The sequence below is a fragment of the Manis javanica genome, chromosome 8 (genome assembly GCF_040802235.1).
Source record: "Manis javanica isolate MJ-LG chromosome 8, MJ_LKY, whole genome shotgun sequence".
Classification (NCBI taxonomy): Eukaryota; Metazoa; Chordata; class Mammalia; order Pholidota; family Manidae; genus Manis; species Manis javanica.
In genome coordinates this window covers 83699627-84588620 of record NC_133163.1, presented here as the reverse complement: position 1 = coordinate 84588620, position 888994 = coordinate 83699627, and the positions used below count along the sequence as shown (strand labels likewise).

Genomic DNA, 888994 nt, shown 5'->3' with positions numbered 1-888994 from the left:
TTTTTTAATTGGGTTATTTGCTTTTTGGGTGTTGAGGTGTGTGAGTTCTTTATATATTTTGGATGTTAACTCCTTGTTGGATATGTCATTTACAAATATATTTTCCCATACTGTAGGATGCCTTTTTGTTTTGTTGATGATGTCCTTTGCCATACAAAAACTTTTTAGTTTGATGTAGTCTCATGAGTTCATTTTTGCTTTTGTTTCCCTTTCTTGAGGAGATGGGTCAGGAAGAAGTTGCTCATGCTTATATTCAGGAGATGTTTGCCTATGTTGTCTTCTAAGAGTTTTATGGTTTCATGACTTACATTCAAGTCTTTAATCCATTTCAAATTTACTTTTGTGTATGGGGTTAAACAATAATCCAGTTTCATTCTCTTGCATATAGCTGTCCAGTTTTGCCAACACCAGCTGTTGAAGAGGCTGTCATTTCCCCATTGTATGTCCACGGCTCCTCCCCATCCATTATTCAACTCTCTTTTTCATTACCTCTTTGAGTTAGTGATGTTCACTTCCAGGATTGACCTCACCTGGAAGCCTGTTGGAACTGGAGACTCTCAGGTACCCCCCAGACCTACTGAATCAGAATTTGCATTTTAATAAAATATCCCAGGTGATTCCTATGCACTAACGTTTAAGAAAAACTGTTTAGTTTGTGTGAAATGCATTTAGTAGCTTCAGCAACTTGCTGCCCAAAAAGGCTTGTCTGCAATGTATACATTCACTTACACTTCTACCATTACCTCCAACAGCAAGAAGCAATCACAACAGCAAATCACTCACTAACTCTCAACTTCTCTCAAAAGATTAACCATCCCTTTCCTGTAAGAAAGGGAGAAAGAGTAACTTAAGCCAGGCTCTAGACTCAGATGAATTCTATCACATACCTGGACCATTCCAGTGCTACTGTTGCAACCTTCTACAGTCAATGAAAACCACAAATGTCATGGTTCAACCACTGAGGGCTTCCTTTCAAAGAATGAAATAAGCAGGTCCTGCTACCCTTTAGCTTCAGCTGAAATGCCACTTCCTCCCTGAAACCTTCCCTCATTTCCTGTCAGAGTTAATTTCCAGCTCTGTGCTTCTGCACCATATTATTTGTTCTTTTCTTATTCCCCTGTCCTTATAAAGGTAAAGGGCTGCACACATATTTGCTTCCTCCTCTGGATTCAAAACAACTTGAGGGAGGGGACTGACTGTGGTTTACCTCTTCACCCGTGTAATGCACTGCATATAAGTAATCTGTTTGTCTCATTGAATCTGCCCTTCCCTGAGTAGGTGACTGAATTCAGAATGTTACCCAGAAAATCAGAATAGGTACTTAAAACTGAAGCAGAGAAACCAGATGCAGAGAAAAGAACATAAACGTTTTGGCAGTTCCATTGGGAAGGACTTCGATCCAGGAAAAAAGAAACGGGATGTGGCAGGTGACATCATCTGTGGCCTCAGAGTCCCACCTTCCCATTATGTAACCAATCAGGAGCAAGGAGTTTCTTAGATACAAGAGCTGATGTCAGCGAACGGGGCCCTGTAGAGTCTGCGTGTGGTGTCAAGGAGAGACCAGGTGGAGTGAAAATGAGGACTAAACACTGAAGTGAATTCTGGGAGGTATGAAGGGAACACAGAAAGAACACCCCAGTAGGCACTCCCAGGGGAGTGGGCTTTGCTCTCACAGAGAATTGTGCTCTGACAGGTGATGACAGCCTAACAATTCTAGAAAGGTCCCAACATTCCATCATACTAGCTAGTTGCGTCCCCAAGCCCAAATCATCCTGACCAATGTGCACCTTGGTGTCCTCACCTGTCACAGATGGAGGATGACACAGCTATTCCAGGGCACCTGCCACAGAACCACAACTTAATGCTCTTTGTCCCACTGAGCTAAACCTATACGTGCAACATTTGCCAGAAAAGACTTTGTATTTATTTCAACTCTAAGACAATCTATGGTAGAGAAAAGCTGTCCACAGGAAACATTAAACATGAAATCAATGATCACATCCCTCTGAAATGTAGGACACTGGGAGCAAACCTAATCTCCTAGACATTTCCACCTCATTTGCCCTTGGCTGTGTAATCAATCAGCTTTTCGTCTCAGGCTAGATAAATCCAACTTGTCTGCTGCCACATTTGTCCTAATATAGATGCTATTCTGTGAATCAATAGCTACTCATAAACTCCAAATTTCCTGGAAATAGTTAATGGTGTCAAAATGCCAATCTCTGCAGCATATCCAGGGATCTAAGACACAGAAAAACAAGGCTTTGAGCTGCAACTTTGTCACTTATGTGGATTCATAGCCTGAGAAAAGATAAATCAGGCAATGGACAAGCCAGGATTTAAATAATAATTGAAAATATTTATTCAAACCCACCAGAATGATATCTTCTTCAGTTTAAGGGGGCTCAGTCTCTTCTGATGCATCATCCGTATTTATTTATTCCTCAACTCATTCCAAAAAGGATCAGAAATGACAAATTATCCTTGTAACATCCTTACAGTGTGTAGGTGAACATTGCAGAGGCTGGTAAAATGTTTGCAGACTGACAGGATTTTTTTTAACTTGCCTACAAGAAGTATTAAAAATATCTTAAATGTCCCCTGAAGCACCATATGGAGAAAATCACTCTCACGTAGCTACAACCACACTTGCATTTATGTTGTCAGTTCGTAGGAAGAAAGCAAGAACTTGAGTCTCAAGCTGAAATCATTCAATCACTTGTATTAATTCCGTGAAAAAGCTTAGGTATGACTCAACAGGAAAAATCATAATGACTACAGTTCTCTTGAATTCAGTGGCGTAGAGCGGAGTGATGCGTGAGGATTTCATGCCAAGAGATATGTCCTCAGACACCAGAGCAGGACTTGCACTTGGTAAGATGCCACTGTCTCGTCATTAGCTGGCGAGGTCACTGGCTTGGTATGCAGTTTTGTCCAAAGGTCAATTGCTGAGTCATGAAAGCCACCGTGATGGTAGGAGAGAGAGAACAGCAGGAGTCAATCAACTGCTTTGTGGCAATTAACCCAAAGGCAACAGGCAGGGAAGAATTACCCCAGCTGAGGCGGAATTTCAAACAATGCAGCATAATCATGTTCCACGGCAGAAGCTAGCCGAGAACAGTAGCAGTTGGAGGAATCAGTGCCAAAGGCAGCAGGCTCTGCAGAGAATAGCTGCAGCCTCAAGGGGAAGGAGAAGCTTTTTATGATTTTCCTTTTATTACAAAAATATCACATGATCTTTGTAATTTGAAAAATACAAGAAAGCACAAAGGAGAAAATAAAAATGTATTATAATATCACCATTCATTTATTTAATCAGCACGTATTTCTTGAGCCTCTTCCAAATACAAAGCACCTTTCTAGACACGGGTTGGAAAGGTGAACACAAACTTTGCTCTCTTTGAGCTTATAGGGCACAAAGGGAGGCACATAAATAATATATCACACAAAGAAGAGTATCATTACTTCCTAGGCTATATGCCATACAGACAGGAATGCAGTCCCTAAAAACAAAATTCAGGCAGCCTGTCCAGACTTAGGGGTTTGCGGAAGAGGGATGGTAGTCTGAGTAGGCTTCCTGAGGAGGGAACTCATACTGAGATCTGATGTTTGAGCTAGAATTAATCAATCAAAAGAGGGATAAAGAATCACCACAAAAATAAAACAGACCGTCCTTCTGTTGATCTTCACGTAAGTCTTACAAATATTTTACTTATGGATATGTGTATGTGTGTGTGTGTGTGTGTACATATAAAATGTGTAAGTATATATATATATGTGTCTGTGTCTGTGTGTGTATGCATGTGTATAGCTTTTTTTTGTTTTTTTTCTGTTTTTGTTTTGTTTTGTTTTTATTTTATTTTATTTTATTTTTTGGTATCATTAATCTACAATTACATGAAGGACATTATGTTTACTAGGCTCCCCCCTTCACCAAGTCCCCCCCACATACCCCTTCATAGTCACTGTTCATCAGCGTAGCAAGATGCTGTAAAATTACTACTTGTCTTCTCTTTGCTGCACAGCACCCCCCGCCCATTCCCCCAATACACTATACATGCTAATTGTAATGTGCCCTTTCTTTTTCCCTGCCCTTATCCCTCCCTTCCCCCCCATCCTCCCCAGTCCCTTTCCCTTTGGTAACTGTTAAGTCCATTCTTGGGTTCTGTGATTCTGCTGCTGTTTTGTTCCTTCAGTTTTCCTTTGTTCTTACACTCTACATATGAGTGAAATCACTTGGTACTTGTCTTTCTCCAACTGGATTATTTTACTGAGCATAATACCCTCTAGCTCCATCCATGTTGTTGCAAATGGTAGGATCTTTTTTTTTTCTTATGGCTGAGTAATATTCCATTGTGTACATGTACCACATCTTCTTTATCCATTCATCTACTGATGGACATTTAGGTTGCTTCCTCATCTTGGCTATTGTAAATAGTGCAGCGATAAACATAGGGGTGCATCTCTCTTTTTCAAACTGGAGTGCTGCATTCTTAGGGTAAATTCCTAGAAGTGGAATTCCTGGGTCAAATGGTATTTCTATTTTGAGCATTTTGAGGAACCTCCATACTGCTTTCCACAATGGTTGAACTAATTTACATTCCCACCAGCAGTGTAGGAGGGTTCTCCTTTCTCCACAACCTCGTCAACATTTGTTGTTGTTTGTCTTTTGGATGGTAGCCATCCTTACTGGTGTGAGGTGATATCTCATTGTAGTTTTAATTTGCATTTCTCTAATGACAAGCAATGTGGAGCATCTTTTCATGTGTCTGTTGGCCACCTGAATTTCTTCTTTAGAAAACTGTCTATTCAGCTCCTCTGCCCATTTTTTAATTGGATTATTTGCTTTTTGTTTGCTGAGGTGTGTGAGCTCTTTATATATTTTGGATGTCAACCCTTTATCGGATCTGTCATTTATGAATATATTCTCCCATACTGTAGGATACCTTTTTGTTCTATTGATGGTGTCCTTTGCTGTACAGAAGCTTTTCAGCTTGATATAGTCCCACTTGTTCATTTTTGCTTTTGTTTCCCTTGCCCAGGGAGATACGTTCATGAAGAAGTCACTCATGTTTACGTCGAAGAGATTTTTGCCTATGTTTTTTCCTAAGAGTTTTATAGTTTCATGACTTACATTCAGGTCTTTGATCCATTTTGAATTTACTTTTGTGTATGGGGTTAGACAATGGTCCAGTTTCATTCTCCTACATGTAGCTGTCCAGTTTTGCCAGCACCATCTGTTGAAGAGACTGTCATTTCCCCATTGTATGTCCATGGCTCCTTTATCGAATATTAATTGACCGTATATGTTTGGGTTAATGTCTGGAGTCTCTAATCTGTTCCACTGGTCTGTGGCTCTGTTCTTGGGCCAATACTAAATGGCTATAGATATCTACAGATGTCTATTAGGTCCATCTGTTCTAGTGTGTTGTTCAGTGCCTCTGTGTCCTTACTTATTTTCTGTCTGGTGGATCTGTCCTTTGGAGTGAGTGGTGTGTTAAAGTCTCCCAAAATGAATGCATTGCATTGTATTTCCTCCTTTAATTCTGTTAGCATTTGTTTCACATATATTGGTCCTCCTGTATTGGGTGCATGTATGTTTATAATGGTTATATCCTCTTGTTGGACTGAGCCCTTTATCATTATGTAATGTCCTTCTTTATCTCTTGTTACTTTCTTTGTTTTGAAGTCGATTTTGTCTGATACTAGTACTGCAACACCTGCTTTTTTCTCCCTGTTGTTTGCATGAAATATCTTTTTCCATCCCTTGACTTTTAATCTGTGCATGTCTTTGGGTTTGAGGTGAGTCTCTTGTAAGCAGCATATAGATGTGTCTTGCTTTTTTATCCATTCTATTACTCTGTGTCTTTTGATTGGTGCATTCAGTCCATTTACATTTAGGGTGATTATGGAAAGATATGTACTTATTGCCATTGCAGGCTTTAGATTCGTGGTTACCAAAGGTTCAAGGCTAGCTTCTTTACTACCTTACTGTCTAACTTAACTCGCTTATTGAGCTATTATAAACACAGTCTGGTGATTATTTCTCTCCCTTCTTATTCCTCCTCCATTCTTCATATGTTGGGTGTTTTGTTCTGTGCTCTTTTTAGGAGTGCTCCCATCTAGAGCAGTCCCTCTAAAATACCCTGTAGAGGTGGTTTGTGGGAGGCAAATTCCCTCAACTTTTGCTTGTCTGGGAATTGTTTATCCCTCCTTCTTATTTAAAGGATAATCATGCTGGATACAGTATCCTTGGTTCAAGGCCCTTCTGTTTCATTGCATTAAATATATCATGCCATTCTCTTCTGGCCTGTCAGGTTTCTGTTGAGAAGTCTGATGATAGCCTGATGGGTTTTCCTTTGTAGGGGATCTTTTTTCTCTCTCTGGCTGCCTTTAATACTCTGTCCTTGTCCTTGATCTTTGCCATTTTAATTATTATGTGTCTTGATGTTGTCCTCTTTGGGTCCCTTCTGTTGGGAGTTCTGTGTGCCTCCATAGTCTTAGCAACTATTTCCTCCCCCAGTTTGGGGAAGTTCTTAGCAATTATTTCTTCAAAGACACTTTCTATCCCTTTTTCTCTCTTCTTCTTCTTCTGGTACCCCTATAATGCAGATATTGTTCCTTTTGGATTGGTCACACAGTTCTCTTAATATTGTTTAATTCCTGGAGATCCTTTTATCTCTCTCTCCATCAGCTTCTATGCATTCCTGTTCTCTGGGTTCTATTCCATCAATGGCCTCTTGCATCTTATCCGTTCTGCTTATAAATCCTTCCAGAGATTGTTTCATTTCTGTAATCTCCCTCCGGACATCATCCCTTAGCTCTTGTATATCTCTCTGCAGCTCTGTCAGCATGTTTATGAGTTTTATTTTGAATTCTTTTTCAGGGAGACTGGTTAGGTCTGTCTCTGCAGATCCTCTCTCACGGGTCGTCTGAACTATTTTGAACAGGACTAAATTTTCTTGCCTTTTCATGGTGATAGTGGTGGCTGTAGGCAGGTTGCGGGTGTTTCAGCTGGAAAAGAAAGTCTTTTCCTGTTTGCTGGATGCCTTGACCTTCTCCGCTGCCTGTGTCAGTTATCTGCACTGCTGGAGCAGCCACTGGCTTAATCCCCTAAACTGTGTGGGCGGGGTCTCCGTCAGAGCAGCATGGAGCCCTGCGGGGAGTGGCAGGCATGCCAGGTGTGCTCCTCCATGATAGCGGCACCCCTGCTGGGCAGCTGTGTGCCTGAAGTGGCCTCTGGGTCTGGCCCGGGCGGCTGTGTGTCGGGCTGGGATTCCGGTCGGCTGCTGGGAGCACGGCTGCTCCTTCTGGCACCGCTGCAGGTGCATGTGGGCCTCTCCCATTCCCCTCTGGTGCTGGCACCACTGGCACGCACCAGCTGCTCCCGGGCTGCTCGGTTGCTGCCATTGTGGGCTCACACAGACCTCTCCTGGGCTCCTCTGGCACCACTGCTGCTGGCGCACGTAGGCCGCTCCCAGGCTGCTCGGTCGCTGCTGCAGTGGGCTCGCATGAGCCGCTCCCAGTCCCCTCCAGCACCCCTGCCCCAGGCGTGCGCTGCCACTCTCCCACTACTGGGTCAGTGTGTCGGGGTCCGCGCCAGTTGGGGGAATGACTGTCAGGCTGCTTAGTGCCGTGAAGGGCTTCAGAGCTGTGCTGGCACCCAAGGGGTTAGGGCACCTAAAGTTCCCCAGGATCCCAGCTGCTGGCTAAGTGTGCCGGGACAACTTCATCCAGCTATGGGGTCCCTGTCTCTTTAAGACTTGCAAAAAGCACTCACTTTTCTTTTGTCTCAGGGGTGCCGGTTGTGGTGACCTGCCTGCAGGTTTTGCTTTTCCATTTACCTAATGTTCCGCACCCCATGCACCTTGTGTCTGCGCTCCGGGTGCAGATTTCTAGAGCTATTTGTTTAGCAGCCCTGGGCTTTCGCTCTCTCCGCGTTCCGACTCCTTTCTTCCTGCCGGATTCTGGGGTGGGGGTAGCGCTCAGGTCCCTCCTGGCCGTGGCTTGTATCTTACCCCCTTTGTGTGATGCTGAATTCTCACAGATGTAGATGTATCCTGCCTGTTGTACTGTATCCTCTGGTGTCTCTTTTAGGAATAGTTGTATTTATTGTAATTTCATAAATATATATGTTTTTGGGAGGAGATTTCCACTGAACTACTCATGCCACCATCTTCCTGTGATCCAAACCATGTGTATAGTTTAATAATTATCATCAAACTGCCAAACTTCCCTCCAGAAAGCATGGACCAGTTTATACTCTTGTAGTTTTATAAGTGTCAATTTCACTTGTCTTCAACAACATTCATTATCTTTTTTTAAACTTCAACATTTGATAAACAAAAAGTGTATCATTTAAGTTTTCATTGGTGGACAAATATTTGTTGTCCATTTTGTTTTCATTTGCTTCACAGAAAGCAAGACTTTCCTCTCGGTGAAATGCAGGACTTTTCTCTTAGCGATAAATAAATACAATATTGTTAATGTCAGTCAGAGGCAGCTGGAGTAGCCCCTCGGTTGGAGATATTTCTTGCAAAGACTCAGCCTTGGTACCTCATGTTACCTCATTACTCATCCTTGAGCTACAGCATTACAATGTGAGAACAACCCATCAAATTCCTGTTAGCTATTAGTCTTAGCTTAAATTAATGCATGAGATCAATTTCTTCCTGGCCAAACATATAGGGCATCCCTGAGGGAAAGAGAGAAGTTAGATAAGTCTTGTTGAGAAGAGGAGTCAGGTTTGGCATGATGAGAAGTGGACTGATCTGAAGGAATAATGGGACCAGAACCAAGGACCACCCCCTCCCCCCACAAGAAAGCTTGATGCCAAGGAGAAAGGGATGACCAGTGGGAGAGTGGGACAGCAGAGAGAAATGATATGAACACAAGTGTGACAGCTTCACCATTGTACAAGGGAGAGCTGTGTTCATTTACATGCCTCATGTGGAAAGACTCACTAGCCTCCCTTCTATATTCAAGTCCCTTCTGCACAAACAGATCTTGATCTCAGAAGATCAAGACTGTGATTGAAGATGTGTGAAAGCTGCAAGTCATATGTGCATATATGACATCTCCTAGCGTGAAATCATGCAATAAGACTGACAAAAGCTGCATTCATGGGGAGGTTTGAGGAGGTATGGGAATGGGGTAGGGAGGCTTACCTGTTTTCACCCCCTGGGACACTAGAATCTTGACAGCAATAGTCAAGAGAGTCTCAGTCCAAAGGGCTCACTGCAACAACACTGGAGGAGTTGTTTAACTTGGTAACTATGAACCAATAAGTCTCAGAAGATTGAAAGCACACTGCATTCAGTTCTACATACATTTTGCTATATGATTTATATTTCATAAACTACAAATACAATAAAGTGTTTTTCCTAGATAAACTTATATTTCCACCGAACTAAAGAGCCTGGGGAGCTAATACATGTTCTCTCTTCTGGTCAGTGCTGTATTCCTCTTGCTTTATCTGGCTCATGTTTTGTAAATGACCTTCTGTGAGACTCAGTTCCATATTCTAGTGGCATATCCAAGTCCAGCTTCATAGCTGTGTAACCTGTGTAGTCACACAGGGCCCTGAGTGTAGAAGGGCCCTACACTTTAATGTTCTGCTATCACTTGTCTTCAAGTTCTTAATTTGAACAAGGGACTTTGCATTTCACTTTGCCCTGGGTCCCACAAATGTTGTAACTGATCCTAGTCATATCCTGTTCTTGGGACTCTCATTCCTATGTCAAAATGTTTTAGAGGATTCACAGCATAACTTTGTGGTTAGGAGAATACATTTAGAACAAGATGTTAGATAGCTAGGCAGACATGAGTGGTCCAGCCCTGTCCTGGACAAGGTCCTCCCCTCTCCACCTACCACCTTGTCACCAGGTGGCAGAACATGCCCATAACCCCTTCTGTTTATGGTTCAGTCTTCTGCCTTATCAGGGACAAACAAGATGTTAAAAGCCAAATGGAGCTTCCAGACCACCAACACAGGTTGGCTGCAGGTGCACTAATACCCAGGAAGTAAGCCAGAGTTACCTTGGGGTTCATTACACCATAATTCTGATACATTTACATTGCAGTTTTGGCCCACCCCCACCCACCACGGGCTTCACTTCAGTACTTATAGGTAAGCACCCGCACACTAGGAGAAGGTTATATAACCTGAAACTGTCAATCAACATGCCAATTAAAGGACATAAGATACAGGGAAGGACTTTCCACCATTTCAGAGGAAATAAAAACCAACCCTAACCCTAAGAGCAGGGCTGCTTCTGGTTTCCACACAGCCTGCTCTCCACCCTTGGTGAGAGTGTACTTTCACTTTGCCTAATACACTCCTGTCTTAAAACTGTTCTAAATCTGTCTCTTGATTGTATGATTTCCTTTGAGTAAGACAGAGAACTGGGGTCTACCAACTGGTAACAAAGACAGACCAGAGTTCATGTCTTAGTTGTGCCATGTCTTGACAATGTGATCTTTGAGATGCAAAATCTCTCTAACCCTCAGTGTCCTCATCTGTGCCTACCTCAAAATTTGATTTTTCTGTTTTTGTTTTAAATTTAAATGTGGCAAAGCACTTAGCACTCTGCTTAGCACAATGCATGAAGGTACCATCAGTATGTGACTATATACATTTTATTTTTATTGTATGTATTTTTCTATTTAGTGAAGACTGCTTCTCTCCAATATAATCTACAAAATATTTGCTATTAATTGCCAACTAAGTAACACCTTGTCTGACTGTGTGGTCCGTGAGATGGCCATCTGTCTCTTCTCATATTATGCATACTTTGTTATCTGGTCAGTGGTTGGTTGCTGAGTTCTTCTGTATTATCTTCCTCCCATAAAGCATTTTGAATTCTCTTTTTTGTCCATGGGAGGGTTGCTTTCATTCTACAACTTCAGGCAGAAAGAATAACTGCCAGATTTGGATCTGGGCAAAAAAATGAATTCTGAACTCCCAATTCATTCCCCACTGTAGGGAAAATGGAAATTTCAAGAACAGTATTCTTACCTGATTCTAATCTTTCCCATTGTATACCTGTGATGAGGTAATACTTAGCCTGCTGCATACCTGTTGGCAGTGAGCTGTTTACAGCCAATACTGCTTTAAGAAGAGTTCTGCCTGGAATGAACGGGAAGTATCAGCCTGTGGGAGGGGTGGGGAGGAAACAAACAAGAGCCTGAACATAACTGGTAGAGGCACCTGCCAGTCACCACAGGGATCTACCCACAGAGTTCTGCCTGGTGCTAGGAACAGGAGGAAGCCCCAGAGCCCTGTACTAGGAAGGAGAAGGGAGTCTGGAGGAGAGACAAGTGGCATGGAACAGAGATGAGCCACAAGCAGGGGCAGAGACTGGAGCTGAGGTCAGAGGCAGAGATGGGCTTGCCGCTTGTAGACAGCCAGGTGACTGCTATGAGAATAAAGCTTAGTATGAGCCCTTCTTTACCCCCAATGTTCATTTGTCATTATTCATTCTCACCGAATTTATAGACATGTTGCCTGGAGCAGGGAACCCCCTCCATCTGGAGCTACACCCACCCTCAACGACTTAACCCAATTCCATAACAATTTTTATATAATCCCACTAAGTATTGGTCCAACCTGCAGCACTGTAGCAGCATTGCTAGTTAACTGCTGCATACCCCAGAAGCATCATTCATAACACACATACACATACACACACATACAGGTAAATGAATAAAAACAGATCAAACTAAAGACCAAAAATGGGCAGCCAGCAGTGTTTCAGAGGAAGTGCACTGGTGTCTGCAACTCACATTGAAATGCTCAATAATTAAAATGGACTGAGAGATGGGTGAGGGATGGATAGATGGGTAGATAGGTGGTAAAGTAAATAAGCCAAATATTTAGTGTGGAAACCATGTGGTGGGTCTATGAGCATTTGCTGTATAAGTCTTTCTTCTTTTCTGTTCATTTAAATTTTTTAAAAATGTTATCAAGGGAAGTCTAGTAATGTTTTGTTTGCTTGCATAGTCTACTAAAAATCAAGAAATATAATCCAGATCCTTATCTTCCTGTAAAAATCTAAATCCTGGCAATACTGAAACTATATACCAACAAATGGTTGGGACCTTTTCAAGGGATCTAAGCCCACTGTGCCTCCACATCCCTACCATAGCCTGTTCTGTTTCCTAGGTCCTCCCTGAGTCATTCATTTAGGTTCCTGCCTGACCCTCACAGAAATTTGAGTTGCAACCTCCTTCATAAATATAGACATGTCAGTGGAATGATTACTCACTTCATAAAAGTATTCTTCTCCCGCAAAAAAGAGTTCGGTTTTGTTTTTAACATGAAAAACATGTTTTTTAAGGTTCTTCTTCAGTAGTATCTACAAATTTCTTGAAATTATGTGTACATGAAAAATGTACCTTTGTCCATGTGTTCAGTTTTCCAGAAAGATAACCCATAGTTTTTTATTAGGTTCTCAGAGATCAAAGACTCAAAAATAATTAAGAGCTAACATAAGTTAAGGAGCTATACTTGTGTATGTTAGATTATTCAAATTTTTAAAACGTCATATACACATAACCAATCAGGTGCATTGTTACCTTGGGACCCACATTATCCTGTAATAAATGCTTGTGTATCCCTTAACCAGAATGGATCAGGGGTCTGTGTGTATATATGTGGGTGAGTTACTGAGTGAATGAGTGTCTAGAAGTTAAGGTGAGATTTACTGAAGATGAAGGACTGTACAGAGTCCCCAAATACTCTGTGACCTCAACATTAGAAGTCTACTTCATGTAGATATATAAGGGCTTGTAATCTCCAGGAAGTTCTGCATCTTATGTGTACACAACTCCAATAGAGCAAAGTATTTTGGTGAATTATATCTTGGATGTTAATGGTTTCAAAACTGTCTCCCTCTATACTCCTCTAAGAATGCCAATGGTACCTTGCTTCCCCTCCAAAACTTGACACCAGGGTTTCCTGAATGTGTATAAATAGTGATAGTTTATTATTCTAAAACACTGCTTGCTCACTCATCTTTCCTCTCTTCAAGAATGTGAAAAGAGCTGTTAAACAGTGTTTTTACACTCAGTGATTCTTCCGTCAGTATGCCTGATCTTTACATAATTCTGAGTGAACACAAATACAAGTTAGAAATGGATTTCATTCAACAAACATGTATTGTGAGCCTACCATGTTTCATACAATGTGCTAGTCTCTGGGGCAGAGAGCAAATATGACTCAGTCCCTACATTCAAAGAACATTTGCTATGAATACTGCTGACTTGTTTGGATAAGCTACCAAAAGATTCTTAAGATTCTATAATCTTAGAAATACAGGATTTTACTCAGAGTTCTTATATAGATTAGTAAAACTTAATTTACTGGTCCTGAGGCTTTGTCTTTCAGAACTCTTCCTAATCCCTTTTCTCCAGGGTTGGTCACTCAGAACTTGATCTCATGAACATCCCTCCAAGTCATTGGAGTGTTCAGGTAGCTTTAACCATTACAGTCTCTCAGATCCTGGGCTTGGTGAGTGTGGGTATGTGGTAGAGACAAGGCACAGAATGAGGGGTATTTCCAGGGTAAAGCAAATAGCAGAGCCAAATAGAGGTCTAGTAGGGGCATCAGTCGAAGTCCTGGCTGGTGAAGTAGAAAGTTAGGAATCAACAACAAGATGTAAAGTAGAGGTACCTGGATGGCGGGCATACATGGAAATCGAGAGATTCTTTTATGTACCTCACAAGCTTCTCATAGGGAAAAGGGAATTGCTGGTATCTGTGGCCCATTTACATGTAGATCTCTTACATAAACAATTCTCTAGTCCTTCAGGTACCCCTCAATCAATCATTAATATTTGCCATCTCTCCATTTCTGGGGCATGAGTACTTGAACATTAATTATATAATTTAATCTTGTACCAACTCTTTAAACATCAGGGAGAAAATTTGAGATAAGGCCATAAAACTGAGACTGGAGCAAAGGGCTTTCACTTCCCAGATCAGAATTCTATCCACCACACCACAGCTACCCCCAAACCAGTGCTAAATACTATTGGGCCAAGGTTCTTTGGATTTTTTCCCTTCATTGCTAATCTTGCTTTTTAGGTACCAGAATGCACACTAACATCCTCCCAGATTGCTCTCTTCTTGATTGTGCTTAACTTCTTTAGTAATTCAGCTTCTCCTCAGATAACCAAATTCATTCACTCACAGATATCACTCCTATTTAATGGATTTTTGGATGGATATCCCTCCTTAGGACAAGCAGCTCAGCTTAGTTTTCTCATTTAACACAGAAGCAGCTAATGATTGGATGCTGGAGTCATGTGACATGTGAGGATGCTACTAGCCAGGAAGAAGACAATGCTGACTACTGAACTGGAACCTGTGATTCCCTGTAGAAAAGGGAAAAACAGGAGCAAGAGCAAGGCACACCTAATGGGGATCTGATCTTTCCTTCCATGCACACCTGTTAAAGGGCACTGCCACCTCTAAGCCAGCAGGTAGCTTAGCTTTCTGTTGCAGTAAAAGAATGTTTGTTCCTGCAGTATTGCCAGGCCAGCTGTTCTACTAAATGTGATCATTAACAAAAATACAATTCTTTTTGTGGCATCAGCTTTCAACTATTATGCTCAGAGGATTTTTTGTAAATGTAGGAAGCAGTTTACACCTGGAGTGGAGTTAAGACTAAGGTGACCAGATGTCTTGGCTAGTCACTGAATTTATTATCTTCCCTAGTCTGTTCATCTGGCTCCTTGCCAGAGGGCACATGAATGACTACCTGTATCTTAAATCCTTCTGAAGTATGAGAAAGAGATTAACTGATAGGAAAATAGCCTTCATCCTTAGAATTTCCTGTCCTTTATTTAAGAGATTTTCATATCATTGGTTTAGGGCAACATTCTGCAATTAGTTCATCCTGATAATATTAAACTATAAGACAAAGACAGAGACTTAAGATACTTTATCACGACTGTATGGGAAATATTTATATTCAAGAAAACAGGAGTGATGAGAAGCTCCTTGTTTTGTTTTTCAATATTTCCTTCAATAATTAATTGGTTTATTTTAGCAAATTAAAGATATTAAATTAATATAATAGTCCTTGCAATGAGTTCTTGGGAAAAATGGCGGGGGAGGTTTATGAGTTTTTTAAAGCCCTGCATAAACAAATGACACTTACATAAAGTTATTAGCAGGCTGAAACTTCCAAAAAGGAAACCTCTTTTGTAATATGTATGTTGTCTTGCCAATGGGTTTCAGCCCCGGGCAAGTTCGCTATGTATTCAATTTGACCAGATAAATTGACAGCAAAACGTTCTTTGGGGTGAAAGTGTTTATTACCCGGCTTTTTCTCCAGGGAGTAGATCAAGCACTAGCGTCACTACCTCCGCCCAGAGCACTGGGCGGAGCTCTCTATATAGCACAGTAATAGCTTATTGCCTACAGGTGTGGAAGCGGTAGCCTAGCAATAGGCCAGTTACACCATCAGGTGGTGTAAGTTCAGTGAGGATCCTGGCCATAGGAACCCCAACTTCCCCACAGATGTGAAAGATTGAAAAGTCCCACCATTGAACTTTTGCAACTACGCAAAAGGTTTTATTTAGATATAGTTGGGATCACTCCCTCTCCCTTTCCCTTCATCTTCGTCATAATGTATAAAGGAAGATGCTGCATTTGATTTTTGAGTTCTCAGAAGCCTGGGATCTGCCTAGAGATAAATCTGGTAAAACTGCACCCTTGGCTCTAAGGCTTAGGGTATTTAACCTCACCAACAAAGCAGTTGAAATTTGAGTCAGGTGTCCTAAATCCTTCACAAACTAGATTCTAAAGGTGCCCCCAAGTGGCTAATCTAAAATAAAGTCACTTGGGCAAAAACATATTAGCCAGAATGATCAACTTAAAGAGGACAGTTGTGCCACAATTTGGCTCATTTGAGTAGAGAAGGCTCAATTCAGTGTCATTTTTATGTTTAGTTCAGTTTAGGTTTTTTTTTTTAGTAGTGTTTCAATTATGGTTAGAAAAACCCTGAATAACTTTAGATTATTATTTTTAATAGATTATTAGTAATCTCGATTGTACTAAGACATAGATACTGAGTGTTTGTTTGGGATGGATATAGGGGAGGGACAATCTTCTGATGTTAACAAAACCATTTCCCAGTACTATCCAGAACAAGTGTTCTTATCCAGAGACCCTGAGAAAATAGCCCCTCAATTAAGATTAATGTCAGAGCACATAAAGGAGAATGGTTTCGTTGAATATTCAATTGTAAGAAAACTCCTTCTCTCTGATTGATAATGCTTTCTCAATCTCAAAAAGACTTTAAGAGTAAGAGATAAGAAAAAGTTCTGACTAGACCAGTTTATAAGAGCAGAGTGGAGATGATCCCTGTCTTGTGAAGTTGGAGAGGAAATCCAAGGAAATGGAGCTGGTGGTTGGGTTTAAAAGTGTTGTGTATGTTTTTATGTAAACTTTAAATTAGATCAAAGATCATAAAAGATCTTCTTTTAGTTGTCAAGGGACAACATTTAGTCCCTTGGAACTTTTTCCCAGTTTTGTATATTGAGTTGTCTCTGAATTTTTAGGTAAGTGGTATATGATGATGTGAAGCTTATTAGCCACATTTGTAGTTCATTCTCTGCACCTCACACTATCTATTATGTTTCCAGAAATGTGATTACATTACGGTTTTGCTGAGCCATTTCATCATGTGTCCTATTTTCATATTTCATACTTACACAGTCTTAAAAAGAACAATTTTCTATAACAAATTTACCCAAAGACTTCTAGTTCTTCTTTTCATTTCATCTACAGACCCCTGACTGTGGATCTTTGAGACCTCCATTGATCTCCTTTGAATTTTAACTAAGATTCAACTTAATCATCAATAACAACATGATCATCAATTCTAACTAATATTTGTTGAGAAACTACTATCTGCCAGACACTATACTTACTGCAAAAGGCAATCTGCTGTGGGCTCCAAGCATCCCTGCATATTCTTGCTGGGTATGTCAAGAATGCAAGGCTCTAACCACTCTTGAACCAGGCCATTTCTCACAATGATGTTTGCAGCAAGCAGCCTTGAATTATGAAGTAGTGTTTCCCTCTAGAAAAAGATCAAGCCTGCTTCTGCTTACTAGAAAGTGGTAAATCCCCAAACTTAGTATTCCTCTCCTGTAACTCAACCCACTGTGTGTACAATTGTCTGTCACAGGCATATGTTGGCTCCATGGGACTTGGGGTACATAAAGAACCATGCAGGTGATCATGAGCTCTGTCTACTGCTTTTGCTGTGAGTAATAAAGTTCTTTGTTTCTGACCCAGGGATCTCATGTCTTCTCTCAGCATCTTGTGGCAGGCTAATATGTTAGCTTGTAAATAGGGTAAAATCACAGACTGTGCTTGCACAATTTCTAACAGTTTTGTATGTTGATTATCACATTTAATCCTCATAAGCCCCCTATGAGACTCCTATCCCCCACTTCTCCGAAGTTATCAACACTCAACTGATCACACACTTTCCTTCATTACTAAGTCTGGGGCCCACAGTCAATTCTCTTGTCCATACCCCCAGCTCCGTATGTTTTCCCTGTAACCATCAGGTAAGACCCACAAAGTAGGACCATCCCAATTAAACTTCTCTACACCTGTCCTGTTGAGAGCAGCCCATTCATCAGTGAGATTCAGAACATCCAGCCTCAGCTGAGTTGTTGATGACTTTTCTTTGTCCTTGGGTAGATCCTTTTCCCATTCTCCTCAGATGCTAAAACTTCACTCTTTCCTAGAAGCTCCTCCTCTAACTCCTTGACTCCAGTGTCCGATTTCACAGAAAGCATAGAATTTCCCAGGAAACAACTCCATCAAATCTGCTACACAGCTTTAAGACCCTTAAAGGTGTGTTTATGAACACAGCCTGCATAACCTTTTGTAGGGAAAATGGAAGTTCCAACGGCCAGGATACTCACCTGACCATAATCTACTTGCTCACTGAGCATGTGCAGTGATGTAATTAGCCTACTATGCAGATCCACACTTGCACACGTGTTGACAATGAGCCATTATTGTCTGTGTTGCCATACAAAGAGCTCTTCCCAGTGCTCTGCTTGGGGGCCGAGGTGGAGGTCAATTGCAGATTGCAGACTTGCCAGGTGCAGACATTATTCTAGCACTCTACCTGCCACTGTGACAATAAAGTTTGGCATAAGACTTTTTACCCCAATGTTCTGTTGTCATTCTTTGGTTTCACCGAATCCAGAGTGGACTTGCTTAGAGCTGAAACCCTCTGGTGCCATACCTTCTTCCTTAAAACCCAAGCTGTCCCAATTAAATGCTTCCCCCAAGCCCATGCCTTTGATCTAGTCTCACCCATCTATCACCAGTCTAATTATTCTTGAATTCCCCCCAGCCTATCCACATTCTCAGGTCTCTACCCTGAAAACAAAAATCATTCCTTAGCACTGCTTCCCTAGTATCTATTCTTCTATCCTTTCCACAGCCAAGATTACTCCTCCTGTTTCCACTCCTCCTCCAGGATTCCCATCCATTGCACCACAGAAGTGCTCTGGCAAAGTTCAACTAAGATCTTCTACCTAGTCCACACATTTAAGGCACAGGACAAAGGTTAGCAGAACCAGGGAGGAGCAGGGCTGGGTTGTTCTGTCCTAGCTGAGGGACACAGCCAGCCAGAGGTAACCTTGCCGGGACTAGCCATGAGAATTAATATCCTGATCTCATTTTCTCTTCCCCTCTTATCTGTTGCAGGTGTTCCATATTGGCCATACCCAATTGAAAGCAGGAGCCCCACTCATGCAGGCCATACAAATCAACCTCCAGGGCCAGAGAGATCAGGTAGAAAAGGGTGAGAGTTGACTGGGAGGCATATGGCACACTGGGTGAGAAAGGTGTAGCAGTATTTTGTCAAATGTTTATTGAATGACCTAAATTCTTATCTTGGGGGCAAGAAAAGAGAAGGCAGCATGTGTGCTAATCAACACGACATAAAACCTAAAGTTACAGAAGAAATAAATGGCTTTAGATTTTCTCCATTAATACAGGCAAAAGCACCACTTAAATTTCTAAGGTGATTTCAAGCCATGCAACTGCAATGTTTTTCTTAAATGATCGTAAGATGCCAAGCAATAACCATGGTGGGGGTTGACATTTGATGAAGCTAGAGAACTAATAGATTATTCATAATAAGTGACTTTCAAACAGGATTTGTTGGGTAATTTGTTATGTAGGGAAGAGAAGAGCAAAATATTCTTTTCAGTTTGAAGTTAACTTACTTGGGACATTTTGGGAAACTCTTTTCACTGTGTTCTGTGTATCCTGGGGTGTAAGCAGCACAGTCATCTAATACCTCAAGGATTAAGGGAAAATGAACTGGCTTTGAAGTAATTGTGACTATTTTCCTATTTGAAACATTTAAAGAAAAAATGGTAGAACTGTGTCCAAGCCCTCCATGAAGCAGACACTAAGATGTGATTGAACATGAAAAGATTTTAGTAAGTAACATGCCTATGAGAGAAAGTGGGAGGGAGCCAGAAAAGGCTGGGAGACAATCAGACTATTGTTAGGGGGTGGTTGTTTAATTTCCTCAGTTCTTGTTCCCACCACAACTGAGAATTGAAGGGCAGAGACACGGTAGTTAAGCAGAGTATAAGTTTTATTTGAAGTCATGCACTTAACGAGAGAGAAAGTGCAGGCATCCTTAGAAGGTGCCTTGAAAGGTTGAAAAGTTTTATTCAAACTTAGGCACTTAAAGAGAGAGATTTAAAGTTACGACGTAAAGAGAGAGAAGATGCGGAGTCCTCAAAGAGAAGGCCCCTTAAAAGATTGGGGGTTCCCCCTTGTAAGGATTCTTCAGGAATGTGACAAAGGGCTAGGGGGCATAGACTTGTTAAGTGGTCTCAAAATGTTGATCTTTGGTGAGAGATACTAAGTCTCTTCTATTATCAGTTCTCTAGGTAATTCTGTAAAATTAACACAAGAAATTTACTGATCTGGTTCCTCCCCAGATAGCCGCTTCCCTCTGGAAACATATCAATCAGGACCACCTGCCCTGCCCCCAAGGTGGGCTGAGTTATTGTCTGTGTGCTAAAGGATATGTTAGGATTCTTACTGCCTAACACCCTGGATTTTAGAATGGAATCTTAGCTTTAAGATGGAATCTTTCCTGTTCTTACTATACTGCTTATATGGGGGATTGTTTGTAAAATTACTCATGATGTTTGTCTCTTGCCAAGGTTGCAGATTACTTGGTTAGGGGCTGGAGGAGGAAAAAATAGCATGTAAGTTAAGTTAAAGAATAAGTCTTTTAGCAGGCTAAAGTAAATCTTACAATGGCATGATCTAATTGACACGATGAAGACATGGACTATGCTGGGATACTTTATCTGGGGAATATCTGGACATTCCAAGTTACTCCTGGCTTTTGGAGCTTCAACTGATTAACTTATTAACGCTGTGAGTCTTTCTGGCTCTCTAGTTTTATCTGGTTAACTCTTTGAGTTCCTTTTAGTGAGCTTTACTGGCCTTATTCTCTCTCCACCCCGCTTATATCTATTTTTCTGCCTAACACTGTGATACAAATTTAACCACAGCTAAAGAAATGAGGGAAGGAAAGCTGAGTGGAAACGTCCTAGACTTCCAGGGAATCCAAGGAAAGTTCTGCAAGGCCATCAGGAGTCCTTGGACCAAAGTTGGCCATCATGAGTGCTGTATCTCCAACAGGCTTGCCCTAATATCCCTCTTATGTTTAGGAAAGGGGCATAGAGTATGGAAATCCATTCAGAGCTTGGGGACCTTGATTTATTAAGTTCCCTTAATTAATTGAGGTGGCTGAGGATTAGCTATCCTCAGAGGCTGGAAAAGAACCAATCTGGAATCAAGCCTTGGGTTCCATACCTAAGCTATAGGCTATATACCTCACTGGATTCTTATATTCTCTATTCACATGTGAATTCATTAAAAATGCTTGGCCAGTCCACAAAATTGCGTACCTTCAATTTTATGAATAAGAGCCAATTTTCTAACATTCAGATATTAACTAGCTATTAACTTTATAGATAAAATTCATTTTTGAAGTTCATTTCATTACCCAAGCTTCTGGTGTTTATTGGGTGATATGTAAGAAAAGTGCATGTGGCTGTTGCCTTGAGAGTGTAGGCAACCGATTAAATGCTAGCTGACCCTCAAGGCCGGCTGCATTCATGACTGGAGTAACAGTGGAAGTGGAACTGTACTTACCCTAATCTGATACAGATATAATATTACGCCGTCTATGCTGATGTTACTCAGACACATTTACAAACACTGAAATCAAATATTTCTCTTTCTCTTTATGGGACCCCAGGGCTCTTCTTTCTATCAGCACTTCTGCCTGATGTGGGGATGTGAGTTAGCCTTAATGTACTTTGGCTGTTGACAAGAAATGCCTCCCTTCCCTTCCCACCTCCCTCCCCACATCTCTCCTTTCTTTCCAGCCCCATTCTGAGGAAAGCCAGTTGTTTCCAACTCTAAAGCCTTTGCCTTTGCTCCTCTCTCATCTTGGCTTGCTTTTCCCTTGGCTCCTCACTTGCCTCTTTCTCATCCTTTAGTTCTCAGTTTGAAGGTCACCTCAGCAGAGCAACCTCTCCAGAGTACCGCACCTAATTCAGCTCAGCCTTCTCCTCAGTTACTTTTTATAATATCACCCAGAGTTTCCTGCATATAACCTTTCATTCTTGTTTTGGTTTGTGTTTCTTATTCATTGTCATGTTTTATTCTAAGAGCCAAGAGGTCAGCTATGTGTATTCTTGTTTACTACTGTCTCCTTGGTGACAATAGCCATTCTTGCACCTAGTAGGTGTTCATCAAATAGTTGCTGAAAGAACATATATGGTCTCACCCACTGGGCAGGAGAGATGGACCATATGATCCTTCTTATGTACCACTATTAAATATTTTGGCTTATAGCAGCCAGACTTTTCCTATTTGTTCTTTTCCAGTCACAAAGGCATCTTTGGGGTCTTCAAAGATCAAATATTCCTCTACATATCACTAGGTATTTCATCCTTCACTCCCAACAAACTCCCTGTCTGTGAGAGTAGGACCGCTCAGTCTATCACTCTGTGTTTTGTACAGGTCTTTCCTCACCATTCATCAAAGTTTTTGTGCCAGTTATAAATAATTGACTCTGAGCTTCAAATTTACCCTTTTCTGCCATCTTTGTGAAATCTTATTTGACCCATCAAATATTTTTCCTTTGCCAGCTGGCCAGGTGGTAAGCTTTGTCAATAGAAGACCCTGTAGAGACATTGCAGGAGGAAAGGGTTTTGCTTCCTAGTTCCTGGTCTGCTATACACAGATTCACTAGAGCCAAGTATAATCTTGTAGAATTTGTATTTATCCCAAGGCCTTAGACAGAAGGCACTGGATAAACATCACAATGAATAATGCTGGGTTCCTAGTCTTAAATTCTGAGATAAAAATTCAGCATCTCAACAAGATTGTCACATCTGCATGAACTGGTACCAAAAGATTTGCTAACAAAGTTTCTTTTAGCTTGTCAAAATCTATTGGCATTATGGCAGAGAATGTGTATTCTTGGTTCTACAAACTGCTCAATCTGTAAATACCTCTGGGAAGCACAATTTATTGAGAGTCCCTGTGCATAAGTCTCAATAGACACTACAAAAGAATATGAGATAAATCAAAGCTAAAGCTCTTCATCAGAAGTAGAACAATTACAAGCAACATAGCAAGTGCAAAGTGACATATTGTATCCATAAACAGGTGAATGGATAAACAAAATGTGGTATAGGCATATAAAGAAGTATTATACATCCTTAAAAAGGTATGAATGAACCTTGAGGGCATTATGCTAAGTAAAATAAACCAGACACAAAAGAACATATATTCTATGATTACACCTATACAAGCATCTAGAGGAGTGAAATTCATAGAGACAAAAAGTAGAATGGTAGCCAGAGCCTGGGAGGAGACACTGGAGAGTTACTGTTTAACTGCATACACAGTTTCAGTTTAGGAAGATGAAAAAGTTCTGGAGATGGATAGTTTTCATGGTTGCACAACACTGCGAGTATACTTAATGCCACTGAATTGTATATTTAAAAATGGTTAAGTTAGCACATTTTATGTTAAGTACCTTTTACTGCAATAAAAAAAATTAAAATACTATAAAATGTTTAGTAGCTTCTAGAGGCTGCCTGTGTTTCTTGGCTCCTGGCCGCCTTCCGTCTCCAAAGCCACAGCTCTGACCTCTGCTTCTGTCATCTTGTCTCCTCCAACTCGGACTCTACTTTTCTCTTTCACTTGTAACAACCCTTGTGATTACCTTGAGCCCCCTCAGAAAATACAGGGTAGTCTCCTCATCTTATGGTCCTTGATCATATCTGCAAAGTCTCATTGAGGTATATATTCACAGGTTCCAGAGATTAGGGTATGGATACATTGTCAGGGGCATTACTCCACCTCCCACATCAGGCAAAGGGTAAGTCATTGCTTTACTCTGATTTCTATACTCTCTCCACAGAATAGAAATGACCCAATATGCTAAAGAGGCCTTATCATTATGAGGTAGCTAGGAGCAAATGTAGTCCCAGTTGGAAGATGCCAAAGCAGATGTAAATATGAAGAAAGAATAGGATGAGTGGCTTGTAAAGAGATGAACTCTGCCTTCCTACACAGAGATATGGCCCTGCCTTTTCTTACTTATTTTCCCAATTTGGAAATAGCTTGCCCCACCTCTCTCTTATCCTTGCGTGAAAGGTCTGCAGGTTCCTCTAAATTCTTTTAGAGTAGTAGTTTGCAACCCTGGTTGTAAATTAGAATCACCTGGGATAGGGAGTTGGGGGTGCTTTTCAAAAATATTAATACCTCTAAATGAAATCAAGATATCTGGGGTTGGTTCCCAGGCACCAATGTTTTAAAATATCCCTGGGAGTTTTTAATGTATTACTAAATTTGAGACTCTTTGGTGTAAAGGAAGTGACTGGATTCCTCCTCCATAGACCCACACAGTGTTCTTTCCCTTTTTCTCTTTTTAACAAAGTAATTTTTCACTTTGATCTTAGTATCTCTGGGAATCAGTGGCCTTGAAGTGTAAGAATTTAGAAAGTTAACCTAGGGGGTTGTAGAGGAGGTCATCCAGAGAGCATGATCACTGGTTGACCCTAGCAAATGGAGGCTCCATGTCCCCTCCCCTGTCCTTAGAACATGGGTTCCACCTGCCTTTCCCACAGCAGAAGCTGCCTCAATGGTGTGGCTTTAGAGAGTAAAGTGTTGTTGAGACCACCTGGATGGTACACATGACTGAACCTAGTTAAGGCCTCTGTATGAATTCAAGATCCTGGCATGTGGGTGCAGAGTTCTACCATCTTGGCTGCCCAAGACAAGCCTCATTATAAGTTCCCTTGTTTATTAAACCTGCCACCTACCAATCTGGAGTGGGCTCTTTCTTCAGTCTCTCTTTGCCCTCTGTGTATAGGAGCCAGTTTGCTAACCAACTAACCAATCTTTAGATATACCTTTAATTTCCAGACTGCAGTATTAACTGGGAACAGGACTCTCAGGATTCTCTGGTGCATTCTCCTCCCTCCAATCCTATCGATATTTAATCCATTGGAGGCAAAAGTTTCTTGAATCCATTTGAACTCTTTCTTGTGTACCAAATATACGTGAATAATTAATAATGTCTCTTGAACCATTAGTGATCAAGTAAGCTGCTGTTAAGATTTTTCTCTCCTAGGAGAATTTACTTTCAATATTCAAAGGATTAGTGTAACTCTACCCTTTCCTTGGGCAGTTTAGTTTATTTAAGAGCCTGTGGGAATATCTGAATCATCATTCCTCACCTGCGCTCAACTAGAAAGCCCTTCTTCCTCCATCTCCATGGGCTGAAATCCTCTCTGTCAGTGCTTCTATCAAATGACACCTCCCCCATTAGCTCCTTCCTGTTCTAGATATAATCTTTTTCCTTTGAGCCTCCTGAGCACTCTGATTCCTCTTAAGGGCACTTCCCTCACTCCTCTGCATTACAGTTACTGAGACCTTTATTTTTTCCTTGCTAATAGATGATAAACTCTTTCAAGGCAAGAGTTTGTATAATAGCATACACAATCCTGTTGTGCCTATTAGCACAGTAGTGCAGGTAGGAGGGACAAGAAAATTTGGTGAATTGATCATTTCTCTTGTAAGATTGTCAGTGGTGATCTCCCCAGTAGGGCAAAACCTTGGGGAGAGGATAGGTTTCCTGTAACAGAGCAATTCACTGACACACTAGTGGACTCATCAATTTCCTAGACCAGAGATACTCAGATCACACCCCTAGACAGGTGAATCTTTCAGCACATAATCTTTAGCTTTACCTTCCAGACTGTAGAATTAACTGGGAACTGTAAATGGTTTAAATTGTCATTTAGTTTTTTTTAAGTTGACTGTAAATATAGTTCTAGATTAAACTGACCTGGAAGGTAGGGAATCTCCTAGCCATCTACATTTGCAGCCAGATAATTGTAGCAAAAGGGGGCACCCAAAGCCAGCAAACCCATTCCCTTTCCCCCCAGGCCTTCTTGGACTTTTCCTTTCTACCATGCTGCCCTGTCCTTCACCCCAACCCCATTTTACCACCCTCTGGATCATAATTCTAATAACTGCTGAAAGTCTTTGTTCCTTTCAGTGTGACTTCTGTGACTTAGCTCAGTGGGGCTTAGAAATTCAAGATCTGAAAAGCCTCAGGTTAGATCCAGGTTTCACCAACCTGCGATCAAACCTTCCAGAAGGAAATTAAATCCCAACTCCAAGCAGGGGGGTCAGGCCCCTACAGACTGCTGGCAAAGGGTCGAAAGGTCCACACAAGGGCAGCTGTGCCAGCTGAGAGCCATCAGACACAGCAGGGAAGGCTTCTACCTGCCCAAGCAAGTGGGGGGAGCAGCACCTGCCCATTCACGATCCCTGCCACAGAGCTGATGGTTCTTGAGCTTGGGGACCACAGAGCCTTTCAAGATTCAAACTAACTGAATTCCAAGATGGAGCAACTGATGCTGGTCTTTCAATCTGGCACGCACACACAGAGGGGATGCATGGCATAATTTCAAAAAAAAGGCAAGGATTTCAAAAAAGAGCTGAAGAACTCCTAACTGGTATCCATACAGCATGGGAGAAATACCCACCATGAGCATTTCAACTAGGCTTTGCAAGAAAGCAACCTACAGGGGACAACAGCACCCCTGGAACCGACTGGCTCCCTCCAAGTCCCATTCTGTTTATGACAATCTGTAGCAGGAGAGTGGCATGGCTATGTATGAAAACTAAAACTTTTACATGGGCTCCCCAAGGGCCATTTCAGGCTAAACTGTTCTCAGTAGAGTCATTCCAGTGATTACTTCAGCTTCTTTGTTACTCCCTCAATTCAACCCCCTCATCCACCTTCAGGTACCAATGGCTTTATTATTTATTTCAGCACCCCCCAAATAAAACTCAGTTCTCCCACCTTGTATTTATTCCAAAGTATGAATGGCCCATATGCCTTATTGAAGAACTTATCCAAGGCATTTAAAATTTTAACAGAAATCACTGAATTAAGCTCCAAAATAAAATTTTAGACAATGAATGGAATACTATTGGATCTCTACAATAACTTTAAACGAATTATAGAGAGAGGAAAATAAGTAATAGAAAAGTAACTGATTTTAGTTACTGATTCAGTAATATTATGCTAATCTTGGATTTGAAGATGACTTCAAGCATCTTTATTATATCTGAATCTTGAAAGGCAGCTATCCTGGAGGAGTTCAGAGGTGGCCCAAGAGCCCTGCCTCTGCCATTTACTAGCTGGATAACCCCAGGAAGTTCACCAAACTATGAAACAGAAACTATATGAAATATCTAACACAGTGCCTGCAGTATTGGCCAAAAGGTGGTCAATAAATATTGTGGCTATTGATAGTTTTGAGTCCCAATCAAGTTTGAGTCATCGGTTATATACTTTAGAGAAGCCTCGGCATTACCTCTAACCTTGATGTAGAGTCCTAGAATCTGTCACAAAATTCCCAGAGCATGATTTATTATTTCTTGAACTGTTCTCCCTCCCTTCTCCACATCTCAGTGAATTCAAATACTAAGTGTTTGGCACGTAGTAGGAACTCAGTGAATGTTGAACTAAGTCTCTAAACCACACTCAACTCATTCTTAAACTTTTTTTCTTAAGAAGATGAGCATTATAGGAGCATTGCCTACTGAGACTCCTGGCAAGGAAAGGTAGTGGAAGCACTTCCGTTCTTCCAGGGGGATCCCCTGGGAAACAGGAGAGACCAAGGAAGGGCTGCAATCTCTGCATCTCTGGGAGGGCTGAAACCTGACAGACTTGGGGACTGTCAGAAAAGGACTATTTCTCACCCATATAAGGACCTGACTAAATAAAAAAATCAGAGAATGTCAGTCTGAATGATTTTAAAAAGCACCCAGAAGAATCAACCTCAGACCTAGAGAGGGTATGTCACTTATATAAAATCAGATAAATAGCAGAAAGGCTGGGACCAGTGTACCAAGGCTTGACCCTTTATTCTCAGTGCTTTTTCTCAGGTAACACTGGGGTTTGCAAAAAGATGTGATAAAGCACTTTTTTAAAAAGGTATTTGCAATGCTATGTGGAACAGGAGAGATGAAAGGGGTAGGCCACTTCTTAGGGCATGGGGTATAATGTTAGTAGATAAGAGCCTATTTCACATCAGGCTTCCCTATCAAAGAAACTGATCTTTAGCATGATAGAAAGGATAATCCAAAATAGTTAGCAGATAATTAAATTTTAAGATAGTTGAGAAGATAAAGGAAAGTGCCTGATCCATTTAACTGAATTCAAGCCCCTAGATGCAAAGTTCAGAATACTGAAAGAACTTGGAGTTCCTGGAGAAGAGTATTTTAGCCCCTTTAAAGGAAGGCTTAATTAGCTACCTGGGGTGAACAATTACCCCAAGCCAAAGGAGATTTCACACCCAAGCCTCTCTGTATCCAAAGTTCAGAAATTTCTATTCTACCAGGTGCCTCTGGTTATAAATGGGCTATTTAATTCCTTTGTTAACCTTAAAAGTAAAAGCCAGTTATTTTACCAGTAAAAACGGGCTTGTTCAGGAATAGAGGACTTGCAATTTGATACATGCAAGCTACAGCAAAACCAGTCATTTAGGAGAACAAAAGAGAGGATCCCTCTTTTATAAAGGAAGAGGCCAAATTGGGAGGGCTGTTCTAAGCAAAAAGCCCATTGGAGGAAAGTGGACATTCCATGTATTGTGGCTTCCCATTTGCTGAGTTGTGATAGTCTCCTGTTGGCTGGGCTGTTGTGGGGAGCAGAAGGTGGAAACCTTCCTTCCTCCGCTGGTGAGTAAAGTAGCTAAAACCATCTTTTCTCCTGGGGGGTCCGAGATTTATGAGGGTCATAGAATCAAGGTTTTGAATGACTGCAACAGATTAACTGGAAGCATCCAAACCAACAACATGAAATTGGATTGAGCAAGTGGCAAGTCCTGCATTCAGTTTTGTATTTTTATCTGTACAAATACAAAACAGAGGAGATACAGAGTAAAGATTATTCAATTTCAAAAGATCTTGGTTGACTCCAAGTTGTTATCTTTGGGTGATACAGTTGCCAACATGGCTAATGAAATCTTTGGGAGCAGTAATAAAGACATAGTATTCGGAATAAGAGGAGAACAGGGCTATAGTACTGTGCAATCAGACCTCATCTGTCATAGTCTGTTCACGTGGTAGGCATCCAGGGAAGGGTCAATAAGATAAGACAAAATCTAGAAGCCATGTCATGTGACAGTTTGGTGAACTTGGGAGTGTTCATTTGGAGCACTGAAGGCTGTTAAATATTAATGACTAAAATATAAAAGTGGCAGTTATTTTGCTGCATCACTTTATAAAATGGAACTAAGATTAACTACCAGATGAAGCCCCTGATAAACTTTTCTCATATAAGGGAAAGGAAACTCATGTTGGTTGAATACCACCATGTGTCCTTTGTTGTGCTAAGAGTTTTATATTGTTAAAATATTTCAGAAACTGATGGGTAGGCTCCCAATAGCTGGAGTCAGATGTCCAGCTCAGCACTGCTCATTTAAAGTAGCAGTTAACCCCTCTTTCACTTCCCAAACTTAAGGCTACCTCTCCAGGCCCTTCTGGAGCCAATTTCCTACTTGGAAGGAGGCTCTCTAGGAGGTAGAAAAGGTCACTGTGCTTCTGCAATGAGATTTCCAATACAGCTTCAAAGTTCCAAATCCCCACTGGGTTGCTGACTGAGTGACAGACTACTTGGTTTGTTTTTTCCCAAGCCGCTATTTCCTAGTCAGTCTTTTCTTTTAGATGTGATTTAATTGAGGAACTTACAAGGATGCATAAAATGCACAAATCTTAGTTCCAGTTTGAAAGGAAAGGAGCGACACACAGCAGCAATTCACCGGAGAAATCCGCTTTATTAGGGAAAGGTGCTGCGTTATATAGGAAGGGGCATGGGGGTGATTGTGGTGTTACTTCTACAGGGCTGGTGGCTGTTGGCTAGGTGCTGGGATTGGGAGAGGGGGCGAGAGGTGATTGGGCTTCAGGTGGCGCCGGCGGGAACCGAGGACCCCAAAGAGAAGCCGGAAGTTCGCCATCTTACTGGTGGGGGCCCTTCATTCCCCCCTTTCTCCTCTATGGGGTTGTGGACGTTGCTTTCTCTCTGACTGCTTCCTGCTGAACGGGGGCAGAGAAGGGAGTGAGGGCTTGAGGACTGGGAGGAAAAGGATTGATAGGGCTCCCCACAGTAAGGACGAGTAGATGTGGACTTCTTCAGGTTGGAAATCAATGAAGGTTCCCTGTAACTATAGGTCGAGGACTTGTTGATTCTAATGGTGGTGCCAGGAGGATACAGGTGCCAGAAGCCAGGCTTCTGTGGCCATTGTTTCCAAGAACAATTTCCAGCAGAGAGAGGGGTCCATCTCAGCGTGTGGTGAGGAGGTTACGTGAGGGTGAGGGATCTTCTGTGGCCAGAAGCTGATAGTTTCTGAGTAAAAGCTGGTTGAAAGTTTGATTAGAGATTTTTCCGACTTGGGATTTGATGAACTTTATTATACAGGGTAAGAAGAGACAGGCAAGAAGAATGATTATTATGGGGCCTGCAATGGGCCAGAGCCAGGTAGGGAGGGGATTTGTTAGTATTGAAGAGAATGGGTTGGAATTGGAAGCAGAGTGGAGGCTGGAGGCAAGGTCGGTGAGCTTGGTAATGTCAGTTTCTACAATGCCAGATTCGTTGATGTAATAGCAGCACTCTTCCCGGAGGAAGACCCAGGTGCCGCCCTTCTCGGCTGTAAGCAGATCTAAGGCCCGCCGGTTTTGAAGGGTGACCTTAGCTAGCGAAGTGACCTGTCTTTGGAGAGAGGCCAGGGAATCGGCAGTGGATGTCAGGGCCCCCTCAAGTTTGGCGTTGAGATCTCTAATTGCCCATAAAGAGTGACCCAAGGCTTCTCCCGAAAACCCTGCCCCAATGGCTGAGGTGGTCAAGGAGATACGGACCATGATGGGAAGGAAAGCAGCCCTTTTTGTGCGTGAGGGCAAGGGAGGTTGGAGCTCAAGAAATTTTGCCATGCTGTAAAGTGTAAACTGTGGGATTAGGGTGATGAGAATGCAGGGTATATCGGAGTTGGGAGGCAGTGAGTTGAAAAGACTGCCATTACACTAAAAGAAGTGTCCCGGTTGCATAAAAGTCTTAGACCGGAGGTGGGGGTGTAGATAGAGAGACAGTGAAGTGCGCTGGAGGGGGGAGGGGTTGGGCCTACACAGTGGTGGATGGTGAGATTATCTGCTATTCTGGTTCCCATAGGGGTATGTCTGCCAGGGGGCGGAGGGGTGTCCTTCTGTGTGGAAGGAGTAGTTGGAAATATTAAGGGGCACGGCAGCCAGCAGTGGGCACTGTAGTGATGCACACAAGAAACAATTGGCGGTGTTGAGGGTGTGGTTGAGAAAGATGGTGTCTTGAATGAGCTGTAACCAAGAGTAGGAGGAATAAGAAGATGAAGAGGCGCCGTCAAGAGTTTGGATAATTACTTTTTTGGAATGTCCGATATCTGATGCAACTTGAGAGATCTGGGAGTGAGAGGGAACATACTCTTGAGAGATATGAAGGGTACCATGGCGGGTCAAGGACCCCCCATAGTAAACTGAGGCTGTGACTCTGGCAGCCCATCGAGAGTCCCAGGGATCTGGGATTGATAAGGAGAATGAAACGTTGGGATATTTCATGAAACGGTTGGAGGAGTAATACTGTGGGTACCGGGAGTTACTCATGTAGTGAATGGCGCAAGACCAATAGGGACATTCCCCATAGGTCTCTGGCCATCGCCTGCAATAGGCTTTTTTTTTGGTCATAGAGGAAGCAGAGGTAGGGAGAATAAGGGTAGCTGCTAGTGAACACTTCGGTGGAGGGAGGAAAGTGGAGATATAAAGGCTCAGAGCAGCCTTTCAGAGGGCAGTCTGATGGGCAATGAGGGCAGTGACTTTTGTTTGATGCTGTGTGTAAGTCTGTCTGACTTTGAATCGCCATACAAAGGAGGCTGGGGTGGTGGGGAAGACAATAGGAATGAGAAAAAAAAGCGAGAGATCAGTAAAGGAGGAAAAAGTCATGATTCGGGTATGGATGGCAAAGGGGGTGAATGGGAGATGCGGAGTTTCAAGGGGTGATTTGGTTAAGTAGGGTTTTGTCTTCAGGAGAGAGAAAAAAAAGGATTGTAAAAAATGGATCAAGGATTGGGGGCTGGGATGGAACAGATTGTGTAAGAAGGGGAAGAGAGACTCTTTGTCCTGGGAACAGAGGGTGTCTTGTGATAAGGCTAAAACCGCAAGGGCAGACGGATTGTTGTCTGGTGTGTCTTCTGATAGGGCAACTGACCAGGCTACTCTGTCAGCTTTGTTGTTACCTCTTGCAATGGGGGAGTCATCCTTTTGATGTGATTTGCAGTGGACTATGCCTAGTCGTTGTGGGAGTTGTGAAGCCTCTAGAAGTTTAGTAATTAAGGCTGAATTAGTTATGGAATTTCCTTTTGTGGTGAGGAGGCCTCGTTCTTTCCATATTGCCGCATGAGACAAGAGAATGTGGAATACGTATTTGGAGTCAGTGTACAGTGTGAGAGACATGTCCTGGGGCAGAGTGCAAGCTCTGGTGGCTGCAATGAGTTCAGCCTGCTGATTGGTTGTACTGGAGTGTAGGGCTCGTGCCTCAATGATGTCTTCAAGGGAGACTACTGCGTATCCTGAGTAGTGGGTGCCCTCATGTTTAAAGGAGGACCCATCAGTAAACCAGATGAGGTCGGAGTGTGAGAGGACTCTTTCAGAGATTGTGGAGTGGCACGGAAGGAAGTTGTGAAGGGCTTCCAGGCAATCATGCGAGGGAGTATGAGGAGAGTAGGGTAGAGGAAGAAGAGTGGCCAGATTCAGGGGCTGGCAGGAGAGGAAAGAAATGTCTGGATTTTGGAGGAAAGAGGACAGTAAGGTCAGGAGTCTGGAAGGAGGGAGTCTAAACTTTTGTAGGGTAAGAGATTTTTTAGGTGATGTGGGGACAGAATGGTAAGGGGCGCCCCGAATGTTAGTTTATGAGCTTGTTTCTGCAAGAGCTGTCCAGCGGCTAATGCCCGTAGGCAGGGGGCCCATCCCCAAACTGTGGGGTCTAATTGCTTGGAGAGATAAGCTACTGGGGCAAAGAATGGGCCATAATATTGGCCTAGGACCCCTAGAGCTTGACTGGACCTCTCATGAATGTATAATGAGAAGGGCTTCAACAAATCAGGAAGATGGAGAGCCGGGGCTTCCACAAGGGCTTGACGGAGCTTAATGAAGGAGTGTTGGGGTGAGGATGATAATGGTTCTTCAGGGGGGCTCTAGCTGAGGTCATATAGGGGTCTTGCTAACAGGGAGAAGTTAGGGATCTATGCTCTAAAATACCCAGCCAGGCCTAGAAAGGAAAGGATTTCTGTCTTGGTTTTGGGAATGGGCAGGTCAGAGAGGAGCAGTTTTCTGTCTAAGGTAATGGACTTTCTTTGTTGAGATAGAAGGAATCGGAGGTAAGTGACAGAAGGGGAAGAGATTTGAGCTTTGACAGGGGATACCCAGTAACCTCTGGAAGCTAGAAGGTTAAGTAGGGAGGCAGTATCAAGTTGAGACTGTTCCCACGAGGGACTGCAGAGTAGAAGATCGTCCATGTATTGTAATAAGGTGGACTCGGAGTGATCATGATGAAACTGTTAGAGGTCCTGAGCTAGGACCTGTCTAAAAATTTGGGGACTATCTCGGAAGCCTTGTGGCAAAACTGTCCAAGTGAGTTGTTCAAAATGTCTTGTGTATGGGTCCGTCCAGGTGAAGGCGAAAAAATCTTGGGAGGAGGGGTCCAGAGGGATAGAAAAAATGCGTCCTTGAGATCTAGGACTGAGAAGTGGGATGCTGAGGCAGGGATCTGTGATAAAAGGGTGTATGGTTTTGGAACTAAGGGATGGATAGGGACAATGGCCATGTTGATGAGGTGAAGGTCTTGGACGAGGCGGAAAGATCCGTTGGTTTTTTTAACAGCTAATATGGGGGTATTAAACGGGGAGTGAGTGGGTCTGAGGTAATTTTTGTTTAAGAGATCTTGGATGATGGGTTGGAGGCCTATGAGGGCTGAAGTGGTTAGTGGGTATTGGGCCTGACAGATATACTGAGAGGGGTCACGTAATTTGATAGAGGCAGGAGGACATAGAGCCACGGAGGGGCTTGTAATGTCCCAAACTTTGGGATTTACAGGGTGTATGAGGGCGGAACCGGAGCTTTCATTGGGTAGAGGGGGGTCATCGGCTATGAGGGCCATCAGAAAGGGAGTACTGGGGGCTGTGGGAATGGATATAGTTATGGAAACGTGGAGGAGGGAAAGGATGTCCCGTCCTAGTAAAGGGATGGGACACTGGGGCATAACCAGGAAGGAGTGGGAGAAAGGTATGGGATTGTCTTGGATTGTGCATAAAAGGGAGGTGGGTTAATGGGAAAATCTGTTTACTTCCTACCCTGACTATAGGAGTAATGGCAGGCGTGGTAGGGCCCTGGTATTCTCGCAAGACTGAGAAGGTGGCTCCTGTATCTAGGAGGAAGGAGATGGGGCGACCGTCTACTATTAAAGTAACACTGGGCTCCTGTTTGGTGATGGAAATGGTCAGGCGAGAAGCTGCAGGGCCCCGTCAATCTTCTTCTGCCAGCCCCACTATGGCAGGCTTAGGATGGGGGTTGTTCGTCCAGCCTCCCCTTCGGGTGCTTGGGCAATCAGACTCCCAGTGGCCCATTTTGTGGCATCTGGGGCATGGGGTGGTAGGAATCTGGGGGAGGGACACGCCCTTGACCAATGTCCCTCTTTTCCACACTTGAAACAAGCTCCTGGGGAGGGCTTGTTTGTAGAGGGGCTCCCAGGTTGTGGTTTTATCAGTTGGGCCAACATTTGGAAATTGGCCTGATCAGCCTTTTGTTTACGGCGTTCTTTCTCCTCCTCCTGGTTATGGAAGTCTTTAAAGGCCACTGTTAGGATCTCAGTCTGTGGGGTAGCGGGGCCCTGTTCTAACTTTTTGAGTTTAGCTTTAATGTCGGGGTAGCTTTGAGCTAGGAAGTATGTCATAAGGACATGTCTTCCTTCAGGTGTTTCTGAGTCCAGGCTGGTATACTGTAATAGGGCTTGAGTGAGTCTAAGAACTCGGAGGGGGTTTCATCTCTCTTTTGAATTATGTCTTGGAGCTTTTGAAAATCAACTACTTTACGAGCTGCCTTTTTCAGACCTGCTTTTAAGCAGGAGGCAAAAATATCTCGAGAGCGGAGACCCACGGCGGTGTTATAATCCCAGTGTGGGTCTTGTTCAGGGACAGCAGTGGGGCCAGGGGGATAGGTGGGGTCAGTCCTGTGGGTTTCAGTAGCATGCATTTGGGCAAAGTCCCAAACTTGTCTACACTCTTCAGGGAGGAGAGTATTGGCCAGGAGCATGAAAATGTCATGATGTGTGAGGCTGTAAGACTGGAGGGTCTATTGAAACTCCCTGATGTATGTCGTGGGATCAGTGGAAAAGGAACCTAGGTGTTTCTCTAGTTGGGCTAAATCTCCTAAGGAGAAAGGGACGTGAACACGCACAATACCTTTGGATCCTGCTACCTCCCGGAGGTGGGTGATAATTTTGGGAGGCCCTCGGGACTAAGTCTGAGGGGGACTGAAGGGTTCTGGCTCAGTCTGTGGGGGGGAAACAGGTGATGGGGGCAAAGACGTGATAATTTTGGGAGGCCCTCGGGACCAAGTCTGAGGGGGCAAAGACGGAGGAGGCTCCTGGAACTTAGTTAGAGGGGGGCTGAAAGGCTCAGGCTCCATCTGTGGGAGGGGGAGAGGTGAGGGGGACGGAGGAGGAGGGGGTGAGGTAGGGGAGGAGATGGTGGTGGAGGGAGGAGAGGAGGGGGAAGGGAGAGGAGGAGAGGCTTCTGCGGGGGTGGAGGCAGCAGCGGGGGTGGTGGTAGAGGAAGGGGGAGGGGCTGTTGTAGGAGTAGAGGGGGAAGGGAGAGAACGGGAGGCTTCTGTGGGGGCTGGGAGGCTTCTGCGGCGGTGGAGGGTGGAGGGGTTGTAGGAGGGGGAGGGGCCAAAGGGGGAAGCCTGTATGGTGGAGGCTTGTCAGCTGGGTCAAAGGTAATTGAAGAGGGACTGGGAGTGTGGGGTGGGGAGGGAGACAGCTTGCAGGCTAGGAGAACTTGGGGCCGGGAGCAGGTGGTGCAGAGGCTGGGATTTTGAGCTAGGAGGCGAAAAGCTTGGATATAGGGAATCTTCTTCCACTTTTTCAGGTGCTGGCAGTAGTTAAAAAGATCGCGAGTGATGTTAGGATCAAGAGTTCCCCCTGTGGGCCATTGGTTGTTATTGTCTAGGGGGTATGTCGGCCAATCTTGGGAGCAGTATTTACGGAGAAGTTTTGGTTTTATATCAGGTGTCAGGGAGAGGGTAGCCAGATGCTTAAGCAGGCATTCAAGAGGTGAACTTTCAGGGAGGGATGAGGAGGCTCCCATGGCTGAAGGACAGAGAAGGAGACAAACAGGGGAAGATGAACAGAGATCCTCGGACTGGAGGCAGACCGCAAGGAGACAAAGGGTGTCCCCGATGATCCTTGGTGGTCCGCGGAAACTCATATATGTGTCGGAATTTCTTAGGAAGTGTGGGTCATCACCCAGACTTTTCTAAGAAGGCAGAGTGCCAGAGTCACGAGGTACCTAGTACTAGGAATTTTTGGTGGACAGAACGGATTTCAGCAGACAGAACGGAAGGAGGAGGGGGGAAAAAGGGAGCGTTCTCATCCCCAAAGGAGTCACCTTGTTTATGGCTGTTGGAGGAGGGGCCTGAGGGTCCGCTGCAGCCGTGAAGGCCTGAGGCTGGGAGAGTTCCCTCCTTGTCTCCGAGCGTCAGGGTGTTGCCAGACGATCACGGTCAATGGCACTGCGATAGCTCGGGGAAGAGTGGCCCACTCTGGGGGGAAAACTTACCTAAAGGCCAGAGAGGAGTGGTGAGTGTGATGAGCCAGCGCCGGAAAAAGAGGACGAGGGCAAGTTGCTGCTGGTGTTGGGGGGAAGACGGGGCCCAGTTGAGGTGTCCCGTCTCCCGGGTTTCGGCACCAATGAAAGGAAAGGAGCGACACACAGCTGCAATTCACTGGAGAAATCTGCTTTATTAGGGAAAGGTGCTGGGTTATATAGGAAGGGGCATGGGGTGATTGAGGTGTCACTTCTGCGGGGCTGGTGGCTATTGGCTAGGTGCTGGAATTGGGAGGGGGCGAGAGGTGATGGGCTTCAGGTGGCGCTGGCAGGAACCGAGGACCCCAAAGAGAAACCGGAAGTTCACCATCTTACTGGTGGGGGCCCTTCACAGTTCAGCGAATTTTAACATGTGGATACACTTATGTAACCATCACCCAGATCAAGATATCACACATTCTCACTAATTATTTTCCTCCTTCACTTATTTTACCCATTCCCCCAGCCCTTCCCTTATGGCAACCACCAGTCTGTTCTCTGTCTGTGAGTCTATTTTTGTTTTGTATATTCATTTGTTTTGTTTTTTAGATTCCACATGTAAGTGAAATCATATGATATTTATTTCACTTAGCGTGATACCCTTTTGGTTCACCCTTGTTGTTGCAAATGGCAAGATTTCATTCATTTTTATGGTTGAGTAATTCTACCATTGTATGTATGTGTAGAATCTTTTTTATCCATCCATGTGCTGATGGACAATTAGGTTGCTTTCAATTTTGGCTAGTGTAAATAATGCTGCAATAATCATAGGAATGCATATATCTTCTTGAATTAGGGGTTGTGTTTTCCTCATGTAAAGTCCCAGAAGTGGAAATGCTGAGTCATATGGTATTTCTATATTCAGTTTTTTGAGAAACCTCCATACTGCTTTCCTCAGAGGCTGTAGCAGTTTGCAATCCCGCCAGCAGTGTAAAAGAGTTCCCTTTTTTCCATATCCTTGTTGACAATTGTTACTGATATTTGCCACTTTGACTCATTGTGGTTTTGATTTGTATTTCCCTGATGATTAGTGATGTTGAGCATCTTTTCATGTGCCTGTTGGCCGTCTGTATGTCTATTCAGGTCCTCTGCCCATTTTTTAATTGTATTATATGGGCTTTTTTTTTTCTGGTGTTGAGTTAAGTTCTTTGGTTTTTTATATATTTTGGATATAAGCTCCTTATCAGATATATCTTTTGCAAATATATTCTCCCATACAGAAGGTTACCTTTTTGACTTGTTGATGGTTTCCTTTGCTGTGCAACTTTTTGTTTGATGGAGTCTCACCTGCTTATTTTTGCTGTTGTTTCCCTTGCCTGGGAAAATATATCCAGAAAAAAAATTACTAATGCTAATGTTCAAGAGTTTACTGCCTGTGATTTCTTCTAGAAGTGTAAGTCCAGGGAAAGGAAATCCCGGTGCAAAATACCTCTAAAAACCAAAATCAGTCAAAGGGAGAAATAAAGTTTAAAATCAGTTTATTGCTCACAAACTGCAGTCTGGGGCCTTTTCTCTCTTCCCTGCTCCAGCAGAAGCCAAAAACCAGCCCTCCCTCTCACCTCTCAGATACAGTTAAGACCTCTGTTGCCTAGGTAATTATCCATTGATATGCAGATTAACTTATCCATTGATATGCAGATGAACTTCTCTCCACTCCTGAGGAATGATACAAATGCACTAAAGCCAGACTTCTTTCCACCACTGAATGCCTATTGATATGCCAATGTACTAAAGTCAGGCGATATATTCTGGAAATGTTACAATTTTACGCACAGGCCACCCCTCCATAAATCTCGCCTTACAATTTACTCGTTCTCCCTCTTCCGACCTATCTAATAACATGCAATAGCAACAGCAATAAAATCTTAATAATTCTCAAGCCAGAGGATTCAGCCTATGCAGATTGAGTAAGTGTGCTTTACAGCACAGTCTTTCACTAGCACAAAATGTTTCTACACTGGTGTACCCATTCCTAACAACTATGCTAGATTGCTCACAAAACTTTTACCAAACATTAGACAAACTCAAGTCTCTCTTTAAGCATTTTTTTCTTGACAACAGCAACACAATCATGATAATTCTCAAGCCAGAAGATTCAGCTAGGTTTAAAGTCCCATGCAGATTAAGTCCAAAGCTCGTCCATTCCAGCCATCACACTGCAGCTGCAGCCAGGAGGCACATCCAGTACATGAGGACTGTAGAAGCAAATAACCATGAAAGTGGGGTGCCACTTTTCTATTATTCCAGGAATACACAAGAGGCCAGCATCCAGGCCTTTTCCCCAAGGTGCCAGAAGAGCCAGCCATTGCCGATCTTTGTGTTGAAATGTCCAAGGCTGTGGCCATTTTATTCCTAATTGCTGCACCCATCCTTGCAATACATGTCTAATCCAGTGGGTGCCTTGATCACTCTCAATCACCGGCGACGGGCCATAGGCTGCAAAGAGACGCTCTAGGCCCCTCTTGGTGGTTTGCTGATCTGCACAACATGCACGACACTCCTTCCGGGCTCAGCTGACTTCTTCAAAGGTCAATGGCAAGCCCCACCAATGAGCCCACATTGCCTTTTGGCCCACATGCCACAAACACTGGTGTAACCATTGGGCCACATCAGAGGCAGGCTTTCCTTCTAGCCAGCACACCTGGGACAATGTGTCTCCTTCATCATTCCCTGGGGATGCCAAAGGCAAATGTGTATTTATTTCTGGGCTATTTATATTGCTGAGATAAGGTTCAAAGGATCTGATAAGGCAGAAATGAGACCACATACAATAATACATTAAAGAGTTTGCAATAATATATTTATTGCAAAGTGTTATGGCACATAAGCAGATTAATAGAAGATCTAAGTGAGAATAGAAACTTCACCACGGAGAATGTAGCATATGACAGTAGGTTCCTGTGCCACACCACTCCATGGCCTTTGGGTCCAGTCTCTCACCCACCCCGCGATGGGATAGGTGGTTATGACCTTGGTTTGAGCTGTTTCAGTGATAGGCTCTGTAGCCAGTAAGGCTTGGTTACACAGCAGCCAGTTGCTTCTCTATCAAGGTGACCTGGACCTCTGCTCCTTTCCATATTTGGGACCAGGCTCCAGCTGGCAGCAGGAACAGCAGCAGTGGCAGAAGCAATAGCCTTAGGCTCAGGCCACAGGCTGGGGTCAGCATGGCCGTCAGCATTGGTGGTGCCTCCACGATCACAGGAGTATAAACACATGTCACTTGGCTCGAGCGCCACTTCTCCCCATCATTTCTAGAGGTAGCCCTCCCACAGGTCGCACCCATTTTGACAGATTTCGGGTTCAGAGAAATCCGGTCAACTACCACCAGATGTAAGTCTGGGGAAAGGAAATTCTGGTGCAAAATACCTCTAAAAACCAAAATCAATCAAAGGGAGAAATGAAGTTTAAAATCTGTTAATTGCTCACAAACTGCAATCTGGGGCCTTTTCTCTCTTTCCTGCTCCAGCAGAAGCCAAAAACCAGCCCTCCCTCTCATCTCTCAGATACAGATAAGACCTCTGTTGCCCAGGTAATTATCCACTGATATGGAGATGAACTTCTCTCCACCCCTGAGGAAAGATGCAAATGCACTAAAACCATACTTCTTTCCACCACTGAATGCCTATTGATATGCCAATGTACTAAAGCCAGGCAAGATATTCTGGATATGTTACAATTTTACCCAGAGAGAGTTTTATGGTTTCAGGTCTTATATTTAGGCCTTTAATTCATTTTGAGTTTTTTTTGTGTGTGTGTACAGTATAGGACAGTGATCTACTTTCATTCTTTTGAACAGAGCTGTCCAGTTTTCCCAACACCATTTATTGAAGAGATTGTCTTTTCCTCATTGTAAGTCCCTGTCTCCTTTGTCATATATTAGTTGACCATATAAATGTGGGTTTATTTCTGGGCTATTTGTATTGCTGAGATAAGGTTCAAAGGATCTGATAAGGCAGAAATGAGACCACACACAATAATACATGAAAGAGTTTGCAATAATATATTTATTGCAAAGTGTTATGGCATATAAGCAGATTAATAGAAGATCTAAGTAAGAATAGAAACTTCACCACTGAGAATGTAGCATCTGAATTGCCCTTGGAGCCTTGGTGGGACAATGATCAGATAGATGGAAAATGAAAGTAAGAATAAAACTTCACCAGGCCAATTGAAAGCATGCAAGTCATGACACCTGGGAAGCCCCTGATAACAGCTGCCTCAGAGCCTTGGGACAATGATCCAGGGCAATGTGTCTACTCCATGGGTGAGGCTTTGGGGTGTTGCCCCAGAGTTCCTCCTTTTTACTCTTGTAAAACTATGTATCTATTGTTACACAAGCCTTGTTTATTATGATTGCTCACGACCTCACGAGATAATTGGCTGTTCCTATGTGCCCAGAACTGGCCAGGATCCAAGTTACCCTATGAAGAGCTAAACTCTCTAAACAGTCTGTTCAAGGTCTGTTTATCAGCAGAGTTTGCCTCAGTGCAGACCTAAGCAGTCTTCCTTTTCTCTACACTATTCTGTTCCAGTTACCTATGTATCTGTTTTAGTGTGAGTACTGTTTTGATTACTGAGCTTTGTATTATAGTTTGAAATCAGGGTGTGTGATACTCCCAGCTTTGTTCTTTTTTAGATTGCTTTTGCTATTTGGAGTCTTTTGTGGTTCCATACAAATTTTAGGTTTCTTTCCCTAGTTCTGTGAAAAATGCCATTGGTATTTTGATAGGGGTTACATTGAATCTGTAGGTTATTTTCATTAGTATTAGCCAGTTGAATGTTGGGATGGGCTCATATTTGTCTAGGGTGTGTCTGTGGGAAGGGCTAGGAGTTCCACAAGCTTATGAGGGATTGTGTGACTAGAGATGGGAAAGATTCAGGAAATAATACTTGGTGATACATTTATTGGCCAGTTGCAGCCATTATCTTCACATACACCTAGTCATAGAATCACCCAAAAGCTGAAATCCTTCAGTCTAAGGAATGTTTCTGACCAGTAAAGAATATATCAGCCAGGGTCCTGGCAGGAACCAGAATTCAACTTGAAGGATCCCAATGAGAAGAGTTTAATGAAGGGAACATTACAGAGGTATGAGCATGTAATCAGCACAGGAACTTCAGATGCACCAGACACACTGCAGCCTCAAGGCTGTGTACCTGCTGTTTCCCTATGGGCCACATTATCCCCCTTGGTATCCACATGACTCCTTCATCTCATTCAGTGTTTCTCATCACTCCCTTCCTCCTCTCCCACCTAACATTTTTATATCATCTAGTATAATCTAACATTTCTATATTTTAATTATTTATTATCTGCCTCTATCCACTAAAATGTGGGCAGAGATTTTTGTGTTTTGTTATTGCTATAATCCCAGCACATAGAGCACTGCCTTGAGCTATGGCTCAAGGAAGAGGCTCAATAAGTATTTGTTGAATGAATGAATGAGTACGAATTGAAGTGACTAGAGTTCACAGAGAGAATTGTCCAGGAGTGACATCGGATTCATCTTTCTGCTTCAACTTGCTGATCTCACTCCTGCTTTTTTGGGAGAAGCCCACTGAAATGCAAAGAGCTTTTATTTGGCCACAAGAGGGTGGTGGTGATCGGTTTTTCATTTTTAAGAGCCTTGTTCTGGGACCATTCACCCTCTCCTCCCCACACCCCAAAAAGAAAATGTGGGACAGGGTCCTATCTGCAGCAAAAACAAACATACAGTATGTTTCTTTCACCCAACACTGCTGTGCAAGTGAAATTCATTTGAAACCTGTTTCAAGAATGGTCTTGAAAGGAGTAAAGGTCACCAGAAAGCAAGAGCCTGAGGAATGTGTGGAAGAAAGTTGCTGCCAAAGAAAGGCGCCTTCACCACTGGCTTCGGACACCACCACCTGGCCACATGGCCTCGTGTTTTGTGCCATATCCCTCTGCCTCCCTTCCTTTTCCACTGCCAATGTCCAGTTGGCTGTACTGGCAAAAGAGTGAGATCTCCAATACAAGGGCTATGCTCATGGTTTCAATAGTCACCCTCCAAATACCCTCCAAAAGAAATACAGACTCTCTAGGGAATCATTCCCCCTTTTACTAATTATTCCCATCTTTGTAAAGACACTATGATAGGGGGATGTGGAATGATACAGAATAAAGGGTCAAGTCCCATGGCCAAGGCATGCAGTAATACAAGAAAGACCAGAGAGGCTGCAAGAAGCATTTGGAAGAAGGCAAGTGAGGCTTCCTTAGGTAGGGAGGGATCCGAGGAGGTGTTATGGGAGAGATGGCATTTGAATTAGGATTTGAATGATAGGTAAGTACAAAGTTGTATTGGGCTACATCTAAAGCACTTTCTGATTTTATACACTGCCTTTTATAGGGCAAATGAATTTTAGGATAATTTTCTTCTCAATTGAGAATGAGTAACCATCTGTGTACATGAAAAATGTCAGCTTTTCAGGACATTCCACTCCTATAAGACATAGCATAATATAAAATAAAATAGCTTTAGGGAGAATAATGTGTTCTTAAAATATTAGATAGAAGCAAGCTTTATAGCCACCTAGTGGTTCCTTAACTGAATGCCCTTTGTTCCCACCCTAGAGTGTGTAGAGAATCTAACAAATGAAGATATATTTTTCTCTACTTTTTTTTTAAAATTATGGAGTGGAGAATGGAAATCTCGAGTATGTGTGTGTGTGTGTGTGTGTGGAGGGGTGGGGGGGGTTAAATCTCCTTTTAAGAGCAGCTTTTCTCAACAGCACAAGGTGGAAACCAAATGCCTAGTGAAGCCCCAGGACTCACAGACCAAATTTACAGATCAACACAACGAACTCTGGTCAAGCATAGTATTTATTTGAAAGAGAGACACTTGAGAAGGAAAGCAAGGAAAGAGAATGAAATGAAGAAGTCAAATGTCAGAGTAGCAGCTCTGAGTCAAAGCTCCCACTTCCTTCCTGGCCCTTTCCTGACATAGGGCCACATGCCCTCTCCACTCAGGTGTGGTATGAAGCTCCCCAGGTCACTCCAGACTGGTGTGGTAGAAGTTCTTCCACCTCTAGAGTTAGGAAGGGAAATAAGATGTCCTTCAGCCAGTTCAAGGTGCCCCTGCTCATTACCATGGGCAAGGTATCCACAAAAGATCTGGGTTTATGTACTGCAGGTGGAAAAGCACATAACAAAGCAGCCTAATGAAGATCATCATCATGAAGACAAGACACCTGAAATGCCCACAAAGACACACTCATCATTAGCATGGAGAAGGGACAGCCCAGGATCCAGCAGCAAGAGGAGAACTCCATACCGATAAATGAAAGCAAAACTGATGAGGAAACGCGGAATGGAGACGACAGGGTGAGGGTAGAGGTTAGGTGACAACAGAAGATTGGTGTAGTGGTTAGGAACTGAATACAGCTCTCCTGCCTTTAAGTCCTCCAACAGAATTGATGCCTGTAAAAGTTGGAAGTGCAAATGGAGAAGACTTTCTACTTACTATATATGTGGCAGGCCTTTTGGGGATTTTCAGAAAATGTCCAGGAACATGACACTCATGAATCCCATGACGAGTGGCCCTCTTCAGGTCTGCTATAGCAAGCAGTTCTAGAATATGAAATAAGGCTTGGCCACCTCTGACATTAATATCCAGGTGAACTGATTAGGATTGTTTTTTTTCTAAATATCAAGTACACAGAAACCAACTCAAGCAATGAAAGATGTGTATGTGTGTGTGTGTGTGTGTGTGTGTGTGTGTGTGTGTGTGTGTGTGTGTGTGTGTGTTTGTGTGTGTGTGTCTGTGTTTTCTTGTATGCACCCAAGAAAACTCCACCCTGGAAACTGGTCTGAGGTCTTCAGTCTTCAACTGTATTAAAATGCCGTAAATTAAAGGTTTCATTAAAGTGCCACATGGAGCATTTCAGAGTTAGCCTCCTTGTTTCAAAAATTAAAAAAGAAAAGGCATAGAGAGTTCAAGTGATATCTTCTCTAAAATTTTACAGTGTGATAAAAGAAGTAGGAAAATGACTGCACCCTGAACTGTCTTCCTAGCAAAGAGTATAACAAAGACTATCAGGTTCATGGAGTGAAACATAGAAAAGGGCCACACCAAGGATCATGAGAATGGAAATTGAAAGTGAAATGCAGCCTATGACTAGGGCCTTCATCTTGAACTTCTCAGAAATAGCCAATTTTTTTCCAACTGCCAAGTCCTGTGTCACAGTGGTGTTGAGAAAAGGAGGAAGGAAGGGTTGAGAGAGATCTGGAACTGTCTGATACTTTCTGGTTGGTGAATGTGTATGCCCTTATTCCTTTTGCCTATATCAAGTCCCTAGCTTCTGTAGAGTGAATATGGCCTAGACTAGGGGAAAAAACGTGATTCTACTACTTACCTGTACCAAAACATTCTCTTCTGTTTCTCAATGATGGTCTGTTCCTGTGGGAAGCAATAACAGTCCCACCTGTGTCTGTCCATGGGCTCACAAAGAGGCAGTATAGCAGAGGGCTAAAAGCTTAGACCTGAGAGTCAGGCTACCTGGGCTTGAATCCTGCCTCTGCCACTTCCCAGCTGCCATGGTGTGGAGCATACTGAATCTCATTATTTCCTAACTCTAGGGTTATTAAAATGGAGAGGTGGAAAAGGGGCAGGGAGAGGGAAACCAGGAAAGGAGAAGGGATAGAGGAAAACTTCAGCTTAGGACAGGGATGACTTACCATGTTGCTTTGGGTGGTCTCCACCAGAACCGACCTGGGTTTCACTAGTTGGGAAGAATTGTTTTGGGCTTTGAATCTGGATGAAAAGATCAGATCCAACAGTTAAGTAACCTAATCTGAGGGGCTGATAAAAGCTGCCTTTTCTGAATCATGTAATATCTGTGATTCATTTCTTAGATTCTTGATAACATTCACAATGCTCAACATTCAAAATTTATAATTGCTCAAAATACAAAGAACTAGGAAAATGTGATCCAGTCTCAAGAGAAAAGACAATCAATGAAGAGTAACCCTAACATAGCCCTGATATTGGATTCAAGCTCCAATTTGGTAGCAGTTCAAATCTCAGTTGGGTCTGATACCCTCAGCTAGGCTGCTCACAGAATGCTCTGAGCATTCATGATTTGGAGGTCAGCCTATGACTAGGGCAGAGTTTAGACACAAAATTTGAGACTGTCCATTTCTGGTTCTCTGCTTTTTATCCAGCAGCTTTGACGCCCTAAATTCTGTCCTCTGTTTTCTTTAGCTCAGAAAGCCTGCAAGTTTTCTCCCCATATTTTAGTTGGCCCTCACACACCAAGTTTAGCCTGTCCTCAGGACAAAAGTGATAAAAACAAGATCACCACCTGCCATTCCCTTCCTCCAAGTGTCTACTCCCCTCCAGAATCTGCCTGCTTTTATTCATTCTCCAGTGCCTTCTGATTGTTCATTCATCTGTTTTGTTTTGTTGTCCAGAGTTTAGAGCTGTTTTCTACCAGAAGGCCAATTCCACTAAAAGCTTACCCATCCTTTTCATGGGAACATCTTTTTGTAATCATCAAACAGAGAAAATGGAAAAGTGTCACAAACTGCAGTTTCCAGCCATGATGGAATAGCTTGTATCAGACTAGCCCGACTCTAAAAGCCACTATAAAAACTGGACAAAACACTTAAAACAGCTATTTAAAAGTGTTGAGGAGTGCAGTCATACACTAGGGAGTACAAACCCTGATTAAAGTAAAGCATACTGTAGTGCGCTCCTCATTCACCCATACTTTGTGAATGAAAAGGGTGTATGTGAATTTGTAGTATGGGGAATCAAGTCCAAGGAGCAAGTGGCAGTATCAATTGCCTGAGAAGGTGGAGTTCAAGACAGGGTCACTATGACTTGAGGGAGAATGTCTAAGGGAGAAGGGAACCATAGAGGATGAGTTCCAATATCTGCATGGACTTACCTTTCAAGGTGATGTCCTTGAAATCATGTATGCTCAGGGCATTCTGTGAGATCCTAAGATGTATATATATATATATATATAGCTCAAGATTCCAAGAAAGCCCAGAATGTAGGAGATACCTCAAGAGCTAACCAAAGATTGGAGTAGTCATGCAGTGCTGTGGAGTAAAATATGGGGTTTGTGGCCTTTTAATAAGAAAGAGCACTGGTACATTTCCAAGGAAAAAACATGGCCCTTTCAATACAAATGGAAAAGTATTTAATGAAATTAGTACCTTCTCATGATAAAAATGACTCAGCAAACTCAAAAGACAAGTTTCTTAATCTGATAAAGGATGTCTACAAGAAACCCACACACTGTATTTAATGGTGAAATATTAATACTTTTCTCCTAAGTTAAGTAAAAATTCAGGGATGCCCACTGTCACCCCCTTTAGCCAATATTGTACTAAAAGTCTTAGCTAATTGAATAAGACAAGAAAAATAAAAACTGTAAAGATGTAAAAGAAGAAATGAACTGTCATTATTCTTAGATGGAAATCTTGAAGAATCTATGAACAAATTATTGGAATAAATGAATTTAGAATAATTGTTGGATACAAATTCTATATATATAAACCAGTTGTATTTCTGTATATTAGCAGTAATCATTAGAAAATCAAATTGACATCTCATTTATAAGAGCATATATATATATGAGCATTATAAGAGCATAAAAAGTATCAAATACCTAGGAATAAATCTGATGAAAGATGTACAAGGGTATTACAAAGAAAACTATAAAACATTTTTATGAGAAATAAAAGAAGATCTAAATAGATGGCAGGATAGTGATGTTCATGGTTTGGAATACTCAATGTTGTTTAAATACTAATTAGTCTACAAACTTACATGTAGATTCCATGTCACTCCACTGAAAATCTCAGCAAGATTTTTTTTATAAATTGAAAAACTACTTCTACAATGTACATGGAAATTCAAAGGGCCAAGAATAACCAAGATAGTCTTGAAGAAGAACAAAAGGTTGTAGAACTTAAGACCAATTATAAAACTACAGTAATTAAAACAGTGCAGCACTGGAACAAGGAGAAAGACATAGACAATGGTACAGAATTAAATATGCAAAAATAGATATGCCCACCTGACTTATCAAACAAGTCACCAGTGAAAATATATTGTCTCTTAAATAAATGATGCTGGGCCAAATTGACTATCTATCTACACAGACCAAAAATGGATCTTGATCTCTATCTCACACTGCAGAAAAAAAAATTCCAGATGAATGTAAACTTAAGTGTGAAAGGTAAAACAATAAAAAATTGTAAGGGAAAGCATAGGAGAATAGTTTTATGACCTAATGAAAGCACTTAGAGAAAAAAAAGAGACAAAAAGAAAAAAAATTGATAAATTTCATGGATTATATTTCCTTAGAATTAAGAAATTGTTTATCAAAAGATTCCATTCAGAGAGTAAGAAAGGAAAGCCATAGAATTGACTATAATACTTGTATCTGACCAAAGACCTAATGAAAAAATATAAAAAGTTCCTACAAATAAACAAGAAAAAGACTGACAATCTCCCAAATACAGGCAAAAACATGACCTAAAATAGAATATCCAAATTTCCAATAAGCATTTGAAAAGATACACAAATCATTGATAATCAGTAATGAATGCATTATTGAAATCAAAATTAGCTATCACTATACTCCTGCCAGAGTGGTTAAAGTTAAAGAGATTGTAAATACCAAGTAAAAAGAGGAGGTAGAGTGGCTAGAACTCAAATACATTTCCTTTGGAAGGAGGTATTGGTACAGCCATTTTGGAAAGTAGTTTGAATTTATCTAGTAAAGTTAAAGATATGTGTGTTCTATGACCCAACAATTCCACTCCTTGGTATATAGCTGAGAGAAATTAGTGCAGCTACAAATATCCACCAATATACATGCACAAGATATTCATCAACAGTAGAATAGGTAAATTGTGTCATATTTCTACAATTGAATACTATGTAGCTACAAAAAAGACAAATTACAGCTACATGCAGATACACTGATGAATCTCAGTGAAGCCACAGACAGTTGAGAATATTTTATATTTATAAAAAGTTCAAGAACAGATAAAACCAATACAAAGTTATAGAAGTCAGAATAATGTTTACCTTCGAGGAGTATTGACTGAGAAGAGGGCACAAAAAAGCTTTCTGGCTTTACTCAAAATATTCTCTGGCTTAATCTGAGTATTGTTAGCATGTGTATAAAAATTTGCCACATTATATGGTTAAGATTTGTGCATACTATGTATATTTCAGGCTACAATACAATTAAAAAGTAAAAGCAAATAAGGCAAGTGTTTCAAGTCCTGAGCCATACAAGTCTGTGGGTACAGAGTGTATATAAAGGGACATCACTGGGGGCCCCCATTCAGTGTGTTGGGTGCACCATGTCCTGGGAAAGTAGATAGTTCACACATATGGAGAAGCATTTCTGGGCCTCTGGGCGTCTTTTTACTAGAATTCTTCCTCTCTGAACCTAGCCTGAGTCAGTTTTCAAGAACAACACTTAACTGAAGTGAAGAGTCAAGTCTCTTCCCCCTTGAATTTGGCTGAATTTGTCCCCATGAATAGAATGCAGGGGAAGCCACACCATGGCTTCTGAAGCTGGTTTAGAAAAGGCCACAGGTCTTCTTGATTCCCTCAGAATTCTGCCACCATGCTTTGAGGAAGCCCAAGCAGCCCTCAAAGGGAATCAAAGGGAGGGAATCAAAACATCAGGAATGTCAGCCTGGGCAGCAGCCAGTGCCACCTTTCCAATTGTGTGAGCAAGAAATCTTGAAGGTGGTCCTGCAGGCCAAATGAAACACAGTGGAGCAGAGAGTAACTTGTTTCCATGTTGTAGACTTGTGAGGAAAAGAAACACTGTTAACTATTTTAAGTATCTAAGTTCTGGGTGTGGTTTGTTGTTACATAGGTGTAGGTAACCAGAATTCTGCCTAGCCTTCAGGTGTCACATGAGGAAGAGGCAAGAGACCAGGAATGAGAGGTCAGAATCCTTTCTGATATAAAAATAGTGTTCCAGTTCAAGGGAACTGCAACTAAAGGGACCTGATCAGAAGAGGGTAAGCGGAGGGCTCTATAGCTCTTCTGGGTGGGCCTCATAAGGAAGAAACAAGTCACACCTGAAAGACTCCTTCTTAAAAAGCCTGTTACTGCCAGCTCCAAGCATGGCTCCAAGGAGCTTTGCTGAATTAGCCCTCCATCTCCTGCACTCCACTCTAGACCACGCCTCATCTCTGTCCCACTTCTCTGGTATAGTGACAGTGTTCCAGCCACTCTGCCTCATCCTGAGTGTTTAACTCTAGGTAATTCAAACTGGAACACATGAAAATATGAAACTCTCAGCAGGAGGCTCTGCAGTATAGACACAAAGTCAACAAAGGCCATCCCAGTCACCATGCGTAAGACCAACCCAACTCCCAAGTCACTGCACAAAGATGCCAAGTCCTGAGATGGTCTCAGGAAAATTAGAGCTGCTCTGTGATCAACGCTTCTCAAATGCAGTTTAGGATTTTCTCCCACAGAGCTATAGCAACCCCTTGATAGCCATAGAAAGAACCTTCAATCTTTTCTAAAATTCATTAGCAACTCTTTTTCCTTCTCTCAAGTACATGTAGTATGTAGTTGGGAGACTTAACTGCAATTGATAAACTGTAATTAGGGATTGATGGTTTCCCTAGAGTTTAGGGCCAATAGCTATAGAATCTTGTTAGAAAATTTAATTAATGTATTTCCATTACATGTTCATTACTGGGGGGAAACAAGAGCAGTGATGAAAGGCTCTTCATAGAAATGAAAAAGTTAGGTAAATTACCATTTTTTAAAGCCTCATTACAAAAGAAAAAAATCTTTTAACACTCTCTTGTTTAGCTGCATGAGTAAAATGCTTCTCTCCATTTTTTAAAAAATGCACTTCCTCTTCCTCATTTTAAAACAAATTAAGACTCAAAAAGATGTTCCAACTTCCAATGAAATCATTTCATCATGAACTGGGAAAAATATAATGTTGATCATAAAGGGCAAATGGAACAAAGGTTACCATAGCTAAAAGACAACATTACTCAAAGAAGGGATAATATTTTACATAGTTCTCTCCAAGCTGTTATAATAGGCATTACTATATTAAAATATATCCCCACACATCTTCCAAAATGACTAAAATTCCACAAATAAGGGTTCATTAATTCGGATTTAGGATCAACCTGTTAAAATATTATTATTCCTGGAAAGAGTACTCTATCAGTTACAATCAGTCTTTAAGATTTTATCTTGAACTTTTTGAAATAAAGAATTGCTGCCTTGCAAAGCTAGAGCAAATGCCTTGAAAAGCTAGAGCAGAAAAAGTGAAGAAGGATGCAAGACAGGTACATTTTGATGTGAAAGGAGTTAATAGATTTTCGGGAGCTATTTGTGGGATGAAGTAGATACATAAATTTGTAGATGAAGAGCAGGCTTCTCATTTTCCAGGGTTGTTCCCACTCATCTTTGGTAGTAGATCCAGGGTCAGTTAGATTATAACTTCTTAAAAAGAATTACTGAATTGAATGTAATGAAAATTTACCCCTTCCTTGTCTTTCCTCTTTATCTGGAAGTCCTTCTGCACTTCTTTCCCTGACAAATACCTAGTCTTGGCTCTCAAGGACCTCTGTGAAGTCTTCTGTGAACCTCCAACCCCTAGAGCAATTCATTACTCCACGTTTAATCTCACAGCATTTTGGATTTAACTCCATTATAAATGTATAACCCCTGTTAGTATATATTCTCCTAGAATTTTGATGAGGCCTAAACAGAAGGGTTTAAAAGTTAAGAGATGAAATAATTGTGGCGCCTGTAATTTCTGTGCAATGGCAGAATTCTTTTCCAATACATGTTATGTTTCCTTCAGAAACACTCAGAATCGAGACAAAAAGCATTAGCAATCTGCCATTCAAGAAACTATTCCCAGTTTATGAGTCTTTCCTGGCAAGCATTTTGCCAAGTTTACTTAACAAAGCAAATTCCCTAAGAAGTAAAACTGATGGGGACCCTGTCACATAACATCTGAACCTATACATTTGCAAATCAAAAAACTGAGTTCTCTGAAATTGGCAACAAGTACCTTGATACAGAGAAGCAGCCACTTAAGGCCAGACCAGTATAGAACAGGAATAACTGTCAACAGAATCTGAGTGAGGAGAAAAAGAGTCTAGAGCAGAAGAGAAAACACTAATTTGTAGTGAGGATGCATTGGAAGTTAATTTCCAAATGCCATGAAATAGAATTTATATGTATTCTCTTTACTGATCTATTATTTAGCCATACTTAAGTGAATGGTAAACTATTATTCTTGTTCATCAGTTGTGAGTTCAGGCAATCTTATTAATTTTACAAAAATTAGAAATAATCTCTCAAGCATTATCATAGATAGCTATCTGAATCAATTCAACCTACCTAAAAATTACAATGGTAATCAATATTGTGATGCTCAGAATGAATCCACCGATAAGCCCCCTTCCTTAAAGAATTTTCCCTTAAAATGGCATATATTTCTGAGTGTGCTCCTTAGCCTGCGAGCATGCATTCTCTCTCACTCTATATTCTTAGTTACTAGTGTAATGACTGATGCATAGTAGGCATTCAATAAATACTTATTATATGAATAATTTTAAAAAGTGTAGCTGTAGCTTCTTTCAGTGAGTGTTTTAATGGTGGGTACAAAATATATCTTGCTATTGATGATGAATATCATATAACTATAGGTTAAGTGGCTTGTGTTAAAAAAACTTTTTGTTTCGCTTGTGTCTTCACATCTATGTGTCGAACAATTGATGTGTGCTATCTTTTCTTTTTTTAAAAACTGTGAATGGAGTTTCTATAAATTTTTTTAAAGTGTGTTTTTGCGGGAAGATGGAGCTAAATGAGGTCAGCTACTACCCTGAGATATTATTTCTTTACTTCCAATTTAGCTTGCAATCCAGAATTAAATGGTAATGAAGAGAAAGAATGGGGCTTTTCAGTTCATGCAAAATCTTCTCCAAAGGTACATCAGGCAAGTTTGCCCACCTTATTTATAAAACTTTGATTCTGAATACCTAGAGCAAAGTGAATCAGAAGAAGCTTTCTAAACCAAATTCAGATAGATTTAGGTTGACGTCTCAAAACAAGAATCTGAATGAGAGCTCTTGGTATCAAATTTTAGTTAGGCTGCTTTAAGCCGTAAAGTACTATCTTTTCTTAAGTATCCCTCCAAAGACAGAAAAGTAGACATTTCCTTTTCTGATAAAGACGTATGCCAAAGTCATAATTGCTCACTGTGTTCCCATGCTCAGTTTTATATCTTCAAATATTCAAGCAGTGATTGAAATAGAATAAATGGTCCATAAATATCAGCAGTCATTATCTCCTCGCTCTCAGCTGACCAGTTCTGTTTCCCTGCGCAAGGTGCAGTTCCATGGGAAAAGTTCAGTTATAAGAAAACATGGGGTAAACATGGCGTAAGCAAATTCCAGACTGTTTGCCGCTGTGTTCTTGCGGAGGGAGCACACCACTGGCTGCTCAAACTGTTGCCATGGTGTCAGCACATCTGAACTGTGCCCGTGAGAGGGTGATGAAGTGTGTGCTCTGCCTATCCTCTCTGTCCAGTCTCCAAAATGCCCAGGACAGAAAGCAGCCCACTCCAGGAGGGGCACCTACTGACCTGGGGGCAACTGAGTCCCTAGAAAGGGGCTGAAATGAATCCATCAACATCCGTGGGCATTAAGTTCACCTTACTAGTTCCACTTGCTGTAATGCCATGATCACTAAGCAATACTCTGATAATAATTTAGTGTCCCAGGAAACTGGCTTACAGGAAGAGGGTATGCTCACTGAATAGGAGCATTCATCTTCCTGATAGTTACATTTCTTCATTAAAAATTAATTTATTAGCTTTCTGGATTTGCTTTTCAAGATGATGGCATTTTTTTCAGATCCTAGCTGAGAACAACCTCTTTTCAGAGCCCCCCCATTCAAAATCCTATTTCAGTCTGACTAACATGTTTGCTTTTGTACGTCCTTGGGTGGATGCTGGCTCTGCCTCTTACCTGGCAGCGAGAGGTGGGTCTGAATTTTGGTTATCAACTGTGATTATTGAGGTCTTGGACAAAATCAAATGTTTTGTTGAAACTGGCAGGGAATAGAAGGAAGTACCCACTGAAAGAGGCAGAGGTGCTTTATAATGATGGTGAAGTAACTAAACCTCACTTTGGTGGACGGCTGCATGTTAAACATGAATTTCATGCCTACAGCTGCAAATTTTAATTTCCTTGGAGAGTGAATGACATGATTTATGCCTGATATGCTCTACAACTTTATTTGCATAGAAATCTCCTGGGGAGCTTATTTTAATTGGAACCCAGACTCCACTCTCACCTCTGATTTTAGCCAGCACCCAGACTGGCCCTAAGTGATTTCGTTTGGCTCTCTGCTCTGCACTTGCAAGTCCAGCAAGGGTCAGCCCCTCCTCCTCTTCTGCTTTCCTCAGTAGTTTCTGCTTTTTTTGCCTAAGGATCCCTGGCCTATTTGTCCAGCAGCTTTCTCCTTACCTCCTCCACCATATCCCTTACCTCCACCCCAAGGGCTGATGCTTCATAGCCTCCTTCAGCCCTGAGCTCAGGTTACCTTCTTTAGTCCATCCTTTCTCCTGGGAACCCATGGTTTGTGATCATCCCAGCCCTGATCCTCCGTTGTGCCCGAATGAGAATAAAGGTTAGGAATTATTGCCATAGGCAAATGTATTCAATTTCAGAGTCCAGGAAAGAAATAAAAGCCTCTGGATCTGCATTTTAAAATAAGAACCCCCAGGTGTTAGGATATATGTGGGGGTGGGGGGTCAGAGGTCTTTGGCTCATATTTTGAGAAATAGTTTTAAAGGCAGTATGCATTTTTCAAACTACAAATCCCAATCCATTAGTAGGCCAAGACATCAGTTTAATGGGTCCCTACCAGCATTTAAAAAACAATAAGCTAGGACAAAACAGAATAGATCAGAGTACATACCAGAAAATAAAAGGCATTTCTTATTATGAGTTGCAATTTATTAGAAAAGGAAAGATGCTTGTTTAAGGGGCAAGCTTAGGAATCAGCATAAGCATTCATCACCAAGGGCTGATTTTGCTGTCCATACTGGAAAGGTAAGTGATTTTTCTTATCTTTCTTATGACCATACAGTCTCCTGGCTACAGTATCTTAAGTTCAGTCTGCGCTATGCCATTGCTCTGCTGACATTGATACTGTGTCTATCCCATCACAATTCCCTAACAAACACAGCCTTCCTTATTTTCTTGGCTTAATTTAAGACTTAATTAGGCAAGTTTACAGACCCCTCTTCATTTAAATAGTATTTATTCAAAGATGATCTTGAATTTGTAGCATTTTCAATTTAATTTTTTAGTGTAACAGACAAGAGAAATAGAACCTGCAAGATTAATTGTAACTGGTCACCAAACCAAAAAGGGATTTATAGGTAGTCAAAAAGCCCATTTAACCTGCATTTATCTTGGCAATGAGGCTGCAGAGGAGGGGATAAAATGGGCAGAGAATGCCATCTTGCTGGGTAGCAGGTGGGATAGCATGTCCAAGTGTCTCCATTCATTCCCCATCATGGAGTTTGGCTAATTAAATATATATCTAAGTTATATAGTATATCACAACATATTATCTAGGCAGATATAATTTATTTGCTGTTGTTTTCTCTTTAAATCCATTAATCTGTGGCCTCTTATCCCTAAGCAACCCTGAGGCTCATTATACCACATGAGGAAAGATTAATGCTACATAGAAAAAAGAATCCATTGGACTTTCACATCTGAGGGCCTTTTGCTTAAGCAATTTAGTAAATTCAAAAATTTTAAAGTAAAGTGAAGACACCATAAAGGTGATAGAGAAATGATTTCCAAGTGAGGAAGCTCCCTTCTTTAATAGATCAATATCTAGTGGTCCTAGAGTCTTAGTTGAGGGATTGCCTGTAAGATAAGATGGAGAAGCTATAAGCCTGAACTAATCAATACTTTCAGGCTTATGAAAAGAAGACATCAAAGTAAGTCCAGAGCATTTTCTCCTCTTCTGGAGCGCAAGGCTTGAGTGAGTTGGGAGCGCAGGAACACTGAGGCAGGTATTAAGGCACCCACAATCCTGGGGCTCAGGGCTCCTTTCCCAGAAAAAGCCTAGAGGAAGCTGCAGGTTTCGTGGGGAGCCCTGGCTAGCTGCATGGCTCTGTATCTAACCTGGTCTCAAAGCTATGGAGCACAGCAAGTGCTCCTGGCTCCCTGCTCGCTTCATCCTGCCTACAGAGTGTTCGTGTGCTCTGCCGAAGGGATGAGAGGTGCTAGGGGTGCCAAGGCACCCGCAGGGTGAAGATGCTCTTGATAGGGGTCTTCATGAAGGGGCAGCTAGCTGGCTGGGACCACAAACTGCAGGGATGGGAGCAGGACAAGACCCGAGAGGGCCATGTAGGACTGGCCACACCAAGTGATTACCAGGTAAGGGTGCAGACCAGGCAAGACATGCTATAGGAGAAAACAGCCACCCCCAGAGGCACCCACCACAGGAACCCTGTCAGAAGCCTCCACACTTCTTAGGAAGGAGAAGTGTAAAGCAGCACCCTGGAAGGCTGAGAATTTACCAGAGGGGCTGAGATGCTCAAAATGTATGATTTAACCAGCCATGCTAAGAAACTAAACTTTGAATACTCTGATTGCTTAACTAAAAGGAGATTGTTTAAACCCTAAGAGACAGAAACTTTAATTAACAAGTTAATTAGCAAGTTTTGTTGGAACTTAGGGTGGAGGCTTAAAGAAAATTAACTACATCTTCTTTGTACATGTGGGTATAAAGTCTGTTATGCATAACTCCACTACACTGGCTAAGTAAACACACATGAAATCCCACAGAAACTTCTCTCCTTCAGTTTTGCTTTGCTTGCAAACTATGCTTAGGCAGGGAGGCAAAAGGTTAGGTGGACCCCGTCTACTAAGTTACTCCCAAAATGAGCTCAGTGTTGCTGTCTTCCTACTGAGCCCTGTGGATGTCCCCCAGACCTCTCAGTGAATCACTCCCCTAGACCTCTTACTCCTACCTAACTCCTGGTGACTAGAAGATGAGGAATCATTACCTTCCACAACTGTGTTATGGGTTGAGTTTGTTCTCGGTTCCTGTGCCCCACTGCAACAAAGAATTGAAAGGCAGAGACACAGTAGCAAAACAGAATGAAAGTTTTATTTGAATACACTCCAAGGGAGGAGTGAGCCAGTCAAGGTAGACACAAGCAGGCTGCTTACTGTGAGGCTTCTTTTTACGGGGGCTCTTTGGCAGGACAGATAAGTCCTCTATTGACAACCTTTGGCCTCAGAGGCCTGATCTAATTGATGAAAAGAAGATATTGGCTGCACTCTGGCGATTTCTGTGCTTGTCTTCTGATATTTTCTTTATCTGGGGAGTGCCTGTGCTTAGAAGCTTCTCATCTGGGAAGTTGTTTTTCATCTGGCGAGTATCTGGACATTCCAAATAAATCCTGGCCTTTGTAACTTCAACTAATTAGCTCTGTGCATCCTTTATGGCACTCTGGTTTTATCTGGTTAACTCTTTGAGTCCCGCTTGGTGGGCTTTACTGGCTTTATTCTCCCTGCACCCACTCATATCTGTTTTTCTGCCTAACAGCAAAGTCTGGTTACTTCAGGCATGTTTGTTTCAATGGCTCAACAATGCTCTCTGGTCTGTTACCATTAGTGTTGTATTAACTCTCATACTGGTAGACCACTGAGGCAGCTCCAAGAGTCATATGCAGACATTGACAATGGCCTGTGAAAGTGAGACTATTTCTTCCTGTGTGTCCCAAAAGACCTCAGTGGACTTTTCCCAAGTCTCATTGGCAGAATTTTGTCACCAGCCTATTCCTAGCAAAATGCTGGCAAGGGTGATGGAATTATAAAGATGAAATTAAACAATTTTCAGTAAAATTGGTATTGTGGTTTCAACAACAGATATTCACTACCCCTTCTCCACTTTCTGGGCTCAAGCAATGGATGGTTAATTTCTTCCTAGCCTTTGAGGTTTTGGATATATTTTTGGGAGAGGCGTTCCCCAGCCTCTTCTGAAACTTTCAAGCTGCCATTCACTGTGTTGAAGCTTCTATTGTTGAGCAGAGGTGGGAGGAGCTTTAGGTCTTGACGTAGAGCAGGGTAGTAACTCTACTGAAATCAGACTCCGGACAGCAGCTTGCTGTATTTTTCTTTTTCTCTTGATATCATAATCTTTTAAAAAGAAATTAAATGACATCTCTTAGTGTGGGAGCTAATCTTCCACCTAGCTTTAGATGCTTATTGTGTCAAAAGAGAGCCTGCTGCCTTTTTTGGCTTCACATCACAAAGCTGTCTCCTCTAACCTTCCATTGCCCTTGCCCAATTTAGCTTTAGGTTTTGATTTTTCCTTAATAGCTTGACTGAAGCTGGTTAGTGATTGGATCAAACTGTCACACTTTCCACCAGGGTAGAAAATGTGAAGTCTCAAACAATGGGAATGGTAAGAAGTAGGAGCCCTGTGCTTATGAGGACCCCAGAGATCAGCTGACAAGGAGGTGAAGCACAGTGCCCTGTCTGCAGTCTGTGCAGGTCCTAAGCTCCAGACTGGGTGGGGGTTGCTTCGGTTCTCACTGCTAGTTGAACTCTGATAACTAGGAATAGAATGGAACTTTTGTTTCAATAAACTATATAGTTCACTTTATAGCCAGAAAGCTCCAATTAGCCATTAATGGTTCACTATCATTTTAATTTCAACTACATAGATATAAAATATTAGCCCTATATAAAAATCTCCCCTTGACTTAAATTAAAGATGGTGGCATGAGAGGTGAAACAAAAACCTCCTCCCAAAACCACATATAATATGAAAGTATAGTTAATACAACTAATCCTGAAAGAGCAACAGGAAAGAAGGCTATGCCAGACTGCATGCACCTGGAGAAAAGAACAGAGTTCATGGAACAGGATAAAGTACCAAAACCATGATCCAGGAGGACCCAAGCCCTTTTCCCACACCAGCTCACTGGTGGAAGGAAGAGAAACAGAGCAGGGAGCAGGTGGAGGCCTAGGACTGCTGAACACCTAGTCCTGGAGATCTGCTCTGGGAGCATGAACCTACATTACATTGTGCTCTAGAGATTAGTGGGGTTGAAAAGCTAAGACAGGCAAAATACTTGGAGAGACTGAGATTCCAGCCGTTTGTGGAAAACAGGAATTCACAGCTGGCCGCTCTGGGACAAAAGAAAGGTGGGCAGCTAGAGAGACTTCCTAACAGTGAGAGGACTGCTAAAGGAATGAGGATTACACAGAGCTTGCTGCTCAGAAGAAAAGACTGTTGGACAAAATTGTCCAGGTGCACTCTGCCAAGCAGGTTGGGAACTTTCAGGAGCTTCAGGCGTTCCATTCCCCTGGCTGGCTACACAGCTCCAAGGCCTCCCACCATAAGAAAGCCTCCTGTGCCTTTCCCCTGGCTGCCATGAGCTAAAAAACTGCAATACTTGTATGAGACAAAATAGCCTTCAAAACAAAATAATCTTCATAACAAGAGGCAAAGAAGGACATTACATAATGACAAAAGGGTCAGTCAAACAAGAGGATATAACTATTATAAATATCTATGCACCCAACATAAGAGAACCTACATATGTGATACAAATATTAACAGAATTAAACAAGGAAATAGACTGCAATGCTTTCATTTTAGGAGACTTCAACACACCACTCACTCCAAAGGATAGATCAACCAGAAAGAAAATAAGTAAGAAGACAAAAGCACTAAACAACACATTAGAACAGTTGGATCTAACATACATCTACAGAACACTCCACCCAAATGTAGCAGGATACTCATTCTTCTCAAGTGCACAGGGAACATTTTCAAGAATAGATCATATACTAATAGATCATACACAAAAAGAGCCTCAGGTAAATTCAAAAAGATTGAAATTCTACCAACCAGCTTCACAGACCACAAAGATATGAAACTGGAAATCAATTATGCAAAGAAAACAAAAAAGTCCACTAACACATGGAAGCTTAACAACATTCTTATAAATAATCAATGGATTAAAAACAGAGATCAAGCGATATACAGAGACAAATGACAACAATAATTCAACACCACAAAATCTGTCAGACATAGTGAAAGCCTTGCTAAGAGGGAAGTATATTGCAACACAGGCCTACCTCAGGAAAGAAGAACAATCCCATATGAACAGTCTGAACTCACAATTAACAAAACTAGAAAAAGAAGAATATATGAGGCCCAAAGTCAGTAGAATGAGGGACATAATAAAGATTAGAGCAGAAATAAATAAAATCAGGAAGAATAAAACAAAGAAAGAATCAAAAAAAGCAGGAGCTAATTCTTTGAGAAAATAAACAAAATAGATAAATCCCTAGCCAGACTTATCAAGAAAAAAAAAGAGAATCTGCACACATAAATAGAATCAGAAATGGGGAAGGAAAAATCACTATGGACACTACAGAAATACAAAGAATTATTAGAGAATACTATGAAAAATTATATACTAAAAACTGGATAACCTAGAAGAAATGGACAACTTTCTAGAAAAATACAACCTACCAAGGCTGACCCAGAAAGAAACAGAAAATCTGAACAGACCAATTACCAGCAACGAAATTGAATTGGTAATCAAAAAACTACCTAAGAACAAAACCCTGGACCTGATGGCTTTACAGCTGAATTTTATCAAACATTTAGTGAAGACCTAATACCCATCCTCCTTAAAGTTTTCCAAAAAGTAGAAGAGTGGGGAATTCTTCCAAACTCATTCTATGAGGCCAGCATCACTCTAATACCCAAACCAGGCAGACATCACAAAAAAAGAAAATTACAGACCAATATCCCTGATGAACTTAGATACAAAAATACTCAGCAAAATATTAGCAAACTGAATTAAAAAATACATCAAAATATCATCCATCATGATCAAGTAGGATTTATTCTAGGGATGCAAGGATGGTACAATATAAAAAACCCATCAACATCATTCTCCATGTCAGCAAAAAGAAGGACAAAAACCACATTATCATCTCCATAGATCCCAAAAAAGCATTTGACAAAATTCAATATCCATTCATGATAAAAACTCCCAACAAAATGGGTATGGAGGGCAAATACCTCAACATAATAAAGGTCATATATGACAAACCCACAGACAACATCATATTTAACAACATGAAGCTGAAAGCTTTTCCTTTAAGATTGGGAACAAGACAAGGATGCCCACTCACCCCACTTTTATTCAACATAGTACTGGAGGTCCTAGCCATGGCAATCAGACAACACAAAGAAATAAAAGGCATCCAGATTTGTTAAGGAAGAAGTTAAACTGTCCCTATTTGTAGATAACATGATATTATACACAAAAAACCCTAAAGAATCCACTCCAAAACTACTAAATCTAGTATCTGAATTCAGAAAAGTTGTGGGATACAAAATTAATACACAGAAATCTGTTGCTCTCCTGTACACTAATGATGAACGAGCAGAGAGAGAAATCAGGAAAATAATTCCATTCATAATTGCATCCAAAAGAATAAAATACCTAGGAATAAACCTAACCAAGGAAGTGAAAGACCTATACCCTGAAAACTACAAGACACTCATGAGAGAAATTAAAGAAGAAACCAATAAATGGAAATTCATCCCATGCTCATGGATAGGAAGAATTAATATTATCAAAATGGCCATCCTGCCTAAAACAATCTACAGATTCAATGCAATCCCTATCAAAATATGGGCAGCATTCTTCAAAGAACTAGAGCGAATAGTTCTAAAATTCATATGGAACCACAAAAGACCCTGAATAGCCAAAGCAATCCTGAGAAGGAAGAATAAAGCTGGGGGGATTAGCTCCCCCAACTTCAAGCTCTACTACAAAGCCATAGTAATCAAGACAATTTGGTCCTGGCACAAGAACAGACTCATAGATCAATGGAACAGAATAGAGAGCCCAGATACAAAACCAAGCATATATGGTCAGGTAATATACAATAAAGGAGTCATGACCATTGAATAGGGAAATGACAGCCTCTTCAACAACTGGTGCTAGCAAACTGGACAGCTACATATAAGAGAATGAAACTGGATTATTGTCTAACTCCATACACAAAAGTAAACTCAAAATGGATCAAAGACCTGAATGTAAGTCATGAAACAATAAAACTGTTAGAAGAAAACAGGCAAAAATCTATTGAATATAAACATGAGCAACTTTTTCCTGAACACATCTCCTAAGGCAAGGGAAACAAAATAAAAAATGAACAAATGGGACTACATCAAGCTAAAATGCTTCTGTCTAGCAAAGGACACCATCAGCAGAACTAAAAGGCATCCTACAGTATGGGAGAATATATTTGTAAATGACATATCTGACAGCGGGTTAACATCCAAAATATATAAAGAACTCACATGCCTTAACACCCAAAAAGCAAATAACCTGTTTAAAAAATGCGTGGAGGATATGAACAGACAATTCCCCAATGAAGAAATTCAGATGGCCAACAGACACATGAAAAGATGCTCCACATCACTAATTATCAGGGAAATGCAAATTAAAACCTCAATGAGATATCAGTCACCCTAGTTAGGATGGCCAACATTGAAAAGAGCAGGAACAACAAATGCTGGTGAGGATGCAGAGAAAGAGGGACCCTCTTACACAGCTGGTGGAAATGTAAATTAGTTCTACCATTGTGGAAAGCAATATGGAGGTCCTCAAAAAACTAAAAATAGAAATACCATTTGACCCAGAAATTCCATTCCTAGGAATTTATCCAAAGAAAACAAGTTCTCAGATTCAAAAAGACATATGCACCCCAATGTTTATTGCAGCACTATTTACAATAGCCAAGATATGGAAGCAACCTCAGTATCCATTAGTAGATGAATGGATAAAGATGAGGTGGTACATATACACAATGGAATACTATCCAGCCATAAGAAAGAAACAAATCCTACCATTTGCAACAACATGAATGGAGCTAGAGAGTATTACCCTCAGTGAAATAAGCCAGGAAGTGAAAGACAAGTACCAAATTATTTCTCTAATTTGTGGAACAAAACTGAAGCAAAACTGAAGGAACAAAACAGCAGCAGACTCAGAGACTCCAAGAAGGGACTAGAGTTTACCAAAGGTGACAGGTGGGGAAGGGTGGCTGGGGATGGAGGGAGGGAAAAGGGGATTCAGGGGTATTATGATTAATACATATGGCATGTGGGGTGTCACAGGGAAGACAATGTTGCTCAGAGAGGACAAGGAGTGACTCTGTGGCATCTTACTACACTGATGGACAGTGACTTCAATGGGGTATGGGTGGAACTTGATAACATGGGTGAATGTAGTAACCACATTGGTTTTCATATGAAACCTTCCTAAGAGTGTATATCAATGATACCTTAATAAAAATAAAATAAAAATAAGAAAATAAAAAAATATTAACAGTATTAGAAGTTACATATATTAATGTAATGATCAGAAGGAAATATTCACAAAAAGTTACTTTTTCCAGTTAATGCAAAACCCATACTTTACTGAAAAATTGTAAAATACAAAAACACACTAAGAATAAAGCAGTAGTCATTCCAATGACACCACTGCTAATAATCCACTTTGTCTCAGTCCAATAATTTTTCTGTAAATGTGAAAATTTTTCTGAATGCATACCCACATGGGCATACACACAAACACGTATATGTGTGTGTGTTTACATGCACTGTGAATACACTACATACCTTTTGGTAAATTGCTTTTTTCACTTGGAAATATATCATGAACCTATATGCACCCATTTCATTAAGTATTTCTCTAAAATAAGTACTTTGTTTTATTTCTTAATAACCCTTACTCATCCTAATGGACATACCATGCTGGGGGAACTTCAAGCTAGAGGGCACTATATAGACGGTCTTGCTCACCTTCCTTATTTACAGGACACTATGACCCAAGCCGACTTGTGTTAAGTACACACAGAAATAAGTGAAAAAAATAGACTACAGCTCAGATCTGTAGGCTTCTAATTTCCATTCTAACAGATTGTTACACCTGACACTTCTCATCTTCTCAGCAGAAAAGGTTGTAAGCCACTTTGATTGCCCAGTACAACGACCTTTGATCATGGTCTAAAAGAGGATTCTTTTTCATAAGATTTTCTTTAGGGAAGCATTTTGGCTGATTTGGTTTCATAATCCTGTTGGGCCATCACAAATTCTGGGTGCATATAGGTCCCTTTCTGCTAGACTGCATCCTTTAATCCCCCCTTCTTCCTCCAGGCCTGTCCTGCTGCCCCAGCACTAGATGGGAAGCACTACCATATATATAGGTAGTCCTTCTGTGACCAGGGACACCAGTCAGAAAGATACCTTTAGAGAGCCCGAGGTGAGGTCTGTGCTGTGCATACCAGATTTGGACTAAAATTTTATCTCACCAGCAGGAGTTGCCAATCATCTGGCCTAAGTAGCTGAGTGTTCTTACTGCCAGAATAATGCACAATGAGCGTTTTCATTTTGTTAATGTGATAGTAAGGCAGACACCCCAATGTGCATAGCTACCTGGTGAGAGCATTATTCATTTAACAAATACATACTGGGAGGTTGCTGGTTGCCAGGCACAAAGGAACCATTGGTCACTGGTGAACCAGACAGACATGGTGCCACCTTCAAGGAGTTAGAGCCTAGTGAGGGTGCCCACATGCCAACAGGTGAGAACAGCACAGCACTGTAAAGGCCATGCACAACAGAGGGGGGTGAGCACTGTGACAGCAAGGGGGAGGCAGGAAGGGCACTAAAACCAAACTGGGGAGTGGGAGCCAGTCCAGTATGTCACCATACATAGTTGCACATTTTTTTCTTGTGAGAATTTTAAGATCTCTTCTTTTATCAACCTTAAAATATGCAACATAATATTATTAACTATAGTCACCACAATGTACAGTTTATCCCCAAGACTTATTTATTATATAGCTGAAAGTTGTCCTTTTTGATCCCCTTCATCCATTTCCCCCAACCTGGCAACTGCCAATCTGTGCTTTGTATCTATGAGTTTTGTTACTTGTTTTTTAGATTCCACATATAAGTGAAATCATATGGTATTTGTTTTTGTCTGATTTATTCCGCTTAGTATAGTACCCTCAAGTTCCATCCATGTTGTCACAGAGACAAGATTTCATTCTGTCTTGCAGCTGAATAGTATTTTCCATTGTACCACATCCTCTTAATCCATTCACAGATGGACACTTAGGTTGTTTCCATATCTTGGCTATTGTAAATAATGCTGCAGTGAACATAGGACACATATATCTTTCCAAATTAGTGTTTTTGGTTTTTTTAAATGTATACCCAGAAGTGTAATTGCTGAATCATTTGGTAGTTCTATTTTTATTTTTTTGAGGAACCTCCATACTGTTTTCCACAGTGGCTGCACCAGTGCACAATCCCTCTCATAGTGTACAAAGCTTCCCTTTTCTCTACATCCTCACCAAAACTTAGTTCTAGTCCTTTTGATAGTGGCTATTCTGGCAAGTGTGAGGTGCTATCTCCCTGTGGTCTTGACTTGCATTTCCCTGGTGATTGGTGATGTTGAACATCTTTTCATGTATCTTTTAAAGCTTTTTTTCATAAAACAATTATATTCAGATAGCTAAATGCTGATTAAAAAGAAAATCCCAGCAATTACTTTGCTCTACTGTACTACAAAGATGTCCCATGTTGTACAGGGATACTTGCCACTGGGCTTTTTGGGTTTTCTTGTATCTCCTTTTAATAGATTTTTGTCTTCTCACTTCCCATCAGTATGTCACTGCTCCTTGCCACTGATGTTGGTGTCCCTGTCTACCGCACTCCTCTTCTCTAATCAGATGTGAGTTTGAAAGCTGTATAGCCATGTTTGTTCAAAGTGCACACACTATAAAGCATATCATTTTTGAGTGAGGAACTCTCCCCTGAGTAATACATTTCTGCTCTTAGGCATGATTTCAGGGAGCATTTATGATTCTTACTGTTTCCAATTATTTTTCACTTCTTTTTGGCTGTTTTCTGAAGAGGACACCTTTCTAAATAACTGAACTTCACAAAGGTGTGGACCTTTCTGTTCTGAATACTGTCCCCCTGGTGTCATTTGCTGCTCTGCAGGCCTGTAAACACCCCGTGGGGATACAAATACTGAGGCATAGCCATGAAGGATCAGAGTGGTAGGTGAAGTGACCAGAAACCATATGGCCCACAGGGAAGGGCTGTTCACAGGGGGAGGCCAGAAGGCAAGAAGAGCCAGATTTCAGTTTTGAAGGTGTCATGACCATCAGACATGAGGGGTGTTTGAAAAGCTGCAAACAAAATAAGACAAGAGATGGGTAGTTACACATCACTTTTTTTGTTGTGATTATGCTGTATAACAAACAACCCCCCACATGCCATAGTTAAAACAATAAACTTTTATTTCTCTATCATATGCCTGTTAGGCCAGCTGTGGTTGTGCTCAGTTTGGCTGGTCTTGTCTAGACTTGGGTCCAGGATTTGGGTCCACATGGAACAGGCTGGGAGAGTCGCCCTTGGCTAAGGCCTGTGGTTCTGGCAGAGGACAGGAAGACAAGAGAGGAAGCACACAGGTGATGCCTCTGCTCAGGACTTGCACATATCATTCCCCCACGTGGCCCAGTCCTGAGTCGATGGGTGAACAAGCCCACCTGGGGAACAAGCATGGAGAGGAGGAATTATAAACAAATAATACATCCTGCCACAATATATGATAAGAGAAGAAACTTGTTGGGAAAAGTAAAGAGGGTGGAGGCTTAACATTTCAGGACATGCATGTGCAGCGGAGAGGGCGCCGGCAAGCTGTGGTAGGCAGTGAGGGAGTGGCCCGTGCTGGGCTACAGGAGCGGCCTGGTGGACACAGGGAGGAGCCCCAGGCCATAACTGTGGGAGCGACGACCAGCCCAGCCCAGTGTCTGCACTCTGCCGAAGGCTCGTCCCACCGCTGCGCAACTTGCTTTGCACCCTTCAGCCTGCGGCGCTCTTTTCCTCTCCACTGGGGACTGAGGCAGTTGTTCTCTGGCTGGCTGCACAAATAAAAACTTACCAGCTGGACCACAATTAAATTTAATTAGATACTTAAACAACAACAGAAAGTGTCCAATTTCCTGTTAAGTGTTAAGTCGTGCTAGTCTCAGTCCCTTTTACTCTGTTCATGCATCTTCCCTGACGTTAGACTTTTTAAACTCCCATCAGGAACTCTGTACCATGATTATTAGGTAAATGTTTCCAGCTGTGAACGTGAGGCCTTCTCTCTGACACCTTGGTTTGAAAACTCCCAATCGTCTGAGCTCCTTTATCATATCTATTGAATCGCCAAATACAGGCACCTTTGCCTGTCCAATGCTCCTCTCTTCCGTCTCCTGTCTGTCCTGCCACCACCTGGCACTTCCCTCCTCTCACCTGGACAATTGCATTAGCCTCTCGGGGGCCTCCTCATCAGTTACTACACTGCACTCCATCACTACATTATGCGTTTTAACTTTTATCTTAACATCTTAACATAATTTTAGATCTGTGGAAAACATTTTAAGAAAAGTACAAAGAATTCCAAAATATCTTTCACCTGGATTCCCCAAATAGTAACACTTTATTGCATCTGCTGTTTCATTCTCTATGGATAAGTAGATACACAAAGACACATCCATATGTGTGTAGTTGGTATACACAGTATATTTACATACATACATATGTGTGCATAGATCTGTATTTCTGAACCATTTGACAGTTGCAGAAATCCTCTTACCCCTAAATGCTGCAGTGTACATTTTCCAGAAAACATTCTCATACATACCACAATATAATTATCACAATCTGGAATTACATTGACACAACACTATTTTATAATGTACAGACCTTACTCAAATTTTGCCAACTATCCCAATAATGTCCTTATTTAAAAAGATCCCAAATTGTCTGTTGCATTCAGTTGTCATGTTTATTTAGTTTATTTTTGAATAGTTTCTCAGTCTTTGTTTATCTTTCATGGCATTAATACTTTAAAATGTACAGGCCACTTATGTTATAGATTACACCTCCTTAGGAGTTTTCTGATGCTTTACCACTTTTAACATCACTCTTTTTTTTTTTTTTTGTTTTTGTTTTTTTGAGAGGGCATCTCTCATATTTATTGATCAAATGGTTGTTAACAACAATAAAATTCAGTATAGGGGGGTCAATGCTCAATGTACAATCATTAATCCATCTCAAGCCTAATTCTCATCAGTCTCCAATCTTCTGAAGCATAACGAACAAGTTCTTACATGGTGAACGAATTCTTACAGAGTGAATAAATTCTTACATGGTGAACAGTACAAGGGCATTCATCACAGAAACTTTCGGTTTTGATCATGCAATATGACCTATAAACCATCAGGTCAAATATGAATATTCATTTGATTTTTGTACTTGATTTATATGTTGATCCCACATTTCTCCTATTATTATTATTATTTTTATTTTTAATAAAATGCTGAAGTGGTAGGTAGATGCAAGATAAAGGTAGAAAACATAGTTTAGTGCTGTAAGAAGGCAAATGTAGATGATCAGATGATCAGGTGTGTGCCTATGGCTAAGTATTAATCCAGGCTAGACAAGGGCAGCAAGACATCCACGGATGCAGAAGATTTCTCTCAAAGCAGGGGGGGTGAGGTTCTGAGCCTCACCTCTGTTGATCCCCAAATTCTCACCTGATGGCCCCCCTGCGACTGTGCCTGTCTTAGGTTGTTCCTCCCTTGAGGAATCTTACCCGTCTCTGGCTAACCAGTCATCTTCCGGGGCCATACAGGGAAATGTAAAGTTGGTAAGTGAGAGAGAAGCCATATTGTTTGCAAAGGTTAGCTTTTTACTTCTTTGCAGATTTATGCCCTGTGGCTTCTATGCCCAGCACTTGTCTCGAGGTATCTTTACCACCTGGAGGAATTATGATACTCGGTAAATTCGATATGAGGCACGAATTCTATTTAAGGTTTGTAATTAGGAAGGAAGAAGAAAAGCTATAGATGTAGCATATGAAGGAAACTTGGGAGGATTGATTATTTCTTTGACATATCTTCTTGTATAGTACCTTAAGTATGTATAGGTTTTAAACTACTAACTAATTTGCACACACATATTAACATAATAGGAATACGGTGACATAAACAAAGCAAATCTATAATTACCAGCCATCTCCAGTGAAGCCAAGAAAACCATTTAGGCACCCTAGGCATTTGTGAAAATTTATCTATGATATGATGGATATTGTCCAACTGTACTTGAACCATCAGACAAATTAAAGCAGCCCATTTCTGGGATCTGTTCACATTCCATATGTTCTTTTAACCATAGATAGTCTATAGTCATGAGATTTTGGGGTGCTACAACTTGCACCCCTCTCAACTCCTGGTTGAGTTCCAACAGTACAGATCCAGTCAAATTCGTTGTCTCACTGTATGCACATGCCAGCCTAGACATCTCCCTCCTCCTTCTTATGGCAAGTCCAGGAGACGGTGGGCTGGATGCAGCCACAACCGCAGCATCGTCCGGATCCCTGTGGAGGCTTTTTGATGATCATCCCCTGGCACGAGTCCTCCAGAGAGTGCTGATGCCGGAAGCTCCTCCTCATATCGTATCTTAGTTCATTTTCTGGGTATCCAAGCTAGGCCTTGATCTTCTGCGTAGAAACAAACAGACCCTTTGCCCACACTTTGACATGCCCTCTATACCACTGTGCAGAACTCATTGGAGGTCAGCACACAGTAACTGCTTTTTTTTTTTTTTTTTAATTAAGAGAAAGGAATATTATCAGAAAAGAGTACCTCCATAGCTGATCATCTGACACCCTTTAAGTGATCAACATTAAGGATATTTAAAGCATGCGTTGATCTTTGATTTACCAATAGTTTTATCCTGTTAAGGAGTAATCCCCCTTTTCTTTCTTTCTTTCTTTCTTTTTTTTTTTAAATTTTTAATCTACACTTACCTGAAGAATACTATGTTTACTATGCTCTCCCCTATATCAGGTCCCCCCTAACAACCACATTACGGTTACTGTCCATCAGCTTAGCAAAATGTGGTAGAGTCACTACTTGTCCTCTCTGTGTTGTGCAGCCCACCCTCCCCTTTCTCCCTCCCCCCCATGCATGCTAATCTTAATACCCCCCTTCTTCTTCCCCCCCCTTATCCCTCCCTGCCCACCCATCCTCCCCAGTTCCTTTCCCTTTGGTACCTGTTAGTCCATTTTTGGGTTCTGTAATTCTGCTGCTGTTTTGTTCCTTCAGTTTTTCCTTTGTTCCTATACTCCTCAGATGAGTGAAATCATTTGGTATTTCTCTTTCTCCGCTTGGCTTATTTCACTGAGCATAATACTCTCCAGCTCCATCCATGTTGCTGCAAATGGTTGGATTTTTCCACTTCTTATGGCTGAGTAGTATTCCATTGTGTATATGTACCACATCTTCTTTATCCATTCATCTACAGATGGACATTTAGGTTGCTTCCAATTCTTGGCTATTGTAAATAGTGCTGCGATAAACATAGGAGTGCATCTGTCTTTCTCAAACTTGATTGCTGCGTTCTTAGGGTAAATTTCTAGGAGTGGAATTCCTGGGTCAAATGGTAGGTCTGTTTTGAGCATTTTGATGCACCTCCATACTGCTTTCCACAATGGTTGAACTAATTTACATTCCCACCAGCAGTGTAGGAGGGTTCCCCTTTCTCCACAGCCTCGCCAACATTTGTTGTTGTTTGTCTTTTGGATGGCAGCTATCCTTACTGGTGTGAGGTGATACCTCATTGTAGTTTTAATTTGCATTTCTCTGATAATTAGCGATGTGGAGCATCTTTTCATGTGTCTCTTGGCCATCTGTATTTCTTTTTTGGAGAACTGTCTGTTCAGTTCCTCTGCCCATTTTTTAATTGGGTTATTTGTTTTTTGTTTGTTGAGGCGTGTGAGCTCTTTATATATTCTGGACGTCAAGCCTTTATCAGATCTGTCATTTTCAAATATATTCTCCCATACTGTAGGGTTCCTTTTTGTTCTATTGATGGTGTCTTTCGCTGTACAGAAGCTTTTCAGCTTAATGTAGTCCCACTTGCTCATTTTTGCTGTTGTTTTCCTTGCCCGGGGAGATATGTTCAAGAAGAGATCACTCATGTTTATGTCTAAGAGGTTTTTGCCTATGTTTTTTTCCAAGAGTTTAATGGTTTCGTGACTTACATTCAGGTCTTTGATCCATTTTGAGTTTACCTTTGTATATGGGGTTAGACAATGGTCCAGTTTCATTCTCCTACATGTAGCTGTCCAGTTTTGCCAGCACCATCTGTTGAAGAGACTGTCATTTTGCCATTGTATGTCCATGGCTCCTTTATCAAATATTAATTGACCATATATGTTTGGGTTAATTTCTGGGGTCTCTAATCTGTTCCACTGGTCTGTGGCTCTGTTCTTGTGCCAGTACCAAATTGTCTTGATTACTATGGCTTTGTAGTAGAGCTTGAAGTTGGGGAGTGAGATCCCCCCTACTTTATTCTTCTTTTTCAGGATTGCTTTGGCTATTCGGGGTCTTTGGTGTTTCCATATGAATTTTTGAATTATTTGTTCCAATTCATTGAAGAATGTTGCTGGTAATTTGAGAGGGATTGCATCAAATTTGTATATTGCTTTCGGCAGGATGGCCATTTTGACGATATTAATTCTTCCTAGCCATGAGCATGGGATGAGTTTCCATTTATTAGTGTCCCCTTTAATTTCTCTTAAGAGTGACTTGTAGTTTTCAGAGTATAAGTCTTTCACTTCCTTGGTTAGGTTTATTCCTAGGTATTTTATTCTTTTTGATGCAATTGTGAATGGAATTGTTTTCCTGATTTCTCTTTCTAGTGATTCGTTGTTAGTGTATAGGAAAGCTACAGATTTCTGTGTGTTGATTTTGTATCCTGCAACTTTGCTGTATTCTGATATCAGTTCTAGTAGTTTTGGAGTGGAGTCTTTAGGGTTTTTTATGTACAGTATCATATCATCTGCAAATAGTGACAGTTTAACTTCTTCTTTACCAATCTGGATTCCTTGTATTTCTTTGTTTTGTCTGATTGCCGTGGCTAGGACCTCCAGTACTATGTTAAATAACAGTGGGGAGAGTGGGCATCCCTGTCTGGTTCCCGATCTCAGTGGAAATGCTTTCAGCTTCTCGCTGTTCAGTATAATGCTGGCTGTGGGTTTATCATATATGGCCTTTATTATGTTGAGGTACTTGCCCTCTATTCCCATTTTGCTGAGAGTTTTTATCATGAATGGATGTTGAATTTTATCAAATGCTTTTTCAGCATCTATGGAGATGATCATGTGGTTTTTGTCTTTCTTTTTGTTGATGTGGTGGATGATGTTGATGGATTTTCGAATGTTGTACCATCCTTGCATCCCTGGGATGAACCCCACTTGGTCATGGTGTATGATCCTTTTGATATACTGTTGAATTCTGTTTGCTAATATTTTATTGAGTATTTTTGCATCTACATTCATCAGGGATATTGGTCTGTAATTTTCTTTTTTGGTGGGGTCTTTTCCTGGTTTTGGTATTAGGGTGATGTTGGCTTCATAGAATGAGTTTGGGAGTATTCCCTCTTCTTCTATTTTGTGGAACACTTTAAGGAGAATGGGTATTATGTCTTCTCTGTGTGTCTGATAAAATTCCGAGGTAAATCCGTCCGGCCCCGGGGTTTTGTTCTTGGGTAGTTTTTTGATTACTGTTTCAATTTCTTTGCTTGTAATTGGTTTGTTTAACTTTTGTGTTTCTTCCTTGGTCAGTCTTGGGAGGTTGTATTTTTCTAGGAAGTTGTCCATTTCTTCTAGGTTTTCCAGCTTGTTGGCATATAGGTTTTCATAATAGTCTTTAATAATTCTTTGTATTTCTGTGGAGTCTGTCGTGATTTTTCCATTCTCATTTCTGATTATGTTGATTTGTGTTGACTCTCTTTTTCTCTTAATAAGTTGGGCTAGAGGCTTATCTATTTTGTTTATTTTCTGAAAGAACCAGCTCTTGGTTTCGTTGATTTTTGCTATTGTTTTATTCTTCTCAATTTTGTTTATTTCTTCTCTGATCTTTATTATGTCCCTCCTTCTGCTGACTTTAGGCCTCATTTGTTCTTCTTTTTCCAGTTTTAATAATTGTGATGTTAGACTATTCATTTGGGATTGTTCTTCCTTCTTCAAGTGTGCCTGGATTGCTATATACTTTCCTCTTAAGACTGCTTTCGCTGCATCCCACAGAAGTTGGGGCTTAGTGTTGTTGTTGTCATTTGTTTCTATATATTCCTTGATCTCTATTTTGATTTGTTCATTGATCCATTGATTATTTAGTAGCATGTTGTTAAGCCTCCATGTGTTTGTGAGCCTTTTTGTTTTCTTTGTAGAATTTATTTCTACTTTCATACCTTTGTGGTCTGAAAAATTGGTTGGTAGAATTTCAATATTGTGGAATTTACTGAGGCTCTTTTTGTGAGCTAGTATGTGGTCTATTCTGGAGAATGTTCCATGTGCACTTGAGAAGAATGTATATCGTGTTGCTTTTGGATGTAAAGTTCTATAGATGTCTATTAGGTCCATCTGTTCTAGTGTGTTGTTCAGTGCCTGTGTGTCTTTACTTATTTTCTGCCCGGTGGATCTATCCTTTGGGGTGAGTGGTGTGTTGAAGTCTCCTACAATGAATGCATTGCAGTCTATTTCCCTCTTTAGTTCTGTTAGTATTTGCTTCACATATGCTGGTGCTCCTGTATTGGGTGCATATATATTTAGAATGGTTATATCCTCTTGTTGGACTAAGCCCTTTATCATTATGTAGTGGCCTTCTTTATCTCTTGTTACTTTCTTTGTTTTGAAGTCTATTTTGTCTGATATTAGTACTGCAACCCCTGCTTTCTTCTCACTGTTGTTTGCCTGAAATATGTTTTTCCATCCCTTGACTTTTAGTCTATGCTTATCTTTGGGTTTAAGGTGAGTTTCTTGTAAGCAGCATATAGATGGGTCTTGCTTTTTTATCCATTCTATTACTCTATATCTTTTGATTGGTGCATTAAGTCCATTTACATTTAGGGTGACTATTGAAAGATATGTACTTATTGCCATTGCAGGCTTTAGATTCGTGGTTACCAAAGGTTCAAGGTTAGCTTCTTTAGTATCTTACTGCCTAACTTAGCTCGTTTATTGAGCTGTTATATACACTGTCTGGAGAGTCTTTTCTTCTCTCCCTTCTTATTCCTCCTCCTCCATTCTTCATATGTTGTGTGTTTTGTTCTGTGCTCTTTTTAGGGGTGCTCCCATCTAGAGCAGTCCCTGTAGGATGCCCTGTAGAGGTGGTTTGTGGGAAGCAAATTCCCTCAGCTTTTGCTTGTCTGGGAATTGTTTGATCCCACCATCATATTTAAATGATAGTCGTGCTGGATACAGTATCCTTGGTTTAAGGCCCTTCTGTTTCATTGCATTAAGTATATCATGCCATTCTCTTCTGGCCTGTAGGGTTTCTGTTGAGAAGTCTGATGTTAGCCTGATTGGTTTTCCTTTATAGGTGACCTTTTTCTCTCTAGCTGCCTTTAAAACTCTTTCCTTGTCCTTGATCCTTGCCATTTTAATTATTATGTGTCTTGGTGTTGTCCTCCTTGGATCCTTTCTGTTGGGGGTTCTGTATAATTCCATGGTCTGTTCGATTATTTCCTCCCCCAGTTTGGGGAAGTTTTCAGCAATTATTTCTTCAAAGACACTTTCTATCCCTTTTCCTCTTTCTTCCTCTTCTGGTATCCCTATAATACGAATGTTTTTCCTTTTGTATTGGTCACATATTTCTCTTAGTGTTGTTTCATTCCTGGAGATCCTTTTAGCTCTCTCTATGTCAGCTTCTATACGTTCCTGTTCTCTGGCTTCTATTCCTTCAATGGCCTCTTGCATCTTATCCATTCTGCTTATAAATCCTTCCAGGGATTGTTTCACTTCTGTGATCTCTTTCCTGACATCTGTGATCTCCTTCCGGACTTCATCCCACTGCTCTTGCATTTTTCTCTGCATCTCATCCCATTGCTCTTGCATTTTTTTCTGCATCTCTGTCAGCATGTTCATGATTTTTATTTTGAATTCTTTTTCAGGAGGACTAGTTAGGTCTGTCTCCTTCTCAGGTGTTGTCTCTGTGATCTTTGTCTGCCTGTAGTTTTGCCTTTTCATGGTGATAGAGATAGTTTGCAGAGCTGGTACAAGTGACCGCTGGAAGAGCTTCCCTTCTTGTTGGTTTGTAGCCTTTTCCTGGGAGAATAGCGACCTCTAGTGGCTTGTGCTGGGCAGCTGTGCGCAGACAGGGCTTCTGCTTCCTGCCCAGTTGCTTTGGGGTTTATCTCTGCTGTTGCTGTGGGCTTGGCCTGGCTGGGGCTGTTCCTCCAAAATGGTGGAGCCCCGTTGGAGGGGGAGCAGCCAGGAGACTATTTATCTCCGTAAGGGGCCTCTGTGCTCCCTGCTGCCCAGGGGGTTAGAGTGCCCAGAGATCCCCAGATTCCCTGCCTCTGGTCTAAGTGACCTGTCCTGCCCCTTTAAGATTTCCAAAAAGCACTCTCCAAACCAAAACAACAGCAGCAACAATGAGAGAGGGAACAGAAAGAAAGAGAAAAAAAAAAGGAAAAAAAAGGAAAAAACAAGCGATTTTTTTTTTTTTTTTTTGTCCTCAGGTGCCGGTCCCAGGCACCCGCTCACTGGTCCTGCTGCCCTGTCTCCCTAGCACCAGGGTCCCTGTCCTTTCAAGGCTTCCAAAAAGCACCCACCCACCGGTCCCGCAGGGAAGGAACGCTCAATATTCTTTGTCCTCAGGCACTGGTCCCACGCATCCGCTCACCAGTCCCGCCGCCCTGCCTCCCTAGCACCGGGGTCCCTGTCCCTTCAAGGCTTCCAAAAAGCACTCGGCAAAAAGAGAGAAAAAAAAGGGGAAAAACGCGCGATTTCTTCCGTCCTCAGGTGCTGGTCTCAGGCACCCACCCACTGGTCCCACAGGGAAAAATGCGGGATATTCTTTGTCCTCAGGTGCCGGTCCCAGGCATCCGCTCACCAGTCCCGCCGCCCTGCCTCCCTAGCACCGGGGTCCCTGTCCCTTTTAGGCTTCCAAAAAGCACTCGCAGAAAAGAGAAAAAAAAAAAGGGGAAAAACGCGCGATTTCCTCTGTCCTCAAGTGCCGGCCTCAGGCACCCGCCCACCGGTCCCGCAGGGAAAAATGGGGGATATTCTTTGTCCTCAGGCGCCAGTCCCAGCCACCCGCTCACCAGTCCCACCACCGTGCCTCCCTAGCACTGGGGTCCCCGTCCCTTCAAGGCTTCCAAAAAGCGCTCGCCAAAAAGAGAAAAAAAAAAAAGGGGAAAAACGCGCGACCTCCTCCGTCCTCAGGCACCGGTCTCAGGCACCCGCCCCCAGGTCTCGCAGGGAGAAACGCGGGATATTCTTTGTCCTCCGGCGCCGTTCCCAGGCACCTCCTCACCGGTCCCGCCACCCTGCCTCCCCAGCAACGGGGGCCCGTCCCTCTAAGGCTTCCAAAAAGCGCTCGCCAAAAAAAAAAAAAAAAAAAACCGCTCCGGTTTCTCTCCACCCGCCGGGAGCCTGGGGGAGGGGCGCTCGGGTCCCGCCGGGCTGGGGCTTGTATCTTACCCCCTTCACAAGGCGCTGGGTTCTTGCAGGTGTGGATGTGGTCTGGATGTTGTCCTGTGTCCTGTGGTCTCTATTTTAGGAAGATTTTTCTTTGTTATATTTTCATAGCTCTATGTGTTTTTGGGAGGAGATTTCCACTCCTCTACTCACGCCGCCATCTTGGCTCCGCCCCCAACATCACTCTTTTTAAAACTCTACTCTGGCTAGGAAAATACCTTCAGTTACTGCCCATTATGTCCTAGCAAAGTTCATATTCTCTGGCCTCCAGGATCTGACTCATTCTCTCTGTCTAACTGTTTATGCCCAGCCAGACTAGACTACAGAGTCTAAAATCATCTCTGACTGTTCTTAAGATGTTCCTTCATAGATCATTCTCTCCACTTCCATTCCACTGATTGACACGTACTGCTCGTCTTTCAAGGATGATTGCAAATATCACATGAAACTACCCAAATTTTTTCTCCAGTTGTGGAAACATCCTCTCCCTTACTGACCTGCTCTTGGCCTTGTTTAGAGTTTTAGGTTGATCCGCAGCAAAATTAGGGTGTATTATGAAATACAAGTCAATAAGGAGTTAAAAAAAGGAAGTAGTATCACTGGAAGCCAGCTTCCCACAGTGAGGGCAGGCTACATCAGCAGGACCTCATTCCCTCTTGTGATAAGAGTGAAAGAATGAAGGTTCAGAGAAATAGAAGTATCTCCAACTCAGCAAGATACTGCAAGTCTTGCAGTGTGAACCAGGTATAGAAATATGAGCTGATTATTACTATTGACTTACAGACTCCTCGCCTCTGGAGCTCTCCTCTCCCTATACCTGGGGCTATGGATCCCCTACCTGCAGATTCAGCCTTACTCTACCTCCAAGCAAGAGGCTCTCAGGTTGTCTGCCTAGGTCATGCTTGTAGCCTGTCCAGCTTGTTATCTGTGTTGCATTTTTAGTCTGCTCTCTTACTTCTGAAACTAAGTCTCCACTTGTCCAAGTTCTAGTGACTAGAGCCAGTTCTTACTGGCTTTCTCTGCCCTAGTACTCATGTTTGTTATATTCTTGGTCCTCTTTTAACTTCAGGACCATGAATCTTATTGTATCTTCCTCTGGGAACCAGAGTCTTGCCCATGAGCTTGATTAGTGGCTGGGGTTCTACCAGATCATAGGCTATTTTCCTGAGGCTTTCCAAGTATCTGCTCTATTACCCTGTCCCACTCTCCTTTTGGAATAAGTCCATTACGCATTGTGTAGTCCTCATTCTCTGCCTTCCCCAATGGACTACTTGCATGTCATCTGTTACCATAATTTCCAGAAACTGGCTGCTGACTGTTGGACTGGGTTCCCTCCAGGACTGACATGTGGATCTATCTTCTGATGCCTGGCCTTCCCTTTGGCAGGTGTGCTTTTATATCTGTGTCCTTTCCAAGCCATTTTAACTTGCCATTCGTGGCTGTTGGTAGCCATACTATCTCTCATTACTGCAGTGCTAGCTAACTAAACAGCCATATGTGTGGGCTGTTGCTTGCTGGGTCAATGTCAGCAATGTTTCTTCAAGAGAGTATTGAAGGGCTATGGACTTGGCACTGCACTATTCAACTTTTTTTTTTAATCAAGGACTATAAGGAAACTAGAAAAAGAATGTTTATCAAGTTTTCAAATTATCTGTAGCCCAGGGAAATAGTTAATATAGACGTTTGATACCTTGAGAATATTCAAGACTACATGAAGGGCAAAACAACACTAAATTAATAAATGTAAAGACTCTCACTTAGATTCCAAAAATAACCTGTCAAGTACAGGTAAGGAAAAATCCTAGTTATAGTGATTTACACTTGATAACCAAGCAACACAGAGCTATGAATAGCTCCTTTCTACACCAAGCGGCTTCTCACTCTCTGGACCTTCACTTGACTTTTCTCTTGCATCTTAGAAAGTCCTTCCCCATTCTTTTCATCTGCCCAGCTCCTCTGCATCCTGTAAGACTCTGACAGTCACCTCCCTCAGAGGTCTTGGTCCTCTCTGGTCCCCGTGTGTTTTTCCATTATTATGGAAGCAGGTAGACAGCCCATGTCTATCTCCCAGAGAAGATGTGAGAACTCTGAGACCTGGGCATAGGTCTTCTTTATCTTCTGTACCAAGTTCTTAGCCCAAAGCATGGCACATGATTAGGTGAAGGTGCTGGAATGGGCCGGTTCCTCTTAAGAGCTTCCTCTTCCTCTCTGGGCTCAGCCTTGGAAGACCTAATACTGCTTCAAGTTACCTTTCTGGATTCCACCTCTGAAACCTGCTTTCTATCCTTGCCTGTTCCTTATTGAAGCCATTTCAGCATGTTCTTTGATTTTTCTCTACTTGTTCCTTAGATATTAAATCTCTAACTTTCCCTTGCTTTCTGACCTGCCCTCATCCAGCACTCCCTTTTTTATTTTCTCCTTAGCCTGGGCTGCCAAACCCAGAGCAAGGGCCGGCCTTTTCATTCCTCTGTCGACATGCCCAAGTTCTGTTCTGTAGACCCAGCAAGCACAAGGCGTTTCCTTGACCAGCCCTTCCTTCCTCCCCTCTCCCCTCTCACCTCATACCATATGTCCCCGGCCAGTATGGTGGCCAGAACAGCAAGATCTGGTGCTTAGTTGACTTCAAATATAATACAAGCTGTCAGTGTGTCATAGATGCTACAGAAGCCTATACTTGTGTATACTGTATATCAAATATCATGAGACAAAGTGGCCTCATTACACTCCTGAGTAGATCAGATCCAATTTGGGCATCACATTTAAAGACAATACAAATTTAGATCTTCCAGAGGAGGTCAACCAGAATGCAGAAAGATTTTTAGTCCCTCTCTAGGAAAACTGACAACTTAGAGGGGGATGCATTTAACATTAGAATATCTATCATGGAATAAAAGTTATTAGAAAATAGCATAGCTTTCTAAATAAAGATTAAATTCAAGTTTTTTTTCTTAATTTTAGGAGGAATTTCTTCTCCAGGGTCTTTTCTTAGCATTCTTTGTGTATATATGTGTGTGTGTGTGTGCACATATACTTATATGCACACACACACACATATTCTATGTATTTTAAAATTGTTAATATGACCCTGGATACTAAATATTCTGTAGAATATTTGTGTACTCTGAGAGAAATTGGATTGCATAATTTCTAAGGTCTCTTTAGCTTCTGAAATTCTAATCCTATGAACTTCTAAAGCACCCATTTCTGTCTATTTTCTGTATTTATACATGTAGTTCTCTGGTCCTACTATATTGCAAGCACCTGGAATACAAGGCTGTTTTATCTTATTCCCCTTTGCTGCTCTTATAAGGGTACATACATAATAAACAGACTTGTTCAATAGGTATCTGGTAATAAATGAATGGATGGAGGGTTGGATCAGTCAAAAACTTAGTAGGCTTTTCCTGTGTTTTTCTGTGATCCTGAAAAAATCCCTTGATTTTTTTCCCTCTAATTAATAAAATGGACATTAACTAACAATTTACTGCTGCAGTGTTAGAGGAAATAGCCAATGTATGACTTTAAAGACACTGAAAACATAAAAATGTTAAGCAAAAACATAGTAAAGGAGCATTTCATTTGTGATCTTTGCTCCTGTCTCAAATTCTTCTATTAAAATTTGACTTATTTTTCCAAATGATGGAGTTTTATAGCAGACATTTAAGGCTCAGATGCATTTTTATCTAAGAGATTAATTTTTTTTAACTATGCCATATATCTTGTAAGAAACCTTTACAGAGCCATAAAGCCTTTTGTGGCATGGGTTAGAATACATTAACTAAGTAATACAGCTTTAGTTATACCACCTACACTGAGTAAGATAATAAAAAATCTACTTCTTTACTAATTATCAACAACAGCAGTGGCACATAAACACACACATATCAGTAGTTAAAGCAAGAGGTTCAGCACTTTTTCACACTGATGTGTTTGGTCTCGCAGTAGGCTTTACTGGGCTATCTGCCCCAGCCCCAGTCACATCTTATTCGCTCTCTTCACAGTACAGTCGAATAGGCCTTGGTGGACCCCTGTAGCCTCTTCCTCCAAAATTTGAAATTAAGTGTAAGGCTGTCTGTATCTGTGCCCATCACGCGTCAACTTTGACACTCACTTCTACCATATTTGTCAATGTCTTCCAAATAATTAGGGGGAGACTTTCTCATGCATTCGTTAGTTTTATAATTATCTTTGTAAGTCTATATTATTGAGTCTATGCTGATTACAGTCTTCTGGAAAGTATTAATATTGGGTTAATATTAATTTGGTTAATATCTGTGTTGCAAGTAATATTAGAGGTAATTTAAGAAAAAAATTACAAATTTAGGAATGTCAGAGTAATGAAATCCAAGAACACAGAACTAGAAAGTGACAGTATTGGGACTAGAATCCTGTCTGTTGATTAAGCCTGTTGTTTCGACAATTATTGAAATTCAGTTATTCAGTTTTTTTTTCTTTTTCTCCTGGATATTTCAATGATTGTTGGTGGGTTTCTTTTTCTTTTTAGGTTCATTTCAAATAGGTTTATGAGGGTTGTTTTGACTGAGAACATTTCTTTATAAACCAGAATGTTTTATTTGCCATCAACAGTGAAAGCTTACTTATCAGTCATTCTATCAATCTTGGTAACACAGAATCCCTATTGATGACACCTCTTGATGTAATGGTCCAGTGTTCTTCAAGATCCCAATTTGCTTTCTGAATTTTACAAGAAATTAAACAGAAACTATAATTATGTGTTTGCTGTTTCTTCATTTTGTAAAAATTTGAATTTGTATTTGCTACAGATGAATGCCTTGTTTGCCAGAATATTTAATTTAGATCCAAGGATAGCAGAGGATACACGTGCTTCATCTGGAGCTACATTAGCTTCATGCCACCAGAGGGCGCCCTAACCTAATTATGTAAAGTTGTGAATCTCAGAAAAGGTGACTTAGAATTTGGAGTGTGCCCCAAATTTTTGAGGGGGCAATATCACAAACAAAAGTATATACTTAGAAATTTAAAATGAGCATGCCTACTCTCTTCCACTTTTTCCTGTTCATACTTCCTTGCTTCTAAAAAACCTGTTTCATTCATTAAGTACATACAGACTGTTCACCACTTGATATTTTTCTTTCTTGACTTGATTATTTTTAAGCCTGCTATTGCCTCATTCCTGTCTGAGGTAAAGAAAAAAAAAAGGTGTATCTTTAGGTCAAAAGATTATGTAGAAAATAATGCACTACAATATTTGCAATTCACTACCTAAAATTGAAAGGTGGCCCTCCCTGAGCCACTCCTAACACATAGGGAGGGACTCTAACCCAAATTCCTAAAAGCCGAGTAGAAACCCACTTCCTCCTCCTTTGTCCAGGTGTAATGGAAATGGCTTGTTAAACATACAGAAAGTGCCTTGCATCCTTTCCTTGGCCTTTTACTCTTCTAGTGAAATATTACGCATTCCTTTAGCTTCTTTTCAAACATTACACGGCTTTGCCCCTTCCCAGCTTTTCCATTTTTTTAGTATCTTCTTCTAAAACAAGCCTCTTGGCCAATTCTGTTTTCGGCACTCTCTCCCTCCAGCCCCCTGCATTAGTTTGCCTCTTGTGGTGCCAAGTAAGGGTCCATCTGTACATCATTGGTGAAGTGGTGGGTGTTTTCTTGTTTACTTTGGTTTTAATTCAAAGACACACCGGAGCCAGCCCTTCAGCCTGAATTCATGCTGCTTTCTGTTCCTTCAGCAGATCTGTTCCTTCAGCAGAGCCCATCTCCAGATAAGCAGCATATCATTGCCTGAACCCAGCCCTTTGATTCTCAGAAGCATTAGCCATGCCAGTCACAGTCCCCACCCTGCTGAAAGATCTCTTTTGGGCAGGCCTCTGACAGGGCCTAGGGTTTAGGAGCCTGTAAGAGGAGGAGCCTTTGAAGTTAGGTGGCTGCTGTCTTCGATGCGCATCACTCACAGCACTCAACCCTAATAATATCTCGTGAAGACAGTCTTTCCTGGGAAACAGATCAGGCAGCCGCTGCAATCTATGTGATGGACTTCCAAGATGTGTGTCACACTGCAAACATGAGGGCATTAAGGGGTATGTTTTCCTGGCTCCAGACCTGAAAACCAACTCTGCCCTGAGACTTAATTAGCAGCTCCAGGACCCATTGCAAACAAATATGCTGTCCGGTCAACCCCGTGTCCTTTCTGCACCAGCAAAAGAAGCTCTTAATTAAACACAAGCAGGATTTTGTTAGATTGAAAGGGATTGTTGCAAACTCACACATAGTAGTTCAAGGTGGAAGCACATTTTCTTTAGTAAATGAGTAGCTGTCCTCCTCCTCCTCCTCCTCCTTTTCTTAAATCTTTAGGCTTTTGTGAGAATGAAAAAGAAGCTAGACAAGATTTGTTTCTCCTTCCCTACTCTTAGCACGGACTGCAGGAAACAATTGGTTTCTCTAGTGCTCAGCATATTAAATATTAATTACCAAATAAGAACAAAAAGTACATTTTCCAGCCCCTCTACTCTGCCTAATACAAAGAATTGTAGCAGTGGCTAACCTTTTTTCTAGGTCTTTCATTGTTTCAGACACCTTGTTAAACACTTGGCATACATTATATTATTTAATTTTCATCACAACCTTTTCAGGTTGTATTACTATTATTCCTATTTTACAGGTAGGAATATTGAGGCTGGTAGCCTGTAAGAAAGTTGCTCAAGGTCTCACAGCCAGTAACATGAGTTTTGATTTACACTTGTAACCAAATTCTAGTCTGGACTTAAAAACTGTGCTAGGACAGACCATCTGTACAAGTAGTAAGTTGGATTCTGTATCATCAGTTACTAATCTATAGCTCATCTAAGATCTTATGCTGTAAAAATTGCTGTCATGTCCTGCTGGTTTCTCTAATCTAAAGGAAAGGCATCAGAATCTCCTGTACTTAGTGACTCTATAGACTAGGAAAGGCTCCGGGCTCCGACCTCCAGGCTGAGGGAGGGTGTGTCTCCTGAATTGTTTCAATTTTTGGCCTTGAGGTTGTTGAATTAAGCTTCTTGACCTCAGCAGATACTCCTTATTCTAAATTAATATACTTTGCAGAATTGAAGATCAACAAAAATCCATCAATTTTATAGAGTATACATTGTGTGTTCATGGCCCTGATGGGCTCTGTAGAAGATAAGAAGGAATATGAAACATAGCTTCTGATGTGGACTTTGCCATCAGGAGAAGGGACAGATTCAAGGCTCCACGTCATTCTAAATTTTTCCAATTCCTTGAGCCAGCCGGTCATCCCTAGAGGTAAACTGTGCTTCCTGGCCTGGCAGAAACAAAATCAATGATCTCTACGAGCAATATCTTAAGCTTTTTAGCTTTAGGAGTCCTTACATTCTTGAAAATTATTGAGAACACAGAGTTTTTGTTTATGTGGGTTATGTCTAATGATATTTATCATATTAGAAATTAAAACAAAAACTTTAAAATTTTTATTAATTTATTTTTAAGTAATAATAATAAATTCATTGCACATAATGTATTTTATGAAAAGATAACTGCATTTTCCCACCAAATTAGTGAGAAACAGCATTGTTTTACATTTCTTCAACTCTCCTTAATGGATGACAATAAAAGAGAGCATGATTCTCGATCTGCTCTCAATTCTCAATTCTTCATTTATTATCCATTGTGATATGTTGTTCTGATTGAAGTGTATGAAGAGAATTCAGCCTTGTACAGATTACAGCTGGAAAAGGAGGATGTAGCAGACATGTTTGGGGGACCCCCAGGGTCCTCACACCACTGTAGATGTTATGTAAAGTTTGGGCTCAGGCAGCTTGTGTAGCTTAATGTCAATCTATGCCCACATATTTGTACAGATGTAGAAATGTAGTATAACTATGACTGGACAATTAGGCAGCTATCCACATAATAGGATTTGAGAAACATGAAGAGGTGCTCCTACCCCAAAGTATTTCCCTTTCACTGACCCCCCCATGGCGCATGAACCAGATCACTAGTCTTTTCTTTGGGTTAAGATATTGAAAGGTCCTATTTAAATGTCAATTATCAATCATCTTTGAAATAAACCTATGTTAAGTGATGTAACTGTGCAAGACTCAGAGCTAAGAACATAAATTTGAATAAAACAGAACAATAGCACAATTTATTAGCGATTAGTTCCTGAGAGAATGGAAAATATGACAAGTAAGTTTTTTATGGGACAGAGAAGAGTGGCTGGAGAAGTCTGAAGGGGATATTTTCGGGGGCTAATTCAGGGCAAAGTTGTGGCCAGTGTGACGTAACTCGAGAGACATCCATAATTCTCATGGGAAAAAAAAAGTACTGCAAATTAATTTCTTTGAGTTATTCAGTTCTTCTAAAATGAAAATATGCCTCTCTTTCCCAACCACTATAAAGACCACTATATTGGACATCCCCATCTATGTCATTCAGGATTCCACCAGAGAAACAGAATCAGTAGGTTCTGTATTTATTTATGTATCTAGATATAGATATATATCCACATACACACACACGCATATATGTATATACACATCATTTCTATATAGAGAGATCTATATATCTATCTGAATATATATATATATATATATATATATATATATATATATATATATAGACATTTATTGAAAGAAATTGACATATGTCTTGTGGGGCTAGGTAAGTCCTAAATCTAGATGGCACACTGCTGTCAGGACAAGAAAGCTGGAAACTCAGGTAGGAGCTAAGTCACAGTCCACAGGCAAACTTTCTTCTGCAGGGAAATCTGTTTCAACCAATTGCATCAGGCCTGCTCAGATTATCCAGGATAATCTCCTTTACATAAAGTCAACTGACTGTAGATCTCAAGCACATCTATGAACTACTTCCACAACAACACCTGGATTAGTATTTGATTAACTAACTGGGTACTATCCCCTAGCCAGATTGGCACCACCTTATTGTGAATTTGTTTGATGGATTTCTTCCTTCCTAAAACCATTTTATAAATTAAAATTTAAAAACAACCTGGGACTGAGAAGGATAAAGGATAAAGAAAAATACAGAGCAAGAAGAAGATAAGAAGAGAAAGCTGATCAGGAGAGAGGGGAATGGATGGGAAACAGAATGAAAGCAGATAAATCGTCACTGAGAGATGTACAAAATTATAGAGAGAAAGACATAGTCCAGGAAAAGCAAAGAAGAGGGAACGGTGTCAGCTGTTCCTGAGTTAAACTGCTTTCATCACTCACTCTAAAGGAGGAGCTAAGGAAATAATCATTATTCACAATCTACTCTTCATTATCATTGCACTTGTAGTAAGTGTGCACAGCTATTGGTTTTCCAGGTAGGGAAACAAAACTCTAGAGGCTCAAGTGACCTGAAACTTACTAACTGTAGTTATTTGCTGGAGGCAGCCTTTGGGCCAAAACATGCCTGCCCCTATTCTCTTTGTTGAGATAGGTTTGGTTCTTCTGAATTTAGCCATATGGAAAATGTGTGACCCCTCTCCTCTCTTGGTCAAGCCTTTTGGGTCTACAGTCAGACTGTGTGGGGGCACCTTGAAGGTGGCCCCCAGTGAGCCTGCCCTCTGGTATTCACGCCTTGTGCTATCCACAGTCTGAGTGTTGGTTGGACCTACTGAATCACTTTTAACAAATGGAATACGGCAGAGTGATAGGATGTCACTTCTGAGATTAGGCTACAAAAGACTAGGACTTCCACTTGGTAGCACTCTCTCTCTCTCTGTGGATCTCCTTGCTTACTTGGTCTAATGAAACAAGCTGGCGTGTTGTAAGCTTCCCTATGAAGAGACTCATGTGACAAAAAACTGAGGGTAGCCTTTGGCCCACAGTCAAAAAGTTGCTGAGACCCTGAGTCCAACAATCCACAAAGAACTGAATCCTGTCCATAAACACAGGAGAGATTTCCGAAGTAGATTCTTCCCTAATCAAGTCTTCATATGACCAGACTTTGCTGACACCTTGAATGCTCCCTTGAATGCCTAAGGCAGAAGACCCAGCTAAGTACAGACTGTTGACTCACAGAAACTGTGAAATAATACATGTGGTTTTACGTCACTAAGTTTTGGGGTCATTTGTTATACAGAGATAGAGAACTAATACAAACTGCCTGAATTTAAATCCCACCACATTTTAGCTACCTTCGGCAAATAAGTTAAATTCTACATCTCAGCTAACTCATTCATAAAATGTGGACAAGAATAACAATACTGACCTATTAGGGCTATTGTGGGACTAAATGACTTAATATAAAATCTGAATAGCACCTGGCACACAGAAAATGCACAGTATATGTTGGCCTACTACTGCTAACAGCACAACTAACAGTGACTACTGCTACTCTTACCAGCATCAACATTAGCTCACCATCTTTAAAGTGTAGGGAAGGATAGCTATATATATACATATATATATCTTTCTAGAGAAATGCCCAATGTCACCACCATACAAGACTAATTGCTGCCCCTTACAGAGTTAGCCTTAATTTTTCAGTATTAATTTCCCAAGCTCCTGATAGCTTCATGCAGTTCTAAACTTGGAATGGCATGTCCACATGCACAGGTGGTCCCAGAGAGAGCCCAGTGCCTTGCTGAGCCCAGAATATCATACTTTTCTGAAGTACATGGCAAGTGTCCTCTATAACCATCTTTTCATATTTGATCCCTTTTATCATGGTGTGATTTTACCCAAGGACTTTCAGCATATTGTCATGAAGCTATCTGCTGAAAAAACAGTGAGGACCTCTGGCCTTAGGGATTGACAAGCCATCACTTAAGTGGAACACTGAGCAGAGCCTACATCTGCCCTGTCTGTGATCTACTCCAGAATCTTGCAGTCTTTTCCTCTGTGGGAATGCTGACTGGGGTAAGAGAAGGGGGAAGGGGTATCTGCAAAAAAAAAAGGAGGGGAACCAAATTATGGGATCATTATTGGTCATCTCCCTTTCCTTACATGTAAATGAATTATAGTATTTTACCCTCTTCACTTCCTAAGATGTCTTATTAGGAATGAATGAATATCTTAATGATGGTGTCTTTAGCACATCTGTTATAATGAAAGGAAGCTTCAGGTTATAAATGCCTTTAATTAAAAAAAAAACTGCCAAAAGGTAACAGACAGAATATTAAGTATTAGTTGAATAAGTCTTGGAGGTTTGGAAAAGTGGGGCTGAACTCAGATCTCAAGGAATTCTTCTACCCCTAGAGATCCAGGAATGCCACAAATGTACCAGCTGTTGACCAAGGCAAGAATGTTGTTGCTCAAATGTATTTCAATCTATGCTCTTTTGTCCCTTCCCAGTTTGTTTTCCATAAGCTTGTAGCAGCTGCTAGGATAGACACAGTCTTAGAAGAAGTCCCTATAGCTGTGTTGATACTAAAGGAGACTAAACAGCATATAAATGACAAGTGCTTTGGATCAATCTGCAAGATATAATTTGACCCAAATTTAAAGTAATTAAGAGATTTTTTTTTCTTTTTGCTTGAACTGCTGATGTCAAAGCATAGTTGGTTTGGCCAACTATGGGTCAGCCATCAGACTGGCTTTGAAATAGGGTACCTTAGAGTGCAAATCTAAGTTTAGCTGGGAACTTTAGGGAGATCCTTAACCCCTACTCTCAATCTCCTCATCTACAAAGTGTTGATAAAAATGCCTACCTCACAAGGTTGTTAATAGTTATCATTATATTAGAAATATTTAAGATGGAAGGTCAGTGCAAGGATAGAGAGAGAGAGAGAGAGAGAGAGAGAGAGAGAGAGAGAGAGAGAGAGAGAGAGATTGATTGAAACCTGATCAGCTTCTGGGACTGTTATAGTGGTATGATGCCTTTTGGGAGAATGGCATCACCACTACCATAAAGCCCTTTACTTCTGCAGGATAATTGAGGTATTGTGTAAAGCAGTAGTGACAGCCCCAAGGCCTTTAGCATTGACAGCCAGTGCCTGAATCAGGGAACTCTTGGGCCAAATCAGTGTTTTGCTACCTCCTAGAAATTCTACCCTGGCTCTGTTCTTCTAACTGAAAACTAGTCATCCTATAGGGCTGAGCTTGATCTTGTTTACTCAATGGGGCCCATTCTGACTGCCCCAGCCGATGGCAATCTCAGCCCTCCAAACTTCTCCACTCACTGGAAACTTAGCAAGGCCTAACTTCTATTGCTGCTTACCTTACTGTCCTAAGTTTACAGTTTGCCTCTGAAACTAAGTTGCAGTTCTTCAAGGATAGGAGTACACTTTTACCTTTCAATCACCCCTCCAGGTAGTTAGCACCATGAACTATGATCCACACACTGCTCTGTGGATCCCTAATATTCTGTAGAAATGACATAGGTATGTCACCTGGGATGAGAGGACTGGGCTTCCAGTGCCAAATCATGGGCTTATCACCCCACTCTGTCCCCCCAGATAAAGTCAGGAAAGCCTTGGATTTATGTGGTGATGATCATGATGATAGCATAGTTATTGAGCATGGACAATATCCTCATTTATCTTCCAGGGCCCTGCTACAAGGGTACTTGCCAGCCCAGTTTCAACAGCCTGAAGGCTTTCTCTGGCAGCCAGAGCAGGTAGAAGTGCTATAAAATTCACACCCCTTATTCATCATGCAGTAGAAAAAGTGAATTTGGAACTTGTTAGAGCTGGTGATAAAGATCCGGCCCTAGAGGAAGTGGTGGTGGCTGGGGGAGAAGATAAGACTTGAGTTTACAGACAATGAAGGAGGCTCAAGAATGGCATCTTGGTGAATGCATCAGAAATATGATGTCAGAGTGAGGAAGAGCAGTCACCAAAGGAGGCAGGTCAGTAGGAGAACCAGGGTGCTGCCCAAGGATGGACCCCAAGGAAGGGACATAGTTCCAAGAAATAGTAACTCACAAACAGTGCCAAATACACCAAGGTTTAAGTTGGAGAACATGGACCAAAATTAAAATATAGTGCTTAGATGTGTCTCCTAAACTCTGAGGCAGAGACTAGAATGTTGATAATAAACTAAGGGGAAGGGTATGGAAAATGTGAAAAGTGCTATGTAAGTCATGCAGTTTAGTATTATCAGTCCCTTGCTTTTGTGAACAGTATTCTAGAATCACCCAAAATACGGGCTCCACTAATTCTAAAACCTTCTCAACACACTGTTTTAATGTATCATAGGCACTTAAGTGAGGAATCTTTAAGGTTGACCGTAGTCTTAACTTTGTCATTTTTGATTTGAAAGCCTAGTAAATAATCAGTTAACAAACAAGTACTCTAGTTACTCACTAGAGAATTCCTCTATGTGTATTACTGGTTTTTAAAGAATTAGACAATAGCAAATTCACTCAACATCACAACTTTATAGAAGACAAAATGATTGTATTTGGATTTTTGCTCCAGGATTTTGCTATACCTCTGAACCATTCATTACCTTGAATTGCGTTAGAAAGTAGGCAGGGAAAATAAATATTAGACAAGGAGCCAGGAGATCTGGGCTCTAGTCCTAGCTTTTGTCAAATCAGTTCACCTCAGTTTCTTCATCTTAGAAGGAGATTGATTTTATTGGTGTTTCCCAAACCAATGCTTGTCTCTGATGATGTATTTGCCTCCTTTACAGCAATGGAGGGAAGAGAGAGAGAGAGAGGAAAGAGAAATTATGTAGTGAGTTATTTAAAAAGCCACATTTATTTATTTTTAACTCAAAGATGTGTCCTCTCTACTGTTATGTTAAAATGTGCTTTATTTTATAAAACAATGGTTACAGTATTAGCAGCTGGATTTTTAATGTGCTTAAATAGCCCCATAAAAAGCTTGCAACTTCATGGCACTCTCAGAAAATTATCTCTGTATTTTTACTGGTCTGTGGACCCACTGGACTAGAATGCAGATTTCCACTTCAATTTAGGCTGAACACAGTGGTGAGAGTTTAAAATCTCTGACTTCAATTTGGATAGCAAATGAAGGTAACCAGAGTCACCCAGCAACACTACCAGTCTTCTCAGCTCTTACTAGTGTCTGGGTGTATTCTGCCAAACTGGCCTGCCACAGTCACACATTGAGAGGGAATTTGAACAGCAGAGCTTGCATCCCAGGACACTGGAACTCTGAATGCCAACAGAAAATTGAGCATCCTTGCAGTGTAGAAAAAACGATTTGCTTTCTTAAATTCCTTGACTAATTTTAAAGGAAGTTTCACCAGCTCAAAGATACTGAAAATCAGAACAGGCTGTAGAGACAAATTGAACCCAGGGGGTGGTCATAGAAACATTATCCTAGAACTGGAATTAAATTTATTTACCTACATTTTTACTACTGAAATGTGGATCATACCCTGACACCTGAAGCAAATGCTATAAGATTCCTTTGGTCTCCTTCCCACTGTGTACCTGCCTATTTTGGACAAGCTGTTAAAACTTAGCAGTTCAGAGCAAATTGTGGCCAGCAGAGGCTTCAATAAATCTGTGCCACTGAACTGCAGGAAGAATTAAAATGCAGAAATTAGAAATCAAAGGCATTAAATTTAGTGTGAGACTTATCTGATTAAGTGTAGTTTCATAAACTGCTAGATCTCGATCTCATAAAGCCCTAGAGTAAACCTGAGGGGTGTGGGTGCTGACAATTCCACCTTCCTGAGGAAGCCATGAATTTCAATATGCCATAGCAACAGAATACATTTCTCATTAAAGATGCAGACATAATACAGCTCAGAACAAAACTCCCTAGGAAACAAACCCTGAAAGTGGTATTGGTGTTCACCATTTACTTGCAATGCATGACATCCGCCCGGAATGTTTTGCTTATTGGGGCAAGAAATTGTTTCCTGAAATCAGAGACATTGTCTTTTCTTTGTGACTAAAGGCTTCATGAAAAGTCAAATGAATGGAACTTTAAGAGAGGCAGGAACAAAAACAGACCTGAAGGGCACGCACTGGAAACAAAGAAGGAAGAGGGGGAAGCGATGCAAGAGGTATCTCAGGATTTTGTACTGACCACTTCTAAAAGATAACGTGCCAAGCATTTTCTAACCACTAAGTCATTATTTAACCCTTAAAATAACCTTGAGAAGTACGAAATTTCATCCCCATTTTGCAGAAGGTGAAATAAACTCTGAGAGTTTAATAAATCACTTGCTCAAGTTCATACAATCCTTAAATGATAGTTTTACTCAGGACTCACATCCTCATCTGTCTAATGCCAAAGTTTGTGCTATACAGTAACCAGAATACAGGTTCAAAGTAAAACAGAGGTTGATCTGGAGGTAAATGCAAATGAGTTATGATAGTGTTGATGGCTTAGGTTATTGCTTTAACAAACTGTTCCAGCTGGAGATGCCCTGAAGATGAATCAGCTCAGGGGCTGGCACATAGTGAGAGGATCTGCCTCCTAGGCTTCTGCAGGTGTGCCCAGCTTAGCTTCCATCTCCACTAAGACTCTGAGGCTGAAAAAATAACCCTGAAATAGAGCCCCCTCTGAGTGGTTTAATTTCAGGTGCCTTTCATCACAGTTGCATATTAACTTTGACCTTATAATGTAATCTTCCAATCTGAAGGTGTCAGAACAAAAGAAATAAAGCCATCTCCATGCCAGCAGCAGGAGGTATCCTTAACTGTGGATCCTTGCCTAAATCAAATATGTGTGAAGTCTGTGGCTTTTATGAAAGCTACAGCAGATATCATCATCAGAAGAAAAGCATTTTCCTGCACCTGTCCCCTCCCTAATGAAGAAAGGAATTCAAGTCAAGGCTTTTTGATATAGCTTCCAATTCTTTCAACGAAAGGAATACATTAACTTAGTAGGTTACTGCAACAATCTTAGAAACCAATGATAATCATTTCCTCACATCAAAAAAAATGACTTGTGTAAGTTAGTATGCCATCATTTTATCAGTACCAAATTGAAGGCAGGTGTCCTTTTAGGAAATATTTCTGTACATAGGCTTAATTGGTGACAATATTTTCTTGAGCCTGCACTAGTAAAAGAGCCTCTCACTTTAAACACTGGAAGAAAAAGCCAGAATGGTGTTTTATTTCTTCTTTGATAATGGAAAAATAAATAAGTCTTCAGCCAATACGTGGACAGTACTTATGTATATGGTGGGTCATAAAAAAAATGGCAACTGGCAGAGGTTAGCTGCCTCAACCCTATGGCTATTCCATCCTTGCCTTTTATACTTTACTGAGGTAGGACCTAAGTCAACACAGACCAAATGTAGGAGCATTTATAAGACTCTGAGCCAGAGTGAAGGAACCAGGGTCTTTGGCCAGCAGAGGAAAGCTAACCAGCCCTTCTGGAATTGAACCCACAGCTTTGGTCTCTTTAATACCACTTGAATAATAAAGTATAGCCACCATGAATAATAAAGTATAGCCAATGAGATACTTGATAATATGACTATGGTCATTTTATATTTGTATTTTAAAACAACATCAGTCATGCTGGTAAAACATATACAAAAGACCCTGTTATGTGAGAAAATCTTCAGGACCAATACTTCATTTGAGAATCTGTCAGAGGGGAAAATAAATACATGAATTTTATTTCAATAATCAGCCTTCAGATTTTGTCAGGCCTTTAAAAATTATATGTGTAAAAGGTACAAAAGTGCTGAAAAGATAAAAATAAAAAATTTCTAGTTTGGCCCCATAGACCTAGGGTTATTATTGTGCACTGTCCAGCTGCTGTTGATATTGCCTGCACATTCAAATGCTGCTGGTTTTCAGGGCTGGCTTTGAACAACTTAAGCATCCCAAAGGTATTTTATTGCTCTATGGGCACTTCACTGAGAAGGACCTAATAATGGTTGGTAGCTTTCTCCAGGGGTTTAGAAACCTGGGAGACTTGGTTTTAGTTGCTGCTTTATTATCTAAGACCTAACTAAGGTCCATGTCCTCACAGAAAGGAGCTTTCTGTGAAGAGTAAGTGGTTTTGGGAGTGACTCTGTTTAAAAATACAGGTGTGTGGAGGCACAAACCTGGTATGGTGAGGGGCAAAGGGTGGTAGGGAAGGAGTATATGAATCTATTTCTCACCTTGCTATCCTAGAAGCAAGGTGGTATAGTGTAAAAAGTGCTGGAAAGTATTTGGTTCAGACTCAGACAATCCAAGTCTGAATGCCGGTTCTGCCACTTATCAGATATATAAATGTAGGCAAGTAACTTAATCTTAGTTTATTCACTCCCAGATTTGATGGGAGGACTAATAATGAGACATTTCTCAAAGCCTGGTGTCTGATGTTGATTTATCTTACCTATCCTCCATTCCTTTCTTCCCACTCTTTGTTTCACCTTTCCCTAAGAACAAGGACTTTGGCTAGCATATCCAACATTACGTCTGCAGACCTGCATGAATGAAATCCTAAGGTGGTGAAATAATTTGATCACCTGACTATAGCATCATTATTGGTGAACTTTTGGGAAATCTTTGAGAATGTAAGAGGATTTCACACTGAGATAAATGTACTTTCTCCAACCTATAGGCTATGCCCCAGAATAAAGCCTAGACTAGACAATTAAAGAGCTCGCTTTTGAGCACACTACAGGAATGTGAGAACTCATTAACGCTGTTACAGCACTCCTTTCACTTCCTTTGCAGGGCAGGGTGTTGTTATTTGATTGATAAAGTAGGTTGTGTCCTGTCTCATGTGTCTTGATTTCCGTAAAGTACCTGAAAAGGCATTTATAGTTTCCTCATGAACAAGAAGAAATTTGGGCTGCAAAATAATATATTTAGATAAGTTCTTTACCTCTTAAATAATCATAAACAGAAGTATAAAAGTTAACCTGAGAAGACATTTGGAAGTATGCCAAAAATATGTAATATCATAGTGATGATTAGCATTTAGGATGGCATAATAAAGATTTTAGAATATCTTAAAAGGATCATATGTAGACAGAAGCCAATAGAATGAATTGTAATAGGAGGAAATATTAAAGTTGGTGCTTAAGTACTTGGGTATGACCAAATGGGGAAGACTTGACTCCAGTGGTTCAGGTAGGAGAGAAAAGAACAACCTTAGACATTCTAGTTAAGTGAGATATAGTAGGTGTCATCGGTGCTCCTCCAAAGCCAACCTAGTATTCAGCTGCATGTACAGACTGTCCAGAACAATGGAGGACAGTGCCACAAGTTAGGAGGAAGATAAACAGAATGTTTAGGCCCAGGTCATTAAGGATGATGTTGCTACAGAGAATGGTGAGGGGAAGAGGAATCTTGAGCCAGAAGAAGAGAACAGTGGACGGTGTGTCACAGGTGAATGAGCATGACAGGTGCTCTCCAATATGTGAAGGGCCACACTGTGCAGAGGGTCTGACTTACTGCGGGCAGGCTTCACAAGAGGCACTAGAGCCAAGGAGCAGCCTCTAGAAGGGGAGCAGTCTGGGGACTAGATAAGAAAAAATATTATTTTTCTTAGTGTTTCTGAAGTCCAGTAGAAAATGTGGGACTGGAGCTCAGGAAAGAAGCCTAAGGCAGAACAAGAGAGAAGTCATCCACAGGAAGCTGTGAAACTGGTTAGGGTTTCCAGTGACCTGGGCCGCCATCAGCTCAGAATTGTCACCCACACATCTTCTGGGTTGCTCTTCATCCTAGGTCTACATCTCTTCCTAGTGCCTCTTCTCTTGAATGTTTCTCTGGCCCTGGAGCTTCCTGGCTATCAGAAGGTGGCACCCTGTGCTCTCAGCCTTGGTAAGGGCCAAAGCAACAACTCCCAACCCTGGAAAACCATCTAAAGCTGGGCAGGATGCCAGCAGCTCAGGGACCTAGAAGGGGTCCCACTGTATATACTCCCTTCTGTCCCTTTTACATTCCACAGGGCTGCACTGGGAAGTTTAGGAGATGAAGAGTAAGCAGATAAGTAGAGTTCTGATGCTGCCCGACCTCCCAACTGCCGATGGAATGAGGAGCTCCTGAAACTTTCGGAGGTACAGAGAGAAGTTACTCTGTCCAGCCGCAATGGACAAACGAAGGGTTAGTGAAGAGTACTGATTGGATTCTGAAGAGGCTCCTTTAAGGTGCAGAAAGGGCTGTCTAGGGAGTTGGAAACTTTGTCACGAATGGGCAGTCACCCTCACTGCACTGTCTTCTTTCTGCCTCTCCAAAGAACACAGGCACACTTATCTCAGCCTTCCTTGGCTGGGGGTCCGAACAAGACACTTGGGTCGGAGCGAGGCATTCGAACCCAACGCACGCGCGCGCGCGCGCACACACACACACACACACACACACACACACACACACACACACACACACATACACACGCACTCACGCAGAGTGGGCAAAGCGAGGAGGTTGGTGCCTATCCTTGGTACGCTGGAGCTAAGCAACTGGCCTTTGTGAATCGGAGCGTGGTGGCGGCACCCTCTCGGCGCGGCGGGGCGCGCGCCTCCTCTGAGCGGCAGCGCGGCGCGGCGCGGGGCGGGGGAGGCCCCACGACAGCCGCCAGGGTCTCCGAGCCGCCCCCGCCCGCCCTGCGCGCCCAGCGCTGCGCTCTCCGCCGGGCCCGCGGCCGCCGCGCACTTGGCTGGCGCGCGAGGCGAGCGGAGTAGGCGGACTGCTTGGCTGGCATTGGCGCTCTGCAGTGCGGTGGGGTGTTAGCCCAGCTCCCTGTGCGGTCGGGGATTAGCTCGGCGCTGCTGAGGCTGAGCCAGGAGCCCGAGGAGGAGGAGGAGGAGGAGGAGGAGGAGGAGGAAGAGAAGGAGGGGAGAGCGCAGCAGCAGGCAGCAGAGGCTTCGGAGGCTGGGGCACCGCCGACGCCTCGGAAGCCATGGCCGAAGGGGGAGAAGGAGGCGAGGACGAGATCCAGTTCCTGCGGACTGTGAGTGTCCGCGGCGGGGCGAGGCGACGGGCAGGCGGGGAGGAGCGCGGAGCGGGCCGCGGGCTGCAGGCAGATCAGACACCCGACCGCGGGACCCTGAGAGGCTGCGTGGGAAGGGGCGCCTTCTCCTGCTGTCCCTTCTTGCCCTTCCGCCACCCTCTCCCCAGACCTCCACCTCCACCTCTGCAGCTCTCCGGGCAACTTGCTACTTGATCTGAAACCTTTGATGCCCAAACTTCCAGCCAGGGTTTCCCCTGACCGGGAGGATGAGAAGTGGAAGGTCTCGCCCCATAGCCGGCAGGCTCTTTCACCCCCAAAACTCCACTCCAGCCCCCAGTCTCCTCGGAGGCGCCCCGACGTCCTGGGGCACCGCCTGAAGGACCCAGAGGGGCAGGGCGAGGGTGGGGAGCCAAGTACAGGAAGCAGGCACAGGCGCGGTCCCAGCGCCGCGGTCGCTCGGAAAGGAATTCACCGGCGCTGCCCTTCGCACGTTGAGCCCCGAGTCGGCAACTCCTGGGGGAGCGTTACTTGACTGCCCCGAGTGGCTTTTGCTGCCGGCTCTCCGGAGCCCGCAGGAGAGGGAAACCCCGGTCCGTGCCTCCGCGTCACTCAGGTCCCCTCCTTGGCACCGGAGGGCGCTGCTCCGCTCCAGATTCTGGGGATACTGGTGGGGTGGGGTGGAGGGGAGTCTTGCACCTCATCAATCTTGAGCTTCAGGAATTAACACAAAGCCTTTCAAGGCGGACAACAACCAGGAGTGGCAGTGGACATTGTGGTGCGTCCCATCTCTGATTTCAGCCAGGTGACCTTGAGCGAGTCACAGAATCAGCCCTTCCTAGCCTTAGTTCCCTCCTGTGTAAAATGGCATTTCAGGGTGTTAAGGATTAAATGAGATAGTGGATGCCGTAATGTTTTGTACACTGTTGATTGCTCTGTGTCAGATCGTTTTGTATATATCTTGTGTAGCTCAGGAATTGGAATGAAAATCTTTTTGTCCCTCTCCCTTTCTCCTTTGCTTTAAATGCTCCCTTCTGAACTGGTCTCCGAGGATAATAACTTAGCTCTGGTCCGTCTTTGGGATCATTCCCTTTCCTTGAAGTGCTTCCTCACAATTCCCTTTAGTTTCTCTTCCAGACGTGTTTCCTCTGTCAGGGCTGGGCTTGCACCTTCTTTGGGAGGTGTGGAAAGACCTGTCACCCGATGATACTTCCTCCTGACTCTCGAGGCTTATCCACCTCTTCATCCCGACCTGATCTGCAGACCCAGACACCCTCCTCAGACCTCACCCAGCAAACAGGAGGGCCCCGCAGTTGCCACTCCTTACAGCTCCTTTGTTGTAAAGCTTCCTGTTCCTCAGAAAGCCCTGTGCAATCCCTAGGTTTTCCTCCCAACAGGTGTCGTTGGTATTGGATGGGTGGCAGCTCAGGTACTCTCCGCCTTGTGCCCTTCTCAATCAGTTGTGGTTTTTCGCCTATTATTAATGATCTAGGCATTTTGATGAAGAAATCCCACCCTAACAGGTAGAGTCAGCGTTGAATAAATGACCCAGGGGTCAAGGTGAAATCCTGGTGTTTTTTTTGAGATCCTTATCCTGCAGGTTTCTCTTGGCTTCCGTGGCTGCCTTCTGTGGCTTACTCTCTCCATCGGGCAGGATAGCTGTTCTTTGGTTCACCTGTAACCAAGGCTTACTATAGAACACTGTTTCTTAAACCGTTCACATCGCGGGTGTCCTGCCCCAAAGATCAGAGCAGGTGGGCTCCTTTCAAAGCCCATCCGTGGCCCCCTGTCAGGTTCAAGGACCCAGGTTAAAAACTTCTGCTGTGGTTTTAGCTTTGGGAGAGAGCTGAAAGTAACCATGGGGACAAGTGACTCCAAATGTGGCATTATTGGTTCTTTTCCATCTCCCTGTATTTCATAGATGTGTTCCTCAGCAACCCTGTGAAGCAGCTTAACCCGCTCACCTTGGGCTTGTTGGGGAGAAAATGGTAATGAAACTGAGGCACAGGAAAACAAAGGGACTCGGCCATGGTTGTCCAGCAAATTACTGGTTAATTATCATTACATAATGTTAAATTAAAATTCCCACTAGAGCCTGGCATTGAGCATCACTCCAGAGGGTGTAGTCCTAAGAACATACTGAGATGACAAATGCTGCTTTTTGAACCCTGACCCTCTTCCTCTTTATCCATGCATTAGGCAAAATTCTTCCTTCAAACCTAGTTACTAGGAGTTTTCAATTTGCACAAAATTTTGGCCTCATCTTGCTGCTTTTAGGGGAGTCAGGAATAACAGGGTTCTGCTGGCAGTGGGATTTCCTTTGAATATTGCCTGGGTTCAAGAAGCTATTTCAGTTTGAACTCCCCTACCTGCTTTTATCTTAGGGTTACTTTCTTTTCCCAAAACAATATCTTTCAAAAGATTTTGGCCATCCATTAGTCACATTCACATGATGCTTTGTCATCTTAACATGGTCCTGGACCACAAGGAGGTTGATAATTTGATGATGGAATAGAATCTATCTTTGCAGCCATGAATTTAGAGGATTGCCATTTCAGGGAACAGAGGCCTTTAAACCTACTTTTTAAAAATAGGCCACAGAATAGCATTGTGTTGAAGATACTTGTCAAATTGTTGATGGTTATGGTGTCCTGTTTATTATGATAATGTTAAAAATGAAAGCAGCTAGAACTATTGATGATGTGAAATGGGCCAGAATTACTGCAGTCATCGCTAAAGGTGTGTATGCTGGGGCTTTATGCACTTGCTAGGTGGTGGTGTTTATCTTGCCTGTGTCTTCTGATACATTTGAAGCCCACCTCTTCCAAGGAGGGTGCAGATCCTATACAAGGGGTTTGGAAGTTATAAGCACATAGTGTTAAGTAAATGCTTTCATACCCCAGACCTTAAAATGGCTATGTAAAACATCCTCTTCTGTCCTTCAGAAAACCCAGCAGTCATTTAAGGCAGTGAGGGTCAGGCAGACAGATAGCCTAAGAATTTTCTTTAAGACTAACATTTTCTCTTCCACTGGTGCTGGCAGTGGTATCATCCTCCCTTCTGACTGCTCTTGCTGACGTAGCCAGTGTCACTGACGTGGCTTTGAAGCTGCTTGGAGTGGGTAAACCTGCCTGGAGTGGGTAAACCTGCCAGCCACTGATCTGAAAGCAAGAAGTTATGGTGAGAAGAGTGACAGTTAGTCTCTCTCCAGACATTTGGTGGAGCTGCTGGCACCACATGCTTTGAGAGTGCCAGGACGAGATGTTTTCTCCCCATGATTTTTTTCCCCTTAGACTACAGTATCCATTAAAAAAGGAAGAAAGAAAAAACCCTCCAAGCCTCAATTTATTGTTTTTAAAATACCACAGCTGTCTTCTGTCAACCCCCTCTCCACAACAAAGTTAATTGAAACAGGACTCAAAGTAGGATAGACATTCATTACTGTTAGTTTCAATTAAAGGTTGGCCATAGATGCCTAATTTAGCCCTCTTCGTAGAAAGTTGTCCTCCTTTGTCTAAATTTGCAGCTCCCACAGGACAAGAGACAGCACTTACGCTGAGAGTCAAGACTGCTCCGATGCTCTTGGGTTCCTCCCTGCAGGGTGACTGGGGCAAATCCCTGAATTTGAGCTATAGCACTAATGTGAGCTCATGTCCCTCCAGAGCATGTTGTCCCAGGTTGGGATGACAGTGAATTTTCACTTGGGGTTTATAGATTCTTGCTTGCTTCTTCCCTGGGCAGAGTCTATTTACATAACAGCTGCATGATGCCTTTGGCATGCTTTTGCTAGCTTTTCCAGGAAGAGGGAGGGGAGGGGAGTGACTTCCTTCCAGCACAGCAGCTCAGGGCCACAGTGAGTAGTGACGTAGGGAATACAGGATGCAGACCCAGATACCAAGCATATATCATGGTGGGCTGGGCTGCGCTGTCCTGCTAATTGGGTTTGATAGTTCAGAAGTATTCTCTGGACTTGCAGCATCACTTCCCACCTTTTTAGTCTCTCTTCCCTTGGCTTTGGAGAGCTGATCTTATTAAGGAGCTGTGTCAGAATAGCTGGGCACCAGCATCCGCCTTTTCCAGGGGAATGCCTAGGTGTCTGTGAGAAGGAGGCTGGGTCCTTCTCAGAAAAATTATTCCTGCCTTGCATCACAAAGGCCACACTAGCACTAAGGGGTAGTGGCTCATACTGCTATGGCACTGATTGCCTATGACCAGGGTTGTCCTGAGGGATTTTAAGCTTCTGAGCTCCAGAGAAATGAGGTGATGGTGACTGTGAATGTGGAAATATTTGGAATGTGTTGTAGCCCAGTGTAAGAGGAGTGAGACCAAGAGCAGTTGCAGAAGGTGTATCTGATGTCTGTGCATATTTTTTCTTATCCTAATATGATTGTTAAACTGGATGAGGGCACTTCAAAAAATTCAATTTTTCAACAATTCTTTATTCCTTTTCCAATATTGACTTAGAAGAAATACATCTCTCTGGTTCCTTAAGGTTGATTCGAGGGAAAAAAATGTTGAAAAAGAAAGAATGGGAGAGGAATTTATCTGGAGAGTGAAACACTGGTGATTATTTTTGAATTTATGCTGAAATAAGTCTTCTTTTAGAATTTATGCTGAAATAAGTCTTGTTATGTCTGTGTTTCTCTGCCTTTTTTGCTTGTTTTGTGATTATTTGTTTTCATTTCTTCCTGGGGAGGATTTTTTATTTCATAGTTCAATTTTTTCATTTACCTTGTTACTTAAAGGGTGTTCAGTTTAGAAGCCACTGGGTCCACCCTTTTCTACTTGCCTCTGCATCCTCTTGAATGATTCTTAACAGTCTCTTGTGTAGGCCAAGAAGGTTCTGTGTCTTCAGAGACAAATACTTTGGCTCATTTCCCACAATCCCACATCCATATAAACCCTTCTATATTAGCTCTGTCTTTAAGCTACCCTTAATAGAAGATTTATCCAGTAGGAGTGGAATTATTTAATTAAAAAAGTGAACTTGGTGGCAGGAATTCTTATTTCTAGCCCAGCTCACTGTGACCTTGAATGAGTCACTTAAGAAAATTGAAGTTTTATTTCTCCAGCTGGGTGGGGATGGAACCTGCCCTAATTGCTTCACAGAAGTGTCCTGAGGGGCAGCAGTAATCCCCACAGTGCCCTAGAGGAGAGCAGGGGGTGTTTTCCTCGGGAGTCATCATTGTGTTTCTCTTGCACTAGGAAACCAACTCTACTTGTGACTGCACCTTGCAAAAGCAACATATTTTCCCTTTCTCTAGTATGCTCTCTGCCGCAGGTCCTCGCCTTCATCCCAGAGGTGTTAGACCATCTCTAGTGTTGGTCCAGCCCCAGGATATCTGGGAAATTACTTGAGCAAAGCAAATGCCAGTGTCTCTCCAGCTATTTGACCAAAGGACTTGATTGAGGAGGCAAGTCAGTTGGTGCAAGAGCCATCAGAAGGCCAGCTGGGCCCCCAGGATTCCAGGCACCAAACATTGAGGGTTATTTTCTGTCTTCTCAGAAAATGACCAAAGCTGCTATTTTATATAGGGCCACCTTTCCTTATTGAATCCCTTATCTCTTCCTTTCAAAGTGTCTCTCCCCTTTTCTCCCTCCCCCCACCCCCCCATTCCTTTTCTAAGCCCAGCCTTCCTTTGCCCCAGAGCCCTGGGCCCAGCTTTCCTGAAAAGCCAGCCCTGCTTTTCCTCCCAGGGATTTTGCTGCTTCAGTTGTGTCTGCTGGGGAGTGGGGGCCTTTGAAGAGTCCCCTTTGGCTGCACCTGGATAAAGCAGATGCCTTTGTGGTGGGAGCCCAGCCAGTGCTGAGGCTGCAGAGCACCACTTCTCCCCAGGGAGACAAGTCGGGTCTTCTGGGCTTCAGGCTGCTCTCCTCTCAGTCATTCTGTTTGGAAGCTGGTGGGGTATTTTAGGGACAAAGACATTTCCAGTCACTGCAGTTCCCTTGCTTCAGTGAGTTTTGCCATCATAGCGCCTCTTCCTTTCAGAGAAGGAAGAAAAAGTGCTGGCACCTTAGTGCTGATCCTGCTTCCCGGGCAGGCGTTGTCAGCTGCCGAGTTTATCTTTTTTCCCTCCTTGTGTCATTTCTGATTCCTGGCTGTTAGAAAACAAAGTTCAGATCAGCCCCGAGACTGATGATGCAGTATTGCAAAATAAAAGCCGTGCCTCCTTCCCTCATGTGCACGCTTTCCCTTTTCTAGCTCCCTGCACATCGATGACTCTACAGGAATACCCTGCGCTGTTGTCCTTTGAGGTGCGACACAGCCTTACAAATAGGAGACACTGAGGCACCAGGTCCTGTTGTTCTGTTTTGTCTTTCTTTTTCTTTTCCTTTCACCTTCCACCTCCTTAGACAGTGGACTCCCCATTGATTTCAGCCTGCCCAGCATCCACATAGGCTTGTCTACTTGAGGAGGTCTTATTTTTATTGGCCTTGGTGCCCAAAAAGAAGGAAAGTACATGTTATATCCAAAATCAGATTACAAAGAGATTTAGAAGTTTCACTCAACATGAGCCCTCCCCTCTGGGGTGAACAGATGCATGCTTTAAGAATGCAAAGGAGGTGGGAGAGGGCTCATCAACAGTTTTTCTACTGAGTTCAGTTTATGTGGGGTTTTTCTACAGGAACCACAGTGTGATAAGTAAGGCAGCAGAGCTTTCAGAAAAAGGTAAGAATGAAAATCTGGGTTGGCATCAGTGTCCATGTCACCTGTGTTCTGAAGGTTCTCTTTCTCCTTGGTCTGTCTTTGGAATAAGGCATGGACTCAAGAAATTCCATCAGAATACTGAAATGCAAAATTGTTAGCTCTGCAGGTACCATTAATGGTTAGCATCATTAACAGTTGAGCAGAGCCAGTTCCTAAAGAATAGGAATTGGATTGCTGAAAGCTGAGAGCCTTGCTTCGAGGGGCAAGCCTGAGTGAGCCCTGTTCTGGGGCATCGTGAGGAGGCAGACAAAGCATCAGGGCACAGAATTCTGGGTTCTGGGGTGGGTGGCACAGGGACTCCCATCTTTATCTACATATGACCTTTTATCAGAGGAGAGGAAGAGTGAGCTGCGTGGAAGAAAGCGGCCAGACTCACTGCAGTCATCGGAGGAGCCCTAGTTGCAGCCTGGACTGGTGCTAATAAATACATTGTTCGAGATATTTCAGAATCAGAGACAACAATTTGAAAAAGAAAGTCACAACTTTTAATAAGATGAGGAGACTCTACATCAAGTAAGAACTAATGTGCTGCCTTCCTGAAGTAGAAAAGTGTTTAGGTAACAAAACACCATTGTCAGTTATTGCATCTGTTGATGTGTTACTCGATGTAATCCCAAGCACATGCTCCAGAGTCCCTACAGCCAACGTAGAGTAATTCCTAAAGCAAAAAAAGCGGAATGCCAAGGAGAGCTGCCTCTCTCTCAACAGAGCAAATAGGAAAGGCTCTTAGGGAAGGTACATGCTTGTCAACAGGCCAGTGACAGGGCCTGGCATTTACTCGGTGATAATTTCACAGTTGAGTTCTCTAATGGGCCTGAGCAGAGAGAGCTAGTCAGTAGGACTACAGGAAAAAATGGAAAGTTCTCTGTCAATAGCACATAAATGTCCACAGTGTAAGAAGTATTGATTGGAACTGCTGCATTCCATGCCATACCAGATCCAGACTGTAAATAATACCAAGCCAGGAAGAGGGACCAATTTAGCCATAACTCCACATTGAACCCAAAGCTGAATCCAAAAAGTCAAATCAAAATTGGGAAGCTACTCCTGGAGGAGTATGAGCCCCTCACAAACCCCTTCATCTTCATCCTCCTGGACATAATAGCTACTGTTCTAAACTTCAGGAGTGGCTGCCCTCCATGTCGTTCTCCCTTCGGTTCATGCTGTCTAGAAAGAGAAGTCCAAGAATAAACCATAGTGATGTCTTGAACAAATCTCCTTTCTTTGCAAGAGGGATTATGGTATGAAAAACATACAGAAAATATACCAGTCAAATGGGTAAGCCCAGAGCTAAAGCATTTGCCCTATTCAGTGGCATTTATATTGCCAGATACCTGTAGAATTGTCTGCCCTTCCATGGACCTTAGGTCATTCATTTATAATCATTATGGTAATAATGATGTATCCCAGGGATGCCTTGAAAATAGAAATGAAAAGACTCAGAGTCTCCTCTAGGCAAATCAGTATGTGTATATAGAGTAAGAAGCTGGGAATAAAAGTTGTTTAGTTGTCCATTGCCTGCAAATGTTCCTATCAACCCAAAGCATAAGCCATAGATTATAAACTTCCGGAACACAGAGGTCTGAAATTTAGTCTTCTCCAGATCATTGGTACCTACCTGTAGCACACAAACTTAAACACTCTGGGGGCCAGGCAGGTAACTAAAATGTGCAAATTGGATTTTACTTGCAGAGTGAGGTGAGCCTAATCTACACATTCAAACAAAAAATTTGGAAACACTGCTAGCAAAGCAAAACACATGTGCAGCAGGATTCTAAGCTGTCTGCCAGTTTGCAGCCATAGACAAACCCTCAGTTCTGAGTGAACGCACTTTCTAGAACGCATGAATATTTTTATGAGTGGGATCAGGCTTATAATACGTATCAAGGTCCTTGGATGAAAATGTCAGTACAAAAGACGATGTATCATTTATCACAATGTGTAAAAGAAAGATTGGCAAGCAGACAGATTAATAGGCTTGAGAAATGTTAGACTCATCAAAGTAAATTCAGATTGTGCTAGCCTTTAATGCCCTTTGAAATTGTCCTATGGATATAGGTGCCATGAAATTTAAAGTAAGCAGGGTACCCATTCAACATTTATTGACCAGCTCCTCTACTGGCCTTGACAACTTGCTGGGAGTTACACAGATGAATATGATATCTTACTGTTAGATGCCTCCAGCAGCCAAAGGTCAAGAGAGAGCTTGGTCTTGTTTTAAGGTAGCAAGGGTATAAGTCACTTTCGATGAATTTATGACAATCAATTTAACTTCTCCATACTTCTCTAGTACAAAAGTTTTCTCACTAAAATGTGCAAACTTGAGGAAGTTTCTTAACTTCTGGGCCTGTTTCCTCATGTGTTAAATGAAAGCAATAATAGTGCTTATTTCAAAGGGTGGTTGTGAGGATTAAATGAGTTAATCCATGTAAGGTGCTTGAAAGAGTGCCCAGCATATATAGTAAGTCCTCCATAAATATTAGCTATTAAGATTGTCTCAACAAACAGCGCCAGCATTTACATTAGTTACACTAGCTATACCAAATGTCATTGCACACTCATTTTATAGTTGAAAAGTACAAAGGGACAATGCCCCGTGATTATTCCATAGTCTCGATTTCTGACATTCTGCTTGACTATGGTATGACCCAGTCTTGTGAGTGGAAATGAGCCTGGAATGGACATGTCTTAGGAGACTGATGGGCCTGTTCTCAGAGTGTCTACTTTGCAAAGGCTTTTGATGCAAATGCTCATTGACTTTTCCTCTGGCAGTTTTCACTACCCATGCAATGGATGGGCAACATAATGTGGAGAATTCTGAACACAAACAACTCTTCCCTGGTTTGGGGAGATTTTTTTCAACCAATGTTTTGAATATGGAAATTTGCCTTCTGGGAATTCACTATAGTTCCGCACCACAAGGTCATCCTATGTAAGGATCTGGCTGTGCACCTAGTCTGATCCCTTTTCATGTGTAAGGATGTGAAGCTTGAACCTAAAGAAAGCTTAATTATTGATACATACTTTAGTGCCCTTTTCTCTGAGGGTCCTGCTGTGGGCAGGGTTCCAATCCTCTAATTCTTACCTCTTCCTCTCTATCAAATATTATTCTCATCCTTTCCCTTTCTGTTTTCATGGAACTAAGTTGGGTAATGTTAGTTATGTAATCCCTGTTAAGAATTTTCCTGTCCCTAGATGAGAGTAGGTATTTACTTAGTAAAAATACTCTGCTTCTTGAGAAGTGACAGGTGTACAGGAAATCTAGGCACATGGACTGGTTATTGGTGCCTTGTTATTGGTTAGATTGTATTACCCTAATTAGTTCTTCATTTTCACTTCTAAAGCAGGTCCCAACAACTAAAAGTTTAATTGGGCTAAGTAGATGGGAAATTTAATTTAAAAAATTAAAATGATCTTTCCATAAATAACAGAGGATGGGTGGGCTTTTGATTTCCTTAAAGGAAGGAGGTGATTTCTCTTGGTGCTTCATCTGGGTGATTCACGAACTAGCAACAAACTTCACTTTTTCAGTTGTGAATAGAAAGCTAAACTGTATAGATGATCTATTTCATATATTCTAACCTCAGTTTCCTTTTTTATAGAATGGTGAAAATCATAACTAATTTTCAGGGAAGGGTCAGAATACAATGACCAGACTCCTAAGATCTCTACAGCAAGGCCCTATCTTATTACTATTAGCTACCTCATTCCCCCAACAGCTGATAATGTCTGGCACAAGAGGATGTCCTTAGAAAGCATACTTTATAAAGTATAAAATGCTATGAAGATGTCACATGCATATGAGAACCTGGGCAACAGTGAAGTCTGATTACACATGTATAGAGTTCACTATTATAATCAAACAAATTTAGATCAGAATTACTCTCACAAACTTATTTTTGTGCGTAAATATTATTGTACTGACTCATAATTTGGCATAATTGTACACAACTCACATAAATGACTATAATTAGTCTAAATTTTGCCTAGCCAAACCAATCTTTTTTTTTATGGACTGTCCCAGTTCTTTCCTATTATCAACCTTAAACTTGGTGGTTTCTCTGCTGCCAATGGTGATACCATTTTTCAGATCATCATTATCATCACTCCCGTCAGTGTTAACACCAGTGCCACAGGTAGTCACTAATGAGGAAGTAGCTAAGAGCTCAGAGTAAGACAGAGCTGGGTGTAAGTCTGTCTAATTCTGGATTTGTCATTTGCAAACTATGAGACCCTGACAGTTCCCTCATCTCTAGAATGGGGATATTAACTTTTCATGTGGCTATTGAGATAATTAAATGTTTTGTTCATAGAACTATAATGAGCACAGTACCTGCCTCACCTTATGCTTATTTTCTCTTCTGTGCTAGAATATGTGATATGACATATATATTTTAATGATAGGTCTTACACCCCAGTGACTAGGGATTCTCTTTGCTAGAGCCCCAGCACCCATGCTCAGTCCATGCTTCTGTGAGCCACCTGGGATCCTGAAGCAGCTGCTCCTCTATGATACAGGAGCTGTTTGGGGGGTAGAAGATGTACTTAAAATTGTTTATTTACTACAATTCTAACTCAATTAATTGGGCAAAAAAAATCTAAATAGCTCTCCCACCTGCTCCCTGGAAGCCTCAGCCAAATGAAAACCTGTGGGTGTGCATGTGTTTGTGCTTGATTTTCTGAACACAGGAAGGTTGCAGTTCCAAATCATGCTTTTAACAAACAACAGGAACTTGTGCCTGACTCCCAGCTGTTTAGTAGGTGATGACAAATATGTGGACTGATTCCCAGGCTTTACTCTGGTCTCTGTCTGTTCTAAGTGAACGTCATTCATGTTCGCATCCTGGTGGGGACTCCAGACTGTACATGAGAAGGCAAGTATGTCACAAAGCTAGAAGTGGCTCCCAGATCTGGTTTAAACTCCCCAAACTAAAGGAAAATTAGAAAGCAGCTTTCTTGGGGTTTTAAAAGAGACTTAGGGTTGCCCTGTCCCAGACTTCTCTCTCACGGTATGGCAGGGTGCTTGGAATTCCTGACATTCAAGGTACTCCTGTAGATTAAGGCATTGTCTCCAAGGCAAAAGTATTCTCTGGGAGAAGGGGAGTGGATTTAGGTGTTGCTATACCTCCTGTTGGATTACCTGATCAGGAATAAAACCCCAATCTGATAGTGTAACATTTGGGGTTGAAAGAAAAGACATGGTCACAAGGGCACTGGTAGGTTCAATTCTACAGTGGGTTACACTGGCTCTGTTAGAGAAATAGGGGAAAGAGATAGTAAATTAAAAAATAAAAATAAAAATAAGGCTCCTAAAGGATAAGGGTAAGGAACAAAATAGCCAAACTGCACTATATAATTTTTACCCCAACCTTATCTTGTAGATGCCAATATCTTAGAGGGAACTCAGTGTTTTCCATGAATAGGAGATTCTAATGTTAACAGTCTCTTTCTGCATGGCTGACCTTCATCTTTGGTATTTATCACCATCTAACATACTATATATTTTACTTACCCTGTTTGTATCTCTCCTACACTTGAGGGTCAGAATTTTGTCTTTTTGCTTTGCTATATTCTCAGTGCTAAAGATGGTGCTTGGCACATTGCAGGTCTCTGGAAATGGTTGTTGAAGGAATAAATAGATCCTCCCATGCTGGGCTTCCAGCCCACATCCCTACCTGAGTTCCCTCTGCCTGAGTTCCCCTTTCTGTGCACTTATGGTTGGTGACACTGATGGAAGTGAAATGTGTATTACCACAAAGATAAAGACCTAACCATATCACGGAGCCACCAAGCTTGGGGTTGGGGGGCTTACATCTCGATTTCCGAACTGCATGACTTAAATGGAGTCAGCTTGGGAAAAGTGAGAAATGCAGATGGTTCTGACATCACATATATGTTTGCCTGACTCTCAGGACTAAACACATGCATGACATTCCGGATCCTTCTGGAAATAGAAAATGGATATGGGACAATTCCTATGTGTGAAACATATGTCTGCTGTATATAACATTGATACTAGTTTGACGACTCTTGATATTTTTATAGTTTTTGTGTTTCTAGGTATTTGCAAACTGATGTTTATTTGAGAAACTGAAGGTTATTTTGATGTCAGTCTATCTTGGAAAAATTTCTGTGTGCTTTTAAAATATCTTATCTGTAGCAGATACAAACCAGTAATCAACCTTCCTGGCCCCCTTATTTCCCTGAGATCCTTGAGCACTACCAATAGCAGATATCAGCAGTTCTCCACTCTGAAATATGCAGATTTGGAGCAAAACTTAGATATTAAGATCTACAGATGAAAGAAGTCATTTTATTAACAGTTGGATAATTTAAGCTTGATTTTTGTTTGGCTTGGAAATGTACTCTACTACTTTGATGTTGCTCAGCTTGTTTCTACTTTTACATCACCCCTATTTCTTCTTAGCCCCAGTCTTCCTTTAGAACCTACAGGTTGTTCTGAGCTTTTTTCTGAGATTTCCTCCTGTAGCATCCTGAGTAGGACAATGATGAATTTCCTCTTTCTTATATGAGTCTATTGAGGTTTTTTTTTTTTAATGTCCACCAAGCTAAATCAAAGCTAATCCCTTTCTAAAAGATCATAAGACTTTTATAGCTAGATAAAGAACCTTGGAAATCATCTGTTAATTTTTGTGTTAGGAAACAGATGCTATGTGTTATCCTTCCACCCACCTATCCAACAAGCATTTGTTGAGTACTTACATGTGAAAGACACAGGCTAGGGCCTGGAGAGTATCCAAAGGTAAGCAAAATACAGAATCTGACTCTCAGGAATCTTAGCGTGGTAGGAGAGTTTACATCTACTAAAAATTAACAATACAGCAGGACAAAGAAAGTGTTATATAAAGGTGAAAGTTATATACCCTAGAGAAATAGTTAATTTTGACTAAGGAGTCAGGGAAAATTTGCACAAAGAGGGAGTATTTAAACTGGGTGGATTCTATAAAGTGTTGGTAGATGGAAAATGGGATTAAAATGATATTTTAGACATAAGGATCACCATAAGGAAACCCAGAGATGTGGGTTTTAAAACACAGAGAGTGGTGTTTGGGCAACTATTCCTGTGACACTATTTCAGAAAGGGGGATACAAGGACAGAGGAAACAAAAACAGGGAACAAGGGCTTCTCTGGCCTTTCATTAGAGCCCTGCTGGCCTAAATTATTAACTGGGCTATGGTGTAGAGGTCCGTGGAAGATGAGTGGGAGATGAGACTGGAAAACTATTTTGGGAGCAAATCAAGACGACCTGGCCTTTATTCTTTAGGCAGTGGAGAACTAGCTAACATAAAGATTTCAAAAGCAGTGCTTATGTTAGTTCAGCACTGCATGGTTTTGGTAAAGTAGAATATATAGACATTGATTATGTAAGGCTTTTTATATAGGCTTCTGCAGTTCACAGCTGTTTGTGTGATGCTTTGAGAATTTTGTTGGCCCCTTAAGGATAAATATAGATCATTTGAGCAACTGCATCTGTGAAGACTGGACATGAGAAGTCTGAGGCTATTAGCAGGAGCGAATCTCCACTGACAGAGAGCTGGCCTTGCTCCTCGAATGGAAATGAAAGAAGAATCTCAGATTGCACCTAGGCTTTCCTTCCTTGAGTAAGAGCTACTCTGTAGCTGTAGAGGATGATTCACTTGGCTCAGGCCAAGGGGTGTAAGGTGACAGAAAAAGAAGTAAGTACTTTAAGAATATCCAGAAAATAGATACTGACTAGCACTGAAGAGCTGTAGCTCTTCTAAGGCCTATTGAGGACTCTGGCTGTTAACAGTTAAGTATCAGTGGTGTTCCTCATACTTCAGACTGTTAACCTTCGGCTCTCGCCCTCTTGCCGCAGACCATCCCTAGTCCATGGGGCACATGAGCCCTCTAAAGCCATAGTGGCAGTGCAGTGCAGCCCTTTCTAGAATAGACTTCATAGACCTTACTACAGTGGTTCTTGCCCTTCGGTGACCTACCATTTGGCCACATCTAATAGTGATGAAAAATAAGAAATCAAACTGAATTCAACACATTCAGATTGTTTGATTAGAATTTTGCTAACAGTTTAGTGAGAATATGACTGGGAAGTAATTGTTAATTACTGCCTGAACTAATAATCTGGTACTTGGTCATATTGTGCAAGTTTCATTTCATGGTACATAAATCTCCTTTCTCCTCAAGTCTGAAGGGCTCCCTGGGGGCAAAGTCTTCTTTATTTAGTTAGTATGATTTCTTATAGTAGTTCCTATCAGTGCTCATATTCCCATACACAGTGGCACAGTGATTTCTTGAATGATTTTTTTATTCAACATGTCTGCAACACCTCATTACTTAGATTAGGCATTCACTACCCAAATGGCATGCTCTTAACTAGCTACTTATAAAAAGGTACTCCATATTCAGAAATTGTGGGTTCTGTTCTGAATTAGACAACGTGAACTTCAAATAAGACCGGCTCTTTTTCCATTTAAGTTTAAATGGAAAGATGTGTGTGTTGTGTGTCTGCAGTTAAGTCAGGGATTTTGGATTTCTGTTGTTTCTGATGTATCCCTATGGCCAGCAGAACATATAGATAGCCTCCTGCAGCATGGGCTGCATAAATACATATTGAACAATTTAATAGAACAAAATGGAGAAAACAGGAGGAAACAGAAGTTGAATGGAAATCTCATCCTTCATGTTCCAACTAAACTCTACCTGTAGCATCCAACTCTGCAGTACCATTGATTCCCGTGTGGGCTGTTATCAAGCACCCTCATCTTTCTGGAGTGCTTTGTGAATCCCTTTCCAGATTCACTATTGTTCCCTTGTGGATGGAGGCCCCTCCATCAGTACTACTTTCTTTTACCGAGTCTTCAGTTATCCCTTCTCAGATTCCTTTCTTCAGGTCCAAGGTCCTGTGCTACACTTTCAGATGAGTCCCTTCTCCACTAGTATATGCGGGTTATTAGAGGGAATGCTCCGGACAGTACTCTCTTTGCTTTCATCAAGACCTTCATTATAGTTTGGGAGAGATTATGCACTTACGAGGGCACGTATTTCCAGTGATTTAGCTGAGACTTATCTGTAGCATTCTCTTTCAGATGTTACAGAGGTGTGATTCTTGTCCTGGATCTTTGCAGCTTTTTCAATCAACTGTTTAGACCTGCATATATTCAAATATGTCCTACACCTGTGAGACTGCTTTCTTTCTCCTACTTCGGTGTTGTCTCTTCCTTCCTCCCTTGTTCACTTACTTCACATTTTGATTTTTTTCCCCTCCCTCTTCCTTGTTTTCAGCTGCTTCTCTTTCCTCATTTCTCGCTCTCTTTTCCCAGTTTTCCTCTGGAAATACTTGTAAGTACAAGAAAAGTTTAGCCCAGTTAATAATTTAGGCCAGCAGGGCTCTAATGAAAGGCCAGAGAAGCCCTTGTTCCCTGTTTTTGTTTCCTCTGTCTTTGTATCCCCCTTTCTGAAATAGTGTCACAGGAATAGTTGCCCAAACACCACTGTTTGCTCCCCAGCTTTCCTCGCATGAACTTGACTGTACCTTCCTATAACATGCTGTTCGTAGGAAGGAGGTGTAGTTCATAGAATTGCTCATCTAGGAGGCTGTCTGTTCTGTGCTCTAACTTTTCCTACTCTCCCATGCCTCCTAAGTCTATCTGTCCCGTGTTCCTTTAAGTCATGATCTATTTGGCATCTTGTTAGTTCCTATGAATTAATTTGAACTAGAGTGTTAAAGAATGACCAATACCATACCTAGGTAGTTTTAATGTAAAATCGGTCTTCAATGCTTTGATTCATTTAAGTGAATAATAGCTGGAATTCTAGAATTGTGAGTAGAAGGATGGCATAGATTGTAGCTGCAGTAGCAATAGCTGCTCAGGGCCATCCTGGTTCCACAGCTATCAATCCCCTTCATCAATCTTATGTATATAGTTGCTGAGAATTAAACTTTGAACTAAAAAGTAGTGAAATACTGGTTTTCACAGGATTATCTCTTAAAAAACATCCAATTATTTAGCATTTGAGTTGTAGTCTTAGTTCGGCCACGAATTCTGCAAATTTGGACTATTGGGCATTATCTCTAGAATGAATGGGGCTAGATCATTTTTAAGTTCAGTTCCAGGTCCTAATATTCTCTCACAATGACAATAACTGACATTTTATTTATGAAGAATTATATGCACTAGTAAGCATTTAATTTATTCTAGTACTCAGCAAATATTTCTGGAGTGCCTACTATGTATCAGGCACTGCAGTGGCACTAGGAATATGACAATAAACACAACATATAGCATTCCCGCTCTCATGAAGTGTATGTTCCAGTGAGGGAGACAGACAACATGAACACCGAGTGGTAAAATTTCATATAGTGCTGAAAGCTATGAATAAAAGTAATACATGATCGGGGGTTTGAGAGTGACTCTTGGTTATTTAAGGCAAAATGATTAGAAGGTTACAGTGGAGTTGAGCTCTGAACAGTATGAGAGAGAAGCCACAGAGAACACATGAGAAAAAAGAGAGACCAGGTCAGAGGCCCTGAGACTGGCGAGGCTAGTGTGGAATGAGCAAGCGGAAGTCTACAGGACATGAAGACATGAAGTTAGAGGTGGGCAGGGATCAGATCTGACAGGGTGCATAAGCCATGTTACTATTCTAACCTTCACATCAACCCTCTAATGTATTTAAGCATTATTATTATCTCCATTTTACTCATAAGAATATTAAGGCTCAGAGGTGTGATTGTCCTGGACTTTGCAACTTTTTAATCAACTAAGACCTGCATATATTCAAATATGTCTCGAAAAGCAACTTCTCCAGGTTCACACTGACTCCAAAACCATGCCAGAGCCAGGTGGTCTAGCTCCAGGAATAAAAATGATCCCAAGAAGAAGGTGTAAGAGGAAAGAGGAAATGGGAAGAAAAGCAGAATAAAACTGAAATAAAGATGATACACAGCTCTATATGAAACAGTAACAATAAGTTTTGGGATTAAAACCAATATATATCCAAAATTCTGAGCAATGATAATACACCTCAGGAAGGAGGTGATTGATGATCAAGAATTCATCCTTTTATTGCTGTAGGAGAGTAAATACTTAATTTTAGACTTCAAGTTAAATATGCAAGTTAAAATTTCTAAATTAGTATGTAAAAAAGGAAAGAAAAGTTGTACAACTTTAAAGTAAGTAAAGAGGAAAAATATGTAGTGGGGGAAATGTCAATCTGAAGGAAGACAAGATGAGAAATACAAAATCAGATGCTCGAAATAATCCAGACACAGCAATAAGTACAATCAACTAAATGGACTCAACATTCCAATTGAAGTCAAAGAATCTCAGAGTGATTATATAAACAAATTCAACTATATACTATTTATAAGAGACACAATAAAGATGTAGAAAATATTTAAACAAAAATATTAGTAGAAATAGGTACGTTGCTTATACTTCAGAGGAGAATCAGCTTACCTGGAGGTTATAGAAAGTTTAATTGGTATGTATCTGAAAACATAAAGCAAAAATGGTCAGTGCTGCAAGTGATACTGATAAATCCACCCTTTAGAGGAGAATGTAACTCTTTTCCCAGTAATTCATTGATTGAGCAATCAGTAAGGATATAAAAGCTTAGAAAGATAGAGTTAATAAGATGCTACATCCAGCAATTACAGAGTTCATTTTATTTTCAGAAGCATTAAACAGTTATGAAAAGTGATCATGTACTAGGCCAGGAATGGAATTTCTAAAAATTGTAGAAAATCAGTACCACACAAATCTACTCTTATTCACTGAACAGTTTAGGTTAGGAATCAATTACAAAAGATAACCTTAAAGAAAACCTGTTATGTTCAGAAATTTAGATACACTTTCTCAATGACCCGTGTCAAAGATGAGACAACACCAATTCAGAAGAGTTATGAAAATACTGCGTAGCAAAATTTGTGTGATATATCTCGAAGAATACTTAGAGAAAATTCTATACCCTTGAAGCAAAGGTTAGCAAACTTTCTCTGTAAAGAAATAGATAGTAAAATGTCACTGTTTACAGTTACAACCCCTTTGCAACTACTCACCATTGTGGCACCAAAGCAGCCACAGACAACATGAAAATGAATGGGTGTGGTTGTGCTCCAACAAAACTTTATTTACGAAAACTGTCAGTGGGCCCACAACTCATGATTTCTGGCCTCTGCCTTAAAGACTGATATTAGAAAAAGAAAATGGTTGGAATCAATGACTAACCACCTAACAACTTAACAAAACAAAAGAACAGAATAAACCTAGAGAAAGGAAGAGGAAGGAAATGATAAAGACAAACACAGAAATAAATAAAAAGAAAGGCTCCATAAAACAAGCCAAAATCTGGTTATTTTACAAGACTGCTTTAGCCTGGGTGCTCCAGAAAGCAGAACCTGGTAAAGACCAAGATTTCTAAAGCTTTCTGTTTGGGAGGTCTGAAAGGGTATCTTGCCGCGACCCTCCTTACCCAGAAGGACTCAGGAGACACAGGCCCAAGCAAGAGACTTCATTATCTGAAGGAGAGAGTGGCTGCCCCAGAGGGGGGGGTGGGAGAGAGAGAAAGGGAGAGGGAGCAGGGAGAGCAGAGGGACAGAGAGAGACAGCAGAGAGAGAGAGAGAGAGAGAGAGAGAGACAGAGACAGAGAGACAGAGAGAGAGAGAGAGAGAGAGAGAGAGAGAGCACGACAGAGAGACAGACAGAGAGACAGAGACAGAGACAGAGACAGAGACAGAGACAGAGAGGGCAGCAGAGAGACAGGCAGAAAGAGAGAGGGCAGCAGCATGGTGCCTTTTATTGTGGCGGATCCACTCGGCCTGTTGCCTTGGGGGAGGGGTCGGGATGTTTAGGGATAAGGCAGGGTAAGCCCAAGTCAAGCCCCAGGCAAGCCCAGGCATAATTCTCACCGGCTTATGTGCTTGCGACCATGGGGCAAAAGGAGGATAAATTATATATTCTTACAAGGTCCAAGTCCAGGGCCATAAGAGTGAGGTAAAAAGAGTAGCAGAAAGCACTGAACTATCAGGGGGGCACAGCATGTTGCCCTCAGCAGTGGGATCTGCCTTCCAAGTTTGATGGTGGAGGTGATCCAGCATAGGTGAGCTCTGAGCAAGAGGGAAAGAGGAACGTGGTCAAGGAAATCTAAAGAAGACCAATGACACCTCTCAAAGTGTAAAAAGACATGTAAAAAAGGAGAGAAGACATGAGCAAACTTTAGGAATAATATTATTACATCTCTGATGCAGCAGAGATTTTAAAGATAAGAGATTATGAACTGCTTTATGCCAACAATTTTGAAAACTTAGGTCAAATTCTTAAGGGTATAAGTGATCAAAACTGACTCAAAAAATAAAAGAAATGTAATGCTCCTATAAACTATTAAACAAAATTAGTCACTATATCAAAACTTTTTCTCCAAAAATGTAAGGCTTAGGTATTTTATAGGCAAATTCTATAACAACAAAAAAAATCAAGCAACTGATAATTCTAATATTGCCAAGCCTTTTAAAATAGTGTAAAAAGAAGAAACACTCTCAAATTAATGTTTGAGGCCAGTATCTTACACTAAAATCAAAGATTATTTAGGAAATGAATGTTACCAAGTTCACTTTTGAACATAGATGCAATATTCTAAACAAAATATCATCAGACTAGATTTACCAATAGGTGAAAAAGTTAACACATCATGACTGTCAGTTGGTACAGCCACTTTGGAAAACAGCCTGGCATTGCCTGGTAACATGGCAAAGTTGAACATACGTGTACCTTGTGGCCCAGCAGTTCCTCCAGATATAACCTCTAAGGTCATGCACATGTGTATAGATATGTGTTCAATAATGTTCATAGTTGTGAACAGCTGGAAACATCCCACACATCCATCAACAATAGAAAGGAAAAAGTGTGTTTACTGCACATATATATTCATATGTTTATTTATAGAGAACAGTGAAATGAATTAACTACGATTACCTACAACAGTGTGGGTAAATGTAATGGCATAATGGTGAAAAAGCAAGTCCTTGAAAACTAAGCATTTGGTTTGTCTTAAAAACAAGCAAAACTAAACAATATATTATTTATAGTTGCAGACATGTAGAAAACTATTCAGGACAGCAAGGGGTGCCGAGAAACCTGCCAATGAAGGATAGCCACTACCTCTGGCAGATGGAGAGGGAAGAGGGCTTCCTAAGATTGTGTCTTATGTTGATTGTGGATAACGAGAGTTATTATATCATATATGACATTACACACACACACACTCACACAGAGAAAAATAGATATTTTCCAGAAGGAGTTAGGACTACTACCGACTTGGACCTAGAGGGGTGAAGGAGCACGCTGGGTGGTTCCAGGATGAGAGCAGTGCTCCGCCGCTCAGCCGAGGAAGTGATGGGGTATGGCCACAGGCCAGACTGGAAGGGCAGACAGGATCCTGAAGATTTGTATCTGATGTTTGCATTTGGAGGAAAGACTTCTAACTATATTTTGGAGAACATTCTGAAAATAAAGCCAGTGACCAGGGGACTGGTTACAAACCTTCACATTTAGTTCAGGCAACAGATGACAAAAGTGTCATCAAGGCAGTCAGGATAGAGAAGAGAGGAAGGATTTGAAAGATATCTCAGAGGCATAATGGACAGAAGACGGTGCTGCCTGATGGATATGGGAGATAAGGGAATCCAAAAAGGACCAAGGTGACTCCAGGCAGCATAATCAGAGGAGTAAAAGTTCCATTGCCTGAACCATGGAACACCAGAGGAGGTTTTTGTGGCCCAGCAGAGAACAGGAAAGGAAGAGGAGAGACTGGGCTTGAGGTGTATACAAGGCCCTTTTTGCCAGGGCTGGCCTGTCCAAAGGGCATTTGGTCCCTGCTCTTCTTACCAAACTGTCCCAGTACTGCCTGTTTCTTCTGAAAGGACCTACAGCACTTACCCTGTTACTCAGCCTTCCTTAGCTTCTCCTGATTAGTGGTCCTTCTGAGTCCTTTTATGAAGGCCACAGCTCTCACACACCACTGTGACAAAACCATTATACAAGTTACAGGTTCAGAGGACTTTCCTACTGAGCAATGTCTGACCTGTGCACATAGTCAGGGGCTCCAGGAGGCCCTCTTCTTACCATCTGAAAAGCTGACAGAATAGCCATCCTAGAGATTCATTTATTTTCTTAGATGTAGGAGGCTTGCTCCAGAATTCCAAAATCACTTTCTTAAAACAATCTTGTCCAGAGAATCAGAACCTGGTCTATTAGTTTTTAGGCTGTCATAATAAAACACCGCAGACTGGGTGGCTTAAACAACAGAAATTTATTTCTCAGTTCTGGAGGCTGGAGTCCCAGATCAAGGTGTGAGCAGGTTTGGTTTCTCCTGAGGCATCTCCCTGGCCTACAGGTGGTTGCCCGCTCTCTGTGTCCCCTCACGGCTTTTACTTTGTATGCACACATTCCTGGGGTCTCTTGCTCTTATAAGGACACTAGCCCTACTGGATTGGGGCCCCACCCTTGTGACCTCACTTAACCTTAATTACCACTTTAACCCTGCCTCCAACTATGGTCTCCTTGGGGGTTAGGGCTTCAACATGAATTTGGAGGGAGGACACAATTCAGTCTGTAACACCTGAGTTCTAATCAAAGCACTAGCTGTGTGATCTTGGCAAGTGACTTCTCCTGCACGTCTGTACCACTCCTCATCCGAAAATGAAGGTATACGGACTGAGCTGTGGTTCTCAAACACCAGCATGCATGAGAAACACCTGTATGGCTTGTTCCACCATTGCTGAGCCTCACCCCAGAGCTTCTGATTCAGTGGCTGGCGTGAGTGAGACTTTGCCTTTGAACAGGTTTCCAGGGGCTGCTGCTCCGGTCTGGGGACCACACTCTGTGAACCATTGAAACAGAATGATCTATACGGTCCTGTTAGCCCTAACATTCTGTGAGGATTCTGCAGGAAGGTCATATACTGTAGCTTTTATCATCTGGAGACTCATCTAAATCATACAAGCTGGGAAGTGCTCTGAGTGGCTGTTATCTCAATTCTCCTAAGGATGGTATGTAATTAGTATCAAGTAGGTGCATAGGAGGGAATTCGTTCATCACAGAGAAGGGGCATCCTAGGATATTAAAGCTTAATTCTTTTGTGGGACCTTTGCTGGGAAAGGCTGATATTTGAGCCCAAGCATGCCAAGAAGATTCCAGTGATAAACCTCAAGTTGGCATCCACAGGAAAGCAGAAACCTATCTTACCTGTCACTGCCTTCTGTCCAAAAAAGATTCTTAAAAAGTCAAAAGATATTAGAGCTCAAAAAGATTGTAAATCATTTTTAGACCAGAACTATACTTTTTCAGAGATGGAAACTGAGGTTCCAGGATGACCTATTCAAAGCCACACAGCAAATTAGTGGTGGGGCTGTTACCAGAATTTAGGTCTAATGATTCACCAGGCCAGTCCAGGTGCTACTCTGTGCCTACTAGCATGATAAACAAATGATTCAGCAGGGGAGGTAAGAGGATCAACATGGGAATGGCTGGGCAGGATTCCTGTGATCCAGTGGAGCAGCAGGTCCTGCCCCGCAGCTGTGTGGGGCAGCTGACTTCAGCATTTAGGAAGGGCGGCATATGTTACATAAGCACTCCTTCTGGGAACCTTCGCTGACTTCTGACCCCTGCCATCTGCAGATTTCCATAGTGTGGTGTTTAGAAAACTGACAATTTGTTGCATGGAATCAAAACTCAATTTCTATGAATTAGGAATAAAATAAAGATGAAAGTTGAGCTTGTAAAAGAAATTTTTTGCCCATTTGAAGTTGAGCCATATTCATTCTTCCCAGCTGAATTGGGATTTAGTATTAATTTATTATACCAGGATCTCAGCCCTGAATGCCTGTTTTCCTTTACATATCTGCATGATGAATTGATATTCACTAAGGATTTGAATATATATTAATAGCTGGAATTTCCATAACCTGCAATAGTTGGAAAAATCATTTTCGAGGAAAGCAGTTCTCTAGTTTCATGTACACGATATCACCAATGACCTTGGTTACTGTAGTTTAAAGCCAATTTGTGTCAGTAGTTTCCTCTTTCAGAATTTCTCTTTCCTTCCCCAGCATTCAAAATAAAAAACACAATGCTTCTCTTCAGAATTGCATGATTTTTGTTTTTTAAAGGAGTTTGTCCCAGGCACCATACTCTGAGGCCTAACCTCAAAACAATTTCCAAAGGAAAAAGACATTTCTTAATTGATAATAGCTCACAGCTCAGAGTTTCTGTTCAAACTATCCCCTAGGTCCCTCCTCACAGGTAATATTGGAGGACAGATTGCAATCCGTGACAAGGTGTGCAGACATGATCCCTCATCTCGTGGGATTTCCGAGGGGCAGAAAAGTACAGGCTATGAAAAAAACGGTTGTTTTTAGTGTTTCATCTTGTTCCAGTTAATTAAGACAGAAATGAATGTCCGTAGTGAAGTTCTTTTTGAAAATTCAACTGAGAAATTGGAAAAGAGAACAGTTTTCTTCCCCTCTCACCTGCCCACCATTAACTAAAAACACACACCTGACTTTACTAGGAGTACAGTATTTTATAACATTGTCGTGGTGTAAGTGAAGAGAAGCTGTTACCACAGGTTCTCTCAAAGTTCTGAGTTCCTTAAAATCATGGTGTGGCTCTTTGCTGCCCACAAGCTCCCAGTTTCCTTAACTTGTCCTTTGCTGTCAAATGCGAAAAAATAAAAAAACCATCGTCTTTTATCCACTTTCTCTTCTGCAGTCTAACAAACACCTCCCTTTGTGTTTCTCTTTGTACTGTCTTTGTGGTACCTCCTGCTGAATTGCACAAGAGAATTTATTTTGGGTTATTTAGTCTCTATTTTGTACTTCTCCCCAAGCCCTATTTGACTTCCCAGATGCTCTCACTTCACTGTCTTTTGGATTTTCCAGCCCTTCCCATCTTCAGAGTGATTTGTGATCATCTTTGTCTATTTTTCACTGTCTCAGGAAGAGAGATTGTTCCTATCAGTGGAAAAACATTTCTTTTCCTTTAGTATTATTTCCTGTCTACACATCTTAATATTTTAAAAATAGTTTGCCATTTATTATACTCAGTCCCCACTGTTTTGATTCCATTTTTCAGATGAAGTAGGTTAAGAACAAAGCACAGGATGTTCCTTCCTAGGAGTGGAAGCAGCTTTTGCTTTGGTTCCTGGTCATCTAGCCCAGTTGCAGACAGCTTGACTATTTGGTGATTCAGAAAGATGTCTTAGGCATTTGCATATTTCTTTTACAGTAGTAATGTTTGATATCTTTTGCTTTGGAGCATTAATTAGTAGAGAGAGCTTAAAAAGATTTACAAAGACGGCAACTTTTAGCAATTTTTTTTTTTGATTCAGAAAATTCTCTGCCAGAGGGAAAGTCCTAAAAGGCTGTCAAAAGCTTAAGTTAAAAAATGTACATTTACTTGCTAAAATTTTTGTTGTTGCATTTTACAAAGCAGTATTCCTGCAAGCAGTGAAAGTCTGCCTGTTCTATATCAGTCAAAGATGGAAATCTCTTTGCCCACATGGAGAGTGAGGTTTCACTCCATTCATGTAACTGGCACTGAAAAGGGAACTTCGTGTTGACTTCATTAAACAGCTTGTACCTGGTACCAAAATCTGACAAATAGTTGAACGAATGTGCTTTGGTAACATTGACTTGAGGAATGAAAACTCATTTCCCCTAGAAAACATTTCCTAGTACTGACCACTTCCCACTGAAGGCTAAAATTAGGGAAATTAGACCCTACCATGGCTGTGTCTACACTGGCAATGTTTCCTAATGAAGTATTCAGTTCTCCCTTGGCTTGTTTTTATATATTAATTCTTAGTAGACAAAATACTTCTTTTCCTCAAAAGAAATTTTGGAATCCACTAGGTCATATAGAAAAAATGATGTGTTATTTCTCAGGCAGTGTTTTTTTCTGGGTAGCTCACAAGACCACCAACTTCAAAATGTTTCTCAAATGTTTCCACTTGAGTCCAACTTCAAAGATTGTTTCTGGATGAAAGACTCTTGAGGAGCTTAATAATATAAACATTTTGAAGATGGATTTTTTAGACAAGATCTACTTTCAGTTCATTATACTTTCAATAGTGTTATTACATCTCCAGCCACTAGAAAGCTGAAGTGTTGTGGGATAGGAGATGTGACTTAATATACAAAGTAAAAGACCAAAATGTCAAAGTCCTAATTAATAAGTATAATTGGAAAAGGTCTAGGCTTAGGCATGGATACCCATACAGGATGACAGAAGTCCTGATGCTGTGGCTTATTTTTAGAATTGTACTGGGGAAATCAACCTTCCCAATCCTCCCCACATTTTACTGGTCTGAAAGAGGAGTTCAAAGAGGTGAAATGACTTCCTCAGATTTGCACAGATGATAAATAGCACAACCAGAAACAGAACTCATGTTTCTTGGGGTCAAATCCATTGCTCTTTTGCAAGTTCAATATAAAGTAACTGGAGGATGTAGTGGCCAAAGTATATGCTGCAAGTTCAGGTAAAAGAACAGAGCAGAAAGTAAGCCTACCTATTCTCAACAATCAATGCATGCACTCAATAAATATTAATTGAGTAGTTGCTATATCCTGTGTGGTGTGCTAGGCACAGCAGTAAAATGGCTAGTTGGTATGTCATTTGAACAGCTATTCTATAATTTGAGTCAGCTCTTTAGAAATATTTTGGAAATATCAAAAACTCCTAAGACTGTAACAGTTGTCATGAGGTAGTATGGCCCCTGTGTCTAGCCTGCCACTAGATAACCACCCGGTAGGGATTCAATAGAGCATTCTACAATGAATGGACAGTGGGGGGAGTTGGCCTCTAAGGTGTTTTACAGCTCAAAAGGCACATGGTTCCTGGAAAAGCTTCTGTAAATATTTTCATGGCATCGTATTAGCTAGACAGAGCACAGGAGAAGGTAATGTGTAGCCTAGATCAACCACAGGACTAAGGAGAGGGTCTCAAAATTCATTTTCGGTCATGCATGGTTTATTCAAATTTCCTTAGTTTTTAACTAATGTCCTTTTTCTGTTCCAGAATACCACGCATTTAGTTGTTGTGTCTCCTTAAGCTCCTCTAGACTGTGACAGTTTCTCGGGCTTTCCTTGCTTTTGATCACCTTGACAATTTTGCGGAATACTGATCAGGTGTACTGTAGGCTGCTACTCTATTGGAATTTGACGTTTTTCTGATGATTAGGCTGGGGTTCCAGGTTTGGAGGAGGAAATGTACAGAGGCAAAGTGCCATTTTCATCACATTATATTAAGGGTACCTGCTATCAGCAAGATTTATGCCTTGGTGCTGACCCTGATTACCTGGCTGATGTAGTGTTTGTCACGGTTCTCCACAGTACAGTTGCTTTTTACCCCTTTTCCACACTGTCATCTTTGAAGGGAAGTCCCAGGAGAGTGGAATATCTAAATAAATTATTTGAAAGTCTTCTGCATGGGAGATTTGCCTCGTCTCTGCCTTTATTAATTTATCCAGTTATTTATTTATATTGATACGGAATCTTGGATTTTTATTTTATACTTTGACTTATCATCTAATACCACTTTGTCCTGTTATGCATATTGTTCCAGCTTTGGCTGCTGGGAGCTCTTTCAGTTGGCTCCTATATCCCTTTGACATACCTCTTATATTTTCTTTGCACTTCTTACTTTCTGATACTAACAGATGCTCCAGGTTCGTCTTGTATATTCCCTGCCCCAGTCCTAGAATCAGCCATTCCTTTTTTTATTAAAGAATGGTAATCGAAGCTTATGGTTAAAGTTCTGGTTTTAAATGGACCCTGGCGTTTTGCTTATTTTAGGCCATTTTCACTGACAGTAAAGATATATACCTGTGGATTCTAACCCCTGTATATACATACATAATATTCTGTATGTATGACCTGTATGTATTATGTAACATGAGTGCTTACTGATGTCTCTGAACTTGATATATTACCATATGGAACAGTTAGGCTTCTTCTCTTGCGTATCTATAAATTTCACCCCCACAGTTAGAGGTCTGCCTCCCACTACCCACCACCCATTTACTTAATGGTTCAGTTCCCATCTGCACATATAGCAGTATCAGAACTGTAACTCATACCCCTTTGGAAAAAATGTAATCAACTGGCATACAGTGCTGTGTGCCATTCGTTTTGCCTTTAGTCTTACAGACTTCATTCATTTCCAAAGTTACACAGGTTGACATCTTTTCCCCATTCTCTTCAGTGAGGTGGTTTCATACATTTGTAATACAATTAGATTCTCTTGTCATTGGCTTTGTACTTTCCTACAGTTTTCTGATCTCCTAAATGATTTAATGTGTGTGTGTTAGGGTTCATTTTGTGCTATAAAGTTCAATGGGTTTTGACATATGCATAGTGCCAGATCTCCACCATAATAGTATCATAGAGAATGGTTTCATCATCCAAAAATGCCTGTGCTGCTTCCCTCTTCCCCTCCCCGAGCCCCTGGCAATCACTGATATTTTCACTGTGTCTGTGGTTTTGCCTTTTCCTGGTGGTCATGTGGTTAGGGCAGGTGGCATTTTCACATTGGTTTCTCTTACATAGCAATACACTCTTAGGATTTCTCCATGTCTTTTTGTGGCTTGATAGCTTTTTTTCGCCACAGAATAATATTCCATTCAATGGGTGTATCACAATTTGTTTATCCATTCACCTAGTGAAGGACATCATGGCTGCCTCCAGGTTTTGCAATTATGACTCAAGCTGTTATAAGTAATATTCATGTGCAGTTTTTTGTATAGACATCAGTTTCAACTCAACTGGGTAAATACTGAGGAGCATACATGCTGGATTGTGTGGTAAAACTATGTTCACTTTGTAAGGAGCTTCCAAACTGTCTTCTAAAGTGGCTGGACCATTTTTCATTCCCAGCAGAAATGAATGAGACTTCCTGTTGCTTGGCATCATTGCCCGCATTTGATATGTCAGTTTTCTGGATTTAGCTATTCTAACAGGTATGTAGTGACATCTCATTGTTGTTTTAATTTGCAATTCTTAATGACAAATGATGTTGAACATCTTTTTATATGCTTTTTGCCATCTGTGTATATTCTTTAGGTGAAATTTTCCATCCATTTTTAAGTTGAGTAGTTTGTTTTCTTACTGTTGAGTTTTAAGAGTGCTTTTTATATGTGGGATAAAAGCTCATTACCAGATATGTGTTTTGCAAATATTTTCTGCCATTTTGCAGCTTTTCCTCTTAACCCTCTTAACAGTGTCTTTTATGTGTTGTTAATTTTATTACCATGTTCTTTGCTCTCAAAGAGTGGCTTTAGGGTTGAAGGCTTCTGTTGGTAGATGATATCAGATGTTCTTATATAGCCAGGGCTTTCTTTTTCCCCTTCCTATCTTGATAACTACTGGTCTGGATTCTCACTGCTGGGCCAAAGCCCATCACACTTTGAAGCCTCCCTTTGTTGACGTAACTAGATTGAAACAGTGGGAAGGGGTGTGGTGTTCCTTCTGGCTCTGCTCATTACAAGCTGTGTAGCTTTAAAAAGATAGTGGTATTTCTCTGCACCTTAGTTACTCTGGATCTGATACCATTTAAGCTAATAGTGTATGAAATAGTCACAGACAAAAGTTTTCCTGTCAAAGTATTTGATTATTTTCACTGAGGTTCAAAGTTGGTTACTACAGTTAGCTCTTAAAGCAGAAGACCAGTCCCACTGTTCATTCATGGTCATGGTTTAGAGAGTTGGTGTTAAAACTGTCAGTGGACCATTTCTAGCCATTCTAAGGATGTTACTTAGTATACCAGAACTTTGTGGATCTATTTGTATTCTCTTAGCATGTTATATTTACTATAGGCTTTGAAATCTTCCCTAGACCTAACATGAGCTCTCCTTTTGAAAATGGAGAACCTACTCTACCAGGTCTTCTCCTGATATTTATTTACCAAGAAGAAAGGTTTAGAGCAGGAAACCCAGTGTTGTTTCATCTTCTTCACTCCTTTAAGGTGTATGAACTTATATTTTATTTAGTTTCAGTTCCAAAGAGAACAACCTAAGTTGGCTGTGGGAAATATAGAAATGTACAGCCAAGTCTGACTTTTGCCTCGGTAAGATGTTTTTGTGTTATTCTATTTGCCAAGGGAAGCAACTGAAAGATTTTTAAGGAGGATATTGATGTGATTTGATCCCTTTTATGAAGAGATTACTCTTGACGGTATATACAGAAGGGACTTTAGGTGGACAAGAGTGGAAACAGGAAACCTCATTAGGGAATGATTGTGCTAGGCAAAGCTAGAAAACAGGTGGTGGCAGTGGAGTAGGAGAGAAGGCATCAGATTTGAAGTACAGCACCTGTACTTTGGAGGCAGCGGTAAGTAGAATTGCTTATAGATTGAACCTGACTGGGGGACGAGACAACTAAACACAATGGTTTGCCCAAGACCTACTCTACCAGGTCTTCTCTTGCCAAGACCTACTTCTACCAGTCTTAGCACAGGTCGTACCAGTAGGGATTACCCACTTCTAAAAATCAGAGATGGGATTTACATATCATGAAGGTTCTTAGCTCTAGGGTTCTCTGTTGATGTTCTGTGAAACACCCCAGCAGAGCAAATCCCCCTCACATCCCCAAATAACAGAAGGTCTCAAGGTGATGTCAGTATTTTTTCTGCCAGGGCCAGGATAGACACTTCAGAAAAAGGCATCCTCTGTAAGAATAACACATATCCTGTCTGTGAGGAAAATGAAAGTTCCTATGGCCAGGATCCTCACCTGACCCTAAACTATTTGATGATCTAACTGGCCTACTGCTAGGCTACTGCTTCCACACCTGTAGGCAATAAGCTATTATATTGACTGAGTCACTACATAAAGAGCTCTGCCCAGTACTCTGGGTGGAGGCAGAGCTGGAGGTGGATTATAGACCTGCAGGCTGTTGGATGCAGATGTGATTTTAGTGTTCGACCTACCGCTATGAAAATAAAGCTAGGTACAAACCCTTTTACCCCAAGAATATTACATTGTCACTTCTCAGTCTAACTAAATCCAAAGGAACTTGTCTGGGGCTGAAACCCTCCTTATAAGGCAAGACACCATCCTTATAACATCTGTGTGAAAGAGTTCTTTTCCAGGAGGGGAGATTTAGCTTCTATAAAAGAAATCATTTTCTGTGTGGTTCTGGGAAATGAAAAGTGGTGACTCCTCCCTTTTGAAAGACCTTTAAAGAGCAGGTAGTACATCCATTCATCTGAAGGCTGCCCAGAATCAACAAAAAGGTTGATAGGACCTCCTGAGGTCACTTTTGTGACTCTGGCAAATGGTTTAAGTTCTATAGCAAAAGAAATTGGCAGATAAAAAATTTAATGAGTATTTATTGTCATTACCCAAGATAAATGTTTAACATCCTGTTTTGTCAGTACAGGTGGCATCAATGAGAATCCCTTAGACGTACGTTCAACCTTGCAGCTGTTAAATTCAGCCTTGCTGCAGCACCTGCCAAGAAACCACTTGTAAAGGAACCGTGTAATAATAGGCCCATTTGTGAGTGTTTGCATCTGCTCAGTTCTAATTCTCTCCTTGGAATCTGGTCTGCCACTCCCCCCTTCTATCATAGCGCTGCCACCCATTTGCTTTTCTTCCTGCAAACTGCACACATTAAGTGCAAACATTTTGACTAATGCCACATATGAAGCCTTGAACTTACCCATGGGGAAATACCAAGTCCTTTCAAATCCTGTAAATGAGAGCATCTTTACAAAAAAGAAAAAACTGCTACGTGTCAAGAATCATTTCATAGTGCAGCTCATGATTTATTACTCAAGAATTCCAGGCCTTTCATCTACTTTGCAAACCTGCTTTGGAAACAATCTAATCAGTTTTCTGAGCATGGTGAAAAGTTGTGGTATAAGCAGGGATAGGGAGTAGTTTCTCCTTAATCACATGTACTCCATAAAATGAGGAGATCTTTCTATCAGTTTTTCAAAGCTGATCTGAAGCGGACCCTTTTCTGTGATCCTCCCTTTCCTTAACAATTCACATGTCAAGTAGCTGAACTTCCTTGGCCAGTCTGTGACAGAACTACCTCTCAGCAGCAAGATCGTGTCATTAACTGGCCCCGACAGCCAAGATCATGTCATTAGCTGCTTTGGGCAGACTTGTCAGCCTTACATCTTCCAGATGAAGCCTGGAATTATGAGAGATTGTGTTTTCAATATTCAATTGTGAAGGTTCCTCACTTGCAGTCATTAATGGCAAGGAGAATAAGACTCATGCACGTAATAATAGCTAATATTTATTTAGCATCACACAATTCCTCATTTAGCAGTCACATACCAAACCTATGAGGTATGTGTAATTATCCCCATTGAATAGATGAGGAAACTGAACCTTGAAAACTTTTAAGATGTTTGCAGAGTCACATTGTTGATAAGCTTTAGAGAAGGGTCTGCTACTACTGTGGGTACTGTAAGACAATCAAAGCCATGATATTGATCTTCAGAACTTTTTCCCCCTTATTTCCTCATGGAGTCATAAAGAACCAACTTTTAATCAGGTCATGAGACATCCAGAATGTCTAGGCCTCCAGGCTGATGTTGCTTCCATGGAAGCCCTTTGTCACTTGAGCTGCCAGAAGGCCATGGGTGGCACTGGGGCCCCAAATGTCATCTGGGGTGCTGAGGAACAGAGCTTGGTATCTCCCAGATCCTGCCCTGGTCAGATCCTTGCACCACCCCTTAGCTCAGCTATTGGACTTTCTCTCCTTGCTTCTTTAAAATCCTTCATTTATTTATTCAAATATTGTTACCATTAAGTAGTCACTCATTCAGGACCCTCTTGTAGATGCTGTGAAGAAAACAAAAGGATAAGACCTTCAGCCAGGATATTCAGATGGAGATGCCGGGAGACAGAGCAGAGTGTTACTCATCAGTTATTCTGGAATTTGGGAGATAGATAAGGACTATGAGTATATATTTGTGAGTCTTGTACATAATGACATTCAGTGAACTTAAGAGAAGCAGCATGGTTTATTGGAAAGACCCTGGAATTTAAAGGGATAAGGTACTGTGTTAGAGTCTTATTTCTGCTTCTTACTAGATTCTTGAAACTTCTGGCAATGTCTGTAACCTCAATAAACCCAAGATCTTTTATCTCTTAAAGCAGAGTAATGATCATTCCTACTTCACAGCATTGTCACAAGGATTGCAATAAAGTATTCTGACGTGTGGTCAAAATTTTAGCTGTTATTGTTATTACTGTTTTAAACAAGTGAGAAAAACAAATTAGGTGTGGGGGGGATCCACATGGAACTAACCCCCTGGTTATTGGCTGCTACTTTGGAGGTAGACTTAGAAGGCTGACTTTGAATTTGTGGACTTTTCCACAGATGGGAGAAACAATGATAGGTAAGAACATATCAAAATAAACAAATCATGTATAGAAAAAGGTTAAGTCACTTAATCTCTCTAAATCTTGGTTTCTTCCTCAGTAAAATGGAAATGTTACATATACATCATATTGTCATTTTGAAAATTAAATGATATTTTAAAAATACACAGAAAGCTCATTAGGATAGTTTCTAGTACAGAATAACCATGCAAGATGTTGACCCAGTCACTACTGAGAAGCAGCCTCATATTCTGAGAGTTGGTGAGCCCTGCCACTTGCTGTGACCACTCAGTTTTCCTGTCTGCTTTGTCCTCATCTGTATGTAGATGGTTATTACAGTGGTTGGCACATAGCAAGCATCCAATAAATGGTAAGGATTATTAACAGTAAGTTTATATAATGAATTAGTAGTTGAGGTGAAAACCATGGAAGCTAAATTTTTAGACAGATGGAACCAAATGGGAATTTCCCATCTGTTTCTATCATATCTAGACTGGAAGGCTATTAGGCTTTGCTTCTCACCATTCTGATACAGAGCTAGAGATAGAGGACCTGAAAAAAACAGGTGGAACTTTTGCCACAGGTGAGTTATTTATAGGTAAAGGTGAGAGGTGGAAATAGATCAGAAGCAAAAATCACCTGAATTCATTGCCCAAAATTGTGTAGGGGAAAGGAGACAGCAGTTCATTACTTATTGGAAAGAATACAGGCCCACCTTGAACTTAGTGCAGGTTGGTTCCAGACCACCTCAATAAAGCAAGTCTTTGGCTTCCCAGTGCATCTAAGTCATGTCTATAATATACTGTAGTCCATTAAGTGTACAATAGCACCGTGTCTAAAAAAAACATACAATATTCCATCTCAATGGCTGAGCAATGCCTTATCCATTCAAGTGTTATCATGAGATTTCAGCAATTCAGTCACATCTTTAGGCTTCACCTCTAATTCTAGTTGTCTTGCTATTTCCACCACATCTATAGTTACCTCCTCCACTGAGTCTTACACCCCTCAGAGTCATCCATGAGGCCTGGAATAAACTTCTTCTAAATTCCTGTTAATGTTGTTATTTTGACTTCTTCCCATGAATCATGAGTGTTCTTGATGGCATCTGGAATGGTGAATCCTTTCCAGAAGGTTTTCAATTTACTTTGCCTAGGTCTATCACAGGAATCACTATTTCTGGCAACCATGGCCTTGCAAAATGTATTTCTTTTTTAAAATTTAATCTTATTTTTTTATTTAGGTATCATTAATATACCGTTACATGAGCAACATTGTGGTTACTAGATTCCCTCCATTATCAAGTCCGCACCACATACCCCATTACAGTCACTGTTCATCAGCATAGCAAGATGCTATAGAATCACTACTTGTCTTCTCTGTGCTATACTGCCTTCCCCATGCCCCTACCCCCATATTATGTGTGCTAATTGTAATGTCCCTTATTCCCCTTCTCCCTCCCTTCCCAACCAGCCACCCCTAGTCTCTTTCCCTTTGGTAACTGTTAGTCCATTCTTGGGTTCTGTGAGTCTGCTGCTGTTTTGTTCCTTTAGTTTTTGCTTTGTTCTTATGCTCCACAAATGAGTGAAATCATTTGGTACTTGTCTTTCTCTACCTGGCTTATTTCACTGAGCGTAATACCCTCTAGCTCCATCCATGTTGTAGGATTTGTTTTCTTCTTATGGCTGAATAATACTCCATTGTGTATATGTACCACATATTCTTTATCCATTCATCTACTGATGGACACTTAGGTTGCTTCCATTTCTTGGCTATTGTAAATAGTGCTGTGATAAACATAGGGGTGCATATGTCTTTGTCAAACTGGGATGCTGCATTCTTAGGGTAAATTCCTAGGAGTGGAATTCCTGGGTCAGATGGTATTTCTATTTTTAGTTTTTTGAGGAACCTCCATACTGCTTTCCACAATGGTTGAACTGGTTTACATTCCTACCAGCAGTGTAGGAGGGTTCCCCTGTCTCCACATCCTCGCCAACATTTGTTGTTCCTATTCTTTTCTATGTTGGCCATCCTAACTGGTGTGAGTGATATCTCATTGTGGTTTTAATTTGCATTTCCCTCATAATTAGTGATGTGGAGCATCTTTTCATGTGCCTGTTGGCCATCTGAATTTCTTCTTTGGTGAATTGTCTGTTCATATCCTGTGCCCATTTTTTAATAGGGTTGTTTGCTTTTTGGGTGTTGAGGTGTATGAGTTCTTTATATATTTTGGATGTTAACCCCTTGCCAGATATGTCATTTATAAATATATTCTCCCAGAAAAATGTATTTCTTAAATAGTAAGATGTGGAGTTGAAACTGCATGGACTGCAGAATGGATATTGTGTTAGCAGGCATGCAAACAACATTCATCTCATATGTCTCCATCAGAACTCTTGTGTGACCAGGTCATTGTCAGTGAGCAGTAATATTTTGAAAGAAATCTTTTCTTCTGAACAGTAGGTCTCACCAGTGGGCTTGAAATATTCAGTAAACCATGTTGTAAATAGATGTGGTGTCATCCAGACTTTGTTGTTCCATTTATGAGCATAGGCAGTATAGATTTATCATAATTCTTAAGGGCCCTAAGATTTTTGGAGTCATAAATGAGCACTAGCTTCAACTTAAAATCACCAGCTGTGTTAGCCCCAACCAAAAGAGTACCAGCCTGTTCTTTGAATCTTCGCAGCTGGGCATTGATTCCTCTTCCGTAGCTATAAGAGTCCTAAATGGCATTTTATTCCCATATAAGGCTGTTTGATCTACATTGAAAATCTATTGCTTAGTGTAGCCACTTTCATTAATGACCTTAGCCAGATCTTCTGGATACCTTGCTACAACTTCTCTGTCAGCACCTGCTGCTTCACCTGCACTTTGGTGTTATGGAGACAGCTTCTCTCCTTAAACCTCATGAGCCTACCTCTGCGAGCTTCCAACTTTTCTCCTGCAACTGGCTCACCTTTCTCAGCCTTCAAAGAACTGAAGAGAGTTAGGGCCTTGCTGTGGATTAGATTTTGGTTTAAGGGAGTGTTGTGGCTGGTTGGATCTTCTATCCAGACCACTAAAACTTTCTCCATATCATCAGTAAAGCTGTTTTCCTTTTTTACCATACATGTGTTCCCTGGAGTAGTACTTTTTAAAAAAAATTTTATTAAGGTATTATTGATATACACTCTTATGAAGGTTTCCTGAAGTAGTACTTTTAATTTCCTTGAAGAACTTTGCCTTTGAATCCACAACTTGGCTATCTGGTGCAAGAGGCCTGGATTTTGGGTTATCTCACTTTTGACATGCCTTCCTCACTAAGCTTAGTCATTTCTAGCATTTGATTTAAAGTGACAGAGGTGCAACTCTTTCTGTCACTCAAACACTTAGAGGCCATAGTAGGGTTATTAATTTGCCTAATTTCAGTATTGCTCTGTCTCAGGGAATAGGAAGGCCTGAGGAGACAGAGAGACAGGGGAACGGCTGGCCGGCGGAGCAGTCAGAACACACACATTTATCCATTCAATCATCTGATATGGGCATGGTCATGGTGTATCAAAACAGTTACAATTAGTAACATCAGAGATCACAGATTATCAATCACCATAACAAATATAATAATAATGAAAGAGTGAAATACTGCTAGAATTACCAAAATGTGACACAGTGACACAAAGTGAGCAAATGCTTTTGGAAAAATGGTGCCAATAGACTTGCTCAATGCAGGGGTGCCACCAACCTTCAATTTGTAAAAAAAAACCCAGTATCTGTGAAGCACAATAAAGCAGAGTGCAATAAAGCAAGGTATGCCTGTATAACCAAACAAAATATTAAATTTATGGGTTTATGAATTCATTAACTTCAGTAAGCATAATTAGGCTGTCAAACAACAAAAGCTGTTAACTCCAAAACAATAATTAGAATCATGGATTATTATGGTAAGTCACAGTTCATCAAAAATAATTTATAAAAGCTATTGTGATAAGTTTATGTAAGGAGTTTATCTTTGTATTCATTATATAAGAAAGAGTAGGATCTCTCTGGGGGAGCTTACTAATAGCAAATTTGAGAATATTTTTGTTAAAAATCTCGTGGTTTGGTGATTTCTGAAATTTAAATATATGCAATAGGCCACTGGACCTGAGCTAAATAGATGATAAAAATCTCAACACTCTGTAGCAAATCTGTTTTGAGAGGTATCATCTTGGACTCAATTATCAGCTCTTGCTCAACCTTGATTGAAGTTAGATTCATTTTAGAAATGAATTTAGTAATAGCAAATACTTCCTTTGAAATGCAAGACACTGACATCTGTGACTCTGTTCCTCGACACTGGCAGAACTCTCCTAGACAAGCAGGATAAGGGGCTGTGGGCCCAGCCTTAGCTCCTGAAGGTTCTGGGCCAAGGGTGGAGTCAGGCAGGGCTGACCACAATACATAGGATCAAGGTGATCTAGGAGGATCCTGAGAGTGAGGTGGAAATCAAAAGGTAGGCAGCTCATCTGAAGAGGCTCCCAAGAGAGGACCAAGAGATAGGATGGAGGCCAGGATCATGGGTTCAGATCAAGAGAGTATGCAAAGAGGGGAGAGGTCCTCTGAGTCACTGGGTTGCAGTCTCAGGTACATTGTAGGTGATACTTGCAAGTCTTCACTCCAGCTCTAATATCTGGAAAGCAAAACTTTTCTTCTAAATCTTAAGGAAGCTCTTCAGTAGGATGAGACTGAGGTTTGCTATCCAGGGATCAATGCAGCATTGATCCTAATTTGGCATATTGTAAGCATCAAATAAATGGTAGATAGATAGTCATAACAAAAGGACATAACAAAAGTCATAACAGATGGACAAAAAGGACTTTGGGGGCCAAAGTTCAGCAAAGTCATTGATTGTTGGATAATCTGGATCAGCCTACATGCTTCTTTGAAAAGGAGTGATTCCTTATAGCTTGAGACTCATTTTCTGACTCTCTTGGATGGGTCTTCAGGAAGTAGAGGGGGTGATGTGCCATTCTTTCCTTCTCTATCTGCCTGCCTTTGTCTGTCTGTCTGCTGCCTCTGTCTTTCCTTTCTCAGCATGCAGACATGTGGTGTTCACAGCAAATGATAGTCAAAATTTTGAAAGGAAGCCTAGCTCTTCTTTTCTGTCATTTATTAGACTTAGATTATTTAGATACTAACCGAACATCTTTAACTTGAACTCTGTTCTTGAATGAGCTGAGAAACAATTCTTTAAACAACAACAAACAAACAAACAAAACCTCTGCCTTTTTAGGGATTTACTGGTTTAGGAAAACTTAAAACTTAATTCCTGCAAGAGGAAAACGTAAAACTGTGTAAACCGGAGCATGACCTGTGTGTCACTATCATCCCCTAGAGACGGACAGATCACTGCATGTTGCCCTAATCTGTCAAGAGCTCAAGGCCCTCCTATATTTTAGAACTTCTGTGATACTCAAACACCTTCATGTTTTAAAGTCAGAATCAAGTTCTCTAGGCTAATCCATCCAGATTTCTGAACTTGCTATATTTTTGTCTTATTTGGTAATGCCCATTTAAAATGAGCAATAATCTACAAATATGAGAGCTTAATTATGAATATTTCAATAAATAACCTCTCCTTTCACTAACTTTTAATTCCATTTTAAAACAAACAAAAAATCCTCCCTGGCTCCCTGTCATCACCATTGAACCAGATCATGTTTTGGGTCTTTTAGATGAGAGTATTTTACTTGAATGGCAAATTCACATGAATGGCAAACTTGTGTCAGACTATATGGGGAACTTCACTAGTATGAGGGCTGTGTTCAGGATATTTTTACACCAGTATAGCCAATAAGCAGTATTTGGAACTGATAGGGGCAAAAGACTGCATTATCCCTGCTATTTACTATAGAAATGGCATCAGAGTGACTCTTCACCCCTAATTCCATCTTTCTATTCTGGCATTTAGAGTAATGGAAAGAGTGTGGAGTCAGGTTGGGTCTAGATCTTGACTGAGTGGCCATTGGCAACTTACAAATCTGCTCTGAGCCCTGCTTTCCTTCTCAGTGGAACAAGAACAATAACGCTGACCTCATGGACTTGTCCAGATTAATCACAGTGGATCAAACTACCAGGTCCCTGGAAAGTGCTGGGTGGGGCACAGGTATGGCCTTTGTGCTGGGCAAACCACTGGGGGGTTGGGGAGGGAGCACTCCTGCCTACCTGGGATCTCAGTCCCCAACAGCAGTAAGAAAAATATGCTCAGGGTTCTCCACTGATATATTCTCTCCACCTCTATTTTTTACTTGGAATCTGATGGGATCTTTAGCTGATCCATAAAGAGAGGGATAGACGAGGTTGGAATGCATCAAATTGAGTCTTGTCTCCACAAATTAGATTCTCTGTTGCACTTATACGCAAAGGCTGCAGAAACATGGTGGCTTGACAGGATTCAGCCCGGGAACAAGATGAGCCAAAGCTCTAATATTCCTCCCCCAGAGGCTGCTGTTCTTGAGAATTTTGACTTAGTTTCCTTATTATGACTGTTAAAAGAGGGTAATGGTATTATGCAAAAACAGGAATTATTTTTACTTAATTTTAACCCTTTATTAAGTTTTGCTCTGTTACAGTCCCTAGCACTTAGCAGTCATTAAAGGTGTAAAGGTGAGGCCCACTCACAACCATGTGGTCGAAATAATAAAGAGATGTCTTCTCCAAGGCCTCCTCCCAATGCCTGTTCTTTTAAAACAGGAGTGATAATCCTGGCTCACATGGCTGAAGTGTTTAACTATGTGTCAGGGGCTATTCTAGCCACTTTTCAGGGGCTCAGCATATGCTAAGCACAGTTCTACTCTCTCCTTCCTTAGAATAGTCTAAGCACTGTTCTAAATTTCTCTTCAGAGCTGCCCTATAAGGTAGGTAGGTAGACTCTTTACTCCCCAAATTTACCCTTATCACCTCCTCCTGCCACCACCTCCAGGTCACCACCACCTCTTGCTTGGATACTGCAGTAGTCTCATACCTGTCACTTCTACCTTTTTCCACGTCCACCTCTTTACACAGAGCAACCAGCATGATGTTTTTAAAACGTAAATCAGATCATATCCTTCTCACTAAAAAATGGCACAGTAACAGCCTCCACAGTCATGATCCCCCATACTTCATTCTGAATTCCTTACACCATCTTCAAAGCGCAGGCAGGACAGGTCTTTCATCTCCCCTCAGCTTTGCTCAGTTGGCTTCAGCCATAGTCATTCCTTAAGGCAGGCACAGTTCTGCCTCAGGGCCTTCGTGCTTCCTGTTCCAGTACTCGGCATGCTTTTCCCTCAGATCTCTCTCCTCCTGGTCCCTGTCCTGTTTCTCTCTCTCTCTTCCTCCTTATCTTTCTCTCTTCATTGAGAAGTGCTTCTGCTCAAGGTAGTCTCTTTAGAAAGGCCCTCTCTGACCCTCTGTCTAAAACAGCATCTGTGTCCCTCTCTATCCCCTCACCCTGCCTTATTCTGGTTATCTCATCACAATGAATTGAATCTATTTTTATGCATTGACTCTCTGTCTTCCCTCTCTAGAATGTAAGCTTCAGAACACAGGGGCATTGCTTTGTTCATTATTGTATCCCCATACCTAGAACAACACCTGGTACATGGTAATACTATATATAATTTTTATTGATGTGTTATTGATATATTATTTAAATACAACAAAATGTACCATTTAAATGAACAGTATATACCTAGGAGTAGTGTCATGTATATTTGAATGAATTTTACAAATGGGTAACTGGAGCCTTAGAGAGAATAAAGGACCTTCCCAAGAACACACACCAGTAAGTGGTAGAGCTGGGGTTTGTACCTGATTGGTTTATCTCCAAAGTGCCTGAGTTTTGAATCATTTCCTTAAAGGTTTCCATAGCTCAAGGCAGCTAAGGAGACACACACCTGCCTCATGGGGGCCTGTCCTTAGCTCTTGGAGACAGAACAGTAGGCTGGGGTTGAGCAGAGGTTGATACCCACTTTCCTCCTTGATTCCCTTTCTGCTCTACTCCCCTTCCTGCTTCTCTTCCCCAGATTTCTCCTCTGAGCACAAAGCAGTAGGAGCTGCATTGAGGGAAAACCAACTATAATTGGAGCATGTTCCCTGCTAGCTGGAGGCCTTGCAGCCAGCACACAGCTGGGACCCGAGTTGCTCCTGGGCCTAGATGCAGGCCATTAGCTGGGCTGCTGTAGCTTTGCTGCATCACCTTCTGTGTACATGGTGAGAGACAGACAGTATACCTGATTTCTCCTATTTGCAAAAGAAGCTTTTTACCTCCACACCTGGGACTCTTCACTGGGTACTTGCTAAACATGTGACCCAATAATTGCAAAGGATAGACTCCCTTGGCAATCTACAGCCTAACTGGAAGGATGGTGAGCAAATACATACTAATGCAGTTTTTGCAAGAAGCATTACAGGAATACAACTGCCTGCCCTTGCATGTCTGTCTGCATTCTAGCTGTGTGGGCATTACATAGCAGTTATCAATAGGGTAGACTTCACAGAAAAGGATGAGGGAGAATGAATTTCAGGGATGTTCAGCATTACACCTTTTGAAGAGTAGCCAGAGTAGAAAAAGGTAAAAGAAATTGCAAGGATTCCAGGTACCCATGCCTCAGGCAGCATCATAAATGTAATATGGCCTAAATAAGCAACTCTCCAATTAGAGGAGACCCTTTATTTTACATTTTTCCCTTCTGGATTAGGAGTGGCTTGGCCAATAAATGAGTCAGTGGTTGCTAAAAATCCATACTTAAGCAATTCCCAATTTGGATGCTTGTTGGCAGAGAACCATACTTAGAGAAAGAGAGATCTAAGTCCAGCATCATCCTCTGGGCAGGATTCAGTGGGAGGCCCATGAATTTAACTCACTGGAGGCCACCTGGGCGCTGAGTCACCTGACCATCAGCCATCTAGCCATCACCAGGCCTGACCCTCTTAGGACCATCTTTACCACGTCCCACATGAGGTGAATCCAACAGGTTAATGTTTTATTGTTTGTAATATAACACACCTACATCCTGCAGTGTGTTGCCTCTTATTTTTTGTACTGAATGCTCTAGAACTCTTGTAAATAACTCCCTTTGGCTTCTCTATTGATTTATTGCTTGGTATTTTTGTTTTCTGTTCTCTTTTGCCTTGCTGTGTTCCAAAATGAACAGCCTGATATGTCCCCATCTTCTACATTGTAGAGTTTTGGGGGAATTAAATGAGATAATGCATGTAAAACATTGAGATCAGGGCTGGGCACCCACAATCACCCAACTAGGGTTAGTTGTCATCATTGTCATCATCTCATCATTGTCATGTCATGACATTGAACCTGCACATATGTATAAATCTGTACATATGTTTAAACCTCGCTTCAAATGCCTTTTATGGCTCCCAGTGCTCTATTTAATAGAGTCTAGCCTGGCAGCCAATGCTGAGGTCAGCTTTCCCTGTCAATCTTACTTCTCTTTCACCTATATGGTGTTTTAATTGAGTTGAATTGCCCAGTGTTCCCTCCCATGATTTTCCATATGACCTCTCACACTAGGCTTTGTGCTTGGAAAGCCCTTCCCCGAGACATCATACACCATGACCATCCTTCAATGCCTAAGACAAGACACTACAGTCATCCCCTGCCCAAGAGCTTCCCCAGCCTCCTTGGATAGTATGAAGATTGTACTTCTGTAAAATCTCAGAGGATTACCTGGGTAATTTATCTCACCTCCCTATGCCACCTACACTTTCTATCTTGTGATAGAATCAGTTGAGCGTGGGTCTTCTCCCTGCTATTAGAGGACAGTGGCTTTAGACAAGGTTATAAATTATGCCCTTTGTATCCTCCCCATGTCCTAACTGTTCCTTCCCCAACACAGCAATTGCATATGGTGGCATCTCCATGCACGCTGGCTGAATGAATAAATAACAACATAGTGAACATCACAAGGGTGCCATGTGTTTTGGTTAGCCTAAAGAACAGAAAAAGCAAGCAGCTCATGTAGTTCCTGCCCTCCTTTTCACCTCTTCATCTTTTGCAGAAGCGCCTACTTAGGCAGTATGACCTCTGCTCCAAATTTTCCCTCTTATCCCCCCTCCCTTATTCTAGTTAAAATGTCTTGGGTCTGTGTTAGATTGTTGTCTTGCTAACAGTTGATAATTGACTTTTGTGAATATGCTAACAGTTGATAATAGCTCAAGAGCTTTCTCTTGCATTTTATCCAGTACAGATTTTTAATGCTCAGTTTTGGGTTGCTAGGGATCCTTTGGCCAGTGGTTTCTAGCTGGTGGCCTGAGGTCTCCTTGGATATGGCAGTGGCTACTAGAAAACATGCATTACTTACATGGCTCACATTCTATTTCTGTTGGACAGTGCAGCACTAAACCATGTCTCTCAGTGTTAATTCATTCTTCCCAGCACAAATTTGTTCCTTCCTTTTCTCTGTGCTTCATGTGGCACAAAGGAGTTATATGATTATTTTCAAACAAATGATTAAGTAAAATTGCTGCCTTTCATGCATACCTCATGAGCACCCCTTACAGGATCCTTCTGTTCCCCATCTGTACCTTTCCTCTATATCCTCATTTCAACCAGATTATGATTTTTGTTAGCACCTTGTAAAGTAATGGGCACAACACTAGAAGAAATGCAAGATAAAGTAACGATGGGAAAGTTCAAATATTTGGGCATGTATAGGTAGACTCATTTAGCTGGAAAGCAGAGTGCCAGACAATGCAGCAATGTGCTTTCCATAAAAGTCATCTCCTCAGATGTGGAAGTGACAAGGTGGATGAAATTCTGTCCAACAAGGAAGACCCAGATTGATGAGCTAGAGAAGAATGCATTCTAGAAGAAAGCAATCTACCCTCAGAGTTCATCAGAATAAAATTAAAGAACACTAGGCAGAGAGAACTAGACTTGAGCAAGGCAGACTTCAGAAATGTCAGAAAAAAGCAGTGGCTGTGATTCCATGGCATTAATTCTAACAGGAAAGAGTGCTCAGTGATGTTATGGAGGCCTCAAAAAGTAGTTCAAAAGAACAAAGCTGGAGGTGTCATGCTCCCTGGTTTCACACTAAACTACAAAGCTGTTATAATCAAAACAGTATGGTATTGGCATAAAACAGACACTTAGATCAATGGAACAGAATAGAGAGCCCAAAATAAATCCACCCATCCATAGTCAGTTAATTTACAACAAAGAAGCCAAGAATATACAATGGGGAAAGGGAAGTCCCTTCAATAAATGGTATCAGGGAAAATAGACAGCCACATGCAAAATAATAAAACTGGACCACTATCTTATAACATATAAAAATATTAACTAAAACTGGTTTAAAGAATTGAATGTAAGACCTGAAACCATAAAACTCCTAGAAGAAAATCTAGGCAGTAAGCTTCTTGAGATTGGCCTTCGTGATTTTTTTGGGTGGGGGGGGAGATTTAATTCCAAATGCAAGCACAAAAAAAGAAAAATAAATAAATGGAACTTCATAAAACTGAAAAATTTGTGCACAGTGAAGGAAGTGATCAAGAAAATGAAAACAAACCTACTGCATGGGAGAAGATACTTGCAAATCATATATCCAATAAGGGGTTAATATCCAAAATATATAAAAACTCACAGAGCTCAATAACAACAAGAAAATCCCATTAAAAAATGATCAGAGGATCTGAATAGGCATTTTTCCAAAGAAGACACATAGATGACCAACAGATACATGAAATAACGTGAACATCACTGATCATCAGGAAAATGCAAATCAAAACCACAATGAGATATCACCTCATACCTGTCAGAATGGCCATTATCCAAAAGACAAGAAATAGAAAGTGTTGGTGAGGATGTGGAGAAAAGGGAATCCTCATGCACTGTTGGTGGGAATGTAAACGGGGGCACCATGGAAAACAGTATGGAGGTTCCTCAAAAAAATAAAAACAGAACTACCATACAATCTAGCAATTCTACTCCTAGGTATGTATCTGAGGGAAACAAAAACACTGATTTGAAAGGATATATGCACCTCTATATTCACTGAAGCATTATTTACAGTATCCCAGATATGGAAACAACCTAATAGGTGAATGGATAAAGAAGATGTGGTACATATACACAATGGAATACTACTCAGCCACGAAAAGACTCAAGTCTTGCCATTTGCAATAACATAGACAGATCTTGAGGGTATTATGCTAAGAGAAATAAACCAGGCAGGAAAGACAAATACTATATGATTTTACTTATAAGTGAAATCTAAAAAAATTAGACAAACAAACAAAACAAAACCTGGCCTCATAGATACTGAAAACAAAGCGGTGGTTGCCAGAAGGAAAGGAGGATGGAGGGAGGGTGAAATGGGTGAAGAGGCTCAAAAAGTACAAACTTCCAGTTTTAAATTAACAAGTCATGGGGATGTAAGTACAACATGGTGAATATAGTCAATAATATTTATATTAACTTTGTGTGGGGGCAGATGGTAACTAGACTTATCTTGGCGATTAGTTCACAATATATATAAATGCTGAATCACTGTTGTACATGTGAAACTAATATAATATTACATGTCAGTTATACTTCAATTTAAAAAAGTAACTCAACTACTTGCAAATGAACTCATCAAAGAAGAAAAGAAGGTACTTAAGAATATATATTTTAAAATTATCATCTTGGCTTCATTCCTGAGATCATTTGCAATTGCACTGTGAATGCTCAGGGAGCTTTCTCAAGGGCTAAGAAGCAAAGAGGACACATAGCATGGACAGAAGGACACGTAGCTGAGAGGAGGATGACAGAGCAGCAGCAACAAGTAAGAACACCACCCAGGAGGCTTAGGATTCTGATCAACTGATGCTGCCGAAAAATAACAGCAACACTAAGAGTCATTTTGGTTAAGTTGGTGCAGAAAGTGTAACAAAAAGAACAGTCTGGAGACATCTACTCCTTGGAGCCACAGTGCTTATCTTTAAGACTGGGAGAAAGAACACTAATTAACAACAGAGAATTGAGAGCTTATGGCTTCTAGCCTGGATGAATTACATCCCGTGGGACCAAAAGCAGTTATTAAGATCACTGAATTTTCTAGAAATTGAAAGAACAAAGATGCTTAGGACTGGGGAAAGAAGTGTAGAGAGTTTTCAGATTTAAAAAGGAAGAAAGTATATTGAAACCAACATAAGATTATATATCAATGATACTTCAATTAAAAAAAGTAGATTGTAAAGGCTCTAGGGTAATGAGTTCAAATCAATTTCATGCAATACTTTAGATTATGAACAGGGTGGTTTGTGAAAATAAGAAAAAGCTTTCAATGATGAGTAAGAGCCAGTTTAGGTTTGCCAAAAATAAATTATGTCAGAGAAGTTGATTTTCCTTATTTTGTTAAGATTGAGATAGCATTTAACACACATATCTCCAGTTCATAAGGCACTTAATAAGGTCTTGTGTGAAAATGTGAACCCAAACTGGGAAATGTAAACTGAATGATGCTAGAATTGTGCTTGGTCACCAATGCCCATAATTGAAGGACACTGATCATTTATTACCTACTGGAATGCAAACAATGTTATCAATGAATTAGGTAAAGTTCAATTTGTAGGTGTCATGAAGCTTTCAGGACTTGCTAATACATTGATGGCAGAATTAAAAAACAATCTTGATAGGAATGATGGGCCTCATCCAAAAAGATAAATTTGAACAGGATTTAATGTGGGACCCTGCACTTGGTTTTAAAAAACTAAGAGAACCAGCAGCAGTGGTACATGTGAACAAGACTTAGGGGTTTTAAACTGATAGTAAACTTAATATGAGTCAACAGGGTGGTGTGTCTGATGAAGGGCTAATGTAAACTTGGCACAGACAAAGACAAATTGAAAGAGGGGTTTGCTAGGAATGACTGGATGTTGAAGAGTTTGAGCGAGCACTGCAATCTAGGAGGAGCCATTGGACCCATGGGAGCATGGAGCCTGGAGACACACAGTAAATGGCTTTAACTATTCAAAATGTGGGAGAATTTTGCTATATATGAGATACTTGCTACTATACATGGCCCAAATGGCAAACAATAGGACAAATCAGTAGTATGTAAGGGAGATAGACTTGAGTCCAACAAAAGGAATCCTCTTCTAACATCTAAGATGGAAGTGGAATGTCACAAGAGGAAGCAAGCCACCCCATCTCTAGAGGAATGCAAGGGTTCTGGATGTCACTGGCTATATCTGACATCACAGAGATCATTCTAACATGGGGAATATAACATTTTGTTAATCCATTCATTTAATTTGTTACTAAGACATTGGAGATGATTTAAGAACTGTGAAAAATAAATAAACATTATTTTAATTTTTGTAAGTAAATTATTTTCAGCAGCCAGAGGCTGTTATACCTCCTGGTGGTTATGTCATCAAATCAGAAAAACATGCAGTTTATTAACAGATGTTAAATTCTGTCACATTGCATTTCTGAAAAAAGTTCAGAAAGTATAAAGAAAATAAACAGAAAAAACTACAAAGACCCCCTTTTTATCTCCTCTGAATCCCATTTCTCACTCTCTTCCTTTTTGCCTCTTGACCTCCCTGTTCCTGCCCTTTTCCCCACTGGGTAATCTTTTCCTGACTATTGTCATCTTCAGAGCTTTTAGATACAGTTGATTTGTTTTTAGAAATTTATTTGTTTTGACCTCAAAAATTAAGTATTTTTTACATTTAAGATGTATAACATGATGATTTAATACATCCTTATATTACAAAATGGTCATCACAACAAGGTTAACACCTCTATTTCCTCACATAAGTAACATGTGTGTGTGTGTGTGTATGTGTGTGTGTGGTGACATTTAAGATCTACTTCTTAGCTTTCAAGCTTTCAAACAATACAGTATTGTTAACTATAGTCATCATGCTATACATTATATCCCTAGAACTTATTGATCTTATAGCTGGAAAGTTATATCCTTTGACCAACATCTCCTCATTATCCCCACCCCCTCCCCCCAGAAACCACCATTCTACTGTCTATTTCTATAATTTTGGCTTTTGTAGAGCCCACATATAAGTGAATTTCATATATATACTACATTTTTTAAACCCATCCATTGATGGACACTTAGATTGTTTCCATATCCTGGTTATTGTAAATAATGCTGCAAAGAACATAGGGGTGCAGATATCTCTTTGCGATGGTGATTTCATTTCCTTTGGATATATACCTGGAAGTGAGATTGCTTGGTTATATGGTAGTTCTATTTTAATTTTTTTGACGAACCTCCATATTGTTTTTCATAGTGACTATACCAACTGACATTCCCACCAATAGTGTGCAAGGGTTCCCCTGTCCCAACATTTTTGCCAACACTTTTTATCTCATCCTTTTGAAAATAGCCATCCTAACAGGTATTAGCTCATTGTGGTTTTGATTTGCATGTTTTTGATGATCATTGATGTCAAGCATCTTATTATGTACCTGTTGGTCATTTGTATATCTTTGGAAAAATGTATATTCAGATCCTCTGGCCATTTTTTAATTGGATTGTTTGGATATTTTTGCTATTGAGTTGTATGAATTACTTTAAATATTTTGGATATTAACCCCTTATCAAATGGATGGTTTGCAAAATTATCTCCCATTTGGTGGGTTGTCTTTTCATTTTAATCGTTGTTTTTGTTGTTATGCAGAAGCTTTTTAGTTTGACCTAGTCCCATTTGTGATATATGGCCTTTATTTTGTTGAAGTAAATTCCTTTTTTAACCAATTTGTTGAGATTTTTTATCATGAAAGGATGGAGAATTATGTCAAATGTTTTTTCTGCATCTATTGAAGTGATTATATCATTTCTATCTTTTCTTCCAATAATGTGGTGTATCACATTTATTTATTTGTGTATGTTGAACCATCCTTGCACCTCAGGGATAATTCCACCTGACTATGGGGTACGATTCTTTTAATGTGCTATTAAATTTGGTTTGATAGTATTTTGTTGAGAATTTTTGCATTTATTCATCACGGATATTGGCCTGTAGTTTTATTTCCTCACAGTGTCCTTATCTGACTTTAGTATCAGGGTAATGCTAAACTTGTAGAATGAATTTGGGGGTGTTCCTTTCTCCTCAGTTTTTTAAAGAGTTTTGTGAAGTTGTTGTGTCTAAACCAGTAGGAGGGAAAGCCTGATGCTTGGGTTCATGGGTCAGGCTTGGAGCCTGTGGTCCCTGGGGCAGGCCTGTTGTTTTAGTCTGCAGTAATGGGTTGGGTCTGGGTTTACAATGATCCACAGAGGTCAGATGGGTGCCAGGGACCAAAGGGATGGGTTCCCAGGGGCCAGTCTGGTACAGGGACAGGCCAGAAGCCCAGTTTCCTGGGAGCTGGACTGGAGGTTGGGTCTGTGGGTCCAGTCTTATGCTGGAGTAGATGGGGAGCCTGGGTCTGTGAGATGTGGTTGAAGCCTAGCTCTGTAGGGGTTGGCATGGCAGGGGCCTGGGGCTACAGTGGTCAGCCCAGCTCTGTGCCCATCCAGGAGCCTAGGTTCATGGGAGCTGATTGGGATCCTGGGGCCACAGGAACTGCCCGGGCCGTGAGATCTGGCCAGTGTTAGGGTGCACTGGGGGTCTGGGAATGCATGGGGAGCCACTTTGGGCCCAAGGGGTCATCCTAGTGCTTGGTGGGCCAATGCTGGGATCTGCAGTGAAATCAGGCACCCTCTTCACTCTCTCCCTCTACAGGGAGGGCGTCTGTCTGAGCTGAGCCACTCAGGGGAAAGGGGCTGATGGGTGTAATACGAATCTGTTTTCCTACCCTCCTTAGTGTGTTTCTCTCTTATTTCTGTACTTATCCGAGTACTAAAATGTCCTCACCTGGAGCCCTAAATTCTTTTGCAGTTATTTTTGTGCATATAGTTTTTCAGATTGATGTTTCTAGGAGAGGACAGGTTTTAGAAATTCCTGTACCACCATTTTGCCAATGTTAATTTAGATGGTGGGGAGTTCTAATTGGATTAATGAAAATATCTGAACAATAGACAGTCTAAATAAACACAGATTTTCCAGTTGTAAGAACACATGCGCAGAATAACCCTGTGGCAAGAAGGAGGAGAAAAGGAGGCCTCGAATCCTACCGAGGCTTTGCCTGGAAAAGGACCATTTTCAATGAGCACAGCTATTGGTTTGATACTAAGGTTGCCAGTTAAGGGATTTGTTCTTAGAAAGTAAACAATGTCTCTGTGTATGCTAAGATTTACAAACAAATAAAACTAAGTTCTTTTTTCCTACAAAAATGCAGTATTATAAATTTCTGGACTGCTTTCCTATCCCTAAAACTACCCCTAGTCGCAGTGCCAGTGTTGGTAGATCCGAAGACCACACGTTCCCCTAAGTTCTCGGGCTCTGTGTGTTAGATGGAACCTAGGAGACCTCCCAGTGAAGCCTCACCATTTTGTAGATGTGAAAATGGAGGCCCACAGAGATAACTGACTTATATGAAGTTGCGTGACTTCTCTGCAGCAAATGGTCTTTTACATCAGAAGTTTTCCCTTGCCTTATTTATGTGACACGTACTTTCCATAACAAATGTATACAGGTATTGTTACCAGCATAGGTGGGAATGGAAAATAAAGACTTAAACTGAACTCCAGCTGTATTCATTTTTCGTTATTCTGCCACTAAACAGAAAACTGTTTAACTTTGCTCAGGCTGCCCAATCACCCCCCTTTGGAAAATCCAGCCCAGCTACCAATTTACAAAGGCAAATGATGAAAAAATGTAAGAGCTCATCCTGAGGAACCAGCTAACCCCTACTGAGTTTGAATTACCTGAGCTCATCCAAATGTATAAGTCAGACAGGCTTCTGGGTCATAGCTTGGCTTTGTAGTTGAGAATGGAACTCTTCGTTCCATGTTGTAAAATGTCCTTTCTCTCTGTCTTTTTACCTTACTGCTTCTTTAGCATGAGGCCCAGCTTATTACTTTGCAGGTCTCCTGTTAGCATCAGTAGGACTTGCCATTTAGAGGGGCAGCAGGGTTCAGCTTGATTAGCAGTCCACACCCTGGTCTGTGTGGCTCACATCTATGGCTGGCTTTACCCTTGGGGCCTTTCTGAGGCTGTTGAAGCCGTGACTGTAGGAAATGGTGAGTTGGATAGATGTGCCATCTGGTCCCATGTGAGGGGGTTCCATCCAGTGATCATGTTCAATATAAAATGGTTGCAGCTCCCCAGTTGGGGACATAACTCCCCCCCAGAGGAATGCAGGGGCTCGCTGCCTTCTGTTCCACCAAATCAGAAGGCAGCCTCTTCACCTGCCGTCTCCACAGCCCTCCACCCTCAGCAGAGAGCCGGCTCCTTCAGCAGGGAGCACCAGCAGAGAGCCTCTGTCTGGTGGGTGGTCCCGTGCCTTGAGATCTGCACAGCAAGCCATAATGCCCAGACTTCCAGTGAGGTCTAGAGGAAAAGCCTTAAATTTGACAGAAGGCAGTGTCTTGAGAGCCTTACTTTTCTCGATCCCCCTGAGCATTGGGGCCTTTTGTCATCATTAAGGACATCGCCCAAGGTTTGTCAGAGGGCCCGAGTGCACTCTTCTTTTGCACCAGCATTGTCAGGAGGGCTTTACCTGGAGCAGCCACTCTGCTCAGTCATAACATGCAATGCTATGTGCCAGATACTACTTTACATGTTTGAATTATACAAAATAATTTCATCCTTAAAACAACTCTATAATCCCCCAGTTTGCAGAGAAGGAAACTGAATCACCAAAAAGTTAAGTCTTTAGCTGAAGGAGGCGGCCAAGCCACGCAGGCTGGCTCCAGAAGCGGGTCCTGACCACGGTGTTCTGCTCCCCTGGCACAGGCTTAGTCAGCTTCCTCCTTTCAGCACTCTGTACGCTCTGGCCAGACCCACCGTTTCACTGTCTGCAGGGACCACTGGCACTCTTCCAACTGTGTGCCTTTGTGCATTTTCTTGTTTGTGGTCCTCTCTCTGTTCGTTAAAGCCTACTCATCACCCATGGCTGGGCTCGCATGCTGCCTCCTCCATGAAGCCTATCCGTCTCCTTCTGGCTATCACTTCTCCACCTCTGTGCTCAAGGCACACTTTTATTATAAGACCCTGACTGTTACCTTCCTGGCAAACATCACTTTGTATTCCCTTCACTATCTGCCTATCTGTCTATCATCCATCCATCCATCTATCTATCAGTCACCTATGGGCCATCTGTCTATCATCTATCCATATCTTCATCACCATTTATCTCTAACCTGTCATCTGTTGCTAAGGTCTCTCCTGCTCTAGTCTATGAATAAAGGCATCCTGCTTATTTCTTTTGTCACTGGATACCCAACACCTATAAGAGAGCTTGGGCTGAAGTATTTTTTGAATGGATGAGTAAATAAATGAATAGATGTTTGTATCTATCCTTTAGTAGCTGTCACTCTCTGCCTTGTGTTTTCATGCTCTTTGTGAAGTGTTCCTCTGCCAAACTTGATTATAAACCCATTGGGCTCTAAAGCTTAGAGCATAGACAATATCTCAACCCAGTGTCCTTCCCACACCAAATGCAGTGTGCCCAGCACATGGGACACACTTGTCAGAATGTTTGCTCTCTTGAATTGAAGGGGCCTCATGACACTTTCAGCCATCACACTGCCATTTATTTCAGTATTTCAAAGACATGTTTAAGAATGCATCTTTTCTCCACTGTGTAGGAGCCTTGGTACTATGGCAACCACACTCGTTTGATTTGGAAGCATGTCTTAGGAGCTGAAGGCTTTTCGTTCTACCTGCTGCTATAAAAACCATGTGCTAAGACACTTTGCAAAAAACCTATTGTTTCCATCTGAGCAGATTTGAGTAGGTAGAACCCTTCTCTCTGTGCCTCCTGACACAGCTTCCACCTGGTCTCCCCTCCTCCACCTCTCGCCCTGTTGCTGATGAGTTATTTTGAGGCCTATAATCATATCAGAAAGTCAACAGCTCTCATTCCCTTGGCACTCTCATTGGCTCAGAACCCCAAAGTCCAGAACTAACGCCAGATGTGCTGAGAAAAGCAGCTGGTGAGCTGTGCTGCTTACAGGCTGGACACAGCTGGCCATAAAGAGTTCTGACTCCCAGGTCTTGACTGTGGTTCTCATCTTTCATGTAGGTAATCACAACTGTGGCCTACATGAAAAGCAAACTTACTGGCATTGTTCTGTGCCCAGTTTCTAGAGGAATCATCGTGCCAGGATGTTGGCAGCTTTGATGCAAGACAAGCAAGGCTGTGAGCCAGAATGGAGGGCAGCAAGGAAAGTGAGGCAAGGAGAGTGGCAGGAGGAATCCGAGAGGAGCTGGACCCAAGGCAGAGGCGGGCTTAAGGCGACTCAGACAGGCAAGGAAGACCCTGGAGATGTGGGTGACTCATAACCAGAGCAGTAGCTCTCCCAGACGGCCGCGCTGCTGCACTGTCTGCCATCTACACTCAGGAGAGGCACAGGCTCTAGAATATAAGCACTGTGAGGGAGGGATTTTGTTCTGTTTGTCTCCTACATGATCCCCAGCTCCAAGAACAGTTCCTGACACATGGAGGGTGCTCAGTAAATTTTTGTTAAGTGAATAAATGAACCCAGGGTAGAAAGTTATATTTGATTTCGTATCTATTTTGCAACCTATTTCAGCAAAAGCATCCACACACATTATCCCATGTGATCCTGTAGCAGCTCCCTGAGGGAGGTTATTATCCTGTTTCATGAACAAGGGAATAGGCAAGGAGTTAAAGAGGTGGAGGGACTGAGGGTTGTGTAACTGGAAGGTGGCCTCGCAGGGCCTTGTCCTCAAGTCCAGAACTCCTTTGCTGCTAGGAATTCCCTGCTTCTCAGCAGACGAGGCATCGGGGACAAGAAGAGTTGTGAGTTTAGGGACAGGCTGACATCTAGCAGCAAGACTCTTCTCTCTTTTCTGGGAACCAGGAGCTGACTCCCCAGCTGGGGCAGCACAAGGCTGGAAAGGTCGTGACTCCTGATGCCTTGCTGGCTGACTAGCATGGCTGGGGCTTGGCCTGCTGCCGAGGAGTGCGGGACCTGCTGTGAGGTGGGGAGTTGGCAGATGGCCTGCGAGCTGGACCAGAAGTGATGGCGAGCATTGGCCAGTTTGTTTACTGGGCATTTCTACCAAGGCCTGGAGGGCTTCGTTGGAAGCTTGATCACCTTAAACAACTAGGCATCTGCCTTCTAAAACCTGCTCTGCCAATGAGGGCTGACACTTGGCGAAGCTGTGTGCCAGGCACTGTGCTGCCCCTCCACAGGAGCTACCCCATTCAGTCCTCCCAGGCCTGCTGTGACAGAAATGCCATTGCTACTCACAGTCTGCAGACTAGGAGACTCAGGATTGACAGCATCTCTGCCTCGCTTACAAGCTTCGTCAACTCTTCACTGTGTGGTTTAAACAGTGTGAAGATCCTCTCCTCATCAGAGGAACGAAGCTCCTCCAGCATGCCTCCTGCCACTCCCCACTTGCCCCCACACCTGGCAGCCCCTCAAGGGCACCCTTTGCCTCTCCTTTTCCTCATCACTGTGCCTTTGCTGGGCTTCTACCAGCAAGGCCCTCACCCTTTGGTCTTCTTGCATGTGTTAAGGCTCTGCTCAAGTATCAACTCCTCAACAATCTTCCTGACCACTCCAATCTGTGTTCAACTTGGCCTTCTCCAAAATCACAAGAATTTTAATTTAGCATAACAGTAGATGTTACTACTGTCTCTGTGTTACTCATTGTCTCTGAGCTTATGTTGGCACTTGATCTAGATTACACATCCTTGCAGGCAGGGACTCCTGGGTTGCTGTGACAAATCCCATAAACTGGGTAGCTTTAAAAAACAATGATTTTTTTCCCTCAGTCCTGGAGGCTGGAAGTCTGAGATCCTGTTGCTAGCATGGTTGGTTTCTGGTGAGACCTCTCATCCTGACTTGTAGACAGACAGGGGACAGGGGCAATGAGGGAGAGAGAGAGAGAGAGAGAGAGAAGAGAGAAGAGAATAGAAGAGAAGAGAAGAGAAGAGGGGGAGAGAGAGAAAGAAAGAGGAGAAGGGGAGAGAAAGAGAGAGAGAGGTGGAAGAGAGGGACCAGAAGAGTGACACAGTATGCCAGCTCTCTGGTATCTCTTATAAGAGCACTACCCCGTCATGAGATTCCCCACCCTCATGACCTGTCTGAACCTACTTACCCCACCTCCTATCACCATAACACTGGGGGTTAGGACTTCAGCATGAATTTTGGGGAACACCATTGTCAAGAGTGGACACGCACATACTTTCAGGGGTCTCTCTGCCATTGCTCCCATCAAAGAGTTTACAGAGTGACCCTTTCACCTTGAGTGAGTGGATTCATGCTGTCCACTTATGGATTTGTGCTCATCAGTCTTCTTCCTATTCCCTTGAATTCCCCAGTAAGCACCTGCAAATGGCTGAGCAGGAGAGTTCCAGTTCATCTACTCATTTTCAGGAATACACCTCTGTAAGGTGTTCTTAGAGTCCCTACTTGTTTTCACTTTCTTTTTCTACCATATAAATGCCACAGAAGATCCAGATGGTGTGATATATTCATTTCTAGTTCACTTATCAGATAACAGACTTTCAACAAGTTATTTAGCTTCTTCGAACCTTAGTTTTGTGTCTGTAAGATAGACTAATACCTATTTCGTAAGGTTGCTGCAAAGTCTAACTGAAACAATGCATGCAAAGGCCTGATAGGGCAAATGATCTACCTATTTTTAAGAAAAGTACCAGTGTTGGTGATATGCCATTGAGTGGAATCTCAGTATCTGTTTCTAGGCATGTGTCAGATATTGATGCAACAGCTGCTCTGTTTCTTCTGTTTTGATCTTTCTCTAGGATGAGTTTCCAGGAGGTGACTTGCTTTTTTACATTCTGATGTATTTTAAACTGCGTGTCGTCTTAATAAAAGGCACCATAATGCTTAGTTCTGCTGCAGACCCACAACAATTAAATTGGACGAATGGGGCCAAAATGTGAAACTAAGAGCTGTGGGAAGTAGTGAACATGGACGAGGAAAAGGCAGTTATACTCTGATTTGCCTCATAGTTGTCATGGCTCCAGGAAGAGGCAGCTGGTCCCTGGGGTTGGCCCAGAGGTGAGCGAGGGAGCTATGTTCAGGACAGCCAGCCCATCTCTGGGCTCTCCACCTGCAGCCCCGGGCTCCCCTCCCAGAGCATGGATGTCTTGGAAGGCCTTAGCAGCAGCTTACTTTATAAGCTGCTTAAAGGGTGTATGGGGCTGAAAACGCAATGTTTCCTTTAGGACGAGCTAAGAGCTGTGACATTACAGCCTCTAAAATATAATATACATCTTGGGGATTGAACAAGCAGCTTTCTCTTGGCAGGGGATTTGATCCTCCATGGTGTCAGCATCTGACTCCCAATGCAGAAGGTTTAGGACTTGACTCATGCCTTTCCCCCAACAGCTGCCAATATTTATGATATCCTGTAAAAGTATGAGACAGATAAAGTGGAACTTAAAACCATTTTTTAATTTGTTATGGTAAAAGTAGAGAGTAAGAAACCGGAAACTATAATAGAGTAATTGAAATTTACAGATAATGAGAGAAAAGAAATCTTATTCTACCTGAGAGTTTAAACCACCTTTCTCTTAGTGCCTTGAATTAGGGATTCTGTCAGAAAACAAAATCGGCGGGCTTAACTTGGTATCTTTTTATTTTTTCTGTCAAAATCTCCCATGGAGTATCTAATCAGTAGCAAAATTTTGTAAAGACAGTAACTAGATGGTGAAAAATAAGTAACAACAACAAAAAAAGAAATTTAAAAAAACCAAAAAGTTGATTTCAGGTGTTGGGTCCTTAGCATTGGAATAGTTATTAACTGTGGCTGCCTGCCCAGCTGACTGACGGCCTCCATAACACTCCCCCCTTCTCTCTCCATTTACACACACACACACACACACACACACTAATCCCACCCTTTCTTAGTCATGGTCAACACTGTATCTTCTTTGCTCTGAATAACCTCTAAGAAAGGGGAGGGGAAAGTATCCACACAATGACATCAAGAAAAATTTCTCAATACACCAGCAACATGCCCCTTTGGGACAGTTTGAAGTTATATCTGCTGGCCTGAATTGAATCTCACTGGTTTTTAAAAAAATCAACAGCAAATTTGTGTTCCGAATGTTAATGAATGCTAATTTTATAATTGAGAGCAGGTGAAGTATTATACTTAACATTCAATGAAGAGAAATGTAATTGTAATTGCATGTTTTGGGGGCATTTTGGAAGCGTCCTGAGCCCTCCAAGCAGTTTGCAATTTACTGCTCTAAGCCTATGGCCCGAGGTGGGTTTTACCCAGCCTAAATCAGAGCTTGCAGATTGATGGCCCATGTTTCTAAAGCAAAAACTGCTGTTTTTTTTTAACTACCTCAAGTATTTATTATAATCATTACATTATTAAAAGCATAGCTATCCTTTTTAAATTCACATAAAGATATTTTATTAAATATATGTGTCTTGCCAATGGGTTTCAGCCCTGGGCAAGTTCGCTATGTATTCAGTGTGACCAAAGAAATTGACAGCAAAACATTCTTTGGGGTGAAAGGGTTTATTACCCAGCTTGTTCTCCCAGCAGGAGGTCGAGCACTAACATCTCTACCTCTGCCCAGAGCACTGAGCCAAGCTCTCTATATAGCTCAATAATAGCTTATTGCCTAAAGGTGTGGAAGTGGTATCTTAGCAACGGGCCAGTTACATCATCAGGTGGTTTAAGTTCAGTGATTATCCTGGCCATAGGAACCCCAACTTCCCCACAATATGTCAAAAGCAAGCAGTGTCTAGTGAAGAGAATCCAGCCTTTGGAGTAGGAGAGAGTTGGATTTGAGTCCTGGGTGTTTTACCTGTTGACTCTATGAGTGTGGATAAATTGCAAAATTTCTCTAAGTCTCTGTTTTCTCATCTGTAAAATGGAGATGATAATACCGACTTTAAGGGGTTGTCCTGTTTTTAAACAAGATAATGTGTATGCTATAAACTGAATGTTCGTGTTCTCCTTATAGTCACAGGAAACCTAACTCAGTAATGGCATTAGGAGGTGGGGCCTGTGGGAGGTGATTGGGTCATGAGGGAGGAGCCAGGATAAATAGGATTAGTCTCCTTATAAAATAGACCCCAGAGAGCTTCCTTCTCCCTCCCACCACGTGAGGTTATGGTGAGAAGTGGGTTCTCGCCAGACACCAAATCTACCAACGCATTCATCTTGGACTTCCCAATCTCCAGAACTGTAAGATAAATTTCTGATGCTTGTAAGCCACCCAGGTGATAGTATTCTGTTACAGTAGCCCAAATGGGCTAAGATAGTAAACAAAGCATTTAGAACCTGCTTGACCTATGGCGAGCAATCCAGAAAGGGCATTGTTATTGGTGGTATTACTGCTATTAAGTCCTTTGTGCTCAGGGGATGAAAGAGAAGTGGACTCTTTAGCTGTCAAGACAGTTTAGCTATCTGGATTCAGAAGATAGAGAATATATTAGAAAGGAAGTTGTCAACATCCTCAATGAATCTTAAAACTCTTTTAAAAAGGTAGGCAATTCAGCCAGATAAAAGGCAGGAGAGAATAAAGGGAGAGGGACAGAGTTCTGGGGGAAGCCAGATCAGGAGGTTTCAAGGCTTTGGAATTGAACATGGGAGTCGTGTGATGAACCGTTCTTTATATCCACTGCAGTGGGATAAACAATAATTAAGAACCTTACCCTCGTGTGGGGGTAAAAGAGCAAGCCCAGATGCCAGGCAAACATTTTTTATTGAAATATAATCTTCAGATAGTTAAACACACAGAACTTGAGTATACAGTTTGATGAGTTCTGAAAATTACATAAATCTGTGTAACCAAAATCCTGATTAGGATATAGAACATTTCTGTTAACCCAGGAAGTTTGTTTTTGCCACATTTCAGGCAATTTTTCCCTCCCCAGAGACAATCACTTTCTAATTACTAGTGCTGTAGTTTTACCTGATATGGTGTTTCATAAAGTGGAATCAGACCATAGGTACTTTTTTGTGTCTGGCTCCTTTGATTCAACTTGATGGTTTTAAGATCGTCCTTGACATTGGGTATGTCAGCAGTTTGTTGCTTTTAATTGCTGAGTATGACGTACAATTCTTTGTATGACTAATCCATTGTTCATTCTCCTCTGATGGATTGGGCTTCCGTTCTAGGGCTGTCCTGAATAAGGCTAATGCAGACATTCGTGAATAAGTCTTTTTGTGACCATATGTTTCATTTCTGGAAGGATAACCCTTCAACGTTGTCCCAGATTGAGGCAAAGGGACAAGTCTTTGTCTCCCCTGCCATGGATAAGGGCTGCCCTTGGGGACAGAATGCAACTGTAGGTGAGGCAGACCCCTTTTGCCAAGGAAAATATCCAGGGAGAGGTTCAGTTGGAGCCACAACAGGCACTGCCTGCGGCTGGTCTGGTGGGGGCACCTGGGTAGTATATCACCACTTCCCTGAAGACGTTTTTTCCTATTTAATGTCATGTTTTTTCCTGTTTTCTTCTAGAAGTTTTATGATGCTTTTACATTTATGTCTAAGGTCCATGTCTAAATTTATTTTTGTGTATGGAGTGAGTTTGGAAGTTCATTTTTTACATAGAGTATCCAGTTCACTGTTTGCTGAAAAGACTTATTGAATCTCTTGATGCCTTTGTTGAAAATCAATTGACCACATGTGTGTGGTTCTATTTTTGGACTCTTTATTCTGTTTCATTGATTTGTCTACCTTCACATGAGGCTGTGTTTTGAAAGAAATCATGAGAAAACAGTGTAACCCTTCTTGATCAGGAAGGTAATTTAGTACCTAGGGAAGCAAGGAAAGCAGCATGGATTCTGCAGGTTCACTTAGGCAGATGTAATGGGCCCTAATAATTAAAACCTGAAGTAAACTCCAGGGTTATGTGTTTATAACTGGTGGGTACACCAGAGTTGCAAACCAGCCTTGAAATCTTAGTGGCTTAACCTCACAGATGTTTCTTTCTTCCTTGTATCACCACCTGCTATGAGTTGAGTGGTTCTTCTGGGCAGCTCTTCTCCAAGCAGTAACTGGAACATTCTGGCTGCTTCCATCTCATAACAATGCCATCTGGAACCTATGCCTTCCAGGGCTCTATGGATGGGAAGAGGGAGCTGAGGGACTGCACAGGACATTCTTAAGTATCCTAGATGTGCTCACATCATTTCTGCTAATACCTAACTGCTAGGAAGGCTGGGAAATGTAGTCTTTGGTGAACATGAGCATTATCTTGGCCACAAAAGAGCCTGGGCAGGGAGGAAGTGGAACTGGGGTGAGGTAGAGTTTGATAACTTGCATTGTGGAAGGCTTTATAGCAGAGCCCTTAAGTCTGTGAGCTCTAGGGCCAGATTCCTCCAGGTTCAAGCACATCTCTGCTGCTTACCACAGGGTGAACTTGAGTATGTCACGTGTATTTCCTGATGCCTCAATCTTTATCTGTAAAATGTGATGGATAATAATACTTAAGGGTTACTGGGAGAATTTAAAAAATATGTGTACATATAGCCCTTAGCATAGTTCTTGGCATAGAATAAGCATGCAATAAATTGTAGATATTATGGACCTGTATAGAGACCTGTTAGCATGAGTGAAAGGGTTGAGATCCCAGGAGCCAGTCCAGCCCAGCTTCTTCCCTCTCAGTTCAGCACTTTGTTTCACAGATCCTGGGACTCCTTGGAGGGACAAGAACATCAGAACTAGAATAGCCCTGTGCCCCCTCTGCCAGGCTCTGAGCCTCAAACAGCAGTGAACTTAGGGGTGTTGCTTCCTGGGAGAAATGTCAAGTTGTCAGAGGCCATAGGTAACAGAGTATTAGAAGAATTTCCTGTCCTAAGCATTTTGGATTATAGGTGTTTTGAGGCTTTCTCATTATCTTTGACAAAGGCGCAATTGGTCAGTGATAAGCTGGTTTGCAATGGCAGCCAAAAAAAGCCAACTTGTTTAAATGAAAAGCATGAGAGGGAGAGGACCTTGTGTTTCTCTATGGAATAAACTGGAAAGGTGTTTGTACCCTGAGTATTTGGCCTATCAGAAATTAGTATCAAGACAAGAAGTAGATAGAAAATATGTTTTAATATTACATTTAATCTACGTGGAAGTCTTGTCTGGGTTGCTACAAGGGTTCCCTTTTCTTCTAAGTGACTGAATAAATGACTTCACCTCATTAAGTGTCAGTCTCTTCATACCCATGTGAAGTGGAGATGGTAAAAGACAGCAAATTCTGAGTCTCCTGGTCAGGAGAGAAATGACTACAGGCAGTACTGGCTGCTGCTAGGTAATCACATAAAGGTGGACAGATGCTTGCCCGTGACATTGTAAAACACTGTGGTTGTTTAAGAATTTGCAAGGTGGTTGATGTAATATTCTGAAGGAAGGAAGTGACACTCAGTTATTGATGACTATTCAGGTGGCTCTTCTTATTTCAGTCCAGAAGGACTGGAATCGAAGGGCCGTACTGGAGGATGGAGACAGAATAGACACTAAGGTCTGACTTGATATCTGCTTAAAAAAAAAAGGCTTTTATCATTATTCTGTTAGCAAAGTCCACTTGACTTTGACTTGAACTGTTCTGCCATCCTAGATTTCATCACTCTTCAGTTTGTTTTTCCCCCAGTTGGAGGGAAACAATGGAATTAAAAGTCAGGAAGAGTGAAACTGAGGTGAAGTCATTGAATTCTGATCCAATTTCTAAATTGGCAACTTCCATTCCTGAAGATCCTGTAGAAAGGGGCTCCCTCTGCCCCAGGTTAGCAAAGGGACCGACCAGAGGGTTGGCTCTTGGAGGCAAAACTCAGGACGTAGGTATTCAACTAAGTGCCTATTTTTCGCTCCAAGGAAATCCTTACAACATTCTGTTTTAAGGCATTATCTGGCAGGGAACATTTATCTTTGAGTGACTTCTAAAGTTGTTTTAGCCATGGGAAGGCTAAACTAGAAATGGCTGAGTGATTAACTGCTAGGGTAATAAGCACTGCAGAATTTTCTAGGGAGAGGACTAAAGATAGCATATTCCACATGCTGTACTTATCAGAATGCTGGGGAGACGGCTCATGTTGCCTGGACTTCATCTCACACAACATGACTGATCACATTTATATGCATTGTCAAACCATACCCTTCAGAGTTCAGCTGGTGTGGGCTGCATGTGTTCCTCTCCATGCGGGACATCCCTTTGGAGCCCATGAAGAAACACGTGTACACCCAAACCCAGTCTTGCAGACATCCAAAATTGTTCTTAGCCTGGAAAGCTGTCTCCAGTTCTCCTAATCTTAGCAGCATGGCAACAAAGCCTTTATAGCCAGCTATTTAATAGAGCCAGTATTTTTAGGAAGAGGTAGCTTATTCATGTTTTATTAAATCTGTGCCGTTTACCCATGATTTTAAATGTTAGGGTATCCATCTGAGTCTTCATCACCTTGTAAGGATCAAATTATTTCCAGCCTCCAATTTTCTCTCTTCCACCTTCAGTTTATCGGTCTTCCTAAACTGTGGAAGTGTTCCCTATACACAGATGAACAAGGCTCCTACTGTCCAGATGGAGTCCAGCTTTCTGAGGTCACTGTCATTTGGCTCCACAACATTTCCAAACTCTTCCTATTAATCTGTGGGTATTGGAGAGAAAAGATCTTAGAAATGCCCAAGGCCCCTATGTTTAGATAAGAAGGCAGCTGTAGGAGTAAAGTGATTTGTTCAAGGTTACACAGGGCATTAGCTGCAGAACCCATGGAATGAATGGAAGCTCCATGAGGTCAGGGAGTTTTATTTTATTTACTGCTGTGTCACCAGTGTCCAGAGCTACCAGGGATTCAGTAGCCATTTATTGAATTAATTGGAGAAGGAGCCAGACCTAGACTACCAGTCATCAAAATCTCAGCTGAACCCTCTTCCCACCTCCCTGCTCACCTCAGCAAACCTCAGCTGCCCAGCCTAATTGTCCTCCCAGCATTTAGGCATAGCATTCTTCCTACCCTGATGGTTCCTCTTAGTTTAATTCTTCTTTCAAGGATCAATGCAGTCCTGCCACTCCTCAAAATAATTTTTGACAGCCCCTGATCTTGGCTTCTCTTGCTCAATGGCCTCTTCTGGAATCTGCAGTATTCATGGCTCCCTTAACCCTGGCTGCCTTGTGTGATGCTTGTCTCCACTGAGCACATTTTACTGCTGGCCCGCTTCAGCACCCTCTGTCCTGCAGGGGCTTTGCACACCTGTGGTGAGTGTGGCAGTGCCTCAGGTTTTCACCATCCTCACAGGGACCTGTGCACTCAGCTCTTGTAGTTCTCTTCCCTTATAGTCCTCATTCCATCTTCTTTCCACGTCCTCATTATTTCACTTAGTTGTGCGTCTGCTTTCATCCACCTTAGGTCCTAAGTGTTGGGCAGTGGTAGGTAGATCAAATATTCCCAGAATGCATGGTGTATAATGTAGCACAGGAGTCAAAGAAGTTCTGGAGGGGAAGGAGGGACATTTAAATGAGAATAAAATTTGAGTACCCTAAGGAGGATTAGTGAGAGTTGGCCAGACAAAAAAATGGCAGAGAGGACATCGCAGGTAGATGAAACCTAGCAGGACAGTATTTTGGGGAAGTGCAAGTAGCTTGGTGGGACCAGAAGGAAGACTGCATATGGGGACAGGGAGGAGTTGAAGCAAAGTGTGTGGGCAACAGCCAGATCCTAAAAAAGTTGCCTGCTGAAGTATTGGAACTTGATTCTGCACCCATTGGAATAGATTTTGTTTGAGAGTAAAGGACCATAACCCCACAAATCTCCATAGAAATGTGTTACTTAAATATATTATAGCTTTACTTTCAACTGAATACTGTTCAAAAGAATGAAGTAGGTCAATATATGTTCATATACAACCTTCAACATAAATTAGGTAAAAATTTATGTAAAATTGTATGTGTCTTTATTTATATACATACACAGAAGAGTTTGTGATACATAAACTATTAGTAGGAGCTCTCAGGGTCTAGGATGAGTGGAAAAACTGACATTTCATTGTATGTCATTTGGTAATATTTAAAATTTAAACTTGCATTATTAACTTGACTAAAAAAAAACCTTGGGTTAAAACATGATCAGATCTTTACACCTAAAGCCTGTATCTTCACAGTTGGCACCCCTGGAAGATTTTAAATAAAGAAGTTACATGATCACATTTCAAAAAGGTCATAGGACAATAGTGGGGAGAGTATATGGAACAAGTATCTGATGGAGGCAGAGGCCCAGGTGGCAGTTGGAGACGATTTGCAGGAGTCCCAGGGAGAGGTGGTGGTACCGCAGTGGAGGCTGAGAACAAGTGGGCTGGAAAAGTGCAGTGTGAGCAGGTCAGAGCTCCAGGGCCTGCATATGAGGAGCAGGGGGGAGGATTGTGGCATGGATGCCTGGTTTTTATTGTAGCACCTGGCTGTCTGATGTTGCTGTCACTGGAGGGGGAACATAGTTAGAAGACCCCCCACCCCAAAAAATGGACACAGTTTTTAGATGAATCACAGTTTGGGGATAGGTCATATTTGTGCCACCTCTGTTAGACAATTACTATTCTTTGACTAAGAAGACTGGTGATCCTTGTTAGAGTTTCCAAGAGGTGCCATCTGGATTTCATATCCAATAACGTGGGTGAACAGCCCATCCATGGAGTCCACATTGCCTAAGACTTGCCTTTCAAGCTCTAGGGATCTACTGAAGTCTCCGGTGTAACCATGGAGGCAGAAAACCCAAAGCAACTTTTGCCCTGCACATGCCGCCTCTGATAGGGAGGTAAGTTCTGACTCTTAGGTCTTCAATCTAGGTCTCCCTTTGGGAATTTTGCCATTGTAAATATGTTAGATACAGTTTTTGGATGTAGGCTGAAGAAAGATGCTTGACTGCCTATATTCTTTTTTAAATCCGGCAGCCTAGATCATCTGCCTCTCTCTAGGTACTTGAAAGGGCAAAATGAAGGAACATGCAGTTAGTTCACTAAACAATGCGGGCCTTGTGCATCAGGATGGGTTTTCCCTGAATCATCTGGATCATTTCTTTGATTCTGTGATTGTAATTTGGTTTTGTGGACACAAACCAAGTTCTTTGCAATTTGTTGTTTTGACTAATGATTTTCTAAAGGTTGATTTGGGGGTATTACATAATTTCCAAGACTACATCATAAGCGTCTAGGGGGAAAGTGTAACGACAGGAGGAAGAGTAAAATATGACTAATATATTTGCCTTGATTTTCCCTCCACATGGAAATGGTCCCCTCAGGTATAGAAAGAAGAAAGCTAAACTGCTTCCTGGGAAATCTGTTGTAAAACTAGCCACTCAGCTATTTCCTCATTCCCCTGCTTTTTCATCTATATTAAGAGTTGTTTATATTCTGGATTTGTACAGCACTTGTCATTTTACTCACGGAAACAAGATGCTGCATGATTAGCTAATAAGTGTTTATTGATTACTTCTGGGCCTCTTGGCGGAATTGAATTAGAGCCAGGTGCTATCCCTTTGTGCGCCATGGTGATGTTTTTTTGTTTCCTTGTAGAAGATGGAGAAATATGTTCTCTCTGCTAACAACGTTAACAAAGGGAATTTTCTTTTTTATTCCCGTAAATGCCAGGATACTTAAGCTCAACTATTTTTAGCTGAATGATGAGCAATGTGATTCAAGTCATTTTGTTCTGTAGCTGCCTCCACTCTTGCTTTGATATGTACAGTGGAGACACCCTGAAGTTTTAAAAAGTACCTACCTAACATTCAAAAACAAAAACTCAGGGTGAGTTTAAAAATCTGAACGGCAAAGCCAAATACTTCTATATTATTACTGATGTGGGGCAGGAATGACTTGCCTCTGTATCAGGAATTTTCAAGAAATATGACACCAGTGTCTTCTTTTCTTTTCAAATATCTACTTTTGTCAAACAGAAAAAATATTTCTTCAGGAAGAGAGAATTCATGAAATCTTTAGAAAAATCTTAACTTTAGTGTCAATTTTTCTTAGGTTAGTAGCATTTCATTTTATACATCCTGAAACTCTATTCCAACACCCCCACCACCACCACCACCTTTGCTTGCCTTTTATCTTCTTAGACATCAGCACCTAGGAATCTGAACTCTTGGGTTTTGAGCAGTTTCAACTCACTGACTTTTCATTCCTAGATGTGTCAATTTTATCATACCTTATAACTTGTTCTATATTTGGTACTTATCAAGAATCCCATTCTCTTGGAGAGAAAGTGTATATGAATGTACAATATTAATATTGATTATTATCACATCCCCAACTGCCCTGAACTGAGACTCTCAAATCCAACTGACATCAGGCCAGCATGGACTGAAAAGGTAACTGTTGAGGAGGTAGTCGGCAGGATCCCAATAACTCTGCTATAGCTCCCTGTCAGTTTTTTTAAACCATCTTAACCATTTAAAAATGTACATTCCGTATTATGTATATCCACGGTGTTATACAGCTATCTCCAGTAACTTTCATCTTGGAAAACTGGAACCTTATACCCATTAAATAACAATCCTCATTTCCCCCTCCCCTTATTCTCTGGCAACTACCATTCTACTTTCTGTCTCCATAAATTTGATCACCCTGTATACCTTATACAAGTAGAATCATATACTATTTGTCTGCAGCTAGCTTATTTCACTTAGCATAATGCCTCCAGATTCATTCATATTGTAACATGTGTCAGAATCTCCTGTTTTTTTTTTTTCCCTCAGTTTTTTTTTTTTTTGAGAGGGCATCTCTCATATTTATTGATCAAATGGTTGTCAACAACAATAAAATTCTGTATAGGGGAGTCAATGCTCAATGCACAATCATTAATCCACCCCAAGCCCAATTCTCATCAGTCTCCAATCTTCTGAAGCACAACGAACAAGTTCTTACATGGCGAACAAATTCTTACATAGTGAATAAGTTCTTACATGGTGAACAGTACAAGGGCAGTCATCACAGAAACTTTCGGTTTTGATCACGCATTATGAACTATAAACAATGAGGTCAAATATGAATATTCGTTTGATTTTTATACTTGATTTATATGTGGATCCCACATTTCTCCCTTTATTATTATTATTTTTACTTATAATGCTGAAGTGGTAGGTAGATGCAAGATAAAGGTAGAAAACATAGTTTAGTGTTGTAAGAGAGCAAATGTAGATGATCAGGTGTGTGCCTGTAGACTATGTGTTAATCCAAGCTAGACAAGGGCATTAAAACATCCACGGATGCAGAAGATTTCTCTCAAAATAGGAGGGGGTGAGGTTCTAAGCCTCACCACTGTTGATCCCCAATTTCTCACCTGATGGCCCCCTTGGGACTGTGCCTGTCTTAGGTTGTTCCTCCCTTGAGGAATCTTACCCGTCTCTGGCTAACCAGTCATCTTCCGGGGCCATACAGGGAGATGTAAAGTTGGTAAGTGAGAGAGAAGCAATATTGTTTGAAAAGGTTAGCTTTTTACTTCTTTGCAGATTTATGCCCTGTGGCTTCTATGCCCAGCATTTGTCTTGAGGTATCTTTACCACTTGGAGGAATTATGATACTCGGTAAATTTTATATGAGGCACGAATTCTATTTAAGAGTTGTAATTAGGAAGGAAGAAGAAAAGCTATAGAGGTAGCATATGGAAGAAAACATGGGAGGATTGATTATTTCTTTGACATATCTTCTTGTAGAGTAACTTAAGCATGTATAGGTTTTAAACTACTAATTAAATTGCACACACATATTAACATAATAGGAATACAGTTATATAACCAAAGCAGATCTATAATTACTGGCCATCTCCAGTGAAGCCAAGAAAACCAGTTAGGCACCCTAGGCATTTGTGAAAATTTGTCTATGATATGATGGATATTGTCCAACTGTACTTGAACAGTCTGAGAGAAATCAGACAAATTAAAACAACCCATTCCTGGAAACTGTTCACATCCCATTTGTTCTTTTAGCAGTAGATAGTCTGTAGTTGTAAGATTTTGGAGCGCTACAACTTGCACTTCTCCTAATTCTTGGGTGAGTTCCAACAGTATAGATCCAGTCAAATTTGTTGTTTTACTGAAAGTACAGGCCAGCTTAGATCTATCTCCTTCTTCATTCCAATGGCAAGTCCAGGAATTAGTGGGATGGATGCAGCTACAACTGCAGCATCACCTGGATCGTTGTTGAGGTTTTTTGATGATCATCTTCTGGTATGACTCTACCAGAGAGTGCTGATATTGGAAGTTCTTCTTCATATCATATCTTAGTTCATTTTCTGGGTAGCCAAATTAGGCTTTGATCCTCTGTATAAGCACAAACAGACTCTTTGCCCACACTTTGATATGCCCTTTATACCATTGTGTAGAACTCATTGGAGGTCACCACACAGGAACTGCTATTTTTTTTTTTAAGAGAAAGGAATATTATCAGAAAAGTGTACCTCCATAGTTGATCATCTGACACCCTTTAAGTGATCAAAATTAAGGATATTTAAAGCATGCATTAATCATTGATTTACAGTTAGTTTTATCCTATCAAGGAGTAATCCCCCCTTTCTTTTTCTTTTTTTTCTTTATCTTTAATCTACATTTACATGAAGAATATTATGTTTACTAGGCTCTCCCCTATACCAGGTCCCCCTATAAACCACTTTACATTCACTGTCCATCAGCATAGCAAAATGTTGTAGAATCACTATTTGTCTTCTCTGTGTTGTACAACCCTCCCCTTTCTCCCTCCCCCACTATGCATGCTAATCTTAATACCCCCTTTCTTCTCCCCCCCCCCCTTATCCCTCCCTACCCACCCATCCTCCCCAGTCCCTTTCCCTTTGGTACCTGTTAGTCCATTTTTTGGGTTCTGTAATTCTGCTGCTGTTTTGTTCCTTCAGTTTTTCCTTTGTTCTTATACTCCTCAGATGAGTGAAATCATTTGGTATTTCTCTTTCTCCGCTTGGCTTATTTCACTGAGCATAATACCCTCCAGCTCCACCCATGTTGCTGCAAATGGTAGGATTTGCCCTCTTCTTATGGCTGAGTAGTATTCCTTTGTGCATATGTACCACATCTTCTTTATCCATTCATCTACTGATGGACATTTAAGTTGCTTCCAATTCTTGGCTATTGTAAATAGTACTGCAGTAAACATAGGGGTGCATCTGTCTTTCTAAAACTTGATTGCTGCGTTCTTAGGGTAAATTCCTAGGAGTGGAATTCCTGGGTCAAATGGTAGGTCTGTTTTGAGCATTTTGATGCACCTCCATACTGCTTTCCACAATGGTTGAACTAATTTACAGTCCCACCAGCAGTGTAGGAGGGTTCCCCTTTCTCCACAGCCTCGCCAACATTTGTTGTTTGTCTTTTGGATGGCAGCCATCCTTACTGGTGTGAGGTGATATCTCATTTTAGTTTTAATTTGCACTTCTGTGATAATTAGCGATGTGGAGCATCTTTTCATGTGTCTCTTGGCCATCTGTATTTCTTTTTTGGAGAATGTTCAGTTCCTCTGCCCATTTTTTAATTGGATTATTTGTTTTTTGTTTGTTGAGGTGTGTGAGCTCTTTATATATTTTGTATGTCAAGCCTTTATCGGATTTGTCATTTACAAATATATTCTCCCATACTGTAGGGTTCCTTTTTGTTCTACTGATGGTGTCTTTTGCTGTACAGAAGCTTTTCAGCTTAATATAGTCCCACTTGTTCATTTTTGTTGTTGTTTTCCTTGCCCAGGGAGATATGTTCAAGAAGAGGTCACTCATGTTTATGTCTAAGAGGTTTTTGCCTATGTTTTTTTTCCACGAGTTTAATGGTTTCATGACTTACATTCAGGTCTTTGATCCATTTCAAGTTTACTTTTGTGTATAGGGTTAGACAATGGTCCAGTTTCATTCTCCTACATGTAGCTGTCGTTTTGCCAGCACCATCTGTTGAAGAGACTGTCATTTCGCCATTGTATGTCCATGGCTCCTTTATCAAATATTAATTGACCATATATGTTTGGATTAATGTCTGGAGTCTCTAATCTGTTCCACTGGTCTGTGGCTCTGTTCTTGTGCCAGTACCAAATTGTCTTGATTACTATGGCTTTGTAGTAGAGCTTGAAGTTGGGGAGTGAGATCCCCCTACTTTATTCTTCTTCCTCAGGATTGCTTTGGCTATTCAGGGTCTTTGGTGTTTCCATATGAATTTTTGAATTATTTGTTCCAGTTCATTGAAGAATGTTGCTGGTAATTTGAGAGGGATTGCATCAAATCTGTATATTGCTTTGGGTAGGATGGCCATTTTGACGATATTAATTCTTCTAGCCATGAGCATGGGATGAGTTTCCATTTGTTAGTGTCCCCTTTAATTTCTCTTAAGAGTGACTTATAGTTTTCAGGGTATAGGTCTTCCACTTCTTTGGTTAGGTTTATTCCTAGGTATTTTATTCTTTTTGATGCAGTGTTGAATGGAATTGTTTTCCTGATTTCTCTTTCTATTGGTTTATTGTTAGTGTATAGGAAAGCCACAGATTCCTGTGTGTTAATTTTGTATCCTTCAACTTTGCTGTATTCCAATATGTTCTAGTAGTTTTGGAGTGGAGTCTTTAGGGTTTTTTATGTACAATATCATATCATCTGCAAATAGTGAGAGTTTAACTTCTTCTTTACCAATCTGGATTCCTTTTATTTCTTTGTTTTGTCTGATTGCTGTGGCTAAGACCTCTAGTACTATGTTAAATAACAGTGGAGATAGTGGGCATCCCTGTCTTGTTCCCGATCTCAGAGGAAAAGCTTTCAGCTTCTCGCTGTTCAGTATAATGTTGGCTGTGGGTTTATCATATATGGCCTTTATTATGTTGAGGTACTTGCCCTCTATTCCCATTTTGCTGAGAGTTTTTATCATGAATGGATGTTGAATTTTGTCAAATGCTTTTTCAGCATGTATGGAGATGATCATAGATGGTTTTTGTCTTTCTTTTTGTTGATGTGGTGGATGATGTTGATGGATTTTCGAATGTTGTACCATCCTTGCATCCCTGGGATGTATCCCACTTGGTCAAGGTGTATGATCCTTTTGATATACTGTTGAATTCTGTTTGCTAATACTTTATTGAGTATTTTTGCATCTACATTCATCAGGGATATTGGTCTGCAATTTTCTTTTTTGGTCCGGTCTTTGACTGGTTTTGGTATTAGGGTGATGTTGGCTTCATAGAATGAGTTTGGGAGTATTCCCTCCTCTTCTATTTTGTGGAACACTTTAAGGAGAATGGGTATTATGTCTTCTCTGTGTGTCTGATAAAATTCCGAGGTCCGTCTGACCCTGGGGTTGTGTTCTTGGGTAGGTTTTTGATTACCATTTCAATTTCTTTGCTCGTAATTGGTTTGTTTAACTTTTGTGTTTCTTCCTTGGTCAGTCTTGGGAGGTTGTATTTTTCTAGGAAGTTGTCCATTTCTTCTTGGTTTTCCAGCTTGTTGGCATACAGGTTTTCATAGTAGTCTTTAATAATTCTTTGTATTTCTGTGGAGTCTGTCGCGATTTTTCCATTCTCATTTCTGATTCTGTTGATGTGTGTTGATTCTCTTTTTCTCTTAATAAGTTTGTCTAGAGGCTTGTCTATTTTGTTTATTGTCTCAAAGAACCAGCTCTTGGTTTTGTTGATTTTTTCTATTGTTTTATTCTTCTTAATTTTGTTTATTTCTTCTCTGATCTTTATTATGTCCCTCCTTCTGCTGACTTTAGGCCTCATTTGTTCTTCTTTTTCCAGTTTCGATAATTGTGATGTTAGACTATTCATTTGGGATTGTTCTTCCTTCTTCAAGTGTGCCAGGATCGCTATATACTTTCCTCTTAAGACTGATTTCGCTGCGTCCCACGAAAGTTGGGGCTTTGTGTTGTTGTTGTCATTTGTTTCTATATATTCCTTGATCTTTATTTTGATTTGTTCGTTGATCCATTCATTATTTAGAAGCATGTTGTTAAGCCTCCATGTGTTTGTGAGCCTTTTTGTTTTCTTTGTAGAATTTATTTCTAGTTTTATACCTTTGTGGTCTGAAAAATTGGTTGGTAGAATTTCAGTATTTTGGAATTTACTGAGGCTCTTTTTGTGAGCTACTATGTGGTCTATTCTGGAGAATATTCCATGTGCACTTGAGAAGAATGTATATCCTGTTGCTTTTGGATGTAGAGTTCTATAGATGTCTATTAGGTCCATCTGTTCTAGTGTGTTGTTCAGTGCCTGTGTGTCCTTACTTATTTTCTGCCCGGTGGATCTATCCTTTGGGGTGAGTGGTGTATTGAAGTCTCCTAAAATGAATGCATTGCAGTCTATTTCCCTCTTCAGTTCTCTTAGTATTTATTTCACATATGCTGGTGCTCCTGTATTGGGTGCATATATATTTAGAATGGTTATATATTCTTGTTGGACTGAGCCCTTTATCATTATGTAGTGTCCTTCTTTATCTCTTGTTACTTTCTTTGTTTTGAAGTTTATTTTGTCTGATATTAGTACTGCAACCCCTGCTTTCTTCTCACTGTTGTTTGCCTGAAATATTTTTTTCCATCCCTTGACTTTTAGTCTGTGCATGTCTTTGGGTTTGAGGTGAGTTTCTTGTAAGCAGCATATAGATGGGTCTTGCTTTTTTATCCATTCTATTACTCTGTGTCTTTTGATTGGTGCATTAAGTCCATTTACATTTAGGGTGACTATTGAGAGATATGTACTTATTGCCATTGCAGGCTTTAAATTTGGGTTACCAAAGGTTCGAGGTTAGCCTCTTTAGTATCTTACCGCCTAACTTAGCTCGCTTATTGAGCTCTTATATACACTGTCTGGAGATTCTTTTCTTCTCTCCCTTCTTATTCCTCCTCCTCCATTCTTCATATGTTGTGTGTTTTGTTCTGTGCTCTTTTTAGGGGTGCTCCCATCTAGAGCAGTCCCTGTAGGATGCCCTGTAGAGGTGGTTTGTGGGAAGCAAATTCCCTCAGCTTTTGCTTGTCTGGGAATTGTTTAATCCCACCATCATATTTAAATGATAGTCGTGCTGGATACAGTATCCTTGGTTCAAGGCCCTTCTGTTTCATTGTATTAAATATATCATGCCATTCTCTTCTGGCTTGTAGGGTTTCTGTGGAGAAGTCTGATGATAGTCTGATGGGTTTTCCTTTATAGGTGACCTTTTTCTCTCTAGCTGCCTTTAAAACTCTTTCCTTGTCCTTGATCCTTGCCATTTTAATTACTATGTGTCTTGGTGTTGTCCTCCTTGGATCCTTTCTGTTGGGGGTTCTGTGTATTTCCGTTGTCTGTTCGATTATTTCCTCCCCCAGTTTGGGGTAGTTCTCAGCAATTATTTCTTCAAAGACACTTTCTATCCCTTTTCTCTCTCTTCTTCTTCTGGTACCCCTATAATGCGGATATTGTTCCTTTTGAATTGGTCACATAGTTCTCTTAGTATTGTTTCGTTCCTGGAGATCCTTTTATCTCTATGTCAGCTTCTTTATGTTCCTGTTCTCTGGTTTCTATTCCTTCATTGGCCTCTTGCATCTTATCCATTCTGCTTTTAAATCCTTCCAGGGTTTATTTCAGTTGTGTGATCTCCTTCCTGACATCTGTGATCTCCCTCCGGAATTCATCCCGTTGCTCTTGCATTTTTCTCTGCATCTCTGCCAGCATGTTCATGATATTTATTTTGAAATCTTTTTCAGGAAGACTAGTTAGGTCTGTCTCCTTCTCAGGTGTTGACTCTGTGGTCTTTGTTTGCCTGTAGTTTTGCCTTTTCATGGTGATCGAGATAGTTTGCAGAGCTGGCACGAGTGATGGCTGGAAGAGCTTTCCTTCTTGTTGGTTTGTGGCCCTCCTTTCCTGGGAGAATAGCGACCTCTAGTGGCTTGTTCTGGGTAGCTGCGCGCAAACAGGGCTTCTGCTTCCTGCCCAGCTGCTATGGAGCTTATCTCCACTGTAGCGGTGAGCGTGGCCTGGCCCGTGCTGCTGCTCCAAAAGGGTGGAGCTCCATTGGAGGGCAAGCAGCTGGGAGGCTATTTATCTCCGTAAGGGGCCTCTGTGCTCCCTGCTGCCCAGGGGGTTAGAGTGCCCAGAGATCCCCAGATTCCCTGCCTCTGGACTAAGTGTCGTGCCCTGCCCCTTTAAGACTTCCAAAAAGCACTCTCTAAACCGAAACAACAACAGCAACCAAAAAAGAAAAATTAAATAAATAAAGAAAAAAAAAAAAGAAAAACGCATGATTTTCTTTGTCCTCAGGCGCTGGTCTCAAGCAGCTGCTCACCGGTCTTGCTGCCCTGTTTCCCTAGTATTGGGGGTCCCTGTCCCTTTAAGACTTCCAAAAAGCACTTGCCAAAAAAAAAAAATGGCTGCTCCCATTTCTTTGTTCTCTGGCGGCAGCCTCAGGCACCCGCTCACTGGTCCTGCTGCCCTGTTTCCCTAGTATCCAGGACCCAGTGCATGCACTGTGTCTGCACTCTGGTCTGAATGGCTGGGGCTGGTTGTTCAGCAGTCCTGGGCTCCTTCTCCCTCCCTGCTGACTCCTCTCCTCCTGCCGGGAGCTGGGGGGAGGGGCACTCAGCTCCTGCCAGGCCAGGGCTTGTATCTTACCCCCTTCACGAGGTGATGGGTTCTCGCAGGTGTGGATGTCATCTGGATATTGTCCTGTGTCCTCTGGTCTCTATTCTAGGAAGAGTTGTCTTTGTTATATTTTCATAGATATATGTGGTTTTGGGAGGAGATTTCCGCTGGTCTACTCATGCCGCCATCCTTGCTCCTTTCAGAATTTCCTGTTTTAAGGTTGAATAATAATCCATTGTATGCATTTACCACATTTTGTTTACCCATTTGCCACTGATGGTCACCTGAGTTGCTTCTACGTTTTTGCTGTTGTGAATAATGCATCTATGAATGTGAATGTACAGAAAATTCTTTGAGACCTTGCTTTTAATTCTTTTGAGTATATATCCAGAAGTGGAAAAGTTGGATTATATGATAATTTTATTTTTAATGTTTAAGGAACCACATACCATTTTCCAAGGCAGCATTTCACATACCCACCAACAGTGCAGAAGAGTTCCAGATTCTCCATATCCTAGCCAACACTTATTATTTTCTCTGTGTGGTTTTTTAAATTTTTTGATAGCAGCTATCCTGTTGTATATGAAGTAGCTGTAAGCTTTTTATTGCTTGATTCTTAAGTATGAGTAACCCAGGCTCACCAGATATTTGAAGAAAGCCTGAAAAAAAGAAAAAAAGATGAATAGACAGGAAAAGTGACTTTACAGAAAACAGAAATAGGCCAAAGAATAAGTGGGTTTTTTAAAAAGTGTCTCTCAGAGCAATATGATTAAGTACTACATGCATAAAACAAGATGCCCCCCACAAAAAAAGGGAAAATAAGGACATTAAAAATAAGACTGTTGAAAAATTTTTAAGTACTCTAAATATGGAAGACAATGTTGAGAGTTACAAATAAAGAATAAAGAGATAGTTACAGAAAAAATTAGAAGTAAGTCATAAAGGATAAACTTGGGAAGACATGACAGAGAACAGAGAGAAAATTATAAAGAGGTATTTTAAGATAGTTTCCTAAAATTGAGGGACCACAAGAATGGATTCTTTGAATGTCCAGCACAAATGAATAAAACATGATTTACAAAGAAAGCAGTCTTTCTGAAAGTTCTAAATACTTAAGATTGAAGCTTTTATAAGCATATTAAGGAAGAAAACAACAAACATAAACAGCAGGCCACCCACAAAGAACACTAATCATAGCAACAAGGGATGCAGTATTTTAAGAGAGTAAAACCTCCCAAGTTTTTTATAGAGGATTATTTTCAATTTAGATTTCTCTTTCCAGCAAAACTATCAGGCAGATATAAGGGCAGAACACAGATATTTTCAGCAATGTTCTAAGAGGAAGACAAAAGAAAAATAGGAAGTTGGAATCTTGGAAATAATTCCAATCCAGGAATGTAATGAGCCAGAGTCCAGGATGACAGCTGGGTTATACTAACTGAGTAATCGGAGCAGGAGAAAAGATGGCTTTAAGAGGAGAGATATCAGATTAGGGATATGTCAGCGGGGTGGGGAGGGGAAGAGATTCCACAGATACATTACTCCTTTGATTCTTTAGGTAATGTAAAAATGGGATACAGAAAAACATCATGAGAGAGAAAACAATCAATCAGGAACTTCAGGAACAATAAAAGGCTGTACAGACTGAAATATGATTGCACTGTACCATTTAGTGCTAAGAGTAAATACTGTGGAGTCATCATTATACACATACTGTTTATTGGTTTCAGCTGTTACAGTTAAACTATAGACGAAACATGGAAGACAGTCATGGCTACAGATCCCATGTAAAAGGCATCAATCTTACATACGAAAGTATAAATATGAGGTTTAGTATTGGGAGTTAGGGAGGAGAAATGAAGGGGAGGGTAAAGGTACTCTTCTCACAGAGTGGGAAATTAAGTAATATCTGTAGTAAGTGTGGTACCTAATTACAAAGAAAATATAAAACTAAAAGTAAAATTTAATAATATCTAAAATCAATATGTTGACTAATATTTGGTGAAATAGAGTTAATAAAACATTTTAGATATGAACATTTAAGTAAAATGGTTGCCCTTGGGAAATGAGATTTAGTAAGGTAGGGGACTATAACATTTCGTTATAACTCATTTCTTAACTATTTGGTTTTAAAGAAGTGTATAACTTATGTCGATTAAAAATTAAGAATTTTTAATATACCTACATTAAAAGTGAAACTAACCTAGGACAGCAAATAATGGAAGAATAATAATATGACATCTATTGTGAAACATAATGTGTGTTAAAAAATCTGAAAAAATAGATATACAATATGATCATATCTTCATAAAATATATATGCATATGGACAGAGGCTACAAGGTAATATGCAGATAAAATAATATTCTGTGTATTGTGTATGATTCTCTAAAATTTTATTTAATGTTTTTTTCATTGCTTTTTCAAGGATAGAATTTAGAATTTGTAGGTTATTATATGCAGCTGTTTTACCTTTCAGGAATATTTATGAAAATGAAATATGACAGTGAATTACATGAGAAAATAGCATCCTATAAATGTGCTATCTTGGCACTAAGAAAGGTCACTTTGGCCATAAAAGTTACACTGAAGAGGGCCATTTATTTAGGGTATACTGATCAGTTTCCAATTTCTCATTACAGATATGTAAATTATTACTTAAAACATGGTTTATGTTTGTGGTAAATGGATTTTATGTCACCGGATGAGTTGGCTTCATTGCTGGAATCTGCATTTTTATTCAAAGAGTTTGCTGTTAGGAGGCAGGAGAAGAGATGGTCTCAGTTTTTAATGTGCTTTCCAAACTAAAGCAATCATTAAATATAGCCTATTTGTATTGTCTGAGTTTTACAAAATAGGAGTTTTTTGGTTGGTCTGTTCTGGGAGAGCCAAGATTGGCTTCAATACCTATATACCTGGGGGTGCCTCAACTTTACCTGACGTACTTAAAACTGACTCTTCCAAACCACTCAGGACCAAGCCGTTGCAGAACAGAGTTCCTATAAAACTTCCTGCTAAGTTGCTTATCTTTATCTAGATCTCATGATACTGAAAGTAGGGGAAAATTTGGTCCATGTATCTTTACAACTTCTCATTCACAGGAGGTGAAAGATGGACAGAAAAGGTGACATAGCAGTCCTGAGGCCTTCTTTAGAAGGGTCTGCTTGCAAGACTGGCCTTTGGCTGGCATTTGGAAATTCTGTGCTTGACTCATTTTCTGAGATAAGGGGGATCCACTGTGCCTAGACTATTTACACAATGTGATTTTGCCAAATGCCCTGTTATGTCTGGGAACCTAAAACAGTGATATGTGCTAGAGCAGAGGGTGCCTAGGTGACGTGACATTGCCCCATGGTAAAAACCATGGATGGGTGCAGAATCTCTAATGGGACTCCCTATGTGGAGGCATTACACAAGTTATTGTGCTTTGAGTTGCTGGAGAAAGGTGTGCATTCAAATGTATCCCTCCGAGGAGCGAGAAGACACTAGGAAGCCTAACACTGATTTCTCTGTCTGTGTCTTTTCGGTTATGCTCCAGCTGTGTGTGGTATACTCTGTACGTGGCTGTAGTTAATCCTAGCCAAGTGCTGAGTCCCATGAATCCTTCTAGTGAAGCTCTGAAAATGAGGGGTGAAGGAAAGGGGTAAGGATGATCTTGGACCCCAAAACAATACAAAATACACTAATGCCCCTTCTCTCATTCCTCCCAATTTACCTTCCTCACAAGGTCAAAGATTTAAGAATTGTTCTCAAACACAGACATCTTTTTCTAAGAAAGGACTAGCAGTTCAGCCATTTGGAACTGGTATGTTTCCCTTGAGGTTTTACTTTCCATGCAACCAATTAATTTGACTGTTGAATAATTTCAAGATTTCATGTTTTTAGGTGCAGTTTAAAAGGAACCAAATTTTTGATGGCTGGACCAAACAAGTAGAAATGATAAATCATTAGATGAGTGAAATTATAGCATAGTGAGTTTTTCTTTTAACACCCAAATGAAATTAAATTGCCCTTTCAGTTTCTTTAGGGTCTTTTGCCCAATTTGATAATTTACAAGGGATTAGAAAGGAGTGTTAGACTCTTCCACAGGGCTGCTCTTTGCACTGCTGTCTCCTTAAGCCCCAGGGCTTTTATTCATGCTGTTTCCTCTGCCTGGGACACTTTTTCACGCACTCTTTACCTTGCTCACTCCTACATAACATTTAGCCTTTGGCTAGAAGCTGCTTCCTAAGGGAATTTATCTCCCCAGACAGAGATAGGTCTCACTTCACACTCTGGTTGTGGTCTGCCCTTTGTCTTCATAGCATCCATCAATTAAATCCTCACTTGTTTGGTATCTGTCTCTTCTGGAAGACTATAAACTTCATGAGAAAAGGATGGTGTCTGTCTTGTTAACTGTTGTAGTCCTAGAATGTAACACAGGACCAGGCAAATGGTGGCCTCTCAAAAAATCTCTGTTGAATAAAGGAATGAAGAAATTGTGTCTTGTCACAGCGGTAAACCATTCTGGTCTCTCTGCATGCATCAGTGTCTTACTCTGGACTCACCCACAAGCATATCTTGAGAAGGTTGGCGTACAAGAAGTTTCTTCGTTACGTGATCTCAGGAAGCATTGGCAGGGGAGTGGGGAAATGAAGCAGAGAAGGGAAGGCAACCAACCCAGGGTCAGTAAATAGCAGGTCACTTCTGTGGGCAATTGAAACTCAGTCATCCTCAAGGCCTCAGACATTCTGAGAACATGTTTCAGAGTTCTGAGTGATAAGGAATTGTATATTTATTCATTGTTCTTTCTTGTTTGAAGGCTACTCCCTGGATCATTAACTCACTGATACTCCCAACCTATTGCACTTAAGAGACTAGCAGGCTCCTGTAGTTAGAGAAGCCCTTAGTCAAAGAGTAGAAAGTGTAATAGCAAGTCCTCACCCTCTACAGGGATGGTGTTGAAGGACTATGAGTGGGCCACCAACAGCATTTCGTAGTCTGAAACCCAACTGGATGAATTGAAGCATTTTCTATGTTGCAGCTGTGAAAGGGCACACATCTAACACTGTGCAGTAGTGTCTCCTTCCCAGAGCAAACCAACCCTTGGTGTTCACGTGGTGGCAGCCCCACAGTGGGCTGAGGCAGTGGCCGAAGAGGCACAGACTTCGTAGCAGAGTTCAACATTGTTTAAAATACTTTCTGCAGAGCCCAAGAGAAAGATAGGAAAATCAGAATATCGAGCCTGTAGTAATCTGGGTCAGGTGGTCAGAGAGAGAAAAATGACTTACATTTTATGTTCCAACTTTCCATGCAGTTTACCTTGGCCCAGATTATAGATCTTTGGTTTCTTAGGTCTGGGGGCAAGGAGGGACATGAGACACCCTGTTTATATCTATCATGTTAAGTCACAGGTTGTCACTTGGGCTGCTGAGCTGATTTTCCCCTCAGTATCTCTTTAGGGTGTTATCCTATGAAGAGAACTGTAATTTCAGTGGAAGAATTCTTTACTTCACCGCATGTAAGTCTTGGCTCTAGCCACAAACTAATTTGATTTTCAAAAGAAGCTGTATAGAAAAGCTCATCTTTGAATCTCTGGGGCTTTCACCACCAAGATGTGCTGATCCTGTTTTTCACAAGTCAAGCCAATATCCAAATAATGTGAGAGCACTGACAAGATGGAGGGAAATTGATTCTGAAAGCCTGTTCTGAGAGATGAATGGAAATAAATTTGGAATTGGAAGGGAGGGAGAGCCAGACTGCGCTGTAGTACACTGCTAGTCAGGAGGAATTTAAAACATTTTAAGCTGATGCCCAGTTCTCAGAGGTTCCATTTAATTGTGATGATACAGGGTGCAGCTTGGACATCAGGACTTCACAAGCTCCCTAAAAAAAACACTGGACTAGAAAAACACATGGAGTTTCCAAGGATTGTGATATCAGGGTAATTTTTAGAGGAAAAACAAATTTTGCTCTAATGTGCAAACAAGGCAGCTTTAAGGTCCAGTTGTGAGAAGAATGTGTAGCACTCAGCTGTGTGCACCTCAATGTGTGACTTTTCAAATATAGGTCCCAAACTTGCAGCTCCAGCTGGAGCCGGTACCTCAAGCAGTGGACTGATTATGAGAAGGCACTTTGGATGCAGAGATTATTTGTACATTGTACTGTCTCACTGGGGGCTCCTGGAGCACTGCTGTCATAATAGTTTCTTTACCATCCAGGGCCCTTTCATGCCCAACAACTGCTCCATAATGCAGGGCACGGAAACAGTTTGGTACCGGGCATTTCTGAATGCCAAGCCAGCTCTCAGATAACTGACAGGCAAACCAAAGAGACCAGCAGAGCATAAAATTTGAGCTGGTGATAGAATCCAGGCCAGTTGCAGTGATTGACAGGCTGCCGGTGACACGGGCTGGAGCTCTGCTAAGTCCTTCCTCTGGAGCTGCAGCCCCACATTTGTCCTACATCCTATAAATCGTATGTGGTGCTCCATGCAGTGACAAACGTGGTCATGGTTCACTCTGAGGTTCTGCCTGTTAAGTCTTCTCTCGTTAGCTGAGTGATTTATCTTGGGGACCGCTTGCCTTGGGTTCTGAGTTCTTACCTGTCCTCCTGTGCCTGACTCCTGTGCGTGTCTGAACCGAGAGGGTGGGTGAGAGACTCTGTCCACCTGTGTTGTCATTCAGGGACACAGACATTTTGAATTGATGACTTTCCTGTAGCTCTGAAGAGATGTAGGTACAGTCTGAAGTGATCCCATGTTCAGTTGTTGGACCGCTTGAGTCATTCGCAGCTGGGCCCCTTCTGGCCCAGAATGGGACACCTGGCTAAAGGAGCTCCACACAGGCCCTTTTGGGGCTGCTCTAGTTTAGAGCAAAAGTTGGAAAATACATCCAGCCTGTGGGGGTGCAGAGTGGAGCCCCTTTCAGCCTCTCCCGTGCCCTGTGGCTGCCACCTTCCGGGGCATGTGTGAACCATGCCTGATGGAAACAGTTGTGGTTTTCATTTCAAGGGCCTCCTTCCGGCCCCTGCCCACCCACAGCCACTACCCTGCTCTCTGGTAAAGTAGTGGGACTTGGTCACCACCTCTCCAGCTCCTCACCTCCCACCCCTCTCTCTAGATCAGAGATCTCAAGCCCTACGATCACGGGGCCAGACAGCTGACACAGGTGAGATGGGCTGGTGGAGGAGGCATAGGGAGTGCTGGGGACATGGCAGGTGGGGCACTGATGACCTATCTGTAGGGCCCCTGCTCCTCTGCCCCAGACACTTGTTGCTGAGAAGGAACTGGAGACCCAAAGAGTTTCAACACCAGCTGTAAAATATAGAATAACATAGGAAATCTCCTGACTTTATATGTTAATGACAAATTAATATTTTCAAATCTTTCTCCAAAGCAAAGTTTCTATGCCTTTGGCTCTCGCTATCCCCAGCCCCAACTCCCACCACTCCCTGCCGCACAAAACCCCACATGAGCATGCCTGAGGGGCGGAGCCCTGACACTGGGCTAAGCTAACACATGGCCTGGGTCTAGAGTCAGGGGGAGATGTGTGCCTTTCACCCACAGATATCTTATCCCACAGGGAAGAACACTTGGACAACTTCAATCCCCTTGATAGACTTTAAAACCCAGAAGAGTCATGCTCACATGGCCAAATATCACAGACCAACCTCTTTATTTCTTTGGTCATGAAACTAAGCCAGATATTTTTTATTACACTATTATAATGCAAGGAATAGTACCTGAAGAAAAACTGGAGCTTATATATCCCAGAGAAGGGAACATAATGTCTTTGATTTTGGTGGTCTATTGAAAATATATAGTATCTATTTCAACTGTTTCTCTAGTGTCTCATCAAGGTAAAATATTCAGCTGGGGGCTTCTTAAAGAACAGTCTTTTATAAATTTAAAATAGCTTTAAATAAAATTTATGACACAAACACAAAATTTATAGAAACTACTGAGGGAACTACCTTTTTTGAAAAGATTCTCCAGAGTTCTGTAGATCATGTAATGTTAGTGGTCAAAGCGAAGTTGATAGGTGTTGCTATACACTGTCATTCATCAACAGCATTTGTGGGTATCAGAAATATTACACCTTGCTGCAACAGCAGTGAAGGAATTTGAGTTTTTTAATATGTTTATTCTCAGTAACATAAGTCATGATCTGTGAATAGTGTTTGGCAACCTGACAGAAAACTGGGGACCACAGTCAAAGGGGTTAACCATTAGGTCACTGAAAATTTGGTAGTACTACAGTGCGCCATGCTGGTAGCATGGCTTCACATGTAAAGGGATCTGTACTAGTTTCGCTTTGTGCAAAACAAGGGATTTCTCAGTGCATGTGATTCTGGGGAAGGGACTTGTTCTACGCTGTTCTCCCCTAGGCAGGTGAGGCTAGTTGCCTCGTGTGGGAGTGAGGTGGTGGCATTAGGGGCACTGTGCAGCCACAGAAATCATGGAGCCAGGTGGGCAGGGCAGGGCAGGGACTGAGAGCTGAGCAGGCAATGCGTGGTGCAGACCCACCTGGGCAGACGTGACCCATGTACCTGGTTACAAGGAGAGTGAGACCCTGTCTGCAGAGTGCATGCTCACACAGAGGGTCTGAGTGTCTCTGATGGTCAGAGTACCTGGGTGCCCCAGGGGACTGTCACCTGCCCAGAGCATGCTAAGAATGGACCTCCCAGATTGTGCTGACATTCCTTGATTCTCTAGGTTCGGTAAATCCAGAGTCATGAGACACCATGGTAAAGAGCACAGGCTTGAGAACCCCCATCACCTGGGACCAAATCACATCACCTTTGACAAGTGACCTCCTTTTCCTAAGTCTCCATTTCTTCACCTGAGAAATAGAGCTACACTGTGGTGAGACTTATGTGACATATTTGTATTGGCTTTTATTTAAGGACAATGTTTACAGTATTATTAAGGCCTGTTTTGTAAATCTTAATAAATTAGTTGATCCAGAACCAAGCTCTTTCCCTATATTCGAAGAGGTACCTTTATCCATGATTGGAGGCCACAGCTGCTTTACCTGTACCTTCCCGACCCCACAGGCAAGGGGAAGGGTGACAGCAGCTGATGCTAAACTAAACCTGAAAGATACATCTATGTCTATCACTGTATGCATAGCTGTAGCTATAGAGATATGTGTATAAACACATATATACATATATATATATGTATGTATAATCAAACCCTAAGCCTTTTTAATAAACTTCTAACAGTGAAATACGACAAACCAAAAAGTACATATATCATAATAGTGCAGATCAATGAATTACCAGAGTCCATACCCAACCCAGGTCAAGAAATTGAATATTATCAGCATCCCAAAATCCCTTCCCATGCCCCATCCCTCCCCTTCTCACACACACCCCCAGGGAAAATTCCAACCTGTCTAGTAACCTTATGAATAAGTTTTGCATGTTTTTTTTTAAACTTTATTAAAATGGAATTTTGTATGCTTTTGTGTCTGAACTCTTCCACTCAGTTATATTTGGGAGACTCAAAAACACATTAGTGCATGTCCTAAAGCTGAGGTAACCATGTGTAAACTGGGACTGTCCTACTCTGATATTCCCTTATAATGATTGATAGCATACTGTTTTCACTCTTGAAAGTGTCTTATTTTGGATAATAAATTGACCAACCATACCTACTTTCAAGACAGATGAAATCCTTCCTCCCACACACCTACAGTCTGACCTTTGGTAACTTCTTTACCCCTGAAGTTCACGCCCCGTGATGAAGCTAACCGCCCTGACACTGTGTATTGACGAAGCAGGTGAGGCCTTTAGTGATTTCCCTGCCTAGAGGTCTTGGAAAGCTGCAGAGGGCTGAGTTCTGTCACTAATTTGAATTTCCTTCATGAGACTGGCTTCCTTCATGGGGCACTGTGTGGAACAAGGTGAGTGGAAGGGGCAATTTTGTAAGGGTGTAAGGGTGTAAGTGTGCTTGATTTTTTTAGTCTTAAGAAAATGGTTTCCATAGCAATTGATGCTGGTTTCTGCTGGGAAAGTGGTATTGCTAAAGTTATCATTGCTCTTTCTCTTCCTCCCTGCCCCTCTGACTCTTAATTCAATCCATTAAGGTTATCCTGGAGGTGAAAAAATATTGCGGATCTTCTTTTATAAACTCTCAGTATCCTTTCCTTATCTCTGATCTCTGAGCTACTATTGGAGTCAGCCAGCTTAACTCAAGCCAAGGCAGCCTGAGCAGGTCCGTTTTAAATAAACAACTTGCAAGAACAGAAGCCTGCCTTTGCTGTCCACTGTGATCTGGCCTCTCTGAAACAACTGCTGTCTGTAAGAGAGAGATTTTGGTTACCAGGACATGTTAAAAACATTAGCAGTACTAGGCCAAATACAAACTCAGTGCTCTTATCTGCACCTTGTGAGAGATGCGACTCTCGAGAATATCATTTAACAATGTCTGCTCAGCTATTATGAGGTCTTAAAAATAATACTACCTTATTAGGAATAGAGTTAAGAAACTCCTGGATGCCTTCCTTCAGATGATGGAAGCACTACACTGCATTTATAGAGCACCTTAAAACAATTGTTCAATTTATTAAAAAATTCACGTGTTCCCCCCCACCTGTCTCCACCCCCAGTTCTGGTCACCACCAATCTGTTCTCTCTATTTTTTCTCATATTCTATGTATAAGAGAGATCATGTGATATTTGTCTTTGTCTGACTTATTTAGCATAATACTCAGTGTCCATCCATGTTGTTACAAATGGCAAGATTTCATTTTCTTTCATGGTTGAATAATATTCCTGTGTTTGTGTATGTATATGCCACCATTTCTTTATCCATTCCCATTCATCCATTGATAGACACTTAAGAAAATGCTCTGTACATCGTATTTATAGAGCACATTTTTTTTTTTTTAGAGGGCATCTCTCATATTTATTGATCAAATGATTGTTAACAACAATAAAACTCAGTATAGGGGGGTCAACGCTCAATGTACAATCATTACATCTCAAGCCTAATTCTCGTCAGTCTCCAGTCTTCTGAAGCATAACAAACAAGTTCTTACATGGTGAACGAATCCTTACTTAGTGAATAAATTCTTACAGGGTGAACAGTACAAGGGCATTCATCACAGAAACTTTCGGTTTTGATCACACATTATGACCTATAAACAATCAGGTCAAATATGAATATTTGTTTGATTTTTGTACTTGATTTATATGTTGATCCCACATTTCTCCTATTATTATTATTATTATTTTTATTTTTAATAAAATGCTGAAGTGGTAGGTAGATGCAAGATAAAGGTAGAAAACATAGATTAGTGCTGTAAGAAGGCAAATGTAGATGATCAGATGATCAGGTGTGTGCCTATGGACTAAGTATTAATCCAGGCTAGACAAGGGCAGCAAGACATCCACGGATGCAGAAGATTTCTCTCAAAGCAGGGGGGGTGAGGTTCTGAGCCTCACCTCTGTTGATCCCCAAATTCTCACCTGATGGCCCCCCTGCGACTGTGCCTGTCTTAGGTTGTTCCTCTCTTGAGGAATCTTACCCGTCTCTGGCTAACCAGTCATCTTCCGAGGCCATACAGGGAAATGTAAAGTTGGTAAGTGAGAGAGAAGCCATATTGTTTGCAAAGGTTAGCTTTTTACTTCTTTGCAGATTTATGCCCTGTGGCTTCTATGCCCAGCACTTGTCTCGAGGTATCTTTACCACCTGGAGGAATTATGATACTCGGTAAATTTGATATGAGGCACGAATTCTATTTAAGGGTTGTAATTAGGAAGGAAGAAGAAAAGCTATAGATGTAGCATATGAAGGAAACATGGGAGGATTGATTATTTCTTTGACATATCTTCTTGTATAGTACCTTAAGTATGTATAGGTTTTAAACTACTAACTAATTTGCACACACATATTAACATAATAGGAATGTGGTGACATAAACAAAGCAAATCTATAATTACCATCCATCTGCAGTGAAGCCAAGAAAACCATTTAGGCACCCTAGGCATTTGTGAAAATTTATCTATGATATGATGGATATTGTCCAACTGTACTTGAACCATCAGACAAATTAAAGCAGCCCATTTCTGGGATCTGTTCACATCCCATATGTTCTTTTAACCATAGATAGTCTATAGTCATGAGATTTTGGAGTGCTACAACTTGCACCCCTCCCAAATCCTGGTTGAGTTCCAACAGTACAGATCCGGTCAAATTCGTTGTCTCACTGTATGCACATGCCAGCCTAGACATCTCCCTCCTCATTCCTATGGCAAGTCCAGGAGACGGTGGGCTGGATGCAGCCCCAACCGCAGCATCGTCCGGATCCCTGTGGAGGCTTTTTGATGACCATCCCCCGGCACAAGTCCTCCAGAGAGTGCTGATGCCGGAAGCTCCTCCTCATTTCGTATCTGAGTTCATTTTCTGGGTATCCAAGCTAGGCCTTGATCTTCTGCATAGAAACAAACAGACCCTTTGCCCACACTTTGACATGCCCTCTATACCACTGTGCAGAACTCATTGGAGGTCAGCACACAGTAACTGCTTTTTTTTTTTTTTTTTTTAATTAAGAGAAAGGAATATTATCAGAAAAGAGTACCTCCATAGCTGATCATCTGACACCCTTTAAGTGATCAACATTAAGGATATTTAAAGCATGCATTGATCTTTGATTTACCAATAGTTTTATCCTGTTAAGGAGTAATCTCCCTGTTCTTTCTTTCTTTCTTTCTTTCTTTTTTTTTTTTTTAAATTTTTAATCTACACTTACATGAAGAATACTATGTTTACTATGCTATCGCTTATATCAGGTCCCCCCTAACAACCACATTACGGTTACTGTCCATCAGCTTAGCAAAATGTTGTAGAGTCACTACTTGTCCTCTCTGTGTTGTGCAGCCCACCCTCCCCTTTCTCCCTCCCCCCCATGCATGCTAATCTTAATACCCCCCTTCTTCTTCCCCCCCCCTATCCCTCCCTGCCCACCCATCCTCCCCAGTTCCTTTCCCTTTGGTACCTGTTAGTCCATTTTTGGGTTCTGTAATTCCACTGCTGTTTTGTTCCTTCAGTTTTTCCTTTGTTCCTATACTCCTCAGATGAGTGAAACCATTTGGTATTTCTCTTTCTCCGCTTGGCTTATTTCACTGAGCATAATACTCTCCAGCTCCATCCATGTTGCTGCAAATGGTTGGATTTTTCCACTTCTTATGGCTGAGTAGTATTCCATTGTGTATATGTACCACATCTTCTTTATCCATTCATCTACTGATGGACATTTAGGTTGCTTCCAATTCTTGGCTATTGTAAATAGTGCTGCGATAAACATAGGAGTGCATCTGTCTTTCTCAAACTTGATTACTGCGTTCTTAGGGTAAATTCCTAGGAGTGGAATTCCTGGGTCAAATGGTAGGTCTGTTTTGAGCATTTTGATGCACCTCCATACTGCTTTCCACAATGGTTGAACTAATTTACATTCCCACCAGCAGTGTAGGAGGGTTCCCCTTTCTCCACAGCCTCGCCAACATTTGTTGTTGTTTGTCTTTTGGATGGCAGCTATCCTTACTGGTGTGAGGTGATACCTCATTGTAGTTTTAATTTGCATTTCTCTGATAATTAGCGATGTGGAGCATCTTTTCATGTGTCTCTTGGCCATCTGTATTTCTTTTCTAGAGAACTGTGTTCAGTTCCTCTGCCCATTTTTTAATTGGGTTATTTGTTTTTTGTTTGTTGAGGCGTGTGAGCTCTTTATATATTCTGGACGTCAAGCCTTTATCAGATCTGTCATTTTCAAATATATTCTCCCATACTGTAGGGTTCCTTTTTGTTCTATTGATGGTATCTTTCGCTGTACAGAAACTTTTCAGCTTAAGTAGTCCCACTTGCTCATTTTTGCTGTTGTTTTCCTTGCCCGGGGAGATATGTTCAAGAAGAGATCACGCATGTTTATGTCTAAGAGGTTTTTGCCTATGTTTTTTTCCAAGAGTTTAATGGTTTCATGACTTACATTCAGGTCTTTGATCCATTTTGAGTTGACCTTTGTATATGGGGTTAGACAATGGTCCAGTTTCATTCTCCTACATGTAGCTGTCCAGTTTTGCCAGCACCATCTGTTGAAGAGACTGTCATTTTGCCATTGTATGTCCATGGCTCCTTTATCAAATATTAATTGACCATATATGTTTGGGTTAATTTCTGGGGTCTCTAATCTGTTCCACTGGTCTGTGGCTCTGTTCTTGTGCCAGTACCAAATTGTCTTGATTACTATGGCTTTGTAGTAGAGCTTGAAGTTGGGGAGTGAGATCCCCCCTACTTTATTCTTCTTTTTCAGGATTGCTTTGGCTATTCGGGGTCTTTGGTGTTTCCATATAAATTTTTGAATTATTTGTTCCAATTCATTGAAGAATGTTGCTGGTAATTTGAGAGGGATTGCATCAAATCTGTATATTGCTTTGGGTAGGATGGCCATTTTGACGATATTAATTCTTCCTAGCCATGAGCATGGGATGAGTTTCCATTTATTAGTGTCCCCTTTAATTTCTCTTAAGAGTGACTTATAGTTTTCAGGGTATAGGTCTTTCACTTCTTTGGTTAGGTTTATTCCTAGGTATTTTATTCTTTTTGATGCAGTGGTGAATGGAATTGTTTTCCTGATTTCTCTTTCTATTGATTCGTTGTTAGTGTATAGGAAAGCTACAGATTTCTGTGCGTTAATTTTGTATCCTGCAACTTTGCTGTATTCCGATATCAGTTCTAGTAGTTTTGGAGTGGAATCTTTAGGGTTTTTTATGTACAGTATCATATCATCTGCAAATAGTGACAGTTTAACAACTTCTTTACCAATCTGGATTCCTTGTATTTCTTTGTTTTGTCTGATTGCCGTGGCTAGGACCTCCAGTACTATGTTAAATAACAGTGGGGAGAGTGGGCATCCCTGTCTGGTTCCCAATCTCCGTGGAAATGCTTTCAGCTTCTCGCTGTTCAGTATAATGCTGGCTGTGGGTTTATCATATATGGCCTTTATTATGTTGAGGTACTTGCCCTCTATTCCCATTTTGCTGAGAGTTTTTATCATGAATGGATGTTGAATTTTATCAACTGCTTTTTCAGCATCTATGGAGATGATCATGTGGTTTTTGTCTTTCTTTTTGATGATGTGGTGGATGATGTTGATGGATTTTCGAATGTTGTACCATCCTTGCTTCCCTGGGATGAACCCCACTTGGTCATGGTGTATGATCCTTTTGATATACTGTTGAATTCTGTTTGCTAATATTTTATTGAGTATTTTTGCATCTACATTCATCAGGGATATTGGTCTGTAATTTTCTTTTTTGGTGGGGTCTTTGCCTGGTTTTGGTATTAGGGTGATGTTGGCCTCATAGAATGAGTTTGGCAGTATTCCCTCTTCTTCTATTTTGTGGAACACTTTAAGGAGAATGGGTATTATGTCTTCTCTGTGTGCCTGATAAAATTCCGAGGTAAATCCGTCCGGCCCCGGGGTTTTGTTCTTGGGTAGTTTTTTGATTACTGTTTCAATTTCATTGCTTGTAATTGGTTTGTTTAACTTTTGTGTTTCTTCCTTGGTCAGTCTTGGGAGGTTGTATTTTTCTGGGAAGTTGTCCATTTCTTCTAGGTTTTCCAGCTTGTTGGCATATAGGTTTTCATAGTAGTCTTTAATAATTCTTTGTATTTCTGTGGAGTCTGTCGTGATTTTTCCATTCTCATTTCTGATTATGTTGATTTGTGTTGACTCTCTTTTTCTCTTAATAAGTTTGGCTAGAGGCTTATCTATTTTGTTTATTTTCTCAAAGAACCAGCTCTTGGTTGCGTTGATTTTTGCAATTGTTTTATTCTTCTCAATTTTGTTCATTTCTTCTCTGATCTTTATTATGTCCCTCCTTCTGCTGACTTTAGGCCTCCTTTGTTCTTCTTTTTCCAGTTTTAATAATTGTGATGTTAGACTATTCATTTGGGATTGTTCTTCCTTCTTCAAGTGTGCCTGGATTGCTGTATACTTTCCTCTTAAGACTGCTTTCGCTGCATCCCACAGAAGTTGGGGCTTAGTGTTGTTGTTGTCATTTGTTTCTATATATTCCTTGATCTCTATTTTGATTTGTTCATTGATCCATTGATTATTTAGTAGCATGTTGTTAAGCCTCCATGTGTTTGTGAGCCTTTTTGTTTTCTTTGTAGAATTTATTTCTACTTTCATACCTTTGTGGTCTGAAAAATTGGTTGGTAGAATTTCAATATTTTGGAATTTACTGAGGCTCTTTTTGTGAGCTAGTATGTGGTCTACTCTGGAGAATGTTCCATGTGCACTTGAGAAGAATGTATATCCTGTTGCTTTTGGATGTAGAGTTCTATAGATGTCTATTAGGTCCATCTGTTCTAGTGTGTTGTTCAGTGCCTGTGTGTCTTTGCTTATTTTCTGCCCGGTGGATCTATCCTTTGGGGTGAGTGGTGTGTTGAAGTCTCCTACAATGAATGCATTGCAGTCTATTTCCCTCTTTAGTTCTCTTAGTATTTGCTTCACATATGCTGGTGCTCCTGTGTTGGGTGCATATATATTTAGAATGGTTATATCCTCTTGTTGGATTGAGCCCTTTATCATTATGTAGTGTCCTTCTTTATCTCTTGTTACTTTCTTTGTTTTGAAGTCTATTTTGTCTGATATTAGTACTGCAACCCCTGCTTTCTTCTCACTGTTGTTTGCCTGAAATGTGTTTTTCCATCCCTTGACTTTTAGTCTATGCTTATCTTTGGGTTTAAGGTGAGTTTCTTGTAAGCAGCATATAGATGGGTCTTGCTTTTTTATCCATTCTATTACTCTATGTCTTTTGATTGGTGCATTAAGTCCATTTACATTTAGGGTGACTATTGAGAGATATGTACTTATTGCCATTGCAGGCTTTAGATTCATGGTTACCAAAGGTTCAAGGTTAGCTTCTTTAGTATCTTACTGCCTAACTTAGCTTGCTTATTGAGCTGTTATATACACTGTCTGGAGATTCTTTTCTTCTCTCCCTTCTTATTCCTCCTCCTCCATTCTTCATATGTTGTGTGTGTTGTTCTGTGCTCTTTTTAGGGGTGCTCCCATCTAGAGCAGTCCCTGTAGGATGCCCTGTAGAGGTGGTTTGTGGGAAGCAAATTCCCTCAGCTTTTGCTTGTCTGGGAATTGTTTAATCCCGCCATCATATTTAAATGATAGTCGTGCTGGATACAGTATCCTTGGTTCAAGGCCCTTCTGTTTCATTGCATTAAGTATATCATGCCATTCTCTTCTGGCCTGTAGGGTTTCTGTTGAGAAGTCTGATGTTAGCCTGATGGGTTTTCCTTTATAGGTGACCTTTTTCTCTCTAGCTGCCTTTAAAACTCTTTCCTTGTCCTTGATCCTTGCCATTTTAATTACTATGTGTCTTGGTGTTGTCCTCCTTGGATCCTTTCTGTTGGGAGTTCTGTGTAATTCCATGGGCTGTTCGATTATTTCCTCCCCCAGTTTGGGGAAGTTTTCAGCAATTATTTCTTCAAAGACACTTTCTATCCCTTTTCCTCTTTCTTCCTCTTCTGGTATCCCTATAATACGAATATTATTCCTTTTGTATTGGTCACATATTTCTCTTAGTGTTGTTTCATTCCTGGAGATCCTTTTATCTCTCTCTATGTCAGCTTCTATACGTTCCTTTTCTCTGGCTTCTGTTCCTTCAATGGCCTCTTGCATCTTATTCATTCTGCTTATAAATCCTTCCAGGGATTGTTTCACTTCTGTGATCTCCTTCCTGACATCTGTGATCTCCTTCCGGACTTCATCCCACTGCTCTTGCATTTTTCTCTGCATCTCATCCCACTGCTCTTGCATTTTTCTCTGCATCTCATCCCATTGCTCTTGCATTTTTCTCTGCATCTCTGTCAGCATGTTCATGATTTTTATTTTCAATTCTTTTTCAGGAGGACTAGTTAGGTCTGTCTCCCTCTCAGGTGTTGTCTCTGTGATCTTTGTCTGCCTGTAGTTTTGCCTTTTCATGGTGATAGAGATAGTTTGCAGAGCTGGTATAAGTGACCGCTGGAAGAGCTTCCCTTCTTGTTGGTTTGTGGCCTTTTTCTGGGAGAATAGCGACCTCTAGTTGCTTGTGCTGGGCAGCTGTGCGCAGACAGGGCTTCTGCTTCCTGCCCAGTTGCTTTGGGGTTTATCTCTGCTGTTGCTGTGGGCTTGGCCTGGCTGTGGCTGTTCCTCCAAAATGGTGGAGCACCGTTGGAGGGGGAGCGGCCGGGAGGCTATTTATCTCCGTAAGGGGCCTCTGTGCTCCCTGCTGCCCAGGGGGTTAGAGTGCCCAGAGATCCCCAGATTCCCTGCCTCTGGTCTAAGTGACCTGTCCTGCCCCTTTAAGACTTCCAAAAAGCACTCTCCAAACCAAAACAACAACAGCAACAATGAGAGAGGGAACAGAAAGGAAAAAAAAGAAGGAAAAAACAGGCGATTTTGTTGTTTTTTTTTTTTTGTCCTCAGGTGCCGGTCCCAGGCACCCCGGTCACTGGTTCTGCTCCCCTGTCTCCCTAGCACCAGGGTCCCTGTCCTTTCAAGGCTTCCAAAAGCACCCACCCACTGGTCCCGCAGGGAAGGAATGCTCAATATTCTTTGTCCTCAGGCACTGGTCCCAGGCACCCGCTCACCAGTCCTGCCGCCCTGCCTCCCTAGCACCGGGTTCCCTGTCCCTTTTAGGCTTCCAAAAAGCACTCGCCGAAAAGGGAGAAAAAAAGGGGAAAAACGCACGATTTACTCCGTCCTCAGGCGCCGGTCTCAGGCATCCGCCCGCCGGTCCCGCAGGGAGAAACGCGAGATATTCTTTGTCCTCAGGCGCCGTTCCCAGGCACCTGCTCACCGGTCCCGCCACCCTGCCTCCCTAGCAACGGGGGCCCGTGCCTTTAAGGCTTCCAAAAAGCACTCGCCAAAAAAAAACCGCACCAGTTTTTTTCCACCCGCCGGGAGCCAGGGAGAGGGGCGCTTGGGTCCCGCCGGGCCAGGGCTTGTATCTCACCCCCTTCGCAAGGCGCTGGGTGCTTGCAGGTGTGGATGTGGTCTGGATGTTGTCCTGTGTCCTGTGGTCTCTATTTTAGGAAGATTTTTCTTTGGTATATTTTCATAGCTCTATGTGTTTTTGGGAGGAGATTTCCACTGCTCTACTCACACTGCCATCCTGGCTCTACCCCCTCTATAGAGCACTTTTAACTTCTCAAAGCTCATTCAAAAATTATCCTTGCAATAACAGCCTTGGTTAGGATGAGTGTAACTTCCTTGTTGTCTCAGGTGTCTGATTTCACAAGTACTTTTTCTGTATGTATGATGAATATAAGAACCTGGTAAAATCCTGCAACCAGCTTTCCAAGGATTATATTCAGCTGTCCACCTCCCCAGCTGAATACTATATAGCCATTGAAGTGATGCTGTTGAAATTCTAGAATTTCTGAAAATGTTCGTAATATTTTACTTGAGGAAATAGGTTACAAAACTGTATGTTCAGTTTGGGGGGAAGATTGTCATATTTAAGACTAAGACAAATTCTTTCCCTTTAACATTTTTGAGATAGGTATACATCTTATAATGTGTGTCCCACCCTGACAAGGTTCTTATTATAGGGATGCTAAATCTTATAGTTGACAGCATCTTGGAATTATTATAATCTCTTTCAAATCTGTATCTGAATAATTTGAAGGCTATCCACCAAAATGTTAGCAGTGATCTCTGGGTGGAAACTATGGTGATTTAATTTCTTTCTTTTTTAATCATTTGAGCTTTCCAAATTTTCTAAATGAATGCATATCAATTTCAACAATGACTTTTTTAAAAGGTAATATACAAGATCCAGGGACCCCTTAATCAGGACAGTGTACTGTAACAGAGAAGATGAGGTTTTCTTAGCCACAATTATTATAAAGTAGTGGTTGGAGAAATGGGGCATCTACAAATATCTTCAGCAGAAATAGCTAAAGGTCTTTAGGGATGGGTTGGTTTCAGGGAAAGGACATAGAAATCCATTTAAATGTATTTCAGGAACATTTTCTTGGCTGTAGATAGTATTGTCCAATTCAAGAACATCAGAGGAAAGAAATTATAAGACACTAATAAATTCATACATGAGTCTGAGGTTGATTCATTCACAAGTACCATCCTAATAGAACAGGGAAACTAAAACAGTTTCCATTTTATGGATGAGGAAGGGCAATGAATAGCATCACTGAAGTGGTGTGATTAGTAAATGAAAATGGAATTTGGGTTACTTAATTTTATTTCCACTCCTAAAATATTGAAGGCACAAAGGCAGCTTTCACAAACCAGCTGCATCATATATGTGAAAATTGTTAACAAGCTGCTTAGTGCTTCTGTCATAATTGTCATGAGGAGTCATAATCTGTCTTGGATAAGTATTCTTTATTCATCAGCTTAACTCAAACCTCTACTCTAGAGACTGATTTAGGGTGGAAATATAGATAGGCTGTTATTTTTGTTAATACTAACCTGAACTTTACATATTAAATGACTTTGCTAGACTTAAGCCACCAGCTCTGAAGGTGATCTGTTCAGTATAAATCCTCACGGACTGAGACCATGTCATTTAGAACTGCCATTAGACCGGGGGGCCCAGGGACTACTACTGAAGGACTTGAGAAATGCGCTGCTGAGATATCAGGTTTGTGTAGGACTTGGTACTATTTGTTGTTGTGAAATCGCATGCCCTAGGGCTGTGACTAACTAGGTTGACCCTGGTGTCAGCTGCAGAGAGGTGGACGGTCAGTGAGCGAACCACAGATGGTTCAGGTGGGCAGTGCTGGCCTTAGTCACAACCCTGCCCTGAGTCACCCAATCCACCATCCAATGACTCGAGACAGAATGATTTAATAGCATTTTACTTTGGTATTTGTTTTAGTTTGTATCTTTGTTATGAAGAGGTTTAGAAATGAGCGAGTGGCTGGGACAGCCGATTTGGACATGAGGAATCTTAGAGACTTCATTTCTGAACCAGGACTCTGTAAGGTTTGAAGTTCAGTCAACTGGTGAAAGATCTCTTTAGCATGTCTTAACTGTTCATGTTCGTATTTACTTTCTAACCATGTATAGGTAGCAAATTAAATCCATTTGTGATAATGCTTTTATCTTTGTAAAACTTGAGCCAATATCTTTAGTTTAATAAAATATTTAGGTTTGTGAAGATAAGCCAATCTAAACTCTAAAAAGATATATGTTTAAAAACATGAAGCTAACTCTGAAGACTATACTGAAAAATGCTGAAATTTGTGTTTTTTTCTATTAGTGGGTGTCACATGTTTGTAGTAATCAGATTAATTTAAATACTTTATAAGTGTCAACAGTATATTTTATCCAGTAATGTATATGCCTGATAAGTATTAAATTTAAATACCCTTAGTCTGTAAATACAGATATACACACTCACCAAATTAAGATATGAGTCTTTGAATATTAATAGATTTAATGAAGTCTCTGAAGAATCTTCTAAGTCAAATTGTAAATTTCACTACAGATTAATAGTTCCAACATGTATGATGAATTGATCTAAATTAATGTAATTTTAGAAAACAAAGTGAATCATTTCTTAAGTGAAGTCATAATTTTCTCAGCTTCATAGCTACTAATTAAAGTATTTGTGTGTATCTGTGACAGAAAATGCTGAACTTCAATGGTTAATAAGTAGAAACTGCATAATCAAGTCCATTATTTTCTCTGATTTCTTCAGAATATCTTTATTCTTATTTGGATTTGGCTTCGTCCTTTAAATAAATCTTGGATGCTTCCCAAATTAAAGCCAGAAGAGAGTCCTTTAGCCAGCCGTAATTTTAGAGGAGTTGTAAAAAATAAATGCAGTTGCCAAGAAAACATATGGAATATCTGGTTGATTCAGAGATAAACAGTTGTTTGCTATATAGATATTTCTCCCTTATAATAGCAGGCCACATGTTCCTATTTGTTCAGAAGTGTTTTGCCTCGCCCTTTCAGGACTGATGTGGAAGTAAATAATGGTTAGTATGCATCTGGAGTGGTGTCTTTTATTAGTAGAGATGATGACAGGGTGTAAAATCAAAATATTGCTTGAGCTGTTGTTTTTAACTTCTACTGTTGACTATAAATGATGAAACATATTAGCAATCTTTAAAGGCAAGGAAATCACTTTTGTTAAACACTTATGTGTTCATGTGCTCATTTAATCTTCACAATAATTATTAATGGTAAATACTGATCCCTTCTTAACCAATGAAAAAAATAGGTCTCAGAGCTGCTAAGTAACTTGGTCAAGGTTACATAGATGGGGGTGGCTATGATCTGAAACTAAGTATCTGATCTCAAAGCTCAGGTTCCTCGGACTAGACCATTCTCTTTAGCTAGCTGGTTGTTCATGGCACAAATACTGTCATTGAAATAGCTAATTCAGTTAGTACAATAACCATAGGGACTAATAAAATAGGGACCTTTTGTGATTTTAACTGAAGAATGAGTATTTGCTACCATTTGTTAACTGTCAATAGTAGGCTTGAGTCACTGTTAAGAATGCACAAGTCAAGCAAATTATCAGAAAACCAAAAGTCTTTGCTATTCTGTGTTAATGCAAATGGTTTTTTATAATACATTCATAATAAAAGTATAAACAAAACTGACACTAATTTGATTTTTTGAAAGCTGTAGCTAATTCTTGTTTTTTTTAGATAGAATGTATATCTTTATACTTATAATCCCTATGTTTAAAATCTGTTTTTTATACCTTTATACTTACAATCCCTATGTTTAAAATCTGTTTTTTCAGTATTAGATGTCAAGCATCTTAGGGGCTGTCTCTTTGAGAAACTTGGAGGCAGAATTAAAAGAGTATGAATTCTTAAATCAGCTTGCTGTTATAAACCCTTAGGCAGACAACCTGAGTTTAAGTCCTGGTCCTCCCTCTAACTAACTGTGTGTTCTTAGGCAAATTGCAGTTTTGGAAAGCTTTGGTTGTCTTATTTGGAAGATCAGAATGAAGATGCTTCTAGATGCTGTGAAAGCCCCAGTGAGATGATTTTTATGGAAATACTGTGTATACATGAAGTGTTCTCTGAATCAAAGGTGATTATTTATTTATTTATATTTTGTCAAACAGAACTTTGGTCTTCTTGGTGGAGTATTTTTAGTGTGAGAGGTGGCTTAGCAATTTGAGCAAGTAGCCATGGCTGTTTTTCATTCTTTAAGGCCATGGTCCTGGCATCAGAGACAGGCTCTAAACCACTCTACCGACATCCTGCCTTAAGTGTGTGGCTTGGTTTAACTGGGTAAGATGTGACCTTATAAACTGTCTCATTGCCACTCTCCAGGGAGGTTCCATAGGCCTTTTCACCAAGTCATTTGGCTAAGAGTCTAAGCTCAAGTGAACATTCTGGGACCATGGGAGGTTTATCTTGCTTTTCATGGTAGAAATAGGGTTGAGCAAGTCTGGAGAACCATGAAATCTCTCTGGTGTGCTGATATATTCCTTTAGCCTGTTTATGTTATGTGTTCAGTAAATAGTTTCTCCAGTAGAAAGCATAGTGGTGCACTCATGTCCTAAACTGACGCGTCTCTGAAACAAGTAAAGCCTGTAGGTAGTAATGATGTATAATGGAGCTCATTTAGTTGCAAGTGTCAGAAATTGACCTCAAGTGAGCTTGCAAAGGGGAGAAACTTATTTGCTAATGTAATGGATAGTCCAAGCAGTGGTGTGGCTTCAAACCAATTGCTCTGAGGACTAAGATGATGTCATCGTGTCTCTGCTCTGCTTCCCTTGGTGGCTCTGCTGTTCTCTGCTCCATCTTCAGGCAGGTTCTCTCTCTGGGGACAGAGAGGCCCACAGTGGCTCCAGGCCCATACCATTCTCACTGCTGTCAGTCCTGGAGAGAAGGCTGTGTCCCTGTCTTTGCCTTTCTGAAAAGGACCCTTACTGGTCTTGCTTAGGTCACATGCTTACACTTTGAACTGCAAAGTGTACTTAGAAGCATAAGTTATTCTGGCAGACTGGACTGAGTTACTTGCTCAGCCCTGTGGCTGGAAATAGTGTCCAGTGGTAGCAGAGGGTTGGGATGGAAAGTATCACAGTGGTTCATTACAGCCCTTTGTGCACTTTGTCACGGATGCATGTAAATAGTAGTCATACGGTAGGTGCCAAAGAAATGCTTTCTTCTCATTACCACATCCTCTGATTAGATAGATGATTAGGAGGAAGGGGTGTCAAGAAGTGGATCAACTGATGACAGGCTAGCTCCCTTCAGTAGGCAGGTGGACCTTTGGGGGTTTTGGCTCCCCTCATAGGAGTCCAACTGTTTTTCCTCCACCTCTGGCCTCACCCTGTTTCCATAAAGCCTCTATATGTGATCTGTTCACATTAGCCTGTCAGAGAAAGTGTTGACCAAATGAACTTAACTTGTCTTCCAAAAAACTTTTACACTCAAGATTTTTTTCAAAGATAAGCTTTTAAGAGCCAGGGAATAAGAATTATAATAAAACCATGGACAGAGGGTCTCTATTTGAGGGTCAGGCAGCTCTGCCCTGCAAATTCTCAAATAATTTAGTGTAGGCAGCCACCTAGTCTGTGTCAGGCACAGCCTTAGGCCCTGTGTTCAGAAGGATCAGTTTGGACATAACTAGATGTTACCCATCAGATGGAAGCATACCAGTGCAAGAGTGGAGAATGACCTCAGGCCACACCATTGGCTTCTTCAACAAATGTTTATGGAGTTCCAAGGATATGCCAGTTTGAGCCTAGGTTCTGAGAGTACATCAGTGAATAGTCAACGTGTTTATATTTTATTATTTAGGAGAGAGAGTGATAGTAAGTAAACAAGTGAATATATATGTCAAAATAGAGTAACTGGGGTAGGCTGTGTAGGCAGGGGGAGGGGCAGGGCCTCAGTGGACAAAGACCTGATGGAGGAGAGAGGGAGAGTGTTAGAGGTGCCTGCTGGGAGAGTTCCAGGCAGAAGGAGCAAGCGAGTGGTCCTCAGGTGGGCCCTGTGGGCTGGGACAGAGAACAGTGTATGAGGAGGTGAGAGTCAGCTCCCTGGGGCCTTAGAGGCCACCGAGGTCATTGGCTTGGACTGTGAGGGAGAGGTGACATGACATTTCACCCTGGTACCAGGACCTGAGTTGGGTCTAATTTTCTGTCACTAGATGGAATTGGTTGGGATTCACATGGCTTCATATTAGCTAAGTAGAAACTTTGACCCATGGTAGTAGAAGAGAGCGAGTAAGGAAAAAATGGTGGAGTCCATAGCGAAGAGGAGTGTAAGAGCTGGAGAAAGGCATGTGCTCCTGGTGTGGCCAATGGATTCTACATCAGCCATGCTTTGTTACATAGAGCTATGGTCTGAGTAGTTCCTGAGTATGTGTTCTTTCCTTCCTTTTTCCTCACCCAAAAGACTGAAATCTAGTAGTATTCTGGACACTGTTGTTTGGAAGTAGGGTTGTCAGATTTAGAAAAGAAAACAAAAGGATACCCAGTTAAACTTGAATTTTAGGTAGACAACAAATCCTCACTATATCCCAAGTGTTGCATACCACCCTATATTTTATCTGGCAACCACACTGGGCAGAACATAACCTTGTAATATTTCTGGTCTGAACCTCAGTTGCTGTTCCTACAGAATAGAGAAATGGATCTTTAAGATTTATTGTCAGCTACTTAGAGTTATCGATGTGTAGAAAAGTATTCCTCACAAATTCGACAGAAATCCACTTATCCAGATGGGGTAAAATGCAACCTGAACATCACTTTTCCTAATGCAGCAGGTGTTCACGTTTTGAACACTCAAAGGCAGAGAATTTCAAATTGTCCAGTTAACTTGGCCAGTGACCTAGGTAACTGCATTCTACTTAGCAGTCCAGGACAGGCCTTCTTGTTCCAGGATATTCACCATGCGGCTCTGTCCTCTCTGCCCTCTGTCCTGTGAACTAGGCCTCTGTCTCTCCCATCCTCAGCTCTGTCTCCCTCACTCGGCCCCCCTGGGTCTCCCCTCACCACGCCACAGCCCAGACCGCCCACAGGCAGAATGCTCAGGCAGTTGTAAGACTCACCTTCCTTCATTGTTGTCTGATGTCCAGTATCTTGAAAATCATTATTTCCCATAGTATCCTGTCCCTCCCCCTCTGCCCACCCTCCCCCAGCCCCACCTTTGAGGCAGGAGGGTAAATCTGGTCCTTTGATTCCATCTTGGCCAGAGATGGGTGTGCAGGAGACAATATTTTGTGAGTTCTTCCTTCTAGAGTTCTAGCTATGCCTGAAAAATAGCTGAATTAAGACCTACCTCTTGGAGGGAATTAAGGATTTATTTTGTAGACTAAAAAGAGCCTGACTAGGAGAAGGATTGTAACCTGAGAGATTCCTAAAAGAACCCAGGGTCCAGTGATCCTAGGATTCAAATACCGTCCCTAGCATATAGTAGTCCAAAGCAAGTATGACCCCCCAAAAATATAGAAGTCATATTAAAAGAGATTCTCTTTCCTTTATTTCATTGTTTGATTTTGAACATGGAAAAGTTGTGCATACACTGCATGATCACGATCTGGGCCTCTGTGTACAGTGATAAAGGGTGGCAGAGGGACGGTACCACTGGCTCACATCATGCAGTAGCCTGGGGAGTGTGCATCACAGCACTGCTTAAGCAGATATCTGGGCCCGATCTGCTAGCTCATCAGACTTGGCGGCATTATTCTTCATGTATTTTTAAGTAACTGAACATGATGCTTTTATTTTTTTATTTTAGAACACTTGAATTAACAAGCTCAAGGCTTTCTGATTTAGAATTGTCTGAGATGAACTGAAATGAACAGGCAGGTAGCCTCTATAGTGGAAATTAATTATTCATTACATGTCAAGATATTGGAAATGATTTGTTACAAGTTTAGACAAACACTTGATTACTAAAGTTCATCTTCATTATTCAAACACACGACCAGCCATCCATAATGGATTCTAGAAGAAAAGTTTCTCAGGCTAAGAAAGCTGACTGCTTGGAAGGTGATGAGTGGTCTCTGGGCTTGGCCGACTCATTTTCATCCAATTGCTGGAGGGTTGGAGTGGAGAGGTCAACATCTCAGACATTTGTTCTCCACTGTAAATGCTTTCAGCTGCAGAGGGATAAAGCCGGGTACGCCCTGTGCAGCCTGGTGGTGGTGGAAGGCCCAGTTGCCAGATACAGTTACCGTCTCCATCCTGGCTTAGAAGCTGGCTTCCTGCTGGAGCCTCTCTTTCCAGTCTCTTGTGCCTGGGTTTTTCTTGCTCTGGCTTCCCAAGTGCTGAAGTCTTGCTGAGCGTCTGAGATAAGTTATGAGATAACCGGGCTAAATAATATATTGTTCTTGTCTCTACACAATACTCTGCCCTCACCTTGCATTCTGGGGTATTAAGAGATACTGGTGAATGTGCTTCCTGCCTTTCAGAATTACAGTTATGAAGGCAGGTATTTGTAATTGCAGGTATCCAAGCAAACAAATCTGTACCTTCTGTTCAGTGTACACAGTGAGGGGGGTTTGTGTGGCCAAAGGGGCAGTGAGAAGGAATGAGATACAAGGTTGGTACAGATGGGATCCTTGCAGGGGGACTAAGCCCTACCACCTGTCCCCTGGGCATGCTTGGTCTTCACAATTGCTACTTTTTAGTTATTTGCTAAGAGGGCAAAGCTGCCAAAAGCTGAATCACAACCTACCACAACATCAACTTTACCTTAAGAATTCATTTCCTTTCATGCTCACACACACCGATCATGAGTCCATCAGGGGTTTCGTGCTGTCTGAGATGCTGTATCTTCATTAGAAAATCGTGTTTCCACGTGGGTCTCTTTCCTTTGGTTGTACAGTGGTAACTCTCGTAAAGCCTACTCATGGGCAATATCTTGGCAAAAAAACAGAGAAACAGGGAGAAAACTGTCAGATACTTTGTGACTATCTGGTCTGTCTTTCCTCTCTTTTGTATGTTTTTTGTAATCAGCTCCATGAAGATATGTTGGGGCCAAATTAACCCCCAAGAAAGAATTTGTCACAGTTGTCTGTCAAGAAATCTCATATTACTGTGAATGTAATATCAAATTTATGTTTCTTGTGTATCAGCTACACCTGTTGTTGTCATTCCATCAGCTCCTTAGTGAATAGATTCTAAGTCACTTAGAATAGTTACTTAGGCAAATAGATTATAAATATGATCATTGACATGAAATGGGTTCCTTTTCCTTTGAGGCACAGTTATGGGCCCCTAGAGTCAATAAGTTCCAGTGAAGGAATGCAGCTTTTCAATTTAATAAGCCCTCTGGCCTGAGGCTGGGAAGGCCATGGGTTGTTCTGTGCACTGACTTGCTGGTGACCTCTTCCATGTGCCAGGAGTATGTTCCCGAGCTGGGTCTGGGCTTTGATGCCATTTCCCCCAGGGAAGCAAGCTGACAGCAGAAACCTGAGCCCTCTTTAAGGCATTGGGAGAGGCAGTAGGGGATGGTATGCTGGTTTGCATCAAATAACTTGGTTGTCACCAGTTGGATAACTTTGAGGCTGCCCCAGCCAACTGGCAGAGACCCTCCCTCCAGGAAAAGGGGAGGAAAACCCCAGAGTTTGTCAGGGGCCCAGCAACTGGCTCTGGAGCCTTTTCTGGCACCTCTGGGGATGCGCGGGTGGGGCTGCAGCTCCAAAGCTGAGCAGCCCAGCTAAATTCGGCTCGTGTTCGCAGTTGCCTTTTCAGAGCTGTCCTCCGGTTTGCCTGTTTCACACCCTCCCACTTCGGCAGCTCCCTGTTTGCAAACAGATATGCTTGTTAAATGGAGAAAACCAAGTTTGTATGCATTTGTGTCAGGGAAAGGAGGAGGGAAGCCAGTCTTCCTGGAAGAAAGCAGCTGGGGTTGAGTCTTGATCAAGAGAAAAGGATTCTGTTTGAGAAAAGATTCCATAGGCTGGTTTCTCCACCTTTTCATTGGTGCACTCTTTGAGGATGGGAATGGACTGCCCACATCTGGGCCTGAAGAACACAGGGATAATGATGGTTTTTTAACATCAAGGGTGTTCTTTCATATACAAAAAGACTCTTCCTCTTTTGAAGAAAAAAATGAGGTGTTCTTGCAACCTCTTGAATTTTGGCAAATGTGCTTCTAGGAAGGCCCTGTGATCCTTTGGGGCAAGAAAGGTAACTTGCATTTCTCAGAACTTGGTAAAGAATTAGGTAAAGAATTAAATACATTTAAATTGTCCAAAAATTCTTCTCGCTGATTTAGAGATGGTTGTCAAAAGATTTATGTTTTAAACAAGGGTTCACCATGTTTCAGCAGCCTTCTCAAAGGATGAATGTAGAGATGCTGCAGTAAGTGTGATTTCCAGGACATGAAAGAACTTTGAAACCAAAGAGAATTGAACTGTTAATCCCTAGTGGAAGAGCCATGCTGTTTGATAGATGAGATCATCTGCTTTTAAAAATAATAACTTCAATGCAGTATGTTAAGCCTTGCCCTAGAGAAGTGTATTATGCTTTAGGAGCACAGAGGCTACTGAGAGTAGGAATGACTGACCACTGCAGGCCCAGGAGCGAGGACAGCTTCTGAGAGGGTCTGACCCTTGAATTAGACTTTAAAGAAAAATAAAAATAGAACAGGTGGAGATAGTGGGAAGTGCATATTCCAGATAGTGAGAAAAGCATAAAGTGAGACAGCAAGATGTGAAAGAGCTGGCAAAGTGGATTCTAGCTAGAGTTCAATGTGGCCAGAGGTGGGGACCAGTAGAGGAAGATGATCCTGAGAAGAAACTGGACTTTATCCTATTGAACATGTCTTATAGAATAAGCTAGCCTAAAGGGATATGTCATTGAACAGGTGGCGACATCAGATTTGCATTTTAAGACAACTAGTTCTGGTAGCAGTATGACTGAGGACCCAGGAAAGGAAAAGACAGAAGCCCCAGGAAAATCAGGCATAAGGCTCTTGTCAAGAGACATGAGGACTGTAACTTTGGACACTGCGAATAGGGATGAAGACAAGGTGACACATTCCCAAAATATTTAGATGGTGCAGAAAACAGGGTTTGGAAGTTAAGTTGCTTTGTGGAATCAAGACAATCTGCTAGCACTGTGAGGGCAGAAGCCACAGTGCAGTGAGTTAGGGAGTGAATGGAAGAAGAGAGATGACTATTTCTGGAAGCTTGCAGGTCCGGGGAAGGGGAGAAAGGTGGTGGGAAGACATGGGGATGGTGCACATCCATCCTGCTCTGTGTGTCGCATGGTGAGGGAAGCTTAAGCTTTTGGCGGGCTGGTGGGTAGGACCAGGTAGAAACAGCAAGGAGAATGTAAGAGCAAGAGATCATTTGTGGGGAAAGTTTCCTGGAGACATGGGCAGGGGCCAGCAATCAAGAATTAGGTAAATGAGAGAAGTCACATTTGAAAAAGCCAGTGTGAAAAATTGAGGTTGTCGAAACCTTAAGTCCTATGTCTTCTGGTAATAGGGGCATGGCAGACTTCAAATTTTTCCATGTGCAGCGAGCATCTTGAGGTGTCAGTCCTGCTCCTGCTTGGTGTGCTGCTTTTTTTTGTAAGGGCCAGGAGTCAATTTCAAGTAGAAAAGTTGGTCTTAGCTATTGGAGGTGGGCTGTGTACCTTGAAGCAGTCAGTCAGATACTGGACTCACTGTCTTACATCATAAATATTGAGCTCCTGTTCCCTTCCTAGTTTTTAAATCTAGGTGCTTTCTTTGGACTTGAGTTTGAAAAGACATAAGAAAGTATCTTTCTGGTGAAGAACTCTAGCAAACTTAATGAAACAGTACCTTTATATGACAGTATGACCATGTAAAATACTCAAATGTTCTGGCTTCATTTTTTTTTTATCTCTAACAGTTTAGGTGTTAGAACTGATTATTGCTAATTTTAGTTATAAAATTCTGTAGTGGTCTGACTTTAAGTTGAATTGGTGCCCATTTCCAAGACACACAACAGAAGGAAAAAGTGATACAGTGTGTGCTCATCAATGAGGGAGGTGGTGTCAATAGGCTGCATGTGTAAAGTCTCCATGTCACTCTACTGGGCATCTGTAGTACAAGGACATTTTGGCTGCATAAGCAACATATGCTTCAGCTCAGAATATATGCCAAGCACACTTGAGAACTTTCGTGTTTTACAGCTGAAGTACAACACAGCTGGCCTCAAGTGATTTAAAGTCCTCCTCTCCACCAGCAAAATTAAAACTAAGAGACTGTTATGGTGTCTGTAGGAGAACAGAGATACAACCTATAATTAAGAATTTATCAGACAATAGGTGACTTTCCACAGCAGTCCTTAGTGTGTTACCCTAATCATACTTTCTCCTTTGGAGAATCAGCCTTATTTTTAAGAATATGAGTAGCATGGAAGACGGAATAGGGGAAATGGATGTATTGCTCATCCATCAAGGCTGTAAAAGAAAATTTAATGGGGTTCCTCCTTGTAGCTGAGCAATCAAGAGACAGATGAGTCAGAGTGTCAGAAGGATGGTTTTCAGCCAGTGACCTTTGGTGGGGGGTGAGGGGTCTCAAATCCAGAGCCCTGTGTATGTGCCCTCATGAAGCTGATTTCATTCCTGCGTATAATGTTACTTGCATTGGCATTTAAGTCTGGCCAGTGTTTCTAATGACTCAGAAGAGCAAGGTAGATCTGATGGGTTTCTTGTAGGCCATTCTTTCAGAGTTGAGGTACCTTCACATCCCTTCTTCTTCCAACATCCTGCTAAGGTAGGGATCGTGGTCCTTATTTTGCCCTTGAGGAAGTTAAAGCACAAGGAAGTCAGTGTCAGCAAAGCAGGTCAGGGACTGGTGGAGCATTGGAGTTAGGTCTCTGGATGCACAGCATGTTCTTTTCCTTCCCTTCAGAAGGAAAAATTAAGTTTAAAAAATTGAACATATGTTTGAGTTGTTTACTTAGTTCTTTGCCTACCTTATAGGAAAGAATTTTGGGTTGCTTCTGATAAGCCTCCATGATAAAATATGTCCAGACAGAAGGAAGAAAAAGCAAAGACATTCTGCATCAGTATTCACCACTGGTAAAATGGAATCCTGCTGTGCCTATCGCCTGTGGGTTGCAAATAGTAAGCCATAGTTCTGGGAGCATTTTAAAGTACCTGCACTGTACCAAGCATTGGACCAGAGATTGAGGATGTATGGTGAACAATAGGGCCCTGCCCTCACAGAGCTCCCAGTCTAGTGGGAGGCAGAAGTTAGTAAACAGATGATTTAAATTATGTGAAAGAGGCTATGATCATAGCTGTACCGGGTGTCATGAGAACAAAAGGGGGGGTCTCTAGTCTTCTCTTGGGAGTGGTGCATAGTTCAGCAGCACTACCTGGAAAAGATGACCAAGTAAGACCCAAATAGGTTAACCAAGTCAAAAAGGACAAATTTTGGGGGAGATCAAGAGAAAAGATTCACTTGACATTCATTCTGTCTGGGACACAGGCCTGGTGGTAGGGAAGATCCTAGGGAGCTACAGGAGAAATGTGCTGAAAGCTGAATGTTAGAGTTCAGGGCAGTGCATGATGAGACTGCAGAAAGGCTGAGGCCAATATGACAGCACCTGCTGGCCGTGTCAGGTACCTAGAAGGGCCTGATGCAAGGGAGTTTTATGTAATCAGACCTGTTGTTACTCAGTCACTCTGGGTGTAATGATAGATTGGAAGGAGACAAGACTAAAGGCAGAGACCAATTTGGAGTTAGTTCACAGTCCAGATTAAAAATCTGAACTAGGAGAATGACATATAGGAAGGAAGTAATCTGGGCAGTTTGTAAAGATGTAGCAGGGCTTAGTGCAGGTCAGATATAGTGAAAAAGGCAAAGGAGGAAAGCTTGAAGGATGGTGTGTGGATTTCTGGTTCTGAGAGAAGGAGCACTGGAGGAGGCAGCTCTGAGGGGTGGGGGGAGACAGCAAGCTCACTTTTAGTCATCTTTAACATTAATTTATCAGAGAGAGATGCCCAGGAGGCAGTGGGTATAGGGACCAGGAGTCCAGCTGAGCTCTGGGCTGGAGATGAAGATCTGAACCTTCAGCAGAGGAACCAAAGCCTTTGGGAGGGATGAGGTGACCTAGACACGAAGAGGAGGGTGGAAGGAGACCTAAGGCACTGGCGTTCGAAAAGAAGGAGTGAGGGGGAAGGGTGCACAGAAGAGGCTGAAAAGGCTCTACAAGAGCATCACAGAAGGACAGATACTGGAAGATTCCACCGAGATGAAATGGCCAGAATAGGCAGTTATGTGGACACCGAAAATAGGCTAGTGGCTGCCCAGGGCAGGGGGAAGGTAGAATAGGGAGAGACTGATAACATGTATGGCATTTTTGAGGTGATGAAAATATTTTAAAAGTACGTGGTAGTGAAAGATGCACAATTTTTGTGAACATACTTAAAACCACTACATTGTATGCTTTGAAAGGGAGACTTCTGTGGTATGTGAATTTACATCAAAGCTTCCTATAAAAAAAGCCTCAATACATCAAACCTTTATTATGAAAGGGGTATTGTTAATGGGGGAGCATAGGGATATTGCAAATTAACGGTAACTTTCACCTGTTTTTCTTTTGAGTCCCTCAGTAATCAAGCTGAACCCCTCCACCTCACAGAATTGCTGGTGCCTAGAAGTTTATGCTTACAGTTCAGTAAATCAAATTAAAAACAACAGACCAACATGAGAAGGACATCTCATTTCAACACCAAAAGACTGTGAAAAGTGTTTTCCTTGCTATAGTAAGCACAGAGCAGCCATAGTGTAAAAGGACTTGGAGGCTTCCAAAGCTTTGAATTACCATCATTTTTCACATCACTCCTGAGTGAACAGTATTATCTTTTTCATTTTTTGTTAACCACAGTATAAACAGAACCTATTCTTGCAAAAATAGCAATTTAAAATCTTTTGACTTGAGTTGTTTTTTCCCGCATTATTGTTTCTGTGGGCTTGGCCTCAGCCTTCAGTCTCTCTGGGACCCTGCTTAGCTGTTGTCTCCTAGTTGCTTTAATTCTCCAGAGCTCCACAGAGAGTGAAAATGGGTATGTTAAAATGGAAGGAGTTTGAGGAGAATCCAGCCCAGCCAGTAGTGGAAGCAGGTACGTGGGCAGATTTGAGAGGGCCAGACTCATGATTCAGTCTCAGTAATTAGTAAAGTACAAGTTTCTGGCCTGAAGTTTATAATAATCAGTTCTTAGTAGTGCAGGTTTTTTGGCCAACTTGTCAAATCTAAAGGAGTTATATGTATGCAGTGAAACGGGGCACACAGAGGCTCAGAGGCTCACACATAGCATCAAGTCAGTAAGCCAAAGTGGAAAGCTCAGGCTTCAGGCCCGCCTTGGGCTTCACCATCTTTTCTCGCTAAGGCATCGCTGGAGCTGTGGGTCCAGCCTTCGGGTGTGAGAGATGGGGAGCATCTGTGTGAGGACCTAGGATTGGACTTGCTAAAGGGCGTACGTGAGCCTTAGACCTAGGCCAAGCCACATGCTTCTGAAATGTGCCATTAAAGGCTTCTTTGAGGTTCTGCTGAAATGTGGCATGACCTAGAGCCCAACTTGTGTCCTTTCGGAATGCGTCCTGTGGTGGCGTCAGGAGATGCCTCCACAGAGAAGACCTAGAGCACCCGCCCTTTCCAAGGGCTGGGAGCAGGAGGCGGGGAGGGCAGGCTGCCGAATGGAGCAAGGACTCAGGGGTCCCCTTGTCTTGTGGATCAGAAGAAGCTCTAAAGAATCAGAAGGTGGAGATTGTGATATTTGTGTCTAATTCCCTGCTCTGTGGTGGACCAAGCATGCTGGTAAGAATAGGGTCTTGGTAGCAGGACCAGAGTAACACAGGGAAGGTAGGAATTTAGTAAACACATCTTTAGTAGTGATATGTCTATTCAGTCCAGGGGTACTAAGTAGACTCTAACTTTGTCAAAAGTTTACTTTAAAGCTGGCTGTTAGGATTGGGGAATGAGTTTTTTATAAAAGAAATAACAGCATAATTGAGAGTTACAGATAATAAACAGAAATAGAGCAGAACAGGAATTAGCTAAATGATGAAAGGGGACATCTAGGGAGCACCACAACCAGGCAGTCTCTTGGAGGGAAGGAAGAAAGGAGGTGACTGGGAAGAGACCTTGCTTCATATAACCTCTGTTCCAGCCGTATCGAAGTGCTGTTAGCCAGGACTGCGCCATTCCTAATGTTGGAATTCTCAAACCTAAAGAATTCAGAGATTATTTTTAACTGTGCTCATGTAGGGCTGATTAGGCCCTAATCATATTGACCACACTCATGGAAATTTATCAATCAGAGTATCAGTTTATTAACTTTATTTAGAAACATATCTTTCTGATGACTGGAAACCCCCTTGTATATGTATTTATAGGGAGTTCTATCTGTTAGATAGAGCTTCAGAGTAACCCAATTACTGGATGTATTTAGAAGCAGGACAAAGAAAATGTGTGGATTCTAAAAGAGGTTTAATTTAGTCCATCAAATATGGAAGGTCTTCTGCTTAGAAACAGACATATATAGTGACATAGAGAATCAAATAACCGATTTGAGGTAGTATTAAATGATTACTAACATTTTTATTCTTCACCTTCAGATTTTGTTTCCCTTTTTTGCAATGCAACTTCATAATTGAACAATTGCATCTTTATAATTGAACAATTATATTTCACATGGAACACATTTATTTTTTTGAGAGGGCATCTCTCTTATTTATTGATCAAATGGTTGTTAACAACAATAAAATTCAGTATAGGGGGGTCAATGCTCAATGTACAATCATTAATCGATTTCAAGCCTAATTCTCGTCAGTCTCCAATCTTCTGAAGCATAACGAACAAGTTCTTACATGGTGAACGAATTCTTACATAGTGAATAAATTCTTACATGGTGAACAGTACAAGGGCATTCATCACAGAAACTTTCGGTTTTGATCACGCATTAAGACCTATAAACAATCAGGTCAAATATGAATATTCGTTTGATTTTTGTACTTGATTTATATGTTGATCCCACATTTCTCCCTTTATTATTCTTATTATTTTTATTTTTAATAAAATGCTGAAGTGGTAGGTAGATGCAAGATAAAGGTAGAAAACATAGTTTAGTGCTGTAAGAGGGCAAATGTAGATGATCAGATGATCAGGTGTGTGCCTATGGCTAAGTATTAATCCAGGCTAGACAAGGGCAGCAAGACATCCACGGATGCAGAAGATTTCTCTCAAAGCAGGGGGGGTGAGGTTCTGAGCCTCACCTCTGTTGATCCACAAATTCTCACCTGATGGCCCCCCTGCAACTGTGCCTGTCTTAGGTTGTTCCTCCCTTGAGGAATCTTACCCGTCTCTGGCTAACCAGTCATCTTCCGGGGCCATACAGGGAAATGTAAAGTTGGTAAGTGAGAGAGAAGCCATATTGTTTGCAAAGGTTAGCTTTTTACTTCTTTGCAGATTTATGCCTTGTGGCTTCTATGCCCAGCACTTGTCTCGAGGTATCTTTACCACCTGGAGGAATTATGATACTCGGTAAATTCGATATGAGGCACGAATTCTATTTAAGGGTTGTAATTAGGAAGGAAGAAGAAAAGCTATAGATGTAGCATATGAAGGAAACATGGGAGGATTGATTATTTCTTTGACATATCTTCTTGTATAGTACCTTAAGTATGTATAGGTTTTAAACTACTAACTAATTTGCACACACATATTAACATAATAGGAATACGGTGACATAAACAAAGCAAATCTATAATTACCATCCATCTGCAGTGAAGCCAAGAAAACCATTTAGGCACCCTAGGCATTTGTGAAAATTTATCTATGATATGATGGATATTGTCCAACTGTACTTGAACCATCAGACAAATTAAAGCAGCCCATTTCTGGGATCTGTTCACATCCCATATGTTCTTTTAACCATACATAGTCTATAGTCATGAGATTTTGGAGTGCTACAACTTGCACCCCTCCCAAATCCTGGTTGAGTTCCAACAGTACAGATCCAGTCAAATTCGTTGTCTCACTGTATGCACATGCCAGCCTAGACATCTCCCTCCTCATTCCTATGGCAAGTCCAGGAGACGGTGGGCTGGATGCAGCCCCAACCGCAGCATCGTCTGGATCCCTGTGGAGGCTTTTTGATGACCATCCCCCGGCACAAGTCCTCCAGAGAGTGCTGATGCCGGAAGCTCCTCCTCATATCGTATCTTAGTTCATTTTCTGGGTATCCAAGCTAGGCCTTGATCTTCTGCATAGAAACAAACAGACCCTTTGCCCACACTTTGACATGCCCTCTATACCACTGTGCAGAACTCATTGGAGGTCAGCACACAGTAACTGCTTTTTTTTTTTTTTTTTTAATTAAGAGAAAGGAATATTATCAGAAAAGAGTACCTCCATAGCTGATCATCTGACACCCTTTAAGTGATCAACATTAAGGATATTTAAAGCATGCGTTGATCTTTGATTTACCAATAGTTTTATCCTGTTAAGGAGTAATCCCCCTTTTCTTTCTTTCTTTCTTTTTTTTTTTTTTTTAATTTTTAATCTACACTTACATGCAGAATACTATGTTTATTATGCTCTCCCCTATATCAGGTCCCCCCTAACAACCACATTACGGTTACTGTCCATCAGCTTAGCAAAATGTTGTAGAGTCACTACTTGTCCTCTCTGTGTTGTGCAGCCCACCCTCCCCTTTCTCCCTCCCCCCCCATGCATGCTAATCTTAATACCCCCCTTCTTCTTCCCCCCCCTTATCCCTCCCTGCCCACCCATCCTCCCCAGTTCCTTTCCCTTTGGTACCTGTTAGTCCATTTTTGGGTTCTGTAATTCTGCTGCTGTTTTGTTCCTTCAGTTTTTCCTTTGTTCCTACACTCCTCAGATGAGTGAAATCATTTGGTATTTCTCTTTCTCCGCTTGGCTTATTTCACTGAGCATAATACTCTCCAGCTCCATCCATGTTGCTGCAAATGGTTGGATTTTTCCACTTCTTATGGCTGAGTAGTATTCCATTGTGTATATGTACCACATCTTCTTTATCCATTCATCTACCGATGGACATTTAGGTTGCTTCCAATTCTTGGCTATTGTAAATAGTGCTGCGATAAACATAGGAGTGCATCTGTCTTTCTCAAACTTGATTGCTGCGTTCTTAGGGTAAATTCCTAGGAGTGAGATTCCTGGGTCAAAAGGTAGGTCTGTTTTGAGCATTTTGATGAACCTCCATACTGCTTTCCACAATGGTTGAACTAATTTACATTCCCACCAGCAGTGTAGGAGGGTTCCCCTTTCTCCACAGCCTCGCCAACATTTGTTGTTGTTTGTCTTTTGGATGGCAGCTATCCTTACTGGTGTGAGGTGATACCTCATTGTAGTTTTAATTTGCATTTCTCTGATAATTAGCGATGTGGAGCATCTTTTCATGTGTCTCTTGGCCATCTGTATTTCTTTTCTAGAGAACTGTGTTCAGTTCCTCTGCCCATTTTTTAATTGGGTTATTTGTTTTTTGTTTGTTGAGGCGTGTGAGCTCTTTATATATTCTGGACGTCAAGCCTTTATCAGATCTGTCATTTTCAAATATATTCTCCCATACTGTAGGGTTCCTTTTTGTTCTATTGATGGTGTCTTTCGCTGTACAGAAGCTTTTCAGCTTAATGTAGTCCCACTTGCTCATTTTTGCTGTTGTTTTCCTTGCCCGGGGAGATATGTTCAAGAAGAGATCACTCATGTTTATGTCTAAGAGGTTTTTGCCTATGTTTTTTTCCAAGAGTTTAATGGTTTCATGACTTACATTCAGGTCTTTGATCCATTTTGAGTTTACCTTTGTATATGGGGTTAGACAATGGTCCAGTTTCATTCTCCTACATGTAGCTGTCCAGTTTTGCCAGCACCATCTGTTGAAGAGACTGTCATTTTGCCATTGTATGTCCATGGCTCCTTTATCAAATATTAATTGACCATATATGTTTGGGTTAATTTCTGGGGTCTCTAATCTGTTCCACTGGTCTGTGGCTCTGTTCTTGTGCCAGTACCAAATTGTCTTGATTACTATGGCTTTGTAGTAGAGCTTGAAGTTGGGGAGTGAGATTCCCCCCTACTTTATTCTTCTTTTTCAGGATTGCTTTGGCTATTCGGGGTCTTTGGTGTTTCCATATGAATTTTTGAATTATTTGTTCCAATTCATTGAAGAATGTTGCTGGTAATTTGAGAGGGATTGCATCAAATCTGTATATTGCTTTGGGCAGGATGGCCATTTTGACGATATTAATTCTTCCTAGCCATGAGCATGGGATGAGTTTCCATTTGTTAGTGTCCCCTTTAATTTCTCTTAAGAGTGACTTGTAGTTTTCAGAGTATAAGTCTTTCACTTCTTTGGTTAGGTTTATTCCTAGGTATTTTATTCTTTTTGATGCAATGGTGAATGGAATTGTTTTCCTGATTTGTCTTTCTATTGATTCGTTGTTAGTGTATAGGAAAGCTACAGATTTCTGTGTGTTAATTTTGTATCCTGCAACTTTGCTGTATTCCGATATCAGTTCTAGTAGTTTTGGAGTGGAGTCTTTAGGGTTTTTTATGTACAGTATAATATCATCTGCAAATAGTGACAGTTTAACTTCTTCTTTACCAATCTGGATTCCTTGTATTTCTTTGTTTTGTCTGATTGCCGTGGCTAGGACCTCCAGTACTATGTTAAATAACAGTGGGGAGAGTGGGCATCCCTGTCTGGTTCCCGATCTCAGTGGAAATGCTTTCAGCTTCTCGCTGTTCAGTATAATGCTGGCTGTGGGTTTATCATATATGGCCTTTATTATGTTGAGGTACTTGCCCTCTATTCCCATTTTGCTGAGAGTTTTTATCATGAATGGATGTTGAATTTTGTCAAATGCTTTTTCAGCATCTATAGAGATGATCATGTGATTTTTGTCTTTCCTTTTGTTGATGTGGTGGATGATGTTGATGGATTTTCGAATGTTGTACCATCCTTGCATCCCTGGGATGAATCCCACTTGGTCATGGTGTATGATCCTTTTGATATACTGTTGAATTCTGTTTGCTAATATTTTATTGAGTATTTTTGCATCTACATTCATCAGGGATATTGGTCTGTAATTTTCTTTTTTGGTGGGGTCTTTGCCTGGTTTTGCTATTAGGGTGATGTTGGCCTCATAGAATGAGTTTGGGAGTATTCCCTCTTCTTCTATTTCGTGGAACACTTTAAGGAGAATGGGTATTATGTCTTCTCTGTGTGTCTGATAAAATTCCGAGGTAAATCCATCCGGCCCCGGGGTTTTGTTCTTGGGTAGTTTTTTGATTACTGTTTCAATTTCTTTGCTTGTAATTGGTCTGTTTAACTTTTGTGTTTCTTCCTTGGTCAGTCTTGGGAGGTTGTATTTTTCTAGGAAGTTGTCCATTTCTTCTAGGTTTTCCAGCTTGTTGGCATATAGGTTTTCATAGTAGTCTTTAATAATTCTTTGTATTTCTGTGGAGTCTGTCGTGATTTTTCCATTCTCATTTCTGATTATGTTGATTTGTGTTGACTCTCTTTTTCTCTTAATAAGTTGGGTTAGAGGCTTATCTATTTTGTTTATTTTCTCAAAGAACCAGCTCTTGGTTTCGTTGATTTTTGCAATTGTTTTATTCTTCTCAATTTTGTTCATTTCTTCTCTGATCTTTATTATGTCCCTCCTTCTGCTGACTTTAGGCCTCATTTGTTCTTCTTTTTCCAGTTTTAATAATTGTGATGTTAGACTATTCATTTGGGATTGTTCTTCCTTCTTCAAGTGTGCCTGGATTGCTATATACTTTCCTCTTAAGACTGCTTTCGCTGCATCCCACAGAAGTTGGGGCTTAGTGTTGTTGTTGTCATTTGTTTCTATATATTCCTTGATCTCTATTTTGATTTGTTCATTGATCCATTGATTATTTAGTAGCATGTTGTTAAGCCTCCATGTGTTTGTGAGCCTTTTGTTTTCTTTGTAGAATTTATTTCTACTTTCATACCTTTGTGGTCTGAAAAATTGGTTGGTAGAATTTCAATATTGTGGAATTTACTGAGGCTCTTTTTGTGAGCTAGTATGTGGTCTATTCTGGAGAATGTTCCATGTGCACTTGAGAAGAATGTATATCCTGTTGCTTTTGGATGTAAAGTTCTATAGATGTCTATTGGGTCCATCTGTTCTAGTGTGTTGTTCAGTGCCTGTGTGTCTTTACTTATTTTCTGCCCGGTGGATCTATCCTTTGGGGTGAGTGGTGTGTTGAAGTCTCCTACAATGAATGCATTGCAGTCTATTTCCCTCTTTAGTTCTGTTAGTATTTGCTTCACATATGCTGGTGCTCCTGTATTGGGTGCATATATATTTAGAATGGTTATATCCTCTTGTTGGACTGAGCCCTTTATCATTATGTAGTGGCCTTCTTTATCTCTTGTTACTTTCTTTGTTTTGAAGTCTATTTTGTCTGATATTAGTACTGCAACCCCTGCTTTCTTCTCACTGTTGTTTGCCTGAAATATGTTTTTCCATCCCTTGACTTTTAGTCTATGCTTATCTTTGGGTTTAAGGTGAGTTTCTTGTAAGCAGCATATAGATGGGTCTTGCTTTTTTATCCATTCTATTACTCTATGTCTTTTGATTGGTGCATTAAGTCCATTTACATTTAGGGTGACTATTGAGAGATATGTAATTATTGCCATTGCAGGCTTTAGATTCGTGGTTACCAAAGGTTCAAGGTTAGCTTCTTTAGTATCTTACTGCCTAACTTAGCTTGCTTATTGAGCTGTTATATACACTGTCTGGAGATTCTTTTCTTCTCTCCCTTCTTATTCCTCCTCGTCCATTCTTCATATGTTGTGTGTTTTGTTCAGTGCTCTTTTTAGGGGTGCTCCCATCTAGAGCAGTCCCTGTAGGATGCCCTGTAGAGGTGGTTTGTGGGAAGCAAATTCCCTCAGCTTTTGCTTGTCTGGGAATTGTTTAATCCCACCATCATATTTAAATGATAGTCGTGCTAGATACAGTATCCTTGGTTCAAGGCCCTTCTGTTTCATTGCATTAAGTATATCATGCCATTCTCTTCTGGCCTGTAGGGTTTCTGTTGAGAAGTCTGATGTTAGCCTGATTGGTTTTCCTTTATAGGTGACCTTTTTCTCTCTAGCTGCCTTTAAAACTCTTTCCTTGTCCTTGATCCTTGCCATTTTAATTACTATGTGTCTTGGTGTTGTCCTCCTTGGATCCTTTCTGTTGGGGGTTCTGTGTAATTCCATGGTCTGTTCGATTATTTCCTCCCCCAGTTTGGGGAAGTTTTCAGCAATTATTTCTTCAAAGACACTTTCTATCCCTTTTCCTCTTTCTTCCTCTTCTGGTATCCCTATAATACAAATGTTTTTCCTTTTGTATTGGTCACATATTTCTCTTAGTGTTGTTTCATTCCTGGAGATCCTTTTATCTCTCTCTATGTCAGCTTCTATACGTTCCTGTTCTCTGGCTTCTATTCCTTCAATGGCCTCTTGCATCTTATCCATTCTGCTTATAAATCCTTCCAGGGATTGTTTCACTTCTGTGATCTCTTTCCTGACATCTGTGATCTCCTTCCGGACTTCATCGCACTGCTCTTGCATTTTTCTCTGCATCTCATCCCACTGCTCTTGCATTTTTCTCTGCATCTCATCCCATTGCTCTTGCATTTTTCTCTGCATCTCTGTCAGCATGTTCATGATTTTCATTTTGAATTCTTTTTCAGGAGGACTAGTTAGGTCTGTCTCCTTCTCAAGTGTTGTCTCTGTGATCTTTGTCTGCCTGTAGTTTTGCCTTTTCATGGTGATAGAGATAGTTTGCAGAGCTGGTACAAGTGACCGCTGGAAGAGCTTCCCTTCTTGTTGGTTTGTAGCCTTTTCCTGGGAGAATAGCGACCTCTAGTTGCTTGTGCTGGGCAGCTGTGCACAGACAAGGCTTCTGCTTCCTGCCCAGTTGCTTTGGGGTTTATCTCCGCTGTTGCTGTGGGCTTGGCCTGGCTGGGGCTGTTCCTCCAAAATGGTGGAGCCCCGTTGGAGGGGGAGCGGCCAGGAGGCTATTTATCTCCGTAAGGGGTCTCTGTGCTCCCTGCTGCCCAGGGGGTTAGAGTGCCCAGAGATCCCCAGATTCCTTGCCTCTGGTCTAAGTGACCTGTCCTGCCCCTTTAAGACTTCCAAAAAGCACTCTCCAAACCAAAACAACAACAGCAACCATGAGAGAGGGAACAGAAAGAAAGAAAAAGAAAAAAAAAAAAGGAAAAAAGAAGCGATTTTTTTTTTCTTTTTTTTGTCCTCAGGTGCCGGTCCCAGGCACCCGCTCACTGGTCCTGCTGCCCTGTCTCCCTAGCACCAGGGTCCCTGTCCTTTCAAGGCTTCCAAAAAGCACCCACCCACCGGTCCTGCAGGGAAGGAACGCTCGATATTCTTTGTCCTCAGGTGCTGGTCCCAGGCACCCGCTCACCAGTCCCGCCGCCCTGCCTCCCTAGCACCGGGGTCCCTGTCCCTTTTAGGCTTCCAAAAAGCACTCGCAGAAAAGAGAAAAAAAAAGGGGGAAAAACGCGCGATTTCCTCTGTCCTCAAGTGCCGGTCTCAGGCACCCGCCCACCGGTTCCGCAGGGAAAAACGTAGGATATTCTTTGTCCTCAGGCGCCGGTCCCAGGCACCCACTCACCAGTCCCGCCACCCTGCCTCCCTAGCACTGGGGTCCCTGTCCCTTTAAGGCTTCCAAAAAGCGCTCGCCAAAAAGAGAAAAAAAAAACGGGGAAAAACGCATGATTTCCTCTGTCCTCAGGCACCGGTCTCAGGCACCCGCCTGCCGGTCTCGCAGGGAGAAACGCGGGATATTCTTTGTCCTCAGGCGCCGGTCCCAAGCACCTGCTCACTGGTCCCGCCACCCTGCCTCCCTAGCAACGGGGGCCTGTTCCTTTAAGGCTTCCAAAAAGTGCTCGCCAAAAAAAAAAAACCGCTCCGGTTTCTTTCCACCCGCCGGGAGCCGGGGGGAGGGGCGCTCAGGTCCCGCCGGGCCGGGGCTTGTATCTTACCCCCTTCGCAAGGCGCTGGGTTCTTGCAGGTGTGGATGTGGTCTGGATGTTGTCCTGTGTCCTGTGGTCTCTATTTTAGGAAGATTTTTCTTTATTATATTTTCATAGCTCTATGTGTTTTTGGGAGGAGATTTCCACTGCTCTACTCATGCCGCCATCCTGGCTCCGCCCGCCTCGGAACACATTTTTAATAAACTTCTCAATTGTCTTCTCAGACAACTGTTTCTTGTGTGGATTTCTAGAGTCCCACAGGTGTGGATGATTATTTCCCAGCTTCTCGGACTTTGTATTATGTTTTACTGAATACCCAGTATTCATATTGAAGTTCTGTGTCCACTGAAGGACACTGAGGGAGCACCAATGAGTGGTAGTGCTTAGAATTTGGAGGACCAGAGTCTTTATTACCCCATTGAGTGCTGGGCTTACTGTCTTGCCCATTTATTAAAATACCACTTATGGGCACTAGTTTGTGCAGAGAGAAATGCAATGACTTATTTCTGTTTTCAACAAAATAGGTCCAGTAGAATATAGACATACAGATAAGCAACTGGAATATTATAACTGCTATTACAGAGGGAGTAATATCTAAATTAGTGGGAAAAGGAGCTGTGGAAGTCCAGGTAAGGCTTAGTGGAACTGAAATTTGATGATAGAATAGGCATTTGCTGAATGATAAATTTGGTGGAGGACAGAGGAGTGAGCCCTTTCTCAGAGCTCATAGAACAGCATGGGAAAACAGGGGTATGACAGAACTTGGAATGTCCTGGACTCTTCAGCACTGCTGAAGAGTAAAGTTATAGAAAGCAGAGACAGGGTGGGAGATAAGCTTGGAATTAGCAGGAACCAGATCAGGAAAGGCCTTGTATCCCCTGTACAATAGTTTGAATATTAGTCTATAGGTGGTAGGAAGCCACTAAATTATTTTGAACAGCATATTTTGAAGGCACGTAGTTCTAGGCTCATTTGCATACATTGTCATTCCTACCTAGTACAGGGGTCAAGTTCGACATAGATCTATAGACAGAAAAGTTGCATTTATTTCCTCTGGCAGTAATTGAGGCATCCCAGCCTATTGGTTGTTTTTTTCTTTTTCTTTGTTTGGGGAGTAAATTTTTTTCATCATGGTTTTATACACATACACACACACAGAGAAATATCATTTTAACCATTTAAAAATGTACAGTTCACTAGCAATAAGTACTTTCCCAATATTGTGTAACCATTGCAACTATTTCCAAAACTTTTCCATTACCCAGATAAACTCTGTAACTATTAAACAATAACTCCTCACCCTACCCACATCCCCTGGTAACCTCTAATCTACTTTCCATGTCTATGAATTTGCCTATTCTAAATGTTTCATGTGAGTGGATCATATAACATTTGCCCTTTTGTGTATGGCTTATTTCACTTAGAATTTTTCCAGGATTCCTCGGTGTTGTAACATGCATCACAACTTTATTCCTTCTTATAACTGAACAAATTCCATTGTATGCCTATACCACATTGTTTATCTACTCATCTGTTGATAGATGCTTGAGCTGTTTCTACTTTTTCACTTTTATGAATAATGCTGAAATGAATATTGGCCTTCAAGCATCTGTTGGGATCTCTGCTCTTAGTTCATTAGGGTATATACATAGAAGTGGAATTGTTGGGCCATACGATAATGCTATGTTCAACTTTTTGAGGAACTACCAGAATGTTTTCCATAGTGGCTACACCATTTTACAATCCCACTGGCAATTGGAGAGTTCAAATTTCTTTACTTTATTTGTCAACACTTGCAATTTTCCCTTTTTGTTCTTGTTTTTATTATTATAGTCATCCTAGTGGGTGTGAGGTAGAATTTCATTGTGATTTTATGCACACTAGTTTTGGAATATGCAAAAGATATTTTCTAGTGTGTAATACCAAACTTTGAAGGCTCTTGTTCATGAGGCTTCTTAAGATAAGTGTTCCTATTTTTGCCCTAGAAAATCTTTTATTGTAGACTTGTGTTCCCAAGTAAAGACTTGTAGTTGGAGCATTCTTTCAAGTTAAAGTAGGAGAATCCTTTGCTCTGGAATATCATTTAATGCATTCAGGATCAGTTTGCTGAAACTACAGTCCCTGGCTATCCCAGTATGCCTCACCATACAAGTCCCACTTTCCCTGTCCTGTTTCAGACCCTACTAGTCTTTGGGCTGGTCTGAGGCAGCAGCCTGCCTGCCTGTCATCTCCTCTCCTGTTTCTAAGAGCACAGGTATGGACCCTGGTCTGAGTCTCCAGCTCTGCCACTACTAGCCATGACATCTTGGACAAGTCATTTAATCTCACTAAACCCCTGTGCCCTTACCTATAAAATGAGAAAATTATAGTGTCTACTTGACTGGCCTGTTGTGAGAACAGTGCATGCCAAACCCTGAGTACATTCCCTGGCATGTAGAATGTGCTCAGTAATTGTTAGTTGGGAGTCCTGTACTTGAGCTACAGACTTGCTTTTCTAAAAAACTGATAATGGAACTCAAAGTTCAGACTGTTTGGCAGTCTGTAGAAGACCCTTCACAGACTAGGTTGCTCACCTCATCTGCTGCCTCACCCCTTCTCCTTTACAACCCCACCCCCTCCCCCCCACCAAGCCACTGAGCCACCAGCTGGTGTAGACCAGACACACTTATGTGACTAGCTTGGTGCCTGCTCTTCCCTCTGCCTGGTTGAGCCTCATATTAGGAACTTGTCCTTGACTCTGATGCCAATAGAAAGACCCCTGTTCTGTGAAGCCCTGCCTGGCACGCTGCACCGGGTCGTGGCTTACTTATCATCTCTACTACAGTGCTCATTTGTGGTCACAAGGGTGTTTTTGCATGAGATTTCCTCTGTAGTCTTTATCTCATTTATCATATCCTGTTTATATTACAGGCACTGTGGGGGCTTAGCCAACATGTGAAAAGGGAATTACTTTGCTGCTACAAGTCATTTACAGAAACCAGCCCTCCTCCCTGTTCTCTAGGTTGATGTGGTTGGTCAGGATTGTGGGAGGCTTTCCACATCTTAACACTTACCTGTCTTTTCATGTGGCCATCTAGTCATCAGAACAGACTTCTTAAAAGTGACCATGGATGAATCCTATTTGCCACTGTTGTTCTCGACAATGTTGTGTTTATTCAACAATTCTACTGAACACACAGTTTGCATAAGTCACTCAGTAGTCTCCCTGAGGGAGATACAGAATGGCCTAAGATGTTTCTGTTAATGAGGCTCCTCAAGATAAATGTTCTTGCTTATCCTTTGGCTTTGAAGAATGTAAAATCTAGTGGGATGAATTGTTGTCTCTGTCCATTTTCTGGAGAGACCTTGGGAAATTCTGACTCCTCTGTTATCATTTTACCTCCAAAATAGTTCGTCCTTCTTGATTGGCAGATGGGGCCACTTGTAGTCCTGCTCCTGAATTTCTGGTGAAATATGAAATTACAGTGACAAGGGGAATCCTGCTGTTTGCAGAGAAGTCAAGAGGGAGGTCACAGTAGGCAGCAATTCAGAAGGAAAACCAAAGACACCCTGTGTTGTCTACAGTCTACCAAGAGTTTTCTGATACTGACTGTGTCTGGTCTGAAGTTTTACTAAGTTGAGATTCACAACTCAGTCATTTTTTGTTTTTCTCTTAAGAAATATGCCTTGATATGTTCCTTCATTGTTTAGAACCCACCTCCCTGACTTTGATTTTATAATAAAAACTATAAATTCAGTAGCATTCTTTTGAATGAACATTAATGAAAGGTAGAGGAAGTATGAGTCAGGAGAAAAGTTCTAGCAAAGAGCATCAGCTAAGCCTTCTTTTTAAAATTAGACATAAAACTTAGTTCAGAGCTTCTTGACAGGGCAAGAAGAGAACAATAAAGTGAGTAACAGGAACTGAATACTTTGAAGTACTATGATTTTAAGACTTTGAAATCATTTAGTTGGAAGTTTTTGTTTTAATGAAAATGTGGCAATTGTAGCCATCCACTGTGGACCTTCATGTACTGCAGCCATGCTTCCAGATGTGAGATGCTAGATCCAGCCTTGGAAGAAAGGATGGCCTGGGTTTGAAATAGCAGGCTACAGGCAATGTTCCATGTCTTTTAGCTAGTTATTAAAAATATTGCACTTTGCCACTCTTTTAGGGGTAGGAGTATAATTTTTTGATACTAAAGGTAGCTTAGTAAGTGCAAAACTACACAAGAGTTACATGGTTTATTAAGTGCTTTTATATGCATCTGATTGTATTCAACCCTCCCAATAACCTTCTAATGTTTTATTATCATCGAAATTTAAGTAAATCCAGCTGATTGGTGGCAGAACCAGGATTTGAAACTAGGTCCTGTGATTCTCTGGCCTTATTTTTTCAATTTCATTTTGCTCAACATTTATTTGCTGGGTTCCATGGTTACTGACTGATTAGTGCCTCAGAGGGATGCAACAATCCAGAGGAAACTATGTAACAAAACGCTAAACTGAGGTATAAGGATATACAGATAGAAGCATCAGAGGGTGTTCATTATAAAAGTACAATAGTACCAAAATTTAATATTCTACTCTTTCTTGAATTTAGCTCCAATCTCATTTTATAGAACTCTTGTCATAAGATATTTCTGATTAAGGATCAAAAATGGTTCAAACTGTGATGATTGATAGTAACAGAGAACTCTGCTCATAGCTACAGTTTTGTGTGTTTATGAGTGTTCTCTTCAGGACATATTTATGACAAGTATTCTTCCTTGAAAAATACATTTTGGGATGATGTCTTAAAAAATCCTTGATTTAATTTTCTGAAATTGGATATTGTATGGTAACATGTCACCAAAACTTTATTCATGGCTTTTTTTTTTTAAATCAAATGTACATCACAGTGGTTCAACAGTCCCCTACTCTGCCCTTACCCACTCCCCTCTCCCTTGGTAACCACTTGTCACTTCTCAGTGTCCGTGAGTCTAATGCATTTTTGTGCCTTTGGTTTTGCTTTGTTTTCATACTCCACAAATAAGTGAAATCACATGGTAATTGTCTTTCTCCACGTGGTTTATTTCACTGAGAATAATACCCTCTAGGTCCATCCATCTTTTGCAAATGACAGGATTTCTTTTCATTATATGACTGAATAATATTCCATTGTGTATGTGTACCACATCTCCTTTATTCATTCATCTATTGATGGAGACTTAGGTTGCTTCCATATCTTGGCAATTGCAAAAAGTGCAACGATAAACATAGGGGAGCATATATTTTTTCGAATCAGGGATTTTGTTTGGGTAAATTCCTAGGAGTGGAATTACTGGGAGAACCTCCATGCTGCTTTCCACAGTGGCTACACCAATTTGCAGTCCCACCAACAGTGTAGGAGGGTCCTATTTCTCCCTATCCTCACCAGCATTTGTTATTTCTTGTCTTTTGGATAGTGGCCATCCTAACTGGTGTGGGGTAATATCTCACTGTGGTTTTAATTTGCATTTTCCTGATGATTAGTGATGTGTAGCATCTTTTCAGGTACCTGTTGCCATTTGTATTTCTTCTTTGGAGAAGTGTCTGTTCAGGTCCCCCACCCATTTTTTAATTGGGTTATTTGTTGTTTTTGTGTGTTGAGGCATATGAGTTCTTTATATATTTGGGTGTTAACCCCTAATCAGAAGAGTTATTTATGAATGTATTCTCCCATACTGTAGGATGTCTTTTTGTTCTACTGATGGTATCCTTTGCTGTACAGAAAATTTTAGTTTGATGTAGTCCTACTTACTAATTTTTTAATATTGTTTCCCTTGCCTGAGGAGATGTGTTCCGAAAAAAGTTACTCATGTTTTTATGCAACAGATTTCTGCCTGTTTTCTTCTAAGAATTTTATAGTTTCATGGCTTAGATTCAGGACTTTGATCCATTTCAAGTTTACTTTTGTATAAGGAGTTAGACAATAATCCAGTTTCATTCTTACATGTAGCTGTCTAGTTTTGCCAACACCAGTTGCTGAAGAGGCTGTCATTTCCCCATTGTATATTCATGGCTCCTTTATCACATTAGTTAACCATATATGCATGGGTTTTTATCTGGGCTCTGTATTCTGTTCCATTGATCTCTGGGTCTGTTCTTGTGCCAGTACCAAATTGTTTTGATTACTGTAGCTTTGTAGTAGAGCTTAAAGTTAGGGAGCATAATCCTCCAAGCTTTGTTGTTCTTTCTCAGGATTGCTTTGACTCTTCAGGGTCTTTTGTGGGTCCATATGAATTTTAGAACTATTTCTTCTAGTTCATTGGAGATTGCTGTTGGTATTTTGATAGGGATTGCATTGAATCTGTAAATTACTTTGGGCAGGATGGCCATTTTGACAATATTAATTCTTCCTATCCATGAGCACAGGATAGATTTCCATTTATTGGTGTCTTCTTTAATTTCTCTCATGAGTGTCTTGTAGTTTTCAGGATATAGGTCTTTCACCTCCTCAGTTATGTTTATTCCTAGGTATTTTATTCTTTTTGATGCAGTTGCAAGTGGAGTTTGTTTTCCTGATTTCTCTTTATGCTAGTTCATTGTTAGTATATAGGAATGCAACAGATTTCTGTGCATTGATTTTGTATCCTGCAACTTTGCTGAATTCAGTTATTCTAGTACTTTTTTTGGTGGATTCTTTAGGGTTTTCTATGTATAATATCATGCCATCTGCAAGTAGAGTTTAACTTCTTCCTTACCAGTTTGGATGCTTTTTATCTCTTTGTGTTGTCTGCTTGCTGTTGCCAGCACCTCCAGTACTATGCTGAATAAAAGTGGTGAGAGTAGGCATCCTTGCCTTGTTTCTGATCTTAGAGGAAAAGCTTTCAGCTTTTCACCATAAAGTATGACATTGACTGCGGGTTTGCCATAATTGGGCTTTATTATGTTGAAGCACATACCCTCTAAACCCATTTGTTGAGAGTTTTTGTAATGAATGTGTGTTGAATTTTATCAATTGCTTTTTCAGCATCTATTGAGATGATCATATGATTTTTATCCTTTTTGTTAATATGGTGTGTGATATTGATTGATTTAAAAATATTGTACTGTCCTTGCATCCCTGGAATAAATCCCACTTGGTGATGATGAGTGATCTTTTTGTCATATTTTTAAATTTGGTTTGCTAATATTTTGTTGAGGATTTTTGCACCTATGTTCCTCAGGGATATTGGACTATAATTTTCTTTTTTTGTAGTGTATGTCTGGTTTTGGTATTAGAGTGATGCTCACCTCATAGAATGAGTTTGGAAGTATTCCCTTCTCTTTGGCTTTTGGAATATTTTTAAGAAGAATGAATATTAGCTCTTCTTAAATTTTGGTAGAATTCAGCAGTGAAGCCATCTGGACCTGATATTTTGTTTGGGGGAGGTTTTTTATTTCCAGTTCAGTTTCATTGCTGGTAATTGGTCTGTTCAGATTTTCTTCTTTCTGCGTCAGTCTTGGAAGGTTTTATTTGTCTGGAAAGTTCTCCATTTCTTCTAGGTTGTCCAATTTATTGGCATACCAATTTTCATAGTATTCTCTAATAATTCTTTGTATTTCTGCAGCATCCATTGTGATTATCCCTGCTTTGTTTCTGATTTGTTTGTGTGCACTCTCTTTTTTTCTTGATAAGTCTGGCTAGTGGTTTGTCTATTTTGTTTATTTTCTCAAAGAACCAGCTCTTGGTTTCATTGACTTTCTATTGTTTTATTCTTCTCTATTTTATTTATTTCTGCTCTGATTTTTATTATGTCCCTCCTTCTACTGACTTTGGGCCTCATTTGTTCTTCTTTTTCTAGTTTCATTAATTGCGAGTTTAGACTGTTTATTTGGGATTGTTCTTGCTTCTTGAGGTAAGCTCATATTGCTGTGTACTTTCCTCTTAGGACTGCCTTTACCGCATCCCACAGATTTTGGGTTGTTGTGGTTTTGTTTTCATTTGTATCCATATATTGCTTGATTTCTGTTTTAATTTGGTTCTTAATCCATTGATTGTTTAAAAGCATGTTGTTTAGCCTCCATGTGTTTGTAAGTCTTTTTTTCTTTGTGTAATTTATTTTTAGTTTCACATCATTATGGTCTGAGAAGCTGGTTGGCACAATTTCAACCTTTCGAATTTATTGAGGCTCCTCTTGTGGCCTAGTATATGATCTATTCTAGAGAATGTTTCATGGACACTTCAGAACAATGTGTATTCTGCTGCTTTTGGATGGAGTGTTCTGTAGATATCTGTTCAGTTCATCTTATGTAGTGTGTTGTTCAGTGCCTCTGTTTCCTTATTTTCTGTCTGGTTGATATGAGTGGTGTGTTAAAGTCTCCTAAAATAAATGTATTATAATCTATTTTCTCCTTAATTCCCTTAGTATTTGTTTTACATACTTAGGTGCTCCTATGTTGGGTGCATTGATACTTATAATAGTTATATCCTCTTGTTGGACTGATTCCTTTATCATTATGTAATGTCCTTCTTTGTCTCTTGTTACTTTGTTTTGAAATTGATTTTGTCTGATAGAAGTACTGCTACTACTGCTTTTTTCTCCCTATTATTTGCATGTATTAACTTATTCCATCCTTTCACTTTTAGTCCGTGTATGTCTTTGGGTCTGAAATAAGTCTTTTGTAGACAGCCTATAGGTGGGTCTTGTTCCCTTATCCATTCTGCCACTCTGTCTTTTGTTTGGTGCATTCAGTCCATTTACATTTAAGGTGATTATTGATAGATATGTACTTACTGCCATTTTATTTTCTGCTGTTTTTCATATCTCCTCTCTGTTCCTTTCTTCCTCTTTTATGCTCTTCTTTTTTTATTGGTGGTTTTCTTTAGTGTTATAATTGGATTTCTCTCTCTTTTTAAAATTTATTTATTTTTGTATATTTATCGTAGGCTTTAGTTTTGCAGTTAACATAGCTTCTTTACTATATAGTAGTCTATCTTAATTTGCTGATTACTCTTTTTCAAACACAATCTAAAGGTACATTTTTTTTCCTTCTTCCTCTTCCTCCTCTACATTTTTTGTATTAGATGTCATAATCTGCACTTTTTGTGTATCTCTTGACTGATTTTGTGTATAGTTTTACTACCTTTGTTTTGTTTTAATTTCATACTTGCTTAGTAATTAGGTGCTATACTACATTTACTATGGATTTGTTTTCACTGGTGACAGCTATTTAGCCTTAGGGTCATTTCCATCTACTGCAGTCCCTTTAACATATCATCTAAGTCTGGCTTAGTTGTGGCAAACTAATTCAACTTCTGTTTATCTGGAATAGTTTAATCCCTGCTTCAACTTTAAATGATAATCTTGCTGGGTAGAGGATTCTTGGTTGGAGGGCCTTCAGTTTCAGTACATTAAGTACATCATGCCACTCCCTTCTGGCCTGAAGAGTTTCTGTTGAGAAGTCTGCTGATAACCTGATGGGATTTCCTTTATAAGTAATCTCTCTCTCTCTGACTGCTTTCAACACTCTCTTTATCCTTGATCTTTACAATCTTAATTATTATATGTCTCGGTATTGTCTTGCTGGGGTTCCTTTCATTAGGGGATCTCTGAACTTCCATGATCTGAGTGTCTATTTCCTTCCCCAGATTGGGGACGTTTTCAGCAATTCTTGCCTTAAAGATATTTTCTATTCCTTTGTCTTTCTCTTCTCCTTCTGGTACCCCTAATATGCGAATATTGTTTCATTTGGATTGGTCACATAGCTCTCTTATCATTCTTTAGAGATCCTTTTTTCTCTCTGTGCCTCAGCTTCTTTGTTTTCCTGTTCTCTAATTTCTGTTTCATTTACTGTCTCCTCTACATGATCTAATCTACTTTTAAATCTCTCCATTGTATGTTTCATTTCAGATACTGTATTCTTCAGCTCTGAGTGGCTTTTTCAGGTTTTCTCTTTGTTCAAATCCTTCCTGAGATCTTGAATACTTCTCTGTAAATTCATGAGCATGTTTATGAATTTTATTTTGAAGTCTTTATCAAGATTGATGATTTCTGTTTCATTTAGCCCTCTTTCTTGGATTCTGTCTTGTAGTTTTGTTTGGATTAAATTCCTCTGCCTGCTCATTTTATCAGGGATTCTGTGTTTCTTCCTTTGTGTTAGATGTCTCTGCCTGCTTTCTCGCCTATAGAGTAATAGCTTTATGAAGAAGGTGTGCCATGGTGCCCAGAAGCTCAAGATTCTTTACTCTCTAGTGTGTGGTTCTATTCTGTGGGGGCCCCAGTTTTTGGCATTCCATGCATGGTGTGTCTTTCTGTCTGGCTTCTGTAGTGGTCTAAGTCTGGGTAGGCAGTTTGCTTGAGCTGCTGCCTTTGTGATCAGCTGAGGAATCTCTGTTGAGCTCATTGTGAGCGGGGCTGCCCTCTACCTGCCTGCAGCAATAGAGGGGCTGCAGGGTTAATGGGGTAGGTGGACCAATGTGCCCCGGCTGGATGTACAGCACTGCGCTTGGTCACCCACAGGGAGGAAGGAGCTCTCAGGGTTGGCTCCTCCAGGCACCTCTCTGGTTGGGCTGAAATTGAGCCAAGCAAGGTAGGAGAGTCTTCCTCACCTGCCAGGCAGCAAAGTCTGATGCTGATGCTGGGCGAGCATGCACAAAGTGGAACCTTGGGGCTTTGTCACCAGTGAAGGGGATGGAGAGTCAGGAGCTCCCTAGAGTTCCCAATCTGTTGGACCAAGGAAGGGCTGGGAGGTATCCTCCATCTGCTCTTCTCCTGAGGAGAGAGTTCCATCCAACCCTTATCCCCTCTGGTACCCCTCCCACTGCTGGCAAGTGTTTCAAACTGCCACCTCTGCTTTGGGTCTCAGGACTGGTGGAGCATGCCTGCCCTTCACACTGGCTGGAGTGTCAGCCTCCCAGAGTGTTCTGCTTGCCCCTGATATCCAGTCCCACCAATCACCAGAACCAATGTAATGTGGACTCATGCTCCCAGAGCACATCTCCAGGGCCAGGTGTGCAGTAGTCCTGGGCTCCGACCCCTTCCCCACTCTGTTCCTCTTCCCGCCCCACTGTAGGCTGGTGTTGGGGAAGGGCTTGGGTCCCGCTTGGCCTCGGCTTTGCTACCTCACCCTTTTCTCTGTGGTCACCTCTCCTTCCTCAGTTATAGGGGGGTCTGTTCTGCAGTCTTCAGGTCATTTCCAGGTCTAGTTATATTTGCTGTATTTTCCTCTTACGTGTTTTTGGGAGGAGGTTTCCATCTTGCCTTCCTATTCTACCATCTTTAATCTGATAATCTCATGGCTCTCTCTTAAATGACTTTATGCATTGTGCAGAGTTACCCTAATACCTCCCAGAAGGACCAGTCACCAAGCAACAGCAACATAAAGAACACCAGCAGTGGAAAGGGAGTAGGTCCAGATTCATTAACATATGACATGGAAGTAGAGTCTGACATTGAAGAAGTATCACGGCTATGTCTCCCTTCCCCTATTCCTGCTGGGTAGGAATTCTGATCCAAACAATGTAGCAGAGGGCAAATCTCCAGTAGACTAGAAATGCTCATGCAGGAAATGCTATCTTGGTGAAGCCTTTTAGAAATCCCTCTCTTTTCAGCTAGAGATCTCTCTGACCTCACCTCTTCCCTCTTGTCTATCCCAACCATCAGGTATAATAAGCTGCCATGTATTATCCATTATTTGTGCATAGTAAGCTCTTTGAAGTGAAAGTTCATGTCTTTGTCTTTGACTTGTATTAGTAGAAGGCCATCCTGATACTCCTGAACAATGGAGAACTTCTAGTTAAGCCTATTGTTCATCATACAGATAGAATTATACAGGTAGGGTGTATTTCCTTCTTTCCCTGTATCTCCATCTGTTGTGTTCCATTAGAGTGAATAAGCTGATTGCATATCAAATGACACAGTGACACTAAACATGGCAGCATTTGGTAGTTCTCAACAATGGGCACTATCTCAGGTTTAACAAGCTCTGCTCTGAGAAGGGTTTTACTTTCTCTTCATTTCCTTTATGAAAACTGCCTTTGTGCGTGTAGACATTGAGGTTTGTACTCTAAGATTTTAATAATCCTTACCCAAATATCTTGGATAAACAAAATCTGACATATTATTGAACAAACCACAAAAATAAATTATCTCAGATCCATGTTTCTGGTTTTCCTACATCCACTTAAGGCAGAATGCCCATGTGGAAATGCATTCAGGTTATTTTTCACTCCTCTTTTTGGGAAGATGATGAGCAGGAAAACTTCTAAGATCTGTTCCAATTCTAAGATGACTTGATTCCTTATTCTTTTCTAGCATTCACATAGATCAAATTAAGTCAATTTTTTCTGTAACTTGAATTTTGAAAGGGAATAATAAAAATGAACTTTAGAGGAAATAATGAAAAGTCAAAGTTATTACCATGACTTTATAGGACAGTGCTATGTGTTATTTTATATACAACAACAACAATAATAGTACTATACACACTGGTCATAGTAGTATAACTCTGTTCAGATTCCTGGACCCAATTTCAATGTGTGTAAATATGTGGGAGGGGGTTTTCCCACACAAAACACCAAGCAATTCTCAAACATCAGCAGGGTGTCCAAGAACTCAACCCTGATGCTACCTGCCTGGAGACAGCACCAGATTCCCCAGGTTAAGGGCTCTGTCCTACAGACTGCCCTCCACCCCCAACTCCAGATGCCGGTCACAAGCACCAGGCAGTTAACCCGTTCTTCTGGCCTGCCAGCTACACACTGGAGGTTCTGACAACCTCCCTCTTAGGTTTGATTAATTTGCAAGAGCAGCTCACAGAACTCAGGAAAACACTTATGTTTACAAGTTTAATAAAGGATACCATAAAGGGTACAGATTAATGGCCAGATGAAGAGAGACACAGAGCAAGGTCCCAAATAAAGGAGCTTCTGTCCTCGTGGACCTTGGGGCCTGGCTCAGGGGCACATGGAGGCCTTCTGGTTCCCCAAAGCATGGAAGTTCTCCATGACAGAGAAGCAGGATCCATCCAAGAGTGCAGAGAGCAGTAAGCTCTTCTCAGGGGGTTTGTGAGGGCTTCATTGCATAGTCATGATTGACTAAATTACTGGCCATTGGCTGATTCAGTCTCCAATCCCTGCCCTTGGAGGGGTCCAAAAGTCTCTTATTAATATAACAAAACACCCACTTCACCTTTAAAACTCTGCAGTGTTTTCAGGAACTGTGGATGAAGATCAAATATATCTGGGAAATATGTATTAGGTCATGTGAATGACCAAATATGTATTTCTTATGACTCATTATATCACAGGTACCATGTTAGGTTTTTCACTAAACTTTTTTTTTATAATGGACATACAACATTATACTTTCATGTGTGCAACACAATGATTCAATATATGTATATATTGTGAAACACTCACCTCAGTAAGTCAGCATCCCTCACCATACAGTTACACATTTTTTCCCTCGTGTGATGAGAAGTTTTAAGATCTACTTTCTTAGCAGCTTTCAAATATACAACACAGTATTTTTTTACTTGAGGTATCATTGATATATAATCTTATGAAGGTTTCACATGAGCAACATTGTGGTTTCAACATTTCCCATATTATCAAGTCCCACCCCACCCCATTGCCGTCACTGTCCGTCAGCATAGTAAGATGCTCTAGAATGATTACTTGTCTTCTCTGTGCTGTACTGCCTTCCCTGTGACTTACCTATATTGTGAGTGCTCATTATAGTGACCCTTAATCCCCTTCTCCCTCCCTTCTCACCCACCCTCCCCAGCCCCTTCCCTTTGGTAACTGCTAGTCCCTTCTTGGAGTCTGTGAGTATGCTGCTGTTTTGTTCCTGCAGTTTTGCTTTGTACAACACAGTATTTTTAACTGTAGCCACCATGTTGTACATTACATCCCCATGACTTACTCATTTTATAACTGAAGTTTGTACCCTTTGATCACCTTTACCTGCTTTGCCCACCCTGTGGCAACTACCATTCTGTTCTCAGTATCTATGAGTTCATTTTTTTGAAGATGCCACATATAAATGAGATCATATGGTATTTGTCTTTTTCTATCTAACTTATTTCACTTAGCATGATACCCTCAACACCCAACCACGTTGTCACAAATGGCAAGATTTCCTTCTTTGTACAGCTGAATTGTATTCCATTGTATGTGTGTATGTGTTTTCTTTATCCATTCATCCATCAATGGAAATTAAGTTGCTTCTTTGTAAATAACACTGCAGTAAACCTAGGGGGTGCGTATATTTTTGAGTTAGTGTATTTGTTTCCTTCAGATAAATATCCACAAATGGAATTTCTGGATCATATTATAGTTCTAGTTTTAATTTTTGAGGAACCTATGTACTGTTTTCCATAGTGGCTACAAGATTTACCTTCTCACCAACAATGTGTAAGAGTTCCCATTTCTTCACATCTTTGCCAGGACTTATTTCTTGTCTTTTTTGATAACAACCATTCTAACAAGTGTGATGTGAAAGCTTATTGTGGTTTTGATTTGCATTTACCTAATGGTTAGTGATGTTGGCCATTTTTTCATGTACCTGTTAGCCATTTGTGTCTTCTTTGGAAAAATGTCTGTTCAGATCCTCTGCCCATTTTTTAATTGGATTGTTTGGGTTTTTGTATATTTGGGTTTTTTTACTATTGAGTTGTATGGGTTCCTTATGTATTTTGGATGTTAATCCCTTATCATATATATGAAATATTTTTTCCTATTTAGTAGGTTGCCTTTTCATTTTGTGGATGATTTCCTTTGCTATGCAGAAGGCTTTTACTTCAATATAGTACCACTTATTTGTTTTTGCTGCAAATGCAAAAAAGCATTGCCAAGACTGATGTCAAGGAGCTTACTGCCTATGTATTCTTCTAGGGGTTTTATGACTTCAGGTCTCACATGCAGTCTTCAATCCATTTTGAGTTAGTTTTGGTGTGAGTTAGGGGTCCAGTTTTGTGCATTTGCATGTGGCTGCTTGGTTTTCACAGCATGGTTTATTAAAGAAACTGTCCTTTTTGCTTGTATTTTCTTGGCTCCTTCATCATAAAGTTAATCAACCATATATATGTATGGGTTTATTCTGGGCTCTCTAGTCTGTTCCACTGATTTCTTTTTTTGTCAATACTATGCTGTTTTGATTAGTATAACTTTGTAATATAATTTGAAACCAGGGTGCAAGATGCCTCCAGCTTTGTTCTTCTTTCTCAAGATTGCTTTGGCTACTCAGAGTCTTTTGTGGTTCCATATAACTTTTAGGATTGTTCTAGTTCTGAGAAGAACTCCACTGGAATTTTGATAGACGTTGCATTAAATATGCAGATTGCTTTGTGCAGTGTCAGCATTTTAACAACTTTAATTCTTTCAATCCATCAAGCATAGAGTATATTTCCATTTGTTTAGCCTTCAGTTTCTTTCATCAGTGTCTTACAGTTTTCAGTGTACAGGTCTCTCACCTCCTTAAATTTATTCCAAGGTATTTTATTGCTTTTGATGCAATTGTACATGAGACTGCTTTCTTAATTTCTCTTTCTGGCAATTCATTATTAGTGTATGGAAATACACATTTTTGTGTTGTGATACTGTATCCTGCAACTTTACTAAGTTCGTTTATTCTAACAGTTTTTTAGTGGAGTCTTCATGGTTTTCTATATATAATATGTCATTTGCAAACAGAGTTTTACTTCCTTTCCAATTTGGATATTTAGTTGCCTTTCATTTCTTTTTCTTGCTTAATTGCTCTGGCTTGACTTCTAACACTATGTCAAATAAAAGTAGCAAAAGTGAGCATCCTTGTTCCTTATCTTAGAGGAATAGCTTTCAGCTTTTCATTGTTGAGTGTGATGTTTGGCGAGCTTGTCATATATGGATTTTATTATGTTGAAGTTCTTCCCTCTATACCCACTTTATTGAGAGTTTTTATCATAAATGGTACGATGAGTTTTGTCAGTGTATTTTCTGCATTTATTGAAATGATCACTTGATTTTTATCCTTCATGTTGTTAATGTGGTGGCTTTGCAGATGTTGAATCATCCTTGCATCCCTGGAATAAATCCCACATGATCATAGTGTATGATCTTTTTAATGAATTGTTGAATTCAGTTTGCTAGTATTTTGTTGAGGATTTTTGTATCTATGTTCAGGGATATTAGCCTGTAATTTTCTTTTCTTGTAGTGTAGTGTCCTTGTTTGGTTTTGGCATTAGGGTAATGCTGGCCTTAAAAAATGAGTTTGGAAATGTTCCCTCCTCTTGTGTTTTTTTGAAGAGTTTGAGAAGGGTTGGCATTAATTCTCCTTTAAATGTTCAGTAGACTTCACCAGTGAAGCCATCTGGTCTTGATGTAAAGTTTTACAAATAAGTGATACAATGGAACCCTGTGCTTGAGTCTGGTTTGAATATCTAGTGACTTCCATTCCCCTAAGCTGTTGAAATTCTTTATTGTCAAATCCTGAGAATTTCAAGCATGGCACAAGAACCTTCTCCTCCAGCTCACAAAATGGCCAGTGGCTCTGACATCTCGGAAAGGAAGAATATGTTTAGGAATGAGACAGTGCTGGAGTCTGTTTCTCCTTTTCTCACACTCTGATCCTTTGTTTTCAGATGATGCATATGATGCAGGAGGCCTAGAAGGCTAATCTTTCAATGTGTCCTAAGTGTTTTTAAGAGTTATGCCACCAGAGACCCCACAGAAGTTACAATTTTATTTATACTCAGTTATTATGGGTAGATTTGGAAATTTGCAGGGAAACAAGGAAACATTTTTTCAGCCCAATGAGTACCCTGCACTAGCAAAGTGTAGTAGTCACTAATCGTTGACATGTACCTCAAAGAGGTTACATTTTTTTCTTAGAAACCACCTTCCTGCAACAATAAAGTTATCCTCTTCTGAGAATGGTTTAAAAATCTGAGATAATTGCAGGTATATGATGCTTCAGGATTCCTCATTCTTCCTCTTAGCTTCTTAGAGGCAGACCCTGATGATCACATTGAGTTTTTAATGGTGCTCTAATTTATTATTAGTAATGTGCCGTTGATGTTGCTGATGTTTTCTTTGTGCTTTCATAAGCTCTTTGAAGAGAAGAAACACTCCTCAGAACTCTGAATGCTTCTCCACCACTTCTCTGCATCCTCTCTCAAAACACTATTTAAAGGTACTTCTTCCTTTGTATATTTTACTTTAACAGATTTATTTAGAACTTTTTTGAACATGTAAAATCACAAATCCAATGAATAATTTAGGAAGCTACTTAAAGTGATAGGGTATCTCTGACAGTTGGCTTTGGAAAGGCAGAGCTCTGTTGAATATTGTATGACATAAATAAGATTCCTTTTCAAAAGATGGTTCATTATTAGTGTTCCGTTCAGGAAATAGAAATACCAGCAATGGGGTAAAAACGTGTCTGTGGTTCTCTGCTATACTTCAGCCAGAGGTTCTCCAGAACACAAAGGGCCTTCTGGCTGGGCATGCCTGGAAATTTTCTAAGATGAGAGGGGCATGTGAGCAGATGAATAAGGGAGATTTCCTGCCAACAGCAGGAAAAACTAGCAAAGAAGAGGTGTAAATCTGTTTTGAGAGCTGTGACTGCTAGTAAGCTCAGCAATTGCTGGCAGTCTCAGATTTGTTTTCTTAACTCTATTTTTTTTTAGATGCACTTTCTCTATGCCTGCCTAGAAAAATGACTAACTTCAGAGGTCCAAAAAAGAATGGGTCAAAGTGAACTGCCCTAAGTAGTAGTGTGGACAATATCAAGAGTAGGTGAGAATGTGGGGTACCTGGGCCTCTCGCACATTGCTGATGGGACTATAAATTGCTATCACTGTGTTGAAAAGTGAGTTGGAAGTTTCTATCTGACCTTGCATGTCTACTTCAACATATCTAGCAGGGGGTAAGTGTAAGAATGTCCATTACCAAATAACAAAGGCCCTTCCATACCATGGGAAATGAGTAAGGAAAGGAGCCAGATCTTTTCCAGCTCTAGAGGAAATCTCCAAGATGCTTTGAGTTGGGGGAGGAGGGAAATGGACACATATATGCCTTTTATGAGATACCATGTAGTTTCTGTTGCTATATTTAGATACAATCACACATAGTTATGAGTGCGTGTATATGTGTGTAGGTATGTCTGAAGGGAAACAATCCTAATTTTTAACTCTGACAAGAAATAGAGAAAACAAATGGAGGATGATCATAGAGGATTTAGCCTTTTCTAAAAGCCAAAAGACTTAAATAACTATGTGTTCATGTACTACTGATCTAATTTAAAGCTTAAAACAAAAAGAACATTGCCCCTTTTGTGGTGGGACTGTAAAGTCTGTGGGGTAGGGGAGGTTTTTGTATCAAGTAATCTGTCAACATATTTTAGGTAACATATGACTTATTGGAAATAGGAATGATTTCTACTGTTAAGTCACTGGGTTACCCTCACTCACATTGTTTTCCCTTCCCTTCGAATTTGGTTACTTATAAAATGCTAATGAAATAGCTGACTCTTGTCTGACTCATAGACACCCACAATATCAATTATGCAGTTTCAGATGAGAGTAAGTTCATGTTCTCTTCATGGCTGAATGACTTTTTAGAGAAAGCCAACAAGAGTGTCACAAATAGGAGCTTGTGAGGATCATAAAAATTATAGGTGCCAATGTAAAAAGATGTCTAGTACAGCAGGAAAACAGCCAAGTGTCAGCTTTTAGTTAAAAGGAGGAACAGCTTGGTATCTTGGAAGTACAAAAGATACTACTGAACTACATAAATGTAGTTTTCAAAACAGTAAACCTTCATTTCATCTGCCAGCCCTCATCCTCTAGCTGTGTCAGCTGTTTGAGGAAGTTGCTGTTCTCAGACTTTTCCTTGCCTCTGGGCTATGAAAACCTCCAGTCACTTAAAATTCCCACTCCTGAGCTTTGCAACAATGCAGCATTTAAACGAGATTCTCAGGTTCGTATGAAACTAGTCTTACGATGGACTCAACCATCTTATCCAGCAATTTGTGACCATGGGAACCACTTATATCCCCTTAGATGCCTAGTCCTGATGATTCCATATTGAATTTATTCGTTTTTCAGTATCTGGTTTATATGAAGTGAGGATAGAAAAAATCAATAGAATCCAACTCTTGGACCTAAATTAATTTTGTCTTGGAACCCTGAAAATAATGCCCATCATGTGGGCTGCATCAAATTAGTTTATTGATCAATCCTTTTAACTTGGTTCGTCCATTGCCTGAAATCTGTATTAACTTTTTCCTTCATCAGTCTTGGACTCATGCAAACATTCTGGAAGAAGAAGAAATGGGACCTTCCAAATCATTGATATCTCCTGTATCAATATGTATTTTATCTTGTATATACTCTGGGTGAGTGTTTTCTGTTCGTGTGTACAGAGCCTGAAATGTCACCTGGGGTTGGACCCAGTCCTGCCCTGCACAGCTTGCTGTTTGCCACAAGAAATCCATTGTCACAGAAGAGTATCCTTGTGTGAAATTTTTTTATAGACCTTAGTATGAAACCCAGGCATGTCCTCCCAAACCTTTTATTCCATTGTTGATGCTAGTGCATGTTTGGATTTATCTAAAGCTATTTTGGCCATTCATCATTTCACCTAATATGTACATATTCAGTACTTAAGAGTTGTCAAGTATTGTGTCCTGGCTATAAAAGATGAAAAAGAAGCAATGAAACACTTAAAGAGTTTAAAGGATTGGTTAAAGAAATAAGTGCAATGGTAGAAATATGAGCAAGGATAAGAAAAGTTCCAAATGGGACACCCATTTATGTATTGATTCTGTAGCATCTTTTGGATTAATGAATTTCACATGATTGCTCTGTATAAAAATTACTTACAGTATTTTCAAAATAAAATGAGTAAGCATGAGAAGGCACCTAATTTAGTAGCGAGTATATTTCAGGCTTTCCATATATGTTGGTTTCATCTTCCTTCTTTCACACTTCCAGGTGTTTCATCCATGCCTTTAAATAAGCTGATTTACTTAACATTCCTTTTCCAATCTCATCTTCCAGGTTGGTGAGTTCTTGTGTTTATAGCTTGACCTCATTGGATACAACCTTATCCTCTTGATCTTTTTGAAACTTCTCCAGATCCATTACATTTTTCTTCAAATGCAACAATTTGAACTGCACACAATGTACCAAACACAGAAGCACCCTTTTACTCCAGAATCATAGGATAGTATTTTGTACCTTTTCTGATTGTAGTTGACACTTTATTGGCCATTCTTCTCGGTGATAGAAGTTTGGGTCAGTGTCCTTAAAATTAGTTTTTGTTGTCACCAAGGTCTCTTTTCTAAATTGTGCTAACTGGAAGAATATGGATTTTTTTTTAGTAAAATACTGTCTTGTCCATTGTGCATAGTGAAACTCGCCAGTGGTTTGATCAGTGTTTGTTGGTTGTGTGCCAATCAGAGCTTTGGAAGTTCAGTCTGCAAAACACCTCCAGTGTCTTAGTGGTTGTGATTCTTGTAGCTCACGTTAGCTGCAGGAGCTTTGGGTCACCTGCACATTTAAAGATGTCAAAGTATACTTGCTCCAGGTGTTAGAACTCAGTTGAATCCGTTTATTCCTGCCCATATTTCTAACTTCCTAAAATTATTTCCTTTCTATAATACAGAACAGCATTGACCAAATTTCATGGCAACTTTTTTGAAAATAGTTTGGTGTGGAGCCTTGGCAATTATATGAAATATTTTGTATCTATAAAAACATAGTACCAATATGTAAGTTACAAAGAATAAAGATAAAATGAACAAATGTACTTACTATTCAACTAAAGCAACAGATATTATCAGTAACTGTGTCCCTCCTTAATTCTGTTTCTCTTTCCTTCTCAGAGGTAACCTCTGATCAAAAGTTTGTATTTGCCATTCATTCTCTTGCTTTTCTGAGGTTTGCTACATTTAGATATTTCTCTAAACACTAATAAACACATTTTTTTTCTTGTTAAAAAATGTTTCTATAAATGGTATTATACTCTGTGTTCTCCTGGAACTTGTTATATTGGGAGTTTCATTTATGTTATGTTTGTTATATAGTTATGTGTGTTTTGGATAGCCCATCAGTTTTAACTGTTCTGTGGTAACCCACTGCATATGTTTATAACAGCATTTTCTGTCAGTGGAGAGTTTGTGATTTTTCATTTGTTTATGTGTGCTATTTCAGGCTGTGCTATTATGAACATTATGGTCCTTGTGTGAGAATTTCTTCAGGGTTTATATTTAAAGTGAAATTGACGGGTCAGATGACCTACGTGCCTCTTCATGGATATTGTATAATGCCAGACTGTATTCCAGATAGTGAGTATACCAGTTTATGTTCCCACTATCAGGGCTGAATCCTTGTACTATGCCCTTTGTCTATCTTCTCTGTCTTTGTTCGGTTTTCATTAGATTTGTATGTTCTTTGCAATTCTGATAGAATGAAAGGGTGTCACATTGTGTCCTTAATTTTTACTGCTGTTAAGGATGGGCATCTTTTTCATGTGTTTATGAGATCTGTGTTGTTTTCTTTTTCTTTGAAATGCCTGCTCCTGGCTTTTCCCCATTTTTAAATTGGGTTACTTTCTTTTCTAAATAATTTGTAAGAGTTCTTACAGATCACTTTATAACTATTAATCTGTTTGGTTGTATGTTACAAAGATTTCCCAGTTTTTTGCTTGTATTTTTACTTCATCTTTTCATGAAACTATATTTTTAATTTGAATGCAATGTGATGTATTAGCCTTCCAAGATGTGTGGGGTGTTTTGTTCACAATGCCAAAAGTATTTTCTTTATTCTTAAAATTTGAACGTTTTCTTTTTTTTCTTTGTGAGAGGGCGTCTCTCATATTTATTGATCAAATGGTTGTTAACAACAATAAAATTCAGTATAGGGGGGTCAGTGCTTAATGTACAATCATTAATCCATCTCAAGCCTAATTCTCGTCAGTCTCCAATCTTCTGAAGCATAACGAACAAGTTCTTACATGGTGAACGAATTCTTACATAGTGAATAAATTCTTACATGGTGAATAGTACAAGGGCATTCATCACAGAAACTTTCGGTTTTGATCACGCATTATGAACTATAAACAATCAGGTCAAATATGAATATTCGTTTGATTTTTGTACTTGATTTATATGTTGATCCCACATTTCTCCCTTTATTATTCTTATTATTTTTATTTTTAATAAAATGCTGAAGTGGTAGGTAGATGCAAGATAAAGGTAGAAAACATAGTTTAGTGCTGTAAGAGGGCAAATGTAGATGATCAGGTGTGTGCCTATGGACTAAGTATTAATCCAAGCTAGACATGGGCAGCAAAGCATCCACGGATGCAGAAGATTTCTCTCAAAGCAGGGGGGATGAGGTTCTGAGCCTCACCTCTGTTGATCCCCAATTTCTCACCTGATGGCCCCCCTGCGACTGTGCCTGTCTTAGGTTGTTCCTCCCTTGAGGAATCTTACCCGTCTCTGGCTAACCAGTCATCTTCCGGGGCCATACAGGGAAATGTAAAGTTGGTAAGTGAGAGAGAAGGCATATTGTTTGCAAAGGTTAGCTTTTTACTTCTTTGCAGATTTATGCCCTGTGGCTTCTATGCCCAGCACTTGTCTCGAGGTATCTTTACCACCTGGAGGAATTATGATACTCGGTAAATTCGATCTGAGGCACGAATTCTATTTAAGGGTTGTAATTAGGAAGAAAGAAGAAAAGCTATAGAGGTAGCATATGGAAGAAAACATGGAAGGATTGATTATTTCTTTGACATATCTTCTTGTAGAGTACCTTAAGTATGTATAGGTTTTAAACTACTAACTAATTTGCACACATATTAACATAATAGGAATACGGTGACATAAACAAAGCAAATCTATAATTACCATCCATCTGCAGTGAAGCCAAGAAAACCATTTAGGCACCCTAGGCATTTGTGAAAATTTGTCTATGATATGATGGATATTGTCCAACTGTACTTGAACAGTCTGAGAAAAATAAGACAAATTAGAGAAGCCCATTTCTGGGATCTGTTCACATCCCATATGTTCTTTTAACCGTAGATAGTCTATAGTCATAAGATTTTGGAGTGCTACAACTTGCACCCCTCCCAACTCCTGGTTGAGTTCCAACAGTACAGATCTGGTCAAATTCGTTGTCTCACTGTATGCACATGCCAGCCTAGACATCTCGCTCCTCATTCCAATGGCAAGTCCAGGAAACAGTGGGATGGATGCAGCCACAACCGCAGCATCGCCTGGATCCCTGTGGAGGCTTTTTGATGATCATCCCCCGGCACGAGTCCTCCAGAGAGTGCTGATGCTGGAAGCTCCTCCTCATATGGTATCTTAGTTCATTTTCTGGGTATCCAAACTAGGCCTTGATCTTCTGCATAGAAACAAACAGACCCTTTGCCCACACTTTAACATGCCCTCTATACCACTGTGCAGAACTCATTGGAGGTCAGCACACAGGAACTGCTTTTTTTTTTTTTAAGAGAAAGGAATATTATCAGAAAAGAGTACCTCCATAGCTGATCATCTGACACCCTTTAAGTGATCAACATTAAGGATATTTAAAGCATGCGTTGATCTTTGATTTACCAATAATTTTATCCTATCAAGGAGTAATCCCCCTTTTCTTCCTTCCTTTCTTTTTTTTTTTAATCTTTAATCTACACTTAGATGAAGAATACTATGTTTACTATGCTCACCCCTATATCAGGTCCCCCCTAACAACCACATTACGGTTACTGTCCATCAGCTTAGCAAAATGTTGTAGTATCCCTACTTGTCCTCTCTGTGTTGTGCAGCCCACCCTCCCCTTTCTCCCTCCCTCCCATGCATGCTAGTCTTAATACCCCCTTTCTTCTTCCCTCCCCTTATCCCTCCCTACCCACCCATCCTCCCCAGTCCCTTACCCTTTGGTACCTGTTAGTCCATTTTTTGGGTTCTGTAATTACACTGCTGTTTTATTCCTTCAGTTTTTCCTTTGTTCTTATACTCCTCAGATGAGTGAAATCATTTGGTATTTCTCTTTCTCCGCTTGGATTATTTCACTGAGCATAATACTCTCCAGCTCCATCCATGTTGCTGCAAATGGTTGGATTTTTCCACTTCTTATGGCTGAGTAATATTCCATTGTGTATATGTACCACATCTTCTTTATCCATTCATCTACCAATGGACATTTAAGTTGCTTCCAATTCTTGGCTATTGTAAATAGTGCTGCGATAAACATAGGGGTGCATCTGTCTTTCTCAAACTTGATTGCTGCGTTCTTAGGATAAATTCCTAGGAGTGGAATTCCTGGGTCAAATGGTAGGTCTGTTTTGAGCATTTTGATGAACCTCCATAATGCTTTCCACAATGGGTGAACTAATTTACATTCCCACCAGCAGTGTAGGAAGGTTCCCCTTTCTCCACAGCCTCGCCAACATTTGTTGTTGTTTGTCTTTTGGATGGCAGCTATCCTTACTGGTGTGAGGTGATACCTCATTGTAGTTTTAATTTGCATTTCTCTGATAATTAGCAATGTGGAGCATCTTTTCATGTGTCTCTTGGCCATCTGTATTTCTTTTTTGGAGAACTGTCTGTTCAGTTCCTCTGCCCATTTTTTAATTGGATTATTTGTTTTTTGTTTGTTGAGGTGGGTGAGCTCTTTATATATTTTGGATGTCAAGCCTTTATCAGATCTGTCATTTATGAATATATTCTCCCATACTGTAGGGTACCTTTTTGTTTTATTGATGGTGTCTTTTGCTGTACAGAAGCTTTTCAGCTTAATATAGTCCCACTTGTTCATTTTTGCTATTGTTTTCCTTGCCCGGGGAGATATGTTCAAGAAGAGGTCACTCCTGTTTATGTCTAAAAGGTTTTTGCCTATGTTTTTTTCTAAGAGTTTTATGGTTTCATGACTTACATTCACGTCTTTGATCCATTTTGAATTTACTTTTGTGTATGGGGTTAGACAATGGTCCAGTTTCATTCTCCTACATGTAGCTGTCCAGTTTTGCCAGCACCATCTGTTGAAGAGACTGTCATTTCCCCATTGTATGTCCATGGCTCCTTTATCAAATATTAATTGACCATATATGTTTGGGTTAATGTCTGGAGTCTCTAATCTTTTCCACTGGTCTGTGGCTCTGTTCTTGTGCCAGTACCAAATTGTCTTGATTACTATGGCTTTGTAGTAGAGCTTGAAGTTGGAGAGTGAGATCCCCCCTACTTTGTTCTTCTTTTTCAGGATTGCTTTGGCTATTCGGGGTCTTTGGTGTTTCCATACGAATTTTTGAATTATTTGTTCCAATTCATTGAAGAATGTTGCTGGTAATTTGAGAGGGATTGCATCAAATCTGTATATTGCTTTGGGCAGGATGGCCATTTTGACGATATTAATTCTTCCTCGCCATGAGCATGGGATGAGTTTCCATTTACTAGTGTCCCCTTTAATTTCTCTTAAGAGTGACTTGTAGTTTTCAGAGTATAAGTCTTTCACTTCTTTGGTTAGGTTTATTCCTAGGTATTTTATTCTTTTTGATGCAATGTTGAATGGAATTGTTTTCCTGATTTCTCTTTCTATTGGTTCATTGTTAGTGTATAGGAAAGCCACAGATTTCTGTGTGTTAATTTTGTATCCTCCAACTTTGCTGTATTCCGATATCAGTTCTAGTAGTTTTGGAGTGGAATCTTTAGGGTTTTTTATGTACAGTATCATATCATCTGCAAATAGTGACAGTTTAACTTCTTCTTTACCAATCTGGATTCCTTGTATTTCTTTGTTTTGTCTGATTGCTGTGGCTAGGACCTCCAGTACTATGTTAAATAACAGTGGGGAGAGTGGGCATCCCTGTCTTGTTCCCGATCTCAGAGGAAATGCTTTCAGCTTCTCGCTGTTCAGTATAATGCTGGCTGTGGGTTTATCATATATGGCCTTTATTATGTTGAGGTACTTGCCCTCTATTCCCATTTTGCTGAGAGTTTTTATCATGAATGGATGTTGAATATTGTCAAATGCTTTTTCAGCATCTATGGAGATGATCATGTGGTTTTTGTCTTTCTTTTTGATGATGTGGTGGATGATGTTGATGGATTTTCGAATGTTGTACCATCCTTGCATCCCTGGGATGAATCCCACTTGGTTATGGTGTATGATCCTTTTGATATACTGTTGAATTCTGTTTGCTAATATTTTATTGAGTATGTTTGCATCTACATTCATCAGGGATATTGGTCTGTAATTTTCTTTTTTGGTGGGGTCTTTGCCTGGTTTTGGTATTAGGGTGATGTTGGCTTCGTAGAATGAGTTTGGGAGTATTCCCTCTTGTATTTTTTGGAACACTTTAAGGAGAATGGGTATTATGTCTTCTCTGTGTGTCTGATAAAATTCTGAGGTAAATCCATCCGGCCCTTGGGTTTTGTTCTTGGGTAGTTTTTTGATTACCGTTTCAATTTCTTTGCTTGTTATTGGTTTGTTTAACTTTTGTGTTTCTTTCTTGGTCAGTCTTGGGAGGTTGTATTTTTCTAGGAATTTGTCCATTTCTTCTAGGTTTTCCAGCTTGTTGGCATATAGGTTTTCATAGTAGTCTTTAATAATTCTTTGTATTTCTGTGGAGTCTGTCATGATTTTTCCATTCTCATTTCTGATTATGTTGATTTGTGTTGATTGTCTTTTTCTCTTAATAAGTTTGGCTAGAGGCTTATCTATTTTGTTTATTTTCTCAAAGAACCAGTTCTTGGTTTCATTGATTTTTGCTATTGTTTTATTCTTCTCAATTTTGCTTATTTCTTCTCTGATCTTTATTATGTCCCTCCTTATGCTTACTTTAGGCCTCGTTTGTTCGTCTTTTTCCAGTTTTAATAATTGTGATGTTAGACTGTTCATTTGGGATTGTTCTTCCTTCCTCAAGTGTGCCTGGATTGCTATATACTTTCCTCTTAAGACTGCTTTCACTGCGTCCCACAGAAGTTGGGGCTTTCTGTTGTTGTTGTCATTTGTTTCCATATATTCCTTGATCTCTATTTTGATTTGTTCATTGATCCATTGATTATTTAGTAGCATGTTGTTAAGCCTCCATGTGTTTGTGAGCCTTTTTGTTTTCTTTGTAGAATTTATTTCTAGTTTTATACCTTTGTGGTCTGAAAAATTGGTTGGTAGAATTTCAGTATTTTGGAATTTACTGAGGCTCTTTTTGTGAGCTAGTATGTGGTCTATTCTGGAGAATATTCCATGTGCACTTGAGAAGAATGCATATGCTGTTGCTTTTGGATGTAGAGTTCTATAGATGTCTATTAGGTCCATCTGTTCTAGTGTGTTGTTCAGGGCCTGTGTGTCCTTACTTATTTTCTGCCCGGTGGATCTATCCTTTGCGGTGAGTGGTGTGTTGAAGTCTCCTACAATGAATGCATTGCAGTCTATTTCCCTCTTTAGTTCTGTTAGTATTTCCTTCCCATATGCTGGTGCTCCTGTATTGGGTGCATATATATTTAGAATGGTTATATCTTCTTGTTGGACTGAGCCCTTTATCATTATGTAGTGTCCTTCTTTATCTCTTGTTACTTTCTTTGTTTTGAAGTCTATTTTGTCTGATATTAGTACTGCAACCCCTGCTTTCTTCTCGCTGTTGTTTGCCTGAAATATGTTTTTCCATCCCTTGACTTTTAGTCTGTGCATGTCTTTGGGTTTGAGGTGAGTTTCTTGTAAGCAGCATGTAGATGGGTCTTGCTTTTTTATCCATTCTATTACTCTGTGTCTTTTGATTGGTGCATTAAGTCCATTTACATTTAGGGTGACTATTAAGAGATATGTACTTATTGCCATTGCAGGCTTTAGATTCGAGATTACCAAAGGTTCAAGGTTGGCTTCTTTAGTATCTTACTGCCTAACTTAGCTCACTTATTGAGCTGTTACATACACTGTCTGGAGATTCTTTTCTTCTCTCCCTTCTTATTCCTCCCCCTCCATTCTTCATATGTTGTGTGTTTTGTTCAGTGCTCTTTTTAGGAGTGCTCCCATCTAGAGCAGCCCCTGTAGGATGCCCTGTAGAGGTGGTTTGTAGGAAGCAAAATCCGTCAGCTTTTGCTTGTCTGGGAATTGTTTAATCCCACCATCATATTTAAATGATAGTCGTGCTGGATACTGTATCCTTGGTTCAAGGCCCTTCTGTTTCATTGCATTAAGTATATCATGCCATTCTCTTCTGGCCTGTAGGGTTTCTGTTGTGAAGTCTGATGTTAGCCTGATTGGTTTTCCTTTATAGGTGACCTTTTTCTCTCTAGCTGCCTTTAAAACTCTTTCCTTGTCCTTGATCCTTGCCATTTTAATTACTATGTGTCTTGGTGTTGTCCTCCTTGGATCCTTTCTGTTGGGGGTTCTGTGTAATTCCATGGTCTGTTCGATTATTTCCTCCCCCATTTTGGGGAAGTTTTCAACAATTATTTCTTCAAAGATACTTTCTATCCCCTTTTCCTCTTTCTTCTTCTTCTGTTACCCCTATAATACGAATATTATTCCTTTTGGATTGGTCACATAGTTCTCTTAGTGTTGTTTCATCCCTGGAGATCCTTTTATCTCTCTCTCTATGTCAGCTTCTATATGTTCCTATTCTCTGGCTTCTATTCCTTCAATGGCCTCTTGCATCTTATCTATTCTGCTTATAAATCCTTTCAGGGATTGTTTCACTTCTGTGATCTCCTTACTGACATCTGTGATCTCCCTCCGGACTTCATCCCATTGCTCTTGCATTTTTCTCTGCATCTCTGTCAGCATGTTCATGATTTTTATTTTGATTCTTTTTCAGGAGGACTGGTTAGGTCTGTCTCCTTCTCAGGTGTTGTCTCTGTCATCTTTGTCTGCCTGTAGTTTTCCTTTTCATGGTGATAGAGATAGTTTGCAGACCTGGTACAAGTGACCGCTGGAAGAGCTTCCCTTCTTGTTGGTTTGTGGCCTTCCCCTCCTGGGAGAATAGCGACCTCTAGTGGCTTATGCTTGTCAGCTGTGCGCAGACAGGGCTTCTGCTACCTGCCGGTTTGCTATGGAGTTTATATCCGCTGTTGCTGTGGGCGTGGTCTGGCTGGGGCTGCTCCTCCAAAGTGGTGGAGCCCCGTTGGAGGGGGAGCGGCCAGGAGGCTATTTATCTCCATAAGGTGCCTCTGTGCTACCTGTTGCCCAGGGGGTTAGAGTGCCCAGAGATCCTCAGATTCCCTGCCTCTGGTCTAAGTGACCTGTCCTGCCCCTTTAAGACTTCCGAAGAGCACTCTCTAAACCAAAACAACAACAGCAAAAATGAGAGAGGGAACAGAAAAAAAAAAAAAAAAAGGAAAATACACGCGATTTTTTTTTTTCCCTCAGGCGGCGTTCCCAGGCACCCGCTCACTGGTCCTGCTGCCCTGCCTCCCTAGCACTGGGGTCCCTGGCCTTTCAAGGCTTCCAAAAAGCACCCGCACACTGTTCCCACAGGGAAAATCGCGCGATATTCTTTGTCTTCAGGCGTTGGTCCCAGACACCCACTCACCGGTCCTGCTACTCTGCCTCCCTAGCACCGGGGTCCCTGTCCCTTTAAGGCTTACAAAAAGCACTCACCAAAAGGAGAAAAAAAAGGGGGGAAAACGCCCAATTTCCTCCGTCCTCAGGCGCCGGTCTCAGGTACCCGCTTTTCGGTCCCGCAGGGAAAAACACGGTATATTCTTTGTCCTCAGGCGCCGGTCCCAGGCACCTGCTCACTGATCCCGCCGCCCTTCCTCCCTAGCACCGGGGTCCCTGTCCCTTTAAGGCTTCCAAAAAGCACTCACCAAAAAGAGAAAAAAGAAGGGGAAAAACGCGCGATTTTCTCCGTCCTCAGGCGCTGGTCTGAGGCACCCACACACCGGTCCCGTAGGGAAAAACGCGCGATAATCTTTGTCCTCAGGGCCGGTCCCAGGCACCCGCTCACCAGTCCCGCTGCCCTGCCTCCCTAGCAATGGGGTCCCTGTCCCTTTAAGGCTTCCAAAAAGCACTCGCCAAAAAAAAAACCGCTCCAGTTTCTTTCCACCCTCCGGGAGCCGGGGGGAGGGGCGCTCAGGTCCCGCCGGGCCGGGGCTTGTATCTTACCCCCTTCGCAAGGCGCTGGGTTCTTGCAGGTGTGGATGTGGTCTGGATGTTGTCCTGTGTCCTGTCGTCTCTATTTTAGGAAGAGTTTTCTTTGTTATATTTTCATAGCTCTACATGTTTTTGGGAGGAGATTTCCACTGCTCTACTCATGCCGCCATCCTGGCTCTGCCTCTGAATGTTTTCTTTTTATACTTAAACATCTGATCCACTGGAATTGGTGTTGTTGAGTTGTTAAGTGGAGACCTGGTTTCATTGTTTGGGTGGCTAACCAGTTGTCTTAGCATCACTTACTATAATGATTTATACTTACACCTCTGTCAGTATCAAGATTGTGTGTGTTAAAATTCTATTTGATTATAAGGAATAGAAAATACTACTGCAGTGGCCTGTTAAAGAAACATGGGGTTTAATAAATAAATAAATAAATAAACCTGCGGGTTATTTATATCATGCAGTAAGTAGTCTGGGAAAAATAGACTGGCACAGCAGTTTAAAAGCATACTCAAAGGGCTGGGCTGCTTTTTACATTACAACTCTGCTGTCCTTAACATTGTCCTTGTCGTTACAAGATGGTTGCTGCAAGTCCAGGCTTTATGTCTATGTTCAAGTCAGGAAGAAGAGGGGGGATGATGTAAAAGCCAAAGACCTGATTTTTGTGATGCTTTCTTTCTCTTTTAATTTTTCAGAAAGAGAAATTTTCCCTGAGGATTTATGCCCAAAAATTAACATTTGCCACCCTTAGCTAACAGGAAACTAGGAATTAAAATAGAGTGTTTGATTGGGTAGCCTCCACTGCAGAGGAAAGCAAGAGGGAATGGGTTTGAAATAAATATTGAATGAGCCACCTTTACAGTATCTGCCATAGTAGCCTGCTTCTGAGCCTGTTACCATTGGTCTAGATGCTTATCTTGACCCCAACACCACATTATCCGACTTACTAAGGCTTTTTAAGAGTATTATATGGTAGGGCAAGTCCTTCCTTATTTCCCTATTAGTATTTTTCTTTAAAGTGGCTTAGCTATTCTTGTTCATTTTATCATTCATATAATTTTTAGAATTAACTTATCAAGTTAAATACACATAACACTAGTTATTTTTATGTGCATGTTGTACTGAATTTAAAGATTGATTTGGATAATTGACATCTTCACAGTCTTTTGTATTTGGTCATTGTCCATTTATCCAGGTCTTCTTTAACATATTTCAGTAAAAGTTATGATTTTCTCCTAAAATTGATAAATTTAAAATCATGATCACTGAAAGAAAATGGAATCAATCGCATATTACCATTTATGTAATAAATATACATGCATGAACATAAAACAGTGATCTCAACTTAACAAGGACTCATGCAAACTAAAGGATACAAATCGAGCACATTAGGATGTTTTTCTGTGCATCTGGGAAATTGAAATAGGGCAGAAAGTGAATGGGCCTGGGTTGATTTGTGGGCCAACAGGTGAGGAATATTATTAGCTCAACATTCAAAATAGGAAAAAGTTAAATAAAAAAATCCTATAATCTTTTGTGAATATATTTTCCTGCTTTATTTATTTAAGTCTTTTTAAACTTTGTTTTGTAAGCTCTTACAGCTGGGATAAAGAAATGCTTTTGCTTTTTTAGATGTTCTTAGAACCAGCCACCTTATTAATTTCTTAATATTTCTATTGGATTTTGGATTCACTTTCGATGTTATGAAAGAAGTGATATAGACTGAAAACAATAACAAGTTTATTTTCTTTTGCCATATTGTACAGTACAACTTTGAATAGTACCAATGATAGTGGATATACTTGTTTTAATTTTTATAGGGACTGCTTCCAATGTTTTTTTATTGAATGTGACTTCAGCAAGTTCCTTCATTTCCTAGTTTGCTAGGAGATGTGTTTGTTCGTTTGTGTAAGTCCGGGGAGAGGAAATCCCAGGGCAAAATACCTCTAAAAACCGAAGTCAGTCAAATGGAGAAATAAACTTTAAAACCCGTTTACTGCTTACAGAAACTGCAGTCCAGAGCCATCTCTCTCCCCTTCCCTGGAAGAAGCAAGCCCCTCCCTTTAACCTCTCAAGTTCAGATGAGCCCTCAGTTGCCCAGGTAATTACCCATTGACATGGAGATGAACTTCTCTCCTCCCCTGAGGATATGCAAATGCACTAAAGCCAGGCGAGATATTCTGGAAATGTTACAATTTTACCCACAGTTTGTTTTCAGTGAATGGATATCCCAAGGCTTTTTCTGAATCTATTAAGATCATCATATGATTTTTCTACTTTAGTCCATTAATATACCTTGAGTAAATATACTTTCTGATGTTGCACCAATCTTAAAATCCCTGGAATGTGCTTGATTAGATTGATAAAATGTATCTTTTTACTCTATCAAATTCAATTTGCCATGATATTGTTGTTTCTTAAATTCTCATGAATGAAAGTAGTCTTTATCTTTTCCCACATTCTCCATATGTAGTTTTAATCTCACATAGTGAATTAAGGAATATTCTCTATTTCTAATCTCTATTCAAAATGATTTAAGACTGAACTGACTATAACTGTAAGATGGCTGTGTGATCATGGGCACATTACTCATTCTCATTAAGCCTTCACTTGCCTTATAAATAAAAAGGAGATGGTAATAGTACTCAAACTATGGAGTTATTGAGGACTAACTGAAATAATCTATATGAAGCATTTAGCTTATTGGCTGATATACAGGAAGCAATCATACAAAAAATAATATATTGTTGTATTATCATTAGTCCCTTTTCATCTATAAACATATGGGCTTGCTCTTGTGGAAGTCAGATTGCTTTTTGTGTGTTATAATTACACAAGCATGGATATTTGAAACCACTAAATGCACTAGGATTAATTCCCTTACAGCACATTTAGAATAACCAAGCATCAAAGAGAGGGCAGGTCTGGGTCTGTTAGAACAGGGGTTTGCTCTTTGGCTTAAAACTCTCTTGTTCTGGTTTGATGTCAGAGCAACTAGCAACAGATAACTCAAAATAAATTCCCTTTAATTTCTCGAATTACAACTCTTCTTTTAACAAACTGAGTCCAACCTCATGCAAGGTGTTACGGGAGATGCATAATTAGGAGACATGGCATATGGAATACTGCCTTGACCCTATTTAAACAAGGAAGCGTCTAGTTAATCTCATAAGACTTACAGCTTCACTCTGGGCAGGCATCAGAGCCTAGGTCCTGCATGCTTTTAAGGATGGGCAAGCTCGGCGGTTGCCGACCAGGGGTGATTTGCACCCCAGAGCACATCTGTCAATGTCTAGAGATAATTTTGGTTGTTACAACTGGGGTGTCAGTGGTGCCACTGGCCTCTGGAGGGTTGCAGTGAGGTCTGCTGACCATCATACAGTGGAAAGGGGCAGCCCTGACAAGTTATTTGGTCCAAAATACCAATAGTGCTGACTGCCATATGTCAAAGGGATTCTCTAACATAGCATCTCTAGGTGTCTTTTGGGTCTCCTGTCCAAAATTCTAAAATTTCAGGTTTCAGACTTATAGATTGTTTCAACTTGGCAGAGCCCTGAACCATGGATCTTTAAACATGCACGTGAGTCTAATGTAGGTGGTCCAGGAAGCTCACCTGAAGGAATACAGAAATAGACACAGCAAAGGTATTTTAATAAATGCATTTACCAAGTGTACAGAGGGAAAAACGGAAAGAATAGTAGAGCAGTGAGAAGAGTATTAGTGCTGAGAGCTCTGGATTCAGAAGCAGCCAGACTTTCATTGGCTTGTTCTTGTCCTGGTAACAGTGATTTCTCAAGTCACTTGCCCTTGAGTGGCAGCAGTTTCTTACCTAGTTACGTGGATGGCACAGCTGAATGGTGTCTGCCAGTAGCAAGCACTCTGTGCTCAGCCAGCCACCTCTTCAGAGTCACTTCAGTGGTGAGGATCTGCCATCGTTCTGTAAGGCTGTAAACAAGGCTGGGTGCTTTGCATTAAATTTATATACTCTTTCACAGAAATTTACTGCAACCCTGGTTATCACTGGGGTTAAGAATACCTAGAGAAACTTGCATGTCATTTTATTCTGTTTGCCAAATTGTTCCCTCTAGCTTTCTGACCATTTTAGCAACAGCATTAACTAATGTCACTTTGACGAAAAACCCATTGGTAGGGATCATCTTTGTATAAAAGTTACTTTTCAGCCAATACTTACATAGCACTTAGAATTTTCCAGGAATTGTTCTAAATACTTTAAATATAGTTGATGATTACATTTTCACAGCAACTCCATGAGTAGGTGCTAGCACTATCCACATTTTTTCAGTGAGAAAACTGAGACACAGGGAGATGAGTAATTTTCCTGCAGTCCCACAGCTACTACAAGGGAGACTGGAACCCAGACATTGTAGTTCCTGTGCCCACACTCTCAGCCACTTGACCAAACCAGCTGTCACAACTTTCTGCTCAAACTCTGTAATCATAGAATTAAATGTATAAAATGCTCATGTCCTAGAAGTTCATCATTCAGAGATTTCTGCTTTTAATTGAATGCTCTGCTCTGAACATTTGGATTTATGATTTTATTTCTGCAAATGTCCTGAGGACTTCTATAAAATATCTAAATCCTTACCTGGTCTCCACATTAGATTTCACAGAAAACCTCTTGTCAGAGACTGAATTAGTATTGAGAGTAGGAGAGAGAAGAGAAGAGAGATTAGTTGTACAGAAAGGAAATAATTCTTGGACGTATCATTGGAATACTGTTCAGCACATTCTTTCTCAGTTATTACTTCTTGGATTATACATAAGAATCTCAAAGTCTTATTTTCTCAACCACTCAGCTGGGTCATAGGCTATTGACTGTAGCATGAAAGCAGAGAGAGGTCAAAGCCAGAAATGGGTTAGTCAGTGAGTACCTTCTGGATGTATCCCAACCGAATAGAACACTTTTTATTTCTCAACTTTTTTTGACCCTTACATTTGTATTTGAAAGTTGATTGTAATGATAAAGTAATCAATATATTACCTTAAGATTTTTTTCCATCAAACAGAGGGAGTATAGCCTTAAGATGGTCGTGAAAGCAATATTCAGTCAAGCAGTTGGCATTTCTACCATGAATTGATTGCAGTGTCTCATGCACTTCCATTTTTATAGTTTCTGGGAATCAAGTTAGCAGTTTTCAAACAACTTACCTGAGAGCATGTGGGTTCAATTTTTGAGGTTTATTTTGCTTAATATTAGGTAGTTAATATTTCATTCTTTGTTTGCTTCTAAATTTTAAGTTTCAAAGAATTCGATTTGAGGATGTCAGTGTAAAATTGCTTTCTGTGATGCATCTGGCAGCACTAAGCCGGGAAGTGAGTTTGCAAAGAAGTGATATTCATTAATGGTGATATTGATAACAAAGACAATTAGTGCCACAGGTTATAACCACCTAACCTGTATCAGCAGATTGCACATGTCTTAGCAATGTCATATTTTGTTTATTTCCTTTCCTCAAGTCAAACAGGTTTTAGGTAGAAATTTCAACCATAGCAGTACTTCGTTTATCTGGAAGTTACTGATCCACTCTCTGGGAACATTTAAAATACGATTGATAATCTAATAATGAGCTGGCCTCTGAACAGCCACAATAGTTGTCACAAAGCCAAAATGCTAAGTGCATGTACTTATCCACAGAAAAGGGCCATAATAAAAATGTTTGTTCTTGAGTTAGAGCAGTTCTAATTGTTTTGGTAATTAGGATTTCCAGACCACAACACATTAGAACACAGGGGAAAGGAGGGAATTAAATACTGCCTAAACAAAAACAAAACATTTCTAGTTGACAGCCAGAGAATAAACCAAACCCTAGAAGTCAGAAAATTCAAAGAGCAATGCCTTGGGGCTTTTAAAATAGCCCACCAGAAACATTAAGGGTGCCATGAAATGATTTAAATTGATTATGATTGAGGCCAAGTTAATGACAGACTAAGTTATGTTTAATGTAGGCTGTTTTAATAAAGCAATATAATCCATTTAAAAAGAGATTAAACCATTTTTCCCCCAAATTAGAGACTAGTCCCTAATAACGTGACAATATCATATCAAAGTGTTGCATACCTAAGATGGTAAAGAAGGTTCTGACATTGTTCAGAGTACTAATTGTCAGTCTGTCAAGTCCTTTGTTGTTTTACAAGACACAGGGGTGGAGGGGGGAGCTCAGAGTCTGGAAATTATGGAGCAGACAGAAAATGCGCCCACCTTGTTCATTGATGTAGGAAATCCACTGGGAATGCTCAGCCACATGTACACGGCAGCGGAATGCTTTTTATTACATTTTTCCCTATAATTCTCTCTTGTTGTCTGCCTTCATTTAGCTCCTGCTATCTATTATCTTTGGTGAGTTCAACCTCTGTTGGCAGTTCATCTGGGGCTCCATGTAAGACAGCTTGAAAATCGGTTCTATTCCAATGTGCTGGTTACCAGAGGAAGGAGGCAGCTGTGGCATGAAACCGAGTTATCTCCAATGCTGTTAGTTATATTGGACTGATAACTGCAAGGTGCCCAATGTGCCTGAAATGAATTTGAGGACTTTTGTGATTAGCAACTTTTGAAATTAAATTTTGAATCAGGAAAACCAAGTTGAGACTCACAATAATAAACTTTTGTTGGGATTTTTACTCTGTTTTGGTAGCTGCTAATGGGGGGGGTCTGTGCTCAAAGCTGATACCAGGAGGCTATCATAAACTTGACATAGGTAAGTAACGCTAATTATCTGGCTCTAGGAGTGGGAAGCTTGTTAAATCAGGAAGTTTTCTTAGCAGCAGCTCCTCAAATTAAGGTGATTTGCACTTTAACTTGCTTTGTGGAAAATAAAAGATTTAAAAATATTTGTTGTGATGATTTCAATTTCAGAGCAATAGGAATCAAGTGCTTCATTATGCTGGGTTCAGTGTGAAATAGCCATGGTCCCTACTTCAAGGTCATGTTTGTTTAGTGGCTGTTTACTGAACACCAGCCAAGCACATAGCGCAGTGGTGGGGATGGAGGGACAGAGAAGGCAGAACTTCCCTGCCCTTGTGGAGCTTACGTTCTCGTGGGGAAAAGACGAACGAGAAGTATGTGGATAGAGACTGTGGCAGGTGCTCTGATAGGCATTCATGGTACTGGGAGAGGGTCAGGGCAAAGGACTGTCCCAGCAATTGGTCCAGGGCTTAGACCTGAGCTGTGAGTGAGCCAGCCACACGCAAAAGCCAGCCCAGAGCATTGCAGGCAGAGGGACCGGTAAGCCAGAGCCCCAGATGGGAGAGGGCCTGTCCCATCCAAGGAGCTGCAATGTGGCTGCATGAGTGGGTCCCAGGGACCTGGAGGAGGAGGAGGGCAGTTGAAGTGGACATAAAGGGAGTAGGCGGCTTGCATCGGGCCTTGTAGGGCATGGTAAGGTATTTGGATTTATCCTGAGAAAAACTGGGCACTGTTGAAGGGTTTTTAGCAGAAGAGTGGGATGATCTGTTATTGTGTTTTGAAAAGATTCCATCTGACAGGAGGTGACTGACCAGCTGGTGAGAAGGAAGCAGGAGGGTGAGTTGAGAAGCCAGGGCAGTGTGGGAGCAGAGGCGATGAGAGCAGGGGCTGGAGTCAGCAGGGAGGTGGCGGAAAGTGGGAAGATGGGAGTTGCTGAGGGACTGCACAATGGAGGTGGGTCAGCTACAGCGTGGAGTCCAGAATGAATCTTAGGTTTGAGGTTTGAACTACTGGGTTGAAAGGTTTTATTTGCAGCATTGAGGAAGACAGGAGAGGAAATGAAAAGATCTGTTTTTGGCATATTCACAATACAGTGTCTGTTAGCCATCTGAGTAGAGAAATACATCCTATTTTCCTGATTGAGGGCCCCTCTGGGGAATGGGGCAGGCACATGGTAGGCCTTAGGTTTAGTGAACATGATTAAATTGCTGTGAACCTGCCCTCCGTGTTTTTGTCTTGGATAGTGATTGTCATTTCCTGTCTCCTCATCTCATTTTGACACAAGAATGAATACACACACACACACACACACACACACACTTGTGCATGAAAGCCCTTCGAGATACAGAAAACCCAAGGGAAGAATTCAGTGAGTATTTGTTTTGTGAATGTTACAAGCCAACTCAATTGATTTTTGTTTTGTACAGGGCTACTGGATTTGTAGATTTTATGGCCAAAGAGAAACACTGATGTGGTTTTTTTCCCCCTTTTACTGTCATAAATAATAGAAAGTGTTTTAAGTTAGATAATGAAGTGAGCCTTAAGATTCTGAAATTCTGGGACCCTGAGGCACCTTAGCAGAAGTTATGAAGTTGGCTTCCTTAAGCCTCTCCCTGCACTCTCAGCAGAGCCTTCAGTGTCATCCTGGGTAGAGTCTTGAGTTAATGAGGCAATTTTTAAAGAATATTCCGGCCCCTAATATTTATTTTCTGCAGCAGAGAGTTCTAGAGTAGAAACTAAGAAACTGTCTTTTTCTGTGACAGAAATTACAGGAGAAAATTCTTTTCATTACTTGTGGTCTCAGTGACTTCCATTTTCGGATTCTCTTGCTCATATTTTCATAAGGATCAGGCAAAAGAGACTGGGGAAAAATACATTCTTTTTAAGTTGAAGACATAGGAAGACTGAGTTTTCCTTCCCAGATATGGAAGCTTTACAATAGCCACTAATATCTCTTTATATAGGTGAAAATTTGTATAAAAATGGACTTAATATATTTGTACTAGTTTGCTGGACCAGCTGGACCAGAGTACCACATACCATGTGGTTTAACACAGAAATGAATTTCCTCATGATTCTGGAGGCTAGAAATCAAGTTGTGTGCATGGTTGGCTCCTTCTGAAGCTTCTCTCCTTGGTATCTGGATGGCTGTCTTACCCAATGTCTTCCTGCGGCCTTTCCTCAGGGCCTTTCTGTTGCCTGATCTCCTCTTCTGACAAGGAGACCAGTCATATTGGACTGGGAACCAGCCTGATGACCACACTTGATCTTATTCACCCCTTGAAAAGCCCTATCTCCAACTACAGTCACATTCTGAGGTATTGGGGGTTAGAATTCCAACATATGAATTTGGGGAACACAATTGAGGCCCAAGCAGTATTTCAATCTTATTAAAACCCCTCCCCCATGTAACACTCACTCTAGTGTAGTGATTTCCAGCCCTTCTTTTCATGCCCTAGTATTGGTAACCATTGTTGATTCCGTCTGTTCCTTCCCCTCCACCGACACCCTCACCTCTCTCCGCACTAGTGCAGACATTTTTCAATTGATCCTATCCCTCCAGTCTTGCTCTCCCTCCGTCTCCCACCCAGTGTTCAGTGATATAACACACAAATCTCAATGTTACCATCCTATTTGATATCCTTCAGTGGTTTCCTACTTTCTAAGAGATAAAAGGCCATCCAGGGAGTTTAGATTTTATGTTCCAGCTCTCACTTACTTTCCCATATTCCTCCCATATTTGCTTTCTAAGTGCCAGTCATGAACTGTTGATGTTTCTCAAAGATGTTGGATTCTGTATAGACCTCTCTTCTCTGCCAGGGGCACCCTTCCTTCCTTTACTCCATTTGGAGATGGCAATTTCTACAAGGCCTTCACAGGTTTGCTCAGCTGCTTCCTGCTCTGAGAAAGCTTTTCTACTCTGTCTCCAACAAATGCAGTTGATTACAGAATCTTCTAGCCCACACTATTGTACTTCTTAGTCTATACCACAATTTTTTACTTGCATCTCTGTCTTTGACCAGAATGAGAGAAATGAAGTCAAAAACTGTGTTTACCTTTGTATTCTGGTGTTTAACCTGGTATTTAATAAATAAGGTGAAATATACATAGTTGTTAATGTCAGCTTTGAGATAGCTTACATTTCATGTAGTTGCCTTTACTGGTATTACTTGCTTTAAATTCCTGTACTCACTAGTTTCACCCAGAGAACCCCCTGGCTTCAGCCAGCCAGGAGCCATTAGGGTGACTGGATGATGGATGGTAACTATGTACAAATGACCAGTATACTTCAGAACAGCTGGACCTGAGTAGCCTATCAATGTGGTGGGTCAGATGCACTCTCTTTGACTAAAAGGACTTCCCTCTTCATCCCACGTCCATTTACTAAGTGCTTTCCTTTGAGCAACACTGGGCTCTTGGCCTTAAGAGGTCGGTGTTACCAGTGCTCCAGTCAGTGCAGGCAATCTGTGTGTGCTCTCAGTGGGAGGGATGTGAGAATGACAGGCTGCTTCCTGGATAAGGATTTTCTTCTAAAGCTTCATTGTCCAATATGGTAGCCTTTGACCATATGTAGCTATTTAAATTTAACTAAAATAAAATAAACTTAATGCCTCAGTCAAACCAACCACAGTTGAAGTACTCAGTAGTCACATGTGGTTACCATACTGAACAGCACAGATTTTAGAAAGTTCTATTTAGCATGGCTCTAAAGCTTAAATGACAACTTTCTTTTGGTCATTTACTTCAGTAGATGATAATAAGTATCATTTAATGTGTACTCACCATTGGTTAGACTCTATAAAATCTCAATTTGAGCATGTGGAAATGAAGACTCAGTGAATTAAGTGATTTTCCCAAAATACCCTGAATTAGAAAGTATCAGAGCTAGGATAACAATAAAAACAATATCTAATTTAATAGATATAGTCCTACACTCTAGTTACAATTGCACGTCTTTGACAGTGACATAGTGTCAAGCTAGTCCTAGAGGTTAAACTGGTCTCAGGTTCCTGCTGCCCATCTTGGCCTGGTTCCTGGTGCCTAGAGATGGCTGATGCCCATCGAGGGGTCCTCTGACCGGGCAGACTCTCTCGGGGAAGCAGGAGTATTCCCAGCTGCTAGCCACAAAAGAATGTGGAGGCGGTTTCCCATCCTCGCACCTCACACCTCACACCTCACACCTCACACCTCACACCTCATTTACAAGGAAAGCTTTGAGTTTTGTTTGCTTTTTGGCTCCTCCTCTTCTAGATCTGAACCATGTTTAATTGGAGCTAAAAGTAGAATGTAAGAATAAACAGACAACTCTTTTACTCTAAGGCAACGAGCTTACCACTGAAAAGATTCACCAGTTGAACAGGAAAACAACCTTGAAAGACTTAAGGAGGCCGATCTTTTCTTCGTGTTTTGTATGAGTTATAAAACACCCTGGCTAGGGAAGACTATTCATGACTTCCTAGAGAAATATTTCTGAAGAGGAACAAAGAAGAAACCTTGAAAGTGAGATTTGAAGGTGGCTGCACACTAATGAAATGTATATAAAATGCCCATCATGGATAGGATTTTCTATGGAGGGTGATAAAGTAATGAGGGATCTTTTGCTGCTAGAGCAAAGGTGATACTTACCCAGAAATCAGTTCTTCTTGGCTTTGTACTGTTTCATTGTATTTGGGCCCCTGAAGGAAATCAAAGAAGAGAGCAAGCGAGCTGAGGTCACATGGAGCTGCATTTGCGTCTCACTGGGTGACACAGTGACAGGAGAGAGCATGTTCTCATATAGTCAGCTTTTGATGGCACATGGCTTTGTCTTTGCGGCCCATTCCAGTTCATTGCAAGTGGCTACCTGGAATGTGGGGAGAAAATGTGGTGATGGACTATCCACACCTGCCACGGGTTCAGAAAGGGAAATGGTGGTACAGGTGTCTGTGACCCAAGGGCCTGTGAAGAAGTCCTGAGGAGAGTTTCAGTGCTCAGAACATCTGATACAGAGTAGGGAGTTGGTCTATAATAAATTGCCCCCAAAATTAGTGGTTTCAAACAGCACACATTTATGGTCTCCCAGTTTCTGTCAGGAGTCTGGATGCAGCTGAGCTGTATCCTGTGGCTGGGATCTCCCATGGGCTGGGTTAGGCGGTCAGCTGGGCTGTCGTCATGTGGGGGCCAGACTGGGTGGGGAGGGCCTCCTCGAAGTGGACTCACCTGGCCATTAGCAGCCTCTGATCCTTGCTGCCACTGGCCAGAGAGAGCAGTTCCTGGCCACATGGATCCTCCAGGGGGCAGCTGGCATCCACCAAGGAGAGCGCGAGAGGACACACAGCATGGAAGCCACAGTCTCTTTGTAACCTGATCTTGCAAGTGACGTCCCACCATTTTTGCTGTTTTCATCAGAAGGAAGTCACTGGGTCTCACCACACCCAAGAGGCAGGCAGGGCTTTCACAAGGGCGTGAGCCCCAGGAGGTGGGACTCACTGGAGGCCCAAGGAGAGCTGTGTATGGTATACTGTAGCAGGGGTGGGGGCAGGACATTGAACACATTACAGAACTACGTTTGTTTTCTCAGTAATGTATTTTAAAATGCAACATTGTTGTGCACAGTCTCATATTGAATATAAAATAATACAAATGCCAAAATGAGCCCTGGAAGAATCCTGACAGTTCCCTGAAGTTTAATCAAATTGCTTTTTGTGATGATATCAAGAGCATGAAAATTTAGATGAGGTATGTAGGAGTAGGTCATGGATCTCTGCTACAAGGCCCACACAGGAGCGAAAGGAAGGTACTGAGCCAGAGGGAAGCATAGAAACAATGAAATTCTGCAGGAAGAGGGACAAAGGGCAGTAGGGAAATGAAATTGGGCTGGGATGAGGAGGGAAGATACCCAAAAGAAAGTTTAAACCTATTTCAGGTTTTTCTTAGGCACAGTCCTACCCTTCTCTACTACAGAGCAAATTATCTGTAAGCTCTCTCTCTCTCTTATCTCAACCCACTTCTCCCTGCCCTTGCTTGACTGAAGCTGTGAGACCTAGAGAGAAGATGAGGCAGCTGCAGTGAGCTAGTTCTGTGGACACCTTAGCAGGGACATTCCTTAAATGGAAGAGTGGCAACGGCATCACTCATACCAGTTGGACTCAGCCAAGCAGAGGTCAGTGGGCTCAGGCATCAGAGTAAGAACCTAAGATTTGGTGATGCCCCTTGACACAAAGAAAACATCCTGCTAAATAATTAGTTTTTGAGTCTGTTATCTGTACTTGATTTGGGAAGCAAGAACCTGATGGTAGGTTTATAACACCTAATTGATTCCTAAGGCTGGGCAGCCTTAGAAGGGAGGGACTCCATGCCACTAAGCCTCAAGCCAGGTGCTCTGTAGCTTTGTGCTTGTCTCCAGCCCGCATGTCAGGCTGCCCCAAGTCAAATGTTCCTGTACAGCAGTTTACGGGACCTGAGTGTGTGCTGAGGTGAAATTATTCGAAGCTGAGTGGCAGCATCTGTTACTGGACAGAGCTCTAGAACTCCCTGGTCTTTTGTTAATTTGTTTGAATATAGTGTCAGCTGACGAACTACATATGTAGCCTTTATTCAGACTGCAAAACCTGCCAGATCTTTATCTTTGCGGCTTGAAGCCCTCAGTCCTGGCTCCCTGATTTTCCCATCAGGTAAAGAGATTTTGATCATGCCTAGTTCACATGTACACGTAGATGCTGGAAAGAAAAGGCTTCAGAACACGTGCTCTGCACCGCAGGAAACAGCATACTCTGTGTCTCCTCTCATTGCTTCTGGCTGCTCTGAAGCAGGGGGCGTTCTTACTGACTTTACAGCTTATAAATTCCAATGCCTGTTTTCATCCCCTCTGAGGTTTGCAATGATCTTTGAAAGAAGCAAAAATAAGATGCCCTGTAGCTCTCACTGGAAGCTCACTGAGGTGGCTGAAGCTACCCCCTGCTGGCAGAGTTGAAGTAAAGATGAGGTTTTCCTTGATCCATCCCAGCACATCTGGGTTCTCACTTCCTCTCGACCTGTGCGGCTTTGGGCAAATGACAGGCACTGTGAGCCTTAGTTTTGTCATCTTTAAAATGTATGTGAGGTTATGGTCATATTCAGTGAAGTACTGTTTATAAAGTGCTCACCACAGAACTGGTGCGTAAGAGACACACAGTCTAGCATTCCCCACCTGCCTAGTAAAAGCTCTAGTATATAAACTTAAGAGTGCCCACTGGTTGCATAGCTCTGTTAGAAGTTGTCAGATTTATCAGGAAAGAGGAGCCCAAATTAAAAAAAAAACAGAAACAAAACTGGAAAATGTACTAGACATTAAATGAATGAGGCAGGCGATCAGGTTAGGTTAACTCCAGGATTAATGCATCTGCAGCAGCCTGCCAGAATTTGGCTGGGTGGAAAAGAGCCTGAAAGAGCTACAGGCCAAAGGTCAAGTCCAGAGAGGAGCTAGGGTTACACAGCAAGGATGTTAGTGCCCCAGGCCAATTGGGACATGAAAGATTAAGTTAAAGGCTCAGAATTCAGGTCCTTAATATTTGTTATGATCTCACTGTTTGAGTTTGTAGAATGCATCTGCATGTGCAGTTATGTTACTTCTCATCAGAGTTTGATGGGTATTATTAACTTCATTTTGTAAATAAGGCTCATAAAAGTGAGGACTTTACCCAAAGCCATGCAGCCAGCAAATAATCTACTCAGCACCCAAACCAGGGATTTTGGAATTTCATTTTCATGCTGCTGCTATTAAATTGCCCTTATAGCCTTAATCAAACTCTCTTGAGCACTGGAAGCCCAGCTGAAGGACAGGAAAGGGCCTCTGGACTCCAGCAGCAGGCTGGAACTTAGAGCCGGGCAGAACTCTGTGGGTCAGTGCATGTTAATTGGTCTCTTTCTCAGAATTAGAACTCATTTCAAAGAAAGGGAAAGAGCCGACCTTTATTTGGGGAGCAGGCAAGCGTGTTTATGGGTTACCAGTGGGGACTGGCAGGAAGGGGAGCAAGTTGTTTCTCACTGTTCGGGTCAGTCCTGATGGTCAGCCAGGGTGCTGATGGTTCAGTGCAGGACGTAAATGAGACATTTCCCCTTAAGTTATAATTTCCAAAAACAGGACTGATAATGTGGGTTTGGCTCAATACTTCGTTAGGGGAGGATTTTATATTGTTTAGGTTTAAAAGTAGCATATCAATGGTCAGAAAAGCAACCAAAAAACCAAGAATCAGCCTAATTTCTTCTTCTAAGTCATGGTTGTAACTTTGGAGGTATCAGTGACCTGTATATGGTTACCAGGCTATTCTGTTGTTATGAGACACAGGCCACTGAGTGTTGGTAATTCTCAAAGGGCTCTTTAAGTAAAACAATAGTCACAATATTAATGAAATACCATTGTTGTGTGCTTGTTAAGTGCAAGTACTGTTTTAGGGGTTTTGTATTTACTAATACATTTAATCATAAACAATACGTGAAGAAATTACTATTCCCATTTCACAATCAAAAAAATTGAGGCAAGACATTAAGAAAATTGCCAAAGGCCACATGGCTAGCTTTTGAGCTAGAATGCTAACCCAGCCAGTCTGATTTCAGAGCCTGGTACTCTTCACCAGTCTGCTGTAATGGCTTTTATATAAAATACTGAAGTAGCAAAATCAATCAGAGCACCAGACAGACTTAAAAAGCATCTTAATGCTTTAACCATAATTACATAAAAACCTACAGCAATTTGTTAGTGCCAGTGGAGTTTCTCTCTCTCTGAATATGTAACTTGCCAGAGAATACCTCTGCAGCGGCCAGGCCCACAGCACTGGCCTCTTCCCTGTCTTGGAAGATTCCAGTGACATTTGTTGCTGTTGAAACTAGGATTTTCTTCTTAGGGGCAGTGGTTTAAACTGCAGGTTACAGCTTCAAAGCAACAGTTCTATCTCAGCTCTAAATAAACTAAGACTTTTATTAAGACATCCAATTGTCAACTTAAATTGAAGAAACTTGAAAAGGCTAAGTGCCCTCTTAAAGCAAGATTTATAGAAAAACGAGCCTTAACTACTTTTTACATGCCTCTTAGGTATTCTGTGTCCATTCATCTCTGATCTGGGCCCAGATGCAGCTGATTCCACAGGTTTTTACATCTTCTCTAGTGGTTACCTTTAGCTGTTTGAGTTTTTAAAAAATATTCCTCCTCTGGAGTGATCTGTCCATGAAAAGTCTGCCATTGCATGTATAAAAAGAGACAGTGTTCTGCTTCTGTGATTTCCTGGATGAGAGTGTCCTATATAGTGTTTGCTTATCTATAGAAAAAAGCAGAAATGTAAAGGGGGATGTCTGACCATACTGAAGGCTTAATGCAGGAAGGACTGACTGGAGAGTGAAAAGAGTGACAGTCCAGCTCCCCTGAAAGTATAAACCTGTGTGTAATGTCTATGATGCCATTACTCCACAAACCCCTTGGAAAATGGACCGGGCTTGGGGGATTGCATTGTCTTTGTGTTTCTGCAACAGTCCACACACAGGTTTTCATGACTTCTTATCAGAAGAAAAAGATATGCAGATGTTATTCCTGAAGGTAAGTATTGGCTTCAGAGGGGCAAACATATGGTTAACTTGCCCACACGGAGCCCAGACTGTGCGATGAATGATGGACCCTTGGGTTGAAAGAGGAGCTGTGACCCAGACCCAGCCTTTCCTTTTCACTGGGCCCTTTCTAAGGATCCACAGGTAGATGATGGGCTCATTTTTGAATTAGGAGGTGCTGGGTTCTTGTCATGCTGAGTGAGGCTTGGGGAATGGAATAGCTCAGAGTTTTGACACCAGGAATAGTGGGAATTTGACTCAAGGCTGGAGGCCATCCCCTGGTCTGTTCCTTCGGTTCTTTCTGAGGTGGGGGGTTCGCTTGCCAAAGTCCTGTCACTGTACTAGAGTACTGGAAACATGGCTCCTGACATCCAGGAGCTTCCCCTGGAGAGAAGGCTAAAAGATCAAGAAGTGCTATAAAATTCATTCTGTTGCAGAGTAACTCACAAGCCCAAGTAACTGGCCAGAGAAGGCAGCTGAGGCACTCTCCTGAAACCTTGTTTAAACCAGCCTATTACTCTGTTTCATGTAACATTGGCCTTCTCTGTCTCCTTTCCCCATCCAGTGGCCTGGAACGGGAAATAAAAACTAGCTGTTAAGCTTTGACTACGTTGGTGTACCATTTACCGGGCACCTCCTCATGCAAGGCCTTGTTCTGGGCACATGGGTGAATCAGACATAGTCCCCATCTTCAAGGATCTTAAAGGCTGGGAGGCAGTTAGCATGCAAGGTAGAGAACATGGTGCCAGAGGTGTGCGGGGAGTACACTGCAATCATGGCAGCCCTTCCCGGATCACATGCCATGTGGTGGAGACAGCCAGTGTAGGCCAAGAGAACAGCCTTTTCTCACTCAGAGGACGAGAGAAAAGCATGGCACTTCAGCAAGTGTTTCCTGCGGGCAGAAGCTGAGTATTTGGGTGAGGTTAGGAACTGGGAGGAGAGGGTAGGAACCAGGTGAGAAGGATGAACCCGAACTCCCTCCACAGAATCTGAAAGCTGTGGGGAAACCACTGAAGAGTTTTAAACAGTGGCATGAGCTGCTGAGATTTGTCACCCTGTCGGGAGCACGGAGGCTTGGTGGAGAGGGGTGAACCGAAGTCCAAACTCGGTAAGGAAGCTATTGTAGCAGTAGTAGGGGCCTAAACTAAGGCAGGAGCAGTGGGAATGGAGAGGATGGGAGAAGTAAGGGAATTCTCAAAGGGAATGTAAGACAAGAGCTGGACGCCCTCCAGGCCTCTGCCAGGGTACATGGGTGAACGATGGCACCTGCTACCTGTATGGGGCATGCAGGAAGAACGGGTCTGGGAAAGGAAAGATAATGAGATGAGTTTGGGATGCATTGCCTCTCAGTGTGTCACACTCTGAAATGGAGATAATCTGCCGCCTTTGTTCTGACATAGGCGTCTGGGCTCAGACCTAAGAAGGATCAAGGAGTCATCAGGGAAGGAGAAGTGAGGTGAAAGCAGTGACTTGGATGGAGTCACTTGGTAAATCATCTGAGCAGAGCAGAGACCTGGGGACAGAGCCTAATGAGCTCCTCACTCTCAAGGCTGAGAGAGGTTGAATGAGGGGAGAAGATGGGGCAACAGCGGGAAGAACAGTGTATTGCCTTACATGCCATAAGAGAAGACTGTTCCCAGAGAAATGGAGATGTTTGCAGCATCCTTTACCACATAGGTCAGGGAAGACAAGGCTGGAAAACGTCTCTCAGATATGACAAATTGGACGTTGCTGGCCACCTAAAGTGAGAGCAATTGGCTGCAGGAACAGAGATAATATCGCACACCATTGGACTAATGGATGTGGCTTTGTCACTTTGTCACAAGGGACAGACCCCAGGAATCCTGGTCTCTAGATATTTGTTCTAGAAAAAAATATTAGGCAAGACTGTTTACCTTGTTAAAGAGCAGCAAAAACACTTTATTGCCTATTTGCCCACAATACTGTGCCAAGCAGAGTTATGCATTCACCGTGCTCAGGCCTAAATGCACAAGTATCAAGACTGTAACACTGGGTAAATTGACCAAAACTAATCTTTTTCTAAAAGCTATCTCCACAGAATTCCAAACACAAGATATTTAAATATCCCAGAGAAGATAGTTCTGTATTCAGTTTGTAAATAACTGTAATCCAATCTTGAGAATTTATGGCGGTGTTCAACCCTTACTTTCAGTAAATCCTTTCTCATATCTCATTTCAATCTCTTCTGCCATATTTTTCGGGCTAGCCTGTCTCATTCTGACCTCAGTGAATAACAGATGCTTAGCAACTTCATATATCAATCCTTCCCATACTTGGAGAGGAATAATAAATTTCCTTTCTGCATGGAATTCCCCAGGCTAAGTAACTCCAATAAAGCCTAAGAAATTGATCTCAAAGAATGCCAGAAGGATCAACTAGTTAATGGACACTGACTGTTGTTAGGCAGAGCAGGCAAGCACATGACAGAGGATGTGTGCAAAATAGTGTTGCATCTCCAGTTGGTTTTTGTCATCTTTCAGTGCTTTGCATGTGAATGTCTTCCCTTGTAAGGAAAGGGGTTTGAACTTCTTTCTTGACATTTGTGTGGTTGAACTTCTCCCAAGAGGTTTGGATTCAATGACTCTTGAGGTGCTTCTCCTCTGAACATTCTGTGATTGTGTGTGGACCATTTCTCCTTCTTCCCTTATCTTGGTTTGGAGGTATATTTACAAAGGAAGACCTGCTATGGGCAACTCAGGAGGAGTGAGTTCATGAGCACTTTCTTAGGATTTCCCAGACGGAGAAGGCTGCTGCTTCTGCCTGTTGCTAGTATGTTCTGCTCTGTTCTGTAGTCAAGGCCAAATCAGAAATCATCAGAGCTACAATTAGTTGCAACTGTAGGATGGATGAGGGGCCTTTCTGTACCAGTGGTCTGCTTTATATAAAAGGAATGGATATTGATGCCTAATTCTAAGTTGACTCATGGGTTTACAACCTAAAATTGTAGAAGAAAGAGCTTTGAATCCCTGTGACCATGAATTTGCACAGTGACTCAAGGCTTGCTTGTGTTCAACACATGGATAGCTGCCTATAGATAAGCTATGATTTCAAAAGTTTGTTTGGAATATATTTACCTGTGACAGAAATTATTTAACATTGTGTGATACCAACCATATATATTCCCTACATTTTGGAAAGAAGCCTAAAATTGTTTTCTCTTATTTTCAGGTAAAAAAGAAATAAGTGCCAAAGAAAAAGTAAGATGGACACATATTAGCTTTGTAACATTTTTAGAAATTCTAATTCCTGCCACTGAGAAGGAAATGTGTCATTGTAGGGAGACTGAGAGATCTTGATTCTCTACCAAGATCTGTGCAGTTATGAACAGTTCCCTCATACATTTTGAGGTTTCAGCTATTCCTAGCTATGAAGCATTTCAGTTTCTTTAGGAAATATAAAGAATGTTATTCATTCAAAATAGTTTTGCTTGCTCTCCTTTGAAGTGAGCGGAAGTCATTCACGCTTGTCATGAAGGGGCCTGGGAGTGGGCTGGGGACGGAGGGGAGGGCCTACAAGCATCATAGCACAGGTAGTGCTGGTATGCTGGGAACATTACGTAAGTGCTTGCTGGTTGGTTGGGTAGTTTTGTTTTAAACTTTCATCTGTTGTTAGTTTGATTCCCTGGTTTTGGAAAAGTCCGTGAGATACTGGTTTCTCCTGGTGACTCGCTTACAGCTGACGACTGTCCTCCTAGTCCCTGTACTCAGAGGACAAAGTCCCATGAGGCAACAGCATGAAGGCCTAGAGGAATAGGGAATCAGGCCCTCCTCGGATGTCCCCAGCTGTCGCCCCTGACTTGAGGCTGTGAGTGCTTCACCCTCACTGTGCATCAGTCACCTGGGGAGGCCTGACACACCTGTGCCCGGCGCCCTTGCCTGGAAGCTCTTGTCCCCTGGCCTGGGGTAGGCCTCAGGTCAGTAGGTTTCACAAGTGCTCCAGGTGATTCTCACATTCACGTGTGGGTGAGTCCCACTGTTTTACAACTGAGCCAGATTTGTTTTCCTGTAGACTCATTAAAATGAGAAAAATCTCAGGAAAAAAATATAGAATAAAAAAGAATTATTTCTTCCTTTTTTTCTCACCAAGACAAGCAGAGTTTTGTGTCCTGAAGATCTAGGGCTTCCTTTTGTCCTGAGGTAAACTGAGACTTTCCCGACATCCCTTGGAGGTGAAATTTGGGTGGTTCTAGTCGGGGATGGGGTCCTGAGGGTTGGACAGGGTCAGGCTGAGTGGCAAACCTAGGAAAGCCTTGCTTCAGAAGTTGAAGGGAAGGACATGGTAGGGAGCTTCGTAGGGAGCAGAGACCTGTAACCCCGCCCACATGCTCTCCCCAGGAGACGGTTGGGCGATGAGGGCCAAGAGGCGGGACCGGAAGCATCAAGTCCTTGGGGACCACACTCTATGTGGCTAGGAAGAGTAAAGAAGTGGGGGATACCTACCATCAAAGAGACCACACAGGCTTGGACAGTGGGCATTTGGCAGCAGGCATCTTGATGGACTGAAGACTGGCTGCTTTACTCCAAATTTTATGGACTATATAAATCTCCTGGGATCATTGTACAATCCTGGAGCAGGGAAAGCTTCCCTTAAACATGACTGAGACTGAAATTATTGCAAGGAGGGATTCAGAGCCAGACATTACTATATTTGGAAAAAAGGCAATATGACTCTTTTTCATCTGAGGGATATAGAATAAATTCTCTGTATAGTCCCTGTAACAAAAGGAATGAAGCAATGGGGTTATTCAGTTTATTTAAACCTTATCTCCTCTGCTTTTAATTTATTGGGTTTTCATTAGATTTTGGTTTGGCGAGGAGGTCTGAGGACACTTGCTGCAGGAGGACATTGCATCTTCTAAGCTTCCTCGTAGGATGTAGTGGACTCTTTACAGCTTTTCATGGTGGGTCTCCCGGCAGCAGGGTTGCGGGGAATGAGGGGAGGGGTGGACAGAGATAATGGCCGTGGGGCTTGAGGTTTTGTATTTACTTGTCATAAGATTGAGAAACAACTGGTTTATATTTTAAGAAAGAGGAAGCTGCCCCTTCAATTAAAGCCTTCCTGCTATAACCCCCCACCCACTCCCCACCTCCACAGCCCCAGGTACTTGAGAAATTGAAAAAGCATCACTAAGTGGGAGTGATGGCAATTACTAAGCTACTAAAGTGCTTTCAGGGAGCCTTGGTGTAGGGACAGAGACTTGGGTTTGGGAGTCACACAGGACTGGATTTAAATCCCCACTTACTAGCTTTGATGGATTTTTATATTCTCAAGACCTAGCAGTTCATTGCATATATAATAGGCACTTAATGAATACTTAATAAATGAATAATGGATGAACAAAAGGAACACAACTGACTCTGGGCAGTCACTTAGCATAGCTGAGCCTAAGCCTCAGTGCCTTTACTTGTGGAATGGGTACTGATAACAAATGTGAGATTTTTGAGAATTTTATGAAATAAAGCGCCAGTCTGTGGTGGATCTCTTTATATTTAAGCTGCCTGCTAGCATATGCCTTCCTTTAATACTGTGTATCCAGATTTGTGATAGGAAGAACATTGCTGAATTGACACCCTCACGTGTGGTACTCTTGCACACAGTAGCCAACTCTAACCCTCAGTTAGCCTCAGAGCCCCACCACAGGAGGGTGCATGGAGAATTCCCATTAACAGAAGCAGGCTTTGCTTGGTTTTCACACATCTCTTCATGAGGTGTCATGATCCCTGACGATGTCTGGTTTTGATTCCTGATTTCTGGTATACTTGGTCTATAGCTTTTTACCCAGATTTGACCCATCGTTTTGACCCACTATTTCTCCTAACCTTATTTCCATTCAACAAACATTCCTGACATGTTTGCCATATAGGAGGTATTAGGAATATAGTTCAAACTAGATGGAAATGAGCAGTATGAAATCCTTCTAAGCAGAAAATCTCTGGTAAGAGGGTTTAGATGAGAAATCCAAGAGTACAAAATAAAGAGGAAGTTCTGTGATAGAAATGTAGACACACAGGAGCTCAGCCTGAGACAGGGTGGCTGGGAGGACACAGAAGTAGCTCAACATACATAGTTACTCATGTAGATGGGAGCTTCAGAAGAGCAGGTCTGTTCACTGCTGTACCCCCAGGCCACCAAACAGAATCTGGCACATCATTTGGGCACACAAATATTTCTTGAATGAATGTGTAACTTAATTCTGAATGGAGCTGGAAGAAATAACTTTTTAAAGAAACTAGTCCTGAACACTTTATAGGGCTTTATGAAAGCGTTTATGAAAACGCTTATTTTGCTTTTAAGTGACCTGTATTCAAAGACTTCATCGAAATGTCAGCCCATTAATTTCATTACAATCTACTAACCTCACCAGGCGTCCTTTCTGAAAAAAGGCACAGTGTTCCTGAGCTATTAGATTGTGTATGGAAATTGCTGGGTGCTTTGCTGTTGCTTTCAAGCTTTATAATATCTGTCAGTAAATCGGAGGGACTGTGCACACACAGAATATTCAAATGTGTCCTACATGTTGGATATTTTAGTTTTGTTTACTTTTTTTTTTTTTTAAACAAATTGTAAAGGAGAAAATTCCAGAAAGTACCCTGTCTGAAGCACACTGCCTTTTGCTGGTAGAAGTAATCTCAATTCTTCATTTATTTCCCACATGTTACTGTGGCCCACTCCCCTGAGCAGAGGTATTGCTAGAAAATCTGGCTGAAAGTGGCTGGGCTGTCATGAGTGAATTACAAAGCCCAGGAAAGGCTTTATGCCCCAACTCAGAAGCCCAAGATTCCAGAACTAATGATAAAAGCAAAAGAAATTTCCTTGAAAATAAAGAATAGCTCTAAAGACATAAAAATGCAGGTATCACCATATAGTTCATCAAGGTCTCTCAGGAGTGCCGTGGTAGAGTTAGAATTACTGGAAGCTCTTTGTATTATCCTGAGTTTGTGGTGATCAGAGTGTATCAATGTGGAAACAGTGCAGACTCATCAGCATGTCCAATATGAGTGTGTGAAGTTGAAGTGTCCTGGTCAAATCCCTCTTTTTAAATTAGGTTCAGAGCAATGTTAGATCCAGAGACTTAAATTTTCCTGCTATAACTTTATTGCCCCTTGCTACCTTTTAGGTTAGACATTGAACATTGTGATTTGCTCTAGTATTCTAGCTTTTGCCCGTTCGTTTCTTCACCCTGGCGGATCTGCTCAAAGCAGAAAGACGCCAGACGGGTTTGTGCCTGTACCTGGATATGGTAATGAGTCAGGTGGTGCAGGTGAAGAGGATGCTGGGTGGTCCAACTAGATGTAGTTTGACGATAGAAAGAGTAGGATTTGTTGGTGGTGTTGATGTGAGGTGACAGAAAAAAGGGAATCCATATGACTTTAAGATCCTAAAAAATGGAGTTTTCATTGGTACCAACTAGATCATTATTTTTCCTATGAGAATAGGGATTTCAATAAACTGACCATTATTTCTAGAAGAATATGTCATAGGTCATTGCAACCCTCCATATCAGATAGCATGTTCTCTCTGAAAGGAAATTAATTCCATATGTAAACCCTAGTGCCCGCCTACACCTCTAATGAATTTAGGGAAAGACTTTCCCCTTTGCCTTCTTCCATGCAAGTTCCAAAGGCCAAGCCATTTTAAAGCAGCTTTTATAATCAAGCTCTAATCCACACCTGCTCAGCAACAGGAAAAGTTACAATGAAGAAAAGAACACGCCTTCTGGTGGCCAGAGAGCAGAGGCTTTCCAGGCTGCAGGTGCCTCTTTTGTCAGTCCCCAGCAGAAGCAAGCAACTCCAGCTGAGATGGAGGACTGACTGATCATTTCCCATAAGGGAATAAAGTGGTGTGATGAATTCATCAGTTTTTGTGGACACTGTACTTAACAGGAAATAAAATGACTGGTCTGTCATTTAGAGACTGTTTGAGTCACTGCCATGTACCAGACACTGTTTTAGGCACGGGTGATAGAGGATCCATGAGGGTTGCATTCTAGTAAAGTAGGAGAAAGAGAGAAGTATATGTATTCCTAGGTGGTAAGTGCTGATTGGGAAAGAAGGCAGGTTAAGCAGGATGGGAAGTGCAGAGTGGGAACAGGGTTGTGGTTTTATATGTGGTGATTGGGCCTCTCTGATCAGGTGGCCCTGAGAAGACCCCTAAAGGAAAGTGAGGGCAGCAGCCCTGCAGGCCTCTGGGAAAAGAGCTTTCTAGACCGAGGGAGCAGCAAGCACAAAGGGTATGAGGGAGTGTCAGACTTCAAAAAATGTGCTCCTAGACGGAGACCAGCACAGCTGAAACTAAGCAAAATAGGGATAGAGGAGAGATTGTAAGGAGGTGGGCATGTTTCTAGGGCCTCAGAGGCCACAGTAAGAATCCTGCCTCTTTCCTGAGTACGACAGAAAGCCATAGAGTTTTGAGAGGCAGAATGACGTGCTCTCAGGTGTTTAAGGTCTCCCTCTGGCTTCTGCAGAGAGGAGAGACCAGCGGGAACAAGTTCAGAGGCAGCTAGAATCACTGCGAGGAGGTGGATGGCATCAGCTGCATGGTGGTGAACAGGGTGCAGGGGAGTCCGACTCGTGTGTTCTGAAGGTAAAAGGGGTAGGATTTGTTGCTGTGATGGATGTAATGTGAGAGGAAAAAGGGATCCAGTGTGACTCCAAGCTTTTACTTTATTTTTGCCTGAGATCCTAAAGAACAGAGTTGCCATGTCCTGAGGTAGAGAAGACAACAGGAGGAACGTACGTGGGGGACGTGATCATAAGTCGGATTTGGGGCATATTAAGCAACTAGAGATATGTCTGGAGTTCAGAGGAGAAATTTAAGCTGATGATGCAAATTTGGGAGTCATTAATATGCACATGGTCTTTAAAACCGTGGAGCCAAATGAGACATCATGAAGGAGGTAGAGATGAGAACTCTGAGGAATCGCCTGGGAGCACTCTCCGGCGTCAGAGGGGAATGTGGGGACAAGCTAGCAAGGGACTGGGACGGAGCTGCCAGGGGCTGTGAGGAAAGGCACAGGAAAATCTACCGTACGGGCCAGATGATGAAATCATCCCAGAAGCCCACTTTTTCTTCACTTTGGGGTAAAGCCTTAGAATGAGCTCTCACCCATGTCTGCATATATTTAGCAGGTAGCTCTAACTGTATTGTCCCTAAAATAGGGCCTGATGTTCAAGATTAGTGGCTAAGACACAAATACCTTCTTTTTTAAACAATAAATGGTTATGGGTTTTCCTCTGCAGTAATATCTGCACTTGGAGGGGGACCATAAAATCTGCTGGACTCTACCACCCTGGGCCTTAGAGCATGAATTCAGACCTATTGCTAAGGTCAGTCTCTTGGGGTAAGAGACTGTGTTCCCTGCTCATGAGCTTCTTGGTAGCGGTCATGTGCAGATCTAACTATAGGGCTGTCATCAGCTGCCTAATTAGCTACCTTAAATAGGGCTGTCAGCCATTTTGTTTTGTCCCAAAGAGTTCTTTGCAAATGACCCAGAGAGAAGAGGGGGAGCTAAGGAGCCCCCAGCCGTCAACTCAGAGATGGCAAACATGGTCATTGTGTCTGAGAGGCAGCCTGTAAGAAAGGAGCCATAGGGATGCTATAGGCATGTTCCATTCATTTTCAGGTTCAAAGTTCTTTATCTGAAGGGGTATAGAAAGAACTCCCCTTTGTCAGAGGTGAGCTGTGGTAACATGAAATCTAAGCAAAGAGAGCCAAAGGCTGTATATCCTTGTTCAGGGACAATCACTCAGCACTCCCACAAGCTGAATCCATGACAGGAATAGCCGGTACTTGTGAAACACGTAGCTTGGAGGGATGCTGATATATGATATACCTAGATTTTTGTCATTTTTCTCCTTTGTTACAAGTTTTGGGATGATGTTCACTCCTTCCAGTGTTATAGTCATTGGGCACAGAAAACTTTGCTTTCTTTGACTCTTAGCTTTCTGGCACTGTACTCTGTTATTTGGACTGACATACCAATGTTGTATGGCCATGTGAGAGGCCTGGAAACTATCTATTTTTATCAACTCCACCACCCTGGGCCTTAGAGTCAGGAAGACATGAATTCAGACCTATTGCTAAGGTCAGTCTCTTGGGGTAAAAGCCAGTTTGGCACCATGGTAAAGAGGACAGGCTCCTGATTCAGACAGTTGTAGGCTGAAGGTCAGAATTTATTACATGCTGTGTGATGCTAAGCAAGTTAACTAACCTCCCTGTGACCCAATCTCTTCATCTGTAAAGAGAGAGTATGAGTACCTGTCTTTAGGATGGTTGTAAGGATTAAACTGACATGCTGTAACAGGATGGCACATAATGACTGTTTATTAAATATTCACTCATTAAATTGCCTAATTTCTCTGAGTTTTGTTTCCTCCTCCTTAAAATAGTATGTTGTAAATGTTAAATAATCTAGGGGGGAATCTCAGCAGGGGGTCTGGCATTGAATGCATAGTTGATAAAATGATCAATAAAAATTATTAAGCAACAGAAAAGAAAAACTTCTGAAATGGACTCCCAAAGCCTCATTATTGCTTATTCCCCATTGAGTTTTTATGTCTACATCTGTTCTTTTCTTATGAGATTAATCAGTTCTGACTGATTCATGAAACAGTGACCCTTTCTACAATAACTGTTAGTATATGGATAAGAGTAAAGAAATCTCTTCTTTTAATCTGATGTCACATACTAATCAGTTAACATGTTTTTACAAAACACATTATGTTCCCAGCCTGGATGGGGTAGCTGTTTTCTGCTCTGCTAGAGTTTCTAATTAGCTGGGGTTACAAGGTAAAAATATGTGCTTTCAATAAATGATAATTGGGTGTATAATGTGCATAAGGCTCCAGGCTAGTGAGAATCCTGACAGGGATAAATGTGAACCAGATGTGGATCCTGCTTTCAAGAGGTACAGAGCCAATTGACAGAGGTGTGAGGGCACCGATAGACAGCCTGGATTTCAGACCAGACTCTACCCCCTGCCACCATAAGATGTTAGCAAGTTACTTCACTGCTCTGTACAGGGGGCCTCTCATTTGTCAGATGGAGGGAACAATAGTATTTACATCATAGTGTTGATGTGAAACTTAAATGGCTTATTGCACATAAAGCACACACCTGTCATTGAGTTGGAGATCAGTTAATGTTAGCCATTTAAAAATATATAATATAGCTGGGGATAAGGTATGCATATAATAACCATGTTGCGAGAGTATGGTGGTATTGCTATGGAAATTTTGAGAGAAGAGTGATTACCCAGGGCTTCACACAAGAATGTGGTATTTACGCTAAGCTGGGCAGGATAGATAATATACCCACATGGGAAAATAGGGCAGCTTTAGAAGTAGAGACAGCATGAGTAATAAGGGCATGGAGACAGAGAAAGCAAAGGAACTGTGCAGGAAGGAAGTTGGGAAAATGGGTTGGAAAGTGAAGGTCCTCTTATGCTAGCTCAAGTAATTTGTATTTGTTATGTAGACAGTGGAGGGAGAACCATTAGGATTGTCAGCAGGGGCATGATGAGGTCAGAGCTGTGCCTCTGGTAACAGCCCTGGGAAAGAGTACTCTGGGTCAAGTGATCTTGTCTTGGTCTCTAGTGTTCCAGTCTCCTTCCTCTGGTGCATTTGCTGTCCTATAGGAAGGAGGAAAGACTCAGAGACGGGAGGGGATGTTCTAGCCTGGATGGCTGAGCATTTGGATCTATCATTAACAAACATGGGGAATCCAGAAGGACTGAAGAGGAAGCCTTTCGGTGCATTGGGACATACTGGTCCAAGGTGCTAGTAAGTCCAGAGAGTAACGTCCAAGGAATAAGTAAGTCAAGAAGAGGTAGAGGTTTGCAATCTTCAGGTGTCACCAGGTTGAAGGTACAGATGGTACAATTCCTCAAGATGAAACTAGAAGCCTAAAGAATGGATGAGATTGCTGAGGGAATATGACACAGAACTATCCATGAGCAATCCCTGTATTTAGACATGGCAGGAGAAAGAGAACATAGGAAGGATTCCTCTGAAAGGTAGAAGAACTAGAATCCAGAGCTGGATAAAGGAACTGAAGGGTTTCGAGAGGGAGTATTTTATGGATGCTGGGCAAGACTTTCTTAGGAGACAAGCAGCAGGAAAGAAGGAAAGAGAATGCTCGAGGCGGGGGCAGGGGGCACTTTACAAGCCAGGCGGAGACCTTTTGACTTATTTGGTAGAAAGCAGGAAACCTTTATGTGATCTTACAGATATTATTTCCTTAAGACTTCAAGAATTCTTGTCCCTCACCTATAAAAACAAGTTAGGTCTGAAATGTCTTGCCATTACTGGTTACTGTGCTCTCTGACCTAGCAATTTTTTTTTCTTTATCTTTTTCTCTTATAGATGGGACACATGGTTATTTGATATTGACTGAGTAGAATCTGCTGTGGGTCCTACAGAAAGGGAAAATTTAATGATCTTTTCCAGTGAAATCAGAGTTCAAACAAACTGAAAATGAATTACAAAAAACACCATACATTCATAGCAGAACAAAACCTCAGAGTTATATTATTTTCTCTGTCAAAAAACTCAGTCTTTCTCCTCCTTGGGGTAGAGGGAACACTGGAGGTGGCAGCATCCTCTAGGGACTAGAGGTCCTGATGAAGGAGGGCAAGGATAGTGCAAGTCAGAGAATGAGGAAGGAAAGACTGGGTTCAGAGGGTAACATAGTCGAGTTTTTTATTTTAGAATTGGAATTTTTCTAGGTTATGATAGGAAATGCTTATGTTAAGGGTGCCACTAAAACAGAGTGGGAGTAGTTAGGTCAAGGTATGTGTTTTGAATAGATTGTCCACATAAACCTTGGGGTTACTCAGATGATGGCTGGAGTGGAACAGAACAGGGCCTTGAGCTGGCCTTTCAGCTGTCAGCTCCATTATCACAGTATTAACAGATCTTGTCTTATAAAACCTAGTATGTGCCACAGTGTCCTGGCACAATGCTTTGTCATTCGATGGTAATCAATAAATGTGTGCAGAATTCACTCAAAAATGTTTATCAGATTTTCAGAATGTCTTTAAGAGTCAGGTAAATGGTGGGAGAATTAACTAGGTTGGTAATGGATTGCCAAAGAAGATGTGGAGATTGACTATTACTTACTTCAAATTTGAAGTTTTTGCACCAGAGGACAAGAGTAATAGTCTGAATTCAGCATTGGGGGATGTGAGGAGAAGTCAAGCTTCTGGGGAGAGATACAGATGCAGAAGAATTTGCAGCTTCCAATTAAAGGGGCTTCCTTGGAGATGGCCTCCTCTGGAAATACCCAGATTTGATCAGAGGGAAAGGGAGAGGGGAAGAGAGACAAGAGGAGAAGAGAAAGTGTACATCAGTACAGTGTGAGCAGACTAGGTAGGGCTGGCAACTGGAGGGCCTTGTGTTCTGTGTTTCATTATGGAGGGAGCAGAGTACTGAGATGGGTTGAATTATCTCATGATTCCAAATGGAACTGTGGTGCAAAGATTTCAGTGTCAAGTACTGGAAGCCTCCAGATGCCTGTCTGTCGAAGGTTAGTGGAGATGATGGCTGCTGTCTGGAGCAGAAGCAGGTTCAGGCTGCCACTCCAGGTGGTGTCTGCAGCCAGGTCAGCACTGAGCATATGGTTCCAGACAGCATGTAGAGAACAGTGAGTGAGTGGAGAAGAGTAAATTTGGCTCAGAGTCCCACACCCATCTGTGTGTCACCCAGAGGGCCGACCTAGGAAAGTGCTTGTGCCTGGCTGTTCTCCAGCAAATGGCTATTGAGCCATGGCTGCTTCCTTTATTGCATAAGGTGACCAGCAGCCTGGGTTATGAGGATGTGAATTATAAGACAGGTAAATTTCAGAAGATAGAAATGCACCTATGCAAAATCAAACCCAGGTGGTCTGGGTACCTTGAGGTGCAAAGGGCATGGAAAATGAGACCCTGGGAAGAGATTCTCTGAGGTGAGCACTGAAGAGAAAACTTTCTTGACTTTCACTGGTTCATGAAAAGTCTGGTCCATAAATGCACCCCTGTGGTTTCCAAATGCCTGTTTTTCACTCACGAATTGTGTGTAGGTGGGAGATACTTACAATTTTTCAGTAGGGGGTCATCTTGACCTTTCAGGCAGAAAAATTATATCTTTTGAGGACTGCCTCTTGTAAGAGATCATTTAACTCCCACACGCTGGTTTCACAGTGCACAGAGTGCCCCGAAGTGCCCCAAGGTCCTTGTGACAACGGAGTACTCCCCTGTGGCCTGAGCCCTTAGGAGGATAGTGTCGCTCCTGGTCACTGTAGGATCTGGGGAGACCTGGGGAAAAACTCCATTCTCTTCAGATTTCCCTGAGTCCTCTTCTTGAGAGCAGTGATATTCTGGAGTTTTCTTCTGTCTCAGTTCACATGAAGCCATGAATTCTGGCTTCACTATAAGCAGAGGTTCTTGAATTTATTACTGACTCAACTGAAGTGACATTTCAGTACTAGTGAAACTGAGGAGCTATTTTCTCCTTGATCTCCTTCTGATACCTCTGTGATCTGTGGCCTTTCACATTTCTACAGCTCCTGCCCCATCTCTGGCACCACCAGGTATCTTTGTTGGGATCTGCTAGTATTGGATCTCTTCACTTTCCCACTGGGTAGAAAGATTATATTCTTCTGTATGACTAGGCACATTGCAGATACCTTTTAAGAAAACCTGTTTCTGTTTACGCTGCCTCTGATATATTGTGGAACAGATGCTAACATGAGGAAACATGGGGATGAGACGGGAACAGGAGAGTAGTGGCTAAGGAGAAAGTGCCAACTGGCTGTCTTCTGGTTATTCCTTTAACTTACTGCACTGCCAATCTTTTTGATGTTTGAAACCCAAAGCCAAGTGGTGGTGGAGAGAGCGTGTAGGCTGACAGGTTGGAGGGGCCATAGTGGAATCGGTTAAGGAAAAGGCTTTCCTCCCAGCCTCAGGCACAGTTGTGCAAGAGGTGAACATATTAGTATAAACAGAGGCCAGCCTCATTTCTGGACCATCAACAAAAGGAATGCCATTCAAATGAGTTCTCTGAACTTCAGGAGGGCTACATGGGAGGAGTCTCCTCCCCAGGAACCCGGAGTAGCTCCTCTGCCCGCCCTTCAGGTCCTCTGTCCAATCTGTGCCCTCAAGGCTGCTTTCAGTTCTTCCCTTCCTCTAAGTCTAGAACTCATCTGCTGTTACCCTCCACAGCTACCTCCTGTTGTCTCTGGCAAATGTGTTGCCCTCCACATACACCTGCTTCCCAACAAAACATGTCTCTGGACTCCTCTGCAGCCTGACCCAAAATGACTTTCCCTCTACGATTCCTACTTCCCTCTGATATCTGCTGTCATCTCTGTTTCCTTCAATCACATCTTGTTTTATTCTTACTGTTTACTTGGAGACATTGCTTACATTTACTTTCTGTTCACCAAGGTGTTGAATTATCTGCTCACCTGGATCCCATGCATTTTGTACATCTCAGAAGCAGGGTGCATGCAGTGTATGTATGTAGTGCCTCTGCTCCACCCACTTGCTCCTGCCGACTCCACCCCAGAATTGCCTAGAGCTGACTCAGGAGGTGCTCAGTTATGCATTGTCAACAACAAACTCTCCTTTATTTATATAATACTCAGAAGCTTGTGCTTCTCAGCACCAGTAAGTGACTTGGGGGCCTGGTTCCACAAGGGGAGGCAGTCCCTGGACCCTCACATTTGTGTCTCTCTTCTGGCAGGAAGATGAAGTCGTTCTCCAGTGCATCGCGAACATTCACAAGGAGCAAAGGAAGTTCTGCCTGGCCGCTGAGGGACTTGGGAATCGCCTGTGCTTCTTGGAAGCCACATCAGAAGCTAAGGTAAGACTCCTTGCCTGCCTGCCTGTGCCTTTACCCTTGGCCTCCCAAGCAGTCATTTAGAGTAAGGGGCTGTCGGGATATAGTGATGAGGGCAATGAGGAAAAAATTTGAAAGGACACATTTATTTTTAAAATGGGAAGCCAATCAGATTTCAAACAAAACTCTCTGCAGCCCAGGAAATGGTGCACCAGACCCAAGAGCAGTGTGCAGAGTTTGAGGTACCTTGTCTGTCACCGTTCAGCAGGACATGGCGGCCTTGAGCTCTCTGTCAGCCCTCACAGCACATTCTTTTAGTCTTCCTAGAACACTTTTCCTTGTTGTTAATTCCTAGAAATCTGAGTGCATGTTCTTTATTCCCAGCTGTCATTTTAGTGTTACAGGGACTCCTGAGTGCTTGGGTCTGCATTTTGCAGCAAGCACCCCACTTGGAGTGCTGGCTGCACTGAGACTGTTAGAACCGCCTGCCCATGGTCACCTGGGGGCAAAGAGGAATGTTTGCTTCGGTCCATGACTGCATGGTGGCATGTAACATCATGTTTTCTTCAACCAAACTTTTCTTCCTCCATTTTCAGACTGTTTCTGTTTCTCTTCATGATCCATATGTCGGGTGGAGTTATGGTGGGGGAGTGGATGGATGAAGGGATGAAGGGATGGATGGATGGATGGATGGACGGACGGACAGACAGGTGGACATGGATTTATTTTAAGGAATTGCCTCATGTGATTATTGGAGCTGGCAAATCTAAAATTTGGAGGTCAAACAGCAGGTTGGAAACTCAGCCTAGAGTTAAAGTTGTCTTAAGGCAAATTAATTTTTCTCCAAGAAACCTCAGGTTTTATTTTCAAGGCCTCTAACTGGTGGGTGAGGCCCATCCACATTATCAAGAGTAATTGCCTTAAAGTCAACTGATTGTAAATGTTAACAACATCCATAAAATAACTTTACATCAAAACATAGATTGGTGTTTCATTAAACAACTGAGCACTATCATTTTGCCAAGTTGACACACAGCTAATGATCACATCCCACAAGCTCACCTTTTTCTTGCAGAACCATCTTTTTTAATCAAAATGGTTATTGTATTTTTCAATAAGCACACCTGACTGGCCTGTCATTTCTCCACACGAACACACATAACCCAGACACACCCAAACAGTTTGCCTGAGTCCTAGAATGCCAGGTGTGTGCTGTGATGGCCAGAGCTCTCCAGAGCCCCTCTTATCCTCGCCAGGCCTTCTCCCTCTTGTGTAGGGCAGTGGTCCACGAATACAGACATGTCAGTGGCACGGGTGACCAGTACTGGTAGGACAGAGTCACAGTTAAATAAATAGCAGAGCAAAGAGACAAGGAAGACTTTCTATCTTTTAAAGGTCTTAGACTTGATTTCCCTGAAGTCTTTTCTCATTTGCTTTTGTTCCTAGCTAAGTATTTTCTTTTCATTCCCAGCAGTCTGGGTTAATAAGATCATTAGATTGGAAGTCAAGAAGTTAATTCTAAACTGTTAGGTAGTCATGAGGCCATGGGCAAGTCACTCAGCCGTGCTTTCACTTCTCATCTGCCAGATGAGGTGTGCTCTGGTGCAGTGGAAGGAGTGTTGGTCTGAATTTGAAGCCAGTGGTACCATTTTCTTGTCATCCCCTGGGGCAGGAGGCACTGGGACAGTGGTTCAGGGCACAGACTGTATAGCCAGACTGGCAGAGTTTGAATCCTGTCTCTACCACTCCCAGCTAAGCCAGTACCTGGACCAAGGTACCTTACCTTTCTGAGTTTAGTTTCTGCATCTGCATAATGGGAATTTAATTGTAATTATCTAGTAAGGTTTTATGAGGATTAAATGAGCTGTTACATGTGAAGTGCCTAGCAAATATAACTTGCCTACCATATAGTAAACTATATATAACCATTGGCTATTAGAATCTAATCTTACCTAAACCAGATTAAAAACAACTACATATTCTGACCTAACTCTACAATGCTTTGTATCCCCAAGGTATAAAAAGTTAACAACCAGTATCACTTATAAAAGCACTAGGGATGAGAAAATATCCTTCATAACACCCATTTGGCTAAGTTATTGCTCTTATTTTTTCATTTTAATTTAAAATAAGCTTACAAGGCTGAAGGATTTTAAAGATATATAACAATCTTCATAATTTTATCACATTGCTATAACTCTTCATTTTTTATTTTCATTTTGGTCTTTTCCTACATGCACCTGTATGTTTTCAAAGTTGTACTCACAGTCCATATTCAGACATTCTGCTACTATGTGGGCTTCATGGTTATTTTTTAAAAATCATTCATGTGGTTTTGTGGGTTTACTTTTGCTTCCTGGAATAAATGTCCAGGAGAAGAATTAATGGTGTCAGGAGTGTGAACTGTGCACAGAAAGATACAGCAGTCATTACTGCTGTGTGTGCACTATCACTGAATGAGTGTGTATCTCATATATAGTCCAAGGAACCTTCACCCTGAGGAATTCTCACAGAAAACCAGGATCAAGCTCATGGAGAGGATAGAGAAGGTACTCAGAAATTCCTGTCACCATTCCAGGGAGCAGCCTGCTAGATGAACTCCTTTTCTGTGGCTTCAGTCTCTCCTGTAGGCAGCTACAACTATGTGCACATCTCTTCTGGCCTGTCCCCTCCCTTTTCGCTTCATTCTCTACTATCATTCAATTTATTTCCCCTAATTCTCTACCTTCAAATGTCACAACCTTGGGAGCTAACATCAGTCACACAATGAAGTGAGAAGGTATATTCCCAAGCCTGGCACTGGGCATGAGGCACAGACATCAAATACCATTTTTAACAGCCTGCTGCAGAATCAACCAATGAACCTGGGCATTCCTAATCAAGGGTATTTCAAGCTGGTTGAGACTCAGAGAGGGAAAACTGAGATGAACTCTAGGGAGAAGAAGGGCCTCTGAGAAAGAAGAGATACGATGTCAAAAGATATTCTTACACTAAGGTGTATGACCTCTGAGGAAAGGAGATCATACTGAAGCAAGGGGTGAGAGGGTAGAAAAGTAAGAAGCAGAAGCCTATCAACACTTCTGTAGACACGAGACTTATTTAGCACTTTGGAGAGTGCCTGTGACTTTGATTCCTGTTTGCCATGGCCCACTCTTCTTTGAAGGTGTCCTGAAACTTGCAGGTATTAATAGGTGGAAGCACTGTTATTCAGCTTCCCTTTCAAATTCCGGGAGCTGTGCTCCAGGAATTAAAAGGTCTTTGGTTTTATAGGAAAGATACAGAATTATAAATAGAGACCAGGAAACATGGAAATGGTGCTGCTTTATTTAATCAAGAGTAGAAGATGTTTATTAACCTGTCATTTTTTTTTTTTGAGAGGGCATCTCTCATATTTATTGATCAAATGGTTGTTAACAACAATAAAATGCAGTATAGGGGGGTCAATGCTCAATGTACAATCATTAATCCATCTCAAGCCTAATTCTCGTCAGTCTCCAATCTTCTGAAGCATAACGAACAAGTTCTTACATGGTGAACGAATTCTTACATAGTGAATAAATTCTTACATGGTGAACAGTACAAGGGCATTCATCACAGAAACTTTCGGTTTTGATCATGCATTATGAACTATAAACAATCAGGTCAAATATGAATATTCGTTTGATTTTTATACTTGATTTATATGTTGATCCCACATTTCTCCATTTATTATTATTATTATTTTTATTTTTAATAAAATGCTGAAGTGGTAGGTAGATGCAAGATAAAGGTAGAAAACATAGTTTAGTGCTGTAAGAGGGCAAATGTAGATGATCAGGTGTGTGCCTATGGACTAAATATTAATCCAAGCTAGACAAGGGCAGCAAAACATCCATGGATGCAGATTTCTCTCAAAGCAGGGGGAATGAGGTTCTGAGCCTCACCTCTGTTGATCCCCAATTTCTCACCTGATGGCCCCCCCTGCAACTGTGCCTGTCTTAGGTTGTTCCTCCCTGGAGGAATCTTACCCGTCTCTGGCTAACCAGTCATCTTCCGAGGCCATACAGGGAAATGTAAAGTTGGTAAGTGAGAGAGAAGCCATATTGTTTGAAAAGGTTAGCTTTTTACTTCTTTGCAGATTTATGCCCTGTGGCTTCTATGCCCAGCACTTGTCTCGAGGTATCTTTACCACCTGGAGGAATTATGATACTTGGTAAATTCGATATGAGGCACGAATTCTATTTAAGGGTTGTAATTAGGAAGGAAGAAGAAAAGCTATAGAGGTAGCATATGGAAGAAAACATGGGAGGATTGATTATTTCTTTGACATATCTTCTTGTATAGTACCTTAAGTATATATAGGTTTTAAACTACTAACTAATTTGCACACACATATTAACATAATAGGAATACGGTGACATAAACAAAGCAAATCTATAATTACCATCCATCTCCAGTGAAGCCAAGAAAACCATTTATAACCTGTCATTTTTAGGTGGAAAATTTTCTTCCAGGAACCAGGAATACTACTTTTCCTTTGGTCCTTACCATTATCTCATCTATTTTGTATCTGCTTGCCAGCTGGGTAGAGGAGGTGGTCTTGTTTGGTTCAACTGAACATCCAGACTCCTAAGACTCATAGGCCACTGGGCCCCTGTCTGCTCAGTAGGACAGGAACCACAGCTTGCTTGCTGGGGAGTGTTCTGTATTTCATTATGGAGGAATCCTTGCAGCAGTCAGGGTTGGCTTCTGAATCCTCCACCCCAGAGGACAGCTCAGGGACGAAGAGACCAGGTCCACATCAGGCAGTTATGAATGCCACCATGTCCTGATGTACCATAGGAGCTAATGTATCTTGTCACAACTCCACAGACTTAGCTTCTGGGGTCCCTTAGAGGGCTACCCCCAACTATGAGCTTTCATACTTGGGGAATCACAAAGATATGGCTTCCTGCAAGGTATTGGTAGTCTTCCCAGTCCAGACATAGGCTATCAATCAGGGATCATTTTCCCCATGAACCATGCTCTCTAGTCACATAGTTAACAGATCAGTTTTATCAGGTCCCAGCAAAACTGGACAGTTAAGTGAAGGTCCAATCCTCATGCAGAAGGACAAAATAACTTCCTAAGCCATATGACACAGTAATCGTCATTGATAATGACAATTATTTAGCTACTGTAGCCTTGTCAGATGTGTCTGGAACCCTAACACTTTCCAAGTTGTAACTTTCACTTTCCTTAGTTATATATAGGTCATAAAAAAGTAGGACAGATATGGGAACTTTAAAATCAGTTATTTAAAATCAGTTTCAACAGACCAAAGTTTGTCTTACTGATGTCAATCATGATGAAACTGAAATTGGTGAAGTGAAACAATTTACCCTAGTGCCCTTTAAAAGCCAGTGGCTTGTCTAGTCTTTGGACTCTAATTGTCTCAAAATGAAGTTCCACCTCTCTGTTGGAGAACACTTTGTCTAACTGATCATGATTTATTCAAATGAAAAAAATCCAGTTTCAAATCCAAAAATTTTCAGGGGAAATTTTATTCCTATTGTTTTCACCTCCTGTTTTGAAAATGAAAAATAGCCTGCTGTGGTTCCTGAGAAGTTGTGTAGGCTCATAAGAGCCAAGATTAAACATCTGTGTTTGGCAAACATCATTATGTAGATGTCATAAATTCAGATAGAATTCTAGAGTAAAAATAACTTATTTTCTATTATTTTTATCTTTTTTGGCTCAGAAATAGATTGACTGTTTACTCCTAAAAAACTAAGCCTGTGTAAATTTGCAGAGACAGAGGCTTACCCTGAGGTTGTACACTCTCTTTTGAACTTTTGGTTGGTATTTTTTTAGTGTATGGTTCTCTCTATGCACTTGAGATCTTACGAAAGGCTGAACTATTATAAAACTTACTTCAAAAAACTCCCCTGTCATAGAATATAAAGAGAATTATAAGTTGAAATTTTGAACTTTTTTTCTTTTTTAACATTTGTCAGGCATCATGTGCTCTATGCCATGTACTGCAGTGGCTGCTTACATGTTCTCATTTAATCTTTACAACCCTACCGAGCAAATATTGACCTGATTTGCCGAGAATAAAAGTACAAGAATTTAGACAAAGTTAGGTGACTTCCTGAAGATGTTCATTCCAAACTTGAGTCAGTCTGTAATTTTATAGTATTCAGCACTAAAGAGTACATGGATCCAACTCAATCAAGGATAAAACAGCCATATTTCTCCATGTGGTAGACAGATTTTAAGAATACCTGGGCAGATCGCCATACCCCCTCCCACAAACTTCCTGCATCTGTCCTGTGAATATCTGACATTCCAAAGTTAGAAATATGTATTTCGCTTAAATCAAGTAGAAATTATTAAAATGCAAATTTTCTGAGAGAGAATATGAAGCAAAGTTAAAATTTTTATGGCTAACTTTTTACTGTATAAATGAGATTGTCAGGTATTCTTGGACATAAGTTTATAAAATAGCATAAGGCAGGTTTCTACGTGCCTCTGTGTTGGGCTATAAGGCATATAAACACTGTAAATGGGGGGTAGGGGAGTAAACATCTCCTGCATTGAGTTATAGTAGTTTACTTATCCTTACTCCCCTTTCCCACCAGAAGAGTTGAAGACTATATATCACAACAGTGAAGAAACATGGCTGTGGAGCTACCCTGCCTGGGCTTCAGTTCAGGCTTCACTGCTTACTGGCTGTCTGACCACGGTTCAATTGACTTCACCTCTCTGCCTCAGTTTCCTTATCTTTAAAACTGTACCTATCTCATAGGATTATTCTGAAAATTCAGTTGCATGGCTTCATAACTGCAGAGTGCTTACAGCAATGCCTGTCACACCCAAAGTGCTATTTAAGTGATAGTCTGTTATCCCTAGCACATTTCATAGGATTATTATGAAGCATCCATTACATGGGTTCATAATTATAGAGGGCTTACAGCAGTGCCTCATAAACCCGAATGCTATTTAAATGATAGTCTTTGTTATCCCTAGCACAGGGTCAGACCCACCTTAGGTCCTCAGGAATTGTTGCTTGACTCAGTTAGGTTACCCATGTATTTATTGAAATATTTTTGAAGACCTGGATTTGAGGATCAGCAGGACATATGTAACTTCTTAAAGTGAAATATTAAGGAGAGAGTAAGTTAGATGAAAAGTGTTAAGCAATGAGTGGATGGTTCTAAAAAATAAAATGAATCACTGGCATGTAGATTTTTGTTACTGATTTCTCATTTAATTCTGATATGGTCAGAGAACATATATTGTAGGTATATATAATAGATTTTAATCCTTGGCAATATATTGGGACTATTTTATAAGTGAGCATATGGTCTATTTTGGTTACTGTTCCATGTGTACTTGAAACAACTGTGTATTCTCCAGTTGTTGGATGTAGTATTTTAGGAATGTTGACCTGATTGATAATGGTGTTCAAATCTTCTACATCATTACTTGATTGTATTTATACATTCTTTCAATTACTGAAAGAGGTATTAAAAACTGTGATTGAGGATTTGTTTCTACTTTCCTTTAGTTCTGTTAGTTTTGTTTCATGTATTTTAAAGCTCTCTTATCAGGTGTATATTCTTAAGTATATGCATGTTTAGGATTTTTGCTTATTTTCTTGATGAACTGATCCTTTTGTCATTATCAAATGTCCCTATTTATCCTTGGTCTTAAAGTACACTTTGATATTAACTCATATAAATGTTCTTGTGCTTACTGTTTGTATGGTATGCATGTTTCCATTGTTTTGTTTTCAACTTGTTTTTGCCCTTCTATTAAAGGATGTCCTTTATAAACAGTATATAGTTAGGTGTTACTCCCTCACCATTTTATAGTCTCTGCTCGTTTATTGGAGTGTTCAGTCCACTTACATTTATTGTAATAATTGATACTGTTGGGTTTTAGTCTACCATCTTGCTATTTGATTTCTTTTGTCCCATCTAGTTTTTCTTCCTGTCTCTCCTTTTCTGCCTTTTTAGGATAAATCAAAAAATTTCTTAGTATTCCATTTTTTCTCCTCTATTGGCTTTTCTTTAGCTCAATCCCTTTGTATTATTTTTTAGTAGTTCTTTTAGACATTATAAGGTAAATCCTTATCACAGTCTTCCTTGAATTAGTATTATACCATTTTCCTTTCATCCTTTGTGCTATTATTGTCCTGTGCTTTATTTCTACAATTTATATAAAGTACAATACTTCATTTCAAAGAATGAATTGTTGCTTAAGGAAATTATGAAAAGGAAAAAATAGTCTTTTACAATATCCACATAATAACTATTTTCAGTGCTTTTCATTGCATCCTCTAGATTCTGATTTCCATCTGGTAGCCTTTTCCTTCAGCCTGAAGAGTTTCCTTTAGCATTTCTTGTAGTGCAGGTCTGCTAGAAACAAACTCTCCTAGCTTTTGTTTCAATGAGAATGTCTTTATTTCTTCCTGTTTTTGAAGGATGTTTTCTCTGAATATAAAATCCTGGTTTAATTTTTCTTCTTTTAACACTTTGAAGATGGTATTTTATTGTCTTTTGGTCTCCTCCCCCAACTTTTTTTTAAGCTAGAAAAAAAGTTGGCTATCATTCTCATCACTGTTCCTCTGTATGTAAGAAGTCTTTTTTCTCTGGCAGTTTTAAGACTTTTTTCTTTATCTTTGATTTTCAGCATGTTGAATTCAAAAGCCCTGTAAGACATCCAAAAGAAAATGTTGATAGGCATCTTAATATATGAAACAGAAGTTCACAAAGAAGTTGGGATGAATCTTTTCAAAGATTCAGAAAATCTTTGATTTTCAGTCTGAATAATATGTTTGAGTGTAGTTTTCTAATTTATCCTGCCTGGGTTTTGTTTAGTTTCATTGATCTTCTGGTTTTTGTTTTTGTTTTTTTTTAAATTGAGTTTTGAAATTTAGGGGCTATTTTTATTATCCTCTTCCAGTGAATTTTTTATTTCAGATATTTTAAATTTTTAAATTTCTGTTAGTTGTTTTCTAAAGTTTTATATATCATTCTCAAATTCTCTTTCTCTTCTTCATTATTCCCATTCTTTCCTGAAAATTCATTAACATTTATTATACTTATTTTAAATACTTGACTGCTAATACCAATATTTGGATTGCCTGTCTAGTCCTACTAATTTTTCTCTTGATTATGAGTCACAACTCTCTATATTCTGAATATTTATAATTTTTTATTGTATATGAACACTGTAGGTGGTATTTTGTAGTTATTCTGGTTTCTGTTACCTTCTCCTAGAGAGTATTGTATTTTGTTCAAGCAAACAAATAAGTTATTGGTGTTTCTCCTTGATCTTGTGAAGGCTTGGTCTATGTTAATTCTGTCTTTAGTTTTAGTATATAGAGCTTGGTCTTGGGATGTAGACCTTCCTGGTTTTGATGAAAATCCTGCAAGTGTTTCCTAACCCCTTCTAAATACTTACGTAGCGACACGGCAGCCAATGGCAATCTTAGCGAGAACTCTTTCAATGGAGTGGTGAGGGCAGAAGCCAACTGAGAGGGAGTGAAGAGTAAGATGAACGTAAAACAAACACAACCAGTGCAGATACGTCTGAAAGAGAGAGTGATAACTGGAGAGGGTCTGAGGATGGAGGGATTTTTGTTAAAGGAAAGACATAAGCATGTAAATGCTCGTGGGAGAATGCAGCTGGAGAAGGAGGAGATAAAGGAGAGGGAAGGGGTGGTTCAGTAGGAAAATTGCTCATATAGCAGAAAGGGCTGGTGTTAAGAATGGAGATGAGGAATTAACCTTCAAGTTAAGGAAGAACTCATTCCATTGAATAGGACAGAAGAAAGGTTAGGATGGGAGTAGCTCTGTAGGTTTTATGCAGGAAGTTTGGGGAAAGCTGCCTAAAGAAGAATAGTAGGATTGCTGAGCATTGTGAGGCCCAGCACTGGGGGTCAGTTGAGGGTGATGACTATGAATTTGTAGTGCTACCAATTTTCTGGATGGGGTCCTCTTCAGCAGCATGTGATAAATGACAGACATGAGAGTTTAGGAGAGTAGACCATGAAATCTTGGGATTTAAGCTGACTGTGGAGAGGACTAAAGATAGGAGGGGATCTACTACTAACTAACCTACTAACCATATCTTCTAACCCTACCTACTAACCCTGAGTCACTGGAGGTATGAGAAAATGAGCATCCTATAACTGAGAGATCCCCAAGGGAAGAGGGGTCCATGGGAGACTCTGAGTTTCAGTCTGTTCAGGCAGTGTGCAGGGAGAAGGCAGGGTGGATCATGGGCATGTTGATCGTGGAGTAGGTGTTTCAGTACATTTAGAAGGGGAAAGGGGGTGGGGCAGGAGCCTGGAAGGCGAAGGCATTAAGGAAATGAGAATACAGAAGAGAAAAATGTTACAGCAGAGAACTTACATGGTGGCAGCTGTCTAAAGAAACAAAGGTACCAGTCTTCGGAGGTGTAGTCCTGCAGTTTTCTGGACATGCAGTGGCATGCAAAAAATGGAAGTTGGACAGTCATTCTATTAGACCAGATGTTCTTTTTCTCTTAGCTGCCAGAGTACAAGTTCAAGTTTGCAAGCTTGCAAGTTCAAGTCTTGCTGTTCAACATGTGGGGTGAATAGAGAAGGCTGGGACATTCTCTATGGTCCTGTAGGACTAGGGTAGGCTCTTTGCATTGAGCAGCTACTCTACATTGGGTTATTGTTCAGACTGGGCCAGGGACTATTATTGTTTTGTGTTGGAAGGGCAAAAAGGGATCTTCACAGTAGTCCATATGTGAATTCACCAAGTTGAAGGGTTGGAATACAACTCTTAAAAATCCTCAGATTCTTGAAAACATGGCTCCACATTCCAGTTCTTACCAATGAGCAGTTAAGTTGTTTTCTTCCAGGCAGTTTCTAAATCCACATTGAGCCTCATGCTCTGCTATTCTTCACAGAGATGAGAAGGGAAACATATCTGCAGAAACAGCATAAAGTCAAGTGTAGCACATGTCAAATTTACTAACGCATTTGTCATTTGCTGGATCCAAGGACCTAGTTAAAAATAAAAGTCCACCCTTTCAACTCTGAGATCTCGCCTCATTTACATTGTCCTCCTTCCTACCTGAATTATTAATACTGTCGTGATAACTTAATCTGCCTGAGGCAATACCAGTCCTCTCTTTATTTAAAGACAGTCTGTACACTTAGTGTGGAAATCTTCACAAAGAATTTATTCAGGGTGTAAAGAGGCACGATAGCTCTGCTGTTCATTTGTCATTTACTTGTTCACAGCAGGCAAATGGCCCCAGGTGAATTATGAGCAGGTATTATACCAAGCCTCCTATGCAGTACTTAGTACTTTGCTCTTCAGACCTAATAGCTGCTATTTTGGTCTCGATTAGCAGTATTTTTATTTCCTCCACCAACTCCTGAACTTACTAATTAGATCACAAAGACCTGCCCTTTTTTCTCTTTTCCTGTGATTAGGAGACCATCTTTTTTCTAGTTGTTGCTTTCACATGAGAGAAAAATGATGCCTCGCATTTGTGTTCTAACTTGAGTTTTAAGAACTCAAGCCATGCTACACCTACCATTTTTATTCCTCATGGGTGTTTTAAAAACTGGGGTAAAACCTGAGTCATGATTATGACCTTTCATGTGATCTTTTGAAGTTTTGTGCATATTCGTAATTCACAGATCAAACTATTGTTTACAAAGAATGCTGGATAGTGACTCAAGAGATCTGGTTTTGCTCTGCCTGCAGCTTACTGTAAAAACGTTGTGCAGATAACGTCTCTGGTCTGCTTGGCCTGTCTGCCACATGAAGAATGTCTTGTAAAGGAAAGGCTTAAAGTTGCTTTAGATGTTAAGATTTCCAGACATCTAAGTTAACAACTTTATTTCTGCTTTTCAGTAGTTCATTCAGTAGTTTCATTAAAGTTTCATTCTTTTCAGTGACCTGAACAAATGACATGAACTGAATCATTGGCAAACAATTTCTTGTTTGTTCTTAATGTCCTGACATACAGGAAACAGGTGGTTTTTAAATAATTCACGACAGTGTAGATAAGTAATTTGTTATTCTTCATCCAAATTATTATTTCAGGGAATGACTACAAAGTGTTCCTAACACAGTCATTCCAGGATTTTGCTGCCTTCTCTATTGGTTTTCAGATAGTTTTTCTTCCATTCCATTTAAACTCGGCTTTATCCAAAGCCTTTAGAAGATGAGAAACGATCCAAAAAAGCTTTTTGTAAAACTGTCTCAAACAACTGTGTTTTTAACTATGGAGTGGTTAACAAAATTTGAAAAACCCTTGGCCTAATGATCCATTTCTTATTGGAGCTCTTTCATCAAGACTTTCTGCCTCAAGACCTACTTAGCACTTCACTATATATCCCAATATGTTTCTACTTGAAAATAGAACAAATTATCATCTCTTTTTTTTTTTGGTGGTAGTCAGGGGGGTGGAGGGTGTTTCAGATGCACTATTGCCTCAGAGCACAAGGGTGGAATAATTGCGCTCTCCTCACCTTCATTCCAAGAGCAGCCACTTGAGACTTGAAATTTGAATTATTATCCTAAGAATCTGTGGAACCTAGGTTCAAATAATTTTATTTCTTTTATCTGAAGATGAGACTTTTTTAGAAATTAATGTGATCTCTGAGACTGAATGAAATGAGAAGGCTTAATATTATTCATCAAAACCTCTAGTAAGTAGCTAAAGAGTAGTTTTTGTGAAACATACAGCCAAGAAAGATAAGGACTTTTTGATGTTCATGAGAAAGTTTCTACAACTGCCTCTGATTACCTTTCAAGTTCAAGAATGAGTGCTATTATTTTGCATACTGCCTGATTTCCCAGGTTAATTATGTCAAGATTGCTTTATCCTCAAGTATGATAAGCCTGGCCAGCGGCCAAGGGGGTTGGCACCGAGCTCACCCAGAAGGGCAGTAGTTTTCAAATTTGACCAAGCATTTCCCTCATTCACCATCCTTGTCTTGGGTGGAGCAAGAAATCTGCTTTTATTATTTTTTTTTAATTACCGTTTTACAAACTACATGATTCTCATATAGGTGGTCCTCAGACCATACTTCCAAAATTGTGGGAGGGCCAAATTTGCAGCCATTGGTCTTACACACTTGTTTCTTTGTTTGACTAACAACAAAGTTGCTAGTCAGCTTACATATGTAAATGTCACCAGCAAAGGAAGCAAAGCTACAGCCTTGACTTCATTAGCATGAAGTCGAAATTTACCTACAGCCTCCCAGGGAAAGTTTCCAATTACTATAGTAATGAATAAACTTGTTTCTTTCCCAAAATGTACAAGTTAAATAGGAATTCAAGCATGGCTTTCCTCTCCAACTTGTTCACTGAGAACAGGACAAATGTCACTGGAAAGCAACTAGCTCATTTGAAACATGTATTGTTATAGAATTTGATTAGGTCACCATGAGCAAGAACTTTGCTTTTTGAGGGGTGGCATTGCTCTGTCAGTTTCTATCAATGTGTTCATTCTCTCTCAAGGTGCCAGGTTAACTCAACAGTTATGTATGGGAAGTAACTCCTGGCTCTCCAGGATGGGAGGGGAAGGAAGGGAAAAGCCATAATCTGTCCAGCAACACCTACTCCTCATTTCCTTGATGGGGAATCTCGGTAACCAGGGCGAGGTACCTAGCAGAGCTGAGGAAGGGACTCAGGGCAAGGCTCAGTCATGTGAAACTGGGTGGTTGGGCATAGGCAGTTTTGGACGTGGTATTTCCTGGCCAGGCTCATTAGATGCTGAATGGTGGGCTGGGTTCCAGTAGGAAGAAATGGAATCTCTTTCCTAGTGGTTTCCTTGTAATGATCAGAGCTGGCTCGTGCCCTGAGTGAAAGGCATCAGTGACTTTGGGGGAAGGTTTGGAATCTAACAGATCTCCTCAGCTCAATGAGCACTTTGATGACTATCCATCCTCAGTACTTAGAATGCTTCCTGATAAGAAGGTAGATGACAAATCTCCTCTATTACCATTCCACTGAAGCAGTGCTTTTCTTAAGTGAACTCATGAAGCTGACTGGCAGTACTAAATCTCTGCCCTGTGTACATGTTTTAAAATATCTGCGATGAGTACTGTATCCTCCTTTGCAAATGGAAGCATGTAACACTAATCCTTGCCTAGAGCTCTAATCCTTGCAAACGTAAACATCTAGTGGTTAGTAGTTTAGCTCAGACACTGAGAGGCAGTTGGAAGGGATGGGGTCTATTTGTCTATGAGGGCATGGGAGGACTTTTTCCATATTGGAGAAAAATACTTATAACTTTATTTCCACAGTCTTTTTTTATTGCAAATTTTATTCATATACTCCTGCCAAAAAAAATTGTACTTATTTCTATCAAAGCAAAAACTCCATGAGGGGGAAAAAATAAAAACTGCATTTCCACATTGGGGTTTGGATTCAGTTTGAGAGTGGGAAGGAGGCACTGGGGAAAAAAACCAAACCATTTGGAAGCCAAGCTGTTGTGTTTGCCCTTCAGTGTCTTGAGCTCTGTGCCCACTTTAGATCTGTGTCCATGAGCCTCATGGATTGGGAGCTGTAGTCAAGGCAGGACCCAGTATGCTAGTTGTTTTCCCAGAGAAGTGAGGCACATGACAGTTGCACCCGAGGGAACAGCTCCACCTCTGGGCACCTGCTGTCTCTGCTCTGTCAGCCTTCAGCTCCAGCCTGACATTTTCTCAGCTCTCATGGGTGCCTCATAATTCTTTCTTCAGCTTCCCCTTCCTGTTATGCACTGAAAAAGCCAAGAGACAAATTCCCTGTCCTGCAGCTACTGAGCACCATTGCCTTGATAATGGAGAAGAGCTTCACATGGTTTCTACATTCTCTTGACAACTACATTATCACACACACAAGGGCAGAGGGAGTAAGTGAAGAAGAAAGGAGTATGTGGGAGGTGTTGTGCTGGTCACTGTTTCTCCCATGGAAAGTAAAGTAAACCAAGCTCAAGACTAACACATAAACATTAGGTTGAGACTAGACTTTCCCACCAGCCCACCTACCTTGCTATTTCTGCCCACCACACCTCATTCTGACCACAGCATGCTGTCCCCTTGCTGCTCCTCTAGTTGAGACTTGTACCCCTGACTTACCCCGGCGCGTGGAGCATGCGCACTGTTTTCATCTCCTTTCTGACGCGTCGCCTTTCCTCCTTCCTGGTCTCTGCTTTTCGCTGGTACACAGGCTCTTCAGAATAACAATTTCATAGCATCGCACGATAGCCCCCATTGAAAACTAGGGATTTTAGGGTCCCATTACTGATCCACAGAGCTCATGTGTTACTTGTGCTATGCATTCAGCTAGAGTTTTGTTGATGGCTACCTATTTTTAGGACCATATAAAGAGCCATTTTTTCAGTCATCTCTGCCCATGAACAGTAGGTATTATTTGCTGCTGCTTCACATGGCTTTTTTTTTTCCAGGTGCAAGTGTTCCAATTTTCTACCTCTTTGGCACCTTTGTTATTTTTCATGCAGACTGTGCCAGACAGCGAGAAAAAGTTGGCTCAGTCAAGAACCAAATCAACCATCCAGCCTGTCAGTTACATCTTTTCCCAGCAGGCAGTTTTATAAGCCAGCTGCCTAGCATTTGTCTCTGATTCTTTGGCTGCCCCTTCTTCCTTATTTTAAAGCTTTGCAGCACTTATTTTTGCCAGGTTCTTGGTAACATTTTCCCCAACTGTGCCAGAAACAACTGATGCTTGCCGGGTACCAGCATCCAGGGTGCCTTGGTGTTACTTTTGGTTGGGGCTTTATCAGGCAAGATCATAAAAATAATAATCATGTGGATTTCAAATTATTGGGTTATTCACCTGAAAGAAATTCTTATATCTTAATGAATTTACATGCCTTAACAAAGGATGTGGATTAAGAATCAATTACTCTCCAGCAGCAGACTCAAACTGCAAGAAGGGACTAGTGGTTACCAAAGGGGAGGGGTGGAGGGCGGAGAAGGGGATTGTGGAGTATCATGATTAGTGCACATGGTGTGTGTGGGGTCACAGGGAAGACAATGTAGCACAGAGAAGACAAGTAGGGACTCTGTGGCATCTTACTACACTGATGGACATTAACTGCACTGGGGTATGCAGGGGGGACTCAACAACAAGGGTGAATGTAGTGACCACATTGTTTTTCTTGTGAAACCTTTATAAGAGTGTATATCAATAATACCTTAATAAAAAATTAATTAATTAAAAAAAAAAGAATCTGAATTCAGAATCTGAATTCACTTGTTTGGTCCAATTGCTCTGCAATGTCTCTCAAATTGGGATCCGAGACCTTCTGCTTCAAAAATCACCTGGGATAGTCTTTCAAAGTACCCACTTGGGGAAGGGTCCCAGGTATCTGAAATGTTAGCGGTCTTACCCAGGAGAGTCTTGGGGACACCGTGTTCCTGTATTAATGCTTCCAAAACAAGTGTATTTGTATTAGCTCTTGTGAGAAATCACTGAATATCATCAAAAAGATAACTGATGTTGCAACTGTTGCTTTCATTGACTTAATGAACATTCTTCCCTAGTGAGACAGGGACCATGGGCTTAGAGTAGGGTGAGGGCCTCAGGGGTGGGGGTGGGGAAACAAAGCAAGATAATCCATTGCGGGATTTGCTTTGGCAGGCTGGGGTGCCAGCTTATTTTTCTGACTTGATGCAGGCTCTGCTTTTCTTCCTCCAGCCCTTGTCAAGTGAGTTGCCACCTGGGCAATTTAACAAGCAAGCCCAAAACAAACAGGAAGGATTTCATCTTTGAAAATAAAATTGCCATTTTAAAGCCCAATTTGTTAAAAAGTAACTTTCTTAATATACTCTTTAACAAACAGATAATAACTCAGCCCACCTTGGGAACAAAGCAGGCAGTCTTGAGTGATATGCTCTCAGACCAGGAAGCTGCTATCCTGGGAGGAAATCAGAGCAGTAAATTTCTTGTAAATAACCTGGAAGACTAATAAGAAACTTAATGTCTCTTCACAGATAAACATTTTGGGACCACTTAGCAGATGTACATTCCTAGCCCTTTGTCTCTCCACCTATAAAACCCCTAGACAACACACCACCCCAGAGGCTCTCTTGTCCACCAGGAGTTCTGTCCTCTCACTTTCTCTCTAAATAAAAGCTGCTGCCTTGCTCTCCTACTTTTGAGTGTTTGCGAAGTTCATTCTTTGACTCCGTGAAAGAGAAGAACCCTGGCATCACTAGGAGAGGTTAGACTGCAGTGGATCTGTTGATCAGTGTCAATTAACCAGCCAGTATCTGGGATTTGAGGCATGGGGCAAATAAACTGACTGTGGGCATTTTTAGTTCTTTCTCTGTTTGGGTTGGCATTTCTCAGTAAGACTTCTGCCAAAGAATATTTGTCCTGCAATTTGGATTTCCTGCTTCTAGGTGGCAGTGGAGCCTCCGTTACGTAGGAAACATTTCCACAGTGTTCTTCCTAAGTAAATAGTTAACTCCCTAATAGAAGCTTTTTATATTTTTAAATATCAACTCCTTTCTATAACTTGATAACCTTCTCCCTTTTTCTTGTATGTGATCAACTTATTAATCTTTCCTTGTGAATACTCAGTCTTGTCTTGGAGTAAACCTCAGGCCAGCAAGGCATCAGACTGTAGTCACTCTGCTTATGACTGGAGCGCTTCTGCTTAGTAAGTTTCTTTGCTCTGTGGTAGAGATTGTCCACAGCTGCCAATTCTCCCAGGGCAGCTCTTCACCCCTAGAATGAAGAAGCACCTAGAGATTGGGGAATGCTAGAAGAGCGCATCCCTTAGGTTGATTCGTCAGGCATCAGAAGAGGCCTTCTTCACTTAATTCTTTTAAAGATAAGGACATCTGTGCCTTCTACTCCAAAAAAAAGTTTTCCAATTCTAAGTTTAAATTTTGACCACCTCACAGTGTATGTATAACAGATTTTGTTAGAAAAGTCCAACTAAAAATTGAAACTCAACTATTTTGTATAGTTTCTGTATGTATTTTCAGAAAGACCCTCTATTCTTTACTAGAACAAGCTATTTAAAAATTTTTTAAATTCAGGTTTTACATATTGTAACCTTGTTTCATGATAGTAGCTCTTAACATAGGTAGGCAAACTGTCTTCCCTCAAAATATTTAAGATCTAGACATATACACATTTAAAATCTATACATGTGTGTCCTTGGTAGAAACTTGCCCCATCATGCCCAGAGTTGAATGGCCTTTGGGAAGAGAGAGCTTACATGGTAAGTTGGTCTCAGATTTTAGAACTGCATAGAGATGGAAATGATCTCACCTGCCAGGAATCTCAATTTCATAAAGCTCTTGAGCCCTGTTAGTCTCACTAACTATAATGCATTCCCAGTGGTCATTCCAAAATAGAAAGAATTCTCTAACATGAAGTTCTTAACTTCACATTGAAGTATAAGAGTTGGAAGGAGGTATCTAAGTAGGATTAGAATTCTGTAATCTTGGCATGGGGATGGGAATGTCCTCTTCAGGGATATGGATACTGTATCGTCAAAACAAGCTGGGTTTGAAATACAGGATCTAAATGCTATTCCAAGCATGTGACTGTGGGAAGTGTTTCAGCCTTAATGAGTCTGTTTTCTGATCAGTAAAATGACTATAATCTCTAAGACTAAAAGGGTTAAGGCAAGAGTTAAAGGATATAATATTTATTAAAGAATTTAGCACAATACCTAATACAATAATATAGGTATGTAAATAAATACAATTCAAATGCATATATGGATTCTATTCTGTCTCCACTTGCCCATACAAGTTTTACCTAATTCCTTTGTATCTCAGCTCACCTACCTCTAAAACAGTTATAAAGCTGCCATCTATTTTTTTCAGAAATCCAGAGACTGGGCAACAGCTTTAGATGTAAACATGCACTACATAACTTTCTTCATTATAATTTACCAAAAACTTAGCAGAGGTGACAAAAGTAGGCTTAAAAAGCACTTACTGAAAAAACACTTAAACCTCAGTGGTGGTTGTGGGTGTTTGTTCAGATGCGGGTGTTAGTTTTGTTAATGACTCGCTCTGCCTTGAAGTATAAAGACAATACAAATAATTATGTATTACCAATAATACAGAGGAAATCTGCAAATGAGCTCATGTCTGCTGTAGTTGGATAAGATAATGTCTGTGAAGTGTTTATTAAAGCTCCTGAAATACAAGCTACATGTGCCATCTCTAGCTATCCTGATGCTTTCCCGTGGGAAGTCATTCTTATCCAGTGCCACACTGTACCCCAGGTTCCTGATTGACCTGGAATGTTTTTTGGCAGCAAGAATAATTTTCTGTTCCAGAGCTTGGGAAGTTTTCTCAACCATGTTCTTTGATTAGGACTTCATTGAGCCGTCATAGGGAGATGAGTATCAGTCCTGTTTGAGGTCATGGGTGAGATGCTAAGGCAGCATGAATAGAGCATGAAGGGGACAATTGAGATACTGTCCCTCTTAATTAAATTCAGAAGTTTCAAGGCTTCTCCCTGAAGAGAGATGTCTACCCCCAGCTTTGCTTTCTGAGTTTCGCTGCTGTCTTGTGGACCCTCCTGTTTGATTACCCGATTACCGTCCTGTTGGCCACATGGAGGCACCTTGCTTTCTTTAATGTTTTGGCTCACTTGTAGACCAAAATTCTTTTCTTGCTTTATGTAATCCAGCCAAAACAGGCTAGAACTTAAAGAAAGAAAGAAATCTGTTAAATACTAAGGAATCACACAAGAAAAATAAAGATGGGAGGTCCAATGCATTCTAACATTCTTGCTTAAAGTTTCTAATGCTTACGAACAAACATGCTCACTATTCCTGCCTCTGTTTACAAGGAATCCCAGAGAAAAGAATGCCCCACCCAAGTCCCTTACTTTCTACCTTCAGACCTGTCATTGGCTGTAACATCTACTGCCCAAGAACACCCCACTGGCTAAGTTTACTCTCCATGATGTGGATCCAAGAATGTGACGTTCACTTCTCCCAGATTTTTAGCTCTGCTTACTTAGTGCTGGCTCCTGTTCTCACAGTCACTCCTCTCCTGGTGACTGACATTAGAAATTACTTCACCTGATAGGTCAGACTCTGCAGCCTACCTGTAATTCCTGGGTGGGGGACAGGGGAGAGAATCCTTCTCAGCCCAGGGCAAATTACCTTTGAAACTGAAATCGTCAAAGGGAGAAATAAAGTGAGAGAAACCCATTTATTGCTTACAAGCAGATGTCCACTTCTGCTTGCCTGTGCCTCTCACCACCTGGCTGCAAAAAAGGGGCCCCACCAAACCTCTCCTTTCCAGCTATGCCCTTGCTCCTCCCACCCTTGTAATCACGTATTGATAAGGAAATGGAGTACTTCTCTCCACCCCTTGGAAACACCTATTGATACAGAGATGCACTAAGGCAAGGTGAGAGATTCTGAAAATATTGCAGTTTTACCCACACTACCCATGGCAGTAGTTCTGAGTCCATGTAAACCCATCAGCACCTAAGTACAAATAGGCATCAATGGCATGCACCTAATTGCTCAGTCCAGGACTGGAGTGGGATGTGACACATAGAAAGAAAGTAGGCAGGAGTTAGCCGCTATTTTCTCCTTCCTTGGCTCACACCCTTTACTAACTCCTGACACCCAAGTACTTAACCTTCTCTTTGGGAAGGTGTATGAAAAGCAAAGGGGCAAGTAAGGACAGAGGTTCTATAAAGCTCACAACTTAAAAATGCTATTTCACCTAATAAAATTTTAAACAGAAGGGAAGAATACATACAAGAGAATGGGAAGAAGAACTCTTCTCCCATTAAACAAAAATTCAAACTCTTGTTAGGTGCCAGGAACTTCTTGCGTACATAAATCCTCTTCAGGCCATGCTGTGGCCTGGCCTGGCCCAGCCTAACCTTCCCTAATTGCAGCATCACAGAGAGAGGGCTCTGGATCCTGCAGGATGTATAACTCATACCCCTCAATTTGGCACTGAATGTGTTCTTTTGTATTGTCTCATAAAGTCTCATGCAAATAGGTTAAGAATTCATTAAAGGACAGAAACCATGTCTGTCTTTTCTCCTTTGTTCCTCACAGCAGCTGGAACAGTACTGAATGCATATTATTATCCTCTCTGAATATTGGCTAACTGCTTGATGGACATGGGAAAGGAGAGTGAGGTTAATGGGGCTGACTTTGTTTGCTAGGTCTCCAGGAATTCTCCTTTTACGGGGAACATGTGTCATTCAGATTCCTCCTCTTCTCCCAGATGAGCCTCCCTCTGCTGACATTGCAGGGTTACCAACACACATTCACAGAGATTTCTCCACTTTCCCATCCTCATTCTGTTGGCCTGAATGGGAGATTCCAGTGGGCACTTTGCCAAGTGTAATTACTGTCTCTGTGGTCCTTCCACCACTTTGGTCTGTTCTTGCTGAATCCTGTCGTCCTATCCTTTCTGACTCTCTAATCCAGTAGAAACATCAGTCATCTACCACTCCTTCTTCATCATCTCCTACCTCAATCACCAGGTTGTATTTCTCTGAATTTTCAAGATTTTTCAAATTTATTCCTTTATCTCCATCTCTATTGGCATTACTTTAATTCATGCAGTTGTACCCTTGTAACCAGTTCATTGTAACAGTCCTCTAAGTTGTTTCTCTGCTTTGGTCTAGTCTAATCTCCTGCAAGGATCTTTCAAAGATGCAAATTTGATTATACCACTTCCTGCACAATATCCTTTAATGGTGCCCTATGGCTCTGAAGATAAAGTCCAAACTCCTTGACAAGGGGACTCATTCTCAGTCTAATGCATACTTACTCCTCAGCCTTACTTCTGAATGTATATGCTTGCTTATCTCCTGTCCTCCCCCATCTCTACCCCAGCCATGTCCAGCTCCTGTGCTGCTTCACATGCTTTTTCACTCACCTCCAGTTCTTTTAAATCATATTTTGGGTTGTCCATATGCTCCCCTGACATTCCACTAGAACACACAACCTTGAAAGATAGGCATTCTGCCTTCTTCTTTCACAAAATAAGGACTTCAAAATACTGAATGTGTAAATGAACATTTAAGTGAGTTACTGATGTTTTGATTTCAGTGCTCTGACATTTTTTGAGTGTTTACTCTGTACCAGACCCTATTTTAAGCTCTTCAAACATAAAAACTTACTTTATACTGCAGAGTAGTAGTATTATATCTCTGTTTTACAGATAAGGAAACTGAGTCACAGGGAGACTAAGTTATCTGCCTAACATCATTCAGCTGATCAGTAGTTGAATGGAAATAGGACCTCAAGCGGTCCTATGCTGGAGTGTTCGCTCTTAACCAACATACCCTGTGTTGCTTTTAATGCAACACCATGGAGGCACTTACAGGGCATATCACTGAGACATGGCTGGGTGAGAAGCAGTTGGATTAAGTGAGATGTAAGAGGAGACCTGTGGCACTGACAGAAGAAGGGCATCTTGAATCAGTAGCAGCCTCGGGGATGGGGCTCAGCCAGGCATGTGAATGTTCAATGCAGTTTGTCTACATCCACAGCCATCATCAGCCACATCCTTTCAGACAGTCTTCTGGGACACACTGTTGAGCACACGTCAAGAACACTTGAGTTGAGCACTTGGACTTCTGTGTACTGAGGATACCAAAAGTAGAAGAAGACATAGATTTTTCAAGATACCCACCATCTAGGGAGACAGACTGCACCACACAAAGAACTATATGAACCAAAACAGACTGGTTAACAGTGTAAAAGAGAGATGACAATTTCCCTTCTTGTAGCTAAATCCCCTCTTCATTTCTCGAAGGTTCAGCTAGTATAAGCTAGCACAGTACTCAACTTAGGGTATATTGTGGGGTGCAAGATAAAAAAATGCTAAATGAATCCAATAATGGGGTCAGATTCCCACCACCTTGGATTTAGTAAGCTCCAGTAAAATACTTTCAGTGCAATGAGGAAGATGTTACATAGATTTAGGAAAGTGGAGATGCCACAGGCCTTCCCTTCCATTACTTTCTACATAGTGGGGCCAAATGAACACCTAGTTCCTAGCTTACTGAGGGCCATGGCATCTCAATGTTTTCTGTAGGACATTTGGAAACATGGTGCTTCTTTAGGCTAAGGAAAGGGCTGGGAAGAGTGATGAGGAGCTATTTCAGAACAGATGTTAACAGAGCCCTTCTCTCTGCCATAAATCATCGAACATGTGCCCCATGCCTGCCAGGCAGAGTGACTGAGGCACACCGTTTGGAGCGCAGAGACAATGAGCAGGCCTCATGGGGGACTCATGCTGCAAACAAATTAGCTTTGATGGACGAGTGGCCTTTGCTCATTCTTGGGCAATGTGGAGGTGGAAGCTCAGGCAGTGTGGGGTTTAATTAAGGATGGCAGCTGGCATGGCAGATCAGATGGCTCTGTGCTCTGTGCTCCATTCATGTCATAAGTTGCTAGTTGCATTTTGTTTTTCTCCAGCTATTCCTGTTGCCCTGTTCCCTCCCATGCCATTGCCCACATTCTGTTTTGCATGCTATTGGAGTGGGGCAAACTTATCCCCAAGCACAGAGGATCCAGGCAGGGACCACACCTTGGAGGTAGGGAAAAAAAAAACTGTAGGGAAGCTGTGTGAACCAGTGGTAAATACAGTGCTCCAAAATGAGAGGCTTTCTCCCCATGCTCACTGTCCTCCTGCTTAGATGTACCCATTCATTCCCGTAGTTAAGTCATCACCACCATGGGACTTCTAGTATCTGGTGGGAGAAGAAGGATGTACCTGGAGCAGGCCTGGTATCTGTGCTCTCATCAGTGGTCCTCCACGAGGGTAGATGAAGGCAGTGTCGGGGTAGAGCTCCTGTTTGCTGTCTAAGCAAACAGCCATAAGGAGGAAAGACAGCTGATGCAGAAATATGCAGTCTCACATAAAAGCAAGATATCTAGCACTTGAAGCTGTGAAAGTTTCTGTCTTAAAGAGAATGGACTAAATGGGGTTCTTGTAAGTGAGCATCAATGTTGACATCATCCAGGATTAGCCTAAAAGCATCCTTTAAAGTACTGGCCATACTGCATGTAACTGCTGGTTATGTGAGTTTACACACATGTAGGGGAAAAAAGTGCCAACCTTACCTGAAGACATTCCTGAACAGAAAAATTTGCCACAGTCACATGTTCTAGTGAAGTAGAGGAGGAAGAAGAAAACACTCAAAGCCTGGATCTTTTTGCTTCCTATTCTGGGGACATGAGATCCAGGTAGAATAAAGAAGTGGTAGGAAAAAAAACACCTGCAAAGTCTTCTGAGATGGACATATTTTGAGAGACTGAGTTGGGTGATAGATGCTTATGGCATAAGGTCTTCAGGAAAATGCTTTGTCATATTATTGTATGCTACCTGTAATGATGCCCTGTGTGCTCTAAAAATGCTTCCTAGGCATGGAGCTCTGCCCTGCATCACCAGCTGTCTGCTCACTCAAGTTCCATACAAATGAGTTAATTACCTACAGCAAGAGCAAACTTTGAAAACAAAGCAAGAAACATGTAAAATAAAGGCTTTTGTCTCTCTGTATTACAGTTTCTCCTTGGTTACATCATTTTCATAAAGAGAACTGAACAATTTTATGTAAAACAAGAATTCTGGGAAGACTAGGTTTTTAGGATTTCTGACTGTAGAGCCCCTCTGTAAAAAAGTATTTAAGTAGAAAGTGCCTAGTGAAAAATTCCTCAAAATATTAAGTCACCCTTAGGCCAAGTAGCCTTTGGGATAGGATTACCCATTCTTGACTTTAATAAGGGGGAAAAGTAGGCAGTTCTAGCACTTGGGACATCATTTTATTTTTGAGGGCATTGAGGTTGGGGATGGGAATGAAGAAAATGCAAACGTTTGGGAATTAAAGGGAACTTAAAGATCACCAATTCCATTATTCTTATTTTAAAAATGAAAATGTTGAAGTCAGAGAGGTTATCTGTGCCTTAGTAGCAAGCTGACTAGTTTTAAATTGGAGCTCCATGGAAACAGCAGTACTTGTCTGAGTGCTCAACACAGCTGTTGGTGACTGCTGGCCCTCAGTCTTCGTTCCTGTTATTCTCATGTGGTCAGTGTTCTGCCAGTATCACATAGGAAACACAGGTTTACTATGCAAGGTAATTATAAACCATATTTCCAAGAAAAGTGAAAGTGGTATGTCTTGAAAGTGGATTTAATCTCCTGAAGAACAATGATTTTGTGTTATGTGTCTTTGTATCTTTCTCATTACCAAGCACTACATTTTATGTAATTGTAATACTTAAATATTTGCTGATAGAAAATATTCTAGTTGTGAAAAACTCTTTAATATTTTCAGCAGCATCAGGAACAATGTCGTGTATAGACTTTGGAGAAAGACTGCCTGGATTTGAATCCAGCTTAGCCCAGGATAAGCCATGACGTTGGGCAGGTGATCTAACTTCTCCGTGCCTTCATTCCTTGGCTGTAAACTGGAATATTAATAACCCCAATCTTATAGGTGGTTGTGAGGATTAATTGAGTTCATATATACAAAGCACTCAGAACAGCACCTGGCAGAGAGAAAGTACTCTGCATTGGCTATTACTTGTCAGTATGCAGAGAAGGCTATCTTTAACTGGTGCTGAGAAACGTTCCAGAGCAGCCTAAATATTATATTACCTGAGCACATAATAAATGAAAATGATTGTTGTAGGGGTCATCAGTTCTTACAGTTCTGGACATTTCTTTGTTCAGAACCATTTATATAGCTCTTAATCCCCTCTATTGCCTCTTTTTACCCTGCAGTATTCAGGTTTTCTTAATGAGTAAATGGAGTCCCCATTCTGGTTGCTATTGTCTAGAGCTACCTTCTAGCCTGTCCCTTACAGATTATTGTGGGTGAGACCCCACTGGCTTTGGTCCCACCCAGACATTGGTGTGGAGCAATGCTGATCAGTAGTGGTGAGCCTTCCTTGCCCTTCTTTGGAAAGGCTGTAGGTGTTCTTCTCCCACATATGTCACCAGCCCCACTCAGTTAATCCTGACATCTTGGTCACTGTTCCTTTGAGCCTTAACAATTTTCTTTTCATCCTTTAAAGCCTAGAGTGAAATCCATCTTAACTTAAGTAAGAGAACTCCGCCTTTCATATTCTTGTTCACCCATCCATCCAACTGCCACTTTGATACACAGGTTCTTTGCCCTTGTGATGTTACTACGTGACTGGTCCCCCACTGATATGAGTAGGTATCCTCACTCTTGTTTTATTTCCACAGTATGTTCCTCCAGATCTCTGCGTCTGCAATTTTGTGCTGGAACAGTCCCTCTCTGTCAGAGCCCTGCAGGAAATGCTTGCCAACACAGGTGAAAGTGGTGGTGAAGGGGTGAGTACCTGAAATTATGTCCTTGACGGGGACTGGGGTGCACCACAGCTGAAGAGTACTTACTTCATTTCATTTCTCCAGTTTTGAACCAGAAAATCTTAGGATCCTTGGGATGATCCATACACAGATAGTAAATCTTTCTCCCTGAGTTTAATTCCTCTTATTCAGCAAGCCTACCCCTACTTCCTTTGGATTAACTGACTTCGACCAGAAAAATAGAAGAGATCACCATGAATGCTGCCTGAGCAGGGCATAGGATATCAAACCTACTCCCCTTCCCTAGCCCACAGTCCACCAGGAAATGTGGAGTGACCAAGAGGGCCTTGAGATGGAGCTTGCCTGTTAGGCAGGCTCTTTTTTTCTTGGGAAAGTGTCATCAGAGATTTATGGCTTCCCCAGTGTAACCAGTTTACAACAGTTTGGAAAGGGTTTCCTATAAATTCAGTCTTTGATATGTGCCCAGAACTCCACAGTTTCACTCTTGCAGAGCAAATGAAGACCTGTCTTGATTTTATATTGTCAGTAAAATGGTCCCTAAGTATTTAACTGAGGGATTATGTTCCATTATTACCCATGTCAGAAGGTCTTTGGCCAGAGACTTCGCAATAATATTTTCACTTTCTTTCCCTAATGACCTCATCCATTTATATCCACTTATCATCAAAAATTTAATTCTGTGGCCTGAACATCTCAAATCCAAACTCCTCTCTCCATCTCCCTTAGCTACTGCATCCGATGACTACCCAGGATCTTCCTCATTACTACAACAGCCTACTGCTTTGATTCCTTTTGGACTTACTCCAACACACTGCATTTTTCACTCAGCTGTCAATGTTCTTTCTGAAATGTAGATCCAATCATCATACTTCCCTGTGGTATAATCCTTTGTCTTCCCATTACCTTAAGAAAAATTCCAAATTCCTCAACTAGACATAAAGCCCTTCAGGATTCAGGGAGCACTCCTCACCTTTCCTGCCCCACCTCTCACCCCATCCCCCAGGCACCCAGTGTTCAGACCATATTGAACTCCTTTCACTTCCTCAAATGTGACAGTTCTCTTTTGCTTCTGATCGTAGGCGTCAGCTGTGCCTTCCAATTAGTTTCCTCCTCTCTCTCTTCCCTTATGTGACCTCTACTTCTTCAAAGAACCAGTTTAGATATTAGATCTACTGAGAAGCCTTTGATGACCCCACGAGTCTGGGATGGGTGCCCTTATTTGAGCAATAGTCAGTGAATAGTTCTTATCAATCACTGCTATCCTTACAAGTCTAATTTGCTCTGTTGTGTACTGGAGAGCAAACTGCATGTAGGTAGAAGCTATTTGCTGTGCTTAGCACAGTTTATTTCTACTTGACTCAAATGAACTCATACATAATAAAGACATGTCTCATTTATGGTAGAAGAGACAATGACCATAGATTCAAGAGAACCAATATTTACAGTTAGGTTATCTTCTAGCTCTAAATGTGATCTTACACTAGTTTTCTAATCTCCTGGGGCCATTATGTTCTCTTCTATAAAATTAGGATGTTTAAAGTTTTTTAGGATCCTTAACACCACTGTTGTGATTTTCATTCTTTTGGTTTAGAATAATATGCTTTCATTAGCCACCTGAGAATAGCTTTGCTTTGTTCCTTAGAGCATTAACATAGGTGAGTTTTTGTTCTTTTTTGATGTTCACCGATGTCTGTGTTCTCTTCACTCCTGCACTGATCTCATTACCCCATGCTTTGTGCCATAAGCACATACCCTCAGGTGTTTCCAGTTCAGTGGAACAAATTTATTTTTAATTGCTGACTCTATTTCCCAGACTAATAACTCATCATTTATAGACATTTTTGGTGAGGGAGATGTGGTCGATTTGGAATATCACCACTTTCAGTATCAACCAATTTCAGCTAGACCCTGCCTGCTTATGGCCCCAGGGTAGAAATTGGAAAGAGAGAGAGAAGCTCTGTTAACTGAAGAATTATCCTGGCCATTCTCTTATCCTGTTTTATTCAAAAAGTGCCTTTCAAAGGACTTACTTTTCTTTATCATTCAGCATGAGTGGTTTGATGACAAAGTGAGTTAAAAAGTTCTGGCTATAATCTCTGCTCTACTCAGCTGCCAGGAACTTAAATAATGGTCTTAACTTGGTTTGTCTTAAAGAAGAGTAAAAAATAGTTCATTTTCCAAATAGAATGTGAAGACCAACTTAGTAAGAGTGAAGAAGACGGAGTTTTGTGACATAGGAATAAGACTTACCTTAATTACTAGCCATGTTATAGCAGAAGTTTATTCAATACATTTGTATGTTTCAGGGGCTGTCTTTGATTTACAATGTTTAAAAGCAAGTATGTTAAATCTTTCTGGGAACTCCATTCTCTTGGAAAACTCAAGTTCAGAGTAAATGACCCGTGACATTTTTATTACTTACTGTTCACTGGATAGCAATAATCACCATGTTGGGGTCAGACTCTGAAATTTCCCATGTGTCATACTACCTTTTTTGGAGTATTTTACCAAACTGAAGAGGGGGGCAATAGTTATTTCCTTAATAATAATCTTGACACATTATCATAATTATTACTACTGTTGGCTAGAGAGAGTTAGAAAGAAGGGACTTGAAAAGAGAGCTGGAGTACAGAGGAAGGAGGGGATGCTTTTTAAATTATTAAGATTTTATTATTCACTGATGGCTCCACTGATTAGTTACCTGGACAGCAGCTTCAGTTATTACAACCCTCTTGAAACTCTCTCCCAGTTTCATCCAGGCTCTCAATCTTTATTATGAGAAATAATATTTTTATCTAACCTCTTGAGTCTGATTGTTTTGCTTTGCTGAAGTGATTGCTGTGCACCTTTACTATTAGCACTTAATTTGATTTTAGATGGTAATATTCGGCAGGGAAGAGAAAGAAAGAGGAAAATAAAGTAGGAAATGAGTTAACATGACAGAACATAATGAGTCTCTGGGGAGCCTGCGGGTGTTTGAGTGGGATGACACCTCCTCTGCGTGCCAGTCCATTCTGTTTGGAAATAGGGATTTACTTCTTTTAAATAGATACTACTTTCACTAATGATCATGACTGCCACCAAATGGGATGATTTGGAGAGTGTAAATTTTTCCTTCTAGCCATAAAATGGTCCTTGTGTAGTGCATCTTTTCACTGATGTGCAGCATCTGAACATTTTTTGAAAATGACTTGTTTATTCACATGATGAGTGTACAGAAGTCTTTTTGTAAGGATTTACAGTTCTGCAGCAATTCCTCTTGCTAACAAGGAAAAACTAAGGTGCCCAGCTTGATTTAACAAGAGAGGGTTTATGATTGCAATGTCCTTAGCGACAGCCAATAGCATGAGGGACCCAGCATTATGCTGAAAAGAGGAAATGCTGAGGAGGACATAGAGGCAGAGGGTTTGGTGCCCAGCAGAGTACACCAAGCTGAACTCATCCTTGGGGCACTTTACCTCTCATTAAATCCTATCCGGTTTCATTCCGGGGAAAATTACCAAGAGATAGCTCCTTGGCACTGTGGCTAGTTTAAATGGCTGGAGTTTTAAGCAAAATCCCTGCCTGCAGACATTAAAGTATTTTCACAGGTTTGATTGATTGGATCTACAGTATGTGAAACACCCACCTTCAGCAGGAAATGGGGCTAAAAGAGATGTCACCATCTCCCTCTGAGCCCTCAGTCCCCATCATCCTATAGAAATGACTTTGAATGCAGATCAAGCAACATTTGTAGTGAGAAAACTCAGTGTCTGGACTCTGGCAGATGTGTTTTCAGTCCAGGCTATACTGGACCAGGTGACCTCAGGAGCAAATTATTTCTCTTGCATCCCTTACTTTCCACATCTTTAAAATGCAGCCTGCCTCATGGGGTAGGTGAGAATTAAATGAGGTGAGTGCCTGCCAGTGCCTGTGCATGTGGAAATGAATATTGGTTCCTCTTTTCATCTTTGGTCCATTCCCCGCTGTCACAGATCCTTCAGACATATTCTGATGCCTCAAAGGAGTGGGAACTCCGTGCTGTCTGTTGGAGATTTAGGTTTAGTCCAATGGGAAGTTTCACTGTGGGCAGCTCTCTTACCTCCTCCAGGCTGTGGTTTCGCCACCTCATACACAAATGAAGTGGTCACCTACATACACAAGTGCTTTCCCCATTTGTGAAGGTTGCAGGGTACCAAGTTAAAATGGGGATGTGTTGCCACCTCACTTCCCCTGGTGTGGCCCATTGACCCTAGCTCCACTGATGAGCTGTGGGATGTCAGTCTGTTGTATTAGCCACTACGCTTGAGACCCTGGCTCCTGTGATTTTAGGTAGAATAAGTGAATGTGTTTTTTCTCTTTCTGCCTTGGTGTAGAAAAAAAGAACTGTCCAAACTTATCGAGGACAGCAACCCTAAAGCACTAAGTGATAACTATCTAATTTTATTATTTGTTTTTGAGACATTTTCTTGTGGAAATATGGGATGTGTTCTATAGTTTTGACAGAATTCCTTTCTTCAAAGAGTCAGGCATTTTCAAAATTAAATAACAATGAGAGGCCTCCAAACTAAGGTTTTCAAAGTGTTTCTACAGACCAAATTGTCAGTGAACATATGTCCCTTCTCTTCCCCTCTTCTTTCCCCCACCTTAGGGTTCTTACTCATGTTACAGTATGATTTCAGGGTTTTATGTTGATACAATGGATTTTAACATTTCTCTGATATTTATGAAAATATATGAAAGCAACTCATAATTCACTTTTGAATTGGCCTTTTGATAACATATCTAATTAAAATAGGCCATCTGGAAGACCTTACTTCATGGTAAGAAAGCACCTCTTTGGTATAAGGGAAGTCTGATTGATTGATTGCAGTATTTCTAAGAAAAAATTCCAGATATCTGATTGAGGTACTGCCATTTTCCTTGAATGGATTTTCTTATATAAATGTAATTACAAAAAGTGCTGTACTCAGATTTAGGCTACAGCATGTTACTTGCCAGCTTTTTGATGACATCAGCACTGTACTGGAAAAAAAAGTAAAAACAAATTTTCGCATCTAATGCCACTGCTAACTTCTAGCTAAAATAACAAAGCACTCACCAGGCAGAAATCCACCCCCTTTATTCTCATTGAGTTTTTTTCTCTACAGTAAGCATCAGTAGATTCCTCAACTTACTTGAAAGCTTTCAGCAAATCTGTGAACACTAAAATATCCATTTACTGTTTTGTTTTTGATTTTGCTAGCTCAGTGACCTCTCGGAATGGGTATGTTATTCACTCCTTTAATATACATGTACTTTGCATGGACCAGTGGCTCCAGTTGTATTTGTAATGAAGCGAGCCTTTCACTTGTGTGTGTTTGGGGCAATTTCCATTCTTTGTGCCTCTGCAATTAAAAAAAAACCACTGTTCCATACACTTCAGTCTTGTGGAATTTGAGGTGGCTGCACACTTATAAATTCCTTGCCAAGCAGCTTGTTAAACCACTGCTCTGTAGTTAGAACAGCTTACTTGTGTGGTTTTTTTGTTTTTTTTTTGCCTTCAAGACTTTGAAAATTGTTTTTAAAGCCTCTCCATTTTTTCAAAATGTGGTCTAGATGGCCTGTGGCCATTAAGTTTCAACTTGATGAAATGACAGAAGTGTGCAGCTTTGCCTCCGTCCAGGCTGCTTAGAGCTTCCCACCTCTTCCAGTGTTATTATGCAACTCCAGCTCCATACTCTAGTAAGACTGGAATTCATAATACAAATGGAAAAAGCTAGTTAGATATTCTCCCTTTCTCATGCAACATCCCCAAAATGAACCAGCAGAAGAAACCAGACGTTAATATCAACAGTTAAGAATAATCACAAAGAGTAACTAGCTTTTTACATTTCTTCATATTCTGAGTGGAAGCATCTTCAAGTGAAGACCCGTTAGAATTAATTTTTAAGCTCCAGGCTATCAGCCCCCACCTCCTCTTCTGAACACGGTGTTTCCAGCTTTAATGGAATTGCCTTTTTCTTTGGTTAAATTTTTTTCCTTCTGAGTCAGTGCCTCATATTTAAAATCAGTCTGCCTGTGTGATCTTGGTGTTTTGCAAATGTGATAACATTTAGCCTGGCTAATGTTACACAAGCCTGAGAATTGCTTTCACTCTTGCTGTTGACACTGGATGCTCATGTTAGTCTGGTCTGGTCATAATGACTTCAGTCGTCTTAGAAAGTTTGAGCTTCTTCCCCATGGCTGGACTAAAGGTAGCTTCTTTTGTTTTTTTTTACATTTTAATTGTGCAAAAAAAGTTAAACATTTTTATTAAAGTTTCTTAGAAAAGGGAGGAGGGATTAGGGCATCTAAGTTTTCTCCAGCACATACCGTGTAGGTAAATAGTTATATTCTGACAAGGATGTTTTGATGAGAGATTATGTTGAAAATTTTTAGAAAAATCACTATTTAATTGGGGGACAGGAGCACAGATGAGTTGTAAAATTGAATTTCAGCTGCATTTTTAGCAATATGTTTTCATGCTAAATTATGAGATATTTAAATTTAGAAGACATCTTTTAAAACATTTGCTTACCTTTTAAAAATAAAGCACCATTTGGAATTCAAGAAATCCTGGGAGAATAGAAACCTTTCAGTTTATTTATTAGACTTTTCCTTTGATCATGTAATTGATTATTAATAGCTACCAGAGTTTAAGTTATATATTTGTAGGGAGAATTGAATGAATTGGAAAAAACTCCAACTTACGAAAGTTTAATAAAAACACCTATTTGGATATTCTGGTAAAGAAAAATTAAGGTGGTACCAGAGAAACCCTGATCTCAGCTGGCATTTTAATCCTCAGTGGAGTAAAAACTCTGTGGCCAGTGTCCCCACCTTATGATGATGACTCTGTCTGGTTTTAGAATGGAAGGATCTGGAATGACAACTGGGAATCAATGCAAAGTAAGTGTCTTGCCAATGGGTTTCAGCCCCGGGCAAGTTCACTATGGATTAAATGAGACCAAAGAAATGACAGTAGAACGTTCTTGGGGTGAAAGGCTTATACCCAACTTTATTTCCACAATGGCAGGTCAATCACTAGAATCCAATCCAGAGCGAGTCTGCAGGCAGCGAGCCGGTCTCTGCCTCTGGGCCTCTCTGCCCACACAGCCGTCCTAGTCTCTGTCCTTGGTGCTGCACCACTCCAGCCTCTGTTCTCCTGCAGCCTTGTAGCCATGCCACCATGTCACCCAGAGCACTGGGCAGAGCTCTTTATATAGAGTCAATAATGACATATTGCCCACATGTGTAGTGAGCTAGCCAGCTGGGGCCAGGTGAGAATTTTGGCCACAGGAATCTTCACTTTATCCACAGTAAGCAAAAATAAGATGATTTAGGAGGGCTGCTGGGTAAAAAAGCCTTCTGCTCAGGAGCTGGGTGTTCTGGCCTGGGCACTGCCACTCTGAGCCTTGTTCTGCCCTCTGCAAAATGTGGGCTCTGTACTACACTAATGGCTCCTAAACATCTTAGGACAGTATCCTGTGACCAATGTGTGCCTAGCAGGAAGGATTTGGAAGTCAGGAAAAGGAGAAAAATAAAGACAATGTAGAAATTGTTTCATTAAGCCAACTTCATACATGGGAGGGTCTGCCTTTTTTGTTTTTTGTGATTATGTCCTTTTTAGGATTTTTATAGTATAGTGGTTATAAATTTGGTTTATTTTCTTTTTGGAAATTAAAGTGATAATGTAGGTGACAACTTTCTTTTCTTTGTTTTTAAATGCCCTTTGTCGGAAAAATGTAAAATAGGCATCTATGTTGATTATCAGTTGAAATTATCCTGTTGTTGACAGCACCAGTTTTTGAATGTCTTCACCTGTAATGCATATTCTTTTGCACAGCTTGTGGATGCTGTGTTCTAAGTAGTTTGGTTCAGACACGTGTTTTGGCTTAAAGGCTGTTGCTTTACAAAAAAATGTTTTGATGGAAACCAGGTAGCCATTGCCCTTGTTGGTTGTAGTTATTCATGTCTTTCTTGGTGGATAACTCCAGGTCTTGTGTCTGTGATGAAGGGAGAGGCTGTAGGAGCTGAGGCACCAATTGTGCCTTCTTTGTTTTTGTTATCCAGGGAGAAGTGAAGCTAGCTGCCATCTCAATGATATGCAGCCCAAGGCTGGGTTCCCCACCCCCAACTCTCTGCTGCCCATCTGCTTTTATAAAGTGGAGGGCAGTGTGGTCAGGAGGATCCACTGGCTGTTCTAAAAGGAGAATTAAGAGCTGTTCCCTTGTCACTGGGGCCAGCACAATTCAAGTTTCTGCTGAAGAATAGCCTTCGGGAATTTGTTTGAGGAGGTGCCTCCTCCTCCTGACTTCCCCAAGTCCTGCTGTCTGGGGTGGGGTTGGGGCTGGGGCTGGTGATGGAAATCATGACAGGACCACTCCTGAAACTATGAAACTACTTGTTTTCATGTCTTTGGGGAGTAATTAGGAAGGTAAGTTGAAGGCATTACTTCTTGTTGTTTATATTTAAATAATTGTATATATTTAAATAGTTGCTTATTTTCTAAAGTTCATGAGTTGGTAGTAGGAACTTTCAGAATTACTGCTGGGGTCCAAAAATCTCCAGATTTTATCTTATCAGAGGGTGCAAGTAATTGAACTGTAATTGTAATTACTGAGGCCCCTTTAGTCAGTCAAGCAGGTAGAGCTCTGGTCCTGATGCTGACAGTTAATGTGACGCTCTGCATGTCCTGTTCAGGCCCCGGCTGCAGAGGAGAGCGAGCCAGGCGCTTTACCCCAGAGGGATACAGGACTGTCTGTCTATGATGCAACACTGACAACTTCTCCTTGTGTCCTACCTTCATGGGGATTTACCCATGCCAGCTTGGTAAAGGGACTGTTTACAAACCTTGATCCGGTTTTAGGATTTACACAAATTTTGTAAATAATATTTCTCCTCTCAGCCTTGAAATGGACCAGCAACACATTTGGAGAGATTTCCAATAACAGAGAGGGTGGATATTGAACAAGATGCCTTTCAGAACTTCTTGGCTCTGCTCAGGGTTGTAAATTTGGTGGTGGTACTGATTCCCGCTCTATTCCCACACTCCACCCAAACAGGGCTCACCCCCAGGATAATGCAAAGGGCCTGGGAAGCAGCAGGAAGGACTATTCTCTGACCCCAGGCAATTGGTCCAGGTCACCAGGGGAATGAGCAACCGCTGTCTCCCTGTTCTTGTTCCTTCCGGGCAGCTACTGGGATGCGTGAAGGGTGAAGCAACAGGGCTATACAGATCCATTGTTTATTAGCTACACTGCTTTCCGTCAACGTCAGTGAGAGAAGCAGTAGGATGGCAGCATTCCCAGGCCCTCTCCGGAATGCAGTCTCCCAGGCCCTCTCCAGAATGCAGTCTCACATTAACCTGTTTATATGCAACTTGACATTACCTGGTCTCAGAACCTGTTTGTTCCTGTGGCACAAATCCCTTGCACACTCCTTATTGATCTCTCTCCAGGTGGAGCTGCCTAGGCCACGGTCACTTTACTTCTAACACTATTTACTTCATTTGCAATTTTTTATTAGCTTTTATTAGATCGAGCTGTTCCCTTGGCAACCAGGAATAGTAAGTTCACTGTGCTGAATCCTGGTCCTGACAGGTTCAATTCCAGCTGGTTTCTTGTTTCACCTAATTTTTGTGCTTATAGGAAAGCAAAAAGACCCTCAGATCTGCCAGTACCTTTCCCTCACTTGTCTGTCTGTCCCTCAGAACTCATTGACCTGTATACTGTTTAAAAATTTACTTCATTTTAATCCTGTTAATAAACCTTGGTATTTTCCTTTCTTGCTAAAGACAGGTGTCACTCAACATTTCCCCATATTTGAACCTATCTTTCTAAACTTACTGCCTATGTAAAAGCAATCTATTTGGGTCTGTCCTATATATTTCACTGATTTTTTTTCTCCGCTACTAAAATATAACTCTAACAGAAGACAGACTTTAATTTTTTGTATTAAACTATGTTTAAAAAATCAGTTGCTTCAATCCCTTCAACCAAAGTGATGTTCCAATTACTGTGTCTTGAGAAACATGCCAAGATATTCGAGAGATTTCCATATTTGACATTCACCCATGTTTCATCCAGTAAGGACTATTTTAACTTATCCTCAGGTTCTAGCACAAAACACAGGCATACCCAGCCCCAAATGATCCTGTTTTTAACATACATACATAGGTATATTCTTCCAAATCAAAAGACTTCTATGTCTACATAATATGCTTTAAATGTACTGACTGGATCTGGGATGAATCCAGCTTTTCTTTGTAAATCGCAGTGTGTTCTGGAGCAGAAGAAGGCTGAGACAACACCCAGGCCCTCCTGTCCCAACCTCCCTGACTAGGGTCTCCTGCCTTTCGACAGTCCAGTTTGTAGCCCATGGAACCGTGAACAGCATTCTGTTCCTGACAGAGCTTCTACAGTTTTTCAGTGGAGTTTCTTAAAAAAATGATCCCCGTGGTGATTCACCAACAAGGGACAACAAGGGTCACCATATTAAAAGAATTGGTGGGAAGGGCCAAACATAGTACCCGATGTCTCCCCCCTCCAAACAGCTTTTCTGATTTGTATCCCTGTTTCATATAGTGACTGAAAAATAACATCAATATAGGAGTATTATAATTTAAGAATCCTGCCTTAAGGCTGTTAGGAACTCACATGTACATTTCAGTGACCTTTTCACTCAAACCGTCATCCCATTCCTTTAGGTATCATCATCTTAGACTCACACCTCCCTTCAGATACCCCACATGTTCCAAAGGCACTGTTACCCTTTTCCCTGTGGTGTCCATCCCCCCTGAATGGTCAGAGGGGGCCCGTTAGCCTTTTTGTGTTCCTGCTGATGTCTTTGAGAGCAGCCTTGCTCCCTCACAGCAAGGTGGCCCCACCTATCTTAACTTTTTGGTCACAGACATGAAACTGAGCAACTCTTTAATTATCTGGATTCCATTTCATGGAGAATATTGTTAGAGACCAAACTCTAGTGTTAGGGATGTATATTACTTTTTATACATAGATTCTCCCATAGTCTCCACCATGACTAGTGGGAGGAATTATTAGTATGATACCAAAAGGGAGATTATTTAAAGCACCTTTAAAGATAGGGACTTTATTTTTATGAAGAACATGAATTTAAATTTCACAATGATACCTCCAATATAATTCCAGCCTCACATAATTTTTCCTCCCTTACTTAAATATGAGCACTTACTAAACTTTTTTTCTTTCTCTTTGAGGTAACAGATTTCCTGTGGGCTATAACTATATTGTACTGTGTTGTCCTTTCTCTATTTATTTAAAAAACATGGAGTGCTTACTGTATGCCATTTCAATGCTCTGGTTTCATGGCACAGTTTTCTAGTGTATTAAGGAAGGTCTTTTTCCTTGATTGTTCAAGTTGCATAAACTGTTACAGATGCATATTGATTACTAGACAGTGAGAGGTTACCAGGAATTTTTGCAGAAAGCTTGGCTCAAGTCAGTCTGTCTGACCCTCTGATTCTCCCACTCACATTGGACTTAAATCACCTATTTGCTTCTTCAGGTTCCTGAAGATCATTCACAACCAGCAGGGATCTCTCCCAGTTTAAAGAACAGAAACCAGCTGCAATGTTCTTTTTTCTTTCTTTCTTTCTTTATTAGTTTTATTGGGATAAAATTGGCCTATAACACTGTTTAAGCTGCACAGTATGACTTGACATAAGTTTAGTTAATATCCATCATCTCATATAGCTATAAAAATTTTTTTCCCTTGTGATCAGAACTTTCAGGACTTATTCTCCTACCAACTTCCAGGTATAGAGCAGTGTGACACCTATAGCCATTATGCTGTGGATTACATCTCCAGGGCTTATTTATCTTATAACTGGAAGTTTGTATCTTTTGACCACCTTCACCCAGTTTCCCCACTCTCCAGCCCTCACCTATGGTAACCATGAAGCTGATCTCTTTTTCTAAGAGTTTGACTTTTTTTTCAATTCCACCTATGAGTGAGATCATACAGTATTCATCTTTCTCTGTCTGACTTATTTCACTTAGCATAACTCCCTCAACATCCATCCACATTGAAAAAGGCAGGATTCCTTCTCTTTCATGGCTGAATGGTGGTATTCCATTGTGTGTATACAGGTGTGTGTGTGTGTATACACCACAGCATCATCCATTCACTCATCGATGGGCACATCGGTTGTCTCCATGCCTTAGCTGTTATAAGTAGTAAACATGGGAGTGCACCTAGGGCTCCAACAGGGTGATGCCACTTCCTCCTAGTCCATACCCAGAAGTGACATTGCTGGGTCATGTGGTGGTTCCATTTTTAATTTTGTGAGGAGCCTCTGTACTGTTTTCCATCGTGGTTGTACCAATTTACATTCTCATCAACAGTGCATAAGGGTTCCATTTTCTCCCTCCTCACCAGCACTTGTTGTTTCTTGTCTTTTGTCAGTAGCCGCTCTGACTGTTGTGAGATGGCATCTCTTTGAGGTTTTGTTTTGCATGTCCTTGGTGATTAGTGACATTGAGCATCTTTTCATGTATCTGTTTGCCATTTGTGTGTCTTTTCTGGAAACATGTCTATTCAGGTCCATTGTTCATTCTTAAATTGCATTATTTGGAGTTATTGCTATTTAGTTGTCTTGAGCTCTTTATATATATTGGATGTTAATTGCTTACCAGATATATGATATGTAAATATTTTTTCCCATTATGTAGGTTTCCTTTCATCTGTTGATTATTTTCTTACACAGAAGCTTTTTAGTTTGATAGAGTCCCACTTGTTTATTTTTCATTTTACTTATACTTTAGGTGTTATATCCCAAAAATCATTGCCAAGACTGATGCCAAGGAGTTTTTTCCCTATGTTTTCTGTTAGGAGTTTTGTGGTTTCAGGTCTCACATTTATGTCTTTAATCTGTTTTAAGTTAATTTTTGTGAGTGGTTTAAGATAGAGGTCTGTTTTCATTCTTTTACATGTGACCATCCAGTTTTCCCAGAACCTTTTATTGAAAAGACTCCTTTCTCCATTAAATATTCTTGGCTCCCTTGTCAAATATTAGTTGATTGTATATGCTTGAGTTTATTTCTGAGCTCACAATTCTGTTCTCTTGGTTTGCATATCTATTTTTATGACAGTACCACATTGCTTTAATTATTGTAGATTTACAATATAGCTTGAACTCATGAAGTGTGAGAACTCCCTCCCACTTTGTTCTTTTTCAGAACTGCTTTGGCTATTTGGGATCTTTTGTGGTTCCATATAAAATTAGGGGTTGTTTTTTCTTTTTGGTAATAAAAAATTCCCTTGGAATCTTGACAGGAATTGCATTAAATCTATAGATGGCTGTGGGTAGTATAGGCATTTTAACTATAATAATTCTTCTAATCCATGAACAAAGGATACATTTACATTTATTGTGTCTTCTTTGATTTCTGTCATCAGTGTCTTATAGTTTTCCATGTACAGGCCTTTTACCTTCTTGGTTAAATTTATTCCTAAGTATTTTATTATTTTTGATGCTGTTGTACATTAGATCATTTTATTTATCACTTTTTGAGATAATTCATTATAATGTCATTTTCAGTACCAAGTCTCTACATTACATTAATGATAACTGCCAGTGCCACTGGAATATGATTGATGTATTGATTTTTCTACAGTCATTGAAAGAGGCAGACATCAACACAACTGAGGTTTAATTTTGTTTCTTTTTTGGTTATGTTTTTCAAACTGAACTATAGTTGGTGTTTCTGAGCCACTTTCTCCCCCTCATAGAGAGCTGGTGCTGATTTTAATATGCCTTCTTTCTCTTGCACACAAAGTTTACCTTGCAGCTCAAGGGAAGTTGGGTTTTGCAGTCAGACCTGCAGATTATCCTTCCAGTGTCAGTGTGATGAATTTACTCTCTGCACAGTGGGAAGAAAAATAGATCACATTATGCTTACTCTATCCAAGTCCTGGCTTCCATTCACAGATTAGTAGAGACTTTTTCTTTTTAAAAAAAAACTTTTATTTTTCTCTTTGACAGAAAGAGCTAGCTGGTGACAGGAACACACAGACCTAAACTAGGCTTCTAAAAGGTGAGCTTTTGAAAGCAACCATGTGAATAGCACTGCCCAAGTGCTAGAGGATTCAAAACAACTCTAAAAGACAGTAACCCTGCAGACACAGAAAAGTCAACACTACGTAAGAATGCAGAATGTTGAAGTGCACTGAAAGGGCTGGGGACCTGGAAAGCATAGAAACCAGAATGAGAACAGATCTGGGGAACTGATTGGAGCAGGAGAAGGCCAACTCAGCAGTAAGAGAAGAAGAGTAGAAGTCCCTTCCCCCTAACCTGCTCTGTTCGTTGCCATCAACTCCATCTCTTCCTAGGCCCAGGGAGGGAGGTCAAAATGCGGGTGAGGCGGAGCAGCCCAGGAAGAGTCTAGCTGACCTTCAGCATCATGAGGACGAGTCTAGGGACCATGGTGGGCCTCACCACACAGGTTTTATAGTAGAGATTTTTGTCCTTCCACATGTCACACATACAGCAACAGAAGTAAGAGAGAGGCAGAGAGTGTCAAACTTGAGTCGTAGAGCTATCAAGGACAAGGAGAAACAATCATGTTTGTTCTTTGCATGAGTGGGGTTCTGGAGAAATGCTGAAAGGAACATCAGTCGCTGACCAGGGATGGTTCTGAGAGCAGAGAAGCACTTGCTGACTGTAAGCACTATGCGGATTACTTGGATGAAGTGTTCAGTATGGCTGTGGAAGTCCCCAAAGGGTGGCTCTCATGTCTGGCTGCACATCAGAATTACCTGGGAGCCCAGGCGCCACCACTGACCTATTACATGAGAGTCCTAGGGAAACTGCCCTGCTGTTTGTGCTGTAGATTTTACTTGCTTTGTTTTCATTTTCAGAGCTTTACTACTGATTCTGGTGGATAGCTGGGATTGAGAATCACTGCTCTAGATACAATCCATGACAGGTTCAGAAAAATCATGCCATTGCTCTCAGAGGAGAATATGGTCATAGATGGTAGGCAGCATTAGGGGCACCTGTTCTGTCCATCCACAAGCTCATACATACCCCGAACTCTTGAGAATCAAGTTCTCCACCCAAGGCCACTCCATATACTTCAAGGAAACATCAGTCCATTTGTTCGTCTGTTTTAAAATAGAAACTTTTCCCTGGGATTATTATGTGGATATAGAGAAACAGGATGAGTTGGTTTCTCTCAGCAAGATCATAATTGGGACCAGTGCAAGGGAGTTAGGGGAATGAAGGAAATAGAGGTTGTGTTGATAAAGCATGTCCAGGAGAGAAAAGAGAGAGGTTGAGGCATGTAGGAGGGAGGAAGGGAGGAAGATCAAGCAACACAATGTAATTGATTTCATCTTCTGCCTCGTAGCCCACATGAGTACAGGTATTTGCACACAGTAGGATTCAATAGGGGTGTTATGATAAAAGTTTACTCCTATTTTGTTATCCCCAGGATGAATAGAGGTTTTATTTTTCCCTTAGAGAAATAATAGATTAGACACAGTGTTCAATTTTTCATGTCAAGACAATCTGCTCTTTCAGATGTTAAACTCCTTGTAGGAAATAGTCTTTGTGTGTTACCTTGGGTAAAAGGCAATGATTGGGCCAAATGCTTAGTTTTAACCCTGTAAAGCAGCTGGTCTGCAGTTTCATCAGATGAATGATGAGTTTGGGTGGTTCAAATGAAACCAAGAGCAGTGAGTGGGAAGCAAATCCATCTGACAAGGTCCTTTAATGTAAAGAATGAGCTCGGTGATGTCAGATTCTTAAAACTCTGTCAGTTGGCTCTGGGAAAAGGGGGGAAACATAAATGCAGAGAATAAAAATTGCCTAACCTCTTTCCAAAGTATACTTGTCATCAGTCTAAATATCATTAATACCCTGACAAATATTTCCTGTCACTTTGCTCTTTGAGAAAATGCCATAATAAGAACGATGTGTTAGAGCCACTGTCCTGATTTCCCTGTGGCATCTCTGTTCAAAAGGAAGCATAGCTAAATCTAGAATGGCCCCATGCTCTGTTTGGAGGCATCCCAATGTCCGCCTGTCCCCCTCAATGGAGAGTGCTGATCCTCCTATGTCAGGACCGTATTTGTAGAATCCCAGGCCTAGTGGGAACCTCACAAAGTCACTCAGCTTATTCCCCACACTCTGTGGATTGGGAGACAGTGGAGCAGAAATGGATGTACAGATATACATAGATTCTTGTAGGTCAAAACCTCTTATTTTTTAAAGACTTGCAAGGCAGGCAGTTCCTCAGTTGTCCTCAGACCTGCCTTCAGGGTGTGAGTCTGCTCCTCCCAGACTCTTCCTTCTCATGGCAAGTAAGTGCTCCCCTGAAACAGTTCGTGGCCACCACAGGGGTACCTCTGCAATCCCTACCTCATCTGGGCTGCTCTCAGACTCTATTCATATCATAGACCAAATCTGTAAAAGAGAAGCCCTGCCGGCCTTTTCCTGGAAGAATTACCCCCCTGGCTTTGTGGGTTCTTGGTGCAAAATGAGGTTCATGTCCCCAAACTTAGAGCTTCTCAAATCAGGCTCTGAGGCCTTTTATCTTTTTGTCCTGAAATACATCCAAGTGGCCATGAAATTAATGACATAAACAAAAGTGAGATTTCCAGAACCATCTTAGTGAGGGAAAATAACTCTAGGTGCTTCCAAGACAGCAGGTTGCCTGAATGTGATGAATTATAAACCTTGACAATGGTAAACTGGGCAAAGCATGGTGAGTGGTTGGGATGGACTGTCTGTTTTTGCCTGTGCTTTCCCAGCTTAAAAAATGAAAGAAAGAAGAAAGCCATCTTTGTGCACAGCTTTGGGAGGATTCCATTTTTCAGTCTTGTGATACGTAGTGGTGGGGAGCAGGCAGCACTGAAGGGGTGGGTGGGAGGGGGTGCCCCCTGGAGTTGCTGGCACTGTCTCCCTGCTGACCTTGCACCAAGAGCAGGACAGCAGAGGGAGCAGTGGCTGCCAGAAGCTTTCAGCTAGCCAAGTGCCGCCTTTTCTCTCTGGGTCCTCTTGTGCCTCACGGCCTCTGACATCTGGGCCTCTTTTTGGTAAGGCAATGGGGGAGATGGCCATGGGGCCCTGAACTTGGAGAAGTGGGGCTGTCAGATGCTGGGTCTTCCTCTTTTCTGAATTTCATTAAAATTCGATTTCATGATTTCAGTTTTTAAGCCTATCCCAGCAAGCCTATGAAGGATGCTGGGAAGTAGCCCACTTCCAAGGCCATTTCTCTTAAAGGCAGGCACAGTCCTGACTGACTTGCCCTAGGCTCGCTTGAAGGATTTCTTCTGGAAGAAAACCCAGAGGTGTAGCTTTGTGGAGCCAATGGCTCAGAGTCTTAGATCCATGTTAACCATCCTATTACTACAAGAAAAGTCAAGTTAAAAGAAGGACACCTTATACTTCTTTAATGTTTTTTTTATCCCAAGGTGAAAATATTAGGAAAAGCTGACCTTGGCAATTAATTACCTGGCTGAAGAGCAGAGTATCTGATCCAGAAAAAGTGGTGAAGGAAAGTGTTTAGTGTCCCCATATTTGTCTCTTCAGGGTTTCATACATAGTAAAGGCATTAGGATGACTAGCATGTGCTCATTGAGTTTCTGTAGTCATAGCCCCTGGTTGTGACTTCAAATCACAAGTCAAATCTGTGAATGTGCCTGCCCACCTCTTTAAGGACTGCATTTTCTGAATTCCAGTGGACTACCTTATCATCTAACAAGGAAGAACTGTCGCTGTTACCAGGAGTTTACAATCCAAGACCTGTTTGGAAGATGCCCATCAGTTCATTTGGTGTCATTTGAGCTGGGAAGGTATTGTCCAGTTCTATCCATCCACCCCTCCTACAAAAGTGGGGTGCCTGAGTAGGGCTTACGTGATAATGGGCTGGCTTGTCACAATAGGATAGGGTGCCCTGGAATCTGATGCCTGGGCAGGCAGCCTTGGGCAGCATGGAATAGTGTAGAAACCAATTCTCCAGGAACACGGGTGGGACCCAAGGTGAAGGGTCCTCAGAGGGCAGTCAGAAGAACCAGTGTGTCTGGATCCAAGGAGGAGGGACTCCCTGGAGCAAGTGATTTTTTCTATGGCATCTGGAACCAGGCCTGAGGGAACTAGGAGGGGATCAGAGGAGTGTTGGACAAAGGCTTTCTTACTGGGATTTCCAGCTACTACCAGGCGAGCACTTAGACTCTGCAGCCAGGGCCTGAAAGCGAACCTGCGAGCTGTGCATCATCATCTGCCTTTCAGCCAGTCCAACTCATTGACTGAGGATTCCTGCAAATTAGTCACACCTTGAGCAACTCAAGTTTTAGAGTATAGGCAAAACACTTGTAAAGCTCCCCATTTCTTTAAACACAGTTGTTGCCCGCCCCCACTCCCCCGCCCCAACACACACATTTTTTAGGGAAATGATGTGGTTGTAATGTAAAAAAAAATGTGGACAAGTCCAGTGGTTCTGCAACCAACCAAATGGCGATTCCCACTTACAGGTTTCCTTACCATTCTTGCACATACATGATAGCTGAAGGCATCCTGTGTTTGGCCTTTTTCGCAGTGGTACATCATGAACAATCGCCTCTGTGGTCATCTTCTTTAATGGTTGCAGTATAGAATATCCCAAAGAAGCCCCATGGTTTACTAGACAATATTTTCTTTAGGATATTTAGGTTCTTTCCAAATTTTCTGTTTGCCCCCATTACAGTGCTCTTATCACAACAGTGTGTGTACATTTTGCTTGTCTTGAATTATTCCCAGAAGCAGAATCACTATCGCAAAGTTATGGACTTCTTTATGGCTCTTTTACATATGACCATATTGCCTTGTGAAAGAGTTGCTCTCCAGGCCGCCTTGCGCAAGGTCACACCAGCTAAATTGCAACTCTGCCAGCATTGGTTTTATTCCCTACCCCCTTTTTTTTTTTACAAGTTTCATTGATGTATAATAACACATCAAAGTTGCTTTAATTGTCATTCCTTTTATTACTGAGAGAGAAAATCTCTTCCATATGTTTTTTTCAATTCCTGATATGAATCATTTATTCATATCCTTTGCCGATATATTTCTTTGAGGCTTGGTGTTTTTCCTACATTTCAATGAGATGTTAACCCTTTTGTCATAGTGATATGAAGAGTTTCTATAGTTTATTAAATGCTGATGTTGCCATTGTTCTGAAGTTCAGAATCTTAGTACAATCATATCTTTTGTTCCCTTTGAGTGCATCTGTTGCTTCAAAGCATGGATAAGTATTAGGTCTGTAAAGAAATGTGGATTATTTATTGTATTACATGCTAGTTCTAGAATTAAATTTTAAGATGAAATATTTAAATCTGCTATCTATCTAGAATCTATTTTTTATATTTCCTGTGGATCTAACTGAATGGTTTCCTGATTTGCTGTCCACATACCACAGATAATTGCTTAATAATCATGCCTTCCCCTCCATTATACCAAAAATCTGCTTTACCTTATTTGCTGTACTTCATATTTGTTATTGGACTGCCTATATTTGTGCTATATTCTTCTTTTTGAACCAGTACCAGCATGAATTTTGCTTCATAACATTTGCTAAAACTTGGTTACTTTTCAGAATAAAAATTTCATAGTGTAAATGTCCAGATTGATTTTACAGTAACTTTGTTGAATTCCAAAATGCTCTACTGGAATTCTCATTACAACTGCATTAAATCTCTTAAGTTAAATTTTGGAGAATAAGCATATACAAACATTAGTATTTTCATTTTGTAACAAAGTACACCTTTCCATTTCACCAAATCAAATTTTGTTGTGTAGCATTAAAGGTTTGTGGTTTTACTTTGAAGAATTAACTCATCTAAGTAAATTCCTATAAATGTAATACTTTAATTGCAAATAGAAGTTTTCATTATATTTCTTGACTAAAAATACTGAGTTACTTGCTTTTGTTTGTACTGTTAGGTGTTGTTTTGTTTTGTTTTTATTTATACGACACCATTATTATTTAGTTGTCACTTGTGCCAAAGGAAATGTAAACCTCTGGGCAATGTAAAGGGTTTCCAGCACGTTCAGGAAATATTGCTCTATCATCTTCTAGAAAGACTTCTTTCTTTGGTAGCCTGACAGAGTGGAACAGCAGTAGGGTAAGGAAAGAAAGGAAAATGAAAGCACCTGTCCGTATGTGTGGAGCTTGGGGTTCCAGACAATAAAAGAAGGTGGCTTAGAGATCTAACAAGTCTTGAAACACTTATATGGCTGAGAGAAGTAGCAATCCCCCTCTCCTTTGTTGCGATATCAGGTTTATTTTGCTGGGAGGCAATGTCCTCTGGGAACCACCAAAGAAATTTCAGTGATGGAATTAATTTTGGAATTACAGGCAAGTTGATTGAGTTAGTGCTCTAGTGGAACATTTTTCCTCTGGACATGGAATCTGGGTGCTTTTGTCAGCTTTGCCCTGTGAGGTGGGACCAAAGACTCTTCTGCCATTGACCACAGCCAGGTCACTCATGAAAGGGCCAGGGCTGCTGTCCCAATGAAGTCTCAGTCTTGAGGTCTTGTGAGCAGATCCATGCAGTCTTCTGTGTAGTAAATCACACCTTTCCTGGAGTGTTATTCCAGAATTACCGTCAAACAGTGAAAAGAGTTTGATTTTTAGTTAGAGCCAAGTTCAAATCCATGCTCACTGCTGACAAGTTGACTGAGAAAGTTTCTCTTTTCTCATCTGATGAAGGACCACTTCATCCAGTTACTATTTATTCATTCATGAAATAGGAATATGAAATATGAAAATGAAAGCCTCCTCCTTGCCAGGTGCTGCCAGGAGTGAAGCTGCTCTGGCAAATAACACAAGGAAGACTCACAGAGCTTATGTTCTAGGGGGAGGGGAGGGAGGCATGTTTGAGAAAAATGAATAAGAGCAGCTAATAATAAATGCCATGAGAAATAATAACGCTGACTAAATGTGATAGAGCAAGGGAGATTGTTCTCGTAGAAGGGATGATCCACGAAGACTTCTCTAATGAGATATCTGAGCACAGAATTGAATAAAGGGTGGGAATGAGCCTTGAGAACATTTAAGGACCAGCATTCTGGGGAGAAGGAAGCATGTGCAGAGGCCCTGCGGTAGAAGCATGCTGCCTGGAGAACGGAGAAAGGCTTGTGTGGCTGCAGCAGAGACAGCCTTGGGAGCATGCTCGTGGTAGTGGTGAATAATTGGGTCTTTCTGTCACCTGTTTGCAGATAAGAAAAACTTTCCCATGGTAGAGAGGTGGAAGGGAACTAGATCAGGTAGGGCAGGGATGGGCAACCACAGCCAGTAGGCCAAGTCCTGCCTATGGCTTGTTTATGTACAGCCCTCTAGGTAAGAATGGTTTTTAAATTTTGAAAATATTGTTTGAAAAAAAAAAAAGACCATATAACAGAGGCTATGTATGTCCCACAAAGCCTTAAGGACTCAACTACCTGGTCTTCTACAGAGAAAGTTTGCCGACTTCTGATGCAGAGCCTTAGAGGCCACCGTGAGGATGTACCCCTAAGGGTGACAGGAGGCCGCCTGGCTGCGGGGGAGGTGCTGAGCCAGAAAGTAACCTGATGTGATTGACAGCCTGAAAAGGATGGCTCTGGCCTCCGAGTTAGCTCAGATGACAAAAGCGAAGAGCAGAGCAGGAGGCACAATGAGGAAGTGGTGGTATCGTCCAGGTGACACCAGGCAGGAGGCTACGCGAGACTGGTGGCAGTGGGATGCTGAGAACTTGGATCCAGAATATATTTTGAAGGTGACAGCAGAGGTGCTTTGGCTTGACTGTGCAGAATGCGAGAAAGGAAGGAAAGATGACATCAAGGTTTTTGATCTACACCCTCTCCTTACGTGGTCATGGAAACTGAGAGAATGCTCTTTTCTGCCCCTGGGGTTTGACACCTCCAGTTCTTCACCATTTTGTGGTCAGGGCTCTGAAGGTGCAGCTCTGATGGTAACACCGTCCTTTCAAAAGACTACACCAGTGTCCCATTAGCTGTGGAACATTCACAGCACTCCATAATCAGACAGGCCTGCACCTGTGTCCGGACTCGTTTCCAGCTCTTCCCCCTCACCAGCCCAGCCCTCAGCACACTGTCCATTAGTGCCTATGTGCAGGCCCTCCTGCCCACCTCCAGGCCTGTGTCCACGTAGGGTCCTATTTCTCATCTTTGTTACATGCCAGCAGTCCTCCCAGAAGATTGTAGTCCACCTTTTCAATAGAGCTATTCCTTAATATCCTCTCTGTCCTCCTGGTCTATTCCGGTGTTGTCTTCAGAGTTCTTTGTCACCTCTTTTTAACAGGCATATTTTTCCTATGTGTAACAGGATTGTTTGTACACAGTTCCTTCTCCACTACCAAGCTACAAAGAGGGAGGCAAGATAGCAAATGGTTATATCCCATATACCTTTGTTAAATCCCAGCTCTGCAGTTGGAACCTGTATGACTCTGTGGAAGCTATTTAACCTCTTTAAGCCTCAGTTTGCATTGTGAAATGGACATAATTGCCATAGTTACTTCACAGTGCTGATTAATTATCAACACTTAGCATAGTTCTGTGCCTACCATATGATTAGGGCTTATGAAATCCCAGCTCTTATCAATTCGCCTTCATTAAGGAGCTGAGGAAGTATCTATCTTATTCTTCCTAGTTCTTTATATGCAGTAGGCAAATGGATGTATTATGAAAAGTAGAGTGCAGTGAACTCAAGTTCTGCTGTTAGCTCTGAGTTCAATTCCCGCCCCCACCACATCCAGCTGTATGACATACAGCAACATGCTTACTCTCTTTGGGCCTCAAATCCTTCACACTTGAACTGGGGAAATCATTCCTGCCTTGAAAAATTATGAGAATGAACTCTGATGGTATATAAAGCACCCACGTTGTGTGTGCCCAAGGGCAGCTCTTATCAGGGTGATAATTAGCAAAGCTTCTGCAAAAAATTCCTGTATCTCTAGCACTCAAGCTTGATGGTTCCTTAAAGCAGTGCTTCTCAAAACATGGTCACTGGACCAGCAGCATCAGTGTGATGTTCCTTGGAATTTGTTAGAAGTGCAAGTTCTCAGGCTCCACCTCAGACCTAGTGAAGCAAACACAGTCGGTTTTCAGCAGCTGCTCTATACCAGCATCTAAGAACTGCCTGAGCAGCAGGAGGAGCTGGGATGTGACGCCTCCTGGGTTCTGCACCATCATGTGCTGTTCAATTCCAGGGTGGGGTGCTTAAGTCTCTGCTTTTCTGTTGGCTCCATAATAAAGGACGTGAGGACTAGGAGTTGTTTCCAGCAGTGCCAGAGAAGGGCGGGAGCACAAACTCTTCAGTGACACTTTCTGGAGTCAGCAATTCTTGACTCTTTACTTACGATTAGTCACAGAGTTGATATGAACAAAGACGAACTGGAGGAGGTATGACCTGTGGTTAACACCAGGAAATACAATTAATTCTGTAGTTTGATTTGAGGCATAGGACTAGTTTAGGAGCATACACCTACAACATAAGCCATCATGAGCAATCACTTGTAATATTACAAGTATACAGGGAAAATATCAGTTAGACTGATAAGATCTGAAAATTATTTAGTATGATTAATTTTAACATAAACCGTTGACACATTAAGAAATATAGCAACTAAAGTTAGTTCAAATGATTTTAAGAAATTCACAAATATAGTAAAGAACATTTAATTCCTCCATAGTATTAAAGTCTGGAGAGCACTTAAATATGTCCTTAGCTGTGGGAGAAGCAGAGCCACGTTTATATATAGTTATCAGCTTTTTTAAAACACGATACCACGTTTATCTTTTTCTTTAGGTCTGTTGTATGACATGAAAAATTATCTCTTTGAGAGAGTGATTCTGTTAATCCCAATAGAGTTGAAATAAAATCACTCCAGGCCTTCTTACTCAGACCTCCGGCTTCTCTCCACACCACCGGCTCACTGCTCACTGCTCTGATGGAGGGTGGACACAGGATGGGAGCAGAACCTCAAACCAGCCCCCGGGCCTGCCAGTCTGTAGCTCTGATTATATGCAGTGTATAAGAGGTGCCTTTGGCATTTAGAAAGAACACGTTAGCATTTCTCTTCTGATTTATCTTAATCTCAGGCTTTGGGTTCTCTTTTTATGCGTATTTGGGGACAAGAGCCTATGGTTCAGTTGTTTTTCTTAGAAGGTGTATGTGATCTTGACATCTCTGAGGCAGGTTAACATGAGAGGGAAAAATTTAGGTTAAAGGTTGAAAATATTAATGCCAAAAAATTCCAAAACTTTCTGTAGATTTCAGTTTTTCTATGTTTCCTACTTAGCTGTAACTAGAATAAACAATAGTTTTGTCTCATATCAGGTGCTGTTCTGTTCAGCTAGTGCTGTATGAATCAGAAGGGAAGAGTAGGCAGCAAATGTGGCGTCCACTGGCCGACCCCCATGTGCCTCTCCTCTGGGTGGGCTGCCCCTGCATGAGCAGTGGAAGTGCAACTGCCTGGGGAGGCAGGAGGGGGGTGCCTAGGTGGTTCCTCGGCTGAAGGATCTATTGCAGCCTAGCCGGTTGCTCTTTTAAAGTCCTGGATTTCAGAGCCATCTCTAGCTGGGGAGATCTGGGTGAACAGGACCCACTGAAGTGAGTGGGCAGAAGGCACAGTGTCTTGAAGGCAAGGCCGCGAGGCACAGAATGTGACCGTATGCCTGCTCCCCATCCGCCTTTCTGTCACCAGGCTACGGTTACATCACATTTGTTCCTCTCTCTCACTCTGAACGCTTCTGAGAAGTTTCAAAGGAAGGTAAGCAATATCTCTCTCATATACATGCTTCTCTGGTAGAACAGCTCTGGGTCTTGCTGGTCCTGGGCAAGGGCCGTTTTGGAGAAGAGGTCTGGCTCTACATACCCTCTCCCAAGGATGTTGCATGGCTGTGGCCACAGATCTCCTGCCCCCCCACAGGCCCGCAGACTGGCCACTCGCTTCTAGAATGAATCCCTTGGGAGCTTCGCGACGGGTATTTTCTTTGTAGTCTGTCTTCCAGAATTCCTGTGCTGCTCTGCTCTTAGAGGGGCCGTAGCTGGCCCATGCTGACCCTTGTGCTCCCTCCCCACAGGCAGCACAAGGGGGCGGCCACAGGACCCTGCTGTACGGCCACGCGATCCTCCTGCGGCACTCTTTCAGTGGAATGGTAAGCACATCGGGACATCTGCCTTCACTGTTCAGGGAGGAAGGGAAAGATGAAGAGGGGAGGAAGTACCAGAAACCAGCAAGTGGTCTAAATCAAGTTAACAGCAGGAGCAATTTGGAATGTAAATAATTATAGCGCATTATTGTGCCAGCATTTCCTTTACATACAGCATACCTCAATTTGCAATTCTCTGTGTTTGCTTAATGTCTGACCACCATCCTCCCCACCCCATGAAGAAAAGGACCGTGTCCTTTTTTAGGTAAATTAATCCCACTAATGCAGTGCCTTGACATACTAGATATTCAACTACTTGTTGAATTGATCAAATATATACCATTGAATAACTAATTTCTTGAGTATACAGGGATAGCCAGAATAGAAGAAAATCAATCAAATGGTATTTTGAAATTTCTCCTCTTTTATTAGCTAAGAGATATGGAATGATATCAGTTGCCTTCAGTCCTGGAAGAATTTGAAGGAATTAGGTTAATCCAAAGGCAGAGGTGAGATAAGGAGAAAGCCCTCATACAACCTAATCAGGCTATAACTAGTTAGGGATGTAGAACCAGAATTAACAAAAATGGTGATAACTCACTGAAACTTGAAAAAAAAATTTTTCAAGTTTTAAATAAATATCATTTATAAAATACAGATATTACAGATTTTTGCTGGGAGTATTAGAATATTGTGGCCTCAATCAAGTATAACAGTCCTAGTACCATTTACTCCTAGTTCCTACATCTTTCATCGCCACTTGCAGTCAGTCTAAGGAAGGTTTGTCTTCTTCCTCCAGCCCTAGTGGAAAACTCTTATATCCATTCAAGCCTTTCTTCTCAGACATTCACACTTGCAGCATGCTGCAAAGTTCATCTCAAAGCCTGAGCTGTCAGATTGGTGTCAGGAACAGCAGCTGCCTCTTAAATAATTTATTTATTGCAGCATTTTTTTCCTGAGCACTGGTAAAAAGTTGACCTTTTCAGCCTGAACACTCATCTGTTGTAGTCCTTCATGGCAAAGGACAGAGAACACAATGACCAATGACAGGTTATCTGAGCAGGAGATGGGGACACTTTCAGAGTGGGGAACTCTGCAGCCGGACAATCTTGAGAGTTGAGAGGCAATCATTTCTCTTTCAGAATCTGGTATTTATTCTTAGGATAAATAAAAACCCTGATACCTGTCTTTTTTCTACCTAAATAGAATAAACAACACCTCCACAGGACACTTCTTCTGACTTTGAAAACTCAGGCTAGCATGATGGTAGAGGTATGGAGGACTACATTATTTATCACTAGGCTTACTGCCCCCGCCGCAGCATAAAAAGATTCCATTCTCAATTAACATAAACTGTGAACTGGCTAGCTCCTTTAAGGAGCAGCTCTGAGAATAAAGCCTGTGAGATATGACTTTGTACAATGCAGTGAGTCTCCATCTTCCTATTACAGAACATTAGAATTATAGCTCAGAAGACACATTCCAAATACATATCTGCCTCCCCATTTAATTCTAAGACAAGCCACAGTGCCTCTCAATAAAGGAGACAGTGAACAGCCATGAGCTTTCTCCCTTTGTTAACTTATTTTTAAAATCACCGTAATTTTTATAATTGAAAAAACAAACATTATTTGAGAAAATTTAAAGCTCATAGAAAATCTGAAAAACAAAATAAATAAAAGAGGGGAATCATCATGATCCTTCCCACTAACCAAAGATAATTTATCAGTTTAGTGTAATTCCTTTTAGCCTGCTTGCTAGGCATTTAAATTTTGCATACATGTGAACTATATAAATCCACTATTTTGTATATATTCCATGTTATTTCACATTCTTGGTAAATAACTCTTAATGGTAACATAATATTCCATAAAATGAAATACCAAAGTTTATCAACCTTTCCATTATTATTGTTGGTTGTTTATGTTCTATTTATATTGTTCCCAATTTAAAAGTTGCTCAGAAACTTTTCAAAAACTAAAGCTTTCTCAAAAACTAAAACATATTTCAAACTTATTTCTAGAACACATGCTTTATAAGTTAAATCTCTAAGTCAGCAGATAAGAACATCTTTGAGGTTTTTAATATATTATAAAAGTATATTCCAAAAGCATTACACCAATGAACTAGATAAAAAGGCCTTTCCAGGTAGCTCAGTGTGGAAATTGACAACTGGAGGCCAACTAGTGGTAAGGTGCCAAGAACTGACAGAAGAATAGGACTTCACTAGCATCTGCTTTTGTTTCACAGTATCTAACATGTTTGACTACATCAAGATCCCAGACAGATAAACTCTCCTTTGATGTAGGTCTACGGGAACATGCCACAGGTAAGTCGGCATTCCAGATCTCCTGCTCAGTGGGGTGTTAGGCTAAGGGCTTTTGGGAAGGATACTGACAGCGTTATTCATTTGGGATTCCAAACCAACCAACCGGCAGGGGCAGAGGGTGTCAAGAAATAGGTTTGATAAAACGCTGGAGAATAATAATAAAGAGTATATGATGGAAACATAGGAACTAAGAATGAAGGTGAGCATAATGTTTTAACCCCCGTCTGCTACAGTCCAAAGAAAAACAATTTTTAAGGCTAAATACTGAAAATAAGTAGAGAGGTTACTCCTGATAAGAATCAATGGTTATGTGTTACTGCTAAGAGCACAAAGAGCTTACATAGTGAAGTACAGTGTCTCAGTCAGAGGATCTACCCCATTTTACTCCACAGTAAACCAGCCATTTCTAAAGCAGTGCTCCCCAAGTGTTAGTGACACCCACCGCCACGGTTTTTGCCATTCCAATGCCTCCCCTTTATTATCATTTACTTTATATTTTTCTTCAAATTTATTTTTATACTTAAATTTTTATAGATAAAAGTTGTATCATTGCTGTAAGTAGAAAACTGGTATTTCTTGCCATAAAAGTAAAGATAATGAAAAGAAAACCATGCCACTAAATAATTGAGATGTTTTCAAATATTTGAAAAGTGTTAATGATACACAATCTCCAAACTTAAGACTTTCCCTAATAAAATCAAAAGGCTTAAAAGAGTAATAAAAGGAAAATAAATTTCTTGCAGTATGATCAATGTCATTTAACTGTCCTCTACCCACCTGTGCTATACACCATATGCTTTGAGAAACAGTCACCTTTTTTTCTTCAGTCAAAAATACAGTCAGGAGGTGAATCCTAAGAAAGGTGGTGGCTAGGATGATGCAGGTTCTCCCTGGAAACCACAAATTGAGCACAGAGGACCAAGAAAACTATCTACAAATATTTATAGACATAGTATCAAAGCAGGAACTGACTTACTGTGGGTTATCCCAAGGACCAGTGGAGCAGTGGGTAGAAGTTGAAAGGAGGCACATTTCACCTCAGTGAAGGAAACTACTTGGCAATATCTGCAGTTAATCCAGCAGAGAGACACCGGCCTTGGGATGTGGAGTGCTCCCTGTGGCTGGAAATATTCCTGGGCAATCTGTCAAGGGAATTATACATGGAATTTCTGTGCCATTTAGAGAGTGGACTATGTACCAGTCAGTTTCTTGGTTGCAAACAGCAGAAACTGATTCAGGTTCACACAAGCAGAATGAGGATTTACTGGAAGAATGTTGGATAGAATCTGCTCTAAAGCTGAAGCCCTGATATTGGAAAATGGGCAGGACAAAGAGAGGGCAGAGAAGAGAAAGCAGCCTAGGGCATACTGCAGGGAGACATTTTCCCCAAACAGAAGGGCAGTGCCAGTGTTGGGTAGCCAAAGGAAAACATCCATACTGTGTTTTCAATCTGTGTCAGTTCGAAAGGGAGTAACCCAGACTGTCTGATTTTATAGCTGATCTAGAAAAAAAGTCTGGAGCTTCAACCATTACCTGCTGTCTCTGCATCCTGCATGGGGGTATCTGGGAGTGTTGCAGCCAGTCCTCTTTTCCTCCTCTTGTTTTTGCACAAAGCAGAAAAGTAGGCCTGCCTCTGCCCATTATGGTTTTTCCCCTAAAATAAGATTATATTTGAATTTGATTTGAGGTGGTTTTGTTTTCAGCCAGTGTTATCTCTTAAAATATAATTTCCTCCAAGATGTTGCCCACCTTTGCTGAAAATTACAAAATTAGTGAAGTGCCACACTCTTTGAATGGAAATTGGCCTCTAAATATAAATCACCTGTCTTGGAGCAAATGCTCTGAGGAGTCCTATGTGGTTTCTCTATTGACATCAGTAAAATGGCTTTAGACTTTGAGAGTTGGAAAGAAATTGAGAAATACTACTTTCTTGTAATGAGTTCAGGAAATCTGTTTTGTTTAATTATTAGAGCCTCTAAGAAAAATAGGGGGGAAGTAGCAGCAGAGAATATTTTCCAGTACTTTTTTCTAAATTCCTAAATTGAGACTTGGTGTGAATTCTGTTAATAGACCAGGGAAACACATGAGCCAACCCAAGCTCATATGCTTTGGCTGATAGAAAGCCGACTTTGACAGAAGACAGGTAGAAAAGGGTGGGCTAGGTGTTCATGAAAACCTAAAGCCTAAAATAATGCAGTGAACCTCAGCTCCAGCCTGTTTCATATCCTCCTTTGAAGAAGGCTGACTTGGAACTGTGGGGAAGGGGAATGCATGGGCATCTCAGATAAGGTTCGGGGCTGCCTGGGGTGAGTCTGCTCACATTAGGAGGAGGTTCACACAGACAGAACCCAACAGAACAGCATTCTGGTTCTGACCCAGGCATTCTGTGAATGAACCTATGACTTGAAAGCCTCTTGTAAACTGAAAACACATCAAATGCTCTAGAGTTGAATCTTTAAAGAATGTGAGAAGTTTGGAAGACATTTCCTGAACAAGTCTGAATTGCTTTCTCTGCCCAGCAGACTTACTTAGCAGAACTGGTGATCATTTTGCCCTTGAGTTTGGTTACTGAGTTATTTTCTTTGAAAGCTTTCTTGTTGTTTTTTTTTAGCATTCATACATATCTTGAGAATTTGATGGAGGAGGACAGAAAATATGCAAAAAAAAAAAAAGAAAAACAGTTAAAGTACTGTTGCATGTATTAGGGCAGGCATTCAGCTGGCCCATATCCTGTTGAATATGGGAACAACCCCACCTGCAGGCTCCAGGCCACTGACCTGCCCCTCTTCTTCCAGGCTTCCCTTTAGGGCCCACTTCATCCCAGGTGGCCTTGGTGGTTCAGAGTACATAGTGGTTGTACATATCTTTTGCCACTTCAGATGTAGCGGTCTATATGTTTTTGTCATGGAATTTTTAATTTAAGCAAAATAATCATTCATTTAATGGAAGTAATAACTTACATAGTTTAAAGGGATAAATAGTGCACCTGAGCTTATTGAAAACCTCAGTCTTTTGCCCAACCCATCCCTGTTCTGTATTCCTGCCTCTCTGGGGCATCTACTTTCAGCTCCTTTAGTATTATCACTTGTTTATAAGTAATATAGTATATTGATATGTAGTTATTCCTTCCAGATTAGGAATTGTCTATTGATGTCCTAAATTTTAGCTCTTCGTCTCCATTCTGGCCTGTCTTTCTAACCACCCCATGTATTTACATCTATTTTTTATGTAACTACTAGATTGATATTAACTATTTCCATTGATGTAACTGTGCATCATAATATACTATGATCAGGTTCATTTTATTGTATTACTTTTGAGTTTTCCCATAATTAATAATTGTCATTTGCTTAATTTTCTATGACCCAGTCATTCATTCCTTTCAAACTGTCCTATAGAACTGAAAATCTCCCCTGGTCAGATTCAATCACATTAGCTGTTCTGTCAGTTTCATCTTATGTATCTGTATGTACTAAAAATGCTCAAAGTCTTTTCTAGCTTCCAGCCTCCCATACTCTTGCCCAAGCACTGTCTTTCTGTCTGTAGAGAAAATGACAGACATAGTCAAGAGCAGGGGCCAACTGGAAGGCCTGTAAGTTTATAGAAGTTGAGGTCTGGCGTATGCGGATCATCATCAGGAGAAAGAAGAATGAGGGACAGAATTAGGGACACTGGCTTCCATGAAGCAATGACTAACCCAGGGAGTCTTTATGTAGGAGAAGCCTGTTGGTGGACCATACATCCTGCTTCCAAACAGAGGTCCGAGGGAGAGAAAGTTCGAATCGGCGATGACCTCATCCTCGTCAGCGTGTCCTCTGAAAGATACCTTGTAAGTACTTCCTAACAGTTTTTCATTTTTAGAATATTTTCCTTTAGGAATGGATGGCCAGGGAGACCTGAGCCACAGCAGGTTAGGTAGGATAAGATGGCGTTGCCTAGTGTACTCGAGAGGGGGTCACATTCTCTGCCCTGCCAAGTCCACAGGGCCTGGGACTGAAACTTGGCTATCCTTTCAGATCCAAGGTACTGCGCCCAGCAAACTTGGCTAAAATGCCCCAGGCACATTCTGAGAAAGCCAACTATTTAGAAATGAGCATTGTTTCCTCTTGGTTACCTCTTGTCCAGTAAAGAACAAGCCAGAAAGAATGGGATATAGGAAAATAAGCTTATGTTGGAGAAAGAAATGTTTCAAATGCTTCAGCACATGAGATGTCATGCTGGTTCAATGATGCAGGTGGGATTTTGCACCTGGGAATGGGTAATAGACCAGCATCATGGACATCAAGCTCTTGGAGAGAGGAAATTGGGGGATGCCTGAAGATCAGAGAAATGCCAGGGATAAGTTTTTAAGCTTCTTGGCACCATCCTGTCAGCAGATTTTACCTTGCCTAGACCGAGTGCTGGAGTACTTTTTCCCATTTGTGAGTTCTCTTCTCCTATCAAGAATAGACATTTTATGACTTCCTGTTGAATCAGGAATCCAGCTGAGGGGATGAAGTCAACACTTGTCTGCTCCCTCTGTAGCTGCAAACTTCCTTTTACTTGAATAAAGTGTCCCACTCTGAGGCTGCTTCTAGGTTGGTTACAGCACTATCCAAAGGCTATGTAGAAAGCCAGATGACAGTGAGTCTGTTTAATTCAGTCCTCCGAATTCTCGGTGAGCTGCCTCTATCAGGACTGGCCTGGTGATTTAAAGCCTGTCTCATTTCTGTTTCTGCTGCAGCATCTCTCCATATCAAATGGTAACATACAAGTGGATGCCTCCTTTATGCAAACACTCTGGAATGTACATCCTACCTGCTCAGGAAGTAGCATCGAAGAAGGTGTGCTTTTCTTCATATGCATCAGCCCTCTGCCCGCCAGTCTGTCTTGTGCTTTATATAGTGACATATTCTGGTGCTTCCCAGTTCCCACCTCAATGTCTAGCACACAGCATGATTTTAGTTTGCCTCAGTTTTTTTCCCTGGTGTCCATGTGGATTATTTTCTGTCCTGATTTCTGATTACATGAGCATTCCTGACATTTTTTAATCCTTTGCATTCCATTATTTTATACTGTATGTATTCATGACTTGGATATATACCTTCTCTACCACTGACTCTTCATTTTTATTTATGGTTACTAGTTATAAGTATAGAGACCTCAGCAACTTCCATTTTAGATGAGACTATTTGCCAAGATGATGATATTGAGATTGTTAATATTTCTCCCCAATGAATCTCTCTGTGCAGGTGAAAGGACATTCTCTACAATAAATATGTGTTTGGCTATTTGTTTTTACTTGTATTTATGGAAGGCCATTTAAAAACAATAAATGAAATTTTCTCAGTGTTTTTCCCTTGGAAGTAATACCATCAAAGTTTATTCAACATAACTCATTTCTTGGAGCCAGACAGGCAGTGCCCCTTTCAAGTTATGTAATAAGTATACTGGCCTTACCTTACCCATAGGTAACATCACAGCTGAGCAGAATAGCCAAATGTCAATGACCTATGTGTTATCACATTCCATTCTAGCACTTTATAGCAAGATTAGAATTTTTTTAAATACCTATATCACAAGCTTTAACCTTATTTTCACTCCTGAGCCTAGTAGTTTCAAACTGAGAAGACATTCTGTGATGTGATGTTTGAAAATAGAAAACTAAGAATGTCAAGGTGATATTCCAGTTTCAGATGGCACCATAGCTAAACTGAATTGTCAGGAGACCATGGTTGGTTAACGTTTTAGGCAGCTCGTCGGAAGTTTAAAAAGGCAGGATATGTCAGCCCTCTTCTTTAATGCCAAAAGTAACCCACAGCCTTAAGTCTAGTATCAGTCATTGCCTTTCGGCAGGAATCAAGAAGCTCTGGCTTTAAATCTTCCCCAAGGAAGTTTTTGACAATCTTCTCCATGTTAAATTTTTCATTTTCGCCATAGGAATAAAATTATTTCCAGTCCCAGCAGAGGGCTTGTGGAGATTAATTAAGGATGTTTGCAAATTATGTCAAAAAGGGCCTTCTAGAAGTGTTGAGTGCCCTTGTAATTCTGCCTGGATGGCTCCTCACTTGAATCGTCTGGCCCTGCAGATATGGCCTCTTGGCATCCACTGGTGAGGAACCCACTTCAACCCTGAGAGCATAAATGATCCTCATCATGACCCTTCTTTCCTGACTATTGCCCTGGTATATTCTAATTAAGAGAAGTTGTGGTGCACCAGCACTTGGCAGTTTTCTCTAATGTGAGCAGAATATTGATTGGAGGATCCTGAGGACTGTAAGTGATGGACTCTGAATGGGGCATGGCCTCCCCGCCATGAGATGATGGAGAGTTTAATCAAGACCATGACCATGGAAGGTTTTAATTTTCTAAATAAATTAGCTGTTAAAAATTTCCCCCCAGTCTATCATGAATTATTTTAATGCAAAAAAAGCATACAACTAGAAGTAGTAATACAGTAAGATAGTGGAAAATTGGGGAAAAGACTTCTGAATATTTGAGGGAAACTTATGAAGAACTTGCCTTGCATGGATGAAAAAAAATGAACTAGGGAATATCATACTGTCCCTGGCTAAGAGGTGCTGATAACACCCTTTTCTCCTCTGGCATGACTTCTCATCCTTGCTGTTTTAATCCAACAACCAAAAGTTTGACAGCCCTTAAAGTGATCTAATTACATGTTTTTTTAAAAAAATCCTGATACAGACATTAAGCATATTAAGTCCATATATCTTCTGAGAACAGTCTGGCCTGGAGAATTTTTTAATTCATAGGAATAACAGATTCTATTTCTTTGTGCAAGGTAAATCTCAAGACTGTGGTCCCTCTCCTGCTACTATGTTCATTGGATTTGTTGAGACTTATTGGTCATCCTTGAAGCTCATTGTTTCCTATACATCTCTGAGCTCCATGGCCAGATTTTTTTCCTATTGAAAGCTAAGTGCTTGTTGATAGTGGCATCTATGCTTGTCACCTCAGGCGTACTAGAACATCATTCTGCCTTCCCCTTGGTACTGTAGGATTAGCATCCAGGTTTGATCTGTGTTTGTTAAATGAATTCAAAAGCTAGCATCCCTTAAGTCAGTTCTGAATACAGTTTGCTAGCCCCTTTCCAGAACCTACTTTCTTCCCCATGACTATAGTTTAATTTGGATTTTGCCACAAAGTATACACCTCGAGATTGTAAGAATTTATCCAGGAGTTAGGTGTTGGATGTGTTTACATCCTGAGCAATTGGAAAAACCTTATCTTCCTAACAGTAGCAACTTCATTTTCCTTCATTTTTAATGATATGGATTGATGCTATTTTCATGTTACATTTGATGTTAGACTTGCTCATCTCTGAAACCCTATTTAACTTTCAGTGTCATAATTGTTTAGACTTTCTTGTCTTTTCTGCCTGGGGCCTAAATTCATGGAATCTGTCATTTTCCAAATGGTTCTCTCTTGGTGCTTTCCATAACAGACTCAGGCCTGCATGAATTTACCCTTTTTAAACATGGTTTCCTCTTTATTATAATTTGCATCAGTTTATGGTAGAATATGATTCTCTTATAGGATACCTACTTGGTGGGCATGTAGTACGTCTTTTCCATGGTCATGATGAGTGTTTGACAATACCATCTACAGACCAGAATGATCCTCAGCACAGGTAAGCCAGTTGCTTTGTTTTTTTTTTTTTTTTGCAGTCCCAGGTGACTGAGACTAAAAAGTTTGGATGTGGCCACAGATGAATTCTGGGTGTTGGTCAATGGACAGACCTCCCTCCAACCATGGATTGCAGTTTACAAAACAAGAGTGAAAGCACACTACAGCCTGCTCGCAGGAATTATGCACATGCTGCTACATATTCTATGCTGCAGTTCTATGGCAAGCAGTTCTATGATGCTTCCCAATCCCTTCATTTTCTTTTGGTTGCTCTGGTGTCTACAGAGTTTCTGGTGGTTAACCACAGATGGAAGCACCTGTTCTGGTGATGGAAATCAGGTAATCATTCTAGTGAGCCTATGCACTTAACAGATTATTCGCCAGGCTCTTCAACAGCAGGATCACCACTATTTTTCCCCCTTTATGTGCTAAGGAATTAAGGTGGAGTTCGGTGATTGCATTTTGCTTATTACCAAATAAGATTGGAGAAGCCAAATATCAGTATCCAATGGGAGCTGGATTTGCAGGGGTGGGGGCCGTGGGCAGCCTTGGAGGGAGCTGCTGAGCTTGAAGTGTTCCTTAGTCCTCTAGTTGACCCCTCAGTGAATGCTTTTCAAAAACTCGAAATCAGGAGATGGAAGATATTAATCCAGGTCCAAAATTCATATTGAAGGGTCTTTTGGTATTCTGTTCATCATCAAAGGAACAGCATAAAAAGCTTGGCCCCTGTAATTTTAGAAATCTGATAAATACTAAAAAAAATAAATCCAAATCTGAGATCCAAGTTAGGCTGAATCTTGTGAGAGCAGTGAGTCTGATCTCCTGATGGTAATACATTCTTTGTTTTTGCACGATACCTGCAGGAATTTCCCTTCCCTGGAAACATGGGAACATGTCCTCACAGCTGAGAGATTATCTAAGGCAGGCTCCTACCAAAGGTCATGTACTGGCCGATTGCAGGAGCCTAGAAGCCAGAGCTGCTGCTGACTCTCCAGCCAGGGTTTATTTCTTAACTGATGTACTAAGGGACCCCCAGTAGCAATGTGCTCACACGTGCTACTGAGCATCTTAGAAACTATCCATTAGCAATACGTATCCCTTGTGTTCTGAGTGTCTTCCTACTTGCTCTGTTCTCTGAATATCCCCTCACAGGAACCAGATGTGACAGAGAACAGTGTCTAGGACACATCAACACAGACCTACAGCAAGTACTTGATTAATTCACTCACTGCTTCCTTGGCACTGGTCCAGTATTCAGTTTTCTCTGAGTAGGGAAGTTAGGCTGACCTGATTTCCCTTAGAATTCAGGGTTCCCTACCCTAAATAATGCCATGTGATCCTATTCGGTGCAATTTTCCTTTCCTTTTTTTTAAACAGTGAAATTATGCAATAGCCCATATACTTTCTCTTTAATGTCCTGTTCTGCTAAGGGGAAAGTTTGCAGGTGGTTAAAGAACTGAATGAGTTTTACAGTTATCTATATCTGAAATGGAACACATCTAAACTCTCTAGTTCTCTCTTCCCATTACTGTTCTTCTTTAAAAGATGGGAATTTGGAAAATGTGAGATAACTTTGCACATGGCCTTTTACCCCTCAACCCCTCCCCACAGCGATCATTAAATTTAGAACCTATTAGTAGCAGCCCAGCAGAAACTCTGCAGCTTGGAGAAGCTTGTCATTTGGTGGGCATTCCTGTCAAGTGCCTCAACAAAATCCTGACTGAAAGGAAAGACTGGGCAAATATCTGAAAGAAGGTGCTGGGGAGGGTGAAACAGATGGAGAGGAATTCCCAAAATGGGCGCCCTGAAGCAGGCACACGCACCACCAGGAACGGAAGAGGAAAGGCAGCCTCCCCTTGGCTGAGGATTCTGTGGGATCTAATTTGTATTTTGAAAAAAAAAGTTCACAAATAAAAATGCAAAGGCTTATTCCTTTCCTTTGTAAGGAAGCACGAAGGTGTTAAAATGGGGTCAGCAAGCAGCTGCTCTTTATCCTGGAACCTGAATATTTATATCAAACCGGGCCCTCATTTAAAACAGGATGCTTTGGTTGTTATTTGAGGTCTGGGTGAAGTTGTCAGGCAGATCCTCAGGATGGCCAGAAATACTCAAATCTGAGAGAGGACGAAGGAATAAGAAATTTGAGAACATACTAACAGGTCCCCACAGTCATTAAGGGATGCAAGTGATACTACGTGATGGGGCTGACTTCCAGAGGAAATCATTCCTATTCCTTCTAAAGCTGCAAGCAGCTAGGCTGGGTAGAGAGGTCCCAGGGCACAAACCCAAAAGCAAACATCTAACATTTGGGGCTCTGATTCTTGGTTCTGCCTCTGGCTTGTCAGGCACCCTGGGGCAACTCACTTAACCTATTGAAGCCAAGACTAAGCTGTCAGCCAGGCTTTTAAAGCACTTCAGCTCACCACCCACAGGACTCCTTTCCTTGGGTAATTGTTTTAGAGAACGGGAACAGGTTGTTTCAACCTCTGTAACCTCATGAGATTAAATGGAGCAAGATGCCTGCATTTCCCATATGGAAAGGACTAACCTTCAAGAATTCTGCAGGTGTCAGAGGGAGAGGGTTCTCTACTCCCGCGACCTAGGGTGAGCTGCCCACTCTGTCCACCTGAGAGCCCCTTCTAGCCCTCACTGAGGGGGAAAAGATGCATCAGTGAAGATCTCAGCAACAAGCCCTGTGTGACTAGGAGGCCAGGGAAGTGTCATTACCATTCTAGGCTCAGAGTATTGGAGCTCTGAAGTAACATAGGAATGATTCCTTTAACACTTCCTACATATTTCCTAATAATATGTACATTTGAAAAAGCTTTAGAATGTCTTCTATAATCCTCCCCAGAGGCAACCACTGTTAATATAGTGTTTCATTGTATTTCTGTGCCTGTAATGTGTTTTTCTTTGCATGATTATAAACATCTGTATTAAAACAAAATTTGGAATCTTTTGCACATTCATTACTTTAAAAAGCACATTAAGTTCCTAAAAATCATTCTGTGACTTAAGTGTCCTTAATGGGCTCATGTTACAGTTAATGCAGCTGGGGCACAGAATAAATGACATGGGGTCACATAGTTTACAGACTCAAACTCAGGACTGCCTGATGCCCAAGCTATTCTCAATCAACTCATAACTCTTACTACTTGAGAGTAAAAATAAATATAATTTCCTTTTCATCTCTATTGATTACCTATTGTCTCCAAATCTAGGTCAAGATTCTTCTGGGACTTGAGTGATTTGATTGTGGTATATATAAATCCTCTATGGATTAGTGAAATTAAATGCAGTTAAATAAGCAGTCTTGATTTAAGGTCACAAGATTCTCAAAAAACAAACAAATAAAAAAGGGGTCTGTATTCAATATGCCAGGTAACCCAGGGACGACTGTTGATGTGATGTACTCTTAAATGAGGATCGTTGATTTAATTCCTCATAATCCAGCTATAGGTAGGTTGGTCTCTGTTGTATGGATTAAAAAACAGACTTTGCTAATCATCAGGCAAACCCAGACTGGGGGAGATTTTACAGAATGTCTGGCGAATACGCTTCAAAACTGTCCAAGTCAAAACAAGGAAGACTAAGATACTGTAACATACCAGAGGAAGCAGGGGAGGCGTGACAGCCAAGAGCACTGTGGTTTCCTGGACTGGATTCTGGTGCATGAAAAACAATTAATGGAAAAACTGCTGAAATCCAATAAAGTCTTGAATGTAGCTGGTAATGACATACCGACATTGGTGTCTCAGTTTTCACAAACACACCATAGTAGTGTAAGATAATGACAGCAGGGGAAACTGAGTGAATGTACAGGAGTTCTCTGTACTAATTTGCAACTTTTCTTTAAATCTAAAATTATTCCCAAAAAATTTTTATTTAAAACTACATTAAAAGATTGTCGTAATGCAGGAAGAAGGCAAAACAGTACAGTAATAAAATTATGAACATTACAGCAGCTGAGCATAAAGCTTTGTTCCATCCTTCCTGGAACAATGGAAGTATATATGTATATACTCTGTATTGTATATATGTTTTAAAAGTACACTTACATTTTTTTCAAGCTGTGAAATTACATCAAAGAACTTAGCCTGAAAGGATTAGAGCATTCAGTATACCATCTGATGGTAGGTGACTGGTCTGCTTTGACTCCTGATGTGGAAATGGAGACGATCCTTGTCATTCCACACCTGATGGTCCGTGAGTGTCCACGATATGTATGTGACAAGCTGTTCTCTCCCCTTTGGCACTTTTTCCCTCATAAAAGTGTGAGCCTGGAAATTGTGCCCCTCTTTGACTCTTGCCTTGCGTTTTGCTGATTCTGTGAGGGCTTGGAAGACAGCAGGGTTTGAGCCGCCTCCGCAGGGAGCTGTTCCTTTTCTGGTGCTGATCAGTTTAATGCACTGAGGAGCTAATCTCCAGCTCTCCCTGCAGGAGAATATTCTATGAAGGTGGGGGAGCTGGGACACGAGCCAGATCTCTGTGGCGAGTGGAACCCCTTCGGATAAGGTAATGGAGGGTCAGGGTGGTGCTCTTCTCAAGATTATTTCTTTTCATATAAGGTCCATTCTCAAATATTTCATTTGTTTTGCATCATCTGGCAAACTCCCCAAAGTTCCTTGATCCAGAGCTAAATTCTGAAATTTCAGTGTTTTTGAAGAACAACGTACAGGTGCGCATGCGCACGCGCGCACACACGCATACACACGATTTCTAAGACTTCTGTTTTGACTCTGAAGCCAGACACTTTGCTGCCCTAAACTTCTGCCCTTGAGGTAGTTAGGTTATAAAAGGCAAGCTCATATACGTCCACTAAAAGACATCAAAGTTCTTCTCCCATTTGTTTTCTTCAACAGATTATCTGGAACCCAGTTAATCATCCTCATCTCAGTGGTTTTTCTGGCCCCAGTGGAAAGTTAGCCCAAACTAGCAGTTTTGATGGCGTGAGATATGGAAGACTAAAACAGCACTAGACGTGGGGTTGTGAAAGAAACAGTGTTCCGCCTGGATGGAAGGAACAAGAGGCTGAAATTTTTGAGTCATGTGCCTGAGTAAAAAAAAAAAACAAGTGGTCTCTAAACACCAATCTACAGAGGGGGCATCCAGCAAGCTCTAGACCTTTATTTTGCTGAGAAGGATTGCAAGTTAGACTAGAGCTCAAGTGCTTGGGATAAGAGAGGAATGTCAAGTTTTGCCATCTTTGGCTTTCCTCTCTCCTCTCCCTGAACACATGTTCGAAGTAAATGTCTCTCTCGTGAGGAGTGTATGGCCCCAAGGGAGTCCCGAGATAATCTGTAAGAAATCAGAAGATAATATTAGAACTTCTCTTACATGCATAGACTCATGCACATGTACACACACACTCACACTGTGGTACATTCAAATTTTTTACTGAAAAACTCTGAAGATTACTGGTTTAAAGAATACTAATTTTAAGGAGCACCCACGTGCTAGCTGGCCTGGAGCTTTATATTGTCCTTCCAGCCCTGTTAAAGTTTTGGCAGTGATATACTCTTGTTCTCAGGATATTAAGCCTTGGTTCTGGCTTAACGGACTTAAAAAAAAAGTCAAAATAGGTATTATGTATTGTTTTAGATATGGCTGCCTTTTCCCCTGAGACCTAAACATGAAGAATTTAAGCCTTTTATCAACATAATTTGGATTTGTTGGTGCTCTGAAGAGTTGGATAAAATGGAGAGTCATTTTAAAATTTGATAGGTGTGTCTTATAAACATTTTATTCTAATTTAAAAAATGAATGCATTTCAAGTTATTTGATGGATAATTTCTCCCCTGAAACTTAACCATAACTTTTGTTGACTGCCAACCTTTTGATATAGGACTGTGAAAAAGTTGGCATTCCACATGGGATCTCCTTTATCTCAATCAGCTTAGACTGCTTTACTTCTTTTCCATAGGATTTATCACCTACTAACATACCACAATATTTATTTATTTATGCTTGTTTATTATCTGCCTCTCCCTGACAAATGTAAGATGCACAAATATTTTTACTGTATTTCTTAAAGATAGGATTCTTTGTGGTAGTAAAATGTTTGAGTTGAGATGGCACATTTGGAAAGGCTTTGCTTCCTCAAAAGCAAGTTTCCCTTAAAAGGTAAGCTTCTCATTCCTTTTTGGCTTTTTGCCTCAAGATACTTCAGTGGAGTGACAGAAAAGCTGCAAGCTTGGGACCTGCAGTTATAGTAAATCACTGACCTGCCCCCAGGGTTGTGTTCTTTTTTAGTGTTCTTAAGAGAGGTGACAAGAGAACCATGCTAAATCTCATAGACAGACATGAAATCCTAGAGCAGACCAGGAGATTGTGCCTTATCCCTTAGACAATAAACCCCAGAAGCATTGTTAAGTCTGTTTGCTATGTAAAAAAGCCCAGGATAAATATTGAAAAAGACTTATTTTTGTGTAAATGCAGTTTCTTGTCTGTTTCCTCTGCCCAGCTGGAGTGGCAGTAACATCAGGTGGGGCCAGGCTTTCCGACTCCGGCATCTCACCACAGGCCACTACCTGGCCTTGACAGAGGACCAAGGCCTTCTACTGCAGGACCGGGCAAAGTCAGACACCAAGTCCACAGCCTTCTCTTTCCGGGCATCAAAGGTAAGGTGTGACAAAGTGAGCATTGACCTTGTTCTAAAAGTGGAAGCCCTGAAACTTTCAGGTAGAAAAGAAAGTAGGTTGGAACAAAGCAAAATTGGAATTTAGACCTAGGATAAACACTTTCTTCTTCTATCTTTTGAACTGTATTCACAGAGGAATGTGTACCTTGGGTGAATGTCAACATCTTAAGAGAGGAGAGACTTGAAAGTGGAAAGCCCTAGAAAACAAGGACCACAAGAATGAACATTGTTGCTCGGAGGCTAATGGAAAATATTGTTGTTAATATGCTCTAAGTTGTTTTAATACTTTTAAAGTCACATGCTTCACTCCTATCAAGCAATGGTAACATGGAGGCATAAGTTTTAATGGCCCTTTTGTTTTATCCAAGGAAGTTGTTTCTTTCAGAAAGAAGCAAAAAGGGCATAATTCCAGATATAACATCATCTTGCAGTTATTTGTGTTCTACAAAGTTACTGGTACCTTCCTCATCCTTTTTCTAGGTTGACTCTTCTCTTCAGATCTCTTAGCTCTCACCTGTCTGTTCCCAACCTGCATTTTATATGGATCCTGTGGTAGTTAGGTTAACCTCAAATGTATGGCTTTGCCATTTGATGTGTATGTGGACAACTATTTTTTTTAGACCTCTATTTTCATGTTCTGCCAGGCTTTGATGCTGCATAACTCCAAGCTGGATCTAGTTGGATGGTCAGAATTGCATGCTGAGCTAACTTCTGATGGGCAGTTAGATGCTCTGTCACTTTCTCATTGTTCTGGAAAGATCATCCAAGCATAAGAAAGGCTGTGCAGAGACATGTACATAGTCATCAGGGAGTCTGCACGTCCTAATAACTTCAGGAGCTTCATCTCTAGTTTCATTCTTTTTTGGTCTTTTTCAGAAATAGGTCTTGATTTGTGTTCTCAACATGATTTCAGGAAAGGGTTATTTATGATTCTGTTCATGTAGAACTCAGTGTGAAGTTGACAACAGAATTTTCCAGGGGCATGTCTGCTGCTTAATCAGAAGAGGGCAGTCTCCCAGCACCACCTTTCTTTGAAGCAGGGAGGTCTGGACTCCCTTTTTACCTCTATTTATGGTCCTATAGTCTTTTTAGGCAGAGAAACTCTTTGGCATGTATGTTTTTCTCCATCAAATTGTCCTGTATCAGAGTTAGGCTTTTCCTACATCTATATTTCAAACATTAAAAAATGTGAGCTTCCTGCCCTAAATTCGAACCTCAAGCATCACCTTTCATCTGCTTCTCTTCCAATGTTGTGTTGGCTCCTTGACTTCATGTTGGTTTTCTGAGCCCACCTCCTCCATGTCATCCTCACAAGTATCGTCATTCCCAGCACAAGAAGGATTGTAAATTCCCATGTGTATCTATGTAGTAAAACACTCCTGGAAGCAGCTGAGGGCCACACAGCCTGCTGGAAGAACCAGTGAAACAACACCACAGACAGGTCCTAAGAACAGAGACGAGCAAGATCAGATTCTTCCCTAAGAGAGCCTTAAACTTGGGTGCAGGGTTGAGAGCAGGTGTGGGCGTGAGTGGGGGAACACAGAGAGCAGGAAGTGGTTCAACGTGGCTGATGGCCAAGCGAAGGCCTTCCTAGGATTGTCAGCTGGGCTTCATCCTCACCTGAGCATTCTCCCCTGGTCTCCTCAGCCCAGCCTAGATGTGCCCCACTGGGGCAGAACTGTGACACTGAGGTCTTCACCATTTTGGAAAAGTGTTTCTCTTATGACAACAAACAAACAGGTAGCCTTCCAGGCAGCTGGCAGGAGCCTGTTCCAAGGGACTCTTTCATTTCATCCCTTTCTTGGCTTAGCCTTATGTGGAACATGGCTCAGCGCTGTGCCGTGGTCTCTGGGGAAAGCCACACAAACTCAGAGCACCACAGAGCATCCTCATGACACTCCTTCCACTTGGCACCACTTCTGGCCTGTGAGCACATCTTACCCTGAAAGGCTCATTGCTTATCTCCTGAGCCCCTCCATTTCCATGCACTTGGAGGCAAGCATTTGATGGCTGAAAGTCACCAAGATACTATGGGGGTGGCCAGCTCCCACAGAGCTGGATGTAAAAGTCACCCATGAGTCACATTGTCCTGTGCACTTGGCAGTGTGGTTACATTTCATCACAATTAACATGTTAGAGGTTTTAAATACTTCTCAGTGCAGCTGTATGCAGCCCCATACCTTCATTTTAATTTGAAAGGAACTGACATAAAAGTGACCTCGACACCATGGGGTGCCAAGCTGAGTTCCCACGGGAGATGGGACTTCCTTGGGGCCTTGTGTGGGTAGGGCACTCAGCGGCTTAGCCTGTGCAGCTGCACAAAAAGGAACACTGTGTGGAGGACATGCTGTTGTGCCGTACACAATCCAAACAGCTCCTGGGAGAAGAACACTAAAATTGCCTGTTTCCCTGGGGCTCCCAATTCCTCCTTAGAAAATGTATTCTTACCTCGCCGGGCGCAGGCTCTCCTCCTCATAGGCACTCCCGTGTGCTTCCCCTCCTGGAGGAGAGTGAGGTTCCCTTGCAGAAAGAGATTGGTGGCTGTGTTTTTGAACAGTGCCAGGGCACTGAGTCACCTCGCAGCCTCTGCCTGGCACAGGTGTTCCGTGACAGTGAGCACAGCAGACAGTGGTCTGTGACAGTGCTTCAGGACATGGGTGGTGACGCTGGGGCTAGGGGCCTCCATGGGAAGGCTAAGAAGTGGAGATAGTGTGTCTTCTGTGACTTTGTGAATGGAGTTGAGTGGAGATATTCATCCAATCTGTCCAAGAATCTAGAAAACAGAAGAGACTCCCAGGCTCCCGGTTCAGGGAAGACACTGGCTTAGCTGGGCTGTGAGTCATTTGGCAATGATGGACTTCCCACGCCATGTTTTCTTTCAGGTTGCATTAGCCTATGACAGCAGTAAACTGCTAAATCAGGGGCATGGAACAGCTGCAGATGTGTGTTAACATCCTCAGCAAGCTGCCCTTATGAGGAAGTGGCAGGTGCCCCCATGAGTCTTGTGCACATGGTTGGGATGGGGGTGTGCCTGAGCCTTATGGAAGAGGGTTAGGGCCAGGCATCCACTGCAGTCACTGGCCTGCCTTGCTCTGATCGAATTAGACTGTCTTTGAGTGAGCTAAGTGAAACATACAGAGTAATGAGCACAATGTGAGCTGGGTCCAGGTTTTCTCCCCTCTCCTTCAGCATTACGATCCAAATCAAACTGGAGGTCTGGGATGTATTCTTGCATCTACGCTGCAGGATCCCACCTTATCCCTTCAATCTCGAAGTGGTGTGGCATGAGATAGAGCATGGCTGCCTGTCACCTAGATCCACCTTGACTCCCAACCACTCTCTGCAGAGCCTGAACCCCGTTCTTAGTCTAGTTGTACCTCATCTGAGGCCTGTCATAAAGGTTATGCTCTGGCCCCTGACCACTTTCCCTGCCTGCTTCTTGTCATTTGCTCATGGGTCCCTTGGACTCTAACATCCTGAATATTCATCAGCCTTTGAACATGTTCTTTTTTCCCCCTCACAGCTAAACCTCCATGAACAATGCCTTTTACTCCTCTGCACAGTTCCCTGGTTCTCATCCTTCTAGACAGGTGTCATGTGCCCCTTATGGGAGGAGGGCTCTCCCACTGTCCTCCAGCAGGCTACTGTTCGTGCTGCCACTCACTTGACAGGGAACCCTGGATGTGAGCATATGTGCCCCACTTTTTCTGCACCCTGGCCCCTAACACTGTGTGCAGCATGTACTAAGTGAAAATAGCTTGCTGAGGGGACCCATAAATGGGTCATGCACTAAAATACAGAGTGAAATCCATTTCATTTTAACCCCCATCATCTTCCTAGAAGTATTCTGTCATCACTGTGTAGCCATTTTGGATGATAACACTCTGCCTGTAAACATTGAAGGAGAGAGATTCATTATTTTGAACACCTAAGTTAAATTCCTGTGAACTTAATTTCACATCATTTTCCCGTAGTCTTGACATTGCAAGGCCATTCCCCAAGGTATGTCAGGTAATGTGATTGAATATTTACTCTGAAATGGTAATACTATTTAGATGTCATGTCTCAGTGTCAGTTTACAACACTGAATTCCTTTCAGGGGAGGCTGAATTAATAAAGTTAAAGCAAGCCTTATCACATGGAACCCATTTATTTCACAGGTATTTTTAGTGACTCTACCATAAGTGTTAAATGGCTGAGATAGAATCTCAAATTTTGCCTATTTTTTGCCTATGGTCATAGAGCAATCACTGTTCTCAATCAGAGGAAATTTTTCCTTGATGTATAAAGCATTAAATTCACTTTAGTCAACATTTATCAAATATCTACAACATGCTAAGCACTGTGTTCTTGGCCAAATGCTACTTCCCTACCTGTCTTTTAAAAACTGCCCGCTTTTCTCTTTGCTGTGTGTAGAAAGCCTCCCTTAGACTGAATGCTCATGTGCCCCTAACCTCAGTGGTGCCCAGCGGCCCCAAACAAGGTGGCAGCTGGGCTCCCGGGGCATCTCTTGTGAAAGTGTCGGTGTGCAATCGTGCTGTCGGTGCCAGTTCCCTTGCTCGCTCTAGTTCCTCACCAAGTGCTCAGTTGGGGAAAGAGGCTTGGGAGGAAGAGAGAGAGAATCACGCATCATAAGATTCAAACATCTAGAGACAGCACTTCCTGCCCTTCCATTGAAAACGAAATCTGGGCAGCTTTCAGAACATTTAAATTGATGGTTTTCCAAGTCTTTATTGTTCAAACTGGGCCAAGAGAGAAGCAGTCGAGGAAAACTACAGGCTTTGAAGTGGAAGAAACCTGGGCTTTTGAATCCTGACTCTGTCATTTGCTCGTCAGCCCTCAGGTCCCTTTATGTAAAAATAAACCGGGTTGAAGCAGTTGTGTCCTGAAGGATTGCTGTGAGGATTAAATGAGACCAGGAGGATGACCTGGGGTGCTCCCTTCCCAGGGCGTGGCAGTAGTTCTGGCTGCCTGAAGGTGACGGTGTGGGGATTCAATGACAGAGATGGAGGGAAGAGGCCAGCACAGTGACTTCTGCTCAAGAAATGTGCCTGCCCTAGTGAGGCAGGGGCGTCTGCCCCCCCCACCCCCACCCACGCTGCAGGTGCCGCAGAGCCTCTGTGTCCCCCCGCCCAGCAGAGCTTCTCTGGGCAGCCACTGGGCCGGCCAGGCTCCTAACTATGTCCTGAAGTATGCAGTTTTGTTAAAGGTCTCAAATTCTAGGTCCAACATCCAGAAGACAGCTACACTGGTGGAGAAGCAAACCTGAAGGTTGTTTCTCAAGGTTTCTCTACAGATGCTCAGGAAGGAGTGCTTTCTTGCTGGCATAGCCCAGCATCCATGAATGGGCTCATCTTCCCAGATCCGCTTTTCCTCTGAATGTTTCTAGGCACTTACAATCTGTTGGAAAGCTACTTTTCTGTCCTCTGTGGACATAGGAGACTTAATTATGTCAGTTAACAAATTTTACTCCAATGTGTAAACAAGAATTTGGCCCTCCTCTGTTCCAAATATCATGCTGGCTACTAAAGCCATACTTACCCCTCTCTAACTTTGTTTCTTTTCATCCATCATTCACCTTGCTACTGTAATGATTACTGTAAGATGCAACCCTTGTGCTATTACCCTACCTAAAATTCCCAGTGGCTTTCCATTCTCTACAGTAGCTTTTTGCAAGAATTGTTCCAAACAATAATTCTATGAATTTTTTTTAAGTCCATTACCTAGAGTTCAATAGGTGTTTTGGTTTCCTTCTGTTGTTTGCTTTTTACTGGAGGACTCTTGAGAGCCCATATTATGAAGCCTAATGTTCCTTTGACTCATAGAAGAAGATACAGAACTTATTCAAAGTCCCCTTTTCTACAGAAAGTCTGTTAACATTGTGAATTTGAGAAACATGAACCTATAGGATAAAGTTGTGAGTCTTCATTGTTCAAGAACCTTCCTGGACCTTCATGACTTTCCTTGCCACACTATGCCAATCTTATTAGAATTCTGTCTCCCTTCATATTGCCTTTCTCTCCTTTATCTCCTGTCAAGCTCATATCAAGTGTCAATCTTGTTTAAAATCATCCCTAACTCCCAGGCAAAATGAGTTGTTCTCTCTTCCAAACTACAGTTGTACCTTGAATATAGACCATATCACCTTGCTGTCATTGTTGGCTTGTAGGTATGACTCCTGAAGCTTATATAACCCAGAGCCATTTTTTTCATAAAATAAAAGCATATATTTTCAACCTCTTCTTTATAATAGTCATTAAACAACTAAAACAGTAATACAAGTAATACTTAACCTTACTAATGGTAACCATTCAAAAAATTATGTTCAAATGGCAAATGGACTTTGGAATTACATTTGATTTTGGATTTTGCTCCATTAGTTACTAGCTACAGGGCTTTGAGCAAGCCTTCATTTTATAATCTTCAAAGTAGGAGAAATTAAAACCACAGGGTCTTTGAAAAGTTTAGAGAAAATGTTTTTAACATGGCATGTATAATAATACATACCACTTTTCTTAAAGTTGTCTTTGCCATTTTTTCTTTTTTTAACTGAAACATAGTTGATATACAGTATTATATATTGGTTTCAGGTGTACAATATAGTGATCAAACAATTGTATACATTATGAAATGCTCACTATGATAAGTTTAGTTACCATCTGTCAACATAAAGATATTACACTGTTGTTGACTGTATTCTCTGTATTGTACTTTAATCCCTGTGATGAATTTGTTTTATAATTGGAAATTTGTACCTCTTCATCCCCTTCACCTATTTCTCCAAGCACCCTTCTGCTGTCCCCAATGGCAACCACCAGTCTGTTCTCTGTGTTTATGAGCTTATTTCTGTTTTTATTTGTTCATTTGTTTTGTTTTCTAGATTCTATGTATAATATGGTATTTGTCTTCCTCTGTCTTATTTCACTTAGAATAATACCCTCTAGGTCCATGTTGTCACAAATGGCAAGATTTCATTCTTTTTTATGGCTGAGTAATATTCCATTGTGCTACATTTTCTTTATCCATTTATCTCTCAGTGGACATTTAGGTTGCTTCCATATCTTGGCAATTGTGAATAATGCTACAGTAATACATATTACTTTGTAAGTCCTTGGTAAATCACATCATGGTGTTGTCATTTGGAGTATGTAGCAAAATACTTCACTCTAAGCAGGTGCTAGAAAAACACTCCTTCCAGTTCTCCTTGTCCTTCTAGAAATCTTTGATCTGAAGAGCAGTAACTTAATCATCTAAACCAGCTGTCTATGTCATAATTATGAAGTGGTCATGAGCATTTCCTAGTAAGCTCTCAGCAGAGACAGGAATACTGATTATTATTATCCTTCAAGACATATTAGACTAAGTAACCTGTTTGTTTCTTCTTGGAATCAGCTCAGCATCTATCATAGGAAAGGTTGATACAGATAAACAGATAGATTGATTCCCACAGACCAATAAACAAAAACAAATTATTTGCAACCTATTTTAAGTGAGCATAGTGTAGAATACAAAAATCCAAGTCTTGCCCTTGGAGAGTTTTGAACCTGTCAGGGAACAGGAAGTGTGCTAGCAAAGGATTCATATCATGGAAGATGGTAGAGCCTTGAGAAAGGTGAAGGAAAGTGCCAGGAGATGAGAGAAGATGCAAAGGTGAATCTGGAAAAGGCATGGTGGATGAGATGTAAAGATGCAGAGATGAGGTAGGGGATTTCCAAGCAGAAAGAGTAGTGTCAGTAAAGACCCTGAGGAAGGAAATCTTAATATATCATGGGAACATAGTCCAGTTTGGTTAAAGCATATGGTATATAAGAACTTCAGAAATGAGAGTTGTATTCTGTATGAACCGGGGAGCTATTGAAGAGGAGTGACTGGATTAGCTCTATCATGTAGGAAGGTTCCATATGGAGCAATAGAGTAAGTGCATCTGGGGCCATAGTCAAGTGAAACTAAGAGGAAAAGACTATTTGTTCAGGCTTAAATGAGAAGGAGATCATAGCCCATGTCAGCCAAATCAGTCTTCTCTATCATGGAATACTCTCTTTCCTTAACCATGTATCATTGTTGCTATTATTATTCGGATTTGGGTTGAATTGGCTTCAGTGTTGGTTTTTCTCTATGCTTTAGCTTTTGTCATTGTTCCTGTTCTTTTAAATTAGAAGTGGCCACTGCAGTGACAGCCATGGAACTTTGGGAGATGATGCCGTTTTGTAAAAGCAAAGACACAAAGAGAAGCCCATTGTAAAAATAATAATGATCCATTTATTTATGAGACTCCACAAAAGCAGATCCTAGTATTTATTTTCTTTTGACAAAGTCATATTTAAATAAATGAGAAGTGGGAAAATAAATGAAGTGATCATAGCCTTTGATAGTTTGGAAACATGCACTACTTAAACTGAGTTCTTGGCTGCAGTGTAATTACTCATATTTAACAGTTGTAGTGTGTATTAATTTCATTTTGCTACACTGCCTGTGGCCAGAGAACAGGCTAGATGAAAATTGACATAAGTCCTCTTACTGGCCTGAGTTCCTACAGAACTTTGGATATTTCTGAAATGAAAATCCAAGCATCTATTGTTTTGTAAAATAAATGCATTCTTGACCACTTGCCTATAAAGAAATCCTAATATATCAAATTCTGTTTTCCCGTTGGCTTTTGTTATAAAATCAGAAGTATGTTCCTTTGGAAGCATTGGAAATGTTCAAAGAAATAAGGCATATTTAAAAATCCAGCCAATGTTTCAACATACATTCAGAGGAAGAATTCCTTGTAAAATATTAGCATTGCTGAAAATGATCCTGTAAATGTGTGCAAAATAACTAAATTTGCTTTTATGAGGTTTGAAGGGAAAAAGAGCCAAAATGGAAAAAAAATAGATTTCAAAGAAATGAATTACTCAGCTGTATTTATTTATTCCTTCAATGTACATTTATTAAGTAGTTGATAGGTGCTGGATTCTCTGTGTTAGAAATCTGCAGTTAACTGAAATCTGGCACATATCCTTAATTCTTTTATAGCCTAGAAAAAAGAAAGTGTCCTATAAACAAGGACATTTACATTACGATGCGCTAAGCGTTCAGGACAGAAATGAGAGCTGCTGAGGAAATACAACACGAGAGACAAATTCTGCCTTCACAGAGAAGGTGGCATCTGAGCAGGGTGTTGAAGGGTGAGTAGGTGAGAGTAGTGAGAAAGAACACAGTGGTCTCTCGAGCTGGACGTCCTGGTTTAAATCTGGGCTCTTTCACTACTTAAGTGACCTTGGGCAAATTATTTTTTTTCCTCTGTATCTTCATTTTCTCTTTTGTAAAACTGGGATAACATCTGTAGCTACCTTAGAGACTGTTAATGAAGAATTAATACATGTAAAGGACTTAGAAATACCACTTGCACATGCTAAGAGCTCATTACATATCCTGCTGCTGTTCCGTCATTAAGAATGAGAGTAAAGTCGTCACAACAGAGGAAACAGCATGCCACATTTTTATTCTGTAAAAATTTCAAAATGCTGCCTAGCTAATGGCTTTTACAAATGAACAATTTAATGCAAGATGTAGAGAAGAAATGGAAATAGAGTAGAACCGTTCAAAGGCCCTGATTGATGAGGAAGGGACAGTTGCCATGCACCACGGGTCTCCTTCCTGGCTCACTCTGTGACAGGCACCTCAGGTGGTCACCAAGTGGACACCTGATGCCCAGTGAGCCCCTTTTCTGTGAAGCCATGGCAGTTGAAGAATGAAACCCACTGACTACAACATACAACTGAGGAAGCTGTGAGAGACTGACGTTACTGCATTAGACATAAGGCACAGCAGCCCCCTGCCTGCTCATTTCTGTAAAAGGTATTTTATGACATTAACAGATATCTTTAAAGCCCCTGAGTCAGGGCATTTATATAAGATAACCATTAAAATTATAGAAGACACAACTTGCTGAAATTAAGTTTATTGGCCAGTAAAGTGTTCATTATTAAGGTGTCTTAAGTTACAATGAGGAAAGAGAAAGTATAATGGAGGGTCATATAAAATTAGACCCACAGAGGAACCCTATCAGCTGCCTCCCTTTCCCACGGATTTAACTAATCACTAACGCAGATGAAACTTGAAATCCTGTGATTTTACAGTTAACAACAGATAAAGGGAAGCAAGCTTCTCGGAGATCCTGTGCTGGACAGGTGTATCTTGATTATTTTGGCAATGGCTTCCCTGGCTTACAAATTCTTCATAGGTGATTTATTTTATATATTGCATTTCTGTTTAATCAGACATGCCTCTGTTGTTTTCATTTTCTGTGAAATAGGAAATCAAGGAGAAATTGGATTCTAGCCATAAGCGAGATATAGAAGGCATGGGAGTTCCAGAAATCAAGTATGGAGATTCCATCTGCTTTGTTCAGCATATAGCCAGTGGTCTGTGGGTAACCTACAAAGCACAAGATGCCAAGACATCCCGCCTTGGACCTCTGAAAAGAAAGGTGAGAGGTCAGCAAGGTTGTCCACAACTGATGGACGCTAAGCTGGCAACAACTCCCAGGAGACATGGTTATGAGAATCAGGTGGACACAATGTATGTTTATTTCTTACTACTACTCTTCTAAAGAGTTATTCTGTGACATGTTGTGCAGCCTCGTTTGGTTACTTTGACCCCAAATTCAGTGCAAAAAAAGTTAGATATATGGCAAATCTGTAAGGAGGGGATAAAATTTATTTAATGCACCCTAACACTTGAATTAATTAAATGAATCAGTGATATGCTGTTTTGGGATGCCCACATCATGGTCTCTTCATTTAAGTGTATAATTTAATTACTGTGCAATTTTCATTATATAGAGACTAAATAGAATTGCTACAGAGAATATTCAGATTATATGATAACAAGCCCACAGAAACCAACATGCAGAAAGGTGAGCTATTGTGGAATGATGCTGTATCTGCACAGAAAGTGCCTAGATTTGAATAGTCAGTCACAGCCTGCTGCAGTGGGAAACTGTCTTGGATACACACAGCATCTTTTTGCCAGGAAGTCAGTTGCCATGATAGCATTTCTTTTGACAGGAACCAGAAAATAGATGCCAAAAGTGTGATTCTTTTTTTCTTGGAAAATTTACATAACACAGGTTTGGGTAATCAAAGAGTCTCAGAACAAGGTCAGGAGGCATTGCATACTGTAATTTGAGCATAAAGTTTCCCAGAATGCTGTTAATTGTAAGAAAGCAGGGTGGAAACAAACCATAAGATAATAGCTAAGTTTTGTGTTAAGTAGAACATACCAGGAAAATATCCAGAAAAGGGAAAATAAAATTAGGAAGAGGAAAGCAAGAAGAGAATATATAAACAGGTCATACAGACTAGCTTATATGAGCCCAGGCTCATATATCAATTATGATATATGATTTGCTGGATTATCAAGGCTGGATAAAATACAAAAAACAAACTCTTTGAAGGTTTCAACAGCCAAGGCACCCAGGACATGAGAGCTAAAGATTTCAAGTACAATGTAAGTGCACTAAGGTGAGCTCTGCCTTGTCACCACTGGCCCTCAGAGTATTTGCTGATTTGCAGTGCCAAGGAATGGGGTCTTGTGGTAGCTTCAGTGGGCTGGAGAGACAAGTTAGAAATAAGGTCAGCTGAGGTTTCTGGGATTTGAAAGGCCAAGATTTCAGAGTGGAGGAAACTATAGAAATGTGAACTTGAAATACTATATGCAATTTCTCCTAGGATCTGGAGCCGACCGTGGATCGGTGGGAAGCCTAGGTAATAAACAGAAGGCTGTAGTTATGATAGAGAAGAGCAAAGCAGAGATGTTGGATGTATGACAACACGAGGGAGACAAAAGTTGGGCTTTAGGGTTCCTCTTGAGTAGCCCTTGAAAATATAGTAGGTTTTCAATTAAATCTCAAAGGGCCCCGCCCCAGGAGTGTGAACTACACCTTGGAAATGATGCCAGAACCCATCATCTAACCAACTCTGGATAATATCCAGAGTCTCCACAGTTTTTCATACCTACGAAGATAATGACATTCAAAGGAGTGGAATTTGTGAATCTGGGCTATGATGCTTGGTGGGAGGACAAAGACCTGAAGGACCCTGTGAGTGAGGAGCAATCCCAGTTGGTGGTGTTGATTCATTGTGTCTGTCCATGCCTTTCTCTTCCAGGACCACAATCTGTAGCCCATTTAGCTGCCAGATGTGCACATGCCTTTGGGTGTGCTTTCAGAAGCTCTCTCTAAATGAGGTCATACTGCTTAGCCGTGGACAGGGCTGCCCCGCTCCATTTCATGAGGAGCAGGTTGAGGTCTCCTCTAAAATTACAAATGATGTCCATATTGGTGTTAAGCATTTTATGAAACAAAACAGGAACCTAGAAAAACCAATGCGGAACAGACACCTTGAAAAACCTGATGAGTGATAACCACCTTGTGGGAAGCCTGCTCTTCCCCATTCTTGCAGGGAATGGCGCAGTAGAACTAGAACTCAGGTCAGCAGGTACCAGAGCCTGTGCTTACAAACGCCCTCTCTAACCTCCATGAGAAGCAAATGACCCTCTTATGCTGTTTCTCTAGTCCTGCAGGTCAATGACCCTGCTGTCCTTCAGGAGAGAAATCCAAGCCTGAGCCAGGTAGTGGGTTTTCCTTTAACTTAGCTTTCTTCTTGATCACCAGAGGGAAAGGCTCTGAACAAAGTGACTTTTCCTATCATCAAGGGGAAGGTTTTGTGTTCATTTTAAGAGAAAAATCTATAAAGTATGTTTCATACTTACCCACTGGGTATTGAGACCCAAGGAATTTATTGTAACTTTTGCCTAGGTGGCACATAAAATTTCATTTTTTCCAAAGCACCATGTCTCAGGAATGATTCACCTGTTAGTAATAGTGTGTATAGGAAATACAACTTGTTAATGTTCTGTTTTCAAATGGACCCAGGGGGCTTGGTTGGGGAGAAGGAGTGTAAGGGATGAGGAAATACTGCAAGAAATGTTGAGTGCCTGAGTGTGGAGTAAAGTATGACCTGGACGTGGTGTCCTTTGCTCTGTGGGTAGGTCATCCTCCATCAGGAAGGCCACATGGATGACGGATTAACACTGCAGAGATGCCAGCGGGAGGAGTCCCAAGCTGCTCGGATCATCCGGAACACGACAGCCTTATTCAGCCAGTTTGTAAGGTACTCCTTCTGTTTCTCTACCTGTCAGACAGACAGGTATGACAGCACTAGGGAAACCAAAGTTGGGGTTCAGGGTCCCTCTTGAGTGGCATTTGAAAATATAGTAGGTTTTCAATTAAATCTCAAAGGGCCTTACCCCAGGAATGTGAACTACACCTTGAAAATGATGCCAGAATCCATCATCTATCTGAACAGCCTATCAAAAAAATATTAGATCTTCTATAGGATGATAATATCTAGAGTCTCTGCAGGTTTTCATACCTACTAAGATAATGACATTCAGAGGAGCCCTCCAATCCCACCCACTCACCCTCTTTTAATGCCGTGAGTTTTCAGGTAAAGAGTTAAGTTCTTGCGAAGAGTTTTACCAGAGAGAGCTTGGGAACTGGAACTAATTTCCCAGTAGGTGACTTCCTAACAACTTCACTCTTTGCCCAAAAAATGTCCAAGCTCCACTGGTTATTCGCATTGGTGTCCTGAATATCCAAAGTCTTCTCACAAAAACTAAGAGAGCTGGAATGCTGTAAGTCCCTCTTTTGTTAATGTGTGAAGAGGGGAGGAGAGAAGAGAAATGAACCCATACCCTCTGCTAGTTAGAAAGGCTTTCTACATTATTCAGAAGCATTGCAGTGATTTGGATCTGAGTAGATTTGCATTAAAAGCTTTGAGTTACCTACCTGTGGCCAGACCTTACATGGGTAAAGTAATTCCACTGGCTGCTTGGATCATAATCCCTCATCCTGAACAGTGTTGCCAAAACAGAACTCATGAATTATGTTCACCAATTACAGTGAGAAAGGGATTCTGTTGCAAACAGTACAGTGTTCAAGCCATCCTTCTCTCATAGGAAAATATTTCTGAAGCCAAGAGGACTTAAATTGCATGTGTAAATTTGTATGAAATGAGAGCATTTCTTTATGCCTTTACTTCTATTGAAATATCATGACCCAAGGGATGCACATTAGTTAGGATATAGGCTAAGCTGCTTTTTGCAGTTCAAGATACACTTTTGTTTCTCTAGTAAGTGATAGCATAGGGTAGGCAAATGGTTTAGAGGAAATAGTCTGGCTAATGGAGCTCAGACTCCTATCTTACTGCTCTGAGGTCCCCTACAGGTTCTCAAAGTGTGTCCCTGGACTGCACAGCAGCATCACAGGGGAGCTTGTTAAAAATACAGATTCTTGGGTTTCACCCCAGACTTACTGAGTCAGACACCTGGGAGTGGTATCCCAGAACACTGTTTTAAGAGGCTCTTCATTGATGGTGATGCATACAGTGTACAAACCACTGGCCTGTCTTAACTTTGATCACAGGTTAGATTCATCTGGGGGAGCTTTTAACACCCTAATGCTCAGGTGCCATCTCAAACCAATTGCATCAGAATCTCGGGGGTGGGATCCAAACACCAACTCAGGTCCCGCTGATTCTTATATTCAGCCACAAGTGGAGACCAATTGTCCTGGTATGTTTCCTTCATCTGTATGATCCAAAATAGCTGAGTAGCTATGTTTGTAGACCATGTCTGAAGTCTGTCCTACAAAAAAAGAGGAAGAAAAAGGAAATGGAAGGCAAGGAATTTCTTTTTTAAAATGTATGACTCTCCAGCTAGTCACATGGCTACACCTAGCTGCAGGAAGGCTGAGAACTAAAACCCCTGGTTGATTGGCTGTGTAGCCAGTACAGTTCAGGGGATGCTCTTACTAGATTGGATGAAGGAAAGTAGACAATAGAGGTATTCCTGCCACAGGATGAAACTGAGGCCTGCAAACCAACCATGCTTTGTCTGCTTTGGGCTCTGCCACTGGCTTCCTCTGATCCTGAAAAAACATCTCCTCCTTTCTATGCTGGAGAAAGACCTGCTTCCCTTCTTCAAAGAAAGAGTATAAGAATGAGTAGCTTGCTACAGGCAGAAAAAGCCAGCTCTGTGCAAGCATAAGTTTTTCATGTAGTCTGAACCACCCCTAGAACCATCATCCTAGAGGTAGGTGGTTTTATTTAACTGGTCCCCAATTCTCTCAACCTCTGTCCTCATCTCTTAAAAGTCAGTGGCCTGGACTATAGACTATCTACTGTTAAAAGAACACATGGGATGTGAACAGTTCCCAGGAATGTGTTGTTTTAATCTGTCTGATTTTTTCTCAGACTATTCAAATTCAGTTAGATAATATCCATCATATCATTGATAAGTTTTCACAAATGCCTAGGGTACCTAACTGGTTTTCTTGGTTTCACTGGATATGGCTGGTAATTGTAGGTCTGCTTTTGTTATGTAGCTGTATTCCTATTATGTTAATGTATGTGCGCAATTTAATTAGTAGTTTAAAACCTATACATGCTTATGTTACTCTACAAGAAGATATGTCAAAGAAATAATCAATCTTCCCATGTTTTCTTCTGTCTGCTACTTCTATAACTTTTCTTCTTCCTTCCTAATTACAACCCTTTAGTAGAATTAGTGCCTCATATCAAAAATTACCTAGTATCATAATTCTTCCAAGTGGTAAAGATACCTCAAGACAAACGCTGGGCATAGAAGCCACAGGGTATAAATCTGCAAAGAAGTAAAAAGCTAACCTTTTCAAAGAATATTGCTTCTCTCTCACTTACCAACTTTACATTTCCCTGTATGGCCCTGGAAGATGACTGGTTAGCCAGAGACGGGTAAGATTCCTCAAGGGAGGAACAACCTAAGACAGGCACAGTCGCAGGGGGGCCATCAGGAGAGAAATTGGGGACCAACAGAGGGGAGGCTTAGAACCTCACCCCCCCAGTTTTGAGAGAAATCTTCTGCATCCATGGATGTTTTGTTGCCCTTGTCTAGCTTGGATTAATACTTAGTCTGTAGGCACAGACCTGATCGTCTACATTTGCCCTCTTACAGCACTAAATTATGTTTTCTACCTTTATCTTGCATCTACCTACCACTTCAGCATTTTATTTAAAAAAATAATAATAATAATAAGGGAGAAATGTGGGATTCACATATAAAACAAGTATAAAAACCAAACAAATAATCATATCTGACTTGATTGTTTATAGTTCATGATACGTGATCAAAACCAAAAGTTTCTGTGATATGACTGCCCTTGCACTCTTCACCATGTAAGAACTTAATCACTATGTAAGAACTTGTTCACCATGTAAGAACTTGTTTGTTATGCTTCAGAAGATTGGAGACTGTTGAGATATAGGCTTGGGGTTGATTAATGACTGTGCATTGAGTCCCCTATACAGAATTTTATTGTTGTTAACAACCATTTGATCAATAAATATGAGAGATGCCCTCTCAAAAAAAAAAAGTCAGTGGCCTGTACCTCACACAATAATACAGAGATTAATAAAAAATGGATCAAAGACCTAATTGGAAAACTATAAAGAAACCTAAAACTATAAAACTGGGAGAAGAAAACAGAGACTTAAATTTTTATGACATTGGATTAGGCAGTGGTTTCTCCAGTATGATTCCAAAAACAAAAAAGTAAATAAATTGGACTTGATAAAAATGTTAAAATAATTTACTGCAAAGTACACCATCAAGAAAGTGATAAAACAGCATACATAATGGGAGAGATTATTTGTAAAATCATAATCTGCTAAGGGACTTGTATCTAGAATAAAGAACTCTCACGACTAAACCTTAAAAAAAACAAATGGACCAATTTAAAAATGGGCAAAGGATCTGAAAAGACATTTCCCCAAAGATGTACAAATGGCCAATAAGCATATGAAAAGATGTTCAACACCATTAACCGTCAGGAAAATGCAAATCAAAACCATAGTGAGATAATGTTTTACTCCTACTTGGACAGCTATAATCAAAAAGACTGTTAAAAAGAAGAATGGGACATGTGGAGAAATCGAAACCTTCATATACTGCTGGTAGGAATGTAAAATATTGCAGCTCATCTGGAATATAGTCTGGAAATTCCTCAAAAGCTTAAACATAGAGTAACCATATGGCCAAGCAATTTCACTCCTAGGTATATGTCCAAGAGATATGAAACATATGTCCACACAAAAACATGTACACAAATATTCAAAGCCGTGTTATACATAATAGCCAAAAAGTGGGAACAATCCAGATGTCCATCAACTGATGAATAGATAAATAAAATGTCCTACATCCGTGCAATGGAATAATATTATTTGTCCATAAAAATGAGTGAAGTACTGAGAGATGCTACAGCAGGGATGAACCTTGAAATCATTCTAAGTGAAAAAAGCCAGTCACAAAAGCTGCAAATTCCATTTATATGAAATGTCCAGAAAGGTAAATCTAGAGAGACAGAAAGTAGATTAGTGGTTGCCTAGGGCTGGGGTGGTCGTAGGGGAGGAGGGGAGTAACCACTAATGGGCGTGAGATTGAGGGGAAGCTGATGAAAAACTTCCACAATTGATTAAGGTGGTGGTTGCACAACTTTGTACATATACTAAAAACCATTAAACCATCAAACTGTACCCTTTAAACAGATGGTTGTATGATACGTGAATTACATTTCAATAAAGCTTTCATTTTTTTTAAAGTTAGTAGGAGTTACATACCTGACAATGAAAAAATTATTTTTAAACAGCTTTATTGGGTTATAATTTACATATCATAAAATTCATCCTTTTAAGGGTACAACTCAGTGAATTTTAGTAAATTTACAAAGCTGTGCAACATCACCACAATTCAGTGTTAGACATTTCCATTACCCAACAAGATTCCTTATGCCCGTTGCTGTTTATACAATTCCCACTCCCAGGCTTAGGCAGCCAATTATTTGACTTTCTGTCTCAATTTAATACATTTAATTAATACATTTAATTTAATAAATTAAATCACACACTATATGGTATTTTGAACCTGGTCTTTTCACTTAGCATTACATTTTTGAGATTCATCCCTGTTACAGCATATAATGGTGCACTGTTCCTTTTCATTGCTGAAGAATATTCCTATGTATGTGTATCTCATATATATATGTATGTGTGTGTATATATTAATGTGTATATATGTAACCATAGGTGGGTATATATGTGTGTGTACATGTACATATATGTATACACATGCAAGTACATATGCATGTGTGTATATGTATGTATGCATAGAGAAAGATCTTTCTGTATATAGATGTCTCTATAGACTGACAGATACACACAGACACACCTCACATTCTGTTTGTCAGTTGGGGAACAATTGTGGTTTTTTCTGTCTTCGGTAATTATCAGTAATACCTCTATGGATATTAGTACAAAAGTCTTTGGGTATATGTTTTCATTTCTTTTGGGTAAATATCTGTGAGTGAAATTGCTGAGCCATATATAAATTTATTTTTAACTTTTTAATATTTTTTATGATAAAATACACATAACATAGAATTTACCATTTTAACCATTTTTAAGTGTACAGTTCAGTGACAAGTACATTCAAATTGTTGTACAACCAGGACTTTTGTATCATCCCAAACAGAAATTCCATACTCATTAAACAATAACTCTCTAGTCTTCCCTCCTCCAGCCCCTGCTAACCACTATTCTACTTTCTATTTCTCTGAATTTAACTATTTTAGGTATCTCATGTAAGTGGAATCATACAATATTTGTCTTTTTGCACCTGGCTTATTTCACATAACAAAATGTCTTCAAGGTCTGTTCATACTGTAGTATGTGTCAGAATTTCATTCCTTTTAAAGGTTGAATAATAATGTCTTCTATGTAAATACTACATTTTGTTTATCCATTCACCCATCATTGGACATTGGGTATGTTTAACTTTTCAATTAGATTTTTAAAAAACATTAAAAAAATGTGTTTTCCAAAATATATACACTATTTTACATTCTACTCAGAAATGTAAGAAGTTCCATTTTCTCCACATCCTTGCCGGTAGTTGTTACTGTCTGACTTGATTGTAGCCATTCTAGTAGATACAAAGTGGTATGCCATTGTGGTTTTAATTTCCATTTCCAGTATGACTAATGATTTTGAACATCTTTTCAGGTGCTCATTAGCCTAGATAATCACTTTTTAAAAAAATAAATAATCAAGTCCTTTCCCTATTTTTCATTTGGGTTGTTTGTCTTCAAATTGAGGTTTTAGAGTCCTTGGTATCTTTTGGTTACAAGTTTTTAATAGATTTGTGATATGCAAATATTTTCTCCTAGTTTATGTTTTTTCTTATTTTCTTAATGGTGTGTTTTTAATTTTTATTTTAATTTTGTTGAAGTCCAATTTAACATTGCTTTTGCTTATGGATTATTCTTTGGTGTCAGATTTAAGAACTCTTGCCTAACTCAAAGTCACCAAGACTTTCTCCTATGGTTTCTTCCAAAAGTTTTATAATATTATTTCTTATATTTAGGTCTGTGACTCATTTTGAATCAATTTTCATGTAGGGTATATGGTAAAGATTTAGATTCATCTCTATAAATCTGGATAATGTGGCTATGTAATTTTCCTGGACAACTTGCTTTCTCCATCAAATTGCCTTGGCACCTTTGTGAAAAATAAAATGACCATAAATGTAAGGGGTAATTTCTGGACCCTCAGTTCTGTTCCACTGATCTGTATACCTGTCATTATACCAAAACAACATTGTCTTGATGAACAGAGCTTTGTAGTAAGTACTGAAAACAGAAAATGAGTGCTCAAATTTTGTACTTTCTTAAAATATTCTGTGGATCTTTTGGATTCTCATGTAAATTTTAGAGTAAACTTGTCAATTTCTGTAAAAAAACAAAAAAAAACCTGCTGGATTTTGATCCATATTACATATAATCTGTAGGTCACTTTTGAGAGAACTTTTATCTTACTAATGAATCTTCCAATCCATAAAAACAGGATGTCTCTCTCTTTATTTATTCTTAAATTCCTTTCACCAAGATACTTTCATTTTCAGTATTTAAGTTTTATGATGTTTTTGTAAAATTGATTCCTAAGTATTTATTTTTGATGACCCTGCAAATGGAATTGTTTTCTTAATATCTTATTCATTGCTGACATAAAAAATACTGGTATATAGACATTAAATTTTTTAAGTATCAATCATGTACCTTGTGACTTAATTAGAATATTTTTAGGGAGTTTTTTGTACATATTCTTTAGAACTCTGACATGCAGGATCATGTCATCTGTGAATAAAGAGAGTTTTATTTTTTTTCCTTCCCAGTATGGATGCTGTCTGTCTCTTCTGTCTTTGTCTTTTCCTTCCTTCCTTCCCCCTCCCTTCCCTTCTTTTTTCCCCTTCCCTACTTGCCCTTCTTTCTTTCCTCCCTCCCTCCCTCCCTCTCTTCCTTCCTTCTTTCCCTCTTTGCTTTTTCTTTCTTTTCCCTCTTTCTTTTGCATGACCACACTGGCTAGAACATCCAAGACAATGTGCAATGAAAGTGGGGAAAAAGGCATCCTTGTCTTCTTCTTCATCTTAGTGGGAAAACATTCAGTCTTGGACCATTAAGTACGATCCTATTTGTAGGGTTTTTGTAGACGCCCTTCATAAGGTTGAGGAAGTTCTCTTCTATTCCTAGTTTATTGGGAGTTCTTTTAAAATCTTGAATGAGTGTTAGATTTTGTCAAATTCTTTTTGTCTGTTGAGATAATAACTTGGTTTTGTCCTTTATTAGTGTAATTATGTTAGAGAACATTGCATGAGCTGATTGAGAGTGGGGTATTGAAATCTCTAATTATGATGTTGAATTGCTGATTTCTCCCTCATTTCTATCAGTTTTTGCTTCACCTATTTTGGTCTCTGTTGTTGGGTGCTCATATGATCCTCAAAGGTATGCCTCCATTTTTCTCTGTGGACATTTCCTGTAGAGCCACTCCAGAGTCTTCTGTGCAGGGTAGGATTATTGTTTGCCTGGTATAGCTTCAATAGTCCTTTCACTTTCAACTTATCTACAAAGTGTGTCTCATAGAAAACATACTTGGGATCTTTTTTTAAAAAAGTAGTCCTTTTATTGGTGTGTGTAATCCATTTATAGATAATGTAATCATTCAAATTATTGGATTCCCGTCTGCCATCTTGCTCTTTGATTTGTGTATGTCTCAAATTTTTTGTTCCTCTTCCTCTTTTACTGTCTTCTTTTGTATTAAATAGATACTTTCTAGTGTGCCATTTTAATTCTTTTATTGAGTTGAAGGTTTTTTTTACTACTTTTCTGAGTTATATTCTTAGTGGTTGCTCTAAGGAATTAAGTATGTATTTAACTGGAAACACTCTACCTCAAATTAATACTAACTTAGCAAGTAAAACAAATTTGCTCCAATATTGTTATATTCTCTCCCTCCTCGTTTGTGATAATACTACCATGTATACATCTTCACATGTTATAAGCCCCGCAATAGTTTTATAATTCTTGTCTTATGTATTTTAATCAGTTTTAAGAACAAAAGAGAAGTATATACATTTATACTGTCTTTTCTATTTACCTATATAGTTACCTTCACCAGTGCTCTTTTATTTCTTCATGTGGCTTCCGGTTCTGTCTGGTGTCATTTTCTTTCAGCCTGAAGGACTTCCCTTAGTGTTTCTTACAAGGCAAGTCATTACACTTTGCTGATAGACCTCTATGGGGGTAGGATAAAATGTTCAAAGTTCAGGCAGTTTTAAGTCTGTCCTGGATTTTACTTTCTGCATGTGCAAAGCCTCACATTGAGCCAGAGAGGAACAGAGAGCTAGGTTCCCCTATGGCCCTTCCTAAGCACATGTGTGGCCTTATGTTCCCTGCCCCTCCAGGTTAGAGCATTTTTGCCTCAAAGCTGGGGAAAGACATGCCAACAGCCTCAGGCTGAACACCAGAGACTCCCACTGTTCGTACCAAGGTTTATTATTTTTTCTTAAGTAAATCAAATTGTTTTATGACTTTGGTCAATTTCCAGTGTCCTAAACCAGTTGTTTTGGATGATTTTGTTCAATTTTGTCATTATTTTGCATGAGAGAGGATGTACTGAGCTTCTCACTCAGCTACCTGGAAGGTCTGCCCTCAGTGGGTGAAATTCTTGATTCTCCCAGGACAGATGTTTGAGGATATTTAGAAGAAAAGAGGAATAATGGGAAAAAAAAACCTAATGCAGCAGGGTGGGGGCGGCAACAGCCTTAGTATGTGAATTTTGCAAAAGCTGGGAAGTGAAGGATAAAAAATAATTTGGAAATAGTCTACTCTCCCATCCCTTTTGAGAAACCCACAGAACTGCTGTGCACAAATGGAAACCAGAAGGAAGGGGTGGCCTTCTGGGAGAGCGGGAACAGGAGAGAACAAAGTAGAAGAAAAGGTTACAGTTTGCTGGTGCTGTCTCATCGTAGTTCGTGCATTGCTGGGAGCTGTCCAGTAGGACCAGTGAGCAGTGTGAGAGGTGAGGGAGGCTCAGATTCTGCTGAAGAGAAGATATTATCCATCTGTCCTCTGAGTTTAACCTCAAGCAGTAGGTAAATAATTGTGAAGGGAAACAACATATACGTAATTGTGTTATGGTAATGTATGGTAAACAGTCAGAATCACTTGAAATGTTACTTGAATTTAATAAAAGAAATCCTTGGCAAAGTTCTGAGAATGTAGTGGGTGTGATTGTAAGGAGTGGAAGCAGGCCAGGCTGAGATAGGTGCCAATTGTAGTTGGTTGTGAATTGAGATGTCCTCATGTCCCTCTACACCTGGGTCCTTCTGGATCTCCTCCCCAAGACTGGAGTGTGAGCATCACAAAGCCATTCAGAAGTCATGTCCATTTTCCCCACTGTTCCCAGTGCCAAGCATGTAGGGTGTGTTCTGTTTTGAAGGGAGGGCTCTGCCCCAGCCTAGTGGAGGGCTGTTATATTGATGTGTCTCCCAGGGGCAGGATGAAATGAGCCAGCAGTGAGAACCCACAGAACAAAAACTTAGGCCCAGGAGGACCCTGGCAATGGTAGAGTATATCTTTGTTTCCTGGGTGTAAAATTAAAGCACAAGAGGCTTAGAGACACTCCAAATATCACTTGGTGAATGGCAGGGACTATAACCTGGGCCTCTTCTTTCATTCTTATCACATGAAGACTCTTTACTTAACTGGTATCAATATCTCAAATAAACTCAGAATGTTTTCTGTTTTTTTTAAAAAAACAGGGTGGGTGGGAGGACTCTGAACTGGACCAGAAATACTGAAGAAAATGTATTTATCCCTCCACTGAGTCTAGAACTGGGAAGTCATTTCTGATTGGGCTTTCCAGACCTTCGCCTCATGTGCTCACAGCCATCTCTTTCCCACTGTGTTTGTGTCCACTGATATCTCAGCTAGTCATTAGTGAACACGGGCCAGAGTACACACTGGTGGGCAGTGCCCCCTGCCTGTGATCCAACAGGCTCTGCCCTCATCACATGCACTTGGCATTTTTATACAAAACTGGAATCATTATCGTCTCATAACCTGAGTATTTTCAGGGCTTGTTAAGCCTTTCCATTAGTCCCAGATAACAACCTTTTCTTAGCATGTGTCCAGATTAACATAGAGGCAGATAGACTATAAATGCATAGGAGAACTCGTTAGAAATTGACCCAAGAAAAAGCCCTGAGGTTATTTACACATTCAGCCAACTCCCAGTCCTCTAGTGCCAGTTCCCCTTCCTCTTCTTAGCATTTGCTCCCTGAAAGACTCATGAGTGTACCCCTCAAGGGGATGGGAAAATGAGGGCTCATTTTGTCATCTGTGGAGGTTTGTAGTCTTTTTGTGTTGGCAGGGTTTAATTATAAGACTTTTTAGAAAATGAGAGTCTGAGAAACAGACACACACATTTAGGATTGGAGGAACACAGCAGAGAGCAAGAGATGGTGGGTAGGTAACATGAATGAAAGGGACACTGAAGCAGGGAGAAAAGGTGTTGAGGTGGGAGAGGGGGACGCTGACAAAGAGGAGCAGAGAGACAGAGGAGGGCAGAAGGAGGAGGAGCGAGGGGAAGCGAAGGAGTCATTAACAGACGGGGTGGGGAAACAGGTGTGTGCATGCCCACACAGCAACTTAGGGATAGATGCAGAGAGACCCAGAGAGAAATGTACGTGGAGAGATACAGAGAGAAGACAGGTAGATGGAGGGAGAGACCCAGTGATAGAACCCTTACAGCCTGTGTTTAACCTATTCCAAGAAGAATATGTGATAGTGTAAAATAACTATGGGTTAATAAGTTTATTTTTTTAAGTGTTTTTATTTAAAAAGAAAAAAGTGTGGTGGACAGTCAGGAGTCATTTCCCTTTGTTTATGAAATGGCTTTAAAACAGAACATTTTCTTCTGTCACTCTGCTGGTTGGCGAACGTCAATTTGTAGTCATACGTGCAGAGACCATCCCGGGGAAGCAGTGCCTTGTGCCCAACGTGGGGCAGGTGCCTGTCAGGATCTGGCAGGTGCCTTTCAGGGCCCCGCTGGAGGCCTGGTGTGCAAGCCGTGTGTCCATCTTGTGATTTTAGTGGAAACAATCGCACAGCCGCCCCTGTCACCCTGCCCATAGAAGAGGTCCTGCAGACCTTACAGGACTTGATTGCCTACTTCCAGCCCCCCGAGGAGGACATGCAGCATGAAGACAAGCAGAACAAGCTCCGCTCACTCAAAAACAGACAGAATCTTTTCAAGGAAGAGGTAAGCCCCAAAAGTAAAAATCAAGGTTCTCTTTGTGTCCAGAGCTAAAATATGACTGCAGTTTAGGTTTGTCTCTGTGCCTGTATGTGTTTATGGGAGAGAACATGAAAGAGAGAAAGCTGGGAAAGAAAGGCTTAATTGGAAGCTGACCTTTCCTGGCAGCTGCCCCTGGTACACTGGCAGTGTACCTGGTGCACTGTACAATAGCACATTCAAAGCAGATTATATTTTAAAACTTCAGTGCCATATGTTTATCCAGAATCCAGTTTGAATAAATCTCAGCTATTAGAGCATGGCATTGGCTATGACTCCCAAATTTTGGAAGATGTCAGAATGACCTAGGAAACCTGTTTGAAAAACACAAATGCTCAGGTTCCACCACATCAGAAATGACTGAGGAGCTGGTTTGAAAGCAACGGATGATGCTAGGTCTTCATACAGGAGTATCCGAGTCACTAGGGATGGGGGCTGGATAAAGGGGAAACACTAACCTGGGATTCAGGGGGCTCTGGCCCTAGTTCGGGCTCCATCCCTGGCTGTGTGTGACCAAAGACAAGTCACATGCCTTCTCTAAACTTGGAACTGATGATTTGGCACTAATAGGCCCTGGTTGTACTCCTGCAGCCCCCGTTCCTGGGGACAGGGCTTATCCCTTGGGCATTTCCAAAATTAGTTGCGTGGGATATAGTCCCATTTCTGCCCAGTCTTCTGATCTAAGCAGACTAGCTCTGGGGACCTTAGGCTTTACAGGCTATTGAAACTACATCTCTTTAAAAACTGCTCCTCACAAATGTTTTTTCTGGGTGACATAGTATTTAGATAGAAAAGTAGTTAAAAATCCTCTTTGGGTTTTATTGTCTCTAAACCCCACCTTTCTGCAAAGAGGAAGCAAGCATGGTTGTCTCGTACAGCTGAATGGAATTTCATGAACTTGAGATCTAAGAGAAAAGTAGGCACTATATCCAGGGCTGTTTCTGGATGAGTCACAATCATTTCACACCAGACACAGAGCAGGCTTTTGTGTGACTCATTCATGCTCCCTCTTCCGCAGTATGACCTTGGATTGAGTTAAACACACAGGGGCAAACCAGCAGAGGCTACTGCTGACTCACTCCCAGAATGGATGCCAGTTAGGTCTCTGAGGCATAAAAATGCATGTTTTGTTTTTAGGAGAGAAAAAAACAAAACCTAAATTGGCAGCATGAAGGTCTATTTGCATATTACCATTCTCTTTAAAAGGTGAATGATTCAGGAACCAACAGAACAAAAGGGATCCTGTTTTCTTTATTGGGAATGTTAACTTCTCCAATTCTCCTTCCCAGGGAATGTTGGCCCTTGTGTTAAATTGCATTGATCGCTTAAATATCTACAACAGCGTAGCACACTTTGCAGGGATTGCAAGGGAAGAGAGCGGCATGGCCTGGAAAGAAATCTTGAAGCTCCTGTACAAATTGCTGGGTAAGCACATGCAGAGCCCTCTCCCTGACAAGATTTCCAGGGATTTCTGCTGGACAAGCCAAGCTTATCATCTAGCCTCGTTTCTTGGAAGCCTTTTGTTCAGCCATTTGATTCTAACCCAGTCATCCATTCTGCTAATTAGTAGCTTATTATACTTTCCATACTTAGAGCAAGTAGTCGGCCCCAAGGGGAAACAAATGCTGGTCGATTTTGCCAAGAGTACCTGGGAACCCTTGACAGTCACCTACACTCTCAGCACCTCGGTTCCTTATCTTTCAAGTAAGGGAACAAGACTAGAATGTTCACAGTGCCCTCCAGTTCTAGATCTCTGACCCCTGCACTTTGAGGATGGTTACTTTCTTATGTACTGTGTCCCTTGGCTGCCCACTCGTAGGCCAATCAGTTGGTGATTCCTGTTTTTTTGGCCTGTGCCTTATGTCATTTTGGTGGAGGAAAAATGGTGGGGAGTGAGGATGTTCCAGCATTTCTTCTTGTAACACCCAAGTCTGTGCTGACATTCTGGGGCCCACTGTAACCAGTGCCACCACTTGGGCCCAGGCCACTGGGCTGTGGAGGACAGTGTCAGCCTGTGCAAGAAGGTGGCCACCAGAAGTTGCTCAGACATGGTGACAAGGCAGCATTTTAGGGCTTTGTTCTGAAATGTATGGTCCATCAGGAAGAGAAAGAGGATGTTCATAGATAGTTGAACTGGCCATTCGGGACCCTACAGAAATCAGGTTGAACCTATCCTCAGTGTCAAGGGTCGGGCTGATTGGACCACCACTGTACTCTGTGACCTGTAAAGTCTTTTCCAACTCTACTTATTTTCTAATGATATGGCTCAAGCTTGGGAGTAGCAATTGCAACAGTACTAGCTAAGTTACAGAACTCTTTGTGCCAAGCAGTAGAATATTTCTTTTTGATCCACAGAGCAACACTTTAAGTGTAGGTGCTATTACCATTTTATTAAAGAAGAAACTGATCAGAAATGCTCATAACTTACCTAAGGATACTCATATAGTAAGTGGTAGAATTTTGGCATAAGCCCAAGCCAACTGACTCCAGAACCCCACGATTAACTCCTTTATGACAGCCATCCTGAAAAGCAGTTTAGGCAATCAGACTGAATTCTGTCTTCGTCTGACTGTAGAGGTACAGAGCAGAGGTCCTGAGGAAGGCGTTCCATTATCCAAATACCTTACAAGCATCCATAAAACCCCAGTCTTTGAACACCAGCAACATGAAGGACAAGCTAGTTAGGGCCAATCAGTTTCCATGGACTTGTTCTGGACTTGCGTGTATGATTTTGGCCTATGGAGGGAAAGTTACTGGTCAGATTGGTGAGACTCTAATGCCAGCATATTTCCTCCCTTCCTTAACAATATCATCTGCCAGTGGTTCTCAAACTTGAGCAGGCATCAGAATCAGCTGGAGGGCTAGTTAATACATAGATGTGGGCCCCATCCCCAGGGTTTCTGATTCAGATAAGGAATAAGGCTGAAGAATTTGCATTTCTAACAAGTTCTCAGCTGACACTGACATTCTAGTCCAGGAAACTACACTTTGGGAACCATTGTTTTACGCTGATGTGTTTTATTTAGATATTTTAGAGTTTCATATTTCATTATTACTTTCCTGTTATTTCAGCCAGTTTTTCTAGCTGTGTTCATTTGGATTGCCTTTTTTTAGCATGGAAAAATAGCAAATCTCTAGGTTTAGGAAAACATGACAAGGAATTGAGTTCTTAAGCCAGTGAGTGACCAAGCAGATTATTATTTTGTTGCTTATCACTATCTGAAGTAATTTTATTAGTTTGTGTATTTATTATCTCCTCCTCCTACTTCATGAAGGCAAGGAATCTGCTGTTGTGTTCCTACTACTCTATTCCCAGCAAGTAGACAGATGCCTGGTAATAGTGGATTCTCTGGAAATAGTTTAGTAAATGGTAGATGTTTACTTTTCTGAATATAGAAACAGAACATCAACAGACTGGGAAGGGAAGATTGTTATTCAGTTCCTTTTAGATGCTAAGCAGGAAAAGTATTTAATGTCTTCCCAAGGCCTTACACCCATCACTGTGCCCTTTACCCTATGTGATCAAACATGTCCTTGTTCGCAGCTGCTCTCATTCGTGGAAACAGAAACAATTGCGCTCAATTCTCCAATAACCTTGACTGGCTAATCAGCAAATTGGACAGACTAGAATCTTCCTCAGGTAAGAACTGACAGGAAACATAACTGGAGAAAGTGGGCTTTTTTATTTGTATAAAAAAAAGAAAAGAAATTTGAATTTCTGAACATTTCTTTTTTCCAATTCATTGCAAATAATCCTCAAGTAATTCAACAAAAAGAAATAAAGTTCTAAATCTTCCAGGTACCTCTGTAATTTTGTTAAACAACTCTAACCCACACTCCAGCAATCTCACCTTCTCTGTCTCAGGTTTCACTTTGTGTCTTCCTCCCCTGGGTCCTTTAATCCCTAGGGTCCTGGCCTCCTTCTCACAGCTCCTTGGACTCTTTTTCTCTGGGTTCTGGTCCTCTCAGGACATGGCCCTCCTAACTGTTTTGGTAAGAAGCAGACTCTAGGTTAACCATGGACAAGGAGGAAATGATGGTCCTTCTGTGCCCCTGAGTCACCCTTGACATCATATCTGTGGCCCCTCTGGAGGGCTCACAGAGAATGTGAGCTGATCATTAGTGCGTGGCCATGCTGTGAGGCTCAGCATTTAGCTTCCTCAGAGATGAGTGAACTTGACAGGTGTGAGCCCCACCTCTGGAAAGCTGATAGGTTTTAATGCTTTTTTTCATTGTCTAGAGGTAGCAGGAACTCGGACAGGCAGGCCAAGGGAAGGCCGCCCTCGAGGACCATCCACATACTCATATGTCTTCCTAAGCCTCCATTTTCTTCAGTGCCTCCTCCCATGGGACAGATTACATTTCAGGGTTATTTATGAAAACCTTGAGAAAAACAAAATTAAGAGGAAATTTCTCCATAAAACCAGTGAAGATATTGGTCAGCTACCTCCCTTGTAGTTTCATCACATTACTCTTGTAGGTGCTAAGCTGCACAGGCACCAGTTAGTTTTCCTTAAGCCTTCATTTAGTGCAGAAAACCATCCAATATGCCAAGAAAACGTGACAGAGATAAATAGTCTTTATTTAGTGAAATCAGAGTTTGTTTGATATACCAAGGCATCTAAAATAAAAATAATTTCTGGGGTAATTCCTAGAAAAAATTCTTATTTGAGAAACACCAGAGCATTTTCTAAATTACTAGGATGATTTTTTAGAATTTATAGTGAATTGGACATCTGCTTTCTATCTACTTTTGAATTAAGGATTGGTTGGCTTGATCAAATAAAGAATTTCACTTTATAGCTTCTTCTCTATGTTTTGACACTGAAGGATTGTGTCTTTGGGAAGAGGGAGATGGGTTTACTGCTAATTAAAACTCACCTCTACATTTTGGACTGGTTCAGCCACAGAGGCTTCTAAAGTCTACCAGAGATGACTGCCATCTTTCTTCTGGATGGAAATATTTACTAGATTCAAAGGACTGATAATATTCTGCACCTTTAGGATAATTTTTCACTCACAGGTGTCTAAATTATGGTCAAGTCTGCAAGTTATATAATGTCCAAGTGATTTTTGTGGCATTCGTCTAGGTATCTTGGAAGTCTTGCACTGCATCTTGATTGAAAGCCCAGAAGCCTTAAACCTGATAGCAGAGGGCCACATCAAGTCCATCATCTCCCTGCTGGATAAGCATGGGCGGAACCATAAGGTGGGTATGGAAAGAGGAACCCAGTGATTTATTTCACCTGGCTTTCCCCCACCCCCTGCCACTTAATAACCATGGTGTGTTATTGAGACGTTGATTAGTCTCTTTCTCAGCTTTGATTTAAAAAGACATTGGAAAACTGGGGCTGTGAAAGCCCCTTCCTTGGTAGTCTGACTGGACCTTGGTCTCCCTCCCCAAGCTCCCCAAGCCCAGCTCAGCATCATTGGCCTTTAACATACAGCTGACTGTGTGAGGACCTTGGCCAGAGTCTATACAAGGCCAGCAGCAGGACTAGCTCCCCACTAGGGTCTAGGAGCTGAGTGGTAGAAGAGCTAATATCAAGCTGTATAAAAAAGTTATACAAAGCCAAATAAAAATAGTGTAGAAGGTTGTGACAACATGGCTTGTTGTTAAATGAAATCAGATTTATTACCATGAGTCAAACCAAATGAAGTAAGTGGTCTGCCCGAGCGAGCAAGAGGACTGAGACTACCAGCCCTTCTCTTTGATACAAAACAGCTGTATAACTTTGGGCTTCAGGTATTTATTTCATCTGTAAAATGGAGAAAATGCCACCTCAGTAGAGTGAAGTGCTATATCAATTTTTTGAGGTCTCTTAAAGTTCTGACATCTCTATGGGATTCTATCTCTAAGACCCAATGATCTATAGAGAAAGCCCATTAAAATACGTTTTCTCCTGGCCCTTTGACATCTGCCCCATACACAGGGAGTTACTGCACTAATTACTGAGTCAGCAGGTACTCTGAGGCTGAGACGGTGTATTTCAAGAGCAGATGGCATGACTGGACCTGAGGGACAGCACCTGGACCCCTGCAGAGTGCAGAGAACTCAGCTTGGTCACTAGCTCTCTCTGTTTGCCGTGTCTTGTTAATGGGTTTCAGCCCCAGGCAAGTTCACTGTGGATTCAGTGTGACCAAAGAAAATGACAGTAAAACATTCTTGGGGTGAAAGGGTTTATTAACTGGCTTGTTCTCCTGGCGGTAGGTTGAGCACTAGCGTCTCTGCCTCCGCACAGAGCACTGGGCCAAGCTCTCTTTATAGTGCATTAATAGCTTATTGCCTAAAGGTGTGGAAGCAGTAGCCTAGCAATAGGCCAGTAACATCATCAAGTGGTTTAAGTTCAGTGAGGATCCTGGCCATAGGAACCCCAGCTTCCCCACACCATCATTTGGAGGCACTGCACATTTGAGACATGTCTCAGAGGGTCCAGAAGAATGAGCCTCTGCATTATTGCTTAGATGACATGTGTTTTCCTTAAGAAGCAAAAAAGCCATGGTCCTTAGCATCTGTGAAATTGCTTAGCAAAGAATACAAAGAAATATGTGGGGTCTGTAATTGCTTTCCCAAGTGTGGTAAATCAAAAGGCATGAGGCTCCAGCTTCAGTCCAGTTTCTCTATGTTCCAATGTTTCTTCCTGCAAAGTGTTATAAGAACAATGATAAGCACCCAACTAACACATGGTCTGAGCCATGAGCTGTGTACCAATGGCAGCAGGAACCCTTTGACAGGAAAGCTGCTCTCATTTCATGGGTCCCAGATCTTCTTTATGATCACACTACTTAAAACATTTAATGGACATTGCTTGGTGGTATGTTGATTACCATTCTGCCCATTCCACGGCTGAGAAAACTGAGGCCCAGTAAACTGAAGTACTTTGCTATGAATCAATGCCTGGACTGATATTTACCCAAGTGTACTAGCAGGATAGTCTAGAGCCAAGGGGCTGTTTGAGAAATTCTGGCAATGTTATAAAAGTTCAGGCACTGTGATCTCAGTATCTAAGTGTCTCCTCGAGGATCTCCCATTTTGCCTTTTGATAGATTTCTGGATGAAGGTTGGCTTGCCATGAATTCAGGCCCTCCTTTGGAGATTCTTCAATTGGATAACTTTTATTTTCAAAGAGCAACCTGGTCTCAAATCATCACCAGGGGTATTTGTGGTAGCTTTGCAAAGAATGTGCTGAGTGCAGGCCAGGCTTCCACTGTGACACTGTGTCTCTGCTTGGAAAATGCCAAGTAAAGTTTTCCTATATAGGCTGCTCTGTGTTCTGCAGTCCTAGGTTTTCAGGTGTCTCTGACCCATTTGCTGAGTTCTCCATGAAGACAGTAACTGAAAATAAGCAGAATTTAGAGCCACACAACTCTACCAACAGTAGTGACCATCATAATGATAATGATGATAGCTAACATTTATATATTTTTGCATTTGACAAATGTCAGGTACTGTCTTCCATGTTCGCATGCATTTCCTTCAGTCCTCCTTATGAGCCCATTAAGTAGTATAGTATTTCCACTTGGCAGAGGCAGAAACAAGCCCAGAACATGGGTGAGATGTTAAACAGCTTGCCAGAGGGCACACAGGTAATTAGTGACAGACTAGGACCAGAATTTAGGTCTCCCAGCTCCACGTCTAATATTCTTTCCAGTGTTTCTCAAGCTGCAGTCTGTGAACATGTTCTTCAGGGTCCACAGGTTCTGTGAGAACACATTTAATTTTACGTTCTTATTTTTATAGTTATCTAAATATAAAACTCTGTGCAATGAAGAATTCAGTTAGAAAGCATTTCCATACAACCAGTGAATGAGTGTTTCTCAGCCTGGCATTTGGGGGCTCCTGTGGGTCCAGGAAGGTGGGCTCCAGAGTCATGACATTTTTCTTTTAAAAAGGGTTTGTACATCTTGTGGGTTTGAGGAGCCCCTTTCTGTACTGTGTCACCTCCAAGCACGTGCTTGGACGAGGGGATATATGCAGTAGTGGCAGTTGTTGCACCTCCCCTTCCTCCCGAGATTTCTCGGTCATTCGCTCTACCCTGCCTCGGAAAGCACGCCACTTGTCTAGAGCACCACCAGCTGTGTGATCAGAAAGGGAGAGGCAAAGACGACTCTTTGGAGTGAACAGGACAGAAGTGGGTGCACTGTCCACTCCCCATTTCTCAGTGCACTCTGCCCCCTGACCTCTCAGTGACTGGGCTCTTGCCAGTCCCTCAGCATCTCCTCACTTCCTGCTTCTCCAGGACTCACCAAATTCTACCTGCCCTGCAACACTTAGTTCAAAGGCCACTCCTTCTACGAAGCGCTTTCTGGATTCCAGTTGGACATGGTCTCCTCTCCTCCATCCTTTTATGACTCACACTCTGATATGTGGTGGTTCCACTCTACCTTTCATTGTAGATATGTTTATGTATCTATTTCTCACCCTTTAGTTCCTTCTTAGCAGAGACTGTACTTGCAGTCCCCACAGTGCCAAGCTCATGTTACACATGGCAAGCATTTAATCTGTGTTTGTTGGAAGGGTAATAAATGAATAAGGAATGCATGAATAGAGCCAGAACCCACTCCCATCTCACCTTGAATGGGTGGAAGCTCACATATGTGTACAGGCCTGTTCTGATCAAACAGGTGGCTTACTGTTCGTAAGAAACACAGCTACTGTTAATAGCATTGATTTTTTTGTTTGATTAAAAGAATAATTGCTAAAAATTAATTTAACAGTCATCCTCTAATTTTCCCATGGACTAAGCATCTAATAGTAAAATTAAAATAGGCCCTTTTTACCTGCTCCTCACCAACCTACCTTATTCCAAACATGCTCAGTATTGTCAGAGATAAATACTTTATATTATCTCTGTTTCACAAGTATTTGGATTGACCCATGAGAAAAATATGTGGTAAAATAGTAAAGCCATTGGTCTGAAGAAAGTATAAATCAGAATTGAAGGTTTGGCCTGGGTTGGGGAGGAGGTGGAGCACAGGTAAGCAAACCGTTAATTCCCATAGAGTCACTGCAATAGCTTTCTACAATAGGCTCTAAGCTCCCAGGCAGCCAAGGCAATAAAGAAACATTCCAGCCACCCAGTTCTCATCCATAGGGAGAACAAACTGTTCCTCAGGGGCTTCAAGTACTTGTGTAAATATAGGGCTTGATTACAAATCACTGAATAAATATATGTGACTTTTTTTAATAGTTATTTTTATAGATAAAAGAAGATGACAAAATACAAGAACAAAATGAAGTTTCCATGGATATACAATAGATATTCCTTAGTTTTAAAGGAGAATTCCCACATATGCCAGTGTTTAAGGTAGAGACACGCAGAAATAAAAGCAAACTGAGAGGGTTTTGAATTAAATGTGTCAGTGATGAAACTGATGACAATTGGGAGCTAATGAATTACACAAAATGGGCCAGGGAAAGTCCCGATTTGGCCAGTGCATAGATTAGAGAAGCCCATCTCCTATAACAGACAACCCCAAATTCTCACAATGCAGATTAATGTTCACACATGTTACAGCCCAAGGCCAGTCAGTGGGGTGACTCCCTTCTGTGTGGTCATTTAGAAACACAGGTTCCTTCCATCTAGTGGCTCTACCATCCCCTAGGACAGGGCTTCACCGACTAATGTGCTCACAAGTCTCCTGAAGATAGTGTTAAACTGAAGGCTCTCATCTGATAAGTCTGGGAGAGTTTTCTGAGCACCATTTCTGGCAAGCTCCTAGGCAATGCCAGTGCTAGAGGGAGGACCCCCTTGGGCTTTCCATCCTTCCTGGGGTCTCAACATCCAGCTGGAAAGAGAGCATGCACAGAGGCTGTGTAGGAGGATTTGGGGGCCAGGCCTGAAAATGATGTATGTCATGTCCACCCACTTTCCATTGGCCAGAGCTCAGTCCCGTGATCCCACATGACTGCTCAGGAAGCTGGGAAATGTAGCCTCTTACATGCCTAAGACTTGAAGGAAATGGAGTTTGGTGACCCCCAGTAGCACCTGGCACAGCCAGCCACATGTCCCAGAGGGCTCTGAGATGCTTCTCTCCATCAGAAACTAGGCACCATGCCTGTGTGTGCCCCATGACGGCCTGGTCCTGTGTGAACTCCCTTCACTTTGAAGACTTTCAGAGAGGGAGTTTGTTGCCATCCCCCTTTCTACCCAAGAAAGTGCCTTCTAAAACAGCCCGAGCAGTGTCATCTGTGATTCCTTGGCATCGTCTGTAAGCGAGGCCCCACTCGGTTAGGCTGTGCGCTGCTTGAGGCTTTTCCCCCTTGCTGCTCCTGTTGTATGTGGATCAAGCTCTGCTCTCCTCCTGGCTCTGACAGCAGGGCTCCTGCAGGCATCACTCCAGGGCAGAGCCGATGAAAATGTGTGATACACCAGATGATACGTATTTAATTTCCTGGCCATCTATGGCTCTTAGAGTGAGAAATTATCCTCTGGGTTTCCAGGTCCATGGTCAATATTTTCTCAGAGTGGTAATGGTAAGAGTCCTTCTTAAAACCGCCTTTGGGGTTCTTTTCTGCCTGTCCCATAAATGTGCTTTGTGGTTTATCTGGAATGAAGTTGACATCTAGGGAGTCAGGTAGAAAATTGGTTTTTGAGAATTATGGATACAAATGCCATCAACCTGAAGCCATGCACCCCACCAGGCAATGAGTCCTCACAGCCACTTTGAAAGCCTGAAATGTGGCTGTCCCTTCTCTGTCACCACAGCCTGCCACCACCGTGGCTGTTATTTATCGACTGCTGATTGCACATTCCTCCCTATTGGGGAGCGAGGGAGGGGCAGTGCCTGGCCCAGCGCAGTTTTCTGTGCACTGCTAGGAACACAAAATCTGAGGAAAGGAAGCAGCACAAGGAGACAGGGTAGATGAGAAGCCAGCCTGCCGTGGAGGGAGCCAGGGGAGGTTCCCACCTACCTGGCAGCTGGAAAATGAAGAGAAGCAACAGCAGCTTGGTGGCTGATTGAGGGGCCACCATGGCTCTTGCAGTTTTGCTCCCACTTCAGAAGGAAGGAGAGCAGGTGAAATGTGGAATACTAATTCCTAGGATTGTAAGGGTATCTTAATGAGCTTTGGTGATAGCCCAGCAAGAGACCCAAGAGTGGGAACCTACCCCACAGTCCTCTCTCCCTCACCCACATGAGTTGCCAAGCCTGCTGCAAGCAGGGGACCCCAGCCGCATGGGAGTCTGCCTGCCTTTCACAAACTGCTGCATGAGTGCCTACTGATTCTGCTGCAAGGGCCGCCCAGGCCGTGGGCAGCACGAGCTTCAGCTTGAGGCCCTGGAAGGCTTCTACTCCTTGTGCCTGCTCGTGCACTACTCCAGAGGGAGTGGGGCTTGGATCTTCTGTCCTACACACCTCTTCTCACTGTAGTCCTGGCCATTGCTAGGCTATTAACCTAGAAAGTCTTCCAGACTCAGACTCTTACCCACTTTAACAGAGCAATGACCACAGGTGACATGCATAGTTTGGAGGGACAGGGCCCAAGACTAGGTAGAGCCGAGTGGCTAAAGGGAAGCCCAGTCTCATTACCAAGGGGCAGCAGGCTCCCGAGCACTGCTCACTCCTGCCTGGTGAGGGAAGTGAAATTTCTTGACTGAGTAGGACAACCACCCCCCATCCACTGTCACCTAGCCCCCACCCTTGACGAGGCCGGTTTCCTTCATGGGTTGTGTCAATCGGGTCCTGCCCACTTGCCCTCCAGGGGGGCCTAAGGCTTGTGGGGTATGTCCTGCTGCAGGTTCTGGATGTGCTGTGCTCCCTATGTCTCTGCAACGGGGTTGCAGTGAGAGCCAATCAGAATCTGATCTGTGACAACTTGCTGCCCCGGAGAAACCTGCTCCTGCAGACACGGCTGATTAATGACGTCACAAGGTAAGGCCACCAGGTCATTCCAAATGCCCACCTTGTCTCTGGAGAGCATAGGAAGAGTACTGGCCTGAACTCCAGAGCCACCCTCCCACCCTTCCTGGGGTAAACTGGGCACATGAGATGTGACCAAGCAAACATGTACTTTCTTAGGGCTTTTTACTCACTTTGGCAGTTTCTCAAACTTTTCCCCTGAAGTGGCCACAGGAGGAGCATATGTCCACCCAAGGACTGAGGAATTTGGCCTAAAGTGGCCTAACATAGGTTTTGTTAAACTTTAATGCAGATCATATACCACCTTCATAGCATATTCATTTTTGTTTTGATGTATTAACCTTTTTTCCTAAAAATCTTTATAATAGAATAGATGTCCCATGTTAATACCATGGTTTTTTTGATTCTCTGGCACATGGCCATTTACCCCAGGGCTAGCTGTAAAGGCCAGGATGAAGAGCAGGGCATCTGCAGAACTCTAGCTTGCTGGTCCATACATGTGGCCACATGTAAGTTGCATGAACTCACTGGACCCAAATCAGGCAGGCCTATGGTTCTTCAGCAGCTCTCTACCTAGGCTCATTCCCTCATCTACAGTGTGAGGGTAGAACCTCCCTTCTGAAGTACAGAGCAGCCCACACACCTGAGCCATCCACCCAGACCTTCTTCTTGGCACCTGTCTGGTTTTCCCTTGCCCACCCAATGAGACTTCACCCCAACCTTGAACAGGGGACCTCTCAGAATAGGATCCCAGCCTGAAAAACTCCCAGTGGTTTGTACCCAGTTAATAATTGTGCTGGATGCAGTAAAACCTCCAGCCCTTAACCAGGCTGCCTCATAGTGACTTCCACCCCCTTTTCTGTCATCAATTTAGATGATTAATTTTTTTTTCAGTTTTACTGAGGTATAATTAACCAACAAATGGCAAGAAATCTAGTCACAATGTGATGATTTGATACAAACATATACTGTGAAAATATTCACCCTATGAAGTGAATTAACACATCCATCACTTCATATATTCACCTTTTTTTCTTTATGGTGAGAATGTTTAATTTTTACCTTAGCAAATTTCAGTTATGCAATACAGTGTCATCAACGATAGTCACCATGTTTCACTTTAGATCCTCAGACCTTCTTGATGTTATAGCTGAAAGTCTGTACCCTTTTACCAGCCTCTCACTATTTCTCCCCTCCCCAGCCCCTGCCAACCGTTTTTCTACTGTTTATATGAGATCAACTTCCTTTATTTTTAAGCTCCCACCTCTCAGTGATACCCTGCAGTGTTTGTCTGCCTTTGCATGGCCTCTTTCTAATGGTGACATCTCAACGCTTTCAAGGGGCCATTGTTGTCAGCAATGCTTAGAACAAGCTGCTGTTGAAGGGGGTGCTTGATCCTATTTACCAGAAGATGGAACTCGAGGAGGTCACTTCTTTCACTTACAGAAACAGGTGCTTGTAAGCCTGTGACTCTGTATGACATTTTCAGCAACTTTCCTGATAGTTGGCCCTCGGTAAATATTGGTTGCCTTGAATGGAATATTTAGAGACATTCTTTATGTTTCATAGTGGAATTAATGTTGTCTTGACACCTCCCACTAAGAACTTGGTCATATGTGGAAGGCTGTAAATTTTTTATATTTTCAAAGAATATGAAAAACACAAGATTGCTTTTGGCCTTAGTTCATTTGGGCCTGTACCTCCTGTGGTCTGGTTCACCTTGCTTTCTCAGTTCTTAAGAGTTTGTAGATGCCACCTGCCCCCTGTTTAATTTCAGTATTCGGCCAAACATCTTCCTGGGAGTTGCTGAGGGCTCAGCACAGTACAAGAAGTGGTACTTCGAACTCATCATCGACCAGATGGACCCCTTCCTAACAGCAGAGCCCACGCACCTGCGGGTGGGCTGGGCCTCTTCCTCAGGCTATGCTCCATACCCCGGAGGCGGAGAAGGATGGGGAGGCAATGGTGTCGGCGATGACCTGTACTCCTATGGCTTTGATGGTCTTCACCTTTGGTCAGGTGAGTTCCTTGGCAATTCTTCAGCCCCATATCTCCTACTGGGGATGATTGAGCTCAAATTGTTTAAGCTGAAATGGTCATTTTCCATTGAAATGATAACTCAAGAATCTCAACAAATTAATTGGTTAGATCTAAAATGAAGGTGTCCTCCTTTTTTAAAACATGACTGGCAATTCCAACTGCATCCTCTAGTACAGATCACTAAATTTTCCTCAAGGTTAGTGTCTGTATGTGTACACTCCTTATTGCATTGAACTGTCAGGATTATATGGTCAAACAGAGAAGGACAAAGAGGCTCAGGGTTCATTTACTGGACGTTGAGTTACATATGCTTTTTTCTCTAGTTTTATCCTTTTAGTGAATCGTTAAGATAAATACTATTGAACTCATGGTATAGATGTGAAAACTGAGCACAGAGATATTTATGTAATTTATTCATAGTCCCACTGGGAAGGATCCAGATCTGACTACGAGTCCATCTGTCAGTGCAACATACTGCTTCACGACACACTTTATGAAATGTCTGGATCTGTGTCAGGCATCTGTGCTGGACACATAGTAGATGCTAATCACTTAAAGAGAGTTCAGAACTTCCCTTTTTGTAAATAAACATTGATACTTCTCCCAGGCGTGTCCATGGCCTATGCCTGTGGAGCAGTGGGTTGCCACCTGACTAGATAAAAACTCAGCATTCATCCCAGGCTTTCACCCAGGGCAAGAGCTCTGGCCTCTCCTGTCTGTTGTCCACAGCATGTCTTCTCTGTATCTTTTGCAAAACTGCACTTGGAGACATTGTGTACCTTCTAGAAATCCCCTAGGTAAGCATTGTGCTGCATGCCTCTTCATAAGGAACCATGATACTATTTCTCCTCAAATACAGTGTAAGGGAAAAGTTTGCCTCTATAAACAGACCCATGTATTTCCTTTTGTAACTGGGAACTACGTAACTTTCTTGCCTGAGCTCTCAGGCTAAAACTGTCACCTTGGGTCCTGATGACATGTTTCTTATGGTTGGTCTTTATTTTCAGTTGGTCAATCTGATTTTTCTGTTCTGTTTTTCATTCAGTATAAGCATTTGTATGCTTTTAGGAATGGTGTAAACTTATTTATATACTTATTTATCCTAAAGCATTTGTGGGAAGAAAATTCTCTGTCCATGTTTTGTGTGTCCCAGGGACGGTGCAGATGTAAAATGGCAGGATGATAGACTAGACTGAAGTGAAAGTCTTGTCCTGTTCTCTTTTCCTCCCCGCTTCACCTTCCATCTTCTTGGGACCAGGAGGTGGACCTTCCCTCTTGGTTCTCAGACCCCATTGTGGAGCCACCATGTCTGTGGCTGTACAGTTGTAGACTTTAGTCTAGTTTATCTCAGATGTCAGGAGGTTCTCAGAAAGTTGTCTTTGGGGAAATGATTTTAAAAGAAAGACACTATGCTCACACATATCTTCAGCTCCTGGGTTTGGTAGGATTGATTGTGTGATGGAATGAGAGGGACTGACTTCAGAAAATCATTACCCCACTGCCGGCTGATAGCTGCTTATCTCCTGACATCTCATCACCATAACCAAGCTACACCTGGATCCCAGACTACATCTGAAGAGAACTCTGCGTGGGGATTGGTTAAGGAAACACAAAGTACACCTAGGCCCTTGGATGAAGCAGATTGGACCCTTGTTACCCTTGTTTCAAACAGAAAGTAACCATTCTCAAAAGAAAAAAATTTACACAGTCTTTTCCAGTTTTTGGAGCACTGCATAGAAGACTTGGTAAATCCCTTTGCAAAATTTGCAGAATGACTACATCAGTGAGTCAGCAGGCAGAGGAGCCATTCATTGTGTGCCCTGGAAAGCCTGCTGTCTGTGCATTTCAGGACCTGAACATCCATCTAATTGTGTACCGTTCCTGGAGTGTACAGTGCTCCCCTCATCCCCCTCGATGGAAGCTGGCTGTGACAGGCCCACTCCAGTCATCACTAGCACTGGCTCTTCTGACTGGAGGCAGAGGAAGAGGGCTTGGGAGTCAGCTTTTCAAAAGCTAAATGTGGCTCTTTGAACACTACCCACACTTAGTAATATAATGCCATATAGGGGCATTCAGGGAACTTCTCAGTCTTACTTTGGATGAGATGTGAAGAAACTAGCGTCTACAAGATCTATGTGTTTCATGCTCATCAAAACACCAAGCTCCCCTGGGTCTGGGCATCATTCTGAATTTCCCAGCCAGCATACAGGGAACACATATCTTGCGGAAGGCACTTCAGGTAAATATATCAGCACGTGCTCCAGCTGAAGAAATAAGGTTTCTGTTGATGACTCCCACCAGGGCAGCAGTGAATTTCAGACTATCTAATGAAAGAAGAATAACTGATGAAGAAAGGAAATGGAAATGACATTTCAGCTTAACTTACTTACTACAAGAGGGAATGGAGGGGTGTCTAGGGAGAGATCTTGGAAATGGGTCATGAAAATTTTTCTCCTGTTCCTCAAGATGTAAATGCCCAGGTCCATTAACTTTAAACTTATCTGTATGCATAAATTAAGTGGCTGCCTTGAACTGATCTTTAATCTACTTACTAAAGCACAGTAGATGTTGCCATTGGAGAGACGGCAGTGCCCCCGATGCTTTGTCAAGGGAAAGAGTTAAGAAAGAGCAGAGCGCTGAATTTACACCTGGGCTTTAATACCTGCTCTTCCACCTGTGTGGTTTTGACAGTGGGCAAATTACTAAGCCTCTCAGAGACTTGGTTTCCTCAGATAAGATGAAGTTGATATAAGGCTCTTAGGAAATTTGAGATACGAGGCATGAAGTTCTGGACACACATTAGAGACCCAGTAACTATGGTCTCCTTCCCTCGTTGTCTCTGAAGTCCTCAATAGTCATCAAGTCCAAGTCCACAGAGTTCCAGGTACCTCACTGGACACCAAGAAAGTAGCCCCATCCTACGGGGATTCCCAAGTCCCATGCTGAATGAGAAAAGAAGTTTCAAAGTGACACCCTGGGAGTGTGTAGGAGCTTTTCCTCTGTGTAGGCAGAGGGCAGCCTTAATAAGTTTTTCTAGCCACCAAAGCCTACAAAGTCACTTTGAGGCATCAACTCCTAAAACATCCCTCATCTCAACCCCACCAGCCCACCCTCGAGGATCCTGAGTCAGCTCAGCTGCTGGAATTTCCCTTTTGTAGGAATAGCTCTTTTCTTGGGGCATCACCTTCCCTCTCTGGACACGGCCTTCAGGGAGCCTTTTAGGACTGCAAGCGGGGTGAATGCAGATCAGAGAGTCTACAGTATGCTACTGGCTGGGGGGCAGTTTCACAGGAGGAAATCACCCCTACCCTGCTGTCCCTTTTCATAGCTTTTTCCCTTGCAAAATTGGAATAAGCAGAGGAATTCACCTTCCCAAGAGATAAGTGATACAGGAAGTGAATGAATGGAGTAAAATTGTGTTTTCTGATTTATTATGACTTCTTTATATTCAAATGTTTAGATACTTTAGCTCTACAGTCAAATTTGTATAAGAGGGTCTTTACCTGTCTCCGTACTAAGATGAGTGCCAGGGTATTAGGTTCATCTTTCAAAATCCACCCCTCTGTGACTCAGCCCTTTCCGATCCAGGCTCTGTGGAGAGGATCCAAGGCATAGCTGGAGATCAACAGCATATTTACATATTTGAACCCTCTGTCTTTCCAAAGGCCTAAGTGTTCGTGTTTATGTTGTTGTGCCAAACTCTGCAGTGCCTGAGGCAATGGAAAGGCTGAGTATCAGTGTCCCCAGTTGTGCCTACATTACTCATCAGAACAGACTGAATCCTGCAGTAATATATCCTTGGTTAATTGAAAGATGTGCAACATATGGTGAAGTGGCTTTTTCCTTTCATCTTCAACTGCCAAGTTTGAAATGGCCTCTCTGAGCTTCCTGGGACCTCCAGTTGGGCCTCTAAGTCCAGAGAGATTTCTTAGCCGAGGCCATGAGATTTCCCAGCCTGTCCCAATAGATGGTCTACAGGGTTACCCAGAGTCCCTAATATCTTCAAAAGCAATTGAGGAGACTCAGTGGAAAAAAACTAACAACTTTGCTTTTCCTTTCTACAGCATCACTTTTCAGTTGGTTGTTCTAAAGGGGTTAGATACATTAAACATATTTCAAAGTGACTATTTCTGAGCCCTCTATTTCAGTAAAAGGGTTTATTGATTTCAATAACTCAATACAGTGATTTTTCAGATCACTTTCTGGACATATTCATCAATGCTATAATTCTCCATATTGTTATTTTTTCATAATATTACAAGAAACATAATATTCCTACCATATTCTGGTAAACTTACCTGTTGTTAGCCTGGTAACTAAGAACAAAAACAACAGCATTTATTGTGGGTCACAATGTATCAGTTACTCTCCCAATCATTCTACATGGAATAATTCATTCACAACTCACAACAGCCCAATGACATTATTATTTTCATTTGACAGATGAAGAAACTTGAGTCCACAAAAGTGACTTTCCCAAGGTAATGCAGTTAGTAAGAGACAGAGCCAGGACTGAAGCCCAGGTAGTCTGGTTCTATGAACACCCCTTTACTGCTATACACTACTCTCTCTTGAGTGGTATATAGGACATCAGTCATTTATTTCATCCATCAGAATCATAGGAATAATGTACAAACAAAACTTGACATCATCAGTGTGGGCTTTACTGTACCCATTTGAGAAATGTAGAAGCTAATTTTCCAATAGAATCACAGGTTATGACTTTACCCATTTGAAAAAGGTAGAAGCTTATTTTCCAATAAAATCACAGGTAACAGGTAAAGACTTGGTATTTGAACTCAGCCCTCTGTGACTCCAAGACCACTCTCCACCCCCCAATCCTAGGTTACCTCACTGCAGAGCAATTGGAAGATCAATTATCTTATTTAAATGTGAGGTGCAGAACCCAGCTGAATCATCTGGAGCCTTGGAAGCCCTCACAGAGGCAGAGGTTGCCTCCTCAAAATGAGCACCAGTTTATAAAACAGAGTGTGCAAAAACAATTTAACAATTCCACCATTTTCTAGTTTCAGAATCTTTACAATATTCACATTTTAAAATTAAATATACTTTATTGTATGAAATGGACTCTTTTATTCAAATAGACTCCCCATTTCAATGCTGTAAGTACTTGCTTAGTATATGCTCCCTACCCAGTTATCATCAACAGTTTCCTTTAGTTTTTAGATATATTGATCCCAATTCTGTATTTTGCATATGCTTTAAAAATAGGCTCAAACTATGATTTCACTTTGTGTATAGATGATCTTAGCAAGTGTTCAACAGCAACTTCTACTTGGGACCAGTCACTTAAAATAAGGGTGGTAGAAGGCAGTGGCTTTTGCCCCAAGGACATAATTGCTCATCCTGGTGGTGGTTTCCAAGAGAGAGAGTAATACAGACAAGAGAAACTCTCCTTGCCATCATTCCTTAGGAAGGCGTTTGGTTTAACACACCATAGTTATGGTGTATTAAAGGCTAAATAAAGTTAGGGACTCAGCTTCTGATGGCATCAAAGCACTGCTGTAGACAAATAGCATCCCCTGGGCATGCACACTGCTCTTTATCTTTGCTGGCTGAGGTTCAGCCAGCAGAGAAGCCAATAGCAACTCTGAGAGATGCAGAGAGAGGGCCCTGGTGTCACAATTCAAAGCCACTTTTGACCTAGTATATATGAATTTCAGAAGGGTAAAGGGCTTCTAATTTGAATTTTTATCCAGCAAGGATCTGGATACTTTTTAACTGAATTATCATTAATATACAATCTTATATTGGTTTCAAGTATACAACACAGTTCGTTACCCACATTACTAAATCCTTCATCCCACTACTGCAGTTACTATCTGTCAACATAGAAAGATGTTAGAGTGATTGCCTATGTTCTCCATGCTGTACTACTATCCCCATGACCAATTCATATTATGATTGAGAATGTTTGTGCCTCTTTACCTCACTCTACCCATCCCCACCCCTGCCCATGGTAACCACCAGTCACTTCTCTATGTCTAAAAGTATATTGTTCATTTTGTTTTGTTTATATTTAGATTCCACAAATAGGTGATATCATATGGTATTTGTGTTTCTCCACCTGATTTATTTCACTTAGCACAATACCCTCTGTCAAAATGACCAGGCTGCCTAAAGCAATTTACAGATTCAATCCTAGAAGTAATATGGAACCACAAAAGTCTCTGAATAGTCAAAGAAATCCTGAGAAAGAAGAACAAAGCTGGGGGGGGAGTATTACACTCCCTGACTTAAGGCTATACTACAAAGCTACAGTAATCAAAACAGTACTGGCACAAGAGCAGACCCATAAATCAATGAAACAGAATAGAAAGCTCAGATATAAACCCACACATACATGGTCAATTAATGTATCATAAAGAAGCCATGGACATACAATGGGGAAAAGACAGTGTCTTCAATAACTGGTGTTGGGAAAACTGGAGACTACATATATAAGAATGAAACTGGATTATTGTCTAACTCCATACACAAAAGTAAACTCAAAATAGATTAAAGACTTAAGTATAAGACGTGAAACCATAAAACTCTGAGAAGAAAACATAAGCAAAAATTTCTTGAATACAAGTATGAACAATTTTCTCCTGGACACATCTCCTCAGGCAAGGGAAACAAAAAATGAACAAGTGGGACTACATCAAACTAGAAATCTGTACAGCAAAGAACACCATCAGCAGAACAAAAAGCTAATGTACAGTATGGGAGAATATACTCATAAATGATTCATGTGGTAAGGGTAAAATATATAAAGAACTCATATGCCTCAACATCAAGAAAACAAATAACCCAACCAAAAAAGAAATACATATGTCCAACAAGTGCATGAAAAAATGTTCCACATCACTAATCATCAGGGAAATGCAAATCAAAATAATAAAGAGATATCATCTCATACAAGTCAAAATGGTCACTATCCAAAAGACAAGAAATAATAAGTGCTAGTGAAGATGTGGAGAAATGGAAACTCTCCACCTTTGATGGGAATGTCAGTTGATGCAGCCATGGTGGAAAACCGTATGGAGGTTCCTCAAAACACTGAAAATATAAATAGCATACAACCCAGTAATTCCACTTCTAAGAATTTACCCAAAGAAAAAGTCCCTGATTCAAAAAAGTATAAGCACCCGTATGTTTATTGCAGCATTATTTACAATAGCCAAGATATGAAAGCAACCTAAGTGTCCATCAGTAGATGAATGGATAAAGAAAAGGCGGTACATATATAATGGAATATTATTCAGCCATAAAAAAAGAAATCCTGCCATTTGCAACAACATGGATGGACCTAGAGGGTATTATGCTAAGTGAAATAAGCCAGGCAGAGAAACACAAATACCATATGATTTCACTTGTGGAATCTAAAAATAAAACAATGAGCATTTCAGTTACTGTATTGTTTAGATCTAAGTGGCTCTTTTTCAACTCTTCCCTTTGTTGAAGTCCTCCCTGAGATTGTTGGTACTTTTCTGCAGATCAGTGAGAATATTTATGGCTGTTACCTTGAAATCTTTATCAGAAAGATTGGTGATCTCCATTTCATTTAGCCCTCTTTCTGGTGTCTTATCCTGTAGGTTTATTTGGAATGTGTTCCTCTGCCTCCTCATTTTGTCAAGGCATCTGTGTTTCTTCCTTTATATTAGATGTATCTATTATATGTCTAGTCTAGAGAGTGTGGTTTTATGAAGAAGGCATCCTGTGGTGCCCAGAAGCTCAGGCCTCTTTCCTCACCAGTGCCTGTTCTCCTTTGTGTGGAGACCCGGTTGCTCTTGGTGGGCTGTGGGCAGGGCCGCCTTTCCGTCTGTCTGCTGGCAGTGGTCTGTCTCAGTCTGCATGGTCAGCAGTTTGCCTCAGCTGACTCTCTGTGATCAGAACAACAAAGCTTCTGCTGGGATAGCTGTGGGCAGGGCTGCCCTCTACCTGCCCTGTAGCACTGCTGGGCTAATGGGGTGGGCAGGGTGGGGCACACAGGGCCAGGCTGAGCTGTGGGCAAGAGGAAGGAATGCTTGGAGCTGGCTCCCTCAGGTGCCTGCCCAGCTGGGCTGAGAGAAGGCCGAGAAAGCTGGAAGGCCTCCCTCTGACCCTGCTGGGCTGAGTGGGCCAGGTGGATGGGCGGGTGCACAGGGGCGCTTCAGGGCTGAGCTGTCAGTGGGGAGGATGGAGGGTTTGGGCTCCCATGAGCTCCCAATAAGTTGGGCCGAGGAATGGCTGGGAAGTGTCATCTACCTGTCCTTTCTCCTGTGGAGAGAGCTCTGTATAACCCTCACCCCTCTGGTACCCTTCGTGCTGCTGGTAAACCTTTCAAACTGCTGCCTCTGTTTTGGGTCTCAGTGGGACAGACGGAATACACCTGTCCTCCCCAAGCAGCTCTAGACTCAGCCTCCCAGAGTGCTTCAGCTCTCCCTGGTGTCCAGCCTCATTAATCACCAAAGCCCAGTGCAGTGTGGTGTGGACTCGTTCCCAGAGCAGTCTCCAGGGCCAGGTGTGCAGAGGTCCTGAGCCCTTATTCCCTCCTCCATTCCTCATCCTCCCGCTTGTGGGCTGGGATGGGGGAGGGCTGCAGTCCCTATTGATCCTGGTTCTGCCACTTTACCCTTCTGTGTGTGATTTTCTCTTCTTCACTGTGTGCAGGTGGTCTGTTCTGCAGTCTTCAGGTTGTTTTCCAGGTTAATTGTATTTGCTGTAGTTGCTTCCTTGGTGTGTGTGGCAGCGGGGAAGAGGGGAAGAAGGTGTCCATCTTGCCTTTCTACTCTGCTCTCTTTATTTCCTCTTCTCAAGGCATCAAAATGGGAAAATAAGTTTTTAAAATAGACAATTATAGCAAGGTTTAATGAATTTTAGTATCATAATGCCTTTCATAACAGACTTGAATATGACACAGAAGAAAAGATTCTGGTACCTGGGATATCTGAACTCCATGAAAGGAGTGAGAGTACTCAGTGGGCTCAAATGGGGAAATTGGAAAGGTGTCAAATCTGTACACTCTTCAGTTTACACTTCTAAGTGTAGCTTAGAGTTGTTTTAAATGATATCAGCTGTAGGTCCTACAATGAGGTTCTTGCTCCTCAGTCTCAGTAAATGAAACAAAGTATGAAGTTACAAAACCAGGGTTGTGAGGCCATCCCAGGCTAATTTGCCAACAGGCATTGAATGTATCATGTCCTGTTGCACTATTGTGGTGCAGGTTGCCCAGGCTCTATGCTCTGTCCAGCTTTATTCCCCTGCCACATCCTCATCAAGCCCCTGTCAATCCCCACCTTCCTGCCTTACCAACTTCTAGCCATTCTGCAAGTATGTCCTACATTCCTTTTGCATAAGCTAGTCCTTCTGTCTGGGATATCCTTTTCTTTCTCATTTATCTAGTGAACATTTCATTCTTCAAGTCTTAACTTGTCCAACACTCCCACACTAACTGGGCACTTTCCTGTACTTCTAGAAGGTATCTCATCATATATACTTTCATTCCAACAATTATTCTGAGTTGTAATTCTTCATTTGAATGTTTATTTCCCACCAGACTATGGGTTTCTTAAGGATAGGAACTGGGCCTTCTGTCTTTGGTCCTCAGCCCCAAACTCTCTCTCTAGATATCTGGCATAATATAGAGCCTCCTTACTGTGTGGGGACAGATGGAAGGGAAAGCAGCATGGTTTTGTCAGTCACCCAAAAAAAAAACAGGAGGGAATGCCTCATATTTCTTTTTTCATTCAAGAGAGTTCAGAGTTTCACTATTTTAAAATCTACCACTTAGTTTAGAACCTGTTACTAGAATAGTTAGTAACCACCGAAAACATTAATAATTCTAAGCTGATATTAGAAATGTTACATAGCATCAGCATATGTACAAAATTCATAAACAACTTACACATCATAAGGAGATTTTTTAAAATTACCTTTTCATGGCATATTATGAAGCCAAATAAAATCTAGTTTTAATGAATATTTAATTATACAATCAAATATTTGTGATAGAACTAGAAAAAACAAATTACAAAACCTACAATATCCCAGTCTGGATGAAAAGTGTGTGTGTGTGTGTGTATGAAAAAGTAGAAGCATTTTTTATTGAGTTGCATTTTTTTTCTTGTTTATACTTTTTTATCTATATGGTGAATATTTATAATGAATATATATTACTTCTATAGTCAAGAAATAAGATACATTTTCAGAATTTTTTTTTTGCCTGAAATCCCATTTTAATACCTATATGTTCTGACCCTTCATTGCTCTCTTTCCAAAAGAACTGTCAACTTGGTAGGATCATGGGTGGAGGGTGATGATAATTTACTTTTAGGACTTCTAGAATGGTATGATGTGACACAGAAAACTTGAGATTTTCTTGCTACTTCAAGTTAGATCGTGAAATGACCAATCATCTTATGAACAAGATACACAACAACAGTAAACGAAATCACCAGTACAGAGGATAACTGCCAGCATGCTTCCCTGCTTCTGTAAAGTAGTAAAATTCTTTAACACAGACAAGCAGTCTATGCTGCACAGTTTAATGGCCGGATTGCCGTGCCATCATTCACTTTGATGGCTCCTGCATCCAGTGCTAAAGTGGCCTTATCTTTCAGAGGAAACAGAAGAGAGCAAGGTCTTCGGGCACCTATGAATAAATACACACACCCCACCCCAGCCCAACCCACTTTAGGACCCACACTCAGCAAAGCCAGAATCTGAGCACACACTGAGCAGGGGGAATTCTTATTTGTTCTCTTTCCTAGTAGCTTGACAGATTCCTCTAGGACTCGACTCATCTCAGGCTGCCCACTCACAAGCTTAGGAAACCATGTCTCATTGCTCACCATGCACAGGGAAAGCAAAGTTGCACTGCAAATGCAATAGCATGTCTGGAGCTCCTGGTGTTATCATACCTCCCCAGTTCTCACAAGTAGCCGGTGAGCGTCTCCTTCAGAGTCCCATGCAGTCTCTTTTTCTTTGCTCGCCAGGCCGCATACCTCGAGCCGTGGCCTCCATCAACCAGCACCTCTTGAAGTCTGACGATGTGGTGAGCTGTTGCCTTGACCTCGGCGTGCCCAGCATCTCTTTCCGAATCAATGGGCAGCCTGTGCAAGGAATGTTTGAGAACTTCAATACTGACGGCCTCTTCTTCCCTGTGGTGAGCTTTTCAGCAGGTGTCAAGTAAGTTATGGCTGTGATTTTATGGAGAGTAGCTGTTAGCCCAGTTCCCCACCACTCCGTGAGCTAGAGAGCATGGTAATCTCCTTCAGGGCTTCGGCACCATGAGCCAAACACCCCCAAAAAAGCAGTGATAAAAGCAGGAAAGCAACCCTTGGCCATTCACTCTGTATGTGCTTGAGGATCATACCTCCTGCCAAGGGCATATAAGACCCTCAGATAACTAGTAAGATGAATAAGATAAATCTTTTGTGGAAAACTACTTTAATAATTATAAAAAGGATACATGCCTATTGTGAAATAATTTGAAAGATATAAATAAGACAGCAAATATTTCCCATGATCCCAGCATTTAGCTTTATTTTCTATTATTGTTTTGGTTTATTCAAGTCTTTTATTCTACATATACATATATTTTGTTAATCGACATCACACTGAATATGAAGTTTCATGTCCTGGTTATTTTTCATTCAGCAATAAGTAATGAGTCTTTTCTTGAGTCATTAAGTATCCTCTTCAAAACTTATCCTTTTATTTGGCTGTCCCATTGTATAGGCATTACTGTGTTAGATTTTCATTCTGGCTCCATTTTTATTGTTATAAATAAACTCATTATGAACATCTTTGAGCATAATTCTTTACATTTCTGTTTAGTTCCCCCCAGAAGTAGGTCAAAAGGTGGGAACTTTTTAAAATCTAAATTTATAATCACGTGGCCAAATAGATTTTCAGATAGTGTATGAACAGTTCAGAATTCATTATCAACAACTTGAGATCTAAAAAGCTCTGAAAAATAAATTTACTCATAACTCATTTCACTGCGGAATTTGACCTAAACTCATTTTGTGGCAAAAACTGTTATCAACAGAAACAAAGCTATTTTTTGCCTTTCATTTATTCTACTTCAGGTTAATATTTGCATTTTTAAATGCAGAAATATTCATGTGTTTGATTATGGAGCATAGCCCCTCATCTGGCTGGAGGTTCTATTTAATATATACTCTTGTGCTTTCTTTCTGTTTCAAAAAATTAAAGAATTCTAAAGTCTGAAACACAACTTCAGATATTTCAAATAAAGGATTTGGACCTTTAGTATCATTTAAAGCAACAGGTGGGGACACCCAACTGATTGGATCCTCGTTTGCCTTTACTACTATTGGCTATTTTTAGTCTCTGCCAATTTGAGAAAATTGTATCTTAAAGTTTTAGTTTTCTATTTATGTGATTTGAGAAAATTGTATTTTAAAGTTTTAGTTTTCTATTTATGTGATTACCAATGTAGTTAACCATTTTTTAGTTTACTATTCTTACATACTATTTTGGCCAAATATTTTCATTAATTTTGTGTTCTCCACCTTTCTGGTATTAACTTTGGGAGCAATTTTTAATATATTAAGGCTTGTTAAACTATTGTCTTACTGGTTGCAAATATTTTCCTAGTTTGTGACTTACCTTTTTACACTTAGGTTATTTTTGATTATTTTTTTATTGTTTTTAAAGTTTTTCCTTTTTACAAAAGTAATGCAAGTCAAAGAAAATACCAAGAACCCATAATCATACCACCCAGAGATAATCATTTTAATTATACCTCTCAATATTTTTACATTAAATTGGGCTTATAATCTGCTTGCTGTTTTTCTGTATACTATGGCTAGCTATTATGTTCATTGCTCTGCCCCTTTCCTTTTACCAGTTAGATGCTGTATGAATTATTTTACTCTGACAATACATTTTAACATCTGGAAGGCAAGACCCCATTATAACTCTGCTTTCTCAGAATTTCTTAGTCCTTCTTGATCCCTACTTGTTAAAGATCACAGTCAATTTAGTGTGAAGCTAGAGTCAGTATAGTTAGAATCACACCGGTTTCCATGGAAGCCATTGGAAAGGGCCAGGAAAAGAGGAGAGTTGTGGAGAGCTGGGACCACAAAGAAACCATCTCAGAGCCCCAAGCATCCAAGTAATGGGATTTCCAGACTAACACCAACCACTGTGACAGGCCTCAGCACCTCATGTAAATGAATAAACCAAGACCTGTTCATATATTTGTTAATAAAGGATTAAAAAATTATTTGTTTAAATCAAACTATTTAGAATAAAGAATTATCCTTTGAAAATTATATTCAACCTTTGGAATTTGACCACAGGTATACACAAACATACATAGAGTACAGTAATATATGTTTGTAAGCATACTGACAACAGTATACACATACATATTTATAAATATACTCATGGAAATGGTTATAATATATTGACATTAAACATTATCATTGTTCAAGATCCTTGTAACAGAGAATGACTATAGTAAATTTTACTAAGGTTGCAAATTTACTCATTACAGATTCAAGCCAGAGAACCTTACATCAGCCTCTGGGATGTTCTTTAGTGTTGAGGATATTTCCATGGGAATTCCACCCCAGTTCTCCCTTTCTAGGTGTGGCATAACATGACCGTTCCTCATTGACATCCTTAAGGAGCATGTAGAAAACAAGGAGCATTATTGAAAGACAGGCACTGTAAGGGCAAAAAACAGTTGGGTCAAAGACCGTCTGGCTGTCAGGGGAAAACCAGAGTAAGCCCCATTGTACATCTTCCTCACTCCATTCCCTGGGAATAAAGAGAATGAGTGGTAATCTAAATACACCATCACATTTGGGCCGCCACCTATTGACTGAGTGGCTTCTCTGGAGAAATGCCACTTTGAGCAGTCATTTCTCAGGACCGCACTTGTCTGGATAGGTAATAGGCTGGGCACCCAGCATCAGTGTCCTTTCCTTCTCTGTTTATTTTGAGCATCTCCTACTCACTGGGTATTACTTATTTCCAGAGCAAGTACACCTTGTTTACAATCAATCTCATCTGTAAGAAGTACTTAACTAGAAGGCAAATCTCTGGAGAAGGGGGTCTTTTCCAGTTTGCCAGCTAATGGGCTTTTCCAAGTGTTCTGCATTCAGGGAACAGTACATCTGATCTCGCATGTTGCGTGATTTTTTAATTGAAATACAGTTGATATATAATAATATGTAGGTTTCAGGTATATAACACAGTGATTTGACAATTATATATACATTACCAAATGCTCACTATAATAAGTGTAGTTACCCTCTGCCAACATACAAAGAGAGTATAATATTATTGACTATATTCCCTATCCTGTACTTTCACGCATGATTAACTTATTTTTTACCATTAACTCATCTGTCCAATCTACCTCAGAGAAATGAGACAGGACTTTTTAGTGTGTGTGAGGGTATTTAGAATTCTTCTCTGGGCAAAGAACTCCAGCTAGCAGGTGAAGAAACAGGTGGCTGAAAGATATCCTCATGTAGAAGACATTTCTAGCACCTTGTGTGTATGTCCGCAGCTCGTGCAGCCTTCCCAGTGTACAGGAGAAAGAGAAGCAAAGTTCCAAGATTGGAAAAATGAGATGCCTAACCCATTTATAAGGCACAATTGCTGAAATAATTTAAGGAACTAAAGGGTCCAGATGTGTTCACTTAAAAAGTTAACTCCTTAGATATGAGAGCTTCTTGCTTATAGCAACTGAACAAACAGTGAGTCCAAAGTAGTGCCGGGGGTGAGGGTTCTATCAGGCAAATATCATGTCTGATATACTCCCGTCTTCAGTTCTTACAACATGATACGATCTGAGGAGAGATGGAATCACAGTTGCCTGCATACTTAGGAAATACGTTCTACTGAAGTCCATTCAGTCTACCCCATGGTATCTTTGTCAAGGTCATTGCTGGTCCTGTGTTGGGGAGCAGTGTTGCTCATTTGTGAGCAAATGGGATCAAGGTACTAATGCTTACTCTTACATCAGCTGATAAAACAGCTCCTCTCTCTACTGTTTTAGTTCAACTGTACAAAAAGCTAGAAAGAGAAACCAGGATATTAATGCCAAGTTAATTAAAGGAACTTACTGAAAATAAATGTGTTTAATAATAAAATTGAAAATAAATTACTGTGCTCACCCAGTATAGTAGAATACTTGCCTGATATCTCCCATCAGAGAAGCATTCAGAAGTGTTTCTCATACTTATTTTCAACTTTTGTGTGGCTTCTAAATTAGATTTCTCTTTTACAGCCCCACTTCCCCATAATGAATGGTCTTTACTGAGGTCATAGTAGTCTTGAATTTGTGACCCTACAATTATTTTTATAATTACAAGCCACATTGTTAATAACACCTGATTAGGATGGCTCTGCCAGTCATCATTGAAGAGCAAAAATCTTTTTCAATTAAACTTACCCACAGTGAAGTCAAAGGAAGCATGAGTCACTACTAACAAAATCCACAAATCAGTATGCACTCTACACGAATGTGCCACCTCAGTCTTCTTCCCAGGAGGGTTTGTTTGTGGACGGTATTATTCGTGCAGTAGGGTCTCAGTGTGACAGCTCTGTTCTTTAGAGGACAGAATTTGGGATGAGGCATGTGTACTTTGGAGCCCACCCAAAAAGGCTGAGTTACTTAAGTGCATTGAAGCTATTCGTATAAGGGAATCTCACCCTGCAAAATGGCATCATGGCACGAACCATGTGGAAAATATCACAGAGAAGCCACACTACGTAGTGAAATTTGGGTGCTACTCTTTATTTTGCAGAAATTTGAGTTAATCACTGTCAAAGAATATATTTTATAACTGCAAACTCCCCATAGATCTATTTAATTGTCTTATATAACTCTTTTAGCAGCGCTTTCTAATTTATAAAAGCAACAATATCCAAAGGTGGCTTGTATTTGTGGATGTTGTTTGTTTCTGTTGGTATCCACCAGACTTGGCTCAAGTTCGGTAACCAACAGCTTAGCTATTGCTGGCTTGCTGCAGTCAGTGCTGTGGAAATTATTGCTGAGATAAATATACCTCTGTGGAGAATATGATGAGCACTCACTGGATTGCCCCAGGCTTTCACCAAATACTGGTCAGAAAGAAATATGATTGTGGGGACGAACATAACTCACATTGTTCTCACATCTCAGTGGTATGAACTAAAGATGCAATTATGAATCATGACTTACAAGTAGAATCCAGGTCAGCATAGGCTTGCTAATTCTTTCTCCTCATAATCACAGCCTGTACCCTTTTCTTCTTTGGAACACTGTCCCAGCTCTCTGGAAGGGATTCAGTAGCAGATAAGAGAAGTGAGACATCTAGCCCAGAGACTGAAGTGACCTCACATGTTTGCTACTAAGCTATGAGTAAGGAAACCTTGTCATCCTTATCAAGCATAACAAAGTTTTGTCTTGATTTTTACTGTATTTTTTATTCATGAGTCAGTCTTTCAAATCTGGAAATTTGCTATCGGTATTCTTATCTCTTCTGCAAATTGGCAAGCAGAAATGCACAGATCTCAAAAGGTGAAATTGAAAATGCTAGTGGGGATTTTTTAAATACAATTTGCTTTTCAAAATCAGTCAAGTAATTAATTCCTCTACATATCCCAAAACTTCACTCTTTCTGGGTGGCTATTACTGAAACTATTGCTCATCTCTGAAGTGAAGGAATCTAAGGACACAGTTGTTTACTGTAATCAATTAAGGCAGAAAAAACCCTTTGAGAGCTGATGGACTGAGTTATATAGGAAGAACCCCAGCAGATGATACAACTACTTTAGTGGAAGAGATTAAATTGATTAATGAAATTGATTTTTAGAATCCATTAATGTAGAGAAAGAAAAATCTGAGGCTAAAGAAGAACTCATTTTAATGAACTCAATTTTTAAATTATCTTTTTATTTAAATTTAATATTTCCTGTGATGCGAGGAGATTCATTAGAACCCAAGGAGCAGGGAAGAATACACCTAGAGAAGAGAGATTACATTCTCATTTGAAATTTCTCGTTTATAAATGAGGCAAAGGATTTAAAAGAGGAGTAGTAAGTGTCAGGTAATAGATTTAAGAAGTAGACTAGATAGGTATGACTTTGCTATTTCTTTTTCTACCCGTCCAAACCCAGGTGCTGGAATTCTGGCCCTGGACAAGTTCCTGGGCAGGTCTACAGCCCTTATTACTCCTTTAAAGAACAAGAACAACCTTGACAGTAATTTAGAAGTCCCATCTACTTGAATTTATAAACTCCATATTTGTATCCAGCCAGTTTGAGCCCTCCCCAACGAGGGCCTGCAGTTTGACCTCTGGTCTCATGGGCCAGGCTCCTTGAGGCTGCACTCCTGTCTCAGACCCCTCTGGAGCCCAGCCGGAGGTGAGATGACTGGGGCAAGGGCGCATCCTGTGGATTTGGTGCCTCTGTCTGGCTGCGTCAGCCCTTAGCATAGCAGTCACGCAACTGTTGCTGCCTTCTCGTCTGGGGCCCTTCTGTAGTTTTCTTGGAGACCTGCAGTCTTGGAGCTTTCAACTATAGTTCCTTTGACACAAGATTTACCACCTTGGCTGGCTGCTCCCTTTTGGCTGGCCCCAAACATTCCCTGACATTCCACCTCCCCCTGCAGGGGCCTCCCACCTCCTTCAGCCCCTGGGTTTCTGATCTCTGCTCAGTCATTTGCCTTTCTGGACATAATCCCTTTTGAGATGACTGACAGCTGGTTCATTTGTGTGGTCCCTGGCCCTCCAGGAGCAAAGCCCTTGTCCCCCGCTGACCAGAGGGTCTGCTCTTTCCCATGAGGCTCTCTGTCTTGATCTCTCAATCTCTCTCTGCTGTCGCCAGACAAGCACATCTTTCACTGAATTCCAGGGAACACTTGCCAGTTCCTGAGTAGTTCCTTAAAGCCCTCAACATTTGACTTCAGATGGGAGAGAACTTCTATCCGTTTGTCTAGGACAGGTTTCTCCAAATGAGTTCTTTACCTTTCTTATCAGTGTGGAGGTATATGGCGGGCTTAAAGCTATACTGGTTTCATAATTTTTTAATGGATCCTTGTAAATGATCCAGTATCTCACTTCAGGATGTGAAAATACAGGTATCCTCTTAATTACCTCTGTTAAAACTGTGAGGCAGAGGAGATCCTGGTTTCATATCCTCAAAGTCTTAAAATGGGTTTCATGTATTTTCTTTCTTTCTTTTGGTGGTTTGCTTCAAACCTATATTTTATCCCTAGTTATTTCCCTTAACCTGGTCCACCTGGATCTCCCAGAGGGAGCTCTGATGGGCACCACCGGTACCAGGGGTGGTTTGTCGGAGCCCTTCCCACAGACTCTGGGTAGCAAGGGAAGGGACCACAGACGGCGGTTATGCTGGGCGCCAGCTCCTGTCAGTCCCACCTCCCGGGAGCAGGGCTCCTGTCTGGCAGGGCTTTGGAAGCACCCCAGGTCTGTTCCTTCCACCGCTGAAGCACAGCATAATGACTTTTGGAGACCAAGACTTCAGTAAGCAGTAAACACTCATTTCTGGCTATGTTAATTTTTCATTTTACAGTTTCCGTGGCCATTAGAATAAGGTTAAAATTTATGATGAAATTATCATTCTTCTTTTAATAACAATGTAGAAACAGAAAGCACTGTTCTCCTTAAGTGCTGCAGGGAACTCCACACTTCTTGATTTGTTATCCATTCAGAAGATGAAAACAGATTTTAAAACATAAGAGAAAATTTTAAACTAAGCAAAACTGACAAGACAGCTCATGAGTAATAAAGTCCCACACTAGAAGTACTCGCAGGAGATCATTTACTTGTTCTTGGAATCTGAACACCAGTGAGTAACAAAGAATACACTTACTATACAAGCTCCTGGGTTTTCAGCTTCTCACAGGAAGGATGTCCAATGAGAAGAGGGAGGCAGAAAACTTCCCACACTCATTCTTTGCCCAAAAAGATTTGGTTTTAACCCACAGTTTCAACATGTCAGCCCACACAACCTGCTATATTGCAGTTGAATTGGGAAGCCCTCAATAAATAATTTTAGGACCTAGTTATTATGTCTGAAGGTTCACCAGATTAGTAACACTGCAGGCTGACTCAATTTTGTTTTAATGTCATTGTTCATATTTTTAATACACATAGATTGTGCCCTGTTATGTAACTTTTAATGTAGGAATGTTCACAAGGGACAATTGTGGTTCTAAATCTATATCATTGGTTAGTACTTTCAAATGGGAATGTGGGAGGTTTCATGTGATTTTTATAATTAATTTTAAGACAGCATTCTAAAATGCTGTTTGGAGAAAGAATTTGTATTGAGAAGAAAAATAACTTAGTGTCTCTCACTTAGATGTTTATTTTTGTTTCATAATTAGGCTATTTCCACAATCATAATTACTCAGCCGACACTGAGACTCCGCTGCAAGGGTGCCAACCAGGATATTGTAGTTAAAGGAAGTGAGGCCAGGGGAGTGGTGCTGTGAGACCTCTGCGGTCGTGACCTTTCCTCTTTATGCCATGTCCCCTTCCACAGACATACTACCCGCTCCATCCCACTCCATCAGCAATTCCGAACAATCCTAATTCTAGAACAAAACTGGGATCTGGCTTCTGCTTTCCATCTTGGCTGTCATCACGTTGGCCCAACCTACCCTCGTCTCCCACTCTGCCTAGGCTGGTGTCCAGTGCCTCCTCATGCTGCAGACCTGACTACATAGGGCAGCTAGAAGAATCTTGTGTTTCTTCTCTTCAAAATCTGTCAGAACCTTCCCACCTAGAATAAAATTCTGTTTCCTTGCCATGGCTCAGAGATCCTGCCTGATCTAGCCCCATTCCCTCCTGCCCCTTGGGCTCTCCACCTGAGCCTTTCCCTTCCTCAGGGCCTTTGTAAGTGCTGTTCCTCTGCCTAGAATGTTCTTCCTCCTGATTTGAACTCATTTGCTCTTCCTTAGTCCACAGGGTTAACTCACATGTCTCCCCCTCGGAGGCCTTCCTTGACTCCAGTCTAGGATCCCGTCCCTTACCTAAGTTATTTCATATCTCCCCCTTTACTCCCTCATCAGTGAATCCCAAGCAGTAGTTAAGCCTACTTGTTTAGTTGAATGCTTGCTCTGTGACACCAGGAACCTGGAACCTATACTCTTTGTTCATTGCTGGATCCCCAGTGCAGAGAACCATGCAAGTCCTATGGGTTCAGTAACTAGTTGATAGAGAGAGGGAGGGGTGAGTGTTGTGGGCAGATGCCGTGTGTATGTATTGATTTTTCCCATGTGAAATTATTGTTAATCCTGCAGGGCTACATATCTTTGCCAAGTTCTAGTTACTTAAACTGTGGTCATATTTCCTCATCAATTTAATGTGGTTGCAGTTGATTTGCTATATTTCTAGTTATAAACCTAAAAGCATATGAAGTGCCATTGTGAAATTGTACACTTTTACCTTCTCCTTCCTGGAGGAGCTCTGGGGTCTAACCCTAACCTATATGTATGATGCTGAATTAAAATATTGAGAGACTTTAATGTATTGATATTTAGAGCCTGTTACTATGGTGAGCCCCCAAGTGTCCTTCCCCCTTGGGGGACGCCTGTGCTCACTGCTGGAGTGAACCAGTGTCAGGCCTGGATGCCAGCAGGGTGGGAGTCCCCCTGAGAGGGGCATCAGTGCCCCAGTGAGCAGACACTGGGTGCCCATTTGTTCCTCTGTGGCTGTGGCCACCTGCTCAAGCTTCTTCAGAGTCACCTTCATATGGCTGCTTTGCGGGAACAGCAGCCTATGCCATGTATCACTTCTATTAAAATCACCTGGCATATATACCATTTGCATGTGGTACTCTGGTGTTACTTAGTATTTTGCCTGCATCTTAAAATAAGAATGTCCCATTTTCCCCAGGTAGTTTTCTTTAATCGACATGTGAGTGATCTCAAGTAAAAAGGCTTGAAATTCTCATGCTGTAACTTCAATATGATCTTTTCAGAAAATATCATTATCACTGTTACTCTTGTCAATACAATAGTCAAATAATATTTGTAGTGATGATTTACCTACAAGAGTAAACCATAAGGGTAAATATGATTTTTTAAATCTAGTGATATTTATGTATAAATTAAGTTTTAAGAACTCAGCTGACTTGGGTCACCTGAGGGTCATATGTTTACACTGTTGTCTCTCTCCACCACTTTGTCGCGCACTTCAGTATATGTGCTGTGCTGAATATGAATTCAGCCACTTCCCAAAAGAATCATTTGGGGGCATGGAAACTGATCTTTAATTTTCACTTATTTGGGCTGGGGTATATTTTTAAACTCTCTCTTCCTGGTCTCCCCAAATGACAGAGTACGCTTCCTACTGGGTGGACGTCATGGAGAATTTAAGTTCCTGCCTCCCTCTGGCTATGCCCCTTGCTATGAAGCCTTACTTCCAAAAGAAAATATGAGATTGGAGCCTGTCAAAGAATATAAACGCGATGCTGAAGGCGTTAGAGATCTGCTGGGTACCACCCAGTTCCTCTCCCAAGCCTCTTTCATCCCATGCCCCATTGACACCAGTCAGGTACGTTCGAGTTGTCAACAGGCAGCAATCCATGTGGATAAAGTGATACAGCTAAGGCTTTCTTCTTTGCTGTCTTTGAACCATTCTTACCATAAGTTTTATAGAACTGTCATGTAATGTGAACAGCTGTTACTCTTCATGTTTTTACCATATGTGTAGATTGAGCTCTTTAAGGATTTATCAGTCAGTGAACAAGGTGAGCCCTTGAAGCATGCAAACATCACAGGCTGTGTGAAGCATAGGCAAAAATGTTTTAATATTCTCTGGGAATTCACAACTGAGTTGAGGAAGGAAGCAGGTACAGTTTTTTTTAAGTCTGAATGCAATAAATGCAAAATGAGCATTATGCACAAGTAAATGCTAGAGACACCCTTTAGGTGAGAATGTTTCTACAAGTCTGTGTAGACAGGGAGGAATTCACACCCGAAGAACACACAGCACAGATACCTGCAGAGAATACAGAGGGGGATGGGCAAAGAGGAAGCCAGGAGAGGACGGGATATCTGGAAACATGTGGATCAAGCAGGTGTGGAAGGATCAGTGCAGCCCCTCCTGGGAGGAAGGACTCCCTGGGAGCAGCCCCTCTCGGGCACCGGATCCCTACGGAGCACATGGTAGACTTCAGCACAGCTGATACCGGTCCTTCTGACTCCTTGCTTGTTCCTTTTCCTTCTAGGTTGTTTTGCCACCCCACCTAGAGAAGATCCGAGACAGACTGGCTGAAAACATCCACGAGCTTTGGGGAATGAATAAAATAGAGCTGGGCTGGACTTTTGGCAAGGTAGATGTGTTCCAGTGGCCAAGCTGGGTCGAAGGGTGGACTGCCTTGTTACCTAGAAGGGTTCTTGAAAGATTCACATGAGGAAGGGCACTTCATGAGCCCAAACTCGCTCCTGCTTACTGCCACCTGTCTAACTTCTGCTGCGTTTAGCATCAGCCTTGCTGGGTAGCTTGTCTGGTATGGGCCGGAGAGCTGGGGGAACCTGCTCTGCCCAGACAGAATGGGCACCACATCCCCCTTCTTCCTCACCAATGCTGGAGTTTTCTTTGGGGCATAGCGTGCAGTCGTTTCTCAGCACTCCTGCAGAAAGTTTGCATCTCCCTTTCCTTCAGAAAAAGCTGTCCTCTCTGAATGGGTGGTGGAAAGAGGCTGATACATTGTTTTTCATTAGAATTTGTTTAGCATGGTTTTCAGATGTATCGCTAAGATTAATGGCTACTCAGAGGAGGTTAAGGAATCTCTTTCACTAGAAAGCATTTTTCAAAGAGGATGTAAATTGACTTCATTCTGTGATTTGTATAAGGTCATATCTGAAGGCAGGATAGGTGAGCTCTGAAGCTTTCTATGATGCCAACACTCTCAAATTATGTACGTTCCATCTTAGTTACTGAAAAGGTCCCTGCACCCTAACCTTACATACTGATAGAGCTCCCATAAAATAGTCTCCTTATAAATGACCACCTTTGTGCTGTATGTTCTTATAACACCACAATCTTCTCTTTTAGAAGTAACCACGGTTATAATTTCACATTTATTTCTATGATTATTTTATTACTGCTCCCTACCCAACTAGACTGTGTCCATGGGACCAGAGCTATCCTGGCTCACATTGAACTGCCAACATCTAGCGTAGCACCTACCACATAGTAGATACTCAACAGATGTTTGTCGAATGAATGAGTTAACATCTGGATCTGCATTGTCCATGACAACATCCATCAGTCACATGTGGCTACTGAGCACTTGAAATGTGACTGGTCTGAATTGAGAAGCTCTGTAAGTATAAAACACACACCAGATTTTGAAGACATGCTGTGAAAAACTAAAATGTCTCAGAAAAAACTTCTGATTTTAATTACTTGTTAAAATAGTAATATTTTGGATATATTGGGTCAAATAAAATACATTATTAAAGTTAGATTCACCTGTGTCTTTTTGCTTTTCTCAGGTGTGTACTTGAAAATTTTTAATTACAAATGTGGTTCACATTTGTGACTGACTTTATACTACTGTTGGACTGTGTTGGTCCAGATTCTGTAGTTCTTTATCTTCTGAAGAATCTACCCTGCAGTAGCATATAGTCCATGAATTTGGGACAGGCAGGAACATGGCTACCATCTGTGAAACTGCTTCTCTGGGAAAGTATGTTCTGAATGCAGACACCTGACTAGAAACAAAACTACAGAGCACACACTCCTGGCAACTTGGAAACTGTGTGTATCATTTACTAGAGAGAAGATAATCCATTTGCCTATCAACAAATAGCTGTCTTTGTCTTGCCTGATATGGATTGTCTGGGCCATGTTTCAAAGTGTGTCCTTTTCTGTTTTCTGAGGCAGTGCCCGTTGTCAAAACTTAAATTAGATTCTTTTTTATGTTGTCACCTAGATACGGGATGACAATAAAAGACAACACCCCTGCCTTGTGGAGTTTTCAAAGCTGCCTGAAACTGAGAAGAATTATAACCTGCAAATGTCAACTGAAACCTTAAAGTGAGTGTCTAAATTGAATCAAAGTTGGACTAGACGGTGGATGACTTAATGCCTTGTAACTAAACTACAGTTATGTCTCTTGCCTTGAAAACATGATGCATTCCAATAAATGACCAAAGATGGTGATCATGCATGCTGTACAAGGATTGAGCACAGTGAACACACCCACCAAATATATTTCATGTAGAAACCACATGGTTTAGAAACCATTTGCTGTTTGCCAGGGACAGGGAAAAGGTGGGCAGACAGAAAGAAGAGAAACTTAGTATCAAAGGACCAAGTGGCCCTTGTAGTTCATCTTAAATCAAGAAAAAAACATAAGACAAATAGTGGGTTTTAGGTCACATTGAAACTGAACCATTGAACCTCTCAAGTCTCCATTTCCTTGCCTACAAATTGGGGAAAATAATAGTACTTATTGCTAGATGATTGTTGTAATGATTAAAAGAGATGAATATTATTTAAAAAAATAAAAAGGAAAAGGCATTTTAAAAACCAATGGGAAAACATGGTTTGGTTCACCAAAACTCAATTTAAAATTAATTTTTAGCTTTTCTGTGATCCACCCATGGTTAAAAGCCTAATTTGGACCTTAACTTTTTTAGCCCAAGTTTATATGTCCCACCTTGAATTCCTTTTGTGCTTGTTACCTTTTCTCTCTGCATTGTATTTCTCTGTTGTCTAGTAGTTAGTGTAGGACATCTCCACACCGTGGTTTTATTGCCACAGCTGTACTCTGTCATGGTGCCTTGTCCCATGGGCTCACATAGGTGATGTCTTCAGTCACCAATGCCTCCTGAGGGTGCAGTCTCAGACCTCATCATGTGGGGCTCAGCTCAGTACTGCAGGGAGCAACAATAAATACTGGCTGATCTGTGGATTTGCTGTTAGGATCCTGTCTATTCCCCAGAATCAGAGAAGCAGGATTACAATCCTAATGCAAATACCTAAACTAGAAAGTAAGGGTCTGCTAACGAACTTCTTTTCTGTGTTCTTATGCTTGCTATTATCCAATAAATCAGGATTGGCAAACTATGGCTCAAAGCTTAATCTGACCTCTTTTTGCAAATAAAGTTTTATTGTAACAAGGCCAAGCTCATCGGTTCACACCATGTCTGTGGCTGTTCTCACTTAATAGTGGCAGAGTTGAATAGTTTTAACAGGGACATATAAACTATAAAGCCTGAAATGTTTATTATCTAGCCCTTTACAGAAAAAAGTTGGTGACCTCTGGTCTAAATGACTATTGTTGCTTTTATCAAGTCAGATGCAGGTTCGGGTTCTTGCTGTCCTTTATGTTGCAGTTAACCCTTGCTTTGTCCCTCTGTCATGTCACAGAACTCTCCTGGCCCTAGGGTGCCATATTGCTCATGTTAATCTGGATGCTGAGGAGGATCTCAAGAAAGTTAAATTGCCCAAAAAGTAGGTGATTCTTTTTTTAATAGTTGAAGATTTTAATGCTTCAGTCTGAATTTTTAAACTGGGAAGGTGGGAGGCTCATGGACAGAGGCAGGGACAGCCCTGGATACTTGCTAGCGGTGGCCTAGGATGGCTTCTCTCGTTATGTATGTGCTGAAACCTCCGGACTGAAGTCTGTTTCAGGCTTCTCCTCTTGGTACTGCCCGGACTGCCCTACTGTGATTAGTTTTAGGCCAGGAGGTACAGCACTCATATGGACACACTATCTTTTGTCTGTAAGAAGAGCAGTTGGCACAGGAGCTTGAAAATTATTGGTAGCCACAGCAGATTCCCTCCCCTGGCATCAGGCCAGCTTTATAAATCCTTTGTGGAAATGTGCATCTCTGTCAAGATTTAACTTGACCCCTGAACCTGCCCGTGTCCTTCTCTCCCCACCCTGTTTCTTCACAGAGAGCCACGTGTTCCACACACTCGGATGTGTGTTCCCTGGCCCATCTGCTGGTGCACTCGCTTGCCTGCCCTCCTCACGTGCATGCATTCCCACCAGATGTCATCATTACTTATGAGCCAAGGCAGTGCCAACTTGAATCAAATGCTTATCTTTCCCTTCTTTCCTGTTAAACTCCAAATCTGCCAAGCACCACCCTCAGAGGCAATTCCCAGTGCTGAGAGCCACATATCCAAGGGGCAGCCTGCTGGCCAAGCCTACCAGGTCAATGCCCAGCAGTCAACACTTGTTGACTCTGCCCAAGATCAGGCATCTCAAGAAGGTGGACAAGAGGCACTATCTTTCGCTACAGTAAATACTGCCTCTCACGCTGCTCAGAGGCTCCTGGGTAGAGTGAGCCTTGGTCTACCAGTCATCACACTTAGGTTCTGACCCTGATCTGGGCAGCCAGTGTCCCTGGTGCCATGGCACCTCCAGACTCACATTCCCACATGGCTATGATCAGCAGCTCTCCTGAGAGTCTCCACGGCTCCTGGTCCTCTGCACTCACATGGTGCATCTGCCTGGACTCGTACTGAGCTTTTTCCCATCTTCATGTTATCTATCAAACTGTCTGTCAAGTTCACACATCTGAGCCTGTGATCCTGAACTGGACAGCTCACCATGAAGGTCACTTCAACCTCACAAATTCTCTGCTGTCATGATTATATTTTTTTAATTCCCAAAGCAAAGGTGTAGCTACCTAACACAGAGTGATCATCCTTCACTGATTTATAAGAAATTGTTTGGCTCAAGGTCCTGTCCTTGCCAATTTGGTTTGTAACCTTTTGTGTCTCTAAAGTGAGAGGAAATAGTGTCAGGTGATGGTACAGTACATGAAGGAACCCATCATTTCTTGGCAGTTCAACAATTTTCTTTGAAATAAAGATGGGTTTACACTGACCATCCACTTTCTCCAACAGTCTCCTTTGAACCTGTGACACACGTTGGCAAAAAAGGACGGTAGGTTAGGGGCTTCCTCTAAGTACTTGAAATAGAGCTGAGCTACCCATTTTGCCAAAGGGTAGAACCTGTGACTATAGCCGTATTTTCATTGTGTTCTTCCCTTGTGCTGCTGTTGGTCTAAAATCTGGAACTGGGGAGTCATGTGCAGATCTCTTCAAAATACATTTTCTCCATTTACTCATAGCTACATGATGTCCAATGGCTATAAGCCAGCCCCTTTGGATTTATCTGATGTGAAGCTGTTACCCCCTCAAGAAATTTTAGTAGATAAGCTCGCAGAAAATGCACATAATGTTTGGGCAAAAGACAGAATAAAACAAGGATGGACCTATGGCATTCAACAGGTGAGCAGTACTGGATCAGGCATGCTGGAAAAGCTAGGAGATGTGATCATCCATCAAAGTGCCATTTTGCATTGGTGGGTATTAGATTGGAAGACGGAAGTTGCCCTTGTACTTTATCCCTCATGCCTCCATGCATTCATTATTTACAGAATCATGGGACTGGATAGAATTTCTAATGGTCACACTGACAGTAACTCCAGGCACAATTTCAGTTTTGCAGAAATGGATAGGCTTACCTTGGTTAGTCTGGCCTGCTTATGGTCTGTCACCCTGTGTATGTGCCCTCTGGCTGCATCTTCCCTGATACCCTTGGATAGTGGAGAGTTGAGCTTTCATGCCACACTCCACAGCCAAGTTAAGGCCCATGCAAATCAACATCGTAGCTCATCAGTATTCCTGGGATGGGCCCACGTGTCTACCACTGAGAGTGAAAAGGAGGGGAAGTTAGCCCAGGGCAGGGCGATCCAGCTTGCCAGGAAGTCTGTACCCCCTTACTTCAGTCCATCAGCCAAGATCCCTGGGTAGAGTTCTTGGCTTATGCAGGAAGCAACCTGAGAGCCAGGGCCCAGCTTAGGTGGAGTTTAGATCCAGGCTTGGACCCCCAACCATTTGGCCCACCTCTCTTGAAATGCTTCTCTCATCTCAGTAAGCACTAGGGTTAGTATCAGGGAAGCTCGGAGGTAGCTGTGTGCACATGTGTTGGTTCATACCTGAGCCTCAGAGCCTGCACATGTCTAGAAGCCAAAAAGACCACACCATGGGCACCATGGTGGGCAGGGGGAGCTGGGGGTTTGAAGCGGCATGTAAGACATATTCGTGGATGATGATGACTTATTTCTGCAGTTGTCACCATTGTCTTCAACCTCCCTAGGGAACTGAGGAGGACTTGGGCACAAATGTGTGCCTGCTACAGTGAAATGGACTCACCAGGGCTCTGTCACCTTTTCTGATGTTTCTCTGTTTTGAGGCTGTTGTGAGGAGTCTGTAACAGTTCAAATCACATCAGGATCTTTCATAGGGGAATAGTTAATGTAAATCTCCATCTGCTTTGCCTTGGGAATGAAGGTTTCTTACCAATTCCATGACACTTCATTTTATTCACAGGCTGGCATTATTAAAACGTGTTTTTTAATGCTGGCTTTGAACATTAGTAAAAATTTTTTACTTATACATTTAATCCTGTAGGAGAAGTGTAGTACATTTGCATGTTGCTAAATATCAGGGCACTGGGGGAAAAACTGGTAGACAGATGTGAAGTAGCCAGAACTCTGGATGGGAATATGTGAGTGGGCAAGCCATTTGTAAAGATGAAATGTATTTTCTCAGAGCTTCTTATCTCTGGCTTCACATAGGATTTGAAGAACAAAAGAAACCCCCGTCTCGTGCCATATGTATTACTGGATGAGCGTACCAAGAAGTCCAACAGGGACAGCCTTCGTGAAGCTGTTCGGACCTTTGTTGGTTATGGCTATAACATTGAGCCATCAGACCAAGAATTAGGTAAGGAGTTGAGATTGCTCATTCTGACCCCAACTCAGATCCTGTTCTGGAGAAGTGCTAACTTTGAACAGGTCTAACTTGTACTATTAGAAATGATACTGGTACCAAAGAACACTAAACTAAAAGGTGTATACTTTAAGAAGTAGGGGTGGGGAGGGGGTGTGGAGAACCATGCTTGATAATACAACATTGTCCATTGGCAGATGTTTCTGTGATGCATACTTCTATGATCCAGTCCCACAGGGAAAAAGTTATTCTCCAGCACAGTTGAACTTCTTGGGACATTTGGTCACAAAACCAAGTTACCTTTATTTCTCTTATTTTTCAAACATGAATATCAGCCTATTCTGGGATAAGATAATTTCATCTCTAAATTGAATTCTAGCACTGATTAAAGTCACCAGCTTGTAATTGATGAACTGGTCATTGTCATCCCATACCCCAGGAGGTTCTGTCAGTCCATAAGGGTAGTATTATGAGTAGTTAAGGGGATTGATTTGGAGTAGAAAGACCTGGGTTCAAATTCCGGCTCTCCTGGGTTTATTGGCTCTGTGACCTTGAACAAATGAATCTCTCTGAGTCTCAATTTCTTCATCTACAAAACAAAGACGGTATTACTGACCTGATAGGATTGTTGCAAGGAAAAACTGAGATACAGTTTCTAACAGATCAACTATAAAGTTATCACTTAGTGTATTCTTATTATGATACAGTGATGATTATGTTATGAACAGAAATGCTGTATCAGATAACAGGAGGTTTATCATCAGTCTTTGTTGTTATAAAATTCTTTTAAGAAATGCTCCCTAATTATTAAAGGCCTATGTTCTCTCTTTCTCTCCTGTACTTTCTACTCCCTTTCCTTCTCTTGATAGCTGACCCTGCTGTGGAGAAAGTCAGCATAGACAAGATCCGATTTTTCCGTGTAGAACGGTCTTATGCAGTGAGATCTGGAAAGTGGTATTTTGAGTTTGAGGTGGTGACTGGAGGAGACATGCGTGTTGGCTGGGCCAGGCCAGGCTGTCGGCCTGACATTGAGCTGGGGACAGATGACCAAGCCTTTGTGTTTGAGGGCAGCAGGGTGAGTCTGCATAGTGTCCACACATCCTCAGTCCAAGTTTTTCTTCTCTAAACATTTTTCCAGAGGTTGGAAGTACTGAGTGTCTGGATTAATAGCTACAAAATGAGAGGCCACCACCAACGGCTAATTTAGATCATGGAATGATCATTGCCCAGTGACTGTCCCTATTCTCTGCTCTTATTAAGGGGAGAACTGTTTGCCCAAGTCCTTTCTGTATCTCCTCCATGTCTGCCCTTGCACCAAGGCCATTGCCTCCACTCCAGAGGAGGTTCACAGAAGACATGCAGCCAGTATGCGGGGAAGTCTTACCACCTTGCCCTATGGGGAGTTCTGCTTGTTGGCATAGCTGAGTAGGTATTGGGAGACTTGGACTGCCTTTTCTGATGAGTCTTAGGCATCTCGGTTTCATTCATCTGCAAGGTAGACTCCTCCCTGTGAATTGTCCTTGGTAGAGAGGTGAGTGCCTTGTAGAAACCAGATACCACCACTGGTTAGGAGAAAATCTTCATGTGATCACTTCTGCAGCTGAATGAGGGCTTCTTGGACCTCCATTTCTCTAAGCCCTGGAGTCTTATTTCCTAGGGCCAGCGTTGGCATCAAGGGAGTGGGTATTTTGGACGCACCTGGCAGCCAGGAGATGTGGTTGGATGTATGATTAACCTGGACGACGCGTCAATGATCTTCACACTGAATGGGGAGCTGCTGATCACCAGCAAAGGCTCTGAACTTGCCTTCGCAGACTACGAGATTGAAAATGGTAAATCTACCACAATTCCCCCAATTCCAGCTCCATGAGTTGAAGGAAAATACAGGGACAGGGAGACCTGATTTGGGGTACAGTGTCCTTTGCACATTTGCAACACTGGTGGTGAAGACTAGCCCATATACTATCATCTTAGAAGAATCAAGACAAATAATAGTGATAGTTGGTATGTACAGCATATGTACAAGTTCTGAACTTCCAAACAGATGGTTAAAATGCTTTCTAATTCCCTGCCCTGTATCTGGGCAGGGAATTGAGTTTCCCCATGTTTCCCAGTATTACAAAGGAAATACAAATTACCTATGGACTAATGTTGCTGGCAGGCTCGAAAAGTCAGTGAATTAAGAATTGTCCTTTTATTCTAATATGAATTGTCAGTCTACATGTTTGTACAATTGAACTTATTGCTTTGATGAGAACCGCTGAAAACAAAAGTTAAACTTAGATATTCCCTTGAATAAAATATAATTTATTTTGAAACTTCAACATGGTGAGAGGCCCAAGCAGAGTTACACTTATTAATGGCCTGAATAGACCAGAGCCAGGACAGTGCTGCCAGCTACACAGAGGAACGGTTGGCACTTCTTATTTCCCATCTTCATGACTACATTGTGCCTGGAGTCTGTTGGCATTTTGAAGGAGCACTGGGCTCCTAGTCAGTTGACTTGCCCCTAACAAGCCGTGTGGCTCCCAAAGAGTCTTGGCTTGACTTCTCTGGGCTTCACTTCCTTCATCTGGACCAGAAAATAAGACGATAGCCTACGTAAGTTTCAACATCCTTCACAGATACAAAATTCTGTGGTGGAGACTTAACACGCACTGTCAGCACACCCCCGGGTGGGCGCTGTGCCCTGCTCTGCTTCTTCATTACAGGCCAGTGGTTGAGAGGTAAAGAGGCCGCTCTGGGTCAGGAGACCAGGCTCTCCTCCTGCCTCTGCCCCTTCCCACCTGTGACATCTTGGGTCCACTTTATTGAACTTCTTTGCACCTCATTTTTCCCTTTGTAAATGATTAGGACTCCTGTTAGCTCTCAATTTCTGAGACTTTACAAAAAGAAACAGCCCCCACCTAGAAAGCTCAAAAAGTGAAAACTGCATGGGTAAGAGCAGTGAAGATATGTGCAGCTGTATATATAATAGTATGAACATTCTTTATTTACAGGGTGTTTTTAGGTTTATAAATCACTTTCACACTTCTTTCAGATACCTATTATCTGCAACATGCATATCCAACTGTATCCTAAAACAGCTTTAAAGATTTTTCTAAGAGTCACGTGTTTGGGGAAGTAGAAAGGTTGCAGTCTATTTTCCTAGAAAAACTGGATGACTAAAGCCCAATTGGGTCATATTTTAATGTTGTCTGAAAAGGTTTAAAATCAAAGTTTTTTTTTTTTGAGAGGGCATCTCTCATATTTATTGATCAAATGGTTGTTAACAACAATAAAATTCAGTATAGGGGGGTCAATGCTCAATGTACAATCATTAATCCATCTCAAGTCTAATTCTCGTCAGTCTCCAATCTTCTGAAGCATAACGAACAAGTTCTTACATGGTGAACGAATTCTTACATGGTGAATAAATTCTTACATGGTGAACAGTACAAGGGCAGTCATCACAGAAACTTTCGGTTTTGATCACGCATTATGACCTATAAACAATCAGGTCAAATATGAATATTCGTTTGATTTTTGTACTTGATTTGTATGTGGATCCCACATTTCTCCCTTTATTATTATTATTATTTTTATTTTTAATAAAATGCTGAAGTGGTACGTAGATGCAAGATAAAGGTAGAAAACATAGTTTAGTGCTGTAAGAGGGCAAATGTAGATGATCAGATGATCAGGTGTGTGCCTATGGACTAAGTATTAATCCAGGCTAGACAAGGGCAGCAAAACATCCACGGACGCAGAAGATTTCTCTCAAAGCAGGGGGGGTGAGGTTCTGAGCCTCACCTCTGTTGATCCCCAAATTCTCACCTGATGGCCCCCCTGTAACTGTGCCTGTCTTAGGTTGTACCTCCCTTGAGGAATCTTACCCGTCTCTGGCTAACCAGTCATCTTCCAGGGCCATACAGGGAAATGTAAAGTTGGTAAGTGAGAGAGAAGCCATATTGTTTGAAAAGGTTAGCTTTTTACTTCTTTGCAGATTTATGCCCTGTGGCTTCTATGCCCAGCACTTGTCTCGAGGTATCTTTACCACCTGGAGGAATTATGATACTTGGTAAATTCGATATGAGGCACGAATTCTATTTAAGTGTTGTAATTAGGAAGAAAGAAGAAAAGCTACAGATGTAGCATATGGAAGGAAACATGGGAGGATTGATTATTTCTTTGACATATCTTCTTGTAGAGTACCTTAAGTATGTATAGGTTTTAAACTACTAACTAATTTGCACACACATATTAACATAATAGGAATACGGTGACATAAACAAAGCAAATCTATAATTACCATCCATCTCCAGTGAAGCCAAGAAAACCATTTAGGCACCCTAGGCATTTGTGAAAATTTGTCTATGATATGATGGATATTGTCCAACTGTACTTGAACAGTCTGAGAGAAATCAGACAAATTAAAGCAACCCATTTCTGGGATCTGTTCACATCCCATATGTTCTTTTAACCGTAGATAGTCTATAGTCATAAGATTTTGGAGTGCTACACCTTGCACCCCTCCCACCTCCTGGTTGAGTTCCAACAGTACAGATCCGGTCAAATTCGTTGTCTCACTATATGCACATGCCAGCCTAGACATCTCCCTCCTCATTCCTATGGCAAGTCCAGGAGACGGTGGGCTGGATGCAGCCACAACCGCAGCATCGTCCAGATCCCTGTGGAGGCTTTTTGATGATCATCCCCCGGCACAAGTCCTCCAGAGAGTGCTGATGCCGGAAGCTCCTCCTAAAATCAAAGTTTTAAAGAAAGATTCTATTTTGTGATATGTGGGAAATATGTTGCCAGCATCAAGAACAGCTCACGTGCTGGTTCAGAGGCAAAGGAGAGGAAATGTGTGGGTGACAGAGGAGCAGTGTGAAAGAATCATCTCTTGCACTGCTTTTAGGAAGCGTGTATTTACCAATAACCCCCCACACGCAGTGTTCTCCTCTTGAGACTAGGAGAAAAAGGGAAGATCTAGAAGAATCAGGCTCATCCCCAAGCAAAGTAGCTCCCTAAGGTAAAAAAAAGTCCATAGAGCTGGGACGGGACCTTGGCTGGGCTGGGTTGTGTTTGAATCGGGAGAGGTCACTTACCTGCGAGGCTTTGGTTCAACATAAGGAAGAGATAAGAAGAATTTTGTGGTCCAGAGTTACAGGAACTTTGTAAAGTACAAAGCCTTGCTACTCAAAGTGTAGTCCACTTGTTAGAAATGCAGAATCTCAGGTCCCATGCCAGACCATCTCCTGACAAGATACTCCAGTGGTTGTATGCACATTAAAGTAAGAGAAGCAGTGGTCTGGAGTGTATGCATATGAATGTAGTAAGTGTTAAGAAGCTCATTTTCTAGTTGCAAAAATAAGTAAGATGAAAATATGAAAAGATAACTAATAATGCATAACAGTAAGTTAGAAATGGCAAATGAGTGATACTGAGTGGGAATTCTATAAGAATGGGATTAGGACTGAATGCTAAATAAAAAACATGAGATGTCCTGCTAAGGAAAAGGGTATTCCCGCAGGGGATGTTACTAGAGGAATAGTAACAGTGTATTAATAGTGTGAGTAATAGAGCGGAACCAGGAAACTGCAGGAAAGGATGAAACAGTCTGGAAGATGAAGCTGGAAAGATAGATAAGGTGCAGATTACAGTCCCAGATACAGGACTCAGTCTTTTCATTCAAGAAACTTTTACTGTCTAATTTGGATCAAGCCACTTGGACTTCACTTTCTGGGATGTGGGGGCTGTTGTAGAGTTTGAGCAAAAGAATGGTATAAAGAAGAGGGATGTTTTAGGCTAACTCGGCTGTTAGAGATCATCTGTGTTGTAATGAAAGAGATGCCCATAGACCTTTTGTGTACAGGGACAAGATTTAACCTTCAGAATGACAAAGTCTATTATTAAGAAGCTGTTTTTAGAATAGAATTGCACAATGTTAACATATTATACTGTAGTTTTGTATCACTTTAATAATGCAGAGACAAGATAATTGGAAGGCTCTTCCAGTTCTGTGCTGGCTCAGGGGGCAGAGGGCAGTTGAAAGGATGTCAGCATGCCATTCTTTGGTAACAAAAGGCCGGAGGCCCAGAACAACCATCTAGCATCTCTCTGTTCTTTGCATAAAGTAAAAAGAGGCAGCAGTTCTTGCCTTGAGCTGTTAGGAAATACATCTGTTGAAAATAAGTTTGTGCAGAGTAGCCATTCTCCTCCCCATAAAGCAGAATGCTCTGTATGCTTGTGTTCTGGTCACCAGCATCCCAGCTTTGACCCAGGCCCTTACTCCAATGGGAGTTGTGTGTTAAGAAGTTTTTAGTCGTTTGTGGGAAGGATTGGAAGCAGATATTACAATTCATGGCTGTTTTTTTTCTGGGCTATTTTTAAATTGTTATCTCTATCCTCTTCTAAATCATAGATGATATATTCTTATCTGCTTCATTAGAATTTATCTAATCATTATTCCCTACTCTGGTCCCTGGCCTGGACCATGACAGCTCTCAGTGTTGTCACCTGAAGGCATCTGGAGGCTCAGAAGCTTCCACGGTGAACCCTTTGCTATTAGTCTTCTCTTTCTTTCATTTAGAACAAAGGAAGTTAAAATCCTGACATGCTGCTAGACCTCAGAATGTCACACCTGCAAGAGGCTTTAGGCTTTAGTGCCTGTGTGCTGTGCTACCTCTCTGCCAGGCACTGCCCTGAGGGATGTCCTGCTCTGCCACGGCCTCTTGAGCTGCTCCTTCCACTAACCTGCCAGGTGGAGCAGATCCCCCAGCAATGCTGGCAACTCTTAGGGAGGTGGCAGATGAAACTAACGTGCGGGAAGTGTCACTGCCATCTTCATGCAGACGCACTGGTACCAAGGGGCTCCCTGTCATTCCCTCTCGATAGGGGTGCTGCGGTTTAGAAAGTGGCTGTGATGGGAACATGGCTTCTTGTTTCCTGTATTTTCGGCAAGGCCTGTGGCTTTCTCAAGTCCTGAACGCCATTTTCATAAAGTTTAGCAGGAAATGAAATTTAATGGGTAGAATGGGTGAAATGAGCCCCTCGGGAACACCCCAGGAATGGTGTGAGCAGTCTTCTACAGTCACCCACCCGTCTCTCTCCAGGATCTCAGCTTTCCATCACTGGTGGTGATGTGCTCTCATGTCTTCCTGCTGTTTGAAATGGATTAAAAATGGATATGTGGTTTAGGTTTTCTAGAGAACCGATTTCTTTCCAAGCTCTAGAATTATAAAAAGATGACTTCCTGATGACTGGTTAGCCAGAGACGGGTAAGATTCCTCAAGGGAGGAACAACCTAAGACAGGCACAGTCGCAGGGGGGCCATCAGGAGAGAAATTGGGGACCAACAGAGGGGAGGCTTAGAACCTCACCCCCCAGTTTTGAGAGAAATCTTACGCATCCGTGGATGTTTTGTTGCCCTTGTCTAGCTTGGATTAATACTTAGTCCATAGGCACACACCTGATCATCTACATTTGCCCTCTTACAGCACTAAATTATGTTTTCTACCTTTATCTTGCATCTACCTACCACTTCAGCATTTTATTAAAAAAATAATAATAATAATAAGGGAGAAATGTGGGATTCACATATAAATCATGTATAAAAATCAAACGAATAATCATATCTGACTTGATTGTTTATAGTTCATGATGCGTGATCAAAACCAAAAGTTTCTGTGATGACTGCCCTTGCACTGTTCACCATGTAAGAACTTATTCACTGTGTAAGACCTTGTTCACCATGTAAGAACTTGTTATGCTTCAGAAGATTGGAGACTGTTGAGATATAGGCTTGGGGTTGATTAATGACTGTGCATTGAGTCCCCTATACAGAATTTTATTGTTGTTAACAACCATTTGATCAATAAATATGAGAGATGCCCTCTCAAAAAAAAAAAAGATGACTTCCTGGCTATCCCCTTTCCCAGTCACAAAACTAGTACAAGGCCTCGTGATATAGTTTATCAGAACCTGGGGTCCTCTACAGGACTGAAATGGGTGTGTTCCTACCACTCCTTCCCTGAAACAAGTCCGCACATCTTGGTTCAAGATAATGCCATTTGCAAGTTCTGTCCTCAAATCTCTTCAAAGATGTCAGCATAATTGTAACTATGAGGGAGGGGGAATTGCTTTTTCCCTTTATTTTTCCATCTTTTTACCTCTCTAGTCTTATTCAAAAGTATTGATCCGTTGAGCTGTGTGCCACATGCAAATCCTTGTTCATGAGAGTGAGTGCTCACAGGAATACCACATGGTCTTACCAAACGGAGCCTTTTATCTAGGTTAAGTCAAAGGGGCCATGTGGCTGCTTGTGACAGGTAACCCTTTATGTCGAAGGGGCCTGGAGTGGGTGTCCAGCTGCCTGATCTAGAGGCAAACTGATCAACTACGTGACATCTAGTAGAAGTGAAGAAAGAGTCATAACTCAAGCAGCTGTAAATAAGTATTAAAAAACTGGCATCCTGGCCTCTGTCCCTGTCGCTTGCCTGGGACTGCTCTCCAGGCAACCTTGTTCATGCTCACCAGGTGCCAGACCTTGAGCAAGGTATTCAGCTTGCCAAGCCTCAGTTTCCTCATCTGTAAAACAGTCATAACAATAAGATAAAATCTGTAGAGCACTACGCTGGGTGCCTGACACTTAGAAAGTTTGATAAATATTAGCTGTTGCTGTTTATCGTCATTGTTCCCCCTTATCTGTCTATCATGCAGTGTTATAAAGTTACATGAAGTTTTGATGCCTCAGGGAAAGAAGTTTTAGAAATGGAAGGGTGATTAGCTAGAGTCTCTCAGCCAGATGGGAGAAACTGATTAAATGGATCCAGTCATCCTGTATTCTAAAATTGGGAAGACCTAGCACCTTAGCAAGATTTATCTTTGCTCTCTACTCTTTGAGTTTTTTTTTTTTTTTTCTGACTTTAGCCTTGGATTTGGTGCCCCTTCAGCTGCTTTACAAAGTTGTCCCAGCTGTGCTCACTTAGCCCCAGGAGGTCCCGGAGTGATTTGCCTCCTGTTGCTTTCCCACCCAGGCCTTCGGCAGCCACACCATTTCTTCTGCTCTTCTCAGCTCTCCCCCCTGGAGAGGGCTTCTGCCCTGTAGGGACCAGTTTTAGTCCATGATGAATGCAGTCCTCTGCCCTGGGACATAACTGCTGCTTAAATCGGGCATTTATCCCCGCTTCTTGCACACTGACTGGCAGCTGGGTTATGAGTCAGAGGGTGTCAGATCTTGTCCCATTTTGTCACTTCCCCTTCTCATGACCTTGGTGAGTTCCATTAACTCGTTTTAGCTTTGTCCTCAGTAAAATGCCCCCTCTGCTGATAGCTGAGGGATAATGAAGAGCCCATATTCCTTAGAAAAAAGGCTTCATTCAAATACTGCCTTTTTTCCTTCTGCACCCATCTTAACATTGTCAGTGGATCTGTACCTAGGGACTTAGTCATATGACCTGAGTTTTTCAAAAAGTCCTCATCCTTGCTTCTTCCTAATCGGGCATTTGTACCTGCTGCTCACTTATTCCACCTCTCAAGTTAATAGGGACAAAGGAGAAGAGAGATTTTCTCAAGACACTTTCTCTCTGCTCATCTCAGAGCTAGGACATTTCATGATCAAAGTGACTCCAAGTCAACACTCCTATAGTGGTAGTTTTCTAGGCTGGGGTTTCCCCATAGCAGACTGTCTTGGGAGTAGGAGTGTTTTACAGCACAACATTGCCTCTTTGTATTCTATTTTGTCCCCATTTCTTTAACCTCCCTGGGGTCAGGGCAGTGCCCTCTCTTTGCTTCACACCTTCTCATTGCACATAGAAGAGCCCTCTGTCCCAATGGGGACCTAGAAATTTTGCCAACAAGCTATCCTTATTCCACAGTGGAGTCTGATTTTCAAAGGTTTCTTATTCACAAAAAACTCTGTCTATAGAAAGGAGATGGTTTCATCTCCCACAGTCCCTAGCAATAAAGAAAAATGGCCACCAGTCTGCTCTCAGTCCTCAGTAGCCCTGAGCAGAGGCTCTCTGTACAGACATTACCCTCATTCCCCTAGGACTGCATTAAAACTTCCTTATTTAGAAATGATGTTAAACAGTGTTAGTGTCCTAAATGAGTCAATAGTTTCTGAAAACAACCAACTTAGCTTGTGAGGAAATTGCTTCTTACTTATGAGATGTATTTACAGAGAAACTGTGGCTTAGATAACAGTATGTAAGGACTGGGGGTAGGAAGACGGCATTTTGGCCTTGGTCTCTGAATGAAAGCTTTTGCTATTGAATATAAATTCTCCCCAAACCAACCTTTAGATTTCCCCTTAAATAAACACTACTGTCCTAGGAGTGACACCCGCTTTTTTTCTGGGGGCTCCAGCCCCTGCTTTAGCTGCTGCCCTGGGAGCCCTTCCCTTCTAAGCATTTGTGAGCTGCCTGCCTCCACATCCTCCCAAATCTGGGATAATTAGTGCTTTCCCAGCTCTGATGATGATTTGTTGGTCCACAATTATGATTTATAAATAGGCCACAAATAAGAACACCAAGTAAGCTGAACTTCTGCTTTGGTCCATTCTGCATGGCAGTTCCTTTAATATGAGGCTACAGAAGGGAGTCTGGAGAGAGAGAAATGGGGGAGGGGAGTGGGGAGTTTCCTACAGCTCCTACTTGAAAATCTCACCCTCCTCCTTCCAGGGACCATCACAGTCAGCAAGGGGACCATCACAGTCAGCAAGGCGGGTAAGAGTTTGTAAACTGTAAATAGTGTTAGCATTTAAAATTCCTTAGAATCATACTGTCAAAACAGGAAGAACCATTAGCATTTCACTGGGCAGGAAGCTGAGACCTAAAAAAGTTAGGCAGCTCATACCAGGTCATTCTTAAGGCCTCCTGGGTTGCTTTGTTTGGGGCTGTGTTTAAAATTTCCCAGGACCTAATATCAATTTTAATTAAGGCATAGATAAAGAATTTCACTTTTTCTCATACTGATTTTACTTTTCCAACTGATATTTATTTACATCTTAAAAATCTTGGCTGGATGACTATTTTTCCCCAGATCATTTTGAACCAAACTCACCTTTTTTTTCCTGTACACCAAGAGCAGCCAGAGACACCATGAGGCCTGCTCTTGTTGAGTATTGTGCCAGGAAGAAAGACAAAGGATGGTGTTCCATCTTCCCTCCCAGGACACAGAGTCATTAAGGAAGCACAGGCCTGGCTTCCTGGGATGGTCCTGTGGACTGAAGCGGGCTCTCTTTCACAATTCTGCAGGCTTTGTGCCCATCTGCTGTCTGGGGCTGTCTCAGATCGGTCGCATGAATCTCGGGATGGACGCCAGTACTTTTAAGTTTTATACCATGTGTGGCCTCCAAGAGGGCTTTGAGCCTTTTGCTGTCAACATGAACCGAGATGTTGCAATGTGGTTCAGCAAGCGCCTTCCAACCTTTGTCAACGTGCCAAAGGATCATCCACATATAGAGGTACTGTTACACATTGTGGGTGGCCCTGGCAGGGCAGGAGGGCCAAGGCACTAAGCTCCCGCTAATGCTCCTGTCATCGGATAGCTGCTTACCTCAGTGCATGCCCTGGCTGCTTCCCAGCCACCCCCCTTGCTGGCCCTCAGGGCTATAGTTGCAAGCACCTTATTGGGGCGGCTCTGTGGTGGCCTATTATTGGCACCCACCTTGCAGATACAACCTTGCAGATCGAGCCCCAAGACTTTGAGCCCCTATGTCTTCTCCAGATGTTCCTATCCTGGTATTGACATAGCAGTACAGTGTCCAGAGACCTAAGATGTTGTTTTCCTGAAAAAGTTCGGTACCTATACTCAAGATGGTATGTCCTAAACACGATTCTGTTTTGCTCATAGATGTCCTTTATGCCCTGATTAATTTCTGCAGAATCATTTCTAACATTTAAAGCTGAGGTATAGTTGATTGTGCTGCTCCCATCTTACAGTGGGGAACTGAGAGGAGCCAGAGATTGTAAGAACTGTCTTAGGTTCTGGTTCTACATTTACTTGCCTCTGTTTTGCCCATGCCCACCATGTTTTTTAGGGGGAAAGCTGATGGAAAATCAGATCAGCTTCACTGAAGCATTAGATCCCTTGGCTTGCATCTACCAAACTATAAATTCTCTAACTTATCTTCCAATCTAAATTCAGAAAGCATCAATTCTTAGTCCCCCATTTTTCCCCACAGTCTTAAACAGTAGAGACATTTATTTCTCTGGTTCTTATCTGTCCATTGCTCTAGAAAGCTGGCTCATAAACTTTTGGAGATCATGAACCCCTTTGACAAACTGACAGAATCTAGAGACCCTCCACTTAGAAAAATATACAAACTGCATAAAAATATTTTATCACACAGACACCAGTTTAGGAAGCATTCTATGGAATGCAGGGAGAAATGCTTAAATCATAAGAAAATTATTATACATCTCAGTTTACTTCCTCTGCACCCCCTCCCCTGCCCCTGACAACACATAACATTTTAAAAATCCAGTTTTGATCTTTCCTACTCTAACTCTGCCCTTTGCAATGCTTGTGCCCTGGTGCTGGGAGTGTCCCCCATACTTAGGGAGCCCCAGAGAGCCTGGTGCTCAGGCCGACTGTGGCAGAGAATGGGAAACATGCTGAGTGGGAGACAAAACTCTGCAAGGGAACTGTGACATCACTTTCCGTGCTGTGGGCTTTCTGGTTTCCTCTCCCTTAGATGTTCTCATGTCTGCTGACATGGGAAACCTTTGGAAAGATCCTCTTCTTTAGCCCACTGAAAGGTCAGCCATGGTGGACACCACATTGCATCATCCGCATACTGCCTCCTGTCTTATACCTGTTCTCCACCCTTGACCCAGCAGAGAATCCAATGGGCATGTTTCTAAATCTCTAATTTTTCTAGCCAGAGGCAGATCTGTCATTTTCAATAGGGCAGAGCCCACATAATGATGAGAGTAGTGATTACATTATCTCGGGTAACAACTTTTATAGTTTGCAGAAAGCCATGCCATATGCAATGTCAATGAGGGAAGGAAGGACAAGGTCAAGGTCGGGTCCTCAGATGTGTCAGGTAAGGACCCATGATGATTCCAGGTTGTGAGGATCGATGGCACCATGGACAGCCCTCCATGCCTCAAGGTGACCCACAAGACATTTGGCACACAGAATAGCAATGCCAACATGATCTACTGCCGTCTGAGCATGCCCGTCGAGTGCCACTCCTCCTTCAGCCACAGCCCCTGTCTGGACAGTGATGCTTTCCAGAAAAGGTGAGGGCAAGGCCACCAGCACTCAGAGGTGCTCATTATGTCTGCTGTAAAGCTGGCTTTCCATCTGTTTGTTTCTTACTCCACCTCAGCACAGCTACAACTCTCTGGCTAGGGTTGTCTCTGCCTTCAGCCAGGTAAAGCAATGAGGATGTGTTTGTACACTTGTGTGCACGCACATGCACATGTGTGCACCCACAATGCATAACTGAGGCCCAATCATGCTAAACAGGGTCCTATCTAATGGAAAAGTTTCTGCTCTTCTTTAGCCCTCGGTCCCTAGCCTCCATGCAATGTACAATTCATATGTTTTTAGAGTAAAAGAAATATAAGTACCTGAGAGAATGCAATCATTGTTGCTTTTGCGTGAAATGAGAAGCTTCTGAAAGCAAATACTGCCTTCTTTGCATTAACTATGGCTGCTGTCCATCCCAGCAGCTGTGTGACTCATAAGTAATGTGATATCTTCCTCCCTGCTAAGGAGTTTATTTCTTGCTGTTTGCCTTTTCTTTAATGTCTACTTTAAATCATCGATACATGTCTGCCTGTCTGGAGCCATCTTATCCAGGTTTTTTCTAGAGTTTTACCATCTACCAAGCTTTAAATAAGCAGAGCTTCTTGAGAGCATAGGATAATGCATTTAGAGGAATTTCTGTCTATATTATTATGAGCTCCCCAACGTCCCCCTAGCTTTGACTTACCATCTGGGCTGAGGGACAAGAGTTGAAAGTCACAAGCTGGCTTGTGGTAGCAGGTTATAAATGAACAAGTCCCAAGATCAGTTGGGGTCACTCATGTAGAGGAAATAATTTTCTAAACTTACCTTCATCATCAAAGGTAGATCGATTCCCTGTCAGAACTGTGGAATTCTCTGTTCAGCTGAATAATTAAAACGTGGATTATCCCCCTACCCCCACAGGAAACAGATGCAAGAAATACTCTCTCATACAACAACAGTAAGTAAATGTGTTCAATTACAGTTTTAATTATTTGATTCTTCACATGCCTGCTAATACGCCCCTTATAGCCAAGATCTGTCTAGAGATCCTCTTTAATTGCCAATTACTCTTTTAATATCCATCTTGATGCTTCCAGAACATATCTCTGGCATTTCTCAAGTGGGATAAAAAAAGTTAATTATTCAGTACAAAACAGAGGCTCTGCCTGGAGCTCCTAATTGGGCACCATTGTGTACCTGTTGCCCACTTGCCACCACCGACCCAGCATGGCCTGTCTGATTGAAAGAAACACCACCAGAGAAGAGGGGCTTAATGTAATCCATTTGTTTGCTCTTTTATGTAAACGTCTGCGAATAAACTCTCCCATCTCTCTGAGCGGTGCCAGGAGTCATGTTGAAAGCAATCGAATGAGAAGCAGCTGCAGGGAAGCAGCCCAGAAGGTGGAATCTACATGTGGCCCCTTTCTTATAGTTAAACGGTGCAGAAAACAACACTTTCTGATTTTTCCTCCTCTTAACTATTTTTAGCACCTGACAAAATACATTTCTTTGGAAGAAATGCATGTCACCCTACAAACCTGAATTCAAACCTACAAACAAAGTTATCCTACAAACCTGAATTCATAGGTTAACTGTCATCAGGAGTAGGATTGTTGCTGCAGTGTGTCACACACTTACGATGTGCAGGACACTGCGCTGGGCACCTTCCCTCTTAATTCCCACAGCAGCCCTGGGAGACGGAAAATGCTGTACATTCTGAGGCACAGAGGACACAAATGGCAGTAGTTACCAGGGGCAAGATTCAAGTTTATCTTGTTGACATTCTTGTCTTCTGATCAAAAAATATGATGGATTATAAACAAAAGTAACTTGATTAAGAATAAAGGTGCTCAATTTCATAAAGAAAATAATGAAGCAGTAACTTACCCCCATGCTTCAGTTATTCATATAAATAGTGTCACACTTCAGAAATTGCCAAGATGCCCAGAGAGAATGGCTGCAGCTCTCAGCGCTGCCTGTCATTGGGCCTGATGACCACCCAAAGCACATTGGGCTACAGTGTGGAGTTTTTGTGGGGTTTTTTTCAGCATCTTTTTCAGGAATTTCTAAAAAAGTACCTTGGACTTCCCTGTAGAAGTGGGAAGTATAGCAGGAGCTCTCTGTCCCTCAGCTGTTGTGTCTCTGAGGGCAAGGATGGTGCACAGCTCTCCCCTCCCAGCCCTGGCACCCAGGAGAGCATTTGGGTCCTGGGCTGACCATTCTGAATGGCTTCCCCTGATTTCATCAGAAGCATCTTCTGGGCAAAGGGTGGTAGATTAAGAGCGTTATTCTCCAAGTGCTAAAGTACAATAGGAAAAGGAAAAATAAGCAAGTCAGCCCTTCCTCTGAGTCTAGAGTACAGGTCCATACACCTTTAAAACAGTGTGTGCTTTTTAAGAAAAGAGAGCCAAATGGGCTGCTGGGTTACTTCTGCCTGTCAAGCCTGTTCCCCCAGCTGGGGGGCCACTCACCACCCCTTGTGGTTTCTCCCCAGCAGTGCTACTACGCAGTCCGCGTCTTTGCTGGCCAGGACCCCTCCTGCATCTGGGTCGGATGGGTCACTCCGGACTATCACTTGTACAGTGACAAGTTTGACCGGAGTAAAAACTGTGCAGTGACTGTTACTCTAGGGGATGAAAGAGGCCGGGTCCACGAAAGGTAAGGGGGCTCCTCACAGCCCCCAGCAGTCTTTTGTCCCTTTACCCCCACCCCACAAAAGAAGCTAACATTCCAGCATCTATAAAAAAGAGAAAATGAAGCAAACTTAAAAACCCTAAGTAAATTAAATAGGGGGTACTATAGTAGGGGAAATGTCATTAGTGAAAATGGGGGAATTTCATCATGTATCTGAAAGATGACCCAGGGATGGGAGATCCAGATGGACAGCTGGAGGGCGGGGGGTCCGGGCTCCCTCCCAGACTCTTCTCCATGATGTCTGGATGATCCCCAATTTCTACATCTGAACAAGAGAGAGAGAAATCCCTGGGTGCTTGAGAGAAGTCAGTTCATAAGCAAAAACATGCACCACGTCACACAGCAGCTGATCAGCTCAGCTCTCCTTAAGAGTTGCTAACAGCTGAGTTTATAATGAACATAAAAGAGACATAATAGGCTTATCAGTTATAACCACCAGATAGAAATTAGAGCTCACAGGAAAACGTGTTTTAGGCACACCCACGCCCGTGCATGGTCCACTGGCACTGTAGCGGCCAGAGAATGAATCCTTGGCCAGCTCTGCCCCAGAGGTGAGCCAGGAGACCATGCTTCTTTCTGCCTACGTAGGATCTTAAAGTCTCCCCCATACAGAGGTGTATAGAGATGTAGGAAGTTCATCATGCTGACCTTTATCCCTACAAAGTCCCGAGTGCTTTGCAATCGGTGCTGTTTGGATGCCGTTGGCTCATCAGAGACTCTTGGTCAGAGGTCAGTTACATTTGCTTTGTCATGGGGAACCATTGTGGGCAGGGGGTTAAGAGCAGAGACTCTGGAAGCAAATTGCCTAGGTTTTAAACTGGGTTCCTGTACTTACCAGAGGCATGACTTTGGACCAGTCACTTAAGCTCCCTGGGCCTCAATTTCCTTACTTTTTAGTTCCAATCTCTTTGAATGTTGTGAGGATTAAGAACAGCATCTTGACCCAAGCATTCAATAAACATTACTGTTGTTACTATTACTGAGTGTCTCTGCTGTGACAGGGCCCAGAATAGATGCTATTAACTACATCTGGTTAGGTCAGAAAGGGAAGTGTGCAAAGGCAACTGGCCAGTCCAGCTTTTGCTCCTTAGCCAGAAAACCAAAAGGCATACGTGCCCAGGCCAGTTGGGTTTATTGCTCTGGTTTGCTGACTCTGCCACACCAGACAGATTACTTGATTTATCTGAGCCTCGGTGATCACATTTATTTTTAAAATTAACTGACACACTGGCTCCTCAAATAAAACAGGAGTAGTAGGTGTCCAGTAGGCAGTAGGTGTTTGGTAATTCTTAGTTCTTTGTCTTAGGTAATAAGAAATAAACACAGAATCCATTTTCAGATGTTTTTCAGGCATCTAAATTTGGGCTCTAAAATAAGAACAAAGCATGACATTTAACATTCCCACAGCTCCAGTACATTATTAATTGAATTCTGTAGTTGTCAATGTACTTAGTACTCTAATCACTGAAAAGCAGTAGTAACACGGCTGCAGTTTAACCTTTATGAACATGTATGGCTACAATTCTTTGGAAGGGGCAGCTCACACTGGCCCTGCCTCAGGGGCATTCCTGCTGAGAACCTGTCCTAATTGGTGCCCCAGGAGAATGGGGAAGAGAGGACGTGGGCATACACTTACAAAGGGGATTTCCAATCGGGGGCGAAGGCGATACACTTCTAGAGCTGGATAGAAACCTGGAAAATTCTATTCAAACCATTGGCTTTCCAGGTCAAATCGGATTGACTTTAGGATGTTTCAAGGGGCTGTTCCAGCATCAGTATAGCATCTCTTTCTTGTTTAGCCTGAGAAAAATCACTTTGTGTTACTTTAAACAACAGAGTCCCTCGGACGACGTGCATCAGGCCGTGGTTAGGAGGTCAAACGAGATGCCTCTTGCCTGTAGCCATTGTGAAGTGCTTGAGAATCACCTCTGCCACTGGGCCATTTCTCCAGAAGCCACCCAGGATTTTAAATCTGACAGTTAAGGAATCAGGCTTTGGAGACCTAAAGGCTTTTTGGATGCTCTAGTTGGCTTTTAAATATAAAATTGGGGATTGGTAGATAGCTATCTGAGAAAGGCACCCAAGTTGGTAATTAGTGAAGAGTTCAGGGGGCAAAAACCTCCAGGGAGCTGGGGGAGCAGAGTTGTACAGGTCAGGGGGCAGGAGGGCATCAGAGACCAACTTGGCCCACTTTGCATGCCTCCCCAGGCCCAGGCCTGCCATCCTAAGGAATGTGGGCCTGGGTTTTCAAGTGTCTGAGGCTTTTGTCCTGATACCAGCCTGGGTCTCTGAACCCAGATTTGTATTCCTGCCTCTTACACCAAATCCCTACTTAAGTCTGCTTATGGTAACCATCCCCTTTGTGCCTCCATTCGCCATCTCTAAGGTGGGAATACCACCATCCTCATTATCTGTTCCAGAAAGGGGAATTGACATTGAGCTGGGTAACAGTCACCTGAACCACAGTGCTCTTTAGACTGAAGTAGCCTGAGAGATTTCCATATCTAAACTGGGTGGTTTGAGTCTGAGGAAAACTGGGTTGAAGCTGAATTAATTTATTTGAGGGAAAAATTATGAGGGCTGCCTGGAAAGCTTCATTGGAAGTTTCTGGGGCATTTCACTCCTGAGTTGTGATTGCAAACTGCCCCGGCGCAGATTCTGTGTCTTCTTTTTGGCTCCTAGTGTGAAGCGCAGCAACTGCTACATGGTCTGGGGTGGGGATGCTGTGGCCACTTCCCAAAGATCAAGCCGGAGCAATGTGGACCTGGAGATTGGCTGCCTCATGGACCTGGCGATGGGCATGCTGTCTTTCTCAGCTAATGGGAGAGAACTCGGCACCTGCTACCAGGTAGGGGCAGCTTCTGGGGCTGAGACAGCAGTGCCCATACCCCCCACCCCTGATGCTAATGTTTCTGCTCCTTGTTCTCCATATTCAGCATCCCCAGCACAGCGTGTGGGGTTGATAAACCCACATGGTGCACAAGTCACTAGGAAAACAGACAAGAACAAAGTGACTTCATTTTGTTCAGATGGGAAAATTGGGGGGAATATGTTTATTGATTGATCAGATATGCTGGTCATCTTTCTAGAAGATAAGAAGGGTTTTCTTTGGTGATGGGCTCTAAAAGGTTGTTGATTTGTCCCATAAATATTTCTTGTGCAACTTTTATGTTACCCAAGGTGTATACAGTGCAAAGTTTAGAAAGCTAACAGAGATACTTCTTACTTTTAAAAATTTATATGCTCAAAATATAGACCCCTAAAAACTGATTAATTTACCAGGGAGTATTCCTTTCACAAAAAGGCTATTCTCATACTCTATGGATTCCTGTAGGACCTTTAAAAATGCATTCATATAAATAATGTGTCTCTCTATTTCATTGACTGTGAAATATGATATAACTACTTGAGAAAACCACCAGTTGTACACATGTAGGTTTACTTGTCATTAAACACAAGAAGCCTGATCACCTTTAAGCAGGATTCTCATCTCTGATAGCCAGGTAAGTTTTGGGAAATGCCACATACTGTATCCTCCTTTTGAAGTTTGCAGTGACCAATACCACAGAACAACTTTGAGAAATACTGTGTGAAAAAAACTTGTCTAACCACACATGTATCATGATTTAACCAGGAAAAGTATTTTTTTTTTTAAGAAATTAGTAGTATTATAAGTCTAGGGTTCTACAAAGCATACTTGGGAAAGGCTAAATTAAGTAGGGAAATTGCTGTATTAAACCTTGTGGACACTCCAAGGGTAGAATGGAGAGTCTCAGATAGGTGTGGCCAGAAGGAAGAGCTCACTTCCATTGAGAGTGGTCAGGAAAGTGTTCATTACAGAGAAATGTTGACTTTGAAGCAAAAAAAGAATTCTTCCATGTGAAGAGAAAACATACTAGGTTGAAAGAATGGCACAAGGAACATTTTGGAGACAGGGAAGCATAAGGTATGTTTGAGGGACAACAGACAGAATAGTAAGGGCCTTTATGGTTAGTGGTGAGAAATTCATGTGGGAAGATGGGGTGGTATTGGTAGGAAATGAGCTACTAAAGGTTTCCAACCAGAACAATGATGTGCAGTGTTTAAGGGAGCTTAGCTAACTACAGCAGATAAAAAGCATCCCACTTCTGTGTCAGTAAAAAAAAACCCGGATTCCAGAATCAGCCCCATGTTAAAGCCTCCAGGCCAAAAAGCCTCTTGGCAGCCATTTGTCTAGCCTATGGTTGGAGAGATGACACCTGGAGGGAAGAGAGAGAGTAACCACCCCAAATCTGAAATGTTCGGTGACCGAGAACAAATGGACCAAAGCCGTACGGGGGTCTGCGGCAGTGTGCTGGCATGGAGGCAGCCACCTCCTCCACACACCTCCTGCAGAGCGTGACAGTCTGGGGGCCTTCCTCCTCTTCCTGGGGAAAATGGAATCATCACCCCCACACAGTAGGCTCGGTCCCACAGCCACTGCTCCCAGAAAGAGGCCTTTGCGAAACCAGGCTTTGAGGCAAAAAATAAAGTATTCTTCTTCTAGTACTTTCTCATGATTCCACCTTCTCCCCAGGCCCCTGAGAAGATGCTTATATACATTACCACTGCCCTTCAAAATCCATTAGCTTTTTCCCATTAACTTTAGAAATGAGTGTGACTGAAGGGTCCTCCCTAAGCTGCAGAGAGCTTTAAAGCATCTAATAGCTTTTAAGGCTAGCTGGGCTTCGGAGATCCCTAAATAAATAAATAAATAACCCATGGCCTTCCCGGCACCGGTGACTTCCCTGCCTCCACAAAGCACAGGATGCTTTGGCGATTCAATCCCACCTTTCACGGCAGTTCCTGGATGCACTGGGTTGGTCAGTTGTCATCTCTAAGCTGCATGCAGGCACCTACCTCCCCAGACACCATCCTCTACTCCGTGCTTGTAAATCCTGATTACTGTGCCCCACGGAACCTGAGGAACATGGTGGTTAATGGGGAGCATGCCAGGCTCTGTGCAGGGGGCCCTCTGGAGGCTCGTTCTCAGGCAGCCAGCCCCCTCCTTATCCAGGCAAGGCACTGACGTGTCCAGCCCTGCATCTGGCCTCCCAGCAGTGGGATAATTGGTATTCTGCAGCTGTAGCCATTTTCATTCTTCAATTATCTTGAGAGGAGCAGGGCAGCAATATTTACACACTGGCTTTCTGTTCAGAAAGGACCAGTAACCAAATAATGAGAGAAGGATTTCTTCAATGTTTCTAGACCTCCCTATTAAATATTGCTATGCAATTTGAAAACCTTTTTCTGTCCCATTAATGTAATCATGGGAGAAATGAGAAATGAAATGTGTGTTTGAGAGATACTCCTCAGTTATTGCCATCCCAGCCATACTGCTCTCAGAACAGGCAGCTCCAAGATTCGGATTTACAAGAGGGGCTAGCTTTCAATTTAGACTGGTTCCTATGCCCTGACCTTCACACGTGATCTGAAATAGAATGTCTGTTATTGCAAAGACAAGGTAGATTAACTACTGATAAAAGGTACCTTAAATACAAAAGGAAAAAGGTCCATGGTGTTTCATGGCAGCCTCAGATCTGGGCTCACTACTCATTCCATTAGGATGTAAGCTTCCCATCCAGAACAGAAGCTCCCTGAGGGCAAAGGCTATCTCTCATGTCCTCTGCTGTGTTGCCTATGCACAAAACAGTAACTGGCACTTAGCAATTGCTCACTAAGTATTGTCAAACAGACTGCCTTGGCCTGGAAGCCACTGTATGAGTTTTTAATTGCTAACTAAAAAGTTACCACAAAATTAGCAGCTTAAAACAACATACACTGATCATTTCACAGTTCTGTAGGTTTGACTGGCTACTCTGCTCAGGGTCTCACAATGCCCAAATCTAGGTGTCAGCTGAGCTGGGCTGACTGTCTGGTGGTTCTGGGAGAAATCCACTAAGCTTATTATTATCATGTGGTCAGGATCCAATATGGTTGTAGGCTGGAGTTCTGAGGTCCCTGTTTCCTTGCCAGCCATCAGTCAGGGTCATTCTCAGCTCCCACAGGTGCCCATGTTCCTTCTCACTCGGCCCCTTGCATCTTCAAAGCCCACAAAGGCACATCCTGTTTTTCTCATGCTTCTAGTCTGACTCTCCCTTTCCCCCAGCAAGAGAAAACACCTGCTTTTTAAGGACTCATGTGATTAGGCCCACAAGGATAATCTGTCTTAAGGTCAACTGGTTAGTAGCCTTACATCTGCAGAATCCCTTTTGCCACATAATATACATGCTCACTGGAGTCACATGACTGAAGGGTCATGAAGGTCATCTTATTACATCTCCAGTTGCCTTTTTTACCCTCTTGTACACCCATCATGAACCCACACTTATGTTTTCATCTCATTTTAGTGGTTGAAGAGAAATTTCCATTGTTCACCCTGGTGGGAGTGTGCACTGCATGGAAGAAATAAACCTCCCTCAGGGCATCCTGAAGGCTTTCAGGGGACCTCCTCTCTGTAGAAAGATTTGAGGGTGGGGGGCCTGGCATTTGGTTAGGTGGTTGATGAAGTTTGCAGAGACCAGTCCTAAAGGGCCTGAAAATGAGCCCCCTTTTCAGCCTGTCTGCACTCTTTCCTGGTGGGACTTAGTGCAGCACATGCTGAATGCACTTCTCTCCCCTTGAGCACAGGCTCATGGGCTTCCTGCTGGTGCAGGGGAAGTTTTCCCAGCCACCAGGACTCTACTTCCTAAAGGTTGCAATGATTTGAGGGTTGAAAGTTGTTCTGGATGTCACATATTAGATATTTGAGAAAGATGGGGACCAGCCCAGGGATGGCCAAAGTCAAAACAACCTCAAACTGAATTTCCTATTTGTGTCTCTCCCTGCTGTAAACTCAGAGCCTGGCACAAAGCATATAATAGGCACTGAATAGTTATTTGTTGAATGTCCTTTACAAAGCCTATTTCAGACATAGCCATGCAGTTCTAGCAGTCCCATCCCCACATTTTGGCTTTTCAGGCCTTTATCCCCTCATATCATCCATGGGTACCTGAATCCAAATGTTTGTACTTGACACACGAGCCCACTGCCATGTGCTGAAATGACCACATGCTCAGTGCAAACCCGGGTGCAGCCAATCTGGCCTGTTTCACCATGTGCAAATCATAGCACTGACCAGGCAATCTTTTAAGTCACTTACAGCCATAAAGATATGTGTTTTTATCAATCTTATGTCTAAACTGCATTGATGAAGTTAATTAAAAGAAGCTTGTAAAAAAGACTCTGACAGAAGGAAAACTCACTGTATTCATTTTCTGTTGCTGTATAACACATCACCAGAAACTTAGTGACTCAAAACAGTATACGTTTATTGTCTAACAGGTTCCATGGGTCAGGAGTCAGGGCACAGCTTAGCTGGTCCTCTGTGCAGTCTCACCAGGCTGCAATCAAGATGGAACCAGAATGCATTCTTTTCTGGGGCTCAGGGTCCTTTTCCAAGTACATGGGCTGTTGGCAGGATTCAGTCACTTGCATTTGTAGATCTGAGGCTCCATTTCTCCCTGGCTCCAGCCAGGGACCGCTCCCAGTCCCATGATAACCCCTGGAATTTTTTTCCCCCAAATACCCCTCACAACCCAGCTGCTTACTTTTCCAAGGCCAACTGGAGAATCTTCTCTTCATTATGCTGAGATAGAGTCTTTTATAATGTAGCCTATTCAAGGGAGTAACAGTTACTTCACCTTTGCCATATTCTTTATGCTGGGAACAAGGCTTGGGTCCTAGGGAAGGGAATTATCCAAGTGGGTGACTCAATGGCAACCTGTAGGGAATGCCCACAACACCCACCATGCCCTAATTATAAGAGAATTGCCAGAATTTCCTAAAGCCTGAATTTACTTTAAGGCAAAGGACATTGGTTGGTAGAATTAAAGTCCCATTTCTTCTTCCATGGTCTTCCAAGTCTGATCACAAGCCCTGCGTCAGAGTGAGCACTTGATAAGTAGAGCCCCTAACGTCATTGAATCAACAAACCCACACACCTCACCTAAGGTGGCACCTAGGAGAGAGTCAGTGAGTCCCGCACCATTTAATGTAAGAACTAGAATAATAAAGAGTGAGAAAGTGAGGGGGAGAAGTCCAGAGAACCAAGGGCAAAGGAAGGGTTTTGAGAACAGGAGGCAGCCTCTATGTGATTCTGGGGAAGCTCCTCCCGGTGTCTGCCTATACAGCAGTCCATTGCAGGCGGTCTCGCCTCTGTGGGACGGACATTTGGCAATCTCTGAAGACATTTTTTGGCTGTCAGGACTGTGGTGGGGGTGGGTAGAGGCAAGAGATGCCACTAAATATCCTGCAGTGCTCATGACATCCCCATGACAGAGTGTTGTTACCCAGCCCAAAATGTCAGCAGAGCAGAGGCAGAGAAGTCCTGCTGGGAGAGCCCCCTGGGCTTGCCGGTGCAATGGTCCTTTGCCTTCAGAAATAATCCCATGCCAGGCATCCCCGCACTCCAGGGAGAGCTGGCACGTCCCACTGTTTGGTGACCGATGGCTCGCATCGGTGGCCCACCTGTGGCCGTCCTCCTGAGCAGTGGAGAGTGACCAGCCAGCTAGCTGTCCTCTCTCTGCTGGCGTTAGGATGGAGGTGTTGACTAAAACACCCGGTGCCGGTGCCTTAGCCATCTACGAGTCAGTGATACTGGCTGTGCCTCTCCCTTTGTTTTGGTTTCCAGGTGGAACCCAATACCAAAGTGTTTCCAGCCGTTTTCCTGCAGCCGACAAGCACTTCTTTGTTTCAGTTTGAACTTGGGAAGCTGAAGGTATTGTCTGTCCCTCAACCGATGGCTCTGACCAGGGAAGGCAGTATTGACCATTGGGGGGGAAATCCTAGGCCTCAGAAAATGGGATTCTGTCACCACTTGCTTCTCATACACCCCCCAGGCCCCTACACCTGCCTGAGAAAGTCATATGATGTAACATAGGTTCTTACTTTTCCCTTCTTCCACCTGTATTGGGAGCTGAAAGAATTAATTAATGCTCATATAATCCATTATGCAAAGTCTTAATTAAGGCTGGTAAGAGATACATTGGTCTCTCTTTAATTTATACTAACTATGTTGGTCATCGTGGGCCAGGTGCCTTATCCAGCAGCTGAGAATCTCTGTATGGCCCATGTGTTTTCCTCTCTCACGCCTTCCCTCCATGTCCCAGAATGCGATGCCCCTGTCAGCTGCCATATTTAAGAGTGAAGAGAAGAACCCAGTCCCACAGTGTCCCCCTCGGCTGGATGTCCAGACCATCCAGCCTGTGCTGTGGAGCCGCATGCCCAACAGCTTCCTGAAGGTGGAGATGGAGCGGGTGAGCGAGCGCCATGGCTGGGCGGTGCAGTGCCTGGAGCCCCTACAGATGATGGCGCTCCACATCCCTGAGGAGAACAGGTAGTGGAGGAGCCCGTAGAGGAAGGGCAGGCTGGGAGGCTGGTGAGGCAGGACCCAGCAAGCCCAGGAGGGAGGGAGGGAGGAGCATTCTCATTGGCTAAGGACCCTGCTCTGTCCCATCATGACTACCCATTTCCCTAAAGCCTCAGTGTCCCTTCATTTCTTTCTCCACTTTCATTTTTCACTCAATAAACAGCAGGATAGTCACTACTTATGCCTGCAAAAGGGCCTTCACTATAGCTACTAGTGCCTGTAGTCAGGAATTTCCATGCTTTAATTAAAGACTGTAGGGAGCCCCTGAAATATATGTCACTGGTGGCAAGAACGGGGAGAATGAGTCAGGCCTTGCTTGCTTAGAGAGCCAAGAATCAGGCTCCTGGTCTCCTCTTGTTAAGAGCTACTCTTGGGTTATGGAACTACATTCAGTCCCAGTGCTATCACTTTCTGCTGTGTGGCCTTGGAAAAGTTACTCATGTACTCTGGGCCTTAGTTTCCTCATTGCTACAGTAAAATAAATGCTCACCCAAAGGTTTTCTAGGAGAAAAAAGTGAGATCGCGTAGGAAGAGTCAAGTGTGTTTTCTGTATGTAGTAAGAAATTTTTATTATTATGGGTACTATCACCCCCTGATCTCATGGACTAAAAATGTAAAGTAATGAGGAGTGGATGGAGATATTGACACCTACATAGCTCCCATTTAGGTATTCCCTGGGTCAGGGGCAGCAGCAAGACAGGCAAGTGTAGGGAAGGAGCAGAAATGGCCAGGAGTCCAGTAAACCAGGTGAATCAATGGCAAAGGGTCCTCAGAATCCCCAGTGGGGAGCAAGGCAATGGAACATCTAGGCAAGGATGAGAGCCCATGCCCTGTGCCTCCCACAGGTGAGGGAACAGCACAGAAGCCAATAGACCCTAAAGGCGGGTAGGAGGAAGTAAACTGATGATGTCACTGACCTCAGTTTGGACAGTATTTCTTCTCTGGACAAGAGTGCAGGTGCATTTGGGGAAAGCCTCATGGATGCTGGGAGAGTGGAGATGATACAGGTGCTGCAGGTGGTAGATTAGAGGACTTCACCTACATATCCTGAGGGGCTCTTACCTCCAGAAACAGAATATCCCCTTGAACCAAATAAGAGAACCAGCTCATCTCTGTCGTATACCTGAATACTTTTTGGTTTTCCAGTTTAGGGTTTTTCTCTAATCAGGAGGACTTTCATAAAAGGCATAAGCCATGTCTTTTAAGTCTCACAGACTCTTGAGACCCTTGTAGTTAGAAAAGGAGAATAATTAGGACCTGGGGTATGTACCAGAACTGGGATTGGAATCACCTGTAAAAGAAAGCGTGGGAGAGACTCCTCCATCCTTCTACCCCCTGGGAATTCAGAGAGCAAGAACCCTGATGAATTCTGGCACTTTCTTCCTCAATGGAGTGGCTGATTACTTGTCCCATTCTCAGGTGTGTGGATATCCTGGAGCTCTGTGAGAGGGAGGACCTGATGTGGTTCCATTACCACACGCTGAGACTCTATAGTGCCGTGTGTGCCCTGGGAAACAGCCGAGTGGCTTATGCGCTGTGCAGCCATGTGGACCTCTCCCAGCTCTTCTACACCATTGACAACAAGTACCTCCCCGGCCTCCTTCGGTCTGGTTTCTATGACCTGCTCATCAGCATCCACCTGGCCAGTGCTAAGGAAAGGAAGCTAATGATGAAGAATGAGTACATCATCCCCATCACCAGCACCACCAGGAGAATCTGCCTGTATCCAGATGAGTCCAAGAGGCATGGGCTGCCCGGGGTGGGCCTGAGAACATGCCTCAAACCAGGGTTCAGGTTCTCCACCCCTTGCTATGTCATGACCAGTGAGGAGCACCAGAAGCAGAGCCCAGAGATTCCCTTGGAGATTCTCAAGACCAAGGCGCTAAGCATGCTGACGGAGGCAGTGCAGTGCAGTGGGGCTCACATCCGGGACCCTGTCGGGGGGTCAGTGGAGTTCCAGTTTGTGCCTGTGCTGAAACTCATTGGAACCCTGCTAGTCATGGGGGTGTTTGATGATGACGACGTCCGGCAGATCCTCCTCCTGATTGATCCCTCTGTGTTTGGCGAGCACTGTGGGGAGACAGAGGAGGGAGCAGAGAAGGAGGAGGTGACCCAGGTGGAGGAGAAGGCAGTGGAGGCTGGAGAAAAGGCCAGCAAGGAGGCTCCAGTCAAAGGCTTGTTGCAGACCCGATTGCCAGAGTCTGTCAAGCTACAGGTAACTCAGGCCAGCAAAGATCCTGGCCTTGAAAAGAGCTGGAGAGGGCAACAGGGCAGCCTGGTGGTAGGGCTGGGACAGTGGGTACTGGCCTAAACCTGAAGTGTAGCAGATAGAGATCAATTGATTGATCATTGGTCATGCTTTTTTCTACTATGGTGTATATGCCTAAGTCAGAATGAAAATATTAACCTTCATCAGTAAGGAATGTGCTTTAGAATTGTTTTCCTGGTACCAGTGATGAATTTGGACCTCAAGGGTTCCTTTGGGAGACCCCATCTGGAGAAGGGAGGGGCCTCTGGTGGTGGAGTAGGCCAAAAGGCAGCCACACACCCACTGCCTGCTCTCACTCAGTGCCTCTGGTCATGGGGCTGATGCTCACCTGTAGCACTGGCTCTCAAAGCTGCCATCTGAGCTAAGGAAAAAAATCTTGCTCACTTACAGCTGCCCCCTTGGCACCACCTGGGAAACCTCAATGTTTCCTAAAACATAGTCTTACTAGATGTAAGTGAGCATCAGTGGTGCACTGAAGATGGTAACTTTTTCTGGGCACTGAGAAAAGAGACATGAAAATTAATAGAGCAGAATAGTCAATCCTACTCAGTGAGCCTGGCTCAGGCATCCTTCAGCCACTTACAAGCTAATCCTGCCAAGTCAGCAGCCCATCAAAGCCTTAGCCTTAAGATTTGTAAATGTGGGTGATAATATAATAAAATATAATATTGAAGGGTATTTTATAATATACAGCATGATGTACAATTTAGCATAAATGTATTATAATAATCTGCAGTTGAAGCTGTTTTATCAAGTGTGATGATAGGATTGGTAGGTGGTCAGTTTATCAAAATGTTGAATATAGAGAAGCATAAAAATGTTTACAAATATGCCAAAGATGTCTTATTAAAACATATGAATGTGCTATCCTGATGTGGAGCGAAGACCTTTAACATGAGTACCTGACTGGCTTGCAGGGTCCTCTATTTTGCATAGATGGCACCTGTCACACACCATATATGATGATCAGCTGGGGGTTCTTTAAGATATTTTGCAGATTTAAAGGTAATTGGAAAGCAACTTGAGTGCTGAATGTTTCTAGATTTATATGAGTTCCCCAAATTTTTTGTAGTTGTCTAACTCACACTCAATTTTTAGCATTGAAAAAAAAAAACTTGGCCTTTCACAAATGGTCCCTAGTCACCCAGCTTAGTTTTCCTAATGCATTGGCTCACGTGATTTTAAATTAAATGTGCTTATAATCCCATGTGCGACAGGCATATGCTGTGGGTCCTAGTTCCTCTGATGGGAGCAGAGGTGTATGGATATGCCAGAGGCCATTCCTGTAGGTTAAGAATACGGACCACCAGAGGCATGTTGTCTGTGCCCAGATGGACTGGACAGTGTCTTTTAGTCACATGAGGGATTAAGCAGAGGAGGGTTAAGAGAACTTCTGCTTTAATAAAAAATAATCAGGAATGCACTAAGGACTAAAGGAGATGGTATGTGCTTGGCAAAGTGTCTGACAAATAAGAGTTCAATAAGTTATGGCCATTGTTTTTCTTATTAGTACGTGTTCCAATAGTGATAAGATTAGTAATAATAACAACACCAAAGAACTATCACAGAAAAACAGTGCCAATGAACAAAAACAATGAAAGACTGGGGGGTGGGGGAACAGAAGTATTGATTTCCCATGGTCCAGAGCTCCCCAGTACAATTCAGTGGTGCTTTCTGTACTGAGTTTAGAGCTGTGGGAGAACACTGTTTTAGAAATGTTCTACTCCCCCTCTGCAGGCAGATTTACTGTGTCTTCATAGAGTTCATCACCTGGTGTTCTGCTGGCCTTTGTGATGAAGAGCTGGCCTCTGGATTTAGGCTGACTTGGATACAAGTAATAGCTCTGTGGTTACTATGTTACCCTGGACAAGTTACTTAAATTGCCTGAGTCCCATTGTTACCCTCTGTAAAATGGGGATGGTCACTGCTTCACCAGTCTATGAAGTATTATTATATTAGCATGTATATACACTTATGTTGCAGATGTGTGAACTCCTCAGCTATCTCTGTGACTGTGAGCTGCAGCACCGAGTGGAGGCCATTGTGGCATTTGGTGACATTTATGTCTCCAAGCTCCAGGCAAATCAGAAGTTCCGCTACAATGAGCTCATGCAGGCCCTGAACATGTCGGCAGCCCTGACTGCCCGGAAGACCAGAGAGTTCCGTTCACCCCCACAGGAGCAGGTGAGAACCCCCTCTGGAGCCTGCATCCCATTCCTGGGGAAGAACTTGAACCCTACAAAGCAAAGCACATGAAACCTTTGTGTGCCCGGAGCAGCCATGCTCGCTGATGGACATCAAATGAGCTGGCACCAGGAGTCAGGCCTGGTCCTGTGCTCGGGACACTGAGGAGCATCTGCTGATTATCTCGGGTGGGAAAATAACTCATCTGCAACTACACATAGGGTAGTATGTCCTCTCCTCCCACACTCCTTCCTGCCTATGTCCCCATCACTGAACCAAAGACCAGATCACTCTCAGGATCCACCCTTTGCCCAGCAAGGACCCCCTGCTTAGAGGAATTTCTGCCCTGTCTTCCCAGAAGTCACTCTTCTCTATCAGAGATCAGGGGAATATGGTCAATGTTTTCCTACTTATGAAAGTGGGTACCCAGGCCTCCTTACCTAAGTGCCCAAACCCCTTTCCCAGTGACTGAGACCCTCACAAAGCCTCCCAGCCAGGAAGGCTGGGGAACAGGATAAGTGAGTGAGGCTCCCCTTCTGTGCGGGGTTGTGTTAATCTCTGCAGTGCCCCATCTTGTCATCAGCTTGCGCAGATGGGAAGGCAGCTTTGAAAAGACTAGAAATCCTTCTGAGAGACTTCCAAATAAGGGAGGGACATCTTGCAAAATAATAGTTTCCATTTGTCCTGCTGCTCAGCTGCCTACGTAAATCCTACAGGCTGCTTGGCCACAGCTTTCTGAGCGCTCAAAGGAGAAGATAGATCTCTCAGTGAAGAAATTAGTTTTCTTTCTCTGAACAAGATCTTTGGATCTTATCTATATTTAATAAGCAGCCTACCTATAAATTGTTAGTATAATTACTACCATCCTAGATTAATGGCACAACTTGGTCCAAGTACTTTCCTAACCTATTTTATAGAAAATAGATATTTATATTGGCTTAAAAAATGAACTGTATATCTTGGCTTTCAAAAGATGCATTTGAATGATACTGGCCTTAAAAAGAGCAGGCAAAGCTTATCATCTCTTTACCGGGGGCAAAATGAGAACAGTGGGCAGAGTTAACTTGTGCCTTGCTGAGAAAAAAGGGAGAGCCCGAGTTATTCTTGAAGGCTTTATAAATGTTGTCAGGCTTCTGTTAGACTTGTAATAGGGATGGACTTTCCCCGCTGGGCAAATGCCAACTCACTGTGAATAATGGGAAGGGAGAATGATGTGGTAATTAGAACACTGGTGTTGGCTTCAGACCATGGCCCCTGTTCTGGCTTTACCATCACTCACTGTGTGGTCTGGTCTCAGGCACGTTACCTCTCCATGTCTCAGTTTCTTCAGCCACAAAATGTACATAATGCCTGTGGGTTCTTGTGAGGATCCCATGAGATAATTCGCTTAGGTTGTCTAGCAGCATACCTGTCATGTAATAAACATGCTATAAATTCTACAAGCAATCAAAAGTTTTAGTGTTAGACATATTTGCATTTGCCTCCTGCCATGTTTTATGACCTCCTGTCAGTGACCCAGTAAGGAGAGTTTCTGTAGGTTTTCTCGCATCTCCTTAACTCAGCGAGGACTGCACTGTCCACCTAACTGTCCTCATGAATGTAGTTCATGATCCTGGCTCCTGGAAGGGCCATGTTAGCCCCCACCCTTCCTTTCCCCATTCTGCCTTCTGGCCTCCACTTCTGCCATCCCCAGGGCCTTCCATCACTTCCTCCTTAATTTCTGAACAGTCCTTTGAACAATCATTTGAGACTCATTTCAGAAGTCATAACTCAAGAAATTCTTCCCTGATGTGTTAGATCAGTGATTCCTGAGAAGGAAGACCTCAGACTCCTGGGAAGAGCTTAATGAAACACAGATTGCTGGTCCCACTCTAGGGCTTCTAAGCCAGGTGGTTTAGGGTGAGACCTAAGAATTTATATTTTCAGCAAGTTTCCAGAAGAGAAGGGATACTAACCTCTGTCAAACTCAGCTATCCCTCGGTCACCCCTCCAGAGAATTCATTTCAAGAAGGAATCTATCCATAGACCTCTCTAAATAATTAGGAATTTAACTCCAACAAAGGAGGATTTAGATTAATTGCAAGGTATAGCAATGCAAAATCAGTTGGAAAACAAGATGCATAAGAATAAGAATTTTACAACAGTGATATGATTACCTCATTCTTCTATTACCTTTGAGAAGAAAAATGGAGGTTTTTCAGCCCAATATCCATAGTACCTAGATGAAAAAAGCATACATGGGGGTTGTGACTAAGAACAAAAGTAGGCAAAGCTGCAATTAGTCCAGTAGTTATTGGCAAATTAGCCAAGCCTAGTTAGCAAGCCTTTCACTTTGAAAAGGACTTCACTAAAGGGTGCGCCTGGCAGCAGACAGCTCACTCCCCTTTTCGTTTTATGTCTTGCAAGCTGGTGGGCCACTGCTTCCGAAGTGTTCCACTGAGGGAAAGATCTTTCAGTAAATAAATCAGTTTTCTGACTCTGAAATCAGATCTTCAGATCTTATTTTTATTTAATAAACAAGCTATCTGTATATATTGATACACAAGTTAACACTGTGGAACAGCCACAAAAATTATTTTTCCAACCTGTTTTATGGATGTTATTTTGTTGCAAACAATACCTCTACCTACTTCCAAAAAATTGTTTGCAGTAGAAACTTTAAATAAGGATATCCTTAATATATTAAACATGTTTATGGCTTAATATAAGAGATTGCAAATTTTTTACCATACAAATCCTAAACAGAAAGAAAAAATACCCTTCTTCCTAGTGTTTGGGTTACCCTGAGTGAGGCAGCAAAGATTACCTCTGGTTATTGGTTCAGTCCCTCCAGATATTCATTAACCTGGGGTCATGGGTCTGTGGGTAGAATTCCTACCTCTAGGAATCTGCATGGGAAATGAATGACCGCTTTTTTTAAATCAACTTTTATCAGCTCTTTTTTTCTTTATCTACTCTGATAGCATTTCTTTTAATCATAGGTATAGGCAGCAAAGCCAGTACCTATTTTGTCAGCAACAGAAATTGCACATTTTTTCATGTCATAGTGGTTATCATAGCTTGAAATATCATTTCCATTCCTCACTACTTCAATAACACTTTGGAGATAAGACCTGCCACTAGATCTTTCTATTTATTTGTTATCCGAGCTAATAAACAAGTACTTATGTTACTGTATCACAAATTTTTTATTACCATCTTGGTAACTAGGTATTAATATAATTGTTTCTCTCTGTATTTTATGTATTTAAAATACTAACTTGAGAAAGAACCTATGGATCTCACCAGACTGTCAGAGTCCTTCATGGCATAAAAACAGTTAAAAATCCCTGAGAAAAAAAATATAAAAGAAAAGATGATAATTGACTGCAAAACAGAGAACTTATATGCCCCAAAAAATCCTGTAAACAAAATTAAGAGCTCACTAAAAACTGGGAAATATATTTGGAGCATATGTTATGAAAGCTAATGGCCTAGAGATGTGCAAAATACTCACTAATGAATTTTTAAAAGAAAATTACCTATAAGAAAAATGGAGGAAGAATGTGACGAAAAATTTATAAAATACAAAATAAAAATGGTCCTTATGTGCTGAAAAAGTTCAACCTCACCAATTAAATGCAAATTAAAGTACCAGGGTACAGCATTTTTCACCCATTAAATTGAAAACTATTTGAAAATGTGTTAACTCTCATTACTGTAATGGAGATGGTAAAGTAATACACACTCTTGTATAAATTTGTTAATAACACAAATTTTTCTGAGCTTTCTGGAGAGCAATTTGGCAGTTTATATCAAAAGCCATTAAAATGTGCAAACCTTTTGATCCAGTCATTTCAATTTAAGGAGTTTATACTAAGAAAATGATCAGAGATGTGAACAAAAATTATGTGAAAGGAAATTCAAATCAACTTTAAAGGACAAAAAATTGAAACAACTTAAGTATAACATCATTAATTTTACATAAATTTCTTTTTATCCATATGACAAAATGCAGAGTACCTATTAAAAATCAGGTTAAGAAAGTAAGAAAGTGCTCAAGATAAACAGTTAAGTGGAAAAATTAAGTTTCAAATAAGTTTATCTAGTGTATGATCTCAACCTGCATGCCTTAAGCCTGGAAGATATTAACTAAAATATTAACAGTGGTTATCTGTGGGGGATGGAATCTCAGTACATTTTCTTCTTGAGGTATTTCCAAATTTTGTGCAACTAGTAAATTACCATTTTACTAAGAAAAAAAAGTGAAAGCTACATGTAAATGTTGGCCATCTGTACCAAGAAAAAATTGAGCTAAATAAAATTTGAGAAGAATGTTAGGTGTCTGTTTAAGGCAGGATCTGAATTCTTCGGCCTGACATTAAGAACCAACTAACCGTTCTTTTTTGTCTCTCAAAGATCAACATGCTTCTTAACTTTCAACTGGGAGAGAATTGCCCCTGCCCAGGTGAGATCCGGGAGGAGCTGTATGACTTCCATGAGGACCTCCTTATCCACTGTGGTGAGCTTCTGCCTGCAAGCTTTGGCCAAGACGAGTCTGTTTCTCTTTCTTGCATTAGAAGCTGGTGGTGGGTGGGAAATTAGTTTTCTATTTAAAATTAAAATGCTGATTGTTCAGGAAATGGTTCTTTCCAAGCTACTTGGGTCAGAGAAGTTAGAGGAAGGAATCCTGGCATATGTGACTGAAACTCCTACCTAGAAGAAACTCTGCTGAGAACGAAGAGAGGAAACTCTCTGGAGAAGAAAAGAAAAGAGCTGATCTTTGCATATACCTCACCCACTTTACTTAGATAGTTGGGACCCTGCTCTCAGTTGAGTCACGCACGATTCTTGATCCTCGTGGCTTTTTAGCTTTTGCAGTCAGACAAGTACGGTAAACTTCTGCCCTGAAGGATTTTTAGCCAGCAGTCCCTGCTTTGATACATATCTGCAGGTTTTAAGGGGCCTCTCAGTATTTGTGCCACTTGTACAGGAGTGGATTGAGTAATATGTGGATAATAGACAGTCTTTTCATTTGAAATGACTCAGTGATAACTCTTTCTTTCTAGAGACTCTAGAGCCCTCTTATGGTATAGGTTAGAAAAATTTAGGTCTTGGGATTGAAATTACTTGTTCTTGTATACAAAAAATCATTTTTTTAAAAGACTTGCCAAAAGACATTATGTAGGCAAATATTCATGGGAGGTTGCCTATAGTACCTTCAGAAAGTGCCAGAATAGTGAGAAGCAGAGTATTTATGTTCTTTCAATCATATAGTGGTTTCATGCACTGTTTGAGATTTTCACACTGATGTGTGACTTGTTAGGGGTTCCCCTGGAGGAGGAGGAAGAGGAGGAGGAAGACACCTCCTGGACTGGAAAGCTCCGTGCCCTGGTGTATAAAATCAGAGGCCCTCCCATGCCTGAGAAGGAGCAGCCGGCAGAGGAAGAAGAGAGAAGCCCTAGTAAGTGACAGTGCCTCTCAAGCACAGTGCTGCCCAACAGTGCTCTTCTAAGACTTAATTAAAGGTAACTGGCTTTCTAATACCGTGAGGTAGAGATGGGCTGCTTAGCTTCAAAGGAAGCATCTGGGCATTCTGCTGCAACTAGTGGTGGGTTCTTGTGTATTTGGGACTATGCTTTTCCTCTGATTTAAGAAACTTACCTTCAGGGTCTTCTGAAATCTAGGGGATCTATTACTTGCTGAGTCTACTCTTGTTTGATTAGTTAAAAATGCCTATAAACAGATTTCTGTGCTTTGTTTCCATTGTCTTCCTCTCCTAACCATTGTTGTTTCTGTCACCTCTGCTTGTGGTTCCTTAGCATTGAAAACTTCCTCACTGAGGAAATCGCGTAACATAATAAATGGGGAGAAAAGAAAATAGATGTAGGGGCTGTTTTTGTTTTCAGCTATCCTTTTCATAATGTCACCTCTGAGGAAACTCTGGCCTTCTATTTTTCAAGGCCGAACCTTGTCCTCCTTTCTCTAATCCTTACAGTGTAGATGACTCCTACCATTTTGATTCATGTTGAAACCAGCTCATAATTTGTTCCGCAGGGCATTTTACTGTCTGTAAACCATTACATTTCAAGAAGAAGATTGTCTGTGTATTATATATAATTAGTTTGCTCTTTAGTACAAAATTCTGCAAGCATTCCATGTGTCTAAAGAAGAAGGAACTTACCAGGTTTACTGTAGTTGCCTTTTATCAATTTTAGAACATGCTTTCAAATCATTGACTGGAGCAATAGACCATCAAGAGATGATTGGTTTGTTGGAAAACACTACTTTGGGGTTCATACATTTTATTGCCCTTTACATTGACCTTCCATCTTTGTCAGAGTGTCTCTGAAGGGAAAGAATCCTCACCATTCAACAGCACAAGTGTTGAAGCTTCTGGAAAAATGTAGGGGGTACTTGGCAGCAGGTGTGCTGGCAACCTTGATCAGTCCTATCCATCACCATAGAAGGGGTGGGCTTTTGGTGGGGACGTACTAGTAAGATTCTCAAGGCACAAAAGTGAGTTTAGACTCCCTTTGTGGTTACTGCCAAAGTAGAACTAAAAATAGACGGAACTGACCCATATTAGCTGCTGAGAGTCTCTTTTGAAAGTGGACGCATCTTCATAACAATACATCACAACTAGGGGTCCCATGAGGCGACCATTTCATGTTAGGAAAATAAAGTCAGGTGAAATCAATCACCTGGCTCTGTGAAGTCTCCCAAACTCTAAGAATGGTGCCCAGTCTCCAGAGATTGTGGTGTTTAGCACTGCTGCCTTAGGCCTCAGGCAGAAGACCACACTCTGTTCTGGTAGGACCTCCAAACCAGGCCACCCCAGTAGGAGACTTCTGTCTTCCCTCCATGCTGCTTCCCTTCCATAAGCATGTTTAGAACTGAGTGAAGCTGTGACTTGATTCAGGTCTTCTAACTCAGATCCCACTCTCTTTCCATAGTTGCATGAAGCTTACCAAGAATTTAAATATCAGCATAAATATCATGAGCCCCCAACATCACTATTACATACAGAATGGCTTTTTAAAACCATCATCTTTTTAAAAATCTTGCTTACTACATCTGCAAGGTAACTCACTACTGTGAGTCTGTTATGTGTAGGAAATTTGAGTCCAACACAAGTCAAAATTTTAATGTCAAAAAGTCAACAAGCCAAAAATCTGGACTCAGTTTTCAGGGCAAGTGGTGCAACTTCTCCTCTATGAGCAGTTGGTATTGGCCTGACCTGCAGGGAAACCTCAACTTTTGTAGGAAAGAGGAAGCAACAGTGTCCTGAAATTGAAGAGAATCCTACTAGCCAGCTCAGTGTTACAGAGATGTGCCTAAACTAACTCCAAGCCATACTGTCCATGAAGGCTGTTACAATCTTATCAAAAGATCATATAATAATGAAGAGGTAAAAAAAAAAAATCTAATAGTAGCATCCCACTATACTAGGCTGCATTTTCCTTCCATATCCCAATGCAGCAAATTCCCTAGAAAATGTTTTGTCTGTTAGTTTTAGGTGGGTGCTTCTCATACACTACAGTTTAAGCAGGGTTTCCTTGAATATAAATGTGTAGCCAGAGTTATTTCTCCAAAAGAGGCTAACCAGCTATTTCTGCTAAAGTTCTAAAATTAACGAAATGAAAATCACCTGTCACTTTACAGCTCCAAGTCGGTGCATTCCTGATCTCTGTGATTCACTAAACACTTTCCCCATGGGAGGCTTTTTCATCATCTCACTACGATGAAAGCTGCTACTTGTGTCAGCTCTTGTCTAGCTCGTGCCCACTGAACGTCATAAAAGCCCTGGACCAAAATTCTCTTGCACCTAAATGCTGCAGCTTGTTTAGTGCTGCAGAGGGAAAAAAGTCTATTGTTCACCAAAATAAGTCCTGGGCCCCAACACAAATACACGCAAAGTACGGCAACCTAGTGGTAGGTGCTTCCATGGCATTCACATAGTGTTTCTCAGCCTCTCTGAGTTCTCTCCAAATAGCCTCTCCCCACAAGACACACACACACACACACACACACACACACACACACCCCTCCCCCCTCTTCCATGAAGTCTTTCGACCTTATCCTCCTTCTCCCTGCCCCAGCCATCTCATGGAATTTCTAATTGGGTGTGTACACCTGTCCACCTTATGGGAGGTAGCTGTGTCTTTTTTGTCCTTATTGGATCTTACTGCTTGAACCACATCACACAAGGCCCACAAAAATGAAGAAATGAGGACCTTAGAGGACAAAGGAGGAAATGGGTGTGAACAGGCAGTTTGGCAGTTCAGCACAATCATCAGTTTGGATATGCTGTAATAAAAGTTTGGATAAAATACAGTAGGTGGCCACAGGAGAGGACTGGGAAAGTATACATAAAGAATGTAGATGGGTAGATGAAATAAGAAGGGAAAGGCGTTTTTGATGAAAAGTGCTGCTTCAATAAGGGGCCAGAGACACAAAAGTTTAGGTCATCTTCCAAGAGTGGCAGTGAGTTGGGGTTGGCTGAATCATGAAAGGAATAGAATGGGATACATTGGAAAGGGAGGAGGTGCTTGCGAACTTGTCTTGAAAAAAATCCAGTGGTTAAACTGTATTCAACCTTAGAGTGTGACATGCTAGTTGTGCCCACATATTTTATATTTCTTGGCTTTGCAGTTGCAGAGAGGGAGGGGTTAACATTTACACAGGACCCACTGTGTCCTCAACATTGTCTTAAGCACTTCCATAAGTATGACCTCATTTACTCCTTAGAACAATATGCAGTGAATGATTTTATTCCTGTTTTACAATTGAAAAGAAACTGAAGTAAGGACAGATTAAGTAGCTTTACAAAGTCACACAGTGTTGGCATTAAAATTCAAACTTTTGTCCACCTGAGTCCAATTCCCACCTGTGTTATATAGTAATATCCTGTTCCCATATGCAGTGGCTGTGAAGAGTTCTTGAAGATTTATTTATTCAACAATAGTGAGATAGTTATAGCACAGGGCTCTAGCATTAGTCCACCTGGTCTTGAATTCTTGCTCTGCCACATAATATCTGTGGGAGTGAGCTGGTGATGGCTTCTCTGTGCCTCAGTTTTCTTATCTGTAAAATGGACATGGCATTAATACTTACCTTGTTTGGTTAATGTGAGAATTAAATTAGTTACATTAGCAAAGTGCTTAAAAGTGTGCTTAGCACAGAGTAAGCACCTAATTTTAACCATTTTTGGCTGTTAAAGTAATTGTTCGCCATCTCCTATATCTCAGGCACTGTGTGAGGAACAAGTCAATCCTGTTTTAACAAGATACCAATCCAAAGGACTGCAGTGGAAAGATGTTGGAGGTATCCAGTCCCATTGGGATGTCACAGCAATGCTCTAATTGATAAGTTCTGAGGACTTGATTAAGGGAGTGTAGTAGGCATGATAGCAGTCCCCAAAGAGGTCTGTATCCTAGCCCCAGGAACCTATAAATACGTTAGGTTAAATGGCAAAGGGAAATACAGGTTGCAGATGGAATTAAGGTTGCTAATCAACTGGCCTGAAAATAGGGAACTCCTAGATTACTGGAATAGACCTAAAATAATCACAAGGTAGAAAATGAAAAAGGAAAGAAGGTGGCAGAAGGGAGCCAGAGTGATGGGGACATGAGAAGAGCACAGCTCCGATTTCCTGCAGGAAGGGGACCAGGAGCAGCCAAGGAATGTGGGAAGCCTCCAGAGGCTAGAAAAGGAAGGAAATGGATTCTGCCCTAGTCTCCGAATGTACCCTGCGACACTGATTTTAGCCAATCTTGGCTTAGCCCAAATCAGGGTCAGACTTGCAGTCTACAGAACTGTAAGATAGTGAATTTGTGTGGTTTTAAGCCATCATGTCTGTGGTGTTTTATCACAGCAGCAATAGAAAACTAGTATAGATGGTAACAGCAAAAAATGAACGTGGTGTCAAACATGATACAGGGAGGTTTGGCATATCTTAGCAGCCAATTAGGGATGTGAGGAAGAAGGCATTATAGGTGGTCTTAACAAATTCCTGAGAGATGGGTGGTTGAGTAATGGACACAGAGGGGAGAGGCAGACCTTACTGACATTTAGTTCCATAGAAGTCGCAAGAAGATTTTCCATACCTGGTCTCATTTACCTGGATAGCGGTGCATGGCAGACAAAACAGGCACCCTTGGCCCAGCTTAGAGGTGAGAAAAGGAGGACCCAAGGCATTAAGGGACTTGCCCACCTCACAGATGGCCAAGCGGAGATCGGAACTCATGCTGATTCTGTGCTGGCTCCCAGTCCAGTACATCTCCACAGATGCACACCTGGTATTGCACATCCACTTAATCGGTCGGTGTCAGGCCCACCCATTTGGTGGCCTTTGTGTTAGTGATGGAGAACAAAGTGTGGTGGTCAGGAGAGAGAAAAATCTCATGTTTACCGGGCACCCACTCTGTGCCAGGTACTGTGCTAGGTGCTTCGTATCACCTCATCTGATTTTATCATCACAGCACATCACCAGGTAGAGTGACAGCCACCTTCCCGTTTTGCATATCAGGCAATGAAGCCTGAGATAAGCCAAATAATTTGGACAAGGTTCTTGCAATAATAAGAGGCCAAGATTGGAATCCCATTCCATAGGCAGCAGCACCCTTGTGCTTTCAGAGCACTGCGCAGGGACGTCCAGAAGGGGCCACAGGGATGGAGGGCCAGAACCAGGAAGCATAGATATGAGGGGGCATGGCTGGTGGCATGCCTCATAATCAGTTTATTCTCTATACTGAGTGGACAGAGAAACTAAAAAGTAATTTAATTAATTTCCCAGCAGAGTAAAGACAGAAACCTCACATCCCTAAGTCCTTTGCTGTCCCCTCTCTGCTCCACCTTCATTTCTGGGATTTCCCTCCCTAACAAGTCATCAACATCATCCATTTTCTCTGTCTTCTTTTCCCCATTGTCATCATTGGTCATTTATTCGCCTAAATGTTTTCGAGAAAGTGATTATGAGGCTGGTTGACTGGTTTCGGAAACAACAGGCTAATTATCTCCATATGATGGATGAGCCCCCAGGGGGCCAGAGATGGACTGGCAGAGTTGCCACTTTGCACAAGCGCAGTTTTACCAGTGGCTTGCAGGGCTGCCTCAGACCGGGGGTGTCCAACCAGCTGGGAAATGACAGTCCTGGGGGTGAAGCAGTTTGCCTCTGTGCCTGTCTCTACCCTCATAGGAAGGGGGACTCTGCCCAAAGAAGAAAACCTCTGAGAAAGGAAGTTTAGAAATGGGTTTAGCAGAAATGTACAACTGCCAGGTGCCTGCCCACACACAGCCTGTCCTGAGAGCCAGGCTCAGGGGCAGACAGGCAGCGCTGACGGGGGTGGTTGGTGGGGTCCACACAGTTGCGTGTAGAGGCAGGAGGAGGCTCTCTCTCCGGTGCCCCTGCTCCTGAACAGCACTCACTCCTGCGGCTGCCTCAGCAGACCACCTGTTTCAGAGAGCTTGGTTTGTTTCTTAAATTGAAAATTTATTTGCCTAAATAAAAGGTAAAGTGAGGATTAGGCTAGTAACAGCCATCTTGTTGGGGAAACTCTGTCTCCTCCACATCTGTCTTTCTATTACATGATGATTATGAGGATTAAAGGATAATTCAGGTACAGCCATTAGCACAGGATGACACACAGGAAACTCTTACTGTTTATCAAATATTGGCTACTATTGTAGTGAGCAGTAGAATGTTTTAGCAAGCAACCTGAACTTCTACCCTTATTCTCCAGACAATAAAGCCAATAGAGAAGGAAACAAGTATACACGTCCAAAAATTAAATATAGAGCTGGGATGAATGAGAGCTGGTGCTTAGGTGGATGTTCAGCTGCTTGCTGCAGAGCCTAGGTGAGCCCTGCACCGCGGCATGCCTCTGGGAGCCTGAAAGGGGTGCCTTTTCACCAGGCTCTGTGACAAGTAGTAAACAGAAGCTCTCTCTTGTCACACAAGATCAATGCTCCAGGTTATCTTCACAGGCTTTTCGTTTCAAGTTTTCAGAGAGCCTTGTAACCTCGTTCTCCATGATCCCAATGACATTGTTGTTTTAGTGGAGTGAGTCAAAAGTGGTACCCACAGCGGGCGCCAGAGAGGTACCTGGTCAGCACAGAGAGATTAAAATTTGCATGATGAATTTTCAAGTCTCCTCAGAGTCAATGTATTTAATTTTCTCCCTGACCTTCTCTGTTAATAAGTAATATCTTTTTGGCCACTGGGCCTCTGGGCACAGAGCACAGAGAGCATGAGACCTTCCTGGGTAAATCTTCCCAAATAAGCCGAGAGGGTATTATCATGCCACCTCACCGTACAGGGTCCTTTCTCAGCCGGCAATCAGGATAGTCGTCAAAAAGACCATCAAGCTGCCACAGCTTATCCCCGGGACATGGTTAGTGGTGTGCAGTGGTCCTTTGATAATGGCCACTTACATCAGTAAACACTAGAATCTTAAGGTTTTGTTTTATTCTTTAATCTCAGGTTTTGCTAAGAGCAAGCTGGGTAATATCACGATAGGGCTATTTGGTACTAAAATATGATGCTAAAACTCTTGGTGCTCATTACTTTACTCTGATGAAGCCATAGGCATTCATTTGCCATTTTAATGAATTAGTACAACCCTTTCAAGAGCTCAGTGGGTTGGACAGACAAAGAATCCTAGGAGACTAACCCACAAGGGACCTCACTTCGTAGAAGTGGACAGAGACACAGAGAAGTAAAGCGACTTGACCAAGGTCACTCAGCAAGAGCTGGTGCAGAGCACCTAGCATTCCCATCACCACCCCACCCTTGCATTCATTTTCTCCAACATGAGTTTCATATTGTTGGCTTCACTCACTGGTGAAGAAATCAAGGCTCTGGGAATGCAAATAATCTATGCATCTTGAAGTTAATTAGAAAAGGAGCCAAAGCTTTATGATTTTCAAGATTTAATTCTGAATCCATTTCATAGTTTGTTGAGAGCATCTAGACAGTATAATACAAATTTAAAGCATTAATAAAGACAACTTTTTTCTAAATTGCATGAAACTGTTGAAAGTAAGCAGCTCAAAGATGGTCAAGTAGGTGAGTTTAGATTCTAGCCATCAGTGTTTGGATCCTTGCTCTGTCATTTCCTTGCTGCAGTGTTAGACAAGAGTCTTGACCTCTGTATGTTTCAGCTCCTCTGTCTGTAAAATGAGTAATAATTCCTACCTCATGGGGGGAGTGGGGAGGCAGGATTCAATCAAATAGAGCTCGGTTTAATGCTCTAGTTCTTAGAAGTCTGTATACCTCTCAGCTTCTGAAGTGAATATGCAAAGGAAAAGTCATCAGAACTTTAGCTCCACATTTATCATTTCAAATGCCTTCAGCCAAAAAGAACAGAAAACCCAGTTCAGGTAGAGCAGCCAGTACCAAGCCCCTGACCGGGACTCCTGGAAGTGTAGAGACAGAGCGAACCACTGGGGGGAGCTAATCCCCCGGCTCGGCGCACTCCCCACACTTGTCTGGACCTTACTCCAGCTTTGCCCTCAGGCTGGCAGCAGGATGCTGGGGTTCTGGGCCTCACATCCATGTGCTACAGTGTCCAAGGGCAAAGTGGGAAAGTTTCTCCTGCCCTGGAGTTCAAAGCAAGGATCCTGAGATCACGCTTCATTGGAGAACTTGGCCACAGGCTAATTCACAAGCCATCGAGTGTGACCTAACAAATGAAATGTGCTGGTTGAGAAGTCAGCCGAGGCCACCTGTGGAATGGAGTTGGGTCAACTGTCACTGAGGAACAGGGGCCATAAGGTAGAGAGGCAGGTATCTGTACATCAGGGTTCTGTTAAGAAGGAAGGAGAGACGGACGGCTTCTGGATGTGTGATCAGGAATATTCACTATGTCATGATGGTTGTCATCTTCAGCATCTTTCATTTACTCAGCGGCTAGTGTTGAAATGTAGGCAGTCCTAGCCCTCGATGGCCAGCAGGAGAATGGAGGCCCAAAACCTGTGTTATGGGAACCAGGGAACGTGCTGTCTGTGCTCTGTGAGCCTTGTCTCATGGGCAGGAGCAGTTCTGCAGTGGGGCTTTCTGCATTTAATGCTGCTCTGGTTTGGCGCAAGCCCTGAGCTAGAGCCAGGCAGCTCTCTGGTGTGTCAGCACCCTGTCGCTTACTCTGGTTGCCTCAGCCAAAACTGAGAACTGGATCTCTCTTAGGTCCCAGCTTTTGTGGGCACATCCATAGCCTGAGCTGCTCCAGTCTGATTTGTAGCTTCAGGAGAGGAGTCAAATATCCTCAACCCAGGACTTCTATCAGTGGGTGTGTATTTGTTTCCTATTCCTGCTGTAAGAAATTACTGCAAAGTTAGTGGCTTAAAATGGCACAAATTTATTACCACCCAGTTTTGAAGGTCTCAAGTCTAAAATGGGTTAGTAGCATTGCATTTCTTCTAGGCTCTACGGGAGAAGCCATTTCTTGCCTTTCCCAGCATCTAAAGGCCTCCTGCATCCTTTGAGTAGGGTTCCCTTCCAGCATTGGTACCAGCCTTACCTCTGCTTCTGTCATCTCATGGCCGCCTCTGACCCTGGCCTTCCTGCCATGGTCTTGTAAGGACCCATCTACCCTTCTAATTGTATTGAGCCCATTTAGATAATCCAAGAAATTTCCTCTCTCAAGATCCTCAACTTGATCACATATGCAAAATCACCTTTTGCTATGTAAGGTAATACATTCACAGGGTCCAAGAATTTGGAGGTAAACATCTTTGGGGGACCATTATTCAGCCTACCACACAAGGGAAGAAAGCAGAGGTCAAAACACACTTGTTCTTTGTTCTTGGAAATGATCTACCACCTGTGAATGCCTCCAGAGCCTTTACAGCATATCACAAGCTGACTTTTTAATCACCTAAAATTTAAAAAGTGTACATAATTTAGATGCACATAATTATTTTTCTTTTCCCATTGTAGGTATGAGCATTATAAATTGCCTTCTAAGTTTAAACTAAGTACAGTGCAACTTTGTGTGCTCCCTCTCCTCAATGTAAGTAGAAGACTTACATTTCTTCCAAACAAACCCAGATTTAAGACAATACTCTCAGAAATGCAGCACCAGCATAAGTTTGGAACCTGTGAGCTTCAGGGATATGCTTTGCCAGTGGCCAGCATCTGCTCTTTGATACTAAGCATGCACTTCATTGCATGATGGCTACTTGGGCTGTGATCTAAATTTGGAAATGAAAAGATTCTTTCCAAACCACTGCAGCCTAAAAACTTAAACCTGCACCATGAGAATAATGACCTTCTCCTACTGTAGTTGACATTGCAAAGCTGGTGATTTGACCATTTAGAAAAGGGTTATACCAAGTATGGTAGGTGACTCTAGTCTTGTAAGGGACACAGTATAGTGACTTGGGGTTCTGAGGTCCAATAGCAAGCTAAAAAAGGAGAAGTGGGGGACAGTAAATTACTTAGCAATAAATAATACCCAGCCTCCCAAACTGGTGTACCAAGGCTAGCTCTAACTTAAAGATGCTTTAATCCTTTCATCTTAAGTGGAATGTCTGACTATTCCAGAAATCAAGCAGTTATCTTTCTTTAAAAGTTTCTTTCAGGCATCAAGTCTTCCTAAAAATACAGTGCCTTAGAAATATTTCCATTCTGATTGACTGAGCAATTACTTAAAATGCACTTTCTACATCATATATTTGATATATTGCCTAAATGTGACTATCCCTAATTAGACTAATTGCAACAGTGGAGCAAATTAGAATATTAATAATAATTTCATAAATGGAGTCATTTATAATTATCAAGGAAACGACATGCATACGACTGGCTTCCCTAAGGCATTCCGTTTCATAGGATTTGTTTTATTTCTATCAGAAAAGAAGTGCTTGGTTACATAACTTTGTCTTTCTTTTTTTTGCAAAGAACATGACAGCCTTTTAAAAATCATCTGAGCTAAACCACATAGTGCATGTGCCAAGGCTTTCATGAAGCAGGTCAATCGGTAGGTGGAGACCCTAGAGTTATAACACAGAGAGCCGAAGCAACTTCATTTCGCGTGGTGGAGGCTCTGAGGAGAGTACTTAGGTGCCGTGTGTGGGGTGTGGGAGCATGAGAGAAAGACTAGAACAGGGCTGGATACTACAACAAACAGGACATTTAACCCCTCCACCCCACCTTCTCCTTTCTCTCTCCCTTCAGGAGTCATGTTTCCTATGTTTTCAGTGTTTTATTAGTCATTAAAGGGCAGCATTTCAAAAGATGAACTTAGAAAAGCAACAGAAATGAAATTAGTATTTAGTTGTAACTGTTCTTAATGTATCTGTCTGTCTTTGGTTATGAAAGAGATTCAGATATCTCAAGAGTGGACTTCCTTTACTGTTTGAAAATCCTACCAAAATTGTCATCATTCTCCACAGATAGTAGAATATAATGAAAGTATGTACTATAGGGACTGCTTGTGTGAATCATCTTGTGGTGGAAAATGGCATTCCAAAATGTTCACAGCAAAGCATCAGCTTTTCCATCAGATCACTTCATACAGGCCCTGAAAGGTCCCCGCCTCACTTCACGATAGAAAATATTCTTCCCAGCTTCTTTAGTCTCCATGTAATGTAGAAATAAGAACTTTAGATAAAGGACCCATTAGAGCAAAAAGCAAGAGGGGAAGGTCTGATCGTTTCTCTATTTTGAGTATTACTATAGAATCTGTAGCTTCTTATCAATTGTCATATTTCCTAAATATCTTGGACCTAACCCAGTTTTACCCATTATTTTATACTTGATTTCTCATTAAATGCTTCACATGCCTGTATTGAGTTTATCCAACTAAGCGGCTATGAGTGGTCATTGTATCTTGAAATAGGCGCATGTAGAGGACAGAACTCAGCATTGGTCACTCAACAGAGAACATCTGACTAGGAAGCTCATTCAGGAGGGACGCAACTGGAGGTGACTCAGCTACGAAGATGAGAACAGGCGAAGCTTGTGAATGAGATGTGTCCTGAGGCCTGGATGCACGCAGACTCCAGAGCAAAGCTTTCCATAGGTGCCTTGGTTTCCTGTACCAGCAAAAGTAGAGGCCCCCCTGGGGGCCAGCTGATGTTGGGCAAGGAATTAAGTGCCTCCTTCTCCATCCTGCAGCCCACTTTTCCGTGTTCCATTTTCCTGGCTGTAGAGCAGGTTAAATAAGGCCACGCAGCCTCAGAGTAAATGATGTCCACCTCCCTCCTTGCTCTGAAGATGACTGATCTTAAACCCAAATTGAAAAGGGAAGCTGTTAGGGCCCTTCAGGCTGGCAGGGAGCCCTTTGGTGATGAAGGAGTGATGCCCGGGGGCCTTGCTGACTGCCAGGATTCAATTTCCAAAATAATGATTCTTTAATCCTCACTTTATTTCTCAATGTGAGTTATTTTACTTTTCTTATACTCACATTTAATTCTCCTCCCATTCAGAAACAAGCAGAGAGAGTTTTCTAAGCTGTAGCTTTCACAGTTCATGTCTCAACTGATTGATTAGACTCATAGGAGTGGAATAGGGTTTTGTCTTAGCTGGAGGGAGAGCTTTCCTTTCCCATCGCAGCTGTCACTTCCAGACAGACCCTTGTACATAGGTAAGTGGTTCTCAAACTTTTTGGTCTTCAGACCACAGCTTTTATACTTTATACTTTAAAAATTATCAATTATACTTCATACTCTTAAAGTTGTTGAGTACCCCAAAAAACTTTGTGTTTATATGTGTCAATATTACTGAATGAGAATTAAAACTGAGAAACTCTTTAAATTTAATTCTCTTAAAAATAATAAAAACCCTAATACATGTTACATAAATAACATCCTTCTATGAAAAAGACTAAATATTTCAAAACAAAAGATATGGTGAGAAGAGTGACATTACATTGTTTTACATTTTTATAAATCACTTTTGTTTGACGTAATTGAAGATAGCTGGGTTCTTATACCTGGTTAAAGAAGAAGAAAATTGGCTTCAAACAGACACATAGTTGGGAACAGGAGGACTATTTTAATAGTCTTTTCAGATAATTGTGTATATTTTTTGATACTATATCAAGACTCAAGTGGTAGTTTCTCAAAAGTTAATTGCCTTGTGGAATCTGAAACTATATTAAAGAAATTTTTATACTTGGTTATATAAAAAATCCATTGACCCCTCTTGCATTTTGAATGGATCTTTCGTTCATGAATATTTTTGTAAAATCATGGTTTAGTTATTGGGAAGTTATTATCTCACCGAGTTATGCAGAATTTCTAAATGGTAACACATTTCATTGTAAAACATTTTTAAGTCACATTTGTTAATATCAACAATTTAATCAGAAAAGTCTTTATTAGTAAACTGTCAAACTTACAGTCACATATAAACATTTTCCAAAATTCCAGTTTTCACTTGAAGGTTCAAATTATATTATTAGCAAACAGATACTATCAATTGTTTTCCTTGAAATGACAGGCTTGCTTCTTTCTTTTTTAAGAAAATACCTGTGATTCATTCAAGTCTGATTAACAGTAGTTTGTCTGTTTTTCTTTCAAATAAAAATAGCATTCCATGAAATAAGTGACTAGTTTAGCTCAAAACTCAGTCATACAAGTACTTTTCCTCACAGAACCCTGACCTTTGATTTTGCAGAAGGACCTTAGGTATACTTCCTATTTGGTCACAGAGGATATTAAAAATATGTTTACTACTAATATAATTAATTTTTATATTTCATTAGGACATTCTCAGGTGAAACTAATGTTCAGTAAAGAATAGAGTTTGGTGCATACTAAGGCCCCAGTTTTACACCACCATTGCTTCTGCACCATCAGTGCAGCTATCACACAATGAAAAAGGCAAATAACATCCTAGAATTATTATGCAAACAACATTTAGCCTTGCAAACTGCCTAAATGGTCTTTGTGTCCCCAGTGCACTGTGGACCATACTTTTTCTAACTTTTATAACTAGTAAAATAGTTAACCTTTAGTATGCCCACAACATGTGCCTGATTTGGTTGTATACATTAATTACTTTAATACCTAGCTGTACAGATATATGGTAAGTCTACCACATTCTAGAAAATATATTCTTTTTAACCTCTTGACCCTGGTACATTTATACTTCTCTACTGCTGGTTCATAGGCACTAATTAATAACTGAGGAATTTTCAATAGCATTGCTGCCAGAGGTTTAATGCTCCCTTTTCTCAGTCCCAGAAGTGTTTAGACCACTAAAATGTCATCGATTCAGGTTTGCTGGTGGATAGGTCTCAAACATATACCAGACCACAGAATATGTGGTACTTTTGGGGGATCTTGAGAATGTTGCCTCCCCTTCTGCCCAGCTTTTTTCTCAAAATTGTTCTTTCATTTTCTGGACTTTGGTCTCACAGTTTGAAACCCTGTCCAACAAGAATGGTTTTAAATGTCATGCCTTCCACGGAATTACATCTGTCCATCCATAACACAATGATGAATTCTGTTTTCTCTCAGATCTTGGAGGCATATATATTTTTAGCTGAGTTTTAGCTTGATCATGCACATGCAATTGTCCTAATTTCTCACACTTACCTTGAAGGCTGGCCTGGGCAAAGAACCCACAGAGTCTTTCCTGCACCATCCTTTCAGCTTAAGGAGTGTTTCCTTTCCCTTTTGCCTTCTAGTGAGGTGTTTTGCTGTAACTGTTCCATTCTCTAGACTATAAATGTTGATGTGGGTTTTTAAATTAGGATGTGACTAAGAGCTCACCTAAATCCTGAATTAGTCTGCAAGCCAGGTTACAGGAACACTAATACTTAGCTTGGTTTCATTATGACTCAGTGAAATTCCCTGTTGAAAAGAAGATGGTTCCTGAACGACTATTTCTTTTCATGTATGGAAGAGACTGTGATGCTGTGTATTATGTTTGCAGAAAATTTGGTTGTTAGTAGAGAGAACTATAATTCTTTCAGGCTAAGATACAGTCTTCAGAGGGAATTGTATATACAGGACTAGAAAGACTTAGGCTAGGTCAAGAGTGTCTATGGTTATATCATGCATTCATTCCTTACTGTGACTGTAAACAAGGAAAAACTGGAAATTTTGCATGTGGCTAGTGAGGAAACAAGTTCATGAGGGGGGCTCAGCCTAGCCCATAGATAACTTTTCTCTCCCCAAAGGGCATAGACATTGTCTGACAGATGTCAGCCAGCAGTCCCTGCCTAGTGTGCCTCTCTCTGCCTTGGGTGTCCTGGCTTACGTTTTTTAGCCTATGTCTCCCATCTGAACCTAAAACCCCCAGAGGATTGATAGACACAGCAGTAAGTTAAATTAATCCATTACATCTAAGTCTCTAGAGCTGTTGTGATTATGACCAAGTTCTATTTTTACATTCTTGTGATGAACCAAGATTGTATGTGGAGCAGACATCTGCCATATGTAGTGGCATGGAGGTAGAAACTAGACTATTAGAGATAACACAGGCTACTAAAAGCTCTGATATGAGTCTAGTCCCAGTCTTTTCCCCAATGGATTGCATGACTTTCACTATCCCCTACGCTTTGCCTTTACCATCAGGTCTGAATTAAGTATCTTGGTGCCAACCATGCCTTGCTGAAATGGGACAGGCAGAACCAGGCTTGGAGGGAATCATGATTTAAGGGCAGCTGTTCTTGACTCTGTCATGGCATCTTCTGGAAGTGTGTGTCACAAGAGGGGGAGTGAGCAGTGCCTTCCCAGCCACTCCACAGTGTCCCCTGCCACTCTGTCCTCCACTTCCCTTTGGCCTCTCCCTTCTGATCATCCTCCAACACCAATGTCAGAGCTTTTCAGGGGCCATTTACTCCGACCTCTGGAGGACCCACAGCCGGTTCAAGTCCCACTTCAGGGGTCTTTCCATTATTTGTGCAGTCAGTGGTAGTTCTGTGCAACCAGTATGGGCCCTGATAAGTTCTGGCTCCTGAGGCACACTGGTTTCTCTCCTGATGCCCATGAAAGCAGTCTACGATGCACGGTAGCTGGCTGCTGCCAGAGATCCAGGGTGACGCAGTCAGTTCAGTGCGTGTGATGTCAGTCAGGTCAGATGTCCAACTGCAAAGCCTTCAGACCTAATAGAGTGTTATCCACTTCTCGCCATCTCCTAATGTATTTTTATGTTTATGCCATCTAAAATGTCTTTTAAGTTCTTGAATCCAATGGCATAAGTTACTCAGTTCATGGCAATGGCATATGGTATCTTTAAAATACTGGGGAAGTCATACCTTACAGTAGAGAAATTCTAGTGATTAATATCACTTTACTCCAAAGAGTCAGGGACCAATAGCTTCTCCTGCCTTCACCTGCCCAGATCACTTACACCCTACCTTATCCATGGTACTTGCACATAATCCCATTTTAGTACTTATTACATTGTATTGTAAAATGAAGATAAATTTGGCTTTTATAAAATCAACAAAACCAAAATGTAAAGAACTGGCCAATGAGCACCGTGAAGACAAGACAGTGTCTTACCTAGTTGTCTCTTTCCAGCATCCATTCAAACATCATTTAATCAAAATAGAATATTTAGCACCCTCAATTCAAAACTGACATATTCTTTTCTTGTAGTATTGCTCACATAAGTATCTTTTGAGGATATATTCTACTTCTGTGCATGCCATCTTCCACCTTTAAAAAAAGAATTTTTTAACCTTGACCAACTGACGATGTGTCTTATCACTGAAGGGATTGGCTGAGACTCTCCCAGAGCCATGACAGCCTCAGGACTGGTCCTTCCTCCTGTCCTTCCAGCAACACTGAAGGAGCTCATCTCACAGACTATGATCCACTGGGCACAGGAGGACCAGATCCAGGACTCTGAGCTGGTCCGGATGATGTTCAACCTCCTGCGGAGGCAGTACGACAGCATCGGGGAGCTGCTGCAGGCGCTGCGGAAGACCTACACCATCAGCCAGGCCTCTGTGGGCGATACCATCAACCTGCTGGCCGCCCTGGGCCAGATTCGCTGCCTCCTCAGTGTCAGGATGGGCAAGGAGGAGGAGCTGCTCATGATTAATGGGCTGGGGTAGGTCATCCCCAGTCACGGACAAGGATCTCGGAGGAACTCCAGTGGGAGGACTGCCTTACCCTGCTGTGATATTATAATGAGTTCCTGCTGTATATGGATGTTCTGGAATCAAGTCATATAAAATCACTGTGCACCCCCATCTTGATGTCTCCCTGATTGGATTATGTCTGTGCTCAGTGGGACCCCTTTGATAAACCAGACTACCTGTAACTCAGGGTGAAGGGACATTGCCAGATAAGTAGGGAAGAGTATTGGAGAAAAGCAGTTGTTCAGTTTGATGAAAATAGCCCCAGGGGAGGCCCTGAAAAATTCAGAGGAAGGAATAGTGGGTTTGAGCCCAACAAGAGAGAATCTTCCAAGCAGCTGAGCTTCTGCCTAGAAATCTTCCAAGACTTCCCTTGGAAAAATTGCCACCTGATCCCTCCATTTCCTTGGGACTGTCCTAGGGAGTCCTGCCTGTCAGTTCTGAGACCCCTTTCCCCATAACAGTAGCCTGTGGCTCCTCTTCAGAAGCTGTGTCGTCAGGAAGACAGCACACTGGGCATCAGAACCATTTCCTCCGAGTGGGTGGTGTACTTCCCTTATGCAGTGAGAAGACCGAAGTCCAGAGAGAAGTAGAGACCAGCCCACAGTCTGACTTGATTAAAATCAAGAATTAGGACTGCGCCCTTCCTGCTGCTTGAAGTTCCATCCCAGCAGCCTTGAGCCAGCAAACCAGGCCCAGAAAAGGGACTTGGAGAGGAGATGCAGGCATTCCTCAAACTCATTTCCAAAGAGGAACCTTATAATAAAAAAGGAGAGACTTTTCTGGAGGAAAAAGCCTCTCCCCAGCCTTTGCAGTAGCCATAGCAGCAATAGAAATGGATGGTATCTCCTCTTAACAGCTAAACTGTGGGGAGGGGTTGGGCGGAGAGTAACCGCCCTGCTCAGGGCCACCCAGCCAACTCGCAGGCTGCTTCTGTGTTTGATTTGCTGGCAGCTTTATTATGTAACTTTGTATTGAATGACTTAGAAACATAATTCTTCTTACATTTCATTGTTGATAATTTCATTGATTTTAGGACTGCTGTCCAAAAACATCATTGGTACCTAATACACAATTGCCTTAAAAGGGTACAGCTCAATCATTAAGAAAACAAGGACAAGAAAAGCAAAAAATGGAAACTCCTGAGTACATGGAGGAAGAGAAACCCAGGGACTTGGGCTGTCTTATAACCGTTATAAGCAGGAAGACCAAGGGACAGCTGTCTGATACAGTGTTAGAAGGACACATTTCAAAGAAAGAAAGAACATAGTAAAAATAAGAGCACAAAATATTCCTGTCAGCTAAAAAAGGCACTCCATGTACATCCCAATGACCTAGTGCCTCATTATCTTCTCAGACTGTCACATTTATGTCACCTTGCCCCTAGTGTGTGTGCATTTGTGTGTTCTCATTCCCTGGGTATTCATAGCGCTGAATTAAGCAAGCACTGAAGTCTCTTTCCGATTCTTACCCTAGAGACATAATGAACAACAAGGTGTTTTACCAGCACCCCAACCTCATGCGTGTCCTCGGCATGCACGAGACGGTGATGGAGGTGATGGTGAACGTGTTGGGTGCTGAGAAATCTCAGGTAAGTTTACAAGGAGGACGTAGCCAGAGTTTGACCCCTAAGCAGGGGCACGTGTGGTGACTTGTTCACAACCACGTGGTGTCCTTTGCCTCAGTTAATCTTCCCAGGGAGAGGGACGGACGTGCACACAGCCTGGAAGGAGCCAGGAGATGGGATGGTGCTGCTTAAGGAAGTTCTGCCAGTGTAAGGGTTCTGGATCCTGAAGTTTGGGCTTTTCTCATTCATGCCACTGGGCTGCTCGCTGCTCAGTTTACTTCCTGTTTTCTGCAGCCCTGCTCCTTCTAAGACAGAATTCCTCTGGGTCCCACTTAGGAGCCTGCTGTGTTTGTGCTGTGTCTGTAGAATGCTGTTCTAAAGGAGACCGAGATCTTAATTATGATCCTGGCAGTGCTCCCTCAAGAGTATGTGTGTTTCCTCTGTGCGCCAAGCTCCTGATGATGGTGGCTGTCCTCACCAGCACCCCCACCGGGAGCCTGCTGTCAGGGGCTACTCCTGCCGGCAAGGGGAAGGTGTGCGGATAGGGCCTAACTAGAGCCTCATTCCAACTCGCCGGGGGTCCTTCTCAGAGTTAGATAGCTTCTAATGGCCGTAGATGGCGCATGTTGTCAAATGTTGAAAATTCCACAATGTCAGGGTCCTAGGAATAAATGGTTTCCAGAACAGCTTACCAGTACTGACAGTGTGTGTGTGTGAAGGAAAACAGAAGCCAAGATGACATTCCTTCTCACCGGCTTCCTTCTGGTGTCTGGGGAAAGTAGATGCTCTTAAAGATCCCTGAGCAAATGTCTGCATGCCTCGGCAAGCAGGCAGACGGTAGATTTTAGAACTCATTTCCTAAAACACCCTCAGTGATTCTAAAGGGAAAACAAGAACTTTCTAGGATCCTGAGCAAAGTTAACACTGACACCATTTATTGAGCATTATTGGATCAAAACGACAAGTAACCCAGGCCCTGGAGATGCTAATTACTTTGTTCAGCAGAGAAGCCAAGAACAATCAGCAGTAATATAGGATGGCATCTCAGTGCTAAATTGTATGAATCAGATCACAAGTGCTACAGGAGTCCATCTGAGAGTGATAATGAAGGACAGGAGTTGGGGAAGGCTCACAGTCTGAGAGGGTGCAGCTCTTCAGGCCTCCACACCCCACAGGCAGGCCCTCCCCAGAGGAGTTAGGTGTGATACACTACCGGCCTTATTTGTCTATGATCACACATCTCCCTCTCTGATGTTTCTCCTCAGAGTTCTGTCCACTCTCTTCCTAGCTGGCAACAACAGTCTGCTAGAGGGTTGTACAATTTCATGTGACATCTGAGGACAACAGGGATTCACATTTGACATCTGAAAGAAAGATATTTCAGGAACTATAATTAGCTCTCAATATTTTTGGAAGCCTCTTTGTAGATTTCCATTGTCTGTCCCTCCTGTGAGTAAGTCTTGGGACAAACTGGATATAAGGAGAAAATTCATTTTCCAAATTTTTCATAGCAAGACATCAACCTAAGATTTTGAAGCTAGACTTCCAGAAAGGCCTCACGGTAGATTATTTCCCTTGACTACTTCTTCCCACAGGCGGCTCTCCCCCAAGGCCACCTTCTCCTCCCCGCAGTCAGCTCCCCCCTGCCCCACTCCACCAGCTAGCTCCCTCTAATGCTGACACTGCCCACTTCTCCCCACAGATTGCTTTTCCAAAGATGGTTGCCAGTTGTTGCCGCTTCCTTTGCTACTTTTGTCGAATTAGCCGGCAAAACCAGAAGGCCATGTTTGAACATCTGAGTTACCTGCTGGAGAACAGCAGTGTTGGCCTAGGTATGTCACATTGTAACTTCCACACATGGCCTCAGAGGTTACACTGCCCCTGCCGACCACTTAGGGGGGAAAGGGAAAGAAGCCACATGCATGCTACAGTGTTTTTCAATATACGAGGGAACGCTGCCTGATATAAAAACAAATTAAATAATGATACCATGTTTTTGCTCCCCACCCTAACGAGAGATGTTGCTCCCACCCTAAGGAGAGGTGTTGCTCCCAGCCAGCACCAGTGACAGATTTGTGCTGGCCTAGTCACACAGTTCCACCTCATCTCTCTTGGAACCAGTGGCTTGTGGCTTATGAAATGCTTCCTAACACTGTGGATATAGCCTGGGGACACTGCTGCCCCTGACCCATTCACCTGACCAGGGGGCAGTGCTAATGATACCAAGGTATAGTTCCAATCCCTCCTTGGCAGGCCTGCTGCAGGTGACATGCCTGTCCCCTCAGCCAAACAGCCAGTGCTTCCCATAGCTGCAAGGCATACGGGCTAAGAACAGCTGTGGAAAAACAGGGTAAATCCATCAGCACCACTAGAAAAGCAGCACAGTGTATACACCTTACTGTTCTGGGTATCAGCCAAGTGAACTTGTGGAAGATGCAGATACACACGTGCAAGCACATGAAAAGTGAGATCTCAAGTTTTCAGTTTATCCAAGGCAACCTCAGGCTCCCAATCTTTCTGTGAAATGCCCCCAACAGTTTTTCCTAATTCTAGCCTGAGAAACAAACAAAGGAAAATCAAAGACAGTGTTGGTGACCTGATGTGACTGTATGAGCTAAAGCTGTTTGAGGCCATTTTTAAACTCGAGGTGAAAGCCCCAGAAATGGCCAAGTTGTTTGAGCTGAGTTGCTCAAATGACAGCTGAATCTTTTGAATCATCACCAGATGGGGACCCTAAGAAAATTCATGTTAGAAAAGCTCTTGAAAAATCCATGGTCCTGGCTGATTCTGTGAACTGACTTTCTGACTTAATGCTATTCACCATCAGTGATGAGTGTGGTCAGGAAGGGTAGCAAACTGTTCTAGATTGGGCTGGCAGGCCCCCCAGAACTACGTTGTGACCCAGGCTAGTGCATTTGCTGCCCTCTCCTGGCCTAATGGCACTGTAACCTCCACTCACTGCTGGGTGGCCTCCTTGTCCCTTTCTCTCTTCTCTCCTCCATCCTCAGCCTCCCCATCAATGAGGGGATCCACTCCACTGGATGTGGCAGCTGCCTCCGTGATGGACAATAATGAGTTGGCGCTGGGCTTACAGGAACCAGACCTCGAGAAGGTAACTGACCCTGGGGAGGCAATGTGCTGGCACCCGCCTGCCTCTAGTGTAGCCAAGCCAAGGAAAAGCAGAGCACAGGCTGGGTTTCCATCAGAAGCTCTTCAGCATTTGGTGAAAATGTGGTAGAAAGTGAGTGGCAGCAGTATGATAATCAGGAACAGCATCTCCTGTGGGCAGGGATAGCCAACTTCAGACACAGACAGGTGGACCATCCATGGTCACATATGCAGTGACCCAATCTCACTGATCTACATGGAACTCACCAGAGACCTGTGTTTCCTAATAAAGTGCAGTGTTATCAAATATTTAAGTTTACATACTAAAGAAAGAGGTTAAAGAAAGAAAACTGTATCATCAGTATAAGGTTACAGAATGCCCGCACATGTCCTGTCCATGTAAAATGAGGCAAATGGAATGGCTCATGTTGGGACTGTGAGCTGCACTCGTGCTGGTGGTGGTGACTGGGGGAGATCCACCTGCATCTTTCCCCATCCCATCTTGGGGCTATTTCCCTGACTGGCTGGCTGACAAGATGAAGGATGCACTTCCTGAGGGTGAAGAGGAGTGATCCACTAGGGGGGACAGGGGACGAGGAGAAGGTCATCACTGTGTGTTGGGCTTGGGAGTGCTTGGGGTGGAGCACCCCGCCCTGACAAAGCGGACCAGGAAGGCCGCATAGAAAGTGAGGAGCCAAGGGTGAGTAGAAACTGAGCAGCCACATTACTGGGAAGAGAGTGTCAGGAATGCTTGAAGTTCAGAGAGGAGAGTGTGGTGTGCTCTCGGGAATCAGGACCGTGAGTGTGACTGGTCAGAGGGCCTGGGGGCAGCGGTGAGCAACAAGGAACTAGACTGATGCTACTGTCAGTGTTGCAGCAGAAGTTCATGCTTATGCAGAACCACTGTGTGCCAGGCCCCACTCTGCGCTAACTCACAGGGCCCTCAGAACACGCCTTTTCATTAGTGTCTCCAGTTATAGGAAAGGAAACTGAGGCTTAGAGACACTAGGCATCATGCTCAGTACCATGGGGTTTGCAAGGGTCAGAGCCAGGATCCAAAAAAGTTTGGCTCCAGAGGCCCTGCTCCTACCTGTTAGAGCATCTCTCCATGGAGCCAAGGATGATGGAAACCATTGGAGAGCTTTAAACAAAGGAGAAATACAACATAATCTGAATTTTAGAAAACACACCTGGTTTCAGGAAGAATACATCGGAACAGAAACAAGACAACCCGTCCTCCACACGCACAGACTCAAAGGTTTTGCCACCCATGATGGCTGTTTCACAAATGCCATGTATGTTCATAGTCTCTTCTTCTAGTGGGACAGACTTCAGTTAAACTCTATTCTTCATACATTTAAATAGCAATAAATAGCTCAGTGTTGTTTTTGGTGCTGAAATGATAACTATATAAAAAAAAGTAGCGAATGGTTCTCTTAAAAGAAGATAACTACTGGGTTTAGTACTCAGAACCCCAGCCTCAGTCACCTTTTGACATGATACTCCTCAGCCAAGATCCAAACCTCCCTTGGAAAACACATGGTAAGTGGAGGCTAGGAAAGAGAGAGATGGGGATTTGGGAAGATCTGTAAAGGGGGACAGTGGGGTTTGCTGCCCCCTTTTCAATAGGTTCTGGTGGCTCAGCATGTGTCAGGAAATCTCCAACTCTGGTTCCTTGGAAAGAAGGGAGAAGACTTGTCAATGCTGTGGTTTCTCCCTCCCATTGATCACACCAGAAATTAGGACCCTTAAGATTGAGCGACACCCCCCCCCATGTGCACACATGCACACGCACACATTCACAGCTATGTATTTTAGTGGCCAGTGAAATGCCCTGAACCTGTAACCTTAAAACTGCCCCAATTTTGCCTTTATTGATGTTTTTCCTGACATTTTTAAGGCCAAATCAAACCTTAGCTCAAAACAGAATAGTATCCTTAGTGATTTAAGATGGGAAGAGTATGATGACAGTTTCTATGATGAGCTTTGACTAAGATTTGTTATTATTCTTGCAAAGTGACTTAAAGTATTTGACTTCAGCAAATGCATGATTCAGTTGAAGAGTATTTATTGAGCATCTGCTAGTGCCAGGTCCTGGGTATTAAAAAAATGGAAAAGACACTATTCCTGACTGTGAGGATTTTGCAGTACAGTGTGTTCTCTTCTCCCTGTATATATCTCAAAGGTTAAATTAGAATGATAGTTGCATTTCAAGCAAAGGTCTATTTGCCAGGCTTTTTGCCTGACATCTAAAATGCAGGCAGATTCTAAAACATTTTACAAGATCGCAGAGCTGAGACCCCCGGATAAGTGTCTAAACTTGGAAGCAAAGAGAATACTATGCTTCCTGTCTGTGACTGGCCATAGCCTCTTCCCTGGCTACCCCAGCCCTAACGTCTTGGCTTTAGACTTGAGACCACTATTGTTGATGAAGTACTGAAGTAGGGACCCCCAAATAGTCACGGGTCCACTGAGAGTCAACCAGTGGACTGTATATTTTGGTCTTAATATACCATGGCCAAATGAACATGGCCCACCTAGATCCACTGTTATCTTCCCAGATGCCTCCTCATTAGGCCTGTTTTTAAGTGGCAACTCCCTCTTGCCAGAAATGGGCAAACAGAGAACTGACAGCTCATGATGTATCCCTCCATGACAGTGATAGTCTTACCAATTGCTTGGAAACAAAAATGAACTGGAAATTCTGTTTTCAAACCTCCTGAATTACTAACTTTTAGTCTTGGATTCTAGCTCTAGGGAAATGAAAACCCTTCAGTTCCCAGAACTGTGCAGGCCTTGCAGCTATCCCATGAAGACCTGGGCACTCACTGTACACTGTCCTCGGCAGGTGGTGACCTACTTAGCAGGCTGCGGCCTCCAGAGCTGCCCCGCACTGCTGGCCAAAGGCTACCCTGACGTCGGCTGGAACCCCATCGAGGGGGAGCGTTACCTGTCCTTCCTGAGGTTTGCCGTCTTCGTGAACAGTGAGTCCCAGGTTTCCTCAGCCCTTGGAGGGCATACTGGGCACATTCGAGGAAACAGAGACCTCTTTCATTCCTTCCTCCTCGTAAGTAGGACAGGCTGTACATATAGGTGGCAGCTGGCAGAAGAACTCACAGCAGCAGGCCACACAAGGATCAAGGGTGGGGTCTCATGGGTGGGGTACCAAGAGCTAGGGCCCCACCCAGCAGGAGACTCTCTCAGAGGGCTTGGGCTAGAAGCTGCTATGTGCCTCCTCTCCTGTCAGTAAAAGACGGGTTTATAAATATCTTCATCTCACGTATTTCACGAAGTTTAATGCAGGTGTGCCTCCAGATCCTTCAGCTGTTGGGTGCATGGATGGATGAGTGAATGACTAAAAATCAAGAAGAGCTGATTAGCTATAAAAGGTAACTGAAATCCCAGGAGAGAAATACTGGTGTGGCAACCGTAAACGCTATTCTTACAAGAGGTCACCTCCTACTGACAGTGAATTCCAAGTCTATAAAAATTCCTTGGTTGCCCTAGTATACTGAATATTGTGCAAAATAAGCGGACTGCTTTCCTGAAAATGCACCTTGACTCCCAAGATTGTTATAATACTAACTCATTTGTGTTCACATTATAGTTAAGATCCTTCTCCCTTCTCCAAGTTTGAAATTCCAGGCTACCAAACCCAGCTGGGCTGGTTAAGTGATCACACAGAGGGATTGCAGCTAATAAGCAATCATGCCAATTGTTCTAAGTATGAGGATTATATGAAAATATATTAACAAGATATAATCATTAGAGTCCCATATGCTTTTCTTGTTGCCTACCTTCAGCCCCACCCCACCTGCTTACTTTCCTAATCTGTAATACACTCTATTCTTAATATATGAATGGTTCTAGTTTTTCATGAATGGGTCTGCTTTTACCACTTCTCTGCCTGGGTCACTGACCTTGAGGCGTCTGTGTTTTGTCCCATGAGTCTCACCCAGCCTGTCTTCGGCTTCCCGTTGTATATTTGGTCCTACCCCTATCTGTTCATCACCAGCGTTGCTAAACCCCATTGTCTTTGAAGTCAGTTCAGAGTATCTTGTAATAATTTGTTCTACCTCCTACCCAAGTGATATCATGCCCAGAATAATGCAGAGTTACTGTGATTATAAAGAGGAATTTTTTTGTAGTGGGTTTTAAGTATTCATAAAGCTCACCAAATAATGTAAATAGACTGTATAATACAAGCCGGATCAAGGCAGGACCAATGTATTTACCTTGGCCACCTTCACAGTCAGGATAAAGGGCTTTATGAGTCATGCAGTGAACTGTCTACATGAGTTATGAAGGTAAAGCAGTCCACCAGCAGTGGTACTCTGTACACGACAGTTCCAACATTTGCTTATGCTCGTTACGTTATAACCATTTTGAATTAAACTCCAGACAGAAGTGTTTCACCTGCCCCCTTTGCTTTCAGGCTGGTTTATACCTCTCTAACATTCTCTACAGTGCAATTTCACAATGTGATTAACTTTAGCAAATTGACCCATCTGAAGGAAGATATATGCATTTTAATGTAATGTTTATTGTATCTCTGTAATACAAAGACCGTGTTTGTTTTTGGCTAAGGATGCTAGCTTCTGCTTCAGATAATTTACAGTCTAATAAGGGATAAGAAATGTAGACAGAAGCAACTATAAAAGCAGAGTAAAGCAGGGGCAGAGAGCTGGAAGGCTTCACATGGCGAACCCACATCCTGTTGTGAAGACCAGAAAAGACATCATGTAGGAGGTGATGTTAGAATGAACTTTAAAGGGTCAGATTTCCAGAAACAGGAATGCAGGGAGGGAATCCAGTTGGGGAGCAGCATGAGCAGCAGCCTGAAGGCTAACACAGGCTGTGCTCAGGAAACACAGTTGTTTCAGAGAATAGATACATGGCTGGCAGTGGAAAGAGACGAGGTTTAAAAGGTAGATACCAGCTACAGTGGGGAATACATGACTGCCCAGATCAGAAGTTTAGCCTTGATTCTGTGTGCAGAGAACTGGGAACCCTTTCTGACAGAAGAGACACTGATGGGAACCACAGAGAGCTTCAATACCCAGGTTAGGATAACAAGTCTCTGAATTATAATGGCAGTGGTGGAAATGGAATGGAGGAGATACATTTGAAGAAATTAGACAGAATTTATAGAATTAAGTGGTGGTGATGGTTATGGTGGCTGGGCCTGGCTATATTGAGAAAAAGAAACAAGTCACATGAAGCTTAGAGATTTAAGGGTAGGGAAAAAAGAAGTAAGGATATGAGAAGGAGAAGATGTTTTGAAATAGGAGATACTGAGCTTGGTTTGGTTCAGGCCATGTTGATCTTAGAATGTATGACCTCCAAGTAAAGATGCCCCTAGTTGGGTTTATAGGATAGAAATCAACCACTCAACAGATTGGGACTGAATAGGCTTGCAGATCATCTCTAGTTGAAGTGGTGGGAGTAGGCTGTCACAGGAGAAAGCATGAAAGGAGATGTATGAGGAGGAAAAGGTTAGAATCGTGTTGAACGCCTAAAGGGGGAGAAAGAGTGGTTTAAGCACAAGAGTGGTATGGAAGAGTTTGGGCCACAGAATGTGTGGTATCTGAGGTTCAGCTCTCGCTGTATCACCTACTTGCTAGCTTCATGAATTTAGCAAGTAACCAAAACTTTCCTAGCCTCAGTTTTATCTTGTTTTTTGATACATATAAAATAGAGATAATAATAGTATGTACCTCAGAGTTGTTCTGAGGCTTAAATGAACTGATCCATGGAAAACTTCAATTAGCACAGTGCTGGAAGCATAATAAGCCTGCATTCAGTTACATGTCACTGTGGTTCATGATCCTTACAAGAATATTAGGGCATTTGAAATGGGAAGACTCTAATAGAGTCCTTGGGATCTCAAAGCTCTTAAGACTTTAGGTCTAAAAGGTCTTATAAAGGATTTCCTGGCCACTCTTGTGGCCTCTGCTCAGCCCTGAAAGATGAATGTGTAAATGTGTTCTGTGTGGTCATGGGGACTGCTGGTGAGTGACAATGGCGAGGGGGGCTGGGGGTGATGGTTGGTGGTGGTGGGTAATGGTGTGTGGTGGTGCATGGTGATGGTGATGGTGATGGTGGGTGGTGATAGTGGGTGCTGGTGGGTGGTGGTGATGGTGACTGTGGGTGGTGATGGTGCTGATGGTGGGATATGCTGGTTGAGTAGTGGTTATAGCAGGTTTTGGGGTGATTGAGGTGTGTGGTGGTTAGGGTAGGTGTGGTGGCAGTGGGTGGTGGGTAGTAATGAGTGACGGGGAAGGTGGGATGTGTTTGGTGGTAGATGGCCAGAATGGGTTCTCAGGGTGACTGTGGTGGGTGGCAGTAAGTGATGATGGAGTTGGCGAGGATGGTGGTGGGGGCAGCTACCACTGAGCATTTCCCACATGTGAGACACCATTCAAAGCACTTTTAGATGCATTAACTTCATAATGCAAAATCCAATAAGATAGGTAAAGTTATCTTCCTTGTTTTATACAGAAAGACTCATACGTAGAGGGATTAAGTAACATGACCAGCATCACACCACTAGTCAGTGTACAGCCAGAATCCGAACCAGAGTGGTTTGGCTCCAAAGTCCAAACACTACTCAAGTCGTCGCGTATTGTCTTTGCAGCACTGTCTCCCTCAGGAACAAGGAGGAACAGCATTTTCTCCTTCGAGCCTGACAAAAATTATGGCATTATTTTTCATGCTAATGTTAAAAATATTTTTAGAAACCAAATCAAAAGTTCTTGCTGTGTCAGAATAATAGAACTGGAAACTTTTTCTAACATTATTTTACCAGTCTCTCTTAATGTTTACATTGAATCTTCTTAAACAAGACTGATCTTTAAAAGAACTTCTTAAAACATATAATTTTCTCCATTTTTTTTTATTAGCTTACTGGGAGGTCTTGGGTTGTGTGTAACTCTGGCAGTAATGATGTTGAGAAGCTTCTGTTTACCCAGCACTTGCAAACTCCATAACCAGTCCCAACACCCATGTATCTGGGTGTCTGATTTATCTCTTCGTAATGCAGTTTCCAACAAGGAAAAGATTTCTTACCAATCCACAGAAGGGAAAAGTTGTTCTGTGCTTCCTTTGAGTCCTTTGAGTGTTTCAGTGATATCTTCCTCAGGCTACAAACTTACTTGTGAGTAACACAGTGACTCCCAGCTTTGCTGAATCAGTTTCGCTAGGCAGATGTATCATCAGTGGCCAGAACTTGGGTATCCATCCTGTGATATGTAACGTATATATGCAGAGCCATGAGAAGTGACAGGAGACATGCTCTAGATGTTCTGCCCTGAAGTCACTTACAAGTCAAAGCAGGAAACAGCAAACCTAAGTAGAATGGCCAGAAACATAACTTTGTAATCAGCCACATCTACCTACATAGTGACACATGTGACAGCTGGCATGCCAAAAATGACACTGGAATCTGGTAGAGGGAACCTAGAAATGTCTGGGGAAGAAAGCAAGTGTTGAATAACATTTTGAAGAAGGAGATGGACATAGTTTAATACAGTGATGTTGGAAGAGCATATTGATGAGCCCTTGAGCTGAGGGACATAAATCTTTAAGAGTATGTCAATTATTCTTCAATAAAGCTGGAAAAAACTTTAGAGTCAAGCACAAAGTAGCATGTTACCTTTGAAGGGTACAGTAAATATAGATGCTTAAAAGCATCAGTTCATTTCTGTCCAACATATTCTTGTTTTTAGAGTCAGAAAGGATGTAATAACAGTGCTTCAGTGTGATTGGTACTGAACACTGGGGATGGTTAGAATTAAAATGTGTAAAACTTGTCCTTTTTCTCACATTTGCAATACAGTTGTAAAGATCCAGCAGTTTTGAAAACTTGCCAACAATAAAAGATTTAAGTAACAGTTTAAAACAATTATGAACACCACAATGTTGTGCTCAGGAGACATTTCAGGCTAGGGTGGTAAGAGGAGAACATAGAATGTAAGGTACGTTGATACATGGCTAGTGGGGGTGGTACGTATTTAAGGTCTGTATTACAGCTTCCCACCAGTTATAAGGTATGGGCAATCTTTCCTACTCCATGTTACTCATTCTCCCACTGGACCTTCTTGACTCTGCCTGAGAAGGAGAAAAAAATCTGTCACTGCAGTCAGCCAAAGGGTTTATAGAAATATAGGTGGGGAAATGGGACTCCACCTGTAGAAACTTAGTGAAACAGCTTCAAAGGCCAGAAAAAAAATAGATAATCTAAACAACACAAGTAATAGAAAATAAATTACTCAAATAAGCCAATGGCAAACAAATGCCTAGAGCACAAAAACGAGGAACTCTGGCTGGAGTGAAAGGATGTCTGGCCCTGCTCTTCTCATTCAGCCATCCTCTCCCACAGTACCCTGTGGGGTCCCAGTGATAGCTCTGGCTGAGGGTCTTGTCAGTGGCCCAAATGTCCACATGGATGCTCTATGAACCATTTTATTGGTAAAAATAGTGAATAAACTCTGATACCTAAGTAATGGTGGATTTTAGCTGAAATAGTAAAGCAGAGCAAAAAACTGCCTCATCCACATCATTCAGTATTATGAGCCTGGTGCCTATCACAAATTGGTTTTCATCAACTCCATGAGAAGGGCTGTGTTTAACAGGTTGGCTCTCCTCTGGCAGAGTGCACCTCAGTTATAACTCCAGGTTTTGATCTCAAGTCTTACTTCACATATTTCATGTAAAAAGCCATATGAATCCAAACTCAAGACACATGGGCAACATTTTAGCATGATCCTGAGATTAAATACTGGTCTCCAAAATTCCTGAGCTACTATGCCAGTTCATGCTGCAAGATTTTCATTCAGACCCTTGGCTTTAAATTGCACGTTTGCTGATGATCCCCCAAATGTGCATTTCCATCCATATTCTCTTCCCTGAGCCCCAGATAATGTAACCTGCCGCCTTCTTGATATATCTCCTTGGAGGTTGAATGTGCATCTCAAGTGTTGTACATTTAAGGCTGAATTTGTAATTATCTACCATAAACCTGGTCTCTTAGATTTCCCATCTGTCTAACTAGCACTACCAACATTACAGATACTTAAAATCATAGATGACATACTGATTCAAACATTTTCCATTGAAAATTTTGTTGATTCAATGTCTAAATGATACCTGAAATCCATTTACTTTTCTCCATCTCCCTTGGCCAAATTATACTCCAAGCTATCATTATCTTCCACCTGGACAATTACAGCTTATTAGGTACTGATTTCCCTGCTTCTACTCTCACTCCCCTATCAGTCAGCCTCTGCTGCATAACAGATAACTTCAGAATCTCAGTGTCATAGGATAATAAGCAATTATTCCTTCCTCACATTTGTGCAAAGTATCTGGGAAGCTCTGCTGCAGGTATGTGGACCTGCTGAAGCTGCTCTGTTCCACTTATTTTGGGGTCCAGTCTTGACTGTCTTCTTCACTATTGTCCACTGGTCCTAGATCAGTGACTAAAACAGGTAATGGGAGCTCAAAGAATGGTTAAATTAATGGTCAAATGGGCAAACTGCCCCTGGTTTTCTCTGTGCTGTCACAGTCATTTATCAGCACATCCCCAGTTCCTCCTGTGCCACATTAGAAGTCCCTATCATATGTCCTAACCACTTACAGTGACTAGGTTCATACAGGTTCCCTACCACCATATGAAAGTTGCACTTAACCACAAAAAGATATGCCCTCACCCATGCCATGTGACTTTATAAATGAACTGAATAAGAATATCTCTAGATTCATTCATGCTGGGCCTCCAGTGTGCTTTCTTACTTGATTGGGACTTGATTGGGCAATATTCTAATTGTGATCTGAGGAAATGGAGAGCATAGGCTCTTATAAACAAAGGCTGATACTGATCTGGTAATGCAGTGCTGGAGAGTCACCCCTAGCTTTTCACCCACTCATTTCAAACTTCTACCTTGAATCTTGATAGAGTCTATTCATTTAATCAAAAAGTATTTTTTAATGCCTGCTACATGCCAGATGTTTGAGCATGCAGGATAACACAATGCAGGCATAAGGCCCTGTTCTTATTAAATAGATGAGTCTAGTGAGAAAAAAAAAATAGACACAAACAGATACAATTTATCAATTGTACTTGCCTTGAGTGCTTCAAGGAAGAGTATGGGGTATTGAGAGGACCTGTCCACTGGGAGTTCCAAGTTTAAGCTGGTTCTTAAGGCTGAAGGAGAGCTACGAAGGCCAAGGAATTAAGTCAAGGGAATAGGAAACAAGACAGCGTTCCAGACAAAGGAGCTTAAAACAGGGACTGTAGCTGGGATACAGAGAGATAGAAAGGCAGGGAGCTGAAGGGAAAGCCCGGTATCCCACTCACCTTCCCCGCAGTGAGGGTGACTGCTTCAGTGAAAAGCAGGGAGAATCATTCCCACTCCCACCCACCTTCTCAGGAATGTCAGAAAGAAAGTAATAATGTGAAGACAGTATTGAGAACCTTTGAAAAAAGGCTCTGTAAACATTCACACTGTTATTAATATCAGTACTTATTTTGAAACCCAAGCAGAAATACTGCCACAAGGCCTTGGGTGGCACTGGTTCACCTCCGAGGTCTCCCTCCCTTGAAACATACCCTCAAGCTCAGTGTTCAGCTTCCCCCGGTGGCTGTGGTTGGCAGTCCAGCCTGCCAAGCTACAGGTGATCAGGAAGAGAACATTGTCTCTCTCTCCATCATGCTGTCCTCTCTACCTTGTGAAGCCTTTGAAAATTTCTTTCCTCGGTTCCCTCTCCAATTAATAGCAATGGCGGCACTTCAGTTCCATCCTCTTGCAAGCTGCCCTCTGCGTCCCTGACCACATCAACGACTCGGTAGACAAGGGATGGTTTCCTGGGTCAGTTGTCATAGCCGACCTAGTTAGCTTAGATCTGGAGACTTGAGATTTGGATAAAATAAGGCTACTGTGGCAAGTGAACTTTAATAGCAGACTCAACATAGAACTCAGTCTAGTTTTTCACATTTTTTTGTGCATCGTGGTCCATGTCCCTTCAGACTCCGTGCTGCTGCTCCCTGTGGGAGGGGCGAAGTTGCATTCAGCTGGCAGGCTGTGGCTGCCTCCCAGTGTTTCCCTCCTGAGAAGTTTAAGAATCAGAGTACAGTATTTAAATAAGCTTGATTAATAGGGTTTGCTTTTTCTCCATTTTGACACTTAAAATTTCTAAGTTTTAGCTTCACTATTCTTGTAGCGTGGACATATGTGCTACCTGGTAAGTTTTGGGGGCCAAAACCATTTGAAAGTAGTGACCTCTGAGTTATATCTGTAATTAAGATTATTTCTACCTTCAGATATATTGATTCTCCTTTTCTTTAAATATCCCTCCTGTGATTCAACTCTACCAGGTACACATGCTAGGTTCAACTAATGAGAAAGCATCGCCTTGGGACTTAGAATCATGGCACCATATCTGAGTTCTTCTCCTTGGTTTCTCTTTCATCAACTCTTTCCACCATGCAAGACTGTGATTATTCTACCCTGTTAGCATCTCCTGAGGATTTTCTGCATGTGGATTCTGGCTTAATAAAAACAAATTCTTTTTTGATGTTACACATTAGAGGAAACTTGAAGAAAACTTTTTTATACATATTCCCGTCTCTTCTTGAAGGATTGAACTATAAAACAGTGAGTGCATATGGATGGGCTGTTTAAATGCAGTTTAATGAAAATTTTTCTGAATCTAATTATGCAGTTCCAAAACTTAGAGTGGTACATATTTACAGTCTTGAATGTTACATGAAATGCAGAAGATTGACTGATAAAAGAGGATGTCAGCAGGCTGAGCTCTAGGCCAGGACTCTGCTGTGATGTAGGATAGACTCTCCAGTGCTGAGAGACAGGCCAAGTGTGTTCCAGTGTGTTTGTGTGAGAGATGGGCACAAGTTAACATCAGGCATTAGGACAGCAAGCTTATCCCCTCTGATCATCCAGACCTGATGAGAGAAATCTCTACGTATGCATTAAATGAGTGGACTCTCAAACTTTAAGAGGTTTACGTAGCTTAGGAGGGCAAAAGAGACCCAGTAAGGTTGTGAGGTATGCATGCTTACACAGTGATTTGCTAAAAAGCTGGAATGAGAAGCCAGGTTTTCTAGGTTCCCATTGTGTAATGCTCTACTTACAACACTTCTAAGTTGATTCATAAAAAGTTTCATTAAACAGAAGTTAAACCCTGTGATAGTTTTAAAATATGTCTATACCTTCTTCCGTGCTCCTGCCTCCAAAGGATGGAGCCTAATGCTTCTCCTTTTGAGGGTGAGCAAGACTCAGGGAATCACTTCTAAGGAACAGGATATGGCAGAAGTGGCAATATGTGACAAGGTTATAAAAGGCTTTGTGGCTTTTACTTCGCTCCCTCTCTTGGATCTCCTCTGTGGTAAGCCAGCTGTGAAAGCACTGGAGCAGCCCTATGGAGAGGCCACAGGGTGAAGAACTGAGGCCTCTTGCCAACAGCCATGAAAATGAGCCTGGAAGCTGGTACTCAGGTCCAGCCAGCCTCCAGAAGACTGCAGTGTGGGCCAACATTTTGACTACAGCCTCTTGGGAGATCCCAACCTAGCACCGCCTAGCTTAACCACTTCCAAATTCCTGACCTACAGAAACAGTGAGATAATAAATAGCTATTGATTTAGCCTGCTTAAATTTGAGGTAATTTTTTCCCCATGAATAAATAATTAATAAAAAGCATTTCAAGATGCAACCTCTATTATAGAGCACAGTCCTCCAAGAATATCTGATGGTCTTGTAGAAAAGTTTTTCTTCAGCCTTCATCAATACACAAAATCAAAATCATATTTTCTTTGAGTCTTGTCCCAGGGATAAATTCTCAGACACAGAGTAGGATGTCATCTGAGGCAGAAGGTATGTTTTCTGAAGTGGTTTGAACAAGCTGTCAGACTGCTTTTGACTGTAAGTCTGGGCTCTGAGAGGCATTGGTGATCTTTCCCTCCATGTTCCACTGCTGAATTTCATCTTGAAGGAATGAGACCCTGTCTTAGTCATCTACAGTTCTTCCACAGAGAGACACGAACAGAATACAGTTCTCCAGTGTTCTGCTTCTGCACAGTTACTTCAGGAATGACCAAGACAACTTTACCACATAGATTCTTACCTGGATAAATTATTTCAGAGATGCCCTGAGATCCATCCACCCAGACCTGGTTGTTCTGTGGCATTAGACTCTGTGACAGAATAGCTCAGGAGTGAACATGTCACTTCTTCAGTGTTAATTGAGGCAAGTCAGCTTGAGTTACCATTTTCCCTCTCTCAGGAAGGAGGGAAATACGTTTCAGCAGCCCTTCATGGAGTTAATAAAAATGTGAAGTTATTCTCTGAGTCACTTGTGAATGAATCAGTAATCTGTGGTAGACTCCGGAGTGTAATTCTTGCCAACCCCAGCACAAAATTCTGAACTGAAAAGTGAGATTCTGTTCTATAATGGTTAATCTTAATGTTTCCGATAAACAGGTGTTGACCTAGTTTCTCAAAGCTCACCCTTCTCTCCATCACCATTACCTCCTAATCTTGAGAGTCAGTGACAAGCTCAATCAAATACTGTCCCCCCAGTCCTATCAGTTAGAAAGAAATTCTAGGCTTGTCATTTCCAATAAGAAGGAAATAATGCCCCTTTCCCTTAGGCGAGAGTGTGGAGGAAAATGCTAGTGTCGCAGTCAAGCTGCTCATCAGACGCCCCGAGTGCTTCGGCCCAGCCCTGCGTGGTGAGGGAGGAAACGGTCTGCTGGCAGCCATGCAAGGTGCCATTAAGATCTCCGAGAACCCGGCCCTCGACCTGCCTTCTCAGGGATACAAGAGAGAAGTGTAAGTGAATGGAATTGCCTTCTAGCCCCCGTGTGGTTGGTGAGCTCCCAGAAACTATAAGTACATGGGTTTTTAAGGAATGTCAGTGACTTTCCCCTGGTAGAGAAAGCATAGTTGTTGACAGTTGTTAAAACATTTTAAATCACTTTGTCAAGCACATTGCTCTCTTGACTCTCCCGGCGAGCCTAGGGATCAGAGTCACCTTCACACTGTCCATTTCCCCTACGGCTCAGACCGGGGGTAAATCGAGAAGTCGGCGAGCTCTAGCAGCCAACCCTGCGCCTCCCTGCAGCGACACCGGGGGCGGAAGCTGTGCAGAGGTTCAAAGGCCTGCACCGGCAAAGCTTGGGGCCGTTGTCTAACTCCAGCCGGTTCCCGTCCGTGTTTCAAATCTCAGTGTCTTATCTCATTGCTCACTTTTAAAAGAGGGCATACCCTCCACTTCCTCTTCTGCAAGGGTTCTGATTTGATTCTTTAGATAAAAGAACTGCATAATAAAAAACCGTGGTATATGTAATCTTGGTATGTAAAGATTAAAGATGTAATTGCTAGTTTAGCCAACTGCCTTGTGACTTTCCTTTCATCATGTCTTGTGACCATACTCCTTTCTTCTATCGCAGCCTCTAGATTAGACCCCAAAATCTAGAGAATGGGTACAACCCAGCAGAAGTTATTCTCCAGCGAGTTGGCTTTTTATCATTCATCCTGGTAGAACTAGAAAGAACCCAAAATAGAAGCTGTCTGAACTCCCTGTATAACACGAGAAAAAACTGAGGCCCAGATCAGAGGCCTGGTCACGAGAGAGCTGGGGCATGGACTCGGGCCGCCTGCCTCCTTGTCCCGGGTGCTTTCCGTGTAGATTCAGGGAGAAGGGCATGCATGGTTGGTTTGGGGAATACACTGCTGTTCCGTATATGTACGGTCTGCATGATCAGTTCATGCCTACAGTCCATGGGACCCGAGGCATGCCATGGACAGATGTCTGGGTCCCCTGAGCTCCCTGAGGGAAACCACCGCATTGGGAGGAAGGGTGTGGAAGGGAAAGGTCATGTGATGCCCAGGGTGAGCAGTACGTTTCCATGTCAAGAGGCTTGTGTCTAATCACATGGCCAATCCTGCCAGGCTTCCTCACACCTCCCCTGTGTTGCTTCTTTCTCAGCACGGAGGACAGTGAAGATGAAGAAGAAATGGTGCACATGGGCAACGCAATTATGTCATTTTATTCGGCTCTTATAGATCTGCTGGGCCGCTGTGCTCCTGAAATGCACGTGAGTGAGACTCCCCAGGGGCAACTTAGAGGGGCTTGAGCCACCAGTGCTGTAGATTCCCTGAATGTAACTTCTCCCTATATCTCTGGCATTTGCTAACATGTCTCTCCCTCGGTTCCTTTAACCTGACATCGGAGGTGTTTCCCACCATTCATACGTGATTCTGCAGCTTTCTTAGGATGAGTCCTGGGCAAATCCCTTTGCTGAGTGATTTCTCTTGGGCTCTAATTGGGTTTATCCTCTACACATTCTGTTTCAGATCAACTTGTGATCAACTTGTTTCTTGATCACGGCCGTTGGGACAACTCCACATGGCAAATTCTCTTTCCTCAATGGCCACGGTGTTAGGCACCAGGAAGGCAGTCTCTTCCTGTGCTCCATGTTTGCTTATTGCCCAGAAGTACGCTTTGCAGGCATACTGAAAATGATGGTTCTATTTTTACAGGATGTCTTCTCAGACTTCCACTTTTGACCTAAAAAGTTGTGTTCTTTCTCCTACCTTTTTCACGTCTGCTGGGGGCTGAGAAAGAGTGTTACCTTATTTCACATAAGGCCTCATATCGTCAGAGAGGAAATAATTGCTTTCTATATGAAAATAGAAAAAGAAAAATAGCCTTTTAAATTTAAAAAACACTTGGTAATTCTTTAAAAAGAACTATTTGATCTGCTCATTCAGGGCTCTGGTGCCTGCCTGCTTCTCCCTACAGTGCTCACTGCCTTTGTGTTATTTCAGAGCATCTCCCAAAAGTACTCACAATATAGGTTGAGTTGATATAAACTGGTCTGGTATCGATGAGATTGTTTATGCAATCACAGCCAAGTTCACAGTGAACCTGTTGTACTTTTTTATGATAATGAAAGACAGACCCATTAAAGTAGTGGCTTTCAAATTTTTTGACTAAAAAAGTTTTGCCATAGTAAGAAATAATTTACATTGCAACCTAGTATATGTATATTTCAGAAACAAAATTTACTCTTACTACAGATGTTGCACTCTAGTATTTTCTATTCTGTACTAATCCATTTCATGCTTTTCCATGCTGGTCACAACCCACTAACTTGATTTTACAACCCATAATTTGTCATGACCTATATAGTTTAGGGCGCCACTTTAAGCATCCACTCTTACCGTTCACCCAGTACATCATGATCTTGCCTAATACAGAATCTAACCTGTTTGCATATCCATCTGCAGGTGTTTAGGGAAACTTGCAGTATGGAAGAACCTAGGTTAAAACTCCTGTGTATAGAAGAAAATCTAAATCTTAACGAGGGAGGCCAGTCAGAATTCTTCACCCAAGATTCTAGTTCCTAACTAGATAAACCAGCCTTACCCCCATGAGTGCATCTTTCCATTTCTGTGCCTTTAAACAAATAAAGGAGCCTTGAAAAGAAGCCAGGGAAATACTATTCTAAAGACTTGGGGATGGGGTGTCATTTCTCCTGATCACCTGTCATCACTTCAGAAAGAAAATTACACAGTTTTCTTATTCTCAGGAAGACGAGGGAGACCTAAACCATCACTGCCCCTGTGGAAAAGAGCTCTTTCTTGCGAACTGCCGCCCTGGCCCAACACTTCACATGCCCACATACCCCCTTTCTCAGAACTCCTCCCCGGGGCCCCTGCTCTGTGAGTGGTGGTAGGAGGGGAGATGCCATCATCAGTGACAGCCTCCCCTCTACCCCCAGGAATGAGAGGTGTGGCAGCAAGGGTGTGCACACAGCCATCCTTCCCCTGGGGCCCCCAAGTGTGCCATCCAGCTGATCCTGAGCTCAGAGCAGTCAAGTTCTCTGCTGAGAAACTGTGCCCAGGAGCGCAGTGGCTGTCCCCTCCTGCAGGAGGAGGTGTGCCTGCATGCAGTGGGTGGCCCTTCTGTGGCCGCACGGGTCAGGTTACCCGTTCCAATCCTCTGTGACATTCTCTACACCCCTCTTTCCTACCCCCAGCCCCCATATTAATCTAACTTTTAAGACACTGAAATTCGTAAGTCATTTCTACATTTAGCTGTATTCCAGAGTCTGGACTCATGGCCACATTGTCAATACTTCTGCCCTGCCGGTTGACAGCTCCGTGTATTGCAGTCTCCCTGAGAATCACCAGCAGGCCCCACATTCACTGCTGAGACTTTTACCAGAACTGTGTGACCTTTGTAACCACAGCAGGTTATTTCCTTAATAGCACCTCTTGTAGAAAAGCAAGATTTTCGTGACCATAAGAGTCTATGCAATTAGGGAAATACAATCACACACCTGCCCTGAAAAGAAACCCATTGCACTGCAGGAGATTTGGGGGTGGAGCCGGGCTGTGAGGGCTTCAGTTATCTGACTCTTCAACCGTGCCTTGCAGCTTATCCAAACAGGAAAGGGGGAATCCCTGCGGATCAGGTCGATCCTGCGTTCCCTGGTCCCCACCGAGGACCTGGTTGGCATCATCAGCATTCCCCTGAAACTGCCATCCCTGAATAAAGGTAAGAGAAGCAGCTGAAGGCTGAGTCCCGCCAGTCTCCCAGAGGGCTGCTGGGTCCAGCGGGACAGTGCCCATGGGTACAGCGCTCCCCCCAGGCTCCCACTGAGGGGCATGCAGCCCAGGGGCACATCTTGCTGTGAGGAGTTGTTCTCTGCTCCTGGTTCCAGCCAGCTACTCTGTCCTCTGCATCCCTGTGTCAGAAACTCCCATACCTACGTCCCATCGATATGGACAGTCCAGACCTCACTGTCCTCCAAACCCTGTCAGAAAGGAGGCTGATGGGATAGGATAGTGAAAGCTCTCAGCACAGCCTTCCTCCTCCTCTGCCCTGACGTCCTCCAGATTGTGTAGCTACCTGGGGCGACAGACGGATAGGGTCTGACACAGGCTCCCTTCTTCTGCAGTCCTGTACCTCAATGCCAAATGTCCCTAGGGCTCCTTGGGACATTTGGCATCAATCACAGGTACCTTTGCAAGACTTACAATCCCGCAAACCATTCAATTTCTCCACGTCATTTTTCTTGCCATCTAGGCGGCTTCCTCCTGGCAGATTGGGGAAGTGAAAAGAGACCATGATTCTGACTGTTAGAGTGTTTCCCAAACGGGTATTCTGCAGAACATTTTTTGTAGAAGATGTTAGTTAGTGTACATGTTAACAAGGATTTGGGAGTCAAATAAGTTGAGAAATGGTTTGGAACACCCCTTTTTTTCCAGCTTCATTGAGATATAATTGCTATCTAATTGCTTACATTATGTAAGTATAAGGTGTATGATGTGATTTGATACACATATATATTGCAAAACATTTACCCCAAGGTTAGTTAGCACATCCTTCACTTCACATAATTACCATTTTTTATTGTTGTTATGGTGAGAACATCTAAGTTCTACCCTTAGAGCAACTTTCAGGTATACAGACAGTACTGTTAACTGCAGCCACCATGCTGTATATTAGGTCCCCAAAACTCACTCATCTTATAGCTGAGATTTTGTACCCTTAGACCAATATCTCCCCATTTTCCCCTTCTCCCCAGCTCCTGGTAATCATCAATCTGCTCTGTTTCTGTAAGTTCAGTGTCCTTAGATTCTACGTGTAAGTGAGGTCATACACCTTTGTCCTTCTCTGTCTTACTGCATTTAGCATAATGCCCTCAAGGTCCATCCACATTATTGCAACTGGCAAGATTTCCTTCTTTCTTATGTGTGTGTCCATCACATATTCTTTGTCTGTTTGTCTGTTGATGGACACTTAGATTCTTTGCACACCTTGGCTGTTGTGGATAATGTCACAGTGAACATAGGGCACAGCTATCTCTTTAAGACAGTGATTTCATTTCCTTTGGACATATACCCAGAAGTAGGATTTCTGGATTATATGGTAGTTCTACTTACAATTTTTTGAGGAACCTCCATACTGTTTTCCATAGTGGCTGCACCAATTTATGTATGTCCTCACCAGCCGTGCACAGGATGCTCTTTTCTGTCTACATCCTCACCAGTATTTGTTATCCCTTGTCTTTCTGGTGATAGCCATTCAAATAGGTATGAGATGTTATCTTGGTGAAGTTTTGGTTTGCATTTCCGTGATAATTAGTAATGTTGAGCAGCTTTTCATGTACCACCTATTGGTCATTTGTGAGTCGTCTTTGAGAAACTGTCTATTCTGGTCCTTGGCCTTTTTGAATTGGATTATTTGTTTTTTTGCTGTTAAGTTGTATGAGTCCCTTATATATTTTGGGGTCCTCAGCAGGTCTAGTGACTAGGGACCAGGGCAGGCAGTAGTGGTGGCTAGAGCTGGTGGTGTGCACATGCTCAACTGTAGGGACAAGCTTTGGGTGCCTGGGCAGTGGCATAGGCCAGCGACAGACACATACGCAGTGACAAGAGCAGAGCCAGCAGCAAGGCCCAGGGCCAGCTATGGGTGCTGTGCACCTGCCTTCCTGCAGCTGACAGTAATGGGTAGTGCAGGCAGTAGCAGCCAGTGGTGGGTGTCTGCTCCCGAGTGCACACACAGTGAGGGGTATAGCCATTGCAAGGGTCTAGCCGGTGCCTTGAACTCCCTCAGCTGTAGAGGCCGGGGCTGGCTGCCAGTGCAGATCCTGGGCTCTGGCAGTGAGAAGAATGGGAGCAGGAAGAGACTCAGGCCACTGGGCATCTGCAAATGAAAACCTGTGACACGTTCCAGGGTTTCATGGCCCTGCTGGCTGTTGGTTTCTTGAGCGGCAAAGCTGACGGGTCCTTTGCAGAGAAGGCAGCCGGGAACCTCGGTGGCTGCCGCTGTGTGGCTGATACAGGTAGCCCCGGCCCTCCTTTCTTGTTCCTGGCTATCGCTAGCCCTCTCAGCTCTGCCAGCCTCTGGGTGGGGTCAGACTGAAGGGGGTCCTTCATGTAGTGCTGAAGAAGGTTGGGGAGCTGATGGCTCTCCCCGCTGCCCTCTTCCCAGCTAGGCCACTCCCTCCCATGCTGGCCCAAGATGCAGGCAAGATGCAGGCTCTCCTTCTCTTTTCTGTGCAGTTATTCTCAGGGTTTTGTTTCCCTGTGTTGAAGCCTATGTAGATCCATGAGCTCCCGTAGTGCTGTTTCTGTTCATGGATAGCAGACTAATTGTTGATCTTTGAGGTGGATGGAGACTTAAGGTCTCTTTGTCCTCAACCTTGGTGATGTCACTGTTGAAAATATCACAGAACTTCATGAAGCACATTAACATTATAGAACCTCTGGGGAAAAATAGGATAAAGAGAATAAATGTTGAACTCAATGTTTCCCCAACATTTTGAACACAGAACATTAATACCCCATAAAAATACCATTCCTCAAAACACCAGGTGTGTCTGAGAGATTAATTCAGCCTCAGCTGCCCAGACCCTACCCCTCCCAGGGCCCTGGAAAGGAAAAGCAGGCGGCATCCAGACGACAAGGTTCCTTTCCACGTGCCTCCCTGTCCTGCCCCGACCGCTGCACGGAGCGCAGTCTGGGCTTGAGGGCACTCAGTCTTTGCGGCTCAGTGTGCCTGATGAAGCGCAGTATTTAATTATGCTCTGTCTACAGCTTGATCATTAGGGGCTCTTCCTCCTCGTTTTTTGGTGTTCCAAAAAGGAAGAAGACTGCTTTTCTTTTTTATCCTCTTTCAAAATCCTGTCTTTACTCTCCAAGTCAAGCGATTTTTATCTTCGTCACAGTACTCCACACCTCACTTAGAACCTCTTTATTAAAATAAGATTAGAGTTACTGTATGCAGTTTCAAGCTACCAATGTGCTGTCTCTGAGCCTGAAGAGCGTGCACGTAGCACATCATTGTACTGTACCCCCAACATACAAATAAAATAGACGTAAATAATCTCAAGAGTATAGTTTATGATAAAAGACTTAGGAAGTGATGAGTTTTGAGTGTTAACTTTGTAACAATTTGCTTAGTTGTGAATTTTAGTTTTTAATGACGGGCATGTCTAACAACTGGTTTACAAAATTCCTGCAACTTTAATAATCAGCTCTTCCAAGCCACTTTAAAGCTGTCTCCAACACAATTATTGTATTATTTCCAAAATTCCTGTTGGCTTGTTAGGAGAATAAGCCACAGACAGACAAGCTCTGCACTGCCTGTGAGGCTGTGAGATGGGAGAGGGGAATGACCTTGTCCATGTGTCTTTCAGACGGATCGGTCAGCGAGCCCAACGTGGTGGCCAGTTTCTGCCCTGACCACAAGGCACCCATGGTACTGTTCTTGGACCGTGTTTACGGCATTAAGGATCAAGCTTTTCTGCTCCACTTGCTCGAGGTTGGATTTTTACCTGACTTAAGAGCCTCTGCCTCTCTGGACACAGTAAGTGGCTGAAATAAGAAAGAGTTTTTTCCATCATTGTAAATCAGTAACATTGTACCTCAAAGTGAACTTTTTCTCTGTACTCAGCAATCACATTAGTAGCCTGTGCTAAAAGGTGAGGAAACACAGGCACCAAGAAATGGAAGACCTTGATTTATTGGACCAGAGACTTAGATGTCGGTAAAGCTAACCTCAAATATTCAGTCCAGCTTCCTCTGTTGTGAATTTCTTGACCTCGGCACTATTTGTTATGGGGGTTGGGGGGGCATCCTGTACATTGTAGGATCTTTCACAGCATCTCTGGGCTCTACCTGCTAGGCACCAGCAGCACCACCCATAAAACAGTTCTAGAACTCACCACATGTCCCCTGGGAGACAAAATCACCCCCAGTTGAGAACCATGGCTCTACTGCTTATGAAAAAGGCAAGCTAGCAGCACCACGGGCTGGGAATGCTCTTCCCATGCTCCTGATTCATGCACTGACCATCAAGGACAGTCTGAGGCCCAGGGCATGACACGGTCAGGACCAGAGGCCAAGAGCAGATCCCAGTTTGGAAGTCACGGGTGAGGTGGAGTCATCCAACAGCAGTGGGCACTGAGACTGGAGGCCGCAGGAGCAGAGATGCCTGATGCCCCATGCCAGGACTAAGCAGAGAGACAGTGCACTGGGAGTCCTGGGTCCAAGAAGAAAAGCCACTTTGATCAGCTCAATTCTAAAAACATCTTTGCAGCTTAGGGCTGTTTTTAAAGAGCCACAGGCATTTCTTGTTCAGTCATAAAGTTTCTTAAAGGCTCCACCTGGTGTCCCACAGAGATAGAAGTCTGAGCTCTGTGCTGGATGGTCATCTAGCCTATACCTTAACCTTTCACTTGAATGTGTTACTCAGAAATGGATGGGGTTGCCCAGAAATGGAAAGCACTGTGAGCCTCAATCTGAATGGGAGCATCATCCCTATCTGTGGCACAGGGATAAGAAATGGTATGTCCGTGTAGATATTAGGGGCATATGATCTTTTTCAATAATTAAAACTGCTTCCACCACTAGTTTTGTTTTGAGCTTTTCCATAAATTCCTTTATTTAAAAAATAATACTTCTAACTTGTGGTACATTCCCAAGGTTCCAGATCAAGGCATTTAATTTTGTTTATAGACCAAATAAACAGCAAATGCTATTCTAGCATATGGTGTTCAAATCACATGCTTGTCTAAGCACCTTCACAGCAAGAGAAGTTTTATATTCAGCTCCTCAGCACGTGCTCTTTAAAGCATTCTCTTTTGAAAACCTTTAAGCCACTGGAATCAATGCTCTGTTCTTCCTCATTTTAGCAACTCTACTAAAGTGAGGTGTGAAAGATTAGCCATTTCTTTCATTATGATTACTGAAGCCTCTAGAAGACAAACTTTGGGCAGTTAATAGGAACACCCAGAAATGTGTATAGTTCAAAGAAAACAGTTTATCAAATCATAAGTTATAGAAAACACGTATAGATATAATGGTTGGGTGATCACAGAAAAGAATGATAATATTTCATTTCTGTGGATCTCAGGGTTCCTTTTGAAGTTCTGTAGTTTTCAAAAATGGTAGTTAAATATGCTTTGGCTATATATTTAGTGTAAGTAGTGGGCCTTTGTTGCATCCAGCCTGTCTAAGAGAACAGGAGAAGACACTGTGAACAAGAGTTACATCAGCGTTTTAGTGAAGGCCCCAGGTTTCTATGCCATGTGCACTTTTTCAGATGCACAGCTGGGTCCCTGCGGTGGGACCTACCCTCAGGTCATTTATCGGATTATGAATTGCTCACGAACTAAGTGATGGGGTTCAGATCTCCACTTGCTCTCTGTAAAATTGTCACAAAACCCAGTAAGCTGGAGAGCTTGCTTGGCCTTTAACCATTTACTGATCTCAAAATCACAAGAGGGGCCATTTGTGAGTCTCCATAAAGTGAGAAAGAAGAGTTAAACCAAAATAATAATTAGTAGCTTAGCAGCTGGACTTTGCAAACATCAATGATGTTGGGTTAGACCAGTCACCAGCTGATTTCAATAAGGGTTTGGACTTCTTTGAGAGAAACAGATGTTTGTGGATCATTTGGAATGAGTTAGGGCCAGCCAGCCTTTGCTTTTCTTCTGTTTAGTTTTTCTGTTAACCTGAATTTTCATTTAATGTGCAAAAGAGAAATAGATCTGCTGACAAGGAAGAAAGTTGTGCACTCTATCGTTATGAAACATTTTTCTGTGTAAGCTGCTTCCTCCTGCTAGATTGGGGCTCAGTACATGGGGTAAGCTTTACTCTCTTTCCTGGAGAGATTAACCAGTGTCCCGTTCACCTTTCCTAGGTTTTCCTGAGCACCACAGAGGCTGCACTTGCACTGAATAGGTATATATGCTCGGCTGTGCTCCCACTGCTCACAAGATGCGCCCCTCTCTTTGCTGGAACAGAGCACTACACCTCTTTGATCGACTCTACACTACAGACAGTATACAGGCTTTCCAAGGGGCGTTCCCTCACCAAAGCTCAGAGGGACACCATAGAGGAATGCCTGCTTGCCATTTGCAAGTAAGTAGCCCCTCCCCTGTTTTCACCTCTGTGTATGCATCCCAGTCAGCTGCATTTAATTGTACCATCTAAAACCTGATGAGTCCAGGAAGCTTCCAGGCCTTTGCCATATATCAACACACCCCCAGATCTCTCCTCTTAGTATGTGCTGGGTCCCCCATTTGCCACAGGCTCTTTCTGATCATCTCTTCCTGGAGGATCATCTCTCACCATGGTGAAGTGGGGGCACCGCTCAGGCTCTGTGGGGTTGGTGGACCAAGAAATGAGACTGTCTTTTAGGCCTGATGTGATCAGATTAAGAACTAATGTTTTGGATCCTAAAATAGAGCCAGAAGCAGATTTTTCCCACTCTACGCAGTGACCAGTCTCTTGGAGTATGAATCAAAGCAGCCCACCTCACAGACCTGAAGCAAAGAAAAAAGGCATCTCCAGTCCCAGCGGGAAATTAGTTTTCACCACTGCAGATGGCATCAGAGACTATCAAGGACAAAGGGTGGAGTCACCCCTGAGAGCCTTAGGTCCTCAGGAAACCACATCAAGGCAGGTCGGGTCAAAGGCAGAAGGGCCCTTCCAATAGCAGATCTAAGCGGCCTGGTCCAAGACCTTCCCTGCTGTTTTAAGCCAGTGCTTTTCCATCTCAGCTGTATATTAGAATCACATGGGGAGCCATGAAATAAATCCCCCAGTGTCTGGGCCACACCTCAGCCCACAAAATCAAACCTTAAGGGATGGGCCGCCAGCCTTTGAAGCTCTCCAAGTGCTTCCACAAGGCAGCCAGGACTGAAAGCGCTACATAGGGTTGTTCTGAAGACAGGATCAGCACACATCCCCTTCAGCAGCCAGCTGCAGGTGGTCCTGAGTCTGGGTGAAGGAGTTGTTTCTGAATAACCCAGAGAGAACTGTGTACCAGGGAGCTAGGGCTGCCTAGAAAACAGGACTTGATGGGTCTTTTTAGAACAGCAAGCTAAAAGGCAATCTCACACTTATATGTCAAGCATAACAATGTGTTTTACATCTTTAATGTGTTATTACAATTAAACTATCTGCTGTCATTTTTCTAAGGCTTACAGGCTTCAACTACTTTTGGGGTCAAGCTGTGTCAGACAGTACTCTTCACCTGGGGTGTGGAGTAGAGGCAGAGGATGGAGGGTGTGGGAACCCCAATCAAAGGGTTTCTCTCTGAACTTCCCTACCAAAAGCAGGCCCTATACTCTGATGCCACTTCATTCATTCCAAGATTATAATAACTGCATTAAGCTCATTAGAATGCTTTTGGTCTTGGAGGAGGCAAAGCTTAGTAAACGTGCATTCAGGCCTCTAAGAATCCACAGAACAGCCAGGGTTTCTTCTCAGTGGTGGCAAGGGAATTAATAATGAGTTCACACAAAAGGAGCCCCTCCCCGTCAGCACCGGTTCTGTGGTTGGCTGCTAACTGCGTCGGCAGTGGGCGCACACTGCTCTGCCTGCACTCATGTGAGCTTACCAGGGGCCTTAGGAGCCAGACCAGCCCAGGAGCCCCATCTTGCAACATTAGCTATCTCCTGGTAATCAAGTCAGGTTAGTAACACTGATCTTAGCTGCAAAGGTCTCTAAGTGATCAGACCTTGGGGAAAGTAGAATTTTATATCAAACCAAGCACTGAGCTCACAGCCCGACCACGGTAGTCTGAGGGGATTCTGTACGCATTCTCCTCTCAGTTCCTTTGGGCTCTAGATACAGCACACTGATACTTAACTAGATTTGCCATTATTTATCCTTAGTAAGTTAGGGATTAATAACATCAGAGATTTATTTCACTCCTTGATTTATTCAAAAAAGTCTTAAAATTAGTGATTTTACTTAATTGTAAGCAATGTGAAAAACTGAGGAATTTTACATTATAAGCACTAGCTTCAGCAACAGGGCCATTCACTCGCTGTGTGGTCTGACTGCCCCTGTTTGCCACAAGGCTAGCTCCTGGGGAAGCTGTGAACCAAGAGATTTGCTCACCTCTGTTCACACCTGTCCTCTGGCTCTGGGGCCTCTGAGGCTTCCGTTCCTCACATTCTGGCATTTAACATCAGCGTTACTGACTTGGCCTCCACGGTTCCCCCAGGCATCTCTGGGAAGGAAGGCAGAGGTTCAGGAACTGAACCCACATGCCCCGCTGGGTGGATGTCTGTGTGCCCTCTCTGTGGAGAGAATCCAAAGGTTCCACTAGGCTTTTAAACAGTTTGCCAGTCTAAAAACAAAAGCCAAGTCAATGGTACTTATCTCTCCTCTCTCCTTCTCAGAATTTACTGGCACCAAATACCAAAGTCATGAACTTCTTGATTATTTGATGAATTGTTCTCTGATTAGTCACTGCAGTGGCCTGTTAAAGGAGTTTTTGAGGACAGATCTTAATCCAAAGAAATGATTCCAATAGGGAGAATTTCACACATGGCTAGTAGTAACTCAGAGGGTCTTTAAGTTCCCTTCGGATCACACCAGTAGGTGGCCTCAGATTCCACCTGTGCAGCAGGTCAGCTGGCTTCTCCCTTGGCAGAGTGCAAGGTCTGCCCTTAAAGGAGGCTATAAAATCAACTGCACCTTCTTTCTGTTAAATTTTTGTGCATAACCAGTGGCTGTATTTTGAGTGTGCACAGACCCTAGAACATCTTTTCCTGTATGACTGGAATTTAACCTTAGGTATCTTGATGCATTAACCACACATCCCTCTTTCTATATTTTAGTGATACTCAGTTTTCGAGGTGTTTTATCATTGACTGTGGTTTCCACAAGATCTTGTGTTTCAGGAGCTAATTATGTTGAGGCTTAGCTCTGCTATATGTTCATTGCGGATGTATCTTTCATTCTTCCTTCATGTCCTTCCATATTTCTTTCATCCTGCCCTCCCGTTGTTTTTATTCCATGCTGCAGTCACCTGAAGCCTTCCATGCTGCAGCAGCTCCTACGCCGTCTTGTTTTTGATGTGCCGCAACTGAACGAATACTGCATGATGCCCCTGAAGGTAAACCTCTCTCGGCACAGAAACACAGTCCATGGCCCAGCAAACTTGCCTTGTAAAACACAAGGTCTTCACAATGGGGGGAGCAAAAGACACACTCAATGTGCTTTACTCCTCTGAGGGCTAACAAGATACCACCCCCAAAGTCAAACCCCTTCCTGAATGTCCAGGTCGAAGAGCAGGATCTGCCAGATTAATGAAGTGCTCCAGTTTTCTTTAGTTGCCACCACTGACTACTGGTTATTAGGCAGAGGTTATGGGGGTGGGGGTAGGGGCATGGATTTTGTGCTTTCCTGCTCCAATTGGGTGTTTAGAATGTTTTCAGCTGCAAAGATCTTTGAAGACCCTGTGATTATTCACCCAAGTACAGAAACTAAAATGTCCCTTTTCTGGTCCACACTCTTTTGTGCCATTTTTTGCCTTTGTAATGTCCTTCTAGTTTGTTTTCTTACTATTTTCTCTTGTTTTCCTCATTAATGAAAAGTAAATCCACCAATCTGCTCTATCTCATTCCTGACTTTCTCATAAATTACGGATATTTTTATCACTAGCCCTGGGAGCACCTGGGCCTGGGTAGGAGGGCACCAGAATCAGCTGACACAAGAAGGCACTATTTATCTTGGACCTCTGAGGCACTGGCCATAGTGCATATTCCTTGTGTCAGCAGTGGCCAGCCATGCCTGAAAATCATGCCTGATAATCATGCCTGATGATTTTAACAGAACTTTTCAGAAATAGCCCAAGCAAGGATTTTACTAGGGTAAACAGAATTCCCAGAAGCCTTTAGTTCAGTCTCTGTTTCCATGCCAGGCAGAAAGCAGCTTGTATGTTTCAGAGATCCTACCACCCTCCAGGGGCTCATTCTGTCTAATCTTAATCCCAAGAAGTACTTGAGCCGAAAACCACAACTTTCACATTTCAGCTTGGCATTGCTTCCTTGGCAGGCCTGTACTGTCTTCTGGATTCTGTCTCCCAAGAAGACAACACTGACTGCACATAGTAAACTCAAGTTTTACCTCTAGTACCAGTGGGATTTTTCTGAAGAGGATGTGGATCCCACCTGCTGGGATGGGACCATTGATAGTGCACTTCTGCCCTCTACTGGCCGAATGTGGAACTGTTGTAACGTAGCCAGGCCACCAGAAGGCTTGAGTGAAAAGCAAAGAAGCCCTGGGCAGAGGGCAGTGTAGATATACCTTTAGACCCACAGTATGCTCCCCATGTCAGCAGCACTTAGGATCTTCCAGACTTAGAAGCAAATGTATCAGGAGAAATTCTTGCCACACCTGAGTGGCTGGAACAGCAGCACATGGGACCACTTTCATAGGGAAGTGTTTTCTCATTTGAGTAGAAACATGTCCTCTCCATTTCCCAGTAACTTCCAGGAGCACATTAGGGAGCACAAGATAACCAGGCAGATTGCTCAGGCTCGTGCTCATTAAGCAGGAAAGCAGCCAGTTCCCCGTGGTGGTGGGGAGCCTGTCTGCAGATCACCCATATGTCTCAGCTGTGGGTCCCACGCTCATGATGGCTGCTTGCTGTTTTGTTCTCCCCCATATGTGGTGGATGCCTGTGGGCCTTCTCTATGTTAACCCGCTGGTGCGATCCTGTTCTGAACCTCCCAGCTTCTGACGAATCACTATGAGCAGTGCTGGAAGTATTACTGCCTGCCGTCGGGTTGGGGGAGCTACGGACTGGCCGTGGAGGAGGAGCTGCACCTGACGGAGAAGCTCTTCTGGGGGGTCTTTGACTCCCTGTCCCATAAGGTGATGGTAGCACTTCCTGAACAAAAGGGAGGCCCTCATGGCCCACACACCTGTGAACAATAATAACTAAGTTCTCTGCAGCCTTTATCTCATGCTGGGAACTGTGCATATCCTTCAAAGCAGATTACATTCATCCTTACCTCAACTCCCTGAATTAGGAACTACCTGAATCTCACTCTGCAGGAAAAGTAGCGGTTGAATAGTTTGCCAGACTCACAAAGCTAATCCATGGGAGAAGGACTTCCAGAGCAAATTACAAAACTGTTTCCTAGCTTCAGTCTTAAGGACTCACCCAGCCCCTGTCCCTTTTGCCCACCGTTGTGCAGCCCTATCAGCCAGCCTTGACCAGGATCAAGCATAGGGAAGCCTAACATCTGCTCTGATGCTGGGATTTATAGAAGACCTCGGGCATTCAGGGGGAGATTCTTCACAGCCTCTTGTTTGAATAAGAGACTGAGTGAGAACTGAGGGCTTCTGAATCCCAAGCCTTACTGTGCAGTCCAATTAAAATACAGTTCCAACTCTCAGCCTTACTTCCCACTTTCCTTAACCCAGTTTATTTAGCTCTTTGAGATTATCAGCTTTAAAAGCACAAAATGAGTCCATCTGACGGTCCTACAGACATCTGGAGCATAGAGGAGCTGCAGTCCTTTGGCTGTCTGCACTTACTGTTTCTTTCCTCCTGTATTCCTTAGGTCTTTTGTGAGCAGATAAAAGCTTTCCAACCCCATGCTATCTGTCTGAAATGTCTTCCTGTCCTAGTTAAAAGAGAAGGGGAGTGATACTGCGCCCTCTGCTGGTGGTGTCAGCTACTGAGGAGGCTGGCAGTGCTCTCCAGTCACGGCCTACAGCAGACAAGTTTATGGACTTTCCTGGCCTAGTGAGAACCATGTTAACCCTTAGCTAGTCTTGGAATTAATTGTTTGGGAGGTAATAACGTGAAGGCTTTGTGGATCGTCACTTCAACTTCCAAGGATCCCTCAGCCTCCACCAGAAAGTATTAAAGGGCTTACTTGTTCCCCATTTTGGTTAACCTGGACAAATGCAAGCTTTTGATTTCTTTCGGGTCACAGTGAACGGCTCTGCCTGGCTGGCCATGGCTCCAGTGTCTACTGACATGGTCTTTGTTTTTCCTCACAGAAGTACAACCCAGATCTTTTCCGAATGGCCCTGCCTTGTCTCAGTGCCATAGCTGGGGCCTTGCCACCAGATTACGTAGATGCCAGGATCTCCACCACGTTGGAGAAGCAGATCTCAGTGGATGCAGATGGCAACTTTGACCCCAAACCTATTAACACCATGAAGTGAGTCCAGAACCTTCTCTAAGCTGATCCCAGTGGCCAGTGTTTCTCTTTCAGAAGAAGCAAGAAGCTTAAGCTTCCCCTCCTTCCCTCCTGCCAATGCTGTCCATCACTTCCCTTGGCACTATAAGTCACTTCAGGCCCTGGAGTGTGTCCTCAATTCCTGAAGCTTTAATCCATTCAAATGTGATTATGTACTGCACTATTATGTTCTGAGCTTTCTTTTTTAAAGGGTGGGGTTGGTTTATTTTTTGTAAGAAATGGATGTTATCCACAAATAAATGTCATCTGAGGCACTGCAGGAACCACCCTGACAAATTATGCAATTAACTTATTAATGAGTTCTTTGACAAAATCTTTGCTCTTTGTGAATTAGGCCTGTGCAGTTCTCATAGCATCATACATCAAAACAGCTGCATAAATAACAATCAGCGGAGCTCCGGCAAGGCTTCGGGGTGAAGGCAAGATAGCATGGGGTCCTTATTTGAGAGCCTGGACCTATTCCTTACCATGCCAAGGGACAATGGAACTTTGAAACAACCCTAAAGTAGCACCTTTTAATTTCTCCCTCTGATTCTCTAGTACTCACAGGTGATGGTTAGGGCATGGACAAAATATTGGACAACACATGCTCAATATTGGCTTGTGGCAGTTCTGCTCCAGATAGGATTGTGTGTCTTGGGACATACAGTCTTCATCTCCAGGTGCATTTTAAATGCAGTTCAAAAATTGCTTTTGAGCAGAGAAAGTAAAATGTCCTATATGAGCCCCTTGGACTTGTGTTTTGTGGCAGTACATCTCATAAGAGACGCATAGCCTGGAACCCTTCCCAGGGGCTATCAGCTTTGATAATGTATAAAATTCATTTTTGGGAAAATTAAGTACACATTCCATCAGATGGAGCCTGAGCTGAGTGGATAGTGGGAAACAGGATCAAACCAGCTGTAAGGAAGAGGTAAGGGGCATGGTAAACCAAGCTGGGATCAAAGAGAAGGCACGTGTTGACTTTGTAGAACTTGGCCCTGTGAAAACTTTAGTATGCTGCAAGCTGACAGATGGTGTACCACTTGGATGCCTTTATCCACATGCTGAGACAGCACTAAGCTCTAGAAATTATTTGCTAATGACAAGTGGTTCCATGTTATGTTGTGAGTTCTAATTTCTTCACATAGGCCTCTGACATCAGTATGGGTCTTCAAGTAATAGGAGTAACAAGAACTAACTCTGAACTATGCAGAGTTAAGCCAGATGTGCTGAAAAGATGGCATCAAGCAGAAAAGCCCCTAATGGCACAGATATAGGGTCATTGTCTAAAGCTAGTAAAAGACTGATTAGCCAGGCTTCAGCAACCAAGGCCAAGTGACCAAATGGACCATCTTCAGGTATCCCCGTGGGATGAATCGCCTTGAAAGTTTGCTGCCCTGGTCTCACCTGACTCAAGGTGCATGTTCCGAGAGAGCGAGTCTGATTGGCCTCACCGGGCGCCTGCTTCTGTGACAGTTTGCATAAGAACTCACAGCTGATAAAAGGATATATTTCAATCCTGTAAAGGTCCGATTGCTTCTATTAAAAATAACCATGCTTTTTCACTAGTCATCAGGGAAATGCAAATCAAAGTCACAATGAGATATTACTTCATACTTGTTAGAATGACCACTATCCAAAAGACAAAAAATAACAAGTGTTGGAGAGGTTGTAGAGAAATGGGAATGCTCTTACACTGTTAGTGGGAATGTAAATTGGTACAATCACTGTGGAAAGCAGTATGGATGTTCCTCAAGAAAAAAAACTAAAAAGAGAAATACCATTCGATCCAGTAATTCCACTTCTAGGAATTTAAGACTGCATGCTGTGCAAGAAGACTTGAGCCTTAAAGGAAAATGGAGGGTGTTTAACCAACAGAAGGGACAAAAGCAGCCACCAAATGAAAACTACTATACTTCTAAAGTTCTAGTAGTTAAACATGAGCCACTCAACCCAAAAAGGTAGAGAACCACTACTTTGTACTTTTTGGGCCTCCGGGTACCCATTTCTCCCATCCCCAGACTGGAGCTGTGAGATGACAGACCAGTGTCTTTGGGTGAAGGGGGTCTCACAGGCTAACCTGAGAGGTCTGGCCCAGGAGCCAGAGTGGTGCTTCAGCAGCCAAGGGAACCCAGGGCAGCTGAAGGGCAGTTAGGCGCTCCTGCAGGGACTGCCTCTGATTAGACCCAGCGAGCGTCTGTGACCGGCGGCCGTGCCATGCCTTTGGCTCGGGAAGTTCACTGTCTGAATCCAGCTTCAGTCTGGCGTTAGCTGGTGGAGCAAATCCAACTTCTGACAGCTGAAGGCTGGTTCTGGCCACCTTTTTAGCACATCTGGCTGAGATGCTTTGGGAGGTTGTAATTTCTTTCTTCTCATTTCACAGTTTCTCCTTGCCTGAGAAATTGGAATACATCGTCGCCAAGTATGCTGAGCACTCACATGATAAATGGGCCTGTGACAAGGTAGGGATTATCATCCAGCTGACAATTGTCAGGGGAAAAAAGCAGCTCAAGAACATGAAAGGGTCCAATCCTGGAAATCGGCCTGATTTGTCTAAGTGACAGACTCGCTGTGCCAAGAGCATTCATTACTTCTGAGCAGCCACTTCCCAGGGTGAGTGGAGGTCAGAGAAATCGGTGGTGGCAGCCGGTGTGGTTTTTTGTATTTATCAAGACAATGATTGACTCTGGGAGTGTCAACTTCTTCCTTAACGTTGCATTTCTTGGAGTTTGCACCCAATCACGTGCTTGTGTGTGTTTGGCATAAATGCTGAATGCAGGGTAGGAGAATTTCATTAGATTTTTTTCTCTGAGCGTAGTAGCATTGAAAAAGGGAGCATGAAATTGAAGGCCTTACCCTTGCCAGGAAGCTGAATTGTATCCTATGGAGCACCATGTCTTCCCATGGCAGGCAGCAGAACTTGCAGACGCTCCCTTATTAATAAGCTAGTGCATCTGGTGTTTAAAATTCCTCTCCACATGAGGTCAGGCTGCTTAATAAGTTTAATTGCTCTGTCAGCCCTTTAATGCTGGCAGGCAAAGTGGGAGGAATGTGCCAGAGACACCCAGGATTCCTGTGGGCAGCTAGTTCAGGATCAGGGCCATTGCTCGGCTACAGCTCCTAGCCTGCAACAGTGGGTCCATCTCCACAGCAAGGTCACAGAAAGCCACCTCCTTGCAATGTGCCCTGGAAGGGGGACACCTTGAACCACTGGCTCAGCCTCTGTATTGTTTTGGCCTCAGTCCTTATTTTTTCATGAGTCCTATTTGGGGCTACTAATAAGTAACATTCATTGTAACTGTAGAATGGGCCACTACCTCGTTCTAGAGCAGGGGTTGGCAAACTTTCTGTAAAGGGCCAGATAGTAAACATTTCAGGCTTTGTGGGCCAGATGGTCTCCTTTGTACTTACTCATCTCTGTCCTTGAAGTACAAATGCAGCCACAGACAACACTAAATGAGAGAATGTGCCTGTGTTCCAGTAAAACTTTTTATAAAACAGGGGCTCCACTGGGTTTGGTGCAAGGGCTGCAGCTTGCTCTAGAGCTCCTGTGTTTTCTCAGCACTCTTCAGATATACCCATTCAGCCAGCCTACAAATTCAGGAAAAGGGCCACCTCCACTCGTCCATGGCAATATCCAGTCCTTCACTGAGCCATGTGGACCTGACCTCCTTCCACTCTCGAGTTCATGTAGTGTTCTCCGTCCCCATGCCATGGCTGTTGGCCAAGCTGCAGTCATCTTCCGCCCGGATGATTGTGACAACCTCTGGACTAGTTTCCCTAGTCTGTTCTTACCCTGCTGGCATGTGAAAGTTCCAGCAGGCAAATTTGCTCACGTTCTGCCACTGTTTTCCAGCCTAGCCCCATCTCCTTGTTAAAGCCTCTCGAGAGAGTCTAATTATTCTTCATCTAAAGGCCTAAATATGGCCTGATACTACCTACCATCTGTAGCCTCATCTCTCCCTTCACCTTCTGCCCTCCAGCCTCATCCCCGTCTTGCCATGTCTCTCTCATGTGCACACGTGTACACGCCTCCTCTTCCTCAGCCAGGTACCGACCTGCACTCACACACTTGCAGGCATCATCCACCAGCTCGTCCTTCAGATACCTGTCCCAGTGCGAATTCCTAGGATGCCTCTTTTCCAGATTTCTCAGATTTTGGCCCTCACAGCACTTGCTCTTTGCCTTCCTAATATTTTTATAGCAGTTTCATATATTTAGATTCCCAACAGTTACACATTTATAGCAGTTGTGAACTAAATATTGACTGGTATGGTATTAGATGAATCTCTCTCTCTTCCACTGGACTGTAAGCTCCATGTTTGTAAAGAAATGTGTTTGCTCACCATTGCCAGGTGGGCATTGATTATCTAACAGGAAAAGACTACTTCCCCCAGCTCTCAAGAACTTTATAGTCTTCTGGGATAAGCAAAACAAACCAACTGTTATACAGGTTGTTCATTACTGTGATGGGCATGAGCACAGGGTTAGAGCACAAAGGAGGGGTCTCTAATCCAGCTGTGGGGGTCCCAGAATGCCTCCTCCAGCTGGTGACACCTACCGCATGTGATCGAGGAGGATGGGTGGTTGCTTAGGCACCGGGAAGCGAGCACAGAGCAGGCATACGCCCAGGGAAACCATAGTTCATTATGATGGGATCACGTAGCGGGGCAGGGGAAGAAGGGTGTGAGAGAGAAGTCTAAAAAGTCAACAAGATAATTGCTTTAGCTTTAAAGGCCAGAAAGAGTTTAGATTTTACCATGACAGAATCTGAGAGTCAGAAAATTTTAAAGCAGTTGAGTAACCCAACTGGGGTGATTTTATAAGTATCACCTGACAGCAGTTTAGAAAACAGAGACCATGGAGAGGTGGCAAGACCAGAGGCAGAGAGACCACGGAGCAAGCTATTGCAGTAACCCAGGTGAGAGCTCCTGTGGCTGGACTAAAATGCTGGCAGGGAAGCTAGGGAGAGGCACACAAATGAATAGGTCTAGGGGGCTAAACCCATGTGAGCAGGTGCAGAGGAAGTGGGTGTCAGGAAAGATACCCACATTTATGCCTTGGAAAGTGAGTATAAGCTGGCACTGTTCACTGAGAAACTAGGAACCCAGAAAGGGAGCCATTTAGAGAAGTAAAATGCCAGGTTCTGTTTCTGACATGTTGGGAAGTACCTGTGGACAGCTAAGCACAGTTTAAATAGATTTGGAAATTACATCTGGGCTGAAACTACTGATTTGAGATTAGTCCACTTGCAGACCGTGGGCCTAGATTACATCCCCCAGGGAGAATGCCCTTGAGAAGGGACAGAAACTTGAGGAACATATATATGAACAAGTGAGTGCCGGCAGAAATTGAGAAAAAGCAGGAGTTTGGGCACTGTGAGGTTATGGAGATCAAGTACTCGTACTCAGTCTCTGCATTCAGAAATCTGTAGCTCTGTATCCTATGCCTCAGACCAACCTGGCGTGCTGTAGTGGGCATCCAACCAGTATTTGTCGAGTGGCTTTGGAAGTTGTTAGACCTCTGGGGCACTGGGAAACTTGCATTGCTACAGTTTTGCTCTGGGGTTAGTGGACAAGGGGTGCAAACCAAATCAGACCCTCCACGTAGTGGTCCAGTCCTCATGTACCTTTAGCCTTGACCTCTGCCCTTGCCTGGGAACGTGACACATTGGCCTGAGAAGCATTGTTCCTCTGGCTCTTCTGAAACATCCTCCTGTCTGTAGTGGTCTGAAACACAAGTGAGTGAAGTGGAGAGGACAGCTTCTAAAACAAGAAAAAATAAAAGAGCAGAGTTCAAACTTCAGGGGGCAGAGAGCCTGACAGCCTTAGTGGATCAATTAGATATTTTGGAGGCTAATTTCCAAGCTCTGTCACATTCCATTATTCCACTTGTTCAGTGAAAAGAGAAGCTAGGGTCTGGGTCACATAGCAGGGCTCTTTGGGTGCCTACGATATTTGAACTGAGAACATTTCTACAGAGTCAGAATGGATGGAAATATGGAATTTCCCTGGACGAAAACGTGAAGACTCATCCGCTGATAAGGCCTTTCAGGACTTTAACAGAGAAGGTAAGGAACTGGCCTGTGCTCACGCCGAGTGGCTGTGCGGAGTTTCCTTCCTTGGAAGTTGTATCACAGGGTCAGAGGAGTTCAGGGCACTTTCACCCTCAAGTTGCTGGGAAACCTTAAACCCCTCAGGAGCTTCTAGGTGGACAAGAGCCCCAGGACCAGTTCCCAAGGGCCTCTTTCTGTTCTTTGGTTCTGAGAGCCTGTTGGCAGAAGAAGTAACAGCCAGCACTTGGAGGCTGGGCCAAAAAGCACCTGTAGTTCACTTGCAAATTATACAGAAGGTCTTTTGTTGGATTATTGAGGCAGGATAGTTGGGGAAGAGGGGGACACTTGAATTGCTGGTGAAAATTCAGATAGAAATTTCTCCCATATGTGACAAAGGAAGTAGAGAAGAGAATCCCAGGGAAATAGGGCTGGCTTTCTCAGTGGTAGTTGTTGGGTTTTTAATTTAAAAATTTTGTTCAACTCAACTCTGAATTCCTATCTTGGTGTCAGTAAGAGTTCCTTATAAGCTTTAGGCCTCATGTCACATGTAAAGAATGGTATGCTTCTCTTTGTGTGCATATTGACCGTCTATAAAATCGTGAAGCACCAGTGAAATAAGCCAGGCAGAGAAAGACGAGTACCAAATGATTTCCCTCATTTGTGGAGTATAACAATGAAGCAAAATTGAAGGAACAAAACAGCAGCAGACTCACAAACTCCAGGAAGGGACTAGTGGTTACCAAAGGGGAGGGGTGGGAGAGAGTAGGTGGGGAGGGAGGGAGAAGGGGATTGTGGGGCATCATGATTGGTGCATATGGTGTTGGGGGGGTCACGGGGAAAACAGTGTAGCTCAGAGAAGATAAATAGGGACTCTGTGGCATCTAAGTACACTGATGGACAGTGACTGCAGTGGGGTCTGGGGAGGGACTCGATAATAAGAGTGAATGTAATAATCAGATTGTTTTTCTTGTGAAACCTTTATAAGGTACCAATGATACCTTAAAAAAAATCGTGAAGCACTCAAAAGACAATTCTAAATATAAGAATTTTAATTCCCAAGCTCGAAGGAGAGCTTTGTGCAGATGCATTTTGACAAATCCTGCTAAATAGCTTCTAGAACATGAGGAGTAACTCTCTTATTCTTGTTCCTTTTCTACAAACTGTGGATGATGCCTGGTACATTCCCTTTGAACACAGGAGACTGTACTTGTACAGAACGACTGGTTATGTCATTCAGACAAGATGCTGTAGAGGTTATTTTGACCTAGTAAAAGGAGGCTGGAGCCAGGTAGCACCCCTGTCCACTGTGGGATCCCACCTGCAAAGGGAGACAGGCCAATCGGTTCTGGGACATGCTCTGCAATGCTCTTCTGCTTGGTTTTCTTCCAGGAGAAGGAAATTTATCGCTGGCCTGCCAGAGAGTCCCTGAAAACTATGCTGGCTGTGGGCTGGACTGTAGAGAGGGCCAAGGAAGGAGAAGCCCTAGTCCAACAGCGGGAAAGTGAGAAGCTTCGAAGTGTGCCCCAGGCCAGCCAGGTATGGCAGCTGTGCCCAGAGGCCAATGCTGGGCCAGTACAACCCACGGGGGTCTGGGAAAGCTCTTGCTGCGGTATCAGAGGCTAGGACTAGCAAGGACAAGCCCTGGGGATACATCTCTGGCAGCTGAAGTCAGAGATGCTGATAAGAAGAAGGAGAATAATGGCAAACGTAGTGATTCTGCCTTTGCTTTCCTAGGGCAACAGCTACACACCTGCCCCCCTGGACCTCTCCAACGTTGTGCTCTCGAGAGAGCTTCAGGTCAGTGTCGACTCTTTCAGAATAGCGTGACTTGCTCTCTGAAACCCCTCAAATGCAGGATGTACTACCCTCCAAGGAGTTTTAAAAAAAAAAGAAAGAATGCCTGGAACATGTCAGCACTAAAATATAAAAACTCAGGAGAAGCCACATTGGGCAGAGGCCACAGGGAAAGCCTCAGCAGAATTAACCAATCATCTAGTAAGGTGAGGCTTTACCTTGCTTCCAGGGATAGTATAACAGGCAATGACTCAATAAACGGGAAATAAACAGCAAATTACTGTATCAAAACACAAAATAGGATGAATAAAAGCAAGGAGAAATGAGCAGTAAATAGACTAAGAGCTGGGAGCAAATCTGTGAAACAGCCCCAGGCTGGGGTGCTTCCCTGGTCCTAGTTGGTCTCCCCGGCCATGAGGACACTTGGATATCCCATAGTGGGTTCTATCGAGTCCCCCATCATGGTGCAGACAAGCAGTCGTTGCAGGATTTCGGGGCACCTACAGGCAAGAGGATCAAAGCACAGCCCTAAGGCTCCTCCCGTTCCTGCTCTCTTGAACACGTTGGTGGCCGTGAGCAGCGCAGCCGCGGCTTGATGCAGTTACTCTTCAGAGAGCTGATCAGGGCAACCCTCTGGGCCTGAGAAAAAGTTTCTTTTCAGAGTTCACCCTTCACTCCAGGTCACTGTTCTATGAACCTTACACAAATGAATTCTATTTGAGAAATCTTATTTGCAGCCATTTTCTCCAAGATGTGATTATTTATAGAGGGTCAAGCTGGGTTTCAGGAATTTTAGGTATTTGCTGGACACCCCCTCCCAGCTCCCTGTCTCAGGTCAAGGGTAAGATACAGAACTCTTTTGACAAATGAAGTGCCACCAGAATTCAGTTTCAAGTGAAAATGTGTGTTTCCTCATAAATGTGTCCACCTGCCAGGATAACAAGTTACAAGGGAAGGACAGAATTAGAAATTGTTTTCTCTGTGTATGGGAAGATATAAAACTAATGAGGGGCAGAAGCATGGACTAATTAGTGATGGGAGACACTTAGCAATGAGCCGTTAGCATCTGGTGGCGCTCTGCTCCTGAGGCTGCCTAAAATAGCCTGGCAGGTAGGAACCCATTTTTCATGCTTGCCTTCACTCTGTTGTCTCCTGATGGGACACAGGGAATGGTGGAGGTTGTGGCTGAGAATTATCACAACATCTGGGCCAAGAAGAAGAAGCTGGAGCTGGAGAGCAAAGGTGAGCTGGGTTCACAGCACCCTCTGCAGAAGGTGAGCTGGGGGGGGGCAGGTCATTTCTCCCAGAAATGCAAAGAGCCAAATATTTTGTCATTTCTCCCTATCCTGACCCCAGGTAGTGGCAGTCACCCCCTTTTGGTGCCATATGACACCTTGACTGCCAAGGAAAAGTTCAGGGACCGAGAGAAGGCACAGGACTTGTTTAAATTCCTCCAAGTGAACGGCATTATGGTTTCTAGGTAAGTCATCTTCCAGGCGATGCTAGTGGGATGGGCTGGCCGCTGGGTTTGCTCTCTCCCTCTCCACCTGCTTGCAAAACTGGTTCAGTCTTTTGAAATGAAAAAATTTTTATTTTAGAGCGTGAAACCCTCTTTTCTGATATAACAGGACTGGCTGACATCAATTTTTAAAAATCAGTTACAGCAAAGAACTATGATAAATTATGTATATGTACCTTGAACATTTAATTGTAACTTAAAACATATAAATATGCATTCATTCACAGATATTGTGCTCTAGGCCCCACAATCTTTTTTATTTTTTTGTATGTTTTATCTATCGGAGTTCTAAGCCATATCCATAATGCATCCTCACAGCTTTAGAATTGGGGCTTCTTTCAAAAGCAGTGAGAATTAAGGCACAGAGAAAACAATGTAAGTACAGTATTTTTCTAGATTTTTTTTCCCAGTTTCCTCCCCTGCCTTTTACAGTTGTCTCACTCAGACGTAATTCAGGAACTCTGTACTTGGAAACTTGAACTTCAGGTTCTTGCAAAATATGCAGCTTAGTTCTCATAGAATCAACAGTTTTCTTCACACTTTTATTTTGTCATTCTATATGATATTTAATTAAGTTTCAAATTTGCAGCAGTAAGCATAACTGCCATAAACAGTCTTGGAACATAGGGAACAGATACTTATGAAGATCCAGCTCCCCTGGGGAGATGGAACAAATCATGATTTCCTGAGACCTTTTATCTCAACACATGTTTGTCAGAATTATCTAGAGGAATGTTTTATATGAAGATGGTCTTGGCTGCTTAAGTCATAAAGGTAGAACCTGATTCTTGCTGGTCAGATGTCAGTGGTGGTATGTGATGCAGGATCCTGCTTGCTGAGTCCTTTGTGGAATTGAAAAGCAAGCCTCCAGAAGGAAACATTTGCGGAGGCTGATGCTTCATCTTTTAGTTGCCTACAGAATCTCTGCCACTGTATGGCAAACACCCAAATAAAAATCCATACGAATGTTTCTGTTGTAGCTCATTTGCAGAAATAACAAAACTTATTTGCCCTATTGTCGAGCAGGAAAGGTCAGACAGTGGGAGACAGCCTCCAGGGAAGCATTTGAGAAAGACTCCCATCGTCATTTTAATCCTGTTCTCAACACCAAGATAAATTCCTACTGTGATTTGCTGATAAAGAACTTGCTCAGAGAAATGAAAAATCCCTCCTTACTATAACTGAAAAGGAAATAGGGAGATAAAACAAGGATAATCGAATTCAGCTGACATATCCTAATAGGTGTTTGCCATGTGCCAGCCCCTGTGGAGGTCATTTGGATGTGCAGATGAGGACAAAGACTGCTGACACCAGATCTCCTGCTTTCCTGCTGTGCATGCTCAGACCTGCTATATCCTCAGCCTCTCCTGCTCTCCCCATGCTCAAGCCAAAAACCTCGACTCTTCTCTTTTTCTCCCAATGCACATCTAATCCTTCAGGAAATCCTGATGGTTCTACCATTAAAAGGCACCCAGAATCTGACCACTTCTCACCCATGCCATGCCATCACCATCATTCCTGCATGAGCCTCCTCCCTGGGCAGCCTGCTGTGCAACCCTTGACCCCCATGGTCAGTTTTAAACCTAGCAACTAAAGTAATTCTTTTAGAATGTCATTTCTCTACTCAAAACTTTCAGTGGCTTTCCATCTCAAAGCAAAAGCAAAATTTTAAGGATGGCCCACAAGGCCCTAATGATTTACTGCACTGCCCACCCACACTCTGCCTTCTCACTTCCATTCCATCCACACAAGCCTCTGCCATATTCCTTCAACTCAGCACGTGTGCTTCTCCCTCCAGACCTTTGCACCACCACTCCTTCTGCCTGGAAAGCTCCCTCCCCATGTGTCCATGTGACTCACTTCCTTCCAGCATTTACTCTGATGTCCTCCTCCCAATGAGACCTGCACTGATTGCCCTGTGTAACACTATCATATGCTGGCCCCACTTCAGGCTCTCATAGGCCCTCTCAGCCTGCTTTAATTTTTGTTTTTCACAAAACTTAGTAACTTCTAGCATTCCATATAGTTTATATTTTCTTTTACATATTGTTTATGTCTGTTTACAGCTAGCCACGAAAGTTCCATGAGAGTAAAGTTTCTTGTTTGCTTCTCTGGTGTGTCCCCAGTTCAGTATTTGTTGAATGAATGGTAAGATCTTACTGAAAAATCCTTTCAGAAATTATTGCAGTACAGGTGTTGTATGCACACAGAGGCAGGTTCCAGATGCCAGGGTAAGTCAGTCAAATGATGAATCAGGTCACTAAACCAGAATAACCATTAACATTTGGAAAATGAAGTCAGTGTAGCTTGGATTGCTGATACTGCAAAGTCACATGGTGCTGTTACTTCCTGGGTTCACCCATTTCTAACCTAGGTGTAGCTTGGATTGCTGATACTGCAAAGTCACATGGTGCTGTTACTTCCTGGGTTCACCCATTTCTAACCTAGGGGTATGAAGGATCTGGAGCTGGACGCCTCCTCCATGGAAAAGAGGTTTGCCTATAAGTTTTTGAAGAAGATCCTGAAATATGTTGATTCTGCTCAAGAGTTTATTGCTCATTTGGGTAAGTATCATTGTGAGATATCACAAAATCTGTGTGCTTCTCATAATGTACAAAAGAATTTGATATTCCTTTATTAAAGGATGATGCTTCAGTAGCTGTTCATGATTTATTTAGACATATGGTTTTGGGGTGGGGGATGGAAAATAGTGGCTGAGATTCCCCCTTCCCACACCCCACCCCCATTACACTTAAATAAATCTGTTTCGTCCTTTGTTTCTCTACTGGGTTTGAGTTCAATTGAACCATTTGTCATTTTACATGTAATGCATCCTATTTTAACTTTTCCATTGTTTTGTCTATGACTGTGGGCATATGACTCGGCCTTTCTGAAACTGTTCTCAATAATGTGGAGAAAAGGGTAGGGAAACAGCTTCAAGAATTGACACAAATAACTAACCAGCTCAATTGAAAAGTACTTTGTAAAATAGAAGATAAACTGTAAAATCAAAAGACCTTTAGAAAAGCTACTCTATTTCTAAAATGCTATGACTGTTTTGTTTTTGCTTGAACTCTGGCCAACTTTGTGTTACTTTTGTCTCTGTAGAAGCCATTGTTGGTAGTGGGAAAACAGAAAAGTCTCCCCATGACCAGGAGATCAAATTCTTTGCCAAAGTAAGTGACCCTCTGCATTTAACCAAATTACTTTCTTCCTAGGATCTGTGCAATTTAGGGTACAAGTTAAACTGATTCAGCAAAGATATCTAAAATTCCAATGGCTTTAATGAGCTGGACATGTATTTCTCTGCTGTGGAACAGTCCCAAGGCAGGTGGGTGGTCCAAGGAGGTAGCCAGACTGCTCTGCTCCACACCATCACCCAAGGACCCAGGTTCTTCCCTCTTGATGTTCCACCATCTCCTGAGGTGTGGTCTGCTTCATGGTGGGCCAGACAGAACACCTGTCCTGCATCTGTAGAAATGGGGAAAAGGAGAGGGGAGGATAAGCTGCTGCTTTTTTTAAATTCTACCCCTGAGGCTGTAACTCAGTTATTTTAGCCTAGCTGCAAGGGAGTCTGAGTAATGCATTCTCAAGCTGGATGACCCTGTGCCCAGCTAAAACACAAGCGTTTCTGTTGCTAAGAGAAAGAAGGGGAGAATGATTGTGGGTGCCAGTGGGCAGTCTCTGCCATACAACACTACTCAGAGGACTAAATGCATGTGAGGCCTTGGGTAGCCATGCCTGAGAAGCAGAGACAGATGTTCAAAGCTAGTAGTGCTAGGCCATGCCCCAAGTGTGCCTGTTGGATGCCATCTCCAGGAAGCAATGTCTAAGTGCAGGTGTACCACAGGATTCCACTGAAAATGCTGACTCAGGGCCATATGCATATTTCTTTTGGCCCTTAGTCAGTAGCCCTATCATTTTACCTATCCCCAAGACCTCTGATGTGAAGCATACAAGAGGAAAATATGTAGCAAACTGGGATTTACTAGGTAGAGCTTCATGTAAATCCCAATGTTCAGAGGCTTTTGGCTCACTGAGAAGAAACTTTTTCTAAAAAATGAACAGAAGGGCTTGGCTAGCTTCCTAGAAGTTAATTTATGGTGGATTTCCCAGGTTCTCCTCCCGCTGGTGGACCAGTACTTCACCAATCACCACCTCTACTTCCTGTCATCCCCTCTGAAGCCCCTTAGCAGCAGCGGGTATGCCTCCCACAAGGAGAAAGAAATGGTGGCCAGGTGAGTCTACAAAAGAAAGAGAAGGTAATAGTGCTAACACGAGTCATATAAAACCCCAGATTTCATGGGACTGAACAGTGAATCTTTGGGAGAAGTAAACTGTAGCCTGGTGATTGGTAGATCAGAGGTTTGGGTTATCATTTCGGTTTTGAAAATAATTATGTTCATATTTCTCTGTGTATTATCTTGGCAACCAAGATAATCAGTAGGGCTTGGGAAAAATTTACATAGTCAGGTCAACTTCTATCCTGAAATAACGTTTAGAAAGAGGTGATGGTAATTCTGAAGCTTAGGAATAGCAAACACAAAACATCAAGAAGAAACTTTTTTATCCCATTCTTATCAGGCTCTTAAATTCAAAGTTTTTTTTGGAAAGAATCCGATAATACAAGTCCTAGTGTAGATGATCTCATATTTTAAACCCAAAGCAACATAATTCAACTTACATTCCTAATAGGCAAAAAAATTTCATCAAAGGCACCAATCTGCCTTCTCATTTCATGAGGTAAAAACATGTGGACACCTCAGCAGAGGTAAGAATAAAGAGGATATTTCATGATCGGGCTAAGGGATGGATTCTACCATGCCTCCAGTTCTCTTCCTATTTGATTTATGAATGACAAGGAATAGATTAGCTTCTAAATGGCAAGAAGTTAAAGACTGTAATGGAAGCAATCTGTCAAGTCTTCCCTAGCATCCATTGATAACAAATAGTGTGCATTTTCTTTATAAGGGCAAAGCCATTAAATACCACTATCTTTGGGAGGATATTCAACTTTAGGTTTTAGCCAACATTTATTAAACACATCGTAGCTAAGCAGTGAGCTCAGTTTTTCATATGCAAGAGTTATTGGCCACTTGTGTGTCATTATGAAGCATCACAGTGTTGTAAATTCTAAGAACTGCCTGTGTATGATGTCCATTTTGTAGAGGAGGAAACTGAGGCTTGGGCAGGTCCACTCTAGTGCCTGTGGTGACCCAAGAAGTAAATTATGGCAAGAATGAAACTCAGTCCTCTCTATCTACTTAACCTACTTTATGAAGCAGAAGGATCCCATCCTATCAAAATGGGACACAGTTTGAATCAGTTACCAACCAGAGATTCCCTAAATATTTTCAGGATACACCAGTATATTTTGTAAGAAGTTAAGGAAATGAGGAGCAAAATGAAATATTCAGATAATCCAACAGAGGGCAGGTGTGTCTATTTTCTTTATCTATTTTTCTTAGATTATTAATTCATGGAAATGTAACATTTGTTCAGCCAGGCACCATTTGTCACAGCTGAAATACAACCAGGAGCTGATCAGCCTTGCAAATAGCTTCCAGATCCATCAGTGTGCTGACTGCCTTCCCACGGAAACAGTTGTGTCTGCCCTGAATGTGTCCATATTTCCAGACCCTCCTGTTTGCTTCCTTTGCCCTTATCCCATCTCTTCTGCATCTGATGCCATTCACCAATGCTTCCCAGACTCTCTCCCCTGGGATCCCTTTAATCCCTTTAATTCTTCACCTTCAAATTCTGAGAGAAGGGGAGGCATATGGGGACCATAACTCTGGGCTGAGCACAAATTATGGGCCCTCCAGGGGAAAAGAAGGAGCCTCTGGAAATTTCAGGCCCTGGCCTTAGAATGCTTGAGACATGCTTCTGACAGCAGGGCGGAGAGCCATGTTAGCATTAGGATCAAACCAACCAAGCACCTGCTTTAGTTACAAAAATATTATTCTGTATTTATTCAAAGCATACATTCACTTTGAAGCATTTCACCAGAAATATCTGAGTTTATTAGCTTCTAATTCTAAAATGCATGAGGGCCATGTGGTTACTCTGTACCTACAGATGAGCGCTAACGCCCAGAGCAGTGCGCTGGCTTCCCCAGGCAGCCCAGCTGCTCATGGCAGAGCCTCGGGCCTCAGGTTCCTGCAGGCTCTCGCCTTCCTGCAACTCCATGATTTTTCATCAAATACCTGTTTCTGAAAAAAATTAACACAATGGGAAGAGAAAAAAAACTGTGTATATTTAATTTCACACTGGCTGGCTGTCAAATTTCTGTTAACTTACTCTGAGTTCTCTTAAGCTCTAGGCCAGAGTTTCCAACTTATTTCTACTGCAGAAACAAATGACTAACCATGAGGGACTCAGTCTGTGATTTCCCAGTATGTGGGTAAAATTGTAATATTTCCAGAATGTCTCACATGGCTTTAGTACATCTGCGTATCAACAGACACTCAAGAGTGGAGAGAAGTATGGCTTTAGGGCATTTGCATCATTCCTCAGGGGTGGAGAGAAGTTCATCTCCATATCAATCCGAGGGCGTGTCTAAACTTGAGAGGGTGAGGGGGGGGGCTGGCTTGCTTGCTCTGGAGCAAAGGAGAGAGATGGCCCCAGACTGCAATTTGTGAGTGGGAGAGCCGGTTTTGCTTCTGCTGGAGAAGCAAAGAGAGAAGGCCCAGGACTGCAGTTTGTAAGCAATAAATGGATTTTAAACTGTATTTGTCCCTTTGACCAATTTCAGTTTTTAGAGATATTTTGCCCCGGGATTTCCTCTCCCCGGACATACACAGTAGATAGCCCAAAAAGATCATAGCATTAATTGAAAACCACGTTGTAACTCCAGGGAGAAAATCCCAGGGCAAAATACCTCTAAAACCGAAAACAGTCAAAGGGAGAAATAAAGTTTAAGAAACCCATTCATTTCTTGTAAGTAGTCATCAAGTCTCTCACTTGACCAGACTGTGGCAGCACAGAGCTCCACCCAGCCTTTCTGATCTAGATAAGCCCTCACATGCCCTTGTAATTACCTATTGAGATGTAGATGGACCACTTTTCTCCACCCCTTGAAATACTTATTGATGCAGAGTTGGACTACTGCTCTCCACCCCTTGGGAACACCTATTGATATTCAGATGCACTAAAGCCAGGCGAGAGATTCTGGAAATACTGCAGTTTTGCCCACAACTAGGAAGGACTGATTCCTGAAGGGATTACAAAAGGGTTGTCTAGGTGATGCCGGGGGTTCTTGTTTGCGGAGTTGAAGAATGAACTTAGTAAACAGTCAAGGTAGGAGAGCCAGGGAGACTTTTATTCAGAAATAAAGTGAGAGGAAAGAGCTCCTGGCTCACACCAGGAGGGGACAAGGGAGCCCAGAGTGGTGTGTTGTCTAGGGGATTTATAGGCAGTAGAAGATTTTTGGGAACTGAGGGCTTAGGGTGTGGACTTGTGCCACCTGCCCCACTCTCAAGGTGGGCTGGGTTGTTATCTGTTTGCTAGGGCTGTTTACAGGGAAGTCACAGGTTATGCTGAGATACCCTTGCAGAACACTCAAACATTCCAGGCCAAGTTGCTCCTGGCCTTTTGACCTTTAACTGATCTCACTGAAGATGTCTATATTCCTAGTTTAGTATCTTTACCCTAGAGAATTAGTGTGACCTTGACTTTGCATAATGCTGAACAGAGTTTCAATAGGGACTTTACACTGTTACATTGGTTTGACTGTGAATATCTTGCCTTGCTTTTTCCAGAGGCCCTCACCCTATTTTGTCTAAGCCCATGGTCCCCATCTCATAGGTGTGCCACTGTCTGATAATATCAGAGTTCTGAGGAAGCTCCTCCCAAGAACAACAACAACCAGGTTCAATTGATGGCCCAGGGCCTCTAGATAGGGTCCGTCAGTAGCATGTTCAGAAACACTTATACAGCTCTTTTCTAACTGTGCAAGGCTTTCTGTTAGATACTGTGGAAAGGAAAACAATTAGACACAGCTGGACCTCCAAGGGGTTCCATGGTAGAAAATATGGGTGCAAGTATGGAGTAGGGGCAAAAAGCACAAATGCACAGCAATGGGCTTTCCTAGCTGCCAAGGACAGTGAGGACCACAACCTGGTCAGATCCATAGACTAATGGGAGATGACAGAGGAAAGCAGTGTCTTAAAATGTCTTTGTTCAATATAATATCCCCCATACCTGAACCATTAACAGTCTTCCAGTCCTGTCTTCTTACCCACCTCCCATCTAAAGGCTCACATCCACAGCGAAGGCTACAAAACGATTTGCAAACCATTGCAACAATGAAAAGAGCATGATTCTGTTCAGAATCCTCATTTGTTCCTGTATGTCATACAAATGAACCTTTCAGCACACTGTACTCTGTAGCAAGGGATCATTCATTCACAACACCCAGATCACTGCAAAATACATTGTTGCACAGGGGTTTTTTTCTGTAAGGTTGGAGTTACTGGGGAGGTCCCTTCTCCTTCAGGACAACAGGATCTACACATGTTCCTAGTATGGTCTAGAGGAGGCTTAGAGAGGAACACAGGGATCTTCCCAGAGTGCCATTACACACTCTTTATTTTATAATGTGGGGATCCCGGGGAGATACAAATTAGCCCTTGAATCTCTGTGTCTTTTCAGCTTACATTCTTTTCTTGTTTCAGCCTATTCTGCAAACTCGCTGCTCTTGTTCGGCATCGGATTTCCCTCTTCGGTAAGTGAAGAGAATCATCACTAAGGGCTTCCCTCTTCCAAGTAATTATCCTGAATTTCATTTTGCCTTTATGTGTGGCTCCCACAGACAATGTGAGCCTTAGCACTAAGGTGTCACCTAAATTTGCCACAGAAAATTGGTCTGAAGTATGACAAAGGACCTCTGTCCCCCTTTACAGCTCAGATTTTCCACACCAATGAATGTTTGAAGCTCTGCCTCTAACATCCATCATAAAGCAGGCATGTCAGGCCAGAGATAAATGTACCATCCCTAAACACAGGCCCGGCACTTTGTGCATTGGTGGTTAATCACACCGAGCTGTGGTTGGTGCCTATAGAGAAGAGTGCAGTTACAAGACAGACTGAATGGTTTGGGGAGTCACAGGATCTATGTTTTGATTCTAGGGAGCGATTCTACTACAATGGTGAGCTGTCTTCACATCTTAGCTCAGACACTTGACACCAGGTAAGTTTGCCCAGTTTTTTCCAGTCGTTTCTCAAGACTCCCCCTCTGACCCTCTCTTTTGCTTGAATGTACTGAAGAGAAGGCATGTCATGGCTCTGCAGGGCCTGGGGAGAGAGGGGAGATGGGAAAGATGAATCTTACCATGGCATTACACTCTGTTACTCGGTTCACAAGATGGAGGGCCACTGTCATGGCACATACTGAACACTAAAAGCTGAGCACTGATCAATTCTTGCTTCTCTCACTGAGTTCTTCATCTTTCAGACGATGAAATGTATAATGTGGCAGAGTGCCACCTTGCACCTAATTCTCCACAAAAAATCAAAGAGCTTCCTGATGGTGGTGAGGCCAGATGCATCCTGGGAGCAGGGAGCCATAGCACTTGGAACTTGGAGTGGCCAAGGAAGGAAATGCAGGGAGATGGGATAGATAGGTTTGAGCCCAAGGCCTGAGGATCTGGCAGGAAGGATGGCTAAAGGGGAAAGGAAGTCCTAAAATATATTTGTGTAAATTCTAGTAATAGAAACACAAATGATTTGATGAGATCTTTTACAAGAGAGAAGGAGTGAAAAAGATTGACAGGGAACTTCCTTTAACTTACTCATTATGTAGCAGGGCCCTTGTCAAAGTTGGGAGGACTCACACCACAAAACCCAATGCAGAAGAGAGGCACCAACCTAAAACAGCAGCCAGAAGATGAAAATCCACTACAAACTAAGAATGGTTACCAAAAAAAGTTAAGTGTAACTGAAGGGGGTTTTGAGAGAAACGAGCTTACCAGGTAGATAGTAGGATAGCACAAAGTTTGCGGATCAGACCAAGACACTGAATCCTAGGGTGCGGCATCCTAGAGCACTGAATCCCTTGTAACAGGGGTGAGGACTTCCAGAAGCTTCAGAGTGCCTCGGAAGAGGGTCCATTTCTTAAAAAAGGCAGGTCAGTGCATTTGATAATCATTCCTGGTAAAACCAACCAGAAAGTTAAGACAGCTCAGGCCAGGAGCAAGCCTCACTGACTTTATTTCCTTGTTTGTATTTTTCTGGTTAGTTGGATGATTATCATGAAAATTCTGTAGATAAAAAGCATCTGCCCTTTTACCAAGCCCGTCACACTTGTGAATAAGATTTAGAATGTGGAAAATAATAAATGACTTGTAGGCTTTGTTCCAATTCTAAGTGTTACTGAGATAGTTTTGAGGGAAGGTCTAGATACCCACAGAGAATCTCCATTCTCACAGGGCACACTGCTGTGGTTTTTTCAGTGGGCTAACTAAACTGTCTATTTTAAAAGGGGCTGGGTGTCCTTCCCTCCCTTTCTCCAAGTTAGGACATTCCTGGCAAGCTAGTAGAAATCTAAGCTTCAGTTGATTTATTTCTTTTCTATCTCTCTCTCAGAGGTCCTGCTTCATAGGAGAGCTTATATGTCTAGCTAGTCCTTGTAGAAGTTGCTTATCCCATGGTGAGCTACAAGAAACACTAACCTCTCCCTCCTTTCAATTAGGTCTTTATAGAAGCTTGTTGCTAGCTGCAACATTACACAGATAATGGGTGGCCAATACTGATCTCATTCTAAATCATCTTCTCTATTTTCTGAGCACTAATTCCCTCAAACTGGGTATACCATCCAGTTGCCAACCCCACTTTGGGATTTATGATCCAGGTTTCTACCTGGATGCTAACCTGTCTCTCCATTTCTCCTGACACAGTGTCGTCAGGTGACTGGTGTGTCAAACATCTGCCCAGGTTGCACTGCAAGTCACCAGTTTCAAGATGGCAGTTGGCCAGAAGTTTAGATTATGCTTCTGGTTTTGAACCTTGTTTGTTTACAGGACTGTCATGAAGTCAGGCTCAGAGCTGGTGAAGGCTGGGTTACGAGCGTTCTTTGAAAATGCTGCAGAGGACTTAGAGAAGACTTCAGAAAACCTGAAGCTTGGGAAGTTTACCCATTCCAGAACCCAGATTAAAGGTGTTTCTCAGAATATTAACTATACAACAGTGGCTCTGCTCCCCATCTTGACGTCCATCTTTGAGCACGTGGCTCAGCAACAATTTGGAATGGATTTACTCTGTGAGTCATACTACTGTTTGTCCTGGATTTATATGCACATGGCCACAGATAGGAAATATGGGGCTCATTCACTTAAACTGAATTTGAAAGTGGAATAGAGAGAGATTTATTCCACACTTTATTTTTCTTAGGTTTAAAAATGAAGTCATAGACACTTGGAAGAAAGAAACCTCCAAATTTGAGTATATGCTGTTTCATCTTTTCCCACTATTATTCAGAACCAGAATTTTCCTCCCACTAGTTCAGCTCTCAGCCATTGTGTTCCCACTTAATTTGAAAAGGTTATCTGAGTAATCCAGCAAGAGATAAAGGTTTGTTCCAAGGGTTTTTCAGACACCAATTTTTCTGTTAAGAGCCCTAATTTATTCACTGGATATGAGGAACACAGGAAAGCTGCTAACATTTTATTATTTGAGGCTTCAGAAGACTATAGTTGGTTGATTGTATTTTAGCTTGCATTTATTACCACGTACAGCCTCCTAGTGCAGATATTCTGCCACCAGGCTTCAGTTTCACACACTTTAAATGTTGGTGCATAATTTAATTTAACCAGTTGTCAATAGCTAAGACTGTGTCTTCCTTATCCTTGAACAACTGAAAATCAATTATTTCCATGGAGAAGAGGAAAGAGCGGAGGATATCGAAACTCATTATTTCATGTCATGGAAACAGCTCACTTCCTTGTTGAAAAATAAAAAAATTAATTAGTTCTCATTGTGTTAAATCAGTCCCAGCCTTATTATGAGTTCCAGACATTGATAGAGGCACAAAACCTGTAGATTAAACTGTGAATTCCTTAATGGAGCATGCCCTTCCCTTGGGAAACATGACAAAATGATGATATGATTGAATTGCCTTTTGAGAGCCCTCTGTGAGAGAGCTTGGGGCAGCAGACGTCAAGAATTTACCTGAAGAGGTAGGGACATTCCAAATATCTTCCTAGGAAGTGAACAAAAGGCTCATTCGAACTTTAGATTTCTCACATTCTTCCTTTCAAAGGAAGAAAATACTTCTCTGGATAAAATGTGACTACAGTGTCACTGTCTTTGGGAGAAAAAAAAAATCCCATATGGAAAGACATATTGGTCACATATTCCTTTCCCTGAGAAGCAATGTGGTTCGCATTGTGAGCTCTGCAAAGGAACTGGGTTGGCTCAGTCGGGGGTATTGTGCTGTCAGTGCACTCTCTCCCAGTTCAGTAATGGGCATCTGGGTAAAAAGGTGCTGTATTTGTGAGCGGGGGGGAGAGGAGAGGGAGGGGTATCTTTGTCTCTTGGGTGATGCAAATACATTCTTCCTGTTGGTGGACCGTTTCTGTGTGCAGGAGGTGGAGAGCTGGGACGGGAGCAGGGAAATGACAGCTCTTCTTTGTTCTTTTCAGTGGGTGATGTACAGATTTCATGCTACCACATACTGTGCAGCCTCTACTCCCTTGGGACAGGAAAGAACATCTATGTTGAAAGGTAATTTGTGAACAAAAGAAGCTAACACATGCAGGCTCAGAAAAATGTTACCTACAGTGTTTAAGCACTTAATAACATCTTTTCACTCCAGCAAATCAAAATGCTCACTGAAATGGGATGGTGATATTGAGCCAAGGTTATGAAATGTTTACAGCAATATTAACTATGTAATGAGGCAGTTGAAATTTATGACTTCAGTGGAGACAGCTGATGAAATGTATGTGGCTGGTGGAGCAATATAGCCAAACTATATCATGTGCTAGTGACCAAAACATATTGAAGAAATGTCTATTTCTTCATAATCACAGCTTCCAAATAGCTTCCAGAGTTCCTGTGGTTAAAGCTTGCAGAGAAGCTCAAGAGACACGAGGCAGTTACTTTAGTGTCTAATGGGTTTTTGTGTGATACAACCCTGGACCTTGACTGTTCTCAGATGTCAGATTAGCTATAGTTTTAAACAAGTGCACATTTGGTAGCGGTAATGCTGTTCTTGAATCTGAACCACTTGATCTGCAGAGGTGTCTGATTCCAGCTTTGCCTCTCTAATCAGCCAGGAGCAGTAGAGGCCTTTGGTGACCCCCTGCCTCTCAGCACCAAATGCCATGTGTTGTGTTGTTCTTTTTAAATCCATGGGGAAGATCAGAAGGATAAACACAGTATTAACCAAACTCTGGACTTAGTCTTATTCTTGGAAGATTTTTTTTTTTCAAATAAGGAAAGTGAAAGGAATTTGTGCTTAAAATTTCTTTATCTAACCAGCCCCTTGGTATCTGTTTTCCATGTGACTCCTCAGCTTATGATGCCTTTATCAAAGAAACCAACAATAAATCCTGTTCACATGAAAACTTATAAAAATTCTAATTACAATTTCTCAATAAAACAAAAAAAAGATGTCAGCTACTTGAAGAACTAATGAACTAATGACTTGAAATCATGTGTTAGTGACCAAAAATATTGAAGAAATGACTGTCTTCATAATCATAGCTTCCAAATAGCTTCCATAATTCAAGAAACTAGTTAAAGAAATAATAGCTGATTTATTCTGATTACAATTTTAATGCTCTCTGGTTACATAGCTTTCCTTATTGCTCCACATAAAATATGGATAAATGGTTTTGTCATTTAGGAATAGGAACTGAGCAGACAAATGTTCTAACCATGTTTTATACCAAATCACAAGAGAATTAATACATTTTTTTCCATTTCATACTGAAATGGAAAGTTGTCTTTATGATATTTCATTTCACTGACCATTTGTGAATATTTTATCAATGCCTCTCCTAGTCAGTCAGTTATAGGTGTGTAAGTACATACAGCCATATGTGTTTGTGTTATTCTCTAAAAGAAAAAAAGAAAGGTCAACACTGAAATGTCAGACCAGAAAAAGACTGCTCTTCATGGCTTTTTATATCTTATTCATTCCAGTTGTATTGTCTATCTGCTCTCTGCAGCACTGTGAATACCAGAGCCTGTGTCTTATACTCCATATTGGCATAAATCAAACCTTGAAGAAGCCCCCATAGGTCAAGGCTGCCCCTAATGCCTCTCTGTTAGTTACTGAAGCAGCTGAGGAAGTAAGGATTTAAAATCCTATAGTTGGGATGCTACCACAGTTCATGACTTTTATGTGTCTATTTTCTTTTAATATTGTGAAAGTAAAACATACTTGTTCCAAAAAAATCAAATGTTGAGAAATATGTAAAGTTAAGTCTGCTGTTCTCCTCACCCCAGAACACACACACACACACACACACACGCACGCACAACCTGGCTCCAGTTTGCGAAGGAAACCACCAGTAATAGTTTGGTGTGTACCATTACAGATGTTTCTACGTGAGTACATGTTTACACATATGGGGTCATAATATCCATATTGCTTTGCAACTTTGTCTTATTGAGCTAAAATTTGAACTTGTTTATCATACAACCCATTTTTGTATTTATTATTTAGTTAAAATAATCATTAACTCTCTTCTTTAAAAAGATAAGCAACGTTAGTTCCCTAATATTCCTAGCTACTTCCTCTCCTTTCTCCCTTTCTTTTTCTGCTGTAAAATTCCCTATAATGTTTACATTCTATTCTAGAATCAGTATTTCCTGAGTTGTTTACCTTAGTTTTGTATTTAAATAACTCAGTGCATAGCCAATCGTTTTTTTCTTTTTTTTTTTTCTTACATAGTGAATAAGTTCTTACACAGTGAACAGAACTTTTGGTTTGATCACACATTATGAACTATAAACAATCAGGTCAAATATGAATATTCGTTTGATTTTTATACTTGACTTATATGTGGATTCCACATTTCTCCCTTTATTATTATTATTATTTTTATTTTTAATAAAATGCTGAAGTGGTAGGTAGATGCAAGATAAAGATAGAAAACATAGTTTAGTGTTGTAAGAGAGCAATTGTATATGATCATCATGTGTGTGCCTGTAGACTATGTGCTAATCTGAGCTAGACAAGGGCAATAAAACATCCACAGATGCAGAAGCTTTCTCTCAAAACAGTGGGGGGTGAGGTTCTAAGCTTCACCACTGTTGTTCCCTGATTTCTGACCTGATGGCCCCCCTGCAACTGTGCCTGTCTTAGGTTGTTCCTCCCTTGAGGAATCTTACCGTCTCTGCCTAACCAGTCATCTTCCGGGGCCATACAGGGAAATATAAAGTTGGTAAGTGAGAGAGAAGCCATATTGTTTGAAAAGGTTAGCTTTTTACTTCTTTGCAGATTTATGCCCTGTGGCTTTTTTGCCCAGCACTTGTCTCGAGGTATCTTTACCATCTGGAGGAATTATGATACTTGGTAAATTCGATATGAGGCACGAATTCTATTTAAGCATTGTAATTAGGAAGGAAGAAGAAAAGCTATAGAGGTAGCATATGGAAGAAAACATGGGAGGATTGATTATTTCGTTGACATATCTTCTTGTAGAGTACCTTAAGCATGTATAGGTTTTAAACTACTAACTAACTTGCGCACACATATTAACATTATAGGAATACGTTGACATAAACAAAGCAAATCTATAATTACCAGCCATCTACAGTGAAGCCAAGAAAACCAGTTAGGCACCCTAGGCATTTGTGAAAATTTGTCTATGATATGATGGATATTGTCCAACTGTACTTGAACAGTCTGAGAGAAATTAGACAAATTAAAACAACCCATTTCTGGGATCTGTTCACATCCCATTTGTTCTTTTAACCGTAGATAGTCTATAGTCGTAAGATTTTGGAGTGCTACAACTTGCACCCCTCCCAACTCCTGGTTGAGTTCCAACAGTACAGATCCAGTCAAATTCGTTGTCTCACTGTATGCACATGCCAGCCTAGACATCTCTCTCCTCATTCCAATGGCAAGTCCAGGAAACGGTGGGATGGATGCAGCCACAACCGCAGCATCACCTGGATCCCTGTGGAGGCGTTTTGATGATCATCCCCCGGCACGAGTCCTCCAGAGAGTGCTGATGCCGGAAGCTCCTCCTCATATTGTATCTTAGTTCATTTTCTGGGTAGCCAAGCTAGGCTTTGATCTTCTGCATAGAAACAAACAGACCCTTTGCCCACACTTTGACATGCCCTCTATACCACTGTGTAGAACTCATTGGAGGTCAGCACACAGGAACTGCTTTTTTTTTTTATTAAGAGAAAGGAATATTATCAGAAAAGAGAGAAAAGAGTACCTCCATAGCCAATCATCTGACACCCTTTAAGTGATCAAAATTAAGGATATTTAAAGCATGTGTTAATCTTTGATTTACCAATAGTTTTATCCTATCAAGGAGTAATCCCCCTTTTCTTTCTTTCTTTCTTTTTTTTTTCTTTTAATCTTTAATCTACACTTACCTGAAGAATACTATGTTTACTATGCTCTCCCCTATACCAGGTCCCCCCTAAAAACCACATTACAGTCACTGTCCATCAGCATAGCAAAATGTTGTAGAATCGCTACTTGTCCTCTCTGTGTCGTACAGCCCTCCCTCCCCTTTCTCCCTCCCCCCCATGCATGCTAATCTTAATACCCCCTTTCTTCTTCCCCCCCTTGTCCCTCCCTGCCCACCCATCCTCCCCGGTTCCTTTCCCTTTGGTACTTGTTAGTCCATTTTTGGGTTCTGTAATTCCATGGCTGTTTTGTTCCTTCAGTTTTTCCTTTGTTCTTATACTCCACAAATGAGTGAAATCATTTGACACTTGTCTTTCTCCACCTGGCTTATTTCACTGAGCATAATACCCTCTAGCTCCATTCATTTGGTTGCAAATGGTAGGATTTGTTTTCTTCCTATGGCTGAATAATATTCCATTGTATATATGTACCACATCTTCTTTATCCATTCATCTCCTGATGGACACTTAGGTTGCTTCCATTTCTTGGCTATTGTAAAAAGTGCTACGATAAACATAGGGGTGCATCTGTCTTTTTCAAACTGGGCTGCTGCATTCTTAGGGTAAATTCCTAGAAGTGGAATTCCTGGGTCAAATGATATTTCTATTTTGAGCTTCTTGAGGAACCTCCATACTGCTTTCCACAATGGTTGAACTAATTTACATTCCCACCAGCAGTGTAGGAGGGTTCCCCTTTCTCCACAGCCTCGCCAACATTTGTTGTTGTTTGTCTTTTGGATGGCAGCTATCCTTACTGGTGTGAGGTGATACCTCATTGTAGTTTTAATTTGCATTTCTCTGATGTGGAGCATCTTTTCATGTGTCTGTTGGCCATCTGTATTTCTTTTTTAGAGAACTGTGTGTTCAGTTCCTCTGCCCATTTTTTAATTGGGTTATTTGTTTTTTGTTTGTTGAGGCGTGTGAGCTCTTTATATCTTCTGGATGTCAAGCCTTTATCGGATCTGTCATTTTCAAATATATTCTCCCATACTGTAGGGTTCTTTTTTGTTCTATTGATGGTGTCTTTCGCTGTACAGAAGCTTTTCAGCTTAATGTAGTCCCACTTGCTCATTTTTGCTGTTGTTTTCCTTGCCCGGGGAGATATGTTCAAGAAGAGGTCACTCATGTTTATGTCTAAGAGGTTTTTGCCTATGTTTTTTTCCAAGAGTTTAATGGTTTCATGACTTACATTCAGGTCTTTGATCCATTTTGAGTTGACCTTTGTATATGGGGTTAGACAATGGTCCAGGTTCATTCTCCTACACGTAGCTGTCCAGTTTTGCCAGCACCATCTGTTGAAGAGACTGTCATTTTGCCATTGTATGTCCATGGCACCTTTATCAAATATTAATTGACCATAAATGTTTGGGTTAATTTCTGGAGTCTCTAATCTGTTCCACTGGTCTGTGGCTCTGTTCTTGTGCCAGTACCAAATTGTCTTGATTACTATGGCTTTGTAAGTAGAGCTTAAAGTTGGAGATTGAGATCCCCCCTACTTTATTCTTCTTTTTCAGGATTGCTTTGGCTATTCGGGGTCTTTGGTGTTTCCATATGAATTTTTGAATTATTTGTTCCAGTTCATTGAAGAATGTTGCTAGTAATTTGATAGGGATTGCATGAAATCTGTATATAATTGCTTTGGGCAGGATGGCCATTTTGACAATATTAATTCTTCCTAGCCATGAGCATGGGATGAGTTTCCATTTATTAGTGTCCCCTTTAATTTCTCTTAAGAGTGACTTGTAGTTTTCAGGGTATAGGTCTTTCACTTCTTTGGTTAGGTTTATTCCTAGGTATTTTATTCTTTTTGATGCAATTGTGAATGGAATTGTTTTCCTGATTTCTCTTTCTATTGGTTCATTGTTAGTGTATAGGAAAGCTACAGATTTCTGTGTGTTAATTTTGTATCCTGCAACTTTGCTGTATTCCGATATCAGTTCTAGTAGTTTTGGAGTGGAGTCTTTAGGGTTTTTTATGTACAGTATCATATCATCTGCAAATAGTGACAGTTTAACTTCTTCTTTACAAATCTGGATTCCTTGTATTTCTTTGTTTTGTCTGATTGCCATAGCTAGGACCTCCAGTACTATGTTAAATAACAGTGGGGAGAGTGGGCATCCCTGTCTTGTTCCCGATCTCAGAGGAAATGCTTTCAGCTTCTTGCTGTTCAGTATAATGCTGGCTGTGGGTTTATCATATATGGCCTTTATTATGTTGAGGTACTGGCCCTCTATTCCCATTTTGCTGAGAGTTTTTATCATGAATGGATGTTGAATTTTGTCAAATGCTTTTTCAGCATCTATGGAGATGATCATGTGGTTTTTGTCTTTCTTTTTGTTGATGTGGTGGATGATGTTGATGGATTTTCGAATGTTGTACCATCCTTGCATCCCTGGTCATGAATCACACTTGGTATATGATCCTTTTGATATACTGTTGAATTCTGTTTGGTAATATTTTATTGAGTATTTTTGCATCTACATTCATCAGGGATATTGGTCTGTAATTTTCTTTTTTGGTGGCGTCTTTCCCTGGTTTTGGTATTAGGGTGATGTTGGCTTCATAGAATAAGTTTGGGAGTATTCCCTCCTCTTCTATTTTTTGGAACACTTTAAGGAGAATGGGTATTATGTCTTCTCTGTGTGTCTGATAAAATTCTGAGGTAAATCCATCTGGCCCCGGGGTTTTGTTCTTGGGTAGTTTTTTGATTATCGTTTCAATTTCTTTGCTCGTAATTGGTTTGTTTAACTTTTGTGTTTCTTCCTTGGTCAGTCTTGGGAGGTTGTATTTTTCTAGGAAGTTGTCCATTTCTTCTAGGTTTTCCAGCTTGTTGGCATATAGGTTTTCATAGTAGTCTTTAATAATTCTTTGTATTTCTGTGGAGTCCCTCATGATTTTTCCATTCTCATTTCTGATTATGTTGATTTGTGTTGATTCTCTTTTTCTCTTAATAAGTTGGGCTAGAGGCTTATCTATTTTGTTTATTTTCTCAAAGAATCAGCTCTTGGTTTTGTTGATTTTTGCTATTGTTTTATTCTTCTCAATTTTGTTTATTTCTTCTCTGATCTTTATTATGTCCCTCCTTCTGCTGACTTTAGGCCTCATTTGTTCTTCTTTTTCCAGTTTCGATAATTGTGATGTTAGACTATTCATTTGGGATTGTTCTTCCTTCTTCAAGTGTGCCTGGATTGCTATATACTTTCCTCTTAAGACTGCTTTTGCTGCATCCCACAGAAGTTGGGGCTTTGTGTTGTTGTTGTCATTTGTTTCTATATATTCCTTGATCTCTATTTTGATTTGTTCGTTGGTCCATTGATTATTTAGAAGCATGTTGTTAAGCCTCCATGTGTTTGTGAGCTTTTTTGTTTTCTTTGTAGAATTTATTTCTAGTTTTATACCTTTGTGGTCTGAAAAATTGGTTGGTAGAATTTCAGTATTTTGGAATTTACTGAGGCTCTTTTTGTGAGCTAGTATGTGGTCTATTCTGGAGAATGTTCCATGTGCACTTGAGAAGAATGCATATCCTGTTGCTTTTGGATGTAGAGTTCTATAGATGTCTATTAGGTTCATCTGTTCTAGTGTGTTGTTCAGGGCCTGTGTGTCCTTACTTATTTTCTGCCCGGTGGATCTATCCTTTGGGGTGAGTGGTGTGTTGAAGTCTCCTAAAATGAATGCATTGCAGTCTATTTCCCTCTTTAGTTCTGTTAGTATTTGTTTCACAAATGCTGGTGCTCCTGTGTTGGGTGCATATATATTTATAATGGTTATATCTTCTTGTTGGATTGAGCCCTTTATCATTATGTAGTGTCCTTCTTTATTGCTTGTTACTTTCTTTGTTTTGAAGTCTATTTTGTCTGATATTAGTACTGCAACCCCTGCTTTCTTCTCACTGTTGTTTGCCTGAAATATGTTTTTCCATCCCTTGACTTTTAGTCTGTGCATGTCTTTGGGTTTGAGGTGAGTTTCTTGTAAGCAGCATATAGATGGGTCTTGCTTTTTTATCCATTCTATTACTCTGTGTCTTTTGATTGGTGCATTAAGTCCATTTACATTTAGGGTGACTATTGAGAGATATGTACTTATTGCCATTGCAGGCTTTAGATTCGTGGTTACCAAAGGTTCAAGGTTGGCTTCTTTAGTATCTTACTGCCTAACTTAGCTCACTTATTGAGCTGTTATATACACTGTCTGGCGATTCTTTTCTTCTCTCCCTTCTTATTCCTCCTCCTCCATTCTTCATATGTTGTGTGTTTTGTTCTGTGCTCTTTTTAGGAGTGCTCCCATCTACAGCAGTCCCTCTAAGATGCCCTGTAGACGTGGTTTGTGGGAAGCAAATTCCCTCAGCTTTTGCTTGTCTGGGAATTGTTTAATCCCGCCATCATATTTAAATGATAGTCATGCTGGATACAGTATTCTTGGTTCAAGGCCCTTCTGTTTCATTGCATTAAATATATCATGCCATTCTCTTCTGGCCTGTAGGGTTTCTGTCGAGAAGTCTGACGTTAGCCTGATGGGTTTTCCTTTATAGGTGACCTTTTTTCTCTCTGGCTGCCTTTAAAACTCTTTCCTTGTCCTTGATCCTTGCCATTTTAATTATTATGTGTCTTGGTGTTGTCCTCCTTATATCCTTTCTGTTGGGGGTTCTGTGTATTCCCATGGTCTGTTCGATTATTTCCTCCCCCAGTTTGGGGAAGTTTTCAGCAATTATTTCTTCAAAGAGACTTTCTATCCCTTTTCCTCTTACTTATTCTTCTGGTACCCCTTTAATACGAATATTATTCCTTTGGGATTGGTCACATAGTTCTCTTAGTGTTGTTTCGTTCTTGGAGATCCTTTTATCTCTCTCTATGTCAGCTTCTAAATGTTCCTGTTCTCTGGTTTCTATTCCTTCAATGGCCTCTTGCATCTTATCCATTCTGCTTATAAATCCTTCCATGGTTTGTTTCACTTCCCTGATCTCCTTCCTGACATCTGTGATCTCCTTCCGGACTTCATCCCACTGCTCTTGCATTTTTCTCTGCATCTCATCCCATTGCTCTTGCATTGTTCTCTACATCTCTGTCAGCATGTTCATGATATTTATTTTGAAATCTTTTTCAGGAAGACTGGTTAGGTCTGTCTTCTTCTCAGGTGTTGTCTCTGTGATCTTTGTCTGCCTGTAGTTTTGCCTTTTCATGGTGATAGAGATAGTTTGCAGAGCTGGTACGAGTGACAGCTGGAAGAGCTTTCCTTCTTGTTGGTTTGTGGCCTTCCTCTCCTGGGAGAATAGTGACCTCTAGTGGCTTATGCTTGGCAGCTGTGCGCAGACAGGGCTTCTGCTACCTGCCCCGTTGCTATGAAGTTTATCTCTGCTGTTTCTGTGGGCATAGCCTGGCTGAGGCTGCTCCTCCAAAATGGTGGAGCCCAGTTGGAGGGGGAGGGGCCAGGAGGCTATTTATCTCCATAAGGGGCCTCTGTGCTCCCTGTTGCCCAGGGGGTTAGAGTGCCTCTGGTCTAAGTGTCCTATCCTGCCCCTTTAAGACTTTCAAAAAGCACTCTCCAAACCAAAACAGCAACAGCAACAACGAAAGAGGAAAAAAAGAAATAAAAATTAAATACATAATTTAAAAAAAAGAAAAAAAAGGGAAAAACGCATGATTTTCTTTGTCCTCAGGCACCGGTCTCAGGCACCCGCTCACCGGTCTTGCTGCCCTGTTTCCCTAGTATTGGGGTCCCTGTTCCTTTAAGGCTTCCAAAAAGCACTCTCTAGAAAAAGAAAAAAAAAACCGCTCCCGTTTCTTTGTTCTCTGGCGTCGGCCTCAGACACCGGCTCACTGGTCCTGCCACCGGGAGCTGGGGGGAGGGGCGCTCAGGTCCCGCCGGGCTGGGGCTTGTATCTTACCCCCTTCGCGAGGCACTGGGTTCTCACAGGTGTGGATGTGGTCTGGATGTTGTCCTGTGTCCTCTGGTCTCTATTTTAGGAAGAGTTGTCTTTGTTATATTTTCATAGATACATGTGGTTTTGGGAGGAGAATTCTGCTGCTCTACTCACGCCGCCATCCTGGCTCCGCCTGCATAGCCAATCTTTTTGAACCATGACTTTCCCATTCCTAAATTTTTATTTTGATTCATGTCATGATTAGCTAGATTCATCATTAAGTAGCTGTTTCTGTAATAGCCCTTAAGATACTCTTGAGCCCTTGCATATTTTAGAATGTCATGCCTTGCTTTTATATGTGAAGGATTTCTGCAGTATCAACCCTTGGATCACAGTTTTCCTCCCTCAGCAGCATATAGACTTTGTGTCTTTGTGTTCCAACAATATGTATTTCCTGGATCAAGTGATTTATTCTACATACACATGACTTTGCAGTGGGAGGAGAAGCTGACTGTTCATTGGATTCTTTTTTTAGTCTTGAAGCTCATTAATTTCACTAGACTATGTTCCAGGGTTTGTTTATTCTCTATCAAGTTCCCTCTACTTCCTCTCAGAACTTAATATGATCCCTCAGTCTTCAGAACTGAGTCATCCTTTACTTACATGTTTTGTTTTATTATGCAGTTGTTGGAGTTTTTTCATATCTGTTGTTCAGAGAGAGAAATTGTGTGTATTTATTGGCTTTTCTTTAATCTTCTCCATCCCTCATTTCCTCCCAAATAACTAGTTCTTTCCTGGTTTGTGTTTCTTTGATGTTTCTCATACTTTTTCTGTGTTACTCTTTTTGTTTTTATTTTCTGTGAGTGTATAGAGAAGAATTTTTCTCTATTTTTCTGCATAATTCTTCCTCTGAACTGTGTTTCTCATCTGTTTCTTGGTCATTAGGTACACTGCCAGTTCTCAAGAATGGAAAGGGGTGTACATGTATACATGTGAGTGTGTGTGTACATACGTGCCTTTGGGTGTGTTGAAATGGAGGAGAGTATATGGGGAAGAAACAGCAGCAGCTTCAAATCTGAGAAGCTGGCTCAGGATTAACTCTTTCTTACTATATCAGTGGTGCTGTTAGCCCTAAAGGGCATCCACCCTTAGCGTTTGGTGTCCTTCCCCAATAAAACCAAGCAGCTAACTCAGGTGAAGGGTTGGTGCGATTCCTGGTGCATCCTGTAGACACAGGACTTTTGCTTAGTGCTTAAGGTATGTTTATTCTCTACTTTAGAAGACTTGGGTCAGCAGCTAACACAACAGGTTACTTGTGTTGCACTCCCCCTCCCTTCCAAGGACTTCTCCAGACTGCATGTCCAGGTCATAGGAATAGCGGATGGCACATACACTTCCCTGCTCTGGTCCTGTCTGCCACTCTGCAAAATGGAACTTTGCCTCCTACACATGCATGTTGTCCAACAGGCCTTCTCATACCCTTAATCCTCATTGCTTCAGTCAAAAGGTCAGAATCTGGGCTCCTCAAAATCCTCATATTTACTTCCAAATTTCTGTCCTCTGCTCCATGGTTGGACAGTATGTTTTGGTTTCAGCATCATCACTTGATTTAGCCCATACTTTGTGGCTTGATGTTATCCCACATTTTCTTCATTTCAGCATAGATCCAAATTTCTTCCCAGTAATTTCACGTACTTCTTGTGGGTTTAGAGGAAGAAAATTTCTCTAATACCTTTTACTGAAGTTTTTTGGCTAATTAATGTCTGTAGGGTCACAAGGAAACCACTAAATATTTGGTTTCCAGCAACAGCTTGAATGTGCATTGTATAGAGAAATGATTCCAGATACCTCAGGGATAGGGTTAACTGTGAGGAGGAAAAAGTCACTGAAACAGAGTAGAGACTTTCCTTTTAAATGTTTTCTAACTGATATAATGTTGAGAAGGTCCCTGACAAGGGGAGTTTTCAGATACAAAATTTCAGCAAATGGTAAAGACTGTTAGGCATTTAATTCTGGAGAACACTTCTGTTCTTTAACGTGAAGGTCCTGTGGTGAATTGGTAGAGCAGTTGACTGGGTTGGTCAATAAAATAAAGCTTGGATATTGATTATATTAACCATTGAATCTCCATTTTATTTCAAATGAAAACTTTTTCATTTCACACTTTTGATTTATTTCTTCCTTCCTGCCTTGTGCCATTTGATGAATTGTTTCTGATCAAACACTGCCTGCTTTCCCTAAATCTCTGAGATTATTAGCCTTGCTATCTAAAACAGTGCGCTGCCCCCACTTTCTGCCTGTTTCTCCTCTTTAGCATCCGCTGCAGTATATGTGAAGGAACTTTCAAACTTGCAAAGCACCAGATGCATGTAAGGCATAACTATTATTACTTTGATGACTTGGTCTCTGCCTGTGTCACTGACAATAAACTTTGAGAAGTAAGATCCTGACTGATGGAAATAAATCAAGGTGGATAAGGAAAACCTACAATTTGTCATGTTAGAAAGTAACGAAAACTTAAACACAAAGTGAATTCTCTTCAATCTGTCACCATAGGCCAAGTACTATTATATAAACTGAAGGAGAAAAAAAGAGAGCCCTTCCATATCCATGAACTCTTCAAGTAGGTCCTTCCGTTGCTATGGAGATGCTTCAGTAGCCCTGGCTCTGCTGGCCCACTCCCACACTGCCCTACGGGGGAGTGATGACGGGTCAAGCGTCAGGACAGAGAACCTTGGCCTCGCTCTGTCCCTCTCGGGCCTGGAGGCCAAGGTCTTTCACTCTGGCATTTCATAGCTGGAGCATTAATTGGCAAACTTCTGGGACTTTCTTTTAGAGAGCTTTTAACAAGTAGGCCAGGAAAACTGTTTATCCCTCTTGGCCCAGCTGCTAATTAGCATCGTTGTTTGCTTGGACTAGAAAATGCCCTGTTGTGAGTTTGTCAAGACTCAGGTTTGTCAGTAATTAATATCAAAGAGGAGAAGGACCCATGTGTCCCCAAGTCAGCACAACACTGGAAAATTGTCTTTCGCCTCCAGGATCACCTTTATATCAGACTAACTTTCTAGAAACCCACATTTACAAGATCATGACTTTAATTTTAGTGAGAGAAAGAGAAAAGAGAGGAAACATGGGTCCATTTATCACTGAGGCAATCAGGACCGGCTGTTTACTAGGCTCATCAACCTGAACCAACTCAGATTTACCCTCAGATATGACTTTACCCCTTGTCATTCCTGATTTCCACCCAAATTTTCTTACAACAGTGCTCTCCCTGTGGCATTTCTTCCCCTTCACGATTTATCTCCTTCTTTCCTCCTCCTCAAAAGGCAAGACTGAGGAGAGGAAACACAGTATGCCTTCTCCATGGCCACTATGGTTGGTAAAAACAGAGACACTTGTTGACTGGGAAAAAGCAGCCACGGCATGTGGCCCCTCATACTTGATGTAACAGACCCTCACTCTCTTTGGTGTCACTGAGGGTATTGGTCATTCAATTCTGAAGTTAAAATGATGCCCCTCTTCTTAAATCTTTCCATGACCTTGAACTTAGCAGAGAAGAAAAATAATTGGGGAAGAAGTGGGGACATGGAATGCAAACTGGGGAAGCGGGACTGATCAGGGCCTGGTCAGAAGCAAAGCAGTGTTGCGGAAGCTTCCCAAAGAGTAGTTTGGCCTCGCTCCCTCACCTCCCACCAGGGATGCAGCCTTCAAAGGGAGGCTGGGCAGCAGGAGTCCATGGGACCCAGGAGGACCTGTTTTGTGCCAGGGCTGCTGTTCTGCCTGGGGGTGGATTTAACAGTCAAGCCTTTAGTAAAGGGCAAGGCTGTGCCATAGCTAAGAAGTGATGGCCTGACAGGAGACATTTTTTCTTGCTGGAGGCTGATTTTGAAGTTATCTGCTCAAATACTTCTTAGCTAAATAAGCTGTCAGCTAGTCCCCTAAAAGCCAAACCAAAGAAGAAGATAGAAGATAGAGATTAAAACCACATATATTAATTGTCCTTTGAAATAATTAAAAGATCACTTTTTTCATAAGTTTGGTAACTTGCCTGAAGATTGAGTGAGGGTTCCAAGGAGTACACAGCTTTCTACCTGTCAGTCACCCACTCTCCCCACTTCCTCTCTCCAGTCTGGCAGATTCCACTTATATCTCAAGATGAACAGTTGTGTGTGCCCTCAGGCTAGTCCCCTGCCAATCTGATTCTACCCTAGATAGTCTTGTCATTTTTCCAGGACCTATTAAGGTCACATTTTTAATCCAACTCAAGTGACTATCTTTCTCTGCTAAAATGAAGTTGCAGGCTGGTCCTAATTTTTATAATTAGACAATGAAGATATGTTATTCTACCACATCACTTCAGCGTTCTAGTGAGGAAAGACTTTGACCACCTGGAAAACAGAGGCTAAGTCACGTTAAGATTGTCTGGCTTACTTAATAGAGAATGCACACCTAGCCACCTCCAGCCAATAGTAAATGCTTGTCATCCACTTCCAGAGACCCCACATTTCTGATATTCTGGCTTCTTGGTACTGTTGAAATTGTTGCCTGTTGTCACAGTGAAGGCCAGTTTACACAGTCTTGGGTTCCGGTTTGGGTGGGGAGCTGTAGGGAACTCTGAGGGCTGAGTGCCTTTCTGTGTCTGCACAGTTGCAGTGGTGGGGTAAGCATTTGCTCCCGGCCTCATGTGCCCTCTCTAGCTGGCGGTTTTCTCCATGATGGCTCTATGACATCCCCGAAGACGCAGCCTGATGCCCTCAGCTCCTGGAGATTCAGCTGGTGGGCTTCTTATACCCAGCACCAGCGCTCAGTCTGAGCTGATCAATCACAGAGGAAGGCAAACAAGAGGGTCAGAGCACTGTAAGCCCCATCCAGTTTTTCATCATAGACCAATCATCAGCATTTTCCACTCGCTATCTTTGTGTCATGGTCTAACAAAGGACTCACATTATTAGTTTATTTGAAGATTTCTCCCTTATTTGGGAACTAACACCACATGTGTGACTCACAGGATAGGTGTGTAGTCTGTCTTTGACTGAATACCAGTAAGTGGCAGAGAGAGATATTCATGAGTGGAAAACAAGTGGCTCTGGTCTCTCGTTCTTCAGAAAGCAACAATGTCAGACCTCATACACAGCCCTTCAAGCCAGCACTGTGTTGTCCCAGCAGCACAGGATCTGCTGGGTTAGACAATACACTCCAAGGCTATGGGCAGGTCCAGGCAGGGGAGGCACTATTTCAATACTTGCTCTGCTTTCCCACCAGAGGCTCATTCCCATCACAGAGGCTTGTGGGCGTGGTTATCCTGCTAGTCCAAGTCCTTTCAGTTGGAGAACTAGAGCTCTGACCCAGGACTCTCAGCATTTTGCTTTTGTTTGATTTCTTTTTGCACAGGAAGACTTAAAACCTGGAGCTCAGTACATGGTGGACAATCAAATATTTGTGAAAGGGAGGGAAAGAGGCAACAGACGTCAGACTCCTTTCCTCTAAGGCCCTGTGCATTTGGGCCTCTTGTTTCTACTGTGTGGCAGGCCTTTCCTTCTAGTCTTACGGTGCCTTTGGCCCATTATCTACTGTTCCCACTGCGGGACACAGGCTCCATCAATAGCAGGAAATACGCACAAAGAAATTACACAGAAGATTTCAAAACATTTTGAGAAAAGAGGATCATACCCAATTTGGACACCTGAGAAACATACCCTCAGACATACTGGGAGAGAAGAACAAAGCTAAATAGTATATTGTATCGCCTTAGCCAGTTAAGAACTAGGTCCCAGGGAATGAGACCATTGCAAACCACTGGTCGGTATCCAGAGAAATATGGGAGGAGGAGAAGTGCAGGCATCCTTGCTGAAAGCAAGGGCCCAGCTATGTCCAGCCTGGTGATCTGCAGGGAAGTAGCCGAAGACATTCTGGGAAAGGGCCGGCCCACCAATGCATGTGACCAGCATAGGGATGGCACCACTTCTAAATGGACTTTGTTTCCAGACAGCGTCCTGCCCTTGGAGAATGTCTGGCCTCACTGGCAGCTGCCATACCAGTGGCATTCCTGGAGCCCACCCTTAACCGCTACAATCCACTCTCCATCTTCAACACCAAAACTCTCCGGGAGAGGTCCAGTAAGTATCTTCCCACGGAAGTCATCAACCCATGTGCTGAGAGGAGAGCAGCCAGGTAGGAAGGCCGTGCAGGCGGGCAACAGGGGCCCTACAGCACGTTTGTTTTATGTGGTCCTCTGGCTGGGAGGTCAGAGCCAGAGACCATGTGGCATGTCTCCACCTTGCTAGAAAAGCGGCCATGGGCAAGTACTTTGTTATCACTAGACTTTGGATTCCTTATCTGTGAAAGGAGCAGACCATGTGTAGTTGATTTCTAAACATTTTCCATCCTAAAATCTCAGGTTCGCTAGTCTGCTCGGGGTCTCAGTTTCCCTTCTGCCCCTTTTTTTTATAGTTTCTCTCCAGAGTGCCACCAGAGGGGGTACATCTTCATTCCTCCCCTAATTACACTTTCCAAGTCCAGGGAGAGGTTGTGTTTCCAAACAATGACTACATGCTCTCTATCTTCATGAAAAATAAAGCAGAGGAAAGTACCAAAAGGAATCAAAATCATGCAAGAAAGAGAATTTAACAGCACTCCAGGTAGCGGCAGGCACACTATGGCCATCGGCTTATTCCAGCGAGCTGCCTGTTCTTGTAGGTAACTCACTGTTGAACCACAGTCACGCCCACTCATATATGTGGTTGTCTGTGGCTGCTTTATTACTACATAGGGGAGGAAAAATAATTTTCCCTCTACTCCTCATTGTTGCTGAAACTTTCTCCCCCTTGTGAAAGAGACAGGTTAACAGGAGAAAAAAATTTTAATTACATGCATACTTGTATATATTGGGCATCCCACAAAGATAGTAGACTCAAAAGGCAGCCAGTGATTGAGGTTTAGATACCATCCAGAGCTCAGGAATGGGGCGGGGTCTGGGGCTTCAAAGCAGAGAAGGCATTTTGTGGGAAGAAGAGGGGAAATGTTTGGCAACAGTTTGCCCTGCCACACAGATAAATCTCTGAGATGAAAAGTCTGTCTCTGGGAATAGCTCTCTTCCTGGTATAGGCCCCATGTCTAATGTAAATTTCCTCTGTAAATGTATATTGCCCTTATAAAAGGGTAACTTCTACTCTGTTTTGACAGCTGCTTCTGTGTCTAGAGCTTCTTAAAAGTAATAAGCCCAAATAGTCCTTATGCCAAAGAGGCATATTTTGGGTTAGCACATGCTGCTGCCCTTCAGCTATAGTGACAGAGTTACGTAGTGGCAGGAGTGTCTAAATATTTACTATCCAGCCCTTTACAGAAAAAGTTTTCCACCCCCTATTCCACAATATCCTAGAACTGGAATCCAAGGCAGGTTATAAAACTGCTTCTGGGGGTGTAGGGAGATTCCTCTTGTACAGATGAATTGTGATTCTGCTGAAGGACGTGGAGCTTCAAGCAGCAACCTTAAATGAAGTTTGGACTCCAACTAGAAAGAACTACAATTATTTGATGTAACATGAAGTAAAATTATCACACTGAGGGCCTAATCAATACTCTCTCTAAGAAAAAAACATAGCCATTTCAAACCAGGACCTATCCTGTTCAGAACCAACATTTTTTTTTAAATACTGCTGTCTAGCACCAGGAGATGACTAAGTGGCAGTTCCATTCAGTTCAGGCCTCCTTTTCAAACTGCCATGAGATCCCAAGGAGAGAATTCCAGGAGGGGGAGGCTCACGCGCACTTTCCTTCACCACCGCTCCTCTTTCCACCTAGAACACAGGGTGCTGACCATGGTGGCTTTATTTCCACTTGCTTCTCATTACTTCTGATGAAAAAAGTACATAATCCCCCCAGAAATTATGACCAGGACAACTTGCACAACGCTACTTAATAAAATCCTTTTCCTGAGCCTAGAATACAGTGGAGACCAGGGTTCTCAGAGCTAGTTGAGAGAGAAACACTGCCAAGATGCCTCAACTTCCCAAGGTCCCACGTGAAATCTCTAATTCCCAACCCTGTGACCTCATCTCTCCCTTTCTCTCCTTTCTCAGACTAGCAGAAATGCATTTCCATCCTTTTCTCTGCCCTCTCATGATTCCAAAGGAGACACATCCTGCAGCTATGGTGGGGGGTGAGCATCTGAGCAGCTTCAGTAATGCTGAGAAAAGGCTGTCAATCTGTAGGCAAACGCCAGCCAAAGCTTCCCCCACCCAACTCCAAAGGAACATGGCCCTAGTCATGACAGTAATGGATATTTATACATTTATTCTGCTCCAGATGTGATTCAAGAAGTCATGAATCTCTGTTTCCGTATCACCAGTGTGTGTACAGCTGCACCTCCTCTGTTTCTGAGCTCATGGAAGAGAGGTAGAGGCCGGCAAAATGAGAACTTGACAAATGTGGAGGGAACCCTGGATTGGCCTTGGGAGGGAGGGGGTGACTCTGTGCCTTGGTTCTCCTTCTCTTTGAAATATCTTCACATGGATTTAATAAGGCATAGTCATCAATAAAAAATCATCAATAACTGCATACTCCACAAAGAAGAGACAAGGCTTATTCCAGCGAGCTGCCTGTTCTATGCGCAGATGCGCATAGAGATGACACAATGAGACTCAGTGCCCAAGTCCCCTGAGCCCATGTTTTTCATCATTCAGTTAATTATCAGAGAGTGAATGCCGGCCATGTGTATGCTCTTGAGCAGCAGAGTGTACATGAATATGTATTTGGGATAACTAGGTTTACCTGGAGCCAGGGAATGACTGATGGTTTAAAGGACTCTAAGAAGGTGGACCTCATTCATTATACAAAGAGATCAAGGAGAGGGGACAGATGTATATAGGGTGACAGATGATGTGAGCCTTTGGTTTAGGAATACAACATGAACTGATTTTTCAGCCGTTCAGGTGGTTGGACATCTCTGTTAATCGACAGTTGGTGATTTGCCAGCAGTCACTCACATTAGTATCTCAGAGCATTTTCTGACTCATCCAAAAATTATTAAGGTATGCCTGGAAAAGGTTTAAAAGTTATTACCTGCCAGTTACCCAAAACTAGATAAACCTTTGGCTATGTGTGGTGCTGATTTGTTAATCAGAATACTAGGGTGACCACAACATTCTAGTCACTAGCCGGTCGACTTCATGCCCTTTTGGAATAACAAGCCAGAGAGTCGGGAGGGCCAGTTGCCTTGCAAGCTCCCTGCCCGTATTGCCAGGAGGTGGCGCTCTCCGCTGCCATCTTCCTGAGGGAAGAGCTGCCTGGTGAAGAAAATAAAGCTGGGGAATCTAACTTGGTGGCTCTCAAACTTTAGCATCCATCAGAATCATGGAGACTTGTTAACACAAAGATTGCTGAGCACTACCCTTTGAGCTTCTCATTCACTAGGTCAGAATTCAGTAGCCCAACAAGTTCCCAGGTGATGCGGCCACTGCCAGGTGGCAGGACCCCACTTTGAGATCCACTGATCTAGAGGATGAAAGGACAGTGTGTTCAAATGATTCCCCCTAACAGTCTCTCATGTCTGATTCTTAAGGGGACCCAGCTGAGGCTGTTTTTCAGGTAGATAACTCAGCAGCATTCATTCTGTGGGTTTATTATGTGGCATTTGAAGCATAAAACACCATTTGAATCACAAATGTTTCTTCTACTCAAGGACCAATGACCTACAAGTAACTTTTAAAGATCATTGTAATGAGCCCAGTGCAGCACCCTCTAGGAAACTCTGTGTTTTCCTTAAGTAGGAAATGAAAAGGTGCCCACAACACTGTGTTGTCTCTGTGACATTGAATTTCAAAGGACACACATCTGAGCCTTCTCATTTATAAATTTACAGCAAACAGTTGTGAGCTTTGGTTGTGTCTGTGGCTTTTAACATTGTTCTGCGTGTAGAGCTTCAAGGTAGAATGCTTGACTTCTGTCTTTACCTGTTTATTCTGACATTGTATGTGTAAAATTATTGTGAGGGTCTCTCCAGACCCCCAGGTTAATGTTGCCCCTAATTGCTCTGCTGCAAGGTACAGCCTAGACTCGTTCTCTGCAAATGACCAGCACTGGCAGTGTCTGACCTGTATATTCCCTTCCTTCTGCTGTAAACCACTGAAGTTAGGCATATGTTGGTTTTCATGCTCCTGGTCCTTTTGAACTGTCTGGATTTCAGAGTACAGGGGTCCTCTCATGACTTCTAAGGAAGAGAGATCTTTCAGCCTTCTACTGGCCAAAAGGCCGTAGGGAAAGCCTGGGAAATCATCAGTGGGGACAGGGCGTTAGGCCCCAGGGGGCCTGCCCTACAGCAGGGGGCTCCTCCATGTTCATTGCTTTGCAACCGCATGTGCCATCCAGTAGGATGCTTGTCTCAGCTGCAGACTCGTTGTCTCCAGGATAGCTGGAATTATTCTGTATCTCTGCTCCAGGCAGCACGACCATGGGAGAAACCAAAACAGGTCTTCTCAACTGGCCAGCATTCCTAAAGGCCACAGAATTTGCTCTGGCCTCTTATTCATTAACCCTTCAATTCCTATGGTCCTAAAATCTAGAGAAGAGAGACCTCAAACCAGCAGTAACCCCAAAGGCAAGGCCTGCAGTCCAAACCCAATCCACTGAACATGAAACATTTTTTTTCAATCTTCCGCTTTGTCCTTTGAAATTCATGAGAACTTTGCATTTTACTTCTAATTTCAAGAATGATTTCCTCAAAGCATCTAGTGGAACTGATGTTGCAGGAGAACACTGCACATTTCCCTGTGGCTCCTCAGACTTCCCAGCCTCTGTGCTGCGAGCTGCTTTGGCCCCCGTGTGAGAAGTTTATCCTGTGGGTAGAGGCTGCATATGATCTGCGTCAGGAGCCCAGGCTGACCTGGAGGAGGGCGGAGGAGCTGTACGAGAAATAGACGCACAGGCATCGCTTCGAGCTCACGCTTCTCAAACCTTCCTGTGTCCCTAACTCAGACCCCTTGACATCTTCTCACCTGTCAGGTACCTCTGGATGCTTCTGGGCTCCCTTCCTGTTTTGTCCTGGACTTTTAACTTCAGGAGAACAGGACAGGTATCCCCAGGTTGCTACTGTTTGCATTCTTGTATCTGACAACAGTCGCTGGTTTAATGTTGAACCCTTGTGGCCACTTCATCCTGTCTGTCCTTGTTCAGTGATTTGACCTCAGTCATCTTCAGTATGAGGGAAAAATAGAGCTAACTCACTATTCCTGTAGATAACCTTCAGACACAAAAAGACTTGCATGACGGGCAGGAAGTCTTGGCACGGGTCACCTCAGGTCATCAGCAGCTCCCATTGTAAATATAGAAACCAATTCAAGTGCAATGTTTTTGTCCCAAAATCTCAACCAAATGGACAGCGGTCCAGCTGAAGGAATATTCGATGGACAGCTTTCTTTTTCCTTTTCTAAACAGTACAGATATGATTCAGTAATTGAACCATGAGTTTGCAGCTAACACCAGTGAGTTGCTTTTCTCTTTCCTTCACTGCCTCTTCTGCAGCACCCACTGAGGCCAGGAGATGGGCCTCATCACAGAGAAGCCTTATGAAATGTCTCTCAACTCTGTGTCTGTTAGCCCCCGTAACCTTATGTTTAAGGGTTTGAACCTGAATGTGACTTCCAGAGGAGGAGAACCCAGCCTCTGGAAGCTGTAGTCCTTACACACACAGCGGAGCACAGAAGCTCCTCCATACCAGTGCTGACTCACGAGGCTCCAGGGTGGAAACTTGACATGTGATGACCAGAGGAAGGAAGAGCAGAGAGAGAGAAGGTTGCACGATTTGTGCTTTTGAATTACTGTCCTTTATTCTTCCTGTACCCTCTCGGTCAGTTCTGGGAATGCCAGACCTGGTGGAAGAGATGTGTCCTGACATCCCCCAGCTGGAAGGCCTGATGAAGGAAATCCACGACCTGGCCGAGTCGGGGGCCCGGTACACGGAGATGCCCCATGTCATCGAGGTGACCTTGCCCATGCTCTGCAACTACCTGTCCTACTGGTGGGAGCGGGGGCCTGAGCACCTGCCCCCCAGCACAGGGCCCTGGTGCACCAAGGTCACCTCTGAGCACCTCAGTGTCATCCTGGGAAACATTCTGAAAATCATCAACAACAACCTGGGCATAGATGAGGCCTCCTGGATGAAGCGCATTGCAGGTACCACAAACCTTTTCTCCCCAGCCCCCCACCCAGGGAACAAGATGCCCAGATTCTCTTTTATCTCTTAGTCTGTCTTTAAACTATTCAGCCTCACCTCCGTTAGTTACTTAACAGTAAAAAAGAACCAATTTATTCCCTTGTAGGGCTTCCTGGAACTAGTGTTCCTGCCCTACTCCCCAACTATCCAGACCCCTCAGATCTCCAGGAAGCCCTTCTTGATAAATTCTACCTGACTCAGATGATTATTGCTTTATTTGCATTTGGTACTTAAGAGCCCCATTTGCTCTTACAGTAATAATTGTCCATATTTTCTTGCTAAGTGATCCCGTGTGTTTTGCACATGTGTCTAACTCATTCCCGCCTGGGCTATAGTGTAAGTTCCTAGCATTTGTTACTCTTTCTAAGGCACTCTCTCATTTAGGTTCCCAGCAGCATCCCTTTGCATTTTAGTTCTCTTTTTTTTTTTGGTGTTCTTCTAGAACTTACAGGCAGTAGGTTCTTAATAAATGTTGTTAGCTGATTTTCTGTTCCTGAAACAACCTCAAAGAAGGAAGGTGTTAGAAAATGAATAACCATGCTGTCAATAGTCAGGAAACCATACTGTTTAGTGTCCTGTGTGTCAAAGCAGTGTCAGAGGAGAGAGTAAGGCAAAGTGATCATCTTTGATGGGCTCACAGTTCAGACAGACCACCCCACCATAGTTTCCCGTATAATCTCCTGGACCATGAAATAGTGGCTTTAGGTCAACAGGAGCTTTGGCCCAACTGTAGGTATTTACCATTCAGGACATATGAGTAGATATTCCTCAGCAGGACCAAAGGAGAAAAGCTCCTGTCTGCTTCCTGTCTCTGCAATGAATTGGTGCTTAATGTGGCACTTACTTCCTGGGGCTGAAATAAAGTAAAAAATTTTAAGTGGTAACCCACAATCACCCACATCTGAAATAGCCATTCTGATTCCAGTTCCGAAGCAGCAGTGTACTCAGCAAGGCAGGGGGTGGAGAGGGGGCGGGCAGTGAAATGCGAGCCGTCATAGTGCCCAGTTTCTACTTATTGCTTAATGCATCTCAGCACAGTGCTGCCTTCACCCTTCTTTCTAAAATGGCCTTTTTTATAAAAGTAAAAAATAAGGCATTGTGAGATTTAAAAGGAAAAATGCTGATCTCTAGGCTGCTTCCAATTCAAGTGCCCCCCTCCCCGAAGTAAAGAAACTTTGAAATACACAAAATACTCAATGTACACAGGACTCTTACTAATTTCATTTTACTTTTTTTTTATCATTCTCTGATTCTGATCTTCATTATTAATTGGACCAATGCAATAAAATTCTGCTTAAGAAATAGGATAAGACATGTAGGTTTTCTCTTTCTCTTTAAGAGGGCCAGAATCCTAGCCCTAGGTCTCCCTGATTGCTTGTTTCTGCTCTTTGACTCCTAGTGGCCACCCCAGCCATTCTCTCAGTTCATTACAGCAGATAATTGTTTGTGTGCCTTCCTCAGGTCCCAGAGGAGCCGCCAGGCAGCAGGGTGGCAGTTCTCTGTGCTTGAGTTAATTTAACAACAGATTTTCCTGTAGATCCAGAAAGCATAGTACTGAGTTCCTTACTCTTGGCTCAGCACCGAGCTGGTTATTATGAACAAAAGGCTTCCTTCAAGGAGTTTATAATCTTGTTAGTGAGCCAAAACCAACATGAACGTGCTATAAAACAGTTCAGGATAGTATGTCAGATGCCATGCATGCATGAGGAGCCCAGGGGCAGCCTAGAGGAGCAGCAAAGGAGTGGGGGCCTTGTTTCGCAGCTCCGTCCCCCCTGACTGTGGCTGCACAAGAGGGAAGCTCCCAGTGGAAGATTAAGGAAAGGAGCATGGGATGGGGCTGTGCTGAGCTGATGGATGATCACAGCCTCACCTCTGTGTCACCTCTTTCCTTTTATCAATTGTCATAATGTGTGAAATGAGAGGAGACCCTTTGTTTGCAAACACAGTGTACGCCCAGCCTATCATCAGCAAAGCCAGGCCTGACCTGCTGAGAAGCCACTTCATCCCAACCCTGGAAAAGCTGAAAAAAAAGGCCGTCAAAACCGTGCAGGAGGAGGAGCAGCTGAAAGCCGACACCAAAGGGGACACTCAGGAGGCCGAGCTCCTCATCTTGGATGAGTTCGCAGTCCTCTGCAGAGACCTCTACGCCTTCTACCCCATGCTGATCCGCTACGTGGACAACAACAGGTATGCAGGAGCCCCGGGCAGCCTGTCCGCAGGATGGGAAGACAGGGCTGGGTTGTATTGCTTGTGAGAGAGGGGTCACAGTCGCCACGACCAGCCCAACACCCGTCCTCGGCATGGGACCTCTGGGCAGCTCAGCCCTTGGCCAGTGATCTGTGGTCAGTGGCATAGCCATCCCTTCTGTCCTCACAGGCTGCCGCAGGCGAGGGGTGGTCATCAGGGACAGCAGTGACCCACTTTGGCCCCTGGCTGTTCTGTCACACACCCATTCAACAGATATTACTGACAGTGTGTCAGACTCTGTTCTAGGCATTGGGGGACAGAAGTGAACAAGAGAAAGATGGCTTGCCTAGGGACCTTTCTTTCTGGCAGCAGAACAGGGTGCACTGACAATAGACAGAGTGAGTACTTAGGTACTTACATATACTTAAATGGAATGTTACTGAGAAGATAGCATTTGAGCCAAAAATCTGAGGATTTGAGGTCAGGAACCACACAGCCTGGGGAAACTGTTCCAGGAAGAGGGAACATCTGGTGCCAGCCCTGAGAATGGGTGTGTTTGTGAAGTGCCAGGGAGCCCAAGGAGGGGCCGGTGCAGCCGGTGACCCCCACAGATCATTACCTCTAAACCCAGGCTTCATCCCCACCTATAGCCTTGCTTTTCCCAACTGTCTTTTGGCCATGCAGATGATAAAAAAAACCCACAGATTGGTCAAGTACCTCCCAAAGGATGTCTGAATATTGAGAGAGATATGAATTCTGTGAGAGACTGGGAGCAAGGATATTAGCCTGATTGCATCATTTTGGGGTAGAAAGAATATGGGCAAACAGGAAAGACGGACTGGGGATCTTCTGTTGTCCTACAAATACCATCTTAATCTGGTTTGAGAGAGGTACAGAGAGTTTGTGTGCCTGGGGAAAACAGTGAATGAGACATTCTTTTTTCACACCCACCACTCTGAACCCAAAGAACAGACCTTACTAGAGATAAAGAATACAGATTCACGTCCTAGAAGAAGGGTATTGAAAACAAAACTCTGGCTGAAACTGCATTCCCCTATGAAGGCAAAGGTGTCAGAACCATGTTCTTTCTCTGAGGACATGTTTACTCAAGATTTTGTTCTCAGTGTGTCCACTGCTCATGCTCCCTGTGGCTCTATTTTCCTTGGCAGGGTAGGATGTGACTCGTCACCTCTTCCCACTCACGGTGTAGTGGGAATCTGCAGAGCTCATTTAAACCACAATACTGAAGAATGAACAGCTGGCAGTTCTGATAAAACTTGACACTTGACCCTGAAAAAAAGCACTCCTGACAAATCAATATGAAAGAAATCAAAAAGCATTACCAGTCTCAAATCTCAGTTTGGATTGCATTTGGCTGCTTAGTAATGGATACCCGATTTTAGTGGTGTAAAGACGTTAGAACTTAAACCTCACCCATAAAACAAGTTCAGAGATATCCAGTCCAGGGCCAGTATGAGGATCCTCACTAATGACCCTCATTCCTTTGTCTTTCCATCCTTAACACTGGCTTCCATCTTGGAAGTTATTTTATGAAGCAATATGCCAATTAGAGTTCGGCTGTTATATTTTTGTTCCAGGTGAGACATGAAGGCAATGCGGAAGACCAAAAGGCACCTTCAGCTATCTGATCTCTTTTTTTTTAGTCAGCTTTTCCAGAAGGCACATCCTACAACTTCCACTTGCATCTCATTGATCAGAGCTTTGTTAATGACTATACCTCTAGGAGGCTGAGCAATGTGATCTTTAGCAGGACACGATGCCACCCTGAGTAAAACAGGGCTTTGTTCCTAAGGAGGAAGAGGAGAATAAATATTGGGTAAGACAACCTATAGTTTCAACCATTTAAAGGAGAGGCTAGTTGAGGTAGAAAACAAGAAAGATGAGACAACAATGTCCATGAGACAGGAACTCAGGGCAGTAAGGAATTGAGGGGTGAAGGAGGGACTCAAAGGCAGTCCTGGTCTCATGAGTCTCACCTTCTTCCTTTGCCAGGTGCTCTCCATGACTGGGCAGGAGGCACAGGCTGCCCAAGCAGTTATGTCTGATGTCCCAGGGCTTAGGGACCTGGCTTTTGATAGGTTTACCCTACATGCATCAGGGGACATTGGGTTTTTCAGACCATTTGTGAGAGCCAAAGTTTTCTTTAACATTAAGAAAGATGATAGACAGTTTAACTTGTACTGTGTCACTCCATGCAGGTATTTGAAAATGACAACTCACCTTAGCCCTTTCAAAATAGAATGTAATTCAAATGTGTAAGATACTCAGGGACAAGGCAACTTGTAAGAAATGACTGAATTCTACTCCAATTTAACCTCCTTGCTGCCACCGTGAAATATCTTAACCTGACCTTGTTTTGAAAATAAAACAGAGTAAGCCATTTATAGGGAATTTCCAGACCCCTTCCTAAGGCATAGGAGATGTTCACTCTCTACCCACACACTTCAAATAGCAGGAAAAACATATTGTCTTACAAATTTCATTCATAAAACTGGCTTTGAAAGGAAAAGCAATGAGGCCTGAACTGTTTACAGAGTGCTTCACATTTCAGAGGCTTGATGGTGACAAGTCTATGACAATATTAGGTACAGTGGCCAAGACTCTCCCGGTCTTGCTAGGCTTACAGACTTAAGAAGGCCTGTCTCAGAGCTTAGAGCGCATCCTGATCGCCTCCTCAGACCTACCTTTGACAATTTAAAAATGTTAATTTCTGACACCTGTTTGCTAAGATCATCTTTGAATCCTTTGGTAAAATAAAAATGGTTACTTTAGATCCTTGAAAAACATCTACGGTTAACACTGTAAGCATGTAAGGCGTGTGTTAATAATTAGGGTCTCAGAAGATTGCCTTCATGTGGGAAAGCAGTTTTATCAGGCTAAATATGTGTATCCAGTGTCACTCTAATTTTTAGAGTATGACTATTTTACTCATTACTGAGTTTCAAATGCATCTTCATTTACTTCTCAACACAGATCTAACTGGCTCAAAAGCCCTGACGCTGATTCTGACCAGCTCTTCCGCATGGTGGCAGAGGTCTTCATCTTGTGGTGTAAATCTCATGTAAGAACACATGGGGGCCTTCGATTTAGACACAGCTGTTGAAAGGTACAGACCTCACAAAGTTTTCTTACAATATGTGCTTTTTTATTTCCCCCCATTTAGAACTTCAAGAGGGAAGAGCAAAATTTTGTGATTCAGAATGAAATTAATAATCTGGCATTTTTAACTGGAGACAGCAAAAGCAAGATGTCAAAAGTAAGTCCTTAGAAATCAGTTCCTAAGACTCTTCAGCCTTGACGTAAATTAAGTATTTAGGATGTATGAAGGGATCACCTCTGACTGTGTTTCAGTCAGGCCACAAAAACCAACAGTCACTACTGTTGTTTCTTTGAGAATGAGCCGGAAGAAACTGCTCTTGAATTAGCATGGTCATCACATTTTATGGATAAATAGTTGCTTGTAGGTCAAAAAGTGTAAGTTTCAAGAATTGGCTAAGGCATTCCAGAGGTCTCCTAAAAACAAAAGCTGCCATTAGTTATTTTAAAATAGAAGTACTTCCAGTGTAGTAAAGCTACAAAATACACTTGCCTAGAGCCACCTTTTGATTAGCTATGGGGAAATTACCTTGCTCTGAAGATGTCATTAGCACATATTCTTATGGTATACCTGTTTTCCTCCTATCTGAAACATCTGATAGCTGTTTTATTTCAGTTGTGCTAACCTCTTAATGCCTCTGTTTATTTTCCATGGGAGTTGCATTCAGAAATACAAACATTTGTTCATTTCCCTGCAGGTGATGTTTGAAAGAGGGCATACTGGACATCTGTCTGAAAAAAAGAGTAACGTATAGGGAGGAGTGTAATAGGAGTGCAGGAGGGGGAATTGGCCTCCCAGGTCCTTCTGAGTCAACTCTGCACAGTGAGGCTTTGCTATTTTGATAGGAGAGAATTCTCAGACACACTCATTCAGGTGTACATACAAAAGCAAGGTTTACTTAAATGTGATGTTTGTTACCAGCTGTTATGGCTTACCCTTGACTCTGTTCCCTTGAGAAGTGTGCCTCAATGAGGGTTGACTGTATATGTCAAGTATAAGTGACATGTGATACCTGAGATGTGCATCTCTTTCATTGGTGCCTTTGAGGAACATGAAGGTGGAGTCTGCATGGGGACCCCTTAGAAGTGAGACTCAGTTCTGGAAAGATGACAATCATGGGTTTATAGCAAAGCCTTGTGGCATCTTTCCAAGCAGCACTAGGGATGGAAGAGCTGTGTATGTGTAGAGCTGCAAACAGGGCTGGTATAACAACAAATGCGAGAACCTCAGCTCCCGAAGCATCACCAGGCATGGCCAGCTCTGGTCAGCTGCGGTCACTCTGAACTTGCCAACCCCTCCATCTTATAGCTCTGTTGATATCAACACTTCTCCCAGCATCCAAAAATTGGCTCTTAGAGTTTAGAATCTGGTACACTCTGCTTAATAAGGTTTGATAAGTAGTCTGCCCACAAAGTAGATCAGAAATATATGTTCACATTCAAGAGGAATCTTTGCTGCAAAGGAACCTTACTTAGGATGGATCTTTTTGTGCTTTAGGTAATTTTTATATGATTTTCCAAAATTCATTTTTCATTCAACTTTTGGCAAACACATCTGCTCGTGTGAGGTACCCAAGACAGGATTTTTCAGAGTCCTGATCCCTGGAAATTTATCTTGAGTTCCCTCTTCTTACAAGCCATCTTACAGCTATCAGGAGGCTCTCCTTTGACCTCATCCACCTATAGAAAGTCAGGCAGATCCCACGCTGCCCTCAGTTTGGGGCAGATACATATTGGCTCAGGCCTGAGCTGGTCACCAGCCATTGCTGTTGCCAGCAGACAGCAGCAAAGCAATGGGATGATTCTGCTCTAAGGATTTGGATCCCAAGTAAGCAGAAATGGCAGATACCTCAACGCCTGCTAATGAGTGGATGCTCAGGGTCCTTGGGTTTACACTTGGGAAGAGGCAAGGTGACAGAGAATGACATTTCAAAACTAACCTACTAACAAACTAACCTGAAGTTTTGTTCATTCATATCACTGAATGAGGAAGAGGTTATGTGTGTCTTGTCAAAGGATGGTCATATTCAGAATCTGTGCATATTCCCTGTTGGTAAGATTAGTCTGCACGAGCAAATGCTTTCCATTGAGATTGTATGCCAATTTTTTCTGAGCTACATGAGAAGGGGTCCAAGTTACAGTGTAAGGGACATGAGAGGACTTGACCTACATGTTAAACAGCGTTTGCCATGCTCCTCAGGGTAACAAACAGATTGTTCGTGTTGCCTCAGTTGAGACACAAAGTATAGTAGTAAACAGGACTCAAGACTGGAGGGAAGCTAAGTCCCACCCTTAGCCCAATATTTGACTAGAAGCATGGCCTTGCATCATTCACTTAACTCTTCTGGGCCCCAGTTTACCAATCTGTAAAATGGGCTGGAGCTTACTACCTGACTCCTCCCGGCTCTACTGGGATGCTTTGTTTAAAAGTCAGTTTTCAACTGCATCTCTAGGATAAAGATAAATGTAGTGCATTATTTCAGACAGAGAGATACCATGCCTCCAATAAACAGTAACTCACAGCCATTTCTGGCACTGTTTGGATGTAGAACTACATACAGAGAGGAAGAGAGGTGGAGTTCTTTCCTGTTATCAGTTAAATCCGCATTGCCTTTGCCTCCCTGAAATTAGATGGTCTCTCTACTACCTGATCTGAATGGTCACCTGCCACCTGTGCTTGCTTTTATCTCCACTCTTAATTGAATCCTGGTGATGTATAAAGGAAATTGGCCTCAGTGCATGTGATGGCCATTGCAGAGATAAGTGTACTGGAATGATACATGCCCACACACTACACATGCCATTACGAATGGAAAGGAAGCAGGGGGGTGAATATACAGTGGGCCACACAAAAAAGTATACAATGCGTACTTCATTAATTGAAGGCTGGTTCAACTGTGTGTTGTTCCTCCAGCCACTGAAGCAGACTCTTTGGAGAGCTCATTGTGTGTTTTGTTTATATTACACCAGTCTGCAAATATATGTTAGGCTAAATGTGACTAAGCTGAGCAAGTGTTTTTGTTCTGTTTTGAAATTTGTTTTGATTTCTGGAAAAATGGCAGCAGCTACCTCAGAGGGGAATGGTAAGTTAGAACATGTATAGCCCAAGAAATGCCAGTTCCTTGACCAAGATTATAAATAATAAAAGAGTTGCAATGCAAGAAATATTAGAGTGCCTCCTTGTTGAAAGCTACGCACCCCATCAGTGTGACATCAATGTAATGAGAAAGGACAGGGCAGTTAGAGGAGACCTTTAAGTTTGCTGAGGGCATTCAGAACTACATGCACGGGTTTGCCTTTTCCCAGGCTCCCCTGGTGCTCCCTCTCTCTCCTTCCTGCCCTCCCCACCCCCACCCCCCAGCCTTTATTCACTTTTATTTCTATCCCCTTTGCTCTGGCACTGGTGCAGCTCCAGTGCCCTCTCCCTCTGCCTCTCCCTCCCCTTTCTCCCCAACTTTCCCCCTCTGCCTTTCTCCATCTCTCTATCTCCCCCTCTCTCCCTCCCTCTTCCACCTTCCCTCCCTTCTCCCCCTGCCCTCCTTCCTTCTTTCATGCTCTCTCTCTCATTTTCTCATCCTCAGACTGGTTTCCACAAATCCCCCTTCCTCTCTCATGTTTACTTTGGGTTGGCTTGGCTTTACTTCCCTCACCCTGTCAGTGGGGGTAAGAACCTCACGTGGGGCGGGATCACCCTCATACAGAAGCCTGTCCCTGGGCTGTCTCAGTGGGACGCCCCACCCACCATGTCGAGTGTCCTTCTCTGAGGGTTTTTCCTTAAGTTCACACACAAAACCACACAAAAAATCACTTTAAGCATAAGTACTTGTGAAAAATGTGGGGAAATGAAATTATTCTGAAGGTGTAAGAATTCAGAAATTTCTTTTTGGAAAATAAAGTTTTGGGCAACTCAAAAAAAAAGGCATTTCCAGCATTAGGGAAATGCATTGAGTTACCTGATCTTAGGAATATGTGAAGAAAACAATGAAATTAGAACCTGTAGTGTGTAGGAGCCTCTGACCCGAGGTATATTTAAAGGTCACAGCACAAGAAGGGAGGTGCTCCATCCTCCAGGCTACAGGATAATCTTGAATCACCTTGGATATTCCTAGAGTTCTTTTTTTTTTTTTTAGCAAACTTTTGTTTAGTGGAAGTACACATATTGCCACTTAGCTCTGCTCTCCCTCCCTTCTCTTTCTGTAACCACAGACCTTCTGGAGATGATAATGTGGTGGGTGAAAGGAAAGAAGGAAATTGGGGTCTTTGGTTACATGACAGACTGTCTGCAGCCCACCCAGGGGAAAGGAGAGAAGTGGGAGGGGAAGCCTTAGATCTAAAGAGTCGTGTGGGTGGTCAGATCTGAAGATTTCCAGGGTCTGAAGGTCACACTCTGGAAGGTTGGTCTCTGAGATGGCCTCCCCCATGGGGTGCACTGGGTGTAAGTCTTTCTGACCAAATTAACCTTCATTAACCTCCTAAACCCCTACTTGCTCTTCCTGCCATGCTCAACTGGCTTCCAGTAGTTTCTGTTGTGTTTGCTGAGAAGCAGGAGCTAACAACCTATGACTAACATGTGATACCTTATGCTGTGGACCCCTGCTTTTACTGACTGACTCTTCTCCTTGTTTCTTTTCTTTTGTCTTTCCACACAGGCCATGCAAGTAAAGGTACAGGTCAAATGCATGATGTGTCTTTTGTGCCCTAGTATTAGAGTTGCCAGGCTCTGGCCACCCTCTGCACTATGATCACCACGGGGGTGGTACAGAATGGATTTTCCCACCTGGAGGTCCCCCAGGCCTGCTCCAGGGAAGACAACTGCCTGTCAAAGAGTGAATATAGGCCTACCCACCCTTGGAATGGGGAAGCTGGGGAAGCCAGCCAAGCCTCGCCCTACCCAAGGTCTCCTTGCTATCTCTGCCACCTCCCCCAGCTGCCCACTCTGCAGCCAGCACAGTGAACAGAGATAGGGACGCTGACGTGGCCTGAGAGCCAGCGAGAGTCACGCTCTTCTCTGCCACATGGGTTCAGAATCTTATTAGCTGGCAGTGGTTCCGGCCCTTTCACTCTTTAGTTTCTGCCTCCTGAGCAAGGCTTCCGTGTGTCAGAGAGCTTCCCAAGGACTTAACTATAGGATTTGAAATTGGCAAATAACCATAAGTTTTTGCATAAAATGTGCATATGGTGGAATAAACCCTGGAACAGTTTGTAGCTGTTAATACAGGTTATTACTTGGAAATATTTCTCTCTGTTCATTAATGTGTGTCTACTGCCACGTGTCTCTCTGCCCTAAAGCATGTGGCTGAGACAGGGCATGTGCAGCTTGTAGTGAGACAGGGAAAAGGGAGCCATGGCCAGGCAGACATGGGTCTGGATGTTGGTTCAGACACTTGGCTGTTGTGTGCTTTGGAAAAATCACTTCCCTGAGCATTGTGTTCTCATTTGTAGAACTGACTTGTTTGTATCTCAGTTGTTGGGCGGATGAGAAATGTCTTATGTAAGTGGTAGGCATATTGGAGTCACCTCATATATGCAGCATTTGTAGTTAGAACAGCATGAGATTGGCCAATACAATAGTGAGGAAGAAATTCTTTAATTTGTATATCAAATCTACTGTTACATTCTGCATGTTTACTTGATTGTATACTGCATGTTACTAATGACCTTTTACACCTATATGTTCAAGATACCTTGTAGTTTATATACACAAAACCAGATCCTATCCTTTATGGATCATTCAAGGCATTTTCAAGGACAGTTTAGACTATAAATGAGTTTTCCTTTGGCACAACCTTTAGCATTCTGTACAAGATGGTAGAACATGAGAGGAACCTCACAAGCGGTCAGTAAACAGGAGTCAAAGCACTCGCGGTCTCTCTGTGGGCCAGCCTTCACTTCCCACTGTGTTCTGGAACACAGGAAACTGCCTCCCCATGGCCTGTCACTTCCCCGGACACATTTCTCACTGCCATCACTGGGCCTGACCTGCTGTTTTGGAGCACGGGGCACAAGGCGTCTGCAGCCAGGGGCGCTTAGAACAGCGTTTGGCCAAACTGGGGTTTCTGTGCCGTAACCACCCTAAGGCGCCACCTCCTGGGTGAAGGACATCAGATCCGTTTTAAGAGTGTCCATTAATGATAATGAACCTCTTTCACACTTTGGGAAGTAATTCAAAGAGATCAGTTCCAAGGCAGTGTTAATTCAGGCACTCCTTCCTCTCTCAGAAAGCCAGTCCCTCATAAAATGAGCTCTGCTCCCGCCCAGGGTGTCAGGTCCTACATGCCGGTTCCGGGAAAGGCATCTGGCCCCCCCACCCCCACCCCAGAGCCCCGTGTGTGTCACCGTAAGCCCCAGCACGGCCACTGTTTCTGCAGGTACTCTGCCGGCACCTCATAAAGCAAAGCTGTGGTGAGCACCACTTCTCCCTCAGTCCCAGGCGGTGACTTCACTCTCCGCAGCAGGCTGCCGCCCGCCCGCCCATTCCAGCTGGTGCTCTCACAGCTGCGGCAGAAGCCCGCGAGTGAGGCGTCATGTGCGCAGCTTTGCTCTTGCAGATTTGCATGAAAGTCGGATCACTGCAGTGCCTTGCCTCCTTGAGGCCACCCCCACCCACCACGTGCAGGGACAGTGAGGGTCCTCTATTGGTTGCCCCGGCCCGTGCACTGGACTCTTCTCTGAAACCTTCTGCCTCACTGGATGAGCGCCCCCAAAGGGATGAGGAGGTGTGAGCAAAAGTGGAGGTGGGGGCGGGGGGACTCACGTGGACTCAGGAGTTCTGTTCTCTTCAGCATTCCACCCAGCTCTCCCCCTAACCAGATCGCAAAGCACCCTACTCCGGGCTGTCCCCTTTCCAATGAGACTTTGCACCGCATGGCGGCAGAGGTTGCGTGGAATGCCAGTGCTCCAAAACACTAGCTTCAGCCCTGGCGGCAAAGCGGCCTTTCTGTGGCAGACGTTTCTCCACATGTTCACCGGCACCCCGGCATCGGGATTCTCGGTGCTTCTCTGGAGTCGTTTTGTCCATTATCAAATCATTCTTCTGGAGAAACACCAGTGTATTTGTTCATTTGGCCCAGAAATGAGTGAGCAAAGACCATAGGCATCTGTGGTGTGTGTCCGGTTCCGTGGTTCTATGAGCATGTGCACTAGGAGAGGGCGCAGGGTCAAGGCCGGTCTGTTATGGCCCCCTGGTGGTCTTTAACACACTCCTTTGACCATCCTTTGAAGTGTAGTAAAGCCCACCTGTACTGACAGGGCCACAGGAGGCAGGTTGCCTCAAGGTGAGGCAGTTCCTTTCAGAATCACTATGAGTCCTTCTGTTTATTTCAACCTCCTTTCCTAGTCTGGAGGACAGGACCAGGAACGGAAGAAGACAAAGCGGAGGGGAGACTTGTATTCCATCCAGACCTCCCTCATCGTGGCTGCACTCAAGAAAATGCTGCCCATTGGATTGAATATGTGCACCCCCGGCGATCAGGAGCTGATCTCCCTCGCAAAATCGCGATACAGCTATGTGAGTCACCCAGCAGCTCTGGCTGAGCAGGTCACACAGGTCATGGCCATAGGTGCCAGCCCCTGAGGGGTAGCTCCTCCTTCCCCGGGTGGGGGACAGATGAGCAGAAACCACTGTGCACAGAGGCAACACACCCTTGTCTTTAAAGCAGGCTTGAGAGCATGTGCCCTTTTGGGATGTCTCTGTAATTTCTCTTTTTTTGTTCTTGTAACAAAGATCCTAACAAAACTGCCATTGGCTGACCATACCTCCCTTCCCCTACTTTACATTTGAATAGTAATCTCCAGAAACAAAATTCCCCATCTTTCTCCACAGAGGGATACAGATGAAGAGGTGAAGGTGCATCTGAGGAATAACTTGCACTTGCAAGGAAAGGTGAGGCGGCAGGAAGACTGAGTGCTCGCACAGGCCGCCATCCTCCCTCTTAGTTTACTCTTGTTTTTTTAAATATGTTCTAAAAACAATCTCAGAATACTTGTGTTTAATTGGTATGACTAGCTTTCTGCCCTTAAGTTTTGTTTTCTTGCCCTTAATTTGTTCTTTCCTTTGCTATTACAAGGAGGATATAAAGAGGTGTTTAAAAAAGAATGTCTTCCCACCTACCACTGTGTCAACATCTAGCCTTAGCAGAGGATTTAGATTAGGTCTCAGAATTTACTGACTGTGAGGCTTGTTAAACAGTGAAGTGGACACCTAGGTGAAATTTTAGCACCCCATGAATTAGAGATTTGAAAACAAAGTAACTGTATTTGAGTCGGTATAATTCTCCCCACCCCCCAAAAAATAGAGACAAATTTTGAATTAAAGACTATTTGAGATTTTTGCAGGCCTGTGAATCTGAATAATTCTTTCCTCATATACATTTGGCCTTAAATTGGGGATTAGGTTAACACAAATAGCCTCTCCTTTCTATCCCAAATATATAGGAATGGTGGAAAAAATATACTACATATAAAACAGTAACAAGAAATACCAAGTGCCAGAAAAAAGAAGACACTCTAATTCATAGCAATGAGAAGTTGATGTAATTGTGAAACTTGTAGAGCTATCTAGCCCATATGTACCTTGGGGCCTGGGGTTTTTAATAACCCTAAAAGGAGTGTGGTAGCCTAATTACACTGTTCTGCACAAATGCAAAGCATGAAATACATAAAATTAGCCTTGAACTAGTAAAACCCATGAATCTCCTGCAGAGACAACCATGAAACCATGTGGAAAGTTACTATCCTCTAGAATACTGAGATGCCAGTAAATAAAACTGAAGACAAGCTCACATAGGAGGAAGGAAAGAAGGAGGGAAGGTAGGGAGGGAATCCACCACCATTAGAAAGTCAGTAAAGAAACTGCAACAAAAGGAAGAATTCAAGCCTGAGCAACTACAGAAAGAGATTTAAAAATAAGTATAGTTGAAATATTTAAAAAGATAAAGGTAGCAATAGAATCCATAGATAGAGTCCAAACAATGCTCGGATTTTGTTTTAAAGGATAGGAGAGATGGGATTGATAAAGGCCTCATAGTGATTACAAAAAAATTAAAAATAGTTGTTGAAATAAAAAATCCATGTTATAGGTTAAAAAATAGGTTAGACACAGCTAAAAAAAAGAATTTATGAATTGGAAGATTGCTTTAAGTCAGTACAGGGAGTAAAAGGGATGGCAAATATGGCAAAAATTAAGAGACATACAGGCTAGAATGAGAAGTTCCTATATAGCATCAAAAGTGTTTGAATGATAAAATGAGTGTTATAATTGATAAATGAGAGAGGGGGAGTAACAGAAGAGTCTTGATGACTGTGAAACCATGCTAGGAGTAAAAGGTTTTTTTGGTATAAGAGGTACAGGAGATTACTCATCAAGTGTGTGTGTTTCAATATTCAGTCTGATGACCCAGCTGTAAAGTGGCAACTGAATCTCTACAAAGATGTTTTGAAGAGTGAAGAACCTTCCAATCCAGAAAAGACAGTAGAACGTGTGCAGAGAATTTCAGCAGCTGTCTTCCACCTGGAGCAGGTAAGGGGCATCTACCTTGAGGATTGAGAAAGCAACACTACTCTAGACAATAAAAAGCTCCTCTCCACTCTCAGCTCTTAGTTACAGTACCCTCATAAGAGAGAAAACAAGGAGCAAGGATCATCCCAGCTCATCCCCAAGTGTCATTATGGTGCCTCATAGTAATAGACTCCTCAAGTTTTCCCTGCCCAGTTTTTTTACAAATTTTTGCCATTAAGTCAAAATGACCTATTCAAGTCCACAGCCATTTGTAAAGCTGCTATTAAGAAATAAATGGCCAAAAGCATCTGGGAGAAAGAATTAGACCTAAGACCTCTACAATCTCATCTTATTGCTGTGTACCATTTGCTGACTACATTTGAGAAATCAAAATTCTTCTGGGGTTGAGAAGTCTGGGCTGCAAGTAATACCTTCTGCCACCAAATCAGCCTGGTGTATACCTACCCTTGTGATTTCTTCTCAGGTGGAACAGCCTTTGAGGTCCAAGAAGGCAGTCTGGCATAAACTGCTGTCAAAACAGCGGAAACGGGCAGTGGTAGCCTGTTTCAGGATGGCGCCTCTCTACAACCTGCCCAGGCAAGTATTCTGTCATTTTCTCCTGACATGTGAGCCAGTGATGAGAATTAAGGTATCCCCCCACAGCCATGCTATTCTGGCCCTGACACTCATGGTCCAAGGGGTTGAAACTGGAGTTCTTCAACCAAGGAGCCATTACTGTCTGCATATAGTGTGATGGCCTGCTAAGGCAATCCAGGTAAGCATAAAACTGAAAACCTAGTATTCCATGCCCACCATTTATCTCACCATTTTACACCTTAAGGTCAGCCCAGTAAACTTAAAGAAGCTCTTATTTTTACTGAGGATATAAAGGCACCCTAGAAAGAGGGTACTGTTTTCTAAAACACTTTATCCCAAATTCCATCAGCAGATAAAACAATATTTCTATACTCAGGCACTTGGGTACCATTAGAATCACTGTGTTTCCCCAGCAGGTATAGAAATGTAGCTTGAGAGTCCTTTAGCACAGTAAAGTTATTTGCCTGTAAGGTGAAGAAAGGGCACTAGGTAGAGATGTCCTCAGAGGCCTGCCATGGGCATGCTGCCCTTGTCTGTGTAGCTAGTCTACATTCTGAAGACAGAAATATGTGAAGGTTTTCCTGGTATGTATGTGAACACATGTGCGGTGTCAACATGAGGCAGAGTTATAGTGCACCTGGGCTGGTGCTAGCCTCTGAGACCGACTCAGTGTCACTGGTGCTCTGACGGCATTCCCATCCTCAGACTGATTGCAGGATCTGTAAACTCAGGTGTGTGATCAATATGATCAATAAACAAAGCCGACTATTGAATTTCAGCCTCTGCTTCATCAATTTTCAAGTCAATAGGAATATCCTCAGTTGGTCAGGAAAATAAACTGGACAAGTAAATTCTGAATCCCATGTAATTAAGTGTGTTTTTTGGGAATATGGATAAAAGACTATACTTATGCTTGACATTTTCCTTGCCTGAAATTGTGCATCTTGGCTGTTGTTTGTCCAATGTGTCCTGTAACCCTGTCCCAAGCCAACTGGCTAACTGAGCTTTCCTGGTTAGGCTATTTGAACATGGGGAGGAATCATGGCTGCTGACAACCACACCTGCTCCTACAGGTCTCTCAAGAAAACAGACTAGTGTCTTTGGAACAGGATGAGGTGCCGCAAAAATCAAGTAGAATTCATGAGTAAAAAGTTGAGAAATAAAGTCAGATAGTCATGGGCATGAACGCTGCAGAAAAGTTAAATTTATAGCCCACTAGAAAAAGCAAAAATGCATAGGATTTTTGTCTGTGTTCTAGATGTGGTAAACATCAGAAAGCATCCACTTTTCCCCCTGGTAGAGATTCATGCCTGATGTTGTGCTAATAGGGCCTTCAGAAGGGCTCAGCTCCGAGCACATGCCTCTAGAGCAAGCTAAGCAGAAATTACATCTCCAAAAACAAGCATTTATTTTTTTCTAAATCCACCAAAAATGTTAGGGCCTTCCTTTCATATTTTGGCTGCTCCTTCAGCAGCTCTACCCCTGCTTGGGTAATAGTAAGTCCAGGGATTCACTATGTCCGTTATGCAGTTTGGCCACCAGCCCCCAAACCTAGCTATTTAGAGGGGTTACCCTGGGCTCCTCCCCAACATCAAGGAATATAAGTAGATTTCAAACAGCAATAAAAACTAAGAAACTGATAGGGGAAACCATTCCTTTTCTCCATCTTGTGATCTAAACTGCATGAAGTCTTCCAAACTAATGGGCTAAAGGGATTTGTTTTATTATGGGGAAACCGTTTCTGTGTTGTTGGTTTTTAAAAGAAAACCTGTATGCTTTTCTCCAGACACAAAATTAACAATTTCTTCCTGAGCACCTTTCAACTGATTTGGCTGGAAAAGTTTAATGAAAAAACTCAGTGTGACAGGCTTATATCCATTTTAATGGTAATGTAACCTGTGGAGAGACTGCTCATTCTCTGCACACTCCTCCTTTCCTGACCATGATTTAACATTACCATAAAAACATGAATTTGTACAATTTTTAAAGGAACTCTGATTGGTCAGAATTGGAACAGTGACCACAACGACTATGTTCTACCAGAAACATGACCATGTCTCGATGACTCTGGTCTTGACCTTCCCTTCCCTTCTCTCTCCTTCCCTCCTCACCACTGTCCTCGCATTTGGGAACCCCTTAACTACTCTTCAGTAGCCAACGTTCTCTATCCTGGCTTACAGGGAGTGAGTGACTCATGCCTATCATTCAGCGCTCCCAGGTACCAGGGCCACTGCTAGACTCCACGAGGCCCACAGAATGTGTGTCAAGGAGCGGCAGTCTTCCTAAGTAGCCCTAGCTTCCTGAGTAAAAGCTGGAGCACCTCACCGCTGTGATTCCTTGGAGGCGCTGACAAGCACCCATGCTTTGCTCTTTTTGGTGTGTCTCATACCACACTCACCATCAGCATGGTTTGATTGGATTTGATGGGCCGTAAGAATAACCAAATCGCTGTAGTATGCAAACACTTCAGGATTGTTCCTTGGCCCAATGAATTATTTCTCATGAGAGGGGAAATATGATAAAGACCCCATGAGACTTGAACAGGACTGTAGGTTACTGCCAGGTCTTCTGCTAACCAATTAGTTAGTTCATTCAGCAGGTGTTTCAGACATTCAGGAACTGCCACGTTGGAGGGTTCTGGTTTCTTTGAGTTTAACACTTACGGTGTGCCCGTGGCTACCCTGACCAATCAGAAGATAAGAATTGTACAAAAGTCTGTCCTGCTTACTAACCGTTAACCACCCCAACTAAAACATGGTGTCCCCATGGATCCCTCTTGACTTCACTCTCACCCCTTCCACTCAGGCACCGCTCTATTAACCTCTTCCTCCATGGCTATCAGAGATTTTGGATAGAAACAGAGGAGTATTCCTTTGAAGAGAAACTAGTACAGGATTTGGCTGTAAGTACTGAATCATCTGGGAGTAGATATGGATGTGAATGAATTTCTTTGTGTATTCATATGTGTGCGTTATAACAGTTAAAGATTCACAAAGACTGGAGCATATAAATTTGAAAGGAACTAACTGTATAAATTACCAGGGGAGGCCCTGCTAATGGCCATAAGAGCCAGAGGATAAATTTCTCTTGGGGGTGCTAATAGTGTGATCATTCTCATTATCGACAACTAATATTGCTTGGGATGCACAGCCATGCCACGGCAAGGTCATGCTAAGTTAACTTGTGAGCACCAGCGGCTGCAGGAGGTCCCCCGCCCTTACCAAGGCCCTGCATTTCTGGTCCATAGCTTTGCTTTGGGGAAGGCACATATAAACCCCCTGCCTGCATCTCTCATCTCTGTATCTGGCCCTTCTGAAAATTGGTCATGCCCTGTCTCTAACAGACTTCATGCTCTAAAACTACTGAAAAAACATACCCAGGGGAAAAGCTTATTGCAGAGGCACCACAGAACCTCATCCTGATTCAGAAAGAAAATAAGCCAACCTTATGGTTCTTTTACCCTTTGGCCAGCCTGTGGTTCTTTTTGCTGTTTCTCCTTATTTCTCTCATTTTTCTTTTTTCTTACCCCTTACTCTCTCCATTAGTTTTGCCCTGGTTTCTCACATGCACTCTTGCCACGTTTCTTTCTCTCTATTTCCCTAGCTCCCTATTTCTTTTTCTTCTCCCCTCTTTTTTTTTCCTCTTAATCTTTTTCCCCCATTTTCCTCCCATTTGTCTTCATGCCGTTCATTCTTTTCCTATATTCCTGTCAGTGAGAAAAGCTGTTCCTTGGTTTTTGTTCCCTGATTAGTATGAAGTTGACAGCAGCATTTCACCCTCCACCTCTGAAGCCCTCACGCAGCTTATGTAGTTCTCACCAGTTTACTGAAAATGGGTCACCCTGCTGGCTTGGCCACTGCCACAAAATGCACTTTTACCTCTGGCATCAACTGCTATTCCCTTTTCTGCAAAAGGAAATAAAGAAAAGACTTGATAAAAGGAAGAACTGTAAGGCTTGCAGTTCCAAAATGGCATTTTGCAGGAAAAGATTTTTAGAATCAGCAGGAAAGAGGTGTTCGGCTGGGTTGAGTCTAGACTAGTATTAGACCCCCAGCGGCCCCAGTGCTTTGTAACTCTTGCCCCATCCCAATTCCCAGCCCAGCTCTCCAACAGAAATATCAGGTATTGGGCGAGAAGTCCAGCCTCTTGGCGGCTGTCCAGGGCCCCCCTCCTGACCTTGGGTGCCCAGAGCTTGCATGAGAGTTCTGCTGGTTGGGGTCTGTAGCTCCTCCCCTGGGGTCAGGCTTTTGCTCTTTCCTTCATTTCATTTTAACCTAAAATTGGAATGTTTCTTTGATCGGCTAAAAAAAAATGTACACTTATATGTTCAACCTCGCATCCTCAGGGCTTCTGTCCTGAAATAAATATATGACATAGTGGTTTCCCTTGGTGCTTTTAGCCCAGTGCGCTCCCTGCCTTGCGCTTTACCTTCTCTTTGTTCGCATGCAGTTGGGCGGCACGTGCTGAAACCCATGCCTAAAAGCTGTCTATGTTGGTTTGTGTAGAAATCCCCCAAGGTGGAAGAGGAGGAGGAGGAGGAGACGGAAAGGCAGCCAGACCCACTTCATCAAATCATTCTCTATTTTAGCCGCAATGCTCTCACGGAGAGGAGGTCAGCACCCCCTGTGCACCCTGCTTCTCCCAAGCACCAGGCGTGGTATCCACCCCAAACCTTCCCCTCACAGATGGGAGTGCCTGGAAGGGGGATACCAGGTTTGAGCAGCCCTCCTTGCTGCCCTATTTATTGATGGCCATCAAACGTCTCGGGAAACCCATAAGCCACAGCCCTCTCATCATAATGCCGTACACTGGGTCTGAAGGTTAAGCAGCCTGATACTGTCACCTTCATCCCTAAATTCCACATCAAGCCAATGCCGATTCAGATTTTCACAGTGGTTTCAAAGGATCAGGGGGGAGCGGGGAGAGGGAGGTTCAAATTAACTCACTAGTTAATTTAAGATTTCTATGGCTCTTAATCTTTTCTTCTGGGTCCCAAAAGTAGCCTGCTAAATATTTCCTCCATTCTTTCCAGCAAATTAGAAGATGACCCTTTGTACACCTCCTATTCCAGCATGATGGCTAAGGTACACCTGGGCTTTCTGCCCATTTTTTCAGTTTTTCTATTGTCCCTTAAGCCTCTTCAGGCACACAGAAACTGATGTGCTTGAGCCACAGGCCTAGGACTCAGTCATGGCCTGGGCTCCAGACATTGCACAGTTCACATGCGTGACATTAGTAAACCACTCCACCATCCCTAAGGAAACCTTAAAGCTCTGCAGAAATGCTGGGTGCTAGTGTCTGGGTTCACATGGCAGTTCTAAGCCAACTAAATGGGGCTCGGGCCTACCCACTATCCTCGTGTTTTCAGTCAACGTTCAGAACGTGTCCAACAGTTTGAACGTATCTGTAGGCAAAAGAAGTTCAGTACATTTGGAAACAGGCCTAGAAATGAGGTGGAGATCCTAGTGTTCTGAAGAGGCAGAGTGATGTTTTCATGACAGCTAGAAGGATGGTGGCCTCTGGAATGCTGGCTGGTTAAGGGAACTTCTCTTTGTCAAATGGAAAACCTTTCCATTAGGCAGAAAGGGGCCATGTTGATAGCACCCATTCCCTACCAGCTGTACTGTCACGATGGGAAGGGGCACTTTAGGATTCACATCCTAGGTGTCTCTGATCTCATTGCCAAGCACCTGGTTCTTGTTTAGAAAGGGACAGCTCCCTGAACTCCTGTCTCTGCATTTATACCAGTACTTTACTAGGTAGAAGAATTCAGGTGTACGGTTAAGCCAGATAGGGCCCCCCTGACTGCATGATCTCAAGCGTTCCCATTCTCATGTCTAAACCCCTTGGTGGCTGCAGGGATGGCATGCAGAGTAGAATGTTGCCCCTGCAGCAGTCAAATGTTCTTGGTTTTACAAAGCACTGAGGTCCTGAGAATTATGTCCTGTCCCCTGCCCCTCACAGTAGAACAGTCTTGTTTATCAGGGTTTCCTTTAATTTGTCTCCTCCCTTCCCTGCTCCATGGAATCCAGAGTTGTCAGAGTGGGGAGGATGAAGAAGAGGAAGACAAGGAGAAAACATTTGAAGTAAGTTTTCACCAATATTGAATACAGTGCTGCCCTCCAAAGCCAACAGAGGCCTTCAGAGGGGGGGCGTCAGCATCAGCTGTGTGGCTCGCCCACCATGTGTATCAGGTAGTGAACACACAAGTCAGCCTGGATACCACAGCTAAATGGGCATGACAAGGCACCCCGTTGGCTGTGGTTCTGTTTTCTGTCTTTCAGCCTAATGAAAGGTAGGCAGGCAGGCGGGCAGGCAGCAAACTGCCCCGCAGGTTTGTTCTTGAGGAATTTTCTACTTATACCCAAGTACGGTAGTAACAGGGCCATAGACAGACAGATTCAAGCATCCGCACTTAAAAACGCAAAGCACAATGCAGACCCTGGGATAGTTTTTATACTATTCTGCAAGTGCAATTGATTGACATTTTGATTTTGAGGCAGTAGAGGACCCTGAATCTCCCAAGATAAAACTACATTAGGTTTATAGATTTGTACTCTTTTACAGGCAAAATATACAACAGTAAAAGTAAATGAATATAATTACAGTCCTGGAAAGCCTTGATGCAAAATTCTGATATCCCATATCTGGTACAGCTCTGTTAATTGTGGTCTGAGCATTCTAGGTAAATGGGGTTTCCTACATTCAGACAGATGTACTCCAGCTCACTACTCCATAGGTGTCCCCCCTGTATGACAGAGCATGGAAAACAAAACATTTAAATCTGGGATCACTTCCTATAATTACAGTATCACAGGGGAATGGACTGTGTACCAGTGCAAAAAGTAAAAGTCCATTGTCAAAATATGAGTGGATTATGCATAGACAGTTTTGGAAAGCTGAGCAGCATCTGGAAATAAACATTAGAAGTCTGCTTTATCAGAAATTATGTGTGTTGACTTCCTTTAGCAAGTAAAGATTATCTCTCTCAACTCACCTTAACACTGAATTCCCTGGGGGTAAACAAATCCTTCCCTGTTTTTTTCTCCCCAGGAGAAAGAAATGGAAAAGCAGAAAACCCTGTACCAGCAAGCGCGTTTGCATGAGCGCGGAGCCGCAGAGATGGTCCTCCAGATGATAAGTGCCAGCAAAGGTGATTTCTGTGACTGCGGGACGGTCCTCTGTAACTGCCCCAGAGATATCACACTGTGACATGAAGCCATTATTAAAGAGTCCTGATAAAGCCCCACAGGCATGATTTGCCTCTGTTTCCTTGGTGATTCAATCGAATCTTCACCATGGCAGGTGAGATGAGCCCCATGGTGGTTGAGACTCTGAAGCTGGGGATCGCCATTCTGAATGGGGGCAATGCTGGTGTGCAACAGGTAATGGGGCCCCGAGGGAGGTAGCACAGACTTCCTGGGGTGTTCCCGTGTGACAGCTGTCATGCTTCAGGGAAGAGGCTGCAGAGGGAGCCACCCAGAATCACCTTCACTGGTGTTTGTCCTTAGTGGCCAATCATATCAGAATAGATGAACACAGATGAAACCAGGGCTGGGAGTCTACAGACAATGTGTACTTAGTAAAAAGGGTTTATCCAGGGTGCAAAGAGAAAAACATTTTGTTTTTCCATCATTAGATGATTCTTTGCACAAATATGCTCTAGAGGAGGTTCTCTAAGCCTTAAGTTTTTATTTCAACCAGTTCACTTGTTTGTCTTACTGTGAGCAAGAAGGCTGATGAGTTAAGTAAAGTTTGTAACCCTACACACCTGGTGTTCATTATTCCTTCATGAATTCAACAACTGTTTAGTGATTGCTGGTTACACATTAAGGCAAGGCTCTATTCTAGGGGCAGAGGGTATAGCAGTGTATAATTCCAGTAAAAGTTCATGCATTAAAGGACAGCACACAGGTGCTCCAGGGTCTGGCTAAAAAATTCTGTGCACAGGAAAGTGTTATTTCAAAGAGCTTGGCATTCTTAAGAGTTATATCCCAGGGCCTTTGAGAATCTCCAAATACGTAATCCATTATTGCATATAATTTTTCCTAGCCTTTAATTCAACTCAGACAAATTTCTTAAGAACTACTATCTTCAGAGACACCACTCACTTTCTGTTGTCTTCCAGTACCACCCCATCAATTGACTTTCTTGCAGGCTATTTTATTTAACAAACAAACATTTGTATTATGTCAAGTTTCTACCTTCCCAGTTACAGACAACAGGGAAAACAAAGTCACACTGAGCTGTCAGCTAGGTGTATTACTGGCTAAGCTCCTGTTCCAGGCACCAAGTTCATTGCACAAGCTGCTGAGATTGTACCACAGCTACAGGGAACATTCTTCCATCATGATCCTGGCACTTGTTCCCAAATAGGAGAGACTTCAAACAGTAAATCTATGATTGGCAACAATTTACTAGACTGCCCTGTCAGAAATACCAGTGGCCCTTTATGAAATGTCTGCCCTGATGGATTCTGGTTCCATAGAAGATGGTGGGGCTCAGGCATATGGAGGGTTTAACTCCACGGGGTACTGAAGCTTACTGGAGTTACGAACCACCACCCTGGACCTGACTCAGTGGGCCTGTGTGGCTGGGACTTGCCATTTCTCCATTACAATTAGGATCAGTACTTGTGGCATAGTTTACATTGTTTTCCTTTTAAAATGTGCATCTCTTGCAGAAAATGCTAGACTACCTAAAGGAGAAAAAGGATGCTGGATTCTTTCAGAGCCTTTCTGGTCTTATGCAGTCTTGCAGGTAAATATGGGAAAACCATCCATACAACATTTTTAAAAGCTCTTCACTATTCAATTTCTCCTAAACACATATGCTCAGAAAAGAATGGAAAAGAGGATGAATACCCTACTGTGACTCAGGCTGTGTTTTCAGTAGACCCATTAAGCACTTCATTTGTTTTGATCCTTAACATTTCTTTGAGTCTGAATAGTTATTTGATTAGTCAATATTTTGACACATCCATTCTGACATGAGAAAATTTTGCCATAGCCTAAAAAACAAAGCATTAAGCCTTTGTTGATATTATTACCATATTGTGTGAGCCTCCCCTCATTGCTGAATGTGAACAGTATGTAACCAGAAGTCATAAGGTTACCATAGTTGGCTCATTTCAGAAACAAGCCAGCAATTTTTCTAAGTGAAGTGTCAGCTTATTGTCTAAGATTCTTAGGTATTGTGAATAGTCTGCAAGAAATCAAAGTTACAGTTATCTAGCTCATTTGCTTCCAATTCATATTCTTAAAAATGGAACATTAGGTTTTCCATTTGAGAATTTGGAAGGTGGACATTTTCTTTGGTGGACTTCATAATGTTGCTAACCTTATTTGACTGGGTAGATGTTGTGCCATGGGGTTGTAGAAAGCATATTTGAGCAGCAGTACAATCCCTTATTCTCAGCTCCATTTTTTTCCCCACCAGTAGCCAACTCATTTATTACTTACCTCTCTCAGGAAAAGAAAACGCAATATTTCCAGACCTGACTCACTGAGAGTAAAATAGGACATGTGGACTCCGAGATGACAAAAATCAAGGCAGTTCAGTTCCATGTTGCTCGTGAAATTCTCAGTTAAATTTCTAAGAGTTCTATTGGTAGTCAGTAATACTTCACATTGCTAAACACATCTATAATGATGGCTTGGAGGGACAGGTGACATACCCTTAGAGGCCAGTTGAGTTCTAACAGAAGTTTTAAGATTCTTTCATGTTTTTGCTGGTTATAAAATTAGTACATATTTGTAAAATACTTAAGCACTAGAGAAATTAAAACATTTGAAATGGCTGTTTCAGGATGGAGTGTCAGAAATGTCTGTTGCACAGATTGTCACCTGAATCAGAACTGCTACTTCAGAGCAGCTTTCCCCCAATGTCTTGTTTCCGTGTTGTCCTCCTTTGACAGCAAAACCCAACTATGAGGGTAGTTTTGTGTTATTGAGCAGACCCTTTTGGTAACAAGATCTGGGAAAAACCAAGAAAGATGGCAATAGAAATTTTCATTTTTCTCTTTAAAATATATCTAAATTACAGAATGTATGTGACTGCCTCAAAGAGGGAAAGCTGGATTTTTCCCTAATGTCTTTTCAACCCAGCAGATGTTTCCTTTGCCCAGTGGAAAAGGGTGGGCAAGACTTTTACAGAGCCTAATGGATTCGGCCACAAGCTTCCCTAAGAGCTATGTTCTTATGAGAACTTATGTTCTTATGTTCTATGAAACCATTCAGACTGGGGAAGGAGTTAGTCTGTTAGAGAAATAGGATGAGCCCCAATTGGAAATAACATGATCCTGAACCGTCCTATAAAGCTTTGTGGTTGTCCTGGGGGTTCCTGGCTAAGTAGGAGTTGGTAGTGACCATGAGTGAGAAGTTTGGAGAGAGTAGGGACAAAAGATGAAGGCCAACTTTTTACAGGTTCAGGAACACCTAGTAGGGACATCATTGCCTCTAGAAAGCTTCATCTTGGCTACTATTGACTTCTGAATAATGCAAGACTCCTAAAAGGTGTGGCCCTTTAAAATTTGGAATGTGTCACTCTCTCCATTGGTATTCATCCTAAGTGCTAAAACCCACAATTCCCTGTGATTCTAAGAGAAAGTAGGTAATACTGGGAAGTGAACATTAATTAGCGCAGTTTAAAATTTCCCTTGAGAAATCTTAGAAACAGATTATTCTTTCTTTTCATGGGAAAGCTTTCTAAATCTCCATCCACAAGGAAGGACTCAAACTGGACAAACAATGACAGTCACCATAAGTTTTTCTGACCCCTCCCATGTATGTGACAATGTCTGTGAACCACTGGCATCTTTGGACAATACCACTTGGCACAAACACAGGAAACCATTAGACTCAACCACATTGTCATATGTTAGTCCCTTTATACTAATACAAGGACAAGATATTCTTAGTCAACAAGTACAATGACATTAGAAATCCATTTTCCCAGTGTGTGTAGCCCTGAACTTTGTTTTTTTCTTTCATCTATTACAAGTGTCCTTGATTTGAATGCATTTGAGAGGCAGAATAAAGCTGAAGGCCTGGGGATGGTTACTGAGGAAGGAACACGTAAGTAACTGATGAATGTGAAGGCCTCTCTCTTCTGATTAAAAGCTTAATTAACTATTTCTGGTTAGAACCCCTGATCACTGTTTCTAAAACTGCAAGGATTTGCTCCACTTCAGCAAAAGATTTCCATCAGTAGCTTTGGTACAACCAGCATCTAGGCTGGATGTGTCCATAGAGCCAGTCAACTAAACGCAGTTTATCATGGTGTTTATGGTTTTCTTACCTTGCATTCTGTTTTTCTCTCATCACCAGTCATTGTTCGTGAGCGTGGTAAGTATAAGTTTCTGGCCTGAGTTGTCTACCATGTGTGTGAGTCCTGAGAGATCTTATTTAACTGCCCCAGTTCAGACACATCTAAGGCTTGGTGGTTGCATGCAGAGTTTGATACAGCAGTTTGATGCTTAATTAAAGAAGTGTCTTCCATCTGTAAAGCATGAGGTATGGACTGTGAGTCATTGCTGCCATTAGCCTAGCTGTTTTCCTTACAAATGCATCTTGGGGCTCCATATTTTAGCACCGTTGATCATTGTGTTCTGTAGCCTCAGTTCCAGGTTAATTGGATTTATCACCATTCAGCCAGTCCCCTTTCCTAATTGTTGTAACAGATGCAAGTCCTCTATCGTTCTGCAGTAATTTGCATAGGAAGGCATTCTGTGTTGGGGAACCAAACACCATTATTCTGTGTTTTCAAGGTGAAAAAGTACTCCAGAATGACGAGTTTACACGAGATCTCTTTAGATTCCTACAGTTACTTTGTGAAGGACATAACAGTGGTAAGTGGAACAGACTGATTTGTCCAAGGAAAACAACAGGTGCAAATTATGATTTAGTTCAGGATGGCACATTTAATACAACCAGTTACTAACTCCAGCACAGTAGTTAATCCATTCCCCTACAGAAACTCTATGTGAAACAACCTTTAACTTCACCACTAATGTTATTCAGGGCCACCCAACCTAAGCTGCTTCCAGAATCTTCACATGGTTAATCTAAACACCCAGCCCTTTCTGTCTAGTCCCTGGGCTCATTAAGTCCAGTTTCCAGTGTCCCTGGGATTAGGGTGCTCAGGGAAGAGCTTTGTCCAGCAGGCCCTGGTGTTCTCTGACCCAGCCCTGGTGTTCTCAGACTTTCAGAACTTCCTGAGAACTCAGATGGGCAACACCACCACCGTGAATGTCATCATCGCCACTGTGGACTACCTTCTGCGTCTGCAGGTGAGGGGGCCTTGGGCGGTGGCACACTTCACATCTCTAAAAGCTTAAGACAGTTTTACACAGGGCCAGCGAGGCCCAGGATATAGCCACGCCCCAGGAAGAAAGGTATTTATGATCTATGTCTGCACATTTATGGGAGGCCAAATACCTAAAAAGTATGTTTGAAGACTGAAGTGGGGGAGTGGTTAAATACCAAATCATCTGTTATAAAATGCAGGTTAGCTTTAATTTTGCCAGTGAAAACCTAGCCACAGTACATCAGAGCTATAACACAATCTGTGAATGAGAACAGATTTTTCACTGGAAAGAAGTACAGAAAGTGGAGGGAATGAGTTTACAAATTTTTAGTGTTTGAGCAGTTGCTTGCTAATTGTTTGCAGGCAAATTCAAACAATATCAAGAAAGTCTACATAAACATGAAGAAGGATGCTCTTTGCTCTTTGCTAATTCCCCATCCTGGTTCTGCCACTTACCAGTTTGTGACCTGGAGCTATCTACTTAACCTCCCTGTGTTCCAATTTTCTCATCTATAAAATGGACAGTCCCTGTTTCATAGGGAGGTAGTAAAGGTGGAGAGGATGAACATATGTGCTGATTCAGAACAATGCCTGGCGCTTACAGCATTAGCTACCATGGTGCTGCTGCTGGTAGGATTATTTGGATGGGAATCAGTATTATCTTTAGTGTACATTTTCATTGTGAGTATGTTTTCCTATATCACAGTCACCCAGGTCCAGCTGAACACAGTCCATGTCCCTCTCTTTCCTGCGGAGGGATACCTGCGTGTAAAAGATGCTAGGGGTCCATTATCTCTGTGCTTCTTCAGAGTCCCAGGCTCTTGTCAAACCAAAGAGATCGTAGCAATGTTGGATTCTCTTGTATTCTCCCAAACATTGGGTCTAGCTTCACTGAAGAAGCCTGAGAAATACTAAACTTTACCTGTTTGTTCTTAGGAATCAATCAGTGATTTCTACTGGTATTATTCAGGAAAGGACATCATTGATGAATCTGGACAGCACAATTTTTCCAAAGCTCTGGCAGTCACAAAGCAGATTTTCAATTCTCTTACAGAATACATCCAGGTATGTGCTATAGAGTGCATGCTTGGAAACAAAGAGAACATTTTCAACATTCCATTATTCCATATTCCCTATGGAATATTTGGATACACATTTGAGCAGTGCATCCTGCCCTAGCACTGACAATATTTATCTACCAATAGTACCTGTGCTCAGAGAAGCTCTGCTTTGTGGTCCCCCACTGTGACCTGTTCATAGCCTTGTCACACGTTATTTGCATTTATCTAGTTGCAGTTTGCTTTCCTTCCTAGACTGATAAGTTACTGCAGACAGAAAATTTCATAATCAATTTAAAATTCTTCATATCTAGCATGGGTGGTACATCATAAGTGTTCAGTAAGCATGGAGCGTGAAGTGGAGAAATGATTAATAGAATGAAGGAATTAAGGGATAATTGATGTTATCTTGAGTCTTAAGGTTAAAAACAAAATTAATGAAATCCTACTAATTTGTCAGAAATTAACTCTATGGAAAGGGTAACTTCAGGAGGAGCACATACACTATGCGCAATGGCAGTCAGATCTACAAGTGAATTTCAGCCTGGATATTCAGATCTTGCAGCATCCTTTCTCTGCTCACAACAATCTCTGTTCTTTGTCTACAGTGGTCTGTCATGAAAAAGAATAAAGGATGTACTTGGGCATAATTGGCTATTAAGTCAGTAGCCATATAAGATAGCAGCAATATAAGATTTGTCAAAATCCGTATGGTGAGCAACTTGCACACTCAAATCCTATTTGCTTATTAAAATAAACACAAAGGCTAAGACTATCAACTTGAAAATGAGGGTTCGAAGGCAGAGACTGATCCTTGTCTTACTCAAGGATTGTTAAGTACTTGGAATGATAAACCTAGGAAGAGGTGACATCTGAAGTGTCACAGAATGTGAAACACGGAACAGATCTGGCGAGCACTGGATTCACTCTCTGCAGAGCCCATCCTGATCTTCAAAATTTCCCCTGAGGTACTTAACCCAAAAGCAAAGGAGAAGCTTACTTTTTGGCGAATTTGAGTTTCTTTCAACAACCGGTTTTGTTCCAAAAAGAATCTAGAGGCCTCTAGGGATCAGACACCAAATGTACATGAAGAGTGATTTTTTAAACAAGCTTATGTGACTTTGGGATGCAGACAGTATTTCTCCTGCTTTCCTCTTCCTGGGAATTCTGTCAGGCCTTTTCTAGAACTTGAGATAGTATCAGTGTTCTTTTTGGAAATTTCTTATTGAAGAGTGATTTAGAGATTGATTAGAGGGTAGGAAAAGAAACTATAAGGGAGAGTTAAGGATAAGAAGTATAGGCAGAATGTGAAAGAAGAATCCAAATCTATAAAAATATATAAAATAAATATTACTGAAGGGATGGGGTATAAGGGGCTGACCTAAGAAACTCTGGAAATGAGTACAGTCGGTAAGACCAAAGGCAAAAGGAACTAAACAGAGGCACTTCAGTTGACAAAGCTTTTCCCATGGGGATATGTATTAATAATTCTGAAACCACTATACATGTATAATGGAAATGAGCTGTTAATAGAGGGCAGGAGCCAGGTTCATTCACTGTTGGAGTAGGAAGTTACAGACAAGCAAGGAGAGGAAGCTAGATAATCCATGTGGGAATGGATTAAAGTTGGAGACATCAGTGCGCTAAACTCATGGTCAGCCTAATATAAATAGGCACTTCCATAGAGAAATATTTATAGGTATGTGTAAACACAGTAATTAGTATGACATACATATCTGCCTCTCTGTCAGCTGAGAGGACCTGAAAGAAAAAATGACACCCAGTTAGCACCCAGATCTTGGTTTCCAATATCATTCTCCAGTGAAAGGAACCAGGGCTGCCTGGGAAAACGACTGAGTCTAGGACTGGGGCAGGAATCTACAAGAGCAACCTGGAGAATCCTGTAGTGCAAGGAAGTGTGAGAAAAAAATTGATGGAGGTATGTCAAAGGGGTACAGGAGCCAACTGAAAGAGCCCTCAGTGGCCAATACTGGAAGTTTTGATGAAATGAAGTAGTATTAGATTATAACCCCAAGCCTGAAATGGACATGTGGAGTCCATACTGATAGAAATAAATGACTAAGAAAGAATAGGCAAATTTCCCATGCAGAATTCCAAATAATTTATTTTTTTAATATTGATTTAGTAATGATTTTCAAAAATAGAGAAGGTTATTAACATGGAAAATGCAAACTGGTAACCAAGTCTGTTTGGCTTGCAGAAAAGATACTAGAGATAGAATACCTCCAGTTTGGGTTAATGATAAACTAATCCTTAAAGTAGCTGGACATTAGGAATATTATACAGATTTTTTTACTTGAGTAGATAGCCATGTGGTCATAGCATTTATGTGTAGCTTTGCCTGAAAGCAGTGAGTGCACAGGGGCCTGGTTCTCCAGCTATGCTCTGCGGAACCCTGGAGTCCCTCAGAGCTGCTCTCAGGCCAAGGCGTGGGTGAGAGTGGGCAGGAGTGCCCTTCTGTCCTCTTCCAACCAGGGCATTTAACTCTCACATAATGTTCTTCAGTGTAAGATTTTGTTTGAAAAAGGCATTCTGAAGCCACAAGAAAATCTCTGAAAATCGCCAGACTGAAATTCCTAGTGTTTTTTCAGACACATAGAATCCTATGATGGGGGGAGGGTGGTGGTAATATCCTGAGAAATTACTGGGCACAAAATGCAAGACTTTTGGAAGGAGTGATCTGCTCATATAAGCAGGTGTCAGATACGCTCACTAGGCCAAAGCTCAGAGTAGCTCACGATGTTTAAGTGAAGTGCGGCTGTCCTCCTGTCCGTAGGGCCCATGCATTGGGAACCAGCAGAGCCTGGCTCACAGTAGGCTGTGGGACGCGGTGGTCGGCTTCCTCCATGTGTTCGCTAACATGCAGATGAAACTCTCTCAGGTACTGTGCCCTGTTCCCCGATGTGTCATTGGTGTGAAATGCTAAGTCAGTCCTCACCCATTGGTGTTCCCGTTGTAATGTGGCTGCTTGATCAAACAGCTGGAAAAACCATGCAGGTTAGGTCTCATTTTTTAAATTGAGGGCCTGGATGGGAGACAGGAATGAATGCCTCCAGGGGGTTCCCAGACAGGCTTTTGCATGGATGCGGCTTCTTTCCTGTGTCCCACCAACCTCCCCTTTTCATAGTTGCCTCAACACTTGCTTTTCCTGGTGCTAACCCTTTTTGCTTCCTTGTCACTGTTCCAGTCAGTTGATAATGATCTACCCGCCCTGTCTGATTTGTCAGATGTCTGCATGTCCCTGTAATTCGCATATCCCTTCTCTCTCACCTCTGCCTGCTCCTCCCTCCCCGTCTCTGCCTTTCCTTCTCACTCCCCATCTCTCTGGCAAGATGAATCAGAATCACTCAGAGCATTTATTATGAACAAATCAATGTTAGTGTATGTATCGTCAACCACTTCTCTCCATGGCAACACATGAGGGAGAACTTCAGGATGTGTTTCAGGCTGATTAGTGTAACATTTGCAGCATTAATTTAGATAATGTGTATCTAAAATGTTCAAGGCTGTCACATCTGCTGCCTCTCGTCTGGAATGTGCTATTTAACCCTTTCATTTTTCCCCTTTTGACTCTGGCCTTATGGGAGGAAGAGCTGCTCATTCAGCAGTGATAAGTCCATTCCTATGTCAGCCAGCCAGCTGGGCAGCCCGTGTAGAGGCTCTGGAGACAAGAGCCTCACCCTCCACCTCCTCACTGGTGACTTTCAGGAAGTCATTTCCCCTTTCTGGTTTTTGGTTTCGTCATCTGTATAATAGTAGCAATTAGAATAGATGACCTCTGAGGTCTCTTATAGCCCTAATATTCTACACTTCTGTGATATTTTGTGTACAACAAGAGACCCATCAAACGTAGAGGAAAGTCCCTCTGCAATTTGAAGGGCTGGATGAAGAACTGTCTCTGTGTGAGAGAGAACCTGTCAAAGAAGTGTGGGCCGAGAATGCTTTTTTCAATCCCATCCTCAGATCGCCCACCTCAGACTCCAGGGGCCCCTTGTTCTGGGACATAGGGTATAAAGCACAGAGCTGACTCTGCAAGGCCCTGTCTGCAACGCTGAAATTAAAACCAAACAGACTGGTATCAAAACCATCTAGAGGAAGAGCCTCAATTATAAGACATTTTAAGGGATCAGTGGCACCCAGATCACCACCAACTAGAATCAGTAGGACCTAAATGGACCCAGAAAGAAAGGAGAACCTACTTGGTGATTATAACCTTGGCATTTTAATAAGATTGCAATGCTATTCCCAAAAAGCTCACCTGATAATTATCCAGTATAAAAAAGAACATAAACTTGTAGAGACACCTAAGGGCTCTTAGTGGATTGGTTGTTCAGTAGTTTCAGACAAAAACTGGTGTATCTGCCACATTGTGCTCATAAAAGGGAACCCATAAAGGAGCTCTGTTGGATGAGTCCTGCCCGAGTGAGCCTCTGACGCTCCGAGCGGTGGGTGTGTAGATACGCACTCACGATGCAAAGGCAGCTCATTCGAGAGACTAAGGCAGCCTTCACCTGAGCTTTCCAGAGCAGTTTTTTTTGCTCACTGCCCTGTACTTTGCTGAGGGATCAGATAGCTCAGGGGTATCTCCTGTTTCTGTTCTAGGATTCCAGTCAGATCGAGCTGCTGAAGGAACTCTTGGATCTCCTTCAGGACATGGTGGTGATGCTTCTGTCCCTCCTGGAAGGTTGGGCTGTTTGGTATAACTAGGCATTGACACAACTGTATTTGGTCTGAGCACTAACAATACTAACCATGCAGATTAGCCTTCTGGCAGATCATCAATGCCATACGATATTGGTTAGAAAACCAAATTTTCAGAAGCAAAAAATGAGTGAGGGGCACATGGTCTGATGGACAAAGCCTGAAACTGACTCATTTTATATCAATAGGAAAGCCAGAATGAACTGGGGAAAACCTCCAAGCTTTGCTCCTCCCTATCCTCTCCCTCTCCCCATTGCTTCTCAATACATCTGGCTGCCAGTGTGTATGCCAGCCATCTACTTGGGCACCCTCCTAGGTATAAGGGGATGAAGGGGCACCACTTATTCCTATGTGTCCCCAGTAATTTGATAATAAAACCACCTCCCAGGCCAGATAAAAGGCCCTGGTGCAGCCCTCTCCTCCTTCCCTTTGTTTCTTTCTCCCGTGGCCCCAGTGGTGTAGTCTTTATGGCTTGCTGCTCCCTCCTACCCACTTCCAAATCATCACAGTCAGAAAAGAGCTGACTGATTTGGCATAGAAGTCTTCTAAAAATAGCTATCTGACCAGTTACATGATGACTGGGATTATTTATATATTTGTATGTCTTTTTGAACCTGCCTCACAGGGAATGTGGTAAATGGAACTATTGGCAAGCAGATGGTTGACACACTGGTAGAGTCATCTACCAATGTGGAAATGATCTTGAAATTCTTTGACATGTTCTTGAAACTTAAAGACTTAACCAGCTCAGACACCTTCAAAGAATATGATTCAGATGGTAAAGGGATCATCTCCAAAAAAGAATTCCAGAAGGCCATGGAAGGGCAGAAACAGTACACACAGTCAGAGATTGACTTTCTCCTTTCGTGTGCAAAAGCTGATGAGAATGACATGTTTAATTACATTGATTTTGTAGACCGGTTCCATGAGCCGGCCAAGGACATAGGATTTAATGTGGCCGTGTTATTGACAAATCTCTCCGAACATATGCCCAATGATTCTCGCCTTAAATGTCTGTTGGACCCAGCAGAAAGTGTGCTAAGCTACTTCGAACCCTACCTGGGACGGATTGAGATCATGGGTGGGGCCAAGAAAATCGAGCGCGTTTATTTTGAGATCAGTGAATCCAGTCGAACTCAATGGGAGAAGCCCCAGGTGAAGGAATCTAAGCGGCAGTTCATTTTTGATGTGGTCAATGAAGGTGGAGAGCAAGAAAAGATGGAACTGTTTGTGAACTTCTGTGAGGATACCATCTTTGAGATGCAGTTAGCGTCACAGATCTCTGAATCTGACTCAGTCGACAGGCCAGAAGAGGAGGAGGAAGAAGATGACAATTCTTCTTACCCGGTAGACATCGAGGGTGACGAGGAAGATGACAAGGCTCTTGAGTCTGCCTCTGCGTTTGCTGTGGCCTGCGCCTCGGTGCAGAGAAGCGTTGCCGGCTTTCTGAAGAGGGCCACCCTGAAGAACCTCCAGAAGCAGTACCGGAAGGTGAAGAGGATGCCTGTGAAGGAGCTGGTGAAGGTGTCCTTCTCATTCTTCTGGATGTTGTTTGTGGGGCTCTTGCACCTGTTCTTCACCATCTTGGGTGGGGTCTTTCAGATCCTCTGGAACACGGTGTTTGGAGGGGGCCTCATAGAAGGGGCGAAGAACATCAGAGTGACCAAGATCCTGGGGGACATGCCCGACCCAACCCAGTTCGGCATCCATGATGATGCTGCAGAGGCCGAGCGGGCAGAAGGGCCTGAGCCGGGTGTCACGGCGGGCCTAGTGCGCTTCACCAAGGGCGAGAAGGGCGACGCAGACATCATGTCAGATCTCTTGGGATTCCATCCAAAGAAAGAAGGGAGCTTAAAGCATGGGCCAGAAGTGGGTTTGGGTGACCTCTCTGAGATCATTGGCAAGGATGAGCCCCCAACTCTAGAGAGTACTGTACAGAAGAAAAGGAGAGCACAGGTAGGCGTGATTTATTTCTGTCATCTTTCTTTATGCCCCAGAAAAGACTTGCCACACTATGTTACAACTGTACTGACACTACTTCCCTAGGAGCCACATTGTTTTAGATAGCAGCTCTTGCATAGGTGCCCTGATCTTAGAATTCCAGCTCTGCTGTGTCTGGAAAGAGGGAGACTTAAATGATTATTTCAGTGTCTAACTGCTGAGTGGCCTTCAATGTAGAGTCCAAACATGATGATGTGATGGTCTGTCACCCTTACCTTGGTTCCACCCTTTATTAGAAGGTTAGTTCTCATGGTGCACGGGAAGCAAAAGCATAGAAAACCAGGTCCAGGTTTCCCACACTGTCTGTAACTAGAATGTTCCTATAAACCCCTTCATTAACCAAAATGGCATAAAGCAAATAAGCTTTTACCATTTTGTAAAAGTGAAAATCCTCTTTGGATTTCTTTCAGTTAGCAAAACAGGCACTAATGTGCTTTCATAAAAGCAAAATGACATAAACTGAGATGGGAGAAGAAACCTGTATAGCATAAGAGGAGACCTTTCTTGTGAGACAACACCTGTGCAGTACCCCCAGAAGGGCCACATGATATCACATGATTTAGCACACCATCCCAGTGAGTTTTATCATGCTTGGGACATTTTCATTCTTGCGATGCATCCACTATGAAATTTGAACTTTGAGTCCGTCGAATAGATGACTGAAGTAAGATAAAGTAATTCAGAGCCCCTTGGTCATGGAAAGTCCTGGTTTTTCCCTTCTGTTGCAGCATCTAACACACAGAATCACCCTAGCATTAACGAGAATGTGAAGAGATCAGAGCCCAAAGACAACTTTTGTTCATTCATTCCAGGTAGAGGATATGGCTCATGTAAATATCCTAGTGCAGGAAAGGATTTGGAATATCCCAGGAAAGAAAATGGGGTCTGGGTGTTTGGCTATAGGGAATAACAAGCAAAGTGGTACAAGTCAAGGATGGAGAGAAAGGCCTTGTGGGCCTTGGTAGTAAACCTGAATTTTAAGTGCACTGGCCATCAGTCAGAGGAACTGGGGTGGTGGTAACAGGATTGGTGACAAGGAAGGAATTCTGTGTGCCAGAAGCAGGTTCTGGCTCAGACCTGGTGTGATCTGGGTCCTGTGTCTCCCTGACTCCCATGGGGCAGTAGGACCACTGCCCTAGGGCTCCAACAATGTCCTGGCACAAGTATAAGCTTTGATTTAAATAATAGCAGGGCATGAGTTTTCAAATTGGAAATCTTTGTCTTGGCATCCCTCCAGAACAGCCTGATAAATAGCAGGACATGTGTGTTCCATGGTCCTAAGAAAAGCAAAGCAGGAGTAAGACATGGCACTGTGGCCAGGGAGATGGAAATGGCCAGCAGTATGGTTTGTCTCCATGAGCTCTTTAATCTGAGAAAAACTTGTCTGGCTGTTATTTTGTCTAGGCAGCAGAGATGAAGGTGGCACATGAAGCAGAAGGAAAAGTTGGACCTGAGAAGGCAGAGTAAGTTCTCAGGAGCTACTCGATGGCTAAATGTGTCAGGCCCGAGTAAGTACTTGGTGACTACTCGAAATGCTATGGTAGACGGCTCCTGGGGGCATCTACTGCTGCAGTCAATAGAATACTTGATTTCTATTCATACAAGAAATAGATACTGTGCCAGCACTGAATACATTTATTTTTACCTGGGGTACACAATAAACACATTCTACTCATCTTGTTAACTTGATAATCTCAACGAGTAGAACAAAATTTCCTCACATAGCCAAACAAATTATCAAGCACCCACACTTCACAACTTCAAATAATGTTGTTGCTGATGATGGCATCTAACATACGAGCACATGCCAGGTACATGAGTACCTAGTACATGCCAGGCCCTGTGCTAAGTCTTTTATACAATATCTCACTTAACTCCTACCACAAGCTTAGTAGAATAGGTACTATTGCTAATTCCAGAGAGGTCCTAAAAAATAAAGGGCAACTTTTCTGAAAGGAAAGAAAGTTGTTAAGCTGAATTTCAGAAGACTACAAACTTATGTCTAACTGATGTACACCTATGACTGTGGCTCACCAAAATGGGCGCCACTCATTGCATACACAGGTGACATCCAGGTTCTGTGGGGGGATAAAGACCAAGGTTCCCACTCTCAAGGAATAATAACAAGATTTCTCTTTAATTCAGTCCCCCTGTCTGGGCCAGGCCTCCCTCTGGCCTTCCCCGCTGAGTGGGTTTCTCATCCCTGCAGCATGGAAGATGGGGAGAAGGAGGATAGAGACAAAGAAGAGCAGGTCGAGGCACTGTGGGCAGAGGTGACAAAAAAGAAGAAGCGATGGCATGGATCCAGAGTTGAGAAGCCTGAAGCCTTCATGGCCAATTTCTTTAAAGGGCTGGAAATCTATCAGACCAAGTTACTGGTGAGTGACGCAGCCCTGCGGCACTCCGGGTGCTGGTGCTGGCCCGGGCAGACCTCAGAGAAGTGTGTGGCCATTTGGATAGCTATGCTTCCTCGTCCTGCTCACTCCTCTGCTTTTTCTCTTCTTGTTTCTCTGCCCAGTCTTTTTGTGTTGGAGGAAAATAAAAAGAAAACAAAAAAGCGAAGAGCTTCAGCTCCCATCCCTGACAACAGCATCCTCTCTGACCTGTGCTCTCTCCAGGAGGGGAGAGACCCCACATTTTCACTGGTCCTTTATGTATGTTATGGGGAGTTAGCCAATCATAGAGCAAAGTTCAGAGTGGCTGGATCATTTGGGATGCACCAAGAATATTCCTCTGATAGGGTTAGGCTCTCATGCTAGTCCTCAAGAGCTCTATATTCCACAGGCTGTGAGCCTGCAGCACAGCTTGTGATATTCTTTCCGTGACAAACTGCCCACTGAGGTACAGTTGCCAATGGCCAGGCCACACCATCCCAGCACCATTGGTGACAGCCCCCTCCACAGAGAGATTGAGAGCTTTCCCCAAGTAGCTACCCTTCCAGTCTTCAGGGCCAGTTTTCCTGGGAAAGATGGCAGTGAGAACGGGAAGGTGCCCCTAACAGGGCAGAGGCAGAGGTTCTGAGGCTGTGACTTACAAAGGGACAAAGATTCTAGGCCACAGTCTGGCCACAGCCAGGGTGGGAGCTGCAGGGAGCTATGGGCTTAGATCACCCATAATTTCCAAATAAGCCACTTCCTGTATGGAGTACACACACACACACAGCCCCCACACCCCACACCTCCCTTTATAGCAACATTTGAGTTCTCTGCTGGTGGCATGTTTAAGCCCTTGGTTCCCTGAAGGATAAGCTGGAGCTTATCCTTCAGGGAGCAGTGTTCCTTTGAGTGTCATTCTAAGCCACTGTTTTTTAAATGATTCCTCCCCAGTAAGTCATAAGAAGGATAGGATGGTCCTCTTAGAGTGGTTACCAAAGAGCGGGGCCAGTCCCTTGTAAACGTCTAACCAGAAAAGATCATTGTGAAAGGACATTCTCTTTCCTTCCAAAGCTCTTCTACTTCTGCCTGTCCTTTTCTTTTCAGCATTACCTGGCCAGGAATTTCTACAACCTGAGGTTCCTTGCTCTGTTTGTAGCCTTCGCTATCAACTTCATCCTGCTCTTTTACAAGGTGATACTTCATCAGGGGTTATTTGCTAAATATACTATATGCTTGAGAAATATATATAATAGAAGTTACACCCTTACTTAGAGCACAAATTCTAATATCTAAGGAAATTTCTAAGACATTGGCTTCTGAAAAGGAGACTGTCTTAAGCAATGGTAGGAATGGAGAGACTGCTGGCAAGGGAAGCCAGCAGGGCACTATTTCAGTAGTTCAGACTTGTTTTAGTCATTACTTAATCCTTTGAACATTTGTGGGGCATCTACTATGTGCTAGACCCTATATTAGCAACTATGGGGTATTTCAAAGTGACTAATAAGTACAGTTATTTCTTTGAGGAATAAGGTAACAGCACCATTACAGTTGGCCCATATGTGAGAACCATTATCAAGGAAGAATTAACAGGAGTTGGTTTCTAGATATGGGAAAAGAGGGACTAGTCAAGACAAATGAAGATTTCGAACATTGGTAAGTGGATCTTGTACCCTGTAGGCACATAATAAATGTTAGTAGAATGAATTGAAAAATGATAGGTCCCGGATTCTTGACCTAGTCTTTACCTGGCTCTGCTCTCTTGCTATTTGAAACCACCAATCTCATTTTTATAAAATGTGCTTTTATCCACATTAACCTTCCACTCAATGAGCTAATGGCTTTCTATTGCCAGTAGAAGAAAAATGGGAGTCTATAGACGGGTGTGGCAAAGCGTGCTTTAAACACTGAGGTTGAGGTGGCTGCAGACAGCCATCCAGGCTGGACACAGTTGAAGCTACAGGAGGAAAGCCTCAAAGGTATCGATTTGGGAGTCATGTATGAAAGAATAGCAGTTGAAGCCATGAATGTTAATACATCTAAGGAAGAATGGACAATGCTGAGTGTGAGCATGAGTGTGTGCACTTTGCACATGCATATTTGTGTCATAGCCTCCTCCCAGGCTGCAGCATTTCAGAGATCACCTCCCACAGCATAGGGATTATAGCATATGTAGTGAAACTTCCCCAGTTTTTTAATTACTTTTTTTCAAGAGAGAGGTTTTGTCCCTTAAAACTTGTTTGCAATTATTGGAGATCTGGGGCGTCCCTGGAATAAGATACCTAAAAACATCATCTACTCAGCAAGTAATGCTGTGTCCCTCCTGTTGCTACAGCACATGCCAGCAAGAGGAAACACGTGGGGAGAGCCCAGTGGCAGAGGCTTTTTCTGGTGTTTATGAGAGGCTGTGTGTCTTGGGCCAGGTCACTGAAGAACCTTCAGAGGAAGAGACAGAGGACATCGCGAACCTGTGGAATTCCTTTAATGACGAGGAAGAGGAAGAAGCAATGGTGTTCTTTGTCCTGCAGGAGAGCACTGGGTATATGGCCCCTATGCTGCGGGCGCTGGCCGTTATCCACACTGTCATCTCCTTAGTCTGTGTGGTGGGTTATTACTGCCTGAAGGTGAGCTGCTGCCAGTCTAAATCTAACCCAGCCAGCCGTTTTTTTCTCAAGGACTTTTCTAATAGGCTGAGGCTTGCAGACATTGGCATCACAAGGAGCTGGTTAAAACTGCAGACTGTTGGGCCCCACCACAGGCCTTCTAAATCAAAATCTACAATTTAACATTACCCCAAGGTGATCTAGCTGAGAAGCTTTGCTCTATGAGTCCCTTTTCAGACACTTACTGAATTTCTTGAATTAGAATTATCAGGCTAAGTGTGGAGCTAGTAATGAGAGGTTCTTCTCATCCTTGAACTTTACGTTGGAATTTTTCAAAAACTGCTTTCCATCTTTCAAAATTAGCAATCACCTGGGAGCTCAGCTGGGCTAGACTGTCCAAGATGGCACATCTCATGCCTGGCACCTTGGCAAGGGAGCAGCTAGAAGGCTCGGCTCAGCCAGGGTTGCTGGACCTTTCTCTCCACATAGACTCAGAGCCTCTCCCTTCGCATGTGGCCTCTCCGCATTCTCTTTCCAGAAGGGGAGCTGGACTTCTTGCATATGATGGCTTGGGGTTTCCAAAAAGAGCACAAAAGCAGAAGCTGCCGGCCCCTTAAGGCTTAGGCCACAAACTGGCACAGTATCATTTTTACTACATTCTGTCTCAAAGCAAATCACAGGGTCCATCCACAGTCATTACTTCACAGGAGGTGAGGGAGGCTGTGCACACAGGGCATGAACACCAGGAAGCACGGGTCACTGGGGCCACCTTCAGACACCCCTACAGTTACACCAGTCTTCAGTTACTCTATTTTTGGTGTTCTCTAAGTCCAGTTCTGCTTCCACTATATCACATCTTTCTTTATCAGTACATTTTTTTTCTGCTGTTAATTAGGAAGTCTGCTTGGCTGTACACCAAGCCATCTTCCCCCCAGGAAGAGACCAGAAAATATATTCCCATCCCTGTGGCCCTCCCACAGTGACCTATAATATGATGTAGGAAGTTCAGCTACCTTCTGGAGAAACTGTGCCCTAAACCCATGCACTAAGGACTCCTTAACAGTGAGAGAGCAGGGGCGGGAGCCAGGATGCCTGGGCTGGGCTCACCATTCTGCCACTTAAGCTCACCACTCCTCTGTTTCCTCATCTGTGAAAATGATTTTACAGATGTGGAAAAATTATTATAATAATTATTATAATAGTATAATAATAATAACACCAGCCCCTGAAAGTTTCTGGGGGAGAGTAAATGAATTAATATGTGTACAAGTACCCAGAGCACCAGACCTGCATAGTAAGCACCAGAGTGTGTTAGCTACTCTTCTTTAGTTCACCATCCCAGGGCTCAGCTTGTTGGATGAGGTGCACATATACTGGTGGCCTAGAGAAAACTAAAGAGAAACTATCTAGAGAGTAAAATTGTGGAAGTGCTACTTACAAACTCTTAGAAGACTGAAGGGGAATGTTTCAAATCCCAGAGATCGGTACTACTCTAAAATTTGTTATTATTCTGGCATTTCAAAATACGGCAGACATTAGGCAGAAGAGCTTTCTCTCAGCTTCCCCCCGACCCCATCCATTCACCAACAGCATCACTGACTCCTCCCAGTGTGTGACACCTATTACTAGTCTGTGCCACCTTCCTATCATTAGTCTCCTATTTCCTCAGTGTTGTTTTGTTGTTTAAGGAGGAAAAAGGGGCAAGAGGTAACTCTTTACAAATCATTATCTCAATTTTGTCTCTTTGTCTTGAAAACAAAAGAGCAGTGTGGAGCATATGGATACCATGAGCTTGATAGTTATTGGGAGAAACAGTTTGGAGACCAGGTTCTCAGGGATGTTGCCAAGTAACCAGTGGCTTTTCTGGCTAGAGTAGCTCTGGCTATTCTGACTTCTCACTTCCTGGGATTTCAGTAATATCCTTTGACCTCACTAATGCTGTACTGCCTCTGAAGTATGTGTGCATCTGGTGCATCGAGTGAGCGGATTACTTCCTCATCCTTTTTGGTGTACCTCTTAGTAGTAGGTCTTTGTAGCCATGCCACCATATGTATGCTAAAATCAGTTACAGCTATAAAAGATGGGGAGTGATAGCAGGGAATGAGTAAGTGTGACACTGCCTGACAGGGCCTCTTCTCAGGAGTCTCAGGAGGAAAACATCAATAGAAAGACTATATATGGAGCCTAGAGTATCTTCTAACTATCAAACCATGTTTCAGCAACCAAATTTCACAGCCATGAGATGACAATGACCCTAGCCATTGAAGGGGATTGCAGCATTTCATAGTGTTCCTGTGGCTGACCTATCTACTAGAGGATCAGTTATTGTTCTTTCTGAGTCTTGGTTCAGCTCCAGCCTAGGAGTCGTCAGAAATCTAAGACTCATCTGAGGGACTCGTCTGAACACGGCCTTCTCACCAGGATGGCTCAGGAGTCTAGTTTGTGGTATTATGGACTGTTGAACCCAAGCCTTAAAGGGTGGCCCAAATCAGATCAGCTTTTGCAGAAGGAAGTATATTAGTGCAACAAGTGAGAAGAGATTTATTTGGCTTTGCTGCCCTGAAGTTGGAACACTAATTTGTGAGAAATGCTTGAAAGGGAGTGTTTGAATCAGAAAGCTTTCTCTGAGTAACCAGTGTCTTCCCCTGCTAGGTTCCTTTGGTGGTATTCAAAAGGGAAAAAGAAATTGCCAGGAAGCTGGAGTTTGATGGGCTGTATATCACTGAACAACCCTCTGAAGATGACATCAAGGGGCAATGGGACCGTTTGGTCATCAACACACCGTAAGTGCCCCCACTCCTACCCCAAAGAGATAAAACGGTGTCCACTATCAGTAGAACAACACATTCTTCACCAGGCTTGGAGCCTGATTCATAGAAACTTTCCTTTGATTTCTAGGGCTTGTTTTCTCTCCTGCCTTTCTTAGTAGACTGTTGTGTGTATCTCTGTGCATTTAATGGAGGGCATTACCAGGAATACTACCAGGAAGTGCTAAGCATATTTAATTAAGACTAGATAGTCCAGGTACAATATTACTTAATCTATCTTTCCATGTTTGAGTCATACTGGGTGTTTCCCTGGCCCAGGGGTTCAGTGATAAGTTAAGCACCTTCTCCAGAGTCCCCATATGGCACAGCAGTCTTGTGACAGCACCATTTCTGAAGGCTTTTCCTTAAACAAATAGCTAGTTGGCAATAGAATGCCTCCCAATATAATTCAACAGGCAGTTCCATGGGCAGTTAAAATAGGACCATCTGGGTGGGAATGCTAAGGCCTGTGGAGTCTTAGTAGGCAGGTGTATAATTACTGCTGTGATGTGGAGAGCATTGATTCTAAAAGTAGAACTAGGTACCAAGTCAGCTCTGTAACCGAGTTGTTTGTGAACTGGGGCAAAGTAATCAAGCCTTCTGAGCCTCGGTTTCCTCCTAATTAATAGAAGGATAGGAATACCACCTTCAGTCTAGGAAGATCAAAGCATGTTTGTCACATGCTTGTCACAAGGTAGACATCAAGCTAGTCATCATTCCCTTTCTCTACCTGTTCAAAAAATGGCCATCACCATTGGCAAAGGTAATGCCAGGGTATTCACCACTGCGAAAATGAGAGTTGCAAGATAAATTTAATATGCTGAAAGAAAAGTAAAGAAATAGGGCTAGTTTGTAAATGAAGCTGACTGTGTCAACTCAGCTGAAACTCTTAGCTGTACCAATTAAAATATGCAACCCTCACCCTGGGGAAGAAAACTGCTCCTTATCCAAAGGTATCAGACAAACTGAGAGGCAGCTAGTTCTACAAAGGCACAACTGAGCTTTTTAAAATAGTCCCTCTTAGGGGGGGAAAAAAAGTGGGCATGCAAATCAAAAGCTTGTCCCTGCTTATAGTTCCCTGCCAATCTCCTCAAAGAAGGAAAGAAAGGAACACTGAGCCATCTGACCATGTGTCATTATTGCATTACAGAAATTTTAGATACTATTAAAGAATGTAATTCTTTGGTAAGATTTCTGCAGTTATCAGTAATGCTAATGTCTGAGGCCTAAGAGTCCAGTAAAAAAGCAGTTCAGTTTCTAGAAATTTCTCCTAAGGAGATAATGAGAAGAGTACACTAAAATGTCCCAACAATATTTGCTAAATTTTTAAATTTGAAATGGCTTAACTGTCCATGGGTAGAGAAATGCATAAATAAATAGAATAGCTTTTCTAAAATTTTTAATTGTTTCAAATGGCATCATAGTACAGCTAATTCTATATCATGAAGAGCTTTCCTGTTTAATTTTATTTTTATATTGTTAAATACATATGTAGAAAAAAATACAAACTGTATATGTATATTTTAAAGTACAATAATAAAATAATCTACAAAGGTTAAAGAATGGATCACTGCAAGCTTCCAAGTGTAGATGTAATCCTCCCCAGCTACATCCCCCCTAGCCTCCAGCCAGCCATGCTCCTGACTATTCATTCTTATGTTTTAGTTTATATTTTTACCACTTAGGTATGTGGTAAATACGTCTCTAGACATATTGTTTAGTTTTGACTATTTCTGAACTTTATATAAATGGAATTATACTATATGTATTGTACTGACCTTTGACTCATTTAGCACTACAAATGGGAGCTCACCTGTATTGTGTGTAGCCACAGTTTGGTAGTTTTCAAAACAAACATTTTTCATGATATTAATATATTACATATTTGTCCAGTTTCCAAACAGTGGCTATTTCGACTCTTTCCATTTTCTGGGTATTACAAACAGTGCTACAGTGAACACTTCCTTTACATCTTCTCCAGCGGAGAGGCTGGGAGAGGAACTTGCTGAATAGTAGGCTATGCAGATAGTTTCCCTGATTTACATACTGACCAGCACTATATGAGTTCCTAGTTCGCTGCCTCTTTGTTGGCTTGTTATCATCAGATAACTGCTAATTTGATAGGTGTGCAATAGAGCTCATTGTGCATTTCCTTGATTTCTCAAGGGGTTGAGCATCTTGGTTTTTAGGGGGGTTTTGACCATGTATATATATGTATCACTTATTTATGCATTTCCCTTGTGAAGGTCCTGTTGTCTGCCCCACACTTGTAGAAATATTACCAAGTAAAATTATGTTTTCTACCTTCAAGGGGCTTCATACCTAGTCAGGGGACAAAAATACCCACACCAGCATGGGATCACACCTGTGAAAGGGCTTAGACCAGAGCCTCCAGTCAGTGGCCCTTCAGCATGACTTGTGGAATTTCCCGCATACAACAAAATGTGACTGAGACTGAAATTATATGTTACAATTTATATAAAAGATTTAAGAGAAAGGGGATCCCTGTGTGGACAGAGGAAGCCTGGCTTGGTTTTTTGTTTTGTTTTAGGTTCTAAATGCCATACATGAAAAAAATCAAGTAGCAGAAAAATGTACCAAGAAAGTCAATTACTTCTATTCCCCCAGAGATAAAAATCTGTTACTGGTGAAGTCTCTAACCCCAGCATTTGTTTTTTGCTTTTAAGTGCCATTTGGATGCTTAAGACTAAGAAACTGCCTTAACTATCCAAAAAAAAAAATTTTTTTTAAGATTGCCACCTTGTTAGAGAGAGGTGGCATTTGCTCAGTTATTCTTCTGGGAGGTCCATGAATAGAACGTCCCCATCACCAACGTGGACAGTCTTTATAGGATAGGGGACTATTATTGTGTTACAGAGCCAAGAAGAATGACTCAAATAAGGGAAAAGAGAAGTGAGAATGTTCCTTGGCTTCAGTCTAGCCTCACCAGGAACCCGCCCAGGAAGGCTGTCATTCTGGAGAGGAGAGCAATACTTTCACTGGTTTTTGCCAGCACACCTGAAACATGCAGGGGGGTTAGAGATGGTGTGGTCTAAGGAACCACCTCCAAAGGACAGAGGGATCTCATTCCCTGACAAGACCAGGCCCCGCAGGAGGTATATGACAATAGAAAATAGTGGAAGAGCACTCTGGTTAAGTAAACCTGACATAAATGAGCTAAAGGTGATTCCCAGCCTGCAAACTTGATAAAGTTGGCAACTTTGTCTACAGTTCCACCACTTTACCCCCAACACCTACCTCTGTTGCCAACAGAAAGTAGGTATGCAGTGAATGAAGGCTGAACGTATGAATTTCCTGCAGGGTTTTGTTTCTAGTCATACTGAGATCAAGGAAAGGATCAAGAAACACCTGCTTCCATCTAGTCTGTCATCACAATCCCTGGCTCCTAACCATAATTTTGAGGTAGAAAATGCAGAGTGGCTTTTCCCGGTGTTTCAGAAGTCTACACAAAGTAGTGAAAGCCTGAATCAGACCTGTGGCGACGGTCTACAATCCAGTCTAGCATTCTTCAGTGAACATGACAAAAACCGAAGAGATCACACACACAGACACAAACTGCTAAGTTTCTTGATGTGCTTGCCTTGATGTTAAGAACCTCGCTTTTTCATTTTCCTTTTCAGATCTTTTCCTAATAACTACTGGGACAAGTTTGTAAAGAGAAAGGTATGCCTTGCCGGTGGGGGTGAGCTCCATGACCACCAAAGGAATGGGATTTTTTTTTTTAAGTTCTCTGCATGCAAACGTGAATAGATTTAATATTTACTTTACAGTGGTATCTTGAGATGAGTAAGTCATAGAAGGAGTTTTATATGAAAGTATGTAGGGTTTTGGCTTCATTCTTAGACTCATGTCTTAAACAGATGAAAACAATCATTGTTTTCTGTATGCTAGCTTTTTTCCTCCCCTACAGGAAGATACCAGCTTGGAAAACAGCTTTCACTCATCTTTATTTGCCTAATTTGAATCATGTCCTTTTTGAATCATGCCCTTATTCACCCCTTGGAAGAGCCCAGAGTGTAGCAAAGCTCCCAGACATCAGGACTAGAGAAAACACTGATGGTGACACGTGGCCCGCGCTTACCCTGTCCTCCTCTCTGCTTTAGGTGATCAACAAGTATGGGGATCTCTACGGAGCGGAACGCATTGCTGAACTCCTGGGTTTGGACAAAAATGCCCTTGATTTTAGCCCAGTAGAAGACACCAAAGCAGAGGCGGCCTCTCTGGTGTCATGGTACAGAGCCTAGAGTTAAAATCCAAAGTCGGGCCACTGTGGATCCTGTTTCCCAGCCCCTCTCCGTGTGCTAGAGGGAAAGACCACAACATGTCTTTGCTCTTCCCTGAAACTGGTTTGGCTGAGGTGTTCTGCTGGTTTCTCACATATTGGGAGAGCACTGCCTTGGCAAATTTAAAGACCTATCAACTTTTACGCCTAGCAGAGCTGAAAAAGAAAGACTAATTAAAAATTCTGGGTGTGTGATTCAGACATTCTCAGCCTCATGGGGAACCCATACAACTTGATAAGGTTCATAACCATATTTAGATTATTAAACCTGAGAGAGAAAACTTAATTTTTCCCCTTATTAAACACTTAACTAAATCCTGACATTATAAGTTTTGAAATCATTTTTTCCCCTTTAGGCTGAGTTCCACTGACATGAAGTACCATATCTGGAAACTGGGAGTTGTTTTTACTGACAACGTAAGTTTGGCATCTGGGAAAACAAGATTCTGCACCCCGGGATGAGGAATGTTATTAAATGACACAGGAGAACAAGCTGGGCAGAGTTCCAGGAAAGGTTCAGAGATTGCTTGTCAAAGGTGGAGGACCTTACTGTGCAGGGGGACACCGCTCTCCTGTGCCAGTGGAAGGCAGATGGGGTTTCACTGGGCAATTCTTAGGCCAGTCACAGTACTTCAGCACCTAAATGCCCTCTATTCTCACTTTATCCCCAGAGATGAGCAAAAATGGCTTAATGAGTGCATCATGAGGTGTGAATGCCTGGAAAAGTTGCTAAGTCTCTTCTGTTTCCTCAGTCTTTTCTCTACCTTGCCTGGTATACAACCATGTCGATCTTGGGCCACTACAACAACTTCTTCTTTGCGGCTCATCTGCTGGATATTGCAATGGGCTTCAAGACACTGAGGACAATTCTGTCATCTGTAACTCACAATGGCAAACAGGTATTGGATTTATACTGGTGCAGAACAGTGTGGACTTATGTGTATCCAAGGACAGGAAAAGAAAAAAAAATAGCCAGTAACAGTACCAAACCTTGAACTACTACTTGAACTAATAGTGATTGTTTTTTGCAAAATTGCAGCCATCACTTAAGAAGCCTAAGACCTTGATTCAGAAACTTAATGTTTAGACCAACCAGAGAAGAGGGGGAGGGAGGAAGGTAATGGACATATCAGAATCACTTTGCAGACCTTTTTAAGGTTTACCCCTTCTCCCATGGACCTGATACATTTCCTGGGGCTTAGCAAAGAGGCATATGTGGTTGGAAAACTACCCAGGGACTTTTGATGCATGCTTCCAACTGAGAACCAATGACTGAAACATATGTGCATATGCAAAGGCACACACATTTATGCAGTATACAGACATGTTTAACTATGCCTATATATACATATGTGTATTTGTGTATGTCTGTATCTATAAACCATTGCTATATGCAGTCTCATTAGTATTCAGCCTGTCTTCTACAGTACTGTCAGGGTCAATCCCTTGATTAAAATCCCCTAGTGGCTCCTTCTGTTAACAAATTAAAACTCCTTCATGTTTCATTCCTCATTAAGTGCAGCTCCATAAATGAAACCTGTCCCCTCACATCTTTCAACTTTTGTATAGGAGAGGGAGAAAGGAAGTTAAAATGTGCCCAGTTTGGAATAGCCATTCTGGAAAACAGTATGGAGATTCCTCAGAAATTAAATATAGAACTGCTATATGATCCAGCTATTCCACTTCTGGGTATATATCCAAAGGAAATGAAATCAGTATAGCTGCACCCCTATGTTTACTGCAGCAGCATTCACAAAAGCTGAGATGTGAAAACAACCTAAATGTCTATCAATGGATGAAAGGATAAAGAAAATACAATAAATACATAAAATGGATTATTATTCAGCCATAAAAAAAGAGGTAAATCCTGCCATTTAAAACAACATGGATGGACCTTGAGGGCATTACTAAGCAAAATAAGCCAGACACAGAAATTGAAAATACTATATGATCTCACTTATATGTAGAATCTAAAAAAGTTGAGATCATAAAACTTAAGAGTAGACTGGTGGTTGCCAAGGGCTTGGGGGTGGAGGAAATGGGGGGTATTGGTCAAAGAGTACAAATTTTCCATTGTAAAATGAACAGATTCTGGGGACTAATGTAAAGTATGGTGATGAACTGTATCATATACCTGAAATTTGCTGGGAGAGTAGATCTTGAGTGTTTCCACCACATGCACATACAGAGAAATGGTAACTGTGTGAGGCGATGGATACTTTAATTAACTTGATCTCGGTGATCATTTTGCAATGCAATACATTGAATAACTCATCATGTACACCTTAAAAAAAATAAAGATTCCAACCAGGAAAAAAAATGTCCAGTTGACCTTTAATTGCTGTAAAATAAAAGGTGCTGGATTATCAGGTATTGGTGGTCTCCTTCTTCTAGGGTCTGGTAGTAGTAACACTAACTGTTTCTTATTTTGGTTGATGGTAAAAAGAATGCAGTAGAGCTAGAGACAGAAATTTACTGCCACATATAAGAAGCTAAAGTTTGTGGGGGGAGTAACAGAACTTGTGATATATATATATGCTTGCTTTAAGAGTGTTAAAATGCTTTCTCATCTGTTCCTGCAAGAAAGGACATTGCGTATTTTTACAGGTAGGCCTTGGTCTCTAAAGGCGGTGTTTCCCAAAGTGTGATCTGTGGAACACCAGTTCTACAATATGTCCTTTTAGAATTATTTTCTTCTCCTTTACTCAGATACTGACACTTCAATTTTTATTGATTTGGCTTAATAGCATTACACAAACCTGTACCTTAAATGGAAAGTTCAACAGTGAAGTTCTTATGGGCTTGATGAATAAACTGGCAAGATTGTACGAAATGTGCCCAGCTGGTGCCATGTGCAGGTGCTATGACGAGCTCACAACTACCCCATAAGGTGATGTTATGCTTACTGGGCAGATAACAGAAATAAGCCTCAGAGTCTCACAGCTGCTAAGTGGCAGAACTAGCCCATTTCTTCCCTTGGTGCAAAGCCCAGGTTTTTTTCTAAACACAACTGCCTTCTGTGAGGTCTGCTGTCCGAGGTCGGGTAGGTTATTGTGCATCGTTCAAGAAGCCAGTGCAAATGTCTTTTCTGGTACTTCTCTGAGCACTCACGCCCGCCCCGTATGCATAGAAACTTGAGGGCAAAGATTTTATCTTGTTGGTCTTCAGAGTTCCAGCTCAACACCCCGGCCCTCAAAAAGGCCAGAGATCCTGTATAGTCCTCATTTCTGGTACCTCCAAAAGCCAGGAAACAGACATGCCATCGGACCCCTGCAAAGGCCCTCAGCAGATTTCTTGGTGATAAAAAAAATCTCATTTTGCTCAACCATCATAAATAATTCTTAGAGTAACTTCAAAGCTGTGAGAATCACTCAGTTCATGATTACTTTAAGTGTAATGTAGGGACCCCCACCAGTCAAAAGAACCCTTAGTTTCTTGGGAAGCATCCTTAGAGTGGAAGGGGCATTGTGAAGCCTCAGATAACTGCTATCTCTATAAAAACAAAAACCAAGGGACCTCCTCAGCACCTTCACTACTCAACCCTTAAATTCCTTTGTAGTTGACATAGGTTTCGGCTTGCCTGGGCTGCCATTACAAAACACCACAGACTGGGCAGCTTACACAACACAAGCTTACTTCCTCTCAATTCTAGAGGACTGAAGACCAAGGTGTGGGTCAGCTGGGTCTCTCTGAGGCCTCTCTCCTTGGCCTGCACTCAGCTACCCCCCTGCTTTTCCACTAGATCACCCCTCTGGGCAGGCAGCTGTCTCATGTCTTCTTGTGTTCTAATCACCTCTTCCTGAAAGAACTCCAGTTAGACTGGAGTAGAGCCCACCCTAAAGGCCTCATTTTAGTCTAATTACCTCTGTAAATGCGCTGTCTCCAAATGCAGCCACACTCTATGAGGTACTGGAGGGTACAGCTTCAACATAGGAATTGGTGGGGGGGGCGGGTGGATAATTTAGTCCTAATAACCCCATGTGACTTTTTTCCCCACAGCCTGTTTCTATCTATACTCCTTTTCTTCTCATCTGCAGTATGACAGTCTTCATTGCAACCCCCTTCATTTTCCCCTTTCCTTGGCATCTCCCTCAAACCTAAACGTGAAGACCCACCCTCTTTCCCTTGTCTCTCCTCTCACTCCCAGCTGGTTCTGACTGTCGGTCTCCTGGCTGTTGTGGTTTATCTCTACACGGTGGTGGCTTTCAACTTCTTCCGCAAGTTCTACAACAAAAGTGAGGACGACGACGAGCCTGATATGAAGTGTGATGACATGATGACGGTGAGTGCCCGCAGCAGGGCCACCTGGTCCCCAGCCTCATAGGAAGGGACAGGTGGCGGTGATTTGGAGAACTGGGTGAGGTGGTGAAGTTCCGGAGCCCAGCAGAGATGAGGATAGAATACAGATGTCCCAAAGGGACAGTGTCCTAGAAGGACAAAAGCCCTGCAGCACAGGTCACCATTCATCTACATTTGTTAAAGATGTGAGCAACCTGTAGCTAAAGGTGAATAACCTGAATCTCAGTTGCATGAAGTCAAGCTTTGATTCTTTGTCTCAGAGCTAGGAGTAAAGTTTCATGCATCTGATGCTTAATTTAGTTCAGCGAGCTGGTGGGGTTCTTTAAGGTATAGCCACTGTAGTTTGAAAACATTTAACAGGAGCAGATCAGTTTTGGTGGGAAGGAGGTCCCCTCAGACCAGCCAGAAGGGCACAGGTCAGGGGAGCCAGCACACCTGCAGTACCATTTCTACAGGCTCACAGCAACCGGATTTTAGGGAAAGAAGGTGTGTGCCTGGGACTAGTAGCAGCTGCCCCCAGCCTGTAGTCATTTCTGCAGAAAATGAGTAACACCTTCTGGCTAAAAACTGTCCTTGTGCTTTTTGGGGGCTGGCACTAGTGTGACCAGCTCCTGTCTCCATACCTCCCTGGCTTTTGATTTTCCAGTCATGAGACTTCCTTTCCCTCTGGACCTAACCCATCCAGGCAGGAGAGGGAGGCACACTGCTGAGCCAGGGCCCGGATGCCCACCTCGGCTCACATACAGCGTGGGAGGAGGAAAGGTCATTATCTGAGGAGCTGCAGAGCTCCCTGCCCTCCCAGGTGTACAGAGAGTGAGAGGTAGAGGTGGCCTTTTCCTGGAGTCAGAAGCCCAGGCTGGCACTTTGAGATGGAATAAGGGAAAACTAGTATCTTCCCTGTGCTCTGCTGATCAGGACCTAAGTTCTTTTAGCTCGTACACACCTTAAATGAATTCTCTCATATGGGTCAGAAAACGTCTATCTTTTAAAGGCTACATGTAACAACCATCTTTCCGTCTTTATAGACACCAGATTCACCAGAGGTTATAGAGGACAGCAGTTAGCAGCACAAGACTTGGTATCAGTGAAGAGCGCTCTTCTCCTGCCTCCACACTTTAGTTATTTGACTGAGTCAACCACCTTGCTAAAAGCAAAACTGGGACTTTTTACCTGAACTGCTGTTATTTTTCTTCTCTAGTGTTACCTCTTCCACATGTATGTGGGAGTGAGAGCTGGAGGGGGCATCGGCGATGAAATTGAAGACCCCGCCGGTGACCCCTATGAAATGTACCGCATTGTCTTCGACATCACCTTTTTCTTCTTTGTTATTGTCATCCTACTGGCCATCATTCAAGGTATGGCTCCCTGTTCTGTTGTGTGTGTGTCAGTGGGCTTAATAAACATGATTCTTATTACCTTTCTGCATCTGTGACAATGTTTTACAGTAAGAGGTTTGTGCATTCATGTATCTGTTGATTCAGCAAACATTTATTGAGCACCTACTACATGAGGCATTGGCTACAAGATGGACCCAGGCACTGATTCAAGAAGCTTGAGGGTTCTTACAGAGGGCCCCCTCGTTTCAGTCCCCACTCTGACCTGATCACTTCCTGTTGCATCCTAGGTGTCTCCTGCCGCCTCATGATTCCTGCCCTTGTCCTTTTCCTCCCAGGCAGTGGGGTGGGGAAGGAGCATAAAGGACAGCTGTGAGAATGCAATACATGTTTTCTTCTTTGGTCCTGATATTTTCAGTCAGTAGCTTATCAGGAATTAGAGAAAGATGGCGATGAGTTTAGTTTGTATATGCCAAGCTGCGACACTGTAAGACGTGCATGTGTTGAAGGCTAATAAGCAGTCAACTGTGATAGGTCTTTCAAAAGACATGTCAGGAGTAGGATAGGATAGAAAAATAGAAGTACACATAAAATAAATACAAAAATAAAATGGAACAATAGAAATGGGATCCATCGGTGGTGGTGGTCCAAGATGTGGGTGTTGAGGAAATTTCCCAGAAAGAAAGCAAAAGAATTGGAAGAAGAAATCTGACGTGTATCAACCCCTGATGGGCAAGGAGGAGGGGACGAGCCTCTGGGAAGACGGAGAACAGGATGGCCAAGCCAAACAGTAGAACAGGCAGGGACTCGAGGAGAGGAAAGAACCTCAAGGGTGCTGGCATAGAATACTGCAGAGGGCAGAGTAAGGGGAGCACTGGGAAATGGTTGGCCAGATGCAGCATTGAAAACACAAGTATTTTTCTGATTTTGCTTTGACTAGGTTAGCTTGATAATTTATTTTTTTCCAAAACAAACCAGCCTCGACCACTCCTCTCCCTTGAACCACTAACAAGATAACTTACATTTTATCTGCCTTTGTATTTGAAATTCCAGGTCTTATTATTGATGCTTTTGGAGAATTAAGAGACCAGCAGGAACAAGTACGAGAAGATATGGAGGTAAATGTTCTAATTACAGCTGTTTCTGTATCTCACAGCAAATGGATTTTTTAAAAATAGGTCCTATTACTTAAGGCCATCCTGAGGCAGAATTACCAGCAGAGTTTGTTTTCCACACCTGTCCTCTTCTCTGAACCTATCTACCAGCTCTGGCCATTTCTTCTGCTTCACCCTCTGTGCTCTACACCCTCCTTTCCCCTCCCTGCCGCCTACATCATGTCCTGAGCCTGGGCAGAAGCAAGTATCCTCAGCTAGCTAGGACCTCAGTACGTGACTCTGTGGAATAGAAGACTAATAGCCAAAGACATTAAAGAGAAATATTTTTCATCATCTCTGTGAACTCAGATTATCTTCCTTATTCCCCTGCCGATAATGTCACACCTACTAATACTAATGCCTTTGCTGCATCTGTTATTTTTCTTAGACTAAATGTTTCATCTGTGGGATTGGCAATGACTACTTTGACACGACCCCTCATGGTTTTGAAACACATACCTTACAAGAGCACAACTTAGCCAACTATTTGTGAGTATTCTTAGTCATGGGGTGGGGGGAAGGAGTGGCAGAGTAAAATAAACAGTTATGTCATAAGTTGCCTCTATAACTTCTGAGAACTAGAGAGGATCATCAGGAAGACAGGAGTGCCCAGGAGCCTTATCTTTGTCCCTATGGTTTGACAGATATGTTGTGTACAATTCCTAATCCTCGCAAAGGTCAGCCCCTAGACCTGGGATTAGCTCCCATCCCTTCTGAAGGTCACATAACTCCAGCAATTTCTCTTTCTCTACTGGATATTTTCTACCACTACACAAATGTTATTTTTTAAATCCTAAATGAAGAAGAAAGTCTGTGGCCCCACTTTTCTATTCCCTCCCTCCTGTGAGCACATCCCAGGCAGGCCTTCCTCCCGACCATGCCAGATTTGCTCTTGTCAAGGCGGCCAATGACCTGCATGTTGCTGGATTCCATGGTCAATTTTCAGGCCTCACCATGTCTGTCCTCTCCTTGGAGTACAAAAGTTCCATGAGAGTGTGGTATTTGGATTGGGGTAGGGGTGGGGAGTCCACACTGCTCTAACCCAGCACCTAAGGCCTGGCAAATAATAAAAATTTCATTTTGTCTAAGGTAAAGCATTCACTCCAGAACACGTGACTCAGATCCTCTTAGGTGCCCTGGACTGCCTATGAACTTACAGAATTTAGAAAGAATTCAGATTACCTGACAATTCAGATAAAATAAGTGTTCTTTTTCAAGAAAAGAAAAACCTACTGAGCCTAGCCCTTCCCTCTCTATCTGCACTTTAGGAAATCCTGATCTTTCTTTAGAACGGAACAGTCCTAGCCTGGGGAAAGGTGTTATATCTTTGCTATTTCTCTTTGGCAAATTCATATTCTATCAAAAAGATATTAAGACAAAAGCACATGTTTCTGAGCAGTAACTTTAACATATCCTTCCTCAGGTCATGACTTAAAAGGAGTTTGCATCAGGATGGATGTAAAGTGAGCTTGTAGCCATGTGTCAGCAAAGGAACAGAGAAGAGTGGAAGGGTGTTGGCTGGGACCCCTTCTCCATCTTCAATATAAATGCCCCCCCCTAAAAATGGTGCTTTGTCAAATAAATGTACTAGGAAAGGAATAATGTGCCACATGCCTGAGTCTCAAACTAAAAATACTGGTGATGCCTTCTTTATCAGATTAAGAAAGAAAAAGAGAGGAAGAAAAAAATATGAATTTAGCCTCTACTATGGGCCACAATCTGAAGCTATAAACCCAACAATATTGTCAGAAGATTCAAGATCTGGGAGTCAGGCTCTCCCCACCCTCAGAAGGATGTTATTTCTACTTTCTATTCCTTACCATCCGCCTCACACTCCTTTTCCTGAAGGGCATGAGCCTGGTTCTTTTGGAAGCTGTCTCTGAGGGGCTCATGTAACTCGAGCTCAGAGATCAGTCCCAGAGCCCTGGGACACCTGTACATGCCAGACAAACAGACTTAAACCTTAGACTTATTGGTTAGGTATGTCTACACCAGCATTTCTCAGTTGACTACAATAAGAACAAAACTATATTTCTGGAAGAATCAATACAACATAATAAGATTAAATACTTTCCACCTTTCTGACATATCCCTGAGACATACATATCATTTCAATTCTGCATTCTTACAAGATGATAAATTGGCCTACTAAAAATTGTATGGTAAGAGTTGTAGTTGCCATTTTATTATTTAGGATTTTTTTTAAATGGTAGCCAAACTGCTTCTGCACATATACTCTTAGCTCAAGGTTTAGAGATGTTAAAAAGGATCTCTTTTCACAAAAAGGCTAATTTTGAGATTATTATTAGAAAATGATGGTTAGTGTCATTATGCCACATCTCCTCAACTCTAAAAGGTATGACACACAGCATAACCCTCTCTCCAGTTTACTTGAGTAAATGAACTTAGGTTTCCTAACTTGTCTTTTTCTCATTTGTTACACCTTCTTTCCTGTTCCAGGTTCTTCCTGATGTATTTAATTAATAAAGATGAAACAGAGCACACAGGTCAGGTAAGAAAATGTCTTTAGTTATGAATCATCTGTATTAGTTTCCTAAGTCTCAAGTCTCAGTAGCACCTAGGACGCCTGAAATAGATAAATGACCCCATTAGTCTCCTACATGCATTTTCCCACCACCCTTTTAGGACATAAGCCAAAATTCTTATGTCTGAAACAAATATTATATGGTAACAATCCTTCAATTAAAAAGGTTATGCAACCAAAAAAAAGGAAGCAAAATTCTAAGGCAACTCCAAACTATGCCCAAAGACCTCCTGGTTATCCTTCCCAACAAACACTGACATCTTCTAAACCCTTACAGTTACTGCTGCAGAGTAGAATAGGTGGAGGTGGGGAGAACGTTATAGAAAAAAAAGACAACGAGGAGCTGAGTGGGTGGCTATAACAAAGAGCAGGAGCAGCGGAGCAGAACCAGGCAGCCGGAGAAAGGTGCTGACCCGTGTGGGGGTGGGGGGAGTGACAGGAATGCGAGGTGTGGGCGTGAGAGTGAGTGAGAGCAAGAAATACAAAGACGGAACAAGGGAAGGAAGGTAGTTTAGCAAACATTCAAACGTCAAGGAGGAAAGCAGCTGGATCCAGATCTGGCTTTAGCGTGCCAGGCATCTGCCGGAGCTAGCAGTCACCTTCCTCCTCACGCATGCCTCTGCCATCTACCAGTTACAGATGCCACGGAACCAGCCAACTGCTAAACCTTTAAGTATTTTTAGAGACAACCAACCGAGTTTGTTGCATTTTTGGAGGAAGGGGGCAGGTGGTGGACAGTTCAGAAGGAGGAAAAATGACTTCTTGCTCCTAAAACAGCCTGCACTGGAGTTTAGAAAGAAGGTACTGGTTGGGCCTCGTATAAATCCCCATCCATATTCCTAACGGGAGAGAGAGCGAGCAAAAACTTAGCTTACTATGGTTTAAAAAGAAGTATGCTTTGTTCCCATTATTGCAGGAATCTTACGTCTGGAAGATGTACCAAGAAAGGTGTTGGGATTTCTTCCCGGCTGGTGACTGCTTTCGCAAACAATATGAAGATCAGCTTGGATAAATCTGAATGAAAAAAAACTCCACTATTCTGGATGGTAGCTTCTAGTGCGATAAAACCCTTCTTTTACAGTTCTGCAACATATTTGAAATGTGACATTTTCTACCTGCCTCCCTTACAAGAAAGTGTGTGTGATACTTTGGAATTGATTTGGTTTTCTGTGCCTAATGAATGTACCCTGTGGGAGAGAACCTGTCAAAATGTTAAAAAACAGGCAGAGTCAAGGCATCTGTAGTTGAATGCCTTCAGGTATTCAGTTCTAAGGTAATGGATGATATGGAGGAAAAGACTAGAAGTATTTAATCTTGAATACATAATACCTGAAATTTTAAACACTTAAACGCCACATGACAGTTCCCACCAGTGACTCATGGTCTGCACTGTAAGAACCCATTTTAACTGCAGTCTGATTTTTTCCATGGTACTTGATAGTGAATGTATCCAGAATCAGCTTGAAAAGCTTTAAGCAGTTAAAAAAATAGAGGAAAAAAAAATACACACATACACTTTGTCGACACTGAAATATCGATTAAGTGCCTTAAAACCTCTTTAGATATAGCTATGCAAATTTTTTATGTTCCAGACAGTCCCATTAATTAGTTGTATTGATCTCTGTCTTACTTTACAAAACTGCACTTAAAGGTTATTCATATAATTTTTTTCAGTAACAGCTTGTCAACTGCTGTTATTAGAAGAAAAGTACTGTACTGAAAATTCAGAAAAATTCGATCTTATGCCAAATTGAGTAATGCTTTATGGTCCCTGTAAGTAGTAGAGCTGCTCTGTTTGGGTGACTCTCCTTAAATATAATGAAGTGCCCACTGCAATAAAGTCATACACACCAATCTGTGCTTTGGCCTCTTGTAATGCACTACTCCTGGATGATTCTGCAACCACACTGACTGCTGGGAAAAGGGACATGAGACAAATGGCCTAAAACCTTCAAACAAGAAAGAAAAAAATCCATAGACCAGCGTTTGTTTATTTTGGCCAAATGCATGCCTTGTGTCTATTCTCAGCAATACCTGCTATGCTGTAAACACAGAGGAAGGAGGCTGGAAACAAGGAGACAACATCACCTGCCCTTAAGGAATCAGATTACCAAACCCAAGAATAAATGCAAGGAGCCTCTTACAGGTATTGTTTCAGAAGCTGCTAAATATAGAGGCAGGCACTGATTGCAGAGGCCGCCAGGGCGCCCTGGCTTGGGGTGCGCTCGTAAACCGCCTTGCTCCTGAAGGACAGCCATGGGCCCACCCTTACTTACAAGGCAACCAAAATTTGCTTCAGGTACTTTTTTCATTTTCTCTCTCATTGCGTCTCTTTTTTGTTAGGAAATCATGCTGTCCAGCCAGTCTTCAAGCTCTTCCTCAGTAATGTTTTTAGATGTACTTAGTTGCTCAGCTTCTACAATTTTTTCTTCTGTCACAGATGGGTTTGCAGGAACTGAGAAAATAAAAGTAATATTAACAACTTCAAGTTAGTCCCCAAATTGAGGGTTAAAGCTCCCCAGCAGGTTGTTCCATTATATAATTCAGCCTTAATTATTACTTTCCTTATAGCAAGGGAAAACATTCTATTATTGCTCTCACTCCCTAAAAAGATACAATAATATCTAAACTAATTAATAAATGGGGTAGAGATTTGCTCTCCTACTTATTCTGAAGTTGCATTTCACAGCTCACTTTTCATTATTGTAGCAATCCTGCAAAGTCATTAACAGTTCTCAAATGTGGTATGTGGATGGGGCAGTTGCCCTAGACCTCTCCTGTCAGGTGTGTCCCTGTCTCACAGAACATGCACAGCTGAGGAAGCATTCTTTTTGTTAAAAAGGAGATAAAAATAGCAAGCAAGAAGAATGAGAGTCAGTTATTGGCCTGTTCAGATAGTCAATTAAAAGGTCTGCTGCTGCACAGCTCAGGGCTGAGGGCATCTTAATGCCTTTTACAGCACGAGTTCAATTTGCAGCTCCAGGTTTAATATTGCAATCGAGCAGGTAGCAGTGTTGGAAGCTTGACAGATCGACTGAGAGGAACACTATCAGAAAGGTCAGCTCAGGTATAAATGGAGATTGAGCACAGAAATAGATGTCAGTGGACAATGCCAGATCGATGTCAGACACTGATGGAGACATGTATCGATATGATGGGACTGCTAGCCCAAAAACACCCAAATCAAGAAAATGAATTAGGAACATGACGAAAGCCATACCTGTTTCTTCTTGAGCCACACTGCCATCTTTCTCAGATTCCAGGCTCTGAGATGTCTGGTCTGGCGAGACGTTACCTCCCTCTTTTATAGGTGCATCTAAACTAAGCAGCAGATCTAGTTCTTCTTCCAGGTGGTCTGCTGCCGGCTGCAGTGGGGAAGCGGGTTTCTGAGACCCCTGTGAAGGACCCGGTCTTGGGCTGTCCTGATGGAGGTACACAGGGCTGCTGGCAGACTTCAGCTCAGAAACGGACCCCTTTCCTCGGGGCCCTTTTAACTGCATCCCTCGTCCCTTGCCTTCATCATTTCTCGTTGGTTTCACCTGAGGAAGCTCTAAAGGCAGAGTAGTCTAAAAGAGAAACAAAATAATGGAGTTAAAACTGTGAGTCCTGCCCTATTTGCTTAGGCAGAAACAAAAGCGAAGGAAGCCATCGAACTGTGTGGAATAGGAAGACAGGAAGTTCACAGTGTCCCCGGTTCAGGCCCCACCCCTGCACTCTTCCTTACTGAGGGGGATGGTAAATGTGGGGGATCTCACTGAAACATAACAAGGCTGCAGCTCCCAGTCTCCCTAGCACAGCTCTGTGCTAACTAAGCAGAGCTGAAATCCAAAGGGCCCTGTCTTCCTGTGACTGGCCAGAGAACTGACCGTACCATATACTCTCTGAATGTCTGTTTGAATCCTTGATGAGACAAGCAGCTATAAAAGGAACTGAGAATTAGCAAGACAGAGCTCTTCTCTGAGGGCAGAAATTCACCAAGCAAAGCAGTCTTAGCAACACTGAATAAAAAATGCCAGACATGAAAGAAAACATAATATTGATTACATTTGTTAAGTCCAGATGGTGGCTTTAGGGAAGTAGTGACTTGGAGACAGGGAGAGGTAGCCTCTGGGGTGCTGACTACATTCTAATTCTCAATCTGGATGCTGATTCCAGGGTTATAAATACTTGTACTTTAATGTATGTTATAATTTAATAAAAGTTAAGTTCCCCAGATGACTGTCACATAGTGCTAAGGCCGAGAACCACTGTTTTGGAAGAAGGCCTGGGACCTGAGTGGGTAGGTTCAGAATGAGGTTCAAGTCCTAATAGAGGCTTTTGCCCCTTTATTTGCAGATGATTGAAGCATTCCGAGCAGCTCCAGTGTGCAGGCGAAGCTAGGATGCCATCCTCTAGTCTAATTCTGGGATCACTGGGTCTGGAATTGCTTAGCTCCCCAGGTGATTCTAATGGGCAGAGTTGGGAATATCTGCTTTACATCATGGGAAGAGAAGAGATTTTAAATGACTTAACTCAGGTTTCCAGAGTTACTGCCATTATTTTATACCTTTATTGTAAGGCCTGCCCCGGACACACCTTCCTTCACTTCAAATGCTCACAGCACTCCTGGTGTCCTGGGGCCCTGTCACCTCATCTCCGTGTTCCCCTCATATATTAGGGTAGCCATTCCTCACTGTGTGGAACCAAACCAAGCCTGTCAGAACCTGGAACATCTCTGGACACCCAGAAGGAAAAGCAGTACTCTCTCAGTCACCAAGAGAGCCCCACACACCCCCAGACATTCCTGAAGAAGCCTCGGGGTGATTCCCCATCAGACGCAAAGGCGACCCCCAACTCCCCATCCCCTCTCTGTCCCCCAGCCCAGAGTTCCACTTGCTGCCCTACATGTGACCAGTAAGTGCAGCCAAAGCATGGGTAGGTAACCAAGTCGTGGCTGTGCTCCCCTCAGCAGCATGCTGAGAGGCAGATGCAGCTGATCATCTGAGTTGCTGGGATTCTATTCACAGTCAGCACTGTCCAGGGTTTCACTTTTTTCAATTGGACCATCATTAAATTTGAAGTTCCTTATAGTGTACAGTCTGTGGGCCCTCTTTCCCAGTCAATTCATCAATTGCCACCTTCCAAATTTTGAACTACAAATCTCTATATCCATTTGACTAATATCTCCACTTTGATGTCTCAGAGGCACAAAGCCATGATGTCCAAACCTTGCCCTGAGTTGCACAAGCTGGAAAACCTGGAATAATTCCTTATCTGCTCTCTCTCCATTTCCAGTATTTCCCCAAGTCCTGTCAATCTTACTTTTGAAGTGCCTCCCAATAAAGTCCACTTCTCAGCCATCTCAGCCATCATTGCCTAGTCCAAGCTACAGTCTTACTCACCTGCCCTTCTCTCCTCTCACATCTATTCCCTTCTGCATGTGCAGATTTACCCATAAACACATGCACCCCAATCCCACATCCACTCTCCATTTTACAGCCAGGATATTCTTTGTTAGTATTAATCAGACCTAACTGGGTGTTCTTATACTTTGGACCATAGCTTATCTGTCACTTCTTCGGGAAAGCCATTCCTAATCATACCAAAGTAGATCAGGTTCATTATTATATTTTCTTAGAGCACACCGCTGAAATTTTCCAGCAATGGCTAGCTCTTAGGTAAAAAATACTGGCAGCACCAGATGTGGCCCCTTGCCCTGGAAAAAAGGAACTTACACTTAAAAATACATACAGTGTATTTAGGGAAGATGATGGAAGGCAACAAGAAAGTGGGAAACTCAGTATGTGTCCAGGCCTTTCCCTAGTCATGTACTCAGCACCTGAATTCTGTGGTCAAAACCAGGACTTACCATATTTTGATATTTGATCAGCATCCGCATCTCCCAGTAGATTAAGCTCCATAAGAGCAGGAATCAAGCCTGTCTACTCACCACTGTGTCCTTAGTGCCTAACACAGAGCCTGGCACATAAATATTTTGAGTAAAATACCAGCCAGACTTTGTATTTTTATATTTCATTCAGTTCTATTACATTTGAATACTTTAAAAATTATTTCATTCTCCCTTAAAACTTTACAAAATGCTACCTGATACAAAATGCTCAACTTTATAAAAGGAAAAATCTGAGTCTGAGACATCCTGCAGAGGGACATTTTTCATGTTTTTCTTTTTCTGCCCTAATCCACACCAGCTTGAAGATTGCTGTCAGGGTTTTTACCTGGACCAATTCAGCAGCAACATTGAGTCGGAGTGAAAGAGGCAGTTCTTGAAGGGCTCGAACCAGTGATTCACAGTCCACATAAAATGCTGAATTCTGTTAAAAAAATATATATATTTTTTTAATGTATGGCCTTTTAGAAATAAAAGAAGATGATAGAAGAAGTAACTGTAAATAACTATGCAGTGGAGTTCCGTTTAGCTGGGATTAAGTCAGATCGTGAGTCATGCTTGATCTGGTTATCATCTCCGTCATCTCTGCTTTAAGAGGAACAAAACCAAACCCAGGCCCTTAAGCCGCAGCTCACGCTGTCAGAGCGCAGCAGGACAGGGGCCACCCCCACGTCAGAGCTGCACGGTAACGTGGAGACTGTGCACGCTCTTGGAATTACTGGCAAATTGAAAGAAAAATAAGCATTTAATGAACTGTAAGTGGACACCTCCCTCAATTCAGATGGTTGGCCTTTCGACGGGGGAGAGTGTTGCTGTCTAGGCAGTGAGATGGGGCTGACAGACACTGCCAGTGGAGCCCGGGTCACACACACCTCTCTTCCAGCCAGAAAGCAGACAATAGAAACTTACCCTCTGGCTGGCAGCACTCTGTGGGGTCAGTACTGAAAGCTTCCTTTGACTCCCTTCCCCTCAGAGAACTCAAGTCATACCCATGAAATGACCTCACAAATTGACAGTATTTGAGAAAACATTCCAGATTATCACATGGCTTAGTAACAGTATAATAGCTACTTCTAGGTGCCCTGGCCACCAAAGAGAAGGAAAAAAAATTAAAGGTCATCACAATGATCCCACATTAGGCACATTTCCCACTGACCAAGGACGGTCACTGGCCCAGCTAGAACCACATCTCATTCTAAAATCACTGGATTCAACTTAGAAGAAAACCCAAGGGGTGTCTAGTCTAATTTCCATCCCACTGCAGGCCTGTCTCAGGAAGATGAATTTATAATAATGACTGGACATGGGGAATCATTCCTGGTGCAAACGAAGAGAGCCAGGACACCAAATCCAGAATCACTCCAACCGGTCACCCCCCCAATAGCAGTACACGGCCACTGAGAGAAATGCGTGTGGCTTTTTAATTGCCCTTCTGAAATTTTCTGGCGATGGCTAGCTCTTAGGTAAAAAATACTGGCAGCACCAAATATGGCCCCTTGCCCTGGAAAAAAGGAACTTACACTTAAAAATACATACAGTGTACTTAGGGCAAAAAGAAAGTGGGAAACTCAGTATGTGTCCAGGCCTTTCCCTAGTCATGTACTCAGCACCTGAATTCTGTGGTCAAAAGCAGCATGGCCAAGTCTTTGTTTCCAAGTTTAGAGAAACTCTCTCAACCCACTAGAAAGGTGTGATTCTGGATGCTTAACGCATGGATAAATCACCACATTGCAAACTGGAAATCTCAGCCTTCCCCCAGCCAACATGTCTTCAGAGACACACATGCAGACCCCCTTCTTTCAGCCTATAAAGGTGCAAAAACTTCACCTCTGCAAGGCCTGCCAATGACTTCTGTTGCTTTCTTAGTTCTCCAGAGACGGACCACTGAGATAGGTAGGGTCTGGATAAATGCACCCAAACTTCCTCAGCCCTCTTTCGCATCGTGTACAACATGATACAAGTTGTACCATAAACAATGTAAAGTTTGGGAGACTGCACAAAGATGCAGGGGATGGCCAGCCTGTGCTCAGGAGCCATGCTCTGAATGAGGAACATACGGCTGGGTCTGCTACTGGAATGTCTCCTTCCCCCACATTCGTAATTCCCACCGGTCATACAAGGCCCACATGACATCGCATGGCCTCCATGGTGCCATCGAGACACTTCAGACCACCACAGTGATTTCTCGTCTCCTTGCAGGAGTCCTGGAGGCTACTACCTGTCATCAAACACCACCTTGTAAGAGACCTTCCTTTCTTCATAACCAATTTATCCCCTAAAGGTCTAAAGCTAAAGCTGAAGGCCTTAGATACAAAGTGAGCTGAAGTGAATGGCTGTATTAGTAAAGTGTTGAATTTTAAAATAGATTTAATTGGAATAATAACCATGAATTAGCCTTTTGCTACATATTTTAATATAATTGCCTGGAGAATTCAGTCCCCATATCCACGTGGCCAACTGATGATCACTGGAGTATGCAGCCTGGCAGGCAACACCCTGATGTCTTCTTTCCTGTATACACTGAGGCCGGCAGAGGGAAGCGAGCCTTGACTCTTAGAATAAAGTCCCTCCACCCCACTTCTCTGCTGTTAGTGTGCACAGAACTCAGTATGGGTCATCAGAATCTAATCCTGAAGGTTCCCCTTTGTCCAAGAATTTTATCAGACTCTCAGCCTCATGATCTGTGTAAAGGTACACTATTTGGTGAGAAAAGAGCCCACTTGGTAGCTAAAGAAAAAAATAGCCTTTAACCAGACCACCACATCTCTCTCAGGAGCTACAGCACACACTGTCTATATGCATTTGGGACTCAGGGACCACATGTACACTTCACAGAAGTGCCTGAGTCAGCCAGTACTTGGGAAAAAGCTGGAGAGCTTTTCAAGATACAGACTCTCAAGCCTTCCTCAGAACTGGACTCTCGGGGTGGGGAGGAGAGGGCAGGAGTCTATACCTTTAGAATCCAGGCATTCAGGAACCACTGCATATCACCCAACACTGGCAGTTGCTCAAGGAAGCTCTACTGAGTAGTCACAATATGTCAACAAAAATGAAAAATGGAGTGGGGGAAAAAAAAGCTTCAGGTGGTTCTAAAAATTAATAGATCTGTTTTTCACCCCAACACCTCCCACCCCTTCCCTCCTCACATGTCCCACACTGTCTAAAGGATAGATTTGAAAAGCCCACTCGTGGGTCTAAGGGACCAACTCCCTTGTGGTGATGGAGGCTGACACAGACACAGTGGGGACCCTGGCTGCCAGGCCGCAGCCCCTGCACCCCCAATGGGAGCCACAGGAAACAGAGGCAAGTCAGAGCCCCAGCGCTGGGCCCCTCTCCTGTCAGGACGCAGGAGGGCCTCTGCTGGGTCCCACCACCACACTCCTTGCCCTGCTTTCTCCTCTGTATCGTCTTGTGTCCCTGGGGAGGACGAGAACAAAATTACATATATGTACAAATTCTTGTCATTCTTTCTCTGACAAGTAGCAAAAAGGGAACCTAGTAGAGAGCTAAGTGGAACACAAAGACCATTTTGATGGGGAAATGAATTCATATTTGGATGTATCCTAACAATACTTCAACTCAAAATATTCAAAATCAAATTTGCCTTCTCTCACCCTGTTAACACCCTTGCCACTCACCTAGTCATCCAATCAGACCACTTAGCACCCCTGCAAATCCTTCTGTCCCCGCGCTTCAAGCCTCATCAGCGACCACCCCTGGTCCTCTGCTGAAGTCCCATCCATCAGTGACCATCTTCCAGCCCTGCCTTGTGCCGTCCAACCCTCAGCCCATCCCATTTGCCCAACATGACAGCCTTCTGTGGTTTCCCTGCTCCCAGCCTTGCATCTCTTCAACCCTTCCTTCCCAACAGCGCCAAGGTCAAATCTGACCACATCCCTTTTCTTGCTAAACAAACTATTGTTGACTAATAATGGTAATAATAAGAGTTAGTTTTGAGTGTTCTGTGCGTGTCAGGAACTGCATTAGAGGGCTCTGACTTACAGCTAATTTAATCCTGTTACAACTCCAAGTTATATTATTAGATCCATTTTATGTATTAGAAAACAAGAGAAGGTAAGAAGTTTGCCCAAGTCGTGGAGCAGGATTCACACTGGTTGTCTCTCTGAAGCCTGTGCACTCACCCACATGCTAAATTGCCCCCAGGGGAAATGAAGACCAGACTGCCAGTACTAACAGAGCCCACCCTCTCGGCACAGACTCCCCCTCTGGGGCGCCACACTCCAGTACACTGCTGACTTAGCACAGCCTGGTTTCCCAGATCTCCTCGTCGCTCTCCTGTTGTGGACCTAGAAGGGCCTTCCAGAGTCGTACTCATACCCAAGGCCCACTGAAGCGACCTTTTTCCCACGCAGTGCTCTCGATCACTTCCAACCCAGAGGAGCACTCTCTCACAATATGATGTTACGTCATTTATTATACAACTTATTTTATGTTGCCTTCTTTTTCATTTATTGCATGAACATTTACTGATCACCTACTCTATGTCAGCCACTGTGTAAGGTAAGGGGCCGAGGGCGATGAACAAGCATGGTCTTACTCATCTCTGAATATTCTACATCTAATAAAATACCTAGTAAACAAGTGCGCAGTGTTGTGATGAATGAAGAACTTTAGAATCATTTGAAACTCTCAGCATGACTGAAATACTGTCTGAGAGCCACCATGGTCTAGAAGGACCCGCACTGCAGGCTGCCTGGCGTTGGCTGGGTTTCCTTGATGATCTCGGTTGGTCTGTTTTCACCTTGTCCTAGAATTCTCAACTGTACCTCAGGTATATGCCTGAACAAACTCAAAGGAAGACATATATTTTTAATTCCCACTTTCTCTGTACTCTAATACATTCTTTGTATTACCAGTCATTTTACAAGTGACTTTTCTCCCCTCAGTCTGTAGGATAAGTCAGTGTCCATCCCAAACAACTCAACCTAACACCAGCCCAGAGGTAAAACGAATCCCCCACAGCACATGTACCAAGCTGGCAGCAGAACAGCAGGGTGGCACCTGGCTTCTGGCTGTCAGGTCTGCCACTCCGCCACCCCTCTGAAGCTGTGGGCAGATCTGCAATCACTGTACCAGACAATATGCCACAGCCCCTGAGTCAGGGAGGCATATGACAAGCCACCAGCCACCACTGATTCTCCATGCATTTTAAAAGGGTGAGAATACCTGACACTCCTCATATGGAGAGAATCAGTGAAATCCTGCTCAGAAAATAGTCAGAACTCCTTGGGAAGAAAATGTGGCTTGAGCACAAAGCAAATGAAGTGTTTGGGCTTTATGGATTCACTGAAAGACTTCTGGTATTTGTTCTCATTTGATGGCTTTATTCTCCTCATTATAAAAGAGTTATTTAAAGCCATAAAAGTTAAGGATTTTCTCACCTAACACCAAAAACAATGTGGGAGGAAAGAAATTAATGTTCAACACTAAGGAGAATTTTTACACATATAGAAAAAGAAGAAAGCCCAAATGGCAAAGTAGTCCACTCAAAATCATGACTATAAACTTTCTGTCTTGCAACCTAGACCATATGAGTAATTCACACAGATGGCCAGGTATAAAGGTGCACTCTGGCTTCAAGGACCTGTCTAAGTTAAGCTCCCTGAAAGTTTTCTGAACAATTTAGGTAACTGAGACTAAACATAAATTACTACACTCTTTAAAAATCTCCACAATAATGAAAAAGGTGTTAGTGTGCAGCCTTGAGAAGAGCTAATCCACATTCAAGACAATCCTTCACCTTACCTGTTTTGGACATGAAGTTTCACCATCCCACTCTTTCTCCTCAGCAAACCGGAATTGTGAGAAGGAGTCCCCTAGGAATAGAAAAACAGAATTTTATGCAAAAGCCAAAGGAAAATTTCCCTTTTGGAGTAAGAGGCCATTTCTGAAGAGGTTACCGTCCCAAATTCATTGATATCATTCAGTAGAAGGTCCTGGCTTCCACATCCTCGCACAGCGATCTCTGCACAGTGGGGGACTGAGAATACTGTTGGCAACCTCATCCACTGTTTTATTCAACTCACAGCAAGCCACCATCCCACATGCTTCTTGAGACACAACTACATAGTTCAGGCCTACAGACATGGCCACCTACCCATATTTTCCATATTATCATCTCATCTGCTTAATGTATGCTGGAAACCTATATTTATGATTTGAGGTGTGAGCCCAGTGGAAAACGAAGGAGAACAGAACTGGAGAGCAATTCTAGACTGATCCACTCTGTGACAAGTGTAAAATATCTCTGAAGCAAGGATCCTGACCTAAGCCTCACTCCAAAAACCACCTGATTAGAATGTCCAATGCAAAATAAAACTCAGGAGAGTGTGCATTAGATTAATGGGAATCATGGTGCACTGCCCTAAGCTCTTGGAATGAAGGAAAACGAACATGTTAGATCAACATAAGCAAGCATGAGAGGTGAGCCTGTACAGCTTAGACCCAAGGCTTATTTGAAAATGTGTATTTACCTGAGTATTTGCATTAAAAATGGCTAACTTATAAATGAAGAATTATTTCTCTGCCTAGCTTTCAGGATCCTCCAAACTGTGGTCCTGCCTCATTCACCCACATTTACTTCCTATTTCTTTAGACTTTCTGTTCCAGAGTCAGCCTCTTTTCATATTACAAGCAGAATTCATATTCCATCCTATTCTCATTTGTTTTTTAATCCTCCCCTCTTCTCTGGAAGATTCACACACTTCTACCAATTCATATCCTATTTATACTTCAAGACTCAGCTACAAGCCCACTTCCTCTTCCCGTGATACCTCTCAGGTGATTTAACCATAGAATCCATTCTTTACTCCTAAATTAAAAGAGTGGGGTGGGAGGGGGGTAGGAAGAGGCGGGGGGAAAGCAAAGGATTTAAAACTAAAGAGATAGACAAAGATAAAATTAGAACCTACACCACCCCCACCATTTCCAAAACACATTGATCAAACATTAACATTTGATAAGATCAAACTGAAGGAAAAAGGACCAAGAATAATACTCATGAGAAAGGGGGAAATTGCTACTCTTAATCATTTGGCAAACCAACCTGATCTCTCAAAAATCATGATATAAAAGACCTGAATAATATGATTAATAAGGTGTTGTAAATGTACGTGGATATATAAGGATGTGTGCATATATGTGTTGTGATTATATGTACATTTTTTGCAGGCATCTGTGCAACATTGCTTTTTAAAAAGGACTATGAAAAGTCCACAAGAAACCTTAATAAATCCTAAAATGTAGCAGTCATACAACCTATACTCACTGGTGGTGAACATTTGTAGTATATATAAGCAAAGATTTCCTATCTCTTGCAGACAAAGACCTTTTGCAGATCAACCAGAATAAAACCACCTAATATAAAAGCAGGGAAAGGGGCAAGAATAAGAAATATACATGGGAATATATATATGAAATAAATAATAGATGAATAAATTAAAAGTCAATCTGGTAAATTTTTAAGACTTGTCCAAACAGCTGAATGTCTTGTTCAGTATTATTTTTGGCATTCCCAAACTTCTACTGTTTACTATTATAAATGATCCTACGATTGCACAGGTTATAATAATATATAATCAGCACCCTATAACAGTAGTGCAAACAAGGCATGCTATATGTATTTATTTTTAATATCTGAATATTCACTTTCAAAAACAGGTAAGATTCAAGATTCCAACAATGGCTAAATAGCTTGTTGCAAACCAGTCCTCTTGCTGAGAACAACTAGGAACACTAGGCCAAAACAAAATCTATTTGCAGACATTGGAGAGCTATGCAGACAATGAGGACGTGAGGGACAAAGGTCTTAGAGAGAAGAGAAGCTCAAGGAGCTAAGTCTAACATTTAGAACTGCTTTTCCCTTTGAGGTATTTGTTAATCTCCAAAATGCAAAGAGACTGACAAGCTGAGCATAAAGTAACAAACAGAGATGCTGTGAAGCGGCAGAGAGCTTCGGCTGGTCTCATGGCACTCAGGGGTTCCGGTGGGACCCCTGATGACTACATCTGAGAAGCTGGGACAAAGTAAGACTAGCCCAGCTCTCACAAAGTCTGAGGCAAAGCTGTGCATCAGCTCTATCTCTGGTTCTGCCTACAAGAACCAAAAGTAGGTACTTTTTGGAGGAAAATGATATCAATAGCCTACAAATATCTCTACTATTTTTTATGCACAGTGTCCAAAATTCATTAAACCACAAGACATATCAGGAGATGAGATCAAGATAACAGAAAGCTGAGAGAGAGAGGGAAAAAAAGAGAGAGAAATTAGGAAAAGACCCACAGAGGTTCTTGATATTGGAGTTAACAGACATGAATTTGGTTATTTTGCACTGTAAAAATTTCAAGAATAGGAAAAACTGTAAAATTAATGACATCCATGAAGTCATCTTTGATTCATACAAAATATACACATAAAAATACAAAGAAAAAAAAGTGAGAAAAGTGAAATACCTAAACATACCTTTTGTTTACAGTACTCAGACCTCAAATCAATACAACTTAAAAATCCTAATCAACAAAGCATATGGAGGCTAATTTTGAAATCTTGTTAAAGTGACCACTAAAGAATGCTATCCTCTCTAATCCTCTCATCAAATATGAAAGCATACCCAGACTTGTCAAAATTATGAACCCTAGAGTCAGGGGTGCTTCTGGAACATGTTACCAACATTCCTCCTGAATTATGATGACATGCACAAACATAGCAGTGGTACCTCCAAATGTACCGTTCCTACGTGTTACACGTCAGACTTTGGGCCACACAGAAGCCATCAAGATCATCTTCAAATAAAACAGCACAGTTCCTTGACAATGCATTCAGTTCTCCTGCTCTATACACTTGTTGAGAGTTCCTGGGCCCTTATGCTAACATGGTGAATCTGACTGAAAAGTATAAAATGGAAACCAGTAAAAAGCAGTGATAGCCAACTGTTGATGACAACTGAACAAATGTGAAGTATGAATGTCTTAGGACTCGTAAGCATTCAAGTTTTTGTTTCCACTCAGAAAATAATTACAGTACAGTATAACGAGCAGACCTAGAAAGCATAAAAGGAGGACAGCACTTTCTTCCCTCTGTTCGGGCCAAACACTGATTTCATGACTTAGAAGAGGTTGAGGAACTGCCTTGTTTGTACTTACACAACATCCACAAACAAGAGGGAGGCCCAGCTACTGCCTATTACACAGGCTACTTGAACAACAGCAACACAAATCCCATAATAGTCTGCCTTACAGAGAAGAATACCAAAATTGCAGGCCTGCTACATCCAATAACTGCATAGTAGAAAGGTAATTTATTCACTGAATCTAAGAAAAAGGAGAGGAGAAGGTTTAAACAAAAAGTATGTATTTTAAGAGTTCATATTTTTCTTAAATAATAAAATGTCTTATGTTGTCTTATTCCAGCAACAATGAAGTTGGGGCAAGCAATAAAAGCTGAGACATAAGTGATAATGAAATAACTTTGTTATATTTTGAAAATCAATTACATTACTGCCATGTTTCTAGCGGCAAAATTAATGACAGATTTTTGTCTTTATTTATTTAATTAATTAAAGTATCATTGATGTACCATCTTATGTTGGTGTCAAATATACAACACAGTGGTTCAACAGTTATACATATTATTAAATCCTCACTCCCTCTAGCGCAGTTACTACCAACTTTGTAAACGTTACAGAGTCACTGACTATATTCTCCATGCTGCACTACTGTCCCTGTGACCAATTTATGTTGTGATTGTGAACTATTGTGCCCCTTTATTCCCTTCACCCTATGACAGCTTTTTTCAATCAACATAGTATGAAGCAACACAAATGTGAGCAGGTGGACATGCATGGTGGCAGCGTCTTACATCCTGAAAATGTTCAGGAGCAATGGTTCAAGCAGTGCACAATACTTCAGACTTCTGGGACTCCTTCAGTGAAGCTAGTGACCATCAAACAAACCCCCAAGTCTAGAGTTCTAATGAGGAGATAAGAGGCAACCTAGCCTATCACCTAGTCTTTACCTGGTTGCTATAGAGGACAAGTCCGCTGGGGAGTGGCACTGCTGTCAGCAGGACACTCCTGCAGAGCCTCCCAGTGGCAGCTTCTCAGCTGAAAGCTACCTGCTATTCAGTATCACAAACGTGGAGCATGATACAATGACGGCAGGAACAATCTAACAGCAGGTGAGGAATAAAAATGTATATTGTCAAAAGTAAAGCTGGCTACTAAACTCTTTTAAAATAAAATTGTAATAGTTGTGTTGAAACTTCAGATTTTTTCCTTGGATTCCAGATGCCCATTTAATGACAGTTATATTTAGCGTCAGCTTCAGCTAAATGTGATTTAACACTTGACCATTTGGCCAAAATGTGTATCTGATGTGCCTCCTATATTCAATTAGTGATATTCTGAGGCTGTTTAAAACTAAAGTAGCTTTTGTAATGTACAGCATGGTGGGTGACTAAAGTTAATAATACTGTACTGCATAATTGAAAGTTGCTAAGAGAAATCTTAAACGTTCTCATCAAAAGCAAAAAAAAATTTTGTAACTATGTGGTGATGGATGTTAACTAGACTTATTGTGGTGATCATTTTGCAGTATATACAAATACTGAACCATTATGTTGTAGACCTGAAATTAATATGTCAATTATACCTCAATGAAGGAAAAATAAGGTGGTTGTATATGTACTGACACAGAAACATAACCCGTTATCTCAACTGTTACATGAAAAAATCAGGTTTTAGTACAGTAGATCTATACTCACACACATATATGCATACTATATATACATATAAGGATATATATATAATCACAAAAATACCAATAATGCACAGAAATATATCAAAACAATTATAGACCTATTTTAAGAATGATTCTCTCTCAGAGGGTGGGATTGAAGGAGACTTTTCCTTTCTGCATACTGCATTTTCCAGTTGAAATTTCCTTCGTAAGCAACAAGCATGTTACTTTTGGAACTGAGCCAAACAGACGTAAGGAAATCTAGAAAAAAGCTGAAATTTCTTGAGGGCAAAGACCTTCTCAGAATAACTTAAGACAAAACATCCACAGATTTCAGAAGTTGGAATTACAGATGTCATTCACACTAACCGTCATTTTATAGAATAGAACCTTTGGTCTACAAAGGCTCAATGGCCTGACAGAAGCCACATAGCCAGTTAACAGCTAGACACTAACAGCTCTTAGCTCCTAACATTTATTATTATACCTAAAACTAATAAAGCTCTTTCCTCTGTTTCCACTAGACTTCTCAACTGTATGAGTTCTCTAGGACAAAAGCACATAATAAATATTTTATAACATTTGATATACTAATATTTGGTGTGTTGACACTGTTTGAAGACATGAAAGTCCAAACTCACAGAATTCCTCATTTCAGGAAAAGAATCACTTCAGGGGTTCCTTTAAATAACTACTATAGTCCTCTAAAAAACAAGAGCATTTTTATAGAACTCTAAATATTCTAATAATGATAGTGTCAGAGAAGAGTGATATACCAACTCTGTCACTGTACATATGGTACCAAGATTCTTACTCTGCCTAACTTCTCAAACTGATCTAATGCATGTCTTATGATCAGTGACAAAGTGGACACTAAACTTGTTAGAATTCTACAGCACCTTTATGCTTACAAAAAGCTTACCATCGAGTCATTGATAACAGTTTTGAATTTTAAGCTTACCCTTTTAGCCCCACCAGCAAAGAAGAGCTTTTAGCCCCACCAGCAAAGAAGCACAAGCACCTAACAGAACCATACAGTTCTCCTGGGGAAGCTCAGGTGAGATCACATGCAACAATTTTCATCTGGGCAAAGAAAAACTTGCACAGATTCAGATTTGAGAACACAAATCAGGTGCATATGAAGAGTGAGTGTGAAAGGAAGAAAATGTGCCCCAACCTATAACACCCAGTTCCAATAATATGGTAGTAGCAATTCCCATAGCTGATGTGTGTCCTGGGTATTTAGATCATTTTCTAATACCCAATAGTCCTCACAATGGCCACTTTAGAAAATGAAATGTACCCTCTCTTCTCTTTGAACTTCTCTATTTTCATCTGTGAGATGGCATATTTGGAAAGTCAAGGTAGATCCTTGGTCCACAGGCTGACACAGATCAATCCAGAGTTGATCCACAGTTCAATCTATAGGACATAAAAAATCTTTGCTACCCCGATTTCTAGCTTCCATGGATGAGCCTTTCTAGGTGCAGATGTCAAGCCCTTCAAGATTTACCCTAAAAGAAAGCAACAGCTAACATTTTATCTTTGTGAGGAAGATTATGCAAGCCCTACAGTGATTAATAAAGATATTTGGTTGAGCCAAAAGAACAAGGGAGTAAGAAAAATCTCTCCTCCTGCTCAACAGTGACTTATAATTAGCTTCCTCACCAGGTATGGGGCCCCAAAAGCCGCTGAGCATCAAATATCCACATTAAGCACTACATAATAGGATGTGACTATCTTTCTAATGCCCCTAAAAAGTTGCTACCCCATCTCCATGGATTATGTTGGAGGAAAAGCCAAATACACTCAGGGACCATGGAAGGGTTCTAGGCTTTATGACAGCAGGATGATGCTGACATTCTGGAATTTAGAATCTAGCTGTTGTCCCCAAAATTGCTGGCAAATATTCTGTGTTAATTCTGTACCACAGTAGACAATCTAGTGAAATTTCTCATATCAATTATTTTCAGAAACAAGACCAACATCAAGCCCTGGCCCAGAACTCCAAGGAGAGAATAAATGATTAGACAAGGCTGAATAAGTAAGAGGATAGATACAAAGATCAGTCCTCAGATGGACAATGAAGTCAGAAGACCTTCAAACTGATCTGTAGTAAAACAGTGTGTCAGTCAGGACTAGGTCTGCCTGCATGTAGCGAAGACCTGAAAAATTACGGCATAAACAAGATGAAAGGTTGTATTTCTGTCAACAAAATGAAGTGAAGATTCAGGCAGCCAAAGGCTGGTGTGGAGGCGAGGCCCCTTCAGTGCACTGCCCTGCCATTCCCATGGAAGCCCTTCTCACCGTGATTCAGGATGATGAGAGCCTGCTATGCCCCTGAAATTCCAGAGAGCAAGACAGTAGAAGAGTTGGAGGAAAAGGGGCAAAAGACGTGAACCATCATCTGTCAAGTTTTCCCAGAAACCATCACAGAACATTTCTGCATATTTCTCTTTGGGCTAGAACTGAATCATATCATTTTATCAAGCCAAAAGGAATGCAGGACAATTAATTTCTTCCCAGGTGGCCATGTGCCCAGATAAGAATCAAGGGTTTGAGTAGAAAAAGGGAAACTGGATATGGGGTGGGGAAGCAACTGCTCTCTCTGACAACCTACTAGAAGGCCCTACTCAAGAGGGAGGCCATGCTAGTGGGGCAACTGCACTCACTGAAGTATGAGTTGTCTCCAGTTATTTCAGTGAACTACTTGTAACATCCAAACGTCTTAAACTGTAATAAAAATGTTTTAGAGGATACACGCCTTTTGATTTTTTTACCAAATTCTATATGAGGTTAAGTGTGGGATATAATTTTAGTTTCCAGCATGATGCAAGACCAATTTACCAAAATACTGTTTATTACCTTTCTCAGGGAAAAATGGGTGTAATGTGAAGGCAAGCAATAATGACTTTAGGGGTAACTATTTATTTTTCATTCTTTCACACATTTTTTCCAGCACACCTATGTGCCAGACACTTTCGGGTGGTAATAACATAGAGAAGACATCCCTGCTCTCCTTGCTCTCAGATCCTGAGTTGAGCAAGAGGAGACTATAAAAAATATAAAAATATAAAATATAAAAAAAATTTTAATTCATTCTCCAAAGCTTAGAAGGGTTTACACTCTCTCCCTTTCTTGTTTTACACATACATACACACATAATGATACACTCAGGGTGTTAAATTATTTTAGAGAGGTTTAGTCCACCTAACAGCTTGTTTGTATTTTATTTATAAACTATCTTACACCCAAAATGTTGACTTTGTTGGTTATTGCAGTTGGTGAAAACTGTCATACAAATAATCAAGGTTCCAGGCCTAATACCTGAAGCAGACTACCCTCAAGTCCCATCAGCAATCTTGCAGTGACCTGCAATTCACTTTCAGAGGGAGCCAATGAGAAACAAGAGCCAGATCGATGCTGAACTGTCACTACCTGGAAAATAGCCTGCCACCTGTAGGACAGTGCTCAAATGCACACACACAAACACACAGCACATCAGTGCGGCAGTACAGAAAAAGCACAGCCTCACAAGTACCCTGACACGCCTCTCCAAAGGTCACTGCAAAACTCAGCACCTGGGTGTCGGGAAGCCCCCCAACCCCACTTCCCCTACTGTTCTATGAGGACAGCTGCCTGCTGCTTCACCCCTGATATGTCTGGCCTTGAGAACCTGTTGTACCTAGGGAAAGGAGCTAGATAAGGGCCTTGAAGGCCAGATGCCTGACCATGAAGGCCACATGCATGCGCACCTTAAAATACTTATGTAACCATGAATTAGCAGTACAGCAGTATAAGAAGTACAGCCTTGTGCAGAATAAAGTGGCTTCTTTTGAGCACCCTCCATGACAACTTCCACTGCCTTCTTTGCTCTTCGTGTTGCCCCAAAACCTTAAAGGCAACCCCAAGACCCCAACACTGGGTCCCACAGTACAGCCTAACCTTATCTCAATCACCTGGCCTGTCATCCATCCCTCCTTTTCCACAGTGAGTACTATTTTGAAAGTCAATCTATCCCTAATTACTACTTACGAATCTCAAACATGGTAACTCCTACCTTAATCTGTGTTAAGTTTTCTTCTTGCATTAAAAGTTCTCCATCAAAGTTAGTATTAAATAATTAAAATCCACAAACCTTGTAATCTCATGATGAAACAGACTGCTCAAAACATGCCCTCAGAGAATACTGTGGGGATTGCGAGGGAAATGTCTGAACCCTTCTCTATCGGAAATATCAGTTTGCTTTCAATTTGTTGTTTACTGGCTAAATGTATGACAGAGTCTCATAAAGTAAAAAATTAAGAAATCTTACCTACTGTCTTATCTTTGATCTGAATATTTTTGACTGCACCTCAGCTCAGCTCACTGAAATCATCTCTCTGATACTAATGCACATCTTCTTAATATAAAATCCAAATTTATATCCACGCTTTCAGCTGACAGCTCTTCTTTCTTTTACTTTCATTTGTAAGTCTATAAAGCCTCTTTTTAAAATCACAATCTATTTTCCTAATAGAATTCACTGCTCATAAGCACAATATCCTTCACAAAATTTCCAGTTGACCAGTTCTACCAAGCACTAGTAATACACAAGGTGAAGAGAGGAAACCAGGAAACCATTAGTCAATATACTTTTACTGAGGTCAGCTCATGCAGGCAACATAAAGCCTGTGGAAGTAGTTTTGATTAACTTCATCACATCCCAGATCCTTGATTTTCTTTTTGAAACTCTCTTAATTCTAGCTTTTGAGTACCCCTGGAATGAGCATGCTAGGGTGGCACGTCCCAGAGAGACAGCATGAACAGAGAGGCCTCAAGATAGAAAGGAGTTTGACCACCAAGGAGAAGCCAAGCCAGTATGGCTCAGGCACTGTGAGGGATGCAGAGGCAAGCGGTGACCAAAGAGAAGCCTGGGTCAAATTCATGGGACTCAGTATTCTTCAACCAGTTACCAAGTTTCACTGCTTAACACAGAGTTACACAATAATAACCAGGCTTAGTGAAACCACTTAGTCTGAGTTCTTATCTCTTAAATACATTTTACACGCATACCCAAACACATGTTAATTCTCAAATGACAGTCATCCTTAAACCATTTACAGATTAAATGAGACAACAAAATGTTAAAAAATAAAAAGATAAGTAGCAGGGCCTGTCAAATTATCCCTGTTAAACTGTTACCTTCAAAACAAAGAGAGTAGAAGCAGTTTTTTTGTGTTTGCTTTTTTCTGTTTCTTATAATCTCCTCTCGTTCAAGTCAGGATCTGAAAGCAAGGAGAGCAAGGAGTGTCTTCTCTATTTATGTTATTAGTATCCAAGAGTGTTTGGCGAATAGTTATGCAGAAAAATACCCTATGTGCCTGCATAGCATCACAGATGGCTCCAATTAATGTTACTGTAGCTGTATGCCAACTCCCCGAGCCATTCTTGAGAACCTGGAATCCAAATATGAAGCTAAGGAATTTGGGGGGGCTATCCAAATGGAAGTTTACTCAGTGAAAAATTTTGTGGGACCTCTACAAAAAGTTTGGGCACATGTCTAAGAATGTGCCACTTTCCTAATTTACATGCGGAGTCACTACATCTGGAAAGCTACAGACTTTCAACTAGTCAGGGATAGAAGGGGGAGACACAGAATAAAGCCAGGGAGAAGTATACACATCACTGACCATAACAGGATAAACCCATCACTTGCTTCAGATAGGCAGAGAGGTACGTTCAGCTTCCTGGTTCTCTACCTACTCAGAGTTGGCCACATATTCGAACCCTGGTGTCTGGCACTGGCTACTGAATGCCATCTCCTAGACCTCAGCTACTGAAGAACATAGTTATTTTGAGCAGCATCTTTGTTGATCCAGTCTCTAAATGTAAACCTTGGCATATGCTTTGACCACACTGAACTTCCAGCCTTCCTAGGTCTGCCATTTTATTTTGGTATCCATTTCATGTCTATTTTTTTCTTCACATAGATATATGTCATGATGACAGTTTATAGGTATTTGATGCATAAGTCCAGCACTATGAAGCAGAAATGCAAATAGCCTGTTCAGAGGCCTTAGTATTTGTTATTATTGAACACATTTTGATGGCACTTTTTGGGTCCTTGCATTATTCATATTCATGCTATTTATTGCCTTTACTGAAAAGTCACAAGTTGCCTGTACTTGGTAGGTCTGTTTGAGAATGTCAGCAGTAGGGATGTCGATTCTCATTATTTACAGCTGTCTTAGTGTGTGCTTGGCTTTCTTCTAACTAAAGTTTCCATTCCACATCTAATATACAGAGTGCTGAGTTTTAAGAAAATGTGATACAGAGAACAAAAAATTCTAAGACAATAACTTGGTAAGTTGAACAATAAATCACTGATTTTACCAAAGGATTCATGAACAGACTCACATTGATATCCTCTGACAGTTTTTAAATATGAATGTATTTCAAAAAACTTCACTTAAAACTTTTCAGAATACATTTACAGTTCAATGGTAGAAACATCAATGGATTATAAAGAAATACCTATTGTTTGGATGCTAATTCTCAAGTGTTTCTAGTTTGTGTTTTACTGTAAAAATTCCAAATAAATATTTTCTTTTCATGGGTTGCCAGAAGAAGCAACATTTTTTCAAGGTTTCAAAACACAAAGTGCTCAAGGGAACTATCAGAGTAGTATCTGCAAATCATTGGTATCTCTCTCATGTTTGAGGAGTAGGATGAGGATAATAAATGTTTGGTTTGCGTTCTTGCTATTTTAAAGGAAGAATTATCTTCTACAGTTTTGTAACCCCCACTACATGAGAAACTTTGGTGAGGCAAGGTGCCAGTGGAATATGTTTCCCAAATACCACTTCACAGGTTTTTGCAATCATTTTTTACATAATTAACCAGCCTTGCACCATTTCATGTTTATTGTGCATCCAAGAGATGCCACTGGGCAGAATTCAGCAAGTTAAGGGCCTAGTTTGTTTTAAACACTTGGATCAGAAAATTTAGCCCCACTGGGAGCTTTCACAGTGAGTATTAACCAAATAGCATGCTTTTTTTAAGACAAAAAAACTTTGGTCTATGCCTCTAAGGTATAAGGTTTCTTTTTAATAATGTAACAATAATATATGCAAAATGGCAGTAAAACATATTAAATAAATATTATCAAATATGCAGATAATATTTAAATAGTCCCATAAAATATTTTGGGTTTCTCTTGGTGGGGGGCTGTTTTCTTGTAGTTGGTGTATTCAAATCAAGATCCAGATAAATTCCCTACTAAGCATTTAGTTGACATTTAGTCTCTTAACTCTCTTTAGTACTCATAGTTTATTTGTTGAGGAAACCAGATCATTTGACATGTTCATTTTTCCACTTTCTGGATTTTGCTTATTTGTACTCTCATATTGTTGTTTAACCTGTTCCTTTATTCCTTGTATTTCCTATGGCTAGTTAGAAATACAGGCTTGATCAGATTGAAATTCAATTTTTGGATGGATGCTTTTAAGTCAGAGAAAAGTAGTTGAAATTTATTAGGATAGAATCCAATTTAGATAAAGGTATAATACTGGTTTTTAGAGTTATCTAGACAGAAGTACCCCAGACCTACTATTTGCCTGAAATTTTTAGGAAATGAGTAGATTCTAAGTTGCTATATCACTTAGTAGTGAAATTAGAATAAGCTTAAATTATAATAAAGGAAATCTTTTTAAAATATGAAGTGATTGGTATAATGCACAACCAGTATGGTCATCAATAATGACACCATGTAAAATCCAGTATGTTCATTGACAATAAACTTTTACTCAGATGAGAACAGATTAGACCATGACCACCCAGGGAAATGGCTGTATATTTGTACCCAGTTTTTTTTTTGGGGGGTGTCACCATCCCAGCTTTATTCTCACACACCTTTGTATGGCCTTATCAGGACCCTTTTATCGTCCCTCCTGAGGACATCGGAAGAATAAATAGAGAATTCACAGTGTGGCTTTGGTAAACTGTCTTTTTCATTCTCAGAGATGATTTTTCTTTCACTTCCTTTCTTCCTCCTTTTGTTCAACTTTCTGATCTTTGAAACATGCTCAGCTCACAGGCCATCATAGTCCCTGGGAATTTCCCATGGCTCCTCGCCCCCTGCATCAGCCCCTGGCTTCCCCCATGTAAGTGAAAGGGCAGCCTGTATTTTCACAGGTGGACCATGGCTTCATAGACACAAACCCCAGGGGCCCTGGCTGGGCTCTGAATAAACGTGAACATTTTAATGCATGTGGACAAATTATTTTAGATAATGCTACAGTGTGTTCTGACAGGTAAAAGAGAAGTATGGAAATGGCATTATAGATTTTGTTTAAAGTGTTAAAATCTGAAGTTTCTAATAACTTCCTTATTTTGGTTTCTTTTACTTTTTTTTTTTTTTTGGTATCATTAATCTGCAATTACATGAAGACCATTATGTTAACTAGGCTCGCCCTTCACCAAGTCCCCCACACACAACCCATTACAGTCACTGTCCATCAGCGTAGTATGATGCTGTAAAATCACTACTTGTCTTCTCTGTGTTGCACAGCCCTCCCCGAGACCCCTCCACACTATACATGCTAATTGTAATGCCCCCTTTCTTTTTCCCCACCCTTATCCCTCCCTTCCCAACCATCCTCCCCAGTCCCTTTCCCTTTGGTAACTATTAGTTTGTTCTTGGGTTCTGTGATTCTGCTGCTGTTTTGTTCCTTCAGTTTCCCTTTGTTCTTACACTCCACATATGAGTGAAATCATTTGGTACTTGTCTTTCCCACCTGGCTTATTTCACTGAACATAATACCCTCTAGCTCCATCCATGTTCTTGCAAATGGTAGGATCTGCTTTTTTCTTATGGCTGAGTAATATTCCATTGTGTATACATACCACATCATCTTTATCCATTCATCTACTGATGGACATTTAGGTTGCTTCTATATCTGGGCTATTGTAAATAGTGCTGCGATAAACATAGGGGTGCATCTGTCTTTTTCAAACTGGAGAGCTACATTCCTAGAAGTGGAATTCCTGGGTCAAATGGTATTTCTATTTTGAGCTTTTTGAAGAACCTCCATACTGCTTTCCACAATGGTTGATCTAATTTACATTCCCACCAGCAGTGTAGGAGGGTTCCCCTTTCTCCACAACCTCGCCAACATTTGTTGTTGTTTGTCTTGTCGATGATGGCGATCCTTACTGGTGTTAGGTGATATCTCATTGTGGTTTTAATTTGCATTTCTCTGATGACTAGTGATGTGGACCATCTTTTCATGTGTCTGTTGGCCATCTGAATTTCTTCTTTAGAGAACTGTCTATTCAGCTCCTCTGCCCATTTTTTAATTGGATTATTTGCTTTTTGTTGAGGCATGTGAGCTCTTTATATATTTTGGATGTCAAGCCTTTATCAGATCTGTCATTTATGAATATGTTCTCCTATACTATAGGATACCTTTTTGTTCTATTGATGGTGTCCTTTGCTGTACAGAAGCTTTTTAGCTTGATATAGTCCCACTTGTTCATTTTTGCCTTTGTTTCCCTTGCTCGGGGAGATATGTTCATGAAGAAGTCACTCATGTTTATGTCCATGAAATTTTTGCCTGTGTTTTTTTCTAAGAGTTTTATGGTTTCATGACTTACATGCAGGTCTTTGATCCATTTCGAATTTACTTTTGTGTATGGGGATAGACAGTGATCCAGTTTCATTCTCTTACATGTAGCTGTCCAGTTTTGTCAGCACCATCTGTTGAAGAGACTGTCATTTCCCCATTGTATGTCCATGGTTCCTTTATCGTATATTAATTGGCCATATATGTTTGGGTTAATGTTTGGAGTCTCTATTCTGTTCCACTGGTCTGTGGCTCTGTTCTTGTGCCAGTACCAAATTGTCTTGATTACTGTGGCTTTATAGTAGAGCTTGAAGTTGGGGAGCGAGATGCCCCCCACTTTGTTCTTCCTTATCAGGATTGCTTTGGCTATTCAGGGTCTTTGGTGGTTCCATGTAAATTTTTGAACTATTTGTTCCAGTTCATTGAAGAATGCTGTTGGTAATTTAATAGAGATTGCATCAAATCTGTATATTGCTTTGGGCAGGATGGCCATTTTGATGATATTAATTCTTCCTAGCCAGGAGCATGGGATGAGTTTCCATTTGTTAGTGTCCTCTTTAATTTCTCTTAAGAGTGTCTTGTAGTTTTCAGGGTATAGGTCTTTCACTTCCTTGGTTAGGTTTATTCCTATATATTTTATTCTTTTTGATGCAATCGTGAATGGAATTGTTTTCCTGATTTCTCTTTCTATTAATTCATTGTTAGTGTATAGGAAAGCCACAGATTTCTGTCTGTTAATGTTGTATCCTGCAACTTTCCTGAATTCTGATATTAGTTCTAGTAGTTTTTGGAGTGGGTTCTTTAGGGTTTTTTCTGTACAATATCATGTCATGTGCAAATAGTGACAGTTTGACTTCTTTACCAATCTGGATTCCTTGTATTTCTTTGTTTTGTCTAATTGCCATGGCTAGGACCTCCAGTAGTATGTTGAGTAACAGTGGGGAGAGTGGGCATCCTTGTCTTGTTCCCAATCTCAGAGGAAAAGCTTTCAGCCTCTTAATGTTCAGTATGATGTTAGCCGTGGGCCTATCATATATGGTCTTTATTATGTTGAGGTACTTGCCCTCTATGCCCATTTTGTTGAGAGTTTTTATCATGAATGGATGTTGAATTTTGTCAAGTGCTTTTTCAGCATCTATGGAGATGATCCTGTGGTTTTTGTCTTTCTTTTTGTTGATGTGGTGGATGATGTTGATGGATTTTCTAATGTTGTACCATCCTTGCATCCCTGGGATGAATCCCACTTGGTCATGGTGTATGATCCTCTTGATGTATTTTTGAATTCAGTTTGCTAATATTTTGTTGATTATTTTTGCATCTACATTCATCAGGGATATTGGTCTGTAGTTTTCTTTTTTGGTGGTCTTTGCCTGGTTTTGGTATTAGGGTGATGTTGATGTTGGCTTCATGGAATGAGTTTGGGAGTATTCCCTCCTCTTCTTTTTTTTTGGAAAACTTTAAGGACAATGGGTATTATGTCTTCTCTGTATGTCTGATAAAATTCCAAGGTAAATCCATCTGGCCCGGGGGCTTTGTTTTTGTGTAGATTTTTGATTACCACTTCAATTTCGTTGCCGGTAATTGGTCTGTTTAGATTTTTTTTTTCTTCCTTGGTCAGTCTTGGAAGGTTGTATTTTTCTAGGAAGTTGTCCATTTCTCCTAGATTTTCAAGCTTCTTAGCATATAGGTTTTCATAGTATTCTCTAATAATTCTTTGTATTTCTGTGGGGTCCATCGTGATTTTTCCTTTCTTGTTTCTGATTCTGTTAATGTGTGTTGACTCTCTTTTTCTCTTAATAAGTCTGGTTAGAGGCTTATCTATTTTTGTTTATTTTCTCAAAGAACCAGCTCTTGGTTTCATTGATTTTTTCTATTGTTTTATTCTTCTCAATTTTATTTATTTCTTCTGTGATCTTTATTATGTCCCTCCATCTGTTGACCTTAGGCCTCATTTGTTCTTCTTTTCCAATTTTGATAATTGTGACATTAGACTATTCATTTGGGATTGTTCTTCCTTCTTTAAATATGCCTGGATTGCTATAAACTTTCCTCTTAGGACTGCTTTTGCTGTGTCCCACAGAAGTTGGGGCTTTGTGTTGTTGTTGTCATTTGTTTCCATATATTGTTTGATCTCTATTTTAATTTGTTCATTGATCCATTGATTATTTAGGAGCATGTTGTTAAGCCTCCATGTGTTTGTGAGCCTTTTTGCTTTCTTTGTACAATTTATTTCTAGTTTTATACCTTTGTGGTCTGAAAGGTTGGTTGGTAGGATTTCAATCTTTTGGAATTTATTGAGGCTCTTTTTGTGGCCTAGTATGTGGTCTATTCTGGAGAATGTTCCATGTGCACTTGAGAAGAATGTGTATCCTGTTGCTTTGGGATGTAGAGTTCTATAGATGTCTATTAGGTCCATCTGTTCTAGTGTGTTGTTCAGTGCCTCTCTGTCCTTACTTATTTTCTGCCTGGTGGATCTATCCATTGGGGTGAGTGGTGTGTTGAAGTCTCCTAAAATGAATGCATTGCATTCTATTTCCTCCTTTAGTTCTGTTAGTATTTGTTTCACATATGCTGGTGCTCCTGTGTTGGGTGCATATATATTTAGAATGGTTACATATTCTTGTTGGACTGAGCCCTTTATCATTATGTAGTGTCCTTCTTTATCTCTTGTTAGTTTCTTTGTTTTGAAGTCTATTTTGTCTGATATTAGTACTGTAACCCCTGCTTTTTTCTCCCTGTTGTTTGCATGAAATATGTTTTTCCATCCCTTGACTTTTAATCTGTGCATGTCTTTGGGTTTGAGGTGAGTCTCTTGTAAGCAGCATATAGATGGGTGTTGCTTTTTTATCCATTCTAATACTCTGTGTCTTTTGATTGGTGCATTTGGTCCATTTACATTTAGGGTGATCATTGAAAGATATGTACTTATTGTCATTGTAGGCTTTAGATTCGTGGTTACCAAAGGTTCAAAGTTAGCTTCTTTACTACCTTACTGTCTAACTTAACTCACTATTGAGCTATTATAAATACAGTCTGATGATTATTTCTCTCCCTTCTTATTCCTCCTCCTCCATTCTTCATATGTTAGGTTTTTGTTCTGTGCTCTTTTTAGGAGTGCTCCCATCTAGAGCAGTCCCTCTAAAATACCCTGTAGAGGTGGTTTGTGGGAGGCAAATTCCCTCAACTTTTGCTTGTCTGCGAATTGTTTAATCCCTCTTTCATATTTAAATGATAATCATGCTGGATACAGTATCCTTGGTTCAAGGCCCTTCTCTTTCATTGCATTAAATATATCATGCCATTCTCTTCTGGCCTGTAAGGTTTCTGTTGAGAAGTCTGATGATAGCCTGACAGGTTTTCCTTTGTAGGTGTCCTTTTTTCTCTCTCTGGCTGCCTTTAATAGTCTGTCCTTGTCCTTGATCTCTGCCATTTTAATTTTTATGTGTCTTGGTGTTGTCCTCTTTGTGTCCCTTCTGTTGGATGTTCTGTGTGCTTCTATAGTCTGAGTAACTATTTCCTTCGCCATTTGGGGGAGGTCTCAACAATTATTTCTTCAAAGACATTTTTTCTCTCTTCTTCTCTCTCTTCTTCTTCTGGTATACCTATAATGCAGATATTGTTCCTTTTGGAATGGTCACACAGTTCTCTTAATATTGTTTCATTCCTGGAGATCCTTTTATCTCTCTCTGCATCAGCTTCTATGCGTTCCTGTTCTCTGGTTTCTATTCCGTCAATGGCCTCTTGCATATTATCCATTCTGCTTATAAATCCTTTCAGAGATTGTTTCATTTCTGTAATCTCCCTCCAGACGCCATCCCTTAGCTCTTGTATATTTCTCTGCAGCTCTATCAGCATGGTTATGACCTTCATTTTGAATTCTTTTTCAGGAAGACTGGTTAGGTCTATCTCCTTCTCAGGGGTTGTGATTTTGGTCTGTATCAAATTCTTCTGCCTTTTCATGGCAATAGAGATAGTTTGCAGAGCTGGAGCAAGTGACAGCTGGGAGAACGTCCCTTCTTGCTGATTTGTGCCCTTCCTCTCCTGGGAGAACAGCGACCTCTAGTGGCTTGTGCTGGGCAGGTGTACACAGACGGAGCTTCTGATTCTTGCCTGGCCGCTATGGAGTTTAGCTCTGGGGTTGCTGTGGGTGTGGCCTGCCTCGGGCTGCTGCTCTGATATGGCAGAGCTGCGTCAGAGGGGAAACGGCTGGGAGGCTGTTTATCTCTGTGACGGGCCTCCGAGGTGTGCTGCTGCCCAGCGGGTTAGAGTGCCCAGAGTTCTCCAGGATTCCCAGATGCTGGGCTAAGTGTCCCGGGATGCTTCTGTCCAGCTCTGGGGTTCCTGTCCCTTTAAGACTTTCAAAAAGCACTCACTTTCCTTTGTCCCAGGGGTGCTGGCTGCGGGGACCCACTCACCAGTCTTACTGTCCTGTTTCCCTAGTTTTCAGCACCCCACACATGCACTGTGTATCTGCACTCTGGTGCAGATGGCTAGGGCTGGCTATTTAGCAGTCCTGGGCTCCCTCTCCCTCCCCACTCTGACTCCTCTCCTCCCGCCGGGAGCTGGGGTGAGGGGTGCTTGGGTCCCTCCAGGCCGTGGCTTATATCTTACCCACTTCACAAGGCGTTGGGTTCTCGCAGGTGTGGATGTAGTCTGGCTGTTGTCCTGTGTCTTCTGGTCTCTCTTTTAGGAAGAGTTGTATTTGTTGTATTTTCAAAAATATATGTGGTTTTGGGAGGAGATTTCCGCTGCTCTACTCACACCGCCATCTTGGCTCTGCCCTACTTGTACCCAGTTTTGGGCCCATTTAATTTTCCAAGGGAAAGCATAGCAAGTGCAAGAAATGAGAGTCACTTTCTATGCCACTTTCCAGTCTCAGTAGTTTAGAGTTGAAATACAAAGAGAAGTAGATTCATGCCCTGGGTAAATCCAGAATTCTTTTCTAGGAAATTTCAAAAACTGGTACATCTTTAAATTGAGATTTCCAAAGGTAGAATTATAACACACCTGAGGTCCTTGAGCCCATGCTCCAGGCTGGCTGCTCTGTGGGGCTCATGGAATGGCATGACCCTTGCTCTACAAAGTGCACACACACTGAAGGAAAAGAAAGGGTGTGCACACCAGCCACACATGGGTCCCCCACCCAATACACACTCAATCCTGGTGTCTGTAAATGTGGTTCTTTCCTTTCCTCCACTGAACGTGGTGAATGCGCCATCTTTTTTCCCACCAGTCCACAGCTTCCATCACAAGGAAGGGAGCCTACACTCTTTCCTGCTACCCCATGTGCCTGTTTCCAGTGAAGTGCCCTCAGCATTCTTTGATGTTCTTGAGCTAAACTTTGGTGAATGATACATATTAAGCTCACTTATTTATAACTGTCATTGTGAACACATAATATTATTAAAATGGCCTTTACATCAGAATTATTATTGAGTTGTGTGGTATTTTGTTACAAAATAAAATTTCAATTTTTATACACCTCTTCAGGAGAATATGTTAAGGTTTTCTCTTTTCTGGTGGAGAATGGGGAAAAAATAGCTATTTCAAATGTCATGTCTCTAAAACCTAATATACATTTAAAACTATTGAAATGCAATGAACTCTGGCACTACTTTCCTTTGGTTTCTTTTCTAGAGAGGTTCACCCTCCTGCCAACTGGGAAATAAGTTGTATGTGACATTCAGAAGCTGATAATTCTATTTATAGATGTAAAGTCCTTCAAGTTAGCTTACTGTCTGTAGAGAAAGATTGGGTTATATATTTTACATCTAGCATTTTTAGCTTTAAAATTTTTTGATAACTTGTATAATTAACATAGTTAACTTTTCCCTTTTCTTAGGGTGGCTGCTGGGCCTGTGGACACCTGATGGCATGAAGACCAGAGTAGATTGGTTTCATAGTGTTGCACATAGCAATGAATACCCATAAACTACATCAAAATATATGTTAAGCCCATCTATGTGGAGAAAAAAAACAACCATAAAATGGATACCAAAAATCAAACAGCAGAGATCAGCATTATGCAGAGGGCATAATGTAAAGGGAGAGTTCACATATTTAGACTTTCTAAAGTTTTCAAAGCAGCTCTACTCAGCAAGGACTATGAATCATGACATATGTGTGGCTTGAAAGCGCGCACTATCTTAGACAAGCAAATCCAAGACAACATGTCTGCTCTGACCTAAGATCATGAACCAAAGCCCAGAGCTCACACTCCAAGTAAACTTTCAGCCTTAGAGAGAGATTTTTTTCATCAGCATTGCTGGAACCTGGTAACTCGTTACCTGTGATCATCTTACCTGACTAAAGAGTGTCAGATCCAATGATTATATAATACAAAGGGATATGGTCACTAGAAATCATGGATATAAAAATAGAATCACCAAATATATATTTAAGACTTTAAGATCCATTTTTTATTTTGTAATGTTTTAAAGAAACAAAAAGGTTTACCTGACAGATTCAACAATACTATTCACTATGTCACTGAATATTCAATGACACTTTTGAAGTGAAGAACTAAGATTTCTCAAGGATAATTAGGGATGCCAAGGGGGAAAATGAGATTAGCCTTGAGGATACCAAATCAGATCCTCAGGCCCAATTTTCAAAGAAAGAGGAAAATGAGATAAGAGAGAAAAGTGAGCCACTGGAGCAAAAAATGGGGATTTTAACTGAGAGATATTTATTTTGTTAAATCAAAACATGAGCAACCCATCTGTGCTTTTATGGTGGTTAAATGATCAGGCTCTGAAGTCAGGTTACCTGAATCTGAATCCCGACCCCACTCTTTAGTGGCTCTGTGTCTTTAAGCAAGTGACTTGAACACTCTGTGCCTCCACTTCCTTTCTGTGCTCCCCTTCTGTCAAATTCAGATAATAGTTCCTAGCTTCTCAGGATTATGAGGATTAAATGAGCTATACATATAAAATGCTTTAACCCAGTCCCTGGTAAGTAGAAAACACTTAGTAATATTTAGTTATGTTAACATCATCACCAAGCAAACAGTAAGTAGAAACTATGATTCTGCTCCATCCTAACATATTTTGTGTCTCCAAAAGTCAAATAATACCAAGGCGCTCCCAAAAATGCCACTTAATTCATCTAGGACTGTGTTCCCTGTACAAATTTTGGAAAGATCCTAGCAAAGAAAAGACCCTTTTGTCATGGGATCCCAGGAGTTAAGTGAAACTGAAAGAGAGACGGCCAAGTATTGTGATTGTTTGAAAGCTCATATTTGCTGTCATCTGTAATAAATTTCTACCATAATCCTCAAAGAGAGTGACTACAAAGAGGAAGGCTAGAAAGTCTACCTAAGTAATTAATTGCCTTCAGAGACCAGTGATCGATTACCAGTCATTCGGTGGTGAGCCTAAATCATGAAGACTGGCGAGAACCACCATTGCTCTAAGGCATCCAAGGTATTTCCTGGAGTATGATGTTTAAAAAAAAAATCCCACTCTAAACTGTTCCTTTATAATGATAAAAAGACTTAAATACTAAATACTAAATTTCTTTTCTTTCTCTAGAAATAATTCTGCACCAAAAAGCAGCACATAATTTATCATCATCACCAAAATGTATTCTGGAGTAAGAGGAAAAAGACGATCTCAGAATTCACCTATCAATATATCAGAATGTTTCAATGACCCAATCAACTTCCTGTTCACCTAGTTCATGTGTAAAATTCATTAATATTAATATAACCAACTTTGCCTCACAACTACACTGTTTTTTAAAGGTACTTAATAATTTGGCTCAGATTTGCTAGGGGGTAAAAACCCCACATAGTATACAAGGTAACCAAACATGAATTTAGTTTACTTCCTACTTAGATAATAGCTAATTGATGTAATACACAGGAACACTGTCTTCTGAGCTAATATATCTAATCTTTAATAGGAAAGCATTTGTTTTAAGTGGAGAATAATTTTTTTTAACTTATCTCTTGTCCCTTCCAACTACCTCTTCCCAAGCTATCATATCAAGAATTCAACACGTGCTAAGGAAAAGTACCTGAAAAACTAGAAAAATTCTGTAGAAGGCTGATTATAAGGTAAATGAAAGAAAAATAGGTAAATAACTTTTTCACACACTACCAATTAACAACAGATAATGGTGGTGCAAAAGGAGAACCCCTCCATTACAATGGCACTCAGGAAATGTCAACACTTACAAGAAGAAAATTTAAAAACTACCAAGAAGGATTCTAGTTTATCCATTTAACAAAAATTTACTAAGAACCAGACAGCATTAAGTGCTGAAAGTATACAATCATATAGGATAGTGCTGCCATTGATAAGTTCATGGTTACATAAATGAGCAATTATAGAACATATAATAATATACATAACATCTCATGGGAGCATTGCGTGCATGTGTGGGGAGGGTGGGGGTAACTAATTTAGGCTGAGGCACTATCAGGAGAAGGTTCCCAGAAGAGGTGATGCCTGACAGAAAGGATCACCATGAGCCTGCCAGGCAAAAAGCCAGGAGAGTATAATTAAGGGTAGAGCCAAAATCAGAAAGTGAAAAAATGCAGGTATTGTCGGTAGATACATGCAGCTTGGTGTTACTAGAGCATAAAATTTGAGGAAGAAATCATATAAGATAAGAAAAATATATAAAAGGAAAAATATAACATTCCTGGATGAAATCTTGAACTGTAAAGATGTTGGTTCTCCCCAAATAAATATTTATATTCTATGCAATTCCAATCAAAACTCCAATTTTGGGTAGGAGTTTGAATTTTTTGCCTACTCTATTTTATCTGCAGGAATACATGCATGAGAACAAACAAGATTTTTATGAAATTTTTTAAATAACAAGGAAGAATGAGTTCTACCTACCAAATAAAAATAGCAGCCTATAAAATTACAGTAATTAAATAGTATAGTCCCAGCAGAGGAATAGGAAAATACAGTACACACTTCAGAAAGAAACCCAACTTTGTATGTGATGTAGATGATATTTCAAAACAGTGGGAGAAGAACATAATAGCCAGTGGATAGGGCAATTTGGTATTCATATGGAAGAAAATTTACATTAAATTTCCACATTTTTTCCCTCAGGCATATATACACAAAATTTCAGATAAATTTAAAATGTAAATGTAAAATCGGGGGCGGAACCAGGATGGCGGCATGAGTAGAGCAGTGGAAATCTGTCCCAAAAACACATAGAGCTCTGAAAATATAACAAAGAAAAATCTTCCTAAAATAGAGACCACAGGACACAGGACAACATCCAGACCACATCCACACATGCAAGAACCCAGCGCCTCGCGAAGGGGGTAAGATACAAGCCCCAGCCCAGCGGGACCCGAGCACCCCTCCCCCCAGCTGCCAGCGGGTGGAAAGAAACCGGAGTGGTTTTTTTTTTTTGGCGAGTGATTTTTGGAAGCCTTAAAGGGACAGGACCCCCGTTGCTAGGGAGTCAGGGTGGCGGGACCAGTGAGCGGGTGCCTGGGACCGGCGCCTGAGGACAAAGAAGGTCCTGCATTTTTCCCTGCGGGACAGGTGGGTGGGTGCCTGAGACCAGCGCCTGAGGACGGAGGAAATCGTGCGTTTTTCCCCTTTTTTTCCCTCTTTTTGGCAAGTGCTTTTTGGAAGCCTTAAAGGGACAGGGACCCCCGGTGCTAGGGAGGCAGGGCGGCGGGACTGGTGAGGGGGTGCCTGGGACCGGCGCATGAGGACAAAGAATATCCCACGTTTTTCCGGCGGGACCGGTGGGCGGGTGCCTGAGACTGGCACCTGAGGACAGAGGAAATCGCGCGTATTTCCCCTCTTTTTTTCTCTTTTAGGCGAGCGCTTTTTGGAAGCCGTAAAGGGACAGGGACCCCGGTGCTAGGGAGGCAGGGTGGCGGGACTGGTAGGCGGGTGCCTGGGACCGGCGCCTGAGGACAAAGAATACCCCGCGTTTTTCCCTGCAGGACCGGTGGGCAGGTGCCTGAGACTGGCACCTGAGAACGGAGGAAATCGCGTGTTTTTCCCCCTTTCTTTTTTTTTTTCTCTTTTTGGCGAGTGCTTTTTGGAAGCCTTAAAGGGACAGGGACGCTGGTGCTAGGGAGGCAGAGCAGCAGGACCGGTGGGTGGGTGCCTGAGACGGGCACCTGAGGACGGAGGAAATCGCGCGTTTTTCCCCTTTTTTTTCTCTCTTTTTGGCGAGTGCTTTTTGGGAGCCTTAAAGGGACAGGGACCCCGGTGCTAGGGAGGAAGAGCGGCGGGACTGGTGAGTGGGTGCCTGGGACCGGCGCCTGAGGATAAAGAATATCGCGGGTTTTTCCCTGTGGGACCGGTGGGCGGTTTCTTTTTGGAAGCCTTGAAGGAACAGGGACACTGGTGCTAGGGAGACAGGGCAGCAGGACCAGTGAGTGATGCCTGGGACCGGTGCCTGAGAACAAAAAAAAATTGCGTTATTTCCTTATTTTTTTTCTTTTCTCTGTTCCCTCTCTCATTGTTGCTGTTGCTGTTTTGGTTTGGAGAGTGCTTTTTGAAAGTCTTAAAGGGGCAGGTCACGTAGACAAGAGGCAGGGAATCTGGGGATCTCTGGGCACTCTAACCCCCTGAGCAGAAGGGAGCACAGAGGCCCCTTATGGAGATAAATAGCCTCCCAGCAGCTCCTCCTCCAACAGGGCTCCACAATTCTGGAGGAGCAGCCCCAAACAGGCCACGCCGACAGCAACAGCGGAGATAAACCCCATAGCAACCAGGCAGGAAGCAGAAGCCCTGTCTGCACACAGATGCCGAGCACAAGCCACTAGAGGTCGCTATTCCCCCAGGGGAGGAAGGCCACAAACCAACAAGAAGGGAAGCTCTTCCAGCGGTCACTTGCACCAGCTCTGCAAACTATCACCATGAAAAGGCAAAACTACAGGCAGACAAATATCACAGAGACAACACCTGAGAAGGAGACAGACCTAACCAGTCCTCCTGAAAAAGAATTCAAAATAAAAATCATGAACATGCTGACAGAGATGCAGAGAAAAATGCAAGAGCAATGGGATGAGATGCAGTGAAAAATGCAAGACCAGTGGGATGCAGTCCGGAAGGAGATCACAGATGTCAGGAAGGAGATCACAGAAGTGAAACAATCCCGGGAAGGATTTATAAGCAGAATGGATAAGATGCAAGAGGCCATTGAACGAACAGAAGCCAGAGAACAGGAACATATAGAAGCTGACATAAAGAGAGATAAAAGGATATCCAGGAATGAAACAACACTAAGAGAACTCCGTGACCAATCCAAAATGAATAATATTCGTATTATAGGGATACCAGAAGACGAAGAAAGAGGAAAAGGGATAGAAAGTCTCTTTGAAGAAATAATTGCTGAAAATTCCCCAAACTGGGGGAGGAAATAATCGAACAGACCATGGAATTACACAGAACCCCCAACAGAAAGGATCCAAGGAGGACAACACCAAGACACATAGTAATTAAAATGGCAAGGATCAAGGACAAGGAAAGAGTTTTAAAGGCAGTTAGAGAGAAAAAGGTCACGTATAAAGGAAAACCCATCAGGCTAACATCAGACTTCTCAACAAAAACCCTACACACCACAAGAGAATGGCATGATATACTTAATGCAATGAAACAGAAGGGCCTTGAACCAAGGATACTGTATCCAGCACGACTATCATTTAAATATGATGGCGGGATTAAATAATTTCAAGAAAAGCAAAAGCTGAGGGAATTTGCTTCCCACAAACCACCTCTACAGGGCATCCTGCAGGGACTGCTCTAGATGGGAGCACCCCTAAAAAGAGCACAGAACAAAACACACAATATATGAAGAATGGAGGAGGAGGAATAAGAAGGGAGAGAAGAAAAGAATCTCCAGACAGTGTACATAACAGCTCAATAGGCGAGCTAACATAGGCAGTAAGATACTAAAGAAGCTAACCTTGAACCTTTGGTAACCACGAATCTAACGCCTGCAATGGCAATAAGAACATATCTCCCAATAGTCACCCAACATGTAAAAGGACTTAATGCACCAATCAAAAGACATAGAGTAATAGAATGGATAAAAAAGCAAGAACCATCTATATGCTGCTTACAAGAAACTCACCTTAAACCCAAAGAAAAGCATAGACTAAAAGTCAAGGGATGGAAAAACATATATCAGGCAAACAACAGTGAGAAGAAAGCAGGGCTTGCAGTACTAATATCAGACAAAATAGACTTCAAAACAAAGAAAGTAACAACAGATAAAGAAGGATACTACATAATGATAAAGGGCTCAGTCCAACAAGAATATGTAACCATTCTAAATATATATGCACCCAATACAGGAGCACCAGCATATGTGAAGCAAATACTAACAGAACTAAAGAGGGAAATAGACTGCAATGCATTCATTTTAGGAGACTTCAACACACCACTCACCCCAAGGGATAGATCCACCGGGCAGAAAGTAAGTAAGGACAGAGAGGCACTGAACAACACACTAGAACAGATGGACCTAATAGACATATACAGAACTCTACATCTAAAAGCAACAGGATATACATTCTTCTCAAGTGCACATGGAACATTCTCCAGAATAGACCACATACTAGCTCACAAAAAGAGCCTCAGTAAATTCCAAAATATTGAAATTCCACCAACCAATTTTTCAGACGACAAAGGTAAAAAGGTAGAAATAAATTCTACAAAGAAAACAAAAAGGCTCACAAACACATGGAGGCTTAACAACATGCTACTAAATAATCAATGGATCAATGAACAAATCAAAATAGAGATCAAGGAATATATACAAACAAATGACAAAAACAACACTAAGCCCCAACTTCTGTGGGACGCAGCGAAAGCAGTCTTAAGAGGAAAGTATATAGCAATCCAGGAACACTTGAAGAAGGAAGAACAATCATAAATGAATAGTCAAACATCACAATTATAAAAAACTGGAAAAAGAAGAACAAATGAGGCCTAAAGTCAGCAGAAGGAGGGATATAAGACAGATCAGAGAAGAAATAAACAAAATTGAGAAGAATAAAACAATAGCAAAAATCAACGAAACCAAGAGCTGGTTCTTTGAGAAAATAAACAAAATAGATAAGCCTCTAGCCCAACTTATTAAGAGAAAAAGAGAATCAACACAAATCAACATAATCAGAAATTAGATTGCAAAAATCACAACAGACTCCACAGAAATACAAAGAATTATTAAAGACTACTATGAAAACCTATATGCCAACAAGCTGGAAAACCTAGAAGAAATGGACAACTTCCTAGAAAAATACAACCTCACAAGACTGACCAAGGAAGAAAAACAAAAGTTAAACAAACCAATTATGACCAAAGAAATTGAAACAGTAATCAAAAAACTACCCAAGAACAAAACCCCGGGGCCGGATGGATTTACCTCGGAATTTCATCAGACACACAGAGAAGACATAATACCCATTCTCCTTAAAGTGTTCCACAAAATAGAATAGGAGGGAATACTCCCAAACTCGTTCTATGAAGCCAACATCACCCTAATACCAAAACCAGACAAAGACCCCACCAAAAAAGAAAATTACAGACCAATATCCCTGATGAATGTAGACGCAAAAATACTCAATAAAATATTAGCAAACAGAATTCAACAGTATATAAAAAGGATCATACACCATGACCAAGTGGGGTTCATCCCAGGGATGCAAGGATGGTACAACATTCGAAAATCCATCAACATCATCCACCACATCAACAAAAAGAAAGACAAAAACCGCATGATCATCTCCATAGATGCTGAAAAAGCATTTGACAAAATTCAACATCCATTCATGATAAAAACTCTCAGGAAAATGGGAATAGAGGGCAAGTACCTCAACATAATAAAGGCCATATATGATAAACCCATAGCCAGCATTATACTGAACAGCGAGAAGTTGAAAGCATTTCCTCTGAGATCGGGAACAAGACAGGGATGCCCACTCTCCCCACTGTTATTTAACATAGTACTAGAGGTTCTAGGCCATGGCAATCAGACAAAACAAAGAAATACAAGGAATCCAGATTTGTAAAGAAGAAGTTAAACTGTCACTATTTGCAGATGATATGATACTGTACATAAAAAACCCTAAAGACTCCACTCCAAAACTACTAGAACTGATATCGGAATACAGCAAAGTTGCAGGATACAAAATTAACACACAGAAATCTGTAGCTTTCCTATACACTAACAATGAACCAATAGACAGAGAAATCAGGAAAACAATTCCATTCACAATTGCATCAAAAAGAATAAAATACCTAGGAATAAACCTAACCAAAGAAGTGAAAGGCTTATACTCTGAAAACTACAAGTCACTCTTAAGAGAAATTAAAGGGGACACTAATAAATGGAAACTCATCCCATGTCTAGGAAGAATTAGAATCGTCAAAATGGCCATCCTGCACAAAGCAATATACAGATTTGATGCAATCCCTCTCAAATTACCAGCAACATTCTACAATGAATTGGAACAAATAATTCAAAAATTCATATAGAAACACCAAAGACCCCGAAGAGCCAAAGCAATCCTGAAAAAGAAGAAAAAAGTAGGGGGGATCTCACTCCCCAACTTCGAGCTCTACTACAAAGCCATACTAATCAAGACAATTTGGTACTGGCACAAGAACAGAGCCACAGACTAGTGGAACAGATTAGAGACTGCAGAAATTAACCCAAACATATATGGTCAATTAATATTTGATAAAGGAGCCATGGACATACAATGGCAAAATGACAGTCTCTTCAACAGATGGTGCTGGCAAAACTGGACAGCTACATGTAGGAGAATGAAACTGGACCATTGTCTAACCCCATATACAAAGGTAAACTCAAAATGGATCAAAGACCTGAATATAAGTCATGAAACCATTAAACTCTTGGAAAAATACATAGGCAAAAACCTCTTAGACATAAACATGAGTGACCTCTTCTTGAACATATCTCCCCGGGCAAGGAAAACAACAGCAAAAATGAGCAAGTGGGACTACATTAAGCTGAAAAGCTTCTGTACAGCGAAAGACACCATCAATAGAACAAAAAGGAACCCTACAGTATGGGAGAATATATTTGAAAATGACAGATCCGATAAAGGCTTGACATCCAGAATATATAAAGAGCTCACACGTATAAAAAACAAAAAACAAATAACCCAATTAAAAAATGGGCAGAGGAACTAAACAGACAGTTCTCTAAAAAAGAAATACAGATGGCCAACAGACACATGAAAAGATGCTCCACATCGCTAATTATCAGAGAAATGCAAATTAAAAACTGCAATGAGGTATCACCTCACGCCAGTAAGGATAGCTGCCATCCAAAAGACAAACAACAACAAATGTTGGCGAGGCTGTGGAGAAAGGGGAACCCTCCTACACTGCTGGGGAGAATGTAAATTAGTTCAACCACTGTGGAAAGCAGTATGGAGGTTCATCAAAATGCTCAAAACAGACCTACCATTTGACCCAGGAATTCCACTCCTAGGAATTTACCCTAAGAACGCAGCAATCAAGTTTTAGAAAGACAGATGCACCCCTATGTTTACTGCAGTACTATTTACAATAGCCAAGAATTGGAAGCAACCTAAATGTCCATCGGTAGATGAATGGATAAAGAAGATGTGGTACATATACACAATGGAATACTACTCAGCCATAAGAAGTGGAAAAATCCAACCATTTGCAGCAACATGGATGGAGCTGGAGAGTATTATGCTCAGTGAAATAAGCCAAGCGGAGAAAGAGAAATACCAAATGATTTCACTCATCTGAGGAGTATAGGAACAAAGGAAAAACTGAAGGAACAAAACAGCAGCGAAATTACAGAACTCAAAAATGGACTAACAGGTACCAAAGGGAAAGGAACTGGGGAGGATGGGTGGGCAGGGAGGGATAAGGAGGGGGAAGAAGAAGGGGGTTATTAAGATTAGCATGCATGGGGGGCAGGGAGAAAGGGCAGGGTGGGCTGCACAACACAGAGAGGACAAGTAGTGACTCTACAACATTTTGCTAAGCTGATGGACAGTAACTGTAATGTGGTTGTTAGGGGGGACCTGATATAGGGGAGAGCATAGTAAACATAGTATTCTTCATGTAAGTGTAGATTAAAAATTGAAAAAAAAAGAAAAGAAGAAAGAAAAAAAGAAAGAAAGAAAGAAAGAAAGAAAGAAAGAAAGAAAGAAAGAAAGAAAGAAAGAAAGAAAGAAAGAAAGAAAGAAAGAAAGAAAGAAAGAAAGAAAGAAAGAAAGAAAAGAAAGGGGGATTACTCCTTGATAGGATAAAACTATTGGTAAATCAAAGATCAACGCATGCTTTAAATATCCTTAATGTTGATCACTTAAAGGGTGTCAGATGATCAGCTATGGAGGTACTCTTTTCTGATAATATTCCTTTCTCTTAATTAAAAAAAAAAAAAAGCAGTTACTGTGTGCTGACCTCCAGTGAGTTCTGCACAGTGGTATAGAGGGCATGTCAAAGTGTGGGCAAAGGGTCTGTTTGTTTCTATGCAGAAGATCAAGGCCTAGCTTGGATACCCAGAAAATGAACTAAGATACGATATGAGGAGGAGCTTCCGGCATCAGCACTCTCTGGAGGACTTGTGCCGGGGGATGAACATCAAAATGCCTCCACAGGGATCCAGATGATGCTGCGGTTGTGGCTGCATCCAGCCCACCGTCTCCTGGACTTGCCATAGAAATGAGGAGGGAGATGTCTAGGCTGGCATGTGCATACAGTGAGACAACGAATTTGACCGGATCTGTACTGTTGGAACTCAACCAGGAGTTGGGAGGGGTGCAAGTTGTAGCACTCCAAAATCTCATGACTATAGACTATCTATGGTTAAAAGAACATATGGGATGTGAACAGATCCCAGAAATGGGCTGCTTTAATTTGTCTGATTGTTCAAGTACAGTTGGACAATATCCATCATATCATAGATAAATTTTGACAAATGCCTAGGGTGCCTAAATGGTTTTCTTGGCTTCACTGGAGATGGATGGTAATTATAGATTTGCTTTGTTTATGTCACCGTATTCCTATTATGTTAATATGTGTGTGCAAATTAGTTAGTAGTTTAAAACCTATACATACTTAAGGTACTCTACAAGAAGATATGTCAAAGAAATAATCAATCCTCCCATGTTTCCTTCATATGCTACATCTATAGCTTTTCTTCTTCCTTCCTAATTACAACCCTTAAATAGAATTCGTGCCTCATATCGAATTTACCGAGTATCATAATTCCTCCAGGTGGTAAAGATACCTCGAGACAAGTGCTGGGAATAGAAGCCACAGGGCATAAATCTGCAAAGAAGTAAAAAGCTAACCTTTGCAAACAATATGGCTTCTCTCTCACTTACCAACTTTACATTTCCCTGTATGGCCCCGGAAGATGACTGGTTAGCCAGAGACGGGTAAGATTCCTCAAGGGAGGAACAACCTAAGACAGGCACAGTCGCAGGGGGGCCATCAGGTGAGAATTTGGGGATCAACAGAGGTGAGGCTCAGAACCTCACCCCCACTGCTTTGAGAGAAATCTTCTGCATCCGTGGATGTCTTGCTGCCCTTGTCTAGCCTGGATTAATACTTAGTCCATAGGCACACACCTGATCATCTACATTTGCCCTCTTATAGCACTAAACTATGTTTTCTACCTTTATCTTGCATCTACCTACCACTTCAGCATTTTATTAAAAATAATAATAATAATAATAATAGAGGGAGAATTGTGGGATCAACATATAAATCAAGTACAAAAATCAAATGAATATTCATATTTGACCTGATTGTTTATAGGTCATATTGCATGATCAAAACTGAAAGTTTCTGTGATGAATGCCCTTGTACTGTTCAACATGTAAGAATTTATTCACTATGTAAGAATTCGTTCACCACGTAAGAACTTGCTCGTTATGCTTCAGAAGATTGGAGACTGATGAGAATTAGGCTTGAGATGGATTAATGATTGTACATTGAGCATTGACCCACCTATACTGAATTCTATTGTTGTTAACAACCATTTGATAAATAAATATGAGAGATGCCCTCTCAAAAAAAAAATGTAAAAGTAAAAAATGAAACTGTAAAAATACTGAGACAAACCAGAAAGGAAACATTTTATCTTAGAATGGGGTAGGATTTTTTAAAGCAAGACTTGACATTCAGAAAATCCATAAAGAAAAAGAGTAACAGATTTTACTAGTTAAAATTGGAAATTTTGAAGGGGCGGAGCCAAGATGGTGGCGTGAGTAGAGCAGCAAAAATCTCCTGCCAAAACCACATATGTCAATGAAAATATTACAAAGACAACTATTTCTAAAATAGAGACCAGAGGACACAGGACAACATCCAGACCACATCCACACCTGTGAGAACCCAGCGCATCATGAAGGGGGTAAGATACAAACCCCAGCCCAGTGGGTCCCGAGCACCCTTCCCCTCAGCCCTCAGCGGGAAGAGAGAGAACTGAGCAGGAGGGAGAAGGAGCCCAGGGCTGCTGAACACCCAGCCCCAGCCATCCGGACCAGAGCGCAGACACAGTGCATGCGCAGGGCCCTGGATACTAGGGAAACAGGGCAGCATGACCACTGAGCAGGTGCCTGAGGCCGACGCCGGAGAACAAAGAAACGGGAGCAGCCATTTTTTTTTTCTTCTTTTTTTTTTTTTTTTTTTTGCAAGTTCTTTTTGGAAGTCTTAAGAGGATAGGGACCCCAATACTAGGTAAACAGTGCAGCAAGACTGGTGAGCGGGTGCCTGAGACTGGTGCCTGAGGACAAAGAAAATCGTGCGTTTTTCTTTTCTTTTTTTTTTTTTAATTATTTAACTTTTTTTTTTTCTTTTGCTGTTGATTTGTTTGGAGAGTGCTTTTTGGAAGTCTTAAGCGGGCAGGACAGGACACTTAGTTCAGCAGCAGGGAATCTGGGGATCTCTGGGCACTCCAATCCCCTGGGCAGCAGGGAGCACGGAGGCCCCTTATGGAGATAAATAGCCTCCCAGCCGATCCCCCTCGAATGGGACTGCACCATTTTGGAGCAGCAGCCTGAGCCATGCCACGCTCACAGCAACAGTGGAGATAAACTCCATAGCAGCCGGGCAGGAAGCAAAAGCCCTGTCTGCGCACAGCTGCCAAGCACAAGCCACTAGACGTCGCTATTCTCCCAGGAGAGGAAGGCCACAAACCAACAAGAAGGAAAGCTCTTCCAGCCGTCACTCGTACCAGCTCTGCAAACTATCTCTATCACCATAAAAAGGCAAAACAACAGGCAGACAAAGATCACAGAGACAACACCTGAGGAGACAGACCTAACCAGTCTTCCTGAAAAAGAACTCAAAATAAAAATCATGAACATGCTGACAGAGATGCAGAGAAAAATGCAAGAGCAATGGGATGAAGTCCAGAAGGAGATCACAAATGTCAGGAAGGAGATCACAGAAGTGAAACAAACCCTGGAAGGATTTATAAGCAGAATGGATAAGATGCAAGAGGCCATTGAAGAAATAGAAACCAGACAACAGGAACATATAGAGGCTGACATAAAGAGAGATAAAAGGATCTCCAGGAACAAAACTAAGAGAACTATGTGACCAATCCAAAAGAAACAATATCCGTATTATAGGGGTACCAGAAGAAGAAGAGTAAGGAAAAGGGATAGAAAGTGTCTTTGAAGAAATAATTGCTGAATACTTCCCCAAACCAGGAGAGGAAATAATCGATCAGACCACGGAAATACAAAGAACCCTCAAAAGAAAGGAACCAAGGAGTACAACACCAAGACACATAATAATTAAAATGGCAAACATCAAGGACAAGGAAAGAGTTTTAAAGGCATCTAGAGAGAAAAAGGTCACCTATAAAGGAAAACCCGTCAGGCTTTCATCAGACTTCTCAACAGAAACCCTACAGGCCAGAAGAGAATGGCATGATATATTTAATACAATGAAACAGAAGGGCCTTGAACCAAGGATACTGTATCCAGCACGACTATCATTTAAATATGATGGCGGGATTAAACAATTCCCAGACAAGCAAAAGCTGAGGGAATTTGCTTCCCAAAAACCACCCCTACAGGGCATATTAGAGGGACTGCTCTAGATGGGAGCACTCCTAAAAAGAGCACAGAACAAAACACACAACATATGAAGAATGGAGGAGGAGGAATAAGAAGGGAGAGAAGAAAAGAATCTCCAGACAGTGTATATAACAGCTCAATAAGCGAGCTAAGTTAGGCAGTAAGATACTAAAGAGGCTAACCTTGAACCTTTGGTAACCACGAATCTAAAGCCTGCAATGGCAATAAGTACATATCTCTCAATAGTCACCCTAATTGTAAATGGACTTAATGCACCAATCAAAAGACACAGAGTATTAGAATGGATAAGAAAGTAAGACCCATCTATATGCTGCTTACAAGAAACTCACCTCAAACACAAAGACATGCACAGACTAAAAGTGAAGGGATGGAAAAACATATTTCAGGCAAACAACAGTGAGAAGAAAGCAGGGGTTACAGTACTAATATCAGACAAAATAGACTTCAAAACAAAGAAAGTAACAAGCGATAAAGAAGGACACTACATAATGATAAAGGGCTCAGTTCAACAAGAGGATATAACCATTCTAAATATATATGCACCCAACACAGGACCACCAGCATATGTGAAACAAATACTAACAGAACTAAAGAGGGAAATAGACTGCAATGCATTCATTTAAGGAGACTTCAACACAACACTCACCCCAAAGGATAGATCGACTGGACAGACAATAAGTAAGGACAGAGAGGCACTGAAGAACACACTAGAACAGATGGACCGACCTAATAGACATCTATAGAACTCTACATCCAAAAGCAACACGATATATATTCTTCTCAAGTGCACATGGAACATTCTCCAGAATAGACCACATACTAGGCCACAAAAAGAGCCTCAGTACATTCCAAAAGATTGAAATTCTACCAACCAACTTTTCAGACCGCAAAGGAATAAAACTAGAACTAAATTGTAGAAAGAAAGCAAAAAGGCCCACAAACACATGGAGGCTTAACAACATGCTACTAAATAATCAATGGATCAATGAACAAATTAAAATAGAGATCAAACAATATATGGAAACAAATGACAACAACAACACAAAGCTCCAACTTCTGTGGGACTCAGCAAAAGCAGCCTTAAGAGGAAAGTATATAGCAATCCAGGCATATTTAAAGAGGGAAGAAAAATCCCAAATGAATTGTCTAATGTCACAATTATCAATATTGGAAAAAGAAGAACAAATGAGGCCTAAAGTCAGCAAAAGGAGGGACTTGATAAAGATCAGAGAAGAAATAAACAAAATTGAGAAAAATAAAACAATAGCAAAAATCAATGAAACCAAGAGCTGGTTCTTTGAGAAAATAAACAAAATAGATAAGCTTCTAGCCCAACTTATTAAGAGAAAAAGAGAATCAACACAAATCAACAGAATCAGAAATGAGAATGCAAAAATCACAACAGACTCCACAGAAATACAAAGAATTATTAAAGACTACTATGAAAACCTATATGCCAACAAGCTGGAAAACCTAGAAGAAATGGACAACTTCCTAGAAAAATACAACCTCCCACGACTGACCAAGGAAGAAACACAAAAGTTAAACAAACCAATAACGAGCAAAGAAATTGAAACAGTAATCAAAAAACTATCCAAGAACAAAATCCCGGGGCTGGGCGGATTTACCTCGGAATTTTATCAGACACACAGAGAAGACATAATACCCATTCTCCTTAAAGTTTTCCAAAAAATAGAAGAGGAGGGAATACTCCCAAACTCGTTCTATGAAGCCAACATCACCCAAATACCGAAACCAGGCAAAGACCCCACCAATAACGAAAATTAGAGACCAATATCCCTGATGAATGTAGATACAAAAATACTCAATAAAATATTAGCAAACAGAATTCAACAGTATATCAAAAGGATCATACACCATGACCAAGTGGGATTCATCCCAGGGATACATGGATGGTTACAACATTCGAAAATCCATCAACATCATGTACCACATAAACAAAAAGAAAGGCAAAAACCACATGATCATCTCCATAGATGCTGAAAAAGCATTTGACAAAATTCAACATCCATTCATGATAAAAACTCTCAGCAAAATGGGAATAGAGGGCAAGTACCTCAACATAATAAAGGCCATATATGATAAACACACAGCCAACATTATACTGAACAGCGAGAAGCTGAAAGCTTTTCCTCTGAGATCGGGAACTAGACAGGGATGCCCACTCTCCCCACTTTTATTTAACATAGTACTAGAGGTTCTAGGCCATGGCAATCAGACAAAACAAAGAAATACAAGGAATCCAGATTGGTAAAGAAGAAGTTAAACTGTCACTATTTGCAGATGATATGATATTGTACATAAAACACCCTAAAGACTCCACTCCAAAACTACTAGAACTGATATCAGAATACAGCAAAGTTGCAGGATACAAAATTAACACACAGAAATCTGTAGCTTTCCTATACACTAACGATGAACCAATAGAAAGAGAAATCAGGAAAACAATTCCATTCACAATTGCATCAAAAAGAATAAAATATCTAGGAATAAACCTAACCAAGGAAGTGAAAGACCTGTACCCCAAAAACTACAAGACACTCTTAAGAGAAATTAAAGAGGACACTAACAAATGGAAACTCATCCCATGCTCCTGGCTAGGAAGAATTAATATAATTAAAATGGCCATCCTGCCCAAAGCAATATACAGATTTGATGCAATCCCTATCAAATTACCAGCAACATTCTTCAATGAACTGGAACAAATAATTCAAAAATTCATTTGGAAACATCAAAGACCCTGAATAGGCAAAGCAATCCTGAGAAAGAAGAATAAAGTAGGGGGGATCTCACTCCCCAACTTGAAGCTCTACTACAAAGCTATAGTAATCAAGACAATTTTGTACTGGCACAAGAACAGAGCCACAGACCAGTGGAACAGATTAGAGACTCCAGAAATTAACCCAAACATTTATGGTCAATTAATATTTGATAAAGGAGCCATGGACATACAGTGGCGAAATGACAGTCTCTTCAACAGATGGTGCTGGCAAAACTGGACAGCTACATGTAGGAGAATGAAACTGGACCATTGTCTAACCCCATACACAAAAGTAAATTCAAAATGGATCAAAGACATGAATATAAGTCATGAAACCATAAAACTCTTAGAAATAAACATAGGGAAAAACCTTTTAGACATAAACATGAGTGACCTCTTCTTGAACATATCTCCCCGGGCAAGGAAAACAACAGCAAAAATGAACAAGTGGGACTATATTAAGCTGAAACGCTTCTGTACAGCAAAAGAAACCATCAATAGAACAAAAAGGAACCCTACAGTATGGGAGAATATATTTGTAAATGACAGATCCAATAAAGGCTTGACGTCCAAAATATATAAAGAGCCCACATGCCTCAACAAACAAAAAACAAATAACCCAATTAAAAAATGGGCAGAGGAACTGAACAGACAGTTCTCCAAAAAAGAAATACAGATGGCCAACAGACACATGAAAAGATGCTCCACATCGCTAATTATCAGAGAAATGCAAATTAAAACTACAATGAGGTATCACCTCACACCAGTAAGGATGGCTGCCATCCAAAAGACAAACAACAACAAATGTTGGTGAGGCTGTGGAGAAAGAGGAACCCTCCTACACTGCTGGTGGGAATGTAAATTAGTTCAACCATTGTGGAAAGCAGTATGGACGTTCATCAAAATGCTCAAAACAGACCTACCATTTGACCCAGGAATTCCACTACTAGGAATTTACCCTAAGAACGCAGCAATAATGTTTGAGAAAGACAGATGCACCCCTATGTTTATCACAGCACTATTTACAATAGCCAAGAATTGGAAGCAACCTAAATGTCCATCGGTAGATGAATGGATAAAGAAGATGTGGTACATATACACAATAGAATACTACTCAGCCATAATAAGAGGGCAAATCCTACCATTTGCAGCAACATAGATGGAGCTGGAGGGTATTATGCTCAGTGAAATAAGCCAAGCAGAGAAAGAGAAATACCAAATGATTTCACTCATCTGTGAAGTTTAAGAACAAAGGAAAAACTGAAGGAACAAAACAGCAGCGGAATTACAGAACCCAAAAATGGACTAACAGGTACCAAAGGGAAAGGCACTGGGGAGGATGGTGGGTAGGGAGGGATAAGGGTGGTGAAGAAGAAAGGGGCATTAAGATTATCATGCATGGGGGGGAGGGAAAAGGGGAGGGCTGTACAAAACAGAGAAGACAAGTAGTGATTCTACAACATTTTGCTATGCTAATGGACAGTGACTGTAAAGTGGTTTATAGAGGGGACCTGGTATAGAGGAGAGCCTAGTAAACATAATATTCTTCATGTAAGTGTAGATTAAAGATAAAAAAAAAAGAAAGAAAGAAAAGGGGGATTACTCCTTGATAGGATAAAACTAACTGTAAATCAACCATTAATGCATGCTTTAAATATCCTTAATCTTGATCACTTAAAGGGTGTCAGATGATCGGCTATGGAGGTACACTTTTCTGATAATATTCCTTTCTCTTAAAAAAGAAAAAAAAAAGCAGTTCCTCTTTGGTGACCTCCAATGAGTTCTACACAATGGTATAAAGGGCATATCAACGTGTAGGCAAAGGGTCTGTTTTTGTTTATATAGAGGATCAAAGCCTAATTTAGCTACCCAGAAAATGAACTAAGATACGATATGAAGAAGAACTTCCAACATCAGCACTCTCTGGAAGAGTCATACCAGAAGATGATCATCAAAAAACCTCAACAAAGATCCAGGCAATGCTGCATTTGTAGCTGCATCCATCCCACTGGTTCCTGGACTTGCCATTGGAATGAAGAAGGAGATATCTAAGCTGGCCTGTGCTTTCAGTAAAACAACAAATTTGACTGGATCTATACTGTTGGAACTCAACCAAGAATTAGGAGAAGTGCAAGTTGTAGCGCTCCAAAATCTTACAACTACAGACTATCTACTGTTAAAAGAACATATGGGATGTGAACAGTTCCCAGGAATGGGTTGTTTTCATTTGTCTGATTTCTCTCAGACTGTTCAAGTACAGTTGGACAATATCCATCATATCATAGACGAATTTTCACAAATGCCTAGGGTGCCTAAATGGTTTTCTTAGCTTCACTGGAGATGGCTGGTAATTACAGATCTGCTTTGGTTATGTAACTGTATTCCTATTATGTTAATGTGTGTGCGCAATTTAATTAGTAGTTTAAAACCTATACGTGCTTAAGTTACTCTACAAGAAGATATGTCAAAGAAATAATCAATCCTCCCATGTTTTCTTCTGTCTGCTACCTCTATAGCTTTTCTTCTTCCTTTCTAATTACAACCCTTAAATAGAATTCGTGCCTCATATCGAATTTACTGAGTATCATAACTCCTCCAAGTGGTAAAGATACCTCAAGACAAATGCTGGGCATAGAAGCCACAGGGCATAAATCTGCAAAGAAGTAAAAAGCTAACCTTTGCAAACAATATGGCTTCTCTCTCACTTACCAACTTTACATTTCCCTGTATGGCCCCGGAAGATGACTGGTTAGCCAGAGACGGGTAAGATTCCTCAAGGGAGGAACAACCTAAGACAGGCACAGTCGCAGGGGGGCCATCAGCTGAGAAATTGGGGATCATCAGTGGTGAGGCTTAGAACCTCCCCCCCCGTTTTGAGAGACATCTTATGCATCCGTGGGTATTTTGTTGCCCTTGTCTAGCTTGGATTAACACATAGTCTACAGGCACACACCTGATCATCTAAATTTACTCTCTTACAACACTAAACTATGTTTTCTACCTTTATCTTGCATCTACCTACCACTTCAGCATTTTATTAAAAATAAAAATAATAATAATAATAATAATAATAAAGGAAGAAATGAGGGATCCACATATAAATCAAGTATAAAAATCAAACAAATATTCATATTTGACCTGATTGTTTATAGTTCATAATGCTTGATCAAAACCAAAAGTTTCTGTGATAACTGCCCTTGTACTGTTCACCATGTAAGAACTTATTCACTATGTAAGAATTTGTTCACCATGTAAGAACTTGTTCGTTATGCTTCTGAAGATTGGAGACTGACGAGAATTAGGCTTGGGGTGGATTAATGATTGTGCATTGAGTCCCCTATACAGAATTTTATTGTTGTTAACAACCATTTGATCAATAAATATGAGAGATGCCCTCTCAAAAAAAAAATTGGAAATTTTGTTAAGCAAAAGACACTACAAAGATTAGAATAAGAAAGACTGACTTAGAAGATGTGGTACACATACACAGTGGAATATTATTTAGCCATAAGAAGAAAACAAATCCTACCATTTGCAACAACATGGATGGAGCTAGAGGGTATTATGCTTAGTGAAATAAGCCAGGCAGAAAAAGACAAGTATCAAATGATTTCACTCATCTGTGGAGTATAAGAACAATGCAAAAACTGAAGGAACAAAACAGCAGCAGACTCACAGAACCCAAGAATGGATGAACAGTTAGTTACCAAAGGGAAAGGGACTGGGGAGGATGGGTGGGAAGGAAGGGATAAGGGGAATAAGGAACATTACTATTAGCACACATAATGTAGGGTGGGAGGACATAGGGAAAGCAGTATAACACAGAGAAGACAAGTAGTGATTCTATAGCATCTTACTACGCTGATGGTCAGTGACTGTAATGGGGTATGTGGTGGGGACTTAGTAATAGGGGGAGTCTAGTAACCATGATGTTGCTCATGTAATTGTACATTAATGATACCAAAATAAAAAAAAAGAAAGACTGACTTAAATTTTAAAATTAGCAACATGAAAAAGACAAAGGGCTAATATCCTTAATATACCAAAAGCACCTACAAATCAGCCCAGAAAAGACACCGAGCGGAATGGAATTGAGAACAAAAGATAAAAATAGGCAAAGGAAGTTAACATATAAAAAGATGCTCAAGCTTGCTAATTGTCAGATAATTCAAATTTAAACAAACATTGTAATTTTAAACAAGCGTTAGTAATTTTTTTCTGGATCTTTTCCCCCAGGCAAGGTAAACAAAAGCAAAAATAAACAAGTGAGACTATACCAAGCTAAAAAGCTTTTACACAGTAAAGGAAACCATGAATAAAACAAAGAGGCAATCTACTGCATGGGAGAATATTTTTGCAAATGATATATATGATGAGGGGGTAACAGCTAAAATATACAAACAACTCATAAAAGAACACCAAAAAACTGAATAATCCATTTAAAGAATGGGTAGAGGACCTGAACAGACATTTTTCCAAAGACGACAGACAGATGGCTAACAGACATGAAAAGATGCTCCACATCACTAATCATCAGGGAAAGGAAATAGCAAAACCACAATTTGTCATCTCACACCAGTCAGAGTGGCCACTATCCAAAAACCATGAAATAACAAGTGCTGGCAAGGACGTGGAGAAAAGGGAACTTTATGCACCGTTGGTGCGAATGTAAATTGGTACAGCCAATATGGAAGACAGTATGGAGATTTCTCAAAAAATTAAAATGGAAATATATAACTCAGTAATTCCATTTCTGGGAACTTACCCAAAGAAAACAAAGTCACTAATTCGAAAAGATACATGCACTTCTATGTTTGTTGCAGCATTTTTTACAATAGCCAATATATGGAAGCAACCTAAGTGCCCGTCAATAGGTGAATAAAGAATATACATAATGAAATATTACACTACTATAAAAAAGAATAAAATCTTGCCATTTGTGACAACATGGATGGACCTAGAGGGTATTTGCTAAGTGCAATAAGTCAGAGAGAGACAAACTCCATGTGATTTCACTTATATGTAGAATCTAAAACCCAACAAACAAAAAAAGCAGAAATTGACTCAGACACAGGAATGGACTGTGGTTAAAATAAGGGAGCAGGGTGGACAAATGGGTAACACAGGTAAAGGGGGTAAAATAATTAGTGGGAATTTCTGATATCTTGATCTGGGTGATGGTTACATGAGTGTGTATACATACCAAATTAATCAAGCTGTACACAAAGGTTTGTGCATTTTGTTGTATATACTTCAATATAAAATTACTGATAAAAATAGATTTAGAATTTTTTTCAGTCCACATAAGAAAAAATAAAATAAACATGAGACCACTTTGCTTTTCAACCATGAAACATGAAAATTTTATTATAAATCCAGGGTCAGTAATAATGTGAAAAGATGGGGCATTAATATATTGTCACTGGAAATATACATTGAAATAGCCTTTTTTTGAAAGATAATTGGGCATATCAAAATTGACCAAAGCAAATCTACTTTTAGAACTCTATGTATATGCACAACCATTGTTTATATAAATGAAAAACTAGAACTATCCTAAATATTCATTATCAGAAGAGCTAAATAACTCACAGCATATTCCTAAAACAGAATACTACACAGCAATTAGAATGATAGGTCCGTATAACCATCCCAAAAGATGTCCATGATGCACTGATGAGTCAAAAGAGCACACTAAGGAACACCACTGTGTCACAAGTCCCCAGTATCACCCCCAGGTTCAATGATTTGCTAGGAGGACTCAGCAAAGAGTTGCCCTCGTGGCTACAAGTTATTATAGCAGAAGAACAGAAAGCAAGATCTGACGACACAGAAGGTATGTGGGGTGAAACCCAGAGATACCGACTGAGCCTAAGAGTCCTCTCCCAGTGTAGTCACACTGGGTGTGCTTGATTCCTCCAGCAACAAGATATGATTATACATGTAAAATACTGTCTACCAAGGAGGCTTATTAGAGATTTGGTACCCAGGGTTCTTCCTGGAGGCTGATCACATAGGCACTCTCTGCCTAGACTGTTCCAAAATTCCAGATGCCCAGAAGGAAAGCGGGTGTCTAGCATAAACCATATCCTTTGTACAAACACTTTAGATACAGTGAGACGCTCCAATCAGTCTGGCAATGCTGAAAACGTTCCCAAATTCCAATTCCCCAGACACCAGCCAAATGCCAACCTGCAAGCAGGCCCTTCCTTCCATGGATAAGAGGTCTCAGGCCTCTATACTACCTCACTTCAGTACAATCACAAGGAGTAAAAATTAGCCATATAATCAAAAGAAGACGTTTTCAGAATTGGGGCAATTCGATTCTAGTTCCAAACTAGATAACTCCATTTCCTTGTCTGTAAAATTCATTCATTCTTTCATACATTGGTTCAACATTTACTGAGCAACTATTACGCCCTGTCTTAGATGCAGGTGATACCCGGGTAAATAAAACTAAGTCCCTGCCCCCCCTTAGAGGTTATGTTCCACCTACACACGATAAAGTTGTAATGTGCCAAGTGGTGTTAAGTGCCATGCAGAAAAGCAAACCTGGATTGAGGACAGCTGGCATTGGGGACGAGACGGAAGGAGATCTGCTGTTTTATCATGGAGTGGTCAGGGAAGGACACTCTGAGGGTAACATTCTGCAGAGATCTGAAAGAAGCAACAAAGGGAGCACGCAGATATCAGGCTGGGGGAAGAGCATCCCAAGAGGAGGGAAAGCATGCAAAGTCCTTGAGCTGATGCTTAGCACAGCTGAGGCCCAGAGGAGTCTGGAGTAGCTAAAGCTATGGGTCATTACCTTTCTTCACAGCATTGAATGAGGACCTAAAAACAATGTGTAAATGTATTTTATAAGCTACGTTGGTATTTTTATTGAATATCTTTAATCTTGGGGACTTTAGGATATTATCTATGGAAAATACTTTTGGAATTCTACTCTTCCTATTTTGGTAACTCGAGTAGGGTACTCTTACAGATATTCAAAGAAGATTATTCTTTAATTTCTGTACACTTAAAAATATACCTTTCAGAAAACATTTAATTACTATGTTTTATATTTTGAATACTTCCCAGATTTCTAAATAAAAACATCAAGAATCTATCCTATTAAGTAAGTCATGAAACCATAAATTCTTAGAAGAAAACAGGCAAAAATCTCTTGAATATAAACATGAGCAACTTTTCCCTGAATGCATCTCCTAGGGCAAGGGAAACAAAAGCAAAAATGAACAAATGGGACTACATCAAGCTAAAAAGCTTCTGTACAGCAAAGGACACCATCAGCAGAACAAAAAGGCATCCTACAGTATGGGAGAATATATTCATAAATGACATATCTGACAAGACAAGGGGTTAACACCCAAAATATATAAAGAACTCACATGCCTCAACACCCAAAAGGCAAATAACCCTATTAAAAAATGGGCAGAGGATATGAACAGACACTTCTCCAAAGAAGAAATTCAGATGGCCAACAGGCACATGAAAGGATGCTCCACATCGCTAATTATCAGGGAAATGCAAATTAAAACCACAATGAAATATCACCTCACACCAGTTAGGATGGCCAACATCGAAAAGACTAGGAACAGCAAATGCTGGTGAGGATGCAGATAAAGGGGAACCCTCCTACACTGCTGGTAGAAATGTAAATTAGTTCAACCATTGTGGAAAGCAGTATGGAGGTTCCCCAAAAAACTCAAAATAGAAATACCATTTGACCCAGGAATCCCACTCCTAGGAATTTACCCGAAGAAAACAAGATTACTGATTCAAAAAGATATATGCACCCCTATCTCTATTGCAGCACTATTTGCAATAGCCAAGATATGGAAGCAACCTTAGTGTCATTCAGTAGATGAATGGATAAAGAAGATGTGGTACATATACACAATGGAATACTATTCAGCCATAAGAAAGAAACAAATTCTACCATTTGCTACAACATGGATGGGGCTAGAGGGTATTATACTCAGTGAAATGAGTCAGGTGGAGAAAGACAAATACCAAATGATTTCCCTCATTTGTGGAATATAACAACAAAGCAAAACTGAAGGAACAAAATAGCAGCAGACTCACAAGATTCCAAGAAGGGATTGGTGCTTGCCAAAGGGAAGGGGTGAGGGAGGGTGGGTGGGGAGGGAGGGAGAAGGGGATTGTGGGATATCATGATTAGTGCTCATGATGTGTGTGGACTCATGGGGAAGACAGTGTAGCAGAGAGAAGACAAGTAGGGACTCTGTAGCATCTTACTATACTGATGGACAGTGACTGCAATGGGGCATGGGGGAGGGGGGACTTGATAATAAGGGTGAATGTAGTAACCACATTGTTTTTCTTGTGAAACCGTCATAAGAGTGTATATCAATGATACCTGAATAAAAAAAATCTATCCTATTAAAAAACTATAAAAATGGGCATCAATGTTACACTACAAAGACTTCAAATGACACATACATTAAATTCAAAAACTTTTTAAGATCCTGTTATCCAAGCAATGATGGTCTTTTAATTTAAGTCAGTATAATTAAATCTTTTCCAACCAACACCAAGACATTTCTACTTATATTGAGCAGATTTCTGGCTTTTAATGCCCTCTCCATCACTGGCTTGTAAAGTCTGTTTTTTTGTTGTTTGTTTTTGCACACACTACGGCTCAGCCGAGAAGTCTCAAATAATATTAGGCTCATTAAGGAGTTCATGCTGTACCTCAGATTCACCCTCTCGCATATCAACATAAATCTCAAATGATCTGTTTCTCTGTTTTTTTTCCTATACTACCCAGTGGGTGTGAAATATGTTTGTATATGGGAAAAATAAATCAGAATCCAGCTTGACTTTTCATCCCATTAGATTTTCTCTTTTATTTTGAAAAACACTGAAGAATTATTCTACTGTGCTATGATTTAAATGGCAAATGATATGCAGAGTAATTTGAATTTTGAAACTTTTTGTTTTGCCTTCCTGCCAAAAATAAAGTAAATCATGTGTGCAAACTGTGTGTTTAATCTTCCTCGGGTCATGTCCTTTGAGACCCATAAGGCAGCTATGGTTCACTTTCCCACATGCACATACAGGAAATCTAGCACACAATTTGGGGGCAGAGGCAGGGCTGGTGGTGCTGAAAGGAAAGCATGGCTGTAAAGATGGGTGCAAATGTGCTCTCCACCAATGGGCTGGGGACATGCCAGGTGGCTGCAGACCCAGTGTTCTGTAATACCAAACTTCACACAAAACCAACCTGACACAAATCCCTTCCTGGTGTGTCACACCGATCTTACTCTGGTGGTGTTGATGCGTCACTGATATGGCTGGGTTTTGTTCCTTGATACTGTGTGGTTTTTCTTCCTACATCCTTGAGGGAAAAGGGGTGATGCAAATTATTTGCTCAGTGGTTTGACTGAAGTAAACAGAGATCTCATCTCTGTGGGGCATCTACACCACCTTGCTCCACACCGAGCCAAGATCATTTCTGCATTTTACATACACCTGCACTAAAGCAATCGTCTCAAGGATTTCAACTGCAGAGCCCATTCTTTTCATTCTCACATACTCCTGGGACTATCGCAGTTTCTGGAACACAGTAGGCAATTAGTAAATGTGTGTTCACTGCATGAAACATGTGTAAATCTATGCATGTAAGAATGAATAAGCAAATGAGTGAATGCACAAACCAAATAAGGGAGCAAACATATGTGGTCAACAGGACATAAGGAGATAAATAAGGAAAAATATTAAACTGCTATTTTCATAAAGCTTGACAAAAATATAGGATAGAAATATGAAACAGAATTATGTTTGCAATCCAAAATTTCTCATAAATCAAAGACCTCAGTTAAGAAAAAGTGGGAAGGAGAAAACACAGAGATCTTCAGTTGGAATTTCTCTTACACTGCCCTCAAAATGAGATAAAGATAAAAAAACTAAGAATGGATCTTAAAATGGAATTATTCTAACAATAGCAACTATCCGAGGCAAGTGAATGGTGCAAATTTATGAACTGATGAGCTATGAACATGATCACTGAGAAGGAAATAAGTCCTACAACAAAAAAATTTTGACAAGGATGCCAAGAATACACAATGGGGAGAGAATAGTCTGTTCAATGAATAGTACTGGGAAAACTGGATATCCACAGGCAAAAAAAAAAAAAAAATGAAACTGGACCCCTATTTAATACCACTCACAAAAATTAACTCAAAAATGGACTAAAGACTTAAATGTAATAGAAATCATAAAGCTCCTAGAAAGAAACATAGGGAAAAAGCTCACTGACACTGGTCTTGGCACACATTCTTTGGATAAGACACCAAAAGCACACACAACAAAAGCATGTGGAACTACATCAAACTAAAACACTTCTGCAAAGCAAAGGGAACAATCAATATACTGAATAGACAACCTACAGAATGGTGCAAGAAAATACTTGCACAAGCCATATATCTGATAAGGGATTAATATCCAAAATATATAAATAATCCATACAAATCAATAGCAAACAAGAAAATAATCCAATTAAATACATGCAAAGAACCTGAGTGGACATTTTCCAAAGACATATAAATGGCCAACAGGTACATGAAATAGTTCTCAATATCACTAATCATCAGGGAAATGCAAATCAAAACCACAATGAGATCACCTCCTACCTGTTAGGATGGCTGTTATCAAAAAGACAAGAGATAAAAAAATGTTGGTGCAGATGTGGAGAAAAGAGAACCTTTATACACTGGTGGGAATATAAATTGGTAAAGCCACTATGGAAAACAGTATGGTGGTTCTTCAAGTTAAAAGTAGAGTACTGTATAACACAGCAATTCCATTCCTGGGGATAAAGCCAAAGGAAATGAAATCAGATCTTGAATGGACACCTGCACACCCATGTTCAGTGCATCTTTATTCACACCAGCCAAGATAGAGAAACAATCTAACATCCTGAGATGTATGTATGGATAAAGAAAATGTAATGTATCTATACAAGGAACATTCAGCATTAGAAAGAAGGAAATCCTGCCATTTGCAACAACATGGATGAACCTTGAGGGCATTATGCTCAGTGAAATATGCCAGGCAGAGAAATACAAACACTGCATGGTCTCACGTGTATGTGTAACCAAAAACAGTAAATTCATAGAAGAAGAGAGTAGAATGGTAGTTGCCAGACACTGGGGGGAGGAAGGGAATGAGGAGATGTAGGTCAAAGGATATAAAGTTTCAATTACATGAAAAATAGGTTCTAAGGAATTAATGTACAGCATAGTTAACAAAAGTTAATAATACTATATTGTATACTTGAAAGTTACTGAGAGTAGATCTTAAGCATTCTCATCACGTACACTACACACACAAAAAACAGTCAACTATGTGAAGTGATGGATGTGTTAATTACCTTGATCTTGGTAATCATTCTACAATGTATATGTATATTAATATTGATACTTTAAATATATACAATTATATTTGTCTAGTATTTCTCAATAAAGTTTGAAAAAAATTTAAAAAGGAAAAAGTCCTAAAATAGTTACTAAAAAATATGGATTTAAAATATTCCCCTTATTATTAATAAGCAAGTTTTAGAAACTCCTCCCCAGGGAAACTTCAATACATAGGAAAAGATTCATATAAAAACCAGCCTTGCTTGTATTAGAAAGCAGTATTAAACTGCTTTTAAACTATTAAAAAGCATTCTCTGCTTTTAAACTATTTTTACAACACACAATGACATAAATTCTTTTCAAACTTACCATTGTTCTTTTTGCACTGTATCTTTCCTGAATAAAAATTGTGGCCTCTACTACTGGGAAAATGAAAATGCCCTGAACTGTCTCAGAGCTGACGATGGGCAGAGCAAAAGGGGTACGCACTCCATGGGTTTCTTTGCCTCTGATCAGCTACTCTGGCTCTTGCCAAATGTGTAATAAGACAAAGCGGCAGTTGGAAGAGAGTGTTACACCAGCGATACCAAATTCCTTCACAGAGTTTCTTAAGCAGAAGAGTGGGAGAAGGAACCCTGTTGCCAAGAATTGCAAATAGCTCTTCACCAGCTCCTAAAACTGAAGGACTGGGAAGAAGCTGCTGAATCTGTTGGATCTCCAGCAGGAGCCCACTCCAGATAGAGTGGTTACAGACCTTGAAGACACTTTCTCAGGACCTCACTTCTCTACTCTGGTAAGAGTTTCCACTCAGGAAAGATGCAGGTACACAGATGATACAACTTTCTTCCACTGGCAGCTAATACCAAAAATCTATCTGAAAGTGAAAAAAACACATATAGTTGGAGTGACGAGGGTTTCCCCCTTTAAAAAAAAGTCTGTCAAATGCATACTCCTTCCCCATAGCTGCTAAGGGTTTTGGCATGTTTAATTGACATATGCTTTGGAAACCAGAATTATTGGGCCCAAAGATAAAATATACCCTGATACTATTTTTGTATGTTACTCTATTTATCTACTCAATCCGATTTGCAAGTCCACTTGCATTGTGTTCATACACATTTACACAAATATTTATTGTGCCTACTAAGTGCTAGACTAGAAGCTAGAAATATAAAAGGTTAAACAAAGTCCCTGCTCTCTTGGAATTTATATTCCACTACTTACATGTCTACTAAAGGGAAAAAACATCTATTTCCAGCCAAGATGGAGTGCCAGGAACCCAACTGATCCTCCCCCCTGAAACAACTGGAAAAGCAGGGGGAAACTAGGCAGAGTACAGCAGTCTCCCTGAGATGACAAGATGGAACCAGGACTCAAGGCAAACAGAGTCCTCAGGACGAGAATTAGGGTTGAGATGGATTAATGATTGTACATTGAGCATTGACCCCCCTATACTGAATTTTATTGTTGTTAACAACCATTTGATCAATAAATATGAGAGATGCCCTCTCAAAAAAAAAAAAAAAAAAAAAGTGGAGATCCCTAATGAATTACAGACTTCAGGGTTGGACCACTCAACCTGTATTTTTAACATGCTCCTCAAAAGGTGTTATGACACACCAAAATTTGATAAGCAGTAAGAGAACTGAAAAAACAATTTAAAAAGATGTTCTATGTTATATTAATTTTTTCCCATCATTAAGGAAAATTATGATAAAAATAAAAGAGAAAAGGAGAAAAAATTGTTTTAAAGATGGTACATTTTCAAGATATAGTCAATTCTGCTATAATACAACATATGTGCAAGACAGAACAAGAAAAATCACAGGGATTATGGGAAAAATGGGGTGAGGCACACAACATTCAAAAAACCCCAGCAATGATACATTTAAAAAATAGGAATCTTGCCAAGACCTAGTGTCCTGCTTCCCTGTTGTCCTTCAGGCTGATGGATGGTTCTTCTTGTTGGGGTGTTGAAATTCTCTAACTGCTGCTCCTGTATCTACATTTGCCTTTGATTTTGCAGGTTCTGGGCATGTCTATGATGAACAAGGTATGCAGCACAGTTGGTATATTTGAATACAAATCATGCTCCCTGGAAATGCAGTAAGCATAGATGTCCTCTTGATTTGATTCCAGAAAAAAGGACCCCTATATATAACTAACTAATCCAATCTGAAGCCAGGATCCCTGAGCCTAAGCTAGAATAGAACAAGGAGCTGCATCTGGCTCCAAGTGGTTTTAAAGGAAATAAACTAGAGTAATGTTTTTAGAACTGTGCATTGTGACTAACCAGTGACCATGGAACCAATTTTATAGGCCAGTAGATCACAGCTGGGAGGTCTTTTTGTAATGAAATAAAAGAGGAATAGTAGAAAATATTGCATATAGCAAAAATAAGTCATAAAGCCTTTATTTCAGTTTTACACATATATGTATACAGTGCTTGTAAGTACTGGGTAGAATTGTAAACTCTTTCCTACTGAGGTTTATGGTCAAAAACGTTTGAAAGTCACTGTTGTGGAGAAACTCCAGTCTATGGTGATGAGGTACAGGGAATGGAGACTGACTTTTGTTTTTCAACTTTCCTGCAACTCAGATCCTAGACCTAAGGAGAGAGGGCAAAAGCAGCAGGGGTTCTCTGTCCTGTCTGGGTGCATATTTAAACCCTAGGTCAAACATTTAGAGAACTGGGTGTGCGGCCTCTGACCTTGGCTTGCACCATAAGCCATTTTGCTTTAGGACATGGATCTGCAAATGAGTTTCACAAGAAGTGTCACTGAGATCGGCATTTCTGTCCAAGACACTGAGGATCAGAGGTTCACGTTTTCCTACAAGGAGGTGCTGCTGGGTTACTTGCTAGTGAGTGTGCAGAGAGGACACGGGCAAGGCCCAAGAAGTCTGGTACCAGGAGTGCAGGGCTGACTTTTTTAAAGCTGATAAAATGTACCAGTTCCGAGTGGCAGATCTCTGCCATATTTCAGAACAAGGGCTGCAGTGGTCTCATAGGGTTGCAGCTGCATGTGAACACTCCCCACACACTTTTTGCACTAGTTCACCTCCTTGTTTATGTTGCAGGACTTCATCAGGGATGAGCCCCTGAATTCCTTAGCTAGTCCCATACCCATTTGGTGGAAAGCCTTAATTGCCATCAGATACCTCAGGTAGAGAATTTTTTGTTGTTCTCATCTCACTGACATGGATTAAAGAGCAACTTGATACACAAAGCTGGACATTTCCATGCAAAAGGAAATTTCTTTTCGTAGATCTTGGCCTGTAGACAAACTTTAACCTTCTCATTAAAAATTTTTGAAAGTCCTAATCACATCCAAGGTGGTTAGTAGCAACAAACCTGAAGAAGAAAATAATTTCTAGTGAATTTTTAAAATATTTTCCCCTTGCAGCAAAAGAAATAAAAGTTCACTGTTAAAACTTGGAAACTGTAGAACATTTTTTAAAATAATAAAAATCACCCCTATTTCCTCTGCCTATTTCCAACATTTTGGTATATTCCCTTCAGGCCTTTTTCCATTTCAGTCTTTCAGTCTAGTTCTCCATTTCAATTACAGATTTCACACCCTACTCTGCATGTGATTTTGCGTTCTGCTTTTTCTTGCTACACCTTACATATTCCCACATTATTACCAATTCTTCACAAACATCATTTTTTTCATTAAAAAGGTTTTTTAATTTTTAATTGTGTAAAACAAACATAACAAAATTTATCATCTTAGCCATTTTTAAGTGTATAGTTCACTACTATTAAGTATAATCACATTGTTGTATAACCAATGTTCAAAATTCATTTTGTCTTGCAAAACTGAAGTTCTATGCCCATTAAACAAAGACTCTCTATTCCCTCCTCCCACCAGGCCTGACAACCACCATTCTACTTTTTGGCTCTATAAATTTTACACTTTAGGTATGTCATGTAAATGGAATCATACAGTATTTGTCTTTTTGTGTCTTGCTTATTTCAGTTAGAATAAGGTCTTGAAGGTCCATCCATGTTGTAACATGTGCCAAAACTTCCTGCTTTTTAATGCTGAATAATATTTCCTTTTATGTATACACCATATTTTGTTAATCCATTCATCCAGTGGGCACTTGGGTTTTTCACATTTTGACTGCTGTGAACATGGGTGACAAATATCTCTTCCACACCCTACTTCTAGACCCTTTCTTTTGTGTATATACCCAAGAGTAGAATTTCTGGGTCATATGGTAATTCTATTTTCACTTCTTTGAGGAACAACCATATTGTTTTCCATAGCAGCAGCACCATTTTACATGCCCACGAACAGTACACAAAGGTTCTAATTTTTCCCATATCTTTGCCAACACTTGTTATTTTCTAGGTATTTTTTTATAGTAACCATTGTAATGAGTACAAAGTGGTATCTCGTTTTGAGTTGCATTTCCCTAATGATTAGCCACTTTGAGCATCATTTCATATGCTTACTGCCTATTTGTGTATCTTCTTCAGAGAAATGTCAGTTCAATTCCTTTGCCCATTTTTTATTGGTTCTTTGGTTTTTGTTGTTCTTGAGTTATATTCTTATTTGTTATTGAGGTGTTCTTTATATATTCTGGTTATTAATCTCTTATCAGATGTATGATGAGCAAATATTTTCTTTCATTCCATAGGTTGTATTTTTTCTCTGTTAGTTGTGTCCTTTAATGCACAGCAGCATTTTAAATTCTTTGTTAGTCCCATTCGTCTATTTGTACTTTTTCTATCTGTGCTTTTAGTGTTGTATACAAGAAATCATTGCCAAATCTAGTGTCATGAAGCTTTTCCCCTATGTTTTCTTCTACGAGTTTAATAGTTCTGGCTTTTACCTTTAGGGGTTTGATCCATTTTGAGTTGATTTTTGTAGAGTCCAACTTCTTTCTTTTGCATGTGGCTAACTAGTTTTCCCAACACCAGTTGTTGAAAAGATTATCCTTTATCCAACTGAATGGTCTCAGAACCCTCATTGAAAATAATCTGACCATATATGCCAGAGTTTATATCTGGGATCTCTATTCCATTCCATTAGTCTATGTTTGTCTCTTTATGCCAAGGACCACACTCTTTTGATTCCCGTGGTTTTATAATAAGTTTTTGAAACCAAGAAGTGTGGGACCTCCAACTTTGTCCTTTTCCAAGGTTATTTCAGTTATTTGTAGTTCCTTGAGATTCCTTATGAATTTTACGATGGCTTGTTCTATTTCTTTTTTAAAAAATGCTATTGGGATTTTGATAGGGATTGCATTAATTATGTAGATTACTTTGTGTAGTAGGGACATCTTAATAATAAGTCCTCAAAATTGTGAACCTAGGATGTCTTTCTATTTATTTGTATCTTCTTTAATTTCTTTCACAACATTTTGTGGTTTTCAGTGTACAAGTCTTTTGCTTCCTTGGTTAACTTTATATCTAAGTATTGTATTCTTTTTGATGTAAATGAAAGTGTTAAATTCCTATTTAATTGTTAGTATACAGACACACAACTGATTTTTGCATGTTGATTTTGTATTCTGCAACTCTGTTGAATTTGTTGGTTCTCATTGTTTTGTGTGTATGTGTGTGTGTAATCTTTAGTGTTTTATATATACTAGATCATGTTACCTGCAAACAGATCATTTTACTTCTTCCTTTCCAGTCTGGATGGTTTTTATTTCTTTGTCTTACCTAATTTTTCTGGCTAGGACTTCCAGTACTATTTTAAATAAAAGTGGCAAAAGCAAGCAAAAAAAAAAAAATAAAAAATAAAACAGAGTCCTCAGGACAGAAGAGAGGGAGCATCAGAGAAAGGGGACTCTGGAGCTCTAGCAAGGGACCCCCTCAAGTATTCAGCAGACTTTGATCATCCTGAAAGTGTGAAGAACTGCCTAAGGCTAAGAAAAGAACCATCCAAAGGACTGCAGGAACCAGTACCTGGTCCTCAAACAGGGACAGAAGTAGTGCTTACTGCCACTGGTCAGACTAGGAAACCTATGGGGCATCACGTAGAGAATTCAAAAGGATCTTGCTGCAGTAGTAGGAATAATTAACTACATTAAATATTGCTCTGGTCTCACCCAAGAAATCTTAAAATCAAGACTCAAAAGGACAAACTGTTTCCAAGTAAAACTTAACTACAGCCCAGAACATAACTACCAAAAATTTATAGGGATACAAAACACAATTTCTGACATGCAATCAAAATTACCCAGCATGCAGAGAAGCAGGAGAATAATTGTATCTGGTGAGGAGAATTATCAATCAACTGAAGCCAGGCCAGAGAGCTGACGCAGATATTAAAATCAGCAGAGAAGGACATTATGGATGGTAACAGAGTATTATGTCCTTGGTACAATCCAGCCCTCACTAATTCTCCAGATCTCAATTCCCCCCAAAACACTCTATATTTCAACTACTTAATTTATTTTAGTTCTTCAAAACCGCCATGCTCTTATTTTTATTGTTAACTATCTTCCCTGGCTATAAAGCCTGTCCATAGTGTGGTATGGAAGGAAAACTGCTTAAAAAAAAAAAGTCCTGATTTGATGAGTTTAACAAATATCCATGGTGTAAATACTCCTGCCATGGCCAATTTCAAGCTGTCAATGGTTTTCAAAAAAGAGCTTGCAAAATTCTTGAATTTTTAACAATCAATTCTCATAAGCTGGTACAAACCTGCATTCATCCTTTGCTTAGAAGTTACTGACACATCCCCAGGTCTCAAGTTCAACATCAGTGCCTCTGGGAAGCCTTCCATGATCCTTCAAATCTAAGTTAAATGCTCCTCTTCTGAGCTTCCATAATACATTGCACTTGCACCATTAGAACACTAATGATATTCTTTCATTTTGTACCTGTTTAATCCATAAACCTCAAGAGGTTAGGCATGGTACCCACCTATTCATTACGGTATCTACAGAGCTTTAGCACAATAGCTAGCACATTATAACACTCAAAAATTGGCTGAATAAACAGCAGAAAGGAACATACTGATACATACAACAGCATAGATGAATCTCAGATGTATTATGCAATGTGAAAGAAGCCTGACACAACAGGCTACATAGCACATAAATCCATTTTTGACATTCGAAAAATTACAAAACCTACAAATCAGTGAGTGGTTGCCAGGGGCTGGGAATAGGGAGAGAGGGTTTTTGCAATGAGACACAAGGAAAATTTTTGGACTGATGGAAACATTCTATGTCTTGATACTGTGGTGGTAGCCACAGACTGTACACATTTGTAAAAACAGTATGCCTACAAAGGGTGAATTTTACTGTACATAAGTTATACCTCAAAAACATGGACTTTTTTTTTAAGTAGCTGAATGAATCTGGCAATGGTTAGGAGATACTGATGAGTAGATTACAGCCCAAACTCTTAACCAATTTACAGCACAATGGGGCAGACGGCAGCACAGAGACTAACTAAGTAAGCAAACCACTAGTCTCGTGGGGCTGCTTTAACCAAGCACCACAAACAGGGTGGCTGGAAACAACACAAATCTAGTCTCTCCCTCAGGAGGTAAGGTACTGCAAGGCCATGCTCTCTCTGAAGGCTCTAGGGCAGGATCTCTCCTTGCCTCTTCCTTGCCTCCGGTGCTGCTGGCCATCCCCGGGGTTCCTCAGCTTGTAGCCATATCCAGTCTCTGCCTCTGGGGCCACATGCACTTCTGCATTCTTGTGTCCACACTTGCCTCTTAAGGACACCAATCATTGGATCACAGCCCACCCTAATCTAGTATGACTTCATCTTAACTGGATAATATTTGCAAAGACCTTATTTCCAAGTAAAGTCATATTCACATGTACTGGGGGGTAAAGACTTGAACATAGTTTTTGAGGGAAGACAACTCAATCCATAACACACAAAAATGGCCATGATATAAAGCAAAAATATGACAACACAAAAAGACCTGGGAAGTGCTATGGTTCAGAAGCTCTAGGAGCTTAAGAAAGGGCTTCATGATAATGAAAAAACAGTATTTGAAACAGTCCTGGATAGAAGAGTATGATTTGGGGCAGGATATATGAAGAAGGGTAGGACATTCTAAGAGAAGAAATGTTCTAATGCTGTCAGACGGCAAGACAGGATGATATGCAGGAAGGAGTCCAAACTGATGAAAGCATTAGCTCTAAGAGTGGTATGTTGGGAAGGTAGGTGAGAACCAGATAGCAGGTGGTCAAATGCCGAAATAAGAAGCCTATACTTCATTCAGTAGAGATTTTCCAGCCACTGAGAGTTAACAGTGGTAAAATCAGCACTCTTTTCTCACCCCTGCCCAGATAACAAGTGAACAGGTTCACACAACATGACAGGGGACTTCTCAGACGTAGTCCTTTGGACTGTTTACATCACGCATTAGCCATTACTGATGCCCAAGCTGTGAATGTTTCCTATGAATCCAGGTAACACCGTATCAGAACAAGAAACAGCCAGTGGCCCCACACATGTTGCTACGATGCTTAATTTATTTCATTCATCTGCTGAAACAGTTCCCTTTTGGGGATACAATATTAATTCAAAAGGGTTTATATTTATGTGCTTCAGTTAAAGCCTTTTCTATTGTTAACTTGCAAGCTAGCATACAAACTTCAATAAGACTTCTAACCTGCAGAGAAACTCTTCTCTCGGATAATTCCTCTCTCCAAGAGACTGTTTCCAGAATACAAGCCAACTTGTTCTTTAGGTTACAAAGCTGAGGATCCTCGACTACAGTTAGGTTGCTTTTTACATACAAGAAGAGTCATGCGCAGTAGAGAATCTAACTGACAGCACATCTGCTGAAATTCACAGCAAGCATGCCAAGGTCACACTTACTGCACATATTCTTTTCCTGGCAGCTACATCTGCATTCAAGAACCTTTCTCCCCCAGATCTCCCCCAAATCTCTACTGAATGAGCCCTTTTGTAGGACTATGCAGTTGTAATTATGCTATGGAAGTGAACACCTAAAACCCTCTCGAATCTAGAAGGTCTCCTCTCCTGCAAACACACCTTATGTCTAAATGTCCTCATCTGGCTGAAATTACAGCAACTCTTGTGCAGAAAAGTAGATAGTTTCAAAAATTGTTATTGTTTTTAATTTTAAATACAAAACATCTGATTGCATAGCCAAATAAGTAAACTAAAATATCATTTTGGTGTCATTTTTCTCTTCAACCACAGTATAATTTCCTTAAGGTTTAAAACTTAACAACTACATAGGTAACAAGTTTAAATCAGATTCTATTTCTACCGCCTAATTGTTCAATTTTATAAATGTCAATGCCAGTCAGCTGTTAATTACCAGTGACTAGCTTATCCTTTCTCCTTCAGCAGGAACCATGAGACGTCTCTCCTCCCCTCCCTACCCAGATTCCCAGGGTAGAGCTAGAAAGAACTGGTGAGGCGAATGAGTCTGCATGTGGTCCTACTAAGCATGTGCAAATGCAAACACAAATCATGCCAGGGTAAGCCCATGGCTTTGTATTTTGGGTGCCTTACCTGCCCTCAATTAATTGAGTACCTTGTTTCCTACATTTTCCTATTTCACTTTTATTTCTTTAATACCAACTTTGTTGAGATACTATTCACATACCATACAATTTACCCACTTCGGCTGTACACTTCAATGGCTTTTCAGTATATTTCAGTGGTTTTTAGTATATTCACATACTCATGCAACCATCACCACAACAGTTAGGGAAGATTTCATCCTCGCAGGACACCGGTACCACCAGCAGTCCCTCTCCAGTACCTCGCTATCCCCCAGCCTTAGGCAACCTCCAAGTTACTTCTTGTCCCTACAGATTTGCCCAGTCTGGAGATTTCCTTGAATGGATCAAACAGTCTATGGTCTTCCATGACTGGCTTCTTTCGCTAAGCATAATGTTTTCAATATTCATCGATGTTGTAAAATATATCAGTCCTTCACTTCTTTTTATTGCCAAATATTCCACTGTGTTGGATGACATTTTATTTATCCATTCACCAGTAAATATCACTTCACTTTCTTTGAAACCAGATTGTGCTTTTATACTTTAAGTAAAATAATTTCTGCCTTAATCTTATGTTTCTGTCTTTAGCAGTTTCTCCTTTACCTTGAGGATCAACTTGCCCCAACAATCTTCTGGATTGCTAAAGCAGCTGTCACCTATTGGAGCCATTTATCATTCTTTTGGCTACCAGGTATGAATCCCCTTCCTTATGAAGCAGTCTTCTTCCTAGATTCCTGAAATAGAGAAAATGCCAGATACTGTCTTTCAAATTCTCTTGCTCTAAGACATGGGCACAAAAAAAAAAGTCCAAGTGGATCATTAGTACTCATCCCTGGTATATGAATCAAAAACTGAAGACAAGAGTAAGGGGCCATGCAGAATCCATTACTAGTGCTGGTAGTGGCACCTACAACCAGTGTCTAAAGGACAGGAGTGGTGTCCAGCAACGATAATATCAGCGTGGGCAGTACTGCAGTGGCCCTGTGGGTAGCAGCTAAGGCAAGCCATCACTTACCAGCTCCACAGTGTGATCTGAGGCCCTGTTCCTGGCCCTCTAACCTCTGGGCCTGGTTCTCAGGTCCTTTCAGAGAGGCTGTAAGCTGCCCAAAACACTTCAAATAAATTCCTTTTCTGCCTAAATTATCCTAAGTCAGTTTCTGTTGCTTACAACTATGACCCTGACTGATACAGTATCTTGATCCATTTAATTGAACATATTTTTGGCATTACATAAATCTCATTAACTATAAATCTCCTCAATGTGCAGATGGGATCCTATGTAAGACTTGCTTGGGAAAAAAAAATATATATATATATACATATTAACACTTGCATTAGATAGCTCTTCACTGAGTCTAAAGAATGGAAAACAGCATGATAGATATAAAAGAACATGGGGTCAGAAAGAACCGCCTTTCTTTGCTTACTTGCTGTGAAAATTTGAGGAAGTTACTTAAACTCTCTGGGCCTCAATTTTCTCATTGGAAAAATGAGGATAACAAACCTCATTCTGTAAGGCTATTTCCGGGATGAGAGATAGTATGTAAAACACCAAGCCCAGGATCTGACATGCTTTAGATGCTAATACACTTTTGCCATCTACCCTCACAATCTGACTATCCCTCAATGTTAAAGCCAACTAATCTCCTCCAAGAATTCTTTCTCCCCAACTAGGGAAAAGGAAAGCACTGCAGGACTCAGACAAATGAAATGCACTGGCCACTGTGACACAGCAACACCTCCTGTCTACCTGGTGTATCAGGTAACACATCCTCTTCCCTGTATTTCTATCAGACTGTCATATTTCTAGATTTCCTCAGAACCTCTTATACATGAGTTAGTGTCCATATGTCCATGAGGGCATATATTTATATCAACTTGTCATATTTGATTTTATTAATGCAATTGGCCTAATGAAAAGAAAATGAATTGGGTCATGCTCAAAGCCACTCAGTTACCTAAGAATAGGTCAAGTTTCCCTTGACTTCTTGGTCAGAGCTGGAGTTAAATTCATGTATGTGTCGGTTCTCCATTATGTGAGGTGGCAGGTGGGCAAAGGGCAGGGAAGGCAGAGGCCGAGGAGGAGACGGACATGCACCGAAGGCCTTTTGTGCCAATGAATTGCACAAAATGTTGGAGATCGCTGAGGGCTTTAGAGATTATCTGATTCAAAAGCCTCATTCTGCAGACATCAAAAATGAGGTCCATTGATTGGCTGACTTTCCAATGCCAAGCAAGTAGTTAGTGGTAGAGCAAGGACTAGGGCCAAGTTCCTCTAGCTGATGGTCCACAGCTTTTCCCACCAAACCACGTGGTGTGGAATGCCTTCCCACATTGCCATCTGGGCCACCTCCAGTCTAGGATTACAATATTCCAGACATCTCCAGGATACACCCCTGCTCACCCAGCTCCAGTTCTCCACTGAAATCTGCCAGGCACTCAGTTAACTGGGTCTCTCCTCACACCTGAGATGTCAAATGCTGGAAGTGGAAGGGGAGGCCTTCCACTCTCCTCCCCATGCAGACATTGCTGTGTCTCAAGGCCAGTCACCAGAGGCCTTACTCTGGGACTTCTAAGGGGCATCTCAGAGGAAAGCCTGGGATCAGTTATTTTGCTTCCCAACTGGGTTATGCATCTTAAATGTGATGTGGTTTTTTAAGGGACCTTGTCAGCCCTCTGCTCCATGTTTTTCACACTTTTTTTTTTTTTGCTAACTCATCAAGAAGGAAGGAAATGTGACCTTGCTTTAGGCCAGTATGTTGCAAAAATTCTCATAATTCATCAAGTAGTTGCCTTGGAAGCACAGATTTTATGTCACTATCTTTTGTTCCCCTCACCTCTCCATTCCGACAGCTGTACACCAATAAAAATTCAGCAGTTCCTAAGAATCAAAGAGAGCAAAGGTGGTTTCCCTGAAGTCCTAGTAACCTTTGCAAATAATAAAGCACTAGAAATATCCCTGTTGCACTGTCCTAAACCACATAATTCCCAGCACCAAAATAACCTCTATGTGGAGCAAAGATTTAAACATAAGAAAAGGAAGGAAATGTGAGCAAACCTTACTATATTTTCTAATCCTGGGGGTGAGGAAGACCTTTATAAATGTGATACAAAATGCACATGGCTCCCTAAAATCTAAGGTGTCTCTACAGCCAAAAACTATGAAGTCAAAAGACAAATGACAATGTAGGAGAGAGATTTCCCGCACAACAGACAAAAGACTGTTCTTCATCTACTTTGAGGTACACTCTACAAATCAACTTTCCTTCAGTTTTTATGATAAAACATATATAATGCAAAATGTATCCTTTGAATGAATGATGTTTACATGTAGCGTCCAATGGTATTAAGTACATTCACACTGTTGTACATCCATCACCACCATCTACATGCAGAACTTGATCTTCCCACACTGAAACTGTGCCCATTAAAAAAGAAAAAACAGGCCTCCCAGCCCCTGGCAACCACCATTCTACTTTCTCTCTCCATTAATTTCACCACTCTATTACCTCCTATACATGAAATCATACAATATATGCCCTTTTTTGTGAGCGGCTTATTTTACTCAGTGTAATGTCCTCAAGGTTCATCCAGGTTGTAGGCTGTGTCAGAATTACTTTCCTTTTTAAGGCTGAATAATATTTATAAGCACATACACACCACATAGTGTTTATCCAGTTGCCCATCATGGGCATTTAGGGAGTTTCCATCTTTTGGCTATTGTGAACAAATCAACTTCAAAAAAAAAAGACCAGTAATCCAGTCTTGCTTCATGCAGAGGACTACTGTTGGGGAAGAGAAAACCCAGCACAGAGTGTAACATTCACGTGGGTCTGGAGTGACAAAACTGAGATCTGAAGCATGACCAGCTTCCCTCACATAATTCTTGCTGAATGTGGAAGCTGCTTCAGAGACTATAGTGTTTTTGTACATCTGTACTATATCGCCAGCAGCAGCATTCCGCCGCTCAGACCTGCCTGCCTGGGCCGCCCCTCAAATACTCTCAGTAAATACTGATTATTTTTTTGATGCATGAATTCGTTAGTGAGTTACAAAGTTGCATAGGTTCTGAGTGGCTGCTCCCACCCCCATTTTCCCCCTCAGCCCTGTTATTGCAGTGTGCAATTTTGCAGAATCCCAGGTCTCTCAGGAAGGTATACCGCAGAAATATTTATACTTCACACCCAGGAACAAAGATGACATTTTGTGCTTATCACCTTAGAGAGAAGAAGAAAGCTAGGCTGGTAGTTCAGAAAGAGAGACAAAAGTGAAATGGGGTGTGGTGGGGGAGCTTACGTACTCTCATGTGAATAAACTATTGGTGCATTTGTGATTATAAAGTAATTTTGTACTATATTCATGCACTAACAGTAATGTGGATAAAAACCGATATGGTACTAGTTCAAGGTTTAACAAGAAAGCAAGAATTTTTTCTTCTTATTAGCAATAATGCTTGCTGTATGTAAGATACAAAATTGTCCTCTATAAAGGTGAGAGCTTCTTAATTGCAAGCACTGTCAGGCACAGTTCCTTGGAATTAGCAATTTATCTTTAGAAGTAAAATCATTTTGGTTAGATACTAAAAGTGTCAGCTATATTCCTATTCCATCAAGCCACCAGTTGAAAATCTTTTAAGTATTTCATTTTCAAATGAATATTTAGAATGATTAAAAGTACCATAATCCATCAGGCATACTAAATTATGAACACCACAACTTTCTTGGACTATTTTTTTTAAGTGTTAAAACCACTTGCTTAGTAAGTAAGGTACTGCCTGTTAAAAAGAGTCTCTTTCAGGCGTCCCCTTGACCTCTGTGGAAGGCACACATTCCCTTCTCTCAAATCTGTCAATGGGGAGCTAGACAGAGTGTTAAAAAACAGACACAATGGGAAGCTGCGAAGTGGCTGTGAACTTTGCTGGACTGCTGCTAAGGGATCTATTTGGAAATCATCAGCAGGAAAGAACAAATGCGAAACAAGAATAATACAAAGCAAACATCCAATATCTGCAAGGCATTGGGCCTGGTGCTGGAGTAACACTGCCACAGAGGCAAAAAGCGGGCTGAAGGAATTGGAGCCTGAAAATAGTCAAATACACACAAAGCCCGGCAGCCCTCTCCTGTGGCCACGGGATGCCCGGCAAGGGCCTCCTCTCTCAAGCGCTGTGGGAACGCCCGCCCTAGGATTCTTATATGGAACAGGGAGAGAGAATGCACCTCACGAAATGCCCGACTCACCCAAGGAAGCCTTACTCGTGCTGCCAGGAAGAGATCTGTCCAGTGGGGCCACGCTGGGGTTGGAATAACAAGAATATTCTGCAGACGGGCCAAAGCTTTACTCCTGAAAGGACAGACCTGAGACGGGAGAGGGGTCCCCGAAGCCGGGCTGAAAGCGAAGGGCCCCGCCGACCAAGAGTTCGAAGACACACCGCCAGGTCCGCTGCCTCTGCGGGCCAGGGGTCACCTGGGCTCTCCACTGGTCCACTTCTGCGATACCAAGAAATATTCCCTATAACAGTGCTTTGAGCTCTTTGGAACGAAAGCAACTTTGAACCAGTTTATCACTATGACTCAACGTTGAATTGGGAGAGAGAAGCTAAAACAGTGAGAACGGTTCCAAAAACTAAACCGCCCTGAGCCCAATTCATTAAAATTCTTCTGTCAAAAAAAAAAAAAAATGTGTAAGTGTTAAATAAATGTTCTTTATTCCTCTCAGGACAAACCCAAGCCCTCCCTGCCACTTTTCCTCACCACTCCCAGTATCAAAACCGCCTCTGTACCAATGCCGTCTTAGGGGTTCAGCACAGCACACGGTTAAAAGACTTGCAGGTATCACCAAGAAGGCAGCAGAGCAAAGCCAGGGCTGGCCGCCCCGTGGGCAGCAAAGCACCTCGATGTGCACAACAAAGTCAACAGCAGCTCTAGCTATTTTCATCTGTGCTTTGTCTCTCCTCTTATTTCTTTTGATGAGATACATTTAAATGATAACTGTACACAGCCTTTCACATGGCACTATACACTTTTCATTCAGTGACTTTTAGAAATAACGCAATGCCTGGAAAAAGAGGTATACATTTTATTTCGTACAGCAAGACCAAATGGGAGAATGATTCTCTCTTAAAAGTATAAATTACATTTGAAATCTAAGGCACTCTCAGGGCAAGAGCTTTAAAATAAAAATTTCTGAGCCATTTCTGGCACAAAGAGCTTAACACAGTCGTTAATAATACAGAGCTCTGGGGTGGGGGGAAAGCATATATTATTTAAACACTGAAAAGTCATCGTGTATTCATCTACTTGGCAATATGAAAAACTGGAAATCTAATTTGTTCTACACTATACAGAAATTGGAATAGCAATTAAGAATCATCATATCATAGCAAACTTTCAATTACGTAACAGCTGACACCTCACTGGCGACTTACATGACATGCCTCTTCTGCTCTTCTCAGTCATACGCCAACCAAGAGAGGTCAGCTCAATGTACCCAACAACTTAAAGAGATGACGTGTAAGTCAGTTCACTGTTTTTATGTTGGATCTTCCAATAACTGGATTTGATGAGAGGAAAGGGAAAGAACTACAGGCTTCAAGAGAAGCCTTGTGTCACCTCTGTATATCCTGCATTATGTAAATTACCTGTGGCTCTTTGGAAGCAGCATGAGGTAATGGAAATCCAAAAGATGCATTTAAACTCAGTTGCATAACTCATTAGTTCTGTGACCTAGTCAAGTAATTAATCTCTCTTAACTTTCTCAGCTATAAGATACAATTTAATACTGTCTACTTCAGAGAGCTATTGCACTAAAGTGAAGGAGTAAATGTATTTCTTAGAAGAGACATAGTAAACATTAGTGCTCCCTACACGTGCTCCCCATTTACCACCTACAAAGATAACAGACCACAGCTGGAAGGTATCCTGCATAATATGGTAGTTTTTGCTTAATATTTTAAAATTATCATTATGGAATAGTATTCATTAAAATCAAGTTTATGATACATTTTTGTAAAAAACATGGAGAAATATAAAATATTCATAGGAAAAGTTATTTGAATATGGGCATCTCAATTGCAGCACTATTTACAATAGCCAAGATATGGAAGCAACCTTAGTGTCCATCAGTAGATGAATGGATAAAAAAATGTCATACATATAAACAATGGAATACTATTCAGCCATAAGAAGAAAACAAATCCTACCATTTGCAACAACATGGATGGAGCTAGAGGGTTATTATGCTCAGTGAAATAAGCCAGGTGGAGAAAGACAAGTACCAAATGATTTCCCTCATTTGTGGAGTGTAACAATGAAGCAAAACTGAAGGAACAAAACAGCAGCAGACTCACAGACTCCAAGAAAGGACTAGCAGTTACCAAAGGGAAGGGGTGGGGTAGGGTGGATGGGGAGGGAGGGAGAAGGGGATTGAGGGGTATTATGATTAGTACACATGGTGTGGGGGGTCACAGGGAAGACAGTGCAGCACAGAGAGGACAAGTAGTGACTCTGTGGCATCTTGCTATGCTGATGGACAGTGACTACAATGGGGTGTGGGGGGGGACTTGATAATATTGGTGAATGTAGTAACCACAATGTTTTTCATGTGAAACCTTCATAAGAGTGTATATCAATGGTACCTTAATAAAATAAATAAATAATAAAGGCATCTCAGTGAAATGCCTCACAAAATCATTGTGTCTCATATTAAGAACGATTCTTGGTAAAGGGCAAAAGTACAACATAAACCATTGTTAAGTACAGATTTCTGTCAACATGTAACCTAATCCCTCTCAAAGAGGACACCTTAGCTGTGGTTCTGCCCCCTTGAAATGCTTAGTTGTTCTATCTGAGCTCTCTCAAATTCTCTTTAGAGGGAAAAGCTAGTCTTTCAATGCTAATTGAAGAAATCAATCGCCACAATCAGACTGGTGACATTTGACCCTCATGTGTACTATACTTTCACTGGTGGCAAAAGAGAAAAACTCAGTCCTCATAGGCTAGTGACTAGAACCTATATTTGGCCAGAATTTTCTAGAATTCATTAACAGAAATTAACACCCACAGTCTGAATAGATGGCTCGATGATTATCGTGTAAAAGACATAAGAGAAAAAATAATAATATAAAGAAGCTTTAACTTAAACCCAGCAGCCATGCCTGCTTTGAAACAAAGGCTGAGACTGAATGCTAAACTTTTAAACTGGTTGGTTTTAAAGACAGTAGAAATATACATACAGGTTCCAAAGAATACTAATTCTCATACTGCCAACACTATAATTTTCTATTAATGAAGAAGATAATAATCAAGACAACCAAAACATCATTAATTTGGGATTGTATAGCACATTACAGAACGTAAGAGGCTTTGAGCAGATTTACCTTTCTAATTAAGTTTTGCTTAATATAATATTAAAATTACCGTGCAGTTTTTCCCGAAGCCTCATAATAGGGTGACTGGCAGTGTGCTAAGTGGCAAGCATGGTTCTGGGATGAGATCTAACCCACAAACTCTCTCATATACAAATTACCTTAAGTCATTAAAGTTTATACATATTCTGCAAAACTGAGTATCATTCCACTGAGTCATAATAAAATGATCAAGAACATAATTAGTCTTAGTATCTTGAGTGTTTTTCCCATAAAATCCGAAACAAGACAAGAATGTCTTCTCCCACCACTTCTAGAACACAAAAGTAGACTTGAACAAATGAAAAGATACTCCTTGTTCTTGGTAAGGAATAAAGAGTACCAGATGGAAACTCAAATCTACAGAAATCAGTGAAGAGCAGTGGAAATGGTAAATACGTGAGTAGATACAAAAGACCACGTTTCTTCTCAATTTCTGGAAAGACAACTGACGTTTAAAGCAAAAATAATAACATTGTAAGGTGGGGTTAATTAGCACACGCAGAAGTAAACAGCAGCACCAAGTGGGGAGGAAATGATGGAAGTACACTCACCCATGAGGGGTGGGAAGGGAGAAAATCGGTTCTTCCTAAATTAACGTACAATCTTAATGAAATCCCCCCAAGAGAGAAATAAGCGCTTTTATAGTAGTTTTAGAGTCATTCTTTATAAAGTTCAAGTATAAAAATAAACAAAAATAACAAGGAACACATTCAAAAAGAAGAGTCATGAAGAATATTATAATACGTTAAAAAGCTTCTTTGATTAAAACAGTGTGTAGTACATGCATACACAGATATGCAAATAGAATAGAAAGTCTAGAAATAGACCCATTTCTAGCATATGCTAGAGGCATATCTCAAACCACTGAGGCAAAGACAGCCATTTTACCAAGTAAGATTGGTACAACTAGATTGCTAGTTGGAAAAAGAAAAAGATCCATACCTCAAAACATAGAGAAGAATAAACTCCAAGTGCATCATAGATCTAAATGTAAAATTTGAAATTCAACAAGTACGAGAAGAAAATGTAGATGAATTTCTCTTTAACTTAAGTATAGGGGAAGGCTTTCTAACTATGATTTAAAACCCAGATGTGAAAAATAATTGATAATTTGGCCACATAAAAATAAACACTTTTCGAGTGGAGGGAGCCAAGATGGCGGCGTGAGTAGAGCAGTGGAAATCTCCTCCCAAAAACACATAGAGCTATGAAAATATAACAAAGAAAAATCTTCCTAAAATAGAGACCACAGGACACAGGACAACATCCAGACCACATCCACACCTGCAAGAACCCAGCGCCTTGTGAAGGGGGTAAGATACAAGCCCCAGCCCGGCGGGACCCGAGCGCCCCTCCCCCCGGCTCCCGGCGGGTGGAGAGAAACCGGAGCAGTTTTTTTTTTTGGCGAGCGCTTTTTGGAAGCCTTAGAGGGACGGGCCCCCGTTGCTGGGGAGGCGGGGTGGCGGGACCGGTGAGGAGGTGCCTGGGAACGGCGCCGGAGGACAAAGAATATCCCGCGTTTCTCCCTGCGAGACCTGGGGGCGGGTGCCTGAGACCGGTGCCTGAGGACGGAGGAGGTCGCGCGTTTTTCCCCTTTTTTTTTTTTTCTCTTTTTGGCAAGCGCTTTTTGGAAGCCTTGAAGGGACGGGGACCCCAGTGCTAGGGAGGCACGGTGGCGGGACTGGTGAGCGGGTGGCTGGGACCGGCGCCTGAGGACAAAGAATATCCCCCGTTTTTCCCTGCGGGACCGGTGGGCGGGTGCCTGAGACCGGCACTTGAGGACAGAGGAAATCGCGCGTTTTTCCCCTTTTTTTTTTCTCTTTTCTGCGAGTGCTTTTTGGAAGCCTAAAAGGGACAGGGACCCCGGTGCTAGGGAGGCAGGGCGGCGGGACTGGTGAGCAGGTGCCTGGGACCGGCACCTGAGGACAAAGAATATCCCGCATTTTTCCCTGTGGGACCGGTGGGTGGGTGCCTGAGACCAGCACCTGAGGACGGAAGAAATCGCGCGTTTTTCCCCTTTTTTTTCTCTCTTTTTGCCAAGTGCTTTTTGGAAGCCTTGAAGGGACAGGGACCCCGGTGCTAGGGAGGCAGGGCGGCGGGACTGGTGAGCGGGTTCGTGGGACCAGTGCCTGAGGACCAAGAATATTGAGCGTTCCTTCCCTGCGGGACCGGTGGGTGGGTGCTTTTTGGAAGCCTTGAAAGGACAGGGACCCTGGTGCTAGGGAGACAGGGCAGCAGGACCAGTGAGCGGGTGCCTGGGACCGGCACCTGAGGAAAAAAAAAAAAAAATCGCGTGTTTTTTCTTTTTTTTTTCCTTTCTGTTCCCTCTCTCATTGTTGCTGTTGTTGTTTTGGTTTGGAGAGTGCTTTTTGGAAATCTTAAAGGGGCAGGACAGGTCACTTAGACCAGAAGCAGGGAATCTGGGGATCTCTGGGCACTCTAACCCCCTGGGCAGCAGGGAGCACAGAGGCCCCTTACGGAGATAAATAGTCTCCTGGCTGCTCCCCCTCTAACGGGGCTCCACCATTTTGAAGGAACAGCCCCAGCCAGGCCAAGCCCACAGCAACAGTGGAGATAAACCCCAAAGCAACTGGGCAGGAAGCAGAAGCCCTGTCTGCGCACAGCTGCCCAGCACAAGCCACTAGAGGTCGCTATTCTCCCAGGAAAAGGCTACAAACCAACAAGAAGGGAAGCTCTTCCAGCGGTCACTTGTACCAGCTCTGCAGACTATCACTATCACCATGAAAAGGCAAAACTACAGGCAGACAAAGATCACAGAGACAACACCTGAGAAGGAGACAGACCTAACTAGTCCTCCTGAAAAAGAATTCAAAATAAAAATCATGAACATGCTGACAGAGATGCAGAAAAAAATGCAAGAGCAATGGGATGAGATGCAGAGAAAAATGCAAGAGCAGTGGGATGAGATGCAGAGAAAAATGCAAGAGCAGTGGGATGAAGTCCGGAAGGAGATCACAGATGTCAGGAAAGAGATCACAGAAGTGAAACAATCCCTGGAAGGATTTATAAGCAGAATGGATAAGATGCAAGAGGCCATTGAAGGAATAGAAGCCAGAGAACAGGAACGTATAGAAGCTGACATAGAGAGAGATAAAAGGATCTCCAGGAATGAAACAACACTAAGAGAAATATGTGACCAATACAAAAGGAAAAACATTCGTATTATAGGGATACCAGAAGAGGAAGAAAGAGGAAAAGGGATAGAAAGTGTCTTTGAAGAAATAATTGCTGAAAACTTCCCCAAACTGGGGGAGGAAATAATTGAACAGACCATGGAATTATACAGAACCCCCAACAGAAAGGATCCAAGGAGGACAAAACCAAGACACATAATAATTAAAATGGCAAGGATCAAGGACAAGGAAAGAGTTTTAAAGGCAGCTAGAGAGAAAAAGGTCACCTATAAAGGAAAACCAATCAGGCTAACATCAGACTTCTCAACAGAAACCCTACAGGCCAGAAGAGAATGGCATGATATACTTAATGCAATGAAACAGAAGGGCCTTGAACCAAGGATACTGTATCCAGCACGACTATCATTTAAATATGATGGTGGGATCAAACAATTCCCAGACAAGCAAAAGCTGAGGGAATTTGCTTCCCACAAACCACCTCTACAGGGCATCCTACAGGGACTGCTCTAGATGGGAGCACCCCTAAAAAGAGCACAGAACAAAACACACAACATATGAAGAAGGGAGGAGGAGGAATAAGAAGGGAGAGAAGAAAAGACTCTCCAGACAGTGTATATAACAGCTCAATAAGCGAGCTAAGTTAGACAGTAAGATACTAAAGAAGCTAACCTTGAACCTTTGGTAACCACGAATCTAAAGCCTGCAATGGCAATAAGTACATATCTTTCAATAGTCACCCTAAATGTAAATGGACTTAATGCACCAATCAAAAGACATAGAGTAATAGAATGGATAAAAAAGCAAGACCCATCTATATGCTGCTTACAAGAAACTCACCTTAAACCCAAAGATAAGCATAGACTAAAAGTCAAGGGATGGAAAAACATATTTCAGGCAAACAACAGTGAGAAGAAAGCAGGGGTTGCAGTACTAATATCAGACAAAATAGACTTCAAAACAAAGAAAGTAACAAGAGATAAAGAAGGCCACTACATAATGATAAAGGGCTTAGTCCAACAAGAGGATATAACCATTCTAAATATATATGCACCCAATACAGGAGCACCAGCATATGTGAAGCAAATACTAACAGAACTAAAGAGGGAAATAGACTGCAATGCATTCATTGTAGGAGACTTCAACACACCACTCACCCCAAAGGATAGATCCACCGGGCAGAAAATAAGTAAAGACACACAGGCACTGAACAACACACTAGAACAGATGGACCTAATAGACATCTATAGAACTTTACATCCAAAAGCAACAGGATATACATTCTTCTCAAGTGCACATGGAACATTCTCCAGAATAGAGCACATACTAGCTCACAAAAAGAGCCTCAGTAAATTCCACAATATTGAAATTCTACCAACCAATTTTTCAGACCACAAAGGTATGAAAGTAGAAATAAATTCTACAAAGAAAACAAAAAGGCTCACAAACACATGGAGGCTTAACAACATGCTACTAAATAATCAATGGATCAATGAACAAATCAAAATAGAGATCAAGGAATATATAGAAACAAATGACAACAACAACACTAAGCCCCAACTTCTGTGGGATGCAGCGAAAGCAGTCTTAAGAGGAAAGTATATAGCAATCCAGGCACACTTGAAGAAGGAAGAACAATCCCAAATGAATAGTCTAACATCACAATTATTAAAACTGGAAAAAGAAGAACAAATGAGGCCTAAAGTCAGCAGAAGGAGGGACATAATAAAGATCAGAGAAGAAATAAACAAAATTGAGAAGAATAAAACAATAGCAAAAATCAACGAAACCAAGAGCTGGTTCTTTGAGAAAATAAACAAAATAGATAAGCCTCTAGCCCAACTTATTAAGAGAAAAAGAGAGACAACACAAATCAACATAATCAGAAATGAGAATGGAAAAATCACGACAGACTCCACAGAAATACAAAGAATTATTAAAGACTACTATGAAAACCTATATGCCAACAAGCTGGAAAACCTAGAAGAAATGGACAACTTCCTAGAAAAATACAACCTCCCAAGACTGACCAAGGAAGAAACACAAAAGTTAAACAAACCAATTACAAGCAAAGAAATTGAAACAGTAATCAAAAAACTACCCAAGAACAAAACCCCGGGGCCGGACGGATTTACCTCGGAATTTTATCAGACACACAGAGAAGACATAATACCCATTCTCCTTAAAGTGTTCCACAAAATAGAAGAAGAGGGAATACTCCCAAACTCATTCTATGAAGCCAACATCACCCTAATACCAAAACCAGGCAAAGACCCCACCAAAAAAGAAAATTACAGACCAATATCCCTGATGAACGTAGATGCAAAAATACTCAATAAAATATTAGCAAACAGAATTCAACAGTATATCAAAAGGATCATACACCATGACCAAGTGGGGTTCATCCCAGGGATGCAAGGATGGTACAACATTCGAAAATCCATCAACATCATCCACCACATCAACAAAAAGAAAGACAAAAACCACATGATCATCTCCATAGATGCTGAAAAAGCATTTGACAAAATTCAACATCCATTCATGATAAAAACTCTCAGCAAAATGGGAATAGAGGGCAAGTACCTCAACATAATAAAGGCCATATATGATAAACCCACAGCCAGCATTATACTGAACAGCGAGAAGCTGAAAGCATTTCCACTGAGATCGGGAACTAGACAGGGATGCCCACTCTCCCCACTGTTATTTAACATAGTACTGGAGGTCCTAGCCACGGCAATCAGACAAAACAAAGAAATACAAGGAATCCAGATTGGTAAAGAAGAAGTTAAACTGTCACTATTTGCAGATGATATGATACTGTACATAAAAAACCCTAAAGACTCCACTCCAAAACTACTAGAACTGATATCGGAATACAGCAAAGTTGCAGGATACAAAATCAACACACAGAAATCTGTAGCTTTCCTATACACTAACAACGAATCAATAGAAAGAGAAATCAGGAAAACAATTCCATTCACCATTGCATCAAAAAGAATAAAATACCTAGGAATAAACCTAACCAAGGAAGTGAAAGACTTATACTCTGAAAACTACAAGTCACTCTTAAGAGAAATTAAAGGGGACACTAATAAATGGAAACTCATCCCATGCTCATGGCTAGGAAGAATTAATATCGTCAAAATGGCCATCCTGCCGAAAGCAATATACAAATTTGATGCAATCCCTCTCAAATTACCAGCAACATTCTTCAATGAATTGGAACAAATAATTCAAAAATTCATATGGAAACACCAAAGACCCCGAATAGCCAAAGCAATCCTGAAAAAGAAGAATAAAGTAGGGGGGATCTCACTCCCCAACTTCAAGCTCTACTACAAAGCCATAGTAATCAAGACAATTTGGTACTGGCACAAGAACAGAGCCACAGACCAGTGGAACAGATTAGAGACCCCAGAAATTAACCCAAACATATATGGTCAATTAATATTTGATAAAGGAGCCATGGACATACAATGGCAAAATGACAGTCTCTTCAACAGATGGTGCTGGCAAAACTGGACAGCTACATGTAGGAGAATGAAACTGGACCATTGTCTAACCCCATATACAAAGGTAAACTCAAAATGGATCAAAGACCTGAATGTAAGTCACGAAACCATTAAACTCTTGGAAAAAAACATAGGCAAAAACCTCTTAGACATAAACATGAGTGATCTCTTCTTGAACATATCTCCCCGGGCAAGGAAAACAACAGCAAAAATGAGCAAGTGGGACTACATTAAGCTGAAAAGCTTCTGTACAGCGAAAGACACCATCAATAGAACAAAAAGGAACCCTACAGTATGGGAGAATATATTTGAAAATGACAGATCTGATAAAGGCTTGACGTCCAGAATATATAAAGAGCTCACACGCCTCAACAAACAAAAAACAAATAACCCAATTAAAAAATGGGCAGAGGAACTGAACAGACAGTTCTCCAAAAAAGAAATACAGATGGCCAAGAGACACATGAAAAGATGCTCCACATCGCTAATTATCAGAGAAATGCAAATTAAAACTACAATGAGGTATCACCTCACACCAGTAAGGATAGCTGCCATCCAAAAGACAAACAACAACAAATGTTGGCGAGGCTGTGGAGAAAGGGGAACCCTCCTACACTGCTGGTGGGAATGTAAATTAGTTCAACCATTGTGGAAAGCAGTATGGAGGTGCATCAAAATGCTCAAAACAGACCTACCATTTGACCCAGGAATTCCACTCCTAGGAATTTACCCTAAGAACGCAGCAATCAAGTTTGAGAAAGACAGATGCACTCCTATGTTTATCGCAGCACTATTTACAATAGCCAAGAATTGGAAGCAACCTAAATGTCCATCTGTAGATGAATGGATAAAGAAGATGTGGTACATATACACAATGGAATACTACTCAGCCATAAGAAGTGGAAAAATCCAACCATTTGCAGCAACATGGATGGAGCTGGAGAGTATTATGCTCAGTGAAATAAGCCAAGCGGAGAAAGAGAAATACCAAATGATTTCACTCATCTGAGGAGTATAGGAACAAAGGAAAAACTGAAGGAACAAAACAGCAGCAGAATTACAGAACCCAAAAATGGACTAACAGGTACCAAAGGGAAAGGAACTGGGGAGGATGGGTGGGCAGGGAGGGATAAGGGGGGGGAAGAAGAAGGGGGGTATTAAGATTAGCATGCATGGGGGGGGAGGGAGAAAGGGGAGGGTGGGCTGCACAACACAGAGAGGACAAGTAGTGACTCTACAACATTTTGCTAAGCTGATGGACAGTAACCGTAATGTGGTTGTTAGGGGGGACCTGATATAGGGGAGAGCATAGTAAACATAGTATTCTTCAGGTAAGTGTAGATTAAAAATTTAAAAAAAAAAAAAGAAAGAAAGAAAGAAAAGGGGGATTACTCCTTAACAGGATAAAACTATTGGTAAATCAAAGATCAACGCATGCTTTAAATATCCTTAATGTTGATCACTTAAAGGGTGTCAGATGATCAGCTATGGAGGTACTCTTTTCTGATAATATTCCTTTCTCTTAATTAAAAAAAAAAAAAAAAAAGCAGTTACTGTGTGCTGACCTCCAATGAGTTCTGCACAGTGGTATAGAGGGCATGTCAAAGTGTGGGCAAAGGGTCTGTTTGTTTCTACGCAGAAGATCAAGGCCTAGCTTGGATACCCAGAAAATGAACTAAGATACGATATGAGGAGGAGCTTCCGGCATCAGCACTCTCTGGAGGACTCGTGCCGGGGGATGATCATCAAAAAGCCTCCACAGGGATCCGGACGATGCTGCGGTTGTGGCTGCATCCAGCCCACCATCTCCTGGACTTGCCATAAGAAGGAGGAGGGAGATGTCTAGGCTGGCATGTGCATACAGTGAGACAACGAATTTGACTGGATCTGTACTGTTGGAACTCAACCAGGAGTTGGGAGGGGTGCAAGTTGTAGCACCCCAAAATCTCATGACTATAGACTATCTATGGTTAAAAGAACATATGGGATGTGAACAGATCCCAGAAATGGGCTGCTTTAATTTGTCTGATGGTTCAAGTACAGTTGGAAAATATCCATCATATCATAGATAAATTTTCACAAATGCCTAGGGTGCCTAAATGGTTTTCTTGGCTTCACTGGAGATGGCTGGTAATTATAGATTTGCTTTGTTTATGTCACCGTATTCCTATTATGTCAATATGTGTGTGCAAATTAGTTAGTAGTTTAAAACCTATACATACTTAAGGTACTATACAAGAAGATATGTCAAAGAAATAATCAATCCTCCCAAGTTTCCTTCATATGCTACATCTATAGCTTTTCTTCTTCCTTCCTAAGTACAAACTTTAAATAGAATTCGTGCCTCATATCGAATTTACCGAGTATCATAATTCCTCCAGGTGGTAAAGATACCTCGAGACAAGTGCTGGGCATAGAAGCCACAGGGCATAAATCTGCAAAGAAGTAAAAAGCTAACCTTTGCAAACAATATGGCTTCTCTCTCACTTACCAACTTTACATTTCCCTGTATGGCCCCGGAAGATGACTGGTTAGCCAGAGACGGGTAAGATTCCTCAAGGGAGGAACAACCTAAGACAGGCACAGTCGCAGGGGGGCCATCAGGTGAGAATTTGGGGATCAACAGAGGTGAGGCTCAGAACCTCACCCCCCCTGCTTTGAGAGAAATCTTCTGCATCCGTGGATGTCTTGCTGCCCTTGTCTAGTCTGGATTAATACTTAGTCCATAGGCACACACCTGATCATCTGATCATCTACATTTGCCTTCTTACAGCACTAAACTATGTTTTCTACCTTTATCTTGCATCTACCTACCACTTCAGCATTTTATTAAAAATAAAAATAATAATAATAATAGGAGAAATGTGGGATCAACATATAAATCAAGTACAAAAATCAAATGAATATTCATATTTGACCTGATGGTTTATAGGTCATATTGCATGATCAAAACCGAAAGTTTCTGTGATGACTGCTCTTGTACTGTTCACCATGTAAGAATTTATTCACTCTGTAAGAATTCGTTCACCATGTAAGAACTTGTTCGTTATGCTTCAGAAGATTGGAGACTGACGAGAATTAGGCTTGAGATGGATTAATGATTGTACATTGAGCATTGACCCCCCTATACTGAATTTTATTGTTGTTAACAACCATTTGATCAATAAATATGAGAGATGCCCTCTCAAAAAAAAAAAATAAAATAAAATAAAAAAATAAAAAAATAAACACTTTTCAATGATTCTATAGCATCTTACTATGCTGATGGACAGTGACTATAATGTGGTATGTGGGGGGCCTTGATAATAGGGGGAGTCTAGAAACCATAATGTTGTTCAAGTACTTGTACATTAATGATACCAAAACAAAATAAATAAATAAATAAATAAATAAATAAATAAACACTTTTGTACTGGCAAAACCAAAAGACAAACTGGGAGAAACTATTTGCAACATATAACAGAGATAAAGGGTTAATGGTTAATACCTCTAATATGCAAAGAACTTTTTTAAAAGGATGACAAACAAGAACAAAAATCTTACAGAAAATACACAAAAAACATTAAAAGATAATTGACAAAACGATAAAAGTGGTTCTTAAAATATGAAAAGATATTCAACTTAACCCAAAATAAGAGAAACGTAAATCTGAACTAGAATGAGGTACTATTTTCCAGCCATCACACTGGCAGTAATTGAAAAGCTTGGTAATAAACTCTATTGGCAAGCTTATGGGGTGACAGATACTCATTCATTGCTGGTGGGAATGCAAAACAGAGCAATCTCTATGGAAAAAAATTGGCATCATTTAATAATCACATATGCATTTTCCCTTTGATCCAGCAATCCCACTTCTAGGAATGTACCCTGAAGATGCTCCCCCACTTTTTTTGTTATTGTTATCATTAATCTACAATTACATGAAGAAGATTATGTTTACTAGGCTCCCCCTTCACCAAGTCCCCCACACACAACCCATTATAGTCACTGTCCATCAGCGTAGCCAAATGCTGTAAAATCACTACTTGTCTTTACTGTGTTGCACAGCCCTCCCTATGCCCCCCCCATATTATACATACTAATAGAATGCCCCCTTACATTTTTCCCTGCCCTTATCCCTCCATTCCCACCCATCCTCCCCAGTCCCTTTCCCTTTGGTAACTATTAGTTTGTTCTTGGGTCCTGTGATTCTGCTGCTGTCTTGTTCCTTCAGTTTTTCTTTGTTCTTATACTCCATATATGAGTGAAATCATTTGATACTTGTCTTTCTCCACCTGGCTTATTTCACTGAGCATAATACCCTCTAACTCCATCCATGTTGTTGCAAATGGTAGGATTTGTTTTCTTCTTATGGCTGAATAATACTCCATTGTGTATATGTACCACATCTTCTTTATCCATTCATCTACTGATGGACACTTAGGTTGCTTCCATTTCTTGGCTATTGTAAATAGTGCTGCGATAAACATAGGGGTGCATCTGTCTTTTTCAAACTGGGCTGCTGCATTCTTAGGGTAAATTCCCAGAAGTGGAATTCCTGGGTCAAATGGTATGTCTATTTTGAGCTTTTTGAGGAACCTCCATACTGCTTTCCACAATGGTTGAACTAATTTACATTCCCACCACCAGTGTAGGAGGGTTCCCCTTTCTCTACAACCTAACCAACATTTGTTGTTGTTTGTCTTTTGGATGGTGGCGATCTTTACTGCTGTGAGGTGATATCACATTGTGGTTTTATTTGCATTTCTCTGATGACTAGTGATGTGGAGCATCTTTTCATGTGTCTGTTGGCCATCTGAATTTCTTCTTTGGAGAACTGTCTGTTCAGTTCCTCTGCCCATTTTTTAATTGGATTATTTGCTTTTTGTTTGTTGAGGTATGTGAGCTCTTTATATATTTTGGATGTCAACCCTTTATTGGATCTGTAATTTATGAATATATTCTCCCATACCGTAGGGTACCCTTTTGTTCTATTGATGGTGTCCTTTGCTGTACAGAAGCTTTTCAGCTTGATACAGTCCCACTTGTTCATTTTTGCTTTTGTTTCCCTTGTCCAGGGAGATACGTTCATGAAGAAGTCACTCATGTTTATGTCCAAGAGATTTTTGCCTATGTTTTTTTCTAGGAGTTTTATGGTTTCACAACTTACATGCAGGTCTTTGATCCATTTTGAATTTACTTTTGTGTATGGGGTTAGACAGTGATCCAGTTTCATTCTCTTGCATGTAGCTGTTCAGTTTTGCCAGCACCATCTGTTGAAGAGACTGTCATTTCAACATTGTATGTCCATGGCTCCTTTATCATATACTAATTGACCATATATGTTTGGGTTAATGTCTGGAGTCTCTATTCTGTTCCACTGGTCTGTAGCTCTGTTCTTCTGCCAGTATAAAATTGTCTTGATCACTGTGGCTTTGTAGCAGAGCTTGAAGTTGGGAAGCATGATCCCAACCACCACCACTTTATTCTTCCTTTTCAGGATTGCTTTGGCTATTCGGGATCTTTGGTGTTCCCATACCGGTTTTTTTTTTTTTTTCAAATTATTATTTATTTATGAATGTGTGATTTGCTTATTTTAAATTATTAGTTTGCATTTGTTTATCTTTTCATTTTACTTATTTAAAAGTTTGGTTGAATTATTTTATTTTTTTTTTTGAGAGGGCATCTCTCATATTTATTGATCAAATGGTTGTTAACAACAATAAAATTCAGTATAGGGGGGTCAACGCTCAATGTACAATCATTAATCCATCTCAAGCCTAATTCTCGTCAGTCTCCAATCTTGTGAAACATAACGAATAAGTTCTTACATGGTGAACGAATTCTTACATAGTGAATAAATTCTTACATGGTGAACAGTACAAGGGCATTCATCACAGAAACTTTCGGTTTTGATCATGCAATATGACCTATAAACAATCAGGTCAAATATGAATATTCGTTTGATTTTTGTACTTGATTTATATGTTCACCCCACATTTCTCCTATTATTATTATTATTTTTATTTTTAATAAAATGCTGAAGTGGTAGGTAGATGCAAGATAAAGGTAGAAAACATAGTTTAGTGCTGTAAGAAGGCAAATGTAGATGACCAGATGATCAGGTGTGTGCCTATGGACTAAGTATTAATCCAGGCTAGACAAGGGCAGCAAGACATCCACGGATGCAGAAGATTTCTCTCAAAGCAGGGGGGGTGAGGTTCTGAGCCTCACCTCTGTTGATCCCCAAATTCTCACCTGATGGCCCCCCTGCGACTGTGCCTGTCTTAGGTTGTTCCTCCCTTGAGGAATCTTACCCATCTCTGGCTAACCAGTCATCTTCCGGGGCCATACAGGGAAATGTAAAGTTGGTAAGTGAGAGAGAAGCCATATTGTTTGCAAAGGTTAGCTTTTTACTTCTTTGCAGATTTATGCCTTGTGGCTTCTATGCCCAGCACTTGTCTCGAGGTATCTTTACCACCTGGAGGAATTATGATACTCGGTAAATTCGATATGAGGCACGAATTCTATTTAAGGGTTATAATTAGGAAGGAAGAAGAAAAGCTATAGATGTAGCATATGAAGGAAACATGGGAGGATTGATTATTTCTTTGACATATCTTCTTGTAGAGTACCTTAAGTATGTATAGGTTTTAAACTACTAACTAATTTGCACACACATATTAACATAATAGAAATACGGTGACATAAACAAAGCAAATCTATAATTACCATCCATCTCCAGTGAAGCCAAGAAAACCATTTAGGCACCGTAGGCATTTGTGAAAATTTATCTATGATATGATGGATATTGTCCAACTGTACTTGAACCATCAGACAAATTAAAGCAGCCCATTTCTGGGATCTGTTCACATCCCATATGTTCTTTTAACCATAGATAGTCTATAGTCATGAGATTTTGGAGTGTTACAACTTGCACCCCTCCCAACTCCTGGTTGAGTTCCAACAGTACAGATCCGGTCAAATTCGTTGTCTCACTGTATGCACATGCCAGCCTAGACATCTCCCTCCTCATTCCTATGGCAAGTCCAGGAGACGGTGGGCTGGATGCAGCCACAACCACAGCATCGTCCGGATCCCTATGGAGGCTTTTTGATGATCATCCCCCGGCACAAGTCCTCCAGAGAGTGATGATGCCGGAAGCTCCTCCTCATATCGTATCTTAGTTCATTTTCTGGGTATCCAAGCTAGGCCTTGATCTTCTGCGTAGAAACAAACAGACCCTTTGCCCACACTTTGACATGCCCTCTATACCACTGTGCAGAACTCATTGGAGGTCAGCACACAGTAACTGCTTTTTTTTTTTTTTTTTTTAATTAAGAGAAAGGAATATTATCAGAAAAGAGTACCTCCATAGCTGATCATCTGACACCCTTTAAGTGATCAACATTAAGGATATTTAAAGCATGCGTTGATCTTTGATTTACCAATAGTTTTATCCTGTTAAGGAGTAATCCCCCTTTTCTTTCTTTTTTTTTTGTTTTAATTTTTAATCTACACTTACATGAAGAATACTATGTTTACTATGCTCTCCCCTATATCAGGTCCCCCCTAACAACCACATTACGGTTACTGTCCATCAGCTTAGCAAAATGTTGTAGAGTCACTACTTGTCCTCTCTGTGTTGTGCAGCCCACCCTCCCCTTTCTCCCTCCCCCCATGCATGCTAATCTTACTACCCCCCTTCTTTTTCCTCCCCCTTATCCCTCCCTGCCCACCCATCCTCCCCAGTTCCTTTCCCTTTGGTACCTGTTAGTCCATTTTTGGGTTCTGTAATTCCGCTGCTGTTTTGTTCCTTCAGTTTTTCCTTTGTTCCTATACTCCTCAGATGAGTGAAATCATTTGGTATTTCTCTTTCTCCGCTTGGCTTATTTCACTGAGCATAATACTCTCCAGCTCCATCCATGTTGCTGCAAATGGTTGGATTTTTCCACTTCTTATGGCTGAGTAGTATTCCATTGTGTATATGTACCACATCTTCTTTATCCATTCATCTACAGATGGACATTTAGGTTGCTTCCAATTCTTGGCTATTGTAAATAGTGCTGCGATAAACATAGGAGTGCATCTGTCTTTCTCAAACTTGATTGCTGTGTTCTTAGGGTAAATTCCTAGGAGTGGAATTCCTGGGTCAAATGGTAGGTCTGTTTTGAGCATTTTGATGCACCTCCATACTGCTTTCCACAATGGTTGAACTAATTTACATTCCCACCAGCAGTGTAGGAGGGTTCCCCTTTCTCCACAACCTCGCCAACATTTTTTGTTGTTTGTCTTTTGGATGGCAGCTATCCTTACTGGTGTGAGGTGATACCTCATTGTAGTTTTAATTTGCATTTCTCTGATAATTAGCGATGTGGAGCATCTTTTCATGTGTCTCTTGGCCATCTGTATTTCTTTTTTGGAGAACTGTCTGTTCAGTTCCTCTGCCCATTTTTTAATTGGGTTATTTGTTTTTTGTTTGTTGAGGCGTGTGAGCTCTTTATATATTCTGGACGTCAAGCCTTTATCGGATCTGTCATTTTCAAATATATTCTCCCATACTGTAGGGTTCCTTTTTGTTCTATTGATGGTGTCTTTCGCTGTACAGAAGCTTTTCAGCTTAATGTAGTCCCACTTGCTCATTTTTGCTGTTGTTTTCCTTGCCCGGGGAGATATGTTCAAGAAGAGATCACTCATGTTTATGTCTAAGAGGTTTTTGCCTATGTTTTTTTCCAAGAGTTTAATGGTTTCAAGACTTACATTCAGGTCTTTGATCCATTTTGAGTTGACCGTTGTATATGGGGTTAGACAATGGTCCAGTTTCATTCTCCTACATGTAGCTGTCCAGTTTTGCCAGCACCATCTGTTGAAGAGACTGTCATTTTGCCATTGTATGTCCATGGCTCCTTTATCAAATATTAATTGACCATATATGTTTGGGTTAATTTCTGGGGTCTCTAATCTGTTCCACTGGTCTGTGGCTCTGTTCTTGTGCCAGTACCAAATTGTCTTGATTACTATGGCTTTGTAGTAGAGCTTCAAGTTGGGGAGTGAGATCCCCCCTACTTTATTCTTCTTTTCCAGGATTGCTTTGGCTATTCGGGGTCTTTGGTGTTTCCATATGAATTTTTGAGTTATTTGTTCCAATTCATTGAAGAATGTTGCTGGTAATGTGAGAGGGATTGCATCAAATCTGTATATTGCTTTGGGCAGGATGGCCATTTTGACGATATTAATTCTTCCTAGCCATGAGCATGGGATGAGTTTCCCTTTATTAGTGTCCCCTTTAATTTCTCTTAAGAGTGACTTGTAGTTTTCAGAGTATAAGCCTTTCACTTCTTTGGTTAGGTTTATTCCTAGGTATTTTATTCTTTTTGATGCAATTGTGAATGGAATTGTTTTCCTGATTTCTCTTTCTATTGGTTCATTGTTAGTGTATAGGAAAGCTACAGATTTCTGTGTGTTAATTTTGTATCCTGCAACTTTGCTGTATTCCGATATCAGTTCTAGTAGATTTGGAGTGGAGTCTTTAGGGTTTTTTATGTACAGTATCATATCATCTGCAAATAGTGACAGTTTAACTTCTTCTTTACAAATCTGGATTCCTTGTATTTCTTTGTTTTGTCTGATTGCCATGGCTAGGACCTCCAGTACTATGTTAAATAACAGTGGGGAGAGTGGGCATCCCTGTCTGGTTCCCGATCTCAGTGGAAATGCTTTCAGCTTCTCGCTGTTCAGTATAATGCTGGCTGTGGGTTTACCATATATGGCCTTTATTATGTTGAGGTACTTGCCCTCTATTCCCATTTTCCTGAGAGTTTTTATCATGAATGGATGTTGAATTTTGTCAAATGCTTTTTCAGCATCTATGGAGATAATCATGTGGTATTTTGTCTTTCTTTTTGTTGATGTGGTGGATGATGTTGATGGATTTTCGAATGTTGTACCATCCTTGCATCCCTGGGATGAACCCCACTTGGTCATGGTGTATGATCCTTTTGATATACTGTTGAATTCTGTTTGCTAATATTTTATTGAGTATTTTTGCATCTACATTCATCAGGGATATTGGTCTGTAATTTTCTTTTTTGGTGGGGTCTTTGCCTGGTTTTGGTATTAGGGTGATGTTGGCCTCATAGAATGAGTTTGGGAGTATTCCCTCTTCTTCTATTTTGTGGAACACTTTAAGGAGAATGGGTATTATGTCTTCTCTGTGTGTCTGATAAAATTCCAAGGTAAATCCGTCCGGCCCCGGGGTTTTGTTCTTGGGTAGTTTTTGAATTACTGTTTCAATTTCTTTGCTTGTAATTGGTTTGTTTAACTTTTGTGTTTCTTCCTTGGTCAGTCTTGGGAGGTTGTATTTTTCTAGGAAGTTGTCCATTTCTTCTAGGTTTTCCAGCTTGTTGGCATATAGGTTTTCATAGTAGTCTTTAATAATTCTTTGTATTTCTGTGGAGTCTGTCGTGATTTTTCCATTCTCATTTCTGATTATGTTGATTTGTGTTGACTCTCTTTTTCTCTTAATAAGTTGGGCTAGAGGCTTATCTATTTTGTTTATTTTCTCAAAGAACCAGCTCTTGGTTTCGTTGATTTTTGCAATTGTTTTATTCTTCTCAATTTTGTTCATTTCTTCTCTGATCTTTATTATGTCCCTCCTTCTGCTTACTTTAGGCCTCCTTTGTTCTTCTTTTTCCAGTTTTAATAATTGTGATGTTAGACTATTCATTTGGGATTGTTCTTCCTTCTTCAAGTGTGCCTGGATTGCTATATACTTTCCTCTAAGACTGCTTTCGCTGCATCCCACAGAAGTTGGGCCTTAGTGTTGTTGTTCTCATTTGTTTCTATATATTCCTTGATCTCTATTTTGATTTGTTCATTGATCCATTGATTATTTAGTAGCATGTTGTTAAGCCTCCATGTGTTTGTGAGCCTTTTTGTTTTCTTTGTAGAATTTATTTCTACTTTCATACCTTTGTGGTCTGAAAAATTGGTTGGTAGAATTTCAATATTTTGGAATTTACTGAGGCTCTTTTTGTGAGCTAGTATGTGGTCTATTCTGGAGAATGTTCCATGTGCACTTGAGAAGAATGTATATCCTGTTGCTTTTGGATGTAGAGTTCTATAGATGTCTATTAGGTCCATCTGTTCTAGTGTGTTGTTCAGTGCCTGTGTGTCTTTACTTATTTTCTGCCCGGTGGATCTATCCTTTGGGGTGAGTGGTGTGTTGAAGTCTCCTACAATGAATGCATTGCAGTCTATTTCCCTCTTTAGTTCTGTTAGTATTTGCTTCACATATGCTGGTGCTCCTGTATTGGGTGCATATATATTTACAATGGTTATATCCTCTTGTTGGACTGAGCCCTTTATCATTATGTAGTGGCCTTCTTTATCTCTTGTTACTTTCTTTGTTTTGAAGTCTATTTTGTCTGATATTAGTACTGCAACCCCTGCTTTCTTCTCACTGTTGTTTGCCTGAAATATGTTTTTCCATCCCTTGACTTTTAGTCTATGCTTATCTTTGGGTTTAAGGTGAGTTTCTTGTAAGCAGCATATAGATGAGTCTTGCTTTTTTATCCATTCTATTACTCTATGTCTTTTGATTGGTGCATTAAGTCCATTTACATTTAGGGTGACTATTGAGAGATATGTACTTATTGCCATTTCAGGCTTTAGATTCGTGGTTACCAAAGGTTCAAGGTTAGCTTGTTTAGTATCTTACTGCCTAACTTAGCTCGCTTATTGAGCTGTTATATACACTGTCTGGAGATTCTTTTCTTCTCTCCCTTCTTATTCCTCCTCCTCCATTCTTCATATGTTGTGTGTTTTGTTCTGTGCTCTTTTTAGGGGTGCTCCCATCTAGAGCAGTCCCTGTAGGATGCCCTGTAGGGGTAGTTTGTGGGAAGCAAATTCCCTCAGCTTTTGCTTGTCTGGGAATTGTTTAATCCCACCATCATATTTAAATGATAGTCGTGCTGGATACAGTATCCTTGGTTCAAGGCCCTTCTGTTTCATTGCATTAAGTATATCATGCCATTCTCTTCTGGCCTATAGGGTTTCTGTTGAGAAGTCTGATGTTAGCCTGATGGGTTTTCCTTTATAGGTGACCTTTTTCTCTCTAGCTGCCTTTAAAACTCTTTCCTTGTCCTTGATCCTTGCCATTTTAATTACTATGTGTCTTGGTGTTGTCCTCCTTGGATCCTTTCTGTTGGGGGTTCTGTGTAATTCCATGGTCTGTTCGATTATTTCCTCCCCCAGTTTGGGGAAGTTTTCAGCAATTATTTCTTCAAAGACACTTTCTATCCCTTTTCCTCTTTCTTCCTCTTCTGGTATCCCTATAATACGAATGTTATTCCTTTTGTATCGGTCACATATTTCTCTTAGTGTTGTTTCATTCCTGGAGATCCTTTTATCTCTCTCTATGTCAGCTTCTATTCGTTCCTGTTCTCTGGCTTCTATTCCTCCAATGGCCTCTTGCATCTTATCCATTCTGCTTATAAATCCTTCCAGGGATTGTTTCACTTCTGTGATCTCTTTCCTGACATCTGTGATCTCCTTCCGGACTTCATCCCACTGCTCTTGCATTTTTCTCTGCATCTCATCCCACTGCTCTTGCATTTTTCTCTGCATCTCATCCCATTGCTCTTGCATTTTTCTCTGCATCTCTGTCAGCATGTTCATGATTTTCATTTTGAATTCTTTTTCAGGAGGACTAGTTAGGTCTGTCTCCTTCTCAGGTGTTGTCTCTGTGATCTTTGTCTGCCTATAGTTTTGCCTTTTCATGGTGATAGAGATAGTTTGCAGAGCTGGTACAAGTGACCGCTGGAAGAGCTTCCCTTCTTGTTGGTTTGTAGCCTTTTCCTGGGAGAATAGCGACCTCTAGTTGCTTGTGCTGGGCAGCTGTGCACAGACAGGGCTTCTGCTTCCTGCCCAGTTGCTTTGGGGTTTATCTCTGCTGTTGCTGTGGGCTTGGCCTGGCTGTGGCTGTTCCTCCAAAATGGTGGAGCCCCGTTGGAGGGGGAGCGGCCAGGAGGCTATTTATCTCTGTAAGGGGTCTCTGTGCTCCCTGCTGCCCAGGGGGTTAGAGTGCCCAGAGATCCCCAGATTCCCTGCCTCTGGTCTGAGTGACCTGTCCTGCCCCTTTAAGACTTCCAAAAAGCACTTTCCAAACCAAAACAACAACAGCAACAATGAGAGAGGGAACAGAAAGAAAGAAAAAAAAAAAGGAAAATCAAGCGATTTTTTTTTTCTTTTTTTTGTCCTCAGGTGCCGGTCCCTGGCACCTGCTCACTTGTCCTGCTGCCCTGTCTCCCTAGCACCAGGGTCCCTGTCCTTTCAAGTCTTCCAAAAAGCACCCACCCACCGGTCCCGCAGGGAAGGAATGCTCAATATTCTTTGTCCTCAGGCACTGGTCCCAGGCACCCGTTCACCAGTCCCACCGCCCTGCCTCCTTAGCACCGGGGTCCCTGTCCCTTTTAGGCTTCCAAAAAGCACTCGCAGAAAAGAGAAAAAAAAAGGGGGAAAACGCGCGATTTCCTCTGTCCTCAAGTGCCGGTCTCAGGCACCCGCCCACCGGTCCCGCAGGGAAAAACGTGGGATATTCTTTGTCCTCAGGCGCCGGTCCCAGGCACCCGCTCACCAGTCCCGCCACCCTGCCTCCCTAGCACTGGGGTCCCTGTCCCTTTAAGGCTTCCAAAAAGCGCTCGCCAAAAAGAGAAAAAAAAAGGGGGAAAAACGCGCGATTTCCTCTGTCCTCAGGCACCGGTCTCAGGCACCCGCCCACCGGTCCCGCAGGGAGAAACGCGGGATATTCTTTGTCCTCAGGCGCCGGTCCCAGGCACCTGCTCACCGGTCCCACCACCCTGCCTCCCTAGCACCGGGGTCCCTGTCCCTTTAAGGCTTCCAAAAAATCGCTCGCCAAAAAAAAAAACCGCTCCAGTTTCTTTCCACCCGCCGGGAGCCGGGGGGAGGGGCGCTCGGGTCCCGCCGGGCCGGGGCTTGTATCTTACCCCCTTCGCAAGGCGCTGGGTTCTTGCAGGTGTGGATGTGGTCTGGATGTTGTCCTGTGTCCTGTGGTCTCTATTTTAGGAAGATTTTTCTTTGTTATATTTTCATAGCTCTATGTGATTTTGGGAGGAGATTTCCACTGCTCTACACACGCCGCCATCCTGGCTCCACCCCCCCATATCAGTTTTTGAACTATTTGTTCCAGTTTGTTGAAGAATGCTGTTGGTAATTTGATAGGGATTGCATCAAATGTGTATATTGCTTTGGGCAGGATGGCCATTTTGATTATATTAATTCTTCCTAGCCAAGAGCATGGGATGAGTTTCCATTTGTTAGTGTCCTCTTTAATTTCTTAAGAGTGTCTTATAGTTTTGAGGGTATAGGTCTTTCACTTTCTTGGTTAGGTTTATTCCTAGGTATTTTATTCATTTTGACGCTATTGTGAATGGAATTGTTTTCCTTATTTCTCTTTCTATTAGTTCATTGTTAGTGCATAGGAAAGCCACAGTTTTCTGTGCATTAATTTTGTATCCTGCAACTTTGCTGTATTCCGATATCAGTTCTAGTAGTTTTGGAGTGGAGTCTTTAGGGTTTTTTATGTACAATATCATATCATCTGCAAATAGTGACAATTTAACTTCTTCTTTACCAATTTGAATTCCTTGTATTTCTTTGTTTTGTCTAATTGCCATGGCTAGGACCTCCAGTACTATGTTGAATAACAGTGGGGATAGTGGGCATCCCTGTCTTGTTCCCAATCTCAGATGAAAAGCTTTCAGCTTCTCGCTGTTCAGTATGATGTTGGCTGTGGGCCTATCATATATGGCCTTTATTATGTTGAGGTACTTGCCCTCTATGCCCATTTTGTTCAGAGTTTTTATCATGAATGGATGTTGAATTTTTTCGAATGTTTTTTTCAGCATCTATGGAGATGATCATGTGGTTTTTGTCTTTCTTTTTGTTTATGTGGTGGATGATGTTGATGGATTTTCGAATGTTGTACCATTCTTGCATCCCTGGGATGAATCCCACTTGGTCACGGTGTATGATCCTTTTGATGTATTTTTGAATTCAGTAAGCTAATATTTTGTTGAGTATTTTTGCATGTATGTTCATCAGGGATATTGGTCTGTAGTTTTCTTTTTTAGTGGGGTCTTTGCCTGGTTTTGGAATTAGGGTGATGTTGGCTTCATAGAATGAATTTGGGAGTATTCCCTCCTCTTCTAATTTTTGGAAAACTTTAAGGAGAATGGGTATTATGTCTTCTCTGTATGTCTGATAAAATTCCAAGGTAAATCCATGTGACCCGGGGGTTTTGTTCTTGGGTAGTTTTTTGATTACCACTTCAATTTCTTTGCTGGTAATTGGTTTGTTTATATTTTGTGTTTCTTCCTTGGTCAGTCTTGGAAGGTTGTATTTTTCTAAGAAGTTCTCCATTTCTTCTAGATTTTCCAGCTTGTTAGCATATAGGTTTTCATAGTAGTCTCTAATAATTCTTTGTATTTCTGTGGAGTCCATCGTGATTTTTCCTTTTTCATTTCTGATTCTGTTGATGTGTGTTGATTCTCTTTTTCTCTTAATAAGTCTGGCTAGACACTTATCCATTTTGTTTATTTTCTCAAAGAACCAGCTCTTGGTTTCATTGATTTTTTCTATTGTTTTATTCTTCTCAATTTTATTTATTTCTTCTCTGATCTCTATTATGTCCCTCCTTCTGTGGACTTTAAGCCTCATTTGTTCTTCTTTTTCCAATATCGATAATTGTGACATTAGACAATACATTTGGGATTTTTCTTCCCTCTTTAAATATGCCTGGATCGCTATATACTTTCCTCTTAAGGCTGCTTTTGCTGAGTCCCACAGAAGTTGGAGCTTTGTGTTATTGTTGTCATTTGTTTCCATATATTGTTTGATCTCTATTTTAATTTGTTCATTGATCCATTGATTATTTAGGAGCATGTTGTTAAGCCTCCATGTGTTTGTGAGCCTTTTTGCTTTCTTTCTACAATTTAGTTCTAGTTTTATTCCTTTGTGGTCTGAAAAGTTGGTTGGTAGAATTTCAATCTTTTGGAATGTACTGAGGCTCTTTTTGTGGCCTAGTATGTGGTCTATTCTGGAGAATGTTCCAAGTGCACTTGAGAAGAATGTGTATCCTGTTGGTTTTGGATGTAGAGTTCTATAGATGCCTATTAGGTCCATCTGTTCTAGTGTGTTGTTCAGTGCCTCTGTGTCCTTACTTATTTTCTGCCTGGTGGATCTATCCTTTGGAGTGAGTGGTGTGTTGAAGTCTCCTAAAATGAATGCATTGCATTCTATTTCCTCCTTTAGTTTTGTTAGTATTTGTTTCACATATGCTGGTGCTCCTGTATTGGGTGCATATATATTTATAATGGTTATATCCTCTTGTTGGACTGAGCCCTTTATCATTATGTAGTGTCCTTCTTTATCTCTTATTACTTTCTTTGTTCTGAAGTCTATTTTGTCTGACACTAGTACTGCAACACCTGCTTTTTTTCTCCCTGTTGTTTGCATGGAATATGACTTTTAGTCTGTGCATGTCTTTGGGTTTGAGATGGGTGTCTTGTAAGTAGCATATAGATAGGTCTTGCTTTTTTATCCATTCCATTGCTCTGTGTCTTTTAATGGTGCATTCGATCCATTTACATTTAGGGTGATTATTGAAAGATATGTACTTATTGCCATTGCAGGCTTTAGATTTGTGGTTACCAAAGGTTCAAGGTTAGCTTCTTTAGTATATTACTGCCTAACTTAATGCACTTATTGAGCTATTATTGACACTGTCTGGTGATTCTTTATTTCTCTCCCTTCTTATTGCTCCTCCTCCATTGTTTATATGTTGGGTGTTTTATTGTATGCTCTTTTGTGTTCCCTTTAACTGCTTTTGTGGGGAGTTGATTTTATTTTTTGCCTTTAGTTAGTATTTGGTTTGTCTGCTTTCTTTGCTGTGATTTTATTTTCTCTGGTGACATCTGTTTAGCCTTAGGAGTGCTCCCATCTAGAGCAGTCCCTCTAAAATACCCTGTAGAGGTGGTTTGTGGGAGGCAAATTCCCTCAACTTTTGCTTGTCTCGGAATTGTTTAATCCCTCTTTCATATTTAAATGATAATCATGCTGGATACAGTATCCTTGGTTCAAGGCCCTTCTCTTTGATTGCATTAAATATATCATGCCATTCTCTTCTGGCCTGTAAGGTTTCTGTTGAGAAGTCTGACGATAGCCTGACGGGTTTTCCTTCGTAGGTGACCTTTTTCCTCTCTCTAGCTGCCTTTACAACTTTGTCCTTGTCCTTGATCTTGGCCATTTTAATTATTATGTGTCTTGGTGTTGTCCTCCTTGGGTCCTTTCTGTTGGGAATTCTGTGTACTTCCATGGTCTGAACAATTATTTCCTCCCCCAGTTTGGGGAAGTTTTCAGCAATTATTTCTTCAAATACACTTTCTATCCCTTTTTCTCTCTCTTCTTCTTTTGTAGCCCTACAATGCATATATTGTTCCTTTTAGATTGGTCACAAAGTTTTCTTAATATTATTTCATTCTTGGAGATCCTTTTATCTCTCTGCATCAGCTTCTATGCGTTCCTGTTCTCTGGTTTCTATTCCATCAATGGCCTCTTGCATCTTATCTATTCTGCTTATAAATCCTTCCAGAGATCGTTTCATTTCTGTAATCTCCTTCCAGACTTTATCCCTTAGCTCTTGCATATTTCTCTGTAGCTTCATCAGCATGGTTATGACCTTTATTTTGAATTCTTTTTCAGGGAGATAGGTAAGGTCTATCTCCCCAGATTCCTTCTCAGGGGAGGATGTCTGGGTTAGTCTGGTCTGTATCAAATTATTCTGCCTTTTAATCATGACAGAGGTAGTTGTGGAGAGCTGGCACATGTGTTGGCTGGGAGAACGTCCCTTCTTGCTAGTTGTGGCCTTCTTCTCCTGGGAGAACAGAGACCCCTAGCAGCTTGTGCTGGGCAGCTGTGCACAGATGAGGTTTCTAATTCTTGCCCTGCTGCTGTGGGCATGGCCAGCCTCAGGCTGCTCCTCCACTATGGTGGAGCGGTGTGGGAGGGGAAACGGGTTGGAGGCTGTTATCTCCATGAGGGCCCTCCAAGTTTTTCTGCCACCCAGGGGGTTAGGGCGCCCACAGTTCCCCAGGATTCCCAGCTGCTGGGCTAAGTGTCCTGGGACGTTTCCGTCCAGCTGTGGGTCCCTGTCCCTTTAAGTCTTTCAAAAAGCACTCGCTTTTCTTTGTCCCAGGGGCGCCAGCTGTGGGGACCCACTTGCAGGTTTTACTGCCCATTCCCCTAGTATCCAGCACCCCATGCACTGTGTGTGTGCGCTCCAGTATAGATGGCTAGGGTTGGGTGTTCAGCAGTCCTGGGCTCCCTCTCCGTCCCCGCTCCAACTCCTCTCCTTCCGCCAGGAGCTGGGGTGAGGGGCACTCGAGTCCTGCCAGGCCGCGGCTTGTATATTACCCCCTTCACGAGGCACTGGGTTCTTGCAGGTGTTTATGTAGCCTGGCTGTTGTTCTGTATCTTCTGGTCTCTCTTTTTGGGATAGTTGTTTTTGTTGTATTTTCAAAAATATATATGGTTTTGGGAGGAGATTTCCGCTGCTCTACTCACGCCACCATCTTGGCTCTGCCCAAATCCTGCTCCCCCATTTTTGTGTGCACATTCATTGTAGTACAATTTATAATGCAGGAAGACTGAAAGCCACCTAATTTTCTAAGAGAAGGAAAACAGCTGAATAAACTGTTTTATATATACATAAAGGAGCTACTAAGTAGCTACTAAAGAGAGCAAAGATTTCTATGAACTGATGTGATTTCCAGGAGATACAGTTGAGTGTAAAATAAGCAAAGTGCAGAGAGAGTACATATTGCATTCTACCTTTTAAAAATAAATAATATCTTTGAGACATAATTCACATACTATAGAATTCACCCATTCAAAGTGCACAATTTAATAGCGTTTAGTACCTTTTGAGTTGTACAACCATTTCCACAATGTCAGAACATTTTCATCACCCCAGAAAGAAACCCAGCACCCATTAGCAGTCACACCTCCTTTGCCTCCAACCTCCCAGCCCTAGGCAACCACATATTTACTTCTTTTCTACAGATTTGCCTCATCTGGACATAACATGTGAGAAGGAAGGGGGCCTATGCTTACTAAATGAAACATAAAAAGGACAAGCTATTAAATATTGCTGAAAGTTACCTGTAAGAGGTGGGGGGAGTGGGGTGGTAAAGATACAGGAGCAGATGATACTTCTTTGGGTGTGTCTTAGATAGTTTAACTTTTGGAAGATGACAGTTTTATATATAATTAATCAGTAAGAGAGAGTAGGGGAGGAAACACTTAAAGCTGAAAATAAGCAAGCATATTCCTATGTATTCCCCAAGAATACCATAACCACACTGAGGCAGAGTGGGAGAAAGAATGAATTCAGGAGATTTATAAACACCACATTTGACAGTATACTCTGAATTGTGGGAGAAAAAGAACAAATAAATCCTGAACTCTTCCTAGTAGTTTTTTTGGGGTGTGGGGAGGCTTCGTTTGTGTGTTTTGCAGTGGTAAATGGGAAAAGCAGTTTGGAAACTATACTAGATGGATTATAGGATTGAGCAAGTAAGAGAATGGGTTGATACTCCTGGGTGCCAGGGTTCACTAGGAAAGAACATACAGATATGGAAGAGAGGAAGGCAAGAAAAAACCCTGTGGGGGGACAGACTGGAATTGGAAGCGAACTCCTGATTACAAAAAGAAGGAAAAAAAGTGTACGTAGACATATATACATGCACAGTGTGTGTATGCTTGTATGTGTATCACATATGTATATACATGCACACACACACACACACGTGCGCATGCATTCCCTAGTGCTGACCACCTAGCAAAGGCACCCCAGGAGCAATGCACACACCTAGCCCTCTTATCTTGGTCTTTAAAACCATTCACTAAAAGAAATAAGGCACCTAAGAGAAATGGCCAGTTCCAAGGTTTAGACAGGGGAGGTGTGGGATAAGTTTGGAACATCCTGAATTCCAGGAAGTAAGGAAGTACCAAAAAATGATGGAGCATGTTGCAAGTATACTGCTGCATGCTACAAGGGACTTCCAAGTAGCCAAACCCAGGATAATTTGAGATGTGTGGTAAGTAGAAAATACAAACCAGATTTCAAACACTCAGTACACCTCCCAAAAAGGAATGTAAAATATCTCAATAATTTTTACACTGGTTAGATGTTGACATGATAATATTTTGGATATATTTAGCTCAATAAAATATATTAACATTAATTGTACTTTTCTACTTTTTATAATGTTGCTACTAGAGAATTTTAAATTGCACATGTGACTCCCATTATTAAACAGTGCTGCTACAGATGAAAGAAAATTTTAACAGATCAACTTTTTAAAAAATGAGCTGAATTGTAATGTCTAGAGCTACATCTGGGAATAAAACTATTTTTTAAAAACATGGAAAGTAATTACTACACACTCAGGACAGTGGTTATAATAGGGTGAGGGGCCTGGCTATGACAGGGATGGGATATAAAGAAGATTTCAGGGGTATGAAGTTTTCTTTCTTGACCTAGGTGATGATTACAAGGGTATTTAACATCATTAGGTTATAAATTTGTTCTATGCGGTTTTCTGTAGTACTAATGATTCATTTTACAACAAAATCATGCAACAAAAAAAAGGAATGAGATTTCATTTTAAGCTTTCTAATATAAAAACAGAGTATTTCATGTACCTAAGAAAAGAAAAGAAATGCTATTGGCAGGTCTGGAAAAGATTAATCAACTTTCAAAAACTTCTTGAAGGTTCTTGTAAATGACCATAAAAATTCACCTTATTTAGCCCCTATGTACTTTTAAAATCAAACTGACCACATAAATCTAGCAAACTTTTACTAAGTCTGTTTATTAAATAATTTAGACAATACAAGTTGAACACTGCTGTAATTTGTGTCAAAGAAAAATGGCATTTTATAAAATTTAACGAAGCACGTTATGTCTTCCCAGTCTTTCAAATTACAGCATCTTTCTTACAATTGAACTTTTTCTTATAAATTATATGGTTTCAAATGACTAAACAATTTCTTCAATGTGGAGAAAATTAATCTGCCTTTTTAAATGGAGACTAATGCTGCTGACGTCTCATGATTAAACACATTAACTAACACATGCCTCTACTTTCATTTGCGTGGTTTTTTTTTTAAGAAAAAGATCCATATTAGTATCTTGCTGACTTAAGTTTTCTTAGAAAAAGAGGGAAAAAACCTCCAGACTCTACTCCAGACTTCAGTGTCTAAAACATTGGGTAATGGTAATACCATATTAACAAGAACAAATAAAGTAAGGTAAATCTAACCTTAGAGAGACAAAATTGGGATTTCCCTAACAGTAGCTGTGCAACTTTGGGGTGTATCAAAATCACCAGAGGAGCTTGTTTAGAACAGAAATGCCCAGACCCTACCCAAATGAAACTACATCAGAGTCTACAGTCTGGGGTCAGCATCTGTAATATCTTCCCCACATCTCAGTAGATTATCAATTCCCTTTAAAGAGAAAAGCAGATGGGTCAGGGAATGGGCCATATGAATTCTGAGCATACCTGGGGAGCTCCTCACAGTGAGACCACGGAAGGAAAACTGCCAAGCAAAAAGCATTTTTTATGTGGAGGACGCAAACATCTGAGACTCAATACACACACCTTCTCCCATTGATAAGGAATTTCATTGACTATAGGCATTGAGTCTCATTCCCTCCACCATTACAAAGTACAAATAAGAATAATTCCAAACAACCTCTAAGGAGCTTCCCATCAAACAAGAGAATTAGATTTATAATAAATGTAGGTAAATATCACTTCCACAGATACAGTTAAACTTCTATTTCCTATTCCCTGATGAAAATCTCCTCTCTTTGGCAACTTTCCAATATACCTGCTCTTCAAGAGCCCCTCATAACCTCTTATTCCTCCCTCTCCATCCCCTGCCTCAGAACTAACTGACGCTGCGAGCTTATGCTCATTAGCACTCCCCATAACCTTCTACTGGCCTAGCAAACCCTAACCCTGGGTTCATTACACATCTGCTTCTCTATGCAACAGTGAATTAAAGACACTGAGATGCAGATCTCTCCTGCCTGTTTTAAATTGTGGTAAAATCCTTACAACGTAAAATTTTCCATCTTAACCATTTTCAAATGTACAGTTCAGCAGTATTAAGTATATTCACATCGTTGTGCCTCCAATCTCCAGAACTTTTTCATCTTGCAAAACCAAGACTCTATACCCATTAAACACGGCCCCACTACTGCCTATGAGTTTGATTACTGATGATACCTTGCACAAGAGGAGTCATACAGTATTTGTCTCTTTGAAACTGCCCTGTTTCACTTGATCCCATTATTTTTTGTCAATACTTCATAATATTCCTTTTTATATCAGTCTTGTTCCTAAATCTGCCTTATAGCTTAACCCAGTACTCTCTTTTATCTTTCTCCCACTGTTTTCAAAAGAACATACTCCTTTTCTCATTATAAAAGTAATCCATGTTCAAAGCAAAATACTTGAAAAACACAAAGAAAAAAAGGCATTGGCCTTGAATTCCTCTACCTGAAAGAATCACTATTAATGTGAGCGATGTTACAGTCTTAATCAGGTCCTTACAGTCATTATTTTCTAGGTGTTGTGTATATACAATGCAAAAAAAACTTTTTTAACATACCAGTATTAAAACTGAGATAAAAATGCAATTTCATGGTCCCCCACACAAGGAAAGCTTTCTGGGCTGCAGGCCCCTGAGTCAGCCAGGACAAAACTCTCACTGGGCTGTCAAGACGAGGCAGCCATTTTCGCCGGAGCCAGCAGGCCTGCGGCGGCCCCTCGCCCACGACCGAGGAGACGGCCTGACGGGAGCCAGGCTCTCCTGGCCCCGCCAGCGTTCCTCCGGGAGGGGCGCTCAGTCCCAGCCCTCGCCGGGGGGCTGGCTCACGCAGAGCGCCAGAGCATGCGCAGTTTGTGCTGCTTAGGACACAAACCGGTGCCCCTGACAGGCTGCTTGGCGGACTGATGAGCGTGACTCCATCCCCGCTGTAAACTGCACATACACCGCCTCCAGCACAAAGGGACACAGAGGTCTGATTCAGAGCTCTCCATCAACGGGCACCCCGGGTCACGGGCCTCAGCAAGAGCCTGAATGAACTCTGTCTTCCTTAATGCACTGGCTCTGTGGGGTTCAGACAATCAAACATACTGGATTTTTCTTTCCTCCTTCAATCATTCCTACTATTGATCTTCATCCTTGTCCCTGTCTGTTCCCCTCATGTTTTAGGACCATTCTTGCAAAAACCATTAACTGGTTACTCTTCCTACCTTTAGACCTGTAAGTCACATGCCATATATTCCCCCAAAGAGTATTCCATATTTGCAAATGTCATTGTCACTCTCTCCTTAAGACCTCAGAATGGCCACCACGTAGAAAATAAATTGTGATCTTTAGGACACCACAGAGAACAGTTACCGGTGCCCACCCCATCAGCCTGACCCCTACCAGTTTATACTCCAGTACCAGGCACCCCCTCCCACCCCCCAATACACAGGGATGTGCCTCCTGCACACCTTGGCTCTCCCTGTCCCTTCTCTCTAAAATAACTATCCCCTATTCTTCTTCATCTGGCCCACTCCTGTGCTTTTTACAATTAACCATTATCTCCCTTCATCATCCCCTTCCAGAAAGAGTTCCTTTCGCCTATCCCAGACTGAATTAGTGCCCTTCTTTTAATCACCATAAAATCCTGGACATTCCTCTGCTACTAGGCTCACCACATGGTTTCCCAATGACTCACTGTGTATATGTCTGTCTTATCACCAGACTGTGAACTTGAGGGCAAAGGCCACATCTGATTGATCCTTGGATCTCTAGCTCCGTGGCATGTACATAAAAGACAATAAACGTTTGATGATTAATTTTCTAAATATACTTCCTTCCCTCTTTAAACTTTCAATAGCTACATTTATGTTTTCTCTTGACAATTTTCTAATGCTTTTGTACAAAGTCTAGCTTCAACCACTTATTGTGAACAAAATTTCACCCACTGAATTTCAGTTAAAAAAAAAAAAAACAATGACACTCGCTGCATTAAGATTCTTTTTCTCTGTAGGCTGGTGACAAGGAGAGGCAAAGTAATGAGGTCCAACCTCCCTGGAGATTGATTTCAAATCAAAGAACATTTATAGAGCACCCACTTCATGCTGGGCTAGACTCAGTGCTGCAAACCATTGCCTTTCCTACCTCACACTGATTCACGTGGGGAGAGGGTGGCAGGCCTGGTCCTCACCATGCTCCATGGGCCTCATGGCATCTGTATCCTTGAACATTGTATGAAGCCTGATGTGGAGTAAGATGATTGTTGTGAATCTGATTTAACAAGCTGATCCGCTGTGTTATCCAGAGACCTTCTCTTCTGAACAGCTTATTTCATGAATAAGCTATTTTCTGATATTTTAATGTTTCTTTGTTTTATTCTGTGGCCAAATCCTTAAGACACTCACAATTCCCTGTACAAAGTTCAGTCAAAGTTATGCTAGGAATGAATCAATGTTGAATGTGTATCTGCTTTATAGGTATTCTAATCAGCAGCATGTATGTTTAATAAATACCAATTTAAGATAAGTCTTATGCTTTCTGGACAAATATTTTAAGAACACACTATAAGGATGTAAATTTTATACTATAATTAGAACATTTTTACAAGATTCGGGCAAATACATTAAAAAGGAATAAGCTAAAAAGAAGGGTATATAAGGTTGGTAATTAACATGCTTTGTTCATTTCAATGAAATGTTATTAGGCAGAAAAAAGAATTAGTACTGTACGATTTAGTCAAACATTATTTTACCAATTGAAGGAATGAGTACCTGAAACATGTGTTTAACTTCCATAATGTTAATGATAATTACATGTAACCTTATAATAATAGCCAAGCATATGCATTAATGAAGAGTAATCACAATTACTTCATCTAGGCATATTAATTGATTTATTCTGTGATTTCCAAATTCTTGTACATGCAATTGTGAGAACCTTAAATAAATGCAGAGCAGAGATCAGTAAACTCTTTTGGTAAAGGGCCACATAGCAAATATTTGAGGCTTTGTAAGTCACATAGTCTCTGCTGCAACTACTCGACTCACTGTTACAGTGCAAAAGCACTCATAGGCAATAAGTAAATAAATGGTGTGGCTGTATTCCAATAAAACTTTATTTACAAAAGAAGCGACAGGCCGATTTCGGGCCCCAGCTAGGAACTTGCCCACCCACGACGTAGAGTATCTCCATCTCTACTGACCAGGTACTGAATGCCCACAGCACACAGGGCAGGCAGAGGGCCGGGCGGGGGGGTGGTGGTGGGGAGTATGTCAGCCCCTGTCCTCCAAAAAGCAATGAAAAGCTGCTCAATAATATAAAGCAGCACATACTGAGCACAAATAAGTTGAAATAAGGTGAAATTTAGACAAGTGGGAAGCGGGGTAAGCCAGAGGTGCTCCCGGAGGAGTGGGGAACAGCCATGTGAAAATGCAGAAAAGTTTTGAAGTGATCACGAAAACATGACACAAATTTTGAGAGGAATGCAGAAGAGGTATAGGAGTTGGGGTCACCTGGCCAGCTCTACCTAAAGTAGGAGGTAAGGTCATTTTCAAAACCCTTGAGGCCTTTAAGTGATTATTAGTCAGTAACAGGCTGTTGGAGCTAAAGCTACTCTCAAGAGCAGGGCTGGCCCATAGAAGAGTCTGCGATGATGGAAATGTATTACATCTGCACTGTCCAGGGTCCAGTCACCAGAGTTTAGTGGGTTCCTTGAGAATCTTTCAATAGCCAAAAAAAGGTCCTTGTACATACCCACATAGATTAAATCATCCCTCAAGTTATGCTTTTTATGACACATAATTCTAATACTTTCACTATGACTGTCTTGGACTATGTTATCGATTATGCTCATGGAATTTTTCAAAGCATTTTGAAACATTCAAGTTATACAGGTGTAAGCATTCACCTTCTCTTGTAGAATCTGTTATCATGGATCCATTACTACTGGCATTATTTGAAGGACACAGGCAACAAATAATTGAAAATATTTGGTTCCTACTCTGAGTAGAGAAAATATGTAATTCTATACATTTTAAAATGAAATTATATTTGCAACATAAATTATACAACTGATTGTGGTTAAATATATTTTTGAAACTTCTTTTGCTTATCTACAAACATCCCTGTTATAAAAACTTTGTTTTTAGAAAGATTTATTCATTCATGTCAAAATTAGAATTGAAACTCATTCTTCATTTAAACTCTGGGTCAACTATATTAACTTTTACATATCTTCTGATTTATAAAGCCAGTTAATAATGATCAACTTCACACAAGCCTCCTGATGATTCTCTAAAACTATTCCCAAAAAAGTACTACTCTATCTCAACCTAGCAACATGACTTTTGCAGTCTCAAAAGGATAAATGATTGGTGCTGGCAGTGGATGGAGAGAAATCTGCCCCCAGTCTCCCCGCTGATGCCTTCTCCTTTAAGACCACTCAGGGCTGTTCACCTGAACTAAGCAGGATTAGGGGGGAACTGGCAAGCACAGAAGGAAGTCTGTGATGCCCACCTATGACACTTTGAAGAAATGGGTGCAAGAAGAATGGGACTGTTTCCCTGTCATTCATTGCCCTCGGGCTCCCAGCACTGCAGTACTACTGCCGCCACTGAATCAGAAGGCAGTGCCTTTAACATAGGTGTGTAGTTAACAGCTGTTAATTGCATAAGATATTTAAAAGTCATTCCTGCACAAAAGCGCAGGTGAGGGCTGAACAAGTAAACTAGTACAACTGGGTAAGGTGTGTAATTAAAGAGATTTTTATCTAACAAGGTACAAATAGCAACGTTAATTTATATGCTGTGCCTTTCTAATAGAGCCTGACATGGGGGACTAAAAACATTAAAAACGTGAAATCAAAGGAAGAATTCTAAACCATGGCTAGAATTCAACTCCTAACTTATTTTAAATGGACAGATCTTAAACTTTTCTATATACCTTCAGAGACTGAAATTCTATACCTCTTTCTGGTGCACTGTTCTAATGTTATCATTAAGAAAGCATTCCTTATGTCAAAATGCCCCTGTATTATTAAACCTATCTTAACTTTTCCTTTTCAGTGAATATAGATATTGGAGAGTAGCCTTTCATGTGCACTTTTTGCAAGACACCATTTCCATCTCTATCATCAGTTTAAAAATAACTTTGCAAAAAAAATAAATAACTTTTCAGATGGAATGGGAGGTGGAGGGAAACACTACCACATCACCTATTTACACCTATGCAGCACGTATTGAACCAAAAACATTAAAAACGTGAAAAGAAGTACTTCTTGGAATCTAGAAACACAGTAAAATTCAGTAGCTTTTCAATAACTGCCCTCTCCCTGGCTAAACAGTCCAAACTCGTGTTTTCTTAGGAACTCTATCACTTCTTTCATTTTAGCTTCTCTGCTATGAATCTTGTTCTTTTTCACAGCTTCCCTACAATAGGAAAAACAAAAGGCCCCCACCCAAGGCGCACAGGCAGGCTCCTCCCCAGCCTGCAGGCCAGGGTCAGGGCAGCCCTCGCAGGCAACGCCAGGCAGAGCAGTGGGACTGCACACTCAGACTGCAGAGCCTAAGCCTTGAGCCTAGCTCTACTTTTTATGTGCTGTAGCAGGTTATTTAAAGTCTTGGTGCCTCAGATTTCTAGTCTTTAAAATAAAAATAATAATGGTACTTAACTCGTAGGGTTGTCCTAAGGTTTAACAGAGATAATGTGCTAAGTGCTTCTAATAGAGCCTGACATGGGAGACACCAGCTAAGTGCACTGAGGGTGATTTTGCCAACTACAAAAGACATTCTCTAAGAGGCATGCTCCTAACCACACTCAGGTGGGACACTTAGGCCTTTTTCTACCATAGAAGAAATCATCAGAGGCAGTTCACAATAGAGCTAATGAAACCTAATGCTTCAGGGCTCCGTGCTTGCACAAGCTCCTCCTGGGAGGCCTAGCAACATCTTCATGTGGTCATATGTTTTCGTGTACTTTGCAAAAGTATGATATTTAGCTGCAATCTGTTAAGAACCTTCCTTCCACTCTGCCTACACACTTTCTCTGGTATGGCGTGGCTTTGGTGTGGCCCTGGGCCTCCAGGGGGTCTGGATAAAGGGACTTCGAGTTGGGGACATAGCTGGTTTAGTGAGACATAGGTAGAGAGGGTTTGCAGTCACTTCTGCAGTGCCAGCCGTCTTCCAGGAACACTCCCACTGGGCTGACTCACTCGCATCACCACACAATCGTGCAGGGCTGGAGCACCCACTGTGTGTCCTGCCAGGCCTGGAGATGAAGCATGTAGGTAGTGGAGAAACATGGTCTGAAATGTATAAAGGCAGAAGCTAACCCACGTAAAACTCTGCCAACCCACCAAACAAGTAAAACTGTAAGCTAAAGATTCAGTTCTCTTTAACACTTAGTCAAAATGGAAGTTCTCATTTCAATAATGCATTCAATAATCCAGCATACTATTATTAAAAAATGTTCCAGAAAACTCATAATAACCCACGACAGCAAAGAAAAGGATTAGTTACTGGTTAGTTGTTAATTCAGACAATAGTCTCTACACCAGAACACTTGAAAGGTCTGAAATCTTACAGCTCGTGTTATGAAAGAAACGTAAGAGACATGCTCCAAAATTTGACAACAGAAATAAGGCCAGCAAGGTGAATGTGAGAGATCAGCCTGAGGCAGACAGGGAAGGTGGCCCTGAGAGAATCTGAAGTAAGAAGTACCAGCAAGCCTAGGCTGAAGAATGCATTTTGAGGACCAATAAACAGAACAGTAGCTTGAAGCTGAATGATGGGGGTCAGTAAAACAGAACACTCTCCAAGAAGTAACTAATTGGGCAAGAAAACTTGCTCCTGGTGGGGCTTTAGAACCATGGAGGAGAAGGATGGGATGCCTGGCCCAGAGTAATTGATTATGTTCAGCGTGTAAAGTGTACATGCTTTACATCCTTGCCACCTGAGTCTTACCTGCGCTTTGATGAATTCTGCTTACCACACACATTCATTCTCTCCCAGGTCTTTATGTTGACTGTTGGTCACTGAGGCACAGAAATATTAACTCCAGTCACCCAAGGAGTCCAAAGCCATATGCCAATGTCCTGACTTCATATTTTGAGTGATGATTTCAAGAGAGTTGCCTACAACCCACAGCTGTAGACTGTCCTTCAGCTGCCAAGACTGGGGCTAAGCTCTGGGGCCAAGCTCTCGCTCAAGGGGAAGAAAACACTGCAGATCCAGGGCTGGTACCTGTCTGTGAGCTACCCAAGAAAAGGAGGCTAGTTTTCAAGGCTGCTTAATTTGCAAATGCTTCAAAGATTAGCCAGATTTTTAACTGTTGAAACAAACCATGAAACCAAAGCAAGAAATCTCTACCACCATTACAAAATTAGAATCCATTTGCACACAAAATGGGGAAAAAAAGCCATTACTGTGACTAATTACTCTTTACTACCCTTTTCAAAGATAGATCAAAACACCCTTTAACAAATGTCAATTTAATTTTACTGCTGAAGATTAGCAGCAAGTGATAAATGGGAAACAGAGTGTCCCTAAATACACACTGAAGCAGATCAGTTCAATCTTCATATCTAAGAGGGGAAATTTATTCAGAATAAATAGGAACATAAGGCATTAAACTACTAGAGAACTGAATAAAAAGTATATGATAACAGACTGATGAATGCAGTAAGCTTCGCTATAACGGACTTAACTGCTGCTTTAAAAACACCATCCAGTCCTTTCTTCCTAAGTGCTGCAAAATGATCGTCTGCTTGAGACATACCAAAGGAGTCCTATAAATGCACCAGCATCTTGAGGAACAATTAGGACATTGTCCTAATATAACACAGTACGCCCCCAAGACTATAGAAAAACTTAACAAATACCTTCCATCACATTACAAAAAACTTCTGCTATCTTTCTCTGTCCTTCCATCTGTGGTCTGCTAATCTTTTTATGAGTGAGCAGAACCATGTTCCAAAGGTTAGATTTTATGAGAGGAAGAAAGCTCTGGTTCAGGATAGCACCCTGATACCTAGCCACTAAGACAAGAATCAAAGCATCCCACCAATACTCTTCCCGGTCCATCTGTAACAAAGGAGCACTTCAGTAATCCTAAAGACAGTTTATTAGCTACATACTAATTCAAGTCTAGTTTAAGCCAAGTAAAAGTCAGGTCCTAGACATAAAGGGACTTTCTCCAAAAGAATGTTTGTATGAGTAAAATGTGCATACATTTTAATCCATAACTAATTGCTCAAAAACTTTGAGCAAAATATTGCCTCTTCCTTCCATATGAAACAGCCTACATATATACTTTCTTGCTAAATGCAAAATGCTGTGGGAATAATTGTGGACCCAAAAATTAAGATTATCACATTAAATAAGAAATTTGAAATGAAAAGTAATCTGTTGTAATTTAAGAAATACCAAGGGTTGCTTGCATGATAATCATGATAACTATGATTTCATGATCTGTAAACATCATTCTTCTTCTCTGGGCAGATCCTGCATTCTACATGCCTACACCACCTACTCCTCAGAAAAAAACAGAAGTTACAATTTCCCATAGATGGTTTGTTTTCAAAATGACTATCTATGACAGGTATGGTATAAACAATGAGTAAATTATCTAATCTGAATCATAAACCATAATCCCTCTTCACTCAAAGAAAGTGAGCTTTCAAAAACTGAAACTTAAAATATTTAATTCCATTTCTAGGATCATTTGTATGGGTTTATTTTGTAGTTATTTCAGTCAGCACATAAGCATCAAATTAAGAGATCCTTTGTACCCCTTCATTTATTCACTTATTTCCCCAAAAGAAACTATGTTGAATATTTTCACTAAATTCATTAAAATATATGGTGTTAACAGCAAAACCAAGTATTTAGTTTTCAACATTTCATCTCTTTTTTTTAATTAATAAAGAGCTTGGTTATTAGAATTCATGTAGTTAGCAAAATACATGATCCAATTGCCTAGAAAGATCCCTTTCCTACAGCTCTATAGCTAGACATATACCTAATTTCCAACAATGAAAATAGCTCATCACAGTCAAAATAATCCCTCTGACAGAAGAGACAGAGATCAGAGAAAGAATAAAAGATCCAGAGCCTTCACACTCACTTGGAAAGGACTAATTCTGAGATGGCACTGATCTCCCGAGAGATAAATCACAATGAGAAATATTACCCAGTATCCTAGAAAGTTAGTTTGAACAGACACCCCAGAAGTAAAAATTTGAAAATCACTAAGCCAATTAAGTACATTTTACCAGGTCAAGCTGCAGACTGGAAGGATGCAGACATCAGATGTTACAAACAAGCTAAATCTACTGATGCATGTGAGCAAAAATCTGAAGAATAAAATCAAGTTCTGAGAAACTGTGGTCCTTTTCTTAATATACACTATTTAATAACATATACACAATTCAGCAAGTTTGCAACTACTATTTCCAAATCAACAAAATAATTGAGAGTCTCCATTTCCACAAGTGGATATACATGTTTGAAAGTCATACACTTATCTTGTCAGTTACAAGTGTACATAGAAGACAAAGTTCCCAGGTCTTCATATATATTGGCATTATAATGTATACATTTTTTGGAAGATTACTTTCATGAGGAAGTTAAACTCTAACAGGAATGATATGCAATTATGAAGGAAAATGACAAATGGTCTTATCTCCTTAAGCCAGAATTATTTTTAAATCACAGGTCTTGACACATCAGCGGTCTGTTAAATCAATTTAATGGATATCAGCATTTCCAAATTAAATAAACAATAGAATATATCAGACATTGCACATAGTAAATGTAAATTTCATGAATCTTATTTCTGGTGTGTGAGGGGAAGGGGTAGCAATATAAACAGTATTTCTTCCTTGGATCCTATTCAAAAATGTTTGAAAGCCACTGCCTCAAATTTCGCCTTTACAAGACAGAATGTGATTCACTGGTGCTTAAGATGAAGGGAAACCTGGAAGAATCTGATAGCCTGGCAGCTCCAGAATCACAAAGGTTACTCTATGTGGATCATAACCTATTATTCTGACACCCAATTCCAACAGATAGACCTTTTTCCTCCACACCACCAAGCAATTCTCCAACACCAGCTAGGTGGCCTACAAGTCAATTCACCTCTGACACTGTCCAGAGACAGCAAAAATTTCTACAAGTTATGGTCTCAGTCCCACAACACTGCCTTCCCCCCAACTTCAGTTGTCTGTCTCAAGTCCAGGTTGTTACCTATGCTTCTAACCAACTGGCTGTAAATCAGAGATTCCCAGGACTCCCTCCTTGGGTCCAATTAGTTTGCTAGAGCAGCTTACAGAACTTAGGATACCAGTTTACCAACAAGATTACCAGTTTATTATAAAGGATGTGACAGAGGAAAAACAACCAGATGGAAAGGATATACAGGGCAAGGTCTGAGGGAAGAGGCACGGAGCTCCCATGCTCTCTGAGCATGCCTCCTGCCCCAAATCTCCACGTGTTCACCAGCCCAGAAGCTCTCTGAACCCTGTCCTTGGGTTTCTATGGAGACTTCGATACATTTGATTAAATCGTTGGCCATTGGCAATTGATTCACCCTCCTTTCCTCCACCCCAGAGGTAAGAGGGTGGGACTGAGAGTTCCACTCCTCCACTCACATGGCTGGCTCTCCTGGTGCCCAATCCCCATCCTTGGGTGCAGTCCAAAAAGCGCTTTATTAACATAACAAAAGACATCTTTATTGCTTTCATCACTTAGGAAATTCCAAGGTTTTAGAAGCATTGTGCCAGAAGTGGGTACCAAGACCAAATATATACCTCTTATTATAAATCACAGTATCACACAACCACTCTGTCTCATTGGAGAGAAATGGAGTGTACTCCAAAGCAGCCCTTGTCTCTCTCTGTCCTACACACTGCTGGAGTACGGTGGTCTTTTGGAAACAGGAACAAAGTTTCGAAGCTCTGAGAGCATAATTAGACCTGAGTGATCTGCCCAGGTTCATGTGGAGATGCAGAGAAACCCTAGGCCAGGACATATGAGAATTACATAGTGGCCAGTAACAAAAGCCTTCAGCATTTCAACAAGCATTACAAGGTGAGGAGCTGCAACAGAGGAAGCCAGCTATCACCACGACACAAAAGAACATCTTGCCCATATCTGTTTTCAGTGCCTGTAAGCCTGGCAAGTCCAAAATATAGAGCGGAAAGTGATTATTTTTCAACTGTAAAGTTCAATCTGTTAAAAGGATTTTTTTCCTCACCAATTCAACCCATCCTCCAGTTATCTTTCCAATACTGATAAGATGTTGCCTATGATTCAGTCACTGTCTAGCATGACTACATCACATGTTAACACTGATTATGATAAAGATCTATCTCAGTGAGAAACCAGCTGTCCTGGAGACTGGAGAAACCAGTGAGAAATCATACAGAAGTTTACTACAATTAAATGATGCAGAGGCACAATATTATGTCTTCTAGGATTAAGGCATCAAAGAAAGGGAGATCTTTACTCTAGAGAAATCAAATGGCTCAGTCTCCAAAATACCAAAGATCCAAACTTGCTGTGATACTTATGAGAGAGGACTTCTATTTCCTGAAGGAAATTAATCATAAAACAAACCAAACAATAATAAATGTGCAATTCCATTAAATAAGCACAGCCAGCATGCTTCATATGGCTACAAGTATCTTTAAACCCCCTCACAATGTCAGAAAAAGTTTTCAAAGTATTTGAAGGAGAAATCAGTGAATCCTCAAAATACCTTTTGAACTTTTTTTTAAAAAATCAAGTCAATTAATAACTGAATTGCACTTGGAAGGACAATTTGGATCACACATTATTAAGACAGATCAACCAGCTTAGACTCTACTTACCAAAAATGTTTAGAACTAAAAATCGGCCTCAGCAAAAAAGAAGGAATAAACCCATAGTGGTAAAAGATCGGTTTGAGTAAAGGAATTTGCATTAGTAAAGAAATCCCTCTTTTCTCACTGCTGAAGCTCGATCTATTACTTTGCAAAAATACCTAATTAAATTAAAACAACATGATTAAAAAGATCTTCGGGAACCAGATTTCAAGCAATTCTTTTAGGAACCTGAGGAATAGAAAAGAATCTGCAGGAGAGGGTAGAAGTGTTAGCTATCCCCAGGTTGGTTTTGTTTTGTTTTTTATTTTGATCTATTTCAAAATTACCTTGGACAGCCATTCAGAGCAACACAAATGTCAGCTGGTCCCCTGCACTGCGATCTCCTTGTTAAGTCGGCTCTCAGCAGCCTATTAATGTCCACACCAAAGACGATGACTAATTCGTACATGATGAATATATTTAACTGGCTTACATTGTGAAATCAATACAGAAATGATATGAATATATAATGTATTTGCCTAGTGTCTTGGTCATTGTCTCTCAGGAGGAAAGTCACTTGGTGAAAAGAACATGGGCTCTAGGATCAGAATGAGGGGGTTACAAACTCCAGCCCAACCACTTTCTGATGGTATAACTCAGCAAGTTACCGATCTCAGTCCTAAGCGTCAGTTTCCTCAGCTGTAAAGGTTAAATGAGAACACCAACTTCACAGGGTTAGGTAAGAATGAAATTAAATCATGTACTTCAAGCAGACAGCAGCTCACTGCCTGGCATATTATAGGTCTCAAATACTACTACTTGGAAAATAACCATGTCTATCTTAAATCCCAGAAAGGATTTGATTTTCAACTTGTTCACCTTATGAGAAAAGGAAGCTGAAACAGCTACACTAAGGTCCCTTTCATACGAGGTGTGAGCCACTGAAGTACTGTGATTCCATGGTAACAATGCAGACATGACTAATGTCTTTTGATGGCTATATTTTCTCCTGTTTGAACTACAAATGCACAAACTGAAAATTCTGACACACTTACAGTGAAGAAATCATTTTGTCATAAGTTGCCATAAAAATAATTTTCAAGATATGGGAAGTCTGTGCACAGCAATTGCTCTTCTGGGAATCTATCACACAAAAATTCTAGTGCACATAGGTGAAGACATAGGTACATGTATGTTCACAGTCAATTACTGGAACATGTTCACAGTCGAAAACTGGAAAAAAGTTCCTTCAGAGGGATTCCATCTACTGTCTGCAGAAAAAAAAAAAAAAAGTAGAAACGATACATACAAATTAGTTCGGTGATTACCAAGCAGGAAGCAGTGATGGGGCAAATATGAAAAGAAAAGTTTTAAACAAAGAGAATTTGGTTTTTACTTCCTTTAATATGGTTTTGAGGATTTACCAAATTTTCCATAATGTACCATAAATGTTTATGACTGAGAGACACTCTTTATTATTTTACTTCTAAAAGTTACCCTCACTAAGTCATGTACGTTCACCCATTTAATTTTGTAATACTACAGGCAAGAAATGTGCCAAAGAGTAACCATTTAGTTTCCTGTAAACATTCATAAAATGAATCGCTTTCAAGATAAAATACAAACAAGTAAAATTAGGAACAGAAGACAACTTTCTTAAACTGATAAAAGTTATCAAAAATCTACAGCAAACAGAAGTAATCAAGTAAAGCCAAATGAAGGAAAGTTCTGGGAAGAGACCTTAAAAAGTGGGTAAAATTTCATCAGACTGAAATGGAAGAGAAGTCTTTACATCATTGGTGGAGAAAGCAAAGCACCAATTAACCAATGATTCCAGACACATGGTTGATTTATCAAGAAGGAAAGAGAGATCCTCAGGAGCCAGAATAAAGAGCAACAAGGAGGGGATCATGAATCCAGAGAGACGTCAGAGATCTGAAGCCTGATCCTTTCTTGAGTATCCATCCATCTTTGGTGGCCTGGAGCTTTAGTTTTAAAAAGCACTGAACAGAGCAGACAAGAAACAACATAGGCCCCAGGAAGGTGGGATATCACACAGCAGGAGTTTCAAAAATGCAATATCCTCGGTTAGTAAACTGGAAAATGATCTACCCCACAGAGGAAAACATTAAGGAAAATTGTCTGTCTCAGTCTTGGCCACAAATGGAGGCAAAAAAAGAAGCCAATCTTGATAATAAAAACTACAAGTCCATCCTCGGAGGGGTTTGGTGACAGAATTTATAGAATCTGAATGGTCACAAGTGACATTTTCTTTCAAATTTGTCCTAGATTGGTGGTGCCCCAGACATTCAGCAGAAACTAAAACAAATCTCTCTGAGAAAACTCAACTTTATCTTAAGCCTCAAAAAAAAAACATCCCACTAATAAAATTTCAAGAAACATAAACCTATACTACATTATAATGAAACATGAAAAATAAGTTCCTGTGAACAAGTGTCAACATATGAAATTTCAGGATAAGACACACAAAAAGCTTCAGTTATAAAAAAATATTGATACAGACTGTAAAGTCAACATGTTTAATACATTTCAAGAAATAAAAGAAAATATAGTCAAAAAAAATCTATAGCAAACATTGTAATGGTGAAACTTTAGATTCAGTCCCACTTCAGTAAAAAGCAGAATGAGGACACCTTCCATCATGGCCTCTGTTCAATATCATGCAAAGTTAAGGTAGTAAGAGAAAAAAAGCCAGGGGACAGGAGGAAACAAACTGGCCTTGTACACAGATAATATGGAGGAGTACATGCAAAGTGCAAAGGTTCTGCAGCAGAGTATAAAAAATAATATGAGAAGTCACCAAAGTTACTGGAATCAAATGTGTTCCATCAATAACTAGAAAATATAATTGATTAAAAAAACCCTATGCACCATATCAACAAAACTGTAAGTTACCTAAGAATATTTTTAAATAAGTCAAAGCATCTTATGGAAAAAGTTCCAGTATCTTATTCAAGACTATAAAAGAACTGAATAAATGGAGTAATGTGCCATGATCCTGGATGGGAAAACTCTATACCATAAAGAAGCCAGTTCTCCCCAAATTATTTATAAATTTAATTCAAGTCCAAACAACTCCTTAAGTTTTTGATTGTGTGTATGTGAGATTTAACAAACCACTCCTAAAAGTCACAAAGAAGGACCAAAAATAGCCAAGACAATTTTAAAGAAAAACAAAGTGGGAGTCTTGCCCTCTCATATATAAAGACTTATTCTATAACTACAATAATTAAGACAGTGTGGTATTAGTGTAATTAAAGTTAAAACAGTGATTAAAAAATTAAGATTCCAGAAACAGACCCTATATCATTATAAATCAGTGGGAAAAGGATGGCTGATTCAATCAATGATGCTGGGGCAATTGATTAGCCAAATATAAAAAATAAATAGAATCCTATGGACTGAACTATATCCCCCTAAAATTCATATGTGTAATCTCTACCCCCCGCTGTAGATGGTATTGGAGAGGAGGCCTTTGGGAGGTAAGGAAGTTTAGATGAGCTCATGAGGGTGGGGCCCCCATGACAGGATTAGAGTCTTCATAAGAAAAGACACCAGTGAGCTGGCATACTTTCTCAGCCTCCCTCCCTACCATATGAGAACCCAGGGAGGTGGCTATCTGCAATCCAAAATAGAGTTCTTACCAGAAACTGACTATTCGGGCATGCTGACCTTGGCCTTCTAGTCTCCAGACAGTTGTTTAAGCCCTCCTGGTCTGCGGTGTTTTATTATGGCAGCTGAGGGGACCAATACAAGTGCCTACTTCACAAAAAAAAAGGGTGGACAGAAAAGAAAGCTCTTTTTGAAGCAATAGAAAGGAAACAATAAAGGGAAAGGCTGGTAGATTTGTAACTATAAAACCTTAAAGTTGTATTCAACAAGACACCATAACCAAATTAAAAAACAGGCCATTCTCTTTCTGCCGTGTGAGGATAAATGAAAAGTCAACAGCTGGAAGAGGACAGTAAGAACAGACCATGTAAGCACCTCTGTCTTGGACTTCCCAGCCTCCAGAGCTGTGAGAAATACATTTCTGTTGTTATAAGCCACCCAGACTACGGTACTGTTAGAGCAGCCCAAATGGAGTAAGACTGACAGTCAGGTACGGACGGCACAATGACCCTGTCAGAGCATAACCTGTAGCCAGGCTTGTCTGGTGGTCTTCACTTTAATTTTGGTAACTGCACAGTTTTTTACATTAAAGCACAAAACAGAACTTGCAAGCAAAGGTAATAAAAATATAGCCAAAGTTAGATTTAAATCACTAGCAGAAGAAGGGAGATTTAAAAACTGAAAACAGAAAAGTTTAAGCTGTACCCAACAAAAGGAGAAAACTTTTTTAAAATTAAAAAATAAGACTTTACTCAGCATTCATAATAAAAATATAAATCCTCACTTGAAGTAAGACTAGCTTACATTCACACAAAATGGGACCGTACTTGCAAAAAGCTGAGCACTTTGCTAGCTATCTACTTCGGGTTTTCAGCATTTCCATTTTTGACAGTAAGTGTTCTTTCTTCCTTCTGTTCACGTCAAAGAAAAGGAAAATAAAGGACCAGCTTACCCTAAGTCACCATCATCAAAAACACTTGGTCCTAGGAGACTAGCTAACAAAATGATGTCTAACAAGCAGTCTTTTAAATTTGTCCAGGAATTTTGTGACACAAATCATTACGGCATTACTGTCATCTTGATGAAAATCACAATAAAAATACTGAACCTGTCCTCATTTAATAAATCATAGTTACCACATAACAATTACAGCCTTTACTGAATACAGACAAGAAAAAACACTGAATATTAGCTCTATGTCAAATTCTGTGACTGCCTAATTATGAAATCACTGTTTCCTTTACACTAACGCATATTCCCCTTGTTGTCAATCACATTCACCATCCTCCTTTCCGCTCCCAAGTCAAAATGTATCACTGTCTTTCATTTTCTTTATATGGGTAAGTGGTATTCCACTTTATGGATATAGTTTGTTTATCCATTTGCCTGTTGATGGACATTTGGATTATTTACATTTGGAGCTCTTATATAAAAGCTGTTATAAACATTTGTATAAAAAAAATGAAATGTATCACTTTCTCCAATTTCTTCATTCCCCTTCTAAATGTCTATGGTACTAAGGATTTAAAGATGAAGTTGTATTTTGAAACATGCTACTTTGGAAAGATATCCTTTATCTTCATGTACATACATACATTCTTCTCAACTAAATTATCCTGAGGATTTCTTTCATAATTCAGGGTTTCTCAAATGTTTCTGCCAAGGTACTCTTTCAGTACTCCTCCAAGATCTACCATGAAAATCAAAACTTACTTGAAGTCCTCTGTTTTGCCTTTAAAATTCACTCAAAATATAAGATTCAACACCATAGCACATTTGTTTTAACATAGAAATTAAAAAGGTTTAAGTGTTGGTAAGGATGTGGAGAAATTGGAACCCACCTGTGCATTGTTGGTGGGATTACAAAATGTTATGACTGATATAAAAAACAGTACAGAGATTCCTCAAACAATTAAAAATAGAACTACCATATTATCCAGCAATCTCACTTCTGGGTATATATCCAAAAGAATTGAAAGGCGAATCTTGAAGAAACATTCGCACGCCCATGTTCACTGCAACACTATTCACAATAGCCAAGAGGTGGAGCTAACCCAAATACCCACTGACAGATGAATGGATTTAAAAAAATGTGATATATACATACAATGGAATATTATTCAGTCTTAAGAAGGAAGGAAATCTGGTCACATGCCCTGTGGATGAACCTTGAGGACATTATGCTAGCATAAGGTGAAATAAACCAGTTGCAAAAAGACAAGTACTGCATGATTCCATGTGTAAGAGGGATCTAAACAGTCAGCTGAATAGAAACAGAAGAGTGGTGGGCGCCAGGGCTGGAGGAAGGGGTAAAAGGGGAGTGTGGTTGAAGGAGTATAAGGTTTCAGACTGCAAAATGAAAAAGTTGTTTCACAACAATGTAAAATACTTAACACCACTGTCCAATCACTTAAAAAGGATTGACATGGGCAATTTTATGTTATGTGCTTTTTCCACAACTTGAAAAAAATGTTTTAATCTCAATTTGTCCCAGATGTCAAATGAAAATGGTGTTACCATATTTACTCAATACACCCAGGCACCTACTGAATAAAATTGCCTGAAAGTCCCATGGAGCGTGGCTCACAGAATAAAACCTACTTCTCTCACATCTGCTCAGCTCAATAGTTATCAAGCACTACACTGTGGTAACAGCAAGGGAATTTAAAGATTAATTAGGCCATGATCCCTGCCCCTGAACAGATCAGAGAAACCCATTACACATAGCTCAGTGCGGGGAAACCTATTGTCTGTGTTATCAATAAGTTCTCCAGTTCTCAATTACCCACTAAATTGTAGGAGGAAACTGGGATTTCTCTGGATTGAAGTTTCTTTGGACAAAGTTCCCATAATAGTATGCAAAAAGAGGAATATCCACATGTGGGATGGAAGTCAATATAAACTAAAAAAATAGACAATTAGCCAAAAGTTATTGTTAAAAGAGAAAAACTTAAAGTAAAAATGGTAGAAATGCTCCTCCACTAAAGCAGGGCTATAAAGAATCCTCAAGGCACTTATTAGCCTAGCATAGTAGGGACAGACTCTCCATGGCAGCAAGAGCAAGTCAAGGCGGGCCAATGAGATAGAAATATGCAACCCAATAAAATGGAAAAGTAACGATAAGGAAATCTCTTAGTACAGATGCCAACTGTATCCACCAGAGTAGCTGAATTCAGATCTGGGTAATGTCTCATAATGACGGGGCTGTCCCTGAGTGGTAATAATCCATGTTACTTTCTGGTAGGTCCTTTTGTATACTACATACAGGGTCAATTTCATCATAAATCCTAGCACTTCATCTCTGGGTAAAACCACAAGGACACTCATTCTGTAAGACTTGTCTTAATAACAGTATATCAGTGCATTATGTTACCACAGAAACAGCTTTACCGCAAGGGACTCTGATAAAATCGGGTAAAGCTGCTTTTCTCCAACCTCAGGGCCTCGTATCAGGCCTTTGTCATTGCTGGATTACTGCAACAGCCTCCTACCGGCTCTCCCTTCCTCCAGTCTTGCATGCCTCAAACCCATCACAGCTTACATTCCCAGTCAGTCTTTCAAAATTGCAAAACTCACCATCACGCTCCCCTGCTTAAAACCTTCAATGGTTCACAAAGCCTCCAGCATCCTGCCACAGCACAGGAGCACTATTCTATTTTGTTGCTGCTTGGTACTTTTTGTTTAACTTTTATTTTTAAATAATTTCAAACTTACAGAAATGTTGCAAGAAGAGCAAAAAGAACTGATCCTTTCCATGCAAACTCACCTCTTAGCAGCCCTAGGACACAACCTCAGTAAGAGCAGAACTGTATATTTTATTCATCTATGCCTGGCACAGACTTGATAATAAATTCATGGAAGAAATTAATCTATAAGTGAATGAAGCAGGAATTAACGAAGGGCCCTAATTCTGGCTAAACAGTGGATTGAATACAAATGCTGCTACTCCCTCCTGAAGTCATTTAAATAACTGTTATTAGAGACATTTTTTAAGCATAAATCCATAAGGACAAAGAAAAGAGATGATAGCAGCCAAGTTTGGCGAGGTAACTGGCCTGGCAGCCCTGGCAATGAACCTTGAGGGCAGCCCAGAGGACAGGCTCAGGTCTCTGTGAATGTGAGCTCCAGGTTGAGCTGCAAAAAGAAGGGACGGCTGAGAAACCTTACAGCAGTTAGACTCCCCAATCTCCTACCAATCCAGCTCAATCACATAATCAACCCACCCTGCAACGCCAACAGGAAAACTTCATTCAACTGAAAGCAAGCAGTACTGCATGCCGGGCTCGGTCCTAGATAACCAGGAATCTCTGAGGGAACAAAGCTAAGGCCTGTCCCACAGAGCTTCTATTCTGGTGGGGAGAAAAGTCTGTGAGTCTGTAACAGATCAGATGTGATGACTGCTGAGGAGCAAGTGGAAGCAGGGCAGGGGACAGGGAGTGGGGTGGGGCTCTTGCTACAGAGCAGAGAGCTGAAAGAAGTGAGCCACAACTCGGCAAAGAGCATTCCTGACAGACGGGGGTAGATGCACAGTCCTTGAGGTGGAAGCAGACTTGGAGGGCAAACAGCACAGCAGCTGACATAGTGGGGGAGGTGACAGGGATGGGGCAGGAGGGGTCTGGGACACAGTGAGAAGCTAGAGTTCCCTACCCGGCCACACACTGGAATCACCTGGAGAGCTTTTAGCAACTTGCATGAGCCCCACTCCACAGTTTCTGATCTGAATTTTGATCAGTATGGAGTGTAGCTTGGAGTTTCCAACTCTCCAAGGATGGTGCTACTGTGGCATGATGTCAGGCCCACAGAACTGGGAGAATTCTGGACTCAGGGGTGCTGGGCACAGCTGTGGGATTGGCAGGGATGGGAGGAGGGTGGGGGGAGCTCCACTGAAAAGAAGATGAAGTAAAAGGTGACAAACTCAAGATCCAGACTCCCAGCCCCTTTTCCCATCTAACTCCAAGAAACTACTGACAGAAAATCCTGGCAGCCAGACCCATGTGCATCACTAGGAAACTAATATGGCAAAAAATAAACAACGAATGCTCCCAGTGTGGGTTAGAAAGAGCCAAACAGCTGGGTGCTCCACATGCTTTCTTAAACACTGAAGGGTACATGCCAACTGACAGGACAGGAAAAGTGAAAACCATCATGAGCTGTCTAGAGAAAAAGCTGAGGGAAAAAAAAGACTCTGTAATATGTAGATGCATTTGGGGAATGCCTAATTAAATAGGTAATTTAACCATGAAGTATAATCACTTAGACTCCCCTGAAAACAATCATTTGGAACAAAAATGATAGCTTTGCTATGCTGCATCTGTGATGGATGGCAAATATTGCAATAGTGAGTTTCTAGTAGGTAGAAAATACATGAACAATTCCTGTTTTAAAGGTTTCTCATTTTCACGAGTGAAAAAAATCTTTAGACATTACACGTGGAAACACATTCAAGTATATGTACAATTAGATATTAACAAAGGAGACCACATATCATTTCTAATATCTAATATACTTCTGAAAATATCAAATAATCTCTTTTAATCACCTCTACAGCTATTTCAGTTGCTGTACAAACTGATAAGAAGAATCAAGCATCACTAAATAATTATTTTGCCTGTCTTAAAAGTAGATTTTAAATACCTAAAGACTTCAATATTTCAAAGATGCCGTTGATGCAGGAGGCATAAAGTAACAATATTTTAAGCAACACTTTCATATTCTTTAATAAATATCTGAAGATACTAAAAAGGGAAAGAAGACAAGCCATTACTCTGCTCATGGACACAAGGACAGAAGTTTGAGGCACAAAGAATGCATCTAAAATAAAGTGGTTTTCCAAGATTGTTTAAATATGACAATTCAACTTAATTCATTTCAACAAATGTTCATGGATGTCCTACTGTATGCCAAGTATCCTGCTGCGTGCTGGGATCTCCAAGATGAAAGGCACTGTCCTCAAGGAGCTCAAAAGCTGTAAGGGAGACAGACACCCAAATGAGTCATTACAACTGACGTCAGAGCACGGCTCTGAGGGAGAGAGCTGACACGGCAGAGGAGGGCCTGACTGATGGCAGTGGGGCATCAAGAAGGTTTTGGGGAGGAAATGAGGCTTCATGAGTGTTTTTAAGGAAATGTAGAGGAATAATCACATATAATAACCAGTAAAAGAGTAGAGAGTATGGTATGGTAGGACCTGTAAGAACTTTGCTAGCGTTAAGAATAGGGTGAACTGGTGAGAGAGGACACAGGAGACACTGGCGTTCCTGTCTTCAGCCCCAAACCTTGCTGAATCCTCTATGCAGGAGGGAGGCAATACCATGGCATGTCTCAGGCTCCACTTGCCTCACAGCATTCCTGGAACAATTTCTTAATTCACAGTCCATGTCAATTTAATACTTACACCCATTATTCCCTGTGCCAGAAATTGAAGACTGAACAAGATTTCAACTCCCTTCATCAATTTTCCTTTTCATCCACAGGTGGTCTTCTCATCCCATGATAGGGGGTCTTCTCATCTCATGATTCTCAAGCCTACACTCGGCATCCTCAGCAAACTGGACTGCCTGAAGGCAGGAGACATTGCACCCAAACAGCACCACATAGATAACAAACAAATTTCCTTTCCAAAAGATGGCAGCGTGGGAGGAGAGACAGAGGCTTCCTCCTAAAACTGGATACAATTAGAAAATATAGTTGGCACAACTAATCCTGAGAGAGCAACAGGAAAGAGGATGGGGCCAGACTGCACACACCTGGAGAAAGAGCAGACCTCACCGAACGAGGTCCACAGTAAAATTATTAATACAACTCCCGAGAAAGATTTAAATGATACAGACCTTGTGACTCTTCCTGAAACGGAGTTCAAAATAAAAATCATCAACATGGAGGTACAGAAAGACATTCAAGAACTCAGGAATGAATTCAGGTTGGAGATCCAAACATTGAACAGCACGATGGAGGGTATTAAAAGCAGGCTGGATACGGTGGAGGAGATGATAAATGAAATAGAAACAAGAGAAGAGGAATACAAAGAAGCTGAGACACAGAGAGAGAAAAGGATCTCTAAGAATGAAAGAATATTGAGAAAACTGTGTGACCAATCCAAACAGACCAATATTCGCTTTATAGGGATACCAGAAAAAGAAGAGAGAGAGAGAAAGGGATAGAAAGTGTCTTTGAGGAGGTAGTTGCTGAAAACGTCCCCAAACTGGGAAAGGAGATAGTCTCTTGGGCCATGGAGATCCACAGATCTCCCAACACAAGGGACCTAAGGAAGACAACACCAAGACACATAGTAATTAAAAAGGAAAAGATCAAGGATAAGGACAGACTGTTAAAAGCAGCCAGAGAGAGAAATAAGATCACATACAAAGGAAAACCCATCAGGCTAACATCAGACTTCTCAACAGAAACCTTACAGGCCCGAAGGGAGTGGTATGATGTATTTAATGCTATGAAGCAGAAGGGCCTGGAACCAAGATTACTTTATCTGACAAGATTATCATTTAAATTTGAAGGAGGGATTAAACAATTTCCAGATAAGCAGAAGCTGAGAGAAATTACCCCCACAAACCATCTCTACAGTCTATTTTGGAGGGATTGCTGTAGATGGAAGTGTTACTAAGGTTGAACAGCTATCACCAGAGGTAATAAAAGAAAGTAAAACAGGTAATTACTAAGCAAATGCAAAATTAAATTAACTATCCCCAAAGACAATCAATGAATAGATAAAAAGTACAGAATATGATACCTAATATATAAAGAATGGAGGAGGAAGAAAAAGGAGGAGAAACAGAAAAGAACCACTAGATTGTGTTTGTAACAGCATACTAAGTGAGATAAGTTAGACTCTTAGATAGTAAGGAAAGTAACCTGGAACCTTTGGTAACCACTAATCTAAAGCCTGTAATGGCAGTAAGTACATACCTATCAATAATCACCCTAAATGTAAATGGACTGAATGCACCAGTCAAAAGACATTGAGTCACTGAATGGATAAAAAAATAAGACCCATCTATATGCTGCTTACAAGAGACTCATCTCAAACCCAAAGACATGCACAGACTAAAAGTCAAGGGAGGGAAAAAGATATTTCATGTGAACAACAGGGAGAAAAAAGCAGGTGTTGCAGTACTAGTATCAGATAAAATAGACTTCAGAACAAAGAAAGTAAGAAGAGATAAAGAAGAACACCACATAATGATAAAGGGATCAGTCCACCAAGAGGATATAACCATTATAAATATATACGTACACAATACAGGAGCACCAATATATGTTAAACAAATACTAACAGAACTAAAGGAGGAAATAGACTGCAATGCATTCATTATAGGAGACTTCAACACACACCATTCACTCCAAAGGACAGATCCACCAGACAGAAAATAAGTAAAGACACACAGGCACTGAACAACACAGTAGAAAAGATGGACCTAATAGACACCTACAGAACTCTACATCCAAAAGCAACAGGATACACTTTCTTCTCAAGTGCACATGGAACATTCTCCAGAATAGACTACATACTAGACCACAAAAAGAGCATCAGTACATTCTAAAAGATTGAAATTCTACCAACCAACTTTTCAGACCATAAACATATAAAACATATAAAAAAAGGCCTATAAACACATGGAGGTTTAACAACATGCTCCTAAATAATCAATGGATCAATGAACAAACTAAAATAGAGATCAAGCAATTTTTGGAAACAAATGACAACAACCACACAAAGCCCCAACGTCTGTGGGACGCAGCAAAAGCAGTCTTAAGAGGAAAGTATATGGCAATCCAGGCATTTTTAAAGAAGGAAGAACGATCCCAAATGAAGAGTCTAATGTCACAATTATCAAAATTGGAAAAAGAAAAACAAATGAGGCCTAAAGTCAGCAGACAGAGGGACATAAAGATCATAAAAGAAATAAATAAAATTTGGAAGAATAAAGCAATACAAAAAATCAATGAAACCAAGAGCTGGTTCTTTGAGAAAATTAAAAAAATAGATAAGCCTCTAGCCAGACTTATTAAGAGAAAAAGAGAGTCAGCACACATGAACAGAATCAGAAATGAGAAAGGAAAAATCACGATAGACCCCACAGAAATACAAAGAATTATTAGAGACCACTATGAAAACCTATATGCTAACAAGCTGGAAAATCTAGAAGAAATGGAGAACTTCTTAGAAAAATACAACCTTCCAAGACTGACCAAGGAAGAAACACAAAATCTAAACAAACCAATTACGAGCAAAGAAATTGAAGTGATAATCAAAAAACTACCCAATAACAAAACCCCCAGACCAGATGGATTTACCTCGGAATTTTATCAGACATACAGAGAAGATATAATACCCATTCCCCTTAAAGTTTTCCAAAAAAGAGAAGAAGAGGGAATACTCCCAAACTCATTCTATGAAGCCAACATCACCCTAATACCAAAACCAGGCAAAGATCCCACCAAAAAAGAAAATTACAGACCAATATCCCTGATGAACATAGATGCAAAAATACTCAACAAAATATTAGCAAACTGAATTCAAAAATATATCAAAAGGATCTTACACCATGACCAAGTGGGATTCATCCCAGGGATGCAAGAATGGTACAACATTCGAAAATCCATCAACATCATCCACCACATATACAAAAACAAGGACAAAAACCACATGATCATCTCCATAGATGCTGAAAAAGCATACGACAAAATTCAACATCCATTCATGATAAAAACTCTCAACAAAAGGGGTATAGAGGGCAAGTACCTTTATTATAAAGGCCATATATGATAAACCCACAGCCAACATCATACTGAACAGCGAGAAGCTGATAGCTTTTCATCTGAGATCGGGAACAAGACAGGGATGCCCACTATCCCCACTGTTATTCAACATAGTACTGGAGGTCCTAGCCACGGCAATTAGACAAAACAAAGAAATACAAGGAATTCAAATTGGTAAAGAAGAAGTTAAATTGTCACGATTTGCAGATGATATGATATTGTACATAAAAAACCCTAAAGACTCCACTCCAAAGCTACTAGAACTGATATCAGAATACAGCAAAGTTGCAGGATACAAAATTAACACACAGAAATCTGTGGCTTTCCTATACACTAACAATGACCTCACAGAAAGAGAAATCAGGAAAACAATTCCATTCACAATGGCATCAAAAAGAATAAAATACGTAGGAATAAACCTAACCAAGGAAGTGAAAGACTTATACCCTCAAAACTATAAGATACTCTTTAGAGAAATTAAAGAGGACACTAACAAATGGAAACTCATCCCAGGCTCTTGGCTAGGAAGAATTAATATAATCAAAATGGCCATCCTGCCCAAAGCAACATACACATTTGATGCAGTCCCTATCAAATTACCAACAGCATTCTTCAACAAACTGGAACAAATAGTTCAAAAATTCATATGGAAACACCAAAGACTCCAAATAGCCAAAGCAATCCTGAGAAGGAAGAATAAAGTGGGGGGGATCTCACTCCCCAACTTCAAGCTCTACTACAAAGCCACAGTAATCAAGACAATTTGGTACTGGCACAAGAACAGAGCTACAGACCAGTGGAACAGAATAGAGACTCCAGACATTAACCCAAACATATATGGTCAATTAATATATGATAAAGGAGCCATGGACATACAATGGGGAAATGACAGTCTCTTCAACAGATGAAGCCATGGACATACAATGGGGAAATGAAAGCCTCTTCAACAGCTGGTGTTGGCAAAACTGGACAGCTACATATAAGAGAATGAAACTGGATAACCCCATACACAAAAGTAAACTTGAAATGGATCAAAGACCTGAATGTAAGTCATGAAACCATAAAACTCTTAGAAAAAAACATAGGCAAAAATCTCTTGGACATAAACATGGGCAACTTCTTCATGAACATATCTCCCTGGGCAAGGGAAACAAAAGCAAAAATGAACAAGTAGGACTATATCAAGCTGAAAAGCTTCTGTACAGCAAAGGACACCATCAATAGAACAAAAAGGTACTCTACAGTATGGGAGAATATATTCATAAATGACAGATCTGATAAAGGCTTGACATCCAAAATATATAAAGAGCACACGCTCATCAACAAACAAAAAGCAAATAATCCATTTAAAAAATGAGCAGAGGAGCTGAACAGACAGTTCTCCAAAGCAGAAATTCAGATGGCAAACAGACACATGAAAAGATTCTCCACATTGCTTGTCATCAGAGAAATGCAAATTAAAACCACAATGCAATATCACCTCACACCAGTAAAGATCACCACCATCCAAAACACAAACAACAACAAATGTTGGCGAGGTTGTAGAGAAAGGGGAACCCTCCTGCACTGCTGGTGGGAATGTAAATTAGTTCAACCATTGTGGAAAGCAGTACGGAGGTTCCTGAAAAAGCTCAAAATAGAAATATCATTTGACCCAGGAATTCCACTTCTAGGAATTTACCCTAAGAATGCAGCAGCCCAGTTTGAAAAAGACAGATGCACCCCTATGTTTATCGCAGCACTATTTACAATAGCCAAGAAATGGAAGCAACCTAAGTGTCCATCAGTAGATGAATGGATAAAGATGTGGTACATATATACAATGGAATATTATTCAGCCATAGGAAGAAAACAAATCCTACCATTTGCAACCAAATGAATGGAGCTAGAGTGTATTATGCTCAGTGAAATAAGCCAGGTGGAGAAAGACAAGTGTCAAATGATTTCACTCATTTGTGGAGTATAAGAACAAAGAAAAACTGAAGGAACAAAACAGCAGCAGAAACACAGAACCCAAGAATGGACTAACAGTTACCAAAGGGAAAGGGACTGGGGAGGATGGGTGGGCAGGGAGGGATAACGGTGGGGAAAAAGAATGGGGGCCTTATGATTAGCATGCATAATGTGGTGGGGGGGCATAGGGAGGGATATGCAACACAGAGATGACAAATAGTGATTCTACAGCTTCTTACTGCACTGATGGACAGTGACTGTAATGGGGTTTGTGGGGGGGGGACTTGGTGAAGGGGGGAGTCTAGTAAACATAATGTTCTTCATGTAATTGTAGATTAATGATAACAAAATGAATTTTTAAAAATCTCCTTTCCAATCTACCTGAATAGACACACATTCCCAAACATAAGCACTGTATTCATCTCCTTTAGCTTATTGTCTCTACATTACCTTCATAGTTCTGTGCAGTTTCTAATTCACTTTTTTTATTGAAGTATAGTTGATGTACAATATTCACTCTCTTAATGAATTCACCCTGATTATGTGGAATGCAACAGAGGACCCTCGTGGAGGATCACACTACTGATTTCATGTCTACTGTATCTTCAGTTTGTGCTGAACATAACATTGCTATTTAGGTTTCCAGGGGAATAAAGAGTGGAGAAACACACCAAACAAAATGACCTATGGTGTTAATTATTTATATTATATATCTTCTCCTCCTTCTTTTCAGACTATGATCTACAGGTGATTACCCTATCTCTTCAACTCAGTCTCACCATTTATAGCTTTTTCTCAGCTCACCAAGTCTCCCATACTTTAAGATGTTTCCAATATACTACAATCCATGCATACCTTTCTTTGGACATGTGTCTTCCTCAAACTCTGCCCCTTCACCAGCAAACTTCCTAAAACAAGCCACGCCTGCTCCCCCTCCATTTTCTTCTCACTCATTCTTCAAGCTGCAACCCCAGCTTCTGAGCGCATTGCTCCACTGGAATTGCCCTCACGGAGCTGACTTCTGGGCTAGAACTACAGGCACTTTAAATTCCTCATCCTCCTTTACTGCTCTGTGTTATTTAACATGGTTGATCCCTTCCTCCTTTAAAACTTTGCCTTTTTCCTTTCCACCACAAACACTTTTCTGGTCTCTCCCTCTCCTTCCCCCCAGTTCCTCCTCTGCACATCACTTAAATCACTTAAATATTGACACTCATTAGAAGTACCTCTCTGAACATATTTCCTGGAAGAGAACACTCATTTCCTCTTTTGCTCTTACACACTTTCTATGTACCTCTATCAGGTGCTGGTCACATTATCTTCAAAGCCACCCACTCGACTAGCCTGAAAACTCCTCAAAAGGCAGAAACCAAGTCCTGTTCCTCTTTGTACCACTACCAACCTCCCCAAGCTCCTAGCACAGTGCCAAACACATGATGTTGTTCAACAGAAGTTTGTAGCATGAACAGTAAATAAGTAAGCAAAAGTTAATACAAATCACTTGTATTTTTTAAATATATATGCATGTCTATAATATTAAGATGACTGTTTATATTTCCTACAAATGAAATTTTAAATATTTAACCATATAATAAAAGTTAGAGATTTTATAGTTCATTATCATTACCCCTACAGGATCCAGTTCATCCAAAGGCTATAAAAAGTTAGAAGATATTCCTTTAGCTAAATGACCCAGGGCAACCTCAAAAGCTAAATCCTCTTCATGCTATATGACAAGCATCTCTAGCCTCCATAATAGGAATAGGGAACATTTTATTTGTCTATTCCCAATTAAGAGGGAAAAGGTACCTATCTACCCAATTAGGGTCACTGTAGAACAATCCAAGCAAACAAAAAAGATAGAAAATGGAGATGAGGGCTACATCTGAAGTTCTAGGGCCATGTCTATTAGTAAAGGATCACACATAGAGTGAACGTAAAATAATTATAAGAAGAAATTGCTTAGGAAAGGCCATGAAAGCACAGGAGGAAAAGATAATAGTTAGACTTCAAAGTAAAAATGTGCCTTAACTGAGAAGGATGTTGCTATGCTTCAGAGAAATCACTCTCAAGTCCATCTATAAAGCTGGATTAGACCCATGCCAAATATCACTTTCCTAAATACCCACTACACAATTCACTACTCTCCATCCAAGTAAGGCCAGCTCGAGCTCAAAAAGCCATGCAAGTTCAATAGCAAGGTCTCTAAATCACCCAGTAACAAAAAATGTACTTTATAACTAAATTAAACATCTCACCTAGCTTTAGAAATACGAATCTGTACCAAGGTGGCATTATAGATGAGAGCAGAGCACAAACAAAGGGGGTAGGGGATAATCTTCAATTAGAAGACATACTAGTTTCATTTACCAGATCAAAAAAGAAAAAGAGAATTTACTCTAGGTTTCAAGGGCAGAGATGGAGGGAGTCGGAAGAGGTAAAGCACCGAGAAGACAGCAATATGCCTTGCAATGGTTCTAATGCCCTGAACCATTAGAAGATGCCTCTTAAATTTATCCTACTTTGCCTACCTAGATGCTCGCCCATAATTCTTAGCACCTGTAGTAGTTGCTGGTTAGAAGGAAATGAGAAATTAAGTCTCATTCAATGAAATTTCAGTATTTCTTCTCTTTCTGAGTTCAGACATCAACACCCTCAATGGCAAAAAATTACAATGAATCTCTGAGAAGATATGAAATTGCATAAATGATGAAACAATATTAACTCTATTTAAAAATGGCTCCCCAAACAATATACATGTAAAAATAGAGATCAAACATATATTGGGTTTTTGTATAACAACTCAATTTTACATAATTTTCTCAGATGATTGAACTGGATGTGGAAATGAAACTGTCCCTCTGAGGAAAACAATACAGACACAAATTTGTCAATGAATCAGTAACTATATTTGAGTGCCTAACATGGCATTAGAGGAAGACAGCTACAAACATTCAAGAACACCAAGTTTGACATGACCCTTGTCCACAAGGAACTGGAGAGGAAAAAAAAACACTTGAAGGACACACAGATTCCCCATATCCCAGTATTAGTAAACAATATTTCTCTATCTACTTCCAGTCTTACAAACTCAACTCTTACCTCAGATGAATAATACTTGACTTATCAGTACTGATTTATTTCTCAATCATTAGATTTTCTACCTACACAAGACCCCAGAAAGACCACTAGAAAGTATTAGACAGTTATCTTTCTACAACTTTGCACTGGAAAAAGTCTAGACATCTTGGGCAGTTACTACCTGTCCAAGAATCCAATGCAAAATGATACCTTTACTTTTCAGATACCGTAAAGGATACTAATTATTTAACATCAGTTTGGGGTTGTTTTATTTTTTTAAAACAGCACCTACAGCTTTGCCTCTCAGAAAATCCTGTAGGATCTGTGCTGATCAGTATTCGAAATACACTATTAGGTTTATCTTTTCTGCTTAAGCTTTTTGCCTTAGTGACTCAGAAGAACTACTGAAATATACTTAGGCATAGAATTAAAATTTTTTTAAGTCTAGATAGCACCAAATTGTGAGTGAGAAGAAAAATGTAAATGAAGTTAGCTTTTTGGTTTAAGCATATAATTACATCCTTCATCAGGAATGCAAGCAGACAAGAATCTCATTAAATATTTGGTGCCCTATTTGCCCCTAATATTTATAAAATCTGGAGGCATAATCCACAATGTACAATGCTTAAAACCAGGGAGCACTACAGAGAATAACATCCAAGACCAGACGGTCTCTCAAGTAGTTAATCTCATCAACCTTCTGCCTTCAATATGAAACCAGTCATGTTCAATCATATGAAAAGTGACTTAACCTCATTTTAAACACCACCATGAATTTTGGAATTCTGAGAGTACAATGAGCAATGAGGCAGAAGTAGTTAAAGGTGGATAAGAAATACGGGGGTGGGGAGGGACTGGGAATTAAAAATAAAAGCACCACTCTGTCAAATTATACATAGTACTTGCTTTCTCAAAATCAAAACTCTAGTAGTTCATCTCTTGCCCAGTCAGTAAATTATGTTACTTATTCCTTAGCAACCGAAAGAGACAGAGGGGTGGCTGGCTACCACTGTCCTAAACGTTCAGTGAGGTAACATAACTCACCCTAAAGGAAGCTAAAGAGAGTAAGAGAGCTATTTCATTTATTCAGCATCTTCAAATACAAAGTATCCCCCAGAAATTAAATGTGAAATAACTGGGAAATCAAATCTATCTTTAAATTATTTATTGTGTTAAATTTAATTTAAAAATCTATTTTAATTCCTTCCCAAATAGAAAATGCTGGGTATAATGTAACCTTCTACAGCGACCCTGACCAGTCCTTGTAAAGTGGCACTCGGGCTACCGACACCTGTAGCGCTGTTTGCCTCCTCACTACCAAACATTTTTAGTTATTGCCTTTGATGTGCCTGCTTTCCCTGCCTTCTCTCCTGACACTAGTTGGTTGCTGTCATTTTTGCTATTTTCACCTTACGCTCTATGACCTGTTTGAATCTGATGACCCTGTCTTTCAGCATTCATCTCTCTGCTCCTGTTACTCCCTCAACCTGAACGTCTTCCAAATCGATGCAGCCTCACCCCTACCCGAGCAAGCGTTGTCTCATCCAGCTTTTTGATCTGTCTGTCTGAGAGCTGAAAATATGTATTTCAGTTTAATTTTAATTTGCATTTCTCTTATCCTAAGTGGGTTGAGCATCCTTCCACATGTTGAAGAGCCATTTGCATTTCATTTTCTGTGAATAGTTTGCTCATAGCCTTTGCCCATTTTTAATAAGGTTGTTAAAACTCATATATGTATCAGAAATGATTTCCCAAAGATGACCCCTCCCCTCCACCATGCACATAGTCACTTGTCTTTTTGCTTTGATTACAGTTTTTACCAGGCAGAAATTCTTAATTTTTAGATAATCTAATTTAACAGTCTTTTATGGTTTCTGGATTTTATGTGATATTTAGAAAGGCCTACTCCATTCTGACTTCAGAAAAGAATTTCTCAGTGATTTGATCTAAGATTTTTGTGGGTTTCTTTTTTTACATTAAAATATTTGACCCATGTAAGATTCCTGCTTTACAGTATTGGGTTTGAATCACTTTTTCCCAGATGGTGACTCCACTTGGAGCAACATCATTGATTGACAAATGCACCTTTTTCCCAATAATCTGAACTGCTTTGGAGTATTTTGGGTTTGGGTTTGGGGATTTACATTATGAATCCCTGGTGCTAGGAATTTTTAGGATAATGACATTCTGATAAAACAGAATCAAGAGCCATTTAGAGTAAGTCATTGCCTTACGCCTTTCTAAGTATAAGAATCTATCTGTGAGCTCCCTGGGGCAGGGACTGGGACTTGTGTGCCCTTCTGTGACCAGCACGCAGTACTGCTTAATACGTTCTTTGAATGAATAGTGATTTCTTCTTTTTTTAAGACCAAGCATAGACTTAAGCTCTCTCAGGGTCAGGAGAACAGTTGCATCACTGTTGATGAACTACATCCCAAGGGGTAATTCTGCCAACTTCCCTGTCCACCCTCACCTTTTCTTCCTTGGCAAGTCTTTCAATCTAGTCAATATTATGCAATTCCACTGCAGTCAATGCACATTTAATTACAATTCAACTATTTACATTAAAACCACCTTGGTGGGCTCTCTTGTTCCCTCCTGGTGTGAGCCAGGAGCTCTTTCCTCTCACTTTATCTCTAAATAAAAGCCTCTGACCTTGCTCTTCTACTTTGAGTGTTTGTGAAGCTCATTCTTCGGCTTTGTGAACAAAAACCTCGGCATCATCTTTGGGGGCTCATCCGGGATAACTTTGGAGGTGAGTATCGGCATCCAAGCCTGCCTTTTCTTTTGCTGTCCTTATAGAAAGAAGCCATCTATGGCACAAAACATCAGCCACTCTTCAGCCACTGAAATGGGACCAGCCCAGCTGCCGTTCTCAAAGTCTCAAGTGACAGGCTTCCCTGCGTCTCCCTCAGTGGGTCCCCCATCTCCGTTGGGAGCCAGAAATGTCACCGAGAGGAGGCCAGGATTCCCCTTCAGAGCCATCTCCTTGGGTGCAAGGGACTGAGGAAGGCCATGGGTACCTGCGAGAGCCTAGGCTGAGGCTACACTTCAGCAGCTTCTCAAAGGCCCGCGTGTCTGGAATCAGACCCCGACAGCCCGACTAGGTATCCGTGAGGAGAGTCTCTCTCTCTCTGTCTCTCACTTCCAGCCTGCTTCTTCAGGCCGCCCTGGCCTCTGAGTGAGGCAGGGGGCGTTCTAACTCACTCCTAACTTCATCAATTTCACGGAAACCAATGCTCACCACCACAAGGTAGGAGATCCACACTTCACTCTTATTCCTAACTAAATGCTGTACATTTTATCTCATAAAAATGTGTCTGGCATTCCGGCCAAGATGGCGGCATGAGTAGAGCAGCAGAAATCTCCTCCCAAAACCATATATATTTTTGAAAATACAACTCTTCCTAAAAGAGAGACCAGAAGACACAGGACAACAGCCAGACTACATCCACACCTGCGAGAAACCAGCGCCTTGTGAAGGGGGTAAGATACAAGACGCATCCGTGCGGGACCTGAGTGCCCCTCACCCCAGCTCCTGACGGGAGGAGAGGGGTCAGAGTGGGGAGGGAGAGGGAGCCCAGGACTGCTAAATAGCCAGCCCTAGGCATCCGCACCACAGCATGGACACACAGTGTATGAGTGGGGTGCTGGAAACTAGGGAAACAGGACAGTAAGACCTGTGAGCGGGTCCACAAAGCTGGTGCCCCTGGGACAAAGAAAAGCAAGTGCTTTCTGAAAGTCTTAAAGGAACAGGGGCCTCACAGCTGGACGGAAGCATCCTGGGACACTTAGCCTAGCAGCTGGGAAAGCCAGGGAACTCCAGGCACCCTAACCCCCAGGGCAGGAGCACAGCTCAGAGGCGCCTCACAAAGATAAACAGTCTCCCAACCGTTTCACCTCTGACACGGCTCCACCATATCAGAGCAGCAGCCTGAGGCAGGCCACACTCCAAGCAATCGCGGAGCTAAACTCCATAGAGGCCAGGCAAGAATCAGAAGCCCCGTCTGAGCACAACTGCCCAGCACAAGACACTAGAGGTCACTGTTATCCCAGGAGAGGAAGGCCACAAACCAGCAAGAAGGGACATTCTCCCAGCCGTCACACACGCCAGCTCCGCAAACTATCTCTCTCGCCATGAAAAGGCAGAAGAATTTGATACAGACCAAAATCAGAGAGTCAACCCCTGAGAAGGAGATAGACCTAACCAGTCTTCCTGAAAAAGAATTCAAAATAAAGGTCACAACAATGCTGACAGAGCTGCATAGAACTCTACAAGAGCTAAGGGATGAAGTCCGGAGGGAAATTACAGAAATGAAACAATCTCTGGAAGGATTTGTAAGCAGAATGGATAAGATGCAAGAGGCCATTGATGGAATAGAAACCAGAGAACAGGAACGCATAGAAGCTGATGCAGAGAGAGATAAAAGGATCCCAAGGAATGAAATAATATTAAGAGAACTGTGTGACCAATCCAAAAGGAACAATATCCACATTATAGGGGTGTCAGAAGAAGAAGAGAGAGAGAAAGGGATAGAAAGTGTGTTTGAAGAAATAATGGCTGAAAACTTCCCCAACTAGGGGAGGAAATAATCGAACAGACCACGGAAATACACAGAACTCCCAACAGAAGGGACCCAAGGAGGACAACACCAAGATACATAATAATTAAAATGACAAAAGACAAGGACAAGGACAAAGGTTTAAAAGCAGCTAGAGAGAGGAAAAAGGTCACCTACAAAGGAAAACCCATCAGGCTATCAACAGACTTCTCAACAGAAACCTTACAGGCCAGAAGAGAATGGCATGATATATTTAATGCAATGAAACAGAAGGGCCTTGAACCAAGAATACTGTATCCAGTGCGATTATCATTTAAATATGAAGGAGGGATTAAACAATTCCCAGACAAGCAAAAGTTGAGGGAATTTGCCTCACACAAACCACCTCTACAGGGTATTTTAGAGAGACTGTTCTAGACGGGAGCAATCCTAAGACTAAACAGATGTCACCAGAGAAAATAAAATCACAGCAAAGAAAGCAGACAAACCAAATACTAACTAAAGGCAAAAAATAAAATCAACTACCCACAAAAGCAGTTAAAGGGAACACAAAAGAGCACACAATAAAATACCCAACATATAAAGAATGGAGGAGGAGCAATAAGAAGGGAGAGAAATAAAGAATCACCAGACAGTGATTATAACAGCTCAGTAAGCAAGTTAAGTTAGACAGTAAGATACTAAAAGCTAACCTTGAAACTTTGGTAACCATGAATCTAAAGCCTGCAGTGGCAATAAGTACATATCTTTCAACAGTCACCCTAAATGTGAATGGACTGAATGCACCAATTAAAAGACATTGAGTCACGGAATGGATAAAAAGAACAAGATCCATCTATATGCTGCTTACAAGATACTCATCTCAAACCCAAACACATGCACAGACCAAAAGTCAAGGGATGGAAAAAGATATATCATGCAAACAACAGGGAGAAAAAAGCAGGTGTTGCAGTATTCGTATCAGACAAAATAGACTTCAAAACAAAGAAAGTAACAAGAGATAAAGAAGGACACTACATAATGATAAAGAGCTCAGTCCAACAAGAGGATATAACCATTATAAATATATATGCACCCAACACAGGAGCACCAGCATATGTGAAACAAACACTAACAGAACTAAAGGAGGACAGAGAATGCAATGCATTTATTTTAGGAGACTTCAACATGCCACTCACCCACCCCTAACGACAGATCCACCAGGGAGAGAATAAGTAAGGACATGGAGGCACTGAACAACACACTAGAACATATGGACCTAATAGACATCTATAGAACTCTACATTCAAAAGCAACAGGATACACATTCTTCTCAAGTGCACATGGAACATTTTCCAGAATACACCACATACTAGACCACAAAAATAGCATCAGTACATTCCAAAAGATTGAAATTCTACCAACCAACTTTTCAGACCACAAAGGAATAAAACTAGAACTAAATTGTATAAAGAAAGCAAAAAGGCCCAAAAACACATGGAGGCTTAACAACATGCTCCTAAATAATCAATGGAACAATGAACAAATTAAAATAGAGATCAAGCAATATATGGAAACAAATGACAACAACACAAAGCCCCAAGTTCTGTGGGACACAGAGAAAGCAGTCTTAAGAGGAAAGTATATAGCAATCTAGGCATACTTAAAGAAGGAAGAACAATCCCAAATGAATAGTCTAACATCACAATTATCGAAACTGGAAAAAGAAGAACAAATGAGGCCTTAAGTCAGCAGAAGGAGGGACATAATAAAGATCAGAGAAGAAATAAATAAAATTGAGAAGAATAAAACAATAGAAAAAATCAATGAAACCAAGAGCTGGTTCTTCGAGAAAATAAACAAAATAGATAAGCCTCTAGCCAAACTTATTAAGAGAAAAAGAGAGTCAGCACACATCAACAGAATCAGAAACGAGAACAGAAAAATCACGACAGACTCCACAGAAATACAAAGAATTATTAAAGACCACTATGAAAATCTATATGCTAACAAGCTGGAAAACCTAGAAGAAATGGACAACTTCTTAGAAAAATACCTTCCAAGACTGACCAAGGAAGAAACACAAAATCTAAACAAACCAATTATGAGCAAAGAAATTGAAGTGGTAATCAAAAAACCACCCAAGAAAAAAAACCCCAGGCCAGATGGATTTACCTCAGAATTTTATCAGACATACAGAGAAGACATAATACCATTCTCCTTAAAGTTTTCCAAAAAATAGAAGAGGAGGGAATACTCCCAAACTCATTCTATGAAGCCAACATCACCCTAATACCAAAACCAGGCAAAGACCCCACCAAAAAAGAAAATTACAGACCAATATCCCTGATGAACGTAGATGCAAAAATACTCAACAAAATATTAGCAAACCGAATTCAAAAATATATCAAAAGGATCATACACCACGACCAAGTGGGATTCATCCCAGGGATGCAAGGATGGTACAACATTCGAAAATCCATCAACATCATCCACCACATTAACAAAAAGAAAGACAAAAACCACATGATCATCTCCATAGATGCTAAAAAAGCATTCGACAAAATTCAACATCCATTCATGATAAAAACTCTCAACAAAATGGGAATAGAGGGCAAGTACCTCAACATAATAAAGGCCATATATGATAAACCCACAGCTAACATCATACTGAACAGTGAGAAGCTGAAAGCTTTTCCTCTGAGATCAGGAACAAGACAGGGATGCCCACTCTCCCCACTGTTATTCAACATAGTACTGGAAGTCCTAGCCATGGCAATTAGACAAAACAAAGAAATACAAGGAATCCAGATTGGTAAAGAAGAAGTTAAACTGTCACTATTTGCAGATGATATGATATTGTACATAAAAAACCCTAAAGACTCCACTGCAAAACTACTAGAACTAATATTGGAATTCATCAAAGTTGCAGGATACAAAATTAATACAGACAAATCTGCGGCTTTCCTATGCACTAACAATGAACTAACAGAAAGAGAAATCAGGAAAACAATTCTATTTGCAATGGCATCAAAAAGAATAAAATATGTAGGAATAAACCTAACCAAGGAAGTGAAAGACTTATACCCTCAAAACTATAAATACTCTTTAGAGAAATTAAAGAGGACACTAACAAATGGAAACTCATCCCAGGCTCTTGGCTAGGAAGAATTAATGTAATCAAAATGGCCATCCTGCCCAAAGCAACATACACATTTGATGCAGTCCCTATCAAATTACCAACAACATTCTTCAACCAACTGGAATAAATAATTCAAAAATTCATATGGAGACACCAAAGTCCCTGAATAGCCAAAACAATCCTGAGAAAGAAGAATAAAGTGGGGGGGGATCTCGCTCCCCAACTTCAAGCTCTACTACAAAACCATAGAAATCAAGACAATTTGGTACTGGCACAAGAACAGAGCCACAGACCAGTGGAACAAATTAGACTCCAGACATTAACCCAAACATATATGGCCAATTAATATATGATAAAGGAACCATGGACATACAATGGGGAAATGACAGTCTCTTCAACAGATTGTGCTGGCAAAACTGGACAGCTACATGTAAGAGAATGAAACTGGATCACTGTCTAACCCCATATACAAAAGTAAATTCAAAATGGATCAAAGACCTGAATGTAAGTCATGAAACTATAAAACTCTTAGAAAAAAACATAGGCAAAAATCTCATGGACATAAATATTAGCGACTTCTTCATAAACATATCTCCCGGGGCAAGGGAAACAAAAGCAAAAATGAATAAGTGGGATTACATCAAGCTGAAAAGCTTCTGTACAGCAAAGGACACCATCAATAGAACAAAAAGGTATCCTACAGTATGGAGAATATATTCATAAATGACAGATCCGATAAAGGCTTGACATCCAAAATATATAAAGAGCTCACACGTCTCGACAAACAAAAAGCAAATAATCCATTTAAAAAATGGGCAGAGGAGCTGAACAGTTCTCCAAAGAAGAAATTCAGATGGCAAACAGACACATGAAAAGATGCTCCACATCACTTGCCATCAGAGAAATGCAAATTAAAACCACAATGCGATATCACCTCACACCAGAAAGGGTGGCTACCATCCAAAAGACAAACAACAACAAATGTTGGTGAGGTTGTGGAGAAAGGGGAACCCTCCTGCACTGCTGGTGGGAATGTAAATTAGTTCAACCATTGTGGAAAGCAGTATGGAGGTTCCTCAAAGTGCTCAAAATAGACTTACCATTTGACCCAGGAATTCCACTTCTAGGAATTTACCCTAAGAATGCAGCAGCCCAGTTTGAAAAAGACAGATGCACCCCTATGTTTATCGCAGCACTATTTACAATAGCCAAGAAATGGAAGCAACCTAAGTGTCCATCAGTAGATGAATGGATAAAAAAGATGTGGTAAATATTATTCAGTGGAATATTATTCAGCCATAAGAAGAAAACAAATCCTACCATTTGCAACAACATGGATGGATGGATGGAGCTAGAGGATATTATGCTCAGTGAAATAAGCCAGGCGGACAAAGACAAGTATCAAATGATTTCACTTATATGTGGAGTATAAGAACAAAGAAAAACTGAAGGAACAAAACAGCAGCAGAATCACAGAACCCAAGAATGGATAAGGGCAGGGAAGAAGAAAGGAGGTATTATGATTAGTATGTATAATGTGGGGGGTGGGGCAAAGGGGAGGGCTGTGCAACACAGAGAAGACAAGTAGTGATTCTACAACATCTTACTACACTGATGGACAGTGACTGTAATGGCGTTTGTTGGGGGGATTTGGTGAAGGGGAGAGCCTAGTAAACATAATGTTCTTCATGTAATTGTAGATTAATGATAACAACAACAAAAAAAAATGTTTCTGGGCACCCGTTAACCACTTAAAAGATAATTAGTGTTGGCTACCAGTCTTAAGTCTCGGGTAAAAGGTTTCCCAGTGTCTGCTGCTCCTTGATACCCCGCCTCCAGAAAAGAATGTCAGGGAGTGGCTGAGGCAATTTCCTACTTTCCTATCCTAATCTGCGGATGCAAGTCCACACCCCTAAGTTTTTTTTTCATGTTCGCGAAAAATCCTCAACTGCCTATAAAACCCCCTATTCAACGCACCACTAGGGGCTCTCTTGTCCCCTCCTGGTGTGAGCCAGGAGCTCTTTTCTCTCACTTTATCTCTAAATAAAAGCCTCTGACCTTGCTCTCCTACCTTGAAGAAAAAAAAAAAACAAGAAAACCACTTTAGAGAATAACTTGACAGTTTCTTGGAAAATCTGACAGAAATCTACCCTAGGTCCCAGCATTTCTACTCCTAGGTACTTACCCAACAGAAACGAAAACATGGCCACAGAAAGACTTGTACATAAGTGTTCAGAGAGGTTGTATTCATAATAGCCCCAAATTGGAATAAAACAAAAGTCTGAGAAGGAAAACTGATAAATTGTGCTATGACCATATGATAGAACACTAGTCAGCAACAGAAAGGGATAAAATACATGCGACATGGGTGAATCTCAAAATCAACATATTGTGCAAAAAAAGCCAGACATAAAAGAATACATTGCATGATCCCATTTGTATGCCATCCAAGCACAGGCAAACTAATCATGGCGACAGAAATCAAACCACGGTTACCTGGAAGGTAATGTCTTACATCAGCAATTTTCAAAGTACAGTCCTTGAACGGGAAGCACCTGGTTAGAAACGTAAATTCCCAAGTCCCCACCTCACTACTGAATCTGAAACTCTGGGTGGGTGTGGCTCTATGAGCCAACAAGCCATCCAGGTGGGTGTGTTCCAGGCTGAGAACCACTATTTTACATCTGGTTTGTGGAGGTGATTATACAGATGCATGTAACTGTCAAAGCTCAAAATGTTCATTTAAAATATGAGCATTTTATAAGTAAATTATACCTCAATTTTTTAAATTTGGATGTAAGTCTTTAAATATTATCTTTAACCCAAATCTATCCCCCCTTTCTGTTTTCCTTACCTTGGTCAGCAGCAGAATAATCTGCCTAGAATCTTGAATGAGAAAACTCCCTCTCCTACTCCTTCCCTTCCTTTGCCCTATGCAGTCAATCCCCACATCTGGTAATTTACCTCTGAAATGTCTCCAGCACCCTTGTTCAACAGACACCCGCACCTGGTCCAGCAGAACGGCACACCTCTCTCCTCGTCTGAGTCAGTCTCTAGATCGCTAAGGCTGTTTCTCTACGTCGGCTCAAAGTCCTCTTGCTGCTTTTTTAAAGACCGTGGCTCCCTTCTAGCTACTAGAGCACAAAGTCTTTACTCCTTCGTGGAACACCAAAAACCTTTGGCAACCTGGCCTCAGCCCAATGCATCCAGTCTCACCTCAAGCCACTGGCTCCCTGGGACCTTACACTGAACCAGCATGGGCACCGTCAAGGTTTCCCAAATATGCCAGGCTCATTTTGGCCTCCAACCCTCCATCCAAGCTGCTTCTCATCTCTGGAATATCATCTCTCTTCACTTTCTGCCTGGGCTCATCCTAGCTATCCATTAAATACAGCTGAAATATTACCTCTTTTGTAAAAGCTTCCTACATCATATCCAAGGCAGAATTAATAGCTCCCTTCTCTATGTTTACATTTTCCTACTTGGGAGAATGTGTGTCTATCTATCTATGCCTCATTTTTTCATGCACATTTCAGTCTTTGAATCTAGTACTTTTAGGTAATCTCATATCACTCTCCTGTTTATGATCTTTCAAGAGGTCCCTATTACCTACTAGATAAAGTTCAAACACCTTAGCAGGAAATCCTTTACAAGACTATCCTCAGGCCCCTTATATCTCTAACCTTTCTCCCAACACTCCCAATACTTTAACTGAAGCAACAGCCCTCAAAGCATCAAACTCTCCTGAGTTCCCAGACTTTTCCATGTGCTTCTTGCTCTGCCTAGAACACAGTCCTTCCCCCTCACCACTTCCTCCTTCCAAATCTCCTCCTCTCGTGCTCTCATGTACAAGTAGAGTGCTAGAAGTCGAACTACAACACACCAATAACAGGCTATTAGGTCTACGAACTAGGAACAACCAACAGAGACAATCAGAGGCCAGGTAAACGAGTCAGAGCAATAAGGAAGCAGCAGCCAAGCTGGGCTCCAGCATTTGCTGGAGAACTCGGGGTCTGGCAGAGCAGCTCAGTGTCACGGAGAGTGGGCGGACTCACAGACAAATGTCTACAATGCAGTGTGTGGCCAGAGAGCACTACTGTATGAAAAAAAGACACACATCAAATATACAGACATATTTAAATAAACTGAAAGCATGTCATTGTGAGATTTAACCAAAGTTCCAAGAGATCACCAAAAACCTAGCTGCTGCTGAACTCCAGCACTGTCAGGGCTGTGGTGTACTAGCTACTCAATTCATGGTAAATTATTTGCCCTTCGGGAAGTCATTTAATCCTTCAGAACCCCAATTTCCTCATTATAAAAGAAAACTGGATCAGATGTGGAGGTTTCTTGCAGCAATAAAATATTCACAAACAAAAGCAGAATCCAAGACACTGACTAAACAGACTTTTTCAACATGAGGGGGAAAAGGATGATTTTTGGATATTCAACTATAAGGGAAAATAAAATCGATCAGTAGATGGAGTTTTATATGTCACGTCAGTGAATATGACGTTGAATTTTAAAATCCTGAAAATTGCAGCTTATAATGGAAGTGCTGACACAACCTCAACCACGTAGCAAGTGCACCACCATAATCAGGTTGTTATGGCAACTGAAATACTTGTGTTAAAAAGCCGGGAAGGGAGAGTCTGCCTGTGCAGATTTTGTTGCCACTCCCATTACAAATATTTTAAACGTTTTACATAGAATCTCAAATTACACTCTGCACTTAGCACACAACAAGCTTCTTGTTAATGTTTTCAGATAACAAAGAAAAACAAAATGGGTTTCTTAAAATTGACTTTTCTGGAGGAGTTCAAAAAGCACCTTCCCAATGTCTACCCCAGCTCAGCTTAACATTCCTTCTCTAGAAAACCCCCCAATCTCTCCAGGTAAAACTGTCTCTTCCTTCACCTGAGCCCCATTGTATCTCCTACTCTATACCTACTTTAGTAGCTCTATACTATGGAAGACACTGTACACTTGCATGCTTGTCTGCCCCACTCCATGTTAGCTGCTTGGGAACAGAGCTGATCCTTAGTTACCTTTCTACATCCAGTGCCTAGAACAATGTGGATATTTTAGGTGATAAACTATTCAGTTCAGGGCTGACATATCAATCCTATAAAATTATAAATATGAACTCTCTCTACAGGAACAATAGTTTTTACCTTATCAAACTTATTTTTTCTTATTCATAAGAATTTCTGAGAGAAAATGAGAAGTAAATGGTATGTCTCATGGAAAGAACTACAGGCTAGGATATTCTATTATCTAACATATCTTCTGTTAACCAGTTGCAAGATTTGCATCTTGGGATCTAAGGTAAATGCTAACCTCTCAGATGCTCAGCATTCTCTCATCTAGAAAATGAGGTGTTCAGACCATCGGAGGAGAATCCTTCCTGCCTATGAACCACTGCAAATAAATTTGTTAAAACATTAAAGAAACACGGATATGTCACAAACCATTCATGGAAGACTTTAAAGAAATTATCCTCAACCAGCTTTGGGGGAGGGGTGGAGGGGCATACCATATTTACTCCTAGAGTGGCTTTTTCAAACCACACCCCATACAGGGAGATTGATTTATCAATTCCTTTCCTGCCTTCCTGGAATACCTGCAAGGAGAGAAATTAGGTTCATGTGTGTTACATGTATATAGCAGAAAACAAAAAAAAGTTGGGGGGGGGGGTAAAAACCATCATTTAAACCACAGAAAAAGACCTCTTTACAAAGATAACACCTAAGAGTACATTGATTCTCACACATAAAGACTGTATTCTTTCCACATGCCTTAAGTATTTGAGAAGGTAAGAATTACTAAATCTACAGTCCATCTTGTTCAATATTCTCTCCTTGATCTTCCCCTTCCCAAAGCTGCTCCTCACTCAGCTTCGCCAACTTCACCAAACAGCATCTCCATACAAAAGTTTACTAAAGCCAGACTTTTGAGAATCATTCTCAACACTTCGCTCTCCATTACACCCACACCCAATTCATAAGCAAGTTGTCTTTTACACCTCCAAAATGTTCCTCTCATCTGTCTACTTCTTTCCTTTTCCACTCTTAATACATTAGCCTAAGGAACTGGTATGGACTGAATGCCCATGTACCCCAAAATTCATATGTTGAATCCCCAACCCCAATGTGATGATATTAGGAGGCAGGGCCTTTGGGAGGTCATTAGGCTGAGACGAGGACATGAAAGTGGAGCCCCCATGATGGGATCAGTACCCTTTAAGGAAGAGAAAGAAACACCCGCGCTTTCTGTCTCCACCAAGGGAGGGTACAAGAACAAGGCTGCCTGCAAAGCAGGGAGGTGGCCTGACCATGCCAGCACCCTGACCTCAGACTTGCCAGCCTCCAGGACTGTGAGGAGCAAATGCCTCCGGACTAAGCCACCTAGTCTGTGGTATTTTGATAGAGAAGCCCGAACTAAGATAGGAACCATTATATTTTGCCTAGACTACTACGATAATCACCTGACTGGTCTACCAATTTCTTAATTTCTTACCATGCCACACAGAATTCAGAGAGCACTTTTTAAAACATAGCAAATCACAGCATGCTCCTGCTTAAAACCTTTAACTTCTCCTTATCTTACTACATATTATCACAGAATTATAATCAGGATTATTTTCACTTACACATGCCCACACTAAAATGCATCTATCATTTTTCACTTAAAGAGCTCTACCCTAGAATTTATCCCTAATGGCTTTATACATTACTACCTAATCCTAGGGCTTTGCTTTTACCTCTGTCTTTGAAATAATTTATAAAAATGTTAAATGAAAACTTGTTTCAACTACAAGATCCCTAAAGCTCTTCTATTCCAAGAACTGATATTTATTCCTAAGGTTCTCTTGTTGGTTCAGACAAGTAGCTGTTCACATAAAAATCCCCAATTATTCATATATTTAGCTATTTATTAAGGTTTTTTTAGAGTGGACTTTAAGGTATAAATTTTGTCATAACATTTTTTAATCAAAAATATAACCCACTTGTCTCTATTCATCCATTTATTTCTGAAACTAAGCTACCTTTTCTTCAGTAATTGTTCACCTAAGTATTCAAGTATTCTACATTTTTAAAAATAGATTCACTATCCAGAAAGTCACTAATCTACAATTTTCAGAACTCCTTGTGGAACTTTTATTAGACATACAAGACTAAGAAATTGCCAGGCTTTTATTTTGTTTATTGCTTGCCCAATTTCACCCTTAACTTCTTTTAAAACTCAGAATAGCCATTGAGCTCAAAATATTTATCCATAGAATTCTTAAAAAATAGTGTAATCCTTAAGGTGATAATGACTAAACCAAAATTGTGTCCTTCTGCAACGAAACAGACAGCACTGAAGATAACAAGTCCAAACAGTTACACAGCCCGTATGAAAAAGGAGCACTAAAATTATTTGGTGAAATGGGTGGTTGGACTGAATTATCTGTGAGGCCCCTTCCAGCACTAAAATTAAGTTCCACGATAATTATGCCAACGGCTGACACTGACCGAGCAGTTGCCCTCTATGTCCTTGCCACTGTGCTGAGTGCTTTTCATGGATCACTCAGAAAAAGTCTATAAGCATGTTACTATGACACACTTCTCTATTTACCCCTAACATACAACAGATGCAAATGCAACAAAGGCCTTTTCTAAAAAAGATATCTCTAGTATAAAGCCAATGGAAATGGAAGGCCCCCAACTGTGGAACTTGCCATGTTTCCTGGATTGAAAGAGGCTGACTCTTGCATGAAGCAGTTCCCTAGAGATTAGATGCCCAGAACTGTGGAGATGGTTATTAGAAAACAAAAACCAAAGCCTATCCAAGGAATTCTATTTGCCCCAGAGAATGGCTCCTTGCCAGGCTGATGAAGGCGCAGCATCAGGGCTCGGTAAGAAAGCAGAGGTGACCTCACTGCAAAGGAACAGCGATGCAGAAGTTCAGGAGTATTAGCAGAGCTTTGCTAAGCCTGGAAATCTGAAGAAGCCTGGTGACTGGAACCTAAAAGTATATGACGTGACCGTGCCTAACATGCAGTGTTTACCCATCAGTGTCCCCACTACCTGCAGGGTTCTCAGGAGCAAAGACCTTTAGCATTTGTTTTAATCTACCCCCAGGATAGTACATAGTCTAGACCTGGAACATAAGATATACTTAAATATTTAATAAGAAGTTTGAGTAACCAATCTCCCCAGGAACATACTTATTCCACTTACTAGGGTGTGCCTGTGAAACAGCGCTTTCTGAAGTGTGGTCTGGAGACCTCTAGTGGTTGTCTGCTACTCACCAGAAGTCAAAATTCAGAGGGATGGACTGGAAAGGGCCAAACACCAGGACACAGGTAAGGCCTGGGATGGGGGAAACATGGAGTGCCATGGCAGAGTAATGAGCTAGAGAAGTTTAAAATGAAACATTCTTAAAAGACCAAAAAAAAGATAAAACTGCAATCAGTTTATTTGAAGGCAATATATATGGAGAAAGCAATTGTTTCCTAATAATTTTATTGTAAAGTACAACATATCTAGTTCACATTCCTTAGTAGCATCCCACTTAGGCTTAAGTTTTTTCCATTAAACATAAGTGACTAGTTTTCTAAAACACACTGCCATTTCAGAGACTATCAAAAAATAGCACAAACAATTTTAGAAAGAAACAATCACCCTTTTATATATTCTAAGCATCGAAGATAAGAAGGTAAGTTCCTTCTACATCAAATTCACCATCTTTTTCTCAAACATAGTCAACTGTTAGGCTCACCTGTCAATCATCAGGAATCTCAGAAACTGCAGATCCCATTCTGGTAGAAAATAAGTTATGCTGGAGAGGCACCACTCTTTCAAAATTATAGTGGGAGTCTCACACTTACAGGAAAAGTCTCCATGATCTTTCTTCTCTGTTGGGAATCTTACTGGATCCTGGACTCTGGAACCACCTTGACTGGATTAATATCACAGTTCAATGTCCTACTAGCTGGGTCAACTTAACTAAGTTACTTAACTTCTCGATATCTTTTTCTCCTTCATGAAATAAAAATGATAACAGTCTGCCTCAAAGTTGTAAAAGTAGACTCATTATACATTTCAAGAACCTAGAGAATTTCATGTACCTAGTAGGAAATCAAGCAATATTTGATAGTTATTACAACTAATGGTCTAAAAATATCCAGAATGACCCAAGTAAGCCAAGATTTGATGTCTCTAAAAAGAACAAAAAAGCATACATACTTAAGATAGAGTTTATTGATTCTTAAATATGCTCTTAAAAGGCAACTTTTTTCCTTGGTTTATTAACTGAAAAATAATCACAATCAATCAAAATTATGAATATTTAAACTGCCCTAAAAATAGGTAGGTGCCACAGAAGAAATCCTTAACACAAATCCTACTCATCTAAGAACTGGAGAACATTAAGGGAGAACTATTATTTTATTTTTTCTTCATAATTTTGCAAAGACTCAAAAACAGCTGTGAGTATACTTTGGGTATGGATCAAATGTTCTTGCAAGAAAGAACTTTGTGGGGGAAAAAATCATTTATTTTATTATACATAAAGCTCTTTAAAAATCTATTAAGCCTATGAAACTTGAGGTTCTTTTGGTCAACTTTATAGTAAAATGGGAGTTTAAATTAAATATGGAAATAAAGGGAGCTGCAAAGTGAGAGATAGGAGCTGAGACACCTGAACAAGAGAAAATTGTGCATTTTTATACACGAAGAGAACAAAATCCATTTCCCTGAGGCTTTCCCTCCTTTTCCACATATGGGAGTTAGGGGTGAGCAGAACAAGCCATCCACCGAACTAGTTTCTCAACCAGTTAGATCTCTGAACAATATTAACTACAGAGACAATCCCTTGCTTTAAAGCAAAAAGTCTATACTATGGAAAGTAAAAATAAATGTAGCTTTCTGAAAACAGGATGAACATCAGGGATACCAGGAACAAAATCTTGGAGAATAGTGATTCCCACAGCAGCTGAGATGCACCTATTTTTGGTTTGGAACTCTACGGGCCCCTGCTTGAGTAAATATTTTCCAGTTAATTCACTGTATAGCTAGTACACTATACACTGTATAGGGGAGATAATGATTTTAAATAGAGTGAGGACTTGCACCCAAAATATACTCACAATCTACTATTCTAGTTCCCTCTATAACCACTGTCACCCACAATCCAGTGTCCTCTAATAGGACCCACACATTTGCAAAGTGCCCACCTAAACTGACATTGCATTATAAATGATTGAGGAGAACGATTACAGAGACAGCTTAGAAAGGAAACAAGACTTTTTCCATTCAGTTTATCTGTCTATAATGGTCATAGTCTGTAACTATTTACCAAGCTTTCAATAAAGCACATAGGTGGGCAATTAAACAATTACACTCCTTGCTCAGCAAGGTTTGAGTGACAAGACATTGTTTGAGGACACAAAAAATGGCTACACAAAGCCACCAAACAATCATGCCATAGCATGACCTAGGGCGGGAGACAGAGCGGGCTGCATGGTCTGTCTGTGAACACCTGGAAGAGCAGTACTCTCTACCTCCACAGAAATGGGATCCTCAGTGGTGGCTTTCAGCCTAGGTATAATTCCCATCCACTCCCTTCCAGTGGCTCCCCATATTTCACCTTCCCCATTCTCATTCATCTAACCAGCGTAGAAGAGAGAAAGGGAAGGCGAGAGAGAGAAACAGACTCTGAATGAGAATAAATTTCCACAGGGGAGAGTGCAGCACATAAGTTATTTCAAGACCTCATGTTACTGCATTCCTGGAAAAGTTAAGTAGGCAGCCGAATGTTCTGCTCTTCCCAAAAGAAGCTGGGCATTCAAGTCTTAGAGGAAAATGAAAATTCATAGGAAAAAAACCCTGGTATTAATGGGAAAATTTATAATGATTTACATAATTGTGTATTATATAATTACAGGTAATTATATTACAGTCATTGGCCCTCATGAACACAATGGCCCCGTTTGATTTTTACTTCTCTCTTTTTAGATCTTCACAGAATTCTAAGTCACTTCAAATGTTGAAACATAGCTTAATAATCAATGGCATAAACCTTGGAGTATTTATTGTAGCAATGCTCTGTTGTGTTTGATAACATAAACAAGCAAGATGGTCTTTTTCAGCAATAAAATAGAATGGATCCTGGAATGTATCTGATTGAATTTGGCCAGCCCAAACCATAGCCTCAACAAGCTTGGGGCAGAATCTTGAACTAGATGCTCCAGAACAAGTCGAGAAAAATGTACAGGAAACAATGAACCTAACCAACAACCAGTCATCACCACATGCAATTACATTCCTTTTCAGTACATGCATAATGTTAAGTGGAAAAAAAATCTCAAGAAAATATGCTAGAGATAGTTCTTTCAGGTAGATATTTATATTATAAATGTGTGTGTGGAAGGTTACCATAAAACTACATTTTACTTCTTTTTCACATGATTTAAGTCAGTATTGAAAATTCTAATGCCTAACTGAATATAATGTATAGACTTTGCCTACATTCTAATTCAAAAAAATCTATACAAAGGAGCAGTTTCAGAGGCATGAGAAATTTGAAGTAGACTGGGTATTACATGTCCGCAAGGGATTATTAACAATTAACTCCACTGTCAATTATTGTTCATTATAATATTGTTACTTTTAGGTGTGATTATGATGCAATGGTCATGTCAGAAGGTGTCTATACTTTTAAAATATACATGCCAGGGTGGAATGATATCTCAGCTAAGGAAGAACAAAGCTAAACAAAGCTAATATGGCAATTATTGAATTTGGGTAATGTACTTAAGCAAAGTCATGTATTTTCACAGTTTTATATAACTTTGAAATTATTCATAATTTTTAAAACATTTAAAAAGCATTCTGTTGTCTAGAAACACCCTCAAAATGGCTCTATGGACAGGTAAGGGGCAAAAATTGTAATCTTTTTAAAATGAAGTACAAATTAATGAAATTGACTTTTTTGGGTCTATTCTTTTATATAGCTATTCACAATTCCATCCAATTTAAGAACATTTTTAAATGAAGACCCTGCTAAAATTCTGTACTAGTGATGACTCACAATGCTTTATTCCAAAGCAACAAAATGCATGTGCCCAAAAGACATGTAAAAACAAGGGTGTCTTGCACAAAAAGCAGCTTTTTCCCTGAGACAAATATCTAAAACTCATGATATACTTTTCTATCTCAAAGATTTTTAAAAATTATTTTCTTTCTTTAGAGAAAACTGTATCATGAGCACACAGCTCAGCAAAAATTCTGCAAATAATGCATAGGTAAAAGATAAGAGTACTTTCTCCCAGCCAAAAGGACTAACAGGGAAAAATGAACATTTCCAAAAGCATTTGGAACCGTATTCCAGCTACCTCTTTGCTCAGCTCTCTTTTGCCTCCCAAAATACGTCACTTAACTGTCTGTCAAAACAACTCTTGCCCATTTCTACCTGATCACATTCCAGAGCTGCAGCTTCTCCTGGATTCGCTTCACATGACAAGCTGCTCAAACAGACAGCACCTATCAAACCAAGTATGATCATCTGCTCCTTCCTTTTTTCCTTTTAGGGCATACTGCTGTCCATCAGGAGAAGTAATTAATGGGTTTATTATGTATGAAAGCATCATCCCATCAGTTTGCTGTCTGGTTTGAATAGCTCATATCAGCTCTTCATTCATGCCAAGTATGCTCACTGTCCGGAGATATGATAAAGCCGTACCTTCTTCGGATTTTTCCCTCACCATTCACAAAACAGTGTACCAGGACTATGTGTCTCAGAGGCACAAGGAGGACAGAAGAAGAAATCCCTTCATCCTCTACAGAAAGGAAGCTAATGGACTGAAAAGTTGGTAAAGGGAAAAGCGAGGGAAGCAAGAGAGTGCAAGAGAACATCCATCCGTGCTTCAGCAGTCCGGATAATTTTTTCAAAGCACCGTGGTTTGGGAGCATGTGTCATTCTGAAATATGGACAGCAGAACTTTTCTAGAAGATAAGATGGCTATAGAAAGAACCACGATTTCTCACTGCTGAAACAGTCAATGAATTTTTAATAAGTTCTGAACATTCAAGTTGTCTGTGGCCGATCAACTGCTGTTGTCAGATAGAGAAAGGCAAAATTCACTTCTATCTCTATAATCCTATCCAAATGGAATCTCCATCTATTGCCTGCTGTCTGGACTAATGCTACAGGATTACCAGGAATACAGATAGACAGACACTGCAAGAAATAAAACACAGTGGTGAAAGACGAAAGGGAAGTAGAGAAGGCATTTCAGGTACTGAAGCTTACTATTTCCAGCCAGAGTTCAAATTACTGAGCTTCAAACCAACAACTGTCAGGTAAGATGTGATTTTATTACATTATTTTATATCTTGACTGCTAAAACTAAACCTGTGATGTTGTGAATGAGCCAACAGATTTGATTTCATGCAATCCTCCCTTAAGCTTTATGCAGATTTAAGCCTTTGGAGGTAAAAGCTTGTTTTTACTTATGCTGCATAAACTGATCATTCATAGCTAGACAATAAAACATTTCAAAAATCCCATTCATGTTTCATTGGATTTAGCCCATCTTTGTCTTCATTTTTAAAAATGAATTTTGTTTCATTTAACAGCTTAAAAAAATGTGTGAAGAGAGCCCTGAATAGGGCACAAGAGCCATTCACAGATGCTACATACCAAACATACTCAAATGAAATTTGTTTCTCAAGGCACTTGTTAAAACAAAGGAAAATTAATACATTTTAATATTTCTATTAATGCAAAAGAACAAAGCTCAATGACTGATTTTTATCATTACCAAAAACAAAGAAAAAAAGCTGTGATGTCATTCTCATTCACACTAAAGAAAAAACAATCTCTGGTACTTAAGATACAGCACTTCGGTAGAATGGGGTTAATTTATCCTAAAGGTACTGGGCGTATTTTTATAACAGACTAAATGAGGACATTTTCTGACTTAGTAACAGAACAAAATGATGTCTAGTATCCTAACACCTCAAAAGCTAACTCAGATGAATAGTCCAAACAGTAAAATGTAAAGAACTACTCAAGTCATCACAGAATTTTAAAGGGTATAGTGCCTTTTAGAAATTCCCTCAAAATCACTCCATAAAGAGGCTTCCAAGGAGACTTTCATATACATATGTGTACACACATATTTTTAATAGACAAAAAAAATTGTCAGATTTTTAATTCCCTACATAGAATTTTTAGCCAAAATTCAACCATGTTAGTTTTCATATGACTTAGAAAGTTCAAAGCTTAATATTTTCATAAAGGAGCCCTGCAAAATAATATATTTCTATTATCTTGGAAGATAGAAGATAAGGGAAATAATAAAAGCAAATAGACCTGACTATAGAGATCTTTTGATAATGTAAGGAAAGTTATCAAAAGTAATTATTCAATACCTGTCTTTAAAAAAAAGTCAAATTTAAAATTCTTCCACTTCACTGAATTTTTTTCCAGATTTTAATTAATAGAATGAATCACATGATCCCTTCACTCTTTTTAAACCAGCCAAAAGAAAACATCATAAATCTTTTGCATCTGAATTCATTATAAAATTTCACCCATTTTCCAGTATCAAAGGAAAGCAGCAACTTAAATATAAGCAGTGATAGTATAATGAACCAAATTATTTCAGAGAAAATGTTTAGAAATCTCAAAATGCTTCCTTTGTATACCAGACCTAATTGAAATACTTGTTATTAAACTCAATATTAAAAGTATTGGAGGTTTTTTTGTTTTTGTTTTTCAGAGGTTTTTTTTTTTTTACCTACATTGAGACCTCCCTGGACCCTTAAGGATTCTTTTCATATTTTTCCTTATTATTATATTTTGTAATTAACATGCTTTGAGAATATGCATATATTTTGTTAAGTGAAAAATATCAACATTTCAATTCATAATTAGGTTTTTTAATTAACTTGGGCAAATGATGAGATTAATAATATTATGTTCAATTTGCTGCCAATGAGTAGAATTGAAGAGGGCATGAAATTATACCCCTGATGTCTTCTGGATTTTATTTATTTGTAATATACGCCAGTCTGGAGACTTTGCTTCTATGACTTACCTTCCAACAAAAGATGGGCAAACAGACACTGCCCTGTTCCTCTTTAGCTTTTGTCAGCACCAGCCCAGTGAATCTTCATTTTCTTTCCTAACTAAATCAATTCCTATCTATCTCTGCAATAATTCATTCTGAATAATGATTGAGGTTTAAATAACAGTTTTCAAAAAAACCCATTCTATAGCAATTTGGACTATAATCTATATTTTCGTCTTCCTTTTAGTATAAAAGTAAAAAATAAAAAACATTAGCCAATTTGCAGTATATCATTTATCAGTGATGTGTTAAAAGGTTAAAAACTGCTTCAACTTTAGCATCTTGTGGGTACGAACACATAAGGAATTTTATGCTAGTACTTGAAAAGTTGGTTTATTTATAGAGTTTTTTTCTGTGTGGATAGTTTTAAGAATTAAAGAGATTTTGAGCATTCTTGGGAAGTATTTACTGACTGCCTAATTGTTTCTGTAATTTAGCATACATTTTATGTACACATATTACATAAAAGTATTAGAGAGTAATATGATTGTGTATTATTGGATTCTTTCATAGAAATGGAGCAAGTATTTTGGCTACTATATCCTTATAATGATATTTACTGTTATGTCCTTGAATTCTGATTATTACAAATTACCCAAAAGCTATAAACTTTTTGTTTAAACCATGAGAAAATGAAAGTAGTTATACAGGTCAAAATTAAGTATACCTACTTGACTTTTTTTAGATTGGCATGTCATCTTTGTCTGAAATAGCAACTAACATAAGTATGCATAGAAAATTAGAAATATACCTTAAATTCAGTTTTAAGTGTTAATATTTAACTTAAAGGGACTGGCACTACATAATATTTTTTAAATTCAATAAGTATTTACTGTATCTGAACTATTATAACTTTCAAAATTTTACTTAGAATCTTTGAAAGAATCTCTTTCATTGCAGTAAAATGGTAAGATTTTTCAAGCTTAACAGGGCATTTCAACTAGCCAGTATATTTCTCCTTATTATGGCTAATTTTCTTTATGAAGTGACCAAATTTGAATAAGGATGATGGTTCATCATGGAAATTCATCTCCTCTCCAGCTTTTCCCTGCTGAGAGAGAATAATCTTTGGTTTGTGACATCACAGTCTGTAGCTGGGAAAGTGGCTGTGATATCAAACAGATGATTATATCCTTTCAATGTGAACTAGCTGCAAAAGAGATGAGAGCACTATCATTTCAAGTCATATCACAGAGGCATTACAGGGTCGCATGACAGGAACTGAATTAGAGAAAGATGCTTTCATTCCATTTGTCACTTTTACAGCATTAACTGTTATAGATAAAAGCACCATTTCACAGTTTACTTCATTAATAGTTTTATAGGGGGAGTAAATATCATGTTAACAAAATTCAGAGGATAAAATGGCAGTGAGGAAAATACCAGTAAGCAACCAGACAGTAATGGAAGAGGAGCCTAGAGAAGCAAGGCATAGGTGTGAAATTTCATCTTGGTTCACACAGAAATGCCAATGCTGCTCAGGAAATTGAGAGAATTATCAATACTCTCAAAATGGGAAAGAATTTCTCCAAATGATAACGATTCCTAAATATAGATTATACAGATTGATTAGTATGTGGCATATAAACTAGTATTGTAACATGGGGGTGGGCAAGGGGCTGGTGAACATCCTTTTAAAAAACATGAATTCATAAATATAATCTCTTTAAGAAGCAGAACTACTATGTTCTATGAAAGCCTTCAACAAAAATTTGCAAAAACAAAAATAAATTGGCCTCAACAAAGGACATAAAATGAGAGCTCCTCTTACCAACACATACACATGCATAGACCATCTCTCCTCTTTCTCATCTTTTATGCAGCTCTAGGCACAAGGACAAAGCAAAACAACCAAGCCTTCCACACCAAACACAAGCACAGTTTATCCTTCGATCAGTTGCAATAGCCCCTATGCAAACTATCAGTCATTTGTCTAAGCCTCCTAAACTCAGAGCCTACCTAAAGTAAAATATATGCAAAAAATAATAATAATAACTCCATAACTACAAACCAAGCTGAAGTTTGTTATCTACAGTTACAGTTTACTTGTATTAGAGAATTCTTATAAAGTATTTATCCAGTCCTATTTATTGGCCAATTACTACCATTTTATTATTGTCTGAAGATCCTGCCATCCTCTATTTTTCACATAGGACTGGAGGTATTAGTGAAATAACTCAAGAATCCAGATCAGTAAATATAACCACTTTGGTAGAACCATAGTTTGACATCACACTGTCATCATCATAATAGGTGAACCTTCCTATGTACTGATTATATGAATATAGCATTGAGTATATGCTCTTTGAGTAACAAAAGGCCAAGACAGTTTCCAGTTCAGTTATCACAATAAAATTTGTAACTGTTTATGGAATTTTCTTGACGCTATAATCTAATATGCTGGTTGGTGCAAAACCTAAACCTAGTATTTAAATGGTGCTTACTCTAAAAGTTAATCCTTCACAACTGCATATCTTCCTTCATGTGTTGCAAGGACCCAATCCTCCACATGCAATAATTTCTGGGTAACTTGTGTTAATACCCACAAAAGAATTCTTCTGCATCTAGGAGTTTCCTTAGCACTTTGAAAACACCTCGTTTATAACACCTTGTTAGACCACACTGAAAATCAATTTATGTACTTATCATGGGTGAAGGCCTCAAGGAGGAGGACCTTATCTCATTCATTAGTCTATTCCCAAGGTAAGCACAGGACTAATCAATAGCTGTGCTAAATGAATGAAAAATGCATACATGCCTATTCTCAAGTACAATCTCATCAAACAGGTAGAAGAATAGTCGTCCTAAAATATACTTCAGCTTCACAGGTAATGAGCAAATAGGACAAATACAAAAAAGTCTCAATGTGGGGAACTTTTAGGAGCAGTCATACTGAAATCACAGCTACAAAGATATCTGATCTGTTAAATACACTACATGATATTATGAAATGTGCAAATACAGAGTAGCAAAGTTATCCTTTATACTTCTGCTGTAGTTGACCCATGGGAATCACATTTGCCATATCATCTGTGACCTAGAACTTCATCAATTGTCAAAAGGATCTAAATTGGCCTTACTATTAAGAAGTGGGTACAGGAGAATTGGGATAAGCATTTTGCAAAAAAAAAAAAATTAAAGATACTTTAACCAGCTTTCTACTCAAACATGGGTGTGGAGAAAATGACATACTGCAAAATCTTACATTTATTCTATGCTATTTCTGTGAGGAAGTAATCTATGCAAGTATCTAAGCCAAATCTCCTTTCTGAGTGTGAGAGTACAGTATCATCACATTTATGCCAGCAACGATGATCTGTTTCAAAGTAGGGACAAAGGTTAAGGGTTATGCCTTACCCCATCCTCTGCGAAAGAAATTAAGGTGAGAAGAGTGTGGAAGTAGACCAGCATCGCTCCAGAATTCATCAACACATGTACTGGGGTGGAGTCAGCTACATTCCTTAGACATGCTCAGGGTAGGTGGACGAATGCATTAAGTCTACAATTTGATGTTGGTATGCACGACTCAAGATTTTTCAAGCTTTGACATCCATCATTTTCCAGCAGAGTTATATTCTTTCAAACAAGATCCTAGCTAAAACATCAAGATATAAAGCATATAAAAGCAGATCTGGCCTGGTTGTGCTAAGATAGGAAGCCTGGAGCCCTGCTAGTTAGAAGGACCCCCTCTCACCCCATCTCTCCTGTGCTCTCCTCCCCACACTTCTTCAAACAGCTCCTAAGGTATATTTGTTGTAATTGTTCTGCCATCTGCAGGATCCATAAAGGTATTCTCCTCCCTTTTTAACACATGTATTTGATTCTGTACAGACATTGCCAAATACTCTAAAATTCTTGGTATGAGTGATATCAAGCAATAGCTTTTCCTGACCCAAGTGGGCACAGGTTGCAAAACAGTGCTGCTTAAACACGCAGAATGCTACTCAATTATTCTGTTGTCTCAACAATAATCAAGCCACCAAGACAAGGGCTCAAATAAACTACACATTGATAAACAAGGACTAGCCATCAATAATTTAGGTTAGAATATCCCAGAAGTAACTAAAATTAACAAATCTCAGAAAACTACATCACTTGCAATCAAGAACTAAGACATGGAAAGGAAACAATGAGGATGCCATAAGAAGAGTCAGAATTCAGTGTGAGAAATCAAGAAAATTTAATTGTTAGAAATACCAAGAAGTCCCCTTTATGAAGCCCTCTTTATAACATATCTTTCACCTATAACACTGTGCCAAACATTTTAGTCACCTTTAGTTGATTCCAAGTTTGTGGGCTCTGTAATTTATTGGACTTTGAGAGTGAAATAGAGCAAAAGTAGAAATCATATACAACTAAATATTATACCTAGCAGGATATATTGGATAAAGGTAACCTTTTCCCCAAGAGGAAATATTTTTCCATCCCCAAAAAACACTTTTTAATTTATTTTAAAATTAAATAATTAATTTTAGTTATGTAATAATTTATTCATTTCAATTCATTGATCATCTCCAGTACTATTTCCTGTTTACTAAGGAATTCTTATAACTATTATTTTGAAATCTCAAATGATTCCTATTTTGAAACCAATCTTCCAAGTAAACAATAGACCTTTTACCCCTTAAATGCTTTAAAGTATTTTGAAATGTATTTGAAGTTCTATTTATTTGTAAATACTTTAGTGAATTATTTCATATGGATTACCAACACCTACGTATACTTACCACTCAGTTTCATAACTCTCAAATTTTTATCATTTTTGCATCAAAAATTTTTATGGCTCCTTATGTAGGTCTGGGGAGAATAATACAACCTTATCCTTTGACATAAGTATATCAGGAGTTAGTTATAATTTATGTATCTTTATTAAGATTTTTAAGTAACAGAAGCTTTTGTATCATAATTATATGACTATCTTCATTAAAAATATTTTAAGTAACTGTAAATTCTAAGACAGAGACAAAGACATTTTTAAATTTTTATTGTACCTTTCCTGTCTCAGATGCCCAGCTGAATTTTGAAACCGGTACCCTAGGCAACAGAATCACAGGCTAGTTTCTTTTTCCACACTCTCCCCTACCTGCCTCTGCCAGTTTTCTCTGGCATAGTGACATCCCGGACAGAAGTAAAATAATCAATATTACTATTATAAGAGCCCCTTGGGAAGGAAACCAACTCTCAAGTGATTGCTTATGTTTTTTAAAAAAAGGTCACTAAAATTGTGGTCACAAAGGCATAAACTAGTTAGAGCAAGGTTAATATCTTGTAAAGAAAACGTATTTTTGGCTCAAGTTAGTACCGAAGTACTTTCTATAACTAAAATCAAATATCCAAACAATAAGGAATAAATGGTCATATCATACATCAAAATGTCATGATGCTTTTCCCATGTATGAATCTCAAAAACACATTATCTCTATAAACTAGTCACAGGGATGAAAGTGCAGTATAGAGAATAGAGTCAATACTGTAATATCTGTGCTGACAGACAGCAACTACACTAGTTGGGGTGAGCATTTAATAATGTAGATAATTGTCAAATCACTAGGTCATATACTCAAAATCAATACTGTACATCAACTATACTTCAATTAAAAAAAAATCTCTCTGTACCAGCCCCTGCTTGGACAACGCCCCTGCAGCAGCGATGGCTACCCTAGAATTACTCCAGCTTCCAAGGGAGTTCAACCAAATCACTGGTATATGCTGTGATGGCCGGTGGCTCACTGAAACATGCCTCCTTCTCATCTGTGGGCTCCTACTGGGTAACCTGCAGAAGACTAATCTCCTGTTGCATGGGACTCCATGAGTGTCTCTCGCATAAAAGGCACAACATTAAACATGACCTTTCTGATCAATGGGGTTTTGACATATGTACAGAGGCATTTGGAATGTAGCTAATCATTCATATATACATACACACACATACACATATACATCTACGTGTGTATATATATATATGGCTTCTTACTTGCTAGCCAACAAACACAAAGAGATAAAATAAGCATTTTGTAACTGATTAATGAGGAAGACATTAAAACCAATTATTGATGCTTTGCCTTGTTTCACAAATGTACCCTCATTAACCCAATTCGGTTAATACAAATGCTTCAGCTCTTCAAAGAAACTGACAGAAGGGTCAATGACACAAGAATAGCACCATTTAAAATACAGACAGTTCAGCAATAAAGTGTGAACAAAGCAGGTCAAGTATATGGTCATTACAGCCTGACCTCTTGTCTGAGCAATTCTTGGTCTCCTTGAAAACCAGTTCCCCTGAACGTTTAAAAGAAAAAAAAAAAAAAAACGCAGGGTATTTGCACAGCCTCAAAGTATTTTTCCCCCAAGATATTTATTATTTACCATCACTGCTTTACCATACGCCCATAAAGTCCTTGACATTCCTCCCTCTAGCAGGTGAAGCTTAATTCCCATCCCCTTGATGGGGGGTAGGACTCACTCACTCACTTGTAGTGAACAGAGAATGTGAAGTAAATTACAGTGAGAAACCAGATAGATACCATCTTAATCAAGTAATTGAAGTGAACATTACCAATAACAACTCAGGTTGACGTCATGTGTCCACTGATGTGATCCAACAAGAAAGACACATCATCTCTGTGCTATTTTCCCCAAAAAATCCAAATCCTCATCCCATCATGAGAAGATGTCAGAAAAACCCACGTTGAGGGACATTCTGCAAAATACCTGACCGCTACAGTTCAAAAGTGTCAAGTCCAGATAAGACTGAGAAACTGTCACAAATTAGAGGTGGCGGAGGAGACAAGTGCAATGTGTTGTACTGAGCTGGAAGAGAAAAAAAGGACATGGGGGAAAAGTCAATGAAGTCTGTAGTATACCAATGTTAATTTCTTAGTTTCGATAAATGGACTATGGTTATATATTAGCATTAGGGGAAACTAGTTGAAGGATATGTGGGAACTCTCTGTATTATCTTCGCAACTCTTCTGAAAAATCTAAAAATTTATTAGAAAATGAAAGGTTCAAAAAACAAAGAATTGGTCCTTAATGTCACTCAGTATTAAATGCATCCACACGCAAGATATTCTGCAACTCAACCACTTCCCTCACTTATTGGAATAGATTCATGCCAGGTTACAAGATGAGTTGCTTTTCACTGAAGACTATCTTCCCAGGACTTCATGTCATAAAAAGGAGACAAATTTTAACAGCAAGTGTGTGGGCATTTGATGCAGTAAATCATATCCAATAGCCACAAATAACAGCTTATTTATCCATTCTGCAAGCATTACAGCTATGAACCATGTGCTCTATACTGTGCCATACACTAAGGACAAAAAAGATCTACCATCAACAGACATACGCTCTAGTATGATCAGCTTAAGAGCAATGCACTCAGAAAATCCTCCCTGACTTGGCAATACTATAGAATAATAATAATGTTAGTAATAGAGTAATAATAAGCTGAATAGGGTGCCCCCCTTGGTGGTCCCACAGCACTCTGTACCTTCTACATTGAAATGTAATTTTGGTTTCCTCATCTATATCTTCTCACAAGTGATATTTGCCAAACTATGCACATTTTATATTGTTAATACGTTATTTTGCACAACAAAATAAGTTAGCCTATTACCATTTCATGGATGATAGTATAAGACATGAGACTCCTAGATCAGAGACCAAGGCCTTGATGATTCATGGCAAAAGCAGTAGCCTGTTTCATGTTCATTTGAGTTGGTTCTTCACGCTCCCTCCACCTCAGAGGGGTAATTTAAAGAGCCCATCATGGAAGCCTGCATATGTTGTGGGTCATTTCTACAAGGCAGGAACACTAAGCTCAGGAGACCCACTGCTCTTGCAGTAACTGAAAGTAAGCCTGTTCTTTGCCTGGAGGAGACATCACCCCAGCCCTCATAGCTGCTTGCTGTCCTAGGTACAGAATGGTCAAGGTCCTCCATTCTTGGCATCTCCAGCAAGAACATTCAGGAATGGTCAGGATCCAGGATGGCAGACTGCATCTCCCAACAATGTTCTAAATGGAAGGAAGAATGTTTTGGGTACTTCTGTGCCCTCAGCACCTGGCACACTACATGACACACTGTAGATGCTCCTTAAGTGTTTGCTAAATCAATGACTACAAGCTAGAAATCTGAGTTTGAAGCCAAAGACTTCCGCTCAATATGGTGACCATGGACACAGTCAGTTGGTCTCTAAATTTCATTCTCTTAATTTTCTAGGAAACGTTCAATAACAGAACCTCAAGAAATGTTCAATGAAAGAATTATCTCCAAGGATTATTCTATCTCTAAAACTCAAAGTTTCTATGATTCTCTGAACAGCAGAATGCCAGAAAACCCAAGTGCCTGCTCATCTCTCTCTGACCTGTGTGACACGCTTAGTACTCCCACCATGCAAGTAGAAATTCATAACAGCAAACTTAGAATTCTAGTAAGTTAATTTGGGTTATTCAAAGTTATTTGTAATAACTTCAAATTTCCCTATAAATGTTTATAAAGATTAAACTATAAACACAAGGCAGAAAATTCTATAACCACAAAACTCTAAAGGTAAATATTAAAACTACCTGAATTATCTATGAAGCTAGCAACTTGCAAAAACTTCATGATTTTAAAAGACAGGCAGTATCATTACTATGCATGAAATAATTCCCTTCATATATAATGATACACAGGATGTAATATTTAAGGAATACTAATTAGATGATGACCAAGAGGCCATCAGCTTCCTTTCACAAGTGCCAAGTGAACTTATAATACACAGACTTAATTTCTAAGAAGAATTCTCACCAGAGATTATGAAAAACAGTATAATGACATCCTTGCTATTTTGGGAACGTATATCACACACTCAGTCACTAAATAAGCAGTACGCACTGCTATTTCACAAGCATCCATTCCATCCTTAGGTAGTTGATAATGTTGGGACCAATATAGTACTCTCATAACAAATTACATGCTCATCCCCCTCAGGCATGATAATTCACTAAGAATATACAATGCAGTATTCTATATGTGATTTAATCTTTTGAGTACATCACCTTTCAATTGGAAAAGGTACAGGTAAGGATTTTTTTCCATCCAAAACATAAATTATTTTGTGATATTGTCTTTTTTTTTTTTTTTTTGACCAAAAGAAGGGACGATCCACCAGGCAATCCTTGGATCTGTCCTCAACAGTGTTGGATGGAACAGACCCAAGGACTTGTCCTCCGATCCAGCCAGGGATCACCCTCCAACCTCTCCTCTAGCTGCAGCTTCCAGGACCATCTCCTTGCCCATCTCTTGCTTTCTTGCTTTTTAGACCATTAATACCATTTTTTTGTGGTTAGTGCTAGTCGCCAATCAACCTTGGGCTCCCAGATCCACCAGAATTGTTCTGCCAAGGTCAAGGCTACCATCACCCACCTGGTCTACCTGCATCTGTGGGCTTCACTGTACCTATCTCTCTTTGGGCTTTTATCACAACTACAAAAGTTGGCCTGGGAAGGTGGGAACCACTTGTTCAGCAAGTTGGTGGAGAAATGCAAGAGCATTAAGAATGACTGGAAGATACCAAACAATCAAGTTCAAGATCAGTGGGTCACACTCTGGGTGCCGAGGAAGCTGCCCTGGCCCTGGAGGAGACCCTGAACCAGGTCCTGTCCACAGAGACTCCCATCTCTGAGACTTCCTGGAGGATGAGGTGGAACTCATCAAGGACAACCACCTGAACAGCCTCTGGAGGCAGGCCCCAGGCAGGACTGGGTGGGGCTTCCCTGAAAGGCTCACCTTAAGCTGAACTAAAAGGTCTCCAGAGAAGCACCCTTTGAGTCCAGCTGCAGCTTCCGGGCCTCTAGATTCCTTCCTGAGGCTCTGCCTCCAGCCCAAAAGCAGGTTAACCAAGCAGCAGAAGAAGTGTAAACAATAAAGCTTTCTTTTGCAGAAATAGACAAGAGAATGTATATCTTAGATAATTATAAATTTATTTTTTTTTTAATGGATAGTTTCAAGTGAGAAAAATACCAAGTTTAAGGCCAGGTATACTACACTGGAATCCTTATTGTACTACATATCAGATACATGAATTTTGTACAAGTTGTTTAACATTGTTTGTAAAGGCTTAGTTTCAACACATACAGAGATAATGAAATCTACCACCATTATAGTCACAAACTAACAATACAGAAAAGAGGCTATGTAACCCCTTACACAGAGACTGTGCATGGTAGGTATTCAGGAAATAGCACTTATTTCCATCAGCTTGTTAGCTTAAGGTCATTTGCTGTCACAGGGTCACTAATGGCCACAAGGCTCCATTTATACACACATATTTTAAGCCTAACCCTTCTGAGAACACTGGATAAGCTTAATGCAGTTGGGTACAAAGCTATAGAGCTACTGCAAAATTAAAAGAAGGATTTGACCCAGGAATTTCACTCCTAGAAATTTACCCTAAGAATACAGGATCCCAGATTCAAAATGACATTTGCACCCCTACGTTTATCGCAGCACTATTTACAATAGTCAAGAAATGGAAGCAACCTAAGTGTCCATCAGTAGATGAATGGATAAAGAAGATGTGGTACATATATACAATGGAATATTATTCAGCCATAAGAAGAAAGCAAATCCTACCATTTGCAACAACATGGATGGAGCTAGAGGGCATTATGCTCAGTGAAATAAGCCAGGTGGAGAAAGACAAGTACCAAATGAATTCACTCATCTGTGGAGCATAACAACAAAGCAAAAACTGAAGGAACAAAACAGCAGCAGACTTGCAGAACTCAAGAATGGAAGAACAGTTACCAAAGGGAAAGGGACTGGGGAAGATGGGTGGAAAGGGAGGGATAAAGGGATTAACGGGCATTATGATTAGCACACATAATGTAGGGGGAGCACGAGGAAGGCAGTATAGCACAGAGAGAAGACAAGAAGTGACTCTATAGCTTCTTACTATGCTGATTGACAGTGACTGTAATGGGGCATGTGGTGGGGACTTGATAATGGCGGAAATCTAGTAACCACAATGTTGCTCATGTGAGTGTATATCAATGATACCTTAATAAAAAGTGAAAAAAAGTTTAAAAGAAGGCAGGGAACAGAATTACAGGATTGTAAACACTTCCCTGATAAATCATCTTGCCTATCCCTATCCAGCAGGAAGGACTATTGTTGAACCCATTACAGTTAAAAGAGACCAAATCTATATTGAAAGATTCCAATTAAGATGATTCCCCAACTCTCCCTTCAATGCCCAGTTAACATTTCATGTAAAAATGCACACAAATACCTAGTCTAAATCTCCCACATTGCTTTTCTTCCCCGTTGTTCTGAGGGCTCGCAACACATATGACGTAATTACTAAATTCCTTCTCAGACTTCTTTTCCTTAGCATCACAAACTTTTCATAACAAGTCCTCTTTTTTCCTACTCTTAATTATCTTTCAAGTTCCCTGTGTCACCTCTATAGTTGTAGAGATTGAAACAGGTCAACAAATTGTACAAAAGCAGTTAAATAAAAGGGAAAATAAACTAATGATCATTGTGTTTTACATTCTAATTATATATCTATCTATATACACCAGTATAATGCTTGAATATTTTAATGACAGCCCAAGGTTAATTGCCTGATTTCAAATATGAAAACCTGCTCTTCTCCCCATCACACTTACATAGCACATGGTACCCATTAGTTTGCTTTTCATTGCCTATAAAATAACTCTTGACTTTGTATACCATTTTATAATTTTTCAAATAATTCTACATGATTTTCACAACCACCCTGGATCAAAGCAAGGCAGGTATTATTTCTAATTCACAGCTTTAAAAAAAAAAAAAAGGAGGTTCCAAGACTTTCACTCTGTCCAGGGCAAGTCTAGTAAATGATGACCAGAATTGAGACTCAGACATCCATCAATCTCCCTCCATTCTACTACGTAAATCATATACCACACTTCAGTTACAGTTATTGAGTTAGATGACTTTATTATCACAGTATTAAAGTTGCCCTTCTCATAGCCTTTGAATTTGTTTCATACTTTTTATATAAAAAAGGTTCTACAATGAACTTCATTAAAGGTTTTGCCAAAATAACTTATTCTCTTTCTAAAGCAAGTTAAGAGAACTTACCAACTTCTACTTAAATATGATATTTCTTTGCTCTGCTTCCCAAAAACCCCCTTAAAAGGACGGTAATGTTTTAAAGCAAGTGGGAGTCTGTAAGAATAGACATAAAGAAGACAGTAGCAGTTGAAAGGATTATGTTAGATGCTATTAGAATGTAACATGCAGATTTGATGACGCAGCCAGTTAGACATTTACCAACCAGAACAATACCTGGAACACAAGTCAAATCCACAAAGATTCACTGACATGCTCTCATTAAGATATTTCTAATAAGAATAATCTAAATTACCTAATAATCTAAACATTTAGTTCTTAAAATGAAACTTGAGATATTGTGTTCACTGCTAGTGATCCCAGGGCTCACTCAGCTCATGGAACTGGGAGCAGAAAGGCAGCTGAAAATGGTGATTGTGAAGAAATGGCTACTCTAGGACCAAAAAGCTGCCATCGAATCAAGTATTATTTTAGTGACTTTAATTTGCTATGAGACAAAGTTTAAAGGAAAAGATCAAACTGGATGAAAGCTGGGTACCTCTGGAGATAATTAAAAAATTCAACAGGTTGAACTGCCTAATAACCAACTTAAATATAACAGAAGCATTAAGCAAATCAAAGACAAAACTCACGAAGATAAATTGAAATCAAAAGCTCTCCACACAAACCTGTCTCCGATGAGCATACAATGTCTCTCTGATGACTATGAGTATAAAACAGATGTAAAACCAGATCCATTTATATGAAAAGCTTCCCAACTGATGCAACCCTTGGTGACATAAAAGATCAGAAAATAAAGGTCAAACATAAAACATTCAAATGAGAAAACCATTACACAAAGCATCCAGGGGTCAACATTTACAGTGGCTGATAGTACGAATTTGCTAAAAAGTTTATGAAGACACTTGGCCAAAAGCACGAAGACAAGGGCCTGTTAATACTTTCAGGAAGATTACTTTGCAAAAAGAGAATGAAGTGTAGAAAATAAAGTATAAACTAAACTAAGAGTGAAACAAGACCAAGAAGAATAACAGATGTGCTAATTTAGATGCTGAAATCAAACTGGATGTTTGCTGAAATGTCTGGATGACTTAGATGATTGGATCAGTAGAGAAGAACCACATTTCCTTTTCTCAGATTGAGAGGAAATAAAATGGACAGACTTTATGAGAGGAGCAAAAGGAGGTATAATTCTATTTGGAGAAAAAGCTAAAGAAGTACTAGATAAAGCCAAAGAAGCCAGTAACAGTAACATACAATTAGGGAACAAAGAAGAGAGGTGGCAAGCACCATGAGAGGTAGGAAAAACGGCACTTAAAAACCTTGGAGGATCAGCAAGAATCCCTAAATAAATGGAAACCAAAATGTCACAGATTTAAAGGAAAAGGGAAAGGAATTAAAGCTCCTAGGCTGGGGCTCTTAAAGGAGAAGCACACAATCAGGGCAAGAAAATGAAACCATAGTGATGATGAGCATGAAGAAAATGATGTGGCTGGACCGAGAAAAACAGAGAAATAACAGAATAACAGAAAAACATCAAAATAACAGAAAATACAAAATGGTGTTTAAACTACCAGGAGGAGCCTGGTAGTTTAGCAAAAAATGTCTAGGTATTTGGCTACTTTTATCTTTGGAGGTTTGAAAAAAGAAAATCAAATTAAGCCCATTCAATTACAGAAAGAAATAATTTTTGTGTGGTTTAACCTGTCTTCTATGTTTTTGTTATCCAAATGGAGATTTTTTTTTAAATGTACAGTTCTGTTTGTGTTATTTTAAATGTCTCACATATCAAAGGGAAGGCTGTTCCACTAAACTGCCTTTGTAATATAAGAATATATTAGTAAAAGATAATATATACCATACAAAAAGAGAAAAAAATGAACTGAATCAATTAGGTCAAACACGCTGTCCTGATGGAAGTTCAAAGTTGATTAAAAAGTACAGGCTGCCAGAGTGATATGCTTTCTTTTCCCTTTCAGTCTAGTTGCCAACAAAAGGACCCAAAAAGGGGGCGGGGGGAATCAAATATGATTATAATTAAAATCTCCTGCCCCCAAATTAACTTTCCAAATTATACTGAGGAAAATATATACCAGTTTTAAATAAAAATATGCATCAACAAGTACGCTAACACACTGTAGCCTAACCATTTCATTTTTGTTCCACTGAAACTGAGCTTATACACTTACATATAAAAAGTTTTTTTTCACGTTTATCTTCAATATTGTTCCAGTGGGTTCTGCTCACACTGTAAGCATTTTTCTAACTCTAGTTATCTGTAACATCTTGCAAGGAACAGATAAAGCATATGGCAGGAATTGAATTACTCCCTACTTGTCTAAAGAAATGGGGGGGCAGAAAATAGCTTCACGATGTAATGTTTTATGCCTGAATATAAGTGAGGGTATGGTATCATTCTCAAAGCTTGTGAAACATAACTTAGAAATGCAAGAATATTGTTGGAAGATAAGAGATGAAGACATGATTGTTTCAGAAGTTTACAAAAGGAGTCCTAAGAGACATCTGAAGACTTGCAATCCTACCAGAAAAAGTCTGACCAAACAAACCAGCCCTTCCTGCATCCTCACAGGGAAAAAGGAGGCGCCACTGCCCATGGCCGGAAACCACTGAGGCGGGTCGCACCCGCTCAGAAGGCGCGAGCTGAAGGGTGCTGAAAAGGGGCCCCTCCAAAAAACATCCCCCGCCATCCACCATGGCCACTGAGATCTCACTGTCAGAAATCCTTACTTAGACTTTTTTCCTTTGTACTGAGAAATACTTAAAAGAACAGGTAGCACATATACAACCTAAAGAATTATTAAACAAACGTTAAGAAACCGTCACATAGGTCAAGAAACAGAATATCCAACCTCACAGAAGTCCCCCTCCCCAAAGCCTACAATGTGCCCGACCCCTGATTTCTGTGATAAACATTTCTTTCATTTTCATTCTACCACTTAAATATGCATCCCTGAACAACACAGTTTAGCTTTTTCTTGTGTTTGAACTTAATACAAGCAGAGTCACACCAAGATATTTTGTGGGTATGCAGTATTTCATTAACCTCATGGTATTTTTGAGAGATTCATCCATTTTATTTATGTGTTCATTCCACTGTTAACAGACATTTGAATTGCTTCCATTTTTGGCTTTTCTGAACAATATTGTGATGACCATTCATGCACATGTCTCCTGGTGCACACATGCTAAAATTTTCTGGAGTATCTTCTGGGGGCGGAAGAGGGAGTGCCAGATCTTCAATTTTATTGGAAAATGACAAACTCTTCCAGAGTCACTATGCCAGCATATATTCACCAACTGTGTGTGTTATAGAAATTTACTCTTTCAGCTAATTACCAGTCTTCAAAAATTCACTGTTACAATGGAAATCCTTCTACAAGGGTAATGACACATTAAGCTAGATGTACTCTTAACAAAAGGTCTGTCTTCAGAATGGCATATGCAAATTGGACCAAAGCTATATGCATACCACAGCTGACTCTGAAATTTAAAAATCACATATAAAGAACAGTCCAAAGCCTGGAGTCCTTGTCTGAAAACCAGGTGGGTCATCCATTGCGGTGATAACACCAGCCATGCTTCAGGATACATGACAGACACAGAGAGGGGTGAGAAAAACAAATGAACAGCCACAGGTGGGTGAGTGGGAAAAAGAGGAAAAAGTTTCATTTTATGATTTAACCTAAGACCACCAACTTTTAAATGCTCAAAGACTCAGACCCATACCACTGGTTATTTAATAAAGACACTCAAAATCAGTTATATTATACCTAAGAAGAACTTCTAATTTCTCAGAAAAACAAAGATACACAAATTTTGTTGGCAACCATTGCTATTATGTCTAACATTCAAGCAAGAAAAGAGATTAGTCTTTGACTTTACTGAAACAGTTAATTAAGCTTCTATCAACAAAAGATTTCAGATAAATTAAATATTAAATATAGGTGCCATGGTTACATATTAAGCAGACCTGAAATCAGCGGTAATTTTGGGATAAGATGCTGACATCATCAAATCAAGCACTGTTACATCTTGTTTTATTTTATTTACATCTTTTCTATTATTTTATATATTTTACATATAATATTATTCCTACTATTCTTGTATTTCCTACTGAGAGAAATAGTATTGCCTAAGGTTAGACAGAAACATGATAGAATAGGATGCAAACCCAGAGACTTTGAGGTCTGTGCTTCTTATATTAAACCATGATGACAAAGGAAAAACTATCATATAATATAAGCTGAACTTAATGTCCAATATTAAAATATTTGATTAAAAATCAAATTTTCAATGTTGCTAATTTATTTCTAATGTTGGTTAATTTAGTTACCTAATGTAGTAAAGCAATTATATAGTAGAAGAAAATAGAAGATGGAATCAAAAAGGTTATATACTCTTAAGAAGACTGAAATTCAGAATACAGTAATTATTCCACTTTACTCCACTAATCTAAAATGGTTGGAATGTTTTGGTTATATAAGAGAATTAAGTTCTAGAAATCAGCTATTTGGCATAATGCCTACACAGCTAACTATACTGTACTGGATTCTTAAATTTTGCTAAGAAGGTAGATCTTAATTTAAATAGTCTTAATTCCAAAAAAAAGGTAATAATAAAGAGGGTAGAAAATCAAGCTCATAGGTACAGAGAGCAGAACGGGATTTACCAGAGGCACAGAGGAGATGCAGGGTGAGTGAAATGGGTGAAAGGGTGTCAAAAGGCACAAACTGCCAGTTATAAAATAAACAAGTCATTGGGATGTATGTACAGCATTATGACCATAGTTGTTACTACTGCACTGCATTATTTGAAAGTTGCTAAAAGAATAGATCTTAGAAGTTCTCATCACAAGAAAAAAAAATGTGGTTAGTATGCCTGGTCATGGATGTTAACTAGACTTATTTTGTAGATCACCTTGTAATATACACAGATATTAAATCATTATGTTGTATATCCCAAATATAATGATACATGTCAATTATTTCTGAATAAAAATAATAATAGGGAGGAAACGTTAGGACATGATGGATACGTCTACAGCCTTGGGGGTGGCAATGGTATTACAGGTTTATGCAAAAATCAAGTTCAAGTTCTATACATTAAATACATTATTTTTTACATGTCAGTCATACCTCAGTTAAGTGGTTTAAAAAAAATACAGTGGTTGTGAAAGAATGCAGCAACTGATAAAATTTAACAAACTTCAGAAATGAAGGCAAAATTTGAACTTTTGGGAGAAAGTGTAAGAGAATATCTCTGATCTTGCACAAAAAACAGACTTCTCAAACAAGGCATAAAACATCATGAACGGTGAGAGAAAATTGATAAATTCAATTACATTAACATTTAAAGCTCTGCACCAAGATACCATTACAAAAGTAATCTCAGAAGATATTTGCAAAGGTTAGTAAGAAACAAACAAGCCAACGTGAAAGAAGGTGGGCAGGCAGTTCAAGAGAAGCACGCAAGCAAGGCAAATAAAGATGCTTGACCTCAAAAGTTAACTAACAAAATGCAAATTAAAACCTCCAATGACTAGTCTCCACACTAGCTCAGCACCAGTCACTCAGGTTTGCACACCAGAGTACATGGTTACTGTCACCTAAGCCCTCCGCCCTCGCCAAATCACAGGGTCACACATTCTAGTCTACAGCCACCACTTCCTACTTTCCCACTCACACCCCTTCAAGAGGTCAATGATCCGTCCTTCTGCACAGAAGAATCCCGAGTACACTGATCCCACCAGCTCTTCCCTGCTCCTCTCCTCTCACACTTCTCCTTATCCAACTTAAACTGTCATTCTAATCACTGTCTTTTCTCACTTCACTGCATTTTCTTAGCTAAACAGTAATCATGACTAAGTTCTACTCTCCTTCCCTTTACACCGGCAGCTTTCCTAGTTCACTAAGAAAACGGAAGCAATTAGAAGAGAACTTGCTCAAGCCCCCATCACACCTACCCCCCTACCCATCTCTATGCCCATGTCTCACCTTTCCACCGGTTACAGTTGACAACTGTCCAAGCGCATAGCAATGGGCACTGCCTCCACCTGTACAATAGCTTCCTTCCATCACCTGTGTACCAAAGAACATAAATCCAGCAGTTCCCCCTCTCCCCAAAGTATTTTTGCCCTCTTTCCCCAATAAACATATAGTTACTTCTCCCATCTTTAAAAAACACAGCTTGACCCACTTCCCCAACCAGCCCTTTATTCTCCTTCCATTTATAACAGAAATCTTAAAATTAAGAATTGTTTATACTTGCTGTCTCTTATACCTGCTTGCTTCCTCGAAACACTTAAAGATACCAGTTTCCTGGTTCTTCCTTCAGCCATTCATGCTCATTCTTTGCTGTTCTCACCTCATCTCCCTGGCCTCAGTGCAGTGCTCTGTGCTCAGTACTTCCCTAGCCAAGAACTCCATTGGTCATCACGTGCGATCTCAGGCCTTTAAACATCGTCCATAGGCTGGCATCACCCAAGTGTACATCTCCAGGCCAGACCCAGATCCTGAACCCCAGATGCCTTTATCCAACAGCCTGCTGGATAGTTACTGGTGGATGCTGTGCTGGGTCTCTCCCCTTTGCCATGCCAGATGAGCCCCCACACATCGCCCTGGTCTGCCCTATAAGGCTGATCTGTATAGATGACAGCAACAGGCTTCCCTGGCCTCTGGCTTCCAGTCGGTTTAAGATTATGGGAAGCCCTGGCAGGAGAATGCAGAAGAAAAAAATGTAAAGATCAGAGAGTATTTATTCCCCTGTCTGTCTCCCTGTGGAGTCACCTTCCCTAGCTAGATCTGACCAAAGGTGATTCAGCTACTTGAGGTAAACTGCTCTGTATGAACCTCTCCCCAGTAATTAAGGGTGGTAACATCGCTGCTACTACTATCTCTGTGCATTCCCTACATCCTACCCACACCTTTGCAAATGATTCCTGTGTTAACACTTCCTTCTAATTATGTTGGGTGTGCCAGCTATGTCCTACAGGAGCTCTGACTAATACAGTTGTCTAACTGACATCTCAATTTTCACACACAAAACGAAGTACCGCTTATCATTTTACCCACCTCAGTTAATGGCAACTCCTTCTTCCAGCTGTTGAGGCCAAGAACCTGGCATCATCCTTATACATCTTTTTATCTCATAGCCCACATTTGCAAATCTTACATGTTCTTCCCTCAAAATAGATCCAGTACCCAACCATGTCTCAGCACCTCTGCTGATACCACTGCAGCCACAGCCACCAGCGCAGCTCATCCGGATGGCCGCACTAGCCTCCTAGCCACTCTGCCTGCTCCCTCCCGCGCTCATCTTCAGTTCCTTTCAAAGCAGAAGCCACAGGGACCCTGCTAAACATGAGTTAGCTGTATCACTCTTCTCAAAACCCTCTGGCAGCTGGGCACTCCCTTTACAGTGGTCGACACGTCTCTCCATAATCTGGCCACACAGTGCCTCTCTGACCTCATCACCCACTTGCTCACTCTGCTCCAGCCATGCTGCCTCCCAGGCTATTCCCTATCCCCTTGCCTCACAGCCTCTGAAGCTTCTCTTCCCTTTGCCTGGAGGACTCTCCCCCCAGCTATCCACAGTGCTTGCTCCCCACCCGCTAAGTTCTCAAATGTCATCTTCTCAGTTAGCCCTCCTTTGGCTACCCTTTCTAATCAACAGACCCTCCACACTTTGTTTCTATCCTAAGCAATTATCACCACTTAACATCTTATATGTTTCCTTTCCTTTTCTTTATTCTATATCTTCACCCTGTAGAATGTCAACTCCATGAAGCAGATGTCTTTATCTGTTCTCTTCACTGCTGTGCACTCAGCCTCTAAAACAGTACCTGGAAATAGAGGGCACTCAAATATTTGTTGAACAAGCCACACTGGATACCATTCAACTAAGTGGCCACTACTGAAGTCTAACAGCACTATGTATAGGCAAAGACACTAGGGGAACACTAGGAATTCTAGCTCAGCTCCCCTTTGAAGAACACTTCGACAATAACCAGATGTGCACATCTGACAAACCAGTGATATTTTTTCTGGGTTGTGTATTTTCAGTACACTGTCCTTGTCTGTTTAAGTAACCAGAATGATTCCAAGGAGTATGGTCAGCCTATCTAGAGGGCATTCTTAAAGTTTTATGCTCACAGAACTCCATGTCTGAAAAGTAAGCCCATATAGCCATACTCCACCATAAAGGAAGAGGGCACAGCAGCTGCTCCCCAAGGGTAAGTCAGCAGCACAGTGGGAAAGAAACCCAAAGCACACATCAAAAGATGTGAGTTGTGAGCTCTCAAACCAGTCACAGATAAACAAGCCACTTAGGAATAAGTCAGTAAGCTAAAACAGACTACAAGAAAAATACATTTAAGACCAAAACCATGCCAGGTTTTAAGTTATAAATAAAATGCTATAGTAAATAAAAAGAATCATAAGCCAGTGGGTTAGACTAGGATTCTGAATCTCCTTCAAGCATTTATGCACTATCTTTCCCTTGCCAGATACAGTCCTACTAACTGCACAGCTGATTCCATTCACTCCACAAGGAGTTCTCACATTAACTTTATTGCACTACTTCAACTTTTCTCCCTAAATCTTTTAGCAGAACTGGTAAAAACTGAAACGAACTGGCCCCGTTTTTGCTTTTCTCCCACCTTAAGAAAAGTGCTTATAAACCTATAATTGGCCAAAATGCAGGTAACAGAAAGAAATACTTAACTTACTGGCAAAGAGAGTCTCCAGTCCGTGAACAATCAGTGAGCTGGGCCATCAGCAAACCTGTTCCTACGGAGGTTACCGTATGTGCAGCACAGAACATGCTGACAGAAGACCGACCCTGCTCCCCCTACTCACGTTCAAATACTCTCTCTACTCACCTCTTTCCTATGCAAAGGATTCATTCTAACAAGTTGTTAGAGAATTCATCAGCTCAGGATTCTCAGTCTGGTATATACATTCAAAAATTCAGCCAGATAAGAAAAAGGCAGAATTCAACAGCAACAAAAAAGTTGAAGGGAAGAGGAAATTCAAAACAAATTGTCTGAGAATATTTCTCTGCTTCCCAAATCTTCATCCTTTAAATTGTTTTTAACTGGGCAGTTTTTTTTTTTTGAGGTAATTGGAAATTCACATACAGTTTTAAGAAATAATATAGAGAGGTCTCCTATACACTTAGCCCGGTTTCCCCCAATGAAAACATTTTATAAAGCTAGAGCATAATACCACCACCAGGATATTGACACACTGATATTGATACAATTCACTAATCTTATTCAGATTTTCCCGGTTTAATTTGTACTCATGTGTGTGTTTGGTCCTACACAATTTTATCACTTGAGTAGGTCTGTGTATCCATCACAATCAAGACATCAGCAACAGCATCACAAGGATGCTTCATGTTGCCCTTTTATAACCACATCTACCTCCAACTTCCTTTCCTAACTGGGAAAACCACTAACCTAGTCTCCATTCAGCCTTTAAATTCTAATGCCACACCCCATTAGGCAGTAGCTATCTATACAACAAGTCTGCTCTATTATTTGCTGTAACTGTTCTACGGCTTCACACTGCTGCCCATTACTCAAAGTGGAGACAATCTTAAAAAACAGCTGGTTATAGAAGGAATAAGTTTTTCACCTTATTGATAGAGAAGACAGTGCAAAATTAAAAAGGAAAAGTTTTATGTTCAGGTATACGTGTCTCTAATATGTGCATATCCATTAATATGCATATGCCTGGCTACAAAAGAAAAGGGGATAAAAAGAACATATATTCTAGAAACTTGTAAGGGTTTGTATAAGTATCAATTCATCTGAAATCAAAGAAAACACCTCTGTTTTCAGACTACCCAATTTAAAGAAACATTGTTTAACCTTTTTCATTTCTGTAAAGCATTTTTTCCATTTCAACCAGAACTTAAGTCTTTCTACATCAGTACCTGGAAATTCTGACTTCCACTTAAAAGAATTAACATTTTTTCCTCGCAAACCATTAGAAACATTCTCTTTTATTTGGATTTAAAAATCCAAAGAACACAGGCTGAATTGATAGTTATTAAAATGCAATTTAAAAAGGAACAAAATATCTATGCTTTCATAGCACTAAGCAATAGTACGTGCAACTGGAACTCATACCTGCAGAGCTGAGGAGAACACTGAAATCTGTTCCCCTCTGTGACTCTCCACTTTCATTGTTAACCTCTTTTTCCATATCTTGATATCGATCCCAGTTAGAGATGATCTTTCTTTTAGAGTAATTTCCCTGTTCATCATTCTCTTCTCCGCAGGTCTCTGCATCACTGCCATCTTCAACCTGCCATCATTAGAATAAGCAGGCAGTGTAAATGTTGATCTGGGTAGCCTCAGCAGTAAAATAAAACAAACAAGAAAAACAGTACATAGGTACCACGATAAAGAACCCAGGTATAGGCCAGCCTCTCTAAGGATAGTAAATAATATTTCAAGAGAACCCCATTATACCAGAGTGCAGTTTCAGTGCAGACTTTTCATTTAGATTTGAAAAGGAAATCCGACAAGTTCTTGCCTAAAAATTTATATAACTGGTTTCTCTAATGTCTACCCCAGTGTATCCTTTTTCAATGGTTGTTTCATCTTAATGAAATCATTAAAGCTATAAGAGTCTTAAACACAAAAGACTAGGATGAAAATCAAGTCTTTTTTCAATTTACAGATTTTACTAACACACTCCATAAATAAATGTGTTCTATGAGCTATAAATAGAAACACTCTCAGAGTCATTCAAGTTTCCAGTCTTGGCACTAAAAGGCTAAGAGAACATGCAAAAAAATGCAGAATGTGAGAAGCTATAAAAAATAACAAGTCCTATTTCTCCAATAAATAAATTATAAGAGAAAAAAATAGTGGGAGAGGAAGGAGAAACCTATAGATTAAAATAATTTAATGGACACAATCATTTGTAATGTCAGGAACTTACTTGTACTCTGATTTGAACACTGTAAGAGAAAGTCACTTAGGAAACAAATGAACTGTGAACAATAACTGGATATTTGATTATATTAAGGAAATACTATTTACTTATTGTTTGGTGTCATACCAGTATTGTGATTATTTTTAAATGTTCTTACCTTTTAGAAATAAATATTGAACTATTTACAGAAGAAAAGATATGATATGTGGGATTTGCTTCAAAGTAATGGGTGGAGAGGAATGGTGGGTAGAGATGAAATTAACTGGGCATAATTGATCATTGCTGAAGCTAGATGATGGGTACATGGAAATTCACTATTGAAATTTTCCATAATAATAAATTAAATTTAAAAAAATATGTAGGATCTAAACACACAGTTTAAACAAGTAACCCAAAGATTACAAGACCCTTATCAGGAAAAAAAATTGTGAAATATATTAAAACAACCCATCTGTACAAGATAGATTAGTAGACATTCCTAAGTTTTTATTAACACAGAAATAGGACATGCGTACTACAGAAAATTAGGAAGGAGAGACAAAAAAAAACCCACAAACTCTAAATGCCCAATGGAGTCAAGTTAAATATTTTTTGGCTGAAATACATCAGATTTGGTGTATTTGAACCTTATGTTAGTTACATCAAATGACAGATGATAAATGACAAGCCGACATAAGTAATGCTAAGGTTAACTAATGAGTTTGAGTGATGAAGTCTGATGCACCAAATACAGAAATATGTTTTCCCCCTTGTATTTAGGGATTTGTCTATGTGGTGTCATTTTGGCCCACTACAAATTTCTAGTTCCCCATCAACCATTCACCTAGAAGATTTAACATTAGTCAATAATCCTCACCTGAATCAAATTTCATTACGTTTTCATGAAACAATGGAATAATTGACCTCTCAAGATCACTATAGCCCTCATCGTCATCATAAGCCTCCTTGACAACACAAAAAGATGGCAATCTACATTATAATCTAGGGATTGCAAAGACTGCCTGAAACCTAGAGGTGTCCTGACATTTCTGAAACTTTCTCCAAATGAAAAGATACTGGCAGATTAAAAGTATGTGGATGAATGAGATCTGACCAAAATAACAAATAGCAGGAACATTCTAAAGAAAATAGTTTTGTGACTGATGAGAATTTGGGGGCTAGGACTACAGCTGATAATACTAGCAAGGTTTAAACTGGGAAAAATCCACTATTCTTTTGTTGGCCCATTGGGTAAACAGAGTTCAGAGAGACTTCTCTAGTTAGTACAAAACGTCTGAACATAGCTATAACACATGGCAAAAACATAAGCCTGGGAAAAGTAATTAGCTTGATGTGAAAGGATATTATGATTGAAATACCTGAGGAACTATTTTAACAGTGAAGCAAGCACTGAAATGGGAGACAGGAGACATAGATAAAATTAATGGCCCTGACCATCACCATCATTTAATATTTACAAAGTGTTTATAACACAGCTAAATGACTCATGAATCCCCAGCTTAGAAGAATCACTGAATAAGGACCTCATCACCGCCACCCAACTGCAGAGTTGTCATTAGCCTCCATCACAAGAGAGTAGTAAGAAGCAATAAAGTTTAGAAGGCATTTGATATAAATTACAGGAAGGTATACCTTAACAATTCCTAGAGAGTTTGTTTGATTTATTTTACAAAGATCTGGAACATGATAAAATTTACTAAGTCCCAAGATGAAGAAAAAGAACAGAACATAAGAAAATACTGATAAAAGCAATGTAAAAACTGTAAATATAAAGGCATCATTACTGTGTTAACACCACCATTACAAAATTAGTCTGGTGTACACTGAAACCTATACGACATTTTGAAAAAAATTGAAGACACAAATGGAAAGATATTCTGTGTTCATGGATTGGAAGAATTGTTAAAATGTCCATACTACCCAAAGGAATCTATAGATTCAATGGAATACCTATGAAAATTCCAGTGGCATTTTTCACAGAAAAATGAAAATCTAAAAATTTGTACGGAACCACAAAAGACCCCAAATAGCCAAAGCAATCTTGAGAAAGAACAAAGCTGAAGATATCAAGGGTCCTGATATCAAACTATATCACAAAGCTATAGTAATCAAAACATTATGGTAATAGCATGAAAAAAGACCAAAAATAGATCAATGAAACAGAACAGCGAGCAGAAATAAACCCATACATATACAACCAATTAATTTATGACAAGGGAGCCAAGAAGATACCATGGGGAAAGGACAATCTTTTCAACAAATGGTGCTGGGAAACCTGGACAGCCACATGCAAAAGCATGAAACTGGACTTCCATCTTATACCATACACACAATCAACTCAAAATGGATTAAAGACTTGAACATAAGACCTGAAACTATACAACTCCTAGAAGAAAACGTCAGTAGTAAGCATCTTGACATCAGTCTTGACAATGATTTTTTGGATTTCACACTAAAAGCAAAGGCAACACAAAAACACATAAGTGAGAATACATCAAATTAAAAAGCTTCTGCACAGCAAAAGAAGCTATCAACAAAATAAAAGTGAAACCTACAGAATAAGACAAAATGGTTGCAAATCACAAATCTGACATAGTCTCTCCCCCTATAACTGATTTTAAAAGCAATTGTATAAATCAATATGTACATACTGCTAATATGCTATAGGCAAACAATACATTTGCCAATAACAGCACAAAGAGGGTGGATAGAAGCAAAACTGTACTGGACTAAGGAAATGACTCCATATGAGAACTTAAGTACACAGAAACAAATTAACATAACTAGAAATAGGAAATAAGACTTATACAACAAAAGTTATAAATATATGCTTACTTCTCATGTATTCTTTGAAAGATATAAAATTACATAAGGTAATAATTATAAAAATGTATTATTGGTTTTATAACATACAGACATAATATATAAAACAATACTGCAAAACAGAGGGAAGGGGAATAGAGCTATATAAGAGGAATGTTTCTATGTCTCATTGGAACTGGTATAAATATGAAACAGATTCTATGTGTTAAAATGTATATAGTAAGCCCTAAATAAACTAAGGAAATGCCCCCAAAAAAAGAAATCATTAAAGAAATTAAAATGTTATATTAAAAATATTCACTTTGTGCAAAAGAAGGCAGTAAAGGAGAAATAGGGGAACAAAATATATGAGACATAGAAAAGAAAAAGTAAAATGGCAGACATAAATATTCAACTGTCAATAATAACATTAAATTTGAATAGATTAAACAGTTTAATCAAAAGTCTGGCAGAATCGATTTTTTAAATCTAACTATATGCTGTTTATAGGAGACATTAGATTAAAAGACAAAAAATATTATAAGTGATAAAAAGATATTCTATGCAAACAATATGCAAAATAGCTGGAGTGGCTATAAAAATATCGTGAAATAGACACTTCGGCAAAAATTGTTAGAAGAGACAAAGAAGGATGTTTTATGATAAAAGGGTTAATCTATCAGAAAGATGTAACAACTATAAACATACAAGTATATGACCCTAACAACAGAGCCCCACATTATATGAAGCAGAAACTGACAGTATTGAAGGGAAAATAGTTCAAAAAGAATAGTTGGAGACTTCAGCAATGACAGGTAGAATTAAACAAAAGGCACCATATGCCCAACAGAACCAAAAAAAAGACACTGAAGCTGTGGTCCTATTTAACTTATAACAATAATTTACATTAACTTACAAGCTACTAAAATTTAACTGGCCAGCCTATAAACAATATGTTTGGGAAACATTTTTTAAATATCCTCTTTTCTTTCAAAAAAGAAACAGTCAGCCAAGAGGATATTTAAAGATTATCTTTTTGATGAAGAGCTCTAAGATGAGCCAGTAAAATCTGGGAAGTTACTAGTAATATACAACAACTAGACAAGAAATCCAATGTAGAGCCTTTATTCTCAGAAACCTAGCTTTTGCAGGTCCCTGTTCTACTTTCTTCTGGAGTAAAGGGGTGTAGAAAAGGCTTTCCCTCTGAACCTAATAAGAAGGTTCAAAACACTCAATTACACATTCTTTTCTTTTTTAAGGGGGAGCGGGGTAAGATATTTTTATTGTAGTTGACGTATATTATAATGGTTTCAGGCATATAACAATGATTCAACAATTAGATACACTATGAAATGCTCACAATGACAAGTGTAGTCACCAGCTGTCACCAAAGGTATTATAATATTGACATATATTCCCTATGTTGTGCTTCTCATCCCCATAACTTATTTTATAACTGGAAGTGTCCCTCTTTATCTCCTTCACCTATTTCACCCATCCCCCATACCCTTCCCTATGGCAACCATCACTTCTCTGTTTTTATGAGTCTTTTTACTTTGTTCATTTTTTAGATTCTACATATAAGTAATATCATATGGTATTTATCTTTGTCTCACTTATTTCACTTAGCATAATACCCTCTAGATCCATCCACATTGTTGAAAATGCCAAAATGTCATTCTTTTTTATAGCTAATATTCCATTGTATACATGTATCACATCTTCTTTATCCTTTTATCTATCAAAAAATATTTAAGTTGCCTCCATATTTTGGCTCCTATAAATAATGCAGCAATAAACACAGGGGTGAATATATCTTTTCAAATTAGTGGTATTTCCTTGGGTAAATTCCAAGAAGTGGAATCACTAGGTCATATGGCATTTTTATTTTTAATTTTTTGAGGAAACTCCATACTACTTTCCATAGTGGCTGCACCAGTTTACATTCCCACCAACAGTTCATAAGCATTCTTTTTTTTCCACATCCTTGTCTACACTTGTTGCTTCTTGTCTTTTGGATGGTAGCCACTCTGACTGGTTTGAGGTGACCACTCTCACTGTGGTTTTGATTTGCATTTCCCTGATGATTTCTCATGTGTCTGTTGGCCATCTGTATGTCTTCTTGGGAAAAACATCTATTCAGGTCCTCTGCCTGTATTTTAATTGGATTATTTGTAGTTTTCTTGGTGTTAAGTTGTAGTTCTTCACACTTTGCATATTAACCCCTTGTTGGATATATCATTTAAAAATATATTTCCCAGTCAGTAGGTTGCCTTTTGTTTTTGGTGACTTTCTTTGCTGCACAGATTTTTAGTTTGAAAGAGTCTCACTTGTTTCCCTTGCCTAGGGAGACATATCCAGAAAAAAATTACTAACACTGATGTTTGAGAGCTTACTACCTATGTTGTTGTTTTTTTTTTTTTAGGAGTTTTCTGATTTCAAGTCTTCTTTTTAGGTCTTTAATCCATTTTGGGTTTATTTTTGTGTATGGTGTAAGACAGTGGTCCAGTTTCATCCTCGTGCCTATGTAGCTATCCAATTTTCCCAGCACCATTTAGTGAAAGCAGTCTCCTCCCCATTGTGTATTCATGCCTTTGTCATATATTAATCGACCATATAGGTGTGGGTTTATTTCTGAACTCACAATTCTGTTCCATTGATCTATGTATCTATTTTTGTGCCAACACCATACTGTTTTGACTACTGTAGCTTTGTAATATAATTTGAAATCAAGAATCACACATTTTTAACAATCTACTAGGTCCTTCACAAAATGTAATGATACCATAGAAGGGACAGGTGAGATAAAAGATAAGCAAAAGAATTCATTTAAGTAAACGCTCCAACAGAAAGTCTCTGGAAACTAATTTCAGTAATTAAATAATTATGTCAAATGTATCTAGCCAAAAATGTTATAATGTGTGTAATTGGGAAGTTATATTAATTCTACCCACTTTAAAATTTTACATTATCAAGCTTTAAAATTTACAGTTAAGTAATAGTCTAATTGCCAACTTTTATATTTGTAAACCCATTAAAGTCATTTTTAGCTTACATAATCCTTTGAACCATAAGCAGCAACTGATGCTTCACTATTTTAAAAAACTATTTAATAGAAAAATTTGTAAACCCCCACGAACAATAGAAAAACTCATAAGCAAGAAATTCAATGACAGCTTTTGGTACTAGAAAATGAGTGCTAACAAAAATATATTATTTCAAGAAGGTAAATAAAGTTCAGTGAAATACTGAATAAAAAATGTACTATCTACCCAGTATACAGATACTTAGAAGGACTTTTCCATTCATCATTGCATATTAACAAATTACATGTTAGAGTATGATCATACTTGAAAAAAATAGTAAATGCAATATATGGCATATATCTAAATTATCTATTGAGCCCAGAACAATGTACATAGTATTTGAACTCCAAAATACTGTGGCCATTAAGAATGAGGAAAAAAGTGATCCAAATTACATTCAAACTCCATTGTTTCTCCAGCAAGAGAATTATGTACAGCTTTTTTTCTTGTCCTTCCTTGCGATCATTATATGGCAAAGAAGAGGAAGTAGAAGAACAGAGAAAATGGCAACCCAATCCTCAAAGCAGCTGTTCTAGACACCTCTCCCAGGCCTCTTCACTCTCCCCAGTCCTTACTGATTTCTTCTTCAAGTCCTTATAACTTTCTCACATGTGTTACTTTGTTTCTAAAAGCTGGCTAAAAATAGAAGGCACAGAAAGGTAATTACTGTTTGCTGGCAGTCCACACAGGGCAACACTATGGGATATCTTATAAAGATCTTGAAAGCTTTATGCTGCCATGATTTAAGGGTAGTCTGGGAAATTAAACCACAGCAACTTTCAATAGACTACTTGGTGGTTTGAAACCATACCTGGGGGAGATCCTTTTAGGGAATTCCTGTGGAAAGGAGGGGAAGAGTAGCAATATCAGTTTCATGTTATCTGCTCCACAACTTGAGATTCATGTAAGAATTCAGGCTAAAAAAGGTTTAAAACTACCAAAGTAATCAACTTGCAAGTCCTAATTCCCATGTAAAATTCCTTGAGCTAGATTAATGGCAACTTTTCTAGCAAAGAAGTCACTTAACAGAACAGTAAGGAAGACCCTGTTTTTTATACACTCAAAAATATCAACCTTTATATAAACGCGGCATGCACACTGTGAGCATTCCTGGGTGAGCTTAGTTTGCAAAACGTACTCACCTGGGCCAAAGCCACAGAGAGTTACTCTTTTTCCTAAGGCGCCAAGTGCTACTTCAGGTACATCTGCCTCCCTTCCATCTTCCCTGTGATTTCACTGCCTGGGCTTAAAGTTGGAAGTGGCCACATTTTCTTTTAACTGTTTCAGGTAAATTTTCACCTCTTTTATCCACCAGCACAGGATCGATTTCCTTGGTTACTGATGTTTGAACGTCATCACCCTTCACTTTCCAGAAAAATTACAGATCAATAAATAGCTGTGGCCAACTTTAAGACACTCCCCAGCTGTCAAGTCACCAGGAGAGAACTTAATTAACAAGCAAAAAATTACTGAACCAGAGGGAACCTGGATAGCCCTGGTCTACCTTTTGCCCTCAAGCAAGATTGTGGAGAAATCACACTGGACCAGCCAACCCCATGCCTGAGTCTCTGTGTTCTCCACCCAAACTGTATTGCTTCCTTCAGTAGCACTAACTTCCAATTCTTTAATTATCACCGTTTGCTATTTCTTAAATTCGCTACATCAAAATGGATTTGGTAGATGCAAATTGGCCAATGACATCTCTTCTCCACTACAAATTTTGAAAATAAAAGTTTTAGAGTCATCTTTATTCTCAGGATACATTTCTTTCTTTAAATATAACTCTTGCCCTTATCTTTCACCTGTCTATCCTACAATATACCCTAAGAGGTGTGCTTCATTTCTTGCCAACATTCCTTCAACAAATCTTTCCCGAGTAGTTCCTGAGAGTCAGGCACCAGCTTGGGCCCTGGGGAGACAAGAACAAGTATGACAAGGTCCCCAGGCTTAAGAACCCAGAGTCCTGTGGGGAAATCAGAGAAGTAAACACACTCAGTATAATGTGACATGTGCACTCATCAGCTGGCATGCGGGCACAGAGAGAGCACCAGCGATTGGAGGGAGAGGGATGCAGGACGTCTTCAGGACCAGTCTTGTGAGCCAGGAGGAGGAAGGCACTTTGGGTGGACACGCAGCCTGCGATAGTCTGGTGAAAGAACAGTCACTATATCCTGCTGGAAGGCCGAGCCCAGGCCCAAAGAGAACCAGCAAAGAACATGTGTCCAACCAAGGGATGACAGCTATTTGAAACAAAGCCCAGGGTGGTCATCAATGGGGAAGTCTGAAAGAAGAAAAAAATGTTTGAGGATTCTGGGAAGATGGCAGCTGCAGTGGCATGGTTTTTAGTTTCCCTCGATTCTCCCCTAAAAACCACACAGAGCAACCAGATAGAAGAACCAAACTCCATGGAAAACATCCACAAAAGCCTCAGTGGCAAGGTAGTTCCACAAAGTCCCAAACACGCCCAGGCCAGAACGAGTCACCAGTGGTTGTGAGAGCTGCACAGCACCAGCGCCCATGAGGGGAAGCAGAGCGAGCGGTGGGGGCATGTGGCAGACGAACACACGACATAAACACGAGCTCTCACCAAAAGTGCGGCAGGCCCAGTGAAAACTGCAGCTGGAAACGCTGGGCCTCAGGCATCCCAAGAGGTGGTGAGTGCAAGGAGTTTGCATAGAAGTCTGGAGAGGCCAAGCTGGGCCCTGTGAACTCTTAAAAGTAACTGGGCAAAGCTCTGCTCTGAAGAGAAACTGCTGGGGATAGAATCCAATCTGAGCAGCTCAGGACAGTATGAGGAAGGGAAGAGAAGGGCCAGACTGGGGTGTGGCTGTGAGGAGGCAGGGCCCAGATGTGAGAAGGCCATACTCTTCCACTTCAAAGCAACAGAAGAGGGTGCTCCAGACCCATCAAATAGGAAAAGCTATCCCTCAGCGTGTCTGCTCATAAAAGCCTGAGTTTGATAAAAGCGAGAGGCATGAAAAAGGAATTAGCATTGTAAGCAGAGTCAAGAATCTGGGACAGTACAGCTCTTCTTACCATTCCCAGACCCTCGGATGCCCCTGAAATTTTTCCCTTCAATCAGTCGGAATGGTAACTTTTATGTGGAAACAAGACTGGGGAAATTTTTCTTTTTCCTAGGTTCTTATCAGAATGAAGTCCACAGTACTATCAGATCAACAGCAGATTTTCTTTTTAAACTTATGCAATAAACTCACTGTCATGAAGGCAGCCACTGATGAAGACTGACGGACATTTACCTCCTGTGATCACTTATCTCCTTGTGACTCAGTTCTTTGCAAGTGGCAGTCTCTTTGCTCCCACAAGTGTCCTCCTTTTCTTTCATGCTCACTTTGGTCAAAAGTGTCTCAGCAATATTTATGTCCTGGGCTGCAACCTGTAACTTGAATCTTTCATAAAATATTTCTAACAGGAGTTCTCAATCCAGTTGACAACCTTTCTCCAAGCCTGTGAACCCACTACTAGCCAAACCCAAGTGTCTCTGCCTGCTTGTAATGCTACAGAATCTATAAGAATAAACAATTTAAATACTTAGAGAACTCCCTTCTTTTGGGAGTTGCTCCATTTTAAAATAGCATAGGTGTTTTGACAAACAAAAGGTTAGTTTCTTCTTTACATTGAACTCTAAACCACTGCCCTCTAAGTAATCTCATGGGTTTATCAAAGTAATAAGATTTGCCAAGTATCTTTTCACCTACAATCAACCTATCCGTCCACCCCAAATTCACCCACTCAGTCCACTAGTTAATGATTCATCAAAAAGCCTAGAATGGCATGCTCAACTCTCCCTACAAAATGAGAGGAAGCAACCACCACCACAAACATTTTAAACAGCATGGAGAGTTCATCCTTATAGCAGTAAGGATAAATAATTCCCTCAAAGAGGTCCCTTCTCATCAGCTACTTTGGAATGTCTATCACTTACAGATTTTCATGCAAGTCCCTGTTACCAGGCAGCTATCAATCCTAATAAGATGCCAGTTGTCAAGATAACTAATTTCAGTAAGCCTTATTCAAAGGTTCTAAAAGGATTGAAAACTCTTACCTGACAGCTATTTATTCTACTCACACTTGTAAGAATTGTAATGTCATGTACAATTCTTTCCTTTCCTACTGCACCCAGTGCATACAACAGCATCAACAAATTGACTTTTTTAATGAAGTCATCTCCTCTTCCCCATGCTTCCCAATAAAGGTTTTACTACTACAAAGTGGTCTTTTCTACTGTTAGAACAGAACTTCTTAGTTGTATCTTTACAAGTTTGCTCCACAACCTCAATCCAAGAAAGTAAATTGAAAATTTGGTTGAAACAATACTATCATAAAGCATCCTTGAAAATCATCTGGTTTAAGACCTGAGGCTTTAGAGATGAGATGAGGTTCAGACAAGGACTTGTCCAAGGGTCTGAACAGAAGAGGCAATAAGACAATCTGCCTAAAATGCAATCTAGTGCTTTTGCAAATGTCTCTTCACTGAGCAAAATCTTTGTAAAACAAATTATTCTCTTTGGTGTTTTAAGCATTAGTTTCTAAAGCTTTTACAAGGGTTCTAGTCAAAACTCCTATCAGTAGAGAAAAAAATACTGAGACTGCTTAAACAGCAAAGAGATGTAGCAAGCCAGAGACTGATTCAAGAATCATCTTCTGATATATGAAACTTAGCTTCCCTACATCAGTAACACCATCTTGTTCTCAAAACACATTTTCATTCAACTGTCTTATTTAATTTCAAGAACCTGCCTGGAAGACAGGCAAGATCTTACTTGCAAATAATTAATATGTACCCAGATAAAATACAGTTGAAACAGTTCAAGTATCCACTCCAAAAACTTAATGAACCTCACAGTAGAACAAATTTCTGATGCAAAAACTTACGCACTGAAAGCTATTCATAATAATCTTTGACAACAGCAAGGTTTATAATGAGAAATGGCTCAATAGTAAGATGTCACTTGCCATTAAAAGCAATAACTATGACCAGAGATTTGGGGGTAAGGAACACACATAATCAAAGACAGTTTAAAAAAATGCAACAAAGAATCACAGAACCCAAGAATGGACTAATGGTTACCAAAGGGAAAGGGACTGGGCAGGAGGGGTGGGAAGGGAGGGATAAGGGCAGGGAAAAAGAAAGGGGGCCTTAAGATTAGCATGTATAATGTGGGGGGGGGACATAGGGAGGGATGTGCAACACAGAGAAGACAAGTAGTGAGTCTATAGAATCTTACTATGCTGATGGACAGTGACTGTAATGGAGTTTGTGGGGGGGGGCTTGGTGATGGGGGGAGTCTAGTAACATAATGTTCTTCATGTAATTGTAGATTAATGATAATAAAATGAATTTTAAAAAATGCAACAAGGGAATTGATGAGCATTTGCAAAAATTGTCAAAAGTCCTTAAGAGCAAACTATAACAGAGGATGACATCAAATGGTGACAAACTGGTAAAATGTGGAAAAGGAAACTATACAAAACACGTGGGATCTATGTCCTAATGTATGCTTATTAATTAAAAGATTAATGCCACCATCTGGTAGAAAACCCTTCTTTTCACACCACCTCACAACTCTAATGGACTGCAGTTCTCGCTGTGCTTCCATTAGTAATTGACTTGGGGGACAGATGTGCAGCTCAAAATCCGTGTGCTTCATAAAAGCTCCACACATTACCTCACCCAGGTCTCCTGGATGAATTTTAGTCTTACTCTCCTTGTGGCGAGACACTGTAAGTTTAACGAACTAGGTCAAATTTCACAAGATACAATCTCTGCATTAACTTTTTTAGCTGCTTTGTCTTTAGACAAAGACCAAACTCAAGGCCTAACCAGTAGCTGCTGTTCGTCATCTCATGTTAAAGAGCAGTGGGGGCCTCCCATAATTCTCTTCCTTTCAAGCACCCATCTCATGTGAGACAGCTCATATACACACTGCCCAAAAGGTGAGGAATGAAATCACTAGTCCCATCATCTGAAAAGTCTTTCTTTGGACGTGTATTTTATCTGACACTTACGACATAATTTAATGTCTGCTCCCACCTTCTCTAGCTTTCTACCATTTAAATCTCTTCTTTTGAATTTATCCTCCTTTTCAGTTCTTACCTGATGAATAGAGTTGTATAAAATGTATACCACATCTCTTTTGTGGACTGGCTGAATATTTCGTACATTGAAATCTTTTCTTTATCTTCAAGAGCACTTACATGCAACAACATTAACATGAAGAGAGACATGAGCGCTCACAGCACTCCTCAGCCAGCTCCTTCAAGTCCACAGAAATCAAATGACAACTACTACAAAAATCATATTTAGAGACCTCAAGTGCAAATATTTTGTAGAAGGAATAAGACCATATTGTTTGCAGTGAAGACAAGTGCAGGCATTAAACTTGAAACCTGCTTTTGCCACACAATGCATGACATTTGAAAGGCGCTCAGCTGGCACGCTCTTCTTTTCTAGCTGAACTGCACTCTCTCGTTCCTCAGCCATAAACTGAATGACATCATGGCTACACACTAGCAAAAAAAACTCCTTCCTTCCAATCGATACTACTTTAACCAAAATTGAGAAGGAAGAAGAAAATGCACTTTTCAGAGGCAGAGCAATTCGAGAGCCAATTTCCCCCATGAAAAGACAGAATCCTATAATCTGCATTTCCCTTCTGCAGCTCTTTTCAAGCATGACCTTTAGGAAGCTTTTCCAACATTGGGAAGCAAAAACTTTAATTAAAAAAAGAAAGGGCAGCAGAGACGCCTAGGAAGAGAGAAGGCTTTTTACCTTGCGTTAGCAAAGGGTGGATTTTCTCAAAGCTCCCAATCCACAAGGACAGGATGCAAATCCCAAATTCAGGATTATACAGAGCACACAAGCTAAGGAGCTGGCCACAGCACAGGGAGCCTAAATAGCTGTGTGGTGGTAGAATTCTCTTTGATTTGGCAATACTAACATTACATGTGCCTTATCTTTTGTGTTAGTGTGAGGCACTATATATATATCTGCTTCATAGAAATTTAAAGCAACACTTAATTCCCACCTTCTCTAGATCCCCACCAGTATCCAAATACTCTTGTGGACAGAGTACAAATTAAACTCTAGTTTTCTTTTCTCTAACGAGGAGACCTATGAATTTAAAATCATAATCAAAACTCAAGAGAAATAAACTTGAAACAAACTAAAGCTTATTAGGTCACAAGCTCCAGCTTGGGCAGAACAAAAGCACTCTATCCTCCTGGAATACACTTAGCACAAGAAGATTCATCTGCCCCCAGTGTCCCCACTGGGATTTCTATGGGGGCAACGCTCATGGATGGAAGGGACTTGAAATTCAAAGCCTTTCCCTGAGAGTAACACACTGTCATTATCACAATTTTGACAAGGAGAGAAGAAAAGGAAATGTCTGGAGTGTGATACATCATTAAGGTTGTTCTGAATGGCCTATTTCAGAGACAGCCCTAACTAAAAGGGACTGGGAAGAAGAGGGTCTGATCCAAAGAAAACGTCACAATCACATGCAAGATAGACCTTGCTTCCTTCTACACAATCCCAAAGACCAGTCCTCAGGCTTTATCCTCAGCGATTCAGTGCATTAAAGATCAAAAAGAATAAAGGAAACTCCTCATATTCTTTTATCTAATGACCCTGAAGCCATTCAAGAGCAGCAAGAGTGAGATTCTACAAGAACAGACTCCTGACCCAGAGGGGTTGATTTCCTTAGCTGAAGCACACATGTGGCTTTAAAAAAAATCACAAGTCTACTGAATGGACACGCCATTCCCCTTCACCTCTGAAGACAATGGATGACCTACTACCCAAAAGACAAAGTATTTCATGTGAAAAGTAATAGTTCTCTCAGGTAGGCATACTTACCTTGTTAAGATCTGACATATATTCTAACTAGATGACTCCCAGTAATTCTTTTTCAATGTGCACATAGTAAAATACAAAGTTCTACAAGTTTCAACAAATGGAGGCATGTGGCCATTGCCACAGTCAGGACACAGAACAGTCCCATCACGCCGAAGTTTTCCATGATGCCACCTCCTAAAGGCTTCTTTCACTTAACAGCACATTCAGAAAAGGTCTGCCCACATGTGACAAATAGTGGTTCATGCTTCTTTATTGCTAAATTGTAGTCCACTCTATGGATGAGCCACAATCTGAGTATCATTCATTCGCCAGTTAGAGAAACTGGGAGTTGTTTTGGGCTTTTGGCATAATGAGAAAGGCCACTAGCAACATTCACAGTCATAAGTTTTCATTTCTCCCCTAAATTGACATTTTTAATAGTTTACTCTTTAGAGCAGTTTTAGGTTCACAGCAAAACTGAGTGGGAGGTCTAAAGATCTTCCATATACCCACTGTGCAGCAGATTTTGTCTCAACAGTACCCTTCCCAGAGCAAAAGTTTAAATTTTCATGAAGTATAATTTATCAATTTCTTTTCTTTTGCTGATCATGCTTTCGGTGCTATATCCAAGAAATTTTTGCCTAACCCAAGGACACACATTTTCTCCTACACTTTCTTCTAAAAGAATAGCTGTCCTTCTCTTCACTTCAAGATTGTTTAATTCATGGAGCACAGTTCCAAAGCTGCTTTTGAGTTTGTCTGATCACTGCAATATCTGGGTCATCTTGGAGGTGTGGCATATGCTGATTTTGGTCTCAAAAACTGGTCACATTTTCCATTGCGACATTTTAGATACAAAATAACATCTGAATAAGAAGTTGTATAGACTGAGTCCTGTTATAAACCCTCTGGAGAACATTATGATTTTGTTTATTCTGTTTCATCAGGCAGCTAATTTGGCAAGGTTCAGATGGCCAGCTCTGTCTCACCTTCGTGGGCCATGGTTCCAGTGTCACTTCCCTTTCAAGGCTTCTGCTACACTGCGCTGGGGCTGTCTCCCCGTGTGCAGCTCAGAGTGAGCCCAGCCTCAGGCTAGTTCACACAGAGAGGACCCCTTCCAGCTCTTTCGGTCTCTAAGATTCTCCCAGCCCTCTGGCCTGCAGGCAGGGTTTCTCTTGGAGCTCTGCCCAGTTGCCTCTCAGAGGCATTCTCCGTCACATTTTAGACTGCAGGCGCTCCTCTTCCTGGTTCTCCCAGCCAGAAAGGCAGGGTTTCTACAGGCTTTCCAGCTGCCAGCACTGCCAGCCATCCTAGGTCTCCAAGGGGTCTGCCTGCCCCCCATGATTCAAAAAGTGAGGGGACCCTCCACACACACACCTTCCAGCTTGCATTTTCCTGGTCTTCTGGCCAGAAAGATAGGATTTCTCTTGATTTTAGCTACCTCTGCACCGCTGCTGCAGCTCTGCCAAGAGCCTGCCTTTGGCTCAAGGCCAGAGAGAAAAGAAAAACAATGAGAAACCCACCTCTCTGGTCTCCCATCTGTGTTGCTTCTCTGGGTTTTCACATCATTCCCAGTCTGCCACCTTTTCTTTACTTGAGTCCTCAGGTAATCAAATCTGTCCACAGTTTGGGTCACAGTCAGCAGGAAAGAGGCCACAGTGGGCTAACCTCACCTTGGTGGTATCCTCCCACTAATTTCCCTATCACTCCTGAGCTTGCTGCCTCACATCATAATAGTTTCCACTCCTAAGCTAAGGCACCAGCCCACCTTTCACCTTCTACTTGATATTGCCAGGGTAGAGAAAACCCCATCACTGATTCTTACAAAACCATGACATTCTGTGGACATCTTTAAGCCTCCTCTTAGGTGTCACTGTAAACTTCATACCCTTAAAAAAAGATAGAAGGAGAGCAAAACCACACTGCCTGACTTCTGGAACACAGCCCTGCACTAGACTCTTCTCTGTAAGCCACCACCTCGCTCCTTCCCTCCCAGTCACACCAGGCATAAGAGGCCAGGTGGGTGGTTAACTAGCCATAGTGAACAGCTGTTCATTGGACATGTTAATAAGGACTCAGAAATTAATCTACACACTTACAGGCTGTTAAGGGCATCAAAGAAAGAAAATGTGTGCTGGGAATTCTGACAGATGCTTGCTTTCTCTGGCAAAGACATTTAAACTCATTCTGGCTTTTTTCACTGACGGCAAAACAGACTGTATTCAGAGAGGAGCTCAGAGAGTGGATTTGGTTTCAGATGTACAACTAAACCCTTCTCTTCACTGCTTCTAGTCGTAATAGGAAAAGCATAAACCTGCTAACGGAAAATGAATGTGAATGTTTCCACAGTACTGGAAGCAATGCCATGCTTATCCGCAAAACCCATTATTTGGTCACTTAACAAATGTCTACTGAGAGCCTATATTATGCCAGGCATTGTTTAATGTACATTGAATGTAGCAGTGAAACAAATTACCCTCAAGAGGAGTCAAACAAGAAACAAATGAGTAAATAAATACATAAGGTTTGTACAAATACATAAAACATGGTAATTTCAGGTAGTGACAAATATTACAAAAATAAAGTAGGATAAGGGTTTTGGACAATGATGGGGGCACTATTTTATATAGAATAGTCAGAGAAACCTCTTCAGAGATGACATTTAGGCAGAGAACCAGATAGGATAAGGGAGTAAGCCATGCAAGGATCTGGGGGAAGAAAGGCATAATGTTCCAGGCAGCAGATGCACAGGACTTCAGGACAGAATAATCCTGCCAAGTCAAAGGTCAGAAATAAATTATGGCTACATTGGATTGAACTTGAAGGGAAGGGTGAAGTCATGAAGTCTAAAAGGTAAGCTGGTGTCCAGTCACAAAGGGCTTTATAGGGCAGGGTAAGGAACGTGTATTTTATTCGAAATGTGATGGGAAGGCAGACCTAACAGAGAGATGAAAAATACAAGGTTTAATCTAGCCATCTTTCTCATTCTCAATTTCAACCCCCCAAAAAATTACTTTCAAATTCAGAGCTAAACCTAATGTTCTAAACCACTTCATACTCAGTCTTAACAGATAAAGAAATCAATACAAAGTCAAACCACCAATTTAAAGATGAATGAAGCATAATTAGTCCAGAAATGAGAAAAAAGCCAGAATGAGTTTAAATGTCTTTGCCAAAATAATTTATAAAAATTTCTATTTTTATATAAAAATTTCTATTTTATAAATAATACTCTCGAATACCAAATTAACCTTTTTCTACTAGAGAAACCTGGTGGACTATATTTAGGTTTTTAATTTGTATTTTTATTATAAAAACCTTCAAACATAAGACACTAAATCCTCAGGTATCCATAACCCAGCTTCAACAATTAAGACTAATTTGCAATTTGTTTTTCTCAATCACTGTCTGCTTTCCTCAAAAACACACATGTGCATACACATACACTCATACTTTTAAATGCATTTTTTTTGGAATATTTTTAAGCAAATTCACACATCTATCACTTCACTCATAATGTTTCATTATGTTTCTCATTTTAAACTTTAGATATAAACACAATGCCTTTATCATACCTAAGAAACAGTCTCTTAACATTATCTAATATGCAGTCCATGTTCAAATTTTCTCCAAATGTCTCAAATATTTCCTTTTATATTTGGTTTGTAACAAACAGGATCTGAACAAGACCAATGTATTGCACATTTAGTATGTCTCTAGGTTTCCTTCCATCTATACTTGCCCTACAGAATTTCCCACATTCTGGATTTGATTAATTGCTTCTTTATAGTGTCCTTTAACTTGTTCCTCTATCCCACTTATTTCCGCAAACTAGTAATTGGATCTAGAAACTTGACTACATTGTAGTTTGGCATCCATTGGTGATTACTGTTTATATCTATTAGTTCATTAGGAGTAGAAAACGGTGGTTTTCTGCTTCTATCCTTTCTTCTGTGTTTATTAGCTACAATCTGTCTATTTAAAACAAAAAACCTTTCATCACTATTGATGATCCTGAAATATAGCTCATTCAGGAAAGGATAACTGCTAAATTCTATCCCTTAATTTATCAATGTTCAGATTATGCACTGTCACCTAAGCAGCCTCCAAAGATAATCAATGAGGTGGGAGTTTTGAATATTATTAAAAATTTATGTTTGATCTATTTTGATCCATTGCACTTATTATTCTTACTGATGCTCAAATAGTACCATCCGGTGGAAGCGCCAATAACCTTTGACAGCATTCTTGCTGTCTGTCCCACACCTGGAATCAGATTTGTCTCTAAGGTGTCTGGTTCCTTTAAGTAGGAAATGGTCTTTTAGAAACTATAATCTGAGTAGTAAGAGCATTCACTTTCTTTACTTCTATACCTTTTTCAGGGGAGAATACTTAAAAAGATAAAAGGAAATCTAAGTTCCTATAGACATTTCAATTCAAATTTAAGATTACAGGGTCTTAATTGCTTCAATTTTTCTATTAGTATCTCTTTTACTCTGAAAATCTGTTACCACCATTAACAACTTATTTATTTCACCCTGCAATATGTATTTTATAAATCCAGTTTAATGATACATGTCACTACTGACAATAAGAATACGGAATGAAGTTTAAAATCTCTTACGCATTTTTGTTCTTAGAAATTATCCAACTAGAGGTACATAGTCAAAATATTATTTTAGAAGTAATTCTTCCATTTGATAAACCATACATGATAGACTGAGGATTTTTAATGTTATTTTGTTTTCAATTATTTATCTTTCAGCTTTAAAATAAAGATTGGTTGGCTCTCTCTCACCACACATTACTACATATAAGCAGCAGGTCGATATTTCCAGTTTGTAATGGCAGGGACTGCTCTGAAACCATGTACCAAAAAAAGCAGTCACCTTATCCTATTGAGATGCATTGTTTCAGTTCATACGAGAAAATTAACTTCTAATCAACTACCCAGTTGAGAATGTAGGTCTTTTTCTGAACAAGCACTACCCACACTGTACCTAAGTTATACATGTTTTTAAATGTTTGTTAGGCATGCTTGCCTCTGTAAACAAGGTCACAACAGCAATACTGAATAGCTACTATTATGGGGAAACAGATGATAAGAATAAACCAAACACTACACAGATTTTAAGTCTGAACAAAAGTGTGAACACTATATCCCAGAGCCTAAAATAATCCAAAAGTCTGAAAAATGGCCCAAATGTAGGCTAAGTACCCGTGTGACAAACTGCATTTAACTCAGACATGGCGGCGGGGGTTGGAGGGGGACGAGGGGGGAGGCTGTAATGTGACTATTAAGGAAAAGAAAAATATTGACCACAGCACAGATGAGATTTTTTTTTTCCAAAAAAGGACATGGGTTTAAATGGTTGAGAAATACATGATTTCTCCAGAACAAGATAGGCTGAAAGACAAGAACCCCAATCATTTTCAAACCAAATTTCTTATACTTTATTAAACAGGTCTTCTTCTGCCTGTGATAGGCTGAATAAAGCCCCCCCACCTCCCCAAGATACCCATGCCCTACTCCCCTGTACCTGGGAACATTAGGTTACACAGCCAAGAGGAATTAAGGTTGCTAACCAGATGACTTAAAATAGGGAGATTATCCTTGATTATCCAGGTGAGCCAATGTAATCACAGTCTGTTAAGGTGGAAGAGCAATGCAGAAAAAGTAAAGGAAAAGAGATGGGACTGCAGAGGTAGCCTGAGAGATGCTATGTTCCTGGCTTTGAAGATAAAGGAAGAAGCCCAGCCAAGCACATGGCTTCTCTCGAACTGGAAACACAATCTCCCTGGGGCCTCCTCAGAGGAATACAGCCCTGCCAACATCTTAATTTTAGTCCAGTGAGACCCACAATGAGACTCCAGAACTATAAGATAATAAATTTGTATTGTTTTAAGCCACTGCTGTGAGGAGAGCCCTACAACCCAGTATCAAGTGGCATTTTTACCACCTGCCAATTAAAAGGGAAAAAGGGTTACTCACATGTGTGAAGCAAACAACCACAAATAAGAAGAGAATCAAAGGATCTAAAAGAATTGATATATGCAAACTATAGCAAAGGGCAGGCGGCACCATTCATTTCAGTAACTGTCGGTGGCCTTACCATTAAAATTCCTGTCCGTTTCTTAGTCCACTTCTTCTGAAGTCTTCATGCTAATCACTAAAACAAACACCTATTTATTTGTGGCTAGAAGTCTGTTCTACTCACCTGGGACTGCCACAACAAAGTATCACAGACTGGGTGGCTTAAATAACAGCAATATACTTCTCACAGTTCCAGAGACTGGAAAGTCCGAGATCCCGGCGCTCACAGAATCAGCGTCTGGTGAGGACTGGCTTCCTGACTTGCCCGCAGCCACCCTCTCACTATCACTGCGTCTTCACACTCTGAGGAAAGAGCAAGCTCTGGTCTCCCCTACTCCTCTTATTGGGGCACCAGCTCTAGCAGGTTAGGGCCCACCCTTAGGACCACCTCCTCACAAGCCCCACTTCCAAATATGGTCACCTGGGGGTTAGCGCTTCAACATATGAATTCTAAGAGAGCACATTCAGTCCATAACACCATTAGTAATCATTACTAAGGTCAGAAAACAAAAAACGGCAAGCTATTTTGCCCAGAGAATATTCATTAAGGAAAACTACCAAGTCATATAAATTATATAAACAAGAAGGAAAAACTGAGAATATAAAGGGCTTCCAAATAACTCATTAATATACAACTTACATATTCATTAACTAATATATTTGTATATATAGAGAGAGACATGGTCAATTATATATGTTTATACACATATACAGTCAGTTCCTGCACTAAAAAAAGAAAAGTGCCACTTTAATTTGTTCTTTTAAAATAAATGTATATTTAAAGACACACCCGCTTTGGAAGTGGGGAGGTGTACAGATAGATAGCCGTGGCACCAAAAATTCACTATATCCATAAATTGCAACTGTAAATTCAGCTTCTACTGAAAAAAATCCAGAATCCTGAAAATTAAGCAAGTCTCATAAATAAAAGTCAGTATTTCAGAGAAGGTTAATAACCCAAAAGAAAAGAATAACTTCCAAAGTCTGCTCTTTCTTCTGTAGATGTAAGTTCTACCTTGACTGTAAGCCAGTAACATTCAGGGATAAATGAAACTATATGGAAACTTCACTAGAAGATACAAACTAGATCTGGAGTTTATACTACAAGTCAATTTCAGTCAACATTTTCATCTAGAAATAGGCTTATGTTAAGGATAAAATATTAAATAGCACACTAAACTCACACATTTGCTAAATATCCTTGCCTGAATGACCCTTGCCCATGCCATAGGCACTGATGGTCAGTCAGAAATAACGCCCACACATCCAAAAGATCAGAAACCTCATCATCAAAAGATTTTCTTCTGTTAACTTGTTTCTCTGATTCCTACCCTTTTCATAGGGTAAGGAATATCCTATGATAATAGGATAGGGGTAAGACTATCCTATTCTAACAAAACAAGGGGAGGAGAAACACAAAAGAGAATGATGAGTAAACATGGTTTCTCAGATTTTCCAGTCTGGTTTGGAATAATATCAACAATCTAGGAGGCAGTCAAAATTGAGGAGTAAATAATCAAAATCATTATCAAGATTTTGTTACTGTTGTTGTTTCAATCTACTCAGCTATGGTTTGAACGTACTCGGTTTGTAATGAACACATTCCATGGTTTTTCAATCAACGACTGAAGTAAGAAATGAATGTTTCTCCCATTTGGGAGAACGCTGGACCGCTCACCCCACCTGCTGCTCACTGCTAAAACTGCTTCGGCTGCCGGCTTCCCTCCAGCTGCCAACAGACATGGTTTCAGCGCAGCAGATGATGCCTGGGAGTGGCCTAAAATTTTCTTTTCACTGTTTCCCGGAGCTGGACAAGGGCCTTGGAGTTAATACATCTAGTTCAACCTTCATTCGACAGATGGCTCCATTGCCCTTTATTTGATCAGGCTAAAAAGCATGTACACAGTTGGGCTTTTAACTCCACTATTCACTTCTTGTTTTACAAAAATCCTTTATTTGGAACTTTTGTAAAGAGAAATGAAGCATCACCATTTCACAATCTTTGTTAATCTATAAGGATGATTCAACTGATTATAAACTATGATAATGACATTCTAAAACTGAGTGGTCTCTTAAAGGTTTTTCACACAATGTTCTATAAGTAAAAGAGAGAAAATGACAATAAATTAATACTTGTTTGCCACAGATGTCCCAAATTAAGAATGAAAAAAGAAATTGAGAAGGGAACGTAAATGGGATGCAAAAGTTGCCCAGGCTTTTTAACATCACATATCAGAGCAGCCTGCTTAGAAGCCCTTATGTTTAGGGGCCTAGAATGTGGAGGATGGGAGTATGGCTTTTAAAGCTTGGGGAGTACAGCAGAGTGAAACCACACACCTAGACTTTAGGCTACCAGACAGAAACCCCAAATGCTGAACCACTGGGTGGAAACCTTAAATTTCCATCTTCGTATTCTACTACTCTACCCTTTCTATCTCAGAATGATGAGATACGTATTGAATAAACTAGAAAAGCTTCAGTCAACAGATATAAAGTATGAACTACAATTCAATATAGCCTAACCATTTTCTATTGTAGAGAGAAAGATTTTTATGCTTGACAGGAAAGCATAAATAGTACATAATTGCTTTAGGAGAGAAAAAAACAATTCACAATTAGTTGTTTTGATCATTCATAACTAAAAATTAAACCTCATCCTAAAGGCAGAGACAACCTCAAGTTCAAGTGTCTATCCTACCAGCAATCACTTGGCCACAGCCTTACAAAGGCCTAAATCCACCCAGTTATTATTTCTTCATCTGTAAAACTAAATTTAACACTGCCTGCTTCTTTCATAGGGAGGTTCTAATAACCATTTAAATGTGACAATTTCTTTAGGGCCTACTCTGAAGAAGCAGTTTTGTTTAACTTTTATTGTTTATTTCCTTTCTCATATGAGAAATGCATGCTCAGGTAACAAAAATTCAAATAGTACAGAGAGATATAAAGAAAAAAGGTAAAGTTCCCTCATCCTCCTTATCTTCTTATTCCTCAAGGTAAACACTACTTACCTTTCCTATATAGCCTTCCAGAAATATTCTATGCATATGTATTAATACATCTTCTTTTTACACAAAGGGAATGGTGCTATACTAACTTTCCTGAAGATTCCCTCTCTCCTGGACATTTTTCATATCTACCCCATTTTTCAACAGTTCCAGGGTATTTCTCCACATGGACATATCATAATTTATTTAATCAATCCTTCTAATGGAGATTTAGGAAATTGTGTCCAGTTTTTCCTTATTTTGAACAGTGTCAAAATGAACAATATTTTTTTACCTATACAGGTGACCTTTGAACAACTTGGGCCTTAGGGTGTGGTTGAAAATCTGCATATAACTTTTGACTTCCCCAAAATTTAACTGCCAATGGCCTACTGTTGACCAGAGGCCTTACTGATAATATAAACAGTTGGTTAACACGTTGTATTTTATATGCATTATGTACTGTATTCTTACAATAAAGAGAGAATGTTTTTTTCAAATTGTCACAATCTCAAAAAAATTTTCCAATATATTTATTGAAAAAAATCTGTACATAAGTGGACCCACACAGTTCAAGCCCATGTTGTGCAGGGACCAACTGTATTTGATAACTTGTTCAGACATATCTGTAAGATAAGTTGCTAACTAAACAACTGCTGGGCCAGACTAAATTTTGATGTCTAATTGCCTCATTTATGGGTTGTTTTCAACTTCCACCCAGAATATCTTAGTGCAGCCAATACTGAACATAATCCAAATTTTTTTTAAAAACATAGTTTAAAAGATTCTTTCTGTATATAGATTCATTAGGAAGTTTATCTCCAAGCAAATTAACATCTTAAATATTTGTCAGCCAGCTAATTTATGTTTCCACCATCTCTTCTAAACAAAGACCCTACAATTTCCATTTATCAAAAGAAACAAAAATAATAATAATTTTTTAATTGAGGCATAAGATACTCCAGAAAAGAGAATACTGGCTGCCACAAAAGGAGTAAGTTTGGTCATCTTCAAAATGAAGGCCCTTCATATCGTTACTGTTATTACCCTAAAGTCATACCATTACTCTAAATATTCTAATATTTCTAAATACTAGATACTTGTCTGTAGTCCCCATGATTTTAAAAGTGTCCCTATGATGCTAATATCTTTTGCCTAGAATGACATAACAATGAAAAATAAAGTATGCATAAAAAGAAAAACATTGGAGGCATAATAAATGTTTTATCCTGGGTTAGTCCTGACCTAATTTTACAGCATAAAGGAACACTACTAAAAAGCTGGTGTACTTCATTTTGCTTGTTTGTTTTTCCTTATTTATTTTCTTTTGACATAATAGAATACACAAATCTTAGTGGACAGCTTGATGAATTTTGACATGTGTATACACCCACATAACCTCGCCCAGATCAAGGTATCAAACATTCTCACTTTTTTCCCTTTTACCTATTTCACTCATCCTTCCACCCCCTCCCCATGGCAATCACTAATTTGTTCTCCGTGTTTATGAGTTTATTTCTATTTTGTCTGTGTGTTCATTTGTTTTGTCTTTTAGATTCCACAGATGAGTGAAATCACATGGTATTTGTATTTGTTTGACTCATTTCACTGGGCATACCCATCCATGTTGTTACAAATGGGAGGATTTCTTTTCTTTTTATGGCTGAATAATATTCCATTGTGTATATGTACCACATGTTCTTTATCCATTCATCTATCAATAGACACTTAGCTTAATTCTTCCCTGCTAAGTTTAAAAAAAACAGATTGCCCCAATGCTATTATTCTATATACAGAATAAACATACACATTTTTATACATAAATTCTACTTTAAACTTAACAAACATGTTGATCACTGATAGTCTAAGAAAGTTAAGAAAAAATATAGAAACAAACACTTAACATTTCCTATGGAATCTAACATTATAAGCACCATCATAAAAACAATTATATAATCAGCCATAAAAAATTACTACTTAACCAAACCGCAAAAATGGCAAATTAATAATGGCAAGGAATCCAAATTATAGACAAAATAAGAATCAAGCTTGAATAATATATAAAACAGATGAGTTCAAAATAAATAAAAAGAGAACAAAATAGTGTAAAGGGGTTTTATAATATAAAACCTTGGATACTATAATTCCAGTTTCAGTGTCACAGTTTAAAAATATCTGTTGTTTGCATTAAACTGTAAAGTTTAGTAGACTTATAATTCAGAGGATATAAAAACCAATGTGAATTAAAGCTCTTGTATAAACCTGGCACTAGGGAGAGCAAGAACTTTCTAATTACTGAGTTTTTCAACCATGAGAAAAAAAAGTATCTCAAATAGTGGAACACAGGCAAATGAAACAAAAAAGGGTGCTCCTGACCTGAACTCTCAGAATGGCACTGCCAGAAAACACACACTCTCCCTGGTTTGCCCTATTTACCTTCTAAAGTACCTCCTAGATTCTATCACTTGACAGTCAACAAACATTTATTAAACTCTTTCCGAAAATCACAGTGCTGTATCATGTTCAGAACTTCAAGTAGCTTATAATTAATGAAGGAGACATACAGGAAGTAAATAATTAACTATAATAGAATAAGGAAAGAAAATAGGTGCTATATTTATGAAGTACAACATTGCTAATGGAGGAAAACCAGAAGCTTCACAAAGAAAGGTAGCATTTGAACTGAGCCTGTAAAGATGAGTAAGATTTTGAAAAATGAAGTGTGAAAAATATAACAGTAGAGTTTGGAAGGTAAACTATAGATTTCTGGCTAACTTAGGTAGAAAATAAATTTACCAGAAGAATTTCAGGTAGCTTATAAAATTGAGGAGAAGTCTAGAGGCTGAACAAAAAAGAAAAGCAGAAAGTAGGCAGCTGAAAGCTCAGCCACAGTAACTAACAGAAATAGATGAGCTGGGATGCTCTGTAACTGCCACAGAAAATAATCTCTAATTGTCCTACATCTATGTGTCATTACAAGATTCAAAGCCTAATAAAAGACAAAGGCTATTCCATGACAGTGGTATTATAAGTAATTTTTATTTCCTTCTTGGTTATCTTCTGTTATTTAACAACAGAATAGGTAGAACTTTCAGCCTTAAGAGATATGCATCTCTGATACAAAAGAAGAGGAAAGGAAACAGACATTAATTCTTATAGTAAGAGGAGGCATGTTGAGTGAGGTCATTCTTGAAATATATTTGGAATTGAAGAAAGCACATAATAGAGACCATGATGGAGTCTGCATCAGTCATACATAATTAGGTATTACCCAGGATGTGGTAAAAAATATAAACTGTAAATTATATGCAAAATCTTCAGAGGAATGATGAAACAAAGCACAAAAATGATAAAATACCACATTTGACTAAATAATCAAATCATCAGTTCTTGCCTTCTTAATAAACTCTTAGTTTTTCTTTGTTTAGGTGCGTGAGCTCTTTGTATAGTTTGGATGTCAACCCCTTATCGGTTGACATGAATATATTCTCCCATACTGTACGATGCATTTTTGTTCTACTGATGGTGTCGTTTGCTGTACAAAAGCTTTTCAGCTTGATATAGTCCCACTTGTTCATTTTTGCTTTTGTTTCCCTGCCCGAGGAGATATGTGATCAACTCAAGTGATCAATCCCAAATTGACAGTTTCAGGAAGAAAAAAAAAGTCTCTCATATTAAACATTAAAAAGTCCCCAGGACCTTTTTTAATCCTAAGATTAGAAACTGTTGCTCCAGAGAACAGAACTCTGGCCTACACATAATAGAGTTAAGGGGAGACATATTTTGTCCCAAACAGAGAAAGAAATTTCTAACAGTTAGAAAGAGTAGCAATGGTTGCTTCAAAAGATAGAATAGAAGCACATCCAGAATGGTAGAGTAAGGACCCCAGAAAATCCACTCCACCACACAATCAACAAGATCACTAAAAAAATTGTCAAAGCCAACTCTTTCAGCATTCTGGAAAATAATCAAAGACTTGCAACAATCCAAGGGGTGTTTACTCAAGAAAACAGCTAAATCTCTGTAAGGACAGCAACTTGCCCCATTCTCATCCCATTCTGCCCAGCTCTGCAGTAGCTTTGAAAACCAACAGCCTCACAACTCTGGTGACTGTGAAAACCAGAAGCCTTGTGCCCACTGGAGAGGGCAGAAAAGCTTGCCACAAGTCCCATTAACAGGGAGTGTGACTACTTGACATCTCTGGCAGCTCTGTGAAAAGTTCCATTCTCAGGTCTTATCCTTATTCAACCAGACTCAAGAGATTACTCTGGGTACACAATCCTATCACTGACTGTCAAAAACAATCAGAAGCAAAGGTTTAAAATCACAGCTGCCTAGGGAGGCACTGATAACCAGAAAGCACTCCAAAGACACTGATAAAAAAACTACAAAGAGAAAACTGGAGAGATGTCCAAGAGGGCTTTCTAAAGCTCTGTCATATTGCTGGGAATGTAGAAGACTAGGCACATGTGCAAGGCTGGGGACATGCCCAGGAAAGATCCAAGAATGTTCTAATCCCTCATCTCTGGCTGACTTTGAGGATCTAGGTCAAGCAGAAAGTGAAGGCTAGGCAGAGTTGTAAATTTCCTGCCACTGAAAACATACTCAACACACAATACACAGCCTTTCAGTAAAGGCTGGGAGACATAATGCCTCAAGGCTTTTAAAGAAATTTTAAGTGAAAAAAGATAGTATCTTATTCAATAAGTAATACAAATTCCAAATACTCTATACATGAATGTGTTCATGTGTATATGTGAATGAGTGTGTAGTTTTGCACTTGACTTGCACACTCTGAGAAGACCCTTTATGAGGAAGGAGAACATAGTACAGAGTGATCATAAATATAAGAACTTTTATTGTGTTCATCTAATTTTAGGCTTTACAACAACTATGTTAACTATAAGTAGTGGTCTAAAGTAGAAAGTCAAGAGTATGAACAGTATTAAATTCTGGAGTTAGGTAACTAGTCCTTAAACAGCTAAAACTGTACTATGTGTTTTTTTTCTTTTATGGTAATCTCAACTACTCCCCACTAAGGGCACAAATGCACCTTGGGACATGAAAACAAGGACACCTCAGGCAGGGCAATCAATCTTGTCCCATTTAACCTTTGGCACCAAGAATGGTATTCTTAGCAAGCTGAATAATGAAACAGTACTTCAGAATTTGAAAAGTGGAAGGACCCTGAGAGGTCACCTATTCAAACCAAAGTGAATAAATAATCTTTCCAACATCTCTTTATCCAGCTTTAACTGAAAATATGATGATGACAGTAAGTGTTGGTAGCAACAGCTATCATTTTTGCTCCAGCACTGTGCCACATACCTACATACACTGACACAGTGAATCATTAAGCTGCAAAAGGAGAAAATCCTAAAAGAAAATAGAAGATGAAATTTTTAAGACTACCTCAAAAAGAGATAAAAGTCTAGAATTTTAATAGAATGGGCTATAATTATAATATTAGCATAAATCAAAAAACATATTATACATTCTCTAAATGATATACCATTATTTTACTCAATTTAGTACCACAGAGCTTAGTAAGATGGAAACACCTTCATTCATTCAATTCAACAGGTTAAAGAGACTTACTTTTTAAAGGCCTACGTGCCAGCTTTTACTCAACAGAGTACTGGAGATCCTAGCCATGGCAATCAGACAACACAAAGAAATAAAAGGCATCCAGATTGGTAAGGAAGAAGTTAAACTGTCACTGTTTGCAGATGACATGATATTGTACAGAAAAAACCCTAAAGAACCCACTCCAAAAACTACTAGAACTAATATCTGAATTCAGAAAAGTTGCAGGATACAAAATTACTACACAGAAATCTGTTGCATTCCTACACACTAATGATGAACTAGCAGAAGAGAAATCAGGAAAACAATTCCATTCAGAACTGCATCAAAAAGAATAAATACCTAGGAATAAACCTAACCAAGGAAGTGAAAGACCTATACCCTGAAAACTATAAGTCACTCTTAAGAGAAATTAAAGAGGACACTAATAAATGGAAATTCATCCCATGATCTTGGGTAGGAAGAATTAATATTGTCAAAACAACCATCCTGTCTAAAGCAATCTACAGATTCAGTGCAATCCCTATCAAAATACCAACAGCATTCTTCAACAAACTGGAACAAATAGTTCTAAAATTCTTATGGAACCAGAAAAGACCACAAATGGCCAAAATAATCCTGAGAAGGAAGAATAAAGCTGGGGGTATCTCACTTCCTAACCTCAAGCTCTACTACAAACCCACAATGACAAGTTGGTCCTGCACAAGAACAGACCCACAGACCAGTGGAACAGAATAGAGAGTCCAAATATTAACCCAAGCATATATGGTCAATTAATATATGATAAAGGAGCCATAGATATACCGTGGGGAAATGACAGCCAATTCAACATCTGGTGTTGGCAAAACTGGACAGCTACATGTAAGAGAATGAAACTGGATCACTGTCTAACCCCATACACAAAAGTAAACTCAAAATGGATCAAAGACCTGAATGTAAGTCATGAAACCATAAAACTCTCAGAAAATATAGGCAAAAATCTCTTGAATATAAACATGAGCAACTTCTTCATGAACATATCTCCCCAGGCAGGGAAACAAAAGCAAAAATGAACAAGTGGGACTATATCAAGCTGAAAAGCTTTTGTACAGCAAACGACACCATCAGTAGAACAAAAACGCATCGTACAGTATGGGAGAATATATTCATAAATGACATATCCGATAAGGGGTTGACATCCAAACTATACAAAGAGCTCACGCACCTAAACAAAGAAAAAGCAAATAAGCCAATTTATTGCACTATTGGTCTGAGTACTAGATTGTTCTGAGTTTTCTTCTTTTCCCAGTAAATTGAACCTAAGAATTTCTTCAGATCTCACTCAAACTTTACTTATTACCTACCTAAATCCTAACAAGGTTAAATATGTTACACTTAATTTTAAGTTTTGAGATTTTTTTTGGAACTCAGTATTTCTTTATACAACTAGTATCTTTAGGGACATCTTACCTATTTTGTTAAGATACTGCAATTATTTCAGTACAGGAAATTTTGCCTCAATTTAAAAAAATAATTTTTTAGTCTATGCACATGACAACTCAAAATATAAAGACAGTTTTGTACTACAATGTTAAAATAACAGCAGAACAGCTCGTAAAAAGACAGTAATCAAACTCTTTTAGCTGGGATATCAGTGAAGTAAGTTTGCTCCATATCATTCCCTACTCGGAGCTGTAAGAAGTGTTCTATGAGTATGTGAATAAGACAGAACATATTGCTACTGAAATTGAGACCTGACTTCTGAAACATTTACAGAATGAAATTTCTGAAAGACGAAGGCCAGTGACCTCTGATTCCTGCACATATGTAGTCAGAGGTAACTGTGCATCTGATCCCACCCCAAATGCTGGAGTCTAGAGCGTCGGGGACATTCTTCCATTCAATAAACATTTATTATGTGCCTACTGCGCCAGGCATTGCACAGGCTGTGAACCCAACAAACCAAAAAACGTCCTAACCTCCTAATAACAATACTGTCCAAGTCTCAGCTCCTTTAGGAGGCCAAGCCCCGGCCACACGCCCATCCCACAACTCCGACACGCCCTCCCGAGCCCCACGGGCCCTCTATGACTTGCAATCCTGACACACAGACAGCCTCGGCCTGTGGGTTCCTAACCATTTCGGGCCCGGAACCCTAGGCGAGCTGGGGAAACGTTCGGACCTGACAGCCTCGCGCCAAGCCCTCGCGGGGGGAGCGAGGGGTTCGCACGGGGACGCGGGGCATGCACCCGTTGCGCGCCCCCGCCGCCCTCCGCCTGTCTCGCGCACGCGCCGCGCCGCCCAGCTCGCGGGCGCCCTGCACGCCGGCCGTGGCTGTCGACTCGCCGCAGGGACCCCACCAGCCTCTGTTCCATGTGGCCGCGCCCCAGCCCCGAGCCCCCAACCATCGCCTCTTACCGGCGCTCTGGCCCCGGCGCCCCGGCTTCCGGGCTCCCGGCGGCAGCCTCGCGGGGCGCCTCCGCCTCGGCCGCCGCGGAAGCCCCGGCCGCCGCGGAAGCCCCGGCCGCCACGGCACCGGCGTCCGCCTCCGTCCCCGCCGCCGCCTCTGGCCACCGCCGCTGCGGCTCCCGCCCGCTCGCGGTCGCCACCGGGCCGGTCGCGGCAGGGCCGGCGGCCACGGCCGCCCCGAGCTGCCCTCTCCGCCTGCATCTGGCCGCCGCCGGCAGTGCTGAGCGCGCGGGAGTCGGGCCGCCACCGAGACGCCCTGGCCCCGCCGGAAACGGGCCGCACGGAGGAGCCGCGAGCGACCCGCTCGAGGGAGCGAGCGCGGGGTGCGGGGCCGGAGGGACGCGGGCCGCGGTGAGGGCGGGGCGGCCCCGGGGCCTAGCAGGTGGGGCCGGAACCGGGGCTCGCGGGCGGCGGGGGGTGCGGAGGAAGGGCCCCACCGGTGGGAGCGGGCTTGGGGTCTGGGGGAGGGACCGTGATAAGTTAAAGGACGGGTTATGAAACAACGTTTGTATAGTGTGAAGTTGTTTTTGTTAAACATACACACACACAAAAGATACAAGGTCAAAGTCTATGTACCACAATGTTAACAGTGGTTAACTGTGGTCTTAATTATTCCTTTTTGTTTAATCCCGTGTTTTCAAGAATGAATACTTAAAAGTATTAAAAGTATACTGAACTCAGATTTAAGGAGGAGGTATGGAGGAAAAGGTGGCAAGAGTCTCAGGTGAGAGGTGTTGGAAAGGAGCAAGCAAATGGGAATAAAGTGCAAAAATGGTCATGGATAGAAGGCGCCCCAGGTCCTCAAGAGAATTTTTGTGGAAATTATTGCTTTATCTCACACTGAGCGCGTGAGCATTTAATTCTCCCATAAGCCCTTGTGAGATAGCTACTACTGTCATCCTTATTCTGCAGATGAGAAACCAGCCCTAGAGGGCTTAAACAGCTCACCTTCTGTGACACAGCTCAGTAGTGGTGGAACTGGTATACTAGCTCACGCAGGCTCATGGCAGTCTATTTCATGTGTGTATCACCTACTTTATTCAGTAGAAAGTTTTGGAGACTCATCCGTATTTTATGATTTAATATTTTGCTCCTTTTTTTTTGCTAAGTAGTATTCCGTTTTATGGATCCATTTATTTTAACCAAGGGGAAGAAGAGTAATTGGTTATATACATGGAAGCCATTTTTAACTTTGTTACAGAAACCACATGAAAATAAAAACAATGTCTAAAACGTCTGTCATCCAATCAGCATAGCAAAAGTGTTTTCCTTCCTAGTCCTTTCTGGCCCTTACTTATATCCACATACAGTTAACACGTCATTGTTTCTAATTGTCCAGTCTTGTGTCAGGCACAGTGCTTGATCCTGAAGAGTTTTTAAAAAAAAAGCCTTGGTCCATGCACTCCAGTAGCTCACTTTCCACACAGAACACAACCCTGCAAACAGATGATGTATGTCTGAGTGCAGCAAGAGGTTCAAGGTGAAGGCCCAAGGGACGAAGAGTTAAGCTATGCCTAAATGAATCACCCAGGGTTTCATGAGAAATGGACCCTTGAGCCAAGGCCAGAGCAGGAGTTTGCCTGGTTGGTAAGTGGGAGTAGGGAGCTTTCTTAAACACAGTAACACAGAGCCAGTTATAAATACTCCCACATAGCCCTTCATTTAAACCTCACAGCAGCCCTGGCGTAGCGCTAGTGTGGTCTCTGTACTGCAGACAAGAGATCTAAAAGATGTTAAGTAATTCCATGATCACATTGCTGGTAAGTAATGGGATGATCAGAATCCAGGGCGGTATGGCTTCAGTCTATGCTGTTAACCCCTACATCCAGAAAATCATTCTGTAAAGAATTATTATTCTAGGCAGAGCCATTAGGAAAAACAGAATAGTCTAAGCCACAAATAATTAGGGCAAGAATTAAGTTGAGCACCAAGGAAATAGATAATGGGATAGATGGGATAATTGATAGCATTTTGTGCCCAACTGTAAGTGGGGAGGTCAGGGTGAGAAGTTAGGGGTGATGCCCAGGTTTCTTGCTTGAGTGACCAGGTAGTTAATGGCACCCTTGGTCAAGAGAGGGAATACACTGTTGGGAGGGGATGTCTCAGGAAGGTTGTCAGAATGATAGTATTTCTTAACATTGTATTCTGTTGTTTTGTTAGTTCATTGTCTTAATACTTTTGTCAGTAGACCCTACTATTTCCCACATAGTGCATCAATTTTTCTTTCCCTCTCTACTGTTCTCCAGCCTGTCCCTTTATTTTATTCCTCCACACCCTGTTTTCCTTCTTTTTTCCTTGGCTCTACTTGTGAAATTAGGATTGTCAGTGGTACTAAGAATTAAGTTATTCATCCATGTGCTAACTCAAATTCTGTAATACCACCCCTAGAAACTCTAAACAAGGAGGATGGGAATAGGAACAAGAATTTTATTCTTTTTTCTGCATACCATAAAGGAGCTAACAGGAGATACAAACAGAAATGAAGCATGTTTAAGAGCCCATGAACATGCCCTCTGTGGGTACAAACTACGATGGTTTGGAACATTCCCTCTCCCTAGTGCTACATCCAGTGATATAAAGTTGGTAGCTTGAAATGGATCACTGTGGAAAATTGGCAAATTTCTGCAAATTGGTGCTTTAGTGGGGGTGGGGCAGGCCGAAATGAGTTGTTAAATATTTACCTGCACACCATCTCACCAAGATGAAGATCTACATATTAGTCTCACACCAGATCACACCCAAATCAGGGTTTCTCAACTTGGCACACTTAGGACTGGGTAATTTTTTGTGGCGGTGGCTTGTCTTATGCATTGTGGAATGTGTAACACCACGCCTAGCCTCTACCTGCCAGCTGCTACCCATCAGCAACACCCCATACACACACAACTTGTGGCAACCAAAAATGTCTCCAGATACAGCCAGATGTTCCCTAAGAGACAAAACCATCCTGAATGAGAACCATTATATAGCTATCCCTCAGGAAACCTCCGGAGTTAGGAGGTTTAAAGTCAGTGGGTTTCAGTTGTAGCCAACCTCAGTAGGTCACAAATAGACTTGCTCGTGGACATTTACTTAACATATATTTTGTGTCTGGCACTATTCCAAGCAGTTCATAAATACTGATTCATTTAATTTTCATAATATACCTATAAAGTAAATATTATTATTCCTGTTTTACAAGTAAGAAAGCTGAGTCACACAGGAGTTACATAATTTACTGAAGCTAACAAATGGCAATACTGGGATTCATACCTGGTCTGTTTTCAGAATCTATTGTTACGTCTATGCAGCAGATGCCATGAGAAGTCCAAGGACTGTATTAAAATCAAGGGTTTTTCAGTTCAGCCAGGAGTGTTGTTATTATGGTGAATTCTGAGGTCCCCTGCTAACACTTGCTGATCAAAGGACACCACTGGCTGAAGTTCTTTCAACCAGGATGTTGAGTGTGCTTTCCTCATTTGATTCTGACTACATGGAAAAAGGTGACTTGTCATCAAGATGAAAACAGCACACAAATACCTCCTGCACTGCAAGAAACCAGAAACCTTTTGATTTTACAAATAACAAAGGGAAGGAGGATTTTCCACTATGGCTCTTACTTGATGGGTCCTGATTTTAAATACATGCTAATTGCATGAATAAAAATTTCAGTTTTCCTTAGGTAATATCCATGAGATATCCAAAATATGCCGAATTATATAGGTAGCTCCTTCAGAAAATAAACTACACTTTTTGCATATTTTTAAATATATAGGACTTAATTCTTTAAGGCAAGTATGCTCAAAATGTGGACTAGCAACATAGCATCACCTGGGAACTAGTTAGAAATGCAAATTCTCAGGTCTCCCCCCAGAATCAGAAATGGGGTGAGGTCCAGCAATCACAGGTTTAATAAACCCCCATCAAGTTTGAGAACCACTGTCTCAAAGTAGTATTTGAGGCTTCAAACATTACAAGAAAACCTAATTCCTAGTGCAAGACCATGGATCTTAAAAGCTGCCACTGTTTGATGAAGTAGATGTTACGATAGACCTTTTAAAAAGTAAAAGCACTGTCCCCTTGCAAGTACAATTTTGATGGAATAAATGCATCTTCCTGATTCCTCTCTTTGTAGGCAGGCAGATTTTCTACAGTTTGATTTCTGATGCTTAGGATATGAGCAATGCAAACTGGAAAACACTGTTAAGTTCTCAAAAAGATGTCTTTTTATTTCCTATGTGTTTCTGAACACCAGCATCCACTCTGGAGGTGCTCTCAGGCTACAGGAGGAGGGACTTTGGCAGGTGCTGTCCTTTCAGGTCAGACCCCAGCCTGTAACCTTGTGAAGATAAGGACAAGTGAACTGTCGGAACACACTGATGCTTTGACCTCTAGAGCTGGAGTACGGGTAGAGAACTCCCAAAAGTGAATGGAGCAAACTGCTCTAACATACAGAATTCACAGCTTGATCCCTCCATCCTCACTCTCAACTGCTGACCTTGCTGTTTCACAGAGAAATGGAAGCAATGAGAACAGAATTTCCACTACTGCTAGTACTACAACCCACAGCCTACCTCTATCTGTACCCATATACTCTGCCTTCTCCCCTGCTACTCAGAAGGGTCTCTGCTCCTGTGAGAAATCAATGCTTGTATTATTGCACTAGGTCTTATCCCTATCCACCTACTTGAGAACATCTCTCCAGCAACAGCCCTTCCTCCTACACATCAGTTTTTACTTTCTAATGGATCATATAAACATGCTACATTTCTGTTATTTTAACTTTTACCTTTTACAGCAGAGCTCCTCAAAACAATCTATAGCACTGTCTCCAATTCTCCCATTCGCTCCTTAGTCCACTCCACAAGACTTTCAGGTACACCACTTCACCAAAATGACTTACCAAGTTTCACCTGGAGCCCAGTGTAGTCCGGTGTCAGCCCTAATCTTGGTTTCATCAGCGTCATTTGATAGAGTTGGTCAGTCCCTCCTTGAAACATTCTCCTGTTGCTTCAGTAACAACACACTATCCTTGGGAATTCAAAGATGAATATGTAATCTATACCTTTTAAGCCTTTTAGGAAGACCTGGACAACAGAGCGATAACCTTCTGGACTCTCAGATTTTTACAGAAATCTGTTTGTGGCAGTACCTCCCAGAGTTTTCATGATACACAGAAAAAAATGATCATTATTTACCCAGTACTCTGGAATAATAAGACTGATCCCAACAAATGCAGCCAGGCAACTCCAAGACCTGAGGGGACACAGTGAGTGCACTGAATGGCTCCAGTTTATGCCTTCATGTAAAGCAAGACCACCTCTGTTTTCCTGTCCTACAAAGAAATGGAACCATTCGATGTCCCTGGTAATAGACTTCTGTCACATAAATGTGTAAAGGTGCAACTTAATTCTTATATCCTTTTTCTTAGAACTGTAAGACTAACTCCTTCAGTTCAAGGACTATTGTATATCTTTCAGATGCTGCACCACATCTAGCAGTGGTGAAGACAGAACATGTTTCTAAAAATGTGTTAAAATTCTGCTCCAGATATTCCTTCAGCAACATTAAGAAATCATTTCTTAATCACACTATATCTTTGGACAGCACTCTGCTCTATCAGTTAGAAGAGGTTAGATAGACCTTACTTTAAAATAGAAACCAGAAAAGGCAATCCAGCACCTCCCTTACTCACACATTCCATCACTGGAAGTTCTCTCTGACCCAACCTTACCAAGTGCATTTAACTTTCTCTTAATTCATCCTTAAAAAGGAAGGCAGTGGAGGAAGTAGTTCATGAATACTCTGCAAACTACATGAACTGGTTACGATGTCCTGATAGCCCTGGATTGAAGATGCGATTAAAGTTCTCCACTATGGTTGCTATAGAAACAGTGAAGTGATTCAGACATAAAGCTTCTCAGACAAAAGGTATTTCAGAAAAGCAAAGCTCATCTTATGAAAAGCCTCATAACTCATCAAGGCCACTCCACAAGGAAAGGATTCATTTGGTACATAGTTTTACCTTTTTGTTTTTTATGTTATCTTGCTTTATTTGTAATTTATTGATAACAACGAAGCAAGAAGCAATCTGCCAAGTTTGGGAAAAAGGAGACATTACTCTGGGGTTATTTGAATGGTGAAAAATAAACCAGAGATTATTATTTGCTGGCACACTAGAAATAAACATACTCTTAACACTATAGTGAAAAATGGCAACTTTAAAAGTCTGAGTAACCAAATAAGAACTTAGATGAATTCTCACACTCCTGATATATGACCCTTACATTTAATTTGCCTCCACAACCAGCAAAAATAGTAAGAATTATTCCTTCACAAACACGATCTCTTGCTCAAAAACCATTTAATGATTTAGAAAGGTTATTGTGGAAGACTATCATGCCTGAAACTCAGTTTTCACACTGATCTATCATCCACAAAAAGAAACCAATCCTTCGGTCCTGGAACCTACCTCATGTCCCAGTACCTCTGTCTAGGGAAAGTTCTGTCCACTCCTAGCAGCTTAGGAATCCAGAAAAATCATTCTCTCTGAAATGAGGCAGGATAAAAATGGAAAGAATAGAGGGAAGCAAAGCTGGAAAAGAAACATTCATTTCAAACAGGAGAAATAAAATGTACTTGGAAGGCAGAGGGCGATCCAAATGTTACTGCACATTTTCAGCTGGAGAATTCCAGTTTCAACAGCACCTTTGTAAACTATGCTTCCCTCTTCTAAGAAGTTCAGAAATTATCCTCAGTCTTGCTTTTTAAAGTACAGTTCATGGATCAGTGAATAGAGAGCATTTGGGAGCTTTCGAGAAATGTGGAATTGCAAACCTCACCCTTCTGCAATTTAACAAGATCCTCCAGGTAATTCAGAAGCATGTTGCATTTTAAGAAGAACTGACTGGTCCTGGGGTTCTTTGATTTCTAGTGTGCCCCCAGGGGATGCCAGTACTGCCTGTCTGTTGATTACACCTGAGTAGCAAGGATCCAGGAAGGTCATTGGTTTTAGACCCTGGGTGCAAATGAGAATCACTTAAGGAATTTCAAAATGACATGATGCCCAAGTCTCTCCCACATAGATTCTGAGTTAACAGATCTGGAGGCCCAGACATTAGTGTTTTTCAAAAGCTCCCAGGTGATTCTAATGAGCAGCCTGTGATGAGATCCACTTACCTGGACTAGCCCTTCATTCTGGAATGATTAAAACCCCACACTGATATTAGAGTAGACTTGTTAGTTTCCCTACATTTTCTTGCTTGGGAGTCTTCAATGCAACTCTGTAAGATAGATATTATTATACCCACTTAAAAGATGATAAACTGAGGACTCAATATTGGCTGAGAGCTGCTTTCACATGCTAGCTTCCAGAGCCTGCAAATAACCACCACTTCCCTATCTGGGAATGAGGAAAGTTGGCATCTAAAATTAATACAGTATGCAATGTTTTCCAACATGGGTCTATAGGAAACCCCTGAAAGCATTTTGAGCATAAATAATTCCAGTCTCTTAACTTTACATGTGAGGAAACCGAGGCCCAGAGATTTGTCCCAAATCACAAGACGGTAGCTGAAATGAGAACTCAGATCTCCATACTCCTAGTTCAGAATGTTACCAACCAAACTGTACTTCCTGAGTGTGGTCCCTGGGTTCCACAGGATACCAGCAGATGCTCTCTGAAAAAGGTGAGATACACTAAACCACCTCTGGGTGAAACAAATTAAATATTGTCTTTGACCTCAGGACCTCTCAGCCTTCACTGGGCCCATGAGGGTTTTATATAATCTGAATCTCTGAAACTTTTATATAATAGATGGTATTTTCTCAATTTATTTAACTATGGAACCATTTTTTTTAATCGGGTATCTTGAAGTAGTCCATCCCAGTGATCAGACTTTGAAGCAGACTGTTAGCCTTGGCTCCTCAAGGTTATTCTGCTTCGGTGTTTTGGCCTTAGCAGGGGAGCACCAACTATAAAATCCAAAGGGAAAGTGTCATTGGCACCACGGAGCATCTCAAACAGCTGCTCAAGGTCACAAAAGTATTGCCTCGTGGTTTTATGCCACCTGTCCCTTAATGGGCCTTGCCTCAGACCCATTCCCCCATAGAAAGAGTCATTTCCATGTTCTTTTTTGCCAGATTGCTACTTTGTGATGGATGTTCCTTTGGGTCAGGCACTGTATGAAACACTTAATGTAGACTATCTTGTTCAATCCTTAAAACAATGCAACAATGTAAAGACTCTTAGTGTTCCCACTTTAAAATATCTGAGACCTAAAAAGGTTAAGTAACATGTCCAGAGTCATACAGTAAGTGATGGAAATAGGTTTTGAATGATTGTATGTTTATGATTATATGATTATGAGATGTTGCCACTATAAATTATCTTCTTTTCCATTTATTGAAGTGTTTATTCCATTTATCAGAGAGAGATTTTTAAGGAGTGTTTAAGGACTTTGGGAGCTAGCAAGCATGAACTGTGCTGTATAGGCCAGCAGGCTGGAAATTCCAGCAACAGTCAATGTTGTAATCTTGAATATGCAGGCAGTCTGGAGGCAGGATTTCTTCTTCTGGGGACCTCAGTCTTTTCCCACAACAGATTCATGAGTCCCACCCAGGTGTTGGAGGATAATCTGCATTACTCAGCCTACTAATTTAAATGTTAGCCTAAAAAACACCTTCACAGAAACATCTAGATTCAGGTGCAAACAACTGGGTACCACAGCCTTGCCATGCTGACACATAAAATTAACTGTCAGATTGTAAGGTACAAAATCATAAAAATGTAGGTATTGTATTTGAACAGACAATTCTCCAAAGAAGAAATTCAGATGGCCAACAGGCACATGAAAAGATGCTTCAAATCACTAACTATCAGGGAAATGCAAATTAAAATCACAATGAGATCTGACCTCATACCAGTTAGGATGGCCAACATCAAAAGGACTAGGAACAAGAAATGCTGGCGAGGATGCAGAGAAAGGGGAACCCTCCTACACTGCTGGTGGGAATGTAAGCTAGTTCAACAATTGTGGAAAGCAATATGGAGGTTCCTCAAAAAACTAAAAATAGAAATACCATTTGACCCAGGAATTTCACTCCTAGGAATTTACCCAAAGAATACAAGTTCTGAGATTCAGAAAGACATATGCACCCCTATGTTTAGTACAGCACTATTTGCAATAGCCAAGATAGGGAAGCAACCTAAGTGTCCATCAGTAGATGCATGGATAAAAAAAATATCGTACATATAAACAATGGAATACTATTCAGCCATAAGAAGAAAACAAATCCTACCATTTGCAACAACATGGATGGAGCTAGAGGGTATTATGCTCAGTGAAATAAGTCAGGCAGAGAAAGACAAATACCAAATGATTTCCCTCATTTGTGGAGTATAACAATGAAGCAAAACTGAAGGAACAAAATGGCAGCACACTCCAAGAAGGGACTAGCAGTTACCAAAGGGGAGGGATGGGGCAGGGTGGGTGGCGAGGGAGGGAGAAGGGGATTCAGGAGTATCATGATTGGCACACATGGTGTAGGGGGGGTCACGGGAAGACAGTGTAGCACAGAGAAGACAAGTAGTGACTCTGTGGCATCTTACTACACTGATGGACAGTGACTGCAATGAGGTATGGGAGGGACTCGATAATATGGGTGAATGTAGTAACCACATTGTTTTTCATGTGAAACCTTCATAAGAATGTGTATCAGTGATACCTTAATAAAAAAATATTTTTTAATGTAGGTATCATAGATCCCATAGTCCAATTTCCTCATTTTTGCAAATGAGGAAACAGGTCAGAAAGGATAAACCCCCTATTATACACGTGTCCACAGAACGTGCACACCTGAATTCCCAGAACCTTTCATAACTGCTCACTAACTTCTAGTAAAATTAAATGGAAAAATTAAATCCTTCCAAAACACTGTTTATTTCTATTTTGAAGACTTGATTAGAAAAATTCAGCCATCAGTTCATTTTATTACTTCTCTCCAGACTAATGCCCCCAACACCCTGTATGTTGGGACTGCCTTCAGAGAAGACAGGGAGTCTGGAAATAGCTGACAGAGTTCCCCTAGAAAGTGGATTTTTCTTTCAAGTCTACTCCTGTCCCTCCTACCCCACCCTCAACCTTTCTAGTCTCACCTCTCACTTCTCAAGCTCCCTCCAACATAAGGCTTACTTTCATCTCTGGGCTTACACACATGCCCTTCCCATCGGAGGCTAACTGTTTCCCCAGCCCACTCACACACATACCGCCATGGCTTAGCTAAAGCCCACTCATGCTTTAAGTCTCAGTTAGACATCTTTTCCTCAGGAAGTGCTTCCTCTACTCCACTGGACTGGGTTTGATGTCCTTCCCATGTGCACCTCTGACATGCAGTGCTCTGACCCTGATACTTATTACCTGTTTATATCCCCACTGGTGTCATTTTCCATAGTATCTCCAGCTTGAGAATCTGTCACACAAGAGACATTCAGTAAATATGTATTAAGGGAAGGAAGAAAAGAAGTGAATGAGAAAGGAAGGGATTTCAGTATGTCTTTTCTTGAACTGTGCAGCTTAGATCTGACAACCAGAACAAGTCCATGATGGAATTTGTCCATAGAATTGTAGGGTGTAGAGTAACTTTGGTCTTTTCAGGTGCTAGGGACTCTCTGTCTGATGACCTGGCATCTTGGGAATTTGCTTTGATGCCTTAGGAGTAATGGGCATAAGGTAACTGAAGGCTGGACCAGAGTGGGAGCTGCAAGAATAAAAAGGAACCCATGAAAGGGATATTTCATGGGTTGATTGGACTGCATTAATTTGGATGTGAGGGTGAAAGGTGCAAGATCAGGAAGCCTTTCTGATATAAGGCACTATCAATTCAATTCCTTATTGAATTTGAGGCATTAGAAAAACATCTAAAATATAGTTGAAAATATAAAACAATGCCAAGAAAATCTATAGCCTTCACAAGTTTGTCTTCTTTATACCAATTATCAAACAAGTATCAAAACCAGCCAGTAAGCAGAGCAGGTATTGCCCACATGCTACAATTTGAGCATCATTAAAAAGACTTCTCCCTTCACTATCATCATGTCATGGTACCTGAATATTATAATTGAAATGGTATCTTTCACATATTATCAAATATATATTGCATGCATATGTTATGTCTCTGGAAGGAAAGATAAGAAATGTTAATAGTGGTTACTTCTGGAAAAGGGGGATTTGGATCTTGGAGGTCAGAGGTGAGAGGGGATCTCTCTTTTACCAGTTACACTTTTTTAACCATTGGAGCTTTTTATACTGCACATAGATTTTAACCTAGAAAAGGAAATTTTCCTTTTATTTTTAAAAGTTGGAATTTGTCAATGGGTTGATTAAATATAGCATACCCATTAAATAGGATAATTGCAGTCATTTAAATGAAAAAAAAAAAGCTTTGGTCCAAAATATGTGCTGATACAAAAGAAGTCCTGATGATTTGTTAAGTAAAAAACAAAATTCAGAGTGTAAACATTAAAACTTCACCCATTTAAAAATAATCGTGTTTCATATTTGTTACATATGCATAGGGTAAAGCTGTCAAAATACCTACTAAACTGTTAACACTGATTATCCCTACAAGATGGAATTCCCGCTTATTTTCCCAGCCCTTTTTTAAATTACCTAGTGTAACCACAAGAGGGCAGCAGCCTCATATGCTAGAAAGGCTCTCAGGCACTGGTTAATTATAAAAAGCAAAGGGATGATGCCATTATAAAAATTCTATGCAAACTTTAGAGCTTTCAGCATATTGCTCTGAATATGTGTGTGGCCACACTTAATACTCTGTCAAAAATGATAGACAATGAGCGGTAAAGAAATTCATGCTGGTGAGTGGAGCTAATGTGTTTCCCTGTCTTCCAGAAGTTGGCCAAGGAGAGGTGAGACAAGAGAACAGTCTAGTCCTACAACTTAATCCTAAAATAAGGTCTTGCACCAGGATGGAAGGGGAATCTTACCACAATGCAACCACTGTCAATGGCACCCCAGTGAATCACCAGCCTCTGGAGCGTCACGGGCTGTGGGAAGTCATCACCATTGCTGCTGTGACTGCCGTGGTAAGCCTGATCACCATTGTGGGCAATGTCTTAGTCATGATCTCCTTCCAAGTGAACAGTCAGCTGAAGACGGTGAACAACTATTACCTGCTCAGCTTAGCCTGTGCAGACCTCATCATTGGGATCTTCTCCATGAACCTCTACACCACCTATATCCTCATGGGACGCTGGGCTCTCGGGAGTCTGGCTTGTGACCTTTGGCTTGCACTGGACTACGTGGCTAGCAATGCTTCCGTCATGAACCTCCTGGTGATTAGTTTTGACCGTTACTTTTCTATCACAAGACCCCTGACCTATCGGGCCAAGCGCACGCCCAGAAGGGCTGGCATCATGATTGGCTTGGCCTGGCTGGTCTCCTTCATCCTCTGGGCCCCAGCAATCCTCTGCTGGCAGTACCTGGTTGGGCAGCGGACAGTACCAGCAGATGAGTGCCAGATTCAGTTCCTCTCGGAGCCCACCATCACTTTTGGCACTGCCATTGCTGCCTTCTACATCCCTGTTTCTGTCATGACAATCCTCTACTGCCGAATCTACCGGGAAACAGAGAAGCGGACCAAGGACCTGGCTGACCTGCAGGGCTCTGACTCCATGGCCGGAGCCGAGAAGAGAAAGCCAGCCCACAAAGCCCTGCTCAGGTCCTGCCTCAGCTGCCCTCAACCCACACTGGCCCAGAGGGGAAGGAACCAAGCCTCGTGGTCATCCTCCCACAGAAGCACCTCCACCCCTGGGAAGCCGTCCCAAGCCAGTGGCCCAAGCCTGGAGTGGGCGAAAGCTGAGCCGCTCACAACCTGCAGCAGCTATGCCTCCTCAGAGGATGAGGACAAGCCCACCGCTGACCCTGTCTTCCAGCTGGTCTATGAGACTCAAGGCAAGGAAAGCCCCAGGGAAGAATGCCATGCTAAAGAGACCAAGGAAACTTTTGTGAAAGCTCTAACTGCAAAAAACAACTATGACGCCCAGAAATGCTTCCTGTCTCCAACTGCTGCTCACAGACCCAAGAATCAAAAATGTGGGGCCTATAAGTGCCGATTAGTGGTAAAGGCTGATGGGACCCAGAAGACCAACAATGGCTGCCACAAGGTGAAAATCATGCCCTGCTCCTTCCCAGTGTCCAAGGACTCTTCCCCAAAAGGCCTTGATCCCAACCTCAGCCACCAAATGACCAAACGGAAGAGAATGGTCCTGGTCAAGGAGAGGAAAGCAGCCCAGACCCTGAGTGCCATTCTCCTGGCCTTTATCATCACGTGGACTCCGTATAACATCATGGTCCTGGTCTCCACCTTCTGTGACAAATGTGTTCCGGTCACCTTGTGGCACTTGGGTTACTGGTTGTGCTACGTCAACAGCACTGTTAACCCCATTTGCTATGCCCTCTGCAACAAAACCTTCAGGAAAACCTTTAAGATGCTGCTGCTTTGCAGATGGAAAAAGAAAAAAGTAGAAGAAAAGTTGTACTGGCAGGGGAACAGCAAGCTCCCCTGAAAAGTAAACAACTCCCCTCAAAAGAATGGCCATAATCAGCTTCCTCTAAAGATGGATGAGCTGATTCTCATTTATTTAATTTCAAAAAAGACATCTTCCAGTTTGAGCCTCTGAGGGCTTCATAAAGGCCTGAGGTCTGTTGCCAAAAAGGAGTCACAGCTGCCACAATCACTGCCATGTTGAATGATTCCTGACTATGACCAAGGCTGCCTGACACCAGTGGAGTTTGCAGCTGAGGTACAGAGACAGACTCATGGCCTTTCATAGGAGCAGGCAGGCTGGGCCACCAGGAGCAATGACTTAGACAGCTTATGCCTGACCTTCTGGCAGAGCAGCAGAGACTGGGTGGAAAGCTTTCTCTGTGGAAACCTGTCACAGAGTTTTGTGCAATATGTGTTATGAAGTAATCTTGTGCCAATGAGAACCAGAAGACTGTAAGTCAGTGTCACCTGCTAACAAAAGTGACATTCAAATGGCTTCTAAGACTCCATTTCTTTATCAACTCATCAGTATTTATTACACAGCTATTATGTGTTCTGTACCATGGTATGTTTTCCTGTCCCTACATCTGAGTAAAGATCTTGCTTCTCCCTTTCCCAGCTGATGCCAGTTCCTGGCACCCAGTGAAACCATCCTGGCCTCCACAGAGCCAGCCTTCCTCTCGGAATCCTGGCTCTGGAAGGACTGATCACACCAATCCTTTAAAGGGGTCTCTGTTCTGCAAATAAGATGACCAAGTCTCCTTGGCCAGTTATTTTAGTTTTTACCAGTAGGAATTTTTCCTTTTACCTAAACAAATATCACATATTCTATTTCATGCCAATTAGACCCATTTAGTCATGCTCTGTTTTGAGATGACTAGTTGTATAATAGCCCTTCACTGCATTAAGATATTCTCCAAGTTACTCAGTCACGGTTCTCTTAAATTGTTTTTAGAGGTCTTTCCTCTTCAAAAGTCAAACCTGAGGCAAAATGTAGAAAACAAATTTGGTTTCACTCTGTGCTTTCAAACTTTCTCCAGAGCTCTTTTGTAGGCCCCCAATTTCCCTCATCCAGACCCCAGTTCACATTCAGACACAAGCAGGTCACTGTGCTGCCTTGAGTCAGGAGTGCTACTTGGAGGGATGGTCTGGGAAAGGCTTTCTTTTTTTTTTTAATTTCCTTCAAATCATGGCTCAGAAATGACTTATTCATTCCTCTCAAAATTTACCATCAAAGATGAAAAGCCCAGAAAAGTACAGTTGAGGCCCAGCAAAGCAGGATATGATCACTAAAAATGAAAGTCTCATCTTTAAAAACAAAATGTAAGTCACAATAATGTACAAAAATAAAAGTTATCAACATGACACACTTTAGAGTATCAGAATGACAAAAAAAACTAACTTTTGGAATCTATGTAAGAACTCATTGAATCTAAGATTTTTTTTTGATAATTCTGAAAATAAATCAACGTGCAAGAAATTGAACCTTTAATGGTGCCTACAGCTAACAAGGGAGTACAAGGAAAGCAGTGTAGCACACAACCAGAATTTTAAACATGAAACGCTCCTGTCAGAGAGCTCATTATTTAACTTGTTGACTACATCTGTGGTGGTTTAAAAATCTCCAGACTTTATTTCATTTAATACAGGCCAGTTCTTTTTCAGCCTCATTCACTAAGGGGATGTAAAAATAGCTGAATTAGTTGTCCTGGGAATTAGGTATATACTTGTGTACAGGAAAGCTTCAATCTACCACTGAAAAGCAAATCAGCCTCTTACATGAAGCCCAAAGAGGGCTTTAGGGCAGTAGAACCCAGGCAGGACAAAGCTGGTACATCGAGGCTTCTCCTCCAGCCCTGTGGGGACTTGATGTTGAGATGAAACACTTAGAAGTAACATAGTTGTTGAGCCTTTATGAAGGGCGGGTTGACACCTGCCAGAAATTTGGTAGAGAATATTAATTGGCTCAGTTCTCCAGGACAGAGGCTCCCAGGCCTATGTGATACCAACAGGGTGTGATTTCAGAGCAAACCTGTTCCACCAGCTCTAGATATGCAGTTGATTCTTTTAGTTCAAGGCTTTGATTTCTGAAAAAAATGAAAATCCCTCCAAGAATGGCACTTTGGGCCCATGGTGGGCATTCACCGGTCACCGTAGAGAAACAAGCTAATTCAAACAAAAGAATACAGAACAGGGTGGGGGCGGGGTGGGGCAAGGGGTTAGGAGCACACTTTCACACTCTATAATTGCCTAGGAATTAGTCTTTTTTGTCCATCACTTTGTGAAATTGAGAGCCCTATGCTTCCTTCCTTATCACTGGTTTGGGAAGCACTTGTTTTTGCAGACTACCTGTGAGCCTTGAAATAGATGAGGGAAAAAAAAGCCCCAAACTACTAGAAGAAACTGGACTTCTTTAAAATAGGACCCTCAGAATTAGCAGATCCTGTTGTAAACTACAGGGGCCGCAGGCGGGTGGGTGGGATGTGGGCTGACTTTAAATCCTGAGCCTTCTATGCCCCCAGTCTCCAAAGGTCTGTCTATGGTAAACTATGCACAGCCGTGACTGGTTACCTATTGGCTGCTATGTTGCTAATGTTGTGGTTTGTTTCTTCTTGGCTGTGAATTTGAAGGCTTGTGTAGGACTGTTATCAGTGCAACTTTTGGTTAAAGCATTTTGTCACTATTTCTGACTTCTGCTTTGCTTGGTGAATGTCCTTTCAGAGTGATGTTGATGTTTGCCTCTTTGTAATTGTGAAATCTGTACCTAATCTCTGGATTGGAATGTAGTTACCTACTGTAAATACTGGAATTACAATACGGACATGAGGACTGGATGCTTTTCTGTATCATACCAGCATTATTCTGGATATTAAAGAACTTTAACCACACAATAGTCCAGTGTGAAGCATTTTTCAAAAATGGTCTCAGGTTAGCTTGATAGATCCGTCTATATTAGAGATCCCACACACTTTTGCATGACCTGGCTATTTAAGAAGGGAAGAGTTGATGAATAATATGGATACATATCTTTCTTGCTTCCTTTGTGATTTCCCCCTTTCCTCTCAGTTTCCAATCATGAAATTAAGATGAAATAATGACAAGATTCCTGTGACTAAAATGCTTCCCTTTCCCTCCAGAACAAGGGAGGTGGGGCGGACCTCAAACCACAGCCCTTCAGCCAGAACAGAGCCTGCAACAAAGCAGAAAAGCAGCATTTCCTCCTCAGCTGCTCAGAGCTAGTCATTTCATCCCCATTGTGATACCAATTCCCATATCTCCCGTGCCATTTCCCTGGTAAATTTTCAATTAAACTCTTGCCCAATAAGGACTCCAGATTCTGAGTAGGAGGGAGAAGGGAAAAAAGATTTTTTAAGTATCAGGGAAGGAGCAAGAAGAAATTTAAAATAAATGCAAATTATGATTAACACACATAATTTAGGGGGGTCACGGGGCAGGCAGTATAGCACAGAGAAGACAAGCAGTGGCTCTATAGCATCTTACTACAACTGCAATGGGGTGTCAGGGGGGACTTGATAATATGGGTGAATGTAGTAACCATAATATTGCTCATGTGAAACCTCCGTAAGATTGTATATCAATGATACTTTAATAAAAAATACACAAGAATTTGTTTTCAGAATAACTTTGGAGAAAAGCTGCAAGAGAAGTACAAAAAACTCCTATACCCAACACCCACCTTCCCCAATTGTTAACATTTTGCCACATCTGTGCTCTATGCATGTGTACACACATATTTTTTCTAAGTTATTTGGAGTAAATGGCAGACATTGTGTACACTGACCTCTAAATACTTCAATGAGTCTTTCTTAGGAACAAGATTATCTTACATAATCACAATACAAATTTTTAAAAATCAAGAAATTTAACATTGCTACAGTATTACTATATAATATAGTCAATACTCAAATTTTACTTGTGTCCAAATGATGGTCATTATAGGAATTTCTTTTCCAGTTCAGGATCTAATCCAGGAGCACACATTGCATTTAGTTATCTTGTCTCTTTAGACTCCTTCACTCTGGAAGATATCCTCAGCTTTCCACTGTCGCACGACATGGCCATTTTTTAAGAGTACATTCAATCCATTTAAAAAAAGGAATCCATCAGTTTGGAGTTCTGATGTTTCCTCATTAGATTCAGTTTAATTTGTTTCTTTCTGGGTGGGATTATCACAAATGTGATACTGTGTCCTCATAGTATCACATCAGGAGGACATGATGTTTTATCCCATTATTGGTGATATTAACATTGATCACCCATTAAAGTGTTACCCCAGGCCCCACCCCTCAGGTTTGCCCACAATAAATTTACTGTTTTTCCCTCTGCAATTAATAATTTTAGCAAAGAGATTTTGAGTCTATGTAAATTTCATGTGGGTCATCAGGTTTTTACCCAGTAATTGCCCTTTGACAAATCCTGAACATTTTTTGACCACTCCTTTATTTTCTGATAAAGGATGTTCCAGCTTATCTTAATTTTTATCAAAGTATCATTCTCAGATTAAAAAAGACATATGCACCCATATGTTTATCACAGCACTATTTACAATAGCCAACACATGGAAACACCCTAAGTGTCCATCAGTAGATGAATGGATAAAGACGATGTGGTACATACACACAATGGAATGCTATTCAGCCATAAGAAAACAAATCCTACCATTTGCAGTAACATGGATGGAGCTAGAGGGTATTATGCTCTAGTGAAATAAACCAGGTGAAGAAAGACAAGTATCAAATGATTTCCCTCATTTGTGGAGTATAACAATGAAGCAAAACTGAAGGAACAAAACAGCAACAGACTCACAGAACCCAAGAAGGGACTAGGGAGGGATAGGGAAGGGTGGGTGGGGAGGGAGGGATAAGCAGATTGAGGGGTGTTATGATTAGTACACATTGTGTTGTGGGGGTTACGGGGAAGACAGTGTAGCACAAAGAAGACGAGTAGTGACTCTGTGGCATCTTACTACACTGATGGACAGTGAGTGCAGTGGGGTATGGGGGGGTACTTGATAATATGGGTGAATGTAGTAACCACAATGTTTTTCATATGAAACCTTCATGAGAGTGTATATCAATGATACCTTAATAAAAAAAAATACCATTAACATACAATCTTATGTTGGTTTCAAATGTACATCACAGTGGTTTAACAGTCCCCAAGATCAACTTATACTGTGATCATGAACAATTGTGCCCTTTTATGCCCTCCCCCTCTCCCTCCCACCTGTTCCCCCTCTCCTCCCCCTTGGTAACCACTAGTCACTTTCTATGAATCTAATGCTGTTTTATTCTTTCTGTTTTGCTTTGTTTTTCTACTCTAAAAATTAAGTGAAATCATATGGTACTTGTCTTTCTCCACCTGGTTTATTTCACTGAGCATAATAACCTCTAGCTCCATCCAGGTTGTTGCAAATAGCAGGATTTCTTTTCCTTTTATGGCTAACTAATATTCCATTGTGTATATGTACCACGTCTTCTTTATCCACTCATCTATCCATGGAAACAGGTTGCTTTCATATCTTGGCTATTGCAAATAGTGCAGCAATAAACATGGGGATGCATATATCTTTTCAAATCAAGGATTTTGTTTTCTTCAGATAAATTCCTGGGAGTAGAATTACTGGGTCCCAGGCTTATCTTTACTCTCCCTGTCCAGCTCAAAAATCAGCTATTTCTTCAAAGAACCCTGGTTTTATTAATAAAAGAACAGTACCTGACTCACATCTGGACTTAGAATATATACATTGCTATTAGACCCTTTCAGTAGATAGAACTAAGAAATATGTACATGTGTATACTTATTAAAAACAATGGCCAACTTTTAGGAGAAAGATGGTAGAATAGGATGGCAAGGCGAAAACCTCCTCCCACATGCACACTGAGGAAGCAACTACAGCAAATACAACTAACCATAAAAATGAAGACAGCAGAACAAACCACCTACACGTGGTGAAGAAGAGAGGAACACACTGGGAAGGATAAAGGGGCAGAGTTGTGATCATTTGGGACCAAGCCCTTCCCCAATCCCAGCCTATAAGCAGGAAGGAGAACAGAGAGGGGAGGGGATAAATGCTCAGGAATCCATCACACCTGGCTCTGGAGATCTGCTCCGGGACTGTAAGTCCACATTGCACTGGGCTTTGATGATTAATGGGGCTGGACACCAGAGGAACTGGGGTGCTGTGGGGGGCTGACACTCCTGTCACTTGTGGAGGACAGGCATGCTCTGTCAATCCCACTGAGACCCAACACAGAGGCAGCAGTTTGAAATATTTTCCAGGAGTGAAAAGTATACCAAAGGGTCAGGAGAAAGAGGAGAAAGGGCAGGCAAACAACACTTCCCCAGCCCTCACTCAGCCCAACCTGTCAGGAGCTTACAGGAAACAGCTTTAAAATTCTCCATCTCCCTTGCTAGCAGCTCAACCCTGCAGCAGCACTTCTCTGCATACCCACCTGACCTGGTCTGCTCAGCGCAGCAGTGGTCCAACTTTGCTGACTGGCAGGCAGAGTACAGACAATACTTCCCCAGCTTTCCCAGCCTCCCCCAGCCAAACTGGCCAGGCACTGGCAGAAGCTAGCTCTGGGGCTCTCCACCTACCCCACTGGCTCAACCCCAGCACCTCATGGTGTGCCTGCCCCACCTGGCATGTTCAGTCTGGCAGCAGTCTCCCATTACTGACGGGCAGACAGAGGATGGCCCCGCCCACAATGAATCCCAGCAGAAGTGCCTCACATTATATAAAGTGCATGCAGAGGCTAGCTGTGGGGATCAGCCATGGCTCACAGACAGGCAGAAAGGCAGGCCCTACCCATAGCCCACCAACAGAAACCACAGTTCAGCTGCAACAGAGAACCAGGCTCTGGGGAGAAGAAGGTCTTGAGTTTCTGGGCACCACAGGATGCACACTTCACAAAGCCATTGCTTTGAAAATGAGGAAGCATAGCTTATCTATCTAATACAAAGGAAGAAACAAGAGACTCAGAAAAAATGAGGTAGAGAAATATGTTCCAAACAAAAGAACAAGAAAAAACACCAGAAAATGGGCTAAATGAGATGGAGATGAGCAATCTTCCTGATAAAGAATTTAAAGCAACAGTCATAAAGATACTCACTAAAATGGGGGAATCAATTCACAACCTCAAAGAAAATTTCAACAAAGAGATACAAAATATGAAAAAGAGCCATTCAGAATGGAAGAGTACAATAACCAAAATGAAAAATACAATGGAATAAAAAGCAGGATAGAGGAGGCAGAGGAATGAATCAGTGTGATGGAAGATAGAGAATTGCAGAGTAACCAAGCTGAGGAACAGTTATAAAAAATAACTTCCAAAAATGAGAAGATGCTAAAAGAGCTGTATGACAACTCCAACTCAAACAATTTTTGCATAATAGGGGTCCCAGAAGGAGAAGAGAAAGACAAAGGGGTAGAAATTCTATTTGAAGAAATAATAGCTGAAAAATTCCCCAATCTGGAAAAGGAATTAGACATCTAGGTCCCGAAAGCACAAAGAGCCATGAACAAGATGAACCCCAGGAAGACAACACCAAGACACGTGGTAATTAAAACAGCAAAGATTAAAGATAAAGAGAAAATCATAAAAGCAGCAAGAGAGAGGCCAACAGTTACCTGTAAGTGAAACTTCATAAGGGTATCAGCAGATTTCTCAGCAGAAACTTTAAAGGCTAGAAGGTAGTGATATTCAAAGTATTGGAGGGGGAAAAACCTACAGCCAAGAATTTTCTACCCAGCAAAGTTATCATTCAGAATTGAGGGAGATATTAAAAGTTTCCCAGAAAAATGAAAGTTAAAAGAATTCACCACCACTAAACTGGCCTTACAGGATGTTAGGGACTTCTTTGTTAAATGTTAAAGGGACTTGTTTAGATGAAAATGTTCTTAAGACTAAATATTTTCATCAGTGAAAATAAACCTACAGTAAAGGTAGTACACCAATTACTTACAAAGCAAGCATGAAGTTCAAAAACAAAAGTATTAAAATCAACTATGAACAAAATTAGTCAAGGGATACACAAAAAATATAGATGATGATATCATATACATAAAGTATGGAGGAAGAACAAAAAAGTAGTACTTTTACTATGTGTTTGAAACTGAGCCACAACTACCTTATATAGACTGCTATATTTTTAGGAAACTATCTGTGAACCTTATGTTAACCAGAAACCTAAGCCTATAATAGATACCTAAAATTTTTCAAAAAATGAATCCAAGCACAATACTAAAGAAAACCAAAAATAGCAAGAGAAGAGTATAAGAAAGGAAGAAAGGAACAGAGAAGAACTATGGAAAACAACCAGAAAACAATTTGTAAATGGCAATAAGTACATACCTATCAGGAATTACCTTAAATACAAATGGACTAAACACACCAATCAAAAGACATAGGGTGGCTGAAAGGATAAAGAAATAGGACCCATCTATAGGCTGCCCACAAGAGACTCATTTCAGACCTAAAGACATGCATAGACTGAGAATGAAGTCACACAAAATAGACTTCAAAACAAAGAAAGGAACAAGAGACAAAGAAGGTCATTATCACAGAAATTCAAAGAATTACAAGAGAATTTTATGAAAAATTATATACTAATAAATTGGACAACCTAGAAGAAATGGACAAATTCCTAGAAATATAAAATATTCAAAGACTGACCCAGAAAGAGACAGAAAATCTGAAAAGATTACCAGTAACAAATTGAATTTGTAATCCAAAACCTTCCAACAAACAAAAGTCCAGGATCAGATGGCTTCACAGGAGAATGCCATCAGGCATTTAAAGAAGAGCTAATACCTATCCTTCTTAAAGAATTCCAAAAAATAGAAGAGGAGGAGGGAATACTCCCAAACTCATTCTATGAAACCAGCATCATTCTAATACCAAAACCAGAAAAAAAAACCACAAAAAAAGAAAATTACAAACCAGTATCTCTGATGAACATAGATGCAAAAATCCTCAACAAAATATTAGCAAACTGAATTCAAAAATACATCAAAAGGATCATCCATTATGACCAAGTGGGATTTACTCCAAGAATGCAAGGATAGCACAGTATTTATAAATCACTCAATGTGATACACCACATTAACAAAAGAAAGGATAAAAATCATATGATCATCTCAATTGGTGCTGAAAAAGCATTTGACAAAATTCAACATCCATTCATGATAAAAATTCTCAATAAAATGGGTACAGAGGAAACCTACCTCAACATAATAAGGGCCACATATAGCAAACCCATAGCTAACATCATACTCAGTAATGAAAGGCTGAAAACTTTTCCTTGAAGACCAAGAACAAGACAAGGTCTCAGCACTTTTATTCCACATAGCCCTAGAAGTCCTAGCCAGGGCAATCAGATAAGAAAAGGAATAAAATACATTCAAACTGTCAATGTTGTAAAACTGTCAATATTTGCAGATGACATAATATGACATAAAGAAAACCCTAAAGACTTGACCAAAAAACTATTAGAACTAATAACTGGATTCCGTAAAGTTGCAGGATATAAAATCAATATAAAGAAATCTGTTACATTCCTAAATACTATCAATGAACTAGCAGAAAGAGAAATCAGAAAAATAATTTCATTTACAATTGCATCAAAAAGAATATAGTACCTAGGAATAAACCTAACCAAGGAGGTGAAAGATCTGTACTCTGAAAACTGTAAGACACTCATGGGAGAAATTAAAGAAGGCACAAATAAATGGAAATCTGTCCCATGCTCATGGACAGAAGGAATTAATGTCAAAATGGCTATCCTGCCCAAAGCAATTTACAGATTCAATGCAATCCCAAACAGAATACCAATGACATTTTTTCAATGAACTAGAGCAAATAATCCTAAAATTTATATGGAACCACAAAAGATCCCAAATAGCCAAAGCAATCTTGAGAAAGAAGAACAAATCTGGGAGTATCACACTCCTTGACTTCAAGCTCTACTACAAACCTATAGTAATCAAAACAATATGGTATTAGCACAAGAACAGACCCATAGATCAATGCAACACAACAGAAAGTCCAGAAATAAATCCACACATATATGGTCAATTAATATACAGTAAAGAAGCCATGAATATACAGTGGGAAAAAGAGAGTCTCTTCAATAAATGGTATTGGGAAAGCTGTACAGCTACATGTAAGAGAATGAAACTGGATTACTCTCTAACACCATACACAAAAGTAAAAAGATTAAAGATCTAAATGTAAGACATGAAGCCATAAAACTATTAGAAGAAAACACAGCAAAAATCTCTTAAACATAAACATGAGTAATTTTTTTCTGGATTATATCTCTCCAAGCAAGGGAAATGAAAGCAAAAATAAACAAGAGGGAAAAGTAATAAACAAGAGGGACCACATCAAACTAAAAAGCTTCTGCACAGCAAAGGAAGCCATCAACAAAACAAAAAGGCAACCTATGGTATGGGAAAATATATTCATAAATTATATATCCCATGAGGGGCCAACATTCAAAATATATAAAGAACTCTTATGACGCAATACCAGAAAAACAAATAATCCAGTAAAAAATGGGCAGAGGACCTGAATAGACATTTTTCCAAAGAAGAAATACAGTTGGTCAACATCATGGTTCCACTCACTAATCATCAGGTAAATACAAATCAAAATCACAATGAGATGTCACATTCATACCAGTCAGAATGGCCACTATCCAAAAGAAATAACAAGTGCTGGCAAGGATGTGAAGAAAAGGGAACCCCCTACACTGTTGATGGCAATGTCAATTGGTATAGCCACTATGGAAAGCAGTACAGGGGTTCCTCAAAAACTTAAAATAGAAATACCATTTGACCCACTAATTCTAAAGTCCAACTTTTAAAACTAACTATATTCATTTTGTATGGCTGCCATAACACAGTACTGTAACACAAACTGGATGGCTTAAAACAGCATAAATTTATTGTTCTGGCCTCACAGTTCTGGAGGCCAGAAGTTCAGTCACCTAGTGTTAGCAGTGCCATGGTCCCTCTAAAGCACTAGGGAAATATCCAGGCCTCTCTCCTAGCCTCTGGTGGCCTCAGGCATTTGCTTGGAGATAGCCATCTTCTCCCTGTATCTCTTCACACCATCCTCCCTCTGTACATGACTATTTCTGTGCCCAAAATTTCCCCTTTTATAAGGACACCAGTCATATTGGATTAAGTCACCCTAATGATCTCACTTTAACTTGATTACCACCATAAAAACCCATTTCCAAATAAGGTTACATTCTGAGGTACTGAAAGTTAGGACTCCAACATTTTCAGGGTAAACAACTCAAGCCATAACAATAACCAAGTAAGAAAAACATCTTCCTAACATCCAAAAGACAAGAAACAACAAGTGCTGGAGAGGTTGTAGAGAAAGGGGAACCCTCCTACACTGGTGGGAATATAAATTAGTTCAAGCATTGTTGAAAGCAATATGGAGGTTCCTCAAAAAACTCAAAATAGAAATACATTTGACCCAGGAATCCCACTCCTAGGAATTTACCCAAAGAAAACAAGATTACTGATTCAAAAAGATGTAAGCACCCCTATCTTTATTGCAGCACTATTTGCAACAGCCAAGATATAGAAGCAACCGAAGTGTCCATCAGTAGATGAATGGATAAAGAAGATGGGGTACATATACACAATGGAATATTATTCAGCCATAAGAAGAAAACAAATCCTACCATTTGCAACAACATGGATGGAGCTAAAGGGTATTATGCCCAGTGAAATAGGCCAGGCAGAGAAAGACAAGTACCAATTGATTTCCCTAATTTGTAGAGTATAACAACAAAGCAAAACTGAAGGAACAAAAAAGCAGCAGACTCACAGACTCCAAGAAGGGACTAGCAGTTACCAAAGGGAAGGGGTTGGGGAGGGTGGGTGGGGAGGGAGGAATAGGGGGATTAAGAGGCATTATAATTAGCACTCACACTATAGGTAGGTCATGGGGAAGGCAGTAGAGCATGGAGAAGACAAATAATGACTCTATAGCATCTTAGTATGCTGATAGACAGTGACTGCAATGGGATTTCAGGGAGAGGACTTGATAATATGGGTGATTGTTGAAACCGTATGTTGCTCATGTGGAACCTTCATAAGATTGTATATTAATGATATCTGAATTTACACACAAAAAAAGGCACCTTCCTATTTTGTAGATGAACAAACTGTAGACCAATGCTAGGTAAGATCAAACAGGTTGGATTTCAGAGCCACTACAGAGAAGATACCTGGTGTTCTCAATTCCATCACAGAGGCCTGGCAGGACAAGGCAGTCTTGACTGGTATAGGACAAATACTTAGTATTTTTAAATACATGTTTGCCGCTGCTCTTATGATTGGAAAAAATACAGGAAGCTAAAGGAATGGTACCAGATTTTTAAAACTCCTTCTGCATGTGCAAGGAGCACTCCTAGAGGCTTTAGGCCCACACATCTTGAGCCCAGCTGAGGGTATGATCTCTGAGACTCCAGCTCAGAAATTCTTCAAAGGGAAGTTCCTTCATAAATTCCCAGCATCACCTTTCTGGGTCCCTGAGGGCTTAAATCTCAGAATAGAACAAATATAAAGACCTTACACTATTTATTATCTGTAATCAAGATGAGTAGACCATTAACTTGATCCTGATGAATTTCTTAAGTGTTAATGAAAGCACTTGGGTTTTTATCTTCACAGTGAATAGGTTCTGTTCAAAAGCAGTAATCTTTGTTTCATTTTTCTCAAAATCATTTTTTCCTCTTTCTACTTGCCACTGGAGACACCTTCTCCAAATGTCCTTTCCTTCACCATCTTCTTAGATCCAAGAACCACCACCAAGGCAACCCGATTACGCCTTTGTTTGGTTACTCATTTGTTCAGCAAGTAATTACTGATCCATGTGGGAGCCTTAGGGATGCAGAGCGGAGTAAGACACTGTCTCTGCCCTCCAAGAACACGGGCTAACAGAACGAGGGACAGAATAGCTACGATACAAGGAGACTCATCCCAGGGATGACGAAGGCTCTCTTCCCCAAGCACAAACATTTCCCTTCCACAGGCCTTTGTTACCTGCTCTTTGGCATAGAAGGAGAAACTAGCACTAAATACTGAACTGCAAAGTTCAGTAAAGAGTACAGAACAACCAGAGGAATGTGCATTATACCCCATATTCCACTGAGGAGCTCTCATAAGCACAGTCTTCTGGTCTTTTTTTCCAATTTGGTTCCCAGCTCTTGGCCTACATGCCAAGACATATGCCTTTCAGAAGAATCTTGCCCTGTCTGGTTATAGCCTAACCTACTTATTCCATAATCCAACTTCTTCTGAAGGGTAGAGGTCAAGAAGGAATGCAGAATTCTAGAGGAGTTGTCGGTAAGATCCTGCAAGGACACTTTCAAAATCAAATACATAGAATCAAACATTTACATAAATACAACTTGAAGCAGTGAGGACAGAAGTGAGCCTCAAGTATAGGTGGGAGCAGCTAGTTCAGAATGGAAGGGCTAAGAGCTCACAAGGAGCTAAGAGCCCTTTGGGAGGCCTTGATGAGCAGGAACCATCTTCCCTGCCAATTCCTCTGGCTACAAAGAGGATGAAGGGAAAGAGAAGGGGTGTTCATGTCACAGACCTCTGCTGTAGCCATCATTTAAAGGTTTGAGGCTGGGTCAGAGGTGGACAGGGGCATGACAGGAGGGAATGCCTCATTTTCTCCAATTATCATAGTTTATTGTCTCCCAATTAACACATTACCTCCAAGTTTCTGGGACCCTGACTTCTCTACTAAAGAAAATGGGTTTTTGGGCAATGATTTTCATATTCTACAGTTTGCTCAGAGACTGATAATCAGTATGGCCAGTGACCATGTAACTCCATACACTGGGCTTTCCGTTATGATTGATGTCCTGAGAGAAGCAAGGTGTGTCCTCAGGAAGATAAGGTGAATTCAGGTCCACAATGCATCCAGGGGGCCTCTGTCTGCCTCTCCAGGTGTTCTCCCTCTTCGGGGAGCACTCTAGCTATACTGCTCTTCCAGTGCCTACAGGAGTCCACCTCCCTCTCACCTCAACTTAGACTAGGAAGCTCCTTACTCTTATCTTCCCTCTCTCAGCCTCAGCCTAGTTACCTAAATAGTCTTTGATGTGACCTCATAGGACACTTCCTCAGGAAAGTGGCCCTACATTTGCCCTCTACCCTCCCATCCAGGTACCCGTGTTATGAGCTTTTAAAGCACTTTTTCTTGGAGCACTTATCAAGGTTTTCATTATACATCTGTATATGTTTGATTGATTAATGTCTGTTTCTCCCACTAAACTCTAAGCTCTGAAGCCAGAGTTCATGCAGTTTTGCTTGCTATTTTGTCCCTTCATCTAATAGCCCTTGGCACATACAATAGTACAGGCACTTCAGATGTATTCTTTAGTAAATAAGCATGTGCATACTTGAAGTAGATGGTTGCAAGGCAAGCTTCCTGGGTTTTGTAGGGAATTTTTCTGGGATGGCTAGTATCTCTGTGGTGCCCTGAGAAATAGAAGCTTAATTCACCATGGGTCTCTACTCTCTCTCTTTTATTTGGGCTGGGATCCCAGAATTGCATGATGAAGTTCTATGTGGCAGCCACGAGGAACTATTTTAGAGGAGAAATTAAGATTCCTTCTACATTTCCTTGAGGATAGGGCTGTTGTATGGATAGGACTGTTGTGTCACTAATGCCTTACAATACAAGGAGCTTAGGGTGCATAGAGGGAATAGAGAGAAATAAAAATCCAATAAAATTAAGTGCTTGTTGGTGTAAACACAGGCATGAAAGACAAAGAAGATCTCTTCTAAACCTGGGGGACATTAGGTGATTTCAGTGGAAGGCAATTTTTACACTAAGTCCTGAAGAAGATGTAAGAGGTAGACAAGGGAGAAGGACAGGGATGGGGTGGATAGTTGAGAGGAGGAAATGATTGATAAGGCACAGAGGTGAGAGCACATATAAAGCTTCCACTGAAGAATGGCAAAATACTCAAAAAATTAGGACTAGAACTGCTTTGTCATAGAAGTCAATTTCTCTTGACTACACCACCCTTCTCTCATAGGCGTGTTTGAAAGGAGAGAGGCAAGTCCTTAGATCATGCCAGTAAAAGTAGGCAAAGAGCGGGCAAGTCAGAATAGATGTATGGCTGACTGCTGATTATGGGTATATAAATGTTTAGGTTTTTTTAGTTAGCTTGTGAGAGAAACTACTTATAGCTTGTTATGTAGTTAACAGAATTCACTCTGGGTTACCCGTTGTTAAGCTTGGGGACATCTTAACCTGTTTCCTCATCTGAAAAGTAAGAACATTAATAATCACAAACTTTCATTGAAGTCTTATATGCATAGGGTTAGTGTGAATATTAAATGAGATAATATGGTAGTGTTCTGAACAATTCTACTTGTGAAGTAGATATTCCCTCCATTTTGCATATGAAGCTTGTGATCCATTTTACACACAATAAAACTAAGGCTTAGGAAAATAAAGTAACTTTCCCAAGACTATGCAATTAGTAAGTGATGGACCAGGACATGTGCTCACCCAATCTCTCCCTTAATTCAGAAAGCTCCTTCTGACCCATTCATTCAAAATGGACAAGGAAGCAACAGAGCCAATTTTGTACTGACTGAGAGAAAAGGAGCAGATTGGAGATCAATTCGGTCAGTTCTGGAAAAGCATGTAAGTTAGGACACCTGTGTTCAAGTGATAGCAACCTGGAGCTAGCTTAGGAAAGACACACGGACACTAGATTGTAAGATCCAGTGATGCTCCATGGAACTCAACAGCAAGACTGCAGCCACCTCAGGGGTGAATGTGAAAGAAGGGACGGCTCTCAAAATTCCTCCTCCATCTCACTTGTCTCAATGCATCTGCTTTATTCTGTATTTTCTCTCTGGAACCTGTTTTCTTTTTTGTGGTTCACATCATAGAATTTATAGCTATGAACTTTTCACAAGTTTGTATGTTACAATCCACTCCTCTAGTCCCTCAGTTTTAATTTCAAACTCCCACAGAATAGCCTTTCACCAAACCTGGGTTAGATACCTCTCCTAGAACAATCAGCTATGTCCATAAAAACAGGGCCACATTCCACAAATACAGCTGGCTGGGAGAACACTCCTTTGGGTTGCACCCACTCTCAGTGGAGAGCCAGTTACAAAGGTAGACTGGGTGACAGCTCAGCAAATGTATATTAAAGGAAGGAAATATACTGTCACAGTCCAGATTTTCTTCTTCCCTTCCCCAGTCCAATTTTGTTGCTATATCTCATTTTTTCCTCTAGAAATTATCAATCCTACCATTCTTCACATTCTAGGAATAAAATAATTTACTTTTTGGGGGAGAAGGAATTTTGAAAGACCATCAGGTAGGTCCATATTTAAATCATCTTAAGAGTTGACTTTTTGTCCAGTCTTTTTAAGAACTCCAAGAAAAGTAAAGTAAATATAGTCACCAGCATTTCCCAAATTTTTTTCACCATGCCAAGAATTTCTTCACAACAAACTAATTCTTCAATTTAACTAACTTCTCCTTCAACTTAAGTACCTTTCCTTTCTCAGATTTCATTTAGTGGATATAGCTGATCAGAATTTGCTTTAAAGGGGTTATCAAAATGATGAAAAATCCCCTCAGCATTCTCTTAACCAAACTGCAAAAATTGGAGGCCCTTTAATCCTTCCTAAACTATATCTGATTATTAGATATATTAATATAGTAGTGAGAATCACTATATTAATATGGTAGGATTTAAATAGAAAAACACAAATATTAATCACTGGCAGCTCTCCTCTTGACCTTCTGTGTATCCTATGATGCAGCCTAAAACTGGACACAGTAGTCATCTAGTCAAGTGGTTAAGTAAGGGGTTAGGGTGAAGATAGATGGTGGGGATTCAAGAGGCTTTCACAGAATCTACTGCAAGAGCAGATGTCTCCATGAACCTGAAGATTATCCAGCAGCTACTCTCCCCATCACCTCTGGGGTCATGATATCTCCCACCTGGGCATTTCCTATACTCTCTTTGCAGGCCAGATTCCTTAGACTTGTAGATTCCACTGCTGATTCTGCTTACGTGTGATTTAGGATCAACATACTGCCTTCTCTGATCCAGTACCACCCAACTGACTGGCTCAAGTCCCACCCTTAGTCCAACCAGCTGTGGGTGGGAAGTCCTGTCCATCCAGTTCTGTGGAGAGACAAGTACACAACAGTATTTTCTTTTCTTTCTTATATGTAATGCACAAGACTCCATGATAGCAGTTATTGCAAGAAAGCTTGCTTTCCTTATATATCTTCTCATGGTCCCTTATGAATCATAACACTTTCAGAATGATTCTATTTCATATTCCTTGTGCCAACTTTCAGGATCATTTAATACTAAATATTTTCTAATTTTTGTTCACTGTACTTTAGAAATGTTTTTAAATATTCAAATATATGTAGCAGGAACTTAATGAGTGGAATAAATTACTTACATCCATATATATGGGATTTTATTTCAAAATTACTTAAGGAAGTAGAGATAAGAATCTTCAATAATTACTGGTTTATTAAATTTTAGTGGAATTAAATGTCTTGTGAAAAGTTTTCTATTGAAATGCTGGGCACAGCTAGTTTCTATGGCTCTATGCATTCCTCTTATTTACTACTTGGCCTTCTTATTTTTCCCTTTTCTCAAATTTACTTGCCTGGCTGACTCAATCCTACCAGACTGTAGCCATTTTGAAAAGCTTCAGCTCCCCTATGCTCCTATAATGAAGTTGTATTACTGTGGGAAAAAAGATAAGCTAATATTTGGTGCTATTTGGGGTTTTTTTCTGAAGTTGCTCCTTTAATACCTCATCTTTTTTAAAGACTGTAATGTTCACAATCTACAGGCAACATCTGAATTTTACAAAACCTATCTTCAAGTTCTCCTGAATAATACAAACTTTTACCATTCTCATATACTTTATGAATTAAAAATAACTGACTCTAAATTATGACATTAATTATACCTAAAATGTCAAAAGAGCACAGTATGAACTAAGTCCTGCCTCAACATACTCCTTTAACTAAACTAAAGGACTTGGCCACTTGCTTCTGTTGTTTCCCTGAGATTAGCGCTTAGCAGAATTTTGTTGGGTTTAAATACAAAATGGTATAGAAAACATGCAAAAATGTCTATATGTGACCTGGAGGGCAATATGACCTGAGGGCAATAAACAAAATGAAAATATTTGTTTTAATTTTAATAGTTAATAGAAATATTTTGAATAGTTTTTTTTAGTTGAGAACTAAAAAAACTCCAAATCTCCTAAAAGTCTGAATGATTACTTAAATGAAAAAGCTCCGTTATCATTGCTGACATTCCTCATTCCTCATCAGGACCCTGAAACACTTCCAACTACTGAAAAATACCCTGAGTGATTGCTTCTTACCTCCTGTCAGAGGAATCATGTGGAAAAAATAAGATACTCTACTACTTTGGGCAGGCTAAGTAAAATCCTGAAACTTTCCAAAATGTTGACCTGACTTGGGGAATGAGGGAGGCCTGAGGTTTGAATAACTACAAAACTGCTTGAAAACTTGGAAGCTATGGATTCACCATGGAGAAGTTATCCTGGTCAGTCACCATCTTGTGACAAGAATGGGCAACAAAAATGTTACAAAAAATCACCACTCAGGCTTAACTTAATTTAAAACACAAAGCTTACAATTAAAAGGCAATAAATTTAAGCTGAATCTAAGAAAGGCCCTACAAAAGAGCAAAATAATATTTTGTCTCCAGATGGTGTACAGCAGAAAGCCACCAAGGGAGTAAAATAAGAAAAAGTTGACACTGATACATGGTTAAGGGTTATAAAATAGGACTGGGTTAAAATTAGAGTGGAATTTTAGATCTGGAATACACAGGTCTAATCCAAAACACTCAATTTACAGATGAGGCCATTTGAGGCCCATCTATTTATTAATTCATTAAACATTTATTGTGTGCCTACATGCTCAGGGCTGAAACACAATGAACAAGACATGGTCCAAAGAGGGAAAGTGACTTGCCCAGTCACAAAGCAAGTTAGCAGCTCAGCAGAGGCTCTTTGCACTGAACCTCAAACCCCCTAATAATATACAATGATTTCTGCACCTGTAAGCACACTAAGCATTAGATGAAGGTCTACACAAAGATAAGATTCTGTAACATATATTATACTCAGATGGCATTAGAATCTATGTAAAATAAACAGAGTTTCTTAGCACATGAAATGGTAATTTCCTTCAAAGTGCTTTCTAATTTCTTGGTCACTAGGTATTCCATGTGAAATTTGGACAACCCAAATTCTGAACATTTTTCAAATGATTGCTGGTCATACAACTATGATTCTTACTATATTATCACCTTTAAACTGCAACTTTCAAACAGTGTTCTAGTATTTTAATTATTCTCAACAAATGACTCTATTTTAAAAGACCTACTTCTACCATTTTAAGTTTGCCCACCTTAATCATTCATTGCTTAACCAGTTTGGTAACTTTAGAGTACATATAACACACACAGAGATCCAGTTAATAAAATGTCCTGCATCAGGACATTTCTGTCTTTAGAGGAAAACTTACATACCTCATTTCAAAATGAACAATGGCACCTACTACAAAAAGGAAAATAAGAGTTTGAAATCAATCTTTCTTCTGTTGTTTTTTTACTGATCTTATAACCTTAAGAAAGCAAAAGAGGAGTTATTTAACATAGGAGAGGACAGGAGCCCTCCAATACTGTAGCCTCAGAGTTCCTCTTTAATTAAAACCAGAAGAAAAGGCATGAAATTTTTGTTAACTTATTGAAATAAAAAGTCTTTGAGATACTCCTGATTGGAAGGTAGTAATTTATATTCCAACAACTCTGAGAATCAATGATGGAGAGATGAGGGGATTTCAAAGCTACCCTGTGCTATGCTACTAACGTTACAACATGGAGCTCTAAGGTTGGTTTTCTATCCTTAGACTCTAGAAAGCATGTTACTCATGCTTCCCCCCTAATAATACACTCTACTGAGGACAGGCACTGGACATCATCCATTTCTGTGTCCTACCTTGAATCACAGCATGTAGCTGACACTCAATAATGAATACCATAGATGTTAACCAGAATTTAAAAACTGATAACATCTATTCTAGTTCATATATCCATACTGTGAAACTAACTTCATAATAAAAATTAAAACTAGATCAGGAACACATGGTCCTACCTCAAACATCAGGAATGTTAAATGTCAAGGCAGGACAGAGAATTCTGAAGGGGCTACCTATACAAAAAACCAGGGTGCACACCTCTAAAAATAACCACTTCTTTTTAAACAGAAATCAATTTCAAGCCTCATACAGTGAAAGCTATAAACTGTCAAGAATAAAAGAAACATCATGAAAAAAATGACAAGATAATTGTATCTCTGGATTAAGACATTTTAATATACATAATGTATAGTACTTCATATAATTTACTAATGTCATTTTCTATAGGACACTGTAATTAATTCAGTGACATCAATATTGACCTCATACAAAGGATGAAAGCTGGGTTTTCTTGTGTACCAAGTACAAAATATGTGCTAAAATTACCACACACAACAGTTACAAGAGATCAACTTTAAGGATGACTCAAGTGTACAGTAGTCGCCTCACACGGTTTCCCTCAGGACTTGGATACCACCCAGTGCTGCCATGTTTATGCAAACGCCACCTGTGGGCGTCCCAACTACCTCCTTTTGCTGGCCCCACTTTTCCCTGCTTTACTGCTGCCACTGCTCGACTTGCCAGATGACTTTGAAGAGAAGAGCCTTGTCATGAACTCAGAAACATCAGGCAGCTCATGGTTGGAATTCAGCATATTCATGGACTGCTCCATCTCCTGCAGGAAGACAAAGCACAGCACAAAAGGCACTGGAATCTCCAAGTCACTTAACAACTAACACTTCCACAAGGGACGAAGGAGCACAGAACAAGTGAAAGGTACTGGTTCTGAGCAAGGGTGCAGTGTCATACCCATCAGAACTTCAGCAACCATCCTTTATACCTTCTTTATACCACTAAGCATTTTGACTCTTAGTAAATGTTCAATAAATCTTGACTAGGGTTGATTCAGCTAACATTTTTATAAATGGCATTTTCTCTGATAATGGACACATATGATCATATTCCTGCCATCCTATTTACGTTTTCTGATTAAAATGCTTTGTTCTAATGAATGTTTTTTAAACTCACATTTTCTTTAGATACCAGAATATCAACTTTTAATTTTATATCAAGATATCATAAAAATTTCTGAGACTTTCTCCTAAGGCCCTAAGTAGTAAATCTATGAATACTATATGGCTTGGATGACCTCAATTACAGCAGCTAAGCAACCAACACAAATGTTACAAACAAGTCACTGGCAGGACCTCCTAAGGGTTCGGTACTTTTATTTTGAGGTTTATCTTTCCCTATTAAGTCAACCACCTATAAAGTCCTTTTGACAATACTGATATGAATTTCATGTGACATTCCAAGTGAACTTAAACCTGAATTAGTTCAGACATGAAAAAAACAGCAAATACTGTATTATCACTTAAAATGGACCACCACTAGATATTAGCTTGCACTTTCTCCCCAAGGTAGGATTTATACATGATTTTTTAAGAAGTGCTTTTACAAATAAGGCCAGTAAAGCAACATTATGAACATAAATCAAATATGTTAACATGCCCTAATAGTCAAGAAATAAATGTATATGGTAACATGCCCCTGTGCCATAAAAATATATGGCCATATATGGTCATAAAAATACATGACCATCTCTATTTTCAAATCTGTTTAATTCTGAAGCTGTTGGACAACACTTTATACTGCTTACTTTGTGCAAAGCACTTTGAAAAGAATGAAATTTTAATCCACTGTGACTTCAAATGTTTCATTCTATTGATACCATAGAGAGTTTACTGGCTTCACAAATACAAGGGTTGCATAGGAAGTATACTTTATGACAAACACTGAAACAAAGATGTCAAAATTTAGCAATAAAACACCTTGAAATGGCTTATTTTCTCATGAAGCTTTTTCTACCACTCCAGCTTGGAATAAATGCCTTACTTTCTATAGAACTTAATTACCTACTACCTTAGCAAGTATATTTATTTTATGTGTATATTTATTTTCTCATCTAAAGTACACACACACACACACTCTCTCTCTCCCTTGATGTGTTTTATAAATCCATTCTATTTCCTACATTTAACTGGACTATGACCTTGCTGATGACAGGGATGGCATACAATGCATTTTTTTAGCCCTAGTATCCAGAACCTAAAAAAATCGATTAATGTTATTCAGTAATGAATAAGGCATCAAAACATCAATACATTAAACATAATGGAAAAACCTGGAACTCAAAAAATATTTATTGATTGTTTTCAGGTGAAAGAGGCATAATGGTTTTTTTAAATTTCTGCAGATATTTTTTATAGAAGCCAATATTTAAAGAGACAAAATGGTGACAATAAATTTGAAGTATCTTATTTCAAGTTGAAGTTGGCAACTCTCCCACCCCCTTGCCAAACCAGTATGATTTTGTAGTACAGAGTTTGAAAGCCACTATCCTGTTTCTCCTTTGCTCTATCCCAATTTCTTTTTTGAATCTAAACACATAAATTAAATGTGTACTCTGAAAAGTTATGTGAAGTATATGTAGATTATAAGAAGTCATCATTTTATAAAATATTTGTATTAGGTATACATTTCAACCATTTAACAAGTGAGGCACAAAGGGACTAGTACTAAGCAAAATTTTTTAGCAATATGAAGAGATGCAGGCTCTTACCAGGCAGAACCAACCGTATTTATCTGGTCCAATGGAAACAACTAATTAAATGCCAGGAACATAATGCTGTGTTAACATACCCTCTAAATGAACTTGGCTTGGAAATTAGGATAAAGCTGAAAAACTCCAAGCCATTCTGCCACAATGGATGGGCCAGGCATCAAAATATGGTTCAAAATGTATAGCTGGGTGGTAATCTTACCCGTCTCATGTCAGGATCACTTGTATTGACCACCTTGGGCAGAAGCACAAATATCAATAATGGAAGAACCATCATCATAACCTATGGAAGAAAAAAATTCAGAAAATGTTTTTCCACTCAACAGTAGAACAAACTCTGTACTTAACTGCCAATGATGAAATTAAAGATTCAGATGTTATATATAGAATAACAGCAGCCATCACCTCAGTTCTATTGACCCAACCCTGTTGACAGCAAGGTGCTCCTCAAGTCTGACTGTTGTAGAGTTTAAGAGCCTTATCTGTGTATGTTTGGATTGTGTAGACACCATGCTTCATATTTGTACCACCTACCATTTTACAGCATTTACAGTTTTATTTTAACAGTTTGCAAATGGAACTACCCACTTTCTTCTGTCTGTAGTCTGCCACTGGGATTGGTGATCCTCATGGCCAGCTAGGGTCTATTTCCCGATGACTTTGTGGCTCTTGAAGAAAACACTCTATCACCCCTCTAACTAAGGTATATCCTCTAGAGCCTATAATATAGTACTACGCAACTACTATAGCAGATCAGTTTTGAAAAAATGACCTAGAAACTTCCAGAACTGGATATGTTTCCATGGAATTTCAGAAATGAGAATATGGAAGATATTCCTCAATAGGCTTGTGGTTTCCTTGCTGATTTCTCCAATTCACTCTACCCTCTGGCTTCTTTATGCCTGATAGCAGATTCTAGATACTAATTTATTCCTCTCAAAGGATGTACAGCCCCCAAACATTCCTGTTTTGAGATCCAAATAGCTATTAGCAAGGAATATGATCAACATTTAGATAGACAATTCTAAACAATTCAGCTTTCAAAAAACAGCAACACCCAAAAAAAGTCAATTTGTTTCTAAGGAATATATTCTATTAGTGTTTTATTATTAGTGGGTACCATAACATCAGTTTCATGATAATACTAAGTACTTAAATTACAACAGAGTAACTTCTCTATTCACCACACATGAGAAAAAAGAAGAAACCTTACATGCCATCAACAGGGGCTGGTTAATAAATGACAGCACATTCATCAAAGGACAAATGTGCAGGTAGTATGAAGGATGAGACAGTGAGCTCCATGTGTAACTTACCACATACTCTGATTCTATTTGAATCTTAAAATATTTCATCATAAAGCACTTACCTAATTTCTGTTGCATGTTTTAATGTCAAATCTACCATGCAATTCTCACTATATTCTTTTTAGAATGTATTCCCAAGGCTACTATTTTCCTGAAATCCATAAAGTATTCCCCATCACCCTTTCATCCAACAATCTGACTGCAGCTTTCTTTCTCACAGGGGTTAGAAGTTTTCAACTGCCTGGAAGCAAATTAGAGATTAGTAAAGATACTTTACTGTAGCTTGAAACATACCATTGGGTTCATCAGAAAGTCTGTCCAGCCCCATGATTCCCTTTTAATAAAATAAGAAGGTGGGCCAGAAGATTTCATTTGGAGAGGATAGGGCAGTCTAACCACCTCTGATGTTTTGATGTAATTCACATATCTTGCTCTGATAAAACAACATGAAAAAAAGAATCGGTAATTCTATTAAAAACATTACTAGTTAAAACAACTACTTATAATATATCAGCAATGCCTTCTAATTATCTTTAGCTTTTTCCAAAATGCTTTGGCTTCTAAACTTTCGATCATGGAGATCAAAACTTTATCTGTATGTCCAAAATACTTGGTCAAATTTAGAGAAAGAACACTAAACCTGGAATCAGAGACCAAGTTGCCAGCTGTAGCTGTTATTACCTAGGCTTGTGGGGTTAGACAAGCTCTTCTCTGGTTATACCAAAAGTTCTTTTAGAATCTTTCCAGTTCTAAAGCACTTTGATTATACTTAACAATAAATTAATTTTGTTATAAATATATAAAAATGCTGAATTTTATTTTTTTGTCTGAAATATGCATTAATGATATACCAAATTTTCAAGGGTATTTAGCAAGAAAAATTTGTGATTTAAGAAAAGACCTACAACAATGCCACAGAAAACACTACATATTCACCAGAGAAGCCACTAATTTTTTTTTTTTTAGGAAAGCCAGGGAGACTTTTATTGAGAGATACAGTGAGAGGACAGACAGAGCTCCTGGCGTGAGCCAGGAGGGCACAAGTGAGCCCTGAGAAGCCACTAATTTTTTTTTTGGTATCATTAATCTACAATTACATGAAGAACATTATGTTTACTAGGCTCCCCCCTTCACCAAGTCCCCCCCACGTACCCCTTCACAGTCACTGTCCATCAGCATAGTAAGATGCTGTAAAATCACTACTTGTCTTCTCTGTGTTGTAGAGCCCGCTCCGTACCCACCCCCCACATTATACATGCTAATTATAATGTCCCCTTTCTTTTTCCCACCCTTATCCCTCCCTTCCCACCCATCCTCCCCAGTCCCTTTCCCTTTGGTAACTGTTAGTCCATTTGTGAGAAGCCACTAATTTTTTTTCTTTTTTTTTTTTCTCTTTCAATAGTTTATTGGTAGTAAGCTACATTGCATTGAATATTTTACATTTATTTGGTTTCATTAATTCATGGGTTCCAAACCTTAACTTTATACTCTTAACAAAGTTCACTTTTTTTTTTTTTTTTAGAGGGCATCTCTCATATTTATTGATCTTAATTGAAACTCTCACCCATGTTCACACATATTACAGTTTACTTTTTGGCAACTGCCTCCCCTATTTTCTCTATCATTTCCTTCTGGAATTTCTATTAAACATATGCTAGACTTTTTCATTCTTTATTCCACATCTTATTACATTCTCACTTCACAGTGTCCATTCCTTTATTTGTATTATATTCTGGGTAATTTTTTTTCTGATCTATTTTCCAGTTCATCAAACCTCTATTCAGTTACCTAACACTGCACTGGGTTTTGTGTTCCAATGCCTGTATTTATTGTGGAAGTTCTATTTTATTCTTTTTCACATATCTAAGGTCTGTTTCGGTTGTATCTCATTCTTAGGACAAGAATAAGTTTTTCTTTTATTTGTTTAAGCATTTTAAATATACCTTAAAACCATCTTAGAGTCTGCATTAACTAATTCTTTCATCTAAAGTCCTTGGAGGTCGATTCACCTACTAACTCAATGTACATTGTTTTCTTGAATATAAGCTAAGTAGACTTAATTTATGTGTGGGCCTAGACAGAGTATATCTCCCTCCAGAGAAGTTATGCAGTTGTCTCTGCCAGGAATCCACAGTTATGACCTGGGACTATCTTGTTAATTGCTCAGCTGGGAAGTTTCTGAATCATGCAGGAAGTAATAAATTTATATGAGGGTAGAAAACTTCAAATGACAGTAGGACTGTGATTATAGATCCTTTTAGGAGAGATCTGTCCCTCCTAAACCAGGGCCAGATTGAGATTTTTCTGCCAAGGGATCAAAAGGGGAACCAAGTCTAGGATCTAATTCTGACTTCAAGCAAGTTCAAGGCTTACCTCCTACCTACACATTGCTAATAAAATCTAAACATTTTGGTTAGAGAACAGCAAAACCCTCAGATGAGAAAGGGGTTTATAATGTAACCCTTGGAGATTTCCCTTACTTTTGGGGGAGCTATATATTTAAAAGAAAATGCTTGTCGTATTCTATGCAGTATTTCTAAGATTTTTCATTCTGCCATAACGTCAGAAATGGAAGTCCCACATATATTTGAAACTAACTTACCAGGCATGCTTACAAAGTATTGGGCAATAATATTAGGACCTTACATGAATACCACTTTGTTCTTTACTTTGTCCCACCCCCAATATTAAAATGATAGGTTTTTTTTTTTACATATGCTTTAGGTATCCAATCATTAGGAATGGATCTGAGAATATGAACCCCACTACTACAACCAGTCCCTAAAACTAAAGCAGGAAGTACTCTTTATCCAAGATAAAAAATCTAGTAAAACTTTCTATTTAGAGAACTATTTCTATATGCTTATAGTACTTTACTCAAAATTCAGAGTGTAGAGAATTTTAAAAATCAGTTTTTAAATAGACAAGTATGCCCTTTTAACAACTCTCATTCCTTCCAGTTATTCAGCATTTTCAATGTTTAAAAGAACCTGTAAACCTGTAATATAATGTATACCCCACCTCTAAGCTTACAATTCTAAAATACATGAAAAGTCCTTTTATTATCATACTAGAACTTAACTATATATTTTTAAACAAATCTTTATGCCTCTAAAAAGAATGAGAAACTCGATACATAATAAGGTTCATTTACTTTTAAACAATCCATTTATTCAAACAAAAAATGTTTAGAAACATATTTACAAGGTATTACTTTCAATTCAAGCTTCACCCTTGCTCTAAATAGCCAACAGCAAGAAATACAATTAGAATTTGGATGAAGTAGAATATTCTTGGACAAAGTAGAATATTCTAAGATAATTTAACTTCAAGAATGGGGGGAGGAAGTAATTTGCTTCTAATGAATCTATTTTAGTGGCATCATGGACTTGGTTTCATGATAACATCAAGAATTTACATTACCAAAGAATAACTATTTCTGTTCACTATACATGCTAAAAGAGAAAGAACCCTACCTGTCCAACGACAGGAGCTGGCATCAATGGACAAATATGCAGCTGATATAAAGGATAAGACAGCTCTAGTGTGACTCACTCTTCAATTACAGCATATTAACATATTACATTTTCAAAATGCCACACACACACAAAGAAAGAAGCAAAATATTTTAGGAGTAAACACTAACTCAAATATAAGTATTATGGTACTAACGAGACACCTGTATTATGCCAGCTCAATTTGGGGGTCTTTACAAATCAACCTAAATATGATTGGAACATATTGGAAAGGTCATAAAACACAGCTCTTCCAACCCCAAAATTATTTTTGCCTTTGTATGATCCATGCTTTATTTCTGCAACATAGTTATTTTGCAATAGCTCAAAGAAGAGAGAGTACCGCTTAATACTGTTTTGTATTTGTCAATCCTACCTCAATAAATCTATAATAAATAAATAAATAAAATTGCTTCATATACTTCCTGGCAGATTAAGCCAAAGACAGCGTTACTGGCATGAGACAATTAAAAAAAAAAACCATAAATTGTGGTTATAACACAGGCCGAATCTGAACATTGTTGACATTTATTCGACTGAAATTTCCAATGGGTTTGTGGTATTCCATAATCAAAGCCTCATTTAGTCCAAAATTCTTTTCACTTCAACCTCAAAGTACGTTCATCTACTAGAAGTTCTGAAATTGTTTCCTAGCTTGCCAGCTTCTAATACTGTGCTTTTCTTTTTCTTATTATGATCCTCAATTTGAGATAAACTCTATAATGCAATATATTGTTCCCAAGAAATACTAAATTCTCAATGCACACTAAATATTCCAGAAAGGGAGAACTATAGATATTTCAAGATCAATATAGTATCAAATAGGTACTAAGAGGTTTTATGAAAACAGCCCAGTGAAAAACAGGTGACAAGTAATATTTCCAGTTTAGAACAGTTAAACTACTTCAAACATTAATAATCACATTTCAATTACAACTTTCACGGTGCTTTTGCTCTCATAGAAAGTAATCTTATCTCCTCTCTACATAATTGTATCAGGAGCTTTACAATAAACTTAAAGCCAGAGCAGGAGGAAATTCAGCTTTACAATACTATCAATGCTCAGATTTAAAAAAACATAAGGATGTTTTAAATGTTTTAAGGAATGCGTATAGTTTAAATAAGAAACTTTTCACCTTAATTATAAATTCTAGAAGGACTATATGAAGTATTCAGTAGCCTAGCCTTTGGTAAAAAATTAAATCAGGTGCCCTCACCTCATTTTTCCTTTTGAAGTGATATCCACTCGGACTGGATCAAACCTGTAAGCTGGAGATATAACCTCCACTACATAAGATCCAGAAGGTATATCATGAACCACAAAACTCCCGTCTGTCCTAGAAAAATGAAAATCATATTTAGTCACTTCTGATCAATAGCATATTTTTTGTTTTAAATCACATTAGCTCCCAAATCAACTGCCCCCAAAATGATACTCAGAACAATAAGCAAAAAAAAAATAAAAACTGGCAAGAGTTGTCCCCACACTTCAGCTTCCAGAATCATACTAAAAAGGGGTTCTGAAAATGTAGCAGAGAACCCTGACATACAATGTATTCACTTCCTTCTGTGGGACAGATGATAAGTGACAGCCGCACAGTTCCAATTCTAAACCCATGTCTTCACTTAAGGGAAACTATCAATATATATTATTACTCAAATTAGGGTTCCAATTTTGTCAATCCCCGCCAACAATTTCTTAATTTAAAATGGTGCTTTTTTCTACTTTTAATTTGCATTTTGTTTTTTCCTTTTTTACAAAAAAGCAATTAAGTACTATTTGTTCCACTTGCTACAGATATTTCCCATCTACTCTGATTACTTATTTTTGCATAGGTAAAGTTTAAAACGTTTATGAGGTTAAAGCCATCCATCCACATTTTCCTTACTGATTTCTTCTAAACCTTCTAGACTTAGAAACTCGTCCCATCAAGAGCTGATAATTACATGTTCATAGATGAAAATTAATTAGTGTTGATAATGAGGAACTGCCATTTTGAGCAAAAAGAAATTTGTTTCAGAAAAACATGGTTCTAAAAGGACTGACTTGATCAGAGAATTCCTGGTATCATAATATAAGTCAAAATAATGCTTCTTAAATTATTAGGCTCCTCCACAGTTAAAGGAGTAACTGACTGCCACATCCACAATATTTACTAAAAAGAGGAACTAAGGTACTCTGTGCTACTCCAAAATACATACTAAATGGAACTGAAATACAAGCATCAAGATAACTTATTCCTGGGCTGGAAGTCTTCCTTTCACCCTTCAGATTTACTCCACCCTTCTCTTTGCAGACTGCACGAAGGGAAGCAAATGAGTCTAGTATATTTTACTGCCAGCTCTCTCCCTAAGAGGCCACCTCTGACTGGCTGTCCTGAGCTGGACACAGCTCCTCTCGAGGCTGTCCTTTCTTCCCTTCTAGATTGCAATAACCTTCACTTCCCCTCCTCTCTTCAGGCTTAGAGGTGATAGTAGCCTTGAGGTTGTAAACTCTAGGATACTGTACAATCTATTTGTTTCCCTACACCACTGCTACACTGTTTAATCCTTTCATTAAACTTTCCTTGAATCATTCTAATTCGAGTGTATCTTGTTTCTGGATGGGATCCTAACTGAACAGATTTCAAAACACTTTTCTAGATCTGTAACAAAACAGAATTGAACTGATTGTGCAACACAAATACCAAAACTAACTGCCAAGAAGAAAACACAAATATATTTTTCATCCTAAGGTAAATATTTTACTTTAGGAAGATAAGAAATTTTATAATGAAAATTTAAAACTTACCTTTAAAAATATACCCTACAATATGTAGGATTATTGGATCATGATTTGAAAGAACAATTACATAAAGTATTTTATTTTTTTAAGTGTCCTGTAGTTTATTATATATATCTTTTTTAATTGAAGTTTAGTTGACATACAATCTTATATTAGTTTCAAGTATACAACACATTGGTTCAACAGTTACCCATATTATTAAATCCTCCGCCCCACTAGTACAGCTGTCAACACAAAAATATGTTACAGAATCACTGACTATATTCTCCATGCTGTATTACCATCCCTGTGACCAACCTACACTGTGATTGAGTGTTTGTGCCCCTTTCATAAAAGCATTTTTGAGATAAGTGGGGTAACATAAAAATGGATGATGTTATGGCATTATTTATTTTGTAGAACCAATAATGGTATAGGGAATTTTTTAAGCCCTTATCTTTTAAGAGACTCATAATAATGTTTTTATAAGTGAAATTATTATCATGTTTAGGATCTATTTAATACTCCAGAAAAAAATTAATGGGGTACAGAGGAGACATTAAACAAAACAGTAGATTATGATGGGTACCTAAGGATTCACTAAGCTATTCTGTTTATTTTAGCTTATTTCTTCAATTTTCCATTAAAAAAAGTGCAAAAAAAGTATGGTGCATAATCTGTGCCAAAATTGAAAAACATCTACAAGACCCAAAACACAGAAGTGGCTAAATTATGACTTATATACATAGTGATGAGAGCAAGAAGTGGCAATGGGAGTCTTCAGTCGAAACTCCCCTCTTCTCCAAGCCCTAGGCACTTTCACTGAGAGTAACTGGAGTGAAAAGAGCAGCTGGTCATGCATAACATGTACAAAAAAAATTACCTAAACCTTTTCCAACAAGTCTGCCACTTCAAGCTCCTCATATTAATTCTTTATCTACCTTTCTACAAACAAATGGAAGAACATGAAATGGTAACAGAAACTGCTCATAAAAGCAGATCATAATGCCCTATTACAGTTGACCCTTGAACAACTGGAGGTTTAGGTGTGCTGACCCCCTGCACAGTCGAAATTCCATGTGTAACTTCTGGCTCCCCCCAAACAATTACTAATACCCTATGGTTGCTGGAGAAAAGAAAATGTTTCTTCAAAGTGCTGCAAATCTCCAAAAACTCCAATATCATTATTGAAAATAAAAATCTATGTGTAAGTGGACCCACACAGATCAAACCCACGTTGTTCAAGGGCCAACTGTGTATTGTATTTTACTATTAGAAACACAGGTCATGTGATTCCAAAAAGAACACAATAAAACTGTATTGCATTGCATCTGTAAAAGATACAACAAAAATTTAAGGTTATCTCTACTTTGTCTTCAATAAAAATTACTATATTATTTTAAAATAAAAATAATACACGCTTTTTAAAAGAACTGGACACTGCAGAAAACATGCCAAATAGTGAATACAGGCTAATTTTCCAAAGTTTAATGACAGATGTATCACTAAAAAATTAATTAAGGTAAGCCCTAAAGAATGCACTAATAACAGATTTATAATGATAAGCAGCATTAACATACTGGTTGTAAGCTTCTTGTCATTATCTATTAATCTGAGGTTGAAATTTTCATTCAATAGCACCTGTATCAGTTTTAGAAGTAAATGTCCACATTTGTCTGGTTTTTCAAATACCATCAGAGAAACACTTCTTTTCCAAAATATATTCTTTCAGTTCAAAGTTTCACTTTCCAAGAAAGGAATTAAAGATTTTAAACACAGTTGTGCCAAGACACTCGAAGCGGGCTGCTGCTGGAGTCCTAATAAATTCACCACATCTTTTACAGGCTGAAATCCCATTTCTACTAACAGCTAGAACGGACAGAAGTGTGTCAGCAATGTAGTGTAACCCTAGTCCCATAAATGCCAAGTGTGATGCTGTAAATCCCTCGATGAATTTAAGTGTAAAAAAGAACAACAATCCCACCACAAGGCAAACAAGGATGCTTTGATTAGGGACTCCAGGGCTCATTAATTTTAGAAGCAGCAACATTAGCCTCCCAGTCTATGCCATCACTAGAAGTCCTTTGAGCTTTGAGAATTCCCACTTGCCTAGCATCTTTCTACACATCAAGCTACCAAAAGACTGAAACAAATGCAAAAAGCGGCCAGATTCCAAGGAACAGGTGAGATGGAAAGAAAAAATTCAACAAGGGACAAATAAGGGGTCCCCCTGTCCCCGTACAGGCCCAGAATGGAACTGAAGACCTGACGACGCCGCTCCGGCCCTGGGGTGAGCACCCGCCACCCTGGTTTCCGAGTCAAGGGAGAGAGGAAAGTGTCGGACTGCCTGCCCAGGTCTCCCGACGCGCCCGCCCTTTCACTCTGCCGCACGACGGCGTCAGGCCTGCCACTTGGCGCCCCTTGGAGAAGTTCCCTGCGGTTTCCATTGCCACCGCTTTCCCGCTGCCCTCAGGATGCTCACTTAAGGAAGCCGACGTGCTCTTCTCCGTCTACCAGCACTCGGGCCGCGGAGATCCAGTCCTGGGGCTTCACCCCGGGAACAACCGCGCGCCCCTCAATCTTGAAGCGATCTCCTATGCCGACCCCACTCCCACCCGCCCCCTCGGCAGTAGCCCCAGGCACCTCCGAGCTCTGGGCATCCCCCGAGAGCAGCAGCAGCAGGATGGCAAAGAAGCCCCACAGAGCGGCCGCCATGACAGCAGCTCTCAGCGGTCAGGCCGGTAGCTCCGGAAGCCCTCTGTGACTCCCAGCCGTCGCCGCCGCTGCTGGCCGGTGTCGTCATCACTGCGTGCGGGGTCTGTGGCCAATCGATTTACTAGGAGGAAGTGAGGCGGAAGTACTGCTGCGAACTCCGCGCGCCTGGTATTGGAAAGGGGCCTGAGGGGCGTGTCAAGTGAGCCTAAGGGGACCGCCCACAAAGCGAAGACATTGAGGTGTTTCCCTTGCAGCGGCGGAGGCGGAGGGCCTTACATGAGTACCGGATGACGAGCCTGAGAGGACAAGAATCTGGAGTGGTGCTTGTATCTGAGCCTTCGGCTTTGGGGAAAACAGGTCCAAAAGAGAGCGTTAAAAAAGTAATAGATTTAAAACCCATACATGCTTATGTTACTCTACAAGAAGATACGCCAAAGAAATAATCAATCTTCCCATGTTTTCTTCCATCTGCTACTTCTATAGCTTTTCCTCTTCCTTTCTAATTACAATCCTTTAGTAGAATTCGTGCCTCATATTGAAAATTACGGAGTATCATAATTCTTCTAAGTGGTAAAGATACCTCAAGACAAATGCTAGGCATAGAAGCCACAGGGCATAAATCTGCAAAGAAGTAAACAGCTAACCTTTTCAAACAATATTGCTTCTCTCTCACTTACCAACTTAACATTTCCCTGTATGGCCCCTGAAGATGACTGGTTAGCCAGAGACGGGTAAGATTCCTCAAGGGAGGAACAACCTAAGACAGGCACAGTCGCAGGGGAGCCATCAGGTGAGAAATTGGGGATCAACAGAGGTGAGTCTTAGAACCTCACACCCCTGTTTTGAGAGAAATCTTCTGCATCCGTGGATATTTTGTTGCCCTTGTCTAGCTTGGATTAATACTAGTCTATAGGCACACACCTGATATCTACATTTGCCCTCTTACAGCACTAAATTATGTTTTCTACCTTTATCTTGCATCTACCTACCACTTCAGCATTTTCTTTAAAAAAATAATGATAATAATAATAAGGGAGAAATGTGGGATTCACATATAGATCAAGTATAAAAATCAAACGAATAATCATATCTGACTTGATTGTTTATAGTTCATGATGTGTGATCAAAACCGAAAGTTTATGTGATATGACTGCCCTTGCACTGTTCACCATGTAAGAACTTATTCACTATGTAAGAACTTGTTCACCGTGTAAGAACTTGTTCATTATGCTTCAGAAGATTGGAGACTGTTGAGAATTAGGGTTGGGGTTGATTAATGATTGTGCATTGAGTCCCCTATACAGAATTTTACTGTTGTTAACAACCATTTGATCAATAAATATGAGAGATGCCCTCTCAAAAAAAAAAATGTAATGGAGATTCCCGAGATGTATGAGATGCAAAGGCCGCTGTTTGTGTAAAGGAGAGAATGTGTCTGCCTGGAAAATCGCTGAAAAAAATAACGTGAACTATTTACTAAGGTTTGCCTCTGGTGAAACGGTTAAGAGTTGGAGGACATTTATCTAACACCATTCGCCCTGTTTTGAATGCTTTACTGTAAGCATAACGAAAAGGTCAGAGGGGAAAACCTGCCATTGTTCAGTGGGGGCTAAGCCAAGATTTGAGAGAGTATCTGTACTAATCCTCTCATTTGCTTGATGACAGAAAGGAAAGTAACTTGCCCACGATTTCTGTTGACTTTAAACATCGCCCTCTCTCCTACAAGTCCCTACTGAAGATTAAAGGGGGAAATGCATGTTTTTGCCTTGTGCACTCTGAGTTAGCCTCCCAGGAAAGAGTAACAAAAACTGAAAAAAGAGATACACAAGCCAAGTACTCCGAGTCCCTGGCAGGGTAGGGAGCATCGGGAGCCACCGCAATACTCTATTCTAAGCATCCCCAACTGTGGCTTAGGGGTACCTTTGCCTAAGTCTTTTGAAGATAGCCACTTCTTCACATTTGATCTTTGAAAGGAGCAGGACTGCTGTGCAAAGATTTATCATGTGCTACAACCCTCCCCACTACCAACCATCAAAACTATGCTGTGAAATAAAATTTCACTTTTTGAAAATGATGCAAGGTTCACAAAAGGCTGAAATAAAAATAATTTCACCCCAAATTTTTCTGATTTTTTTTTCACGTGTTTTCAGTGACTCTGCTTTACTAATGCCTAAAACACCTGCTCAGTCTAATAGGTAATCAGTGTTGGTCTTAATCTCTCAGGTAGGAGCTGGGAAGTTTACTGTTGTGTGGGGCTACGGGTAGAAGAGAACCAGCAGCAAACAGTAACTGAGCTTTCTGTATCCCTGATCCTACCTTTTTCTTTCCTCCCCTACGTTATTTTCACTCAAATACCAAAGCATCAAATGGTTTGAGCCCCTCAAATGCCAGGCTTATATAAGTAATGTTTTCAGATTTTTTTGAAATTCTGTTTTCTCTGGGCTTTCCCAGGAAGACCACAGGAATTGCACACTCAACTTCAAATGCTGCAAGTTATCCCATAAGGTAGCCCTTAGACCCATGCCTTATTAAATAAACTATAATTACAATTAAATGTTTTAGAAAGATTTTGTACTGGACTTGCTGTTTGTCCAGCCAGATGCACTTTCTACCCTTCATTCTGCTTTGTGCACTGGAAGGCTTGACCTGAAAGGATCGCAAAGACTTGGTGCCTTTGCCCTCTGGGTATTTCCAGTTGGGTTCAGCCAACAGGAGGTAGTAGAGATCTCTTTCAGTTGCCTTACCACTGCCCATAGCTCCAAAACCCGTTAGGAAAGGATAATTTACAATCACCCCTTCAAGTCTTCCATCAATTTCCTGCCAAGACCCTGAGCCATATAGATATCAAGCAAACCAACATATCTTGATTCTGGAAAACACTAATGAAATAGGAGGTGATCAGGTTAATTACCTAGCCCCTTTTCTCTCTTTTTTGCCACCTGGCTCTTGGCTTCTTCACATCATGGCCACAAGGGGGTGAGCAAGGATAGAGACAAAGACAACACTCGAACTCTAACGAAAATTTTTATGAAAATTGGATTATACTAACAGAGGTTGATTCTGGGTTTTACAGGTAATGTTTTTTTCTTTTTTATTAAAAAAAGTTTCTGATTTTTTGCAATATTTTCATAATTACAAGTGTTTTATAAATATAAATTACAAAAATATAAAGCTGTTTTTTAAAGGGAGAAGCTAAAGTTGCTGAAAGTATACAACAGAACTTACTTTGAACTCTTAAAATTAAAATCAGCCAAAGAACAGTTGCCATCCTTATCTAACTTTTTCATGATCACTTGAAGTGACATTTGATATTAGTTTTGGTCTTTTTCCTCATCTGTTTGTCATCATCTCTCACAGTACTTTTCAAAGTATTTTTCACACACTAGTTGTCATAGAAGAGGTAGTAGATTGTAAGGTGTGTCTACAAAGTAATGAGGACCATAGCCCTAGCTACTTATCTTATATTTAAGTCAATGGGTTTGCCATTTTAAAAATAGAGTAATACTAACAGAATGCTTGTAAGCTTCAGCTGTACTAAATCTCAAATACTTTATCTACTGTAAGTGATTTTTTTTCCCTTTCAGTTTTCAAACCTCATTTACTTCAAGTAGATTAGCTAATTCTTTTTCACTCAAGTAAACTGGAGACAATTTCCTTAATGTTTAAAAATGGCTGTCATTCACTAGGACCCTGTGTTTGGCTCTCTGAAGTTCCCTGTGGAAGTCCTCTGAATGGGATACATCATTCACCATTCTCAGAGGGAGTTCAAGAGGGATCTAACTGGCCTTAATGTCCTGCAAAAGTAAATTACAATGGAAAGAATTTCTTCCTTTTACTCTAAGTTCTTACCCCTCCTATCAAATTCTGTGAAAGACCTAAGTACAATAAAGTGGGAAGTGTGAATATATGCTAAACAACTTATAAACATGAGGAGGAAACAATTATCTTTGATATTAAGAGGCAAAATTCTAAACAACCTGAGAGACCCTAGCACAACTGCTTTGTAAACACTAAAATATATTGTTAGCTACTGTGTTTGAACCTTAAAGGTCATCCCTGTTGTAGCATGTGTCACACTTTTCTTCCTTTTAAAGACTAATATTCCACTGTAAGTATATACTACATTTCTTTCATCCATTCATCTGTCTATGAATGATTGGGTTGCTTGCACCTTTTGGCTATTGTGAATAGTGCTGCTATGAACATGAGTGTACATACTTTTGGGCTCTTGATCAAGTTCTGGTCTGTGGGGAAGGAAGGTGAAAAGGAAATGTATACCTTAAAGAAGGAATGTCAGAAGCAGAAGTTCTTGGGCAGCAAGGACACAAATGTTCTTTCTCCTTTGAGGTATACTATATTTCTCATTTAGAAGAGATCTGTTAGCTACAACCAGTTTTTTTTTAGAAAGTTCTGAACAATTCACAAAAGAAGTAAACAATGTCTTAAACTTTAAATCTGGTTGCTACATCTAACATACCATGCTACTGATACTAATATAAAATGGAACACTTAGAATGCGTTGACAAAATGTAAGATCACATTCCTATTTCTGTCATCCAGTCCTCTATATTTAAACACCCCAAATGAATCTCTCTGTATAGAATTACTGAAATTGTGTAAAAAACAAATTTGAATCACGAATTTACTCAAAGCGCATCTTAATTCTAAGGGCATCTGTACAGAAAGAAGCCTGACAGACAACCTCGCCATGGAACAAACACAGCTTAACATCAAATAGTAAGGCATCCTATGAACTTCCAGAAACAAAGAACTACTTTCTTGAGCAAAGGTTTTGGCTGATTTGGGTACAATGTTCTGATAAGATGGTTAGAGCTAGGGCCAATGTATAGAAGCTCTAGAGAAATAGATATCACTTTATTACAAGGAAAAACTTTCTCAGTCAGACATAATAGATTGTTCCCAGGAAGTACCAGCTATTTAACAGGAATAGGCCACTTAGCCACTTGGTGGAGATGCTGTAAAGGAGAATTCAAGTAACATATGGCTGTACATGATGACTTTAATCTTGGGATTTTATGGTTCTTTATTTGGAGTCTGAACAGTTGTTGTTTAAAACTGCTTGAGACTTTATTAATAGTGGTTACAGGAAATACAACCATCATTTTTCACATGCCAAGGGAAAAGGACTCAACACATACAAAACAGAGGGCTATTACCATTAAAACACAATCTTTCCACAAGAAAAAAGAAAAATGAGATGACAATCAGTTCCATTACAATAGGTCATACCACAGGTGTTGCCAAATGACAGTTATTCTTAAATTTAAACAGGATAATGGTTTGGAATGTATGCATTATAATTTAGCCATTCCCAAACTTCCTGTGAAGCCCTAAATAAATCTACAAACCTGAGAATTATCATTCCTAAAAAAATTCTCCTACCATTCACAGACCTCACTGAGTCTCAAACTTCTGTGTGTGTCAGAATCCCCTGAGAAGCTAATTAAACACCAAATGCCTGGGCCCCACCCACAGAGATTCTGACTCAGTGGGTCTGGGATAGGGCCCTGGTCATTTCCATATTTACAAGCTCCTAACCCCAAGTTTAAGAGCTGCTGACCTGTCTCAGGAGAAAGTATTTTCATTAAATAAGTAGTCTACTAAAGCTCTTAGAAAACAAGTATAAGTCCTGAGCTTTATTTTTAAGCAGAACACTTTCTATGTGGCTATTATTAGCAAATTTTCAGAAGAAGATACAATATCCAGATATCAGGGTACTAACTTAAAAGAGTGTAGGGTTTAAGATACACACTGTGGATAAAATGAAGTTTCCTGTGGCCAAGATTCTCACCTGGCCCTGGTTGGCTAGCTCACTACGCATGTGTGGGCAATACACTGTTATTGGCTATGTATAAAGAGCCCTGCCCAGTGCTCTGGGCACGACACGGTGGCATGGCTGTAAGGCTGTAGGAGAGGAGAGCAGAGACTGGAGTGGTGGCAGCACAGAGGACAGAGGCTCAGGGGACAGTGGTGCGGGCAGAGAGGCCCAGAGGCAGAGACCGGCTTGCTGCATGCAGACTCACTCCAAGTGAACAGGATTTTAGTAATTGATCTGCCACCATGGAAATAAAGTTGGGTATAACCCTTTCACCCCAAGAACATTCTACTATCATATCTTTGGTCACACTGAATCTGTAGTGAACTTGCCAGGCATTGAAATCCATTGGCAAGACATGCACACAGGCTTTGGAGTCAAACTGTGCCAGTTACTAATGGTGAGACCTTGACTGAGTTGCTTCAGTTTACTGAGCTTCAATGTCCTCATGTGGGAAAAAACAGGCATTATAGTATTTATCTCAGAGGGGTGTTGTGAGGATTAAATGAGATAATGTAAATGAGGCATCTAGCCCAGCCACAGGCATGTGGAAAACTCTCAATAAACAGAAGTACTATTACTATAGTGACTAATCACTAGATGATTTGTGTGACCTTGCTGTGATTAATGCAGGATTAGAAATAGGATCAATTTAATGGGTTTCCGTGACATATATTTGTTCCAGGGGAAGGGGAAACATACATGTGTTTCCATTACACACACTATAGTCAGATATTTTATCTATTTTAAAGTAAGCAATTTTATCTAGTCCCTTCCATTCTTCATTTTTTTATATCACTGTCTTGCCAATGGGTTTCATCCCCAAGCAAGTTCACTATGGATTCGATGGGATTAAAGAAATTGACAGCAAAATGTTCCTGGGGTGAAAGGGTTATACCCGACTTTATTTCCAGGTGGCAGGTCAGTCACCAGAATCCCATTCACTCAGAGCAAGTCTGCATGCACCAAGCCAGTCTCTGCCTCTGGGCCCCTCTGTCTGCACAGCTGTCCTCTGGGCCTCTGTCATCAGCGCTGCCACCACTCCAGCCTCTGCTCTGCTCTCTTGCAGCCCTGCCACCGTGTGGTGCCCAGAACACTGGGCGGCGCTCTTTATATAGAGTCAATAGCCATGTATTGCCCACTGGTGTGCAATAAGCTAGTATGCCAGGGCCAGGAGAGAATCCTGGCCACAGGAACTCTCATTTTGTCTACACTCCACCCCTCCAGAATTCTCTCCTCTCAATCTATGTGCCCTTAGTCCTCTGCAATGGTCCCTGTGCAAGGAAGCTCAAACATTATTCTCCAGCCTCTCCAGCAAAAAGTCTTGCAGACACACAGGATGGACTTGTGGTTCTGTCTCTGACCTCTGCCTCTTTGGTCTTAATGGCTGCAACTGCTGCTCTGATTTCAGTTGTTGCCATAGCTCCAGTAAGATCCTCTTTGGCTTCCCATCTAATTTCCTTCCATCTACCCCTGCCCGTATCAAATCAACCCACATCTGGGTCCTGGTAATTCTTACGGGGCACCTCAAATTCCTCCTGTGAGTAACAGGTCTTATTTCTTTCCAGATTCTCGTTGCTTCAGCTACTGTACATGTCACCTCACATTTTGTAATCGCTGCCTCAAGGCGGGCTGTACTGTCAGGGAAGACAGCTTTCCCATCTCTGATCCCGACAGAACAATTCCATCCACCCCTAAGTCCCACAGACACCGGCTCAGCCTGAGTATAGGGGTGGACCATAGAATGCTCCCTGACCTGGGGAGGGGGCTGCTCCTCTCCTTAGGGAACTTGCAGCTGCTGGGTCTTTATTTTCTTTACAACCACTGGGCGTGCTTTCAATACAGGAGGCACCAGTGCCTCTGGCACCACCCCTTCACCCTTCCCCAGCTCCTCCATTTCTGGGACTGATGGCACCTTTCTCTCCACTCCCCCAAGTGCCTCCTCTGTTACAGTGCCTCACAAGGGAATGCCAGCTCAGTCTTCAGAAGCTCTCTTACCTTCAGCTCAATGCTTCGCAGCTGATGCTCTTGTGCCACCTCTGCCTGTGCTGCCCTCAGGAGTTCGTCTTTTTCCTTGATGGCCTCTTCCTCCTTCAGAACACCTGGCAGCGCTGCCGTCTCGTCTCCAATGGCACCTTGCTGCCAGTGCTCTTTTGCCGCCTCCTCTTGCATCAGTGCCATCTCCTTCCTCAGGAAATCCACAGAGGTTTGCAGCTCACACTCTCATGCCACCATTTTTTGGGTCTCCTTTGTAGACGTTTTTAATACTGTGAGACGCAGCCAACCCACAGTCCCCGCTGCCTCACAGGCACTCTGCTTCTCAAAGGATCTGCTTACTATACCAAGAGCCACCCCTACAGCCTCAGGTGTCACCTCTACCTGCCTCCAGTCCTTGGGTGGGGCCCAGTCCTCTAGGAGGCAAGCCACCTCAGACCACATACCCATTGGGGGACAATCCACTGTTTCCCCAGTCACAGGGGGAGCCCGCTGAAGCACCCCTCCCATAAGGGCAGCCTGTCTTTATCCTTGGTCAACAGTGAACCCAGCCGACTTTCGCCAGTTGTCTTGCCAATGGGTTTCAGCCCCGGGCAAGTTCGCTATGGATTCAGTGTGACCAAAGCAAAACATTCTTGGGGTGAAGGGTTATACCCGACTTTATTTCCAGGTGGTAGGACAGTCACTAGAATCCCATTTACTCAGAGCAAGTCTGCATGCAGCAAGCTGGTCTCTGCCTCTGGGCCCCTCTGTCTGCACAGCCGTCCCACACAGCCATCCTCTGGGCCTCTCTGCAGAGTCATCCCACACAGTTGTCCTCTGGGCCTCCAGCCTCTGCTCTGCTCTCCTGCAGCCTTGCAGCCCTGCCACTGTGTGGCCCCCAGAACAGTGGGTGGAGCTCTTTATATAGAGTCAACAGCCATATGTTTGCCCACAGGTGTGCAGTGAGCCAGTCAACCAGGGCCAGGAGAGAATCCTGGCCACAGGAACTCTCATTATATCCCTTTTTCCCTCTCTTCTTCTCCTGGTACCCCTATAATAAGAATATTGTTCTGTCTGGGTTGGTCACACATTTCTCTTAATATTCTTTCATTCCTGGAGATCCTTTTATCTTTCTCTGCATCAGCTTCTCTGCATTCCTGTTCTTTGATTTCTATTCCATTAATGGCCTCTTGCACCTCGTCCATTCTGCTTTTAAGTCTTTCCAGGGATTGTTTTATTTCTGTATTCTCCCTCCTTAGCTCTTGCATATTTCTCTGCAAGTCCATCAGCATGGTTATGACCTTTATTTTGAATTCTTCTTCAGGAAGATTGGTTAGGTCTATCTCCCCAGGTTTCCTCTCAGGGGAGGATGTCTGTGTGATTGTGGTCTGGATCAAATTCTTCTGCCTTTTCATGGCAATAGAGGTAATCGTGGGCAGTTGGTGCATGTGTCAGCTGGGAGAACAAAGTCCCTTCTGTCTTGCTCTTCGTCTTCCTCTCCTGGGAGAACGGTGACCCCTGGCGGCTTTTGCTGGGCATCTGTGTGCAGACGGGGTCTCTGATTTTTTCCTGGGCTGCTGTGGAGGAAGCTCTGCGTGGCTGCTGTGGATGTAACAGGCTGCTGCTCCACTGTGTCGGGGCCCTGCTAGAGGGGGAATGCACGGGAGGCTCTTTATCACAGTGAGGGGCCTCAGAGCTGGGATGCCACCCAGGGGGTTAGGGCACCCGGAGTTCCCTGCGATTCCCAGCTGCTCAGCTGAGTGTGCCAGGATGCTTCCGTCCTGCTGTTAGGCTCCTGTCCCTTTAAGACTTTCAAAAAGCACTTGCTTTTCTTTTGTTCCAGGGGCACCAGCTGTGGGAACCCGCTCTCATATTTTACTGTTCCATTTCCCTAGTATCCAGCACACCACACACTCTGTGCCTTTGCTCCTGGTATGGATGATTAGGGCTAGGTATTCAGCTCCCTCTCCCTCCCTGCTCCAACTCCTCTCCTCTCACCAGGGAGCTGGGGTAGGGATGGCGCTTGGGTCCTGCTGGGCCACAGCTTGTATCTTACCCCCTTCATGAGGCACTGGGTTCTCGTAGTTGTAGATGTAGCCTGGCTGTTGTCCTGTATCTTCTGGTCCCTCTTTTAAGAATAGTTGTATTAGTCGTATTTTCAAAAATCTATGTTTTGGGGAGGAGATTTCTACTGCCCTACTCATGCCACCATCTTTGCTCTGGCCCCCTCTGCAGGATATTTTAAAGGGATTGCTCTACATGGAAGCACTCCTAAGGTAAATAGATGTCACCAGAGAAAATAAAATCACAGCAAAGAAAGCAGACCAACCAAATACTAACTAAAGGCAAAGAATAAAATCAACTACTCACAAAGGCAATCAGAGGAAACATAAAAGAGTACAGAATAAAACTCCTAACATATAAAGAATGAAGAAGGAGAAATAAGAAGGGAGAGAAATAAAGAATCATCAGACTGTGTTTATAATAGCTTAGTGATTGAGTTAAGTTAGACAGTTAGATAGTAAATAAACTACCCTTGTACCTTTGGTAACCACATATTTAAAGCCAGCAATGGCAATAAGTACATATCTTTCAATAATCACCTTAATGTAAATGGAATAAATACACCACTCAAAAGACACAGAATAATAGAATGGATAAAAAGCAAGACCCATCTAGGACAGGGAGCCAAGATGGCGGTGTGAGTAGAGAAGTGGAAACCACATATATTTTTGAAAATACAACAAATACAGCTCTTCCTAAAAGAGATACCAGAAGACACAGGACAACAGCCAGACTAGACCCACACCTGTGAGAACCCAGCACCTAGTGAAGGGGGTAAGATACAAGCTGCAGCCCGGCGGGACCCGAGTGCCCCTCACCCCAGCTCCCAGCAGGAAGAGAGGAGTCAGAGTAGGCAGGGAGAGGGAGCCCAGGACTGCTAAATAGCCAGCCCTAGCCATCCGCACCAGAGTGCAGACAGTGCGTGCGTGGGGTGCTAGAAACTAGGGAAACAGTACAGTAAGACCTGTGGGTGGGTCCGCGCAGCTGGCACCCCTGGGACAAAGAAAAGTGAGTGCTTTTTGAAAGTCTTAAAGGGACAGGGACCCCACCACTGGACGGAAGCATCCAGGGACACTTAGCCCAGCAGCTGGGGATCCCGGGGAACTCTGGGCACTCTAACCCCCTGGGCAGCAGGGCAGCTTGGAGGCCCCTCACAGAGATAAACAGCCTCCCAGCCATTTCCCCTCCGACGCGGCTCTGCCATATCAGAGCAGCAGCCCGAGGCAGGACATGCCCACAGCAACCGCAGAGCTAAACTCCATAGCGGCCGGGGAAGAATCAGAAGCCCTGTATGTGCGCAGCTGCCCAGAACAAGCCGCTAGAGGTCACTGTTCTCACAGGAGAAGAAGGCCACAAACCAACAAGAAGGGACATTCTCCCAGCCATCACTTGCGCCAGCTCTGCAAACTATCTCTATAGCCATGAAAAGGCAGAAAAATTTGATACAGACCAAAATCACAACCCATGAGAAGGAAATAAACCTAACCAGTCTGCCTGAAAAAGAATTCAAAATAAAAATCATGAACGTGCTGATGGAGCTGCACAGAAATATACAAGAGCTAAGGGATGATGTCTGGAGGGAGATTACAGAAATGAAACAATCTCTGGAAGGCTTTATAAGCAGAATGGATAAGATGCAAGAGCCCATTAATGGAACAGAAACCAGAGAATACTACCTTAGACAGTAAAGTAGTAAAGAAGCATAGAAACTGACGCAGAAAGTGATACAAGGATCTCTAGGAATGAAATAATATTAAGAGAATTGTGTGACCAATACAAAAGGAACAATATCTGCATTATAGGGGTACCAGAAGAAGAAGAAGAGAGAAAAAGGGATAGAAAGTGTCTTTGAAGAAATAATTGCTGAGAACTTCCCCTAAATGGGGGAGAAAATTGTTGCTCAGACAACGGAAGCACGAAGAACTCCCAACCAAAGGGACCCAAAGAGCGCAACACCAAGACACATAATGATTAAAATGGCAAAGATCAAGCACAAGGACAGTGTATTAAAGGCATCCAGAGAGAGAAAAAAGGTCACCTACAAAGGAAAACCCATCAGGGTATCATCAGACTTCTCAACAGAAATCTTACAGGCCAGAAGACATATTCAATGCAATGACATATTCAATGCATGACATATTCAATGCAATGAAACAGAAGGGCCTTGAACCAAGGATACTGTATCCAGCATGATTGTCATTTAAATATTAAGGAGGGATTAAACAATTCCCAAACAAGCAAAAGTTGAGGGAATTTTCCCCCCACAAACCACATCTACAGGCTATTTTAGAGGGACAGCTCTAGATGGGAGCACTTCTAAAAAGAGCACAGAAGAAAACACCCAACATATGAAGAATGGAGGAGGAGGAACAAGAAGGGAGAGAAATAATCACCGGACTGTGTTTATAATAGCTCAATAAGCAAGTTAAGTTAGACAGTAAGGTATAAAGATGATAACCTTGAACCTTTGGTAAACACGAATCTAAAGCCTGCAATAGCAATAAGTACATATCTTTCAATAATCACCCTAAATGTAAATGGACCGAATGCACCAATCAAAAGACACAGAGTAATGGAATGGGTAAAAAAGCAAGACCCACCTATATGCTGCTTACAAGAGACTCACCTCAAACCCAAAGACATGCATAGATTAAAAGTCAAGGGATGGAAAAAGATATTTCATACAAACAACAAGGAGAAAAAAAACAGGTGTTGCAATACTAGTATCAGACAAAATAGACTTCAAAACAAAGAAAGTAACAAGAGATAAAGAAGGACACTACATAATGATAAAGGGCTCAGTCCAACAAGAGGATATAACGATTATAAACATATATGCACCCAATACAGCAACACCAATATACGTGAAACAAATAGTAACAGAATTAAGGGAGAAAATAGGATGCAATGCATTCATTTTGGGAGACTTTAACACACTGCTCACTCCAAGGGACAGATCCACCAGACAGAAAATAAATAAGGACACAGAGGCAATAAACAACACACTAGAACAGATGGACCTAATAGACATCTATAGAACTCTACATCCAAAAGCAACAGGATACACATTCTTCTCAAGTGCACACGGAACATTCTCCAGAATAGACCACATACTAGGCCACAAAAAGAGCCTCACTAAATTCCAAAATATTGAAATCCTACCAACCAACTTTTCAGACACCAAAGGTATAAAACTAGAAATAAGTTGTACAAAGAAAGCAAAAAGCCTCACAAACACATGGAGGCTTAACAACATGCTCCTAAATAATCAATGGATCAACAACCAAATTAAAATGGAAATCCAGCAATATATGGAAACAAATGACAACAACAACACAAAGCCCCAACTTCTATGGGATGCAGCAAAAACAGTCTAAAGAGGAAAGTATATAGCAATCCAGGCATATTTAAAGAAGGAAGAAAAATCCCAAATGAATAGTCTATTGTCACAATTATCAAAATTGGAAAAAGAAGAACAAATGAGGCCTAAGGTCAGCAGAAGGAGGGTCATAATAAAGATCACAGAAGAAATAAATAAAATGGAGAAGAATAAAACAATAGAAAAAAATCAATGAAACCGAGAGCTGGTTCTTCAAGAAAATAAACAAAATAGATAAGCCTCTAGCCAGACTTATTAAGAGAAAAAGAGAATCAACACACATCAACAGAATCAGAAACGAGAAAGGAACATCATGACGGACCTCACAGAAATACAAAGAATTATTAGAGACTACTATGAAAACCTATATGCTAATAAGCTGGAAATCCTAGAAGAAATAAACAACTTTCTAGAAAAATACAACCTTCCAAGACTGACCAAGAAAGAAACAGAAAATCTAAACAGACCAATTACCAGCAACAAAATTGAAGCGGTAATCAAAAAACTACCCAAGAACAAAACCCCCAGGCCAGATGGATTTACCTCAGAATTTTATCAGACATACAGAGGAGACATAATACCCATTCTCCTTAAAGTTTTCCAAAAAATAGAAGAGGAGGGAATACTCCCAAACTCATTCTATGAAGCCAAAATCACCCTAATACTAATACCAGGGAAAGACCAGACCGAAAAAGAAAACTACAGACTAATATCCCTGATGAACATAGATGCAAAAACACTCAATAAAATATTAGCAAACCAAATTCAAAAATATATCAAAAGGATCATACACCACGACCAAGTGGCATTCGTCCCAGGGATGCAAGGATGGTACAACATTTGAAAATACATCAACAACATCCACAACATCCACAAAAAGAAGGACGAAAATCACATGATCATCTCCATAGATGCTGAAAAAGCATACATCAAAATTCAACATTCATTCATGATAAAAACTCTCAACAAAATGGGTATAGAGGGCAAGTACCTCAACATAATAAAGGCCATATAAACCCACACCCAACATCATACTGAACAGCGAGAGGCTGAAAGCTTTTCCTCTGAGGTCAGGAACAAGACAGGGATGCTCACTCTCCCCACTGTTATTCAACATAGTACTGGAGGTCCTAGCCACGGCAATTAGACAAAACAAAGAAATACAATGCATCCAGATTGGTAAAGAAGAAGTCAAACTGTCACTATTTGCAGATGACATGATATTGTACATAAAAAACCCTAAAGACTCCACTCCAAAGCTACTAGAACTAATATCGGAATTCAGCAAAGTTGCAGGACACAAAATTAACACACAGAAATCTGTGGCTTTCTTATACACTAACAATGAACTAATAGAAAGACAAATCAGGAAAACAATTCCATTCACAATGGCATCAAAAAGAATAAAATACCTAGGAATAAACCTAACCAAGGAAATGAAAGACCTTTACCCTGAAAACTGCAAGACACTCTTAAGAGAAATTAAAGAGGACACTAGCAAATGGAAACTCATCCCATGTTCCTGGCTAAGAAGAATTAATATAGTCAAAATGGCCATCCTGCCCAAAGCAATATACAGATTTCATGCAATCCCTATCAAATTACCAACAGCATTCTTCAATGAACTGTAACAAATAGTTCAAAAATTCATATGGAACCACCAAAGACGCCGAATAACCAAAGCAATCCTGAGATGGAAGAATAAAGTGGGGGGATCTCGCTCCCCAACTTCAAGCTCTACTACAAAGCCACAGTAATCAAGACAGTTTGGTACTGGCACAAGAACAGGGCCGCAGACCAGTGGAACAGAATAGAGACTCCAAACATTAACCCAAACAAATATGGCCAATTAATATACGATAAAGGAGCCATAGACATACAATGGGGAAATGACAGTCCCTTCAACAGATGGTGCTGGCAAAACTGGACAGCTACATGTAAGAGAATGAAACTGGATCACTGTCTAACCCCATACATAAAAGTAAATTCGAAATGGATCAAAGACCTGCATGTAAGTCATGAAACCATAAAACTCTTAGAAAAAAACATAGGCAAAAATATCATGGACATAAACATGAGTGACTTCTTCATGAACAAGTCTCCCTGGGCAAGGGAAACAAAAGCAAAAATGAACAAGTGGGACTACATCAAGCTGAAAAGCTTCTGTACAGCAAAGGACACCATCAATAGAACAAAAAGGTACCCTACAGTATGGGAGAATATATTCATAAGTGACAGATCTGATACAGGGTTGACATCCAAAATATATACAGAGCTCACACACCTCAACAAACAAAAAGCAAATTATCCAATTAAAAAATGGGCACAGAATCTGAATAGACAGTTCTCTAAAGAAGAAATTCAGCTGGCCAACAGACACATGAAAAGATGCTCCACATCACTTGTCATCAGAGAAATGCAAATTAAAACCACAATGAAATATCACCTCACATCAGTGAGGATTGCCGTCATCGAAAAGACAAATAACAACAAATGTTGGCAAGGTTGTGGAGAAAGAGGAACCCTCCTACACTGCTGGTGGGAATGTAAATTAGTTCAACCATTGTGGAAAGCAGTATGGAGGTTCCTGAAAAAGCTCAAAATAGAAATACCATTTGACCCAGGAATTCCACTTCTAGGAATTTACCCTGAGAATGCAGCAGCCAGTTTGAAAAAGACAGATGCACCCCTACATTTATCACTGCACTATTTACAATAACCAAGATATGGAAGCAGCCTAAGTGTCCATCAGTAGATGAATGGATAAAGAAGATGTGGTACATATACACAATGGAATATTACTCGGCCCTAAGAAAAAAACAGATCCTACCATTTGCAGCAACATGGACAGAGCTAGAGGGTATTATGCTCAGTGAAATAAGCCAGGCAGATAAAGACAAGTACCAAATGATTTCACTCATATGTGGAGTATAAGAACAAAGGAAAACTGAAGGAAAAAAACAGCAGCAGAATCACAGAAACCAAGAATGGACTAATACTTACCAAAGGGAAAGGGACTGGGGAGGATGGGTGGGAAGGGAGGGACAAGGGTGGGGAATATGGAAGAGGGCATTACAGTTAGCATGTATAGTTTGTGGGGGGCACAGGGAGGACTGTGCAACACAGAGAAGACAAGTAGTGATTTTACAGCATCTTACTACGCTGATGGACAGTGACTGTGAAGGATGTGAAGGGGGGAGTTGGTGAAGGGTGTAGCCTAGTAAACATAATGTTCTTCATGTAAACAAAAAAAAGCAAGAACCATCTATATGCTGCTTGCAAGAGACTCACCTCAAACTCACAGGCATACACAAACTATAAGTGAAGGGATGGAAAAAGATATTTCATGCAAACAATAGGGAGAAAAGAGCAAGTGTTACAGTACTTGCATCAGACAAAATAGACTTTAAAACAAAGAAAGTAACAAGAGATAAAGAAGGACATTAAATAATGATAAAGGGGTCAATCCAACAAGAGGATATAACCATTATTAATATATATGTGAAACAAATAGTAACAGAATTAAAGGAGGAAATAGAATGCAATGCATTCAGTCTAGGAGACTTCAACACACCACTCATTCCAAAGGACAGGTCCACCAGACCGAAAATAAGACATAGAAGCACTGAACAACACACTGGAACAGATGGACCTAGCAGACATCTACAGAACTCTACACCCAAAAGCAGCAGGATACACATTCTTCTCAAGCGTACATGAACATTTTCCAAAGTAGACCACATACTAGGCCACAAAAAGAGCCTCACTAAATTCAAAAAGATTGCAATTCTACCAACCAACTTTTCAGACCACAAAGGTATAAAACTAGAAATAAATTGTACAAAGTAAACAAAAAGGTTCACAAACACATGGAGGCTTAACAACATGCTCCTAAATAGTCAATGAATCAATGACCAAATTAAAATAGAGATCAAGCAATATATGGAGACAAATGACAACAACAGCATGAAGCCCCAACTTCTATGGGATGCAGCAAATGCAGTTCTCCGATGAAAGTATATAGCAGTCCAGGCATATTTAAAGAAGGAAGAACAATCCCAAATGAATAGTCTAAAGTCACAGTTATTGAAACTGGGAAAAGAAGAACAAATGAAGGCTAAAGTCAGCAGAAAGAGGCACACAATAAATATCAGAGAAGAAATAAATAAAATTGGGAAGAATAAAAATAGAAAAAATCAATGAAACTAAGAGCTGGTTCTTTGAGAAAATAAACAAAATAGATAAACCCCTAGCAGCCTTATTAAGAGAAAAAGAGAATCTACACACATCAACAGAATCAGAAATGAGAAAGGAAACATCATGATAGACACCACAGAAATACAAAGAATCATTAGAGAATACTATGAAAACCTATATGCTAACAAGCTGGAAAACCTAGAAGAAATGGACAACTTCCTTGAAAAATACAACTCTCCAAGACTGATCAAGGAAGAAATAGAAAATCTAAATAGACCAATTATCAGCAATGAAATTGAATTGGTAATCAAAAAACTACCCAAGAACAAAATCCCTGGACCAGATGGATTCACCACTGAATTTTATCAGACATATAGAGAAGACATAATACCCATCCTCTTTAAAGTTTTCCAAAGAATAGAAGTGGAGGGAATACTTCCAAAGTCATTCTATGAAGCCAGCATCACTCTAATACCAAAACCAGGGAAAGACCCCACCAAAAAAGAAAATTACAGACCAGAATCCCTGATGAACATACATGCAAAAATACTGAACAAAATATTACAAACCGAATTGAAAAAAACATCAAGAGGATCATACACCATGATCAAGTGGGATTCCTCTCAGGGATCATACAACATTCGAAAATCCATCAACATCGTCCACCACATCAACAAAAAGAGGAAGATTTCAAGACTAAGAAATCCTTTTAAATATTTTCAAAATACTCCAGGAAGCTCGAGAAAATTACGTTACAATTACAGTCAAAAAAAAAAACTGGAGCAGACCTAACACCTATGGGAAAACATTATGGAAACTGAAACATTCAAGGATACTGAGTGATAAACAGGAAAGTTGATTTTCCACTTGTGAGCGGACTACTGACAAAAAGGGGTAAAGAGCCAAGCAAAATTAAGTGTCTTTCATCTGTTATAAAAAGATCTAGGCTCAGTCTTAAAGTTTACCCTTGACTACTTGTGTAACCCCTGGCAAGTCACTTAATACTTAACGTCCTTAAGATTGTTTCTCATCTATGAAATTGGAATAACATTAGTATCTACCTCATAAAACTGCTTTAAGAATTAAATGAGAGTACAGAGCAGAGTACATATCATAAAGCCTATTAATGATTAATAATAAATGAATTTTCCTTTCCTAGAACAGTTACATACATTAGGCATATAATATTTAAGAACTTCCCTTATGCCTAGAAATAAATGAAATTACCTTAGAGTCAAAGAAGGATATAAAAATCAACTGTTCCTACAGAACCTTCAAGTACAGAAACAAAGGACTAATTTTCTTTGACACAAAGACTATGGAAGCAAATAACTCTCTGAACATTTGCCATCAAAATATAAGTTGGTCAAGGGGATGGTAGTACAACGTGGAGAATATAGGTAATGATTCTGTAATATCTTCCTATGTTGACAGATAGTAATACTTGCACTAGTGCTGGGTGAGGATTTAATAATGTGAGTAACACATCTGAAATCAATGTAAGGCTGTGTATCAACAATGCTTCAGAATAAATTGTAATTGAATACATTAAGATATTATCCAGTTACCTTAATTTCCATTTCTTCGACTGCTAGTAGAGGAAGTTTTAAAAACATTAAAAAAAAATAAAGCAAATAACTCTATAGAATCTTCTCTAAAATGAAGTATTGGAGTTTGGGGAGCTGGGTATTTCAGCTCTCTAATTTCTAGTACTAGATGTTCTACCTTTGGAAAAAAATTAATATCTCTCAAGTAATAGGTTTTTATTACTCAATGAACTTAATTATTCTGTTTGTCTTGTTTAAAGTATTCTAAAATCCCCAAGTATTAGTCATCAAAAAAACCCACACCTAACTAACATCCATTTAAGTCTCCTATAAGTAAAAATTGGGTGGAGTTCAATATACTACAGAGAGTCTGCTGCTTTAACCACGATCATGGCATCAGAATGGCCAGTAGCAATATGAAGGGTGTATCTACCCTGGCAAGCCAGAGGAGTACGTGGCAGTCAGTTTCAACTGGTTAGGAAGGCAGTACTACAAATCATAGGGCACACCACACAAATGTCTAACATTTCTCCTACGGAAGCCTGGACTGTGGAATTTGTCCCAACATGAAATATAAAATATAGTCATTGTTAAGGATCAATTGCACAAAATACGTACTATCAGAAAAATCTAAAAGAATCAACCAAAAAAGACCTGTGTGCAACAAACTACAAAACGTACAACAGGATGTAAAAGACAATCCTCCCAAGTGGAAGGACACCTCATTTCTGAAGGAACAGACTCCAAAGTGGCTCTGTTACAAATTAAAATCCATAATTTAAAAAATATATAAAAGGAGCCATGGACATACAATGGCAAAATGACAGTCTCTTCAACAGATGGTGCTGGCAAAACTGGACAGCTACATGTAGGAGAATGAAACTGGACCATTGTCTAACCCCATACACAAAAGTAAATTCAAAATGGATCAAAGACTTGAATGTAAGTCATGAAACCATAAAACTCTTAGAAAGAAACATAGGCAAAAACCTTTTAGACATAAACATGAGTGACCTCTTCTTTAACATATCTCCCCGGGCAAGGAAAACAACAGCAAAAATGAACAAGTGGGACTATATTAAGCTGAAAAGCTTCTGTACAGCAAAAGACACCATCAATAGAACAAAAAGGAACCCTACAGTATGGGAGAATATATTTGTAAATGACAGATCCGATAAAGGCTTGACGTCCAAAATATATAAAGAGCTCACACGCCTCAACAAACAAACAAAAAATAAATAATCCAATTAAAAAATGGGCAGAGGAGCTGAACAGACAGTTCTCCAAAAAAGAAATACAGATGGCCAACAAACACATGAGGAGATGCTCCACATCGCTAATTATCAGAGAAATGCAAATTAAAACTACAATGAGATATCACTTCACACCAGTAAGGATGGCTGCCATCCAAAAGACAAACCACAACAAATGTTGGCGAGGCTGTGGAGAAAGGGGAACCCTCCTACACTGCTGGTGGGAATGTAAATTAGTTCAACCATTGTGGAAAGCAGTATGGAGGTTCATCAAAATGCTCAAAACAGACCTACCATTTGACCCAGGAATTCCACTACTAGGAATTTACCCTAAGAATGCAGCAATCAAGTTTGAGAAAGACAGATGCACCCCTATGTTTATCGCAGCACTATTTACAATAGCCAAGAATTGGAAGCAACCTAAAGGTCCATCATTAGATGAATGGATAAAGAAGATGCGGTACATATACACAATGGAATACTACTCAGCCAGAAGAAGAGGGCAAATCCTACCATTTGCAGCAACATGGATGGAGCTGGAGGGTATTATGCTCAGTGAAATAAGCCAGGCGGAGAAAGAGAAATACCAAATGATTTCACTCATCTGTGAAGTTTAAGAACAAAGGAAAAACTGAAGAAACAAAACAGCAGTGGAATTACAGAACCCAAAAATGGACTAACAGGTACCAAAGGGAAAGGGACTGGGGAGGATGGGTGGGTAGGGAGGGATAAGGGGAGGGAGAAGAAGAAGGGGGGTATTAAGATTAGCATGCATGGGGGGAGGTAGAAAGGGGATGGAGGGCTATGCAACACAGAGAGGACAAGTAGTGATTCTACAACATTTTGCTATGCTGATGGACAGTGACTGTAAAGTGGTTTATAGGGGGGACCTGGTATAGGGGAGAGCCTAGTAAACATAATATTCTTCATGTAAGTGTAGATTAAAGATAAAAAAAGAAAGAAATAAAAGGGGGATTACTCCTTGATAGGATAAAACTAACTGTAAATCAATGACTAATACATGCTTTAAATATCCTTAATTTTGATCACTTAAAGGGAGTCAGATGATCGGTTATGGAGGAACACTTTTCTGATAATATTCCTTTCTCTTAAAAAAAAAGTAGTTCCTGTGTGGTGACCTCCAATGGGTTCTACACAATGGTATAAAGGGCATATCAAAGTGTGGGCAAAGGGTCTGTTTGTGTTCATACAGAGGATCAAAGCCTAATTTGGCTACCCAGAAAATGAACTAAGATATGATATGAAGAAGAACTTCCAACATCAGCACTCTCTGGAAGAGTCATACCAGAACATGATCATCAACAAACCTCAACAAAGATCCAGGCGATGCTGCAGTTGTAGCTGCATCCATCCCACCGGTTCCTGGACTTGCCATTGGAATGAAGAAGGAGATATCTAAGCTGGCCTGTCCTTTCAGTAAAACAACAAATTTGACTGGATCTATACTGTTGGAACTCAACCAAGAATTAGGAGAAGTGCAAGTTGTAGCGCTCCAAAATCTCACAACTACAGACTATCTACTGTTAAAAGAACATATGGGATGTGAACAGTTCCCAGGAATGGGTTGGTTTAATTTGTCTGATTTCTCTCAGACTGTTCAAGTACAGCTGGACAATATCCATCATATCATAGACAAATTTTCACAAATGCCTAGGGTGCCTAACTGGTTTTCTGGGCCTCACTGGAGATGGCTAGTAATTATAGATCTGCTTTGGTCATGTAACTGTATTCCTATCATGTTAATGTGTGTGCACAATTTAATTAGTAGTTTAAAACCTATACATGCTTAAGTTACTCTACAAGAATATATGTCAAAGAAATAATCAATCCTCCCATGTTTTCTTCCGTCTGCTACCTCTATAGCTTCTTCCTTCCTAACTACAACCCTTAAATAGAATTCTTGCCTCATATCGAATTTACCGAGTATCATAATTCCTCCAAGTGGTAAAGATACCTCAAGACAAATGCTGGGCATAGAAGCTACAGGGCATAAATCTGCAAAGAAGTAAAAAGCTAACCTTTTCAAACAATATGGCTTCTCTCTCACTTACCAACTTTACATTTCCCTGTATGGCCCCTGAAGATGACTGGTTAGCCAGAGACGGGTAAGATTCCTCAAGGGAGGAACACCCTAAGACAGGCACAGTTGGAGGGGGGCCATCAAGTGAGAAATTGGGGATCAACAGTGGTGAGGCTTAGAACCTCACCCCCCCTGTTTTGAGAGAAATCTTCTGCATCCGTGGATGTTTTAATGCCCTTGTCTAGCTTGGATTAACACATAGTCTACAGGCACACACCTGATCATCTACATTTGCTCTCTTACAACACTAAACTATGTTTTCTACCTTTATCTTGCATCTACCTACCACTTCAGCATTTTATTAAAAATAAAAATAATAATAATAATAATAAAGGAAGAAATGCGGGATCCACATATAAATCAAGTATAAAAATCAAATGAATATTCATATTTGACCTGATTGTTTATAGTTCATAATGCATGATCAAAACCGAAAGTTTCTGTGATGACTGCCCTTGTACTGTTCACCATGTAAGCACTTATTCACTATGTAAGAATTTGTTCACCATGTAAGAACTTGTTCATTATGCTTCAGAAGATTGGAGACTGACGAGATTGGGGTGGATTAATGATTGTGCATTGAGCGTTGACTCCCCTATACAGAATTTTATTGTTGTTAACAACCATTTGATCAATAAATATGAGAGATGCCCTCTCAAAAAAAAAATATATATATATATAGAACATAAAGAAATACCACTACCACGGGCATGTCAAGCCTTTAAAAACATTTTACAACAGTTATTTTTTCAGATAGTCTGAATACATAAACCTAAACATGAATTCAAATTCATATTGTTTGCTTTTATTTTCTCATCATTTAGTTCACTGGAACTTTAAAAATAAGGAATATTTAATTTGAAATAATAACTCTACAAGTTTTATGCAGAACTGAGCAGGATACAAGTGAAAGGGAAAATTTGAACTCAGGTGTTTTTTCCTTTTTGTAATCAATCTTTAATTTTTACAACAAAGATAAAATTACCATATACTCTAAAACTGCTAAACAGGCTTTTAAAATGAGGTAGATTCTGTACAAACTGATAGAAAGTAAAGATAATTTTTTAAAGGAAGATTGCCATCTGGCTAGTGATGTATCAATTTTGATAAATTCTTCAAAGAACCAGCTTTTGGTTTCATTGAATTTTCTCTATTATTTTTCACATTTCTTTTTCTATTTCATTGATTTCTACTTCATTAATTTCTGACGTTTTAGTGCTATAAATTTCTTTCTAAGTTGTGTCCAACAAATTCTGACATATTATACTCTCATTCTGATTTATTTCAAAATGTTTTCTAATTTCCCTTGAGCTTTTTTCTTTAGCTATGTGTCATTTAAAAGTGTATTCTTCAATTTCCAGACACCTGGAAATTTTCCTATTTTTTTCCAGTTTAATTACGCTGTGGTTTATGTACATAATTTATTATAGAGTATCAATCCTTTTAGATTTATTGAGGCATTTTTTAGGTGTAGAATGCAATCTATCTTGATGTGTTCTGGGCACACTTGAAAAAATGTGCTTTATGTTTTGCTGGTTATAGTGTTCTACAAAAACAACAACAACAACAAAAAAAAAGAAGATTGCCAATAAATATGTTATAATACCATCCTTTTTTGTAAAACAGCTTATGTTTATATATGATGGGGACAAACAAAACATACCCTTAGTTTGGGATTGAAATTATAGGGTAGAAATTGACAGCAATGGGCTGAAAGCTTTCATCTTTTGCATTACAAGTTTCTGTATGGTTTGACTTTTTAGAAATCAATCATTTGCCACTCACTTTTGAAATTAAAGCACAAGAATTTCTTAAAGGTATAAAAAATGACAACAGAATATCCTTTATTTTTCCACTAGGACCCAACTTTGCATGTAATGGATTACTATATAAATCAAACGTATGCTAGTATGACTTTTACAGGCATCTTGGTGAGGCATGAAATTCCTCCTCAGTAACTAGAAATGACCACCAGTCTCACTCAGCTTAATGAAAGAAGAGGGAAGAAATTGACAGATGGCATCTGACTGTTGTCAAATTTGAGAGTTGAAGGCATGTTGTTTCTGAACTTACTTAAATTTTATCCAACCATTTCACAAAATCTTTCATCATTAAAATACAGTAATTAGTGATGCTCGGTTAACTAAAAAGTGTTAATACAAAGTAAAAAAACAATGTACAAGGCAAACAAACCTCCACAATGTTTTGTTCTTGATCCTTCTTCAAGTAATAAATTTGCCAATTTTCAAAGCTTCACATTTACAAACTACTCTCAGAGATTAGTTATTGAAACATCCAGTTTCCAAAACTGAACTTCAACTGAACTGGCCTCCAGGTTTCCTTGGAGATTGGAACTCAGTGAATTGAGAGTTCTCTTTTCTTAAAGAGATAGAAGCCAACTTAAAGATGATTAACATTCTTATATGCGTAATGATATCTGCTTTCACATGTCAAATATCCTATTAAAATTTAACAATCTGTAAAAGCTAAATGTAGAATTAAACCATACTGCTAAATAAGAACTGAAATCTTTACAGGAGTACATTGAACATTTTGAACCAACTTTTTTGTCAATATTTAAAATGACTTGATCTCTTAATGAATAAAGCTGATGCTAAAGAAGGTATCAGGAGAAATGAAACTAAAAAATAAAAATTATGGCTTACAAAAGACTCTTTCAAGAGAATAACCTCAAAGCAGCAGTGAGCGCATCCTTGTGAGGAGCAGGGAATGGTATTGAACATAGGGTGTTACAAAATTACAGTGTGCTAAAATAGGATGAAAAAGTTTGACTGATATGCTGTATGTCCAGTTGCTCAAATATTTAAAGAATAAATACTTTGTAAGCTGGATCTTTGGGCAGAGATATAAATAAAATACAGATAGGGTCCTATCCTTCAAGAAGGTCATATTTCAGTATGACAGAAAGAATACAAATAACCCAAATATAAACTCCTGTAAGTGATATAAATAAAAGCACTCCCTATAGCAACACAGAAGAGAAAGCAATTGGTGTCACTGGAAAAGGTCTCACAAAAAAGATGACATTCAAGGCCAACCATGAAGGATGCACTTGGGGATGGTCAGCAGAGAAACCCATCAGTTAACAATGCTGAGACGGGGGCAAGGAATGGCAGTATCTAGATACTCTAATGTTTGGGGTATGGGTTTTGTTTTTTCAGTGGGAGAGAATAAGTTGGAGTCAAATCACCGGTAAGTGAGGAATTATGTTCCTGCTTACACAGTTCGGGAACATTTAATTGAGAAGCTGCTGATAGGATTAGGCTGAAGGGAAAGCTGAAGAGACTGGGAGAAAATCCTGCAGGGATCGGGGTAAAGGTCTTTTTTTAAGGGGTGAGGGGTGGAGTGAAACGAAGAGAAGAGGCGAATGTGAGTTATTTAAGACAAAGAAATCATAGAAATAGGAATAAAGGAAAAACACGAAAGACAGTTCTGAGGCCTTTTGAGTGGATAACTGGAAGAAACATAAGTTAGTATCAGAAATGAAGTTAATGAGAAAGAGAACACAGGGATTCAGTTTAAATATTTTGATTTTGAAATAACTGTAAGACAACCACATGGAAATACGCCAACAATATGATACCCAAAAATACATATTTTAACATTATCTACTTGAAGGGAAATAAAACCACTCAATGAATTATCTACTTTCATAAAAGTGAAGTTCTGAATATAGAAACAAATAGCTAAAGAGTATTTGGAAGGTAGTTCTAACATAAGACAGCAATAAAAGAGAGAGAGGGAAAAACCCCACCACCACCTACTAGGAAACAGAAACAGAGTGAGAGAGGAGGGAATTGGAGAAGGCAAAGCCTTGAAAGCCATTCTCCCTCCCTGTTCATTCCCACCTGACTTCACATTTTGACTAACCTGCAAGTACTCAGTAAAACACTTCAGTACTGCTCCCACCAGTTCGATAAAACAGTGCTTCCCAACTATTTATGTCATGATACATATAGAATACTTCATTTGCTGAGCATTTCAGATAGACAAAGTAGCTCTCTAAAGACTCTAGCTCTGCGGCTTCTGCTGCTCCTGAATATTCCCTTGAGTTGAGGGGATCAGTATCTCCACACACCTGTACCTGAGTCACCGTACACTAGCTGAAAAGCTCTGCTCTAAATTCTCCATCCCTTTCTTCCATAAACATTCTCCTAAACAATAATTTTATACCAGTCAAACCACCTGCCTTTGCTTTTAGGCTGCTGCTGTTTTTATAACTCATCCTAACCAGGGAAGTTCTTTTTTTTTTTTTAATCTCAATTAGGCCAACAACTATCTGGCAATTTTTTTCTCTTCCATTGGAGTATAGCTGACATACAATATTATATCAGTTTCAGGTATACAACTTGCAATGCTTTTCTATCAAAGAAAAAAATGTTTATATTTAGTAGGTTAATATACCTACTTGCCCATTCCTCATAGTAAAGAACCTAAATCTTCACTTAGTTCCTCAAGCCTTCTACTGATTTTACATCCTCTTATTTTAAGCAAGTGACTAACTCTGCCTCTAACTTCAGAGAAAACAGAGACTGTCAAGAATAAATTCCACCATCTACATTTCCTTTACCCCATCTAACTTTACAACTTTCAACACTCTTTATCAAATATGCCATCCTGTATGGGAAATAAAAGCATCCTTTTACTCAAAAAACATAAAACTGGCAACTTTATGCTGTTAAAGCAGCCCAACCAAAAGCCAGTTTTCTCAGTTAATTGGATTAGCACAACTTCACATTCGTTTGTACCTACTCTCCCTTCACGGAAGTGAGGGAGGATGGGAGAAGGGAGGGCTGGCTGGCTGATTTACCAAATCAAGGGCTGCATTCCCAGATTGGACCAACCTCGAGCCACATTACCAAAATACAACCTTGAAGCCTTGAACATTCTTTCAGAGCACTGCTCAACATTAAGCTGGAACCACAAACAGAAGAACACTACAGAATTATGCCCTTTTGGAATGAATGCTGTTTTTTTGCTGGCCTTAAACGTCATACTCCATCCAAATATTCAAAATATGGTACCTTTCATTATACCATTACTTATAATTCCCTTGCATAAAAACTCTAGGTCTTATCATGTTGTTCAAATAACTCCCCTTTCTTTGTGTAAGGCAGTAATAAATAGTTTCTTTGGAAATCAGATTTCCAGAAACTTCAACTCTTGGGAACCAACCTAAAGGAATATGATTCTCTGACGGGTCAAAATAAGTGGTAGAAAGGCCACATGCAATCCCATATTTAGAGACTACTTTATGTTTCATATAACCCTAATAAGTTTAGTTCTCTAGATTCCAGGCATAACAGATAGAACATTGGTGGCAGCACCTAAAAACAATTAATAGACAAAAGAACAAGGTACTTTTCCCAATAACTGAAATGTCAGCAGTTTGTCTAGATTATATAACATTATTTATGTGAACAGATTCTAAGAGTCATGCTACAGTATGCACAGAATGAAAGCTGATGTTCAGAATTATAAATGTGAGATATCAAGAAAACAGTCTCAGGAGATTGCCTAGGTTTAACGCTGAGCCTGCCTCCCCGCTGGAAAACTGCTTTCCTTATCCACTGTTCTGGAGGCTGCGTTTGAGGTCTGTAGTGTGGTAAAAGAGACCGTGATGGCTCCATGGGCACAGACCTCCTGGTTCCATGATATATCTGACTATGGAGATTTTGTTGAAGGCACTCTAAAAGCTTTCTGAGAATTAGCGAAAGGACTTGGGCAATTGCCTGAATCCCTCTTTTTGTACAGATGAAGGCACTGACCCCTAAAGAGGTGAAGTGACCACCCAGCCCGCGTGCCAGCCAGTGGCAGAGCTGGGCCTCAAACCCAGTGCACTGACTTAAGCCAGTGCCCCTTCTCCAGCTGTACGCTGTCACTTCAGCAGAACGTGCAGACTGAGGCCACACAGTGTTCCTGGGCCTGCTGCCGGGTGCAGGGGCTGCAGTGGTGAACACTAAGGGC

The 888994-nt window shown here is 41.1% G+C and overlaps 4 protein-coding genes and 1 pseudogene across 11 annotated transcripts; 3 read left to right on the top strand and 2 right to left on the bottom strand.

Annotated features, from left to right (window-relative positions):
• Window positions 1–95480: 95480 nt before the first annotated feature.
• Window positions 95481–601571, top strand: RYR3 (ryanodine receptor 3). Of its 3 annotated transcripts, XM_036998418.2 has the most exons (103): window positions 95481–96015; window positions 276654–276773; window positions 302941–303048; window positions 328148–328222; window positions 330467–330545; window positions 334262–334374; window positions 335269–335368; window positions 338082–338175; window positions 342612–342686; window positions 344635–344791; window positions 355112–355285; window positions 357850–357971; window positions 369380–369548; window positions 370871–371006; window positions 373126–373221; window positions 374672–374790; window positions 381322–381455; window positions 383221–383462; window positions 394463–394655; window positions 404806–405022; window positions 405699–405803; window positions 407412–407515; window positions 408854–408937; window positions 410572–410731; window positions 412084–412231; window positions 413107–413312; window positions 413895–414069; window positions 423478–423686; window positions 425297–425472; window positions 426389–426425; window positions 427962–428125; window positions 430844–431009; window positions 436851–436937; window positions 437329–437555; window positions 439008–439803; window positions 441841–442041; window positions 446440–446542; window positions 447347–447484; window positions 463762–464035; window positions 465540–465654; window positions 467333–467462; window positions 468639–468742; window positions 471587–471722; window positions 482405–482585; window positions 483745–483853; window positions 486201–486321; window positions 489971–490140; window positions 492478–492698; window positions 495600–495690; window positions 497313–497453; window positions 498594–498757; window positions 501162–501240; window positions 504759–504848; window positions 506223–506369; window positions 506568–506630; window positions 507794–507869; window positions 507984–508107; window positions 510595–510710; window positions 511255–511322; window positions 512263–512384; window positions 516822–516871; window positions 517276–517336; window positions 519165–519403; window positions 520785–520866; window positions 536594–536724; window positions 542456–542776; window positions 544763–545003; window positions 547998–548085; window positions 548188–548280; window positions 555457–555627; window positions 555943–556002; window positions 557506–557637; window positions 558101–558213; window positions 561019–561115; window positions 562719–562825; window positions 563246–563297; window positions 564246–564299; window positions 565267–565366; window positions 565519–565598; window positions 566897–566973; window positions 569215–569288; window positions 569541–569558; window positions 569981–570061; window positions 570414–570502; window positions 571456–571584; window positions 574375–574479; window positions 576201–576282; window positions 576925–578255; window positions 579705–579763; window positions 580510–580678; window positions 581780–581866; window positions 583096–583296; window positions 585928–586058; window positions 589724–589766; window positions 590207–590334; window positions 590742–590802; window positions 591138–591284; window positions 594533–594667; window positions 595883–596039; window positions 597072–597136; window positions 597561–597661; window positions 599633–599684; window positions 600634–601571. In XM_036998418.2, the coding sequence occupies exons 1-103, from the start codon at window positions 95965–95967 to the stop codon at window positions 600727–600729; spliced, it is 14592 nt and encodes a 4863-aa protein (XP_036854313.2). In that variant the 5' UTR covers window positions 95481–95964; the 3' UTR covers window positions 600730–601571. The 3 variants fall into 3 exon arrangements, with proteins under 3 accessions (XP_036854313.2, XP_036854322.2, XP_036854315.2); XM_036998427.2 differs by lacking the exon at window positions 569541–569558; XM_036998420.2 differs by lacking the exons at window positions 561019–561115; window positions 569541–569558 and adding an exon at window positions 560000–560099.
• On the bottom strand, window positions 511599–814602 carry AVEN (apoptosis and caspase activation inhibitor). Of its 6 annotated transcripts, XM_073211576.1 has the most exons (7): window positions 813881–814267; window positions 782257–782434; window positions 778115–778198; window positions 611371–611441; window positions 605933–606028; window positions 602938–603283; window positions 601691–602172 (listed from the first exon to the last, which is right to left on the bottom strand). In XM_073211576.1, the coding sequence occupies exons 1-7, from the start codon at window positions 814130–814132 to the stop codon at window positions 602057–602059; spliced, it is 1143 nt and encodes a 380-aa protein (XP_073067677.1). In that variant the 5' UTR covers window positions 814133–814267; the 3' UTR covers window positions 601691–602056. The 6 variants fall into 6 exon arrangements, 3 of the variants coding, with proteins under 3 accessions (XP_073067677.1, XP_073067678.1, XP_073067676.1); XR_012120626.1 differs by lacking the exons at window positions 778115–778198; window positions 782257–782434 and adding an exon at window positions 511599–511617 and having other exon boundaries at window positions 601994–602172; window positions 813881–814602; XR_012120624.1 differs by lacking the exons at window positions 778115–778198; window positions 782257–782434 and adding an exon at window positions 548203–548537 and having other exon boundaries at window positions 601994–602172; window positions 813881–814602.
• On the top strand, window positions 654496–778071 carry LOC140843219 (lupus La protein homolog pseudogene; annotated as a pseudogene).
• CHRM5 (cholinergic receptor muscarinic 5) lies at window positions 744458–830975 on the top strand. The gene is made up of 2 exons (XM_017660812.3): window positions 744458–758218; window positions 825820–830975. Exon 2 carries the CDS (start codon window positions 825897–825899, stop codon window positions 827493–827495), a length of 1599 nt encoding a protein of 532 aa, XP_017516301.1. The 5' UTR covers window positions 744458–758218; window positions 825820–825896; the 3' UTR covers window positions 827496–830975.
• Window positions 830976–847938: 16963 nt separating this feature from the next.
• EMC7 (ER membrane protein complex subunit 7) lies at window positions 847939–860667 on the bottom strand. Its single transcript, XM_017660811.3, has 5 exons — window positions 860420–860667; window positions 856391–856510; window positions 851953–852091; window positions 850554–850634; window positions 847939–848404 (listed from the first exon to the last, which is right to left on the bottom strand). The coding sequence occupies exons 1-5, from the start codon at window positions 860650–860652 to the stop codon at window positions 848252–848254; spliced, it is 726 nt and encodes a 241-aa protein (XP_017516300.1). The 5' UTR covers window positions 860653–860667; the 3' UTR covers window positions 847939–848251.
• Window positions 860668–888994: the final 28327 nt, after the last annotated feature.

What these genes read in the sequence shown, in the direction of transcription:
- RYR3 (XM_036998418.2), top strand. Translation starts at nt 95,965, where the DNA reads ATGGCCGAAGGGGGAGAAGGAGGCGAGGACGAGATCCAGTTCCTGCGG. An exon ending in CACATCCCTGAGGAGAACAG is followed by an intron (nt 437,556 to 439,007) that starts GTAGTGGAGGAG and finishes TCCCATTCTCAG; the next exon opens with GTGTGTGGATATCCTGGAGC. An exon ending in AACGGCATTATGGTTTCTAG is followed by an intron (nt 508,108 to 510,594) that starts GTAAGTCATCTT and finishes TTTCTAACCTAG; the next exon opens with GGGTATGAAGGATCTGGAGC.
- AVEN (XM_073211575.1), bottom strand. Translation starts at nt 814,469, where the DNA reads ATGTTTAACAAAAACAACTTCACACTATACAAACGTTGTTTCATAACC. An exon ending in TTGCTGCTGAATTGGTCCAG is followed by an intron (nt 603,284 to 605,932) that starts GTAAAAACCCTG and finishes TTTCTCTTTTAG; the next exon opens with ACTACTCTGCCTTTAGAGCT. An exon ending in TGTGGCTCAAGAAGAAACAG is followed by an intron (nt 602,173 to 602,937) that starts GTATGGCTTTCG and finishes TTATTTTCTCAG; the next exon opens with TTCCTGCAAACCCATCTGTG.
- CHRM5 (XM_017660812.3), top strand. Translation starts at nt 825,897, where the DNA reads ATGGAAGGGGAATCTTACCACAATGCAACCACTGTCAATGGCACCCCA.
- EMC7 (XM_017660811.3), bottom strand. Translation starts at nt 860,652, where the DNA reads ATGGCGGCCGCTCTGTGGGGCTTCTTTGCCATCCTGCTGCTGCTGCTC. An exon ending in GAGCACGTCGGCTTCCTTAA is followed by an intron (nt 856,511 to 860,419) that starts GTGAGCATCCTG and finishes TCATTTTTCTAG; the next exon opens with GACAGACGGGAGTTTTGTGG. An exon ending in ACTTCAAAAGGAAAAATGAG is followed by an intron (nt 852,092 to 856,390) that starts GTGAGGGCACCT and finishes TTGTTTTATCAG; the next exon opens with AGCAAGATATGTGAATTACA.